This window comes from Capricornis sumatraensis, chromosome 5 (genome assembly GCF_032405125.1).
Source record: "Capricornis sumatraensis isolate serow.1 chromosome 5, serow.2, whole genome shotgun sequence".
Classification (NCBI taxonomy): domain Eukaryota; kingdom Metazoa; phylum Chordata; class Mammalia; order Artiodactyla; family Bovidae; genus Capricornis; species Capricornis sumatraensis.
In genome coordinates, this window is record NC_091073.1 from 61,651,059 (window position 1) to 62,804,491 (window position 1,153,433).

Below are 1,153,433 nucleotides of genomic sequence, written 5' to 3' on the forward strand. Positions count from 1 at the left end.
TATTTCTAATACGTTGGACTATCAATTGATGATTGTTGCCTGAATCATTTGTTTCACAAAGGTTTGTTCAGTTCAGTCACTCAGTCATGTCCGACTCTTTGTGACCCCATGGACTGTAGCATGCCAGGCTTCCCTGTCCATCACCAACTCCTGGAGTTTACTCAAACTCATGTCCATCAAGTCGGTGATGCCATCCAACCATCTCATCCTCTGTCATCCCCTTCTCCTCCCGCCTTCAATCTTTCCCAGCATCAGGGTCTTTTCCAATGAGTGAGCTCTTTGCATCAGGTGGCCAAAGTATCAGAGTTTCAGCTTCATCATCAGTCCTTCCAATGAATATTCAAGACTGATTTTCTTTAGGATTGACTGGTTGGATCTCCTTACGGTCCAAGGAACTTTCAAGGGTCTTCTCCAACACCATAGTTCAAAAGCATCAATTTTTCAGCACTCAGGTTTCTTATAGTCAGATTCTCACATCCATACATGAGTATTGGATAAATAATAGCTTTGAATAGATGGAGGTTTGTTGGCAAAATGATATATCTGCTTTTTAATATGCTGTCTAGGTTTGTCATAGCTTTTCTTCCAAGGAGCAAGGGTCTTTTGATTTCTTGGCTGCAGTCACCATCTGCAGTGATTTTGGAGCCCCTCAAAATAAAGTCTCTCATCATTTCCATTGTTTCCCCGCCTATTTGCCATGAAGTGACAGGACTGGATGCCATGATCTTAGTTTTCTGAATGCTAAGTTTTAAGCCAAGTTTTTCACTTTCCCCTTTTATTTTCATCAAGAGGCTCTTTACTTCTTCTTTGCTTTCTGCCATAAGGGTGGTGTCATCTGTATATCTGAAGTTATTTTTTCTCCTGGCAATCTTGATTCCAGCTTGTGCTTCAGCCAGCCTGGGATTTAGTATGATTCACAACCCAGATAATCACGATGGTGTGATCACTCAGCTAGAGCCAGACATCCTGGAATGTGAAGTCAAGTGGGCCTTAGAAAGCATCACTACGAACAAAGCTAGTGGAGGTGATGGAATCCCAGTAGAGCTATTTAAAATCCTGAAAGAGGGTGCTGTGAAAGTGCCACACTCAGTATGCCAGCAAATTTGGAAAACTTAGCAGTGGCCACAGGACTGGAAAAGGTCAGTTTTCATTCCAGTCCCAAAGAAAGGCAATGCCAAAGAATGCTCAAACTACCACACAATTGCACTCATCTCACATGCTAGTAAAGTAATGCTCAAAATTCTCCAAGCCAGGCTTCAGCAGTATGTGAACTGTGAACTTCCTGATATTCAAGCTGGTTTTAGAAAAGGCAGAGGAACCAGAGATCAAATTGCCAACATCCGCTGGATCATGGAAAAAGCAAGAGAGTTCCAGAAAAACATCCATTTCTGCTTTATTGACTATGCCAAAGCCTTTGACTGTGTGGATCACAAGAAACTGTGGAAAATTCTGAAAGAGATGGGATTACCAGACCACCTAACCTGCCTCTTGAGAAATCTGTATGCAGGCCAGGAAGCAACAGTTAGAACCTGACATGGAACAACAGACTGGTTTCAAATAGGAAAAGGAGTACGTCAAGGCTGTATATTGTCACCCAGCTTATTTAACTTCTATGCAGGGTACATCATGAGAAACGCTGGACTGGAAGAAACACAAGCTGAAATTAAGATTGCCGGGAGAAATGTCAATAACCTCAAATATGCAGATGACACCACCCTTATGGCAGAAAGTGTAGAGGAACTAAAAAGCCTCTTGATGAAAGTGAAAGAGGAGAGTGAAAAAGTTGACCTAAAGCTCAACATTCAGAAAATGAAGATCATGGCATCTGGTCCCATCACTCCATGGGAAATAGATGGGGAAACAGTAAAAGCAGTGTCAGACTTCATTTTTTTTGGGCTCCAAAATCACTGCAGATGGTGACTGCAGCCATGAAATTAAAAGACACTTGCTCCTTGGAAGAAAACTTATGACCAACCTAGATAGCATATTCAAAAGCAGAGACATTACTTTGCCGACTAAGGTCCGTCTAGTCAAAGCTATGGTTTTTCCTGTGGTCATGTATGGATGTAAGAGTTGGACTGTGAAGAAGGCTGAGCGCCGAGGAATTGATGCTTTTGAACTGTGGTGTTGGCGAAGACTCTTGAGAGTCCTTTGGACTGCAAGGAGATCCAACCAGTCCTTTCTGAAGGAGATCAGCCCTGGGATTTCTTTGGAAGGACTGATGCTGAAGCTGAAACTCCAGTACTTTGGCCACCTCATGCGAAGAGTTGACTCATTGGAAAAGACTCTGATGCTAAGAGGGATTGGGGGCAGGAGGAGAAGGGGATGACAGAGGATGAGATGGCTGGATGGCATCACTGACTCGATGGACGGGACTCTGAGTGAACTCTGGGTGTTGGTGATGGACAGGGAGGCCTGGCGTGCTGGGATTCATGGGGTCGCAAAGAGTCAGACACGACTGAGCGACTGAACCGAACTGAACTGAACTCTGCATATAAGTTAAATGAGCAGGGTGGCAATATACAGTATTGACATACTCCATTCCCGATTTGGAACCAGCCTGTTGTTCCATGTCCAGTTCTAACTGTTGCTTCTTGACCTGTGTAGAGATTTCTCAGGAGGCAGGTAAAGTGGTCTGGTATTCCCACCTCATGAAGAATTTTCCAGTTTGTTGTGATCCACACAGTCAAAGGCTTTGGCGTAATCAATAAAGCAGAAGTAGATATTTTTCTGGAACTCTCTGGGTTTTTCTGTGATCCAACAGATGTTGGCAATTTGATCTCTGGTTCCTCTGCCTCTTCTAAATCCATCTTGAACATTTGGAATTTCACGGTTCACATACTGCTGAAGCCTGGCTTGGAGAATTTTGAGCATTACTTTACTAGCGTGTGAGATGAGTGCAATTGTGTGGTAGTTTGAGCATTCTTTGGCATTGCCTTTCTTTGGGACTGGAATGAAAACTGACCTTTTCCAGTCCTGCAGCCACTGGTGAGTTTTCCAAATTTGCTGGCATACTGAGTGCGGCACTTTCACAGCATCATCTTTTAGGATTTGAATTAGCTCCACTGGAATTCTATCACCTCCACTAGCTTTGTTTGTAGTGATGCTTCCTAAGGCCCACTTGACTTCATATTCCAGATTGTCTGGCTCTAGGTGAGTGATCACACCATTGTGGTATCTGGGTCATGAAGATCTTTTTTGAATAGTTCTTCTGTGTTCTTGCCACATCTTCTTAATATCTTCTGCTTCTGTTAGGTCCATTCCATTTCTGTCCTTTATTGTGCCCATCTTTGCATGAAATGTTCCCTTGGTATCTCTAATTTTATTGAAGAGATCTCTAGTCTTTCCCATTCTATTGTTTTCCTCTATTTCTTTGCATTGATCACTGAGGAAGGCTTTCTTATCTCTTCTTGCTATTCTTTTGAACTCTGCATTTAATTGGATATATCTTTCCTTTTTTCCTTTGCCTTTAGCTTCTCTTCTTTTCTCAGCTATTTGTAAGGCCTCCGCAGACAACCATGTTGTTAGGTCCTTCCAATTCTGGAAATTTCTTTCATATATTATAAAAAAACAACTTACCCTCAACAACAGTTTGGTTTTCTGAATTACAATTAAATCAAGAAATACAGTGAAAGTTCTAATTCTTTTAATTGACAATGTTAGAATAAGCAGTGTGTGCCCTAGTTACTTGAAATAGTGTCTAGTGAATTTTGTTTGTTTATTTTTGTCTCCCTCCTTTGAAGCATGATTAAATGTGTTTCATACAACAGTATTTATTACTTTTTTTGATTGTCCCATCTTTAGCCACAGAGACCCTTTGATTTTGGTTTCAGTCACCTTGTGACACACTTATTTATTATGAATGGATTCCTTTGTTTCGCAAGACATCACATTTGTCTTATGTATGTATCCTCCCCAGAGCTGAAATCAGACACTCTTCTGAGCGACCCAGGTGCCTTTTAGATGGAAATTGTATTACAAATCCACAATGGATGACTTAAGTTATTTCATTTGTAGTAAAAATGAAAGTTTATACATATAAAGTTTTATTCCAAGGCAATAACTTTAGAAGCTAGTATTTATTTAGGTAATAAATAAAACTGTAATTGCCTATTTTATTTTTATTTTAAGCTCACTTTTATATTACTTACGTAAAAGATGTGCATTGTTCATTATAAGTATACCTAAATTGGTTAATAACCATATACCACGATTTCATTTTTCCAGATGGCACAATTTATATTAAAAATTTCCCCAAAATGTTTGTAATGAAGGATATAAATGAAATCTCGAATGTTTTTGTATGTACACAAAAAGAATATCAATTTCATCAGAGTTGCTATAGTAAAAGCCTTGAAAAAAACTTTCAGAAATTGGATGGGTCTGACGTTAGCTGTCAAGTTAGAGTTTTAACGTGAGTGAAGGGCTATAATTTCAGGTATTAGTAAACTCTGGTGTGGGAATGCATGATATTCAAGTCAATGAAATGCAAAATGGTATCTAGCAGCAATTTTCAAAGTGAGGTCTGAGGACCCTTGGGTTTTTTTGAGACCCTTTTACAGGATTTGCAAGGTCCTTCCTTTTTCAACCAGGAGTTTGAGGGCCAGTTTTCTCCATAATATCTTAGCTATTACAACATATCACAACAGACTGAATGCAGAATCAAAGTGAGCTTCCAGCTCTGTCATGACAGAGAGTATACCGACTTGCAAAAGACGTGAAGAAACCCATTTTTCTCACTAATTTTTTTTTAATGTAGTCCCCATTAAAAAATATTCTTTGGGGTAAACAAAATGGTTTTATTATCTTAAAAATGAGTTAATAAACATATATCTACATTTTCTATGTTAATTTTTAATACAGTAAAGAGGGGCGTATGTAAGCAGCACAAACAAAAACTCTTTAAAGTCCTCATTTTTAAGAATGTAAAGAGAGAATTTCAAAAACATTTATTCTATGATATCTTGCTATTTTCTTACTAATTATAAGTATGTATGGATAGGAATGGGCTTCCCAGGTGGTGCTAGCAGTAAAGAACTTGCCAGCCAATGCAGAAGACATAAGAGATGCCAGCCATAAGAAGATCCCCTGGAGGAGGGTATGGCAACCCACTCCAGTATTCTTGCCTAGAGAACCTCATGGACATAGGAGCCTGGCAGGCTACGGTCCATAGGGTCACACAGAGCTGGACATGACTGAAGCTATTTAGCACACGTGCATGCATGAATAGGAATAGATTTGAAATATAAATATATTCACAGAATTTATAAAATTTATTTCAAGTTAACTTTGCTTAAATAGCTCCTTGCACATTAGACATGCTCTCTAACCACAGTTTAATTTTGTACCTTAGGAATACATGATTCATTTCTTCCTGATTACATTAATGCTGAATGGAAGGCAACTCCACACAGGAAGCCAAATATCCAGTTTGGAATTTAACTGATGAATTTGAAGAATATGAGATGTTCTGAGGCTTTACCCCCTCTTCTTTTTCTTTAAAAGTCTATTTCTTTTTTAAAGACCAGTTTTATGTTCATAGCAAAATTAAGCAGAAACTACAGAGACCCCACACCTGCACAGCCTCCTCAACTATCAACATCTCAGCACCTAAATGGTACATTTGTTACAGCTGAGGAACCCACACTGACACATCACTGTCACCCAGTCTGCAGTTTACAACAGGTTCACCCTTGATGTTATCCATTCCGTGGGGTTTGACTAACGTATGAGGACATGCATCACCTTGATATCATACAGAATATTTTCACTGCCCTAAACATCCTCTGTGCTCTGCCTATTCGTACCTTCTTCCATCATAACCCTTAACAACCACAGATCATTTGACTGTCTCCATTGTTTTGCCTTTTCCAGAGTGTCAGATAGTTGGAGTCAAACAGTATACCATAACCTTTTCAGATTACCTCAGCTTTTTTTTTAGAATTTCGTATTCATACTTTATTTTTAAATATATTTTTAATTGGAGGATATTTGCTTTACAATGTTGTGTTGATTTCTGCCAGATGACAATGCAAATCAGCCAAGTAAGTGTATATGTATACCCCTAACCTCTTGAGCCTCCCTCAGACCCCACCTCCACCCTACCCCCACACCACCCCTCTAGGTCATCACAGAGCACATAGCTGAGCTCCTTGTGCTATACAGAGGCCCACTGGCTATCTGATTGACACATGGTAGTGTACATGTGTCAGTGGTACACTCTCAGTTCATCCACCCTTGCCTTCCTTCTTGTCCACAAGTCTGTTCTCTATGGCTGCATTTCTATTCCTGCCCTGCAAATAGGTTCATGGGTACCATCGCTTCAGTTTCTTAAGTACATTTGATGACTCTTAGTGACAGGTCAGACTTAGCCACTCTTTTTGTATGTTTAATTACATGCCATTATTATAAAAATCACACATACTTGTCTCGTTTGTCCACATACATTCCATTCCAGACTGTCAGTTCCTGGTTGCCAGGAACTCCATCTACTTAATTTGTGGTTGTTGCTTAGTTGGTAAGTGGTGTCCAACTCGTGGTGGCCCTATGGACTGTTAGCCCACCAAGCTCCTCTGTCCATGGGGCTTTCCAGGCAGGAATACTGGAGTGGGTTGCCCCTTTCCTTTTCCAGGGGCTCTTCCGCACCCAGAGACTGAACCCATGTCTCCTGCACTGGCAGATGGATTCTTAAATCTGAGCCACCTGGGAAGACTCAGGAGATTCTCGAAGTTCCAGCTATCAGGTTCATCTAAGTCTCTGAGTAGATTTCTAAATCTTTAGAATTAGTTTTGAACCCAAAGTACCAGTGTCTTGTCCTTTGATTTATATTGAATGATTTGCACAGATCAGTTTGTCAGTATCCAGAAAGAGAATAAAGGGAAAACGTGATTCCAAGTTCCTCTTTCTTTGAAGGTTTTAATAACCCAGTTTAGAGTTTGTCATTTGATGGCAAAAGCTTAGGTATGAAATTCCAGTTTCTCCAAAGTAAACCACTTGTTCTGGATTATTCCTTTTCCTGTGCCCACTTTAGTATAAACAACGCCATAATGAGGCCTCCAGAGGGGAGTGTCCCCATAAGATAGTTTGTCTCCGTAGCTGTGCACTCAAAGCAACTGCTGGGGTCTCGGTTTCCTCACCTGTAAACAAGGGGAGAGGATGGAACCACAGTTTCATACATTTTCAACTCTTGGTCTCCCTCTCAGCGGATAGTACAATGCAGAGCTCAGAGCTAGCGCTAAGCAAGGGTTATTTTTGATCCGCTGCAGATCCAGGCCGGGTTTTGGGCTTAACCCGCGCAGGCTTTCGGAAGCGCAGCTTTACCGCCGGGGGCGGAGCTTCGCGTGGCTACCGCTCGCTGGGGGCGGGGGCGGAGCTTGCCGCCGGCGGAGGGCGGGGCCCGCTCGGGGAAGTCCCTTGGGCTGAGCGGCGCAGCGGGTGCGGAGGGCGGGCGCCGGGAGGCGAGTCGGGGGGTTGTGAGGTTGGCGGGGGTGGGCAGGCGCGCTCTTGCTGCCGCCCCTTGGTGATCCGCAGGGCTTAGGACCCTTCCCGGGGAGTTAGCTCCAGAGGGGAAGGGCTTTGCTGGGAGGCGGAGGGCTGCTTGGCCGCGAGTCCTTGGCCGTAATCGCGGGCATGTGTGCGTGCGCGTGTTTATCTGAGGCTCCGCGGGGCAGCGGCCCCCTCGGCCCGTTCCTCCTTCCGTTAACTCGGGTAGGAAACCCGAGCCGGAAAAGAGCTACGCCAGGCCCTGAGCCGGCCAGCCGTTCCCCGCCGGGCGGGCGCCCCATGTCGCGCCCTCTCTTGTACCCCCTAACAGAGGGGACAACTCGGGCCCAGAGTCTGGCCGTGAGGGAGCGCTGTGGAGACGCTGGACGTGTCTGGACGAGTTGGGCAGGTGGTGGGAGTTCCTGAGGCTTGAACGTCAGGGTTTTAAAACACGTGTTTGTCATTTTTACTTTTAGGGTTTTGGCCAAATTGGGCGAGGGCACAAAATAACCACTTACCCCTTCTCACCGAGGAAGAACGGGAGAAAGGGTAAGTAAGGAATGATTAAGGGTGGAAGCATCTAGGACTTTATGCTGAGAGAGAGCGAGGCAGGAAGAGGACTAGATCGAGAACTGCCCTTGCGGGATCTTGGGGCCACATTCTACCTTTTTTAGCAGGAACCTGAGAGCCACCTTCAAGGGTCACAGGCTCCAAGCTCAAAGAGCTTATTTCAGATTTTTCGGAATCTGTAGAGTTACTGGGAGTTTGACAGCTGGCATGCGTCCCCTTTAGCCACTTCACCTGGAGAAAACTGCGATTACCCTTAATCTCTCTGTAGTTGTCTGTCTCAGTCCCCTTAGCTCACTTGGACTAATCTCTGAGACTGTAAAATTAAAGCATCATGGCTCTCCGAGATAATTAACACGAAACTCCAAGGATCTTTACATGTAGAACTCCAAAGCATAAAGTTAATAGCAGTATTACAAGTGTTGACTTTCCTTTGGGATCTTCTTTCCAGCTTATAGAGAAAGGTATTTTCGGAGGGAAAAGTGACCAGACTGGGCCTTTTTCTCTTGACGTTCACTTTGATACCCATCCCCTACCCCCCCAGCATTCTCTTCACTACTGAAAAGTTGCCAAACAACACATTGACATTTCTGAAAGTTTGCTGTGATTTTCAGTGTGGGCTCTTTAAAAGATTCTTCTTTGGGACTTTTACATTCTTTCCTGAATCCACCACTCCTTCCTCCCCTCGAATTGGTGAAATGAAACACAGCTGCTCTCAGAAGTTTGGGAACACCTTATGCATCCCTGATGTCCTATATAAAGAAATGTTTTGAATTAGTTAAAATTCATGTTAGCCACAAGCAAGGAGTTTGTAAGTCACATTCTTGGATGCTTACACAGGAAAACTAGAATGGTCCTCCATGACATCTTGACATTGGTTTCCTGTGTCCTGAACCTGCCTTCTTATTTGTTTGTGCTCAAGTGGCAGATGGCCCTTTAATTTCCTTTATGGAAAAACAGAAAATAGTTGTGTATTTGTGATAGGTTCATTTATTGATTCAATAGATATTTATCTTTTTTATCAAAGTGCTGAGCACTTTGATGTGAGTAGGATGGGGGGAATGAGGAAAGTATGTTGGAGACGGCCATGGAGGTCAGACCTTTTACCAGTTTTCTGTGACTTTTCTAAATGTGCTGTGCTGTGCTTAGTCACTCAGTTATGTCTGATTTGCATGCCGATGGACTGTAGCCTGCTAAACTCCTCTGTATATGGAATTCTTCAGGCAGAAATGCTGGAGTGGGTAGCCATTTCCTTCTCCAGGGGATCTTCTAAACTGTGGGATCAACTGAATCTCCTGTATGAAGGTAGATTCTTTACCATGTGAGCCACAAGGGAAGCCCATAAAGTAGTGTGTATATGTCAGTCTTCTGTGTTTTTTTTTGTTTGTGTGCCTGCGTGCAACTTGCAGGATCTTAATTCCCCAACCAGGGATTTGAAACCAGGCCTGTGGCAATGGCAGCACCGAGTCCTAACCCCTGGGCCACCAAGGAATTTCTATAACCTCATTTTTTTACATCGACATGAAAGAAAGTGTCTTTTTTTGGGTTACAAAGATTATATAAGGTTAAAACAAAGTTACTTAAATCTTGCAAGAATAGAAAAGGAATGGGTTGGCCAAAAGTTCATTTGGATTGTTCTGTATGATCTTAGGGATGTTGCAATAGAAAGTCAATCTCAATCAGTGTCAGATGACTGCTGCTTGATAAAATTCTGAGTTTCTGCCTTTTACTTCTATATTCTTGGCTGTTTACCACTGCTCTTTGTTCCATTCCAAGTACTATGTAAAAGTAGCATGCTTTTTATATAGTCTATTAGACACGGATGTGAATCTTGATTCTTATTGCTGAATGTATTAGCTCTGCTGCTGTTGTTCAGTTGCCAAGCTGTGTCCGACTCTTGGCGACTCCATGGACTGCAGCACGCCAGGCCTCTCTGTCCTTCACTATCTCCCAGAGTTTGCTCAAACTCATGTCCATTGTGTCAGTGATGTTATCTAACCATCTGATCCTCTGCCACCCCCTTCTCTTGCCCTCAATCTTTTCCCAGCAATCTTTCCCAGCTGACTTTTCCAATGAGCCAGCTATTCGTGTCAGGTGGCCAAAGTATTGGAGCTTCAGCTTTAGCATCAGTCCTTCCAGTGGATATTCAGGGTTGATTTCCTTTAGCATTACCTGGTTTGATCTCCTTGTTGTCCAAGAGACTCTTGAGAGTCTTCTCCAGCACCACAGTTTGAAAGCATCAGTTCTTCGGCACTCAGCCTTCTTTATGGTCCAACCCTCACATCCAGACATGACTACTGGAAAAAGTGATAGCTTTGATTATATGGACCTTTGTGGGCAAAATTATGTCTTTGCTTTTTAATACACTGTCTAGGCTTGTCATAGCTTTTCTTCCAAGAAGCAAGTGTTATTTAATTTTGTGGCTGGCTGCAGTCACCATCTGCAGTGATTTTGGAGCCCAAGAAAATAAAACCTGTCACTGTTTCTACTCTTTCCACATCTGTTTGCCATGAAATGATGGGACCAGATGCCATGATCTTAGTTTTTTGAATGTTGAGTTTTAAACCAGCTTTTTCACTCTCCTCCTTTACTCTTATCAAGAGGCTCTTTAATTCCTCTTCACTTTCTGCCATTAGAGTGGTATCATCTGCATATCTGTGATTGTTGATATTCCTCCAAGCAATCTTGATTCCAGCTTGTGCTTCATCCAGTCTGGCGTTTCACATAATGTACTCTGCACATGTTAAATAAGTGGGGTGACAATATACAGCCTTGATGTACTCCTTTCCCAAGTTTGAACCAGTCTCTTGTTCCATTTCCGATTCTAACTGTTCCTTCCTGAATTGCATATAGGTTTCTCAGGAGATAGGTAAACTTCTTTGCCCCTTAACTCTTTGTGTATCGAAACACAATAGTGAGTATATTAAGAAGGAAGTGTAAAAACAGTGCCTGGCAAACAGGTACTGTTGATTTCCCTCTCTGTTTCTCTATCTGGTCACAAAACTTTCTTTTGATCTTGCTTGTGATTATAGAAAGCAGTCTGGTCCTTACTTTCCTAAGGGTGCTAAGCTCCCCAGGTATTTACATTTTCACAGGTAGTACCTGTTCTGTCTGGTCCTCAAATTTCTGGGACAAGGACCAACACCTGATTCTCCCTATCAGATCATTCCACAGCCCTGAGGAAAGAATGTCAGCTTGAAAAGTGAAGGGGAAATGTGTCCACCAGGTGTTTTAAAAAGCTCTGACACTGTTTCCAAAGGGAGAAAGATATACTACCACATTTAGCTTAAAGATAGGATTTCTATTTCAGAAATGTCTTTGGTTTATAAGAATTACAATAAAAATGCTGATGCTTCACATCCAAACTGTCATGATTCTGCCAAGTTGTGGGTTTTAACATACAGCTAAGCTGTGTATTTAGTGTAGCTAATGTTGCTCTGGAAGCCGAGAGAGACAAGTCCCCAGACATCTGATTTCAGACCAGACATCTGCTTTCACTTTGCTAAGGACTATGTTTTGTCAGTAGATTACAGGCATATCAGCTGTACTGCTATAGTCTGTGGTATTTCTATCATAAGCTCTAGTCTGTAGGGTTTAGTATGATGTTTTATTCAAATGACAGGACACTGTCAATGAGCACCTGGTCAGATAAGCACATCACAGGTGTCTTCTGGTGTCATTGTTCTTACAAGTTAACAAGGCAAAATGGTTTCTATCCTTACTGATTTTTTTTTTCTTTTTTTGTGGATGAAAATATTCTTAAGGAAAAGCTTCACCGAAGAACCCCTGGTATTCCCCAAATAAAATTTCAAGACCACTTTTGTCATTTTGAACAGTGTTCTTACAGGATAAAATAACAGAGTATGTAGATTTCCAAGGCAGGATCCCAAAACCTTGTTAACTCATTGTGTGCCATTATGGATTTGTAGACTCTAAACCTGAGGGCTTCCATGGCAGCTCACTGATGAAGAATCTGCCTGCCAAGCAGGATCTGTGGAATCTCTGGGTTGAGAAAATCCCCTGGAGAAGGAAATGGCACTCCACTCCAGTATTCTTGCCTGGAAGATCCCTTGGATGGAGGAGCCTGGCGGGCTACAGTCCATGGATCACAAAGAGTCAGATATGACTACATTACTGAACGACAGCAAGATTCTAACATACACTTACAATAGTGTTTTGGAGAATAATGTATTTTGAGTTCCAACCTAGAATCTGGACTACATCCCTCTCCATTTTGAGGTGGTCAGGGGTGTAGAAATACCCTGGAGGCTATCATTACTAGGTTCTTGGGCCAGCTCTGTCATTGCTTAGCTCTGTGACCTTGGGACACACATTTTTCATATGTAAAATTGGGTCATTACTTAGTATTACTATGAGATTTAGTGGGCGTTCTTAACACAATAACTGGTACAGAATAGATTTCTCAGTAAATAGCAGTTCCTTTTCATTCCTCTAGGTCCTGGCCATGAGAACAAAGACTCCCCCTCTCATATCTAGGCTTATGGCTCCAGCTGAAGGGAATTACCCTTGGAAGCTGGGCCTTAGTGGGATGGGGAAAGGGGTATAGAGAATCCTGACAAAGGAGAAGAGTGGGAACTGAGAGAGGAAGGTGCCAGTCTTTGCTCATTCTCTGGACTCAAGTTGATGAATTGCTTGACTCAGAGAAAGAACCACCTTTATCTCTGACCTTTCTGTTAATCTTTTGTCAGCTGCTCCATTGGAGACGATTAGCTCCTTATTGCCTGCTTAGTCCGATGACAATTTTTTTTCTTTTTCACCTTCATAATTCATGAATAACTATATATTTCTATTTTTTAAAAATGTGTGGGACTTAATAATGTCTGTACTTCCTTAAGATCAGGATTTTTTTTTTTTTTTATGCTTAAAGTCCCGTTGGGGCTTCCCTCGTTGCTCAGCTAGTAAAGAATCCACCTGCAGTGCAGAAGACCTGGGTTCAATCCCTGGGTTGGGAAGATCCCCTGGAGAAGGGAAAGGTTACATACTCCAGTATTCTGGCCTGGAGAATTCCATGGACTATATAGTCCATGGGGTTGCAAAGAGTCGGACACTACTGAGTGACTTTCACTTCACTTGACTTCAAAGTCCAGTTGATCTTCTTGTCCTGTCATTGGTCTGTAGTTCATTAATTTCTTTTCTTCTTTCTTTTTTCCTTTTTTTTATTCTCAGTATGCTGTGTGCCTTGAACTAGTGCTGAGGATATAAAGTTGAAAAGTCACTTTCCTTGACCGAAAAGCTTATAGTTTAGTAGGACAGTAGACATCTTGACCAACAGATGAAACGTTGTGTGAAATGTGCTCTGGTGGAGATAGGTACACATGCAAAGCATGCCTAGCAGAAGGGCTCTAGCTGTGGTTGTATTTGAGCTAGGTCTTGAAACCTGAGTAGAGTTGGGCAGGGTGACAAGCAGCTCAGAGCATTTCCAGGTGGAGCTAATAGCATGAATAGTCACATGGATTATGAGAGCATTGCGTGTTCTGGAACTGTACGTGGGTCATTCTGTTAGAGTGTGAAGGGCAAAGTCAGGAGTGAAAGGAGATGCAAGTGGAAAAGTAACTCTGGGTGCATTTGTTATCCCATGCCTTGTAATGAGCTCTGAAGAACTCTTGAGTAGAAGATCACCATGAGCATAGAGTGCTGGTAGCTTGGGGTGTTGTGTGATGGGGATGTGGTAAGATTGGAAGCCAGAGCGGACAGTGTGATTAGTGTGGATAATATGAAGTTGTGAGCACAGACAAAAGCAGAAGTCATGGTGATGCTCAAAAGTGAGAATGTTTAGGGAAATATTTAGGAAGATGGAAAATTGGCTGGTCTTTGGGATTGTTTGAATGTAAAGGGAATGGGAAAGTGAGCAGCTGGAATGACTGCCAGGTTTCTGGGTCGTGGAGGGATCAGAGCAGAGGAAGCAGTTCTGAGGAGGAAGTTCAGGTTTGAAGACATTGTGTTTACTGGGCATATCATTGGTGCGTTGGAGGCATCTTGAAGGCAACTGGATATAGGATCCTGGAGCATCATGAGAGCTGGAGAGAGGCTGGAGATACAGGTTTCTGAGTGCTTGCCTTATGGACAGTAGTTGAAAGCATGGTAAGGATGAAAATGCTCAGAAGAACTGCATAGAAAGAGAAGAAAGGGCTGAATGTAAGTTTAAGAGGATAAACCAAGTTTGGGACAAACCAAGAGAAAGAAAGATATAAGGATGCTGGAGGAGAGTGATCGGATAGGCTGGGAGAAAAAAAAAAGTAAAGCTTCTCAAGATTCAGGACAGAGTTTCACAAAGTCGAATGCAGTTAAAATTTAAATCTACAAATCATCAAGTACAATGAAGATTGTAAAGTGCCTGTCATTAGTTGGAGTGATGGGCTAGACATTGAACTGCCCTGGGTGAAGGGGTGAACAGGAGAAGGGGAGTGAGGAGAGAGTCGACAGTCCTGGGTTCCTCCTCAGAGCTTCTGGCTTCACTGGTCTTTAGTCCAGAATTTTAAAAGCTCTGTTGAAAATACAGTTGCCAGCAATCACTGTTCTTTGTCACACTTTCTTGGGAATGAAAAATCAGGTTGTCCCTTTGTTTGCCTAATCCTCCCTTTAAAAAAAAAAAATCATAACTGATCTTACTTTGAGTATCTTATTTTATCCCATTCATCCTATTCTTTCTTGGGCTAGAGTTCCACCATTGTCTTTTTCTTAACCATATTTGACCTTTTTGCATACATTATTCTCTAACCTAATCCAGTTGTGTGGGGGGCATGTCCCCTTTCTTTTATTTAAGTTGAAAAGTTTCAAAAGAGTGTCTACTAGGAGGCCAAGGGGAAAATAACCATACTAAACATTAAAAAAAATCATACCATTCAGCTTTTTAATATCTTCTATCTTCAAGGCTCTGGATAGACAAAATGTATTAGATGGAAAGGCTGAATAAGATAGGGACCCTACCCTTAAGGAGCTCCTTAAGAGAGTAAAAGAATCCAGTAAGTGAAATGTATGTGTAAATAAATGCCTTGTGCACTATATGCTGTTTAGAGGTAGAGTTCAGGGTAAGATGGATGCAAAACAATAGGTTTCCTTATTTGGTGTGATCTGGAAGGGTTCATGGAAGAGGTGATAACTTGAGTTAAAACTTGCAGTGGAGTTAAGGTATAGAATGGTGAGGTTCAGGGAGTGGGATAAGGGGAATAAAATATTCCTTGGCTCCAGGAAAGCTGTAGAATGGTCTTGTCTTTCCCATCTCCTCTTCCTTCTTTTTCTGCTTCGTTTGTTGCCAGATTTCTTTGTCTTAGGGGATAAGGATATTTTAGCTTACATGGAATTGTTCAGTCATTAAGTTGTGTCTGACTCTCTGCAACCCTATGAACTGCAGCACGCCAGGCTTCCCTGCCCTTCACTATCTCCTGGACTTTGCTCAAACTCATATCTATCGAGTTGGTGATGCCAAACAACTGTATCATCCTCTGTTCTTCCCTTCTCCTCTTGCCTTTCACCTTCCCCAGCATCAAGGTCTTTTCCAGTCATTTGGCTCAAAGTATTGGAGCTTCTGCATCAGCCCCTCCAGTGAATAGTTGGAGTTGATTTCCTTGAGGACTGACTAGTTTGATCTTCTTACTGTCCAAGGAACTCTCAAAAATCTTCTCTAGCACCACAGTTCGAAAGCATCAATTCTTCGGTGCTCAGCCTTCTTTATGGTCCAACTCTCACATCCATTCATGACTACTGGACTTGTTCTGCTTTATTTGTTGCAAAGTTTTTTTGTCTTAGGGGATAAGGATATTTTAGCTTACATGGAGAGATACCCACAATTTCTCCCTTTGTGGCATAAACTTTCTGTGAATTGATCACCACTGGTTTATTATATGTGTATGTGTGTGGGCTGAGCTGCTTCAGTCATGTCAGACTCTTTGTGACCCTATGAACCATGGGCTGCCACACTCTTCTGTCCCTGAGATTCTCCAGGGAAAAATTCTGGAGTTTGTTGCTATGCCCTCCTCCAGGAAATCTTCCCAACCCAGGGATCACATCCGAGTCTGTTACATCTACCTGCATTGGCAGGTGAGTTCTTTGCTGCTAGCACCACCTGGGAAGCCAGTTTTTCATATATCAGATGACTAAAACAGACCAAAGCAATTAAGTCAGAATTTCTGGGGATGATGTCCAGGCACTGGTAATTTTCAGAGTGCCCTGGACGTTCAAGGCAGAGAACCACTGGCTAAAACATGGGGCAGAAGAAAAGTCTGGGATATGGAGCTAAAATAGTGTAGGTTGAATTCTTGCAATTCCTTTTGATAACCATGTGTCTTTATTTGAGTTACTTAGACTTTCCTAAGCCCCATCATCTTTTGGAAAATGGGGGTGGTGGTATACCTGTCCTATCTGTCTTGTAAGATCATGTGAGTCAAAAGGGGCAATTGTGCAAAGCAACATTGCTTGCAGATGTGGTTGTAACAGTGAAATGTTCTGTTCACCTTCTCCAGCGGTAGACAGGCTAAGAGCCAGCCACTATGTCTTGTAAGATAGTAGCCATTTGGTGGATTGGGACTTAAGATTTCACCATAGCGAGCATTTTGATAATACATTTCACAATGTTTGTGTAATGTTAAAAGTTGGAGGCTGAAAGCACAAGATCAAATCCTTAAAAAACAAACAAAACAGTGAGCAGTTGAGCTTTCTTAGTGTGATATATGAATTCTGTTTAAAATTATACAAATGTATATTGTGATTAAGATTGTAAAGTGTATAAATATTCTCAATATCAGTAATGTAATTGTTTGGTGTTAAAATTCTATAAATATGTTAGATTTTAATTAAAAAAATGTGTACATTGGGGAAAAAAAAAAGAGTTCTTTTAGAAGATAGTAAAACCCCCCAGATATCATGTGCGTGCATAGTTGCTTCAGTGGTGTCCGATTGTTTGCAACCCAATGGACTCTATCCCTCCAGGCTCCCCTGTCCATGGGATTCTTGGAGAGTCACAAATTCAATTATATGGCAGGTCCTGTCATGTCTGTTGAATTTGTGGAGACATGGCGTTGTATCCCTGTGCTGTGGAAAGCCTGGTGTGTTAGTGCCAGTCATGTGATCGTATAGGAATGATCGTTCTTATGGTATTATAAATTATTTTACTTGAGAAGTGGTGTCACTTAATGGCAAAGAAATTGAATCTGAAGCCTAGAGACTGGCTTCCAGATGTGACTTAAGTGCTCACTCCTATGACAGGAGGTGAGCTAGCCTCTCTGAGCCTCCTATGTAAAATCTGGATGTGTTTATTCTCTGTTACTTTGTAACGTGTCAAAAATTTAGTGGCTGCAAACTGCAGTAATCATTTACTATCTCATGGTTTCTGTGGGTCTGCCATTCAGGTAGTTCTTGCTCAGGGTCTCGTGAGGTTGTCATCAGATGTCAGGTAAAGGTACAGTTAGTGAGGACCTGCCTAAGTCTAAAAGATTCTTCCACAGAGGCCTGCTTAGGGGGTTGGCAAGTCAGTGTTGGCAAGTTGGTTTCTCTTCATGAGGAAGTTGGCTTTCCATGGGGCTGTCCCCATTCAGGCTTCCCCAGACTGTGATATGGGAGACCAGGGTCTCTTTGCTGTCTCCCTGCATCTTTACCCTAGTACTTTGTTGATGCTTAATTGGTATTTCCTAAACTGAGATGGGTTGCTGGTGAAGCTCCAGACTTTGTGCCTCCCTTGAAGCTTGAGATACAGAAGGTTGATTTTTGCTTGGGTGGTGGTGGTGGTAGTGATGGTCATGGGTCCTGCCAGAACCACTTTTAAGCCTGTCTTACGGGTCCCTGTTTTTGCCCCTGGAGTCCTGAGCCTCTTCCAAATGACTCAGGTGTTTGGGGCTTCCAGTGCTCGGCCTGACCTCCTCATAGGTAAATGGAGCAAGCCAGTGAACAGGCAAACAAGCACCCTCACTGTCTTTTCTGTGTAACTGCTTCAAGATCTCGTTGAACTCCTGCTTAACTTGGTAGCTGATAGCATGTTTCTGACATCTGAGATTAAGAATACCCAGAAGATACAAGTGTACATCTTTCTTCCACATAATAAATCATCAAAATTTAATCTTTGCCATTTTATCCAAAAGTTTATTCTGAGAGCTAGGTCTGTGGCACTTTGACACACACACTTTTAGATGTATCTTTCTGTTGAAAAGTGTAGTATTTATGGTTTACTATTTAAAAATCATCTTGCTATGACTGAAGGACACATTGTCAACACATTATCAGGGTCAAGTTTTGAAACTGTGTCCAGCAAAGACATTTTTTAAAGAAAAGAAATGCTTGTAAGATCATGTTTTGTATTTTAAGGACAATTTAATTTCTTGTGATTTTTGCATTATGTAGACCAGTAAGTTCAGAGCATCTTAGAATTGTTTCCTCCTCTCTACTGTCTCTTGGGAATTTTTCTGCAGGGATTATTTATCTTCTTAGTCACTACCTGCCTTCTCCATCTGTTGTTTCTATTTAATTTTTCCTCTGTCTTTGGACTTAGTTGACCAATGTCATATACGAGGGTGAGCTGCTTGCGAGGGATGGAGCAGTATTGGAAGGAGCAGAGGGTATGTAAGGCAGAATATCTCTGAAGGTTAGGGTTGATGGCCAAGGGTAATTTTTCACTAAATAGGTAAAAGTGGACCACTAAAGCACTGGTAGAAAAGGTTATATTTGCCACAGATATTTTAACCTTAATTTTTAAACTACACCTTATTTTTTTGGAGTAGTTTTAGGTTTATGGCAAAATTGAGAGCAAGTTACAGAGATTTCTTATATACTTCCCATCCCTACACATGCAGAACTTCTCCCATTATCAACCTTACTTTCCAGAATGGTACATTTATTACAGTTCATAAACCTGTGTTGACATGTCATCATGCCTAATGCTCATAGCTTCTATTAGGGTTCCCTCTTGGTGTTATACATTCTGTGGGTGTAGGCAATGTATAATGTCTTGGATTCACTGTGGATTCATCACGCAGAGTAGTTTCACTGCTCTAATAATCCACTGTATTCCACGCAGTCATCCCTCTTCCTAACCCCTGGCAACCACAAATTTTGTTACTATCTCCATAGTTTTGCCTTTACTAGAATATCATATACTTGGAATCAGTGTATATAGTATGTTGCCATTTTGCTGAATTTTTAGTTTGCCTGGTGTAGCAGCTTATTTACAAAGCATTTTGGTATTTTTCCAAAAGCTTATTTGTTTAATAGTTACTTTAATAAGAGTTTTATTAGTGTCAGAGGAGGATGCTAAATAACTGTTACTTGGTTTGTTAAATAATAACTATTTAGTGTTGCTATTATCAAACAGTTTGAAGCACTTTATAAACTAATTAGCTTGTATTTTTTATGGGTCTCACTATTTCTTCTGGGTAAGAAAAGTACTATAATCTGAACAAATAGGTTGTGAAAATACATTAGAATATTAATAGTTTGAGGCATCTTTGTTGTATATGGTTGCATGGTATTAATACTGTAAATGATTTATTCAAAATCTTATTTTGAAATTACAAATAGGCATTAAATGTAAATTTCTAGACATTTAAGTGGTGATATATAGTGAAAAGAATATGGAATGAGGTTATGAAGACTTTTATTCAAATGCTAGCTCTACTGTTATCTATGTGAACATGAACTTTTGGTCTCTGAATTTCATTTTCCTTTTGGGAAAATAGAGATAAAATATACTTCATTGGTTAATTTTGAGGACTGTGTATGTAAGCTGTTAGTAAGAATCCTATGTAAATTTAAACTTATTACAAAGAAATGTGAAAAATTATTTGGTTAGTAAGTCATACTTGGTTACTATTTCCAACTTAATTTTTTTTTCCAAGTAATCAAGGAAAATAATGATTTGGATTTAAGAAGGCAATGCTGCTGAAAAGATGCTTATTTAACTGTGCCTGAGGGGGGAAAAAAACCCCTGCATTTTTAATCTGAATTTGTCTTACTGATAGGCCTGGTTGCTTGTTCTTATGAAAGGTATACACTTTGGGGTATTCTGCTGTGTACTTGGCTCCTGATCATATTTATTACCTGTCAGCTTGAAATGTTAGTCCTTCTTGCAAAAGCATGAGTTATAGTGTCACATTCTGTACAGGGTCAGAGACACATTATTTCTTATTTATTGTGAGAAAAGGCTTCTTAAGCTCTTATGACCAGTCTCTTGTGTGGTTGAAGCCACTGGGGCAGAGGAGAGTTTGGTAGAAAGATTCTGGAGTGAGAGAATAAAAATAGTCCCCTGAAGTTGAAATCCTGATGCACCTGGTAAATTTAATATAACCTTAGTTTACAATCAAAATGTCCCTCTTGTTTAATATACATAGAGGTGTGGTCAGTGATATTGTGATATTATACAAAACTGTACACTTCTGAGTTTGAGAATGCTTGACAGAGCTTAATTAGCACAAGACAAAAGTGTAATAGTCACTTCTTGGCAGGACAGTTGGCATCTTTATTATACTGCAATCTCAACTTTTGGTGTCCCTACTAATTTACAGTATTTTAAGAAGGTTAATCTGACAGGTGTATGGAATCAGTTGGAGGTAGAAGTAATGGGAAGTAGACTATTTGGGAAGCTGTAATTTGCTTACAAGGTAGTGAGGATTTTCACTGTCATAATTGTGTGAATGGAAAGTAAAAGATGTTACTATTAAGAAAAGAATAGTAAAACCTGACTATATTAAAATTATGCATTGCCAAAAATAGATTACAAAACTATAAAAAGTGAAAACTGTAACAAAAAGCAAAGACAAGCTCGGAAGATTTGCAATGCATACCATAGAAATAGGACTAATTTCATACATATATTAAAAATATCAACAACTCAATGGGAAAAAACCAACAATCAGAGGAAAAATGGGCAAAGATATGAAAGATTAGGAATAGGCAATTCATAAAAGAGAAATTCAAAATAAAACTTCAGTGAGAAACTTTTTTTAAACCTATCAAATTGTCTAACAAAAAATTTTGAAAACGTGAGGAGTTACTGAGGATATGAGGAAATAGACAATACCATTATTGCTAATGGATGTAGGTACTTTTGTAGTTTTTGTTGAGAACAATTTAGAAATAGTTATCAGAACTTAAAATGCACATATTATTTTATCCTCCTAGAATTTAACCCATAAATCTTGTACTTGTGTGAAATAATATATATTTAAGGATATTCTTGGCAGCAATTTGAAACAAATGCTCATCCTTAGGGGACTGGATAAATTATGGTACATGTAGTAGAATATTTAATGACACAACCCTTATGGCAGAAAGTCAAGAGGAACTAAAAAGCCTCTTGATGGAAGTGAAAGAGGAGAGTGAAAAAGTTGACTTAAAGCTCAACATTCAGAAAACTAAGGTCATGGCATCTGGTCCCATCACTTCTTGGCAGATAGATGGGGAAACAGTGGAAACAGTGTCAGACTTTATTTTGGGAGCCTTCAAAATCACTGCAGATGGTGACTGCAGCCAGGAAATTAAAAGACGCTTACTCCTTGGAAGAAAAGTTATGACCAATCTAGATAGCATATTCAAAAGCAGAGACATTACTTTGCCAACAGAGGTCCATCTAGTCAAGGCTATGGTTTTTCCTGTGGTCATGTATGGATGTGAGAGTTGGACTGTGAAGAAGGCTGAGCACCAAAGAATTGATGCTTTTGAACTGTGGTGTTGGAGAAGACTCTTGAGAGTCCCTTGGACTGCAAGGAGATCCAACCAGTCCATTCTAAAGGAGATCAGCCCTGGGTGTTCTTTGGAAGGAATGATGCTGAAGCTGAAACTCCAATACTTTGGCCACCTGATGCGAAGAGTTGACTCATTGGAAAAGACTCTGATGCTGGGAGGGATTGGGGGCAGGAGGAGAAGGGGACGACAGAGGATGAGATGGCTGGATGGCATTACTGACTCGATGGATGTGAGTCTGAGTGAACTCCGGGAGTTGGTGATGGACAGGGAGGCCTGGTGTGCTGCGATTCATGGGGTCGCAAAGAGTTGGACACGACTGAGCGACTGAACTGAACTGAACTGAAAAAGAATAAAGCTGCATATATACACTGAAATGGAATCATTATTAAGTCAAAAAGGCAAGGTACAGAAAAGTGGGTATTAATAGGTTACTATTTTGGAGGAGACTAAGATACATATTTTCTCCTAAATGCATATAAAGTCTCTGGAGGGAATTACAGCAAAATGGAAAATGCCCCTGGGGATTGAAACTCAGATATTGGATAACTGGGATGGGAGGGGGTTTCATTTTCCACTATGTACCCCTTTTTGGATATTCTGAATTTTGTATTATGTATATATATAAAATCCTAAAAAGAAGAAATGTGTTCAACTCAAAATATATTTCTGTAATACTTACAGCCAACTCTGAAAAATTAGAGAGTAGAGAACTAAATTTAAAAAGAAGTTGTTATTCATATATTTGATAAGGGATTAATATCTAGAGTATATGAAAAAATTCTTATAACACAACAACAAAAGCAAGCAGTACAATTAAAAATTGAGCAAAGGACTTGAACCATTTCTTGAATAAGATAAATAAGTGACTGATAAGATAAGTGACTGATAAGCACATGAAAAGCTGAAAATCACGAATCATTAGGGAAATGCACACTTATTAGGATGGCTGTTATTAAAAATAGAAAGTAACAGGCGTTGGTGAGGATGTGGAGAAATTGGAAACCTTGTGTACTGTTAATGAGAATGTGAAATGCTGCAGCTGCTTTGGAAAACAGTTCCTTGAAAAAATGAAAATAGTGTTTCCGTTGTTGTTCAGTTGCTCAGTCGTGTCCAACTCTTTGCAGCCCCAAGGATTGCAGCACACCAGGCTTCCTTGTCCTTTGCTATCTCCTGGAATTTGCTCAAACTTATGTCTGTTGGGTTGATGATGGCATCCAACCATCTCAGCCTCTGTCGTCCCCTTCTTCTCATACCCTTGGTCATTCCCAGCATCAGGGTCTTTTCCAGTGAGTCAGCTTTTTGCAACAGGTGGCCAAAGTATTAGAGCTTCAGCTTTAGCATCAGTCCTCCCTTTGAATATTCAAGGTTGATTTCCTTGAGGATTGACTGGTTTGATCTCCTTGCAGTCCAGAGAACTCTCAAGAATCTTCTCCAGCACCACAGTTCAAAAACATCTATTCTTCGGTGCTCAGCCTTCTTTACAGTCCAACTCTCATATCCATACATGACTACTGGAGAAACCATAACTTTGACTATATGGACCTTTGTCAGCAAAGTGATGTCTCTGCTTTTTAAAATACTGTCTAGGTTTGTCATAGCTGTTCTTCCAAGGAGCAAGGGTGTTTTAATTTCATGGCTGTGGTCACTATCCACAGTGATTTTGGAGCCCACGAAAATAGTCTTTCACTGTTTTCCATCTTTTCTCCATCTATTTGCCATGAAGTGATGATACTGGATGCCATGATCTTAGTTCTTTGAATGTTGAGTTTTAGACAAGGTTTTTCACCTCCCCTCTTTAATCTTCATCAAAAGGTTCTTTAGTTTCTCTTCTCTTTCTGTTATTAGGATGGTGTCATCTGCATATCTGAGGTTATTGATATTTTTCTCAGTATGTTTCCGTATGATCCAGCAATTCCACTTTTGGGTTTATGCCCTAAAGAACTGGAAGCAAGATCTTGAAGACCCATGTTCATAGTGGCAGTATTCATAATAACTAAAAGATGGGAGCAACACAAGTATCCATGGGGGGGTGAACGAATAAACAAAATGTGGTATATGCCTGCAGTAGAGTTTTATTAAGTCTTAAAGAGGAAGGATGGAGAAGGCAGTGGCACCCCACTCCAGTTCTGTTGCCTGGAAAATCACATGGATGGAGGAGCCTGGTAGGCTGCGGTCTGTGGGGTTGCTAAGAGTCGGACACGACTGAGCGACTTCACTTTCACTTTTCACTTTCATGCCTTGGAGAAGGAAATGGCAACCCATTCCAGTGTTATTGCCTGGAGAATCCCAGGGACGGGGGAGCCTGGTGGGTTGTCATCTATGGGGTCGCATAGAGTCGGACACGACTGAAGTGACTTAGCAGTAGCAAAGAGGAAGGAAATTCTGACACATGTGACAAGATGGACATTATGCTAACTAAGCCAGTCATGAGAAGACAGATACTGTATGATTCAATTTATATAAGGTACCTAGAATAGTCAAATTCATAGAGGCAGAAAGTAGGAAGATGCGTGCCAGGGGCTGGGGTAGGAGGGAATTGGAGGAGATGTTTAGTGGGTAAAGAGTTTCAGTTTTACAAGATGGTGGAACAATGTAAATATACTTATCACTACTGAGCTGTATACTTAAAAAATGGTGAAGACAGTAAATTTTATGCCATGTATACCACACTTTGAAAAAAGATAATGTAACTCCACCCTGCCCCTGCCAAGAACCCTGTGGTGTAGAGTTAGGGAAGATGAATATGTAAATAAATGGCTGTAATTCAGAATGTAATCTGTGTCCAAAATGGGTATAATTGAAGCTTTGGAGTGGCATAGGATGGGACTTAGATAAGGGAGATTGCTTATGATTTCACATAATAGGGCCTGGTACTTTGAGCTGATATTAAGAGGCAGTATTGATAGGGTAGAGAAAATAGAAAAAAATTTGGGACAGGAGTAGCACAAGTAAAAGTGAAAAGAGGGAAAGTGAATGGTATCATCATAGAGCAGAACAAGATGATGCTGGAAAAGAATCAGGGTAGGTTCTAGGGCCAGCTCTGGGAAATGAAGATGTGGTCAAAAGAAGTTTCATGGAGTTTGTAGGACGCCTCTGTGGGGGGAGCTGATCAACCAGGCAAAGCTGTTTTCTTCTTGGTTTTCTCTTAATGTAAAATACGTCATCCTTTTGCTCTGAGAGTATGAGAGAGAGGGAAAGAGGGAAGTAAAGGAAGAGAGAGAGGAGTGAGGGAGGGAAGGAGAGAGGAAGAAAGAGAGAGAGAACCAGAGCACCTGAATTCTGGGTTGAGACTTTGTTCCTGGTGCTGTATCTTATCCTATCTATCAGAGTAAACGAGGAGGTGGGGTTTTTGTGTTTTTCCTACTGGAGTTTGCCTCACTCTTGTCTTGTTTGCGGGTGTAAACCACCCTCAGGGCTGCTTAATCCCCTTGCTGTTTTGTTTCTTGCCAAGTTGATTCTGCCTGTTTCACTCTTAGAGTTGCCAGTTACATTCCTTTCCCTGTAAAAAACCCAGTATATTTGATTTTTACATAAATTGAATGTAAACCTTCCCTCCCCAGCTGCTTTTCTCCCATCTTGTTTTGCTTTCCTGTTAAAATATAGCTTGAGTCCTGTTTGCCCTCCACCCAGAGGCCATGGAGACATTATATTTCACAGTTTTTCCCTAAGTAAGTCTGTGTACAATATAAATTCATTGAGCCTTATTGATTTTTCTCTGTGACAGGTGAAGGTATCTAATTTAGTTCCTTTGTTGATGTTTCATTGTTTTATCTCTTCATGCCGTAACCTTTTTCATTCACTCTTTGCATTAAAGAAATATGAACTGAATTCCTAGAGTTGATAGAAACCATATTCATTTCTAAAGAGAGCATCTGTCCTTTAGCCAGATATTAGATTGCTCAGCTTGTTTTCTTGAAGTCTTTTTCTTCCTAATTCTCAAGTGTTAAAGGCAGTGGGATATATACATCTGCACCATTTAGTAAATGGGAATGGGGTGGATTCTGATTTCATTTTTCTGGCTAATTTTTCTCTCCTACTTGGAGAAGTGCAGGAAAAAAAAGTCTGAGAAAATGTATTTTCTGATCAGCTTCTATTGAAAATACTTAATCAAAGTAGTCAAAAGGGAAAGAGATTCTCAAGGATTGCTACTTGATTAGGAAATAAAAAAATTATGAGTGTCGATTTATCTCAAGTGTGATTCTCTCTTGGGGGAAGTTTGCCATCCCATTAGCATCGATTTGCATATCTTTACTTTTAACAAATGTATGATTGGACCTGAAGTGAGAAGACTACATTTGCTCTCATTCAAAATTTAATTTTATGATAATATCGACTACCTAATTATTGTCTTTGCTTGAAGTATCTTTGACTGAGGACACTGGTTGGTTAGAAAATGTGCTGTTGAGACCAGTGCCTTGGGATTAATTAAGTGTGGTCTTGTTGGCTGTCAGAGAGGGCCCAGTTGGCCTTTTGCCTGGTAGATATTTTTGCTCTCAAGCAGATGAGTATGGGTAAATTGGGGGAGAATTAGTCATACTAGTAGTCCCTACCAGTTGCAGGAGGTGACTGGGGTTTCATCAGCTTTGTATTTGAAAAACTGAGTACCCTAATAGGGTTATGGATGTTTAAAAGGTAATGTAACTACTACAGAAGAAGTCGCAGTTTAAAATTAATTGCAGCTTTTGTTTAAAAAACGTGCTTGATTTTTAAATGCTTTGTTCTGTATTTGTTTTTATATTTGCTGCAGATATTACACATGAAGATTATGCTTTAAACACTGTAAAATGTTTTTCTAGTATTAACTAAATGATTGTGGGAAATGTTACACTTTAAAGGTCACGTTGATTTTGTGACATTTCCAGTTTTACATTTTACACATACGTTTGAATTGGTTTAGCTTCTGGTAGTGTTTAAAGATCCAGGGTAGTAAATGTGGAAGGGAAATTGCAAAAGGGCAGAATGCTTTCGAATGCACTTGTCTTCCACCTTTCCTTTGTTTCAGCAGTGGAATTTCAAATCCTAAGAGGCAGTTCACAGAGCTGAAAGGACAGCGAGATAGTATGGGTTTTGGGTTTTCAGTGCTTATTAAGTTCAAAGACAACTCTAATTATATCTTTCTATTAATTGATTCTATGTATATGTACTATGCTTCCTTTTGTATCCTTTCCTGATTTGAACATTTATTAGAAATGAAAGAGACTAAAACATATGTCTTTTATATTTGTTGTTGTTCAGTCGCTAAGTCGGGTCCAACTGTTATGGTGGATTGAATTAATTGTGTATTCAGACACTTTTCCTATAATTTGCACCTCAATGCTGTAATAACAGTTATGAGATCAATATCCTGATCTATGTTTACTGGGAGCAGTGAATATTTACTGGGAGCCAGTGGAGCATAGTGCTTAAGTGTACAGGCCACAGGGTCAGATTATCTGGATTCAGCTCTGCTGCCTAATATCTGTGTGACCTTAGGAAGATTACTAAATGCTCTGAGCATCAGTTTACATCTGTGTTTCGGGATAAAAATAGAGTTAATGTAGGGATTAGTTGATATAATTAGAATAACAAAAATTTTTGTTGTAGTGTCTGTCATTGACACAGTGATATACTATTTTAGACGAGACAAAATGAACTTTCTTCATTAGACTAAAATTTTTATTTCATTAGTTTCACAAAGTTTTTTTTTTTTAATGATTTTTCCTTGTTTTTCCAATTAAGTCTTCTTTCAGGGTTTATGGATTTGATAATTTGTGGAAGAGTACTTTTCACTGATTTTGTATGATTGGCCAATAGCTTATCTGTTAAAAATGAAACAAAACTCATGTTCTGTTAGTCAAAAATTTTTATGCAACTGTTTAATGTTGAGGTTATTGGGTGTTTGAGGTTAATACCTCAGATGTCGCAAATATAATATGCTCAGTCTTGTCTGAGTCTTTGTGACCTCACAGACTGCAACTGGCCAGGCTTCTCTGTCCATGGGATTCTCCAGGCAAGAATACTGGAGTGGATTGCCATTTCCTCTTCCGGGGATCTTCTGGACTGAGGGATCAAACTCACGTTTCCTGCATTGGCAGACAGATTCTTTATTACTGAGCAAGAATATCAAAAAGCATTGGTGTAATTTTCACGAAGGAAAAATAACATTTAAATATTTCCTGGAGGATTCAGATACCTATATCTCGCTTGTAAAACTGGATCTTTTGTCTGGATTTTATCATGGCTCTCTTTTTCTAGCTAAGAAGAACTGAAATTGCCACCCTACTTTTTAATTAATTGCTTAACAAGTTACTTGGCTAGGGAAAGGTCTTTGAGTGATATGCCTAGTCATTTTGTAGTTCAGAGATACATTAGGTTCTGCAAAACTTATTCACTATTTAGAATATTAATTTAAATTTCTTTGAATTTCTATATGACTCATTTATTTTTTTTTAATCTAGCTTATATATTCATCCAAATCTATCAAAAATTTTACTGGATTTTCTTTCTAAGTCATTTACTGTAACAATGTGATGTTCCCTAATATCATTTAATGTTGATTAGACAGTAAGTTTCTTACAAAATTGAAAGGATCAGAGTATTGTTTTCAGGGCCACTGAGCTGTTGATTAGTTTGAAAAGAACCTATTTGATGACCAACATGAAGATAATTTAATTTTATTTATTATTACTGGTGCTTCTTTGTAAATAGGGGTATACCTGTCTTTGCTGCTGAAAGCAGGGACATGTTAAGAGGTTTCCCCAAGTGTGTGTGTGTTGTTCTGTACTATCCAATTAGTTACTTGATATGTGTTAGTTACATAAAACACAGATATGAAATAAAGATCAGATGAGAAATTTAACAGTGTCATCGTTAGAAATGAACATACTTTCATGAGTATGTTAACTTACAGAAATCTGAAAGGTGTTGGAGAACAGGTGCAACGATGATAATGATGAGAGGTATCATGAAAGACAGGTAATTTTAGTATGGGAGGAAGGGACCATTCCATGAATTTCTGATGTGGAAGGTAAAGGTTTGAAATTAGTCTCATAGAATTATAGATCGAGCAGAGAACCTCAGAGTTAGTCTACTTATGTAGATGAAATGTATTGCCTAGTCTTTGGCATAATTGGGTTTTGAATCCAAGTTTTCTGACTTCTAATTTGGTACTGAGCATGGGAAGAGGAGAAGAGGTTTGGTTCTAGGAGAAGCTGGGTACTTAGTTCTTTGGGAGTGATACATGTGTGGAAGTATTATCAGATTGATTGGGTGAATCTCAACACAGGCTGTTCTGGCCGACCGATTGTTCCCGTATGCTCCCAGGTGTTTAAAAGAATGGAGTATCAGACACAACCACGCCAAACTGTCTTTCCATTAGCATTGTAAGTGGGTATTAATACAAACCATATGTAAAACTAAACAAACAGTCAAGAAATATTTATTTAGCACCTGCAAATGCTTAGTAAAATTCTCAGACTTTTAGGATATATAGGAAGGAATGAAACATGGTGCTTGCCTGTTGGTGGCTCACAGTCTAGCTGGGGAGAACGGACCTTCTATTAAAATATAACAATACTGGCTGGCATATGTGGGTGTGGCTAGTACATGCCAGAGGATTTGAGGGGTGGCAGATGGCTCTGTGAGTCAGGATACTCATGTAGGTTTTCCCAGAAGAGGTAAAAATGAGGTTCGTTGCTTCTGTTAAATAAGGAAGCCATTTGATCGAGGTAGCTTTAATGCCGTGGGGAGTGGCCTATATAAGCCAAAATCTAAGCCTGTAGATGCTTCAGATTTACAAAATTGAAACCTAAGGACAACAAAATCACAAGCTGCCAACTCAACTTTCATCTGTAGCCAATCAAATATTTCCATTCTTTGCTTCCTTCTTTTCGGTTTAAAAATGTCTCCTTGAACTCCTCTTAGTGTAGCACTCCTCACTACTTTCGGTTTGGCACTGACCTGTTTGAATTGATTTTTGCTCAGATAAACTGATAGCATTTTAATATGCCTCAGTTTATCTTTTAACCTTTCTCAGCTTATTAGATCTTATCAATAATTATATGTGTTCAGCTCTAAAGATTTTGGATTCCCCTAACTTACTTCTTGGCTTCCCTGGTGGCTCAGATAGTAAAGAATCTGCCTGCAATGCAGGAGACCTGGGTTTGATCCTGGGGTTGGGAAGTTCCCCTGAAGGAGGCCATAGCAACCCACTCTAGTATTCTTGCCTGGAGAATCCCTATGGACAGAGGAGCCTTGTGAGCTGCAGTCTGTGGGGTCACAAAGAGTCAGACATGACTGAGAGACTAAGCACACACACACAACCTACTATTAATACAGAGTTGAGACTTGATTGTGGGTGTTCAGCAGGTGTTCTGGGATTTCCCTGGTGGCTGAGATGGTAAAGAATCTGCCTACAATGCAGGAGACCCAGGTTTGACCCTTGTGTTGGGAAGATCTCCTGGAGAAGGGAATGGCAACACACTCTAGTAGTCTTGCCTGGGAAAATTCCATGGACAGAGGAGCCTGGTGGGCTACAGTTCATGGGGTCACAAAGAGTCGGATGACTGAGCGACTAACAATTTCAACTTATAGCATGTGTTCTCTAGTGTGTACCATTCCACAATCCCTATGGTGTTGTGCATAGACAGCAGAAGCCTTCTATTTGAGAGAATCCCACTTCTGCTTCTCATCTATGAGTGTGTTCAGCAGCAGATCAAACTCTCCCCACTGGTCTTCTGAATGTTGTGTGTTAGAGGGCCTGGTTTCAGTTATCTTGTTCCTCTTCTGTTTCTTGGCAAAATAGCTAAAATTGCTCGTTAAATGTGAGTGTGGTGGGTTTTTCCACTTAAGACGATCTTTTTCCTAAGAGTATTAAAGTGAGATGGGATATTTGTCAACAGTATATGAAAACAGCAGCAGCTGGCATTTACAGTGGGTTTTTTTGTTGTTCAATTAGATTATTTTGGTATTCTGTGTTATGAATCGTTAATTTGAAGATTAGTACATAAATAATGCCATTAAACATTATAAGATAAATAAATTTAGAAACAGCGGCATCAGAGATTAAGTACATTTCTCAAAACTCATGCTATTTTCTCTCTACCTAGATATTTCTGTATTCAAATGGTATTTCTAATTTTAGCACAAATAAGGGCCTATAAACATGACAGAGATAAATGTACTCTAAACAAGAAATATGAAAGACATTAAGGGCTTGAATTATAGAGTGTGAGCCTCAATCTACCACTGATTCTTTAAGGTGGTGATTTTTTTTAACCTTTTTTCTTTTCTTCTTATTTTAATATGGTGAACACTTTTTCAAGGAAAATTTTTTTTTTGAATTCAATTATTATTAAAAAAAAAAGATAAAAGCATAGTGGCTCTGACTGAAGCCAGGAGTCGGGGCTCAGAGCTCTGCTCACTTAGTGCCTGCTTCCTTTGGCCCTAGGGAATCCTCAGGACACCATGGAGCATGGATTGAAAAACACTGCTTTTAAGGAAAAACAAGCTAAATACTTTGTAAAAGTAAGCCTTTAAAGAAAGTTCCTGCTGTTTGGTAATTGAATGGATTGTGAAAGTTACTTGATCCTTGTTACCCATCCTTACTGCCTTTAGACATGAGTGCTGTGCTATGATTTATTGAAGAAAAAAAGCACCAAAAAAACAAAAAGCAAAAAAGCTCTGGAAGTTACACACACACACACACCACACACACACACATACACACACATACACATCAGATGAGATATGAAGATAATCAGATAAACATACACACATGCTCACCTGTGTGTGCACACACATACAACTCAGTTTGTTTCATGTGATTGGGTAAATTGCCTTTTCTCAACCCATGCATCTCCAACAGCCATCTTGTTCTGCATCTAATATAAATAGTTGACCTGGACAGGAAATTTTGAGGTTAGCATATTAAAAATCATTAAATGAAGAATTATTTTTAGTAATGTTATTGGAAATGATTTAGTCATTGATAAAGCTGTATTGAATATTGAACACTTCATTGCAGGGCACTGAGGTATGGCAGTGAACACGTGTCCCTGCCCTCAGACAACTCACAGCTAATTGGAGGTGAGGATGAGAAAATCAAGTGTGATGAATGCTGTGTTGCTGGGTTTGGCTAGAACATGATGTGCTATAGGAAGTGGAAACATATTAAAGGACTTCAAGCCAGAAAAGTTACCGTTTGTATTTTTTCAGGAGAGATCCCTTTGGTTAACTACCATGTTGACCTTGGGGAAGCTGTTTGGGTGATAAAGTCATTCTCTGAGAGTAGAAGGGCCAAAGACTATAGAATACAGTGTAGTTTGTGTTTCCATAACATCCCCAATCACCCCTGTCCTTTATGAAATCTGTCTTTCTTCATCTTATTTTTATGGCCCTTTTAACCTTATCACGAGGCTAGTGTAATTCAAAAGAACAATGTTTAATGTTCAGTATCTATACAGATACACAGATATATCTTCATTCTTTCAGTAAAGACCCTGGTATGATGCCTAGCACATAACAGGTACTCAATAAATATTTATTGGCATGAAAGGAGTAAATGCTGAAGGAAGAGATGCCAGCTCGGTTCTCTTTTTTTGGTAATCATCACTCAGTTCCCCCCAGCCCCACCACCCTCGTCCCATATTTAGGTTTAGATCATTTTAATGTTTCATAAACCTGCAAAGGTCTAATCATTTTATACTACTGGTGTAATTACTAAAACTGTACATTTGAAATAGTTTAGATTCACACACTGTTTCATTTTACTTTCCATTCTATACCTACCCTGACCAGCCCTGGAATCAATCCTTTCTTGAAGAGCCCTGGTTCTTTATTGTAACAAATCATATTAGAACCTAGCATTCAAGTTCTAGATATACTCTTTGCTACTAGGGTGTCTTTGCTTTTAGGTGTGTGAAAGGTTATTCCTTGGTTCTCCTCTGTGTATTTGTATCTCCTATTTTCCATAGTGAGCACCCTGGCTCCCAGCTAACACCATTTCTCCTTTGGTCGTTCTACAATCTATCTAACATGGTTTCAGAACTGCTCCCCTTGTTGTTTGCATTTCTCCTCCACCTACCTCAATTATTGTTGTTGTTCAGTCTCTTAGTCCTGTCCAACTCTTCGTGACCCCATGGACTGCAGCACTGCCAGTCTTCCCTGTCCTTCACCATCTCCCAGAGCTCGCTCAAACTCATGTCCATTGAGTTGATGATGCCATTCAACCGTCTCATCCTCTGTAGTCCCCTTCTCCAACTTTTTTCAATCTTTCTTAGTATCAGGGTCTTTTCTAATGAGTCGGCTGTTTGCATAAAGTGGCCAAAGAATTGGAGCTTCAGCTTCAGCATCAGTCCTTCCAATGAATATTCAGGGTTGATTTCCTTTAGGATTGACTGATTTAATCTCCTTGCAGTCCAAGGGACTCTCAAGAGTCTTCTCCAGCACCACAGTTCAAAAGCATCAACTCTTCGGCGCTCAGCTTTCTTCACAGTCCAACTCTCACATCCATACATGACTACTGGAAAAACCATAGCTTTGACTAGACAGACCTTTGTTGGCAGAGTAGTGTCTGCTTTTTAATATGCTGTCTAGGCTTGTCATAGGTTTTCTTCCAAGGAGCAAGTGTCTTTTAATTTCATGGCTCCAGTCACCATCTGCAGTGATTTTGGAGCTCAAGAAAATAAAGTCTGTTCCTGTTTCCATTGTTTTCTCATCTATTGGCCATGAAGTGATGGGACCAGAGGCCATGATCTTAGTTTTTTAAATGCTGAGTTTTAAACCAAGTTTTTCACTCTCCTCTTTCACCTTCATCAAGAGGCTCTTTAGTTCCTCTTCGCTTTCTGCCATATGGTATCATCTGCATATCTGAGGTTACTGATATTTCTCCTGAAAGTCTTGACTCCAGCTTGTGCTTCATCCAGTCCAGCATGATGTACTCTGCGTATTAGTTAAATAAGCAGGGTGACAATATGCAGCCTTGACATACTGCTTTCCCGATTTTGAACCAGTCTGGTTCTAACTGTTGCTTCTTGACCTGCATACAGGTTTCTCAGGAGGCAGGTAAGGTGGTCTGGTATTCCCATCTCTAAGAATTTTCTATGTTTTTTTTTTGTTGTGATTCACACAATCAAAGGCTTTAGCATAGTCAATGAAGCAGAAGTAGATGTTTTTCTGGAATTCACTTGCTTTTTCTGTGATCTAATGGATGTTGGTGATTTGATCTCTGGTTCCTCTGCTTTTTCTAAATCCACCTTGAACATGTAATTAAATATGATATTCAAAAATTAGTGGGATTAAAAGAGGGTGGGAGAAAACTTTTGGAGGGGTCTGCTATGTTTATGATATATATTGTGGTGATGGTTTCACGAGTGTATACTTGTCTGTAAACTTACCAAGTTTTGGATACATTAAATATGTATTGACAAGTTTTCTGTGAGTATGGTTTCAGTATGTCTGCCCTCTGATTCCCTCTTGCAACACCTACCATCAAATCCCTTATGATTATACAGTGGAAGTGAGAAATAGATTTAAGGGCCTAGATCTGATAGATAGAGTGCCTGATGAACTATGGAATGAGGTTCGTGACATTGTACAGGAGATAGGGATCAAGACCGTCCCCATGGAAAAGAAATGCAAAAAAGCAAAATGGTTGTCTGGGGAGGCCTTACAAATAGCTGTGAAAAGAAGAGAGGTGAAAAGCAAAGGAGAAAAGGAAAGATATAAGCATCTGAATGCAGAGTTCCAAAGAATAGCAAGAAGAGATAAGAAACCCTTCTTCAGCAATCAATGCAAAGAAATAGAGGAAAAGAACAGAATGGGAAAGACTAGAGATCCCTTCAAGAAAATTAGAGACACCAAGGGAACATTTCATGCAAAGATGGGCTGCTTGATAAAGGACAGAAATGGTATGGACCTGACAGAAGCAGAAGATATTATTAAGAAGTGGCAAGAATACACAGAAGAACTGTACAAAAAAGATCTTCACGACCCAGATAATCACGATGATGTAATCACTAATCTAGAGCCAGACATCTTGGAAAGTGAAGTCAAGTGGGCCTTAGAAAGCATCACTACGAACAAAGCTAGTGGAGGTGATGGAATTCCAGTTGAGCTATTTCAAATCCTGAAAGATGATGCTGTGAAAGTGCTGCACTCAATATGCCAGCAAATTTGGAAAACTCAGCAGTGGCCACAGGACTGGAAAAGGTCAGTTTTCATTCCAGTTCCAAAGAAAGGAAATGCCAAAGAATGCTCAAACTACCACACAATTGCACTCATCTCACATGCTAGTAAAGTAATGCTCAAAATTCTCCAAGCCAGGCTTCAGCAATATGTGAACCGTGAACTGAACAGATTGTTTTGTCCTGTATTTCATATCTTTTCTTAGAAACTCTTGCTTAATCAAAATAAAGTTTAATGTTTCTTTTCATTTTTCTTTTTTACTTATGGAATGTTTCTCTATCTCTATGTTTTACTCAGAATAGCAGAGGCAGTTCTCTCTTCCTGCCGTGTTTGCATTCCTGGGAAATCTTTCATTCTGCAAAATCTTGTGCTAAACGTGATAGAACTTCTAGGGAAAATAGGGTTGGGAACGGATGGTTTAAAACCAGTGGAATTTTGTAAACAGAACTGGCACCAAGAAATGACAATTGCAATAAAAATAACAGCATGATTAAATCTCAACTGGAATTTATACCCAGCATCACCATCAGTCCTTGGTCTTACACCCTGGTTTTCCTCCTTTGAGTTTTTGGTCCTTAACGTTACTCACTTTTAACAGAAACCATTTTCATCAAAGTTAAAACTCTGGTCCAGGGTGTTGACTTATCAGTTTTATTTTAAATACAGGGGGAAATACTTTTCATTTCTTCATCTACTACTCTCAGCTTCCTTGGATAGTTTATTGTAGTGGAGAGTCTTGAAGGCAGGAAATGAGACTTTCCCGCATGTGAACTAATTTACATTAAAGAAATACCTCTTGTAGCAGAAGAGGTTAATGTTAATTTGCTTTAGTCTATAAACATAATATATACACATAGAGAATTTAAATAATATGGGAAAGAATAAAGTAAAAATCCATTGACTGCCAGTAAATACTACTGTCATTATCTCTGTGCCTACTGTTCTCCATCTGACCTCTTTTCATGATGATGTATGTATATAATATTTCACATAAATGAGTTCATGTTATACTTAGTGTCTTCCAACTTTCTTTTAAGACCGTGTCAAACAGTATAGCTGTACAATGTCCTTTTTAATGATTGCAAGTGATTTTACTATATGCATGTCGAAGTTCATTTCTTTTTTTGTGGATGTTTAGGCTGTTTTCAGTTTTTCACTATTATAAAGAGTGGTGTACTGAAAATTCTAGATCATATCTTTGTACCCAGGAAGTGGTGTCTCTGCATCAGAGGTATGTGTTTGCATAACACTTTGGTTCTTATTGCAATGTTGCTTTCAAGAAAGAGTGTACCTATTTATGCTCCCAGGAGAGCATGGGAAATTCTATGTTTCTACACAGGATGGTTTTAGTTTTCTGAATCTTTGCCAGTCTGATAGGTTAAAGAGGCGATATTTTGTTTTTATTTGTATTGGTTTTATTATTAATGTGATTGAACATTTTTTTATACCTCTGTGTAACATCCATATTTTATTTTGCTTTCAGTGAAGTGCCTTTCTTGTATTTCATGTTACTCACTTTTCTTTCAGAACATTTACCTTTAAAAAAAATAAGAATTGTGTGATTTTAGAGATATTACACCTTTGGGATTAATATACATTGCAATGTTTAATATCATGATGATTATTTTATAATCTTATTTATGAGATGTTTTGATTTTTATGCAGTCAAATCCATCAATCTTTTTTGTTTCCTGGATTTGTAAAATGTTCAAAAATGCCTGTTTCCACTCCTAAAAGACTGTCTGCATTTATTTTCTTTTATGGCATTTGTGTTTATTTCTTATATTTAATCTTTGAATTATCTGGAATTTATCTTTCTATAATGAGTAGAATGAATATCTACCTTTTTTTTTCTCCCTCCAAACCCTGATTATTTAACATCATTTGTTAATTTAAGCTCCTCTCGATCAGTGTGAAAGTCTTTATCATATACCCAATTTCTTTGTGTCTTTGTTTTTATTTCTGGGTTTACTATTATGTTAGTTATTTCTGCAAAATAAATTACCTCCAAACTCAGTGGCTTTAGACATTTATTCTCTTTCAGAGTTTCCACAGGTGAGGAATGTGGGAGCAGCTCAGCTCCACAATTCTAGCTCATGATTTCTTTTAAGGTTGAAGTTAAGATTTCAACTGGAACCACTGTCATCTGAGGGCTTAACTGAGGTGGGAGGGTCTGCCCTACAGGTGGCTCACTCCCATGTCTGGCCAGAGGGTGCTGGCTCTTGCAGGGAGGGGGGCCTCAGTTGTTCTCTGATTGAACTTTTGCTAGGTCTCGCTGTCCTCTGGACCTGGTGCTGGCTTGCCTAGAGGTAGTCATCAAGGAGAGAGAGGCAAGAGAAAGCTATCTATTTTTTGACTAGCTTCGGAAGTCACACAACATCAGTTCTACCACATTCTCTTTGCTAGAAGCAAGTCTCTTTCTAAGACCAACCCACCCTTAAAAAGATGGGAATTGGATTACTAATTTTGAAGGGAGACCTGACAAGGAATTTGCAGGAATATATCTAGACCCCCATAGGTCCCTTGACTGTTCCATTCATGTGTTTGGCTTGTCGTTTAGTTGCTAAGTTATGTCTGACTCTTGTGACCCCGTGGACTGTAGCCCACCAGGCTTCTCAGACCATGGGCTTTCTCAGGCAAAAATACTGGAGTGGGTTGTCATTTCCTTCTCCAGGGCAGGGATCAAACCCATGCCTCCCTCTTGGCAGGCCGATTCTTTACCACTGAGCCACCTGGGAAGTCCTGTATTTGACCACTTCTCTAATATCACATTAGTTCATTTAAAGAGTCTTATATTGAGCTGATGGAATGTTCCATAATACTCTGCTAAGCTGTATTTGACAGACAGCCATCAACTCTTGCTGGTCAAGTATTTGAAAACAGATCTACAAAGTAATAATGATAATAATGGAGGGCTTTTTAAATTGCTCTATTTCTCCAACTTCAGATAATTCTTTGGAATTATGTAGTCAGAGTCATAGAAGTAGTAGTAGTGATCTGCTCAGCCGTGTCCGACTCTGCAACCCTGTAGACTGGGGCCTATCAGGCTCCTCCGTCCATGGGATTCTCCAGGCAAGAGTGCTGGAGTGGATTGCCATTTCCTTCTCCAGGGGATCTTTCCCAGCCAGGAATCGAACCCGGGTCTCCCGCATTGCAGACAGACGCTTTTACCGTCTGAGCCACCAGGGAAGCCCAGGACTCATTATAGTTCATTGAAGATCGGTGGTTACCTTATTGAACCATCTTCTCCACACCCTTCCATATTTCTATGAGTAATTTTAAATACTTTGGCAGATACATTGTAACTTCAGGGCATTGCATGTTAATGAAATTTCACAGATATCTGAAACAGAATCTTCTAATATACCAGCAAGGAAGCAGAATCAAAAGAAGGCATTTCTGTGCGGGGAGCAATCTAAATAAGCATCTCAGCTCCGTATGCTGTAATGTTCGCCAGGGGCTCATCACGATCCCTGGACTTTCTGTGCAGCAGACACTCGAGTCCATAGAGTGCTGTGCTCCATCTGCCTCAATCCCCAGGCTGTACAGGAAGAGCCTCTTTGTACTCTGACCTCTAGGCTGCCTTAAAAAAAAACACACACACACACACAAAAAAACCCAAAAAAAACCATGTTGCCAGCCTGGCCTTTGTTGCCATTTCAACCAGTGTGTGTGCCTGAGGGTGCCCTTACACTTAAAAGTTTAAAAGACCACAGCCACTTGCTCTTAAGACCTTGGTTACTGTTGCTCTCCATTTAAATTGCACAAGTCTTCTCATCCGGCTGCATCTTTATCTGGTTTTGAGCTGGCACTGCCACTGTGTTAGCTCCCCATGGACATGCAGCTGCTGTGGACCGGCCGTGGCAGCCTTCCAAAAATTGTGACCATAGTTTGGACAGGCTTTATTTTTGACAGACTAATAGAGCCTTAACGTGCTTCCCCTGCTGGGGGAGCCTGTGTTTCTAATTTATATTTCTGATTCTCTGAAGAGTAGAATAAGTCCCTGGCTGGCTGTTTGCTGGTTAACTTATATTTCCTGGTCTCACATTTTTTTGTGACTTTCTCTTCCCATCTTTGCCTCTTTGGGGTCTGGTGGGCTTGGCTACCTTAAGAAACTTGCCTACATCCTCTTTCCAATTCTGATCAAAGGAAAATCATTTAAAAAAAAAAGGGAGAATAGTTGCTTTTCAATGTTGTGTTAGTCTCTGCTGTACAATGAAGTGAATCAGCAATATGTATACATATATCCCTTCCCTCTTGGGTCTGCCTCCCACCTCCAGCCCCCATCCCACCCATCTAGGTCATCACAGAGCACCAAACTGAGCTCCCTGCACTATACAGCAGGTTCCCACTAGTTACCTATTTTCCACACGATAGTGTATTAGAGAAGGAAATGGTAACCCTCTCCAATATTCTTGCCTGGAGAACCCCATGGGCAGAGGAGCCTGGTGGGCTACAGTCCAGGGGGTTGCAAAGAGTTGGACACAACAGCGACTAAACAACAACAACAAAGTGTGTACATGTCAATCCCAATCTCCCAATCTGTCCTACCCCCTCCCTCCCCAAAAGCCATCTTTTTGCTTCTTATCTCTTGATGTGAATTTGAGTTGGTGTCTATTTAAAGAAAGTAGTGTATTTGAGGCATGGTGGGGAGATGGGGTCAGGATAGGATTTTCATGAGACCCTAATAGCATATTTGTTTTAAAAAATTGCCTTTTCTGTCCAACCCACTGGAGACCCTTGTACCATATAAAAATAGGGCAAAAACAGAGGTATTGTGAAAAGTAACTAGCATAAATGAGTATGACTTAGTAGTAGACAGTAGGACAGCTGTGCTCTAGGAAATATATGTCACATGGTGTTTCTGGGGCCATTTCCCCATCACCCATATTATTGCCTGACACTTACTTTCTAATTTTCTTCTTGTTTATCTTGTGTCCTTCTTCTTATACATTCTCAGTGTCATTATTTTTTCCTTATTTCCTTTGTCTCACTTTTATTTCTTAGTTTTGATTTTTGAAGGGTTTTGAGATTTTGCTTTTGAGAAGCATGCTTTTTCCTTTTACAGGCTCACTTAACTTTTTAAAAGCCAATTGCACTCATGGCTTAAATGCTAAATAATGCGGTATTTTCTTTGTAGCTGTTCAGCAAGTATTCTGATGCAGGAAATAAGTTCTTTAGCTAATTCAAAATATTATTGCTTTAGGAATAAATAGGCTTATGGTGAAATAGTCCAAAGTCTTCTAATTACTTTGTTTGGGTTGTGGATAAGTACCTGGTCTGTTTCATTTACACATATATTTAAGTTGCCACATTGTTACCTTAATATCCACATTGCCTTTAGCTTCTTCTTAATGACAGCAGTTATGCTTTTCTATTAAATTGGAAAAAAATATATAGAGTGCAGTGTTGAAATTTCAGTTTTGTGGTTATTACAGTTTAAATCTTACCTAGCTTCTCCTTGCTAATGGTTATCACTTAATAGGATTTTTCTCATTCCATAAAGAACTATTTGCTGTCCTGTTAATTTTTATGGTAAACTGTTTTTTGCAGAATTTATGGCATCTTAATAACTGAAATTTGTGATTGGGCCTTAGTTGTAAATGCAGTCAAATGGTGTCTATGTGCAGTTAAAGGATAAGGATAATCCATAGGATTAGGGTGGCCTGAGCCAGCTCTTAGAGAGGGCAGCTGTTGTGATTTTGTTTTATGTGGTTTCCAAAAATATTGGAGTGATGAAGATTTTCATATTGCTAAGAAACAAAGCAAAACAAAATAAAAATAAGTATTAAATCCAGTCTTATCCCTCACTGCTCTTAATATATCTCTTGTTCCTGGTTTGGCCAGCATTCACACTATCTCAGTAGGCCCATATGTGCCTTTACTCTCATAATCACATTTTCCTCTTGCCTGAGACATTTACTAAGTGTAATTTATACTTCTTTTATTTTTCAACATTTCAATGAAAAATTTTAAGCATACGGAAAAGTTTTGAGAATTTTATAGTGAACATTCCTAACCTGCCACCTACATTCCAATTCGTTTTTTTTTCTTTAAAGCTTCTTTCATGAATTTTTCCCTTCCAATTCTATCTATCTTTCTTTTCTTTTTTTTCCAGTATCTAATATATAATTTATTCCTGTGATCCCATTTTGTTGCTAAGTCATATATTTTTTATATTCTGCTTAAAAATATTCCCCAAGACACCTAAGGCATTGCTGGTGTTGGCACTCGTAATTCTTATTAATTGGCTGGTATCAGGAACTATGATCATCCTTAACCCATCAAATCTTAGAAAAAGATCAGGTTCAAAGCAGAAGAAAACTATCACTCTGGATATGAGGTGTCCCATTATTTAGAAGATAGGCTTTATTGGTTTAATTATAAGTAATGGACATTCTTAAGTTTCTTGCCCTTTAAAAATTTGTCATTGTTAGTCCTCTTCTTTGTACATGGCTAATGCTTTTATCTGAAGAAATAACTTTAATTTGATTATCTCACCATTGTTCTCTAATACATTGCACATAATATGCTAGTTTTATGGGTGTTCTCTTTCTTCATGCAAATGTTTACTAAAACACACACACACAATATGAACATTGTGAATATCCAAAACACCCTACAAGTTTTCTTATATGAAAAAAATTGTGGCTTGGAATGATGAAGTAATTTGCCCAAATTCACATGATTGGATCATGATTTGACTTGAGATCTGTTTCCCAGGTTGCACTAGTGGTAAAGAACCTGCCTGCCAATGCAGGAGACAGGAGAGACACAAGTTAGATCTCTGGGTCAGGAAGATCCCCTGGAGTAGGAAATGGCAACTCACTCCAGTATTCTTGCCTGGAAATCCTATGGACAGAGGAGCTGGTGGGCTACAGTCCATGGGGTCGCAAAGAGTTGGACATGACTGAGCGACTGAACACGGTTGGATTCACTCACCATCCTACTGAGTTTCCCTGTTTGGTGACTGTGCCTCTGCAGAGCACTGCCAGCCTCAGCTTCAACAAAGGCAGAAGGAGAGGTGGGGATAAATGCCTGAGGTTTGCAAGTGGAAGGAGTCTTTCCCTAAACTCAGGAAGCTTATATGAAATTGCATTTCTTATTGATTTCTGGTGGCATTTTCTCTCTACATCAGTGTAGTACAACATGCCCTTAGAGTTCATTTGCATTTTAATATTTCTGACTTAAAATTTCACCTCTTTTGGCGTCCAGGTGTTCATCACTCTCCAATAGACAATTTATTATCTCTGTCAGAGAAGTGGTTTTAGGTCAAAATAGAGAACCTTTATCTTCATCAGTCTACCAGTGCGGACTTTTAAAGTTGGGTTTCTTTGCCAGAACATGATTCACTTTATGTCTAACCCCATTATATTTCTCCCCTTTATTACTTTTGACAGTTTTTCGTTCTTTATTTTTGCTTGCTCCTTCTGAGAATTTTTGACTTAAACTATACATACAAGTCACACAGTTCAAGATATATAATTTGATGCTGGAGTTCACATTTCTGAAGATTACTCATTATCTTTTTGTTTTGATCTTCAAAAGATATCTTTCAGAAAATAAAAAAGCCAGACACACAGAAGGAGAAAATATGTGCAAAGCATGTATCTGATAAAAGACTTGTACCTATGTATCTCTAACGATACATATACACATGGTCTTCCCTGGTGGCTCAGATGGTAAAAAATCTGCCTGCAATGTGGAAGACCTGGGTTCGACCCCTGGGTCGGGAAGAAGCCCTGGAGGAGGGCATGGCAACCCACTCCAGTATTCTTGCCTGGAGAATCCCCATGGACAGAGGAGCCTGGCAGACTACAGTCCATGGGTTCACAAAGAGTCAGACACGACTGAGCGACTAAGCACACACACACACACACACACACACACACACACACACACACACATCCTTACAACTCAATAAGAAGAAAAACCAATTACAAAATTGGCAGAAGATCTGAGCAGACACTTTAATAAAGGCAAGACTTCCTACTAAGCTCGTGAAAAGATGTTTGACATTATCAGTTATTAGGGAAATGCCAATCAAAATCACAGTTAAATACCATACTGCATGCTCATTTGAATGGTCATAATCTAAAGGACTAAGAATGCCCAGTGTTGGCTAGAATCTGGAGAAGCCAAAAACCTTCATGTATTGCTAGTGAAAATGTAAAATGATACAATCACCTTGGAAAACAGTTTCGCAGTCCTCAAAATACAAAAAATATACTTTTCATATAACCAAGAAATTCTACTCCTAAATAACTACTCAAGAGAAATGAAAGCATATATTCACACAAGGACTTGTATGCAGAGACTTACAGCAGCCTTATTCACAATAGCTCAAAACTGGAAACAATCCAAATGTCCCATCAGTTGATGAACAGTTAAATTATGACATATCAATACGATGAAATGTTGTTTAGCAATAAAAAAATGAACTACTTATAAATGCAACATGGATGAACCTCAAAAATATTGTGTTAAATGAAACAAGCCAGACCAAAAAAAAAAAAAACAACTACTAAAATTTCTTTAAAATGCACATCTCTTAAAGAAGAGAGCAGTATATTCCTGGGGCTTGGGTGGGAATGGGAACTGGCCTTCAGATAGGCCTCGTGAACTTATGGGGGTGACAGAATACTCCAAAAATGTATTGTGATGATTCCACAACAGCATAAATTAGCTAAAAATCTTTGAAGTATATACACTTACAGTGGGTGAATTTTATGGTATGTAAATGATACCTCAATGAAGCTACTAAAAAATATTTCCCTCTAAAATGATTTCCTTTTTTGAGCTAGTGGTTCTCCAATGAGGGTGAATGAGGATTGTGGACAGGGAGGAAGACCAGAGACAGCATATTAGAATCATCTAAGAATTTTTTTTAACACACATGTATTTATTCTTCCCTATAGCATACTAGAGATCACAGAATATCACCATGTATTATGAAGGTTGGGTAAAGAATCCTCCTGCAATGCAAGAAATACAGGAAACTCGGGTTTGATCCCTGGGTTGGGAAGATCCCCTGGAGAAGGAAATGAATACCCACTCCAGTATTCTAACCTGAAAAAATCCCATGCACAGAGGAGCCTGGCAGACTATAGTTCATACAGTCACAAAGAGTTGGACACGACTGAGTGACTAAGCACACGTATATAATTTGCAAATGCTCCTCTAGATGATTCTGATATACGTGATCCACACATCTACCCTTGAGAATCTCCTCTTAATCAGGTTGAGTCTCAGGAGTCTGTGTTTTCCATAAGCAACACAGGTGACTTTTGTGATCACTTAAGTTTAAGAAACTCTGCCCATGTTCTACAATGCTAAGAACTTTCAGCATTGTGGCATAGCACAGTGGGATAAATGTTACTCTGGGAAAATCTATTTTCTGACCCTTTTAAAATCACATCTACCTAGATACTGGGAGCAGCCAATACCTAGCAATTTTATTGAATTAAACCAATAATTAAGACTCCCAATTACTCCACTTTTGGTGGGGATTCTGGTTCGTTAAAAGGAATCTGTCTGAACTCAATACCAAAAAGGCCAACCATTTTGTTACAATTATGACTTATTCATATTCATGAAATGTGTTAGCTGTGAGATGTGTGCTTGCATGCTCACTTATGTCCAATACTTTGTGACTCCAGGCTCCTCTCTTCATGGGATTTTCCAGGCAGGAACACTGGAGTAGGTTGCCATTTCCTAGCTATGAGATAATCTGCTATATTTGTGCCTAGTTGTGGTCTCTTATATGCAGGTCAGGAAGCAACAATTAGAACTGGACGTGGAACAACAGACTGGTTCCAAATAGGAAAAGGAGTACGTCAAGGCTGTTTATTATCACCTTGCTTATTTAACTTATATGCAGAGTCCATCATGAGAAACGCTGGGCTGGAAGAAGTACAAAGTGGAATCAAGATTGCCAGGAAAAATATCAATAACCTCACATATGCAGATGACACCACCCTTATGGCAGAAAGAAAAGAGGAACTAAAAAGCCTCTTGATGAAAGTGAAAGAGGAGAGTGAAAAAGTTGGTTTAATGCTCAACATTCAGAAAATGATCATGGCATCCGGTCCCATCACTTCATGGGAAATAGATGGGGAAACAGTAGAAACAGTGTCAGACTTTATATTTTTGGGCTCCAAAATCACTGCAGATGGTGACTGCAGCCGTGAAATTAAAAGACGCTTGCTCCTTGGAAGAAAAGTTATGACCAACCTAGATAGCATATTCAAAAGCAGAGACATTATTACTTTGCCAACAAAGGTCCCTCTAGTCAAGTCTGTGGTTTTTCCAGTAGTCATGTATGGATGTGAGAGTTGGACTGTGAAGATAGCTGAGCCCTGAAGAATTGATGCTTTTGAACTGTGGTGTTGGAGAAGACTCTTGAGAGTCCCTTGGACTGCAGGGAGATCCAACCAGTCCATTCTAAAGGAGATCAGCCCTGTGTGTTCTTTGGAAGGAATGATGCTAAAGCTGAAACTCCAATACTTTGGCCACCTCATGCGAAGAGTTGACTCATTGGAAAAGACTCTGATGCTGAGAGGGATTGAGGGCAGGAGGAGAAGGGGACGACAGAGGATGAGATGGCATCACTGAGTTGATGGATGTGAGTTTGAGCGGGAGTTGGTGATGGACAGGGAGGCCTGGTGTGCTGCAATTCATGGGGTCGAAAAGAGTCAGACACGACTGAGCGACTGAACTGAACTGAACTGTGGTCTCTTGGGTTGAAAACTCTTGGGTCTCTACTTTTCCTTTTAAAAAGTAATGTCTTTTCCTTTGAAGCATTTTGTCATTCCTGAGTTGATAGAAGTCTCCCATTCTTGGAAGAATGCAGGAAACAGAAAATATAGAGCATTTGCAGTCACCTTCAATGGCTTTATTTTCCTGATTGTCATGTTTGCCAAAAAAATTAGATTGCTAGAGATGATGGCTAAATGTTCCTATTGTTATTAGAAAAACACAGTTTTGTAGGAGAGAAAACATGGGAACTTCAAAAAAAAAATTAAAGTGCTGTTGCTATCCATTGAGGGGTCACTGCCAGTTCTGTGCATGTCAACAAGATTCCTGTCTAGTAAACTGCCTGAAATCCTGTCATTGTTCAGCACTGAGAAAACCTTAAGTGTTAATTATCTATTTTTATAATACATTATTTATTTATAATCTGAAAGGAGGAAGTTAGCGCCCCAGTTTTTTTTTCTAGATTAGGATCCATCGATTATTTTCCTAGATCTGCTTCTAGTGGAATCAAAATTGTTCTCATTCATCAGTTATTATTTTTTCCCTGATTTAGTTCAGGTGCCTCCTGCCTCCTAACATGCATGGTTAGGCTATGTTTGCAGAGTGAGGTTATTGGCATCAGGAGCTCCTGGAGAGACACATGGAGAAGGGTAGTCTGATCATGTGTGGTCATCTACTAATTTCTTGTGATCTTGTCGCAGGCCCTTTGGGAAGGAACTGTGACTCTGTGTGCCTTTTTACTCTTGGCATCTTAGTGAGACATAGGTAGGCCTTGCATGCTGCAGTCCATGGGGGTCACGAAGAGTCCAACACGACTTAGCAACTGAACAACAACAAAATCTTAGCATAGTGAGTAGCGCAAAGTAGGTACTTGCTGAAGAAAGAATGAAAATGTAAGCTCCATGTGGCCAGGGACCACGCCTTCCTTGTTGTGCATTGTATGTGCCCCTTAGCACAGTTACATAGTAGATGATCAATAAAATATGACTCAATCAGGAATTTAGTGTCAGATTTGTTTGGATCCCTGCTCTTGTATTTTCTGACATTTGTAGTTTGATATACACTTTGAATTTACAAATAAAATTTTGATTTTGTTATCTAAATGTGTGGGCTGATTTCTATGATTGAAAGGTTACACTTTGTATAGGATACTGCTTTGTCATTTATTGTCTTTCTCTTACCTCCAAACCTGCCACACAGTTTTAAAATAGTTTTTATAATTAGGATGACTTGAGGTATATTTATTCACTTGGTTGCTATGGGTGAGCGATTAGTGACTTTGTATAAGATGAAATGTATGGGAATTTAAGAATGATTTTAGATGAATTCATGCGTGATCAAACCATAACACATGTGAGAGGAAAGACAGATATTTAGAGTGGAGGTCATTAGGCAGTTGAGGTCAGTAATGCCCCCCAAAATTTTACTTGCAGGTAAGTAAGTAAGTAAGTATACAAGTGGCAAATATGATTTCAATGGAATCTGAAAGCTTATTTAAAAATATTCTGTTTAGGTACTTCAGCAGTGAATCAGGTGTGCCTACTATTTAAGCAGTAATTTTCTCAGGAGCAATGTTTTGAACCTAAATGACTTGCATGGTTGCTGGAAGAATGAGGTTACTGATACAAATTATTCCTTTTTTGCTTGGGATACCACATTATTATTGCTTTAAGGGAAATTTTCTCAGAGAAAGCAGATGCTCAGTGCTTATTACTATGGTAGTTTTAAATATTTAAGATGTGAACAAAAGACCAGATCACCCCAATGATTCTTTATAGAAAAGGAGATGCATTAACTTTACCAAAATGTGAATGTCACAGCACTTTAAACATTTTATTTAATATAACTTGACATAGAAGTGTAATGTTCATTTCTTCCTTTGTATATAGCTTTAGTACTTTAATGATAGAAGTCCCAAAGAGGGTTTTATTATTATGAGTTAAAGGTGTCATTCACAATTCAGGTAAGACAGGACTGTACTGAGACTTTTGCTTTGAGCCTCTGAAAATAATGGCCCCTAATCTGCAAGGGAGCTTTTATTTTCTCCCCCGTGCTTGGGCAGAGTCTGCATACCCTCGATAGATACACCTCCCACATAATTTTCATGGCAAATAGAAGGGGAAAAATAGAAGCAGTGACATTTTGTTTTCTTAGGCTCCAAAATCATTGCAGATGGTGACTGCAGCCGTGGAATTAAAAGATAACTGCTACTTGGAAGGAAAGCTATGGCAAACTTAGACAACTATTAAAAAGCAAAGACATCTCTTTACTGACAAAAGTCCATATAGTCAAAGCTGTGATTTTTCTAGATGTTATGTACAGTTGTGAGAGTTGGCCCATAAAAAAGCTGAATGCCGAAGAATGGATGCTTTTGAATTGTGCTGGAGAAGACTCTTGAGAGTCCTTTGGACAGCAGAGATCAAACCAGTCAATCCTAAAGGAAGTCAACCCTGAATATTCATTGAAAGGACTGATGCTAAAGCTGAAGCTCTAATACTTTGGCCACCTGTTGTAAAGGGTCAACTCATTGGAAAAGACCCTGATGCGGGGAAGGATTGAAGGCAGGAGGAGAAGGGGGCAGCAGAGGATGACATGGTTGGATGGCATCACTAATTCGATGGAATGAGTTTGAGCAAACTCCAGGAGATGGTGAAGGACAGTGAAACCTGGCATGCTGCAGTCCATGGGGTCACAGAGTCAGACATGACTTAGTGGCTTATCAGCAGCAACAGCAACAGTAGAAAAGTATTCGTCCTGAGTTGTGCAGGAGATGGCAGCAGTGCTTGGATCAGCAGCGGAATTGTGAGCCTGAGAAGGGAAAGGGCAGTGGCTTTCAGGTCTTACTTGTGTTTAATGTCTCGTCACATAATTTGCACTAGTTCCAACTTTATCTCTGCTTCCCTTTTGTAACTAGTTGTATAATAAAAGTCTTTTTTCCTTTCAACATTAAAAAAAACAACAACAACAAATTCTCAAACCTAAAATTCTCAACATAATTTCTCTTCTTGGTCAATAATCACCTAAGTGCCTTTCTTTATTTTAGTATCTTCTCAAAGACTTGGAGAAACAATAAAAAAAATATATAGGGATATAGAATGACAGCCCTGGAAAGAATGTTAGAAATTGAATCCGACCCCTTACTATTTTTTTTTTTTTTTTGACTGCACTGGATCTTAGTTGCTATATGTGAGATTTTAGTTGCGGCATGTGGGATCTAGTTTTCAGATCATGGAACAATATGAAGTATTGTTTCAGGAGGGTATTTAAATGATTTTATACTGTATATATATCTATCTTTATATCCCCTGCACTTAGCATTGGTGGTTAGCAGACAGTAAATAAATGTTTACTGAATTAAACATTAGCATATTAAAGTTTGTATATATACAAAACTGAATTTCTTATAGTTTCTTAAATAACTTATGTTTTATTTTGCTCTGAGGTCTTCATGCACACTGCTGCTTTTGCCCGAAGTGCCCAGGTCTTACCGAGAATGCCTTTTCCTTTGGGACACATTTCTTAATCATTTTCTAATGCATGCACTTCCTTGCTCCAGGCACATTGGCTCTTTTCAATGCTATTTTCCCTTGGAAATATTTATCTAAAGGCAATCTTCCCTGGCACTTTGTAACTCCTTGAGAGCAAGGACTATGTCTGCTTTTCATTTGTGTATCTCAATGGCACCCCACTCCAGTACTGTTGCCTGGAAAATCCCATGGATGGAGGAGCCTGGTGGGCTGCAGTCCATGGGGTCGCTGAGTTGGACACAACTGAGCGACTTCTCTTTCACTTTTCACTTTCATGCATTGGAGAAGGAAATGGCAACCCACTCCAGTGTTCTTGCCTAGAGAATCTCAGGGACGGGGGAGCCTTGTGGGCTGCCGTCTATGGGGTTGCACAGAGTCGGACACGACTGAAGTGACTTAGCAGCAGCAGCAGCAGCATCCAGCCCATGACCTTGTACTTATTAGAGTTTTCAGGAATTGAATTATTTGCACGTTTTTAGTACTTTGAAATGTGACCCAAGGAAATGATAAAATAACAGTGCTTGAATAGGTCACAACTACCTCAACACTTTTCTCATCTCTTCTCCTCTCCCCAATCCTTGTCCATCCATTTTCATTTCTGTCTGTTTAACCTCCAAAATGCATATGTGAAGTTTGCCCATTTTGATCCATTTCCATCACCACCACCACCAACACTACAATCCATCCTACCACCATCTCTTGCCCTAGCCCACTAGAATAATCTGGTCTTCCTGTATTTATCTAGTCCTAGTCAAGAAATAGAACGGACTGAAATTATAACCTATCACATAGTATGAATCAGTTATTATTTTGAGAAACTGGTAAATAAACTGGTCATTTATCTTCCCCAGCCAGGAGGATTCTTCACCTGTTGGACTGGGTTTAGCTGCATTTTGGTCTTGTAGGGTAGAATCTCTTGATCTCTCACTATTTTGTTTTTCATTGTACAAGACCGTTAAAGGATTGCATTAGCCCTAGAAACTCTGAAAATTAACCAAGTGGTTACAGGGCTAAGTGAGAGTTGATAATTATTTGTACTGAATTCACATGCAGTGATATTTTTTCTTGATTTCTCATATATTTCATGGTTATATTAGGATAAATTTGGCTGCCATAACATAGGCCCCATAACATTGGTTTAAACATGATGGAAAGTGATTTATCACTTAAATAACAACTTGAACATAAGCAACACAGGACAGTTACAGTGCTTCCATGGTGCTGGAGACCTCAGGGGCGATGAGTATGAAACATATTGAGATGAGGTTGCTTTTTCTTAACTCTTATTTTTCTTGCACTGTTTTTTATGTTTTCTTTCTTACCTTTCTTGGGGCTAATCTCATATTTATTTTTGTTGTGCTTTTAGGCATGGCGCAGTCCCAAGGCTGGGTGAGAAGGTACTTCAAAGCCTTTTGTAAAGGCTTCTTTGTGGCGGTACCTGTGGCAGTGACTTTCTTGGATCAAGTTGCCTGTGTGGCAAGAGTGGAAGGAACATCGATGCAGGTAAAACTGATATGACTCCTTTCTTTGAAATGCACGTTTGGTTGTTTCTCAAGCACTAGAAATGAGATTTCTGTATATTGTGTCCATGCTAGAAACTGAAAGGTTTTTAAAAGGGCTTGAATGAAATTTTAACGTTACTAAATGTCTTTATAAGGTCTTCTAATGCGGTCATATTATAAGCAATGGTGAATAAAAATAATTCTTTGATGCTTCTCTATATCTATAGTTCCCTCCCCCTTAGGAATGATAAATTGAGATTCTAAAGAAATTTTATAAAATAATATCACTTTCTGTGGCTGTGGCCTGAGATTTTAAGTTTTTTTTTTTTTAATTATTCATATATGACTGAGATCACATTTATGAGTTCAGTTGCAGGATGAATTTGTCTCCAATTCAGTTACCTGATTGTTTTACACTTGCACACATGCACTCACACATTTATGCACACACGGAATTCTGATAGGTGGAAAAGTCTACAGCACTGATTTCAGATCTTCTAGTGTATTCTTTAAGCATGTTGCTGATTAAGAAGATTAAATGCCATTTACATCGGAAAAATTTTGGAGTGGAGATTTCCAAAAGTTATACGCAAGTAGTCTCCAGTAACTCAGAGAAACTTAGTTATTCTAATGCTGATGTCTGAAACCTAGCTGTTTCAGTAAGTTTATCAACTAAGAATTTGCATTTTGTAATATAATTTGTTTTCTTCCATTATTTTGTGTATTAAGTTTATGCATTATACTAAATATTTCTATAAAACAAATAAAATGAATGTATCAACTTCTAAGAATTTAAAATGATACAGAGTAACCAGCTTACTTCCCCCCCCCCCCTTTTCTAGTCTTTAAACTAGGTGAGGGCATAGACACCAGCTTTGAAGAGTTAGAATGAAATTGCTTCGTTAAAATTGTAACTATTGTACTGAGAATCAGGTCTCTTCCTGAGTTCAGGTGCTTAGTGAGATCCTGAGTGAGTGCTTTTGGGGTGAAGTTCAGTTCAGTTCAGTCGCTCAGTCATGTCTGACTCTTTGCGACCCCATGAATCGCAACACGCCAGGCCTCCCTGTCCATCACCAACTCCTGGAGTTCACTCAGACTCACGTCCATCGAGTCAGTGATGCCATCCAGCCATCTCATCCTCTGTCGTCCCCTTCTCCTCAACTAGGGTTCTAAAGCATGTCTGCCTAAATATTTACTTATTGACTTGTGCTTCCATCATTTGAGAATGACAGGGGCCTTCTCTTGGGTTGGGGCTTCTGAGTTAAACCCTGTCTCTCATGTTTACTGTAGAGTAGGTCACCAGCTTCAAGCAAACTGGTCACTTACTTTGAATGCAAAAATATTGTAGTGCATGGGTACAGCAAACAAAGGAAGAGGGATATATAAGTGTATGGCTTTATTCCTAAATGCAGTTTAATACATTTAACAGGAACGGGTTTTACATTTCCTTCCTCTTTAATTTTAAATTCCTAGCAGCCTCATCTTAGACCCAATTCTTTGGGGAAATTAAACTTTCTTTGTTGAGGTTTTGAATCAGATTCCTCATTTGAGATTAAAACTGCCTTCTCCATAGCCATCCAGATTCCTTTTGGACCCTTTCATCCCTTTGAACCCGACAGGTATTATTTTTGGATAACAAATAATCACACAAATAATGACTTTTTTTCCAATTTTCTTAGTGCTGTCTTGTTACACAACCCTCACTATCCTGAGATGGAATTTTTCCAGAACACAAAACCTCATAATCTTGGATCTCATGATATTCCAGAGAATCATATGGCAATCATAGTTTGCAATCCTCATGCCTTTAGCCTAGTATATACTATGTTCATGACTTGTGCTCAGAGGGAAAAAACACAAGGAAATAGCCATTTTATGAAAACGCAAAGCTTATCCCTAGTGAAGAAGACAATGAAGAAAGTCTTGAATATGCCAGATCTTGTCTTTTAAAGCCTTTAGATGACAAGATCTGTCATTTAAATGCCGGATCTGTTGATTAAATAGTAAGTTTATTGCACATACATTAGAATTTCTTACAGTATTCCTGGACCACTACCCTAAGAATCAAATTTGTTACCTTGTAGTTTGTTTGGTAGGATTTCCTTAGCTGTTGGTTAGAGAAGAACAGTCTGAATTGACTTTGATCTACAGGGAAATGGATTGGAAGGCTTATGAGTACGTTGGTGGAAGGCAGGAATGTGGCAGTCATCAGGGACAACTGAAAGCAGGGACGTGAATGCTGCCAGGGTGCTCAGTCTTTTCTCTTTCAACATCTGCTTCTGCCAGCATCTTGGCTCAGTTCTCTCAGACCAGCTTTCATCTCGACTCAGGGCACATGGCTGCTGGCAGCTCTCATGCCTTTAGATGCCCAATTTCTTTACCGTCTGAGCGAGATTTCTCCTTATGCCTTAATTTCACTTTGAGAAATCTTGAAGAAGGACTGTGATTGACTCAGGTTGGACCATATGCCCTGATCCATGCAAATACAGATCAACTTTGACCAGAAGGTTAGGGTGCCATGATTGGCTTACCTTTGGACAGGTGCATACCCCTAGCCTTGTGGCTAGGAGGAATGAGAAAGCAACAACATATATTTGAATCACATTTTTCCTGTGGGCTTTCAAGGTGAGGTAGTGGTGATACTTCCCAGAAGAAGAGGAGGTGTTATTTTTGAAATAAAAGGGTAAAGGATATTCTGGGAAGAAAGGAAAAAAAAATGTATGATTATATGGTTTTATCTATCTTATAAGAATTTTAGATTACTTTTGAGGATAATAGATAATTTGTTTATACTTTCATTAGATATCACTGAATCATACTTAAAATTATTTTAGACTAGAAAATGCAGTAATGAGATATTGTTAATAATTAATTCAGCATATTTGAAGATATCTTTGCTATGCTACAGCTTTGATGAACTGAACATCTTTAGGCCATGGGGTTCAGAATTTTTGACAAAAAATTCAAAAAAATTCTTGTCTTCAAATTTCTCTAATGATGCAAGTACTAAATAGTTGGCAGGGTGTGTGGTACTCTCTGGAAATCCCTGAGCTTCCTGCAAGGCACACACCTGCTTTTATTGACTTTGAGGCTGGAAAATTATTCCCGGATTATTGTAGTTGGTTGATTTGTTGTGAACAGAGGGAGTATTCTGGATGTGTGGTCATGTCTTGTTATACCAAGGCTTAAAAGTGTGAAAGGAAGAGAGATAAAACAATAGGCAAGAAAGAAAAATCTGTGGAGAAGAAGAGGAAGGAAAATAACACAGATCAGCTGGGTGACGGAGAAAATTAAACACCCGAGACATTGAGCAGGAGACGAGAGAGGCACAGAGGATCAGTGATGAGCAGAGAGAAGGCTGCTCCTGTGAAGGAGCTCAGGGCTCCTTTTGAGGAACCTTCCTTGGAATTGTACCATTGAATGCTGACCCATCTCTGCTGCATATCTGTGTATAACACCATGAGATTTGTCACCCAGCCATCCATTCTAAATCTCAGTATTCATTGAAAGAATCTGCGTGCCATTTTGAGGGAACTCCTGTTGGAACAGGTTATCAGTCTTCATTGGAAGGATTGATGCTGACACTGAAGCTCTAACACCTTGGCTACCTGATGTGAAGAGCTGACTCATTAGAAAAGACCCTGATGCTGGGAAAGATTGAGAGCAGGAGGAGAAGTGGGCAACAGAGGATGAGAGGTTGGATGGCATCACCGACTCAATGGACATGAATTTGAGCAAACTCCAGGTGACAGTGAAGGTCAGGAGAGCCTGGCATGCTGTAGTCCATGGGGTCACAAAGTGTCAGACCTGACTTAGTGACCGAACAACAACAACCAGTCTTGAGCGTCATTCGTTGCATAGTACCTGAGTGCTGCTGTGTATTCAGGTAGAAAGACCATATGTAGTCATTTCTTTCATTTCAACTAAATGAATAATTTTGTGACTCGGGGCATTTGCACATTTGCTCGTACGGACAATAATAAAGGCACTGGTAACTGTGAGTTGGAATAGGGAATCATTTATCAAATGGCTGGTATGTGCAAAACTGCTCTTGAGGTATGGGAGTCAGATACAGATTCTGTATTCAAGGTCGTCTTGCTATAGCAGAGGTTTAAGAATTATTAATCCTAGATACTTGCCGTATCTTCAGATGAGATTTGATAATGAAGATATCAAGCTGTCAGATATTTGGTCAGTGCCTAGCACATCCGGAAATGGAAAAAAAAACAAACCCAAAACTTGTTTGGTTTAGCATACTAGTTTAGAGAATAAACCTGGAAATTTTAATTTGAGACAGAATGGTACCAGAAAAATAATACCTTGAGCCCTTTTATAGTTCAACACTATTATTTTTATTGTGGCAGCAAACAACCCCCAAATTTTAGTGGTTTATATAACATTTTTATTTCTTGCTCATTGGTCTGCAGATTGATTATAGTCACTCTAGGCTAAGGGTTTGGATCAGTCTGCTTCCTGTATCTCTTACTGTGGGCCCTCTGCTGAAGGAACAGTGACAGTCTGGGGTGTGCTCTTCTCATGGGTGAGAGTGGGACACAGGGTGAATGAAAACGCTCAGAACATCTTAGAGCCTCCATTCAGAACTTTTGCTTTTCTGTCTACATTCCCTTGGTCAAAGCAAGTCACACAGCAAAACCCAAAGCAATTAGATGGAAGTATATTCCACCCATAGGGAAGTCATGGCAAGGTAAGTTTGGGAGGATGAATTGTGAATAGGTAGGTATATCTACCACAGCCACTAGGATGCCAAAGATACATGCTAGATTTCAGAGGTAATATAAAAAGTTGTATTAACCTTTGAGTCTACCTAGAATAACCCTAATTTTTGTAGTTCAAGTCTGACAAAATTGTAATAGGTTGAAATTCTAAGTCACTGAATTCTGGAATGGATTGAAATAGCCCAGGGCCAATTGGATCTTTAGAATGACTTCTTAAAAAGGTTACTCTGCAACTTGTATACATGTTATTTAAGAAAATCCAAGAATTGAGAGTTTGAATTTCATTTAAAGTACATATAATGCCAATCTTTTGGAGTTTATTGAATGAATACTGTTATAGCAACCCTGGAAATTGGCTTTGAGTGACAAATTTTGGACTAGAGCTCTTTTTATGTCTTAAAAAAATTCTGTTGGCTTGAGGTTTAATAGGAGAAACTCATTTTCAGGATTCTGTCTTATAAAAAATAATTCTTTACTTTTAAAATACTACTCAGTAGTTCTTTTTTGAGGTTAGGTTTTCCAGTATTAATTTACACTATGACTAGAAGGATAGAGGAGGTCCATCATGAGGAGTCACAGCTAGTTAAAGGTAAGTCATCAATGCAAACAAGGTACATGATGTAATTCAATGGAAAATAGGATTCAGTTTATGAAATAGTTGATCTTTTTTGTTTTATCAAGTTATATAGGCATGTCTCTTTTATTGGATGAGACGTACCTTTAGCCATGCTCTGCACACACAGAGCACTAGCAGACGTTGTTGGTTAATGATTATTCATACTGACCTCTTCCCCTCTCAAGCCCATGAATCACTTCTACTGGCTGCTGAAAGGTTACTATGAAAGTGTATGCACCTTTTTTTTTTTTTTTTTCAAGAAGCACCACATTACTCAACATTAATTTAACTCAGGAAACAAAAGCTGATATTGCATACAGTTGAAACTACAGAGGGAATTTATGTCGGTGAGATGCAATTATTCAAATTAGAAGTTCAATCACTTACAAAGGCTTTTAGAATAAAAAGGTGCCCTAGGAATAGTTTAATGACCTCACGCCAAAGTTTTAGAATTTATTTGAGTAAGAATGCCTGAAGCAGGGTCACTGGTTCTTATAAAAGGTGTATGTCTTCTACATGCAAAATTAAGATGTAAGACAAAAAAACAACTGAAAGAAATCATTTTGTGCCACTGTCCTGTTTTTGTTGCAGTTGCCGCATAATTTTTATATAGTATGCTGTTTTTCTTCTTCCATAACCAGAGGGGAAAATGTTTGAAAACAGTGCTCAATACTGTCTCTTTACAATACTCTCAGACTTCAGAGAAAGATTTATGCAGCATAGATTAGAAAATTAGAAAATTTGAGGGGAAATAGAGTCTAATCAACATTGAGGTCTTTATTTATCAATACCACACATTCATTGGTCCAAAATTGTCGATTTTCAGTTACCTGAGAATAATGATCCTGAAGAACCTGGCTTGTAATAAACCTCTTAGACTTCTGCCTGGCTCTTTGCACTCATTGTCTGTTGCCTTCTGAGTTTAAAATTAAAAGTTCCATCAAAAAAAATAAACAAAGAGGCTGATGCTCTTTCTCTCTTTTTGTCACATTATTTATTTTATTAAAAAAATTTAAACCTAAAGCTTAATATACAATGGTTGTGGTAGTTGTAATTATTCTTTGATATTCTGAGACACTAGATATAAACAGACTCTCAAGAAAAGAGATGTATCATGATTTGCCTGCCATGGTTTAAGGTAGAGTTAGGGAGTTTTTGTTACTTGCTGAATTTGCACTTCCAAGGTGCTGGGAATTGCCTGGCACATATTTCCTGTGAAGCTGACTGCTCTGTGCTCTTACTACTTGCCCTTGGTGGGCTAGGGCTGACTTTGGGAAGCCAGGAGTTAATGTTGGAAGCCTTTATTGGCTTACATGTGTGCATTCTTCCCAAATTGTTTTTGGCTCAAAAATCTCACCTGAGGTTTTTACACCTTAGGATGTTATGCATTTTTATATAGTTCTGCAACCTGTCATTAATAGAGAATTCAAATAGATCAGTTTGCATTTATAGCAACAAACATATGTGATACTAAAACCATGAGTGAGTGATGACTTTAAAATGTTCCTTTGGAGATTTTCTCCATGTCCCATGATAGAATAACAGGGTGCTTCTGTTCAGTATAGCCAGGGTTAGATCTGTTATTTAAACATTGACTTCATAGCACTCTTTTTTATTGTTGGAGTATTTTTAGACTTATAGAAATGTTGTAAGAGTAGAACAGGTGACTCCCATGTGTTTTCTGCTCGGGTTCCCCAGCTTTCAATATTTTGCCACATTTATTTTATTCTCTTCCTCTTTCTCTTTCCTTCCCTCTGCACCCCCCGTTTATAACATATGATAGATAATATATAACATATATGCACCTATGTTTCTATGTGTATATACTCACATGTATATGTGTTAAGTTGCTTCAGTCATGTCCAACTCTTTGCGACCCTTTGGATCATAGCCTGCCAGGCTTCTCTGTTCATGGGATTCTTGAGGCAACAATACTGGAGTAGGTTGCCATGCCTTCCTCCATGGATCTTTCAGACCCAGGGATTGAACCCATGTCTCTTATGTCTCCTGCATCGGCAGGCGGGTTCTTTACCACTCACATGTATACGTGTGTGAGAAAGTTCTGTTTAGTTGCTCAATCGTGTCTGACTCTTTGCAACCCCATGGACTGCAGCACACCTGGCTTCCCTGTCCATTACCAACTCTTGGAGCTTTCTCAAACTCATGTCCATCAAATCCATGATGCCATCCAACTATCTTTTCCTCTGTCATCCCCTTTTCCTCCTGCTTTCAATCTTTCCCAGCTTTAGGGTCTTTTCCAATGAGTCAGTTGGAATGTATGAATAAATATACCCACAAACATTGCTATTGAACCAGTGGAGAGTAGATTGTATACAGTACTTCTGTATTCTCTGCTGAGTATATTCATGATGTTTGCTAATTGGCATATTACTGCTTTTCTATGTTTTTAAATTTAAAAAATGCTTAAAATTTAATATTTTATTCAGATTCATATGCATAGAACATTTGATACATTGAGATATTGATTCAAGTTCTAAATTTTACATTTGAAAAATGGAGGCCAAACATTGGAGATGATTTACATAAAGTGGCATAGCCATTAAGTTTGAGAAATGATTTGAACCAACTCTGTTAATCCTTTCCATTTTACTAAATAATAACCCACGAAAGTTGTGCTTTATGGCTGTGCTACAAGTGCCTCCTGATAGCATTCCTGGTCATAGAGATATGTTCCATTTTGATTTTTATTTCTTAAATGATGTTTTTAGTAAGTTTTTAAATTTGGGGATGGTTTTATAGTATATTTGGTATTTTAAAAAGATAGAAATTACATTTATAAGTGGGAGATGAAAGATTTTTAAATTTTGAAACTTAAGTTGATAAAAGATACCCTATTTTAAACTGAAGGCTATAGACTTTCTAAGAAGGAATTAGACAAAATTAGGCAGAGTAGACATATTGAAAGTATTTCCCATGCAGAAATCATTAAAAAGTATAAATAAAACATTAAGAATCTTTAAAAATGCATAGTGACCTTGCTGGAAGGTAAGGGAAATGATCACAGACCACAGATAAGAGTAAATACATTTCCAGAGTAGTAAGTATGCATTAAAATAAGCAGCTTTCCTATGGACATTTGTCAATACCTGGTAACTTAGAGTTTTGGTTTTAATGGCTATAAGGAGATCAGAAGACAAGGTCCTGGGTTCATACAAGGTAGTTGGAACAGGAATTCTGAATAAATTCAGGATCATGAAAGAGACACATCATTAGGGAATGAGTAAACTAAAATCAGAATCTGTTCTGAGGGAAAAGTTGTCTAGGTTCTGAGTACAGAAGAAAAGCCCTAATGTGGGATTGAGATTTGAATTCACATTCACTATAACTGAAAAACCCTAAACAAAGGTATTAATTTATAGTGGCAAGGGGTTTAGGGTTGTCTCAGGCACCTGGCAGGAGCTATCTCCAGTCCTCCTGGGCACATGCAAAGTTTGATGAGCATGATCTCACAGTGAAAACTATCATACAATGAAGTGAGTGCTACTAGAGTTAGTAACAGCCTTTAGTAGAATCAGATCTTAAAGACTTTGGATATTAGAACTATTGTCTGTTAAATGTAGCATGTTCAAAGAAATAAAAAGGAAAGTGAAAATAATGTGAAAGCAACAAAAGCTTATTTAAAATGGTCAAGCAAAGTACCATTTTTTAATCACTTGTGCTTTAATATATTTTTTAAGATGTAGAAATGGAATTGTGATTAGGTTAAAAATCCTTATCTTCTATACTATGAATCTTTTAAATTTTCAATGAAATATATATACAATAAAATATATATGTTATTATATATAATATATTATATATACCATATAATATATATTATATATATATATAACAGAGAGTTACTTTAATATGGAGGAGGAAAAGTGGAGGGAGTTACAGATGAAACAACATTGGTCATGAGTTCATAATGTTGAATCTAGATGGTGGATAACATGGTAGCTCATTATTTTATTCTGTTTCCTTTTTTAAAAAGAGGGTTTATACCCATTTTGAGTGATTTAATGATTTTTAATAAATTTATAGAGGTATATAGTCATCACTTTTTAGAACATTTCCAAGATCCCTCATACCTGTTTGAAGTTAATTCTTGGTTCCATCTTGTGTTAGGCAGCCACTGATCTGCTTTATAGATTTTCCTTTTCTGGATATTTCTTGTAAATAGATGCAAACAGTATGTAATCTTTTTGTCTGGCTTCTTTTACTTACCATAATGTGTTTTGAGGTTTATCTCTGTTGTGAGTACATGCTAAGTCACTTCAATCATTTCTGACTCTTTGTGACCCACCAGGCTTCTCTGTCCATGAGATTCTCCAGGAAAGAATACTGGAGTGTGTTGCCATGCCCTCCTCCAGGGTATTTTCCCCACTCAAGGATTGAACCTGTGTCTTTTACATCTCCTGCATTGGCAGCAGATTCTTTATCACTGAGCCAGCCACCTGGGAAGGCCTGTCTCTGTTGTACCATATACCAACTGTTTGTAAAGTTTTATTGTTGAACAGTATTTAATTGTATGGATATACCACATTGTTTATCTGTTCACCAGTCAATGAACATTTAGATTATTTCTGAATTTTCATTATTGTGAATAATGCTTCTGTAGGCATTTGTGTACAGATCTTGTAAATAGGTTCCCCAGGTGGCGTTAGTGGTAAAGAACCCACTTGACAATGCAGAAGTTGTAAGAGATGCAAGTTCCACCCTTGGGTCCAGAAGATCCCCTGGAGGAGGGCATGGCAACCCACTCCTGTATTCTTCCCAGGAGAATCCCATGGACAGAGGAGCCTGGCAGCCTGGGAGGCTACAGTCCATAGGGTTGCACCGAATTATACACAACTGAAGCAACTTAGTAGACATGCACACTCTGTAAACATGTTTTCATTTCTGGTGTTGGGCCAGGTTTTCCTTTGGTGTTTGGCTGGATTAGGACTGGTATTATAAAAATATTTTTTGTTCCCCTTGGCCATCCTTTTCCAGTCTTTTGGCTAGAAAGTGGGCTCTTCTTCAGTTTTTTTGTCCTGCCTGTTGGTATTTCCTGGTTGCAGGTTTCTCTGGCACCTCATCTAGGATGCACAGAAAGCAAAAGGGACACCCAGGGAACTCACCGCCATGTCATTCCTTATGTCCTCAGGTCCCCAGACTCCTGTATATCTTTGCACTTTTCAGAATCTTCTTGTATTTGTTAATTATGTCTGGAATGTTTTAGTTGTGAGAAAGGACCAGTGATGAATAGAGGTACACCATTTTAGAAGCTAGACCATTTTGGTCCTAGATTGTGTTTTTTATTTTTACTAGTAGTTAAATGTGAATGAGTTCTGGCCTGTGAAAAAAGACCAGAAAAGTGAGGTGCCATTTCCAGGCCTGATGCTCTATCTCCTGTCTGTTGGCCAGACAGAGGACCCAGTTGAGGACTCAGACGACAGGCGAGATGGTGAATCTACCATATAGAATGAACCTGGGTTTCTCAATGACCAGGTATAGTAAATCCACTTACTGTTGTATCATACACTGAGCTTTGGAGATTCTTTTCACAGTTAGCCTAGTTTGGTTATACAATAAGACTTAATACTATACCTTTTCCTCTCTGCTTTTTCTTGTTTTACACTTCTTTTAAAGCTAAACTCAAATTCTGTTGTTTTCATACAACTTTCCTTAATCCCATCATTCACTTCTTTGAAATCCTACAGCCCTGTAAATTTAACTTATGATTATACTTTTTTTTTTTGTATATTGTTCTCTAGTCATCTTAATCACATGTTAATACTATAAGCTTCTAAAAGATAGGGACCATATTCCTCTCACCTACCTGTTCAGGGGGATGCTGAATAACTGCATATTAAATTTGTTCTTTGAAGCATTGAAGTGTCTGAATAATTAAACCCTACAGCAATAATGATAAAATGAAATTATCATCATTAAATTTTTTTCCTTTGAATTTGAGGGTGTTTCTGCACTTTTCACCTGAACAACTTTTAGCTTCTTGATGACTCTGTCTTATTCTTTATAGCAGAAATTTTCAAACCTTTTTACCTATGACTCATATCATAGATTTTCATTGTACACACAGACACAGAACTGAAACAAAAGTTTCATGTAATAGTACTTAAACTGTAATTGCCATCATTACGTGCAATGCCGTCTGATATTTTCTATTTTGGTCGCAATCCATTAAATTGACTCATTCGTTGGTCATGACCTGTAATATGAAAAATGCTGCTTTACTGCAAGAGGGAGGATTGAAAGGGTAAAGCTGCTCAAATTGAGCTATTAGCTAAGGGCGTGGAACACGTTAGCCCTTGATTCTGAAATTTTAAAGGTGGGCTTGTCATAAGAACTTCAAGCAGTAAATGTAACACACAAAGGATAAGGAGGCCTGTGGTCTGAGAAAGCCCTTTTCGTAGTTAGTGTTGTCCTTGGATCTTTTAAATTAACACTACTTGGGTACCTGAGCCCCATTTCAGATCTATGGAATTAGAATCACTGCTGGGACCTTCGAATCTGCAGTGTGACAAGCTCTGTAAATACTTAAGTTTGAGAACTGTGGTGGTGGTTGTTTTTTTCCATAGAATTCCAGCTCTTGGGTATGACAAATTGTTGGGCGATTTACCAAGATGAGAACTACTTTTGCTTGAAAAATCCTGATTGCCTTGGTTTGTCAAGCTTTTGAATTCTCTTAGTAATTTTTAAATAGTTTTGTTTGTTTGTTGAGTTATTCACCATATACTTGGGCTACTTTTAGCTTATTTTTGTTTCTAACCTCATACCAATTGTTATATAAATTTATATTTTCATTTTTGATTTTTCTAATTAGTTTCTAAACTTTGGTTTTATTTCTTCCTCCTAATTTTACTTTTATATTATCTTCCTATTTTATTGAATCTTTAAAAATGTGTGACCTACATTTTCTAGTTATCTATTGTGAAGTGAAGGCACTCAGTCGTGTCCGACTCTTTGTGACCGCATAGACTGTAGCCTACCATAGACTGTAGCCTACGGCTTCTCCATCTGTGGAATTTTCCAGGCTAGAATACTGGAGTGGGTTGCCATTTCCTTTTCCAGGAGATCTTCCCAACCCAGGGATCAAACCTGGGTCTACTGCATTGCAGGCAGACACTTTACCCTAAGAGCCACCAGGGAAGCCCATAGTTATCTATTAATGATAGTTAACTATTAACTATCAATAATAATTAACTATTAATGATAGTTATCTATTAATTTTAAAAATTTAGTTTATTTGTTTTCCCAGCTGTGTTGTTCAGTCATGTCTGAAAGGATGTATCACTAAGTTGTGTCTGACTCTTTGTGACCACATGGACTACAGCACACCAGGCTTCCTTGTCCTTCACTGTCTCCTGGAGTTTGCTCAAATTCATGTTCATTGATTTGGTGATGACATCAAACCATTTCAATCTCTGTTGCCCCTTCTCTTCTTGCCCTTAATCTTTCCCAGCATCAGGGTCTTTTCCAGTGAGTCGGCCCTTTGAATCAGGTGGCCAAAGTACTGGAGCTTCAGCTTCAGCACCAGTCCTTCCAATGAATAGTCAGGGTTGATTTCCTTTAGGATTGACTGATTTGAGCTCCTTGCCATCCAAAGGACTCTCAAGAGTCTTCTCCAGCACCACAATTTGAAAGCATCAATTTTTGGATGGGAGATTTGTAGAGTTTTACAGTAATTGCCTCTCAATGAATCATACCTCTCTCATTGATTTATATAGTTGCCCCCACCCCCCACATCCACTCATTGACTCTGGCCTTGTGCCTTGCTAGCATCAACGGATGTTATCCAAGTGGAAACTTGTTAAGCACTTGTAAACTGGGAACATGCAAGACACTCAGGCTATGCTTCTGGAGGGGACATTGGAGGACCGAAGAGACATTTTGGCCAACAAGCCCTAGGTAGGTGCCTGACACGTGACTAGGGCCATGTTGGGCTTTCCAGTTCCATTTGAACCCCAGATGGTTATGGCCACCTGAGTGACCACAGGAGAGAGCAGCAGAGGATGTGCCCCACTGACTAGAGCCCAGATTGCAGCATCACAAATAAATTGTTGTTCTTTAAGACACAGTTTTGGACTGATTTGTTAGGAAGCAATAGGTAGCTGAAACAAAAACTGGTGTTATTAGTGAGGTGCTGACATAACAAGATCCTAATATGTGTCTCATTGGTTTTGGGACTGGGTGGCATTTGTGGGCTAGAAAAGTGGTGATGGGATTGTTGGCAGAGGCTGGAAAAATGACAACTATCATTGGAAGCTTGAAAGGTGGTGAGGAAACTGCTTTTGGAGATTGGAGTGGTGGCACCCCATTTTTATGGTACTGAAACAATTTTAAAAGCTATTACCTGCAGGAACTTAGAATATAGATCTGGGTACTGAATTTGTGAATCTAGCTGCAGATCCAGGCAGAGCATTGAAATTGTCAGTTGGGTTCTGATAGCTCTGTGTAAGGTATGGGGAGAGAGAACTGAACTTAAAGCAGAAATTAGAGGAAATACAGGGTATCCAGGAATTTCTGTGTTGGAAAATAAAACTGTCTTTAGTTCTCTCTGGCAGGCAAAAGATTCTCATAGTGAGAAGTGGTCTGGAGTAAATATCAAGTATTCTTTATTAAGACCTTAGAAAAATTTAAGATAGATCCTTTTAGCTAGATGAAAAGGATGATAAGATCATAAGAATGTTAAGGGTTTTGTGCCCTAGCAACCCAACACTTCAAAATTAGAGAAAGGTATAGTTTGAAAAAGAGGTATGGTTATAGTTTAAGGGGGAATAGAGTGAACCTCAGTTAAATGAATAGAAAGTCTATAAAGTTTTAAAGGGTTGGAATTAGCTTATACTAAAAGGGAAGGTCAGTTTTAAAAAAAAGCCTCTGGGCCTCAATTTCCTAAGAATAGAAGCATTTCTGTTTAAAAAGAACCCCAAAGCCTAGATGGTGCTAGTGATAAAGAACCTGCCTGCCAGTGCAGGAGATGAAAGAACACAGGTTCAGTCCCTGGGTTGGGAAGATTCCCCTGGAGAAGGGCATGGCAACCCACTCCAGTATTCTTGTTTGGAGATTCCCAAGGACAGAGGAACCTGGCAGGCTACAGTCCATAGAGTTTGCCAACTTGGACATGACTGAAGCGACTGAGCATGCACACAAAGCCCAGAGCCCTGGAGTTATAGACTAGGAAACCATTCCAGAGAACAGAAGTGGGCCCTAACAAAAAGAACATTTTTGTCCTTGAGGTAGGAGGCTCTCAAAACACCTGCTCCTGGATTTTAGACCTGCTGTAGAGAAATGACTTCTGTGTTTCTTCTCTTCCCTTTTAAAATTTATTGCAGTTATACTGTCCCTGTCTTTCCATTGTATGTTGGCTATTTGGGGGACAGACAGTTTCTCTTTTTGCTTTATAAACCTCTGATTCAAGATGAGCTGCATTCAACTTATACCCTAGGATTCTCACCCATATTTAGAACTGGTGCATATTATGAGGTAATAGACTTTGATCCTTTTGCAGAAGTCAGAGGAGACTTTGGGAATCCTGGAAAGGGTCCTACATGTCTGCATGTGGGAGGAATGTGATTCAATGGGGCCAGAGGGCAAGACTTTGATAGAGTGTTATGTTAACATCACCTCCCCTGTCCCCAACCCCCATAAGTCATGCCTTTTGGTTCTCAAGCTCTTTTGTAGATCGTTACCCTGACTCTTGACTTGGCCATAGGATTCCCTTTGGACAGAGAAATGATAGCAGACATTACTCAACAGAGGCTTGTTAAAGTTTACACAGTGGGGCTTGTCCTCTGACATCACTGCTGTCCCTATGACTGCAGTTGCCTGAATAATCTCAGGTCAAACTAGCTGACTAACCTCTCAGTTAGTCATTTGGTGGTGGTGGTTTGGTTGCTCAGTTGTGTCCGACTCTTGTGACTCCATGGACCGTAGCTCACCAGGGTCCTCTGTTCATGGGATTTCCCAGGAAAGAATACTGGATTGGGTTGCCATTTCGTTGCCTGGGTCAGGGATTGAACTTGAGCCTCCTACATTGGCAGTTGGATTCTTTACGGCTGAAACACCAGGGAAGCCAGATTAGTCATTTAGCATAGCCTAAATGCAGAACCAAGAATAAATAACTGAGTATTGTTTTGGAGTAGTTTGTTTTATAGCAGCAGGTGAGTAAGGATTGTTTGCTTTTGTCCCTTTCCTCTGCCACAATGGTTTTTGATTCCTTTCAATAGGTTCTTTGTTTTCTAATCCCTTCTGTTTTGTTATTGATTCCTTCCATTCTAATAGCTTTGATTTATATAATTCAGAAGTCCCATGGGCCAAAATTTCTGCTGATACCCAATCATGCTGCTAGAATGGAGTCTTTTCTCCACCCCTCCCCACCATATGATGCAGTATCAGGTTCAGCAATGAAGAGCTAAAGGGTCTAAAATCCATGGTCTTATCTTCTCAGATTTGTTCACAGATATTGTAAAGTGAAGTGACTAGATTGCTGTGCACTGTACCTGTTTGGGAGGTTGGACTTTTCAGTTATGTATGCCTGAGGAAATAATTCTAGCACCCTTCTAAAATCCTTTTAATCTTTTGAGCCAACTTCTTGATGTTGCTACATACCTTACTTTGAACTTCTTTTTAGGTCAGGAGGATGCATCAGAGGGAAACATGATTTCTTCTGGGCAATGGGGAAGGACATAGTGGTGAATAAGAAAGCCTTATTCAGTTTTATGAGGATGTTGAAGATTCATTGGTATATAGATGTATCTTGGTGTCAGTACATAGACATATCTATGTAGCTGACTTGGATTACGTATAGTAATCTGTCTTCTTGTTAATATGTAGACATGTTTATTAGCTCAATTTAATATTTCATTAATTATATATTATCTATTTCATAATTAAAACTATTCATTTGAATAGCTATCTCAATATCTGTTTTATTAGCAAGGAACACCATACGCATATTTAATAGTAGTGTTTTCTAGTAACTGAATTATTTCATTGAACCAGAAAGTTTGCAAAATGTACCCTTGCAGTTTAGTTACAGTGATCTGAATAAAGGGGATGCTTAAACACTAAAGGATTTGTTAAGAAGACAGAAAACTTCAAAAGTATTTGTAATAAGAGGGTATAAGAATCAAATGCTCTTTTTTCCTTTAAAAAAGTTAATTGCTTTATTTTTCCTTTAAAAGCATTACATTTTGATTGAAGAAAACTTGGAAAAAATAAAAAAATACACAAAATAAAAATAATCCATACCACCTTCAAAAATTAGTTACTCTAAGATGTTATTGTATGAAACTCACAGTTAAATACTGAATGATCTATGTGTTACAGGCATTACAGTATTGTATTCACTTTAAATAAAGTAGTTTAAATGCCTGCAAATCCTGTGATGAACGAACTATTACTAATCCATTTTATAGATGAAGAAAGAGGAGCAGAGAGATTAATCTGTTGAAGATTACATAGATTTAAGTCCAGACTTTTGACTTAAAAGTTTGCATTTCTAACTAAACAGAAAGTTAACAAGGAAACACAAACTTTCAATGATACAATAGACCAGTTAGACCTAATTGATATCTATAGGACATTTCACCCCCAAACAATGAATTTCACCTTTTTCTCAAGTGCATACGGAACCTTCTCCAGGATAGATCACATCCTGGGCCATAAATCTAGCTTTGGTAAATTCAAAAAAATTGAAATCACTCCAAACATCTTTTTTGACCTCAATGCAGTAAGATTAAATCTCAGTTACAGGAGAAAAGCTATTAAAAATTCCAAAACATGAAGGCTGAACAACACACTGCTGAATAACCAACAAATCACAGAAGAAATCAAAAAAGAAATCAAAATATGCATAGAAATGAATGTAAATGAAAACATAACCCAAAACCTGTGGGACACTGTAAAAGCAGTAAGGGGAAAGTTCATAGCAATACAGGCATACCTCAAGAAACAAGAAAAAACTCAAATAAATAACCTAACTCTACACCTAAAACAACTAGAAAAGGAAGAAATGAAGAACCCCAGGGTTAGTAGAAGGAAAGAAATCTTAAAAATTAGGGCAGAAATAAATGCAAAAGAAACAAAAGAGACCATAGCAAAAATCAACAAAGCCAAAAGCTGGTTCTTTGAAAGGATAAATAAAATTGACAAACCATTAGCCAGACTCATCAAGAAACAAAGGGAGAAAAATCAAGTCAATAAAATTAGAAATGAAAATGGAGAGATCACAACAGACAACACAGAAATACAAAGGATCATAAGAGACTACTATCAGCAATTATATTCCAATAAAATGGACAACTTGGAAGAAACGGACAAATTCTTAGAAAAGTACAACTTTCCAAATCTGAACCAGGAAGAAATAGAAAATCTTAACAGACCCATCACAAGCATGGAAATTGAAACTGTAATCAGAAATCTTCCAGAAAACAAAAGCCCAGGTCCAGACAGCTTCACAGCTGAATTCTACCAAAAATTTCGAGAAGAGCTAACACCTATCCTACTCAAACTCTTCCAGAAAATTGCAGAGGAAGGTAAACTTCCAAACTCATTCTATGAGGCCACCATCACCCTAATACCAAAACCTGACAAAGATGCCACAAAAAAAGAAAACTACAGGCCAATATCACTGATGAACATAGATGCAAAAATCCTTAACAAAATTCTATCAATCAGAATCCAACAACACATTAAAAAGATCATATACCATGACCAAGTGGGCTTTATCTCAGGGATGCAAGGATTCTTCAATATCTGCAAATCAATCAATGTAATTCACCACATTAATAAATTGAAAAATAAAAGCCATATGATTATCTCAATAGATGCAGAGAAAGCCTTTGACAAAATTCAACATCCATTTATGATAAAAACTCTTCAGAAAGCATGAATAGAAGGAGCATACTTCAACATAATAAAAGCTATATATGACAAACCCACAGCAAACATTATCCTCAATGGTGAAAAACTGAAAGCATTTTCCCTAGAGTCAGGAACAAGACAAGTGAGCCCACTTTCACCACTACTATTCAACATAGTTTTGGAAGTTTTGGCCACAGCAATCAGAGCAGAAAAAGAAATAAAAGGAATCCAAATTAGAAAAGAAGTAAAACTCTCACTGTTTGCAGATGACATGATCCTCTACATAGAAAACCCTAAAGACTCCACCAGGAAATTACTAGAGCTAATCAATGAATATAGTAAAGTTGGAGGATATAAAATCAATACACAGAAATCCACTGCATTCCTATACACTAATAATGAGAAAATAGAAAGTGAAATTAAGGAAAGAATTCTATTCACCACTGCAACGAAAAGAATAAGATACTTAGGAATATATCTACCTAAAGAAACTAAAGACCTCTATATAGAAAACTATAAAACACTGGTGAAAGAAATCAAAGAGGACACTAATAGATGGAGAAATATACCATGTTCATGGATCAGAAGAATCAATATAGTGAAAATGAGTATACTACCCAAAGCAATCTATAGATTCAATGCAATCCCTGTCAAGCTACCAACGGTATTTTTCACAGAGCTACAACAAATGGAAATACAAAAAACTTAGAATAGCCCAAGCAATCTTGAGAAAGAAGAATGGAACTGGAGGAATCAACCTGCCTGACTTTAGGCTCTACTATAAAGCCACAGTCCTCAAGAGAGTACGGTACTGGCACAAAGACAGAAATACAGATTAATGGAACAAAATAGAAAGCCCAGAGATAAATCCATGCACCTATGGACACCTTATGTTTGACAAAGGAGGCAAGGATATACAATGGATTAAAGGCAATCTCTTTAACAAGTGGTCCTGGGAAAACTGGTCAACCACTTGTAAAAGAATGAAACTAGAACACTTTCTAACACCATACACAAAAATAAACTCAAAGTGGATTACAGATCTAAACATAAGACCAGAAACTATGAAACTCCTAGAGGAGAACATAGGCAAAACAGTCTCTGACATAAATCACAGCAGGATCCTCTATGACCCACCTCCCAGAATACTGGAAATAAAAGCAAAAATAAACAAATGGGACCTAATTAAACTTAAAAGCTTCTGCACAACAAAGGAAACTATAAGCAAGGTGAAAAGACAGCCTTCAGAATGGGAGAAAGTCATAGCAAATGAAGCAACTGACAAACAACTAATCTCAAAAATATACAAGCAACTCCTGCCGCTAAATTCCAGAAAAATAAATGACACAATCAAAAAATGGGCCAAAGAACTAAACAGACATTTCTCCAAATAAGACATACAGATGGCTAACACATGAAAAGATGCTCAACATCACTCATTATCAGAGAAATGCAAATCAAAACCACAATGAGGTACCATTTCACGCCAGTCAGAATGCTGCAATCCAAAAGTCTATAAGCAATAAATGCTGGAGAGGGTGTGGAGAAAAGGGAACCCTCTTACACTGTTGGTGGGAATGCAATCTAGTACAGCCACTATGGAGAACAGTGTGGAGATTCCTTAAAAAACTGGAAATAGAACTGCCTTATGACCCAGCAATCCCACTGTTGGGCATACACACCGAGGAAACCAGAATTGAAAGAGACACGTGTACCCCAATGTTCATTGCAGCACTGTTTATAATATCCATACCTAAGCCAACCTAAATACAAATAACAGAAAACTGAATAAAATAGTAATCAAGACCACAATGAGGTACCATTTCACACCAGTCAGAATGGCTGCGATCCAAAAGTCTACAAGCAATAAATGCTGGAGAGGGTGTGGAGAAAAGGGAACCCTCTTACACTGTTGGTGGGAATGCAATCTAGTACAGCCACTATGGAGAACAGTGTGGAGATTCCTTAAAAAACTGGAAATAGAACTGCCTTATGACCCAGCAATCCCACTGTTGGGCATACACACCGAGGAAACCAGAATTGAAAGAGACACGTGTACCCCAGTGTTCATTGCAGCACTGTTTATAATATCCAGGATATGCGAGCAACCTAGATGTCCATCAGCAGAGGAATGGATAAGAAAGCTGTGGTACATATACACAATGGAGTATTACTCAGCCATTAAAAAGAATACATTTGAATCCTTTCTAATGAGGTGGATGAAACTGGAGCCTATTATACAGAGTGAAGTAAATCAGAAAGAAAAACACCAATACAGTATACTAATGCATATATATGGAATTTAGAAAGATGGTAACAATAACCCCGTATGTGAGACAGCAAAAGAGACACAGATGTATAGAACAGTCTTTTGGACTCTGTGGGAGAGGGAGAGCGTAGGATGATTTGGGAGAATGGCATTGAAACATGTATAATATCATATATGAAACAAATCGCCAGTCCAGGTTCAATGCATGATAATGGATCCTTGGGGCTGGTGCACTGGGACGACCCAGAGGGATGGTACAGGGAGGGAAGAGGGAGGGGGGTTCAGGATGGAGAATACGTGTATACCTGTGGCTGATTTTTGTTGGTGTATGGCAAAACCAATATTGTAAAGTAATTAACCTCCAATTAAAATAAATAAATTTATATTTAAAAAGTTTGCATTTCTAAACCATTATAAATTTCTCCTATCCTTTCTGTGATTTTCCTTCTTCCCTCTCTGCCTCCCTCCTTTTCTTTTCTCCCTTCCCTTTTTAAACTTGATCACACCAATTTATTTTTTTTTCATTTATCACATTTTCACCTAATTTATTTTACCAAACATATCCAAATATCTTTAAATATTTCTCTGCAATGTGACTTTTAAGAAATTCTAGTATCTAGTGTAGACTGGTAGTCTACAGTCCATGAGGTCGCAAAGAGTTGGACACGAGTGAGTGACTTCACTTTTACTTTCGGTAACCATATACCAGATGGTTTAACCATTACTATTTTATTTTATTTTATTTTTTTACTTTATTTTACTTTACAATACTGTATTAGTTTTGCCATACATTGACATGAATCCACCACAGGTGTATGCAAGCTCCCAATCCTGAATCCCCCTCCCACCTCCCACCCCATATCATCTCTCTGGATCATCCCCATGCACCAGCCCCGAGCATCCTGCATCCTGTATCGAACATAGACTGGTGTTTCGTTTCTTACCTGATAGTACACATGTTTCAATGCCATTGTCCCAAATCATCCCACTCTCTCCCTCTCCCTCACAGTCCAAAAGTCCGTTCTATACATCTGTGTCTCTTTTGCTGTCTCGCATCCAGGGTCATCATTACCATCTTTCTAAATTCCATATATATGTGTCAGTATACTGTATTGGTGTTTTTCTTTCTGGCTTACTTTACTCTGTATAATAGGCTCCAGTTTCATCCATCTCATTAAAACTGATTCAAATGTATTCTTTTTAATGGCTGAGTGATACTCATTGTGTATAAGTACCACAGCTTTCTTATCCATTCATCTGCTGATGGACATCTAGGTTGTTTCCATGTCCTGGCTATTATAAACAGTGCTGTGATGAACATTGGGGTACATGTGTCTGTTTCATTTCTGGTTTCCTTGGTGTGTATGCCCAGCAGTGGGATTGCTGGGTCCTAAGGCAGCTCTATTTGCAATATTTTAAGGAATCTCCACACTGTTCTCCATAGTGGCTGTACTCGATTGCATTCCCACCAACAGTGTAGGAGGGTTCCCTTTTCTCCACATCCTCTCCAGCATTTATTGCTTGTAGACTTTTGGATCGCAGCCATTCTGACTGGTGTGAAATGGTACCTCATTGTGGTCTTGATTACTATTTTATTCAGTTTTCTGTTATTTGTATTTAGGTTGGCTTAGGTATTAAGCTATTATAAATCATGCAAGATGAGTATCCTTGTACATGTTTTTGAATATTTCCCTGAGGATAATTTTCTAAATATGACATTTTCAGGCCTAAGGATAAGACCACTTTAAAGACTTAGATATATTTTGACAAATCACCTTTTGAATAGTTAGTAAAGATTTTTATTTGTGCAAGCAATTTATGGGAGTGTCTGGAGTGTTTGTAAAACATTAATGTATTACTCTCTGTATATAGAGAGTACAAGTGAAGTCTAGGAGAATGAAAAATTAGCAACTCACTCTACTTCTAAGTTAAAATTGTATATATCCATTTAAAAATTTATTAATATATCTTTAAAGGCTTGCTTTTTGAAGAAAAGTTGAGAAATTTAGTATCTACAGAAATGCAAGTTATTTTTATGTGAATAAAATTTCATGCAGAAAAATCAAAAGGGTGAGGAAAATATTCACCTCAATTTAAAGTGGATATTTTTTTAAAAGCTGAATAAAATGTGATTGGATTCATGTCTGGGCTTTCAAGGATATGGAGTCCCGTTGCCTAACACAATGCTTGGCAGAATCGAAATTCCGAGTTTTTCAGTGATGAAGGAATGAACGAGTGAAAGAAAGCATAAATAAATTTTTATAGCTTCACTTCCTTAACGAAGGCATCCTTTGTTATCTTTTAATTTGGACATATGAAAATATATCTCTGTTCCAGCTCATGTGAAACCTGTAGGAATTCTACACATGTGAGCAGAGAGAGGCTGCCAGGATTGTTTGGCCAAGGTGTGGTAACTGGTCTAGGCCAGAGCTCTGAAATAACTCTACAAAGGGGGCTTTCTCTCTGGGACTTACTGATTATCACCAAATGCTCCTGTGGGCAACCTTTGGACATGGAGCAGGTGTGAGGAGCCCATTATTCTATACTTACTAATAAAGTGTCAGATGTAACTAGGATTTAATAAGTATGAATTTCCTGAGATGCATTATGATTTGAATTTCTTCCTTGTAGTACTCAAGTGTAACTGAGTATGTATATGTGACTCTAGGCTTTAATCACCTTGCCAGGTTAAGGGCTCTGAGGTCAAAAGTTTGAATAATTTTTAAATTAGATGGATGGTCATTGTAGGGGGTCAAGTATTAAAGGCTATGGGTAATAAGTACCTTTTACCTGAAAAAAAAAAGCCCCTTTTCTAACTTAAAGCTTCATGCAGACTTGGGTACAGCATAGTCCATTTTATTATGCACACCTAGTAAGACAAATCTGGTAACTCTAGAAGCCATGCAAACAGTTCTCTTCAGTTCAGTTGCTCAGTTATGTCTGACTCTTCATGACCCCATGGACCACAGCTCGCGAGGCCTCCCTGTCCAACAGCAACTTCTGGAGTTTATCCAAACTCGTGTCCATTGAGTCAGTGATGCTGTCCAGCCCTCTCATCCTATGTTGTCCCCTTCTCCTCTTGCCTTCAGTCTTATCCAGCATCAGGGTCTTTTCAAATGAGTCAGCTCTTCGCATCAGGTGGCCAAAGAATTGGAGTTTCAGCTTCAGCATCAGTCCTTCCAAAGAACACTCAGGAGTGATCTCCTTTAGGATGGACTGGTTGGATCTCCTTGCAGTCCAAGGGACTCTCAAGAGTCTTCTCCAACACCACAGTTCAAAAGCATCAATTCTTTGGTGCTCAGCCTTCTTTATTGTCCAACTATCACATCCATACATGACTACTAGAAAAACCATAGCCTTGACTAGATGGATCTTTGTTGGCAAAGTAATGTCTCTGCTTTCTAATATGCTCTCTAGATTGGTCATAACTTTCCTTCCAAGGAGTAAGCTTCTTTTAATTTCATGGCTGCAGTCACCATTTGCAGTGATTTTGGAGCCTAAAAAAATAAAGTCAGCCACTGTTTCCAGTTTCCGCATCTATTTCCCATGAAGTGATAGGACCAGATGTGATCTTAGTTTTCTGAATGTTGAGCTTTAAGTCAACTTTTTCACTCTCCTCTTTCACTTTCATCTTTAGTTCTTCTTCACTTTCTGCCATAAGGGTGGTGTCATCTGCATATCTGAGGTTATTGATATTTCTCCCAGCAATCTTGACTCCAGCTTGTGCTTCATTCAGCCCAGCATTTCTCATGATGTACTCTGCATAGAAGTTAAATAAGCAGGGTGACAATATACAGCCTTGATGTACTCCTTTTCTTATTTGGAACCAGTCTGTTGTTCCATGTCCAGTTCTAACTATTGCTTCCTGACCTACATACAGATTTCTCAAGAGGCAGGTCAAGTGGTCTAGTATTCCCATCTCTTTCAGACTTTTCCACAGTTCATTGTGATCCACGTGGTCAAAGGCTTTGGCATAGTCAATAAAACAGGAATAGATGTTTATCTCTCCTTGCTATTCTTTGGAACTCTGCATTCAAATGGGTATATCTTTCCTTTTCTCCTTTGCTTTTCACTTCTCTTCTTTTCACAGCTATTTGTAAGGCCTTTTCAGACAGCCATTTTGCTTTTTTGCATTTCTTTTTCTTGGGGATTGTTTTGATCCCTGTCTCCTGTACAGTGTCATGAACCTCCACCCATAGTTCATCAGACACTCTATCAGATCTAGTCCTTTAAATCTATTTCTCACTTCCACTGTATAATGCAAGCTGTAAGACACCTGAATAGTAACAGAAGGAAGATGGCATTTTAGACCATCTTATACATGTTCTTTCAAAATTATGGCATCTAATAATAATAATAATTTTATGATCAGAATATACATTTATCTTAACTGTACTTCATTGCTTCCTGGCTAGTGTTAAAAGTTTACAGCAGAGTACTATATCAGTTTCTTCTCTTACTTTAATAGTCCTCCACCCCCACCCCCCACCCCAATAATTTCTCTAAAATAATGGTTCTTCAAAAGAAGTTTGAGGGCCACTGTTGGTTCTTCATGGCTGCAACTGGGGACTATGTCATTGAAAAGCACAAGTGAAAATCGCTCAGTCATGTCCGATTCTTTGCAACCCCATCACTATACAGTCCATGGAATTCTTCAGGCCAGAATACTGGAGTGGGTAGCCATTCCCTTCTCCAGGGAAATCTCCCAACCCTGAACTGGGATCTCTTGAATTGCAGGCAGATTTTTTTTACCAACTGAACTATCAGGGAAGTCAGAAAAGCACAAAATTTTATTTAAACATTTAGATTGTATGTATAAGCAGAGTGGGTGGTGCTCTTTATAGAGGTCTGAAAAGGTTAACAGTATGGCTCCCAAAGAAGTGAGGTTAAAACTGGGCTTTGTTGGTAGATTATCGTTAATGAATTGTGGCTGTGGACTTTTTTTAAAAAAATTAAAAAGTGAAAGAGAAAATGAATAAGAAATTTATAGAAAAAAATTGAAACTGTAATAATATCATGTACTGATGGATGGCTGTGGCTAAATCTTACAAGGTAAGAAATCTATCATGTCTCTGTTTAATTCTCTAGGGGAGTTTTATTTTCCTAAATCAAGACATAAATTTTCCCCCAACTGTCATATGATTTGAACTTAGGCACAAGCTGAGAATTTAGGATACCTTGACAATAATATTTGTTTGTAGGAGGAATAAAAATCCTTCCACATCGTCTTTGATCAGAGAGAACATTAAAGCTCAACTTCTGTGTTATATTTGTTTCTAAAGCAGGTTTGATACCTGCTGTTTCAAGCTTTAGCATAATTTACTAACATCTGTTGAAATCTGCTGACTTATATGGTCTTTCTTAGAGTAAATGATGTAGTACTTAGGTCAGAGCAAAGCATGTAACCTTTTTTTCATGTAACTTAAAATTTTTCCAAAAGGAAAAGAAAATTATATTTCATCAACCAGAGCTAAGAACTTAGATTTTTTAATGTGCACCTTTATTTATATATGTATATATGTTTTAAAAATGAAACTTGAAAACAATGAGCATAATGTGTCTGAAGAAGATATTTTTCTTCTTCAGTAGTTATGCACATTGACGTTTTTTCTGGGTTAATTCCTGAGGCAGAACAATTGAAATCTAAAAAAGTAGGCTTACTTTATTTGCTTAGATGAAATGAAACACTGCACAAAGAATTTAGTAGTGGGGGTGTGTGAAAGAAAGTCGCACATGTCCGACTCTGCGATTCTTGGACTGCAGCCTGTCCCGCTCCTCTGTCCATAGAATTCTCCAGGCAAGAGTACTGGAGTGGGTTGCCATTTCCTTCTCCAGGGGATCTTCCCAACTCAGGGATCAAACTCAGGTCTCCCGCATTGCAGGCGGATTCTTTGCCAGCTGAGCCACAAGGGAAGCCTGGGGGGGGGTGCAGTGGTAGTAAAAATTTCAGCCTGAAGACTTCCAGGTTAGTTCAGGCATACCTCAGAGATATTGAAAGTTTGGTTTCAGACCACCTCAATGAAGTGAATAGTGTAAAGCAACTCACATGATGTTTTTTGTTTGTTTCCTGTTGTGTATAACAGTTACATTTACATTGTATTGTAGTCTATTAAGTGCAATAGCATTATATCTAAAAATAAAGTATTTGTTGTTGTTGTTCAGTTGCTAAGTGTCTGACTCTTTGCGACCCCATGGACTATAGCCTGCTAGACTCCTCTGTCTGTGGGATTTCCTAGACAGGAATACTGGAGTGGGTTGCCATTTTCATCTCCAGAGCATCTTCTCAACTGAAGGATCAAACCCATGTCCCTTTCACTGGCAAGCAGATTCTTTATCACTGGAGCATTACTTAATTAAAAAATACTTCATTACTTAGCTTCTAAGCCTTTGAAAGTGAAAGTGAAGTCGCTCAGTTGTGTCCTACTCTTTGCGACCCCGTGGACTGTAGCCTACCAGGCTCCTCTGTCCATGGGATTCTCCAGGCAAGAATCCTGGAGTAGGTTGCCATTTCCTTCTCCAGGGGATCTTCCCGACCCAGGGATCGAACCCAGGTCTCCCGCATTGCAGGCAGATGCTTTAACCTCTGAGCCACCAGGGAAGCCTTTAGCTATTCATAATCTTTCTGCTGGTGTCAGGTTGTGTCTCGTTGCTGACTGCTGACTTATCAGGGTGGTGGTTGCTGTAAGCTGGGATGGCTGTAGAAATTTCTTAAAATGAGACAAAAATGAAGTTTGCTGCATCGGTTGACTCTTCCTTTCATGAAGAGTATCTCTGTAGCTTGTGCTGTTATTAGATAGCAGTAGAACTTCTGCAGAATTGGAGTCAGTCCTCTCAAACCTGCCAAAGCTTTATTAACAGAGGTTGTATAATATTCTGAGTCCTTGTTGTCATTTCAGCAGTCTTCTCATCATCTTCACCAGAAGTAGATTCCATCTCAAGGAACCACTTTCTTTGCTCAGTAAGGAGAAACTGCTCATCCTTTAGTGTTTCATGAGATTGTAGCAATTCAGTCACATCTTTAGACTCTACTTCTAATTCTAGTTCCTTTGCTTTTCCTACCACGTCTGTAATGACTTATTCCCCTGAAGTCTTAAATGCTTCAAAGTCATCCAGGAGGGCTGGAATCACCTTCTCCCAAACTTCTGTTAGTGTTGGTATTTTGACCTCTTCCCATGAATTACAAATGTTTTTTAATGGCATCTAGAATGGTGCACCCTATAGAGTAGGTTTTCAATTGACTTTGCCCTGATCCATCCAAGAAATCACTGACTGTGGTGGCTAAGGCTGAAAGCTAAGGCTATAGAGTTACAAAATGTGTGTGTGTGTGTGTTTTTAAAGTACCAAGGATCTTTATTCTTAGGTCTAAAAATGTATTTCTTGAATAATGAGACTTGAAAGTTGAATTTACTCTTTGATCTATGGACTGCAGAATGGATGTTGTGTTAACAGGCATGAAAACATTCGTCTTATTGTATAATACATCCATCAGAGGGCTTCCTTGGTGGCTCAGTAGTAAAGAATATGCCTGCCAATGCATGGGACTCGGGTTTGATCTCTGGGCTACAGAAGATCCCTTTGGGAAGGATATGGTAACCCATTCCAGTATTCTTGCCTGGAAAATTCCATGGACAGAGGAGCCTGGAGGGCTACAGTCAATGGGGTTGCAAAAGAGTTAGACACGACTGAGTGACTAAACAACAACATAGCAATCAGAGCTTTTTGAGAACCAGGTGCATTGTCAATGAGCAGTACTGTTTTGAAAGGAATTATTTATTTTTTTCCTGAGTAATATGTTTCCACAGACCTTAAAATATTCAGGAAACCATGTTGTAAACAGATGTGCTGTAATTCAGACCTTTTTGATCCATTTACAGAGCACAGGCAGAGTAGGTTTAGCATAATTCTTAAAGGCCCTGTGATTTTCAGAATGGTAAGTGAGCACTGCTTCAACTTAGTCTCCAGCTGCATTAGCCCCTGATCAGCCTGTCCTTTAAAAGTTTTGAAGCCAGACATTGACTTCTCTCTAGCTATGAGAGGTCTGGATGGCATCATCTTATAGTATAAGGCTATTTCATCTACATTGAAAATATGTTGTTCAGCGTAGCCACCGTCATGAATTATCTTAGCTAGATCATCTAGATAAATTGCTGCAGCATCTACATCAGCACTTGATACATCCCCTTGTACTCTGATGTTAGGGAGACGGCTTCTTTCCTTTAACCTCATGAAACAACTCTGCCAGCTTCAAACTTCCCTTCTGCAGTTTCTTCACCTCTCTCAGTCTTCATAAAACTGAAGAAATTAGGCTTTGGCTAAAGGGAATGCCATGACTAGTTTGATCTTCTAGACTTAAAACTTTCTCGATATCAGCAATAAGGATATTTCACTTTCTTAATATTTGTGTGTTCACCAGTGTAGCACCTTTAATTTCTGCCAATAACATTTCCTTTGCATTCACAATTGGCTGACTTAGGGTAACTGGCTTAAGAGGCCTAGCTTTCAGTTTTTCTTGGCTTTCCACATGCTTTTCTCATGAAGCTTAATCATTTCTAGCTTTTGTATGCAATTCTTTCTTTCACTTGGACACAGAAGTGATTGTAAGGTTATTCATGGGCCTGATTTCAATATTGTTGTGTCTCAGGGAATAGGGAGGCCAGAACAGGGCAGTGGCTAGTTGGTAGAGCCGTCAAATCACAAACGACATTTATCAATTAAATTTGCTGTCTTACATGGGTGCAGTTTGTGGTGCCTCCAAACAACTATAATAACATGAAAGATTACTTATCACATATCACCATAGTAAGTATCATAAAAATGAAAAAGTTCGAAATGTTGCCAGGATTACCAAAATGTGACACAGAGACATGAAGTGAGCATATATTGTTGGAAAAATAGCACTGATAGATTCTTGATCCAGGACTGACACAAACCTTCAATTTGTGAAAGCACAGTATCTGTGAAGCATAATAAAGTGAAGAGCAATAAGAAGAGATATGCCAGTATTTAAAAGGAAAAACGTTCTAGGCAATAAGCAAAGGCTTGATCTTGTCTTGAATCTTATGGAAAGGATATTGTACTTGATTTTGTTTCCCTTTGTCCTATTGTTGCTATAGGTATCATTATCATCGTACTTGTTTACTGGTAAGAAATGAACTGTTAAGAAATTTCCTATATCTCTCTTTTAACTCTCATAACAACCCTATGAGCTGGGTGGCACTGCAACCATTGATGTGGAAATGAGGTTTGAAAAAGGTTAAGTAATCTGTGTCAGATAATCTGGCTAGTGGGTTTCTCAGGTGGGTAAAGAATCCACCTGCCAGTGCAAGGGATGAAGGAGATGTGGATTTGATCCCTGGGTTGGGAAGATCCCCTGGAGGAGGAAATGGCATCACACTCCAGTATTCTAGCCTGGAAAATTCCATGGACAGAGGAGCTTGGTGAGCTACCGTCCAAAGAGCTGAACATGACCAAGTGACTGAGCATGCACATGTGCGTGTGCGCACACACACACATGCACGCGCACACGCACGCACGCACACACACACACACACACACACACACACAGAGTCTGGCTAGTAAGGAAGTGGAGACCAGATTTGAACATAGTTTTCTCTCTTTAGAGGAAGGGCTATCCACAAGATTTGTCTAAGTTGTTTGCTTTTTTTCTTTTTTTTTCCAATTATAGATATACATGTATCTATTCTTTTTCAAATTCTTTTCCCATTTAGATTATTACAGAATATGGATCAGCATTCCCTGTGCTGTATACTAGGTCCTCGTTGCTTATCTGTTTTAAATATAGCAGTGTCTGCGTGTCCAAAAGACTGATCTAAGTTGTTTTAAATATAGCAGTGCGTACATCTCCAAAAGACTTATCTAAGTTTTTTGTTTTTTAATCCTAGTGCTCCACAACAAAAGCTTAAGAATTGATTGTGTGAGAATGCAAGAAAAGAAAATTCTCTTCTTCATTTAAGAAAAGAAAGGCACAGCTGCTTTTGGGTTTTTTTTTTTTGTCAGGAATCCCAATGACTAGTGATGTTTTCCCTCTTACTACTGGAAATCTCCACTGCTGGTAGGAAGATCTGATACGATCACACATTTTGAGATACAGGTAGAAACTCCTGCATAGGAAAGGGTATGGCGAAATGTAGTGGTCCTGCATTGTTGGTAGGAATATAAGTGGGTGCTGGCCCTATGGAAACAATTATGGAGGTTCCTTAAAAAATGAAAAATACAGTTACTATATGATCTAGCACCCCCACTCCTGGGAAGCTCTTTGGAGAAAACTCTAATTTGAAAAGATACATGCACCCCAGTGTTTACAGTAGCACTATTTACAATAGCCAAGACATGGAAGTAACTTAAGTGCCCATCAAAAGATGAATGGAAAAAGAATGAAATAATAACATTTAGAGCAACATGGATGGACCTAGAGATAATCATATTAAATGAAGTAAGTCAGAAGGAGAATATGATGTCACTTATATGTGGACTCTAAAATATGATACAAATGAACTTATGTACAAAACAGAAAGAGGTCCACAGATGTAGAAAACAAACTTATGATTACCAAAGAGGAGCGCAGGAAGGGATAAATTAGGAGTTTGGAATTAGCAGATATACACTACTATATATAAAATAGATAAATAACAAGGTCCTATTATATAGCACAGTATTCTATTAATATAAAAAACCAGAATGAATATATTCTGTTATATATATATGGAAAATAATATTTAAAAAATATACAACTGGATCATTTTGTTGTATACTAGAAACTAACACAACATTGTAAATCAACTATAAATAAATTAAAAAACCTCCTAAATTAAATATTCTCTGCTATTTCTTACTTCAGAAAACTTTGTTATTTTCTGTTGGTTGTAATTTTGATGTAGTCTCTGGGAATCTAGGATTTAAAGTATTAAAAACATGACAAGAAAATATAGACTTTCTGGTTACATCAAGTTCCCAAAGTTTATGACTTTTAATTTAGATTTCATACATATAACTTCTTTGGTTTGAAAGGACTGCTTGTTCTGTCTGAAGCAAACTGCCATTCCCACAGTGGGTAAAAACAAGATGTAAAATTTCTAAGAAATAACATGGTTTTACTAATTTTTCTAAAATTGCAGCATCCAAATGAAGTTTCTTTCATTTCTTATATAATATTTTCATTTTGAAGTTAGAGCATTATTTTTCTTCTGAAAAGTTTTTTAGAAAACTCAAGAAGTAAAATTTTTTTCTTTTTATAAAGAAATTTAATTGAAGTACAAACAACTGTGGGTTTTTATAGTGATGTAGGAACAGTTTCCCGATTAAAGAAAGTTTTTCTTTATGAATAATGTTATTTATATTCATAAGTATTGTTTATATTTATAAATGAACTGTAAAGAAAAAAATTTGTGATGCTTTGATTAGCTTTATTTCATTATAGATACTGTCCAATTTTATTCCTGAGGCTTAAATTACCTACTTGGCCCAACACAAAAGGTTTCTTAGTATGCTTACTCATCCAGAGTGTGTTTTCTTTGAAAGAGATGTATACACTGTTAACATAATGTACATTCGGTAGGAAACATCTTAGTTAAATATGATTTCAAATTATTTTAATCTTTTAAACTTAAAAGTATAGACTTACTATTTTCCAGCCACTGTTCTGGGGTTGGGCATGTACAAAAATGAATGAAATATGGTTCCTGTAATTGAGAAACTTACAGTTAAGTGAATGAAAGATTCATCTGTATAGGCAGATACCTATAATATTTTAAGGGCTATCCCTGAAGTTTACCTGAATTGTTAAGGGAGCACAGATTGGGAGATGATTAATTTAGCCTTGTGCAGAAGAGCAAAAATAAAAGAAACTGTTGTTTTTTTTATAAAATCAAACAAGGTCTTCCAGGTGTTGACTGATGATTCTAATATTTTACTGCTTGGAATTTGACATGCTTGCTTTGGGGATTTTCCTTTCCTCTGCATGAATCTGTAGTTTACAAGGCATTACCTTTAGGTTCTAACAATTAACATTAGAAAAGTTGGTGGATGATTGATTCTGTAGGGGAAAGATGAATGGAGGTGTCAAAATTTGAGTCTCTAGAGATTATTCTGTCCCTAACCGTGGAGCACCAGCATGTAATTTGCTAATTTCCTCAAGGAAACTTCAGCTTCTGGGTCTAAGATGGAAAAAGGGCTCTTTATTGGGTATATTAATTTGGAAGTCTTTGGAAATTTCATTAGTTTATTTAAAAAAAATTCTTTCCATTAAATGTATTAATATCCTTACTTGCCTAGGTGTCAAAAACCCAGACTTGAGAAGTAGCTCTTCTTAAAATGCTTTTATACTCTTGGAAAGAGAGACAATCAGATAATTATAAAAATGCTTAAAAGTGCTATAATTGGGCATCTTTAGTGGTCCAGTGGCGAAGACTCTGAGCTCCCAATGTAGGGTCTCAGGTTTGATCCCTGGCTGGGGAGCTAGATCCCATCTACTGGGGGAACTAGATCCATATAACTCTTGGGAACCAAGAGTTCCCAAGCCACAGCTAAATATCTGGCATGCTTCAACTAAAAGGATCCCACATGCCATAAATGAGACCTGATGCAGCTAAATAAATTAATGTTTAAAAAACCTCTATGATAGTAACAGTCACAGGTTTTGATGAGGAACTTGGGGACATTTGTTTATCTAATGGAGACTGAAGATGGGAATGAGGAGGAGAGGTGAGGAGTGATGTGAAAGAATTCCTGGGAGATTGCCTCATGGAATTCAAGTGTTTTTTTTTGAAGTGTGAGTTAAATGGTGGGAAGGGGAAAGAGGGAAACATTTCAGCCAAAAATTTTGCTTATATTATGTCTTGGGAACTATGGACGGAGAACTATGGATGGAGGTTCATAACACTGTAAAGGAGGCAGTGACCAAAACCACCCCAAAGAAAAAGAAATGCAAGAAGGCAAAGTGGTTGTCTGAGGAGGCCTTAAAAATAGCTGAGAAAAGAAGAGAAGCTGAAGACAAAGGAGACAAAGATACACTCAACTGAATGCAGAGTTCCAGAGAATAGCAAGGAGATCTAAGAAAACCTTAAGTGAACAGTGCAGAGAAATTGAGGAAAACAATAGAATGAGAAAGACTGGAGATCTCTTCAAGAAAATTGGAGATACCAAGGGAACAAAGATGGGCACAATAAAGGACAGAAATTGCAAGAAATCTAACAAGCAGAAGATACTAAGAAGAGGTAGCAAGAATACACAGAAGTATATGAAAAAGGTCTTAAAGACCTGGATAACCATGATGGTGTAGTCACTGTAACACTCAACCAGAGCCAGAATACAAAGTCAAAGCATTACTATGAACAAAGCTAGTGGAGGTGATGGAATTCCAGTGAATTATTTCAAATCCTAAAAGATGATACTATTAAAGCACTGCACTCAGTATGTCAGCAAATTTGGAAAACTCAGCAGTGGCCACGGGACTGGAAAAACTCAGTTTTCATTCCAATTCCAAAGAAAGACAATGCCAAAGAACATTCAAACTACCATACAATTGTACTCATTTACATGCTATCAAGGTAATGCTCAAAATCCTTCAAGCTAGGCTTCAACAGTACATGGACCAAGAACTTCCAGATGTACAAACTGGATTTAGAAATAGCAGAGAAACCAGAGACCAAATTGCCAACATCATTGGATCATAGAAAAAGGAAAGGAATTAAAAAAAAAAAATCTACTTCTGCTTCATTGCTTCATTGAAAGCCTTTGACTGTGTGGATCACAACAGACTGGGAAATTCATAAAAAGATGGAAATACCAGACCACCTTACCTGTCTCCTGAGAAACCTGTATGCAGGTCAAGAGGCAACAGTTAGAACCTTACATGGAACAGGGGACTGGTTCAAAATTAAGAAAGAAGTAGTACATCAGGGCTGTATATTGTCACCCTGCTTATTTAACTTATATTCAGAGTACATGATGCGAAATGCCAGCCTGGGTGAATCACAAGCTGGAATCAAGATTGTCAGGAGAAATATCAACAGCCTGAGATATGCAGATGATACCACTCTAATGGTAGAAAGTGAAGAGGAACTAAAGAACCTCTTGATGAAGGTGAAAGAGGAGAGAAAAAAAGCTGGTCTACAATGCAACATTCAAAAAACTAAGATCATGGCATCTGCTCCCATCATTTCATGGCAAATAGATGGGGAGAAAGTAGAAACAGTGGTGAATTTTATTTTCTTGGGCTCCAAAATCATTGCAGATGCTGACTGCAGCCATGAAATTAAGACACTTGCTCCTTGAAAGGAAAGCTATGACAAACCTAGACAGCATATTAAAAAGTAGTGACATCACTTTGCCGACGAAGGTCCATATAGTCAAAGCTGTGGTTTTTCCATGAGTCAAGTATGGATGTGAGAGTTGGACCACAAAGAAGGTTGAGCATTGAAGATTTGATGCTTGCCAAATCACTGCAGATGGTGATTGCAGCCATGAAATTAAAAGACGCATACTCCTTGGAAGGAAAGTTATGACCAACCTAGATAGCATATTGAAAGGCAGAGATATTACTTTGCCAGCAAAGGTATATCTAGTCAAGGCTATGGTTTTTCCTGTGGTCATGTATGGATGTGAGAGTTGGACTGTAGGGAAAGCTGAGCACTTAAGAATTGGTACTTTTGAACCGTGGTGTTGGAGAAGACTCTTGAGAGTCCCTTGGACTGCAAGGAGATCCAACCAGTCCATTCTAAAGGAGATTAGTCCTTGGTATTCATTGGAAGGACTGATGCTGAAGCGAAACTCCAATAGTTTGGCCACCTCATTCGAAGAGATGACTCATTGGGAAAGACTCTGATGCTGGGAGGGATTGGGGGCAGGAGGAGAAGGGAACGACAGAGAATGAGATGGCTGGATGGTATCACTGACTCGATGGACCTGAGTTTGAGTAAACTCTGGGAGTTGGTGATGGACATGGAGGCCTGGCATGCTGTGATTCATGGGGTCGAAAAGAGTCGGACACAACTGAGCGACTGAACTGAAGTGTGCTAGAGAAGACTCTTGAGAGTCCCTTGGGCAGCAAGGAGATCAAACCAGTCAATCTGAAGGAAAATCAATCCTGAATGTTCATTGAAAGGACTCATGCTGAAGCTGAAGCTTCAATACTTAGGCCACTTGATGCTCACTGTAGAAGACCTTGATCTGGGAAAGATTGAAGACAGGAAGAGAAGGTGATGACAGAGGATAAGATGGTTGGATGGCATCACTGACTCTATGAACATGAGTTTGAGCAAACTCTGGGAGATAGTGAAGGACAGGAAAGCCTGGTGTGCTGCAGTCCATGGGGTTGCAAAGAGTTGGATGTGACTTAACAACTGAACAAGAACAATATGATGTCTTGGTGTGTGAGGAAGTAACTTGTGCATGGTGTACTGTTTGTGATTGAGTGTCACTTATAGGAACAATATAAGTAGGGATTGGTAGGGTCCTATATGTCATGTGTGTGTTGATTTTTATGTTGGAGACAGTCTTGCTGGTAGTCAGGGAAGCTTATTATAAAGGATTTTAGGTAAGGGAATGGCTTGATGAGATTTGATGCTGAACAACCAGTTAGAATCATGTTCTAGAATCTCAGAAATGCAGTTGAGGGTAGAGTATAAATTTAACTAAGGGACATAATAATGAGTAAAAAGTACATCTTGCTTGGTTGTGAGGCAGGTAAATAAATATGGCATTACTGCATTCTGAGTGTTGTAGTATGAAGTGGTATGGATTGTATATAGAAGAGGAGCAAGTCGTTTGGGATTGCACATTTAAGAGTCATAGGTCTATGGGTGGTATTTGCACCTAGAATATTCATGTGATTTTCTAAGAAAATAAAACAGAGATGAAAGACCTGAAGGTAAGCTTCTAGACAGAAGCAACCTTCATAAGATAATGGTAAAAGAAGAATCATCTAAATCTATGATGTTAGCACTGTGGGTTATAATTGATTATTAGGTTGCAAAATCAATAATGACTTAGCGACTAAACCACCACCACCAAAATCAATAATAGTGAATGGGAAATTAATATGATTGATTATAGACAGGATTTTAAAAACATGGATTAGGAGAGAATAGAAATTATGATATCAGGGTATGTGTGGTAAAGGTGATTATTCTTTTGTGATGTTTTGTTCAGATATGTGCATTTGTACTTTGGGTACAGTATAAAATGTCTTTATTATGAGTTGTAATCACAAAGTTTTGAAAAACAACAAAAGAGACTAAGGAAGAACAGTTGGAAATAATTAAATCACTTTTGTTCTTCACTTCTCTGATGGCAAGGAAAAGAAATGGACCCAGTGAAAGTGCAGTGGGAAGTAGATTTTTCTTTTCATTGTAGTTTCTTTCCCCCTAGGCCACCTTTACCACATCAGTTATGTAAGGAGGAAAAATGCAAAGAAATAAGGGGAAAGGGCTTGCAAGATAATGAACTGGAGGATAGAGAAGGAGAGGAGGAAAGAGAAAATATGAATGAGAAATATGGATGAGAGAGAATAAACCACATATGGACGCCTGGCTTTTAGCCTAACCTGACTGAGTGACTCCAGAAGCTCCATTCCCTAGCACCATGGCCCAACAATGCCCCTTGGATTTGTCCTGCCACTGCAGCTCTGTTTCTTATTAGGGATAAAGCTGGATGAAGAACCTGGGGTAAGGGTACAAAACTACCTCTAGTTAAAATTGTGATTTAGTTACATCACTAATAAAAGTTATTGAGGGCTTAACTAGGGGTCAAGAGCCATTCTAAGCACTTTAAATGCATGATCTCACCAAGTAAGTAAATATTTGTTAAGCCCTTAGAACAACGTCTGGCACATGGTAAGCACTTGGTGAGTATTGGATATTATTATTATTTAATTACTAATTGTAGAAAAGTTACTAAATATCGCCATTTTACTAGTAAGGAAATTGAAGTATAACAAAGTTAAGTAACTTTCTCAAAGTCTTATAACTGGAAAGAAATAGAATCATTCACTTTTGAGTTGGAGGTGAGCAACTGATTAGTGTAGGTGCATAGCTACCCACTCCAGTATTCTTGCCTGGAAAATCCCACGGACAGAGGAGTCTGGTGGACTACAGTCCATGGGGTTACAAAAGAGTTGGACATGACTTGGTGACTAAACAACAGTGAAGGGTTATATGTTGATTGGTGCTTGAAAGGTGATGACAGAAGAGAGAATAGACAAAATGGGTCTTAAGTGAAAGACATTATGAAAAAAAAATCCCTTTGGCTTGGTGACTGGTTGGACATGAAGAAAAAAGGTAAGTCAGATTTAAAGTTGGTTGTCTGGAGAAATAGTGAGTAGGATGTAAGAAAGGGAGAGAACTTTTATGCTAGGGAATGATGACAATTCCATTTAATAGTATTGAATTTTATGTCAGATAGTCAAGTGAGGATTAGCAGGGAATTCAAAACTAAAGTTAGAGATGTTTAGGCATTATCACATAAAGGAGTTGCAGAAGCTATAAGAGTGTTTGAGATCCCCAAGGATAACCAATAAGTTTTTGGTCACAAAAAATCTGGGGAGTCAAAAATAAAGTAGTAATAATAGCCCCCACACATTTCTACGCCTTTGTTCACACCTGCTTTTTAGAAAACCTACAAGAGGTTCCAGGAATCTTTAAAAAGAGTATGTCACTGCTAGGGCTTGTCTGGTGGGTCAGTCTGCAAAGAATCCTCCTGCAATGCAAGAGTTTGATGCCTGTGTCGAGAAGATCCCCTGGAGAAGGAAATGGCAACCCATTCCAATGTTCTTGCCTGGGAAATCCCGTAGACAGAGACTGGCAGGTTACAGTCCGTGGGTCCCAAGAGTCAGACACGGCTGAGTGATTGAAACATCACCGTGGCACTACTGCTCCAGGGACAGCCTGTTGCTGGACATGTACTGTTTTCCTCGCTGCTGCCCTGGCTTCTGTGGCTCTGTCTGTTCTTGCTGCCAGCCCACCATCTGGGAGTGGGGGGAGCCTCCGTTGTGGTCTAGTACCTTCCCCACCACCACAGCAATTGCTCTTTTAGACCAATGACGTTCCCAGAGACCCTGGAGAGTCAGTGGTGAAAAAGCTCTCCTCCTTTTTCTTATTCTACCATCAAGTTTCAGACTTGATATCCACTGACTTTTTCAGCAGTCCTGTCCAGGTGATAGATGTGTTGGCTTTATGGTTCCTTAATCAGTTTCTTATGCCTAGATGATTCCTGACCATCAGATGAACTCTTACAGAAAATCTTTCTCCGTGTCTGCCCCATTGGTCCTTAGGCATATCTAGACTTATCTAAATCCTAGGGTAAAGGCTGCTTACTAGGCTTAGACTGAAGCCAGGACCCTTCCTGCAAGTTCTCTGTAGAAAAAAGAGATCAAAGTGGGAAATTCCCATATTTTCCAAGATTATTTCATCACTTGCTACTTCCGGTCTCTTTACTGTTTTCTGTGGTATTTTCCTGGCTGATTTGAGATTATTTCTTCTTCTCTCCAAATGGAGCAATCAGATGTACCTACTATGGAATTAGGTCCTATCTGAATATTCTATGCGGAGGCTTGATTCACTTTTTTCTTTTATTTCTCCTTAAAATTTTCCATGCCTCTTTAAGGGAGTTCAGTAAAGAGTTGACTATCTAGCACATTTTCCTTTGAAATGAGTATTGGTAATTTTTTTTTTTTCTGGTTACCTGTGAAGAATCCCGATGAGCCTTTTTGAAAACTCATTATTTGCAGTTATTTTAGAACAGCAATTTATTGAAAGCTACTATATTAGAAATGTTTTATTGCACTGCACTACAGCTATGAAGTGCAAGGAACCATGAAGATTGAAAATTACAAATGACAGATGTGTCTCTTTCTTCTTATTTTTTAGCCTTCTTTGAATCCTGGGGGGAGCCAGTCATCTGATGTGGTGCTTTTGAACCATTGGAAAGTGAGGAATTTTGAAGTACAACGTGGTGACATTGTGTCGTTAGTGTAAGTAAATCAGAAACATACTATATTCCTATATAAGATGATTTATAATTATCTGATTTAGCTAGTAATTCCCTGTTTATACCATATTGTCAATTACTAAATTAATAGGTCATTTAAAATGTAATACATTTTTGAAAATCTATTTTGAAATGTAACAAGACTATGAAAGAATATTTTTTTCTATGATACTTAAAATTTATCACTTTATTGACATACTTGGTTTGGCCAAACGTGTTTGATGAAATATTGATTAGAAATTATTATATTGATGATCTAGAGTACGTGTATCTGGTATTTGAGTTGTTTTGAAATATTGTATTTTGGAAGCAACTTGTAGGTTACTCTCATACTTTATTAGCTGCGTAGCTACAAAATATTTCTAGACCATTGTAAGTGTGACTTGAAATTCAGTGGCATTTATATGTATGTATCAGTGATTTAACTGAAAAAAGAAGTTTGGAAGATGGTAGACTGGAGGCTTTTGTTTGGGACCAAAAGGTGGCACTGTTTCTCTGTTAAAGTATTACGACTGGTCAGGAACAAGAATTTCATTCTAATCTTAGTGTAGAGAAGGAATGTCAAAACGTACATGACCGACACAATGATATTCCTATGTTTGAATGATTAAGACTTGAGATTTGTTTATTTTAAAAGTAAATTTACACTGAGAAGACTGCAACAGAACTTGCCTAATTTCTACTCTTTTCAGCTACTTGTGTTTTAACATGATTCCCTGTTATGTCAGTTAGTGCATTGGGGAAGCAATTAATGTAGTAGTTACTGTTATTTGTTTTAATGATAGTAAAATCCTACTGTTTGGTGAAGACTTCGAACTTATAAGTATGATTCTTGAATTAGAATAATTTTTTATTGTTGGGTGATAATTTATAATTGGTAAAAGTAAAACATTATCTACTTGGTTTTACTTATCTTTGGTTACTGCTTTGTGGAAACAGATATTTTCTAAATGTGTCTCAGTCAAGCCTGTTCTACTAAGATTTATTTGAAAACATATTAACTAAAACTGGTCAGTAACTAATGAAATAAATTTGAGTGGAGTTTTGTATGGCAGACATCCAAGGATGGGGATTAATGCTTCTCATATTCTTGAGTGCTTTCTTTAATATTAACTTACTCTTCAGAGTATCCTTTTACTTTGTCATTCAGGGAACTGTTTCTGCAACCTCCTTAACAACCTTCCCATGCTGGGTTAGCCTGTCGTGTGCTCATTATTCTTTCGCTTTTGGTTTGACAAGGTTACATCCTCACTTAGTCCGTGATGGAGAGGATACCCACCCAAGTGAAAGAGGTCACCTTATAAGCAGACTATTGTGTGGTGTATTTTCTCTGTGAGAAACATGCTGACTGTCTTTAACCAAATGAATTTGGATAGGTAATTGGGGAGAAAAAAAGGCTCCTTAAAATCCAAGTCTGCATGGATCCAAAACGGTACTCTAGCATATCCTAGACTATATATAAAAAAAAGAAAATGTTATCCTTTTATGTAAATATTAAAGTGATTGATACTTATTATATAAATTAACTTCAAAAACAGTATATTCAAATTGAGGTTGATATACTAAATGATAGCTACCTCAATTGAACTGTATTTTAAATGAGTTAACTAACTATGTGATCTCTGTTAGGTACAAATAACACAAATTTTCTTTCATAGTGCTTGTTGTTAGTAGGAGCTATTTACATGTAAAAATGCTTAGTGATTGGTATCATATTATTTAACAACAAATAATCATCAAGCAGTAACTGTTGCTTTCTTTTGGTGAACAACCAGGCTTATATTTGTTTAGTATGATGCAATACTAATAAAAGACACTGTTTAAAGTATCTTTTTAGTTTCATGAGCAAAAATGCTTTCTGGACACATGTTCGTACATTAGAATATCCTGTCAATATAAGAAATGTGTGACTAATATAGAAACACATGACTAAAATTTGAATTTATGGCTAAATATAAAATACAAAGATAAATTGATGTTAATTATGCATTTTATTGATACATAAGTAATCTTTGGTAACAAAGTAGTGTGACAGCTTATATTTTAAATCATTCCTGGACAGCATTTTATGTATTCAGAATATGTGGAAATGCAGCATTTCTACTACAATATTATATATGCCTTTCTGGAAAACTCTGTGGTTGGCAAATTCATTCTTAAATTACTAGGGTTTATGCATCTTCATAACCAGAACACCAATGAAAATCACAATAATTCCAATAGCATTATTTAAAAGACGTCTGAAGTTTCTAATAAATAAACACTGCAGTAAATGTTGGATTTACTTGAAACAATAAAGGTGACGATAGCTTGATGGAAGAAGATATAAGGAAGGTTTGAGGCTATCTATGTTTTCAAGGGCCAGGGTTATTATTACCAGAATTTGCAAGAGAGAAAGATTGCAAGCTATGTACAAAATGTACTGATCCCAGAGATGGATGTTCTGCTCATTGTTTTGTGTTGTTTTATTTGTTGTAAGTTTTTTTTTTTTTTAAGATCTGGGTTAAACTTGCAGTAAGCTTTCTAGGAAAAAAGTTGAATGTATAATACTGATTCCTTCTTAGCTTGCTGCCTTTAGTGTATTCAGCCTTCAACTGATATTAATGAGACATTGATGATTTTGGGAGAAAATCAGATGTGGACCAGTGAAGCTTCTGCTTTATACTGACTTCTTTCTCCATTCTTTCTCACCAGCTGCCTATGAACTAATTCATGTTACAGTAAGACAGTATGTAGCAGAGCAGACTGTCCCATCTATTTCATTCAGTTTATTGACCAACTCTATTCCCTAATGCAAGGAAGGTCTGGGTCGGGGAAGGGTACATATTGGAATATGCTTCTTTGCATCTCTTCCTTCTCTTTTCCTGTCACTTTCTTTCCGTAAAAGACTGTAGCAGTGCAGCAACTGTTTAAGCACGTTATTCAGTAATGTTAAATCGAAAGGTGTCTTTGTTTAATAACATCACACAAAACATTATTTGCTGTCATTGAGTCCTCAGTGTTACTGAGTGTATACAGGAGACATCATACTCTCTTGGTGGATTTGCAGACTAATAGTGGTGATTAAGGTGGATTTTCTATACCTTGGAATTGACTTTTCATTAACTTGTGTGATGGCCTTACTGCCATAGACTTAACATAAGTAGCACTATTTTATAATGATATATCAATTAACAGAACCATTGGGACAGAGTTTCCTTCATAATAAAGTTTCAAATAATCATGCTTAAGAGTGTTTCAACTTTTCATTTTGAGATATTATCGACTTAAAGGTTGTAAAAATAGTACAGGGAGTCCCCACATATCCCCTTATTTATTTTTTAAAATTTTGTTAATATAAAATTGACAAAATTGTAAGATATTTAAAGTGTAAACTGGGATGAAGTGATATATGTACGCATTGTGAAAGAATTTCCCTCATCAAGTTAATTAACTCATCATCACCTATTTACATTTTGTGTTTGGGGGGGGGCAGGGAGGGGGTTGGGCATAAGCTAGAGAGAGAGTGAGAAAACATTTAAGTTCTACTGTTGGTGAATTTCAGTTATATAACACAGTTTATTAACTGTCATCACCATGTTATACATTAGCTTCTCAAACCTTATTCTTATGCCCTCCAAATATTAACATCATACACAACCATCGCATAATTATGGAGACTGGGAAATTGACACTGATACAATACTGTTAACTAATCTACAGACCTTATTTAAATTTCGCTAGTGTTCCCACTAATGTCCTCTTTCTAGACCAAACTCCTACCCAGGATCCTATATTTTGTTTTTATTTTTCTTATCTCTCTAGTCTCTTCTAATCTGCGACATATCCTTGGTCACACTTCATCTTTTTTAAACTTGACAGTTTTGAAGGGTCCTGGCCAGATAATTTGGAGAATGATCCCTTTGAATGTTTGAGGGTCAGTCTTGTCTCCAGCGAGGAGGTGGTGCTGTTGATGGCAGTTGCTGGGGAGGCTGCAGCAGTGGTGACAGTTGGGAAGGTGGATAAGACAGGGTCAGAGGAGATGGAAATTGTCAGGCACAGAGCTTTTCAGGTTCTTGGAACCACATATTTGTGTCCTGACTAAGAAATCCCATAGCCTCTATAAGTCCACACAGATAATTCTTTAGATGCTAGGAAGCAAGGAAGGAGGCCTGTGCAGCTGGGGAGAGCTACAGTTTGTAGTAGGGTTAGAAGGGAAGGAACTAAGGCTAGGTGACAGATTACACTACACTGAGACAGCATTCACTTCTACAGTAGAAGGCGAGGGTGAGCAAATTCTCCTTTAATGAACACTCCTGTATGTCAGGCATTACACTAAGTGCTTTGGGTTGCCATTTTATTTCTCATAACAGTAACAGGAAATAGTTATTATTATTTTTGTGGGTAGTGGACATTATTTATTTATTTTTAATGTACTTTTTATTTAGGTAACTTTGGTTTATAACATTATATGTTTCATATGCAAACATTATATTTCTACTTCTGTATTCACTAAATCTTGCAGACATAGTTAAAGTGATAAAACTAAGATTTAGCAAGTAAATGGCAGAGCCAGAATTTGCATACTGGTCCATTTGAACCTGTATTTGAATACAGGTCCAATTAAACCTGTATTGCTTGATATAGTATGCATATGTGGCTGTTGAGCAGTTACATGTGGCTTTTGTTGTTATTCAGTCGCCCAGGAGTGTCCCACTCTGCGACCCCATGGACTGCGACACACCAGGCCTCTCTCTCCCTCACCATCTCCCAAAGTTTACCCAAGTTCATGTCTATTGCGTTGCTGATGCCATCTGTCTCATCCTCTGACACCCTCTTCTCCTTCTGTCCTCAGTCTTTCCCAGCATCAGGAACTTTTCCAATGAGTCAGCATTAGATGACCAAAATACTGGAGTTTCAGTTTCACCATCAGTCCTTCCAATAAATATTCAGGGTTGATTTCCCTTAAGATTGACTGGTTGGATCTCCTTGCAGCCCAAGGGACTCTCAGGAGTCTTCTCCAGCACCACAGTAAAGACATCAGTTCTTTGGCACTCTGCCTTCTTTACTTCTGCTACTGTGTGCTTGTTATGTAATGTGGCTCTGCTGCTTGTTAAAATGATAGTATTTTGTATACCAAGTACTTGTGTGCTTAGTCATGTTCAAGTCTTTGCAACCCCATGGACTGCAGCCCACCAGGCTCCTCTGTCCATGGAATTTTCCAAGCAAGAATATTGGAATGGGTTGTCATTTCCTTCTCCAGGGGATCTTCCCAACTCAGAGTTTGAACCTGAGTCTCTTGTATCACCTGCATTGGCAGGTGAGTTCTTTAGCACTGAACCAATGGGAAAGACATATTTTTTATATATTCAGTCAAATAAAATGTATTATTAAAATTAATTTCACCTGTTTCTTTTTCCTTTTTTTAACGTAGCTAGTAAAACATTTGAAATTACCTGTGTGACGCACATTGCATCTTAAGTGGACAAACGCTCTGTCTAAATCTTCTTCCATTGTACCTGCTGCTTTCCTGGAGGGTGTCTAAGGTGTCTCATCTAAGGGTGAACTAAGATGAGATCCTAAAGTCTGAAGTGGAGAAATACTAATGTAGTTTCTATGAAGTACAGTAGACTCCCAAAGAGAGGTAAACACTGTGTTGGTGAGTGTTGGAATGATCAGGTTCAGAGGCAAAGGAAAAAAGACATGTAATTTACCAAGAGAGAAAAGTACCCACTATAGTTTATTATTTTTTTTTCTTGTAGGACTGAAGTCTCTTTATTTTTTAAAAGTATTTATTTATTGAAGTGTAGGTGATTTACAACATTAGTTTCCAGTGTATAGCACAATGATCAGTTACATATATATATATATTTTTTCATATTATTTTCCACTATAGGCTATTACAAGATACTGAATATAGTTCCTTGTGTTATACAATACATTTTTTTTTTTTGCTTATCTATTTTATATATAGCAGTCTGTAGCTGTTGATCCTAAGTTCCTAATTTATTCTTTTTTACCTCTTTTCCCCACTTTGGTAACCGTAAGTTTGTTTTGTGTCTCTGTAAGTCTGTTTCTGTTTTGTGTATGGATTCATTTGTATTATTTTTAGATTCCGCATGAAAGTGATATCATATATTTGTCTTTCTCTGACTTACTTCACTTCATATGATATTTTCTAGGTCCATTTATGTTGCTGTAAATGGCAATATTTCATGCTTTTTTATGGTTAAGTAAAATTCCATTGTGTGTACATACCTCACATTATATATTAATATATATCTCATCAATCATCTCTTGATGGGCATTTGGATTGCTTCCATGTCTTGGTTATTGTAAATAGTACTGCTGTGAACTTTGGGATGCATGTTATCTTTTTGAATTAGAATTTTTATCTTTTCTGGATGTATGTCCAGGAGTGGGATTGCTGTATTATCAGTTCAGTTCAGTCGCTCAGTCATCTCCAACTCTTTGAGACCCCATGAACCGCAGCATGCCAGGTCTCCCTGTCCATCACCAACTCCCAGAGTCTATGCAAACCCATGTCCATCGAGTTGGTGATACCATCTAACCATTTCATCCTCTGTTGTCCCTTTCTCTTCCTGCCCTCAATCTTTCCCAGCATCAGGGTCTTTTCCAGTGAGTCAACTCTTTGCATTAGGTGGCCAAAGTATTGGAGTTTCAGCTTCAGCATCAGTCCTTCCAATGAACACCCAGGACTGATCTCCTTTAGGATGGACTGGTTGAATATCCTTGCAGTCCAAGGGACTCTCAAGAGTCTTCTCCAACACCACTGTTCAAAGCATCAATTCTTCGGCACTCAGCTTTCTTTATAGTTCAACTCTCACATCCATACATGACCACTGGAAAAACCATAGCCTTGACTAGATGGACCTCTGTTGGCAAAGTAATGTCTCTGCTTTTCAATATGCTCTCTAGTTTGGTCATAACTTTCCTTCCAAGGAGTAAATGTCTTTTAATTTCATGGCTACAGTCACCATCTGCAGTGATTTTGGAGCCAAGAAAAATAAAGTCAGCCATCGTTTCCACTGTTTCGCCATCTATTTGCCATGAAGTGATGGGACCAGATGCCATGATCTTAGTTGTATCATATGGTAGCTCTATTTTTAGTTTCTTAAGTAACCTCCATATTGTTTTCCATAGTGGGTGCATCAGTTTACATTCCCATCAACAGTATAGGAGGGTTCCCTTTTCTCCACACCCTCCCCAGCATTTATTGTTTGTAGAAGTTTTGTTGATAGCCATTCTGATCAGTGTGACGTAATATCCCATTGTAGGTTTGATTTATATTTTACTAATAATTATAATTGAGCATCTCTTTTATGTGCTTCACAACAATTCTAATATTTATTGATTGTTTATCATTTCCCAGTCCCAAGACTGAATTCTGTATTCATTTTAATTTAATCCTCATTAAAATAAACCCCAGTAAAGTAGGTATGTGGTTATTCCCATTTATAGGTGAGAACACTGAGGTACAAAGAGGCTAAGTAACTTGTTTAAGATCATAAAGCCAACTGGTAAATGGAAGAATGAAGGTTTGAAGGGCTTCCCATCAAACCCAGTGTTCTTGACTGTCAAAATGTAAAGCATCTGTATATAGTGGTGATGGTTTGGTTGAGGATCCTTACTCATTCTTAGCAAAGAAGTCACACAAGCCCTTGCATCTCTACATCAATTGGATTATCCCATGAAATTTCTGATACACTGGTTCTTGAAATGTAGTCTCTTCATTAATAGCAATAATACTTTATTATAAACATAGAATCTGCGTACAATTTTGACAGCTGGTTTGCAATATGCTAAGCTAATTGCCATTTTCTGTGATGGCTACATCTGTAGCAGTAAATATGCAAAGAGTTATGAAGATGTGAGCCAGGAAAATAGATGAAATAGAATAGAGCCTTTGGGGAAAAAAAGAAAGGTGCTAGTTCCTTTGTGTCTTGAGTGCTCGTAAATCTTTAAAGGTCCCTTGACCCACCATTGGAAATTAACTGTAGTCTGCTAAAACATGGAAATTCATGTTTTGTAACAAATGCCCAGGGCAATGATAATACTGAATAATGACTTATAATTGTATTAAAAGCCATTTAATCTGTTGAGCTGGGAGGATATAATCGTGAATACTTATCTAGTCTATCCATTGTACTTATTCCTAATTTTTTTGGTTGAGAGTGATTTTTTTTTTTTTTTTTAGTTTGTAGTTAATATTGTACATTTCAGGAACACAAATCTAGAAAGAACATGACTTTAAGAGAAAGGTTCTATAGGTAGGAGGAAGTGCCTAGGCTTTTGTTCATTGTTTTTATTAACTGGTATTCAAAATACGAGAGAGTGAAGTCTTGGGCTGTAATTTATTTTGATGAGAGATTTAGGTTTTGGCACTTTCAATTACCCATAATAATTTGTATTCATTACTAAGTATATTTACAAATGATACTTAAAAAATGAGATAGTGTAAGTTTTGTTTGCTATTATTTGATCTACATTAAATTGATTTTATAAATACTGTTTAGAGGCATATAGATAGAAAGTTGGTAACCTTAAGGTGGTCCTTAAAAGCAATTTCCTTTCTTGAGCAGGATAAATTGCCTTCACAATTTTTATACATTTAATTATGCAATAAAACATTTTCTTAGTTCAGAGACAAATTATAGCTTAGAGATGTTTCAGTGATCATAAATTTCAATTTTGAATTATTGATATTTTATGGTAATGCAACTATAGGAGCTATCCATAGTCTCTGCTCACCCCTTTTCATAAATCTTATATCCTCTGAGAGATGACTAGAAGTTGTCAAAGAATGAAGTTATATAGGCAGCAGTCCATGAAATAGTGGTACTTATGTTTGTAACTTTTTATTTTTATTGTGAAAAAAACCCAGTCTCTGAGGACACTGTTACCCTACTTAAAAAAAAAAAAAAAGGTGCAGGACAGCATTTACAGAAAAGACAGTCCTAAATGCTTGTTGTTTGTTATATGTAACGTGTCAGATGAACTGTGAAGGAGAGGCATTTTGAAGATAAGCTTTAAATAATAATTCTAACAGAGGAATAACTTAAAAATTTAACAAGTAAATAGTTGAGCTTTCAAGCAGAAAATATAATACACAAAAAATTAACTATCCCATATGTATGTCAACCCATCTTAAAATCAGTAAGATATGCATGCACATATAAACAGAGACCACTGAAATCAATCAGTACCTGATTTCTTAGTTTATTTCAAACTAAGGCCCATTTTGAAAAAATGAGAAAATACTGTTAAAAAGAATATCTAAAGGCATTATAGTACTACCAAGGAGGAAAGATCCCAGAGTGAAGAGCAACACACTGAGGTGAGCCCTGTATTTAGCGCCACTTCTCGTCTTGGGTTTTTGTCACTTTATAAACAGCTCATGCCATGAGGCTGAGAAGCGAAGCAGTGCAGGCTAAGATGGGAGATGCTGGGCATAATTTTTAGCAGTTTCACAGGGCTAAGAAGCCACAAAGTAGAATTCAGGGATATGCAGGACCCTGGTGAAGCGTTTTCAACTTTTAATTGAAATCCCCCAAAGGCTATGTCCTAGGAATTAGGGAGAACTAGAGATAGACTATAAGTTACAAAAATTACAATGCAGCCTCTGATAAACTCAGTCTTGATTTTAAGGTAATCTGCCTTCACTTTAACTATCTGTCATTGCCAGAAGCAACAGTACCTCACATTCTATAAAAAATTACCATGCGTATCACAAGCCAGGTCCAAGCTTAAAAAATATAAAACAGCAAACAGTAGAAACAACTCTCATGGTGTTCTAGTTTTTGGAGTTATTGGACATGATGTATAAAATAATTATAATCAATATATTAAAAATTGATGAAAGATAGAGTTTATTAGAGAATGAGAATGTAGAAGAAGAATTGAAAGGGATTCTAGAGACGAAAACTAGTGTAACTGAAGAGCTAGATCAGTTTAGTGCAAATTAGAGACAACTAGGGGGAGGATTATGAACTGGGTGATAGGTCAGTTAGGAAATATCTAGGCCATGGGTGATTGGTTCACTGGTGGGCACTGCATCTAAACAGGACCAATCTGAGTCATTCCTGGAAATGGATGTATAAATATTAAGGGTGAAAATTTACATTTTTGTTAGAGTTGTTAAGTTTGAACAATATGATCTGTTTAAAAAAAAAGTCACATTTCTTTAAGGTTACATCAATAAAATAGGTGCTAGCTATAGTAGGCAGAATTTTGATCCTCAAGTTTCCATGCCTAATTCCTAGGACAGTGAATATGTTGAGATATTGTGCCCATGGATACGTTACCTTGTATTGGCAAAGGGACTTTGTGGTTGTAATTAAGGTTGACCTTCAGTTGACCTTAAAGCGAGGAGGCTAGCTTAGGTTATCCAGGTGAGTCCAATCAATGCTGTCTCAGGAATCCTTAAGAGCAGAAACTAGCTTAGATTATCCAGGTGGGCCCAACGTAGTCACATGAGTCTTTAAAAGCAGGCAGAGGCGGAAGTGAGGAAAGTGCAGTGGAACAAGTCAGAGAGAGCCAGGGAATGGGAACTCTTCCATGCGCTTTTGCTGGCTTTGAAGATTCAAGGACCATGAGAAGAAGAAAACAGACTACCTCTAGAAATTAAGAATGAACTCTTGTCAAAGGCCAGTCATACACAGAATTGAATTTTGCCAACAAGCTAGTGAGTCTGGAAATGGACTCTACAGCAGTCTCTAGAGAAAGACCCAGAGTTGCCTACAGCTTGATTTAGGCCTTCGGAGACTCCAAGCAGAGTACCCAACTGAACTTGGCAGACTGCAGTCCCGGAGGGCGCTGAGCTTTTAAAATTTTAAATGGCTGTTATTTTAACTTTAAACCCCTTCATTTGTTTTAATTTGTTAGAGTGGCAATATAAAATTGTGTTTAGCAAAGGAAAGATGCAAATAGTTCTAATATGCTTTACCGTCTGAGCCACCAGGGAAGCCCAATATTACCCTTAGAATGTATAAAGAGATGAACTTTTATGGAAGACTCTTACTAAGTATTTGAAAAATTTTATTAACCACTTGCCTAAGTAATTAAAAATTATTTTCTTTTATGTAAAACAAACCTGTAAGCCTCAACCTGCAAGTTGCTTTGCATAAGAATATAAGAGTGGTGGTGGTTTAGTTGCTAAGTCATATCTGACTCTTGTGAACCCAGAGAGTGTAGCCCACCAGGCATCTCTGTCTTCTATCCAAGGAATTTTCCAGGCAAGAGTACTGAAGTGGGTTACCATCTCCTTCTCTAGGGGATCTTCCTGACCCAGGGATTGAGCCATGGTCTCCTGCATTGCAGGCAAATTCTTTACCAACTGAGCCACTAGGGAAGCCCCAGATAAAAGAATAAGCTTCAGAAAATATTGTTCCTTTTAGCTGTTTTCAGTCACTAAGTGGCTGAGTGACCTGGGAGAGATTTTCTTAACTACTCTTAGGGTCAAGTTTTAGCACCTGCAAAGTAAGAGGTATAGACTAGTTGATCTTTAAGATGTCTTCCATTCAAAGTAAATTATGTGAAATAGATTTAGGAATCCAGATGAAATTGTTAAAAGAGCTAGACATAAATCTCAATCCCTCAGAACATTGGAAAAATATGTTGCAAACTTTTGAAGCTGGAGTCAAATTGATAAGATATTTTTAAAAGATGAGAAGCTCTGTAGATACATTAAACAGACACTTTATAACAGATAAGGGGACTTTGAACACCAGGGCTTTTTTGTCTAAGAAGTCAGATGAATATATGCTTATTAAGATTGACTTCAGTTGAAATGATTTAAAATCAAAAAATCTAAAGTTGGCAGGCAGGTATTTTACAAGAGGATGAGCACACAATTCTTTTTTTGTTTAAAATTATTCAGAATATGAAAGCTATAGACATCTTCTATTTCTTTCTCTATGGTCGTTTATCGTGGGTGTTGAGTTTTTGGCTCTACTGGTTAATCTAGTTCTGGTTGCTTGCATCTCTTTTGTCGACTTCATATGCACTTTGCACCTGTTCTTAGAAAAAAAAATGATCCTAGATCCCATATTCCATTTCATAGCTTAAGTCCTGGAAAAGTGGAAGAAATCTCAGAACTTCAGTATCACCTTATTTGATCTAAGGTCAATAGCTACCTTCCTGTTTTTTTTTTTTCCCCCTTTTACCAAAAAACAAAAACAAACAAAAGCACTGTTTTTGATGAGAGGAGGTGGCATTGCTGGGAAATGTGTCTGAGGCTGATAAGAAAGGGAGAGAGCTTAAAGTGACAGCCACCAAACTTTATCAGTGTTTTGGAGTTCAGGAAAACATTTCTTTCCAAGAACAGAAATACCTTTCTTTTTTTTTTTTGGCAATTGTTTATTTCCATTAAAGAGAAGCCTCAATGACCCATTATTATGAAAGGTTACTCCTTGCATAATCTAGTGACTGGTTTACTCATATTCAGAGGTCACATTAATATTTACTGAAGGCACAACAAGTATCTATTTCATTTTATTAAAAACTGTATGGAAACTGCTGACAGAGGCTGACTCAGTTTGATTTGGCTATGAATATGATAATTGCAATATGGCTCTCTGTGCTTTTAGAGGTCATAAGTCATATTGCAAAGATTTGTGTATTTGGATTGCTGCAAAGTTACTGTAGAGTACTAAGACAACACAATAGGAAACATTTAAGTGTTAGTTGTATGTCTCACGTGAATTGTACTATGTAATTAAGTATGAATCATCAAAATGTTCCAGGTTATTAAGAATTCATTATTCTACTAGAGGATCTTCAAAGAGCAGTAAGAACCTGAAGAAATAATAGGAAAGCTTTGGTAACAGTGACAGTGTGTTAATCGAGTTGAAAGAAGGTAAAGAATGTATTAACAGAATGGATACAAGTTTGGCAAAAAAAGAAAAAGATATGTAATAAATCAACGGGAGAAATCAGTTAATAAAGAGGCCAATTATCAGTGAAGGAGGGGGGTGTATTTAATGATTCTGAATGAAAGGTTAAACTGCTTCTGTGAATTTCTGTTTAACAAAAAGGAAGAAAAGCAATATGGGTAATTAGATAGTAATAAGATCATACCAAAAAAAATCAGAAAACTGCCTTAGGTGTTAGGGGAACATTGGCTAATGAACTTCACCTGCTGCAGTTATCTTCGAATATTCACTTTTGGTCTAGGAATGGAGAGGGTGGGGATTTTGGTTATTTTCAGGGAGGAAATAGCACATTTAGCACTTTAATTTTATTGTGGATTTTTAAAATGGTAGCAAATAATGAAATGGATAAAGGATTTCTCATGAGAGGCATATGTAACATCTGTCACTTGTTAAAATACTGTAATTTTCACTATATATGTTACTGGTTATTTACACTTGGATTCTGCTTTACTCATCTGTTTCATAGTAGAAACAACTTTAGAGACTATCAACCTACTTGACTCATTCACAGAAATTCAGTATCGAATATTACAATTCTTGGAAGAAAAAAAATCTTTCTTTACACAATATTTATAATTTTTACTTAGGTGTTTTTAATAAGACCATAACTGAGATCCCAATAACATATGTAACATATGTATAATTATATATACACATATATAAAAATAAATTAAACTTTTAAAGATGGTAGATTCTTGGCCATTTTTAAAGCTTCTTATGCTTCTGAATTAAGGGAAGATCTTGGTGGTAATTTTTGGAATCAATGTAAGGACTAATTTTATATGACCTCTATACTAATGATCAGTTAAGAGGTAATAGTAACCAAGATAATTAAGTTCATAGATGATTCCAAATTTAAAGATGGTATGAATATAGAAACTGGGCTAATCTCAGCTCCTATGATGCTATGTTGAGGAAAATGTCATTTGATTTATACAGAACTATATAATTATAATCTGTCTTTGTCACTGATAGTCTTACAATTAGTTTGGCTTTTCTTTATTAGATATTCTATCAAATGCTTTTCTGTGTTGGTTTTCAACATTAATATACAGTGAAAAAGTCTGCTTTTCAAAATGTTAGCAGTTTCCCAATAGGTTAATAGCTCAAATAGGTAATAACCCAAGGGGCAGTTAATGATTACCTAGTCAAAGAAGATTTGGACCAGATACCAAGAGACCTGAGTTCTAGGCTTCCTCTGGCACTGTGGGACTTCATGTCAATTAACTTGTCAATTAACTACTGTGGAAAGGTTTTCCTTTTTAATAAAATGAAGGGATCACACCTGATAATTTCTAAGGTATCTTTTAACTTGATAGTTCTTTTCTGTATGATTATTTTATTTTCACATGTAGGTTAAATTTATTTTATGATGGGAGGCATATAGCGACTCCTACTGGATTTTACATAGTTTATATTTAAATTATTGACAAATAATTCCTTTTGCAATTAATTTTTCAAGTGTTTACTCTGGGCCCAGAACTAGCCATTTTTACAGCTGTAAAGAAAATAGACAAGCATCTTCCCTCATGTAACTTATGATTCCACGAAAGAGATGTGTTTTGAATGAGCCCAAATTGAAAAGAGACATTTTTGAAAATTGTCAAAAATGTAGCAGGTGGGCCTATCAGAAGGGGAAACTTAATAATCAGTAAATTATGCTCAGCACAACTCAGGAGTTGTGGTGAGCATGGTACAATGCTTTGTTCTGGTTCCAGAGTCAGAGTGCCCATATCTTCCTATCCCAAGATTCAGCGACTTTATGTTGGTTGCTCGAAATGAGCCATGGTGGGAATATTTATGTCATCAAAATTGGTAAACACTTCACATGAGGGTTTACAGGTTTTAAAATTGTCTGGTTTAATAGCATATCACTTGTGGAAAATGTCAGGTGGTGCAACAGAAATGGCAGACATAGTTCCTATCTATATGTATCTTATGATTAAAGTAGCCACAGCAGAGACACCAGGTGTATGCGAGTTTATAGAATCATGCTGCTGCTGCTGCGTCGCTTCAGTTGTGTCTGACTCTGTGCGACCCCATAGATGGCAGCCCACCAGGCTCCCCGTCCCTGGGATTCTCCAGGCAAGAACACTGGAGTGGGTTGCCATTTCCTTCTCCAGTGCATGAAAGTGAAAAGTGAAAGTGAAGTCACTCAGTCGTGTCTGACTCTCCGTGACCCCATGGACTGCAGCCCACCAGGCTCCTCCGTCCATGGGACTCTCCAGGCAAGAGTACTGGAGTGGGGTGCCATTGCCTTCTCCGAAGGAACTGCTATTGATGGGATACTGAAAATAATGAGTTAGTGAAGGGAGAGGCATTGAAAGAAAAGTAGGTGTGAATTTGAAACCTGATTTTAAAGATGGAGTGGTTAATGCTTGACCAGAGAAGCAAAAGAGTTTCAGAGATGGCATGTGTAACAATTTTGAGGCATGGGGAGGAGGTGGCATGTGTAAGAATTTTGAGGCAAGAATGAATAGCTGTGTGGGAGAAGTGGTTAAGTAGGTTTGTTGAACAAGGTGTCAAAGCTTCACCTCATAGGAATATAACAATGTCTAAATCATGTGTTAAGCTGTATCAGAAGTCCTAAACATGACTAGGTTTTCACTAGCTCTGTAGTTAAAAATGGAAGACCATTCTTGAATTTTTTGACTTTATCTTAGTGATGCTTTGAGAGTTAAGGAAATAAAAATCCTTTACAGTAGAATATAGACTCTATACCAAACTGAAGGCCTGTAACATGTTGCTTGCAGTAAAAGTTTTATTGAATATTGATACTGAGTGTATCACAGATACTTATGCACTTTCCTCAGCATGAACTGCAAGTTTCTCTTACGGTGCAGTGGGTTGGCATGTGACTGTGCTCTGAAGGAGCAGGGACCCTCTGTAGCACCATGCTGGATTACGGTTTCCAGGAGTAGATGACAGTGGGACACCTGGCATCTCCTCTGTGTAGTAAGCTGAAAGAGGCCAGTACAAGCAGGGGAAACTGGAAAAATCTTTTAAGAATGTGCTGAAGCTTTGTTTTAAATGTGATATCTGGAGCCGGTGGACAGGCTGCCATACAGGAATCTGGAATCTTTGAAATAGATGAGCACACTAATTCCAGTTATGTGAGGAGGGGTCACAAACAGCAAGCAAAGAAATGCAAACATGTGGATCAATATGGAAAAGGCCCCTTTGGAAAACCCAGTTGGTATGTGCATGCCTGACTACATTAGCTAGATTTGCATCAGCCTTTTATCAGCCTGGTGCAATGAGAGAGCAGCACATAGACAAGAGGTGGAAGCTGGCATTCTTTATTTCTCTCAATCATGTCATTTTTGAATACCAATAGTAGTTTTCTTTGTTAAAATAAATACAGGGTGTGTATATACAATATGAGATAAACATGCTGCCTAATCAAATACTCTTCATTTTTCAGCACTGCGTTTTGGAGCAGTAACTCTACAATGAAAATAGCTGTCATCATTTTGGCAGTTAATAGCTTATTAAACTATTTCACAAAATTTAGTACTATGTACTGTTGAAAGCAGTAAGTTTATTTTTTCAGTTTCTTATGGAAAATTAGCTCTAAAAGAACAGGTCATTAACAATACAATTGTACCCATTTTTACATGGGAAATATAAACAGATTTATAGGAGCTTGGAATATTGAAGAAATTATAACCAGGGATTTTTGGTTGGTTATAATTATTGGTGAAACTGTGGCTAACCTGTAACATAGAGATTAAATGAACTTTTAGGGTTTCATTGGACCAAGTTGGACTTTAAATTCTGTAAGAATTTAAAATATAGTATATTATATACTGTAGCTATGCTTTGAACATAGTAATTTTTAACTTCTCATGAGTATTGCACTAAAACCCCCTGCTGTTTTACTGAGTTACCACTCATGAATGGCAGACAACAATACAGGAATTGAGAAGTAAATTATTTGAGCTTTTTCAAATTTTTTCTTAAACCTATTTTTTAAGAGACATATACTTGAATTGATGATACTGTCTTTAAAACTAATGTCGAATTGTGTTGAAATAAATTCAGAGTGCATATATGCCCCAAATAAAAGCAAAACCTAGCATGGGTACCTTAAAAGATTAGTTCCAATATGGATTGAGTGGTGAACATAGGATACTGTTTTTACTGAGGTCGTGGTTTTAATGTTTTGAGGTTGTGTTTTTTGTTGTGAGTGATTTTATTAGATGTGGCATAGAATGGGATCTATATTACAGCCAAGCTGCAGTTACCTTTTTTTAAATTCAAACTTTTAAAATTTTCACTGACATTTCAAGAGATGGAATAATAGAAGTAATACTCATGGGTGAGTTCTAGTTTGAGTTTTGCTTCTGACTAGCCAGAGAACCAGAGAAGGAAATGGCAACCCACTCCAGTGTTCTTGCCTGGAGAATCCCAGGGACGGCGGAGCCTGGTGGGCTGCCGTCTATGGGGTCGCACAGAGTTGGACACGACTGAAGTGACTCAGCAGCAGCCAGAGAACCAGAGTAAGCCACCTCATCAGCTAGGACCTAAGTTTCTTAAGTTACATTGTCATGACATTGTCCTGGGTGACCATATCATAAACTTTTACCCTAAAGTGAAATAGAAGGGCTGGTTTCAACAGAACCTTTTTGATTCCTATTCTTATTCCAATTTCAGTATTTATTCTCTAGATCAAAGATGCCTAATAAAAATACAATGTGAGTCATATATGTAATTTTAAATTGTCTACTTGCCACATTGCCAAACTAAAAAGAGATAGGTGAAATTAATTTTAATAATTATTTAGCTCAGTGTAGTATCCCAAATATTATTTCCACATGTAATTAATATTAAACTATTAATGAGATATTTTACCATGTTTGAGATGCTAAGTCATAAGTCTGGTGTGGCTTTCCAAGAGCAATCTCAACTTGGGACTAACTCCTTTTCCCGCGTTCGGTAGCTTCATGGAGGCTCATGGCTACTGTACTGGACTGTGCAGCTGAGATTACTGGATCTTTATATCACTACCCATCAATCAAATTTAGGGACTATAGAATCACCCTTAATTCCCCTTGTTTTCTCTCCTTTTCTATTGAGTAGTGACAGAGCTTAGAGCTGAATCGGCACATTTTCTCTTTATTTTCAAACATCCAGAAAAAAGTAGCCTGAGTTCTCTTCAGTTCCTTAACATACTTCCTTAGTTTAGTGAAATCAGACTTCTAAGTTCAATACTGGACAGAAACTCCTTGAAAAAGTTCCCATACCTTCTTGGTGCTAAATACAGTGGCCACAGTGTGAATGCTTCCTGATACCATAGCTAACTCAGGCACTGTAAATACTTTCTCCTTGAAACTTCCCTGTCCCTTGTCATATATGGCACTCCTCTTTCTTGGTTATTCCCTGAGTTGTGTGTTTTGCTGATTCTTCTCTTGGATCTATTTTCTGTTTCCTTTGCCCAGTGTCCTTGACTTCTTGCCTAAGAATCAAACCTATACTTTTAGCTATTTATTGGATATATCTGTACGATGATACTTTGTGAATTATTCCAACCCAACCTAGCCTTTGCTCCATACCAAACTTTTCTTTCCCTGGTTATTATTTTGATTCTTGACCTCACCATATTTGGTCACAAGTCAAAGTTAGAGACTTTACTATAATCTTTAGCTTCTTCCTTAAAAAAATTTTTTTTTAAACAACCTCATACAATTAGATTTACTCAATATTTTTGGGTTTACCTGTGAAATACATACTGAATATTTTTATTTTCTCTTTTTTTGCAGTGTTTTACTTCATGTCCCTCCCACCTGTGCTAAAATCCCACACGGTCTCTCTTTGTTTCCTTTAATACATTTTTGATATTGCTTCCAAAGTTCCTAGCACAGTCGGATAATACCCTCTGCCTGTCAAAACTTTTACTAGTTCCGTTTGTTCTCTTGTGTGGCATGTAAGTCCTAGACTACTCTTCTATCTTTAACCGTAGACATACTCTTCAGTATTTTCCTTTCCTCTGAAACTCTTTTAAGACCTAAATTTATTTTAAAGATGGAATTTTAGGCTTCTTGATATTAGTGGAAGAAACTTGGCCTCAAGTGTGGATAGTATGGCTTGACAGCACTTGGACACTCATAATAAACAGGGAAATACATGGTATGCTTATGTGATACTCAAAGCTAGGTTAACAAGCAGATTTCTTTGTTTCCCTATAAAAGAAGTCCTGTATAGCGATTTAAGTTTCTGAGCAGCAAGAATTAATAACATCCTGGCAGCAATGAATAATGTATGTTTTATTTACAAATATACTTTCTGTACTTGGAAACTAATATAGAGAAATATCTTAGTTAAGCTGTTCAGCTTGGGTGACTTTTGTAGGAAAACAATATATCCCCTGAGGTAATACTAATGTAAGTAGAAAGTAACTATGGCAGTTAGTACATCTAGTTGCATTGAGAAAGAATGACTTGTTGCCTGTTTCTTATTATTACAATTGGTTGTGTCCTAACTTCTTTATTCTCCTAGCATATTTCACTTGGATGAGATGTTCATTCTTTATAATGCAACGTATTATTTCATCCAGCCCAATCTTATTACTAACCTCATGTGCCTTAGGTGGCATGGGGCTTCCCTTAGGCAGCATAGTCACTGATGCTGGGAGGAAGAAGATAGATATTAATTGGAGGGTGTTAGATCTGGGAAACCTTAAAAAAATGCTAAATATGGAGAGGAAGTCATTTTTGCTGCTATTTTATGGAAGTTTGTGTAAAATCTAATTGCTTGATTTGAAAGAAAACTGCAGGTCATAAACAGTGATGAATAAATTATCCACAGGAATGTTTTTGCATATAGTAAAAACGTTTTGCCCTTGTCTTAAAAGGAAAGCAAGATAACAGCCATTAATCATATTTAAAATGGTAGTGATACCTTCTCATCTCTAATTCCAAGGAAGTTCAGACGTGAACTCAGGATTCAGCATATATTGTTTTAATGTAAACATGGGTCACCAGTGAAAACTTACTTTCTAAAATCACCAATATAATGGTAAAGTGAATATGAGCAGTGAGAGTTGTAAGTAGGAGCAGAAAAAAGTCCCAAACTGTAACTGCCACAGAATATTTCCTTTAAAGTAAAATTAATCTTTTTTTTTTAATAACAGTTACTACCATTTATTTGGCACATACAATCTTCTAGATACTCTGCTAAATACCTTTTAAACATTATTCCTCTTTTTTCTCAAACAGTATCATGAAGCAGATATTGTTATTTTTCCATTTACAGATAATTAAGCTGAGGCTTAGAGAAATAATTTGCTTGATTCCATCCATTTACCTAGTATGTGACAGAACCAGATTTGACTCAAATTTATTTAACTCCAAAGTTTAAGCTAATCATGCCATTTTTCTGTTAATTTTTAAGGAGAAAAAAATGCTTCCCCACATCCAGGTTCCAGGTTCCCTGTGAAGGATTACTAAGCATGTTTTTGTTCTTTAGTTGCTGAGTTGTGTCTTCAGTGACTCCGTGGACTATAACCCCTCTGGCTCATCTGTCCATGGGATTCTCCAGGCAAGAATAATGGAGAGGGTAGCCATTCTCTTCTCCAGTGGATTTTCCTGACCCAGGGACTGAACCCTTGTCTCCTACTATTGTGGAAATTTAGACCCCACATTATTTCCTTACCACCATCACATGTTCTTCCTAGTCCAGAGTCTGGGGTACAACAATGAGAATGGCCCCTTGTACTCATTTTGGGCTTTATATATTCACTGTTTCATTTCAACATCACAAGGAGCCCTTGAAACTATGTTATGCTTGTTTTACTCATGAGGATGCCAAGGCTAAGGGAAGTCAAAGAACTGGTCCACATTCCCAGGTAATAATTAAGAGAGTTATTCAGAATATTATAAAAATGATCTTTTATGGAACTGTATGTAGTTCTGGATTGATTATATACAATTGGAAGTTTTAGAACTGAAAGTGTTTGAGAGTTTACTGTGTGTCAGAAATTGTCGTATTAGTGATTGTCCTAATTTGTACATATCATCTCATTTAATCTTTCCAATATCATGGGAGGTAAGAACTATTATTTTACAGTGAGGAACTTCTGGCATGTGGCAACTTTAACATGCCCAAGATCATTAAGTAAGTGTGGGAGTGAGGACTCTGACCAGGGCTTTCTCACCTCAGATCTGTGCTCTTGGCCACTGGGCCTTTCTACCAACTAGTCCACAAGGTCAGCCAGTCAGTCTGGTTTTACAACAGTGATCTCTATAGCTACCAGTCAACTCAAAGCTAGTACTCTTATTTCTAAGTTGAACCTCTTTTGGGATGTTGATAAAATATTTTGATGTGTTAATAAATAAGTGCTTATATAAAAACATAAATTGTTGCTGTTGTTCAGTTGCTCAGTTGTGTCTCTTTGCAACCCCATGGACTACAGTATGCCAAGCTTCCCTGTCCTTCACCATCTCCCAGAGTTTGCTTAAACTCATGTCCATTGAGTTGATGATGTCATCCAACCATCTCATTCTCTGTCACCCCCTTCTCCTCCTGCCCTCAATCTTTCCCAGCATCAGGGTCTTTTCAAATGAATCAGCTCTTTGCACCAGGTGGCCAAAGTATTGGAGCTTGTGCTTCAGCATCGGTCCTTCCAATGAATATTCAGGGTTGATTTCCTTTAGGATTGACTGGTTTGATCTCCTTACTGTCCAAGGGACTTTTGAGAGTCTTCCCCAACACCACAGGTGGAAAGCATCAATCCTTTAGCACTCAGCCTTCTTTATGGTCCATCACTCACATCTGTACATGACTACTGGAAAAACCATAGTTTTGACTATACATTATGTCTTTTTTTGAGTGACATCTTCTCCACAATTATAAAACCAAGTGTAAACATCTTGAGATGAAAATCTCTGTTAAAGACTGTCTCTCTGACTGAAGGAGGATTTTGATAACTATTGTTTAAAAGGCTGAATAGAGCTTGGGGTAGTGGGTGGAGGGTGGTGTCTCACATGTAGCCTGGAGTAGCCCAGGTTGGGGATTGATGAACATTATGGGCTTGTCTGACAGCACATGAAGTCATCAAAAATGAATTGTAAGGAAATAAAACTGACAATTGAAGGTATGCAATAGTGGTCAGAGAGCCAGGTATGGCAGGAGCAACAGGTCTTATTGGCCTGCTGAGTTTGGTAGTTTGGATGGTAAAAGTTAAGGGTTGTCTGTGCTTTTATATATTTCTAGCATACCTTTGAATGGGCAGTTGGGGTCCACATAAAATGATGAGGCTAGATGGACTTAAAAGCATAGATCAAGTGAAAAACATCAAATTAATATAAGTAATTTAATGTTTGTCTCATATAGCAACCCTATGAATTATATACTATTACTTTAATGTCCATTTTATTAATATACAGCAAGGTTAAGTAACTTGCTCAGTTTACACCGTCTGGTAAGTTGTGGAGGCAAGAGTCGAAGGGAAGCAGTCTGCCTCCACAATCCATGCTCTTAATCCTAAGCTCTCTCGCATATTCTCCAGATGGCGATGGAAGAGAGAGGGCAAAGAATAACAAATGCATATATGATATAGAGTGATACCTTTACTACCACTTATTTAAAATATCGACTGGAGGCATCCATGCCTGAGGTTACACTCTTGTTTGGAGTTTTGATAAACCGTGTAGATCATCTGAAGTAAAAAGTGGCTTATCCCTATGTATCACACGGTCTTGGTGAGAAACAGATAGTACATGAATGAGGGTGATGAAGAGAGGTTAATGAATGGGGCTGTTCACAAAGGGGTAGGCAATAGTACAGGATTCAACCAGAAAGAAACAGTGAAGCACCCAGGGACTAGTGGCGGTGGGAAGTCATGACAGCCTTGTGCTGGAGGGTGAGGAAGAGGCAATGGATGTTACTGGTGAGAGTGCGAGGCATGGGAGAGGGGCCAGTGGACAGGAATCAGGGCCCTGAGTAACTGAATGTAGTGACTACCAAAACAGCAGCCTGGTGGGAGATTGGCAGTGGCAACAGATTTCCCACCTTCTCTCTTCCATTAGCTTGTGATCTCCTCCAGGCACCTCCTATTTGCTGAACCCAAATGGAAGCTAGAGGCAAGGAAGCTTGGGTGATGTAGTTCACAGACTTGGGGTAGAGGTCTCTGGGGTAGAGGTCAGAAAAGATCAGGGAATGGATCTAGAGGGCAACAGGGATTAACCAGTGTGCCATTTATTATGGGTCAAATTGTGTGTACTCATTCCCCTCCCCTCGTCCAAAACCTCATATATATTGAATTTTTAAACCTCAGTTTCTCAGAATGTGGACCTTTTCAGAAATAGGTAATCATATGAACTGAGCTCATAAGGGTGATCCCTAATCCAATATGAAATGGTGTCTTTATAAAACGGGGAAATTTGAATGAACATACATAGAAGAAGATGACGTTGACACAAGGAGAAGATGGCTGTTTACAAGTCAAGTATTAACTGCATCTACTAGAAACTAGGCAAGATGCCTGGAGCAGATCTCTTCCTAGCCACTTGGGAGAGAATATGGCTGTGCACACCCCTTCATTCACACTTCTGACCTCCGTATCTGTGACGCAATACATTGCCATTGCCCGCAGCCATTTAGGTCTTGCTACTTGGTGATAGCAGATCCAGGAAGCTGATATACCGTATATGGTGATGAAGTTTCTCACTGACCAGCTGTTTTAAAAATTTTACTTTAACCTTTTATAGAATCATAGAGTCATAGAGTTTAGAAATGAGAACTAGTGTAAAACTCTGATTTTGGAGATGAGAGCTTTTCCCAGGGTCAGAGAACTTTAATGGCGGAATCATAGCTAGAGCCATACAGGTAATACATGTATTTAGACACTGCATTGTTCAACTTTTAGGTAAGAAAAGCCTTATCACTATAAGTTTTCAGATTTTTATATGTTAATAATTTGGGGGCATTAATTGTTGGTATGTTCCTAGTTTGTACTTGAACCTGCATTTTCTTGTTATATGAGGTAGCTTGAAAACCATATGATAAATATTCCTATAGGTAAATAACTTAATTTTATTCTGCTTAAGATCATGTTTGCATGATAAACAACAGAGCATCAAAAAAGCAATTGCCAGTGTCCAGAATAAAGTGAAAACTCAGCGTCATATCTCAGTAGAAAAAAATTTCAGTAGGTTGGAGAGATGTGCCAAAGTCAATGTATAAACAAAGATTTCAAAGTTAAAGAATACTTCACAATAAACCTTAAGCTATATGTTGGAAGTAAAAATGATTACAGTCCTTGAGGGAAGCAATGTCACAATGTGCAGAAAGAGTCTTAACTTTCATGCTTGCTAGTATTATATAATGTTTGTATATATATATATATATATATATTTTTTTTCTCCCTCAGGACATTACCTGCTTTTTATTTTTATTTGAACATACTGTTCTGGAAAATTTTAAATATATACAATCTTATTTCATCTGTAACTCCCATCCATTTTGCTACTCTGTATAATTTTGTTACAAATCCCAGACATCACATTGCCCTTTAATTTTGATTATTGTTTTTGATAAATAGTTCAATTTTGAGGATTATATTCCAAGGAAAGAATTTGAAATAATTGAAAACCTTTTTACCCAATATGTTCCTTTACAGAATTATTTATAATGGTAAAAGAAATTGAAAGCAACTATTGAGTACTAAGGCAAAATATAATTTGTAAAATGTCCATTTGATAGAATGTTGTATTAAACTGAAGCCTGTAAACAGTTGTAGGCAACATGAGTAAAGCTTATGTTTAAATAATGAGAACTTAAAAGATGTATAGAATAAAATAAGCAAACAAAAGCTTGGCTTGGAGAAATCATAAGAAAGCAATCAACCAAAATATGAAATAATGATTTACTTGAATCATAGTATTGTGAGTTATTTTTCCTTTTGTCTGCTGTTCAGTATGTTCCATATCATGTATAGTTTTATGATGGGAAAAGTGCAATAAACTTGAATTGTGAGTAAAAACAAGAAACATGGTATTTGACTTTTGATAATCATACTACCTGGCTCTAATCATTTATGGTAATTGTGGGACCTACTTACAAGAATGCCATCAAAGAAATAATAGGATTTTCCCAGATTGCAAAATGCACAACTGAATGCTCTCTTTCCCTCCTTTTCTTAGTTACCTTTTCTACCTTTATCACTTCAAAAAAAAAAAAAAAAGCAAACATTTATTTAAAAATCTCCCACAAATAGCTTTACCTATGAAATACAAAGAAAAACAATTATAAATACTCCATTCTTCTAACTTTTGAAATGTTGATTGGCATTAAACTTGGTTCTCATTTCTGATTGGGCTTCCTTTAAAGTTCTTACTGGTCTTGAAATTTCCACTAAAACTCGTAATCCCAATGTTTAGCTGTATTTGTAGAAGTATTCCTTAAGAATCTGCCTGCAATGCAGGAGACATAGGAGAGGTGGGTTCGATTCCTGGTTTGGGAAGATCCCCTGAAGGAGGAAATGCAACTCACTCCAGTGTTCTTGCCTGGAAAATCCCATGGACAGAGGAACCTGGTGGGCTACTGTCTATGGGGCTGCAGAGAGTCAGACATGTCTGAGTACATGGCAAGCAATTAAAGTGTCTTTAAAAACTAAATTTCTGTATGCAGATCTTTATATGTTTATTCTATTTGCTTTATTCTTTGCAATTCAGATATGTTGAGTTTGAATTACATTTTGTATCCAAGGTTCTGCCCACTTTCTCTCCTTTATCCACCCTGTCTTTATGCTAGGCTAGCATTTCAGTCTATACAGCTGAATCTTAGTATGAAGCATTTTGCCTTGTTTCTAGATGCCTTTTTGGAGCTGATAGAGCTGCAGTAAAACTATCTTAAAGCTGTACAATGAAGCATTTTTTTCTTTCTTCTGAAATCTATCAAAATCTTATCTGAATTCTCTGAATTCAAATATTCTCTAATTTTTGAAGTCAGCTTGATTTCAATGATCCTTCTAGTTTTTAGCAATTTTTTTTATTGCTCCACATTTTATCTTAGAAGAGGGGACTGCATACCTGCAAAGTTCCTGTCAAAGGGCCTCCTTGCATTGAGCTCCCTGTTAGGAAGTTCCCTGTGACTTTCTGCTCAACAAAGAGGACATGTTTCAAGGAAGAAAACTACATTTTACCATATGAAAATAATAATGATTCATTATAATAAAGTAATAGAAACTTTTGCCTGTCATTTTCAGTGCCATGATAGAGGAAAAAATCTGACAAATGGCTCTTAAAACTTTTGTCTAGAAGTATCCCAGGTCACTTTTGCTCATATTTTATTAGTCAAAACAAATGACATGGTCACTGTTAAAAGTAAATGGAAAAGTATAGTGAGTATATAAAATAATGTTAAGTATTTGAGAGTATTTTCATAGGTATGATTGGTTGGTTAATTTATGTAACTAAACCTGAGTCCTTTTTGTTGTACACTGTTGTATTATCATGCCTGCAATATATACAAAACAGTATATAGCTCTCCTGGAGCCAATATTCTTGTGATAGCACTATTTAGGAAATCAGCTTGTCAATATTAATTAAGAATCTTCATTATGAATATATCTTCTGGCCCCATAATTCCACTTCTGAATTGCAACAGTAAAGCAATATTCTTAAATACAAAACTATGGGAAATGATAAACTTTAATAATTTAATTTGTAATACTGAAAAATTAGCAACAAATATCCAGTAGGGAAATAGCTTTAATAAATTTGCTCATGGAATATTATGAATTTATGAGTTTCTACTGAAAGCAGTTGTTTCATTTGTAGTGGTGACTTAGTGACCATTATAGCATCTCTCATGAAATAAAGCAGGTAACATAGTTGTATCTGAGCTTGGGGGCTAGCACGATTGTGAGGATTTTAAGTCTTTAGGATTACATAGACAAATTAGATGTCTCCAAGTATGATTAAAAAGAGTCAGACATGATTGAGAGACTTCACTCAAGTATGATTAAATGGATAGGAAAGTAAGGAGGATGGAGAGAAAGTTTTGAGTTCTGATAGGATGTCAAGTCATTCAAGTAGATAGATCCTAACTGGAAATATGGGATCAGAGATTGGTTGGAGATGAGGGTTAAAAATGTTCTTTGGGGATTCATCAATCTAGAAATGTTAGTTGAACTTCGAAATAGATGAACTTTAAGAGGAAGAAGAATGCAGGCAGAAAATCAAAGAGGAGTGGTTGTGGGAGAAAGGATGAAAAGGATCCTGGAAAAAGTGATGAAAAGTTGAGAGAGACAAGAGAGCTAGAAAATTTGCAGTTTGGGGAAATTTTTGAGGAAAGAACTTTTTGAGGGAAATAGAACTGAGAGGCAAAGGAGAAAGAGATTGGGGGAGTAATTTTATTGGTTATTTAACGTAGTTGTTGTTTTTTTTCTTTTTTGGAACAGGCTGGTACAATGCTAGGTAACTTATTAAAATTGAAGCATATGATAGATATTAATGGTAATAATACCATTCCATAAAAACTGACAAGTTTTTTGGTCCATTTTAAAACTCCTTTTACTAAGAGGCTTAAGTGATAAGTACAAATAATTTAAGTCTTAATAGAAATTTACTCATACAAAGTACATGTACTCATACAAGGAAAATTCATATAAAGTTACATGCTAACCAAGTAGTCAAAAATACCATCCTTATTCACTAACCAGTAGTCATGTATGGATGTGAGAGTTGGACTGTGAAGAAGGCTGAGCGCCGAAGAATTGATGCTTTTGAACTGTGGTGTTGGAGAAGACTCTTGAGAGTCCCTTGGACTGCAAGGAGATCCAACCAGTCCATTCTGAAGGAGATCAGCCCTGGAATTTCTTTGGAGGGAATGATGCTAAAGCTGAAACTCCAATACTTTGGCCACCTGATGCGAAGAGTTGACTCATTGGAAAAGACTCTGATGCTGGGAAGGATTGGGGGCAGGAGGAGAAGGGGACAACCGAGGATGAGATGGCTGGATGGCATCACTGACTCGATGGACGCGAGTCTGGGTGAACTCTGGGAGTTGGTGATGGACAGGGAGGCCTGGAGTGCTGAGATTCATGGGGTCGCAGAGTCGGACACAACTGAGCGACTGAACTGAACTGAACTGAACTGAGAAAGATCAGTACCTTATCTTATGGCCTCTTCCTCCATCACTCATTATTCCATGTTACTCTTTTCTTTTTTTTTTTTTTCTTCTTTTTGGCCACCCTATGTAGCTTGCCAGATCTCAGTTCCCTAACTAGAGTGTGAACCCAGGCTCTGACAATGAGAGTGCAGAGACTTAACAACTGGGGCACTAGAAAACTCTAGAATGTTACTAATTTTGAATTTCTCATATCTTGGGTCAGTAGATTGAATTTAGCCCAGATTATATTTTGGGGTAGAGAAAAAAATGTAAAAAAAAAACAAAAAAGAATTTATAAATTAAGAATTAGAACTTCCCTGTTGGGTCCAGTGGTTAAACTCTGTACTTCCAATGCACGGGAAAAGAGTTTGATCCCTGTTGGGGGAACCAGGATCCCACATGCTACACAGTGTGGCCAAAAAAAAAAAAAAAAAAAAAAACAAACTTACTGATTGCATAACTTGTTAAAGCCCAGCTAATTAAAATAATTATATTTGTCCCAAGAATAATTATTAATAATGAAATTATCCAAAGTAAAAATTTCTAGTAATACTTTCTAGAAATGTTTCTTTGAAACCATATAAACAACAGATTCTTAATGAACTTAGCTTTATCTGAAAATGATTCTTTGTATTTAATACCTTGTATACTTTAGTGAACTGAGAATAAAATGTTTCCATATTTTGTGTGATCTTAAATATGGAAAAATAGAAAATCATGTGTGCTTTATAGAGAGAAGAATGAAAATTATTATAACAAAATATGTATTACTTCAAAATTGAGAATAAATTAGTAGTTTCTTACTGTTTTTGACTCATTAATTTTGGAAACAGGTATTTCATTTTCTGGTAACTGTATGACTGAGCATAAATTGTCACTTGAGAATTACTTCAAATCAAAAGTGTCTCAATTTATTGTTACAAAACTGCCTGTGTTGAATATATGAATGCATAAAGATCTTATTGAGTATCCAGGCACATTTTTTTTCATATGCTAATATGTTGGTAATACACATTTTTGAGACATAACCCTTTACCTAAAAAAATTTGGCATTCAATTTAGGCTGAATTTCCCAAACCATAGGGAGGTACTCATTAATTTAGCAAACATTTGAGGGCCTTCTGTGTACTAATCATTTGTAAATTGCATGTTATTTTAAGAAGGTTTTTTCCTTTCCGCAACTGAAAAAACAGGAATGATTGGGCTTAACTTTGTGGAAGTGATTTAGGGTTAGTTTGAGACTTTGGTAAGAGATAGCTGGCAGCCAGTCAGTTAATACCTGCACTGCTCAAAATCACCCTATACACTAGTGGCAGCTCCCCTCCAGTCTTTTTTTCTTGTCCCTCACTGATTCAAGGAAAGATTGTAGAGTCCATATTAATAGTAACGGTCATCTCTTTGTTTCATCTGGTCTTGTAGGTGACATTAATCTCTATATGTACTTAATTTAAGGCTAAAGTTGACATCAAATAAAGCTACAACTTAATTTGAATACTTTTACAGTAATACATGTTACAACATCCATTTGTAAGTTAAATAGATTCACAAATGTGTCTATGAATCTATTACTAAGGAAGTTTTTTTTCCTTGATCTTAAACAACAGACATTATTTTCGCACAGTTCTAGAGGCTAGAAGTCTGAGATCCAAGTGTTAGCAAATGTTGGTTTCTTTTTGTTAGGTAGGTAGAATAGGGAAAAGGAGTCCAAAATGGCAGTGGCTAAAAGACAAGGAAGGGAAAAGCCCGCGAAATAGAACAAAAGAAGGTCCGAGGACCAGAGTGAAGACTTCAGGTAGAATAAACAGCACTCCTGGCTAAGCCCAATTTGCATAGGGCAGGCCCAGGTGGAGGGAAGAAACATATAAAAGGAGGAGCCAAAGCACTTTCTCTCTTTCTCTCCCGCATGCATGCGCTCTTTCTCTCTCTCTCCCTCCCCCACACGCTCCTCCACTCTTTTCTTTTCAAGTCTTTGGGTTGGCATGCCCTCACTCTTCGAGGATGGATTCTCCTGCTATCTTCTAAATAAAATAGAGCTGTAACTCTGATTTGCCTAAGAGCTATAACACGGTTTGTCCAAGACCCGAGAGCTGTGATGCACCGAGGGCTTTAAATCTTTGCTTTAAATCTTTTAAATCTGTTGCTCCAAATCTTTGTTGTGATGAGACAAGGAACCGAGGAACATACACTTGCATGACATTTTGAAGGCTCCCTTCTTGCCTTGTAGTTGGTTGACCTCTTGTGTCTTCACATGATCTCTCTGGAGGCAGATGCTTTAACCGTATTAGATTTGGGTCCTCCATAGTTATTTAATTTAATCATTACTATCTTTTATGTAGGGACTTCCCTGGTGGCTCAGACAGTAAAGCGTCTGCCTACAGTGCAGGAGACCTGGGTTCGATCCCTGGGTCAGGCAGATCCTCTGGAGAAGGAAATGGCAACCCACTCTAGTACACTTGCCTGGAGAATCCCATGGACAGAGGAGCATAGTAGGCTACAGTCTATGGGGTCGCAAAGAGTTGGACATTGAGAGACTTCACTTCACTATCTTTTATGTTAATAGGTTTCCATGGAGGTTGTTGAGGGACTTTGTTGATCAAGGAAAACTCAGAGGAGTAAATCTGTTATAAAGGTGGGGCGGAGGCATAAAGTAAACAAGCTAAAGGATTAGATGCTTCCATTTCTTAGGGCCATAAAATGAAATCAGCAGAGAAGTATCCTTAAAGCTCTAATAAAAGCTGATCTGTACAGAGAACACTTTCAGTTGTTTTAGACTATTACCCATGATAATGACAATAGAGTGAGAAAAGTCAAATGCAAATTAAGTAACCATAATGTATTTAGTTAGTACAATCTCAGATGGGGGATTTGGTATAGGTAGAGCCTCAGGCAAAGTGATAGTCTCTTCCTTCTTTTTTTTTTTGAGTACCTATTATGTTTCAGGCACTGGCCTAGGTACTTGGGATAGGTCAGTGAACAAAAGGATAGAGATCCTCCTTGTGAATAACATGAGTGGTCTAGTATCTCCTAGAAGTATCTGTCTAACTCACTTCCACTGCCTATTATTCTATTAGTGATTAAAGTTGTTTTAAGTCTGTATGGAAAGACACTATTAGTTTTACATTTCCAATGACCTATACATTTTATATTGTGTTCTGCTTAAGCCTTCCTTTTAAAAAAGTATTTAGTGATTTCTTATGCTATGAATGCTTTGTCCAGAAGAAATGAAGGATTTATTTCTTGACTAAGTAGCATTTGGGCATTTTGTTTTGCTAATAAGGTATTTCAATCACCAATTAAGCTATTAATTTGTGGCCTTTGTGCAGTTGGTATGTTTGATAAGATTTCATCCTTTAGGTGTGCCTTTCCTCCCTTTTTCTTTCCTACTTTGCTTTTTTGTCCCTCCCTTTTCTTCAGTTTCTCATGATGTACTCTGCATATAACTTAAATAAGCAGGGTGACAATATACAGCCTTGATGTACTCCTTTTCCTATTTGGAACCAGTCTGTTGTTTCATGTCCAGTTCTAACTGTTGCTTCCTGGCCTGCATATAGATTTCTCAAGAGGCAGGTTAGGTGGGCTGGTATTCCCATCTCTTTCAGAATTTTCCACAGTTTATTATGATCATGAGAAACGCTGGGCTGGAAGAAGCACAAGCTGGAATCAAGATTGCCAGGAGAAATATCAATAACCTCAGATATGCAGATGACACCACCCTTATGGCAGAAGGTGAAGAGGAACTAAAAAGCCTCTTGATGAAGGTGAAAGTGGAGAGTGAAAAAGTTGGCTTAAAGCTCAACATTCAGAAAACGAAGATCATGGCATCTGATCCCAACACTTCATGGGAAGTAGATGGGGAAACAGTGTCAGACTTTATTTTCTTGGGCTCCAAAATCACTGCAGATGGTGACTGCAGCCATGAAATTAAAAGATGCTTACTCCTTGGAAGAAAAGTTATGAGCAACCTAGATAACATATTCAAAAGCAGAGACATTACTTTGCCGACTAAGGTCCGTCTAGTCAAGGCTATGGTTTTTCCAGTAGTCATGTATGGATGTGAGAGTTGGACTGTAAAGAAGGCTGAGCGCCGAAGAATTGATGCTTTTGAACTGTGGTGTTGGAGAAGACTCTTGAGAGTCCCTTGGCCTGCAAGGAGATCCAACCAGTCCATTCTGAAGGAGATCAGCCCTGGGATTTCTTTGGAAGGACTGATGCTAAAGCTGAAACTCCAGTAATTTGGCTACCTCATGCGAAGAGTTGACTCATTGGAAAAGACTCTGATGCTGGGAGGGGTTGAGGGCAGGAGGAGAAGGGGACGACTGAGGATGAGATGGCTGGATGGCATCACTGACTCGATGCAGGTGAGTCTGAGTGAACTCCGGGAGTTGGTGATGGACAGGGAGGCCTGGTGTGCTGGGATTCATGGAGTTGCAAAGAGTCAGACATGACTGAGTGGCTGAACTGAACTTTCTTCATTTAATCCTGTTTTCCAGCCTTTACCCTTTCAGCATTCCACAAAAAGGATCTTCTAATTTGAGCTTTCAGAAGTATTTGAAAATGCTCATATCTTGAGTGCACTTGAACTCCTATTCTCTATTTGTACTTTAAATTATTCTCAGTCTTCAAATTGTGCTCCTTTTTATTCACCATAACGTTGTATGGTGTTGTTCCTCTGAAGCCTACAACAGTTTAAACTGGTGTGTGTGTGTGTATGTGTGTGTGTATGTTTGTGCATACACACACGTTTGCCAGTGCATTAGCTGTGTGTGTTTATTAACAGATATATAAACATGCAGATTGTGTTAAAACATAAGAGAAAGTGATAGCTTACAGTGAACGATGTCAGATTCATGATCTCTGAAGACTTAGCTTTGGGACCAGGGACCAAGCTTGATCACTTAAAGGTTTCTGTGCAGCAGCATTTTATTAAAGTATAAAAAGGGACAAGGGGGCTGGAGGGCTGCAGTCTGTGGGGTCCCAAACAGTGGGACGCGACTGAGACTAAGCACAGAAAGGGACCGAGACCTCAGAAGGGGTGTCCTACTCTTTAGTCGTATCAAGGCCTTATAGACTTTTACCAGGTCCACTCCCACTACGTACATCCTAAATTAACAAGGTTAGAACTAACAGTAGAAAAGTCTTACCAGGCCCACTCCCATGTAAGATAATCAGATTAGTCAGAAGCTTCCTGTTAAGATGGAGAAACTTTTCCTTGAGCAAGATACGTGTTGTTATATAATTGTTAGTATAGAGCTTAAGGAAGAGTATACCCTTGAGTAAGATGAGTTGTTTTGTTGTGTAATCATTACTGTGCCTCACTCAGTCCTGTCCAACTCTTTGCGACCCCGTGGACTGTAGCCCACCAGGCTCCTCCATCCATGGGATTCTCTAGGCAAGAGTACTGGAGTGGGTTGCCATTTCCTTCTCCAGGGGATCTTCCCAACCCAGGGATTGAACCCAGCTCTCCCACATTGCAAGCAGACGCTTTAACCTCTAAGCCACCAGCTCTGGGCTTAAAGAAAGTTAGTCTTAAAGATTGTTGTCATAACAACTCAGAGTTTAAGAAAAAATGTCTTATGTGACAAAGATAAAGCAATGTAGAAAAACAAATTCATGAGCCGGATAATAGGGAAACAGAGAAGCAAATAACAAGCTTATTTCTTCCAAAGGATGAGGGAACTGTTTTTTTTCTTTTTAAATATACTGCATTTAAAAATTACTTTCATGGTAACTAAGGCTATACATTTAATGTTGTATGATTTATAGAGAAGTAATTTGAAATTCTGTTTAAACATTTTTGTTTTTCAAAATTGGATACTGTCAAGATATATACACAATATTCTTTACAGTTAAATTTTCACACATATAATGTATTTAAATTATATGTGTGATATAATGGATAGAAAATCAAATTACTCCCCTTCTACCACATCCACATTTCTTTCCATTGTACCTCTGTACAAAGAGTTGAAAATACAGTAAGTTTTAGAATGTTTACAGTGATCCATGTATTTAAAAATGGAGGGAAAATGGGTAGTAGCTGAACACATTTGAATTCAACAGAATAGCTTTTGAGATTTTATAATTTCAGCCTTTTCAATGTTTTGTCAGAGCATTTGAAAAAGTAGACTGTGAAATCCCACTTAGATATTTTGAGGAGAATTCTGTTGTGTGAAGGTTGGACTTGGAATGTAAAACAGCACTCTAAGATGTCCGCATACTAAGAACTGTTCAGAGGAGCCTGATACACACTTGAGTTCTAAGTGCTTAGGTGAGCCAAGACACTTCCGATTTCCTGGGGATTAAGTTCACACCATTAAGAGCGCCATGCTTTTGTTTTTCACCAGTCCTCTCAGGTTTCCTCTTCTGGTGACTGTGGTCATTGTGCTGTTTTGAAGGTAGCCTAGTGCTTGGATAGACTCACAAAATAACTCACTCTGTTGTATTTGAAGAAAGGGCTGTGTCATAGGGCACAGGAATTTTTTTTTTAATATATTGTGTAGTATTATGTGACTTACCTTTTCTAGGCTTCATTTTCTCACTTTTAAAAGGAAGAGGATTCATGAGATAATCTTGAAGTCTCCAAAAAACCCAAAACGATGTTATTATATGTATGTATTTTCATGGACTGATTTAAAAGTTTTGTTGGATATTCTGGGAAAAAAAAAAGTGGAGTGAACAGCCCTCAGTATTTCTAAAGCAGTTGTGTAATTGAGACATTCTAGATTTTGTGTTGTGTTCCCCTTTGATATTCTTGTCAACATAGAGGCTTTTGTTCTGTTGTATTTAAATGGTAATTATAACTAGGACCAAGCCAGCTCAGTTTGGTTTTTGGATTCAAAGGACTTGCTTGGGTAGCAGCAGTTAATTATATGGGAAAATTTAAGGTTAAAAACACTTTTCTTCCTATGATTTACAAGAAGCCTCCTCGCATGTAACTTTAGAAAATTTTGTTAGTATTTACATTCAGCATTACAGTGTTTTTTGCCTCATTAATTGCATCTAGTCCTACTTTATTTGTACCAGATTTTGCTGGTTGGTAGCTGGCAATCTTTTGAGGTAGCTCCACATACATTTCAATGAACACCTGGGCCTTCTCATTAGCACAGGCCATTACTGAAAGCTAGAGACATCCTTGTGTCCCTCTTTAATCTGACACCTGGTTTCAGGGTTATTTTGTCCAATATCCTGGCTTTGATGAAAGTTTATATTGGGAGCAGAAGGTCATTAAAGGGGTAAAATCCAGCATTTGGGAAGTCTAGAAAATCAGTCAACTGCAAATGATGAAGTTCTCAAATGTATGTCTCTAAAGCTACTTCCAGTGATTGAAACCAATTTTGAAAATGTGAAAACTTGAAATAGTTTCTAATAAAACTTCCTGTAGAAAAAGTGCAGTCAGACTATCTTGGGACTGATTTGTGGACCGTGGTAGGTGGCTCCCAGAAGGGAATCTCTACTCTCCAGTGAACACTTATCTCTACATCTTTGGACGTTCCTGTGATGACCAGCTCAGATCACAGTACCTGCAGAGCTCTCATGCATTTCCACCCTGCCTTGTGTTCTAGGTAGCTGTGTACTTGACTTTCTCTGATATAATGTGCAGACACAAGTTTGTTCTCTCCAGGTCATCAAGTCTGGGAGTGCAGTTCTGAGGAGGTTTGAGAATAATTGAGGCAGACAGAGTGCCTGAGATGGGGACTCTGGGTGGCAGAGTAGAGATTGGAAGGATGATTTGGAAGAACCATTTCTGAAAAACAGAGGTGAGAGCATTAGCTGTGGAGTATCTGGGTGGAATAGCTAGGTAAGGAAATAAGCTCCAGAGGGAAGCAATTCTAGAAGAGGAGTAGATACTGGGGTGCATGGTTTGAGATGAGTCTGTCCTGGGTCAATGCATGGCCAGGCTGCTTCTAATAGCTGGACCCCACCTTGATTTGAATCTGTGTCCATTGCTTCTTTGTTGCCAAAGCATGCCTTCATATGAATGTGAAGCTTCTCTGGGGGCAGATAGTGTTTTGTCAGTTCAGTTCAGTTCAGTTCAGTCACTCAGTCGTGTCCGACTCTTTGCGACCCCATGAATCGCAGCACGCCAGGCCTCCCTGTCCATCACCAACTCCCGGAGTTCACTCAGACTCACCTCCATCGAGTCAGTGATGCCATCCAGCCATCTCATCCTCAGTTGTCCCCTTCTCCTCCTGCCCCCAATCCCTCCCAGCATCAGAGTCTTTTCCAATGAGTCAACTCTTCCCATGAGGTGGCCAAAGTACTGGAGTTTCAGCTTTAGCATCAGTCCTTCCAAAGAAATCCCAGGGCTGATCTCCTTCAGAATGGACTGGTTGGATCTCCTTGCAGTCCAAGGGACTCTCCAGAGTCTTCTCCAACACCACAGTTCAAAAGCATCAATTCTTCGGCGCTCAGCCTTCTTTACAGTCCAACTCTCACATCCATACATGACTACTGGAAAAACCATAGCCTTGACTAGACGGACCTTAATCAGCAAAGTAATGTCCCTGCTTTTGAATATGCTATCTAGGTTGGTCATAACTTTTCTTCCAAGGAGTAAGTGTCTTTTAAAATCATGGCTGCAGTCACCATCTGCAGTGATTTTGGAGCCCAAAAAATAAAGTCTGACATTGTTTCTACTGTTTCCCCATCTATTTCCCATGAAGTGATGGGACCGGATGCCATGATCTTTGTTTTCTGAATGTTGAGCTTTAAGCCAACTTTTTCACTCTCCTCTTTCACTTTCATCAAGAGGCTTTTTAGCTCCTCTTCACTTTCTGCCATAAGGGTGGTGTCATCTGCATATCTGAGGTGATTGATATTTCTCCCGGCAATCTTGATTCCAGCTTGTGTTTCTTCCAGTCCCGCGTTTCTCATGATGTACTCTGCATAGACGTTAAATAAGCAGGGTGACAATATACAGCCTTGACGTACTCCTTTTCCTATTTGGAACCAGTCTGTTGTTCCACGTCCAGTTGTAACTGTTGCTTCCTGACCTGCATACAGATTTCTCAAGAGGCAGGTTAGGTGGTCTGGTATTCCCATCTCTTTCAGAATTTTCCACAGTTTATTGTGATCCACACAGTCAAAGGCTTTGGCATAGTCAATAAAGCATTGCGAGCAGAACGATGCTGAGGTTGTGAGTGTTTTTTAGTCATATGTTATCCTATTGTTGCCTAGCACATAGAAGACGCATTTGAAAAAAAAATATTGAATTTAGTTTATATTTTCCAAATGGGTTATAAGGGTTGTAATTTATATTTTATGTGTGTGGGGAGATGAGAAAGTTATTATTTAGTAGCTGATAATCTTACTGATCAGCATATGTCTTCTAGAAGATGAGTGACCAAGCCTACACATTCTTTTCACATTGGCCTTTGTGTGCTTTCTTTTGGCTATCAGCTTCATCCAGACTGTAAACAGCAACCCAGAAGACAAAGGTTTTATACTCCATTATACTTTTTTCTAGCCAAACAGTTTTGTGTGAATAGATTAGTCTAGTAAAGGAGAGGTTGTTTACTTTAATTAGGCTTCCCAGGAAATAGTTCTAGCCTTTACCTTTGATTAAAATTGGAGTTTTTGTTTTCCAGAGTATTTCCAGACATTCTTATAAAAAGAACCATGTTTGGAAGCAGTAGGGGACTCTCAAATAAAATAATAATTTAAAACTACTTCGTCTTAGTAGTTCTGTAGCTAGTTCTATAATTTTTAATGTTAAAAATCCCTTCTGTGCTTATAGTTCAAATGGATTAGATTATTGTGTGTGTGTGTATATATATATATATATGTATGCATGTATAAGCAGTATTCTTTAAAACTACCTGGAGGTCATTTTAAAATTGAGATGTACCCAGTAGTAGGAAACTGAGTATTTTTGATTGAGAGATACTTTAAAAAATGTAGTGCTATCATCACTCATTATGGATGAACCTTTAATAGGTGAAGGCATTGGTTCACCAATCTTGTGGATTGGTTTCTGCCTCAGGAATATTTTGCTTTTATAAATTTCATGGCCTAACAAGAAACAAATTCACACATGCTAATGTGAAATAATATTAAAGAAAATTTAGGAGTTAAACTTTGAGGAACAGGTTTTTCTGGTATGCATGCTGAGAGTGTTGCATCATGAGAGACAATGGCATTGTTAAGATTGTGGTGCTTTGTGACATGTATATAATTAATCATTTATAAGCAAGTCATATTCAGTTTTATAGGTTGTGCATTGCATAACTATAGAGATGTATATAGAGCTTACCAGTCTGTATGATGCAACTCTGGTGGTGAATAAGATGGAAAATACTATTTTATTCTTGAGGTCTGTATTTTTGTATGCCAGGAGATCCAACCAGTCCATCCTAAAGGAGATCAGTCCTGAGTATTCATTGGAAGGACTGATGTTGAAGCTGAAACTCCAATACTTTGGCCACCTGATGCGAAGAGCTGACTCATTTGAAAAGACCCTGATGCTGGAAAAGATTGAGGGCAGGAGGAGAAGGGGACGACAGAGGATGAGGTGGCTGGATGGCGTCACCAACTCAATGGACATGGGTTTGGGTAAACTCCAGGAGTTGGTGATGGACAGGGAGGCCTGGCATGCTATAGTCCATGAGGTCACAAACAGTCGGACACGACCTAGCGACTGAACTGAACTGAACTGCAATAGTAAACTAGTAGATATTTCTGTCGAGTATATCAGATAAAAATAAGTGCTATACAAAAAAGTGTGATGTGATAGTGGCCTGATAGCTACTTTAGATTAGGTGGTCAGAAAGAAATAATACAATGAGAAAACAATGCAAAAACCTTTCAGTGGCATAATTAAAATTACTTTATATACATCTTTTAAGATTGTCATTTTTGTACTTCTGTTGCTAAGGATACTGAGTCTGACACAGATCTTTGTTTCACTCTGGAGTTTTTCAAACTGTTTTAGCAGCGGATGTATTTTTTAAAAGATTTATTTTGGCTGGTTTTCATAAATAAAGAATAACTATATAATGTCAAATTCTTTGAGTTTAACTCAGTGACAAGATTCTAAGTATAAAACAGTTTTAAAAAATTTGAGTAACTTTGTTTTTATACAATGAGAAAAAAAGGTTTTTTTTTAAGTATTCAGTGATATGTATATCTAAACTTGAAAAGAAAAGATTCAGAAGGTAAGTTATTCTTCAGTTAAAAATGAATCTTTATTTAACTTTTCTAATGTGTATGAAATGTTATGAGCAGTTTAGCTTTTGTGTTCTTACATTGTTTGCTTAAAAATGTTCATTTTTTAGGAAATACTGTATTTTTTTCCAGCCTACTTTCTATCTCTCTTTTGTTTTTCACAAAGTGTTTCCATGTTGCTACTTGGATTTTATGTCAGTTATTTTAAATAGCTTCAAACTAGAAGATAAAGTAGGTATGCGGTAATTTATATACTCATTCTTTTTTTATAATTTTAGAAATTATTACTGGAATTTCACTGTTATAAGTATTTCTGTGATAGACATTTTGTGGCTTACTGATTTTTTTCTGCATGTTGGGTATCTTAAGGAATATTATCCAAATGTGAATTTCTAAGTATCAATTTCTTTGTTGCCAAAAGAGTGTAATTCATGTCAATGTATGGCAAAATCCACTATAATATTATAAAGTAATTAGCCTCCAATTAAAATAAATAAATTTAAAAAAGTGTAAACATTTTTTTACATAGAATTTAAGGAAGTTTTCATTTTATGGTTGTAAGAAATTATGATTAGTCATTCTAGGAAGGTTTTAACTAGAAAAAACAAAGCAAAAACATCTGAAAGAGAAACTATACTTTGTAGAACAAAGTTTAGAACTAAAGTATTTGGTATAGTTTTGGTAAAGTCTGATGGTGGCAACGATTTATTCAAGTGGGTATTCAAAGCTTGCCACCAGTTATATTTTTCAAAAAGCAATGTTAAAGTTTAACTGATTAATTTATGTTCTCATGTCTTAATTTCTGTCTTTGGGATGCTCTGAAAACTTTCTAATTAACAAAAAAAGATAAAAGTAGATAGTTCTTCAGCTAATCCTCAACTGTGCAGGTCATTTCTTTCTCTTACACTCTTTAGTTCAGTTCTACCATGCTTTTATGGATCTCCTGTCCTCTTATTTGTTTGATGACATTTTATGGACTTATCACCCAGTGATCAGACTTAGAAAATCTTTGAAGATTAATCAGACTAGAGAGAACCTTGGTTGTTTGCAGCCTGAGCATTGTTTCTCTGGCCAGTTCTGGGTGGAATGGTGTTAGGATTCTATGGTCTTTGCCAACAACGGGTTTACGGATTAATAAAACTAATAAGTAAAATGCTCTATGAGAACTGGAGATCTGGTAGCCAAACAGATTGCTTGTGAGTATACAGCACTTTCCTTTCTCATCGACCAGTGTAATCTTGAAGGTCTTAAGTGCATTACTGGTGGATGTTACCTTGTCATGAATTGCATTTCTTCTTTTTCTTATCTGGGTTTTATTATCTAACAGAAGTGCTATAAATTCTGGTCTTATACCATAGGAATGCTGCACTTGTAGAAACTATTACTGAGATCGAGCATTTTTTGTCCTCAACATGAAATAGGGCACAGTAATAATTAAATTTAATAGTGTGCATTGTTTGTTCACTTCCTGGAGTAAAAAAGAAAATAAAAATATTCATGAGCTGGTAAATATTCTTAGTTTTTGCATACAGCATCCAGGAAAATACTTTGTTACCCTACTTAGATTCTTTAAAACAAAGTCCAGGGGTTAAGATTCCAAACTTCCAGTGCAGGGGGCACAGGTTTGAGGTGTGGTCCAGAAACTAAGATCCCACATGCTATGCAACAGTGTGGCCAAAAAAAAGTTCATTATATTTGGCTTGCTTAAGTAAGGCTTTTGGTTTGAGGATGGAGTATCTGCTAAATTAAGAAAATTGGGTGTAAAGTACAAAAATTTTATCTTCAATTACTTATCTGTTCTATAAACTAGTAGCAACAGATACTCTCCAGAATTATAGATCTGTTATAAACCCAGATTAAGAAGGAAATTAAACAAGGTAAAAGGCAAGCTTGATATCTAACTTTCCCTAAAAATTTATATTTACGTGCTTTAAAAACTTCTGCCTGTGGTTTAATTGCTAAGTTGTGTCCGACTCTTGGACCACATGGACTGTAGCCCTCTGGGCTCCTCTGTCCTTGGGATTTCCTAGGCAAGATTACTGGAGTGTGTTGCTAATTCCTTCTCCATGGGATCTTCCTGACACAGTGATCGAACCCAGATCTCCTACATTGCAGGCAGGCTCTTTACCAACTGAACCATCAGGGAAGCCTAAAAACTTCTTCCTACCGGGAATGAAAGGAAGAACAATATTTTAGTGTGTGTTATTTTTGCATAAAATAGCAGTAGTTTCCAGATATATGTCATTTAGGTTATTCAGGAGGCATATTGCAGATATTGTGAAAATATTAAATACGTTTTTCCCTTGTATTAATTTCCAGTATCCTAACCTTGTTATATATTCTCAAAATTCACTTTTTTTTTTCCCCAATTAGAATGTTCTAATTTGGACCTCAAACAGGGCTTTTTATATATGAGATAAAGCTAGACAGGAAGTAGAGTGACTTAAGTATATAGTGTGTTATCTTGTGTTTGCTTTGTATACATGTGGCAGTAGCTACTTAAAGCCAGATGTATTATGACCATTCCTGTCTAGGAATTCTCATCCATCTATCTAGTTTTAAAGCTAAACCCCTAAGCTTTCTGATGTAATTCTGGTCCTGCATGCTTTCCATGTTTCCCTCTCCTGCTGTGAATTTGATTCTTCAGTCTGCATTTCTCAAAGTGTGAGCTGACATGTCCAGTAAAGAAACTTATGAAATTATTTGCCACCATGATAAATGTTTGTGAAAAGCTGGACAAGGTCCCTGAGAAGGTATCATTTCTCGAAAGTTCTGTTGCTATTGAAAGGCAAAATTTAGTGGAAGGAGTTTCAATTTAAGAAACACTGTTTCATCTGGGTTGGAGTTAAATTAGATGAGACTTTAAATTCTTAATTCTTCTTGACTATTGTGAAAGGCTTGATAAATATGAAATCAGGAATTAAATTTTTTTTTTTATTTTTGTTTTTGGCTGACTTTCAGTGGCTTTGTTATCTATTGGGTAGACAGTATCCTGCTGCTGTCAATTTAGGACCCATGCCTGCACCATCTGTGAGCACCAGACCTGCCTAGTCTGTGCAGGGAAACTTTGCTTGTTCAGGCTGCCTTGCCAGCCTCTTCACTCAGGTCTTGCTGCTTTTGGTGACAGATGAAAGACTCTGCTGAAGTAGACTTTTAAGAAAGAGTGGGTTAGTATGTTTCTGGAGACAGAAGAAGGGACCTTTGGTATATACTTTACTAATTAGAGAGATGGTTATGTGTGTCTGTGTGTTCAGGTGCACTGTGGGAACTTTGGAGAATTTTCCCTGCATAGAGTACTCAGTGCTGACACCTGAGAGCTTTTGTGTCCTAACTTCAGTTTCATTAAAAGTAATTTCTGAGAACATTAAAAATGAGTTTTTGCCCATTTAAGCTTTTAATTTCATATTTTAAAAAGTGCTTTTTATGTTAAACAATACTATTTCCCACCTCTTAGGGTAGCTAACAACTCTAGTTAATGAGAGTCCTGAGTTTGAGTCTTTGTTTGCTTGAAATTCTTAGTATGGTTCCCCAGCTTAAAGAAGACTACCTAGTATTGCCCTACCATTTAATTAAACAAACAAAACAATCTGAAGTTGCGGCCCTTAGTCTTCTTCTAGGTCACTATACCTTTTAGAAGCTCTTAATCTAATTCAGAAATACATGCATGAATGGATGTCTACACACATTCACCTCTCCACCCCAGTTCATGTGTATACTCATATCAACATGCATCCCCATCCATCCTAGTTCCTGGAGATTCATAAATCCCCTCTTGAAGTACATTGACAACCTCCAGTTTAAGAACTTACACAAGTTTTAACAGAAAGGAAGAAAGCAAGATGTTGTTCCCTCCCACCCCCAACCCCACTCTACCCTACCCCACACCTTGGGTAAAAGGTAGCTTATTTATTTAATCACCGGTCATTCTTCAGCATCTGTTCATCCACCCACCCATCTATCCATGTTTTATCAGGTGCTTTTTTTGTTGTTGTTGAAACACTTTATTTTCTGCTTTTCCTTTCTTTTCTTTCTTTTTAAATCAGGAACTAGACTGCTTTCTAAACACAGAAAATGGAAGAATGATTCATGGCAACTATGAAGCTGTTCAAGTAGAGAATATACACATATTTATTTTTTTTATAATACTACAATTTTAAGCATTTATAACTTTGGGAAAGTTGTACAGGTAGTCATTTTAGCTTGGCTTGGTTTACCGTCATCTCTTTTTTTCTCCTTTGCCAAGTATTCCTTTGAACCTTTTGTTCTGCTCTAGTTTTAAAATAAAGTACATTGTCAGTAAAGCAGGATAGGATTTTCTTCGGTAAAAATAAAATCACTAGGCATCTGACCATTTCTTCCAAAAGGTACTCTATCAGAGTATTTTTTAAAACATTTAAAATGAAGATTATATTCCTTTTACCAAAAGTTTCTTTTTTGTTTTTGAAGTTATTTGTTTATTTCACATATGAATCATTTTGTGAAGATATTTTTAGGACTGTAGGGATTCACCTAAGTAATTTTAGTCATGAAAAATTTTCATATTAAATTGTTTTTCTCCTAGTCCTTATTACTTAAAAAAATTACTGTTGAAACCTTATTTCTTTTTGATGTTTATTTTCAATATTCATTTTTCTACTGTCCATGTCTTTCTCACTTAGATAATAAATTAAGCATCTATTTTTTTTATGCAGACAAGGAAAGCAAACTGACTTATTTTCTAAATAAGGCCCTCATTGCCCTATCATTTTCATTAAGACTGAAATATAAGATCAGGGAAGAAAGAGTCATTCTCAGCGTACTGCACATGAGAAAAAGCAGTGTGTTCACATGTGTACAACCTGCTGCAGAGTCTTAGCCCATGAGGAGTGCAGCCTGAGTGGATCCTCATAGCCAACACTTGTATCAAGAGCATATCATGAAAGATTAAAAAATACAAGTCAGCTTTGATAGCATTTAGGTTTTCAGTAAATATAATATTCTAGCAAAAAAGATTCATTCCTCTATCTTAAATTAAACATATTTCATGAGAAGAAAATGTCAATGTTATGGACTTGCCTGAGACATTACTTTGCTGACTAAGGTCCGTTTAGTCAAGGCTGTGGTTTTTCCTGTGGTCATGTATGGATGTGCGAGTTGGACTGTGAAGAAGGCTGAGTGCTGAAGAATTGATGCTTTTGAACTGTGGTGTTGGAAAAGACTCTTGAGAGTCCCTTGGACAAACAGTCCATCTGAAGGAGATCATTGCTGGGATTTCTTTGGAAGGAATGATGCTAAAGCTGAAACTCCAGTACTTTGGCCACCTTATGCTAAGAGTTGACTCATTAGAAAAGACTTTGATGCTGGGAGGAATCGAGGGCAGGGGAAGAAGGGGACGACAGAGGATGAGATGGCTGGATGGCATCACGGACTTGATGGACATGAATCTGAGTGAACTCCGGGAGTTGGTGATGGACAGGGAGGCCTGGCGTGCTGTGATTCATGGGGTCGCAAAGAGTTGGACACGACTGAGCGACTGAACTGAACTGAACTGAATACAACTAAGCCTTAGGTTCTGTCTTTGCTCTTAGGGTTTGAAGGAAAATTTAACTGTTTTGAAATATTTGATATGTTGGGGTAGATTTGTAATTTAATAGTAAATGTGAAGAATATTTCTTTCCTAGTGGAAATAAAGCATGGAGATTAATAAGCTCATCAATAGAAAAGATCTTTTTCTGTCTCTAAGTGACAATGTAGTTTTTTATTAAATACTGTGAGTCATTATTATATGTGCTAAAGGATGAAATCAGGCTTTCTGTTTCATTTTTTTTCATCCTAGATATCTCTTTTCTGTAGACTTTCTGAATATTCTGCCTCTCCGTTAATAATGCAGTGTTCAGTCTTAAGAACTCTCCACATATTACTTTTCCTACCTAACTTTTTCTCTAAGAACAAAAGTATCTCATTCAGCCAGGGGATCATTTGAAGGAACCTATAGAAAATGGTTTGAAACAAATTATAAAGCGTCTTGAGTCTGAACTTCTGGCCCAACTCAGTCACTCAGTATTTTTTTAGAGGATTATTTGAGGTGAAGGTCCAGTGATATTTCTATTCTTGGCCACTAATGGATAAATGATAAAAGAATTTTAAGGTCTTTGCTAGTGAACTCTGTAAAGAGTGCCAGTCTTGGGTGAGCAGTGAAGTAAGGAGTTTGGATCTGAAAGAGAGGAAATGAAAAACTATTATCACTCTGAAGTGGTCAGTAATGCAGTAAGACTGAGAATTGGGACTTTGTAACTAAACAGAAAAGATATAATGAATTCTGGTTTACGTTTACTCTAGTTCATGACCCAGATTAAAAAGTGCCTGTGGAATTGCATGAATATGTATGGATAAACATTTTAGGCACCAACTGCATTTATTTCTAAACAAAATATCATTTAATTCTCATTAAACATGTGAGTATTTTAGTGATACCTACATTTTGTAGATATGATACATTGAAGTAAACCCACATATGCTAGAATTTTGTTAGAGTTGGTTAGAGAGGCAGACTGCTCTTTAAAGGTAATGTGACTATCCATATATGCCTTAAAAAAGGTTTAAAATATTTAAAATACCTAAGTAGATCATATACAATCTAGACAGTACTTTGATATCAATATTTGTCCTTTGTGCATTTTCTAGTAGGCCAAGTTGCTGTGTGAGATAGTTACATTTTCATTTGCTGACTGGTCTAGGAAACTTTTCTAATTCCAGAATATATAGTCTTGGAATTTTAAGACTTTAGAGCAAGTGTTTCATGTAGTGAGTTCCAGGTAAAATTTGTAATGGAAAAAAAAATCCCTATGAAGTAATAAAATCAGATGTGATATACTTTTAGTTAGGTTTCCCAAGTGGCTCAGTGAAAGAATCTGCTTGCCAAGCAGGAAATTTGATCCCTGGGTTAGGAAAATCCCCTGGAAAAGGAGATGGCTACCCACTCCAGTATTCTTGTCTGAGAAATCCCGTGGACACAGGAGCCTGGCGGGCTACAGTCCATGAGGTCATAAAAAAGAGTGAGACCTGACTTAGCGACTAAACAGTAACATACTTTCAATTATTTAAAATTCATTATTTGCAACTTGGGTTGAATAGTAAACAAGAAATGCCTAGATTATATTGGAGACTGAAAAGATTGAAGAGTTTTTCAAAGGCAGTGTATTAGATAGTAAAAGAAGAGTCATATATATATATATATATATGACTGAAGTTGCTCAGTCGTGTCCAACTCTTTGCGACCCCATGGACTGTAGCCTACCAGGCTCCTCCGTCCATGGGATTTTCCAAGCAAGAATACTGGAGTGGGTTGCCATTTCCTTCTCCTATATATATATATATACACATATTTATTTTAAATATCTTGATATATTTAAGAAGCAACTACCATAAATGTGTTACTTTTTGCTATAAAATAAAGTTTTTGTATTATATGCTTATGTACACATTTTTCTACAGTTTAGAATCAACTTCTATCTGGAAAAATTTCGCTTATCCTTCATGGTCCAGAAAATGTCCTTCCAGCCATATTCCTGAAACAGTAAAAATTATGATGTATTACAGTTAAATTGTCCTCCTTCTTTAGGACTTGGAGACATCTGGTACATAGAAGGTGATTGACAAGTATTTGCAGAATGAATGAAAGAATGGGTGAATAGGTTATACTTTTAATTAATTTAACAAAATTTTTAGCCAGTTTTAGCTATTCAGATCAATTTATATAAACATCCGAAGCGTTCAAGTAAATGAGCAACTGCCATCATAGTTCATTGTCTTTGGGAACACTTGCTGATTCCTCTTTCTTTACCCAGTGAGTTTTAGAGTAAAAAGGGTCATGAATAATGACATTCTAAATTTTAAAGGATTTTATTATGAAACTTTTCATACATAGGGAAGTTGAAAGAAATTTAGTGAATACCAGTTTACCTACCACTCATTTTAGCAATTGTTGTTGTTGTTTAGTTGCTCAGTTGTGTCTGACTCCAGGGACTGCAGCCCACCAGAGTTCTGTGTCCCCAAGCATACTGGGGTGGGTTGCCATTTCCTTCCAGGGGATCTTCCTGACCCTGGGATCAAACCTGTGTCTCCTGCAATGCAGGTGGATTGTTTACTGCTGATCCACTGGGGGAGCAAACATTTGTCAATTATCTGTCACGTATCAATTTGTCAAGTATCTGGTCCATTTGTTTGTCCCTCTCTTCATCCCTCTATTCCATCTATCTTATGATACATTTAAAGGTAAATGCTTTAGCATGCATATCATCATCTAGAATTCAGTAATAGTTTCCATTTTTTTTTCTTCTTGAGGTAAATTGAAGTACAATGGACATGCATAATCTTAAGTGAACGTTTGCTAATTTTGACAGATGCTTATACCTGTTACAAACTTCTATCAAGATAACATTACCATCACCTCAGAAAGTTCCCTCATGTCCATTCCCAGTCAGCTTTTACCATCACACCTCATGGGAAACAATTTTTCTGACTTTTTTTCTGTTCCTTGGGAAGTTTTACCAAAACATGACATCTTTAAGGAGTCAAAGTATGTAAATGTTTAACTGGAAAACATAGGAAGGTGACAGATTGTTGTGTGAAATGATCTTAAGAATGACAGCTCTAAAACCTGAGAGGGCAGTTGATGAAGGAAAGCTAAAACGACTTCATGCGATGACTGTGACACAAATTTAGGGCAATGCCAGCAGTGCACACAGGTAGCGGCCGTTAAGTCTTGTAATTGCTTATAATGGTATTGGACCATATAAATCTGAAAGTCACTTGACAGATGTTTGCCTGGTTGTCAGTGAGAGTGACATAATCCTATGACCCAAATAAACGCATATCTTTACAAAGGTTGTAAAGTTGAAATATGGCATTTGTTTCAAGTATTTTGCTTTTGTGATTGAGCTAGCTAATACTTGGCTTTTATAATAATCTATTATAAAACATTGATGCAAATACAAACTTTTGATTGTACAATGGAGAAAAATATTTTGGAATATATAAAATCACTTTGTATTAAGAGTCTTTGTATTCAAAAATACAGTTTTAATAGTGTAGGGTTGTGCAGGTATAATGAATTAATCATGTACTTTGTATCCATCACTGTTTAAATTCTGAACTTTAGCCAATAGAAAAAGAAATCACTATTAAAATCTATAAAATAGTAGAACATAGTTTGGGAACTGATCTTCAATTTATCACTATTTCTAGTCTCTAACCTCTCTTTTGCATAAAAGCTGAATATTAGCTGATGGTTTGTTAGAATGTACACCACCAACTCCCACGCCCCACCCGCCTTTTCTCTCTTCCTTAATTCTCTCCTTCCCTTTCTCCTTCCTTTCCTGCTACTTAAAAATGTATTTATTGTGCACTGACTATATAACATTGTATAAGATTCTGGAGATACTGTGAGTAGAAAATATCTTAATGTAAATCAGATTCTAAAACTAGTACTTAGATTTGTAAACATTAAATTCTAATGAGTTAGAGCTCACTTTAAAAGCAATCATGCATCTTAAAGTTTTTCAGTAGTTTTTGCAGAAGATGAAATATGGTGGTATACGTGATCTAAGTTGATTGGATATTTGTGGTGTGGACATAATTCTTTTATTTTCACAACTGAAACACTGGACCTGGTTTATCATTGACACCTGCCCTACCCATCAACTCTTCTGCTCAGTGTAGTCATCTGTATATTTAGCTCTTTTACTTTAATAAAGATTCACTTGTGCCTCTGCTTCTACAGGTAGTTTTTTATTTGTTTTAAAAGAACTGTTCTTGGTCACAGAAGTCTGGAATTTCTTCTGTGATCTCTCAATTTGCATAGTATTAGAGAACAAAGTTCATGGAGCTAGAAGTCAGGAAACTGATTTTCTCCATTTTATTAGCTATGACCTGGGACAACTTAGGTGCTTAGTTGCTGTTACTTACAATGAAGTACTTTCCAATTTAGGCTGCATCTCAGAAAAGAAAGAATATGTGTATACAAAAATTGAAGTGTAATTACTTTAGAACTATTTTTTTAATTGTAGGAAAATATGCATAACATAGAATGTATTATTTTAACCATTTTCAGTACCTTAAACATATTCTCCTTGTTGTACCACCATCACCCCCATCCATCTCCAGAATTTTTCATCTTTTCCACACTGAAAGTCTGTACCTGTTAAATAGTAACTCAGTGACTCATACCTCCCTCCCTGCCTCCTCTCAGTTCAGTTCTGTCCCATTCAGTCACTCATCGTGTCCGACTATTTGCGACCCCATGGACTACAGCATGCCAGACCTCCCTGTCCATCACCAACTCCCAGAGTTTACTCAGACTCATGTCCACTGAATTGGTGATGCCATCCAACCATCTCATCCTCTGTTGTCCCCTTCTCCTCCTGCCTTCAATCTTTCCCCTCATCAGAGTCCTTTCCAATGAGTCAGTTCTTTGCATCAGGTGGCCAAAGTATTGGAGTTTCAGCTTCAAACATCAGTCTTTCCAGTGAACACCCAGGACTGATATCCCCTAGGATGGACTGGTTGGATCTCCTTGCAGTCCAAGGGACTCTCAAGAGTCTTCTCCAACACCACAGTTCAAAAGCATCAATTCTTCGGCACTCAGCTTTCTTTATAGTCCAACTCTCACATCCATACGTGACTACTGGAAGAACTATAGCCTTGGCTAGATGGACCTTTGTTGGCAAAAGAATGTCTCTGCTTTTTAATATGCTGTCTAGGTTTATCATAAGTTTCCTCCCAAGGAGTAAGCATCTTTTAATTTCATGGCTGCAGTCACCATCAGCAGTGATTTAGGAGGCCCCCAAAATAAAGTCAGCCACTGTTCCCATCTATTTGCTATGAAGTGATGGGACCAGATGCCATGATCTTAGTTTTCTGAATGTGGAGCTTTAAGCCAACTTTTTCACTCTCATCTTCACTTTCATCAAGAGGCTCTTTAGTTCTTGTTCAGTTTCTGCCATAAGGGTGGTGTCACCTGCATATCTGAGGTTATTGATATTTCTCCAGCAATCTTGATTCCAGCTTGTGCTTCATCCAGCCCAGCATTTCTCATGATGTACTGTGCATTTAAGTTAAATAAGCAGGGTGACAATATACAGCCTTGATGTACTCCTTTTCCTATTTGGAACCAGTAGGTTGTTCAATGTCCAGTTCTAACTGTTGCTTCCTGACCTGCATACAGATTTCTCAGGAGGCAGGCCAGGTGGTCTGGTATTCCCAACTCTTTCAGAATTTTCCACAGTTTATTGTGATCCACTCAGTGAAAGGCTTTGGCATAGTCAATAAAGCAGAAATAGATGTTTTTCTGGAACTCTCTTGCTTTTTCCACGATCCAGCGGATGTTGGCAATTTGATCTCTGGTTCCTCTGCTCTGCTTTTTCTAAAACCAGCTTGAACACCTGGATGTTCACGGTTCACGTATTGTTGAAGCCTGGCATGGAGAATTTTGAGCATTACTTTACTAGCCTGAGAGATGAGTACAGTTGTGTGGTAGTTTGAGCATTCCTTGGTATTGTCTTTCTTAGGGATTGGAATGAAAACTGACCTTTTCCAGTCCTGTGGCCACTGCTGAGTTTTCCAAATTTCCCGCCTGTGGACACCACCATTCTATCTTTTGTCTTTAGGATTATAGAAGATTTTGTTGTTGTTGTTGTTAAAAGGGCTAAGTTTTCTCTTTCCTTCCATTCCTCTTAGTTTTAAGAAGTGTTTTTCTTTTTAATAACTGTATTATTGAGGGTTCACTATTAGAATTATATATATTCCAAGTCTAAATTCAGTTCTTTAATGTTTTAACATATTCTATAATTTTTATTCTACAGCCGTGGAGACAGCAACAGAAACATTTTGAAATAAATGTGCCTAGGCAATTGTATAAGTGTAATGCATTTAAACTAGCCATTTATTTGATATTAGGCATTTCATTTGATTTCCACCTATGGCTATGGCTTTGAGAAGTTTGATTTACAATTTATTTGATGTGATTTCAGGTTGTGTATCTTTGTAATGCAATAATTAGAACTTAGGTTATTTGAAGTATGGCTTAATGAAGTGTAAAGGGTATGAAATGAAAGATAAATAACATGTAACCTAGGGAATATTTGGATAAATGGCATTTAGCTGTTGGGCATTTTAAAATTTATACTGCAAGTGCTTTTTCATAATATATAAAGGTGGTTTTACTAATGTTGGTATCATTTAGAAATTTTATAAAGGTAATTAGATGATTGAAATTTTTGTTTTTTATTTTCAATGATTCGATATTTTCAGGCCAGCATTTGGTTCAATATATTATGTACTAAAAGAAAAGTCCTAGACATTTGAATAGCCATAACTCTAATTGTATGAAGAATTTCACTGGTGTAAGCAGTACAAAGCTTAAAGGCACTCGTTGTAACCTAGTTACCAGAAATGATGTTTGTTGAATGCCAGTGAGATATAATGATGTTTCTGTTTTTGCTTCTTTTTGGTATTGAAGGTTAAAGAGATACCAGAAAACGTCCAGAGTGGATGTGACACATGTTTTTCAAATTGACCTTTTTAAATCCTGGGATTCAATGACAGTGATGTAACTGAGTTATTTATGAATCCTGGAATGAAGAAACAAAAATGTAGATACTGCTAATTGGTAAATACTTTGATCAAGACAAGATTTCCTAGTTTCAGGGGCATGAAGGCTTTGTTGCAGACCTGAAATTTAAACATTTTTTGAGAAAAAAATTCAAAATTGCAACTACAGATTAATGTGTACAAGTTTAATGGTTACAATGAGAAAAGAAAATGGATGACATGTCTTTAAAAAGATGGCCAATGACATAATCTTCAGAATATTGAAAAATGGACGTTTTTGAATTCCTGATCATACTTTAAAACTACTAAAATTTAAAAATTGACACCTATAGGATGTGTAGTCTTTCATTGCCTCTTCCTGTGGCATGGTTATGTTACAAGTTTGTGTTCTACTAAGAGAGTTTGAGAAATTCTATTTCAAGAGTCCTACAAAAATGAAAAAGGAAATGTGTGCTGTATTTATAATTATATAAGACTTATCAAATATATTCCTAATAAAAGAAAATGCCTGATTTACTAGGCATTGGCTAAAGACTGAATTATCTACTTAATACTATTTCATATATTATGATTGGAAGAATTTACCCCAGACTACCTTTTAGCTGTGTATGTTTCAGACTTCCTCCCCCACTTACCACATACTTGTAGTTCTAGTTTCCATGGGGCACATCATATGTCTCCTCAGACCTCTGTCTCTAAACTTTCATTTCATGACTCCAAGTAGTTGGTGCAATGGGTAAAAAAGGTGTATTCCTAGAAGCTAGTCCTATAGAGAAATCATTAATTACACATGGAAATGAGTGAGAAGCACATACATACATCCTACTAAATCCAAATTGAATGTGTCACCAATTCCCTTTCCTCTTTGTTGGAACCTCAAAGTCCCTGCTATGACTCACACCATTGACATGAGAAAATAACCCTGAAGTCTAAGCTTCATGAAGCAAATTTATGGTAAATTCACCTCTGTGGATTCTGTAGTGCTGTTTTTATGGTGAAGGAAATTTGCTATCTAATATGGTTGCCACTAGTCATATGTGCCTGTTGAATACTTGAAATATGATTAGTGCCCCCAAAGAAATGAATCTTTAATTTTATACTTTAAAGTTAAGGAGATATTTATGACTAATGTACTGTGTTGGATAGTATAGGTCTAGCATCTTTATTACTATTTTATGTAAAATTAGTGCTCATGTAATCCTGTTAAATATACTATGTATTAATGTATCATATTCAGCTTTACTTAGTTCATTTAGATATAAACTCTCCATTGTAACCTGAGTTCTTGATTACATGATACTGCCTATTGAGCAAAGTAGGGAATTCCCATAATTATAAACAAGATTTATATTTGAAAACCTATTTAAATTTAAGCTGAAAAAAGTGTTTCTTCTGATGGGGATATTGTCTTGCTGGAAAATTGTCTTGAATCCGAAGTATTAAAATATTATGGGCTGAAATGTGTTTTCAAAGTAGGGGTTAAAGCCTTTTTGTATGAAGCATTTTATATTTTTCTTTAGAAACCTAATGGAACATTTCCAGAGACAGAGGGCAAGTGTAATATTTGGTTGATGTGTTTAATATTATTTTTGGCTGATTAGTTTGCTAATTCAAGTGCTCCAAACAAGATTCCAAGATTTGGGCTAGATCTTTTCTTGCTATGACTTGGCATTTGACAGTAATTCATGAATATTTAAATTAGTCAAAGAAAAGGGGAAACATGAATATTGCTTAGTAGAGTTCTGGGAACCACCTCTATAGCTTACATACAATTTTCTGAAACTTTGCAGATTTTATTCATTATATGCCTCATGAAGAATGGAAAATTTTCATAATTATTAATGCAGTATACAGGTGACCTTTCAAGATTTGTGTATAAAATTTCAGTGTGTATTTGAGTGGAATAATTAATAATTTTCTGTTCATGTGCTGGTGAATTTTATTTGAACAGCTAAGTGTTGATAGAAATTGGGAATAGATGTTTTCTGTACATCTGCATGTAATAATTATAATTATTTAGATTTCTGAATTGACTTTTTTAATTGAGGTAAAATTTGAATAATATAAAATTAACTGCTTTGAAGTATATAATCATTGACATTCACAATGTTGTTTTACCTCTGTTTAGTTTCAAAACATTTTCAACATCACCGAAGAAATCTCCCATATTCAAAATGGATACAGGTATTCCAAATCTTTCATAGAAATGAAATAATACAATACATGGACTTTTGTTTCTTGGCTTCTTTTACATTTTAATATAATTTTTTCAAGGCTTATCTTTGTATTAGTACTTTATTTCTTTTTAAGTTTGAATATTATATTGTAAGGCTTGCCTTGTGACTCAGTGGTAGAGAATCTGCCTGCCAGTGAAGGAAATGCACGTTCAATCCTGGGTTTGGGAAGATCCCCTTGAGAAGGAAATGGCAACCCACTCTAGATTTCTTGCCTGGAGAATCTCTTGGACACAAGAGCCTGGTGGGCTACAGTCCATAGGTTTGCAAAAGATTTAGGCGCGACTTAGTGACTAAACAACAAACAATAGCAATATTCTCTTGTATAAATATACTGCATTTTGTTTTTCCATTCATCAATTAGACTAAGTTTTAAGAAATTAAAAAAAAATTAAATTGAAATAGAGTTGATTCATAATGCTATGTAGAATAGCTTTTAAATAAAATTGAAACTAGGATCTCCAGGAATTTTTCTTAATCAGTTCTAAGCCTTAATTGACCATGAACCTTTTTGTTTATAGTTATTCAATACTCTTCAGGTTTAGCTTATTGAAATATGACCAGTGTTTCATTTTTTACGCTCAATCACATTCCCATTCACTCATTTTTTAATGCTGTTTGTGCTAAACATTTTATATAAACCTCTCAAAATTATTTTTAAATGTTAGTGAGATAGTCTGATATAGTCTGCTGCTGCTGCTGCTGCTGCTAAGTCGCTTCAGTCGTGTCCGACTCTGCCCCATAGATGGCAGCCCACCAGGCTCCCCCATCCCTGGGATTCTCCAGGCAAGAACACTGTAGTGGGTTGCCATTTCCTTCTCCGATGCATGAAAATGAAAAGTGAAAATGAAGTCGCTCAGTCGTGTCCGACTCCTAGTTACCCCACGGACTGCAGCCCACCAGGCCACTCTGTCCGTGGGATTTTCCAGGCAAGAGTACTGGAGTGGGTTGCCATTGCCTTCTCCCTGATATAGTCTAAATTTATTCTAAATCATAGAATGATAAAGCTAAAAGGAAAATAAAATTTGATCTCTGAGATTAATATTTTAAACTCTAATTTGATAAGAAAATAAACAGTAAAATCAAATATCCTTTTTATCCATTGAGGAAAGTCATTTGTAGGGCAGGAATAGAGATGCAGATGGAGAGAATAGATGTGTAGACATGGAGTAGGCGGTTAGGGAGGTGGGATGAATTGAGAGATTGGGATTGACATGTATACACTACCATGTCTAAAACAGATAGCTGGTGGGAACCTGCTGTATATCACAGGGAGCTCAGCTTGGTTCTCTGTGGTACCTAGACTGTCTGTGGGGGGATTTGAGAGGGAGGTCTAAGAGGGAGAGGATAAATGTGTACATATAACTAATTCACTTCTTTGTATAGCAAAAACTAACACAGTAACACAATATTGTAAAGTGGCTATACTCCAGTTTTTTTTTTTTAAAGGAAAATCAAAAGAAATCTCCAGATATTAGATTTTTAATATTCTCTTTCCTATCAGTGAATATAGACGTCTTTAAAAAATGGTGAGCTTCACCATATTGAATCTGTGATATAAGATGTATTGCATCATGTTGTAAGGGCTCTTTGTTTTTAATCTCTTGTTGCATTAGGCTGGGCCTCACTTTTCTAGAGAGTGGCACATAGAAAGACATGAACATTGCTCATAGTAAATCTCTTCAGAAACTCAGGACTCATGATATGTGTTATTTGCAGATTTTTAAAATTTTGTTTTCTCTTGGTATTTTTTGGAGGAGCAGAATCTGTCTATGTTTTAAAAAAATTATCACTTGGTGACCATTTGCAAAAATCTCAGTAGCATCTTAAAAAGTTGCTTCCTGATGGATTTATTCTTGCATTCTTTCTTGATTGTGCACTTTTTTTTTTTTTAAACAGGCTGTGGTTGTGTCATATATGCTTGTTGTAATTTGGCTTTTCAAAATGTCAAATGCCAGCCATATGCAAAATAAGGTAATTTACATTTTATGACTGTGAAATTTAGCTCATTTTTCAGAATAAACAGAAACCTCAAATGACTTCTTTTAGTCTAATTTGTTGACTTTGGTGATTTGTCAGTGTGTGAGTAACAGACTGTATTAGTTTCCATCCCCAAGTAACAAGTTGCCACAAACATAGTGGCTTAAAACAACATAAGTAGCAGATCTTACAGTTTCTGTGGGTCAAGAGTACAGGTTCAGAATAGATGGGTTCTGTGCTCAGGATCTCACAGGCTGAGTTCAAGGTCTTGGCTGGGCTGAGGGCTCATGGGGTCTTCTTGCATATTTGTCTTGTTGTTGAAATAATTCATTTTCTTGGGGTTGTCTGATTGAGGCCCTAAATTTTTTTTTTTTTTTGGCTAGCTGTTAACTGGAGACTGCTCTTCGTCTCTAGAGGCCCTCTTAGGGTCTTGCTGCATGCCCCTCTTATGAGGCCCTTTCTTAAAGGCAGCAGGAGAATCCCTCCTAGGCTCTGAGGCTCTTCCTTCAGAAAAGGCAAAGTCTCTTCTGAGAGCTCCCCTGGTTAGCCCAGAATAATCTGCCTTTGACAGACTTAAAGTCAGCTAGTTTTTAACTTTAATTACAGCTGTAAAATCCTCTTACCTCTGTCATAGAATATCATCTATACAGAGAATGAACCCTATCCTATTTATAGTCCTGCAATACTCAAGAGGAAGAGATTACAGAGACTCTACCCCGGGGAGCAGGCATCCTCTAAGATGGAGGCCATCTTGGAATACTGTCAACTACACAGAAATTAGGTGATAATTTTAAGTTGTATCTGTATATATTTTTAAAAATAACAGGCAATACTTTCAAGAGCAACTTTAGGTTTACAGAAAAATAGAGCATGAAGTACAGAGCTCCCACATACCCCTTTCCCTCTACACAGTTTGCTGGATTTTTGTTGTTGTTGTTGTTGCATTAATGCAGTATACTTGTTAAAATTGAGCCAATACTGATACTATATTTTTAACTCAAGTCCATAGTTTATGTTAAGGTTTACGCTTCATATTGTTCTATGGGTTTTGACAGATGCATAATATCATGTATGTACCATTACAGTATTGAACAAAATGATAGCACCTCCCTAACGAATCCCCTGTACTCCATCTATTCATCCTTCCCTCCTCCCTCCCCTGGAACCTTTGGCAACTTCTGGTCTTTTTCCTATCTCTAATAGTACTGCTTTGCCAGAATATCATATAGGTGGGATCATAAAATGTATAGCCTTTCCAGACTGGTTTCTTTCAGTTAATAATAGGCATTTAATATTCTTCCATGTGTTTCTGTGACTTGATGGCTTATTTCTTTTTATTGCTGAAAAATACTGCATTGTATGGTTGTACCACAGTTTGCTTAATCTGGTAGGCTGCTCTCTAGATCTTATTTGAATATTGCTGGGAAATAGCCTGTAGAGGTGTCAGTGAAACTCACTAGGAAGCCTTCTTTAGAATAGAAGGAAGGAGTTTCTGTTTCTGGTTCCAGTGCACTTTGCTCCTCCTGTGTGTGTGGTGGAAGTGAGCCAACCCCTAAGGGGTGGACAGAATCCACTGAGAAGATGCTTATGGGGTTGCTACTGAAACTCTCAGAGACTGCTGTTTATGGCATCTGTGAGACTTGCTGGGGAGACTACCTGGGGGATGGTGAAACTCACTAGGGTGGGCTCATAGGGGTGCTGATTAAAGCTTCCGGGGGGTGATTATCCCTGGGTGTCCCAGGAACAAGAAGAGCATAAAGCATACTGGAACCAGAAAGAGAAGACCTCTATTCTAGCAATGTTCATGTAGCACTCTGTGCTAATAAAACTTAAGGTTATGGATACTGGCAAAGAAGAAAAGATACAGGGTACAGCTTCAGTATCATACAGGACAGTGAAGGGCAGAAGGAAAATTTGGAGTTGACAGGCAAGAAGTTGATAACTAACACACTTTCTGTTTCTACTTTGCTGAGAGTTTTAAAAATCAGGAATGAGTACTGAAAGAAGATCCCCTGGAGAAGGAAATGGCAACTCACTCCAGTATTCTTGTTGGAAAATCCTATAGACAGAGGAGCCAGAATGGCTATAGTCCATGGGGTTGCAAAAAAATTGGACATGACCTAGTGCCTAAACAATGACAGCAACATATGGTCTTATCTTTTAATCTGTTAAAATGGTAAATTACTTTAATTGGATTTTTGAATGTGAAACCGATCTTGCATTCCTACCTAAGCCATACTTGATTATGATGTAATTCCTTTATATATATATATATATATATATATATATATATATATATATATATATATAAATAGTTGATCCTTGAAAATGTGTGAGTAAAGGACACTGACCCTCTGAATAGTTCAAAATTCAAGTATAATTTATAGTTGGCTTTCTGTATCCTTGGTTCCTCTGTATCCCTAGTTCTACATCCTTGTATTCAGTCAACTCAGATTTTATAGGATTGTTGTATTTATTTATTCCTGAAAAACAATCTGGGTAAGTGGGTCTCAGTAGTTCAAACTGGCAAGTTGTTCAGCAATCAGTTGTATTGCTGGATTGGATTTGGTAATACTTTGTTACATACAGGTCTTTATATACATTAAATGGGTTGCCTATGATTTTCTTTTTCTGTAATGCCATTTGGTTTTGGAGGGTTTGGTGGCTTCATAAAATAAGTTGGGAAGTATTCCTCCTTCCTCTCTTTTAGTGAACAAGTTTGTATAGGATTTGTCTCAGTTCTTTCTTAAATTTTTGATAGAATTTACCAGTGAAGCCTCTGGTCATGGAATCTTCTTTGTGAGAATACACTGAGTTACAAATTCAATTTTTGAGATTGATGATGAGCTTCTTTTTGAAATATTCGTACTTTGCATCTGTCAAGCAATTTATCCATTTAAGTTATCAAGGATATTGATATCAAATTATTCTTAATGTTCCCTTATTGTTTTGTTAGAAGCATCTGTAGAGTGTCTTTGTTTTTATTTCTTGTATTTGTAAATTTTATCTTCTCTCTTTTATTCCCTTAGTCATTCTAGCTAAGGTTTATCACTTACGTTCTTTTTTTCTTTAAAGCATCTTTAGTTAGTAAACTATATTCAAATGAAAATGTAATATTCAAGGTTAGATATTAGCTATGGTGCTATGTATTATTGTGTGTGTGTTAGGAATAATGAAAGAAAAGAATTTTGGAAAAAGTAATAAATTATAATTGAATGTTAAATACTATTTTTCAAAATTCAATTTTGTATTAGAGTGAGCTGATTAACAGTGTTGTGATAGTTTCAGGTGAAACTAATCTCCAAGTGTTGCTGTAAGTTTGTTTATTTCATCGTTCGGTTCTATTAATTGTTGCTTCATGTGTCCTGATAACTCTCTTGTTATTAGGCACATATACATTAAAGATTGTTAAGTATTCTTGATGAATTGACTCATCATAATAAAATGCCCATATTTATCTTTGGTAATATTACTTATTCTGAAATCTATGTTGCTATTAATGTAACTACTCAAGCTTTCTTATGATCAGTGTGTGCATGATAAATCTTAAAAAAATTTACTTTTAACATATTTTTATAATTAATCTGGATTTAACTTAGCATATATTTGGTCTTATTTTACTTACAATCCAAACAATCTGTGCCTTTCAAATTGAATATATACTAGCCTCACTCAGCTAGACTTATGCAAGAGAAATAAGTCTACAGAAAATGATTTGAATAGGTATCTTCCCAATTTTCCTGAGTGTGAGGCTAAACACATCTCAATCTAGGTGCTCAGGGGAGAAGTTAATTTACTGCGTACAATAAATGCCTTAGGCACTAGAGCTTGATTCTTTTGGGGAGCCCTGCTAGAAAGGCTGGGTTGAATTTCCATGTAATATAATTATTTAACTCTGTCATCTTTTTGTTCCTTTGTTTTTTCTTTCTTTCTTTCTTTCTTTCTTTTTTTGGTGGCTGTTTGTAATTCCTTCTTTTCCTGTGGCCTTTTTGGATAACTGAGTACATTTTATGTGCTATTTTATCTCTACTGTTATATATTGGAACTTTACTTTGTACCAACCAACCAGTGGTTGCTTCGGAGTTTACAGCATGTGTTTATATATATTAGGGCTTCACAGGTGACACTAGTGGTAAAGAATTCTCCTGCAGTGCTGGAGATGCAGGTTCAATCCCTGGGCTGCGAAGATTCCCTGAAGGAGGAAATGTCAATCCACACCAGTTTTATTCCCTAGGAAATCCCATGGACTGAGGAGCTTGGTGGACTACAGTCCATGGGGTTGCAAAAGAATTGGACATGACTTAGTGACTAAACAACAACAATTTATATATATTAGTACACAAGCGTACTCCTTGGAAGGAAAGTTATGACTAACCTAAACAGAATATTAAAAAGCAGAGACATTACTTTGTCAGCAAAAGTCCGTCTAGTCAAGGCTATGGTTTTTCCAGTGGTCAGGTATGGATGTGAGAGTTGGACTATAAGGAAAGCTGAGCACCGAAGAATTGATGCTTTTGAACGGTGGTGTTGGAGAAGACTCTTGAGTCCCTTGGACTGCAAGGAAATCTGACCAGTCCATCCTAAAGGAGATCAGTCCTGGGTGTGCATTGGTAGGACTGATTTTGAAGCTGAAACTCCAATACTTTGGCCACCTGATGCAAAGAGCTGACTCATTTGAAAAGACCGTGATGCTGGGAAAGACTGAGGGCAGGAGGAGAGGGGAAGACAGAGGATGAGATGGTTGAATGGCATCACTGACTCAATGAACATGGGTTTGGGTGAACTCCCGGAGTTGGTGATGGACAGGGAGGCCTGGCATGCTGTGGTTCATGGGGTCTCAAAGAGTTGGACACAACTGAGTGAATGAGCTGAATTGAACTGACTTTATGTAGAATATGTATTAGTAACACCTTATAGTATACCTTCAAATAATTATATGTCTTTACACATAATTATCTTACAATTGTGTACTTCCAGTAACCCCTTCCATCTTTTGTGCTATTGTGGTGATACATTTTACATCTACATATGTTTGAATTCCATAATACATTATTTTTGCTGTATACAAGTATCTCTTAAAGATATTAAAAATTTATAATAAACATAACTTTTTCCTCATATTCTTCACACTATTTTCTATTCATTTATGCAGATCAAAGTTTCTATCTTGGTATTATTTTTCTTTTAACTTGAAGAACTTCATTGTTTTCTATTAATGTAAGTATGCTGATGACAATGTCTCTGCCTTTATTTTGTGTTTATTTTTGAGAGACACTTGGGCTGGACATAGAATTTTAGTTTCTTTTCATTTTTTTTTTTTTTTGAGCTTCTAAAAAATGGTATTCCATTTCCTCTGGCTTACATAATCCTGATGAGACATCTGCTAGATTTTTATCTTTGTTCCTATGTATATATAATCTACTTTAATATTTTCCATGCTGCTTTTAAGATTTTCTATTAGTGGCTTAGAGCAATTTGGTTATAACATGTCTTGTGTGTGTGTGTTTTCTTTATGACTATTCTGCCTGGACTTTATTGAATGTCTTAGGTTTGTAGGTAGATTTTTTAAAATTAAATTTAGAACATTTTTGGACATTGTTTTCTTTTCCTTCCCCTATTAGGACTCTAATTACACAAATATTAGATAATTGATATTGTATCACATGTTATTGATGCTATATTTACTTCTTTTCCTTTTTTCCCCTCTATGCTTTGATTAAGGCAATTTATATTACTATGTTTATAGTTCCCTGCTTTATTTTTTTTTTCTTCTGTGCTTAATTTTCTGATAATCCCATCCAATGAAATGTTTATGTCAAATACTATATATTTATATTTTTACCTTTAGACATTTAATCTGGTATTTTTTGATATCTTCACTTTCTTTTCTCATTGTATTCATATTTTCCTTCAAGTCTTAATTTCATCAAAGCTATTTTAAAATTCCTTTTATGTTAACATAATCTGTCTTAATTCTGGGCCTATTTTAATTGATCAATTTTCTCTGGGTTATAGGTAACATTTTTCCTGCCTCTTTTTTGCCAGTTTCTTTTTCTTCTCTTTTTTTCAATTAGGCAATGAGCATTAGGATTTATTGGACTCTAGGATTTATTTGCCAAAACATTCATTCAGGAAAAGAAAAATCCAAACAAACCTTTTGGCCAACCCAGTACATTTTTTAGCTGAACTTTACTATTTCCTTTAAATAGTATTTAACATTTATTTATATATAAAAATAACCTTTATTAAGGACTTCCCTGGTGGTTCAGATGGTAAAGCATCTGCCTACAATGTGGGAGACCCAGGTATGATCCCTGGGTCAGGAAGAACCCCTGGAGAAGGAAATGGCAACCCACTCCAGTATGCTTGCCTGCAGAATTCCATGGATGGAGGAGCCTGGTGGGCTACAGTCCATGGGGTCGCAAAGAGTGGGACACAACTGAGCAGCTTCACTTTCACTTTCAACCTTTATTTATCCTATTCAGAACACATGGATACTCAGAGACTGTCTGGATTCCTATGCCAATTACTTTAGCTTTTTTCCTACATAGCTCTCCCCATCTTCCCCCCCAACCCCCATCCCTACCAGTACTCTGCCCCAGACAGTAACTTTTGTTTCTTACATGGTCTGTTAAGTTTCTTTTTTTGGATTCCCCTTCCCTATACCTGGAGAAGGAAATGGCAATCCACTCCAGTATTCCTGCCTGGTAAATCCCAGGACAAGGAGCCTTGTGGGCCACAGTCAGTCCATGAGGTCGCAAAGTGTCATATACAGTTTGGTGACTAAACAACAATCTCTGTACCACAGATTGGACTTTGCCTTTAGAATGAAATATGGGAAGTCTTAGCACCTGATTTGTTTCCCTTCTCTTAACTCACAGGGCTTATTGCCTTTTGTTCAATATCTGGAATAGCTTTATATATTTTATTCATTTTGTAGTTATATAGACAATTGGGAGAGCAATTTTACAGCAGTCCAGCAAAGTTACTTTTTCCACTGAAATGCATTGTGTTAAATGTAGTTGTTCTATACCTGAATATAGAATCTAGTTACTTTCAGAAGCAAGCTTTATGTTGTAGTACTTTATTTTCAGAGATTTCAAAGAACTGTTTTATAAAGACCAAAAGGTCATTTAATGAAAGTTATACTAATATCTTAGAATAATATCCATAGAGATTTTTTTCATAGAGTAAAATACCCTTTTGGTCATCCATTCCCTCTTTTTGGTGCACATCAGTTATTTAACTCATTACATTGACAATATCTACAGGTTCTTTTAAAATTGAATTGGGACTCAGAGTGAATATATGCTGTTGTAATGGTTCTTACCATAGTGTGTATTGAGTTATGAAAGTCACTCATGGTTATTTGTTACTTAGGAGGACTACTAAATGTGCATGGTTATATAAATCTGCAAATTTTTAGGTCTAGGCTGATATCCATATTGAATCATAAATTTATTATTGATATATTGCTTTCTAGGCAGACATGTTTACATTTTAAGAGAATTAAGGATTAGAATTACATTTCTGTTATGGAATGGTTTCTTCAACTTTAAATGAATGGTTTAAATATTCACATTACTGATTTGTATGCTGCTGCTAAGTCGCTTTAGTCGTGTCCGAGTCTGTGCGACGCCAGAGATGGCAGCCCACCAGGCTTCCCCGTCCCTGGGATTCTCCAGGCAAGAACACTGGAGTGGGTTGCCATTTCCTTCTCCAATGGATGAAAGTGAAAAGTGAAAGGGAAGTTACTCAGTCGTGTCCGACTCTTCGAGACCCCATGGACTGCAGCCTACCAGGCTCCTCCACCCATGGGATTTCCCAGGCAAGAGTACTGGAGTGGGGTGCCATTGCCTTCTCCGCTGATTTGTATAGTCAATACATAAAAATAGTTGATTAATTATAAGTTTGGAACACAAATTAATTACAAAGTTTTTAAATAAAAATAGTAGATGGAAGATTTAGGGAAAAATATTTCCACATAAAAGCAATTTAACCGACAGAAGCATGTCAGTGCTTAGAAACATTTATTCTCAGTTATAAATGGCATTTTTAAAAGCATCATTTTTATTCTAGCCTTCATCGATATATCATTTAGGCAGAAAGTGCTGATGTCGATTTTTGTCTTAGGTTGGAAAGGTATTGAAGGTGAATTTAGTGTTATTTAAACATTCTGTTTCTTCCACTGTCTGGGTATTGTGTTTTATTAGACTGTTTAAAATAAATTGTTTTGAAATATATAGGCGTGGTGGTCATTTATTCAAGGTGCTTTAGTTTTAAAAAAATATTAACTACTTACCAGATAGTTCATTTATCAGCTTTCTTGTCTAAATCTATACCTAAATTTAAGAGTATTTTTCTGGAAGATGCACAAAAAGTTATTGTCCCCAAGTTTTCCATTCAAGTTGGTTTACTGACATGTGAAATTTATAACTGAATTTTTTTTATATGAAAAAGACAAAATACATTGTCATCTCATCTTGTCTCATCATACATTTCAGGTATAGGAACAATGATATGCCTTCATTTTTGTGACATGTTGTGCTAGAAAAATTTTTATTATAGAGTGTATGTGACTCATTGTGTGTTTGTGTATGTTTATGCTTGACTCTAAGAGAATAAAGTTGTATTTACATAAACTGTAGTGATATTTCTGTATCTGTATGAACATATTGATACAGTAGACAAGATCATAGATGTTTTTTGTATTTGTTTACAGTAATTCTCTCACTGAATATGCACCAGTTACTGACCAAACTGTCCTGTAATAGGATATTTATTGTTGGTTTCAATGGCTAATAGAGATATTTAGATATGTTGCAGGGTGGTCACCTGGACCATCTTAAGTATGCTTATGGTAAACTTGCTATGTTTATACACACATGGTATCTATTGTGATATCTTCTGGTTTTGCTGGTAATTCAGCTAAAGGCTATTAGTATTTCAAGGTAGAATGATTTATTTTTATGAGTAGGAGTCAACTAATATATTCTTAATATATTTTTTACTACTATATGAGCATGTTACTTAAATTTCCCTGAGCCTCAGTTATCTCACCTCTGAAATGAAGATGGGATTATGGTAAACATTAAATGAGTTAATACATGTGAAACTCAGACTAATTCTTGTCCCCTAGCAAACTCAGTGAGTATCAGCTATCACTGTCATTATATTACGTTAGTTAATTCAAGAATCAGCCAACAATCTTTTTTGTCCTTTTCCTTTATATCTCATAAAATTCACCCATGCTAAGACTGAAAAGCAGTGATATTTTGAGAGTTGTGTAGTCATCACCTCTATCCAATTTTAGAACATTTCTGTGAACTCCCAAATATTTCTTGTGCATGTTTGCAGACGCTCCTCCTTCCTACCCCAGCTCCAGGTAACCAACATCCTGCTTTCTCCCTTTAATGGACATTTCATTTAAATGGGATCATAAATTGTCTTTTGTGTCTGGCTCCTTCTACTGAACATAATGTTTGTGAGGCTCATCCATATTCTAGCAGATACCAGTATTTTATTCACTTTTATTGCTGAAGAGTATTCCTCATATGGATGTAGTCCATGTTTAAAATTTATTCACCATTTAATGGACCTTTGGTTTATTTGTGTTTTTTACGTATTACAGAGTGCTGCTATAAATATTCTTTACCAGTCTTTTCATATGCATATATTTCTGTTTCTTTTGGTAGATTCCTAGGTGTGTGATTGCTGGATTGTTTGATAAATTTGTGTTGAACCTTTAAAGAAACTTTTAACTGTTTTCCAAAGCAGCTGTAGTACCATTTTACATTTCCACCAGCAATGTATGAATTTCTAGTTTCCCCACATCCTTGTCAACACTTGTTAATCTTTGCCTTTTTAATTATAGGTATACTGTCACTGTGTAGAGCAGTATTACGTTTCCATAGTTTCTCTAAAGCATGTTCTTATGTGTCGTATCCAAAATCATGCCCCCTCTCTGGAAGAACTCTGAGCCCACATATTGGTGCATTATGACATGCAAAGAACTCAGGTTCTTGGCTTAGTTGGGAAATTCTGAAGTGCCATTCCCACTCAAGGTTCCAGTGGCATTGACTGAAGTCTCTGTTATAACCTCATTGCAGTTCAACTTCTCTATCTACCTGTCCTGCCTCCTTTACTCCCTTCCAGATGTTGTTCCTGAAAGTGCTCCCCTAAATGCATGCACATCTGAGTCTTGCACTGTGTCCCAGGGAATCTGACTACAGCTGGGTTGTAGAGTTGACAGGAGTCAATAACTTAGAGTGATTGAGGAAGGTGGCCTCTAGCTTAACATAATATTTGAACAGAGACCTGAATAAAATGAAGACGCATGGCAACTTGGTATCTGGAGGGAAGAATTATCCAGAAAGAACAGTAAGCGCAAAGAAACTGGGCAGGATGATACTTGAGAATAAGGAGGTCTGTATGGAGAAACCAAAGGAGCCAGATCCTAAAGGGCTGTGATGGTCATGCCCTGTGTGGCCTTTGAAGTATTTTCAGCAGTGGGATTCCATGATCACTCCAGATGCTTTGTGATAATACAATGTAAGGGGCAGAGAGCAGCAACAGGGAGCCAGTCAGGAGTTATTGCAGTGGTCCAGGTGAGAAATGGTTGTGACTTGAGTTGGAGTGATCGCATTACAGTGGGCAAGAAGTGGCCAGATTTTGAGTATATTTTGATAATATAATTTTCTGATGGTTGGGATAAGGATATGAGAGAAATATAAGAGAAAGAAAAGAATTAAAGATGTATCTGAAGACTTTGGCCTGAATAATTGGATGAATTCTGATGGATATATTGAGACATGAAAAGCTTAAGAGCAGGTAGGGGTGGGTAGAAATCAAGTTACCATTTTTAGACATATCAAATTTGCATGCCTACTAGAAATATGAGAGTAGATGGGCCCAAAAAGTTGGATGGCAATTCTGGGTCCAGACTGAAGATAGAATTTGGTGATTTCTCAGAGTCTAGATAAAAAGCTGTGGATCTGAGTGAGTTCCTCTAGACAGGGATTGACAAACCTTTTCTGAAAAGTCAGAAGCGCCAAGTTGTCTTTGTCGCAACCATTAAACTTTGCCCTTCTACTGGCATTTTCTGTAATGATAATTAAGTGGGTGTGGCTATGTTCTAATAAATTTTTATTTAGAAAAACTAACGTCAGTTGCAGTTGGCTTGCAGGTAGGTAATAGTTTGCTGACCTCTGAGTTGGATAGTGAATAGAGAATGAGATCTTAGTTCTTCCCTTAGCTGGGCCCTGGGCTAGTATAATACATAGAACCAGGGAGATTGGAACGAAGACAGTGATGCAGAAGGAAAGCTCAAAGAATGTGTTTAGGTTACAATTTATGTTTATCTTAACTTACATTTGTAATTGGGCAAATAATGTAAAACATAAATATGAAATATTCTAATATTTTTTGGTCTTAGACATACTACTTCTTTAATATACTTTATTAATCATGCTCTAGAACGTATGGAGTGGTATCATGTAAAATGCTCAGAATTCTTTAGATATTTGGGTGTGAGGTTCTAATCACATTAGAATTAATGTACGTTGGTGCATTATTCCAAATACATTTTTTTGGGTATACTCTAATGTGTGGCATTATTAAGATGATATAGTTGAAACTTCCTGTTCCTGAATTTTCAGCCATTCTTTTTGTTGGGGAGAGCTGTGTATTCAGAAATAGTGAAATTAGAGGAAGAGACTTTGAAAATAACAGATAAATCCTTTAAATTTGAGCGTTTTTAATAATTTAAGACCTTTGGAGTCTTGAAGAATGTTGTTGCACCGTTCCTAAGTAACTAAAGAATGAATTGTGTAAGCAGGTGAGAAATCATCAAACTATAGTTGGTAAAAGGGATTTCACAGATGTGTGATGGCTTAGCTTAGAAATATGACTGAGACATTATAAGAAATCTTGGTTAAACTCGCATTTAATTTGTAGGATTGGAGTTCTCACAAGCTATTCCTGGTGAAATTTTAATTTTTCTGACACTCTTATAAGCAGCAGCTGCAGCTGCAAGGTGAAGTAGGAATTAAGGAACTGCTTAGACATATCTTTTTGGAATTTTGACACCAGAAGTGATTCTGAAATTTTTGCATTTCCTACTTATAGACATTATGTGTAGAAAACTCACATTATTATAGGTCACTGAATTAATTTTAGAAATACCAATTGACATGATTCCTTCAGGGAATTGTGGTTTGCTTTTTGATGTTATTGTCTTTGTCAAATATGAAAGTGTGGAATGAATTTGTTTTTAGTGTGTAGGGACTTTAAGGAAGAGGTAAGTTTTCTCTCCAAATTGAAATTTTTTTTTTTTCAAATGGACTGGAAGTGAAGTTTATATAGATTTTCTTTTTACCTCTCTTCACTGAGATAGTTAAGTGCTTGAGTTTTCTATGAACTGTTTTATGTAGTTGATTATTTCTAAATGGGGAGGGGAAGTTCCATAAAGCACTAAAAACAGAGTTGTGCTCGAAAGTCATTTTTCACTTGTGGGTGAATGTGGTCATAATTGGTATTCCTTATGTGCCTATTTGATAGCACTTATATGCTGTCAAATGTAATGTGTTACAGATGAGATCATTAGGAAAAATTTTCATTGTCATTACAGTAGTGGTTGGGCAAGCCCTCTTTTGCTAAAAGGCTCTCAGTAAATCCTAATACTCCTAAGGGTCTCTATAATTTCTACAGCTTTTGGTATTTCAAACTGTGGTAACCAGTTTTAATTGTGTCACAATGAACCTGAGTTTTTTGTATACTAGTCATCTTTAGATAAATTTATGTCCTGTATTCCAAAATGTTTTAGAAGAAACAGTTGACTAGTGTGAATTTATGTGGTATTTTATGATAAAGTACTGGGAGCTAGGGCAAAAATGGGATGGGTAGGTCATGCTTCCATGATAAAAACTCCTTGTGTGTTACGCTGTCATGTGGTATTAATTAGTGTATGTGTTTGGAGTTGTTTCAGGTATGGCCCTTACCATAATAAGTTGGTTAAAAAAACACCCACCCTTCAAAAAGCTTCAAAATAACTAATTTTGCCCAAATATTACTTTACATTTTACTACGATGGTCATTTCACATTCTGAATTCAAGTTACTTTTTAAAATCAGAGGATCCCGACTTTAACAATATTATATGAAAAGGAAGGGATCTTTGCTCATACCCTTTCAGGACATACTACAGGATTCTTGGCAACCTGAAGAATACAGAATTTTAGCTTTCAGACTTGAGCAACATGAAGAATACAGAATTTTAGCTTTCAGACTTGACTCTCAAACTGTTTGTGGTTTGGAACGGTTATTTAATGTTTTGTGGGTTTTTTTTTTTTTTTTCATGTGTGAAGAAATTTGTTAGACTAGATTTTTTTTTTTGATCCTTTTAAAACAGCACATACATTTTGAATGTTTACTATCCAACAAGTGGTATACTAAATATCCTAGGAGTTCAGTTCAGTCACTCAGTCATGTCTGACTCTTTGTGACCCCATGGACTGCTGCGCTCCAGGCTTCCCTGTCCGTCACCAACTCCTGGAGCTTATTCAAACTCATGTCCATCAAGTCAATGATGCTATCCACCCATCTCATCCTCTGGCACCCGCTTCTCCTCCTGCCTTCAATCTTTCCCAGCATCAGGGTCTTTTCCAATGAGGCAGTTCTTCACATCAGCTGGCCAAAGTATTGGAGCTTCAGCTTCAGCATCAGTCCTTCCAATGAATATTCAGGACTGATTTCCTTTAGGATGCACTGGTTGGATCTCCTTGCAGTCCAAGGGACTCTCAAGAGTCTTCTCCAACACCACAGTTCAAATCCTAGGAAGTACAAAATAAATAAATGACAAACCACTTGACTTAAAAAATGTTAACCTAGTTGGTATGAAAACAGCAGATAGTAATTTAAAACTGAATAAGATTTGTTACCAAAATGGATGATACATGATAAGGAAGACAGTAGTAGGGATTTGGATGATCCAAGAGGACTTTCTGGAAGAAATGCTGCTTGAGTTGAGCTGGAAAAAGTTTGGATAGGAGGGAGAGGATTTATTGTGTTAAGATGGCTATGGAAAGACAGATGTCAGTAGACATAAATGAAGATGATATACTTGTGGAACCAAGAGGGCATTTAGGCTGGAACAGAAATTTCCTGTTGGGAAGGTAATAGGAAACAGATTGGATATTCAGAGAGATGGAAGGTTTTTAATGTCTCCTTGTGGAATTTCAATTTGATTTGTAGTAAATGGAAGTTTAAGATTTGACTAAATAATGTGAACAAAGCAGCATATTAAAGAAAAGGGTGACTTCATTTCATTATGTGGATATTCTATGTGTGTGTGTTAGTTGCTGTCGTGCCAAATTCTTTGTGACCCTATGGACTGTAGCCCACCAGGCTTCTCTGTCCATGAAATTCTCCAGGCAGGAATACTGGAGTGGGTTGCCTATCCCTTCTCCAGGTGATCTTCCTGACCCAGGAATCGAACCAGGGTCTCTTGCATTTCACTTATCTATATATCCTTTAAATGCTAAAATTCTTTTATACAGCTACAGTATTCACTTTTCTTTAAAGAACCATTTTATTCTGCCTTGTGTTATTGTTAGTTGAGCATGCATCTCTCTATTTTACACTTGGGAGTATACACTTGGGACAGAAAACTGGTTTTAATTGCTTTTGGTCCCCCATATCTCTCAGTATAGGTAAGCAATCAGAAAATATTTAACATATGCTACTATTCTTAATAATTATGCATTTCACTATTGTTTAATAATGGAAGTTGGAATTTTATTTTACTGACTTAATTTTAACTCATGTTTTACCTTGGTGAGTTACATTTGGACCATAGGCTAAATTTTATTGCATCTCAAGATAATCTCAACACATGTCTTCAAATCCTTAGAAAATAAAAGCAAATCTATTTAGTCCAAAATGAAATTATTGCATAAATTTATGTAAATATTTAAGAAAAACTAGATTAGAGGAAAAAAAGCAGAAAATACAAAAAACCAAGCCTTTTTTTTTGCTATTTGGGACAATGTGGATGGACCTTGAGGACACTTGTTAATTGAAATAAATTGGACAGAGAACTACAAATAATGTATGATCTCACTTATATGTGAAATCTCAAAAGAAAAAAACACAAAAAATACTGAATAGGTATAGATACAGAGAACAGATAGGTGGTTGCCAGAGGCTGGGAGTAGAGGGTAGGTGAAGCTTGTGAAGGTAATCAAAAGGTACAAACTTAGACTTAAGAGTAAGTCCTGGAGATGTAATGTCTGCCATGGTGACTATACGTAAGAATACTATGTACTATTTTGAAAGTTGCTAGGAGAGATCTTAAAAGTTCTTATAACTTGAAAAAATATTTTAACCATGGATGAGTAACTAGACTTATGGTAATTATTTCACAATAGATACAAATATTGAATTATTATATTGTACAGCTGAAACTAATATAATGTTAGGTGTCAATTACATCGTGATAAAAACATAACCAACTTCCCCCACAAACAAAATTTTCCTCATCAGAATACATTTGAAAACTTATCAGTATAATCTTTTTTTGATGCAACTGTAAAAAAATCTAAGTGTTTTATCACTTAAATAAATCAATCACTTAAATAAATCAATCACTTTTATTGGTGATTATTATAGAAATGAGATTTGTAAAATTATGTTATTGTTCAGTCACTCAGTTGTGTCTGACTCTTTGCAACCCCATGAACTGCAGCACACAAGGCTTCCCTGCCTTCACTATCTCCTGGAGTTTGCTCAAACTCATGTCCATTGAGTCAGTGATGCCATCCAACCATCTCATCCTCTTTTGTCCTCTTCTCCTCTTGCTCTCATCCTTTCCCAGCATCAGTGTCTTTTCCAATCAGTCAACTCTTTGCATCAGGTGGCCAAAGTATTGGAGCTTCACCTTCAACATCAGTCCTTCCAATGAATATTCAGGATTGATTTCCTGTAGGATTGACGGGTTTGAAGGATGCTAATAATCTTCACTTTGAAGACATTATATTTCAGTAGATATGCAGTCATGCCTCATGCAGTATGCTTTTCAAAGATGTAAGCAGATAGGCTGAGAGCTCCTCCCCACCCTCCATGTCTGAATATTCTATGCCACTAATATCTTCCCACTGAGTTTGGCAGTTTACTTGAATATAAACTGAGCATGAGGAAGATACATTGAACTGTATTGTCATTCAGACTACATATATAGATAGTTGATCATATAGAAAAGACTTAAAGAGAACAGGGTAGGAACATTTTAAATGGACATTGGGGTGAAGTAGAGAAGGTGAAGGTTGGAAAGTGGGCACAAGAGAATATCACCAGGTTGGAAGTGCAGCAGCAGGGAGTATAAAACTAGATTCCCGGAAAGAGAAGTAATGTCATCATGGAATCTTGAAATTGTTGGAAAAACTCTTGAGAGTCTGTTGGACTGCAAGGAGATCTAACCAGTCCATCCTAAAGGAGATCAGTCCTCAGTTTCCATCAGAAGGACTGATGCTGAAGCTGAAACTCCAATACTTAGGCTACCTAATGAGAATAGTTGACTCATTGGAAAAGACCCTGATGCTGGGAAGGATTGGCAGGAGGAGAAGGGGACAACAGAGGATGAGATGGCTGGATGGAATCACTGACTCGATGGATATGAGTTTGGGTGAACTCTGGGAGTTGATGATGGACAGGGAGGCCTGGAGTGCTGCGATTCATGGGGTCGCAAAGAGTTGCACATGACTGAGTGAGTGAACTGAACTGAACTAAACTGAATAGGTAATCTTGTTAAGAAATGACCCTTTTCTGAATTGGATGCCATGGCCTTTAAAGGTTAAAGGACTTGTTTGCTATTGTAGTTGACCCTTGAACAGCACAGGTTTGAAGTGGTGAGTTCACTTACATGAGGATTTGTTTTTCCAATAATTCTATAGTACTGTGCATTCCTATGTTTTTGAATCCCTTGAAGGAAAATTGTCCAGTTTAAAAAAAAAACACAAAAAAACAAACTATGTAATGTTGCCATAATTCCAATAATTGAAAAATAAAGTATGTATGTGTATACCAGACTGGGAGAATATATAATATGTAGACATTGTGGATATATGTATTAAATGTAATTTATAATTTGAAAACTTTTTTTTTCTGTAGCCTTAAACATTATAATAAGAAAATTAACAATTGCAGACTGGTAACATATGTTGAGTAATAGTGTTTTTATACTAGTAATCTGCCAGCCAATATTTCTCTATATGATAGTCTGTGAGTCTGTGAAAGTTGCTCAGTTGTGTCCAGCTCTTTTTTTATCCCTTCTTGCCTCGTTCTCCCCTATGGTAAAAAGATGTTTGTTTTCTATATCTGTGACCCTATTTCTGTTTAGTATATAGATTACTCTGTATTACTTTTTAGATTCCATATAAAAGTGTATCATGTAATATTTGTCTTTTCTGTTTGACTTACTTCATTTAGTATGTTATTTTTCTAGGTCCATACATGTCTCTGCAAATGACAATATTTCATTTTTTATGGTTGAGAAATATTCCATTGTATATGGTATATATATATATATATATACACACACATATATATTCCATTGTATATGGTGTGTATATATATATACACACATATATTCCATTGTATATGGTATATATATATCTACATATATGGCATGTATACATACCGTATCTTTTGAAGCCAGTCATCTATTGATGGACAGTTGGGATGTGCCTATGTCTTGGCTATTGCAAATATTGTTACTGTGAACATTGGGGTATAGGTAACTTTTTGAACTAGTTTTCATCTTTTTGAAGTATATGCCCAGAAGTGGGATTGCTGGGTCATATGGTAGCTTTATTTTTAAGGTGAGGAACTTCCATACTGTTTTCTATAGGGACTTCACCAGTTTACCGTCCCACCAACGGTGTAGGAAGGCATTCTTTTTTCCATACTCTATCTACATGCATCTTAAGTCGCTTCAGTCATGTCTAACTCTTTGCGACCCCATGGACTGTAGCCCACCAGGCTCCTTTGTCCATGGACTTTCCCAGGCAAAATACTGGAGTGGGTTGCTGTTTCCTTCTCCAGCACCCTCTCTAGTATTTTATTATTGGTGGACTTTTGATGATAACCATTCTGACTGGTGTAAAGTGATACCTCATTGTGGTTTTTATTTGCATTATTCTAATAATTACTGATGCTGAGCTTATTTTAAAATCTGGCTATTTCTTATACTAGCACATCCATTAACAAGAAGTAAAATGATTTTCCTGAAGTTACCATATGATACAGTATACAGTAAAAACAAGTAGAAGTAATAATAATATATGATTAGGAAAGCAAAATTGGGCTACAATTTGAAAATTTAACTGACTGCTCTCTAATTGAATTAGAAATACATTTCAGCTGATAATGTATGGAGACAGAAAAAAATGACAAAGTGTAGCAGAGTGATGTCGAAGGAAAATAACGTATCATTTGAAATTATAACTTGGTACTTTTAGTTTCCCTGGCAGCTCTGACGGTAAAGAATCCGCCTGCAATGCAGGAGATCTGAGTTCTGTCCTTGGGTTGGGTAGATCCCCTGGGGAAAGGAATGGCTACCCAGTCCAGTATTCTGGCCTGGAAAATTCACAAAAGAGTCACAAAGAGTCAGACACAACTGAGCGACTTTCATTTTCACTTTTAGTTTAAAAAAAAAAAGATTAGATTCATTTTCAAAGATTCCTAACTGCGGAATTGTCTTCTAGTCTATTATCCAGTGAGATTTTTTTATAGTACATTATACAAATAGTCTTTTGGTTTGGTAGCTAGTGAAAGGATCTTATTGGATCTTAAAGGATATTAAAAGTCTTTGATGTGAAAAGATGCTAATCTATTGGATTTGGATACTCTGAGCCAGGTCATTTAGCATAACCTTTTGAAATTGCATCATATTTTTTACTGGACTCACATGTACATGGGGACAAATGAGAAGTATATAAAATTAGGACAGAAACAAAATGCATTCAGAGACAAAGTTGAGGAAGGAGAATGCATCAGATCTCTAACTTCATCTGTGTTTATTTTTGAATTTTCTGTTCTTTCATGTTTAGAAACATGAGCACAGCAAATACAATTTGAGTACTTTTCCTGTATTCCATATCCAATTCTAAGTGTTTTACATTAGTTATCTCTGGTGGCCAACCAGAGGCTGCTGGGAGAGGAACTTAAATTTTATCAAATCTGAGATGCATCCTTATTTTTATATACCACCAAGAAAGAAAAAGTTACTTAAACTATGCTGTCATTGACTGTAAAATAAATGCTGATTCCAGAGATGACAGAATATTTTAAAAATTGTATCCTAATAAATGCAATACATTGGTTGGCAGATGGGAGAGTGAACTAGCAGGCTGATCAATTACTGTTCCCTCTCTCAAAGATCAATTTTTAACAAGGTTATCATCACTGAGAGAAAATTTTGAAAATGTGACAGGATGGCAATGAAAAAAAAATTGTTTTTCTGTTCAGAATGAAGTTTAGTTGTCTATCCTGTATCTCTTGGCTGTCTTTAGGCCTGTTCTTTTTGGGAAAAAGATACATGTATAGAACCCATTTATGTGAGCATAGCATCAGAGAAAAAGGATTCTAAAGGGACTGCTTATCTTCAAGTAGGGGTACATTTTTATGTAGGCAGAGACTAAGCTTTAATTTCCACTCATATTAGACATTAGACTGAAAAGTTGGCAGTTGGGAATGGCTGTGGGAGGATTTTAAAAGTAAAACAGTCAATGAACATTAAGCAATAGATATGTTCTTCCCAGAGGAATGGTGTTTCTAGAGACATTGAACCTGTAAGCAATTATTTCCTATATACAATGTCAGGAGTGAAATTATTTTGTGTGTGTGTGTGTGTAATTAAGTTTTATTAAAGTATAAAGGAGATAGAGAAAGCTTCTATATAGACATCAGAAGTGGGCAGAAAGAATACCTGCATGCTAGTCTTTAGCTGGATGTTATATGGTTACTAAGTAAAAAGTAAAAGTAAAAAGTCGCTCAGTCATGTCCGACTCTTTGTGACCCCATGGACTGTAGCCTACCAGGCTCCTCCACCCATGGGATTCTCCAGGCAAGGATACTGGAGTGGGTTGCCATTTCCTTCTCCAAGGAGTGAAATTAAACAGCTCCTCCTAGCATGCAGAGTACACACACAGCAGATAGTCTGAGCAGAGCAGCTGACAGATTAAGTCTAATCAAAAATGTGTAATCTAAATCTTAGCTGTTACCTGGTACAGACTTGGGCAAGGAAGAGGGAAAGAAAGGATAAATGGGAGAAGTTTCTTCTAAGAGACAAAGTGAGTAAGTGAGTGAGTGAAAGTTGCTCAGTTGTGTCTGATTCTTTGTGACCCCATGGACTATACAGTCTATGGAATTCTCCAGGCCAAAATACTGGGATAGGTAGCCTTTTCCTTCTCCAGGGGATCTTCCCAAACCAGGGATAGAACCCAGGTCTCCCACATTGCATGCAGATTCTTTACCAGCTGAGCCACAAGGGAAGCCCCAGAGGTAGTGTGAGAGGAACAGTTAAAGAGGCTAGGTCACAGAGAGCTATTATTTGTTGTCTATAGCAAAAGGAAGAAAGAGTTAACTTATTATGGTCCTAGAGAGAGAGATTTGATCTATATTTCCACCTTCTGGCACAGAGCTCCTAAAACACTTGATGTTTTCTGAGTGGTAGAAGTGGTAGGAATATCTTTTGTTCTAGTAAAAAGTCTTGATGGATCCCTAGATAGCTTTGTATAGGGCTGGTCACCAAAACAGCACCTGCCTTGACTGGAAACTTATAACTTTGAGCCCCACCCAACACCCTCTGGCTAGTGGAGAGAGACTGGAGATTGAGTAGATCACCAATGACCAGTGATTTAATGAGTCTTGTCTATGTAATGAAACCTCCATAAATGCCCTAGATGACAGGGTTCAAGGAGCTTCAGAATTGGTTGAATGCACCCATGTGCTAGGAGGGGAGCAGACCCCAACTTCCAGGGTACGTATAGTCTCATATTTGGGATCTTTTGGGATCTCATCCTATGTACCCCTTCATTTGGTTCTTCCTATGTGTCCATTGTAACAAGCTGGTAATAGTATATAAGCGTCTTCGAGAGTTGAATGAGCCATTCTGGTGAATTGTTGACTCCTGCAGGGAGAGTCTGTTCTGGGAACCCCTTGCCAAGTTGGACAGAAATGTGGATATCCTGGGGACTTGATACTTGTGACTGGCATTTATAGTGAAAGCAGGTTGTGGGGAGTCTGAAGCTAACCCTGGGAACTCAGTGTCACAATTGACTGGATTATAGGACACCCAGAGGTATTAGAATTCACTGATGTCAGGAGGAGAAACACTTGTCTGATGTCAGAAGTGGTGTAGAATAAAAACAGCTCAAGCATAATAGGGGAAGCACTGAGTTCAAGGCCAAAACGTTCAAGAAGGGAGGTAAGGATGTAATAGATTGATGGGAAATGAGTTGAGTGGTAGCTCAGGAAGATGAGAGTGGGCTGGAACAGAGTAAAAAGTAGTCACACTAGGTGCTTTGGGATCTCAAGCTACAAATGCTGGGCCCATGGCAGAAAACTATTTATGATAGCTCTTGAGCATTTCCAGTGGGCAGGAAACATTGACCACTAAAATGTGGCTAGAAGAATAAAAAGAGCCTTCAGTGGTCCAGGTACTCTTTTTCCTAGTTAGCCAGTATAAGCAAGAGTACTTAATGGGTTGGATATGTGTCTCAGTAAGTAATGTACCTGTGGATCCAAGAATAAGTTCTTGTCTGAGTTCCATCTTGTGTAGCAGGTGTCCAAAGAGAAAATACAATTTTCAGATGTGATACACTGGACACAAAGAAAGTCTAGTTGGTAATGAAGGATCCGTATATGCAAAACAAGGCCAGGACTATGAAGCAAGCAGGGAAAAAACACTTGCTGAGCCTTCGCTGGAAACCAGGAAACATTAGCCTGAGATGCAGGCAGTGCCTATCGCAGATCAGGGATGAGGAGATGATGCTCACTGTCGTCCTTAAGAACAGATGGCAGTAATCGCATCTAATGAGTGGAGTCAAATGAAAGAGAGGTGTGGTTGAATTGATAAATATTAAAGAATCTTCTCCAGGCTTCCTTGAACTCATACTCTTATCTCTATTTGCCAGTTTCTGTTGTAAGTCTGAAACTCTTTCCTTTGAAAACTGTGGAATTTTGCATAATCATTCTTGTGTAAGGCACAGATGCGATGTGTTATCTGCAATAAATTAGTCTGGTTTATTTAAAAATAAAAATTAAGGCACAAAGGATTCTGAGTGTGGAATCCTTTTAGATTTGAATAATTTTTTTCTAATTACTTAGTCTAGGCTTCTTCATACCCATTATGTTTATATTAATTTGTGTGTGTGTGTATGTGTATGTGTGTGCACGCTCTAAGTCATGTCCAACCTTTTGCTACCCTATTGACTGCAGCCCACAAGGTTCCTCTGACCATGGAATTCTCTAGGCAAGAATACTGGATTAGGTTGCCATGCCTGTCTCCAGGGGATTTTCCTGACCTGGGGATTGAACCCGTGTCTCTTATGTCTCCTGCATTGGAAGGCAAATTCTTTACCACTAGCACCACCTGGGAAGCCCCAATATTTTTAGTGATCAATCTTTATTAGATTTTAGTGATGTAAAGTACTTGTTTTTCTTAGTTACAATAATTCTTGCCTTTTTGCACTTTGATTGCATCAGCTTATGAGCAATTTGCACAGCAACAAGAACAACTGATAATAAGTGTGGGAACAAAACAATCATCTTTGAGTGTACAACTCAGAGGGCTGGGAGGGAGAAAAGTGGTATATGGTAAAGATTGGCTGCCCAAGGGCTCCAGCCTGTATGTTTCACAGGGATGAATGGAGAGGCTGGTTAACTGAGAGTCTGGCAAGAGATCTGCTACTGTATTTGTGATGCTCAGAAATGCTGCAGTTCCTCTATTCCTCTGCTTTACTAAAGATTCTGTAGGTGTTTGAGAATCTTTCATTTACATATTATCCATAACCATACTTGTAATTATTAGTAAAAATGAACATAATTGGATATATTAGTAATTGGAACCGAAATTATAGTACATAATAGAGTCTCAAATAAAAAGTATCAAATTTTTAAGTAAGATTTTTTGTGATAGTTGAATGTATCCTGGTAGTAATGGTAGGGAGTGATAATATACATTGATGATCGAGATGTATTTTTTAAACTTAACCTTTAATTAGAGTTTCACTCTTCCTAGTTCTGTGCATATGAATTTGTCTATTTTCTTTGTTTCAAATGTGATACTGAAAATACACACACAGAAATTGAAATTTAGTCCCGTTGCAGTCCTGTAATCTTCTTTTATTTTGTTCTGTAGCTAAGTCAGAATTCACATTTACTAGATTATTATCTATTGCCATGGAAATCATTTTGTTATATTTCAATTTCACTACAGGAACAGCCACAGGAGCTAATGGACCATAAGAGGGAAATTTGTTGTTTAAACAATGATTATCTTTTATATTTGGCTAACATGAAAAGGGGAAAGTACAATTCTTCTGTCACACAGCATGAGAAGGTAAATGGATTGGAGTTACGGGCAGAATTCACCTTAAGAAAATCACAACTGTCTTATGAATCAGAAATAATGTTGCCCGCTCAGAAGACAAAATTATAAAATGTGTGCCCATATCAAGCTGTGTCTTTACAAACAGTATAGGAGGAACTTGTTGTAGGTTAGATTCCCCAGAAGTAATCATTTTGAGATGGAATGGGGGTGAGATGGAATGGGGGTGAGATGGAATGGGGGTGAGATGGAATGGGGGTGCAACGAGTATGTCAGGGATCAACTACGGTGAAAGGAAGGGGAAGAAGATACAGGACTGGGCTGAGAAAGAGAGGAAACTTGTATGCAAGAGGGACAGTCCCAGCCAAGCCAGCGAGGGTGGCTCTGGAGGTGATATTGACCTTGGCATTGTTTTGGGTCACCCCTGCTCTGTGGAAGGAAATGGAATGCCCAAAGAAGGGCTGCCCACTCTCTGTCTTCAGCTGAGGACGTGATTGCGTCTGCTGACGTGAAGACCCTCTACTGATCATACTCTTTACTAGTTCATCCTTGAAGCAGAATCTGGTTGACACATTTCTTTGTCTACATAGGTCATCTTATTTCATGATATCAGGGATTTTCTGCAGTTTTATCCTGAAAGTCTTTGTAATGCCCCCCAAAATATATCACCTCTAATCAGCAAAGTCTTGCATAAGAATTACTGTTCACATTTTTTTAGACTTAGAGTTGACAAAGGCCATTTTAATGTCCTTATTGTGTTTGAGGGCTTTTAGTGTTATGTAAGTTCTCTTCTATCTATAGCCACAGCACACCATTTTTTTTTTTTTTAATTCACAGCTGATTGTGACCCTTCATAGAAAGGTAAGGCTTTTTTTTAATAGTATATGAAAATTTATGACCAAATGTTTCTTTTTTGAACTTTTAGTTTTACAATGATTTCAAACTTACAGAAACATTCCAAGAATAGGACAAAGAACTCTCATATGTTCTTCACTTCTATTCCACTAGTATTAACATTTATTACAATTGTCTTATCATATTCCCTCTCTTTCTCTATCCCTTTACTCTCACACATTTTAAAGATTTTTCTTGACTTGAGAGTAAAAGTTGCAGACATGATGCTGTAGTAATTCCTTAGTAATTCAGAAAGTGTTTCCTAAAAGCAAGGACATTCTCCCACATAACCTTCATGTAACCATCAAAATAGGAAATTCATATTGATACAATATTACTGTCTAACCCATGGATCCCATTCATAATTCTTCAGTCACCCAGTGATGTTCTTTATAGGTGCAGTGTCCAGGACCATGCCTTGTATCTATCATCCTGTGCTTTGGTCTCCTTCAGCTGGAACTCTTCCTAAGTCTTTCCTTGTCTTTTATCTTTGAAGAATACCACCAAATTATGCTTCTTTATTTGGGTTTATCTGGTGTTTACTCACGGAGAGTTTCAGGTGATGTGTTTTGGGCAGAAATATCACAGAACTGGTGCTATGTTCTCAATTCATCATGTTAAAACATAGTCCAGGCTTATCTTATACTTTTTCTTCCCAAGCCTCAGAATTATTAAGACTCATCTGGTTCCTTTGGATGGAAATGACATTTATAAACCACCTCTAGAACCTTCTTGGTTCTAGAGGTGCTCATTGCTATTAAGATATCTTTGTTTCTAGATCTTAGTAAACATACTTAGGAAATAGAGGTTTGTTTGTATGTGTGTATATGTATATATGCCTGTATATATCACATACCATATACAGTATGTGTGTATATATCCCTGTGTATGTATATAAGTTGAGCTGTCTAAAAATATGTTCACCCTGATATCTCCAATTCCAACCCCAAACAGCAGGGTTTATTCTTTCTTCCACATTTTTATAGTTTCCTTTTGCGGTGTTGAAAACCTTGGCTCCCATTATCCTCAATATATTTATTTTATTTCTCAACTCCCCCTGTAATGTAACCAGTCTTATATCAATTGGTCACCTCCTTGGCTTGGCGCCGCTATCTTCAGCCAGCCCTGTTGAACATTTGGTCTTGGCCTTGCTGCCCATGCCAGCTGATTCTTCTGCCTCAAACAAGGGGAAGAGGCCCTGATGCTTTTTATGTTTCCTCACCCTATTATTATTATTGATATTTTCCTTTCAGTATAAGGTACTGTAGGATCTCTAAAAACGAGTCTGCTTAGCAGATAGCATTTGTTTTGGGTTATAGCAAAAAAGAAATTGCTAAGTTAAAAATGGAATTTTCTAGAATTTTAGTTTTTTTTAATTGAAGTATAATTTATAATGTTAGTTTCAAGTGTAGACCGAAGTGAAGCAGTTATATGTATATACCTATATATACATATGTACTTATATGTTATATGTATATACCTATATATACATATATACACATACCTATATGTACTTTTTCCAGATTCTTTTACATTACAGGTTATTATAGGATATGGAGTCTAGTTCCCTGTGCTATACAGTAAGTCCATTAAAAAAAAAAAACTATTATTCTCAAGTATGAATGACAGGGTTTTAGTGCTTAGCTTGCCACTCTATTGTGGATGATAATGATAGCAGTGGGATTTGCGCTAGTGGTTTCTGATATAAAAGATAGTTTCTGAATAAGAAACCGTCTATATTGCAGAGGCAGATCTTTCTTTGGTTTCTTTTGGATTTATTTCTTGTCAGCTCAATAAGAAGCAGCTATTAGGAAAAATGTTTGAGCCTTGTTTATTGGTTTGCAATAATGAGAACAGTTACTGAGTCCTAATAATTTTGTGCTTTTATTTTCAAGTAAGAAAGCATTCTTGTTTTGTGATGATACCAAGGGAAGGTAGTTTAAAAGCTAGTTTTAAAGGATCTGGAGCTTTGAGAGGTTATAATTTAGAGTGGAGGCATGGTGGTCAGAGGAAATGAGCCAAAGCTAAAAGCCTTTTCTGTGCCATTGCATCTGTAACCATCCTCAAAGTACTGTGCACTTTATGTCACAAAAAGCCGCAGATCCTGTGGGTAAGTGTTATCTGTAGGAACCTCATCACTTGTAAAAACAGTTCTTTTATTCTTACAGTGTTTGAACAAAAATACAAATAATAGTGTTTTCTTTTTGCAGGGCAATATATGGATATCTGGATTCTCCTAGCTTTGAATAAGTGCTTTGTGATATAGAAAGAAAAACAAAATTTAAAATTAATACATGGTAAGACAGAAACTGAAGGTGTTCTCTTGGTTAAATCTTTCTCTTTTTGTCTCTTTTGTGAAGCGAGAATACTAGTTTTTATTTTTCTTGAGACTGTTTTTATGCCTGATTTTCTTTTGGAGGATAAAATATAATTACTTTTCAACTAAAAGTTGGTGGGATAGATGGTTTTGCAACTGGCTTTAGAGGTAGATCTTGGTTGTGTTTAACCTGTAAGGAACATAGGGAGGATGCAGGATGCGGGCAAAGCAGTTAATGCACAGTCAGTATGATTGTAGAGGGAAGATAAGTGAGTGAAGGCTCAGTTCATTCTTTTACTTTAAACATATTTGCATTTTCTTATGAGTCTCCATTCTCCTGACCTCATCTAGTGTAATTTTACTTGCTTCTTATCCAAGTCCCTTCGTTTTGTTTCTGCCTCTCTCATGATACAGAGTCATTCACACACATATAACATACCTTCATGCTTGAATCTAAATAATTGACATGCATATAAATATTCCCAAATGAAGGTCACACAAGACCTATGTATATAGTTGGTGTGTTTTTGTGTAGGTGTATGTACATACACACATTTTAAAGTAGTTAATCACTCTGAGTACTTGGTTTATTGTAAATATCTGGCTCAGTTTATTAAGTAAATAAATATGAGCCTAAAACCAGAAGTTATTTTTAAGAACTGGCACAAATTGGGCAAAGGAAAGGACAGTCTTGTGGAGATGTCATTCATGCCACAAAGATTTATTTGTTGTAGAGGTGATTACTTCCAGTCACTTAGTAATTGTGTGCAAAAATTTTTAGGTAATCTTCTCATTTACCTCATCTTTCTGAATGATATTTTACTTGTGATTGGTAGGGAGTGATTAACTGGGCTGGACAAATAATTCCCTGGGAAAGGTAAACCTTGCCTTGAGTGAAGACATGATACGGGACCATATTTTTGTAGTTTTCCCTGGTAGTTCAGAGGGTAAAAAGTCTGCCTTCAGTGCAGGACACCCTGGTTTGATACCTGGGTTGGGAAGATCCCTCGGAGAAGGGAATGGAAACCCACTCGAGTGTTCTTATCTAGAGAAATCATGGATAGACCATGGAGTTGCAAAGAGTTGGACATGACTGAGCAACTGACACACTGCTCTGAATAAACTCTTCTTATTGCAGCCCATTTCCTGTCTTGTGACAGCTGAGTAACTCAGAGTAGAGTCAAATGACTTGCACGATAGGAACCATAACAAAGCACTTAGTACATCAGCCTTTGAAAACAGCAATGAAAGATCAAACAGTCTCTAGTTATAACTTCAACATTTTACAATTTGGGGTGGTTTGCTACTCCTGTCAATGAAAATGACTACGTGGCATCTTTTTGGAGTCTCTGACTCTGTGGTTTAGGACCCTGTGGGCAGGGGATAGTGCTCTGTGTCTTGTTGGGGATTTGGGAACTGCTTTCCTTAAAGTGCCCTAAATGTCAAGAATAGGGCTCTTTCTCCTGCTATTTTCCTGAACATCGGCATCTTTCTCTCCTAGAGGCAATTGCTTTAGTTTAAAGAGCATAAGCAGTGGAAATCTGAGATTTGGCTTACCATTTACTCTGGGACACCACCCACTTAGTTCTCTTCCTCCCCTTTCAGGTCTCTGCGCAAAGGTCATTTTGTCACTGAGGACTTCCTGCGCCACCAGAAACCCAACCTTCTGCCTATCCTGCCTGATTTTTTCATTAGCGCTTCATTCACATTGAGTCATGATTGATTTCTACTCTCTGTGGATCTTCCTTTGAGCCTGATGATTTAAGAATTTCCATAGCTCTGGGCCAAATGGAGCTATGATCCGCTGAGGCAAAACATTGCTCCTTTAGCTCTTCCTGGTTGGGCAGTCAGATTAGTTCAGATTGCTTATCTATGATACAAAATCCTTCCAATCTCCCCATTTCTTCCAAAAAAAAAAAAGAAAAGGAGTTGGGGGGATAGTGCTGATTGAGTGCTGCTGGACCGAGTAGGAGCCCCTCAAAGTGCTGTGGGAGTTCACAGGCAATGAGGTGTGCCTTATAGCAGGGACCAACCTTGACAATGTGCTCAAGGCCAGAGATGCACAGCTGATTCATTAGGGGAGCTATATTTAAATAACTAATTAAAATAAAGTGCTTAATAGAGATATAAATAAGGTACATGAGGCGATAGATGAGGCGGTGATGCTTAAATCTAACTGGGCAGGCTGGGAGGATTTCCTTCAGAAGATGACATATTGAAAATTCATGGATTTGAATATGTGCTAGTAGAAGTGGGGAAGACTTCAGGAGGGTCAGACTGAGGTCAAGACACACGAAAAAAGAGAAAGAAAAACTTAGTGCAAATTTTCCTTTGTCTGTTGCTGAGGGCTTCTGGATAAAGGGATTTCAAGGTGGGATTTTGACGTTTTTGTCTTTCACTTTTACCCCTTCTGTGGGGTTCTGGACTGAAGAATGACTTGTTTCCCCACCAGCAGGGAAATGAAGTACTGCTTCGTAGCTGGATGAATGCTTGGTAACCCTCCATGTCTGGCTTTTCCAGTGAGGGATTTGAAGGCTAAACTGTGTTTTCTGTTCCAAGGAGCCTCAGTCACAGTTACCTCCCCAGTTGTAGGTGGAGAATTGGAGTGGAGGGGAGATGAAGGCCAGATCAGATTTTTTAAAAAAGTTACACAAAGTGATCAGGCAGAATGGTCATGGTGGTCCAGGTTCAGCCCTGGCGTACATGTGCACCTCTTCAACGCCAGAAATGGGAAGAGTAGAGGAAGAGGGAACCTGGGTTCCTGTCTTGAAGGAACAGTAACTCCACCCAGAAGGTTTAAAGTGTGACTCAGTGTGGCAGCTGTGACTTTTTCCCAAGAAGGAGCTGCTGAAGTGTTAGGCAGAGAGGATGGAACTTGTTCTTAACTCTCCACTCCACATGTACATACTGGGGAACCCTAGAGGGAGAGAAGGATTTCCTGTCCCTCCAATCCTCATGGAGCTTAAGGATAATCCTTTCCCAGAGGTTTCTTGTACTAGAACCTATTAAGTTAATGGCTGTGGAGTAGACTGGAGTTGAGTTGGCTTGTGATAACTCTGTGCCCTTGACTTTAGAACATCTTCTTTACAGAAGTATTCTCAGATACTTGGGTCTGTGGAGCTATATTTGTAGTTACCATTAACCAGAGGAGCCTAGTGAGTCCTTTTTAACATGAAAGAAAGTGAAAGTGAAAGTCACTCAGTCACCTTTGACTCTTTGCAACCCCATGGAATGTCGCCTGCCAGGATCCTCTGTCTGTGGAATTCTCCAGGCAAGAATGCAGGAGTGGGTAGCCATTCCCTTCTCCAGGTGATATTCCCAGCCCAGGGATTGAAACCAGGTCTCCTGCACTGCAGGCAAGAGAGAGAAAGAGAGAAAGCGAGAGGGAGAAAGAGAGAGAGAGAGAGAATGACTCAGGTTCAGAAGAGTTGTTCACATGTGTTCAAAGACAATATTTAACCACCCAAATCAACTAGCTACAACAGCTTGTACAGTGTTGTTTCAGTACTGGCTGACTGTGACACAAGCACCTGGGTGAAAATATGCTTCTTTTATTGGCTTGTATCTGAACCAGGAGCTCAGATTTGTTCTCTGTTTCTGGCACCATGGAAAGTGGTTAGCAGTGAGAGCAGTTGATGACTTTCTCTTAGAATCACTCCCAGATACTTAAAAGAAGCAGTTTCTTGTACTTTTTTGTAAAGAGATCTGAACTTAAGTTTGGTCTGAGGTTAGCAGTTTATGCATGGTATTTTAAAAGATAGAATGATACAATCCCAGAGTATATCAGAGATAAGCCAGATGGCCTGTTTCTGGACTAGTGTTACTGGTGATTAAAGAGCTGATTTTTCTCTCACATACTCAAGAGCATGGACGTATTTATTGTCAACATATTCAATAGCTAGACAAGTTAAATTGGTCCAGGAAAACCTAATTGGGTATTTTCCACCTTGCATAACTCTAGTGCTCCTATTTAAGACAGCCTGGGGAATAGCTGTTAGTGAAGGTATTGATTATAAGTCTGCTGCTTTTTAATACCTGTGCATTAGCTCCACTTACATTTCAAGGGGCTAAAATTTAAAACAAAAGTAAAAATCTAAGCAGTTTGAGCTAGTTCTGTCACTTGCACTTAGGCTAATAGTTTTGCTTTGATTACACTCTGAGAGTTGCTGTCAGGTTGGGTGAAGAGGACCACGTTACTGGATTGCTCTTATTTTGACAAAAGATCATTATCTGGCTGGAACATGTCCTAGGAGCCAATAAATATATAATAGGCTATTTCAGATTCTTTGAAGATATTATGCATAATCTCATTTGACGATAGACTGTGTTTCTTAATAAATGTTTAAAAACTCTCCTGGCAGAGCCTTGATATGACAACTAATAAATATACCATTGGATAAATGATAACAAAAAACACACGAATTACAGTTGATGTGCCTTCAAATTATTTAGGTGCAGTAATAAAATACCATTTTTTTCTTGACAAATATATTAGGCATGAGTGAATTCTTTCATGTTACTTCATGTTGAGAAATACACACAGAAGTTTTTGCTGGGGAGTTACTTTTACTGACTAATGGAATTCACTTTTAATTTTTATTCAGGTAGTTTGTAATAATAAATTATTTATAGAAAACAGTTGCTCCTTGAAATATATGTGAATTTTATTTTTTGCTTAAACTTACTGTGTATTTATGAATCTTGTTAAGGTTAGGGAAAAATCTAATCAAGATCTTAGCTTAGAAAGTTGCTCATGATTGCTCTTCCATCTAAAAATTCGACCTAAACTGACTTTCTACTTGTCTTAATCTTAAAATGAGTTCCTGTTTATTTGATGAGAAGAGAGTTTGCAATTACCTGTTAAATAATTTTGTTATTTAGAGTTTGATATGTGCCATTTTGATGTGTCTGGAGTTTTCTGTTCTTGAAGCTGAAAAATATTGAGATATATATTCATTAGTATCACCATTATTCAAGAAAGTGACTGCACTTTATTTGGTGTTCAGCATGGTGGGCTACAGTCCATGGGGTTGCTAAGAGTTGGACACGACTGAGTGACTTCACTTTCACTTTTCACTTTCATGCATTGGAGAAGGAAATGGCAACCCACTCCAGTGTTCTTGCCTGGAGAATCCCAGGGACGGGGGCTGCTGTCTATGGGGTCACATAGAGTTGGACACGACTGAAGCGACTTAGCAGCAGCAGCAGCAACATGGTGTCTTACCAATATATTCATATGATTCAGTTCAGTTCAGTTCGGTTGCTCAGTCGTGTCCGACTCTTTGCGACCCCATGAATCGCAGCACGCTAGGCCTCCCTGTCCATCACCATCTCCCAGAGTTCACTCAAACTCACATCCATTGAGTCGGTGATGACATCCAGCCATCTCATCCTCTGTCATCCCCTTCTCCTCCTGTCCCTAATCCCTCTCAGCATCAGAGTCTTTTCTAATGAGTCAACTCTTCGCATGAGGTGGCCAAAGTATTGAAGTTTCAGCTTTAGCATCATTCCTTCCAAAGAACACCCAGGACTGATCTCCTTTAGAATGACTGGTTGGATCTCCTTGCAGTCCAAGGGACTAACTGTTTTTTGGCTCATGAAGTATCAATAGGGTATTTCTGAGGTGCAGTAATCTAACATGAGATTGTCTTAAAGTGCAGCATATGTAATTTTATTTCATCATGTAAGCATTATGGCCTATCTTGCAATAAAAAAAAAAAGACTTGTATTTAAATACCTGTAATAATGGTATTCCTGAAAAAGTGGTTATATAATTACATAGTCTCATTATATATAATTTATATACTCTCCTTACATAAGTTCTTTGACTAGAATATAAATTTGCCTTTACCTATCAGTTTACAAGGGAAACTGACATCGTACATGGTCTTTCTTATCTCTGATACGACTTCTTTACTGTAAGGTTTATGAGATACTTTATTTTTAATTTCAGTTTTCTCTGACTGTGTACAGATGTCACATATCTTGTTCTTCAGTTAATAAACAACTTGTATTCTACTATCTCATTAGCCTTTTAGTAAATGGGATTCAAAATGGTGTCATTAGCCTTTTGATAAATATCATTTCAATTAGATATGCATAAATATAGAAAGATTTACTGTGTAACAAATGCAGTAATTACAATGTGTTCTATACTATTTTGTATTTTTATGGAACTGTGTACCTATTTCTCATGGACAATAATTACACCATTAAGAGTCTATACTAACCTGTTTTCTGTGTAAAGATCACAAGTCTATTGAGTATGTAGCTTGAATTAGTTTGATTTTGCCTTTATCATAATACTGAAGAAATTGATATTGTAACTTCTCATGTGCCAAGAAGTAAAGAACTCAGGTTTAGTAATTTTTCTGGCTGATTCAGAAAAGTAATTTGTTGCTTGCCGGGTTTTTGTAAATAGAGATGTTTTAATGTAATTTAATATTAGAAAAACTCTTCCGTTCAATTTTTCTGCTGGTCATTAAAATCATTACGATATTACAGAAGTATTGGTTAAGAAAGGAACTCTTGGGATAGAAAGATTTGACTCTGAATCTCAGATTTGCCAGTTAAAGTGGTCATAATGCCCTTGGGTGATTATGATAACAACACCTGCCTCGTAGGATTGACTGAAGACATAAATGAGATAATAAGAGTTAGTAAGTACTAAAAAATGTAGATGGTTTTTATAATCATAATTCTCAGAGTCATGGATGTTTTTGTCTTAAACATATTTAATTTTGCTGGAAATTTTATCAGTCTCTATATATGTGACAATTACAAAATATTGATTAATGGATGACTATATCAAACTGTAAATTATTTTTCTGGATACCCTGAAGGATAATATAATCAGCACACTGAAAAACATTACATAGTTGATATTTAGTAAAATTGAATTGAATTTGCACAACTTCAACTGGTACAAGATGACTGTTGTGCAGTTTTGCTTATTTCCTAATACATAATTGTTTTGTAATTGTTATGTATTCTGTGTAAAACTAGATTGTAAACAAAAATTGATTAGAAATTATTTTTCACCTTCCTCTCATCTAAAAGTATGAAAAAAATTTTTTCCCCAACCACCAAATATATTCAGTAAATGTTTATTGGATTTTAGCCAGATATATTTTTGATGGATGTTCCCTATTCCTCTTGATGCTAAAAGAAAAATGGATAAATAAGATAATGAACAGTTTGTTAGTAAAAGAATGACAAAATCAATTATCATGTAATCATGCTATACATACTATTACAATGTTAAGACATATTTATATAGGTGGACACGTAATGGTATAGCCATAGAAAAAGTTGTTAGGATTTGTAGTCAGTTGTTTATGAAATTACTTCTAGACAAGGGAATGGAAGAGTGTAGGTGCTGGTGCTGGTGCTAATTTGTTTCAGTCATATCCAGCTCTTTGTGACCTATGGACTGTAGCCTGCCAGGCTCCTCTGTCACGGGATTTTCCAAGCAAGAATACTGGGGTGGGTTGCCATGCCCCCCTCCAAGGGATCTTCCCAACCCAGAGATTGAACCCGAGTCTCTTATGTCTCCTACATTGGCCGGTGGGTTCTTTACCACTAGCACCACTGGAAGAATGTAGAGTATATACCAAATAGTGTGTTGTGATTATAAGCAACCTAAAATGAGAGATTACTTAAGTGTAGAAACCTGGGGGGTTTATTGGATAAAGTGTGAATCATCACAGAATCAGAAACAGAGTTGAATAAGTAAGCCTCAGGAAGTATAGAAATAGAAACAACTCCAGAGTTAAGTGACAGAAATTTGTGAGCAGCTACTGTGGCTAGAGTGGCATTTGGGGACTTCCTGCAGTTGACAGCCCACTAGAATGGAGGTCATAATGGTGGGGTGTTTTCCTTATTATTTTAGATAAATCTTTTTAAAAAGTAGCTTGAGATTTAATCTGTATACCATATGATTCACCCACTTGAAATTTATAATTCAGTGACTTAGTATATGAATTTGTGCATTCATCTGCTCAATCAGTATTGTATTAGCAATGAAAGAAACCCTACTACCCTCAGCCATAATCAATATGCCACCCCCAACCTCTGTCCCTAGAAACCAGTAATATATACTGTCTATAGATTTTCCTATTCTAAACATTTTCAGTTCAGTTCAGTTGCCCAGTCGTGTTCGACTCTTTGCGACCCCGTGGACTGCAGCATGCCAGGCCTCCCTTCCAACACCAACTCCCGAAGTTTACTCAAACTCATGTCCATTGAGTCAGTGATGCCATCCAACCATCTGTCATCCCCTTCTCCTCCCGCCTTCAATCTTTCCCAACTCTCTTCAAATGAGTCAGTTCTTCACATCAGGTAGCCGAAGTATTGGAGTTTCAGTTTTAGCATCAGTCCTTCCAATGAATATTCAGGACTGATCTCCTTTAGGATGGACTGGTTGGATCTCCTTGCAGTCCAAGGGACTCTCAAGAGTCTTCTCCAACACCACAGTTCAAAAACATCAATTCTTCTGTGCTCAGCTTTCTTTATAGTCCAACTCTCACATCCATACATGACTACTGGAAAAACCATAGCCTTGAGTTAGATGGACCTTTGTTGGCAAAGCAATGTCTCTGCTTTTTAATATGCTGTCTGGGTTGGTCATAACTTTCCTTCCAAGGAGTAAGAGTCTTTTAATTTCATGGCTGCAATCACCATCTGCAGTGATTTTGGAGCCCCCTCCCCCCAAATAAAGTCTGTCACTGTTTCCACTGTTTCCCCATCCATTTGCCACAAAGTGATGGGACCAGATGCCATGATCTTAGTTTTCTGAATGTTGAGCTTTAGGCCAACTTTTTCACTCTCCTCTTTCACTTTCATCAAGAGGCTCTTTAGTTCTTCTTCGCTTTCTGCCATAAGGGTGGTGTCTCCTGCATATCTGAGGTTATTGATATTTTTCCCAGCAATCTTGATTCCAGCTTGTGCTTCATCCAGCCCAGCATTTCTCATGATGTACTCTGCATATAAGTTAAATAAGCAGGGTGAGAATCTACAGCTTTGACATATTCCTTTCCCAATTTGGACCAGTCTGTTGTTCTATGTCCAGTTCTAACTGTTGCTTCCTGACCTGCATACATATTTCTCAAGAGGCAGGTCAGGTGGTCTGGTATTCCCATCTCTTTCAGAATTTGGCACAGTTTGTTGTGAGTCACATAGTCTGAACATTTTATATCAATAGAATTAAAGCAACATATTGTCCTTTGTGATTCACTCTTTTGCTTATAATATTTTCAAGGTTCATTAGGTTGTAGCATATGTCAATACTTCTATTTATGGCTGAATAATATTCCATCATCTGGATAATTCCACATCCTGTTTATCTACTCATCGGTTGATAGACATTTGAACTGTTTTCACCTTGTGATTCTTATGAAAAACATTGCTGTAAACATTTGTATAGAAGTTTTTCTTTGAATACTTCTTTTCAGTTAACTTGTGTCTATAGCTAGGAGTGAAATTACTAGATCATATGATAATTCTTACATTTTAGCTTTTGAGGAACTGCCAAACTGTTTTTCAGATTTCACCCTTATTACCATGAAGTCGGGAGACTCAAATTTCTCCAAATTGTAACATGTTAAATGTCTTGCTGTAGAACTATCCTAGAGGGTGTGATGTGGTATCTCATTGTTATTTTGATTTGCATTTCTTTGATTACTAACGATGTTTGTATTTTTTTTTTTTTGGCTTATTGGCTGTGTGTGTGTGTGTGGGTGGGTGGGTGGGTGTGTGTATGTGCGCACACACATGCTCTGTCATGTCTGACTCTTTGTGACCCCATAGACTATACCCCTCCAGCTCCTCTATCCATGCGATTTTCCAAGCAAGAATACTGGAGTGGGTTGCCGTTTCCTTCTCCAGGGGATCTTTCTGACCGAGGAATGGGACCTACATCTCTTGCATCTCCAGGTGGCTCAGTGGTTTTACTTGTCTTCCTAATCTTGTAGAAACAAAGATTAAATATCAAAAGGACCTTATAGTCCATCAGCTGTTGCTTTTGACCAATTTATAAATATGTCCACAGGTTTGCTAAGGTCTGGTTGCTTAGTTTGGATTGTATGTTGTTTTCTACCTACATCAGAATCAGCTGTTTGTTAGAAATGCACATTTCCAGGCTTAACCCCCAGTTTCATGAATGAGTCAGTTGAATACCAGGCCCAAGAGACAACACTTTAAGCAAGTAGATGGAGAACCACTTTTTGGTGGTAGACATCTCACTATCTCACAAGGCCATTATTTTGTTGGATGTTCCTTCATTTGTTTCCTGGTAGCGTTTATCATTTGGCCTGTCTCGACTCTTTGCAGCAACATTCAACAATCCTGTTCCCTTGTGATCGTTGGCAAATATAGTCCTGTTGTGCATGGAGATAAGACATTTAGTCTTGCAGTTTGACCCTGCAAGTTCTGCTGAGTTAATCATTGAGTTAAGCATGTCTTGCTCAGCACTGCCTGAGTAGATGGTAGATAGCACCTCCTATGTATGACCTTTGTTATAAAAGAGGCAAAACTCTGATAGGAATTTTAAGTGTTAACCAAAAATACTGAAGTCTCCTTAATAGATCATGATACTGTATTTGAATGTATCTGATGTAAAAGCTTCATAATTTGTTAGATAATGAAAGTCTAGTCTTGGTGATAATGGTAATTTTTTTGTTGTTCAGTTGCTTAGTCATGTCTGACTAGTTTGCGAGTCTGCGAACCGTAGCCCACCAGGCTCTTTTGTCCGTGGGATTGCCCAGGCTAGAATTCTGGAGTGGGTAGCCATTTCTTTCTCCAGGGGATCTCCCTGACCCAGAGATTGAATCTGTGTCTCCTGCATTGGCAGGCGGATTCTTTACCACTGAGCCATCAGGGAAGTCCGGTGACAGTTTTACCTGATTTCATGTAAGAAGTTTTCTGAATAGTGTGATAGCTTCAGCTAATATCAAGTGTAGCATCCAGTGTCTTAGTACAAGGGATAACCCCTACACTTTTTCTCACTTGAGTTGTCAAGCTGGGAGAGAATGTTGTTAAAGGGTCAGACTCATGTGTTCAGGCCCTATTAGCTTTTGATTTATGACCAAAGCCATCTCACTTATGTCCTTACTTTGTTTGACTCTCAGGATTGGACTGTCCTTTGGTTTTAATTTGATAAGAGTGGTATGAATGACATTCTTGCCTTTAATACTGTGAAAAAATGCAAGGAGCCTGATGATAAGTTGTGCATCAGATGAGTTATGATTGTTAGATATAAGGGCAATAATAATGTGGAGTTAGCATAGACTTGGTAAAGCTCATCTTGTGAAGTTGTTAAGTCCCATCACTTTTTTCTAGTGTTGGATTTTTTTTTCCTCCTGGGAACTGGCTTCTTATCACCAAGTTTTAATGCTTTTATTTAGTCATTCCCATAGAATGCATTTGTTTCCTTTCCATTTTTTTAACAAGTATCATTAGCCTCATTTAGGACCTTATCCAGCAAAGAATGATCAATACTGGGAAAGGTTAAAAAGGTCAGATGTGAATTTATTACATGAATGTTCATTTGATTTACACAGATGCATTATCAACTGGTTACCAATTTGCATTATTCAATATTCATTTATAGGCACTTACAACGCTGTCAAATTCTAGCGTGTGAGCAATTTTAAAAGATCTGCTTTGCGCTTAGTTAAAGCTTTAAATAGTTTGAAGTAACTATGGTAAGGGTTTAGTTTTGTTCAGGAACAAGGTCTTTACTGAGACTTAAGTAGGAATTGTCAGAGCAAGCCAAGAATTAGAAAGAGGTATTAACGTTTTTTTCCTTCATGATTAAAAAAGCAGGGGACAAAAAAAAAAAAAAAAAAAAAAGGCATTTTGTAACTTGGATTTGATTCGAAGCAGTGTTTTTCAAAGTATAAGCCGTTCTTGTGATATGCGAGTGCCGTTTACTTTAAAAATGGGTTCATTTGAATCTGATGTATTTTCCCAAGATCTCCATTCATGCTTAGGAGTAGGTGATTGATGAGCTACTACTCAGCAGAGGAGAAATTAATTTGGCACAGAATAAGTGGAATCAGCTCTTAGCTTTCTTGGGGGGGGCAGGGTAAAGATTTATTCTACCCGCATCACCTCATTCTTGAAGGCATTTTCCTTTAGTTCATAATCTTCACTAACCAGTTTGTCTCCTGGAGGAACATATAAGCATCTTGCTGCTGCTGCTGCTAAGTCACTTCAGTCGTGTCTGACTCTGTGCGACCCCATAGACGGCAGCCCGCCAGGCTTCCTTGTCCCTGGGATTCTCCAGGCAAGAACTCTGGAGTGGGTTGCCATTTCCTTCTCCAATGCACAAAAGTGAAAGTGAAGTCACTCAGTCGTGTCCGACTCTTAGTGACCCGATGGACTAAATCCTGCCAGGTTCCTCCGTCCATGGGATTTTCCAGGCAAATGAGTACTGGAGTGGGGTGCCATTGCCTTCTCCTATAAGCATCTTAGCAATGCTTATAACCAAAGTTGTAAAGAAAAATGGACAAATATCAGTGCAGTTTTTCATGTGGCCACATGTGGAATACCAAGGGACCAGGGAAGGGATCCTAACCACATTGCTCGTCGTCGGCCTTGCCTTATTTGACGGCAACAAAAACCAGTTTTCTCTCCTTTAGTATTTTCCTCAGTTTTAACAGTTTTATGACCTGGCATTTTCCAAGTATATTTACAAATGTCTCATCTAGTTCTCATAACACTTTTGCTGAGCAGGTGGTACAAGCCTTTCTGCAGCATGCCATACCCCCGCCCTCCATCCAAATAACTTTCTGACCATCTTTGATTTGTTTTTCCTTTTCATAGAAAATCTATTGTTTTCCTTTCCCTAGTATATAATTTCAGTTAATATTAAATGCTTATTTAACAATTATTCTGTCTGAAGCTTTTGATCTCTTTTCCTCTGTAGTGTTTTTTTTTTTTTTTTTAATTTTTCCATTCATACCACTTTTAAGTGTTTTGGGGGAAGTCACTTAATTCTCTAAAATGAGAAAACTGTATACTTTTGTAGGCCCCTTCCCTCGTTAAGTAACAAAATGGATGGAATCAACTCTTGATTTTTCACTTTTGTCCTGACTGGGTGTTCACCTTAAGTGTGTAGACATATGACCTTTTTGTGAAAATGTTTTCATGACCTCACAACATTTGAATAGGAAAATGAAAATGATTAGGAATTCTGACTGCTCACAATTATTGTTGATTTCTTTGTAGTCATGTAAAACTCATGTTTCTTGCCATCCTCACTCATACATTGTGTTCATGAGCTCTTGGATAGACTTGTAGCGAAGAAGACATACGTTACATACAGCTTCAGCTTCCTTATCTGTCTGCTACTCTGTCCCCACCCTCACCATTTTCTTTATTGAATAGAATTAGCTTGTATTAAAAAAAAAAACCTCATCAGAAGAGATGATGATGTCAGTGATCATTTGAAAGCTGGTAGACAGTCTGTTTATGCCTTTATTCAATTTTAAAATAATAAACTTTATTTTTTAGAGCAGTTTTAGATTTACAGAAAATTGATCAGGAAGAAGAGAATTCCCATATACCTCTCATCAGTGCTCACTTTGCAGTTTCTCCTGTTACTAACAGCCTGAATTCGTGTGGAACATTTGTTGTAATTGGTGAGCAAATATTGATGCATTATTATCAACTGTATTTGCAAGTAATCATGGAAAGATTACTGGAAATCATGGAAAGTAATCATTCAGATATGAAGGATGAAGAGCCCCTGGTGCCCCTGGGGTTGCCTCACTATCCTTGGAGCCTTTTGGGAATAGAGATGACCTGAAATTCGGAGACATCTTTGGGAGCTGATGAAAAGAGGGAATAAAGGACATAATAAGATTAGTTTTGATGATCTCAGAGATGATACATTTGCCAAAAATGTGAATGTTTCTTGAGAGGAGGAAGGTTCTCAGTTTTCATTCCTGTCAATGGCTGTGTACGCCCTGGAAGGACTGCTCCTGTCTGGAATTGCTGGGCCTCCCATTGATTTGTGCTGTGGAAGCCCAGGAGAAGGGAAGTGATGTCTTATCCCAAGTATGAAAGCCCCAAGGATCTTTAACAGATAAGTGAGAAGACTAGACCTGGGACAGGTAGATGTGAGTCATAATCAGTGCCTTGACCAGGTCTGCGAACTCCCATTCCTGTAGCTCTTTGATGCCTTCTTTGGTATCTGCCTCCCTGTAAGCCAAGCAAGTCACCTTACAGATGTGTTTTTTCTTGTCTGCCATCAGAAAGAGAAAAGAGATGGGTATCCTTTTCTTTTATATTCCTCTGTTACTTTATTAAAATAATCATTATAAAGCAAATGGTAGTAATAGTTGTTCTGATTGTTTAGTTTTATAGTGGCTTGCAATTTTTATACGTGAGGCCAGGACAGAGCCCTCTGGCTAGGAGTTGTGCAGTGCTGGCTGCCGCTCACTGGTGAAAGTTGGGCACTGAAGCAGGGGAGCAGCCAGGCTGATTGCTCTCACCCAGTGCGGTGGCCATTTGTTCATGTACTCTGAGCTGCACAATTTGGAGACTGTCAGTTGTGACTGAGTAGCTGAAATCTAAGACATGCCACTTTGCAGTGCATATTTGATGCTGACAGGCTCATCTTTAAAAATAGTGATTTTACAGTTTGTTTTCTATGTTTATATGTTATGTTTTTGTTTTTCTTTAAAGAATAGTTTCCCAGGCTGAGTTTGTTTTTTCAAAAACACATACCCACTTCATCACACTTTTTTTTGAATTTTAAATTTCAAGTTTATATACTTGTTTCCTGTGCCTGTAAAGAAGTGGCCTTACTTTGTGAACATGACTTGTTCGGTCTCTGAACATACAGTCTCTATGGTTAGACTGTATCTTTACATAGTGAATAGTCCGTTGAAGATGCCTAGCAGTCACGCTGTGTCTTAGAAACTTCAAGGTACCTACTGTGCCATAATCTAATGAAGGGTGCCTTATGCATATAATACCAAGTTGTCTGCCTCACCGTTGTTGTTGTTCAGTTGCTAAGTCATGTCTGACTCTTTGTGACCTCATGAAGCACAACACACCAGGCTTCCCTGTCCTTCAGTATCTCCCAGAGTTTGCCCAAACTCATGTCCATTGAGTCAGTGATGCCATCCAACCATCTCATCCTCTGTCTCCCCATTCTGTTCCTGCCCTCAATCTTTTCCAACATCTTGGTCTTTTCCAGTGAGTCTGCTCTTCACATCAGGTAGCCAAAGTATTAGATCTTCAGCTTCAGCATCAGTCCTTCCAGTGGTTATTCAGGGTTGATTTCCTTTAGGATTGACTGGTTTAATGTTGCTGTCCAAGGGACTCTCGAGTCTTCTCCAGCACCACAGCTCAAAAGCATCAGTTCTTTGGCACTCAGCCTTCTTTATGGTCCAGTTCTTACATCCTTACATGACTACTGGAAAAACCATATCTTTGACCATACGGACCATTGTCGGCAAAGTGATGTCTGCTTTTTAACGTGCTGTCTAGATTTGTCATAGCTTTTCTTCCAAGAAGCAAGTGTCTTTCAATTTCGTGGCTGCACTCATTGTCTGCAGTGATTTTGGAGCCCAGGAAAATAAAATCTGTTGCTGTTTCCTCTTTTTCCCCATTTATTTGCCATGAGGTGATGTGTCTTACCGCGTGACCCCATTATCCTGACCACTGACTATAGGAAGGCGGGCAGAGGCGCACGTCATGGAAGGGGCTGTGCGTGAGAACTCTGTTCCAAGGTGTACTGTCCACACCCCCCGTAGGATCGTTTCTCCTTAGAGGAGGGATGCAGTTATTAGAATGAGGTAGAGGTACTCAGATTTTCTAAGAGAAAGTAGGCTGCAGAATCCAGGAGGCTAGAGCAGCCATAAAGACAACATTGCCATGAGATATCGGGAAGAGGCATACTGAAGAACTAGTAGCTTGCTAAAAGCGAGAAGCAGATCCAGAAGAGGAGTCCAACTGAGTTGCCCTGTGACTCCTCAAGTCACTGTGTATTCTGAGGTCAGTTCAGCTCTATTCTCATCTTGTATCCTTTCAGCAATCCACACCCTCCGCCTACCTCACCATCCAAATTCCCTGTCTTTTGACAAAATCTCGAGTTTCTGGAACTGCCTGACAATTACTGAATTTTAAAATTACTTACCTAAGAATAAGTCAATTTTTGAAAACTGATAATATGATTCTTAAATAAAGACCTTGTGTAATGACATAGATGGTCTAAAAGCCAGAAATGTCAGATATAGAAGTGAAATATCTGAAAAAATGATATTGTAGATTTTTGTGTTTGCTTGCCATATACAGACTTTATTTATCTTTAAATAAAACTTACCTGGTTATATCATGCTCTTAAGAAACTATGTAATAGTTTAAATGAGGAGGAAAAGATGGCTGTATACTAAATTGGTTAGAGAGCTCATTAACATACTGTCTTTTTTTGTCAGGTTGCTAGGGCTCACTGATTGAATGTGAATTTAGAGAAACTATCCTGTTGATGGCAGTGTTACTAACTATACTTCATCTTCATTTAAATTTCTCCTTTTGTGTTAATGTTTGTGTTTTTTCTTTTGTTTACCGGTGTTAACTATTTTAAATACACATGTCATACTTACAGGGAAATGATTGTGAACAAGGAGACAACAAAGCAAATAAATTATATAGATATAACTCAATATCTATCGAGTTATAATAATTTTCATGTGATTTGGGACTATTACATTCACATGTGCTAGAACGCTGCCTGATATATTGTGGGTACTTAGTTGTACCCACATATTGTGGGTAAATAGTTGCTAAATGAACACATCCAACAGAGGATAGGAATTTCTGTAATATATAATATAGACTCATGTTAGAATCAGAGGGAAAGCTAAAGCTCTTAAAGCATAACATCATGATTTCTTTCTCAGATTTAGGAAATTGATGCCTAGAGAGGTGAAGAGAATTGCCTAAGATCACAGTTATTGGCAGAATAAGGCCTACTTTCTATATTTCTAAACAACTTGATCAATTTTACATGGCCAACAGGAGGGTAGAACTGGGCTTGGAACTCAGATGTGAAAGGGTGGAAAGTCCATTATCTACATAGGAGTTTATTCATATTTTGAGGTCATTTTCATATTTTTGAGGTTTTTGTAAAGGCTTCATCTGTTAACTCTTCTCTGTAGCTCTTTCTATGCCCCCACACAGAATTAATTGCATTCTTGAGAGATAGCACTGAATACCATCTCTTTTCAAGTTTGTGTGACATTATGTTGAGTTGGAATTCCTTGTTGAATTGTGTTGAGAGTTAGGAACAATTAGTATACCTAAGATTAGGTTTAAGGAGATAAAACCTTCATGAGAGGAACAGAATCTCAGAGTCTTTCAAATTCAGTTACCCCTTGATAAGTGTCAATATTGAATAATCATGTTTCTGTAGACGTGACTTAATGATTGTCAGTCTCCTTGGTTTGAATGGCTTTTGAGGAAGACTTTACTTTGTAATTATTATAAGAATTCATAATAGTACTTTGCTATGTATGTAATGGTTTCAGTACTAAACACAATTTAAAACATTTTGGCTGACCAGTATTTTTAGATCTCTTTTAGAAGATTTTAAGAAAAGTTTAACTGATGGTACTGTTATGGATATATTCCTTAGTAAGTGCACCAATCAATTTTATACACATTTAGCAGAATATATCTATCAAATCATCAACAAATTTTAAAAGGAATTATTTATTATTTATTCTCTTGAACTTGAAACTTCTAGGTTACATTGGTATGGATATTAAAAATATAATAGTATTTACTGTGTAATAGTATTTCAAAACTATTTATTTTTTATAGGTAGATCTTCTGAGATGTGATGTCATTTCCTAAGGGAAATTGTCTGAAATTATTTTATTCCTATCTTACTTATATGAAAAACAATATTTAAAAATGAATAGAAAATACTGAAGTCAACAATTACAACCATGTGCTAATTTCTGTAAAGAAAGTCTGTATTATTGGTGTTGTCAGTAAGACTGATCTTTTTCTACAAAACGTTAACATTTTATGAATGCAAGAAAACTTACAGTTCAAACTATCTTTATTCATAGATGAGCAAAAAAAATCGAGAATGAATGAATTCACACTGGAAATGTTAAAGCCTGCTAATGAAAGTCTGGACTAGAATCTAGATCTTCGTATTCTTTGGCTATAGCATACATACCAAACTAATGGAAAAGAGTAAAAGTCATCCAAAGAAATGCTAAATAAGATTATATAATTTCATCCCCTTATGGCTTTATATTCTGTATGGTTATCATCTTTTTTGTCATCTTTGCCAGCAAAAGACACAGACTGATTTAAAATCAAAGGAGGAATTTACCTGAAATTTTTAGACTGAGGGAGGCTCTCAGGATTGAAGGGAGACTGCATAGTTAGATAGAAGGGAGACTCCTCTCCTTGAAACAGGGAGGTATCAGCCAGATCCAAAGGTCTTGGTAACAGGAACAGTCAACAAAATTGCCCAGGCTCTGTTGCTGACTTGGATCAATTCTGACCTAGTCCTTGGTATGTACATAAGTTAGTAACTCAGTTTTATCCAACTCTTTGTAACCCTGTGGACTGTAGCCTGCCAGGCTCCTCTGTCTAAGGGATTCTCCAGGCAGGAATATTGGAGTGGGTTGCCATTTGCTTCTCCATTGTATATACATAGTCTGTTTAATAAACCAAGTCCCAAGAGACTGTGTTTCATTGACTAACCTTGTGTTTTGTGCTGGCCAACCGATACCAGGAATTGTATAGAAATGATCCCAGAGCAGCCTCTGAAGGACACCTTTGGTTTCTGTCATTGGAGGGCATGCATTCAGATTTATGTTTCCATCAGGATGGTACAGTGAAGGAGAAGATTCCCTAAAAGAGAGGTGAGTAACATCGGGAAAGGGGCTGGGTGCCAGGCTGCCACTAAATGACATATGTTCACTTCACTTGTCAAGTGATCATATTATGCTGGAAAGCTTGTTCTACATCCAGTAAAATCTGCCTTTTCTAAATAACATACTAAGTACTTTTAAATGTGAGTTACCTAGTGTATATAGAATGAGACTATTTTAAAACCTTTTCTGTATTACATTGTCTCTGGTAGCATTTTAATTACTCAACAATTTTTTCTTTTTTTCCACCATGAGGGGTCAGAGGAAGGAAGACACAGGGAAATTCAACTCTAAGATAGCATTGGTTTTTGAATTTTATATACAGCATTTGCTGCCCACAGTGAATAGAAATAATAGCTATAATTTATTTTCTACCTACTGGTTTAAAGTACTAGATGGTGATTTTACTGATATATTCAGCACAAGAAAAATTTGAGGTCATTAACTTAGGTTCAGGAAGGTAACAAAAACACAGTGGAGCCTGGAGTCTAAAAGTATGGGGTCTAGAATGAGATTTCCTGGGTTCAGATTTTGACTCTGACTCTTGCTCGCTGTATGACCTTGCATGAGTTACCTAATCTTTCTGTTGCTGGTTCTTCTTTCTGAAGAGTGGTGAAAAAAATAGGATCTACATCATAAGAGTGATTATGATTGCTAAAAGATACAATCTGTATTCAGCGCTTACTAGTCAGACACGAATGAGCGACTGAACTGAACTGAACTGAGCATGGTAGTGTTAGTAGCCGGGCACTTAGTAAGTAATAAATTTTAGCAACTAATATAATGATTCACATTAAACCTTGTTAACTGTACTATTTGTTACACTACACTGCACACACACACACACACACACACACACACACACACACGTTTTTTGTTGAGGGGATAAGACTTACCAAATTGAAGAAGCAGAAGAATTAAAGAACTGGACCTAAAATTAATACTATGCTCTTAACTCAGTGGAATAAAAACATTGATTATTACTTCAAAGATATTTATTAGTCTGTGGTGTGCTTCATTGTGAGGGCTTTTCATATTCTTTAAGTTTTCTAAAAATTGAGGTATAATTGATATATTTCATTAGTCTTGGGTATACAACATGATTCAATATTTGTCTGTAGTGTAAAATGATCACCACAATAAATCTAGTTAGCATCCATCACCATTCAATATTATGTTATTTTTTCTCTGATTAGAACTTTAACCCATTTTTATTTAATTTTTATGAATGGTTTAAGATGTAATTGAGTTTTGTTCTTCTGCATGTGGCTGTTTAGTTTCCCCAACACCAGTTATTGAAGAGATTGTCTTTCCACATTGTATATTCTTGCCTCCTTTGATATAAATTAATTGACGGTATATGCTTGGGTTTATTTCTGGGCAATCTGTTACACTGATCTGTGTGTCTGTTTTTATGTTTATGGCATACTGTTTTGTTTGCATAGCATGTAGTGTAGTTTGAAATCAGGGTATGTGATGCATCCAACTTTTTCTTTCTCCAGCTTGCTTTGGCTCTTTGGGTTCTGTTGGGATTTCATACAAATTTTAGGATTGTTTTTTCTATTCCTGTGAAATATGCCATCGGCACTTTGACTGGGATTGCCTTCAATCTGTGGATTGGTTTTCATAGTATGGTCATTTTAGCAATGTTAGTTGTTAGAGTCCTTGAACACAAAGTATCTTTTCATTTATTTGTGTCTCCTTCAATTTTTTTCATTAATGTCTACAGTTTTCACTGTATAGGTCTTTAAACTCCTGAGTTAAATTTATTCCTAGGTATTTTATTCTTTTTCATATAATTGTAAATAGGGTTGTTCTCTGAACCTATTTCTGATAGCTTGCTATTGATATATGGGCATATAACAGATTTTATTCTTAATTAATTTAATTATTGAAGGATAATTGCTTTACATAATTTTGTTGTTTTCTGTCAGACTTCAACATGAATCAGCCATAGGTATTACATATATCCCCTCCCTTTTGAACCTCTCTCCTATCTCCTCCCTCCCCACCCCTCCCCTCTAGGTTGACACAGAGCCCCTGTTTGAGTTTCCTGTGCCATACAGCAAATTCCCGTTGGATATCTATTTTACATATGGTAATGTAAGTTTCCATGTTACTCTTTCCATACATCTCACCCTCTCCTCCCGTCTCCTCATGTCCATAAGTCTATTCTTTATGTCTATTTCTCCCCTGCTGCCCTGTAAATAAATTCTTCAGTACCATTTTTCTAGGTTTCATATATATGCATTAGAACATGATAGTTATGTTTCTCTTTCTGCCTTAATTCACTCTGTATAATAGGTTATAGGTTCATCCACCTCATTAGAACTGACTCAAATGCATTCCTTTTTATGGCTGAATAACATTCCATTGTGTTTATATACCACAACTTCTTTATCCATTCATCTGTCCATAGACATCTAGGTTGCTTCCATGTTCTCGCTATTACAAATAGTCCTGCAATGAACAATGAGATACATGTGTCTTTTTCAATTTTGATTTCCTCAGGGTATATGCCTAGGAGTAGGATTTCTGGGTGGTTTTGGAGAAGGAAATGGCAACCTACTCCAGTACTCTTGCCTGCAAAATCCCATGGGCAGAGGAGCCTGGTAGGTTACCGTCCATGGGGTCACGAAGAGTCGGACACGACTAAGCGACTTCACCTTTACTTTTCACATTCATGCATTGGAGAAGGAACTGGCAACCCACTCCAGTATTCTTGGCTGGAGAATCCCAGGGACAGAGGAGCCTTGTTGGCTGCCACCTGTGGGGTCGCACAGAATCGGACACGACTGAAGTGACTTAGCAGCAAGTTTGGACTTTGTTTGTTCCTCATATTCTTATAGTAGTTTTGAACTAATTATTAAAATAACTTATAGAGCTTTATTGTACCTTTATTCTGCTTTGTAATATGCTACTTTACACATGTGAGAATAAGTAACATATATGTAGTTATAAAACATAGTAATAAGAAAACAGTCATGCATCTGTCATGGAAGATATTACACTTCACAGTCACCTATCTGATTCCCCTGTCTGATTCTTCTGCCTCTCATGTTGTTTGGACTATGTGTTTATCATTCTTCCGCTTTTTTGAAATTTTATTTTATTTTTATTTTTAAAATTTTTATTTTTACTTTATTTTACTTTACAGTACTGTATTGGTTTTGCCATACATTGACATGAATCCACCACGGATGTACATGAGTTCCCAAACATGAACCCCCCTCCCACCTCCCACCCCATATCATCTCTCTGGATCATCCCTGTGCACCAGCCCCAAGCATCCTGTATCCTGCATCAAACATAGACTGGCGATTCATTTCTTACATGATAGTATACATGTTTCAATGCCATTCTCCCAAATCATCCCACCCTCTCCCTCTCCCTCAGAGTCCAAAAGTCTGCTCAAGCTTTTGATTTGGAAATCACTTTAAATTACACAAAGTCTCAAGGGTAGTACAGAGAACATCTGAATACATCTGTGTTTAATGATACTTATGTATACACTGTACACACACATACAGAGTGGGCATTTACATTCATGTTTTTCTTCAGAATCTTTTGAGAGTAAGTTGGTGATGTCATGTCAGGAACCTCATTCCATAGTTCATCAGGCACTCTATCTATCAGATCTAGGCCCTTAAATCTATTTCTCACTTCCACTGTATAATCATAAGGGATTTGATTTAGGTCATACCTGATTGGTCTAGTGGTTTTACCTACTTTCTTCAATTTAAGTCTGAATTTGGCAATAAGGAGTTCATGATCTGAGCCACAGTCAGCTCCCGGTCTTATTTTTGCTGACTGTATAGAGCTTCTCCATTTTTGGCTGCAAAGAATATAATCAATCTGATTTCGGTGTTGACCATCTGGTGATGTCCATGTGTAGAGTCTTCTCTTGTGTTGTTGGAAGAGGGTGTTTGCTATGACCAGTGCGTTCTCTTGGCAAAACTCTATTAGTCTTTGCCCTGCTTCATTCCGCATATCAAGGCCAAATTTGCCTGTTACTCCAGGTGTTTCTTGACTTCCTACTTTTGCATCCCAGTCCCCTATAATGAAAAGGACATCTTTTTTGGATGTTAGTTCTAAAAGGTCTTGTAGTCTTCATAGAACCATTCAGCTTCAGCTTCTTCAGCATTACTGGTTGTGGCATAGACTTGGATTACCGTGATATTGAATGGTTTGCCTTGGAAACAAACAGAGATCATTCTGTCATTTTTGAGATTGCATCCAAGTACTGCATTTCAGACTCTCTTGTTAACCATGATGGCTACTCCATTTCTTCTAAGGGATTCCTGCCCGCAGTAGTAGATATAACAGTCATCTGAGTTAAATTCACCCATTCCCGTCCATTTTAGTTCGCTGATTCCTAGAATGTCGACATTCACTCTTGCCATCTCCTGTTTGACCACTTCTAATTTGCCTTGATTCATGGACCTAACATTCCAGGTTCCTATGCAATATTGCTCTTTACAGCATTGGACCTTGCTTCTATCACCAGTCACATCCACAACTGGGTATTGTTTTTGCTTTGGCTCCATCCCTTCATTCTTTCTGGAGTTATTTCTCCACTGATCTCCAGTAGCATATTGGGCACCTACCGAGCTGGGGAGTTCCTCTTTCAGTATCTTATCATTTTACCTTTTCATACTGTTCATGGGGTTCTCAAGGCAAGAATACCAAAGTGGTTTGCCATTCCCTTCTCCAGGGGACCACATTCTGTCAGACCTCTCCACCATGACCTGCCCGTCTTGAGTTGCCCCGCAGGCATGGCTTGGTTTCATTGAGTTAGACAAGGCTGTGGTCCTAGTGTGATTAGATTGACTAGTTTTCTGTGAATATGGTTTCAGTGTGTCTGCCCTCTGATGCCTTCTTGCAACACCTACCATCTTACTTGGGTCTCTCTTACCTTGGACGTGGGGTATCTTTACATAGCTGCTCCAGCAAAGTGCAGCCACTGCTCCTTACCTTGGACGAGGGTATCTACTCACTGCCGCCCCTCCTGACCTTGAATGTGGAGTAGCTCCTCTCGGCCGCCCACGCAGCCACCGCTCCTTAGAAGTGGGGTTGCTCCCCTCAGCCGTGGCTCCCCTCAAATCCCTTATGATTATACCGTGGAAGTGAGAAATACATTTCAGGGGCTAGATCTGATAGATAGAGTACCTGATGAACTATGGACTGAGGTTCAGGAGATAGGGATCAAGACCATCCCCATGGAAAAGAAATGCAAAAAAGCAAAATGGCTGTCTGGGGAGGCCTTACAAATTGCTGTGAAAAGAAGAGAAGGAAAAGCAAAGGTGAAAAGGAAAGATATAAGCATCTGAATGCAGAGTTCCAAAGAACAGCAAGAAGAAATAAGAAAGCCTTCCTCAGCGATCAATGCAAAGAAATAGAGGAAAAGAACAGAATGGGAAAGACTAGAGATCTCTTCAAGAAAATTAGAGATACCAAGGGAACATTTCATGCAAAGATGGGCTCGATAAAGGACAGAATGGTCTGGACCTAACAGAAGCAGAAGATATTAAGAAGAGGTGGCAAGAATACACAGAAGAACTGTACAAAAAAGATCTTCATGGCCAAGATAATCATGATGGTGTGATCACTCACTTAGAGCCAGACATCCTGGAATGTGAAGTCAAGTGGGCCTTAGGAAGCATCATTATGAACAAAGCTAGTGGAGGTGATGGCATTCCAGTTGAGCTATTTCAAATCCTGAAAGATGATGCTGTGGAAGTGCTGCACTCAGTGTGCCAGCAAATTTGGAAAACTCAGCAGTGGTCACAGGACTGGAAAAGGTCAGTTCTCATTCCAATCCCAAAGAAAGGCAATGACAAAGAATGCTCAAACTACCACACAATTGCACTCCTCTCATGCGCTAGTTAAGTAATGCTCAAAATTCTCCTAGCCAAGCTTCAGCAATACGTGAACTGTGAACTTCCTGATGTTCAAGCTGGTTTTAGAAAGGCAGAGGAACCAGAGATCAAATTGCCAACATCCACTGGATCATGGAAAAAGCAAGAGAGTTCCAGAAAAACATCTATTTCTGCTTTATTGACTATGCCAGAGCCTTTGACTGTGTGGATCACAATAAACTGTGGAAAATTCTGAAAGAGATGGGAATACCAGACCACCTGACCTTCCTCTTGAGAAATCTGTATGCAGGTCAGGAAGCAAGAGTTAGAACTGGACATGGAAGAACAGACTGGTTTTAAATAGGAAAAGGAGTACGTCAAGGCTGTATATTGTCACCCTGCTTATTTAACTTCTATGCAGAGTACATCATGAGAAACTCTGGTCTGGAAGCAGCACAAGCTGGAATCAAGACGCCGGGAGAAATATCAATCACCTCAGATATACAGATGAAACCACCCTTATGACAGAAAGTGAAGAGGAACTAAAAAGCCTCTTGATGAAAGTGAAAGTGGAGAGTGAAAAAGTTGGCTTAAAGCTCAACATTCAGAAAACGAAGATCATGGCATCTGGTCCCATCGCTTCATGGGAAATAGATGGGGAACTAGTGGAAACAGTGTCAGACTTTATTTTTTGGGGCTCCAAAATCACTGCAGATGGTGACTGTAGCCATGAAATTAAAAGATGCTTACTCCCTGGAAGGAAAGTTTTGACCAACTTAGATAGCATATTCAAAAGCAGAGACATTATTTTGCCAACAAAAGTCCATCTAGTCCAGGCTATGGTTTTTTCAGTGGTCATGTATGGATGTGAGAGTTGGACTGTGAAGAAAGCTGAGTGCCGAAGAATTGATGCTTTTGAACTGTGGTGTTGGAGAAGACTCCTGAGAGTCCCTTGGACTGCAAGGAGATCCAACCAGTCCATTCTAAAGGAGATTAGTCCTGGGTGTTCTTTGGAAGGAATGATGCTAAAGCTAAAAGTCCAGTACTTTGGACACCTCATGTGACGAGTTGTCTCATTGGAAAAGACTCTGATGCTGGGAAGGATTGGGGGCAGGAGAAAAAGGGGGTGACAGAGGATGAAATGGCTGGATGGCATCCCCGACTCAATGGACATGAGGTTGAGTGAACTCCGGGAGTTGGTGATGGACAGGGAGGCCTGGCGTGCTGCAGTTCATGGGTTCGCAAAGCGTTGGACATGACTGAGCGACTGAACTGAACTGAACTGATGATATTGCCTTCCTTTGCTGTTAATTATTTCAATGTCATTTCCTAAGAATGAAGTCTATTTTAATATGACCAAAATAACCTAATATTAATTTTTATCTAACTTACTATATTTGAATTTTGTTAGGGCACCTGATAATGTATTTCGTAAATATTTGTTTTTTTCTCTTGTACAAGATCCAGTATAGGGACACATACTGTATTTGGTTGTCATGTCTCTTTATAGTCTGAAACCATTCTCAGTGCTTTTTTCTCTTTTTTGTCTTATTATATCATTGACATATTTGAAAAATACAGAGTTCTGTTTTTTTTTTTTTTTAATAGAATGATCCCCATTTAAGTCTGATGTTTCCTCACAATTTAGTTTCAGGTGTCACATCCTCAGACAGAATATTACAAAAGTGATATTCCTTTCCAGATATTACATCTGGAAGCACTCAGTGTTCACCTGGTCAGGGTATTGTCCAGTTTCTCCCCTTGTTGCTGGTGAGTAGGTTTTGGGGACATATTCTGAGGCCATACATACATCCTATTGCTAATAAAAAACTTCTCCTCTTGACTGTTGATAATTCTTGCCTGAACCCAGTGTTACTGTTGAGGTTGTAAGATGATAACTGGTTCCATTCCAATGCCAGCAGCAGTCTACTTCTATCAGTCAGCTCAGCATTCTATCAGCCTTTTGCAAGGTTCTGTCAACCTTTCTTTCCCATTTCTATCTTTATGTTTTCCCTGTTTCTCCCCCAGTGACCTATAATCTTGAGTCCCTGTGACATGTCTTCTCATTCTTCGAGTATTTCTTTACTTTCTGGTGTGACAAGATGCTCCAGGCTCCTCCTTGTGTACCTTCACTGCTCAGCGCTAGAATCAGCTCTTTCTCCAAGGAACTATGGTTCTTGAGTGAGAAACGGAATGTGGCATCTGATGCTAGGTTTATTGTCTTTGTAAGTTGATTGATTGTGGTTTTTAAATCAGTTGGCGATTCTTCTTTTGTATTTAAGCCAAGTGGTTATTTATTGAGTTTCTCTGACTTAAGATACATCCTTCAAAATCTGTGACATTTTCATTCTCTTTGTGTTTTTTTTAGTCCTTCATGTATTTGTGACACTTTTCCTCATGAGTGTCAGGATTGGCCGCCATGTTGTAGGATATCCAATAGCTGCCCTAGTGTGTGATGAAACGAATTGGATTAGTATTGATACCTGTCTCAGGCAGGTATTGAAAAGGATGAACGTGAGGTGTTTTCAACAAATGAAATACTCATTATAGCAGATTGTGTTTTAGAAGCTGAATACTTTCACATAATCCCTTAATTCTCTACATCCATCTTGAAGTACAGGGAACTAAAGAAATGAAGAATTGCTAATGTCACTCTGGGATATTAACATTATACTAAATTACATATTTAAAGTTCAGCAGTACAAAGGTTAGGACCTTCTCATTTAAAGTTTATCTGTTTCTTGAGCAATTTCGTGTTGATTTAGCATGGTAACAGTAGGATTTGGTATATTGGATATGACTTTTAATAGAAATAAATGCTATGTATATAATTATAGTTTATATAAACATACTTTGTAAGTTTATCTAAATATATACATAGATACAAGTATATGTACACATTTCATACTAGTTTGATACTTCCTATCTAATATGATCTTGCAATTATTGTTTAATCAATACAAAAAGTTGGGAATTCCCTGGCATTGATGTGGTAAGTATGACTCAGTGCTTTCATTGCCGGGGCTGGGTTCAATCTGTGGTTGAGGAGGTAGGAAACCATGCTGTATTGCCAAAAAAAGAAAAAGAAAGAAAAAGAAACTGTAACTAAGACAAATTATGTGGTTTTGTTGGAGACAGATAGCCATGTTCTGTATATACATTCAAACCCTGCCGGGTTGATAAAAAAGAATTGAGGTAGATTATATTTAAAAAATTGTTATGTACTGGTTTTTATTCTATCAGATGCCATAAAAATACTGAAGCATAAGAGTGGAGAAAAACAAATATGCTAATTGCAACAGCTATTACAGTGCTATGATTAAGAACTAAATTTCATTTTATTCATTTTGACTCTATCTTCACCACCTGTTTCATGCCATTAATTTTATTAGTCCTTGGAGGAGGTTATTGTCTATTTAAGGAGACAGATTATTTGAATATGAAAAGTGATGTGAAAGTACAAAGCAAATAAACTTTACCCATTGTGTGTGTGTGTGTGGGCACACAGGCAGGCTTCCTGGAGGAATAGGTGCCTGAGTTGGGCCTTGAAGGACAGTTAAGAATTAGCCAGAGAATAAATAGGGTAAGGGTATTCTAGCCAGGGATAGCACTGTGGACAGTTACCACATGGTGTGTGCAGGGAGCTCAGATAATATGGTAGGTGATGGACAGTGGTTGCATGATGAGGCTAGAAAGGGAAATAGGGGCCAAATAATCATGTCCACTTTTTTTTTTTTTTTGAGTTGGAGACAACTGAAGTGTTTTTAAGTAAAAGAGTGCCCTGTTAGACTTGTTATATTCCTCTACTCTTTCTGCTGTGGAGAGGATAGATTGAAGGAGGTAAGGACACTCTTGCAGTTGAGGATAATGAGGAACAAATGTGTTGCCAACATTTAGTTTGAGACTTATGGTCTTAGAAAATAAACTGGTGGTGCTAGTAAGGTGACAAAAATAGAAACATGAGGATCACCTAATTCTCAAGATCAGAAAGAAGTGGAGATTACTTTTTCAAAAGAAAAATAGTTTCTCTATATTAAAATGTTCAAAGAAGTATTTCTCCCCTTCTTATGTCAGTGTTTATATACTTGCTAAGTCACTTCAGTCGTGTCCGACTCTGTGCAACCCCATAGACGGCATCCCACCAGGCTCTCCCGTCCATGGGATTCTCTAGGCAAGAACACTGGAGTGGGTTGCCATTTCCTTCTCCAATGCATGAAAGTGAAAAGTGAAAGTGAAGTCGTTCAGTCGGGTCCGACTTTTCGTGACCCCATGGACTGCAGCCCACCAGGCTCCTCCGCCCATGGGATTTCCCAGGCAAGAGTCCTGGAGTGGGGTGCCATTGTTCTGTATGTAAATCAGAGTGGATTTTTGTTAAATCAAATTCTGATTTAGTGGGCTTCTGATGGGGCCCCCCAGTTTGTGTTTCTAACAGGATCACAGATGATACTTCAACTGCTGTTCTAAGTACCATCCTTGGAGTAGCAAGGATTTAGATCTTATGTAGTGTTGTGATGATTATGCCACTGACAGTACTTTTATAATAAATACAGAGGTGATCTTCTTGTGATTATGAATTGGCTTTGGGTTGCCTTGGAGAGAGGCAAGAAAGAACGGGAGGGAGTGGGGAGAATGGGGAAAAGGGAGTTAGTTTAAGATACGAAAATGAATGAAAGGATAATGTGTCCTTTCAACTTGAGGTCTTCAGGTTTGGTACCTGTTCATTTTGCAAGGGACACATAGTCGATTTTGAAGAAATCCATTTCTAAGTCCTAGATCTCCATAGTCTTGCCCAAAACTGGTTCACCTGGGACAGTGTTTCTCCAGCATGTTCTCTTTTATTAACTGCCTTCTCACAACTGCTCTTTCATATAGCAGGAAGAAATGTGGATAGGCCTCACACGTGCCTTTCTTACTTTGCTGCATTTTTCCAAACTGGAAAGTATCCCTTGCGTCAAGCAGAGGATCAGTCAGGACTATTTGTATGGAGAAAATTAATGACTTCAAAACCCTAGGTAACAGATTCTTTTGCAGCTCAGATAGTTTCCTTTTTTTGTTGTTGTTTTTAAGAAACTTGTAGGAAGATGTGATTGAGTTATCAGCTGATACCTATTCTTAAAAATATTTGTATGATTATGTGTTTTTGAGTTATCAGCTGATAGCTTAAATATTCATAAAATATTTGTATGATTATGTGATTTTGAAGAATTAATATTGCTATAATAAAAATGCTGCCTTTTCTAGCTATTTAAGTGAACAAGGTTTTTCCATCCTTTCATAAAGAGAAAATGGAAAGAAAACTGATATATAAGGTTATTTCATACTACCAATATTTAATATCCAGAGGCCTATAAACAATTTTAGAAAAAAAAAAAAACAGTCCCATCTATTTCATTAAGAAATGCATTTCCAATATATATCTTCAGTTTTAACTCAACAGTTTTAGGAAATAAAGTTAATAGATATCCTGTGCCTGATTCATGTTGATATATGGCAGAAACCAACACAATCCTATAAAGCCATTATTCTCCAATTAAAAATAAATTTAAATAAAATTAATAGATATATAAGATTTTAAGATTTTTATTAAAGGTAATATATTTTATATAAGTATGATAGGGTGATCAATATAAACATTCAGAAATAAAATGTATTACTTAAGGGTAAAATTTACTGAAGAAGTGAGTATAAATGAAAGTGAAAGTCACTCATTCATGTCCGACTCTGCAACCCCATGGACTATGCAATCCATGGAATTCTCTAGGCCAGAATGCTGGAGTGGGTAGCCATTCCCTTCTCCAGGGGATCTTCCCAACCCAGGGATCAAACCCAGGTCTCCCACATTGCAGGTGGATTCTTTATATGCTGAATCACCAGGGAAGCCCAAGAATACTGAAGTGCATAGCCTATCCCTTCTCCAGGGGATGTTCTTGACCCAGGAATTGAACTGGGGTCTCCTGGATTGCAGGCGGATTCCTTACCAGCTGAGCTACTAGGGAGTATAAATAAGTTCAAGCAAATAAGTTAAACATGTAAAATTTCATATTATTAAATATTGTATTTTACAAATGGATGATGATGGTATATATCAAATAGCTGTGGAATTTAGATTTCTTTGGTACTCTTAAGAGTGATGTGATGGTTCTGTTTAAAAATCAGAGTATTTTTAACATACTTGCAATTACATTCTTAGCCACTGTTCAAACTTGTAGTGAAACATTTTGAATGTCAACTGGGAAAGTGTACATACTGCAAAATATTAGAGAATTCTTTTGGGAACATACGAGGGAAAAAATGAGAACTACCGCTTTGGAGCATGTTTCTCAAACTAACTTTCCTTAATAAGACTTTGTAAAATTTAGATAGCAAAGTAATTGATCATATTCACTGAGAGCACATTAGATTGTTAGTAATGAAGGGTAGATTTCTGGGCTTTGGATGCCTGGTGAACAGGTGGTGAGAAAGTGATCTTCTACTGGCAAAGATGAGTGTCCTAGACGGCTCTCTTAGATGAACACTTGTTCACTGAAAGGTAGACGTATGCCTAGACTACACAAACATTTTCCTGAGAAGGAAATCTTTGCATCACAGCATACATTTGAACATGTAAGCATTTTGTAGAGACTCTATAAAATGGATACTTTAGGAAAAATTTTGTGATGGCTTGAGCGCTACTTAATTATGCTGCAACTGCTACTGCAGAATGTGTAACTCTGAACAGTGAGATAGCTATGAAATACACTCTCAGATAATTGAATTAATGTATACAATTATATAGAAATCACTGTGTAATCCTGGGTAATTTAACATTCAAGAATGCTTGCAAAATGCAGTGATTTTAGTTTTGATATGCTTACTGTTGAGTTTGTCATGTTGATATAAGTGAGAATGATAGGGACCAGATGTCCACACAGCTAATAAGTTGTGAAACTGGTATTTAAACTCATGTATTTAATACCATGTTTTTTTCTACTACAGGAATTAGAAAGGCTGCTAGTATTTTATACATGCAGAAGGCTGGTTAAATTTAATACAGTGTATCATTTCTATAAAAATTTCTGGCAGTGTTATAGGATTTTGCTAATTGGTTTATAGTTTTTTTAAAAAATCTTAAACTGAGGGCCCCAAAGAGCTTTTGTTTAAATGGGTTAGATTTGTTAATATTTAGCATATTAGAAATTAAAATTGGGAAAATTAAAAATAAAAACATTAAAAATAGTAAACCTATCAAATGTTAATATAAATATTTCTATGAAATATATTTTTTCCTTAAACAAAAACACTTAGAAGAGTGGAACTTTTTTTACATTTTTGTAAATCTTTAATGTGTAGCTTAACACACACAGCTGGTTTCCCATATCTGCTCTTGCCTTCAATCTGACATAATGTGTTGTTTTGTTTGAAGTGTATTTAGAAAAGAAGGCAATGGCACCCCACTCCAGTACTCTTGCCTGGAAAATCCCATGGAAGGAGCAGCCTGGTAGGCTGCAGTCCATGGGGTCGCTAAGAGTCAGACACGACTGAGCAACTTCACTTTGACTTTTCACTTGAATGCATTGGAGAAGGAAATGGCAACCCACTCCAGTGTTCTTGCCTAGAGAATCTCAGGGATGGCGGAGCCTGGTGGGCTGCCGTCTATGGGGTCACACAGAGTCGGACATGACTGAAGTGACTTATGGTATGGTAACCCTTGCATAGATACACACTTGGAAAACAGAGACCTTGTGGAACCTGTGACAGGTTCTTAAGGACCACCAGAGATCTTTGAACCACACTATTGGAAGTGCAGCTTTAAAATACTGTCATAAGCATTATATTACACCTTCATAATTTGTATGCACATAATAAAATAAGAGTACAGTTTTTGCATATACATTACTTTGATGTTGTCTGCATTTGATTTTAGCTTCATGTACTATGAAAGTCTTTTCCCTTGTAGATGTGTAATTAAATTTATGACAAAATTATAATCTTAACCTACAAACATTTAACTAAAATTATAGGGTATATTACAATATAAGTTTCTATAGGATAGCAATTTTGAACAAGTGTTTATCTCAATCAGAAAAATCAATAGAAAAGAAATTCAAATATATTAATTAATGTAGTTATACTGATACCAAAGATTTCTAAACCTGAAGAAAATATGTATCCTATAAATCCTTTAAAATAATCTAGATCTCCATCCATCTGTCCATCTTTTTCCATTCTTTCCAGCTTTCCCTACCTGTTTTCTATTCATTTCCAACTTCCTCTTCAAAATTCATTCAATAAATATTTGTTGGACTTTTTATATTTTAGGGTAAGTACTAGTTTATGTATCAAGGAGGTGAAAATGTGCAGTGGTTCAGAAATTTATTTCTTGCTACATCCAAGGAGCATGTTTCTATTTGGGATAGGGGTTGCTTATTGCGAGAGCTGGCTGGTCAGCTGGGGAGCTGCAATTTGTGCCCTATTTAGCAACTGTTTCACAACTGCTGGCTCTAGGACCACATGGTCTCAGCTATGATTCATACTGGTTATATGTATGACTGGCCCTGGCTCTTGATACTTCTGAAAATAAGAACTAGACATTAGGGTTTATCCTGCAGAAAAATCAAACTTCTCTCCGACTGATTCTGCAAGTAAAAATAACAGAAGCCACAGTAGTCAGTTTGGGCTCTGCCTTGCTGTGTTCTGACTCTGACTTCAAGTCCTGTCAGTGCATCTGCTTGGCAAGAGCTGGATTATGTGCCAAAGTCTAGCTGTCAGGGAGTATAGGAAGTGAGCTCTAGCTTTCTAGCTTAGCTTTCTTGTTTGGCATTCATTAAAGAATGCAGCTACATTTGGAGTTGAGGCACCCAGTGGAGTGGATTGCCATTTCCTTCTCCAGGGATCTTCCCAGTCCTGGGATTGAACCTGGATCTCTTGCATCTGCTGCATTGGCAGGCAGATTCTTTACGGCTAGTGTCATCTGGGAAACCCATAAGAAGAAAAGACTAAAAGAAACATAGAAATCACAGCATCTTCTCTTTTCTTTACTATCTTGATTTCTGTCCTTATGCATGTTAATCTTCCACACTTTAAAAGAATTTTGCCCTTTCTTCCCTGGTTTTACTATATCTACCCTTGTTGCTATAAGGCCAGAAGACTAACTGTTAGAATTGGTCATGTCCAGTGGCTACAAGAAGACTGCTTCTAGTCTGAAAACTTTTCATTGATCTTGTGGGGATAGGGGCACATAGTGAACTGACTGAACGAGCCTTTCAGTGCAACTAACTACTGTACCAGTTGAATGAGTCAGTCTAAATCATTCTCACTTTGCTACCTAGTGTGGATGCTTTGGGTTTCTCACTCCTAACTGAGCTTGGACATGAATGGTAACCAAAGGGTATCATGTCATGGAGGAAACCAAGATGATTTTATGCTTTGTGGTTTTTCCTTGAGCAGGTCAGAATTTCTTTTATCTCTTTTGCTCTGCTCTGAAGACTCTATATGGCAGATAATGGGAAAAGATAATTTGAGTAATGCTTGGAGGTTGTCTAAATAACTGGTGGAGTAAAAAATCTGTCCTCAACTCTGCGTGGTATCTTGGTCTTTGAGGGACAAGAGAATAGAGGGTAATAAGGTCATGCCTTATGGTGGAGTTTGTGCAGTGCATGCTCAGTTGCTCAGTTATGTCTGACTCTGCGACCCTATGGACTGTAGCCCACCAGGCTCCTCTGTCCCTGGGATTCTCCAGGCAAGAATGCTGGAGTGGGTTGCTGTGCCCTCCTCCAGGGGAATCTTCCTGATCCAGGGACTGAACCCACATCTCTTGCATCTCCTGCTTTGGCAAGCTGGTTCTTTACCACTGGCGCCACCTGGGAAGCCCATGGTGTCAGTTAGGGAAGATGAAATGGTAGTAGATAAAATGGCGGAAAGGAAACCATGTTCAGACTAGCTGGGTCTTCAAATCAAATGATTCTTTCTAGAGTTGGAGACCCCTAGAGGGTGTAGCAACAATAAGCCAAGTGGTTCTGTGTGTGTGTATGTGTGTGTGCTCATCATTCATTCAGACTCTTTGTGACCCCGTGGACTGTAGCCCTCCATGTTCCTCTATCTGTGACATTTCCCAGGCAAGTTACTGGAATGGGGTGCCATTTCCCTCTCTAAAATGGTCTGTACTCTGAATCAAAAAGTAACTGGTTGATAGGCCAGGGGAAAAGGGTATACAGAGCTGAGGTAGGATGTCTAAAGGGTCTGGGCTGCCCTAGGGTGAAAGCTTAGGGTTTTTATGGCTTGTGGGGACTAGTGAGTGTGGGGGTGGAAAGTGTGTGGTGTGGAATGGTAAAGCAGTAATTCCAACACTGACTGGTGCCTTTGCTTATCTTCAGTTTCCTAGTTCCTGAGAAGATGAGTATGTCCAACGTGGTTAAAGATTGTTGTTCAGTCACTAAGTTGTCCAAGTCTTTGCAACCCCATGGACTACAGCACGCTGGACTCCTCTGTCCTTCGCTATCTCCCAGAGTTCGCTCAGATTCATGTGCTTTGAGTCAGTGATGCTATCTAACCATCTTATCCTCTGCTGCCTGCTTCTCCTTTTGCCTTCAGTCTTTCCCAGCATCAGGGTCTTTTCCATCAGATAGAAATGGACAATAGCATTTATGTATATCTTTTCTATAAATTCTTCCTGATAACTTGTGTTGTAGAAGATTGAGTCTTTTTTTTTTTAAACACATTGCTCATCTCATTAGGAGAATCAGTTTGATGGATTTAATTACATTAATTTGTTTAATAAAAATATTTAGACACAATAGCTAGAGCTAGTGAATGTTCCCAGTATAAGATAAAAAACCAAATGCAACATTTAGACAAAGCAAGTTAATTTAGTTGACACGATTCTGAGTTGTAAAAGCACAGACCAGCATCCGAAGGGAATGCATTTCGGATTTTTAATGTGGCAATTAAACATAGTTAGGGGGGCTATGTAGATTAGCATGTTTTAAACTGCTTTTATGGTCATCTTAATCTGATATGGCTGACTTAATTTCATAGTCATTTGAGGATAGTTAATTCTACTTTATAGTTGCTTGCCAGAAAATTATGCTTCATGCTGTGTGGTGAGGTTTTGTAAAAGAATCTAAAGAAAATTGTTACTGTTGGAAAAAAAAAAGTTATTTGTTTAAGTACCATCTAGCATTGCTGCCTCAAAGGGATTGTTTCTGCATAGTATTTAAAAAAGATTTTAAATGTGCTTTATATCTTGCCAGTTTTTGAGTAGAAAAACATAGATGTGTGCTTAACAAAAAACTTAAGTACCACTTTGGGGCCAGTCTGGGTCCACATCTTCCTGAAGTATTAGTGATAAATCTCATGGCATAGATGAGCTTACTGAGATGCGTTTACAGTTTATGAAGTACTGTACCAGTTGTGAGTAATCTGGTTTGTACATATGTGCTTTCTAAGTCTTTCAAATAAGTTATTTGTTAAAATGTCAAATCTTTCTAAAGTCAAGATTTTTAACCCCAGCTAAGCTGATACTCTAATACTTTGGCCACCACATGCAAAGAGTTGACTCATTGGAAAAGACTCTGATGCTGGGAGGGATTGGGGCCAGGAGGAGAAGGAGATGACAGAGGATGAGATGGCTGGATGGCATCACCGACTCGATGGACATGAGTCTGAGTGAACTCCGGGAGTTGGTGATGGACAGGGAGGCCTGGCATGCTGAACTTCATGGGGTCGCAGAGAGTCGGACACGACTGAGCGACTGAACTGAACTAAATATAGAAAAATAACTAATTTACTCATAAATAGTACCACACGAGAGAGGCCTGTAAATTTTCGATTCTGTGTTTAAAAAGTGAGCATTCTGGATCTGATATCAAATATCAACATAAAGATGTTGCATGAATCAATTATCATAAAAAGGAATCTGAGTCTATTTAGTTTATAGCTGATTATACTTTGTTTAATACATGGCTTTGTATATTTGTGTAGTGTGTTTGCGTGACCAATTTTCTAAATTCTATGTTCAACCCCATGTGGCTCAATTATTGTTTTTGTGGGTTTATTTTTCAGATAATCACTGTATATTCATGGAAACAAGTATTTTAAGAATTGTAAGGTTTTCTAACAGAATTCAGTATTTTCAGATCGAAAGACTTATTCCTAGAAAAATAACATAAAGTACTATTAATTAAGCTTAAATACAAATCTTTGAAATATAAAGGAACATTAAAACAGATTACACTATGTGAAGGTGTTAGTCACTCAGCCATGTCTGACTTTGCGACCCCATGGACTGTAGCCCACTAAGCTCCTCTGTCCATGCTCCAGGTAAAGATACTGGAGTGGGTAGCCATTCGCTTTTCCAGGGGATCTTCCCGACCTGGTAATATACTTTGGAAACTGGGATTCTCAAAATGTATTTGAGGGAATGCTGATGGATCCCTGAAATCCTTGTGAGGGGGGGTCTATGAGGGCAAAACAATTAGCATAATAATACTAAGAATTTATTTGCCTTTTTTAAAAAACTCATTCTCACATCAATGTACAGGGCAATTTTGCTGAAACTATGAGAGACATCAGAATATTGAGAGATATGAGAATCCAGTTGTCTCCTGAGATTCACAAATATGTAAAACAGTGTCACTCTGTAAAACTATTTTTGGGAAAATATTGATAATTTTAAACAAAACATGTTATTTGTGTTAACATGTAATGAGTAGTATTATTTTCAAATGAATTAACAAAAGTTCCAGGTTATCAAATTTAGTTTCTAATATGTTATAACTCCATGGATACAAACCATATAAAGGAATGGCTTTGGGAGAACTTAAAATGTTGTTGTTTATTGTTTAGTCACTAAGTCATGTCTGACTCTTTTGAGACCCCATGGACTGTAACCGCCAGGCTTCTCTGCCCATGGATTTTAAAATATTAAGGGTTCCTAAATACAAAATGTTTGAGAATTATTGACTTAGACTAATTAGACCTAGCACCTGATTTGGAGGCTGAAAGTAAAAATAGAGATTGGAACTTGCCTGGTACCTGCATAACACTGAGTATGTTTATCAAATTTTGAGTCTCACTTTCCTTAGCTATAAAGTCAGAATAATATTTAATGTGTAAGATTAGAGACAATATATATGTACATTGTTCACTGTAATACTCTGTCCATATTAAGTGCCTAACACTTTTTGAATAGGTGGCTGATTCAAGGGATAGTTATATTACAGATATCATTGGGGATATTTATGTGTAAACAGCCTATAGTTTTCTTTTCTCTTATTCTGTCTTAAAATTCATTCAAGAATAAGAGTAAGAAAAAGGTTGAGAAGATTATTAATTTTCTTTCCGAAGGTAAACACATTTATCGATACATATATGAGTCTATCTTACCCTAGCAGTTTTGAGTCACTCATTCATCAAGTGTTAAGTTTCCCTATGCCATGAATTTTTAATTCTTTAACTGCACGTCCAGATTTTTGTCACCTCTATACTGTGCATATGCTTTTTTCCGTCTTGTTTTTAAACACTTCTCCCACAGCCTGCCAAGCATTACAATTCATGTAGGCATCGTCATGACTAAGGTATTCGTGCTTGTGATTGCAAACAACTAGCTGATTGATTGCATGTATACCTTTTACTCTTGGTGATATGGACACATTTGTTGTCTTAACGACAGACAGCCTGATAAAAAAATGCTTCTTTAAAAAAAATGACACAGGAAAAGAAATATTCCCAGTCAAGTGCCATGTTTAAATAAGTGAATGTCATTTCACTGAAAAGCTGCAGCCTAATCAGATTCAGGTTTATATTAATAAATCACATGAAATATTTTGAGGTACTCTGTAGCAGCTGTCTTAAAATACACAAGTCATAACCTACCTAAAGGGAGGTTCATTGGATGTGTGGTACAACATGGATGAAACTGAGATGGACAGTGTGTCTGCATTTTCTCATTTCAAAAGGACAGGTTACAGCTTAATATCATTATGAAATAATTAGACAAAATGCTAAAGTATAGTGAGTGAATGACTTTACTTTTGCAGTCTCATGTCACTCTAGTCACTCATTTAGCAATTTTTATCTGTGGTACCTGTTTAAAATCTATATATGTCAAAAGTAACAGGTTTTTCTTGTTGTTGTTGTTGTTTTTGGTTAGAAATGGAAGCAGAATTCGTTGACAAAATGATCTTGGTGATTGATGAATTGCTCGCATTGTTAGTTTTCTTCTTGTATTGGGGGTTATCTACAATGCAGTAGAAGAAAAATAGATGCCACCTTTATCCATTTTAACTTAATGGGTTGGTATAGAATACAAGATAGCATTTTCCCCCAGCATACATGCAATAGTGAATTGAGTAAAAAATGTATTATGTAAGCTTTTTAGTTTTATATAAAAATCAATACCAGACTGTTGTTGAAAATTTTGATTATGATTTCCTCATCAATTTATGTTGTACTTTAATCTCTTACAGTGTAATAGTTGGCCATCTAATCTAACAATATTTAATGTAATGATTTGAAAATGCAGTCAATTTTTCACCTATCTCATCATCCTGAACAATTACAGTCTTCATCTTTCTGTTGTAAGTCACTGTTACCTATGTGAGGAAATTAGTCTAGTGTGGAGTCTCAAAATTAAAAATAGATCAAAGGTGTAAAAGGTGAAAAATCTTCATATTGACTGTGAATAAACTGTTACATGTTTTGGATTATTTTTGGAGAAGTGTTAAATTCTGTTTCCATTTACTATAAAATATTCTGCAGAGAGAAAGTAAAAGAGTAGTGTTCATGGTAAAGTGAAGCTGAAATCTCTCCTTCTAATCAACTAGCCACTTCATATGGAATCTTCTGTTGTATGATTACTTATGGAGAATAATAGTAAAATTCAGGAAATAAGTAGTCTTGACCCTCCTAATTGTGGGAGGAATATTGTCTTTTAGTAATGTATTGAGCATCTGCTATGTACTTCTAGACACTGGGAATACTCTTGCCCTCAAAGAGTTCATTACCTAATAATTTATGATAATAACAGTGCATGACTTCCCAGATGGTGCTAGTGGTAAGGAACCTGACTGCCAATTCACGAGATGTAAGAGAAACAGGTTCGATTCCTGGGTTGGGAAAATCCCCTGGAGGAGGGTAAGGCAACCAACTCCAGTATTCTTGCTTGGAGAAGCCCATGGAAGGAGCCTGGTGAGCTACAGTACATCGGATCACAAAGAGTCAGACATGCCTCAAGCAACTTAGCATGCACAGTAAGTATAAAATAGTACTGAGTCCAACTATCTATATGCAAATGTACTGATATGGAATATGTTTTGTTACTTTAACAATTGATATCAGGATTTCCTGTTAGGAAGGAAATATCTTTGAGTAAATAACATCATCAGTTCACGTGGAGTAGATGAGAACTATGACACTGGAGGGCAATTAAGTACTGAAACTTTTCTGCATTAGGGAAGAAGGAGCATTCGTTTTGATTTGGACAGGGAGCACATTCTGTGACAGGCGGAGAGAAGACGGAGAGGCCCAGGACTGGATTTGGGAATGTATAAGAGTCTTGCCTGCCTGGGGAAAGACCCACATATTTCCCTGGTCTGCCTCTCCTTCTGTTTCCCTGAGTGGCAGTTTGGCGCTTCTCTCTCCTTAAGTCAAGGTTCCCCTCTCTAGTCCTGTCACCGGCACTGCCTGGCCACCCTTCTAGATATATTGTTAGTTAAAGCTTGTTGTAGAGGGTTATCTGTTAATGTTTTATCACCTGTGTAAGACTCATATGGCGCTATGAAAGCCAAGACAAATTTATTTGTTTTACTAAAGTTAAGGGAGAAAAAAAGCTGATCTTTAGAAATTTAAAAAGGAAGACACCTTGTTGTAAATTAACTGGCTGCATTTGTTGACTTCCTGCTCAAAACTCTTTATAAACTATTTTGTTCTCTCATGTACTTTCTATCCCACTTGCCTGTACAACTCCTGGAGGGTGGGAATAACATTTCCTGTGGCTTGGTTACCATCCCAATACCTCACATAGCTGCTGCCCAATATAGGTGCTCATTCATATTTTTAACCTAATGTTGTTCTCAATATTAGCAGTTAATCTTTTTTTTTTCACTTAAATATTAGAGAAAACTAGAATGGACATAGTCATTCTCTCTTCTGATTCTGGTAATTAGGGCTCTAGGAGGCTCCTCTGTTTTGATAATGTGGTTGTAGCTCAAAAATCATTCTTTTCCTTATGGTGCACTACTAAAATTGCATGAAACTGAATCTGGGTGTGAGGGGGGAAAGCCTCTGATGTGTTCAGCATGGAAGACCAAGCTTATAAACTATTAATTAGTACACACAAAATCAGTCTACTTTGGCAGAAAATAAATAGTTGAAAGGATTTTTGATGAAGAAAAGATTTCTTTGCTAGTTTAAATTCATTCTAGGCAGGTCCTTAGGAATTTATGCTATGTATACATAAAAAGAACAGAAAAATAAATATTCCTTTCTTTCAGATATCACAACCCTTAGAAGGCAAGTCAGCCAGTAAGTAGATGGCAGAAGCTCAGTTTCTATAAGGAGGACACCTAGGGCCAACGATGCATAGTTTAATGCTAATTTCATAGTTTCTAAAGACTGTCCCAGAATTCTAGTTCTGTTAATGATACTAATGATGTTATTTGGGCATATGGAAAAAAAAATGTATGGACATAATGGCCTTATTTGTAGGGCAGATTCACGTGAATTATTTGCTATTATTAGAAAAAGATTTTATAAATATTCTATATTTTACTTATGAAAAAATCTACTTTGTTTGGCTTCTAACATGGAGAAGTGTGGGACTGCAGTATAATTAGATGAATCAATAACTGGCTCCCTTTCTTTACAAAAAAAGAGCATCTGCTATGTTTTAGAGAATGATTGGAAATTTAGCATTGAAGGAAACATGGTCTAGTTTGAAAATAAACATGCAACTATTTTATCATAATAAATGCTTTAATAGGATTTTTAGATCAAATGTTAAGTTCTATTTATGAGAAGAAAGTAGTGGAGGATATCACAGGCAACAAATGAATTGGGCTCAGAAAGTTGTTTATCATAGGAATGCCTTTCCCTTGTCATTCTCACTCCATTCCCTTCAAATATTATTCTAAATCTTTGCTGCCATGCTCAAGTTCAACTTTCTATTCCCTCCACCACCCTCTGCTCCCATGGAATTGACCTCAGATTCTTATAAAATACAAAACTGGAAAAAAACTTCCTCAGTTTCTTACTATAAATATATCTACCTCTGTTTCTATACATTAAAAATATTTGAAGTGCAGTTGATTTACAATATTAGTTTAAGATATAGAGCATAATGATTCAATATTTTTATCAGTTAGGTTCCATTTATAATTTTTTAATAAAATATTGGCTATATTCCCTGTGCTATATAATACATTCTTGTAGCATTTTTATTTTAAGGGTAGAGGATTAAGAGAAAGAAACTACTACCTTGTCACTTCTGCCTTCCCTCTCGCTACCACTGGTTTGTTCTCTGTATTTGTGAGTCTATTTCTGTTTTGTTATTCATTCACTTGTTTTATTTTTTAGATTCTACATACAAGTGATAGCATAGAGTATTTGTCTTTCTCTGTCTTATTTCACTAAGCATAATACCCTTCAGGTTCACCAATGGTGTTGGAAATGGCAGAATTTCTTTCCTTTTTTTTAAATGGCTGAGTGATATTCTGTGGTATATATATATATATACCACGTCTTCTTTATCCATTCATCTGTTGATGGACACTTAAGTTGCTTCTGTACCTTGACTGTTATAAAAAATGGTGCTATGAACATTGTAGTGCATGTATGGTTTTAAACTAATGTTTTCATTTTCTCCAGATATATGCCCAGGAGTGGAATTGCTGGTTAATACAGTATTCCTATTTTTCGGTTTTTTGAGGAACCTCCATAATGCTTTCCATCGTGCTTCACCAGTTTACATTCCCACCAACAATATAAGAGGAATTCCTTTTCTCCAGCCTCACAAACATTTATTTGTGTCCTTTTTCATGATGACCATCTGACAGCTTTCCTGGTGGCTCAGATGGTAAAGAATGTGCCTGCAATTAGAAATTTCGATCCCTGGATTGGGAAGATCCCTTTGAGGAGGGAGTGGCTACCCACTCCAGTATCTTGCCTGCAGAATTCCATGGCCTCAGGAGCCTGACAGACTATATGGTACATGGGGTTGCAAAGAGCTGGACATGACTGAGTGACCAGCACTTTTCACTTTCATTCTGACAGATGTGAGATGATATTTCATTATGATTTTGATTTGCATTCCTCTGATTAGTGGTGTTGAGCATTTTTTTCATGAACTTCTTGGCTATCTGCACTTTCTCTTTGAAAAAATGTCTATTCAGTTCTTCTGCCCTTTCTCTAGTCAAATTTTTTTTATGTTGAATTGTATGAGCTATTTATTTTGAATATTAATCTGTTACTGGTTATATATTTTGCAAATTTTTCTCCTATCCTATAGGTTGTCTTCATGTTTTGAACTCATATACCTTGTTCCAACTTCCTGTGACGTTATCTAGTTTAGACTTTTGTGCAGAGTTTATTAGGACTGTTGGGAGAGTTACTTTACTGCTCTCAGCCTCCAGTATGGCTTTCTTTCTATCCATCTACACATATCAATCATTAGAGTTAAATGTAAAGTTACTTTAGTAAGTGTATAATTCTGTCACTTAAAAGTATCCAGTGGCCTTGTAACTATGATAAGTTCAGACTTCTTCCTGAGATATTGGACAACTCCATCCTCAACTTTGCCTGGTTTAGGCCCCCCCACCATTTTTTTTTTTTTTTCAATTTCTTGGAGAAGAGTTGTCAAACTGAACACATAGGTGGCTCAAGTCAGTTTATATAGAAAATAACATAATTAGGGTTTAACAGATGTTCAGAAACTTCTCTTACCCCCTTTTCCCCTCTCTTCTGCTCACATCTTGCCAGCTTATAAGTAGTCTTGGACAGGGGTCAGGCTTTGCAGTCAACCATGTATTCAATTCCTGTACTTGTCTCTAACTATACAGCCTCTAGCAGGAACTTCTATTTCTGTAGTCCTCAATATCCTCATTCTAAGATGGTACTTGCAGTTCCTCCCTTATTAGGATTTGATGGTGTAAGACATGCCAAAAACACTTAGTATATATGTTGGCTTTTAATGTTAGGTTAGTGCACTTGGCTTTGATTGTTGAGATATAGTGATAGCAACATACTGAGAAGATAGTGGTTAGATCATTAAAGTGACTCAACACCATGCCCTACAACCAAGGTTACAGTTGAATAAGCTACTGCAGTTTAATCTGAAGATAAGGAGAAAGAGCATATGCACTGAGCTTTTCAAAAGTTCATTCAGGTTTTTCCATAAGATGTTGCAGATGGACTTTGGCCCACCCAGTAATAGCTTTCTCCAAATGTTTGTAGGATTGTAGAAGACAATTTTGATTTATTCTGTTGGTTCTAAGGATTATAGATTATTTATACTGAACGGGTATAAATAGTTGAGGTAGATTTTCAGTTAATATAAAGAATTCTATAACAGAGCTGCCTTAAAAAAAAAAAATCTACCCAATATAGCAGGTGTTTCAGTGGAGGCCAGGGTTGTCAAATGGGACATTAGTGCTTTGACTAGACATTCAAACCTGTTGACTATTACCTAGAACTGCCACCAGGTAATCCCCCTTGGTGCCACTCATCTCTGTTGTTCAGTGAGTCAATTCAGTTTTTGCACAACATACTATTTTTCAGCATTTCCCATCAGGGCCATTTACAGATCATAGTTTCTGTGGTAACCAATCCCTATAATAAGTTGCAGTCATCAAATAATCAAACACCATGTATTACTTCTCCTTCTGTAGTTGCTTGCTGGCTTTTATATTCCCCTGAAGTGTTAAATCTGGCCTTTAGGAATCAACATCCTGTAAACCCCAGGAGATGGTCTAATGTCGTCTGTGACATGGGGCTTATTGCACACAGCTGCTTATTGCTGAGTGGTGGGAGCAAATTATACCTCAGGTGAAAAATGTAAAATGAACCTGGGTGCATCCAGCTCTCATGAAGCACAGTGGAAACATTTTCCTTAGAGTGGATCTACTTGGCATTTTTATCCGACCTCACATTAGTAATATTACACATTCAGCAATATTAGATTGGCCTAGGAGTTATAAAAGAATTGGTTGACTCATAAAATTTGGATTACATTCTAGGTCATCCTGTATGAAATTTCCAATTTTCATGCTGAATATTTCTGTACAGGGAAAATTCTAGGAAAAAAACCATATGTGAAATGTGAAATAATCAGGGTTTATCTTTGCTCCTCTGTCTATCCCCATCAGTATTATTCCTGTTTATAGTCACGTGTCTCTGGGGCTCAAATGTTGTTTTGCCTCATTTTTTTTTTTCCTCCAAAGCCTTATCACAAGGTGGCTTCCTAATGCCACCACCCTTAAGTGGCACTTCATTTTCAGAACTTTCTGGATTTGTTTCTCTTATCAAAACTGTCAAGCACTTTATTTTCCATTTCCCCATGATCATATCTCACCTTTCTGAGGTAATAGCTATCTACTTATATTGACTCAATTATATCAATCCTTGCCTTATCTCAGGTAACTTATGCAATAACAATAATAGTCAGAACAGAGGGCATTTATCCAGCTTAACTGATGGATGTCAGACTGAAGGTGAATTTTAGAGAAAACAAGGAACCTGTGCTCACATCAAAATAGACTGCATATGTTCTGCCCATGTACAGCTTCCCTTCTTTTCTTTCTTTCTTTCTTTTTTTTTTTTTACCTTAAAACATCTAAAGGAAATAGTCAGTTGCTGTGTACCAAGGCATGCCTCTGTACATGAGAAGGTGCTGAATACAAAGAAGGAAAGCATGATAATAAAGAATAACAGGAATGCGAGCTGAGGGAACAATTTAGATGCCATGTTCAGGGAAAATATCTCTGAAGGGAAGTAACACTGAAGCTGAAGGAAGTAAAGGAACCAACTTTATAACACATGAAGGGAACAGTGTTCTAGGCAGAGAGAACAGCATATGCAAAGGCTCTGAGGCAGGACAAAGCTTGATATGATGCAAGATGTGAAAGGTGGCCAGTATGTCTGGAATTTTGTTTGGGTACAGTTGGATGGGATGAATTTGGAGATATTTTTAAGGGCTACATTATTTAATAGGGCAGTGGGATGTTATTGAGGGAGATTAAGTAGAGCAACAGTTAAATTTATAGTTTGATAAAGTTTTTCTGACTGCTCTGTGACAAATAACTTGGATGGTGGCAAAAATGGGAAAATATACCTGAAAGCCCAATAGAAAGGCTGGATTATCCGTGAGGAAAGAAAAAAAGAAATATGGAGCAGTGGATAGATTGCAATATCTCTTTTTAGATTAGGCATAGACTTTTGGATTGGATTAGGTATGATAGAAGGAGAGAGAGGAAACAAGGATGATGGCAGGTTTTCTGGCTTTATCAGTGAATGGATAGTTACACCACAGGATGAAATGGTGAATGCTCCTCAGTTTACAGTAGCAGGAGATAAAGCTTGAAGAGGTAAGGTAATTTGGTCATGGTTACCTACTCTTATACTCTACTGTTTCAAGTTAAGCAAATGCCCAAACTAGGAAGTTATTTGGGTGGGAAATATATTCTTATTCTGGGTAGTGTTCTAAGAACCCATGTTCTATAACCGATGTTGTATCAACAGCTGGCATTTTATCATTCACTCATGTAACAGATAATGCATTTTCTAGGTGTCAGTGGGCACAGAGCAGAGGCCGAGAAATAGTCCCTGTCGTGCTGATGGTGAGGAAGGTGGGTAAGCGCCATAACCCACCGTGAGATGGCTGTAGAGGTGAAGCAGTGGCTATGTGGCGAGCCGAGAAGGTCTTCTCCATGGAGACCTTTCCTTTTTGCAAGTCAGTATTGAGACTGAGTAGGAGTTAGGATGAAAGGTCAGGAAGTAGTGCTCTAGGCAGAAGTGACAGCTCCTGTTTAGCGATGAGAATCCCCAAAGTTCAGAGAACCTGAAATTAGAGCCGTGTGGTTGAAAGACTAAGTCCAGAAGGAGTGGGGAGAAGTAAGGCCGCACAAGTAACCAGGGCATGTCACCCAAAGAGTCCTTTGAAGGAACTTATATGTGATCCTGTGGTAGAAGGGAAAAACATTTATGACTTTTAGAAGGGGCATGACTTGATAAAATTATCATTTTAGGAAGACCATTGTAACTAGAGTGTGGAGAATGGATTAGAAAAGGCTACAGCTACACAGTAAATATCTGTTGGTAATATTCTGTAAATGTCTAATGTGTATAATAGGCAGTTGTAAGGATTTTCAGCGTGATTGGGTTTAACTGATGAAAGATAATTTGCGGCCACTAGGGAGTGGCAGAAACAGAGCAGCCTCAATGAGTTTCATTGCTGTTTTATTCTGTTATTTGAATTTTTAGGTGGTTTGATTTTAGTACCCATACATAAGTTTTAATTTTTTTTTTAGTTTGCTTGTGTTTTGCACTTTTGTCCTAGAAGGTTATTAAAATAGATTTTAAGAAATAATATTGCTTTTTTAGAAATACATATTTATTTCCTTTTAAGAATGGTGTATTTACTGATACATTCTTATTAACCTAGCTAGAATTAGAGTAAAAATTGACATATTAAAAATACTTATATATAATGTTCAGTAAAAAAGGAATATAAAATTTAATTTATGTTATACCATATATGTATAATTATAATAAGATTTTAAGATCTATGATAGAGTACTTTAAATATTAATTTATTATGAATGTAATTTTGTGTATGCCTTTTATTATTTACATGCAATAAATATTTAAAAATGTGTCATATTTTAATATATTTTCAAAGCTCCTAACTGATAATTTTATTCTTTGAATTAAATCATAGAGAAGTCTTGTAGGTCAAATCCCTCCCAAATACAAATTCTTGCTTCTTTACAATCCAGCATCAAGTTTCTCTTTTAACACTGCCTTTTAAAATATTTTGGTTGCTTAAAGTTCCTTCTTAATTTTGACCTAATCTCTTTCTTTGAAAACTCTGCCTCTTTGGTTCCAGTTCTGTCCTCTGTGATTTTAAGGAAATGCTTAAATATTTCATATGTTATCAAGACTTACTCATGAGGATTTATGCTGGAGTGTTAACCTTGGGAGAAGATTTACTTCAGAGCATAATGAAATAGTTATTGAAAGCGAGGTTCCCTTCTGTGTTTGTGTGTTCAGATGTGTTTATACTGGATTGAAAAATTCATTTGGTGTGTGTATATCTATACTTTTCCAATTCAGGGGAGCCTGGCGGACTACAGTCCATGGGTTCGCAAAGAGTAGGACAGGAAGGAGGACTAAGAAATCATACTTTCCAATTACTAATTGCAGTTTATGTCTTCCTTCTGCCCTTCTCATGTTTGCTGCATATTTTCTAATTTCTTTCCACTAGTGTAAAAGCGACACGTTTCTGCAACAGTGTCTTATATATATTGGGTGAGCCAAAAAGTTCGTTTGGGTTTTCCCATACATCTCTATAAAAACCTGAACAAGTGTTTTGGTCAACCCAACAGTAAGCTCACATAAATATTTGTTAAATAAAGAAAAATGATTTAATATTAAAAAAAAAAATTCCCCAGAAGATCTGAGATGTATTTGACTATTAGAATGATCAGTGAGGGGTTCAGTTCAGTTCAGTCGCTCAGTCATGTCTGACTCTTTGCGACCCCATGAATTGGAGCACGCCAGGCCTCCCTGTCCATCATCAACTCCCGGAGTCCACTCAGACTCACGTCCATCGAGTCGGTGATGCCATCCAGCCATCTCATCCTCTGTCGTCCCCTTCTCCTTCTGCCCCCCATCCCTCCCAGCATCAGAATCTTTTCTAAGGAGTCAACTCTTTGCATGAGGTGGCCAAAGTACTGGAGTTTCAGCTTTAGCATCATTTCCTCCAAAGAACACTCAGGGCTGATCTGTAGAGTGGACTGGTTGGATCTCCTTGCAGTCCAAGGGACTCTCAGGAGTCTTCTCCAATACCATAGTTCAAAAGCATCAATTCCTTGGTGCTCAGCTTTCTTCACAGTCCAACTCTCACATCCATACATGACCACTGGAAAAACCATGACTAGACAGACCTTTGTTGGCAAAGTAATGTCTCTGCTTTTCAATATGCTATCTAGATTGGTCATAATTTTTCTTCCAAGGAGTAAGCATCTTTTAATTTCATGGCTGCAGTCACCATCTGCAGTGATTTTGGAGCCCCCAAAATAAAATCTGACACTGTTTCCACTGTTTCCCCATCTATTTCCCATGAAGTGATGGGACCAGATGCCATGATCTTCGTTTTCTGAATGTTGAGCTTTAAGGTTAAATTATATTAAAAATCACATGATTAGTTAGTAGAAAGTCATGACTAGAACTTGATGACTCTGATAACTCTGATAGATAATAATTCATTGCTAGGATGAATTCATTACTCTAGGATGCAGTCTTAGGAAAGTTCTAATGTATGATTAATGTTTGAAGTGATGATCTTAAGTTGAATTATTAATATAACAGGCAAGGAGAAATGAGTATGCATTGTAAGAGTACTGCTTGGTAAACTTTTGCCAGGTGGTTGCCAGGTAACCACCACACAGATGAACGCAGAGAACATCATATTCCTCAGGCTCCCTCTGGTCACTGTCTCACCCAAATGATTATTAACCCCATAGATTAGTTTTGCCTGTTTTTAAAGGTGTATGTAAATCAAATTAAGTAGTACATACTCTTTTGTGTCTGACTTCTTTCACTCAACAATATGTTGATGACTTCATCCCCACTATGTGTAGAGAAAGTTCATTTTTACTGCTACGAAGTGTTTATCTGTAAGATTACTGGACAATTTATATTTCAGCTCTACTGTTAATAGACATTGGGGTTGTTACTGATTTTTTTGAAACTATAGATACAGCTTAAATTTTCTCATATATATATAAATGTCTCTTGGCTTTTGATCTAAGAATAGAATTGCTTGGGACATAGGGTATATATATGTATGTCTAGCTGTCAAAGATATAGCTAAAGATTATTATAAAGTGGTTGTAGTATATTTTATTTATTAGAATATGGTGAACATTAGGGATGTGTTTTGATAAAATAGGAATCATAGTGGCAGAAAATACGCAGTTTTAAAATTTAAGAAATGTAAATAGTATATAATTAAAAAAAACAATTAAAATAATGTTTTTTATACGCTTTTGTTCCAGCTTTTTAATTTGATACAGAGAGAACTTGGTAAATATATTATTTTGCAATAGTAACCTTAATGTAAAAAGAGGTCTGTAACAGGACATTAAAAAACTTAATTTTTTAAGTTTAATAGGGCACATATTAAATTAACAGAGTGTACTTGATCCCTAGTACTAATAATTTTTCCTATGTACTTTATAAAAAGTGAGTCTTGGAATTAAAATCAGAAAAAGACAAATTTGCAGATTTCAATTCACTTGACATCCAATAAATTTTTCTTTCTGTTTCTTTCGCTCTACTAGAGTTTCTTGGTTATGTTTAACATGAACTGTCTACAGTATTCTGTATACAGAGTGGTAGGATCAGTGATCAATGTATGGTCTTTGGCAATTATAATTGCTTTTTAATACCAAATTAGCACTTTAGAGTATATACGCAGGTCTTACCAATCATTTTTAAACATAGGTATCCTTATCTTAATATGATTATTGAATGCTATTTCAGGTTCACTTACATTAAGTGTAGAGTTAGGAAAGTATTTTAGTGTGTTGCAAATGCTAATGACTCAATTTTCACCAAATTCCTTTACTATGTAAGTGTAGGATCCAGAAGAAAAGGCTGAAGTTTTTAAACGACATAGAAGGATGAAAATATCACTAACTTTCGTATCTTTGTTTCATGTTTTGTTATCTAGCTGAGAGCAGCTTTTATCTAGCTGAGAGCAATAGTATAATATTGTTACCCCTCTTTACTTGTGGTTCTTTCAATCATCATTTGATTGGATAAACCCTTTACTGAGTCTTAGTTTCATTATTAAATCAGGGTTTGGGAGTTAGCTCCTCCTTAAGCTGATTTCTGGGTACAGGTTGTATATATTTATGTAGGGTATTAGATGTATACTTAATAAAGTGTTGCTTAGAGAGGCCTCTCTGGTTTTCTCTCTTCTTTACAAGTGAAAGGAAATGTTTCAGGGAGAGAATAACTGTCCTCCTCCTTCCAGATCTTCATAACTGGTGCTGGGAAAGAGAGAGATCTGCTGAATCATGGCATTGAATTTGGTGTTTCAAGCATTGTAATTTCTGATGAATAGTGTCTCAGGAGGCTTCTGTAAAATGATGCATCCTGACATCCGGTGACCTTCTAAACTAATATTTCTATTATGTAATTCAGTTGCTTCTGTTTCCTGGAGGTAATAGCATTAGTTTGTACTGAGGTAGATAATGATTTTGTTAGCAATTTCCTTTGTGGTAAGTGTTTTTGCTGTAATTTAGTTTGAAGGAAGAATTGTTTGTACAAATAAAATATAGAGGAACTCACCTACTAGTAGTGCACTGTGATCAAGAAAAAGGTGGTCCATGAGTTCTGGGACAATATTCTTGACACTCTGGGTCAATACAGTCACATTGGCTCAATTTCAGGGAAAGATTGTTGCCAACTACTAATTTTTAAAAATCACATAACATGCACAGTGCTAATGACAAAGTAATGGGGATGTGGAATCAGACCTATTGCTAATTCTCTCATTGATGAGTAAGCAGTGCTACAAACTTGAATTTCATTATTTATAAAACAAGAGTAATGACAGGGAGGCCTGGTGTGCTGCAATTCATGGTGTCGCAAAGAGTTGGACACGACTGAGTGACTGAACTGAACTGAACTGAATGATACTTCACAAAAGTGCACAGTAAGTGTTAAGTGAAGTGATAACCAGAAGCATACCTTATAATACCTGACATGCATTGGTGTTTAATATATATTATTAATAACAGTTTTCCTTTCCTTCATGAGTGCTGTAAGGTCCTAAATGAGTCTAAGTTTTATGGGGTCGCAAAGAGTTGGACACGACTGAGTGACTGAACTGAACTGACTCAACCTTTTACTGTTTTTATTATATTTTGATTCATGTTATATCTATTAACTTTTTACCCACAATTGACCATTTGGAATACCTGCTCCCCTTTGTTATGCCTGATAACAATTTACTGTAGGTAGAATGAGGAGGATGGGCTAGACAGTTGAACTCTTTTCATATTTTTATTTAAAATGTTTACAGTCATAGCAAAACAAAATGTGGTTAAAAGGAAGGGCATGTGTTTTCTTGCACAGTTTGCTTCTGTTCTTAGTCATGCATAAATTCAACACATTTCTGCTATTCTAAGCTAATGTCGTTGTGGCCCACAGGTCATCATCTCTGCCACTGTGCATTTGATTGCAAAACCTTCTCCTCTACCTTAGTTGAGGGCTTGCCTCCACCATGAGGTGCTTTTACTGTGCTTCTGCTCTTGACTTCTTCCATTTTCTCACCTTGTTCTATCTTACCTACTTGCCACTTGGTTTTGCCATTTCTCTGATCACAACTAGGTCACACTAGGTTTGACTCATTTGAAGTCAGATTTGCCTTTTCTCTGATCATAACTAGGTCATACTAGGTATGACTAATTTAAGATCAGATTGGTGCTTTCTGCTGAATAGTTGATTCATTTCCATTCATCTGTTTATCTGTCCATCTATCTACTCATCTATCTGAATAGTTTATTTAAGACCTTCATTTAGATAGTGCAGAGTATGTGCTAGGAGGTATGGAAAACGGGAATAAATGATTAATAGAGGATGGTTATAGTAATTACTTTTATTGTTCATGCATTCATGCTCAGTGGCTAAATCCTTTCCAACTCTTTGTGAGCCCATAGCCTGCCAGGCTCCTCTGTCTATGGGATTTTCCAGGCAAGAATACTGGAATGGGTATTAGCTATTCCTAAATAGTTGTTTTGTATCTTTAAATAACATCAAAAGATTGACAAGTCAATGTTTATTTACATTTCTAAGTTAAAATGAACTATTTAATATCTTGCATTTCTCTTTATGCTCCCTTGCTTAAAAAGAACCTATTTCACTTGACTGACAACTACTGATCCTTGTTACAGTATTTGGCACTTTAATCCTAATATAAAAATCTTAACTGAATAAAGAAAGTACTGCAAAATTTCTGAAGCCTGAACTTATCCAAACTTAAATAATACTGGAGTGGGTAACCTTTCTCTTCTCCAGGGGATCTTCCCAACCCAGGGATCGAGCCCAGGTCTCCAGCACTGCAGGTGGATTCTTTACCAGCTGAGCCACAAGGGAAGCAATAAGCATATAGTCTTGCTTTTGAATAATCACGAAAATTTAAAAATGGAGTTGAAGCAAGATTGGAACAATGAAAATTAAACATTTATGATACTTGCTGATCTGTTTTTGGCACCATTCTCAGTTATTTGGTCTAACTCATCAGATCTAATATCTGCAGGGCCACTTTACCATATTCAGTATAAATGACATGAAAACATGAAGAAATCTACTTTTGAGAAAGACAGCTATATCAGTTGCACAAACATGAATTTGCTTTATATGTTAATAAAATTAGGTTAATGTATGGATCTGCTAAAAATTTTAAAATAAATATCATTTTTTTCCCCCATAGGGTAAGTGATAAAATAACTTTCATTGGACTAGAGTGAGAAATTATTTAGTCAGGTGGAACCAAATAAGAATGTGTGGATATTAAAAAAAAACTAACTAGAAATTGTAGAAATGAATAATGTTGTCACTAAAAGTAAAATATCATTATAGATAGGATAAAGTTTTTAGACAATTTACTGTTAGAATTTTTGAACTGGAAGATATTATTGTGGAATCCATACCAAAATCTAAGATAGATTACAAAAATAGGAAAGCACAAAGGAAAGTATAAAAACACTGAGACTAAAGAATATGTTGAAAAGTGTCATTATAACCAAAAGTATCTGAAATATTCTAATCATACACAATATCTTCAATTTACTGTGGTCTTTTAAAAAAATAACTTAGGAAATTATACAAGTATGCATGAAACCATTCTTGACATAAATATTCAAACATCAGGTTAGAATATATTGAATTAAAAAGTACAAGTACCTCTTTCCTCTTTTTACTCACATACAGTTCCTTTCCCATAGGAAACCATTATCCATTTGCTGCATATTATTCCAGATCTTTATTCCTTTATTTATATGAAAATTTACAAGTGTGATTGTTTAGAATAAGAGAAAGTTAGATATGGAAGTTAAATGGTATGTAGATTTTTAATTTTGGTGGGCATTGGCTCTGTTGCCCTCTAGTAAAGTTGTTTAATTTTACATTTTCACCAACATTTTAAGAGAATGATTCTTTTTCCATATTCTCACTAATAACAGATATTATAAAAATCTTCAGTTTGTAATTTCATGGCAAGAGTATCTTGATTTTATTTGTATTTCTTAAATTATTTGTGATGTTGGACATTTTTAAAATTTGTTTTTGTTTTAGTTGATATTTATAATCTCTGCCTGTTTTTATTTGAGTTGTTGTATATAATAAATATTAATCTTTACCTGTTACATCTGCTCTAATGTTTTCTTCCTGTCCATTTGCCATTTAGCTTGGTGTTTTCTACTCTATAGACATTTTGCCTTTTCTTGCTGTCATTGGGTTTTTAGAACTCCCCTGGGTTATATCACAATTTAGATACTTATTTATCCTTAAAATTGTTCTTATATAAGAATGTATATCATTTTATCAAATGTTTTAAATATTTAAGATAGCCATTAAAGAGAGAAGGTAAGGGAAGCTAAAATGCTGCTCTACTTTTCTACTTTTTCTGTAAGAAGGCCATTCTTGTCTCCCTTACTTCTTGTACAGTGTTAAAAGCTTAAATACCAGAAGAGCATTAGTAACTGTGCATCTCTGCTGAGCTCATAGGAGTTGGCTGATAACCTGCTCCTGCCACAGGGTGAAAGGCCAAGGAAAGCTGCTTGTCAGAGGTCTGTATGGGATGATTAAAAATACAAGAGGGATGTGATTGCAGACAGAAGTGTGTCTCAAAATTTGGTTTCTGTAGGAACCTGACCTATTTTACCTGAAACTGACCAACTTTTTTCTTCTGTCTTTCTGTATATTAAGAGATGATGAAAAAGAGGGAATGGAATAAAAAAAATGAAGCAAAATGGAGTAAGTAAATGAATTATGAAAAATCAGACCTGTCTAGTAGTCTGGTATCTCTGACACTAGGCCATATATTAATACCTCCAGGGAGTTCAATTCCCAGGAACTCTTTTGCCTTATCAGGACCAAAGAGAAAGAACAATGAGAACCTGCAATGTCTTTCTTTAGTTTTACATGTATGAATCACCATGTTATATAAAATTTTATTTCAAACACCTTTATGAGCTGATATTTTAATACATATATATCACATGAATCTTTAAAAGTGGAAAGCTTTTTTCTGACTGAGTCAGAGGTGGAACAGAAAAAGAGAGAGATGGAGAGTGTTAGAGACTTGGGCTGCCATTTCTGGCTCTGGAGATAATTCATTTGTTTTTGTACTTTCAGTTTCATTGAAAGGGATGTTTAAGGCTATGAGTTTTCCTCTGACCAGTCCTGTAAAAATATCTGATATGTAGTGTTTTCATTATCATTTTTAAAAGACAGTTTTTTGTTGGTATTTGCCCTTTTATCCAAAAATGGCTTAAAATTTTTTTTTTAAATGCCCAGTTAGGAGAGGCCTTCCACAAATCTGCTTAGATGATTTCTAGTTTTGTTTTACTGAAACAAGAGTGGTATTTATATCTGTTTTATAGAACTTACTGATACTTTCCTTGTGACCTAATACATGATTCATTTTGTAATGTTTCATATAGAGAAAGGTTTATTTTCCATTTTCCAGATGTAAAATTTAATATATATAGGATCTTTCTTACTAATTATATTTTCAGGGTTAAAATTCTTTTCAATTTTTAGTCCACCTCATCTATCAGCAGCGTGTTAAAGTCTCTTACTGGTTTTGCTCTAGCTATGCCTTTGGCATCTCTGAGTTCTTTATTTTTGTTTAAGTAGTCACATTTGTAATTTTGCCTTTATTCTCAACTTAAAATTTTAACTTTTTCATGTCTGGTTTGTCAACTTTTAGTGGTATACCTACCTGTTTCCTATGCAACAAGCTTGTTCTACTTTATTCTTTCCCTTTCTTTCTTATCCCATTGTTTTATCAGCATTCTTTCTACTGTGTGAGAACATTCATTATACAATATACTGTGTATATCATGTAGCGTATTATTTCCTGTGTTTAACCTGTCTTTGTGTATCATGTCTACAAATAAATACGTCAATGCACACTGTTAACTTTTAACTTCCCCAGTAATTGCTTAGTTGGGTGAAGTTCATCTTCTAACAGATTTCTCAAGGCCTTATAGACATGGAATTCCTTGAACTATTCCATGTTTAAAACAGTTTTTTCTGTAGGTTTGATACTCAAAGGTAGATTAGCTGGATGTAAATCTTTAGGCGGAGAAGGCAATGGCACCCCACTCAGTCCTCTTGCCTGGAAAATCCCATGGATGGAGGAGCCTGGTAGGCTGTAGTCCATGGGGTCACTAAGAGTCGGGCATGACTGAGCGACTTCACTTTCACTTTTCACTTTCATGCATTGGAGAAGGAAGTGGCAGCCCACTCCAGTGTTCTTGCCTGGAGAATCTCAGGGACCGGGGAACCTGGTGGGCTGCCGTCTCTGGGGTCGCAGAGTCGGACATGACTGAAGCGACTTAGCAGCAGCAGCAGCAAATCTTTAGGGTCAACTTTATTTCCTGGAGTTTTGTGAAAAAGCTCAGTACTTTGCTTTGAGTTTTGTATTTGATAAACTTTGCTAGTTTAATTCTCTTTTCTTTTCTTTGTACATTATTATAGGTAATTTTTTTTGGGGGGGGGGGGCTGGATACCCTGAGAATTTTTTCCTTTTAATATTTACTGGTTTACTAGGAGTTGATCATTGAAAGTCTTTTTTCCTTGATGCCAGGTGGTCTTTTTCAGTGTATAGATTCAGGTCTTTCATAATGAATACCTTATTTAAGTAGTATTTCAAATATTATTTCTATTCCATTCTCTGTTCCATTAAAATATTCTTTAGAAATTTGATTTCCATGTAAATTGAATTTCCTTTTGCCCGCCTTCTATTTCAACCACTTTGTTTGTGACCCTTTGCATTTTTGTGTCAATTTCATTTTATTCACTTATAAATTGATATTGTTGTACTATCTCTTATTATATTTTTGTACTATATTTTGTACTATATATTTTATACTATCTCTTGTTATATTTTCTTTGAAATCTTTTTGTTTAGTATTTTGTAATTTAGTGTTCACTGTGGTATGATTATCTGTTTTTTCTGAGTTCAATCAATTTTTATTTCTTTTTCTGATCATGCATTTCCTCTTAGTTTTACATTTATTTTTCATCTACCTAATGTCAGTTGGAGGATATTTAACCTTTGAGTGTTACATTACAGTTTCCCTTTGCTTTGAAAAATTTTGGGAGTGGGGTAGGTAGAATTTTCATCAGATGAATTGTTTGGGTTATCAGTCTCAATTTTATTTTTATAGGAGTTTTTTGTTGTTCTCTGTCTGTTTTTTCAGTGTGTTAGGGTGGTTATGATGTTCCTAATTGAAGTGCACTCTATTCTATCACTGCAGGCAAAGTATTGCTTTTTTCCTGGATGGCATGGCTTAGGAATAATCATGTGTCCTTTGAATTTTAAATTTTCTTTTGCTTATGGGATGCTAAATATTTCCTCTTATTTCTTTATTTCTCTGTGTATAGTTTCCTAAGAAGCTGTCTTCTCTCTCCAATATGAAAGCTTGCTGAGATTGCCTTGTCATCTCCAATGTATCTTTTCCAGTCCCTTCTCTATTCAGTGCTCATATCGAACTGTTGACTTTTCACAATTTTTACATATCTGATTGGCTTTTTAGAAGTGGTTGTAAATCACATTCAGATCTGCCATTAGTCCCCTCTTCTTTCTCTATAAATTCTCTTGAACTACTCTTGGTCTCTGTGAAAGCTAGTGGCAAGAGCTCCAGTGAGAGCATGCTCTAATTTAATGTTTACATTTATACTTACAATTTAAAGTTGACAAATTTCTGTTTTCCAGCTATGCTAAGTCATGAGTTTCTATAATTTAATTTGTTCCTCCTGATTTTTGGTTTTTGTTTGCTGTTTCTAGGGTATGTTGAGACTTTGAGATTTACACCACTCCCTTTGTTTTGGCTACCCAGAATCTTCTGTATCCATTAATTTCAGACAACATCCTATAGCAACTTAGATTTTTGAAATTTTGCTTAGTATGAAATTCAAATGTTGAATACATGACAGTTTTCCAAAAGAAGAGAAGATATTTTAAATAATTAAATTTATATATAGTAAGTTTTATCAGGCATGTAGTCTGAGCAGGTTAGAAAAAAGTGGGTTCTGAGGTCTTACCAAAGTCTTATTAATATAAAAATCAATGGCTTTTTATCTCTCTGTTATTAATGTTTAGAGTCCCTAAAGTGTTTTGTGAGACTAAATAATAAACAATGGTTTTCTTTTGAAGTGTGATGCATCATTCACTGCTGATTCTTTTTGCTAAAATTATCTGAGACAACTATATATGTTTAGCAAGTCCAAGGACATGTTGAGATTTCATGTGGAATAGTTACGTGGGAATATGCTGAAGCAATTACTCTGCTGTTTAATGACAAGTAATTATCCACATCACTTCCCAAGCTATACATCTCTCTCTTGCCCTTCAGCATTATGAACATCTCACCCATTGGTGTGCACATTTATGCTGCACGGTATCCATCTGTTACCTACTCTAAGATGTAACACACCCCTAATTAATATAGCTAAATCTTGCTTCACTGGGGCTTGTAAATCTGAAGCATTACTTATTCTGATGGCCAATTTTTTTGTATTATTTAGACTTTGTAATACTTTAAGAATCTGTGGCCTCTGAAATGTTTTCTACCAATAACAAAGCAAGAAAGGACAATACTTTTTCTACTAGGGAAAGCTGAATTATCTTGTAAATGCATTTCTAATTATCATTTGTGGGCATCTTTTCATTTTTAGCTGTCATGGTTTTCATTATATCATGTCATAATTGGTGTAATATAGTTTAAAATTTTCTGATATTGCATCAATTTTTGAAGTATCTTTAGTATTCCTTTGTAACCTGCAGCTGAATTGAAAAGAACCCCAGTTGTATTGACAATTTTCAAACTAACTTTTAAGAGCTTATAGGAGAATATTCTGAGAGAGCTTTCACTGGTGCTCTTTTTAAAACTAATACACGTTTTCTGAGTAAGATTGGATCATTGTACTTTCATTAGTTCTAATATGACTGAGAAGTCATGAAGTGGCTACCACAGTTATCTTTCATATTCTTTAGCTCAGCAATGAAATGATGGGAAAAATATGAGCAGTTCTTGTGCTTCATGGTGCTTTATTTCTATGTTTATTTTCATATAGCATATATTACCATATTTACCTCTCCTCTCAAGACAGGTGATCATATATGCAGTTAAATCCCTCTTTACACTGAGATCAGGAGGTTTTTCATATATAGACACCTGGAGAGTTCAGAATATTTCACATTACACACTCTGTGTTTCTGCTTCCATTTTAGACATCAGGCAATTTGTGGTTCTCTCCTTCTACCTCTGCATTTATCTTGTGTAAACCAGAGGATTTTATGATAGCATTTAAGTCATCAAGATACTGTAGGACTGCTTTCTAGCTTCTAACTTACCTCTGAAAATAGTTTAAGATTTTACTCTTTTATTCAGAAACAGTGCATTGATAAGCTAAGTTTTCCCATATGTGTTTAGCTTTTGTTTATTCACCCGTTGGAATATGAGGTTTGGAATAGATAATTTTAGATCATGCCCATAATAAGTTTTATATGGGATAGGAAATACATTGCAGAAAGGTAAATTTTAAGCTGTAATGTTATAGTGAACCCAAATGCTTACCTGATTAGTCAGCTGATTAAGGAGGATTAAAGAATTGCAAATTAACAATAAAAGTATGGAGATCACCTTTAAAATTTTTCCTAAGTCGTTTTCCTTGATAAGACAATTATCTGTAGATGTCTGTTTATAATTTAATATTATTTTGACTTTGGTATTTAGAGTTTTTTATTGTTGTTCAGTTGCTAAGTCATGTCCGACTCTTTCGGACACCATGGACATCAGCATGCCAGGCTTCCATGTCCTCTCCAATCTCCCAGAGCTTGCTCAAACTCATGTCCATTGAATCGGTGATGCCATCCAACCATTTCATCCTCTGTCGTTCCCTTCTCCTTCTGCCTTCAATCTTTCCCAGAATCTGGGCCTTTTCTAATGAGTCAGTTCTTTGCATCAGGTGGCCAAAGTATTGAAGCTTCAGCTTCAGCATCAGTCCTTCCAGTGAATATTCAGGATTGATTTCCTTCAGGATTGACAGGTTTGATCTTCTTCCAGTCCAAGGGACTCTCAAGAGTCTTCTCCAACACCACAGTTCAAAAGCATCAATTCTTCACCACTCAGCCTTCTTTATGGTCCAACTCTCACATCCATACATGACTACTGGAAAAACCATAGCTTTGGCTAAATGGACCTTTATTGGCAAAATAACGTCACTGCTTTTTAATGTGCTGTCTAGGTTCATCATAGCTTTTCTTCCAAGGGGCAAGTGTCTTTTAATTTCATGGCTGCATTCACCATCTGCAGTGATTTTGGAGCCCAAGAAAAGAGTCTGTCACTGTTTCCATTGTTTCCCCATCTATTTGCCGTGAAGTGATGGGACTGGATGCCATGATCATGTTATTTAGAGTTAATATTAATTAATTTGAACATTTATACTAGTCCTCTCCACACATTCCCAAGGTAATGATTTTTATCATTTTCACAACTCTAATTATTATTAATATTACTCTTCCTAATTAATCTTGGTTTTCAGTAGAGCAATTTGGGATTAGACATTTGAAGACCAATACTTAACATATTCATACTTACAGAAAAGAGTAAAGCTATTCTCCTATATAAAACTATGACTACCTCTTCACGTTTAAGAAAATTAGCAGTAATTTGTGATGTCATTTTGATATCCAGTACACAATTTCCCCCACTAAATGTTTTGGATAGTTCCACCCCAACCCTGCCCCAGTACTGAGACCAGTGAAAGTTTACGAGGTTGTTATGTCTTATACATCTTCGTAAATCTAGTTTTTTCTGTTTGTATCTGTGACTATGATAAAGAAAATGACTCTCTTGTAGTGAATATTCTTCCTCTTAAAAAAAAAAGTAAGTTGGAAGTGTTTGCCACAAAATCATAGTGACATATAATGCTGAAGCCCTTGTTAGCCTCCTGTATTGATGGAAGTGGAATCTAGCTTGGAGAGATGGTGTCATTTGGCTTCTTTATTTCTCTTCCTTTTCACTTTGCCCTTTGACTTCTGCTATTTCATATTCATGAAACAGAGATATTATTGGAAATTAAATATGGCTATGAGAATTTCTTTATTTGGCAGTAGAGAAGACAGTGGAAAACTGAACCATCCTGGAACCTTTCTTTCTGGAGGGAGATTACATATTACAATTTTGGAACTATTGTAACTTTGTTTAAAATGAAGAGCTATTTTATTACTTACCTTTGGTCTTCATTAAAATATTTTCTGTGGTTTTGAAAATTTTTTTAAACTTTCATTAAATTTAACAGTTGTTGGATAAGCACTCTTTTTTATAGTCTCACTATTAAATATTAATTCATATTCTTAATTGAGGGGTGATGATGGACCATGAAAGCTGCTCAGTCATGTCTGACTCTTTGCGACCCCATGGACTGTACAGTCCGTGGATTTCTCCTGACCAGAATACTGGAGTGGGTAGCCAGTACATTCTCCAGGGGATCTTTCCAACCCAGGGATTGAACCCAGGTCTCCTGCATTTCAGGCGAATTCTTTACCAGTTGAGCCACAAGGGAAGCCCAATGACAGACTAATTGCTTTTAAAATATCTAATACGTGAAAAACTCTTTAGGTATAATTTTCTTCATATTTGTATAAACCTGAATGAAAGAAGTGAGGAGATAAGACATTTACTCTGATTTGCTTTGGGAGATTTTATGAAATATAATTTAAGCACAGCATGTCACACTGTATGTGACTTCAAGCAATAATAAATAATAAGTAGCAGTTGTTGCTCACAATTCAGTTATAGGCCAAACTACATTATAGCTTAAATTCAAATTCCAGTAGATTATTACTACAGTAAAATTTTACAAGGAGTTCAACCTTTATAATAAAGAAATGCAAATGAATCAACTGTGATATGCTATTTTGACCTACCACATTGACAGTGCTGAACAGTAGTATCTAGTATGAGCAGGGGTTCAAGGGGATAGAAATTATATCCTTGTAGTGGGGATGTAAGATTATTCAGTCTTTTTAGAAGGGATTAGATAATATGCATTAAGATTAACAGCCTTTGATCCAGTAATTCCACCTCAAGGAATTTTTTCTAGGGAAGTAATCAGAGAGCTAGAAAAATAATTACATGAAGTGTTTTATTACAGAAGGATTCCTAATACTAAAATATTAAAACAAAAACATAAAACACCAAAAAATCATAGAATGGTTAAAAATATTTTGGTAGGTACAAATGCTTAACAGTGTATATTTATTTAAAATGATGTTGGAATTTATTCACTGGTAAAATAAATTATGGTAAATTGGAAGGAAAGTTATGACCAACCTAGATAGCGTATTAAAAAGCAGAGACATTACTTTGCCAACAAAGGTCCGTCTAGTCAAGGCTATGGTTTTTCCAGTAGTCATGTATGGATGTGAGAGTTGGACTGTGAAGAAGGCTGGGTGCTGAAGAATTGATACTTTTGAACTGTGGTGTTGGAGAAGACTCTTGAGAGTCCCTTGGACTGCAAGGAGATCCAAACAGTCCATTCTAAACAAAATCAGTCCTGGGTGTTCATTGGAAGGACTGATGCTGAAGCTGAAACTCCAATACTTTGGCCACCTCATGAGAAGAGTTGACTCATTGGAAAAGATTCTGATGCTGGGAGGGATTGGGGGCAGGAGGAGAAGGGGATGACAGAGGATGAGATGGCTGGATGGCATCACCGACTCAATGGACAAGAGTTTGAATGAACTCCGGGAGTTGATGATGGACAGGGAGGCCTGGCGTGTTGTGATTCATGGGGTCACAAAGAGTCAGACACGAGTCAACGACTGAACTGAATATTAAAAAGTAGAATGTGAATTATAGTTGTTTTGCTTTCTTTGATATTTGTAGTTTTTTTTTAAAGTGTACCTATTTCCATACAAGACTACAGAAGTGAAGTATACCAAAATGTTAAGAATTACTATTTATAATTTCAAGATAATAGATTTTTTAATGGTCCTATTTTACATTCCTGAATCTAAAGTAACTGGTGTTCCTTTAAAAGTAAATAAATATTTATTAAAAAAAAACCTTACAATTAGCTCAAGTAATATATGTCTATAAATATGCATGTAAATTATTTTATGACTAAAATCTCAGATTACTATTTTTTCCTTTTGACTAAGCTATTGTTGAATTTTATGCTAATAAAATAATATTCACCAAATATTGCATTCTTTATGGATAGCATTTGCAAAACTCCTATTTAGAGAACACAATTATGTCAGTGAATTGAAATTAATGAAATGACATCCCACACTGGCACCATAATTTGCATATTAATTTCAATTAATGCTTTCATTTATATGACAGGATTATTCTAGACACATTTGATTTAAAAAGAAAAAAGATGGTTAAGCAATCAAATGCTGAGCAGTTGTTCCAGTAGATTCATAGTATTCCAAAAATATCTTTAATATATTATTTTTTGGTACTTCATCTTTGGCTTATTTACTTTTTATCGCTTTTCCAAAGTACAAGTACATTTTGTTAATAAACAGGTCATTGTTGATGCTGAGTATTCTTTTTAATAATAAACATATGCCCTGGCCCCCTCTCCCTCCTGCCACTCCAAATACACATAACACTCTGTCAACCACTGATCTAGTCCCTGTATCTGTGAGGCTGTTTTCATTCTCTGTTTAGTTTTTCAGATTCTACATATAAGTAAGAACATACAGTATTTGTGTTACTCTAATTTATTTCACTTAGCATAATCCCATCAAGGTCCATTATGTTTGTCATAAATGGCAGGGTTTCATTTTTTTTTATGGCTGAATGGTATTCTGTGTGTATATGTATTAATACCACATCTTTAGCCATGTTGGAGAAGGAAACGGCAACCTACTCCAGTACTCTTGCCTAGAAAATCCCATGGACGGAGGAGCTTGGTGTAGGCTACTGTCCATGAGGTCACAGAGAGTCGGGCACGACTGAGTGACTTCACTTTCACTTTCATTTTCACTTTTATCCAGGTATCCACTGATGGACATTAGATTATCTTCATAAATGTTTTGTAAATGATGTGGCAGTAAACATGGGGTACATATATCTTTCTGAATTAGTGCTTTCATTTTATTTGAATAAATCCCCAGAAGTAGAAATGCTGGGTCATCTAGAAGTTCTATTATTAATATTTTGAGGAATTTTCACACTGGTTTTCATAGTGGCTGCGGTAAGTTACATTCCACCAACAGCACACGAGGGTTCCCTTTAATTCACATCTTCAACACATTATTTCTTGTCCCTTTGATAGTAGCCATTTTATGATGGTGTGAGGTGCTATGTTAAAGGTGGTTTTGATGTGCATTTCCCTGATGACTAGTGACACTGAGCACCTTTTCATGAACCTGTTGGCCAGCTGTGTGGCTTTTTTGAGGAAAAAAAAGTTTAATCACACCCTCTGCCACTTTTTTTTTCCTGTTGTGTAGTATGATTTTTCTATGTATTTTGGGTATTAACTCCTTATCAGATATATGATTTGCAGATATTTTCTCCCAGTTCAGTAGGTTGCTTTCATTTTGTTGATGGAATTTTCCTTTGCTGCACAGAATCCTTTTAGTGTGGTATCCCAATTGTCTATTTATGCTTTTGTTGATTTTGGTTTTGGTGTCAGATTAAAATAATCCTCAAGACTGCTGTCATGAAGCTTACCACCTATGCTTTCTTCTAGAAGTTTTATGGTTTCAGGTCCTACATTCAAGTCATTAAGCCATGCTGAGTTGCATTTTTTTATATGGTATAAGATGGTGGTCTAGTTTCATTCTTTTGCAAGTGGCTGTCCTGTTTACCCAATACCATTTATTGTGACTGTCCTTTTCCCATTGAATATTTTTGCATCTTTTCACAAATTACTTGATCTTACATGTGTGGGTTTATTTCGGGGCTCTCTGTTTTTTACTTTCTTTCTTTCTTTCTTTTTTTTTTTTAAATCCATGTGTCTGTTAACAAGAATCAGCTGCTTGATAAGTTTTATAGTTTTTCTATTTATTAAAATTAATTGATTTTTTGTTGAAGGATAATTGCTTTACAGAATTTTGTTGTTTTCTATCAAAACTCAACATAAATCAGCCATAGGTATACATATATCCCCTCCCTTTTGAACCTCCCTCCCATCTCCCTCCCCATCCAACCCCTCTAGGTTTATATAGAGCCCCTGTTTGAGTTTCTTGAGCCATACAGCAAATTCCTGTTGGCTATCTATTTTACATATGATAATGTAAGTTTCCATGTTACTCTTTCCATACATCTCACCCTCTCCTCTGCTCTCCCCATGCCCATAAGTCTGTATTCTATGTCTGTTTCTCCATTGCTGCCCTGTAAATAAATTCTTTGGTACCATTTTTCTAGATTCCATACATATTCATTAGAATATGATATATATTTTTCTCTTTCTGACTTATTTCACTCTGTAAAATAGGTTCTAGGTTCATCCATCTCATCAGAACTGACTCGAATGTGTTTGTTTTTATGGCTGAGTAATATTCCATTGTGTATATGTACCACAACTTCTTCATTCATTCATCTTTCCATGGACATCTAGGGTGCCTCCATGTTCTAGTTATTGTAAATAGTCCTTCAGTGGACAATGGGATACATGTGTCTTCTTCAATTTTGGTTTCCTCAGGGTATATGCCTAGGAGTGGGATTGCTGGGTCATGTGGTGATTTTATTCCTAGTTTTTAAAGGAATCTCCATACCATCATCCATAGTGATTGTATCAATTTGCATTCCCACCAACAGTGCAAGAGTGTTCCCTTTTCCCCATATCCTCTCCAGCATTTTTTGTTTGTAGACTTTTTGATGAGGGCCATTCTAACTGGTGTGAGGTGATATCTCATTGTAGTTTTGATTTGCATTTCTCCAATAATGAGCTATGTTGAACATCTTTTCTTGTGTTTGTTAGCCATTTGTATATCTTCTTTGAAAAAATGTCTGTTTAGGTATTTTTCTCACTTTTTGATTGGGTTGTTTGTTTTTCTGGTATTGAGTTGTATGAGCTGCATATATATTTGGAAATTAATCTTTTGTCAGTTGTTTCATTTGCTATTATTTTCTCCCATTCTGAGGCTTGTGCTTTCACCTTGCTTATAGTTTCCTTTGCTGTGCAAAAGCTTTTAAGTTTAATCAGGTTCCACTTGTATACTTTTGTTTTGATTTCCGTTACTCTAGGAGGTGGGTCATAGAGGATCTGGCTTTGATTTATGTCATCGAGTGTTCTGCCTATGTTTTCCTCTAAGAGTTTTATAGTGTCTGGTCTTACATTTAATTCTTTAATCCATTTTGAATTTATCTTTGTGTATGGTGTTAGGAAGTGTTCTAATTTCATTCTTTTAGATGGCACCCCACTCCAGTACTCTTGCCTGGAAAATCCCATGGACAGAGGAGCCTGGTAGGCTGCAGTCCGTGGGGACACTAAGAGTCGGACACGACTGAGTGACTTCACTTTCACTTTTCACTTTCACGCATTGGAGAAGGAAATGGCAACCTACTCCAGTGTTTTTGCTTGGAGAATCCCAGGGACAAGGGAGCCTGATGGGCTGCTGTCTGTGGGGTCGCACAGAGTCGGACATGATTTAAGCGACTTAGCAGCAGTAGCAACAGCAGCAGTACTTTCAGTCTATATGTGTCTTTAGGTCTCAAATGGGTTTCTTATAGTCTTCATATATATGGGTCTTGTTTTTGTATCCATTCAACCAGTCTGTTTCTTTTGGTTGGAGCATTTAATCCATTTACATTTAAAGTAGTTATTGATATATATGTTCCTATTGCCATTATCTTAATTGTTTAAGGTTGATTTTTAACTTTTGCTTGTCTGAAAAGCTTTTTTATTTCTCCATCAATTTTGAATGAGATCTTAGCCTGGTACAGTAATCTTGGTTGTAGATTTTCCCCTTTCAGTACTTAAATATTTTGCGCCATTCCCTTCTGGCCTGCAGAGTTTTTGCTGAAAGATCAGCTATTAAGCGTATGGTGTTTCCCTTCTATGCTACTTGTTGCTTTTCCCTTGCTGCTTTTAATATTCTTTCTTTGTGTTTAGTCTTTGTTAGTTTGATTAGTATGTGTCTTGGCATGTTTCTCCTTGGGTTTATCCTGTATGGGACTCTTTGTGCCTCTTAAACTTGGTTGACTATTTCCTTTTCCATGTTGGGGAAATTTTCAACTATAATCTCTTCAAAAATTTTCTCATACTCTTTCTTTTTCTCTACTTCTTCTGGGACCTGTATAATTTAAATGTTGGTGGGTTTGATATTGTCCCAGAGGTCTCTGAGACTATCCTCAGTTCTTTTCATTGTTTACTTTATTCTGCTCTTTAGAAGGTATTTCCATCATTTTATCTTCTATCTCACTGATTCATTTTTCTGCTTCAGATATTCTGCTACTGATTGCTTAGAGTATTTTTAATTTCAATAATTGTATTCTTTGTCTCTGTATGTTTATTCTTTAAGTCTTCTAGGTCTTTGTTAATTGATTCTTGCATTCTCTCCATTTTATTTTCAAAGTTTTTGGTCATCTTTACTATCATTATTCTGAATTCTTTTTCAGGTAGTTTGCCTATTTCCTCTTTATTTATTTGGACTTCTGTGTTTCTGGTTTGTTCCTTCATTTGTGTAGTATTTCTCAGCGTTTTCATTACTTTTTAAAAATGTTCAATGTCTGCTTTTACCAGGCTTCAAGGTTGAATTCTTTCTTCCTTTTGGTTTGTGCCCTCCAGGGAAAACTGCTAGACCATTCAGGTATGACCTAAATCAAATCCCTTATGATTATACAGTGGAAGTGAGCAATAGATTTAAGGGACTAGACCTGATAGATAGAGTGCCTGATGAACTATGGAATGAGGTTCGTGACATTGTACAGGAGACAGGGATCAAGACCATCCCCATGGAAAAGAAATGCAAAAAAGCAAAATGGCCGTCTGGAGAGGCCTTACAAATAGCTGTGAAAAGAAGAGAGGTGAAAAGCCAAGGAGAAAAGGAAAGATATAAGCATCTGAATGCAGAGTTCCAGAGAATAGCAAGAAGAGAAAAGAAAGCCTTCTTCAGCGATCAATGCAAAGAAGAGGAAAACAACAGAATGGGAAAGACTAGAGATCTCTTCAAGAAAATTAGAGATACCAAGGGAACATTTTCATGCAAAGATGGGCTTGATAAAGGACAGAAATGGTATGGACCTAACAGAAGCAGAAGATGTTAATAAGAGGTGGCAAGAATACACAGAAGAACTGTACAAAAAAGATCTTCATGACCCAGATAATCATGATGATGTGATCACTCACTTAGAGCCAGACATCCTGGAATGTGAAGTCAAGTGGGCCTTGGAAAGCATTGCTACAAACAAAGCTAGTGGAGGTGAGGGAATTCCAGTTGAGCTGTTTCAAATCCTGAAAGATGATGCTGTGAAAGTGGTGCACTCAATATGCCAGCAAATTTGGAAAACTCAGCAGTGGCCACAGGACTGGAAAAGGTCAGTTTTCATTCTAACTCCAAAGAAAGGCAATGCCAAAGAATGCTCAAACTACTGCACAATTGCACTCATCTCACATGCTAGTAAAGTAATGCTCAAAATTCTCCAAGCCAGGCTTCAGCAATACGTGAACTGTGAACTTCCTGATGTTCAAGCTGGTTTTAGAAAAGGCAGAGGAACCAGAGATCAAATTGCCAACATCCACTGGATCATGGAAAAAGCAAGAGAATTCCAGAAAAACATCTACTTCTGCTTTATTGACTATGCCAAAGTCTTTCACTGTGTGGATCAGAATAAACTGTGGAAAATTCTGAAAGAGATGGGAATACCAGACAAGCTGACCTGCCTCTTGAGAAATCTGTATGCAGGTCAGGAAGCAACAGTTAGAACTGGACATGGAACAACAGACTGGTTCCAAATAGGAAAAGGAGTACGTCAAGGCTGTATATTGTCACCCTGCTTATTTAACTTCTATGCAGAGTACATCATGAGAAACGCTGGACTGGAAAAAACACAAGCTGGAATCAAGACTGCTGGGAGAAATATCAATCACCTCAGATATGCAGATGACACCACCCTTATGGCAGAAAGTGAAGAGGAACTAAAAAGCCTCTTGATGAAAGTGGAGAGTGAAAAAGTTGGCCTAAAGCTTAACATTCAGAAAACTAAGATCATGGCATCCAGTCCCATCACTTCATGGGAAATAGATGGGGAAACAGTGGAAAAGTGTCAGCCTTTATGTTTTGGGGCTCCAAAATCACTGCAGATGGTGACTGCAGCCATGAAATTAAAAGATGCTTACTCCTTGGAAGAAAAGTTATGACCAACCTAGATAGCATATTCAAAAGCAGAGACATTACTTTGCCAACAAAGGCCCGTGTAGTCAAGGCTATGGTTTTTCCAGTGGTCATGTATGGATGTGAGAGTTGGACTGTGAAGAAGGCTGAGCACCAAAGAATTGATGCTTTTGAACTGTGGTGTTTGAGAAGACTCTTGAGAGTGCCTTTGACTGCAAGGAGATCCAACCAATCCATTCTGAAGGAGATGAGCCCTGGGATTTCTTTGGAAGGAATGATGCTAAAGCTGAATACTTTGGCCACCTCATGTGAAGAGCTGACTCAATGAAAAAGACTCTGATGCTGGGAGGGATTGGGGGCAGGAGGAGAAGGGGACGACAGAGGATGAGATGGCTGGATGGCATCACTGACTTGATGGACGTGAGTCTGAGTGAACTCCGGGAGATGGTGATGGACAGGGAGGCCTGGCGTGCTGCGATTCATGGGGTCGCAAAGAGTCAGACACGACTGAACGACTGAACTGAACTGAAGGTTGGTCCAGTGGTTTGTTCAAGCTTCATATATAGTGAGATTTGTGCTGAATTTCTTTTTATTCGTTTGTTTTTCCTTTGATGAGCAAGGCTGAGTGACGGGATAATCCTGTCTCCTAATGATTGCGTTTGTATTTTTGTTTTGTTTGTTTTTTAGATGAGGGTTGGGTGATGCCTGGTCTTGTATTCAAGTGGTTTCCTTTGTGTGAGTTCTCACTATTTGATACTGTCTAGGGTTAGTTCTCTGATAGTCTAGGGATTTGGAGTCAGTGCTTCCACTACAGAGGCTCAGAGTTTGAGCTGTGTTCAGGAATCACGATTCCACAAGTGTTTTGTTATGGCATTAAGTGATGTTATAACAAATACCCAAAAATGAGAAACCAAAGGTGAATCCCAGACAAATGGCAGGTGCAAAATCAGGCAAATAATAATTAAAATAGTGGAATATACACATATACATATACACCCATCAGCAAAATCAAAATAGTCCAATAAAAATAAAGTAGAGTAGATTGACCTGACAAACAAAGGAAATATAAAATTATATTTATCAGTTAAGAACAAAACTAACTAAAGCACAAACTGGAAATACTAAAGCAAGGTGCCAAGGGGGGAATAAAGCAATGAAAAAAAAACTAACAAATACATTGAGAAGAAAGGAAAGAAAGAAAAGATAAAGAAAGAATAAAAGTTAAATAGAGGTAGATGAAGAAGATTTATGTACATTAAAGATTAACTGTAAGGGGAAAGGAACAGTAGGAAAAGCAAACAATGAAATAAATGTAGAAAAAATAATAATAGGTTTAAAAAAATTAAAAATTAAAATGAAAAAGAGAGAAAAGAATAAAAAGGAAAGAAGAAAGAAAGAAAGAAAGGAAAACTCCACAGAACTGCAAAAGTGCAATGTCAAGGCAGAGGTTTATAACAAGAATAAAAAGTGTGACTGAATATACACATATATACCCATAAGCAAAATCAAAACTGTGCAACAAAAATAATGTAGAATAGATTGACCTAGCAAACAAAGGAAACCAAAAATTATATCTACCAGTTAAGAACAAAACTAACTAAAGCATAAATTCGAAAACAAAACCAAGGCAAGATGCCAAGTGGAGAATAAAACAATGAAAATAAGACTAACAAACATGTTGAGAGGAAAGGAAGAAAAGAAAGGATATGCAAAGCTAAATAGAGGTAGATAAAGAAGATTTATATACATTAAAGATTAAAAGTCACAAGAACTTTTTCGTTTCCCAAGGCATAGGAAGGTTATATTTATATTATACTGTTAGTCTGTTAAGTGTTCAATAGCCTTATGACTAAAGCTAATATACATACCTGAATTAAAAATGTAATTCTATTGGGAAAAGTGGCACCAGTAGACTTCTTGAAAAGAGTTTCCACAAACCTTCAGTTTGTTGAAAACATAATATCTAGGAAGTCTAACAAAGTGAAAGGATTATGAGCTTAGTCACTCAGTTGTGTCTGACTCTTTGTGGACCCATGGACTGTAGACCCCCCCGGTTCCTTTGTCCATGGGGATTCTCCAGGCAGGAATACTGGAGTAGATTGCCATGCTCTTCTCCAGGGTATCTTCCCCATCCAGGGATCGAACCCAGGTCTCCAGCATTGCAGGCAGATTCTTTACCATCTGAGAAACCAGTGAAGCCCATAATAAAGCAAAGTGTAATAAAATAAGGTTTATAAAGTTAAAATAGCCTCTATTGAGATCAGTTCAGTTCAGTCACTCAATCATGTCCGACTCTTTGTGACCCCATGGACTGAAGTGTACTGCCGGGGTCCAGCCCCGGTGGATCCAGGGTAATTCGAAGTGGGGACAGAGTCAGTGTCCTAGAAATTAATTGCTTAATTAAAGATATGGAGGGAGATTAGAAAGAAATAGTGTAGTAGGAAAATACTAGTGGAGAAAAAGAGGTTGAATAAGGTGGTTTACATGGAGTACCAATAAAATCTCAAGACAAGAGATTTGCACCACCTATGTAGGCCAACGGCGCCCACTTGAATAGCGGAGGGTGCCCCGCCCTGGGCTCCCTCTCAGGTGGATCTTAGAAGCAAGGGCAAAATTAGCAGGCTTGGCGAGTACCCACGCTCCAGATGGGAATTCAGCCAGAAAAGTGGAGAACAAGAAAGAATGACACGAGGGAATCTGTCTTTCCAGAAACTGATCCGTTTTCTTTATTTTCAGGTTTACTTATATACCTTTTGTTACACATAGAGACAAATGGAAATTTTAAAGTCACACGGGGGTCAGCAGTCCTGACCTTTATCAAAATCAGGTGCTTCATATAAATGTATACAAAAAGGTCTTAGGGGTTTTACATCATCTTATGGCCAGGGAGCCTGCTAACATTTTATGATCCTTTCTTTTCTGTTAATGGTCAGTCAACCAGAAACTTATTTTCCAGGGGTGATTTTTCTTAAGCCAGGCACCACCCTCTGAAGGTACCAGATAAAGTTGCATTCCTATAGGGTGAGGGTGTAGTGGGTTACAATTAAGAAAGGAATTTACTTAGCCTAAGGTTAACATGATTAATCTTAAAGGTTAATACTTATTTCTCCTATATGTTAGTTATATATTTATTAACATGTATAAGGGCAGCGGATTTAGCAGCAAACATTGGCCCAATAAATGAAAAACCCTCACCAACATGATTTTTATCTTTAGAAAAACCCAATGCTAACTAAGACTTTCAAAATGCTCCAAACACTCTGTGCTGCTTATGGTTGAGAGGTTGTAAACAATCATGTATGTAGTAGCAAGAGTGTGGATAATCCTGTCACACAAGCTAGTCTGGCAGCAGAGAGGTTTGACCTGAGACACCCTTGTCATGCCCAGGAATTTTTATTGACTGGAGCTGCAAGTTAACTCCTTCTCTGAGAGAGGTGGTGGACAGCCCCCCATAAAGTCAGAGGTTAGGTGAGAGCATAAAGCAGTAAAGTAGGCAGACTCTGGTTTTGAGGGTAGATGCTCGGGAACAGGGGGTTTCCTGAGGCTCAATCCCGCCTTTGCGTATGCCGAAGCCTCCTTCCTCATGACCTTTGCCGTGGGCAGAGTTCCTCATGCTGGCTCCTGGCAGCATACCATGCTTCTCTGTCCATCACCAATTCCTGGAGCTTGCTCAAACTCGTGTCCATTGAGTTGGTGATGCCATCCAACCATCTCATCCTTGGTCATCCCCTTCTCCTCCCGCCTTCAATCTTTCTCAGCATCAGGGTCTTTTCCAGTGAGTCAGTTCTTCGCATAAGGTGGCCAAATATTGGAGTTTCAGCTTCAGCATCAGTCCTTCCAGTGAATATTCAGGACTGATTTCCTTTAGGATGGACTGGTTGTATCTCCTTGTAGTCCAAGGGACTCTCAAGAGTCTTCTCCAACACCACAGTTCAAAAGCATCAATTCTTCGGCACTCAGCTTTCTTTATAATCCAACTTTCACATCCATACATGACTAGAAGCTGAAAAAACCATAGCTTTAATTTTTAGATTCAGTTCCTATTACCAACCAGAGTTTAGTTCCTTCTTCATTTCTGGCACCTGGAGGTTTCTGTCCTTTGGTTTGAAATCTGACTATATCCCAGAATTATTTTGTTATCTCCTTCTGCCTTATCATTTTATTCATTTTGAGGAAAAAGTGACTGATTTCTGTCTCCATAATCCATTATAAAATTATTCTAAAGTTATGCTTGTATTTCTTCAGTTTTGAATATCTTTACAATGTAAACTAAAACTCTGCATCTACTGGGTCTGGGGGTTAATTTGAGTTCAATGAATATTTATTTCAAATCTTTTATCTTGTCACGTACTAGTGGGTCAGGCATAAAGGAATTTCTGTGACACTTTTTTATTTATTAGTAACTGCTTGGTAGATATCAAGTCCTAGAGTCATAGTGTCCAAGTTCAGGTCTGATTATGCGGGCAGAAGTACAAATTTGAAGCCTTTATCTTACATTCCTACAAGGATGTTTCTGGGCATTGTTTTATGTTTCATAAATTATAAGGTTCAAAAATGGAGGCAAGTACTATAAGTACAGTGAATGAAGAATGCGACATATTATGCTTTCAGTTTAACATGGGCATTTTAGGATTAGCGATTTATATCATCATAACTGGAGGTATTTTAAGGTAAGTTACTTAGTCACAAAGGCAAAGATGAAGGTAAAGTCTTAGAAATGTTTTTACGGAACCTTTGAAAAGGCATGATGCATTTTTCTGTACTAATTACTGTATGTTTCTACACCTCTTAATTAAACAAACTGTTATTGTTTTCCTATTATTCTTGTAGTTTGAAGAGTGAGTCTTAAGAGGAAACTTAAATTAAAACAACATTCAGGTGTTTATATTGAAGGATTTCTGAAATTAAAGATTTAGGGCACAGTTACATAGTAACCCCGAGCTTTAGATTTAGGACTACAGTTTTCATTTCCAGAATTTTTGAGGATATAACCTACAGGATATGTTACAAACACCTGAGAAGTTCAGTCCGAAAGACAAATCATTTAGGAAAAAAAAAAAATTGTAAGTTTTTTTCCCCCAGTCGAGAATATTTGCATTGAAGACATTGACTACATTATCTCAAATCAGAGATCTGAGCAGTTGTGAGCTTCCAAGGAGCACTCAGAATGGATGGAAAACATTTTTTATAATTACTGTCATTTTTTTAATCAGTGTGCTGTGATTAAATCATGTAATGAAGCAGGATTTTGATTAAAATCCCTTTCTTTCAATAGAGGTTTTGATCTGTTGACACTGAGCCAGTTGGGTGCTGACTTAAATGCTCACAGTTTGAACAGGTGCTTAATTGGTGTGATGGGAGACAAACGAGGATAAGGAAGACCTAAAGGCCAGCATCCCTCTATAGCTTCTCCATCAGAAAACTTTAGTGGAGTCAGTAGAAATGTCATGGAATTTCTGACAAACTCTTAGTTGTTATTTTCTTCTTCAGGTGGAGTAGCTTAGCCTAGTTCATGTAGATTTGGTAGCCATTTTTTTTTTTCTTGAAGGAAGCACAGATTTGCCTATCCTCCCATTCCTACGTTTATTTATGTATTTTTTTATTCAGTAAATATTGAGAGTATCATGTGTTCCAAACATATATGAATAAGGTCATTTCTCCTTTTTAGTCAGGGGTAGGGAAATAGAGGAAAAAAATGTGAACAATACAATATAGTGTGATAATTGTAAGTTCAGGGTCCTTACATAAATAGGTCAAATGTGAGAGGTCTAAGAACATTTCCTGGAGGGCTACAAACTGAATGAAACTAGGGAATGAGCAATGTGGGACTTGCTGCTGAGAGAGTATGGATTGTTCTCATTATATTATCAGTTGAAGTACTTCAAATATTTTAGTATTGTGCCATATCAAAAACAGCAGTGGTAAGAGAGGAGGCTTGAGAGTAAAGAGATCATAAACGACCTTGTAAGCTGTGCTAATGAGTTTGAACTTGATCTGAAGGTGATGGGGAACTGCTTAAAAGTTTTAGGAAGATTACTCTGGCTGTGTTTTAGGACATGAATTTTTGGGTCATAAAACCAGAGGTAGAGAAACCAGTTAGGAAACTGATAAAGTAACCTGAATTAGGAATGCTTAAGCAAACACTAAGACAGTCAGTTAGAGGTGAGTGAAGAGACAAAAGAGCTAACAGAAATTCTGACTGTGAGATGAAGGAAAGGCAGAGATGACTCCTAAGTTTCTGATTTGGTTGAGAAGGTGGATGTGTAAAGGTGATGACATTGTCTGAGGTGAATGAATGACAAGGCAGTTTGAGGGCCTGGACCTGTTTGGATTCACAGTGTGGAATTAGCTTCGGTCCTGGAATGACCGCCTGAGCAGATGTTCTCCACTTTGCAGCAGTGTGCAGGCCAGGTGTGATTGCACTGTTGGTGAAGCCTCAGGAGTCTTACGCCTGAGGATCAATAGCGTGTCCTCTCTTCCTGAGTAGATGTCTTCCCAGGCTGGAGGATGCTGTGGTGATGAGGGTACTTTTTAAAAGAGGCGTTATACTAAATAAGCAGTAATGAATAGCTTATTAAAGAGTTTCATTAAGTTAAAAAATATAAATGAAATAGAAAAATAGAAGCGATTTTCTTATAGAGTCATTGTTATTGCCTATAAAATGCTGCACCTGAAGTATTAGCCATTAGTTACTCCCCAGTAGGCCTTGGGCATTGCCTGAAAGTGGGCCCTGAAGGTATATTTTCAGCCAGCACGCTGACCTTTCTTTACTCTGTGTTCTTTTTTACGCTATATGCTGTTTTAGCTTTCTAGGCAAGCTTGGGTTTTAAATGATCAGCACTGGAACTGAAACTCTTGCTTAAAATAGTACCTATCCCTGTAGAATGTAGTCACCCTTGAAACAGATTATGGGACCATTCTTGAGGGTTGATCATTGGAACAATATATAACTGTGAAAGATGATGAGAATTTTAATGGTTCACTGATAACTCTCCTCTGACTCTGCTTCCTAACTTCCTATGCCAATCCATTCCGTCTCACAAGACAAAATGAGTCCTGTTTGGATCTGCTTTTCTGTATATTTTTTACTCTTTTGGAAATGACATTGTTTAATATTTGGAACATGTTGTTGTTACTTAGTCACTAAAGTTGTGTCCAGCTCTTTTGCTACCCCTTGGACTGTAGCCGACTAGCCTCCTCTCTCCATGGGATTTCCCCGGCAAGAATACTGGAGTGGGTTGCCATTTCCTTCTGCAGGGGATCTTCCCCACCCGGGGATGGAACCTGCATCTCCTGCTTGGCAGGCGGATTCTTTACCACTGAGCCAGTAGGAAAGTCCTTTGAACATGTTGGAGAAGTCTGTAATATTTAGCATATTAGTATAGAAGGATATTCTACTTGTGTAGAGATGCCGTTTAGTACTTATGAGGACTTTGGTCTTTATCACACAAAACATCAGGGTCATGGCTTGATATTGCTAAACAGTTCTCTGGATGCTGTGAGGGTGAAAAAAGAATGCTCTCAGCACCCTGTTGAGTGTGACATGATTACAAATGATTCCTCACAAAATCCTGAAAGTGTCAGGATGCCCTCAGCCTTGCTCTCCCACGGTTAGATTTGGTAGCTTCTACTCAGACTCTCAAAGTCTAATGGAGTCTCTTACCTTAAGACACATGGTGATGTTTTGATTACTATGATGGCATGGGAGAGGGATATTTTCTTCTTTAGTTACCACAATGTGTGGGCAAAATTTAAGATAATGATACAAAGAAATAGTTGCTATAGATGGCTAACTTCTGGCTGACTAGCCAGCTAACCTTAGAGTTATTCAGTACAGTCTGCATAACACTGAATCTTGTGAAAAACAGACAATATATTTGCTCATTCAGTCCATGGGGTCACAAAGAGTTGGACATGACTTAGCAGCTAAACAACAACAGTGTTAACTAAGAGAAATCTTTCTTAATTGTGTCACAGGTATAGTCAGTCCTCCATATCCATGGGTCCATTTGTGAATACAGAGAACTAATTGTGCTGCATCACGTTGTCTGCGGGAGTTCCTAGAACCAGCATCTGTGGATTATTGTCTCTAAGTGCTATCTTCGAGTTTGCCACGTATCAGAACTAGAAAACTGATCTGCGGTTTGATCTGAGCCGTACCAGTGTCCTACAATGAATATTTTGGTTGAGGTTTAGTCCCGTTGAAGACTGCTGTTGTTTCATGTCTGATCTGAGGCTTCTTGGTGATAACGTTTGCAATGAAATCTTTTCATTAAGAGTGCGTTCAAAGATCTCCCTTTTCTCTGCTTCCTTCAGAGACCTGTCCTATAGCTGCTATCTATTACTACCAGATTTCAACCCTTGTTTCCCTTGCACTCAATTTGAAATTTATTTGTGTACTCAACCTCGCTGTTGGTCTTTGTAAGGAACCCAAGTACCCTCTCAGCTTTCACATCTGTATTAACCAGGCAGCCTGGGGCAAGGCTGCCATCTGCTTTGTGGGCAGAATCCATCTGCTTTTCAATTCCACTGATACTCAGGCCCCTTAAAGGTCCTCTTCTGGCACCTGTGGCCCTCTTTCACATTTTAACTTTTTAGCTTCTGGCCAATATTGGAAAGCACAACTGCAGAATCACATGCTAACATGGTTTCTATTTCTCCAGTCTTCCGTAGCTTGGATAAGTATAGCATTATAAGGACTGCATTAAAAATACCGTTTATATTCTTTAAATAGTTAACATGGTGCTCATCAAAGGGCAGGTTGGAAAAAATGAATATTCTTATAGTGTAACTGCCTACTTGATAATCTTTTTTTAAAAAAGAAACAGAATGTATGGAACTTATAACAAATTGTATTCAGCCTTTCTTGACATTTTTAGTTTGATTTAATTCTGAGCAGTTTACGAAGTAATGAAATGTTAAATTCACAAACATAAAAAATCTTATTTTTAATAGGTTTAAAGAACTGTAAGAGACTGAATTTTCCTTAGTTGGACAAAAAAAAAAAATATATATATATATATGTATAGCCTTTACTAACCTTGTGGAATCAGTGATTGACAGGCTGTTTCTAGCCTGTCTAGGCTCATCTCCTCCAGAATGGACTGGTTGGATCTCCTTGCAGTCCAAGGGACTCTCAAGAGTCTTCTCCAACACCACAGTTCAAAAGCATCAATTCTTCGGCGCTCAGCCTTCTTCACAGTCCAACTCTCACATCCATACATGACCACAGGAAAAACCATAGCCTTGACTAGACGGACCTTGGTCAGCAAAGTAATGTCTCTGCTTTTGAATGGTCTTTTTAGGCCATGGTAATTAGACTTGAGAGAGTGAAGATGAATTGTTGATTTCTATGATTTTTTTTTAAATTTCCAAATTAAAGAGCTACATAAAATCTGATACACTCTTACTAAGAATGTTTGCTTTTAATTTTGAGACCTTTGAATATTTTATTACTAGTTTATTCCTTTGCTTTATTACTTTTAGGTCTTCAAAATGCTAAATATTTAGAGTCTCTCTCAGTGATCAACCCCAATTTCCAGGGAGTTGTGTAACATTTTTTGCATATTTAATGTTGGATCTTAACATGTAAATCTTACGTTCAGCCAAACCACTTTGAACGTGGCTGAATCTTTCTTTGTACAATAGGTCTACATATCAATAACGATGCACTGATAATTAGTCATCATTTAGATCAGGGTGGCTTTAGGTATTGTTAAATTTTATATCATATGTATCTTTTAGATAACATTCAAGAGTGGCTAAAGAATTTAGGATCTGAGGCCTGAATCAGAATTTGGGTCTTCCATGTTCAGTTAACCCCTTGAGTCAGTTTTCACGCCTGGATGAGGAGGCAACAATTCTTCTGTTACCAAGTTGGGAGAACTGATAGAGATGGTATATGTGAGGTCCTTTACAAATGTGCCTTTATAATTGCTTATAAATATGAAGATAAAGTTTTTCTTACTTGAGCATACATACTCATTCATTTCTTAATTTTCCCTTTCTTCCATCATCTATTGAAAACACTTGCTTATTTTTTCTTCTCCTTTATAAATAATTTTGTTAAGTTGAAGTCCCTGGTAGCTGGAGTATTCTAAGCTGTACCCCTTCAGAATGGAGTCTTAAAGAATCAAAAGAACTACTATAGTGGTTTTATTCTTGGCTAAAATTTTTGAAGAATTTTTTATCTCTATTGTTGTGTTTGTCCCTATATGGTACATTTAGATCACAGCAAAGAATTTTACTTTGTGGGCTCTTAATGCAATGAAATATGTATACTGTTTTTTAGATTCTTGCTCCTACTGACTTTTTGCCATGTCGTCTTCATCTATCAGTCTTTCACTTAGGGTGGCTGGCTTGTGATTTGAGTACATTCAACACTTAACTGACTTTGTTGCTTATGGCTTTGCTTCCCTGGTGGCTCAGACGGTAAAATTGTCTGCTTGCAATGCTGGAGACCCGGGTTCAATCCCTGGGTTGGGAAGATCCCCTGGAGAAGGAAACGGCAACCCACTCCAGTACTCTTGCCTGGAAAATTCCATGGATGCAAGAACCTCATGGGCTACAGTCCATGGGGTCCCAAAGAGTTGGACACAACTGAGCAACTTCGCTTTCACTTTAGCTTTTACTTTCTTTCCACCTGCGTACAATTCCTTTCCACTCTTGAGGTACTTTCCTATCAATAAGACATGAGTCATGGCATAAGACTTAACCTCCTCCATGACACCATGATGTCTTTGCAGACTACTCTAGCCAGAGTGGTTATTCTGTTTCTTACATTCCTATGGAAGGAGTGATTAGCTCCAGCACTCATGTTTTCATTAGCTGATTAGTAAGGAAGGCTTTTTTTTTTTTTTTTTTCTAAGAGTCTAAGAAACCATTTCATGTGTGTCATTTGCTTAACTTGAGCTATTGCCGTCCATTACTGAAGTGCTAGTTGGCGGTAAGGAGGTATAGCCATGATGGTTTAAATTACTGAAGCACTAGTTGGCGGTGAGGAGGTATGCCATGATGGTTTAAATTGCGTGCCTGGTGTGCATGTGTGCTCAGTTGTGTCCAACCCTTTGCAGGAAAGACCTGGTGAACTGGAGCTCACCAGACTCCTCTGTCCATGGGATTCTCTAGGCAAGAATACTGGAGTGGGTTGCCAGCCCTCCCCAGAGGATCTTCCTGATCCAGGAATCAAAACCATGTCTCCTGCATTGGCAGGTGATTTCTTTACCACTGAGCTACCAGGGAAGCCGCTGGATTAGATTAAACAGAGCTTAACTCTGAAGCCAGGGTTGGATTTATTTGGGGGAGTAAACTGCATTATGTATGCAGATAATCTGACAACATTCCCCGCCCCCCAAAAATGTCCATGTAAATTTTTAAGAAACCTAAGAGCCTCAGAAATACTTTAAAAATCAAAGTCTTTTTTTTTCCCTAAGGAATGCATTATGTCCAGAATTCCACTGAAAAAAATTTAAATTGATCTTTGATACTTGAAATGGAAAGCAATATTTATTTATGAGTGATAACCCTGAAAGGACAAGTTAGAGATCAGATTGCTCTGGGCAATGCAGAGAAGTAGGCATATGTCGTCTTTGACCTTTCCCTATTTTACCTTTCAGTGCATGTCCTTTTTCACTACTTCTTTCCACGTCTCTTCTTTAAGCATTTATTGAATGCTTATTGTGGGTCAGGCCTGTGATTTGTGCAGTGGAGAATGAATTATAATTGTTTCTGCCATCAGGGACTCTCATAGGGTAGTGGAGAAGTCAGATACATTTTTGGTCAAGTATTTTAAGTACTGTAATACAAATAGAAGCAAGATGCTAAGGAAATACTTGTGTTCTATGTTCCTGTCACTTGTCAAGTCTAGTTCTCTATTTCTTACCCTGTTGTTTGGGCTTCCCTCTGCCTAACTGCCCGAATTTTCCATAGCAAGAAGTTAATATAAGGTTTCATGCAGAACTATCAATTGCAGTTGGAGAGGGCCACTTTCCTGGTTGGCAGAATAAAACAGGCTGTGATAGCATCATAAATGATTGCCTTTTATTATGATATACAAAAGTCAGTCACTGAGGGATGGTGACCTTTCAAGCAATAACAATTGATTCTTAATTTTTCTGTGGGTGGAATTTGCCACTATACCTAAAAATATTTTCCTTTTGGTTTGCTTTGGGCAACTTCTAGTTTGTCTAGTGATTATGTATGAAAAGAATATGGCAAAATTTAAATGATTATCTGAGCAACATTTTGAAGAGTTAGATTTGCTGGAAGAGAATTGTGACAAAATATGTAAATAAAAGACAGAATATACATCACAACCTAATTCATTCTTTCTACTAGTTACTCTTTACATTTATATTCTACCTGTCTCCATCTTTTGTTTACAAGAGTCTATAGGGTGATTTTATTAATCTCAACAGAAAAATAGAATTATTTAGGTAGTCAATGAAAATATATGAATAGTTTTGAAGTGAGCTTAACTGACAGATTGATTAGAAATTGGGGAACTTACAAAAGGAAATATGAGAAGAGCTGAGCTTTTTTTAGGCTACGCATATGTAGGACAAGTGGGGATTAATTCAGTTTATTGCACCTTTAGTTCTGTTTTCTTTCACTTGAACAGCTAACTACTCTTTCATCCCCTCAGTGTTATCTTCTCTCATCAATCCTCCACTCCTCTGGCAGTTATCTTTCTAGAATGCAAATCAGATCTGACAATCAGTTCAGTTCCATTCAATTCATTCACTCAGTCAGGTCCAACTCTTTGCAACTCCATGGACTGCAGCATGCCAGGCCTCCCTGTCCATCACCAGCTCCTGGAGTTTATTCAAACTCATGTCCATTGAGTCAGTGATGCTATCCAACCATCTCATCCTCTGTCATCTCCTTCTGCTCCCACCTTCAATCTTTCCCAGCATCAGGGTCTTTGCAAATGAGTCCATTCTTCGCATGAGGTGGCCAAAGTACTGGAGTTTCAGCTTCAGCATCAGTCCTTCCAATGAATTTTCGGGACTGATTTCCTTTAGGATGGACTGGTTGGATCTCCTTGCAGTCCAAGGGACTCTCAAGAGTCTTCTCCAATACCACAGTTCAAAAGCATCAATTCTTTGGTGCTCAGCCTTCTTCACAGTCCAACTCTCACATCCATACATGACCACAGGAAAAACCATAGCCTTGACTAGACGGACCTTAGTCGGCAAAGTAATGTCTCTGCTTTTGAATATACTATCTAGGTTGGTCATAACTTTTCTTCCAAGGAGTAAACGTCTTTTAATTTCATGGCTGCAGTCACCATCTGCAGTGATTTTGGAGCCCAAAAAATAAAGTCTGACACTGTTTCCACTAGTTCCCCATCTATTTCCCATGAAGTGAATGGACTGGATGCCATGATCTTCATTTTCTGAATGTTGAACTTTAAGCCAACTTTTTCACTCTCCTCTTTCACTTTCATCAAGAGGCTTTTTAGCTCCTCTTCACTTTCTGCCATAAGGGTGGTGTCATCTGCATATCTGAGGTGATTGATATTTCTCCTGGCAATCTTGATTCCAGCTTGTGTTTCTTCCAATCCAGCGTTTCTCATGATGTACTCTGCATATAAGTTGAATAAGCAGGGTGACAATATACAGCCTTGGCGTATTCGTTTTCCTATTTGGAACCAGTCTGTTGTTCCATGTCCAGTTCTAACTGTTGCTTCCTGACCTGCATACAGATTTCTCAAGAGGCAGGTCAGGTGGTCTGGTATTCCCATCTCTTTCAGAATTTTCCACAGTTTATTGTGATCCACACAGTCCAAGGCTTTGGCATAGTCAATAAAGCAGAAATAGATGTTTTTCTGGAACTCTCTTGCTTTTTCCATGATCCAGCAGATGTTGGCAATTTGATCTCTGGTTCCTCTGCCTCTTCTAAAACCAGCTTGAACATCAGGAAGTTCCTGGTTCATGTATTGCTGAAGCCTGGCTTGGAGAATTTTGAGCATTACTTTACTAGCATGTGAGATGAGTGCAATTGTGTGGTAGTTTGAGCATTCTTTGTCATTGCCTTTCTTTGGAATTGGAATGAAAACTGACCTCTTCCAGTCCTGTGGCCACTGCTGAGTTTTCCAAATTTGCTGTCTAGGTTGGCCATAACTTTTCTTCCAAGGAGAAGACCTCTTTTAATTTCATGGCTGCAGTTACCATCTGCAGTGATTTTGGAGCCCCAAAAATAAAGTCTGCCATTGTTTCCCATCTATTTGCCATGAAGTGATGGGACCAGATATCATGATCTTCGTTTTCTGAATGTTGAGTTTTAAGCCAACTTTTTCACTCTCCTCTTTCACTTTCATCAAGAGTCTGTCTAGTTCTTCTTCACTTTCTGCCATAAGGGTGGTGTCATCTGCATATCTGAGGTTATTGATATTTCTCCCAGCAATCTTGATTCCAGCTTGTGTTTCCTCAAGCCTAGCATTTCTCATGATGTACTCTGCATAGAAGTTAAATAAGCAGGGTGTCAATATACAGCCTTGACATATCAGACAGATCTGACAATACTACTATCTAAATCCATAAAACACCATCTGATCAGCTGTAGGAGCTACAGACTCATACTTTGCTCACTGTAACTGGTTCAGCCTTTTTTTCTAGCATACCCTCTTCAATTCCCTCAACTCCTCACTTGATGTTGCAACCACATAAAATTCTGCCACTTTCCAGACCTGCTTTGTCTTGCCTGTCTACCTCTGCACATACTGCCTTTCTGACCTGGAATACCCCATTCTTGCTGTATTCTGCCCAAATTCTAATTTTCTTGCAAGAGTCACTTCTTTCCTGAAGTCTTCCTAGACTCATCCATTAGTCACGTTTCTCTTCTTTATCCCTGGTACAGATCGACTAGTTCATATTATATAGTATTTTGTTTCTTTCCTCAGAGTAGAGTAAAAACTCCTGTCATTGATTTTGCATATTTAGCACAATGTCAAGTGCAATAAACACAGTAAATACTTGTTGAGTATTATGAAAGGTAAGATAGAATGAAACTAGCATTTTGAGTACCTCTTTGCTACTTGTTTTTCTGTATAATTTACCATTCAGGTTACTTTTTATATGGTTAATGAAGGATAAAAATGATCATACTTTCACCATTGCTGTTTGATTTCCTGCCAGCTAGGACTATCATCTCTCAACTCCATCCCTGCCCTATTCTACCCCATTGCAGAGATACCAAACATACGCACCATGAATGCCAGACCCCATTGCTAAAGCAAGTTCTCTGTCAGGTACAGTCAAAGGAAGGCAGTGGTGAAAAATGGGAGCGTGAGAGGAGAGAAGCAACTATTTATTTCCTTTCATTGGATGGGGTACTTCAACATGCAGCATCTCTCTCTGTACCTCTGTGGAGTAATATGGGTTCCACTGAACAATAACAGAGCCGTCCCAGAGGCCACTGTGGCAGTGTTTCCAGGAGCTGAGCAATGATTGCAGGCGTGCGGTCTCAGCCCAGGTGGTAGTGCCCTGACTTTGATAGGCACCCCAGTTTTTGTTGTGTGCCTTTGGTTATGCCCCCTTCTCCCATTTTGTCTTCTAACCTGTTCAACATCTATATAATCAATTCCCTGCTCTATGTTTGAAATAACCTAGAATACTTCCATCCTAGTGAATAATAATCAAAAGTGGTCTCAGAAAAGAGATTTAAAAGATGAAAATTTACTTAACTGATTGGGGTTAAACACAATAGGGTTTTACTCTCAACGGAGAAGTGCCCTGGGCATGCCCTGTTAGTTACTCAGATTATCAGCCTTCTTACTGAACGTATTCTCTAAAATCAAAGCTTTGGGGAATCAAATGGAAGCTTTAATTGACTGTTATGGTAGGAAAAATGTCTCCTAGGATTCTCAGGGGAGTTGGTTGCTTTTCACTGCATAGAAAAATTTTAGAAAGGAAATGATGAGTTGAGGGCTTTAAACTCTCAATTCAGGTATGGTGAGAGAAACAGAGCTCCATGTTGGTCCACTAAGATTGTCTTCCTCATTGTTGCAGTTCTTCTGCAGCTGAAAGTAAGACCCCAAATTTGACCCTGAGATTTGTAGTATTACACATTAAGTTGAATTCACAGCCTCCCAAGCTTAGTGATGTAAGATAAGACTTGATTAAGTAGACATGGGATCATGAGAATTAACATGAATATACCTAGATACACTCAGATGAATCTGAGAGTTTTAAACCTTAGTTCTCTCTACACTTCCCTTGCAGTTTCACCCATCCTTTATTGTGGAGCCAGCCCCTCCTGCATCTCTGATGGGATTAATTTTTCACAGCTTAAAGACTGTATAGTGGCCTCTATCTTGCCAGGAAAAAATTCGAGGGAGAAGAGTGGATGTATCCTGTGTGACCCACAAGTACTTCGTTTTTGGAGACATTGGGAAATGTGTTAGTGAAGGGAGCACTCAAGTCCTGGAAAAATTATGGAATTTCCCTCTATCCTCTGATAGCCTTGGAATATGTTATGGTCCACTATTGAAATGGAAAGAAATGAAAGTGTTAGTAGTCTCTCAGTAGTGTCCAACTCTTTGCAACCCCCATGAACTGTAGCCTGCCAGGCTCCGCTGTCCGTGGAATTCTCCAGGCAAAAGTACTGGAGTGGGTTGCCATTCCCTTCCCCAGGGAATCTTTCTGAGCCAGCGATTGGATCCAGATCTCCTGCATTGCAGGGAAGCCCACTGAAATGGGCTCTCATTTAAATGGAATCATGCAGTCCTGTAGAGACAGAGCCTGGGTGTCTAGGTATAATTGTCAGAGGAAAAGTGGGTACAGTTACTGTAATGGGCAGAAGAGCCAAAGTGACAGAATTTTGTGACCCCAGGGTTGTTATCATTAAGGTGGCTAAACCCTCAAAGTACACATTTAGGGCATAGAAACTGTTGGGTCACAGGACCAGAAACCTGAATTCGTTCACCATCATGGAGCATCATGTCTCTTAAATTTCTAGACCTAAGCCAGTTCACAAGTCCACAATCCTTAAATAAGGTGGGAGAGTTCGATCCCTCTGAGAATAAACTGTTGCTATTGCTGTAAATATATACTGAAGATCTTCCCTCAAGTTATTCCCAGCGGGACCTCAGTTATTTACCAGACTGACTGAACATTATGGAAAGGGATGTTCTCAGCTCTTTTAAGGATTACTAGACATAACCCTTACTTGAGGCTAATCTTTTGAGGGAAACAAAACGCTACCATTGTTCTTGGAAAAATGAGACATTGGACAAATGGTGAACGGATGATGAGCTGATTTCCCTGCTTCCCCTGTAGATTGAGTTTATCTCACTGTAGTTCCAGGGAGTCTGTGTATCCACCCTGCGGTCATTGTCCTAGTTGTTCAGTGTTTACCCTGCAGAACGCTCTACTGTCCCTGACTCATAGAATCAGGGACATTATGGGAGGGGGCCAGGTGAAAGTCCTGGAAATGTTCTCCCGTCTAGCAGAGTAATCAAAAAGTACTGTGTCGCAGGAATTGTAGAGATTAGAGCCATCATGAATATGTGAAAAAGTCAAAAATGGAGACTTTTGAATATCACATCCTCATTTTACTCACCTTCTTGGCTTGTGCAAAAGGAGACTGGGCCTTGGAAGTTGTTTTATTGTAAGTTTAATCCAGCTGTGCTTCCAACTGCACTACCGTTCCAGATGTGATCTTTTTTGCAGAACTAGTCATCCTAATCTCTAGTCCTCAGTATACAGCGATTGATTTTGCAAATCCTTCCCCTCCTTATATCAATCAGCCAGGATTACAAGACGCTGTTTACATTCACCTGGCATAGAAAGCACTATACTGTCAGGTTTATAAACAATCTGCTATCATAATCTAGTATACCTTGAAGTTATTTTTAAAATGAGTAAGTAAGGGCAAAAAATTCATACTTTTCCCGTTATTACTGTAAACTTTTAAAACAAAGAGCATTTCATAGATCCAATGAGGGGTGGAAGAGGAAGGTGTTTGTTAATGCTTAAAGCAGTATTTTTGATGGGCTTCAGCCAGAATGATTGTTCTCTTGGGATTAAAAAGTAAAGCAAAACTAAACAAAAACAAAAATTTACACAAAGTACAATTTTAATGTCCAGAATATCTTGCCTTCTTACCCTTCTTCTTACTTGTTAGACTAAAAATCAGAGGTGGTTAGCAGTTGTTTTTATTTTTTGAGACATAGTAGACTCCTTAAAGACACTTACTCCTTTGAAGAAAAGTTATGACCAACCTAGATAGTGTATTCAAAAGCAGAGACATTACTTTGCTGACTAAGGTCCATCTAGTCAAGGCTATGGCTTTTCCAGCAGTCATGTAGGGATGTGAGAGTTGGACTGTGAAGAAGGCTGAGCGCTGAAGAATTGGTGCTTTTGAACTGTGGTGTTGGAGAAGACTCTTGAGAGTCCTTTGGACTGCAAGGAGATCCAATCAATCCATTCTGAAGGAGATGAGCCCTGGGATTTCTTTGGGAGGAATGATGCTAAAGCTGAAACTCTAGTACTTTGGCCACCTCATGTGAAGAGTTGACTCATTGGAAAAGACTCTGATGCTGGGAGGGATTGGGGTCAGGAGGAGAAGGGGACGACAGAGGATGAGATGGCTGGATGGCATCACTGACTCGATGGGCGTGAGTCTGAGTGAACTCTGGGAGATGGTGATGGACAGGGAGCCCTGGCGTGCTGCAATTCATGGGGTCGCAAAGAGTCAGACACGACTGAGCGACTGAGCTGAACTGAACTGAGACTCCTTTGCAATCTGAAGTCTGTGGATGTTGCAATGTTTTCAAATCCAATAGATTGCATAGGATTATGCAAGTCAATTAAGTTGAAATATAGTCAACAAAATATTTTAAAATCTCCAGTATAGTAATGTATCTATAGTATTGATAAATAAAAATTAGTATTACTAATAGGTATTTCAGTTTTGGAATTAGTGATGAGTATAACAGTATTTCAAATTATCTGTGATTTCTATTGATCAAGTTAGTCTAATATCATCATTTTTTGTCTGCCTTCTTAACAGAGGGAAATTTAAACATTTAGTTAGATATGAGTGAAAGTAAACATATGATTTCTTTTCCATCCAAATACACGGACCCTCCTCCCCCAATTCCCTCTGTTGAAATTTTTGGTGGATGAGGGAGGGCTCCATGAATCTCACTTAAAAAGCTTCTGATCTGAGTAAATTTATATGACACAATGGCTCTGAAAAAAATGAATATTTATTATCTTTTGAACATTTTTGCTTAATCACATATTTTACTACAATGTTTCATTTACTTTACAGAGAAATAAAATCCTCTAACATAATGGAAAGAGGAGACTAAAATGAGTCTGTGTGAATAAGTACTAACTTTTTGGTCAATGAATTACCACATAGTGAATTAACACCTCTAATACATTAGATGGTGCCTCATGGACCTTTTGAAGTAAAATTATTTTAAACTTATGTTCTGTTTTCCTCTATGTTATCAACTGGTTCAAGCTCATGTACTTGCAATGCTCACTAGACTGCATAGTATGTAGAATTTTTGTTTCTGAAAGATTGAGTTTCTTCAGTAATCTGCACTAATTGACTGGTGTGAAATCGTTACTAGAGTATTTACAGAAGTATTATTTGTTGTATATTGTTGGCTCATGCAAATAAAACTGCAAAAAATGAAAACAATGGCATTTTGCTCATTATAGTTACAAAATAATTTCTATATCTTTTCCTTCTTTCTCCACATTTTCAGTCCCAAATTATGACAGTTTAACTAGCATTTGAAAAATTATCATGTTTATTGAATTATCTGCAGGTGGGGCTCTGGACTTTGGTCTACAAATCAGTGGTTAATTTAATGATGCACTAGTTTATATTTAGCAAAATGAAGCATAACAAGCTCAGCTGAAAAAATGATTCTTGTTTTAACCAGTGATCTTCACACAGCTGTTTAAATACCATATTGTACTTGTTTTTTTCCTCTTTCCTTATTTAGGATGGCACATGGTACTTGTGTAATCTTTGCTTATTTTAAGCCAGCATAAAAGAATGGCTCTTGGCAAATTGGAGGCAATTTGCAAAACTAAGGGATATTCTTATGAATTCAGGCCAAGTTAAATTATTATTGAAGAATACATCTTTTTCCCCAAAATCTCTCCTGAGACTCTTTTTCATTATAATGTTAAATTTCAAAGTTTATGACAGAGGAATGTTTTTTTCAATTGTTCCATGTAATTTTCTTTCTTTTGTATGATGATACCATTAAAATAAGATTGGCCAGGAAGAGTCCAATGTTTTAAAATTGTAATGGTGCCCTTTTTGTGTTATCAATTTTATGTTTTCTGTCTAGAAAAAACTGTGGCTGTTTGTATGCAGATGTAAATGATGACTCAAAACATAGCATAACATAGCATAACGTAGATGGAAATTTAAAATAATTTTCTATGACTGTTTTATTTATTTATTTTTTTCACTACTGGCTCATCCTCACTGCTTGTTGGATCCAGCCCCCAACTACTACACCACCACTAAAAATCAGTTCCTTTCCTTTGACATCTGTATGATGTGTACCAAATGAAGCTTTCTCATAAGATTTCCTTATTTTGTTTGCCCTTATTTTTTATGTAACTTCCATTTTTTCATGAAGTGTTTTGTATTTTCCGATGGCTCCATTTTATCACAGTATCTTGTGAAGTAGGACACTGTGCCATGTCTACATCTTATACCTGCCTTTTTATGTGAAACCCTTTGCTGCATATTTACTGACTTAAACATATGATCTTGTAGACAGCAAGCACAACTGAGATTGGAAAGACAAGGAATAGATACAGAACGTAGTTATAACTTAGAAGACTGTGTTGATGTATAAAAGTGTGATTGTTCTACTTAGTGAAACAATCCAGTCCGCATTTCTGTTTCTTAGAATGTGTGGTATTGCTTAAGATGTTCAAGTATATTCTATATATTTCTTCTGGAGTCGCTGGATATCAGATCAGATTTTGATTGGTTGTACTCTTTTTTATTTGCCGGAAAGTACAGAATCCGCCTACAGTGCAGGAGACCCAGGTTCCATCCCTGGGTTGGGGCAGTCCCCTGGAGAAGGGAATGGCTGCCCACTTCAGTATTCTTGCCTGGAGAATTCCATGGCAGAGGACACTAGCAGACTACAGTCTGTGGATTGCAAAGAGTCAGACACAAATGAGCAGCTAATGCTTTCACTCTTGACTTGTCTTATTACTAGATTTAGATCTAACAGCTAGAAACACTGTCCCAAGAACGGATATCCTAATACAAGTTTGTACTGCTATGGGTTTTTAAAGAAGTTAGAAATGCAATGAGAACATGTAGGAAATAGCTGTAAGAGATGAATTTGTCAAAGAGTAAAGGTAAGCTGTGTAAAGTATGAGAGTGGGTTAAACTTGAGACTTGTGACTTATAGTTATTTTAAAATTAATAAACAATATTATATGTATAGTTATATTTTATAGTAATGTTTGTACCAAGTTAAACTTTATGTATTATATATAGTGTGTATAACTTGAGAAGATGAGTATTACTCTGGTACCTTCTATATTTTGACCTTCTGTGAGGTAGATAATCAAAGCTTTTCCCAAGTATTTTTTCTTTTTTTTAAACAGAATATGGCATATATGAACATGTTTTGGGTAGAATTAAGGATTAAAATACTAAAGTGAATTTAGAAAGAATGGAACCAAATATCAAAACTCAGTTACCAAAAATAAAAGTAAATGCTGATGAAATCAGAATAAAACACCAAATAGTAACACATACGATATAGCTCTCAGCCAAATAAACAAATGTTTAAAAATATTAAAATCTTTAAATTGTGAGATATATCAATAAAATACTTTTTAGGGTTAAACATTATAATGTATTAAGTTTTTGTAACGTAGTTTAAGATGATGGGTATATGCTATTTCTTTTCCTTTTTTGAGTTTTCCATCTTATTCACATGTGAAAAATGGACTGAAATGATAAACAAAGAACTAAATGAAAAATGTTTTAAAAAAATACTTCTTACAGTTAATCAGTTCTTTAAATACCAGAAAAGCTCTTTTAATAATGAGTGATCAATTCCATAAGCGTATGTTTTGAAAGTATAATGCTAATGTATACTGATAATTCATACACTTTTTCCTTCCATCTTTCTGAGGGTAGCAGGCTTGTAATCCTGTTAACTTCATTTTCAGTAATTCAGCCTGAGGGATAGAAGTTAGACATCAGCAAATTGGTGGGGTAAATTGGTCTAGAGCTTTGATCATTACTCCCTGAAATAGAAGATAGGAGCGGTCAGCATCCAGTGTGGCTATTGTTTAGCACAGGATCTAATGCCCGGTAAGTCTGAGGTGGAGCTGATGCGATAGTAATAGAAATAATGTACACAATAAATACAGTCAGTATACGTGAATCATCCCAAATTGCTCCCCCCACTCCAGTCCATGGAAAATTGTGTTCTATGAAATCAGAGACCGCTGATTAAGAGCATGGTCCAGAAAAATAGCCAGCTGATTGTGAGTTCCACTTAACCATGACAGACTTATAGCAAAAGGATGATAGACTGTGTTTTGCTTGCCTTTTTCTTTCCATTTGCTTTCATGAGATTGTAGATTCTGATCTTATTGAGCCACCTTACAACTAAATTGGTAACAAACTTTGGCAGTTAATTGTGCTTTGTCTAGCTCCCCCAAATTCACATCAAAATCACTTCAAACAACTGAGAATGCATGCATGCTAAGTTGCTTCAGTCAAGTCTGACTCTGTGTGACCCTGTGAACTACAGTCTTCCAGGCTCCTCTGTCCATTGGATTCTCCAGGCAAGAGTACTGGAGTGGGTTGCCATTGCTATCCTTCAAGGGGTCTTTCTGACCCAGGGATCGAACCCATGTTTCAGTCTTCTGCATTGGCAGGTAGGTTCTTTACCACTAGCGCCACCTGGTGCCCAAACTGAGAATAATTGGCTTTATTTTTAATTAAGATCAAGGAACAGCAAACTTGCTAGATATCAGCTATCATTTCATTCAATAAGCATTTCTCGGTAGTCTATTATGTGATAGATATTCTGGTAGGAACACAGAGATGAATAACGCTTGGGTTTTCATTGTCTGTGTGTACATAGACAATGGGGAACATACATACATGCATTGCACACATGCATGCATGCACACATACATGCACAAACGTGTATTATGTACAGGGTACAGTCCTGGGTTTTGAAGGATGTGTAGGAATTCAGCATGTAGAAGAGAGGGAAAGGGAGCCATGTGCCATCATGTGAATCGGTGGAAGAGATGTTAAATGAATTTTAAGTAGAAGATTAATACCAATTTGTGAGCTGATAGATTCTCTGAAGATGGAGTCATATGGAGTATGGAATCATATGGAGTCTCTGAAGATGGAGTAACTGAAACTGCCTCTGAAAATTTTAGATCAATTATTATAACTACATTTCAGTCCCTTTGCTAGTTTGGGTACAAAGATGAGTGAAGTATATTTTTTGCCTTCTCCCAACTCTCATGTTGAATTGGGAAAGATAGATAATGCAAAACAAACCACAGCTCAGTGTGGTAAGTGCTGCAGTATTGTTAGAAACAAAGTCCTGTGGGACAATTCTAGGTCATTTACCTTTTCTTTTTGTAAATTTGCTTCTCTCAATGGGTATTTTAAATGTATTTTCATCACTGAAAATCAACATCGTTGAAGTAAAATTATATAAAATCCAATGCACCCTTTTAAAAAAGGAGGTGAAAAATATGTAAGAACATTTTTCCTGGTGAAGAATGGGTGATGTAATGTTATTCTTTGTAAGGAAAAGATTTGAATTTGGTAAGGCCCAAATTTGGCTTCCTCTGCTTAGATTTTTTATAACATTGAAAGTAGGCCTGTATTTCAGAAACAGGCCTTTTGCTTAGAAGGAAGTTTAGGGGCATCGAATTGAAGGATACTTTGTAGCAAGAATAGCAATCTCTGTAATTTTGACTGAGAGGAATAAAAGAAAGAGTTCTATTTTTTATGCTAGTTTTAAAACTGTAAAGGGAAAAATATTTTTAAAAGATGTGTCAATTATGAAGAGACATTAGTTCTAGGAGTATCAAAGGAATCAACAATAGAACACCTTCAGGTTTTCCAAATCATTAGTTAGGCTGAAGATTAAATGTAGTGTTTATCCATATATGTGATCCCTGTAATTGAGTTACACTCCAGAGATTGGCTTTGCCACATTATTTTATCAGAAGAGCCCATCGTTATAGCACCTGTAGCCTCTTCTCTGAATTAAAGAGGAAAAAACTCCATCCCAGTATCATCAATATGATTCCCTATAGAAAAATGAGAAGATTTTAAATCCTTCTGAAAATGTGTTCATGCTAATACCCAGTCAAGTCAGACCTGTGCTAGAATTTTTAAATGATTGTTTCTTATTCAAATTATAGACATGCACTTTGGAAAATTTTGGAATGTTAAATAAAATGAAGAAGAAAAAGAAAAGATAGTCATTACATGCATTTTGACCTAAGTCAGTTTCATTAATTAAACAAGAATATCAATCTGTGAAAATTGGCATACTCTTTTATTATACTTCATGATATTTAGAGATCTATATGCCTAAAATTTTTGATACTTGTAGAAGGTATCTACTATCCTCTTTCCTATCTTAGTCTTTCTTTCACCACTTTTCCCTAGAAGCTGCTTCATAAATTCTCAAGTACGTTTTGTATAAAACACTGCAGGTAGACGCCAATGGAATGGAGACCTCATCCAGGGTAGTGGCAGTTTCAGGAGGCTGTTGTTTCAAGGACCTAGTTCTCAGCTTTGTCCTGAAAGTTGATGCTTCAGTGTCTGCACGTTCGTCAGTCTTTATGAGCTATACCCACCGAATAAATTAATAAACATGCATTTAATAATTTTAAAATTAATTTGTCACTCTAACCCTAAGCAAGTGAGTTTTTTAAAGACCTGAAATTCCTTTGTACTGTTCTAAGTTGCTGCCAAAATACCAATTCTTTTCCAATAATCTGTCCCTCTTTTTTGTTTAATCATACTCTGACTTTTTTTTTTCCATAACTAACTTACCACTTCCCTTCTCCCCCACCTTGCCACCCTCTGGAGACCCCATTTCATAGCACAACCGAAGAAAACAACCTCCCACAGTAGAACAATTTTTTTTTCCCCCGTATTCTTATAGTTGTCATGGAGCTCTCCTCTTCTACTTCCTTTCACAGCTAACATCTGCAATATAGAGCCACCTTCCTCAACAGAAGACTGTCTCTCAGTCATACTTAAAAACTCTTATTTCTGGGGCTTTCCTTTTATGGATGTCATGTAGATCATTGTTCTTAGATTACTTGCTCTTTTTTTTTTTTTAAGGAAAAATAGGAAGGGTCATGTTTAAGCTTTTCTTATGGTCCTTCTCTCATACTTTTTGAAGTTACATGTGCATTATTCTGATTTTGGATATTGATGGCCAGATAGTTTGTTCTCCTGTTTCCTGATCTTTATTTCCTGAAAATATACATATATCCTATATTTATCATAATGTAAAATATTGAATAAAGTATACATTTAAAATTTGTACATCTATGCACATATATGTATGTATCTGTGTGTGTGTGTGTATATATATATATAGTATGTATATAAAGGTATATGTATTTTGGCTCACAATATGCAAATGACTGAACATTACATTTTGATTCTTCCCAATTTATTTTCAGGGCCTTAATTTCATTTCCATTTGTGGCACAATATGTCCTCTGTCCATGGAATTCTCCAGGCAAGGATACTGGAGTGGGTTGTCATTCTCTTCTACAGAGTGTTTTTCTCTTTCTCCACCCTACCAACCCGAGTATGTTTTTACTTTGGAAAAAGCTATCTCCATAAATGCTGTGGCATTTATTTTCTGTAATAGCTTTAGCTGCACATTTTATTTGGTCATTGATTTCTCATCATATGACAGAAATGGCAAGGTTAGCATTTCAGGAGAGCTCCTCTCCTATTAACAATATCTTCATCCTCTCATTAGTTTAATTCATGATAATATCCAGACAAGCTTTGACCATTAAATCCTTTTAGGCAGCAGAGTTTCCCAAAGGCCATTCTTTGTTTTTGAATAATAAGTTTTTTCAATTCATTTTAATGTATGAAGTTAATACTGTATGGGAATTCATTTTCTTCCTGATGCAATAAACTTTCCATTAATGTCTGAGGTTAACTTTTAAGTTTTTTTTTTTTTTTTTCTTATATAGCTGCTGATTAGAGTATCCAACAGAATGTTTTATTCTCTTCTGAGTAAATCTCTTTTGGGGGAGATTGTGGTTTTTATAGCTGTTCCCTCAACCCTGTTCCTCCTCTCACACCTTTTTCTTCTGTTGCATGGAAAATGATGAGGCTTCGTCAAAAGCCATTTATGAAGAACCCTTGGGAAGGTGCTGAGATTGATTTATTGTGTGCGTTTCTTTTAAAAAAAATTCTCAAATTTGAGAAGCCCATATCTTTGGGAAGCTTAATATTCAAAAACTGTCTACCCAAATGTGAAAGATTGCCTTTGTTATGCCATTTATTATTTCTGACAAAGGGATCAGGTATAGTTGTAAAGAACAGGAGAATCAAACATAAGTTATTTCTTCCACAAATTAGAAAGGAGTGCCATAGAATAAAATACAGGATATCCTAACTTTGCATAGTCACAATCATAGAATTAAAATCCCCAAGCACTTTCTAGAGATAAGGAAAGACATTGCAGAAATAAGTAATAGATATTGGCTGCTTCCACACAGTGAGTGTGTGCAAGTACATAGAGATTTGCTTTACAAGGCTGAGCTTTTTAATTTTTTCAGCCAGAGATTCTTTGCTGTGAATCTGTGTCATTTTTGTTGAAGGAAGGATTGAGGACATATTCATACTTGAAGTTGCTAATATTTGCAGAAGTAATTTATAAATAGTAAATGTTTTAATTTTTCAGATTTCTATAGTTTGCTTAAGGGAAAAAAAAGCAGTACTTTCAGGATGCTTAGTAAGGAGCAGAGCAAGTCAATCAAAGCAGAAAATGTTTACTTAGAAATGCATTTGGGCTTTTTAAAGTTGATGTCTGGTTTCAAATTTCAAATTGGTTTCAAATGTTGAATTGTTTCAGAGTTCCAAATGAAGTTTATATAGGGGCATCTTTAGAAGACAGTATAGTCAACTCTCTTAAGGTTGTTAAGATCCAATTAAGTTTGAGGGGGAAATTTAGTGAATGCTTTATCTGGGGTTTAGGTCACTGGAGTCGAGTGAAAAGCTAGAGATGTGGCAGCCCTTGTAATTATCTCACAAGTGAGTCACACTGAAGAAATTCTCTTAAAATTTGTTCTGTGTCATACCCTTTCCTGAGATAGCAATATTTTTCCTTGGAATTGGAACTAGAAGTAATCAAATAAAAGGTGCTAAGTAATAAAGATTTTGGCAATTGTCCTAATCTCTATCAGAGAAGCCAAACGGGGGGGGGGGGGGAACCAAACACAAAAACAGTCTTTTAATTCACCTCTTTTTTTAGTATGATGACTAAGCACATAAACAGCCTGAGCTGAATCCTTGCGCTGCCGTTTCAAATGAAGGGTAACCTTGGTAAGATAGTCAATGTGTCTGTGCCTTAGTTTTCTCACTTATAAAATGAGGACAATAATAAAACCTTTTAGGATATTGTCAGAACTCAATGAACATATGTACATATGGCTTTTTAAGGGAGGTGATAAGTTAAGAACTGATGACAAAAAAGAATATGAAAATTTGGGGAAGAGCATTCTGGTAAAGTTTCTAAGAGGCGCTCAGAGAGCACAGAGCAGACTGATGGTGGGAATGGATAGCAGCCTGGGCACGAACAATAAAAGGTACAAAGTGGAACGCTGTACGGGATCTGGTTTTGTAAGGCTCTGTGAGTCTGCATAAGGATTTAGGATATCATTTTTCCGTGCAACAGGGAGCTCTTGGAAATTTAGTTTTTAAGTACAAGGCTGGCATGACCTATTTTTTTATAACTATTTTCATTAAGGCTTCCTATAATCAGCACAGTGACACATAACTAAGTGGTACTGAATATGGACCCAAGAAAAAGACCTGCAGAGGATTTTGACAAATTGAACTTAACAAAAGGGCAAAAGCAATTCAATGGCAGAAGGATAACCATTTCAACAAATGGTGATGGAGCAATTGGCCATTCACAGATAAAATAATGAAACTGACCTGAAACTCATAATGTAAATAAAATTAACTCCAAAAGAATCATTTGCACTTAAATGCAGTGAAAGAGTTTTAGAAAAAAATGAATTAACAGGATGAGATTTTTAGGATCTAGGGCTAGGTAAAGAGTTGCTAGACTGTATTACCAAAAGCACAATCCACAGAATGAAAGGTCAATAAATTTGATCTCATTTGTTCTGTGAAAGACCTGTGTAAGAGAATGAAAAGATAAGTTACAGACTAGGAGGAAATATTTACAAGAGACTTGCCTGACAAAAAAACTAGTGTCTAAAATACATAAATATCTCAAAATGTAGCTTATAAAGCAAGCAGTCCAATTAGGAAATGGGCAAAAAACTTGAAGAAACATTTCATCACAGAGCAAATAAATACTTGAAAAGAGGTGCTTGTCTCTAATGGCATCATTGGGAAAAGTAAATTATTGATAAAACCACAGTAGGTTAATACTGCACACCTGTCACAATGACTGAAGTACAAAAGAACAGCAAATACCACTGAGGATGTGAGGAAACTGCATGCCTCACACATTGCTGGGGAGGAATATAAACTGTTGCAGCCACTCTGGAAACAGTGCAGTGTTCCTTATGAGTCTAAACAGCAGTTACTGTATGACCCAGCAAAAGCATATCCCAGGGAAACCTGGACATGAATGTCCCAGCCCAAACTGGAAATAGTCCAGGTGTTCCTCAAAGGTGAAGTGTTAAATGATGACACATATGTACCATGGAATCCTATTCAGCAACAAAAAAGAATGACACATGAAACAAACAGGCAGAGTCTTGAGGCAGTTATTCTGAGTGAAAGAAGCCAATCCCCAAAGGTCACATATCGAATGATTCCATTTATAGAACAGTCTTGAAAAGACAGAGGTAGAACGTGGAGAACATTAATGGTTGCCAGGGGTCAGTACCAGGGGTTGGGGGTAGGAAGAGGCAGGAGGTGATTATGTCTATGAATGGATAACAGGAGGGATCCATGTAGCAACGGAATCCTGCTATATCTTGTCTGTATCACTGTGAGCTTCTTGGTTGTGAATTTGTGCTACAGTTTGTGAATTTGAGCTACAGTTTTGTAACTGCTTCCCTCGTGGCTCAGATGGTAAAGTATCTACCTGCAGTGCAGGAGACTTGTGTTCGACCTCTGGAAGAGGAAATCCAGCATCCTTGCCTGGAGAATTCCATAGACAGAGGAGCCTGGAGGGCTATAGTCCACTGAGTCACACAGAGGCAAACACAACTGAGCAACTAATACTTTAAACTTCTGCAAGATATTACCACTGAGAAAAACTGGACAGAGGGTACATGGCATCTATCTGTATTATTTCTTACAACTCATTGAATCTACAGTTGTTTCAAAATAAGTTTAATTAAAGAAGGAAGCTTCCCTGGTGGCTCAGAGGTTAAAATGTCTGCCTCCAATGCTAGAGACCCAGGTTTCGATCCCTGGGTTCAATCCCTGGGTTGGGACGATTCCCTGGAGAAGGAAATGGCAACCCACTCCAGTATTCTTGCCTGGAGAATCCCATGGTCAGAGGAGCCTGGTAGGCTACAGTCCACGAGGTCGCAAAAAGAGTCGGACACGACTGAGCGATTTCAACAACAACTTTGAAAAACCCCATTATTTCAGCTGATCACTAGAGAATGTATGGCCTCCAGCCCATTTTTCTGATTTAACTGCTCAGAAACAGGATATTTGTCTTGTACTTTTAGGAGGGCTTTCAGGTGATGCTATATGCAAACAGGATGCAGGAGCTCTGCACAGCTGCACATTAGTCCCCCTGGGCTTTGCATGCAGGATGTTGCTCATGCCTTCTTTAGGTTGTAATACCTACAATTTGACTTTATATGTCTATGACCTGATCTTGGGGGACCTGTGTCACTCTCTCAGCTGAGACCACCATCTAAGAATACTTAAGATGCAATGGCACCCCACTCCAGTACTCTTGCCTGGAAAATCCCATGGGCGGAGGAGCCTGGTAGACTGCAGTCCATGGGGTCGCTAAAAGTCCGACACGACTGAGCGATTTCACTTTCACTTTTCACTTTCATGATTGGAGAAGGAAATGCAACTTAGCAATAGCAGCAGCAAGATGCCTATATGTATATCTATCTACACATATCTTACTATTTTACTCTTCAAAGTACATTTTACTGTTTTTTCCAGGGTCCATTCAGCATTTATTTCAGACACCTCAACACCTGTTGAGGTCCTTTCATAGCTGGTAGTTACTGTAATTTTGTCAGCAAGGATGCACAAACTGCTTGTTCATACCTGCAGATTGCTCCTCATCCTTTTGTTGCCACTTCTCTCGAGTATGGGCCCTGGCTGGCAGTCAAATCCTGTGTGTAAACACAACTCATGCAAGTCTTTTTGCAGGGTAGTTGTAGGAATCTATTTAAAAACAATAACAGCATCTGATTCAAATTTGGAGTTCCTCTTTTAAGTGCCTGCTGCTTATGATCAGAAACCACAGTAAACTTATTTATAAGTTTTATGCTTTTTCATGAGAACCACTTTATCTTGTCTTTTTACAGTAATATTAGCATACATTTCATTTTTCTTTGCTTCAGCTACACTTTTAAAGAATATTCTGGCAAAACCCCACTGATAGTACGTTTGTATTTGCTCCTGGACTTGCCAGACTCTTGATTTTATATTGACCACTTAATTCTCTGTTGCATTTTGAAGATTATTTATTTGATGTGGAGTTCAGAATGCTTAGCACATAGTAGGTATACAGTGATTGTTAGTAAATAAGATTGACAGCTACTTAAGGGTTACTGCTGTGTATCAGCACTGTAGACAGTTGTCTGCATATACCTTTCAATTTTGTGGTGAGATATATAAATATAGAAAATGGTCAGTGGGACAGAGCAGAGGACCTGCAAACAGACCCACACCAATATGTCCAACTAATTTTTTTTAATAGACTTTATTTTCTAGTACAGGTCTAGATTCACAACAAAATTGAGCAGAAAGTAGAGAGAATACCAACACATTTTCTTCTTCCCTTCCCTGGCCCCCAAAGCCTCCCCTGCTGTTAACATCCCCTACCAGAATGGTACATGTTACAATCAACGAACCCACTTTGACACATTGTTATCACACAAAGTCCATAGTTTGCCTTAGGGTCTACTGTTGGAGTTTTAGGTTCTATGGATTTTGACAAATGTATGATGATATGTTTCTACCGCTATAGTATCATACAGAACAGCTTCTCTGCCCTACAGTCTCTTTGCTATGCTTATTCATTTCTCTCTCCCCACAACTACTCACAAATACGGATCGTTTTACATCTTCATAGTTTAACCTTTTCCAAAATGTTATACAGTTGGTATCATAAAATATGTAGCTTTTCAAATTGGTTTCTTTCACTTATTAATATGCATATGAGTTTCCTCCATATCTTTTCATGGCTCGATAGTTCATATTCCATTGTATGGATGTACAGATCATTTCCCCACTTATCTATTGAAAGATACCTTGCTTGCTTCCAAGCTATGGCAATTATGAATAAAGATGCTCTAAACTTAATAAGGAAATGATTCAAAACTTGTTAGAAAATTCCACTTGTTGAACATGATGGAAACTCTTTCAAATTTACTTGGCACTCGTGTGTGTATGTGTGTGTTTGTATTGAATTGAACACTAGCCTGATGCCTTCTATTTCTTCTTTGTCTCTCATCCTCTTGATAAAGTCTCACTGTCATTATTAGAGACCTGATGTTTATGGCTCTCGTAATTCAGGACAAACAGTGGAAATCTGTAGACTGTTCCTTTAATCAAGTATGGTCCAAATAATTTTCCCTTTTGATTGTACTTCCCCCCTTTATTCCTTTAAGTGTATAGAATTTGTTTGCTCATGGCAATTCTTGTTATTGCTCAGTGCATAGCCTCTTTTTATTTTAATTACTTTTTCCTATTGCCTGCATTCCTGACACTCCACTGTAAGTATCCATGTATTTAGTGGTTGTCCTTATAATTTGTTCTTATAATTTGATACGGATATAATGATTTACCTGTTGAAAGACATTTGAATTGTTGCCACTCTTTGGCTTTGGCCAAAAAAAAAAAAAAAAAAACTGCTATGAACTAATGTGTGTGTGCTTTTGTGTGGACATAAATTTTCATTTCTCTGGGATAAATGCCCAGTAGTATATGTTAAGGTGTTGTTTTCGTTATTTTTTAAGAAACTACCAGACTATATTTCAGAGTGTTTGTACCATTTTACATTCCTACCAGCACCAGGAAGGTATGATTTGTCCAGTTTCTCCACATCCTTGCCAACAATTGCTATTGCATGCTTCCTGATGACAGTCTGTGGCTATTTTATAATTCACTATTCTCATCTTTTGTGGAGGGGAAGGGTAAACTGGTGCTCTTTCCTGGCCTAAGTTGTGTCTGAATTATGACTACACAGGCTGAGAGTGAAGGCCTTAGGTTCTGTACCATTATTAGTTCAGTGCATAGGTGTTATGATAGGTTTTTGGCCAACTTGACCACTCTTTCATCTCCTTTTTGGTTCTCACCTTTGGTCCTTATTTTTCATGATCTTGAATTGTTGACCTCAGGTATATGAGATATTAATATATATAATTAAGTGCCAAGTTGTGTGAAGATAATTTTTGATGTAGTTATGAAGGCTCTAGAGTTTCAGGTGAAAATATTTATGAGCAGATGGTGATGTGAGCAATAACTTCAGTACCTCAACATGGGTCACATCTTAAAAGTCTCTTATGTAAAGGATAAAGCCATCATGTTGAAAATACGCTGGGAAATGCTGTAATATGCACCTGGAAACTTTATGTATTATAAGAAAAACTTACATTGAACAGATGTTTCGAGTCTTAAGGATGCCAGTATAAACCAGTTAAATTTACATAATTATTTTATAGGCTAAAATATTAGTTGTTTTCTCACTGATGGAAAAGTTCATTTACTGCTACACAACACTTAGCTGGAGAAAGAAATACCTGGACCAGCATTTAACCTGAAATACTGACTGAGAAAATTACATGTGAAAGTGAAAGATTTCTTTTTTTTAGTTTTCTCAGCTAAGTTCTTTCAGTACTAATATTAGTTTTGATTATATTTATAGAAACTGTCACTTGCATTAAATGTTGCTTGCATCTGGTGAGCGTTATTTCACAGTATCAGCAATTTAGTTGGAATCTGTCCTTGCCAGTTTTGGTGTCAAAACTGGAAAATACTGAGAAATCTTTGAGCACCTTTGACAAGGTCTTGATAGTTTCTTTTCTATGAATGAAGTGTATATTTTTTTCCCTCCTACTTCTCTGGTAGTTTTGTGTTTAAATTATGTAAATATTGGGAAAAAAGGGGGGAAAATCACAGCATAGATATTATTTGCTTTATATGTGAGTTCAAACTGTTCTGCCTTGTTTAAAAAAATGACTATCACTGAACATATTTTTTCCACATCATGTTTGATAGACAAATTTTAGTTTTTTCTAAAGCCATATATGATGCATTCTGGGTTGCTCAGGACAGTTCAGGTTTATGCCTGTGTTCCAGATGTAATTATTGATAGCATGTTCTATCACATGCTGTTAAACGACATGCTGGTCATGACCTACTAATTTGATTTCATGACCAGAACTGTATTGGGCTGAGATTTGTATCTGGATTCAGATGTTCTCCAGTATTAGCCTTAGCTGTGTCATCCTGACTCACTTCCTTTAAAATTCCATTTCTGCATCCATCTCTGGTAAGGATGTTGTGAGGATTAGAAAGATCATTTCTATAAAGCACTTCATATCATGTCTGGTGAAGGGAAGAACTTACTGTGTGTTAGTTATTCTCATTACTTATACCATAAACATGGTTTTCCTCTTCTAAAATTGTATTACACAGAATATAATTGATTAAAAGTTTTTTCCACATTATTGAGAGACCTTCCAAAATTAGAGATAAAACTGCATTGTTGTCAGTCAGCAGTTTTAAAGCATATCCAGAAATGCCTAGACAAACAGTAGTTAAGTTGGTATATGACACCTATAAGAGAGAAATCTTTGGCTTTCCAGCTGAGTTGAGTTCCCCACCAAAAGGCCAAATGTAAGGGGTATCATTAGTGAAAATACATCATTTTGATATTTCTTACCCTATCCTGCGACTTTCCTTTCACTTTTCACTTTCATGCATTGGAGAAGGAAATGGCAACCCACTCCAGTGTTCTTTCCTGGAGAATCCCAGGGACGGCAGAGCCTGGTGGGCTGCCGTCTATGTGGTCACACAGAGTCGAACAGGACTGAAGTGACTTAGCAGCAGCAGCATCCTGCTTACTATTCACTATATCTTTAAAAAAACTGAAACACTTTCATCTTGTTTTGCATTTAAAATGACATGTAGCCTCTTGATGTTGAAGCATTGATGCCCTTTTGAAACATTAGAATCAAAAATTATTTTGGTAAAGTCAAAGCATCAGTATTTTGATAATCACTGAATCAATGTTATCAACTTCATTTATAAAATGAGATGTTAAATTTGTATCTGAGCAGCCTTGAGCTAATACTCAATAATGACTGAGGTAAGTAGTCTAATTCAGATGTTTGGCTGCTAAGTTAATTTTGCCGTCTCAGATGACTGTTTTCTGAATTTCCCTGTGTTTCTTACCTATGCATGGTTGTCTGCATTCTACGTCTCATTACTGTTGTCCTGCCCGAAAAGCAGGACATGGTTAGGTTTATGTGGAGAGTTAAGCCCTTTGACTTGTTAGTTTGATTAGCCTTGCATCCTCCACATTGACTTTCATTCTGAGGAGGAATGAGTCCTCCTGACTTTGGCCATTGTGCTGTGAAAGTAGCTCACAATGATTTGGATGGTTGTTTCACAAAGGTAAATAATAAATACTTTTCAGTGTTAAGGCAGAGTACTTCTTATTCTATCATATAATTTTTCTTTTTTTCCTGGCCTCGAGATATGTGAGATCTTAGTTCCCTGATCAGGGATTGAACCTACGCCCTTTGCACTGGAAGCATGGATTCTTTTTTTTTTAATTGAAGGCTAATTGCTTTACAATAATGTTGTGGTTTTTGCCATACATTCACATGAATCAGCCATGGGTATACATGTGTTCCCCATCCTGAACCTCTCTCCCCATCCCATCCCTCAGGGTCATCCCAGTGCACCAACCCTGAGCACCCTGTCTCATGCATCGAACCTGGACTGGCAATCTGTCTCACATATGGTAATATACATGTTTCAATGCTGTTCTCTCAAATCATCCCACCTTTACCTTCTCCCGCAGAGTCCAAAAGTCTGTTTTTACATCTGTGTCTCTTTTGCTGTCTCACGTATAGGGTCATCATTACTATCTTTCTAAATTCCATATAGATGCATTAATATACTGTATTGGTATTTTTCTTTCTGACTTACTTCACTCTGTATGCTGCTGCTGCTAAGTCGCTTCAGTCATGTCTGACTCTGTGCGACCCTATAGACGACAGCCCACCAGGCTCCCCTGTCCCTGGGATTCTCCAGGCAAGAACATTTGAGTGGGTTGTCATTTCCTTCTCCAATGCATGAAAGTGAAAAGTGAAAGTGAAGTCGTTCAGTCATATAATAGGCTCCAATTTCATCTACCTCATTAGAACTGATTCAAATGAATTCTTTTTAATAGCTGAATCATGTTCCATTGTGTATATGTATCACAGCTTTCTTATCCATTCATCTGCCGATGGACATCTAGGTTGCTTCCATGTCCTGGCTATTGTAAATAGTGCTGCAGTGAACATTGGGGTACATGGGTAAGCATGGATTCTTAACCACTGGACTTCCAGGGAAGTTCTCCTCTGCCATATTCTTTCCATTTTTAACTCAAGTCACTTCCCATGATAGCCTTGAGAAGTAGGCATTTCTATCCTCAGAATAGTTCAATATTTGCCGAATTGTCCCCAAACTAGTGACTGACAGCCTTGAAATTTAAACTCAATAGTGTCTTCGTCACATTAGTTCAGACTCCTCCTGAGAAGTTTGTGGAAGCGATTTCTGAATAGTTCTTCCAGATCACAGTCCTTACCCTTGTGTTTTTCACTTTTATCAATGACACGTTATATGTCAATATCACCAAACCAGGCTAGGATTCTGAAAAACAGAAAAAAGGTTTACAATTCAAAAAAGAAAAAAACCCGTGGCAAATTAGAAGAACTAGTAACTGTAAACAGAGTATAGCTAAGCAGAGATGCATGCAGGGGAATTCACATAGGGAGGAAAACAAGAGTGAAAAATTGAGAGGCTGCCTGGCAGTTCTCTTTGCCTCCTGCAGCTCTGGTCATGACTTTATTATATAGACTTTGGAGAGAATCCAGAGGAATCCAACAGAAATTATTAGAAGGTTTGAGAAATCTGTGATGTAAGTCTCAGGAACTGGGTTTATTTAGCCTAGAGAAGGGAGGTCTGCATAGGGACTTAATTACAGTCTTCAAGTTCAGTGAAATCATAGACACAGAGGCCTTGAGTATTTCCCAGGAGAATTGTCTTTTGACAGGCACTTTTGTATATGGTTGTTTTCTTGGTTTTCACCGTGCATGAGAGGATATTATATGAGTGATGAAGAGCAGCTGTTCTTTGTTCGCTGCAGGGAGACAAGCAAGAAAGAGCTTAAATCACCAGAGGAGTGATTTAGGGAGAACTCTGAGAACTTTTCAGCTATCCTTGGAAGCTGGTGGAGATTCCTTCAGTAAAGACTTTGTTTTTTGAAGAGTTGTAATTTTCTGTGTACACTGCCAGAATTTAGGGAATGGATTTTAGACTGAAAAAAGGAGGAAAAAATGTTGCACTGGCCTTTTTTCTTTGGTTTAAAGGTAAACACACTTTTTTTTTTTTTTAGATACTTTCTCTCTGAGCTCTATAAAAGCGTGAGGGCACCTGTCAAAAACAAGGCTGGATGATAAACATCTTCATGTTACAATTTTAAGCTTTAGTTCAGTTTGGTAGGACTGCTTAGGCGCCCTCTGATTGGGGCTAAGGCCCAGGGAGGTCCTGATCTTTGAGAACAAGGTGTTTAGATGTTGTGAGCTGCTGTGACACTAGTCACCTGCAAGGATCTCCTCATTTGTGACTGAAATGCTGTTTTCTCACTGAAAGCAGATTGGAGAATACCATCTGTGCCTCCTCATTGCCTCTTTATAACCAGAGGAACATTCTTTCCTCTACTGTCTAGTCTTGTCTAGGTTTTAGTGGAGGGTTGTTTCTAATTAAAGTGACATCATAACTTTCATTATAAAGTTGTGAAATGCAGGTAAATATTAATATTAATATAGGATCTTTGTTTGGATTTCCTTTCTTTCCTCCTTTCTCCCATGAATAGTGACTGAAATCCTGCTAGATACTAGGTACTGTTCTAGGCACTGGGGATACAAAACAGTCAAGACTATCTGCCTTGGAGAGGTGGATAAAAAAATCACATCTATAGTGTGATAAATGGTGACACGTGTCATTATATAGGACCCAAAGTTCAATTTGAAACAGATTTGTCAGGAAGACCTCACATACCTAGGCACCACGGATGTTTCCGTTGCGTATTCTGAGTCTGCCTCCTTCTTGCCCTTGGTTGCCAGGACAGGAACCAGTAGCTAGGCACATCACTTCTGTTGAACTGCTGACCTCTGATATAAATAGAGCCTGAAAGATTTAAGTCATTTACTTGTTTTTTAAAAAAGAAGTCCATCATGTTTTAATAAACACTGTGAAGTTGCTCAGTCGTGTCCGACTCTTTGCGACCCCGTGAACTGAAGCCCACTAGGCTCCTCCGTCCTTGGGATTCTCCAGGCAAGAATACTGGAGTAGGTTGCCATTTCCTTCTCCAGGGGAACTTTGTTTAAAAATGACCTCTGAAAACATTTGAAACATCCCAATGGCCATGAATATGGCCAGAATTTAGCAGTCATAAAGCAGTCTTTTTCTTTTTTCTCTTTCAGTATATTTAGAGAAATATGTCCCCTCCCTTTATATCTCATTTTATGTTGTGTTTTGCAATTGTGATTTTTGCAAAGGTCATCTGGCAATGGAGTATGAACGGATTCAACAGCCACACTCAGAAAGCCCACATGATCACTGATGTTCAATAGCATAACCTTTATCTTACAAGCAAAGCCTTTTAAGACAAAAATAAGAATGATGTGGAATTACTGCTATAAGCATGGGAAGTAATTGAAGTATATCCTTGGCTTTTTTGTGTAGTGGTAAGTTTGGGAAGGGAAGGTATTAAGAGATAAGGTATAGGTTAGAACTTTGCAATAATCTCTAGTCTAAACTAATAATTTTCAGTGGACATATTTAAATAGGATGTGATTCAACTCAAAACTTTACTTTTGAGGTGTTGGTTGTTAGGAGATATTTAACTGTGCTAATCTCCTGGCAGAGGAGCCTGGCAGGCTACAGTCCAGGGGGTTACGAAGAGTCAGACACGACTGAGCGAATAACACTACTACAACAAACTGTGCTAATATCTTACGTTCTTTAATATAATTCCCATCCAAATGGCCTTTAAAGTGATGTAAAACCTGTAGCTGGGTCAACATCATGATTCTTCTATGTGTACAGAACACTTAAATGCAGAGTCTTAGCACTCAAGGATAAGAGAGGTGGGTATATTTTCTATTTCATTCTCAAGCTCTGAAATAGTTTGCTTTTTTTCTTAAAATTTCCAGAATTGGTCTTCTGGTTTGTATATCCCTTCAAAGGGATATTTCAAAATCTCTGAAAGAATAACATGTTGTAATTTCATGTCCAGGTTCAGTTCAAACCCATCATCACTGCCCAAACCATCCCTCAACATTCAAGGCTATTTAGAATTTGTCAGAAACTTGTCTTTCCAGGCTTTTCCCTACCTTTAAACAAATTGCCTAAGTCCAGGCAAACAGAAACCGCCTGTTTCAGAATACTTTCTTTCTTTTGACAAAATTTAGTGTCCCCCACAATGACACATCTTTACTCTTGCTTACATGGGAAGTGATGTCACCTTTCTTTGAAATTCCTATCATTCTTTGTTTAATGTAGATATCTCACTGTTTCTGAAACAATAGTAATGAGGAAAACAATAAGAGAAAAAAATCCAAAATAAATGAGAGGTAAAACTTCAAGTGACTCTTGGAAATGTAATGTGGGCCGTTTTCAGTATGTTTATCTACGGAATGAATTTGATTTTTGCTTATGGAAAGCTCGATTCTGTTTTGTTGAAATTTGAGTAATTTATGTTTCTCAGCTTCACAGATGACAGTCAAATGTTGCAGACTTGTTAGATGCCAAGCCTTCATGCTTTCTCCTAACTATCTCTTATAGGAGGTGACCTAGTGAATTTGCCTGGTCTGTGAAACTGCTTGAGTACCCTTTCAAAGGGCAGGCTCCTTTACCTCACCCTGGTCAGCTCTACATTTCTGGTGTGATTGGGCACACAGTTTATATGCTTTTTAAAAGAATGATCCTTTTTCCTCCTAACTCTGGACTCAAATGTGAATATATGGCAGCTTTTAAATTCATTTCAACTTTGAAGCAAGCAGCCTTTGCAGTTTTCATATTCAATCCCTTGAGGGAAATATCTTCTTAACAAAGCAGCTTTGTTTATTAAAATTGTTTTGGTGGGGGAGTCTTGATTTTGGGGAACAGAAGGCTCTTACGTTACATTTATGTCTGTGCTTTGAGTGTCCTTCTCTCTCTTCCATCCAGTTATGGTTCCTGTACAGAATAGTTATCGTGCTTAGTACCACAGTCAAAACCAGGGTTTGTAGATGTTCTCCTGACAGCTTAGTAGATACTTTTGAACAGTTAAAACTGGAATATGTTAGGAATTGCATTTTATATCTTAATACAGTTCTACATACGTAGGCTATATCCCCCTTCTCAGTTTACTTCCCACCTGGAAACTAGAGAAATCAGGTTCTTTCTTATGCTGGCACTGTAAATTACCACAAACGAGGATGCAGGTGCTTGATGGTAGTGGGCTTTATATTTTTTAACGTAAAAACATATTTTATTGGAGTATAATTGCTTTACAGTGTTAGTTTGTGCTGAATAACGCAGTGAATCAGCTATATGTATCGTGCAGGGAACTCAGCTTGGTACTCTGTGATGACTTAGAGGGTTGGAGGGGTGGGAGGGAGTTTCAAGAGGTGGTAGTCTTTAAACCAAATTGTTTCTAACATCTAATTACTGTCAAGTTTAAGAATGGTGTCATAGAGCTTTCTCTAGTATCGATGCAGATGCCCTTTAATGTTTTATTAGTTTGTAGCTGACCATCCTGTAGAGCATGTTATGTCACTCATCTCTCGAGAGTAGATATTGCAGCCAGCTTATCTTGAAAGATAACTTGAAACATTACTCAACATGAATTATTTTTATAGATGGTATCTTAACAAGTCTTTGAAAGTGACTGGAAATGCCTCCTTTGGAAATTGGTTGTCCTAAAGCACTGGGGCCAGGTTCTAAGTCTCTGGAACCTCACACCCCTATTGATGAGTGTGACTGGTGACTGTTTTCTGAGAGAAATAGTCTTCTTCTGTTTACTATTGGGGTAATATCCATATGCAGCTGTTAGGTTCTCATGAGATGATGCAATCCTGCCTGTTAGCTGATGAGCAAGTTCAATATGCCCTTAATTGATTCCTGTTTCTTTTTGGAGACCACAGTTTCAAGCTCTGTGATGCTTTGTGCTTAACAGAACTCAGTCCTGATAAATAGTATTTGTGGAATATTACTGAGGAATATGTAATTTATCCATTCTGTTAGAAATTATATATTTTCCTTAATTCAAGCCAGGCCACTGTAGAGCTACCTTTTGCCTCCCTAGAGAATTGCTTATACTGAGTTATACTGTGATTCTTTGTCATGGGCCAGATTGAGAGTCATTATTAATAAGCATCCTCAGGAAAGTCCTTATTGGATTCATCACAGTGCAGTGGGTAAGGAGAAGGTCCATTCAATGCACAACATTTGCTTTATGAACTCTCATGAAGAAAGTTCTCGAAATTCTCAGTGTTCGGAGAGACTGAACTTCCCTTGGGCAACTATTGCTGAGACTCCTCTGGCTAATGATATTGTTGCCCACCTCTAACTAAGCTTTAGAGGTTAAACCGTCTGCCTGCAATGCAGGAGACCCAGGTTCAATCCCTGGGTTGGGAAGATCTCCTCGAGAAGGAAATGACAACCCACTCCAGTATTCTTGCCTGGAGAATCCCATGGAGAGAGGAGCCTGGAGGGCTATAGTCCTTAGGGTCATAAAGAGTCTGACAAGACTGAAACCACTTAGCAGACACACACACTTCCTTACCTAATCTGCTTACCAAATGTGACATCTTTCTGGGTAAACATTTCTTGATTATGTAGTATTAAGAACAGTTTTTTGCATTAAGGGCTTTCCATGCATATTTTTGCATTAAATAAATATGAATTTATTGACCCTAAATGCTGTTGAGTATACCAATATGAGTAAAATATGGTCCCTACTCTTAGGAAATTTATTTACATTTGAGAGAGAGAAGATTGTGTTAAGAGTTGTCACATGCTATAGGCATCTTGGGGAGGAAAAAATGAATTCTGATGGTGTGAGTCTAGAGATGACACTAAGTGGTCTGGAAGGATGAGTGGCATTTTACTGGGGGAGACTACTTTGGGCAAGTCCATTCTTAGCACTGAAAATTGGATTTGTATGGGAAATTTATATAATTCTATGATCCAAAATGATGTTCTATTTCCCTCAAGCTTCAAGTATTCTCCTTTAAGCTATTGGTCTGAAACGTGGAGAATTTACTGACTCTTACTGATACTATGATTTTTGTAGACTTCAGTCTACTCTAGTTCCAAACTTTACAACCTTAATCTTTACAGTTTGTCTTGATACATTAACCTTTTCCTTTCATTTTCTGATCATTTGAAAAGCTTTCTCTGTACCTTCTTAAATCTTAAGTTAATTAGATCTTTCTCAAAAAAACATTTCTTAAACCATGGTTTTGTACTTGATTTCTGCTTCTTTTGTAATTTTGTTTGTGTTTTTATTTTCCTCACAATCCATCTTATTTAGAAGATCCTGTGATTTGGGGATTGTTCTATAGGTCATGTCACTACATGTATTAAAGGCCATTGGTGGTCTCTGTCCTGATGACCTTTCCAGCATGTGTCCCTTTACTTGCCCCTCATAGGTAACACTGTTTCATGTCATAATGTTAGCTTCTATCTCTCCCTGGAAGGTGCTTGTTGCCTCATGCTGTCTATACCAATTCCTTTCCATCAGTCATGATGCTTGTTCACCTGTGAAGCCTCTCCTGACCCCTCAACATAGTCACTTCATCCCTGCAGCTTATCACTCTAGACACACAACTCCTCTGGTTCTCAGATTGCAGATAATAATTTATATTTCTACTTCTTTGTTAGACTTGAGCTCATAGAAGGCCAGGGCTGCATTTTGCTTGACTTTCCTTAATGCTTGGTAGACTGAATTTCTCTGCATTTGCCTGTCTAGCCATAATCTCATAGTATATGAAAAATCTCTTGAACTTTCATTGCTTCATAGAGCTTATTGTCTTGGCTGAGCTAGAAATTTCCCTCTGCACTTCTTTAAAAACATGTTAAACAATCATTGTATTAGAAAACATCTCTGAGGAGCACTAGTTTAAATTACTTTATCGGAAAAGTTTCTGTTCATTACAACGTTTTTTTTTCTTCTCTCTAAATTATTGGTGATTAATAGAGCATTACGTAAATACTGTTAAATGAATTATTGTTATTATTTTTTGAAATTTCTTGGGTTAAAACAAAAACAACTCCAATGCTGTTTAATCATATTGATTTTGGAAGACAGCAGCTATATTCTGCTCACCCTCAATAATGTTAGGCAAAGCCCTCACCTATTTGTACGCTCCCCAATACTTCTAATCTCATGTTAACCTGATTTTAAAAATCTTTTTAGTGTAAAACTTGACCTGGTGTTTCTGTCTATAGACACCCCCTTGGGAAATTCAAGTAGGTTACAGTTTACATGTTTCCTTATGGAAACTGAAAGTGAAAGTCACTCAGTTGTATCTGACTGTGTGCAATCAGGAAGTTAGTTTTTTTCTTCCATGGTTCATGTATATGTAGGTATCTGGGTGAGAATCAGATACTAACAGGAAAAATGTTTTATAATTATTTTTATATTTTTCTTATGTATTTTTTTACCATAAGCTGGGTACAAATTCATTTAATATCTGGTTCTGTCTTTTGCCTTCAATTATTTTGCAGATCAGAATAAATTCTTAGTAAAGCTGTGGGAATTTACAGCAAGCTAGAAAGCAAGACTGTTTGCAAATTCTTTAATGCCTACATCTGGTTTCCACAAATAGTTCTTTGGCTTTAATTCTCCCTGATAGTTAGATACCAAGTACTCTCCTGATATTTTTACAAGGTAGGCAATGACTCAGAGCCCTATGATGGGATTATTTTATGTCTTCCCTATACACTGTATAACTAAGCAAATTATTTTATTATTGTGATTACAGTATTTTCTTGCAAACATTTTGATTTTTTGGAAAATGTCAAGAAAAACTCTGAGTCTATAATGCTTTATCCAGTTGATTTTGGTTGATAGGAAATAAACCCGGCCAGTAGGAATTATGTTAAGCTCAACTGTGGTTTGTGTTCTTTCTAATTCCTTGCTGCTCAAAGTGTATTCAGTGAACCAGCAGCATCTGTATACCTAAGATATTCAGAAATGTGGAGTATTTGGTCCCTCTTTAGACCTACTTAACCATAACCTGCATTTTAACAAAATTCCAAAGTGGTTTCCGTGCACAGGAGAGTTTGAGAAAAGTTCCTCTAGTGCACATGCCTACACATCACACAGATTTTGGAGGTACTGAAATCTAGGTTCTTGTTACTCTTAGTGGTCTGCATTCCATCACATCATTGTCATCTGGGAGCTTGTGCTCTATCTCCATCTGGACATTCTGGTCCAATCCCTGACCAAATGAATAGGAATTTACATTTTAACAAGATCCCCTGGTGATTTCTCTGAACGTTAAAATCTGAAGAGCGTTGATTTAGATTGCATCATCTTCCTGAAGCTAACTTAACTTGAATTCTAGTTTTAGAATAAATGCACAGTATTATTCTTTTTTCAAAATGCCTCTTTAGTAGTCTTTGCTGGAATATGGCCAGTTCTATTAGTATGCCTATTGTCTCTGCATACAAAGCTCTTCTGAGCTTCCTTACACCTTCTGACATTTGCCCTTGACTTCTCTCCAAACCCTTCAGTGGATGACTCTCCTACTCCCACTTACTCTAATGAAAATAGAAGAGAAGTATGCCACATTTTCCCCCTGCCCATTATGATTTCCAGAACATTGTTATGCAAGATGAATTAATGGTTTCTTTTATGATAACACTTCTTTGTGTGTATATCTTTCTCCATTCTTATTTTCCCCAGTCTCATTCCTGATGCTTGTTCTGTTTCTGGGCTTTTCCCCTCTTTCCTCAATTGCAGCTCCTTTCTCTTTTTACCTTCTCTCAAGGCCTCCCACTTTTCTTGTCTGTGGCATTTTCAGCTTCACTGACCTTTATTTCCACTTCCCTCTGGCTCGCCTTAAGTCATCTTCATCACTTCTACTTTCCCACTTGTACCCCCCCAAACCTTTCCACTTTCAAGGATCTTGAATTTCCCTTACAGTTTCTTTTCTGCAAGCTGCAGCCTTCTTTGCCACTTTCTTACTCTTCTCTTCATCACATCTTGAGTTCCTTAGCCTGACCACTGCAGTGAGCAATTGTAATGGAGCTTTCATGAGAATCTTTGGAAAGTTCTTTCTTTTTAACTTTTGTATCCTTGAATATATAAATAAATAAAGACTGCCTCCTGCTGCCTGCTTTATCCACTTCTGTTTTCAGGCTATTAAGCTTTGCTTGAGAACTGTGAAACCAAGATGATGGAATCACATTAAATTTTGAGCTTTATAACCTCAGCTGGATGGCTTCTGCCTCACTATCTTCTTATGTATTTCCCGTGGTCCCCAATCCCATGTGTATCGTTTTAGTTTCTTAGGCAAGGTGGGAGATACTCTTTCACTAGTGAATGATGGTAAGGCTTTATGCTTTGAGATTAAATTTGCTCATAGGCTCCTAAATTGCTGTGCTTTTATATCATTACATTTTTTTTTCCTAGAACAGTTAAAATAAATTTAATATATTTGGCACATTGCTTTGTTGCAGATTTTATTATGGTCTTTAGATGCAGATGGCTTTTACCTTCTTGTGGATATAAACAACAGTAACAAAGATCTGGTATCTTAATTGATCTTATTCCCTGTTAAGCTCTGTTGCTTTAAAATTGCTACACATAAGAAAGTCAAGTGGGTATTAAGTCTTCTTTCCTAGTAGCTTTAAAGGGTAAAGAAACACAATTCAGGTCTAATTTGTTCAATTATACTGAATAGCCAACAAGGCTAACTAAATGTAAAAAATAAAAGAAACAATCTTCAGTTTATGGGTAAAAATAACTCTAGGAATTTTGTACTCTTTGTGCAGTTAAAAAAAAAAAAAGTATTTTATTAAGTTGCTGCAGTGTCCCCAGCACTGTGCAGTAATTGTGGTGGAGCCAGAGGAAATACAGAGTGTTTTGTTATTGTTGTTTAGTGCCTAAGTTGTGTCCAACTCTTTTGCAACCCCATGGACTGTAACCCCCAGGCTCCTCTGTCCATGTGATTTCCCAGGCAGGAATATTGGGTTGGGTTGCCATTTCCTACTCCAGGGAATCTTTCTGACCCAGGCATCAAATCCACCTCACCCTGCCTGGCAGGTGGATTCTTTACCACTGAGCCAGCAGGGAAGCCCTATACAGTGTATTTTACCTGGTGACAAAATCTTGTGTTTTATATTGAAGAGAAAATGGTGATATACACACGAACACTGTGATACAGAATGTGATGAAAGTTTGAAAGTTTAGCTGCTCAGTCGTGTCCAGCTCTTGTCCGACGCATGGACTGTAGCCCACCAGGCTCCTCTGCCCATGGTATTTTCCAGGCAAGAATACTGGAGTGGGTTGCCATTTCTTTCTCCAGAGGATCTTCCTGACCCAGGGGTTGAACCCAGGCCTCCCACATTGTAGGCAGATGCCATCAGGGAAGTCCTATAGAATGTGATAGAAAATGCAAATCTGATCATGTGACTTTTCTTCTTACAAAAAGGTTAATGATGTCCTATTACCCAGAATAAAATTCAGAGACTTCCCTGGCTGTCCAAGGGTTAAGATTCTGCCTTCCAATGCAGGACATGGAGATGCAATCCCACACTGGGGAGTTAGGATCCCACATGCCTCAGTCAAAAAACCAGAACGTAGAAAAACAGAAGCAATATTATAACAAAGTCAATAAAGAGTTTAAAATTGGCCCACATCAAAAAAAAAAAAAGAAAAAGAAAAGAAAAAAAAGAAGAAAGAAATAGAAAATCTTTAAAAGAAACGAAAGCCAAAACAAAGTTGATATTCCATAGACTAGTGTACTTGGTCATCAACCACCTGGCCCTAAGCGCCCGTGTAAGCCTCATCTTTCTCCACTGCATTTGTCCTATGAGGTGCCCTACCCTCCATTCACATTGATTTGCTTATTCATTCCAGAATGTAGCATGCACTTCAATGCCTCCCTGCTTTTGGTAAGCTGCCTCTGTTTACTTTGTTCTGCATTCTCATCTTTCAAGACCCACCTTAAAAGTTGCTTCCTTTGCTCAGTGGAGATGTCTTGCATTTTGCCATGGAGATTTAGTGTCTACTCTCTGTGTGCTCTTTTAGCTCCTTGCTAACTCCCATTCTGTTGTTTAGCACATTATTTTTTCTGATTGCCTTTTTGATTTCTTCTTTGACCCTTTGGTGGTTTAGGAGTATCTTAGTCAGTTTGGTTTGCTACGGCAAAATACCATAAACTGAGTGGTTATCAATAACAGAAATCTGCCGTGGTTTTGAATTTGGAAATCTGAGATCAGAATGCCAGCATGGTGAGGTCCTGGTGAGGATTCTTATCCTGCCTTGAAAATGACCATCTTCTCCTTGTAGTCTGGGAGTAAGCTCTCTATGTCCCTTCTTGTAAGGGCGCTAATCCCATTTATGAATGATCCAACCTGTTTTGTTTTTAATTTTTACTAGAGGATAATTGCCTTACAGTGTTGTCCTAGTTTCTTCTGTAAAGCAAAGTGAATCAGCTATATATTTAGGCATATCCCCTGTTTTCTAAATTTCCTTCCCATTTAGGTCACCTCAGAGCACTGAGTAGAGTTTTTTATACTACACAGTAGGTTCTCACAAGTTATTCTAATTATCTCTTGAAGACTGCACATTCTAATACCATCACATAGAAGGTTATGATTTCAACACATGAATTTGGAGGAACATACACATTCAGTTCAAAGAAGAAGTGTGTTTTTAAATTTCTATATATTTCAGAGTTTCCCACAATTTCCCATTTATTGATTTTTAAAGTTCATTCCATGGTGTTTGTAGAACATATGTTGTATTATTTCTATTCTTTTAAATTTATTGAGGTTTATTTTATGGCCTACCATATGGTCTGTCCTGGAGAATGTTCCATGTGCACCTGAAAAAAATGCATATTTAGTTGTGTGGAGTGTTCTATAGATATCTGTTAGTTGGTTAGTTGGTTTTAAGCATTGTTCTAGCCTTCAATGGTTGATCTGCTATTTGTCCTATCCATTACGTAGAGTATTGAAGTCTCCAACTATTATTGTTGAATTGTCTATTTTTCTGTTGATTTCTATTAGTTTTTGCTTCATATATTTTAGCAGGCTATTGTCAGATGTGTATGTGTTTAAAATCGCTATATCCCCCTGATGGATTAATTATTTTATCATTTTTAAATGTCCCTCTTTATCTCTGAACTAGTACTAAGGAGAGAGGCTGAAGGCTTGGTTCAAATTTCACAGACTCCTGTTTTCTTACAGAATTTCCATAGACTTTCTTGAATAGATACTGTTTTTATTTACTGTTTACCTTGAGGACCATTTCCTGAAAGTTTTTATGTTTTTGTTTTTTTTTTAAATACTTTTTACCACTTTTGCTGGACACCAGATCAGCAGAACGTTTCATGCTGCTAGGCAAGAAGTTGATCCATTTGCCTTTTCCTATAATTTTTGTGTATGTGTGTGTTTAACAGATGATAAGTTTTACAAGCCTCATGCAGTGATTTATTCATGTTTATTTGCCCAGTACCTACCACAATGATTTTGAAATATTGCAGGTCAGTGATTCTCAAACATTTTCTACTTTGGACACAGTTTTGAATGCTGAAACTTTTGGTGGTGCATTTGGAAGTGTTAAAATGGTCAAAATAACATTAAATGACTTAGCAAAAATGAAGCTGTTATTGGCAGTTTAGCAGCCTCCATGTAGTGCCCATAAAAAGAAAAAAAAAAATCAAGGTGTCATCAGGGTTAGTTCTTGCCAGAGGGAGAATATGTTCCTTGCCCTCCTCCTAGTTTTCGGGTGGTTGTTGGCAGTCGATGGAGTTCTTTGACTTCTAGAAGGAGCTCTGATCTCTGCCTCCATCTTTACATGGTCTTCCCCTTTGTGTTCCTGTTGTATCCCCTTTTCTTCTAAGGATTTGTCTTTGAATTTAGGACCAGTTTTAATTCAAGATGCTCTTATCTCAGGATAGCTTAATTGCAAAGATCCTTTCTGCAAACAGGGTCACACTTATGGTTTCTTCAAGTTGGGACATGGACAACCCATTGTGGGAGGGTGATCACCATTCAGCTCACTGCAGCTGCCTAGGACCACTTGGAGGACCAGCTTTGTGCCCCTTCTGATGTTTAGTAACTCCTAGACACATGCCAACGTCTGGTTTAAGTCTTTCTGTGTTGCTTAAATATAAAATAGTTCCGACTCTATGTGATTTGCTCTCCTCTTCAAGTAAAATCAATTACAAAAACATATTTGACTATTGGTATAAAAACAGCACAGCAGACTTGCTCCTTATAGATTACTTATGTGCCTTGCCCTTATTGATTATTCAGGGCGTTCAAATCCCCTCCTTCATGTTCTGTTTCTTAATGATCAGGACAAATATTTTATTCTCATGGAAACTTGTTTCAGGGACCCCAGAAACTGTTAGAAATGAATATTTCTACTTCTGTTAAGAAGTATGAAACATCTTATATGTTGGACTGGAGGTAGAGTTTGAAGTCTAATTTCTGGGGGCAAGTTATGCATAAGTTCCAAGGAAATAGTTTTGGTCACACACACAAAAACTAAATTGTTGGCACATGTGAGACAGGTAGAGTAAAGTCAATGCATATAAGCTAGAAAAGGATAAAAGTGTTATGAATAAGAGACCATATTTTATTAGGTTTTCATTCCTCATGTTCAAATTCATAGCTTAAAGATGAAAAAGCATTCAGTTTGAGATTTCATACAAATACATATAAATCATGCATTATTACAGAGCTTCACACCCGATGTGCATAAGTCATACGCTTCTGTATATGCCTATAGAGATAAGTGGGATAATGTTTACTGAAGCATTCACAGTGCTTATCTCTGAGTTAGTAGGATTTCCGGTGATTTTTGATTTTTGAAATCATCAGTTGTGATGGAATTTTTAAATTTACGATACAGCAATGTCATTTTATCAATACAAATACAGTGTTTATGGTGAGGGAGACAGAGAGTGGCTGTAGCCTCCAGGCCAGTGACCTCTACCTGCAGGAGTGGGTTTATATGTTTGTCCATGTTCCATGCAAAGAACACGATTTTTTCCACATGTGCTAGGGTATAAAGGACAGAGAGGTAGTGCAAAATGTATGTGTTAAGACTGAATTGTGTTGCTTTGTAAGTCACTCATGCACACACACATATACTTGGACACACCCACCCACCAGTCTTGTTAAGGTCTATATAATTTGTTAGTAGTGGACTCTTCATTATTAAAATTTCGATATACTTTCTTGTCTCCCTTGCCAGTCTCCCCCATGTGTTTGTGGAATGTGGGATTAGTTATGGAAAGTAGTTCAAGTTAAACACGCAGAGGGAGGAAGGACAAGAATTCTGGTCCAAAGACGTTAAGAATTCATTCCATAACCTGACCATCATTTTTAACAAGGTGGTTCCCCTCAGAGATATTAGAGTTTGTTGGTAGACCTGCTTGTGTCAGAGTGCTTTACCATTATCACAGAGGAAGAGGCATTTGGGCCGCGTCCAGATCTCGTTAGAGGGTGCCCCTCCGTTAGTGGGCATTGTGGGTTTACTGACTTGCAGGCACTGACTTGTGGTCCCCATGTCCCTCTTAGCAGATCCTCTCAGAGCCTCTATGGGATTCTTATAAATATGTGCAGAGCAGTTGCATCTTTTCTGAACATGAAGGCATTCAAGTACACGGGAAGCTTGCCAAGTTTGATTTTGACACATGTCAAGATTAGAATGTGTAAATGGAACGGCATTGTGCTTTGGTACTACTGCTATGGGGTCTGAGGCTGAGAGTTGTCCAGGGGATGGGGCTGTAAATACTGATGTGTGAGTGCTTTACATACTGATGGAAATAATGGTATCTGTTCCTGTCTGTGCTCTGTTAATTCTCTAAACCACTGTAGTGTTAATCTTCCTGTTGGGAATAGCAAAAACAGCCAGTCTCTCTGTATTCCCTGCTCCTGGGACATGTGCCTATTTGCTTAAAGACTGGTCCTTGATTTCAGGGTTGCAAAACAGTTGTTCAGAAAACAAGCATAGCAGTCTACTTCAGAAAATCCTTCTCTTTTGAGATATAACTGGATTGGTGATTCGTGTCTGTTTGTTAATTGCAATAAAGCTGCTACTGTAATTTAGAATGCTTGTTAAGAACAGTCCAACAGTCCTCTAAGGGACAATAGATAACCTGCAATGTGTCTGGCTTATGGAGCTGGTAATTATTTTACTATAAATGAATCTAACAATAGCCTATCCGAAAACCACAAGAGGCACAGGCTTGAGGGGGGAGTGTTAAAATCAAGGCTCTTGTTTATTGACTACATTCATCAGCCCAAATAACTGGCGATAAGGTTTTAAGAGAGGCTCAAATAAAGAAAGTGAAATAATTAAGATTCTTTTCAGTTACTGTAAAAAAAATTCTTAGTATGAGTGCATCTTATTTAAGAATCAGTCTCACCTTCCTTTTAATGGAAGTTTTAAGGTTTCATATTATATAATGATGACTTCTTTGCTTTTTAAAAGACGATCCTACCTGATTAGAGACTTGTCAATTTTTCCTGTAGGAATTGCTAGGCTATTCACACTAATTTTCCATCTTAGAGCTACCTACCATGTTGTATTTTGACTGTAATTATTTTTTTTCTTTGGGGAAAGTTGGTATAGTTAAAAACCAGGCAACAAGTAATAATTTTGGGTGGCATTGGTCGAGTATATACTCTGCTATTCTTGCCTGGAGAATGTCATGCAGAGGAGCCTCTTGGGCCACAGTCCATAGGGTCACAATGAGTTACGCACAACTGAGTGACTGAGCATGCACATAAAGGAAAAGCCAGAGAAGCACATTTTCTTTCCATGAAAAGACTTTCAAAATTAAGTATTGGTTGAGGAGACTCTAGACAAGATAGTAACTTTCATCAATTTCCAGAAATATCTATACTATATAAGCAAAAAGGAGTTGGTTATGTTAATAAAACTGATGACGCAGGTATATTCGTCCTTCTGGCATTGGGTTCACGCCTACTTTGAGCTCTGCCCTTCTCTGTACTCCGCTCATGCTCCCACCAAGCCTAACTGTCAGTTCTCAGACTACTTCGTGCACCTCCAAGGGTTTGGTGTGATTTTCCCTCAGCTTTGACTGCTCCTAACTTCACCCTCCAAATGAGCAAAACTTAGGAACCCTTTGGACCCAACTCCCTCAGGAAGCACCCCCTAATCAGGCAGAATGAGTGTCCTCTGTCTGTGAAGTCCCACAACAAGATACCCGCACCTCCTGTATCCTCAAGGCAGAAGCTCAGACTCTGTTCATGAGGACCCTGCTCCCACAGTAAGTACCTATTTTTCTGTCCTCTAGCATGTCCTGTATTTAGCGCTTATTACTCTGGAGTCCATTTAGTTTTCCAGGTCTTCCCCATTAGGCTATGAGTTCCAGCTCTTCCCATGCCTTTTTTCTCCATTCCTCCTGCTGCTTTGCTGGCATAGCTCCTCCTTGTCTGTCTGAGATGGCTGCAGTGACCCCTTTGTGCCTATCCCTGGTCTTGTACCCTCGAACCTCTTCTCCACACTTTCTTCTAAAAATATCTATCAAAGGGCATATCTGACTGTGCCAGTCTCCTCCACAAGACTTTACACTGATGTCATTTGTCACAAGAACAAAGTCTAACCTCCTTAGTATGTCAAGTTGAATATGGCCACCCATGATCTGACCCCCATCCATCTCTCCCATCCAAATTCCCACTACTTGCGGCTCCATACCTCATTTTCCAGCCATGCTGAGCCATTTTTTTTCACTATGAGGCCTTTGATATTTTATAATTATGAACTTTGCTCAAGGCACTCTTTCTTTTTGTAATATTCTTCAAAACATAGTTAATTTCTGATTATCCATCAAGACTCCATCATCTCCTCTTCCAGGAAGAGGAGATCAGTTAACTTACCTCTGGGCTCTTGCAGCATCTCAGTATATATTTCTTTGTAATAATCTTAGTGACTTCTTTATGTGACCTCTAAATGACAGGGCAGTGTGATTTCTTATTTATTATTAAATCCTCAACATTTAGCATTGTATTTGTTACACAGTAAGTTCCCAGTACGTGTTTAAATGAATGTATGGAAGAACAGAGATTAACAGCACTACACAGGCCATATGAAAGACAAAAGTATGAATTTTGGTGAAATCAAGACATGAGTCTTATGACAAAGATTCTGTTGATAGCTTCCAACATAAGAGATGACTCTGAAAAGATAAAGGCTAGCAGTGTAGCTCTTGTGGAAGACCTGTATTGATTCTGCTTAAGTGTCCATTTGGGGCAGGCACATGCTTAGTGAAGAAAAGGTGACTGTTCAAGATTCAGACATGTGGCTATAGTTGGGGAGGCTCTTAAAGGGATGGCCTGATTTTCTCTTTTATTTGGGGCTCAGAAGTATGCTGGATTTTGAGGCAGAAAAGTACTTAATGAGGATCAGGCTGAAGCACAGTCTTGCAGAATTGGCAGGGAGTTTTAGAATGAGGGAATCAGTCACAGCAACCGTATGGAAGCTTGTCTTTTGCAAAGCTGGGCTAGAACATGTAGGCAGTGCAAGAGGATTACTAAGCAATGAAATGCTGTCTTGGAGGTTTTATTTTCTTTCTGCCATTGGCAAGGCTTGATCTGGATTCTGGGGTATGTGGACTAAAAGGAGGGCTAAGTGAGACCTGTTGAAAAAGTTGGAGCTGTTCTGTGAGAACAAACCATGGCTAGGCATTACAGCAAGCTTGGCCAGCCTCTTTCAACTTTTGCTTACTCCTCATCTCTATTCAAATAACAAATTTTTGCAATTGCATATTTATCAACCAATCAGTGCTTACTTTGGGACTTGTTACTACTTGTTAATAAGCAGTAAACAGGGCTTGGGATTAAAATGGTGAAAAAGACATAATGTTTCCTTGGGGAGATAACCAGTGAGGTCAATTTACAAGGAACAGGCAATTTCAAATGTGATTGATCATGCTGAAGGGACAGTGCACAGAGACTTGGGAGAATGTGGTTGTGATTTAATTTATTCTCATGAATCAAGGAATGAGGGATTTGCTAGAAAAAGTTAGGTAGAGGATGTATAGAGGTGCCATCATAAGCAGAAGCCCTGAGGTAGGTAGAGAGAGATGTGACAGAAGGCCAGCATGGTGAAGTGGGACAGTTTACGCTGGATAAGCCTGGAGAGAGATAGTAGAAACCTTATTTAGAGGCCATAAGAATCTATAGGAAGGACTTCAGACCTTGTTTTGAAAGGTCTAGAAGTCATTGGAATGTTTTAGCATCACCATGCTTATGTTTTCAAATGATTGCTCTAGCTATACTGTGGGAAAGAAATGGGGCAAAAGCAGAAGTGGAGTGTCTGGTTAGAAGCCTGCTACTTGTTCCAAGCATGAGATGATGCTGACCCTGATCATGGTGGTAGTGGGGATGAAGTAAAGTGTATCGATTGGAAAGATGTGTAGGAATAGATGAGACAGTTTTGGCCTTTTAGTTAGATGTGGCCAGAGAAAGAATAGTTAATAATGACTTCTAAGCTTTGCAGTTGAACAACCTGATATATAGTAGTACCTTTTTTTTTTTTTTTTTCCTGAGATAGGTTTTGGGTAGCAATTCAGTGTTGGGATGGTGCATTCAGGATCCCTTAAGACATCCATATGGGTAATGAGCCTGATAATGAGATTGGTTGACTCCTGGAAGGCATCTGTGCGGATGCGGTTACCTGGCCAGTGGTTTTCAAAGTGTCACCCCTAGCCCAGAACCGTTAATATCACCGGGGGAACTTAGACATGCAGATTTTCAGGCCCCAGCACTGACTCTGTCAGAAACTTTGAGTGTAGGGCCCAACAACCTGTGCTAATAAGCTTTTCACATGATTCTGATGTACATGGAAGCTTAAGAACCACTAGCTAAGGTAATGAAAGGTAGACTGAGCGGGGGAAAAGTGGGTCTATGTAGGGCTTATGTGTATTTGTTATTTTACTCCAAAAACAGTTTAGTTTATGATGAACTTTATGTTATTCAACTGTTTTATGTTTTTCCATTCCATCATCTGGGTGTGTCAGTGGAGAATGCAGCAGTTTAAACAGGATCTATGTGGTCCTGGAATTGTACTTTTACATTAGAGTTTTGAGCTTTTTCATGTAAGGTAAGAGCTAAGTGCTCTTTTTTAGAGATGCCTTTTTTGTATGCATAACCTGAAATTCAATTGTTGTACCTTTTTGGAGGACTGAGGAAAAACTGCTCTTAGTAAGTCAATAAGGGATAAATACTTGTGTTTTCATTAGGTAGAGGTTTCTTCAAGGCAAACTTACAGTTTGTAAATTGTTGAAATAGGTATTGTGTAGGAGTTACTTCGATTAAACCTTGGAAACTACTTTCCAAAGGGTAGATGCTACTTGGTGAGTCTTTTAAATTTGCTTTTGACAGCTAATTTGCTCACATAATAACATAAGGTTTCCCCTCTTGTGCTTCATATTTTTCAAAAGAGAATTTTTTCCATTATAATGAACTCTGATAAATATATGAGATAATTGATGGACTACATCTGCATAAAAAGAATTCAACTTGCTAAATACAATACTCATGACAAACAGAATGCATTTAGACTCCTCATTTCTGGGATTGCATTCTGTCACTGTGTCTCAAGAATAATATGGAACATCATGAAAAAATGGAAAGTGGATCAGTAGAAGAGATTTCTTTAAGGTGGCACCGAAGTTTATTTATCATAATGGGAGGCAGGTAATGATAATTTTCAAGTAATGGAATCAGTGCTATAGTACATTTGCTTGACACATTTTCTTTGAATGAAAAAGTTTCTTTTTTATTTTTTTAATGTAAAAGATAAGCTGGCTTCCTTCTATCCCCATTTGATGGGCAGCTACATAGTAGATGCTAGAAAAGGCAAATGGGTGGTTTTTCAGTTGAGTGAGGAAGATACATACACATACACACGTAATCACAGATGGTAGGAACAGGAATCACACAGATTCAAAGCAAATACCAATGAAGAAAGGTATTCTAGAATCAGAATACAGTGGAAATGGAAGATGGATGGAGGTATTAAAGACCGTGGCACATTCAGGGCAGTGCAGTTGTCCAAAATTGCATGATCAGAGCATTAGATGCTTGAGTAGCAGTCCAGTGATGCTAGAGAAATAGCTCAGTACTTGCTGGGAAATACCTTCCTGTGCAATGCTAAGAATTCTGACCTTGATCTTGAAGCTTTGGGTTTCAATGTAAGGATTTTAATGTAGGAAGTCATAAACTCAAATTCACATTTTAGAAAGATCATTGCATAATATTTCGTGTATCAGGAGGGACCAGCCTGAGATAGGTACGGATGTCTCCTAGGTTTTTGCCTCAAGCTATAGGTTTGACTATCTATGTCTTGGCCCATTTCTTTATTTTTCAAACAAAGTTTGCTGCTTGTACAGGTTACAGACTTGAGGAAAGACCCAGGGAAAATCACAGAGAAGCATTGGATCACACAGAAGACAAATAGAACACATTTTCAGATGTGGGATAGTGACTCAGAAGTGAAATGAGGGGAGAGTTTGAAATAGGAAGAGGGAGCCCACCGTGTCAAATATTAGTGGTGGGATAAGGACTAAAATTTCTCTAAAGGAAGTGTCACCGGTCAGTTTGAAAAGTGCAGTTTTGAGAGGCTTCTTGGGGCTAGGCAGAAGTGGAATTGTTGAGAGCTGAAGATTAATTAAAAGCTAAAGAATTAGAGTTGGGGGTGTATAGTTGAGCAGAAAAGGAGGAAGGGACATAGATAGATAGGAAACGGTATTATGTGAGGAGTGGTTTTCAACTGCAGGAGGTTTATGTGATTCCATATGATTCCATTACTTGAAAGTTATCATTACCTGCCTACCATTATGATAAATAAACTTCAGTGCCACCTTAAAGAAATCTCTTCCTGATGTTCAAGCTGGTTTTAGAAAAGGCAGAGGAACCAGAGATCAAATTGCCAACATCCGCTGGATCATGGAAAAAGCAAGAGAGTTCCAGAAAAACATCTATTTCTGCTTTATTGACTATGCCAAAGCCTTTGACTGTGTGGATCACAATAAACTGTGGAGAATTCTGAAAGAGATGGGAATACCAGACCGCCTGACTTGCCTCTTGAGAAATCTGTATGCAGGTAAGGAAGCAACTGTTAGAACTGGACAAGGAACAATAGACTGGTTCCAAATAGGAAAAGGAGTATGTCAAGGCTGTATATTGTCACCCTGCTTATTTAACTTCTATGCAGAGTACATCATGAGATACGCTGGACTGGAAGAAGCACAAGCTGGAATCGAGATTTCCGGGAGAAATATCAATAACGCCAGATAAGATATGCAGATGACACCACCCTTATGGCAGAAAGTGAAGAGGAACTAAAAAGCCTCTTGATGAAAGTGAAAGTGGAGAGTGAAAAAGTTGGCTTAAAGCTCAACATTCAGAAAACGAAGATCATGGCATCCAGTCCCATCACTTTATGGGAAATAGATGGGGAAACAGTGTAAACAGTGTCAGACTTTATTTTTGGGGGCTCAAAATCACTGCAGATGGTGACTGCAGCCATAAAATTAAAAGACGCTTACTCCTGGGAAGGAAAGTTATGACCAGCCTAGATAGCATATTGAAAAACAGAGACATTACTTTGCCGACTAAGGTCCGTCTAGTCAAGGCTATGGTTTTTCCTGAGGTCATGTATGGATGTGACAGTTGGACTGTGAAGAAGGCTGAGCACTGAAAAATTGATGCTTTTGAACTGTAGTGTTGGAGAAAACTCTTGAGAGTCCTTTGGACTGCAAGGAGATCCAACCAATCCATTCTAAAGGAGATCAGCCCTGGGATTTCTTTGGAAGGAATGATGCTGAAGCTGAAACTCCAGTGCTTTGGCCACCTCATGCGAAGAGTTGACTCACTGGAAAAGATTCTGATGCTCACAAGGATTGGGGGCAGGAGGAGAAGGGGACGACTGAGGATGAGATGGCTAGATGGCATCATGGACTCGATGGATGTGAGTCTAAGTGAACTCCAGGAGTTGGTGATGGACAGGGAGGCATGCTGCGATTCATGGGGTCGCAAAGAGTCGGACACGACTGAGCGACTGAACTGAACTGAACTGAACTATGTGTTAGGTAAAAGTGCAGGAGAGGGAGGGAGAGAGATTAAAGAGTTAGAGGAGAGCAGGGAACACCGATAGATGGCATACTCGAGGGAAGTAGATTGGATGGGATCTAGCACTAAGGTGGTGGGTCAGTGATAGAGAAGAATAGATGTGCTTGCTCTCAGAGAAGGTGTAAGTAGCTGAGCTGTAGCGCCAGGTAAACTTCTAAGTGGACTTGGATTATGCTCTTTAGGAAAGCATTTCTGTGTGGTGGGTTTGCATTCTGTAAGTCTTCTTTTAGATGAGATAATGGAGGGTTAGCTCGATTTAAACACATTATTCCATATTTTGATAAAATAATTCCTTCTTTCCTGATGTCAACACTGGTTATTGTTTTTTTTAAACTGTAGTACATACTACAAGAAATTAAAATTCATATTTAACATCCTCTTACACATAGAGAAGAAAATATTGTATTCACCATAGGATATTTACAACAATCATTTTCATTCTTCAACTATAAGATGAAATAAGTGACTCTTTGGAGAGGCCAAAGTTTATATCAAACATTTATAGTTTTTGTATTAATATTTGTTATTCGGTTTTATAATTTGCATAATTGCTTGTTTTCCAAGGTAATATGTACTTGATTTGGCTTAAACATCTTGTCGTTTATTCAGTCTTCTCCTATGAACGAATTTATCGTACACAGATTACATTTCTTCATGTTTAAGTTCTTTTTTTGGTGGATGAGACAATGTAATAATACAAAAACTTAAAGACTGCTATTTGTTTTGACAAGAAAATGAATCATGTAAAGGTGTTCCTTATATGGGCAAATGCTGCTTTTTGACCTAAATATTACATGAAAACCTCCTTTGTCTTCACAAACTTTGCTCTGCCATAATCAAATCATGCCTGGGTGTGTGATCGTAGACATTGACGGCTTTGCATATAGACGTAGCATAGTCCCAATGCCAGGGTTCCGAGGCTAGGGTACTCTCTTCCTCTGAGGTCCTGGCTTTTGTGCCTTATGTGGTCACTGGGTTACTCTACCTACTTTAGAAACAATAAAGAATAGGCATGATTTGCAGATACTTCTAAGTTAGCAAGGATCAGCAAAAGTACCCTAGGGATATAGTTATCATTTTCTGTTTGTTTGTTGTTTGTTTTGTCTTTTATTTTCATTTTTCTTTTTTTGTGAGGTTGAATTTTTGAAATCAGCAAATTACCATTGTATTTTCCCATTGCTACACCACAAAGCGAAAGCCTATTACTGGAAGCCTGCCCTGGGCAAAACTGAGATAGGTGAAGTTTGTCTTAGACATCTGCTTCCTCGCTTTTCTAACTCTGCCAGCTCCCAAACACCTAATGCTCTGGAGTTCCTCCTGCCTAGGGGGATTCAGACAGTGTTAGTGATTGATTGCATCCTAATATCTACATCTTCCAAGGATATCAGCTTTTAAGAGACTATCTGGGAAGAGTAATATATAACAGAAAGGAGAAAACCTCTAATGGCAAAATATAAAACATCATTGATGGGGGGAGCTGATGAGTCAGAAAATGTGGGGCAGAGACCTTCTAATTATAAAGCAAGTGTATAAGTGACTGCATCCTCTGCTCTTTTTGTGAAGCTGGGGTTATTAATGATTGCATGTGCATGCTAAATCTCTTCAGTCATGTCTGACTCTGTGCGACCCCATGGACTATAGACAGCCAGGCTCCTCTCTCCATGGGATTCTCCAGAATCCTTTGAATTATTATACTTAACTGTGGTAATATACAGGCATGAATGGGCTGGCATTACCCTACTCTTCTTTGAAGAAGATACTCTGTAGTGATAGAGTAAATTGAGACTGTTTTTATACCATGGCTCATGAACTCAGAGACATGAGGGAATGATACTTGTTTAGCATTTCAATTTGTGGTCTATCTTGGAATCATATTTTAATTAACTCAGCCAACACCTTAGTGGGTGATAAGTAATATTATCCCTGGAGAATGGTATATGAAAAAATGTAACCTAATCTGAAAGCTTGAGAGTGAAAAAAAAGATTGCCCTTATCAAGTCTGTTAAAGATCGGGTTAGAGAGATCACTCAAGGTTAAGAGTCTCCCGCTAAGAAGTTGCCCAGTAAATCAGTGAGAGAATTGCAAGGAGAATATCTGAGCTTCTGGCCTCTTAGGGCGCAGAGTCACTGTTTACTTTAAGGCCACATTTATAATCACAGTTAGTGACCTCAGGAGACCAGTGCTCCCAGCAATGAAGCAGATGGCACATTTCTTCTGTTACCCTACAGCTCATGAGCCATGATGCTAACCAAGTGAGATAGGAATGTTAAATAACAACAAATTAGGCTCTGTTAAAATCATGACATTGAATATATCTCCATAGCTTCCTGTTTCCAAAGGAATTTACAGTTATATTTATAACTCTTTCAGATCACTTGAAATTTCTCTCATTGAAAATCACTACGCTTCTTTTCAGTGCTTAAAGAAACAGCTCTCTGGTGGGATCATACATATTCTGATGGTAAATATGTATTTAGGAGGAAGAAAGGTTATCCAGCTCTACAACTGGATGAGGTCTTATTAAAACTTATAGAAATATAGCATATTAACACTAAAAGAGATCTTGGAGGTTGGGAGGAAATTAATTTCTAACTGGGCTCCTTGGACCAAACTCATGAAAACCATTAACAGATAACAGGGTGTTAAATCAGTTAAGGGTGGTCTTTGGAGAAACAAGTTTTCTGGAACACTGGGAAGCTAGGGCAGAGAGATGGATCAAGAACATCTGGGCCCTGCTCTGCTTTCACCTTGTGGAAGAGGCTGTGACCTTGCCCACACTGAGCTTGATCCAAGAACTAGGAAAAATGCTGTTTGTAAACATCCTTTAAATGGAAACATGTCTATAGCAGCATAAGTTCTTTCTGGGTAAATGATTTTGACCATATGTATAAAAGGGCAGTGACATGATTAGAATTTGGCTGTTTCACAGGAAGGTCCTATATCCCAGGCTAAATAAATTGGGACTTAGTTTAATCCTGCAGTAGACATATAAGTTTAAGCCTCAGTTTTACAGATGAGGGAAACACAGTTTATTGACAAATGACTTGCCTAAATTGACTGACCACCTTAGTGCCAAAGCAGGAGACAGAACCGAGGTCTCTTGACCCTGCCATAATCATCTATAACCTCATGACTCAGAAAAGAAAACCCTGATCCCACTAAAACCATCAATTTTCTTATAATGACACCATCATATTTCAGTCATTTTGGTATTTTTTCACATATTCATTAATTTAACAACTACTTAGTAAATCCCTGCAGTGGTAGCGTGAGTAAAACAGATTCAAGCCCTTGCTCTCAGGAATCTTACTTTATAGTTGAGGAAGATGGACCATAAACTAAATGAGTAAGATATGATGTAAAGTATGTTTTAAATTAGTTTATGTTAAATGGTGGTTGAGTGCTATGGAAAAAAGATAAAATGGAAAAGAGTGGAGTTGTGTGTCTGAGTGTCCTGATGTCATTCTGAGTAGAATGGCCAGGGAGGACCTTGCTGACTCTGTAGTCAGTCATTTCCCCAGTGATCGTGTATCATCTGCTCCTTCATGCCTACAGCATCTGCATTTCTCTTCCCATTCCCCGGAATAGCAACAGAACACTCCCTCTGTTGTTACTTGACCACATAGTCTCTCTTTGTCTCATAAGCCAAGGCATCCATTACCCTGCATCCAGGCTCAAGAGACCAGACCAGAATCCTGTCACCCTCTCCTGCCTCTGGAGCTTCCCTGATTCCTCCTTCAGCACAGCCTCATCACCAGGAGACGCACTCTTTGTGATATGAGCACCTCTACTGCCCACCTTCCCTTCTGTTTGGACAGGCTGCTTTCTTCCTCTGTTCTGTTTTTGCTCATTGAATGCTCTTCTACCAGTTGAAACTCTGACCATCTTTTACAGTCCATTCCAAATGATGTCCCTTTCCAGAGAGTTTCTGATCTCCTCATACCCTCCCCCCAAAAAAAAGTTCCATTTCACTCTTTTAGTGTAAGACTTGGCCTCTTAAATCAGCTCTTCATTAGCACAGTTCTTGGTACATTGTAACTGCTCCATAAGGGTTTGTTGAATCAAGTTGAATGATACTTATCAGATTCCATTGGGAATCAGAAATCCCAACAAAAAGTTGAAGCTTCCATTTGGATTAAAAATACTACTCATGGAAATGTAGCCAAGATGTAGGAGAAAAAAAAAAACACCACACCACTTTATAGAATATATTTTAAACAGAAAGAGGCTTTCAGTAATGTAGTCTGTTCTATGTTCAGAGACAGTTGCAGGGAGAATGAATTCACGTGAATTTATGTGGGAAGCTGGCTGTCAGCTGAACCATGTGAAAATGAATCTGCCTTAAACTGTTTTCTGCTAAAATAAGCAACATTTTAGAAATGTTGTCTATCTCTTTAGGTTAGTGCTAAATTATCCTACAGCTCTCTGAAGCTCATCAAGTTAATAATTGTTTCCAATGATCTGTAAACAAGCTTGCTTAAAATAATTAACCTGTTTACTTATTTGTATAAAAGGCTTGGGTAACAAAAGATTGGAAGTTGATGGGGTCAATTCAGGATATCTGGGTCCTCACCCATTGGTTCCTATCCTGAGTATCAGGCTGCACAGCTGTGGGTACCAATGACTTGCCTCTGGGAGATGTATCATTTTCTCCCCAATCTGCATTTGCCATGACCTAAGAGCTGCTGCTTCACCAGTGGATGGAGTATGGGGAGTAGATGGATGCTTCTGTACACAGTGTCCCCAGCATTAGGATGGAGGGGCAACCTCCCTGGCGGTCACATGAATTTTGCTTGGATATCAACTTTACTGTCTAATCTTCTGTATAACTACTTGGCCCACTTCTGGTCTGTCAGTTTTGGTTTCTGGTTTGTAATTAATCCATGGCTAATGCTGGTATCCAGCCCTAAAGTTCCCATCCATAACTGAATTCCTCTTGGGCAGAAACCTAAAGAAAATTCCTGCTTAGAGGATTAGTTTCTTCTGGGCAAGTTTTTCAGATGTGTACTTGCCAAGAGGGTACATATAAAAGAAAACAAATGAAATCTTCATCTGCTGTCTTGAGCAGAAGTGATTTGGAAGCATCTTTTATACCTAAAGGATTAGACTCTATTGGGTGGGCTAATAGACTCAAATCTGGATCTCTTCTCTTAGAGGGCTTTTAATCCTGCATAATTTTGATGGCAGGCTCACTCACTGCCCTTCGTTTAGCACCATTCTTCCTAAAATGAGATTTCTTTTTTTTTTTTTTTTTTTCAGTTCATTTTTTTTTTTTTATTAAATTTTCTAAAATGAGATTTCTTTAAGAAATCTTATTTTAAGAAGAGGTAAAAGGCAATAAATTATTTTGCCTTGAAACTATCTTTTTCAAGTTTTCTGGGTTAATATGTAGCTATTTTACTTCAGGTGTTAATACTTTAGTAGTGAGAAATATAGTAGAATATTTTTAAATTAAACTTGAAAACTGTGTGTGGAGAATCATGGCTGTATTTACTATGTCTGTCTGTGAACGTACTATCATCCACCCAATCACACTAGCCAGAACCCAAGAAATGACTTTTAGATAGAACCTATGAGTTCTACCTTTTAAATATCTCTTCTTATTAAGATTACTAGTGATTTCCATGCTGCCAAATACAATGAACAAATCTTAATCCTCATTTTTCTGGACTATCAGGTAAGGTAACTTTCTTCACATGGCTTCCAAGGAAGCCATATTCTTCTGGTGTCGTCCTTTTTCCCTAGTCACTTCTTAGTTGCTCTTTCCTTGTTCTTCTTGCTCTTTCTGATCTCTGATGACTGTAGTCCTCCAGTGCTCAGTGCTTGGATCTCTTCTCTAACAACAAAGTCTCCTGGTGATTTCATTCAGGCTAATGGTTTTAAAGCTTCCCTGGTGGCTCAGATGGTAAAACGTCTGCCTGCAGTGTGGGAGACCAGGGTTCGATCCCTGGGTTGGGAAGATCCCCTGGAGAAGGAAATGGCAGCCCACTCCAGTACTCTTGCCTGGAAAATTCCATGGACTGAGGAGCCTGGTAGGCTACAGTCCATGGGGTCGCAAAGAGTCCGACTTCACTTTAATGGTTTTAAATACCATCTATATGTTGATGAATCCCAAATTTATATCTCTATTCCAGATTTACACCAGCTTCCCTGGTGGCTCAGATGGTAAAGCATCTGCCTGCAATTCAGGAGACCTGGGTTCTATCCCTGGGTTGAGAAGATCCCCTGGAGAAGGAAATGGCAACCCACTCAGTACTCTTGCCTGGAAAATCCCATGGACGAAGGGGCCTGGTAGGCTATAGTCCATGGGGTCGCAAAGAGTCAGACATGACTGAGAGACTTCACTTTGACTTTTGTTTCCAGATTTATCTCCTACACTGCAGATTCAATTATCTAGTGGGCCATTTGTCATCTCCATGATGCCTGATTACATAAAGTCCAAAATATTCAAAGCAGAACTCCTGATTATCCCTATGGAATCTGCTTCTCCCATAGTCTTCCTCTTCTCAGTAAATGGTCATTTTATCCTTCCAGGGTCTTAGGCTAGAGAACTTGGGGTTTATGCTTGATTCTTCTCTTCTTATACTCCTCATCTAATCTGTCAGCAAATCCTGTGGGTTGTATCTTCAAGATACATCCAGAAAATAAGTATTTTTCACTACCTCTACTTCTCCAAGCCATCATCTTTTACCTACTTCTTATACCAGCCTCCTAACTGGTACCCTGTTTTCTACCTTTGGGACCCTTTTCTTTTCTCACAACACCAGTCACAATTACTGTGCCATTTTTTTCACTCCCAACTCTTCTTTGGTTTCCTCTCTCTCTCTCAGTAACTGGGAAAGGTCTTACAATGGCTTACATGGTACTGTACTTTCAGCCTCTCATTTACCACTCTGAACTCACCATTTTATGACTCCCTTCCCAATCATAATGTTCAGCACACTGGCCTCCTTGCTATTACTCTCTGAGCAAACAAATAGGACTATACTGTCAAATCAGAGAAACGTGAATCAGAAATCTTACCCACTCAGTTCAGTTCAGTTGCTCAAGTTGTGTCTGATTCTTTGTGACCTCCATGAACTGCCGCTTGCCAGGCTTCCCTGTTCATCACCAACTCCCGAAGCTTGCTCAAACTCATGACCATTGAATCAGTGATGCCATCCAGCCATCTCATCCTCTGTCATCCCATTCTCCTAGGGTCTTCAATATTTCCCAGCATCAGGGTCTTTTCAAATGAGTCAGTTCTTCACATCACGTGGCCAAAGTATTGGAGTTTCAGCTTCAGCATCAGTATTTCCAATGAATATTGCATACTGATTCACTTTCGGAGGGACTGGTTGCAACTCCTTGCAGTCCAAGGGATTCTCAAGAGTTTTCTCCAACACCACAGTTCAAAAGCGTCAATTCTTTGGTGCTCAGCTTTCTTTATAGTCCAACTTTCACATCCATACATGACTACTGGATATAGGCAATCAAAAGACTTAGACAAACTAGAGAGATGTCCAAGTTGGTGAAGGCACCTCCCAAGGTCCTCCCCACATTGGAGCTGATCCTCTGGTTTAGAATAGATAAGATATCCAAGTGGGTTTCATGAGATTATCTCAGACAGAGCAATGTTTACATTATAAGACATCTCCATTTTATCTTCTAGAGTTATATCTGTATATGATAGAGACAAGATACATATCCAATAAGGTGTTATTCAAGGAGACATCCTTCACACATCTAAGGTTCTATTCACTAGATAATCCTGAGCTAGGTACATCTTGCTATAGGCATTTCAGAGATTGTCTCTTCTTCCTGGATAAACACCATTCATCTACTACTCAGAAGTCTAATAGCAAAAGATTTAGAGACTTAACTGCTTTCTCTGTTATCTTCTTCCATCCCTTCCCATTTCCACCTCCCCACTCTTTCCTCCCACTTAGGTAAGCACAGTCCTGCTATAGTTGGTTGCACTTAATCTTATGTCTTCCTGAAGTGCTCTAGGCTCAGACTTCTCACAGGCTACTCTTAACTTCCTTCAGCTCTTCTACACTGACCTTTCTTGATGAGATTTCAACCCCATTCCCAGATACAGTCTTTTCCCAGCCTTTGCCCTTCTCTACTTATTCCTGTTTGAAATAGTATTAATTCACTAGTCATCTTTTTTATAGACAGTTTGTGTCATTAGAAAAGAAGTCCCACGGGGATTGATTTATGCTTATGGCTGTATCCCTAGCTCCTAGGACAGTACATGGCAGTGGTGGGCTCTCACTCTGTGCTTGTCGAGTGGATTACTGTTTCTCCTTCCCCTACCCCACTAAGATGGCTGAAGACCTCATCTCTTCTCATGTTGACTGTTGTGGTCATCTCCTAACAGACTTCTGGCATACTGTTTCCAATCTTTTCTTCCAAAACTTGAAGCTTCTCTGTGAGCATATCTCATTCCTGCTTAAAATCCTTCAGTGGCTCCTCATAGTTTTCAGGAGAAATTCCATCTTTCTTAGCATGACACCTGAAGCTTGATTACTCTCCAACCTCATTGCAGTCTTCCTCTCACTCACACATACGGGCTTTCCTTCTCATTTGCCCCCTAGATTTTCATACCTGAAATGCCTGTCTGAATCATCTGAATATCTGGTTCCTGATGATTTAGCCTAAGGCTCTTTCCTGTAATGTTTCACCTGATTCACTTTAGTCTGGGCTAAACGTTCTTCTCCAATAGCAACTGTGCCTGTCTTTGCTGTAGCTTTTATGCATTATGTAATAATTGTCCTTAAATGTATATGTCTTATTCACTAGACTTCAAGCTTCTTGAGTTCTATTCATTTTATATCTCTAAGACATTTGGTAATTTGATTCATAATAGACCCTTAAAATGTGTTGACTATATGAAACTCTAAACCAAAGGGCAAAAGGGACATTTAGATAAGGAGTAGCTTTAAAAAAGAAAAAAGAGTTCTAACTTGATTACACAAGATACAGAAGACTATCTCCTTAATCAGGTCTTGTAGAATACACAAGGTAGTAATCTTAGAGAGTAGCAACTAAGTAGGTACCCCTCCTCGGGTCAGGTCTGAGAGGGAAATGACATTGCCGAGAGTTGGATAATGCACAGGGAATTTATGCTGTGCATTTACTTCTAAGTTCTAAATTTTGAAAAAGGCATTTTGAGCAGGAGACTTGCTCATCTTTACCCCATCCTTAAAGGCCCTGAAGTCTGCCACTATTGAATCCTTGTGATTTTATAGAATAGGTCAAGTTAAAAAAGTTAATGGAAATCTTTTTACCCACAAAATTATTATATTACACTACAAGTCAAGTGTTAACTAGAGAGGGCACGTTTTCCACTGAGACTCACAACTCTTGGCCTCTTAGAATTTTTATTCTTGACTCCAAATATCAAATTTGTCATTTCCACCACATGTTTTATCATCTCCATGTGTGTTTACACTGAAATCAAAGATTAATAAGTGATAATTTTAAAATTGCTATTTTTATCTACTGATTCACTAATTTAGGCTGGTATGGCTTTTATTAAACTTGTTACATAGGAAACTTTATCAATTGGTTAAATAGAAAATTTCTATATACAATTTGTCAGCTTCCTGGGTGGCTCAGCAGTAAATAATCTGCCTGTAATGCAAGAGCTGCAGAAGACATGTACTCGATCCCTGGGTCAGGAAGATCCCCTGGAGGAGATTATGCAATCCACTCCAGTATTCTTGCCTGGAGCATCCCATGGACAGAGAAGCCTGGCGGGCTACAGTCTACAGGGTCGCAAAGAGTCAGACATGACTGAAGCGACTTAGCATGCACACCTATATAATTTATATTCCTGTAATTTGTAATAGCTGTTGCAATTGCATAATTCTTTAGAGAAAACTATCCCTTTCTCATATATTTCACATAAAAACAACTAATTCTTATAACTATTTTTCAGCAGTGCAATGCATTATGATTAAAATGTTTTGGGAAATAGGTTTATAAGGTATAGAAAATATTGTTATGAAAAGATTCTTGTGAATATAAATCTTCACTTGACTTATAGGTGTTCCCCTAAAATATCAAGTCTGTTTTGATTTTATTTAATGTAGTCTTTTTAGACCAAGTCCAAAACAGTCTACCTTAACTAGATTCTGCTCTGTAGTGAACTGGCCATAGGACCAGTAGAGTTTGATCTCAAAGGTTACAGTTTAGATAATTAATGTTTTGTTTCCTCAGTTATTTGCTAGTAAGTCTAAGTACTGTAAAATGAAATTTTAACATGTTAACTTAAAAATATGCTCTTATTTTTTAAAAACCAGTATTTTTGAAGACATTGCTATAAATATGAGCCATTGCATAGATACAAGATACACAAACATGAGAGGGTGCTTAGTGAATTAATTGAAGACTTCCTGCTGTTTTGTGAACATTTGTTAACATATATTTGTGAGTATTTTACCCTTGATCTTCTTATTTTGAATCAATTCATCTTTTTTCTTCTCAAGTATTTACCTTGTACTTCTTTGTGATCAACCCACATTTGAAGGATGACAAGTGAACTGATCTTTAATTCATTTCTCCAAATATCTGCTTCATTCAAATTTGTTATAGAAATAAGCACATAAGAACAAATCTTAGATCATTATTTTATTGATGCTCTGGCAATTTATTTAGTAGCCTTCATGCCAAAGTGGTGGGGTTTAATAATAATATGCTACTGTACTAGGAAAAATTTTTCTCAAAAAAACGCTTTTTTTTTTTACATATAAATTTATTTATTTTAATTGGAGGCTAATTACTTTACAATATTGTATTGGTCTTGCCATACATCAACATGAATCTGCCATGGGTGTAAACGTGTTCCCCATCCTGAATCCTCCTCCCTCTTCCCTCCCCATACCATCCCTCTGAGTCATACCAGTGCACCACCCCGAGCATCCTATATAATGCATCGAACCCGGACTGGCGATTTGTTTCACATATGATATTATACATGTTTCAATGTCATTTTCCCAAATCATCCCACCCTTTCCCTCTCCCACAGAGTCCAAAAGACTGTTCTATTCATCTGTGTCTCTTTTGCTGTCTCGCATATGGGGTTACCGTTACCATCTTTCTAAATTCCATATATATGCGTTAGTATACTGTATTGGTGTTTTTCTTTCTGGCTTACTTCACTCTGTATAATAGGCTCCAGTTTCATCCACCTCATTAGAACTGATTTCAAACGTATTCTTTTTAAAGGCTGAGTAATACTCCATTGTGTATATGTACCACAGCTTTCTTATCCATTCATCTGCTGATGGACATCTAGGTTGCTTCCATGTCCTGGCTATTGTAAACAGTGCTGCGATGAACATTGGGGTACACGTGTCTCTTTCAATTCTGATGAAACCAGAATTTCCTCAGTGTGTATGCCCAGCAGTGGGATTGCTGGGTCATAAGGCAGTTCTGTTTCCAGTTTTTTAAAGAATCTCCACACTGTTCTTCATAACGGCTGTACTAGTTTGCATTCCCACCAACAGTGTAAGAGGGTTCCCTTTTCTCCACATCCCCTCCAGCATTTATTGCTTGTAGACTTTTGGATTGCAGTCATTCTGACTGGCGAGAGATGGTACCTCATTATGGTTTTGATTTGCATTTCTCTGATAATGCGTGATGTTGAGCATCTTTTCATGTGTTTGTTAGCCATCTGTATGTCTTCTTTGGAGAAATGTCTATTTAGGTCTTTTGCCCATTTTTTGATTGGGTTGTTTATTTTTCTGGAATTGAGCTGCAGAAGTTGCTTGTATATTTTTGAGATTAGTTCTTTGTCAGTTGCTTCATTTGCTATTATTTTCTCCTATTCTGAAGGCTGGTTTTTCACCTTGCTTATAGTTTCCTTTGCTGTGCAGAAGCTTTTAATTTGAATTAGGTCCCATTTGTTTATTTTTGCTTTTATTTCTAATTTTATGGGAGGTGGGTCATAGAGGATCCTTCTGTGATTTATGTTGGAGAGTGTTTTGCCTATGTTCTCCTCTAGGAGTTTTATAGTTTCTAGTCTTACATTTAGATCTTTAATCCATATTGAGTTTATTTTTGTGTATGGTGTTAGAAAGTGTTCTAGTTTCATTCTTTTACAAGTGGTTGACCAGTTTTCCCAGGACCACTTATTAAAGAGATTATCTTTTCTCCATTGTATATTCTTGCCTCCTTTGTCAAAGATAAAGTGTCCATAGGTGTGTGGATTTATCTCTGGGCTTTGTATTTTGTTCCTTTAATCTATATTTCTGTGTTTGTGCCAGTACCATACTGCCTTGATGACTGTGACTTTGTAGTAGAGTCTGAAGTCAGGCAGGTTGATTCCCCCAGTTCCATTCTTCTTTCTCAAGATTGCTTTGGCTATTCGAGGTTTTTTGTATTTCCATACAAATTGTGAAACTATTTGTTCTAGCTCTGTGAAAAGTACCGTTGGTAGCTTGATAGGGATTGCATTGAATCTGTAGATTGCTTTGGGTAATATACTCATTTTCACTATATTGATTCTTCTGATCCATGAACACGATATATTTCTCCATCTATTAGTGTCCTCTTTGATTTCTTTCACCACTCTTTTATAGTTTTATATATATAGGTCTTTAGTTTCTTTAGGTAGATATATTCCTAAGTATTTTATTCTTTTCGTTGCAACAGTGAATGGAATTGTTTCCTTAATTTCTCTATTTTCTCATTATTAGTGTATAGGAATGCAAGGGATTTCTGTGTGTTGATTTTATATCCTACAATTTTACTATATTCATTGATTAGCTCTAGTAATTTTCTGGTGGAGTCTTTAGGGTTTTCTATGGAGAGGATCATGTCATCTGCAAACAGTGAGAGTTTTACTTCTGCTTTTCCAATTTGGATGCCTTTTATTTCTTTTTCTCTTCTGATTGCTGTGGCCAAAACTTTCAAAACTATGTTGAATAGTAGTGGTGAAGTGGGCACCCTTGTCTTGTTCCTGACTTTAGGGGAAATGCTTTCAGTTTTTCACCATTGAGGATGTTTGCTGTGGGTTTGTCATATATAGCTTTCATTATGTTGAGATATGTTTCTTCTATTCCTGTTTTCTGGAGGGTTTTTATCATAAGTGGATGTTGAATTTTTCAAAGGCTTTCTCTGTATCTATTGAGATAATCATATGACCTTTATTTTTCAATTTGTTAATGTGGTGTATTACACTGATTGATTTGCAGATATTGAAGAATCCTTGTATCCCTGGGATAAAGCCCGCTTGGTCATGGTGTATGATCTTTTTAATGTGTTGTTGGATTCTGATTGCTAGAATTTTGTTGAGGATTTTTGCATCTATGTTCATCAGCGATATTGGTCTGCAATTTTCTTTTTTTGTGGCATCTTTGTCAGGTTTTGGTATTAGGGTGATGGTGGCCTCATAGAATGAGTTTGGAAGTTTACCTTCCTCTGCAATTTTCTGGAAGAGTTTGAGTAGGATAGGTGTTAGCTCTTCTCGAAATTTTTGGTAGAATTCAGCTGTGAAGCCGTCTGGACCTGGACTTTTGTTTGCTGGAAGATTTCTGATTACAGTTTCAATATCCTTGCTTGTGATGGGTCTGTTAAGATTTTCTATTTCTTCCTGGTTCAGTTTTTGAAAGTTGTACTTTTCTAAGAATTTGTCCATTTCTTCCACGTTGTCCATTTTATTGGCGTATAATTGCTGATCATAGTCTCTTATGATCCTTTGTATTTCTGTGTTGTCTGTTGTGATCTCTCCATTTTCATTTCTAATTTTATTGATTTGATTTTTCTCCCTTTGTTTCTTGATGAGTCTGGCTAATGGTTTGTCAATTTTATTTATCCTCTCAAAGAACCAGCTTTGGCTTTGTTGATTTTGGTTATGGTCTCTTTTATTTCTTTTGCATTTATTTCTGCCCTAATGTTTAAGATTTCTTTCCTTCTACTAACCCTGGGGTTCTTAATTTCTTCCTTTTCTAGTTGTTTTAGGTGTAGAGTTAGGTTATTTGATTGACTTTTTCCTTATTTCTTGAGATATGGCTGTTGCTATGAACCTTCCCTTTAGCACTGCTTTTACAGTGTCCCACAGATTTTCGGTTGTTGTGTTTTCATTTTCATTCGTTTCTATGCATATTTTGATTTCTTCTGTGATTTGTTGGTTATTCAGCAGCGTGTTGTTTAGCCTCCATATGTTGGAATTTTAAATAGTTTTTCTCCTGTAATTGAGGTCCAATCTTACTGCATTGTGGTCAGAAAAGATGCTTGGAGTGATTTCAATTTTTTTGAATTCACCAAGGCTAGATTTATAGCCCAAAATGTGATCTGTCCTGGAGAAGGTTCCGTGTGCACTTGAGAAAAAGGTGAAATTCATTGTTTTGGGGTGAAATGTCCTATAGATATCAATTAGGTCTAACTGGTCTATTGTATCATTTAAAGTTTGTGTTTCATTGTTAATTTTCTGTTTAGTTGATCTATCTATAGGTGTGAGTGGGGTATTTAAGTCTCCCACTATTATTGTGTTATTGTTAATTTCCTCTTTCATACTTGTTAGCATTTGTCTTACATATTGCGGTGCTCCTATGTTGCTGCTGCTGCTGCTGCTAAGTTGCTTCAGTCATGTCCGACTCTGTGCGACCCCAGAGATGGCAGCCTACCAGGCTTTTCTGTGCATATATAATTATAATTGTTATATCTTCTTCTTGAATTGATCCTTTCATCATTATGTAGTGGCCTTCTTTGTCTCTTTTCACAGCCTTTGTTTTAAAGTCTATTTTATTGGATATGAGTATTGCTACTCCTGCTTTCTTTTGATCTCTCTTTGTGTGGAATATCTTTTTCCAGCCCTTCACTTTCAGTCTGTGTGTGTCCCTGGTTTTGAGGTGGGTCTCTTGTAGACAACATATATAAGGGTCTTTTTTTTGTATCCATTCAGCGAGTCTTTGTCTATTGGTTGGGGCATTCAACCCATTTACGTTTAAGGTAATTATTGATAAGTATGATCCCATTGCCATTTACTTTATTGTTTGTGGTTCGAGTTTATACACCCCTTTTGCGTTTCCTGTATAGAGGAGATCCTTTAGCATTTGTTGGAGAGCTGGTTTGGTGGTGCTGAATTCTCTCAGCGTTTGCTTGTCTGTAAAACTTTTGATTTCTCCTTCATATTTGAATGAGATCCTTGCTGGGTACAGTAATCTGGGCTGTAGGTTATTTTCTTTCATCACTTTAAGTATGTCCTGCCATTCCCTCCTGGCCTGAAGAGTTTCTATTGAAAGATCAGCTGTTATCCTTATGGGAATCCCCTTGTGTGTTATTTGTTGTTTTTCCCTTGCTGTTTTTAATATTTGTTCTTTGTGTTTGATCTTTGTTAATTTGATTAATATGTGTCTTGGGGTATTTTGCCTTGGGTATATCTTATTCGGGAATCTCTGGGTTTCTTGGACTTGAGTGATTATTTCCTTCCCCATTGTAGGGAAGTTTTCAACTATTATCTCTTCAAGTATTTGCCCTTCAAGTATTTGTGCCCTTCCCAGATCCGAGCAGCTCAGGTGACCATGTGTTTCGTGAGCATGGTCGCTGTGACTTATCGCCTCCCCTGTCCCTGCTGCTTGATTTTCTGGGTGTACAACTGGCACACCTTCTCAGGCGGATGTTGACCATCCAGAATTCCAAGGAGTCTTGGTTAGCAATGAAGCCTGCTTGCAGTTTGATAGATAATGCCTCTCTGGGGCTGCAATTGCTCCCTTCCAGTTCTGGCTGCGCTTGCCTTCCTATCACTGGAGGGGAATAAGCCGGTCTGCAGCCGGTTAGTTCTGCTCAGTCCTTTGTTCTGTGAGCAGGCCTGGTGGTGTCTTAGGTTAGGGCTTTTCGCGTGGCTGTTATCCCACAATCTGGTTTGCTTGTCCAAGTTAGCTCCCTCAGATTGCCCTCGGGGCATTCAGGCCTGGTCCTTACTCTAAGCACTGCAGCCCGCACCTCCCTGCCCAGCCCCTGCTTTCTAGTGGCGGGTGCAGGCGTCTGTGCTGCTTCTCCGCTGGGGGAGTTACCCTTGGGCTCGTAATCTGTGGGTTTTAATTATTTATTTATTTTTCCTCCTGGTTATGTTGCCCTCTATGCTTCCAAGGCTCGCCACAGACTCAGCAGTGAGAGTGTTTCCTGGTGTTTGGAAACCTCTCTTTTTTAAGACTCCCTTCCTGGGACGGAGCTTCATCCCTACCTCTTTTGTCTCTCTTTTTTGTCTTTTATATTTTTTCCTACCTCCTTTCGAAGAGAATGGGCTGCTTTTCTGGGTGCCTGATGTCCTCTGCCGGCATTCAGAAGTTGTTTTGTGGAATTTACTTAGCGTTCAAATGTTCTTTTGATGAACCTGTGGGGGAGAAAGTGGTCTCCCCATACTATTCCTCTGCCATCTTAGGACCGCCTCCCCATGCTTTGTTTAATTATTGGTTCAAACGGCCTTTGGAAGAAGGTGTTTTAGAGATGTATAGGGGCGTATATTTTGTATCAGAGTAATCATTCACTGTGTTGTTTAAGCAAGTAAGTTACTTTAAATAAGCTCATAATGAGTTTTTAATTTATAGAGAAATGAATCAGTAGGGCAAAGAGAGGTGCAAAGTCTTAGACGAATTTGCCTTGTATAATAAATGAAGAATCACTTGAGTAAAATCCCCACTGAACTAGCTTTTGTTGGATGAAAGAATGCAATTATATTAAAAATGAATACTTCAGTGTAATATGAAACCGATGCTGCCTGAATTATTATGTGCCAAATTAGGTTGCTGTAAACAATAACAAAATGGGTGACTGTGCAAATGAAAGCACTGAGTTATTTAAACTTGCTGTAGCATGTTTAATGAGATGCAGTGAAAGCAGAAAATGTTTAATTTAGTAACGGGTGACCTGAATCAATCTGTCCTACAGAATGACAGGTTTTGGATTAATTTTCAGTTAAAACAAAATAACTGAATAACCACCCTTATTAATATATAATATAGACTATTGCACATTATTCTCTTTTAGTAAGAGAAACGGCATCTTTCAGGAGGAATTATAAGTTCCACATGAAATGCTGCTAACCAAATTAAGTCTTGTTTTTTTTCCTTAGAGAATCTGGCAATGCTTTGTGTTTCTGGTTGGATTATATTAAGATCATAATCTAATAAACCCCTTGAAGGAAAAACTTGTGGTATTTGTCTGGAATATAATTGTGTAAGTCTAGTCTATTTTTATTAATTATAGGCAGTAGAAGGTGGTTAAATTAAAATGATAGACTCCTTTCATATTTAGACAAATCTGTGGAGTTGATGGTCTACTCAGATATTTCTTAGTTAAATACCTGAAATAGGTATTTTTGCCCTTGTGTTTGCCTTCTTTTAGAGGCATCAGAATTCAGGAATTTTGAAAACTTCTTTCTCAGTGGGTATGAATTCAGTATACCATGATATGTTTGGGCATTACAGGGCAGAGAGTTAAATTCTTGATGGGCTGCTTTGCATCACTTGAGGGACACTCAGTTTTATGAGTTTCCTGTTATATAGAAAAACAATTCATGTTTTTACTCAAATTAAAAAAAACTTTTCACTCTAGGCAGACTCTATAAACAATGGACATAAAGTGAGCATCCATATGGTAATGAGAAGCTGCAAGTATCTTTAAAAAATGAAACGTTTTATTTGGTGAAGTGAAATGCATTTTACTGTCTTAATCCTCCTCTAATGGGAGGTTTCCCTGATATATTTTACTCATTTGGTATTGGTTTCCAAACTGAATTAGAAGAAATAACGTGTAGTATCTTACACAGTGAGCCAAAATGTGTCCCAAAGGTCATATTTGCAACCACTTTAGTGTTAGGCATGTCATGATATTTCTGTGTCTAAATTCCACACAATTGTGTAAGTATGGTATTTTTATATAATACTAAATATTGGAGTCAAACATTATTTTGCAAATTCAAAAATTATTATAGTTCACATGTGCAGCAGTTGGAGATGTAAGACCTTAAATCTGTTTGGTTTAAAGGCAAAATGAAGTTTTACAAATGTTGTTTTATTACTCTGTAACTTTGGTAAATAACTGTTTTTGTATTTAAAAACTTAATTACCATAATACTTTAAATCAAAAAGAAGAGTAGAAGCTATTTTTTTATGAGCTTGCTAGAATATTATCTAAATCAAGTGACTAACTCTTTTGTTTAAAGTGAAAACAGTCTTGTTTTTCCAAAGAAACAGGACAGTAGTGTTTAATCTCTGTGTGTAAATCACTGTGCTTTAGTTTCTTTTTGGAGAAAATTTTTCATGGTTTTATTCTTTTCAGTGATGAGGCTTTATACTGTTAGAACTATTGAATCTCTCTAAAAATACAAGAAAAAAAAAGGCAAAAGCTTTTCTTGTCTGCAGAAACATTCCTTGGTAATTGTGGCTTTGAATAATAGAATGCAGATAAAGCTAGTATGTGGGAGTTATTTTCTAGTTAGAAACAGCATATAGATAACCTTTTCTTGAAAAGAATTTTAATGTTTAGTTAGAACTTTTGGTTTGAACAATGATTACTACAGGATGCTCTCTATACTTTGATTGTCCTAGAAATGCTCATGTGAACCAGAGCCTGAGCTTTGAAATTAGTATTCCTCTTTTCAAATCCTTGCTTGTCTCTCTGTGGCTCCTTTATTTTTTAGATCCTGGACCTTAGGGCTTATCCTTCTTGAGGCTGATTTTTTTCTTCACTTGAAAACTTGTGTTCATAATTCATAACCCACAGAGTTTTATTAGGGCAAAGTGGCACATATGTGAAAGTTTTTGTTAATTATATACTATAATATTATTATATATTATTAGACGGTACTCTATAAAGATATAATGAATCATTTTAAGTGGAGAATTTCTTTGTACAATGATCTCCACCTTCCTTTCTCTCTCACCATTCCTTTGTTCCCGTAATGTTATACTCTGAAATTTCAAACACTGTGTTTAAAATTGTGGTTGTTAATATTGTAATATGTTTGAGAAAACATTCTAACCTCATGGAAAATATGGTATTTAATTTGTGGTTGAATTATCTTGTTTTAATTATGATACTTGCAGTACTTTTGGAAGAGAAATTAGTCTCAGTATTGGCACCCATGTAGATCACTATGGGACAAATGCTTTAAAAATGTATGGATAATAAGCTTTTAAGTTAAGTTTCCTCCATGTCTTTTCATGGCTTGAAGCGCATTTCTTTTTGGTGCTGAAAAATATTCTATTGTCTGGATGGACCACAGTATACTTATTCATTCACCTACTGAAGGGTATCTTGGTTGATTCCAAGTTTTGGCAATTGTGAATAAAGTTCATGAGGCTTCTGTGTGTACAAAGGTTTTTATTACTTTGGGTGAATTCTGAGGTACTTGATTGCAACATTTCCAATCAACTATAAGTAAAACAAACTTTGAATCCCAGTTTTAAGGGAAATATGATTTCCTAACAAAGAATCCTATTGTTCACATTAGTAGACCTATTTACAAAAATCCAGTTACTATTATATTTTGGGTTTTTAAAAATAAAAGTGTGTGGCAATGGGAAAAAAAATATACTTGTGGTGGTGTTTATAATAGTAGGGGCTGTTAGAGGACTGGCGGAATTGCTTATAGATCTAGAAGTTTGATCAGTCCAGAATTACTTGATGTATTAGTTTGGAATATAGATTTAAAATGGGCTTCCCAGGTGGCACTAGTGGTAAAGAACCCAATCTGCCAGTGCAGGAGACTTAAGAGGCCTGGGTTCATTTCCTGGTTTGGGAAGATCCCTTGGAGAAGGGCATGGTAACCCACTCCAGTATTCTTGTCTGGAGAATCTCATGGACAGAGGAGCCTACCAGGCTCCACGTCCATGGAGTTGCGAAGAGTTGGACATGACTGAAGTGACATAGCACACAAGCACATAGATTAAAAATAGAAAGTGATTATATCTGAATATGGGATCATTAAAATTTTTGACATCATATTACTAGAATTTCATTGGAGAGTTGCTTATAAGCTTGGTATGTGAAATCAGCATTGATAATGGCTGAAGATTGTTTCCCAGAAACAAAATGTACAGACTAGATAAGCATTTGTAAGTAACTTGATTTTTTTTTCAGTATATAAAATGTTAATACTTTGAGCTCGTTAATTATACAATAAACTAATATTAGGTATGCTGGCAGTCCACTGTGAGGATTAAAATAGTACTGTGAGTACAGTACTGGGGAGTGAAATATCCTATTTCAGAGGAGTTTTTCATCCTTGAAATAGGATCCTGTGTTCATTTCTGTTTACCAGATCAGAGATTGATAGATGAATTAAAAAATGTTCCATATTGGCTATGGTCTGTATTTGTAAGCTTTCCTCTTTGCAGATTTGCATATATTCAAAGGCTTTTAAGATCATTCAGGAATACTTAGGACCATCAACTTTGAGATGAGAAAATTCAAACCAAACAAAGTCTGATTTCTGCCCAAATGAGAACACAACAGGTTGCCTTACTTTTCTCTACCATTATTAGCCACCAAAGCAAATTTTTATCACTCAGAAATTTCTTCCAGTGAAGCTATTTGGGGAAACATGTTAGCTCAAATCTGAGATAACTTGTTACCTGTACTCTGTGTGTTAATGAATTTCTTCTAAACAGTCTTGCAATCTGTGGAGTTAGATAATTTCTGAAAATATTTTTATATGGTACTTTAATGTTTTGATAAACATTTATTTAGTTGCCATTAAAAATTAATGTATTTTGCCTAAAAATCTTGATTTCTGGTTTTCTTTAAATAAATATTAAGTCAGGGCATGCTGCACCTAAAACTCTGCCAGGTAGTGGTTTGGGAGGCTGAGTTATCATAGACCTTCTGAGTTCACTACGGGCCCCTTTGGGCCTGTTCACTTGCTTATATTGATATTACTTGCCTGGCTTTTTGAAAGCATTTGATTTTTGTGAGCTTTTAGATAAAGTTGGATGTAGCAGGTTTTGAGAGCTTTAATACAAACTGATACAGACTTTGTGATTCTTGGTAAATTTGACCGAGTTAGTTTGTATGATTTTGCTGAAACACAACCTTTAGATCACCCTGACAAAAGCTCTTGGAGGGATTCCATCCATATATCATTGATGTTGCTTGCCATGACCTTGGCCTTGCCTTTCTCTAAAGGGCTTTATTTTCTGGCAGTCCCCACAGCCAAACAGAATCACATCTGACTTCTTACCTCGGAGCCTCGCGTGTTCTCCTGTCTGGAGCACTCTCCCACCCTCGTTCATCTGGCTTCACATTGTCCTTCTCCTCCATGGACAGCCTTCCTCTCCTCCCTCTTCTTAGCTTGCTCACCGTGCCTGGCTGAGGGCACTTTAAGACCCAGCAGGTGCCATCTTTGTTTCACTCTATCTCTACTCTCTGCAGGTGAATATTCATTAAATAAATGATTCTGAAGCTTTTCTGGTGTCATTTATGTGTCATAATTCCCTCACATCTTTGAAGTTTAGGTAGTTTATGTTTGGGGAAATGTTTCATCTTAGTGGAAAAATGACAAATCTCCCCCAACCATGCCCTACCACATACCCCCTTCTCCTCCCTTTAAGCCCCTTCCTTGCTTCCCGTAAATACTCTAGGCAGGACCTTTTATCACAAAGAATTTTATTGGATTATAATGTCTTTTATCTTCCATATTCTCTTTCTTACCATATTTTACACTTAAAGTTGAAATTATTTGTAGAAATTAGAGGAAGCCTAGGTGATAGAATCCCAGGGATGGGGGAGCCTGGTGGGCTGCTGTCTATGGGGTCACACAGACTCGGGCACGACTGAAGTGACTTAGCAACAGCAGCAGCAGGTGATAGTAGTAAAAGTTTTGCAAGGTTTTGATGCTCACCATATTTTTACTTTAAAAAAAATTTTTATACAAATTCTAAATATTCATTCTTGTAAATAATGACATTGTCAATCATGGAAGCTAGTAACTTTTTAAACATATTTTCAGCAAGACTAAGATTTTAGAATAATGCTCAATAGAAAACACCATTTTCTAATGCTTAAGACTTAAAAAACATCATGAATCAGAAACAATATCAAAAGATATCTCTGAATAATTATCTGCATATTGTGCCAGTGTTACTAGTCTTAAATAGATATTTCATGGGTTCTCAAAAATAGGATTTTAATTTAAATGCTTAAAATGTCCAATTTAGCCTTGGCTTCAAGCCTAATGCAACATTGGAGCCTCATATGATTCTTCAGAAGCTGGTATTCTTATTCTCTCCTGCCTTACATTCCAAATTATTCCCTACCTCTTTTCCCTTTTCCAATGGCGAGGTCCACTAACTTTTATCTTCTCAAGTTGTGTGACAACCATTTAAAATACCCCTGTGACAACATTTAGGATGCTTGCTCATCAGTCATACTACTTCATATCTCTGTAATCTGTTTGTCAAATCTGAGTTTATCCTTGACTGAGAATTTTTTTTTCACTGGCATATATCTAATAGCCGATAAACACGAGTGCACACATGCACAGACCTGCACACTCTTTGACTTCATTTGCTTTGTTGGTTGATGATGCCTACCTTTTGCATGATATGTAATGATTCCTACCACCAGATGAATAAACCATTGCTTCAGTTGAACTCATTCCTGATAGAGAGAATCCTGTATGTGAGTGTGGAATAGAAAGGAAGATCATTCTTCATACTCTTGAATGACCCGCTTTAAGAAGCAACAGTTTGTGAGATCCTGAGATAGGTTCTCCTCTCCTTTTGTTAAAGCAAATTCTGTATCTCTTTTCTGTTCTTGTGACAGCTTTTTACAGATATGAGATGTTTTGTTAAGAGAGAGTGTACTAGGTGGGCCTTTGTTTTTTTTTTTTTTTTTACTTTTCAGAGTCTTTTATTTTATTTTATTTTTTTTTTTATTTTTTATTTTTTTATTTTTTTATTAAATTTTAAAATCTTTAATTCTTACATGTGTTCCCAAACATGAAACCCCCTCCCACCTCCCTCCCCATAACATCTCTGTGGGTGATCCCCATGCACCAGCCCCAAGCATGCTGTATCCTGCGTCAGACATAGACTGGCGATTCAATTCTTACATGATAGTATACATGATAGAATGCCATTCTCCCAAATCATCCCGCCCTCTCCCTCTCTCTCTGAGTCCAAAAGTCCGTTATACACAGCTGTGTCTTTTTTCCGCCTTTGGAACAGAGTTTGTTTTAGAGAACACAACTCACGAAGAAAGCAGTTGATAGAGTGGCATTATGTTTTTAGATGGAAGATGGAAGTTCAATAGAAATAGTACTGTCCCCTCAGATGGATAGTTTTTTATCTTTAGAAGCAGTTTGTCAATTTTTAATAACAAGAAGCAGATGTATGGAGTTGAGTTTTTACTTCTCTAACATTGAAAGTTTTAATTCTGTAATAGATATAAGCTCCCTGTCATATAGGATTGTAGCCCAATACACTGAGGACTTTAAGAACTGTTGAAATAACTACTCAATGCAAGAATATCAACCTTGACAGCTTGGAAATTTGCTAGTGCAGAGTACACTCCTGACAGGGTGCTTCAGTTATGTTACAGGTTTTAATTCTGTAAGAGGTTTAGCTTGAGGATTACTAGTGATGGTGAACACTTACAGCATATTAAGCATTTCATAATTCAGCATATTAATAAATATATATTTCATAATAAAAAATAATAAATATTTCTAGAATGATTGAATGGCAAGTGAACAATGCAACATCAAGTTTAAAAAATGCTGTTTTTCTGAAGCAAACTGCTATCTACTTGAGGTAAAAAGAATATGGCGGGTGGTTTTTTTTTTTTTTTGGTAACACTCTTTTCCCCTTTTAGACACTTGAGTCACAAGGAAAAGTGCACAAAAAGAGATTTGTTATAGGACAAAAAATATCATATGGTCTTCTTTTTCTTCCCTAGTAAAATACAGCTTACTAAATGTAACAAAATAAGAAATGGTTATAGAAGATAGGATGATGGGTTGTTTCTAAATAATTGAGTCATTGTGGAAGATAACAGTATGTCAGAGTCCAAACTTAATTAGCTGATGAACATGCGCATTATTTCTGTTTGCTTTTTGGAGAAATTCTAACATGTATCTCCATTCTTAGCTGCTCAGATTTTCTATTCTTCTATCATCAGTAATCATGGTCTAGCTGTGCTTTTGTCTTCGGTTGAGTTGAAAGAGCATTTAAAGTGGTCATCTGACACATCTGGCAATTTGGTGATGCAGGAGGCCTTCAGAAGGAAGAGCAATTAAAAAAAAAAAAATGAAAAGCCCCCAGCTAGCTTATTTGCATGACGAGTGACCCGCTCAGTGAACTATAACTGATACACAAAGAACACGGGTGGTTTAGGTTAATGAATTGTTCTTTGAGTCCTGTTAGATTTTTTCCCACCCCTTCAGTAACTGCTTTCCCCACTGTTCCTTTATCTGGGTCCCTGCATTGTGAGGTATTGTCATCATGCAGTTCCCTTTTGTTTTCTTTTATGCTCCAGAGTTGGAACTGTGAAAGGCAGCTTCATTTATTGTTTAGTTGAATCAGAATGACTGCAATTCCACAAACAAATTGGACTTCAGTTAGGGGTGCTTTGTCATAAATAATCTTGGAAGAGATTGGATTCTTTCCTTGCTGATATACTTTAGCCATGTGTTAAAATCAGCATCCCAAAGAGATTGATTTATTGCTAGTCTGAGTGATAGCTGAGCAGCACATGCCTGTCCTCATCCTGCTCTCTTGCTGTCTCTTTTCCTAAATTATATTCAACAATAATTTATGGTAAGGGAAACAAATATTCTATTTTCTCAATTATCCTTTTTAATTTAGCCTTCACCTCAAAACAAAATAGTTCTACAATGGACAACCCTCTCAGCAAACACTTCTTCATTATCTGGAAAGAAACCTGTTTCACAGATTGATTAAGGGCCTTTTTCATAGTAGAGTCAGGTGATCATACTTTCCAAATAGAATGTTAGGACATTTTAAAATTTAACAATATGTTTTCCCTACAGGCTTCAAATACCTAAACAATAATTGTGAACACCTATTTTCATTGACTGTAAAATTTTTTTTTGCCCATTATATTTATTTTGTTTCAAGTTATTTGATGCTAGACATCGTCTGGAGACATAGAAAATCTGGTGGTTTCCTCCTTGGTGGAAAAGATATATATGTGTATATGTGTATGTGTATGTATAAACATATTTATATGTGTGTATAAATGTACTTTGTACTTGTGTACGAAGATATTAAAAGTGAAAAACAGTATTCATTCGACTAGACATTGGTCCTTAACTATAAATGCCATAATAAGTAACACTTTGCTTTCTTGATTCGTAAATGCTGTGGTGAGTTATACTCTGTCAGTAAAAATCATTTCATTTAAGTCGGATAATGGCATTAATTGGCATTAATATTTTTAATTGTTTTATTCATGCTTGATGCTTTACATGTGTTATTTAACTTGAAGCAAATATCTCCTTTCTTTCAGATGAGAAATTTAACATTTAGAACTGTTAAATGACTTACCCTCAAATCACACAGCTAGTAAGTTGTAGATACAGAATTTACATCTGTGTTTGTCTTGCTCCAAAGCTTGCATATTTCATCTTTGCCTTCAATTTACTGTCTTCTGTAGAGATAAAGTTTTGATGAAGCTGATCGTATTTTCTATTTGATACATGATACAAAACAATGATGAGTGTGTTTAAGGTGATCTTTTTTTTCTGGCAAAGATCTACTTATACAATGGAATTATTTCCCACAAATGAGGCACACCCATGGTAACTTAGAGTATATTTATAGATATTTCTGATGAACATACTCTTATGGTAATATTCAAAGGCATATTTCATAGTTTTAGAAAATAAGATGCAAGTATTAGTTAAATATTTGTCTAATTCAAACAAAAACATAAGGTATTGTTATATTAAGGGGTTTCAAGCAAGTATGTGTGGATAACACATGTATACCTGTGGCGGATTCATGTTGATGTATGGCAAAACCAATACAATATTATAAAGTAATTAACCTCCAATTAAAATAAATACATTTATATTTTTAAAAAAACAGTAGGATTGACTTGTGCCAGATGTGCTCGGAGATTACGGTTTTACCACGTGTGTTTTCGGTGCTCGATGGTTTACATTTTAAAAGCATTTGGTGTTTATAAGACATAAGGTCTGAGTAGGCCTTATATCTAATACATAGTTCATTGTGGCAGAGATTTAGGAGTGGGGATTGGGGTAGGTGATGATGTTTTATTTTTCTGACATCATACTAACATGCTTGAAAGAGAAATTTAGCAAAGCTAATTGGAGTGACTACCAATACTATAAATTAGGTCCATAGCTTAGACCTATGAGTACTAGCCTTTATAACAGACTTGACAGCAACACAAATCTGTTAAAAAAAAAAAAATGAAACTGTTCCTGACATGAAATAATGGGATTGTCATATAGACAGCACATTGTGCAGTTTTTCCTTTTAATTACTGTATGAGAACAAAATTGTTTTGCAGCTGGTCCTTCTTCATTTCCATTTGCCTTGACTAAATCTCACACCTAGGAATTTGAAGCATGACAGACAACAGGTGTGAATCTGTGCTAGTAACTGACTGTAGTTCCTATCCTTCCTTTAAAAATTGGCTATGTTGTAAACATCTGTAATATTAATCAAGAAAGCCTTTTCCCCTATGTGTTTAATGTTTTCCAAACCATGGTTAGATGCTATGTCTGAATCAAATCACAAACTCGTCAGGTTATTAAATTACTCTTGCTAAGGAGAATAGATTTTAAAGGAATGATGAGTTTCAGTCAGTTAAGTGCAGCTGGCAAGCAGCCATTCATTATGGCATAGTGTGACATTGATTTTTGACTAGAAGAAAAGGAAACATAGCAGTAACTCTGTATCCTTAGGGAAGCATTCTATATTATCGATATACTTTGTTTCCTTAGAAGCCACTACCAAAACTTTATTCAAATTGAATTTTGATTGTACTAATAAGGAAACCTATTCATTGTTGAAGTCAAAACATTCATTATTATGAAAATAAGATGCTAATCCAAGACTATTACCTTAGCAACTATTTCTATCCCTCTTCCTTAAGGACACAAGACACAAGATGCTTTATTATAGACAAGAGCTTTTTTTTTAGCAAAAATTACAAAATACTCATAATTACCTTTAGTAGGAACATGTGGGCTGACTCATTGTGCAGATTAAATAGACTATTGAAACAAAATCAGTTGATTTGGCTCATTTTTTTTTTTTCTCCTACATTTTCTCCAGTGATTACTGCTCTCATCTACTTGCCAAATTGATGGGACTTGGCAGTAAAAAATAAGCAGTTGAAAATGTGGGAGATTAAGTTTTCTGAATTTCATAGAGGGTCATCAGAGGGAAAGAGTGTGAAAAGAGTTGATCTTCCTGGGTTGGCAGGATGCATCATAAATTGTCTGTTCTCAGTTACAGTCACCTAGACCTAATTTTAGAAACCTCACCTTAACAGAGAGTTATTTTTATTTTCCAGATTTTGATAAATACGGTGGATTCCACAAAGAAAGTGTTTGTAATTCTTGCATGACTTGTCTTTGTCTTGTCATTCAATGTCAGAACCTTAGATTCAAATTGTATTAAAAGTATGTGAAAATTAATGGTGGAAAGTGGTACAGTGTCTAATTTGCATAAATTAGGTCATGTGGAAAGTAGGGTCTGATACTGAATGTTGGCTTTGAGATCTGATCATACTGAAAGCTATTCACAATAAAGTCTATTTGCATAAGGAAAATAAGTGAGGGAGGTGGTTTCAGGACAGCAGGTAGTATTTACTCACAGCTGTAGCTTGGATAGCAAACTGGCTATAGAATAGTGTTGAATGTAATGGAGATTTGAGCCAGTCATTGTCGTTCCAATTGGCAGAGACCTGGAATGAGTCCACATTTGCGTATGAGAAAGATGTTCTAAGGCGGAGGCGCTGGAAGGGCTGCTGCTACTTTGGGCTTAGTGACAACAAGGCTGATTCATCTTCTTCAGCTCGATTGGGAGGGGGTGCATCTTGATCTTCTCTACTCCTCCTCCACTCTAATAATGGAAACTACAACAACTGCAGTTACAGCAAGTACATTGCACATATTCCAACTTAATTTTCAGAATAATTCTGAAAGATAGTTGTTACTCTTATTTTTACAGATGTGAAAATTAAGATTCAGAGAATATAAGGAACTTAGTCAAGGTCATTCAGCTCATATGTGGCACAATTTGCACTCAAACTAGGTCCGTCTGATTGCAAGCCCTTGATTTTTTGATGCACCATACACTATTACAAATTACCAAAAAAAATTTTTTTTTCTCCATAACATGTCTATATTGGTTCAGCTCTCTGTTCAGCTTTTATCATTTTCTCACAGAAATATTTTACCTTTTAAGAGATCCTTATCAGTCAAATCCTTCTTTTAGGTCATGGGGTGGGAGCTTAAAAGACAGGCAGCTGCTGGAATTCTGTTTCTAGACTGACCCTGGCATCAGTGCTGCCCTGTTTTATCTGTCTCTACAAGGAAGAATGTGATACCTTCCTGCCTCTCCGATCTCCCTGGCTTTTATAATATTAATTATTGAGTGTCTGCTATATATAAGACTGATATGTAGTATTAATAAAGCATGAAAGAAGAAGAAAAAGAAAGGAAGGAAAAGAGAAATTTGTTGGTTTGGGGGGAAAAAAGAACCAAACTGCTATATTTAAAATTGCTTCTCAGGTGGCTCAGTGGTAAAATATCTGCCTGCCAATCAGGAGACACACATTTGATGATCCCTTGGTCAGGAAGATCCCCTGGAGAAGAAAATGTCATTTCACTCCAATATTCTTGCTTGGGAAATTCCATGGACAGTGGAGCCTGATGGGCTAGAGTCCATGGTGTCACGACTTAGCAACTGAACAACAATATTTAAAATGGATAACCAACAAAGACCTACTAATAGCACAAGGAACTCTGTTCAGTGTTATGTGGCAGCCTGGATGGCAGGAGAGTTCAGGGGAGAATGCATATATGTATATGTATGGCTAAGTCCCTTTGCTCTCCACCTGAAACTGTAACAACATTGTTAATTGGCTATATTTCAATATAAAATAAAAAGTTTAAAATTATGTTTAAAAATTCATTGGTTTTGGAAATTGAGCATTTCAGAGACAGACTGGGGTTACTTGAGAACCTGCCTTTCCAGTCTGTTTCTGCTGTGCTGTGCTGTATAACTTTCCCCTGAGCTGAGGTCTCCCCAGGTGATAGCTCCTGAGTTCATATATAGCTAAGTGATTTTTCTCTTCTTTTTTTTAAAGCCCCCCAAATGAGCCAGTATGGTGAATTAACTAGGAAAGAATGTATGCAGTTCTGTGAGATTTGCAAGTTATTTTTATTGGTGTTTGTGAATCCTTCAATTAGGAGGTACTTTGTTCCTGACATTCTAAATTCTTTCCAGGTCCACAGAAACAAATATGCTGGCAAAAATTCTATATCCTAACACTTCTCTAAATTTTGTAAGAGTAATTGAAGTGTTGTATATAAATTCACTTTTTTCTGTCTACACTTAAAACTGTGAGAACAGCTGTAGGAATATTAGGCACTTATTTGTTTGTTGCACATTTATTATTTACTTTGTATCGTGTGTGATATTAAATTTTCAGGTATGGGGAAATGATTTCGTTTAGTTGAGGATTTTATTTTTTAGTTTTTCTCCCCGTTTTCCATTTTGAATTGTTTTAAAATTCAAATTGACTTCCTAGAGGACACTCTAAAATCTGGCAGTATTCCTTATCAAAAAATCACCACACTTGATAGTTGTATCCTATAATATTGGGTGAGAAATTCTCAGAGAACTATCTCACTTATTTTCAAAGTGTCTCCACTTTAAAAACTTTTAAATGAACATTGTAATGCATATTTATCTGTGGTTCTCTGGCTTTATTTTACTCATCTATTCAATCATCTTTGATTCATTTGTTTTCACTTAATAAATATTTACTAAGCCCCTAAAATATGTGTTGCTCTTGAAAGATAAAATTGATGTGAATATTTCCCTTATGACTCTAATATCATATTAGGGAAGACAGATTAAACAAAGAAGCACAGTAAGATGACAGTTTTTACGTGCATGCATGCTCAGTCGTGTCCAACTCTTTGCGACCCATGGACTGTAGCCAGCGAGGCTCCTCTATCCATGGGATTCTCTAGACAAGAATACTGAAGTGGGTTAACATTTCCTACTCCTGGAAAGATGACAACTGGCATGAGGAAAAGAACAGTGCATGATGAGAGAGGCGGCAAGCAGGGAGGGCTTGCTTAATATTCCCCTCCATGGGGAATATTAAGAAAACTGAGCAGAGACCTGATGGATGCTTAAGAGTTATTTAGCTTCATGGAGTTTTGGAAGAAAGCCTGTGTAAATTCAGTTAGCCACCTGTATTCACAGATTTTTATATCTGGGATTAAGGATGGCCGACTGTACTGTGTCATTTTATATACAGGTAATGGATTTGAGATTTGCAGATGTTATTAACCATGAAGATTCTAGAACCAATCTGCAGCTGATACTGTGGAGCACTGTATCCTAAGGTATGTATGGATGTGAGAGTTGGACTATAAAGAAAGCTGAGCACCGAAGAATTGATGCTTTCGAACTGTGGTGTTGGAGAAGACTCTTGAGAGTCCATTGGACTGTAAGGAGATCCAACCAGTCCATCCTAAAGGAGATCAGTCCTGGGTGTTCATTGGAAGGATTGATGCTGAGGCTGAAACTACAATACTTTGGTCACCTCATGTGAAGAGCTGACTCATTGGAAAAGCCCCTGATGCTGGGAAAGATTGAGGGCAGGAGGGGGACGACAGAGGATGAGATGGTTGGATAGCATCTTTGACTCAGTGGATATCAGTTTGAGTAAACTCTGGGAGTTGGTGATGAACAGGGAGGCCTGGCTTGCTGCAGTCATGGGGTCGCAAAGAGTCGGACACGACTGAGTGACCGAACTGAACTAAACTGTACCCTAAGGAGGGAAAGAACTGGACTTTTTGGAAGAACCAAAGACCTGTGTGGCAGTTAAGAGAAAAAGTTAAATTTATAAAAGATAAGGTTTACCATTTGATTTTCATCTGTAAGTTTGAAGTTTACTAAGCTTTCATGCAAAAAAGCTTAAAAAAGCTTGGGCTTCCCAGAAGGTGCTAGTGCAGGTTTGCCATTGCAGGTTAGACATAAGAGACACCAGTCGGATCCCTGGATCTGTAAGTTCCCCTGGAGGAGGCATGGCAACCCACTCCAGAATTCTTATCTGGAGAATCCTATGGACAGAGGAGCTTGCTCGGGGCTACAATCCATGGGGTTGCAAAAGAGTCAGACCTGACTGAGTGATGGACACTTTCACTTTTAAGTATCAGAATAATTTACCTTAACCATTTGAAAAATGGGGACAGGTTAGGATTAGGTTAGTTATCAGTTTTTAAACACTTGGAAAGATAGAACAAGTACTTTGATTGTTGTAAGAGTTGTGAACAATTTTCAGTTTTTTTAATAAGTATTTTTCCTTTTTTTGTGTATGTATACATATACACCGCTTATTTAGCTGTTTTTCTTTTAAAAAGATATTTCTTATATTATTTATTAAAGTGTTTAGGAAGATATTAAAATTCTTATTTACCTACCATATTATCTTCATAAAGGCAGGGTGGAGATAATTTCCACTTTTGATTTATTGAATTATCATATTGCAAATGGAGAAGACGATGGCACCCCACTCCAGTACTCTTGCCTGGAAAATCCCATGGATGGAGGAGCCTGATGGGGTGCAGTCCATGGGGTTGCTAAGAGTCGGACACGACTGAGCTACTTCACTTTGACTTTTCACTTTCATGCATTGGAGAAGGAAATGGCAACCCACTCCAGTGTTCTTGCCTGGAGAATCCCAAGGACGGGGGAGCCTGGTGGGCTGCCGTCCTGGGATCGCACAGAGTCAGACACAACTGAAGCGACTTAGCTGCAGCAGCAGTAGCATATTTCAAAATGAAAACCCAAAGTCTTCTTCCAAATTACTGTTTAAACTGCTAAAGTAAAACAAAAGAACAAAAGACACATTAACCTCTGTGTTTGTAGGTGTACGTGAATGTGATTCTTTCAGGGACAGTGTGATCTTTGAACAGTGTAAACTAAATATTTTAATCAAAGAGCTTCTGGAAGTGTTTGTATTTTGTAACTTGTTTATTGTGTTCTGTATGTCACTACCCCCAATTATTAACTGCTTTATTGTGATATTTATTATTAGTATAAAATATTCCAGTTGCATTCATTTGTTAAACTAAGTCCTCTTAAGTTCCGCTTTGTGGTCCCAAGTATGGTCTTGAGAATGAATGTTTTTGTCCCTCAAGGTTACTTGAAATTCTTTGTTGCTTGGGTTTAAATTTTTAAATTTAAATATATTCGGTATTTTCTGTTTATCCCTTCCAAGGACTTCTCTTGTGGCTCAGCTGGTAAAGAATCCATCTGAAATGCTGAAATGCGGGAGACCTGGTTCAACCCCTCAGTTGGGAACATCCCCTGGAGAAGAGAATAGCTACCCACTCCAGTATTCTGGCCTGGAGAATTCCATAGACTGTATAGTCCATGGGTTCACAAAGAGTCGGACACGACTGAGCAACTTTCAGTTTCACTTTTTCCTTCCAAACTCCAATATATCACTAGTTGACTAATCTGATTGACTGGTGAAGGAGTATACATTTGCTAGTTAATGTTTAATGTCTTGCATCTTAATTAATGCTTTCACTACTTTAAAACCAAAGGAATAACATGCAATAGAATATTATTATGAATTGAAATTAAGATCTCTAGAATATATACATATTTCATAACTTTTTCTTAATTCTTATTTCTTAAGTACTGTTTTATGCTAGACATATTATTGTAAAAATGGCATTTTTGCCACTCTTCTATTCTATCTGATTGCTATGCCAGATTTCTTATCTGAACTCCAGGCTTCATTTAATTATCTGTCTGACATCTCCACTTGTCTGTCTCAAGGGCACCTCAGACTCAGCATGCTCTAGACTGAACCAGCTTCTCTGTCAGTGTTTACTTAGTGAAGAACAGCCACAACACGTCCAGTTGTATAAGAGCCATGTCTCAAATTTATCCTTGAAACCTTTTGCTACCTCATTTCTCTGTTGCTCCTACCACAGAGTCCTATTGATCTTATGTTCACCCACCGCCGTCCATCTCCCGTGACACATCTGAGTCCTGGAAGACTACAAGCGTTGACTAACCAGTGTCTCTGCATCTACTCAGCTTCATATAACCTTCTGCCCCACTCCCTCCAAAGTGATCTTTTGGAAATTCAATTTTACTCTCATGTGAATAGCCTTCATTATCTTCATTGATTTTAAGATGAAGACCATAGTTACTAATGTTGCTTAAATGTCCCCGCAAAGTCTGTTACCTGCCTCCTCTCCACCCTTGCCTCCCATTTTCATATAACATTTTAAATAAAATAACGCATGCAACCCCGCTGTATTCAGTAAAACAAACAAAAGAAAAAGAAAAGAAAACAAAAACTGAACAAATATGAATCTGCCCTCCAAATGAAAAATCACTGCATCTCCCTGTGGGTGTCTCTTCACTATCTTTATTATTATTATCTCTGCCTGCTGAGATATGGACACTGTCCTGAAGGTTCCCTTTTTATATACTTTGCTTAAACAAAATAGTATGATCAGAGTGAGAGATTGATTTTTCTTAGAGATTTCCCTTACCAGAGTACACTAAATCTGTCTTGTTACTGGGTCTGCTTGTATGTCCTAAAGTGTTGGTCCCTATGTAACCTGAGGTAAAAGTCTTTTTAGGTTCCTCTGCGTACTTGATTGTTGATATTCCAGGTTCCTTGTTTATTTTTGCTCCTTGGTGACCTCTTCTTTTTTCCATCTCCCAATCCCTGCCCATGATAGGGATTCTGTGCATTTTGTTGCTTTTGATAGATCCCACCTGCTTTCTGTTGATGTCCAGCCATTCTTTACTCTCAATCCAAGCAGTTCTTTTAAATAAAGCCTTCTTTGTCCCCTATCTTCAGTTACCCCAAGCCCAAGTTTGTGTGCTTTGTTACAGATATTGCTAGCTCTCTCTGCATTTTCTTTCTTTGGATTGTACCTTATTTCATAATTGCATACTTAGTAACTTGTTTGATTACTATTTGTCTGTCTTTCTTTCAACCACTAACTAAATTGAGAAAGAGATATTATATAGCATTATAGTATCTTCAGGTCTCAACCCAGAGCTGGGCATCTGAGTATTTGGTGAAAAAAAAGTGTGGAAATCAATGCGTATATGTAACACTACTTCAACCTGAAGTTTTCTATGAAACAGAGCTAGCATTGTCCCATATCCATTTTCTTTGAAGATAAACTATGAAGTTTAAGGTTTCTTGAAATTATACAACACTTTTATGAATATATTAACAGTATTATCAAAACTGTTTTAAAAATAAGTGCAAAATAAGCACTTGATCTTGTTGATCTTCCTTCTGAATTTTTTTTTTCTTTCCCATCTCTGTATTCCTCAAATCCCTCTGTGGTCTAGAGTATGGAGGAGCTTGCTAACGTTTAAGTTGATATCAGACCTCAGTACATGCTTGTAAAGCGAAAAAGTGAATTATTTACAAACAGGAAAGTATCCTTCATGTGTATTAAATTAGTTGTAGAATGATTCAGTGATGAGGATTACTGAGCACCAGGTACTACTCCATTTTCATCATCAAAACAAATGCCTTCAGCACTCCTTTCTCTTTTCTTTTGTAAATAAAGGTCTTGGTGCCCCATTTAGCTTTTTTTTTTTTTTTTTTCTTTTTTGCTTTGCTTTCTATTTGGTGAAGTCCAAAGAGATGATCTGTGGTTATGATTAGAAATTTATTCAAACATGCAAATCCCTGTTGTTTTATAGAAGTCAAAATAAACCATATGCTAGCCCAACCCACACTGTCTAGGGTCCTTCTTGAAATTACATCTAGAAAAAGTGTAACACAGAGATTTCTACCAAAGCTTGCATAATCTTCAGTTCTGTACACTTGGGCTTTTTCTGAGCATTTTTCCAATGCAGAATTTCCTTCTCATTTAGGCATTTAGTAAATGAAAAAATATGTCTAATTGAACCTTATCAAACATTTGCCTTTAAAATGCAAAAGCCTAGTACACCCTAATGGCATGGAGTGTTTAATATATACAATAATTCTTTGTCTCTTAGTCAAAAACATTGGAAATTCCTCAGTAAATCTAACTTTATCCCTTGTTGAGGTCATTCTCCACGAGAAGTTAGGCACTTAAATGACACATATTAACCTAGAAAGGTGGAAGATGGCTGGGAGGGGAACGGGGGAAGTGGTGTGGGAGCATCTGGAACACGTGTATCATGTTCTGCAGAATCTTCCCAATAAGAAGGCAGGGAGGATTTCAACTCTTCAGAAAAAATAGTTTTGTTGATCACCTGATGATAATTTTCATACCCAGAGCTGATTAAATCATAATTGGTACATATGTATCACTATCCTAACCCATAGATGACATGCTTTCAATAATTTCAGTATTTGGAATACAAACTACTAGGTATAAAATAAATAGGTATAAAATGAATAATATTGTAATTCAACTGTCTTCTACAATATAAAAAGGAAAAGGATTCTTACAAAATAATGTTTCAGTATTTCCTGGGAAACAGAAGTTGAGGACTGTTTAAATCAGTCACTTTTTAAAGAATTAAACAGGTAATTATTAAGAATTGATTTTGTTTCCATTGGAGTATATCTGTCATCAGTTTGGAGAGAAATTTTTTTGTGATAAATGTGATTAAGTAGAAGAACTGTAGGTTTCTCCACTGTTGGTGTGTTGGTAAATTGTTAGTATTTCAGATATATGACAAATCAGGGCTTCGTGTGATGTTGTGTGCGTGTGTGTGCTCAGTAATATCTGACTCTTTGTAACCCCATAGACTGTAGCCTGCCAGCTCCTCTGTCCATGCAATTTGCAAGGCAAGAATAGTGGAGTGGGTTGCCATTTCCTTCTCCATAGGATCTTCCCAACCCAAGTATCAAACCCCCTTCTCTTAGGTCTCCTGCACTGGCAAGTGGGTTCTTTACTGTCTGAGCCAGTGGGGAAGCCCACATGTGATATTAATAATAGGTCATTAAAAGGAAAACCAATATTGCTAGTGCTTGTTGATTTACCTGTTTTGTACTTTAAGGCATACTCTGTCTTGGTCATTTATGAAAGGTATAAACTATTTTACCTTTTGCCTTCCATATATTTATTGCTATTTTTTACAGTATAATAAAATGCTTCTTTCCTAAAATGGCTGAGGTCCTTTGTTAAATTTCTTTTTAAAAATTGATTTATTTAATTTATTTAATTGTAGTCTTCCTTTTGTAAATAAATAGAAAATGTTTATGCATTTTGGACAAAATCTTAGTGGCAGGAATACTGTCTCTGCTCAAGTTAAGAAGTCTCATACAAAACTTCCTGAACTTGCCCAATATATGATCATTTTCTGGGGATGAATACAGCTGTAAACTTCAACTTGTTCCCCAGTCCTCTGCACTTCCAACACATACTTGAGAGCTGACCTGAGGGACTGTGTTGGTCCCCACAATTATTACAGTCCCCACAATTATTAGGAAGCCACCCTGATATTTGTGCTTGGAGCTCCATGCTGCCTGGCATTTCGAAGATATTTCCAGATCAAGACCTTTTTGCCTTTTTCCTTTATTTCCTTCCTCATAAAAGATAAGTTCTTTTTCTGGAGTTTGATTTTTTTTTTAAATGATAACCTATTCTTCTCCTGATACAAATTGATTGAAATAGATTAATGCAGCTAACTAACTGCATTATGTACTCTGATGCTAGATGCATGCTGTATCCTGGCACATGTCCCAAATGCTCCTGTCCTCACCTTGACAGCTTTTTAGTTCTGTGACTTATTTATATGCTGGCATCATGCAGCTGGTATTTAGTCTTAAATTTGGGAGAATTATTTTGTGTTCAAGAAACTTTAAAAAAATAAAGTTCAAAGGTGAAACTATTTCAATAGCAGATCATCTCTTAATGGGAGGATTCTTGGTTAGCCTAACTGAAGTCCATCCTGATGCTATTTCTGAGGGATTTCTGTGTCCTAGGGCTGTGTTTCCATAGAAGCGGTTTAGAAATCACTTTATGCTTGTCATGTTAGGCTCTCTAACAAATACAACTAATAAAACAGATTAATAGTAGAAGGAAATTTTCAAATATCATTGCAAAGTATTGATTCATTTGAACTGTTATAAATAATAATCTGGGTTAATTTTTAAATGGGCTACCTACCATGTGATGTGTTTTTTTCTTCCTCATATGTCCTACAATTCTGCCTATAAGAATGCTTTATTGATAACATTTAAGCATAAAAATCACAGAAAAAGCAAGTGAGTTGCAGCAAAACATCTACTTCTGCTTTTCTGACTACACCAAAGCCTTTATTGACTACATTAAAGCCTTTGACTGTGTGGATCACAACAAACTGGAAAATTCTGAAAGAGATGGGATTACCAGACCACCTTACCTGCCTCCTAAGGCATCTGTATGCAGATCAAGAAGCAACAGTTACATCTGGGCATGGAAAAATAGACTGATTCCAAATTGGGAAAGGAGTATGTTAAGGCTGTATGTTGTCACGTTGCTTATTTAACTTAGATGCAGAATACATCATTTGAAATGTTGGACTGGATGAAGTACAAACTGGAATCAAGATTTCCAGGAGAAATATCAGTAACCTCAGATATGCAGATGACACCACCCTTCTGGCAGAAAGCGAAGAAGAACTAAAGAGCCTCTTGATGAAAGTGAGAGAGGAGAGTGAAAAACTTGACTTAAAACTCAACATTCAGAAGACTAAGATCATGGCATCTCATCCCATCACTTCATGGCAAATAGATGGGGAAACAATGGAAACAGTGACTGATTTCATTTTCGAGGGCTCCAAAATCACTGCAGATGATGACTGCAGCCATGAAATTAAAAGATGCTTGCTCCTTGGAAGAAAAGCTATGGCCAACCCAGACAGAATATTAAAAAGCAGAGACATTACTTTGACAACCAAGGTCTGTCTAGTGAAACCTATGGTTTTTCCAGTAGTTGTATATGATTGTGAGAGTTGGACTATAAACAAAGCTGAGTGCTGAAGAATTGATGCTTTTGAATTGTGGTGTTGGAGAAGACGCTTGAGAATCCCTTGGAATGCAAGGAGATCCAACCAGTCCATCCTAAAGGAGATCAGTCCTGAATATTCATTGAAAGGACTGATGCTGAAGCTGAAGTTCCAATACTGGGGCAACCTGATGTGAAGAACTGACTCATTTGAAGAGACCTATGCTGAGAAATACTCAAGGTGGGAGGAGAAGGGGACGACAGAAGATGAGATGGTTGGATGGCAGCACCGACTCAATGGACATGAGTTTGGGTAAGCTCCGGGAGATGGTGATGGACAGGGAAGCCTGGTGTGCTGCAGCCCATGGGGTCACAAAGAGTCGGACACGACTGAGGGACTGAACTGAACTGAAACATAAAGAGACATAAGATGACAAACATGCGTAGTCATGATCAGATATGTGTTATGTGCTTGAAGTATTAAAAGGGATGCATTCCTGACTTAGGCAGAGTTATGAGAACAGTCTTATTGAAGGTCTCTACCCAGTTTTTGTCTCTTTAGATATTGACTTTATAGACACATATATGCCTAGAATTCTTTTGTACCACTGTCCTTTGAGACTGGCAAAGGAAATTGTTGGTAGATAACAGTTTTGTTCAGAACAGGTTTCTATGATGTGTGTTTTCTCTTGGGTGCTTAAAAAAAAAAAGAAAGAAAGAAACTGGCTTTTAAGGTAAGCCTAAAACAAAATAGGTGGAGAATGTGTAATATATCCCCCCAACTTTCTTCTTTGCTTATTGATTTTTGGGGGATTGTGTGTTGCCCAGAGTCGAAGTTTGGGGTCTCTTTACGTAATGATTTAGGGAGCAATTGAAATGTAGAAAAAAGGGAAGAGGATAGAAAAACAGTGTTAATGGAATAATGCAGAAGAGCGTGCGAAAATGCATATTGGTCTCGGTGGAATACTGCCGAGAAGGAAATGGCGGTGTGGGTGCCTACGCTATGAAACCGGCTGTAGTGTCTTACGAGTACTGCTCTCTGTTCTGGTAGCGCCAGAGAAAAGAGTCTGGAACCTTTGAATGTTGCCTGCTCACCTCACCTCTCCCTGGTCACTCCCTCCCCTGCCTTTTTTTCCATGTCAGTATTTTCTGGGTGCTCATTTACCTTCTTATCCATTACCTTCCTTTTTATCCTGATCCTTCCCATTTCATTAGGGAAGTCAGTTCACCAGTCACCTTCTCGCTGGACATTGGTACTGTTTTCAGTCATTTCCTCTCCACTGATTATTATCTTGACCTACATCTTGCTCATATGGTTCTATGTACTTCTATTGCTTCTGTCCCATCACAGGATTGTTCTAGTATTTCCTTTTCCTTGTAGCCTGTTTTCTAAAAGAATGTTTTAATGTCGAGGACTCAGAAATGTTGCATGTGATCATGCACTTTCTGAAAAAATGAAGCAAAGACCATAACCAGACTTTTGTTGTTGTTGTTGTTGTTGTTGTTGGCAGAGTTATACTTTCTCCCTTCCTAATTCACTCACTTAATATTTAGCTAGAATTATGTTGATAGAAAATGAAGTTGTACACTAACCTTTCCATTACTGTGGTAATCAAATTGATTATCATATACCAGGAATTCAAAGAGCAGCATTGATCAAATAAGTAAATGGCTTTTAACTAGCTGTTTGATGTTGGGTTCTCTAGAAGCTACACTAGAATCTACACCAGTAGCTACTAGAATACACACTAGAATTCTCTAGAATGCTACACTGAGGATTTATTTTCAAATAATAAAGTGAGAGAAGAGTTAAGAAGTAATAAATGGGAAAGGCAGGACAGGGAAAGGAAAAAAGAGATGTAATTTCAGGCAAAGTGAAAGTGAAGTCACTCAGTCGTGTCTGACTCTTTGGGACTCCGTGGACTGTAACCCACCAGGCTCCTCCGTCCATGGGATTCTCCAGGTAAGAATACTGGAGTGGGTTGCCATTTCCTTCTCCAGGGGATCTTCCTGATCCAGGGATCAAACCCAGGTCTCCCGCATTGCAGGCAGACACTTTAACCTCTGAGCCACAAGTCTCTCCAATTGCAACTGAAGTTTAAAATTTTGTGGGAGTTTCTGTAGTATGAGTTATGCTACTGTTTCAACCCAACTTAAATGAACTGGACATTTATACTTCTATACCTGTCAAACACTGACAAAAGACTACAGGACTAGAGGGTAAGGGAGGGTAGACGCTTGCCACAATTGGACAAAAGGGGTCTAGTTAACCTTAGGACAGAACGTCACCTATGAGTGCTCTTTTTTGAAGCAAAATTGCACAGAAGTGTGAGAGGTACAATATGCACTGTAATGTGCACACGTCTTGTTGAAGAATCATGTGATAGAATTGGATAATTTCCTTTCTTTCCACTCCATCACTCAACTCCATTCTAAATCTACATTTCCTATGTTTTGGTTTTAGCCCGCTTCATTGATTGGAGAAGTGAGAGGAGTATTTTCATAAGACATGGACATTCTTCTTTAGGTCTGCACTGAAATTCAAAAAGTGATACTTTCTTAAGGATTATTCATAAACATTTTAATGAACTTTTTGTACCTTGTTTTAAAATCCATTGATCTATCATGTACTTTGAACAGTTACTTTACCCAGGCATAATACTGTAATGTCATTTATTGGTCATTTAGAAAATGTTTGTTCACTGAGTTTTGTAGATTTTCCAGATGTTGATGCATTTCATTACACAGCATAAACAAATCCCATTTTTTAATATCACCACCAATCTAATCAGAAAATATAGCACTGGGAAGCTGTTATGCTCTCAGAGGTTATTAGAAGTTTTTCAAACTTCTAACTTCTGCTTGAAAGCCTTAATGTTATTACTGGCAATGAATATTCTCGGTTGTTTTCCCTGAAGCAACAGTATTACCTCTCTGTTGATCACTCAGTTGTGTCCAGCTGTTTGCAGTCCCACAGACTGTAGCCCACTAGGCTCCTCTGTCCATAGAATTCTCCAGGCAAGAATATTGGAGTAGGTAGCCATTCTCTTGTCTAGGTGATCTTCCTAACCCAGGGATCGAACCAGAGTCTCCCTCATTGCAGGCAGATTCTTTACCAAAAATGTCTGCCCCAAACCCAAGCCTGAAAAATTGTAGTCTGTCTGTCAGTTGTTCCTTCAAGTAAAAATGACGCTATATGAAAAAGGGCTGGTTCAGTTGACAGTTAAAACACACACACACACACACATAAGTGTACTGTTCCTTAAAATGCCTCTTACAGTTTAGTATGCAGCAATTGCTTTCTGTCATTTTATCACACAGAATAAAAAAAAAAAACTGAGTCAAGGCTTGAGATATAATAGAATTTTTTTTAATTGCTTCATCAGGGACATTCTTATATGAGACAAACATTTGTTATAAAGCTTGCTAGTATGTGCCAGTGAAGACTATAAAGATGACTAATACTGTTTGGTATCCTGGCCGTGATTTGTGCTAAGGCACCAGCGATTCCTCCTTCAGTGCTTTTTCACTATCTGTGCAAGTTTCCACACAGCAAAAATGGCAAATGGCATCTTAGTGTTATTATGGAAATAGTTTTGCCATCGTGAATTCCAGGAAGGTTCTGAGGGACCCTAGGTATCCACTGAGTATGCTTTATAAACCACTGCTTTGAAGAAAGCAAACATTCTTGGCACTTTTCATCTTGCCACTCCCTTCCAGCTAGTGTCCACTTTAACTTTTAACACAAATTGCAATCACCAGTTAATTCAGTCTCTGAATAATTTCTGCAGGAAGTACTTCAGTCATGTTCCTTCATTCTCCTTGTATAATCCTACTCTGAACAGAGTTCCATTATGATATCTTGAACAGTTATTTACGTATTCTTGGAGATTTTCTTGCAGCGGATCTACTCACTCACATACAAACCATAGCTTCCAGAAACTACCAAATTAATATTCCTTGTCTGTTTCTGAGAATTTTATTGTATTCATTTTGTGAGGATATTTTTTGGCTCTGAAAGGATCAGAATACTAACAGTCACACTTTGTGGTTTTTGAATGCTTTATCGTTCACAAAGCACTTCTGCGTGTGTCATCTCTTTCAGGCCTCACACCAATACTGTGAGGTTGGCAGGACATTGTCATTATCTCTGTGTGAGTAATCCCAGGTTGAGAGAGCGGATGTGGGTTGCTTAAGGCCACAAGGAATGAGTGGCAGAACAAAACTGAGATGCTCTATTTTCAATCTCCAATTTCCTCCATTGTAGAGCCCTGTTTCTTTTCTTGTAATAATTTAAACTACATTTCATACTTTTTTTCCTGGTCTATGCAGCACATTTCTGTTAGCATTTCATATCATGCGATGCCTGCACAGGCTGTTAACTTTGATAAAAATACTGTGCAGCTGAAGAAATGACCACGACCCGTAGGCTCTGTGATCTCAATGTAGCCCTGATGCTGCTCAGAATTCTGTTGTAACCATGAAGGGTAATACCTTTTTAGCCTTAATAAATATCATCCAACCCAGGTATGAAATTTGCAGCTTCAGGGAGAACTGCAGAAAACAACTTAAGTAAACCCTACAGCCAATGTGAGGCAAAACAATAAGAGAACAAAGATTTGCTGAGTAGTTAAACATATTAGAAAATAAAGTTGACTGACTAATCTATAATCATATGATGGGATTTGTAATACAAAAGGCTGAAGTACGTGGTGTGAATTACTGAAAAAGTGTTTTGATGAGTTTATAGTAGTAAAGAGTGTTTGCATATTATAGAAATTAATTAAACATTAGTTTATTATATTTTATTGTGGCCAAAGGTCCTCCTTTGTGGCCAAGAGGATTGAACTGAGCTTCTCTGCATTTATGTTGTTTAATTAGAACTTTTAAAATCTTTAAACAAAGTTTGTTAGGTAATATCTTTGAAACACTGAAAATGATAGACAATGATAATATATATCCATATAGTCACTATCTAGATTTCTCATATTTTAGCATTTTGGTTTGCTTCTTCTCTTACAGAAATAAAATACTGTGAGGCAATTGAAGCTTGGTGTGTACCCTTCCTAGGTTACACTGGTCACTCCCCAAGGTTAATTATTATTTAGAATTTACTATTCAGTTTTCATCATGCTTGTTTTTATATATAGATACATATATTTGCACTGATAAATTTCTAGTACTTTTTATGTTTTAATACATTACAAAATTTGGTATCATTGTATATCATTTGACAACAAACAGTTTTTCACATCATTACTTTTAGGATTATCCATCTTAACATATGTAGCTCTGATTGAAGTATTCAATGCATAGTGTTCATTAATGAGTATGCTGTAATTCATGACTCCCTGGTGCTACAGATGGTAAAGAATCTGCTTGCAATGCAAAAGACTCTGGTTCCATTCCTGGGTGGGGAATATCTCCTGGAGGAGTGATGGCAACCCCCTCCAGTATTCTTGCTTGGGAGATTCTATGGACAGAGGAGCCTGGCAGACTATAGTCCCTGGGATTGCATAGAGTCAGACATGACTGAGCAACTAACACTTTTGCTTTCATGTTTACATTCTATTTTTGATGACAATTTGATTGTTTCCAATTCTTGCTATAAGAAACAAAGTCACAAGAAACATTCTTACATATATTTCCTTGTGCACATGGTTAAGAGTTTCTTTAAGATATATATCTGCAAGTAGAATTGCCTTGTATTCTGCTCAATATGCTTCTTCAGGTTTGTTAAGTCCTAATGCCAAATTATTTTCTTTCTTTTTTTTTAAATTGTAAAGATCAGATTTTACTTTTTATTTTGAAACAATTTTTACTTATAGAAAAGTTGTATGGTAGTACAAAGAATGCTCAGAAACCATTTACACAGATTTAAGAAATTTATTTTTTTGTCCAGATCTTAAGACTTTTTCTTTTCATTTTGTGTGTGTGTGTATTCGTGTGTGTGTAAAGTATTGTTTTTCTCACCAGAACCATTTGAGAATTAGGTTTCTTTGATCATATCTCTTCACTGTTTAATACTTAAGTGTGTCTTTCCTAGAACTGAGAACGTTCTCTTACATAATTACAGTACAGTTTTCAACTTTAACGCTGAAAATACTTGTATCCTTATTGTAGTGTTGTCAGTTGTCCCAATAATATCCTTATAGCAGTTTTTATTCCCCCTAGTCAAGGATGACATCATGTTAACATCTCTTCAGGCTTTTTACATGTGGATGATTCTTTAGCCTTTCTTTGTTTTTGTGACATTGATGTTTGTAAAGAACAGAGGAAGTTAAGTGTTTCTCAGTTTGTGTTTATCTAGTGTTTTCTCATGATTAGATTCAGATTATGCACTTTTGGCTGAAAGAAAACTAATATTTTAGTGATGATCTATCCTTCTCAAGGATTATTTATTAGCATCGATAGCATTAATCATTTTGGAATGCATTTACATATTTTAACTGACTGAAATTCTTAGCTCTGTTTTATATATATATATATGTATGTTGTTGTTGTTCAGCCATCCAGTCATATCCAACTCTTTACAACCTCATGGACTGTAGCATGCTGGGCCTGCCTGTCCCTCACCATCTCCCGAAGTTTGCCCAAGTTCACATCCATTGCATCAGTGATAGCATCCAGCTATCTAACCCTCTGATGCCCTCTTCTCCTCCTGCCCTCAATCTTTCCTAGCATAAGGATCTTTTCCAATGAGTCAGCTGTTTGCATCAGGTGACCAAAATATTGGAGCTTGAGCATCAGTCCTTTCAATGAATATTCAAGGTTGATTCCTTTTAAGATTGGCTGATTTGATCTCCTTGCTGTCCAAGGGAACCTAAAAAGTCTTCTCCAGCACCAGTTTGAAGGCATCAATTTTCTGGCACTCTGCCGTCTTTATGGTCCAGCTTTCACAGTGATATTTTACTACTGGAAAGACCATAGCTTTGACTGTACGGACCTTAGTTGGCAAAGTGATGTGTCTGCTTTTCAGCACACTGTCTAGGCTTGTCATAGCTTTCCTGCCAACAAGCAGTCATCCTCTGATTTCATGGCTGCAGCCACCATCCACTGTGATTTTAGAGCCTAAGGAGAGGAAATCTGTCACTACTCCCACTTTTTCCCCTTCTGTTTGAGAAATGATGGGGCTGGATGCCATGGTCTTAGTTTTTTTAATATTTAGTCTTAGGCCAGCTTTTTCACTCTTCTCTTTCACCCTCATTAACAGGTTCTTTAGTTCCTCTTCACTTTCTGCCATTAGAGTGTTATCATCCACATATCTGAGGTTGTTGATGTTTCTCCCACCAATCTTGATTCCAGCTTGTAACTCACGCAGTCCAGCATTTGCTACTTTCCCACCTATGAATAGCACTTTATGACACAGGCTGAACTAAACAAATATACAGTGTTACATGGATCATTATGCAACGCAGCTGCTAATACAGTCACCTTTGTGGTAATGTTTGACAGTCTCAAGCCTGTGAAGCACATTATCTTGTAGACATTTTAAATATAAAGCTTTAATCAGAATAGGAAAACCACTTTAAAACAATGTTGAGCTGCATGTAAATTGTTCTTCTATACTTTAATTTTTAATAAAAATTAAAGGCATTGTTGACATTATTTTATTATTTGGTTCAAGAGTCATTCAATTTCTCTTCCATATTTAACTTTTCTCCTTTGGAAATTAATAAGTAATTTATAGGGAAATACTTTGAGATGTTTTAAATATCCTGTTTATAATAAAAGCTTTCCCCTTAGATTTAGCATCCATTGATGGTGCTTGCCTAAATCAGGTTTTACTACTGTAGTTGGAAAACTGTGATTTTATAACTTCATTATTCCTTTGTTCTTTCAATATATAGTGACATAGATATTTAGTTGAACTTGAAGAAATACTTGTGAGCATAAATTCATAGTCTAAATATTAGATTCAGGATTTATTTTGTTAAATTTCTTTTCTTATTAGCCAGGAAAAGAAATTCCTGTTGGTTGGCTTTTGAGAAGAGAAGTTAAAATGGTATTCCCATTGCCTGAATCAATTGAGAACTACTCTGAAATCACTTATTGATTCGTTTATACCTCATTTACTTCTATTAGGGATTAGAGAAAGCTTTTCAAATTAAACAATAAAACAGGACAAAAAAAGTCAAAAATCATGATTAACTTGGTGGTACTATTTAATCTTTATAGTTGAATATTGCATTCAGGTCCTAGAAAATCAGCAGCTAAACCAGAGAGACAACTGTATTGAATTAGACATGATTTCTTTGTTTCATAGGACAAAGAATCCTATAAGAGCTTAATAAAAAATATTTAAGCAAGAATAGAAGCTCACTTAATTCAAATAGCTTATAACTTAATTGCATGACATCAAGAGGGCTAATTTTGTGCTAAGTCAGCTCTATTCATTGAAAATTTATGTACTGGTAAAAACAATAGCTCCAACCAGTGCAGACTTATTTAGAACTTTTTCTACAATTTAGGGTTGCAGGTCTCAATTTCCAGAGATTGTGGTTCATTAGGTCTTAGGAAGAGCCTGGGAGCATCACAGGTGATCTTTGGATCACACTTTGAGAAACAGTATCTCAAACAAAAACACAAATTTTGTAATTTTATTGTGATCAGGTCAGTATTGCAGACTTTATAAAGTGAAAGTATTAGTTAGTCATGTCCAACTCTTTGTGACCCCATGGATTATAGCCTGCCAGGCTCCTCAGTTCATGGAATTCTCCAGGCAAGAATACAGGAGTGGGTAGCCATTCCCTTTTCCAGGGACTCTTCCTGACCTAGGGATCAAACCTAGAGTTTATAAAGAGGCTTGTAAAATTCTTCCAGTAATCTCATATTTAAAGTATAATAACTTTTAGAAATTCCTGTTAAAAGTAATAGGGTAGTTAATAAACAGCTAAATATTAATAACTGAACTGAACTGTAAGAGCATAGATTAGTAGTTGATTGAGTAAGTCAGGGGTCTAGTTTTTTCCATTCCAGCCCAATACCCATGCTTCTTAGTATTTTTGTAACCTCCTTAGTTTTTCATTAGTTTATTAACTTCATTAGTTTCAGTGGCTCAGCATAGATGACTTTTAAACTTGTGTACATGTTCCAAGTTGCAAAGGTGTTGTTATTTCAACTTTTAAAAAGAAGCTTATTTTTTAAAAAAATTCATTATTTTGTATTAGAAGAGACACGCCACCAGTTTCTAAGATTTATTACTGTTTTGCAATAACTTGTTTTAGCCAAGGGCCCAGATTTCAAGAACTGTTCATAGGAAAGTAATTTCCAGTGGTGTCATTGCTAACTAAGTGAATGACTTTGACATACATAGCTCTGGCCTACAACTGGCCAGCCTTAAATAATTAATCAGAAACAACAACTATTTTAGTAACACTGAATTCCATCCTTAAAGTATATGAAGTAGGTTAATTAGAGATCTTCTGTCAGTAGAGACTTTCACAATGGCTGTTAGGTTAATAAAAATATCTTAAATCTAACTGAATGTGTAAGTGTTGGATGGGTCTGTAATTTCTCTTAAGACTGTATGGGAGACATTTTATTTGTTGCCTGGGATTTATTGTTGCAATTCTCTTGAACACTATAATGGAAGCAACTGATAAAAGTTCTGAAACTATACTGAAACTTTGTCTCTTTGTTTTATTAAATGTAGCAAATATAATATACAGTAGCACTGCTACATGCATCCTTGATTTGCAGCTCTTTCAAACAGAAGATGCTTATTTTTACAACAAATGTGAAACAAGGATTGAATAGCTTAAAAATGTATGTACAGAGATTGGTAGGACCCATAAAACATTGGTTTACCATGCCTTGTTCATGACTTGTGCAAGACAACATTAGGACAGACACAGTGACTTAATTCCCGACTTGGAACATGTGTTTATACTTTGCTGTTTATTTATAAGATCATAGATGCTAGGTGAAACTATTTTCACGTAGGGAAAGGATGACTGAGAGAGAACATTCTTATTATTGTGCTTATGATTCAAATTTCCTGTCCACCACAGTGTTTTGAATTTTGCTGCTTATTAAAGTACAGAGGCAAGAACATTTCTGTAGCTCATTATTTTGTAAGGGAAAGTGAGAAAAATGAAAAACAGTGTTGAATTTCAGCATTGTAAGACCCTTGCTCCAAGAGAAGTCTTGAAGACCTTCAATTCAGAGTAGAGATCTAAACTTGTCAAAAATATGACATTTACTTCTATTACTTTATTATTATGTAGAAATACATGATTTCTAGAGTATGGGGGAATGTTGACAGTTATATCATCTCTAATTCTTTTTGTGCCTTATATTAGAGTTTTGTGCAAGTGGTTACTTTGCAGTTTGATGATTTTTGAGGTGAAGGATTTCCTGAAGTTCAGTTCAGTTCAGTTGCTCAATTGTGTCTGACTCTTTGCGACCCCATGAATCATAGCACGCCAGGCCTCCCTGTCCATCACCAACTCCTGGAGTTTACTCAAACTCATGTCCATTGAGTCGGTGATGCCATCCAGCCATCTCATCCTCTGTTGTCCCCTTCTCCTCCTGCCCTCAATTTCTCCCAGCATCAGAGTCTTTTCCAATGAGTCAACTCTGCATGAGGTGGCCAAAGTATTGGAGTTTCAGCTTTAGCATCAGTCCTTCCAATGAATACCCAGGACTGATCTCCTTTAGAATGGACTGGTTACTATAATTAAATTCTAATCATATATAGCTGGCTCTGTTGTTGTTTTCTAAATGGAAAAAGTAAAGGAAGTGGAATGAGTGTGTGCATGCTAAGTCAACTCAGTCATGAACTACCCTATGCGACCCAATGGATTGAAGCCTGCAAGACTCTTCTGTCCATGGGATTCTCCAGGTGAGAGTCCTGAAGTGGGTTGCCATTTCCTTCTCCAGGGGATCTTCCCCACCCAAGGATCCAACCCAGGACTCTTACATCTGTCTACATTGACAGGCAGTTCTTTGCCACTAGTGCCACCTGGGAAGTGCAAAGGAAGTAGACTAATTCAGTCAATATTTTCATTCTGATCAGCAGACCTGGGTTAGTTGTCTACTCAGTATCCATTTCGCTTCGCTGCTTTCCCTTCTGTACTCCTACTTTCTTTGTGCAGCTGCTCTGCTTTCTGAAGCATCCTGACAGATGTTTCAGGAAAAGCTGAGCCTTATCCCAGCTCCAGGAGTGGGATTGCTTTGTCTCAAGTGAACGCCCTCTTTCATACCTCTAGCAGATTCATATGAAGAGGGTCAGGTGAACGCCTAAATTCACTGATGATAAATTCAGTGCTGCTGATGCCTTTTGGGAAAAATCTTCCTAATCCTCACCTGGAGACCTTCCAGAACTGATTCTCTGACTCTCCTTCTCCCCTGCTGGGCTACTGGCTGCCTCCTGAAGCTAAAGGGAGAACTAGCTTAGTGATAAACACTCATAGTGGATTAAAGAGCAGAGAAAAACGTTCCCAATTAGAAACCTTGTAATTCCCCTGTGAGTGCATGCGTGCATATGTGTGTGTGTCTGTCTGTCTGTGTGTGAGAGAGAGAGAATGAGAGAGACAGGTATCAATAGATGAGGAACATCCTGGATAAGAACGTACAATTGCATTTTCCCCCCAGAAATTTACAGTGAAAATTAAAACGTGCCATTTGTGGTTCTACTTTAAAGTCCTGTATAAACCACATCATCTGCATGCCTTTGATGTCTTTTTTTCTGTTCCCCTCCCCCTCAAAGATGCTTATTTTTCTTCGCTGAAAAACTTCAGAATGCTCATGTGGTTGACTGGATATAAAGTCATAAAGCCAAGCCTTCTGAAGTGGAAAGGTTTATTGCCTAAAATCATGTTCTTTTGATGATACAGTTAGTTTTCTAATATTTGCATATTTTGGTGCCTCATATGGTAAATTTGGACTTCTCATCTTTTGCCCAAAAGATGTATAAACCTGAGAAACCATTTATTTGCAAATTTCAATTTATTAGAAATCATATCCTTAAAATTAAATTTCAATGCAAATGTAAAATGTGGGATGCACTTTGAATCATTCCTTTTTTTCTTACAGAAGAAAGAAAATACAGCTATAGGGAGTCCTTCACACGTTTTCCTGTTTTTCCGTCTTGATAGGCATTTTAAAACAATGCCCTTAAAAAAGAGAATACCTTTAAGAATATCTGCTTGGGGTCTCCTGGAAGGTGAGATGACAAAACTGGTGGTGTGTGATGCTGCACTCCTGTGACAGAGAAGATAATTGCAGCGAGGTCTCCAGAGTGATTTCGAGGTGAACTGGAATTTTCCAAGAGAAAATGAAGTTACATTTGTGAAGAAAAGACAATGAGGGGAAATGTTATTTTAGATACATATTCTGGTTGTACATAACTTAAAGAGTTTGAATTTCAAGAGGACAATAAAAAAGAAATTATAATAATCAAGACAGGAAATTATTAAGGGCTTGGGAGAAAATTTCAGCCGAGAGGGAGTGTGGAAGATTAAGGATAAATTCTCCCAGCCTGGCTGACAAGCTGATGAGCACATTTATAGATGAGGAATGCAAAAGTAACAAAGAGTGACTTGAACAGTGTTATGTGATAGCCAGTGCTTGCTTTGTGTTATAAAGAATAACAGCAGAATTTGAGCAGAGAAGTTTCTGAAAGGAGAAAAATAATGGTTTGCCAAAGTTTATTCTGAGATTTTCCTCAAGATGGACACCCTTCTCTTTCATAGTTGCCTTTTTGTGGGTGGTCTGATGGTTTCCGTGTCTGACATTTCTTTTACTGTTGAGAGAAATAAGGTGAGAATTCAGAGAGGAGAGAATATATATATGGTTTTTAAGTTAAACTAAATGAGTATCTTTCTTATTTTGCCTGTCGCGTATAGTAAATTTTATTTGATGATGCAAAATTGGCTATATTCAAATGAAATAGAATATCTTCCTAAATCTTGTTTGAGAGAAATGTGTCACTCATTGCTAGCCTTGTTAGCTATACCAAGGCTGAAAAAACACTATATTTTGGGTCTGAACATGGAGAATAACATGAAAGCTTGTTATTTAGCAGCTTTTTTCAGTCTGAGTGAGATGCTTAATGGCTTGAAGCAGAGGGTATGGTTGGATGTTTGGATGGAAGGCTCTCTAAGGAAAAGAGTGGCTCCTGTATGTGATCTGGAAAGTGTCTGCAATGCAGAAGAAATAGTACTTTTTTTTTTTTTCTGTACACGTGCAGTGTCTCTGTGTGAGGCAACCACAGACTCTCTTAACCAATGGTAAACTGTGAAGAGTTGTGGAGACTGTGACAGACAGATCTGAATATGCCAGATTATAGGTTTTATCTCAGTGCAAAGCAATTGTTGACATGTGGGAATGCAGTTTTGCCAGAATTTGGATTTTTTGTTTTGTTCTGATTTTTAGAAGCCTGAAATTTTCATTTTTCAGTGAAATTTCACACACACACGTACATGTGGTTAATTAAAAAGCAATTTTGCTACATTTGTGTATGAGTCAAACAAAACAAGTCTTTGAGCCAGATCTGCCCTATTGCTACAGTTTAGGTTTTTCTTCTTTCTGGTTTTCTTAGATGTTTATTGAAATAATGATAATTTGCATAGCTTTATACTAGACTCTCTTTCAATGTTGAACAATATTCTAAGAAATTCCTAATAGGCTATTTTTTTACTTAGGTGATGTTTAAAATTTTACTTGAATTACTTAATAGGATTGAAAGTAAAGTTCCTAACAGTACACATGTTACTGGAGTGTGGGAAGGATTATAAAATAAAGGATAATCGATTTCTTTAATTTTGTTGTTATTACCATAAACTGTTAGTCAATATTTCTTATATAATTTTTTAAATAATCAAGAAAAGGTACCTTTGAAAGACACTATGGACACTCAGAGGTGAAAGATGAATATTTATAAAAAAGTGTCTTCAAAATAAAACCCTCACTGCAGTATTTTAAAAAGATGTCTCTATTTTCAGGGTTACCAAAGCTAAGTAATGATAGTATATTTTCTGTTAGAAAGATATAAGTAGTACAACCCTACATTATTTGTGTGATTCCGTTCTGTTTTTCCCACAATAACTGAATTCTGGCCAGGTGATAACCTTTCGGTTTACGTAAAACTCTGGGAGTACAGGAAACGGCAGTAGTTTGAATCAAATTACCCTTATGGGCGATTGGCTTCACAGTGGGCATCTGTTTCAAAGATAGTAGCTCACTGGTCCTGTGTACAGCCTGACTGAAAAATACCTGTGGATTTGACATATCAAGAGAAAGAGTTAACATTTGAGACAAAGCTGAATGTCATGGAGTAGCAGATGGCCATGAGGGATCATAGAAAGTCCAAAATTTATAAGGAAACATGCTATGGATAAGATGAGGATGCAGACATTATAAGAGACATGAAAACACGCCAAAGTGAGGACTGGAGTGTTCTAGAAGCATCCAAGACAAAATTTCTGCTCCAGGGCGCAGCCAGATGAGGAATAGCTGGACCAAATGAATGCAGAGCACCAGGACGAAGATCCGCGAATGCTCAAGGCTGCGCGCTCTAAGCTCCCTCCCATCCTTCCACTACTCCATCCGTTTTTCACCTTCTGTCAAGCCTCTTTCTTGGTTCTTCTGTCACAAGGTTTTTTCTTGTCTCTAGGTGTTTGCTCATATTGGCCCTTCCTGTTGAATTAATCCCATTTCCCTTCTCCTTTCCCCGTTACTGTCTCCCACTCCCTCTGTGGTTCAGCAAGTCTCACTCAAGGTTGCTTTTCCTCCAAGAAATCTTTGACTCCCTCCTTTTCTACCCACCCTCCCCCCACCCCCAGAACCATGGAATTTTAAAAATACCTTCCTGGAACTGATTCTCTATTTTTTGCCCCCACTCTTCTTACAACCTCTTAGTTTGTCCCTCTTCATACCCTGTCAACCATGTTTATAGCTTCGAGCCCTCCCTTTTCTCTATCCCATCTGACCCAGTGTTGAACCCTCATTATTTCGTTTGGATCGTGGGATTTAGCCTCAAAGTAAATTTCTAACTGCAGTTCTCCCAATCCAGAATTTCAGATCATTTTTCATAAAGTAAGGGAGAAAATCATATCATGCTGCTCAAACAATTACCACTAAATCAATAATTAATACTTGAGAAATGAAAAAGTGAAAGTCTATTGCTCAGTCATGTCTGACTCGTTGCTAGCCCATGGACTGCTGCCCGCCAGCGTCCTCTGTCCGTGAGATTTCCCAGGCAAGAATACTGGAGTGGGGTGCCATTTACTTCTCCAGGGGATCTTCCCAACCCAGGGACCAAACCCATATCTCCTGTTTGGCAGGGGAATTCTTTACCACCGAGCCATCAGTGAAGCCTTATTAATACTTGGAAGCCTAATTAATACTTTCCCTGATGTTGGGAAGGATTGAAGGCAAAAGGAGAATGGGGCAACAGAGGAGGAGATGATTAGATAGAATTACCGACTAAATGGACATGAATTTGAGCAAACTCTGGAAGACAGTGGAACCTGGCATGTCCATGAGGTTGCAAAGAGTTGAACATGACATAGCAGATAAACAACACCCAAAGTGAGGTTCCAGTCTCCTGTCCTGCTTCTGACCGATACTCACCTGTGAGGATTCTGAGGGCACCAAATTCAGCCATTGACTACTTCCACTCTTTTCCTTCTCAGCAGCCCTATTCGTTCCATTCCCATCTCCTGGCTTTCCTCCTCCCTCTACCCCCATATATTTTTAAGCTGTTTTTAAGGTGGTCCTTCTTCCATTCTGCCATGATTTGCTTGTTTGTTTTTCCATCACACATATAGTCTCACATACAAAAGGAAGTAAAATAGAACTTTATCTATTCTTAAGCACCGTGATTTGAGGACTGGTCCCGGAGCCAAAGTGCTAAGATTCTGTCTCTACTTCTTATTTTGTGGCCTTAGAGATGTTACATAATCTCTCTTTGCCTGTGTTCTTATCTGTAAAAGGGAAATCATTAGTGCTTCTGTTACAGAGTTCTTGACCAGACTGAATGAATGAATACATGGAAAACACATAGGATAGTATCTAGCACATACTAAATGCTTAATATATGTTGTTATAGATTGTCAATGTATGAAACATTTTGTTGTAATGGGAGTGACTTTTTCATAGAAGTTAGCAAATATACAAAAAGAAAAATAATAAAGAAACTCATCATCAACAATATAAATTATTTAATTGTGTAAAGATTTAGTGAATTGGTAAATTAAGGCATTCTCTACTTCATTTTGGGCTTGGGTGTTAAGGTAATAACCATAGTCAACACCTCTGGAGTTTTAAGAATTTCATTAAAGAAAACTCAATGTGAAGATGGCTACTTTTTTCTTAACACTGAATTTTCAAGCTCTATAGAGTAAAGGTAAGATCTATCATTTTTTTTCTTCCACTTGAGATTTTGATGCCTTTTCTATCTTATATTACTTCCATTAATGAGAATGCCTTCCAAATCATGGTTTAGCCTGTCGATTTAATTGTGTTTCTCAGGAATAACAGGCTGTTTCATAATAATTGCCTGAATGACTAGATTAGAAGTGAAGCTGAGTACAAGTTGAAAAATTCAGTTTCAAAATGTGATTTCCAGTTGACCCTTGAGAAACGTGCTGTACAGAATGTGAGACACTGATCAGTTTGAGTTTGTATAGTTAAGTATTTTTTGAAGATATGCTTTTATTTTATTTTTTTTTCTTTTTTTTATTAAATTTTAAAATCTTTAATTCTTACATGTGTTCCCAAACATGAAACCCCCTCCCACCTCCCTCCCCATAACATCTCTGTGGGTGATCCCCATGCACCAGCCCCAAGCATGCTGTATCCTGCGTCAGACATAGACTGGCGATTCAATTCTTACATGATAGTATACATTATAGAATGCCATTCTCCCAAATCATCCCGCCCTCTCCCTCTCCCTCTGAGTCCAAAAGTCCGTTATACACATCTGTGTCTTTTTTCCTGTCTTGCATACAGGGTCGTCATTGCCATCTTTCTAAATTCCATATATATGTGTTAGTATACTGTATTGGTGTTTTTCTTTCTGGCTTACTTCACTCTGTATAATCGGCTCCAGTTTCATCCATCTCATCAGAACTGATTCAAATGAATTCTTTTTAACGGCTGAGTAATATAGTGAGGTAATACAGGGCATCTCTAACAATCTGCAATTTCCCTATGCATTTGGAACAGTGAGAGTGGCCTACAGTAGGGGTGATGGATCCCCTATCAGATGCTGCATTTCTTTTCAGTTCTCTAGTGAAGCTAATGTGGGTCTTCCCCCTGCCCTCCACCTCACCTCACCCTCTTCCCCATAACCCCTCTACCAGCAACGTTCTCAAAAACTGAGGGATGACATTTAGATGGTGTAGACTGATTTGTTCCTGGTTGGCCATCGTATTTGTTTGTCTGGGGGTTTTGGATTGCAAATGACAGAAATGCACATCAATCTAGCTTCAGTAAAGAATTAAAGGGACTTGGAGAATGGTTCATTGATGCCTGAAACTGGGCGGTCCGGGGGTGAAACTGACTTCAGAAATCAAGGTACTCAAATGATGCTGTGACATTGTTCTCCCTCATTGTTCCATCTTTCTCAGCTATGCCTCTCTGTATTTTTTTTTTTTTTTTAACTACACATTGTCTTAGTTAAGTTCTCCAGAAGACAGTCATTCTCTCTCATTGAATCCTGGGGAACAGCTCTAATTGACTTTGCTTTGCTCTTTTGGCCAACCATTGGCTTAAACACTGTGGATAAAGGTTCAAAGATCTGTGTAATGGGCTAGGCCTTTGGCAGAATTAGAGTAATAGGGATTGAGAACCCTACCAGAGCATGTGAATTGGGAGAATGGGAAGTCCACCCCAAGGACAGAGCAGAAAATGGGAATGAAACTGGGCAGTACATGTCCCATGATATTTACACATGTGACATTGGATTGTCTTTTACTTTTGGCATCATTACTCTCCTTTCTTTACCTAAACCCTCAGTTGTGCAATAGTCGTATTTTTTTTTATAGTTGAGTTTTACCATCATTTTATTTAACCATTGAGTATAGTAAAGCACCTGTATTTTGTGATGACAGCAATAATATATAACTAGGGAACAAAAGTTGCTTGCTTTTTAAAGGACAATCTATGATATATCCTTCTGTACTGTGGAATTAACTTTCTAGATAAGGGTTCCCAGACCCGACTCATTGTTACAGTTGCCTAGAAATTTGAGAGACAGAGAGAGAAATATCTGGTTCAATACAGCAAGATGAAGAATAGGGGTATGAATGGTTGAGATGATTTAGTGATTATCCCAGTTCTTTTGAAGATGAGAAAAAGCAAGAGCAACATTAAGCAGGATTTCAGTCTTCTACTCTGAATTTTTGGACCTTCTGTTTGCTCAGTCTTCTTATTTTCATGTCTGCTGGCAGATGAGCACGGCTTTCCCACTGCTGTTTTATTGTACGACTACCTACCTGTTTGCATTCTGAATTTTTCCTTTCCTGCTTCCAAACTTCACTGTCTGGTGTTCTTGTCCCTCTCAGTAACTCATTTGAGGGAAATTCTGTCAATATTCCTGGGGATCAAACAAAACAAAACAAATCAAAACCCTTACTCCAAGAGCATGAATTTCTAAAATGTAAAATGTGAAGGCATCATTACAGGCTGATTTTCTTTCACCATATTGACTAGTGACAACTCTTATATGACAATTGTAGCCCATTTAGAGAAGAATTGGATGACAGAAAAGTTGGTCCAGAGATGCTGTGATGTGTCTAGTCAAATCTTGCTCTTTGGAATGTGTCTTCTTGAGAAATCACACTCAGAATCTCACAAAGGCAATATTCAACTCTTTCTACTCTCTCTAAGTTTTTGCCCTCTACTTGCCATTAGCAGACCATCTTAACTCTTTCAATTGTCTCAAAAGCAGCTAAGCTTTTTGATACATCTCTCGCCATTCTTTTTCTTCCTTAAAAATGTCCTTGGAACTTTCTTTAGTTTATTCCTTTTACCTTTTTCTATTATCTTGTTTAAGAAATGGCTTTCCCCTTATTCCTATATCTTCCATTGCTTCCTTTTCTCTGACTCAGCCAATATGCAGAATTTGTACCCTTTATTTCAGTTCTTCATATCTTACCCTATCACCCACTGTCAGATTTCTTCAAGGGAAGGGCGGTAGCTGCAGAAATTGATTTCTCTTCTAGCCTCTCGTTCTGGTCATGTGGCTTCTGGATTCACCTCTCCACCAAAACGCTTGCTTTTGAAGTCACAGATGGTCAGGTTCAATGGCCTTGCCTTGCTGCTTTTCTTCCGTGATCTCTCTGTGATATTTACTTTGTTGCCCAGCATTTTCGAATTCAGGTCTCTTTGGCTTCAGGCTCTCTAGGTCCACTTCCTTCCTCTTTTCACCACCCTATTTGCTCATCTTTCTGCTTGGACTCTGTTTTGGATTTCCTATATATTTGATGTCCTATATTCTCTTCCAAGTTTTGTTCTTTATCCCCCCTCCAAGTTCTTTTTTATCTTATCCCTTTTTAAAAATTGATTCTATGCTAATAGTTTGCTGAACTTTTGCTAAATGTTTATTTTTCCATTCTTAGTCTTTCTTATAAGTTCTATTCCTTATTTTTAGCTGCTTATATCTCATATAACTTCCTCACTTTTGGTATTGCTCAGCTTCTTAAACTGCACTTATTCCACCTCACTGACGCCTCACCAAACATCTTCTATTTCATTTTACCTAATGTCTGATCTCCCAGACACAGGGCAATACTTTGGAATTGCTATAATATCTTTCTGTTTCCCTTTAATATTTATTTATTTTTCTAATTATGTCAATTCTGAAATATGTCCCAAATAACTTAAAGTTAAATGTTACTATATGTAATAAACACAAAACAATACATGATATGCACAGTATAAATTGTGTGTGTATGAGACATAGTAACACAATGAAAATTCATGAACATATTATCCAGTCCAAGATCTAGATCATTCTATGTTCCAAACTTTTCTTTTCTAATTTCATTTAAGATTTGTATTTTAAAAATCCTCTAATTGTTCCCTTGTTATGTAATATGTTATGTTATGTAATATGCTTTAAAACTATATTTCTTTGCTAAGCTTGTGATCATGTGCCCTTGATCAAAAGCCTTCTTAAGTTGCCCATTACTTTCAGAGAAAAATAGAAAAATGGACTGACCCTAATACTCAACACCTCTTTGATTTGGTACAACCTGTGATACAGTCCCATTTCCCTCTATTGCCATTGAATCACGTGATGCTTCCTTCCTTCTCTCATTTCTTTCTTTTCATGAACAAGCCATTGCTTTCATCTTTGCACATCTTTGCTCCTATAATTCCATACTGAAGTATTCCCTGGAATGTTCTCTGTCTTATCTCCTTGGATTAAAATCCAACTGTTTTTGTAGGGTCTATCTGAAATGCCTTCATATTTATGCAGACCAATCATACATGGCTTTTTTCCTCTGGAGCATTCTCACTCTCTGGTATTGCTTTGAAGTATTTATAGTTTTCTTATATTTCTTCCTATCCCTCATGTATTACATGAGGTCTTGTATAAAGAATGCACCGACAAATATTTTTAAATGAACTGTTGAAGAGCATGAACTGAATATTTGTTCCTTTGTATAAAAAAGTATATAAATTCTGCCTGTAAAATTTCTTATTCTGCTTCTCTTTCCCTTTTCATCCAAGGTTCGTCCATGGAAGGCCAGAGGCCATATCCATAGTTAAAAAGTTGGAGGACTAATCATAAGATTCTCAAGTTCTGATATTTTCCATTTTAACTAGTATTACAGTTCTCATTCTAAGAAAAACATTATTCTTAGTAAATTTGAAGATTTCATAAATGCGTTTCTCCCTTCAATACTCACAATACTGCAGTAGTACAAGGGTACTTTTTGTTTTCGACTTTTCCGTAAATGGCAATGTCAGGATTAAGAGTATTTTACCAGCTGGTGAACCTAGAAGAGGAAGCACACTTTAAAATGAGTGATGGTTAAATATATCAGGCATAGAAAAAGAGAACTATTTCTTGCCTATACAGTAAGAAAACACCTTAAGAGGGTTACAGATAAGTTCCCAGATAGTCCTTAGAGTCTGTCTGGTTGAAGAGGCTTCCATCTAGAAATAGCGAAATAGATTAGATGAATTTTATAAGTTTTTGCAGCTTTCCAGTTTATATGTGAAAAAAAACAAACCCAGCGTGAAAACTTCAAACTGACAAAGTAGAGATAACCACATAATTATGTTGGAAGTGTTCTCTATCTGTAAAGAACTCTTTACTTTTAAAGACAGATATGCCACCGAAATCTCTAGTAATCTTCACCTCAGGAGTCCCTTCCTATGGAAATGCTGAGGCTGAGGTAATTTTAATTAAAATGAGGCAGGGAATCAAGAACAGACAGAACAAAGTCTCAGTCAAAAGGCATTACTTGGAAGGGAGGAAAAGTAGACGGGCTTGATTGTTCACTTTGGAATCTGAAAGGGCAGGGAGACCATGGAGCCTCCCTCTTCAGATTGGAGCTGGGCTGATAGGTAGTATGGGCTTCCAGGGGGACACAGTGGTAAAGAATCCACCTGCCAACTCAGGCAACGTAGGAGATAAGGGTTCGCTCCCTGGGTCAGGAAGATCCCCTGGAGGAGGAAATGGCAACCCACTCTAGCATTGGACCATCAGTTCAGTTCAGTTCAGTTCAGTTGCTCAGTTGTGTTCAACTATTTGTGACCCCATGGACTGCAGCACGCCAGACCTCTCAGTTCATTGTCAACACTTGGAGTTAGCTCAAACTCATGTCCATTGATTTGGTGATACCATCCGACCATCTCATCCTCTGTCGTCCCTTTCTCCTGCCTTCAATCCTTCCCAGCATTAGGGCCTTTCCAAATGAGTCACTTCTTCATATCAGGTAGCCAAAGGATTGGAGTTTCAGCTTCAGCATCAGTCCTTCCAATGGATATTCAGGACTGATCTCCTTTAGGATGGACTGGTTGGATCTCCTTGGGACTCTCAAGAGTCTTCTCCAACACCACAGTTCAAAAGCACCAATTCTTTGGCGCTTAGCTTTCTTCACTTTTCAACTCTCACATCCATATATAACTACTGGAAAAACCACATTCTTGATTAGACAGACCTTTGTTGGCAGAGTAATGTCTCTGAAGTCTAGGTTGGTCATAGCTTTTCTTCCAAGGAGCAAGTGTCTTTTAATTTCATGGCTGCAGTCACCATCTGCAGTGATTTTGGAGCCCCCCAAAGTAAAGTCTGCCACTGTTTCCACTGTTTCCCCATCTATTTGCCATGAAGTGTTGGGACCAGATGCCATGATCTTAGTTTTCTGAATGTTGAGTTTTAAGCCAACTTTTTCACTCTCCTCTTTCACTTTCATCAAGAGGCTCTTTAGTTCTTCTTCGCTTTCTGCCATAAGGGTGGTGTCATCTGCACAACTAAGGGGCATTGGACCATATTTTGTGTTACTATTTGAGGGCATCTTACCCTGGGCTTCCCTGGTTGGGTCAGAGGTTAAAGTGTCTGCCTGCAATGCGGGAGACCCAGGTTTGATTCCTGGATAAGGGAAGATCCCCTGGAGATGGAAATGGCAACCCATTCCTGTATCCTTGCCTAGAGAATCCCATGGACGGAGGAGCCTGGTAGGCTACAGTCCACGGGGTTGCAAAGAGTTGGACACAACTGAGCGACTTCACTTTCACTTTCTTTCACTACCCTGATAAAGGTGGTAATTGTTTATCTAGATCAGCAACCTCGTTGATTGAATATAGTTGAACATTTGGCATTTGGGCTAAGGCATTCCTTTAGGCTTTATTGATATTGAGTAAATTTAAAATGACTATTAGTTGTACCACTTTTAACAGCTGAAATTACATACTAAGAGTTTAAAGGTAATTAATGATTGTTTATTTTCTGAAAATAACTTTTAAATTTTCTTAAGAAATAAACTGTGCTCCTTATATTCTCGTCACTGTATTTTCTTAAATGCTGTTAGTTTTAAATTATAAACATGGAGTCAGCACCTATGGCAGTAAGTTAGTGAATGTTTAAGGCATCTGGGCATACAGTGCCTCAAAGGATAATTAGATGATTATAATGGTGCTTGCTTTGAGATCGCTAATTAAAAAATCCTACAGCTCCCAAGTCTAGTTTTTTGAGTAATGATCACATATTAGCAACTATGAAACTTCATAGTTCATAGCCAACCTCATTGAAGAAAAAATAAATAAATAAGTTGGCAGTATTTCCTACAGAGAACTAAAGAATGACTCTAGACCAGTCTTTCCATTTTTTACTCTGTATTCTGTGCCCAGCCTCTCATACATATCAACATTAAACCTCCTACGCTAGGCATCATCCATCTAATTTCCCTCTATTTGTTTTCATTTGTTTATAACTCTTCCTTTGGCACTAGGGAGGTAATTTTCTCCTCCTTTTCCACCTTTTGTGAACCTCTGAAAGAAAGCATTTATAATTAGACTTCACAGCGTTAAGAAACATTTTATAACCTGCAAGTAAAAATGTCCATTCTCTGGACCAATGTATAATTAAATAAGTATCACTGTGGTAATTCAACTACAAAATAAAATCATTTTAAAGGGGTTATTAATTGAGAACTTGCTTTTCTTTTGGAATTCTAATCAGTAATGAGCTGTTATGGACAAAATCTTTCTTGCTTTCACCATTTCCATTACTTGGACTATTAAAAATACTAAATAAAACCGTGTCAATAAATTTTTACTTTATTTTTCTGAATGGTTAATCACCGGAGAGAATCTTGTTAAAAGTATCAACAAATTAGATATGGTCAAAATGAATGTTTTGCTATGAGTCTTTAAAAGCAAATCTGAGTGATATGAGCAATGTATAAAATGTTGTAATGGACTCTGTAGGAGGCCATTACTCCCGATTGAAAGCTTAAAAAAAAAGTGGAAAATTGAATTTTGGAGGCTAATCAGAGTTTGTTCCGTAGGAGTCCTCTGAGCTGAGAGCAGTAGGAGGGAGATGAGTGTGTAAAGTGAAGGGTACTGTAATGATGAGGTGTGGTAAAGGTTGATTAACCAGTTTGGGAAAGAGTAAATTTTGAGAACAAACTGAAAGGCTGATGTAGTAAAAATCAATCTTTTAAAACTGAAAAGCTCAGCAGTTCCCTGGTGGTCTAGTGGTTAGGATTTGGTATGTTCACTGCTGTGGCCTGAGTTCAATCCCTGGTGGGGGAACTGAGATCCTTCAAGCTGTGCGATGTGGCCAAAAATAAAAGAAAGAAAAAGAAAAAGAAAACAAAACAGAAAAGGTCTACCTTTTGCTTGGAATTAATTGATTGGTTGTATATTTTAAAAGCTTTATTTGAAGCCTTGGAAAGGTTAAGGGTGAGCAATGAGTTACATCTCAACATGATTATCACTGACATTGAACTTTTACTTTGTTCTAGGAGCTGCATTTTAAGTGCTTTAGTCTATCAACTCAATTCTTCCTACATCCTTGTGAAATAAGTCAGAATTCCTCGAGGAAACTGAGGCACTAATGTTTTATTAGTGATTTAGCTGAGGTGTTTAACCCAGGCAGCCCAATTCCAAAGCCCAGATGTTTGGCTACCACTGTATATCCCTTCCAGGGTAAATTTTCTTGATAGTGGTGCTTTAAGAACATTTCAGCCTGGGCTGTATCCTAATGATGGTTTTTTAAATGGCTATTACTACATGGATGGATGGGCTTCCCTGCTGACTCCGTGGTAAAGAATCTGCCTGTCAGTGCAGGAGACACAGATTTGATCCCTGTGGCATGAAGATCCCCTGGTGAAGGAACTGGCAACCCACTCCAGTTTTCTTGCCTGGAGAATCCCATGGACAGAGGAGCCTGGTGGGCTACAGTCCATGGGGTCGCAAAGAGGTGGACACGACTGAGGGACTAAACAACAACAACATGGTTGGATAGGAACTTTGTAGAAAGTTTGACGTTATATCCTATAATTAGGAAAAGTTTCCGTCCCACCCCAATGCGAAGCTTAGCTCAGAGAATAGATTTTTCTGGATAATCTTTAAAACATTTTTATGTGAAAATGATATTTATTCAGAAATGATTAAAGAACTAGATTGTTGATCTTTTATGTACTTAGTTGAAATGTTCACTTAATTATGCACATCTGGCCTGTAAGATTAATACCTCAGGAAAGATGTCTCCTCTCCAACTTACTGTTTGCTTATTTGTTTTGTTCTGTTTTGTTTTATTGGTCTCTTACTTGTGAGATGAAAATAAACTTCTAAGGCTATGCTCTCACTTAAAAAGTATCTTAAGATCAGAGTTGCTGATTGTGTTACTATACAGCAGAAAGAACATAAACATGACCCTATGTTGACTGTAGTTTAAGAAACTGATTTAGGGGATTGAACAGAAAGACTGGAAAATTGGCTAGCAAATCTGGGCTTGTGTAGCTTAGAGCTGCAGCATTAAGGGGGACTTACTTGTATGAAGGGATATTAAAAGAAACATGTTCTTGTTTGTTTCCTCAGGATGAATACAGAAGAAATAGGCTAGAATTCAATCAAGTGGAGTCCAGTCTTCTAAGATAAGATATAACGTAGTGAGATCTCAAGGAGTTTGTAGATTTTTAAAAAAATTACGATGGTGTAAGAATAAGATAGTATATGAGGTGATTTTAAAGCAGTCTGGTATACCATTAGGAAAACCAATTTAGCATCATTGGGCTGTCTTTCGAAATTTAACACTATGTATTGTAGCTTGTTTTAATTGTACACTCTAGAGTTGGGAGCTGTCTAGGCAGTTCTCTACTTAGAGTGATTGCGCTCCTAGACGATGCAGAAAGGCTTCCAGCCAGTTTTACCCATGTTGTTATGTAATGGCACTTAATGCAAGCAGGGCACAAATGAACTCACCCCAGCTAGTCTGGTTCCTGATGAGAATCAAATAAGGCCCCCTCATCGACTGCCTCAGCGTGTTCCCCTGGGCCCCTGGGTGGAACTCTGTTACAGGATTAAACCCAGCTCCACAGCAGCAGCTGAGAGAGCAGAGTGGGGAGTGAAATAGCAGGGTCCCCACACACTTCCTGATGTGATCGGTTTTTTTTTTTTCAAGTGTAAAACCTTGCGTTTTTGTAATTTTCTGTAACTTAAGGTTATTTATTGTGTTTGTACTAAAATGGTTAGTATATACATTTCACTCATGAAATCAAATCAAAGAGATAAGATGGAAGGAGGGAGAAGAATGTGTTTGGCTAGGAGGAGAGACCTTTTTGACCTACAATGTCCTGTGACATTCAGTGGGACTGATTTCCCAGAGGAGTTGGTAAATTGGCTCTGTGACAGTTCCCATGGGGAAGTTCTAAAAGCGGCAATGACAGTGCCCTTGAAACAAATATATAGCCTGTCTAGGAAAATCTTTTGAAGGGCTGCTCTCATTTGATGCGTGGGATCTTGATGTCTTACATGTATGTATTGTATTTGATGTATTTATGAGAAGAACTCAGTCTCAGAGCTCTATAGTCACACCTCACATCCCAATCTACCCTCCTTTTTATTTTTTTGGGCTAGGATAGAAAGACTGGGTTGTGTCAGTTTTGTGCCTTTAGTATATTTGCCATTATTCAAATCACAGCTTTAAAGGTTTATTGTGTTGGTTTGTTTTTATATTGTGAAGGAATCATATGACAGAGATCTAAAGCAAGGACAATTTGATACAGTTGAGCACTGATTCATGCATAAAGTTCTTTCATGTCAGCAAAGGGCAAGATGGGAGTTTAAGTGCTGCTGTCCTGATACTCTTGGACACTAGCTATTCGGCCAGAGAAATTTACTTGGAAAAATGAGAGTGGTACAACAAACTTTTAAGGAAGTTTTTTTAGAAAAGAAAAACAGGCATCAGGGATTACTGTTTCACTCAGAATCTCCTCTAAAGCCTCTGTCCTTACAAACTCATAGTCCTTAATAGTTTATATTATGGTTATTTGTTTTTATTGCCCGTTTTATGTCAACAAGGACTCCTTCAAAGGTAAGAACCTTGCTTTCATCTCTCTCTCTTTTTTCCTTTGACTTTTCCTGCCTTGCATTTTGTCTGGTACAGAGAGGTGCTCAGAATACTTGTGTTTGATGAATATCTGACTCCTCAAATCTCTCTGCAAAAATCTTTCTAAATGGTGTTTTTTTTTGTCTCTTTTACTTTTTTCTATTTGTTTCTATAAAAATAGATCAAGTGCACTTTTAGAAGGTTGTTGTATCTTAGTGGAAACTTCAAATGGAAAAATAAATAGAATTAAATCTAGATTATTACTTTTTTCTTTTTATGTACTTTAAAATTTAGTTTTGTATTGTGGTAAAAATAAGTAACATAGAGATTATTTTTAGGTTAATTTATAGAAGTCTCAGAACTATAGTATGTGAAATAGAGAATAAAACATGTTCTTCTATGTTTCCAGATTCCTTTAGCATTAGGCCTTTGGTTAGAGTTATAATTTCTTACTGTAATTTTATTTATGTGTGAAAATAACATCAATTTATATAGTTCTTCTGTGTTTCCAGATTCCTTTAGCATTAAGCCTTTGATAAAGATTATAGTCTCATATTCAGAGAGGCAATGGCAACCTACTCCAGTACCCTTGCCTGGCAAATCCCGTGGACAGAGGAGCCTGGTGGGCTGCAGTCCATGGGGTTGCTAGGAGGCGGACACGACTGAGCGACTTCACTTTCACTTTTCACTTTCATGCATTGGAGAAGGAAATGGCAACCCACTCCAGTGTTCTATCCTGGAGAATCCCAGGGACGAGGGAGCTTGGTGGGCTGCTGTCTCTGGGGTCGCACAGAGTCAGACACGACTGAAGTGACTTAGCAGCAGCAGCAACAGCATAGTCTCATATTATAATTTTATTTCTATGAGAAAATAACATCAATTTGTATAATTCTGATCTAAAGTTTGTTTTTGTTTTCTCTAGAAGGATTCTCGGAGAAGGCAATGGCACCCCACTCCAGTACTCTTGCCTGGAAAATCCCATGGACAGAGGAGCCTGATAGGCTGCAGTCCATGGGGTCACTAAGAGTCGGGCACGACTGAGCGACTTCACTTTCGCTTTTCACTTCCATGCATTGGAGAAGGAAATGGCAACCCACTCCAGTATTCTTGCCTGGAGAATCCCAGAGACAGAGGAGCCTAGTGGTCTGACGTCTATGGGGTCGCACAGAGTCAGACACGACTGAAGCGACTTAGCCGCAGCAGAAGGATTCTAGTAGTTGACTCTGAAAGACCTGGGGTTTGAATTCTCGTTCTTACTCTGTGATCTTAGGGAGGGGAGTTAACTTCTCTGAGCCTCAGTTTCTTCAAGTTTAAAACAGGGGTAGCAAAACACACCTCACATGCTGCTGTGAAGACTAAATGATTTATTATATTAAAGTATTCAGCACAGTACCTGAATGTAGGTAGCTTCCAAGAAGTTTGTGTGTGTGTTAATAATTTGTTATTTTGTAACCTAAATAGCAAGGTATAGTATTATAGAATTTTTATGGGAAAAAGAGCTTATCCATCATTGCAATATTAATTGATATAGCTTCTTAATGTTTGTATGTTAATACTCATATATCAGTCAGCATCACTGAATACTTTGTATGCATGGAAAATTCCCCTGAATATTTTATTTTAATCAGGTTTAAAAATATGTATTATAATGACAGAGGTGAGTATATGCTCTGGGATTTATTAAAGACTAAAATGAAATTTTCGTTTACGCTTTGCAGTTCATATTGCAATTCAGTTAAGTAGAAGAGGGCTGAAACTGCATTTTAAAGGAGATGCCTCTCATAAGACATTTGCATCACTGAGCACTGTGGACTTTTGAAAGTATTTTCAAAACTGCTCACAGCAGAATTTGTCTGAGTCATTGAAAAATTCTTGGACAGGACATAATTTCTCATCCACTAGAGAAATGATATTATTTTAGAATAATATTTTAAAATGCAGATCCTGTAAAGCATGATAGATCGCTATTCTAAAGTGAGATTTATTTCCTTTCTGGGTGTAGATTGGAGTGGTTAGACTTGAAGAGCATGATTGATCAGTGAATCTGATCTATTCGGTTCTATAGTATGCAGATCCTCAGTATTAAATCAACCGTTTAAAACTCATTTCTAATCAAATTCTTACAAGGATAGCACATGTAATGTGGTTCCAAAGACAGAAATCATTTCCAAGAGAACGTTTAGATTTTAGTGGTTTTTCAAACAATTGGGAGATATATTTTAGGCATTACATTGCCCTGCTGCTGATTGTACTTCGTGATATCCTAAACATTTATAGTATAAAAATGTTTAGGTTTTATGGTTCTTTATGTCAAACCCATGTTGCTTCTTACAAACAATGAAAAAGAGGAAGCCAGAGATAAATTATTTTGCCTCATGTTTGACAGTGACAGAGTAGAACAAGTTGCACTCTGAGTCTGATTTCTTGGGTTTCTTTGGTCTTCCAGCTCTGATTGAAAGAAAAACACTGGTGTTTAATAATGTAATCCTAGCCTATTCTTTTGCAAACATCATTAATTTTCTTCTTTAAAAACATATGCCTTACCTTCCTTGACCACCTTATTGAAAATAACACCGTCCCCAGTATTGCCTATCCCTCTGGACGTCTTTACTTTTCTACATAACACTCTTGCTGTCTGACTTACTATATATTTTTCTTGTTATTATCTGTCTTCTTAATTGTAAATGGCTTCCCTGATGGCTCAGGTGGTAAAGAATCTGCCTGCAAGGTGGGAGAACTGGGATTGATCCCTGGATCAGGAAGATTTCCTGGAGAAGGGAATGGCTACCGACTCTGGTATTCTTGCCTGGAGAATTCCACGGACAGAGGAACCTGGTGGGCTACAGTCCGCTGGTTGCAAAGACTCAGACACAACTGAGTGACTAACATTTATTATAAAAACTCTGCAAGAGCAGGGCCATGTATCTGTTTTATTTACTGATGTATCCCAGTGCCAAGAACAGCACCTGACACATAGAATGCTGGCAATAAATATTTATTGCATGAGTGAAGTCAAACAAAAGAAAAATTAAGCCTTGTTTATTTACATGATTGAATAGTTCTTTTACGGAAGCATTTATTTCAATAATCTTAAATGAAATATACCTTTAACATTAGCCATTTGTTTTTCCTGATATCTGGCTGAATATGTAGTCCTAGTTTGGGAGGTTTTAACTTTTACTCTTGATTTTCCAGATAGCAAAGGGCCTTTTTGTAGAAAGCTAGGTTGCTTCCCCATGACTATCAGTGTTCACTATTTAAGGTAGGAGATCACCTCTCAAGTCTTCGGTACTTGCCTAGTCTCTCAAAATGGTGGGCATTGGGCACTTACAGATTTCTTGAATTGTTTGCTTACTTGTTTGCTTATTTCTACCCACCACTTTCCAAAATGCATTTCAGGAGGCCAGCTTTCTATGAATCCTCAATGTTCCATACGCACTCATCTCTGTTTCTATCCTACTAATCAATCAGTGTTGGGTCAGCTAGAGTTCATAGAGTAAAATCGCTTATTATCTCTTTATCCCATTCTTAAAACGAAGTAGTCCATTTCCCCAAACTCGCTTCTTGCTCAGATAATGTTTTCCTTTGATGCTATTTTTTTTTTTTTAGCCATATTTCAACTAGCATCTGTGAAGAGTCAGTTCTACATATCCTCTTTACTGTCGATCATTAGAGTGCAGCCACCTAGAACAAAGAAGTGACAATTGAATTGCTGACTGGATTCACGAGTGAAACTAACTGTGAGGACACTCATCTTTGCCCTCTTGGATATATTTGGAGTAGATCAGCTTAAATGATGGGCCTCCATGGGAGAATGGAAGACACTTCTCTAACAATGAATTCTATGGGATGGGAAACTCTGAGTGTGTGACAAATGAAGTTATTTTTGATTCTTGAAACTTGTCATCAGAGAATTATCAGACAGGTGGACTTTGGGGCCAGCACTTCAGTTAATAGCTCCCATTTTCAGACAAATTTAAGTTCCCTTAATGGATTTTAATTACACTGACTTTTTCTGCCAAGAGTGGGGATCATGGAAGTTAATAACCTGGTGTTAAAGTAAATAGAAATCCTTTATTTGACTGATTGTTTCTCAGTGACAATTCTGCTTTCTCTTTAAGAGTGATATATTTATCACATGTGAAACAGGTTTAGTCAAGTGAAGAAGCTGCTTCTAGAAAGATGTGCTTTCAGATTAGTATCTAGTTTTTCATGTAGTTTGAGTAGCGTAAATCTCCAAAAATTGCATGGAGATTGCATTCCTGAAATTGAGGCAATTGCCTGTGGATTTGACATGATAAATATTGGTTGGGGACAACACATTGATTTTCATCATGTAGTTGTAGGACTTAGGCATGCTCTGCATATTCCTTTAATGAACTGTTGCTGTTTAAAAGATGTCTTTGGGCCCTCCAAGCAGCTGTATGTGATGCTAGATTCTTTTATATGAATTTCTTAGAAGAGTAGGTAAGAACTGTTCTAAGCACCTGAATAAGTTGTGGGCTTCCCTAGTGGCTCAGTTGTAAAGAATTCACCTGCTAATGCAGGAGACATGGGTTTGATCCCTGACCTAAGAAGATCCTCTACAGAAGGAAATGACAGCCCACTCCAGTATTCTTGCCTAGAGAATTCCATGGACAGAGAAGCTTGGCAGGCTACAGTCCAAGGGGTTGCAAAGAGTGAGCCTCAACTTAGTGACTGAACAACACAACAGCCTGAAGAAGCTAAGGTGGCAGTCAACATTGAATTATTAGGATTTAATTTTGCCCTCATGGAAGAAAATATATAGAAAGAACTGTTTTTTCCCCTCCCTCTATAATACTATATTTTTGAGATTTGTTGTTGACTAAAGTAAATATAAAGTATTCATTGGTGCACAGCGGCAGCAGCAGCAATCATGCAACATAGGGTTCTTCCTGTTGATTGCAATGACTTTGTATCTTTTATCTATTTAGTGAACTCCTAGTGATCTTTCAAGTTCCAGGTGGCACGTCACCTCCATGAGGTCTTTTTCTCTGTTAAGCAGAGTTGGTAGCTCTTTCTCAGTGGTCCTTTTACTGCTCTGAATTATCTATTATGAATATGTGATGTCAGTTGCTCAGTTGTGTCCGACTGAAATGTTTTACTGGCTGAGTCACCAGGGAAGCCCCGTTATAAATATAGATATCTGTTATATCTACTATAGCCTTATCACAATGTATTATAATTACTTATGTCTTCTTTTTTCCCAGAAGATAGTTTTCCTGGGCAGAGATGATACCTTAGTCACATTCTTAATGTCACTTCCTTAATTAAGACCCCATATATAGTAGCTTCTTTTGCTGGGAAAGTAACAAAATTTCCTGCGTCTACCTTGAGTTTATTTGTAACAATCCCTGCTTTGGGGCCTGAATTAGAATTTGGTGTAAATAAAGCCACTATGTCTGAAAATCTTATATGGATTTTCTAGATACCATAAAGAGACTGATAAAAGATCCTCCAAGTTAAATTAAACAGAGTTACACTCTCCACTGCATCGTTAGTCAATTTTAAAGGATTTTATTATACTTTATTCAGAAAAGGCAATATCATGAGTCCTGCTTTATTAATACCTAAATATGTTATATACTTTGAAGCAGTCATGGTTGGTTTTGAAAGGTTCTGTATGATGGAAAGGATATTGAAGGAATCAGACTAGAAAGAGATTTTAATCTTCTGTACTTTTCCCTGTGATTTTGTAAGGTTGCATCCTATACATGTCAGTAAGAATAACCCTATCCCTTTATTAAAACTTCAGTATCTTCATTTATATTTAGAGTGGTAGCAACATAAAATTGAAAACCTGAGAGTTGTGAAGGATATAAAGTCATGTTTTAATAGGGAAACTAAATTGCTCCTTCAAAGAGCCTATAAAACTGAAAAGCATTCATTATAAATGTAATAAAAACTTATGAGTCCCATTTTATTAAAACTACACCCAGTTTCCTGTAGAGGCTGGATCATTTAGAGGTAAACCAGTGACACTTTATGTCTAGCAACAAACTTTCTGTGAGATAAGATATCTACTGAAATGAGGTTGGTGGTTTTAACATGATCCCTAATGGATATCCATTCATGTTAAAAGATTAGAATTTTTGCTGTAGCTGAGTTTGTAGCTTCTGATAATAATGCACCCAGACCAGGTTAATGACCAGTAAATTTCTTACTACTCTAAGTTTCTTGAAGAAACAGAACAATTGTGAAAGATAAACCTTATGCCTCTACTAATTGCTGTGTTACACCATCCTATCATACTATAAAATTCTTACTCAAGTCAAATTATGTAGATTAACACTGTCACAGGATAATAACTTTCCAGTGGTTACCTTTGGCCTCTCTTTTTTCCCTTCAGGTACAATAATGTCTTTAATGTGTTACAGGAGAATCATTCTCTGTTAGTCTTTAGCTGCTTTTCAAAGTTTTCCAGTTACATTTTCCACATTTCATTCTATTTTGCTGGGAGGGATTGGGGGCAGGAGGAAAAGGGGATGACCGAGGATGAGATGGCTGGATGGCATCACTGACTTGATGGACGTGAGTCTGAGTGAACTCCAGGAGTTGGTGATGGACAGGGAGGCCTGGCGTGCTGCGATTCATGGGGTCGCAAAGAGTCAGACACGACTGAGCGACTGAACTGAACTGAACTGATACACATATTTCCATATTACTTTAATGGACTGTGGTTGTGTTGAAAGTGAAAGTGTTCACTCAGTCATGTCTGACTCTTTGCAACCCCATGTAGGAGCCCACCAGGCTCCTATGTCCATTGAATTCTCAGGGCAAGAATACTGCAGTGGGTTGTCATTGCCTTCTTCAGGGAATCTTCTCAACCCAGGGATCTAACTGGAGTCTTCTGCATTACAGGCAGATTCTTTACTGTCTGAACCACCAGAAAAGCATGGTTATGTTAGGGGCAGTGTTTTTAAAATCCAAAAGGAAAACCCAATGAAGTGACAGCCAGTGGTTCAGTTACTTTTAGTTTTAGAATCAACTACTTTTAAACAGAGATACTTAAATGTTTAAATGAGAAAATTGAAGTGTTTAAGTTAATATGCGTAGGTTGTATTGATTTATTCAGAAAATAAGGCAAAGTTTCTGGTAGATGGTGACAAATTAAAAGTGGATTTATTCTAATTCCTTTCTTAACACACATCCAAAAATATAAATAATTATATGATTCTGAGAGCCTTGTTTAGAGAAATTGTCATGTCAGGCCAAACCTTCAGCCACTTTATGCTGAGCAGAGAGAACATTTTCTTTAAAAAAAAAAAAAAAAAAAGAAATATGAGCAGAAGGAAATCCTTGTTTATTCTCTGATTAGTAATTGCATTCTGGTGTTCTGGAGAATAAGAAGAGTGCTTGCCCCAAAGTGTATTGGAATCCTTAAATATTCTTAAACTTAGCTCACCTAAAAAAAATCTTTATTATTCTGTTTACTGTCATCTGACTTCTAAATTCAATGTTCTTTCCTTCTTGTTGATTTCCATTGTTACCATAAAGCAGATATTTGTCTCTAAATCCCTTCCAACATGTGAAAATGCCAAAGTTTGAGAAATCTTTTAATTTGAAAGTAATGATTTGATAGCAGAAATTTTCAAGGGAGCAAAATAATTTTAAAGTTTTGAAACTAAAATTTCAGCCTTAGGTTAATTTATCACTTGATAGAATTTGATGGTACTAAGTAAGCAGGTTGAAGGCTATTAGATAGTGTACTAGTTCTGTTTTTCTTTTTTTTTGCATGATTATTTTTCACATCCTTCCAGTTGATACTTTTAAATTTTCTTGGAATTGGGCTTTATATTTAACCAGTATCTTCTTTCATTTTTAACTGATGACATATTTCACTTTGATATGTTGAACCCCAATTCCATAATTACTTCTACCTTTTTGTCCTTTTTAAAGATGTATGGAGACTTTTTCATCAGATAATAAACTATATTCTAAGATTTATTTCCCTATAAATGCTTAGTTAATTTACAGAGTAATTGATTGGTTTGTTGAAACGCCATGATGGCTGCTGTATTTCCTCAACCTTTTCAGTTTTCTTCAGGTCATGTAAAAAAAATCTCATTTCAGGGAAACATCTTAAGTGTCCACATGAGAATGGTAGTTTGGTTGCTAAGTCATGTCCTACTCTTGGGACCCCATGGAATGCAGGCCATCAGGCTACTCTGTCCACGGGATTCTCCAGGCAAGAACACTGGAGTGGGTTGCCATTTCCTTCTCCAGAGGATCTTCCTGACCCAGAAATCAAACCTGGGACTCCTGATTTCCCTGCAGATTCTTTAACCAACTGAGCTACAAGGGAAGCCCTTATTTTAAGCCCTTATTTATGATTTCTAGAGACTGCATGGAAATTTAAAGTAATATTGTTTGTGATAGTGAGAAAGTGGAAGCAGCTCAAGTCTACCTCAATAGGTACAAAATAAATTGTGAAATAAGTATTCAATGAAATACTACACAGCTATGAAAACCAATCTGCTACCTTTGTATATACTGTTAAAGAGAGATGTATGAGATACATATTTTAAGTCAAAATGAATAAAATGTAGAGTGCAAATAGTAGGAGTATATTTATGTAAAGCTAAATATGTACAGATACATAAATAAACATATATACAGAGAAAATTTTTAAATGATTTCTGCTATTGACCATAGTTACTTTTGGGGAAAGAAACTAGGAAAAATGAGAAGGATTTACATTTTCATATTAATTTCCTATTTTTCTGCACTGTTTTGATTTTTCTTTTTTGTCTTCTTTTTGTCTCTGTTTCTATGCCTTAAAAAATAATGAACATGTATTATTTTTAAAACAGAAAAACTTTAGAAAAACAGTGCCCATTTACTTAGTAAACAAAGAATAGGAGATTATTCTTCGGGTGTCTTCTATAACCTTTTTTGAATGAAAATTGATTATCTTCTAATTTACAATGATTTTTAAGAAAGCTTTAGGAAAAATACCACATTGGTTTTCATTTAAAACTTCAAGTGTTGAGTAGTTCATTTTATTGAAAAAATTTCCCCCCTAATTTGCTGTTACTGTTTGATTCTGTGATTAAAGAGCAGGCTACACCTCTACTTGTAAGGTGTCACATAAAAGGTCACTTTTGTTGTTCAGTCGCTAAGTTGTGTCCAACTCTTTTGTGGCCCCATGAACTGTAGCCACCAGGCTCCTCTGTCCGTAGGATTTCCCAGGCAAGAATAGTGGGACAAGAATACTCCTTATCCAGGGGAATCTTCCCAACACAGGGGTCAAACTCACATCTTCTGTGTCTTCTGTATTGAGAGGTGGCTTCTTTGCCACTGTACCACCTGGGAAGCCCTTGAAAATTTACTACCCTGAAGCATTTTGTTCTTTAGAATGAGCAATGTAATCTTTTATTACATTCTCAAAGATTAATTATCTTATTTAGTTCTCATTAGGCCAGTATTAGGAGAAGGCACTGGCGACCCACTCCAGTACACTTGCCTGGAAAATCCCTTGGATGGAGGAGCCTGGTAGGCTACAGTCCATGGGGTCGCTAAGAGTCGGACACGACTGAATGACTTCCCTTTCACTTTTCACTTGCATGCATTGGAGAAGGAAATGGCAACCCACTCCAGTGTTCTTGCTTGGAGAATCCCAGGGATAGGGGAGCCTTGTGGGCTGCCATCTGTGGGGTCTCACAGAGTCAGACACAACTGACGTGACTTAGCAGCAGCAGCAGCAGCAGCAGCAGCAGCAGGCCAGTAAGCTTGGTTTTAAAAATTAGGTTTGATTGAATATCGCAGCATTCCATTCATATTGCCAAAGTAAAATTATAGATTTGGAGAGAATTCAGACAGACTCTTCTGTGTGTTAACTTTAATTTATTTCAAATGCCATCACCAACTCTATGGACGTGAGTTTGAGTGAACTCCGGGAGTTGGTGATGGACAGGGAGGCCTGGCGTGCTGCGATTCATGGGGTCACAAAGAGTTGGACACGACTGAGTGACTGAACTGACCTGAACTGATAAATGAAAGCCAAAAATATCACTTGATGTATCTTTCATAGAATTTACGGTGTAAGTTACATGTAATGACTATTAATCTTTAAAAATAGACATTGTAAATATTACTAAAATACCAAACTCAGAAGTTTTATATTTTTAATTTATTAGTTTTTAATTAATTTATTTTTATTGAAGGATAATTGTTTTACAGAATTTTGTTGTTTAAATAATTCACTAAAATGTATTATTTGAAGCTTATTATATGTAGAAAAGTATATAGCTCTGTTTCTGAAAATAATCAGTAAAAATTGTTTAATTGCAAGGGGGCAATTTACATGTATGGCAGAATAAACTGAAAATTTAGTGTCTCCTTACTTAAATATAGTTATAAGAAGTTGATGCTGACTGAATCAGTTTTGTTCTATATACATAATTTTGTGATTTAAGGTTGGAAATAATGGTAAATCTCCTGCCTTTCAGAGTTGGTGACAGTAATTTGTAAAATAAACTTTATAAGGGAACTACTATGTTTTAGGTATTATTCTTTTATTTAAAAATGAAGAAAGAAAGTGAAGTCTCTCATCCATGTCAGACTCTTTGCAACCCCAAAGCCTGCCAGGCTCCACTGTCCATGGTATTTCCCAGGTAAGAATACTGGAGTGGGTTGCCATTCCCTTCTCTAGGGGATCTTCCTGACCCAGGGATTGAACCCAGGTCTCCCTCATTGCAGGCAGACTCTTTACCATCTGAGCCACCAGGGAAGCCCTAACAAATACTGAGTAATATTTTTATCAAATCCATATGGTTTTATTGGATTGTGAGATAAGAGCTATTGATTCCCAAACATTTACTGAGTGTGTGGTGTGTACTAGACATTGTGCGGGAGTGGGTGTAGGGATAAATAAGATGAGGCTCTTGCATTGATAGAGTTCATTGTGGTTCAAAGGGAGAGAGCGTTAAACACAAATAATTATGATACCCAGTAACAAGTGTTTGGTAAACAGATGTAGAGAGAAAAAGGAGGAATTGATTCTGTTGGGGATCTTGGATTCTTTTCAGAGGCTGTGCTTGAAGCGTGATAAATAGGAATGTTAAAAGTGAAATGGGATAATAGTGATCATAAGTAACCGGAAATTAGGTGAATGTTTACTTCAGTATTGAAAGAATACCCAATAAAGGGGAACAATACTCAGTTCATTAGATGCTAATTGAATAGCTTCAATGGATAAGCTACCAAGGGGCTGGAAAAGCTGCCAGCATCTGGTACCTGCTCTAAGGGAGCTCACAGTCTGGCCTGTGTGTGCAGGAGGAGCTGTGCCCCAGGGTGGGGGTGGAGGAAGTGTGCTGTGTAACTTCCTGCCTTCTGACCAGGTCAGGGCATAACTGCTAATTCCCAAAGAGATGCTTTGTAAGTAATTTAGTCTCTTGAGTACTGAGTTAAAACTGGACTGACACGAAAGAGGAAAGAAATTTTAAATCAATATATTAAAAAAAACCAGACACACATATGTACCATAGTGTTGAAGACTTAAAGTCACTTAATGGATAGGGTACAGTTTAAATAATGAGAAGGTGACCCACAATATGGCCAAAGTAAGTATCTGGAAGTAATAGGTACAAACAGGCACTTTCAAAAGGGATCAAAATTATGCTGTCTACAGATACTATTCCCTATCTCATCTTGCATCTCTTCACTGAGTTTACCAGTCAGCAGATTTTATTTATTTTTTATTTTTTAAAATCTTCATTATTTATTTATTACTTTACAATATTGTATTGGTTTAAACTGGAGCCAATTATACAGAGTGAAGTAAGCCAGAAAGAAAAACACCAATACAGTACACTAACACATATATATGGAATTTAGAAAGATGGTAACGATAACCCTGTATGCAAGACAGCAAATTTTCTAGAGATTCCCTAGTGATTTCTAAGTCATTGCCAATATAAACCAGTTTCTTCTTCTTCTTCTTCCTTTTTTTTTTTTTTACCCCTAATCTGGCCCCAAATCTCTAGTGTAGATCTCTGGTTGTTGAATACCTCCCATGTACAGGACTGTATTTAACAACACCCTTCTCTTTCATCGCAAATAATCACTCTTCAGAGAATTCTAAAATCTGGGTGCTAAATCCCAGATTCCCCTCAAAATATTTTTTCTCTCTCAGTCAGTTCAGTTCAGTTGCTCAGTCATGTCCGACTCTGCGACCCCATGAATCGCAGCACGCCAGGCCTCCCTGTCCATCACCAACTCCTGGAGTTCACTCAGACTCACGTCCATCGAGTCAGTGAGGCCATCCAGCCATCTCATCCTCTTTCGTCCCCTTCTCTTCCTGCCCCCAATCCCTCCCAGCATCAGAGTCTTTTCCAATGAGTCAACTCTTCGCATGAGGTCACCAAAGTACTGGAGTTTCAGCTTTAGCATCATTCCTTCCAAAGAAATCCCAGGGCTGATCTTCAGAATGGACTGGTTGGATCTCCTTGCAGTCCAAAGGACTCTCAAGAGTCTTCTCCAACACCACAGTTCAAAAGTATCAATTCTTCGGCGCTCAGGTTTCTTCACAGTCCAACTCTCACACCCATACATGACCACAGGAAAAACCATAGCCTTGACTAGACGGACCTTTGTTGGCAAAGTAATGTCTCTGCTTTTCAATATGCTGTCTAGGTTGGTCATAACTTTTCTTCCAAGGAGTGAGTGTCTTTTAATTTCATGGCTGCAGTCACCATCTGCAGTGATTTTGGAGCCCCAAAAAATAAAGTCTGACACTTTTCCACTGTTTCCCCGTCTATTTCCCATGAGGTGACGGGACCAGATGCATGATCTTCGTTGTCTGAATGTTGAGCTTTAAGCCAACTTTTTCACTCTCCAGTTTCACTTTCATCAAGAGGCTTTTTTTTTTAGCTCCTCTTCACTTTCTGCCATAATGGTGGTGTCATCTGTATATTTGAGGTTATTAATATTTCTCCCTGCAATCTTGATTCCAGCTTGTGCTTCTTCCAGTCCAGCGTTTCCCATGATGTACTCTGCATATAAGTTAAATAGTCAGGGTGACAATATACAGCCTTGACGTACTCCTTTTACCATTTGAAACCAGTCTGTTGTTCCATGTCCAGTTCTAACTGTTGCTTCCTGACCTGCATATAGGTTTCTCGGTTTCCCATCTCTTTCAGAATTTGCCACAGTTTATTGTGATCCACACAGTCAAAGGCTTTGGCATAGTCAATAAAGCAGAAATAGGTATTTTTCTGGAACTCTTGCTTTTTCCATGATCCAGCGGATGTTGGCAATTTGATCTCTGATTCCTCTGCCTTTCTAAAACCAGCTGGAACATCTGGAAGTTCATGGTTCACGTATTGCTGAAGCCTGGCTTGGAGAATTTTGAGCATTACTTTACTAGCATGTGAGATGAGTGCAATTGTGTGGTAGTTTGAGCATTCTTTGGCATTGCCTTTCTTTGGGATTGGAATGAAAACTGACCTTTTTCAGTCCTGTGGCCACTGCTGAGTTTTCTAAATTTGCTGGCATATTGAGTGCAGCACTTTCACAGCATCATCTTTCAGGATTTGAAATAGCTCAACTGGAATTCCATCACCTCCATTAGCTTTGTTGGTAGTGATGCTTTCTAAGGCCCACTTGACTTCACATTTCAGAATGTCTGGCCCCTAGGTGAGTGATCACACCATCATGATTATCTTGGTCATGAAGATCTTTTTTGTACAGTTCTTCTGTATATTCTTGCCACCTCTTCTTAATATCTTCTGCTTCTGTTAGGCCCATACCATTTCTTTCCTTTATCGAGCCCATCTTTGCGTGAAATGTTCCCTTGGTATCTCTAATTTTCTTGAAGAGATCTCTAGTCTTTCCCATTTTGTTGTTTTCCTCTATTTCTTTGCATTGATCGCTAAGGAAGGCTTTCTTATCTGTTCTTGCTATTCTTTGGAACTCTGCATTCAGATGCTTATATCTTTCTTTTTCTCCTTTGCTTTTCACTTCTTTTCTTTTCACAGCTATTTGTAAGGCCTCCCCAGACAGCCATTTTTCTTTTTTGCATTTCTTTTCCATGGGGATGGTCTTGATCCCTGTCTCCTGTTCAATGTCACGAACCTCATTCCATAGTTCATCAGGCACTCTGTCTGTCAGATCTAGTCCCTTAATTCTATTTCTCACTTCCACTGTATAATCATAAGAGATTTGATTTTCTCTCTACTTCCCTCTTTAAGTTGCTGTTTTCACTCATCATCTCTCTTTACCCATTTCCTATTAATGGTTCATCCACTGGCCAAACCATCCTACCATCTTACTGCGGGAGAGCTCGCTGAGACTGATGTGGACGTCAGGCTGCCAGTCTTCTCATAGTATTGGTCGCTGCCCCATCTACTGGCCAGCCATCCCCTCTCTAAATTCCTCTCTTGCCTCATCAGCTACCACTCCTCTTTTCTTACCTCTGTGACTTCTTTTTGGCTAGTGGTTTCTTCTCTCTTTATCCTGCTTTAAATTGTGGTTATTCACTTGAGCTCTGAATTTGATCTTCTCTTTTTACACTGTGCACTCTCTTGGGCTCTCATCCACTTTTCTTTGATTAAACTGCCCATATGACTCCTAGATCCAATTCAGATTCCTCCTGAGTTCTAGACTCATAGCCCCATCTGGGGGGATCAGGCACTCCCAACTTGGAATGTTCCAGCCCTTCACTGATTTGTATCTGTTATCCAGAACTGAGACTTCTCTCTTTCAAAACAAATAATACACACAATTTTATTATTATGAAATATTGCACATATTAAAGTTTATTGGAAGAAGGAAGAAAGAAATTATGGTTGGTCGCAATATTAGATTGTTCATTTTATAGAGTAAATACAAAGTTAGGGCAGTAGTATGGCAGGAAACAAAAAGTTCAACTTTTTAGAAGAATTTACATAGGATATTTAAAAAAATCATCAGAAGAAACAAAGACCTTTGAAGTTCCTTATACTTTCATCATGGTGTAGTGTTTTTACTTTTCCAGTGATACATAAGGGCATGAGATTTAATGCCCTTATCCATGTTTTAATCTGTGTTTAAGCCTTAATCTGTGTTTTTAAGGCTTAAGCTTTTTTGATCATGGTTGAATGGTGTTATGAAAGTTCATTGCTGTATTCTGAATTTTTTGGCCTCTGGGTAAGTCTGAAAGATAATTGCTTCTTCCACTTAGATACATAGTTGATCAGTCACACTCTTGGTGATACCAGACATGAGGTTGTTCTGTGTAAGCGCAGCTTCTATCTGTTCCAGTTGCGTTCTGACAGATCTTGATGAACACAGACTCCCATATGGCCACTTCCCTCCTCTGCCTCTTGTCAACAGTCCTCCTCACCTCCTCGTGCTGCACAGCTCCTGGCTGTAGAAAGAGAACCAAGTTGCCTTCTATTGCAGAATTTCACCTTAAACAGCATTTCTCCTTAAACAGCACTGGAGAACTAGGGTGATATGATGGGGAAAGGGGTGTACAGAAAGAGCGTGAAATGTGAGGTGCCCTTTTAAAAAGGTTTTCTTGCTTAGCTTATAGCAAATCAACTATTGCTTGGCCTGACTTCATTTTCTAAAGGCTTTATCTGGCCCCACGATACATTTAAGGGTAAGAGATGCTAGACTCTTTTTACTGTAAGAAGGTGGATTGTGCTACTAACCTAAAATACTTCCAAGTTAGGAGGAAGGGATATGCAGTTACTTGCCTTTAGGTGTTTGCTTTTTGCTTTTAAGAGTCCATGTCAAGTCAGTTCTAGTCAGGACAGTGTTTAGAAGTAAAAGCATACAGGTGGCTGGTGTGTGTGCATGTGTGTGTGTGTGTGTGTGTGTGCGTGTGTGTGTAAACAGCTGCATTTTATGCAGCTGGAGATGATAACTTTATTTCTGAAAGCATCCTGTTAGTAAATGTAACTGTGATGTAACAAATGCATTTTACATGCAGTAATGGAATTTAAATTGCTCTAAGAGGCTAAGTAAAATAGTTACTCTATTTTTGCCTTGGTTTTCTTACCTGCAGTTTGGGGGTGGAATATAGCAAAGAATTTTTTTTTTAAAGGAATATAATTCAAGATGCAAAATAATATACTGTAAATTATGTCAGTCACTGAACAATATTAAACTGGAAACTTGTAAGCCAGGCTAGCTCTGCAAAAAGTTGTGAGCAAGGCAGTATGCTTTTGTTGCTTCTCGCTCACTCTTATTGTCTCTTCAATGTTTTCTTCTCTCTCATTTTAAATATGCTGTGGTCAGTTCATTTCTATTCTTCAAAGCCTTCTCTAAGGAAAAAGGAGGAGCATCACTGATGCTTGCTATGTGTCAAACTTTGTACTAGAAGTTTTACATGTATTTTCATTAACTACGATAACAATCATGCTTGTGACACCAGCTCTCCTTCCTCGGCTTCAAGTTTTAGTTAAACTGCCCAGTTAAGATTGTTATGAAATTTACTTGCATCACATGATATACAAATATATATACAAATACGTATATATCTACCTGTTGATGTAGATTAATAATCTTGGTCTGTGTAAAGAAGTAATATGCTCACAGTGGTAAAGAGAATAGTTTTTGAAACCAGACTACTTGAGGAAACCAGAGCTTTTCACCTGCCCAAGGTCACATATCATTAGTGACATATCTTCTAGAAGGATTTGGACCTATGAGTGATTGACTCCAACACTCATTCTTTCAACTACTTTCAGTCGCTGCTCTCCACCCTCTTTTTCTATTTATTCTAGTATTGCATGAAAGAGTGAAATATTTCCTGAAATCCTGCATTTTTGTTACATATGTCACATTTTATGCAAAACGAAAATAATTTTCACTTTTGGTGAGTCTAAAAAGTACATTTGATGATAAATGAAGAAGCTCTGTAGTCTGAGTTTGGTAATATGGTGATGCTAGATTTAATTTTACATTGGAGCCTGAAGGACTAGTAGAATCAGTGGAAACCTTGTTTTTTCTTAGATGTCACTGTTTACCTTGAGCATGAAAAATAGAGCAAGTAGTTAGAAAGCTCAGAGGAATAAAAAATAATAACCATCATGCTGCTCTGGAAATAAAAGGAAATGATAAAGCATACACCTACCAGCTCAGTGAATCAGTGATTTTAGCTGTTGGCCAGACATTTAATTTAGTGTAAAAAAAATGATGTGAGAAACTGCTTTAAAACATGTATCTGCAGTTCTTATGTCACTATGTATTTTGATATACTGACCCATTTTAATTTTCACTTCTAGTACCACTGAAATTATCTCATGAATCTATACATCAGCACTCCTCCCCCACATGGATTGTCCTGTTAAAAAAAAGAAAACCCCTATTATACTTGAACAGATATATGAGGGCTAATCTGTGATAACAGTTGGCTTGAACAAGCATTTAGACTGAAAAGGCATCCTTTCATCTTAAAAGGTATAGTGAGCCTTCTCTTCCCACCCCAAAGCCTGTCTACTTTCTATCACAGGGCTGAAATGGAGTTGGAGAAATCACCTTCAGTCATTTCAGTTTGATGTCATATAACCTATGAAGAATGGCAATTCTCTGAAATTTCACTGTATTAAAAATATCATCCTTATTATCTTACCTTCATCTTTGCCCTGGTTTTTTTGCTGAAGGATCCCATCATTTCTTCAGTACTTGTAGGGTTCAAGAGAATGTGGACCAATACATCTTTCTTCTTTTGATCACTTTCTGTTTGTGAGTTCTCAGGGAAAGGAAAGTTAAAGGATGGTTCATGAGTAGAGTGAGAAACATTAAAATAAAGCTGTTGTGAAAATAACTCTGCCGTATTTATTAAGGATTAACATGGTTTTATGGTCATTAATGTTGAGCTAATTTTCTTTTTGGCAGGCCATTGTAGTAGTTAATTTTTTTTTTTTTCCATTAAAAAGGTGGGTTCTGTGAAAGCACTGATGCCTTTCAATAGTTAAAATTGAACAGAGGATCCTCAGGTCTCTGGGGCCACAAAAGCAAAGTTTCTGCCCTTGATATAGGTTTCTCTACTGTTTTTATCCCCCTTGAGATAAGTCTTTGATTTAAGAAATGGCCACAATAGAATGTGAATTTTTTCATGTTTTTGTAAGCTATTTTTATAGATCTGGTCTTACTTGAAGTTAGCTGTTTGGTATGAGGTTTGGCTTCAAAATAGGTTTAAAATTTGAAAACCTTCTTATTGAATGAGTATAAATTATTCTACAGGATTATTAGCTAAATAACTAGCTAGTGTGGGTAATGCACTGAGTCCCCCTCTTTTGGGGGATGTCAGAAATGGCAAGTTTATCAAGTGGCCACTCTCTGAACCCCTTCCCATCACTCACATGTGCCCAACTCTCTGTTTCACCAGAAGATTGACCCTTGCCTTCTCACTGGTGGCTCAGCAGTCAAGAATCTGCCCGCAATGCATGAGATGCAGGCTAAATCCCTGGGTCAGGAAGATCCCCTGGAGGAGGGTGTGGCAACCCACTGCACTATTCTTGCCTGGAGAATCCCATGGACAGAGGAGCCTGGTGGGCTACACAGTCCATAGGGTCGCAAAGAGTCAGACACGACTGAAGTGACAGCATACCTCCCTTGACCTAAAGCGTCTGGCAACTTCAGGCAAATCCCACTGATAGTTGAGGTGGGAGAAGGCAAGCAGAACTGCCCTTGTGTTCCCCAGAGGGACCCTCCCCACAGACCCTTCCTGTGGTAGCCTCTCCTTCTCTGACCGTGTACATCTACCTGGTCTCCTTCATCTCTCACCCCCTTAAAAATATATATTTTTTTCCTTTTCAATGCAAAGTCATCAGTGTAGAGGTAAACTGCATTCTGACTGTGTAGTGTAGGGGAGAGGTGAAGGCCCCAGACGCTGCCTGAATTTGCTGCCCAGGCCTGTAGTTACTGACGAAGTGATTTTTGACAGATGATTTAAGATCCCTGGGCTTTACTTATGTCCTCTGTAAATAACACTCATGAGCCTTATCAAGACAGCTGAATGAGTTAGTATGTGTAAGGCCCTTAAAATAGTATCTACCATATGATAAGCTCTTTTCAAGTGTTTGCTATTATCATGATGATTTAAATATAATCATTAAAGAAGACTAAGGCACTCTTCTGTTCTGTCCTATTGACTATAGTATTCACTCATTCATTCAACAAATATTTAAGAGCATACTATGTGCTAGGCATAGTATTATCTCATTTCCAGTAGGCTCCATTCTATGAGTATGGCCTGAGCCTGATTATATTACAGCAGTCTGAATTTCTGTCCCAATACTGTATGTGAAATCTAAGAGTGCACATGGCTTTTATTCCCTTTTAACCTTTTTAAAAAGGTTAAGTGCCTAATTTGGACTTGGGTAGCATTGGCTTGAATGTCTGAGAGTTCTTGCTAAGTGGCAGGATCACACTCAGCTGACCCTAATAGGAAGAGCCTGGTGGCCCTAGAGCAGGGATCCTCAGCTTAGGGGATCTAATGCCTGATGATTTGAGTTGGCACTGATGTAGCAATAATAGAAATAAAGTGCACCATAAATGTCACACATTTGAATCATCCTAAAAGCATCCCCCACTCCTGATGCATGGAAAAATTGTTTTCCACGAAACCAGTCCCTGGTGCCAAGATGGCTGGGGACTGCTGCCCTGTAGCCTCAGCCAGCAGAACTTCCCCTTGTTCGTGTGGTTGCTCTGCTGCCGGAGGCTCACTGAGTTAAGGGGGTTAAGACTCCCTTTAAGCAGAGAAGAAAGGACCTAGTTTCCTTGGGGCCCACCGGCTGTTGGAACAACCCCGCCTCATTCCTTCTTTTCCAGAATGATCTTACGTCACACATCATGTGTGTTCCCTGGCCCCCCACCACAGTAATATTTACTTGCATCTTACCCTCACTTTTTGAGTCTTTTCTTTTCCTATATAATAGTGCATACATTTAGGAGGAAGATAGAGCCTACTACTAATTCTACTCCCAGAGATAAGTGAACTGATTTACTGGGGAGACAGGAAGATACAAAACCTGAAAATAAATAAGTAAATAAAAGGGTGTGGTTACAGACAGTTGTCAGAGATTTCCAAAAACAAAAACAAAACAAGTGGCTTCTTCCCAGTGTTGCGCAGTCTGACCCTGTCCTTGTCACACGAATCCCAGAGATTCTTGAAGAACTGTGTAGTGAGAACCATGCTGAGATTATATGTTGCTATTGATTTCCTCATCAACCTGCCTGATGAAAGCTGAGATATGGTCCTGGGTGCTTAAAACGATAGAATGGAATGATATTAAGATATATTGTAGGCAGAAGAGAGGGATGGTGCAGGCCTGAGTAGACGTGAGGGGGTGAGTGTCTCATGGTTGTAACTCCACTTGTGGTGACAGACCTGTGCCAGAAACTTATATATGGGCATCACTGCTGTGTGGGGTTGCCTTTAAAAAAAGATAACCCATACCCTTCCTTTGTATCATGGATACCTTTGGTGGGAATTTTCTATGACCTATAGACCCCTTCTTAGAATAAATTTTTAAATGAATAAAATATATAGGATTACAAGGGAAACCAGTTTTATTTCTACATATATATATATAAAACATCAAAATATTTTAAAGTTTGTGATGTACTACGTATGTGCTTCTTCATAATGTATTTTAATATACTAAATGCTGTGATTCAGTATTGGGTGTAAAAATGGTTATAACCTCAAGGTGATTTTAAAAGGAAAAAAAAGTATTTCAAGATATAAGTGACTGCTAATATGGCAGAAAGTGAAGAGGAACTAAAAAGCCTCTTGATGAAAGTGAAAGAGGAGAGTGAAAAAGTTGGCTTAAAGCTCAACATTCAGAAAATGAAGATCATGGCATCCGGTCCCATCACTTCATGGGAAATAGATGGGGAAACAGTGCAAACAGTGTCAGACTTTATTTTTTTGGGCTCCAAAATCACTGCAGATGGTGATTGCAGCCATGAAATTAAAAGATGCTTACTCGTTAGAAGAAAAGTTATGACAACCTAGATAGTATATTAAAAAGCAGAGACATTACTTTGCCGACTAAGGTCCCTCTAGTCAAGGCTATGGTTTTTCCAGTGGTCATGTATGGATGTGAGAGTTGGACTGTGAAGAAGGCTGAGCACCAAAGAATTGATACTTTTGAACTGTGGTGTTGGAGAAGACTCTTGAGAGTCCCTTGGACTGCAAGGAGATCCAACCAGTCCATTCTGAAGGAGATCAGCCCTGGGATTTCTTTGGAGGGAATGATGCTAAAGCTGAAACTCCAGTACTTTGGCCACTTCATGCGAAGAGTTGACTCATTGGAAAAGACTCTGATGCTGGGAGGGATTGGGGGCAGGAGGAGAAGGGGACGAAAGAGGATGAGATGGCTGGATGGCATCACTGACTCGATGGACGTGAGTCTGAGTGAACTCTGGGAGTTGGTGATGGACAGGGAAGCCTGGCGTGCTGCGATTCATGGGGTCGCAAAGAGTCAGACACAGCTGAGTGACTGAACTGAACTTAATATGACTGTGGTGGTTGGTGATTTCCTACATTCACTGTAGAATAAAATGCTAAGTTACAGGGAAAGATTAGCAAAAAAAAAAAAAAAATTCCTCCCAGGTTTATACATATCTCTGAATTCAATGTATGGACCCCTGGGTTTGTGGGCCCTGGTTAGAGAACTCCTTTTTAAAAGCAGGACTGAAAGCAATACTGCCAAGGTGGGGAGAATGATAGATACTGTGAAGACAGTCGAAGATTCTGTATGCTGATATGGTAAGGGAGACTTGTCCTCCATTTTCATTATTTAATCAAAAATGTATGATTTTTAATAAATTTTTCTTCAAATTGCCAAGGCCCTTTTCATTTTCCATTTTAGTGCCTCTGCTGCTGCTGCTACTAAGTCACTCAGTCGTGTCCAACTCTGTGCGACCCCATAGACGGCAGCCCACCAGGCTCCCCTGTCCCTGGGATTCTCCAGGCAAGAACTCTGGAGTGGGTTGCCATTTCCTTCTTCAGTGCATGAAAGTGAAAGGTGAAAGTGATGTCACTCAGTCCTGTCCGACTCTTCGCGACTCCATGGACTGCAGCCCACCAGGCTCCTCTGTTTAGTGCCTACCTACCTGTAAGATTGATAGAACCTATGATCCTATGAGGGTTCTCTGGTGGCTCAGATGGGAGAAAATCTGTCTGCAATGCAGGAGACCTGCGTTTGATCCCTGGGTCAGAAAGATTCCCTTGGAGAAGGGAATTGGTATCCAGGGCTTCCCTGGTGGCTCAGAGGTTAAAGCGTCTGCCTGGAATGTGGGAGACCAGGGTTTGATCCCTGGGTTGGGAAGGTCCCCTGGAGAAGGAAAATGGCACCCCACTCCAGTACTCTTGCCTGGAGAATCCCATGGAGGGAGGAGCCTGGTAGGCTACAGTCCATGGGGCCGCAAAGAGTTGGACATGACTAAGCAACTTCACTTTCTTTCACTTTCCAAGTATTCTTGTCTGGAGAATTCCATGTTCAGAGGAGCCTGACAGGCTGCAGTTCATGGGGTCTCAAAGAGTTGGAAATGATGAGAAATTTTTCTTTTTTTTAAATAATCTTTAACTTAATCATTGAGTATGTAATATTATAATAAAAGAATTTATGATTATGTTTGTCTATTCTGTTATAAATATGTAACTAACTAAATAAATATATAATTCTCATTACAGTTTTTTAGATTAAAGCATATTCCCTTTCATTTAAAAAACCTAGGTGAGCCCACTCATTTCTGATTGTACTATTCTTGCTATTTAATACAAAATGCTTAGAACTATTAGAACAAATATTTGGATGAGCAAAGTCATTAGACAGTAATGCAAAGGGATCTAGCAATCATTTGGCTTCAACTTCCTTGCTATTCTTTTCATTACATTATAGAAATGAAAATTTCCTAATCTTGTTCTGACCTCTTAGAATACACTTATAGTGGGTTTTTAGTTTTGCTGGTTGCTGTTTACTAGTTGCTATTTAGCCGCACCTCTCAGCCTGCAGGATATCAGTTATTCAGCCAAGAATCAAACACTGGCCCTGGCAGTGAAAGCCCAGAATTCTAACCACTAGGCATCCAGGGAAATCCCTTGTTCACTTTTCATGTATTTTTGTGTTTCACTGCTAAATTATTTTAGAAATAAATCTTTGGAGGTAATGTCCTAGAACCTCTAGATTTTTAAAATTTTGTTGTCACTTTTATTTATTTATTTTTAATATAAATTTATTTATTTTAATTGGAGGCTAATTACTTTACAGTATCTTCATTCTTCCTATCGCCTGACATCCAGACTGACTTTTCCTCGTATATTTCTAGTTGCTAAATGCAGTGAACACAGTCAGACATAGTCAGGAAGAAAAGCCTGTGAGTTATGGGTGATTGCTTTTATGTATTAACGGTGCCTGTGGAGGGTCTCATTAACACACACAGCATGGGGAATTTTTGCAGCTATCACATAGAGCTCAAAAAACCCAAATGCAAAGCAAACTTGATTGTTTATGTCTCAGTCTTTTTATTTGGGGCTTTAAAGGACGTCAGCGAAACTTCTTGGGGCAGGTGGAATGCCATATGGCACAGGGACTGGGCCACCGCCATAGCTTTTGAAATTTATTGAAGCTTCTCCTTGTGGTGGGAGTGATATGAGTCCTTGGACTGTTTCCATTCAGTGATGACATTCATGTACGGATCAGCAGTAAAGCTACTTGAAAGAAAGCAAACCAGTAACCATCTAGAAAGAGACTTATTTTAATATATGCTTATTGATAGGGCCTGAAAGAGAGTATTGTTAACACTGTCTTTATTGGATTCAACTGTTTTTTTCACATATTGTCTTATTTTATAGATTTTGTATAGATACTATTGTAGAGTAATTGGGGTGGGTATGGGGATATAGATGTACTGGTTTCCTATACACTAACTGAATACTCCTAAATTCAGATTTTATGTCATACACACACATGCCAACCCCCCCCCCCCAACATGCATACATACATACATATCTAGGGATAGCTTTGAATGGTGGCATAGTCATTAAGAGGCAGTGTCTGGGAACTTCCTAGGGTTACACCAAAAGTCCCGCTGCTGTTTGAGTTCTACAATTAGCACAGGAGGCTTCCTTCACCAGTGTGCTTATGGCAGTCTTGAAGGAGGGTGGAAAGAATGGCCTTTCCAGTCCTGCTTGTAACAAGTGCTCCTCATGGTCTCTATACTGAGCCCAGATGCTCTATAGAAGGAGAGGGCTTTTAGAGAAGGAAAGGGAAGCTTTTTCAGTGCTTGAGAGAGTGAATGGATTATATCCTTGTTTAACAGAATTAGGAGAAATTGAGTATTTGTGATTGTCACTGACTTCAAATTATTAATACATATGTGCCTTGGAATACTGTAGATAATTGACTTTATACAATATAGTTTTCCTATAAATGGATGCTGTCGTTTTATATGGAAGTTGGCTCTGCAAATAATTTTAAGTAAAGACTAAAGTAAACATAGGACATTTACTTGTTGACTCCATTTTTACTATCCCCTCCCCCCATTTCTGTTTGCAGAAGTATAGTTTCTCTCAGGAAGACCCCAGAGCACTCTGGTTCTTCATGGCTTCTCGTATACTTGTAATAAAGAGTGAACAAAACATATGACAAAAAAATTGTCTTTCATTGAATATAAAATATAAAAACTCCCATTCATGAGCAATTTCAATTTTTATAAATAAGTTATACTGCTTATATTTTCCCTATTATTGTGACAGCAGTTCAAACTAGGTGCTATTATTTCCATTTTATAAATGCAGAAAATGAGACCAAGAGAAATCAAGTCACTTCCTCAAGTTCTCACAGGCGTACCTATTAAGAAGCAGAGCTGGCTAATAAAAAACAACAACAAAAAAAAAAACAAAAAAAACACAGTATCACTTGAACTCAAGAGTCCATGTTCTTTCCTTTATGTCTGAAATTCTATCTTTTATGTTAAATATTTCACAGGGATTTGCAATTTCCTGATTCAGGCACTTTGTTCTTTTGTGTTTAAAGACCCACCGTGATCTCCAAATATGCCCCATAGAAGAAATTGCTCTTTTAACAGTCAGCACCGCAAACTTAGACATGAGAGGTCATGCTAATGAGAAACAAGATACAATATAGCTGTTAAGGAAAGTGCCAACACAACTTCTGGCTGCTCAGTCTGAGAATATAGCTTCTGCTTGTCCCAGTTAAACTCTGAATGCATATGTAGTCATTTCCCTTTATAACTCTCTGTGGACAGAGCTTGTAATATCAGATGTGAGATGATAGAAGTGGCTCCCAGTAAAGTAAAGCCTAGGAAGTATGGCCTAAAATATAAACTCCTTTAAAAAAAAAAAGAAAAAACCTGTTTCCTTACTGAGCTTGCCAGTTTCCATAATTAGTCAGAGGCAATTAAGTACTTTAATTAGTTTGATCTTTATGGAATTTCCAACATATTTTTGTTTTGTAATCAGAACTAAATTTGAGTATGTGACTAATATCCCTTATAAAGGCTGACAGTAACATGCATCAAAATGATTCACTTCCCTCCCAGGATGGTGATATTTTATCAGCATAATTTTAACATGCATTTACAAAAGCATAGTGTTTATATACATTATTACTTATTTGAAATTTAACATCATTCATTTTTCAGGCAGCATGGGGTTAAGCAGAACATAATGGGTTTTCATTTTTAGTTTAGATGCAGCCACAATATAAACATTTAAGATGCACTTATAAATACTTAATGGCTTAGCACTTAACATGATAGTTTAAATTTTGGGTGTAATAGTATAAAAGTTTATAGAATCTAGCAAGGCATCAATTTAAGAGAGAACTGCCAATCTATTGTCTGTAAGATTTAGCATTCAAGTCATGGTACAAATTATAGTTAATTTGATTAATGAATTGTAACTTCTAAATTTAAATTTACAATATACATAAGGACTTGAGAGAATCCAAATTATTTAGAAACTAGCCTGAGTTAGTTTTCTCGTGCTTGTCTTTGCCTCTAGGTCCATTGAATATAAGTACTGGATCAAGGGGTTTTTTGTTTGTTTTTTTCTTATATCCACCTAAATCTGTTCTTAAAATCATGACTGCTTTCAACTCCCAACACACGCTCACTTCTACCCTCTACTCCCCGCTGTTTTCCCTGAAGAACACGATTGACTGTTTTGTTTTCTTATCCCCTTGAGTCATTTTTTTTTAACTTTTTCATCCCTGGGGGTACTTTATGCTCTATTTCTATTTCTCGTTTTTCAAACTTAATATCTTCCTTTATTTTTCCTTTTCAGTTGATAAATCAACTGACAAACTCTATCCTGAATCCCTGATGACTGCTTTCTTGAGTTTCAAAGAATCTGAAGATTCTTTTAGTGGAATCTATCATAGAGTTTGGACTCAGAAGCAGCCTGCCCCCTCTGTGCCTGAATCATGTTGAAACCACGGGACAGGTCTGGCTTCCTCAGATCTAATCGAGTCAAAGAAGTGGTAAACACCTGGGGGTAGCAGAAGGAGAGAAAGAAGAATGGATTTAGTTCCATTCGCTTAGTAAATGGGAATCTGTACCAGAGTTCCTTTGAGTACGCTGAGTCCTGAAAGCCTAAAAGGGATGACACTTGAACAGAATTGACTATACTGAGGATGGCTCATGGAAGGAAAAAATAAGATTCTGTATTTTATATATCAATTCTACACTCATTCCCTCTTTAGCCACTTAGAGGGAAGAGGTTTAAAAATCTTTTTTTTTTTTCCCCTGCTTATTTAGTTTACTGAAGTCAGAAATGACTGTGTATTGAAATGTTTATACTTAAAGCTTTTGAATCCAAAGAATTGTATTCAATATGTAAGCAAGGTCGGAGCCTGTCTAAAGTGACAGATTAGCTAGCTACAAAATCTATAGCTATAGGTTTTAGCAGTAAGAGGTAATGAACAGCATGGAAGCAACAAGAAGACCTCAGTATACTTCATTCTTGAGTTAGCTTTTATCACGCTGTTGAAAAACGTTAAAGGCGAGTCTTTTTTATTGTTTTTGGCAGGCAACTAGATTAAATAATGCTGGTCATTTATTTAGTATTACATAAAACCTTCACATTTATCCCAGAATCCACTTTCAGAACTGGAAAGTTCAACACTGTGCTGTAAGGCAACCAAGCCTTCCTTTGTGCCTCTCACTGATCACCTGGGTTTGGCTTCACTGTGCTGCCAAATATTAGCTGTGTATGTGGGGCTGTAGCCTATGAGTTTGGCTGTGGACACCCATTAGAATGTATGTATTAGTTCTTCCATCTCTCCCTTCCAATCTATGACCTATTTCAGTGTTTCAGGATGTTCATATACATGATGCACTCCTTCATCTAATCCATGTATTGAGCACTTATGATGTGTCAGCGAGTGTATAGGGGATTGCATGTATATAACGATGAACAAGACAGGCAAGCTTCCTGTTCACAGAGCTTACATTCTAGTAACCAAACATATAAAGAATCAGCATGGTGATAAGGGTGACAGAAGTAGCCGAGTGTTCATTAGAAGCTTGTCTGCAGTATGAGGTTAGGGGAACTGTTATCCATTCCTGCTTTAGAAAACCGCATGAAGATCCTGCTTTACGTGTTCTCCAGTAAATCACAGCAGGGGAGATTGGGCTCCGTGATCTTAAGACATTCTTCTTACGTGGATCTCAAACATACATGCAAATTGTCTACTGGCAAAGAAAATAGTATGGTAATAAGGAAATCAGGTAATATGTACTCCTAATTATATTTAAATAGGTCTACATGTAGTAATAATAATGGTGAACTAATATAGTCATAATTGTGTAGTAGAAAGATAGTATAGAAATAATGGTATGGTATTTGGTGGTTGTAAAACCTAAATATTTTATTTTTTCAGTAGCTTCAACTAAGCACTATAATATGTTTTGTTTGTTTGTTTGTTATGCTCAATTTAACTTTAAAGAATAGTATTTTTCTATCCTGGAACCATCATAAGACCCTAATAAACAATATGTCAAAATTCTTCCTAGTTTATAAAATGAAGCACGTATCTTATATATAGCATCCAGAATGAAAAAGTAGTTTTGTTAATACCTGTGCATAATTGAATTGAAAGTAATTAATACATTCATTTCAGCAAAATTTTATTATTTGGTTCTGTGATTCATGGGAAAGATGCTTGCTGGTTCTTGGGAGTATGTATATATTTGCTAACTAGTTGGAAACAGTAATATGAAAAGCATTTAGCATACTAAATCTTATACTGTGTTCCTCTCATGATATTAGATGCTTTCTTGTTCCATTTGATCCTCAGTAGGACCCCATTTTTACAGTGAAAGGAAGTGAAGATCCAGGCAAAAAAACCTAGGGAATGAGGAAGCTAGGATTGAACTTTCTGCCCTCTGATTCTAAGTACCTTGCAGGCTCTTCACACTCTCTGGGACATGAAACCTCCCACCCCATCTTTCTGTCATGTTCGCTGTACCCACGTGTACATAAAAGAAATCTCACATATTCCTAACTTTCACTGAAAGTTTTATGGCTAAGACTAATCTAGGTAAATTGAATTTGTGGGTCATCTCCAAAGGTCCTTGTAACAATGATTTTAGTTACTTCCTGGACTAATGGATGTACAATTACTTCATAACAACATTGACTGATCTTCAGTTTCATATTCTCTATATTACTCTATTTGACAACTACACCTTTTAAGTTGGAGATGTGGAAAGACAGAAAATAATAATTAACAGAAGGGCAAAGAAAAGAGGACAGATTTTCAAAAAATAATGCAGTTTGAAACTCAGTAGTTAAATTATTTTTTTTGTTGTAGTGACAAATTATGTATTTCCCTGACCACATTCATCAATAAACTTGAGGGCTTGCTAGTCATTAACTGAAGTGTATATTCTAGAAGAAACAAATTGTATGAATAAACAAAAAGATGTTAAGGGGATCAGTTCAGTTTAGTTCAGTTCAGTGGTGTCCGCCTCTTTGTGACACCATAGACTGCAGCACGCCAGGCTTCCCAACTCCTGGAGCTTGCTCAAACTCATGTCCATCGAGTTAGTGACGCCATCCAACCATCTCATCCTCTGTCATCCCCTTCTCCTCCCGCCTTCAATCTTTCCCAGCATCAGGGTCTTTTCCAATGAGTCAGTTCTTTGCATCAGGTGGCCAAATTATTGGAGTTTCAGCTTCAGCATCCGCCCATCAAATGGATATTCAGAACTGATTTCCTTTAAGATTGACTTGTTTGATCTCCTTGCAGTCCAAGGGACTCTCAAGAGTCTTCTTCAACACCACAGTTCAAAAGCATCAATTCACTGGTGCTCAGCTTTCTTCACAGTCCAACTCTCACATCCACACATGACTACTGGAAAAACCATAGCTTTGACTAGATGGATATTTGTTGATAAGGTAATGTCTCTGCTTTTTAATGTGCTGTCTAGGCTGGCCATAGCTTTTCTTCCAAAAGCAAGCATCTTTTAATTTCATGGCTGCAGTCACCATCTACAGTGATTTTGGAGCCCTCAAAAATAAAGTCTGTCACTGTTTCCATTGTTTCCCCATCTATTTGCCATGAAGTAATGGGACGAGATGCCATGATCTTAGTTTTCTGAATGTTGAGTTTTAAACCAACTTTTTCACTCTCCTCTCTCACTTTCATCAAGAGGCTCTTAATTCTTCTTTGCTTTCTGCCATAAGGGTGGTGTCATCTGTGTATCTGAGGTTATTGATATTTCTCCTGGCAATCTTGATTCCAGCTTGTGCTTCATCCAGCGCGGCATTTCGCATGGTGTACTCTGCATCTAAGTTAAATAAGCACGGTGACAGTATGCAGCCTTGATGTACTCCTTTCCCTATTTGGAACCAGTCTGTTGTTCCATGTCCAGTTCTAACTGTTGCTTTTTGAGCTGCATACAGATTTCTCAGGAGGCAGGTAAGGTGGTCTGGTATTCTCATCTCTTCAAGAATTTTCCACAGTTTGTTGTGATCCACACAGTCAAAGGCTTTGGTGCAGTGAGTAAAGCAGAAGTAGGTGTTTTTCTGGAACTCTCTTGCTTTTTTGATGATCCAACGGATATTGCCAACTTGATCTCTGGTTTCTCTGCCTTTTCTAAATCCAGATTGAACATGTGGAAGTTCTCAATTCATGTACTGCTGAAGCCTTGTTTAGAGAATTTTGAGTATTACTTTGCTAGCGAGTGAGATGAGTAAAATTGTGCAGTAGTTTGAACATGCTTTAGCATTGCCTCTCTTTGGGATTGGAATGAAAACTGACCTTTTTAAGTCCTGTGGCCACTGCTTCGTTTTCCAAATTTGCTGCCATATGGAGTGCAGCACTTTAACAGCATCATCTTTTAGGGTTTGAAATAGCTTAACTGGAATTCCATCACCTCCACTAGCTTTTTATTATTATTATTATTTTAATTTAAATTTATTTATTTTAATTGGAGGCTGGGAGAGGAAGAGGGTGGGATGATATGGGAGAATGGTATTGAAACATGTATAATATCATATAAGAAACGAATTGCCAGTCCAGATTTGATGCAGGATACAGGATGCTTGGGGCTGGTGTACTGGGATGACCCAGAGGGATGGTATGGGGAGGGAGGTGGGAGGGGGGTCCAGGGGAACACGTGTACACCTGTGGCGGATTCATGTTGATGCATGGCAGAACCAATACAATATTGTAAAGTAATTAGCCTCCACTAGCTTTTTTCATAGTGATGCTTTCTATGGCCCACTTTACTTCACATTCCGGGATGTCTGGCTCTAGGTGAGTGATCACACCATCATGATTATCTCCATCATTTTGATTTTTTTTTCTATATAGTTCTTCTATGTATTCTTGCCACCTCTTTTTAATATCTTCTGCTTCTGTTAGGTCCATGCCATTTCTGTCCTTTATTGTGCCCATCTTTGCATGAAATGTTCCCTTGGTATCACTAATTTTCTTGAAGAGATCTCTGGTTTTTCCCATTCTGTTGTTTTCCTCTATTTCTTTGCATTGATCACTGAGGAAGGATTTCTTATCTTTCCATGCTATTCTTTAGTTTCTAATTTTCATTGTTTTGAAAATGCACTATATTCAGCAATATGCCATAACTGGAAGGGAATCACTGGGAAACTGTAGGCAATAAAAGTCCACGCAATGGACCATTTATTTTTCTTTATGCTTTAAATGATTTTACATTATTTTTAAGCAACATATTTTAATTTTCATGATTAGAAAAAGGTGGAAGTATAGTGATTTTTCTCCATTACATTTATAAGTAGTTTTACAATATGCTATATACTTGACAAATGACATCCATATGACAAGACTCAATTTTCTGATCCTTCTTCTCATATTAATGCATATATGATACTTCAAAGATGAAAGATATCTTTTGATTGTAATGGGATAAATACATTTCTTCTGTTGACTTGTGTATATGTATATTTCCCAATATAAAGTAAAATATCCTGCTTTTAATAAAAGAAAAAGGTATGTTTCTTACATTTAATATATTTCACCTCTTATTTAAATTATCTTGTGCATTTTTGCTTTTAAAGTTCTATACTGCAGATCTATTTTGCATTTCTGCAGATAATTTCTGATCTTGTTAATCATGGGATTCCTAATGGAGTACAAATTACAGATTCCTCTTTACAACAATCCTAGGATAGTCTATATAAATTTACTTCCTACCTACCCCATTATATATCATTACTCAAAAGTGCATTTATAACATAGGAATTAAAATCATACACAATCCAGATAAACATTAGTGAATTTACAGTCTGTGCCTCAGGGAAAGAAACTTCTGAAAGATTTGAAATAACTGTTATGTCATACAGTTCAGATATCTCAAAAAATAAAACTCAAATGCATAAATTCTGAGAATAATGAAGTGATGATCATTATGTGAGTAAAAGGTTAGCAAAAAGTGCTTGCATTTGCTATTTATTCCCCACCTCCTCTTTGTATGGGGTTCCCTGATAGCTCAGCTGGTAAAGAATCTGCCTGCAATGCAGGAGACCCCAGTTCGAGTCCTGGGTTGGGAAGATCTGCTGGAGAAGGGATGGGCTACCCACTCCAGTATTCTGGCCTGGAGAATTCCATGGACTGTATAAGTCAATGGGGTTGCAAAGAGTCATACAGCATTGACTGACTTTCATACCCCTTTGTACTGATCAATACTTCTTGAGGCTTATTTCTCATATAGATTTTTCTTTGGTATACAAGTTGTTAATGCCTTTTTTTCAACAAATTTAATTGAGCTAATTTACATACCATGCAGTATATTCACTGTATACAAGTCAATGGTTTTTATAGTCACAGATGGTTTTAACATCACTGCAGTGTGTGTTACAACACATGCATCACATCCAAAACAAAGCTAGGACGTGTTAGCTTTTGCCCTCTGCCCCTATCCCTCGTCTCTCCCAGCCCAGCCCTAAACAACCACACATATATATTTTTTCTATGTAGAATCCTCTGTTTCAGACATTTTGTATGTATGGCGTCACATAAATGTGGCCTTCTGTGATTAGCTTATTTCACTTAGCAAAATGTCTCTAGGTTCATTCATGTCATAGTAAATGTCAAAATTCCCTGCCTTTATATGACTAGTACATTATTATATGGATATTCCACATTTTGCTTATCCAGTCACCTATTGACATACACTTGGGTTGTCTTCACTTTTTGACTACAGTGAATAATGCTGCTATGAAGAGTAGTGTATACGTTTTTGTGTGGATATATGTTGCCAACTCTCTTGTGTATATATTTAGCTATGGTATTGCTGGGTTATATGGTAACTGTCTATTGAATTATTTCTTCGCTTTTTATTCTTTATTGGAAAGTCCAGCTTACTTAGAGGAATTCCTTTAATGTTAAAATTTATATATGTCTACCTGTCCTGATTTTCATGTTTCTCTCTGACCATTTATAGCACATATATTGATTTCAAAAAATCTTTCAGATTCCTTCCCAGTGATTTCAATTTGCATCTGTGCCAAGAAGGAATTGCATTTGTTGCCATGTACATGGGGCTATGTTCTTTTTTTTTTTTCAATAATTATTTTACCAGAGTCAATAGGAGGCTGGTTAATAGTTTTTCATACAGTAATAGAATTTTCTGAAGCAGAGAGAATGTAATCACAAAATGTAAAAATAAGCAAATAAGGGCCAAAAGATTCAGGCTGTATATTTTTAGTAAGCACTGTGATCTTTGAAACCAGCAGTATATTTTTGAATTGGGAAAGGTAGTAGCTTCAAAAATAAAATGTATAATAAAAATATAGATTATGGCTCTAGGCAGTGTATGTGTAAATACACTTGAGTGTGTATATGGTAATAGGCATTGAATCAAGATTCGGAAGAGTAGGTTTTCTCACTCATCAGTTATTCAGTTCAGTTCAGTTCAGTTGCTCAGTCACATCCGACTCTTTGTGATCACATGGACTGCAGCATGCCAGGCTTCCCTGTCCATCACCAACTCCTGGAGCTTGTTCAAACATTGTCTGTCATCATTGATGCCATCCAACCATCTCAACCTCTGTGGTCCTCTTCTCTTCCTGCCTTCAATCTTTCCCAGCATCAGGGTCTTTTCCAATGAGTCAGTTCTTTGCATCAGGTGGCCACAATATTGGAAATTCAGCTTCAGCATCAGTCCTTCAAATGAATATTCAGGACTGATTCCCTTTAAGCTTGACTTGTTTGATCTCCTTGCAGTCCAAGGGACTCTCAGGAGTCTTCTCCAACACCACAGTTCAAAAGCATCAATTCTTCGGCACTCAGCTTTCTTCACAGTCCAGCTCTCACGTCCATATATGACTATTGGAAAAACCATAGCTTTGACTAGATAAACCTTTGTTGGCAAAGTAATGTCGCTGCTATTTAATATGCTGTCTAGGTTGGTCATAACTTTTCTTCCAAGGAGCAAGCGTCTTTTAATTTAAGGCTGCAGTCACCATCTGAAGTGATTTTGGAGCCCCCCAAATTAAAGTCTGTGACTATTTCCATTGTTTCCCTATCTGTTTGCCATGAAGTGATGAGATGAGATGCCATGATCTTAGTTTTCTGAATGTTGAGTTTTAAACCAACTTTTTCACTCTCCTCTTTCACTTTCATCAAGAGGTTCTAGGTTCTTTGCTTTCTGCCATAAGGGTGGTGTCATCTGCGTATCTGAGGTTATTGATATTTCTCCTGGCAATCTTGATTCCAGTTTGCACTTCATCCAGCCTGGCATTTCACATGGTGTACTCTGCATCTAAGTTAAATAAGTAGGGTGACAATATATAGGCTTGATGTACTCCTTTCCCTATTTGGAACCAGTCTGTTGTTCCATGTCCAGTTCTAACTGTTGCTTTTTGAGCTGCATACAGATTTCTCAGGAGGCAGGTAAGGTGCTCTGGTATTTCCACCTCTTTAAGAATTTTCCACAGTTTGTTGTGATCCACACAGTCAAAGGCTTTAGTTATAAACATCATCTGTAGGAAGATGATGATGTTTGGCTATAAACCTGTAGGAAGTCATTAATCCATGTCTGCCTCAGTTTCTTATTTTTTCTTATTCTTGATACCTGCCTCATCTCATTTTTTAACTGTGCAATGAGATATACTATGTGAAAGGACTGGAAATTTTAGAGTTGTTAAATTGTGAAATAGTATTTTTATGAGTCTGTGTGTTTATAGCCAATTCACTGTTGATTTTAGTTCATTGAAATGAGTCTAAGGCTAGGATCCCAAGATTTACAAAACCTTACATGAATGTGTATCAGTCAGTCAGTTCAGTTGCTCAGTTGTGTCCAACTCTTTGTGACCCCATGAACCACAGCACGCCAGTCCTCCCTGTCCATTACCAACTCCCAGAGTTATCCAAACTCACGTCCGTTGAGTCAGTGATGCCACCTAACCATGCTATCCTTTGTCGTCTCCTTCTCCTCCTGCCTTCAGTCTTTCCCTGCATCAGGGTCTTTTCAAATGAGTCAGTTCTTTGCATCAGGTGGCCAAAATATTGGCATTTCAGCTTCAACATCAGTCCTTCCAATGAACATCCAGGACTGAGTTTCTTTAGGATGGACTGGTTGGATTTCCTTGCAGTCCAGGGACTGTCAAGAGTCTTCTCCAACACCACAGTTCAAAAGCATCAATTCTTCGGCACTCAGCTTGCTTTATAGTCCAACTCTCACATCCATACATGACTACTGGAAAAAACATAGCCTTGACTAGATGGACCTTAATGGGTGTATAATTTTTCTGTATGATATTCAGATAGTAAGAATTGATGGATGCTCTTTCACACTAATGGATGTGCAGGGTTTTCTACTTTTTTGTTTTTTGTGAGAAGTGTTGATGTTCGGAATTCATTTTAAGAGATGTTTAAGTTTATAAGTTAGCACTGTTACATTAATACATTTAACTTTATTGTAAGTTAGACATTTTTAGAGTATTTTGAAATTATAGATTTGTTTCTTTCTTTTTGGAGATGAGAAGATCGTGAAATGATAAAACAGAGAAAGGCTGGTTGATTATTGCTTGTGGTTCTCTTGAAAGATAACATAATCTTAGAAATTTTTTTCATTATAATTGATCTCCATAGTCTTTTTTTAAATTGTTTTTTATTAAAGGATAATTGCTTTATAGAATTTTGTGGTATTCTGTCAAACCTCAACATGAATCAGCCATAGGTATACATATTTCCCCTCCCTTTTCAACCTCTCTCCCATCTCCCTCCATTCCCTCCCCTCTAGGTTGATACAGAGCCCTTGTTTGAGTTTCCTGATCCATACAGCAAATTCCCGTTGGCTATCTATTGTGCATATGGTAATGTAAGTTTCCATCCATGTTACTCTTTCCATATTTCTCACTTTCTTCACCCTTCTCCACATGTCCATAAGTCTATTCTTTGTCTTTTTCTCCAATGTAGCCCTGTAAATAAATTCTTCAGTACCATTTTTTTAGATTCCATTTATATGTGTTAGAATGATATTTATCTTTTCCTTTCTGACTTACTTCACTCTGTATAATAGGTTCTAGGTTCATGTACCTCATTAAAACTGACTCAAATGTGTTCCTTTTTTTGGTTGAGTAATATTCCATCCTAAAGGAGGTCAGTCCTGGGCGTTCATTGGAAGGACTGATGTTGAAGCTGAAACTCCAATACTTTGGCCACCTGATGCGAAGAACTGACACATTTGAAAAGACCCTGATGCTGGGAAAGAGTGAGGGCAGGAGGAGAAGGGGATGACAGAGGATGAGATGGTTGGATGGTATCACCGACATAATGGACATGGGTTTGGGTGCACTCCGGGAGTTGGTGATGGACAGGGAGGCCTGGCGTGCTGCTGTTCATGGGTTCACAAAGAATCGGACACGACTGAGTGACTGAACTGAACTGAATATTCCATTGTGTATATTTATTACAACTTCTTTATCCATTCATCTGTCAATGGACATCTAGGTTGCTTACATGTTCTAGGTACTGTAAATAGTGCTGCAATGAACAACAGTCTCCATTTTCTTGATAGATAGGCTCTGTAATCGATAGATCTTAAATTCTTCTTCCTCTCATTTAGTGCATGGATTACATTTCAGTCTTGCCTTGTTCTTCTGATAGTGTGGCAGACATCCCCGGATGCGCACTGTCTCTGCTGGTCCAGTAGGGATTAAAAGATGCACTGTTATGCCAGAAATACACTCACGCCTAGCTCTCTGATAGGGAGCATACTAGTTCACTCTTTACCAACGTGAGAAAAAGAAGGCATGCGTGGATCCCCACACCACTGTGGTCACCAGTGTTTCAAGCCATGTAGAAAAATCACAGCCTCTTTGGTGCATTTATTTTTACAGACACAGATTTGCCATCTTCAGCATCTTTAGAAAGTTTACTAAGTAGCTCATAAGCAGTATGTAACAGAATACCTACGAATGGCCAAAGCCTGGACGAGTAATTCAGTGCTTGAGGTGACCTTAGTTTACTTCTTGCAACAGTAATGTTTTTCTCCCCTGTGAGTATTTGTAGTCGGTCCTCTGTTGACTATTATCGATTATTCAAACTATTCTATAGACATTGTTCACAGTAGACATGCCAACGTGCCCCTGGTAATATGTATATTGTAGCACCTGATCCACAGTGCTTCCACGGCAGGGAATGTAGAAATAGTGTACAATAATAGCTCATTTAATATTGTAACCAGCCACATCGTCTATGTATTATTTTACAGATGAGGAAACTAAGGCAAAGAGTGTTGTAGAACTTTTCAAACAGGTGGTAGCAGAGCTGCATGTTAAACTGTCTGTAGTCCAGGCTTTTAATTCCTATGCTATGTTCCTTTCTGGTCAGTTATCAAATCATTCATTAAGTTAAGTGATACTTCTCTTGAAAATATGAGTTACCCTACATGTCACCCATGGCGAAATTAGACCACGGGGTTTACCAGTCAGCTTGTGAGTGTGTGTATTCAGTACAGTGTCTGCTCATGTAGAAGCAACATAATGGCACCTTTTTAGTCTCTCAACTCAGATTTTGTTTGGAAAGTTGCTTGCAGTGGGTGTAAATTTTTACTATTTCTATGATTAAGCAACTTGACCAATGAGACAGTTGGCTGAATCCTGCATTGGTAGTACTAGATGGCAGGTGCTATTCCGAACATAGAGCACATAATGGAGATTTATACAATGTCAGAGCAACTTGCAGCCTGGAGGTGAGCATTGCGGCCTTTGGCAAGTTAATCTGTTATGTGGCCATAAGACTCTTGGTTTACAAAATGAAGGAATTATTTTGCCTATGCTACATTTTATAATTTATAATACGCCTAATTATCAGTGAAATATAACATGATTAAATATAATAAAAATTCAGTGAGCATACTTTTACCTGATGTAACCCTAATGAACCTCATTTAGATACTGGATTTTTTTTTTCTTTTTCAAATCAGTTATTTTTTTGTGTTAATAAATTTTTATTCATGTAGGAAAAATGGTGTAGAAATATCTTTTAAAAAGTCATTAAAATTTTATCAGAAAATGGTACTTTGACAGATAGACTTGTATTTTATCAAAAGAGAAGTTTTCAGATGCCATTATCTAGTTATATAAAATTCTGAAAAAGAAAATTACGTTATTAGAAATCCCCTTTCTCTGACTATGGCACTTTGGTGGTGATGTTAAAGCTTTGTGAGAAAACGACTTCCAGGAGATTAGAATCTCCTAGAGCTTTTATGACTGGAGCTCTCGGTTATTCTCTGCTGCAATTCTTACTGACTTCACGTATTGTTCATTTGTCTGGAGCATATGGTGCTGTCACAGTCCCTCAGATTACATTTCCCTCCTTGCCATATAAAGAAGGGTAGTTCTGTTGTTTACATAGATTATCTCACAGTGGTTTTTCCAGCGTGTTACTGTGTATTCTCAGCCATTTTGCCAACTTCAAGTTGATTTTAATTAATTTAATGGTATATTGCTTTTAAAAATACCTTTATAACATACAGAACTTCACATTGAAGAAATGTTGACAGAGAATAAGAAATTGCCTCCTAGAGTATTTAAATTTAGAGATTAAATTTAATATGGATCTAATATCATTGCTAAATAAAGCTGTGAAGTTTCATTTTTTTCTTTCTCCAGAGAACTTGAAGTTACATGGATTCTGCTTAGGATCTAGCACCATGATGCTACTTGTATTTAGAAAGTCTCTTACGTTTCATACCATTTAGCTAACAGATTTAGCAAGTGACATACATAATTTGTTTATCTTCAAAACAGTCTAACAATGCTTGTGTTCACAATATTGAAGAAAGTCTTCTAAGCATACATTACTTTCTTGATTGAGATTAATAATGGTTTCTGTTAAACCAGAATAGAAATTAACAAATGCCCGTGCCCTTTTCCATCAAACCCATGATATTCACTCATTCTTTCCTTCAAGTTATGATTCCTTTTTGTTTCCCATCCCTAACCTTACTTTATTTCTTGGCCTTTATCTTTTTAATTCTTGATTTAATATATTCTAAGTTACATTTATGCCTGCTTTTATTGAAACTACCTGGTAGTGTTGTTGTTTGGGGCTCAGAAGGATTATAGTTGAAAAGAAAACAATGTTCATGTTACTTCTAGTGTAATGGGCATCTTAAGACATATCTTAAGCAAATCTCACTTGATCAGAAAGTTGGTAAGTTTCCTTCACCAACTTAGGCACTTCCCCCCCCCCCCAAATTTCTTTATTATAAACTGTGTGACTGTAGTCTTGAAACACTCAGTGTTATGCAATATATTTTCCATAAATGGTTGATCATGTTTTTTTCTCATCAAAAGAATCTTGAACTTTGGGACTGAAGGCAAGAAAGGCTGTAATTATTTCTGTTCTACAGATTATCTCTGAATGGTTCTCTCTGCCCCTCTGGGATTTAAAGACAAATATTTAGATATTCGTTGTGATATGTATAGACTTAGAATTTTTTCCCTTGAGATCAGTGGTTCCTTGCATTGACTTTATGTTACCCTAGTGAGTTTCTCAGAGAAGGCAATGGCACCCCACTCCAGTACTCTTGCCTGTAAAATCCCATGGATGGAGGAGCCTGATAGGCTGCAGTCCATGGGGTCGCCACAACCCCATGAGGCAGACACAACTGAGTCAGACATGACTGAGTGACTTCACTTTCACTTTTCTCTTTCATGCATTGGAGAAGGAAATGGCAACCCACTCCAGTGTTCTTGCCTGGAGAATCCCAGGGATGGTGGAGCCTAGTGGGCTGCCGTCTGTGGGGTTGCACAGAGTCGGACACAACTGAAGTGACTTGTAGCAGCAGCAGCAGCAGCAGCAGCAGCAGTAGTGAGTTTCTAATGATTGTGAGGTGGTGCAGTATTGAAAGGGGCTTCCCTGGTGGCTCAGATGGTAAAGAATCTGCCTGCAGTGCGAGAGACCAGGGTTGCCTTGTGGGAAAATTTAATACATGGTGATTTTAAATATAAATGTATGTTGTATGGTGCTCTCTCTCTTTCCCATTCCTTCAGCCCCTCCTTCCTTCCCTCCCTCCCTCTCTATGCCTTCCTCTCTCCCTTAGTGAATGTGTATATGTCTGTCTATCTGTCTGTCAGTTTGTCTTATAGGCATATATTTCTGTTAGAAAAGGGTTGTTTGCAGTGCTTGTGAAAAACAATTATGCATTCGTTGCTGGATACTTAGAAAAGTTTTGGATTTTTATACTGAGGTAAAAATGGACATATGAAATATAGTCAAACACATGATTGGAACTTTCCTCTTCCTTTTGAAGCAAACAGAACTATTCTGAATAGCCTGATCATGCAACAAAATCACTTCTTTTCCTGTTTCATGCTCATGCGTCTGTAGCTTAGTGTTTCTGTTTTAAGAATCTTTTCAAGTACAAGAAAACGATATAGGTGACATGCTACCTTTGGTGAATAGTAGCTAGGACTATAATGATGGGAAGTCTCAGATCCTGTTATTCATTGATTTGTTGATTGAATTATAGTTGATTTACTATGTTGTTTTAGTTTCAGGTATACAACATAGTGATTCAATATTTTTCTAGTTATAGATCATACTTGGTTTAAAGATATTGTAAAATATTGGCTGTATTACTTGTGCTTTACAGTATATCATTATAGCTTATTTATTTTATACATAGTAGTTAGCACCTCTTAATGTCCTCATGTTATCTTACCTCTTTGCCTACACCCCTTCACACTGGCAATCACAAGTTCTTTATTTCTGAAAGTCTCTTTCTATTTTGTTATATTCACTAGCTTATTGTATATATATTTTTAGATTTCACATATAAGTGATGACATATAGTACTTGTCTTTCTCTAACTCTTTTTACTAAGCATAATACAGATAGATCCACATTGTTGCAATTGGCAAGATTTCATTCTTCATTATGGCTGAGTAGTATTTCATTGTATGTATGTGTGCATAAATATGTATCATCTTTATTTTTTTGTCTGTTGATGAATACCTAGGTTGCTTCCATATTTTAAGTATTATAAATCTTGCTGCTATGAATGTTGAGGTGCGCCTATCTTTTCCAATTAAGTGACTTTATTTTCTTTGGCTATATACTCAGCAGTGAAATAGCTGGAGCATATGGTGGTTCTATTTTTAGTTTTTTGAGGAACCTCCATACTGTTTTCCATAATTCAGATCTGTTTATCTAGACATGCCAGTCAGTGAGTGGTTTTGTAGGATTGTTATTGCTGGAGCTATTCTGTATTCTCTCTACTTTTTATGTGTGTTTCCAGTTAGATCAGTTGCTTCTGAAAATGAGTGTCCTGGGCTCTAGTTCTTAAAATGCACTTGCGTAAACTCTAATATCATGGGCTTCTTTTCAGGCCCCAGCCTTCTTTCAAAAAATCATGTTTTTGGCCTTTCTGTTCTTGCCAGTTGTTCTGGACTTTCTCCCCTGCCATGGTCATCTGGAGAAAGTTTAGAAACAAACAACTCTGTTCTTAAATTGGCTTTAAACTCTTTGCCAATCCATCTGTTTGCTGCATATCCAAATTCTCTGGTGTGGAAGATGTCTTGATTTCTGAGTTTAGTTGTGTTTTCTGTGGACTTTGGGGACCCAAGTTAATAAAGAAAGAGACCATATTTTATTTTTTAGGAGAGCATTCTTAGAATTATTTTTTCATTCCTAATGCTAATCCATAATAAGTGTCAAAATACAGTGACTCAGTTTCAACAGTTTCACCGTTAATCCTTGGGTTGCTTTTAGAAACAAATCCTGAATGTATGCATTTATAAAGAAGCAAAAAAACAAAAACAAATTCTGCTGTTTAAGCCACCCAGTTTGTAGTACTTTGTTACAATAGCCCTAGAAGACTAATCAGATTTAATTCAGTAACAAATGATCTAATATCCATTAAAAAAAACAAACTGTAGTAACTTAATTTTTCCTATCAGGTGTAGAATCTAGGTTATTTCCTCACGATAATTTATTTCCTATAGAAAGAATGAAGGAGAAGTTTCAACTATCATTTGCAACCTTGCTTAGAAGGTAAATCTTTAAGGTAATCTTTAGATCTGTTTTTCAAATTAAGGAATCACTTGTTAAGGCAGTTCTATATAGCATTATGGAAGATGTTTCAAAGGCAGGAGTACAAAACAAAGTAAATTTAACATAGGTCAATAAGTGTGTATATTGGCCCAGGAAGAAATATAAGCCAGCTAAGCATCAACACTCCTTTCTTTTTTAATGGTTTGCTGACCTTCCCTGGTGGCTATGGTGGTAATGAACTTGCCTGCAATGCAGGAGACTGGGGTTCGATCCCTGGATTGGGAAGATCCCCTGGAGAAAGAAATGGCAACCCACTCCAGTATTCTTGCCTGGAAAATCCCATGGACAGAGGAGCCTGGCAGATTACAGTCAATGGGGTCATAAAGAGCTGGACCTACTCTCACCTTACAAGACTGGCTTATATCCAGAATTCCTGTTTGTAGATGCTGCTAGGTAGTTTGCTTAGCAACATACTTAATGGGACTTCAGGGAATTTGGTTTTCCAGCTAAATGAGTTTGGAATGCTCAAGTAAAAACCAACGTTCAGTTGGAGAAAAAAAAAAAGAGGAAGAACTTAAAGCCCACAAGTGAGAACCAATCACAGATAATTAGATCATGTATCATATGCAGATAACTTTGTCAAGATTTTTTTTCTTGGCAAATCTATATTCATAAATTTAGCACTCAGAATTCAATCTATTTTTGAAGAAAACATATCCTACAGAAAGTCAGGTTTTAGATTTCACCATAAAGACATTTCTTAAATATTCTTAAATGAATTTACAAAGAACAAAACTTTATTTTTCAGTAACAGTACATTTTCCTGGCAGTATTGAACTAAAAGGCAGGCATAGTAAGGGAGGGGAGCCATTCTTAGATGTGCCCTTGAGCTGTTAGAAATGATGTTAATATTTGTTCAAGTCTCTCACTGTGTGTGTGTTAGAGGAAGGGTGGAGGTAGTGCAATGCTCGGGATAGACAAAATCATTTATTTCAAAAGTGCTGCCCTTATAGGCCAAGACTGAAGTCTCGTTGAGAAGAGGGCTCAGAGAATCCTGATGAGGGTTTGGTAAAGGAGGGAGCATGCCCGCTCTTGGGCTTGGAGATTACCTACTGTGGGTGCTAGAAAGAAAGAGACTAACTCAAGATCTAGAACTTCTGAGCTTCACAGACAAGACTACTGTAAAAGAAAAAACAACTTAACATCAGATAATAAATTAATCCCCATGGAGATTGTGTCCTCTTTAGCTGAGCACGTTTGGTGACATACTTTTACAAAGTTTTATCTGTTGTTCTCAGCACCATTTTTAAATGCCCCCTTTTCTCTTTTTAATTATTCCAAACTTACTTATCCCATACAATCTATGAAGAGCATATGGTTACTTGAGTCCATTGCTTCTTGACGTGATTTTTGGGACACATTCTAATACAAGTATAACTAAATCAAAACTTATTAAAAATTTCCCAGTATTCTTCAAGTCTTGGACATTTGTAAAACCTTTTGTAACCATGGGCATATGCACATTTAGAGAGATGTTTAAGATATAACAGTTTACAAAGAGTTCAGTTCAGTCTCTCATAGTCATCAATTTGTTAGTAATTAACAAACGTAAAAATGGTTGAAACTCATTAATGATAAATGCAAAGTTAAATGTCCTTACATTTTTGACAAAGTTCTCTTAATGTGTGATAATGTGTGATAATCCCCTAGTAGGGACTGAACCTCGACCATGTCAGGGAAAGCACTGAATCCTAACCACTGGACCACTATAGAATTCCCTCTATGAATAATTTTTATGCCAGTAAATTGGAAATTTTCTATGAAATTTAAATATATTTATAAAAATATAATCAATCTCAAGAAGAGATAATAATGAAAATCCAGATATATTTAGAACTATTAAAGAAATGGAACTACTGGCTTAAAAAAAAAATCTTTCCACAGTAAGTATACCAGAATCAGAGATCTTTAGATGTAAATGTTTTCAGACTCTCAGTAAATAAAGCATTTCAATCATGTGCTATTCAGAGAATGGGAAAAAAGGGAGGGGAAAAAGGAGAGAGTGACTTGAAAACTGAGTGTGTAAAGACCCTTTACAAGTCATATTATTCAGTAAATGAAGAACCAAAAGCCTAAAGCTGCATTGTACAATATGATAATACTAGCTGTAAAGCATCTGAAATATAGTCCAAAATAAGATGTTTCATGTTTAAAATATGCTTTGAGCTTTGAAAACTTAGTATGAACAAAGGAATATAAAACATCTCATTAATAAATTTTATACCGATTGCATTTTAACGTGACCATTTTGTTTATATCAGGTCAAATGAAATACGTTATCAAAAATAATTTTGTTTCTTTTTATTTTTTAATATAGTTATTAGAAAACTTAAAATTAATGTGTGGAGTATCTTAATTTCTATTAGACAGTGCTGGTCTAAGAGTTTACTTCTTTATGTAAACCTTCATGGCTAACTAGTAAGGAATTTAGAAACAAAAAGCCTATAGCATTTCAACAATTTCTTCTTTTCCTTTTTGTTTTTTGAGTTACTTTTTGCTGACTGGGAGTTTTCTTAATTTGGAGAGGTTATAAAACATCACCAAAAAAGCTATTGTTTCCTGAAATAAAGCACATGAATTAGATAAAAGTTATAAATTATAAACATTGCAAACAGCAATATTAGCAGAAAATACTCTTTCTTAGTAGAAGGCTTCCAGAAATATTTTAAATTTCAAAATAATTATAATTTTGAGTGACTGAGTTTAGAATGTTTAAAGTTACATTATTACACTGAGATTGACTCTATAATATAGATACTATAATATCATTAATATAGATATTAAGCATATATTGATAAAAGAAAATAATCTCAATTTAATTTTGGTCATGTTTATTTCATAGATAGTATAAATTTATGTGAATTTACAAAATATCTGTTGGAGAAGGATAAACTAACTTCTCATTTCACATTAGATTTTGTGTTATCCACAGACTGAATAGTTTGAAATGAAGGCTTAGATTCTACTCTACATAAATTTTTCATTGTTCTTCTTTTGGATAATTCAAGAAATCTGGAATTAACAGTTCTATTTAGTATCTACATTATCCAAGGGAACATACCTATGTCTGGATCTTTGAGAAAATGTATACACAGTACGGCACCTTACCTGTCTAGAAAAAACAACACAAGAATTGTATAGCATTGTGAATACAGCAGTGCCCTGAATAACTGAAAGCAGTGTGATTTGAAAAATCAACATTTTGGATAGAAGCTGAATTTGCATTTCATAACAGTTTTTCATGCTAAAATTACACTTAGTGATTTTAGGAGCACATCATTACCTCCAAGCTCAATTGCCACTACCTTCTGTATGAAGGGAATAGTGTTTAGTCATAAGTGCTATAATGGATTATACTGTACAATTAAAAAATCTCACCTTTATGAATTGTGTGTTGACTGTCTATCATTGGCATTGAGTTTATATTGAATGCAACATTGTGTGTGCGTGTGTATATGTACCTATACCTATCAGTCATCAGAACTCTTTGAAGAGCTGGAAAAACTGGAATGTGTTCTTATTGACAAAAAAAGAAAAGCAGCAGTAATTATAAATTCCTTTTAGAATTGTCTAATTATGTGCCACAACACATGTTTGCTTCTTGAATGGTTAAAAAGCTACAATAAGACGTTCATTTTGTGAATAGAGTAGGGGACCAGAGAAGAGTCACAGTCTAGAAGCGTCATGCAAATTCTGACAAGTGGTGCCGACAGCAGTGTCTTTCAATGTTGTCGTCGCAGAGGCTGGGTTTCCCCCTTGCTTGTCCTACTGTGTAACAGAACAAGTTAATGCACATTTAATAACCAGTAGTTTCTAGACAATATGCGTCCATTTTGCTTTTCCTTATTTTTTGGAACTTAAAATTCTGTAATTGAATGTTCTCTCAAAAATGAAGTGCATTTATAAAGTGTCACTTTATAAACTTTTATCTTTTCTGCCCTTTGGGATGTGTGTTCTATCATGTGGGGAAAATCAGTTTTCATTAATGAATGCTTAAGATTATTCATAGTAGAGAGAAATTCCAAATAATTTTCTCCAGGAGATACAGACTGATTGGGCAGAACTCTAATACAGATGCTCCTGAGTAATTGTTTCAAATTGTAGTATTCTGCCAAAGTCCATTCCTTCAGCAGCAGCAGAGAATCCACCCATAAGACAGACTGTGTTCTGACCATTCCTAATTATTTCTAAGGATAGCAATTTTGTAGTTCTTATCAGTAAGGAGCTTTGACATTCAAAGTTCTATGGACTTTAAAATATACTGCAAGTTTATTTGCTGTATTGAAGGGTAAATCTGCCAGAGGATAAAAGTCTTATATGCATACTACTTAGTGATGTGTGAGGGGAAGAAAACACCTGTTTCACTACTCATAATGAAAAATAAGTGGTTTCCATGCTTCTGTGATCTGTTTTATAAATTATTATGAAATATTAAACTACTTGTACATGTGTTTCTTGTTTTTTTTTTTTTTAGTGCTATTGGGCTGAATTAGTATAGGACAATGATTTGATACTTTGTCCCATAGTGTATCGGGGACCCAAGAGATCAAACCCTTTCAAGAGCAAGAAAACATTTTTTGTGAATAGAACATCTTGTATGTGCAAAGTATTTTTCATAATTTTGTCTTTTAAACTTAAAACCATAATGTTTCATTGCAAATCTGCTTTTCTTTTTAGTCTGAAACATTCTCCAGACTAAACTGATACAATTTTTCTAGACAGAAGGATAGCAAGATCATTAAGACTAATATTAATTTCTAGAAAGTTATTTTATGGAAGTAAATACTGTACAAAGATGTAGTATACAATAGAATTTATATTTCACTTATTTCTAAGTGGTAATCTGTTGGAAACAATGTAACTTCCAAGAAAAATGTGGTGATTGAATTAAAAAATATATGGGACTTCTAATCTAATGGATCGGTGGTGATGGTTTCTTTGCTAAGTCATGTCCTACTCTTGCGACCCCATGGACTGTAGCCTGTCAGACTCCTCTGTCCATGGGATTTTCCAGGCAAGAATACTGGAGTGGGTTGCCATTTCCTTCTCCAGGGGATCTTCCACACCCAGGGATTCATCTCCTGCATTAGCAGGCAGATGTAATGCATTACTATGTGACTATTTACTGCTGCTGCTGCTAAGTCACTTCAGTCGTGTCTGACTCTGTGCGACCCCACAGACGGCAGCCCACCAGGCTCCCCCGTCCCTGGGATTCTCCAGGCAAGAACACTGGAGTGGGTTGCCATTTCCTTCTCCAATGCGTGAAAGTGAAAAGTGAAAGTGAAGTCGCTCAGTCATGTCCGACCCTCAGCGACCCCATGGACTGCAGCCCACCAGGCTCCTCCATCCATGGGATTTTCCAGGCACGAGTACTGGAGTGGGGTGCCATTGCCTTCTCCTGACTATTTACTCGTGTCCTTTTAAAGATTGTCTGATAGTTTTTTAAATGGTACAACTCAATGCTAAGTGAAATAAAATGATAATCATAAATATATCTTGAATAGTATCAATTTTATATGAGAAAAAATTGCACCAAGTATATCTTAATTATTCAGCCTTGATATTGGATATATTACCCTGAAGCAATAGGAGTATGCTTAATATTTTTCTTGTTTTGACTTACTGGTGTTCTTGAAATTATGTACAGATGGATTTTGAGTTACTTCTGTAATCAGAGTCAGTCACCATAAGTATTATTTCTAAAACCAAAAGCTGTAATAGGTTGTGCTGCTTCTACATTTCAGTTTCCGTCACCAGGTAACTGGGTGGCCTTAGCCTTTGGTGGTGAAAGTAAGATTCCAGTTCATATTGCTGTGAATTTCTTAAAGGTTAGAATCTTGAACTGTAGGTCTCTGTTTCCTCTTTACTTTTCATAAAACACATTTATGCCCTATTCTCATGAGGAGTCATTCATTATTTCCCCACGCTATATCATGTCCTGGGAGGACACAAAGATAAAGTAGACAGAACCCTTGCGCCCCAGACTTTTTTATATAAGAGCAACAACAACAATAACAAGAACTGAAAGTGAATAACCAACCTATATGCAGTTGTTTTCCAGATAAATGTATTATCACTACACCACAGAGACTATTACCATCTCTTTTTTTTTCTCTTTGTAGATTATACAAAAGAAAATAGTGAGACATATAGTTAAACTTTATTGATGTGAAATAAGTTTGTTTCTAAGGTTAGTTATCAGTGAAAAGTCATCAAGGGGCAGGACCCAGGCAAGTCATTCACTCACTTAATTCTATGAAATATATAAAGAAATACAAGGATTCCTTACTTGCATGTAAGTGAATTCAACTACAAAGGTGGTGTCTCTTGCTTATAATTACACAGCAAATAGTAGTTATACAGGGCTAATAGCATCAAATCATCTGACTTTTTCTCTAAATGTACTGCAATTACATTACATAGTGCTCATATAGACTTAAAATTTTAAGAGTCCTTCTAGTTTAGATATTCCTCTCATTAAAAAAATTGTGAAGGAACTTCATTATCAGCTGTGATGATGAGTTGATACTAATCTCTCCTTCCTGCCTAAAGGAACCAAAAGATAACAGGATAAATAACAAGAAGAGCCTGTTTGAAGGCATTGCAGTAAAACCAAGATATCCAAAATTGTGGAGAAAAGATCAGGGTAGATGTGTGAACACTGCCTTCTCAGCAATTGTTTTTTTACCTCCCAGAACAGTTGGAAAGTCTCAGAGAGCAGCATGGAGGAATAGAAAACAGGGGCTTATAGCAACAAAGTTACTGATATTAGGGATCAAACATTGAAATATAGAGTTCTGAGAAAGCCAGAATCTTCTGGTCCTAGAGAAAGAAGCAAAGACAGGGGACAGCAACCTAGTGTTTAGTTTACAATATCTTTTTTGAAGTATTTACTCACTTCTTAGTGCATGTATGGAGAGTGAGACTCCAAGACACCAAGCAGAATTCGTGTAGCTTCATAGGACCTGAAAATTAGATTTCAGGACCAGCAAGGAAAAGTCCTGATTAATTATATCTCAAACTTTTTATTGGATCCTCTGAAAAGGCTTTTCCTTAGGAGTAAGTTAGAAATATACTAACTTCAAAGGGATCCAAGGTAATGTTCAGTCTTCTATTTACTTGCCAGCAAAAATATCATATCTTATTTTTAGGGAGATACTATAATGTATAGTTTTTATGTTTACTGTCTAGCATTCTTTGAAAAATTGCAATTAATGCCCAAGGAATATGGCCAAATAAGGATAAAGCAATAGCAAAAGATGATCGTGACATTACAAAAGTCAAATACATACTTTAAAGTAGCTATCATTAACATGATAAGAAAATAGATGAAAATATTGACTATGTCACCAGAAAGCTGGACTCTAAAAGAAAAAAATCAAATGCAAATTCTAACTAAAAAATATAAGTAAGAAATATCTACCTTGAGCACAAGGAGAAACAACTTTGGAAAATAGAAACCAAATAAGATATAAAGGACATGCTGAAAAGATTTAGTAATTATGTAGTTGAGTTCCAAAAAGAGGAAAGAAAAAATGTGACAAAAGAAATATTTGGAAAGGTACTGGCTATACACTTTTTCAAACTAATGAAAGATACCAAGGTCTGTGAATAGCGAATATAATTAATTCCTAGACACAAAAATTACGTATTGTGTGTTTCTGTTTGCATGAGACAAACAAAGTCAGTTATCACAATTTTGGAGTCTTCTATTTCTTGAAACAGATTCAGAAACAGACTGTATTCACCCTGACTCTGGAGAAGAAGGTAGAATTATTGCCCGTACATCTCTAAATATATCTCTTGCACAACAGAATTTTAATAATGACTGATTTATAGTGATATTTGCATCTAGACAGTCTCCTGAGTGAACGGTGAACTAAAGCAGCTCCTAAGCACTTTATTGGTTATCTCTAGTTCACAACAATTAGCATTCAGAGTATGAGGCTCTGTATTCCAGTTAAAGTCCCTTTCTGTAGATACTGTTACCTTTGTTGGTCCACCACCACCATTTTTCTTCTTTGTGAAATTAATTTGAAAGTCTGATTTAATAACTTGAGTGGTAAGAAAGAGACTTTTTTTCTTCACGTTGAAGTGGGGACTTTCTTGGTGTTTTTTTTCCCTTACTGTACTTTAAAAATAAAATTCTGTTTGCTAATATGGTACTTATAAGTCTCACTGTACAAATCCTATACAATATATAGATGGTGGATAATAATGCTAATGCCAAGCTTTCAACTGTGATGTATCTTTGTAACAGAACTTAAAAATCTCAGTGAGAAAAAAGCAGTCAGCTATTCAGTCCAGGATAAATCAGGAAAGATAAGGCAGCAAGGTTTTAAAAATATCCATTAAAGATATTGTAGAATAGTTTTAATTTCATTTTTCATGTTATTTAGCCAACTGTTGAATATAATACTGTGGCACAACAGGGCATATGCATCTTTAATTTTAATAGACTAAGAAACAAGATTAAGTAATGAATGAATCATTGTACTGTGAAATTAGTGGGGATTCTTTTCTTTTTCATAAAAAACAAAAAGCAATGATACATGAGAGCCTTGTTAGTATGAATCTGACTGAGAGAAAAATGTGATGAAATGAGAAGACTATCTCCAGTGCAGTTTCTAGTCCAAAGAATTTGAATAAGTGTTAGGAATTATGAATTTGTTTCTGCTTCATCTAACTAGATTTGGTACAATGGGGTGTACAGTTAGGGAGAAGAAGTCTCTGGTACTTAATAAGGCAATAATTCATGCTGAATGGATATGAGGAGTCATTCAATGAAAAATTGATTTTCATAGTGTCCTAGACTTGGTAACTTTTGGAGATTTGTATGCTTACTGTGCAAGCACCATAAAGAAAATATATAGTTCTCATTAAAAGGTGAATACATTTTTTCCCTGGATTCGATAGATATTTCTTAAAAGTTTGAGCAGTTTTCTTTGCAATTTTGGGCATTCTTACTAAGTTTCTAAGAAGAGTGTAGGTAAAGAGAAATAGCATGGCTCTAGAATTCACATTTTCTCTTAGTCATGAGTGAGTTTATACATAAATTGGTTGATTGCCATCCTTAGTAAGAGAGACTAGGTGCAGTTTAGTTCATATTGCAAATCAAGACATCCTTTAACAGTTCAAAATGTTACAAGGTTCAGAATACTCATCAGAATGCCTATTTATTATGCTGGAAATAAGACTGCAGCACTAATTCTACATGGTAGCATAGTGTTTATTGTTAGAGGGTGTCACACTTCGTAACACAAATAATTTACCTTTAGTAGATATAATGCCTTGTATTGACATTTTAATGACAGAGAAGTCTGAGTACTTGCAAATTAATCTGCTCTAATATTCCGAGATTCATCATGACTTTTAGACATTGCTACATTGCTTTGACAAGACATTAAAAAAAAAGTTTGAAAAACTAGTTATTTGTCATAAGGCAGTACTCCCAAACACATAAAATGTTCTTTTTGAAGAGATATGATTCTTTTTTATTGTAATATTATATATTCTCTTTTGGTTTGTGTAAAGACCTTCAGAATTCTTTACAATAAAACTGAAGGTTTTTGCATTTAAGTTACACACAGAATATTCCTTTGGAGCTTGGTATCCATCCATTCAAATTATTTTTAAAAATTGTTTCATTATCCACTATTTACTTGATACCATACTAAGCGTGGGATACTAAGAAGAGCAATCAGTTCCAAACTTGTTAACTCACAATCCAGTAGTGATGGATAATAATTTAAAAAGAGACATTGAAGAGGTGGGACTAGAAGAAAGTAAGATAGGGATTGATGATTTTTGTATTTCAACCCCAGAGAAGATGAAATAATGGTCTGTTAGTAGGGAGGAGCTGAGGTGTGGATAAAGAACACAGAACATCCTGCTAGCATTTGCTATGTTCTCTTCGAAAGTTTTATGTGGCAGAGCTGAAACTAAGGAAGTGGTAATTCTCTTCATTAGGGCGGATGATGAAGAAATGACTCTGTGTAGCAATTTTCACTTTTATTTTCCCAAAATATTTTCTGCAGAAAAAGTTGCCAGCGTGGGAAAGAAACCACACTAATGTGTGATGCCTGCAGTAATAGAATGTGTGTAGCATGCAATGGGTGGGACAAGCAACACATTTTGCTCAATTGAGGCAAAATTAAGAGGCCAAGTGGTGTAAATATAAATACACTGGGGTGGGTCAGTACTTAATACCGAACTTTGAATCATTCCACTTGCTTCCTGTCTTCCTAGATTGTTTGAAAACAAATCCCAGACATGAAATTATTTTATTTGTAAATACTTCCAGCTGTATCTATAAAATATAAGGTCACCAAAACATAGCCATCATACCATTGTCACTTCTAAAATGTTGGTTGTAATTCCTTAATATCAAAAATTGTGTTCAAGTTTCCATGACTGCCTCATAGATATTTCTTTAGGTTTTTTTTTCATTTAGTTTGTTCAAATCAGAATCCTAAAAAGAAAAAAAAAAAATCCACATTTTGAATTTTGTTTATGTTCTTTACATAGATTTTAAAAATCCATGGATTGGTCAGTTTCTCTTTCTCTCTCTCTCTTTACAATTAACGTGTTGAAGAAACCAAGTCAGTTGTCCTAGGTAAAGTTTCTCACATGTTGGATTTTGCTGATTAAATCCTTGTGTGGTTATTGAACCTAGTTTTCTGTGGCCTATATTTATACAAGCTAGTTATTACATCCTTCTAGACATTTTAAAGATCTAGAGAAATGTATGAAAAATTACCTGCATTATCCCATGTAAGTGTGAGTAAAACTGAGACCTTCCCTCTTGCAATTATTATTTAAGTCTAATAAATGCTGATTGAGTGTTTTCTATGCTGAGGTTCTCTGACATATGACCTAGGCGTTCTGCAAATCAATAAAATTCAAGTTCTGTATTTAAGTGCTTATAATCATTCCCTGTTATACAGCAGCAAAGCTGGCCAGATTGCTCAAGACTCCCTGGGACTGTTTCCTCTGTAACATCCTGACCCTAACATAGGCAGACAGAGCAGCTCTCTGGTGGGAAATAGCTTTTCCTAAGACATGAAAGCCATCAGTGTTTATCATCTCTTCAGGCATCAGGAACGGAGTGTGACTAATGAAATGGCACAGCTGGTCCTACAGATGCTGAACAGAACAGGTAATCTCAAGTCATCTGCTAGGAGACCCAAGGAGAAAACTGAGCTCCAGAAAGATTGGTAGAGTTATTGAAATAGATAGTATGCTTTTCTGCCGTAAAATGAATATATACATACACATGTCTATAGACACACATTCATAAATATTTATATAAGTATTCTTGTTACTTCGAGTGCAAAATTATGAATATTTTGAGTATTTGATAGTAAAACAAGCATAGGAAATATCCAAACCTTGCTTTTCTTGACTTGTCTCTGTTTCCTGTTTGAAACGTGCCAAGACACCCCAGTGGCAGAGCGAGATAAAGCAAAAGTCTGTCAGATCTAGTCCTAAGGACTCAGTCAGAAGTATGGTCCAAGATGGCACTGTCAAGATGAATGGTTTGTTACATTATCTTAAAGGTAATAGCAGGTAATGTATTTGTAATACCAGGAAGTTCATTTGCCTGTGCTGAAAGGGTACAGCTACAGAGGGAAGGTTTGTGGGCCTGTCAGAACAAGGGCCTGTGGACTGACCACTCAGGGATGAGAACACACCTGTGTTCTGAACATGCTTGAGAAATTAAGGAATTACTTGAAGACGTGATGAGAGGCCTTATTAAAAAATGTGAAACAGAGAGCATGCATCTCATGTTTTATATCAGTGCCTTTGTCAGACTTGAATATTAGTGTCTATATTGAAAGAAAGTTAGTCGCACAGTTGTGTCTGACTTTTGTGATCCTATGGACTGTAGCCCACTGGGCTCCTCTGTCCTTGGAATTCTCCAGGCAAGAGTATTGGAGTGGGTTGCCATTTCCTTCTCCAAGTGTCTATATTAGTCAACATTTAACTAATATAGTCAATATTTAGCTAATATTTAATATTAAATTAGTCAATTTTAAGTATTAACTAACATTTAACCCTGAAAAGAGTTCATTGTCTTGTGTCTTTTCCATGTCCTGTATGAGATTTTAAATTTTCTTGAAAGTTACCACTTGACAAGGGCAGGTGTGATAGGATTAAAAATGCAAAGTAGTTCTGAAAATAAAAAGTGAATTAAAATACTGCTAAGGCTTGGCTTTCTGACATGACCCAGATTTACTGGTTAGCTGACAGTGTGTTTCTTCATGGAGTATTAGAATAGCTAGGAGTTGTTTGGATGGTTTAGATAGAAGAGTAATTAGTTGTTTACACCTTCTAGTCTCTTAGAGAAAAGTAACCTTGAGCATAAAGTGATCTGTTTTTTCTTAGAAACAATTGTAGACAACTCACATGTCTATTTGACAATTTATGAGTTTTGTTACAATAGTTATTTAAATTTCATAAATAATAATTTATTATTTTAAATATATTTCTTGTTTCTGCGGTTACCTGTCATGAAGAAAGCTTCAGTTTTTGCACGTATCTGCATCATCAGTGTTTTTATTACTAGAACCACTCTCTAAGTCACTAACAGTTTCAGAGAGCATCATCTTCCCTTCTGTGAAAGTTGAATTACATGTGATGTTCTAACTGGAAATTATACCCCGAGCTATAAGAACCTGTTCATAAAAGCATGAGGAAATTGTTTTTGGTTCTTTTCTTTTCATTCTCCCTGTGTTTTGTGTTTGTGATACAGATACAGATTTACAATATAACCACTTATTGTATTGCTTTTAACATACTGCTCAGAAGTTCTTATTACAGAAGCTGCATGGCATGAGGTTAAAAGTACAGGCTCTGGAACCAGTCAGGCTAGATTCAGATTTCAGCCCCATCACTGAGGACATCTGTGACCTTGGCCTAGTTAACCTTGTTTTATTTTTCCTATAGAGTTAATAATCGTCCAGCTGGCTAGAGTTGCTTTGAGAATTCACTGTTATTCCACATGAAACAGTTAAACCAACTGTATGTGTTTGATGACTAAGTGTAAGCATTTGATAATAAATAAACCAACATAAGCATTTAGTAATAATACCACTCTACATACTCTCTCTCTCACTCCCCCAACCCCGTCTCCCAGCTCCCCCCCCCCCACAATATCTGCTGTTTCCAATTGTGAGGTTATTTTCGCAGATGTAATTTCTAGAATGAATAAAGTTGGAAGCCAATAAATCTGTCAGGTGACTTCTGCTAAGCTAAAAATACAGAATTATCTTCACATTTTATTGTTAAAATGTCTTCTTTAAGTGGTATTTTAGCCCCAGGAGAAAGCTGTCATCTACTGAAATGTTTTTAAAAATAACTTTATTGAGATAAAATTCCTATACTATAAATTTCAGCATGTTGAAATGTGTAATTCAGTGGGATTTAGTATATTCACAAACTTTGGCAGTTATCACTGCTCTGTAATTTCATCACCCCCAGGAGAAACCCATACTCTTGAGCATTCATTCCTTATTTGTTTCTCCCACAGCCCTAGCACAGACTAATCTACTTTTGTTTTTTGTTTTCCTATGGATTTGCCTATTCTAGTTGTGTCATATAAATGGTATCTTATAATATTTGACCAGTTATGACTGACTTCTTTTACTCAGCATGCTTTTTCAAGGTCCCTAATATTGAAGTATGTGTCAGAACTTCATTCTTTTTATTGCCAAATAAAATTATATTGTATAGATATACTATATTTTATTTATTCATTTGTTAGTTGGTGGAGATTTGGGTTATTTCTCCTTTTGCCCATTATGAACATGCTGCTATGAACATTGGTGTCAGGTTTTTGTGTACACATTATGTTTTCATCTCTCTGGGTAATACCTAGGAGTGAAATTGCTGGGTCATAGTGTAACTGTGTTTAACCTTTTCAGAAACTACCAGATTGCTTACCAAAATGGAGTTTAAAATGCCACTAAATTCACTCTTCTTAGCAAGATTGATCCATTTTTGTTCAGTAGGTGCTTCTCAGATTATTTCAAACCTTTGGTTAATTTGTAGATTTCTGAAAGAGTGTGTTTTAGCTATTGTGTTCTGATTGCTTTTATGGAAGAGAAGGTATTCAGAGGTCCTTAATTGGCTGGTCCATAAATGCTTCCTCGGTTCGATTCCTGGGTTGGGAAGATCCCCTGGAGAAGGAAATGGCAATCCACTCCAGCACTCTTACCTGGAAAATGCCATGGATGGAAGAACCTGATAGGCTACAGTCCGTGGTGTCTCAAAGAGTCACACACGACTGAGCGACTTCACTTTCACTTTCACATTCAAAAGCTTCCCAGCATCTGCTAAAGTGGAAACAATGGGCCCAGGAATGGGTAAGGCCTCCAATGCGACTTCAGTCTGTGAGAGTAAGGCAAGATTGAGACTGAGGTGTCTCTAGAACTCACAACAGGAGAGAAAAGAGAGGGGACAGAAACTGCCTAAGGGAAGCATGCACAGTAGCCACCTATAGGACTGAGCTCTTTTCATTGGGACAGATAAATATTACCAGCACATTTTCTGATTTTTCCCATACACATTGACACGATGCTTCCAGTTCTCATGCTTTCCCAGTTCTCTTAATATGGTTTGTTATAGTAACCAGAATGGTATAGATCCACTCATTTTGAATTAAAAGGCTTTTATGTATTCAGTTAAAAATTTAAAAATTTCTAGTTACCTGAAGGATGTTTTTAGCCATTAAACTCATTTGTGGGTATATCACATTGTAACCTCTCTTCATTTTATTTTTCTATTCCTCTGCTTTTTTAAATTTTTTATAAAAAAATATTTTTGACTGGTATTCCTTTAATATCTCCTACTAACTCAATTATTTTGGCTCCCATGCTTTTCAGTAACTACTCTGACTTGACTTGGAATGACTTTAGAGCCAGCATGTCCAGAGAGCAGCTGTCCATTGGCATTTGCTCTAATAGTACATTTTCCAAAGCCATCCTTTGGAATTAAGTTTTTATTTATTAATTCATTTTTAATTGCCTGTAGTTTTACACATTGTTTCTCCTGCTTCCCCAGATTTTGCATCATAGACTTATGCTTTCTCATAAGAAGTGGCTCGTAATCCTTACAGTCCCTTAATATTGTTTTAATGTCTGTGATTAGCAGACTCGGCATTTGCCTGACGCTCAGTTGACACCCTGAGAGTGAGTGGAAGAGTTCACCTAATGACTCATCTAGGAGACACACCATTCCTCTGATATCTCCTTATTTGGCAAGTCCTAGTTTGAGTGGTCCAACTGATTCATATAGCCATCCTAGGTGATTCCTTTCATGTGAACACTTAAGTCGGTATTTGCCATCTGTGACTTGTTTATAATTAGATTCAGCCATCCAAAAAGTCAGTTCCATGCTGACTCAATACACTGTTTCATTTTATGTTGCCCAAGAGACCTAGATCTGTTTTTTTCATTTTACTTTTGATAAGACTTTTCCAAGAGGAGTTTATATTATTAAAATTTAATTATTTAAAAAAAGAAATAGATATTCTCAATTTAATGCTATGTGTTAAAAGAACATGGATTGCTCTAGGTGATGTCATTTATTCCCATGGCTTAATAATTGTTAATATATTAATAGTTCAAATGTGTGACTTTAGCCCAGCTTTTTCTTTGAGCTCCCAGTATCTACACTTGACATTTCTGTTTGGATTCCTTAAAAGCATCTCAGATGTAAGCACGTGAAAAGCTGACTTTCAGTTCAAATCTCTTTTAATGCTTCCTTGGAGTAAATGATACTGCCATCCATACAGGTACAAGTCAGAGACCTAGGATTCATTTTTGACAGATTTCCTTCTTGACCTTCATGGTGCGATTCTGTTAGCAAGAATTGTTGACTGTTTCTCATTGTGATCTTATTCTCTTGCTGGCACCTAACCCTGCATATGCCACTACGGTAGGCTTCTCTTTGTTCTCTTAGCTTTCACCCTCCCACTAATCATTTCTTCCTAACAGAGCCAGTGATTTCAAAATATTTACCGTTGTTTTCTTTTAAACAGGTAATAAAGGAACAAAGATAAATTTCTAAAGGCACAGCAGGCTGTCCAGTGAAAAGCTAATCTGCTTCCTGCCTCGGTCCTCTACAGCCTCTTGGTTCCTTTTTTCAGAGGCACTGCTAGTATTCCCTTCAGACATCATGTGCATATTTTAGCAAAACAGCTTCTTTCTGAGTAAGACTTAAATCTGTAACTCTGCGTTTCCCGTCTTGCTTGATATGCTTGCCTGAATTTATTTCCTTAGCTATGTTTTTCAGCACTTTCGTTAGTTCCCTCCAACCACACTGTGCCTCATACTTTATTTTAGTTGTTGACCCTGCCTGGCTTTCTCTAAACTCTTTACACAGGCTGTGTAAATGAAGGTTCTTTTCATTTAGGCATATTCTGCCCATTCAGCTGTAATATTCCAAGGTAAACTACATTCTCCCAGGGGAATCCTCATGCCCCCCCCCCCCCCATAGTCCAGATCAGACCCCTCTGAAACAGGATCTCATATTTAGCCTTCAGAGTACTGATTGCAGTCTGTGTTTATATAGGTAGTGATGGTTTGGTTAATTTTTTTTTGCCTTTGCAAGATTTTAAGTCCCATGAGGGCTGTGTTTTGCTCATGTTGCTGTTCAGTATTAGTGCATGAATAGTCAAAAGCCCACTTGAGAGGACTCGGTTGCCTTTGGGAAACACCCCTCTCAAAGCACCCCATTGTTTCTTGTCTACAGTTATTTTACACACATTTGGTCCTCCACAACTTCCACCCTCTGTGCATTTATTTACCTAAGTAACCCTCAAATAAGCAGCAGTAAGTATTTTGGATAGTAAGGAAAGGGAAGAGGAGTAAAAACCATGGTAGCACAAAGGAAAGTGATTCTAGGAGTAGACAAGTTGTATTTAAGCTAGTTTACCAGTCAGCATTATGATCTACTTCTCTATGGAAGGTGGGATTTTTCTCTTAGCAAACTCTCTAAATATATCCAGCTCCCATTTTGTGTGGTTTTTCACCTCTAAGATCCAACAGGGCAAAAATTGTCATCGGTCTTGCTCAATACTTCCAGCGTAGCACAATCAGCCCTTGGTATAGGGTGTGGGGCGGGAGGGTAGTGGCGGTGGTTCCTGTTCCTCCCTACTGCTGCTGCTGCTGCTATGTCACTTCAGTCATGTCTGACTCTGTGCGACCCCATAGACGGCAGCCCACCAGGCTCCCCCATCCCTGGGATTCTCCAGGCAAGCACACTGGAGTGGGTTGCCATTTCCTTCTCCAATGCATGAAAGTGAAAAGTGAAAGTGAAGTTGCTCAGTCGTGTCCTACTCCCAGTGACCCCATGGACTGCAGCCCACCAGGCTCCTCCATCCATGGGAGTTTCCAGGCAAGAGGACTGGAGTGGGGTGCCATTGCCTTCTCCGTGTTCCTCCCTACTGTATGGATATAAAATTTGTGAACATCCAAGTTTCTTAGTTGGCTTCCTGATCCATGGGATGCAACCATGGATCTGAAACATAGTATATGTTCTGCAGTTGGTTGAATCTGCAGATGAAGAACCTGTGGATACTGATGTCAGACTATAGTTCTTATTGTGTCTGGGAAATGGACGCTAAGTAAATATTTGCTAACTTGAAATTTAAATGTGACTGCATTGTGTATTGACTTAGAAATATTGTGTGAAAAGAAACAAATAATTATTCAGGGAGACTCTGGCACATTGTCTCTTAAGGCAGATAGTGGGGATGCATAGAGAAATGTTATTTGTGCTCCTAGTTTTGGGAAAAGTCATGGATTTAATCAAACCATGGTGGGTTTGCTTTGCAAGTAAAATTCTTACAATATGGAGGTTTTGTTAGTCCAACAACTAAGTCTCCTCATTTGATAAGGTTGCAGTGTATAAGTTGTGATGCTGAAAATTAAATAATAATTTCTAAAAAAATTTTTACAAAGCAAGTCAGAATAAAAAATGAATAAAATAAAGCTATTTTAAAGGTTTTGTTACATCACTTGTTTGTTCATAAGAGTAGTTTTGAATATACACTGTCTGAGTTGGTTGCTCTCTAAGGTACAACGTGATTATCATTTAAAAATAGTGTATTTTCCCACAGAGGATGGCAAGATAGATATCCTGAGTCTCATAAAGGCCCTGGGGAAAGTTATTGGGTATGGTTTCAGTTTACTTTTTTGTCCTTCAGTCCTGAGAGTCATTTTCATTAAAGATATTAGTCCTTCTCTTGACCTCAGAAGTATCTGTAAACAATGCTTTCATTTGAAATTGTGGAACAGGAAATATGCAAATAAGGAAATACATTTTAAAGAAATAAATACTTGTAAAATGATCCAAGGTAAGATTTTTAAATGTAGACAGGATAGAGCATTTTTATTTTCCTTTTAAAAAATGTAATTCAACAATTTTGGCCTTTTACAGGGAATGGCTTCTCAGTATTTTAAGGGTAACCCATGATATCATGGATGTATTCCTGAAGTTTTTGACCTAAGAGTCAATGCTGTGTAGTCTGTGGTCATGGTAATCTACTCTACTTGTTTAGCCTGGGAAGAGGTTGTGGGAATAGGTGGGGGATGTATCAGAAAAGTAAGTTGTTTCTTTATAATTTGAGAAGTTATTATATAGTACCCTAATTACATAATGTAACTTTTTTTAAAAGTCAGTGCTTTTGCTTTTTTTCTCATTTGTATAATAAAAGAGCAGTTTATAATGGACATCTTTTTAATGATATTCTGATTTTATAAAATTATATTTGCAAACTTTTTACCATCTTCTTTGATCTCAAAATAAACATTCAAACATAAACATTGATCGGAACTCACATAAAAGTTAGGAAATACGATGTTTCAGCTACTTAATAGTTAGAACTTAGCAAATTCTAATTAAAACTTAAAATATACAACTTGCCAGTGTAGGCACTAATATAGGACAGGTTATGTTCTACTCTCTGTCCACAGCAACAAAAATGTTGCAATCTAAAAATAAAATCAGAATGATAAATTTCAATGACAACAATAAAAGTTTGGGGGCCAGGAGAGTTGTTCATCTAATTGAGGGCACCGCCTTCTGCTGTTCTCAGGTATAGAATATTGTTCCATTTTAAATTATTGAGGGAGAAGGGCTTTATATTTTAAATTGCAAGCTAATAAATGCTCTTTTTCTCATTAACACGCATGACCTCTATGATTTGTGCTCTCACGCATGCTGGCCCACTTTCTCAGTCTCTGTTAATGATGTTGAGAACCTTTGTTTAACATGAATTGTTTTCCAACTGAACCCCTGTAAATCTGCAATAGACATTCATTGTAGTGATCTACTTGTATTGTTCAGGAAGGAAAAATATCAAAATGAACCCTGCTTGTTGCACATTTTCTGATTTCTTCAATATATGTAGAAAATCATTCCATTTATTGGAATTTCACAGACAGCTTTGTCATACTTGTGATATTAGAGGTAATACATGAGTCTCTCACTTCAAATATTAAGATATTTGCTGTTCAAATAGTAATTATTAGAGTTGGAAAGAGAATGACAGATGAAGAAAAACTGATAATTAAGTTTACAGGACTGTATATAATTTTATGTTGTTAATTTACAGTGAATTAAATATTCTCATTATTTTGCCATCTTTGACACAAGTGGGTATGGAATTTGGATTTAACTTCAAATCCACAATATTTGCAGTAAAGTCCTTGAAGCTTCCCAGGTGATGAATATTAAAGAATCCACCTGCCAACACAGGAGACATGTGTTTGATCTCTGGGTCAGGAAGATCCTCTAGAGTAGGAAATGGCAACCCACTCCAGGATTCTTGACTTGAAAAATTTCCATGAACGGTGGAGTCTGGCGGTCAACAGTCCATGAGGTCACCAAGAGTCAGACATGACTGAGCAGACACGCACACAAAATCCTATTAATAGAAAATTATAAATGCATTCCTAAATCTGCATAGTTCATTGACAGAGTTAATTTTTAGCTTTTAAAATTAAGGAAGAAGATAATTTATGGAGTAGGGTTTAGCAAAATATGTCACTCAGGGTAGGCCAGTACTCTAGCCTTTCCCCCCATCATTTAACATGACTGTTGGAATATCATTTCACTACAATCACCACAAAGATGTTCCTGGTAGGTCTCATTTTGACCAACCTAGGAGGTGATATTGTTGGCAGCTAGCAAAATCACTCCATAATGAATAAAGTAGATTTTGTAAACTCACGGGATTATACAATATTAAAGTCATAAAGTGCTAGGGAGATTATTCAATTCAATCTCTTTCTAATATCTTGAGGAAACTAAGACTTAGTAAGACACGGTGGTTTGTCAAGTACATTTTGCCAGGTTAGTTAAAAGCCAGACTAGAATTCTGTTTTTAAAATACTTTTGTCTTTATCACCTCGCTTTTTCTCTTAACTCATTTCTAATAAGAATATATTTATATCTTAAGATAAAAGAGAATGCACTGAAACTTATCAAATAGAATACATGGAAGCTGTTGTATAGTTATTTGACTGTTTTTTGTCCTGGGTTATGGATCAATAGGAAGGTCTTTGTTATTCATGAGCCCTTTGTACCACGTCTAAGTTTATGTTGATAAAGTGACTGATGATGGACCCCTTGATAGCATCAGGTTAGGGGCTGGTCAGCTGAAAAGACCAACCACATGAAGAGAATGTTAAATTAAGGCTTTGTGCCATGTGGTATTAATCTGGCTTCCCTAGAGATTGAATTAAATCACATGACCTGGTAGAAACCCTGGACACTGTGGTCAGTGAAGTTTCCTGGTGGGTGAACTCACTGATGTGCTGGAAAGGTACATGGCCTGATTTAATGGGGAAAGAGCAGAGCAGCTCTGTGTTTGGGACCTTTTAGGACCTTAGCCCACGTTTCTTTTTATTTGGATGGTCTGGTTTGTATTATCTTTATTATACAATTATATTAAGTATTGTACTTTTCTAAGTTCTTTTAATTACTCTAGAGAGTGACCAACCTGAGGGTGGTCATTAAAAGCTCTCATATTTGTGTCTATTTGGTCAGATATGCAGGTGACCTGGGAGCCCAGTTCTGGCTGGCTTCTGAAATGACAGCAGTCTGATGGAGCCCTGAAGTCCTTAACTTGTGGGGTCTGTGCTAATTTTACGTGATTAGCATCAGAACTGAAATGTATTGCAAAATGCCAGTTGGGGTTGGTGTCAGAATAGAACCATTGAAACATACATGCCATACCACTTAGCAGGACTGCATGTAATCTATTTGTTGATAACTGAATTGGTGCAAAAAAAAACTGGTCAGGTGTGAGTCAAGTTGACCATGGATTGTGAGTAGTGACCTGCAATGTCTGTTCCTCTTCCTATGGATGGCATTGTGCTTTCTCTAGTAAAGAACTTGTGTTCAGAACCATGAATTGGAAAACTTAAGAAATGTGCTAAGAATATATTTCCATGTTTGAGTAGATCTCCTCCAGTTTCTACCCTTTTTGTGACAAGATTAAATGATACTTTCTAAAAGCTGGCTACTCAGGGTATAGGTCTTAGGCCAAAACCATTGGTATGATCTGGGGGCTTGTAAAAAAAGAAGACTGAAATGTAATCTATAGTTTAACAAGCTCCCAGGATGAGTCATAAACATTGTAAAATTTGAGAAATGTTAATCTAAAATTTGGAGATAATGAGGTTTTATATTAAACTAAAATCTAAACTGTTCTCTTGAAAAAATGCAGATAAAGGTTCTGGCTTTTTTTTTTTTTTTAATCTCTTATTTTCCTCAGTAATCTAAACCCTTTTGTAATCAGTAAATTCTTCCACACCTACTTATTGTAATGATACTCTATCTTTCATGGCTCTTGGCATTTGCTAACATCTGTTAATATCTCAGTATTGCATGCAGGCATTAAAAATCAATCTCTAGTTCCTTGTTAAATATGGTTGATTGATCACATGCATTTATCGTCTCTCCTTGAAATGTCACTAAAATACCAATAAGGAATAAAAAGAAAACATCAACCCACAATGATACAGAGAATGGAATGGATACTATGTTAGGCAAGAGATGTTAGCAGATTTATTGTTCTGTATAGAATTTGAGAATGAAATGTTCTAGGTACATTGAAAATAAAGTAACTGAAAAAAAAAAAAAAAGTAATTATCTGAAGGGAGTCCAAAACTGTATAGGAAACAGTATAATCATAGTCATAGTATACTATGTGCTTCAGCACTTAAAATTTATAATAGGTGTATGCGTGAGTGTTAAGTTGCTTCAGTTGTGTCCAACTCTTTATGACCATATGGACCATAGCCTGCCAGGCTCCTCTGTCCATGGGATTCTCCAGGCAAGAATACTGGAGTGAGTTGTCATGCCCTCCTCCAGGGCATCTTCTCAACACAGGGATTGAACCAGTGTCTCCTGCATCTCCTGCATTGGCACACAGGTTCTTTACCACTAACCCCACTTCGAAAGTTCAGTATGTGATTTAGCAAAGTTGTGATAAAATTATATTTTGAGCTAACTTTTTGGGGATGTGGAGGTATATAAGGGAGCAAAATTCTCATTTTTTAAAAATATTATTTCTAGTCAGTTAATTATATCTAAGACTTTAACATTTAATATTAGTGGTATAGGTTTGGAATGTAGTAGTACCGCTAGAAAAAAATAGTTGAGTTAATATTCTCTCTTTTGCTTCCTCTCAGTAAATATGTCAGAATTTGTGGATACTGGTACACAGCGTCGAGATTATTGGAGTAACAGTCAGAAGATCTGAGTGCTAGTCCTATGCTGATGCCATTGTACTGTGTACATGTCAATAAAAAGGCATACTTTTTACCCACCATGATTCTTATTCCATTTTATCATCCAAGTTCTATACTATGCGGAGTAGCTATATTCCTCTGTTGTAAGAAGAGTAGATAAGAGAAAATTTCTAATTGTTCCTTCAGTGATACTAAATTTTGCTTTGCTTTGTCACTCAGCCATTTACCCAAGTGTCTTTAAAGTTACCCTTTCACGGGAAGAATAGACAATTTTTCTTTTCAAGCAGCCGAATAGTTTTAATAACTTGGAGAACAGCACAGAATTATCATTAGCATGAATGAAGAGCAATAGTTCCTTTAATTTAGGCAGATGGAAACATTTTCAGTTCTCACATCCTGTAACATTTGTGAGAAGTTCAAATATTTCCAAAATTGCAAAATGCCATCTGGCCAAAATGCCTTGCCCCTGTTAACTTATGTCAACCCTGCCCAATTAATTATATATATTTTAGCTTTCTCATCAGTTGTGTTCCAAGTTTCTGTTTGTCCAACAGCAAATCTATAATATTAAGTGAAGTTTAGTACCTTTGAAAGGCATGCAGCTATGACTTTGAATTTTGTTTATATTTTGGAGCCCTGTAGATTGCATGTACAAGCAGAAAGCATCTAGTATTGACCCACTTGGGCTGAGGAATATGTGATCCTTTCCAAAAGGTTCGTATTAGCCTTTGGTCATTGCCCCTTAGTGTCATATCTGCCTTTGCCAACCAATTTTCTAAAGGGCAGTAGGGAGCAGGTGATAACAGAGCAAAGCCAACATTTAATTAGGGCAAATAAGCTAACACGTCAAGTGGACAGAGGGCTTTGTCCTCTCAACGTTCCAAGTCTCAGTCTGTTTCCTTCTCTCCCTCCAACTCTGCCTGATTTTGGTGCCTTTTTTCTTACCTTGCCTTTTGGTCTCTTGTGTTTCACTTTTTCAGCATTGATGTGCTCTGTTCTTGTTTTTCCTCCTTTTTTTCTGCTTTTATTTTTTCTTTATTCCTGTTCATTGTACTTGCATGTGTGTGTGCTTAGTTATGTCTGACTCTTTGCAACCCCATGGACTGTAGCCTGCCAGGCTTCTCAGTCTATGCGATTTTCCAGGCATGGAAACTGGAGTGGGTTGCCCTTTCCTACTCCAGGGCATCTTCCTGACCCAAGAATCAAACCCATGTCCTTTGAGTCTCTTATATTGGCAGGTAGCTTGTTTACCTCTACACCACCTGGGAGGCCCATTGTACTACATAAAATCACAAAATAGGAAATTGAATTGTAATGGTACCTGGTGTTTAGTAGATGAGACAATAGGAAGCTAGAAGGTTACTGAAGAAATAAAATGAGACTTCAGTTTTTGAAGTAATAGTGTCAATAGCATAAGGGCATCTTGTCAGATAAAAGAATTACCTAGTTGTCTCTTTTGCTGGGGAATTGTGAGATGAAGCATTTTCGGCAGGTGAAATATATCTTAATAGGTGTTCTTTTTTCTTAGCTTAAAATAGGATACTTTAATTCAGAGGAAAAATTATTTTTGTATTGTAGAAAATGAAGATTCATTGCTATTTTTATAAAGAGAGCAGGCACTATTTTATGTGTCTTCTGTTACAAAAGAACAAGTTTTCAGGTAGGGGAGATTGTTATCTTGCATATCAGGATCAGTTTAATTACTATTATCTTAGAATTTTCACCAAATATATCTGGAAGCTACTTAATTGCTATAGTATTTCTTACCTGTCTTTCCTCCTGCATAGTTTTTCTCACCATAGATAATTTTCTAAACTCTTGCAGGGCAAGTACATATCTGGTTCATCTTTGTATATCCTGAAGCTTTTAACATTTTAATTTCTTAGTAAATACCAGTGAACAAAGAAATACCAACCTAGCCCAGTCTCTGGCCATTGTTATGGTTTATTACCTGTTTATAGAATCATTTAGGCTTCTTGCCTCTGGGTAATAGTGCTGCTGAGGTTCCCAGAGCTCTAAAATTCTGTCTTAATTTAGCCTTTTATTAACTCAGTTCCAAAAAATTTTCTTCAGTGTACAATGTAAATACGAAAAAGATGAAAATACCAGATTTATCCTTTCTTTTCATGAAATACTTGACATCAAATGATCGTCATATTCATTTTTTCCCCCTCACAATAGCCAAATAGAAATTTACATATAGTTTTCGATGGAGTTCCGTTTTTAAAATCATGTCAGCTAAAATGTATTTAGCAGAATGGTATGTTCTGCTATATTTGTGGTACTTGAATGCATCCTAACTTTCAAGATTTTTTTTTCCCCTAAAACATAGATGCAAGCAGTTCTCTTTTGCCTTAAAGGGTTTTACAAGCAAGTTATCTCTTATCTCTCATCTTTTTCTAGCTATGTTCCACTTTTCCTTCTGGACTATTTTAATTTACTGCAAGTCACTTTGCAGGGTTATCCATCTATAAGTTACACCTAACTTGGAGCAAGTGATATCATTTGTTTGTTTATGGATGACTATTAAAATTTAAGATGGGTTAGCATTTATATAACGAGCAATGAATTATAGTGCCAAGTAATAAAAAGTACCTACCACAAATAAACAGAGAGGCTCACTATTTCCCTCTTTCTTTGGTCCTCTGGCACCAGCCGTTAATGTAGGGCATGAAGTATCAGTGTGGGAGAGATGCCAAGTCACTGGGTAAAGTGAGTGCCTTTGGGTATTTTCTTTATGAGACTGTCACCCTACTTGTGCTAGTGCTGAACAGACAAAAGCAAAGGAAAACCTTTAGCCAGAGGGATCCTGTTTCCTCTGACAGAACACAGGCATCAAGATTACTCTAGGCAATATGACATTATCCACATTCCCCAAATACATTGAAAAGAATGAATGGAGTACATTTTTGTATTTTAAAGTAGGTTTATACAAAGGTGCAGTGAATCCATCTGTTTTCTAACTGTATTTCGAAGTGAGATTTTTAAAAGTATAATTTCTTAACTCATTCATATTAAAGTTCTCACAAAATTTCAACACTGACTTCTGATCTTTGGGAAAGCTGTTGAAATACCTCTTGGTCTTAAGAAACTGAACTGCTTTTGACTCTGTTCTTTTATTATTCACAGCACTGAGGTGGTAATTTAATATCTTTACTCCTTAAATCAAATTTTTTTTTTCCTATCATTTGCCTGTGTCTTGGCTTATCAAGCTTGATTACATTTGCCTTTTCTTACTTTGAGCAGTGTGGTCTGAAAGTGTGAAATGGAAAAAAAAAATTGATCTTCCTAAGTATATAAAGCTACGTGCCAGTATTTTGTATAAGTTTTGTTTTGCATGATGGAAAATTGTAATTCCAGCTTAAGATCTTTTTTTTTTTTTTTTGCCATGATTAGGAAATGGTGAAATGGATGATCAGCAACTGAATAAACAAGGATTTTAAAAATTCCTTACTTAAAACAGAAAAAAAAAAAAATTAAGGCATCTAAATGGCTCTTTCAGCATGATAATTAGTATAAATTGAACATAAAATTAATCCTTCTTGAAAATTAATTGAACTTTCTTTTGGTTTGCGTGTTTGTCATACCGTTGTGAAAGTTATCAAGAACCAAGATTAAGTTTCACCGTGTTTTATCCATACCCTACTGCCATTCAAAGTTGAACCTACGCCCTATATCTTTACAACTTTCAAATTTTGACAAGAGTTACTTAGTTCACATCCTAGATTTATCCATTCTATCTGCTTGTAGTGGATTGAATTGCGTCCCTAGAAAAGATATATTTAAATCTTAACCCCAGTACCTGTAAATGTAAATAAGGTCTTTGCAGATGAAATCAAATTAGTCCAATGACTGATACTTCATAACAAAACTGGAAGATTTGGGTATAGACAAGAGGAGAAGGCTGTGTGGTACTTTCTTGTGGCAGTGCTAGGAAATGAATGTACCACTCCTTCTTGAATGGAACTCAGGAAAACATCCCCAGGGATAGCCAGGGAATCTACCAGCATGCATTCTTTTTTAGAAATCTATACGAAGTTTATCTGGTAAAACACTGATTTAAATTTTGAAGGAGATCAATCCTGGGATTTCTTTGGAAGGAATGATGCTAAAGCTGAAGCTCCAGTACTTTGGCCACCTCATGCGAAGAGTTGACTCATTGGAAAAGACTCTGATGCTGGGAGGGATTGGGGGCAGGAGGAAAAAAGGGGATGACCCAGGATGAGATGGCTGGATGGCATCACTGACTCGATGGACGTGAGTCTAAGTGAACTCTGGGAGTTGGTGATGGACAGGGAGGCCTGGCGTGCTGCGATTCATGGGGTGACAAAGAGTCAGACATGACTGACCGACTGAACTGAACTGAACTCCCTGGTGGCTCAAACAGTAAAGAGTCTGCCTACAATGCAGCAGACCTGGGTTCAATCCCTGGGTCAGGAAGATCCCCTGGAGAAGGAAATGGCAACCCACTCCACTACCCTTGCCTGGAAAATCCCATGGATGGAGGAGCCTAGTAGGCTACAGTCCATGGGGTTGCAAAGAGTCGGACATGACTAGGCGACTTCACTTCACTTCACTTGATACTGATTTAATTATTTTAAGATTTTTTAAAGAGTTTTTTAGTACAATATTATCAGACAGATGCATTTTAGAAATATTAACTATATTCTTCTAGACTATTCTCTAATGCATATAAAAATTACAAACTTTGGTTCAGGTTTTAAGGCCAACCCTTCCTCGGGCAAGTTATTAAAATTTTCTGAGCCTAAATGTATATGTAACCTGCCCTTCCCTCCTCAATCCCTTCCCATAGCAACCTTTCAATAGCTGCCGTTGCCATCTTTTCCTCTCTTCTCCTTTCCCCTTATTATCTTGACTGAATAAACAAAATTAAACTTTGAACTAATAACTATAAAAAGAGGAGCTAAATGTCAATTCCATAATAATTCTTCATTTATGACTTATTTCTAACCATGGGTACTAGTAGGTGTTTACTGTTTTTCCAATGGCAAATTATAACCAATTGGTACCTATTTCAAAACGTAAAAGATGATGCTGTGAAAGTGCTGCACTCAATATGCCACCAAATTTGGAAAACTCAGCAGTGGCCACAGGACTGGAAAAGGTCGCTTTTCATTCCAATCTCAAAGGAACGAAATGCCAAGAATGCTCAAACTGCCACACAATTGCACTCATCTCACATGCTAGTAAAGTAATGTTCAAAATTCTCCAAACCAGGCTTCAGCAGTACATGAACCATGAACTTCCAGATGTTCCAGTGGTTTTAGAAAAGGCAGAGGAACCAGAGATCAAATTGCCAACATCCGCTGGATCATGGAAAAAGCAAGAGAGTTCCAGAAAAACATCTATTTCTACTTTATTGACTATGCCAAAGCCTTGGACTGTGTGGATCACAATAAACTATGGAAAAAATGGGAATACCAGAGCACCTGACCCGCCTCTTGAGAAACCTATATGCAGGTCAGGAAGCAACAGTTCGAACTGGACATGGAACAACAGACTGGTTCCAACTAGGAAAAGGAGTACATCGAGACTGTGTATTGTCACCCTGGTTATTTAATTTCTATGCAGAGTACATCATGAGAAACGCTGGGCTGGAAGAAGCACAAGCTGAAATCAAGATTGCCAGGAGAAATATCAGTAACCTCAGATATGCAGATGACACCACCCTTATGGCAGAAGATGAAGAGGAGCTAAAGAGCCTCTTGATGAAAGTGAAAGTGGAGAGTGATAAAGATGGCTTAAAGCTCAACATTCAGAAAACGAAGATCATGGCAATGGTCCCATCATTTCATGGGAAGTAGATGGGGAAACAATGGAAGCAGTGTCAGACTTTATTTTTGGGGGCTCCAAAATCAATGCAGATGGTGATTGCAGCCATGAAATTAACAGACACTTACTCCTTGTAAGGAAAGTTATGAGCAACCTAGATAGCATATTCAAAAGCAGAGACATTACTTGGCCAACAAAGGTCCATCTAGTTAAGGCTATGGTTTTCCCAGTGGTCACGTATGGATGTGAGAGTTGGACTGTGAAGAAAGCTGAGCGCCAAAGAATTGATGCTTTTTGAACTGTGGTGTTGGAGAAGACTCTTGAGAGTCCCTTGGACTGCAAGGAGATCCAACCAGTCCATACTAAAGGAGATTAGTCCTGGGTGTTCATTGGAAGGACTGATGCTAAAGCTGAAACTCCAGTACTTTGGCCACCTCATGCGAAGAGTTGACTCATTGAAAAAGACTCTGATGCTGGGAGGGATTTGAGGCAGGAGGAGAGGGGGATGACAGAGGATGAGATGGCTGGATGGCATTACTGACTCGATGGACATGAGTTTGAGTAAACTCTGGGAGTTGGTGATGGACAGGGAGGCCTGGTGTGCTGTGATTCATGGGGTCTCAAAGAGTCAGACACGACTGAGTGACTGAACTGAATTGAACTGAAAGTCAATTAATAATTTAAAATCATTCAGCAATTTTTTTTAATTAAAAAAGTTTGAGTTGTACAGTTGAACTTCTTTTCATGAAACTTTCATTTTATTTATGTGTGTGTCATAATGTATTATATTTACTTTAATATGGAACACAGTTAAAAACAAGTTTAGAAGTCAATAGGTAAACAAAAACAACTTTACTTATTCTCATCTATAATTTCTTACTCAGTATCCTCTTAACTCATGATTGGGTTAGATTACTATAAGTAAGTTACGCAATGAAATAACAATGATGTGTCGGAATACCTTTCATTAGTTTTGTTTTGGGGATTGTCTTTTTTTGTGGTGACTATAAGTCTTGTAATTCTGTCAATTTCTCTAATGACCATGGCATTAAGGAGGTACACTTGCTCTGTTCATATTTTCAATTTCTTAGGTTGTGTCAGGTTTTACTTCTAAAAGTATTCTATCAATAAAATACTATTTTTAACTCAGTGATTCTTCATTTTCTGCTCTTAAGATTGAGAAATGCAGTATTCCTGCCTTATCAGTACGCAAGGATTTCACAGTCCTCAGTGATTTTCACCCTCCAAATGTGACTTCCTGAGCCCTAAGGGCACCCATGAAGGAGAACAATACCTCTGATGAGGCAGCCACCAGGCGGCAGCCACTCCCCATGGTGAGCACTGAGGAACACAGGAAGTGAAAAACACAAGATGCTGGCCCCAGACAGCTGAGATACACGTGAAAGGAATATATGAAAGGCATAATTTCAGTGAGCCTAGGCTTCTGCATCTTCCTATACATAGAAAAGTGCTAAATTCCTTAACTTGGGATATCTGGTTTTCTTTAATTCAGAAAACACTTTTGATACTCAGCCTACTTGCCCTTTGTTACAAACTTCTATATAACTTGACTCCCTTCCCCCACTTCCTCAGAACAGTTCTCTCAGGGTCACTTGAGGTGCTGTCTCCTAGGCTTATAGTCCTAAAAATTCCACTGAATGAAACAACTCTCAACTTTTAGGTTGTGACTGCTTTTAACTTGACATGATCGTTGCTGATGTTAATTAAGTTATCATGATACTTACTTTTACTACCTCCTTTGTGACTCTTATCTAAGAGATGATATCAGTTTATATGATATATTCCGAAGTTTACAGTTCATTTCAGTTCAGGCGCTCAGTCGTGTCTGACTCTTTGTGACCCCATGATCGCAGCACGCCAGGCTTCCCTGTCCATCACCAACTCCCGGAGTTTACCCAAACTCATGTGCATTGAGTCGGTGATGCCATCCAGCCATCTCACCCTCTGTCATCCACTTCTTCTCCTGCCCCCAAACCCTCCCATCATCAGGGTCTTTTCCAATGAGTCAACTCTTCGCAGGAGGTGGCCAAAGTATTGGAGTTTCAGCTTCAGCACCAGTCCTTCCAATGATCACCCAGGATTGATCTCCTTTAGGATGGACTGGTTGGATCTCCATGCAGTCCAAGGGACTCTCAAGAGTCTTCTCAAACACCACAGTTCAAAAACATCAATTCTTCGGTGCTCAGCTTTCTTCAGAGTCCAACTCACATCCATAATGACCACTGGAAAAACCATAGCCTTGACTAGACGGACCTTTGTTGGCAAAGTAATGTCTCTGCTTTTGAATATGCTATCTAGTTTGGTCATAACTTTCCTTCCAAGGAGTAAGCATCTTTTAATTTCATGGCTACAATCACCATCTGCAGTGACTTTGGAGCCCCCAAAAATAAAGTCTGACACTGTTTCCACTGTTTCCCCATCTATTTCCCATGAAGTGATGAGACCAGATGCCATGATCCTAGTTTCTGAATGTTGAGCTTTAAGCCAACTTTTTCACTCTCCTCTTTCAGTTTCATCCATAGGATTTTAGCTCCTCTTCACTTTCTGCCATAGGGGTGGTGTCATCTGTATATATGAGGTTATTGATATTTCTCCCAGCAATCTTGATTCCAGCTTGTGCTTCTTCCAGTCCAGCGTTTCTCATGATGTACTCTGCATAGAAGTTAAATAAGCAGGGTGACAATATACAGCCTTAGTGTACTCCTTTTCCTATTTGGAACCAGTCTGTTGTTCCATGTCCAGTTCGAACTGTTGCTTCCTGACCTGCATATAGGTTTCTCAAGAGGCGTGTCAGGTGCTCTGATATTCCCATCTCTTGAAGAATTTCCCACAGTTTATTGTGATCCACACAGTCAAAGGCTTTGGCATAGTCAATAAAGCAGAAATAGATGTTTTTTTCTGGAACTCTCTTGCTTTTTCCATGACCCAGTGGATGTTGGCAATTTGATTTCTGGTTCCTCTGCCTTTTCTAAAATCAGCTGGAACATCTGGAAGTTCACGGTTCACATATTGCTGAAGCCTGGCTTGGAGAATTTTGAGCATTACTTACTAGCGTGTGAGATGAGTGCAATTGTGAAGTTGTTTGAGCATTCTTTGGCATTGCCTTTCTTTGGAATGGAAATGAAAACTGACCTTTTCCAGTCCTGTGGCCACTGCTGAGTTTTCCAAATTTGCTGGCAGATTGAGTGCAGCACTTTCACAGCATTGTCTTTCAGGTTTTGAATACCAAACTGACAATCTGTCAGTTTGATTTTACATGGAGACTGAATCCCTCCCACCACTGCCCATTAAAACTTACTAGAAAAGACTTGGTAAATCAGTTAAATTTTCTAAACCTGAATGTTCCCACGTATATACTAAATTGGGCTGCTGATATTATCTTCCTCTTAGGAATTCATTAGTTTATACATCTGCTAGGGCTTGCTTGCTGCTAAGTCACTTCAGTCGTGTCCGACTCTGTGTGACACCATAGACGGCAGCCCACCAGGCTCTCCTGTCCCTGCGATTCCCCAGCCAAGAACACTGGAGTGGGTTGCCATTTCCTTCTCCAATGCATGATAGTGAAAAGTGAAAGTGAAGTCGCTCAGTCGTATCCAACCCTCAGCGACCTCGGGGACTGGAGCTTTCCAGGCTCCTCTGTCCATGGGATTTTCCAGGCAAGAGTACTGGAGTGAGGTGTCATTGCCTTCTCCACTGCTAGGGGTTAGCATTTACTAAATGCTGGCAATGGTGTATTGGTGGTGTTGCTAACTACCAGAGTTGGCATCAGAATTGATGACCCTTGTCTACATAGAGTCAGTGCTGCTCTCAATTGAGACTAATTCAGGAATTTTGTTAATACTGCTCCCCAACCAAATGAAGATAGCTTAGGACATCTAGATGGTCATGTTCTGTTTCTGGTACTATATTTTAAGAGAGACTTTAATAACTTGTATCATCTCCATAATAGAGTGACCTAAATAACTTTAAGGACATAGATTTCTTCGTGGAGCAAAGAACACATAGGGACATGATAGCATGATCAGCTTTGTGGGGCTGCCCTGTAGTACATATATTAAATTCATTCCTTTTTTGCTTCCTAAAATAAAAGTGATAAAAACTAGAGAAGGGAATTCTCAGTTGAACATGAGCATAAAAACCTTTGTACTCCTAAAGCTTGACAAAAATACAATAGGCTGCTATATGATGGACTGATATACGGAGGATGGTAACATCTGTCAATCATATCATTGGGAGATTTGGGGGCTGGGTGAGGAGATGATGGAGTGAGCAGTGACGTCATCTTTCATCCTGAGACTGGAGGTTGTTCATGGCACTTTTCCAGTCTGGGCACCTCTAGTCTATACTAAAAGTGAAGGTAGTAGAGTCAGAGATCCTATAAACTTCATGAAAAATAGAATGACAGGTTTTCGTAAGAGGGAGACATGAATATGGGACTCTCTTTTCTGAAGTTTTTGATTTTACATAATAACTACATGTTACTTTAATAATAAAAACATATTAAGGTAAATAATATAAAATTATGTACTTTAAATTATTTTAAAGAATAATGTGACATTATGATAAGTTTAGAATTTCAAATCGAGGAGCTATTTAGGAGAACTTTAATATAAAAACTCCTTTCTGACACCAGATTATTTAAAGATCATAGGGTTGGCCTTTCCCACTATAGCAAAAGTCTTTATTGATAAGCCCAGTGCCACTGTGAAAGCACCCACAGGTGTTTAACAGTGCTCACTTTGGGTCAGGGGAAAGATGCAATGGGTTTGCAAATTTGATAATACTTTTATTTAATATCTCCATTGCTGGGACCAATAATTCATCAAAGTAGGTTAGCATAATTTTTATAACATCAGAGTAGCTGTGGATGATATATTCAAATGCTAGAATATACATAATACATATAATTCATAATATACATGAAAATATCTTATGTCTTAAAAAGTACTTGACAAATATATTATCAGAGGTTTATGATATCTTCATAAATTTAAGAGTGTAACGTTAGTTCCAGCATCTGGGGCTACTGATCTCATAAAGTTTCTAGTATTTCATACTTTCTGATTTCAGTGAAACTAAAACTTGACTTATTTTTTCCAGAGTGAAGCGAGAGTTTGTGTTGAGCCACATACATACTGTTATCCAGCATGAGTATTCACACTGAAAGACAGTTGGCCTGAGTACTACGGGCTAGCACTGGGGCAGAGTTTACTCTCATCAATAAAACAAACATCGCTCTGTCATTACACTTATTCAGTATCATTTTGTTTAAAGGCTATGGCTCTTCTCTGTTAACTTTACCAGACTGAAATGAAACAGACACCTTCACCATGGTGAGTCAGTGTCCTCTTCATAATTAGGAGCTCACTTCAGAGTGTTGTGGAAGTCTTTCTTGGCATACCCAGAAATACTTAAAATATCATGGGAAGGTAGATGTGTTTTTACCCATTTTATTTTATATTTGGAATATTCCCTTCATTTTCAGGTTAAAAACTTCCAACAAAGTTTTCAAACAAAAGATATTTAAGGATTGAAAAGTAACTAACTTAATAGTCTTTGTATCACAGTTCCCCAAAACCTTTTTGAGAAAATGTAATAGCAAAACTATTTCTGAAATTTTATGCTAAAGCATATATTTTTATTTATTATGTCTATGTCTATTAATGTTTACCGCCTCTTAAATTTTAAGTACATCTTCAAGGTTGAATTTTAATTTATTGACATAATTCACTTTTATAGTAATATAGATTAGACTTGTATTAGACAATCTTCATAAAATTTTCTCCTTAACAGTGCTCAGTTATAGAATGAGTGTCCAATTCATGTAGGTCAGTATTTCTAGCCATAGTGCTCTTTCTTACTTTAAGTTATTTTGAGTTCAAGGTCTCAACTGGAAACATATAAGAGAGTAATTCTTTTTTATATTATCTGAGGAAAGTGATATCTATGAGATCCAGTTAGAACTATGTATGATATGGTAGAAAACATAATCCATTGAATTGAGACCACTGTTATTTCCTGGTGTTCCTAAATCTGTTTTTATTCCTAGTAAACTCTATGTAACATATCTGTGAAATTTCTGAGAAATACACCTGACAGTGGAAATAGAACTGTATTGGTCTTAAGTTCAAACAAATAAACCCTAATTTTACATTACATGGGTTTCTGTGTACAAAACTGTCTTTCATTTATTTCCTCTTTAGGGAAACAGTGGAGATCTGGAGTAACATTTTGACCCTTTGTTAATTTCAGAGAAGGTGTATTTTTTTTTTTTAATATCTGAAAATAGAATACCTTGCATCTAATGGGCTATACTTACTCTGAACATGCATACTGTGTGCCTGAGTGTTAGCTTGTGTCTTGAGAGAGACACTGTGTGTATATGTATGGTTTCAGACTAGGGAGACCTGAGGAGTAGTACAGACAGTGTTCCTCTGTCTCTGTTTACTTTTCTCTTTTATTTCCCACATCTTCTCAATATTCCCAACGATGGAGGACTAAGAAAGGCATTAGATGAGAACCTGTGGCTTTGTTACAGAGGGAGAGAGGAGTGAAACACGCAAAACTAACATTTGTAACTTAATTAGTTCTGGTGTTTTAAATTTGGCCAGAGCTTTTCCCCCCAGAATATTAGTTTCCACTATGTTTGGTACCAAATAAGGTTTGATTTTTTTTTTTTAAACCCATATCTTCATCTATCTTTTTGAAGCTAGCTCCAGCTTTTTTTCCTTCTTAGAACTTTCTCCCAGCTACTAAGCATGCTGTTGCTATTCAAAATCCTCAGCCTGTTGTGATCTTTACACCGTCCCTAGCCTGTTCCCAACATTCCTCCGCTCTTTAATTGGGAGATTGTGTAAAGGCAGTTTCAGTTATTAGAACCCTTTCTTGCCTTCTTTATAATAATCCATACCCAACGTATGTGTAAGATATCCCCATGCCTATCATAATGTTATTAACCTATATTGCAATTACCAGATTCATTTGTTGGTATCTACCTATAGGCTGCTGCTAAGTTGCTTCAGTCGTGCTGACTTTGTGCAACCCCACAGACAGCAGCCCACTAGTCTCCTCTGTCCCTAGGATTCTTCAGGCAAGAATGCTGGAGTGGGTTGCCGTTTCCTTCTCTAACCTATAGGCTATAAGTTTTGTAATGTCAGGGAATTTGTCTATCATAGGCAGTATTGCATCTCTAGTAGCTAATACCATGTCTGGCACATAGCAGATCCTCAGTAATGAAGAGGGCATGGATAAGATTCATGTATGAATGAAAACACAGGCCACACCTTCTCTGTATAGAAAGTTTGCTATTGTTATAGTAACAAAGGAGTTCTTACATACAAATGATTCATTAAAAAAGAAAATCAAAATGGAGTAGTATCTGTAGAATGAGAACATGGTTCAGCATAGTGACTTTGATATATTTGCAAGCACAATTAGTACTCATTAAATTTCTGAGATACTTCTCCACATATAAAATCTGCATGCCAATTCAATTCCATAGAAACTCACTAATCTATGCAAATGTTCACTTGTTTTGATGAATCATTTTATTTCTTCCACTGGGACATACAGAAGATCCACTTCATAAATGGACATCTGAAGATTTTAATCTCATGGTTAAATTGATAGTCTCAAGTTTTTGCTTAATATTTTTTGCTGCCCCATTTATCAACAAACAATCCATGTTACCCAATCTATGTTAAGTAGTTTTTAATCCTCTAGAACAAATTCTTTATTAGAACTCCTCAGAACCAATTCATAAATCCGAATTCATATGTTAGAACTCCTCAGAACCAGAGGTTTGTAATAGACTACAAGTTGTCCAGCAAAGCTAAACTAAACTCTGTCAGAGTCCATTTACTTATAATCCCTAAGCTGCTGATGTTTATGGCATCAATATACATGAAGATGGGCATGTTGGCAGAAAGTTGAAAAGATTTACCCCTTAAGCTTTATTCTATATGTACCTCCTTTCAAGGTGAGAATTATGTTCAGTTCAGTTCAGTCGCTCAGTTGTGTTTGACTTTTTGTGACCCCATGAATCACAGCACGCCAGGCCTCCCTGTCCATCACCAACTCCTGGAGTTCACTCAAACTCATATCCATCGAGTTGGTGATGCCATCCAGCCGTCTCATCCTTGGTCGTCCCCTTCTCCTCCTGCCCCCAATCCCTCCCAGCATCAGAGTCTTTTCCAATGAGTCAACTCTTCGCATGAGGTGGCCAAAGTATTGGAGTTTCAGCTTTAGCATCATTCCTTCCAAAGAACCCAGGACTGATCTCCTTTAGAATGGACTGGTTGGATCTCTCTGTGCTCCAAGGGACTCTCAAGAGTCTTCTCCAACACCACAGTTCAAAAGCATCAATTCTTTGGCACTCAGCTTTCTTCACAGTCCAACTCTCACATCCATACATGACCACTGGAAAAACCATAGCCTTGACTAGACAGACCTTTGCTAACAAAGTAATGGCTCTGCTTTTTAATATGCTGTCTAGGTTGGTCATGACTTTCCTTCCAAGGAGTAAGCGTCTTTTAATTTCATGGCTGCAGTCACCGTCTGCAGTGATTTTGGAGCCCAAAAAATAAAGTCTGACACTGTTTCCACTGTTTTCCCATCTGTTTGCCATGAAGTGATGGGACCGGATGCCATGATCTTCATTTTCTGAATGTTGAGCTTTAAGCCAACTTTTTCACTCTCCTCTTTCACTTTCATCAAGAGGCTCTATAGTTCTTCTCCACTTTCTGTCATAAGGTTGGTGTCATCTGAGTTATCATGTATGACAAACCTAAGCTAGAGTCAGAAAGCCGATAGCACAGGTAACTGACTATTCTGCACTTTTCTGTAATGGGATAGAAAAAGAGGACTATACATAGGATCATGAAATGGATGCATGGAAATAATTATAGAAAAGTCTTATAAGTCCCTAAAGTACCTTTCAGGCTTTGCAGGTGGCTCAGTGGTAAATATTCTGCCTACCAAGCAGTAGATGTGAGTTTGATCCCAGGGTCAGGAAGATCCCCTGGAGAAGGAAGTGGCAATGCACTCCACTATTCTTGTCTGGGAAATCCCATGGACAGGGGAGCCTGGCGGGCTGTAGTTCATGGGGTCACAAAAGAGTAGGACATGACTTAGCAACAAATAAGCAACAACAAAATCCACAGAAGTATCTTTCAGCCAGTGAGTACTTAGTCAATATGCTGACTTAATAGTTTAATTTATAAGAATATATACAGGTCTTTGGGTTTTTGTTTGTGTATGTGTGGTTGATAAACCAGTGCTCACAGTCTATCTTTGGCAAGCAGTAACACAGTTGGCAAATTGGAGCCCTTTACACCAATTGCTCATGCAAAACTGTGATAGGAATATAAAAATGAATATATTTATGGAGACAGTTAGATGATAAGCACAATTAATGAATCTGGTATACTATTGGTATATAGTCCCTCCTCAAAATACCACCTTTTAGTTAGTTTTGTGAGTTACAGCATGCCAGAAGAGTATCTGACTGTTACTCTATAATATTGTGTCTTTTGTTTATTATTTTCTGGTCTATATTGTTATTATCTTGGGAAAGAAAATTACTTATCTGAGCATGATTTATAAAATGGGAGTGTTAGCACTGAACCCACAAGTATTTCATGAAAGTTGAATTAATGTAAATATGTGTGTGTGTGAGAGAGAGAGAGAGACAGAGACAGAGGAACGTGAATATGGAGACCCAGCAGGAGAGTGAGCCTGTACATCCGTCAGTATGCATGATACATGGAAAGATGGGAAATGTTCATTTTTCCCCACACCACTTCTCCTTTAGATCCAGAGTGGATTTACTATGACCGTAGCACATTTTTAGTCTGGTACATATTCACCATTCAGTAAGTGGTATTCCTTTCTAGTTTTTATCTTGCTACGCAAGGAACTATGAATGTATGCCTGTTCAAATGTAATAATGTTATTAATGATATTTCCATTAGTTGCTATACATTATCTTTGCCAGGAAAATCTCTCAAGCATCACATTGTGATTTCAGGCCTGAGCCTGGACTGAGATGCACATAATCCATTGTTTGTAAAACCTAACTTCCCTTACCCTGACACAGTTGTTTTTGATGTAACTGAATTTTTCAATGCAGCCTATTAAATCTCTATGAATGTGTGCATATGAGCATTTTGACAGAGAAAGAAATAGATGATTTTTGTCCTGTGTTTAATCTTTTCTTTATTGAGTGAAGTGAAAGTTGCTCAGTCGTGTCCAACTCTGTGACACCATGGACTTAGTCCATGGAATTCTCCAGGCTAAAATACTGGAGTGGGTGGCCTTTCCTTTCTCCAGGGGATTTTCCCAACCCAGGAATTGAACCCAGTTCTCCCGCATTGCAGGTGGATTCTTTTCTCTATTGAAGAGTTCTTATGTTTATACTCACAGGTTTGGGTTGGTTAGTTAGAATCACATAATCATATAAATTAATACATTTTATATATAAATATTTTTTCTAAACTCTAATAAAATAAGGAATTTAATATGCAAATCATATCAATATATGAATGTTGGTTTGTTTGGCAACTACCTAAGAAACAGGGATGGGAATTCCAGAAAACTTAAGAAGTTATTTCTAGACATGATTTTTGGTTCTTTTCTTAAACATATGACTCCTCCCTGTAATCATTATTAAAGGGATGTTTACCAGAGATATCTGTCTTTAATCCAAGTCTTGATAGTGAACTTCAGTTTATATAGTATTCTTCTGAAGAACTGTTTTGGTGTCTTTGAACATCAGTCAGTTCAGTCACTCAGTCATGTCCAACTCCTTGCGATCCCATGGACTATAGCATGTCAGGCTTTCCTGTCCATCGCCAGCTCCTGGAACTTGCTCAAACTCATGTCCATCGAGTTGGTGATACCATTCAAACACCTCATCCTCTGTCATCCCCTTCTCCTCTTGCCTTCAATCTTTCCCAGCATCAGGGTCTTTCCAAAGAATCAGTTCTTCACATCAGGTGGCCAAAGTATTGGAGTTTCAGCTTCAGCATCAGTCCTTCCAGTGAATATTCAGGATTGATTTACTTTAGGATGGACTGGTTGGATCTCCTTGCAGTCGAAGGGAATTTCAAGTGTTTTCCAATGCCACAGTTCAAAAGCATCAATTGTTTGGTACTCAGCTTACTTTATGGTCCAACTCTTGCATCCATACATGACTACTAGAAAAATCATAATTTTGACTATATGGACCTTTGCTAAGTAATGTCTCTGCTTTTTAATTGCTGTCTAGGTTGGTCATAGCTTTTCTTCCAAGGATCAAACATCTTTTAATTTCATGGCTGCAGTTACCATCTGCAGTGATTTTTGAGCCCAAGAAAATAAAGTCTGTCACTGTTTCTCTTGTTTCTCCATCTATTTGCCATGAAGTGATTGGATCAGTTGCCATGATCTTCATTTTTTGACTGTTCAGTTTTAAGCCAGCCTTTTCACTCTCATCAAGAAGCTCTTTAGTTCCTCATTTTCTGCCGTAAGGGTCATATCATCTGCATATCTGAGTTATTGCTATTTCCCCCGACAATCTTGATTCCAACTTGTGCTTCATCTGACCGAGCATTTCACATGATGTACTCTGTGTATAAGGTAAATAAGCCTGGTGACAGTATACAACCTTGATGTACTCCTTTTCCAATTTGGTCCAGTCTGTTGTTCCATGTCCAGTTCTAACCATTGCTTCTTGACCTGCAGGTAAGGTAAGCTCTTTGATCATATTCCTGTGATAATGACACCTCTGTTGGTTTAAGAACTATTTGTCTTTATCGACCTTGAATCTGTTACCACAGATGACAGGGAGGTTATTTTATTACTGTCTGATTCTCTCTATTCTAGGATTAGGAGGGTCAACTTATGTCCAAGGTTTACTCCATTATTTGTTCCAGAGGCTGGTAAACATTGTAAATGAATATCACAACTGAATGTTGAATCGACACCTTCAGACACTGAACCATATGTTTTAGCGAGAAGCTGGGTTTTTCTTAAAATGGTCACAGAATTCCATTAGTTTCTTGAAGATATATCAGAATTAGAAAAGATATACATACTAAACACTATAAAAACTTCAAATATCATAACAATTCATCCTTCTGAAAGACTTGCTGAGGTCAGCCACAATTCATATTTTTATGCTTTGTTATTCTGGACCACATTACACTAATATTGAAGTTATATGTGATAAATTTGTTCTTAAGTCATTACTTACTTAAATACCTCACTTTACTTCTAAGAGAAAGCTATATCAATGTATCTGTCATATACCTAACTCCTTATTTGATATCGACCATGTGGCTTTTTCTGAAGATAAGCTAAGCATTCTCTGATGTATGTGTAACTGAAGTAGAGTAAGTAAATTCATGTCTATATGGGTTTGTCTATTTTCAGTAAGAATAAAAAGGAAATGTGTCATTTTCATGTGTTCCAAATTTCATGTGTCTTCTCACTTGAGAATGCTGAATGCTTCCTAGTCAATTCAAGAGGACCTTTGGTATATCATTAATGGAATGTTTAGGCCAGATTAATAGACTATTATTCTTTAGTTTGTATTTTAATTCTTATTGGAATTTAAAGTATTTTAATATTTTAATTGGAATTAAAATTTGTATTTTAATTTTGGATACTTTAGTGGATATACTGACCATGGTAATAAAAATTAACTCAGATTTTTCCATTGTATTTCTGTGGATAAACAGTGTTTTATTTTTCCCTTGCCTCAGAGAAATAATACAAATTAATTTGGTGGCCAGGCTTAACAATAGATAAAGTTCTCACTTTTCAAATTAACAAAGAAAAGTGGTCACTATTGTATTGTTTAGAGTCAGATTCTTTCTTTTTCTAGACCTCCATGATACTGATTATAGCATTTTGATTCTAGGCTGTTTTTGATGTTGAATCATGGCCGTTTCTTTCTTGTATAATACTGCCGTGCTCCTAAGCAACAGCCTAATTAGCAATTCATCTGTCGGGGTAAAATAATATTATAATGATTAAAGACTGCAAAACTAAGGGTGAAAATACTAACATTTAAAGAGAAAAGAATTTTAGTCTTTCAGTTTAGATTTATTCCCAAATGACCATTTTGGGTGTTTGATATTCTAAATTGCCTGGGATAATCATATTTTTTGAAACAAAACAAAACAAAACAAAACAAAACAAAAAACAAAAAAACCCCCAACTTTTTACTTATTTGTTAGATTTTGTTTTGGCAATTTACAGAGATACAGAAAGACAGAGAATGAATCAAAGAACATGTAGCCACAATATAACTACTATTAATAATTCCCCATCTCCTAGAAAGTCAGCATTGTGGTGAACCTAAAGATGTTCTTGATAGTTACATATACAATGAGAATTCTTTTCAGCTACTTGTGATAGCTGTGAGAACATTTTTTAAAGGAGATATATAATTTTAGTTGTTTTGTTTGCTTTATTGGTTACTCACCTATCACTTCTAATTTTTCATGTAAAAGGCCAGTCTATGAAAATGCTGCTCATAGCTGTTGTAAGATTTTATGAGTGGATAGGGTAAGTTGGTCTTCCTCATAAAATACATAAACATTTTGGCAGTGATAGATTTACCTTCTTGAATTTAACTTCCTCATATTTCTTGGGCAATCAATCTGTGTTGAGAATAGGGGAAAGATAATAGTTATCTATGGTTTCTGTGCTTTGAAATAACTTATGGTAAGTAGACAGGCATCTTGATGTTAACTAGTCTGAGGATGGTGTTAAGCTAGTGTGTGTGTGTATTAAGAGCAATAATAGAATTAAGTTCCTATATCAACATGTGATAAATAAAACATTTTAGACCAAATGAAAAAAATTGATTTTCTGAATATAACCCTTCTGTGAAGGTGTGGATTGAAACTGCGTTTCCACTAGGTAACAGTTAACACGTATTTTTGAAAGCAGTGATACATTATCATAATGTAGTCCAGCCGAATAGAAGCCCCTTAATGGTGGTGAATTTGTCCTGTTCACTTCTATTTTTCCAGTGACTAATAGCCATATAATACATATATATTGAATATAAACAAAAGCAAATATATTTAAATGAATAAACTAAGGAATTATAATCTTGAAATTATGCTTACTGTTATGTAATTTTGCTTAATTTTTAATCTAATTAGAATAAAATTTAAGTACTGTGATAAATATTAAAGGACTGATGTATGTATCATAAATCTATTTCATTTCTTGCTAAGCAAAATGGTCACATATGACTGGTCATATGTCACATATTGTTACATGGCTTTGTTGACAGTTACACATTTTACACCACATTGTTTGTATGCAGTTTTGTATTCAACTAGGCATTCTTGTTTTCCAAAAATTGGGATTTATTTTGTAGTGTAATTTATAAATTATTTTTTTCTAACGAATGTTTTCCTTTATGCCAAGTGAGGGGGCCATTTGGCATCCATAGAGATATAAACTTTGGAGTTTTATGTATTATGGGAAAAGTTTTCATTTGTATTCATATGGTATCACAAAATTGTAAGTTACATGCATTGAGTACTCTGTTCAGTGCTTAGTTAATTTTATGTGAATTTTAGGAGGTAACATACGGAGTATGAAGTGCCATTCTGTTGTTGAAGCAAATGTCTCCCCCCACCACTGGAAATTTAGATTAAAATTTGAGCAAGGAAATAGGATCATGATTTGCTTTGAGCATCTGTATTTATTCAGCTGTAACAGAAATACTTCATTTCTGTGCTCACTGTAAGGTATCTATTCAGAGTACCTATTTACTGCAATTTCTGTAAGAAAAATGTAGCTTGAAATGGATTCTCAGCTTCCCCATATGTTTGTTATAGTTCTTCATGCAGATAGACATATACAAGGTACCTAAGCAAGTTCTTGCTGACCTATACAGTACCTGCATCCTATCAGGTCATATTTCAGCTCCTATATTTTTGATAAATAGCCTGGCTCTTAAAAAGCTCTGTCCATGGTGCTGAAACCTCTTGTGATGTATGAGCATGTCTTGCTGATAAATTCTAATGTCAGCCTCTCTGTGATAGTGATTCATCAGGTTGTAAAATTTGTGTTTGGGAAACACACTGAATTAGCAAGTTTCATATTTTGTTTGTGGTAAAATTAACACAGTTTGTCCTTTTGTATTAAAGAATTTATAACAATTACTTTCAAGCATTGCATTAACAGCTTGGATTTAATTAGATACAGTTAGTGCTATCACCAAAGCAAATGTCTAGTGTTAACAAATACGTTGATATGACTTCAGTGCTAGAAATGTTTACAGGCCAGTGACATGTTGGTAATAAGAAGGAAGCTTCTATAGGAACAATTAAGCAATTGATGATGAACAGTTAAAGTAGCAATTAACAAGGAAGCCTTGTAGAGATAAGAAATTTGCATACAGAAAGTAAGGCTTATTACTGTTGGTGATTTGTTTTTTTTAAAAAATAGTTTCAGGATGTTTTATTTGTACATAGATACATTTTTGGGGGCAGAACTATGGATTTTTGTTTGTAAATATGACTAAAGCCTTAAAAAATATTGGTAGTTTTTTCCAGGTAAAATTCTTGTATTTTTTGTATAAGATTCTAAATTACAAATATTAGTATCTCAATGATTCTCGATTTTTTAACCTGCATTCCTTTAGGTGCCTTAAATATTGTCATAGAGAACTGCACTTTTTTTTTTTCTTTTATTCTAAATTAGTCTCAGAATCTTTTCATTAGTAAAACAGTCCTCTTAAATTTCTGTTTAACTCTGGAACTTCTACTATCAACTCTGTATATCTTAAGATTAAATTTAAAAATTCCAGTCTCAGAAAATTGTAGTCTCCTAAAATTCTAAAATCTATTGTTATCCTGGGATAAAGAACCATCCACTTTGATCATAACTATCTTTAAGTCCATACCAACTGGGTAAGTTGCTACAAAATTATATAAACCTCCTTCCTTGGGGGTCATATAGAATATATTGTTTTCTTGCTGTATTTGCAATATAGAAGAGTATTAGGTTATTTGCTTGTTATTGCAGTGTCATTAACTGTTTACAATCACAAGATTTGAAAATTACACCTAGGTAAGTCCTACTGAGATTTGGTGATATTTTCTACAAAGCAAGCAGCCTAATATTGAGTCACTGCCAATTATTAAAATAAGACTTTCAGTTCCTTAAATATTGGGTTTATATTACGTGAACCTAAAAGTTAAATCTACTCCAAAAGCTTTGGAGAAGGCAATGGCAACCCACTCCAGTACTCTTGCCTGGAAAATCCCATGGGCGGAGGTGCCTGGTGGGCTGCCGTCTGTGGGGTCGCACAGAGTCGGATACGACTGAAGCGACTTAGCAGCAGCAGCAACTCCAAAAGCTTCTTGTTAAGAAAATCTTTAAGTGAATACATAATTTCCTAGAGGATTTGTTTTTGTCAATAAGGGGTTAAGTACAATGTTATTATTGCTGTTCAATATTGATAAAGTGCCTTCCAGGATCCATTTTTGTGCATTATAGACATGTAGTTACACCCAGTAAAAGTGTCCTACTCTTAGCCTTCCAAATTTCATTATAGAAAAACACTTTTGAAAACACTGTCATTTAAATATCTGGTCAGATGATATTTCCCAGAAATTATTCTTTATTTAGAAACAAAAACAAGACAAAAGCAACTGATTTTAATCCAAAATGTATTTTTCCTTATAAAAGAGGTCCACATACTCACTGTGTCTACTCTACAGAATTTGTCCATTTTATTCCACCACGTGTCAATTCAAGTTTATTGGGTCACTGCGAAAACTCGTGGCTAATATGTGTAATACAACACAGGAGGAGGTATTGCTCAGTTCAATTATTCTTATATACTTAAAAAAGATACAGAAATGTTTTTGTCCACTTTAACTGTAGTCCAGACAGAAAAGTTACATGAAAGTTCTAGAAAATGGATTTATTTTATTTGGTTGCCACAGTACCCTTTGAAGCCAGTTAATTAAAATGCCAAACTTGTACATATGTCCATTGGTCAGGAGCAGCACTGGTGAAGCTTAAACTTCTTTCTGCAAAGTAATATTTCTCTGCCTTTTTTTTTTTTTTTTAAGTACAACCACAATCTTGAGTTTTTCCTTGAAGTAGATTTAGTTGGTTGTTTTTAGGACATGTTAGTTGGCACACCTATAACAGTTGCTTTTACTTCCAGTGCTGCACCTTTTTCTTTGCCTGTTTCCCAGAGGTTGATCAGAGGAGGGTAAAGCTCACTGAACGCAAAGGTTGGTTTCTGTAAGTAATTCCTTACATAGTTATGTCCACCATCACAGTTGACTTCTTGAGAGAGGAAGCTGAAAAGACAGATCACACCAATAATGCCCAGAGAGCCTCCAAGGCAAGCCATAAATGTTGTGGTGTTATTCTTTTCATACTTTTTTTGATCAGGGTCCAAACCTTTTGTGGTGACATTTACACATTGTTTTCTGCTTTTTTGATAGACGGTGGGGATATCAATACAAATCTTATACTCAGTTGCTGGGTTCAGATGAGTAAGATTATACACCTTGACATCAGATGGTATTCGTGCACTTTGGGCAGCATGGGAATTCTCAGCCTTGACAAAGGCTGTCCACTTAATACTGGATTTGAGAATTTTAGAACTTGCTTTCCAAGACACCAGAACTGAATTGGCCTGAACATCTTTTATTTTAATATTCAAGGATCCATTGTTATCCTGGGGAAGAGAGCCATCCACTTTGATCATAATAGACTTTAAGTCAGCACCCACCAGGTTAGTTGCTATGCAGGTATACAAACCCCCTTCTGCTGGGGTGATGCCACTTATGTCAAGTGTGCCTTCAGAATGGACATAGAACTTATTTGTTAGAGTATTAGGCAAGAGTTTTTTACCAGAAGGTGTTATCCAGTAGATTTCAGGCTGTGGCTCTGCAGTAGCTCTACAGTGTAAGGAAACATAACTCCCAGCTTCTAAATCCAGGTTGGAAGGAAAACTCTCAGGAGCTATAAGAGGGAGACAGATTTCCATCATTTCCCTAAAATGCACCTGCCGCACATTCTGGCCTTGGAATTCTGGTGGGTCCACACAAAACAGTGACTCTGGCTCCATAAATCGAATGTTGGTTTTGTTCATATTAATCCAACGGATGACACAGTCACACCTGATAGGATTGCTGTGTATGCTGATTTCCTTGAGGTTTGGCAGAGATTCCACTGTACCCTGGTACAGGGCACTAAGGGCATTGCTGTTAAGCATAAGTGATTCCAGCTTGGGCAGCCGGAAAAATGCATTTGGGTGAATGTAAGACAACCTGGGGTTGTTAGTAGCTTCTATTTTTCTTAAATCTGGTAAGTTATCCACAGCAAGACTGTCGATGGAAATCAGCTCAGGCATATTGTTTATTCCCAACTCTTTTAAGTGTAGCATATTGCTAAAATCTCCCCTCCGTATTCTGTTAATGGGATTTTTATTTAGATCCAAAAATTTGAGGTTTACTGCTTTTTGAAGAGCAACATTGGGCACTTTAATAAGCCTGTTGTCATAAAAAGAGATGCTTTCTAAGTTTTCAAGTCCAACCAAGGCGTTATCTGGTATTTCTGTGAGGTTTATACCAGCTATAACCAGGCTGCGAAGATTGATAAGAGGCTTAAAGTTCATATCTTTGATTCTGATGATTGGATTTTCCCCAATCATCAGAATCTCCAGATTGGGAAGAGCCTCAAACCACTTACTGTTGATCATCTGCAATCTGTTTGAATTGAGATGAAGTCGAAGAAGATTATGTAGGCCAATAAAGGCTCCTGGTGAAATTGCAGAAAGCAAGTTGTGATTAATATAGAGTTCTTGTAAGTTGCTTAGTCCAGACAGACATTTTTCAGGCAGCTCAGTAAGTTTGTTTTCTTCTAGGTATACAGAAAGAAGCTGAGGCATCTTTTTTACATTAATGTTGGTGACTGAAGATAAATTGTTTTGAGATAAGTCCAGGCCAGTAAGGTTTACTGGAAAGTCTATGGAGTATTCAATTTTTGCAATATTGTTAGTCTGTAGTAGCAGAATCTGTGTGTCAGCAGGCAGTCTGGTTGGGAAATTTGAAAGACCTAAATCATTACAATCCACTGTAGATGCCTCCATATAAATGGATCGAGGTGTAAACCAGGGCCGGATTTCACATGTACATAACTGTGGGCAATCTGCTTTTTTATCTACAGCTTGTACTAGGGTAGTGATAGCTAGGCCAAGTAGCACATGAATTTGGAGTAGCAGGTCCTTCATCTTAGCTTTCTTCTTCAGGAATTTAATGGGCCCTTAAGGATTCCACGGTCACTGCTAGTAAGATCAGTAAGAGCTGATTGATACAAAAAATAGTTGCTTTTGTCAAATGATGAATGCCAGAGAATGGCAAAGACTTTCTTCATGGAAATAAGTGCCAGTGCCACAGTTGCATTGTCCAGAAATGCCATGCATATTGGTGAAAAGGCTTCTATCTCCTTTACGATAGGATATGGATATAACTTTTGAAGATGGAGTATGTATAGATGGTCACAGGAAATTAGGCAATTCATTTATTTAGGAGTATAATATTCACATCCTATGCTTGTTCAGTACTTGCAGGAATAGCAGCATGATGCTAACTATAATAAAATATAAAAGAAAAAAGAAAGATAATTAGTCCAAAGGAAAAAAAAACAATACCCATTAACTAATTATGATTCTTATATATAATAGTCTTATTTTACAGTTAATTCAATATGTTTTGATGACCTTATTCCCTGTTATGACTGCCCTTAATAGTAATTGGCCCACACATTGGACCGGCTGAGAAACTGTATCTTTAGAAGACTTAAATTACATTAAACATAAAGAATTTTTCTCTGTTTTTCAAATCTTTGCTTGTTTTATTGCTTGTTATTATGAGCTATTATTTGTTGTTCTATTTGACAATTACGGTGGGGAGGGGAGAAAACCTTTCAGTGATGGCTTTTTTATTTTCTCTTAGAGAAGGAAAATTAAAAGGTTATAAATAAACAATAAATAAATAATGTTGTTCAGTTAAAAATCAAATGAGTTAGTCTGTGATTCCTCAGGTTTCCAGGAGATGACATTTAGAAACAAAATTATAAAATGATGTAGAAATTGTGGTATTTAGCTGAATTTTCCATTTTCATTCATACTTCTTTCCAAAGTCTCCTTTGTATAAAGTGACTTGAATTTTGTAGTCTTTGGAAAAGACTGTCTAACTTGCTGTAGATTCACTTGTATATTGTCATGCTGAGCTGAAATTCAGATTAATGTTAGACTGTTTGATTATCCCCCGAAAATAACTTACATTCCATTAGTTACAACAATGAAAAAGTAACTTTATCACATCAGTAAGACACTTAGCTATACCTTCTTTTAAACGGTTACTGATGTCTTTGTTGTAATAATAAGCAACTGCAAAGCCAAGTTGCAATTTTGATATGTTCTATATTATAAAATACCCCACAACATTCAGATGTTCACTCCACCTGTTATACTGCTGGTGAGTTCTCCCTGCAAATGCACAGGACAGCTGGAGCACGGCTGCCCTGTGCATTCTGAGACTTGTGCCTACCAGGAATGACTGTGAATACTGTTCTTTCCTCTCTGCCAGTATCGACATTCATAGTGGCATTGCTGACTGACTCTAACATGGGTGTTTCAATGACAGAGATAAATATATTTAGAGATACGGCTTCCACAGAGAGACAAAACTTTTTTATTTAATTTAAAAAATTCCTTAGTTTTAAAACTTGTGAAAAATTTACAGTTCTAAGTCACATCTTATCCTCCTCTTGTCCACTAAGACATCTGATAAAACTGGATCATGAAGCTCAGATAACTACTATGTTATCCTGAATTAAGTGTCTCTTTTTTAAATTACTTCACCTATTTAATGATCAGAATTCCTTTTTTTATAAAACACTCTTCAGATATTATTACTCTTAATCTGTTTTAAGTAGGCTCTAAGCCCCTTGAAAGAATTTAATGCAACTGCATCTTCCCTGAAGATGCCTTATAAATCCTTAGCCATCCATCATCTGGGGTCCCTCTTCTTTTTCTCCGTGTTTCTTGTCATTTTCTGCCATTCTCCTGCATGCAGCCTTTTCTCTGCCTATAACTGTAAATGCCGCAACTTCTCTTTGCCTGGATTGCCTGTTTCTTTAAGTTAATTCTTGCTCTTTTGTCAATCTTCAGTTCAAGCATCACCTCTCTAGGAAGCCTTCCATATAACTCCTCCTCCCAAGTTGTACTTAGCTTCCTGCTGGTACAGGGTGGTTCCAGCGCCCCAGCACACATCTCTGTTAGAATTTTTAGTTGATTTTCTCCCTCATCAAATACTCACTTCTTTTCATGCCTGAGATCTGCCTGATTTTGCAACCCCAGCTACTGGGCATAATGATTAGAACACAGTAGATGCTCAAAAAAGGTTTTCAGTGAACTGATAAATGAATTACATTTATATATATATATTCATCTTTCTATATGACTATAGAACCAACTTAAGCAGCTTGGTTTAATTTCCTAATTTCAAATCTAGTTGGTTTAATGCACATAAATCTACTATACAGAATATGTTACCTTTATTGCTAAAATTCAAGGTTTAAATTTTAATATAATACAAAGGAACTAGATTTTAAAGAAAAGTCATCTAATATTATAGCTTAGTTTATTCCTTAATTTATCCAGTCAAAATTTAATGAACACCTATTATGTGCCACTTTGAGTTAATAGTTGGAGGATAAAAGGATGACTTAGATATGATTTCTTCCCTTCATAAGTTTTCAGTCTTTCAAGGGTGACACAAGTAAATAGGGAGAGGTACCAGGATAGAATTTGAAATAGAAAGCTATTGCATCTCTATTTTCAAAATGAAGAAAAGGCCTCGGTACAAAGTATAAGAGATATTTCAGTGTGTTGCCACAAATGTTAATAACTCAGTTGTGAACTGAACAATCATAATTTTGGCCAATTAATCAGTTAGATCCAGTTTCTCTAGCAAACAGAAACCTATATTCTCCTTTATGTTAACTAGAGGATTAGAAATGTTCAAGGTAAAACATTCTTTTAGGGGGGAATCTTAACCTAAAGCCATTTTTTGTTTTAAAATTTTTGTGTTTTCTTAAATTTATATTTACCTTTAATTAGAAACCCTTTTCTAACCTCATTTCATCATTTTGGCATAGTCATATGCCAAAGACAACCAAATCTGAACTACATTTATTCTGTAAGCTTTTGAAAATAAGGAGAGTTCTAAAAGTAGTGAACACATTTGAGTTTTATTTTTCCAGGTCTGTAGGAAGAAATTGTCAGTATGGGAAGTACAACAGAGGATATGTAAATTGTGCCTTTATTGTAATATTGATTTTTTTCTCATTTGGAAATGATGATGATACTTTCACTAATGGATTATTTGGCATGGATTGTTTGCAGGATAGTAAGGCAGTAATAACATCTTACATATTAGTGCTTTGCTGTTTTCAAAGACCTTTGATATCCATTGTTTATTTTATGTTAATAATGACCTTGAAACAGATTGCAGAGGGATTTTAACCACTGTTTTTGTTTTTGTTTTTTGACAAGGGCATTGACAATCTATCTGCCTGGAATCACACAGCTAATATTGATGAGGAAGAATTCAAACCCAGGCTTTATCTTTAGGCCTGCAGCTCTTTCTAGTAAGGCATGTTGCCTATACATGTAAACATGTGATGAAATCATATTGACAAAGGTAGTGAAGTGATTTATTTCTTAGCATGGGCTGGCATTACCTTTGTCTTCAGCTTTTCAAATTTAGAATATTAATATTATCAATCTACTAATAGTGAGCAGGATGTGATCCACACTAACCAGACTCACAAGAGACAAGACCCAAATCCCAACACATTACAGTGAGAAATATGACTATCAAGAGTACAAATGTTAATACCTGAATCTGCCACTCAATGCTTTGGCTTCATTTTAAAAATATTCTTGGTAGTACAAATTATGAACCTGCACTTTGTTTGTGAATATAAAGTCGGGGCAGGGAATTTAGGTTAGACTTCTTCTTATTGTCATCAGAAATGATAGTCTGACATGCTTGCTTTAGTAAAGAGCATATATCATCACAGGAAACTGAACCTCTTGAGCCTCATGGCCTTTAGCATGGCTTCAGCCCTCAAAAGCTTATTGTGGGAAACTTTTTCCAGATTTATTCTTGGTCGCTTCTCATCTGTGTCATGATAATTATTTGTTTACACTTCTTTTTCCCCTTACTTGCCATAAAATTATTAGATAATAGATTATTGCTAGACATTTGATTATTAGACTATTTCCTTACTAGATATAAGATTATTAGGTTGTTACTTTCTAAATTATGAGATTATTATTATTGTTAGAAACTATGTTCAGCTTCCTTTTGATTTGATTATATAGTGTATTTGATTGATTGATTAGTACCCAGGCCAGTATATAGGTCATTAAATGTTTGCTACATGATAATTCACAATTATCTTTCTATAACTTGTGTTAGATGATAGCATATGGACTAGTGATTAAAATTACTTTTGTCCTTAAGTAACTTACAACACCAAAAACAGTGGTTAAAATCCCTCTGTAATCTATTTCAAGGTCATCACCTGAAATGCAGAAGACCCCAGTTCGATTCCTGGGTCGGGAAGATCCTCTGGAGAAGGGATAGGCTACCCACACCAGCATACTTAGGCTTCCCTTATGGCTCAGCTGGTAGAGAATCTTCCAGCGATGCGGGAGATCTGGGTTCGATCCCTGGGTTGGGAAGATCCCCTGGAGAAGGAAAAGGCTACCCACGCCAGTATTCTGGCCTGGAGAATTCCAGGGACTCTATAGTCCATGGGGTTGCAAAGGGTTGAACATGACAGAGTGACTTTCACTTTCAACTTACAATTAGCAACACAGAAAAAAAAAATAAAGAGGAAAAGATATGCCCCCAGATTTTTATAGAATTTTTTTTTCTTATTGTTTGACAGAAAGTAGAAATATCACAGTTATACTGCAAAGTTTCCAATGGGAAAACAGAAAATGGTTCACTTTACTAGCACCGACTTAAAAACATAGCTGGTCTTTAGGTACGCCTTAGCTTTATCAGTGAGAAAATGGTGTTTGTTGGTGGTGATTTTGAGACTTGGGCTAGATAGCAATTATATTGGTGACGTTGATTTTAGAAGGAGAGTTTGTCATTTGTTCTTTATATGCATTGGTGTAAAAGTTTTCTGTTTTAATTAACAAACTAGTTATGTCATTAAAAAATAAATGGAGCAGCATCCCATCTTCACTTTTTGAGAATTTTAATGTATGTGCCCTAAATCCTCTTACTTTTATCCTTCTTCTCCCTCATCTTTCCCTCCTCTGTTTTTCCTTTTTGAATATATTGGAGTAAAAAGAGAAACTCTCTGAAAAATTTTTTCAAACTTAGAAAACTTGTATTATACAATTATTGATATACTTACTTAATTTCCTATACTCCATCCATGTGCTTGGATTTTTTTTTTTCTCCTAAGGAATAGGAAAAGTATGCTTGAAAATATCAGTATTTCAAGTTAGGTTTAAAGATTTAAGACTGTTGCTTGGGAAGATGATCTGGAACATTATATTGAGACTGGGATATAATAAGCCTTCAAATAAATACTTGATGATGGATGAATGTATGAACGGATGGACGTTTATAAAGTACATATAGATAAAACATTGTCCTCTTCTTCAAAATAAAGTAAGCCATATGCAATATAACTTAATAATTGTAGATACATCTTCATTAAATGATTTCCTGTTGTTAGTGCACACATCATATATATGGTCATACCTAGGAGCTAAGAACCAATTGATACTTAACTATTGCTCATTTCAGTTGCTTTTTCATTTAAAGCTTCTTTTGTAAGGTCTTGTCTATACTTCCTTTTAGTTTTAAAGGCAACAGAATCTTCCATATATTAAAGCAAAGGTAAGCTGTAATTGAATATTATACAATTTCAGAAGACATTGTTAGTGAAATGTTACCAGGAATGAAAACTGACATCTCAATGAAATGTATTATATCAAGGCTCTTTTAAATGACTTGAATGAATGACTCATACAAGTCTAAAGGCAAACCCTATTAGAGTTTACCATCTATCTACTTTTTCATTTATTCTCCTATTCAGTCTTTCAGTAAGTATTTGCTGAGAGCCTACTGCATCAGTCAATGTACTTTCATTTCTAGTCATTACATTTCATAAGATTTTTAAGAATTGAAAAATTAAAAATGACTTTTCTTTGACAAAGTATAATTGGCAGTGTACGTAAGGCCTTTTTTGGGGTTGGCAAATTCAGAAGACTTTTAATTTTTTTAATTTAAAAGGCATTTTAAGATGTAATTTTTCTCATAGTATCTTTATTTTTTTCTGTTGGCTTCCCCATGTCATTTTTGCCTGATATTCAGGAGAATAGCATTGAAACATGTATATTATCATATGTGAAATGGATAGCCAGTCCAGGTTCGATGCATGACACAGGGTGCTCAGGGCTGGTGGACTGGGATGACCCAGAGGAATGGGATGGGGAGGGAAGTGGAAGGGGGGCTCAGGATGGGGAAAACATGTACACCCATGGTGGATTCATGTCGATGTATGGCAAAACCACTACAATATTGTAAAGTAATTAGCCTCCAATTAAAATTAATTTTAAGAAAAATTTTTTAAAGTGTTTTATATGTTTTAAATTAAATAATATGTGCAAATTAGACTCTGACCAGCAGAGTAAAAGCTCCCAGTTTTGGCCATTAAAAGAAAGCAATTTTAAGAATTCTCATATCTTAAGGATATTTTTTAATATTTGTGGACACTCATAACTTTAGATTTCTTCAAAATAGAAATAGAAATAGTTTCTAGCTATAATTATATATGGAATTTTTGAGACCAAAGACTATTTTTTCCTTGGTAAAAAGATCTTAATTGTTTAGCTTCTTCTGTTTTTCTACATTTCTGAAACATTGACCAGACACCTCCTTTTCGGCAGACACTGTTGTAGCCACTACAAAGTCAACAATAGATAAGATAAATTGTCTGTTCACCAAGTTCTCAGTTATTGAAGGAGAAAAGAGCAGAGGATGCTGCACTGTAGAGCTGACGTTGTAACAGTAGTACGTGCACTGCTCTGCAGATGCACAAAGGAGAGGAATTCCTAGGTCTCTCTACCCAGCCCGAGTAACTTGAGTCTTCTGTATTCTTTTATAATGCTTATAAAAACTCAACCGAAGTAGTGGGGAAACACGTGGGTAAGGAGATTTAATATCCACTATCTTTCAGGTGAATTTTTACAATCCTAAAGCTTAAGAACAAAGTGTGGCTTCTTCCCCGTACTTCATTATGTATATTATAAAGACTGCAGAGTCTGAAGAAGCAAAACATTTGGATGCTTAAGTTCAAAAATTGTTAAAGATAGGAGGTTGCTATGGCTACATTAAAGCCCAGTTTTTCCTTTTCTCCTACAGCAAATTGCTAGCTAAGTTCATTTGTGTAAAGAACTTAAATTCTATTCTCCCATTTTCTGACTTTACATTGCTTTGTTGTTAAGACTCAGTCTTTTTTCAATTCTAATTGAAGGTTCTGTATCCCAAAGGTATTGTTGGACTACACCAAATGCATCCCTATAAAAGGTTATTTTTTTTTTCCTTGAGAAATATTTATTTTCCAGTTTTTCAGAACATAATTGTTCTCTGTCAACATTCAGGGAGTGGATAATGGTGACTATTTAGAGTAGTTTAATGAATGCCAACTTAAAATATTTAGATGTTAATAAAAAAATTGATAAATGGGAAGAAAATTTGCCTTGCATTATGAAATATGGGTCAAGTTTACTAGGTGATTGTGTGATTGAGGACAGGGCATCTTACTTTCCTATGCCTCAAGTTATTGATCATTAAAATTTAGAAAATGGTTGTATGATCATTAAGGTTTTTTTTCATATTCTAAGCTTATTGATACTACTCTGAACATGAAAAATATTTTTAAAAATATCTAAAAAATAGCTGTGGGTAAACAGTTTTAATCTTTGTATTTAATTGATCACTTGTTTATAGTCAGTGCTGTAGTTCTATGTCTTAAACACATTAGGATCACTGAGTTTTAGTCATTACGGGTTTTTTTTTTAATGCTATCAGACTGATTACCTGCCATTATTTCTATTTCATTTTATATTTATATCTGGTCAGTAAATGAAGAATAGAGTTACTTTAGTCATCATATTGAGGTACACTAACCACTGGGTAAGTAAATTGCCTGAATTAGGTCCCTTGATGGAATAAATGAAGCAAAAATGAGTTGCTAGTAACTATTAATATTGGCATATGAACAATATTTACCTTATGATGATTTTTTTGCTAAGTTGAAGGATATGGATTTTTAATAATATCAAAGTTTCAGCCACCTCAGTAAACTTAGCATCATATTAAATTAGTGTATTTTTGATGTCATAGAAATTTTGAGCTAGAAATGGGCATAGAGATCTATTGATTCTCAACCTCGTCTCAGTTATGAAACCCTTTGTTCAAATAATGTCTAACCTAGACTCACAGTATGTCAAACATAGGAAAGAAGATCTATTCTGATTAACATGCCAGGTGGATGGTAGAGGAGAGTCAGATTTGTGGAAATATTTAAATGCCACCCAGTCTGGTTTTACATCTGATCCTGAAGAGGCTCCAAAGACCGTGGTTTTCTGAACCATCTATTGCATCCTCTCTTAGAAATGAGGTAATGAAGGTCCTCAGAGGTGAAATGACTCAGGCAAAGTGGTTCATTCTAGAAGGGTGTTGAAAATCTGCAGAGACCTTAGTGACTCAAGTGGTAAAGAATCCGCTTGCAATGCTGGAGATGCGGGTTCAATCCCTGGGTCAGAAAGATCCCCCGAGAAGGAAATGACAACCCACTCCAGTTTTCTTGCCTGAGAAATCCCACGGACAGAGGAGCCTGGTGGGCTAGAGTCCATGGGGTCCACGAGGCCGCAAAAGGCATGACTTAGCAACTAAGCAGTAACAACTATGTTCTTAGACATGATTGAGTGACTAACACTTTGACTTTGACTTAGCCATTCTTTCTAATGCAAATTCCCCCACTGTCATCTCAGTCTAGGGACCTACCACAGTGAAGTCTCTCTTCCTTGGCCTTGAAGTGAAGTGGAAGTCACTCAGTCACTCAGTGTTCGACTCTTTGCAACCCCCATGGTCTGTACAGTCCATGGAATTCTCCAGGCCAGAATACTGGAGTGGGTAGCCTTTCCCTTCTCTAGGGGATCTTCCCAACCCAGGGATTGAAAACCCAGGTCTCCCACATTGCAGGTGGATTCTTTACCAACTGAGCCACAAGGGAAGCCCTTGGCCTTGACTGCCTCTTAATTGGCCTTTGTCCTTTCAAGGTGGGAAGAATACCCAAGTGTGTTATGATAGCACCGAGTCTCCAAGGTAATTAGGAGCTGCACAGGGATGGGGCAAGGAAGAAGGATGTGCTCTGGAGAAGAGTGGCTGTGGTAGGAGCAGTTAGTAACAACACATCAATGGCAAACATGTCCCATGTAGTACTGGTCTTATGCCTTATGTAAATTGCCACAGGTATTCCTCATGTCATCTCTTCTTGTAAACTCTGACATCATTCTTCATTTTCACATTAAGGCCAAAGAGGTTACATGACTCTTTGGAAAATAAGTTTATTCCTCCTCAGATTCAAGTCCCTTTATTTTGCCTCTAATCCACTGCTAAATTAATTAAACACAGAGGCCATTAACTGATAGGACTCTAATTTTGCAGTGGCCTTTGTAAGCAAACCCAAATCTAAGCCTGTAAACGCTTCAGGGTTACAAAATCAAACTGCTAAGGACAGCAAGGAAAATAGCTAAGCAGACTTTAAGCTACAGCCAATCATCCCTTTCTTTGCTTCTACATTTTCTCTCTTAAAGCCTCTTTCTGAGTTCCTGCCAATGGGGCCTCCTAACCACTTCCAGTTTGACTCTACTCTATTCAAAGTGATTTTTGTTCAAATAAAGTCTTAAAATCTCAATATTCCTCAGTTAATCTTATCCTACCACTGAGCCCTCATCCATGGAATTCTCCAGGCAAGAATACTGGAGGGATTAGCCATTCCCTTCTCCAAGGGATGGGTCTTCACAACCCAGAGATCAAACCTGGGTCTCCTATATTGCAGGCAGATTCTTTATCATTTGAGCTACCAGGGAAGACCACTGAACTCTACTTCGCCCCAAATGTTTACTAATATATACCACTCATCTTAGTAACTATTCAGAAATTTATTTCCTACAACTGGATGAGCACACTGACTTTTGTTGTTGTTTATTTCTCCTTCTTTGATAGAAAAGTTTTATTCAGATGAAATATAGTAGGTAGTTGAGTGGTACAGAAGGGGAACCAGAATAAGCAAAACTTATTTTCTAAGCCTAATTTTGCTGTGTGGTTCAGATAAATCATATTACTCTCTGAGTCTTAGTTTTCCACAAAATGTGGATTTTGGACATTTTCATTATTATTTCCAAACTGATAATGTTCTGGGAATATCCCTTAAAGGTTTCTTATAGAGTCACTGTTATAAAGAAGTTCCCTTTATAGAGCAAAATTATTTTTGTTATTGTATAGGACTTATGCACAAAAATGCATATGATGAATCCCATATATTTAATTGGTACTATCTTTGAGGATGATTTCCTTAGATTCTTATATTTTGAGAATCTCAAATCATCTATTTTCAAATTGGCTAAAATTCTCTTTTGAATAATGATAGGAAATAGCTGTAGCTAAAAAGTAGGGAAAAAAAGAGATTTGATATCGTTTTGTGTCCTTGTCATATCCTGGACCTTCTGTTTAAACAGAGAATATTAGTGCAACTCTTAAAGCAAGTCATGTACTATTTTCATACCTCATGAAACTAGGCGCAGCTGACTCCTTTAGATTTAAATGTAATCCTTGCAATGAATTTCTTTTAGAGAAACCAGGAACAACTTAAATAGCACAAGTCTTTTTTTTCCCCCTAAATCTTAAAATATGCTTTGGGCAGACTTTGAGAGTCTTTGGACTTTTTATCTTGTGTCTTCTGCTCTTTTCAGAATTTGGGGATTGTGCTATGTGGGGAAATCCATAGGGATAAAGTGAAAAAAGGATCAAGATAGTTTTCTTTAAAAAATAATTCCAACATGGCACCCCAAAACAGCAGATCTCTGGAAGCTTGTTATAGCATAGCCAGAATCAGGAAGGATAATTCATAGTACAGAAATTCCTTATTTGTAATATTCTTTTAGAGAGTGAGGCATGCCATCTGAGTCTCAGGAAGGTTTCATATTGGTGTAGTGATTTCTGTATATTTAGAAATAATAGCTTGTTGTGATACTGTCATTTCTCATCTTGAAAAGGATTCTGATTTGTATTTATTTTTAATTGTAGTTTTTGCTCAACTGAGCACTTCATTAATAGCATTATATGTGAGGTTGATTTTTGTATGTAATTAGCAAAACAAACGATATTTCTAAGCCAGAACTTGTTCTGTTTGTTTATGCTTCTATTTCTTCTATGAGAATAACTCCATGTATTCAGTTCAGTCTCTCAGTTGTGTCTGACTCTTTGCGACCCCATGAATAGCAGCACACCAGGCCTCCCTGTCCATCACCAACTCCCAGAGTTCACTCAAACTCATGTCCATCGAGTCGGTGATGCCATCCAGCCATCTCATCCTCTGTCGTCCCCTTTTCCTCCTGCCCCCAATCCCTCTCAGCATCAGAGTCTTTTCCAATGAGTCAACTCTTTGCATGAGGTGGCCAAAGTATTGGAGTTTCAGCTTCAGCATCATTCCTTCCAAAGAACACCCAGGACTGATCTTTAGGATGGACTGGTTGGATCTCCTTGCAGTCCAAGGGACTCTCAAGAGTCTTCTCCAACACCACAGTTCAAAAGCATCAATTCTTCGGCGCTCAGCTTTCTTCACAGTCCAACTCTCACATCCATACATGAGTACTGGAAAAAACCATAGCCTTGACTAGATGGACCTTTGCTGGCAAAGTAATGTCTCTGCTTTTGAATATGTTATCTAGGTTGGTCATAACTTTCCTTCCAAGGAGTAAGCGTCTTTTAATTTTACGGCTGCAGTCACCATCTGCAGTGATTTTGGAGCCCCCAAAAGATGTCCTTTTCCAAAAAGATGTCCTTTTCCAAAAAGATGTCCTTTTCATTATAGGGGACTGGAATGTGAAAGTAGGAATTCAAGAAACCCCTGGAGTAACAGGCAAATTTGGCCTTGGATACGGAATGAAAAAGGGCAAAGGCTAATACAGTTTTTCCAAGAGAACTCACTGGTCATAGCAACACCCTCTTCCAACAACACAAGAGAAGACTCTACACATGGACATCACCAGATGGTCAACACTGAAGTCAGATTGATTATATTCTTTACAGTCAAAGATGGAGAAGCTCTATACCGTCAGCAAAACAAGACCAGGAGCTGACTGTGGCTCAGATCATGAACTCCTTATTGCCAAATTCAGACTTAAATTGAAGAAAGTAGGGAAAAACCACTAGAGCATTCAGGTATGATCTAAATCAAATCCCTTATGGTTATACAGTGGAAGTGAGAAATAAATTTAAGGGACTAGATCTGATAGATAGAGTGCCTGATGAACTATGGAATGAGGTTCGTGACATTGTACAGGAGACAGGGATCAAGACCATCCCCATGGAAAAGAAATGCAAAAAAGCAAAATGGCTGTCTGGGGAGGCCTTACAAATAGCTGTGAAAAGAAGAGATGTGAAAAGCAAAGGGGAAAAGGAAAGATATAAGCATCTGAATGCAGAGTTCCAAAGAATAGAAAGGAGAGATAAGACAGCCTTCCTCAGTGATCAATGCAAAGAAATAGAGGAAAACAACAGAATGGGAAAGACTAGAGATCTCTTCAAGAAAATTAGAGATACCAAGGGAACATTTCATGCAAAGATGGGCTCAATAAAGGACAGAAATAGTATGGACGTAATAGAAGCAGAAGATATTAAGAAGAGGTGGCAAGAATACACAGAACTGTACAAAAAAGATCTTCACGACCAAGATAATCACAATGGTGTGATCACTCACCTAGAGCCTGACATCCTGGAATGTGAAGTCAGGTGGGCTTCAGAAAGCATCACTCCATGTATTAGGGAACTCTGTAACATAACAGTACTTCATTCAGTACTGTGCAAGTACCAATGGAATTTGATTGCCTAATTGGGTTCTTTAACTTCCTTTTTATCATTCCCTTGTTAATTTAGCATTTGTATAGTCTCAAGTTTAGGTGTCTGTGAGGAAAAGTGCTCATTTATGCATTATCCTTAACATTCACTCATTTTAAGCATCTTATTTTCCAAATATGGAAAACTAAATAATGGAAATTTTGCTTCAGGTTATAATTAAACTATACATCTCTCTTTGGGTGATTAATAGTAGTTTAGCAGCCGGGTATTGTGAAAGCAAGGAGATTTCCCAAATTGGGAGAAGACCTCACAACATTTAGTGACTTGATTTCTAAAATGAGAAGGTCCTCCATGCTCTACAATTAAATAATTTTTGTAATAATTTTAAATAAGGTCAAAACTGTTTGACTATATTTCCTGAAAAAACATCATATATTACTAACAGGTACTGACAAAACTTACATGAAGATTTCATGATATTTTCAATATTTTCAATATATTCAATATGTGGATGAGGTTTATCCACATATTTATTTGTATGTCAAACTATGGCATATAGATAGGGTGGGAATTTTTCTAGAATCAGAGGTAGTCCATAAAGGGATTCTTAGGGCCTGAACAATTCATAGGAAATTTGGAGATTTTTTTTTTTACTTTTATGTCAATGTGTAAAAAGTAATTGTTCTCTTTGCAAACTGTGTGTGTATAGGCACATGTGTGAGATCCTTTCGCTCAAAAATTCCCAATGTGACTGACAAAACTTAGGTACTAAGTTTTCCCATTTTGTTCCAGTTTTTATTCTTATCAGTAGATGTTTTGGGTGGTTGATTTAGTTAGGCATCAATTTATATTTGAAAATTTTCTCATGGGTGGAGACGACAAGTCTGCCTAAATAAGCTTTCCTTTTTCCTTTGATGCTTTTGTTGTCTGAAAGCTTGTTCTTATTGTCCAGTTCCAGTTTATTTGAGAAGCTAGGGTGTGGGATGATTTGTAAATGATGCCATCCTTTTGTCTTCTGAGGAATTCCCAGCTGCATTTAGAGACAGCCTCTCTAGCAAACTCCTCTGAGTGTATGACATGAGAAATACTTAGGTGGTGCATTGCACTACAATGGTTTGGAAAAGGATTCATGTAGACCTACTTTCAGTTTCCCTCCATTTCAGATAATAATATTTGGGGTAGTTTTCCAGGCAATTCAAACAAATTTTAAATATTTCCTTCTTCATTAGAAGCCAGTCATATATCCTAAACTAAGTCTTCGAAGTTTCCATTAGTGAGTCATCTGAGGACTGTCCACCTCCCCGGTGTAGTTAAAGGAAATAGAGTGATTCCAGCTTGAGTTGATTCTTTGGACCAGGTGCATGCATGCGGCCTGGTGCTTTCTGATCACAAGCACTGCTCTCCCTAGGGTCTTATACACGGGAGGACATGATAGGCATATAAACCACCCCCACCAAAAAAAAAAAGGAAAAAAAGTTTATTATGTATTGATTGCCACAAGTACAAGTAAATGCTTTCATACTGATCTCAGGAGGGTGTTTGAAGCAGAGACATACCATAAAGGATGACAGGTAGCAGATTTACATCATGTTTGTGTTCTTTCATTAGCTCACTTTGGCAGAACAGAAAGTCACTGGTTTGTGAAGAAGATAAGGAAGGCTCTGAACAAGAGTCCACTGAGGTACTGTAGACGGAGAATGAAGAATGGTTCAGTGGCAATATTACAGAAAACTGAAAATTGCATTTCAGAAAGGGATGTTCCTCTGACGAGAATTCAGAGTGCAGGGTCTCTGAGTAGTTCAGCTTCTGTTCTGCATATAATTATTTAAAAAAAAAAAGTTTTCATTGCTATTAAACAAAGCAGCATGAATATCAGTGTTTTGTGTTTTTGCTATGAATTGTGAAAATAAAACAAGTTTTGAAAGGAATTGACACAAAATGGGCTCCTGTGGTCAAACAGTTTCCTCAAATGCAGTGAACAAGGGGTTGAATCATAGCCCCACATTTCAGGTGTGCCGTGAGTCAGTGCTTGCCTGCCGCTGAGGTTAGCGATGAATGATGCTCTGTCACTGCCTCTGGGGGAGCTGGTAATACAGATAGGGTCTGTATTATTAGCTCCTTATAATGAACATGGAATTGCTTGTCCATTTTCATTTGAAAAGAGTATCTGATTTCCCTCATGCTCTGTGACTTTCCCCTCATACTCTTGTCAGACTGCTTAAGACAGCAGTGCTCTCTTTGAGCCCGGGGGCTACAAGAAAGATGTTAAAACAGAACAATAATACAAAGTCAATTGAAAGCTTGAGGAAAGTTTTCTGAATTATGCTTTTGAGTTTCAAAAGTATCCATCCACACAAGGAACAGGGGTAGTTTTCACGCCTGTGTGCATCTTCGTACATCTTTCAGTAAGAAGAAGCTTGTTACTGACAGGTCATGGGCTCCTTCTCTAACACTTGTGTTGACAGATGATCACTGTGAGATGATCTGGTGGTACCTTGAGAAAATCTGAAGGGGCAGACAAGGCTAGTTCTAATGCAACCAAAGTCAATGAGGCTTTATAATCTACCTCATGTGTAGAAATAAAAAGTGCCATATGCACCTTAAAGCTTTGAATTTTCTTCCTGTCACTTAACTTATAGCCACTGAACTTTCGAGGAGCCTCCCAATCGCTCTTTGTTTGGAATTAATTTTGTGGGACTACCTTCAGTAAACAATCTTGCAAAATTTGGTTGCCTAAAACCTCCTTGAATTCGTTTAAAATTATTATTGACAAAGGGGACACAATTTGATTATATTCTACCTGCTCATAATAGACTTTATGATGAATTCTACTTGAATAGCTCAGATGGTAAAGCATCTGCCTGCAATGTGGGAGACCTGGGTTGGATCCCTGGGTCAGGAAGATCCCCTGGAGAAGGAAATGGCAATCCACTCTAGTACTCTTGCCTGGAAAATTCCATTGATGGAGGAGCCTGGTAAGCTAGAGTCCATGGGATTGCAAAGAGTTGGACATGACTGAGTGATTTCACTGTTTGCTACCTAGTAATATTCAACGACTATACCATATAAGGACTAGACTACATTTGGGTAGTAAACATTTGGGGGATATGAGATGCCCAAAAACAGTGACATAAAAAAAGAATTTGTGTTGCCTTTAAGTGGGGAGTAGAAAGGGTCAAAGTTAATGGAGGAAGTAAAAAAGAGCAAATGGCCATTTCTTTGAAAGGGAAAGTAGTACAACTTGTAATGCTTGCAAATTTTAACTGTATGTTAACAGGCAGCATAGGCTCTTGCTAACATGACTTCTTTTTACAACAATTACCTCGAGAAGAGCTTGGGCAGTATGCCAACTTAGCATATTTTTTTGAGGTTCCACTTTAGCTGGAGATCTTGTCATGGAAATGATTCTAAATCTTAATTGAGAGAAAGGGTTCTTTCAAAACAAAGTTGTAAATTTTTCTCCACTTTACACTTAAAAGCCTGGTATTCATCTCATGTGGATTAGGTAAACTAGGTAACAAATCTCATGTTTGGGAGAATTTTTTAGTAATAAACTCTCAACAGAAAACACAGGAATAGATTTCAAACTATCATTTTAGGCTTGGAAAAGCAAATAGTTTTATATCACTTACAATAGCTTCACAGGGTAGAACTTAATGTTTTTATATATTTTTGATACTGGATTTGAGTTAGGAGAAGAACAATTTCCCTTCACCCATTTGGGTGATTCAAAACCTTTTAAATCTGATCTGGGACACTGACTAAAATTTACTCTTCCCTTGTGCCCAAACTCAGATAGTAAAAAGCCTGCCTGCAATGTGTGAGACCTGGGTCCGGAGGATCCCTTAGAGAAGGAAATAGCAACCCACTCCAGACAGAGCAGCCTGATGGGCTATGTTCCATGGGGTGACAAAGTGTTGGACACAACTGAGCAACTAACACTTTGTGCCCCCAAAAAATTATTTTGTGAAGTCAAGTTAATTTACCATTACTTTGTACTGCAGGAATATTTCACATTGTTAAGTCAAGAATTATTCAATATTAATTTGATGTTAAGGAGAAACTTTCTTTGAAGCTTAATTTTTTTTTGTATTGTTTGTATACTTACATTTTTCATATCATGCTTACATTTTAGATGTTTTCATAAGTATAGCCATGTAATAAAGTTTGCATTAAGCCAGTAGGCAATTGGAATTTAAGATCTAAATTTCAAATAGCCTTATTTTTGTGTGTGTGAATTCTTAAAATTGTAATATATAATGCTATTTAGTAAGCTATATCTTTTCCATTACTCCTGGTGGTGTGTAGGTTTTCTTGGAAGGTATAGTTTTGTTTCAGTGAATGAAAATCGTCCTCAGTGTATGAGAAGAATAATTAAACTGTGTCAGGATGATGAAAAATATGGAGTTAAAGATCATAAAGTTTCCTAAAGGTCTTGGTCATCTCCATGAAGATTTTGTTTTCTATCATATAAGAGTAGGAACAAATAACTAAAACAATGGAAGTAGTAGGAGTCATGACATGCTAAATTCAGTTTCATATACATATATACACATATATATATCCCAGAATAATCCCATCAGCATGTGTTGCTATACCTGCTGAAGAGGTAATGAAATGAGGTTCAGAGAGACTTAGTGAGTTGGTGTAAGCAAAAGGGCTGGCTAAGTTACGGCTCCTGAGCTTGGTCTCGGATCCCTGACTTCATCATCAGTCATCTTTCTGTTAGGCTGTGCTGTATAAAGCTTTGTGTTGTAGATACACACATACTTGATGGGCTCCTTGGTTAGCTGTTAATGAAATACTTTCTAGTCTATACCAATGTCTTACTCACTTCCTCAGCATACACAAAACTGAATATTCCTTTTTGTACAATAAAATTAAATGATATGTGTGTGTGTTAGTCACTCAGTTGTGTCCAACTCTTTGCACCCCTGTGGACTGTAGCCCACCAGGCTCCATCCATGGAATTCTCGAGGCAAGAACACTGGAGTGGGTTGTCAGTCCCTTCTCCAGGGGATCTCCCCACTCCAGGGATTGAACCCAGGTGTCCTGAATTGCAGGCAGATTCTTTACTGTCTGAGCCACCTTTTGTATAATAAAATTAAATCATAGTCCTTTTTAAAACTTATGAAGGAAAAGTTAATGGCTCATTACGTAGTTGGCAATGAACATGTTATATTGTACTGAAATTATTTTAGGCATTTTAGACATTTGTTCTTTAATTTGGCTTTTAATTGTCCCATTTGGTGATACCTTGTTTATAGACCACCTTAACAAAGTACTGCTTCAAATAATTTTCCCTGTTTTGTTTTCTTTATATAACATTCAAGACTACTAGAAACTATTTACTTTTTGTTTATTGCCTGTTTCCCACCACTTCCAACTAGAAAGTTAGCTTTATTAAAGCAGTTCCTGTTTTGTTCAAGGCTATTTCTCTAATGTCTTGCTAGAATAGTGCCTAGCTAGTTAAGAAATTACCAAAAGAATGAATGAATGAATGAATATCAGTTGATTTAAACTGTAAATTCCCAACATAGCATTATAAAACATATTTACTGTATAAGACACTCATTTGTGACCTTGCTTTTGCTGATGAATGCTGGGTTCCTGACAACAGCTTCTATGAATGGAGTATTGAGTGATAACATAAAATTGGCAAACTGAGAAATAAATATGTATGTGTTTGTAATTTGGGCAACTATGGAAAGTGTTCTCTGGTGGCTCAGATGGTAAAGAATCTGCCTGCAATGCAGGAGACTGGGGTTTGATCCCTGGGTAGGGGAGGTATCCTGGAGAAGGGAATGGCTACCCTTTCCAGTATTCTTGCCTGCAGAATTCCATGGACAGAGGAGCCTAGGGGGCTACAGTCCATGGGATGACAAAAAGTTGGACATGACTGAACAACTAACACTTTCAAGGAAACTGTAGCAAAAGTCACTTATAAATAGTAGCAGGTGTAAAAGTGTAGTTAATACAGATTGCTTCAATCTTATCAGTGCCTCTAATCCAGTCTTCACCATCATAATAGTATGTTGAATAAATCTGTCTGGAGAGAATTAATGATGGTAGTGTTTTATGAACATACCTTTTCACTTAAGACATATTTTTTCCAGTTGATTTTTATAGGTCAAGTCTATAGTAGTAGTATAGTATAGTGAGGATGTAAGGTAGATATATTATTTTCTGAAATTTTGTGGCATTTCTAGTGAAGAATGTAGAAAGCTATGTGAATTTGGTCATAATATGTTCTTAATATCTGGAGTTGTCACAGACTTTAAAAAATATAAAATGCTATAATGGCAATAAAAAGGATAATAATAAACATTAAGATGGTATTGAGAATTCTTATACAAAACTGGTTTGAAGGGGCTGGCACACCTTACTCATGGCCAACTGATAATGATCAAATGGGAAGTGGTCATTACATCAACAATCTGATAAGTTGGCATTTTTAGTGAAGTCTAGATTGGAGTAAAGAATTTCAGCTGGAATAATGTTACTTACAGAAAATAATGTATTTCCCTAAATACTTTGAGGGATAAAAACACCCTTGTTGTAAAGATCCATATACACACAGAAAAATATTGATACAAACCATAACAATATCTGCTGTTAGTCAAGACTGGGCAAAGATTATCAGTACCAATTTTTCAGCAGAAGTACACAGAATCCATGCAGTGCATGTTAAAATGAGTAAAATTAACTTAAATGTCAACTCTATATTACTAGATTCTATAATATTAAATATATTATATGTATATTACTCTATATTATAACTCAGAGCTTTGAAATGGACAGCGAGTGTTGCAAATAAATCTTTGAAAGTTCATTATTATCCAACAAAATTATTGCTCACTATATCTGAAATAACAAATCTATGGCTTTGACATTTAATCAGAGCATGAACACATTTATTGAATCTCATATTTGAGATGATTATTTCAGTAGAGCCCCAATTAAAAGCATGTGGATTTTTAAAATTCCTTTCAAATAAAGTAAAATGCACAATGCTTGTTTTACTTGGACAGATTCGTTTTATTCTTTGCTTCATGTTCAGTTGCTTTTTCTTAAACATGCTTATTCTGAGTTTTTAATGAACAGAAATGGCTGTAATGTAAGCATACAAAGAACAAACCAAGAACTGCTTTGTGTGTAACAAAGGACCTAGAAGGTTGAAACTGCCTATACTCCCCTGTGACTGTTCAGTTGAATATAAACTGTTTACAATAGAATGTGAAAGGAAGTTTCTATCTGCTCTGGGGTTGGTATTATAATGTAAGGTGTTATAGTATGTTTTATATGCTTACATAATTTAAATTATTAGACTTTAAATAAAGACTCCTTAATCTGAGTCCAAGAAGAAAGGAAGGAAGAGAAGGAGAGAGGACAAAAGAGAGAAAGAAGGAAGGAAAGATGGGAGAGAATCTGGGTCTCTGCCAGTCTCCTTTTTCACTTTCTAGTAAGAGAAACTCTAAGTATTGTCTATTCATGAGCTTCTGCAACTCACACTGCAGCTTAACTGTCTCCTCTCCGATTTAATAGAAAATTTGATTGCTTTTCTAGGATTTACATCCAGAGTAATTGTTTTTGCATTTTAATATAGTAAGAAGTAGACTGAATAAATGCATAACATATTAGAAATGCTATTAAGCAAATGATTCTATGTGGTACTGTTGAATAAATGTTCTCCTTTTCTCTTATGAACAAAACACAAATTTCTCCAATTATTTTTAAATTGATTGTTCTCTATTGTTGCTGAAGGAAAAGTGAAAAAAAAATCTGTGAGTTACTTCATTTAATCTTCTGTATGAATAACTAGAGCAACAGAAGACACATCTACACAGTCAGGAACTTTTGCCTCCAAGACCTGGAAGGCCTGGATACATGGTGTTTTCACACACTGAAACTTTAGTCCTGTTGTCTTTTTGTTTATATTACAAATCACTGCTATCTTGTAGCAGCCATACCTCACCAATCCTTGCCCTATTTTAAGTCCCTGCCTTAAAATAATCAGCCCATAACTTGAGACTTGGGTGGTGAGAAACCTGAGGGTTTTCCTATGGCAGTTCATGGTAGTGATAGAGGACATATCTGTTTTGTTTTGTTTATGTGCTTTTTAAGTGGGCCATTTTTCTAAAAGAGCATTCTGAAAATCAGTGAACTTCCAGAAACTTAGATTGTTCTGAGGCTGATAGTTGAGCTTTATTGTTTGTTTTGTTTTTGTTTTTTTTTTTTAAAAGTTGACTTTCCCAGTGTGAACAACATCAGAAGTTTAAAAAGTTACCAGACTTGCCAATGAATAAGGACAACTTGAGTTTTTATTTTCAAGACCTTAACGGATCTACAGATTTGTGTCCATGCTTTTAGGTCTAAGTGGAGAAGTAAGTATGTAAGTAATGGATGAGTGTTCTCATTTTATTCATAGTGGAGATGTTAATATGCTTTCTCCAGCATGCACAGATGTGGGTAACGTGATATGTTCTGGGGTCCTGCACAGCCTCCTGATTTGTGTTCCTGAGGTTAAGAATATGCTTCTGAGAAAATTAATCATCTCCTATTTGCACCTTGTGTTTGTTTTCAGTCCAGAAAAATAAGCCTGTCCTTGCTGATGCTTTAAGTACTGAGCTCTCGGTGTATTCCTTGGAGTATCATGCATAGATTTGATACATCAATAGAGTCAAATTGGCTAAAAGAGCTGTCAATGATAAAAGCGGGGATGCTATAAAAGACAATGGCCTGATCACATTCCTGTGACTCAGGCAATCTGTATCCATCTCTTTTATATATCAGTGGATTTTTTTTTCTTTCACATTTGCATAAATTGGTAGTATATATAATAAAACTGCAAACAACAGAAAGCAAGCCCATTTTTTAAATTATGAAAGAACAGAATTTCTGTCAGGAGATTTGTTCTCTTGGGGTGCAAGGAACAATAAAAATTCATGCTGTATTTGTGTTTTAGAAGGTACTTTGAGGTGTTTTTTTTTTTTTCTCTCTCTCTCTCTCTTCCTTCTCAACAAGCTAAATAGCACATGGCAGTTGCCACAGCAACCCATTTTTGTGATTTGCAGAATACGGGAACAGACCAGATGTAAATTGTCAGTCAATAAATCTTTCTTCTCATAGAAGATGGTAACATATGTGGTCTTATTTGGTCAATTTATAAACTTTTGTGGTGTTTTGTTCTCATCTGTTCCTTTCCACATGCTGTCAGGAATTAGCATTCTATTCTTTGGCTACATAATTTCTGAGTTTCATATATAATGTTAACTGGAATACCTAGATGGCAGAATTATAGAAGGCTGCTGTTGAAAAATGAAGGTTATTTGACATCAGTTGTGCCATTTTTCAGCATTTTGACCCATGAATTCTTTGGTTTATCTCATGGAGAAGAGTCAGATTAATTTTTATAGGGCATTTTAAAAGCCGTTGTGATTTTTACTTGGAAATCCATAACTTCAGTCTACAAAGATGGGTGTGCTTTTGTCTCCATGAATCCTTTGCTGTGGAAACAATTGCTTTAGGCTGGAACTGTTGGAAGTCTAAGGCCCTGCTTTTGCTCTCTGTATCCTGGCAAATGGGCCCACATTTTGGGTCCGACTCATTTCAAATAGCTATTGTACTTCCTCTTCCTTCCTTTTATCTTTTCTCCTTTTTTGTGTATAAGGCTCTTCCCTTCCCTCTGCTTGCCTTTACTTTCTTCCCCAGTATTCCAGAAGTCATGATCCTCTCATCCTGAGGACATTTTGCCTCTGCTTCCAGTGGAATGAGAGCCTGGGTATTTGTGTGCATAGTTGTTAATTTGATAGTAATTTGATAGGTAGTGCAGTTTACAACTTATTAGGATGCACTTGTATCTTTTCCCTTGCTGCCTGTTGGCAAGTCCTTCACCTTTTCTGTTCCTTTTCTGTTCCTAATAACAATCTTCCTTTCTCCTACATTTAATAATCTTTAGCATTTGTTCCAAAGAGCCACAGCCTGAAAAGACTAGGTGGGGGAATTTATGATGAGACATTTCTAATGTTTAGCACTATTTTAAACAATTGCTGGGAACCAGATGGAGTAGTTTCACTTATAATATCCCCTCCTTCCTTTTAAAACTGCTGTCAGCAGCAACTGAAGTGATGGTGTTCCTTACTACACTGACAACATAAGGATACATGAAAATGTATAAATTTGGAACATTAGCAGCAGATGTGAAAACATTTCTGGAACTAAAGATGGCATTTGGTAAATCTAAAGTAGATGGCAGCAGATATTATTTTATTCTCTAGAATAATTTTGAATTGCGGCTCAAAGCACTGTACATTTATGGGAAAGCAGGCAGGACACAGAGGGAGAGAAAGACAATTGTATGACCACTGTCTCATCCTTACCTGGGGTTTCATCATTTCCCCTCTACAAAACTAGCTCAAGCTGTGAAAAATGGAGGTATGTATGGCATGCATGAAGGAAGGAAAGAAGGAATTCTTCAACAGCAGGAGACATTTTTCTAGCAAATTTGGCTTTCAGAGTGGTTGCTTGAATATAGGCCCAAACCCAGAGATACGAGTAGTGTTACACTTGGTAAGTGAGAGTGAAATTGCAGCCTTTCCCCCAAACCCTTATTACAGGCATGTAACTTTTTACTTTTCCTACTTCACCCCACATACTCCAATACTACTACTACTACTTTTTTTGATATGGAACTTTTTAAAGGTCCTTATTGAATTTGTTACAATATTGCTTCTGTTATATGTTTTGGTTTTTTGACCACAAGGCATGTTGGATCTTCGCTCCCCAAACAAACATCAAACTCACACACCCTGCATGGGAAGATGAAATCTTAACCACTGGGCCTCCAGGGAAGTCCCTCCCCAATACTTAAGTAGCCAGTGCAAATGCTGTATCATATTCTCTTGTTATCTGGCACTCTCAGCTATGTTCCTTAGAGGCAGCCTAGTGATTAAAGTCTCAGACGTGGACTCTAGTTCCTCTTCCTCCTCTGTCACTGATTTCTCATCTATATAAATGATGGTTGATGATAGTACCTATGGGCTTCCCTAATGGCTCAGTGGGTAGGGAATCCATCTGCACTGCATGAGACAGAGAGGCACAGGTTTAATCCCTGGGTTGGGAGGATCCTCTGGAGGAGGGAATGGTAACACACTCCAGTATTCTTGCTTGAAAAATTCCATGGAAGGAGGAGACTGGCAGGCTACAGTCCAAAGGGTCGCAAAGAGTCAGACACAAACTCAGCAACTAAGCACAAAAACAAGCAGAATATTACCTACCTCAGAGGGATGGAGTGAAAATAAAATAATGCATTAAAAGTTCTTAGGTAAAAAATGTTAATATTAACTGCACGGGAAACAAAGTAATTACTAAATATTCAGTTCAGTCACTCAGTCGTGTCCGACTCTTTGTGACCCCATGAATCACAGCACACCAGGCCTCCCTGTCCATCACCAACTCCCAGAGTTTACCCAAACTCATGTCCATCGAGTCGGTGATGCCATCCAGCCATCTCATCCTCTGTCGTCCCCTTCTCCTCCTGCCCTCAACCCCTCCCAGCATCAGGGTCTTTTCCAATGAGTCAACTTTTCACATGAGGTGGCCAAAGTATTGGAGTTTCAGCTTCAGCATCAGTCCTTCCAATGAACACCCAGGACTGATCTGCTTTAGGATGGACTGGTTGGATCTTCTTGCAGTCCAAGGGACTCTCACGAGTCTTCTCCAACACCACAGTTCAAAAGCATCAATTCTTCAGCACTCAGCTTTCTTCATAGTCCAACTCTCACAGCCATATATGACTATTGGAAAAACCATAGCCTTGACTAGATGGACCTTTGTTGGCAAAGTAATGTCTCTGCTTTTTAATATGCTATCTAGATTGGTCATAACTTTCCTCCCAAGGAGTAAGCATCTTTTAATATCATGGCTGCAGTCACCATCTGAAGTGATTTTGGAGCCCCCAAAAATGAAGTTGACCACTGTTTCCTCATCTATTTCCCATGAAGTGATTACTATTACCAAATTAATAAGTCACACATGCATGCTAAATTGCTTCAGTCATGTATGACTCTTTGTGACCCTATATGGACTATAGCCTGCCAGGCTCCTCTGTCCATTGCGTTCTCCAGGCAAGAATACTGGGGTGGGTTGGTATGCCCTCCTCCAGGGGATCTGCTGGACTCAGGGTTGGAACCCATGTCTCTTATGTCTCCTGTACTGGCTGGCGGGTTATTTACCACTAATGCTACCTGGGAAGTCCAATAATACTCAAAATCATGGTCAAATTAATTTAGAATTTGTTGTAACTCAAATTTAGTTTGGAGGTGGCGATGTTAGAATAGAAGTAGCAGAGCAAAATAGAGCTACCTGAATGACATTTGGCTGATTTGCATTAGAGGTTATAGAATTTTACTTGCCTTGCAGTTTGTTTCTTTGCTTTTTATCTCTGTGAGAATAACTCTTAAAATTCAACATAGTATTTGTTACCTCAGTTCTATGGCATGTCTGAGAAGAAGAAAAATTATTAGAAACCAGGTACAAATAAACGCGGCTAGACACTGGTAAAAACTATTAACAGTTGACAGATGTTAAGGAAAAGTCCACTGTCGGTGTGTATGCAAGTATATATGTATGTGCCTAAATGCTTGTATTAAGTTTGCATTGAAATTGATAGAGTACTAGAAGTACACTGGTTAAATATAAATCTGCAAAAATGCTAGCATAACTTTTTTGAGATGATGGGATAGGACAGCTGTCATTTCTTAAGATATGTTTATACTTGGGGGAAATAAATCTTAAAGAGATTGTTAGAATGTACTTTAAATGTCATTCATTAGTACTTATAAGAAGGATTTTTCAAATGAGAGAAAATGAAAACTATATCTGAAGTCATTTTGGTAAATGGACACCGTTCTTTAAAAGAAATTCATGTTATCATCAGCAATTTAAACATTTTAATTTAGCAACTCAGGGCTTTGAGTCCTCATTATTTGATACTATACATTCTTTTGGAAGAAAACCTATGACAGGATTTGTAGAAAAAGTTAAAAAATAAGTTTAAAATGAGATTTTTAATTTCAAAGATTGTAATTATTTTGTATGTTATAAAGCTTCTTAGGTTCCCAGCAAAGAGGATTAGGACAGAATGACCTAGAGGCTTTTAAATTTGGGACAGAACATCCAAGAGGTATAGACATTTCCAATAAAATAACACAAAGAACTGTATCATTCTATTTCCTTTTTGGATAATTATGAAACTTAGTTGGCTGCCATTTTTTTAATTTGTGACTTTCCATTTAATAATTTCTCTCTCTTATTTGATTTAAAAATGAAACAAACAACTCTTCAGCTAAAACCACTTTCGAGCACAAATTCAAAATCTGGGTCCCAAGTAATTAACATGCTTGATGCAGAGCAGCAGCAACACATTAATGTCAGTAAAATGTCAGTCTAGAGAGGCGTCTTGAGGAGTGACTGTATGATGGCATATTGGGCTTCTGCCAGACTCCAGCAGCAAAGAGCTGTACAAATACGGGCCCTTCCCAGGGAAGAAACTGCTGGGTTTCTCTACAAGGTTGAGTTTGGGAACTTTTGGTCATAATGGTGCTTAAGAAAAGGAATGATTTGATGGGAGCATATGGTCCAGTCTTTCTGAAGCTCTGCCATCACAGTCAATGTGCTGTGAAATAACTGCTGGGCAAGGATTGAATCACCTGGCTTCTGGTTCCAGTTATGTTTTTAAGTAGTGAGGTCACTTTGAGCAAGTGACTTAATATCTGTAAGATCTCTTTCAATTTCACGATTCTGTTATACCAGGCCTGACTCCTTGTATTCTTCAATGGAATTTGAAGGCAAATGCAAAGGGAGTATAGAATTGATTCATTAATGATGCCAGTGGTGGCTGCTGGGTACCCCTCAGTTAAGTTCCACATAGAATGTGATATAATCTGAAAACAGGAGTTCATGAACATGTAGGGTAAAGGGTTTTGTCCATTACTGGTAGACATTCCTAAGAATACCTGATCTACCATCCTACAGACATCATCTGAGAACCAAGAAATGACTATAGGTAGTGGTCCTCTTTAGACTGGAGACTATTCTTACCACAGTCTCACAGGCATATTAACTAAGAATGTCTATTTAAACATCTCAATCATATCCCTGTCAATCAAACCCTTGTCTCATCTAGCTCTACCCTATTCTTGGTCTTTTCTTGGGAAAAATACAGCACAACATACCTACTGCATGCATATTCTGTATACATTCAAGCAAGTAATTGTTCACCAATAATAAGCAATTTTTCTAGACCCAAAATAAAAATGGCAGAAAATGGACAATGAAAAAAGATTTGAATCTTTAACCACTTGTTCTGAAACTTTGAAAAATCATTAGGTGTCACTCTTAGAGATTCTGAGATTCTGTGTTAAAAATAAACACTGTGAATTTGATGTCAATCATCACATTTACACCTTACTGAAATTTCCTTTAATGTTAAAAGTGAATCAAAATATAAAAATAAATGTATATGTTACACCTAGGCAATATGCTTCAAAATATTTTTGGAATATATGCCTTGTAAAATCTTAATAGAATGACACTTGTTGAGATGAGAACATTTAGATAGATATGGTTCTAGTTGTTGTATTATATACCAGCAAATAAACCATATACATAATTTCTTATCCATATCTCAAGGTTCTTTTCATTGACTTTGGATGCATTCTTAGTCATTGATTATATAGCCATGATGGGGCATGTCTAAGTGAATGACTAAATCATAAATTATTTTAGAATATCTTTCCTTTCAAAGATTCATAGAACTCTCTATCAAGTAAGTGGATAGAGTGGTACATTGATCTATAATTGAACATAATTATCTGAAAAGAAAAACCTCACGCTTAAGTGAAGTTAAGAATGAAATTTACTACTACCTTCAGGGTTGGGTGGGAAGGAGAGTGGGGGCAGGATGTGGTAGTTGAGGAGGAGTTACTATTCTAGATAGGAAAACATTCTTTGTGGAGCAGATTTGAATTTATAAGTGTTTGTTATTTTTGCTCACAATGTATACAATGTACACAATGTATAAAAATATAAATAAGTTTCAAATAGTTCTCAAATCTGGTGAGCTATATTGAAGGAGGAAGGAAAGAGTTGAAACATTTTTCTGCATGGTCAGTTTGCAAGGTATTTATGACCTGAAAAACTTCCCTTGTTTTATTCCTTATATCCATTCCCTAAAAAATGGTAAAGATCTTAGATGTTCACAAGTCCTTTTGGAATTCAACTGTAATCATTTTTTTCATTACACTTTTGAAATTGCACAAATTAATGGCAATATTCAAATAGAAAATCTACAAGTAATAATTTTTTAGATTAGTTGTATTATAATAAGGGATATTATATTGTTCATGAAATACTAATTGAGTCAGACGTGATAAAACTGAAGTTTGATTATTATATGTTTTCTGAACTTTGCTGAGAAACTTACTACTATAGAAAGAAACTGTTGTTGAATGCTTCTGCGTGAAAAGTAAAATGCTTCCCAAAGGGAAAATATATTATGCTTATTCTCATTTATATATGTTATGGGAGACAAATAGCATGATTTTAAAGTGTGGGCTTTGGAGTCAAACATTCAGGATTCAAATCAGGACCCTGGTACAATGGAAAATTGGGCAAATGCTTCCCCTTCCTAAGCCTCTGCTCCCTCATGGAGCTGAGATATTAGGTGAGATGAGGTATGTAAAAACTTTAATGTTGAAAAACTGTTGGGTAGCATCCCCCCTTTCTCCTCTTCCTCCTCATCATTATGTATGAATGTAAGAAATATCAGGAAAAAACATCAAAACATTTAAAATTCTACAGATATTTTATTTCATACCTGTGTTAGGTTATTCATGATGCACAGATATTTTACCTTTTATCACCTCCAGCTTAAATTCATTTTTCAGTTGCCTAATGGTAATTTTTTAAAAATAGTTGACTCTGACAAGAAAAGACAGCTGAATATGAGCTCTCTCAACACTACTCTCTATCACTGGGAGAATCCTCAGTAACATTTGGCCCTAATTTCACATTCAGCTTTTTCTATGTAGGACAGCCAGATTGAAGGACTCCCCTGATAGTTCTTTGAGGAGATCACTCAGTGAGAAACTCTGAAGTTTTGCAAAGGGCTGGGATAGAAGAGTTTTGCTGAAGTTTTAGCTTTGGCTCAGCATGCTCTGTTTGGAAAATGGATTGCAGCTTTCATCAACTATCTTTACAGAGCTAGAAGCTTACTGATGATGAGGAGGAATGATTAATTTTATTGACAACTGATGGTCATACTAGCAGTGAAATAGTGTTCAGGCTGTTTTGACCTTCTTTGTTTAAAGGAGAATGCATGAAGAAAGGAAGGATCCACAGACTGGAACTGGACCCCAGAAGACTCGTTGTACATAATGAAAATTGAGACTTATGGGCTAAGCTTTGTATTTCTCCTCTGTGTCGGTTATTGTCCTGGGTGACCTCAGTTAAAGAAGCATGTTGAATTCTACTTGATGGAAAAATGGTGAAGGAAGAAGACTAAGCCCATAAGGTGCCAGTTAAATAATCTGGCTGTGCACTGCAGCAATCATTTTAGTTGAGCAAGTGGATGATACTCAAATACAACTAAGTAAATCATCACTTTTTCTTCAGAAACAAATAAAAGAAGAAAATATGAGTGAATGCTGCCAATAGATGATGCCCTAGTATAAGAAGAATGTATTCTGTGAAATGCTAAATTGGGAGGTTGTATTTGGATAGAGAATCTGAGATCTGGAAGACAGTGTAGACTAGTTATATTTAGGTAATACCAACAAGGAAGCAGTGTTGCCTGGTGTACAAAGGCATGATCTTTACAGCCAAACTGACTGTCTTTAATTAAGTGAGGCAAGTTGCCTTTTCTTCACTAAATCTTATTCTCTCAGGGGTTGATACTAATTACTGTTAATTAATAATAATAGTTTGATATGATTATTGTGAGGGGTAAATGATAAAATGCACATGAAGTGTTAGCATTGTTGGGCACAGAAAATGCCTGGGTGTAGCAGAATAAATGAGTTCTGCTAATATCATGATCATTTCCTTAGTCAGTAATGATTGTCAAAGAGACATAATGCAATTTTAACTCCTAAGGTCTCTGCTAACAGTATTTTAGGTCATAAAACATGTAATTCTTCATTCCTTTGAACATTTTGTCCAATAGCAGCAGTCTGTGACAGACACAGCTTATAGTATAAATGAAAAATGAGACTTTGGTATTTACATGGAATTTGCTTGCTCATTAAAAGTAAAATAACTGATTAAGAAGATGGCACTTTGGCAAATGCCTCACTGATTTTCAAAAGTTTGCTGAAACTCACTTAATGACACTCTTTGAGTAACTGTAGCGTCTGTGTAAAAAACATGTGGATAACCAACTACAATAAGCAGAACAAGTATAACTTGTATGTTTGGTAAGTGAATCAGTTCGTCTATTCACACAAAGAGTTGACTTGGATGAATAGTCTAAGCTCTATCTTACAATGGCATTTTACATGCTTTTCATTCAATAATTATTAGGAAAAGAGTGTCCAAGTTTTATAAGTGCTTAGAATATATTTCTTTTTCAGATATAGTGGTTGCATTTTTTTCATTCCATTCTCTTGCCTTTTCTCTTCAGTGATGTAGCATTGCAACCTTCTTTCAGGTTCTTTTTCACCTCCTCTATTGTTTTACTCTCAATGCCTTCGGCATGTGTAGTATAAGGCCATTAACCCCTTAGTCTTTGTGGAAATCAAAATACCATTGTTTAGATGTAAATTATCTCCTGCCACTATTGAAATTTCAAAAAAGTCCATTATGATCCCATATACTGTCTATTTGGTGTTTCTGCTTTTTTGATGATTTTTTGATTTTTCTGACTGATTTTTTTGATGACAACAAAATTAAACATGGGAGCCCAGAGACATTGTTAGCAAACAGCAATAAGACTGGTATGTCTCAGGCATATGAATAAAGCGATGAGAAAAACAGTCTAATGACATAAAGCCAATATGTATTGTATCTCAGAAAATACATGTCTGTTAACATTTTTTGAGTTTTTATTTTGTTTTGAAACAAAAGTATATTTCTGACAATGTAATTTAAATGCCTTGACCTTTCGATGTGATGAGACTGTAACATATTATGGACCAAATTTTATCAGTGGAATAAATTTGCTGGAACATTTGCCCTTGTTTCTTTGTAGTCATTTTATTAATATAATTTCCTAACTTTAGAGAGCATTGTAATAAAGCTCATTCCAGTCCTCTCTACCACAATGCCTCTTTAAGTATTTCCTAGAATCAAAATACTCAATATTACTTTTGCCACTGGTAAGTGTTGTGAGTCCAGAGACTTCCTGAAGGCCATTGCTTAGCCATGGCACATTAGCAGGCTCAATCCCAGGGGAATACATTCTTCCATTCCTGGAGTCATGGCTTTGTACAAGTCAGGAAACTACCTCCTCTCTCGCTCCTCAGGGAATTAAATCCCAGAGGTTTTAGGCCTCTGGAAAGAGAAAATATTTCTTGTTGATGCTAAGCCTTTAATTGATTCAGTGGGTCATTGGGGAGTCCATGGGCCTTTTCAATGCAGACTTGGAAAAAAGTGGTGATGTTTACACTCCTTCCTAAACAGAGTAGCTATTATTTGTGGAATGCTTTACTTTCTGGAAGTAAAACTTGGCAAGATAACCTTTGGAACATGTGGTTTAGGAATTTTCATTTATTCCAAGGATGACATTACTTATGAAAGATAAAATCTCCCTCAGGGCCCTCAGAATAATCTGAATAAATTTACTGGCCTTTTGAGTTCTTAGTGTGCCATTTTCTCTCCAAGACTAACTAGAAAAGAGATGCCAAACAGGCTGCTTTTCTAATAGACGTTATCCATTGGTGGTGCTTCAAATGACTTTGAAGACTTTGCTCATAATTTTCCAACAATCTGGAACATGCCTGAAAAACTTACTCATCACATTTTATCCAATTTTTGATACCTTTGCCAAGTATCTGTTTATCAGAGTGCTAATGCTGTCAGACAAACATATGGGTGAGTAGGTTGAAGACATGCAGTCTTTTTCTCCAAGAATAGAGGTTGATTTTGTGTGTGTGTGTTTCTTTAATTTATCTTGGGCATATTATTAGCTATGATTTAAATTAAAAGTACTGAGTTTTAATAGCAATGATCTATCCACCCATACTGTGGTATGGTGCAAAGGGCACAAATCTTGAAAGGATTAGGCTAGAGTGTGATTTCAGAAAAAAGAGAATGGACATTTACTGATCAGCTCACAAAGAGCCAGGTACTGCGATTGGTGCTGTACCATCTTTGGAGTCAGGATACCCACGTCCTCCATGTGTTAGTTCCCTTACTATGCAGAGTCTTTAACCTCACAGAGCTTCATTCTTCAGTCTTACAAGAAAAATGATCATCATCATTACTCCCCCAGCAGGTTGTTGGGAGGAAGAAACGTCATTTACTCTGTATACAGGATAGCTCTAGAAGAGTCACAATTACTGTTTTTTTTGTGTTTTTTTTTTACTCTCCTTTACTTCCCCTAAGTTTTAAAGTCAGTTCATTACTATTATCTTAGCAAAATTTGGAGAGCACACTGAGAAAGAAAAATTTGCTAAGAGGAAAAAAAATAGGGATGTGAAATTAAGGCACTAGGTCATTGTCTACAGTGGTTCTCACCGTAACGATGGAAATGGAAAGATAAGGCAGAATGGGGGAGATGGTGAGATGAAGATAGGTAAAACTGTTCTGAGCATCTCCTCTGTGAGGTGCAGAAGCAAAATATGAGAATGGACACTGCATATAAAGAGGACACCTGTAAGTGCCTTAAAATATTACAGTTAAACCCAGTAAAAGAGGATTGGAGACTCTCTTCAGAATTCCTGGGAACTCTGAATTATAGTAGAAGACCAACAGCTGAATATGTGAAGGATAGCAGTATTATTATTAAGATGTTTTCAAACCAGGGCAAGGGCCTAATTTTTATGACTCATTACAGAATACAGTAGACTATATCCCAAAGGCAAATTATGAATTTGAAATATTGGTTGTGAGATACTTCAATGAAGTGAAATTGCTCAGTCATGTCCAACTGTTTGCGACCCCATGCGCTTAACTTGCCAAGCTCCTCTTTCCATGGAATTCTCTATACAAGAATACTGGAAGCCATTCCCTTCTCCAGGGGGTCTTCCTGACCCAGGAATCAAAGCCAGGTCTCCTGCATTGCAGGCAGATTCTTTACCATCTGAGCCACCAAGGGAAGCCCGAGATAAATAGTTATTGCTTCTATTGTTGTCTATCTGCTCTAACTTTAAGAGTACTTGATTATCTGGATAAAAATCTACTTAAGGATTTTTTTGGGGGGGTGGGTGGGTGCTCGTATCTATCAGCCTTTACTTATACTTTTTAAAGAATATTTTCTTTGGAAGAGAGGATAGGCAGACCTTTAGCAGACTGTTGGAGGGATCACTGTAGGGCATCTGCCCTAGACCTCCATAAAGAGCTGAGTGTGTTGGGGTAAAGATGTTAAACCCTTTGGGCCCCAGTTTCTTTACCAGTGAAATGAGCATATTAGAGCCTTTACCGAAGGTTGTATTACTATTACATGAAAACCTCTTCCCCGTCTTCATTTCCCCACACCGAGTTTGTGCGATGTACTTTTATGAATGGCACCTTAAAAAACAGCCCTCAGTTAAATGCAAATATGACAATTATGCAAATATATAATAATAGATAGCCCAGTGGACACTGCATTTCTTCACAAAGTTTGAGATGAGCATTTGGAATCTCTGCTCCCCAGTCTTAACAATTTCTAAACAGCATCTGCCGAGATTTAGTTCTACTCCGCTCATCAACGTAAACCATTTGTATTTCTCCCTGTTACTTCTTTTATCCTCTGGCACCACCTACGTTCTTTATGTGAAGTTTGATTGCCTTTTAGTTTGTGGCTGAAGGGAACAATTGCTGTCACATCCTACTTGCTAGGTGTCCAACCAGACATCACTTCATCAGGAGAGAGGCAGGGAGTTGTTCGCTGCGCTTTGCGCGGGACCTGTGTTCAGTTGCTACAATGAGAAGCTTTCCTAAGTGCTGGTTGCGTAGCCAGCATCAGAGAGTTTTATCTTTGGCAGCGCGGATAAGATGCTGATCTGTTGCCTCATGTTTACCTGCTTTATTCAGTTGCTTGGGACCAAGGAGTGACACCTAAGTGGTTAAACTTTCACATCCAGGTCTCCATGGCCCATTTAGGTGGCTGCAGATGTGTCCAGTGTTTATCCAGATTGGCCGGAGCAACAATATTTTAAATTATTCTTTGGGGGCATCTTCACTGAAGCTAGAAGTAGGGACTCATTTTTTAGCATGCGACTAGCTTCCTTTTAAATGATCTCCTTCAGATTCCCCAACAAATATCTCATCTATGACCATCTTCAAGGGCTGCTAATTAAGTACTACTATTTAATTAACATAAGTGTTAGTTTGTAACTCAGATTACAAACCTTTCTTTTCAACATAATTATTTTGTAGTAAACATCACAATGTCACTTTACAAAGGCATTTTGCACCAGGAAAAATTCAGGGTGGAGGAGAAGAAAGTAAAATGTTAAACCATTTTATGACCAAAAAAAAAAGAGTTGGTATAAAATGAACAAAAATAATAAAATACAGTTAGTGAATTATAAGTTGATTATGGTTTTCATAGGTCCATAAATTGCTGGCTTAAAAAACTGATAACATGGTGTTTTAAGCCATTAACAGCAGTAACAACAACCAAAGGTAAAAATTTCACCTACTCATCAGCATTCTAACTCAGCGTGTTGCCTTTGACAAGCAACACTCTGAAAAGATGGTCCTTTGATGCTTGTCTTGCCAGAAATCTATTATTTTTGGTATAGCTAGCTACATGATGTGGGGAGACTGTGGCTTAGTCTTCCAGGCATGCTGATATGTCCATCAATTGGCATTGGTAGATGCCAATCAGATCACTAAACTCCCTGGCACACATTGAGTGACAACCCTGGGGGCCTGGAGTGATTGTATCTCTCAGACTCAAGTGGGCACATTATTGATCTCCATAATCCACAAGATATGTATGTGAGCTTTACCAAGGTTAAAGAGTGAATCCAGTGTTCTTAGGTGTCATTGATTGTAATTTTAAAAGAGGTTGGGTAGGATTTAAGAATGTGTGTGTTTGGTATGGAAAGTTTCCCCAGAAAAGGTCTGAGAAAAACTGAAATCAATACTGCAATGCTACACTATACAGGAGTTTGAAATCTGGAGGTTGAATATCAGCTTCAGGCTTTTCTCTTGGGTAGGAACTTAGGAGGTCCCTCCAAAATATCAGATCTGTTCTGTGGCAGAAGGTACACTCCTAGTAAATAGCAGAAAAGCAAATGCTACACCTTTTCCTCTTTGTAATAAATCATTTTGTTTTTCTATAGATTGTGTGTGGCATTTGAGGCAGAGCAAGCAAGCCTGCCGATATTTCAAGCTAATCCTTCAGCATCTTTCATTTTTCACTCTGAGCAGGAAACCTCTTCTTAAACTTGTTCATTTTACAGAGGGAAAATCGAAGCCCATGGCATGTTGTCAGAGCTGCTTTATTGTCATCATTTACAAAGGTCACTGGAATTAATTGACTTCTTACATTACACATTGTAAAGTGACTCATTTTTTGACACATTTATGGGAAATTGGCAGGATCTAAGTGGCTGGTTATTGTCTCTTGCTTTCGGCTCATATTATAAACTAGAAAACCAATAATAACTCTGAAATCACAGTGGTAGAAAAAAATAACCTGCAGTTCAAAAGAAGCAGTCTCCATTAACTATTTGATTAGCTGAACTAGAAGAAGGAAGGAGAGAGCTCCTGAAGATAAAATATAAGTACTTGGTTTCTTTTACTGTCTTTACAGGATCCTCTAAGGGGGTAGTGAATATTTCCATGAACACACTCATGTTCTAAGCAGCTGGCTTCCTTTTACATGCCTGAAAGTATAAATTAACCCACACTGTATTCCATGAATCATCACCGCATGGACGCTCATAGTTTACTGAGAGTAATTCTGTCTCAAAGGCATTGCTTCTGAAACTAAAGAGAAATACAGGGTGTAAGCAGTATTTATTGCGCGAGGGCACAGTATGTTCTAGGTAGGTTTTATGAATCCTTATTTCTTCCTTTTTTTTTTTTTTGTTTTGTTTTCACATTGTCCCCTTATTACTAAATTAAGAAGGTTTGACTCATTCTCATAGCTTGCTTTCACGAAAATTAGAGGCACGGAAACAAGGACATATTGTTAAAAATGAATAAATTAGAGGTGAATTAAGCCTGCTAGCTGAGTAAGAGCAAAGGGAATATAGCAGTTGGTTTGAACAATCTTCTTAAATAGGAGATGTACTTTAAAGCCATCCTGCTGCGATCCTGTTAATTACCAAAGAAGATTAGAACTCTTCTGGTTCATGGGATCCTTTTACCTAGAGTGTATCAATTGCAGCTGCGTTAGCAATCAGACATTTGCACTGTCCCTTCAGACCAGTGAGGGGATGTTATTAAAGGGAAGTCATTTACCCCAATCCGTAAGATGTAGCCTGGCAGAAATTCAATAACTGTTTGTGATATGCTCTTTTCGCCACTCTGCTTAGTGGGTTTACTCTTGACTTAACAGCAGCATTTGCCTTTATCTCCAACCACTAGGTGAAAAAGGGAGAAAAATGCCCCATCTCTGAGATTGGTTTCACAACGCAGAATGATTTGTGATCTGCTTTTCATTGCAAATAATGTGAAGAAAAAGCAAAAATCCCCTAGCCCCTCTCTTCCTCTTCTTTTCTCCTCTGGTCTTCTCTCTTGCTGTCCCCTTTCTCTCTCTCTCTCTCTCTCTCTCTCTCTCTCCTTCTCTACTCCCCCCAACCCCCAGCACTGCTTTTTCTCTCCCACTCACATCCTCTGATGGGCGTTCAAGCTAGTAAAATTCATGCTGGAGAATCCCACAAACACAGCAAGGCATACACAGAGCCGGAGGGCTTTTGCATTTGAATTTCGTCTCGAAAGTGAAATGGAAAGAAAACCGCTCTCAGAATTCACACAAGAAGAGAACATCAAAAGAGAATTTAAGTGTTAAAAAAAAAAAAAGACCATCAACTGAACAGGAAAGAGAGCATATTTAAATAGAAATGTATATTTCAAACTTACCCTGCAAAAGCGGTTTCAGTGCTACACCCCCTTCCGTGTCCCTGCGTGCTGGATTCCTCAATTCCTTAGTAGCAATAATCACATGGTTGCGTTCTTGCCCGGGTGGAAATTGGTGCATATGTGTGTGTACCAAAGTATACACAAATGTGTACTATAGGTATTCACACGAGCAAGAGAGCTTATCTCTGTATTCTAAAATATAAACGAAGGCGGGAGGTTACAGCGAGGATTCCTTCTTTTTCCCCGAACTCTTTCTCTCAGTCAGCGGCAGGCTGAGCCTTTCAATCCAGTGAAGAGAGATCGTGGGAGCTGGCTTTATTTCTCCTGGTTTCCATGGTGGTTAGTGGTGCGTCGTTCACCCGATCAGTTGTCACACTGACATGGTGCTGCCTGCTCAGCGGTCATTAATAACTGAACACCCTCCACTCCCCAGAGAGGAGCCAATCGCTTCGGACTGCCAAGATGTAGCACTCGCAGCTGCTCGCGTCTGGTTGGCTGAAACAACCTGTCTGTTCTATGACACTGCTGCTTAGGATACAAATAAATGAAACAGACTTGCTTGTTTTCTTAGGTATCATTCCCCCCTTCCCTCCTTTCCTTCCTTCCTTCCTTCCTTCCTTCCTTCTTTCCTTCCTTTTTTTTTAGGGGATTGATTTTTGACAAGTTTTCTCATTTTTGGGTTCTCGGTCGCTCAGACACTGTCTTTTCTCTCTGAAAACAGCAGGGCACATTACTAACAAGGATTTCCCAAATATTAAAAGCACCTGGGAGAGATGCAGAGCCTCTCCAATGACTCCTCTGAGAAGTTCACCAAAGGCAGTATAATTTGAGAACAGCTTGAAACTGTTTTGAGTGGCATTTGGTTTTCTGTAAGTCCTACTTAGTTTAGGATATGCGTTTGCTGTTCAATAATTTTTTTTTTAAAGCAATGGTTTTTCTCACGTGGAGTGACCAGTTTTTTGTTTTTGTGTTTTTTAAGTAACACATATATTTTCTTCATGACATTTCAGTACATTGGCATAAGGGGGTATATATTTTTCCAGTTAACATTCAGTCACTTTTCCTTATGTGATGGTTAATTTGCCAGTCACATGTGAATGAGTACATGTGCCATGGTGTTTGTGTGTGTGTGTTGGGAGGTATGCGTATGGGTGTATGTGTGTTTAGGGTGTATGTTTTACTACTCTGGGAAAGCATTTCTACTGAAATAAAATTAAATCCTCAAGAAAATGATTTCTCTCTGTTCTTAGACCTGCTAACTCTGAACTTATGTTTACCAGAAAAATATACTCTGTACACATATGTAAAACGCTGAATTATCTGAAATTTAGAAAAGAAACACAGCAAAGCATAACGGTGTATATTTCTGCAAGGACACCTATGAACAAATAGACAGCAGTTTTTTAAAATGCATATGTTAAAACCTTAATTAGCACACTAGAGAAACATTTTGTTGAAAACCATGATACATGAGGATTAAGTTAGCAACAGGTCAAAAACAGGTTAGATTCATGACTCCAACCCTAGTTTTGAGAGACTACCCTCTAGTGGAGTACAAAGAAATGGCATTTTCATGTTACTGGTTTTACTGGGGGTGGGGATGGGGGGGGGAAGCTTCACATCTAATTACTCCTTAAGTGTTTATTGAAATGACATAGACCAGCAGTTTACATTTATTATAATTATAATACCAACTTTGTTTCTAACTACTAAATATTTTCGTTCTGTGGTTTTCTTTAAAATGTTCCCAAATGCTTAATTTTTTTTCCTTTTAAAAAACTATATTCAAATAACTCTTAACCTTTTGAATAAAACTAAATTCAAGACAAAAGTAGTAGCTTCTCCATTAACCTAATAGCACTTATTTCAGAATGTTACTGCAAGATTTTATTCTTTACACTAGGTACTCTTGCACTTCCTCTGTAAATGTTAGGAATTTGTAGTCCAGTGTTGGGGATGTTGTGATACACTGTGTCTGTACTTAATTTAAAGTACTTGGGATAATAGTAACTCCCCCCAGTTTTATTCTCTCCAGCTCTAGTTTCTTGCCTATTCAAGATAATTTCACCACTGGCAGATTTTTATTTTTGCCTATGGAAAACTTACATTAAAATTGTGTTAATTACTTGAAAAAGGAATTTGAGTTTTATACCATTGGTTCCTTAAGCATTTCATTTTGGTTGATTGGTGTTGACCATACAATCGACAAATCCAATAATCAAATCAAGTATAATGGCCTCCCATAATGAGAGTGAGTAGTGATAATCAAGCAGATAGATGATTAAACTACTTTCATGGTTTATAAATAAAACCAACAATTGTAACTGTTATAAATTTTAGTCTCTTTCAGATATCAAAAAATCTAAGTTTTAATTTAGCAAGAGTGGAATATTTTAAATGCTACCGTATGCTCTATCATAGGAAGTTATTTTAACTTCCTTTGATTACCTTTTTTGACATGTGGGAGATGAGATGGCATTTCTTGCAGTTGTCCTTTTTGTGTAGGTACATGATAAGTTCAAAAGATTTCATGGGACGTTAGAAATGAGATTTCAGTGTGAGAGAAAACACCTGACTTTGTATGAAAGGATGAGGATTTTGTTTCTTGGCTGTAGTTTCCTTTTTGCTACAAGAACAATAGCTGCTGAGTAGAAGCAGTGTATGTTTTATACGATTTACTTTTCCATTGCATCAATCATTTATTAGTAATGAGAGGTCTCCAGAAAGACACATTAAATTATTTAATTATCACATCTATGTAAAACAGTACCATGTGAAGACATTAAATTGTGCCAGGATGAATATTTCAGGGCTTTTGAATTAGCACGATTGTAAATGGTCATCAAATGAGAAACATAAAACTTTGAAGCTCGAGTGCCTTGAGTCCTAAAGTTTAAGAGACTTAATACGTATATACATCTGGTTACAGAGAGCAAGACTAGAACACCCCAGGTCTTTCAGGATTTTTCTGTTATATCACCCTCTCAGTTCAGTTCAGTTCAGTTGCTCAGTCGTGTCTGACTCTTTGCGACCCCATGGACTGCAGCACGCCAGGCCTCCCTGTCCATCACCAACTCCCGGAGTCCACCCAAACCCATGTACATTGAGTCAGTGATGCCATCCAGCCATCTCATCCTCTGTCCTCCCTTTCTCCTCCCACCTTCAATCTTTCCCAGCATCAGGGTCTTTTCAAATGAGTCAGTTCTTCACATCAGGTGGCCAAAGTATTGGAGTTTCAGCTTTAGCATCAGTTCTTCCAATGAACACTCAGGACTGATCTCCTTTAGGATGGACTGGTTGGATCTCCATGCAGTCCAAGGGACTCTCAAGACTCTCTTCCAACACCACAGTTCAAAAGCATCAATTCTTCGGCACTCAGCTTTCTTTATAGTCCAACTCTCACATCCACACGTGAATACTGGAAAAACAATAACCTTGACTAGATGGAACTTTGTTGACAAAATAATGTCTCTGCTTTTTAATATGCTGTCTAGGTTGGTCATAACTTTTCTTCCAAGGAGTAAGCGTCTTTTAATTTCATGGCTGCAGTCACCATCTGCAGTGAATTTGGAGCCCAAGAAAATAAAGTCTGTCACTGTTTCCATTGTTTCCCCATCTATTTGCCATGAAGTGATGGGACTGGATGCCATGATCTTTGTTTTCTGAATCTTGAGTTTTAAGCCAATTTTTTCACTCTCCTCTTTCACTTTCATCAAGAGGCTATTTTGTTCTTCTTTACTTTCTGCCGTAAGGGTGGTGTCATCGGCATATCTGAGGTTATTGATATTTCTCCCGGCAATCTTGATTCCAGACCTTCTCATCTACTGAATGATTGATAGATTTCCTGCTTTTTCTTCTTTTCCATATTCTTTTTTTTTCTTATTTTGTTTTTTTTTTTCCCTCTTTAGAATCCACTGCAAATACAGTGTATTACTTACATATGCATGTCAGCTACCTCAGAATAAATGTATGCAGGGTTTCCTGAATGAGTACTTAGTTCTAATGAACATGTATTGAAATGATTTTTAAACATAAATGAGTAATTGTAGCCCTTAAATTATGTTGACAGAGTTCTGCCTATATCATCAAATAAGAAAATATATAGGTACAATAAATATTTATTTGTTGATTTAATGGTTGAATTTAAGTTACTCATTTGTGAAGGTTTATTGCTATTTCATGGACTCCTAGACAGGGTTTGCCTGTGAGCTTTCGTTAGAGAGGTAATTTATGTAGTGAATCAGAGCACAGCTTCTGAAGACAGACAACCTGGGTTGGAATGCTTACTTTGCCACTTTCTAGCTTTGTGACCTTGAGTACAAATTTAGCATCTCTGTGTCTCGGTTTCCTCCAAGGATTGTTTTGAGAATTAAAGTAGTTAATATATATATAAAAGCTTAGAAAAGTATCTGGAACATATTAAGTCTAAATGAAATGTTTGAAATCACCATTACTTGTCATTATTATCATTGTCATAGTCATCACTATTTCTTCCACTGTGTCCTTGGGGGTGCCCTTTCTACCTTCTATTCTAAGTCCCTGCCTTTCACTTATCAGAAATAGTTAGCTCAGTTCAAATGCTGCTTCCCCCATGGAATCTTCTCTGACCCTCTAACAAGATATGATCGCTCATTTGACCGATACTAGCCCACTCCAGTACTCTTGCCTGGCAAATCCCATGGATAGAGGAGCCTGGTAGGCTGCAGTCCATGGGGTCGCTAGGAGTCGGACACGACTGAGCGACTTCACTTTCACTTTTCACTTTTATGCATTGGAGAAGGAAATGGCAACCCACTCCAGTGTTCTTGCCTGGAGAATCCCAGGGACAGGGGAGCCTGGTGGGCTGCCGTCTCTGGGGTCGCACAGAGTCGGACACGACTGAAGCGACTTAGCAGCAGCAGTAGCAGCATTCATTATCCCTCCTATGACATCACTTTTTAAAAATACATCATAATTGCTTATGTAATTTGGCTTTATAGTTTATAAGATTCTCCAGGAGGGACAGTCTATATCTTATTCAACTTTAGTGTCCATAACAGGGATAAAATTGTTCTTTCATAGTATTTCAATTTTAAGAGTTACTTAATCTTCACTACATCTCAAGATATTTTTATCCTCATTTGACAGTGTAGAAACATTGTCTCAAAGAAGTTAGGTTACTTGCTCTGATGTCCCAAAACTATTAAATAATGGAGCTAAAAGTTGAACTCAGTTTGGTCTGCCTAAAGAGTCAAGGCTCTTTTCATTGCACAGGGCACTAAGTATTCATCTGCAAAATAAATGAATGCTTGATTGATGACTGAGTCAACCAATTAAATGTAGTTAGCAACAAGGGATGCTAAAAATAGAAATACTATTTTTAAAAGGGAATCCATTTTATGCACTAGACGGAGGATGTTTTTATATAGTTACTGTTGTTGAGTGTTAATGACAGAATTTTGTATTGCTGGCACAATTTGAGAAATAGAGCACTGAAGAGATGTAGTGCCTGGTTGGAAAGATGAAGTGATGTGTTAAATACATGTGAATGGCCATTGATGAAGGGTGCTGACACTGAGCAGAGAAGATCGTCAGTGGCTTGTCCTTCCTCCTCTGATTCTGATAGCAAATTTGCTTTTAAGTTGGAAATAAGATGAAACGAGAGGAAGTTGCTCATTCCTTTATTCTTTGCTTTCAGGGGATTGACTTTAACTTCTTCTCTAGACATGGGAAAAATAGTAAGAGAATAAAATACACTTTTTAGAAAGTGTATAGCAAGTAAATAGGTAAGTAGCCTGATAGGTGGTTTTCAGGTTGCACAGAAATAACTGGAAAAGGAATTTATCAAAAAAGGAAATATTCTAAACTGTTGGTAGTCATTATCTTTGATGGGATAATGGTTGGATTTTGTTTTTGATTAAGTGCTGACCTGTATGTGGCATCATTTTTTTAAAAACTGAAGTATAATTGATTACAATATTGTGTTAGTTTCAGGTGTACAGCAAAGTGAAGTGGTTCAGTTACGTGTGTGCATATTCTTTTCCAGATTATTTTCATTCTATGTTATTACAAGATATTGACTGTAGTTCCTGTGCTATACAGCAGGCCCTTGTAGTTTATTTTCCTTATAGAAATGCATAGCTGTGAATCCCAAATGCCTAATTTATCCCTCTTCACCCCTGCCTTCAATAACCATATGTTTGTTTTCTATGGTGGTAGGTCTGTTTCTGTTTTGTAAATATATTCATTTATATTATCTTTTTAAGATTCCACATTTATGTGATATCAAAGGATATTTGACTCTGTTTCACTAAGAATAATGATCTCTTGCTCCATCCATCCATGTTGTTACAAATGAAATTACTTCATTCTCTTATGGCTGAATATTTCATTGTGTATATATATATATATATATATATATATATACACACACACACACACATATATATACACTCATTGCATCTTCTTTATCCATTCATCTGTTGATGGACATTTAGGATGTTTCCATGTGTTGGCTCTTGTAAATAGCACTTCTATTTACATTATGGTGCATGTATCTTTTCAAATTAGAGTTTTCATCTTTTTTGGATATATGCCCAGGAGTGGGCTTGCTGGATCACATGGTAACTCTATTTTTAGCTTTTAAGGAATCTCCATACTGTTCTCCTTAGTGGCTGTACCAATTTACATCCCTGCCAACAGTGTTAGGAGATTTCCTTTTTTTCCCACATGATGATGAGTGGTTTTATTTTCTTCTTTGCTTCTCAGACTTTCTAAGTCACTGTTTCATTTTTACAATCAGAACTAATACCTATTCTTTGAAAAAAAGATAGATATTTCTTCTGGGGTGAAATTTTACTTCTATATCGGAAGCTGTTTTGCTTAGCGAAATATCTAACCTTCTTAACTTAGTATTCAGTTCTACCTATGATATAGTAATTTAAATAGCAACATGATAACAATAATGGTTCAGTACAGTTCAGTTCAGTCACTCAGTTGTGTCTGACTCTTTGCCACCCCATGAACCACAGCACACCAGGCCTCCCTGTCCATCACCAACTCCCGGAGTACACCCAAACCCATGTCCATTGAGTCAGTGATGCCATCCAACCATCTTATCCTCTGTCGTCCCCTTCTCCTCCTGCCCTGAATCTTTCCCAGCATCATGGTTCTTTTCAAATGAGTCAGCTTTTCGCATTAGGTAGCCAAAGTATTAGAGTTTCAGCATCAACATCAGTCCTTCAAATGAACACCCAGGACTGATCTCCTTTAGGATGGACTGGTTCGATCTCCTTGCAGTCCAAGGGACTCTCAAGAGGCTTCTCTGACACCAGAGTTCAAAAGCATCAATTCTTCCATGCTCAGCTTTCTTTACAGTCCAACTCTCACATCCATACACGATCACTGGAAAAACCATAGTCTTGACTAGACGGACCTTTGTTGGCAAAGTAATGTCTCTGCTTTTTAATATGCTGTATAGGTTGGTCATAACTTTCCTTCAAAGGGGGAAGCATCTTTTAATTTCATGGCTGCAATCACCATCTGCAGTGATTTTGGAGCCCAAAAAAATAAAGTCAGCCAGTTTCCCCATCTACTTGTCATGATGCCATTATCTTCATTTTCTGAATGTTGAGTTTTAAGCCAACTTTTTCATTCTCTTCTTTCACTTTTATCAAGAGGCTCTTTAGTTCTTCTTCACTTTCTGCCATAAGGATGGTGTCATCTGCATATTTGAGGTTATTGATATTTCTCCCGGCAATCTTGATTCCAACTTGTGCTTCCTCTAGCCCAGCGTTTCTCATGATGTACTCTGCATATAAGTTAAATAAGCAGGGTGACATACAGCCTTGACACTCCTTTTCCTATTTGGAACCAGTCTGTTGTTCCATGTCCAGTTCTAACTGTTGCTTCCTGACCTGCATATAGGTTTCTCAAGAGGCAGGTCAGGTGGTCTGGTATTCCCATCTCTTTCAGAATTTTCCACAGTTTATTGTGATCCACACAGTTGAAGGCTTTAGCGTAGTCAATAAAGCAGAAATAGATGTTTTTTCTGGAACTCTCTTGCTTTTTTGATGATCCAGGAGATGTTGGCAATTTGATCTCTGGTTCTTCTGTCTTTTCTAAAACCAGCTTTAACATCTGGAAGTTCACGGTTCACATATTGCTGAAGCCTTGCTTGGAAAATTTTAAGCATCACTTTACTAGCTTGTGAGATGAGTGCAATTGTGTGGTATTTTGAGCATTTTTTGGCATTGTCTTTCTTTTGGATTGGAATGAAAACTGACCTTTTCCAGTCCTATGGCCACTGCTGAGTTTCCCCAATTTGCTGGTATATTGGGTGCAGCACTTTCACAGCATCATCTTTTAGGATTTGAAAGAGCTCAACTGGAATTCCATCACCTCCACTAGCTTTGTTCGTAGTGATGCTTTCTAAGGCCCACTTCACATTCCAGGATGTCTGGCTCTAGGTAAATGATCACACCATCATGATTATCTGAGTCGTGAAGATCATTTTTTATATAGTTCTTCTGTATATTCTTGCCACCTCTTCTTAATATCTTCTGCTTCTGTTAGGTCCCTACCATTTTCGTCCTTTATTGAGCCCATCTTTGCATGAAATATTCCCTTTGTATCTCTAATTTTCTTGAAGAGATCTCTTGTCTTTCCCATTCTGTTGTTTTCCTCTATTTCTTTGCACTAACTACTGAGGAAGGCTTTCTTATCTCTCCTTTCTATTCTTTGAAAATCTTCATTCAAATGGGTATATCTTTTCTTTTTTCTATTGCTTTTCGGTTCCCGTCTTTTCACAGCTATTTGTAAGGCCTCTCAGACAGCCATTTTGCTTTTTTGCATTTCTTTTTCTTGGGGATGGTCTTGATTCCTGTCTCCTGTACAGTGTCACAAACCTCTTTCCACAGTTCATCAAGCACTGTGTCTCTCAGATCTAGTCCCTTAAATCTATTTCTCACTTCTACTGTATAAGTCATGAGGGATTTGATTTAGGTCATACCTGAATGGTCTAGTGGTTTCCTCCACTTTCTTCAATTTCAGTCTGAATTTGTCAATAAGGAGTTCATGATTTGAGCCACAGTCAGCTCCTGGTCTTGTTTTTGCTGACTGTATAGAACTTCTCCATCTTTGGCTGCAAAGAATATAATCAGTCTGATTTCGGTGTTGACCATCTGGTGATGTCCATGTGTAGAGTCTTCTCTTGTGTTGTTGGAAGAGGGTGTTTGCTATGACCAGTGTGTTCTCTTTGCAGAACTCTACTAGGCTTTGCCTTGCTTCATTCTGTACTCCAAGGCCAAATTTGCCTGTTACTCCAGGTGTTTCTTGATTTCCTACTTTTGCATTCCAGTCCCCTCTAAGGAAAAGGACGTCTTTTTTTGGGTGTTAGTTTTAGAAGGTCTTGTAGGTCTTCATAGAACTGTTCAGATTCAGCTTCTTCGGTGTTACTGGTCGGGGCATAGACTTGGTAGATGCCATTTATTGAGTTCTATTCCATGAGTGCTTCCCAGGTGCTGCAGTGGGAAAGAACCCACCTGCCAATGCAGGAGATGCAAGAGACATGGGTTGATCTCTGTGTCTGGAAGATCCCCTAGAGGAGGAAATGGCAACACACTCCAGTGTTCTTGCCTGGTAAGCCGCATGGACAGTGGAGCCTGGCGGGCTACAGCTGGTGGGGTTGCAAAGTCAGACGTGACTGAGCACACACACGACATACACAGCAACTGTGTCAAGCTGACTGTGAAGAGTTTTTCATGAATGGCCTCTTTCAGTCCTCCCTATTAGAATACCAGGTAGCTAATCCTCTCCTTTTACAAATCAGAAAACTGAGAGCTGAGTGTGCAAAACCCCACAATAGTCACTTATTAGCAGCATCAGCTATTGAACCAGTCTGTCAGACTCTAAGGCTGACATTTGTGACTACTGTGTTACACTAACTGTGATAAGTTTCCCATATTCCTGTCCAGTCATTGTTTCTCTTCCTTATTCACATTCTATCCCTCAGCCACATCAAGTGCCTCATCATTTCCTGAAAGTATTTTGTGTGTTGGATTCTTTGCAGTTTATTTCTTCTTAATGAGTTCTATGACGCTTCTGCTCAAAACCCCCATCTTTTAAGATCCTTCACCTCCATCTCAATGAGATAAGTATCTCCTTATTTTATCATAGCTTAAATTTAGTTTTTATTGTTATATTTCTCTTAATCTAATACATACCATCTTTTACAGTTTAATTTTTCCTAAACCTTGATAGTAAGCAACTTGAAGGTAGAAAATATGTCTTATTTGCTTCCTATATTCAATAGTGCATTTACATATTAAAAAATCAATGTTTGATTAATTAAATCCTACTGAGTGACTGATGGAGTAATTGACTATTCTCACCTTTGTGCTGATTTTGTCCTAAGCATTTGAGTAAAATCAGAGAATTTTTTAGTTAAACAAAGCCTGTCCCTCAGGGGTCAATTCTGTCAGATCAGTGACTTCAGTTACACTTGAGGTTATTCATAAAAGAGCTCTTGTTTATGGGAGAATAAAGTGCATCTCTTGGCCTGACTGAATTTTGCTCTTTTTTGTTGGTGATGGTGCTACTGGTGGCTTCTTCCTCTTTTGATCTTCTTTGAGTTAGTACATATTAAACACAGTTGGGGTCAAATAGCCACTAAGATTCATGAAAGTTCTAGGCAGAAATTAAACTCCAAGGACCAAATGGCAGGTAAGTTCATAAAAATTCTAGGCATAAATTAAAAACCAAGTTGGCATGAGATAACATTTTGTACAATATTCTTTGGTAAATTCTGTTGGTATTTTCTTACCTTTACATGAGTTCTTTTGTAAAGGGGACTAATGAAAGGTGTAAGTTTATGTCTAAGCAAGAGATCAAGACAGTGATTTCTGAGCAAGAGAAAACAAACTTTTTTGTCAGTCAAGTATTTAGGCATATAGATATATTGCATCATAGAAGTTAGAGTTGTTTGAATTTTCATGAATGTTTTATGTCTCTTTTGCTTAATGTCTACTAAATGGAAGAAGAAAGGTGACAGTTAACATTCTCGTCTGGTTCTCTTCCTTCACTGATGGAGAGTCTAGGAGGCCCAGAGCTAAATTTCGCTGTCTGATTATTCAGTGATTGTTCACAGAGTCCTTCCTTGTAGTGTAGGGAAAGTCTTTTCAAGGATGGAACCACTTACTACAACTAGCGACCATACAGAAGATATGGGGAGATTCTTGTTTGTCATTATTTATACTGAAGCCATTGCTGAATTCTCAGTTTCTGATGTTAAAATTTTTTTGACTCTTTCTTACCCTACTGTATTCTGCTAGGACTATTTGGGACAAAGGGTTCTGCTCTAATCTTTGGTCTTTAGAATATTTTCAGAAATGAGTTAATAAAATGATCAGGTAAAGGTAGTTCTGAGCAGATTGTAGGCACTCAGTACTTATTTATTTTTGACAGTTACTGCTTCATTTCTTAAAACTCTATATTTTATTTTTTCATTTTTGCATTTTAAAATTTATTTTAGTTTGCTATTTTTAATTGAAGGATAATTGTTTTACAATGTTGTGTTGGTTTCTGCTGTACAGCAACATGAATCAGCTATAAGTATACATATATCACCTCCTTCTTGGGCCTCTTTCCCACCCCCACGTCCTATCTCACCTCTCTAGATCCTCACAGAGTACCAAGCTGAGTTCCCTGTGCTAAACAGATGCTTCCCACTAAGTATTTTACACGTAGTAGTATATATATATGTCAATGCTGTCTCAGTTCATCCCTCTCCTTCCTCTCTGTGTCCACAAGTCCATTCTATATGTCTCTATCTCTATTGCTGCCCTGCAAAAAGTTCCTCAGCACCATTTTTCTAGATTGCATATACATGCATTACTATATGATACTTTGTTTTTCTCTTTCTGACTTACTTTGTTCTGTATAACAGGCTCTAGATCCATCGACCTCAGTACAACTGATTCAAATTCATTCCTTTTTATGGCTGAGCAATAGGCCATTGCATATATGTACCCCAACTTCTTATCTGTTCATTTACTGATGGGCATCTACGTTGCTTCCATGTCCTAGCTATCACTCTGTATGTTTTATTCAGGCCTGGCTCTCTTTGGAGTCAGCCTGTTTATCACCTGGTTTCTGATTTAGGAGCTTGGAAGGGTAAGAGAGGTTCTGAGTAGTATAAGAATGCTAAAATCCAGTCAAATGCACGTACGTAAGTTTGCAGGCTTTGCCTCACAGAATTTGAGTTCTGCCTATCAATAGCGTTTGTTGACCTGTGGTTGTATATAGAGCATTCTTCAAGGAATCACAAGAAGGTTTCTGCCAGTCTTTTCTATTTTAAAATTGTAAATAACTATTCATACTAAATGCCAGGAAGACAAACACTAAACTAGCTTAGGTTAAAACTGCTGCAGTCCTAGTAGCTCAGACGGTAAAGCATCTGCCTGCAGTACAGGAGACCTGGGTTCGATCCCTGGGTCGGGAAGATCCCCTGGAGAAGGAAATGGCAACCCACTCCAGTACTCTTGCCTGGAGAATCCCATGGGCAGAGGAGCCTGGTGGGTTAAAACTAGCTTGGGTTTAGACCAGCTCAAGTGCAAAGGTGGGGCTATAGCAAGGGTGGTATAGTCTTAAATGCTCTAACAATATGGGCAAGGGGGAAAACTGGACCTCAGAGACAAGTTGGTGGTAAACTCGCATTTGCTAACAGACTCTTCTGTCTTGTGTCTGCTTGTCATGGAGTATTGAGTTTATTCTTTTACTGCTGGCCAGTTTTCTTTACAATGTCTGCAAGTTTAGGTACCGATAGCTCTCACATTCTTCACCTCCCAATTTTACCTCTAGAGAGACTATCCCTTTCTCTTATTTCCAGTTTGAAAAATCTGGAGGGAAGCTCTACTTGGGCCAAATGCTTATTCCTGGATAAAGCACTTTTCTGTCATCCCTGCTCGAATTAAAGGATAGGGGACAAGGAGAAGAATGCTGAGAAAAGAAAGATGTCCATTAGGTAAGCAGTAAGGACTTAATAATATTAGGTATCATTTCTGGAGTGTGGTGTTCCTGATACTGACCTAAATAAGCGCTTCCTTACAGCATCTCTTTGATACCATAGGGTTGGTTTGTAAGCAGATAGTTTCTTCCTTTTACAGATAAAGGGAAGGCAGATTATACCCCACTCCCTACAGTGGCATGGCTTGTGAATGACTCAGCCAGTGTTGGAATCCACATCAGTCTGACTCCCAGGCTTGAGTTTAGGACCACTCACTGGACTAAATGTCATGTGGTCATCCAGTGAAACTTCAAGCAGCGTCCACAGAGCACACACTTAATGTTTTTCTTTAGCACAGCAGTGTTGGACAGCCAGTCAGGCTGAGCTTCTTGCCATCAGTAGCCACCATGCCAGTGGCTGAGGACCTGAAGACCACCATGTATCCTGTCTTGAAGTGTTAGGAGGCAGCCAGTGTGGGCCCAGAAGCCCCTGCTTGACCTGAATGCTGTCTTCCCTTCCTCTGAATCATGAATACCCTTTAACTGAGATCAGAGTTCTGTAACCTTTGCCATCTGTTGTCAAGTCACATTTTCAGATGCAGTCTTATTTCAGGCAAGCCTCTTCCCATTCTGCCCCTAATTCTACATGTTTTTCTCTTCAACAGACATCAGACATCAAGACACCCTCTCACATAGCAGCATCTAGCTGCTATATGCTATATGCTGCTGTATTTATTCATTCTATATAAATCCTCCCAGTTCTTTCTCCTTCTCTTATTTGTAAGCAGATTTCCCATCTTTTAAACTGTATTCTGTGCTTCTTCTATTTTCGCCTTTGGCTGAAATTGAATCTTACTTCAGGTCTTGATTATTTTTTGGCTCTCTCTCTTTTTGTTCCTAGACTCCCAATCAATTGCTCTTTCTCTTCCTTCCCCCTCATAACCATAAGTTCATTCTCTAAGTCTGAGTTTCTACTTTTTAAATAAGTTCATTTGTATCATTGTTTTAAAGATTGCACAAATAAGCAATATCATATGATATCTGTCTTTCTCTGACTTACTTCACTTAGAATGACAATCTTCAGGTTGTTGCAAATGGCATTATTTCATTCCTTTTTATGGCAGAGTAGTATTCCATTGTATATATATGTACCACTTCTTTTTCCGTTCCTCTGTCAGTGAACGTGTAGGCGTCTTCCATGTCTTGGCTATTGTAAATAGTGCTGCAGTGAACACTGAGGTGTATATATCCATCTGAGGCTGTTTCTCTCAGTCATTCTCATCTCTCTCCCTTTCCTACCTGCCAAGAGTGGCCATCTAAACTACTCACCATTCCGTCACCTTGGCTTTCTTGCTGTCGTCTCCCACCATACCTGCTGAGTTGGCACTTCTGGACAAGACATGATTGTTCTCTTGTTTCCATGAGATAAATTGGTCCTAGAGAAAATCACAGTAAGTGCAGAGTGTCATGTCTCATCTGGGTCTTCAGTAGGTCCCTCACATCCTTATATTTCTCCTAAGTCAGCTCCTTATCCAGTTATCTTCAGAGATGGCACCAAACGTGAACACTCTCTTTACATCCCTTGTTAGTCTCTGAGTGTTTGTAGGGACATGCCCTCACTTTTAGCCACATTGAATTCAGGCCTGTAGGTGTGGATTGCCTTTATTTCACAGCCTCCCAACCTACCAATCTCTTTATCCACACTCATCATTGTCTTTCTTTTGTAGTCTTAATGGATGAGGCTTTTTTTCTTAGTATATCCCTCCCTTTTCCCCCTCAAACTCACCTACTTCTGTGTTCTAAGGAACTGGTCTCTAGAAGCCTCTGTCCCCATTCTACCCGGTAGTTGACTTGTTGCCATGAAATCCATAGACAGGCTTAATTCTTACTCATACTGAACAATAACACTATTCCTCTTAACCTTTGATCCTATTTTAGTATTCTTTATCTGTCCTCCTCATATAAATTTCTCAGGAGAGCTGTCAACATCTGGTATTACCTCATCATCACCTTCTACTTACTTTTCCAGCTCATGTTTTTCTAGGTTCTATTCCCACCAGGCTACTGAAATTTCCCTTTGGAATCTCATCAGTGTCCTCCCAATTTGGTCCTTGTACATCAAAGCCTCCCAATCACGCTCCTGCTGCCTCTGCATTCATTTTGCTATCATTGTTCATGTGTCTACTTTTTAAATACCTATCTTAGGTTTCTTCTTTTGCATACTCCTCATACACTCTCTTAGATAATATAATCTCTTTGTATATTCGTTACTCTCCAATGTACATCACCACTGCTCTTGGAAATAAAATTATTTTTTTGTATCTTTTTCTGTATGTTCCTTAGACTCTCAGATAAATCCCTCTACTTGTATGAGCCCAGGCACCTTCTACTCTCTGTGTCTAAAATTGACCTTTTAAGCTTGTCTCAATAAAGTGGCTTTTCTTCCTTTAAAAAAAAATTATTTGAGTTGTAGTAGCATTACCCAGTTACCTCAAGGAGTCCAGGAATTTATTTATTTATTTATCTTATGCCCTACATTCAACTCTTCCCTGTTGTGCTATGCCCAGTTGCTTAGTCGTGTCCAACTCTTTGTGACCCCATGGACTATAACCTGCCAGACTCCTCTGTCCATGGCATTTCCCAAGCAAAAATACTGGAGTGGGTTGCCATTTTCTTCAGGGTACCTTCATGACCCAGGAATTGAGCTTGCATCTCCTGCTTGGCAGGCAGTTTCTTTACCACTGAGCCACCAAGGAAACCCATTGTTATGGGTTAGGGAAATACAAATGATTTTCCTTAAACTGTCCATAAAACACAGTGAAATAGATCATAATTTGAAATGCATTGCTCTGCAAATGTGGAAATGACATGTGCTCAAATGAAGTATATAATAATAGATTAATAATCAATAGCATGTGTTGAGAGTTAACTGTATGCAAGACACTGGAGTGTGGTCTACTGTGCATGTTTCGACTTATTCTTTCAGTACTGTGAGACATTCACACAGCTGCCCCTTTTCACAGACGAGGAAGCTTGAGTTTCACAGAGGTTGGTTAACTTCTGCCATCCTAGAAACTGTGAGGAAGTCAGGCTGGAATACAAGTTGAAATCCAAAGCCAAAACTTTTAAAACTGTGTTTTCTTCCCTCTAGATATCTTCTGAGTCTCTCATTCTCTTCTTTTTAGCATGTTCTATAGAACAGCTTTTGCTTCTTGTGTCTGCTTATTTATAATAAATTTGGCACAACACATTAATAGGAGAATGCTAGCAGTAATTTAGCTGTGCCTCACTTTTCTCTCTTTGACTACATTTCTGTCTTTCTAATTGGATGTTTTCATCATATGGTGACACTATCTATGAACAGTTGTCTTCAAAGGTAAGCATTATATCAACTCAGATAATTTTAAAAAAAACACACTTTTTTTTAATGCTGGTTTTTACTCTAGGATAGTGTCTGTATTCACCTGCCTTTTTGAGTCAATATTTGAGGTGAATGACAGTTGTATTACTCTATAGAGAAGCCAGTTTTTATTCCCTAATTATTGTGTTGTCCTGAAAAGTGTTAATATCATTCACTCAGTTGTGTCTGACTCTTTGCAACCCCATGGACTATAGCCCACCATGCTCCTCTGCCCATGGAATTCTCCAGAGAAGAATACTGGAGTGAGTGGTCATTCCCTTCTCCAGGAGATCTTCCTGACCCAGGGATTGGACTTGGGTCTCCTGCATTGCAGGCAGATTCTTTACTGTCTGAAAATGGACAAGTAAATGATTAAATAGAAACACCTTCATAAAAGTTCAACACTGCTATCATAAAACTACTATTTTTAAAAAATATTTTTGAGACTATCAAAAGGCCAATTTTATACTTTTTGCTAACAACAGAATTTCAAAGCATGATCAAAGCTGATTATTACGCAGAAAACTGGGAGATCAGAAGCAGCAGACTTTAGGCACAGACAGAAAAATAATAAGACAAGCTTAGGCTTTAGGGTAAGAAAATGTTTTAAAATACATTCAGATGAGAGGACAACATATATCTGTTTTGTGAAATCCCTTATCTTTCTTTCCATTTTGTAGATACGATGGAAAAAAAATGAGTAAATTAACCCGCAGCAGTTTGAGTACTTCTTACATCATTCACCTTCTCTGAAGGGTATGTTTTATTAGAAATGGAATGATTATTCAGTGTTTTAGCTGTGTTAGACTTTGGGGGTGCTCCCCAGATGTATGGTGCTCACTGAGAGCCTATGTTTGGACTGCAGGGCGGGGAAATCCTGGCCAGAGGGGCTGTGGCGAACTCTTTCACATAGTTCCCATTACTAAGGAAACCACTCGTTTTGTCTGAACATGCTCTGAATAGATGTCTCATTTGAAGTCTAGTGCTCAAACCATGAGGATTGCATTATGGAGCTGAGAAAGAAATGAGGGGAACAAAAATGCTTGAAAATGCCGCCAAGCATTCACAAAGCCTCATACTGTAATAACATTCCACGAGACAGAAGGTGCATTTATTTTTGCTGTATTCCAAGTTATTTTTGTGTCATAAAAGCAAATTCCTTTGCCTGCTCATGTAATCAAAATAAGCAAAGCAGATGTTCTTCTGACCTATTCTTAATCTCTGCTCTTGTTAGGATCTCACTCAGAAGTGTGACACTTAGCACAGGAAGGACAAAATATGGATTCTCATATTAATCTAGATTTGCTCCGTTGTGCCTTGGAACTAAATGGTGTAGTGCTATCTCTGTGCCAATAAACAAACACATGTTCAGAGTCAGACCTCAGAATTTGCAGCCTCCCAATTGCCACTGCTAAATGCAGAATGGCTACTGCAAACTGGTGCTTGGTGTTCTTTAATGAGCCTCCCATTCAGAGTCTGTGTGACAAAATACTGCTTCTAGAAGTCCTCCTGCTCCCTTCTCTAGCTTCTGGCAACTCATAGCAAAGAGACTAGCTCCAGTTGAAAAATCAGATGGTCTTCTTTCTTCTTTACCCTGGAAAGTAGGGTTTATGAGACTTTGATTGCAGTATAATCTTTATCATCCTACTCTCTATTCTTTGATAAAGGGTATTTATTTTCTTCAATGTATGTCAAGCGCTGTACAGGCAACCTCACCAGAGGTTGCCATCTTTAAACCCATAAAGTCAAGAGCCATCACGATAGGGAAAGAAAAAGTTAGTCGCTCAGTCATGCTCAACTCTTTGAGACCCCATGGACTGTAGCCCACCAGGCTCCTATGTCCATGATATTTGTCCAGACAAGGATAGTGCAGTGGGTTACCATTTCCTTCTCCAGGGGATCTTCCTGACCCAGGGATGGAAGGCAGATTTTTTACTGACTGAGCTATCAGGAAGTCCATTACTACAGGGAAGAGAGGCATTATTATCTTCATTTTTCAGTTCCTTTAAGCCGTTTAGCAAACAAGAGATATATCAATACATCAACTAATCCACAAATGCAGAAATTAGCACTTATTTATAGATTCCTTGCCATTTTACTGTTTTGCTCATGCTCATAGCAGGAAGATAACATATCTGCATGACAGTCAGTGACTGAATGAAATATTGGACTTGGAGCCTCAAGTTTTAATTTTGCATTGTGGATACAGGTTGGTAAGGCCTCTCCTTGGAATACCAGTGTGACAAAGAGATTCTCACAAGACCTAGAACTTGGCATGTACAGGTTTATTTGCTTACTAATCATGCAAAAAGCCAACAGCATTGTTAAAAGTTTTTTTTTTTTTAAGATCTTTTCTTTTGCCTCAGATCATGCATGTTTACTAAACATGTATTTAGAGTAGATGTCATTTGCAGATTTCCTGCCTGACCAAGCTTAAGAAATACCAATAAACTGAGTTATTTCTAGAATTCAGTTGCATGACAACACCACATAAAAGACCCTAGATTTGAAAGAAAACTTATTCTTGTAAAAGTACGTAAGTACTTATTATATCAATAATCTCCTCGCTGATTCTGATTATGAACATTCAATTCATTTTGAAATGAACAGCCTGAAGCTTCCATTTGTTTCTGATCTGAGGTGCCTATAGAGTATTTACTCGGGGTGTGTGTTTAGCACTTTAGCTGTTGTGGCTACTGACAAGAAAAATTCTAATACTCAGACTTATTAGAAGTTTGTTTTCAAGATGAATATACACTAGGTTCCTTATAGTTTATCCCCTCAAGGTTTGACAGAGATCAGCATGTAGGCATCTTCCTATTTTTGATATTCAGCATGAGGCCTGGCATATAGTAAGCATCCAGTAGAGGAGATTGAACTGAGTTGTCTGATATGAGAAAAATACAGCAAACTCAGCATTTTAAAATGACTCTTAGCCTAGCCTAACTGAGTGTGAAGTGAAGGAAACATCGAATGTTTAACTTGATTTAACATTGAGCTTAATAAAGTCTAATTTTTCCATGGCCCTTTAATCACCCATAGTCCTTTCTGAAATATTTTTTTCTGTGAATATAAGAGTGATAAAATTTCACTGGAAGTATTGAATCAGATCTGTCCTACAGCCTTTGCTTTGTTTCAAGCCTACATAGTTATATTTGTATTTCATTCTCTTAATGGGAGAATTCTCAAAATGTCTCCAGGTACTGCAAATCATCAGATATTCATTATAATTCTGTTTCTGCCTGCAGCAATATATTTGCAGTCTGTTGTAACAATCATACATTTCAATTAATACCAAGAGTCATTTTATTTGGAGAAGAAAGTCCTTTTTAGAAGACTTAAACTTGTTAGTAGACCAAAGAGATTTTAATTTGAACAAGAATGGAGAATTTACCATTACGTAGTAGTGATTTTAACAGTATCTATGATTTGGTAAAGTTAGAAGCTCATTTTGTAATTTCTTTTAGGGAATCTTTACTATGCATCTTCAGCCATACATTTTGAATCATGAAGTATTTTATATATAATTTAGGAAGTTAAGACCCAAGTCAAAACTTATCTTACCAGGACAGATAACATTGTGAGAGTGATTAAAATTTAGTGAATTTAAATATAAGTAAATACCCATCCATACAATGTTGTTTTTTGAAAGAGTGAATTTAGAAAAAAACTTAATGCCATATTTAACTCAATGAAACTTGTATTGATTCCTTACTCCTTTTATATTATTTAACTGAATATATATCTTTGTTTAAGGTTGTTTATTAACAAAAGAGCTCAGGTTTATTTTAGAAAATTTGGAAAATTTGGAAAGGATCAAGAAGAGAGTAAAACCTTTTGCCATCAAAGGAGGTATATACTTTTGCATACTTTTGGTCATATTTTTGTTCTTATGTATTAGAAAATATTCCATTTTAAAAAATTATATAAAAATAGAATAACTTTTATATAAAAATTATATAAAAATAAAATAATCTTTTTTATTTTAAGCACATATATTAATATCATACAGATGACCCATTCCCCAAATACTGCTGCTACTGCTAAGTTGCTTCAGTCATGTCTTCCCTGAATACTAGATATTTGTTAAAATCTTTTCATTGTTTTATATTGTAAATAATGCTGTGGTAAACATCACAGGGTAGGCAAAACCAATACAATATTGTAAAGTAAAAAAAAAAAAAAAAAAAAAGAAACACTGAATGAGGCAGACACTTAAATAAATAAACATCACAGGGGAGAAGGAAGTGGCAACCCACTCTAGTATTCTCGCCTAGAGAGTCCCATGGACAGGAGATCCTGGTATGCTGCAATCCATGGGGTCACAAGGAGTTAGACACAACTGAGCAACTGAGCACAAACACACACAAACATCCCAGGATAGGATTGCTATAAGTGGCTTTTCAACTGCAGGTTTTAGTCATTTTAATACTCTTGATATGTATCATAGCTAACTTTTCTGAAACCACACACACAATGTGTGAGTCTCCTTCCTACCATGCCCTTGTTAGCATTCATTAATTTATTGACTCAGAAAATATATTTGAACACCAAGGTATTGTTCTAGGTGCTGGGAATACAGAGGTGAAAAGTCACTGATTTTAGGAATTTTATTTGTTGGGGAGATTTAAGAAATAGATGATAAACAGGCAATGACAAATATGCAAGTATGTAACATGTTTATTTCAGAGATTGGTATCCATATTTTTTTTAAAAGTTAAAGCCCAATAATAGCATGGTGAATAACAAAGAAGGACATCTAATATACATTCTTGAAGGTGTTCCTTCTGAGAAGGTGACATTTGTTAAATGTTAAAAGGAAGGTCAGGCCCCAGTGTTTCAGGAAGAATAACAGTGCATGCAAAGGTCCCAAGACATGAATGTTAATGTGTCTTAGGGACAGAAAAAGCCGAGTGCACCTAAGTGTAATGAAAAAAAAAAAAGGAAGTGGTAGGACATGATGCCCAAACGGCACCCTGAAATGAGATCATTCATGGGCTTACAGACTGTGTCAAGGAAGTTAGATTTGGATTGTAATGGGCAGCCATTAAATGGTTTTATTAGAGGAGAGATATTACTGGATTTATCATTTTTATGCACTGCTTCAAAAATAACAAAGGTACTACACAGACACTTAGAGCGAAATGGAAGTTAAGGGGTTAAACAGATGCTAAGGCTTGACTTCCATGATAGCTGAGTAGTGGCGAGAGATGGTAGGATTCCAGAGATATTTGAAATTTACACATGAAAAAGACTGCTGACTAACTGTGTGTAAAGGATATAGGAAAAGATGATTTACACAAGACTCCTACATTGTGTTGTCACTGTCTTGGTGGACAGGTGGTGATGATATTAAGGGAGATGTGAGATTCTGCAGGAAGAACAGGGTGCCCCGTCCCCAGAGTTCTGTTTGGCCTGCATAATGAAAATAGAAGCATAGTGTTACACAATGCTTAAAATGCTTTCATATTTTGCTTGACTATGTAAGGCAAAAAACAAAAACAAAAAAACTTTGCCATCATTGAGTCTACTCATTCACTTCCCTGAAGGAAGATTATAATTTTTCACAGAATGAATTCTGAAAAGTAGTCAGTACAATATTCATCTCTGTCTTTATATAAATAATTATGCAGTGAGCAGAAGAAACAGTTAGTACAAAGGCTCTAAGGTGTGGATTTCTAGATGAATATGACAAGCTAGACTTTCATTTTGAAATAAAGATTTCCCTGATTCCATCTGAGCTCAGGTGTCTCAGCCCATGTCATTTTCCTCAAGTTGAAGAAAGACTATCCACTCTTCTGTAGAATCAGAAGGAAGAAAAATAAGATGTCATGGAAGGAAAATTAAAGCTTTTTATTTGGCCTAGTCTGAGGATTTGTGAGAAGAAAAGAAGGGAGAGAGATGAGAGTAAGGTGATTGGAGAAATGTCTTTCAACATGTCTTCCTAGAGATGGATGAATGCATTAAGTAAATAAAATCATTGTTTCTATCTCTGGTGAAGAACCACATGTCTGCTCTCCTGTCACTCTTAACACTGAGCCAGAACAATCCAGCCACACCAAACAGTCAGCCAAAAGGTTTCACTTTCCTGAACCACAGGAGCTGGGTTGAGACACAGTGGCCTGGTGGCTGGAGTCCATACAGCAGAGTCTGGGCTGGTACCTGAGCTCCACATTGGATAGAGGACAAGCCAGTCATTCTAGAGTTTGCCACTAGTGCAACCTGGGTTGAGGATGATTGGGCTACACAGAACTGCCGGGCTCTGAGCAAAATGATGGAGACAAAAATCAAAATACCAAGCCAAACTAAGCAACCACAATCTCACAAACATTGTAGTAATCACAGATTGAAGCTCAGAGCATCAGCAGAGTGAATCACTTAAGGATCTGGTTAAAATGCAGCTCCTGATCCAGTAGGACTGGAGTGGAGACTGGGGCTGTGTATCTCAAACAAGCTCCCAGGGGACATCAATGCTGCCGGTGCAAAGACCACATTTTGAGGAGCAAGGAGCTAGAACATAAGAAGGATTATCATGAAAGGCAATGGACCCCTCCCTCCAGTGTCATGAGGGCGGATATTTGAAGTGTTATTTTCTCTCCCTGGGGCGAAATTAAATATTATCTGAAGGCTCTCTCAAACTATCAGACTAGGCCAAGTTTAAACAAGGTAGCATATTTTGTTCATTTGATATTCTTATAGCCAGTAGGTACAAGGCTGGGGAGAACAGTTTCATTGGCTATGAATAAAAGCAAAGTATTCATTTGTTTTTTTCTCTGTGTATTCCAGAATAGTGAGGTAGGCTAGGGTTATCTTTTAGCTAGATAATAATCTTCATCACAATTTTGGATGTGTGAACCTGGAGCCCAGAGGAGAGAGCAGAGTTGAAGAGGTTAATTTGGAAGTCATCCACATATCCTTAGATGAAACCTCCTGGGGAAAGAGTGTACAGAGACACAGACATCCAGAGATCTGACCTGAGGCCCTCTATCATTTAATGTGAACCATAGGTGGAAAAGTTGCTAAGGGAGGAGAGGGGACAAATGGCAAGAAGGAAGCCAGAAGAGCTCAGTGTTAGGGAAACCCAACAAGAATGGAGTGGCTAGCTGTGTTAATGCTCATGTGATTTTGAGGGTTATGAAAACAAAATATTGATCATGAGATTTGGTCCCTACAAGTAGAGATTTATGATGGTATATTAAGAATTTATTTAAGAGTTTGAAAGTAAGCTGTTTACAAAGCAAGCAGGATACAGCATGCTTGGGGCTGGTGCATGGGGATGACCCAGAGAGATGTTATGGGGAGGGAGGTGGGAGGAGGGTTCATGTTTGGGAAAGCATGTAAGAATTAAAGATTTTAAAATTAAATAAATTAATTAATTAATCAATTAATTAAAAAAAATAAAAAGAAAAAAGAATAAAAATATAACTACTAGAATATTCTGCTCCTATTAGAATCTAAATTCTAGAAAACACTGCCTTATAGCCATGGTCTCACTTCCTGACTTGCTGTGATCTTCATTCCATTCTATTTGGTTTTTTATTTTGGTTTTTCCATTGAATTGTTATCAGTCACTTGTATTTGCCCCAGAAATCCCCCAGATTTCTTTTTTCTTACAAATTCTCTATGAATAAATTTTCTCAAGAATTTCAGCATCTTTTTTTTTTTTTTTTTAATTGTAGTAAAAAGTACTACAAAGCTACACCAAAATTTGTTATGTGCTTACTGTCTTGGTCAGGACCAGAAATGGAAGGAAAACTAACCATTCAAATGTTTCTGGAAGCAAAAAAAACATCGTATTTTTAAGAAAACTTGAGACTCTGTCACTTTCTTCTTTTGTAATCAATGCTCATTAGCAAGAACATTAGAATGTTGATTCCCAACAGTGTCTGTATGGATGAAATCTCCATGAGCCAACTTCCCTTTCCAAAGTGTGCTAAATATTGTTGAGAGAATTCTAGATAATTGGCAGAGGAACAAGCATTTAGACAGAACTATGTCCAAAAATGAGAGAACTAAAGATTTGCTTCATGGGACCATGTATTTTCCATGGGACTGGGATTAACTGGATTTTGGTCTGAACCTTAAGAAATAAAGCTCTTTTAGCTTTGTTAAAATAGACCTTGCTTTGTAAGATTATTGGACGTGTAGTGTTTATGAAAAGCAAGTCAGTATTCTATAAATTTTCTTAGACATTTAAAGTAGTAATCAGCTAACAGAAAGACTGAACTATTCTATGAGGTATCATGGTAGATGGAGAGATGAAAGGTCAGGCAATTAAAAGACCAGGTTGCTTACTCTCTCTCTGACCTCAATTTACTGTATTAGTTTGGGTAGGACATTCAACCTTTTTGGACCCTGTGCTTTATCTCCAAAATGAGAGAATTAAACCTGGTTGTCTCTGAGGTCCCTTTCAGCTCTGTTGTTTATTGAGACAATAGTTCAACAGTCAAAGTCATTAGGTAGAATCTAGGAAGTGTTTTCTGCACAAAAGTACTTGCCATTTGAGTGGTTGGTTATCAGAGATTGGTTATTGTACACGGTCCTAAGGAGAGGCCAAAGCCGGGCTAGGAAATACTTATGTCCTTACACATAATAATGTATGCCAAATAACAGCATTTTTCTGTTTTCCTCATGCAGAAGCCAAAGGTTAATAACTAAAGAAGGTTGGTGCACAGACCATTGGAAATAAGTATTATCTTCCTCAGTGGCAAATTTTGCAACATAATTAGTAACACGATTATTAATAAGCATTTCAGGATGACCTGTATTTCAGCAAACAACAGTTAACAGAAGATATTAATACCTCTCAAGAAGATGGTGGAATCCCGAAATTTGAGCCTCCTAAAAGTGAACCTCAAATAATAGTGGAAAGGATGCCATGAGGAATAATCTTGCACTGGCAAGTGGATAGACTTGATAAATAGGATTTCTCATTTGTTTGCCATGCTTCTAAGAAGAAAATGGCAATGAAGTGATAGTATGGCTGAGAACATAGTCTTTGATCGGAACAAGTATATAGGCTTGAATGAAAACAAACTTACTTCAAAAATACAATTTTAAAAAATTTAGTTTTTAATTAAAAAAAATCAAACTTACGGAGAAATCACAAGAATATTACAGTGAATTCCCAAACACTCACAGCAATTAATAGCATCTTTGTGTGTTTGCTTGATCTTTCTCTCTCTCTCTCTATGTGTGTATATATATATATATGTATATATACACAACACACATATTGTCATTTTTATTGCTATCATTATTGCTGACCTACATAAAAATTAATTGTAGATATGATGACTCTTTAGTGTTAAATTCTAAGAAATTTTATCTTATATAATCCTACAACAGCTGTCCAATTCAGGATTTTTGACAACAGAACAATACTATTATCAAATGTATATTTTGATATTTGATAATATTAAATGTATAATATTCAATTTTCATCAGTTGTTTGAACAGTTTTCTTGATAGCCATTTGCTTGTCTTAATTAAGAATCGAACTGAGCGTCACATGTTGCCTTTAGTTGTTACGTTTCATTGAACTGGTTTTCATGACACTGACATTTTTTGAATTTTGTATGAATTTTGGTTTTTCCCTTAATTTTGGTTTTTCTAACATTTATTCATGATTGAATTGAGGTTTTGCATTTGAAAGTAATACAACCTTAGCACGTCGTATCAGGAGGTAAACAATGTCAGTTTGCTTCAGTTTTAATGATGTCAAGGATGATCCCTTAGCAAAGGCAGTGTCTGCTAGGTTTATCCACTGTAGTATTAACTTTTTTTGATATTAGGTAATATGTTTTCATTGTCAAATAATGTATTCATTGTCAACTCATGCAGTAGGTTTAGCATTCAGTGATGATTCTCGCCTGAAAGAGAAAAGTAAAAGTGAAAGTCGCTCAGTCGTGTCTGACTCTGCAACTTCATGGACTACATAGGCCATGGAATTCTCCAGGCCAGAATACTAGGATACTGGAGTGGGTAGCTCTTCCCTTCTCCAGGGAATCTTCCCTACCCTGGGATCGAACCCAGGTCTTCGGCATTGCAGGTAGATTCTTTACCAGCTGAGCTACCAGGGAAGCCCAGTAGTAGCTCTAATTGAATATGGGGGGCCCATAGTATATTTATTAGTTGGCATCCTCATATAATGAATAGCTTTGTATTTTCTCTCTTTTTGTTTAGTACCAGTAAGGACTAATGGATTCATCTTCCTGTGAGTCAGTCATAACCATCATTATTCATTGAGATTCTTCCATTGTCCCAGACTTGGCAGTGGACAATATTTTCTTTTAAAATTCTTTCATTCATTTGTAATAACCCCATCATTTTTTATGGACTCTTGACATCAGCAAAGTCTTGGGAAGTCTGCTATAAACTTAAAAAAAGAAGTGAAATTTATATAACATAAAATTAACCATTTTCAAGTGTAAGTGGCATTTAGTGCCTTCATGGTGTTGTACAACTACCACCTCCATCAAATTCCAAAACATTTTCTGTACTCCAAAAGAAAACCCTACACCCATTAAGTAATCACTCCTTGTTCTCCCTTTATTCTAGCTCTCAGCAACCACCAGTCTACTTTCTATTTCTATGAATTTATCTTTCTGGAAATAGTCTGGATATTCCATATAAAGGAAATTATACAGTATGTGACCTTTTCATGTTGGTTTCTCTCACTTAATATATTTTTTCTAGGCTCATTCTCATTGTAGGAGATATCAGCACTTTTTATGGTTATTCAACCATAAAATGTTATTCAACATTCCATTGTATGCATATCTACATTTTGTTTATTCTTTCATACACTAATGGGCGTTTGGATTTTTTCTACGTCTTGGGTATTGTGAATAGTGCTGCTATGAACATTCATGTACAAGTATTTGTTTGAATCCTTATTTTCAGTTTTGGAGGGTATACACCTAGGAGCAAAATTGCAGGGTTACATGTCATTCACTATTTAACTTTTTAAGGAACCACCAAACTGTTTTGCACAGCTGCTATACGAGTTTACATTTCCACTAGCTGAGGGTTACAGTTTCTCTACATCCTTGCCAATGCTTATTTCCAGTTTTTAAATTCTCACCATTCTAGTGGATGTGAAGTAATATCTTACAGTTTTGATTTGAATTTCTTTAAGCCCAATTGTTTTAAGTATCTATGCTTCTTGACCAGTTGTATATCTTCTCTGAAGAAATGTCTATTGATGTTCTTTGCCAGTTTTTGACATGAGTTGTTTGGTTTTTTGTTGTAAATTTGTAAATGTTCTTTATATGATATGAACTGTTAGTAATACTGTACATAGCATCATTTACTTAGAAACTAAGAAGTACAAATGTTTTTAAACTCATGACTTTTTCTGATATTAAATTTAAGTTGAGAGAATTGAATTCACAGTAGTGTAAGAAAAAGGTCAAATAGGTAATCCTTTTTAATTACTTAACTGAAATTCAAATATATGTCTATTTATATACATAACTATGAAATGAAGGTTTATTCTGTCTGGGGATTAGTTAAAAGATTATATGATATGCCTGCTGTCCATGGCTCCTTCAGTGTAGCTGTAATGGTGCAGCAGAGAATTTTGGGTTCCCCAGTGAATCAGGAGTCCAAACTTATCAGGGAAAATCACTTTACACTCAGTATTTACCCAATGAGGCTCAATGTGGCAGACTTGTAAAGTCTAGTTTGCAAAAACAACTTACTCTGGCCAAGTTTTGATGACCCAATTTTCTTATCTTCTTGGTAAAAATTTTCCAATCACCAGTTCCTTTCTTATCAGATAATATTTTTTTACTTAACAACAATAAAACAGCAGTTTTTTCTAGCTAGCATCTCCATGCATGATTACTTCCCTAAACTAGTATCCATCAACTGAATACCCGTCGCTGTTTGTCATGACAGTTATCAGCAGTGCAGCCTTGGGACATACTGCTTTAAACTTTGGTGGAATGTTTTGCAGCATGTCAATTGCTATCATTTTCAGATGCCAAGGCTGCCTTTTGAGGTGGAGCCTGCAACCCTTGACAGTTTTGTGGTGCTCCTGATTTTTTTCCAGTAGAATTCCTAGCTTTCTTTATTCAGAGTTCCTTTGGACTTTACCCTTGGCAGGTGTTTTTCTCACTCTAGTTTTACATCTAGTTTTATATTTCTGACAAAAAATGTGACTCACTGTTGCTAAGAACTGTTTACCTTTCAACCTATGAATCTGTGTTGTGAAGTTCCAGATAATATTTATTACCTCATTTCTGTTATCTAGGAAACTGTCTTTGGAGAAGGGTAGGGATGGCAGAGATCCTGGTTGTGAAAGTTCCAGTATAACTGTATTAGAGATGGAAGCGTCACTTGTTTCATGATATATTTGCAAATAAAAAATAACTTTTTGGGGGACAGTGTCCTGTCTTTGGCCCTGGAAACTGGCTTAATTATCCATTCTGGACAGATCTGAAGAGAGTCCGGTGATCGTTTCTTTGAAATTTGTGTGGTCTTCCCACCTTAGCAATCTCTGCAGGAAGGAAACCAGTTCTAGGTGGCCCCATCTCCATTAGGCAGCTGGGCCCTACGTGGTGATTGGTTGGGGATTAGTGAGAAGTACAACAAGGGTCCCAGGAGAATCATTGTTTTGTATACTTATACGTTTAGAATCTACGTGCTACTTAAATTGGTGAATATAATCATCAGTGTTCATTATAATTATTAATCTGTAAATAGCAATTAAAACACTTTAAAAAATCTTTTCTACCTAAAAACATAGAATATTCTAGTTTTAAGAGACCTTCAGTTCAGTTCAGTTCAGTTCAGTCGCTCAGTCGTGTCCGAATCTTTGCGACCCCATGAATCGCAGCACACCAGGCCTCCCTGTCTGTTCATTACCAACTCCCGGAGTTCACTCAGACTCACATCCATCAAGTCGGTGATGCCATCCAGCCATCTCATCCTCTGTCATCCCCTTTTCCTCCTGCCCCCAATCCGTCTCAGCATCAGAGTCTTTTCCAATGAGTCAACTCTTTGCACGAGGTGGCCAAAGTACTGGAGTTTCAGCTTTAGCATCATTCCCTCCAAAGAACACCCAGGGCTGATCTCCTTCAGAATGGACTGGTTGGATCTCCTTGCAGTCCAAGGGACTCTCAAGAGTCTTCTCCAACACCACAGTTCAAAAGCATCAGTTCTTCGGTCCTCAGCTTTCTTCACAGTACAACTCTCACATCCATATATGACCACTGGAAAGACCATAGCCTTGACTAGACTGATCTTTGTTGGCAAAGTAGTGTCTCTGCTTTTGAATATGCTGTCTATGTTGGTTATAACTTTTCTTCCAAGGAGTAAGCGTCTTTTAATTTCATGGCTGCGGTCACCATCTGCAGTGATTTTGGAGCCCCCCAAAATAAAGTCTGACACTGTTTCCACTGTTTCCCCATCTATTTCCCATGAAGTGATGGGACCAGATGCCATGATCTTCGTTTTCTGAATGTTGAGCTTTAAGCCAACTTTTTCACTCTCCTCTTTCACTTTCATCAAGAGGCTTTTTAGGTCCTTTTCACTTTCTGCCATAGATGTTCTTAATTATAATTTTCTAATTTTTTTGGATGAAAAGACTCAAGTCCAGTGGTATAGACTAGTTTATTATTATTCCTCATTATACCAAATGTTTGTCCTCAAAGGAAATCTAGCAGTCATCTAGGAAATAAATAGCATGTCCACTGTGACTCACCCCTCTGCAGACATTGCTAATAGATCCAAGCACTCCTTCCTACAGAGCACAAAGCCTCTTTCTTACATGCCCAGCTATCATTACCAGTGAAAAGGTGTTGCTCCAAGGTGAGGAATCTTTTTGCCTTCCCAAATGCAGTCCATTTCCTTCAGTTTAAAAAAGGGGCAATTAAAGAAAAATCATAGTGAGTTTCTTTGCTTAGATTGCAAAAATAAAACATTTGCTGAGCAGCCGCCTCTCTGCTCCTGGGATAGCATCCACTCTCCTTTGCCAAAGCGTATCCACGCACCCAGCCTCTGTCATGGCTGTGAACCAGACTGAAAGCTGAGTAAAAAGCAGCTCTCTCAAGGAATTCCTCTTTTATTGTTATTGGCAGAGATAGCTGGCTTCACCGCCTGATTAGCCCATTAATCCAGTGAACAAAAGAACAGAAGAGATTTGAGTTAGACTTTTGAGATGTCTTTTCTAAAATTAGAATGGCCTCATGGTTTGTTCTGGGAAGTTTAAAATTTAGAGAATAGTAATTAGGTATCTTTCAACATTGCTATTGTCTATATTAAATTTTAGTTGGAAAATAAAGGCATCTTTTTAATTGCTTTTGATAACACTAACAGGTTTTTCTTTCAATTGCCTAAAGATATATATGCTATTAAAAATTAAAAACAATATTAACTTGGAGAGATCATAATTTATTGTTTGATGTTTTTTCTTATTTTTTTTGTTTTGTTTAAGAAAGTTTGCTCAGTTTTAGAGCATATACATAGTGCATTCTGTCACTTTGCCCCCTAGAATTGGAAAGTAGTACTTTTTTACAAAATATGCATAAAATGACAAATTTAAATGGCATATTGATTTCATGAAAATATGAAAATCAATCATTTTTTTTTCTTGGTGCTTTTTGCATATTAATTTATACCAGCTTGGAAATGTGAGAAATTATTTCATACCAAATACATTTTTCTCTGCCAAAGTTTAGTGTGAAATGTTCCTTTTCCACAATGAATAATGCTCCCCATCAGTCACAAACATTTCTTCAAAATTATTAGTGATAGATGAAACAAATTAGGCCATCTGTCTTCTCACATACTGTCTCTTATTCTGTATCCTCTATGGTCTCTTTATATATGTGTGTTGTGTATGTAGGTAGGTAAATTTGTGTATGTACACTGATAAACATATACACACACTTTCATACCCTGTATGCGTCACTATGATTAATTGACCGGCATAGTGTTTATATATTTATTTTTTATATATTTATTTCTTTATGCTTCAAATGCCCTGGTGTCACACTGCTTTAATTCAGGGTTAATTGAGCACTCTGTCTTCTTTGAAACATTTTTCCATCTTCATGCTGCTCCCCGCCCGATCCTCAGTCTCTGGCTGAAATTCCCTGAGAAGCTGCATCTTTCTGGTTCCCCGCCTAGTCTCTTGCTTTCCCTTCATTATCTCCTTTGTCAGCTTGTCTTCTGCCTGTCATCATGCAAAGAGCATATGCTCTGCTGTTAGACAAAGCTAGGTTCCAATCTCACTTTTACCCTTAGTATGTGACTTTAAACAAGTGATTTTTTTATCTCTTTGAGCCTCTCTTTCCTCATCTGTAAATTATTATAGTGCTTTCCTGTATGAGTGAGGCTCCTGATAAAAAAGAGCTCTTCAGGAGACCTCTTTAGGAGAAATTGACAAGGATTTATTTATAGGGCTAATTGTGAAAGTATGTGGGATATTGAGTAGTAACTAGGGGAGGATGTTCAGGAATCCATTGAAAGTGCTGTCACTCACCTTCACTTCTGCATCTTCCTTCTCTATCCAAAGGAGGGATGAGTTAACTGGATTCTAGAATGAAAAGCTGAATCATGTAGAACATTCTGTCTTAATAGAAGTGGGGACTTTCTATCAGAGAGGAATACAGCCAATCGGAAGCAGTCCTACTGGGAGAGAACCACATGAATAAATGCCAGCTTCTCTCTCCTCCCTCTCTATAGCCTTCATCTGGGCTCCTCACTGACTATACTTAACCTTCAGTTAAAGATTGAGCTCATCTGTGTAATACGTACAGTTCAGCTCCCATATCTGAGATCATGGTGGATGCAAGAGTGTAAGCCAACTACAGAGTTAGAGGGAACCACCCTCAATGTTCCCCTCACTTCTGTCTCCAACTGCATTTGGTGAGGAGGTTCTCAAAACTACCTTCAGGTTCAATAGTCTGCTAGAAGGACTGACATAACTTACTGAAAGCTCTTAGACTCATAGTTATGGTTTATCGTAGGGAAAGGATACAAAATAAAATTGGCCAATGGAAAAAGCACATGGGGCAGGGTCTGAAAAAAGTACAAATGCAAAGCTTCTATTATCTTATCCTTGTGGAGTCACATTATGATGCATTATTTTCCTGGCATCCGTGTGTGACAGTATGCCTGTAGTATTGCCTAACATGGGAGCTCACCTGAGCCTTGGTATTCTATATTTTATTGTGTCTATTACATAAAGAAGATTGATTGATTGCCCACGTGGTTTATCTTAGTCTCCCAGTTAACTGACACTCTGTGATGCAAAGCCCACACCCTAAATTACACTGTTGTTTTTCTCTATCATGATGAACCCCTTCCCTCAGTTTTACAGTTAAACTATCCAGCATTATCTAAGGCTCACAGGCCATTGAAAGCAGTCTTAACTTTTCCAGGGTATAGAGATCACTTGCCAGATGTTCAAGGTGAAGGCCAGTGATAGATTTTTACTACACAGTGGAAAGAATGGAGAGTAGATATAGAAGGGCAAAAGTTAGCAGTCAGGAACATTGCCTTTAAGAAGTACTTCAAAGATTAAATGAACTAACCAATGTAAATCACTTCCTGCAGTGCCTAGAATATTTTGTTGGTGTTATGCAATTGCCTGGTCATGTCCAATTCTTTGCAACTCCATAGACTGCAGCACGCCAGGCTTCCCTATCCTTCACCATCTCCTGGAGTCCACTCAAACTAATGAACGTTGAGTCAGTGATGCCATTCAACCATTTCATCTTCTGTTGTTACCTTCTCCTCCTGCCTTCAATCTTTCCCTTTTCCAATGAGTTGGCTATTGGCATCAGGTGGCCAAAGGTTAGAACTTCAGTTTCAGCATCAGTCCTTGCAATGAAGATTCAGGGCTGATTTCTTTTAAGATTGACTGGTTTGATCTTCTCACTGTCCAAAGGACTCCAGCACCAAAGTTAGAAAGCATCAAATCTTCAGTGTTCTACCTTTGTTACTGTCCAGCTCTCATATCTGTACATGACTACTGGAAAAACCATAGCTTTGACTATACAGACACTTATAGGCAAAGTAGTGTCTCTTCTTTTTAATACATTATCTAGGTTGGTCATAGCTTTCCTTCCAAGGGGCAAGCATTTTTTAATTTCATGGCTACAGTCACCTGTCCACAGTGATTTTGGAATCCAAGAAAATAAAGTCTATCACTATTTCCATTGTTTCCCCATCTATTTTCTTCAAGTTATGGGACTAAATGCCATGGTCTTACTGTTTTGAATGTTGAGTTTTAAGCCAAATTTTTCACTCTCTACATCACCTTCATCAAGACGCTCATTTCCTTCTGCCATAAGAGTGGCGTCATCTGCATATTTGAGGTTATTGATATTTCTTCTGGCAATCTTGACTCCAGCTTGTGCTTCATCCAGCCCTGCATTTCACATGATGTACTCTGCATATGAGTTTGGGTAAACTCCAGGAGTTGATGATGAACAGGGAGGCCTGGCGTACTGTGATTCATGGGGTTGCAAAGAGTCAGACACGACTGAGTGACTGAACTGAACTGAACTCTGCATATCAGTTAAATAAACAGCCTTGTGATAATTACCAATTTTGATCCAGTCCATTGCTCCATGCCCCGTTCTAACTGTTGCTTCTTGACTTGGATACAGGTTTCTCAGGAGGCAGGTAAGGTGGTCTGGTACTTTAGGATTGACTGGTTTGGTATCAAAATCCCATCTCTTTGGGAATTTCCCACAGTTTGTTGTGATCCACACAGTCAAAATCTTTAGCATAGTCAGTGGAACAGAAGTATATGTTTTTCTGGAACTCACCAACCTTTTCTATGATCCAACAGATGTTGGCAATTTGATCTCTGGTTTCTCTGCCTTTTCTAAACCCAACTTGAACATCTGGAAGTTCTCAGTTCACATATTGTTAAGCCTAGCTTGAAGGATTTTGAGCATTACTTTGCTAGCATGTGAAATGAATGCAATTGTGCAGTGGTTTGAACATTCTTTAGTATTGCCCCTTTTTGGGATTGGAATGAAAACTGACTTTTTCCAGTCCTGTGTTCACTGCTGAGTTTTCCAAATTTGCTGGCGTATTTAGTACAGCACTCTAACAGCATCATCTTTTAGGATTTGAAATAGCAAAGCTGGAATTCCATCACCTCCATTAGCTTTGTTTGCAGTGATGCTTCCTAAGGCACACTTGACTTTAGCTCCAGGTTATCTGACTCTAGATTAGTGATCACACCATTGTGGTTGTCTGGGTCATTAAGATCTTATATGTATGGTTCTTCTGTGTATTCTTGACACCTCTTCATAATATCTTCTGCTTTTGTTAGGTCCATACCATTCCTGGCATTTATTGTGCCCATATTTGCATGAAATGTTCGTTGTCATCTCTAATTTTCTTGAAAAACTCTCTAGTCTTTTCTGTTCTATTGCTTTTCTCTATTTCTTTTTATTGTTAACTTAAAGACTTGCTTATATATCCTTGCTATTCTCTGGAACTCTGCATTCAGATGGCCTGCCACAGTGTCAGGGGCACTGACTATGACAGTCCTGGGAGGCCCCGTGTGCTGGCATAAGTCTTTTTGAAGGAGGTCAACATTACCGCCATTACCCCCACCATAGTTTGGCTTCAGGCTAAACTTGAACAAGCCTGTTATCCTTATCTATCAGAATAGAATGAAAACCACAGTCACGGAAAACTAACCAAACTGATCACATGGACCACAACCTTGCATAAGTCAGTGACACTGTGAGCCATGCTGTGTGGGACCACCTGAGATGGATGGGTCATTGTGAAAAATTCTGAGAAAACGTTGTCCACTGGAGAAGGGAATGGCAAGCCGCTTCAGGATTCTTGCCTTTAGAAAATAATAGCAAATGAAGCAACTGACAAAGAACTAATCTCAAAAATATACAAGCAACTCAGTTCCAGAAAAATAAACGACCCAATCAAAAAATGGGCCAAAGAACTAAACAGACATTTCTCCAAAGAAGACATACAGATGGATAACAAACACATGAAAAGATGCTCAACATCACTCATTGTATCAGAGAAATGCAAATCAAAACCACAATGAGGTACCATTTCACACCAGTCAGAATGGCTGCAATCCAAAAGTCTATAAGCAATAAATGCTAGAGAGGGTGTGGAGAAAAGGGAACCCTCTTACACTGTTGGTGGGAATGCAAACTAGTACAGCCATTATGGAGAACAGTGTGGAGATTCCTTAAAAAACTGGAAATAGAACTGCCTTATGACCCACTACTGGGCATACACACCAAGGAAACCAGAATTGAAAGAGACATGTGTACCCCAGTGTTCATTGCAGCACTGTTTATAATAGCCAGAACATGGAAGCAACCTAGATGTCCATCAGCAGATGAATGGATAAGAAAGCTGTGGTACATATACACAATGGAGTATTACTAAGCCATTAAAAAGAATACATTTGAATCAGTTCTATTAAGGTGGATGAAACTGGAGCCTATTATACCGAGTGAAGTAAGTCAGAAAGAAAAACACCAATACAGTATATTAACACATATATATGGAGTTTAGAAAAATGGTAATGATAACCCTGTGTACGAGACAGCAAAGGAGACACAGATGTAATGAACAGTCTTTTGGACTCTGTGGGAGAGGGAGAGGGAGAGGGTGGGGTGATTTGAGAGAATGGCATTGAAACATGTATAATATCATATATGAAACGAATCGACAGTCCAGGTTCAATGCATGATACAGGATGCTTGGGGCTGGTGCACTGGGATGACCCAGAAGGATGGTATGGTGAGGGAGGTGGGAAGGGGGTTCAGGATGGGGAACACGTGTACACCCGTGGAGGATTCATGTTGATGTATGGCAAAACCAATACAATATTGTAAAGTAATTAGCCTCCAATTAAAATAAGTAAAAATTTAAAAAAACTCCATGAAACATATGAAAAGGCAAAAAGATATGACATTGAAAGATGAACCCCCCCCAGCTCAGTAGATGTCCAATATGCTACTGGAGAAGAGTGCAGAAACAATTCCAGAAGGAATAAAGAGGCTGAGTTGAAGTGGAAACAATGCCCAGTTGTGGATGTGTCTGGTGGTAAAAGTAAAGTTCGATGCTGTAAAAAAAACAATAATGCATAGGAGCCTGGAAAGCTAGGTCCATGAGTCAAGGTAAATTGGAAGTGAACAAATACTTGAGATGTTTGATCAAACATAGGAGATGGCAAGAGTGAGCATCCACATTTTAGGAATCATGAACTAAAAGTATCACCATGAACAAGGCTAGTGGAGGTGATGGAATTCCAGTTGATGCATTTCAAATCCTAAAAGATGCTGCTGTAAAAGTGCTGTACTCAATAAGCCAGCAAATTTGGAAAACTCAGCAGTGAGTAGCCACAGGACTGGAAAAGGTCAGTTTTCATTCTAATCCCAAAGAAAGGCAATGCCAAAGAATGTTCAAACTACTGCACAATTGCACTCATCTCACACACTAGCAAAGTAATGCTGAAAATTCTCCAAGTGAGGCTTCAAAAGTACGTGAACCGTGAAATTCCAGGTGTTCTAGAATTTAGAAAAGGCGGAGGAACCAGCGATCAAATTGCCAACATTCATTGGATCATTGAAAAAGTGAGAGGGTTCCAGAAAAACATCTATTTCTGCTTTATTGACTATGCCAAAGCCTTTGACTGTGTGGATCAGAACAAACTGTGGAAAATTCTGAAAGAGATGGGAATACAAGACCACCTGACCTGCCTCTTGAGAAATCTGTATGCAAGTCAAGAAGCAACAGTTAGAAGTGGACATGGAACAACAGACTGGTTACAAATAGGGAAAGGAGTATGTTAAGGCTGTATATTGTCACCCTGCTTTTTTAACATCTGTGCAGAATACATCATGAGAAATGCTGGGCTGAATGAAGCACAAGCTGGAATCAAGATTGCCAGGAGAAATACCAATAACCTCAGATATGCAGATGACACTACCCTTATGGCAGAAAGTGAAGAAGAACTAAAGAGCCTCTTGATGAAAGTGAAAGAGTAGAGTGAAAAAGTTGGCTTAAAACTCAACATTCAGAAAACTAAGATCATGGCATCCAATCCCATCACTTCATGGCAAATAGATGAGGAAGCAATGGAAACAGTGACAGACTTTATTTTGGGGGCCCCAAAATCACTGCAGATAGTGACTGCAGCCATGAAATTAGAAGGCACTTGCTCCTTGGAAGAAAAGTTGTGACCAAACTAGATAGCGTATTAAAAAGCAGAGACATTACTTTGCCAACAAAGGTCCATCTAGTCAAGGCTATGGTTTTTCCAGTGGTCATGTATGGATGTGAGAGTTGTACTATAAAGAAAGCTGAGCACTGAAGAATTGATGCTTTTGAACTGTGGTATTGGAGACGACTCTTGAGAGTCCCTTGGACTTCGAGGAGATCCAAGCAGTCCTTTCTATTCTCTAAAGGAAATCAGTCCTGAATATTCATTGGAAGGACTAATATTGAAGCTGAAACTCAATACTTCGGCCACCTGATGCGAACTGACTCATTTGAACAGACCCTGATGCTGGAAAAGATTGAAGACAGGAGGAGAAGGGGATGAAAGAGGATGAGATTGTTGGATGGCATCAGCGACTCAATGTTCATGAGTTTGAGTAAACTCTGGGAGTTGGTGATGAACAGGGAGGCCTGATGTGCTGCAGTCCATGGGGTCTAAAAGAGTCAGACATGACTGAGCAACTGAACTGAACTGAACTAATATGGACAGGAATGTGTGAATTTAATTCAGGTGACCTTTACATCTACTATTGTGGCAAGAATCCCCTAGAAGAAATGGAGTAGTGTTCATAGTCAACTAAAAAGTCTGAAATGTAGAACCTGGGTGCAATCTCAAAAAATGACAGAATGATCTTCGTTCATTTTCAAGGCAAACCATTCAATGTCACAGTAATCCATGACTATGTCCCAACCACTAATGCTGAAGAAGCTAAAGATGACTGGTTCTATGAAGACCTACAAGACCTAGAACTAACGTTAAAACAAAATTACCTTTCATCATAGGAAACTGGAATGCAAAAGTAGGAAGTCAAAAAATACCTGGAATAACAGGCAAGTTTGGCTTTGGAGTACCAAGCAAAGCAAAGCAAAGCAAAGGCTAATAGAGTTTTGCCAAGAGAACACACTGGTCATAGCAAACAGCCTCTTCCAACAACACAAGAGATGACTCTACACAAGGACATCATCAGATGGTCAATACTGAAATCAGATTGATTATATTTTTTGTAGCTGAAGATGGAAATGGTCTATACATAGTCAGCAAAAACAAGACTGGGAGATGACTGTGGCTCAGATCATGAACTCCTTAATGTGAAATTCAGACTTAAATTGAAGAATGTGAGGAAAAACACTTGACCATTTATGTAGGACCTAAATCAAATCCCTTGTGATTATACAGTTTAAGTCAGAAATAGATTAAAGGGATTAGATCTGATAGAGTGCCCAAAGAACTATGGATAGAGGTTCTTAGGTTTTCTTCCTAAGCAGTTTCTTTGATTCTTTTCTCTTTTTACTTCAAAAATAACATATATTCCTGTGACTTCTCATTTATTTATTAATGATATTTTCAATTCTCATTCATTTTTTTAGTCTTTATTCATCATTGTTTAAGAATTTACCAGGTGCTTACTTTATTCTGGTACTAATGTGGTTCCTACCCTCACAGAATTTATGGCATGGGAAACAAACAAAAATACCCAAACACACAAAACACACAGAGACACAGATACACATACCTACACCTTCTCCAGGAGATCTTCCTGACCCAGAGGTCAAACACGGGTCTCCTCCTATACAGGCAGATTCTTTACTGTCTGAGCTACCATGGATGCCCTTAATACACACACTGGTGAACAAAAAATAGAACAGCTCTAAATTGCAGAAAGTACTCAAAAGAAAAGAAAAGGTGTCGAGTCAGAGAATAACAGTGCAACCTCATTGAATCAGAAAGGAGAAAATCTTAAAGCTGAGATGTTAAGGCTGGAGAGGAGTCAACCCTGATATGATTTGCTTGTGGTCAAAGAACACTCCATATAGAAGGAATACTGTTTCCTGAGGCAGGAAACAGCTCGATATGAAGAGTAAGTGAAAAATATGTGTGTGTGTGTGTGTGTGTGTGTGTGTGTGTGTGGCTAGAATATATTGTGAAGTAAGAGCAATGAAGAAGAACATAGATTTTAATGGAGGTGTCATAGGCAAATTATTAAAAGGTCTTTATGCAAATAAATAAAATCATTCTGTTAGCACTTTATTATGTTGGATGCACTGTGAAGAATGGGTAAGTCTTGGAAACTAGGTAGTAACAGGGCAAATTGGAAACCAGAATACTTGCTAGAAGTCTCTTTGGCAGCAAACGAGATGAGAGTGGCTTGAAAATTGAGGTGGCAGTGAATATGGTGGGTCCCAAGCCCGTGGACTTGAGATATATTGGGAGTAGGTTTCATAGGATTTGCAGATGAGGATAGTGTGAGTGAGGGTAGGAATGGATCATGATTCCCAGCCACCCATACCCACCCCATCTCTTTGAGAATTTGACCAGTTCCTGAGCTAGAAGGGATTCTCCATAGATTCAGAGCTTCATCATTTCTAGTGTCTCTTGACAAACCTACTTGGAGGTCCAACTATCCAAGGCCAACAGTCATCATCACTTGGATAATGAATTTCAACCTCAGGCAGTTAGTCAAGGCCCTCTGTGATTTGATCCTGGCCTTTCATGCTTTATTGATCAACTCTTCACTAGTATATATGCTTCACTAGGCAATCTGATTAGTTGTTGTGCTCTGAATGGCTTGCCTACTTCTCTCCAGTCTGTGAACCTGGCTTAGCTCAGACTATCTGCCATGTTTACCATTGAAATCTTATTTGTTTTTTCTTATCCTGCATAAAACTGCGCGTATACCCAACATCCCCGTGTAATTGAAGAACTAGACTAAACATGTTTATATAAACAGTCGGAGACATGTACTTTAGAAATGCAACCAGATACATGAAAACAAACACTGTTCTATTTCAAGTTTTTAATCTTGTATTCGGCATATAGACATTTAAATATTTTTATAAAAGGATATAGGATCCTGACTAGTCTAAATCCTGGAAACTTGATGCTATAGGTTTCTTAAAATTTTGTGAGAGTGAAATGCATCTAAGTGAAATACCTCAACTTTTAAAGTGAAAGTGAAAGTCGCTCAATCATGCCCGACTCTTTGTGACCCCTTGGACTATACAGTCCTTGGAATTCCCCAGGCCAGAATACTGGAGTGGGTAGCCTTTCCCTCCTCCAGGGGATCTTTCCAAACCAGGGATTGAACCCAGGTCTCCTGCATTGCAGGCGGACTCTTTACCAACTGACCTATGAGGGAAGCCAACTTTTAAGGCAGCATCTAAATCAAAACAAGAAAGCAGCCATTGAAAATATACTCAGCACTCAATTACCCAAGCATCTTAGTTTGAAACAGTGATACATGTTGATGTATAGTAATAATAAAAATTTAATGAGTTGTTAATGTGTCACAAACATTGTGCTAGCACTTTACATGAATTAATTCATTTAATCACTTGAAGAAAACAATGATGCTAAATGGTCTCCATTTTGTAGATTTAAGACTGAGGCTTAGAAAATTGAGATAACTTGCCCAAGAGTCTTAAAACCAATCCACTATCCATCCTGGGACTCAAACCAGTTTGACTTCAGAGCATCTGTGATTAGGAGCCCCACAGCAGTGCCTGTATATATGATCCCCATGCAATACGATGAATCTGAAACTGAAGGTTTTGTTCAGACATGGGGGGAAAGTAGAATTCTTGAGTATTATTTCATTTTGTAAATTTTTTATTATTGAATTTTCTGAAAGGTCAGAAAAATAATAGAGTACGTGGGTAAAATAATGTGACTCCTTATAGAAAAAGCCACAGGGATGCAGGTTGAGGGCATTTTAAGCCTGGAGTAGTGGCAGTACCTGCAAATGCAGTTAAGATAAACGAATGAGTACTGCACATAGTCTTTCTGGATTGTCAGTAATAGGCTAGGGCAAAAAGGTCATATCCATCTGGATAGCAAATGAATATTTATTTTTTAAAAATTTTCTTTTTTGGCTTCCTTAAGTTTCTTACATTGCTATTTACAAACATAAATCACTAAAGACTTGGCACTTCACAGACTCTTTTTTCTAGACAGTGAAAGAAATACTGGCAACATTTCCATGAGCTTACTGACTAATAAGACAGCACTGGCTACTTTCAAAGGACTTGGATTCTAGAAAGAACAGCTCTTTTTTCACAATTAGGTATTTAATCTTAAAGTTATTACTGTATGCTATAAAGCCAAACATATATGTATGTGTGTGTGTGTGTGTATAGGTTGCTCAGTTGTGTCCAACTCTGCAACTCCATGGACTGTAGCCTGCCAGGCTCCTCTGGAGTGGGCAAGAATACTGGAGTGGGTTGTCATTTCCTACTCCAGGGGATCTTCCCAGCCCAGGGATCAAACCTGCATCTCTGTGTCCCCTGCATTTGCAGGTGGGTTCTTTACTGCCATGCCACCTGGGAATCCCATATGTATACCTGCTCTAAATGAAAAGGCTTTATGATCTTACGGCATGAAGATGACTGTAACTTTAGATACTTGAAATCACCAATAGGAAAAGGCAAGAATTTTAAGTGTACCCTTGGGGAGAATTTGCCCTGTGATTTCCTGATAAAATTTTGAGCAATAGCTCAATGCCTGTCCCATGTAGTCAGCAGAATATATAAATGCCAAATATCTGCACCAAAATGTGTAAAATCAATTCATTGAAACTTTAATTGAGTGCCCTCTGTGTTACAACCATTATTTTAGACCCTGAGAGAAGAAATGCTAAGGTGGAGTCTTCCCCTCATGAAGCGTCTAGTCTAGCAGAGGAAGTTCAGTTCAGTTCAGTCTCTCAGTCACGTCTGACTCTCTGTGACCGCATGGACTGCAGCACGCCAGGCCTCCCTGTCCATCACCAACTCCTGGAGTTTAATCAAACTCCTGTCCATTGCATCAGTGTACCATCCAACCATTTCATCCTCTGCCATCCCCTTCTCCCCCTGCCTTCAATCTTTCCCAGCATCAGGGTCTTTTCCGATGAGTCAACTCTTCGCATCAGGTAGCCAAAGTATTGGAGTTTCAGCTTCAATATCAGTCCTTCCAATGAATATTCAGGACTGATTTCCTTTAGGATGGACTGGTTGGATATCCTTGCAGTCAAAGGGGCTCTCAAGAGTTGTCTCCAATTCCACAGTTCAAAAGCATCAATTCTTTAGTGCTCAGCTTTCTTTCTTGTCCAACTCTCACATCCATACATGACTACTAGAAAAACTATAGCCTTGACTAGATGGACCTTTGTTGGCAAAGTAATGTCTCTGCTTTTTAATATGCTGTCTAGGTTGGTCATAACTTTCCTTCCAAGGAGTAAGCGTCTTTTAATTTCATGGCTGCAGTCACCATCTTCAGTGATTTTGGAGCCCCCCAAAATAAAGTCTGACACTGTTTCCACTGTTTCTCCATCTATTTGCTATGAAGTGATGGGACTGGATGCCATGATCTTAGTTTTCTGAATGTTGAGCTTTATGCCAACTTCTTCACTCTCCTCTTTCACTTTCATTAAGAGGCTCTTTAGTTCTTCTTCACTTTCTGCCATAAGGGTGGTGTCATCTGCATATCTGAGATTATTTATATTTCTCCCTGCAATGAAGAAATAGGTCTGTAAATAAATTTTTTTACAGTACTAACTAAAAGCTGAATACTGTGGACTATTATAGTGGATGTAGAGGGGATATGCTTAAATTTTCCCTAGAACAATTAGAAAAGGCCTAAGTTTTTCATAATCCTATATTAAATATATAAATTAAAATACTTTAAACAAGATAGCTAATTTCATTTTAGTTTATGGTCTTATTTTCTATTGCAAAGGTGCTGCCTGTTTAATGATCACTGGTAAGCTGTGGGAAAAGGGCATAAAAAGGGAAGAAACATGGTGAGAAAGCATCTTTGTGAGAAAATATAATGAATTTTTTAAAAGAAAGGTTAAGGTTATGATTTCAGTTATTTGGATTTCAAGGGTTTAGTTTTTATAAAGCAGAAATTTTGTAGTAAGGCTTAATAAGTTTATGCTGGGTCATTTGTTGAAGATGGATATTTCCTTAAGACTGGTTAATTTCTCTGAAGGGTAGGGAGGATGACAATAATCATGATACTTCCTGGATTTCTATGTGCTGATGTGTTTTGGGGGTTCTTAAAGCTTCACACTGAAGAAAAAATGGTTTAGAAGGTAGTGTGACCAACTGAACTAGATAGATTTACTTTTCTACCCTTAGTATTCTCATTTTCATAGATGCTGAAAACTTAATTTAAAAATATAAAGAATCATGTTGTCTTTAATTTTAATAAAATTTGTGATTCCTTCCTGAGTTTATTTTTAATGGGAACAGACTGTCCTACAAATACACAAATTCTTCTTAGTCTAAGCTTGTTCTTTACAAGAACTGTTTGTTCTTTCATTTCTGAAATTTGAATTATTTCAAATAGCCTAGCCCATTTCAAAAATAAGTCTAAATGGATAGACCTAGAGATTATCGCATTGAGTGAAGTAAATCAAACAGACAATGACAAATATCATATGATATCACTTATATGTGAAATCTAAAAAATGATAATATGAACTTATTTATAAAACAAATCAAGTCACAGACATAGATTAAAAAAAGAAACTTGTAGTATACATAAAATAGATAAACACCAGGGACCTACTGTATAGCACAGGGGACTATATTCAATGCCTTATAATAATCTAAAATGAAAAAGAATAAAAAGTAGGTATATTTATAACTGAATCACTTTGCTGTTCATCTGAAACAAACACGATATTGTAGCTTAACTATATTTCAATTTTAAAATATTCAAATTTTTTTAGAAAAGAACGAAATCTTAAATCCACATTATAATTTTGTATAGTCATGGTATATATTTTTTATGGATACATATTTATTAGTTGTCTTTTATTTGAACTCAGAGTAACTGGAAGTTATCTTTGAGGTGACAGCATGAGTTAGAAAGAATGTGGCTTTTCTCTCTCTATGGGGTATCTGTATTGACTTTTACATGGTTTTGTATTAATAGAAAAAAGGAGATATGTGTGTTTGTGGAAATTCAAGGCATGCTTGTTTTTAGTTTCCCAAGTTCTGCCTTTTGCAGAGATTGAAATGTTACTTTGCGCTTGTATATTGTGATGGTGAGAGAATCTACTGAAGAACCTGTAGTACAAACTTTAAAAGAATCTTTCGTTTAGAATACATAAAATTTACACACATGTCTGCTTTACAAAAGTGAGGACATTTCTCATGAATAAGAATGTTTTACAATTATCACATGTTTTATGTTAAAGAAGGAAGTTTTACAGTGATTATTTTCTTTCTATTGTTGAGTAATTAAAGGCGGCATTTCATCTGGCTTGAAAGGATCAAATAATGCTTAATGAACATTAAGTTGATGAGAGTTTTGACCTAAGGGTTAAGCCTAATATCTATGATCCCAAAAGAGACTTTTATTAGATTTATGCGTATTAGTGCCACGGACAAGTATTACTTCACTGAAAAGTCTTGACTTGTAGGTCACCCCTCATTCAGTTCCATTTAGTATGCAGATTCCTATGAATGGTAAATATTACTAAACCCTCTTTAAAATAACTGTCTATAGAATATTAATCAAGGGATCACTTTTTATTTGTCACATTATTTTTAAAATTCTTAAATTTTTCTTCACTGAGACTTGTTTTAGTGTTTAGCTATAATGAGTAAGAATTACAGTTGGAAAGCTTATTTTAAAATAAACTTTGTGTCCTTTTCTGCTCTGAGAATGGTTGACCCAAAGCATTATCACTCTCTCTAATCTTCTGGAGAGGTGGAAGAGGTAGATGGCTAGTGCCCATCTCATGGAAGCCATCAGTCTATATGAGGTGAAAGTACTATGCCAATGAGTTAAGTCTAGAAAGTGGGCTCCGGGAAATGCAAAGAAAGGGAAATAGGATTTGTGAGCAAACATTCTTAAGTTAGTTACTATCCCTTGAAATCAAAATGTCACGTCCTTTATGAGCTAAAAAAAGTATTATTTACAATTTGGAAAAATTATATATGTGAGCAAAAATGATATGATTCAAGGTAAGTATACCTAGATGTGAATATGGATTTCATATTAAGTAGGTTAATTCTATTAAGCAGATTTGGAGTTCTGTTATAATTATTATAAAAGGACTTCATATTAAACATTTTAAGTGACTAAAATTTATAACTATGGAACATTGTTGATATGTCAACATATTTAGAGATATTTAACCCTATGATTTGCTTTTCAACTGTGCTCTGAAAGAATATAAAAGGTGTACATTCCTTTCTGTATAATTTAAGAAGTCTGCAATAAAGGGTATAGCACTGAGTACTGCTGGAACCCAAAGTAGGAAATCTTAAGCTAATCATATAAAATATGAAGGAACTCAGTATCTCTGATGGCCGTCTTCCCTGGTGGCTGCCTGCAGTGTGGGAGACCTGGGTTTGATCCCTGGGTTGGGAAGATCCCCTGGAGGAGAGCATGGCAACCCATTCCAGTATTCTTGCCTGGAAAATCCCCATGGACGGAGGAGCCTGGTGGGCTACAGTCCATGGGGTTGCAAAGAGTCGGACGTGACTGAGCGACTTCACTTTCACTTTCAACCCTATGATTATCTTGCCAAGTAAATAGTTAAAAGAGTATAGGAATATAAGAGCTTCCTTTTCTTCTGCTTTTATATCTCATGCTTCATCTTGACTCCAGGCCTAGGAGGCGGGAAGAAGATAACACTGAGCAAAATTATTAATGCCATGGTTCAGATTTACATGGTTGGCACAATGTCAACCATGTAAATCTGTCAGGATGTTTTATGTAATTGCATATACTATAGATGATGAAGCCTGCATTAGTGTTATTTGGTTTATTTTTACTAGAAGACTTTTATTAATAACATTAATTGCATTAAATGATCTGCTATACTAAATAGCTCTGAATATACTCAAAGACACATTACTTTTTAAAATAAACAGCTCATTCTGAAATCCATCTTTAGATATAAAATTAGAAATGGATTTAAAATAACAGCTATTGATCAGTTAGATTTTAGTTGACCAACTATAAATCATCCTGAATATTTTAAAAAAGTTAAATGTCAGGAGTTATTATTAAATGTGCCAATTTCAGAAGCACCAGCCTTAACACATTATTCCTACACAAACATCAGTCTATTAAGTATCTGATATTAACATGTGTAAGCCTCTAAAATTTACCCATATTAAAAAGCAGAGACATTACTTTGCCAACAAAGGTCCGTCTAGTCAAGGCTATGGTTTTTCCAGTGGTCATGTATGGATGTGAGAGTTGGACTGTGAAGAAAGCTGAGGACTGAAGAACTGATGCTTTTGAACTGTGGTGTTGGAGAAGACTCTTGAGAGTCCCTTGGACTGCAAGGAGATCCAACCAGTCCATTCTAAAGGAGATCAGTCCTGGGTGTTTATTGGAAGGACTGATGCTAAAGCTTAAACTCCAGTACTTTGGCCACCTCATGCAAAGAGTTGACTCATTGGAAAAGACTCTGATGCTGGGAGGGATTGGGGACAGGAGGAGAAGGGGATGACAGAGGATGAGATGGCTGGATGGCATCACCAATTCGATGGACATGAGTTTGAGTGAAATGTGGGAGTTGGTGATGGACAGGGAGGCCTGGCGTGCTGCGATTCATGGGGTCACAGAGTCGGACATGACTGAGTGACTGAACTGAACTGATGCCAAGATTATAAGAAGGAATGTCTAAATACCAGTATCTGCTGGTGATGCTGGTGCTGACAGGCTTGCTAGTCATCCATTCCCTCCCCTGAACGTCCTCATTCGTCTGCCCATTGTATCCTTTGGAGCCTAATGGATCATTTTTCAGTTGGACATTATTATACATTCCTGACCATGAACAATAAGTGTGTGCAGAGGGGTACAGAATTGTGTTTCAAGGATTCAGTCCAAGAAAGTGGTTGAGTGCTTCACTAAGCCAGGCAGGGGTCTGAGTAGAATTGGAGCCAGCCCTCAGCAGACAGCCAGAAAGTAGAGCTGAGAGAATAGATCCAGGCATAGCTTGGAAACAAGTTATACAGGGTTTCTGACAAGTATCTTAGCAACAGAAAGGCACTTCTGGAGAGGACGTAAGGGCAGTGAGGTATTAATCAGAGCCCCTGCCTTCTGAGGTGTGAGCTTCTGGTCCTGGTCCTAGGACCACATGCAGAGACAGGCCAGCTCTTGACTGGAGAAAGGAAATCGAGGGCGGGGGTGGTCATTGCTACTCCTGGTGGCTACTTTTGAGCCAGCTCAACTTTTTTTTTTTTCGGTCAATTTTTTGCCATTTTTTCCTTTTTTTCAAATAGAGAACCTGTACATTGAGACTGTAACTTTACTAATAATTCTCTTCTATCCTTCACTATGTTCTTCTTCAAGTTTATCATACTGAGATTTTTGAAGAATTAGTGAAGAAAGGAAAATGTATCAAGGTTTTCTCCCCACTGTCATTTTTTAGGTTCTGCTGCAGGAAATACTCTTTATAATAGAGGGAGGTTCAGGCCATTTCCTCTGGCCACACCACCTCTCCAGAAGGCGATTCCCACCATCATGTTCAACTTGAAAAGTTTCTTCTCTTGTGTGGTAACACACACACACACACACATACACCCTGCCCCCAAATGTGTGCGTCTGAGGCAAACCTCTGTGGGGATTCATGTGCTTTGTTCCTGAGACTTAGCTCATTGGTAAAGATAATTCTGCAAAAGAAACCATTTGACATTTCTTGCGTACATTTAAATTGCATGTTACAAAGTCTGCAAATGGTTTACTTGGGCCATTTGGTGTGCTCTGATGCCAAGCATATATGCCAGCTGAAGTCCCTTTGATGGTTTCTTCAAAATGAAGTATTTTTAAATGTCTTTAAGATAGGGAAGCTCTTATCATGGTTAACAAGTAGCTGAAAGAGTGAAAAGGACACTTTAAAAGTCAAAACAACAGAGTGATTAGAAAATCTTGTCTCTAGGGCATAGGTTTCTTTTTTTAACTGAATTATCTATGTATAGTTGAATTTCTAAATGCCTATGTATTGAAATACTTCAAATAGAATTCTTTTTACTGTAGTCTTAAAAATGTGTTCACTAAGAAGATGGAGTTTTTGAAGATTTTAGCACTCATTTGCTTCTTTCCCTAGTGACCCATTTTTGTTCTTTTCTTTTTATTACAGATCGCCACTTCACTGATTCTTCCCTTTGTAATGCTTCACATAAATCTAACTTCCCTTTGAAAATGATTTGCTTTCCTGGATTCCCTTACCTCACCATTATAAAGACCTTGATTAATTTGAATTAAAATGCTCAATACAAAATGATTAATTTGTTTAGCAATTACAGGTTTTAATATTCTGTAGTATGATATAGTTCAGTCTTTCTAAGTTTTGCTACTGACTTCTGTCTCAAAAGGAGATTTGAAAGTGTGAAAGCTTGAGTTCTTGTGACTCTGAGAATTTTTATATTGGCATCAGCAGCCTTATATTTGTAGCAAAAAAATTTTTTAAGAACATCCTAAACACTTTAGAAATGTTTCCTGATGATCATAAGAATAGATGTGACTCTTCAGAATGCACAGATCCAAGACTGATCTCAGGTATCTTTGTCTTGTGTTCCATTCACTGGATGTATTTACTCAGAAAAGTTCCTGAAGGCTTTCTCAGGCTCCCCAGGGGATATATTCAGTGGTCTCAGAAACAAAATAACTTACTTACATAAGAGAAAAACAAAGCTTCATTTTAGTAAAAGTGCTGACAGAATAGAAATAAGGGGTGACACACTAGACGCTCTTTGCCTTTGTTTTGAGAGTCAAGGGAGGCGTAAAAACACTGAGACCGTGAAAACACAAACAAAAAACACTACTCCATCCTCTACCTTTGTAGGATGCTGAAAAGTTTTCTTTTATCCATCGTTTCCCCATAACTCTTAAGTCAGCTTTCTCATTTGTTAATTTCCTTTCCTGTCATCAGCTCACTTTCGCTTTCACCGAGGTTTTTCAGACAAGAGGCTTGATGACTAAAACAGATGGAGTATATCCTGTGCTTTTCAAACTAACCTAACCTACTTCTTAGATCTGTTAGACATATCCCATGGATACACAGATGTATGTCTTTATGAGAGGAAAAAAAAAAAAAATTTGAAAGAATATGGTACAGAATAGAGAGAAGTGTGGTTGAACCTAAAAGGGGATATTTTCTAGGCTTGCCTCAGTAGTTAGGCAGTAATTATGCTCAACATTGAGTCATTTGTAAAACTGAGACTTAAGCTACTAAAATCCACACACAGTAGATAATTCACAAGTCTGGCACAATCACTTCAAAATGGGTGGCAATCTGCCAGGCAAAAAACAGAAAAAGAAATTCTCACTCTAAACCAGATTGTATAACATTAACACACCTACGGAAAGAATGTATCAGTAGAAAGGAGGTAAGAGAGTGGGCTAACATTTTTAGTACTTCTTGGTATTATAAGGATACTTCACACTGGTTGTTTTTTTATTCAACACAGCACTCCTTCGATTAGGTTTTAGTATCCCTGTTTTTGGGTTTTTGGGTTTTGGTCTCAGAGGGTGAAAGTGAAAGTCACTTCAGTTCAGTTCAGTCGCTCAGTCGTGTCTGACTCTTTGCGACCCTGCAGTCGTGTCCAGCTCTTTGTGACCCCATGGACTATACAGTCCATGGAATTTTTCAGGCCAGAATACTGAAGTGGGTAGCCTTTCCCTTCTCCAGGGGAATCTTCCCAACCTAGGGATCAAACCCAGGTCTCCCTATTGCAGGTAGATTCTTTACCAGCTGAACCACAAGGGAAGCCCAAGAATACTGGAGTGGGTAGCCTGTCCAATGGATCTTCCTGACCCAGGAATCGAACCAGGGCAGGTAGATTCTTTACCTACTGAACTATCAGAGGGTAAAGAATTTGCCTACAGTGCAGGAGACCCGGGTTCGATCCCTGGGTGACGAAGATCCCCTGAAGAAGGGCATGACAACCCACTCCAGTATTCTTGCCTGGGAAATCCCATGGACAGAGGAGCCTGGTGGTCTACAGTTCATGGGTCACAAAAAGTCAGACATGTCTGAGAGACTAACCCTTTCACTTTTTTCACATCCCTGTTTTACAGGTAAGAGAACTGAGGTCACAGATGTTAATTTAATTTGCCCCAAAGTATTAGGAAGGGAAGGTGACAGTAACTAATAGAAATATGATGAATTTGACTTCAAAATATGTAATTTTTTTTACTGTATGGCCATAGCAGCATCAGTTTCTGTGTAGTAAAAGCTTTGGAGGAATTCAAAAAGGGTTTTTATGAATGGGCAACTCAAGATTATCCAACAAGTGCTTATTGAATGCTTATTATTCATTATTATTAATAGGTATTATTATTCATTTCTAGAAACAAAACTGTTAGAATACCATCATTTTACTTTCCTAGCATGATTTGAATGACAAAAATCTTATGATTTGGGAATCCAGTCAATTGTCCTCCTACCTGGTTCAAGGGAAACTCAAGACTCAAACATTTGACCAGGGAGAAAGTTAGTAATGTTATCTTTTTGCCAATTTTTCTAAATGTCCTGTGGACATCTAATAACAAAGTATGAGATATAAATTTTTAAATATATTGTATAGTATATAACATTAATATAAATTACTTAAGTATAAATCTATTATATGTGAATTATTAAATATTATATTTAAATTATTAATGACATAATTCAAGATGCTTCTCTTATTTTTTTCTGCATTTGATAAAATATTCTCAGAGAAATGTTTATGTCTCACTATGATTATATGTTTTTTTCTTTTCCATTCTAACTTTTGCTTTATGTATCTTTGTTTCTTTGTTGTTAGGTGTCTAATGGTTTATGATATCTATCTTCTTTGTGAATTGTACTAATTATCATTAAAAATATCCATCTTTGTTCACTTTAAATAAATAAATAAAAATCTATATTTTTTAAATTTTTTGAATATTAGAATAGAAATAGTTTTAGATTTAAGTGAGACTAAGAAGACAGGGGATTTTTACTGTAGAGCAGGTGACTGTCAGCTTAAATAGAAGTCAGGGCAGTCCTCTGAGATTGCAGAGTTTGGGGACTGAATATCCTGAGCTGATCTGCAAACCCAGGAGCTGGGAAGAGAATTCTGGTTAGCATTATCCCAATTTAATTTGTGCCTCATAATTTCCTCAATTAAGAAAGGAATCATTTATGATCTTTTAATAAGGGGCTAGTCACTTAGCTCCCACCATGAGATCACTGTCAATACCAAGTCACTATTGTCCTAAGGGAAATAACCAGATAACTTGCAGAGTGAAATACACCTGCATTTCATCTTGCTGTTTCTTTGTTACCCTCTCTGATACTGGCTGTCTTTTCCTTGGCTCCTTTACTTTCCCTTGGATGGACATTGGCATTTGAATCCCACTTGCAAATTGCTGAAGAAATGCCATTTAGGGACTGACAAAATATTCATCAGATGTGTGTCCTGATTTTCAGACTTAAATTAAGAACAGTTGGAATATGCATAGTATATTCCAATAAAATGCTGAACAGGTCTGTATCGTGTTACATTACCAACTGTCAGAAACATTTAGAATAACTCTAGACTGAGGATGTTTTCCATCTCTTCTACTAAAATACAGTAAAAAGATTTCTCTGTGGCTCTTGAAATGTTTCTTTCCTATCTTATTTCCTTTGGTTGCTCTGTGCTCTTATCTTTAGCGTAGCTAATTTTGGGGATAGTGGGTATCTGATAAGTTACCAGTTGAGTGATTAGATGGTTGGAAACTTTCACCAAGATTTAAGCTCTTACCTAAATGGCTCCCAAACTTGTCTTCAGATTAGAATGTTCTGGGAAACCTCAAGAAGTGTTCATGCCTGGGCCTCATTTCCCAAGGGCAATTTAATTATCTGGGTGTGTGACCTGGGTTTGGAAATTTTAAAAGATCCTGGTAATTCCAATATGCAGACAATTTGGGGATCCCTGCTTTAGAATCTTCTAGGGCACTTTGGATAATACTTCTGTTTAAACTCCAGTTTGAACCAGTCAAATTGGATCATTTGAGATTGGGGCTCAGGTTAGAGTATGGACAAGATTGCCAGCCACTCTCTCAGGGAAACTTCAATTGGATGTCTTTCTTAAAAATGAGGTTTTCATTAAAACCATTAACTAGTCATTTGGTCAGTTACTAAGTAGTTTCCAAATAGTTGAGTCTATAACTAATTTTGGAGAAGGGAATGGCAACCCACTGCAGTACTCTTGCCTGGAAAATTCCATGGACTGAGGAGCCTGGTAGGCTACAGTACATGGGGTCGCAGAGTCGGACACGACTGAGCGACTTCATTTTTGGGCTTCCCTTGTAGCTCAGTTAGTTAAGAATCCGCCTGCAGTGCAGGAGACCGAAGTCCGATCCCTGGGTCAGGGAAGAACCCCTGGAGAAAGAAATGGCAACCCACTCCAGTATTCTTACTTGGAAAATCTCATGGACACAGGAGCCTGGTGGGCAGCAGTCCATGGGGTTGAAAAGAGTTGGGCACGACTGAGCGACTAACACTTACTTACTGTAACTAATTCACTAAGTATTCTAAATAAATATGCGATTGATTGAGAATGTGCATTATCCATCTTATCTCTAAGTACCTATTGAAAATAAGTATGGGTTGGCTCACTAATACTTATTCATAAAGACAGTTGACAAGTCATCAGATGTGGATTTCCTGGCTGCCAGCTATCTTGTTTGTAGTCATTCTAATAGCCTCTCCTACGGCACTCACTGTTGATTCCTGAAGTGCCACTGACTTGTGGCTATAGAAGTTACTAGAGGTTTATAGATCCCCCTCCCCTCAAATCAGCTCAAGAAACATCTGCAACCAAATATGTGGTAGTAAGCAACTACCTGTCCTTACTAAGGATTTTTTCAGCTACCTAGAGATTCAGTTCCCTTTGTTCATCCATTATGCAAGTGTCGTTAGCACTTGCTGTGGACCATGTATTGTGGTAGGTACTGGGAGTATAATTTATGAATAAGACATAGTCCTTGGCCTCAAGGGACTATTCTATTTCATTATGATGAATGCTAAGATAGTGGTAAATACAGATGCTGATTATTATTTTTTTTAATATGACCACTGGGAAAGTGCCTCAGCAGGCCATGAACACTCGTTCTCGTGCTCCCTTTCTGAAATTGGATGCAGCAGGTTACTTCACTGTCCTCAGGCAGAGATACGCATAACTCTACTGTATCTCTGTTCTTCTTTAAATTGATCAGCAGTCTCCTGAGGAGAGAGACTTAAATATAATTTCGACACTGGTAACATTGTTATCCATTAGCATGTTGGTTCACACACATTTTCTGTGTACATCTAAAATGACAAATAGAGTATATTCTCTAAAAGGTCACTTTATGGTTCTCATTTAATTTATAACACTTTCTCTGGGGTAGTTATCTTCATTTCATTTTCTAGATAAGAATAGCATGAATCTACCTAAAATATTGTAGCAGAGGTGAAAGAATATGGGGTTACATTCTTGACAGTCCAGTGTTTTTTCTGTTAAGTGATATAAACTTTGAGAAGTTGTCAATGTAAGACTTTGTCTGTGAAGAGCTTCCTTCGTATGATATATGCTGAGATTCCAGAGCCTCCTGGGTAGGTCTTTGTCCTGTGCTGTGCTGTGTTTAGTTGCCAAGTTGTGTCTGACTGTTTGTGATGCCACGGTCTGTAGCACGCCAGTCTTCCCTGTCTTTCACCATCTCCCGGAGTTTGCACAAACTCATGTCCATTGAGTCAGTGATGCCTTCCAACCATCTGGTCCTCTGTCATCCCCTTCTCCTCCTGCCTTCAACGTTTCGTAGCATCAGGGTCTTTTCCAATGAGTCAGCTCTTCATTACCCCCAGATGATAAAAAGATTCAGTTAATAGCTATCCCATCTAAAACAGTGTCAGATTTTTTTGTTATATAAACTATAAGCCTAGACATTTGAGGTTAATGATTTTATATTTTTATATTTTTTCCCTTAACAGAGGCCTTTGATCATCTAAACTGTCCATGTTAATCTCAATTAGAATCTTTGATTCTAATATAGTCTTTTTACTATAAAATTCAAATATTTTTGATACTCTATTACTTCAGCTTCTGGAAACATTTTACCAATTTTTGTGTTTACTATTCAACTCCTTTCGGTTCTCGTATTGCTAAAGTCAAGAGCAGATCTGATTTTGTACAGTGTGCAACTAATACACTTTAGGGCCTTCTTTTAATAAAATACAAAGTTAGGAATGGAGTTGTCTGTTTTTTAAACAGGGAAAGAAAACCCAATACTTACTGAAGTGTTGAAGACTCAGGTCCTTTCCTTTCGAAATCTCTGTAGACAGTTCTCCAGAAATGCCTCATGGGTATATTTTCCCACTCTGTCTAGGACAGTCTTCAACTTCCAACAGCTTTCAGCGTTATAGGTTAGGAGCCTGTGCAAATGGGGTGGGGGAGTGTTTACACCTTAAGATTCATTAGTTTAAACTATGTCTGCCTGTGACACACTTTAGGTTGGCTCATTCTTGATGTATAATTTAGGTCATATTGAGTTCTATTTCCTTCAACATTTTATAGATAATATTTAGTAGCCTTCTGTAGCATTGCTAATAAGAAATCTGCTGCAAATCTAATTGTCTTCTTCTATAGACAGTCATTTCTTTCTGGTAGCATGACATACTACAGTTATCCATTTGGTAGATTTACAGGTTGATTTATTTTTTTGTTTTCTTGCTGGGTCTACAGTGTATAGTTTACCATATAACTTTTTTACTTCTAAGAACTTCTTATCCACCTTCTTTCCTCTTGTTCTCTCTGTTTCTCACTTTATCTTGTATAGCTTCTATTGGATATATGTTGGAGCTTCTCAGTCTCTCCTCCATGTCCCTTAAATGCTGTGTCAGTATTTCTTATCGCATTATCTTTCTGGGATGCATTTTGAGTCCCTGCTCAATACACTTTGGAATTTACTAATTACTGATTCTCTCCTTGATTATAGAAATTTTACACATTATTCCACCTGTTTTTTATTTCAATAACTATATATATTCATCCTCAAATTTCTAGCTGGTTCTCTTTCATATATACTTGGCAGTGTTTAATTTCTACCTTTTCAAACTTTTTATGTTTTATTTTATGTATTTTTTTCTCGCATCATTTTATAGTTTTAAAACCATTCTTGTGTTCAAATCCTTTTAGACTATATTATTATTTTTCTGATGAATATCTATCCCAAACTTTATTTTATTTTCTTTCCTTATCATTATTTTTAAATGTATTTTGAAATTTTGACTGTGTTTTTATCTCATGTAGGAGATAAAACTAATCTGTATTCTTTTCCTGTTGCTGCTCTAACAAGTTACGACAAACTTAATGGCTTAAACCACACAAGTGTTTTATTTTACAGTTCTGTAGGTCAGAAATCTGACATGTTACACTCAACTGAAATCAGGATGTCTGCAAGGCTGCATTCCTCTGGAGACTCTCAAGTAGAATTTGTTTCCTTGCAATTTCTAGTCTCTAGAGGCTGCCTTCATTTTTGGCTCATGGCTCCCATTCATCTTCAAAGCCTGAGGAGTCTTTCTTACATCTCATGGCTCTGACACTCACTCTTCCTCTGCTTCTGCTTTTCGTCTTAAGTGCCTTAATGATTATTTAGGATGACTAGAGAATCCAGTGGAGAAGGGAATGGCTACCCACTCCAGTATTCTTCCCTGGAGAATTCCATGGACAGAGGAGGCTACAGTCCATGGGGTTGCAAAGAGTCAGATACAACTGAGTGACTAAAATTTTCACTTTCTTTCATAACATTTTCTCAGGTTCCAGAGATTAAGACAGGGATATCATGGAGGGCATTCTCCTGTCTGGTATACAATCCCCACTATTTTTGTTGTCTGTCCAACCAGTCCTCTGCATCTTGCAGTCTAACTCGTGTTCCTTGACTGCTTGATATTTCTTCTCATAGAAGCTAGCTAGTTAGATCATTCAAAAGGGGCACCATTTACATTTAAGCTATGTAGTTTATTATTTTTGGTGGTAGAGATGTTTGTATAGGTGGAAGGATTAAGAAGGTTGATTAGTGTTGAGATGTTTCTATTATTTTTTAAAATATTTTTATATTTTTAAATGCTCTTTTAGATAGTAACAACAAAACAATTGACATGATTCTGAGTGAACTCTGGGAGATGGTGAAGAACAGGGAAGCCGGGCATGTGGAGTCTAGTTCAGTTCAGTTGCTCAGTCCTGTCTGACTCTTTCTGTCCCCATGGACTGTAGCACACCAGGCTTCCCTGTCCATCACCAAATCCCAGAGCTTGTTCAAGCTTGAGTCCATTGAGTTGGTGATGCCATCTGACCAACTCATCCTCTGTTGTGCCCTTCTCCTCTTGCGTTCAATCATTCTCAGCATGGGTCTTTTCAAGTGAGTCACTTCTTTCCATCAGGTGGCCAAAGTACTGGAATATCAGCTTCAGCATCAGTCCTTCCAATAAATATTTAGGACTGATTTCATTAGGATGGACTGGTTGGATCTCCTTGTGGCCCAAGGGACTCTCAAGAAGCTTTTCCCACACCACAAAAAGCATCAATTCACCATGCTCGGCTTTCTTTACAGTCCAACTCTCACATCCATATGTGACTACTGGAAAAACCATAGATGGACTTTTGTTGGCAAAGGAATGGCTCTCTTTTTAATATGCTGTGTGGGTTGGTTATAGCTTTTCTTCCAAAGAGCAAGCATCTTTTAATTTCATGGCTACAGTCACCATCTGCAGTGAATTTGGAGCCCAACACAATAAAATCTGTCACTGTTTCCACTGTTTCGCCATCTATTTGCCATGAAGTGATGCAACCAGATGCCATGATCTGAGTTTTGTGAGTGTTGAGCTTTAAGCCAGCTTTTTCACTATCCTCTTTCACTTCTGGGACTTCCCTGTTGGCTGAAATGGTAAAAGGGTCTGCCTACAATGTGGGAGACCTGGGTTTGATCCCTAGATTGGGAAGATCCCCTGGAGAAGGAAATGGCAACCCACTCCAGTATTCTTGCCTGGAAAATCCCATGGACAGAGGAACCTGGTAGGCTGCACTCCATGTGGTTGCAAAGAGTTGGACACGACTGAGCCATTTCATTTCACTTCTTTCACTTTCATCAAGAGGCTCTTTAGTGCTTCTTCACTTTCTGCCATAAGAGTGGTGTCATCTGCTTATCTGAGGTTATTGATATTTCTCCTGGCAATCTTGATTCCAGCTTGTGCTTTATCCAGTCCAGCAGTTCTCATGATGTACTCTGCATATATGTTACATAAGAAGGGTGAGAATATACACCTTGACTTACTTGTTTCCCAGTTTGGAACCAGTCTGTTGTTCCACGTAGTTCTAACTGTTGCTTCTTGACATGCATACAGATGTATCAGGAGAGAAGTCAGGTGGTCTGATATTCCCATCTCTTAAAGAATTTTCCACAGTTTGTTGTGATCCATACCGTCAAAGGCTTTGGCATAGTCAATAAAGCAGAAGTAGAGTTTTCTGGAGCTCTCTCACTTTTTTGATGATCTAAGGCATGTTGGCAATTTGATCTCTGGTTCCTCTGCCTTTTCTAACACCAGCTTGAACATCTGGAAGTTCATAGTTCATGTACTGTTGAAGCCTGGCTTGAAGAATTTTGAGGATTACTTTGCTAGCATGTGAGATAAGTGCAATTGTGCAGTAGTTTGAGCATTCTTTGGCATTGCCTTTCTTTGGGATTGGAAGGCAAACTGACCTTTTCCAGTCCTGTGGCCCCTGCTGAGTTTTCCAAATTTGCTGTCATATTGAGTGCAGCACTTTCACAGCATCATCTTTTAGGATTTGAAATAGCTCAACTGGAATTCCATCACCTCCACTAAACTATTCGTAGTGATGCTTTGTAAGGCCCACTTGACTTCACATGCCAAGATGTCTGGCTCTAGGTGAGTGATCACACCATCGTGATTATCTGGGTTGTGAAGATCATTTTTGTAAAGTTTTATTTATTCTTGCCACCTCTTCTTAATATCTTTGCCTCTGTTAGGTCCATACCATTTCTGTACTTTACTGTGCCCATCTTTGCATGAGATGTTCCCTTGGTATCTCTAATTTTCTTGAAGAGATCTCTGGTCTTTCCCATTCTATTGTTTTCCTCTATTTCTTTGCACTAATCGCTGAGGAAGGCTTTCTTATCTCTCCTTGCTATTCTTTGAAACTCAGCATTCCAATGGATATATCTTTCCTTTTCCCCTTTGCCTTTCGCTTCTCGTCTTTTCACGGTTATTTGTAAGGCCTCCTCAGGCAACCATTTTGCCTTTTTGCATTTCTTTTTCTTGGGGATGGTTCTTGATCCCTGCCTCCTGTACAATATCATGAACCTCCATCCATAGTTTTTCAGGCACTCTATCTATCAGATCTAACCCCTTGAATCTATTTGTCACTTCCACTGTGTAGTCATAAGGGATTTGATTTAGATCATACCTGAATGGTCTAGTGGTTTTCCCTACTTTCTTCAATTTAAGTCTGAATTTGGCAATAAGCAGTTCGTGATCTGAGCCACAGTCATCTCCCAGTCTTGTTTTTGCTGACTGTATAGAGCTTCTCCATCTTTGGCTGCAAATAATATAATCAATCTGATTTGGTATTGACCATCTCTAATGTCCATGTGTAGAATCTTCTCTTGTGTTGTTGGAAGAGAGTGTTTGTTATGATCAGTGTATTCTCTTGGCAAAGCTCTATTAGCCTTTGCCCTGCTTCATTCTGTACTCTGCCGGGGTCCAGCCCCAGTGGATCCAGGGTGATTCGAACGTGGGGACGGAGTCGGCGTCCTTGGAAAAATACATATTTGATTACAGATACATAGAGAGATTAGAAATGGATAGTGTAGTAGGAAGATTAGTGGAGAAAAAGAGGCTGAATAACTTGGATTACATGGAATAGCATCCATGCTCCCGATGGGAATTCAGCCAGAAAAACGGGGAGCAAGAAAGAAGCGACATGGGGGAATCAGTCTTTCTGGAAACTGATCCCATTTTCTTTATTTTTAGGTTTGCTTATATACCTTTTGTTACACATAGGGATGAATACAGAGTCACGCAGGGGTCAGCAGTCCTGACCTTTATCAAAATCAGGTGCTTCAGATAAATGTATAAAAAACAGGTCTTAGGGATATTACATCATCTGGCCATGAGTGAGACCTGCTGACATTTTATGATCCTTTCTTTCTGATAACCAAAAAATGTATTTCTTCCAAGGGTGTTTTTTCTTAAACCAGGCACCACCTTCCAAATAAAGTTACATTCCTATAGGGTGAGGGTGTAGTGAGTTACAATCAAGAAAGGAATTTATTTAACCCAAGGTTAACATGATTAATCTTAAAGGTGAATACTTATTTCTCCTATATGTTAGTTATATTCATTATAAGGGCAGGAAACATGGAGATTTAGCAGCAAACATCAGCCCAACAAATGAAAATCCTTTCACCAATGCTCCCCTTAAGATCTATTTAGTCTTAAGATAGTGATAAAGTTACATTTTTACATAGCAAGGACACAGTGATTTATAACAAAGCACAGTGATCTATTACAAGAGAGAAAATTCATTAACTCAAAAAGTCTAGTATTGCTAACATCAAAAACTACTATATTTCCTTTTCTATATTCCAGATACATTGATTAATATATTCCCAGGTGCCTAAGGATATGGAGGCCTGGCGGCAATCATTGACTCACCAATGAGAAAAGCCCTATGCTAATTAAGACTCTCAAAATACTCCAAAACTCTCTGTGTTGTTTATGGTTGAGAGGTAGTAAACAATCATGTGTGTAGTAGCAGGAGTATGGATAATCCTGTCACACAAGCTAGTCTGTCAGCAGAGAGGCTTGACCTGAGACATCCTTGTCCCACCCAGAGCAGGGAATTAGCAGCAATTATGGACACAACAAATGAAAAAAACCCTTCACCAATATAATTCCTAACCAACCCACTATACTAATAATTTCCAACTCCCCAAAGAATTTGCCTTTAGTAAGTCTAAAACATCTCGTGTCTCTCAGGTTGGGAGGCTGAAACAATCACATGTGGCTGGATGAACCTATACAGGCGAGCTAGATAACCTTCAGAAGAGTCCGTAAGCTGAAACACTCTTGTCACGCCCAAGATTTTTTATTGCCTTGGAGCTGCACGTTTACTCCTCTGAGAAAAACGGTTATGGGGAAGAGCATAAAACAGACTCTGGTTTTGGGGTAGATGCTCGGAAACAGGGGGTTTCCTGAGGCTTGATCACGCCTTTGCGTATGCCAAGCCTCCTTCCTCATGACCTTTGCCATGGGCAGAGTTCCTCACGCTGGCCCCCAGCAGTACTCCAAGGCCAATGTGCCTGTTACTCCAGGTATTTCTTGACTTCTTACTTTCGCATTCCAGTCCCCTGTAATGAAAAGGACATCTTTTTTGGGTATTAGTTCTAGAAGGTCTTGTAGGTCTTCATAGAACTATTCAACTTCAACTTCTTCAGCATTACTGGTTGGGGCATAGACTTGGCTGATAGTGAATGGTTTGCCTTGGAAACGAACAGAAATCATTCTGTCACTTTGGAGACTGCATCCAAGTACTACATTTCAGAGTGTTTTGTTGACTATGAGGGCTACTTCATTTTTTCTAAGGGATTCCTGCCCGCAGTAGTAGATATAATGGTCACCTGAGTTAAATTCACCCATTCCAGTCCATTTTAGTTCACTGATTCCTAAACTGTCGATGTTCACTCTTGCCATCCTGTGTTTGACCACTTCCAATTTGCCTTGATTCATGGACCTAACATTCCAGGTTTCTAGGCAATATTGCTTTTTACAGCACTGGACTTTACTTCCATCACTCATCACATCCACAACTGGGTGTTGTTTTTGCTTTGGTTCCGTCTCTTCATTCTTTCTGGAGTTATATCTGCATTGATCTCCAGTAGCAATTGGGCATCTATCGACCTGGGGAGTTCATCTTTCAGTGTCCTCACTTTTTGCCTTTTCATACTGTTCATGGGGTTTTCAAGGCAAGAATACTGAAGTGGTTTGCATTCTCTTCTCCAGTGAACCACATTTTGTCAGAACTCTCCACCATGACCCGTCCATCTTGGGTGGCCCTACATGGCATGGCTCATAGTTTCACTGAGTTAGACAAGGCTGTGGTCAATGTGATCAGATTGGTTAGTTTTCTGTGATTGCTGTTTTCATTCTGTCTGCCCTCTGATGGAGAAAGATAAGAGGTTTATGGAAGCTTCCTGATGGGAGAGAGTGACTGGGAACTGGGTCTTGGAGCCATGCTTAGTAAATCTTTAATCCAATTTTCTGTTGATGGGTGGGACTGTGTTCCCTCCCTGTTATTTGACCTGAGGCCAAACTATGGCTGAGGTAATGAAGATAATGGCAACCTCTTTCAAAAGATTCCATGCATGCACTACTGAACACAGTGCCTCCAACCCTGCAGCAGGCCATCTTCTGACCCACCCCTCCACTGGAGACTCCTGGACACTCATGGGCAAGTCTGGGTCAGTCTCTTGTGGGGTCACTGATTCTGTCTCCTGGGTCCTGGTGCACACAAGGTTTTGTTTGTGCCTTGCAAGAGTCTGTTTCCCAGTCCTGTGTAAGTTCTGGTGACTCTATGGTGGGGTTATTGGTGACCTCCTCCAAAAGGGCTTATGCCACACCTAGGTCTATTCCACCCAGAGCCCCTGCCCCTCCAGCAGTCCACTGCTGACCTGTTCCTCCACAGGAGATACTCAAACACAGTTCTGTCTCAGTCTCTGTGGGGTCTCTGGGTCCTGGTGTGCACTAGGCTTGATTGAGCCCTCTGAGCATCTCTGGCAAGTATGGGGTTTGATTCTAAATGCAATTTTGCCCCTCTTTCCATCTTGCTGGGGCTTCTCCTTTGCCCTTCGATGTGGGGTATCTTCTGAAAGTCGCTCAAGCACTGTGCAGCCTGCACTGTAGCACCTACAGTCTTGTTGGGGCTTCTCTGCCCTTGGACGTGGGGTATCTCCTCAGTGTCACTCCAGCGCTACACAGCTGCAGTTCATGGGGTTGCAAAGACTTAGCTACTGAACAACAACAATGACAGTTTCTTTTTAAGTTTTTTTCCTCATATTTATCTTTTGTTGCTTGTGTTCGTAACAGAAGCATGGCCTTAAAGTATAAGTCACAATGTTATCTTGGCTGGAAAACTTCAGATTATCTATTAAGAAACATATTTGTCAGTTCCTGGGTTCAATTAGTAATGAAAGTTAGATTCTCAAACACATTGCTTCTCCTTTCAGAATCTTGGTTGGGAGAAACAGAAGTTTATGGAGTATATGTGTTTTACTGTTCCTTTGAGATACTTGTCAGACCACAGGGAACTGAATATAGGAATTAAATGCACTGGTATTCACCTCTCCTCTACAGTTACCTTACTGAATTACATGCTATTGTGTTGATTTTGGCCTTTGTTTTAGGGAAATGCTGTTTATTCTGGAGAAGTTTTTGATCCAAGTATCTGGAATTTTCATTGTCTCAAGCTCAGTTCCATATTATGGGGCTGACAGATTCTCTTCTGGCACAAAACATACATTCTATTTAGAGGCAGAGAGGCCAGCAACAGTCAAGGAAATTAATAAGATGATTTCACTAAGAAGTGTCATAAAGAAAATGAAACTAGGTTATATGATTGTATGGGTGTGAATGTGTGGTGTGGGTGTACTCATTTTTGGGGTTTCTAGTAAAGACTTTATTAAAGAGGTAATATTTCAAATGAGTTCTGACAAAAAGTTGTTAGTCACATGGAGGTTACTAAGTGTTCAAAGACTGAGTGTTCCGGGCAAGTGCAAAGTTTGTGAAGCAGAAATGGGTGTGGCATATATTGAAAAATAAAGAGTCCTTGCTAGAGCGTAGTGGGCCAAGGTGAGAGTCAAAGGAGAAGCATTCTAAGAAGGAGTCAAGGTACAGATCACAAAGGTCATGGAAAAGGGCTGGAAGTCATTGGAAGAAAAATAGGAAGCCATGGATAGTTGTGTACAGAGAAGTGACCAGATTTGATCTGTGTTTTACAAATGAGCCTCCTGGCTTCTATGTGGAGAATAAGTTGTAGAGAGACAGAAAAGAAGTGTTTAGAATAATCCGGATAAGAGAAGGTATTATGTTGGACTAGTGTGGTAGCATTGGAAATGAAGAAGAGTGAGCATTTGTTGAGGATATATTTTGGCAATAATACCTACAGGATTTACTAATGGAAAAATTTGGAGAGAGGAAAAAAAAATCAGGGATGACTCTTGTTGCTTTGGATGAGTAGGTTAACCAGCAAGCCAAATACTTGTGCTTCTAAGTTCTAGTTTTTTTTTAATCATTGGTTGTTCAGCAGTTGTGATTTCGATTTGCTAGTAAGAGGAAGTGAGCTCAAGGTCCTTCTGCTGTGCCATCTTTCTCTCTCCTTGCCCAAATAGTTGTGCTTTTACAAAGAAGCAAGTTTTGCCTTATCTTATAGCAGTTGTGATCTTTGTGTCTGGAAGCTAAGAATGAAGCTTTGTGAATTCCTTTTAGCAGTTTCTTCTAGCAAGATTTCATTACTGAAATTTATATGAAAACTTCATTATTATCTCCTTGTTATATTCTACCTCATATTTCTCAATTTTTAATTATTTTTCTCATTATTCACATCTCTGTAAGCTGCCTTAAATCAGGACAGAGTATAAATAAATTATAAACAGAAATGAATCACAGATAGCAACCAACTGTCTACATATGTAACCTTCAAAATGATCATAATTTATTAGTTTATATAATACACAATACACACACATATACCTTAACTTGTTGATGGTATAAAAAAGTATCAGTTCAGTTCACTCGCTCAGTGGTGTCCAACTCTTTGCGACCACATGAACCACAGCATGCCAGGCCTCCCTGTCCATCACCAACTGCCAGAGTCTACCCAAACCCATGTACATTGAGTCAGTGAGGCCATCCAACCATCTCATCCTCTGTCATCCCCTTCTCCTCCTGCCCTCAATATTTCCCAGCATCAGGGTCTTTTCAAAAGAGTCAGCTCTTCACATCAGGTGGCCAAAATATTGGAGTTTCAGCTTCAACATCAGTCCTTCCAATGAACACCCAGGACTGATCTCCTTTAGGGTGGACTGATTGGATCTCCTTGCAGTCCAAGGGACTCTCAAGTGTCTTCTCGAACACCACAGTTCAAAAGCATCAATTCTTCGGTGCTCAGCTTTCTTTATAGTCCAACTCTCACATCCATACATGACTACTAGAAAAACCATAGCCTTGACTAGACAGACCTTTGTTGGCAAAGTAATGTCTCTGCTTTTTAATATGCTATCTAAGTTGGTCATAACTTTCCTTCCAAGGAGTAAGTGTCTTTCAATTTCATGGCTGCAGTCACCATCTACAGTGATTTTGGAGCCCAGAAAATAAAGTCTGACACTGTTTCCACTGTTTCCCCATCTATTTGCCATAAAGTGATGGGACCAGATGCCATGATCTTAGTTTTCTGATTGTTGAGCTTTAAGCCAACTTTTCACTGTCTTCTTTCACTTTCATCAAGAGGCTCTTTAGTACTTCTTCACTTTCTGCTATAATGGTCGTGTCATCAGCATATTTGAGGTTATTGATATTTCTCTCAGCAATCTTGGTTCCAGCTTGTGCTTTATCCAGCCCAGCATTTCTCATGATGTTCTCTGCATACAAGTTAAATAATATTTGATCAGTTGTTAAGTTTTTGTTTCTTAGTCTTTCCTTTCTGCATCTGTTGTCTAAATTTGTTGTTGTTCCATTGCTCATTAATCAATTTTGAATAGTTAAGGAGTAAGACTTTACTAGATTGAAATGATTGATCTGGTTTGTTCTTAATATCGAAAACTACAATATTAGATTCTAAGTCTATAGACGTCAAAGGCATTGTGGGTTTAGTTTTGTCCATTCTTTCCATTCTGTGCTGTGAAAAGATGTAATGTTGATGTTCCTTTTAATAATGATGGTAAGGAAACTTGCAAGCAAATCAGAAGGCATCTAAGGAACAGTAGCTTCACTCTACTAAGAGTGGTTCAGAGAACACAATTGCTTGGTATAACATCTTTTGATTGATACTGAAATGACAAGAATCAACTTGGTGAATGCCTCAGTGTTTTATTAGTTTTGATAAAGGATCACTACCTCTTGGACTATGAGCTTTCTTAGACATCTTTATCAAATCCCTTCCCTGACAGAACAGCTGACAAATTATTGGTTGATGTCTCATATTTCAAGGTAGAGTAATGATCTCTATTAATATTCCTGTCCACAACTTTTTTTGTCTCATATTTATCAATTAAAGCATTTCATTCTATGTAACTTTCTTGTCTAGTACATTAACTAAAACTTCTTCATTTTGCCTCTGCAGACATGGTATGAAGAAGGCCACTGATGTTCTTGTTTGTTTTAGACTAAAAATTATTATATCACACAATAATATTAGCATTTTCTGGGGTTGCAACACCACTTTTTTACTGTTCCATTTGTTCTGTTTTTTAAAAACCCAATTTTCCTCCCGTAACGTTTATAAAGAAACATTTTATACACATTTATAAAGAAAAATCTCCAATTCGGCTAAGATGGTGAATACTGAACTGGCAAGTTTTGAGTCTGCATTTCCTTAACTGTTTATGTTTTTTCTACAAGGCATTTTGGAGTACTGTGTAATAATCTGTTAAGATGTTAATGTTGAGGGGAGGAAGAACAAGAAGGTGAGACATTAAGTAACCATGAAATCTAGATTTCTTGGCAGAGCTAATTCTATCAATTAGTTGTATTATCTTAATACTTTTTTTGTCAATTTGTCATAGCTTTTAAAAAATCACCTTGTTGGCTGTGTTTAATTCAAGAGACCTTAAAGAAACCATCTTTTATCAATTAAAGGAGGATATAATAGAATGCCCTTGGCACATGCTACAGCTCCCATTAAGAATTATAGGAATGGGTGAATGTGGATGGGTAAACATGGGTGGAATGAAGTGGAATGGTACTGTGTCATGTGATTATTTTGGAAGCAAGTATAGTCATTAGAATCAGCTTTTGAAATAGGAATTTGACTTCTTTTGCCTCATTCACTCTTGGTGAAGGTGCTGGGGAATAGTGAACAATATATGGACCCCATTCAAAACTTATAGCCATCTTTCATTTCTTTATTTTTTTTCCTAGCTTTAGAAAACCAGAGCTTGGAAGGAAACAAGGTTATCATGGGCTTGAGGGAATAGAGGAAAGTTGAGATTTCTAAGCTTCTTTCGTATCCTGAAGTCACAGTTTATGTGGTAGCTGTCTGATGTAACAGGGCAGACCATGCTTTTATGGTGTCATGGTAATGACGAAGATCCTTATTAGAGGATTAAACAGATCATTCTCTTACAAGCCCTGCCCTACCTCTCTGTTTCTTTTTGTTTACCCATGGACCACATGACTCTTGCCAGCATCTAGCTTTTTGCTTGAGTTTATTGTTTTTCCGGAAAACAACAGAATGGGAAAGACTAGAGATCTCTTCAAGAAAATTAGAGATACCAAGGGAACATTTCATGGAAAGATGGGGTCAATAAAGGACAGAAATGGTATGGACCTGACAGAAGCAGAAGATATTAAGAAGAGGTGGCAAGAACACACAGAAGAACTGTACAAAAAAGATCTTCAAGACCAAGATAATCACGATGGTGTGATCACTCACCTAGAGCCAGACATCCTGGCATGTGAAGTCAAGTGGGCCTTAGAAAGCATCACTACGAACTAAGCTAGTGGAGGTGATGGAATTCCTGTTGAGCTATTTCAAATCCTGAAGGATCATGCTGTGAAAGTGCTGCACTCAATATGTCAGCAAATTTGGAAAACTCAGCAGTGGCCACAGGGCTGGAAAAGGTCAGTTTTGATTCCAATCCCAAAGAAGGGCAATGCCAAAGAATGCTCAAACTACCACACAATTGCACTCATCTCACATGCTAGTAAAGTAATGCTCAAAATTCTCCAAGCCAGGCTTCAGCAATACATGAACCGTGAACTTCCAGATGTTGAAGCTGGTTTTAGAAAAGGCAGAGGAACCAGAGATCAAATTGCCAACATCTGCTGGATCATGGAAAAAGCAAGAGAGTTCCAGAAAAACATCTATTTCTGCTTTATTGACTATGCCAAAGCCTTTCACTGTGTGGATCACAATAAACTGGCAAATTCTTAAAGAGATGGGAATACCAGAGCACCTGACCTGCCTCTTGAGAAATCTGTATGCAGGTCAGGAAGCAACAGTTAGAACTGGACATGGGGCAACAGACTGGTTCCACATAGGAAAAGGAGTACATCAAGGCTGTATATTGTCACCCTGCTTATTTAACTTATGTATAGAGTACATCATGAGAAAGGCTGGGCTGGAAGAAGCACAAGCTGGAATCAAGATTGCTGGAAGAAATATCAATAACCTCAGATATGCAGATGACACCATCCTTATGGCAGAAAGTGAAGAGGAACTAAAGGGCCTCTTGATGAAAGTGAAAGTGGAGAGTGAAAAAGTTGGCTTAAAGCTCAACATTCAGAAAATGAAGATCATGGCATCTGGTCCCATCAATTTATGGCAAACAGATGGGGAAACAGTAGAAACAGTGTCAAGACTTTATTTTGGGGGGCTCGAAAATCACCGCAGATGGTGACTGCAGCCATGAACTTAAAAGACTCTTATTCCTTGGAAGGAAAGTTATGACCAACTTAGATAGCATATTAAAAAGCAGAGACATTACTTTGCCAACGATGGTCCATCTAGTCAAGGCTATGGTTTTCCCAGTGGTCATGTATGGATGTGAGAGTTGGACTGTGAAGTAAGCTGAGTGCTGAAGAATTGATGCTTTTGAGCTGTGGTGTTGGAGAAGCCTCTTGAGAGTCCCTTGGAGTGCAAGGAGATCCAACCAGTCCATTCTGAAGGAGATCACCCTGGGTGTTCTTTGGAAGGAATGATGCTAAAGCTGAAACTCCAGTACTTTGGCTAACTCATGAAAAGAGTTGACTCATTGGAAAAGACCCTGATGCTGGGAGGGATTGAGAGCAGGAGGAGAAGGGGACGACAGAGGGTGAGATGGCTGGATGGCACACTGATTCGATGGCCATGAGTGTGAATAAATTCTGGGAGTTGGTGATGGATAGGGAGGCCTGGCGTGCTACAGTTCATGGGACTGCAAAGAGTCAGACATGACTGAGCGACTGAACTGAACTGAACTGAACTGAATGTTTTCCTGAGTGCCTCAAGTTTAGATAGTACCAATAAGTTGATCATTACAGGAGATAAAGTATTTAAAGGTTATACATGGAAGCCATACTAAAAATCAAGACAGATTTGCTTTATAAATACATAGTGTTCATAGGGAAGAGTTTAAGAATCTTAAATTATTATAACATGAATTCTTTTATTTAACAAATGACTTTATTTAGCCCCTGTTATACAACAAGCTGCATTCTAAATTCATTTCAATCTTAGAGCAACCCTAAAGTATAAATTATTATTACCTACTCTTTTACTGATAAGGAAACTGAGGCACAGAACTATCGGTGCCTTGCTTAGGTTCATACACCTGATGGACCTGGGATTCAAACTCAGGCATTCTAGCTCCAGAACCTATGCTTTTAGCATTAATACCAGTAGGTTGCTTCATCTCTATATAACTATGCATGAGATATCCACGCATCTTGAAATTCATATGAAAGACCTGGGATGACAACAGATCAGAGTTCACATGCATAGATATGGTGACTGAAGCCATGGAGTACATAAAATTCCATTAGGAGAAGACAGAATAAAGACGGAAGACTCTCAAATATATGACCTAGGATCTAGTGACATTTAAGTTATTGGTGAAAAAAGAACAATCAGAAAGACTGATTGAGGATGAAGCAATTCAGGAAGTTGGTATCTTGGAAGTCAAGGAAAGATAGAGTTTAAACAAGGTTGAACTTTGCCATGTACCCCTCATAGGTTGAAAGAATACAGGCTGAAAAAGATGCTATAGCTGGCAGTTAAGAGGTCATTGCTGCCTTTTCCTAGAGTTGGGTGTTTCTAGTGAAGAAGATAGACACATCTTAAGAAAACATAAATACATGCTTATATACTTTAATTCAAACATATTTTACCTTGTAGGCACATAGATATTTCTTTGAAAAAAGAATATCAAAAATATATGAGCCTCAGGAAAACAATAATTTAAGTTCCTTAGGTGGTACATGGTCATCAGAGTTAGCTTCTAATCCTTAAGCAGGATTATCTTTTGGAAGATTTATCATACCAAAATACCAGCTGTGAATCATAATTCAAAACAACCAGAATTACGTGATGACATTATGCATTTGTAATTGAATGTGTGCTAAAGTGAGCGATTTGAATATTTCCCTTCAGTGCAATATTTGAGCCAAATAATGGCATCAGTATTAATTTATGATATTTTCTTATGAGACTAAAACTTGATTTATCATGCTGTGCTTTATTGCTGTAGTTAAAGTCTTGTACATCTTTGTTACATGTCATTCTTGAGGAATATGTCCTGAAAACACAGGAGAAGCAATAACTCTTCTTAATAAAGGAAGAGAGAGTGTTACATTAAAAGATATTTCAGGATATATAATCCAATGTTAGGTCGATTTGATGAGATGCTCTTCGCTATAAGTGTTTAATGCAATACCTTTTATTTTAAACTTGGGTGAAAAGTCTCCTAAACTGGTCATTGACTTCAGTTAAGAACGAAAACTCAGGTTGTTTGAATTAAGTTTTCCATGCCACTGTTGTTGCCGCTTTATGTATATGGACATTTCCTAGTTTGTGAATACCGTTCATCATTTTTCTAACTCCTGTAACGATTTAAGGAGTTTAGCTGGTTAATGGAAGTATCAAATTCTCTGCAAATAAATCATTCTAGGTAATTTGCCTCAAATTGTCATTAGTGGAAATAACTGTCTAGTGTGGTGGCCATAACATTTTATGGGTTGCCATAGACATACAGAAGTGGGATGTTAGACTGTTGATGTGGAATGGTAGCTGATAACATACATGGAAAAATAGAAAACCATTCTTTAGGTGACATTTGCACATGATTAAGGGAGCAGCAGAGAGGCTGGAATTATTTCCTGACTCCCATATTTTTGTGACCTTTGGATCAATGCAGTAAAAACTGATAGTTTTTATTGCTATTTTAAAAAATCATTACCATGTTAACTTGCTTAAACAGGCCAATGAATAAATAAATAGGGGATGTAGAGAGGAGAGCTCACTGACCTGAATGTACATGAATTTCTTTGAATTAGGCTCCCTATCAGTTCAGTTCAGTTCAGTTCAGATGCTCAGTTGTATCCCACAATTGTGACCCCATGAATCACAGCATGCCAGGCCTCCCTGTCCATCACCACCTCCCAGAGTTCACTCAAACTCATGTCAATCGAGTAAGTGATGCCATCCAGCCATCTCATCCTCTGTCGTCCCCTTTTCCTTCTGCCCCCAATCCCTCCCAGCATCAGGTCTTTTCCAGTGAGTTTTTCCAATGAGTCAACTCTTTGCATGAGGTGGCCAAAGTACTGGAGTTTCAGTTTTAGCATCATTCCTTCCAAAGGACACCCAGGGTGATCTCCTTCAGAATGGACTGGTTGGATCTCCTTGCAGTCCAAGGGACTCTCAAGAGCCTTCTCCAACACCACAGTTCAAAAGCATCAATTCATCACCACTCAGCTTACTTCACAGTCCAACTCTCACATCCATAAATGACAACTGGAAAGTCCATAGCCTTGACTAGATGGACCATTGTTGGCAAAGTAATGTCTCTGCTTTTTAAAATGCTGTCTAGGTTGGTCATAACTTTCCTTCCAAGGAGTAGCGTCTTTTAATTTCATGGCTACAATCACCATCTGAAGTGATTTTGGAGCCCAGAAAATAAAGTCAGCCACTGTTTCCGTTTCCCCATCTATTTGCCATAAAGTGATGGGACCAGATGCCATGATCTTTGTTTTCTGAATGTTGAGCTTTAAGCCGACTTTTTCACTCTCCTCTTTCACTTTCATCAAGAGGCTCTTTAGTACTTCTTCACTTTCTGCCATAAGGATGGTGTCATCTGCATATCTGAGGTTATTGATATTTCTCCCGGCAATCTTGATTCCAGCTTGGGCTTCTTCTAGCCCAGCATTTCTCATGGTGTACTCTGCATAGAAGTTAAATAAGCAGGGTGACATACAGCCTTGACATACTCCTTTTCCTATTTGGAACAAGTCTGTTGTCCCATGTCCAGTTCTAACTGTTGCTTCCTGACCTGCATATAGGTTTCTCAAGAGGCAGGTCAGGTGCTCTGGTATTCCCATCTCTTTAAGAATTTGCCAGTTTATTGTGATCCACACAGTCAAAGGCTTTGGCATAGTCAATAAAGCAGAAATAGATGTTTTTTCTGGAACTCTCTTGCTTTTTCCATGATCCAGTGGATGTTGGCAATTTGATCTCTGGTTCCTCTGCCTTTTCTAAAACCAGCTTGAACATCTGGAAGTTCATGGTTCACGTATTGCTGAAGCCTGGCTTGGAGAATTTTGAGCATTACACTACTAGCGTGTGAGATGAGTGCAATTGTGTGGTAGTTTGAGCATTCTTTGGCATTGCCCTTCTTTGGGATTGGAATCAAAACTGACCTTTTCCAGCCCTGTGGCCACTGCTGAGTTTTCCAAACTTGCTGGCATATTGAGTGCAGCACTTTCACAGCATGATCCTTCAGGATTTGAAATAGCTCAACAGGAATTCCATCACCTCCAATAGCTTTGTTCGTAGTGATGCTTTCTAAGGCCCACTTGACTTCACATGCCAGGATGTCTGGCTCTAGGTGAGTGATCACACCATCGTGATTATCTTGGTCTTGAAGATCTTTTTTGTACAGTTCTTCTGTGTGTTCTTGCCACCTCTTCTTAATATCTTCTGCTTCTGTCAGGTCCATACCATTTCTGTCCTTTATTGACCCCATCTTTGCATGAAATGTTCCCTTGGTATCTCTAATTTTCTTGAAGAGATCTCCAGTCTTTCCCATTTTGTTGATTTCCTCTATTTCTTTGTATTGATCTCTGAGGAAGAGTTTCTTATGTCTTCTTGCTATTCTTTGGAACTCTGATTCAGATGCTTATATCTTTCCATTTCTCCTTTGCTTTTCACCTCTCTTCTTTTCACAGCTATTTGTAAGGCCTCCCCAGACAGTCATTTTGCTTTTTTTTTTCATTTCTTTTCCATGGGGATGGTCTTGATCCCTGTCTCCCGTACAATGTCCTGTACAAAGGAAGAAGGTAGATGTTGCAAGAGGGCATCAGAGGGTAGGCACACTGAAACCATAATCACAGAAAACTAGTCAATCTAATGACACTAGGACCACAGCCTTGTCTAACTCAGTGAAACTAAGCCATGCCCTATGGGACCACCCAAAATGGGCAGGTCATGTTGGAGAGGTCTGACAGAATGTGGACCACTGGAGAAGGGAATGGCAAACCACTTCAGTATTCTTGCCTTGAGAACCCAATTAACAGTATGAAAAGGCAAAATGGTAGGATACTGAAAGAGAAACTCCCCAGTTCAGTAGATGCCCAATATGCTACTGGAGATCAGTGGAGAACTAACTTCAGAAACAATGAAGGGATTCAGCCAAAGCAAATACCCAGTTGTGGATGTGACTGGTGATAGAAGTAAGGTCTGATGCTGTAAAGAGCAATATTACATAGGAACCTGGAATGTTAGGTCCATGAATCAAGTCAAATTGGAAGTGGTCAAACAGGAGATGGGAAGAGTGAACATTGACATTCTAGGAATCAGCGAACTAAAATGGACTGGAATGGGTGAATTTAACTCAGATGACCATTATATCTATTACTGTGGGCAAGAATCCCTTAGAAGAAATGGAGTAGCTCTCATAGTCAACAAAACAGTGTGAAATGCAGTACTTGGATGCAATCTCAATAACAACAGAATGATCTCTCATTTCCAAGGCAAGCCATTCAATATCACGGTAATCCAAGTCTATGCCCCAACCTGTAATGCTGAAGAAGCTGAAGTTGAACAGTTCTATGAAGACCTACAAGACCTTTTAGAACTAACACTCAAAAAAGATGTCCTTTTCATTATAGGGGACTGGAATGCATAAGTAGGAAGTCAAGAAACACCTGGAGTAACAGGCAAATTTGGCCTTGAAATACAGAATGAAACAGGACAAATGCTAATAGAGTTTTGCCAAGAGAATGCATTGGTCATAGCAAGCACCCTCTTCCACCAACAAAGAGAAGACTCTACACATGGACATCACCAGATGGTCAACACTGAAATCAGATTGATTATATTCTTTGCAGCCAAAGATTGAGAAGCTCTATACAGTCATCAAAAGCAAGACTGGGAGCTGACTATGGCTCAGATCATCAGCTCTTTATTGCCAAATTCAGACTTAAATTGAAGAAAGTAGGGAAAACCACTAGATCATTCAGTTATGACCTAAATAAAATCCCTTATGATTATACAGTGGAAGTGAGAAATAGATTTAAGGGACTAGATCTGATAGGCTCACTATACTTGATGCTAAATATAATGTTTTACTCTGTAGGTAGTGCCTGCATTCTAATAAGCATTGCCAAACATGGGATCTAAACATACCCTCTTAAAATGTCCAAGGTATAATATTTATATTAATCACAGAGATTAATAGACTTGCTTATGATATTTTAGAGAGTTATATTCTATTTTTACTAGAAAAATAATTGTTTCTATGATTCCCTAAATGGAACATCCCAATACTTTTTATCCCAGTTGACACTGGCAGTTCAGTGGTCAAGACGCCATACTTCCACCACAAGGGACACAAGCTTGATCTCCAGTTAGGGAACTAAGATCCTGAATACCACCTGGCATGGCCAAAGAAAAATTAAAATAGATAACTTTGAAAAATAATCATGAAAGATATGAGATCAAAGTTACATTCATATTACTAATGCAGAGTCTCCTATTGTGTACATTGTAGTTATCAGAGTTTGGAACAGAAATTACATTTAAAAGGAAATGACACCTGTTTCCCACATATTTTAAATTTGAGATGAAAAACAAAACAATTCTCTGAAGTCTAAGGCTTAGAAATGTATTTCTGTTACCCTTTAATTTGTATTAGGTCACAAGTGAAATCTTAATTGTGGTTAGTGAGTTACCATTCCTAAGGTTGACCTTAACTATTGCCTATGCTTTGAGAAGTTTCCCAGTATTTTTTCCCCAGAGTTTGTAACTTGTCTTTTAAAGGCATGATCTATGGAAATGATCCCCTTTGATTTTCAACTGTGCTTTATTTCAGCTTATTTCAGATAAAAAAAAAAAAGATTCCAGGAAAGTATTAGAAATGGTCCCCTCTTCTGTACACACCCAAGAACCAGTATACCCTTTTTACTGTTGATTATAGTTCCACTTAACTGAGTGATAGAAGCACTGCAGTTGTATGCCCATGCATTCATTTTGCTGAATGAGCTAGAACTCATTACCTCTCCATTTTAGTTTAAATGCTGGTGCCTAGGTCGTTGTGACTGCTTGGTGCACAGCATACAGGATCATAATTGAATTTGGCGAGCTTGCTAACCTTGGTTAGGGTCTTTGAACCTACCTTGTTTATTTCCATCCGGCAGATGGCTTTAGCAGGGGTTAAAAGAGGGTAGCATTCACTCCCTAATTTCCCCTACCTCCCTTTTATTGTTAGTTATTGATAAGGATAAAAGTCCCAAAAATAACTAAACCAAATAGTTCTGTGCACCAACTCTCTATTGCTCTTTCAGATCCACTAATCCATTGCTCAGTTTTTTTATTTTTGCCTCCAAGGATATCTGAATAATCACACAGATTTTATAAGATAAGAATCTTAGGATCCTACTCCCTTTCTTTACTTTTAAAATTTTGTAAGTCCTTTTGGATGGACATGAGCTAGTCTTTTAATTTAGGTTATAGTGTGACTACCTACTGCCAATCATATGAAAATATTTTAACTTCAAGTTAAGGTTCTTCATTGCAACACTTATTAGCTATAGTGTGGTTGCTATTTTACCAGTGTGTTAATAATCTCATGCTGACCTATGGAAGAGAGTTTTCCTGTGATACACATTTTTAGTCACATATATTAGGTAGGGAGAGCACATCAACACAACCTTTTTACTTCTTAATAAAATACAGTGCATGTTAAACTGTCATCTGGAAATAGATACTTGGCTAGCCCTCTGTATCTCTTTTTAAATTTTCTGCAAATGTTTAGTCTATTGTCATTGCCTCCTTATTATTTTAAATTATCCATAATTAATTACCTTAAATTACTTTTATAAAGTTTACACTCTGTCTCATACTGAAAAGGCCAAGATTCTATTATGTAAATCTGAATACATGAGAGAACCCAAAAAGTAAATACTTGAATAATAACTACTTGTTTTGAAGATACCTGAGTTTATTTATATTGTAAATATTGTTTCACAGTTCAGTTAGTTACCTTGCTGGTAATAAAGACCCAGAAATGAAAATGACACCTTTTTCACAAAATTCAGCTCTAAGTTTCGTTACCATGAAGCAGCCTTGGTTTGATATTCATCCTCCTGATACAGAAAATGATATCCTACTAATGCATCTGAAGTGGCTTTTAAACCATCCAAGACACAGTTGTGAAATTAATGACTACTGTTTTTGGCCTCAATTACATCTTGCAATTCTCCTGCTTCCTTTCCCCTGTTTCTTCTTTGAATTTATAATATTGGTTGCATTTCAGATCTTTTAGAAACCTCCATTTCTGAAAGACTGTGTTTACAGCAGCCTTGAAAACCTTTCAGTTCAGTTCAGTTCAGTTCAGTAGCTCAGCTGTGTTTGACTCTTTCCGACCCTGTGAATCACAGCACGTTAGGCCTCCCTGTCCATCACCAACTCCCAGAGTTCACTCAAACTCATGTCCATCGAGTCGGTGATGCCATCCATCCATCTCATCCTCTGAAATCCCCTTCTCCTCCTGCCCTCAGTCCCTCCCAGCATCAGGGTCTTTGCCAATGAGTCAACTCTTCGGATGAGGTGGCCAAAGTATTGGAGTTTAAGCTTCAGCCTCAGTCCTTGCAATGAACACCCAGGACTGATCTGCTTTGGGATGGACTGGTTGGATCTCCTTGCAGTCAAAGGGACTCTCAAGAGTTTAGACCTGTATAAGTTTGAACACTTAATTCTTAAGGTTAACGTTCTAGACTATGGTAGCTTAAGGTCATTTTAGCCTTTTAGGTATATAAGCACCTATCAGCTAAATAGAAAAAATCATCTTACAAGAAATGGCATCCGTTCACTGCAGTCACTCAGTCATGTCCGACTCTTACTGACCCCATGGACTGCAGCACGCCAGGCTTCCCTGTCCATCACCAACTCCCAGAGTTTGCTCAAACTCATGTTCACTGGATCAGTGATGCCATCCAACCATCTCATCCTCTGTCATTCCCTTCTCCTCCCATCTTCAATCTTTCCCAGCATCAGGGTCTTTTCCAGTGAGTCAGTTCTTCGCATCAGGTGGCCAAATTATTGGAGCTTCAGCTTCAGCATCAGTCCTTCCAATGAATATTCAGCACTGATTTCCTTTAGGATGGACTGATTGGATCTCTTTGCTGTCCAAGGGACTCTCAAGAGTCTTCTCCAACACCACAGTTCAAAAGCATCAATTCTTTGGCACTCAGCTTTCTTTATAGCCCAACTCTCACATCCATACATGACTACTGGAAAAACCATAGCTTTGGACTAGATGGACCTTTGTCAGCAAAGTAATGTCTATGTTTTTTAATATGCTGTCCAAGTTGGTCATAGCTTTTCTTCCAAGGAGCAAGCGTCTTTTAATTTCATGGCTGCAGTCACCATCTGCACCCAAGAAAATAAAGTTGCCACTGTTTCCATTGTTTCTCCATCTGTTTGCCATGAAGTGATGGGACCAGATGCCATGATCTTATTTTTTTGAATGTTGAGCTTTAAGCCAACTTTTTCACTCTCCTCTTTCACTTTCATTACAACAAAATGTTAATTAATTTTTTTCTTGTAAAAAGATTCATTTTTAGTCTGAGTGAGCTTATACAGCAGTGTTACTGAAAGTCAGGGATTTACTCAAACAGTTACAACTGCTTATTATTGGTTCTTGACATTTAGTTTCTATGCATATTTATTCTCTTGCAAAATACTATATCACTTGAAACATTAATAAACAAAAATGTTTGTTTTTGTTTCAAAAGCTATGGAAATGATATGGTTATCTGGTTGTAGAATACCCTGAATACACCCTTTTATATGGGTGCATTACCCATAAAATGTCCTTTTGCATGATAGAATTAAAAAGCTTTTTGATAAGCAGCAGGATTAATAGAAGATAAGTATAACATCGCTAAAATTCTAGATTGCTTCTGCAGGTACTGATGGCTGTATTAATTCTTTATTTTTCTCTCTCTGGACATTTTTTGGGTAATGATTTAATTTCTGAATGAGCAAAGTGCTCTGGAGAGAAAGGAAGAATAAAAATCCTGTCCTAGCGGATCTTGATGCTTATAATGTAGTTAAGTGTCTAGAGATAAATTCTAAAGTGCCAAATGTCAAATTTATAATGCCATATAAATACATTAAAGATCTCTAAGGGATTTATTGAATCAAAATTTTAGCACTAAATGGGATCTTAGCAGTTCTCAAGTGAAAACACTTTGTTTTAGGAATGAGTAAGCTGGGGCACCAAATGGAAGGTGACTTACCTGGGAGTCATTGGCTGTCCTTGGTAGACATGAACTATAGTCTTTGGTTCAAGGTCTCATTGTTACTAAGCAACGCCATTTCTGAAAGCACTAAGGGCTAAGTACTAATTCATGTTGGTCCACTTTTTTGCTTAGAGTTGTATCTCTTCTTGTATTTCTTCCTTGCTTTAGAAAATTTTATTTAGCATTTCATTCCAGTTTATTGAACACCAGCTGTTTATGTGAGAAGATGTGAACAGAGTAACTGATGGTACCTTTTTATTCTTGTCCTGTCTTTCCATTTCTAGGCATCAACTAGAGTTATTGGTCTAAGTGGTGCCAAGGATACCAGAGAGAAGCAGTAGTACATCTAGTAAAATGCCTATTTTTGTACACTTGGAGAAGCAGATACCTTCTGATGCCCTGATAGCTCAGTTGGTAAAGAATCTGCCTGCAATGCAGGAGACCGTTGTTGTATTCCTGGGTTGGGGAGATCCATGGGAGAAGGGATAGGCTACCCACTCCAGTATTCTTGGGCTTCCCTTGTGGCTCAGCTGGTAAAGAATCTGCCCTCAATGAGGGAGACCTGGATTTGATCCCTGGGTTGGGAAGATCCCCTGGAGAAGGGAAAGGCTACCTACTCCAGTATTCTGGCCTGAAGAATTCCATGGACTATCCATGGGGTCGCAGAGTAGGACACGAATGAGCAACTTTCACTTTCACTTTTGATGCAAATCCTCTCAAATGAATATTGGATTCCTTAACGTTCTCTAGTTTCCTTTAACATTCTATTATCAACTTTACTAATAAAATGGTAAAAAAAAACCCCACACATATAACTATTGAGGATTTGTGGTGAAAGTACAATTTATTTGTCTGTGGAGTTTTCCTGTGTGTAGTTTGATAAACTTTAATTAACAATCTATCCACTCTGTTTTCATTCAATGATCTTTACTCAGCTCCCACTAGGTATTAGGTACTATTGTGGGTGCTGGGTTATATGGCTGCTACTGGGGCCATTAGCCTGTTATTACTCAAGGATACATATTGAAGTAGATAAATTTCTCATTGGATCAGATTAAAGTTTTTGAAGCCAAGGTAAAGCAAATACATAGTGTTATACAGCCTAAATTTATTCTAGCTATTCTGCAGAAATTATTAGACATAAAGCACAAGATAATAAATTTTTATGATACAAAGTCTGAAGTATTGCTATTCTGCAATACAGAATTCTGTCTATAATGGTGTTTTTTCTTCTTTCCTCCTTTCTACTTTTCTTCCTTTTTATTATAGAATCACTAGAAAAAATGTTAAATTAGTTCTATAAATTAAACAGGTTTTCTATTAGTTCTAGCTAGTGAAAAAACACCATTATTTGGAACATTTGGTAATATCTAGAGGACATGTTGAAAGTGAAAGTTAAGTCACTCAGTCATGTCTGACTCTTTGTGACCCCATGGATGGTAGCCTACCAGGCTCCATGATCCATGGGATTTTCCAGGCAAGAATACTGAAGTGGGTTGCCATTTCCTTCTGCAGGGGATCTTCCCAAGCCAGGGATCAAACCTGGGTCTCCTGCATTGCAGACAGACGCTTTACTGTCTGAGCCACTAGGGAAACCCAGAGAACATGTTGAGTAAACTCTAAAAATCTGCTATGATCAAAGTATACTCAAAGTTTGGAATAATGTTTTGTAAGCTAATACCAAAACACATGAGAGTTTAGTAGGCATATATACAGAGGTTGCTGTGCTCATAAATTTTGTATCTGTCACTATAATTGCCTTCTTGATATATCTGGAATGAGTGCTTGGAATTTTTCCAGTTTTAGCAGTCAGTCTCAAATCTCAGGAAACCCTTCTGTCTTGAGCAACCAGGAGAGTTGGTAACCCTAATTATATCTAAATCTGAAGATTTATTTTCTCCATTTCAGAGATGAAGTGATTAATGAACAAATATCATGTGTGGACCTATTTAGCTAAAGGGCACATATTAGCATATTACTATTTATCTGACTACAGTGATAGATAATTGGAAGATGAGGGAATAGATGGATGGATGGATGGTTGGATCGGTAAATAATATAGGAAAATGACTACGTAATGTACCGTCTGAATGGTTAGGAAGCATCATCTGTTAAAATCCTACTTGCATCTTAAGGGCCAACATAGCTCTCATCTTTTTGTCAAGATTTCTTTAAATCTTGCAAGTAAATCATTTTTCTCTCTGCCTACAAAATTCTGTATATACCTTTATTACTTGACTTAACATAGTTGTCTTATACTTTTAATATGCGTTTGTGTGTTCAGTCGCTCAGTTTTGTCCTCTTGTTACTCTATAACCCACTGAGCTCCTCTCTCCATGGGATTCTCCAGGCAAGAATCCTGGAGTGGGTTGCCATGCCCTCCTCCAGGGGATCTTCCCGACACAGGGATCAAAAGCACATCTCCTGCATTGTATGCAGATTCTTTACCACTGAGCCACCTGGGAAGCCAGAATTTGTTCAATACACATCTGTATTCTTCACTGACTGAACTATGAATTCCTTGCAGAGCAAGAATTGTGCCTTAATACCTTTTTGTCCTTCACCTTCCATATACTGCCTGCGCCAAGCACAAACTGAGTATGTTATTGCCAAACTGAGCGCTCATTTTCCCTTCAATTTTAATAATCTTTACTTAAACATAATTTTCCTATAATAATACTCACCAGTTTTAAATGTACAGTTCAATCAGTTTTACCAAAATCAAGAGAAAACATTCCAATCACTCCAAAAAGTCCAACTGTGCCTCCATGCAGTTACTCACTCTCTGTCACCCTGGCCTCTGGCAACTGCTGGTGTACTTCATAGTTTTCCCTTTTCTATTTTTTTATATGAACTTCATGTGTTTGGCTTCTTTTTATATGTTTGGCTTTTTTGAATTAACATAGTGCTTTTGGAAAATTATCTCATATTGGCTTCTATCAGGAATTTATTTCATTGTATTGCTGGGTAGTATTGCATTATATGGATACACCACATTATATCTGTTATTTTGTTAACGGACATTTAGTTATTTCCAGTTTTAGGTTATTATAAATAACACTCCTGGTGGCTTTTCTGGTGTCTCAGATGATAAAGAATCTGTCTGCAATGCAGGAGATATGGGTCCAATAAGATCCCCTGGAGAAGGGAATGTCTACCTACTTCAGTATTCTGGCCTGGAGAATTCCATGGACGGGGCGCCTGTCAGGCTACATTCCATAGCATTTAAAGAGTCAGACATGACTGAGGTGAGTGACTTAAATAACACTGCTGTATATATTAGCTTTCCCAAAGAAAGGCAATGCCAAAGAATGCTCAAACTACTGTCCGATGGCACTCATCTCACACGTTAGTAAAGTAATGCTCAAAATTCTCCAAGCCAGGCTTTAACAGTATGTGAACCATGAACTTCCAGATGTTCAAGCTGGTTTTAGAAAAAGCAGAGGAATCAGAGATCAAATTGCCAACATCTACTGGATCATCAAAAAAGCAGGAGAGTTCCAGAAAAACATCTATTTCTGCTTTATTGACTATGCCAAAGCCTTTGACTGTGTGGATCACAATAAACTGTGGCAAATTCTGAAAGAGATGGGAATATCAGACCACCTGACCTGCCTCTTGAGAAACCTATATGCAGGTCAGGAAGCAATGGTTAGAACTGGACATGGAACAACAGACTGGTTCCACATAGGAAAAGGAGTACGTCAAGGCTGTATATTGTCACCCTGCTTATTTAACTTCTATGCAGAGTACATCATGAGAAAGGCTGGGCTGGAAGAAGCACAAGCTGGAATCAAGATTGCTGGAAGAAATATCAATAACCTCAGATATGCAGATGACACCACCCTTATGACAGAAAGTGAAGAGGAACTAAAGAGCCTCTTGATGAAGGTGAAAAAGAAGAGTGGAAAAGTTGGCTTAAAGCTCAACATTCAGAAAACAAAGATCATGGCATCTGGTCCCATCACTTCATGGCAGATAGATGGGGAAACTGTGGAAACAGTGGTTGACTTTATTTTTCTGGGTTCCAAAATCACTTCAGATGGTGATTGTAGCCATGAAATTAAAAGACGCTTACTCCTTGGAAGGAAAGTTATGACCAACCCAGACAGCATATTAAAAAGCAGCGACATCACTTTGCCAACAAAGGTCCGTCTAGTCAAGGCTATGGTTTTTCCAGTGGTCATGTATAGATGTGAGATTTGAACTATAAAAAACCTGTGCACTGAAGAATTGATGATTTTGAACTGTGGTGTTGGAGAAGACTCTCGAGAGTCCCTTGGACTGCAAGGAGATCCAATCAGTCCACCCTAAAGGAGATCAGTCCTGGGTGTTTATTGGAAGGACTGATATTGAAGCTGAAACTCCAAATATTTGGCCACCTGATGCAAAGAGCTGACTCATTTGATAAGACCCTGATGATGGGAAAGATTGAGGGCAGGAGGAGAAGGGGATGACAGAGGATGAGATGGTTGGATGGCATCACCGACTCGATAGGCATAGGTTTGGGTGATCTCTGCGAGTTGGTGATGGACAGAGAGGCCTGGGGTGCTGCAGTTCATGGGGTTGCAAAGAGTCGGACATGACTGAGCAACTGAACTGAACTGAACTGAACTGAAAGTATTTGACAAAATTTATACCTATTCATAATGAGAACTATCAGCATACTGTGAATAGACAAGAAATGCTGAAGTTTCAATTTCAGAGAGAGTCTATGAAAAAAAATCTACACGTAACATCATACTGCTTAGTACTAAAAGATTAAGCACTTCTCTTTTAAGATTAGTACTATGTCCACACTCTTCTGTTCAACATTGCACTGTCCACCTTCTGTTGAATTACCGGTCAGCACTGCTCTGGAGCACCTGCTGCTGCTGCTGCTGCTGCTAAGTCTCTTCAGTCGTGTCCGACTCTGTGTGACCCCATAGATGGCAGCCCACCAGACTCCCCCGTCCCTGGGATTCTCCAGGCAAGAACACTGGAGTGGGTTGCCATTTCCTTCTCCAAAGCATGAAAGTGAAAAGTGAAAGTGAAGTCGCTCAGTCGTGTCCGACTCTTTGCGACCCCATGGACTGCAGCCTACCAGGCTCCTCCATCCGTGGGATTTTCCAGGCAAGAGTACTGGAGTAGGGTGCCACTGCCTTCTCCATTGGAGCACCCAAAAGAGTCAGATTTAGAAATCTGAGGTAAAGATGTCTTAATTCACTCTTTTATTCAGTATATTTAAAGAGAAACTGTATTGGTTGAGAATTTCCCTAAATTTTGTGATAGGTTACACTCTCTTGGTAAATACCCATACTTTCTTCAGAATATTATATCATTGTAATCATACATCATGTAGCATCACTCTGCCTTCTTTCCCTTAGTATTGATAGTATGTATTTAATATTCCTCCATGTATTTTCATAAGAAGATAGCTTATTTCTTTCTAGCACCAATATTCCATTTTCTGAACATACTACAGTTTATCTATGCATTTGTCTACTGAAGGACAGCTTTTTATTTATTTATTGACTACACTGGGTCTTTGTGGCTGTGCATGGGCCTTCTCTAGTTTTGGTGAGTGGGGGCCACTCTCTAGCAGGTGTGCAGGCTTCTCATAGCTGTGCCTACTCTGTGGTGGAGCACGGGCTGCAGGTGCATGGATTTCAGTGGTCGCAGCACATGGGTTCAGTAGTTGTGGCTTGCAGACTATAGGACACAGGCTCAGCAGGAGTGGCTGACGAGCCCAGTTGCTCCACAGTATGTGGCATCCTCCAAACCAAGGATTGAATTAGTGTCCCCTGTATTGCAAGGTAGATTCTTAACCAGTGGACCACCAGGGAAGCACTGAGGAATATCTTGATTGGCTACAAGTTTTGGCAACTATAAACAAAGCTGCTATAAACATCCTTTACAGGTTTTTGTGTAGGTGTAACTTTTTAACTTTTGAGAGTAAATACCGAAGAAAGCGATAGCTGAATTGTACTGAAAGAGTATACTTAGACTGACTGGTTTGATCTCCGTATAGTCCAGGGGACTCTCAAGAGTCTTCTCCAACACCACAGTTCAAAAGCATCAACTCTTTGGCGCTCAGCTGTCTTTATGGTCCAACTCACATCCATCGATGACTAGTGGAAAAGCCATAGCTTTGACTATATGGACCTTGTTGGCAAAGTGATGTTTCTGCTTTTTAATATGTTGTCTAGGTTTGTTATAGCATTTCTTCCAAGGAGCAAGCATCTTTTAATCTAATGGCTGTAGTCACCCATCTGCAGTGATTTTGGAGCCCAAGAAAATAAAGTCTGTCACTGTTTCCACTGTTTCCCTATCTGTTTGCCATGAAGTGATGGGACTAGATGCCGTGATCTTAGTTTTTTGAATGTTGAGTTTTAAACCAGCTTTTTGACTCTCCTCTTTCGCTCATCCTCTTAGTTTAGTTCCTCCTCATTTTATGCGATAAGGGTGGTGTCATCTGCCTATCTGAGGTTATGATATTTCTCCTGGCAATCTTGATTCCTGGCATTTTACATGATGTACTCTGCATATAAGTTAAATAAGTAGGGTGAGTTTGTAGATACCCTCAAAATAACTTGCTGTGATTTTCATTGGAATTGTGTTGAATCTATGTATCACATCAGGAGCATCTTGACAATGTTGAGTCTTCCTATTCATTTACATGGAATAGCTGTCATTTAGATCATTTATATCTTTTTTGATTTCTTACATCTGGGTTTTACCATTTTCTTCATATAGGATCTTGTATGCATTTTATTAGATTTATGTTTCCCCTCTGTATTTCTTTCTTTTCTTTTTTCTGTACATGAGTCTTAATGACAGCAACTTAATGCAATTTCTTTGTTGTTGTTCAGTCACTAAGTCATGTCCGACTCTTTGTGACCCCATGGACTGATGCATGCCTGACCTCCCTGTCCCTCACTGTCTCCCAAGCTACTCCAGCATTCTTGCCACGATAACCCCATAAACTATATAAAAGGCAATTTCTTTAGGAGCTGCAAAACTAAACCATCATTCCAAGTCATCATCTTTGACTTCTCCATGTTTGCCCTATAGATCATTCCAACTGGATAAAGCTCACATGAAGAAAAGAAGCAAAGATGTTCCATAGTAACAAAATGAATTATATATCCTACCAACATTCATTATATAATTATATGCTTTCACAAATAAATAGAAAAATTTGGAAATAATAAGTTTGTCTAATGAAAGGAAAAAAACTTTTTAAATTAAGTCGCAGAATTTTCAGCATACTTATGATTTTCTTTTTTTTTTTTTAACTTCTTCACTTTTGATGATGAAATTGAGGAATGCAGCTGATTTTTTTTTTTAAGTAATTGCCTCAACTCTAATTCCTCTTCGGTGATCAGATGCAATAGGCTCAATCTCAAACTCTGCACCTGTTTTTCACACCATTTGGCTATTGAGGTAGAATCTCACCTGGCAGGATCCAGCCTTATTAATAGTAATGAGCTGGAATGAGCTAGATTCTATGGGAATCAGGAACTTGGGAGAAGAAGTGATTCTGGCAGATTAAGTTTTAAAATTCTGTGACTGTGATTCTGTCACTGTGCCATTAGAGTGACTTCCTTTTTGTTCTCTTTTCACCTTGCCTGAGAAACATGATCTGGAATCATGCCAGAAACCACTCTCAGGTGGTGAATAGTTTTTAAAAGCTGTTCTCTTTGACTAACAAGGATTTTCTTAAAAATCAGCACCATCAGGTTCTCTTTTCAGTTGTGTCAGAAATATACTGCTGAATTGAAGTGGCTAAGGTTATAGCTGGTATGGAAAGCAGTGAGCAATAAATTGAAATGCCCAAATACCTTATTTTCCAAGTATAACAGTCATTTTTCCAACATGATAGGCTTGTATATATAAGCCATTTATGTAATTAGATTCATGGCTAAAGGGTCATATGGGATTTAGCATTGCTAGTGGTCTCTAGATATGACAGATTACTTTGGGATGTTTAGTTCTCTGCTGAGGTTGCTGCTGCTGCTGCTAAGTCACGTCAGTTGTGTCTGATTCTGTGCGACCCCATAGACGGCAGCCCACCAGGCTCCCCCGTCCCTGGGGTTTTCCAGGCAAGAACACTGGAGTGGGTTGCTATTTCGTCTCCAATGCATGAAAGTGAAAAGTGAAAGTGAAGTCGCTCAGTCGTGTCTGACTCTTCGCGACCCCATGGACTGCAGCCCACCAGGCTCCTCCGTGCATGAGATTTTCCAGGCAACAGTACTGGAGTGGGGTGCCATTGCCTTCTCCATCTGCTGAGGTTAGGTGATTTTAATTATACCCTTTGGTTCTTGGGACAAACAGGTCTTACAAAGTTTACTCCTGCCTGGCCAGAGCCACCTTATGTGGAGAGACAGGTAGCTCTTTTTCTTTGGCTGCTTATTGGTAGTTTGTTCGGATCGTGTTACTTGACCTCTCTGTAAATCATTTCTTCACATCTGAAATGGAGAGAGTACCTCCCCAGTGGACTTCGCTGCTCAGAAGAACACTCAGCAAAATGTAGAGACAGTGTCTCCTGTCAGCTATTCCGGAGGAAGCTGTGAGCTGAAACCACAGCTCTCCCTGATGTAATTCTCTGCTTGACCTTCCCTGAACTATGCCTAATGGAAGTCATTAAACTCTGGTATTGCACCTACATTAAGCCACTACTATATAGAAATTGATTCAATGTCCATGAGTTCTTAATCTGTCGAAAACTCATGTAATAAGTGATTATTTTACAATAACATCTGATCAGCTCTACCTACTTGGAAAAATCATATTTGCTTACTTTAAAATTATTCTGTATAGTTTCTTTAGTATCTTAAATAGTGAATTTTCAGAAGTTTGATAAAAACTGTTTACTAGAATTTTATATGAAATACTTTAAAAAGTGATTTTAGCATGGCCCTTGAATATTACCCTGGAGAAGGAAATGGTAACCCACTCCAGTAATCATGCCTGGAGAATTCCATGGACAGAGGAGCTTGGCAAGCTACAGTCCATGGAGTTGCAGAGTCAGGCATGACTAACTGCCATTCACTTACTCACTTGAATACTAAAGAGCAATAGTTATTTTATGTCAAGATCAGATAATTTTAATTGATGGACAGTATATCCTAATCCATTAGGTATATCTCAGGTTTTCTTAAGAGGAAGGGTCAGACTCCAGGGATGTTTGAAGAAAATCTGATTTTATAACTTAGTTTCTACAATATTACCCATAAGATTTTTTCCCCTATTCCAAATGCAATCATTTCAGATTGCAAATATATGTTGTTTATGTTTTTAATACATAGTTTTTCCTTGGCAACGCATTGTGATATTAAGAGAAAATGAGAGAGAGCAACGAAAACCACGGAATACTAACAAAAAGCTTAGTATGTTAGCAGCATCTGGTGCATATCAGAGAAACGAGTTATGAAATAATGAGGCCCGTATTGAAATACAGCATAGTTTTTTTTTTCCCAGAGAATATCTTTTTGATGGTATATTTAATAAGCAGCTTCACAGGCAGTTGTACCATGTTCATTACAAATAAATTGCACAGTTTTTCCATTGCATAAAAATCTCATCACAGCCTTTTGCTTGTCTTTGTTTAGAAAGAAGGTGATTATTAAGTATATTCAGCAGTAATGGCAGACATAGAGATTTCTCTATGCTGATTGCAAAATCTAATTTGTATAATTTATAAAGTGAGAGACAGAGAGAATGTGGTGGAGTACAAGGAAAAAACACACGCCAAACAATATATTTTCAGTTTGTCACTGCCCCTGGTGATCAGTATGAGGGTGTTTGATGTGTAAGCTAATGGCAGAGCTGCAGAGTTTATAATTACTGGACTTGACACTGCAAATTCATTTTACCAAACTTTGGCTAGTGTTGCAAAAAAGCATCTGATTTTTCATGTTGAATTTGGTGACTTATTTGCAAAACATTACTAAAGGTTAATTTTGCCCCTCACAATTTTTCAGATGTCTGTATAAAGAAACAGCAGAGGCTGATCAACAATTGTTGTACTTTTATTATTTTTAAAGGATTTGTCTGCTTTGTATTTTTGAGCTTCTTAAATGTTTAAGAACATGGAACTATGTAAGCTTTAAGAAATTAATTTTCTAAAACACTTAAGATTTATTTTGCCCCCATGTATTCAAATCTGTTAGCCAAATATCTGTTTCGTTTTTGCCTTTGCCTTTTAAGAAATCATTCCTCCTAGTCTGTCTTTCCACACTAAGAAGCTTTTATGGTGGTAATAATACTAAGAAGAACAATCTGATTTAGTCTGTGAATTTAGATTTCATCGTAATCAAATTTCTGCCTCACGAAATATAAAGTTAGAATTTTTTGTCCTTTCTATACATATATCAGTGTTTGTGTCTGGATGCTGTTGAACTCATAGATGAACAGTATTAGACCTCCCTGCACATGGTAGATACTCAATCATGTATGTGGTTTATCAACTGAAGATGAAATTTATCAGAGTCATCGTTTTTGCAAGTCCTTCAACTGTGTCTGTAGGTCAGTAGTGCTGTGCACTGACCAGAAGCTGTCACTGGACCAAGGGTTTCCCACTAAACATCCTTAGCCATCTCAGTTACAGACGGCTCAGCAGCTCTTCTCGCTCTTGTTCTCTTTCTCTCTCTCCCTCTACCCTCCATGCACACATATCCCCCATTACTAACAGGAGACATTTTAGCCATTTTACCTTGTGACATTTTATCTGCGACATTCAGTAAATTAAGTATTTTCAGGTATCTACACAAAATAAATCCTTGTGATCTCATTTGTAATATAAAAACCATCGCCAGTGTTACTTCAATGTACAAATCATTAACAAAAGTAGACTCCTTTTCTCTGTGTATCAATCTAGATCCACAAGTAAATTCAGAAAATGAGAACTCAGCACATATTGGCCACATCCAGAGTTGTTTGTTTCTGCCACACTGAGTTGTTTGTTTATGCCATCTATCAAATCTGGTTATGAAACTGCAGTAGAAGTTGAAGTGGCTCTTTATAAGAAACAGGTCAATAAATAGAGTGGTTAATTCATGATGAGTTAGTAATTAGAGATTGCTAATGAAGTTATATCATTACAAAATGACTTCCAGTGGTAAAGAACATGACAAGGACTAAAAATTTAAACTGAGTTATATAGAAAGATAAAAGCAACTTAAGTTGGACAAATGCATCTTGTTTCATTTGTATCTCTTATAAGGCCTTAGCCAGTTCAAGAACTACCTCTGGTATAGACAGAAAAAAAACTAAGAGAAAAAAAAAATTTAAAAACAGCATTATATAATCCCAAACTTCACAACTCTGTACAATATTCAATCACTTTTCTTTTTTCCCTAGCAAAAAAAAACTTAAAAGCATGGTAAATGAAACCTTGACTAAAAGTCTTAAGAGCAGTGTGGGAATAATTTCAATAATTTAAAAAGATGTTCCTTGTTGTAATAAAAATCGATTCCTTTTATTTACTTGAAGGCATGCTTGTTGTAAACACCTTAAAATTAAATTGAAATGCACCTAATCCATGTTTTTCTGAACTACTTGATTCGGTGTTTTCAGGTACATTTGTGTTGGAATTTCTGAGCTATTTATATGTAAATAGAAAGTCTTCTGTAATTGGCACAGGGAAAACCTGCCAGAAGCCCAGTAATCTAATCTAAGTTGCACTTTTTTTTTTCCCCCTCTCTGTTATACATTCATAATGGCATTTGAGGGCAAACAGTTTGATCCTTATGTCAACATCATTCTCCTTTGCAATAAGGGGAAGGATAGGGAAACTTTGTTTTAAGGATTAAATGGTGAAATTTTTCTGTGGCACACCATCTTAGACAGAGCTGCCAGGTTTTATAGGGAGCAAAAAGATATCATTAACTTCTAACTACTTGGAATAGGAATTCAAATGATTTGCTTCAGGTAATCTGGCTGTAATAGACTTTGTTTTATTGAATTTTATTTTAAAGAATACGTTCTGCTTGAGACTTCAGTAGCTGATACTGAAGCAGTTGTTCTGTTTATGCATTTTTCCTTATTTGTGTTTACGGGGGAAAACGTTAGCCAGAAGTCCTATCAGCGAGGCTTCCCTGGTGGCTCAGAAGGTGAAGAATCTGCCTGCAATGCAGGAGACCCAGGTTCAACCTCTGAGTCAGGAAGATCCCTTAGAGAAGGGAATGGCAACCCACTGCAGTATTCTTGCCTGGAGAATTCCATGGACAGAGGAGCCTGGTGGGCTACAGTCCACGAGGTCACAGTCGGGTACAACTGAGAGACTACCACACATACACAGATACTGTAGGAACTTGTTATATGCCTATTATCAATCATGAGATGTTTAAAATTAAAGGAGCCTAGGGTGGGGGCACTGAATCCCAACTGCATTCTGGAGCAAGCAATATTTTTTTAAAAGGTTTCATACTAAATTAGTTAAAGTAAGGTTTATTACTCATGCTGCCATCTAGCCATCCATTCAGGTATCTATCCATTCATTCTTTAGTAAATAGTAAATCATGCCCAGCTAGGCTTAAGCACTGGTCTGGATGCTGAAAGTACAATAGTAAATAGGAAACTCACATGGATCTCATGAAGGGCAGCTTCTTGTAACTGGAACTGTAACCTATAGTCTTGGATTGGCCAAAAAGTTCAGTTGGGTTTGAGCAACCCGATATATCATTGAATGAAAGTTACATTAAAAATTTAAGTATTTCCCATTTTCAAGAGCTGCATGGTTCTGAGTATTTGTCTTTTCTAAATAGCTAATAGTTATCTATTGAAGCATGACCTGTTTTAGGTTGATCTCTTTCTAATATATGACCCCTAAATGGAAAGTATTGGATACAATTTTTATTTATGTTTCTGGGATCATGGTTTTGGTTATTATGCTGGCCTAGAATTCAATATTTAAATAATGTACATGACTAGATTATTAGACTTATTTTGATTTGTACTTCATTTTTGACTACCAGACTGATACTGTCTTCTTGCTAGTTATTATTTTCTGCTCCTGTAGCAGAAACCTTCCTCCCCTATTCTTATTATTCTTTCTAATTCATGAATATGAACACAAGCTCCCTAGGGTTGCTACAATTATTCCAATTATTTTCAGAATAAGAGATGCTTTATAAAGTAAAATGGCTTTTCCTATAAATAAAATGCATCTTCTTTGCTAAATTTATATTTTCTGCCTACAGGTCTTCTTTGATTATACTGTTGACCCTTGAAAAGTACAGGGGTTAGGGGTGCCAACCCCTGCAAAGTCAAAATTCCCAGTATAACTTTCAACTCTGCCAAAACTTTATTACTAGCCTACTATTGACCCAAAACTTTGCCAATAACATAAATAATTGATTAACACAGATTTTGTATGTCATATGTACTATATACTGTATTCTTAAAATAAATTAAGCTAGAGAAAATGCTATTAAAAATCATAAGAATAAAATACATTTACAGTACTATACTGTATTTATAGATATGATAAGTTTATGTCATCTGTTTATAAGATGAACCATCTCTTTGTAAGTACCTATATCAGTAGTCGTATATGAAAAACACTGTAGATGTTATATGCATAGCTAACCCTAGATATCAAAAAGGAAAAGATAATGTAAAAATAAATTTCTATTTATTTATGGATATAACGATTCATGAGCTTCCCTGGTAGTGGTAAAGAATCTGCCTGCCAATGCAGAAGGTGCAAGAAATGTGGGTTCAATCTCTGGGTTGGGAAGATCCCCTGGAGAAGGAAATGGCAACATGCTCCAGCATTCTTGCCTGGGAAATCCTATAGACAGAAGAGTCTGGTGGGTCACAGTCCATGGGGTCACAAAAGAGTCAGACAGGACTTAGCAACTGTTTAGTTGTTCAACGGCAACAATATAAAAATTCATATATTAGTACTGAAGAAGGAGAAATATGATTGCTTTATGGTAGCCTAGTGTACTAGTGTGGTTGCTTTATGGTAGCCTAGCCCATACACTAATGAATGAATCATAAAATGTTTGGAAACATTGTTACATTTGTTTTAATGACTGCTTACCTGTGATAATTGGTTGATACAGTTTCTCCAGTTATGAGAGATGCATATGTACAGTAATATAATTCCTTGATATCAAAGTTATAAAACAGTAAGAAAGCTAATATATAAATTTTTAAATTAAATATCACTCATCTTAGTACTCTGTAAGAATATATCAGTATCTGTATATATTTTATGCCTTCAGGACATACCTAGATTTTTCCTAATTTTTTTTTTTTTTTTGTATTTCTAGGCTGTGTGGTTCATCTACAATTTTTTTATTTGATGTGGATATCCAATCATTTTTGATATGTTTATTGAAAAATATCTGCATATAAATGGACCTGCACAGTGCCAGCCTTTATTATTCAAGGATCAATTGTATTCTTGGCCCTATTCCTAATAGATGAGACACTATTTTAACTGTACTTTTACCATTTGAGAAAAATCAAGTCAAAACAATGGCAGTACCAACAATGCAATGTAAATCAGAGCACATATTTGTTAGTATTTGTGGCAAAACATTCTGAATTTTGTGGATAACAAATGTTACATTCAACACTAATATTCTCGGTTATACCATGGACAATAGCTGGTTTGACTCTAGTAATTCTTATAAGTAAAATACCTAGTATTGACATAAAACTTTGAGATTTACCAAAGGAAACCTTTTTTTTTTTTTTTTTTCATTTAATCTTCACTTATCAATAGCATCTTTAACATCTTACAGGCAATGAAACTGGATCATTTACACCACCTGTCTGGTGCATCTGAGTTTTTGACAAGTGGTTTGATGAAAATCACACAATCCCCACATGCTGTTACTGACAAATTTCAGAGTACTATGCAAGATGGAGTGTGTGGTGGGAGTCAAAGGGTGATGGGGTGGAAAGAGCTAAAGGAATCTCGTAGATGAATCTAAAAGTGACAACAGTGAGATTTTGGAACGGTCTCTATTCTCATTTGGGGAATCTGATAATTTGATAAGAATTACTTATGGGCAACAAAAACTGCAATAGTTCTCTGCAACTGAAAATATCCTTGACTATTCACACCTATCTCTAAATTAGTGATTCTTAACCTTTTTGGAGTCTCTTACCCTCTTGCAGATTTGATCAGAGTCATGGACTTTCAGCCCATAGAACTTCATGTTTATTTCTGATGGTTTCATCCTCTAAAGTCCGTACATTAAACACAGCACCCATAATAGTCGTGAAGTTTAAGAACGTATGATTTGAATAAAGTTCCAAATTTATATTTGTTTGAAAGGGAGCATTTTGAGATATCATAGTCTACATGATTTTTTTTTTAACTAAGGCCATAAGGACTTGAATATCTAAGTATCAGTTTAATAAGGAAATAATGTCATTCTGTATGCATGGGTTTAGCTGATATATAAAATGTGTGAACGTAAGAGTTTACTTTCAGGAAACTTTTACATTACTGCAGATGCTAAGTAAACAAGAACTTGCCTCCAGAGCACTTTAAAAGGGATGTGAAATTTCATCAGGCCCAGCTTCACACACTACATCCTTGTGTCCACAGCAGCAAATTTTCAGGGTCTTCTGTGACCATGTAGCCTTCTCAACAGCTTCACTGCTACATTTTGTGTCTGTCTCTTCTACCGAGGGCGTGAGCAGTTGATACAGAGAAGCAAGTGTGATTTTGTGTTTTATCTAGTTCAGAGCCCAGAAGTGACTGGGTCTACCTTGTGTGTTTGCTGTCTTTCTCGTATAACTTCGCAACATTTTCCCATTAAAAACAGATGTTCAACATTAAAAATGAACAAAATGTATTTTTGATCAGAGTTCCAGTATGTTTTTAAAGGCCATCTTGGGTCTGTTACACAGAGCTTTGGGGAAGGGATCAGTTCATTTGGTGACCCAGAAATTGATGTCATGATATGAATTGGTGACCCCTCTGCTTCTGTTTTGAGTCCTGGAGCTACAGGATATAGATCATCCTTGAGGAGGGGCAGGGTTTCTATTGACTTTAGATCTGTGTTTTCTTATTTATTTATTTTGCTGCCCCAACACTCACTAGGGGCATGACACAGTCCCATCAACAGGAGCTAACACCTAATTTCTTAAGGGAACAGGGCATCTCAGAATGTCTACAGAGAAAAGAGTGGAAAATGTCCCATCCCCTCCCAGTGCTCTGGAGAGCCTATTCAACTCCACACCCCCAGATTGGAAAAATTTAAAAAAAGTATAGAGATTGACTCATGACACTGAATCGGTCAGAACATAATGGCAATGTGAACCAAGCTTTAGGCTTGGGCGTTGTTTCCTTTGTTGTGTCAGTGGGGGCCTTCGTGCTAAAGATGCCACTTAAATCCTGAAATTATGATGCCAGAGAGCTGTAGGTTCTTGTACAACCAGTCTATCTTTGTCCCTATCACCCTAGTCTCCTTAGATATGTTAAAGCTAAGGTCATGTCTCACCTGTACTGGTGTGGAAAATGAGATTTAGACAATGGCTGTATCTTCAGTCTGGAGTTTTCTTGGGTTGGACAGGGCCAGTTTTAGTTCATTTGGAAAGAGAGTAGCACAATGCTTAGTACAAATCATTCTACTTAAGAAATGCTCTTAATGGATTAGGATGACTGAGGAATCAAATTGCAAAGAATAGTTCTTATTTATACCCTGCTTGGTTGCAGAAAGAATTTTCTGAGGCTTATGAAAATATTTGCTCAATAGAATACAAAAGGAAATGAGAAGAGAGAGAAGACAAGGCAGAAATGATGGGTTGGATCATGGAAAGAGCTTCATCTCCCCCAAGGAAGTAGGTACCCTCTAGCCTCAAGCCACTATCTGTTGGTGATTTCCTGGTGTAAATAATACTGTGCTGTAGACTCATCATCTGCAGTGAGCAGTATATCTCTCGGTAGTGTGATCACTTACTATGTAACTTATGAGTGATTTCAGTGTATTAGAGGTATTCATTATATTGCCGTTTCCCTCATGCACTTGCTGGTTTTGGAGATTACAGTCAGATGAGGAAATACTTCATCTATTCTTGTTATTTCAGATTGTCATGTTTCTTCAAAATGAACAGGAATTTAAGAAACACATGACATACTTTTTAAATTTCCTTTGAAAATAATTTGAATTATGTCAGTCATGAATTTTCAACTTGCTTCCTCCCTCCCTTCCCTTTAACTTATTTTAATAAACAACCCTTTTGGAAATAGCTCAATAATAATGTCTTTAAAAGTTTTTATCACATCATTTTTAGTACACTGAAAAGACAAATGAAGGCTTTCCTTTCCTCTGGCCAAGTATACATGTATCTACTTTTAAATGTCTAGAATGTGTGGTGAAGGGCTTTCCTGGTGGCTCAGTAGTAAAGAATCTGCCTGCCAAGCCGGAGACACAGGTTTAATCACAGGGTTGGGAAGATCCCCTGGAGAAGGAAATAGAAACCCACTCCAGTATTCTTGCCTGGGAAATCCCATGGACAGAGGAGCCTGGCAAGGTACAGTCCATGGGGTCACAAAACACCAGACATGAATTAGCAAAAATCAATAACAATATATGCTAAACTCTGAGAATTTATACCAAATCAGTTCAGTTCAGTTCAGTTGCTCAGTTGTGTCTGACTCTTTGCAACCCCATGGACTGTAGTACTCCAGGGTCTTCCAGTCCATAACCAACTCCCGGAGCCTACTCAAACTCATGTCCATTGTGTCAGTGATGCCATCTAACCATCTCATCCACTGTAATCCCCTACTCCTCCCATCTTCAATATTCCCAGAATTAGGGTCTTTTCAAATGAGTTGGTTCTTCACATCAGGTGGCCAAAGTATTGGAGTTTCAACTTCAGCATCAGTATTTCCAATGAATATTCAGGACTGATTCACTTTACGATGGACTGGTTGGATCTCCTTGCAGTCCAAGGGATTCTCAAGAGTTTTCTCCAACACCACAGTTCAAAAGCATCAATTCTTCGGTGCTCAGCTTTCTTTATAGTCCCAACTCTCACATCCATACATGACCACTGGAAAAACCAAAGCTATGACTAGATGGACCTTTGTTGACGAAGTAATGTCTCTGCTTTTTAATATGCTGTCTAAGTTGGTCATAGCTTTTCTTCCAAAGAGCAAGTATCTTTTGATTTCATGGCTGCAGTCACCATCTGCAGTGATTTTGGAGCCCAAAAAGTAAAGTCTGCAACTGTTTCCACTGTTTCCCAATCTATTTGCCATGAAGTGATGGGACCAGATGTCCTGATCTTAGTTTTCTGAATGTTGAGTTTTAAGCCAACTTTTCACTCTCCTCTTTCACTTTCATCAAGAGGCTCTTTAGTTCTTCTTCACTTTCTGCCATAAGGGTAGTTTTATCTGCATATCTGAGGTTATTGATATTTCTCCTGGCAATCTGGATTCCAGCTTGTGCTTCATCCAGTCCAACACTTCTCATAATGTACTCTGCATATAAGTTACATAAGAAGGATGACAATATACAACCTTGACGTACTCCTTTCCTGATCTGGAACCAGTCTGTTGTTTCATGTCCAGTTTGAACTGTTGCTTCCTGACCTGCATATAGGTTTCTCAGGAGGCAGATCAGGTGGTCTGGTATTCCCATCTTTTTCAGAATTTTCTACAGTTTGTTGTGGTCCACATAGTCAAAGGCTTTGGCATAGTCAATAAAGCAGAAGTAGATGTTTTTCTGGAACTCTCTTGCATTTTTGATGATCCAACAAATGTTGGCAATTTGATCTCTGGTTCCTCTGCCCTTTCTCAAACGAGCTTGAACGTCTGGAAGTAAACAGTTCACTCACTTACTGTCGAAGCCTCACTTGGAGACTTTTGAGCATTACTTTGCTAGTGTGTGAGATGAGTGTAATTGTGCATGAGTTTGAACAATTCATTGGCATTGCCATTCTTTTGGATTGGAATGAAAACTGACCTTTTCCAGTCCTGCGGCCACTCACTGCTGAGTTTTCCATATTTGCTGGCATATTGAGTGCAACACTTTCACCTCATCATCTTTTAGGATTTGAAATAGCTCAGATTCCATCACCTCCACTCGCTTTGCTCATAGTGATGCTTTCTAAGGCACACTTGACTTCGCATGTCTGACTCTAGATGAGTTATCACTCCATCATGGTTATCTGGGTCATGAAGATCTTTTTTGTATAAGTCTCTGTGCATTCTTGCCACCTCTTCTTAATATCTTCTGCTTCTGTTAGATCCTTACCACTTCTGTCCTTTATTGTGCCCATCTTTGCATAAAATGTTCCCTTGCTGCTGCTGCTAAGTCACTTCAGTCGTGTCCGACTGTGTGTGACCCCATAGATGGCAGCCCACCAGGCTCCCCCGTCCCTGGGATTCTCCAGGCAAGAAGACTGGAATGGGTTGCCATTTCCTTCTCCAGTGCATGAAAGTGAAAAGTGAAAGTGAAGTCACTTAGTCGTATCCAACTTGTAGCAACCCCGTGGACTGCAGCCTACCAGACTCCTCTGTCCATGGGATTTTCCAGGCAAGAGTACTGGAGTGGGGTGCCATTGCCTTCTCCGGAAATGTTCCCTTGGTATCTCTAATTTTCTTGAAGAGCTCTATACCAAATACATAGGTAAGATACTCTCTTGGAAACCTATCAAAGGTACATGTTCTAATACTGTAGGGAAATAGAGATTTCCTTTTGATTTCAAAAGGTTGAACTCAATTTTTTTTTAAAGTAATGCCTGCTCTGTGTAAGACAGCCTTATAGGCACAGTGAGAATTCAACAATATAAGCAATATAAAAGATGCTTGTTACAAGTTTACTGTCTAGTAAGAGACTTATAAAATATGTAATACAAAGTATAGCAACTATAATTTAATACAAAATGTACTGTAGTGGAATCTAAGTTCCCTGAATTCAGGAATTTGTGTCTGTTTTGTTCCTCATTGGATCACCAGTGTCTGCAAAGATGCCTGGCACATGGCAGGCATGCAATAAATGTACACTGAATAAGTGAATGGAATATGCAAGTGACAGCCAAGAGCTTCCTAGACTCTGTGTCATTCCACTGATCAGGAAAAGCTTCGTGGGAAAGATGGCATTTTGGAGATGTGTGGCAGTGTTTCAGAAAATGGTGAAAGTATGAATCAGGAAAGCAGAAGGAAGGAAGGTCATTGAATTTCTTTTCAATTTATGTCCTTCCATGCAATATTTTTTTTTTTCCCTGGGAATAATTAACAGTGTCAGCAGGCCAATTTCCAGTACCCAGTGGTAGCGTGTTCCTTCCAAAGGCATTAACTGCTGATTTACACTGGCTCTTGAAATGTTTTAACTCTCTAGGCAAGAATCTGACTTTCTTCTGTGTTCCCTTTCAACTCTGCCTTTTCCTTTCTAACATCATTTTCAAAGAAAGACTGAAGACCCTGAGTAAAAGGAGGTGAAATCCTTTTTCTTTCATTTTGACTTCTTAGTCCTTTGAAAAAGAGTGGGGAGGCCTTGCTGCCTGTCTCCCCCTCGACCCTCTTCCCAGTGCCTCCCTCCTGCCATTGCTCCCAGATGGGAGGTAACTCTCGGCAGCAGCTGCTTCCCTGCCATGGGCGCCACCCCCTTTCCTGAACTCCCCTGCAGCCCTGCAGGGATACAGAACCCGGGCCCTGGAGACCTTCATAGAGCAGGGAAATCAAGGCAGCAGGGAGGACCTCTCCATTAAGAGTTGCTCCTTCCTCCTCTTTCCACAGTGTGCTGGCCCTTCTGTGCAGCCAGAATTTCCTTTGTGTAGAGTTGATTTATTTACTTCTATGCTCATTCAACACATTTATTGAGTGTTTATACTAGGTGATCAGAATACAAAGACAGTAGTCATCTCTTTGTAAGAGCAGAACTATCAGTGTGGTATCTAGGAACAAAATAACTAGTCATCACAGTGGACAGCAGCACTTAACTTTTCTACATCCCTGCTAGTCTGAGCATATTAAACTAACAGTTGACAGTATTAATTGACCAAGCATGTTTATTGGAAAGATTGAGCCATGTACGTGTAAGTGTAACCCATGTAATTAAAAAATAAATCGATGCCACTGTGAAATGGATATTTATAAAAAACACTAATACTTGTGGGAAAATATGCAATTTTTAAAAGCTTGATTAAAAGCATGGACTCTGAAGCCAAACTATGCAATTCAAATTTTAGTTTCTCCATTGGCTAGCTGTATAATAGCAGGCAAGTCATTGAGCTACTCTGAACCTCATTTTTTTTCTTTTTAATGTGAAATGGGAGCAATATTACCTACCTTCTAGGACTGTTGGAATGGTTGTTTAATGATTAAATGAGTACATGCAAAGTACTTGGAGAAGAAAATGGCAAACCACTCCAGTATTCTTGCCTAGAGAATTCCATGGACAGAGGATCCTGGTGGGCTACCGTCCAGGGGGTCACAAAGAGTAGGACATGATTGAGAGACTTACACACTCACACACACACACTCACACACACACATGCAAAGTACTTAGAACTGTGGCTGGTGCATACCAAGTGCTATATGTTAGTCATTATTGAAAGTGTGTCTGCTTTTTAAGGTCTTAACAATGGAACAGCCTGAGGTTAAATTCTTCTTTTCTTTAGAAACTGCCCTGTGTTTCCGTGCCCATCTTTTACACCCAATTTCACCCTTAGCAGCAGTGAACAGTCTAGAGATTCCAGTATATGTTATCATGCACAATTTGCATTGAGTATCAGTGCTTGTTTCTGAGACCTGCTAACACTGTGTCCCATTAATACTAGGTCCCACGCTCTGCCTGGTACTTTTAATGAACCAAGCTGGCTGTGCAGCAATGAAAATTATCTTGCTACCTCTCAGCATAATGTGCTTGTAGACAATTATTAGATTTTTCCTACTTCTGAGAAAGAACTTGAGCTCAAATAATAGTAGAAAAATGATGCTGCCTCAGATTTGAAAAAAATAGAAAAACAAACAGTTTAAGAATAGCTGTAACTTGCATGTGATCAATATTCCATGTGAGTCTAAAGGTGTTAAAGATACTTGTCTCTTTCATTTCACAAAGTAACAGTTTGTTCCAAAGATACAGTTATGTGGGTTTCTTGCTTTGGGAAAATAAGCCTTTGTATAATTCAGAATTTTTTTGTGAAGTCAGGAACCTTTCTTTCTGTTCTGTGGCTGTTTTCTTTGACATTGTTTCTGTTGGGTCTGTTCTCCTGGTGGTTCCTGCAATATCTCTCTACCTTCTAGGGGGCTGTCTAAAGCTGCCTGAGCCCTGGGTGGAGGACTATGCCGGGGTCTGATTTGGATCTCTTGGTGTAGAGAATATGAGCACAGCATCAAAGGTCAGAACCAAAGAGACCTTCACCTGCGGTAGGAATGATAAGGAAGGCATTGTATCACACATAAAGCCCATTTGAAAGTAAACTGAATGCAGAGTAAAAAGAAAGGACAGTGTAAAACGAAGAGGATCTAAGACAATTTCTGTAACCAGGATGGGGTGTTTAAGCCTCCTTTTTTTTTTTTTTTTTCTTTTTTGCTCACTGATCTGTGGTATTTGCAATTACAGGCACAAGACTGAGAAACACCTAGCCCTCCTTCCAGCTGACCCATATAATTATTTCTGTTAAAAGCAAGAGGCATTACATTAATCTGGGCTTTTGAGATTACTGGAAAATAAGTAACAGCAATAGAGTTATAATAAGCAAATATATTTAGAAAATAGAATTTGAAGTTCAATCAATTATGAAATGTCTATTGAGATGAAGTGATTGCTGTCATTTTAGTGAAATTTCTACTTTATTTTTTTTTCGGCTCAAAATGTTATTAAATTGTAAATATAATACATCCTCAAAACAGTTATCATATTACTCTGGGAGATTTACAAATTATTGCATTTTTCAAATTTGAGAGGGGAAGGCAAATAATATTCTTATAACTAATCTTCTTCATAGTAAATCTTTATCTGAGTTTAACCTGGATGAAACACAAGGCTTTTAGTGCAAATTGAAGATGTAGTTTTAATTTTAGATGTTGAAATAAGATGTCAAAACATCTTAGTCGAGCTGACTGATCCATACAGTTGTTTTTGCAATGCACAATCTCAGGCAAGAGGATTTCATATTTTTATCCTTGAAATTCTCTGGCATTATGGCTTTGTTTTCAACACAGCATTATTAATGCTACATTCTAGTTTGTTGCCTTAGGATTCCTAGGGAGTTGAATGCAGTGACTTCGAGAAAATAATTAATAAAGTATCTGAAAAACTACTTTTTATCTCTTATCATTTGAAGGGGGTACAGAATGGTTTGGAATTACTGAATAGTCTATTTTTGGCAGGAAAAAGAGGCTGTATAAGAAGGAGACACATAAGTCAATCACTAGACATCAAAAGTCTTTTTTAAACTTTACATTTCAACAATTTTTAATATGCTCAGAGCTGTGCAGCCGTCACCCTTGACCTATCTCCCCAACCCTAGGCAACTATTAATCTGGCTTCTGTTTCTATAGATTTGCCTATTTGGACAGTCCATATAAATACAATCATATAATATATGTGTTTTTTTAAGTGGTAAAGAGCACAAAATATAACATTGACAGGTTCAAAAAATCTTAGCCTTTTTAAAATGTACAGTTCAATGGCATTAAGTATGTTCATACTATTGTGAGACAGGTCTCCAGAACATTCTCACTTTGTAAATCTGAAATATGCCCAGTAGATAACAACTTCCTTTGGCCCTCTTCCGTTAGGTCCCGGTAACCACTATTCTGCTTTCTTTTTCTTTGTATTTGACTACTTGAGATGTGCAGAACTATACAGTGTTTGTCTTTCTAAGACTGGTTTATTTCACTTGGCATAATGTCTTCAAGCTTCATCCATGTATTAGCCTGTGACAGAATTTCCTTCTATTTTAAGGCTGATAATATTCCATTGTTTGTACATACCACATTTTGTTTTTCCAATCACCTGTCAGTAAACATTTTGGTAGCTTCCACCTCTTGGCTAGTGTGAATAGCGCTATAAACATAAATGTACAAATATCTCTTTGAGACCCTGCTTTCAATCATTTTGTGTAAATACCCAGAACTGAAGTTGCTGGATCACATAGTAGCTCTATCTTTAAGTTACTGAGGAACTTCTATATCTTCCGTAGCGACTGCATCATTTTACCTTGCCCCCAGTAGAGCACAAGGATTGCAGTCTCTCTACATCCTCACCAACACCTGTTTTCTGTTTGTTTTTACTGTAGCCTTCCTAATGGGTGTAAATTGATATCTCCTTGTTCTTTTGATCTGCATTCCTTTAATGATTAGTGATGTTGAGCTTTTTATATATTTTTATAAACTTGTTGACCATTTTATATAATCTTTGGAGAAATGTCTGCTCAAATTCTTTGTCCATTTAAAATAGAATTATGTGATTATTATGTTGTAGTAATTCTTTTAAAATTGTAGACATTAGCCACTTATCAGACTTATGACTTGCAAACATTTCCTCCTGTTCTCAGTTTTCCTTTTCACTCTGTTGATTGTGCCCTTTGATTCATAAGCTTTTAAATTTGATGTAGTCCGATTTGTCAGTTTTTGCTGTTTCTTGCGCTATTAGTGTCCTATTCAAGAAGTTATTTCAAAAACCTTTTACACATTCATATATATATATAGGTACAGTCAACTTTTGATTATCAAAACTGAGGTCAGTAATTCAAAGATTAACCCAAGCATCATTTATGTTTACATTTAAAATGCAATTTGTGTTTGTATCTGCTTATGAGTGTGCCTACAGTTCTGAAAGGTAACTACAGCAAAATAATGAAGCTTTATCATGAATATATAACTCAAGAAAAGCTGGAAATATGTCTGATTTTCATGGCTTAACCCCTTGAGGGAATGATTTACATGTCCTTCTTTCAAGAATTTTCTTAGTAGGATGAAGAGCTACAAAGGAGTGAATGTGAATTGCTTTATAAATAAATAAATATATATATAAGCTATTTTATGCTTAATATGCTAAGATATGCTGCAATCTAAATTTGAATAAAAGATATGCATAATTAAGATTTAACTCTATAATAATGCTCAAGTTACAGGGACTTAGGTTACTTTGCAAGTAAAATGGATTTTTTCCCCCACTTGTCTTCAGGCGTGTCTATGTGAGTATTATGTGGGAAGCATTAATTTGGAGTGAGGCATAGCCTAATCTCAAAAATGTTTCTTTCTCCTCCTGTGTATATTTTTGTGTGTGAATGGCTTACTGTCTCCTGCTTAACTAAAACAAGATCCTGGATACCGTTCCTCAGTCTTTATCTCCCTCACACATCACATCCAGTCACCAGATGATTTCAGTTTTGCCTCCAAAATTCTAAAACCACTTCCCTATCCCAGCTGTCACTCTCCTTAGGCAAAGATGCCATGTTCTGTCCTTAAGTACCATAGTAGCATTTTTCTTATTGTTCTACCTGCCTTGACTTGCCTACTTCAATTGGAAGTCATTGTCCTAAAATATACTTTGCTCATGTCAACCTCATTCTTAAAATTCTTGCATGATTCTCAATTGCTATTGAATACTAATCCTCTTAGCATGTCTCACAAGCCTTCTGCAGTCTGGCGCGTGTTCACCCCAGCAATATCATCTCCTATCATTTACTTACACCTCTGTTAGCCTTGGTTTCAGGTTCTTCTAACTGCCTCTCTGCTAGTCTGTATCTCTCAGTGAACTGTGTGCTTCCTGAGGTCAGAAATCTTGTCAGTCTAGCCCACTGCTGTAGCCCTTGTGCCTTCCGAATGCAGTGTATACTCCGTTAGGCATGCAATTAAAGTGTGCTGAGTGAATAAAAGCAACAGTGTGGGTAAGCGGGAACACTGTCCTCTTCCTAACTGCAAATTTTCTTACAGTAATTTAGTATATTTATTATTTTTTGTCATCCAAGGAGGCTTGAACAAGTTCTCTACGCTTCCCTTTCCTCATCTGTAAGATAAAGGATAAAGCTTTGGCAGATAAATCTGTAATTGAACGATAGTGGACCAGGTCATTGCAAACTTAACACTGTGATCCCACATATACATAGCCACCTAACTTTACCTAAAATTCCAGAGTAGCTGCCACATATGTTATATGCATACGTATATGTATGTATACATTGTATATATATATAATAAAATATTTATAAAATTTATTAAGTATTTGTAAAACATTTTATACATATATATTAGTTCTAATCATATATTTACCTTCTTAATCACTATTTAGGCTTGTTTAAACTTTTTCACTTAATGACTTTTAAGCTTAATCCCTATTAAAGTTTGTTTAAACTTTTTCAGTGTCAAATATGTCTTTTTCAACTTAAGCTTGATTTCTCTCAATGTTTGTATCATATAAATATTACTATAAGTGAACACCTTTCCTGTAAATTGAGAAACTATAAAATAGAGGAAATGGATGTATGCATGCCTCTATGAAATATGCATTTGCTTTTATTTTACTCACTGCGTTATTGAGGTACCATTGCCTCTGTTGTGAGATATTTCTGAGGGTAATTGACATATGGTATGAGGTGCTGAAGTTTTCTAAAGGAAGCACATAATATACATTCAAAATAATAATGGAAATAATTGTATTGTTTACTCTGAAAACTCGTGTTTGTACGTCTCATCAGAAGTGTTATGTGTTAGAATTAGCTAGATCAAATATTAACTGAAATAACCATAGACATTTCTTTTGTTCCTGTACCTTTGATCTACATTGCATTCCATCTTCTTAGTATAATCTTTCCTTGCATATCTTTTCCTGCTGTAACTCACTCAGTACCTGTGTTACCAGCATAGGCAGGAGGCTTTAAGAATTGACATACTTGCTCTCTTGCCATCCCACACATGAGTAGAAATGACTAGAAAAGCCAGTTCCAGTTATAAACTTCCCAGTCTTCAGAGTCCCAGAGGGACATGTGCATGAAAGGAAGTAGTGATCATGAAATTTCTTTGCTTTGCTTCTCTCACCAGAGACACAGAGGTTCCAAGCTTTTTTTTTCATACTCTTCCAAACGCCAGGCATACTTTCTTCCTGGTGAGAATTAATTTATAACCCACCAAAATCACACAAGCAATGAAGAGTTTCTTCTTTTGTTCATTTGCTTATTCATACATTCATTCTTTATGGAGAATTTAATCACTTGACACTCTTTCTTAGCTGCTTCAGTCTTTAATACAACACGGTGCCAAAATTCATTCCTTGCCAAGCAGCAAAGTTGCAGACTCGCGGATCATGCCAAGGAAACATCTTGGCCAGGAGTGTAATTACTGAGCCATTGGAAATGATCCTGGCCCGCAGAAGAAGAATAAAGGATCCCTTAGATTCATCCTGTATTACCTCCCGCTCCCAGGTTTCCTTTCAGAGGGATGATATAACAAGTAGACTGTTTTTCAAATGTGGTCCATCCCTGAAGGAAAATGTTTCTTGAACAAATGTCTTTATGAATATTTTATTCTTTGATGATAGCACATATACCTATCTGTTTTGGGTGCACGTGGCTTCAGGAAAAATGCAAGAGCATTCTTCTCCAGGTATACAGTTTGGTCAACAGTTAAAAATGTCAAGACTGAATTACATATTAAAGAACACTGCTCTCAGCAAATGGAAGTCCATTTAAAATTTAGTTTCACAATGTGATTAACCCAGCGCACTACTGACTCTTTACACAGATCACTGGACCCATGAATTTGAAAGTCCTCTTTGATGGATATATTTCTTTCTTGCTGCAGTCACTGCCGATCTTCCCATCTCTACCCCTCATCAAAACCGCTCACTCCTGCAGCCGTTTCCTAGTTGTCACCATCGTCTACCGATCCCTGGAGCACCCTCTTGCCTTCTGTGGTGATGGGGCACCTGCCACATCTCATCCTAGGGACACATTCAACACCTAGACCTACCTCTTGACTTTTTTATTTTTGTGTGTGTAACTCTGACCCTTATTAAGTAATCAGCTTTGAAGCCGTATCTCCAACTTGTCTTCAGTTGAAATTGCCCTCCATTTAAAGTCTTGAGCCCTGAGTGTTCTTTGTCTGTTTGAAATATGGGCGGTGCTTACAACTCTGCTGTTATACTCACTGAACCCACCCTGTGCCCTACCTAGAATGAGCTTCAGTTATCTGATTTTTCTCAGTGTACCTGGAGTTAAAGACCCAGCTGGCTCTGTGACCTTAAGAAATCCATCAGATGCCCACAAACCACAATCTTCTGTGTCAAATTGTTGTCTGGCTGAAACCTGGAGGCTCCCTTCCAACTCTAAAATTTTTATAAACTTTATCAGGAGGAAGTCTTTCTGAGGTCAGCATGCTGAGTCAAGTTATAGATTCTTTATAGAATTATAAAGAATGCATTTTTTGATATTATAAAGTATCCATGTTCAATCCCTTATATCTGTGAGCGTGCACTCCTTGTTTGTTTATATTTTTCTAGTCTAAAGGTATCTAAGTGAATAAACTGCCATGTGAATATAGAGGAAGAACTCACTAAAATGATTAAATATGATTTTTGGTGCTAGAAGGAAAAAGAACCAGTATAACAGGAAGAAAGCTCTGTCTCCATACAAATAATTGTTAAACTAAAATATCTGCTACGTTACTGAAGACATAAGACTCTATGATTTCTCTAAAACCTCTTATTTGGTGCTAATGAAAACATTTATATTTTGGATAGGAGGTCTTTGAAACTTTATGTCAGAAATGAGATATAACTAAGAAAAATAAGCCGAATGACATGGTAAGTATTCTAGAAAATCTTGTGTGCTCCAAGGCTCTCTTTACTCTGCCTATGTAATCTATGGGAAATGCTTAGAATATTTATCTAAGGAACCTGCAGATATGCTGATATAGTTAAAACCATAACTGTTCAATTAGGAGCCCATTGTAAATCAGCCCATGGCTAGGTTGTTTTAATAGCAGGGACACTGACACAGGGAGTTCATTTCTTAATTTCCTGAGTAAATGAGGGCATACATTTAAAAATAAAAATGTTGCCTTGAAGCGGTGTTAACAGAACACAAATAAGGTTCAGAGCCTTTGTTTAATTTCTCTTCTTTGCTTTTGCAGTACTTTCAAAACCACAGTATTTGTTTTTCATCTACTCAGGATGTTCCAAGAACCCAAAATCCCTTTTCCAGAATGGAATATGAATATGAATGGGAGTGGCTTTGTGAGTCTTTAGATTCAAAAGTCAACTTTTTCTTCTTATTCACTTTGGAGATAGACTGAACACAGACACAAAATTAAATATGGTTAAAGTAAAATATAACATGTAGCTTTTTAGTTCATCATAATTTTGATGTTTCACATAATGACAGCTTAAATTGGAAATATTTCATCTTCAAGATACTCTTTTTTAATCTGTGCCTCATGCCAGGGTCTATCATTACTGGCACGTTTTTAGTGCTGTGTGTGTGTGGTGGCTTTCCAGGTGCCACAGCGGTAAAGAATCCACCTGCCAGTGCAGGAGATGTGAGACATGCAGCTCTGATCCCTGAGCTGGGAAGACCCTGTGGTAAAGGAAATGGCAGCCCACTCCAGCATTCTTACCCGGAAAAGTCCACGGACAGGGGAGCCTGGGAGGCTCCCATCCATGAAGCCGCAAGAGTTGGACATGACTGAGCGTGCACACACACGCGCGCACACACACACCTGCGTGAGGTCCTCTGTTGGGTGCCCTGAGCACCACAGAGTCGCTACCCTCATGGAGTTTAAAATCTTAGGAAAATTGTTTAGATCACAACTAAAATAATAATAATAAAAAAGACTGAAAAACATATATACGCTGTATATAATCTGAAATTAATTTGATTTGCTATTATAGTATTAATGAAATTCTTGCAATTACAGTTTTTTACCAGATAAATAGGACACCCATTTTGGTGAAAGTAAAAACATGATTTGCATAGGTACAATCTTCTTAACTAGAACAATTTGATAAGGCCAGATAATCAAGGTTTGGTTTTGTTTGTTTTTAGAGAGAATTACCATGGCAGATTGTTATGGCAGGCACCTAGTAGATAAACAATAAATACTTACTGATCTTATTAAAAGAACAACCAGAAAAACACAGAAAATAATACTGAAATAAACATTAGATTCTGTGTTATAAATCATACATGCTGAAGAAATTTCTATATGAGAGCAATCACTGTAAATGAGGCTAGTCTGTAGGGGAGGGGTCTTCATGAATAATTGACCGCCACGGTGACCCAAAGTGGTACAAGATCAGTGCATATACCTGCTTTAAAAATACGCTGTTTCACTTCTGAAAACTCTGACTCACTCTTTGTAACTCAAGACAGGCCAGTAGTGGGTCTTTTCACTGTAACTTTGCTGAACCTTCTCATGTGTTTATTTCCTACTGTCTGCTCATTCAGTGAACCGTTTTGAGTTCTGACTATGTGCCAGACATCGTTCTAGCCACTGAGGATACGGCAGTAAACTCACCTGGTCCAAGTCTCTGTCAACGTGTAACCTACACTGTCTTGTGTTTATGTAGAGATGGAGGAAGAAACATAAACAGTAATGGCAATGTTTGTGTGTGTCTACATATATAAGTGTTATGGAGAAAAATAAGGTACAACAGGGATAAGTGCTCAGAAGCATGGAATGGGCATCTTTTATGTGACTGTCATGGAAGACTTTTTCTAATATGGTGACATTTGACCAGAGATTTGCCGAAAATGAGAAAGGAGATTGTGCAGACATCCTGGAGGAAGAGTGGTCTAGACAGAGGGACTGGACTTAAAAAAAGATGCACAGTGTGAGAGTTGCTGGTTAGATTTTATTTGGGGCAAAATGAGGACTGCAGCCCAGGAAACAACACCTCAGAGAGCTCTGAGAGACCGCTCCAAGGAGGCAGAGAAGGTCAGTATATATGTGATTTTGGTGAAGGGGGAGTACATTCAATCGACACTTACCTTACAAGAGATTTTCTACTAGTCACAAGGAGCTGATGTCACCTTGAAGGATTTAGTGCTTTTCTAGATACAAGGAGATGCAAGGATTGGGCTCATGAAATCCATTTCTGAAAATATCAATGTAAGGACCTGTTTCACCAGTTTTCTTGGAGCACAAAGTGCCTTAGTCTCCACCCTGAACTCCCTTCAGGGTGTGTCGAAAGTCAACAGCGGCAGGAATACAGATTCAGTCCCCACAAAGGCAGGTGGCAAAGGCCCTTGGCAAGCGCCAGTTTATCATTGACAGGACCATCACGGGCCAAACCCCTGAGACAGGGGCAATCTTTTCTCTGCACAGAGAACAGCAACACTAGATTAGGTGAAGGTAGACAGAAGGTGACTTCAGGCAAGTGTCAGGGAGGGAGTCATAATGTGTAGGGCCTTAAAAGCCATTGCTGGATGTCAGCGAAAGAATATACAGATCTGGCCTGATGAAAGATTCACACTAGTGTTGTGTTGAGAATTGAGAAGAGAAAGAAGCAAGAGAAAAAATAGCAAAAAGAATCAGGAGACTCTTGTAGCAGTCCAGAAGAGAGTTGATCAGGGCTGGGGCCAGTGGTAGGAGAGGTGGTGAAAAGTAGTTGGGTTCTGGATGTGTTTGGAAGACAGAGCAAACAGAATTTGCTGATATATTATATTTAGTGAGAGAGAAAGAGAAGAGCCAATAATGCCTTAAGATTTATAGTCTGGAAGGATGGAGTTGTTAACTGCAGTTTGCAAGGCCAGAGGAGAAGACTGAGGAACAGGGTGGTAAGTGAGAAGTCAGGCTTCATTAGGAACACGTTAGGTTTTTGATACGTAGGATACATCCGAGCGGAGATAACAAGTGGACAGTTGGATGTATGAATTTGAATTCAGAGAAGTTGAGAATGACTGTATTTATATACATGCAGACATGTGTGTGTATGTATGTGTTGACAAAGTTGTGTATGTATATATGTAGACACATGTATACATATATATCTGTTAATGGCATTTAAACACACAGCGCTGGATGGGGTTAACTGTGGAGTAAGTACAGCTGAAGAGAGATATGAGGCCTAAATCCTGGGGAACTCTAACCTTTAGAGGTCCGGGGGAGGAGGACATATCAGCAAAGGAAACTAAAAAGGTACAGCTGCTGAGACAAAAGGAGAAGTAAGAAACTATTGATCTCGAAAGAAACAAAAAAGCAGGAAAATATGCTTCCCCCAGTATCGCATCTGTCAGATTTGTGTTTACTAAATGTCTTGTGAATGAGTAAATGTTAAAGTAAATAGCTATTGTAGGGAAATGTGCTTTTGCTTTGGGGATTAAGCTGTTTTTTAAAAATCAGTTTTAATTTTAAAAGTCTATGAGCATATGGAAAAAGAAAGCCCTTTACACAATGCAAAGACAAAATATATGATACAAATGTCATCATTTTTCCTTTGTTATGGCTTTATCCGTTTTTGTAAATGTCATTTTACACTTTTTTTTCTTTCTCACTGAGTCAATTGTCCTTAGAATCTTTTCCATGTCATTATTTTTTTATTTGTTTTGGCATCCAAAGTCAAATCTGTGTATCATCACTAGTGTATATTTATTAGATGACAGCAACAATTATGTCTTTCCTACACCATGTGTGAGCTGTAGCCAAAGCTCACCCTAAAACACGTGCATGGCGTGCTCCCAGCCTCAGACCTGGACGATCCCCTTGAGAGTCAGGAGAGGGAAAGTATGCGTACAGGGAGGAGAGCAGCTCAGTGGTCATTGGTTACTTGACCAAGGGGTCTGTGACTTTAAGAACTTGGAAAAATCACTGCCCAAGCTGAAATTTGTTTCCATGATCTGCTTCGTATTATGTTGTTCACTGAGCAGTGATCCATCCGCTAGTTTAGTTCACGTGCATCCTAAAGCTACAAAGGATTATTCTGAAGGGCAGTCTTTAGCATTTAGTGACTAGAGTACAGTTGCATTCTCTTGAGTGGTTGTCTTATTATCAAATCTGAATGAAGGAATAAAGGAGTCCTTTAGTAACAGTTTAATTGCAGGAGACTAGACTTTTTCAGAAAAGAAGCTAATCAGGCTATTCATAATTGTGGCTCTCTGTACAGGGACATTAGTAAGAGGTGAACTGTGTAGACTAAGTATCTGCTTATTTGAGGCAACTGTACTCTGATTGAATGTGATTAATTGTTTTGTACACTGGTGATGCGTATGCTAGATTTAAATAGTTTCCCAAAACTTTATCATCTCATGATATGTATATGTTTGTTCTCTCTGGGTGATCTCAGTCTTAACTTAACTTGGCATATAGGTCGGAATATTAATTTTGAAAAGAGCTACTTTCCAAAATAAAGAGCTACTGTATGAAACTATAAATATTCTTGCTAATAAGAAACACTGTATCTAGTTTTCCTCTTTTTTAACCTATATGGGAGATAGCATAATGATGAAACAATTTTGAATGGCTGAATATATATATGCCAGCCATTCTGGGTGGACCAATAGCAGATGTACCATAAGGCAGGTGGGATTCTAAATGTAACTACCTACCAAGAAAGCAACAGAATGAAGGAAGTGCTGAAGTGACAGCCACATAAATAAGAATATGGACACAAGTTCTTTGAATAATAAATTCATATATTCCACCCCTTCTGATGATAAAAGTAATTTCCCTTAGGGTGGGCTCCCAAGCTATTCATGACTTAGCAGCTGTACTATATATTGGATCTTATTGCAATTTGGGACAGTTTGAATTAGATTGAGCTACACTTATTAAATAGCTTTGATGTGATAAGTAAGGGTAGTTGCGTTTTTTGTTGTATATCTACCTTCAGATTTCAAAATCCAGTTTTTGTTTGTATTGCTAAATGCCTAGTTTTATTAATGGAACCATTTCTAGAAAGTAAGGGAATAAACTGCTGAAGGAATAAATACGCTGAAGGAATAACCATACCCAGATCTGAGAGGCGCTGAGTACATAACCAGAAAGCATGTACTTCATGCAGAACCTGCAGATCTTTGCATCCCTTGAAAGAGGAAGCTGCCTCTTCAATACAGAGGACTTTCTGTATTTTTTCAGCTCTGATCAGATTTTATGGGTCACGGTATTGCTTTTATTCTTCGGATAATGATTTGTTTCTCAGAAGACCTTAAAATGCCCCTTTTGCAAGGAGGTAGAATTAGAAACTTGAGACTGTAGTGTAATAAGTGTTAATTTCCCAGGTGGCTTAGTGGTAAAGAAACTTCCTGCCAATTTAGGGGATGCAAGACAAATGGGTTTGATCCCTGGGTTGGGAAGATCTCCTGTAGAAGGAACTGGCAACCCACTCCAGTATTTTTGCCTTGGAAATCCCATGGACAGAGGAGCCTGGTGGGCTACAGTCAATGGGGTCACAAAGAGTCAGACATGAGAGTGAACGAGCACAGCACCACACAATATTATTATCAGATCTTTACTCAGTGACAAGCACTGGTCTAGGTATTTTATGAATCTTAAGGTAAATCAACCCTAAATAATCACTGGAAGGACTGATGCTGAAGCTCCAGGGTTTTGGTCATCTGATGTGAATAACTGACTCATTGGAAAAGTCCCTGATGCTGGGAAAGATTGAGGGCCAAAGGAAAAGAGGGCATGAGAGGAGGAGAGGGCTGGATGGCATCACTGATGTAATGTGCATGAACTTGTGCAAACTTCAGGAGATGGTGAGGGACAGGGGGCCCTGGCATACTGCAGTCCATGGGGTCACAAAGAGTTGGACACAACTAGGCAATTGAACAACAACTAGTTGAGAATATACGAAGTAGCATCTCTCATTTTATTAAGTATATAATTTTCAGAATATATACATATGTGACTAGCCCAAATATCTTTCTCTTATTTCGCTAAATTTAATGTTTATTTGATATTTTATACTTTAATCTATTTGAGATTAAAAAAAATTAAGAACAGTAACATTTTTATGGCAATAACAATTTTTTATTTGCATAGTACTTCATAGTTTACAAAAGCAAAATATTTTATTATAACTTCTGGCTTTATCTAAGGAATATTTTGATTAAGTGGATGAATAGGTAATTAAGTAAAGAAGTCCCTGATGGCTCAGTGGTAGAGAATCTGCCTGCCAGTGCAGGAGACGGGGACTCGACCCTTGGGTCTGAAAGATCCCCTGGAAAAGGGAATGGCAACTTATTTCAGTGTTCTTACCTGGGAAATCCCACGGACAGAGGAGCCTACAGTCCAAGGAATCACACAAAAACAGTCAGACATGACTGAGCAATTAAACAAGAAGAAGATAAGTAGTTTTATACTTTATATGTTATATTATAGAGAATATATTATTTGCCTTTGTCTCATACAAGTATCTAAGATGAAGAGGAAAAAGTATCTGTTGTTGTTGTTAAGTTGCTCCGTCGTGTCAAATTCTTTGCAACCCCATGGACCACAGCAAGCCAGGCTTCCCTGTCCTTCACCATCTTCTGGAGCTTGCTCAAACACATGTCCATTGAATCAGTGACGCCATCCAACCATCTCATCCTCTGTAGTCCCCTTCTCCTCCTGCCTTCAATCTTTCCCAGCATGTCTTTTCTAATGTGTCAACTCTTTGCATCAGGTAACAATAATAACAGCAAGGGTGTGTGTGTGTGTGTGTGTGTGTGTGTGTGTGTTTGTGTATGTGTGCCCACATGTGCTAAGTCACCTCAGTCATGTCCAACTTTTTGCAGCCCTACGGACGGTAGCCCACCAGTCTCCTCTGTCCATGGAATTCTCCGGGCAAGAATACTGGTGTGCATTGCCATTTCCTTCTCCAGAGAATTTTCCCGACCCAGGGATTGAACTTGCATCTCTTATGTCTTCTGCATTGGCAAGCAGGTTCTTTACCACTAGTGCCACCTGGGAAGCCACCAACGATAAGGACACAGTAGTAGAAAATCCTCCTAAAGGTCATTGATGGTGTGAGGGTTCAAGATGCAGTGTCACTAAGACAGCATTCTGAATTTTCAGAGGAGAACATACATGGAAGGATTACCTGCATGGTGTCATCACCGCAGTCCTGGAATGTACAGCTTGGAAAACTTGGTTTTACCTGCCTTTCCCAAGCTATTCGGCCTCCTGTGCCTTGACTCACCCTCACTAAACTCACAAGAGTTGATGAAAACAAAACAAAATAATCAGAGTGCAACGGTGTTGTTTCCTAAAGGGTTCTTTCTTTCTCGTGACCCAAATTGCTGATTCTGCTGTCTGGGTCATCTCCAGAGTCAGGCTGCATGGGACCTGAAAAACTGTCTGGAATACTGTGTGCTGAACCTACAGTCAGAATAATAGAAATAATTTCAATTAAGCCAGGAGTTTTTCCATTTTTTAAGACACGTGTCCTTAGGTCAAATGTGTAACAGATGGAAGCAGAATGGAGTTTGTGTCTTCTCATCCTGTACCCCACCCCTTATAATTCCAGCTTCTGAAGGGGCTGCAAGAACTCAAGTCCTGAGATTTGAAACCACTCATCTGTGCTCTAGAGAATTTTGACAAAGTATCTCTACCTTAAATCTGACATGTATCTTTCATGAAATTGGCAGGTGGCCCAACTCCCCCCAGTTTTTCCTCTCTTTCCCTGACGACTTTGCTGGATAAGACTTTGGCCAACTTGATTGCTCCTTCAACTTTTTTCTTGCTTTTTCCTGACCAGCCTCATTGGTATTTAACACATTCCTTCTCTGGATATTTATGCCTTTGATTGGACGACCCAGGGATTGAACCCGGGTCTCCAGCATTGCAGGCAGATTCTTTACAATATGAGCCACCAGGGAATCTGCTTGATTGGATAATAGTAAGCATTAATCCTCCCTCTTTGGGCCTGCAAAGAATTCTGTCACTTTAGGGTAACTTTTACCTATGTGTTAGTTCTTATCTATGCTCATTTTAGTAAAATTATTTTCCAAATTCTGTTTGTGCTTCACAGGGTTTCTTCATTCATCTTCATTCTTCTCTGCTATGCTTCACTCTCATAGAATTAGGAAGTTCACTTAATGCTTTATGTACCATGGTCACTGAAGTTCTATTTTGGTTTGCTCAGTTCCATTGTAATTCCTTACATTGTATTGGCATGTTGGAGGAATCAGGGCGTGGTCAACTTTGTAGCCCTGGCCTGTAGTAAATTGTTTACCTCTAATTGCTTGCTTCTTTCTCATAAGCATCTCATAAGCATATGTCTGTTTTCTTGATTATTGATTTTGGGAGTGGTAATAGAGGGAAATCTTTTGGTAAAGAAAGAGTGAAATCTGATTATAAATTGAGTACTATACTTTGACTTTAGTTTACCCCTAAGTGTTCATTTTTATACTTGGCCTTACATTCCAATATGACTTTCATTATGTTTTAGCAATGAAGGATTTTGCCAGAATATTAATTGAGAAATTCTCCTAAATGTTTCTTTAATTGAGCCATGTGAGGTATAATTAACTATCTACCAAATTTCATAATATTTTTAATTCGAATACTTAGTTATGATGAAACAAGATCTCCTTTTTGGCATAAAAACAACTGATTTTAACCTGTTCTCTCAAGTTTTTTTTTATATCTTTGAAACTAAACTGCAAAAGCTTTTATAAAGGAAACTATATTTAATAGTTTTATATTTTTATCATGGTTTCATACATGATTGAATACAATCATATAAGATATAAAAACTATGTAAGTTAAAGTTATGCTTCGGTGGATTTTAATTACACTGGGACCCTCATAGAAGACTGGCTTAAAAGGATGTTTGAAATAATTAAACATTACATTATTTTATTTTATAGGAGCAAAGTAATCCTTTGTACAGTAGCAACTGACAGGTGTTTTGGCACCTGTGTTAGGAATTAAAAAATGATGTCTTTGCATATCCTTTGTGACACTGGAATCCTTATGCTATAATTGGACATGCAGAAGTTTACTTGTGTTCTACTGATAATGCTCTGTTCATGCATTACCACCGTCTTGTGACATGTTGATGAATCGGCCAATCAATATCACTGTCTACATAGAACATCTATAAGTAGTTCTTGTTCAGTGCTCTTACTACTAACTTTGGCTTTTCTAGCTTTTTTGTATATTTACAAAACAAACAAAAATGTTTCAAAATATTGGTGAGAAGTTCCATATTTTCAGCCTGCCCCGGGGGCTCACCCATATGTTTTCTAAAGAGTATTTGTTAATAAATAATACATGGAACAACAGACTGGTTCCAAATAGGAAAAGGAGTATGTCAAGGCTGAATGTTGTCACCTTGCTTATTTAACTTATATGCAAAGTACATCATGAGAAATGCTGGGCTGGAAGAAGCACAAGCTGGAATCAAGATTGCTGGGAGAAATATCAATAACCTCAGATATGCAGATGACACCACCCTTATGGCAGAAAGTGAAGAGGTGCTAAAGAGCCTCTTGATAAAAGTGAAAGAGGAGAGTGAAAAGGTTGGCTTAAAACTCAACATTCAGACAACTAAGATCATGGCATCTGGTCCCATCACTTCATGGGAAATAGATGGGGAAACAGTGGAAACAGTGGCAGACTTTATTTTTCTGGGCTCCAAAATCACTGCAGATGGTGACTGCAGCCATGGAATTAAAAAACACTTACTCCTTGGAAGGAAAGTTATGACCAACCTAGATAGCATATTCAAAAGCAGAGACATTACTTTGCCAACAAAGGTCCGTCTAGTCAAGGCTATGGTTTTTCCTGTGGTCATATATGGATGTGAGAGTTGGACTGTTAAGAAAGCTGAACGCTGAAGAATTGATGCTTTTGAACTGTAGTGCTGGAGAAGACACTTGAGAGTCCCTTGGACTGCAAGGAGATCCGACCAGTCCATCCTAAAGGAGATCAGTCCTGAGTGTTCATTGGAAGGACTGATGCTGAAGCTGAAACTCCAGTACTTTGGCCACCTGATGCAAAGAGTTGACTCACTGGAAAAGACTCTGCTGCTTGGAGGGATTGGGGGCAGGAGGAGAAGTGGACGACAGAGGATGAGATGGTTGGATGCGTTCACTTACTTGATGGACATGAGTTTGAGTGAACTCTGGGAGTTGGTGATGGACAGGGAGGCCTGGCATGCTGCGATTCATGGGGTTGCAAAGAGTCAGACATGACTGAGCGACTGAACTGAACTAATTACATTGCAAGTGATATATAATAAAAGGTGTTTACAAAGTGAAGTGCCCTTTCATCCAAATTCATTATCACCTAATTGCCTTTTCTGTTATATCATCTTCTGGTGATCCCTTGAATTTTGTTCTTCTAAAGGCAAGAGCTGTTGTTACCCCAGCTAAATTGAGACTACACATAAAAGACTATTAAGAACTTTTAGTTAGAAGTAGTAGACCAGGAGTAGGGGTTCTTGCCTTCCATACCGAGTGAAACATTTTATTTATTTATTTTATTTTTAAAATTTTAATTGGACACTAATTACTATACAATATTGTGGTGATAAACCCTTAACAGAGGAGAGGAACTCTAGGCTGAGTTCACAAGGTCTATAGAGGTTTTGATTAAAAAGGGTGGCTATAAATAGAAATTGAGAGACTTTCCATACTTCTCCCTAACTTCTGTTTTTAGAACAAAGTCATGTGGCAAGTGTTTAGTTAACAACAACAAAACTGCTGATTCTTCTGTAAAGAAATTGAATGAATTGACTTGGGAAAGCTAAGGCTTCTAGATGGAAATTAATGGCTCAGATTAAAAGGAGTAAAGTCTTCTTGTTAAGTCAAAGTAAAGTCTTCTTGTTATGTCAGCTGACATAACAAATCTGAAGACTGAAATCCAGCCATCTGAAAGTTGTCAGGTGGTTCCCTGTCCTTTTAATACCTTAACCTGCAGGGCTTCCCTGGTGGCTCAGTGGTAAATAGTCCACCTGCAATGTAGGAGATGCAGGTTCAATCCTTGGGTCGGAAAGTTCCCCTGGAAAAGGAAATGGCACAAACTCCAGTATTTTTGCCTGGGTAATCCCATGGACAGAGGAGTCTGGCAGACTGCAATCTATGGTGTTGCAGAAGAGTTGGACATGACTTAGCCACTAAACAGCAAAACAAAGTAGTTGGAAATGTTCACTTTTTGCCTTCAACTCCTTCCCCTGATGCTTCCCTATGCCACACAAATGTCCTAGTCAGAATTCCCACTCAAGGAAAAGACTTAGGAAAAAGTCCTTTTTAAATAACAGTGAATGAAACCTATATTAGCAACTCCACTTTCTGATCCAACAACATGAAATTAAAAGAGAAAGAAAAAAAAAAAAGGAGGAAAGTTGATTCTAGATGAACATATAATAATTCTGGGCACATAAGTCTCTTATTTTTTAAATTTAATCTCAGAAAAGCTTGAGAGTATAACGTATCTAAAATAAGAATTAGGGATCCTGTGATAAAGGACCTGTTCATTAGAGAACTAGAGAACATTCTTAAAGAATAAAAAAAAAATTATTGTGGAAATTTTACATCAATAAAATTAGGAAACAGTTTTGAGAAAATCATGGAGAAAATAGAGCAAGAGGACAAAGAGATGAAAATATGAAAAATAAAGCAATAAGGCATAGCACCAATAAAGGGACTGCAGTATAGCAATCTCAGACAAATAGAAAAAGCAAACAAAAAGAATTAGCAAGAAAATACTAGAAGACAATAACCTAGACCTGAAGAAGGAAACTTCTCATTTGATTGCTCCCATAGAGCAATCCATACCATGATATTGAATTTGTGGAACACCAAAGATAAGCATGATATCATAAAAGTTTCAAGAGAAGAAAACAAAATCTTAAAAAACATAGATCAGATTTGCATCTGATTTCTCAGATCCTGCACCGGACATCAGAAGACAGAGTTATGAAGGAAAATCTCCTTTGCAACGTTCAATGGTATTTGCCTTCCATTCTGTAAAGGCAGCCTGAAGACATGTTCAGATATCGAAGAACTGAAGACATTTTCTCTTGTCTGGAACACTCTTTGCTAAGCCTGGGTTAGCCCTCTTCATCCTTTATATCTTACTGGAAATTCACTTCTTTAGGGAAGCATTCCCTCATTTCCCAAACTAGGTCAGACCTCCTGTAATAACTCCCTGCAGTATTTTGATTTGTAATAGCACTTATCATACATTCAATTATATGCTTGTCTGTGTTATTACTTGATCTTAATTTTGCAGTAGAATATACTGAAGTTTGGAGGTGATTTATAAGTTATACATGAAGTCCAGCGGTAAAGCTAGGATTTAACCCCAGGCCTCTCTGATGCTGAAATCCATGCAATTAATGCTGTGTTCTAAGGCATCCTGTGAGTATTGCATCTGAAGGGATTTCTTACTTCTGCATTTTATAAATGTTGCAAAAGGATTTGTTGAAAATGACCTAACCCATAGAATTATATTTCTTTATTACTCCAGTATATTTGGTGGCTTATAGATAGCTAGGAAACACACACACACACACACACACACACACACACACACACACACACACACACACACAGAGCTTGTGATTCATTTGACTAAGGCTACATAGACTGGCAAAAGCTGGAGAAGAGATGTAGCACTGGTTTTCCTTTATCCAGGATCCCTAATGGGGTTCACAGCTGCTTGTGATGCTACAAGACTATTTAGTCTTGCCAAAACTGGAAAAACAGCTAATTCTTAGAAACCTGAACCAGAATGAACTGAAATACAAAATCTGTGCACGAGACATGTCCAATTCAAGGACTGTTTGTGGAGGTTGGAATCTCCCTGTCACTGAACCAAACTCAGTAACCACAACTCACTTCCTTATCTCAGAGAATAGAGTAATTTCACTTTGTCCTTGATGACCTTTTTGCCTCTTGCTGGTCAGCATCTGGGGGAAACAGTTTTCTTACAACTATTCTTTAACATAAATCCAAATATGATCAGTAACTAGATAACTATAAATGTGTTTCAGTGGAGTTCAGGTATGAACCCAGGATTTTTCCTTTCTACAGAAACAGTCTTAAATTTTAGCTTAGATTCTAGCATCTGTTGTAATCTATTCTGAATTTCCCTTATGCTTTTGTGCTCTTTCAATTCCATTAAGAAAGTGAAAGTTGCTTAGTGGTATTCAACTCTTTGCACATGGACTATACAGTCCATGGAATTCTCCAGGCCAGAATACTGGAGTGGGTAGCCATTCCCTTCTCCAGGGGATCTTCCCAACTCAGGGACGGAACCCAGGTCTCCACATTACAGGCGGATTCTTTACCTGCTGAGCCACTGGGGAAGCCCAGGAATACTGGAGTGGTTAGCCTATCCCTTCTCTTTGGTGGATCTTCCCGACCCAGGAATTGAACTGGGGTTTCCTGCATTGCAGGTGGATTCTTTCAATTGCATTGCTCCTCTTCAATAGACCCTGGAATGTTTTCACTCCATGTCAGCCTGCACTGGGCCTGCAGTTTCTGTTTCTCCTGACCCTCATCTCCAAGTGCTGAGTCTTTGTATGAGCCAATGACATGTTCTTGTTAGTTTTACTTCTCTCTGTTGTGCTCTTCAGAATGTCTCCTTTTCTTCCTGATAGCAATGGTGTGATTGCTGCAGCTCTCTAATTTTCTATCTGCATCAAATGTCCTGTAGCTGTGGGCCTTTTTCTAGGAAGATTTATTTTCTTATTAGGGCCCAAACTGAAAATATGTTCCTCTATTTCTTGCACTATGTTCCTTTCTGTGTAATACCAATTCGACTTTCCCGTTGGCATTAGAAGCTACTGTTTGAATCTTTGCTCTACAGTATCTCTGGAGCCACACATGTCATTGTTGTTCACAAGGAGAAGAGGTGTTGGAGAGATTGTGTCTATTTATTAGATAACCTGTTTTATCAGCTACCAAATAACAGAATAAAATAACAAAGGCTTGTTTCTTTCACATATAAATATCCAAATTATAGGGACCTGGAAAAGAGGGATGGGAAGGCATGGTGCTGCTCCAGGAGTTTGTTTAGGACCCAGAATCCTTGTCAGTCCCCAGCCCCTAAGGTGTTTCTGGCATTGGCGAGATTAAAGATGGAAAGGGAGAAAGAAGTGGAGCGCCTGCTGCTTTCTTTTAGAGGCACAGTCTGAGAGCTGTGCATGTGGTTTCTGCTCATATCCCATTGGCCAAAATATAGTCACATGATCACCTAGCAATAAAAGAGGCTATTAAATATAGTGTATAGCTGAGGAGTACACTTTTCCTAGTGCTAAAAAGAAGAAGCTGAGAGTAGACATTCAGGACAGCTTATCTCATTTTGTACTTAGGCTTAATGTGGGGGTAGGGGGAAATAACCCCGAGAGCAGGGTTAACTAGTAGGTTGAGTTCCTATGGCTTTGGCAAAGGAGGTGAGATCATAGGAAACTGTTTTGGACCTGAGGAAAGATCACTTGGGGTTGTCAGTAGAAGCCAGCTATGTGGTTTCTCTATGCAAAATGACATGGAGAAAGGATAATAGTCAATATTTAAGAAAATAGCATTGAGGATGGAATGCATAGGGACAAACAGAAGCTTAAAAAAAAAATTCCAGATAAGAGCCAGTGAGAACTAGCTCTGGAATGTGTATAGTGAGAAGGACAGAGACAAGACCAACATCAGAGACATTGGCGAGGCAGGCTCCCCTGAAATGGGCAGAGAGGGAATGGAAAAGTTGAATCTGACTCCAGTGTCCAACACGATTTTCTAGAAAAAGAGTGTTTTCAGCCAAAAAAATAGAGAAGTCAGGAGAAGGGTTCCAGTTCTGTGGTTTTGTGGTTCGTGTTTTGTGGCAGTAGGGGAGAAGAGAGATGAGTATATTTGGTTTTTGACCATTTGAGTTTGATGTATCAATGTGACACCTAGGCGGCTATGTTCACAAGAAAGTCAACTTACTGGATGGGAAGTAAGGAGAACTCTAGAACTTTGGGGAAAAGAGATTTTAGACCTTCTTCTCATTTTTATGGATCTAGTAGTTGAACACATGAGAATACCAAGGCAAAGAGAGATAAGGTCAGCTTTGGGGAAGTCCTCTTTCCTGGGGGGTCTGGCAGGAAGGGCTCAAAAAGGAACTTAAAAAAAAAAACAACCTGAATCTTCATTAACATTGAAAAGATTTTCATGAAGGAGAGGCTCAGTTATCAGGGTAGAATTTTTAGAGCAAGGGCAAGGAAATGAACCCAGCTGATTTTACTCACTGGGAAATTGTTATAACTTTGAAGAGGCCAGTTTTAGTAGAATAATAGGCGCATGAGTCCCAGCCGCACAGTTAGCTAATGTGCAGAGCTGGCCACCGAGAGGAAGGAGAGGAGGGCGCTGTGATGACATTCCCTTTTCCTCTTCATTGCAGCCATTCGCATGGCATGTGTCTGCCTGTTACTGTGAGCTGTAAGGAGCTGGCATAGGTTGAAAGGTTGAAAGGCAGTAAGGTCTTAGGAAAGCCTGACCCTTTGTTATTTGATATGATATAATATCACTTCTTTCTCCATTAGTTGCATTAGTCTCCTTATGATTTTGAAAATGTATACTTTTGTTTTCATATAAGAAGATAAGGTTGAGAACTCAGTCAGTACAAGTAGGTTATTATTTCCTACAGTATGTGTCCCCTTTGATGCAATAAATTCTCACTAAAGAAATGATCTTTTTCCCTCCTAAGTAATTTGTCATTGGGGTCCAGCCAAGTTGTCTTAACTCCCGGGATTGAATACAAGTGGCCTACAAGGACAACATTAATGTATTTGCCAAGAAGTTGGCAATTTGAATAAGCATTAATTATGGCATTATTTCTGAATATATTCTTAATTATAGTTATATTGATATTGGCTAAGAGTTTTGATACATTTGGATGAACTTTCCATATGAACAAATGCTTCAGTAATCTGATTAAACTTCCTAATGAATCTGTTATATATTATAAAACTCTTGCCAAGACATTTCGGAAGTCAGTTAAGTTTTTTTAAAAAAAGCAATACATCTTTATTTGAATTTCAAATATGGCTGAGATTTTGTTTTGAAAATTAAGCTAGAATGTGATTATGATTTATCTTACTTTTGAGGGCTGATAACATAATTGATGCAGTATTGTTATACTTTCTTCTTTGTTTAATATTTATAATGTATATACTTTAGCCTGATATAATTGAAATGAGTAGTAAATCTATAATTATTATACATGTTATTTAATAAGTTAGCTGTTAAATACATAGTTGGGTATTTATGTTATGAAACCACCAGAAATATTTACTCAAATAGGTGTGTTGCCAAAAGCTTATGGCTATTGTAATTTCTAATTAATATATATTTATCAAATGTTTACTATGTGTGATACATTAGGCCAGGGGACAGAGATAATATAGAGATGCATACAGGATTTTCCTTTCCCTGAATAAACATATATCTGCTTGGGAAATAAATGTACATATAATATTATCATATAATTTATGTAGTGAACATATGTGAAATGCAGTCAAGGATGAAAAAAAGCAAAATTCAGTAACAGTGACAGTTTCATGAAAGAGCAGATAATTTATGAAAAGGCTTGGCCAATGGGATTTTGGTGGCAGAAATGGAAAGGGCTTTCTAGGCTGAATGAACAGCTTTTGCAAAAACACAGAGGACAGCAGGATCTAAATTCGCAGTTGGATAAATGGGCTAGGTGCAAAAAGTCTAAGTATGAAGTGTGATTAGGTAGGTGACTGTGGAAACCATGTTAAATTGAAGACGCTTGAGTTGACTCATTGGAAAAGACTCTGATGCTTCGAGGGATTGAGGGCAGGAGGAGAAGGGGACAACAGACGATGAGATGGCTGGATGGCATCACCGACTCGATGGAGGTGAGTTTGAGTGAACTCCGGGAGCTGGGGATGGACAAGGAGTCCTGGCTTGCTGCAATTCATGGGGTCGCAAAGAGTCGGACACGACTGAGCGACTGAACTGAACTGAACTGAACTAGTATTTCAATTCACAGATAGTAAGAGGCATTGCAGTCATGGTCATTATCGTTGTGTTAAGAGCCAGGTACCTCCTGTGTAATTATCAGGGTCTGGCAGTCTGTGCCTGAGGACAAAAACCAGACAAAGAGGGCCAGGGCGGCCTGTGGATCCAGGTTTCCATTCAGAAGGGGCCTAAGTGGATTATTTTGATGTTATCATGTAGTGACAAAGACATACTGACAAGATTGCAGAAAGATGGTCATCAGAAACCTTTAAGCTTTGCTTCTATTACTGAACCACACCACCTTTGATAAATTGTGAAATATTCCTTGTGATGATAATGAATCTTAATTTGTGAGTTATAGTGCACAGTTTAATTTGCGCAGTTATAGTGCATCACATTTTTAAATGTTCAACATGTTAATCTATTAAATGTAAACATTTAGAACAAGTCATACTATATTCAATTACATTTTGGCCCTTCTCTATTTTATTTAATATACTGAGAGGCTCAAAAAAATAAAAGCATCCTGGTCTTTTCTCAACTTCTGAGAGGTTTTGTCAAGGCCATAACATTTTCTTGTATGTACAAAACATTATCATGTATTAATCTTCTGTAGACTTTGCTTTGATCATCCTAAGTGTTGTGGTTTGAAATACCAGTACTATGTAAACAGTTCATAGGATTTGTGCTAATCCAGTGTAACTCATGAAATTTACTTTTAATTATGAAACACACATTTTCATCTTATTGCATGAAAATTAGAAAACTTTCCAAGAGAGAAAAAAGAAAAGCTTTAAAATGTGCCGTTAAGAAAAAGGTGCTGCATATGAATATGAGTCTATTTTTGTCCAGCAACACATCAGACTATTCCATTAAGGAAAGTAAGGTCAGATCTGATAGATCTAACTTTCTATATATCACATACCTGGAGAACCAACAAGGTTCTCAAGCAAGAAATGACGTCCCCTGGCTTGTTTTTAAAAGCCGTCTCTTGGTAGTTTGGTAGCTAAAAGCATATCAGCAGTGGATTTAGGGGGGTTGGTAATGAGGTTTATGTGATATTGCAGGTACCAGATAATAAAGGCTTGGATTTAGAAAGTGACAAAGATAAGGAGGCTTTCCAAGGTAAAAAATCCTGACCCAATGCCCATGATCTTTCTACCACTCCAGATTACTTATGAAAGATAAGTATTGGTTCTACCCTTTTAGTACTTAACCATATAATTAGAATATAGCTAAAATAATTGAGATGAAATCTTTAGAGGAATAGTGCTACCTAGGAGTACAGAATATGGTATGGGTGATAGAGGTAGGTGTAAAATTAGTTATTCTGTGATCTTAATGGGCCTAGTCATATTTCTTATTGACCTATTATACCAGAATATTTAAATTTTTGCCTAGTGTTATTTGTGGGGGCTGCTGCTGCTGCTGCTGCTGCTAAGTCACTTCAGTCATGTCCGACTCTGTGCGACCCCATAGACGGAAGCCCACCAGGCTCCTCTGTCCCCGGGATTCTCCAGGCAAGAACACTGGAGTGGGGTGCCATTGCCTTCTCCAATTTGCAGGGGCAGTGGTCATGAATTTCATAGCATTCTGAAAGAAGTTCACAAAAATGCCTACTTAAAATGTAATTTAATCTCTTTACAATTATTGGAGATAATTATAAATTAATTTAAAATTACAAAGTATTAAGGATATTGTCACCATATATATTGCTAAAATTCCATAGTTGTGTGGCTATGTAGATATATACATATATATTTGAGTAATTGCTTTACAAGCTTTTATTTTCTCTGTGTTGCTGTATGCTTCTCATCAGAATCAATAATCAGAAAATAATGTATGAGTTTTTACTGAGCAAAGCTCTGGATGGAAAGTAATTGCTGGTCCATTGATCAACACAGATAATTGGTGGCACAAAATAACACTGGCCTTTGTCTATATAGGTTCATAATGAAAGCTCAGAAATGTTTGTTGTTGTTTGTTAAAATTATAAAGTAAAGATTGTAGCAATAGTTGAAGCTATTTTTTTCTCTACCAGCAATCATGTTCACAGTTTTTACCTCATGTCTTAAAATAATGTCCCCATCAGATATGTGGGGAAAGAGATCAAATACCTATTTTTTATTTTGTCTTTACTTTTTACTATCAACAGCTTCAGAATTTTATGATTGATATATATTTAGTTACATTATTACATTTTTATTTGAAAATATCATTTATGATAAGTATACTATGTATTTATTTTTAAAAATAAAAAATTGCAGATAAAAATTTAAAAATTAAATATCTATAATTTTAATACCCAAGGATAGTACTCAGAAATAATACCTTAATGACTGTCTTTCTAGGGTTTTTCCCCACATGCTTACAACTGTATATATATATATATATATATTTAGAAAAATTAGGTCAGATTGAATATACTCTATTTATATATCTTAATATCGTGAAAATCTTGCAAATTTTGAAACATTATGGCATTATTCTGCAACATATTTACTGACTACAGAATATTCTATGAATCCGTTGTTGTTTATTTGCTGAGTTGTGTCCAAGTCTTTGCAACCCCATGGACAGTAGCCCATGAGGCTCCCCTGTCCATGGGATTCTTTAGGCAAGAATACTAAAGTTGGTTCCCATTTCCTTCTCCAGGGGATCTTCCCAACCCAGGGATCAAATCCAAGTCTCTGTGTCTCCTACATTGCAGGCAGACTCTTTAACACTGAGCCACCAGGGAATCATAATTCATTTAATTGTTCTATTTTTCATGTTTGGATTAATTTTAATGTTTCAAAAATAGCTTTTTGTGTTCTTTTTGTTTGTTTGTTTATGATGGTGCAAACAATTCTAACACTGACCAATTGTATAGAACATATTTGTTTTTGTTTTCCTTGTGCTTTGTGACATTTCCCTACTGTGGAATCTCATTTTCCTTATACATATGTAGCAAAGGCTACTATTTGTTAACTAAAATGTATATTTTCCTCATCTTCCTATGCACCAGCTGGATCACATTTCACAACTTCTCCTTTAGTTATTGTGGTCATGTGACTCTATTTAGCCAAAGAAATATGAGAAGTGATTCACACCAAGTACAGATCTCTAGCTTCAGAATATCCTCCTGCATGGACTTCTAATTTCTATTCCTTTTCCACTGGCTAGAATGGAGGCAACCCAAAAGGTGACCTTGGAAGCCATGTGTTGACTATGGAAGAGCTATTGACAGTATGAGTTGAGATGCACACACTCTATGGCGCCTAACAAACCGAAGCATTTCAGATTGTTGACTGTTATTTGAGCCATAAGTGAACTTTACTTAGGTTTGAACCATGATACATTTTGGGGATCACTCAGTTTGTTAGAGCAGTTAGACTACACTTAATAAGAGCCCTAATAACTTCTTTCTTAAGCTCCAAAGACAGAGTTGAGGCTCTGCTTTGCCCTACATAATCTGCTTACTCTGCTTCTTATGTATATCTTTTTTTCCTTTCTTCCACTTATTTTTCTGGCATTCTCTGTTAAACTAATCTAGAACCAAGCTGTTATTGATAATGGGCTAATATTCCATCTTTCCTGAGAGTATTTTTATTTTAGTGAAATATCTGGGAGACTAGGGGCCTTAGTTGTCAGGAACAACTGTAATTTTTAATTAATATCTTTGAATGTAATGCTTCTTAACTAAATCATAAAGAAGTGTTATCCATACCATCTGTGAGATGTTAACTTACTTAGGCAAAAAAGAGACTCTATTCTGAAAGACATTTTGGACACCTGCATACTATACCCATCTGTTTGCAATGTGCAGTTCATGTTAGCATTTGACTCTGAGAAGCCTTGCAGTAAAGAAATTCATCTCTCTTCTCTAACCTAGTGTTCCAAAGCTTAATTTTCCATAGAACTCTTGCCTTAAAGTTGCCCTGTTAATATTTTTAAATCCCTAAAGTTAGTGTTCCATGAAACAGAGTTTGGTGAGCAATATCCTAGGATATTAGAGTCAAATAAACCTTCGAAAAGACTAACAAACAAGCAATTGGAAAGAACCATTTACAATTTTGCATGTAGTTTTAAAAAGATAGATGTTCCAATTCAAAGAAGAGTTGTCACTCTATATTGAAAAACAGGTTTATTAAGTGGAATACAGTGCATGGTAAACACCTGTCAACTCTGATTATCCTTTCCTCTGTCGAGAGCTTAAAAATAACGAGAACAATTGTTTTATGAGAATTCAAGTATTATTTTTTTTCTTGACATCTTTATAAATTTAAAGATGATTTAATGCAGTTGTTAGTTGTTCAAGGTGTCTCTTTCTTGACTTTTAACTTGTTACCTACCCAAACATTGTTAAGTAAACATAAAAATGATGAGGTTATCATGTAAAGAACATTTATGATAGTTTAAATTTTTTATTTTCTCACTCCACTAGTTTGACATGTGTTTTTCATACTCTGCTATTTGTCATTTCAGTGAAGAATTTTTTACTATTTCAGCGTGGAAGTTAACTGGAGGTCCTGATCATAACATTGTGTAGCACTTTATTTCTCCTTTGAAAAGTAGGTAATCTAAGAGGAAAAACAATTAAAAGATAAAATATGTGGAGTGTTATGTAAAATCCTAGGTTGTTTTCCTGAAGGAAGTGTTATGTTATTGTGTGACTTAAAAAAAAATATATGAAAATGTCTTAGTGTTACCGCACTGGAGGGGTTGTTGAGGAGATTGTGTTTTACAAATAAACCACTGGGGCCCTGGAGAAGCTCTGAGATTTCACCAGGAATCAAAACCAAGTTTCCCTATTCTGAAGGTGCATTTGTTCCTCTTGGTTTATCTTTTCAAAATTCTCTTAACTGGGGCAGGCTTCGCTCTGGGGACAGTAGAGGACCATCTCTATGGCAGGATTTGCAAGAGACATGGGAAATCTTACTTTTAGAAAGGAGGATAGATCTTTTATTTGTGTCTGCATTACCTGGACAGTTAGGCTCTTGGGCTTCCTTGAAATCTGGGGTCAATTCTCTCAAAGTTCTAATTTGGACTAGTGTCTCACTGAAGACCAGTATTGATAGAATTAATCAGATAATTATGGATCACTGTTAATTTGTGTTAGTCCCACTTGAGACTTCTCATTCTGTTGGGAGTTAAGATCTGGAAAATCTTGTCATTGTAAAGTATTAAATTTTAGAAAGAACAGATTACAAAACAGTATGCAGTATATAGTTCTATTTTTAAAAAGTAAGTATGTGTGGAATTAGAAAAAATGGAAAAAGGTAAATACCAAAATTTTACTAGCAGTTATTTCTGGGTGATGAGGAAAAGGGTATTTTAAGAAAAAAAATTTAAAAAATAGTTGGAAACTAAAAGTAATGGAAAAATCTTTGGAGGAATTTGTACTGATAGCCAGACAACATTGTACCTTCCGCCCCAGACAAAATTAGCATATGCTATATGGATTCATGAGGATATGTTGTACATATATGTATTCTGGAAAAGCTGTATGTATCTTTAATGTTATGTGTACATTTTAAAGTTATCTGTTTTTAAAGTCATGAATTATAAAATGTTTTGACAAAACTGTAGATTTTTCTAAGAGAGGGATTAGTGTTTTTTAGATATAAACCATAGAAAGATTTACCAAAGAATTTTAGAAATCAAAGCATCAGAAAAATAACTGGAGGGTTCTACAGGAACTTTATATCAATCATTAATCTATACATATTGTGATTAAATAATTTTATCTTTCATTATGGAAATATGGAATGCTTAGTATAAATGATAATCATATTTTAAGTAGGATTTTGTCTTTTTCAACAATTAACAGCTTGATCTGTTATTTCATACCAGTATTCATAGTTAATATACATTTTAGAAAGAATGAAAATAATTTTAGACTGTCACCATCAATTTCTCTTTGGTGTTACTTATATATTTCTTTATATGAACTTCTTAAAAATGAAAATAATAATGGTTACCATGAGAAATTATAACAAAATGTTCTGATTAATAAATGAAGAGTCTCATACACATGGTCCTAGTCTCAGTTCTAGCAATCTGATTTGTGCTTTTTGGAAAATATTTGTCTATGACATAACTTTCTTATTGTAAAATGTAGGTACTCATTAGAGTAAGACCCCTGCATATAAACAAGTTTGGTTCTGAGAGTGCTTTCATAAGTCCAGTTTGTTCCTAAATCCAACAAAGTTAGCTTGAGAGTGAAAGTGTTAGTTACTCACTCATGTCCGACTCTTTGTAACCCATTGGACTATAGCCCTCCAGGCTCCTCTGTCCACGGAATTCTCAGGCAAGAATACTGGAGTGAATAGCCTTTCCCTTCTGCAGGGGATCTTCCCAGTCCAGGGACTGAAACCAGGTCTCCTGAACTGCAGGAGGATTCCTTATTGCCTTGAGCCACCAGGGAAGCCCTAAGTACCCAACTAGTATAATCGGCTGTATAATTCTGTACTGTAATAGGTTTATAATACCTTTTCACACAAATCATACATAAAAAATGAAAACATTTTAAATCTTAAAATATAATACCTTGAAAAGTACAGTAGTACCAGCTGTATCTGGTGGCTCAGACGGTAAAGTGTCTGTCTACAATGTGAGAGACCTGCGTTCGAGCCCTGGTTTGGGAAGATTCCCTGGAGAAGGAAATGGCAACCCACTCCGGTACTTCTTGCCTTGAAAATCCCATGGATGGAGGAGCTTGGTGCAGGCTACTATCCATGGGATCGCAAAAAGTCAGGTACGACTGAGCAACTTCACTTTTCACCAGCTGTATCACCTCTGCACTTATACTTGCTTCTGGACATCCTGGGTTTGAAATAAAGATGCTGTATTTCTATGGTGTACTGAACTCTGTACTGTACAGTACTTTACAGTAAAGTACACAAACCGAACCACTTGTAGAGGATGCACTCACGTGGCAGTGTACACCAGACAGGTGAACTAACTTATGTGATCGGACATGTGAAGACATGTTTGCATCTTGACAGTTTATATGTAGGGAACTTACTGTGTTTCTCTTTAAAAGTATTACCGTAATTAAGTCAATTTTGACGTTTTAAAATACTCGGGATAAAAGCCTAGAAAACCTACCAATAAATGGCCTAGTCCATTATCCTAGGAAGGAATCAGTAAACATGAGACTAAAATGTAGGCAAATGCCTGTCATGTGTCAACTTTCTGGTGGCTTATTCTGAATCTGAGGCCTTGGATTTCTCTATTTGTACCTGTTCTAAGGATGCTTTGGGAACTATTTGATGAATTTCCTGAACATTTTTAATACAGTATCACTGTTTTTGTTACCAGGTTTTTCACTGAAGGACAATTAATTAAAATACACAACAGACAGAACAATTAGATTCCCTTCACTTTCCCCACAGAACTGGTTGATGGAAATTTTGCATTTCACTGGAGCAATTAAATTGTCCAGTAAGAATACATTTAGCTACAAATTTAACAGCTCATAAACTAATGAAAAAGAAAATCAACAAATTATTGGTCCTAAAAATAGCTTAATCTCTCTATACCATCTTCAGTTATTAACAGGTTTTATGAAGAGGTTCTCAGAAAGAAGGGAGATAGAGAGAGAAGGGAAGGCGGGAGTGTAGAAATAAGAGAGGTGGGAGAGATCTGGGAATCTGGAGAGAGAGAGAGAGAGAGAGAAGCCATTTGACATTTATTTGGACGTAGAGTGGAGATTTCTCCTTGGTGGCGAATCTTTGCATGTAACAGACCAGAGCACACACCTCATACAGTGTTACACAGTGATCTCTGTGGTGAGAAGTGCTTTTTGTGGTCTCAGTTTCAGAGATTATAACTTCTTTCCTAAAGTAGGAATTGAACCCTTGGAATCGGTCAATACAACTTACTATTTCCTGAGGTTCATTCTATAAAAAGCAGATATTCAGAAGCTTTTGTTTAGAAATTCATTTGCTCTATGAAGCAAGATTTGGGGCTCAGCGGTGCCAATTGCCATCCCCTCTTTTTATTCATACCACAAAAGATGCTATGAGCAGTAACTGAGTTGCTCAAGATGCTACTGCTTACATATGGGCTTGAATCGTAAATATACCATGAGTGCCATGAATTGTTCTAAGGTCTGCTTTATAAATTAGTGCCATTCACAGTGCCTGGTACCTGATTGTCATTTGGCAGATATTTGTTGAATGATCTAATGATTGTAAAAAATAAATTATCTGTATCTAATACCATAACCTCTCTGTTACAGCATAGTGTCTGATCATTATGTTTATACTGAGTGAGGTTTTTGTACTCTAAGGAACCCTGGAAAAGGAACATTTTGCTCTTTCTTACTTGAGTTGCATTGTTCCATACTAGCTGTAGATCCAATTCCATGTTGGAGTTAAATATGGAATTATTAGAATGCTTTTTTTCCTAGTGGGAAATGGTGTTTTCCCACCAGTTTAGAATTTTATACATGCTCTGAAATTACTATTCTGTGTCCTATTCATTTTGGAAGGACTTTGTGACTATTCTTTGTGGCTTCTGTCTTTATTAGATATCTGAGGATCCAACATGCTGAATTTCATAGAATTTGCATGTGAGGGTTTCCAGCTGTGTCTGTCAAAGGTGGGCTAGGACCACCAACATCAGCATCATCTACATGCTTTTTAAAACCCTAAGATTCAACCCTAGACTTTAAAGTTTCAGAACTACTAACCCATAGACTAAGATATGTAGGCTATAGTGAATCAATCATTTTCATGTCTATATAAATTCTCTTGGAAAGAATTGAGGAATAATGAGTCTTTTTTCCCAAAATTTCAGTTGCCATTTTATTAGATCATAAAAAATATGCCAAGATATTGCTATAAGGTTGATAAACCATTTTGCACATTCATGAGCAAAGACATGAAAATGACAATTAGGAAGTGGAATATAGATACATGAGATAGCATGGATAAACCTTGAAGACATTATGCTAATTAAAATAAGCCAGACACAAAGAATATGATATGATTTCACTTTTGTGGGCTAACTAATAGCAACATCTTGATGTGTTTCTTATAAACTAATCACTAAGGAATAGTAGGTTCTTTTTTTAAGCCCTGGTAACTGACTTTGGACTGTATTCAATGAGAAGGTTAAGACAATCACTACTTTCACATCTTCCATTCTACTGAAGGAGACTAAAAATAAATAAGTAACAATCGGAAGCTTCTAAAATGTTTCATGGTATTAATATTAAAGGAATTCAAGAGAAGTGAGAATATTCTTGATAGATTCCAGGCTAGCTTTTGTCTTTATTGCTAGCTTTTCACATTTAAAACTTAAATGCTATCAGTTCTACTATATCCATACATTGCAAAAACCATTTTCATATTTATTTTGAAGCTGTTTTCTTGTTCTAGTTTAGTGTTTTAGAATTTAATTATGAGATTACACAACTGAACTTAATGTAACCTGAAGAGTATATAGGAAAAACTAAGCATGCAGGAGAAACCAATACACTGTTAATCAACAGACTTTCAGTTTACACTGAGAGCATTCCATTTTTGTGTTTGGTAAAATTTCTAATGAAACCAGTGTTTCACTGTAACTATGACCATAAAACCCATTGCAGTACTAGTGTGTCTCCTCACCTATGTCCAGGAAACAACTTTACCACCAAGCTGCCCTTCAAAACAAAGGGGCTCTCCTGGAAGAGGATGAGCCACTGGGTTACTATGTCACTTCCACTGACTCCAGCATAAGACGTGTAGGCACTATAGTCCTGAAAATTAGCTTTCTGGGTCAAAATGGTTTATTTGTTGGTAGTTAAGAAATTCTGCGTGCATTCACTAAAGCTAAGGTTAAGGTGATAAAGCAACTGAGCCTTTTAACACTTAAAGAAAGGTGGAGGTGAAGTGAAATAACCATTCAAAACAGCAAATAATTAATTGACTCTCTTTGTTAACAGGCAGGAGGTCAAGTACACAGGGCCACAGCAATCACACTGACTGCATTCTAAACAGCTGCTGCTTTGTCTTAAAGTGATTAGGCTGGATTGTTGGGAACTCATTTAAAATGAGATTTTAATTTAGAACGGGAGTGGTAGAGTTTGAAAGATATTATCAGAGTTTCAACAATATGATCATTTACCTTACTTTTTAATCTTCTTTTTAGTAATGTAGAGTTGTGACCTTTGGGTTCCATTTCCTTTATTTTTATTTTATTAAATCATGTGACATATTTGTTTTAAATTTGTAACTACCAGTTTTACTCTAGGATATTGATTATGTGACTAGATCAGTGTAATTATGAACAGTTAGACTTTTATGTATTAAAAGTTAATAAAAAGAAAATATGACTTTTCCAGAAACACTGGAATTAGCTACATCTCCATCATAGGACTCTGCTGAGTATTGTCTTCAAGTCTTTAAAGCCTGAAATGATAAGGACTTAGGGAACCATGATTGTAAAAGATGAGATGTTTAGGAAGTTTTCCTCCTTTGTATCACACAAGACAGTGTAACAGGAAATAATTGTGTTTGAAACAGAAGGCCAGAAGAAATGTACATAGTGTTTACTTGAAAAATGTTATCTGAGGAGGATAGTGTCCAAACTATACAGGGGGTAGTGTTGAAGAAAATCTTTGGGAAGAAGAATTGAAGACCTGGAACACTGCTTGGATGATGTGATTAAAGAATTTAGAAGGAGGCATTTGAGTGCCAGGAACAGCCTACAGGGATAGGCAATGGGTGGGAAAAGCAAGCAAACAGATGGCAGTAGCAAGAAAGAGCTGATAAAATGTGGGAGAGATATGGTAGTATGTATCAGCAAGGCTTTGGGGGCTCTACATTTTTCAAGGAAGCTGAATCAGAAGATTTTTGTGAGAAGTATTTTTGTGATTTTGTTATATCTTTTCAAGAACGACATTTTATTTCAGGGAATAGGCTTACGTTAGTTAAAAGTCCAAAGCAAAGTTTAATAATGTTGTGTAAGTGAAAATGTCTCTTCATGTGGTCAATCCAAAATATGATGCCATTGCCTTTAAACTCACGCTAAAGTAGATTAGCACCCTTAAAACATGTTATTTACTGGAGATCTTTCTTAATCACTGATGTTTGGGCTCTTGTTTCTTGGCAAAGGTCCCATGCTACAGTGAAATGAGACTCATAAATTTTTACCATTCAGATGAAGAATGGTGGGTGGTGAGCATATGTTTCTGAGACTCTGCTTTTATTTAAATCAAAGCCTCCTTCATGCATTTTAACCTGTAGTCATATAAGACCAGTTGGAGATTATTTCCCTTCATTCTGTTTGGCCTTGTTTTACTCCATTGTAGAGGTGTTTGAGGATTACGAATGGTTTTACCTGTGTCTGGAAGATAGTCATTAACCATCAGCTGTGGGAACCATATGGAAATCAGGTTCCCCTGTGAGTTTCTTGCACACACGAAGAGGAGAGTGTGCTTCCATTTTGATGTAATAATCTCTCACTGCTGTTCTGGTTTTGAGGAAAGCTGTTGATCGTGTTTGAGCTGCAGAGTGGTTCCAGAGCCTGTGAAATGTACAGCTCATGAAGAGCATCAACATGACAGCTGGAGAGATTAGAGTCAATTCTCTGTGTGTACAGAATTAGAGGACCAATGCTCACAAAAGCAGGCGAGCCTTCTCACATTAATCAATGTCTTTTAACCGAGAATCAAAGTGGCTTCCTGTAAGGAAAAACACATGTGGGTAGACACTGTTTATTCCATTTTAAGTGGGTTCCCAGTATTTGCAATAAAACTTTATGGACTAGAAAAAAATGTCTACTATATATTTATACTAAAGAATGATACAAAAGGGTAAATCATCTGGCAAATTGTAACCTCAACATACTCAGTTTTTATTTAAAAAGACATACCTGAACACATTTTATAGTTATTGCTGACTATATGCGGCCAACTAAAAATAGCAAGACAATGCATCACAGGTTGAGATATAGTTGTAATTCTTGAAAAGGAATTCCTTTGGTGTTCTATATCTAAAACACTTGCAAGAAGGTAAATTTTGACCTCTGAATTTTCTTACAAAGAATAAAACTTTCCCAGGATAACCTAATAGGGGAAAGGACAATCATGACGTTGTAATAGCAGCATAACTGTCTTATTCTGAGGCTCTGATAAATTTTTAGAAACCAAACTGAGCAACTCTAAGGGCCTTCTGTCTTAAGTGGTCTCTTCGGTGGATGTACTGACCCTGCACTCTCTTCCTCCTTACCTGGCTGTGTTTCTCTAGCCACTGCTCTGTACCTGTTTGGCTTGGTTTACCATAAGAAGGTAGTTTCTTAGAAATATTCTCCTCTCTTTTCCTGCTATGGTCCCCCAGATTCCCTTACAGTCTCTCACAATTCTTTTGACCCCTCATAAAATTACTATTCTCATCCTGCCTCCTTTTTCCAAAGATATTTATTCTTGGCCACTAAAAATCCATATAAACCTTAAGCCCTTCTAGCTCTGATCCCTTCCGATAACTCTATGTACTCCATCCAACAGAGAGGAAGAAGGTAATACTGGGAAATGTAGAAACAAACAGGAATTAGGCATTTGATTTAACTGTAGAATTTTTTTTTTTTTTAGTTTAAAACTTTATAAATAAGCTATCATTGTAATAAGTTACTGCAGTATAAATAGCAGGAAATAAAATGCTTTGAAGAAGTATGTGATAATATAGCAGTGAGTGAAAGTTACTCACTGGTGTCCGACTCTTTGGAACCCCATGGACTGTGTAGGATTCTCCAGGCCAGAATTCTAGAGTGGGTAACCTTTCCCTTCTCCACGAGATCTTCCCAACCCAGGGATCGAACCCACATCTCCCGCGTTACAGGCAGATTCTTTACCAGCTGAGCCACCAGGGAAGCCCAAGCATACTGGAATGGGTAGCCTATCCCTTCTTCAGCGGATCTTCCCGACCCAGGAATCGAACTGGGGTCTCCTGCGTTGCAGGCAGATTCTTGTCAGAGCTGTGTTAGTGACTGTCAAGCTGAGAACACCAATGGCAATGCTGCTTTCAGAGGTGACCAGTTGTAGTTGGATTTTGTTAAATCTCAAACCTCATGCATTTTTTTTCCCCCCTGAAGCCAGTTTGTAAATACTATTCAGTGAACTCTTAGGGGCATAAAGTTGCTCCTTTCAAAGGAGCCAATTGTGTGTGGTTATTGGAGCCATAGAATCATCCTGTAAAACAATGGTACTGTATTTTAAAAATTAGTAAGTCCAACAGGGTTAGGAAAGAAATGAGCCGGAAAGCTTTATATTGTACTATATTCTAACTTCTACAATGTCAATATCCTCCATAAGAGGCAAGTATTTTAAGGTAATTAAGATAGTTTCCATGATCCTGTGGAATTTCACCTCTCCTCACACATTCAGTTTTACCAGGAAAGTTTGAATCCACGGCACAGTGGGTACATTAATAATGCATGTCACCACAGTAACTAGAGATGGTAATGCACAGATACATGCAGTAGAATAAATACAATGGAATGCATGCAAATATTCAGGCCATAAGATCCAGGTATACAAAATATATACCTTTATTTTGCCATTTCTGGATTTAGGTTTTTTATTGCTAGCAAAACCTATTCTTTTCAAATTGAGGTAAACCTAAGAACCTTCTGAGGTAATTCAAGGCAAATTAAGTCTGTTTATAATTCTGCATCTTGTGAGAGTAGCATCTCTGCTTTGGGGATGTTGTGATAGCCTCAGGGGAGGAACAGCTGAACCTCAGTGCATGCTGGTATCTATTGAGATGTATGTTGACCTGTCTGTGTCTCAACTGTCAACCCCTCACCACTGCCACCCTCTGCTCTCATGCTGGCATCCCCTGAAATGCCCCCATTCCCATCCAACTCTTTTTTAATTTACTGCCTGACCCTGAAAATTATCCCATGGTAGCCAGAATCATGAGACAATAGGTCTGGGAGGTGTTACATCAGTTTACATGTCACATTTTTATCTGGACACAGAAAGTTACACCGAAGACATTTTGGCTGTTTCGTTTGGAGTACACACCTCAGATGGGCATGTATGAATTCAGCTGCTTCTGTCCATTGCAAGCACCTATTGGGCCCAATTAGGCAAACTTCAAGAGCTCAATTCTCCATAGATAAAATAATCATTTTTTTGTATTTCTAAGAATGAAAATTCTGTCTCTCTCTCTTTTTTTTTTTTTCTTCAGATATTTGGTCACTCATTCTTGTTAGAAATGAATTCTGGGTAAAAAAGTGGGTGGGTGCTAAATGTTGGCTCCAGGTAAAAATGGCTGAGACTGTCTTATTCCTCTCTCTGTTCACTTGGGCTTCCCAGGTGGTTCAGTGGTGAAGAATCCACCTGCAATGCAGAAGACATGGATGTGTTCAATGTCTGGGTCGAGAATACCCCTTGAAGGAGGGCATGGCAACCCACTCCAGTATTCTTCCTTGGAGAATCCCATGGACAGAGGAGTCTGGAAGGCTATATTCCATAGGGTCGCAAAGAGTGGACATGACTGAAGTGACTACACACACACTATTCTCTTTTACCAGGATTTCCCCTGCCCTGAACTTAACATGTCATACCTTACAATATAACCAACATTGTGACAAAGTGGTGAGTGAGCTCAGTTAGAAACAGGATAACCCTTGAATCATGTTTCCAATAGTCTTCTCCAGCTGATTGCTAATACCACTATTATCTTGTATGAGTGCCCATGTAAATATCCTCATTTCAGCTCTTACATACTAATACACTTGTCCCCCAGTATCCACAGGGGACTTCAGATACAAAAATTTACAGATGTTCAAGTCCCTCATATAAAAAGGTATATAACTTATGCACATCCTCCTGTATTCTTTAAAACATCTCTAGATTACTTCTAATACCTAATACAATGCAAATACCATGTAAATAGTTGCTATACTGTATTATTTAGATACTAGTGACAAGGAAACATCTGTATACATTCAGTACAATCACAACCACCATAGGCCTAACTACATCGGCAACAACATAACATTTTTCTTTCTTTGAATACTTACAGATTGCTTTCATTTAATGACTTTAAAGAGAAATACATAGAATAAAACAGGATATTTAAAATACAAGTGCATATATTAAATGTAATTATAAACAGAGAAAATATAAATTCGCTTCTCTCTCAGCTATACACACTGTGTTGTTTTTCAGTCACTAAGTTGTGTCTGGCTCTGTGAGACTAAATGAACCATAGCACCCCAGGCTTCCCTGTCTTTTACTATTTCCTGGAGTTTGTTCAAACTCATGTCCATTGTGTCAATGATGCCATCCAACCATCTCATTTTCTGTTGCTCCCTTCTCCTGCCTTCAGTCTTTTCCATATCAGGGTCTTTTAACCCTCACCAAAACCGTGATTCTTCTCTCTTGATAACCCTTATAAGATGATGATGGTGGTAATGATGACGACAATGGTGATTGTTTTAAGATGTTACAGTGCTCATGGGGTGAGAGGATGAGACGTCTGACATTGTAGTAGTAAGTGGTGAGGTATCAGGCTAACTTGAATCTTTCGGCAGAACATTAGAAGGGTCAACTGGGTTTCCCTTACAGCTGTTGAAACTTTGGAGGAGGCTCAATGATGCTAATGTCAGAGTCTATGGAAGCTGCAGGCTGGGGCTCTTCAAGCTTGAAAGTCAGGGCTTCACAATCGCAGGTCAGGTGCTTAAGTTGGAAACATTGTTATAGAAAGCTGTTTCTTCTTTTCATCATCAAATAGATCTTGCAGGGGTTCTAGGTGTGTTGTTATCTGTCAGGTGACACAGAGGCTTCATTCCATCAAAGGATCATATTGAAGTTCATATCCTTTAACCCATGAAACTATTAAAAAATTGCTGCAGATTTTTCAAGTGTCCAAACTGATGGTTCTAAGTCTAAAACTGCTCTAAGTCCTCTGCATCACTATCATCGTCGTCTGTAGAGGATTTCAGTAGACCTTCAAGTTCTCTGTTGGTAAGGGTTTCTCTGTGCTTCACCGTTGTCCTTGATCATGTTTGAGAAGCTTTCCTCACCAAATTCCTTGGAACATTCCTGACTCTTGCATCAGTAATGGGGATGCCCCTGAAATTGTCGACAGCCTCATTCCATCATGGCTTCCAACACGCACTCCTGTCTTGGGCTTCGGGGGAATCTATGGTCTCTGTAATTGTGAAGCTCTTCCATAAATCCACAAGTCCTCCAGAATGCGAGGCAAGCCTAAGTCGCTTTAGTACGCTTGAGGCCTTGATCTAATTGCTGCAGCACTGACATTGTATTAAGGGGGCGGGGCACTACATCTGCATAATTGTCTGCGAAGCAGAAAGATAGGGCATGGCTGGGGACATCGCCAGTGATGAGGGGGCCCTTGAATGACAGCCTTGTCTTTTCTAGAATTGTTTTCACTCGGGAATGAAGCTCTGGTGGGACTATTCCAAGAACAAGATGACCATCACCCAAGCCTCCTTGTATTGCTAGAACACAGGCAGACGATTTTTGGTTTTCATCACATCTCATCACAAATGAAGCCTTGCTCTGGAAGATGGTCTTTCTCTTGCACGAGTTTCTCGAGCTCTTCTGGGAACACTAATGCTGCCTTGGCATCAGCCAATGCTAATTCTCCTGTGATCTTTATGTAGCTCACCAGTCATCGCTTACCAGCCTTCCACTCCTTCCTCTCGCACTCCTCAGCTCCCTCACAGTGATCCCTCACAGAACACAGCAGTGCTCCTACAAATGAGTTGCTTTTCACACAAAAGTTTGCCATCAGCCAGGATATGCTCCTGTGACATCTCCTTTAGTCCCACACTTAATGCTTTCTCAGTCTTGGCGAGAGTTTAACACCAACTGGAGACACTGGTGTTGCCACTGTAGGAACAGCACTAACACTTCCACAAACTGTAGCTTCTTTCTGCTTCATTGTGCAAATGCTTGATTCCTTCTTTCCTACCTTTCCACCCACTTTGGCAAGCAGCATGCCACTTTTTCAAAAGATCTCAGACTTTCATTTTCTCTTCTAAAGAGAGCACTTTATGCTCTCTCTTAACCTTTGAGGGATGCTGTGACCACTTAATTGCTTTTTAAGAGCCGTTTTCTTCACAGAAACAAAGGGTGTATACAGCACAAGCAGCCCATGTACAAGATGCGAGGTGAGCAATGCTCATACAACTGGGTGCTGAACAGAGGCTGAGCATCTGTGGGATGGCAGGAGGCTCTAGTGGCCTTCATATCACACCGTGCAGTGGATTTAGCATAGTGCTCAATGCAGGGCAAATTCCAGTTTTGCCTTCTGGAACTTTCTGGAATTTTTCCCCCCAAATATTTTCAATCTGTGGTTGCTTGAATTCATGGATGCAAAACTCAGGGACACAGAGAACTGACTGTATTAATTTTGCATTTCAGTTGGTCTGCTTTTTCTGTGTCCTATTGATGCATATGGAAATGGGTCGGTATGGAAAATATCAGTAGCTTGTGCTTTCATGTTTTGTGGTTTCTATATTCCCCTTCAAACCTACCACACGTATGTGGCAGTATTTCCTTACCTGTTTAAAGCTTAAAGCATAAGTCCAGTTAGCTTAATCACAATGTTAGGGTTATGATACTAGGTAGATAGCTTTAACTCATTTGAAGACCAGTTAATTTTGTTTTATTCTATGGCCTTAAGTGGCACTCTACTAAAAAGTCATACTCGATGAGATAGTATGGCTAGAAGGGCAAAACCTGTTTTGACTATAGCAAAAGACCACACAGATACTCCTGAGTGCATGTTCTACTTTAGGGACAGAGTGGTAGTATTTCTATGTGAACATCTGTGCTTTGAAAGTCTAAACTGAAAGAAGAGTAAATATTTATATTGATGTTAGCTATTCATCGCCTTCACTTCCACAGATATGTCAACTTGAAGCATATTCAATGTGTAGAAACCCAAATTGATAACAAAATAAATAAGGGAATGTATTTTTCAGCCCAGAAGTTTCTTTATAGTTCAGAGGAGTTTCTTTAAATAGTATGATTCCATATTGTATGGTAGAATACACACGCATACACACATATGTGTATTACATATGTGCTATATATTTTATGTATACACTATGTATATTCATTTACATACAATTCTAGACAGTGAAGTATAATTGCAGTTCTGTTCACCACCTGAAGATGCAGTGTTTTATGTTTTGAAGTGCCTGAATTAATAAACATTGATAGAAATTAACTCATTATGATTACACTGTATTTCTTAGAGTTTTCACAGTTAATTAAGGACATTTGTTTTTTTCAGAATCAAAACAGTCAGTTACAAAACTATTTCAGCTTTTTCAATTACAGAAGTTAGTCATAATACACATTTAATTGATTTTACATAATCAAGGCTGATTTACTATTAAGAACAGTTGTCACTATTTGCTTATTAAAAGTCTTCTAATTGTAGTGAGTGACAGCCGGACAACTTTTAAATATAACCAAGAAAATGTTTATCAATAACAGCAGTTTAATTGTTTAAAGTTCACGCTTTTGTTGTTTCATAAGTACTTTCAGAATACATTTACTTGTGTAAGACATTGTTAGTCATAAATCTGAAACATAAACTTCTTGTTCCTGCTGCTACCTGCTTGGATCATTTGAACTCTGACTGAAATTTCCGGGGGTCTCTCAATTCAGCTCAGTCATGTCCAACTTTGCAACCCCATGGACTGCAGCAAACCAGGCTTCCCTGTCTATCACCAACTCCCGGAGATTGCTCTAACTCATGTCCATTGAGTTGGTGATGCCATCCAGCCATCTCATCCTCTGTCGTCCCCTTTTCCTGTCTTCAGTCTTTCCCAGCATCAGGGTCTTTTCCAATGAGTCAGTTCTTCTCATCAGGTGGCCAAAGTATTGGAGTTTCAGCTTTAGCATCAGTGCTTCCACTGAATATTCAGGACTGATTTCCTTTAGGATTGACTGGTTGGATCTCCTCACAGTCCAAGGGACTCTCAAGAGTCTTCTCCAACACCACAGTTCAAAAGCATCAACTCTTTGGTGCTCAGCTTTCTTTATGGTCCAACTCTCACATCCATACATGACCACTGGAAAAACCATAGTTTTGACTAAGATGGACCTTTGTCAGCAAGGTAATGTCTCTGTTTTTTATTATGCTGTCTAGGTTGGTCATAGCTTGTCTTCCAAGGAGCAAGTGTCTTTTGATTTCACGGCTGCAGTCACCATCTGCAGTGATTTTGGAGCCCAAGAGAATAAAGTTTGTCACTGTCCATTGTTTCCCCATTTATTTGCCATGAAGTAATGGGACTGGATGCCATGATCTTAGTATTTTGAATGTTGAGTTTTAAGCCAGGGTTTTCACTCTTCTCTTTCACTTTCATCAAGAGGCTCTTCAGTTCCTCTTTGCTTTCTTCCATAAGGATGGTGTCATCTGCATATCTGAAGTTATTAATATTTCTCCCTGAAGTCTTGATTCCAGTTTGTGCTTCATCCAGCCCAGCATTTTGCATGATATACTTGCATATAAGTTAAATAATCAGGGTTACAATATACAGCCTAGATGTACTCCTTTCCCAGTTTGGAACCAGTTTGTTGTTCCATGTCTGGTTCTAACTGTTACTTCTTGACCTGCACACAGATTTTCTCAGGAGTCTCTGAACGAGTCTATTCCTACTGCTCAGGAGCCTGTTTTGGGTGGGTTTTTCTTGGAGAGAATAAGCCATTCTTTCCATCCCCACCCAGGAAGCAAGCTGCCCAGGAGCACTGGCCTTAGTGCTCTGAAATTCTACTCACTTCTCACCAGGTTTTTCTATATATAGAACAATCCTCTGTGCCTTCCTGATGATCCTTTCCCAGGTTTTCCCTTTTCCTTAAGACTTATTTCCTATGCAAGACCATATGGTATTATAGAAGACAAATTTGAAGCAATAACCTGGGTTCTTGCCACCTCATCTGTACTTCACTTTTCTAATAATGAGGCCCTTGGATTGGAGCATTTTAAGAAGTATCTGGACAAGAGCAATTATTAGGGATTGCATTTATACACACACACACGCATACATACACACTTTGTGAAACTATATCTGAAGTCACAGGCTTCACACTTGTGAAGATTTCAAGAATAAACCCAAACAGCAATAAAAAGATCTTGATAGTTTCTTTTGTTTAAATTTTAAAGACTTACATAATACAAAGAGAAGTCTGCAAGTGGCAAAAGTGTAGCTGAAATGCTGACCTAAGTAAAAACTTTTAGAGTACTAATTAATAAAATTGCATTGAATTTAGAAAATGAACCATTATAAAAGGGGCTGAATGCACAAAGTTCACGCTACTACTGATAGTGAAGCAAGCATACAGAATCCAACATGGAAATTATTCATTTTTATCAGATAATACTCATTTAATTTAAAACTGACCTGTGACTTTCCAATATGAATACACTTATATTTAGTTTCGTGTTTCTTTAGTTAACTGTGTAATAAAATGTGACCAAACCTTTAAAATGCCTTTCTTGCCCTCTAATGCAACTGACTGAAATTAGTGGAGCGTTTCTGAAATAAATAAATAAATAAATCTGTGTAACTCTTTAAAAAAGAGATTCCTAATGATTTTCTTGTGCTCAGATAACTGACCTCCTTTAGGAATTTATTTTAGAAAGAGATGACACTAAGATTTACTGAGAACCTAATTCCTGTTAGGGCTTCCCTGGTGGCTCAGATGGTAAAGCATCTGCCTGCAATGCAGGAGACCCGGGATCAATCCCTGGGTTGGGAAGATCCCCTGGAGAAGGAAATGGCAACCCATTCCGCCACTCTAGTACTCTTACCTGGAAGATTCCACGGACTGAGGAGCCTGGTAGGCTACAGTCCTTGGGGTCGCAAAGAGTCACACACGACTAAGTGACTTTACTTTCTTTCTTTTCATTTTAATTCATGTTAGACTCTCTGATGGAGCTTTCATAGATGTTTTCTCAGTTGTGATATGATGATAGAGGTAGAAGAAATTGTCAGGATTTCTAGAGGTTCCCAAACTCACATGTCCTCAGACCCTTAAACCCACATGAAACAAACTGTTGGCACTGTGGCAAATCCTCAAGATCTCCTTCTCAGATCCAGTGGACTCTCTTTCATGCCAGAATGCAGGTTTTAGGGTGCTAGATCTTTGTATTTGTCTAAGAGGAACAAGAAATGTGAGATCTCTTGTTTGCTTGGTCAGCTCCAGATTTAAAAGTACGGAAATAAATGATGTATGGACCAAACAAAAGATTTCTACAAGCTAGGTTTGATTGTCTGGCTTCTGGTTTGATCTGGCCTTATCTCCTTGAATATGAGACCCACATTGGTTATGGAGCTTGCCTACAGTCAGCTGCTGTCTGTACCAGAGGTAGACTATGACTGTGATCATGGACTCCATTTCTACTGCCCGCCAGTCCATGCTTTTGTATGACACAAAAGCAGAAGTTCTTAGGCCATGGAGAATGAGTGAGACTGGATATTGCCAGGAAAAGACTAGGTACATTCATAGGCCTTTCCTAGCTGTAACCTATGCAAATTATGTCAAACTCAGGCAATATTTTCCAAAATTACAAAAAGAAAAGGCGTTATCATTTGCTGCTGCTGCTGCTAAGTCGCTTCAGTCATGTCCAACTCTGTGTGACCCCACAGACGGCAGCCCACCAGGCTCCCCCGTCCCTGGGATTCTCCAGGCAAGAACACTGGAGTGGGTGGCCATTTCCTTCTCCATATCATTTGCTAAGATTTTTAAAATGTAACTTTTTATTGTTGTGTGGACTTTTAATTCTCATTTTAATGATTAAAACAGCAATACTTTTTATCATTATGATGATGTAAAGTTAGATAATTTAATGCACGGCCATCTGGAGAAGGAAATGGCAACCCACACCAGTATTCTTGCCTGGGAAATCCCATAGACAGAGAAGCCTGGTAGGCTACAGTCTATGGGGTCGCAAAGAGTTAAGACATGACTTAGCAGTGAAACAATAACACATTCTTTTAGACAGTTTAAAAAAAAAAAAAGCCTATGAAATATAAGCCATCCCCAGGATATTAGTTTTTAGTTTTACCTCATTAATGAAGAGTTAAAATTCAGATCTTTCTGTGGCATATGCCATGGTAACTTCTAATCCTGAAGTTAATTCTAAAATAATCTGGGGCAATCTTGATACTTTTAAATATGAAAATCTACACAACCCACACAGCAAGGTATAAGAATTTGACTATAAATGGGAGAAGGGTGAGCATGCTTAGAGATATGGCATCAGGATGACCCTGGGTTTGGGAATAGAGAGGGTAGGTACACTTGCTAAGCTCCCCATTCTAAAGAACACATGGGGGCTCTCCTGAGTATTCCAGAGTACCTTCCCAGCATTCCAAACGGGATTCAAATTACAACCTTTTGGATCCATGAAAAACATGAAATCAGCTACAGAGATTCTAAGACCAAAGACATGGCTCTGTTGGCTTGTCACAGGTGAAAGCGACAACACTTCAGACAGGAAATGAAGTTCAAGAAGGTTAAGTGTCACAGAAGTCTTACTGTGACTATGCTAACCCTTTACCTTTCCTCACAACCATTCTCATTAAAGATAAATTCCGCCACATCAAGCTGATCTACTGAGACCTACATGGTAGAGAGACCATTCTAGGCATCTTGTCCAAACCTCAGAGAAACTTGCCTAATTAAATCTTCAGCATAGAAGAGAATGCTTAAAATCCAGGCTCCAGAAACAAATACTATAAAACTGTGTTTATTATGAAAATATTAAATTTCAAATTTAAATGCAAATTGTATTGGTCAGTGTACACCATGCTCCTAAAGTAAGGCGTAAGCTTTCACTTGTTATCCTTCACACTTTTAGAAGACAGGCAGTTGGCCAAGAAAATGCAGACAAAGGGAAGTTTAGGGACTATCAATGTAAATCTGTAATAACTCTCATAACATGTCTACTTATATCCCTGTAATGCATTCAGCAGCCTAATGATTAAAATATAGATATTGAGCAGTAATGGGATTAATTTTCATAATATGATTAGATACATGAGATTAATATTACATTAAAATTTATAGATATGTTTGAAGTGGTAATTTATAAAATTTTAAATATATAGGTAGCTTACTTTATATTCTGTTTTGCCTCATGATCTTAATATATAATTTTAAATATAAAATACTTTTCACATATCTCAGAAACTTAAAATTTGTCAGCATAAATAGTGTTTTATGCTGTTAAAGGTTGCTTTTCATATTATTTCATTAATATTAACATTGCATCAATATTAGAAGGGGGGACTCGATAATTAGTTCAGTTCTCACCCCTGTCTTAGAGCATTTCTTCTCAGGTAGTGTCACGTGGTACAAATATTTGTCCTCTTCTAATGGATTTTCCAGTACTCTGAACCAAAAATCTGGACACATGTTTTATCACACACAGAACTATGCTTGCCACTTTGGTTTTATATACTTCCTAACGTTTCCCAGTACAGTTGCATGCACATTTTCTTTTTTATAATTACTGATGCAAAGTCATGGTTCAGTTCAGTTCAGTTCATTCCCTCAGTCGTGTCCAACTCTTTGCAACCCCATGAATCGCAGCACGCCAGGCCTCCCTGTCCATCACCGTCTCCCAGAGTTCGCTCAAACTCACGTCCATTGAGTCGGTGATGCCATCCAGCCATCTCATCCTCTGTCATCCCCTTCTCCTCCTGCCCCAAATCCCTCCCAGCATCAGAGTCTTTTCCAATGAGTCAACTCTTCACCTGAGGTGGCCAAAGTACTGGAGTTTCAGCTTTAGCATCATTCCTTCCAGAGAACATGCAGGGCTGATCTCCTTTCAAATGGACTTGTTGGATCTCCTTGCAGTCCAAGGGACTCTCAAGAATCTTCTCCAACACCACAGTTCAAAAACATCAATTCTTCCACGCTCAGCTTTCTTCACAGTCCAACTCTCTCATCCATACATGACTGCTGGAAAAGCCATAGCCTTGACAAGACGGACCTTTTTTGGCAAATTGATGTCTCTGCTTTCAATATGCTATCTAGGTTGGTCATAACTTTTCTTCCAAGAAGTAAGTGTCTGTTAATTTCATGGCTGCAATCACCATCTGCAGTGATTTTGGAGCTCAAAAAAATAAACTTTGACACTGTTTCCACTGTTTCCCTATCTATTTCCCATGAAGTGATGGGACCAGATGCCATGACCTTCGTTTTCTGAATGTTGAACTTTAAGCCAACTTTTTCATTCTCCTCTTTCACTTTCATCAAGAGGCTTTTTAGTTCCTTTTCACTTTCTGCCATAAGGGTGGTGTCATCTGCGTATCTGAGGTTATTGATATTTCTCTCAGCAATCTTGATTCCAGCTTGTGCTTCTTCTAGCCCAGCGTTTCTCATGATGTACTCTGCACATAAGTTAAATAAGCAGGGTGACAATATACAGCCTTGACCTACTCCTTTTCCTATTTGGAACCAGTCTGTTGTCCCATGTCCAGTTCTAACTGTTGCTACCTGACCTGCATATAGGTTTCTCAAGAGGCAGGTCAGGTGGTCTGGTATTCCCATCTCTTTCAGAATTTTCCACAGTTTATTGTGATCCACACAGTCCAAGGCTTTGGCATAGTCAATAAAGCAGAAATAGATGTTTTTCTGGAACTCTCTTGCTTTTTCCATGATCCAGCGGATGTTGGCAATTTGATCTCTGATTCCTCTGCCTTTTCTAAAACCAGCTTAAACATCATGAAGTTCACGGTTCACATACTGCTGAAACCTGGCTTGGAGAATATTGAGCATTACTTTACTAGCATGTGAGATGAGTGCAGTTGTGCAGTAGTTTGATCATTCTTTTGCATTGCCCTTCTTTGGCATTGGAATGAAAACTAACCTTTTCCAGTCCTGTGGCCACTGCTGAGTTTTCCAAATTTGCTGGCATATTGAGTGCAGCACTTTCACAGCATCATCTTTCAGGATTTGAAATAGCTCAACTGGAATTCCATCACCTCCACTAGCTTCATTCGTAGTGATGCTTTCTAAGGCCCACTTGACTTCACATGCCAGGATGTCTGGCTCTAGGTGAGTGATCATACCATCATGGTTATCTTGGTCATGAAGATCTTTTTTGTCCAGTTCTTCTGTGTATTCTTGCCACCTCTTCTTACTATCTTCTGCTTCTGTTAGGTCCATACCATTTCTAGCCTTTATTGAGCCCATCTTTTCATGAAATATTCCCTTGGTATCTGTAATTTTCTTGAAGAGATCTCTAGTCTTTCCCATTCTGTTGTTTTCCTCTATTTCTTTGCACTGATCAGTGAAGAAGGCTTTCTTATCTCGTCTTGCTATTCTTTGGAACTCAGCATTCAGATGCTTATATCTTTCCTTTTCTCCTTTGCTTTTCACTTCTCTTCTTTTCATAGCTATTTGTAAGGCCTCCCCAGACAGCCATTCTGCTTTTTTGCATTTCTTTTCCATGGGGATGGTCTTGATCCCTGTCTCCTGTACAATGTCACGAACCTCCGTCCATAGTTCATCAGGCACTCTATCTGTCAGATCTAGTCACACGTACATTCTTCTAACTCGCATGTTTAATCTATATATTCTGTTGATATTGCCGCATCATTAAAAATTCTTTTGTAATATTTTGTAACATTCTTTTGTAACATTAATGTTTGAATGATATTTTATTATACAATGAACTTTAATTTATTTAACAATCTTGTTGATTTTTTCCTCTTTAAAAATAGAATCCATGTAGCTAAAATTTTGTATATATACACAACCATTTCATAAGAATAAATTTCTAAAAGTGTGAAATGTTAAAGAGAGTATAAAATCTTGACATGTTTACAGAAAGGTATGTTACATGATTATCTACCTTAGGGCATGTACCCGTGTCCCTAAACACTCAATAACAAATTGTATTAATGGTATTATTACTGTTCCTTTTTCGATATAACAGGAAAACAGTGTCCTGTTGTTTTAATGTACAATTCTTAAGCGATCACTGAGACTGAAAATTTTTTATACATTTCTTGTTATCTAAACCGAGAGACATGGATGGAGGCAAACTTTCCTAAGTATCAATATCATATTTCCTTGCACAGAAAATATGAATTCCGTCATCTTAAATGGGCCAGATCCCTCACTCTAGCTGTACATGAATGACATTAAGTTTGTAGATTTACTCTATTTCATGAAGGCAACAGATCACTCAAAAACTCTGATCAAATTTCTGTTTTAAAATAAAGAATGTTAATAATCAATCTAGTGAAAAGTTGTGTCTGTAAGTATGACATCTAAGCCACAAATGATTTAGATGATTTTCTTTTCTCTGCAATATATTGTGTGAAATAGACACCTTATTAAAAGCTGCATGTTTCCCTTAATGAGGTATTAAATTCTGAATCTATTTAATCTTTTTAATATTTTTCCATTTAGCTTCCTTTTTAAAGGTGATTCAATTCAAAATGTGACTTGAATTGGAATTATGTTTTTATCTATCACTGATTTTCAAATCCATATTAAATGATCATTTATGTGATATGTGATATGTTTTTTGAAACAGACCTTTTAAGATCAAAAGATTTAAAATGTTACTGCCAGGAAATTGGACATCTTAAGATTGCGATAACCATTGCTGTGTAACAAAGTGCTCCAACCTCCCACAGCTGAAAACAACCAACACTCATTATCTCATACATTTTCTAGGAATCAGGAAGCCAGAAGCATCTTCAGAGGGTGGTGTGGCTCAGGGTCTCTCACGAAGGTGCAGTGAAGCTGTTGGCTACTGCTGTACTTTCTGAAGACTTGACTGAGGCTGAAGGATCTACTTAAAAAAAAAATGTATTTGATATACAATATTGTGTTCGTTGCTGAAGTACTACATAGTGATTTAACATTTACATACGTTGGGAAATGATCACAATAAGTCTAGTAACCATCTGTCCCCATATAAAGTGTGATAATATTATTGACCATATTCCTTGTGCTATGTATTAGATCCTGGTGGTTTATTTATTTTGATACTGGCAGTCTGTATCCCTATGTCTTTTTCATCTATTTCACCCAATCTGTCACCACTCCTCTCTCTCCCTGCAACTACTCTTTTATTCTCTGTATCTATGAGTCTGTTGAAGGATCTACTTCTAAGCTCACTCACAGCAAGGTTGCTGAGGACAGACATGGCTTCTCCCAGAGTGAGGGATCCCAGAGACAAAGTGAGCAGGGAGGAGGAAAGAGAAGGGGAGGGGAGTATTTATTAGAGTAAATAGTATTACCTTGTAACATTTACCATAGCTATTAATCATAGGTTAAAATAAATGATGTCCACATTAAGCATATCAGAATGTATCAGTTGCCTTCAGTTCGGTTCAGTCACTCAGTCGTGTCCGACTCTTTGCGACCCTATGAATCGCAGCATGCCAGGCCTCCCTGTCCATCACCAACTCCCGGAGTTCACTCAGACTCACGTCCATCAAGTCAGTGATGCCATCCAGCCATCTCATCCTCTGTCGTCCCCTTCTCCTCCTGCCCCCAATCCCTCCCAGCATCAGAGTCTTTTCCAATGAGTCAACTCTTCGCATGAGGTGGCCAAAGTATTGGAGTTTCAGCTTTAGCATCATTCCTTCCAAAGAAATCCCCGGGTTGATCTGTGTATTACATAATCTTTACATAGCTAAACCTAAGTGTAATTTCAAAGAATTTCCTCCTCTTGTGCCTTAGCATACCTAAAACTCAGGCCCCGGATTCTCCCTCCATCTGCCTCTCCCTCTAGGAGTGTCCGATATTATATCAAAAAGATGGTAGGGTCTTGGAGGAAGGAAAACCCAGAGCTTACAGGAACCTTGAACACTGTCTCCTCTGTGCTTTGATAGAATAATGCTAGTATCAATGACAACATTCCAGCAAGGCTGGGCTCTGCCCCTCCTCAACTGCTCCTTTAGCACAAGAGACAGAGCAGCTTTAACTGAGAAATGTGGTAAGGAACCAAGGGGTTAAGAATAGCCCCAGCCTTCAAGTCCTTGAGGAAGCGATATCCTCTCTCCTGGGTGGGCTTGGTCCAAGTGCTTTGTTAGAAATAAACCAACATGGAAAAAAACAACAAGAAGACTCCAAATTCTTTGTTTTTTAAAAATAATGCAGCTTCAGTATTTTCTTTAAAATCAAACTTCTTTGCTTATTTTAAATAAAATGCAACAAGTATGTTATCATTTTAAAGAAATGCCTCATTATTTTCTTATGTAATTAGTTAGTTGCTTTATATACATTGCCTCATTTAATTTAATATTAGTATCTTAATTTGTAATTCTCACAAGATCCTCTTTGCACAACCCTGTCCATTTTAAAGATAAGAAAATCCACATCTGAAGAAGAAGATTAGCCTGTCAAAATTAAAACTTCAAAAAGGGACTCAAAGCTGAAGCTTAGGTTTATGACTCAGGTTTATTTTTTTAGGGTAGAATATATTAGTGTTAGAAGTATTTAAAAAGTTAAGATGATGTTTACATAAATAGAATATTAGATCATCCTTAAGACTAAGGTCCGTCTAGTCAAGGCTATGGTTTTTCCCGTGGTCATGTATGGATGTGAGAGTTGGACTGTGAAGGAGGCTGAGCGCCGAAGAATTGATGCTTTTGAACTGTGGTGTTGGAGAAGACTCTTGAGAGTCCCTTGGACTGCAAGGAGATCCAACCAGTCCATTCTGAAGGAGATCAGCCCTGGGATTTCTTTGGAAGGAATGATGCTAAAGCTGAAGCTCCAGTACTTTGGCCACCTCATGCAAAGAGTTGACTCATTGGAAAAGACTCTGATGCTGGGAGGGATTGGGGGCAGGAGGAGAAGGGGACGACAGAGGATGAGATGACTGGATGGCATCACTGACTCAATGGACGTGAGTCTGAGTGAACTCCGGGAGTTGGTGATGGACAGGGAGGCCTGGTGTGCTGCGATTCATGGGGTTGCAAAGAGTTGGACATGACTGAGCGACTGAACTGAACTGAAGACAGACTAAAATTAAAGGTATAAATACTACCATTTGGAGGTCATATCTGAAATGATTTGTTTCATGAATCCTCTTTCCTACAGGTGCTTTGATAATTCCTTCTCACTTAAGACTTAAGTAGGACTGATGTCATGTCATGGTTGCAAAGGGTCCTGTGATGACTTTAATATAGCTTATTTTCTTGTAATATTTATGTCCATTTACTTAAAAGAACAGACATAACTGATTATATAACTTTATTTTTCTAGGTCCCCTAAAAACCCAGAACAGAAGATCATTAAGAGAGTGATTGCTCTTGAAGGAGATATTGTAAAGTAAGTACTTAAGCTATGGTTTTTGAGTTCAGCTTATAAACGTCTAGATTTTTGTTGAGTTTTAAATCACATTACTCGGAATGTATATCTCAGTCTAGAAAAGTGTATTTGATGGCTTCAACGCTTTGGAGACTTTCTAAATGAACTACCACATCTTTAGTGAGTATCATCAGTCATTTGACAGGATATGACATGTCCATAAGCTGACTGATGGTACTCTTATCCTTTACTGGGAGACACATTTGAAATAGATATTAATTAAGGTGAAATTAACCACATTTTGTCAAATGACCACTAAATAGCTGTATTTCATATATTTAAATTAGCATCATTTTTCAGATTATGATGTCGTTTCATTTTAGAAAAATTCAATAATACTTTATTATTTTAGACGCTGATACAGAAACAAAAGGGGAGATTTTATTATAATAAGGATGGGGAAAGATGTAAATGAATGTGAAACGGCAACTTCTGAATCAGTGACAAAAACAGTAGCTTTAGAAAATAACATTGGGACTTCACTGGCAATCCAAGGGTTAAGAGTCCATGCTTCTATACAGGGGGCACAGGTTTGACCCTGGTCAGGGAACTAACATCCCATAGAACACTTGGCCAAAATAAAAGAGAATAACATTGTAACAATCAGCTGTTTTAACAATATGTAATAATGTTTTATTTATTCTGCTTGCTGATAAATCTAGAATCATGTTTGAGATTCAACAAGTAAATACTGATGTAGTGTGCAATGTCTCATATTGATTGCTTACTTTATTATATGTTACAGCCAAGTCTATACAATGTGGGATTCACTATGCTTTGAAGCTATATTTAGAAAGTTTTTTGATCCTGTTTTCCCAAAAAGCTTGATCCTAGACTATTTGATTAATGACAGTACAGTTTAAGCAATCTCATTAAAATGATCTAGAGTAAAATCTCGACCAGCAGTTCTCAAAGGATGGCCCAAAGGGCACTGGGAGTTTCCAAGACCCTTTGTGAGGGTCTCTGATCAAAATTACCTTCCCTTTAATACTAAGAGGTTACTTGCTTTTTCACTGTCATTTCTCTCGAGTGTACAGTGGAGTTTTCCAGAGGTTGCATAATGTATGATATCACAGCAGACTGAAGGCAGAAGTAGATACAGAAAGGGCTGTCTTCTATTAAGCCAGATACTAAACAGATTGGCAAACATGTTTGGAAAAAAAAAAGCCTCCCTTCTCACTATTTTTTTTCTTGTTTTGAAAAACAATTGTGCTTTTCGTTCAACTTGTTCTTTTTGTTAACATACAGGCTTATTATTGTTATTTTATATTGAATAAGATATCTAAAAATTCTCCACTGTAATTTCTAATATGATAAATATTGACAGCTAGTATCCCCATAAACAAAGGTTCTTCAAGACCTCAGTTATCAGGAGAGCTATTGGGGTATGATGTGCTTGGTCTGTATTCATGAGTATTTCTTTGGTCTTTTTTCCTTCCAAAATCCTTGTTGCTCAGTCACCCAGTCATAGCCTTATTGAAGTATAATTTATATGCTGTGCAATTCACCCACTTTATAATATATTGTGCAGTGATTTTTAATATAAATCTATATATTGTGCAACCCTTACCACAATCTAGATTTGAAACTTCCTATTATGTTCAAACATTCCCTTCCCAGATTTGTCCTAAACTCTGGTTCCCACAAATCCCCACTGCTAATGCCACACAACCATGGATCTGCTTTTTATCGGTTGGCCTTTTCTAGAAATTTTACTTACATTTTAATATATGTCGTCCTTTGTATCTGGTTATTTTCACTTAGCATAGCATGTTTTTTTGGCGGGGGCGGGAGGGGGGGTTTCTCCACGTTGTGCATCTGTAGTTTATTCCTTCATATTATTGATTACGTTTGATTACATGAACGTACGACTCTATGAGTATATTCAAATCAGTGAGTTCCACTTTTTAAATGGGTAAATTATATGAGTTACATCTCAATAAAGCTATTTTAAAAACAAAACAAAATAATTGATCAACAAAACAGGGAAACTTTCATCTATGTAAAGTAACAGGATTAGGAATGGCAAGGGGCTCATTTTATAGTATAATTCAAGGAGAACACAACTTTAATTCAGATGTAATATTATTGGTCACTAGATAACTAATACACAATGTGAGACTGCAAAGCTTGGTTGGACATCAAAAAACAAACAAACGGGCAAAAAAAAAAAAAAAAAAACCAACCCCGTGCAATCAAAAGCCCTACAACAGACCTTTCTGAAAACGAGGCAGGATTGTTACTTTCCTCAGTAAATATAAATCTTCTGTTCACAGAGGAGAGGCTGAGCGAGAAAAAGGGCTAATAGTACAGGACTGAAGGATGAGAAAAGGGTTTATGGGCACGTAGTAGGTCTACACCTTCTTTCCCCATGGCTGCAACCCACATGTTGGACCTCTAGCTTGTTCCATTCTGCAAACTGACACTTGAGACATACATCGCTTTCTACCCTCTTCGCTATTCTTCTATCATGCAGCAATGAATGATATAAAGCATGAAAGTAACAAGGCTCAAGACTTTTCTACTCTGTAACCTCTAAAAACTGATTAATACTTGATTAAAAGAGAACTACTTTTGTATTTGGTGTTTTAAAAGAAAAATTTAACTTTTATTCATCTGATACTTTCATATCCTTGATATCCTAGCCTTCTTGTACTTTTAATTAGTAATTGAATATATTCCTATAATGATTTTCTAACAATGTTGAAAAACATTAAGGGATAGTTAGGGAATAAAATACTGTTTATTAGTGTGGTTACTCCCTTTCTCTGTTACCCATTTTTAAGTGTATGAGAACATATAAAAAGTTAATATGCTATCTGTCTACCACTCATACCATATTAAAAATTTTATATGTTCTCATATGCTTAAAATGGTAATGAAGAAAAGTATTCTTGCCTGGAAAATTCCATGGGCAGAAGGTCTAGTGAGTTACAGTCCATGGGGTCACAAAGAGTCAGACATGACTGAGCATGCACGTACACACGCTCCCACTGGAAACCATTTGTCAATTAGTGTCCTAACTTGTAGTAGGCAAGGTGCTTCTGTCTGTGCTGCTGCTGCTGCTGCTGCTAAGTCACTTCAGTCGTGTCCGACTCTGTGCGACAACATAGATGGCAGCCCACCAGGCTCCCCTCTCCCTGGGATTCTCCAGGAAAGAAAGAATACTGGAATGGGTTGCCATTTCCTTCTCCAGTGCTTGAAAGTGAAAAGTGAAAGTGAAGTCACTCAGTCATGTCCAGCTCTTAGCGACCCCATGGACTATAGCCTACCATGCTTCTCCATCCATGGGATTCTCCAAGCAAGCATACTGAAATAGGTTGCCATTTCCAGACCTAGAATTTCCACTCCTACTTTTACCCTGGGTAATACCAGCTTACCTAGTAGGCAAGCTAAGCACTAATGTAGGTTTCCAGAAAAAAAAAATTTTTTTTTAGAAAAAAAAGTATTATTTCACTAAATGACCAAAGATGGGGGGTTGTGGGGAGATAACACTTATCAGGACTTGGCTATCCTTACTGTGCATTTTATGCTATTTTTATTTTGAATTACACATAATTAGAGGCTATAAAGGGAACCATCATCTTTTCAAAGGTTAAGGCTTTAAAAAGCTTGATCAAGTCCTCAATTTAATGTTCTGTTAGTTAAACTCCTTCAGATTACAGTTAAGTTAAATGTTAGTCACTCATTTGTGTCCAACTCTTTGCGACCCCATGGACCGTGGCGTGCCAGACTCCTCTCTCCTTGGAATTCTCCAGGCAAGAATACTGGAGTGAGTAGCTGTTCTCTTTTCCAGGGAATCTTCCCAACTCAGGAATGGAACCCAGGTCTCCTTCACTGCAGGAAGATCCTTTACCATCTGAATCACCAGGGAAGCCCAAAAGTGTTAGTTGCTAAAAGTGAGTTGTGTCTAAAGGTGGGTTGTGTCTCACTTTTTGAGACCCCACAGACTGCAGTCCACCAGGCTCCTCTGTCCATGGAATTTTCCAGACAAGAGTACTGGAGTGCATTGCTGTTCCCTTTTCCAGGGATCGAACCTGAGTAGAATCCAGTTTAAAGAGCATTCGTTTGAAAGTCCGGGTGAAGGCAGGGTGACAGAGCCCAGGAGCAGCACTTCTGGTTTCTGTACACCTGTGCCCTGTCTGCTGGCACAGCACTTCTGCTGCCCTGTCTATGTTCCCACTGGTATTGCTCCATTGTCAACTGCTGACTTCCTTGGTGTGGGTCATACTTAAACTACCCGAGAGAAGTCTGAGTTTGCCCCTCTGATCTAGAATTCATCCTCCCTACAGGCCACTGGTCAACTAATTGCCTTTGGAGTAGGTGCCCTTGCCTGGTTTAGTCAGCTGTGTCTAGGCAGGTAATTTACCTGGTTCTGATGTTACGGTTATAAGGAACCGCTTGAACAGAGCTCATATAGCAGATGCCCTGAAGCCTCCCACATTCTGGCAGTGAGATTAGGAGTCACTTTCCTTAGCATTGCCCTTTACTACCTCATTTTTGATTAGACTATACCTGCTCTCCTTGGTATTTGCTCTGACCTTAATCTCTAGGGAAGTTGTTTTTTTTGTTTTTGTTTTTGTTTTTTATTGCAGAAGTAACATAAGTTTGAAAAATGTAAAGTACTGTCATGAACAACCTTGCACACATGCTTTCATACGCTTGTGTGTTTATTCTCATGGAGTAGATACCTATAAGTGGAAATAGTCAACAAATGCTTTGCTATTGCTGCTGTTGTTACTTTTCAGTTTAGGTCAGTTCAGTTCAGTCGCTCAATCATGTCCAACTCTTTGGAACCCCATGAATCGCAGCACTCCAGGCCTCCCTGTCCATCACCAACTCCCGGAATTCACTCAGACTCACGTCCATCAGGTCGGTGATGCCATCCAGCCATCTCATCCCCTGTCTTCCCCTTCTCCTCCTGCCCCCAATCCCTCCCAGCATCAGAGTCTTTTCCAATGAGTCAACTCTTTGCACGAGGTGGCCAAAGTACTGGAGTTTCAGCTTTAGCATCATTCCTTCCAAGGAACACCCAGGGCTGATTTTTAGAATGGACTGGTTGGATCTCCTTGCAGTCCAAGGGACTCTCAAGAATCTTCTCCAACGCTACAGTTCAAAAATGTCAATTCTTTGGCGCTCAGCTCTCTTCACAGTCCAATTCTCACATCCATTCATGACCACAGGAAAAACCATAGCCTTGACTAGATGGACATTTGTTGGCAAAGTAATGTCTCTGCTTTTCAATATGCCATCTAGGTTGGTCATAACTTTTCTTCCAAGGACTAAGCGTCTTTTAATTTCATGGCTGCAGTCACCATTTGCAGTGATTTTGGAGCCCCCCAAAATAAAGTCTGACACTGTTTCCACTGTTTCCCCATCTATTTGCCATGAAGTGATGGGGCCAGATGCCATGACCTTAGTTTTCTGAATGTTGAGCTTTAAGCCAACTTTTTCACTCTCCTCTTTCACTTTCATCAAGAGGCTTTTTAGGTCCTCTTCACTTTCTGCCATAAGGGTGGTGTCATCTGCATATCTGAGGTTATTACTTTTAGTTCTAATATATACAGCCAAATCCCCCTCTCAAGAGGTTTGTGTATATTTACAGTCTTACCAACACCACATGAAATACCCTTTCAGAAGAAATTGACTTTATCATGTCCAGAAACCCAAACACTGCATCACAAAATCTGAAAATAGTTCTAGATGATCAAGTTATATTTAACATAAACAGTTCACTGACAGTATAGTCCTTACAACTGTTCATTTAATGAACGCTAGTGTAGACACTAGAAAGACGTAGTTGAGCAAAAGAGACAGTCTTTTCCTTCATGGAGCTTACATTCTAGTGGTTTGAAGCTAATAATAAACAAAGAAACATATCGCATAATGCAATGTCACAAGTTAGAAGTGCTATGGGAACAATATAGTAGGAAACGAAGTATAGAGTGATGGTGGGAGTCTGACTGCTAGTTTAGGTAGAGTGTTTACTGTGAAACTCTCTAAGGAGAAGGGATTTAAGCAGATATCTAAATTAAGGGAGAAGAGGAGGAAGAGAGCCATTCTAGTGTCTGGGGAAGGACAGTTCAGACTAATGGAATAAATAACAAATGCAAATCTGAGAAGGATGCATGTTAGATGAGTTTACAAGATGTCAGCATGTTGCATTTTCATGCAGGAAGAAAATGGATGTAGGAGATTAGATTTTAGAGGCTTGCAGAACCTTGTGGGTCATAGTAAGGACTTTGGATTTTATTCTAGGGGGATGGCAAGCCAGTGCAGAGCTTTGAGCCATGTAGCGGTATGATCTGATTGGTGTTTTTAAAGGATCACTCTGCCTGCTGTGAGGAGAATAGGCTAAAGGGAGGCAGTCTGACCCAAATAACCGGTCAAAGTATTTTTCTCTTGGGAAAATCACATCTAGCTTCTTCTAACAGTAGTTAGGTAACCTTATTTATGACATGAATGATGACTACTTTGATTTGTTATTTCAGAGTGGTTCTCAGAAGTAGTCACATTATTTGTAATCACTGTCATTATGATTATATTGACAAATGATAAGTAGAGCTGAAGTATTTGTTCGAAAAAATTCAGATAACTGCTGCTAAGACTGTAAAAGAGGAGACTTTAAGGGGTCCAAATGTTCTATCTTGATGTCAACATTGATTAAAATCACAAAGCGATTGCTTGATTCTCTGGATAGCTTAGCTAGGAATGTTAGCTTTTGTCATAAAGTTAACCCAAATGAGGATGTTTATCTATAACATTAACAGTCCAAAAGCTAATGAAAGTAGTATCAATACTCATTAGCTCCACCAAAATATTTTTCATAGTTATTTGTTTTTTCTTATTAATTTATTATGACTCACAGAGAAGCCCTGTTTTAAAAAAGCATAAAATGAGTACATAGCACTAAATTACAGCAAGTCAATAGGAATCAACCACAATTGAAAGTTCTAAAGCATCAGTATTTTTTATTGGGACATTTATATTTCTCTTTCACAGATTTTGTCAGCCTGGTCAGAAATGAAATCTAGCATTCTTGGCCCTCGTCCTTGGTCAAATACACTTTACAGACATTTGGAATCTGGGCTTCCATGTGGTCTGCACCCTCAATGAACTAAATGAATAGTCTTTGTAGCCCCTAGTGAAGAGGGAAATCACATACTTTATCACCTAAGCTGGGATACTTTTTAGAGCAAAAAGGGACGATGTTAATTATTACATTGGAGTAATCATCGTAAACAGTACTGCCCAAACTGCAACAAGTGGTCACTCTACCAGAAAATATAATCTACTTTCTAATTCATGTCACACAAATTGATTTTATTTAGTCTGTAGCCTTCCTTGTTCAGAAGAGTTCCAAGAAGTGTTCACATAAAACAATCACTTTGTGGCCCCAGGGATGTATTAGATCTGGTGGGATCAATGGTGTTGTATTCACAGCAGTGATTTTCCTTTTGTGAAGTATAGCGTAAGACTTTCTCTCACAAGTATTGATACTGCAGTGTAGTCTGAGGTAGACAATTGTGAGACTTCTCTCACTGCAAAATGTTTAAATAATTCCCCTTCAAGTCTGGAGACTTTTACTTTGTAAAATGTCAAAACACCCTAATGTATTAAAAATAACTTTCTGGTATTAGCAAAAAAAATCTATTGAATCACTGGAATTTAAACATTGTAAAGCTTGTTGATCTTAAATGTGCTATTGAAGATAGGAAAATCAATATTAACCTATCACAGATGGTTGGAACATATTATATTCCAGCAAATGATGAAGCTTTATATGAAGAATAAGAGAACTAAATTGAATTTTCCCCAGTAAAGCTAAAAATGATGTTTGTTTAATAACTGCTTTTTATGGTTGGTGTAATATTCTGAGTAATAGGAACCTAATGTGTCTATTGGGCTTCCCTGATGGCTCAGACAGTAAAGGATCCACCTGCAATGCAGGAGACCTGGGTTTGGTCCCTGGGCCAGGAAGATCCCCTGGAGAAGGAAACGGCAACCCACTCCAGTATTCCTACTTGGGAAATCCCAGGGCCAGAGGAGGCCTAGCAGGCTACTGTCCATGGGGTCACAAAGAGTCAGACACCCCTGAGTGACTAGGTACACATGCATATGATGTGTCTATATGGCTCTCTTTGAAGACCATACATTGGTTTATGGCTTTTTTGGTAGATTAGTAATTCATCTGTCCTAAAAGGAAGGATAGAATGAAAAAGAAACTTGAAAAGAAGCCTGTGTCCAGAACCCTGATAAAGATTGGTGAAGGCATTGTTTTCTATGAGTATGGAAAACAACAGTTTCTTTTATAATTTTCAAATGGGAATGAGATAGATGGTTGCTGCTGAAGACAGGAGCATGTTTACACACTGGGTCCTAGCTGTTGGTAAATTGAACAGAAAGTTTTCAGAAAGCTCTAAGGCCCTTTGCTGCTGCTGCTGCTGCTAAGTCACTTCAGTCGTGTCCGACTCTGTGTGACCCCATAGACGGCAGCCCACCAGCCTCCCCCGCCCCTGGGATTCTCCAGGCAGGAACACTGGAGTGGGTTGCCATTTCCTTCTCCAATACATGAAAGTGAAAAGTGAAAGTGAAGTCGCTCAGTCGTGTCTGACTCTTCGCAACCCCATGGACTGTAGCCCACCAGGCTCCTCTGTCCATGGGATTTTCCAGGCGAGAGTACTTAGGCCCTTTAGCTTGGTTTAATTTGAACAGTAACTTTTCCAAAGCAAAATACCATGGCACATCTTATGCTTAGTACTTAGAGTCTAACCAGTGCTGTTAGTTAATAGCTAAGAGTTTGAATAATGAAAATATGTGTTTCAGAGTCTGCCCAAGAGTTCAGTTACCTCTAAATTAGAGGCATTTGTGAAAAATCATCAGCTTCCCTCCAATGTGAACCTGGGAAGTTATTAATATATTCTGGACATTTTTACCTTCTTCTTGCTAGAGAATTTTAAGTCTCCTTTATTAAAGAATTAGGGACTGATAGGTAACTCATGCTGGTTTGGAAATATTTATTTCTTTTATGTAGTCGTAGATGGTTATTTGTCACACTACTGCTATATCCGTGAATAAAATTGGAATTGCTAGTAAAAACTCTATGCCTTAGCAATAGGTATTTCTTTCCAAACATCAGAGAGATAGTTACCTTAAGTTCCTGTGTAGAAATGTTGACCTTGTTTTTTTTTAAAGTTCAGATTATTTCTGTGATCAATTTAGAACTGTAGGGAGATTTATATTATTATTTGCTCTTGTTCAGTTACTAAGTATTATTATGGCGTTACTAATATACCATAATAATATTATTTTTGCGGTATTCTCTCCACTCCCCATCAGTGATTCTCTGGTTTCATTTTCTATCTTAGAAAATGTCCTGTCTCTTGAATAGGAATCTTCTTTAGACATGAAAGTCTTCCATATTTGTTCATTCATGCATAGTCTTTCATTTATTCATTCCCTGTGTGTAGAGGTTATGAGTTCAAACTCTGAATTCAGTCTTCCTTGATTCACATCCCAGCTGCACCTCTTAATGTTTTACATTGCCAAATTACTTAATTCTCTAAACTTAAATTTTTCATCTGTCTTTAAAATAGAAATTATAATAACAATACTCCATAGAGTTTTCTTAAGGATTATATGCAGCAGTGGATATAATGTGGTTAGCACAATGCTTGGCACATAACTATGTGTTCAGTAAATATTGGATATTATTAATAGGTATCATGATTTAATCATTTATTGAGTGCCTGGGGTATTTACAATGTGCTAGACACTGCAGGATTCTGAGGTTATAAAAAGTCATAGGTAGTCTTTGCCTTCTAAACTTATAGTTTGGTCTGAAAACAACAAAATCAGCAAAAAGACAAAACAAAACAATGTAATGAAAAAATTGCCACCAGGGAGATGTGGCAAGGCCCATGGAATATTGGAGGGAAAGCATCTGGTTGACCTAAGGATCTGGGTTGTGTTAGAGACAGCTTTCAGGTTGAAGATTGAGATGAACAGGACATTTCCAGCCTCTTCCTTAATTGTGAAAGTAATACAGGGTTAGTACAAAAAATTCAAACAATACTGGGCATATGAAGTAAAAAGAAAAGGCCCCTTTTTGCTTAGCCTTACAGAGGTTTATCTGGTATATATCCTTCTAATCTGTGTCACATATAGGAGAATGAAATAATTTGAAAATTATTTATCTTATAGCAGAAGTTTCTCCCTAAATACTCCATGAAGAAAAAGATATACTTGAGATTTCCCAATGTGTATATACTCAGGTATATTTATGTTCTACTAGTATACTCATATGTCTACACTGGGTAGGTATTTGTAAACATGGCAATCCAGAATTGCTTATTTAGTAAGGCCTAAGTAATAACTAATAGTCCCAGGAGTAATGTACAGTAGCTGTGACTTATGATCTAGAGAAAACCATTTATAGAAAATTAAAAGCAAGAACATGAAAATAAATATTAACTAATATTCTTGTTATTTAATACTCTTCAAATTAAATTCACCATATCTAAAATGAAGTATTAGCACCATCATGTCCTCTCCAGGTAGTCCATGGACTGAAATAACTGTGGTATTTCAGGTAGGAAACCCACTGGCTTAGCTTGCAGTAAGTTGCTTCAGTCATGTCTGGCTCTTTGCAACCCTAGGGACTGTAGCCCTCCAGGCTCCTCTGTCCATGGGATTCTCTAGGCAAGAATCCTGGAGAGGGTTACCATGTCCTCCTCCAAGAGATCGAACCCAAGTCTCTTACAGCTCCTGCATTGGCAGGCAGATTCTCTACCACTAGTGCCACCTGGGAAGACCCAGGGAGCCTAGCAGGATGCTGTGATGTGGCTCCATCCTGGTCCACATCTCCTTGCTTCTCTCTCGGAGACAGTAGTCAGTTTCCAACTATGCTTTCACTAAGCTCCTATTCTCTCTGCTTGAGCTGGCTTTGGGACTTTGCTCCTCATTTCTGCCTTTAGCCTCATCCAGTTACCCAGTACAGATAGGATATGTGAAGTGCTCTTCTGAAATCTGATTCTTCCTGACAGGAAGTGTATCACATTTAAAGCTGGCTGGAGTATCAGCGATCAGTGTATTAGCCTTCTTTGCTGCTAGCTTAATTACATTTCTTAGGAGTATTACTTTCTGAAGTTGTGGACTCCCAGTTAAAATAGAGAGAAATGCTAACATTTGTACACTTCTTTGAACGAAATATTGACTTTTTTTACCTTTGCTCACAATAATGTAAGTCTGTCAAATATTTTGAAAAGACATATAAGTATAATTATCTCAGTAGAAAACTAAAAAGATTGTCTTAAAATACCTTTTTAAGCTTAAGAAGCATGCCAGGAAGATTCAAGAATATTCCAACCTGAATAATTACTTAATAATTACAGAACGGGTAGCTCTTCTATTTTTGTGAGATTTCAGCTAAACTTGTTTAAACTTAACTTTGACCGTGGTTTCTCTTTTAAAATGTTTGAAGGAAGAATTTCATGTAGGAAGCAGATGTGTTTGATATGTTGATTTAATTAGCTGTGGATGCTCTAAAGGTTTTATTAATTTTTTTCATCTCAAAATGTCTTTAAAATGCCTAAAACCCATACAGGTCGCATAATAAAGTGGAAAGAATGTCACACTTGAACTAAAATGATAAGAGATCCAATGTCAGCTCTGTTTTCTTCCAAGCTGTGTAACCTTGGGAAAGTTATTGACTTCTCTGAGTTTTGATTTTTTAAAAAAAACCTATTTCCAGGATTATTGTGAAGAACAAATGAGGTAAATTAGTATATGTACTAATCCTCTCATGAGTTTTAACATGCTATCAAAATGTAATGTGATTTAACTTTCTACATGAAATAACAGATATAATTTGATTAGCGTAGTGCTAAATCAATGCTTAGAAGACTGTCTTGCCCATTTTAGATTTATCATTTTTTTATCTTTGTTGAAGTAATTTGACTGTGCTTCTAGGCTAAGATATAGCTCCATATTTTGTGAATCCAAGAGTTGGAAGAAAAACCACTTTTAAAACTTTCTATTCACGTACTCCCAGGTTGGCTATACCTTATCGTGAGGATCTTGACTTGCTTTTTTTTTGCACACTGTTACCTATTGGCAAGATATTTCATAATTTTGATATTTGTTTCTTATTGTACTATAGTAGGGATCAGAATACTTTCTCTGTCAAAGGCCCATAATAGTTTTGGCTTTGCAAGCCATGCTGTCTCTGTCAAAAGTACTCAACACTGATATTGTACCAAGAAAACAATTCTCAATGATACACAAAATGAATGCTGTAATAAAAATCTATTCACAAATACAGATGTTGGCCTAGATTTGGCCCGTAGGTCATAGTTTGCCAATCCTTGGTCTGTGTTGCCTACTTTTATTCTCATAACTGGGAAATCAATAAAAAATACACAACTTACTTCTAGTCTTGGCCAATACTTTAAATAGAAGAGAAGAATTAGCCTAAAAGCCATGGGTTCTTTGGTTATATGTTAGGTGAATCAAAGGACAGTAGGAGAGAAAATACTGAGCTGCTCCTCTGAGATTTTTGCTGAATTGCCAGAAGCCACATGAGTGTACCTGGACAATGAAGGTATTTGTCTTGATCTGGATGGGGAAAATGTATTATACCATAAGAACCCTGCAAACCATCTTTACTGGGGAGCAGTCACAATGCTCATAAAAGAGTAGTATAAATTTCATTGCCCAAATAGTTTCTTTTAATACAAAAGGAAGAGCCCTGCAGTTGGAACAATTCAGTACCCACATATTACCCTCATCCTATTTTTGTCTTCTCTTACAAGCCCAGCACAGAAGTCCAGCTATCTTTTGGCTTTTATTTTAGCTCAGTCTGCCTATGCTGGATTAAACTGAGAGTCCAGAGAGGAAGGAGCTGATATAACCTAGAGGTTCTGTTCCTTTAAGTAATTTTGTTCCTCAACTTATTTCATTGTATAATGAAAATATTCAAATGTTATCTAAGTCATTATGATAGACACTTATGTATATAGTAGCATCTTAGGTACAAGCAGTAATTATTCCCATACTTAAAACGTTGATTTTGAAATTAAAGTCTACACAGTTTTATACAACTTGAAAATATTTGTTAACATAAATATTAATTGCAAACTTCTTGTTATAAAAGGAATCTTCTTTTTTTTTTTTTTTTTCCCCCTCCTGGAAAGCGATCCTACATAAGAATCTGAATGGTTCAGGCTAGCAGAACTAATAAGATTTTGAAATTGATCATCCTTCTTATGATTCAAATGAGAATCAGAGTGAAAATAATTAAAAATTTCTTCATTATTAAGGGACTGACAATAGTTATTTTCTTTTAGAAGGGGAAATTGTATGATGACAGTTTAAGGTTTGGTTTATGATGAATAGCAAGTTATTAACTTCAGGCTTCCACAACTGGTCACCTGGGAACCCAAGAGATTTTTTACTTTGTTTATTACACAAATAAATTCTACACCCTGACTATTGTGTGATACCTGATTTTAATATGCAGCCTGGAGCAGGCAGTGATAAACAGTGAGTCCCACACTGCTGCACCTCCAGGCATATTGATAATTCCAAGGAACATTTCTGGAGTCCGAATTTCAATTTTACATACATCAAAAAGTAAATGACTATTTAATCTTTTACTCTAACATGAAGAGGAGCAAGTAATACATACTGGAATGGAGTTTAGTAGCATGGAAAGCCAAACTGAAAGATTTTCTATTTGAGATGAAACCATAATAAGCAGTAAGGTTTACAAAAGCATGGAATATGATAATAGAAGTGGGAGCAAATGAGCGGATTAGAATTTGGTATATATATGGGAAACTAATGTGACCTTTAATGGATTTCTGGGAAATCTTTGGGGGATTATGTAAATCAAGCCTGAATTCTAAATCTAATACAGCTATCATTAAAATCAAGAGAATGCCGACTGCATGATGGGAATTGAAATGATGCCTAACTTTATAATGTTTCTGAGCTCTAGTATTCTCATAGGACTTTCAAAAACTAATGCTTTTTTATTAAAACTTGCAACACCCTTAGTAATAATGTAGAGGAAGGCAAGGAGGATATGATGACAAAATTTGTATGAAAGTTTCACTTTTCACTTTTTCACACTAACAAGGTATGAAAATTTCACTATGCCTTGAGTCAACAATATTTACATAATTTTAATTTTTACTACTAAGAAAGGTGAAAAAAATGTTATTACTGTTTTCATTTGTATTACTGTTGCTAATTAGGATATAATTTTATATAATTATTAACCTTTAATTTCTTTTTCTAAGAGCTGTCTTTACCAGAATTGTTCATTTCACAAAGGTATTAAGAGTTTTCTTCTCAGTTTGAATATTTTATGTATGTTAGCTCCTTGTCATATTTAGATCAAATATTTCATTTGCCATTTAGTTTAATTCATTCTCATAGATAATTTAAGGAGGTAAGTCTTTTAAAGTCATTTCATTTTATTTTTGACAATTATAAGTCCCAAAATAGAACTTTAGACATTGAATTCTCTGAGATAGTTTTACACATTTGTTTACTGTGAGTAGTTAGTGCAAAAATACTAATCTATGAGTTTAACAAATATAGAGAAATGAGAGTTCACTCTAAAGTTTACAAAATGTTTCTTCAATATTTTAAGGTTTTAAAAATCTAGAAACATGGGATTGTGTAGAGCTGGTGGTAAAGAACCACCTACTAATAATGCAGGAGATGTAAGAGGTGCAGGTTCAACCCCTGAGTCAGGAACATCCCCTGGAGAAGGGCTCAGCAATCCACTTCAGTACTCTAGTCTGGAGAATCCGAGGTATAGGGGAACCTGGTGGGCTACAGTCCATTGAGTCCAAAGAGTCAGACATGCCTGAAGCATCTTAGCACAGCACATAGCGTGTACACATGTCAACTTACCGCACAAGTGCTCTCATTTTACATGCTAGCAAGGTAATGCTCAAAATCCTTCAGGCTAGGCTTCAATAGGATGTGCACTGAGAACTTTCTGATGTACAGGCTGGGTTTAGAAAAGGCAAAGGAAACAGAGATCAAATTGCCAACATCCGTTGGATCATAGTAAAAAGCAAGGGAATTCCAGAAAAAAAAAAAATCTACTGCTGCTTCATTGTCTAAGCTAAAGGCGTTAACTCTGTGGATCACAAAAAACTCTGGAAAATTCTTAAAGAGATGGAAATACTATATCACCTTGCCTGTCTCCTGAAAGAACATGAGAAACCTCTATTCAGATCAGGAAGCCACAGACCCAGACATAGAACAATGGACTAGCTCAAAACTGGGAAAAGAATACGTCAAGGCTGTATATTGTCACCCTGCTTATTTAACTTATATGCTGAGTACATCATGAGAAACGCTGGGCTGGAAGAAGCACAAGCTGGAATCAAGATTGCCGGGAGAAATATCAATAACCTCAGATATGCAGATGACACCACCCTTATGACAGAAAGTGAAGAAGCACTAAAGAGCCTCTTGATGAAAGTGAAAGAGGAGAGTGGAAAGGTTGTCTTAAAACTCAACATTCAGAAAACTAAGATCATGGCATCCGGTTCCATCACTTCATGGCAAATAGATGGGGAAACAGTGGCTGGCTTTATTTTGGGGGGCTCCAAGATCACTGTAAATGGTGATTGCAGCCATGAAATTAAGAGATGCTTACTCCTTGGAAGGAAGTTTATGACCAGCCTGGACAGCATATTAAAAAGCAGAGACATTACTTTGCCAACAAAGGTCAGTCTAGTCAAGGCTATGGTTTTTCCAGTAGTCATGTATGGATGTGAGAGTTAGACTATAAAGAAAGCTGAGTGCCAAAGAACTGATGCTTTTGAACTGCAGTGTTGGAGAAGACTCTTGAGAATCCCTTGGACTGCAAGGAGATCCAGCCTGTCCATCCTAAGGGAGATCAGTCCTGGGTGTTTATTGAAAGGACTGATGTTGAAGCTGAAACTCCAATACTTTGGCCACCTCATGCAAAGGACTGACTCATTTGAAAAGACTCCCATGCTGGGAAAGATTGAGGGGAGAAGGAGAAGGGGACTACAGAGGAAGAGATGGTTGGATGGCATCACTGACTCAATGAACATCAGTTTGGGTAAACTCCGGGAGTTGGTGATGGACAGGGAGGCCTGGCGTGCTGTGGTTCATGGAGTTGCAAACAGTTGGACACAACTGAATGACTGAACTGAACTGAACTGAATGGCAGAAAGCGAAGAGGAACTAAAGAGCTTCTTGATCAAGGTGAAAGAAGAGAGTGAAAAAGCTGACTTAAAATTCAACATTCGAAAAACTAAGGTCATGGCATCTGGTCCCATCATTTCATGGCAAATAGATGGGAAAAAGTAGAAAGAAAAGCTATGGCAAACCTAGACAACATGTTAAAAAGCAGAGACATCACTTTGCCAATAAAGATCCTAATAGTCAAAGCTATAATTTTTCCAGTAGTCATGTACAGATGTCAGAGCTGACCCATCAAAATGGCTGAGCACCAAAGAATGAATGCTTTCTAACTGTGGTGCTAGAGAAGACTCTTCAGAGGCCCTTGGACAGCATGGAAATCAAACCATCAATCCTAAAGGAAATCAGTCCTGAATATTCACTGGAAGGACTGATGCTGAAGCTCCAGCTCCAATATTTTGGCCACCTGATGTGAAGAGCCAACTCATTGGAAAAGACCCTGATTCTGGGAAAGATTGAGAGCAGGAGGAGGAGGGGGTGACAGGATGAGATAGTTGGAGGGCATCACTGACTCAATCAACATGAATTTGAGCAAACTCTGAGAGATGGTGAAGGCCAGGGAAGCCTGAGATGTTGCAGTCCACGGGGTTGCAAAGAGTTGGACATGACTTAGTGACTGAAAAACAACAACATGCATATCTCTCGGTACATTCTCTTGGAGAAGGCAATGTCACCCCACTCCAGTACTCTTGCCTGGAAAATCCCATGGATGAGGAGCCTGGTAGGCTGCAGTCCATGGGGTCGCTAAGAGTCGGACATGACTGAGCGACTTCACTTTCACTTTTCACTTTCATGCATTGGAGAAGGAAATGGCAACCCACTCCAGTGTTCTTGCCTGGAGAATCCCGGGGATGGGGGAGCCTGGTGGGCTTCTGTCTATGGGGTCGCACAGAGTCGGACATGACTGAAGTGACTTAGCAGCAGCAGCAGCAGGTACATTCTTTAGGTAACATAGTTACCATATGGAGAGTGGCAGTTTCTAATAGAATGTTTCTCAAAGAGTGCTCTCCAGATGACAACATCAGTGTCAGGTTTTAGGAACTCACTCCCCCTTTATTTGTAATGCTTTCTGTAGGATTTCAACCTTTAGGAAGATGATAATGACTTACAATAAATTCAAAGATTCTTAGACTAAATAAGACCAAATGATTTTTGGCATGTGTTCTAGCTCTTAAATTCTATACTAGATAATTTTTGTAGGAAAGAAGGAATCAGTCCTTACCTAACTTTTGTAGACTTCATTGCACTGGAAGAATCTTTACCCCTCCCAGAGTGGAGGGGTGGATCCCAGTGCCCATCATTCCCTACAGCTGTTGCTTTATGCTGAGGAATCTGAGACATTGACCTTGGATGTGCTCAAAAGGGAAAAGCACAGGAGACAAGCAAGGGAGAACCTTCTTTTACTGTGTCTAAAGGATGGGTTACTAGGCCTTTGCCCCCCCCACCCATGCCAGATAACTGTACCTGTGTCCTAACTGATTACCCTATTTTAGCCTTGCCTATTCACCCCCCACATTTCCATCAGAATGATTTTATTAAAATGTTAGTCTTGTGAAGAGCCAACTCATTTTTGGAAAAGACCCTGATGCTGGGAAAGGTTGAAAGGAGGAGGAGAAGGGGATGACAGAAGATGAGATGGCTGGATGGCATCACTGACTCAATGGACATGCGTTTGAGCAAACTCCGGGAGATGTGAAGGACAGGGAAGCCAGGCGGGGTGCAGTCCATGGCGCTGCAAAGAGTCAGACACAGCTTAGCAACAGAACAATAAAGCCTTGCTATGACTCCCACCCTCAGGAGTACAGCTGTACTGCCCCTCACGGCCTGATGATCTGTTTGCACTCTCTCCAGTATGTTCTAGCCACCCTGGGAGTTTGAGGTTTCTTGGCAGTTAGGCACCTTTTCACAGACCATTGCCTTTGTAGGAAGCACCCTGCCTCTGGTCTTGTTCCCTTTGTTTTATTTTTGTCTGGGTAACTTCTACTCCACTTCTAGGAATTCATCTGGAGTTGAACTTGCACTTGAGTAGAAAGGAGTGTGTCCAAGTCATCATTGTTTATAACAGCAAAAGACTACAGCCTTCTACATGCACATCAGTAGAGTTAAGGATGTGACGGTACAGTCATGAAATGAAACACTCTGGAACAATTAAGCGGAAAAGATGGCTCTATAAGCATACACACGCACACACACAAACTGTGTGCTAAAGCTGTACTATTCCGAACTTTTAAAAAATGCTCTTCATATGCTCACATAATCTCCTGTGTTCAGCAGACCCTTCTCCATCCTCGATCCATTTAACAAAATCCTGTACCCTTTTTCTGACAAAAATGGCTGTCCTCTTTCTTGCCATAGTACTTTATTGATGTGACAGGTGTAAAATGCATCTAATTGTATTACAGCCATTTGAACATGTTTCTTTCTGCCTGTGAGCTCTCTGAAGTCAAGGGCAACATGTCATTCCTGGAGCTCAGCATCTAGCAGAGTCTAGTCTTATGAAATCGAGCACGTTAAGACACATTCTCAATAAGGATTTGTCATACGTAATGACTACAGAAGGCTCTGTGCAATATTTATAAAATTTCAGCCCTGCATCTTGCTTTGTGAAATGATTCTATTTATTCTGGAAATTTTTCAGCTTAGTCCAATTAGCATCAATCCCAACCCCTTATCTTTAAAAATGCAAGCTCTCTAAATTGCTGAACATTAGTTTTTCATGTTGCTGAAGGTTAAGGAAAGCAAATGGTGAGGAACATGAATCCCAGCCATCTGTTTTCCCTTACTCTCTCCAGCAGCATCAGTGCCGCAGGGGCCTGTCCCTGCCTAGCAAGGGGTATGAGGATGTGCCCGTTCATTATTGAAAAGGCTTACACAGGCCCTGTGTCAGTCATCTTATGCTGACTTACTCAGTGATAACAAAACTACCTCCAAATCTCAACAGTTTATTGTAATAGAAGTTTTTTGTTTTTTTTTTTCCTCACTCAGTTTGCCGTTGGCTGTGTGAAGCTCTGATCCATATTTCCTTCCCTTAGGGACACAGGCTGACAGGGTATTTAGAGTCACAGGGAAGATGGAAAAGAAAGCATGGTGCAATCATAGGATGGACCTGAAGGTCTCTGTTAGAAAGAGGCACATATCATTTCCACCCACGTGTCATTAGACAAAATGAGTCACAGGGCCATGCCTGTTCTTAGCAGGGCTGTGTATACAGCCATTCCTCGGGAGTGGGCAGCAAATATTCACCATAACAGACTCTACTAAAGCCTCCTTTAGAGTTCTCTTGTAAATGAATTTTCTTTGCTCTGATCAGTGTGCCTGTTCGACACACATGAATTGAATATGCATCCCAAATAGAGCATAATAGCAGGGTCTACAGTTAAGTCAGGTGGCTCAGATGGTGAAGAATCTGCCTGCCAGTGCAGGAGACGCAGATTTGATCCCTGGATCAGGAAAATCCCCTGGAGGAGGAAATGGCAACCTGCTTCAGTATTTTTGCCTGGCAAATCCCGTGGACAGAGGAGCCTGGTGGGCTACAGTCCACAGGGTCGCAAAGAGTCAGACACAACTGAGCGATTGAATACAAGGTTAAGTCAGACTCTTTGTAAGGGTCTTTTAGAAGGGCCTGAAAATACCTGTGATGCTTTCCTAGACTGTGGTCAGGTCCATATGTTGGTAAGAGCACTTGAAGGAAAGAAAGCTGATAGTGTGAAATTGTAGACATTTGCTACTGATAGCTGAACAGATTTTTGTATAATTATTATTTTTTAATCTCACATGTTAAGGTGTACTGCTCAAAGGTTCATCATGTTTATTTGTCCTTTAATTCTGCTCATTTCAGAAATTTATGTTATACACACACCTATATAATTATTTCATAAACACTTGCATGCGTGGTGATAAAGTGATAACAGTTCAAAATAGCCGGTGTCACCTTATTAGTCAGACTCCTTGGGTATTGGATATGTAGAGGCATACAATACACATTGCAGAAATTTTGAAAAATCCATTAAATATTCTATTTTATAGTATTTTTTAATCTCCTTCTTATTTATCTAATTTTTCTCTTCTTTGTTGTTTTGTGTAGCTCTCATTTCGTTTTTGAAGAGAGAGATCTACTGTGGGCCTTGCATTTTCAGGCTTGGGAATTACTCTCTTGCCTACTTACTGAATACATGGTGCTTATACCGTAAGCTGTCAGAGTTTTTCTCTTGGTAGATGATTCCACATCCATTGCTTTTTAAATATGTATTCAAGAGGATCATATTTTAGGAGAGGATTAAGTATTTCAAAGGAGAAAAATCATTATTCTGTTTCCAAAGCATACACAGCTGTTAAACTTTAATTAAACACGTTTGTAGGAGAGGGGACTGGAGACCAAGTTCATAAAACCAGACAGATATGCTTTGTAAATGAAGAAGAAAACTAATTAAGCCAAGCGTGGCAGCTTAATATTAATTTTAGAACACCACCAATATATTTGTTGTAAACCTTGAAACTACTGTTGCATATTTCCTAATGAGTTATTCTACAATTTCAGTGCAGCATTTGGATGTCAAGGCTTCCCAGTCAGTTGGAAAATTATAGGCTCTTCCCACATTATGTTAATATTTATTGCAAGAAACCTAACTCTTGAATGAAATGTAATTCCTCAATGAAAATAAATGGTGGACTTATACTTCGGAAATAGAATTTGTCACGTGAGCCACAAAAATAATCCAGAGCAACCCATCGATTTTTTAAAAAAAATATTTGATCACCAACAGATTCTGTGCCAAGCAAGACTAATACAACAGTAGTGGTGTTTTTTAACTTATTCTTAAGTCTTTTTACCAAGACGTGATTTTTTTAAAAACTGCTAAAGGGTAGCTGTACCATTTTAAGAGAAGATTTGAACTCAACAGTTCACTCAGAAATCTGTGGAGGAGGAGGAACAACAGCAGCAAAAAACCCTAATGAATTAGAATGTGTTGACAACGCTGTTGGACGCTAAGAAACCTGCAGATGCATTGTTATTGCATTGAGTTTATGATTTTCCTTTGTGTTCTGTTATGCATAGACTTTATGAAGGAATACTTTAAGATATAGATTTTACCTTCTCAGTGAAAAAGGCATACAGGAGAAACTTTCAAAGCATAGAGGTATTTAAATTAAGCCCACTGGAAAGGAATGCAGAAAGTAAAATCAAATTGGGATTTATTTCAGTTATTTACAAATTGAAACCTGTTGTTTCTCATTGAACACTAAGTGTCCTATTTTATTCTCTAAATAGAATTATGACCAATAAATTAAGTTTTAACTGTATACTTAAGTGCATTAATATAATCATAAGAATTTCACACCATTACTTAATCATAACTGAAAAGATTTCTTGTGTTCGTGTTGAGCAAAAGGATTAGAGGCACTGTTCATTCAGAAAACCACCAAAGAATAAGAAGATATTTGAGTCCATTTGTAGTTTTTCCAGAGTCACAATAGCTGCAAATAAATGAAGATTTAAAAACAAACTATGCTGAGCAACATACATTGTGTAGTATGTTGTCTTGTGGTGCTTCAGTTTGATATAGTATGTAGCCACAATACTGTCATCAATAGAATCTCTAAAGATGGGATGTTTCTCCCAGTAGGTTTCTTGATAAAATGAAATACTTAACTTGTGTTGAAGATGTGACATGCGCAAACCACTCTTCTGAGAGATGCAGTCAACCTAAAAAGATGCTGTTACTCTAGGTTCTGATTTCCATTTTAAAGACAGTATTATCACTGATTGTGCTGAATGAAACTCTCCTTAATAGCGGTTTCCTCTGTCATGCCAGATGAATGGAAACAGTGATGATTGGCCCCCTGAGTATTTTTTTTTTCTCATATCTGCTTCCTTCATGAGGCACACTGTCAGCATATTATGTGGTCATGATTAAAACCCCACTTACAAGCATGTTAGTCAGAAAGACTTAAGCTCTTCTGTCTTTTCCCTGAGTCAGCTGGTAGTCTAAATTCTATCTTTGCTTTTCCTTTCTCTTCCTGATAGTTGGGGAGGTCCTCCAGGATGTCAGGTTTCTATAGGCCACCTGCTGAGTGGGTCAAAGCAGCTAAAGATGTTGTCATCTTTGTGCGTTTACATGTATGCTCAGTCATGTCTGACCCTTTTTCTACCCTGTGGCCTTTAGCCTGCCAGACTAAAGTCTGCCCATGGAATTTTCCAGGCAAGAATACTGGAGTGGGTTGCTATTTCCTTCTCCATGGGAACTTCCTGATCCCGGAATTGAACCTGCATCATTTTTGTCTCTTGCATTGGCAGGCAGATTGTCATCTTTGCTTGTGAAGTCACTCAGTCGTGTCTGACTCTTTGCGATCCCACAGACTATACCCTACCAGGCTCCTAGCCCATGGGATTTTCCAGGCAATAGTACTGGAGTGGGGAGAGTGATATACATTTGCATAACTGGACCCAAGAATTTCTGAGATCAAGTTCAGTTCATTCATGTCATAGATGAGGAAATGGAGACCTGAAAATTTTGTGACTTTCCCGTGTTTATGTAGCTATTAGTTAATGAATTAACGTAGTTAGGTCATTCAACACCCTAACCCTTAGTCTAGCTGGATCGGATAATACTCATTGAAAATCTTAAACTTTACCACGGTTGTCATTTGATCTGTTGGGTTGATGAGCAGTTGAATCTCTGAAGACCCTTGTATTTCTGTTATACTGTAGTTATGTGAATTTTTTCTTTGGCTGGGCTCTGCCAGATCTCAGTTGTAACACGAGGGATTTAGTTCCCTGACCAGGGATCGAAACTGGACCCAGTGCATTGGGAGTGCAGAGCCTTAGCTACTGGACTGCCAGGGAAGTCTCTGTTATTTCTAATGAATAAGCACCAAGTATGCATATGTAAAATCTTATTTTTCTCTTTGCCTATATTATTATACAATATCTACGTATTTATAACATTTTTAATGGTTACCCCACTGTGATATTTATGAAGTTAGATCGCCTTTACTTCCAAATAAGACTATGGGCCAATGGTGCGCTTATGTTGTAGTTTTACTGTTTTGTCCTATTGAGTTTATAATGTTAAGTTTTGTTTCACCTTTCAACAGAATTCATCAGAGTATTCCCCTCTGTCTGGTGTCAGTGTCAAAACACTCAAAGACCTCTTCTGTGTAAAATCTCTTTTGTTGCACTTAGCTTTTGAGATGATAGCTTTCCTGACAGTCCACTATATCGTTCTCAGTTGATGCAATGAGTATAGTGAGATGCCTACACTTTATTTAAAGTCAATCAGTGAGATATACTTTAATAACCATTTATCTGGCTATTTACTGTGGGCGTGCTTTTCGAGCGGGAGATAGACTTGTCTTCCCTCATGTGGGAATGGAGCAGTCTACCTTTTTAAAGCTGAGGGTTCAAGAAGGAGAGGTTTACTCACACTTTTTATAGTGTTATGAACATTACTTTCTGTGTAACCCAGGAAATCATGAGGCCTTCAGGGACCCTAGGCCAGCCTTTGTCCCACAGCAGAAGGATCCCCGGTACATTATAGTTTGACCCCTCTGTACTTGTACTAGCTTTATGATTTTGGAACCAACTAACTCCAGTTTCTGCAGTTTTGCAGTAGATCAGTGGTTTTTAAAACCTGTCCAGGCACAAAAGTTCTCAGGACATGTCTTAGAACCAAGATTCCTAGAAGTCATTTCAGATCAACTGAATTGGAAACACTTAGGAATAGAGTCCAGGAATCTGTAATCCTTAAGAACTTACTTACCTGGGATACTTAAAAAAAAAAAAAAGCTGGATTCTATGTCAAAGCATTTAGATCCAAATTGATAGAGGTGATGCCCCAGGATCCAGCATTTTATAAACTCCCCAGGGGATTCTCACATGTACCCAGGGTGGGGGAAAAAAAAACAAAAAAAAACCTCTAAGCTTTCTTCCTTCTCTAAGCATTTCTTTTGCTTAGAGGATCTAGCAGTATACGCTTTGCTCTTCAGGAGCAAATAAAAGAATCCCTGTCATTTGTATGTTCCTGAGTGAAGTGGTTTGGTTAACCTCTGTGCCAGTTGCAGGATCTGTTTCATCGGAAGCTTAAATTTAGTGGTATATTTAGACTTCCTGATAGCTTTAAGGAAAGTGATTCACATTTAAAATCATCTAACATTTAGGTCTCCATTCTGCTGTATCACTCTCTGCTACCTCATCTTCTAGTGGGAACTGAGTATTGCATTTTAAAGATATTTTTCATCTTAGGTGTCCATTAGAAAAAAAAATAATAATTTTTTCAACCAAAATTCTATCAGCATTTACTTTATTCAAATGTGTAAGCCATAATTAGCATGTGTGTGTGTGTGTATATATATATATGAATTCATTTTAGAGGGGCTATTTGGATTTCCTGTTGTTTCATTTAAAGTAAGGAGTTTATTCTATGCATCTTTTCAGTAAAATACATATTTCCTGTGCTATTTTTTTCTCAGTCAGTCTAGCACAAAAAAGTGTTATCACAGAGCACTTATTCTCTGTCCCTTGACCAAGCTGCCTTTTTGATGAAATGTCTACCTATCCAGCCAGACTGAGTTTCTCAGCCATGAGGCATTTTGGATCCATTGCTTAATGAGGTCCCCCACCTGCTGGCACCGATGAATAGTCTATAAATGTGTGCTGAACCATGTATTGATAACCCAAACTGCATTTTGAGAGAGTAGATCCTGCTGCATTGTTTTGCCATCTACCTAATAGATGAAAACATGGACATTGGGAGATGAGAAGCCAGGATGAGTTGAACTGATACCATTCAAGGAGACAGGTGTGGAGCAGGCTTGCAAGGGAGACCACAGGAGCAGGAAAAGGAACAGGAAATGGTGGGGGTGGGGGATGATGAGATAAAGAAGACCATTCAGATGGCAGAAGGCTACTCCCTAAGGTTCCCAGGTGTCTCAATAGTGCTTTTTAAAATTCAGATGCTTGGTGTTTGTGGATTTCTTATAGAAACCATCCAGGGCTTTGTATGCATCCTTGTTGGTAAAACTGACACTTAGACAGCAATCACTGAAGGAGGAGCCAGAGGCCCAGTTATTCTGAGAGCATCAAAGTTCTTTCCTGTTGCGACATGGGGCAAAGTATAAAATGGCTTTGTATTGGGCTTCCCTGGTGACTCGGTGTTAAGGAATCTTCCTCCCAGGAGACATGAGTTCGATCCCTGGTCCAGGAAGATCCCACATGCCTCAGAGGAACTAAGCCCGTGTGCCACGATTGTCTGTGCTCTAGGGCTGGGTAGCCGCAACTACTGAGCCCAAATGCTGCACCTGCTGAAGCCTGAATGCCTAGAGCCTGTGCTCCATGATGAGAGAAGCCACCGCAATAAGAAGCCCACACACTGCAACTAAAGATTACCACCCCCCCGCCCCCTGCAACTAGAGAAAGCCCGCATAGCAACTAAACCCCAGCACAGCCGAAAATAAAATAATAAATATGGATTTGTATGTTCACAAGTGAGAGACTGGTGATAGGAGCAAAACTGACTTTGCAAAGTGTAAGGGGTCTGAAAGTGAACCTTTTCTTCCCGTTCCCAGTCTTACCTTCAGTTGTATGTGGCTGACCCACATAATACTGCCATTTTGTAGATCTGGTATGAGCAGTTGTCTGAAATCAGGGTTAAAATGAAGAGCATCAATCAACAGAGACTCTTGCCATTAAATCTCAGGGCTATAAGTCACTCCTGGAATTTAGGGTACTCTGAACCTGTAGTCAGATATGTAAACTCAGCTGGACTCCTCTGCCGTATGAGACTCTTCACCCCACCCTGCAGACTGGGTGCACGTGAGCACCGTGGCCCACTCTGCTCAATACTGCTATTCAGACTGGATATGCCATTATCAATAGGCCATCACTTTCTGTCTTTTCCTTTTCCATTTGTTTTTATCATTAATTAGGAACAGAAATCTTAGGAAGGAGAATCTGTACTTTCTCCTTATTGAAAAAGAGCTTCTGGAGCCAGGGCCAACCTTACATCTAGTCAAAGCCCAAGGGCCTACCCCATAGAGAAAGATTTGAGGAAAGACTGAAAATATCTCCTGAACCAATAATCATAGAGCCTGGAATTTTAGCATCAAAGATGAAAAGCATAGAGCAAGACTGAAAGCTTTTTAAAAATCTTTAAGATCCTGTGTTAAAAGAGCACATTCTTTTTACAAAAGCATCATATAATTTCTCCCTTCTGATATCAGAAGAAGGCTTAATTCAGTGAATTCTTCCCTTTGTGTCTACTGCTGTCAAAGAAAAGTACCTGGGAGTAGAGAGAGAAATAGGTGGGGTGAGGGGTGGCCTTAAATGAGGTGGAAATTATGCAAAGACAAGCCTTGTGGACGTAACTATACCTTCCCTTGGGTCATCTGCCTGGGGCGCTTCTAGCTATTTCATCTCTGCTCCCCATGGTGTGGGCCAGAGAACCCAGTGTTTGATCAGTGCCTCGTTACCCGCCTCCGGTCTGTGGGTATCTGGCTGGGCGGTTCAAGTTCACTGCAGCTCTGTCTCATCCACCAGGCCCTTGCTCCAAGTCTGTTTCTTTAAGGAGCACACCATGAAAACGAGGGAGCAGTACTTTCAAGTGTGTTGAATACTTAACTGTACATGATAAAGTTAATAGAGCTGTCGTTTCAACACACTTCTTATTTGTGATTATGTTTCAAGTAAGCACAGTAACAGCAATCTTAAAAACCCCGTGGCAAAAGTGGAGAGTTAGAGCTCTTCCCTGATGTAATATTCTGAAATAACATTTTTGCAGGTTCCCCTTATTACCAAGGGCATGTGTCGTAATACATCATTTTAGAAAATGCTGTTACATTCTCCAGAAAGGCAACATGAAATTTTTTACACTATTTCAATTATCTCTTTCATCCTCACATTATAATTCTGAGGTTAAATTCCCATAGGGAGGACCACTGTATTCAAAAATGTGTATAAGAGAAATGTAGGTGACATATCCTCCCTTTTTTGCTACAGTAAACATACCAAATATTTTCTCTACTATCATCAGTGAGTGTAAAAAAGTATTTAGCACACTCAAACAGTAAATTCTTAAGCAGCAGTTTCAGAGAGGGCTTAAACACAGAAGACTTTTCCTGTGTGTGTGTGTATTTGTGTGTGTGTGTGAGTGTGTGTGGGTGTGTGTGTGTGTTTTATTATTCTGGAAATAGTTATTGAGTCTTGCTATGTAACTGGTGTTCTAAGCAATATATCTCTACTCTCATGAGTCTCTATGAACTGTGGTGTAAGTGTTAACAAACCAATCTTGGGTCCGCTCACCCAGGTGCAGTTAAGTCAATCTACTGTTCACGTTTGTGCTTCTCCTTCACCACGTTTGTCCTTCTCCTTCTGATGATATCATAACAATTCTTTGATGACACGAGTCTTGTCAACAAAGTGTTTTCAGGTACCAGCTGCCTGAGGATGGGCCAATTCCTGGAGCTGCGGGAAAAAGATAATAGCAAAAAGTTTGCTTTCTTCCAAGGGCAGGTTACAGTGAAAGGATAATGACTTTGGTAGAAGAAGGTAGGGCTGCTCTGGTGGCTCAGGCGGTAGAATCTGTCTGTGATGCAGGAGACCCAGGTTCCATCCCTGGGTCGGGAAGATCCCCTGAAGAAGGAAATGGCAACCCACTCCAGTACTCTTGCCTGGGAAATCCCATGATTAGAGGAGCCTGGGAGGCCACAGTCCATGAGCTCGCAAAGAGTTGGACAGGACTGAGCGACTAACACTTTCACTTTCAGAAGAAGGTAAAAGAAGCAGGACACAGTGAAGGAATCTCATTGGTACAGGAGTTGGCCACTGTCTTTCCAAGTAATTGTACCACAGAGGAAAAGGAGGTAAAGATTTTAGCATGATAATGGAAGTTTTATTGTTCTGCAATGTTGAAACACCTATTTACTATGTATTGACTTAATGGGGTTTCTGATTTACACTGCTCAGTCCTAAATAGAAGGAAATGATAAAACACAATATACTCGTTAGCTACAGATCTGATGACTTCTCCTGAGCTAAGACTAAATCTCCCAGGAAGATTCTGATAAATGTGTCTCTTGAAAAGCTAGTATTTAATAGCTGTTATCTTCTACCATCTACCACCTCCTTTTTGTGGTCATATTCTTATTATTGAGAGCTAGAAGAAATCCATAGTTCAATCATTCTATGACATTTATCTTTGTGCATGGCACCTTCTCTGTCACTTCTTGATCAGTGAAGAATCAGATAGTAAGTGACTCATCCCTGATTTGTTAATGCAAAACCTTTTTTATTGAAGCGTTTTGAGACAGTCATGGGTAGCTATTTAGCTCTGCAGATTCTTGCAAGTCATGAGCCTGCTTAGGCAAAAGGTGTTGAGGAACTTGTTGAATTAAGCAAAGTTAGGTTCAAAAAGTCAATCTTGATTTACAGCTGTTGCGTGAACAAGTCAGCGCAGGCTCAGTGAAGCTCACCATCGATCTGCACATAATGCTCTGTACTTGTATAGACACAGCCTGAACAGGAAGAGACTTCATTCCATATGATTAATGCACAGGTGCTTTGTAAACTGGGAAGCACTCTACTGGTACAAAATAGAATTCGTAGGCAGCATTTCTGTAACCATTGGTGAACCTATCTCAAGGGAAATGAGGAGTTCCTATTGATATCCAAGATTAAAGGGGACCTTACCTTCTCAAAGGCTTCCCTGGTGGCTCAGATGGTAAAGCATCTGCCTGCAAGGCAGGAGACCAGGGTTTGATCCCTGTGCTGGGAAGATCCCCTGAAGAAGGAAATGGCAACCCACTCCAGTACTCTTGCTTGGAAATTCCATGGACAGAGGAGCCTGGTAGACTACAGTCCATGGGGTTGCAAAAGAGTCAGACATGACTGAACGACTTCACTACCTTCTCTGCCTCCATGTGAGGGGAATCTTCTGCCATTTCTTTTTTGGGAAAAATTGTAGAGATCTCAAGAAGGGGTCTGAAATTATAAATTATAACATTGAAAGGGAGTAGAAAATTGCCTCCAGGGGGAGTTTGTGACTAGGTCCTCTCATGCAGTGGCTTTGCCTTTCACATATGTTTTGGAGCAGGACTCCAGCGAGTAGCATTAAGTAGATAGGAGAGACAGAGGTACACATTTAAAAGGCTGTCCAGACCACATATGCAGGTAAGGGTAAGGGCAGGTAAGGACAACTGAGGGAGGCAGAAGCCTAGTGACAAGAATGTGATCTCCATGGAGATGGTTGCAGCCAGGTGGCAGGTACAGAAGAGTCACCTAAAGCAACTGGAAGGATCTCATTTGTCAGGTGATGGCTTCTACTCTGCACTCTCTGCCCTGGTTACCTCTGGCTCAGGACTGGGAGAGGCTGAGCTGCCTTCAAGGAATGTGATTGCTGAGGTTGAGAAGACCTGAGAAAGGCCGGGTACACTAGGTTTAGAGAGTAACTGCTGAGAGAGATATCATGTTAAAACCCAGTGTAATATCAGAAATACTCAGTAACAAGGCATATGCTGGGAGTGTTAATTATGCCATGAATGTGCCTTTCTCTTCCTTCTGAGTGGACCTCTTTTTATTGCATGTCTGTTTGACTGTCTCCTGTGTGTCTCTGAGAGGATCTCTTTCTCTCTCCCCACCATTCTTTTTTTTTTAACATCTCCTTTTTCTTTCTGTGTTTTTCTCTGTCAACTCCTGATATTTTTCTCTTTTTTATTCTCTTTTAACAGACGATACAAAGCTGAAATGTGTCTATATCAAATGCATGTATACACATATATAGTTTTTAATTGTATTTTAGATGTTTTATTTCATGGTCTTAAATTGAAAAACAGAAGAGTTGAATACTTCCCTAATTTTAGGAAATATTAAATGAAATGAAATGTTTGCTTCTGTCTTGGGTTGATGATCTCCAAAACTGTTGATCTGCTTTAGAGGTTTGGTTTGGTTTTTGCTAAAGACAAGAAGAGGGGGCTTTTCATGCTGTCTGTTTCACTACTTCTGATAGGTTATGATAAATATCAATATATCATTTTAGTCAATCTTATTTATTTCGGGCCCTGTTCCAAAAGGATGTGAGGTAATATATCAAATATAAGCACAGTGCCAGAGAGAAAATAGAGCAGAAGAAAGGAAAATTAGAGTGGAGATGTAAGATCCTGCAGAGGGATGGTTCCAAGATGGTTCATTGATTGCATTGAGCTTCTTATAGGTCAAAACTAAGAATTAAGCAAGGTCTCTGTTGCAATTACAGAATTAATAGATAAAAAAGCCCCCCACCCCAAAACTTAGAGGCTTAAAATAAGAGTATATAGTTTTCTATTGATGCCATGGATAGAGGAGCCTGGTGGGCTACAGTCCATGGGGTCGCAAAGAGTCAGACACGACTGAGTGACTTTCACTCCACTTCATTTCATTGCTAAAGTTATAAATTATAACAAACAATGACAACACAAATTTATTGTTTTAAAGTTCTGGATAGAAGAAGTCTCACATAGATCTTACCAAGTTAAAATCAAGTCGGACCCTATTTCTTTATGCAGAGTTCTGGGAGAGTCTGTTTCTTTGTCTTTTCCAGTTTCTATAGGCTACTGTGTTCCTTGACTTATGGTTTCTTACCTTCATCTTCAAAGGAGTGATGTTGCATTTCACTAATCATACTTCTGTACTCTCCCTCTAACTGTCTTCTGCCTCTCTCCTCCCCTTTTAAAGACCTTGTAATTACACTGACCATTGGATAATCCAGAATAATCTCCCTATTTTGAGGGCAGCTAATTCCAAGCAAATTTAAAACCATCTGCAACCTTAATTCCTGCTTTCTATATAACCTGCCATACCTGTAGACTCAAGGGGGCAGGATATGGCAATCTTTGAGCAATGGGAGAGCACATTTCCATGCCTATCACTCAAGACTAACAACATTTATTTTGTTCATGCATCTACAGTGTAGACAGTTTAATGGAGGCGGGGTCACTTCATTTCTGTACTACCTGGCATTAGCCATTTTGTGTGGAAAGTTGGGGCTGGAATCGTCTCTGTGTTTTCTCACTCAAATGGTTGGCACTTGATGCTGGGAAGACTCAAAGAGCAGAGGGTGGGACAGTTGGCATGCCTTGAGCATCTCTATCTGTCCATATTATCCTTCCATGTGGCTTCTGCGGCATAGAGGCCCAGGTAGCTGAACTGCATGTTGATTAGGGTCTCCAAGGCATGGGGGTGGGAGAGGAGGAGACAAGGAGGGAAGGAGGTGAGGAAGGAAGGAGCGAGGAAGAGAGATAAGGAGAGAGAAAATGGTAGAAGCTGTGTTGCCTTTCCTATCTTAGCCTCCTAAATTATGCAACATCACTTGTATCACTTTCTGTTGACTGAGACACCGAAGCAAGGCCAAATTCAAGAGATGGGAATTAGATTGAAGGAATGTCAAAGAATTTTCACACATGTTTTAAAACTACCACAGCCCTTTAAAATATTTACAGTGTCCCCTGAACAGCTTTTCTGGGGGATAACAAGTAAATATATATTTTTTCATGGGTCTCATAAAAGGACACTATGTGTGATGTAAAAAAATTGATGGCCTCACAAATGTCTGCACACACACAAAAATGATGATAAAATTCACAGAGAAATTTATTATAGCATTTCTGGGTGCTAGTACCAAAGTACATTTTTGGGGAAAAAAAATTGTACAAGTTTCTAAAGCCTTTATTCCAAAGTCTCTAATGGACTAAAAAGAATCCAATCAAAAACTTAAAGACTATAGAAAAATTAATGGACTATCCTTCAGCTGATCTTCTATGAATATTATATTTTATGATAAAACATTTAGAAGACTTAGGCAGAAAAGAGATCATGATTATATTTCTTGACAAGAACCAGAAGTAAAAATAATCTTTGTGGCCAGTTCATGGCAGGTTTTTAGGTTTTTAAGTTAGTTTGGTGTTGAGTTCTTAGATGAAATCAATAAATTGTGCTCCTCCTCATGTAATCACTAATTTCAGACAGAAATCAACCCAGACCATTTTTAATGTCTGGAAGACAAATACATATTAACTTGAACATGGTTATTTTCAAATTTCAGTGGAACAGCCTTTTAGCAGATGTCCATTTGCTACTCTTCAGCTCCCATCCTTGTACATAAAATGGTTATAGTAATTGCTTTTCATCATTAATATTTCTTTGCAGATGTTTGAATCTGATGTGAAATGTATTTTTTAAATTTAGGGTAAGATTTATGAATAAAATGAGTAAGATAAAGTATGGAAGTTAATCAACTTAGTTCTTAGATGATCTGTTCTTAATTCACGTTTTTCTAAGAAGGCAGTAAAAATTTTTGTGGATGATTTTTGTCTCCTTTATATTGTCTTCATTAATATGTTTTTTTTTTTTCTCTCAAGAATTGAGAACAAGATCACTCAATCACTTATGAATTTAGCAGTTAGTATACACAGGAGCGGTCTACTCTTTTCTTTGCAATTAAGTAATATAGGACACAGACTGTGAAATGAATGAGTGAATAAAAGGTAATTACATGGCATACTTAATAGAAAGCCAAGTTCACCAGCTTTTTAATGTTCTTTCATTTAAGTATCCATACTAAATTATTGTGTTTTTTCCCCTACTGCTACCTAGTAAAACAGGAAATTACAAAGAACTTCTGAATGCTGTCAAATAACCTAACCTATTTCTATCTCAGACATAATATCAGTAGATCTACATGGAAATTGAATATAGCATCTATGCTAAAAATCTATAGCAAATTGGAGCTATGGGAGTGTTTGGAGGCTGGACCCTTTGGAGTTTTTCGTTTTAAAATGATAGCTTCTCATATACTCTTTATGCCTAGAAAGACTGTTGTCCTTGTGTGAAGCTATGCCCCTGAAGTGAGAGTTGCTGATCAAGGCCAAATATAAAAAAATTATGTATAACTCCTTACTTTCTGTTCATTCACCCTACTAAAAACAGCGTGGTTTACATGTTTGAATAGCTCTGTACAGAAAAGAAAACCTGATCTTTTTTTACTCTTGATTGTTTACCCCAGAAATACAATTTTTAACAAGGACTTTTCCCTGCCAAGCCCTTTTCTTTGCCTTCATTATGATGTACAGCCATAAATGGGCAGATAAGAGTTAAATTTTTTCAACTGTTCCTTTTGCTTTCTTTCTCTTAAGAAGACAATCTTTTGTTGAATGATATATGAAAGACTCTAGGGCAGTGTAGGGGCAGAAGAATAGAAAAAGAGCATTTCTCCGAACTGGTTAACTGTATAGCAATTCTACTATGAAGTAATAATTATAACATAGATGGGATAAAAAATGAAACATCCAACAACCACATTTGGTTTCCCACAGTGGCAGAAACATAAATGTGATGCCTGCAGCCAGCGGGCCCTGTGACACAAGGCGGATGGTGCCCTGAAACATCTTCTGCAGGCCTCCTTTGGCAAAGATTCTGCCAAATTGGAACCTCCAGAGGCCTTCTAACATCCCAGCCATCTTTTTCCCTGAGATTGGATATTGATTCTAAATTATTTGGGGAAAAATAAAAATACATAAATCCTGATCCCTACCTATGCGATTTTATCTGCCTGAGGAACTACAGATGTTGTCACCAGAAGCCTCTTCTCAATTTTTGCTTAAATAAAGTGGATTGTAGAAGCACTGGGGAGAAAGAGAAACAGTTCTGTTCCTGTCTTCATCAGCCCAAACCTGGCTTCGGGCTGATAAAGGCTGACTGTTCAAATAAAGCATTGTTCCATGTGAGATCACAAAGTAAGGGGAGAAAAGTTTTAGGTAGAAGGCAGAATTTAAAATAATCCTGAACTGTTACTTTGTCACACACAGGACTCAATTAGGTAAACTTCCCACCAAGTGACAAGGTGAGCTGGATGCTCCCTTAAAGCCACAGAGAAGGGTAGGTTCTACCTCCTTTGTACATGCATACATAGGGGACTATTCCTGGGCAAGTGTGGACCTGAATTTCTGTTGTCCATCAGCAGAAATAAGGCTACAGCGTGAAATACTCTCCAGTACATTGGGATATTGCACTCGCATTAACCTTAGTTCTGGGAAATCAGTTTCAGTCTACCTCAAAGGATAGCTTAAATAAAGACTGTAACACTACAAGTGATAAGAAATAGTGTTCTAAGTTAAAAGTGAGATCTTTTGAGTCATAATTTAGATCAAATTAACAATGTGTTAGCAGTATATTTCAGTTATGAATCCCAAATTGACTGTGGCCAAAATATTTGCGTGAAGTTGACTTGATAGACTTAATGAAAAAGTAATGCTTAAATATATAGTGGGCTTGGTGAATTATTATTAAATGTCCCAGTGTTACAGAACTAAACTTGGATCTACTCACCCATGTGCCGTAAAGGTAATCTACTGACCCGGGTTGTGGTGAAGGAAAGCGCAGCATTTATTATCAGGTCCTATACAAGAAGTCTGGAGGAAGGTACAGCAACCCATTCTAATATTGTTGCCTGGAGAATCCCGTGGACAGAGGAGCCTGGCTGGCTGCAGTCCATAGGGTCACACAGAGTCAGACACAGCTGAAGTAACTTAGCATGCACGCACACATACAAGAAATCCTGAGCAGCTAGTGCTCAAATGACCTGAACTCCCTGTGGGTTTCAGCGGAGCATTTTTAAAGGTCAGGTGAGGGAGGGAAGACCCAGGCTGTGTGACCAGCTTGTGCACACTTCCCTGATTTGTTGATAGTGAGGTAACAGGGTGGTGTCATAGGGGGTAACATTATCGGTCCTTAAGCTGCAATAGGCCTGGGGGCTATGTGCTCACTGTCATCAAGCAGTTAACATCTTCCATTGGGTAGAGGTTTTAGCATCCATAAAACAGTTCAGGAAATGTGTATCAGATACTGTCACCTAGACACTTTGGAGAAGGAATATAGCAGAGGACATGGGGGGTGAGGGTCTGTCCCAGGAAGGCCCTATAGGGTCCTGTTTGGTTGCACTGGTAATAAAAGTATAGAATTTTCTTTAAAAGTGAAGTGATAGTAAAGCCTACTTTCAGATAAAGTCTATATTTAAGGGTTGATATTTTATGAACTCACTTGCTATTTTCTCTTGAAAGTTTACCTTCTATTTATTTCTTTTTCTTTTTTCATGACAATAATGACACCAAATGCATATGTGGTTTGTCTTCATATAGAAAAGTAATTTGCTGAGTAAGTGACCCTATCAAATGCTTTCTTTTATTTTCAAAATAACACTTGTTTTTTACCTTTTTTTGAGGTGGGGGTGGGTTGTGAGGCATTTGGATCTTCATTCCCTGAACAGGAATAGAACCCAGGCCCCTACATTAGAAGGCTGGAATTTTAACCCCTGGACCACCAAGAAAGTCCTTTAAAATGGTACTTTATAACAGGAACTTATCTTTTTCTTGTATTTATGCTTAGGGAATAAACATTTTCTCTCCAAACACAACATTGTAAAGCAACTATACTCCAGTAAAAATGAATTTTTAAAAAATTCTCTGTTAGTACAAGAATTACTTATGTTTGAGAATAAAATTAGTCAGTCAGTTCCGTTGCTCAGTCATGTCCAACTCTTTGCAACCCCTTGGACTGCAGCATGCCAGGCTTCCCTGTCCTTCACCGTCTCCTGGAGCTTACTCAAACTCACGTCCATCAAGTAGGTGATGCCATCCAACCATTTCATCCTCTGTCATCCCCTTCTCGTCCTGCTTTCAATCTTTCCAGGCATCAGGGTCTTTTCCAATGAGTCAGTTCTTCACATCAGGTGGCCTAAGTTTTGGAGTTTCAACATCAGTCCTTGCAATGAGTATTCAGGACTGATTTCCTTAGGATTGACTGGTTTGATCTTGATGTCCAAGGGACTCTCAAGAGTCTTCTTCAAACCACAGTTCAAAACCTCAATTCTGTGGCACTCAGTTTTCTTTATGGTTCAACTCTCACATCCATATGTGACTACTGGAAAAACTATAGCTTTGACTAGACAGACCTTTATCAGCAAAGTCTACTTATGCTAGTCTACTATATGCTGTCTAAGTTTGTCAGAGTTTTCCTTCCAAGGAGCAAGCATCTTTTAATTTCACGGCTGCAGTCACCATCTGCAGTGATTGTGGGGCCCAAGAAAATAAAGTCTGTCACTCTTTCCATTGTTTCCCCATCTATTTTCCATGAAGTGATTTCTTTGGAAGGAATGATGCTAAAGCTGAAACTCCAGTACTTTGGCCACCTCATGCGAAGAGTTGACTCATTGGAAAAGACTCCGATGCTGGGAGGGATTGGGGGCAGGAGGAGAAGGGGACGACAGAGGATGAGATGGCTGGATGGCATTACTGACTCGATGGCCGTGAGTCTGAGTGAACTCTGGGAGTTGGTGATGGACAGGGAGGCCTGGAGTGCTGCGATTCATGGGGTCGCAAAGAGTCGGACACTGAATGTGACTGGATTCCATGATCTTAGTTTTTCTGAATGTTGAGTTTTAAGCCAGTTTTTTCACTCTCTTCTTTCACTTTCATCAAGAGGCTCTTCAGTTCCTCTTCACTTTCTGCCATAAGGGTGGTGTCATCCGAATAGCTGAAGTTATTGATATTTCTCCTGGCAATCTTGATTACAGCTTATGCTTCATCCAGTCCAGCATTTTGCCTGATGTACTCTGCATATAAATTAAATAAGGGTGACAATATACAGCCTTGATATACCCCTTTCCCAATTTGGAACCAGTCCATTGTTCCATGTCCTATTTTAACTATTGCTTCTTGACCGTCATACAGGTTTCTCAGGAGGCAGGTAAGGGTGTCTGGTATTCCTATCTCTTGAAGAATTTCCACAGTTTGTTGTGATCCACACAGTCAAAGGCTTTAACATAGTCAATGAAGCAGAAGTAGATGTTTTTTCTGGAATTTTCTTGCTTTTTCTATGATCCAGTTCAGTTCAGTTCAGTTCATTTCAGTCACTCAGTCGTGTCCGACTCTTTGCGACCCCATGAATCGCAGCACGCCAGGCCTCCCTGTCCATCACCATCTCCCGGCGTTCACTCAGACTCACGTCCATCCAGTCAGTGATGCCATCCAGCCATCTCATCCTGGGTCGTCCCCTTCTCCTCCTGCCCCCAATCCCTCCCAGCATCAGAGTCTTTTCCAATGAGTCAACTCTTCGCATGAGGTGGCCAAAGTACTGGAGTTTCAGCTTTAGCATCATTCCTTCCAAAGAAATCCCAGGGCTGATCTCCTTCAAAATGGACTGGTTGGATCTCCTTGAAGTCCAAGGGACTCTCAAGAGCCTTCTCCAACACCACAGTTCAAACGCATCAATTCTTTGGCACTCAGCCTTCTTCACAGTCCAACTCTCACATCCATACATGACCACAGGAAAAACCATAGCCTTGACTAGATGGACCTTAGTCAGCAAAGTCATGTCTCTGCTTTTTAATATACTATCTAGGTTGGTCATAACTTTTCTTCCAAGGAGTAAGCGTCTTTTAATTTCATGGCTGCAGTCACCATTTGCAGTGATTTTGGAGCCCCCCAAAATAAAGTCTGACACTGTTTCCACTGTTTCCCCATCTATTTCCCATGAAGTGATGGGACCGGATGCCATGATCTTCGTTTTCTGAATGTTGAGCTTTAAGCCAACTTTTTCACTCTCCTCTTTCACTTTCATCAAGAGGTTTCTTAGTTCCTCTTCACTTTCTGCCATAAGGGTGGTGTCATCTGCATATCTGAGGTTATTGATATTTCTCCTGGTGGATGTTAGCAATTTCATTGCTGGTTCATCTGCCTTTTCTAAGTCCAGCTTGCACATCTGGAAATTCTCAGTTCATATACTACTGAAGCTAATTTTGAGCATACTTTGCTAGTGTGTGAGATGAGTGCAACTATGCAGTATTTTGAACTTTCTTTGGCATTGCCTTTCTTTGGGATTGAAATGAAAACTGGTCTTTTCCAGTCTGATGGCCTCTGCTGAGTTTTCCAGATTTGCTGGCATATTGAGTGCAGCACTTTAACAGCACTTTAACCATCATCTTTTCAGATTTGAAATCTCCACTAGGTTTGTTCATAGTGATATATCCTAAGCCCCGCTTGACCTTGCATTCTAGGATGTCTGGCTCTAGGTGAGGATCTGGGTCATTAAGATCTTTTACATCTGGGTCATTAAGATCTATAATAAAGAATAATGATATTCATTGTTTCTTCATCAGGAAAAGTTGATTCGTGATCAGTAAATGATTCACTGTTTATGTATTCTTTGTCCTTGCTGCTGTTGCTGTTAAGTCACTTCGGTCATGTCCAGGTCTTTGCAACCCCATGGACTGTAGCCTGCCAGGCTCCTCTATCTCTGGGATTTCCCAGGCAAGAATAATGGAGTGGGTCACCATTTCCTCTTCCAATTTTTTGTCTTTATTGTTGTCCAATGACTAAAATTCAAGAGATGGTTATACTGGTGGGGCAGTGTATTTATGCCTGAGGGCCTAGCCATACAACTGCCCCAGGCTTTCCTCTTCCCACGTGAAGATTTGGAATGGTGAAACTCTGTGATACAACTAATCTAATTATTGACTGTGCCATGCAGTGGGCCAAACCAGAAAATCAATCCAAACTACCAGCTTCCAGCTTCTCCCTTGTTACACATTAAATGAGTCTTGACTATCAATCTGATGAGAAATACATTCCATCCAGAAGTTAATGAGAAATCACATGTCTTGCTCATACTATACGTCTGAAATACCAGGGCCACCTCGTATTCTCTCAATTGGTCATAGAATTTTCCATAATTCTAAATCCTGCTTGAAGTGTATACAACAGGACACAGTTTTGGATCACAGCTTTTTTTTTTTTTAATTTCTGTGGTCCCCTCAGCCTAACCCAAGCAATAGAGTAAGTGAAAAGGAGAAAAATGACATTTTATAGCTTCAAACATTAATTATAAGTTTTGAGTCATTTAATTTTTAAAATCTTCTGTTAAGGATATGAATATGTCAGATGGATTTAAATGGTACACATAAATTATATTAAAAACCTTCTAAATTTGATATCAAATTATAGGAAGCTCTAAGTTGATTGGGGATTATATATATATATCTGTATATTTTTAGTGTATTTATTTAAGTATAATTTATAACTTTGGCATCCTACCAAGGTCTTTTGGACCAAATACAGTAGACAAGTGACAAAACATTTTAGAATTTTTATATGCAACTGTTTGTGGAAGGAGTAACGTTGTGTTTAAGCCTGAAGTTTACATACTTTTGTATAGTTCATAAACATCAGCACATACATTCTCTCCCAAGCTCTGGACCTCCCAACACACTTCTTAAGTAAGTAACAATTATTTCCACAATTTTATAAATACTTCTATTTCCAGAGCAGAGTGGAATTCTTATTTTCATAGCATCTGGGCACTGTGAATGTTGTATGGGAGTGGTGGAAAATACTAATGGACTCAAGTTTATTCTTATTTAACTGAAGGAAATAGTGTAGCTGTTAATTTTTTTTTTCCTACCTAATGAACCAAAGCTATAATAAGACTCCAGGTTTCAGCAGAACTGCAAGTGCCTTGCAGTACCCTTAGAAATGACACTGCAAGAAAAGAGAATTTCTGACTAGTGCTGAGGACTCGAGAATTACTAAAAGGCGACTCCCCAACCAGTTGTACTGAAGTTGTCTGCTGTTAACTTCTAGGAGAGATGGAGTATCCTCCTCGTGCCAGAGCAATTTATACTTCCAGTTTTCATATATGTGTCAAAATAATGTTCCTGGTGGTGCGCCATGGGTAGTTAAGCACATTTGTTATTCCAAGATCCAAGCTTTCACATTACGGAATACATGAAAATATAATGTGATCTCAGCTAGTGCTGCCAGTCTGAGAAGGGGAACAGAAAAAGAAACAAGCAGAGACTGTCATCCCAGGCCTTTCTCTCCCTGGCCTGGTCTAGAATTCTTATGTGCCCTTTACATTGCCATTCCTCAAAGGGAGAATAATTTGAAGCAGAGTTCATTGTTTAATTGGATGAAAAGCTAATGCAGAGTTAAAAGAGGAATGTACATAGGTGCTGGTAGCAAATCACCTTTTGCTTTGGCATTAGACAGTGGAGGCACTGGTGCTTTTAGCAGATGTGGATTCAGTGTGACTGCCTGCAGCTACCCCTCTCCCACTAGGACAGGGCCCTTCTAGATGCTACTCTCTTATGAAACCTCACCAGACAGCGCTGAGCCTTCCACCCCCAGTGTAGCAAACTACCTTTAGTTTTAAATAACAGGGGAGAGTAGAGACTGAAATTAAGAAAATATGTTTTTGTGCATCTATTTGTTATATGTCAGAGTACAGCCAAGGTTATATAATAAGTAATGCATAAAATAACATTGGACAGAGCTTGAACAATTATATTGATATTTCAAGCGTAAAAATAGTCTTTTTTATTGATTTCTTATTTTTGGCTGTGCTGGGTCTTTGTTGCTATCTGCTGGCTTTCTCCAGTTACAGCGAGTGGGAGCTACCCTTCTCTGCAGTGTGTGGGCTTCTTCCTGCAGTGTCTTCTCTTGTGGAGCACAGGCTCTGGGCGTGCGAGCTTCAGTAGTTGCAGCACCTGGGCTCAGGCATTGCAGCTTACTGGCTGTGGTTGTTGGCACAAGGGTTCAGTTGCTCCAAGGCACGTGGGATCTTCTTGCATCAGGAATCAAAGCTATGTCCTCTGCATTAACAGGCAGATTCTTATCCAGTGTGCCACAAGGCAAGTCCAAAACAAAAATATTCTTAATCATGAATGTCTCATTTAAGAAATGCCAATTCTAATTCTTCTTCTTTTTTCTTTCTCAAATGACTAGTCACTCACTAAATTATTAAAAAAAAAAATGTCAAGCTGCAAGAGGGAAAAAAAGACAACTGTGGAAGAACTTTTGCAATCTGAATCAATTTTGCAGTTAGTTAATAGTATTAAACCAATTATGTTAATGATTATGCCTTGGTTATCCACTGAAAGTGAAAGTGAAAGTGAAAGGCTAACCAATTATGTTGATGATTATGCCTTGGTTATGCAAGCTATTAAAATTAGGGAATTTGGGGTGGGAGTTATATGGGCATTCTCTCTACTATTTTTCTAACTCCACTCTATAATTAGGTGAAAATACTTTGTTTAACAAAAACTCAGACCATTTACTGGGGGAAAGGTGTGGCATGAGTAAGAACTATGATAATTAGTGGGATAGATTCCCACAGTGATGATTTATTTTTTAAAATCTTCAAGTACAATTAGACTGAGAAGCTTAGGAAAGCATGTCTAATATAAAAACACTATTTCAAAGGTATAGAAATGCATAGGATCAATTCCCAGCTTCCAACTTTCAAATTTACCTGTTAGCTGGCAACTACTTCAATGATACAGGGTAAATTATGAGATACTTCATCTGAAAGGAGCAAAGAACCAAATTACTTCTAAAATCTTTTAAAGAATAGCTCTTCCATGGCCTTTCTATCTCAAAGACATATGTGAAAAGTTTCTGAACTCTCCAGAACAAATCAGCTGCCCTGTGCTCTGTGGACCCTTGGGCTTCACATATTACCACCACTTAGCACAGCCATAACTGGGGGACCATTCTCCAGATCAGAACCTAATTATTGTATATCTTCACTAATACCTTAGTCCATAAGTATTTGTAGATTTTTTTTTTTCCCGAAGGATCAGTGAATTTGTGGGAAGAATATATATTGTAAAGCATTTTTTCTTTTTTTTTGTAACAGCTCCTTTGGTTCAGGGACCTCCCTGGAGTTCAAGGGAAGAATAGCAAAGAGATAAGCATTTCACTGAAGCCCTTGCTACCCTGAGAATGCTGAAGACACCCCTTCACTGCTCCATAGAATTAGATGTCAGTGATCCTGAAAACAAGTGGTGCTGCTATGAGAAAAGCCTTGAGTAGTGTCAGCTCAAGAGAAAGAGAAGGCAATGGCACCCCACTCCAGTACTCTTGCCTGGAAAATCCCATGGATGGAGGAGCCTGGTAGGCTGCAGTCCATGGGGTCGCTAAGAGTCGGGCATGACTGAGCGACTTCACTTTCACTTTTCACTTTCATGCATTGGAGAAGGAAATGGCAACCCACTCCAGTATTCTTGCCTGGAGAATCCCAGGGACAGAGGAGCCTAGTGGGCTGCCATCTATGGGGTTGCACAGAGCCGGACACAACTGAAGCAAATTAGCAGCAGCAGCAGCAGTGTCAGCTCAGTTTATTAATATTTGCTGATTTTGTTCTTTCTCAGTTCCATTTTGATTCCTAATAGTAAAATCCTGGTTACTTGAAAGTTTAGGTGAGTTGAATGTACCATGGGCATAATTTTCTACCCCATCCAGTTTCTGTATTTAATAGTTCATTTCAGTGAGTCAATCAAAGATTAATACTCAGCAACCAGTTTACCATTTTAATTACTATATTGAAAGTAGCAAAATAAGAGTTATATTTGCAAGTAAATATACTGAAAAAGGAAAGTCATGCGAAAGTCACCATATGGAAATACATCACTCTCAGAAGGCCCTGATTGGTTTCAGCTTTATCAAAACATCTTGTTCATGGGTGGTGTGTTTAGTATGCACCGTGGCTGCTGCTCTTTGAAGGTTATTAAGTTTGACCTAGATTTTATTGGTGTTCACTCTAATCTACTTAGTTATCTTTGGGGTTTGCATGTGTCTCTGGGAAAGATGAAGCACTGGCTTCGATTGGTGTATTGAATAGTTGTAAAGATTTGATAAAATGCTGATTGATAATAATTTAAAAATGAGTCACTATTTTGATAAAATTTTATTTTCTTGTTCTTTTGTAAATTATTTGAGAAATTATTTTTAATGCAAAGAGGCATGCTTAATAAAGAAGAGTCCTGGGAAGAAGAATGTAATAATAAGAATCCCATTTGTGTTGGTATTTTTGTAAGCTCACCCAGTTTAGATAGAAGGATTATGGTGAAAGGCACTAAAATGCTATAATTGTAGGTTCAGGAATAGCTATTAGAGATCATAAATATTCCCTTCTAAGAATAAATGTAAATCACTTAAGACAGAAATTTTCAGTTTTCTTAACTAACATCCAGAGACTAGATTTATAAGTCCCTTGATAATAATTTCACAGTGTATATTTTGAGACCCCTAGTTTAATACTCTCTTGGGTTACATTGTTAAACTTTTAAGAACTACAACTAAAGGAAGGGAGAGAAATGCCTGAGGGAGAGACTTATACGCTGAACCTTGAGATATATGGTTACCGTTGTCCGCTCTTGTCCTGTTGCCCGTGGATGCTTCTAAGTGGAACTGAATGTGGGGAGTAGGACATATTGTAGGAAGGGTTGACTTTTATTTAAATAATTACAATCAGCAAACTCCAGAAGTCACCTAATACTTTCTTGAGCTGTCTTCTTGTTTTCTAAGTCTGATATGATTTTACTTCTATTCTCAAAATTGTAGTCTTTGCTCATAAATTTATAATTTTATTAATTGGTGTTTCATTTGGGATTTTACCATTTTTCTTTCGCTAGGCAATTGCTGTTTTCTTTATTTATTATTTTAATACATAATAGATTAAGAGGGTTCAGAAATTAAAAAAAAAAAATGGAATAGAATGAAAGATACTCTCCCACCCTGCCTTTCATCTCTCACTTCCTCCCCTCCTTCCAGAGACTTTATTAATGCACATGTAGATAAAGAAGTATTCATGTACTTTATACTGTCCCTTCTTTTTTAGTATCTTTAGTGGAGGATGATAGACTGATATCAGACTGACTTGGGTCTGAATTCTATTTGTCAGTTTCTTTCTCTATGACGAGTTAATAATGATGTCAACCTCAAAGCTGGAGAAGGAAGGCAACCACTCCAGTATTCTTGCCTGGAGAATCCCATGGACAGAGGAACCTGGTGGGCTATGGTCCATAGAGTTGCAAAAAGTTGGACATGACTGAAGTGATTTAGCACAGTCCTCACAGGGTTGTTTAAGAAGGTCAAATGATTAAAAAAAAACTGTTTAAGAAAAAATTATCACTATTTCTGACATGCAGCTAATACTCAGCAAGCATGATTATTCTTAGTCATAATCTTGAATGAAAGGAGGGACCATGAAAAGAAAAAATGTATTAGTTCCCTAGGGCTGCCAGAACAAATTACCATAAGCTTGGTGGCATAAAACACTGGGAATGGCATCTCACAATTTTGGAGCCAGAAATCTGAAATCAAGATTTAGAGCACTGTGCTCTCTTTAGAGACCCGAAAGGACATTCTGTGTTTGCCTCCACCAGCCTCTGCTAGAGGGCTGTGCTAAGAGTTGCCATTTCCTCCTCCAGGGAATCTTCCTGACCCAGGGATTGGACCCACATCTCTTGTGTCTCCTGCACTGGCAGGCAGGTTCTTTACCACTAGTGCCACCTGGAAAGCTGGTTGTCAGCATTCCTGGGCTTGTGGCTTTATTACTCTTGTCTCTCCCACGGCCTTGGCATGGTTTTCTCTCTTCTTTATGTGTTGTTTTTCTTGTGTCTCTTATCAGGACTTATCTAGATTTAGGGCTGCCTAGATAATGGATATGGAGAAGGTAATGGCACCCCACTCCAGTACTCTTGCCTGGGAAATCCCATGGACAGAGGAGCCTGGTAGGCTGCGGTCCATGGGGTCGCGAAGAGTCGGACACTACTGAGCAACTTCCCTTTCATTTTTCACTTTCATGCATTGGAGAAGGAAATGGCAACCCACTCAAGTGTTCTTGCCTGGAGAATCCCAGGAACGGGGGAGCCTGGTGGGCTGCCATCTATGGGGTCACACAGAGTCAGACACGACTGATGCGACTTAGCAGCAGCAGCAGATAATGAAGATTCCTAACTTGTGTGCATCTGTAAAGACCCCTTTCCAAATAAGGCTCCATTCACAGGTTCTAGGGATTAGAATGTGGACATATCTTTTGAGGGCACATCAATCACACACTACAAATATCTTTTAAAATTTATTTTGTGATGTTTAATTTATTAATACAAAGTATATTCTTAAGGACCATTAATGTCTTGTAAATTATAAGGCAGATATGGAAGTATCAATTGGCATTTGTTTTTCGTCAGTATTATGTCAATATAATATCAAGCTGCAATCAGGATTGCTGGGAGAAATATCAACAACATCAGATATGCAAATAATACCACACTAATAGCAGGATAGTAAAGAGGAACTAAAGAGCCTCTTGATTATGGTAAAAGAGGAGAGTGGAAAAAGCTGGCTTGAAACTCAACATTAAAAAAAGGCAAAGATCATGGCATCTTGTCCCATCACTTCATGGCAAATAAATGGAGGAAAGTGAAAGCAATGAAAGATTTTTTTTTTCCTGGATAGCATAATCACTGAGGATGGTGATTGTAGACCTGAAATTAAAAGATGCTTGGTCCTGGAAGAAAGGGATGACGAACCTATACATTGTATTAAAAGGCAGAGACATCATTTTGCAGACAAAGATATGTATAGTCAAAGCTATGGTTTTTCTAGTAGTTGTGTACTTGGACCACAAGGAGATCAAGCCAGTGAATCTTAAAGGAAATCAACCCTGAATATTCACTGAAAGGACTGATGCTTAAGAAGAAGGTCCAAAACCCTGGCCACCTGATGTGAAGGGCTGACCCATTGGAAAAGACCCTGATGCTGGGAAAGATTGAAAGGAAAAGGAGAAGGAGGCGGCAGAGGATGAGATGGTTAAATAGCGTCACTGACTCAATGGATATGAATTTGAGCAAACTCTGGGAGATAACGGGAGCTTCCCAGGTGGCTCAGACAGTAAAGAATCTGCCTGCAATGTGGGAGACTGGGGTTCAATCCCTGGATCAGGATGATCCTTTGGAGTAGGAAGTGGCAATCCACTCCAGTATTCTTGCTTTGAGAATTCCACAGACAGAGTAACCTGGTGGACTACAATCCATGTGGTCACAAAGAGTCGGGCATGACTTAGTGACTGAACAACAATTATCAATATTATACCCAGTTAAAATTTATTGATAACCTATGAAATATAAAATTATTAAATTTATGGTAATAAAACAGGCCCAGACCAAAATATGAATTCTTTTTTGCTAGTGCCATTATTTGGTTTCCCTGCCACCGTCTAATTCTTTAGGTATATTTGTGTGGGGAAAAGGGAAGGAAATAGAAATTTTAAAACAAAAAAATTTGATGGGTTTTAATCCCGCTTGACAACAGAAACTTGAATTGGCTTGTCACATATTCAAAAAGTCACTTTTACTCTCTGTTGGAAATTTCTTGTCCCAATGGTGACCACCTCCTTTATATACTAGTAGAATGGCTTATTAATTCTTATTAATGACGCAAAAGAGGTGGAAGTCGTCAAGGCACCAGATGTACTTTTTCTGTCTTTTGAAACAAAAAGAGTAGAGAAAATGTTAATTTTTTTGTTTGAAATCCATATCACTCTGCTTCAAAAAAATAACCATTTCTAAGGGAAAAATTCTTTATTGCATTCAGTTCAGTTCAGTTGCTCAGTCATGTCTGACTCTTTGCAACCCCGTGGACTACAGCATGCCAGGCCTCCCTGTCCAGTGCCAACTTCTGGAGTTTACTCAAACTCATGTCCACTGAGTCGGTAATGCCATCCAACCATCCCATCCTCTGTCACACCCTTCTCCTCCTGCCTTCAATTTTTCCCAGCATCACGGTCTTTTCAAATGAGTCTGTTCTTTGCATCAGGTGGCCAAAATATTGGAGTTTCAGCTTCAGCATCAGTCCTTCCAAAGAACACCCAGGACTGATCTCCTTTAGAATGGACTGGTTGGATCTCTTTGCAGTCTAAGGGACTTGAAGAGTCTTCTCCAACACCACATTTCAAAAGCATCAGTTCTTCGGTGCTCAGCTTTCTTTATAGTCCAACTCTCACATCCGTACATGACTACTGGAAAAAGTATAGCTTTGATTAAATGGACTTTTGCATTACAAGCATTCAAACAGAATTACTTTTGCTATAAAAATTTCAGTTCATCTACCAGTATCATCATAGTGACTGCTGCTGCTGCTAAGTTGCTTCAGTCGTGTCCAACTCTGCGCGAACCCATAGATGGCAGCCCACCAGGCTCCACCGTCCCTGGGATTCTCCACACAAGAACACTGGAGTGGGTTGCCATTTCCTTCTCCAATGCATGAAAGTGAAAAGTGAAAGTGATGTGTCTCAGTCATGTCCGACTCTTCGCTACCCCAGGGACTGCAGCCTACCAGGCTCCTGCATCCATGGGATTTTCCAGGCAAGAGTACTGGAGTGGGGTGCCATGGCCTTCTCCACATAGTGACTGCAGTATTCTTTAATTCGTGTATGACCAAATCGTATGACAAATACACTGATATCCTATTCTAATTATAATATTTTTTACATTTGATTAACTTACAATAACTCCATACATCCATAAAGTTAATAGTATGCTAGAGGCATTGTATATAATGTTATCCTTTCAATAAACATTTTATTAATTGTCAGAATTAAAAAATATTGGCCATCACAAGCAGTTAACCTCGTACTAGCTAAAAATGTCTTACTAGTTTTTTAAATTCACTACTCAGCCCATATGATAAGAATGGTTTAAAAGATTATATAGTTTTCACTAGTAAATAGTTTCCAGTGTATTATTAAACTTTTCATCTTTAAAGTTTCTCTAAATCTTATTCTAAGTTATGCTTTTATGTAACAGCATTTTCACTGATGGAGACTTGTTTTGTGGATATTTGAGGAAGGTGTAACTCAGCTCTATTTGGAATTTGCTAGCCAGCAAGATATGTAGTTTGTTCTGGGCCCACCACTGCTCATTGAATCTTAGTGTCAGATTTTAAACTGAAAGGCAGTGTAAATTCATAGCCTCTCACCTGTTGCCCAATACCCAGTGTTTATTCATCTACCAGGATCTTTCTAGGCAGGAATGAGAGATCTGCTCCAATTTTGTTCTGACTGTGAGGAAAACTAGACATAGCCTAGCAATCCTAAATCAGAGTTGAGATATTCCTTGGTGACAGAACATGAAAAGCTACAGCTTCCAAACTTTCCTGCTCCTAGAGTTAAAAAATATGTAAGAAGTTTTCTCCCTAAAATAAAGTCCCATTATCCTACTTCCATGAGGTGAACAATCTTAACATTTAAATGTATTTCCATCTATAATTTTTAATTCTCATAGAAACACATATGTATGTATCCGGGTATATATATTTCTTTAATACAGAAGTTTGGTTTTCTGTAACTCCATATTTTCAATCTCAGATGCATCATGAACTTCATATTATCACAAATCTAACTCATTTGTAATCTATACACAGCATTTGTCAGTTTAAATGCATTATAATTTCTAAGCCATTTATTTATTGTTGAACACTTACATTGTTTGTTATTTTTTGCTCTTACAAATAATTTTTCAATGGTCATGTTCATACCTGTGTCATTATGCAGTAGAATTTTGCAGTAATCATGTTCATACATGTGTCTTCTGCCAGATAGAATTCCAAATTTATTAGGTCAAAAAATTCACGCATGTTAAAATCTGATAGGTGCAGCCAAATAACATATTTTTTTTTTAAGTAGAGAGAAATAAATGATTCAGCCTTCTTTCATTTTCAGTTTACTTGAGAGTATTTTCTTTGATTTGTTTGTGTATTTGTTTCTTCTTTTGCATTTTAACTGGATTTCAGGAAAGGCTAGACCTACATTTGCAATGTGGGTACCTAACCAATATTTGTTACACTGTAGTGATCCATACTATACAAAGCCACCTTCTTCTAGGAACATTTTGTGCCTTCCAGGAGAAATTTCTCATTTCATTTACTGTGATTTCAAATAGAGGAAATTATTTTGATACATATTTACTATTCCATTAAGTGCCTGAAAATAAGTACATGAATTTTCCAGGAAGCTCTGAATAGAAATTGAAGAATTAGACAGGTTAAAGTAGATAGCAAAACAGTTGTCTCTTTATTCCTTAATAAATATGGTTAGAGCTAGAGAAAATATTTTATTTGTATTGCTAGAAGACAAAATAGGGATATTGCTGTCAAGATGGGAAAATAAAAACATGCAGTTCTGTTCCATAGCATCTATTTCATACCTGACCCCAAGAAGATTTTTCAAAACTGTCCTTTCAACATCTTTTAGCCAATTTGGTTTATTAAGAGTACTTAGTATTTACAAGTATGAATCCCTTTATTTGTGCAGTTTCTGATATAGTGTTTCAATCAGTAACAAGTCATTTATTCTTTATTCATTTGTTTTCATGTTCATGAAGATAGAATAATTCCTACATAAATTAGAGCATGACTGCTAAAATCAAGGTTTTGAGTGCTTGAAAACCTTTAGGGGGAAAAGCAATTTTAGCATAAATTAATGCCATTTGATTTACATTTTGTAATGTATTTTTAATTTGACTTGTAAGGCTGAATTTGAATTCATTCATCTTTATAACTTCTTTTAGATTTAAATTTCTTGCTATGCAAGATAGTTTAGGTAAATGATGGTTAGAAAGCCTGCAATTCTTGTTTGAGTCATTTCCTCTGTGGCTTTGTATATATTATCATTTTAATTTCTAGTTGGTCATAAAAACCCACATTTATGACTTGTCTTAAATAGTAAAACATATTCAAAAATACTGTTTCAATTGTGTATGTGGAATTATTGATGGTTTATTTGAATGGGGTCCTGAATAGATGTTTGGTTCTCTTCCACTGCTTGATTCTGGAAAGCTCTATTATCCACATCTCTGTTGAAGGAAATTTGTACAAACAAAAATATACATGTATTCTGTGTATGTGTATATAGACACATTTATGCATATGCATATACATACTCACAAACACATAAGCACCCTTAACATTTATTAAGGGTAATTTAAAATGTTCTTCCCTAAATATCTTTGATTTTCACACATTCTGCAATCCTCTCACTAGGCACCTTCTATTAAATCTCATTAACATGAACATGCAGGCAGAATATGGATGTAAAGGCTTCCGCTAAATCAAAAATATCTCCTGCAATGATTAGTATAATAATATGTGTCCCACATCCCAGCATTATGCATTGTCAACCAAAAATAATGAGTGAAAAGTGAGGGTTATCAGGCCCTACATGTGTCAGTGGGACCTCCCTACTTGAAATCACTCATCACCTGAAACGCAAATTTCATAGATGAGATTAATCAATTTCCCCCCAAATATGACCTAATTTTCTGCTTGATGCAATAGTCTTATCATCTCAAAGTTCAAGCAGTAGGGTCACCTTTAATTCCCTCCTTTTGACTCAATGATTTAATCTGTGATAAAAATTTCACAGTCTTTTGATACCTCCTTTCTATCACTACGTCAGACTTTTCAACACTTATTTTAATGAACATCTTCCTTACTAGTTTATTGTGTATCCTCCTAGCACCTATTTCTGTGTTTGGTGGCATTATAGAAATTAAATAAATATATGGTAAATGAGTAGATAAACACTACAAGGTTCATTGTAGGAATTTATTAAAATACATTTGTCAGCAAGTTACTCCCTGTGGATCTCAGATAAATAACAGAGAAAAAGACCAAACTCCTCACTGTCATCTTTGGGGTTCATTAAGATCTTGCTCTCCTTATTTTATTATCTCTGGTTTAGTCACTAAGTCATGTCCGACTCTTTGTGACACCATGGACTATAGCCCACCAGGCTCCTCTGTCCATGGAATTTTCCAGGCAAGAATACTGGAGTGGATTGCCATTTCCTTCTCCAGGGGATCTTCCCAACCCAGGAATCGAACCCAGGTCGCCTGCATTGCAGGCAGATTCTTTACCGACTGAGCTGTGAGGGAAGTCCTTAACCACTAGACCGCCAGGGAGTCTCCCTATAAATGCTCTGTTGTACTCATGGTAGTTTGTATATTTTCCCTAGTATCTCATGCTTTATCCCAAGCCTGACATACCTCTTTCCTTGGGTCGATGTTTTCATGCCTGAATTGCTTACTCTAGTGCCCCAGCCTGTCCAGTCTTTCTCTCACCCCAACACTTAACTCAAGTATTCATACTTAAAAGTTCTCTCAGCTTTGGCCCATAATAGTATTTCCTCATTCTCGTTGATTGAATGTATCACTCTTTATTAACATGGCTGCTTTTCCTGAAGGTAAGACTTCTTCCAACTTATGAGAGTGAGAACCCATCCTTTCCTTTCCTTGAAGACTACAGCTATCAGTTCAGTTCAGTTCAGTTCAGTCACTCAGTCGTGTCTGACTCTTTGCAGTTGATTGAATAGAGCAAGTGGTAGATACAGTTTGTAAGCCCTGGGTGCCTGCAGATGAAGGATGGAGAAGGATGAAATGCCTGGATGAGTGGAGTGGGAGTTTGTTTTTGGAGGACAGAGATGTGCTGAAGAGGGCCTGGAGGTGGAATTAGTTCATGCTAGACCCAGAGGGTATTTTCTAAAAGAGAAGAAAGTTCACTCAAAAAAGGCTAGAGAGATGAATGTTCCTTTCTTCAAGATTTTACCTTAACAGACTCTCATGTGGTGTGTCCTAGTTAGTAGAAATAATTTCATGGCCTTGTTCTCTGGGTGTCAATGCATTAGAAATCTCTGCTGGTGCCTTTAGGTGAAAGTCCTGTGACCTCATTACACCCTATCCTGCTGCACAGTCCTGTCTCCACAGGTACTTCTTTTAGGGCCATCAGTTACTGCATGTCTATGAAACACGAACTCCTTTCCTTGTGATTAAGTATGCAATTATTTCATCTACCATGAATAAACTGTTTATTTGGGTACCTAATCAACTGAATAAACAAAATCACTGAACTGTAATTCTTAATTCTCGCGGTAGAATGCAGCACAATTTGGTTCCCGCTCATCACTCTTCCATCATTTTCTTCTGCTTTGCCACTCCTTTGGCCTTCCGCTCCTCTGGCCTTCTCCCCAGCTCCCAGAGGTCCTGGATTTCCTTTGGACATGGGTCTTCTACACATGCTCCCAATCTGTGTGAAACTTTCTCTTCACTGTCCCCTTGATTCTCCCAGACTAGGTCAGGTTCCTCTATTATTTGTGGCTACAAGTTCCCTTCTTTCGTAATTATTAGCATAGCTATGATATTACATTTTTTAAAATGGAAATATTGTTGATTTACAAGTTTGTGTTGGTTTTAGGTGTACAGCATAGTAATTCTTTTTCAGACTCTTTTCCAACATAGGTCATTACACGAGACTGAATATCTTTCCCTGTGGTATACAGCAGGTCCTGGTTGTTTATCTATACTATATGTGAAAGTGAAAGTGAAGTCACTCAGCCATGTCTGACTCTGCGACCCCACAGACTGTAGCCTACCAGGCTCCTCTGTCCATGGGATTTTCCAGGCAAGAGTACTGGAGTGGATTGCCATTTCCTTTTCCGGGGGTCTCCCCGACCCAGGGATTGAACCCGCGTCTCCCACATTGTATACAGACGCTTTACCATCTGAGCCACCAGGGTAGCAGTGTGTATCTGTAGCCCCACCCCATCACCTTTGGTAACCATAAGTTTGTTTTCTATGTCTGTGAGTCAATTTCTGTCTTGTAATTTCATTTGTACCCTTTTTAAAGATTCTGCATGTAAGTAATATGGGCTTCCCAGGTGCCTCTGGTGATAAAGAACCCGCTTAACAATACAGGAGACCTAGAGATTCAGATTCAATCCCAAGGTTGGGAAGATCCCCTGCATGAGGCCATGGCAATCTATTCCAGTAATATTTCCTGGAGAATCCCATAGAAAGAGGAGCCTGGTGGACTACAGTCCATAGCGTTCAAGAGTCAGACATGACTGAAGCGACTTAACATATATAAGTAATACATTTGTCTTTCTCTGTCTACTGGACCTGCTGTATAGCACAGGGAAAGATATTCAGTCTCGTGTATGACCTGACTTAATTCACTAGCATGAGAATCTCTAAATCCATTCATGCAGCTGCAAATGCCACTGCTTCATTATTTTTGATGTCTTAGTAATATTCCATTATACACACTCACACCACACTGTATCTTCTTTATCTTTTCATCTGTCGAGGTTGCTTCTATGTCTTGGTTATTGTATATAGTGCTGCTATTGACAATGAGGTGTATGTATCTTTTCTGATTAGAATATTCTCCAGATATACGCTTAGGAGTAGGATTGCAGGATCATATGGTAACTCTTGTTTTCAGTTTTTTAAAAGAACCTCAATTCTGTTCTCCATAGTGGTTGCACCAATTTACATTACCAACAATAGTGTTGGAGGATTCCCTTTTCTCCACATCCTCTCCAGCATTTATTATTTGTAGACTTTTTGATGATGATCTTTCTGGGTGGTATAAGGTGATTCCTCATTGTGGTTTTGATTTGCATTTCTCTATTAATTAACAATGTTGACCATCTTTTTTTGTGTCTGTTAGCCAGCTATATATATCTTTGAAGAAACATCTATGTCTTTTCCCATTTTTTGATATTTTTTTATACTGAGCTATATCAACTGTTTGTATATTTTGGAAATTAAACCCTTGTCAGTTGTACCTGATATTGCATTTTAAATGATTGCTTGATTAATATTTATCTTCCCACCAGACTTGAAGTTCCTTGAAAAAAAATAGACTGTATTTGCCTTTGTCATTTTTATGCCGCAGTGCATGGTGCCTACAAGGTACTCAATAAATGTTTATTAAATTAAGTGAACTGAGGACTTAATTTTCACCTGTAAATCTAGTTATTTTACTACTCCATTAACCCAGATTTATTGTGTAAATTGTTACCCTATTATCTAAGCCCTCTAAAACATGAAGGAACTTGAATACATATGAAAAGGCTTCTAATCCTAAGCAGATGAAAACAGGGTTTCTGTAGTTACATGGTTATCTATTTTAGACAAATATTAATTTTTGTCCTTTACATAATAAAGAGGACATGGTGGCAGTTCTTTAGAGTATATTTCTCCCTCTGTGTGGATTTTGGGAAACACAAATACATTTTTAGAATAAATATTTGCCCAATTCCAGGGAAGATTATACACCGAAAAATCTGAAACATCCTCAAAGGCTTTCAGGTTTCAATAGAGGGAGCATAATGATTTTACTACTTGACTTTGTTGTATAGAGTTTTCTCAGCAGAATAAACACTGAATCAGTTATCCAGCAAGCTCATATTAAAAGAAAGATGTTCAAAGAATTATTCCACAAGACTTCTCATGTTTGGATCTTAAAAGACTGCCTGCCTGGTTTAGTGCTACTAAACTATAAATAGTTTTGAAGGGGAGAGAGAAGTTTGATGGCTTAATAAGAAAGGGGTCAGTTAATTCTGGTCACTGAGGTTGCTAGATGCAGAGAGACTGCTCATGAAGATAAGGCTTTTGCTCCTTTTGTGAATTTCTTAGAAACACCTGCTTTAACTTCCTTACTACTTCTCTGAGTTCACTGCTAAACCAAAATAGATGTAGTATTTGAGTGCAGCTGCATGGAAAAAGGCATCCATGATAAATGTCTTCAGCTCCACCCTCTTGCTCCTGAGCTGTGTCCAGTCAAGCAGCAGGCACTCCCAGTTCTGCCACATGAGTAAGTCCTGACTCCTACGTGTTCTCTCTCTGTCCCTCCCGGGACTGTGTTAACTCAGCACCCGTAAATGACCAAGCATTGTTCTCCTGCTTTGACACCCACCTCACTCCTTAATACCTCTCTCTCTCACTGTTGATATGGTTCCTTCGAAAGTGCAAACCTGATCACTCTTTCATTTAAAACATTTAAATGGCTTGTAACAACAGCAAATTAATACAAAAATTTTTATTACATGCCAGGTCATATTCAAAGTACCTTACATATATTCAGTCATGATTATGCCCTGGAACAGCATATCTGGAAACTTACCAGTTATCACTTTGGTATGTAATAATAAAATTGATGTTAATTGAGCCCCTATATTTTAAACACATAATTACAAATTAACTCATGTAATCCTAACAACATCCCAAGAATAAAGACTCTTTTAAAATTTTGGGACCTTAATGATTATATAAGGGTAGTATAATATAAAGAGCTTGTCCAAAGATACATGGCTAATGAATGGAGAACATTCACACTGGCATCACGGTCTGAAGCACTACTCCACTGCCGTTCCTAATAAGCTCCCTAGGTCTAGAGCCTAGCTTGCAGCACTCACCTGGCTCTTTTTTCCAACCTCCATTTTCTTTGATGTTGCATTCTCCTGTCTGGCTGATCTGCCACACTGACCTAAACAAGTGCTCTCTTAAATGAAGTATCACCTGAGCAAGCTTAATTCATTCAAGCTCTCTTATTCCTTCTGTAAAAGTTGTCCGAGCTCTGTGACCCAGGATACTCACCACTAAAAGGTTACACTCTGCAATCCTATGTACTTTTGTTCCCATTAGCTAAACTGTATGCCTAAAAAACATCAGTTGTGGTTATTAACGTGCATGTTTGTGCTAGCTATACCTATTATCATAAACATCTAATTTAATTAAATGTTATACAGATTGATGAAATGTGAACAAGAAAGGAAAAAAAAAACAGTCAAATGTTTTGAAAGACTAACTTATAATGAGTTTTCTTTTTCAAATGGTTGTCAAACGTGGCGAGACAACTGTGAAAGCCTGGGGAAAATTTGTAAATGTCTAGAAGGATTCTGTATTCAGATTTTGTCACAAATAATCCTTACGTTTTTACTCCAACATAAAGAAGCTAAAACTGGGGATTTAAACAGTGTAGCATGAGTGTGGTTTGTAAAACACTTCTGAGAATTTCAATTTGTGGACTTACACCCAAAGAGAATGACATCTCAAATGATGGTGAATTAATTGGGCATTATATTTTGTATAATACAATGATATGATTAATAAAATGAATATATGATATATTGGTACTATCTGTGCCTTGCCAACTTAAAAAGAATTAACTGAAAAGTTGTCAGTCAGGACTGTGTTGGATGAGAGGATTTCTAATCTCTTTGAAATATGGCACCATATGTACCATCATATCCAAGCACCAACCAAAGCACAGAACTCAGAGTTCTAATATTAACCTAGGAGGCACTTTCTGATCTCTCATTTTCTGTCTTTGGACATGCTGTCCTTTTGCTTGAAATGCCTTTTCTTAATCTTCTTTGCTGCCTTTGATTTGTCTCTTCGTTTTAGGTTTTACTTGCTCTGCGGTATCTTTACAGATCTCCCCAAACTGGCTATGTTCTCCTCTAAATGTCTATTGGAAACAACTGCCTGAAAACAATTTTGTAATTAAAACTTTAGAGGAAATGATGAATGCATTCATCCTTTTTGCATTTGTTTCTTTTATGAGAAATAAGTAATAGTATAGTTTTAAAGAATATAATTATAAGGATAAGAAATAAATTTACTAATATTTCTAATCCTAATATCCTATCCAGAATCTACAGGACAATCACCGACTTGCCCATGACTTAAGGATTAATAATATTGTGCTAATAATAGAATTCATGTGATAAGGGAATCCTGTAAAATACTGATTTCAGAATAATCAGCTAGAAAAATTTGTTTGATTTTTTTGTTTTTTAGATATTATGATTAGGTCAATCATTTGTGGGAGGGAAAACTGTTAGTAGTTCAAGGCAGGTTACTAAATACGACCCATAACTGAGACAGTAATTAGCAAAGTAGGGTTTGGGTGGCTGTAGAGGTTTCCCTGGTAAGCGTATTTTATCTAATCAAAGTGGTATTTTGTAATTTTGAAAAGAATATAATTACAAGCATTTATTATCTAAGTGGAATGATTTTTGATAAGGGTGATACAGAGGTGTTTTCATTAGGTTGAGACTGATATCCAATCCGAACATACAGTGCTGTGTGTGTGTGTGCGCGCACACACGCGTGATAAGTCGCTTCAGTTCAGTTCAGTCACTCAGTCATGTCCGACTCTTTGCCACCTCATGGACTGCAGCACGCCAGGCCTCACTGTCCATCACCAACTCCCAGAGTTCACTCAAACTCATGTCCATTCCAACCATCTCATCCTCTGCCATCCCCTTCTCCTCCCACCTTCAATCTTTCCCAGCATCAGGGTCTTTTCAAATGAGTCAGCTCTTCGCATCAGGTGGCCAAAGTAATGGAGTTTCAGCTTCAACATCAGTCCTTCCAATGAACACCCAGGACTGATCTCCTTTAGGATGAACTGGTTGGATCTCCTTGCAGTCCAAGGGACTCTCAAGAGTCTTCTTCAACACCACAGTTCAAAAACATCAATTCTTTGGCACTCTGCTTTCTTTATAGTCTAACTCTCACATCCATACATGACTACTGGAAAAACCATGACTACTGGAAAAACATCTAGCCTTGGCTGGATGGACCTTTGTTGCCAAAGAAATGTCTCTGCTTTTTAATATGCTATCCAGGTTGGTCATAACTTTCCTTCCAAGGAGTAACCGTCTTTTTATTTCATGGCTGCAGTCACCATCTACAGTAATTTTGGAGCCCCAAAAAATAAAGTCTACCACTGTTTCTCCATCTATTTCCCACGAAGTGATGGGACCAGATGCCATGATCTTTGTTTTCTGAATGTTGAGCTTTAAGCCAACTTTTTCACTCTCCTCTTTCACTTTCATCAAGAGGTTCTTTAGTTCTTCTTCATTTTCTGCCATAAGGGTGATGTCATCTGCATATCTGAGTTTACTGATATTTCTCCCAGCAATCTTGATCCCAGTTTGTGCTTCATCCAGCCCAGCGTTTCTCATGATATACTCTGCATATAAGTTAAATAGCAGGGTGACAATATACAGGCTTGATGTACTCCTTTTCCTATTTGGAACCAGTCTTTGCTTCCATGTTCAGTTCTAACTGTTGCTTCCTGACCTGCATACAGATTTCTCAAGAGGCAGGTCAGTTGGTCTGGTATTGCCATCTCTTTCAGAATTTTCCACAGTTTATTGTGATCCACACAGTCAAAGGCTTTGGCATAGTCAAGAAAGCAGAAATAGATGTTTTTCTGGAACTCTCTTGCTTTTTCGATGATCCAATGGATGTTGGCAATTTGATCTCTGATTCCTCTGCCTTTTCTAAAACCAGCTTGAACATCTGGAAGTTCATGGTTCATGTATTGCTGAAGCCTGGCTTGGAGAATTTTGAGCATTACTTTACTAGCGTGTGAGATGAGTACAATTGTGAAATTATTTGAGCATTCTTTGTCATTGCCTTTGTTTGGGATTGGAATGAAAACTGACCTTTCCCAGTCCTGTGGCCACTGCTAAGTTTTCCAAATTTGCTGGCATATTGAGTGCAGGACTTTCACAGCATCATCTTTCAGGATTTGAAATAGCTCAACTGGAATTCCATCACCTCCACTAGCTTTGTTTGTATAATGCTTCCTATGGCCTACTTGACTTCATATTCCAGGATGTCTGGCTCTAGATGAGTGATCACAGCATCGTGATTATCTGGGTCATGAAGATCATTTTTGTAAAGTTCTTCTATGTATTCTTGCCACCTCTTAAGTCGCTTCAGTCGTGTCCAACTCTGTGCAACCCTATGGACTATAGCTTGCCAGGCTCCTCTGTCCATGGTATTCTCTAGGCAAGAATACTAGAGTGGGTTGCCATTGCCTTCTTCAGATACAGAGATTGTGTCAATTATGTGGTTCTGATGCTTAAGAGAGAACACTTGTTTTTTTTTGGACTCACTTTCACTTGCAAAAAGCCATTTAACCTAAAAGGTGCAAAAATTGTACAGCTGCCATGCTCAGATATTTTGCTTCCCTGATGCCTTTCTATAGCAAGTCCCAATATCAGGCAGATGAGTTGAATGCAGGTAGCTCTCAGAACCATCAGCCATCAAGTAAAGTAGACTCACTACATATGCACTGATTTATTGTCCCTAAAATCGGTGGAAGCTTGGTGTATGTAGGTAGCAAGGGCTCCACTCTGGAGATTAGTTGAATGTATCTGGAGGGATGGTTTCCATTGGCAGCTGACCATTCAGGTAGTCCTATGTGAATAATTCCATATGATCTTCCAACTTTTTGATTAACACCCTTCAGATATTCCTCTTTGCCCAGAAAACAGAACATATATATATTATATTATACATACATATATATGTATATATATATATGATATTTAGGCTTAGATATCATTAGAATGATATTTAGGTTTCTATATGGTCAGTCCATACTCACATTACATTTGCTACTTAAACTTACATTTGTTGGCTTCCATTAAACTATCAGTACACTCCAGCCAAACCAAAGAATTCTGTTTTTCTAACATGTACACTTGATGCACTTTATCATCTACCTACCCTTTGTCACATGTTATACCACTCATGATCATATTTGTATTTTTTCTAATTTCGCAGATCTGCATTAATCTGGTCAGAATCAATCCTTTTCTTAAAGGAGTGTGGAATAAGTAATTAAGTATGCAGCTTTCTGTGTCTGTATTCAAAGTCTTTACTATCTTCTTTGCTTGACAAAGCCTAAATTACTATCATTTAGTACACTGCTTGTTACTACTACAATAGCTACTCAGCAGATAGTAAGCAATTATCATGATTACATCTCAAATCCAGCATTTATCAGAATATGCTTGTGTTGTGGTTTCTATGTACTTACTTCATCTCTTGTACTATATTATGCTATAAGGTTTTTGAGGTCAGAGGCTTTACGGTACTTAACTTTTTAATCCCTCTGAACCCTCCAAAATAATGTACATTTTAGGTGCTCACTTTAATAAATATAAATTGAATTGAATTGATAGTAATCTCACTACTCATGTTAAAAATTATCATGAACTATGGTCTATGTTTCAACTAATAACCTCCTTAAATAATGATCTTGTACTCAATACTGATAACCTCATTCAATTAAAAATTTCTAAAAATGTAGTTTGTAAATAAAATGTCCAATAATCTCAGTAAAATGCCCACAAGGAAGACTGTAGGAGAAGCCCTGAAATTTGGTTTTCATCTTTTTGATTTTTAAAGGTCTACTCAGATAAACAATTAATGATAAATTGTGTCATTGTTGACAAAGTAATCTCTCCAGGCCTCGAATTTCTTACTTGTAAAATGACTGTGTTACCTGAAGATTTCTAAAAACCTCTTTGGCTAAAGCATGATATGAAACTGTTATAGAAATAAGAGAAACAACAACCTCTAAATGTTTATAGTAATCTAAAGAGGACTACTAGACTTCTCTGGTGATCTAGTGGTTAAGACTCCATGCTTCCAGTGCAGGAGTTTCAGGTTCATTTCTGGGTCATGGAAGCTCCACATGCTCTTTGGTGCAGCAATAAATAAATAAATAGGACTACTATCAGAATGCATACTTATTCATCCAGTTATCCAACATATTGAGCAACTGTTGAAAATATAGACAGGCACTGTTTTAGAAGTCAGAAAGACAGTGTTGAATAAAACCGCTCAAGTCTCTGGCATTGTGGAATTTCATCAAGTCAGGAAGATAGACAGAAATTATCTCAACTGTGAGATAGACTATAAAGCTAAGGAGCAGATAAGTGCCATGAAGACAAGTATGCTAAGGGGTAGAGGCTGGCAGAAGGAGCTATTTTAGATAGAGAGGACATTTAAGCAGGGACATTAGAACACATAGAGTATTCTATTCAGAGAACAGCAAGTATAGAAAAAGGCCAGAGTCAAGAGGGCCTTTGGTTTGTGGGAGGAACATAGATGAGGCTAGTGGAACTGAAGTCCAGTAAGCCAGAGAAGATGAGGACGGAGGTGTCATGAGGGGCCACGTCACGCAGAGAAGTGATTCCTGGAAGGGGTGACTTTGCCCATGAGGTACATTTGGCAATGGTGGCATTTTTGGTTGTCACAGCTGTGAAAGGGATGTGACTGGCCTCTAGTGGCTGGAAGCCAGGAGTACTACTAAACATCTCAAATTGCATAGGACAGCCCCTCATGGCTAAGAATTATCTTGTTCATAATATCTATAGTTCCAAGACCTGGAATCTCAGATGTAAGGTCTCGTAGGTTACAGTAAGAAATTTGCATTTTATTCTAAGTGTGAGAGGAAGCCACTGGACATTTTTCAACAGAGCAGACATATGCCATGAGTGGACTTATGTAGAGAATGACTAGAGATAGAGGTGGGTAGAGACATGAAGACAAATGAGGAGGTAACTGGGAGTCCAGGAAGTAGATGCTGGTGGGTGGACCAGCATGGGAGCTGAGGAGGAAGGAAGCAGTGTTAGACTCCCCAGATATAAATAAAAACGATTTTTTTTTTCTTTTTAACTGTAGTTTTTCCACCTGGTTTCAAAGTCTCACAAGGTGATTTATATTATTTAAAAATTTATTTTAGGACAGCAATTGGCCTACATGGTAAAATATCAAGAGGCTGTGTCTATGGAGGGAGAATTTACACTTCAATTTATATCTTCACAAAAATATGAGAAATTACATCTTCTTAAGATATATTTTACCCACTTGAATTCAGTTTCTTACAAGTCAGTCTTCACCATATGGACTCAGTGGATAGAGAAGTCAATTTCATGCTGCTTAATATTATTCTGGGTTACATTAGAAGTTTAATAAGACCTCATTAAAAGTGATTTCCTATTCTTTCTATCTGAATTGAACATTCTCTGTATTTTCTCCTCCATAATGGAAAAGTCAGACATACACTCCAGAGCACATTTCTTGGAAGCGGATAAAATTGCTTGCTACTTACTTGAAATTTACATCATTGGTAGCAAATATCCAAACATAATTATGAAGCAAAGTAGTCTAGGAAGCCTTTAGTGAACTTTATGTTTACAGCAAACCACTTCGCCTCCAGGTACTTGATCCATAACTTCATCCATGTTTTGTAGCCCAGAAAATTCCCAGGTCAGGGCCCTGCCACCATGTAATAGTCCTATGACTAGAGCAGGGAAAACATCATCCTTTGTCACCTACAAACAATTCTCTCACTTATTTATATAACACTGGCATTCTAAGCATTATAATGTGGATTTATAATACAGTTTCTTGTAGGCTGAAGCAATTTGGACTGAAATTAGCAATTTGCGTATTTGGTACTTTACAATACCTGTTTTATTCATATTTATATTTTATAAAAACAAATCTATTGCTGTCAAATGTGTAATCTAGTATGGTAATTCTTTTAAGAAGTCATTATATTCTCTCTCTGTAGTACTTGGTTTGAATGAAACTATTAAATAGGGACATATTAAGGAATATTTGGTTGGAAAATGATTGATGATTAAACTAATCCCTGCTGACTTTGATTAGTTAGTTCTACTATTTTGCAATATTGATCATGTATAAAGAAGAATCTCAATTTGAATTTTACTAAAGTCCAGTTGGTCCTTGTAATATAGTTATGTATCAAAATGTTATTATTAGGTAATTAAAACTTAAAAAGAAACACTGATTAAAAAATAAATGAAACGTTATTTCAAAAGATACTGCATCAGGCTACATTTTGAAGATCAAATAGTTTCATAACTGTTGTAAGCAATAAATAATGAGAAGAGTTAACTCTATTATTATAGAGTTAATAATGAGTAGAGAAACCCATTCTCAAAACATAAAATTGCAGGCTTCCACGAAGATCAGAGGAAAAGGAAACAAATCGGTCAGTTCACATGCCTCAATTAAAAAGTTGTTTTTGTATCCCAGAAGGCATTAAAATGGCTTAAAAACATTAAATCATCAACTCTGAACAGGAGTACAGAGGCAGAAGTTTTCCAGAGCTTTCTACCCCAAAGAGGATAGTAGGTTTGAATCTAATGACTATGTAGAATTGTGGCTGAGTTTTTTCATTAAAATGAACTTAGGAAAAACAACTGATTTTGCAGCTGGAGGATCTCTTTTGATTATGAATTTTCTGCCAGAAGACCCAGAGCAGCCTCAGCCCATCAGTAGGTACCCCCTCTCTTGTATCTTTCTATCTTAATTTTAGTCACAGATGGGGAACAATTTCTCAGTAAGTAGAAAACATATTCTTTTGTTGTTACTCTCATCTGGTTTGATTTATTGCTGTTTCAGTTTTTCTTTATTTTTAGGTTTTACTTTTGCCTGTGAGGGGTGGTAGAATACGTCACTCCAAAATATGCCATCTTGGCAAAAGGATTCTTTTGAGTTTAAAAGACTTGAAAAATAGCAAATCCTGTTCCCCTTTTCTTAAAAGCAGGAGATGGACTCTCACGTGAATGATGACTTTGCTGTAATAGGAGCAAAGTATCATTCTTAATATCAAGGACAAGAAACTGAGACCCAAAGATTTCTACAAAAGTGGACCTTCTAAAATAAGTCATCTTCCTTTAGCCTCTGCACATAATTCAGTTACTTCTCCATAATTGCCTCTCTTTGTTTAGCCAACTATAGAAAACGTGTGGGTAGGTTCTGCCTTTCTTTGGGTCTTCATTGCTTATGAGGGTTCCTATTGCTGGAATCAAGATTGCTGGGAGAAATATCAATTACCTCAGATATGCAGATGACACCACCCTTATGGCAGAAAGTGAAGAGGAACTAAAAAGCCTCTTGATGAAAGTGAAAGAGGAGAATGAAAAAGTTGGCTTAAAGCTCAACATTCAGAAAACGAAGATCATGGCATCCGGTCCCATCACTTCATGGCAAACAGATGGAGGAACAGTGGAAAAAGTGTCAGATGTTATTTTTTTGGGCTCCAAAATCACTGCAAATGGTAACTGCAGCCATGAAATTAAAAGACGCTTACTCCTTGGAAGAAAAGTTATGACCAACCTAGATAGTCTATTCAAAAGCAGAGACATGACTTTGCCGACTAAGGTCCATCTAATCAAGGCTATGGTTTTTCCTGTGGTCATGTATGGAAGTGAGAGTTGGACTCTGAAGAATGCTGAGCGCCAAAGAATTGATGCTTTTGAACTGTGGTGTTGGAGAAGACTCTTGAGAGTCCCTTGGACTGCAAGGAGATCCAACCAGTCCATCCTAAATGAGATCAGCCCTGGGATTTCTTTGGAAGGAATGATGCTAAAGCTGAAACTCCAGTACTTTGACCACCTCATGAGAAGAGTTGACTCATTGGAAAAGACTTTGATGCTGGGAGGGATTGGGGGCAGGAGGAGAAGGGGACGATAGAGGATGAGATGGCTGGATGGCATCACTGACTCGATGGACGTGAGTCTGAGTGAACTCCGGGAGTTGGTGATGGACAGGGAGGCCTGGCGTGCTGCGATTCATGGGGTCGCAAAGAGTCGGACATGACTGAGCGACTGAACTGAACTAATGTACCATAAAACTTACATAAATTGTATCCAGTTAGTTGTCCCTTAGTATCAGAGGGGAATTGCTTCCAGGACCCGCCTCAAATACCGAAACCCAGGGATGCTCAAGTTAGTTTACTTCACAGGCCTTGCTGAACAGTCTAAGAGGGCAGAGATGAAAATTTGCCTTTCCTAACCTTCAGTATCTGTGGATGAATCTAAATTTTTTGACTTCTAAATATAAAGACATTTCATAATCACAACTTGAGTAGAAATGACTTATCATCCTGGAACTAACATTTGACAGATCCTTTGCTTAGTATGGTGAGTGGCTACTTAAAGACTCTTAGGTATAGCAAAATAAAGATATTTCTGTAAACTGGTATGCCCTTTGTCCCTGCTGCCTTGCAACATTTATCTGCTGATGCATTCAGCCTAAAAAGAAAGACCCCAAGTGGGAGGACCTCTGGAAATATTACACCCAATTAACATTTCTGGCTTTTATAAATTAGTGTCTGTTTTACTCCTTATTGTTATTTTTTGTCTAGTTTCCCTGCTATGAAACGATGCTTTTTAGCTCATCTCTAAATGTTTATGTTTTGCGTTTATATATATATATATATATATACACACACATATACATATATTTGCATTTTGTCTATTTTAGTTATTTTTATATGAATCTACTTAAAGTTTTCAGGAAGGCATAAGTATGGTAATACCATAATGCTTTATTTAGAAATGCTCTTTGATTTTTTTGTGCATGTGCTGATTGTCTTTACTCTTCCTTCTTTCTCCTTTGTATTGTTTTCCTCACCCACCTCTCAGATCTACAGCCTCTTCTGAATATGGTTTTCTTTATTCTGACAAAATACTTCCTATATTCACATTTACATATGTGGTGATATTTTGTCATCATTTTTTCACAAAAGTAAAAATAGCACATGTGCTTTTCTACTTATATCATTCAACAATGCTTTTGGAAAAATCTCTCAAGTCAATTAATAGCTTTATTTTTGTTCTTTTCCTGGGTTGAATAGCATTCTGTGACATGGGGTCTGGCATCATTTCTTAAATAATTCCTCTGTTTGTAGTTATTATCTTTGCTTCCAGTTTTTTTTGCCATCATGAGCAATGTTGTAATAACCATTATTGTACCTGTGTCCTTATACAAGTATTTTTATGGCATTGAATCCCAGTACTGGAATTGCTAGGTCATAAGACAAATGAAGTTTTAGAATTTTATAGGTATTGCCAGATTGCTTTCCAAAAAGATTATAAATCTTCATATTGTTGCCAGTAAAAGAGTATTCTTTTCCTGTACCTCTGCTACCCGCAGATGTTAAAGCTCTTTTTTAATTTTTCAGCTGTTGATTGTGAAGTATTGTCTTGTGTTTACTCTAATTTGTATTTTCCTGACTGCTAGTGAATTTTTCATATGTCTCATCAGTAACTTGCCTATTTATATCTTGTACCCATTTTCTGTTGGATTGTTTTACCCCCCTTTTTTTTTTTTTAATGTGAGTGACTTTGTGAGGGCTCCTTTATGGTATAGGCATTATCCCTTTGTATGCCATTTGTGCAGCTTCCTTTCAAAGTAGTGTTAATCTGCTGATTTTAAACCTTATGATACAAAAAGTTTTTCATTCTTAAATATTCAGATATTTGTATATTTTATTTTATAATTTTGGGTTTAGTCTTGCTTTAAAAAGCTTTCCTCAATTCTAGCTTATACATATAGCTTTCAAATTCTTTTTAAAAATGATTTAAAATACTGGTTTATTAATGGTTGTATAAGTTGGGGAAAAAAAGCACAACCTGAAAGTTGAGAATTATGTTTTATTCAAAGATTTTCTGAAGACCCAAGTCTGGGAGGCAGCCTCTCAGGTAATGCTGAGCGACTGCTCCCAAGAGGTCAGGGAGGAGCGATACCCAGGGGTTTCAAAACAAAACCCAGATACTCAGGACATCAAAAGAGTACTGTTAATTAAAGAAAACCAGACATCTCAAGTTAATGAATTTAGTGCTCTTCTATATATAGGAAGATTGCCAGAGTCTGTCAGGGCTCATTGAAATCACTTCTTTGATTTATAGTTTAACTGTTTAGGGCCCGTATCCTGCCTTCCCATACTGAGCCTCTCAGGGCATACAGTCAGGGCTGGGGAGGGGGCTGCCTTAGTGGCTGATGGCTTGAAATCCTTTGTTTACTGATGTGGCAGATGATGTTCTTCATCCACAGTGGCAAAATTATTCCTTGGCTTAAATTTGGTGGTTTAGGGATGATGACAATTTATATTCATCATGTGATTCATAGATGTTGATAATTAATTTCAGAATTATGGGTATAATGTATGAAAAGTGTCACCTTTTCCTGCAAAACTATTCAGTAATCCTAGCTGACTTGGATATCTCTTACTCAGCTCCTTATTTTGCCCTCTCTGCCCCTATAACATTGACTTACCACTTTGAGTTGAAACTGTTATGTTTTAAAAAGTTGTCTGTTTACCTGGCTAAGCTACAAATTGTTCCAGGGAAGGACTGTGTCATATTTATGTTTATATTTCTAGTATATAACAGTTTCTTGAAATCACTGGAGGGTGTTGTGTATGTATTAGTCCCTAAGTCGTGTTTGACTCTTTGTGATCCCATGGACTGTATGTAGCCCACCAGGCTCCTCTATCCATGGAATTCTCCAGGCAAAGAATACTGGAGTGGGTTGCCATTCCCTTCTCCAGATACCACTGGGTACTTAATAAATATTTGTGGAATTAATTTGATTTAGAAAAGCTTTTTTGTTTTCCTAGCTGCATTAATTACTATATCATAAGAACAGCTAAGCTTATTCCTTAATTCTGATGACAATTTATTGGAGTTTATTCTGCCAGATGCTATTCTAAAAATGTTACATGCATTATCTCATCTCTCATCAGGCCTCTATGAAGCAGATAGTATTATCCTCTGTTACAACAGGTGAACTCAAGGCCATGCAAGTAGAAAGTGGCACACCTGGAGTTCAACCAAAAGTCTGTCTAGCTGGGGAGCCCACATTAATTTGCCCTCTGCCACACTGCTTTCCAGCTTCAAAATTATCTGTTGTTCCTATTCTAAAGAGATACTTTTAAAGAAGACCCCTTGTTTTATGATCTCCTTAGCTCTGAGGCATTTATATTTTGTTTTACTGGTAATTAATCCAAAAGGTCATTAATTTTGTTTGTAGGGAATAAATAGTAACCATTTATTTTAACACTAAAAAGTTAAAGTTATAAAACTGAGATTAGAGCAAACAGAAGGAAAATTGTTCATAGTTTCTATAATAACTAGGTGTTATTGGACCTTACATTAAAAAAGCACTGAAATGTGTCCCTCCCCCCTTTAAAACTAGCATGTGGGAAAAACCTTTGAAACTAAATGATAAATGAAGTGGACAATCAGGAAATTATTTCAAAAGAGAACTTTGTAAACAAGTGTAGCAATACCATTTATAATACATATTGATTTTTCTGAAAAATAAAATTATGCATTACAAGTTCACTGTTCTGTTTAAATTGGTTTGCTAGGAAGCCATGCATGGAATAACAATATAAGTCACTATTTTTATTATGTGATAAGATCCACTGATTATGGTATATACACCTTTGACATTTTGTATAATTGATGATCATTATAGCAAAAAAATTAATTTTAAATATATGTGTGTTAGATACATTATTTTCTTTATGGATTTATCATTTATATATTCAGATAGCTTATATAATGTTTACAATTATGTTATAATTCAATAATATATTTACCTTAAAATTTTTGACTCAATATGATCTAAGTTAGGGCATACTATAATAACAGATAGAATATTTAAGAGAAAAATCAATAATATACTTTTAGAATAAAATAATTTAAATACATTTCATTTTTCTATATAAATATAACAATTAAATGTCTTAATGAGAAAGTGATTTATAAAATATCTCCCTTATTTTATAGTGGCATATCTTCAGAAAATAAAGTAGTAAGAAAAAAGAAATCCATTTTTTTGTTTTTGTCTGTAAGTGAATGAGATTTGAAATGCACACTACGTTCTTTACCTTTTTGTTTTTATCTGTTCTTCACATCTTGATTCAAAGAGACACAATGCTTTTTCTGACTATTTGAGGCTAAAACAACACCATACTTTGAATACGTATGCAGTTAGCAACATTTGATGTTCCTTCACTTATATATTCCTCCACTCACCAATTATTTTCTGGCAGATGCTTCCAACTTGTGAAATTTTGTTGTGGTAGTTTAGACTGTATATGTGTATATGTGTATTTATATATATTTATTTATAGACTGCTTTGTGGCTTATGACTTCCCTGGTGGCTCAGACGGTACAGTTTCTGCCTACAATGTGGGAGACCAGAGTCCAATCCCTGAGTTGGAAAGATCTCCTGGAGAAGGAAGTGGCACCCCACTCCAGTACTCTTGCCTGGAAAATCCCATGGACAGAGGAACCTGATAGGCTGCAGTCTATGGGGTTGCAAAGAGTAGGAAACGACTGAGCAACTTCACTTTTACTTTGTAGCTTATGTTTTGAATCATGGTATAATTTACAGTCTTGGTAGAAGGGACAGGATCTTATTCTTCTCCGTGCTCTGGCCCACACCTTTATGCTGTTCATAACCTTATCCTCACAAACTAACCATAATACATGAAATAACAGCATAAACTGCCACCCCATTTCTGGATCAATCGACATGGCCTCAGTATGGGTTAAATACATGCCTGATACAGCATGGGTGAAATCTGATTGTTGATATCTTTCTCCAGTTCTCACTAACAGTTGCATTGGTTTTTATGTACACAGTATTTTCAGAATGCATGTTTAACAAGAGAAAACATTCTGTATATTAAGGAAATTGTCACAGTTCATTTTTGTCACACACTCCTATAATTCAAATTTGGAAAAAATATATCAAGAATATTCATCACTCAAAAAATTCTTAGCTGTAGTAGGAGCATTCACATTAAATTTATAAAATTAATTCTGTAACTTTATTGTGAAGATGTATAAATCTAATTTCTAATTTAAATGAGCTAAATAGACTTTCTCTAATTACCTAGCAACAGGCTATAGTTTATTTAGAAAATGACATTTCATTTTTTTCAGCAAAATATGTTAAGACATATTCTTTGAAATCTCAAGTACTTATGATCCATGCAATGGAAAGGAAATTATGGAATCTGGTTTTCATTGCCTGCATTTGCCCTGCCACTAACTAATTAGGTGATTTCACCTACATGCTTTTTGTATCCATTTTGTCTGTGCAGAAAGGAGTTATGTTAGATCACTGCTAGGGTCTTTCCAACTGTGAGCCTAAAAGACATAATCCTTATAGTTAGCTATATGCGATTGAACTTCCTAGAAATTTTATCACTTAATTTGCTTAAATTCAGCCTCTATTAATTACATATATTTCATTTCCAATTCAAGTCAAACTCCACAGAAAGGAGCACTGAGTCTCCATATTTCAGCATTTAATTGCTAAACAACATAATGATTGGCAACATGTATACTGACAAGAGAGAATTCAATAGCAAAAAGCTTGTCTCATTGTGGTAACAGAATTATTTGCAGTTTTGAGAACAGTACCCCAACCATGGACTTTAGGAACAAAATTTAACTTTATTCATTAAAGACTTCTGGGCTCACTTTTCTGGTTAAAATCCTTCTATAGGGTAAAATAGACATCAGTAGTGTTCCATGATCAGGTTCTATTGCAACTTGTCTTATCTCAGAAATGTTTGCATTTTGTCTGATATTAATTATAGTATATTATTATATTGTCAACTTCTCTATGTATCTATGTCCTTTTGCTTTGTGTATCTCTCTTATAAGCAGCACATAACTAGAATTTTTCCTTAGTTGAACAGTTCTTTTTTTTTTCCAGATAGCTAGATTAGTTCATTTACTTTTATTATAATCACTAATATATTTATATGCCATCTGATTTCTGTGCTTTCTATTGATCTTACTTTCCCCATTTTTCTCATCTTCTCCTGCATTCTTTTGCCTTAATGGATATTTTAACATACTATTTCTTATTTGACTTGGAAGTTATACATTACAATATTACTCTTAAAACTTTTAAAATATGTAGTTAACAAAGTCTAAAGGTAATATATATACCTACTCTTCCCTTGAGTTGAGGACTAGTCACTTAGTCATGTCTGACTCTTTGGGACCCCATGGACTGTAGCCTGCCAGGCTCCTATGTCCATGGGATTTCCCAGGCAAGAATACTGGAGTGCCATTGCCATTCCTTCTTCAGGGGATCTTTCCAACCCAGGGATTGAACCTGGGTCTCCCACATTGCATGAAGACTCATTACTGTCTGAACCACCAGGGAGAATTTAGTTACAAACATGTTTCTCCTTTCCTACATGTTATTAGTATAAGTGCTCATGTAGTAGAGAAGGAGGCAGGGGATGAGCCACCTCTGTGGGCTCTTCTAATAAAAGCACTAATCCCATCATAAGGAGCCTAGCCTTAAGACCTCATTTAAACATAATAAACCTCCCCATAGCCTCCATCTCCAAATGTCATCACACTGGAAAGTAGAGTTCAATATATGAATTCTCAGGGCACGTAACTCAGTCCAAAGCACAAGATAATTTAATAAAGAAAGGATAATGTTTTCAAAGAAGAGTGCTAGAAAATTTGGATTTCCACATGCAAAAAGAAAAGAAAAGTAAGATGAAATAAAGAAAAATAAATTTGAACTTTCTTACCATAGTTTCTGTAAGTACTAAAACTATAAAACAGGGGAATAAAAAGGAGAGAATCTTTGTGATTTTGGTTTGGGCAAAGATTTCTTAAAGTATAAAAGGCAAATACCATGAAAGAAAAGAATTGGCTAAGTGAACTTCATCAATATTTACTATATTTGTTCTTTGAAGAAAAACACTGTTAAGAAAATGAAAAAAAAAAAAAAAGCCACATATTAGGAAGAAATACTTGCCAAACCTCTGGTAAATTTTATAAAGACTGTATAAAGAAATCATACAACTAAATAATAAAAAGGCAAACAAAAAAAACCAAAAATTTAATTTTTAAGAAATTTAATAGATCTTTCACCCATGAAGAAAACAAAGGATAAATAAGCACTCCAAATCATTAATCACTAGGGAAATGCACATTACAACCACTGTACGCCCCTGCTAGCTCAGTCAGTAAAATATCAGCCTTCAGTGTAGAAAACCACTTGCCAAACAGGAGATACGAGCTTGCTCCCTGAGTGGGGAAGATCCCCTGGAGAAGGAAATGGCAACCCACTCCAGTATTCTAGCTTAGGAAATCCTATGGACTAAGGATTCTGGCAAGCTACAGTCCCTGGGACGTGACTTAACAACTAAACCACAGCCACCAAAAGTTAAAAGAATGATATTTATCAAGTGTTAGTGTGTGGTGAGAAATATCAATCTCAGGTATGCAGAAGATACCAGTCTAATGGCAAAAAGTAAAGAGAAACTAAAGAGCCTCTTGATGAGAGTGAAAGAAGAAAGTGAAAAAGCTGGCTTAAAATTCAACATTGAAAAAACTAGGATCATGGCATCTGGTTTCATGGCAAATAAAAGTAGAAAAGGTGGAAGCAGTAACAGATTTCCTTTTCCTTTTCGTGGGCTCCAAAATCACTGTGGATGGTGACTGCAGCTATGAAATTAAAAAACTCTTGCTCTTTGGAAGGAAAGCTATGACAAACGTAGACAACATAATCAAAAAGCAGAGGCCTCATTTTCTCAACAAAGGTTCCTGTATTTAAAGTTATGATTTTTCCAGTAGTCATGGACAGATGTGAGAGTTGGACCATAAAGAAGACTGAGCACCAAAAAAATTGATGCTTTTAAACTGGGGTGCTAGAGAAGAGTCTTGAGAGTCCCTTGGACTGCAGGGAGATCAAACCAGTCAATCCTAAAGGAAATCAACCCTGAGTATTCATTGGTAGAACTGATGCCAAAGCTGAAGCTCTAATACTTTAGCCACCCAATGCAAAAAGCTGACTCATTGGAAAAGACCCTGATAGTGGGAAAGATTGAGGACAGGAGGAGAAGGAGGTGACAGAGGATAAGATGGTTAGATAGCATCACCAACTCAATGGATATGAATTTAAGCAGACTCCAGGAGATCATGAAGGACAGGGAAGCCTTGTGTTCTGCGGTCCATGGAGCTGCAGAGTAGGACACAACTTAGTGACTGAACACCAACATCACAAGTGTTTGTGGAACAACTGGAACTCACATACTATTGGTACAGCTCCTTTGAAAGTCAGTTTGACAAATTTGCCATGAGGTTAAACGTTCAGTTACTATATGACTCAGCTATTTCACTTGTAGATATTTACCCAGGAGAAATGAAAACATATATCCACACAAATATTTTTATGTTCAGTTCAGTCGCTCAGTTGTGTCCGACTCTTTGCGACCCCATGAATCACAGCACGCCAGGCCTCCCTGTCCATCACCAACTCCCGGAGTTCACTCAGACTCAAGTCCATCGAGTCAGTGATGCCATCCAACCATCTCATCCTCTGTCGTCCCCTTCTCCTCCTGCCCCCAATCCCTCCCAGCATCAGAGTCTTTTCCAATGAGTCAATCTTTGCATGAGGTGGCCAAAGTACTGGAGTTTCAGCTTTAGCATCATTCCTTCCAAAGAAATTCCAGGGCTGATCTCCTTCAGAATGGACTGGTTGGATCTCCTTGCAGTCCAAGGGACTCTCAAGAGTCCTCTCCAACACCACAGTTCAAAAGCATCAGTTCTTCGATTTTTATGTTCATTGCTGCTTTATTTATAATAGCCAGAAACTGGGAGCAACCCGTGTCCATGAACTACTTAATGATAAACTAATTGTGTTATTGACATACCTCTATAGTAGTATAGTATTAAGAAACAAGTAACAAATGACTAATATATGCAGCAACATGGATTGATCTCAAAAGCAAATAGAGTACGTTCAAAGACAAATAAAGGAATGCAAATAAAGGAATGCATATGGAACGATTCCATTTATATAAAATTCTAGAAAGGGGACAACAGGATGAAATGGTTGTATGGCATCACTGACTCAATGGCCATGAGTTTGAGCAAGCTCCAGGAGAGGGTGAAGAACAGGGAAGCCTGGTGTGCTGCAGTCCATGGGATTGTAGAGTTGGACACGACTGAGTAACTGAACAACATAGTGACAGAAAACTCAGCTTGGAGCCAAGGATGGAGATGGAGGCAGATTTGCTTGGGGAAGAGCATGACCAAACATTTTTGGGTGATTCAGGTGTTTCATATATTGACCTAGTGATTATGTGGTTGGGTAGATTTTGAAAATTCATTGAATTTTACACTTAAAATTGCTGAATGATGTTTCTGTCTTAACAAGGAAACTGTTGGCAGGTCATTATTCCTTTGAAAGTAATCTTTTCTTTTTGGTCTGGCAGCTCTTATAAAATTTTTAGGGAAGAGGAGTTCTTAGTGTTCTGCAGTTTTATTACGGTATATCACAGTGTGATTTCTTTCTATTTATTTATCTCACTTGTGATTTACTTTGATTATAGAAGCTGTAAGTCATACTTTTATCATTTGTAGAAAAGTATGTTACTATCTCTCAAATGTTACATCTTCTTTGGTCCTTTTTTATTCTCTTCCTTTGGGACTCTAATTACACTGACATTACATTTTCTAATAACATTCTCCATCTCTCCTACTTTTCATTTCCTTATCTCTCTGTGCTAAAGTCTAAGCAATCTTTTAGATAGATATGGCAGTTTTTCTTTCTTTCATTTATAGTCATCCAATCCCTGGGTCAGGAAGATCTCCTAGAGAAAGGAAAGCCTACCTACTCCAGTATTCTTGCCTGGAGAATTCCATGGACAGAGGAAGCTGGAGGGCTACAGTCCATGGGGCTGGACATAACTGAATGACTAACACACCTTCTTACTCATTAATGCTGGCTACTTCCTTGTGAGTTCTGTCTTTGGATAGTAAGTGCCTATTGGTAGGAACTTATTTATAGAAAACTTGAAAACTCGAACTCTGAATTGACAGATTATCCCTGAAAAGATTTATAGTTCCTTCTGCCAGATTCTTGGAGTCATTTAAAATGAATTCTTAACTGTTCCAAACCATAAGCAATGTGAATCTTAACCCCAATCACACTTTGAGAGTGGTATGTGGATTTTCAAGGGAGAATCTTTTCCCTTCCAGAAATCACCCTAGATCATCAGTCCCCAACCTTTTTGACACCAGGGACCAGTTTCGTGGAAGACAGTTTTTCCATGGACTGGGAACGGGGTTGGTTTCAGGATGATTCAAGTGCATTACATTTATTGAGCATTTTATTTCTATTGTTACTACTTCTCTTCCACCTCAGATTACCAGGCATTAGATCCTGGAGTTTGGGGACCCCTGCCTTAGACAGGCAATATTCTTTTCATTTTCTTTTCCTGATGATAGGGATCTTTTTTTCTAGTCCAGTCTATTAATGATGATAAGAGCAATCTGGTTCTAGCTCTTGAGCTTACACAGTCCTGAACTCTGTACTCTTAATCCCTTCTTGACAATGAAAACTCAGGGATCTAGGATCCTGGGAATGTCCAGTGAACACCCTCAGGGCAGCATCTACTTTGCACAATGAAAATAAATTAACAGAATTCTTTGAAAAATAAATAATTAAAAATACCTTAAACAATCATGATTTATTAATACTGATTACCTACATTAAGAATATCTATGTGTGTGTGCTTATGAGATACTTTAAATATTAATTTGTTTCCTTCTTGTGACATCAGGGATTATATAGACAATTTTGTGTTCAATTGATGACTCAAAATATTCAGAGACTTAAAAAATCATTGTTTTCAAGGTCAAATCAAATTGGAAGCAATCATTCTTCATTCCATTTATAAGACCTAGGTAACTTGTCTTGGTATAACTAGTACAAAAAAATGCCTTTTTGTAGATAGATAGTTAGAATACCATACAGAATTAATTTTTGTCTGTCAAAACCAAAATTATTTGCAACCCATAGATACATACAACCTTGTAGGCTGACACCTCACTTAACTGTTAAATCACCTAAAAGATTATCTTGTCTTTCTTTTATGTGAATTCAGGAGCACAAAGCTATTTAAAATTCCTTCTCTAGAGATATTCTATTAGGAGTATTATATTTCTTTGGCAGTCCTAAAGAGAACCAGCTCAATATTTTAACATCATATTTTTCAAAGCCACTTTGGGTTATTTTTTTAAAAGTTAGATTGAAACCGGAGGGGGAAAAATATACACTCTGTATATGGGATGCATTTCAGCAGGGTTCTATAGCTCACACCCTGTCTAGTGTCTAGGTAAACCATTCTCTTTTAGCATAGCAACATTCAAATATGCAAGTGGTTAGTAAGTAAAAGCATAAATAGGTAGATTGTGCTTTCACCTACTACTCTCTGAGTGTTTGAATATGCACAAGCATATATATTGTGTTTTCACATATAAGTTTTAGAATGTCCCAGAAGGGCATAAGAATAAGAAAAAATAAGATTCACTGTACCATTAAAAACAGTCTACAAGGCCAGTGCAAATGTAGGGAAAAGGAATTATTGAAGCATAGCTCAGGTAATTTTAAAAGACTGATGCTAATAAGCAGTAGAAACTGAACACATTCTGAATTATAAAATGAAAGAAAATAGTGGACAAAGAAGATGATAGCAATAATAACTACCACTTACTGAGCTTACTGAGTTCTTACTATACATTAGAAATACATTGAGTGCTTTACTTAGAAAGTCTCATTTCTAAGAGAATCCATTTATCAAGTGTTTAATACATGCCACTTTTATCCATAGAACAGTTTTTGAGTTAGGTACTATTATTTGCCCCATTCTGCAAATATGGTAACTGACATTTAAGACCTTTATCGACTTGCCCAAGGTTACATAAACTTTAAAGTGTTAAGCCAGATATCAACTCCAAGATAGGCTGTCTGCAGAGACTATACTCTATAGCAGCCTCTCTGTTATATTGTCATCTAACTACTTAAGCCTTCTCTCAACCCCATTGTTGTTGTTCAGTCACCCAATCGTGTCTGACTCTTTGTGACACCATGGACTGCAGCACGCGAGGCTTCCCTGTCCCTCACCATCTCCCTGAGTTTGTCCAAGTTCATGTTCAATCAGTGATGCCATCCAGCCATCTCATCCTCTGATACCCTCTTCCCCTGCCCTCAACCCCGTTCAGTTCGGTTCAGTTCAGTTCAGTCACTCAGTCGTGTCCGACTCTTTGTGACCCCATGAATTGCAGCACACCAGGCCTCCCTGTCCATCACCAACTCCCGGAGTTCACTCAAACTCATGTCCATCAAGTCAGTGATGCCATCCAGCCATCTCATCCTCTGTCATCCCCTTCTCCTCCTGCCCCCAATCCCTCCAGCATCAGAGTCTTTTCCAATGAGTCAACTCTTCACATGAGATGGCCAAAGTACTGTAGTTTCAGCTTTAGCATCATTCCTTCCAAAGAAATCCCAGGGCTGATCTCCTTCAGAATGGATTGCTTGGATCTCCTTGCAGTCCAAGAGACTCTCAAGAGTCTTCTCCAGCACCACAGTTCAAAAGCATCAATTCTTCGGCACTCAGCTTTCTTCACAGTCCAACTCTCACATCCATACATGACCACTGGAAAAACCATAGCCTTGACTAGACGGACCTTTGTTGGCAAAGTAATGTCTCTGCTTTTGAATATGCTCTCTAGGTTGGTCATAACTTTCCTTCCAAGTTAGGGTATGTCTAATCTGTCCCATTTTAAAAGTATACAGATAGAGGTAGAAACTAAGTAACTTGCACAGGATTACTTGTAAGTAATATTAATAGCATCCAGTTTAAAACTGGTTTAGTCTATTTCAAGACTCTATGTCCTTTGTACTATATTATTCGATCTTTGTGACAGTATTTTTCATTCTTCAGTTATACATTCCTTTGGTCATTCATTTGGGGCTTCCCTGGTGGCTCAGATAGAAAAGTGTCAGCCTACAATGCGGGAGACCCGGGTTCGATTCCTCGGTCGGGAAGATCCCCTGGAGAAGGAAATGGCAATCCACTCCAGCACTCTTGCCTGGAAAATCCCATGGACGGAGGAGCCTGATAGGCTACAGTCCATGGGGTCACAAAGAGTCGGACACAACTGAGCGACTTCACTTTCACTTTGGTCATTCATTTCACAAATGTTTGTTGAGCACTTTGTACCATGCATTCTTTTCCATGTATTTACAATTTTTAAATAAGATAGTCAATGCAAGAAAATGTGCAACTATCACTGGTAATTTTATGATACTATGATTTTCTATCATAAATATCTTAACCTCTTGGTTTATATGGCATTGAAACTGAGTCTAAGTTTTATATCAGATTTGGTTTCCAAAACAATATGCTTGACTTAAAACCTACCCTATAATTGCAGAGATGATTAGCTTTATTTCATAATTCTGCTTGAATGATTATTTAAGTAGACAAAATGGGTAATTGTTTCCTTTCTAAGTCCTTATCCAAAATAGCCAGTTTAATAAGGTAAACCAATATTTGGACTTATCAGGAGAATGTGCTTTGCCAACAAGTAAGTAAAAGGGTTTTTTCCACATCATTAACACTTGATGTTGGGATAGTAGTTCTTAGAAGGAGTCTCATAATAAAAGCAGTAGTGATGTCAAAAACTAATTGACTGATTTTAATTGAAGAACATTTGTATGACAGTAAGATATATTTAACTTGGTTTTGCTTTTCTTTAAAAAGCTGAAACTCTTCTTCCCAGTAGTAATTAAAAATAAATAGCAGTCATTTACTTACTGTGGGCTTCTAATGGCCACAGCATTGCTTCCTTGCATGAATGATTTACTGATCTAAGGCAAAGTAATTCAACACTGAAATTATCTTGAAAATTAAAAACCATTCTAGATAATGAATAGTTTCAATTTCTATAGCACCAATTTATGTATAGTTTTCCTTTTTAATGTATTCTTTTGCACATATACAATTTACTAACAAAAATGGTCTGATTGAGACTCCACCTCCATGAACCATGTGTAAAGCTCAGACTCTAGGGTTAAGTCTATAGACTTGGGAGTGACATTTATTAATTCAACTATCATTTACTGCAAAGTTTCTTTAAGCTAGATATTTTCTGGAATTCTTTTGGGAATAAAAGAAGAAAAAAATTAGTCTCTGAAAAGGAATTATTATAGGCTTAGGATAATATTTAATCTAATTTCATCCCTTTTATTTAGTAATATTATAATTTATGTGACCCATCCCTTATTGATTATTTAAAAAGATACTTTTTTATTGCTATAAAAGGCCTATATTGAGCACGCTGCTGCTGCTGCTGCTGCTAGTAGCTTCAGTCATGTCCAACTCTGTGCGATCCCATAGACAGCAGTCCACCAGGCTCCCCCGTCCCTGGGATTCTCCAGGCAAGAACACTGGAGTGGGTTGCCATGTCCTTCTCCAATGCACGGAAGGGAAAAGTGAAAGTGAAGTCACTCAGTTGTGTCCGACTCTTCGCGACCCCATGGACTGCAGCCCACCAGGCTCCTCCATCCTTGGGATTTTCCAGGCAAGAGTACTAGAGTGGGGTGCCATTGCCTTCTCCGTATATTGAGCATATCTGGTAATAAATATTTGTTAGTGTTTCTCATTATTTCCTTGGAATGTATTTCTAATAGTAAATAACTAGGTTGCTACTGCTGCTGCTAAGTCACTTCAGTCGTGTCCGACTCTGTGCGACCCCATAGACGGCAGCCCAGCAGGCTCCGCCATCCCTGGAATTCTCCAGGCAAGAACACTGGAGTGGGTTGCCATTTCCTTCTCCAATGCATGAAAGTGAAAAGTGAAAGTGAAGTAGCTCAGTCGTGCCTGACTCTTAGCAACCCCATGGACTGCAGCCTACCAGGCTCTTCTGTCCATGGGATTTTTTCAGGCAAGAGTACTGGTTAAAAGAGACATATATTTTAGTTTATTAATAAATTTGATAAAAGTCTACCCCAAATGTCAAAACAGGAAAAAAAATTTGTATCATCTTACATTGCTACCAACACAGTATGAGAGAGCCTTTCCTTATTTGTTTTGTCAGACTTCAGAAGATAGAATATTTCATTAAATGTATGTCATTGATCATTGCTCTCCAAATACTGTCTTCCAAATTGTCAAAAAGTTTCTCATTTTCAAGAATGATTTATAAAATAAAATGACACTAATCAAAAATTTTCAGTTGACATTGTTAGTGTGTCTTTGAAGAAATTATCTAGCTTTCTTTCTTAAATATTCTGAATTTTAAAGCATTAAGAGGTTATGAAAATTCTGTCATTTGGTTTGAGACATTTATTTGACTAAAAAAGTGAAGACTGCAGCTGGGCAAGATGACCAATGAGGTAAAAGCAAATGTCAGAAATGAAATAGATCTGTATTTTGTTGGGGCTTATTGGGTTTTATAAAAAATTACAGGATATTATGAATTAAGTAGCAAACAATTTTCTTGTACTAATGCATCTTGTTTAAGCACAAAATGCTACCTACAAAAATATGAAAACAAAATACTGTGGGTAGGATTACAGGGTCCTCAGTTCAGTTCAGTCGCTCAGTCGTGTCCAACTCTTTGCGACCCCATGAATCACAGCATGCCAGGCCTCCCTGTCCATCACCAACTCCTGGAGTTCACTCAGATTCACGTCCATCGAGTCAGTGATGCCATCCAGCCATCTCGTCCTCTGTCGTCCCCTTCTCCTCCTGCCCCCAATCCCTCCCAGCATCAGAGTCTTTTCCAATGAGTCAACTCTTCGCATGAGGTCGCCAAAGTACTGGAGTTTGAGCTTGAGCATCATTCCTTCCAAAGAAATCCCAGGGCTGATCTCCTTCAGAATGGACTGCTTGGATCTCCTTGCAGTCCAAGGGACTCTCAAGAGTCTTCTCCAATACCACAGTTCAAAAGCATCAATTCTTCGGTGCTCAGCCTTCTTCACAGTCCAACTCTCACATCCATACATGACCACTGGAAAAACCATGGCCTTGACTAGACGGACCTTAGTCAGCAAAGTCATGTCTCTGCTTTTTAATATACAATCTAGGTTGGTCATAACTTTTCTTCCAAGGAGTAAGCGTCTTTTAATTTCATGGTTGCAATCACCATCTGCAGTGATTTTGGAGCCCCCCAAAATAAAGTCTGACACTGTTTCCTCTGTTTCCCCATCTATTTCCCATGAAGTGATGGGACCGGATGCCATGACCTTCGTTTCCTGAATGTTGAGCTTTAAGCCAACTTTTTCACTCTCCTCTTTCACTTTCATCTAGAGGCTTTTTAGTTCCTCTTCACTTTCTGCCATAAGGGTGGTGTCATCTGCATATCTGAGGTTATTGATATTTCTCCCGGCAATCTTGATTCCAGCTTGTGTTTCTTCCAGCCTAGCGTTTCTCATGATGTACTCTGCACAGAAGTTAAATAAGCAGGGTGACAATATACAGCCTTGACGGACTCCTTTTCCTATTTGGAACCAGTCTGTCCTAACCACATGTTATTTAAAAATAAAATTCTTCAGTAGCCTTACACTTAACCTATAATAATCTGTTGCATTTTTATAATAGCAGTTTTGTCCTTCCTGAGTTTGTATGCTTCCATATTTGAGCTCTTTCCTTTCTGATCTTTTCTCAATAGTTATTATTATTTTGTTTTAATTTCTAGAACTATAGGACACAAAAACCGCTATGTCAGAGTTCCCCGTGGTCACATCTGGGTTGAAGGTGATCATCATGGACATAGTTTTGACAGTAATTCATTTGGGCCGGTAAGTCATCTTATTATTATTATTGGATTTAAAATATAGAAACAGAAGTACATCACAGACGTTACTCAGATAACCCAGTCAAGACTTGGCCACAAATTTTACAGTGGGACACTTTACGTTTGAAAATTTCCTTTTAAATATCACATGAATAATGTAAGCTGTCAGTGGGTGTGTAGGTGTGTGTGTGAGTGAGACATACATATTAGACAACTCAGTCAAGTGATGCTTTCAGCCTGCTATGGTCTCAATAGGAATGGTTGTTTTTTTCTCCCATAAATGTTTTGTACCTTATGTTTTCAATTAGTGTTTAACAGAAATGATGTCTTAAAAGACCTATAGACATCAATTTTCTAAGTCAGTAGTTTAAAAGGTATTTATAATGGAAATCATATTGGTTAAGTAACATTTTTCAGCTTTTAATTTATAACAGAAATGCTTGTGTTCCTTATACCATGTTTATATTCCATAAAGTATGTGACTAAATTCATATTTTACATTTTTTTCAGTTTTGAATGCATACAGAAGTGCTCTATTTATGAACCCCTGCAATAACTCATTATAAAAAGAATATTTTAGTTAATGGAAACTGCATTATTTCTCTTTTATGAATAAGATTAAATCTGTTAAATGTATCATGTTGGCCAAGTCCACATTAAAATGTCAACTTTAGTTTGGGTTTTAATTGAGAGAGTGTCTCTGAAATGAAGTGTTAAAAATGTTGTTGTTCTGTTATCTAGTCACCTATGTCTCTTTAAAATCCTAGATCTTCAACGCATTAGATTTTCCTATATCTAGACATGTCCATACTTGTATGTATATAAAAGATAATATTGAGCTCCATTAGTTACATAGGTTTGCAAAAGTATTATTCACATCCTTTTGTCTAAAACTAAGTGGTTGGTGGTCTATATAAAACATTTTTCTTCACCTGTTGTGAGGAACCACTATTACCGTCACTGCAGGAGAAGTCACTTTACTCACCTGTGACTAAAAGTACAAGAGGCTTGGGATTGGATAAGTGTTTATGTGTGAAGTGGAAAGGGAACTTTAGAAGACAACATCTACTTCTTTTTCTAGCTGCAGTGATAACAATAAAAACACCTAAGGTCTTTCTTGCTTTTGCATAGTAATTATTAAAAAAATAAAATTTAACTATTATAAGGTGTATCAGAGATGAAGTGAACAGATTGAAATTGTTGTAGAGGATCCCTTGAAGAGTGTAGTAAAAGTGACTGTCATGAAGAAACTTAGTAGCAATTTGAAAGTGAAAATAAATTACCTAAAAGTAGTTTTATTTCTTTTGTATCAATAAAATTAAATCTATTAAGTGTATCATGCTGGCCAAATCCACATTAAAATGTAAGTTTCAGTTTGGGTTTTAATTGTGAGGATGACTCTGAAATGAAGTGTTAAAAATGTTGTTCTGTTATCTGTTGCACAAGTGGGATAAATAATTGCTAATTTAATAAGTACTAAAGCTTGAAATTGAGTTGCTTTTTCTTTATTTCTAAGTGAAGCCAATGCAATCTTATCTATATAATTAGTATTATTGTCAGTTACTTGTATTCCAGAAACTTTCTTATTTGGGAGAGAAAAATAATAGAATTGATAGCCAGAATACTGGGAATTGCAATTCCAGCCTTCAAGATCATATCTATTGTGTAGTTCTTTCTGGGTTCTCTTTCCTGCTGTGTACTTCATAGTAGTACTGTGAACCACTGAACTTTAAGTAGACCTATGTAAGTTGAAAATATATCAGCAATGAAAATATCTTCTGTCACTTATATGCTTAAAAAAAGAGAGAAAGAAAAAGTGAGAGACATGTATGAAGGGCAGTCTCATCGGGTTTGTTACAATAAGAAACTACAATATGCAAAACATTGACAAATATAGTCTGTGTAGGACCTTAATGCCATTGATTTACATCGTTTTTAAAGTAGATATACCTGAATTTACAACTTGAACCAGTAATATGAGTCAGAGACATAGAACCACTTTGAAATTTAGTGATTTTCTTCTTTTTATAATGGGTATAAATATATAGATGCAGAATGGCTTTGGGTTCACAAGTTGGAATAAACTATAAATTTCCATTCACTTAATTTGTATTGTTTTTATTTGTCAAAATTAGATGAAGAACTTGTACTAGAATGAAAGGAAGCGTTTGTCACATCAAATACTAACCTATTTGTATTTATGACTTTTAGTACATATATTTTTACCCTTACAGTAGATTTCATATTTACATTCCAATAGCATTCACTAGGAACAGTGATTAGTAATGATGCTCCTAAATGAGTTTAAAAGAATAGAGGGGGAAAAAAGTGAATTAAAGGCCTACCATTTTTTATTTAAAGCTAAACTCTGATGTTTGAGTAAAGAGATTTTGTATTATATTTTTGACCAATTAATGGTTATCTGAATATTTTAATTATTTTAATATTTTTATACTTCTAAAAAATAACAACTAAAGTTTTACAATTCTAAAAAAAGCAAAATAATCTTGAATCTTAAAATGTGTATGGACTTGAAAGCTGTTATATTTTTCCAGTAATTCTCAGTTGAAATTTTTGACTTATCCATCAGTAATACTGGAGAGTGTGGAAGGTCAGAAAGTTTCAGGCTTTCTGGATTGTTGATTTATTTCTCCCCCTTGGAAGATGGAATGCACTTTTCCTGGAAGTAAGCTCCCTATCTAAAGTTAGCCAGAATTGTCTCTAGGATGCTTATCTTGACTTTGTAGAAATTGACTGAAGCATTTACCCTTCGTTTCCCTCCCAAATAACTTCAGAATTGTAGCCAACTATTTTTAACATGCTTTAACTTTTTGAATTGTAATTATACTTTATGATAGAATCTCTTCAATTTATTTTAAATTGTTGCCTACGGGTAATCACATTTGAGATGACTTTTTCCATATTCAAGTAAATTTTTAGTTGTAATCTAGAAAAGAAGAAGAAAAGAATGTCTTACTCTATTTTTTCCCTCATTTGTTCTAAAATTTCCTATTTAGTTTTTAATATTTGAATTTTCTTTTCTGATTTGGTTTATTGCCACTGTATGTAGGCTCAAGAGGAAATTAAATAGTTTTATGGATGAAAGATGAGTAATGGGTTATAAATTTAAAGATAGCAAAGTTGTTATAGTAATAGAATGCATTACAACAGAATGAGATCCAAAATCTGCACTTTTAACTTGTAGAGGGTGATGTTATGGAGAGAATCCAGTAGACTGCTTTACAAACACAGATATAGTAAAATGGAAAATCAGATAACTTTAGTTTGGGACCTCATCAATCACATAACTTATTTGGTCTACATTTCCTCATGTATAAAAGGAAGAATTTCCTCTCCTCTTAATTCATCTTTCAGTTCAGTTCAGTCGCTCAATCATGTCCTACTCTTTGCTACCCTATGAATCGCAACACACCAGGCCTTCCTGTCCATCACCAACTCCCAGAGTTTACCCAAACTCTTGTCCATTGAGTTGGTGATGCCATCCAACCATCCCATCCCCTGTCATCCCCTTGTTCTCCTGCCCTCAATCTTTCCCAGCATCAGGGTCTTTTCAAATGAGTCAGCTCTTCACATCAGGTGGCCAAAGTATTGGAGTTTCAGCTTAAGCATCAGTCCTTCCAATGAACATCCAGGACTGATCTCCTTTAGGATGGACTGGCTAGATCTCCTTGCAGTCCAAGGGACTCTCAAGAGTCTTCTCCAACACCACAGTTCAAAAGCATCAATTCTTCAGCGCTCAGCTTTCTTCACAGTCCAACTCTCACATCCATACATCTTAAACAGTTATTTAATGTAACGAGCATCAGTTCAGTTCAATTGCTCAGTTGTGTCCGACTCTTCGTGATCCCATGGACCACAGCACATATAATTTACTTAATGCACTTCTATTTCAGATTGCTGAGGATGTTCACTAGAAACAATGATGTATTTTTGAATATATATATATATAATTTTTAAAGGACATCTTCAGCAACCTAAAATAGGAATACAATTTAAGTATGTTTTATCAATAGGATGAAATATGCAGTCATTAAAAATCTGTATTTGTGAAAAATTTAATGACAGCACATTCATGATATTGTTTTAAGTGAGTACATGAAACTGAAAAATGGATTGCAATGTTATGTTAATTGAGCCAGAGGTTATGATTATGGTCAGTTCTTTTTTATACCTTTGCACTTCACTATATTGTAAAAGGTCTACAGCAAGTTTTTATCTTTATAATCAGAAGAAAACTAAATATTCAAAAAAATAAGATAATGGTGATTAAAGTAATGACTTCTAAGTTTCATTCTAAATTCTCTAAAAATGGTTTATAGTGCCATGGCCAAAGGGAAAAATATTGATATCACAGATGTGATTGGGTAGAAAATGTTTCAATTGTGAATGTCTTTATGGAAGATCTCTGTACATAGAAAGGTCCAATCTTCTCATAATATGGATTCACTAATGTATGAATTTAGCTCAGATTTCCAGTGTGAAAAATATACTTCGTTAGTATCCTTTAAGGTTTTAATTATTGTCTGAAAATGTTTTTCAGTACATATTACTGCTTGATTTCACTGGAGTATGCATTAAAGATAGCTAATGATTGCTTAGAAAATTCAGAAAGCACTTCTCTTAATAATTTTTTGCTCTGTGAAAGACATTATAGCCTTTCCCTTTACCATCCCTACTTCTGTGTAGATGGAATTAATATAATTTCTATTGAGGTATGTTCTTTGCCACCACCCAAAAGTAACTGATTACAGTAGATATTGTTGAATTTTCTGCTTGCTTTAGAAGGAAAGCACATAAAAGTCACACTTTTTTTTTTTGTATGTGTGTGCACATAGCTATGAATTTTCAAATAGTGATTTTTTAACTATTTCAGATTAGCAGACGGTTCGTCAATTAAAAAGACAGGTAGCAGTTCTTTTTTTTGATTTATTATAAATATTCATTTTATTACTTATATTTGAAATGGTTTCATAGATACCCATTCTTTTTGGTGAAAACATAGATTGACCCTTTCTATGGCCTCCATTTAGCTTGTATATTCCCTATCTTTGAATTTGTTTCAGTTAGTTTAATTTAGTTTTAAGTCATGAGGCACTGAAATTCATTCATTACTTGCTGTATAAAGATTTGTTGTCAGAATGTATGTCATAATTGAAATTCTTGGGTTATAGTATCTAAAATAAATAATGTTTTTAATTTCATTCACCAAAGGATATTAAGAAGAAAAAAAAAAAACATTTCAGGTGGCATGACCTTTCTAATCTATATAAAAGTGTTTTGACTTTTAGATTTGTGGTCATAGTATCACCTTGTGAACAATTTCTATGTAGGAACCATGAAGCAGAACTGAACAATTTGGTGCAGAAACTATGTATGATATACTGCCTCTATCTGAGAGAGGAGACCAGGGAATTATACTAAATATGAATTCTTTTTAGTTCCAAGTCATTTGGAAAAGAGCTAACCCAATCACTTATTTCATAGATGCCTAATTAAATCAAATACTAGCCCCCTAAAATGTTTTCTGGAAGGAAATATGTCTAATAGATAATAGTTTTTAAATAACTGAGTATTAGAAATATTCTTTCTTAATTAAATGATTGATGATATAAAAATGATAATCTATAAGAAAGCATTGAAATGAAGATGAAAATTCCATTAAACTCCTTTGAACTTAGCAAAATTCAAAACATTTTTTACTTTTTATAAAAGTGCCAAAAAAGTAAAGGAGAGGAAAATAAAGTGTATGTTTTCCTATCATGTAAGTCTTTCATTCTGTCTTCAGGACAAATTTTTGAACATCTTTAAGCTATCCACATTGATTTTAGCCTGGATTGCACTGGCTGGAATGCATCAGGAGAGATGAGGATTGTACTAACTACAAAGAGAGTGCTAGAGTAGGTAATATGTGGGAAATTAACATTAAAAGAGGTTTATTAGTCATTCCTATTTTGAATTTTCTCCCTATGTTATGGATTTTTGGTAAAAAAAAAAAAAGAAGAAGAAATACAGTATGTGATTAGGGCAACAAAATAAGGTTCTTGGAGATACCACGAGGCTAAAAGGAAGAGTAAGGGAAGGAGTGTTAACATTATATAGACCAGCTGACAAAGGGAAGCACTGGAATGGAGTCTGGGGACATGTTTGAAAGATTCAGAGTGTAAGGACAGAGATTCAAGTTGTGGATAATAGGAGTGCACTGAACCTGGGAGTCTCCCCAGTGCTTTCACCACTATCAAGAGATGCCTTGATGCCTAGAAAGAGCATAAGTGTGTCAATAGATAAAATGACTGAGGTATAAGCCCAGCCTGGAAGGAAGCAGACAAATAATAGGGCAGAAAACAATACAGCATCTAAGTAGAGGTGTGAGACAGATCATCTTAGAAGAGTAGATATTTGTGTACTGAAAACCCATAAGAAAAACCTACAAAGTCTTCTGAGAGGGTTTGGTAAAACAGTGTTCTGAATCCATGAAAATAATAATTATTTGGTATAATCTCATACTGCAAGAAAACTCTGGATACTGCATGTTTTGTGAATGAAGTGGTTTATGCTTGGAGTGGTTAATATGTTTCAGCTGCATTGAAAACTTTGTTTGAACAGTACAGAATATTCTTGTGGACTTATGAGAATGAATTGACATTTCATTTTATGTATTGTTGAAGTGTAGCATTTTCCTTGTGTAAATTCTCTTCTGCAGATAGAATAACTTTTATTTAAAATCAGCCATCTTCAAATAAAGAAAAAGATCATTAGACCATGTTGACAGAATTCAAGTAAAGTGTTCTGTTCACACTTTCTTTGAAATGTGTTGCTTAGACTTTAATTGGTTGTATTTTCCAGTTTCCTTGTAGTACATGCTATTGTTCATTAAAAGTTTTGTTAGGAACTAAAACAATCTCTCTTTGTAGAAGAATATTTGTGATAGAAGTCCCCTGGTTCCTAAAATCATAAAAGCTTACTTTGGTGTTTTCCTTCAATTGTTTTTCACAATTTCTTTTAAACAGTGCCAGAACCTAGCAACCTCACATATTTTACTTAGGAATAATTCTTACTTGGGTGGTATAGACAAAAGCATGTATTTCATAAAAAGGCCAAAGCCAATGAGAAGAAATACCATAATAATGAAAATATCTGTATATCCAAAGTGCTAAATCTCAGAAAAGAATCAATTCTCTGGAGCAATATTCAAAACAGAGAAATGTTCATACAGCAAAAAGAAACAAACGAAAAACCCCACAAAAATCCCTTAGGATCAGCATCACTGTTAGTTGGATTTAGCTATAATACAATTAGAACATCTATGTAAATTATAGCTATATATGTATATATATGATTGTTTTAAAGAGCATGGAAACATAATACCAGCTAGAGCTAGTGGTAAAGTCCATCTTCCTCCCCATGAGAACAGAGACAAACTGAGCTGCCGTTTCTACCAAATCAAATTTTGTTTGTTTTAATTATTCTGCTACATAGAAATCTTTTTCCACATCATTTCATTTTCAGAATTGTCATTAAACTTCATTGCTATGGCAGATACTGTCCCTTAGGGCCATTTAGTTAGAATTAAACATGTCCATTACACTAGAAATGTTATATTTACTGACAGTAGGTCAGGAGACGAAAATTAGTGAAATATATGCAGTATTATTAATTTAGCAGTTTTGCAAATTCTCAAAAATTTTAAGTGGGATTGAAATCCTTATCTTATTATTTATAAGACATAATCAGTGTCTCTATTACACATCTACATAGAAAAATAAAATGAAAAATATAAGGAGCTCAAAAGAGAAGAAAAATCTACTGACTAGCCTAAACAATATAAGGAGAAAAAAAAAATCAGCTCTTGAATACTTTGCAGTTTAAGGTTTGAGATTGAATTTCCTCATTTCAATAGATATTTACTTATAACATATGTACGATTTCCTGTCTACTAATATGCAAGTGCAAAACAATGTAAATGACTCTGTCTTTCTACTGAGCTTCTGAGAGATGACTTTCTTTAGAAATTTTTAATTTTCCTAAAGCTTTTCTTCAGTCAGTTCAGCTCAGTCGCTCAGTCGTGTCCGACTCTTTGCGACCGCGTGAACCGCAGCACGCCAGGCCTCCCTGTCCATCACCAACTCCCAAAGTCCACCCAAACCCATGTCCACTTAGTCCTAAAAAATGGCTTTGCTTTGTGTCAACATCTTATTGGGCTATTTCCTGAAAAATTTGCAAGAGAATTAAAAGATCAGTTTGATTGTCAAAGACTTAAGACAATTCTTTTCTGTGTAATGGAGCCATATATGGAGTCTGTAATGAAGTAAAATAACCATAGTTTTAGATATTATCCACTGGAAGACCCATGTGGGTTTGTGTTATGCTAACATTTGTCTAACTTGATGAATCAAACAAGTGAAAATGGAATTCTTTATTACAGTGTCAGAGTCAGAATCATGAGGTGTGTTCTACTGATGGGGCATCACAGGGCCCATCACTTTTTCACAAAATAACATTGATTCCTATAATACGGTTCCTAGGTATTTCTGCTCCAACTCATCCTCCTGTCAGCAAGAGTTTTTCTTAAAAAAACTCTGATCACATCATTTCACTTCTTGAAATAATATCATCAGCTGACAGCACCTATCATGCTTAATGAAGAAATGTTAGAAGCTTTCCCTCTTAAATCAGAAATAAGACAAGACGGTTAGCTTACCACCTCTGTTCAACACTGTGCTAAAGGTCATTGCCAGTGCAGATTAAGGTAAGCAAAAATAGAAAATGTGGCAATTGGAAAGGAAAATTCCAAAGTTTTTTTGTTCTCAAGTGTATTATTGTCTAGTTAGAAAACCTAAGAGGAATCTGCAGAATTATTCAGACAAGTACACAAGTTTATTTGTGTAAGAGCTATTGTATACAGTGGCAAACAGGTCTAGACTTCATCAACAAATAGAAAACACCTTTAAAGAACTTGTCATTTGAAATAGCAATAAAAAATGCAGGATAGTGGTTAGCTTTGGAAGGCATGGAGTGAACATAGGTGGAGATGGGTGAACAGGGACACCAAATTACCAGTACTGTCTTAAACCTTAAATAGGCTGGTAATGATGCAGCTGTTCATTATATTATGTGTTATACTTTGTATGTCTGAAGTTGAATATTTTTAGTAACTACATAAATATTAAAAGTTGGTTTCAGTGGCCACACAAAACTCATGGCAGATCTTTCTAATATGTTTGGGTCATGGGGTATGGAGGTCCACGTACCACACATCTAAATATTTTATAGCTATAAATCAAATTGATCTTTTCTCTTAACTTGACAATTATACCTGCATATGGCTAAAACCAGCAAACATATGAAAGATGATGGAATTTAATTATTATAAGTCTACATATTCTACTGAAAGGCCTGGGATGTTTGAAAAAGTAATGTAAAGCATATAATTCATAAGTTATTATATGTTTATTCATAAAATTTTTCTGACCTTCAGTTTAGCAAAATCATGATATTGTTATAATATTTTCACATAATTTGCATTTTACTTAAACAATAATTATATAAAGGATTAAAATATTTAATTGCATTAGAGTATAGAAAATTTGAATATATATTTATCAAAATGTAAATTAAAAATGGAAAAGTAATTTTTTCAAATTTTTCTAAAAGTTTTTTGTAAAACATCAAAAAACTGGGAGTGGTGATAGACGGGGAAGCTTGGTGTGCTGCAGTCCATGGGGTTGCAAAGAGCTGGAAACAACTGAGTGACTGAACTGATCTGAAAATATCAAAAATCCCTCTTAAAAGTCAAAAGGCAAAGTGACTACTAATGAACATAAAAATAATGTAAAAATTATTGAATTTTTAGGTATTCAAAGAATTTAATCTTTTTAAATATTTTTGTAAAAGTATATCTATTTACAGTTTGAGGGTTTGAGTTCGATATATTTGTCCATGAAAAGAGTCTATATTACCCTTTATGCATATCATATCCTGAACTACATATATGAAAATTTAAGAAGCACTTAAGCATTTAAATTTTTTGCTCAGGAGGGTAATGAGTAAGAAGAGCCATGACGGCAAGACTGACCTGGGAAAATAATGAGAGATTAGATTGCAAATAGACCACAGCTAGAGAATGCAATTTGGAGAAGGCAATGGCACCCTACTCCAGTGCTCTTGCCCGGAAAATCCCATGGATGAAGGAGCCTGGTTGGCTGCAGTCCATGGGGTCGCTAAAAGTCAGACATGACTGAGTGACTTCACTTTCACTTTTACTTTTCACTTTCACGCATTGGAGAAGAAAATGGCAACCCACTCCAGTGTTCTTGCCTGGAGAATCCCAGAAACGAGGGAGCCTGGTGGGCTGCCGTCTATGGGGTCGCACAGAGTCGGACATGACTGAAGCAACTCAGCAGCAGCAGCGAATGCAATTACTCAATGATATTATTGGTTGAAGTAGGAGATGATAAAGTGGCAATAATAAAAATATGAAGTGGGTTGATTTGAGTCCTTAGGAAACAAGAATTGATTAGATTTTTGTTAGATTCCTTTGACTAGAATTAACTCACCATATCTGTCAGGGAAGTTCCCAGCTCAAATACTCAGTTACCTTCATGCTCACCTATGATGGATCAAATCTTAAAATTGAACATGCTGAGCTTTAATCATAATGATAGTTTTGTGATGATCTTTATGTGGAAGAACAAAAGATGGAAGTGACAAGGTAATGTCTCCAAGCTTCTTTGGTTAGCAAAATGTATGTAGAGATATTGTGGCAGTCTTGGCTACCTGGTGAGAATTGTGCTCATACTAATTAGACTTGCTATTCTAACCTTAGGAAAGATAACTGAGTTTTGCTTATGACTCATTAGCACTTAAAGACAAGTATTCCATCAAAATTCTGTTGTCAGGACTTTCCGGGTGGTCTAGTGGTTAAGACTCCAGGCTTTTACTCTAGAGATGCAATTTCCACCCCTGGTCAGGGAAGTAAGATCCTACATGCCATTCAGAATGCTCCCTCCTCTCCCCCACAAAAAACCATTTCTGTTCTTTTATGTTTAGCATCCGTGTCAGCTGATCAACTACTCATCCATTTCACAGGCCTTCTCTGCTCTTTTTCTAAAGTTCTCACCTATTTCAAAAGGTGAGAAGGTGAATCCAAGAATGCAGAGGCTAATGAGAAGAAAACATATTATGTACAATAAACATTTTGATTGCTGGCCGACAGAAAAGCAGGTTTAAAATTTTCTTTTCACTGTTGTTATTTAATATTATTATTTGAAATGTAGATATGTAGGATATACTTTGTTTCAGTAGTTTTAGGAAGCAAGAAAAATAATTAGTTTTGATGAAGGAATGATGTAGAGTATTTGCACTAATTTTCCACTTACATTAACTGATCATCCCTTTAAATAAAATTTTAGTATTAATATAATGGTATTCTGTTCAGTGGAAGGAAAGGGGAAATTATATGGCTTCATCAGTTTGTAGATTTTGGGACCTTGCTTTTTTCTAAATCACTAAACCTGGTTTTCATAAAGATAATAATTATTAACTAGAATTTACTTTAGACTAACATCTACATTAGGCTAAAGTTTTATGTAGACCCCCAGTGATTTTATTTATAGTTGAAGAGCTTTAACTGAACATTTTCAAAGCTACTTAAATCTCCCTTGTTGTGAAATGTATTTGCCTATTCCCTACAGAGGCTTTAAACTCTATCTGCCTAGTATTTACTGAGAAGCTGCAGTCAAATGAAAGCTTCTTGTCAAATGAGCCATGATTATATTTAGGTTGTTCATATAAATTAAGTTTCACTTCAAAAAAAAAAAACCTAATAAGATTATAAATTATGTAATTTCTCCAAGTCATTATAGAATTATACAATCTCTGGTCTAGGAAAAGTTCTAACCTTAAAATATTTGGTCCAGAGGCTTTTAAAACAAAATTACTTAATTTTATGCTTCTTTTGACATTAAAACAAAAAGCAAAAAGCAAACAACAAAAAAAGTATTTGCTCCGTCTTTCAAACGAATAAAATTTATGTACTGCATAGGGAATGGTAATACCATTAAAGGAATGAATTATTCTTTAAATCTAAAGACATGATTTCAATGGACTGCTGTCTTCATATTCCATGCATTACCCTGAAATGACTGAAAACTAATGGTACAAAATGGGCAAGGCCATTAAAAAAGTCATTCATCAAAGTGCATGGTATTTAAGTTACCTTTTTGCCCAGATGGACATTGCTAGTTACCTGTTATATCTTTTCAAGTAATAGTTACTGTTGAGTCACAAAAGTATACTTTATAAAAATTTTAAATAAATTTTCAAGAGTAAGTTTTCATTTGATTTTATTTCATTCACCTAATACTTTGTATTTTAATTTGGGAGGGGAAAAAATATCCTACTATGCTTTAGCTGAAGTATTCTTCTCTTTAGATGAAACTACCATTTGATTTCAGAGAGGTCTCTCTGCAGCCTTTATGTATTTCACGTAACATATTGTTTCCATGTGAATTTTTATTCTGTGCTTCTTCACCCTATCACTACCCCTAACTGTCTCAGCCATTCTTTGGGAGTTCATTATCTATAGCACCTTTTTGTTTATTTGTTTTAGCAAAGGAGAATTGCTATTTGGTTTTAAGGAAGAATATGAATAGGATATCCTTTTTGAAAAGGATTTAAATAGGATATACCTATATATGAGGATATTACCCTAAATTGAGATATGATTATCCTTTAGGTTCAGGAAGAGTGCCTTCTTTATGCAGTTATTTTCTATATTTTCTGTTTTTAATTCCTCAAAATCTTCAATATGGCTATAGGGACTGTCACCATGATCTTTTGCAGAGTATATCTGTTTGAATGTGCTTTCCTATAACTTCAATCTAGTTTAAAAATAAACCAATCAAAAACATCATGAATCATGCCAAACAGAATCATTTACAGATGCATCGGATATATGCTCTATATTCTTCTTGCTTGATTGAAAATAAACTGGCTTAGAGTAAACTATAATGTCTTCAAAGCTCATTATACATTCTATGTTCTTAGCCCCTATTTCTTTTAACACACAGTAGAAGCCTCCCTTCTGCCTTCAGTGTCCAGATCTCACCTGCTCTCAAAATTTCTTTCTTCCCAGATAGCTCAGTGGTAAAGAACCTGCCTGACAAGCAGGAGATGAGGGTTTGATCCCTGAGTCAGGAAGATCCCCTGGAGAAGGAAATGGCAACCCACTCTAATAGTCTTGCCTGGGAAATCCCATGAGGTTGTAAAAGAACCTGACACATCAGCAACTAAACAACAAAACCACCCCTCCCCAAAGGAGGAAATCTAATAATCTTTTAAGACACAGAGAGAGAGAAAGGGTGGGGGCATCAGGGAAGGTGGGGAGAGAAATACTATCTTTTGCAAGTATTACTTTAAACTTTTTTATAAATGTAGCATGAACTTTCTCTTCCACTCAACATCCCCATATAAAGAAAAACTAATAAAGTGGTAGAAATAAGGTTGCAAGCAGAGGAATTATTTGTGTGGTAATGGCTACCTCAAAGCATCACGAGGTTCCCTTGCTTGTCCCTGAGAGCAATGGTGAATAACAATTTGAAGTGGCCTCCTTACGCAGCCTTACCCTGAATTGATGCCCCACCCCAAGGCCTTCTGAAGCTGAGGGAAGCCCAATCCTGTGTCCAAAGCTGTGCTATGCTTCCCAAAGTTACAATACTTATCACGGTTGGTGTCTCAGACTCTCAATCCCTAGGGTTGGTCATGTGCCAATCCTGAGCCAGCTAAATATGACCTGTGGAACAAAATCTAGATGAGAAAGGACTGATGGGCCTATGATTCCCATCCTGGAACAATGAATCTTTTTCAAGTAGTGGAACACCATGGTAGCCATAGCTTGCATCAGGCTTCTACTTCTAGATCAAGTAGTGTGGCCAGAAGGCAGTATTGCACAGAAACTGTGGCAGTCCTGTTGCAGGAAGGGGGACCTCTTCCAGGACCTGAACCTGGGCTCTTGTCTAACACTCAGAAATGAATTGTCCAAGGAGACACGTGCCGACAAAGCAAGAGATTTTACTGGGAAAGGGCACCCAGGCAGAGAGCAGTAAGTTAAGGGTACCCAGGAGAACAGCTCTGCCACGTGGCTCGCAGTCTGGGGTTTTATGGTGATGGGATTAGTTTCCAGTTGTCTTTAGTCAATCATTCTGATTCAGAGTCCTTCCTGGTGGTGCACACCTTGTTCAGCCAAGATGGATGTCAGCGAGAAGGATTCTGGGAGGTGGTCAAACATGTGGAATCTCCTTTTGACCTTTCCCAACTCTTCCAATTGGTGGTGGCTTATTAGTTCTGTGTTCCTTACCAGGACCTCCTATGGTAAAACAACTCATGCAAATTATTACTGTGGTGCCTGGCCAGGGTGGGAGGTTTGTCAGTGGGCTTCCCCTAACAGTCCCATGGAAATCTTATTTTGCTGATACCAGTGCAGAGAAAGGAGTTGTTGTTCCCAGTTTCTGCAAGGTGCAAATAGGCCACACTGTCATAGAAGAAAAGGTAGAACACATACACCCTGTAGCAAGAGACAGAGATAAAGCACTATGATGTTCACAGAACATCTGGCAGGAAAGAAATGGATAGGCTTCCATGAGTTCAAAGAAGAGACAGAATTTTGGCTTCTGAGCAAATGAGAAAGTAACTTTCTAGAAGTAGAGAGCAAGTTAGAAGCAGGGAGGTAGAAGCCTATAGAACATATACTGGGTATTTGAGCAATTTTATATTTTGATGGAAACTCAGCTGTGGGAAGGGCAAATTCTGAAGCCATGACTAAGAACCTTGAATATCACACAAAGAAGTCTGAACATTATCCTTTGGGCTGTGAAGCACTCAGAAGGCTTTTGGGCAGGGTAGAAAAATGATAATAACAGCAATTTAGGAACACTAATCTGACAGTATGCTGTAAAATGAGTTGGAGAATGAAGCAAAAGGTGAAATACCTTACCCTGCAAAAATGCTATATAATCATCCATAGTACACAAATTAGGCCAAGAGTTCATACCCAAAAAACACTAAGGGGAGCTTATTAGAAATGCAGATGTCTTTACCTTCCTCTTAGATTTTGGTGTATAAATGTGAAGTGGGGCTTTGAGAGTTGCCTTTTTTTTTTTTTTTTTTTTTTAAGCACCAGGTAAATGTGGCAGGAGAACCCTGCTTTGAGAAATGCAGATCTTGGGATGCAATCTGGAGAATCAGTTTAGGATCTGAGTGTGAAAGAGTCCTGGTTCATCCTTGCAACTTGCTCAGAGCCCTGGATTTCAGCCTTGGTTTTGGTGTAATGTATCTGAAGTCAGAGCCAAAGCAGAAGGTTGAAGACATGAAGCCTTACTTCTCTCCCAAGTTTCTATGGGTTCTATTTCATGTGGTGCCATCTCTCTGTGGATAAGTCAGCTGGAAATTTTACAGCATGACTCACCAAGGAATAGCACTGAGTTCTGTGGTTTTGGTAGGGAAGCAGTGCCAGAAAAGTTTAATGTATTCTGTTTTAAGACTGAAGTGAGGTTATTTTATGTAGCTTCAAGATTCCTTCTCTACTTGCAGTCTATGCAGATTCAAATTCAGTACAATTTAAATGACAAAGGGTGAGTTGGGCTGTTTAACAAATGGGAGATTGATATTAATTATCAGGTTTTTGGAGCTTCACCCCGAACAGAGTGAGGAGTGATAAGTCCTCCTAGGAGTACTTCCACAGATGCACTGTATTATTAGTAGACTTTGCTTGGCTATTCTTTGTTCAATAATTAATTAGAAGTCTTTTCAAAAATCTCCTTATGTCTCCTGAACTTGGAGCAATAACATTTTTATCCTGTGCTGATAAATTCTGATTCATATTTAGATTGATTTAATATGTGTTCCAGTTAGTATGTGATATTTATTTTGTTTTTAATCTTATTGTTAGTTGTTCTTGTATGACAGTTTAAGATTAAAAGCTGCTAAGAGTTTGAAGCTGTGCTAAGATTTTCTTTGCATCCTCTTCCTTTTCACCATTGTACCTTTCTTCAATCATTTCCTTTGTCAGCCCAGCTAGATGCCTAGGCTTTGAAGAGATGATTCATTCATTTGGCTTAGGGTTTGTCAGGGTTACCTTCATGTTGCCAAAACCAGTGATCTTTCCCATGTATTCCTCTTATTTAGCCTTTCAACAGTATTCTATATAGTTGACCACTTCCTCTTTAAAACATATTGAGAATTTTTTTCTCTTAGCTTCCTTGAAACTATACAACGAGTCATTTTTTTCTCAGCCTCTTTTCACTTTCATTTTTCTCTCCCTTGGCCTGCCCCTGAGCTCTATCCTATTCTTTCATCCCCATTTAAAGCTCTCCCTGAGAAAAAATGAATCTAATGTCTTTAAAAGATGTATTTTATGCACTGGTGTTTGGAATTATATCTCCAGATTGATCTTATCACACTTGGATAGTCAATAAGCATCTCAGATTTAACATGTCTAGAGTGAAATTCTTTGTTCCTTCCCACTCCCATCTTCTTTCCTCAGATTTCCCAGATTTTAGTAGATGACATCACCGTCTACCCAGTTACTCAAGCCAAAAAGCTCAGCGTCCTTAATGTCTCCCTTTTTATCACTCCCGTCTGCACCCCACCATCAGAGCCCGGTGATTCTGCCACCGTCATATCCTAAACTTGCCTTATTTCACCCACTGCGGTTACTGCCTCTCTCATCGGGAGGTCTGTTCCTTAACTGGCCCACAAGCTTTCCTTCTTCATCTAATCTCTAATATCCAGATAGCAGCTGGGGCCATCTTAGCCACAAATCAGGTCTCTCTCCTACAAGAAACACTTCAGTGGCCTCCTGTTGCTATTAGAATTAGAAACCTTCTCCACAGCGTTTTCTCTGACTCGCTTGACCGTCGGCTTCAGGGGTCTCGCATCAGGAGGCTCCCGCATCTCAGTCGTCCCTATGCTCTGCATCACTCCGGTCTTTCAGTTACTTGAACAGGCCATAGGTCTTCTGTACTAGCCGGATCCGCTTCCTGAAATTCTCTTCCCTTAGGTCTTTCTGTAGCTGGCTCTCTATTTTCCCCAGTTTGGAGAAGATTTTGCTGTGTACCCAGTTTAAAGTGAAACACACACACACACACACACACACACACACACACACTTGTGCCATCACTATTATTACTGTGCTATTTTTTTCATAACTTACCACTATCTTATTTCACTTCTTTATTTACTTTCTTTTTAAATCCCCATTAATAGAAATTAAGCTTCATAAGGTCAAGAACCATGTCTTTCCAGTTCACTGATATAAAACAGTGCCTGGCTCATCACAAGCACTTAATACTTTTTTTTTTTTTTGATGGATAAGTGGTTTTCGGATCTGTGAATGAGCTTAGCTCTAATGGTGCCTCCTGGTTTAGAAATAAGTTAGTGGAACGTATCCAAGGACATTTTTGGAAAAAAATGACTGTCTGTTTGTAGACGCTAGTGGAGGTTGGAATTGGGCTCATGGCATGGTGTACATTCCAGGAAGCACTGGATGACTGTAGAAAGTGATATGAATTCCACCTTAAAAACAAAGTGATGATCCAGCAATCTCACTTCTGGGTCTATATCCAAAGGAAATAAAACCATTATCTCGAAGAGGTATCTTTACATGTACATGAATGTACATGTTCATTGCAGCATTATTCATAATAGACAAGATATGAAGACATCCTAAGTGTCCATGAGAGGATAAATGAATAAAGAAATATCATGCATACGTGTTGTACATACAGATGTACAAAATAGTGTACATACAAACATGTACATATATGTGCACACCATAATTTCTTCATTCATTATGTGCATATATATATATATATATATATATGCACACACCAAAGTATATTTATTATTCAGCTGTGAGAAAAAAGGAAATGTTACCATTTGCTGCAACATGATGGACCTTGAGGGCATTGTGCTAAGTGAAATAAGCCAAAGAAAGACAAATATTGTACAGTATCTCTTACATGTGGTAAAGAAAAAAGAATTCATAGAGAGTTGTAAAGTGGTTGCCATGGGCTGAAGGACTGAGTAAATAGGGAGATGTTGGTAGAAGGGTACACATCTTTACATGTAAGATGGATAGGCTCTCAAGAACTAATGTATAACATGGTGAATACAGTTAACAACACTGTATATATAACTGAAATTTGCTAAAAGAGGAGAACTTAAATGTTCTCACCAACCACCCCCCAAACTATCTATATATAGACAGATGTGTTAATAACTAGATGAATAGAATCCTTTCACAATATGTATGGATTTCAAGTCATCACATTGTACACTTGATATATATTACAATTTTAATTGTCAACTATACCTCAAAGCTAAAAATAATTTTTAATTAAAAAGATTATAGGGAAAATAAGGTTCAACTAAATAGGTTTTTGCTCTAAAACATTCAGACTCTAATACTAACAATAAAACAAACTGATCAAAAAATAAGTAAATAAGAAGGTGATTCAACCAAAACAAAATAAGGAGAAACAACCAGGTTTCTTACAGATAGAGCATGGGGCTTTTATGATAAGTAAGTGGACCAGGTTGACTAAAACCTGGAAAAATGGAAGAGTGTATATACAAGGATAGTAGGAATCTTTGGTGACAACCAAAACTTACCTTCCATATGTAGAGAGCCAGAGTAGTACTCTAAGGTATTGGTTCTCTCAAGGTATTACTGGGATGTTAAGACCATAGAGTCTTATTTAGTACAGAATCATATGAAATGTAGGGGTTAAAAAAATCTCCCTGAGAAGATAAAAAGAGCAATAGAGCCAAAGCTTCTGATTCCATTTGGAAGCTCTCTAATCTGATTCTTTGTCATCCATAACTAAAATCTTAGAGCGCTGTTTTACAAAGTTGAGAGTGGGTCAGAATCAACTGAGATGCTTGATTGAAAATAGAGCTTTCCCATCCTCTGTGAGATACTGATTTGGTAGTACTTGTATTGGTTTTGGCAAACTGTATTTTGGCAAGTATTCCCCAAATCAAACTAATACCATCCTTGTGCAAGGTCAGTCATGACTTGATAAACAGAGGTTTAAAGGAACCCACAGTTTTACCTATTCTCATATAGCATTTAGACAAAGTTCAGTATTGTTTTGAGTGCTTGAAGTTCTGCTTGGTATTTAATTGTTGGTTATTTAGACATAATGAAACTCTATACATGCCTCTTTCTAAGAATTGGGTGTTTTAATTATTACAGTTATGCATACTCTACTTTTTCTTTTTTGGTTGAGTATTGAAAAATATGAGTTTTAGATAACATAAATTATTTGAATTTATAGGATCTGACTTTATAACATTAGATGGGAAAAATGAGAAAGTATGTTAATTAAATATGTATTTTCTCTTAATAGTTTTAGTAGCCCCATATACAATTGCTTCTGTATGTGTGCATGCGAAGTCACTTCAGTCTTGTCCAACTCTTTGCAACCCCATGGACTGTATAGCCCACCAGGTTCCTCTGTCCATGGGATTCTCCAGGCAAGAATACTGGAGTGGGTTGCCTACTCCACAATTGCTTCTACCTATGTGATATTCCTGAAGTCTGGGAACAGAAATTCCACTGTTATTTGTGTAAGCAGTTCATGTATGACCAAAAAACCTAAAGAAACTGTTTAAATTGTAAACATGATTGCATTACCTAGAGAAAAATATTCTTAGAAAAACTTAAAGCTTCCTTTTCAAGAGAATATTTAAGCTAATTGGAATTTTTCTTTGTTTAAAAAAATGATTTCCAGAAATTGTTTCATTTTTCTGCACTTTCTTTTTATATTTAGTTCAGAAACTTAAAACTTGGCTATTTTCCAAAACAAAAAATTGATTAGAGTGTAGAAGGAATAATGGAGATAGACTAGTTGATTCAAGGAAAATTATATGTGTAAGAAGCACTAAATACAGAGTTTAGTGGGGGTGTTCTGTGCATTACAGTTATTAATTTAAAGACAAGGGATGACTGACTGCTTACGTAAACAGAGCAGTGCCTGCTCTATGCCATATATATGTCATGTTCTCTACTGTTAGAGATTTTCTGAGGGTAAATGTGTAACCTTTGTATCTGTCCTCTTTGCCTAGCCCAAATCCTAACACTCACAGAGTTAATCCATGTCTGGATTAGACTAGTGCAGTTTAGAATACAATATGCAATCATAGTACTATGATTCATACCCTCTCATCCTTTTAATGATCAAAATTGTAATGATATAACCTACTGGACTATAGTTACATTTGGGGTGATTGATTTGGGTTCATGTGGATAAACTAGCTCTGAGGGTTGTCTTGATCTAACATAGCTACTCTTGCAATAATGACTGAATAGACAAATTTCATGCCTCTTATTTCAATCAGAAAAAAATGGGCTGGGGCATATAAAAAACAAAGAAATCCTTAAGCAACATCATATAAGCCAGGTGTTCTTTTTCTCAGTTTGACTTAGTTTTGCTCATCCAATACCTCATGTTTCTCTCTATCACTGAATTTTAAAGTCAGTTACACATTTTTTTTTTTTTTTAACTCACAAGAGTCTTGTAGTCAAAATAAAAAGAACTTGGGTTAGAAACGTTTTGCTTTAAGTTTATGTCTCTTTGAAGGTCAGCTGCCTTTAATTAATTGCTGTGTTTTCTGGCTTGGAATGTTGATTATTTTCATCTGGAGCCCTAAAGACCCCTGGGGAGCTCCCAGGGTGACATCCTCTTGACTGAGGAGTGCTGGTAAGGGGCTGAGAAATGTCTGCCTTGCAAACCTCAACATGAGGATAATGAGTTCAGGCATTTCAGAAACCAGCCGGTTTTTGAGAAAGGCACTTGAGTGGAATCCTGCTTATTTTTGAAATTTAAGAGCCTGAGGCTCACCTACTAAATTAAAGAGCTTTCAAACAAAAGCCTGGAGGAACCTGGAGTGGTGGTTGTTCCCATGTGCATAGGAATGGCCTTGCCATTCAACTTGATCTGAAGTGAAATCTAGAGATGAGGCCAAAGAAAATACTCAGGGATAGTTAAACTCGCAGGAAGTTCTTACTAAAAAAACATGGTAAGATTTGGGGTAATAAAAATCTCCCCACATATACATGATTTTATTGTTCATACTTATTTTTAAAATTTCAAGGAGTGTTCTTTCACTGCCATGGACTAAATTGTGTCTTCCCAAAATCCATGTGTTAAAGCCCTAGCCCCTAATATGATTATATTTAGAAACAGAGCCTTCGGTGTGTAATTAGCTTTAGATGACATATATGGGAGTTGGCTGGAGAAGGGAATGGCAACCCACTCCAGTATTCTTGCCTGGAGAATCCCTTGGACAGAAGAGCCTGGCAGGCTACAGTCCACAGGGTCAAAAAGAGTAGGACATGACTGAAGTGACTTAGCACACGTGGGAGTCAGAGCCTCATGAAGGGATTAGTTCCCTTATAAGCAGAGGAAGACACACCAACACCCTGTCTGCCATGTGAGGACACTGCAAGAAAGCAGCCTTCTGCAAGCCAGGAAGAGAGCTCTCATTAGAACCTGACCAGGATGGCAACTCTGACTTCTGGCCTCCAGAACTGTGAGAAAACACATGAAGTCACCCACTCTATGTATTTTGTTATGGCAGCCTAAGCAGACTGATGCACTCCTATGATAATAAATAATTACAATAGGAATAGATTATTGGTTTACTGTTGTTGTTGTTTAGTTGCTAAGTTGTGTTTGACTCTTTGTGACCCCATGGACTGTAGCCTGCCAGACTCCTCTCTCTCCATTGGGTTTCCCAGACAAGAATGCTGGAGTGGGTTGCCATGCACTCCTCCAGGGGATCCTCCTGACCCAGGGATCGAACCTGTGTCTCCTGCATTGGCAGGTGGGTTCTTTACCACTGAGCCTCCAGGAAAGCCCAGGTTTCTGCTTAGGAGGTGTGAATAAAATAATCTCATCGACGTAAAATTTCCCTTAACCAATCGTGTACGCAGGAGTGTAATTTTTTTGGTATATGATACTCTATCATTGTATTTGCAACTGATAATTGTAGACTGAGGTTCTTTTCATTCGTTCTGAGTCCTTTGAATATTTTATAAAATACCTCATGGCCAGTGTACAGGAAAACCAGCAGCCACATGTGTGATTTGATTTAGGGAACACCTGAAGCTCCCAGGAACCAAATGATAGATGTGAAATGCCCAAGATTTGAGATTCATTCCTTTAGATTTAAGGCTTTTGTCTCTGGGAAACCCTCAGTCAAATGTCGATATCCCTCAAAAAATAATGTATTGATACTTCATTAATATTTTTCTCAGCATAGAGTAATCTTTGAGGTTGGCAAGTTTTATTTTCGGAAGGATGGTTAAGACTCTGAATAAGAAGAGATAAGAATAAGGAGATAAGTCACAACATGTCCACAAAGATGGGATGTTAGAGGGCAGAGCACCCGTGGGAGAGCTCAGGTGACAAGGGAAGACCCCATTGTCTCTGAGTGGCTGAATACGCCACTCTCTGCTCTGTGGCTCCGACAGTTTCCTTCTCTCTGCCCCTCCTTTAGAGTTTGAATATTCTCCAGTCACTGCCTTTGTGTTGTTTTAATCCTCGCTTTCATCTTCCAGATACTTATATGACCCTTAAAACTGTGCTCACCTCCAGTCCCCTTTCTGTGAAAAAAAAAAAAAGGTTTTCATCTTTTCTTCTCTTTAACCCAATAAGAAATTACCCAAAGCACAATGATAGCAAAGAGCCTTACTTTGCTTAGTTGCTCAGGCATGGCCAACCCTTTGTGACCCCCTGGACTGTAGTCCACCAGGCTCCCCTGTCCACGGAGATTCTCCAGTCAAGAATCCTGAGTGGGTTGCCGTGCCCTCCTCCAGGGGGTCTTTCTAACCCAAGGATGAAACCTAGGTCTCCCGCATTGCAAATGGATTCTTTACTGTCTGAGCCACCAGGGAAGCCTTAAAATACTGGAATGGGTAGCCTATCCCTTCTTCAGGGGATCTTCCCTACCCAGGAATTGAACTGGGGTCTCCTGCATTGCACGTGGATTCTTTACTAGCTGAGCTACCAGGGAAGCCCAAAGAACCTTAAGCCTGAACCAAAACAACAAATATAATAGATACTCACGGATAAGGACTTGTGATGAGGCTTTGCTATTGGAAGAGAAAAGGCAATTTTTAAAATGTGTCAATTATGTTCTTAAAATATTATCCAAAGATTATAGAAATCTGTCTTCTAAGCAGAATCCCTTAATTATTTTTTTCCAAAGATACTTTTGCCTTCTCTGTATCCCTTTACTCTCATCACTGTGAATATTTCATGCACCTTGACATGCCTAGATGATTTTGATGTAATTCTGCCTTGTATTAATTTTTTACACTATACTTAAGTGCACTGATGCCCACATACTCCTTAAAAAAACTGAGGAATAAATGCAAGATTCTTTCTTTATGTTCCCCATGAAAACTGAAGCTAAAATCAAGTTAAATACTATAAATAGCAAGCTGCTTCAACTGTTAGCCTTGTAATTAAAGAAAATAGAAAAATACAGAAAAGTCTATATCTAAGATGACTTTTTTCTTTGGGTTCATCACTGCTGCCTAGATGATTGTTTTTTTGAAGGAGAGTGTGCTTTGTGATTAAGTCACTTGTCAGATTTGCATTGATATGCAAAGTCTCATTTTATATCTTGAGAAGCTCCACCATCTGTTACTAACATTCTTCCAGCAGGAAGTTCAAGAGAATAGCGTTTGTAAGGTAAAAATACATCAGCCATAGCCAGAGCTTCAAACAATTGTTTATAATTAAGAAGTAGAATTCAGAGTAAATGTGGATCGAATGTAGTTGATAAGAATGAGATGAAGAATAATACTGGAAGGTTGAGACAAGACGTGAAAATGCCGAAGGATAGGAAGTATGTTTACATTTCTTTTTGGAAAAATTTCAGAAATGTCTCAGTCTTATTTTGTACTTTCAGAAGATGGTTCAGATTTAGTGTTTGTCTTAATTTGTCTTTTTTTTTTTCTTCATTCAATACGTACTTACTGGACCCAACAATGAATAAAAAATAAAGAATATGCACGGGCACACAGATGCACTCAAATGCACAATTGAGTGCCGTTATTCATTTCATGCCCTTAAAGTCTCATTTAAGTAATACAGGATGTAGCGTAAATCTACTTTTAAGTATATAAATTTCAAATGCTGAAATAAAAACACTTATGTTAAACATGGAGAAGAACAGTGAAACAATTGAATATCCCAAATGATGTTATATAAATAATGTGGTAACATGAATATTTAGATATTAAATATTTGGGTATTTAAACACTTAGGTAATTTAGAAAATACCCCTTGAGTAGAACATAACCAGTTTACAATGGTGGAATGTAGTCAGTAGATCAAGGCATGTGGGACTATTAAATTGAAGAGACAATAGTAAAGGATTAAAAAGACTTGGTAGACTGGAGTTGCTTGTTATAGTTCTTAGAATCCCAAAATTATGACTTATGATTTGAAATTAGTCATAGAGACTAAAAAGGTCATTTTTGATTCATTGAGGTTCATTGGCCTCAAAGTAAGGTGTGTTTATTCTATGCTGAGTTAGACTGTATATGTGGCAGTGTACAGGTAATGAGTTCAAAGAGATTATGTAGTGGAAAGATGGCTCAAAGGATGATTATATCTGAAACAACCCAGTGGAAAAATCACAAATAACCCTTCATATACCTCTGTTTCTTGGTGGTGATTTTGAGAAAAACAACAGAAAATTTCAAGAGGGAATAGAAGAGTTGCTAAGCATATTTGTGAAATAATTCTTCTAGGAGCTTTGGTTTTGATTGGTAAATGACAGCAGGATCAAAACTTTGTATTATGTATATGTTTATTCTCTTAATGGTAGTGAAACATTTCTCTTAATCCCTGTGAAAAATAGGTTTTTCATGTTTTTGCGTCCCTGTACATGTTTGAACACAAGCACACCCATTGTACTCTATTTACTCTAATTTATATACCTTCTTGTTGAACCCATTCCTACTATCAAGATTTTTTTACAAAAATCACTGAATGTTGGTATGTTCTTTACTGTCGCAGGTATAATACAGAACTATGAGAAACAGTTTTGAAACCTGGAGAAAATCTTTTAAATTTTTTAATTTGTCTTAACATAACTAATTATGTCTGTCATGTCCTAATATAACTCATCCTAACATAGTTATCATTTACTGAGCATGTGTTATATATATGTGGAAGAATGTATTACTGTTTCCATTATGCATTCTCCCACCTTGTAAGAAGCTTATGCATCCTTCCCTTTTTTCCATATGGGGTGAGAATACTTCAGTTCTTCCTGTGAGAAGAGTGTAATTTGCCATCCCACTAATACCAGGCCTATCAATGTGACTTGCTTTGGTCAATAGAGTATACGTGAAAGTGATGTATGCCATGACCAAGCAGATATTTTAAAAGCTACGTAGGTGGCTCCTCCATTGCTTTGTTCCTGGGCCATTAACAACAGACATGTCCAGACGGGGGCTGTTCTTTCAGTCTCAGAGAAATGTGCCTGAAGCAGAGCTAAGCTGACCTACAGTGACACATAGCCTACATGTAAAGTGGGCAGTGTCTGTGAAAAGGAGAAATAATCCTACGTTATGATAAGCCCCTGAGATTTGGAGGTTTTTGTTAAGAACCTCGGAGGGTTGAAATTTCACCCTACTTTCAAGCTAATAGATTAGCCAGTTTAAAGTCATGGACACTGCCAGAGGACTTGACACCCCTGATTCAGCGACAGAGGACAATTTAATATTCAAAGCCACATGAAGAGCCAGAATATCAGATTTTGTGCTGTTCCTTGAGCCCCAGTTTCCACCAGGTGATGTGAAAGTGGCCCAGGTGACAAGCACAAACTTTGTGTATTGTATTAGAGGAGAAGAACCGTGAGTTTAGGGAATCTGAATCATTTGTAAGAGGAGGAAGTATGGCTCAAGGTTTCTGAGGGAGCTATCTCTGTCTTCTAAGGCTGTAAGCAAAACTGCCCTTTGTCAGAGAGGGGCATGTTATCTTCATCTTCTAAGGCTGTTTACTATGCAAATATCCTTGAAAGATAGTCTGGAGCAAAGACAGTCTGTACCTCTGCTCACAAGATAGGCAATAATGCAAGAGACCTATGGAGAATTATCTCCCAATATTTCTTATTTCAGTATAATCCAGCAAAAGCCACACATTGTGTGTTATGCACTACCTTTTATTGTTTCATATCTATCCAGACCTCTAATTTTTTGAATTATCATATGAATGACAATAATTTATTGTGAAGTGAAGTTCACTCAGTTGTGTCCGGCTCTTTGCGAGCCCATGGACTATACAGTCCATGGAATTCTCCAGACCAGAATACTGGAATGGGTAGCCAGGGGATCTTCCCCAGGGGATCTTCTTCTCCAGGGGATCTTCCCAACCCAGGGATCAAACTCAGGTCTCCTGCATTGCAGGCAGATTCTTTAACAGGTAAGCCACCAGGGAGACCCAATAATTTATTGAGTGTCGATTATATACATGCATTGCACAGTACTAGGTACTCAAACATACATAACTACTCTCTGCAAGGCAGTTATTAGTATTTAGTTTATAATAGAAAAACTAAACTCCAAAGAAGTCAAATAGTTTGCCCAAGGTGATATTAATCTGAGAAGCTAAGATTCAAACTCAAGTGTTTTATACACCAAAACCTATGTCCCTAAGCCACTCCTTCCGCTAGTTATTTTAAATTAGATAAATATGCTTCTAGTTCACTATGATAAAAAAAATCAGCGAATAATGAGTCAATAAAAAATTCTTGTCATAGCTGATATCTATCCATTCATCAGTCAATGTGAATATTTAACCATTTATGAATCCATGCAACTGGATTGTTATCTAGCTCTCAGAGTTCCATTTTGCCTTTAAGAGACTGTAAGGGGCCAAGCCACTCAACCTAGCCATGGAATAATCCTATCACAAAAGCAGATATGAATTAGATTGGCATGTGTTTCCATGTCTTTTTCTAATTAAATAAAGTTGGTCCTTTAAATCATTGCTTTCTTTTCTAATGGGATGTATATACACTCAGTTTCTTTAACCTACATTTTCATATCTGTTATATATTTTCTTAAGTTAAATTTGGGTTTTTGAAAGTGGCTTAGAATTGAGAAAATCCACTTGGAACAGTACTGTTGCTGATTTAGGATATATGACAAAGAAACAAAAGAATAGGCGTTTAGCATAGTCCTATAAACAATCTAGGAATCTATTTCAGAACAAAATAACCCTCCAAGTGAGTGCACATGTATATCCTTTCGATGTATTTGTATATGGCATACCAAAGGGCCTGATTTATACAAGTTCATGTAACCTGGGCTGTTTTGGGGAAAATTTTATATTTTTATATATGTGAAGCATATCAGCCAAATGCTGTGCTGGGAGGTGGACAAGGCAGAAGTGGTATCTGCCTTCGCAGAGTTTACAGCCAACAGAGGGCAAGATTCATTCATAAAGAATCGCATAGATAAATATAAAATGATAACTATAATAAATGCTAGGAAATAAAACCCACATCATACAAAAGAACTTAGAAAGAACTAGTCTTTGTAGGGAATGTGGTAAGATTCCATTTTTAAATATTATTATCCATAGGTAAAGAGGATTAGATACAGCAAGTGTGCCACAGATAGACATTTCCCCCCCCCCCCTACAGAAATCTGCATTTCAAAAAATCATCAATTTGAGTAAACATCATCACAATTTTCCTGCAATGAGTAGCAGAGGAGTTTTTTTCTAGCACCTCTAGCACTAATCTGTACGCTAGAAGCTAGAGACTTGTATTCTGCTGAATGGTGTTGCAACAGCAAGTATATGTTGAGCAGAGAGAACTATTCCAGCCCTCAAGGAGCTTTCATTCTAACGGGGAGGTAGAGGAAATGACACAGGTAGATAAGAAGAACAGACAAAATGTTAACATGCCAAAACGACTTGATGGATGACAGTTTCCTCCTTTTAAGGAAAGGCATGATATCAGTTTTGTTTCCTTTTTTATGGTTTCAGAAGGCTGGACTCAGTTCCACCTTTTTCCTTTTCTCTGTATTTTCCCCCCAGTCTGAATGCTATCTTACTTTCATGCATAATTCTTGCTTAATCCCAAAGAGTAAGGATATACAACAAACTATCACGTTAGTCAGTTAGGAAGAATAGATCAAAATGATCATATTCTCCTGAAAAGAAGTCAGTGTTTGGCATTATTTTACATTATTATTCAGTGCATTTATAAAGCAGAATTATTCTTTTCTGGAAAATGGACTATGTATCTAAAAGAAATTCATGTGTTTAGAAAGCAGAGTTCTTTATACGTGCTGGAATAATTGGTAAGATTTAGTGATTTTCAGAGAAGGCAATGGCATCCCACTCCAGTACTCTTGTCTGGAAAATCCCATGGACAGAAAAGCCTGGTAGGCTACAGTCCACGGGGTCGCAAAGAGTCGGACATGACTGAGCGACCTCACTTTCACTTTTCGTTTTCATGCATTGGAGAAGGAAATGGCAACCCACTCCAGTGTTCTTGCCTGGAGAATCCCAGGGACGGGGGAGCCTGATGGGCTGTCGTCTATGGGGTTGCACAGAGTCAGACACGACTGAAGCGACTTAGCAGCAGTAGCAGTGATTTTTGAGAATCCAAAGTGAAGTTTTTCTTTCTCTATTGAATTTTACTTTAAAAGTCTACTTTTCTGAAGAAATTCCTTTCCCCACCGAGGGTGTGTGGGTAGATTAAAATCCATATATATATAAATGCATGCATGCATGTGTGTATGTGTATATGAATGTGTAATATGTGTTGTTTCAACACCTATTCAAAAAAATTTTAAAAAGACATATGGTCTACTGGAGATATTTAAAAATTCTAAAATATAAGTTAATACTCAAATTTATTACATTAAAAACATTTTAGAAATAAATCATGCTGGTCATGTGGATATAATTTTTGTAATCTCTGTGTGAGTGTTCAATCATGTCCAACTCTGCGAACCAATGGACTGTGGCCCACTAGGCTTCTCCCTCCATGAAATTTTCCAGGCAAGAGTACTGTAATGGGTTTCCATTTCCTTTTCCAGTGAATCTTCTTGACTCAGGGATCAAACCCATGTCTCTTGGATCTCCTACATTGGCAGATGGATTCTTTGCCACTGGGAAGCCCATATAATAATGTTAATTTGAGTTAATAATCAGTTTTCTTGTCTTCTGAATCTGCTGTCAACATTTGGATACTACAGTAAATACTTATATTTTCACATTATATTACTTTGGTCATTATCTTAATTTTTTAAATTAGAAATATGCTTACTGTTGGTCAAACTCTTTAGAATTAGTTGAGGAATAAGAAATGTGTATTTCTGATTTATTTTTTCTTTCTGACCTATGGTTAATGCACAGGCTTTTGGTGACATTTGAACTGTATTTTCAGGTTATCAAAATGCAAGCTCCAAGTTTCAGTATGTAAACCCCTCCTAATTTTTTAAAAATGATTTTTTTCTGCTTAATGAGACTCACCAAAATGCGTTTTAATGGTGGTAGTACATTTGATTTCCTCCTATTGGTGGTTACTAAATTATCCAAAATGATTTTACTCATTTGTTTACTCTTTCTCTGGGAGTAGACCCTTTTCTTATCAATGATAAAACCATTAGTAGTGTAGCCTAAAACAATTTTGATGTTAGTCATTCATTTTTCCTCTTGGCTTTGAGATAAAACAAATCTCTTCAAATAATTTGTAAACTTTTTGTAATCAGAAAATATTGGTATCAGTATCTATGCATATTTGGTGGATTCATTATATATGCTTTTATCCCTTAATATTACTTGATTGATTACAGGCAAGTGTGTCTATTTGAGCTTTCAAAATTGAAAGCAGTACTCTGATTTGTTTTTAAACATGCAAAGAAACTTAGTTAACCTCTGTTTTAGTTTTATTAGGTTTTCTTTTATTTTTCCAAAATGACTTTGAGAAATGCCAAGGATGTAGTAAGTAAAGTTGCTCAGTTGTGTCTGACTCTTTGCGACCCCATGGACTGTAACCTATGACGTTCATCCATCCATGGAATTTTCCAGGCAAGAGTGCTGGAGTGGGTTGCCATTTCCTTCTCCAGGGAATCTTCCCGACCCAGGGATCAAACCCAGGTCTCCCTCATTTCAAGCAGATGCTTCTACCCTCTGAGCCATAGTCCAGGAGGATGTATGAGTTCACTTACCAAGTATGTTTGAAAGAGAGCATGTTATGATTGTGGAGCTGTTGATGACACATGTAAAGGCAAGTACTATAAATTTATTCTCTATATTAGTGAATTGTCAGCACAGTTGTAGCGTCAGTGAAAGAATACATTATTTTTCTCCATTTTTAAAAGAAATGATACCACCTCTGATCCAGTTACAAGAATCTGAGAGCCAGCTTCTGATGACACAGTACCTTAGTGACAGACATGGTTTCAGGTAACAAGAAACTTTTTTCTTTGGCTTCCAGGAAGTACTTTTTTCAACTTTGTGTGTCTGTCAACCTTAAATTGGCCAAAAAAAAAATACTACCTTCAACTTGGCATTGCATTTTAACTAATCTCAGGGAATCTGGGAACATACTATATAGGTAGAATATCTCTATAGAAGATAATGAATATATATTAATGTATTTATATTAATTAATTACTATTAGTATTTACTATCAACTTATGTCTCTAGTCATAGCATATTCAAATGACTGGAATATTTTAAAATAGGGAAAGTGAAAAATGTGTTATTTATAAATTAAGTGTTTTAATTCTCTTATATTTTCCTTTATCCCCCAATCCAGTTTATTTACTTTGCTTATTCTATAAAATAGAACATGGTGCTGCCCAGCAGTTGATTTGTTTATTCTCCCCAACCTAAACATTGATGTGATCTCTACTTAATCAGTTTGGAACAGACTAAATGTTGATTATAACAAACAGTAATTTATGTTGCAAATTAGTTTGTATGCCCCTCATATTAATATTTTAGGCTAAATATATAACAGCCAGTTAATTTCATGGTAGATAAGATCAAGTAATAAATTTATAATGCATAATTCTATATGATTATGAAGAATAGTCTCTAATAACTTGGATACTAAGGTTATTCTAAGTTTCAAACTGAAAAACTATGCTACTGGTAAAGGATATAGTTAAGATTTTATTTGCATGACATTTTACTCCTAACATACGTATTTTTTTAGTAGAGTTTATTTTTTAGAGCAGTTTTTGGTTTACTGCAAAATTGAGAGGAAGGTATAGACATTTCCTTTATATTCCCTGTTCCCATATACACAGAGCCTCCCTCACTATCAAAACCCTACACCAGAGTAGTACATTTGCTACAATCAATGACCACATGTTACAGCATTGTCACAAAAGTCCATATTTTACACATTAGGGTGCACTTCCTGGTGTTGTACATTCATTCTATGCGTTTAAATGTATCATAGCATGTATTTATCATTATAGCATCACACTGCCCTAAAAATCTTTTGTGCTTTACCAAAGTGATCTCTCACTCCTCCCTAACCTCTGACAAGCACAGTTCTTCTCCATGGTTTTGCCTTCTTTAGAATGTTATATGGCAACCCACTCCAGTGTTCTTGCCTGGAGAATCCCAGGGATAGGGGAGCCTGGTGGGCTGCCATTTATGGGGTTGTACAGAGTCGGAAATGACTGAAGAGATTTAGCGGCAGCAGCAGCAGCAAGGATCATCGAAAAAGCAAGAGTTCCAGAAAAACATCTATTTCTGCTTTATTGACTATGACAAAGCCTTTGACTGTGTGGATCACAATAAACTGTGGAACATTCTGAAAGAGATGGGAATACCAGACCACCTGACCTGCCTCTTGAGAAACCTGTATGCAAGTCAGGAAGCAACAGTTAGAACTGGACATGGAACAACAGACTGGTTCCAAACAGGAAAAGGAGTACATCAAGGCTGTATATTGTTACCCTGCTTATTTAACTTATATGCAGAGTACATCATGAGAAATGCTGGACTGGAAGAAGCACAAGCTGGAATCAAAATTGCCAGTAGTAATATAAATAACCTCAGATATGCAGATGACACCACCCTTATGGCAGAGGGTGAAGAAGAACTAAAGAGCCTCTTGATGAAAGTGAAAGAGGAGAGTGAAAAAGTTGGCTTAAAGCTCAACATTCAGAAAACAAAGATCATGGCATCTGGCAAATAGATGGGGAAACAGTGGAAACAGTGGCTGACTTTATTTTTCTGGGCTCCAAGATTGCTGCAGATGGTGACTGCAGCCATGAAATTAAAAGATGCTTACTCCTTGGAAGGAAAGTTATGACCAGCCTAGACAGCATATTAAAAAGCAGAGACATTATTTTGCCAATAAAGGTCCATCTAGTCAAGGCTATTGTTTTTCCAGTGGTCATGTATGGATGTGAGTGTTGGACTATAAAGAAAGATGAGCACCGAAGAGTTGAGGCTTTTGAACTGTGGCATTGTAGAAGACTCTTGAGAATCCCTTGGAGTGCAAGGAGATCCAACTAGTCCATTCTAACAGAGATCAGTCCTGGGTGTTCATTGGAAGGACTGATGAAGCTGAAACTCCAGTACTTTGGCCACCTGATGCGAAGAGCTGACTCATTTGAAAAGACCGTGATGCTGAGAAAGATTGAGGGCAGGAGGAAAAAGGGATGACAGAGGATGAAATGGTTGGATGACATCACAGACTTGATGGGCGTGGGTTTGGGTGGACTCCAGGAGTTGGTCCTATATAGGGAGGCCTGGCGTGCTGCGGTTCATGGGGTCGCAAAGAGTTGGACACGACTGAGTGACTGAACTGAACTGAACTGAAAGTGATATATGATGTGGAGCATATATTCATATGCATCTTTGCCATCTATGTGTCTTCATTGAGAAGTGAGGTCTTTTGCCGTTTTTTAAAATCGGGTTGTTTTCTTGTTGTTGAGCTTTAATCTTATTTTGTATATTTTGCATAATAGTCCTTTATAAGATATGTGTTTTGTGCCTATTTTCTCTTAATCTGTGATTTGTCTTCTCACTCTCTTGACAGTTTTCCCCCATAGAGCAGAATTTTAATCATCTTATCAGTGATTTCTTTCTTTCATGGACTATGGCCTTTATGTTATATCAAAAATTCCTCACTCTACCTAAGGCCATCTAGATTTTCTTCTGTGATATCCTCAAGGAGTTTGATAGTTTTGTGTTTCATATGTAGTTCTCTGGTCCATTTTTAGGTAATTTTTGTGAAGAGTGTAGGGTCTGAGTCTAGGTTCACCTTAAACACATGGATATCCAGTTGTTCTGGGCTTCCCTGGTGGCTCAGACAGCAAAAGATCCACCAGCAAGGCAAGAGACCTAGGTTCAATCCCTGGTTTGGGAAGATCCCCTAAGAAGGGAATGGCTACCCACTCATGTTTTTGCCTGGAGAATTCCATGGACAGAGGTGCCTGGTGGACTGCAGTCCATGGTGTTGCAGAGTTGGACATGGCTGAATGACTAACACTTTCATTTTTTCTGTATGTCAAAGATACGAGGCTGCCATAGTTAGAGACTGAAAAAAGACTGTCTTTGGAAAGCTCTAAATTCTCTAATAATACAGTTCTTTCAAATAAAAGCCTTTAAAAAAGACCTTGAAATTCTCAGAATTTTGATGAGTACTCTCAGTTTTATTATGAAATTTTCACTTTGGCCCAAAGAATTCTACATTTACCTTTTACATTAATCAAAGAAAGTAACCCACTAGTCATTTCCAGTTAAACGAAAAAGAAACAAAGGAAAAGAACATCAGTCGGTTGTTTATGTGTTGTGAACTGTCTATACAGAATGATTGATCTAATGATCTTAAATGTGATCAGAAAGCAGAAATGAGTGACTTCTTAGTTTTCTCAAACTGGTGTAGGCTTCTAGCAGGTCTATTCCAGTTAATCTTGTGGGTTCCAGGTATTTCTAAGACATAAAGCCGAATTCTGAATCATGAGTTTGGGTTGGTCATGGACCATAGATTTCAAACTGGTTAATAGTTGGTTTTCATTCTCTCCCCTTCTGCTGTTCCAAAGAATTTTATTTATTTCCAAATGTTCCAAAAACTTTAGTTTGGAAGCAATAATCATCTCCCTGGAGTTCTTAGGAACTAAGGATGCCTTGTGACTAATCTAGACCTACATTTTTATACAGATAAATGTATGGAGAAAAATAGTATAAAGCCATCCCCAAATGTATACCAATGAATATTCTAAATCAAAGAGGATAAAAATTTAAAAACTACTAAAATTTTTGAGATTTTTTTTCATACCTGTCTTTTTCCAAGAGAACTTTGGGGAGTGTTTTTCTTCTAAACCTAAAAAATATTACAGATGTCATTGAAAAGGAGCAGAGAAGAAAAGGGAAAAAGCAATAATTATTTCTGTGAAGATGAGTGTGATAGGTGCAGTTAAACATCAGTTTGGTGGTGAGCTTCCTGTGAGCCCAGGAGAAAAGAGAGATACTGTAGATAACATAGTTTTTATAGTCAGGAAAATGAATTCTTATAAAGAGAGTTGACCATGAGTGATGTATTAACAGTGTCCTTCTTAACATTTTTATGCCAAAGGGTGTAGCAGAAATCACATAACTCTTTGTGATCAGGATCAAAATAAAAAATGATGCTATAACCTCGAAACACTTGTAAATCAAGCTAATTTTTCATACAGTGAAGTTGTCATTCATCGCTGCAGAGATTTAATCAACCCAAAGACAGAAGAACCTTGAGTACCCTGAGGACTGACTAGATTCTGAATCCCATAGGCTGGTTGTTTTCAATTTGAGTATCCATTAGAGTCAAATAAAGTTCTTGTTAAAAATAATGGTTTTTTTGGCTCTATTCCTGGTATGTCTGATTTAGGCAGTATATGACGAGATCCAGGCATACCTTTTTAACAAGTACGTGATAGGATTCTACTGCAACTCGTCTAGCCCTTGCAAACCACTCACTTGGACTCTCTTTATCAGATTTCTTTTATGTGAGTTAAAATTTTTATAGGAATTGGGTAACAATTTTCTCAGTGTTATACTATCTGAAGACAGCCTAGATGGCAGGTATTCTATAGCACTGATTAAAGGCAGGTCTACAAGGGATCAAACAGATGGTAGGGCTTTCATTCTATTACAAGAATTACAGAGTGAGACAGGCACCCTAGGCTAGACAGACCAGCTACCCAAAGATTTCTTACAGTTAAGGCTAAAGAAACAATTGTGAGTTTGCTCCAGCATTTGGGTCACTGATGAATTCAAATGTCTAATTACAACAAGTCAGAGATGGTTTTTATTTAGAAATCTTTGAAGAAAGTGTTACCTATGTCATACCATATCTATCCAAAAAGCCTTAATATGACCCTGTACAGGGTCATGTTAATATGACCTGTACAGTTCTCCAGATATGTCTGCCAGGATGAGTGAGAGGCTAAATGTTCCTCAGACAATTGAACACATTGACCTGTTACATGATGCGATTTAATATCGATCAGATGAATGTCTGCCAGAGGCAGTGGTTTTTGTTACATCAAGGTTAATGATGAGTCATTCTTGCAACAGCTGGCAGATCCCAGAATTCCTTGTCTCTTAAGACCACTCCTGTTTAATGAGCATCATGCATTTCATCAGCATTTAGGAGCCCTATAATATTGAGTTTTTACTTTTTTTATTATTAATTTAAAACCCCTGGTCTGAACCTCTATTGATTAACTGGCAACATTCCAAGCATATCTTCATGTAAATGTTCATTTAACATATGTATTATTTTTTATACCAGAAATAAAGAGAAAATGGACATTCTCCCTTTTCCATATCAATGTCTCTTAAGTAGATGACTGATTTGACATGTCAGGTCTTGCTGGCTGTTCAAGACCCATATAATTTTTGATCTTTTATAAGAAAATACTCTGATTTTTCCTTTGCATAAATTTGTAGCAGATAAAATAATGTCACTTTCACTGTACATCAGCCAGCTTATGGACGGCTGCTTCTGTCTTGTATTCATTTTTAGATGGCATGTTCTAGGTGATTGGTTTCCCTTCTAGAAATTAGCATCATTTTTCCACCTATCTTGACAATAGCATCACTCTGCCTTTAACTAAATGTACTTATAACCTTTCAAAATCTGTACATGCTTGTTAGCTGAGAACCAAAGAGAAAGAGAAAGAAAATAAAAAGACACAAAAGGAACTCTTACCTTTAAAAGGTAGAGTCCCTTAGGTTGCTTTACCCTACAATCTCACTTTAACAAACTTGATGATGAGTATTTTTGAGTAGTAATTTTGATGCAGTTCTCACTGTTTTTTTTTTTCTTTAACTGAAATTTCTATAAGTTTGGTAGCTTTGGAAGAAGGCACATTTAATCAGAAGAATGGTCACTGTAGTATATGAGTGGCTCAAAACTTAAAAGAGTTATGTGGCAAAAGAAAATTGAGACTTTACATATTGTCAAAACTTTTTCTAAAACTTTAGGAAATAATATAGCTTACAATAAACACACAGTTATCCATTGATGGGTTTATCATATTTTATGAGCATTGAGTTGATTGATTAGTTAATGCTCTGATAATTGAGTATAATTTGTAAAGAAAGTGCCCATATATAAACTAAAATATAGATTGACAAGTGCATGTCTAATTTTAACTTTAAGAAGTGGCATATCTAATTGAACTATAATGGTCAAATAAAGGTGGGATGTTTGTCAAGGAAACTTGGAAAAGAGTGTTGGCAGAGTTTTGGAAGAAAGAAGAGGGACAAATTTGGACTGGGAAAATAGAAATATCATTCAAGTTGAGTAAATCGACAGATGGCTAAAGATACAAGGGATACCAAATGTTCCCTTTAAGATCATGAAGAATTATCTTCCTTCTTTTGCAGAGTCTGCTTCTGCTCAGAATGGTTTTTAGCATAGAATTGGTGTTTGGAAGATTGTCTCATTCATCTTGCACATTTTACCCTGTGAAACAAAGCCCCAAGAAGTAATCTGACTCCTCTGTACCCAGACTACTGGCTGTGGTGGCGGTGGAGCCAGAACGCCCAGTTTCTAATTCAGAGTGCATTATGCTGCCTTGCAGTACTTCTGCGGCTGCTAAGTCGCTCCAGTCGTGTCTGACTCTGTGCGACCCCATGGACGGCAGCCCACCAGGCTCCCCTGTCCCTGGGGTTCTCCAGGCAAGAACACTGGAGTGAGTTGCCATTTCCTTTTCCAATGCAGGAAAGTGAAAAGTGAAAATGAAGTCACTCAGTCGTGTCTGACTCTTAGCGACCCCATGGACTGCAGCCTATCAGACTCCTTGGCCCATGGGATTTTCCAGGCAAGCGTACTGGAGTGGGTTGCCAGTGCCTTCTCCGGCCTTGCAGTGCTATATCACTCCATTTTTAGGTATCTATTATCCTGAACATTTTAGACTTATAGAGAAGATAGAAGTGTCTATTGTAGAGGACTTTAGGTTAGTAACCTCAGTGGCCCGTTATTATTATTTTTTTCTATTATGATCTATTTCTTCCTAGGGAAAACTTTGGTAATCATTTAAGATTTCTTTCTAAATTACAGTTAACCTTGGTTCTCCACCACATTTATATATTGTGCCTGTTATCTTCTTAGTGTGTATTCTTAGATTGACTGACTTTTTGTTTTTTTAAACTGTCTCATCCTGGTGTGTTTTCTTAAATTGTGATGAAACTGTCCTTAAAAACGTAACTGTCCCTTCATAGGTTCTATTGTTCTGTATTTCAGGCATCCTCTACACTCTGGGATACAAAATCATATGTAGATAGTCACAGACTTCTAAAACTTTACAGTCCAATAGGGAACAGATATGAGTAAGCAAACAATACTAGACACTCAGGCAAACAATTTTATTTTAAAAATATGGTGTGCAGTTTGAGGTCTGATCATTTGGTAAAAACTCCTTTTAGCTGATTTTTACTTAAATTGCTTCAGTCTGTATGAGTTAGATATGTTTTTAAAATGATAATCTTAAAATCATAGTGTAGTCACATATCAATTACTTTTTATTATTTCATTTAGCTAGATTAATTATTTGTCATGGGATTTAAGGTTTAGTCCTATGGCTAGTCAAGGTCTACACTATTTAGTAATGTTTCAAGTTACAACATTGTTAAAATGGATGAGAAAAACACATTCGTATTATTTTTGACACAATAAACTTTAATGTAGAACACTTTTAAAAACCAGCATTTTATATTAATAAAAAGACTACATAATTCTTTCCTATGGATTTTCAAAAATTACTCGGAATAAGCATTCCACAGGATTCATTCCAGAAGGGTTTAGTCTAATAGGTATAATATTCTTTATTTTTCCTGCTGATAATAACAGTTGTCAAAATATTTTTAAAAAGATTAATATAAATGTGCTAAATGAAAAATGTAGATAGCTATTTCTAAATTTTTGGTATTATTAGAAACTTGTAGAATATTAGAATGCATGTATTTAAAAAAATGTGTCTGCAGTATCTGAGTAACACTATTTTAAGAATATGGTACTATTTATTGATGATCATAAGAAATATGCTTCCCTGGTGGCTCAGATGGTAAAGAATCCATCTGCAATGTGAGAGACCTGGGTTCGATCCCTGGGTTGGGAAGATCCCCTGAAGGAGAACATGGCAACCCACTCTAGTATTCTTGCCTGGAGAATCCCCATGGACAGAGGAGCCTGGAGGTTGCAAAGAGTGGGACACAACTGAACTACATGACACAACTAAACACAGACAGAAGAAATATACTCTTGTTTTTAGATGATTTAATAATATTCTTAGTAAATATTGAGCCCACACCTTTAAACAGAAAAATTATTCTACCTAATGTGAAAACAGCATTTTAAAAATGTATTAAAGTCAATCCATTTTTGTGGTTATTGTTTATTATGAAAGTTATAGTTTCTTTGGCTGTTTCATATTAAAGCCAAGTAACCCACATAAATAATCATTATTCATTATTTTGCTTTGAAACTCTATTTAGTTGAATTTTTATTTCATGAAAAAGTCAGATAGAATTATGTCTACCATTTTATTTTTAACAATTGTGTTTTCAATTTTTAGCATTTTCTTAAGTCTGTCTTATAAAGGTACTTCTGAAGAGAAAAATAGGAACATGACAATCAAGATCAAGTGTCAAAAGAATGATAGAAAAGGCACTATCTATCTTCATGTATAGCAGAGCATTTTCTTCTTTAAAAGTCCCCTAAAGGTCCCATCATCTCATATGCTGTAGAAAATGGCCTGACACTCTACCCTAAAAGAAACCAACTTTTACTGTCTGAGAGCATTCCCACTGCTACCTTAATTACCACACGTCACTATATTTGCACTCAATGCGTACTGTTTATAGAAACTTTGGGAGGAGGGAAGAAAATATAAGGAAGAATAGAAATTCATTAACATAAAATCCAGAGGTTAAAGTGTTTAACTATTTTACAAAAGCAATTTTTAACCAATAAAACTATATATATCTTTTTAAAAAACAAACGAGCTAATCATTGTTGTTCAGTCACTATGTCATGGCTGACTCTTTGTAGCCCCATGGACTGCAGCATGCCAGGTTTCCCTGTCCTTCACTATGTCTCAGAGTTTGCTCAAACTCATGTCCACTGAGTTGGTGGTGCCATCCAACCATCTCATCTTTTGTTGCCCTCTTCTCCTCCTGCCTTCAGTCTTTCCCAGGATCAGAGTCTCTTCCAATGAGTCATCTCTTCGCGTCAGGTTGCTGAAGTATGGAAGCTTCAGCTTCAGCATCAGTCCTTCCAATGAATACTCAGGGTTGATTTTCTCTAGGATTGGCTGGTTTGATCTCCTTGCAGCCCAAGGGACTCTCAAGAGTCTTCTCTAGCACCACAGTTTGAAAACATCAATTCTTCATTCTCAGCCTTCTTTAGGGTCCAACTCTTACATCCATATATGACTACTGGAAAAACCATAGCTTTGACTATACAGACCTTTGTTGGTAAAGTAATGTCTCTGCTTTGTAATATGCTATCTAAGTTTGTCATAGCTTTTCTTTCCAAGAGCAAGCATCTTTTAATTTCATGGCTGCAGTCACTGTCCTCAGTAATAAAACTAATACATATATTTTTAAAGTGAAAGTGAAGTCGCTCAATCGTGTCTGACTCTTTGTGACCCCATGGACTGTAGCCTACCAGGCTCCTCCATCCATGGGATTTTCCAAGCAAGAATACTGGAGTGGGGTGCCATTTCCTTCTCCAGGAGATCTTCCCAACCCAGGGATTGAACCTGGGTCTCCCTCATTGTAGGCAGATGCTTTAGCATCTAAGCCACCAGGGAAGTTGTGGAAATCTTTTTAAAAACAAATCAATTAATATGTATAGGTATAAAATAGAAATTTCAAGTTCCACCAGAATGAACCATTTTGGTTTATCACCATAATGTTTTTTGTGTTTGCATATGTTTGTGTTTGTCTTCTTCCTATTTCTATGTCTATATTTGTATATGAACTCAGAAATGTATTTTCCAATGAAACCAAGTTATAATTTTGTTCTGTGACCACTTGTATAATTAAATTTGTCACAGACATTTCCCCCTGTTTGCTCCATAATGTATTGCTGCATAAGAGGCCATCTCAAAATTTAATGACTTAAAACAACAGCAGCATCTCCAGTCTTGGGCAGGCTCATTGGGGACAGCCCATCTCCATTCCACTTGGCATCAGCTGGGATGGCTCAAAGTCTAGGGGCTGGAATCATGGGGAAACTTGTTCACTCAAGTATCTGGCAGTTGATGCTGGCTTTTGGCTGGGCCCATCCTTTGGAATGTTTTCTACTTGTGGTCCCCAGGTGGCCTGGGTTTCTATTGGGAGACATTTCCCCATGAATATTTCAGGTTTCTACATGGTCCAGTTCTTCTGAACACAGGCATTTAGAGCCGATTTAAGAATGTTTTTATAAGGAGTTTTCACGGATAGTAAAACTGAGGGACATCTTCCTCCCAGTCCAAGGTGGTAAAGATAAAATCCTGTTCTTCCCTTCCCCAGAAGATGTACTTATCCAGAACCAAAATAAAGTCTGTCTTTTCTTCGGGGAAGACTGGACATCACCAGCAGCCCTATGTTATATCAGAGTTTCCTAGTGTGGGGATTCTTCTATAATGCACCCCACTGCATGGATTCATTATAGATGGCTGCCACTATGTCACCCTGCAGGGACTGGGCTTGGGAAACTCAAGCAAGGTATTGCTCTAGTTGCTGCTTCTACTGTGACTAATAAGCTGTCTTTGTTTCTGATCCTGAGGCCTCATGTTTTCTGCGGTGTATGTGTGTGAGAGAGAGAAAGGAAAAGAAAATGCAAAATATTATATGTATATATGAGTGTACATACTACATACATACATACTGTGGCAGTCTGCTGCTGCTGCTGCTAAGTCACTTCAATCGTGTCTGATTCTGTGCGACCCTATAGACGGCAGCCCACCAGGCTCCCCCATCCCTAGGATTCTCTAGGCAAGAATACTGGAGTGGGTTGCCATTTCCTTCTCCAGTGCATGAAAGTGAAAAGTCAAAGTGAAGTCACTCCGTCGTGTCCGACTCTTCATGACCCTGTGGACTGAAGCCTACCAGGCTCCTCTGTCCATGGGATTTTCCAGGCAAGAGTACTGGAATGGGGTGCCATTGCCTTCTCCAACTGTGGCAGTCTAGGAATCTTTAATAGCAAATAAGGTTAAATCTCATTCCTTTCATATTGCCTGACTTAACAGTTTCCTTCCAAAGTGGTCACTGTGTTCAAAAGGCAGTTGTCTGGAGACAGACAGAATCAGGTGGAAGATGTATCACCTTGAATATCACAGCTTCAGAAGCCATGCTGTGTCAGTCTTGATGGATTTTATTGGTCAATCACTCACAAGGGCCTAAGTTCAAGATTAGAAGAAGTAGATACCAACTCTTAATAAGAGAGTGGTAAGATTCTGGAAGAAAATGTGAGACTGGAAATATTGCTGGGACACTTTTTTAAATATCAATATGACTGGGACTCAATATAATCAATACAAGTTGTATATCAATACAACTGAAGATATCTCATCCTATTTAACTTGTGCATAATGTAAATTCTTGATGGACACTGAGAATTTCCACTATCCTTTAGCTTAGGATTCCTAAGATAGTAATGAGTAAGGCAAAGGCTTGTGTGCCATAACATTATGGATTTGTCCAGTCCTAGGGGGTTAGTGGCAACCCACTGCAGTACTTTCGCCTGGAAAATCCCATGGACAGAGGAGCCTGGAAGGCTGCAGTCCATGGGGTCGCTAAGAGTCGAGCATGACTGAGCAACTTCACTTTCACTTTTCACTTTCATGCATTGGAGAAGGAAATGGCAACCCACTCAAGTGTTCTTGCCTGGAGAATCCCAGGAACGGGGGAGCCTGGTGGGCTTCCATCTATGGGGTCACACAGAGTCGGACATGACTGAAGCGACTTAGCAGCAGCAGCAGCAGCAGGGGGTTAGTAAGAGAGAAAAGAGAGTGAGACAGGATGGCAGGAGAGGCAAACTGAGGATGATTTATTGAGTTGCCCCAATGCTCAGTATACAGCACAATTGATTGTTCAGTCTTGCAGAACCATATTCTAAGAGGTGACATAAACATTGTCTCAGGACAAGGAAGGAAGGGAGAGTAATTTATCTGCTGACTCCCACTTCCCATTGTTCAGTCTCCTTGTGGGACATGCTTTCCTTTGTGCTTGAGTACTGCCATTTCTACCTTGGACTCAGTAAATTTGAAGTGGCTTACAAGAGGTGTTGAATATTTTTCTTACTGTCATGAAGTTTTATATGAAAATCATCTATCTAGATTAATTCACATGTACTTGCCAAATTATATTCTTAACATAAGTTATAGAATTGAAATCTCAAAATGATCACACATGTACATTTTAAATTTTGCAGTCTATTGACAAATATTACTAATTTTCCCCCTATGCAATGTATATTCTACCAAGGAATCACAGAACTTAATCTTGTTGTGTAGACTTAATGTTCTGTGTGTGTTAGTTGCTCAGTTGTGTCCAAATCTTTGAGACCTCATAGACTGTAGCCTGCCAAGCTCCTCTGTTCATGGAATTCTCCAGGCAAGAATACTGGAATGGGTTGCCATTTCTTTCTCCAGGGGATCTTCCCAACCTAGGGATCGAACCCGGGTCTCCTGCCTTGCAAGCAGATCCTCTACCAACTGACCCACCAGGGAAGCCCAAATCCACTTAGCATTGATAGTCCTAAGTGCTATCAATCTAAAAGATAAACAGAAAATAATTTTTTTTGTTTTCCTTGTTTCTATTTAATTTGTTTTCTGAGAGTGAACTTCTTTCACATGATTGTTATTGTCATTTTCCTTTAGTCAGTTGTTTTTCCTATATTTTTCTATTTTTTTTTCATGGGGTATATTCCCTTTTTCTTTTTGATGGTTTAGCTATGTACACAATGAAGAAGTAGTGTTTAAGTTTGCACATATGTTTTCTAATTTTCATTTCTCTTTTAATTTTATTTTTCAGCTTACATTAACACATTTTTATCATCCAAAATCCATAGTTTACATTAGGGTTCACTCTTAGTGGTATCAGTTCAGTTCAGTTCAGTTCAGTTGCTCAGTCGTGTCCGACTCTTTGCAACCCCATGAATCACAGCACGCCAGGCCTCCCTGTCCATCACCAACTCCCAGAGTTCACTCAGACTCATGTCCATTGAGTCAGTGATGCCATCTAGCCATCTCATCCTCTGTTGTCCCGTTCTCCTCCTGCCCCCAATCCCTCCCAGCATCAGAGTCTTTTCCAATGAGTCAACTCTTCGCATGAGGTGGCCAAAGTACTGGAGTTTCTGCTTAGCATCATTCCTTCCAAAGAAATCCCAGGGCTCATCTCCTTCAGAATGGATTGCTTGGATCTCCTTGCAGTGCAAGGGACTCTCAAGAGTCTTCTCCAACACCACAGTTCAAAAACATCAATTCTTCAGTGCTCAGCATTCTTCACAGTCCAACTCTCACATCCATACATGACCACTGGAAAAACCATAGCCTTAACTAGACGGACCTTAGTTGGCAAGGTCATGTCTCTGCTTTTGAATATGCTATCTAGGCTGGTCATAACTTTTCTTCCAAGGAGTAAGCGTCTTTTAATTTCATGGCTGCAGTCACCATCTGCAGTGATTTTGGAGCCCAAAAAATAAAGTCTGACACTGTTTCCACTATTTCCCCATCTATTTCCCATGAAGTGATGGGATCGGATGCCATGACCTTCGTTTTCTGAATGTTGAGCTTTAAGCCGACTTTTTCACTCTCTACTTTCACTTTCATCAAGAGGCTTTTTAGGTCCTCTTCACTTTGTGCCATAAGGGTGGTGTCACCTGCATATCTGAGGTTATTAATATTTCTCCAGGCAATCTTGATTCCAGCTTCCAGTCCAGCGTTTCTCAAATATATATTATGACTATACAAATTTGCCTGCCAGTACAAGGAGATGCAAGAGACACAGGTTCAGTCCTTGGGTCTGGAAGATCACCTTGAGAAGAAAATAGCAACACACTCCAGTATTCTTGCCTGAAGAATCCTGTGGACAGAGGAGCCTGGTGGATGCTACAGTCCATTGGGTTACAGAGTCAGATACAACTGAGTCACTGAGCATGCACACCTGTACACCATTGTGATACATTCAGAATATATTCGTTCCCCTGAATATCTGTGCTCTGCATATTCACCCTTCTCTCCCTGATAACCCCTGGAAACCACACACCCTTTAGCTATCTCCAAAGTTTTGTCTTTTCCAGAATGTCAGGTAGAGTTGAACTTTGGACAACATTTGGGAGGTAGAAGTGGGTTAGGAGCTCTGACGCCCAAATCAGTTGAAAATCCTAGCATAACGTATATTAATGGTTGGCCCTCCTTGACTGTGGTTCCACATCTGCAGTCAGCCCATCTTGGATCATGTGGCACTATAGTATGCATTTAGTGGAAAAATTCACATGCAGTGCACCTGTGCAGTTCACATGGTTGTTCAAGGGTCAACTGTAGTCGGAATCTTGCAGTATGCAGCTTTTCCAGCTGAGGGGTGAGACGCCCTTGGGAACAAAGCATCTCGTTAACCTCAACTTTCAGTCCTGCTCCCGAACTCTGGGACAAGAAGACTTATTCACTGCCCTATTACAGAAAAAAATTATAAAACGTATATACCAAAATATTTTACAGTGATCAGTAAAGAATAAATTTTACTTTTTTCCTTGGTATAGTCTACATTATCTGAAATGTTTTCAAGTAAGAGTGTGTTACATTTATTATAATCAGGCTAAAAGAAATATAAAGTAAAATATATAATGCTAGTACAAAAATACAAGGAGAAAGTCAGTTGTTTTGCATATATTATATTCTCCCCACCCATCCTGTACATTGTTGAAAGTTTTACAACAAACCTTTTTAAAATTAAAATATATTTGATTTACAATGTTGTGTTATAATAACTTCATATGTATACCAAAATGATTCAGTATATATATTTATATATATATATTCTTTTTAGATTCTTTTTCATTTTATGGAGGCCTGGCATACTACAATTCATGGGGTCACAAAGAGTTGGACATGACTGAGCAACTGAACTGAACTGAATATAGTTATATAGTATATATATATATATAGTATACATACTCTCTCTATATATAATATATATATAGCACACTAGTTATATAGTGAAATATAGTAGACCCTAGTTGGTTATTTATTTTTATATATAATAGTGTGTATATGTTAATCTCAAATTCCTAGTTTATCCCTTATTCCTCCCTTCCCCATTTGTTAACCACAAGTTTGTTTCTTTATGTCTGTGAGTCTGTTTCTAAAACAAACTACTGTATAATGGCTTAAATTTTCTAAATCTTGTTGAAACAATACTATAATTTTAATTTGTTATAATGTATGTATTTTGATTCTTAAACAGTGGCGTAATTCAACAAATATTTCTGACTGTGTGATAAGCAACACTTTTTGTGTCCATGTTGTTAAATGTATGCTGCTAAGTCGCTTCAGTCGTGTCCGACTCTGTGCGACCCCATAGACGGCAGCCCACCAGGCTCCCCCGTCCCTGGGATTCTCCAGGCAAGAACACTGGAGTGGGTTGCCATTTCCTTCTCCAATGCATGAAAGTGAAAAGTGAAAGTGAAGTCACTCAGTCATGCCTGACTCTTTGCGACCCCATGGACTGCAGCCTACCAGGCTCGTCTATCCACGGGATTTTCCAGGCAAGAGTACTGGAGTGGGGTGCCATTGCCTTCTCCCGTTAAATGTATAGAAATGCAATATTTGAGAATGTGACATAACAGGAGTTTATAGGCTACAGAGGAGAATTACCTAGGAGCTTTTTAAAAATACTAATGATCAGGTCTCACCATAAATAATTCTAATTCTGGGCGTTTTGGAGTGGAGCTGATACTTTCCAAAGTTCTCAGACTGAAACAAAAATAAATAATGACCATGTATTTTTCACTCATCATTCCTCAGTTACTGTCATTATGTAGTGGTGCTGTGCTCTGTGGTGTCCAGCTATTTGTGACCGCATGGACTGTAGCCTGCCAGGCTCCTCTGTCTATGGAATTTTCCAGGCAAGAATACTAGAACAAGTCCTTTCCTACTCCAGGGAATCTTCCTGACCCAGGGATTAAAGCTGCATTTCCTGTGTCTCCTGCATTGGTAGGCAGATTCTTTACCACTGTGCCACCTGGGAAGCCCTAAATGAACCGTAAGCTGATACTGTGTACTACTTGCTAAGCACTGTGCTAGCTGCTAAAGAAGAGAGATATAAAAATAAATAATATATAAGGCCAATGAATGAAAGAGAGGGGAAATGAAGGTGAGAGAGCGGTCTGAGCGTACTCTGGCACAGAATCAGCTGCTCTCTTGAATTTTAGGTTGAAATACTAACTATGGCACACATTACTTTAAAATTTCAGCTGCTTAGAATTGGGAGGTCGAAGCACAAGCTACCCAATTTCCTAGACAAAATGAGAAGGTAGGGAAATTTGTTCCCAGGGCTCCCTAGCCTCCATTTCTGGGACCCTTCTTCTAATCCTCATCATTGCAGCTTGACTCCAGAGATCCTTATGTTGTCTTTGGTGAACATGCAATGGAACCTGGTGGCTCTCCAGTAAAATTCCTGGCCATAGGTGGTTTCAGGAGAAGCAAAGATAGAAGTGTGAAGGAATTGAGAGCAATTCTCTCCATCCAGGGCATTTCCACACTCCATTGTGGAGGTTATGTCTTAGTCATCTTAGTCATCTTGGGCTGCTATAACAAACTAACATAGACTTGTTGATTTATAGACAGCAGAAATGTATTTACTGGATTTCTAAAGGCTGAAAATCTGAGATCAAGGGTCTGAGTGTGGTCGGATTCTGATGAAGACCTTCTTCCACATTATAGACTGATGACTTTTTGTGTCCTTACATGGCAGAGAGAGAACTTTTCAGCTTTCTTGCCTCTTCTCATAAGGGTACAAATATTATTAATGGGGGCTCCACCCTCATGACCTAATTACCTCCCAGTGGCACCTCTAAGTACCATAACATTGGGGATTAGATTTTAGCATATCAATTAGGGGGCACAAAGAAATTCAGTCTGTAACAGCATCTCTTTCACAGCATCATCTTTTAGGATTTGAAATAGCTCAACTGGGATTCCATCACCCCCACTAGCTTTGTTTGTAGTGATGCTTTCTAAGGCCCACTTGAATTCACATTTCAGGATTTCTGGCTCTAGGTGAGTGATCACACCATCGTGATTGTCTGGGTCATGAAGATCTTTTTTGTACAGTTCTTCCGTGTATTCTTGCCACTTCTTCTTAATACCTTCTGTTTCTGTTAGGTCCATAGCATTTCTGTCCTTTATCGAGCTCATCTTTGCATGAAATGTTCCTTTGGTATCTCTAATTTTCTTGAAGAGATCTCTAGTCTTTCCCATTCTGTTGTTTTCCTCTATTTCTTTGCATTGATTGCTGAAGAAGGCTTTCTTATATCTCCTTGCTATTTTTAGAACTCTGCATTCAGATGCTTATATCTTTCCTTTTCTCCTTTGCTTTTTGCTTCTCTTCTTTTCACAGCCATTTGTAAGGTCTCCCCAGACAGCCATTTTGCCTTTTTGCATTTCTTTTCCATAGGGGTGGTCTTGATCCCTGTCTCCTGTACAATGTCAGGAACCTCAATCCATAGTTCATCAGGCACTCTGTCTATCAGATTTAGTCCCTTAAATCTATTTCACACTTCCACTGTATAATCATAAGGAATTTGATTTAGGTCATACCTGAATGGTCTAGCGGTTTTCCCTACTTTCTTCAATTTCAGTCTAAATTTGGCAATAATGAGTTCATGATCTGAGCCACAGTCAGCTCCTGGTCTTGTTTTTGCTGACTGTATAGAGGTTCTCCATTTTTGGCTGCAAAGAATATAATCAATCTGATTTTGATGTTGACCATCTGGTGATGTCCATGTGTAGAGTCTTCTCTTGTGTTGTTGGAAGAGGGTGTTTGCTATGACCAGCGCGTTCTCTTGGCAAAACTCTACTAGTCTTTGCCCTGCTTCATTCCACATTCCAAGGCCAAATTTTCCTGTTACTCCAGGTGTTTCTTGACTTCCTACTTTTGCATTCCAGTCCCCTATAATGAAAAGGACATATTTTTTGGGTGTTAGCTCTAAAAGGTCTTATAGGTCTTCATAGAACCGTTCAACTTCAGCTTCTTCAGCGTTACTGGTTGGGGCATAGGCTTGGATTACCAACATTCAGAAAACTAAGATCATGGCATCTGGTCCCATCACTTAATGGGAAATAGAGGGGGAAACAGTGTCAGGCTATATTTTGAGGGGCTCCAAAATCACTGCAGATGGTGATTGCAGCCATGAAATTAAAAGATGCTTACTCCTTGGAAGGAAAGTTATGACCAACCTAGACAGCATATTATAAAGCAGAGACATTACTTTGCCAACAAAGGTCTGTCTAGTCAAGGCTATGGTTTTTCCAGTGGTCATGTATGGATGTGAGAGTTGGACTGTGAAGAAAGCTGAGTGCTGAAGAATTGATGCTTTTGAACTGTGGTATTGGAGAAGACTCTTGAGAATCCCTTGGACTGCAAGGAGATCCAACCAGTCTATTCTAAAGGAGATCAGTCCTGGGTGTTCATTGGAAGGACTGATGCTCAAGCTTGAACTCCAATACTTTGGCCACCTCATGTGAAGAGTTGACTCATTGGAAAAGACCCTGATGCTGGGAGGGATTGGGGGCAGGAGGAAAAGGGGATGACCGAGGATGAGATGGCTGGATGGCATCACTGACTCGATGGACATGAGTCTGAGTGAACTTCGGGAGTTGGTAATGGACAGGGAGGCTTGGTGTGCTGCGATTCATGGGGTTGCAGAGTCGGACATGACTGAGCAACTGTACTGATCTGAACTGAAGAGCATCTCTCCTCTGAACTACTGGAAAATTTTCTTAACTTTTCTCCCTGTTACTAGTACCTTCCTGCTCCAGTTACTCTTTTGCATGGATCTGTAATTATCTTTCTAAAATGCAATATCTTGTCTGACCTAAATTCACCCAAGTATCCTCACTGAACACAGGATAAAGTTCAAATCCCTTAGCACATAAAATAGCACCATCAATCCCATCCATTTGTCACAGGTTTACTTTTTCCCATCCTTTTTTTTTGTTTTGTTTTGTTTTTTCTCTTAAGTGCAACATTGCTGAACTTCGTTTGTCTCCATTTCATTCCATACTCTCATATGCCTCCATTATTTTGCAATTGCTATTAGCTGGAATATCTTCCCCCATAAGATGCAGTTCAATGTTTATCACTTTTGTATCTTTTCCCCTTGTTTCCCTGAACATTTTGTACATGCCTCTAAATACACATTTACCTCTAATAAATCACATTTATTTACTAATTTGTTATATTTCTGGAAAGCAAAATCTAAGCCTTATTGACCTTCGCATTTCCCATCTCTTCAGGGGAACTGGCAAACAATAGATGCTGAAAAATGTTTCTCAAATGAATATTAAAGGAATGCACTAACCGGTGTGCTCTGAAGATCCAGAGACCTCTCTGTGGGCAGTGTGGGCAGTGACAGCAATCTTTTAAAAATGCAGATCTAGTCATGTCACTTTTCTGCTTAAATCCATCCAAAGGCTTCATGCTTCACTTCGATCCCAAGCCTTGGTGTGAAATCCACAATCTTTTCTGGCCTGCTGCCTCTTCCTCCTCCTCCAATCTGTCTCTCCTCCCCTCCCCCCACTTCCCTGGAAACTGTGCTCAGCTGCCCCAGACCCCTCTGCAGGGGATAGTCTTCACTGGGCACCAATTAGCTGTTAGCTGTTGCCCTTCCTCCAACTCCAGGTCTAGGTGTGGATACCGATTCCCTGAGGCCCTCCCCAAATCACGTTTCCCTAGTATCATCTCAGTTTGGTGCTTTATACATTTTATGATGCTTATTTCAATGCGTGATTTATGTTTACCTCTGTCATTTTGTTTAAAGTCTATCCTGTTTACTAGCCTTTAGTCTCCGCTATGGCAGAGACCTTGTATATTTTGTTCTAAGATGTATTCCCAGCATAGTTACTTATTTGCCCAGTAAACATGACTGAATGAGCCACAAGCTTTAGGACTGTAGTTACTATAAATATTGCTCTACTCCTCTAGTCGCCCTTTATTTTTAACCCTAATGACCCCTTCTTATCTAGTAATTATAGAATTCTGTTAACTGTTTGGCTGGCCCCCTCCATATGCATACCATTATCACCTTTGAATCACAGGTTTATGTAAATTTATAGCTCTAAAATGAATAATAAATTGGAACATTTGGTTTGTTTTTTCTTCTAATATTTTGCCAACAAAATTGAAATTAAGTTCTCCTCTGCATACCGTTTTTGGATTTCTTTAAGATAATTTGGCAGGAGACAGTTATTAAATCATCTTCTTAAACCTTCAAGGTTAGGAATGAATGCAGTACTATTTAACGTCTGTGCCCACTATCCTCTGTCTTTTTGTTATTGTGGTTATTCCTCATAAAAGTTGACTATCTCATCACCAGAGCAACACTGTACAGATCGTCATGAGTAATCCAATAATGACTATGCATTTTATCTTAGAATTTTTTTATCTGATTCACTGATTTGATAGAGCTAATTATGTTTTTCTAAGCTCTGGTTTTAAACCTAATTAAGACATCTTAAATTGCTCAATTTCCATTTGGGTAGCCTGCCTTGTCTATAATTTTCAGGTTTCAAGACTTCTCTAATGAATTTCTTCCATTGCTTTTCTGCAATTAAGCATCTCTTCCATTAAACTGTCAGTCTTAGTCATAAGGTATACTGGTAGCCAATCAGTCTCATTAATTAAGAGCAAAAGATTTTTTTTTTTTTTTTTTTGAGAAATTCCCTTTGTATACAATGTGATTTAGAGGGACGACTTACCATTTAGCAAATGTCCACAAATCCTTTTCTCGGCATGACCAGTTATGGATATTTTGGAAACCAATTTTCGTCCCTCTTCCTCACTCTTTTGTGCCTCTGATCTCTGAAAATCACCTGTCCCTCTAACCCCAATTAAAGGTTAAAACACAGGAGCAACCACATGCTGAGATAGAGCAGGGGAGTGTGGGAGATGGCCTGTGGTTTGCCCTTTGGTTTCAGAGCCCAGCATCAGTTGCCAGCCCCAGGCTTTCCTAGTTGAATATGTCACTTCCCCATCACAATCTGCCTCTGTTGTCCCATGGCCTGTGGCCCTAAACTCACGCCTCCTTTTCAAAGGCATTATGCTAAGGCACACCATCTGGTCAGCTGGCCCCGCATCCAGAGAGACTTGGAATCACAGTGCAGAGGAGCTAATTATGTTCAGTGCATGTTTCGTGTTTTGCTATGCCAGCCAAATAAACAAAAATAAATTATTTAAATATTTCCTTTTTGTTCTTCCTGTTCATTAGATTCAAAAGTATAGGGGGGAAAAAAATCTCAAAATAGTGAGAAAATGATTGGAGAAGCTATTGAATCCATTTTGCATAACTGATCCCACATAAGTTCTAAATTCTAATCCTTTTGGACTTGAGATGCCTAAGAATATTTAATGTGTTTCTGCCCCATTTTACAGTGGACAGTTTTCATGCTAAGTGCTTTAATGTATGTCCGCACTGTTAATATATCACTTGGGACTCTAGAGTTCAAAATGTTGAGTATACTTTATGAATTTGAAATTTACTGACCTAGTGTTTATTTTAATGAAGATATATTTATGTTTGTACCATTTTGAAAACCAGGCCATTGGGACAGAGGCAAATTTCAAAATCTTAATTCTTTTCTTAGATATAGTTTGATAATGGACTCGTTCATTCTAGTTACTTCTGCAAATGCTTAAGCACCTTCTCTTTGCCAATCCAGATATAATCCAACTTGTATTCAGTAACTCTTACTATAAATTAATTTCCCCCAAACCCCATTTCTCAAAAGAAGACTTCAAGCAACAGTATTCTAGTGTTTGTTAATTCTGTAATATGTCTAGTGAAGTCATGTAAAATCTGATTTGAAATGCAGTGTGAATGACAAATTTATTATGATGAAAGAAATCCAGGAAGCTATAAGGTAGCAGGAACATATTCATGTGGGAATATATGTCAAAAGTCGAATTAAACTAAATGATTCTAGATTAGCCTTACTAGTCACCTAAAAATAAATACCTATAGAGAACTGATCCTGCTTTGTAATCTATCATTAATTTTCATGCAGATTTCCCATGATAGGATTTTAAGGAGAGGAGCTATCTCTTTTTATTTTTAGTCATTTCATCTGTTGTTTATACATTGAGAACATATAACTGTCAATTGAAATTTTTGAAGTAACTGTTCTGTTGAGAAGCATATATTATACGCTTGTTAATCCTTCTGACACGGATATTCAAATCTAAGGCTTTAAAGTCTAAAGCTAACTATACATGTAAAGGTGCTACTTTTTTCTACTTTATTGAATGACCCACTGAATTAAATAAATGGCATTAAATAGTATCTTTTTAGCTTGAACACTTAGTGTCTTCTCATTGCTAGAACCCAACCAATTGTTTATTATAATTAAATATTACCAAAATTGAGTTTATCCCCAACAGATTGCTAAAATGGGTAATTAACAGTTCCATTAATACAAGAGAGTTTTAAATAGTCTCTGAGGGAAAGTTTAGTGTGTGGGCTTGTATGCAAAAGTTTAAAAAAAATAGTATACAGAAAATAAGAAGTTTTTTCATAAGTATGCATATGAAATTATCCATTGGGGCAAAGGCAGATAATTTTTCATTGCTTTTACAAATATCACATTGCATGTACACAAATTATAGAAAGATAGACACTTTTTAAAGTCTTCATATAATGTTTCTGAATACAGTTTCATTCTGTCATATGTAAATTTAAATTATTTCAAGCTAGCATTTAGATAATCAATCATTTCATGGAATGTTCTACCATTCTTTTCCCCCTGCATTAATGTGACAATACACTCACCTTCTCACCTCTATCTAAGCAAACCTTAACTAATAATATCAGATAGTGCTCTCAAAAACTATAAACTGTTTGAGAGCAGAAACAATTTATAATTTATTTCTATGTGTTAACAGCACTCTTAGTAGATTCTTAACATGTCAAAGTATGGGACAGAATCCCACAATGAAAGAGATGGCACATTTCATTGGTGTAACTGAAGTGTTTAGTGAGGGGACTATTTATAAAGATGTGAGCAGACTGAACTGAACTGAACTGAGCAGGGATAAGGGGTGGAGGACAAGAAAGCAATAGTGGAGAGCTATTACCACTCCCAGGCCTGAGGGTCAGAACTGTGGAGAGGGTACCAGGATCTGAAAGGGCTGTAGCTGAGCTTCTTGCTCTAAGGGAGAACTGCTGGCAAGAGCTGTGGCCCTTAGAGGACTTCAGTTCAGTTCAGTTCAGTTCAGTCACTCAGTCATGTCCTACTCTTTGCGACCCCATGAATCGCAGCACGCCGGGCCTCCCTGTCCATCACCATCTGACATAGTTCACTCAGACTCACGTTCATCGAGTCCGTGATGCCATCCAGCCATCTCATCCTCTGTCATCCCCTTCTCCTCCTGCCCCCAATCCTTCCCAGCATCAGAGTCTTTTCCAATGAGTCAACTCTTCACATGAGGTGGCCAAAGTACTGGAGTTTCAGCTTCTGCATCATTCTTTCCAAAGAAATCCCAGGGTTGATCTCCTTCAGAATGGACTGGTTGGATCTCCTTGCAGTCCAAGGGACTCTCAAGAGTCTTCTCCAACACCACAGTTCAAAAGCATCAATTCTTCGGCGCTCAGCCTTCTTCACAGTCCAACTCTCATATCCATACATGACCACAGGAAAAACCATAGCCTTGACTAGATGGACCTTAGTCGGCAAAATAATGTCTCTGCTTTTGAATATGCTGTCTAGGTTGCTCATAACTTTTCTTCTAAGGAGCAAGCGTCTTTTAATTTCATGGCTTCGGTCACCATCTGCAGTGATTTTGGAGCCTGAAAAAATAAAGACTGACACTGTTTCCCCTGTTTCCCCATCTATTTCCCATGAAGTGATGGGACCGGATGCCATGATCTTCGTTTTCTGAATGTTGAGCTTTAAGCCAACTTTTTCACTTTCCTCTTTCAATTTCATCAAGAGGCTTTTTAGTTCCTCTTCACTTTCTGCCATAAGGGTGGTGTCATCTGCATATCTGAGGTTGTTGATATTTCTCCCTACAACTTGATTCCAGCTTGTGTTTCTTCCAGTCCAGCATTTCTCATGATGTACTCTGCATAGAAGTTAAATAAGCAGGGTGACAACATACAGCCTTGACGTACTCCTTTTCCTATTTGGAATCAGTCTGTTGTTCCACGTCCAGTTCTAACTGTTGCTTCCTGACCTGCATACAGATTTCTCAAGAGGCAGGTCAGGTGGTCTGGTATTCCCATCTCTTTCAGAATTTTCCACAGTTTATTGTGATCCACACAGTCAAAGGCTTTGGCATAGTCAATAAAGCAGAATTAAATGTTTTTCTGGAACTCTCTTGCTTTTTCCATGATCCAGTGGATGTTAGCAATTTGATCTCTGGTTCCTCTGCCTTTTCTAAAACCAGCTTGAACATCAGGGAGTTCACGGTTCACATATTGCTGAAGCCTGGCTTGGAGAAGTTTGAGGACTTCAGGCTACTGCAAAACTGAACCCCGGCAGAAAGACAGCCTCATTCTCTGATGCCTTCACAATGCTTTTCATTGGTCTATTACTGGCTAAACCCCCCAAACAGCCAGGGACTAGAGAAGCCTATCAATATACTCCATCAAAGATTGCATCTATCGGCACAGAGAGATGGAGAAAGGCAGAGAATAGATGGAAGCAAGGGAAGGAGGGTTGTGTGCCAACAGGAAATATCTATCTTAGTAGATGTTCAATTGATGAGTGGAACAATGGGGAACGATGGTGAAATCTTTAAATATTTCAACACTAAAATGTGTTTGCTAAATTCTGGGGCGTGAACTTCACTGAACCCTCTCAATTCACTAATCTTGGTGTGTATATATTTGAGAACTTGAGTAGAAGCGTAGCTGTGAGAGAAGGCAGCAGTTCAGGGAGTCACGCCCCACATATGCTTTAAGGACTGATCTTTTCTGTCGTAAGTATGGATTTTTGATAAATCTATACACCATTTACCACAATCTGAATTAGTCTAATAGGCCTTTTGTTGTTTATTTGTTTCAGTTGGTTAAGTATTGTTTACAAGTCCTAATGAATATCACTTTGTTCACTTGATGTTTCTGCTGATGTCTATCTATAAAAATAGCATAATTTTGCAAAATAACTAATGGTCTTAGTTACTTAAAGGTATTCCAAGATCTGTTTCTCACTGAACAAGATAATCCCTTTATATGTGAATCAAAGTCTCCTAATCTATCTTTTGTTTAAATTTGTATGTTCCTATATTAAAGTGGCTTAAATCAAGGGATTTAAGGGACAGATAAAAACACTGAAATGAGTAGTTGAAGAATTCATGTGGCATTGATTGTGTTGCTAAATCAGTCATATTGATAAGGACATCTAATAGACCTAGAGTACTTGTGGGAAGTAAAATCACTAGATCTTAAAACATTTAAAGCTACATTAATTGATGACAGGGATTTCTCCTTTTGATTTTTTTTCTGACTCAAATAAACTAGCTGTTCAATTTTTCTGTGCTGTGTGCTGTGCTTAGTTGCTCACTCATGTCTGACTCTTGTGCCACCCCATGGACTGTAGGCTCCTCTGTCATGGGACTTCCCAGGCAAGAATACTGGAGTGGGTTGCCATTTCCTTCTCCAGGGGACCTGCCTGACCCAGGGGTTGAACCCACATCTGCTGTGTCTCCTGCATTGCAAGTGGATTCTTTACTTTCTGAGCCATCAGAGAAGCCCCTCAGTGTTTTCAATGGAACTCATAAATGCATTTAATAAATAAATCATTAGGACCAGTAAAACCATAAATCCCAAAGAGTATACAATTCACAAGAAACATAAAGAACGATCCATTGGGATGCATTAAGAAAAAAATAATAATATACCTACATCTATTTTCATCAAAAATTAAGTCAAAATGTTGATTAATAGTAGAATATACATATCAGCTATAAATAAATTTACATTTATTAGGAAGGCATGCTGAAAGATTTTTAGGAAGATAGGATTAAAGACTCAAATAACTACTGACTGAACCTGAATTCCACTTCAGTTATCTTACAGTTTCATCCAACTAAAAGTTGGTTCCTTCCCACCAAGTACTTGGAGGTTCCTACGTGGTCTACATTACCCTGTCTTCTTTGGATTGTGTTGCTATTTTTAAACAATGGTGGGGTCAACAACAATTATCCATGTGTCAGATATACATGCATCAAATAAAACCCTTCAGTTCAGTTCGGTTCACTTCAGTCACTCAGTCATGTCCAACTCTTTGCGACCCCATGAATTGCAGCACACCAAGCCTCCCTGTCCATCACCAGCTCCCGGAGTTCACCCAAACTCATGTCCATCGAGTCAGTGATGCCATCCAGCCATCTCACCCTCTGTCATCCCCTTCTCCTCCTGCCCCTAATCCCTCCCAGCATCAAAATCTTTTTCAATGAGTCAACTCTTCACATGAGGTGGCCAAAGTACTGGAGTTTCAGCTTTAGCATCATTCCTTCCAAAGAAATCCCAGGGTTGATCTCCTTCAGAATGGACTGATTGGATCTCCTTGCAGTCCAAGGGACTCTCAAGAGTCTTCTCCAACACCACACTTCAAAAGCATCAATTCTTCGGCACTCAGTCTTCTTCACAGTCCAACTCTCACATCCATACATGACCACCGGAAAAACTATAGCCTTGACTAGATGGACCTTAGCAAAGTAATGTCTCTGCTTTTGAATATGCTATCTAGGTTGATCATAACTTTTCTTCCAAGGAGTAAGCGTCTTTTAATTTCATGGCTGCAATCACCATCTGCAGTCGTTTTGGAGCCCCCCAAAAGAAAGTCTGACACTGTTTCCACTGTTTCCCCATCTGTTTCTCATGAAGTGATGGGACCAGATGCCATGATCTTCGTTTTCTGAATGTTGAGCTTTAAGCCAACTTTTTCACTTTCCTCTTTCACTTTCATCAAGAGGCTTTTTAGTTCTTCTTCACCCTCTGCCATAAGGGTGGTGTCATCTGCATATCTGAGGTTATTAATATTTCTCCTGGCAATCTTGATTCCAGCTTGTGCTTCTTCCAGCCCAGTGTTTCTCATGATGTACTCTGCATATAAGTTAAATAAGCAGGGTAACAATATACAGCCTTGACTTACTCCTTTTCCTATTTGGAACCAGTCTATTTTTCCATGTCCAGTTCTAACTGTTGCTTCCTGACCTGCATACAGATTTCTCAAGAGGCAGGTCAGGTGGTCTAGTATTCCCATCTCTTTCAGAATTTTCCACAGTTTATTGTGATCCACACAGTCAAAGGCTCTGGCATAGTCAATAAAGCAGACATAGATGTTTTTCTGGAACTCACTTCCTTTTTTGATGATCCAGCAGATGTTGGCAATTTGATCTCTGGTTCCTCTGCCTTTTCTAAAACGAGCTTGAATATCTGGAAGTTCACGGTTCTCATATTGCTGAAGCCTGGCTTGGAGAATTTTGAGCATTACTTTACTAGCGTGTGAAAGGAGTGCAATTGTGCAGTAGTTGAGCATTCTTTGGCATTGCCTTTCTTTGGGATTGGAATGAAAACTGACCTTTCCCAGTCCTGTGGCCACTGCTGAGCTTTCCAAATTTGCTGGCATACTGAGTGTCGCACTTTCATAGCATCATCTTTCAGGATTTGAAACAGCTCAACTGGAATTCCATCACCTCCACTAGCTTTGTTCGTAGTGATGCTTTCTAAGGCCCACTTGACTTCACATTCCAGGATGTGAGTGATCACACCATCATGATTACCTGGGTCATGAAGATCTTTTTTGTCCAGTTCTTCTGTGTATTCTTGCCACCTCTTCTTAATACCTTCTGCTTCTGTTAGGTCCATACCATTTCTGTCCTTTATTGAGCCCATCTTTGCATGAAATGTTCCCTTTGGTATCTCTAATTTTCTTGAAGAGATCTCTAGTCTTTCCCATTCTGTTGTTTTCCTCTATTTCATTGCATTGATCCCTGAGGAAGGCTTTCTCATCTCTCCTTGCCATTCTTTGGAACTCTGCATTCAGATGCTTACCTAACATAACCATTGTTAGATAGCTATCTGCAGCATAGCATTCCTTCTCCATGCTCTTATAAAAATAGATGAGCACTCACAGAAACACAGTTTTGCTTTTTCCCTTAACTTTCCTGTTTCATTTTTTCTCTTCCCCTACCCCATGCCTGCTTCACTCTTCTTTCTCCCTCTTTTTTTTCTCCCTCCTTTTCCTAAACTATACATATATTCTGTCACTTGTCACTTTTCCTAAACTATACATATATTCTGTCACTTGTTTCTTTTTATATAATGTATCACGTGCATTCCCCTGATGTCAATACTTATAAATGCAATCCATTCTTTTTAATATTTGTATAATATTCCATAATATGGAAGTCACATGTTTTATTTAATCACTCCTCTATTGATCGACATTCAGGTTACTTCCAGTCTTGTACCACTACTGACAATACTATAGTGAATGACTTTGTACAGAAATCCTTTTGTATGCTCTTTCAAATGTGTATGAAAAACATCCCCCAACGTTAGATTGCTGATTCAAAAGGTACCTTTACCTTTAAGTTGTAATGTATATTAGGGCTTCCTTGATGGCTTAGATGGTAAAGAGTCTGCTTGCAATGCAGGAGACCAGGGATTTGATTCCTCGGTCAGAAAGATTCCATTACCATGTTATTTTCCAGAAAGGTGATAGCTCTAAACATGGCCAGTAGTAGTGAATGAGTTCCATTGCATTCCTAGGCATCCTTACTAGTACTGGATATTATCCATCTTTTCCATTTTTCAAATTTGATGGGTAGAAATAAAATTGTTATTGTTTAGTTGCTAAGTCATGTCCATCTCTTTTGTGACTTACAGATTGTAACCTGCCAGGCTCGTCTGTCCATGGGGTTTCCCAGACAAGAATACTAGAGTGGATTGCCATTTCCTTCTCCAGGATATCTTCCCAACCCAGGGACTGAACCTGAGTCTTTTGCATTAGCAGGCAGACTTTTTACCACTGAGGTCCAGGGATGCCCAAAAATAAAATAGAATTTCATTAATGCTTTGTGTTTCATTCTTCTAAAGCAGCCACCTGAAGTGCAAGGGCAATACATGGTCCTCAGTTGGTAAAGAATGTGCCTGCAATGAGGGAGATCTTCCCCGATAGCTCAGATTGTAAGCAATTCCCCTGCAGTGTGGGAGACCTGGGTTCAGTCCCTGGGTTGGGAAGATCCTCTGGAGAAAGAAATGGAAACCCACTCCAGTATTCTTGCCTGGAGAATCCCCATGGACAGAGGAGCCTGGAGGGCTACAGTCCTTAGGGTCTCAAAGTGTTGGACACAACTGAGTGACTTTCACACATTCACACACCTCTTCTCCAAATTACAACGATATTTATAAATTCAGGTCTTACCCTCAGAGAAATTCTGGGAAACAGCCAGCCTATGCAACTGAGTAGGTTGACACAGCAGTGAAAATACAAGGACTAATATTAACTCAACCTTATCATTTCTTAACTGTTTCTGCCAGGTTATATGTTTACAAAGAGATCAGCTTCTCCCCACCCCAACTGATGCAATACTGACTGAGATTTGTTATCCTATTAACTCACCACAGGATCTGTAATTCATTAAAACATGTCATTTGTAGGTGCTTCCAGCTACAAATAAGAGTGAACAATTGGGTGTTGCCCTGGGTCTAAATGTAATTACAATGTTCAATTCCGCATATGCCATGCTCTACAAAGTCAATGACCCATCAGGGTAGACAGCAGCTCCCTAATGTGATACATTTGAAGAAAGATTTGTTAAATGAGAAGAATAAGAAAAAACAGACACTGAGAATAATACACAGGATAATAAAAAGGTTTTAAATCTTTTATTATTTAGCATTTATTGAATATAGTTTCATATATGCAATGATGATAGATCTTATTTCTGCCCAGTTAAATTCACAAAGAAAGAAAAAAGGTTTAGGAACAGAAATATAGCTACTAAGTTTAGCTCAGAACTGTCTTTGGGGAACAACGGAAAATATGTCAGGGAAATAAGCTGACACCTACAACCAACTAACTTCTTTTTCCTGGCTCTGCTACCCCTGGTCGTATTCTCTAGTTTCTCGTTTTCCTTGGTGCTAGGCTCTATAGATGTTTGTGAAGACTTCTTGACAGTTTTTCGAAGAGTCTTTCTTTGCTAATCTGAGATTTTTGAGGACAAAAATTGTAAAAAGTACTGTCATGTCCCATATTTGGTTGGTGGGTCAGATCTTTGGTCTCACATAATAAATGCCTTTGTTCATCAGCACACAATAATAGAGTCATACTACTCCCATCCAGAGAAGTTCTCTGTCATCATTACTAAGATGGGTCCTTTGGCTATATATTTTTTTTTTTGGTACTTTAGCAGTAAGGGTTTGTTTTCTTTATTTTCTTTTTTGTTATGTTTTATTTCTTTGGTGAAGCAAATGCGTTTCCTGCTCTGAGCACTAGAGGTGACTTAGTTCTTTATTTTACATAATTATTCTTTCTTGGGGTACTCATATACAGTGACATTAGGATCCCACATGGCACTGATATGACTGGTCCATAATCGGGAGGAAATTTCCAGATGAATGCTTTCACCGAAGCCACCTCTGCCCTCTCAGTGTTTATGTCTCATCTCTTCTTCTGAGGCTGACTGGTTACATGGTAAGAGAATGGACTTCTGGCAGATGCAAAAAGCACCTGTGACACGGAACCATGTTCTGTTTTGCTTCCCAAAGTCAGGATCTCTGAGAGGTTCACCATTGCTGACTATGATCAGTTCTTTTATTGCTTTCTGTTAAGTTTTTATTAATCTGTACAATTCTCTGTAGCAGGAAGCAAGCCCAACCCTAGACTGTTTTCATAATCTGTGCTGTCACATGCTGTAAATACTCTTCAACCCGGAATTCAGTGATATGTTTTTCATTATGTAATAAATACTAAACTACAAAAGCTTTAAACATAAAAATGTAGTTCTTTGTTCCAATAATGGTAATACAATTGGAAGGAAGGAGGCAAAACTTCCTTCCTTCCTGTGACTAGGTGCTATTTTGTCACTGGTCTCTCTTATGATCAGTTGCTAGAACAATTAGACACATCCTTGCAAAATTGATTTGTGCTAATTTGTATATGCATGGTTGGGGAGGACAATCCTTCTTCTATCCTCTTAGATTCTGTGGCTGGGCCTGAGAATTAAACTGATATAAGATAGATGAATGAGAAAAACATTTAAATACTTTATGGGCACATGAGGTTTCTTATAAGAAAAAGGGAGGTTTGAATAAACAGTTAGGACTGAGAATTTATGTAGTATTTTTTTAAAACAAATAATAAATTTGTGGAGAAATTACAAGACAAAGGAGTTTCAGATAGGGGCAGTAAATTGTGGGAATATGATTTTGAAATATATGGGGGAAACTAATGGAAGACAAGGGTTATTTTAGTTGATTTGTTTCTATAGGTCCATTTCTAGGTTCCCAGTTTCCAGTGAGAAGAATGTTCTTCTGGGGAGTTCATCTCTCCCATGGGAAATTTTATGATCTCCTTTTAAGTGTAAAGGAAGTGGTTGGAGACCCCTTCCTACATCAGCTATCTTTTAAGTGTCTTCAGCTCAAAATAGTCAATAGCCAAATCAGAATGTTTTGGAGTGGCATGTTCTCATCTCCTTAAGTATGTAATGTGTATATTGGCTTAAGCCCTTGTTAACTTCTTTGTGTTAATATGGCAGATGAGGCCTGATTTATGTCTGGTGGCTGTTTCTAGGCTGGAAAGGGGCTGTAATAAATTGAGTGTACTATAGAGGAGACTATATCTAGTATGTTTGTGTGGAAGATCCTATTTATAAAATATAATTAAGATTTATTGTTTATGAGAAAGACTTAAAACTATAAATTGCAGTTAAAAGCTAAGAAATTCAAAATAAACTCAGAACAAGCAATGAAATTATAAGGAGGAAAAGTTAGAATCAACTTCAAATGAATTTATTAATATAGATGAGCACTAAACCTAACTCAAGTTATTGAAAACCAGAGCAAAAAAAAAAAAAAAAAAAGAAATTTTGGTTTACCTAGTTCTCCATGTTGAACTGAAGAGAGCTTTCATTTATGAGCTTTCATCTCAGGGGCTGCAGTGCACAGGCCAGTAGGTAAAGGAGGATGAGGCTTGGTGTGAACCATGGAGAATGGTACAGCTTGTGTTTGCCCCATCCAAAGAAATTCAAACTAAAACCAAACCAAACCAAAGTCTTTGCTGTCCAGATAAGACCAGAGGTGGGGATAGGGATAGATACCAATTAATAATAACTCCTGAGCTAGAATTGAAATACAGGAGAAACATCACATATGTCTATTTGGCATTCTGTAATATAAAATAAATGGATAATGTAAATATTTTATTAAAAGAGCACAGAAATGGCCATTACTATAAAGTGTTGATTGTTCAGTTGTGTCCGACTCTTTGTCACCCCATGGACTATAGCCAACCTCCTCTGTCCATGGGATTCTCCAGGCAATAATCCTGGAGCAGGTAGCCATTCCCTTCTCCAGGGGATCTTCCCTACCCAGGAATTGATCCCTGGTCCCTGCATTGCTGGCATCCCCTGCATTTACTGTCCGAGCCACCAGGGAAATCCCATTGCCATAAAAGGTCTAATACTGAACTTCTGAAAAAGCTGAAGATTTAATGTTATGTTTTACCTCATGAATATACTATGAATCCTCTAGAAATCGGACATGACATCAAATGATGTTAACAATGCCCATAGGTGGAAGGGCATACTTAATTAAGGATACTTTGATTTAATGATTAGAGTTCTTCTAAGAGATCCACTTTCCTTTGTTTTGGAGTAAATATCTCCCATGATTTTGAGTTCCAATGTGAAAATTTTTCTATGACCTTTCAGTTAAGTAAGAGCAGCACCATTCAAGGTTTATTAATTACCTCTTGTATAATCAATAAGGAATGATGGGGAGGAGATGGGCATTGTGCATCATCTGAAGAGTTTCCAGAGGAAAACAGATCAGAAAATGCACTGGAAGAAGCAGAGAAAACACATCTAATCCTTTCTCTTACTGACCTGTTACCAATGTCAGCTTCTCAGGTCAAAAAGTCATTTTGTATCATAAGTGGTTATGTCCTTTAAATGGTGAGAATAAACTTAATCTCTCCCCCATTTTCTAATTACTTAGTCATTTTTGGTCTCTAGAATTCCTATGAAAAATTCTAAATTGCTTTATGGTACTTTTGTGGGGGAAGGGGACCTGTTCACCGTTATCAGTGTCAAATACCCGTGAAATGCCTGTCCAAGGTTCACCGGCAGGTCACATGATATAAACTCAGTTCTGGGTGGATGTAGGGATGTACAGAGCACACTTGGATTTCACAATGCTCTAAGCCAACCCTTGGCTTCCAGACCAGGTAAAGTGACAGAGAAGCTACAAAACATGCCACCAGCAGTCCCCCTTTTAGACTATGAAAGAATTAAGGGAGGCTGGCTTGCCAGCTGAAGAAAGGGGTGAAAACTCTGACCTTTGGGCCTAGAAAAAGGTGTTGTTGTTTAGTCACTAAATCATGTCTGACTCTTTTGTGGTGTCATGGACTGTAGCCTGCTAGGTTCCTCTGTCTGTGAGATTTCCCAGGCGAGAATACTGGAGTGGGTTGCCATTCCCTTCTCCAGGGAATCTTCCCTACTCAGGGATCAAACCATGTCTACTATATTGACAGGTGGATTCTTTACCACTGAGCCACCTGGGAAGCCCAACTGACATGCTAACTCTTAGGAATCCTGACTTTCAGGATGGCTGACTCTGCTCAAATGTCATTTAGCAAAACCCAAGAATATGCCAGGATAAAGATAGTACAGTGCAAATACCCAAATCAGAATGACATAGTGCTTTTGAATTCAAGTCAGTTTGGAAGCATCTCAAACCCCAGCTGGAATTTTTAGATTCAATTAGGGATTTTCACCTGGGCGCTGAACATTCTTCAATATATCTAACCCCAAATATCTAGAGTACAAATGAAGCTTCTGCAAGCTCTTTCCCTCTAGAATGTTTGTCAGTCTTCCTTTAGTACAAGTGCTCTTTCAACTCTTTTGTTTTAATCAAATCTTTGTAATGTCTTATAATAGTCCTCTTTGATATGTTTTCATTTGGTTCTTCATTTTGCAGTGAAATCTTAATTGCCAACCTGGCCACCTGTGACTTTTGGCTAAATGTGTAATATAATTTAGGGTATGTAAGGAATGTGTTTGAGAGGTATGTATTACAGTGTATAGGCAGAATAATAAAGGTGTCTTCTCAAGAGGACATTTTTAAATCAAACCCTCACCTAGGAACTGCTATGGAAGGACTTTATAGATAGTTAAGGTTAATCATCAGCTGGTCTTAAAAGAGGGCAAGGAACTTGCATTTTTCCAGGTGGGTTCAGTTTAATCACATGCGCCTTGAGAATCACAGGAGAAAGGCCAAGAGAGTCAGTCAGAGATGCAGTTTAAGAAGGAAGCGGAGAAACGAGAAGCCAGAGGGGGAAAGGTTGAGAGATTTGGAACAAGAGACTGTATCAATCCATTGCCTCTGGCTTTAAATATGGAGAAAGGGCTGGGGCCAATACGTGACCTTTAGAAGCTGAGAATGACCCCTGCCCCACAGCCAGTGAGGAAGTAGGACCTCAGTCCTGTGGCTGCATGGAAGTAAATTCAGTCAACAACCTGAGTGAGCTTTCAAGTGGATTTTCGCCCAGAAACAGTGGACACCTTGATTTCAACCCTGGGAAACCCAGAGCAGAGAACCTAGAGCAGCTGGTCCCACCCTCTGACCTACAGACCTGTGAGGTAATAGATCTGTGTTGTTTCAAGCCTGCATATGATCTAATTGTTTTAAGTTTGTGTGATTGGTTATAGCAAGAGTTAACCGGTACAAATAAAACTCCGAACGCCTAGGAATGCCTTAGTGCCCAGGATGACTTGAAGTCTGTACCTAGTCAGGAAGAGAGATGGCTGAATGCAGAAAGAGAGAAAATGAAAACAGAAAGAGGAGAGAAGGAGGTCTAACATTACCAAGTAGGGATAATTTGCCTCCATTCCTTTTAGGGATAATTTGACCCCCGAGTGGCTTCTTGCATGTCTGATGGTATTAGTTTCTCACAAGACTGATTCTATCTTTAAATTTTTGAAAGGCTTTTTTGAGGCTGCTACAAGATGGACTTCTGGCTTATAAATTGTATAATATCCAGTACATTATATATATGCATAATTAGTGGATTATGTATCCAAAGCCAAACCTAATGTACTTCAAGGAAAATACAAGAGGTTTTCAAGGGTATTTTGATTTTTTTTTTCCCCACCTAATAGACTGATTTTAGAAACCAATTCCCACATAAGATGCAACCGTTGTGCTGCATACCACCTCTCCTAGCCACAGTCTTAGAAGAACTTGAGCTTCCAGGAAGAAGCAGCCTGCAAGAAAAAGTGGAGCAGTTTCACTCCCTATTGCTACAAGTCATTTGACACGTATGCACACTGTCCATCCATGGATTCCTCCAACTTGCTCCACGCAAGAGTGGAATGTACCTTTCTCCTTTCCAAGGATTCCTCAAATTATTCTTTTCTTACTTTTTTTTTCCTTAGAAGGTAACCTGGGGTGTTAGCAATCTGATTTAATCTATGAACAGTTGAAGGGTGAGTGAAAGGGAAGAGCACCGGGCACACGTGTGACTTGCCTAGTGCCTCTCCCCTCTTGGTATCCTCGAAGTCCAGGAAACAAGCTGATTGAGAGGAATTTCCTGATCCATGATAGTCTTTCTCTTTGGGTAACTGAGCTTCAAATTGCTGCTGCTTTCTCAACTCTTTGTAGTTTTCTGTGTAGGGAACTGTGGAGGCCTCCCACAGATTGGCTTATTTGAATAAAAATACATTTCTTCTGCCCTCTACAACCTTCAGGAGCCTTCAAAGATGAATTTAATTATACATATTTAAAAAAACTCAGAATTTTGAGGATTTCGTTCTGAAACCAAATTTATTATGTTCAAAGCTGTGTCTGGATTAAAGGCAAGTATAACATTAAAATATTAATCCATTCATGCCATTTAGTGATTTGAATTATTCACAGCTGCTTGTATTTTATTTTTATAAGAATATGGCTTTTATCTATGAAGCCAATCAAATTGAAAGGAATATTCTTTGCTTTTAGAATCCTTCCTAGTCAAGGTTGTTTTAATATAGGACACCCCTCCTCCCCCTCGTACATTTTATGAGCTGTAGTCATAAAGCATTTACATTTGCTTGAAGCGCTTAGAAAAACCAGGTAAATTGAACACTAAAAGCTAAAGTGAAATGCTCGGCAATTATTTCCAAGTTTACAGTGCTTTGATGCTGGTAAGCTAAATCCCACTCCCCCAAGTTCTCTTCCTCCTAGAATAAAAAGGAGGTGATGCTTTACAAAATATTTGTGAGTGTCTGTTTTTAGTGTTTAGTATAGATTTTCAAAGCTGATCTGAGAGCTTAGCTTTAGTCCCTCCACTTTTTATAACATATGTTAAGAATCTCTAGGTGGAGACCAATCCTTTAGAATTTGGGCTTCCTTATTTCTAAAAAGACTACGATATTTACCTTTGCCAATCTCTTAGGGCCAGGAAGTTCAAATGATTTGCTACACAAAGATATAGAAACTAAATGGCTGTACAAATATAAGAGGTTAGTGATGTTAATTTAACATTATTATGAGCAATAATTTTACAGACTTAAGATATTACAAAGGTTCAGAAGACACAGCACTTAAAATTGGTCAGAACCAAAAACTCAGAAATAGTATTCAGACCTAGGATATTTTAAGTCCTAATCTTTGTTTGATTCTACGCATTTGAAGGGCTTCCCAGGTGGCTCAGTGGTAAAGAATCCTCCTGCAATACAGAAAGTGCAGGTTCAGTTCCTGGTTTGGGAAGATCCCCTGGAGAAGGAAATGGCAACCCACTCCAGTATTCTTGCCTGGAAAATCCCACAGACAGAAGAGTCTGGCTGGCTACGGTCTATGCAATCGCAAACGAGTCAGACACAACTTAGTGACTAAAAACAACAACAAAGTATTTGAAGAATATCATGTCCACTATGTTTCTGCTTTCTACTCTTTAATACAGTTCTTTCAAATATATTTGATTTGCTAAAGTTTCCAGAGTCTTTAGGTCTCTGGTTGCTCTCTCCTGCACAATTTTATTACCGTTTTATTCATAGTTGAACTTTACAGAGTGAAGTAGACCTGCCCTCTTTTCATTTGAGGTAAGCATTTCTATTAATATCACCAAAAATCACACTGCTTATTCCATGATGGAATGGATTAAGAATATTGTGGGTACAAGAGTTTCTTTGAGGCAATTCTTCAGAATATGAGTGATCATATAATCTAAAGATCCTTGAAATGATACAAGAAACACAGGCCAGAGTAAAACAATTTGCCTAAGATCACATAGCTGGTTAGTAGTGAGGTCAAATTAAAAGCTGGTTCTCTTGATTCCAAGTCTCCTACAGTTCTCCTGAAGGCATATGTGTTCCACTGCCTGTTCCATGAATAAAGTTTTATTGAATTCTGCCATACCCATTCATGTACATTGTAAGCTGAATAGTTATATCAGAGATCATCTGGCCTACAGAGCATAGAATATTTGCTGTCTGCTTCTTTACAGAAAAAGTTCTGACCTCTGGCTTAGAGGAAAGATAACTGGAAAAGTCTGGTTGCAGCATTCTGTGAATAGTCTGTTTAGTTTGTGCATTAGTCCCAACTGTGGTTTGGCTTAAGCTATTCAGATATTAGGCGAAATCAGTGGGGTCTCATGATTAATTACAGGTTGATGTTAACAAATGTAAAAATATATTTGCAAAAGAATGATAGACATGTATTTTCAGAAGACATATCCGATAATTTGGGGATTTGTTTCCTATATTTATCCTCATAATACATTCTTCAAGCAATGGAAATACTTAATTCAAAGTAGTGAAAACTTATGCAGAACACACAATAGCTGTATTCAAGTATGTGAAGGACTATTCTGTGAATAAAGAGATTAGATGATGTATTTGTCCTTCAAGTCCGACTCAAATGTAATTTCTCTGTTAAGCCCCAATCGTCCTTCTTTGGACAGAATTGATCACTGTCTCTTCTGTGCCTCCAAAATATGTTGGACAGAGTACTATTACAGCATTTATCACACTGCATTACAGGTAGTTGTTTATTCATTTATCTTGCCAGTCAATGTTGAAATCCTTGAAAGTGAGGACAATACCTTATTCATTTTGGCATCCCCATCATGGGGCTCAGTCCCTAGCTCATAGTAGAAGCAATCTGAATACTTGAATGAGTGTATATTATAATACCAGAGGGCAAAGAAAGGGCCAATGCACAATTTCAGTAAAAAGAACTTTGTGATAATATTGGCAGCAATTGGGTTAGAATTCCTAGGTTTGAATTTCTCCTGTTGTGTTTTTACTGTTTGTCATTATGTAGATTACTTAATGTCTCAGTTTCCTTAACTTTGAAATAGAGATGATTTAGGCACCAGTTTTCTAACTATGGTTTGCAGAACACAGAGCATCCCCAAGATCTTTTTAAGAAGTTTGTGACTGTCAAAACTGTTTTAAGAATGCTAAGGCATTATTTGCCCTTTTCACTTAGTTTCATTGATGGTCCAAAAGCAATGGTGGGAAAACTATTGGTGGTTTAGCATGAATCAAGGCACAAATTTGAACTAACATTAATATTTTCTTCATTATACGCTGTCAGAAAAAAAAGAAAAATGCCAGTTTCATTTATGAATGCCCTGGATGAAGGAGTAGAATTACTAGTTTTATTAAGTCTCAACCTTTGAGTGCAATGTCCTTTTTAATATTTTGTGTGATAAAATTAGAAGTACCTATTTTTGCAGCATTTTGAAGTATAATGGCTGTCTTGGGTAAAGATACTTGTGCTATTATAGAGTTGCCAACTGAACTAAGCCACTATTGTACATGGTAACATTGGTTTTGCTCGAATCACTGATAAATTACAGTATAGTTATTCAGACTTTGGTATTTGACAGATATCTTCCCAAAAGTTGATAAAGTGAACTTAATTCTTCAAGGAAAACAACAGCAGTATTTGTCTCCAATGATTGAATTATGCTTCTAAGCACCATTTTTAATTTTGGAAAGCTTCCCTTGTGGCTCAGATGGTAAAGAATCCTCCTGCAATGTGGGAGACTTGGATTCAACCCCTGGATTGGGAAGATCACCTTGAGTAGGGAAAGGCTACCCACTCCAGTATTCTGGCCTGGAGAATTCCATGGATTGTATAGTCCATGGGGGTCACAAAGAGTTGGACACAGTATCTTTTACCGTAAACTTTAGAGTTGTTCAGTTCTTAAGGACTTTTGTGAAAAGATCAGTGATATTATAAGTTATTTTAAACTATTATATAATGAAATAAGACTATATTTGAAACATCTGCAAAATCTAGTAAGCTAGGATTTTCCAAGTGACCAGTACATAATGTTACAAAATCGTGCATTAAAAGCATACAAAGATAAAGATCAATTCAAAATGTGTTAATATAATATGGATGCCTCAAGACTAATACATAGATTTTAATGTAAGAGAGTCATTATCATGACTCGCTTATTAAGAATTATTAAGTTTTTTGGTAGGATTTCAGATTCTATGTTGCAATTATTCTTTAAGAAGCTACCACTGTTGAGTTTTGGTATGCTATCAAAGAAGAATATCTGCAATTATGTGAAAGGACTATTGAAGTGCACGTCCCCCTTCAACCACACACCTGCTGCTATGTGAGGCCAACTTTTTTTTCATATACTTAAAGCAAAACAGCATAATGCAATAGATTGGATGCAGATATGAAAATTCAGCTGTCTTTTCTTAAAAGAGACATTAAAAAGATTTACAAAAAATGTAAAACAAAGTCATTACTCTCACTGTTTTTTGTATGTTTGTTTGTTTTTAGAGTAGGTTACTTAACCTTTGAACTTCAAAGATCAGATTATGGTTAGTTATCATCAAAAAATTATTCATATTAATATATAATCATTATATAATATATACCATATATTAGCACATATCATATATAATCATCATTTTAATTGAAAATATTTATAACATTTAAAATATTTTAAAGTATCTATAATTGCCAGGATATGGAAGCAACTTAAATGTCCATCAACAGATGAATGGATAAAGCAGGTGTATCATGTGTATATACACATGGGTATGTATACGGCTTCCCTGGTGGCTCAGTCGGTGAATAATCTGCCTATAATGCAGGAGACCCTGGCTCCTTGATCCCTGGGCAGGGAAGATCCCTTGGAGAAGAAAATGGCAACCCACTCCATACTATTCAGACATAAAGAAGAATGAAATTTTGCCATTACAATGGGGATAAACATGGAGGGCATTATGCTAGGTGAAGTAAGTCAGAGGACTAAATAACACCTCTTATATGAGGAATCTAAAAGGTACAACAAGCTAGTGAATATAACAAAAAAAGAACCAGACTCGCAGATGTAGAGAACAAACTACTAGTGGGGCAGTTGAAAAGGAAAGGGGCAACAGGGATAGGAAATTAAGAGACACAAACTATTGGATACAAAATAAGCTACAAGGATATGTCGTACAAATGGGGAATAGAGACAGCATTTTATGATAACTATAAGTGGAGTGCAACCTTTAAAGATTGTGAATTGCCATATTATACACCTGTAACTTATATAATATTAGATATCAATTATGCCATATTATACACCTGTGAATTGCCATATTATACACCTGTAGCTTATATAATATTATACATCAATTATGCCATATTATACACCTGTAACTTACATAATATTATACGTCAGTTATACCATTAAAAATGGTTAATATAAAAAAGTTGAATGTTACACACTTTTAATTTTTCAATTTTAATTTCTAATATGAGAAGTTTGAATTGATAGAATTCACATAATGAAAGCTCTTTAAGTTTCTCCATTTTTAAGAATAGGAAGACGTCCTGAGCAGATGTGGTGGAAACAGACATTCTCATATATATCTGTGGAATTATGAAAATACTGCAAGATACTAAAATATTAAAGAATTTTTTAAAGGATGCAGGGAAATTCATTTTTCAGTTCACACCTTTTCAAATTTGATTTTTTTAACCACATTCACTTTTTTGTATAAAAAATTGAGGTGATAATACTTAGAATTGTAATGAAAACTAGTTGAGATAATGTTAAATCTCCTGATCTATAATAATTTGCTCTGTGAGCAGTGGGTGGGTGAGTGAAAGACAGCGTCATGAATTTGTGTTGGTGCCATCGGTAGAGCATTCTCCAAACAATTACTGAAGGATAGCTTGATAAAAATATCATAAACAAGAAAGGATTCTGTCTCAAGAAAGAATTCTGTCTCTGAGTTTATCAAATTGACCTCTAGTGTTGAATTCTGATTACTTTTGATCCTACTTTTTTGTGTGTGAAAGAATAGCCACAGTATTTGAAAATGAAAGTTCTACAGCAAATGTCTTCCATATCCCTCAGAAACTTTAAAATTTTTCAGAATTTCATTTTTGGCCATTTTCATAGCATTTACTTTTCCTACTCAATTTTATTCTCAAAGTATAGAAGGGCCACTGAGACAAATAAGCCACCATTCACTTAATTTTATACTATACCATGGCAGGAAGCACTCTTTCATAATCTTATGACAAGAATTTTATCTCACAATTGCCATTCCCATAAAGTATAGTTTACTTAGTAGAATTCCCCTATTCTTAGGATAAATTTATCTTTGCAATAGGTTGAGGCTAGGAAACAAATGATACATTTTGCCTTAAGAGAACATAGAGCAAAGAGTGGAGAGCACATTCCAGATTTTATTGTATTAAAAAAAAAAAAAATCACTTAGTAGTTTCCAGTACTGCCTTTTGAAGAGTCAACATATGATTGCACCTATAGATTGTATGTGCAAATCTATTTTTATAAATCAGGGCTTAGGTCATTGTGTGAAAAATGGGTGTACCTTTCTGGAAGAACAGATTAATAATTTATCCCAAGCATCTGATTGAAAGAAAAAAGTGCATTTGAATAATATAGGGAGATAAAGCATAGCAATATTATTCTTTATTTCTTTTATTAATGAGTTAGGATGTAAGGAACTCAATAAAAATTACATTAAAAACTCGTAAACATTGTTAAAATCTTCTTTCCCCATTAGTCACATTTATGAAACTGGCATTCTTATTTAAATGGTATTTAATAAAACAACAAGATTTTATACAGTGAGTCAAACAGTTCGTGGGCTCATTCATTTACTCGTGAGACATTTGTTGAGTGCCATATTGTGTACCAGGTACTAAGGCCTTGGTGATGAATAAGATATATTTCTTGTATTTTAAGAGTTCAGTTTCCAGTGAAGCAGACAGACATATAAGCAAATAATAAAGTGCTGTAGTAAATAGGAAGAGAATAGAGTTTTGGCAATAAAAAAATTTAAGTCTGGACTTCATTTCTGAATTATATAGCTTTCTAATCTCTATATTTCAGGGATTTCATCTGTAAAATGAAAAAATATGCTCATTGCATGCTGTTTTATGGATTCAACATATTCAAAATGCAAGACCTAGAACTAAATCTCATCGAATGGAATGTATTACCCTAAAACTGCAATATGAAAGGCCCCATAATATGGGCATGGACAAAAAAGAAAGTGATTCATTTGGGGTGGAGACAGGTAAGGAAAAATATCTTAGAGCAGGAGCTGTTTAGAATAAGGAAATGTGCATAACCAAGAGAATTCCAGGCAGAGAGAATTTTATGCACAGGAGCTTTGAACTTGTGGCAAAAATATAAGGAATTCTGAATATAGTTTGATGAGGCGATGCCTAGGGTACAGAAGAGTAAAAATGAGAATGGTGAGTTTATGGTCCTCAGACACAGAGGATCTTTCACAGCCTGCAAATGATTCAAGACTTTTAGCAATAGCAATGGGAATGAGATATATAAATAGATTTGGGCAATATTTTCAAAGTAGAATTTGTGGAAATGAATGACAATGTGGGATTAACAGAGAGAAAGACTTCTCGATTTTGCTTTCGATTAATAATTGTTGACATCATTAATCAAAAGAAGGAGTTTAGGAGAAAAAGTAGGTTTGAGGAGAAAACGATAAACTTTATTTTATTTTATCAATTCTGATTTGTTACTTCTTAGGCAGGAGAGAGACCGACATTGCAGAAAGGATTTGAGAATGCTAAACATTTAGGCAAGAGTAGAAGCCAGGAATCTGAAGTTTCTAACTGGGTTGCATAATCCATTGACTTTGCTACAAGTTATACCTTTCCCTGTTCTGTTAGAGATTTAATGCAGCTTAACTTTGGAGGTCTTTTAAATGTCTGGGTCTTAGCTCAAAATTATCATAAATGAAATGCAAATGTAAAAAAAAAAACTATTCAATATTCTTCACAGGGATTTTTTAAGAATCACATATTTTGGTAACTGAAATCCTTTTCAGTTCAGTTAAGCTGCTCAGTTGTGTCTGATTCTTCACAAGCCCATGGATTGCAGCACACGTTCAGCTTTCTTTATGGTCCAACTCTCACATCCCTACATGACCAATGGAAAAATCATACCTTTGACTAGACAGACCTTTGTTGGCAAAGCAGCATCTCTGCTTTTTAGTATGTTATCTAGGTTTATCATTGTTTTTCTTTCAAGTAGTAAGTGTTTTTTAACTCCGTGGCTGTGGTCACCATCTGCAGTGATTTTTGGAGCCCAAGAAAATAAGGTCTGTCACTGTTTCCATTGTTTCCCTATTTATTTGCCATGAAGTGATGGGACAGGATGCCATGATCTTAGTTTTGAGTTTTAAGCCAGCTTTTTCACTTTTTTTTTCACCGTCATCAAGAGGCTCTTTAGTTCTTCTTCACTTTCTGCCATGAGAGTGGTGTCATCTGCGTATCTGAGGTTGTTGATATTTATCCCTGCAATCTTGATTCCAGCTTGTGCTTCATCCAGCCCAGTATTTCACATGGTGTACTCTGCATATAAGTTAAATAAGCAGGGTGACAACATATAGCCTTGATGTACTCCTTTGCCAATTTTGAACCAGTCCATTGTTCCATGCCCGGTTCTAACTGTTGCTTCTTGACCTGCATACAGATTTCTCAGGAGGCAGGAAAGGTGGTCTGGTATTCCCATCCGTTGAAGAATTTTCTACGGTTTGTTATGATCCACTCAGTCAACAGCTTTAGCATAGTCAATGAAGCAGTAGTAGATGTTTTTTTTGGAATTCTCTTGCTTTTTCTATGAAATCCCTTTAAAATATTGCATATATAAGTAGAGAGTTCAGATATAGCAGTTAAAGATTTAAATTAGATTAATATTAGCAGAAATAAAGCTATTAGTAAATTCATTGATAAGGACTCTATAGTTACATTGAAAAGCATGATCAGATATTATGCAATAGCATAACAGTTAGGAGTGTGGGCTCCTGGTCAAACTGCTTGCATTTGAATATCAGCCATTTATTATCTCTTTGATTTCAGGCAAATTGTTTAACCTCTTTTCTAAAATGGAAATAATCAGACTATCTACCTCACAGGTTGCTGTGAAAATTAAATGAGTGTGTATAAAGTATTGGAGAAGGAAATGGCAACCCACTCCAGTATTCTTGCCTGGGAAATCCCATGGACAGCTCCAGTCCATGAGGTCATGAAGAGTTGGACTGAGCACCTATAAAGAATATTGGGTAGTGACTGACCAATAATTGTGCAACAGTGTGTAACTGACAGCATCAGAGGCAGTAGCAGCATCATAATCATTTCGTATCATCAAATGGCATGATTTTAGTCAGTGAGGGGATATTGGAGATAATTGTGTCAGTGTACATGAGGGAAGAGGAAGCCTGGAATCACCTAGAAAAAGACAAGCCAGAAGATGTAGTCCTCCCCAGCTCCATGTCCTTCTTGTCACTCTCTGTTAAAGTAGGACCTTGTGCCTTCATGAGAAGGTTGAGAAAACATATAATTTTAGTCAATAGAATGTTTTCAATATAATATGAATATTATTCTTTATTAATGATTTGCTAATATCCAAAAGTTCAAAGTGCGTGGATATTAGTTCAAGTTGGATATTAACTGTTATGTACATGTGTGTATGTGTGTGTGCATTCATTAGAATGAACTATTCATAAAATTCATTATGTACATGTATATTTATATGTATGTTTATAATATTATACATAATAGTTTTTCTGTAGTGGTTTGCAGACTACCCAAGATAAAATGGGAAACAAAACAAGATACCATAAAGTAATTTCTTGATACACCCTCAATTTTATATATTTTTTCTGATTTATTAGGTACACTCATACTTTCCGAGGACAATTTCCTGTGTTGTAAACTCACAAACTTAAAATATTATACCTCAGGCTAAAGTTATTGAATATCTGCACATAGGTGCAAAAAACACTGTGATAACATCATAGAATATTACTTAGTAATACTTGAGTTTCATATAAAATATTTTCAACCTGCAGAGCCCAGAGAACTTTATAAATATAAATGCTGTTAGTCAAAAGACTTGAATAAATATATAGGTTTTGTATTGTACCCTGAAGATAAGTAGATTTGGATTCTTCGTGGATTTGTGTAGTCTACTCTAGGAGTTAGGCTGTGGTGATTAAAAAGAAAAAATTGAGCACAGCTTTTTATCATCTGTCCATAATAAGTGGTGCCAAATAAAATATTTCTGTCATCAAAAACAAACAATAGCTTAATCGTCAGGCCCTAAATATGAAAAATTAAGATAAATATGGCAAATTAAATAAAAACAAATTATAGTCTTAAACTAAATTAGTTACATGATATAGAGAAATTATGAGGAAAAATGGAATTGATCTAAGGAGCACACTTTTATCCAGTCTAATTTAAGCACACCATGAAAATGACTAGTTACAGCTTTGCTTGGAAGATGGAGTTTGTTATAATTACTTAACTGGAAGTTTTACCCTCTTCCTTTTAATTTGCACTATCACTCATTTCGTTCCCATTCTGAGCTCCTTTAGTGCTAAAATTCCCAGGATTTTTTTTTTTTTTTTTTGCAGTGGGACATTTTATTTAGTAAAATCATTGAGGACTTGCTTATTTAAAAAAATAAACTGGGTAGTTTAAGAAGTTCATAATGAAAATCTAACAACCTTGCTGGCTATGGTCCCTGCTTTTGTTACTTTTGATCTTGGTGCCTTGGTTTGCCCCAAGGATGAAAGAGTGGAAATGATGGAAGCAACACTTCATCAGCACATCTAAGAGGTCCCTTTCCTAGCATTTACCATGTTTCTGCCAGACCTCCTGAGCCCTCATCACTTGCTCCAAATTGAACATACTTCTGCATATCAGTCAAAACCAATGCTACACATTTGCACACAAAGGTCGAAATCACACCCTAAAGGCTTCAGCTTGATGGCCTTTCTCAGTTCCACCTCAGCCTTATTTCCCCCAGCTCTCTGAGGCTCGCTCATATAGACACCAAGCTTCTTCTCTTCCTGTACTCATCCACACCCTACATTCCAGCAAGGGCCCACACCAATCTCAGCTAATGGCTGAACCCTCTGTGGACTCCTCCAGTCTATGCTGATTTACTGAGTTATACTCCCAGAGCACTTTTTCGTGGCACCTCACAGTTGAGCAATTATGGTTCAGTGTAGTTTTATGAGGCTTGCTATCATCTCAATTATATTTTAATCTTCTATAGGAAAAGGACCATGTGTTTCATTTCTGTAACCTGCATAGAACCCAGCTCAATGAGGAAGAGATAAATTAAACATCATAATAAATGCATGTTAGCAAGTTAAGTACTGTGACTGCATTGTGTCTTACGGTTTATTACTTATTTACAATATGCATTTATGATGAGATTAAAATTTTCTCAGCAATAAATTACTGGAAATCTACATGAAATTAAATTTTAATTTACATAGTTCTATACTTCACAGATTTTTTTTTTGTTGACAAAAGAAATCAGACTTTTTTGGTAAATACAGGACATGTGTTAACAACCAAAATTGTTTATTGGTTTGTGATGACATTTTTAGGCAAAAGCATTATATTATTTAATTATTAGAATATTATACTATGGTAATGTTTTTTTTGGCTACATAGAACCGTTTTCTCAAAGTTGTGGCTGTTTTAATCTTCAGTTCAGTTCAGTCGCTCAGTCGTGTCCGACTCTTTGCGACCCCATGAATCGCGGCACATCAGGCCTCCCTGTCCATCACCAACTCCCAGAGTTCACTCAGACTCACGTCTATCGAGTCAGTGATGCCATCCAGCCATCTCATCCTCTGTCATCCCCTTCTCCTCCTGCCCCCAATCCCTCCTAGCATCAGAGTCTTTTTCCAGTGAGTCAACTATTCACATGAGGTAGCCAAAGTACTGGAGTTTCAGCTTTAGCATCTTTCCTTCCAAAGAAATCCCAGGACTGATCTCCTTTAGGATGGACTGGTTGGATCTCCTTGCAGTCCAAGGGACTCTCAACAGTCTTCTCCAACACCACAGTTCAAAAGCATCAATTCTTTGGCGCTCAGCCTTCTTCACAGTCCAACTCTTGCATCCATACATGACCACCGGAAAAATCATAGCCTTGACTAGACGGACCTTAGTTGGCAAAGTAATGTCTCTGCTTTTGAATATGCTATCTAGGTTGGTCATAACTTTTCTTCCAAGGAGTAAGCGTCTTTTAATTTCATGGCTGCAATCACCATCTGCAGTGATTTTGGAGCCCCCCAAAATAAAGTCTGACACTGTATCCCCACCTATTTCCCATGAAGTGATGGGACTGGATGTCATGATTTTCGTTTTCAGTATGTTGAGCTTTAAGCCAACTTTTTCACTCTCCGCTTTCACTTTCATCAAGAGGCTTTTTAGTTCCTCTTCACTTTCTGCCTTAAGGGTGGTGTCATCTGCATATCTGAGGCTATTGATATTTCTCTTGGCAATCTTGATTCCAGCTTGTGTTTTTCCCAGTTAGTAGAGACTTTAAATATTAAATTAGCTTGGGAAAATATCTATATGGAAATGATGAAATTTCTGAGTATTCACTTGGAATTTCTGTTCTTTCTAAGCAAAATTAGAATTTTTAGCTTCCTTGTGTTAGAGCTACAATTAATTGTAGTAATACATTCTTCTCCCATTCTCCCTGGCAGCTCCATTTTGATTAAACTTGATGTTTTTAGATAATCTAAACTCTTACAGACATTTAAGAATTACAAAGTACAGACATGAAGTAAATGTTGCAAAATGGTACTTTTTCCTGATAAAATGGTTCAATCAAAAAGGAAAAAAAAAACTTTGACCTTGTTTTCTCTTGCTCAAATGAGAGACTTTTCCATTTAGAATAATTAGTTATTGAATAAAATATAAAAATAAGATGATTTCAAAAGTTAGGAAGACTCTTCATGTACCTCTTTTCACTCAATATCCTTTGATTTTATGACAGCTTTTCCACAATGTGCTTAATCCTGAAAAGAGAGGATAGTGCCTAATAAAGGGAAAAACAGTTAACTGCAGAGTGATTTCATATAACTCTTGTTCAGTTTTGTGCAGCTTTAGGTGTTCTGGGGGGTTATTAAGTATTCTAGCTGGCATAGGAAAGACTCAGTACCATTTGAAATGCCACTTATGTGAGTATACATGTACTTTGGTATAATAAAAATAGACTTGACATTTGCTTGACCTGCCTTTTTGAGAAGGGAGAAATGTGTAAGTAAATAAAGTCTATATATAGAATTTTAGGTATGAATAGATGAAAAACAAAAGGGAGCCATTGTAATCTGCTTCCTTCAGGCCATCCTGTTCTAAGTTACTTTGCAAAAAGATCGTGTCTTCATGGGATAATATTGCAGACTATATGCATGATTTAGAAATAAGGGGTTTTTTTGTTTTCTTCTTTAGGCTTTTTCTTTATCTTTCATCTCCATTTTTTTTTTTTTTTCATTTCTTCTCCTCTTTCCCTCTTTTCTCCTCCTTTTTCTCCTACTCATTGCTCACAAACACACTGAGCAAAATGCACTGGCTAGGGCAGACACATGGTGTATATGCCAGAGATATACTACAGAATAAAACAGATGTGGTTTCTTTCCCAAAGGAACTTAAAATCTCATAAACAAAAGTCTTTAAGCACATCATTACAGTTAATTAAATATTCAATAAGTATGAAAAAGTAAAGGGTAAGAGATATCAATCTTCAGTAACTTCTCTGAACATAATATACTGTACACATAAAAAACATGTTTTGTATATGGAATATTGAGGGAATATGATTCCTGATCTAAGGAATTAATACTTAGGATATACTAGTTGCTATGGCCCACATGTGGAAACTTTTTATTTAATGATCAATTAAATGGACACATACAGTTTTGGACTTTGATAAAGCCAACTCATTTACATATGTTTGCTTATGAACCTATGAACAGCCGGTGGTCCCCTGGGTCTTGGTTTTTGCATACTTGTAATTTCCTCAGATCTGCATTCATTACTGCCAACTTCCGTCTCCTTTGAGTCAATTGAGATTTCAATCCCAAACTCTCAATTCTGATTCAGGAGTTAGGGCTCAATTCCAAGGCTAATGTAAGCCTGGTTTTACTAGAAGCAAAGCATGATTTTTTTTTTTTTCCCTGTTAAAGAAAGTCTTCTGATGTTAGGTCTTGCTCTCTCAGGTGAGAATATGAGGAAGATAGCAGTGAAACTGGGTACAAATGGCATCTTTCTTTTTCTTTGAGTTCCGCTGAGTCTCTTTAACCTTTTTCACAGGCTCGATTTCTTCAGAAGGACTCTGTCCCCTTAGCAACGCATTCCAAATCACTCAGTCACGTCCAGCTCTTACGACCCCATGGACTGTGTAGTCCATCAGACTCCTCTGCCCATGAGAGTTTTCAGGCAAGAGTACTGGAGTGGGTTGCTCTTTCTTCCTCCAGGGGATCTTCCTTCTCTGTGTCTCCTGCATTGGCAGGTGGATTCTTTACCACTGTGCCACCTGGCTACTTCTACATCTTATGGCATTCCTGAGGTGCCAACTAATGATAGTGGCAAATGAGATTCGCAAATGAGATTATTGTTTTATCCAGTGTTTTTCTCCTATCATAGCTCACTGATAGAATACCCTACTAGTGATATAAAGTATGCCTTTTCTATGTGATGGAGTATTATGCTGTGATTAAGCAAAGTAATGTGTGTCTGTTGCCCTAAAAGGAAAAGATGTAGTAAAAGTAAATTAGTTTCATACACTTTACCACTCTATTTAGAAACTTTACTTGTAGGCATATATATATGATCATCAGTGTGTATGTGTGTATATATGTATATACATACATACATATATATATACACATGCATATGTCTGTATAGGCATATTTTATTGTCAAATATATATAACAGAGAAATAAGTCTGGATGGAAACATAGCAAACTGATATTAATGATTATACCTGGAGAATGGAAATAGAAGCAGAAGAAGCAGCCATGTTATAAAATTGAATCTTGGTAAAATGGCTTAGTTCATTGGCTTATATTTGTGCCAATTTTTTTGGCCAGAGGATGAGAGTACTAGTATTGGGTGGATTCACCCTAAAGCCCGGAGATGATCTACCCAAACCTCAGTCTTAACAGCTGGGGATGGATGGTTTTTCCATGAGGAACACCAGGATGCTCTTTCCAATGGGACAGTTGGTGCTGAATAGTAAATATAGCAGTTCTGCATGATAATACTCCTTTCAGATTTCTTGCTTTATTTATAGCAAGTACGTACCACTATAGTAATTAAAAGGTAACATAGCATAAATATTAAACTATATATATAAAACAAAATACATGGAAGATTTTCAATTTGAATTAAATTTTTATAGAGTTGAACTAGTACTTAGGACAAATCATAAGGATAAACATAAAGTTTTTTGTACACCTCCACTTCATCTATATAGGCACTTTGATGAAAAAGCCCAGTACGCTATTTATAATAGATTGTCACCCCTTATTTGTTTATGAATATATTACCCTTTATCACATTTCTCACTAGACTGATGCTTGGCATTAAGGCTGTGTAGAGGTGAGTTTTAGGATTTTCTGTGGCATTGTCTTTATTAGACACTAAGGTTATTCTAGAACTGGCAAAGTAAAAGTCTTTCTACCCTTTGAACCTTATGGTTCTTTTTGATTTCATGGAACACTTAAAGTATTTTGCAATGTTTTACGAATAGAGAAAATTGCTAAAAAATAATAGCAATCCTTAGGAAAAAGGACTAATAATCCAACAAAGAACTGATGCATTTTACTGGTCTCATTACCTAAGCATCATAACCTTCCAAATGAGTAAAAAATATCCAAACATATGGGTGTGGTGTCATCAGAAACCTGTCTGAAACATCCTTCATTCACCCCAGGCTCTGCTTCCTGTGCTTGCACTTGAGCCCCTCTTCTCATCCTAGGATAGAAGGTGCTCTGTGTTGGAGTCTTCACAGAAATGGAAATGGTTTCAACTTTACCCACCTCAGTGCTTTTTCAGGGAAACATAATCTTTTAATAATTAGTCATGGCACCCACAACAGATTTAATTGTATTATTAGTTTGAGGGAAACCATGTTATTTGAGACCCAAGTAATTTCCCAGTACTATGTAATGGATTCATGTATCTCTTATCATGACTAACTCATTCTCAAGCTGAATCAAGCTATAGGCTCTTGCTGCTCCAGCTTCAGGCTCTGCTGCTGAGAAGCAAGAGCTTCCTCAGGATACCTGAGGCCCATGAAAGCCCTCTACAGGGCCAGAGGACTGACAAGCAGCTGTGTGTCACAAACTTAAGCGTTCATTCCCATGCCAACACTTCAGCATTTCTTTTAGGCTGGTTAGTAACTGATGTATCTAAAAAAGTGCCTCCCAGCATATTAAGGCGGTCTTCTCAGCTTCTTTGGAAACATAGTCTATCAAGTTGGAACCAATTATTTCTTCAATGTGTTATAGCACAACTTTCCTGGTTGAAGGATTCAAATGTAAAGCATCTTTTTTACTCATTGGGCTGCAAATGATAGCAGCAGCCATATGTGAATTTGGTATTGTCCTTTTTAGCTGAACATTGATAAGATAATTAAATGCAGCCATTGTAGTGTTTTACCAAGTTAAGTGAAAGGCAAGCAAGTGAGAAGAAAGGAATTCAGGGGACTAAACAAGGGATATGCAAAACAGTTTTAGCTAGAAGTTGGGAATGAGATGGATGCTGGCAAGACAGAGCAGTGAGGATGCCTGCTCCAGATGGCAGACATTTAGGAAAAAAGACGTCACACCAACGACCAACCATTTAGAGCTGGCATTGGCATGCAATGTCTTTGCCTTTTTTTTTTTTTTTTTTTTCATAATGCAAGGCAATTTCTGTTTGCTTTATGGAACTCAAGTATGGGGAAGACTTGAGCAGTGGAGAAGAGGACGAGTTCATTTTCATTTAGATAACATGGGGTTTGATGCCATCGGATAGTAGGGTTTCAGAACATAATTTGGCTAAATCATATTGCTATTTACAACTCCAGACTGTCCAATTGATGAAGTCCATAGTTGCTCTGTTAGAGAAATGCAGTGTTTATTTCAGTTTCGAGGAGACCTTCATTGTAATGCTTGTCTTCTAGGAAGTTTGGAAATTGTTCTGTTTACCAAATGTATAACTTACTTTTACATAAAATATCAACTTTTGATTGAGGCCTGCTTATTTTTAATATCACATCATTTTTTAAAATAACTTTTTAAATATGAAAGTTGTTTATTTTAGAATGTCCAGACAGCATCTGACTGAAACAAGTTAGCTAAGAAAAATTATCCATAAATGCTCGCCATAATCTTATCCGTAATTAGAAACTAAAGTGGCAGTATTTTGGCAATGTTCTTCCTAGTTATGTATGAAATTGAAAGTATTAGTCACTCAGTCATATCTGCCTCTTTGTGACCCCATGGACTGTAGCCCACCAGGCTTCTCTGTCTGTGAAATTCTCCAGGCAAGGATACTGGAGTGGGTAGCCATTTGCTTCTCCAGGGAATCTTCCCAACTCAGGGATTAAACCAGGGTCTCTTGCACTGCAGGCAGATTCTTTACCATCTGAGCCACCAGGGAAGCCCCATGAAATACTAAGCATATGACAATATTTTGCTATTGCAACAACCAATATGTCTAGAAGAATATCAAGCACATTCATATAACTGAATTTTTTGTGTATTAAATCATAAAGTTTTCCAGTGGATTTAATATACTGTTATTATTTCCTAGCATGTTAACAGGCCAAACCCCTTTGTTGACATGACTTTGCTTTTTTCCCCTACTGACTAATCTTTGATGTAGCATTTTCTTTCTGTCACACTAGAATAAATGATGTGAAGTTGAAATGGCAAGCGAGCTTCACTGTACAATTTAATTTAAAAGGAAGACAGCATGTTAGGTTGCTACACCAGAGAGCAAGAATGAAGGTTAACAGATGACATGATTTTCAAATACTTCCTTTAGCAATAGGTGATTTCAGCTTTATTCATCTCAGCTTATTTTTAGAGAAACCTAAACTTTTGATGATGTGGAGGATTATGAATCATGACACCCATAATTGAAGTTTCAGAGAGATTTAATTATATTGTTACTTTGAAGAAAACCACACAGAACCATATTTAGGTACAATTTCAAAATCATTTTATTCCGTTTTCACATCTCTGTTTTCCTTTCAAACTATCTGGTAAACATCCAGAGTTTCTGAATGCTTCTCTCTGATGGATGCAAAGAGCATTTAAACTAACACTCAGCTGTTTGTTTGTTATGTTTTCAAACTTTTTCCAGTTTCTGTTTAGTATTCAGTGAAATGGTGTAAAGAAAACCATCTGCACTGCAGCTGCAAAGGGATTACCTTCAGTTCTTCTCTACAAAAAGAAGCCAAATGCCCTCTGTGCACGGCTCTGGACAGTTGCTAAAATCTTACACCATATGTTTTATATAGTCATCCTGGAGCTAAGTCAATTAATAGCTCAGAAGATACAATTAGCCTTTCCGTGACTGTGCTGCCTAAAATAAAGAAACTCTTTATTCCTTACCCCTATTATAATTTTAGGCTAAAGATTTGAAGTGTTGGATGACATCCTGAGTCCCTGGTGGATGCTCTGAGTTATATAGCCTTATGCCACCGTGTCAAATTCCTAGGTGTGTATAGGATATTGGCACAACCTAAAAATGAAATTATTCTCAATGGAACATATGCCAATGAAGTTTTATAGTCCTTACTATATCTTGAGATCGCTTTTGTCTCTGTCAAAATATATATTTTAAGCAGAATTGACTGAGAGACGTGTAGTAAAATGTCATTATTATAGTGAAAATTCATAATTTTTACAATTTACCATCCTTACATCAACAATCTTTTATTTTAAGGTGAAGCTAAAACCCCTTGAAAATATTGCACCTAACTCACTTGTAACTTTTTTCTTAAGCAAAAACCTCTCTGGAGTGTGTAGCTTTATAAAACATTGCAGTCTTGACACATGGATATCAAGTCAATGCATATCATCAACTGGGGCAGAAGTTGCACTCATTTCTTGCAACTTAAATCTGTCTTGAAGGAAAGTTGAGAATGAATCAGTGGTGTAGCTGGGGGTCAGTTTTGTGAGGACGACAGTACTTGCATATTAAATTTAAAAATTTGCTTTTTCCTACATAGGATGATATCTGAAATAACTAAGATTAAAAAGGTGGTATAATTTAGGTGGATAAATTTAGATTTCTACACATAGAGACATTTTAAAGACATATGTATACATGTATTATAATAATTTTCCTGAATAACTGTTTGCGGAATACGAGTAGCTTTCATGCTAAGTCCTAAGTAATTTATTTCAAATAATCTTATACTTACTTGGCAAAAATTAGACTTTGTGTCTGATTGACTGTAAGAGGAAGGTGCAACTAACAAAGGGACATCATTACGAAGAGGAAGGGGGGTTGTATCTTTTTTGTTTTATTTGATATGGAGATAGTTAAAACAAACACAGGATTTTCTAATACACAGGAAATTCAGATACACTCTTCAAATTGAGTTTTCCATGGCCAAACAAAGAAATGTCCTCCTGGGATGAGAATAAGAAAGAGGATCCTATGTTAGAGTGGAGCTAACTATATCAGTGTTAAAATGGGGCAGAACTCCCTGATGACTAGAAGAATCAGCTCCAAGAAGGAAGGTGCTCAGAAAAGGGAAATCAAAGTAAGAGTCTACAGAAAGTGAAAGTGAAGTCGGTCAGTTGTGTCCGACTCTTTGCGACCCATGGACTGTAGCCCACCAAGCTCCTCCGTCCATGGAATTCTCCAGGCAAGAATACAGGAGTGGGTTGCCATTTCCTTCTCCAGGGGATCTTCCCAACCCAGGGATCGAACCCAGGTCTCCCACATTGCAGGCAGATGCTTTAACCTCTGCACCACCAGGGAAGCCCCAGATGTTGCGGGATATATAAAACTGGAGCATTCTTGGCTTTAATGTACACACCAGCAAAATTATAAAACTAAGACCCAAAACAAGCCTTGTCAACAGTGACTTAAAAATTCATGCAGAGAGTGGGGACTACTTGATTACCTAGCAATTGGTCCTAAGAAAATATCTAACATTTTTTTCTGACTGCTTTTTACTTTTTAAGATTCCTTTATATTTTCTGGCAAGATTTAAGATTTTCTCATCTTTCATATTACCACTCTCAGAATATGCCAGAGTATTTGAAGAGGGGATTAAAAAAAAAAAGCATTTGAATAGGAGCATATTTCTGTATTAGGACATTAATCAGAAATTAGCAGTCAGATGTCTGAGCAAAGAAATATTTTACTATCGTAACTGCTATTTTAGTGTGCAGTATACATTGCAGTGGATATATTTCTTGAGGCCATTTCATTTTGGAAAATTTGTGGAAAATTCTTCATTCTTAATGTATAATGAAGAGGATTATCTTCTAAAGCACACAAATAGTGACTGAGACATAAAATACTTCTGAAACTGTGCATAGATCTTCACTAGTAATAAAATAAGTTTAATGCCATCTTGGATTCATACTGTATCTTTCTTCCATATTCCCTATTCTATTTTAATGCATCTTGTTATGTTATTCTGTTAATGTTTCTATGAGTTAAATGGATGGAAAATAATATCTGCAGTAAACATATTGAAAAATTATGTCACAGTGAAGTCTAAACGGAGTCACCCTTAATGATGAACCACAGAGCCAGAACATGAGCCAACTCTTAAACTTATACTTACATTTGAGCTCATTACCTTAAACGTATGCAATGGAGCTGAGCTGTTTTCCAGGTAGTTTTATAGATTACCTATCTATCAAATTACTCAGTAGGATCCCTCTGCAATCGAATGGCAAGAATTCCCAGTTAAGAATGTGTTCTTTGGCCTTAAAATGGAACAAAGATACCTGGTTCACTGACTGACTTGTAGAATTAATAGTTGACTGAAGCCCTAGACTAGATAATGCCAAACCTAAAGTCTTTTTGATCTTTTTTGCCTGGTATAAAGTATGTGCACTGGGTTTAACATTATACCACTTCAATCATTTGTAGATTTAAGAAAAGTGTCAAAATACTATTTCTAAAACATAACTGTAGATAATAAAAGCCATGTTTAAAATGTGCCAGGATTGTAAGTCCAGTATTGGTCCATTATTATAAGGGAACTCACTGTTTATGTAATAGAATACAATTTCATATATTTTACATTTTTCTTGAGTTCTAGGAGCTTATATTTTCCCGTGACACAACTGTTCATAAACCTTGAATTTTATCAGTGAGTCTAATACTGAAAGTTTTGTTATAGAATCATGTTTTTTTGTCTTTATGTAATTTAAACAAATACTTCATTGTGGTTGATTTTGAGAAGGTTTGATATGTTTCAGGATAAATAAAAATCTTTCAATACTTTGTAGGTATCTGTTCTTTTTTTATTTTTATTTTTTTACAAATGTTAGACCATGAAAGAAATTACACTCATTCATTCTACAGTCTTATACCATGCCTATTACATGCCAGGAATATTTTCTAGGTTCTGTGTATTTGGCAAATAAGCCATTAATTACTTTCATGAAGCTTATGTTCTAGAAGTGATTTATACTTAACCAAAAGTTATCAGATATCATGCTGGTAAGGCTTGGTGTTATAAATGTTACTTACAGAAAATTTTTAGTAAGTTTTCTATTAAACTTTAGGTAATTGACATTATGTCAGTAATAGATAAAACACTTCCTACATACTTTAACAGTACATCTGAATTACCTATCTTAAAACTGGTTTGACTTAGTTTGCACTATCTTCTCGAATAGGAAATACTTCAATATGCATCTATGATAATACTTAAAATTAAGTTGAACTTCTTTCCAAGCAGTTCAGGAGCTTGAAGGACATAAATGACCTAATTTCCTTATTTAACTAGAAGTACTTTCTTCTGATACAGCTGTGGATGTACAATTAAAGGTAAAGGTTAAACAGTCAAACAAAAATAACAGAGGTTTGTTTCTCTCTCACATGACAGTTCTGTCTTAGCGTGACAGTTTTGTTCTGCACTTTGAGGTCATTCGGAGGCCTAATTCCTTAAGTGCCGTACTTCCATCTTCACGAGTTGCTCCTTCTTGCACTTTGAGAACCACTGCCTTTTGTACTGTTAAATGAAACTGGTAATTATAACTCAGATTTGCTTTCAAGGAATGATTTGTCCCAGCTGCTGAAAGTGCTACCTGTGTCCAAAAGTTGGCCTCTGTGCACTGCTGCCAAAGCAAATATCAGAGACAGGGTTTTCAGTGAAGTAGAAATAACAGCTTTATTGTTTTGCCAGGTGAAGAGGGGAACACAGCATGCTTGTGCCTCTCAAAACTTTGTGTCTCAACACTGCAGGATTTGGTGAGGAATTTTCAAGCACTAGTTCAAGGACAAGCCTCAGTCTCCTTAGCTCAGATGATAAAGAATCTGCCTGCAATACAGGAGACCTGGGTTCGATCCCTAGGTTGGGAAGATCTCCTGGAGAAGGAAATGGCAACCCACTCCAGTATTCTTGCCTGGGAAATCCCATGGACAGAGGAGCCTGGCAGTGGCAGGCCACAGTCCATGGGGTCGCAGAGTCAGAAACGACTGAGTGACTAACACACTACTCAAGGGCAGGGTTGATAAGGATCAGGGTGTGTGCAAGGCCTGTACTTTATTATTATTGTGGCCTCAGGTGTTCTCCTTTTCTTGAGGTTGTCTAACTGTGACCTTCTCTGAGATGAAGAATACTGACATCTTTCACTTGGGGCTTTTAGTTCCATAAAACAGCTCAAAGATACTGTTATATATGTGTCCCTTGAGGTGGAACCAGGACCTTGCCCCATGAATGTGTGCTAAGTTGCTTCAGTCATGTCTGACTCCTTGTGACCCCCATGGACTGTAGCCTGCCAGGCTTTTCTGTTCTCCAGGGGATTCTCCAGGCAAGAATATCAGGGTGGGTTGCCATTCCCTTCTTCAGGGGATCTTCCTAACCCAGGAATCGCACCTCCATCTCTTATGTCTCCTGATTTGGCAGGTGGGTTCTTCACTTCTAGCACCACCTGGAACGTCCTAGGACCCTGCCCCAAGGCTGCACTATTGTTTTTCAGCTGTTCCTCCCTTTTCTTTGCACTTCATCTCTTCCCTGATTAGAAACTTCTCTTTGGAACTCAGGGAAGGTCATGTAGGCTGAAAACTAGTGCCTACAAAAGGAAACAAAGGACACAGAAAGGTTTCTGTGTCCAGGAGTCACACCTGCATGGATTTAGTACCAGTGGCCGGCATGTGAGCCACTTCAGGGATTGCCCTGGTGACAGATAGCTGCATGGTCCTATTCACATCTCTTCCTGGAATGGCCCATAGGTAGCGCCTTCTTGAAGAAGCAATATAAAGACATAACACCACTTTTCCTGGCTTCCTGGCTATTTCAGCTCCAGAGCTCCTTGTGGAGTCAGCTGACTTCTCCCTGGGCTTTATTCTGATTTCTCATCCTCCCTAAGTGTTAACATCAAGGACACTTCTAATAAACATCCTGAACACCAAACTGTTCAGAGCCTGCCTTTCTAGAGACCTTAGTCTGTAACAGGAATGATTCAGCCTCCAGTGTTTCTCTGTGGCCCATGCAATTGAGTCCCATCTCTGAGTTAGTATTCAAGTTTGAAGTCCACTCACCATCCCTAGGCTCTGCAACTCATGGCTCACAGCCACTTTCTAACCCCCATCTCCTGTCTGATCTTCACACATTCCCTCCACAGCTCCTACTACAGATTCCTGCCTTAAGGTTTTTATCCATTTTGTTCTTAACACCCAAAATACCTCCACAGAGCTGTCCTTTTATCTGTCCTAATCCTTATGTCTTTCAAGGCTCAGATTCAAACTTAGCTATTTCAAGAAGCCTTCAATAGAAAAGCACGATAGTACTGATCTTGAGAGAATATCTTAGTAATTATAATCTGCACTTATGCACATTTCCTGTAACATTATATGGTACTGAAAAATGAACATTTTTAATATTCATTTGTCTATCCTTCCAGACAATGAACTCCCTGAGGGCAAATATCATACCTTTAGTCATCCTCGAACACATAACTGGTCCATAAGTGTGCCCTCGAACACATAACTGATCCTAAGTGTTACATAGGGCCCTGCAGCTTGCTCATGTTGCCTTGTAATTTCTCTACTATTTCTCCATATATATCTTTGCACTTTATTCTCTTTACATGTTTCTCAAGGACAGGCTTTTGTTGTTTAGCTTTATGTGCTCATGGTTCTTAGTGCTATGCTTTGTAGAAAGCAGATGTTCCATTACTACTTACTGGATAAAGAAACCTTGTATATAGTTGTTGGTTTTTATGGCCCATAAGAAAGAACATGCTAATAATATGTATTCTGAATAAAAGGCCATATTTTACAATTTTATTATACTTTTCTTTATGTTTTAATCCTTATAGTATCCTAAGATAATGAGCTCTTTATAATTTGAATATTTTACGATAGACTTATAAATAAAATTACAAAATAATGCTATGGGATATTAACTTGAAGTAACCTATAGCATTCCACCTAACAATATGGAAAAAATAGAATTAAAAAATGTGGTGTTATGCCTATGAAACTACATACATAAATTATCTTTAAAACAAAAATTCCTTTTAAATGTAATCATACCACCAGTTCAGTTCAGTTCAGTTGCTCAGTCATGTCTGACTCTTTGTAACCCCATGAATCGCAGGACGCCAGGCCTCCCTGTCCATCACCAACTCCCGGAGTTCACTCAGACTCACGTCCATCGAGTCGGTGATGCCATCCAGCCATTTCATCCTCTGTCGTCCCCTTCTCCTCCTGCCCCTAATCCCTCCCAGCACCAGAGTCTTTTCCAGTGAGTCAACTCTTCGCATGAGGTGGCCAAAGTACTGGAGTTTCACCTTTAGCATCATTCCTTCCAAAGAAATCCCAGGGTTGATCTCCTTCAGAAAGGACTGATTGGATCTCCTTGCAGTCCAAGGGACTCTCAAGAGTCTTCTACAACACCACAGTTCAAAAGCATCAATTCTTTGGCGCTCAGCTTTCTTCACAGTCCGACTCTCACATCCATACATGACCACTGGAAAAACCATAGCCTTGACTAGACGGACCTTAGTCAGCAAAGTAATGTCTCTGCTTTTGAATATGCTATCTAGGTTGGTCATAACTTTTCTTCCAAGGAGTAAGCGTCTTGTAATGTCATGGCTGCAATCACCATCTGCAGTGATTTTGGAGCCCCCAAAAATAAAGTCTGACACTGTTTCCACTATTTCCCCATTTATTTGCCATGAAGTGATGGGACTGGATGCCATGATCTTCGTTTTCTGAATGTTGAGCTTTAAGCCAACTTTTTCGCTCTCCACTTTCACTTTCATCAAGAGGCTTTTTAGTTCCTCTTCACTTTCTGCCATAAGGGTGGTGTCATCTGCATATCTGAGGTTATTGATATTTCTCCCAGCAGTCTTGATTCCAGCTTGTGTTTCTTCCAGTCCAGCATTTCTCATGATGTACTCTGCATATAAGTTACATAAGCAGGGTGACAAAATACAGCCATGACGTACTCCTTTTCCTATTTGGAATCAGTCTGTTGTTCCATGTCCAGTTCTAACTGTTGCCTCCTGACCTGCATACAGATTTCTCAAGAGATTTCTCATACCACCAAGTTAATCCTGAATCTTCTACTTTCATGAAAATTCAGAAACAAATTTTTACTAATGTAAGCTGGCTTTAATTTTCATTCTAAATTATACTTTCTATCTGTGCTAGGCTAGACCAAGGAATCTTACTTAGATTCAAAGACAGGCAAGATCACTGACTTGGAGTTGGTTTGAAATTTGATTTTACTTATATTCACTCCTAACACAATGAAGAATATATATCACAGAGTCGCAGTGTATCCCCAGGGCTTCATGTATTTAGAAGAGATACACCCGAGGTTTGGTGATCTTGGGTGCTGCATAGATTGAGACCTCTCTATTAACTAAGAGGATCCTAAGATTATGGGCTTGCTGTCTTTTATCTGTCCCAGTGAGTCAATGCCAGAGAGAGCACATATAAGGCAATCATTCTATCAGTCAGCAAGTAAAGCCATCCAGGATCTGCTACTTGTCCAGTATCTGTTTCCTGTCTTTCAGGTCTTGACAACCCTGCTGTGTCACCCTGAGAGATTGTCCTTTACAAATGCATGTGTCCAGGGCCTAGCTATCTTCCATTTATACCCATAAAGGGACTTTGGTTGTGTCTAACTCTGACCTTTCACCTATATTAGTTTCAGAGGGTTTGCAGCTGAAATAATTGAAGATGAAGTCCATTTTCACATTCTACAGTCCTATTCAATTTCTAATTCTAGCTAGATTTTCAGTAGCATAGAAAAGCAGGAAGGTCAGTTATTCTCTTACCCAATCCTCTAGAACAGCAGTCCCCAAGCTTTTTGGCACTGGGGACCAGATGATGGTTTCAGGATGATTCAAGGACATTACATTTATTGTACACTTAATTTCTATTATTCTTACATCAGCTCCACCTCAAATAATCAGGCGTTAGATCCCAGAGGTTGGAGACCCCTGCTCTAGGATCTGATTAAAGGGCATTGCTGTTTTTTTTTTTTTATAGTCTTTATTCAGTATCTCATTCAGCCAAGTTAGTCCACATAAGAACAGCAATTTCAACAGCATAAAGTACAAATCAAGCACATAGTTGAAAAATCCACGTTTGAGACTGAGATATATAGCACATACATTCATTTCTAATTTGGGCAGTTTGAATAAAGCTAACACAAGCAGCATATGGGAAAACTCAATCCGAGCAGAATATTAGATTCAGACAGCAAGACAACCCTAAAAGGGCAACTGTATCAGCTATGTAAATAGCAGGTAACATGTGGGCTTTATGTCAGGATGTGCATGGCTTTGATTTTTCTGGATGGATCTAGAAAGCTGGTGGAAACTTAGGTCTGGCATCATTTTCAACTATGCACAGCAAAGTCAATAAGCTAAAAGGAATCCATACATTAAAAATGAATCTATCAAAGTATAGACCGTAAGCCTTGTGCTTTGGTTTTATTAGGATTTTTTTTTAATACTTGATTCACATTCCCTATTAAGGTAAGCTCTAGGCCCAATGGCTCCCATTTCAAAGTAGTGGGCTAAAGCTGTGGAACAGATCAGTTCATCTTGGGAGCACTTCTTCACCCTGCATCATAGACATTCTACCCTTACCAACTGCACCATGTAAAGAAGTTATGATTGGTTAATATCCAGCTACATGAGACTTGTAGGGGTAATGTAGTTGGGGCCAAATGGTGCCAGCCTGTCATCATTTTCAAGAAAATATACAAATGCCCTTGTAACAATGAGTAAAGATGCCATGATAATCTTAAAAGTATTATCTTAGGGAAGTTTATTATGAGAAAAATAGTTTATATAGATGTATTTTCATTCAAACAAGAGTATCAACTCTGTGGACAAACTGGTTCATTCCTTTGGTGGGTGTGCACATCCAAGAGATACTTTATGAATTTTGTAGATTTAGTATTTTGTGTTGCTTAATGTGTGTCTGCATGTTTTCTGGTTTTGTTGTCATCCTGCTAGGCCATTCAGAAATTCTCTACTGATCCATGGGAAACTCTAAAAATTAGTTTACACAGGAAAGAAACATCATTAGATCAGGTGCACATGCCATTCAGCTGTGGATGAGAGGGAGTCTGATTATGTGCTCTGTCTTCCTTGACAATAAGGTCATGCTTAAAAGCATTATGTGAATCAAGAAATTCCAGATGTCCAAGCTAGGTTTAGAAAAGGAAGAGGGACTAGAGATCAAATTGCCAACATACACTGGATTATAGAGAAAGCAAGGGAATTTCAGAAATACATCTATCTCTGTTTCATCGACTATGCTAAAGCCTTTTCCTGTGTTGATCTTGACAAACTGTAGAAAGCTCTTAGAAAGATGGGAATGCCAGACCATCTTACCTGTCTCCTGAGAAACCTGTATGTGGGTGAAGAAGCAACAGTTAGAACCCTGTATGGAGCATTTGATTGATTCAAGATCAAGAAAGGAGTACAACAAGACTTTCTGCTGTCCCCCTGTTTGTTTAATCTATACACAGCACATCATGAGAAATGCTGGGCTGGATGAGTTACAAGTCGGGATTAAGATAGGCAGGAGAAACATCAGCAACCTCAGATATGTGGATGATACCACTCTTAATGGCAGAAAGTGAAGAGGAACTAAAGAGCCTCTTGATGCCGGTGAAGGAGCAGAGTACAGCTTAAGACTAAATATTAAAAAAACTAAGATCATGGCATCTGGCCCCATTACTGTATGGCAAACAGAAGGGGAAGAGGTGGAAGTAGTAACAAATTTTCTCTTCTTGGGCTCCAAAATCACTGCAGATGGTAACTACAGCCATGAAATCAGAACACGATTGCTTCTTGGCAGGAAAGCGATGATAAACCTAAACAGAGTGTTGAAAAGCAGAGACATTACTCTGCCAACAGAGGTCCATATAGTCAAGACTGTGGTCTTCCCAGTGGTCACATATGGTTGTGAGAGCTGGACCGTAAAAAAGGCAGAATGCCAAAGAATTGATGCCTTCAAATTGTGATGCTGGAGAAGATTCCTGAAAGTCCCTTGGACAGCAAGGAGATCAAACCAGTCAATCTTAAGAGAGATCAGCCCTGCATATTCACTGATGCTGAAGCTCCAGTATTTTGGTCATCTGATGTGAACAGACAGCTCATTGGAAAAGCCCTTGATGTTGGGAAAGGTCAAGGGCAGGAGAAGAGGGCATCAGAGGATGAAATGGCTGGATGGCATCACTGTTGCAATGGACATGAGCTTGGGTAAACTCTGGGAAATGGTGAGGGATAGGGAGGTCTGGTGTGCTGCAGTCCATAGGGTTCCAAAGAGCTGGATACACTGGATGACTGAACAACAACGTCATATTCATTCTCAAACTGTTTCTAACCCACAGTTGTATCTGTTTCTTCAGATTTCTCACTTAGTTGTTGTTCAGTCACTAAGTCGTGTCCAACTCTTTGTGACCCCATAGGCTGCAGCACGCCAGGCTTCCCTGTCCTTCACTGTCCCCTAAAGTTTGTTCAAACTCATGTCCATTGAGTCAGTGATGCCATCCAACCATCTCATCTTCTGTCACCCTCTTCTTCTGCCCTCAGTCTTTCCCAGCATCAGGGTCTTTTCCAAGGAGTCTGCCCTTTGCATCAGATGGCCAAATTATTGGAGCTTCAGCTTTAACATCGGTCCTTCCAATGAATATTCAGGGTTGATTTCCAGTAGGATTGACTGGTTTGATACTTCCTCACATTTCCTGATGATCTTCTCTACAATGATCTTCAAAGCTAAATGCTTTGTGAAACAAACAACATCCACAATGAATTAGAAACTTGGAAGTGAAAAGAAAATAGGGATCAGAGAAGAAACCATCAGGCTCCTCTTTCAAGTGCGTGAATTCTGTTGAACAGATAGGACTTTGCAATAAAGAATATATGATTAATAAATATTTTAAACATTATGTATTTAATATTTTAGGGCACCTTTAAGGTCAGTTTTGTGTTAAAATAATTTATGGCACAACTTCACGGAACTGTTATGGAAATGAATTTCAGAATCCACCCTCATTATCATGGATGATGTACTGTGGAGTTGGACTAGCAGTTATCACTGCTAAGTTGCTTATTTTAGAGACTCTTACATGAACTGCAGCAAAGCATCAACCAGTAGAATTGGTAATTCAGACAAAGCCATCAGTATTAACAGTTTTCTTGGCCTATGGTGTCTCGACTTTGCCTGCACACTTTCTCCTTTTAGTTTGGTGTAATAAAATTATTGATAGTAAAGAAAAAAGGAAAATTCTCATCATTATTTTTTTCTTCAAGAAATTATATAGGCATAGTTCCTTGAGTAAATATGATCCTAGTATGCTCCTCTTTACTAAAGTATTCAGACAAATATATAATTCAATATGGATGATAATTCATACTTCCCATGAAATGCTGCTAAAAACACATTCACTGATATCTAAAAATAAAAAAAAATGTTTAACACATTTAAAAAACCTAAAGTCTGAATTTCTTGTATAATATCCTCAATAAATTAGTCTTAATAATATATTCTAGCCTGACTTTCAGAAATAAAAGGAAGTTGTTCACTTAAAATGTACTGAATTATCTGTAAAGTTCCTTTTCTCTTGGTTTTAGTGAGGGTCCCCTTGTTAAAAACTGGTTCTAACATCCTCAAATTCAGGCCATTATTTTCTAACTCTAAGCTTTAGATGTACATGTGGTAAACACTGAATTAACAAACACAGGAGTCTTCTCTCTGAGCTTTCTTTGCCAGTATCTTGCCAATAGAATCTCAGGGAAACTGCTGGCATTTGAGATTGGTGATATTCACCACTTACTCCTCTCCATTGTCCCCAAATTTATGTTAAAACCATCGCCAGAAAGCAACAAGCTTAGCTACCAATAAAAATGCTTTTTTTGGGTTATAGTTCATTACCATTCTTTTAGTTTTTATCAAAAGTCACTTAAAATACATGAACATCGCAAGAGCCTTTCTTCATCTTCTCCAAGAAGCTTTTAACATCATTGCTCTTTGAGTTACCCAGAGTTCCTTCTATGTAAGCTTCTACAAGAAAAAAAAAAAAAATTTACTTGTAATATAGTTCAAAGAAAATGTCTTTCTCTGAAGACTGGTGTTTTCCTTTAGCCAGACAATAAGAACTACAAAATTGCTTCCTTCTTTTCTTGACTGCTAGGGATCTCAGAAAGTAAGATGATATTCAGTTGATGTAACCATCTTTCCTCAGCTCTGAGTGGTTTTTCTCAGCCCTTTCTATTTGTGTTCTTATCGTTTTAGCATTGCTCTTAGCTTTCCAATTGCAAGTTAGTACAATATTTTTCTAAGAATGGATTGAGACCAAGTTAGGGATTCAGTCAGCCAGTCAGTCGGTCATTCCTCTAAGTTCATTTCCTAAAAATATGAACACTAACTGATGATCCCCTTTGGGCTAGTGCTAAACATTATGGATAGAATTGTGAAGAGGTATATTCTTTACATCAAGCAGCTTCCCCTCTGATTCTTCTCTGTATCTCCATAAAGCCAAGCACAGGGAGAATGTTCACCAGAAATGCGTTGTCTGATTGAGTCTTCTCGTAATCATCTTTCAGTCCTGCTTTCTTTGGGAATTTTAAAATAGGATGAATTTTCACATGTCTGAATAGTTAATTATAGCACCTAAACTTTAAAACGTGTGTGCATTTTTTCTGTAATTTTGTCATAGTAGGATTAGAATCAAATACAATATTTTATATTTTGCTTAATAAAATTAGCCATTAACTCCATGACCTCCAAGAATTCTTAAGACTGTAGTTAACTGCAAAGCATACCTTATATTTTGATATTTCTTTTGTTTAAATAACCATAGTTTGTCCTTTTGTTATTCTCAGGGATGGTAGTTATTCTTTAAATGTCTTCTTCATCATTGAATTTTTCACAGGCAAATGCAGGAATTCATTTAAAAACAAATAAACTATGTTATATAATTTGGCATTTCTTAAGGCAGACATGATGCTTATATAGTGATGCATTGTAAACATTCAGATATAAACTTTACTTCTGTTAATAGGTCTCAAATTCGAACAGGTCAAGGATTGCCTTATAACTTGACAGGGCCTTGCACAATGTCTTTCAAATAGTGAGTAACCAACAAATATCAGATAAATAAATTAGTTCCTAATGTAAAATATAGGTGTGTAAAACATTCAGTTCAGTTCAGTCGCTCAGTCTTATCTGACTCTCTGCGACCCCATGAATCACAGCACGCCAGGCCTCCCTGTCCATCACCAACTCCCGGAGTTCACTCAGATTCACGTCCATTCACCTTATCTTTGACAAAGGAGGCAAGAATATACAATGGAGTAAAGACAATCTCTTTAACAAGTGGTGCTGGGAAAACTGGTCAACCACTTGTAAAAGATTGAAACTAGATCACTTTCTAACACCGCACACAAAAATAAACTCAAAATGGATTAAAGATCTAAATGTAAGACCAGAAACTATAAAACTCCTAGAGGAGAATATAGGCAAAACACTCTCAGACATAAATCACAGCAGGATCCTCTATGATCCACCTCCCAGAATTCTGGAAATAAAAGCAAAAATAAACAAATGGGATCTAATTAAAATTAAAAGCTTCTGCACAACAAAGGAAAATATACGCAAGGTGAAAAGACAGCCTTCTGAATGGGAGAAAATAATAGCAAATGAAGCAACTGACAAACAACTAATCTCAAAAATATACAAGCAACTTATGCAGCTCAATTCCAGAAAAATAAACGACCCAATCAAAAAATGGGCCAAAGAACTAAATAGACATTTCTCCAAAGAAGACATACAGATGGCTAACAAACACATGAAAAGATGCTCAACATCACTCATTATCAGAGAAATGCAAATCAAAACCACAATGAGGTACCACTTCACACCAGTCAGAATGGCTGCGATCCAAAAATCTGCAAGCAATAAATGCTGGAGAGGGTGTGGAGAAAAGGGAACCCTCCTACACTGTTGGTGGGAATGCAAACTAGTACAGCCACTATGGAGAACAGTGTGGAGATTCCTTAAAAAATTGCAAATAGAACTACCTTATGACCCAGCAATCCCACTGCTGGGTATACACACCGAGGAAACCAGAATTGAAAGAGACACATGTACCCCAATGTTCATCGCAGCACTGTTTATAATAGCCAGGACATGGAAACAACCTAGATGTCCATCAGCAGATGAATGGATAAGAAAGCTTTGGTACATGTACACAATGGAGTATTACTCAGCCGTTAAAAAGAATTCATTTGAATCAGTTCTGATGAGATGGATGAAACTGGAGCCGATTATACAGAGTGAAGTAAGCCAGAAAGAAAAACACCAATACAGTATACTAACACATATATATGGAATTTAGAAAGATGGCAATGACGACCCTGTATGCAAGACAGGAAAAAAGACACAGCTGTGTATAACGGACTTTTGGACTCAGAGAGAGAGGGAGAGGGCGGGATGATTTGGGAGAATGGCATTCTATCATGTATACTATCATGTAAGAATTGAATCGCCAGTCTATGTCTGACGCAGGATACAGCATGCTTGGGGCTGGTGCATGGGGATGACCCACAGAGATGTTATGGGGAGGGAGGTGGGAGGGGGTTTCATGTTTGGGAACACATGTAAGAATTAAAGATTTAAAAAAAAAAAAAAAGATTCACGTCCATTGAGTCTGTGATGCCATCCAGCCATCTCATCCTCTGTCGTCCCCTTCTCCTCCTGCCCCCAATCCCTCCTAGCATCAGAGTCTTTTCTACTGAGTCAACTCTTCGCATGAGGTGGCCAAAGTACTGGAGTTTCAGCTTTAGCATCATTTCTTCCAAAGCAATCCCAGGGCTGATCTCCTTCAGAATGGACTGGTTGGATCTCCGTGCAGTGCAAGGGACTCTCAAGAGTCTTCTCCAACACCACAGTTCAAAAGCATAAATTCTTCAGCGCTCAGCCTTCTTCACAGTCCAACTCTCACATCCATACATGACCATTGGAAAAACCATACCTTGACTAGATGTACCTTTGTTGGCAAAGTAATGTCTCTGCTTTTGAATATGCTCTCTAGGTTGGTCATAACTTTTCTTCCAAGGAGTAACCGTCTTTTAATTTCATGGCTGCAGTCACCATCTGCAGTGATTTTGGAGCCCCCGAAAATAAAGTCTGACACTGTTTCCACTGTTTCCCCATCTATTTCCCATGAAGGCATTCCTATACTAGTACCTTGGAGAAGAAAATAGCAACCCACTCCAGTATTCTTACCTGGAGAATCCCATGGACTGAGGAGCCTGGCAGGCTACAGTCCATGGGGTCACAAGAGTCGGACACAACTTAGCAACTGGAGAGAGAGAGAGAGATACTAGTACCTAGTGAGCTCACACATGTACATAGTTACTCTGGGGCAACAGAAATGTGTCATCTAACCGATTGCTTTTTAACTATTTTTCAGGCTTGATTTACTTGTATGTTTCAAAATAATGTTAATTTTACTTTTCTGAATTACAGCAAGGACAAGAAAGATATGAAAATTGTGTTTTAATTCAAACAAAACTTTTAAACTAATTTTTTCCTGTTAGCTTCTATCCTTATATAATGGCAGTTTCTTAAAACTAGCATTATTTATTATTTCCCCCCTCAGGCTGCTTCTGGTATTTTCCCTGTGGCATATCATGTGATTTTGGTAAGGACTCAAATTAATTGACTTGGTCCATTTAGAGGTTTTTTTTTTCCCCCCACTTAGATGTTTCAGTGTGTTGAAATAAGATAATGATAATTTAAGTTGCATAGTATCTTTTCTTCTTTTTGCATGAGCTGAAACTGATGCAGACAGAACCTATTCCCTGAGCAAAAGGATCATAAAAGATAACCTTGCTCTTCACCTTTGAAACTGAGAAGCCAAGCTCTGTACATTGCTGCATGTTAATACTTACCTGGAGTTGTTTATATACAGGCAGCAAGGAGAAAGAGATACTGAAGGGAACTTTTCTGGGGGCAGGGCTTGTAATGAATTAACTCATTATTTGCTGAGCTCTTAATGATTCTCATTAAGAGAGCAGCTAATGTGGGTTAGGGCTTCCTAGGTGGTGCTAGTGGTAAGGAATCTGCCTGCCAACGCAGAAGACAGGGGTTTGATCCCTGGGTCAAGAAGATCCCCTGGGGTAGGAAATGGCACCCCACTGCATTGCCTGGAAAATTCCATAGGCAGAGAATCCTGGCGGGCTACAGTCCACAGGGTTGCAAAGTCAGACAGGACTGAGAGACAGAGCATAATGTGGTTTAAGGCACTTAACTCTCTCTATGTATTGCAAACGGGATATTTTCTGGAGGTCTTGGGTAATACCCTATAAATCAATAATTTTAATCAAATATTCCATGGAGAAAGCCTGTCTTTTTACCTGCGATCTTGCTTATGAAGTAACTAAGGTTATGACATCAGATTCCTGTTAGTATGCAGAATCTGTTCAGATTCTTTCTTACCTAGCTTAAATGGGTTCCTCTTTCTTTTAAATGTATTCTGTGATGAAAGATAGGGTATGTTTTTAGTACTGGGGGGAATCTCTCAAGTTGAAATTATGTTTTAAGCTATCAAGGATGAGAGCGAGTTTCAGTGGTATTCGCTGAGAACGTTTTGACTAGCAAACCTCCTTCTAAAAGTTAGAAACAAAGATCTTGGACCCTGAAGAGCAGAAAGGATGGTCAAACAGAGTATGTTTTCATTTTGAGTTTTAAAAAGAGCGCGAAGTCAGGATTCAGAAAACTGGAGCTCTGCCAGTTTCAGCCACTGCCGTGAACTCATTACCTTTCCGTGCCTTGGCTTCTAGGCGAAACATCGGATGAATTCTAAGTTCATCCATCTCTCCCTCACTGCAAGGCGAAGTACTTTGTAGTGCTGTTCTTGAGGGTTAGAAAGGTGCCTTACACTCTGTATCCCAGACCCTGGAATTTAGTCGCTATTTTCTGAATATTAGTTAATTCCTATTGGATTCCCAGATGTATTACTGGTCTTAGACTGATTCAGTGCACAGAGCCTCAGTTCTGGGGCTGAAAAGCAGGATAGACTTGAATTACAGACAGTCCTTATTTCCAAAGCCATCTTCTCTTTTGGTCATAGATGTAATGTGTCTTCATATTTCTGGTTCAGCAGATGTTTCTCCATGGCTGCTACGCTTATGCTTGAGTTGGTTGTCAGGGCTGTTGGGAAAAAGCACTGTCAGCACACTGCCTTGTCCTCAAGAGAGACTTGTATGACAGTGTTCATCATTACTGATGCAGGAAAGGAAGTCTCATGCCTGCTTCTGGCCTACTTGCTCAATATCTCTTATTTAACCCATCCTAGGTTGCTTGTTTTTACAAGTGGTGTGCTTGCTTTAGGTTTTTAATCATAGTAAGTAGAAGAATATGAAATCAGGCGATAAATGTTGAATCAACAGCCAGGCAACTGTACTAGCTTGCTTCTGTGCTCAGGACAAGAAGCAGGGCCAGGTACAAACAGCAAACTCAGGATCACAATATAATCCTAAACCATATTTTGTTTGGAACCCCATCGTGAAGTTAGCCACTTTTGTTTTCAGCATATTCTAGCTGCTATTTGCAGTCATCCCTTTTCTCATTCTCTCTGTTCGCAAAGTACTTGTCTCCCTGAGTCCTGAACCCATCCACTCTGCTTTCCTCCCTGTGTCTGAACCAGAGATAAGAACATGGAGCCGAGAGTCAGAAGGCTGAGTCCTGTCATTGACTACTAATTGTGTAATTTCAAGTCATTCAAACTCTATCTTTATATGAATATAAATTTTTAATTAAAGGATTAGAATTATAATAAAGTTCTTTCTAACTAAATATGTATGATTCTGTAGGATTTTCATCTTATGAGCAAAACATTCTCCTTTGTACCTGCCCACTGGAAATGGCAATGCTCATCTACTGTGGTAGTCACAGGATGCTGAGGAGGTGTGTTTCGTGGTAGTGGTTTGTCTTGCGGTTGTTACTTTTTCTTTAAAGATTCATGCTGTTTCTTTTTCAAAAAAAAAAAAGAAACAGCTGACTGAGTTTAAGCACTAGATGAAAACAATGGAAGGTGTCTTTTCTTAAAGTAATCTTTTATTAGCACTGAAAACAAGACCACAGAAGCCTCAGGTTTACTCCCAGTGACTATGGAGATCAACCAAGTGGCAGTGTCTAGAAAAAAGTTGTGGACTTTTGTTCAATACAAAATTTAATCCCTGTCTTAGTACTGAATCAGGTAGGGAAAGGAAGAAAATTAAGTCTGTACTTGTATGCCAATCCCATCAAGTTTATTTCCATCTAATTCTGACAAAACCCTAGGAGATAGTATAGCCACTTTTCAGGTTAAACTGTCTTCTTAGTACCTCCCCCCCCTTTTGTTTTTGCTAAATTCCATAAGTTACAGATGGAAGAAGTAGCTTTCATGCTTCTCTGTCCAACCTGTTCGTTGTCTCATTCATGAATGTGAAGAAAAATGAAAGGGGGAAGTGTATGTAGATGTTGGTAAAAATTCAGCTCCACAATTAAAGATAAAAGTTAGTTCCCTCCTCCAATTTCAGAGAGTGAGATGAAGGAACATTTATTCCTAACTCCTTACATTTTCATGGAGGGAAGTAATTTCCACTCCTCTGTCCAGGAGGGAAATGCATGTGAAGAAGATATGTTCTTCTCTCCACCTCATCATTTGCTGCTCCCAGGACAGGAGGAATGGCTTCTTTTCACAGCAGAGCTTTGCAGAGAGAAATGACCATGCCCATGTCACCCCTTTGGCTCCTCTCTGTGACACAGACATCTCTGCTCCTCTGCTCCGTGAGCTTTCAGTCCAGGGTTTCCTCTGAGAGAGTGGTTGGCAATTTCCAACATCACTGGGAACTGTGCAGTTCAGGGGTATTAGGTACTGTTAGTGGAAATCACCAGAGTGGCACCTCTAAGTCCCATTCTTTGATCACCTTCATCAATAATAAAGCTGACATTTTGATCTTCTTCTTAGTCTATCTCTCAGCTAGTTCCAAATTGGGAAAATAAAATTTTTTCTTTTGGTGACCAGAAATTTCAAAAATAGACAGGACAAAGTTAGACAGGATCAATAGTTTTTAAAAATGTTTTATATATTTTTATATAGATTTATGGGCTTCCCTGGTGGCTCAGCAGTAAAGAACCACCTGCAATGCAGGAGACACAGGCTCGATCCCTTGGTTGGAAAAATCCCCTGGAGGAGGCATGGCAACCCAGTCCAGTATTCTTGCCTGGAGAATCCCATGAACAGAGGAGCCTGGCAGGCTTCAATCCATAGAGTCACGAAGAGTCAGACAAGACTGAAATAACTATGCCCAGTGCACATGTATATATTTATATGTAAGTTTTATATAAATTATCATTAAAGATAATATAGCAATATTTTCACTTCTGCTTCTGGAGGAGAGAGAAAGTCACTGCCAAATTATCTTAGGGACACTGAATGACAATGTTAAAGGAGCTACTAGCTTATGGAAAAGAAGGGATGTCCAGATAAGCTTGCTTTTTCTATTTGGATAGCACCAAGTCAGCAGAGCCCATTTTACGGGTGCTCCCTACAGAGCTGTACTTCTTATGCTCTTTCAATATTTTATATTCCTTTTTAACTCTGGTCAGCAGCTGTCCTACAAATTTGCTTTCTTTTATGTGCATGTTGGAAAAAAGACATGGGAGTACTTAAGTCTTTATATGAGTGGTTCTATTGTATTAGGATTTTAGTATGATTTTTTTTCCCTCCAGAGTATCTGTAAGTGTTCTGAAGAGATATGTCTCTGTGGACAGATGTCTGTCTGTGGAATTGTCTTGATGACTTGCCTGCCACATATCAATCCTGTCAGTCTTCACGGCATCTAGTTAGGCCATCTGTGCATGCAGGGGTCAGGGGTGCTTCTTCAAGACAGTGGTACATATTGGCTTCCATTACGTGAGGGTCTCTATTCATCTCTTGGCATATTTTTATTCAAGTTTAGGTATTATGTCCAGGACTCTGTGAGAATCGAAGAATTTATGCATCGGTTCTTAGAACTTCTGTTGACCTAAACCATCATACAGTTGAGCATTGATCTGGAACTTGCTTGCCAATTCTGAATTCATCCTATAAAAAGTGGACCCTTGTTTAGAGTAAAACTACTACTAAAATGATGCCACTGTTTCAGTTCAGTCGCTCAGTCGTGTCCAACTCTTTGCGACCCCATGAATTGCAGCACTCCAGGCTTCCCTGTCCATCACCAACTCCCAGAGTTCACTCAAACTCACGTCCATCGAGTCGGTGATGCCATCCAGCCATCTCATCCTGTCATCCCCTTTTCCTCCTGCCCCCAATCCCTCCCAGCATCAGAGTCTTTTCCAACGAGTTAACTCTTCACATGAGGTGGCCAAAGTACTGGAGTTTCAGCTTTAGCATCATTCCTTCCAAAGAACACGCAGGACTGATCCCCTATAGAATGAACTGGTTGGCTCTCCTTGAAATCCAAGGGACTCTCAAGAGTCTTCTTCAACACCACGGTTCAAAAGCATCAATTCTTCAGCGCTCAGCTTTCTTCACTGTCCAACTCTCACATCCATACATGACCACTGGAAAAACTATAGCCTTGACTAGACAGACCTTTGTTGGCAAAGTAATGTCTCTGCTTTTGAATATACTATCTAGGTTGGTCATAACTTTCCTTCCAAGGAGTAAGTGTCTTTTAATTTCATGGCTGTAATCACCATCTGCAGTGATTTTGGAGCCCCAAAAAATAAAGTCTGACACTGTTTCTACTGTTTCCCCATCTATTTCCCATGAAGTGATGGGACCAGATGCCATGATCTTCGTTTTCTGAATATTGAGCTTTAAGCCGATTTTTTCACTCTCCTCTTTCACTTTCATCAAGAGGCTTTTTAGTTCCTCTTCACTTTCTGCCATGTTTAACCACTTGCAAATCCCATGGAAAGAGGAGCTTGGTGGGCTACAGTCCATAGGGTTGCAAAGAATTGGACATGATTGAAGCTACTGAGCATGCCTGCAAGGCAAAAACCTAGGGGTAATCTTTGATTGTTCTCTTTATCTTACGTGTAAATCATTGAGTCTTTTCAGCTCTGCTTTCAAAATGTATCTGGTCACCTTGGAGTTCTCTGTCATTATTATCATAATTCAAGGCATTGTCATCTGTTATTTGTCTAAATTACTGCAAAATCCTCTGGAATAGTCTCCCTAAGAGTTTTATTTTTAAAATGCCAATCAGATCATATCACTGCCTTTCGGCCTTTGCCCACTAGTCTTTGTCATAAGGAACTGCCTGGCCCTTGATTTTCTCTGCTACCTCATCTGTCTCTCATTTTTGTTCTGTCATAGTCACCCTGTTTCTCTAACAGGTCAAGCTAGTTCCTATTTCAGGATCTTTGCTCTTGATCGTCCCTCCGCTTGGAATGGTCTTTAACTTGCCGTGTTCCTGCTATCTCTAGGTATTACTACAGTCCTAGGAACTAGAGTTTTCAACAAGACAAAGTTTTTGTCCTCAGGAAGCTTCTCTATGTAGAAGAGAGACAGAAAATAAGCAAAACACACACACATAAAAGAAAACCCAAATGTAAAATAGTTTAGGTGATGGTAAATCAGTATAAGAAGAATAGAGACCATGTGACCATATAGCTATTTGGAGGGAAGCACATTCCAGTGCAAAGACCCTGGGGCGTGAATATGCCAGATATTTTCAAAAAAGAGCTAGGAGACCAACATACTTAGAATAAAACATCAAGGCAGGGAGAGTAGTAGAAGAATCAGAGCTAGCAAGGTGGTGGAGTTCCAGTTCATGAGGAGTTTTTTGTAGGCCATTAAGAACTTTGACTTTTTAGCTGTATAACAAAGAAAGCCATCGGAAGGTTCTGAGCATTGAAGTGACATGATCTTACGCTTTCAGAAGAGTATTCTTCCTACTGTGTTGAGAGTAGACAGTATAAGAAAGAAGGTGTTAATAGAAGCAAGAAAGGACTAGTTAGGCGTCTACTGTAATAGTTGAGATGAGAGAGAGAGTGGTGTGAAGTCATAAATCCTGGATATATTTCAAAGGAAGAGCTAGATATCATAGGGTCTGCTGATAGCTTGGGTGTGGGTATGAGAAAAGGGAAAGTTGAAGTCAATTCTACGGATTTTGTCCTAAGCAGTTGGTAAATCTATCCTAGTTAGTAGTGTTGTAATGTTTAGTGGCATAAAATAGCCGTATTATTTTGCTCACAGGTTCACTGGGTTATGAATTCAAACATGGCCTAGGAGGAAGTCCTGGTCTCTGTTCCACAATATCTGGTGCCTCTATTTGGAAGACTCAAAACCTGGAGTTGACTCAATGATGGGAAGCTAGAGTTATCTGGAAGTGTCTTCATTCACATGTACAGCTTTTGGTTAGGGCCTCCGCTTTGTTGTAGCTGGAACACCTACCCATGAACTCTGCAGGTAATCTGCAATTCTGGCTTCCACAAAGCAAAGCAGCTAGGTTCTTAGAGTGAGTGACCCAGGAGAGCCAAATGGAGGTACATGAAACTTTCATAACCTAGTCTTAGAAATCACATGATGTTACATTCCCCATATTCTATTAGATAAGGCAGTCACAACCCAGATTAAAGGAAGAGAGGACAGACACATTACCACTCAATGGAAGCTGTGTCAAGGCAAGCAGGGCACATGCAATGGATGATATGGTGGCAGCCACTTTGGAATGCACAGTCTATTTCAATGGGGAAGACTGTGAGAGTAGCAAGTATGTGTGATAAGAATTAGTTTGGAAACATTTTATTTGTGATATGTATTGGACAACAAAGCAGAAATATCAAGTAAAGCAGTTGAATGTCTGAATTTGAAGAGGTTCTCTGGGCTGCTGATATGTCTGGAAGTTATTCATCTACTTAAAAACATGGATGAGACAGAGTGGGGATAAATAGGGAAAGGAAGGTCCCAGGACTGAGGCCCAAACCACTTCATAGTTCCAAGTCAGGAAGACGAGAAGGAACCAGCCAAGAAGATTGTGGGTTGCCAGTCCTGCTAACAGGGTGGTGTGCTCAAAACCAAGAGAAGAAAAAATTAACTTTGGCAATATGAAAGCTAGTGATGACTCTGAAGAGCTATCTTTTTGAGTGGTTGAGATCAAAACCAGCTTTGTGTGGGTTCAAGAGGAAACAGGAGGGGCTTGCTTGGTGACTCAGTGGTAAAGACGCCACCTGCCAGTGCAGGAGACATAGGTTCAATCCCTGACCCTGGAAGGTCCCACATGCTTCAGAGCAGTGAAGCCCATGCACTACAACTCCTGAGCCTATGCTCTAGAGCTGGGGAACCAAAACTGTTGAGCCCATGTGCCACAGCTGCAGAAGTGCCCTAGAGACATTGCTCTACAACAAGAGAAGTCACTGCAATGAAAAGTCCGTGCACTGTAACTAGAAAGTAGCCCCCATTCTCCGCAACTAGGGAAAAAGCCTGCACAGCAACAAAGATCCAGCACAGCCAAAAATAAACAAGTAAATAAAATTAGTTTTTAAAAAAAGAACAAATGGGAGGATGTTTGTTTCCTATCACCCCTCAGAATGTAAACTCTCTGAGGGCAAGGATTTTGCCTGTCTTGCTCGTTGACCTGTTCCTAGCACCTAGCACCTGGCATGTAGAGGATATTTTAAAAAAGTGTTTTGGGTGAATGACTGCTAAATGAATGCAAGAGTGACTTATTTTTATGTGAGTCTTTGTTTTGGCTTAGGGCCTTTAAATGTTATTTTACAGACATTAGCTGTTCAAATGTGATTTTGACATCACTTTTCAATTAGGACATCATTTTGAAACTTCTAGGGATGAAAGCATGAGTTAATGGGAAACTTAATTCGACAGATTTTACACTGTCTACACTATCCTTAGCAACGTGATGACTTTGGAAAATGGATCTTCATTTGATAGACATGCTAGAAGAGAAATTGGTATATACGCTTGTTTTATACCCTCCTACTTCCTCCAGTTCTCATGTTGAATAGCAGTTCAGTGGCTCAGGGGAGGGGGCTGAATGTCTAGAGGAAAGCCGCAAGGAACGTCCTGTAAGGTTCTTAAAAAAATAACTGTCCGTCCTCTAACTCCTCCTACCTGCTAGGAAAATGCTTGATAACATGTTGATAGTTCACTGGGGCAAGAGGGTATCGAAACATTTTGAAATGATGTTAGAGAAACACTTTGCTTAGACAATCTGTAAGTTCACAGGATTGTTATCTAGGTAACTATGACAAATGAAAACATTCAGTCCACTCTCCTGTTATAAGACTTCTCATTGATTTGTCATGTCAGATAATATTGTATTTTCATACTTATCTTTTTTTCTTTTTTCCCCTTTAGAGTAAGAAAGTAATTTCACAAGAAATGAATACTATTGTCAGGGAATATCATCATATATATATATATATATATATATATTAGTGTGTGTGTATATATATGTATATATACACACACACTAAGTTTCTTTTCTTTGGTGAGCACTCCAAATTCAACTATCGACTTACAAAGCTGTGTTATTTTTCATGATGTTTTTGGCTTTCAATATTATGGAGAAATGCCTGATTAAAAGGAAGTCTGCAAGTGAATTCCCAACATGCCCTTTGGCAGCTTTTTCATTTCACTTAGAGGTGGGAGCAGGTGGTGTCATTTAGAATTAAATACATCATGTCTCAGTTGGCAGGAAAACAGTGTTCAGTGATGAAATATCCCTGCAATGAATCTCATTAATTGTTCACCAATTTGTGCTAACTTTATTTATATTTGCATACAGTAATACAAGTACAATGAGGTATCGTATATTCAGATTATACTTAGCATTAAGTTTAACTGTAAGCTGTAAAAGACCTTTGGTATAACAGCACTAACACTCTGGCAAGTGAAGGCCCATCCATCCGTCTACAGCAGCCTCCCTGCTCCTCCCCACCAAAGCAGACTTGTTTCATTTCCTCCATTTTCCTGTGAAGTTATGGCAGTTTCACAAAACTGTGGTCCAGCTTAAGCCCACTCTATTTTTGGCAACTTCACTCTGGAAAAAGTTAGAACAGATTCTATTTGAACTCTCATGTGTTTCCAGAGGCATGATATTCCTGCAAATTATAATGTTTTGCTAGCATGTAAATGTTTTTAAATGCCAAATTGCAGCTAAAAATTCACCTGATTTTTTTATTGAAAGATATACTTTTAGATTCAAATAATCATGCATTATATTCAACATAGTTTATTAGAAAAATAACTCTAAAACATTATTGTTATTATTTAGGTGCTAAGTTAGGACTTTTGTCTCCCCAAGGACTTTAGCCCACCAGGTTCCTCTGTCCATGGGGTAACCCAGGCAAGAATACTGGAGTGGGTTGCCATTTTGTTTAGACTAAAATAATTATTTTCTTTTTATGTGACTGTTTCCTTCATACAATATTTGAGCAAGCATAAGAACTTAACAGTAGTCAAAATAAACATATTAGTAGGAAATAACATAAAGAAAAAGACTATTTCTTTTGTTGTTGTTTCTCCATTTTTATTTAGTATTATTTTTTTTTATTGAAGTATAGTTGATTTACAATGCTGTACCAAAATCTGCTGTATAGCAAAATGACTCAGTTACACAAACAAACACACACACATATATTCTTTTTTGATATTCTTTTATCATTTATCATGGAACATTATATATAGTTCTCTTGCTATACACTGAGACTTCGTTGTTCATCCATTATAAAGATAATGGTTTGTGTCTACCACCCTAAACTCCAGCCTACAACTGTCATCCTCCTACCTTGCTGACCACCAGCCTGTTGTCTATGCCTATGAGCCTCTTTCTGTTTTGTAGATAGGTTCATTTGTGCCACATTTGATTACATATAAGTGATATTGGGCTTCCCAGGTGGTGCCAGTGGTAAAGAACCCACCTGCCAATGCAGGAGACGTGAGAGACACGGGTTCATTCTCTGGGTCGGGGAGATTCCCTGGAGGAGAGCAACCCCCTCCAGTATTCTTGCCTGGAGAATCCCATGGACAGAAGGGCCTGGCGGGCTACAGTCCATAGGATCACACAGAGTCAGACACAACGAAAGGGACTTAGCACATATGCATGCATAAGTGATATCATATGGTATTTCTCTTTCTCTTTCTGACTTACTTCACTAAGTACGTTAATCTTTAGCTAAGTATGTTAAGTACTTCACTGCTGCTGCTGCTGCTAACTCGCTTCAGTCATGTCCAACTCTGTGCGACCTCATAGACTGCAGCCCACTAGATGCCTCTGTCCCTGGGCTTCTCCAGACAAGAATACTGGAGTGGGTTGCCATTTCCTTCTCCAATGCATGCATGCATGCTAAGTCGCTTCAGTCATGTCCTACTCTGTGTGACCCCATGTACAGCAGCCCACCAGGCTCCTTTGTCCATGGGATTCTCCAGGCAGGAATACTGGGGTGGGTTGCCATTTTCTCCTCCAAAGTACTTCACTAAGTATGTTAATTGCATCTGTTGCTGCTAATCACATTATTTCACTTCTTTATGGCTGAGTGGTATTCCATTGTTATATGTACCATTTCTCCTTTATCCATTCATCTGCCGACAGACATTTAGATTGTTTCCATGATTCGGCTATTGTGAATAGTGCTGCTATTCACAGCAGCACACAAGGTAGAATGTAGCAGTGCATGTATCTTTTTGAATTATAGTTTTGTCGGAGTATATTCCTAAGACTGGGATTGCTGGATTGTATAGTAGCTTTATTTTTAGTTTCTTAAGAAACCTCCATACTGTACTCCACAGTGGCTGTGCCAACTTATATTCCCATCAACAGTGTAGGAGGGTTCCCTTTTCTACACACCCGCTGCAGCATTTGTTATTTTTTGGTAGACTTTTTAATGATGGCTATTCTGACTGGTGTGAGGTGGTACTTCATTTTAATTTTGATTTGCATTTTCCTAATACTTAGTGATGTTGAGCATCTTTTCATTTGCCTACTGGCTGTCTGTATGCCTTCTTTGGAGAATGTCTATTATGGTCTTCTGTCTATTTTTCAATTGGCTTGTTTTTTGTTGTTGCTGAGTTGTGTGAGCTGTTTGTATATTTTGGAGATTAAGCTCCTGCGTGTCACATCATTTTCTAATTTTTTTTCCATTCCATCAGTTGTCTTTTAGGTTTTTTTTTTTTAAATGATTTCCTTTGCTGGGCAAAACCTTGTACATTTCATAATTCCCATTTGTTTATTTTTGCTTCTATCTCTTTTACGTTGAGCAACTAACCTAAGAAAACATGGGTACAATCTATGTCAGAGAACGTTTTGCCTGTGATTTCTCTTTGGGGTTTTATGGTGTCATGTCTTCCGTTTAAGTCTTTAAGCCATTTTGAGTTTATTTTTGGGCATGATGGTAATAAAATATACTGGCAACAAAAATATACAAGGAAATAAAGTATACTAATAAGCATTCTTCTCTGAGTTCATAATTTTCATTTCTAAAAGGACTTAAGTTCTGAGGTCTGGGCTGCCTTGTGGAAAATGTGAAAAAAAAAAAAAAAACCCCAAAACACCTCACTTATAATAGCCACTCTCTTTCAAGGAATCTAAACTGCCTTTGAAAAACAAGATCCAAATGTATGAAAAAAAGAGAACTATCAATGTGCAGTTGATAAAATTATGCAGAACCAAAAAGGTATTATTACAGATCAAAATAAAGACATTTTGTTGCAGTGATTTCTATCGTTAAAAGATTTTGGTTATAATAGGCACCCAGTGGTAGCCTATTGGACAGATAAGACATTGCTACAATAAAATAGAGCCTATATGGTTTACAGTCACATTATATTGATAAATATGCATTTCTGTCATTGGTGTATCTGCATTTCTGCCCAAGGATATTATCTTGAAAAGACTAATAAGGGATGGAAGACAGTGATTATATCTTTGCTTTGAAATCACTTCTTTTCTTTTTTTTAAGTTAATTTTTATTGGAGTATACTCACTTTATAATGTTTCATTTCTGCTGTACAACAAAGTGAATCAGTTGTACATATACATATATCCATTCATTTTTAAATTCTATTCCCATATAGTTCATGACAAGAGTATTGAGCAGAGTTCCCTGTGTTGTATACTAGGTTCTTATTAGCTACCTATTTTATAAATAGTAGAAGTCATTTATTTTCTGATTATTTGTCTAGTAATAAAATGGGGAGGTGAGTGGAAAATCTTATGTATTAGAGCTCTTCCAGCTCCTTGACGTTAGAACTGTGTTTGACTTCTTGCTCTGCTTTCTATGCCTGTATGATTTTAAGAGAATCATTTCATATGAGTGACCTCAGTTTCTTCAATTATTGAATTGGATCAGTGAGAGCTACCTTGCAAAGTTCTTGTAAGAATTCATCAGGTCACATATATGCAAAAATGTAAACGGCAAAGCAAGATGCAGTTATAAGAAAAAACATCAACCTCTAAGAAGAATTAAAAAAAGAATTAAAGTACTGTAGTAAAATTTCAACTGGGAAGTCGTCTTCATAGTTTTCTTTTGATGAGTCCATGGTTAATTTTATAGAGCCAGTTACTTTCCTTCTGAATCTGGAATTAACTAATAATACCCTACACCCTAAACCTGGCCCACCACCTATATTGCAGTAAAGTTATATAGAAATACAGCCATGCTTGTTTGTTAGCAAGATGTCTGTGGCAGCTTTTATGCCATGACAACAGAAATGAATATGTGCAGCTGAGACCGTAAGGCCCTCACAGGCTAAAATATTTGCCATCTGCCCCTTTATGGAAAAATTTCACTGACCTCTGACCTAAATCATCATATTTAGCTGGATTTCATTTATTGTAGACTATTGAAAGGTTAATTTTTCTGATATTCAAAAGAGAATTTGAATTCAGTTATTTGAGATTATGTAGGACAAAGTATTTCTCCACCTAGGTCAGTGAGTATATATTTTGATACTTTTGCCATGATCACCCTCCTGGGAGTTATATCACATACTCTTAAAATAGCAAAAGTTGCATCTTGGCAGATTGACAAATCAAGAAGGAAATAAAGAAGGCTTACTATTATCTCACAGGATTGTTGCAAGGTGTGATAACACTGTGTCTATGAAAGAGCTTTAAAAATTTTTTGTAGTAATGCATTATGTCAATGATTATTATTGAAGATCATTTTAGATACCTTTATAATACAAAAAAAAAAAAGAAGGCTTACACCTCATTGGCTTCCCTTAGGGGAGACTCACTTTAGTAGAGAAAGGAGCTGATTAAGATTCCTCAGCTGGGTTTGTAGAGTAAGACTTGGTATGAGGGTCATGTTAGCTCTTTTTAAAATCTCCTTTTGCATTGAGTGTCATCATTACCTCTTCAGACTACAATAAAATGGGATTTATACTTTTATATATATATATATATATATATATATATATATATATATATATACACACACACACACACACACATATATATATTTGGCAGTAAACTACCAGACTTAATAATGATATACATTGAAAAAGAACATAGAAGGAGGTTACTCTTGAGTAAATTTTACTCAGGCAAAAAGGATTATCTGTTAAAATGTTGGAGAATTATATACCTTCTACTTTGAAATGTTTACAGACTTTCTGAAGAATCAAGAAGCGTTCTTTGAGAGATTTTCCTCTGTTCCTATAGATAGTAGTATTTTTCTTTAAAATCTTTATTAAAAATATAGTTTCTGTTGCCATGCTAAAAGTGAATTTTTATACCTGTGAATAGATTTTTTGCAATATCAAAATATGAAAAATGACCTTGAAAATGAAAAGTGAAAGTCACTTAGTCGTGCTCAACTCTTTGTGACCCCATGGACTATACAGTCCATAAAATTCTCTAGACCAGAATACTGGAGTGGGTAGCCTTTCCCTACTCCAAGGGATCATCCCAACCCAAAGATCGAACTCAGGTCTCCCACATTGCAGGCGGATTCTTTACCAGCTGAGCCACAAGGGAAGCCCAAAATTACCTTGGCATGTATGTGTATATTAATATACATATATACATACACACATTTCTTTACATATATATCTACCTGTATACTTGAGTAAATAAATGTGTATATGTATATATGTGTATATGTATGTTTATATAGACATACATATATAAACATATATCATTAGTTTACACTCTTGGGGTGTCACTGTGACAAGTGAAGAGTGTGTATGTCCTAGTCCACAAAGTTTAAAGTTTATTTTATGTGTTAGCAATGGACTGTCTGGCACATGGATGAATATTTTATGGATTCAGTATTTCTAATGTGACAGTTCCTATACTTTTGTTTCTGGTAATATGTCATTTATTCAGCACATATTTAAATCTGAGTCATCATGCAAAAGTATATATTAACCTGTGCTTACAGAGCTTACTAGTAAGAGAAATGGACATTATATAGTCTCAGAAATGTGTGCATGTGAGAGAGAGATGCCTGTGTGAAGGGTGTGTACCAGTGTATTACCCCTTCAGATGAGATCCGGAGGATAATTTGCAGTTAACCAGGAAAAAAGGAGGAAAAGAATACAGCTCAGGCAGAGAGCATACAAAGACCTTGTGGTGAGGAGGAAGAAAATCTCAGAAATGAAGAGAAGGTGAGGGGCAAAGCAGGAGCGGGGGAGTGTGGTGCTACATGAAGCTCTTATGGCACTGTCTGATGGAAATTGAATACAAGCCACATAGGTAATTTTTAAGTTTTTGTTAGCAGCCACTTTAAAAAGTGGAAGAACTTGGAATTAATTTTCATAATATTTTATTTAACCTGATATTTCCAAAATATTATTTCAGCACTTAATCAATATTAAAAATTACTGATATATTTTATTCTGTTTCTCATACTGTCTTTATTTTTTCGGAGAAGACGATGGCACCCCACTCCAGTACTCTTGCCTGGAAAATCCCATGGATGGAGGAGCCTGGTGGGCTGCAGTCCATGGGGTTGCTAAGAGTTGGACATGACTGAACGACTTCAGGTTCACTTTTCTCTTTCATGCATTGGAGAAGGAAATGGCAACCCATTCCAGTGTTCTTGCCTGGAGAATCCAAGGGGTGGGGGAGCCTGGTGGGGTGCCGTCTATGGGGTCACACAGAGTTGGACACAACTGAAGCAACTTGGAGGCAGCAGGAGCAGCTTTATTTTTTTAAATATTTTTATTTTATTTTTGGCTGTTCTAGGTGTTCATTGCTGCACAGGCTTTTTATCTTGTTGCAACAAGCAGGGGCTACTGTCTAGTTGTGGTGCACAGGCTTCCTATTGGAGTGGCTTCTCTTGTTCTAGAGAATGGCCTGTAGGGCACAGTAGGCTTCAGTAGTTGTGGCAAATGGGCTTAGTCATTCTGTGGCATGTGAGATCTTCCCGGATCAGGGATCAAACCTGTCTCTGCATTGGCAGGTGGGTTCTTTACCACTGAGCCGCCAGACTAGCTCTACAATGTCTTTAAAATATGCTATATGTATTATAGTCACAGCATGTCGATATTCAGACCAGCCACATTTCAAGTACATAATGGCCACATATGATAAGAGATTACCATACCACATCAGATGATGCACCTCTGGATCACTAGTTCTCAGCCCTGGTCTAATGGGAGAGCTCTCACTGAAACTTGCAAAAACCCAGCTGCGTAGGCCCAGCCTAGGCTGATTACATCAGAATCTTTGAGAGTGGGGCCCAGGCATCAGGATTTTTATTAAAGTTTTCTGAGTGATTCCAATGTGCAGCCAAGTATGAGGAACAGTGTGTGGATTGCGGACCTTGTTGAGGGGTTAGAACAATGAAGAACCTTAAAAAGAGTTTTAAACAGGAATATGGCATGATTGTATTTACATTTTTTATTTAATTTTTTTTTTTTTTTTGCATTGGAGTATAGCCAGTCAACAATGTTGTGACAGCTGCAGGTGGACAGTAAAGGGATTCAGTCATACATATGCATGTATTTACTCTCCCCCAAACTCCCCTCCCATCCAGGCTGCCAAATAACATTGAGCAAGAATTATACAGTAGATTCTATGCTATACAGTAGGTTCTTATTGGTTATCCATCTTAAATATAGCAGTATATAACCCCCCAGATTAATTACATCAGAATCTCTGAGGGTGGGGCCTTGGCATCAGGAATTTTATTACAGTTTTCTGAGTGACTCACAACTCTGTGGATTGAGGACCTTGTTGAGATGTTTTGCTTTTATACAATGATAAACCTTTAAGAGTTTTAAACAGGAATATGGCATGCCTGTATTTACATTTTTTAAATTTAAATTTATTTATTTTAATTGGAGGATAATTACTTTACAATATTGTATTGGTTTTGCCATACATCAACATGAATCCGCCAAGGGTGTACATGTGTTCCCAATCCTGAATCCCCCCTCCCACCTCCCTCCCCGTACCATCCCTCTGGGTCATTCCAGTGCACCAGCCCCAAGCATCCAGTATCATGCATCGAACCTAGACTGGCGATTCATTTCTTATACGATATTATACATATTTCAATGCCATTGTCCCACATCATCCCACCCTCTCCCTCTCCCACAGAGTCCAAAAGACTGTTCTATACATCTGTGTCTCTTTTGCTGTCTCGCATACAGGGTTATCGTTACCATCTTTCTAAATTCCATATATATGTGTTAGTATACTGTATTGGTGTTTTTCTTTCTGGCTTGCTTCACTCTGTATAATAGGCTCCAATTTCATCTACCTCATTAGAACTGATTCAAATGTATTCTTTTTAATCTGGTGAAATCACAGAGAACAGAAGTGAGGGAAATAAAGTAGATATAAATGCTAGCCAATCTTTAGGAGCATTTAGAAGTAGCCCAGCTCAGAGATGATGACTTTGTGGTATATAGAGATGGAATCAAGAGTTATTTAGTAGATGAAGAGTCCTGATTACAGTTTGAATGTGCAGTAGGAGGGTAGAGATGCTGTTCACTGTGGACAGAGAATGCCTCAAAAAGAAAGATGTAAAAGTTACAGGATTTTTCTATACTTTCTTTTTTTTTGCTTCTTTTAGTTTTAATTGGAAACATTAAAAACAGCTTGAGTACTCCTAATAATTTACAAAACTGTGATAGTTAAATTATGCTATCATTTCAGTTCAGTCGCTCAGTCGTGTCGACTCTTTACAATCCCATGGACTGCAGCACACCAGGCTTCCCAGTTCATCACCAACTCCCGGAGCTTACTCAAACTCATGTCCATTACTTTGGTGATGCCATCCAATCATCTCATCCTCTGTTTTCCCCTGCTTCTCCTGCCTTCAGTCTTTCCCAGGATCAGGGTCTTTTCCAATGAGTCAGTTCTTCACAACAAGTGGCGAAAGTATTGGAGATTCAGCTTCAGCATCAGTCCTTCCAATGAATATTCCGGACTGATTTCCTTTAGGATGGACTGGTTGGATCTCCCTGCAGTCCAAGGGATTCTCAAGTCTTCTCCAACACCACAGTTCAAAAGCATCAATTCTTCAGTACTCAGCTTTCTTCCTACTCCAACTCTCACATCCATACATGACTACTGCAAAAACCATAGCTTTGACTATATGGACCTTTGTTGGCAAAGTAATGTCTCTGCTTTTTAATATGATGTCTAGGTTGGTCATAGTTTTTATTCCAAGGAGCAAGTGTCTTTTAATTTCATGGCTGCAGTCACCATCTGCAGTGATTTTGGAGCCCGAAAAATAAAGTATCTCACTTTTTCCACTGTTTCCCCATCTATTTGCCACGAAGTGATGGGACCAGATGCCATGATCTTAGTTTTCTGAATGTTGAGTTTTAAGCCAATTTTTTCATTCTTTTTTCACTTTCATCAAGAGGCTCTTTAGTTCTTCACTTTCTGCCATAAGGGTGGTGTCATCTGCATATCTGAGGTTTTGATATTTCTCCCGGCAATCTTGATTCCGCTTGTGTGTCATCGAGCCTGGCGTTTCTCACGATGTACTCTGTATATAAATTAAATAAGCAGGGTGACGTACTCCTTTCCCGATTTGGAACCAGTCTGTTTTTCCATGTCTTGTTCTAACTGTTGCTACCTGACCTGCATACAGATTTCTCAGGAGGCAGATAAGGTGGTCTGGTATTCCCATCTCTTCAGGAATTTTCCACAGTTTGTTGTGATCCACACAGTCAAAGGCTTTGGTGTACTCAATAAAACAGAAGTAGATGTTTTTCTGGAACTCTTGCTTTTTTAATGATCCAAAGGATGTTGATAATTTGATCTCTGGTTCCACTGCTGCTGCTGCTAAGTCGCTTCAGTCATGTCTTCAGTCTGTGCGACTCCATAGACAGCAGCCCATCAGGCTCCCCCCTCCCTGGGATTCTCCAGGCAAGAACACTGGAGTGGGTTGCCATTTCCTTCTCCAGTGCATGAAAGTGAAAAGTGAAAGTGAAGTCGCTCAGTCGTGTCTGACTCTTCGCGACCCCATGGACTGAAGTCTACCAGGCTCTTCCACCCATCGGATTTTCCAGGCAAGAATACTTGAGTGCCTCTATCTAAATTCAGCTTGAACGTCTGGAGGTTCACAGTTCATGTACTGTTGAAACCTGGCTTGGAGAATTTTGAGCATTTCTTTGCTAGAGTGTGAAATGAGTGCAACTGGGCAGTAATTTGAGCATTCTTTCTCATTACCTTTCTTTGGGATTGGAATGAAAAATGACTTTCCAGCCACTGCTGAGTTTTCCAAATTTGATGGCATAATGAGTGTAGCACTATCACAGCATCATCTTTTAGGATTGGAAATAGCTCAATTGGAATTCCATCATCTCCACTAGCTTTGTTCATAGTGATGCTTCCTAAGGCCCACTTGACTTCATATTCCAGGATATCTGGCTCTAGGTCAGTGATCACACTATCATGGTTATCTGGGTTCCTAAGGCCCACTTGACTTCGCATTCCAGGATGTCTTTCTCTAGGTGAGTGATCACACTATCGTGGTCATCTGGGTCATGAAGATCTTTTTTTGTATATTTTTCTGTGTATTCTTGCCACCTTTTCTTAATATATTCTGCTTCTATTAGGTCCATACAATTTCTGTCCTTTATTATGGCCATCTTTGCAAGAAATGTTCCCTTGGTATCTCTGATTTTCTTGAAGAGATCTCTAGTCTTTCCCATTCTATTGTTTTCCTGTGTTTCTTTGCATTGATCACTGAATAAGGTTTTCTTATCTCTCCTTGCTATTCTTTGGAACTCTGCATTCAAATGAGTATATCTTTCCTTTTATCCTTTGCCTTTTGTGTCTTTTCTCAGCTATTTTTAAGGCCTCCTCAGACAAACATTTTGCCTTTTTGCATTTCTTTTTCTTAGGTATGGTCTTGATCCCTGTCTCCTGTACAATGTCTCAAATCTCTGTCCATAGTTTTTCAGGCACTCTATCAGATCTAGTCCCTTAAATCTATTTCTCACTTCCACTGTATAATCATAAGGGATTTGACTTAGGTCATACCTGAATGGTCTAATGGTTTTCCCTACTTTCTTCAATTTAAGTCTGAATTTGGCAATAAGAAGTTCATGATCTGAGCCGTAGTCAGCTCCTGGTCTTGTTTTTGCTGACTATATAGAGCTTCTCCATCTTTGGCTGCAAAGAATATAATCAATCTGATTTTGGTATTAACCATCTGGTGATGACCATGTGTAGAGTCTTCTCTTGTATCATTGGAAGAGGGTGTTTGCTATGACCAGTGCATTCTCTTTGCAAAACTCTGTTAGCCTTTGCCCTGCTTCACTTTGTTCTCCAAGGCCAAATTTGCCTGATTACTACAAGTATCTCTTGAATTCTTCTTTTGCATTCCAGTCCTCTATAATGAAATGGACATCTCTTTGGGGTGTTAGTTCTAGAAAGTCTTGTAGGTCTTCATAGAACCATTCAACTTCAGCTTCTTCAGCATTACTGGTCAGGGCATAAACTTGGATTACTGTGATGTTGAATGGCTTGCCTTGGATTTGAACAGAGATCATTCTATCATTTTTGACACTGCATCCAAGTACTGCATTTCGGACTCTTTTGTTGACCATGATGGCTACTCCATTTCTTCTGAAGGATTCCTGCCCGCAGTAGTAGATATAATGGTCGTCTGAGTTAAATTCACCCATTCCAGTCCATTTTAGTTTGCTGATTCCTAGAATGTCGATGTTCACTCTTGCCATCTCCTGTTTGACCACTTCTAGTTTGATTTGATTCATGGACCTACATGCCAGTTTTCCATGCAGTATTGCTCTTTGCAGCATCAGACGTTTAGTTCCATCACCAGTGACTTCCACAATTGGATGTTGTTTTTGCTTTGCTCTGTCTCTTCATTCTTTCTGGAGTTATTTCTCCACTGATCTCCAGTAGCAGTTGGGAACCTACTGACCTGGGGAATTCATCTTTCAGTGTCCTATCTTTTTGCCTTTTCATACTGTTCTTGGGGTTCTCAAGGGAAGAATATTGCCATTCCCTTCTTCAGTGGACCAGGTTTTGTCAGAACTCTCCACCATGACCTGTCCTTCTTGGGTGGGCCTACAGGGCGTGGCTCATACTTTCATTGAGTTAGACAAGGCTGTTGTCCATGTGATCAGATTGGTTAGTTTTCTGTGATTGTGTTTTTCAGTCTGTCTGCCCTCTGATGGATTGGGATAAGAGGCTTATGGAAGCTTATGGAAGCTTCCTGATAGGAGAGACTGACTGAGGGGAAAACTGGGTCTTGTTCTGATGGGTGGGGGCATGCTCAGTAAATCTTTAATCCAATTTTCTGTTGATGGGTGAGGCTGTGTTCCTTCCCTGTTGTTTGACCTGAGGCCAAACTACAGTAGAGGTGATGAAGATCATGGTGACCTCTTTCAAAAGCTCCCAAGCAGGCACTGTTGCACTCAGTGCCCTCGACCCTGCAGCAGGCCACTGCCAACCCACACCTCCGCTGGAGACTCCTGGACACTAACTCACAGGCAAGTCTGGGTCAGTCTCTTGTGGGATCACTGCTCTGTTCTCCTGGGTCCTGGTGCACACAAGGTTTTGTTTGTGCCCTCCAAGAGTCTGTTTCCCCAGTCCTGTGTAAGTTCTGGGGGCTCTATGGTAGGTGTAATGGAGACCTCCTAACAGAGGGCATATGCCATACCCAGGTGTACTGCACCCAGAGCCTCTGCCCCTGCAGCAGCTCACTACTGACCATACCTCCGCAGGAGACATTCGGTTACCATTCTGCCTCAGTCTCTTCAGGGTGTCTGGGTCGTGGTACATACAAGGTTTGTTTGAGCCCTCTGAGCATCTCTGGTGGGTATGGGGTTTGATTCTAATTGTGGTTTTGCCCCTCCTACTGTCTTGCTGGGGCTTCTCCTTTGCCCTTGGATGTGAGGTATCTTTTTTTTTGGTGCGATCCAACATTCTTCTGTTAATGGTTGTTCAGCAGCGAGTTGTGATTTTGGAGTCCTCCCAGGAGAAGATGAGCAAATGTCCTTCCATGCCACCATCTTGGACTAAATGCTATCCTTTAGGAGTCATTTGTTCATTTTGTAGACCTGAAAGGAGCTATGCATACTTGTTTTCTGTTCTCCATTCACAGGAAGATTATGAAGAGAGGGTCTTAAAAGGCAAACATGAAAGTTTCTGCATATTATGAGTTTTAAGTCTGTGTATCCAGATAGTTAAAAATGTACAGGACATTTCCATTGCTGAAGGAGCTTATAGGTTTTGCCATAAAGTGTTTATTCACTAACTGTAACACTGAATGAGTTTAAGAATTGTATCACTGAAGAGGACTATTATCTGTTTTACTTTTGCTACCTGAAAGTAAGTCATCCGGGGAAGGCAGATTGGAGAGTTAATTCTTCAGTTGTTGGACTCATGAGTCATTAAGGTCCTTGTAAAGAGAAGATTTATTTGTTCCAGAGTTAGAGCATGTTATGGTGTTCTGTCTATTCCTGACAGCTGAGTTTAAGCTAATTAGACCCAAGATAGAGAACAAGGAAACATGTTACCATATACTCCTATGAAATTTTCTGTCCCTATGCCAACCCCAGTGTCTTCCAACACTTCCTCCCCTAGTCCATATCCTCCCAGAAAGAAATCACAATTATCCTTAATTTATTCCTCTTCTGTGGGCTTCCCTTGTGGCTCAGCTGGTAAAGAATCCGCTTGCAATGCACAAGTCTTGGGTTTGCTCCCTTGGTTGGGAAGATCCCCTGAAGAAAGGAAAAGCTACCCACTCCAGTATTCTGGCCTGGAGAAAACAGAATACTGCAGTATTCTGGCCTGGACCTGGTACTCAAAAACAAATTAGGTAAATATATCTAGCTGAGTACCCAGCACATATTCAGTATCTATTGTTAGCTTAAGTGTTATGCTTATATCAATATAAATAGAACTTCCTCATACATTTTTTTAAAATTGAAAGACATTATGTGTTAAAATAAACACACCGTAAGGGGAATACTAGGTCAAATTGCCTAAAAACTATCAAAACAGCATTTAAAAAAGAGTTTGGAAAGAACCTGTAAGGTTCCATTGCTGATCTCTTCCCCTTTCCTATTGAAGTTGCATCAATATATTTAAGCAAATAACTTGTCAGGAAAGGAAGCTGTAAATTGGAAATGCTAAGGTAAAGTCTCCCAAAACTGTTAGAATCACTTGGCAGGATAGACTCTCATACCTTGTTTGTAGATTTTCCCACTATCGTTAGTTCTAATTTAAAGTATTTATGTATGTTGTCTTTGAAAATATAATCTTCCTGAGGATTGGAGTTTGTACCCTACCTACCTGAGGCTTAAAGTATGTTTTCAGATATAAATTATAAGTCTAGTGAATGTCTCAGAATCTTTTTTTTTTTTTTGCATATGTTTGGATTTAAAGGCCAGAAATGACCAAGAAATAAGGCAGAGTGGAGGTGCTTATAGGATGGACTCAACTCTATAAGTTATCTTCAGGTCTCATCTCTTCCACCCACAACTAGGTTAACAAGAAACTGGGATAACAAGCTAATCTTTTCCTACTTCATATTCAAAGAAGGTGTCTTTAAACTAATTGCATAAGGTGATCATTCTCCTTTGTTGGAAAAAAGAATTTGATTTTGATTGCCTATTAATTTTTCAAAGAAGTTTAAGGGTATATAGCAGATCACCTTAGGTATATAATTATAATGAAACTTTATATGTACTTTTTGTTATTAAAATAAGTACAATTAGATAGACTGACTTGCTTTATAATTATCTCTTTAAAGTTTTATTTCAGGCACAGGCTATTGTTAATATTTTATATGGGTCTGTTTTATTTTGGATGAAGATTTTTGACAATTCATAGCATGTTGTCAGATAAGTTCCATTTATATCTTACCTAAATTATATCTGAATGTGCAAAATGAATATTTTAGTTCATATTGGGAACATATCTTGTGCATAGGTTTCTTAAATTATAAAATGTCTTTATTTTAGAAAGAAAAATAATATATTGAACTGATATTTGATATTATTGATGACTAATAACACCATAATGGCAAACTAAAATGGCAAACTAAAAATCTATTGCCATTTTTTTTTTGCCAGTCTCTGAAACTGGAGGTTAAGGGGAAAACAATGCATTTAATTCATTTAAAAATTATTTGAAAAATGTACGTTTTTTTTTTTTTTTAGTTTATATTTGCAATTGTGGAATAAAACATAGGCTGCAGTAGGCTGAGAATTTTTACTTAGTGAATCTCAGTGAAAATCTGTAGTGAATATAGATGGTCTACATTATTAGAGAAAAGAAAGGAGTTAATTTCTTCAACTGCTCATTTAGTAAATGAATGGTTTTTATAGCACAGGATCAAATACATTACTGAGGAAAATTTACAGCTTTTTGGTTTGCCCTGTATTAATATTAAACCTGGTATATATAACTAAAAGCCTCTTCAGTGTTCCATGAGTTCTTATAAGATCATAATCAAAATTATCCTTACATTTTGTAAGGTTCAGTTCAGTTGCTCAGTCGTGTCTGACACTTTGCAACCCCATGAATTGCAGCACGCCAGGCTTCCCTGTCCATCACCAACTCCCGGAGTTCACTCAGACTCATGTCCATCGAGTCAGTGATGCCATCCACCCATCTCATCTTCTGTCGTCCCCTTCTCCTCCTGCCTCTAATCCCTCCCAGCATCAGAGTCTTTCCCAATGAGTCAACTCTTCACATGAGGTGGCCAAAGTACTGGAGCTTCAGCTTTAGCATCATTCCTTCCAAAGAAATCCCAGGGCTCATCTCCTTCAGAATGGATTGGTTGGATCTCCTTGCAGTCCAAGGGATTCTCAAGAGTCTTCTCCAACACCACAGTTCAAAAGCATCAATTCTTGGGTGCTCAGCCTTCTTCACAGTCCAACTCTCACATCCATACATGACCACTGGAAAAACCATAGCCTTGGCTAGACAGACCTTAGTCGGCAAAGTAATGTCTCTGCTTTTGAATATACTATCTAGGTTGGTCATAACTTTTCTTCTCAAGGAGTAAGCGTCTTTTAATTTCATGGCTGCAATCACCATCTGCAGTGATTTTGGACCCCAAAAAATAAAGTCTGACATTGTTTTCACTATTTCCCCATCTATTTCCCATGAAGTGATGGGACCAGATGCCATGATCTTAGTTTTCTGAATATTGAGCTTTAAGCCAACTTTTTGACTCTCCTCTTTCACTTTCATCAAGAGGCTTTTTAGTTCCTCTTCACTTTCTGCCATAAGGGTGGTGTCATCTGCATATCTGAGGTTATTGATATTTCTCCTGGCAATCTTGATTCCAGCTTGTGTTTCTTCCAGTCCAGCATTTCTCATGATGTACTCTGCATAGAAGTTAAATAAGCAGGGTGACAATATACAGCCTTGACATACTCCTTTTCCTATTTGGAACCAGTCTGTTGTTCCATGTCCAGTTCTAACTGTTGCTTCCTGACCTGCATACAGATTTCTCAAGAAGCAGACCAGGTGGTCTGGTATTCCCATCTCTTTCAGAATTTTCCACAGTTTCTTGTGATCCACACAGTCAAAGGCTTTGGCATAGTCAATAAAGCAGAAATAGATATTTTTTCTGGAACTCTCTTGCTTTTTCCATGATCCAGTGGATGTTGGCAATCTCTGGTTCCTCTGCCTTTTCTAAAACCAGCTTGAACATCAGGAAGTTCACAGTTCACGTACTGCTGAAGCCCTGGCTTGGAGAATTTTGAGCATTACTTTACTAGCGTGTGAGATGAGTGCAATTGTGCAGTAGTTTGAGCATTCTTTGGCATTGCCTTTCTTTGGGATTGGAATGAAAACTGCCCTTTTCCAGTCCTGTGGCCACTGCTGAGTTTTCCAAATTTGCTGGCATATGGAATACAGCACTTTCACAGCATCATCTTTCAGGATTTGAAATAGCTTAACTGGAATTCCATCACTTCCACTAGCTTTGTTTGTAGTGATGCTTTCTAGTCACTGCATATAAAAGTATTAACTTTGACTTGATTTTATTTGCATATAGCAGCAGCTATAAGGTTAAGTGGTAGAATCTTTTTCTTCATTTTTACATGTCTATCAAACTGATGTGAAATAGTCACATAAAAGAGTCAAAATAAAATGACTCATCTAGCCAATGTGCTGAAGCTGACATACTGGTTTTTGGGAACCAGTTATTTAAATTTTCAGGAATTTTGTGAATGGTTGTTAAAAAAAAGCCATTGTTAAAATTTTATAAACTTGGAAAATAACTATAATTTAAAATGAAGTTAATAAATTCCCCAAACCTCACTTTCTAATTCTCTGGCTCCAGTTTACTGTTATACCTGGTGAACATAATGATGTGCCACTAAGCGTCTTTTGCCAATTCCACATCCAGGAATTTCATGTTGGTGGCTTGAAATTAGCCATGCTGGGAGTATTTACACCATGGAAATAGGCAGACCCTACAAGTCAGCTTCACTGTACCCTGAGAGCCAGTTTTTGAAAATTTTCCAGCACACCTTTTTTTTTTTTTAATAGCAGAGTTTTGTTTTACATGTTAAGACCACCCAGGATGGCTATTCTCTTTCTTTCTGTACGTCTCCTGCTTGACCAATGCCTGCTTCACCTATGGTGGTGGTGGTTTAGTCACTACGTCATGTCTGACCCTTGTGACCCAGTGGGCTATAGCTCACCAGGCTCCTCTGTCCATAAGATTTTCCAGGAAAGAATACTGGAGTGGATTGCCATTCCCTTCTTTGGAGGATCTTCCTGAGCCAGGGATAGAACCTGGTCTCCTGCACTGCAGGCAGATTCTTTATCCCTACTCTATGCTCATGACTGATCTTCGTACACACTTTCCTCAGGCCCCAGCTAGTGATTCTTCTTATCAGAGGGGTGGTGAGGGGTGTGTCTCTCTACTGGTTTCCTGGTAACTAATGAGCCCATGTGATGTCAGTTTCCCTATAACTGGTAATCAATCTCCCCTTCCACTTGGGAGCAATGACTTTCACCATGTTCTGCCCACCATCCAGCACACATGGTGGGGTCTTGCTCAAGGATTTTGCTTCAGACATGTAAGCTTGCCCATCTATTAAACCACTGATGTCTCTGTTGCTGTCCCCAGGCTGTTTCTTTGGTCTTAAAGCTAGGCAAGTGCAGGCTGTGTAAGCCTGTGGAATGTCATCTCATATGCTGGAAAAGAATAGATGCTGTTACAGTTCTTAGGGCAGTGGTTGTATCTCAATTTGGTGGTTTTTATAGCACCTGTGTTTCAGCCCTCTCCTGAGCTTGTTTAAAACTAGTCTTTTTGGTCCCACCCCTGTCTCTCAATAGAGTTGTTTTGTCCAAGCAAGTTATTTTCTACACTAAAATTTAAGAACCTTTGTCATAGAGGCTTCTAAATTATGGAGGAAGTGAAAATAATTTTGCTTTGCTCTGTTTTAGTTTATTTTTGCATTGAAAAATGGTAACTTCAAAAAGAGTGGGGGTTTCCCTGGTGGCTCAGATGATGAAGAATCTGCCTGTAATGCAAGAGACCTGGGTTCGATCCCTGGGTCAATAAGAGTAAAGTTAGAGCAATGAGGATAAAAGCTGACTAACTTACAACAGAAATAAGTGATGATATACATATGTACCCTAGGAGATTGTCTTCATCTTTATATTACCAGTACTGCTTTCAATATATGGCACAGAGGTCTTTCTTGAATAGAAGACAACATTCTGGATTGTTCAACGTCTTCTATTTGTTAATTCTGTTTAAAAAACTATTTTCTTTAAGATGTACATTTACCCACATGTAAAAACACAGATTTCAACTCTGCATTTTTGTTTATCTACAAAAGCTTTCAGATTCTCTGTCCATTAGATTTTTCCATCAGAAAACTTTCATATGATGAAATATGTTTTACATCCTACATTTTTGCCTTCATTCCATGGCTCTAGAAGCCAGATGTTCATCTTAGTTAAGTTGACATATTCTCATCATCTTCTTTCTAACCCAGCCTTGCCTTAAAAACTGCAAGAAGTTTTAAGTGTGGGTGTTTCAGTGAAAAAGAATTCATTGCTGTCCATCAGTTACAAAATGTTAGACTTCCTTTTTTAGACTAGCAGAACAATAAATGAAAAACAAGTCAAAGTCTTAGAACAGAAAAGACTTATTTTCTGCCTCTTAAAATTAAAATAATCTATTCATTTTAAAATAAGAGAGTGTATCCACAACCACCGAACCATATCTTTTTTGACAGTTTATTTGGTATTTAGATTATTTTCTCTCTTGTAACTGTCAATATGGAAATTTTAGTATAGTGGATCTGCAAGTCACCACTATAACAGATCCTCAGAATAACATATTGTAGCAAAAATAATGCAGAATGACACTTCTGCCAAACATATTTATAGAATGAAGCTTATATAATGTAAGACATCCTTTTCTAGAAACAGTATTCATTCTCTAGCTCTGCAGCTTTCTCAGCATTCAGTTCAGTTCAGCTCAGTCAAACCCATGGACTGCAGCATGCCAGGCCTCCCTGTCCGTCATCAACTTTTTAGCATTATTCCTCAATATTACTTTTGGTATAGAATGTTCACACTAAATTAACGGGATAAAGAAACTATGTGATTTATGGGGTCTTATTGGAGCAGCAAGTTTAAAACTATTTTTCTTAGGGAAAAACTAAGTGTAGGAAATACGTGTAAGTGGCAGGTTTCATTGCTCCCAAATTCTCCCAAATAATTGAGTCTTGCTTATTAATATTGCTACAAAACTCATTCTTCCCCTCATGGAAAACAATAGCCTATGGGGTTGCAATAGCCCAGAGGAGTTACATTCATATATTTTTTGTCTTTAGCTTCCAAGTGTGGCCTGACCAGGTGATTGTCAGACACATGTACTGAGATGGGCCCCTATGATGTTTGCACAGGGATGCAGAATTTTGTCCAAGGAACCCACAGCCCAGAATGGTGTGCTAACGAGAAGAAGGCACACAGAACAGAATTTGAGACATTCCCAGGAATTTCCAGTGATGCTAAGCCCTCACTATTTTTTTTTAACCTGAAGTTTAACATAGAGCCACTGTTAAATTTATAGCTACAAATATTAAAAAGCACCATCCTGGGATGAAGTTAAAATGTTCCCTACTCTAAACTTTTAAATATAAAGAAACACACAATCAGAAAAGATATACGTACAAAAAAAAGTAAATGCTTTGCAGTATGATATAATAAATACAGTACCCTGTATGGTGGGAAACATAAAGGAGAAAAGCAAGATGTTGAAAAAGAAAGTGACCCTTGAACTGAGTTATGTAGTTGTCAGGCTTTTGTGTTAAATACCAGTGACTTCTAGAAATTGAGGGTAAATGAAAGATGCAGGTCTTTACCCCTCTGTTAAAATAAAAGTGATGTTAATCTGTACCCTGCCAGACCTTTAGTAGCATGCAGGCACAAAACTAGTCTACTCTTTGTCCATTTAGGAACTCCTGACAATTAGCTTTAATGCAAGGTTCCCTCTAAAGAAGATGCAAGGGTATTAAGGTGGCAAGACAGGAAGCCCTCTGTCTTTCTCAAATAGCAGATAAGGTCTTCCATTAAAGGATACACAGTTAAAAGGAGTTCTACACCTTGAGTGCTATTTGTCCTGCTGAGTTTTTCTATTTCATACATGGAAGGGCAGAGAGAACTGTGTAATCTTTCTAGGAAACCACCTCTCAAATACCACTCACTTTTTAAAGAATAATTATTTTTACCATTAGTCCAACCCTGTGGTACAGATGGTGATATTTGAAATGTATGACATAGCCATCCCTAGAATGTGAACTCTTGATAATGATCTTCAGATGCTAACTATCCTGGGGTGTGAATTCTGATTGGCATACTTACATGCTCATTAAACTCACCCATGGTATAGATTAAAGATAATTGGCACATGCACAGGCACTATTTATCATGAAATTTATTTTGTAAATTATTAATACAGATAATATCTTATTTGTCAGAGTTTGACTTTTAGCTCTCTTCCGAGGTTTATAAGTTCTTTCCTCAAGAAGTTATTTTTTTGTAGATGTTTCGTTGTTGTGAGTTGTGGTGATGGGGACTACCCTAGGTGCAGTGCACGAGGTTTTTATTGCGACTGCTTCTCTTGTTGCAGAGCACAGGCTCTAGGATGTGGCGGCTTCCGTAGGTGCAGCACGTGGACTCAGTAGTTACAGCTCCTGGGCTGTAGACCACAGGCTCAGTAGTTGTGGTACAGGGACTTAGTTGCTCAGCAGCATGTGGGATCCTCCCAGATCAGGGATCGAACCCATGTCTCCTGAATTGGCAGGCGGAGTTTTTAACCACTGAGCTGCCAGGGAAGCCCCTGTTTTTGTTTTTCTAACAGCAAGTTGACTTCATTGCCCCAGGCTTGTGCAGAACCAGAGTAGTGTGTGGATGTAATATACTAAAGGAGACACACCTTTCCTTCTCAAGAGTAGCTCTCATAATCCCCCCACCGCCCCCCACCCCAACAACCCCATAGGGAAACACCGAGCTCCCTTCATCTCTGGTGGCTGCTTTACTTTACTTGTATTTGCTTTACATTAAATATTTTGTTTTCAAATGAAGAAGAATAGCATTAGATATAGCAAAAAGGAAAGTATTTGAGGGTCTTTCCAGGAGTGCCTTTGAACTAGAGACAAATGTCTTTATTTGAACGTTTAAATTCAAGATATATTTTTATATCTTGGAATGACAGAATGAAACCTGCATGGCCTTTTCTCCACTAATCGTTTTCTCTACCAGTTCAGGCCTAGAAGACATTTCATACAGTTGCCACCTCCTTTAGGTTCCCAATTGCTATCAGATATGTACCTGGAATCTAAATAGAATATTTCTATTTCAGGTGACATTAACCTTAACATTGGACTCAACCCTCTGTCATTTTCATATTTGAAATTGTTCACATTTAAGCACCAAACAAGCTAATGTTAGATCAGAACCACACGTAACACATGACTGACTTAAGCATTGCATGCTCATAGTAAAAATTTTGGAAAAATCAAAAAAGTATAAGAAAACATGCATGATCTCACTCTCGAGAAGATGTTAACACTAGTGTTTCTAGTGTTTCTTCTTAGCCTTTTCTATATGCATACATTATTATTTCAAAGTTGTAATACAATATGTAAAGTTTTATGTCTTTCATTTTACCTGCTATGAGCATCTTCTTTTATCACTAATCAGTGAAGGTATGATTTCTATTGGCTACATAATATTCTATTCTATGGGTTTCCCATGATTTTTTTATTCCCTGGAAATTTATTCCCTTTTCAGTTTTGTTGTTAGGCAAGCCTGCTTTCTAGATAATCATTAACTTACAGGGGTTTCCCATACTTTATTCTTTATTTATGATCCCTTAGTAAGATTTACTATTTAATCACCTGCTTTCCCTCATTAATCTGTCTATTCTTCTTAACATTTAGAATTTTTGTTTACAATTTAAAATTTAGTCTCTAAAGATGTGGGCATATATATTCATATGTGCTTAAATTGAATGTAAAAAAAAGTTTTTGAAACAGATTTAAATTATTTTATGATGTAGTGATGGTTAATTTGTTTACATCTTAGTAAAAGTAATAAAAATTTATCTCAAGATAAATATTTGTATAGGTTGTCATTTGCTGTGGAATGTAGAAAAGCAGCTGGGGATATTTACTTTGCACCATGTTTACATATGAATTTTGCCTTTTCCATCTTTGCTTGGTGAGCTTTGCCGTGCTGAAAAACAGTTCTGAAACTGCAAAAATGTATCTCAGGGTAGGGATGGGCTCTGAGGAGCTCTGATTATTTATGTTTCAGGGCAGAAAGAATTCAACAAGAGGCAAGGTGGTAGATAAGATATGGTTTATTAGGATAGGATGCTTGTGAGGTTTACAAGCAATTGGGCAAGAGGGTGCTACCCTGAGAACTTTTTACAATTTTATAACCAAGGGAAAACTGGGGAAAGGAGGAAGACCATCTTCTTCCTCATTTTGAACATGTGTCAAGTTTCCATGACCACTTTCTCCTCCACATCAGGCAGGGGGAGTTTTTGTGTCCTGCCGTGGTCAAGCCAAGACTGTTACAGTGCTATTTAAAGTAACAGAAGGGTGGTAACATATGGTAAAAACTGTTAATCATCTCAGGTTTTATTAATATTATAATACCGGATTTTCCCTATATTTTGTCTTTAGTGAACCCAGAGGAGTATGTATTAGGAATTATTAACTTACTGACCTCACTGGGCAGGTTACGGTTCTCTCTTTACCATTGTGTTATTGTTTGGGGTCATTTCTCATGCTTCTGTTCCATGGTGGGTTGTTTTTGTTTTTGTTTTTTTTTTTTTTTGCTAAGCAAGTCTTCTCAGTTTTGCTGTTAGGCAAGCCTGCTTTCTAGTTAATCATTAACTTACAGGGGTCTCCCATACTTTTTTCTTTACTTATGATCCCTCAGTAGGATTTACTATTTAATCACCTACTTTCCCCCATTACTCTATCTCTATCAATTTCCACTTCTAGCTAACCAAAGAGTATGATCAAATTTTTAGTAACTGAAGGTTTACCAGTCACTGCTTCTACCTTCTTTTCCTTTGCAAAATATTTTCCACTCTTCTGTAGACTAGTTGTCTTTGAACTTGGTGAAAGTCCAAAACTCTAGACACAATTTTTATGGGACATACATGCCATATTTCAACTTGGTGTTCTCTCAAAGGGTAGTTAAATATAAAAAATCTCAAACAGCAATAGTTTATCGGAGACAAAAGGGAAATAATTTCATTTCTAAAGATATAGAAAATAAATGTATCTGTTTCTAATACCACCCTTTTAAAAATGGCTACTCATAGAGATTTTTAGATTGTTTTACCCAATGTTATGATTTGGACTCTAGCAAAAAATAGTTTTAAAAATACGAGTGCAGAATCTTTATAAAATTTAAAAAATGAAAAAAATTAATTGCCTGGTTACTCTCCAGAATGGTGTAACCCCCAAGTGAGATGGATGATTGAATCATGCTGATCTTTCTTACCTGCAACTCTTAGTTTGGATGGCCTGGTTGCTAGATACCTTTCTGGACAACTAGGTTAGATGATGTAATAATATTATCATAGATTTTTTACTGTGATTGTTATTTTTATATTTATAGATCTTTGAAAATATAGTTGAAGGAAAATCTTAAAGCATTATAATACAAGATAGTATTTGGCCAAATTTCCAAATGTAATCTATTTCTGCACCTGACACTTAATGACATTTAATTTTGTAGACAAGACCCCCAGTGTAAAGTATTCCATAATATTCAGTTGAGATGCTCATTCAGAATATCTTCAGAGTGATCTAATGAATCATTTTTACTGTTTTCTGAAACACCTGAAATTTCTGTGTGTCTCAGCCTATTAAGAGGTAGATTTAGTGCTCTTTGCTTAAAGCAGTTGCAAGATTATAGCCTCAGGCAGGTTGTGAACACTTTGTCAGTATAGAGACCTTGAAATATTGAAAGGTTCATCCTGTCACTTGTTTATACAGTTGAAAATCCTTGATTTTCTAACATACACTAGACTGATAATGCCTCATTTCCTGCTTAATAGTCCCTTATGAAACCTCGCTCCAAGATGACCAAGAATGTTTTTTAGCTCTTGTTATCTGAAACTTAGTCCTGATATACAACAGGTACACGTACATATATGCGTGTACATATGTATGTCCACGTTTGTGTGTGTGTGTGTATATATATGTGTGTGTATATGCTTCCCAAGTGACGGAGTAGTAAAGAATCTGTCTGCCAATGCAGGAGACTCAAGAGACACGAGTCTGATCCCTGGATTGGAAAGATCCCCAGGGCAGGAAATAACAATGTGCTCCAGTATTCTTGCCTGGGTAATCCCATGGACTATAGCCCACCAGGCTCCTCTGTCCATGGGATTACCCAGGCTTGCAGAGTCATATATGACTGACCACACACACATATATATATGCACATACATATGTTAGTTGAATTACTTTTTTTAAGATTCTCTGTTTGTAATTATTTCAGGAGTAACAACATATTTGAAAGGACAGAGGGAAAAAGAATTAAGAATGGCAGTTAGTTCTAGTTGTAGGGTTTCTCTTGACACAGTTCTCTGCAAGTAATACACTGCAGTTAGTCCCTGCAAGGCAACACTTGAGGCCTCCCACAGTAATAGTGTGGTGACTGAAGTCTGAGTTTTCCCCTCCCAGTGCTCTGTACCCTAGGGATTGTGTGGTGCTTACAAGTGACAGGAGCAAGGGAGTCAAGACCAACTTGGTCTTATCTCAAAGCAGCCAAGAAGCCCTGGCTATTGAATAGAAACTTGGTAAGCTTTGTCTAAAGCCTGGAATCCCAAACAAAATGCCCCCCTAACAGTACCCATAAATGTTAAAGCAGCATCTTTTGAAAGAATTTGCCGACTCCTCAGGATCACATACATTGAATGGACACCCAGCCAAGCTGGCCATGGCCAGTGAGGGGTGAAATGATAAAAATGTAAGTTGAGGAACAGCTGTGGGTTAAGAGAAGTAGGTGGCTGCTGGTGTTAGTCTTTGTTTCAGATGAGGAAACTGGGATCTAGATAGGTTCAGTAACTCACCTCAGGACACACAGCAGCAGATCTGAGTGTCAGGCAGTCTGATGGTCCTTGTTCCTAACCATTCTGCTGTTCTAAATCTCCACTTTCAAGTCTTGTGCATTTATTTAGCTGCCCTATATACTCCTACTGGGTTTCCCAGGTGGCACTAGTGGTAAAGAACCCATCTGTCAATGCAGGAGACATAAGAGACGTGGATTTGATCCCTGGGTCAGGAAGTTCCCCTGGAGAAGTGCAAGGCAACTGACTTCAGTATCCTTGCCTGGAGAATCCCCATGTACAGAGGTGCCTGGTGGGCTACAGTCCATAGGGTCACATAGTGTTGGACACAACTGAAGCAACTTAACAGACATGTTGCATACACACATTGTCTTGTATTAGAATGAGCCTTCCTTTTTTCTCACTTCTCAAAGATATAGCCTAATTGATTGGAGGTACTGCCCCCTAGCAAGGAGGCCCTGGACATCTTCCTCATCCATCTTACCATCTTACCATCTTACCAACAGCATCAACAGTTATGCTCCACTGGATCCTGCTCGAGGAGATTCTCATCCAGTATCTCAGTCCCACAGGCTTTCTTGACCTAACTTCACCTCCCTGAAGTAAATTAGCTCTAAAAGCACAGGAACAGCAATCCCGTCTTTGGGGAAATTCAAGTTATTTACCATTGAGATCCTCTAGAGATGAACTTTCCCTGGCCATTATCATGTTTTTTTCCCCTTCTTACCATCAGCCTTCAGTCTCCTGCCCAGATGGTTAAGCCAACTTTAGGTGTCCCTGATGGAGCCCAGAAGTATAACACAGGTCCATGGAGCAAGTGTGTAAATATTACAAAGGATAAAATTGACTCTGTAAGATTTGTTATTGCAAATTTGTAATAACAAATAATCTATTTGTTATTACAAATCCTACATGTTAATAAGATGTTAATACATGAAGATTTTGCCAGAGTGATATTCTTTGCACTATAAAATGATATGTGTTGCACAGAAGTCCCAAACTTTCCTATAATATCATCTGTGGGGGCACATATTCCAGGAATATTCTATCCACCTAATAATATAATGCCTTCAAGTAACCTCCTTCATCCAACAATTGTCTTTTTCTATACACCCCTAAGGTAGTAATTACCCAAATAAGCATAACTTTCAGTATCTTCCATTGAAGATACAGAGTGGCTCAAAAGGAACATTCACCATATTGTGTATATATATGTAAACGTGGGTTTCCCTGGTGGCTCAGATGGTAAAGAATCTGCCTGCAATTCAGGAGACCTGGCTTTGATCCCTGGGTTGGGAAGATCCCCTGAAGGAGGGAATGGCAACCCACTCCAATATTCTAGCCTGGAGAATCCCCATGGACAGAGGAGCCTGGCAGGCTATGTCCACGGGGTGTCAAAGATTCAGACATGACTGAGCAACTAAGCACACAGCATAAGATATGTAAATAACCGGAAACATCTACTGCAACCAAACACATCAAAAAGATTTTGACAGGGATAAGATAATGCATGCCAGTATAAAGGCTTGAACTTTTATGGGGTCTGAGGGGGAGGTGGGAGAGGGGGTACTTCATTGTAATTTTAATGTATTCAAAAAAGTCCATGAATTGAAATACATTCTCACTGATGTTTTCTAATTATAAACAAAGGTTAATTTTTTTAACCTTCTAATATATTCACAGAAATGTACATTCACTAATGAGTACCATTATATTGAGGGGCACATTGCACACAGAGGATTGCATTAATGCAGGAATGACCCTGCATAAATGCAGATGGTTTCACATTAGCTATATTGGAATTATGGATTAGACCCTCTATCCCCTGACTTCTCCACAGAAAATAGTTAGCTATTGCTGTACGTAAGTGCCCAAGACTTCATAGCATTATCTGTTTTTTCTTTTAAATTTTCTTAAAAGAAAAATGCAAGTCTGTAGGTCCCTTTGGTATTAGGAAAGCACTAATTATATGTCATTGAGTTGTGTACGTTTGTGTGTGTGGGTCTGTTTGTGCCAGTATTTGTGGACTGGGGTGTCTTCAGTGGCTCATCTCCACTGGAATGGTTATAAAGCGAAATGGTTCAGATAGTCAACCTGTTGGATTTTTAGTGTAGTACATACTCAGCACATCAGATACATGAAATATTAGATGGATGTTTATCCACAGGTTTGTGCTGTTTCCCCATCAGAAAACACAGTGGAAACTGCTTCAAGGCCAGGGAAGTCTCCACCCAGTCTTTGGCTGAGTTCTGTTGCACTTTAACTTCTTTCTCACTCCTTGCTCTTTCTTTTCTTTTGTCTCTAGTTTACACATTCTGTCCATTTCCTTTCCAATTATCCACATTGAACGATGACCAGAAATAGCATGGATAAGTGACATCAATCGACCGTTTAAAACTCTGCATTAAACCCCTCATTTCATCGTTTTCCACCGAATCCTATTATGAACCCACTCAAAAATGATCAGAATGGATTCATTTGCATTTCATGGCCTGTCTTCACCTCTGCATATTATTTAGTGAAAACACAAACATGCTGTGGCCAGAAGATGGAAAATGAAGTGTAAAAATGAAAGAGGAGATCTTAACGAGGAATGAGTTCACTACTAAAGTACAAGCCAATATGCAAATGAAGAGTGGTAGGAAACAGGCAAGTGTTCTCTGCAAGAGGTCATTCTTGCCACGCCAGATGAATATGGAGTGGTTCAGAAGTCAGCGTGGCAGTTCATGAGCTTAAGAGGCTGGATGTAAAATGGGGACTGCAACCAGGAAAGAGTGAGGAAGGTAAAGAAAATAGCGAGGAGAGAGGATTGGTAATCAGGAAAATAATTTAGAAAAATAGTAGAAAACAGTGGGAGAATACAGTGTGCACTTAAGAAATGTGTGCTGAGAAAATGAAAATTCATGCAAAACATTGGATCAAAGATATCGAGGTACTTAAGAAATTGTGCTATCAGACAAAGAGATACCAGGACATTTACAAGAAGTTTTGGTGCCTACTCTGTTTATTTTCTTTGAAACGTTTTAAGTGCACCTACTTGTATTCTTGTTTCCATAAAACCATCTTTACCTGTAAGCACTCAATAGCCACTATTACTTTAAAAAGCCACTTTATTCATTCAGAAAACATTTTGAATGGCCTGCTCTCCATCAAGGCTCCGCACGGGTGGAGAATAAACAGAAATTGACTAGGCAATGTGAGTTTCCAAGAAGCTGATGATCTATCTAGTAAGGGAGATAGACTGCTAAGCAATCTCAACATGTTGGAATAACTGCTGTGCAGCTGAAACTTGAAACCATAAAGGAGGGATATGTGTCTCAGTCTGGGAGGGAGCAGAAGACTTCCTCCAGGCAGGGATGTCTGCATTGAGAGGTACCAGGGCTAAGTGGAAGCCAGCAGGGAGAGACAGAGTAAGGGTGGCACTGATGGAGTTAGAGATACTCCAGGCAGAGGGAGCCGCATGTGCACAAGCCTGGGGAACGAGCGCTGGAGAGTTGGGACACCAAATGGCTACAGAACAGTAAGAGGGGAGAGGAAGAAGTGGAAAAAACTGAAGGGAATCCTTTCAGGTTTCCCTTAACCCCAGCTTTGTAGAAATATAATTCACATAGAACACTGTGTAAATTTAAGGTGGTGGTGGTGGGGCTTAGTGGCTAAATTGTGTCTGACTCTTTGTGACCCTATGGACTTTAGCCTGCCAGGCTCCTCTGTCCATGCGATTACCCAAGCAAGAATACTGGAGTGGGTTGCCATTCCCTTCTCCAGGGGATCTTCCTGACCCAGGGATCGAACCTGCATCTCCTACATTGGCAGGCGGATTCTTTACCACACCACCACCTGGGAAGTCAAATTTAAAGTACACAATGGGATGACTTGATACAGTTTTATACTGTGAAATGTTTACCACATAATGTTAGCACATTCTTCACCTCAATTATTATCATTTTGTCATTTTTAAGGAGAGAACGTTAAAGCTCTAATCTCAGCAGCTTTCAAGTGTACAATTCAGTATTATTAACCACCATGGTTACCGTGCTGTATATTAGATCCCTGGGATTTATTCATCTTATTATTGAAAGTTTGAACCCTTTGACCAACATCTTCCCATTCCCCTCCCCTTTTAGCCTCTGAAAGGCCTTACTCTACTCTGTTTCAATGAGTTCAACGTTTTAGATTTCACATACGAGGTCATACAGTATTTATCTACCATATGGAGGGTTGGCACTCCATCTCCTCCGTTGTGCAGGAGTCAGTTCTACATTGTATGTGATGACTAATTAGATAGGCATAAGAGGGAGGAGGTGGAGTCAAGATGATACCCAGGCATTTTTCTTGTGTAACTGAGCAGAGAGAAGGAGATGTAGTGAGATAGCTGGATTTGAGAGCCACCAGCAAATAGACGGAAGAGGATGCAGGCATGCTGAGGGAGAGGGTGGCAAGAATGAGACTGAGAGGGTTGACACTGAAATCTCGAGGTACACATACAAATTCAAAATCAAATTTAAAAAATGTAGACCCCTGTTAAAAGTAACTTAAAAATTTTAGGTTTGAGAAGCTTCACCTTTGTGTGAAGTCTCTTTCTAGGTCTGTCTGCTTGTTTGTCTCCGGTTAATTTTCAACTTGGCTGAAACAGGTAAACTGTCCTGTAGTAGGTAAGGTTACCTTGAGTTAAGTCTCCCTGACTCACAAGCAAGAACAGTATGGCTTAATAGGATAAATAAATTACATGACAGACTGAAAGGTCAGTGTTGCATCTTGCAAAATAAATATTTAGCACACGAAAAACAGGAAATGCTGATGGCATCGTAATGATGCTAATGTTAATACTTTCAGGTAATCATTAATCAAATCATTTTAAATGCCAAAGAAACAAGACCTTCTTTCCTCCTCTCACACAGACAGGATCCAATGGCCCAATTAAGCACGAAAGCTGCCAGAAGTTTCATCGTAAGCACCTAGAACTCAAACATCAGGTCTTAGCCTCTGAATAGTTACTGCCTAAAGTTTCTGATTATAACTCTCCAAGTTCATCAGAATTTCTAATTAGTTATGATTGTGTTTTCTTTATAGGAGACTAGAAATCAAGATTTTAAGCATGTTCTCTTGAAGAACTAAACAATGAAATGTAGATTCTCAACTTTCATGAGGATTAAAAAAATAATTCTAAGGGATTTAAAAATTAGTATGATTTTTATTCCCAATCTCCATCCCCACTGTAAAATCTTGTATTCCCAAATAAAAAATGAAACACTACTTTTCTAGGTCACATACATTTAGCAATGTATTGTTTCACTAATACTTGACAAATAAAGCCTTTAAGATTGGAATCAAATACATTTAGTAAAAAGTAGTTGGAACAAGCCTACCTTTAGCTTGTGTTTCACCAATTGATTCATTTATGTAATTTCCATGTTATTTGGAAATGTTTAATTTGTTCCACTTGTAGGTAGCTCAATAACCAATACAGTCAAAGAATTCTAGTATTTAATAAAATTTTTGGAACCAATAATTATATGGCAAATAAATTATAGCCAAGCAATATGGAATTTCTACCATAAGGAGATATATGTGGGCCTAAAAATACCCACAGTCTGCAAAACTATACACTGAAAATAGTCATTTATGGGGTAGACCACTCAAAACTTTTACAACTTTGCAACCAGAATACTATCAGAAGCAATTAAAAAAAAATCTAGTAAGAATACCAGTTTAAAAGACTTGTTAAATTCCAATTTCATAAATACTTGAGTATTATAGTATATCCAGGACTTGGTGTTAAAGAAAAATGGAAGGTAGCTTGATGTAAGAAGCAAAAGAAAATACTGAGGCTGTTCAACTATGAAAAGAGACAAAATGAAGCAGTGTGTGGGAGAGGTGAAGAGTAAGCCCTTCTGATGGGCAGTGTGGCCAACGTGAATTAGGAAGGATTGAGTGAGATGATTGGGTGTCGTCACAGTAACGATATTTAAATATGTTTAGCAGCTAATTCTTGCTGGGGAAAATGTTAGAAAATTGGATACAAACAAAGTCATATCTATGACTTTCTGAATTCATTCTGTAACTGAAGGGACTATACCAGCATCTGAGTAACTGGTATTATTCAAATAGTATATATGTGTGTATATATATATATATATATATATATATATGCACATGTATATATGGTATATGTTACATCAGTTATATTCAGAAAGGCATGGATGTGACATTGTTTTGTACCCAATTTTCTAACATTTTCTTCAGCAAGAAAATCTTGTAACATATAATAGAGGCTCAAATTGATATGTATAATAGGGCTGAAGCTTACAAAGTTCTTAGCCTAATGCTCTCTGGGTAAGATTATCCATAATTTACTATTCAGTCACTAAATCTCAGTCACTAAATTGTGTCTGACTTTTTGCAACCCCGTGGACTATACTACACCAGGCACCTCAGTCCTCTACTATCTCCTGGAGTTTGCACAAATTCATGTCCACTGAGTCAGTGATGCTATCTAACTATCACATCCTCTGCCTCCCACTTCTCTTTTTACCTTCAATCTTTCCCTGCTCATGTGGGGAAAGGGTCTTATTCAATGAGTGAGCTCTTCACATAAGGCAGCCAAAGTATTGGAGCTTCAGCTTCGGTATCAGTCCTTCCAATGAATATTCAGGGTTGATTTCCTTTTGGATTGATTGGTTTGATCTCCTTGCTGTCCAAGAGACTCTCAAGAATCTTCTCCAGCACCACAATTCAAAAGCATTGATTTTTCGATGCTCAGCCTTATTTATATCCCAAGTCTCATATCTGTACATGACTACTGAAAAAACCATAGCTTTGACTATATGGACCTTTGTTGGCAAAGTGATAGCTCTGCTTTTTAATATGCTGGCTAGGTTTGTCTTAACTTTCCTTCCAGAAGCAAGCATCTTAATTTCATGGCTGCAGTCACCATCCACAGTGATTTTGGAGCCCAAGAAAACAAAATTTGTCATTGCTTCCACTTTTCCCCCTTCCATTTGCCATGAGCTGATGGGACCGGATGCCATGATCTTAGTTTTTTAAATGGAGAAAAGAATGTGGTCATCTCATTAGATAAAGAAAACCTTTGATACTATTTTGCCTTGATTCATTATTTTAAAAATTCACCAAGCAAACTAAGAATAGAAAGGGGCTCTGTAGCTGTAACAAGATGTATCTACCTAAAGCCAGTGACAAATACCATTCTAAGGTAAACATTTAAGTGCATTCCCTTTAAAATTGGGAAGAAAGGGTTATCTCTTATCACTTCTGTTCACTCAGTAGTAGAGGTCTTTGGCAAGAAGAAGGAATGAAATAAAAGAACTGGAAAGGAAGAAATCAATAAAATAGGCATATTTAAATTTCCATTTAAATCACTAAAGGAGTACATGTGAAGTAGATGGAAACTACCAAACCAATGGGAAAAAAAGTGAAATTGTAAGATGTAATCGAAGAACCAAGAAAGGAAAAACATAGGAAAATAAGAAAGGTGGGATGAATTAAAGTGTGTGTGCACACACACCCAACTTTAGCAGTATAAGAATCCAGTAGGTAATAGGGAAAAACACTTCAAAGAAATAGAATATTATTGATAGAAATAGATTTAGACACCAAAACACACTGTTTCAGATCTGCTCCCAGGTTTGAGAATCAATCATAGGAAGGGCCAAAAGAAAATTTCAAAATAGTTGTTAAGGCTATTCTGATTAACATATAAGAATGAGTGTATGTGTGTGTGTGTGTGAGAGAGAGAGAGAGAGAGAGAGAGAGAAAGTGTGTGCACTTAGTCCCTCAGTCATGTCCAACGCTTAGGAACCCCAAGGACTGTAGCCCTCCAGGCTTCTCTGACCATGGGGATTCTCCAGGAAAAATACTGGAGTGGGTTGCCATGCCCTCCTCCAGTGGATCTTCCCAACTGGGGATCAAAACCAGGTCTTCCACATTGCAGGTGCATTCTTTACCATCTGAGCCAACAGGGAAGCCCAAGAATACTGGACTGGGTAGCCTATGCCTTTTCTAGAGAAAATCCCCGACCCAGTAATCAAACTGGGGTCTCCTGCATTGCAGGTGGATTCTTTACCAACTGAGCTACCTGGGATTAGAAATTAGATTAAATCAATAATAAGATAAATCTCAATATTCAAGTTTAAAAAAAAAGTGTTCTCCAGGATTGTGTAATTTGTTGTGTGAATAAAGTGAAAGTGAAAGTTGCTCAGTTGTGTCCAACTCTTTGTGAACCCGTGGACTATACAGTCCATGGAATTCTCTAGGCCAGAATACTGGAGTAGGTAGCCTTTCCCTTCTCCAGGGTATCTTCCCAACCCTAGTGGTAAGGTAAAGATTTATATAATACATTGATAATATAAACAGAATTTTTAGTAAATACTTTCAGAGATTTCTTGAATGAATGAATTTTATCCCCAGTAGTAAACCACTCTAGTATTAGGGCCTGGAGAATAAGGTAGTAGACTACAGTCCATGGGGTCGCAGAGTCGGACATGACCAAGCGACCTTCACTTACTTAGTAAACCTTTACTGCCAGCTAGTGACACCATACCCTAATTATAGGCATCTGAGCCACCAGGGAAGCTCTCAGCGTAGACAAAGTACTGAATCTGTACTCAAATAAAAAGTAATTATGATAATGTCAGTTTGTGGAAAGTCATTTGAAGACTATTTGGCCTTCTCTTGTGTCCATACAAAGTCAGAGGAAGAGCTGACTCATTTGAAAAGACCCTGATGCTGGGAAAGAATGAAGGTGGGAGGAGATGGCAACGACAGAGGATGAGATGATTGGATGGCATCACCGACTCAATGGACATGAGTTTGAGTAAACTCCGGGATTTGGTGATGGACAGGGAGGCCTGGCGTGCTGCAGTCCATGGGGTTGCAAAGAATCAGACGCAACTGAGCAACTGAACTGAACTGTGTCCAAAGTGCCTCCCTCAATCTTTTTTAATGGCCATATATTGAGAGTTATGATAACTGTTTCAGCCTACCCCACAATTTTGGGAAACTTGGGATCTCATTAGAAATCTTGCCTTCTCTTCTGGGATATAAATAGGTCTATCACTTTCCTCTATAAGTATTTAATTTCCTATGATAATGTGTACAGTTAGAAACTTCTATCCATCATTAACCCTAGTGATTTGATTTATTATAGGCATATAATGCCTTATGAAGGGAAGAGGAAACTATTCTACCCAGTTTTGCATAGCAATGATGCACCTTTCAAATCTACAGAATATCTGGCACCTTGATCTTGCGTTGCAATGCAGACATTAAGCTTTTCCCCTTTGGGTTGCTGACTAAGATTATACCAGTAGAATGTCCAGGTCAGCACTATTTCTTCATTTTACAGGTTAAAAAAAAAAAAAAAAAGGTTTGGAATTCACATTTGAGCCTTTACTGAAATGGTGTAGTTTTCAGTCCCTTCCTATTGTCACTTTGCATCATTACAAAAACCCACAAAGATATTATGCCATTTTAAATAACATCCTGGTTGGCTGGAAGATTAAAAGTAAAGTAATAGTAGCATTTACTCTGAGTTTGATGGATTCATGAGTATCACATTCAGGGGTAGAGATGCTACAATTAAAATCTTAACATTTTCTCCCCCAAATAATTTAGTAACACAGAAAAGAAGCTGGATATTTGTTTTCCTTCTTTGAGATCATAACTCTCTTTCACTGACATACTCATTTCTCCTGGATTTGAATTTTTTATTATTGTAATTAAGTACTACTTTATGAGCAGTCATTTCAAAATGCGTATTTGTTGGTTTCATAAGTTCACATTTTTTTACACAAGTTTTGTTGAAATGAAATTAATTGCACCTTATACAGAGAATTCCCAGAACCAAAGAGTTATTGAAAAGCTTGAACATGATATGCTGACATGGTAGAAAATAATTTTGATTATCTTTTTAAAATTTTTATTAGAATATAGTTGATTTAAAATGTGTTTCTGCTGTAGAGCAAAGTGAATCTTTATACATCAGTTCAGTTCATTTCAGTTGCTCAGTTGTGTCCGACTCTTTGTGACCTCGTGGATTGCAGCATGCCAGGCCTCCCTGTCCATCACCAACTCCCGGAGTTTACTCAAACTCATGTCCATTGAGTCAGTGATGCATCCAGCCATCTCATCCTCTGTCGTCCCCTTCTCCTCTTGCCTTCAATCTTTCCCAGCAAAAGGGTCTTTTCAAATGAGTCAGTTCTTTGCATCAGGTGCAGTTATGCATACATCCACTCTTTTTTAGATTCTTGTCCTAGCTAGGTCATTACTGAATATTGAAAAGAGTTCCTAGTTGGTCCTTATTATTATCTGTTTCATATCTAGTAGTGAGTAAAAATATTTTGTGTAACTATGTTATCTCATCTACTCATTTGCTTTTTGGTGATATAAATAAAATGGAATATTTGGCATTTCAGAGGAGGAGAAACTCTTAGTTGATTTAAATGAACTAAAATCCTGAAAATCAGAAGCCCTCTTTGGTTAATATGCAGTAATGTTATAAGTACTAACGTGATATTGTGAGCCTGACTGCAAATAGGAAAGGGAAATAGCACATGTAACTTTCTGCCCCTCTTCAAATGGTCATATAGTTGAAATTTTCATTGGATAATCGGAGCCCTCGCATTTTGCCAGGGGATAGACTTTGAGGGTGTTTTCAATGTTGGCACATACTTACCCAGCTCTGTTACCCTGCATTCAAGTCAGATTTACATTTCTTGATTGTTATTTTCATTAAATGGAAACAAAGATGTGTTGCTTCATTTAAGGCTCCTGTGAATTCAGAGCTTTGAGTAAAACCTCATTAATCTGTACCCCATTTGTTCAGAGGATGTAGTAATTTAGAAAAGTGCTGGGCTGAAGTTTGCTTTCCTGCTATCTATAAAGAGAGGATTACTAACCCATTAACCAAATTAATAGTGCAAACGAGATTGGAAGAACAAATGGTGTTGAACACCCTAACGCGCTTTTGAAGCATCCATATACCTAAAGCCTATCTCAACCTAGCTGTGTTTCTAGCCATATACCTAGCCATATATCTCAAGCCTATCTCAAAATTTATCCTCAGAGTTTCTTAAAGCAGGATCATGATCCAGCCACAGTGAAGAGAATTTTAAATAAATGGCCTTCATTTGGAATAGTCCCCTAATTCACTCTTCCCCCGCTTTAAGCCCAGTTATTCTAAATCTGTGAGGCTAGGTTGAACTTGGCAAACAAGTTGTTGAGTTTGTGTACAGACTAGGTTGCTTGTCCGTGTTACACAGTGATCCCAAAGTGGAGACAGTCTTCCCAGTGAGCAGCATTCAGGTGGACCTTTACTTCTGGAACAGCTGACTATTAGAGATGAGGACTTTTAAATCATTCTCGGTACAGTACTTTTTAAAAGTTTATTAAAAACTTGTAAAGATGTCAGTGTTTTACCAGAGTTTTAGATTTACAACCAAATTAAGAGAAACAGAAGTCTCCTTTTTCACATACTCCCTGTCTCCATACGTGGAAAGGCTCCCCCATTGTCCGCATCATTCATCGAAACGTTACTTTCTTTTCTTTGTTTTAAACCAAGAATGAAGCTACTTTACTCCCTCATAATTAGCCAGAGTCTGCCGTTTACCTTAGGGTTCACTGTCAACGCAGTACAGTCTACATTCTATAGGTTTGAACAAATGTTATAAGAACATGTTGTGCTTAGTCGCTCATTCGTGTACAACTCTTTGTGACCCCTTGGACTATAGCCTACCAGGCTCCTCTGTCCATGGAATGCTCCAAGCAAGAATACTGCAGTGGATTGCCATGCCATTTTCCAGGGGATCTTCCTAAGCCAGAGATCAAACCCAGTTCTCCCACATTACAGATGGATTCTTTACCATCTGGGTCACCAGGGAAGCCCATAAGAATATGTATCCATCATTATAATACCATGAAAAGTATTTTTACAGCCCTAAAAGTCTTTGGTGCTCTATCTATTCATTTCTACCCCTTGCACCAGCAACTAGTGAACTTTTTATTGTCTATAATTTTGCTTTTTCCAGAATGTCATATAGTTGTAATCGTAGTATGTAGTGTTTTCAGATTGACTTCTTTAAGTTGGTAATATAAATTTAAGTTTCCTACTTGTCTTTACATGGCTTAATAGCTCATTTCCTTTTGGCACTGAATAATACTCCATTGCCTAGGTGTACGGTAAAATAGCTTTTCACAAAGACTTGTCATACAAAAACCCACAGGGCTTGGACTCTAGCACATCACCAGCCATGGGGATTTGTTTGCAAATACTAGACACCCAGTGAATTTTGAGTGAGTGAATGAATTCATCTATTTCTATATGTGCTGAAAAGTGTGGCATCATGGTAGAGAGTTCTTTTCTGCTCTATTGAGTAGGAAATGCTTTTTTTCATCTCTCTAGGGAACTAAAATAAAGGATTTATTTCAAAGCTAGAAATTCCATAACTAGTTTAATGATATTTTAAGCATGATCTGCCACTTGACTCTATTTTCTTCCCTGCCCTGCTTCCAATTACCTCCTGAGATTGCAGATTTCTTTTGCAGGATATTATTCCCAAGGAAGGGAAAAAAAAAAAAAAAACAGTGTGGAATTTCATCATTTCCTTCTCCTCCTTTTCGAACTGTGATCACACACTGAAAGCTCCATCCTGAGCTGATGTTTTAGAATCTGTTACCATGGAGCTATTTCTCAGCTCTAAGGATGATTTTACTGCATGCAGTGTTAGAGGAAAAGAGAATGATTAAAATTAAACTTTAAAAAAATCCTGATTAATAATAGAAATGGGAAAAAAATTAAATCAAATACCTGATGGAGTACAATGCATTTTTATGGTCTCCCTTGCTCTCCAAACATTGCTTTCATTTATTTATTTATTTTGCTTTCTGTTTTTGTAATTGTGTTGTTTTTAAAAGACTCTGCTGTCCACTAGCTTCTGGGCATCTGTCCAAAATACAAATGGACATTAACCCAATTCAGCAGATCAGATTTCTGTAGAGACCTCCAGAAGACCCCACTAGTCCATTCCTACCAACCTGCCTCTGACCTGTGCCCTCCCAGACAAAGCTACTTTAAAGAAAAAAATAATAAGATTCGGTGCTTGTGAGGAGGTCAAGAAGGATACAAAAGTGCAAGATCTGAGGTGACTTTGAGAATGAAGGTAACCCAGACACCAAGGCAAGTCTGAAGGGGAGTTGATGTTGAGCCTATGTGATAAGCTATTAAAGTGAAGGTCTGCATTAGCCATGCACTCTGTCACTTTGCAGCCAGTAATGATCCTACCATGACAGTGGTGACCTTTTCCTTACATGGATTGAGTGATCAGGATTTATCATTTTGTAAACCCTTGATTTTGACAGTTCAGAAATTTTCAGCTGTACTCTATTTCAAGTGTTTTTTCCATTTTATAGCACTTAGAAGTATAATAATGATGGAAGAAAAAATGGCATATTTACCAAAAGTCTCTTTCCCTGATAAAACCTCTGAAAAAAAGTTGGTTTTTCTTTTTTTGCATTTAGGAGAAATGAAATTTAGAACTGCATGAGGAGGCACATGAAATGAGTTTCAATTAAAGCTTTCAAAATGTCTTAAAATAGCCATTCAGATACTTGTCACATTTCCTGATTCTTTGTAAAGAAAAAGACAATAGCTTTATTGTAGGAAGAATTCAAAGTGTTCTCTGCTTCTAAGACTTTGGTCCAGATAGAAGCTCAGAAGTGTGTCAGGTGCTGGGAACTGGGCCCAGTGCTGGCCAGGAGCAGTATTTAACTTTGGTGCAAACAACACAAGATATGTTATACAGACCTGACAATTGCCATTGTGACCCCAGGGGTCAGAAGTTAGAGAAATGAATAGTTTGTGACTGATAGTCAACATAGAATAGGGGTTAAGAGCTCAGCCTTCCAATTAATGGTCAAGTGCTTGTTTCAAACTCTTTAAGCCTCAGGTTTCTCATCTGTGAAATTGGATTCATAATTGTATGTACCCCATAAGGTAATTGTAATGATGGAATTAGACAATATGTGTAAATTAGTTTAGCCATTTACACACAGTGAGTTCCCAGCATAGAGTAAGCATCTGATAAATAAGAGAGTTAACCTTTGTAAAAATTCAAAGTCTTTTGAGAGGTGCTTGGTGGATGAAGTATCTACTTCAACTTTAGGGCAATATATATCTCCCAGTAGAATATGTTGAATTTTGGATATCATTTGGGGGGATTCTGTTGTATCATTTTAGATTTCTTACAACTGGTGTCAGTTCAGTTCAGTTGCTCAGTCGTGTCCGACTCTCTGCGACCCCATGAATCGCAGCATGCCAGTCCTCCCTGTCCATCACCAACTCCCGGAGTTCACTCAGACTCATGTCCATAGAGTCAGTGATGCTATCAAGCCATCTCATCCTCGGTCTTCCCCTTCTCTTCCTGCCCCCAACCCCTCCCAGCAGCAGAGTCTTTTCCAATGAGTCAACTCTTCACATGAGGTGGCCAAAGTACTGGAGTTTCAGCTTTAGCATCATTCCTTCCAAAGAAATCCCAGGGCTCATCTCCTTCAGAACGGACTGGTTGGATCTCCTTGCAGTCCAAGGGACTCTCAAGAGTCTTCTCCAACACCACAGTTCAAAAGCATCAATTCTTCTGCGCTCAGCCTTCTTCATAGTCCAACTCTCACATCCATACATGACCACTGGAAAAACTATAGCCTTGACTAGATGGACATTTGTTGGCAAAGTAATGTCTCTGCTTTTGAATATGCTATCTAGGTTGGTCATAACTTTTCTTCCAAGTAAGCGTCTTTTAATTTCATGGCTGCAATCACCATCTGCAGTGATTTTGGAGCCCCCAAAAAATAAAGTCTGACACTGTTTCCACTGTTTCTCCATCTATTTCCCATGAAGTGATGGGACTGGATGCCATGATCTTCATTTTCTGAATGTTGAGCTTTAAGCCAGCTTTTTCACTCTCCTCTTTCACTTTCATCAAGAGGCTTTTTAGTTCCTCTTCACTTCCTGCCATAAGGGTGGTGTTATCTGCATATCTGAGGTTATTGATATTTCTCCTGGCAATCTTGATTCCAGCTTGTGCTTCTTCCAGCCCAGCGTTTCTCATGATGTACTCTGCATAGAAATTAAATAAGCAGGGTGGCAATATACAGCATTGATGTGCTGCTTTTTCCTATTTGGAACCAGTCTGTTGTTCCATGTCCAGTTCTAACTGTTGCTTCCTGACCTGCATACAGATTTCTCAAGAGGCAGGTTAGGTGGTCTGGTATTCCCATCTCTTTCAGAATTTTCCACAATTTCCTGTGATCCACACAGTCAAAGGCTTTGGCATAGTCAATAAAGCAGAAATAGACGTTTTTCTGAAACTCTCTTGCTCTTCTGATGATCCAGCGGATGTTGGCAATTTGATCTCTGGTTCCTCTGCCTTTTCTAAAACCAGTTTGAACATCTGGAAGTTCACAGTTCACATATTGCTGAAGTCTGGCTTGGAGAATTTTGAGCATTACTTAACTAGCATGTGAGATGAGTGCAATTATGTGGTAGTTTGATCATTCTTTGGCATTGCCTTTCTTTGGGATTGGAATGAAAACTGACCTTTTCCAGTCCTGTGGCCACTGCTGAGTTTTCCAAATTTGCTGGCATATGGAGTGCAGCACTTTCACAGTATCATCTTTCAGGTGTACATGGGTCTAATTCTATTTCTCAATCCAGGTGAACAGTTCAAAATATTTCTGGGATGGAAATGGCATCCCTGATCACTTGCAAGTTTTATTATATACTTATTATTCAGCAGGTAGATAAAAAGGAATGGCTACACTTTTCTTGAATGCTTTCTTCTGTACTTATTATTCAGGAGGGCTTGATGTGAGGTGGATAAAGAGGAAGGGCTATACTTTTCTTTTTTCCTTTCCTTTTCTTTCTTTTTATTAACTATCTCCATCCTCCAGATGTCATGATTTCTGTTAAGCAGACTCTTCTTTCTCTGGTGGAGTGTTAGTGTTCCATAGACAGAGGGACCACTTAGTTCCCTCTGGACTCTCACATTGTTAGAGATATTAGCAGAGACCAACAGTTTAATATCTGATTGGCTAAACACTGGACTACTTTAGCATCTCAACTGTCCAGACAGAGCAGTGCTGAGGCAATCACCAGTTCTTCTCTGTGATTTACCAGCAAATGTTCTTAATTCATTAGTTTCCTCACTATTATTGCATTGCAACTTTTGTTCTCTCTTTTCCCTTCACCCCAGTAGGCCTATTTATGTAACCTGGAAATCTGGTTTGGCTTAAGGTCTGGCTCCTGTGATTTGCTGGGCTCAGATTTCCTCAGGGTCCGCGTGACACCTGTGAGGCACTGGTTGTTATTGCCGTATGTGGCGTTCTACACTTGTTGTAAGAAATGGGTGTTTAGTCGGAGCTGTTACAACAGTCAACAGACCTTTTGAGATCTCCCGGGTATGGAGTGCTGTGAGAGTTTTTCAAATAATCATATTATAGAACAAAAAGAAAACACACTCAGAAAACTAGTTCTGTAGTGTGTCTAGAGAGAAGCAAAACCAATGCGTTCTTTTCTCCCTTTCATTGTGATCTGTTATGTAGACGCTTCATTCCTTCTGAGTAGTTGCCCTCCTGGGACTTGGGGACAGCAAAAGCTCGCTTTCTATCAATATAAGCTGAAAGCAATGAATAGTAGACAAGAGCTTCAGACTTCTTAGTGGTTGATGTGGGCATTTCATTTCTGACTTTCAGTATATTTACTTACACAAGCATCTGATAATGGAAGACATCAGCTTCAAAGCCCTTCATGGCTCTGAAACATTTTCATCTACTGCTGAATGATTAAATTTCCTGAAGACTAGTGGGATATAGATTATCTTTACTGGGAAAAAAAATGTTTCTAATTTAAGCTTAATGTGAAGGGCGGTTCAATACTGGATGTAAACAGCATACATCCAAGCAGATGCAGATAAACACTACCAGAAAGGTAATGAGTCTATCTTGGGCCTGGACTTGGGGAATTAAGACTGAATTCTCAAGGTGGCACAAAGGCAAGTGAATTCTTCCTCCAAGGCTGATAAGCAGATAATAATTAGAAAAATAAAAGTTTACTTTTTTGATGATGAAGCACAGATGTCTCCACTTGATTTCATATGAAATGGAAGGTTTAACTGCCATTGTGGAGGGAAATGAAGCTTTTTTTTTTTTTTTCTCAGAAAAGTGCTGAAGCAGATTGTCCATTAAGAAATCTAATAGAGAATTTGAAGACAGAGACCTCACAGCAAGGGAAAGAGAATGACTAGGTTGGGAAAGAGTGAATCTAACAGTGATAAGTCAGCTTCCTTCTGCCAGGAAGTTCAGTGCTGAAAATTCACATAGTATAAACTCTATTTATATACTTTCTTACTTGAGAGTCTTAGGTCTATGGCTTCTGTAGTTCACTGTTGTCAATACACTCCTAAAATAAAGGTTGGTCAAGGACATATGTGTACTTTCATAAGAAAATAAACCCCTAAGTCTTTTTAATATAAGTGTTACCAAGAGTGGAAGTAGAATAGATCAGAAATCTGTTTTTAATACTGAATAACCTAGTCAAAAAAGTCTCTCTGGACTCTACCAAAGCAATTCTTTAAAACTAGAGTGTTTTCATCACATACTCCGAATTGTAAGTATGTGTACTATGAGACAGAGAAGGCAATGGTACCCCACTCCAGTACGCTTGCCTGGAAAATCCCGTGGATAGAGGAGCCTGGTAGGCTGCAGTCCATGGGGTCGCAAAGAGTCGGACATGACTGAGCGACTTCACTTTCATTTTTCACTTTCATGGATTGGAGAAGGAAATGGCAGCCCACTCCAGTGTTCTTGCCTGGAGAATCCCAGGAACGGGGGAGCCTGATGGGCTGCCATCTGTGGGGTTGCACAGAGTCGGACACGACTGAAGAGACTTAGCAGCAGCAGCAGCAGTACTATGAGACTGCCTTTCTAGTGAACATTTACACAAGCCTCCTATCTTAGCAGGCTTTTACTCCATTTCTTTCCTTGCATATCATGCCATTTTATTTGATCAGCCTCCATTCGGAAGTGTATACATTGAAATTCATTCAGCAAATATTTATCTCGTGTCTACTCTGTGCCAGTCACTGACAGCACAGGAAAAAAAGGATAAGGTGCTTATAATCTGGAAAAGGAGACAGAAATGTCAACAGATTACACGCTGGCCAGTGTCAGAGCACGGGTGTGAATAGGCTGTGGTGGGGCCAGAAGAGGAGGCATTCTCCCCAAGGAGACCCAGGAGTGCCTCCCGGTGGGGGTGATATTTGTGCTGTATCTCCAAAGATGAACAGGGTGTACTTAAAATATTTAGTCAAGCTTAACATGTTAACAGCCTGTGGGAATAATAGCTACTAGAAGATTAAATGTATGTTGTTTGTGTAAAAGGTAAGTCCTCTCAGAAATTAAACTTAATTCTAGAGAGTGTTAAGACAGAGAGAGTAAATATATTTCATTGGGAGGAAATTTAAGATATACAAGTGGCAATAATGCACTATGACATCTTGCCTGGAGAATCCCAGGGATGGGGGAGCCTGGTGGGCTGCTGTCTATGGGGTTGCACAGAGTCGGACAGGACTGAAGTGACTTAGCAGCAGCAGCACTATGACAGGACCTGTACGTGGCTATTGCTATGTAGACATGGTGTGTAGTGTGTTAGTCACTCAGTTGTGTCTGACTCTTTGTGACCCCATGGACTGTAGCCCGCCAGGCTCCTCTGTCCACAGAATTCTCCAGGGAAGGATACTGGAGTGGGTTGCCATTCCCTTCTCCAGGGGATCTTCCTGACTCAGGTGTAGACATCTGAGTCTACAAATACCTGTCTTTTTTTTTTTTTTTTGCTCTATATGGAATTCTGTAGGATCAAGAATCAGAGAGATTTGGTGCCTGGGGAGGTTTATTGAGATAACTTATTAATTTCCCAGGCACCACATTGACCAGTAGATACTGTATTTCTTAATGAAAAGTAAACTAAGTCAAAGAAAGGTTAGATGTCTTGCTTGAGAGTCTTCGGAGCTCATCAGTGACAAAACCGTGAACTGAACTTCAGGCTCTTGACTATATACTAATGCCCAAACTTTTCACAAAGTATTAGGAGGTTTAACGGTAGGAAGACTGAAATTCAATATTGATCGACTGATTATTTACTAAATATCTCAGTGTCACAGGCCACGAGAGGTCTGTCTCCCCACTGGTCACTAAGGCCGATGGTTACTTACTAGATTGCATCCCCTTTACCTACAAGGACAATTCTTACCCTCTATCCTGCATCATCAATATCTTCCTGTCTATAAGATCCTTCCTAACAGCATACTAACATGCTGGGTTTTATTCTATCACTTAAAAAAAAAAATCTTAGTTTCTACCTCTAGTAACCTCCTACTTTTCTCATTTTCATCTTTTCGTCATTACCAAACTGAGTTGTCTATGCTCCCTGTCTGTGCTTCCTCTTGCCTCCTATTCTCTCTGAAGTTCACTCCCGGCAGCCTTGCAGCCACATCACTCTGCAGAAATTGCTCCTGTGAAGGTCAGCAGTGAACTCCTGGTTGTTGACCTTGATGGTTGCTTCTTCAACCTCATCCTACTGGCCCTGCAGCTGCACTTGGTAGTGAAAGGCCAGTGCCCCAGAGTCCTTTTCTGTCTGTCGTAGAGTGGCCTTCCTTCCTTCTTGAAACATTTTCTTCCTCAACTCCCAGGACAAAGCATTGACCTTCTGCCTCAGAGCTACTTGTATGCTTAATCAAACTTTAAAGTTCATGAAGTCTGAAACTGAACTCACGAGCTGTGCCACAGTCACTCTCCTCTTACCCTATCTCCCCTCCCCTTCCACAAACTTTCCCGCCTCAGTTCATGATGGCTCCATACTTGTAGCTGCTCATGAAAGAAAGCTGTGGTTCAGTCTCCTTTCATACTTCACATTCAATCCATCAGTGAATTAATTTAGCTCTATCATGACTATGATAGACTCTGACCACTTCTCAGCAGCTCTACTGCTACAAAGCTGCCATCACGTCATTTCTGGCTTATCAAAAGAGTATGTCCCCTCCCCCACCCCATCTCTCTACTTTTATCCTTGCTTAAGACTACTCTTAAGGCAATAACCAGAGTTATCCTGGTAAAATGTAAGTCCTTCCCTCAAAGCACTTCATAAGACTCACGAGGCCCTGAATCACATGTCCTCCTAGTTCTTCTGTGGCACTGTCTTCTGTCACTCTCTGCATCAGCCACTAAACTCCAGACTCTTTGGTCTCCTTCCTAGTCACCTGATTCAGGGGTTAGCAAGCTATCTGTAACAGAAAAGATAATACAGTAAGTCCCCTACATACAAACCTTCAAGTTGCAGACTTTCAAAGACGTGAGCGTGCATCTGGCTCCAGCAAGGAACCAGAACCTGTGCCATCAGTGTCAGGTGTGAGTCAAATGGCAGCTCGCCCTCCATCTGCTGTTGATGATGATCCTTCAGCTCCACCATCTCCCACCTCCTCTCCCTTCTCCAGTCAGTATCTCCTCTGTCTATTCACTTGATGCCAGCTGTGTGCCAGCTGTTGTTACAAGGTTCTGTACTGTAAGACGAAAAATGATTTATCTTTTGTGTCTGCTTCTTATGTATTGTATGTCTGAAAAGCATTATAAGCCTATTACAGTGCAGTATTATATAGCTGGTTGTGTTAGTTGGGTACCTGGGCTAACTTTGTTGGACTTATGAACAAACTGGACTCACATGTCTGGAAGGAACTCGTGTGAATGTGGGGTACTTACGGTACATAATTCAGGCTCTGTAGGCATGTGCTTTCTGTCACAACTACTGAACTCTGGCATTGTAACACAAAATAGCCATAAGTAATGCATACAGGAGTGGATGTGGCTTTGTTCCGATTGCACTTTATTTACAATAACAGGCAGCAGGCTACAGACTGCAGATTTGCCCTGCAGACTAGTTTGCAGACCCTTTGTGTTTCCAAGACTTAGCATTGTCTTCTCCAGATAGCCCCACTGCTTTCCCCTCCCCTCTCATCAGGATCTACTCAAGTGTCACCTTCTTAATGAGGGATATTTCAGTGAGAGTACTGGCATTACATTCGTGTCATACTCAAATGAGAAAAGTTTAAGTATGATTTATTAAAGGTATGGGCAGCGAACAGGTAGACCAGCGGGGTATGTACATGGCAGGCTTGGTCAGCAGAGCCTTAGATGGGCCTTAGATGGACATAGAAGCAGCTGTAGAACATAGGTCAACAGAAGTGGGTAGTCGGGACCTCTTGAGAGAAGCAATGACCTCTTGAACTTCTGCCTGGGTTCCCTATGATTGGAACCAAATCCCCAGCCAGAGGGCAAAGGAGGTCCCTGATACTATCCATGTGGTCAAGCCTCCTGGGACAGAAGAGTTCAGAGAAAGGTGGAGAATCTATCTGGTGAGCCAAAGGAAAGATACCACTAAAAGCGGGCTTTCTTACCCACCATATTGACAATTACAGCCAGGACTGAGTGGATCATTTCAAGGGCCACTTGTTTAAAAATTAAGAAGTCTAAGACATTGGCAGTGGAACATTATACCCAACATGGAGCCCTTCTGCACCTGGGGCCCTGTGTGACTCATAGCCTGCATACTCAGGAAGCCAGTCTTGATTTCAACCCTTGCCCTCAGCGCTGAATTCCCAGTTTTTCTTCCATACTTTATTTTCTCTACTACATCTGTCCCAATCTCACTTGCTATATAATTTAATTTATTTGGTTAATTTATCATCCCTCTGTCCCAGTCAATTTGAGCTCCCCAGGCAGAGATTTTAGTAGCTTTTGTTACATATGGCAAATCTTGTCTCAAACACTCAATGATACATAGTAAATGCAATTAACATGTGTAAATATATACTCCTGGAAAAGAGAAGAAGAAAAGCTCCAGAAAGGGATCACACTTACTGATTTAGCTTGTTTCCCCTTCCCTAGCCCTTCTCTCCACAAGCCAAAACCCAAAGCTGACTGCAGGCCAATATCTCTCACTGGAAAGGATCATTTTTAAAATTCTCTGTATTTAAGATCATCTATCTGAATAATCTCTTATGTAGAGGAAGTAATCAAAACAAGACCTCTAACTTAAATGAACAGTTGGCATTTAGAATAGAAATGTGTGCGTGAATGTAATTTTCAAGTTTTCTAGGATTATTTCTGTGGTGTGAACTTAGCTACTATTCTTTGTGGTCTATTCCAGAATGACTGCTTCTCAGAGTTCTGTTCCTGGCCTACTTCTCACTATACATGCTTTGCAGCAAGCTCGTCTGTAGCTCCTGGATCAAAATAGCACTTAGATGAGGCACAGACACTGTCTCCAGCCTGTATCTTTCACCTGGGCTTCAAAATGGACATGGTCTAGTCTAGCTGCCTACTAGAGTTTCATTACTTGTGAATTCTCATAGATGCATCAAGCCCACTCAGAACAGATATCACTGCTTTTCCCTTTCCACTCCAGCTACCAGCCTGCTCTTCCTGCTCTGCCTCTGTGGACAGCATCTTTATCCCTCGTGATCCCTGCAGGAAAACGAGGAGTCTCTGGTGACCTCTCTCACTTCCTCACCTACCATATAATTATCCACACAGCCTTTTGTTTTTCACCTCCTAAATACCTCTCATATCTGAATCTCCTTCTCATCTCCCCATTTGTTAACCTCATTCATTTTGATGGTGGTACCCTGAGTAGCCTTGTTGCCTTTAACCATGCTGTTAAATCTGTCATCTACTATGCTGCTAATGCATCCTTTCCTTCTTGCATGTAGATCTTCCCATGTGTCCTATGTAATTTTTCACTATTTTCTCTTCATCAATAACATGAAACCTCAGTTTCTTTAGATGCCAAGTAGAATCCTACAAGGTATTATCTGAGATCTCGTTGTCTTACCAGCATATGCTGCTTACCCAAGTGACTTGCACATATCGAACAGAATCTTTTCCATGGTCTTTAATGTCTCTCCCTGCCTTAGCACCCAGAGAAGGCAATGGCAACCCACTCTAGTACTCTTGCCTGGGAAATCCCATGGACGGAGGAGCCTGGTAGGCTACAGTCCACACAGTTGTGAAGAGTTGGACACGACTGAGAAACTTCACTTTCACTTTTCATTTTCATGCACTGAAGAAGGAAATGGCAACCCACTCCAGTGTTCTTGCCTGGAGAATCCCAGGGATGGGAGCCTGGTGGGCTGCTCTCTGTGGGGTCGCACAGAATTGGACACGACTGACGTGACTTAGCGGCAGCAGCGGCCTTAGCACCCAGTGTTATTCCTCCTACAGAGAATGCTTTCTCCAGTCTATCCAACCCAGCAAATTTCTGCTTCTCTTGTAAACCCACCTCCCTCCCTCTCTTCCCACAGCACCTTATAATGACCCCCTGATTGCCTCACATCACACATTGTAACAGTTGGTTTAGATACCTTGCTTTCCACTAGATTCTAAATTCCTTGGGAGAGGAGACATCTTATCTTTGTAGCCCCTAGCCCCATGTCTAGCACAATAACCAGCACATATTATTGTCAGTGCTAAATAAATGAGATGGACAGATGCTACATTTTGATTCTGGCTATTACACAAAGTGCATACATGTGCACAAATCTAAACCACAGGTCTAGAACTGCACAATTGTAATTGAAAATACTTAAATGTTAAAGTCTTTTAAACAATATTGTAAATAACTATCAACTATTCTCTAATGATTTTTGCATAGAAAGTATGAAAGGAAGCTAGTTTTATTTTGTTTTTAATGACTATGAAAAAGTTACCTTTTAAACAAAAAATCAGTGGTTTGTAATTATTAAATTTATTTATAAGCCTTAAAAAGAAAGATAAATATACCTCTCTAAATAACTATGCACAAGTACACAATATTTAATCACACTTACAAACAAAATATTTCAAGAATTTTAAAAAGTATAGTTGTATAAACTATCAGTTATATTTAATTAAAAGTAATATTGCTGACGTTATTTATGTATAATTATTAATTAGGTTTTAACACCACAGTTATGTCATTCAGCTTCAAATCATAACTCCTTTCAGTTCAAACATATACTAATTTTAGAATACATTGTCAGAGTCTGAAGGTCAGATTAAAATTTGGCTGTGATGTTTGAAAAGAATAGCATGTGTTGTACCCATGCCATGTTCCCTGGTTTTCTGAGGGGCACATTAAAAGGATTATGTTCTTGTTGGAGGAATATATAGGGCAATAAACAGTTTTGTGGGTAATTAAACAGTGTAGTGAAGCCGAATCTTCCAATTACCAGCAAAGCTCTTACTGCAAATATGGTACCCTGAAAATTTCCTTTTTTATATTAGTTTTTTATAACATTTTATGAACTTGATTATTATTAGTTTTATACTGAGCAAAAAGCAGATGTGTACACTGCAAAAACTCCTAAACTGAATTTCCAAAATTCAAAATCCAAGCTAATATCACCAGATCCAAAAATAACTTTTCACTTTCTATACACTATTTCTGTGCCCATAGAAAAGCAGGGAGTAAAGACGAGAGGACTGACATTTAATCCAGAATAGATAGGCCTTTGGGTAGAGATAGCTGCTGAGTAAAGCTGACAGATTTCTACAAAAAATGCAGTTCGTAGATAGAAAAACTGTATTCTACATCCCCAGGCTATGAAATCTGGACTTTCTGAACAAAGACAGTGTAGCTAACCCCAGTCATCTCTGAAATAAGATATTATTCATCTTAGGGTAGCAGTGATATTCAGTGATTATATTAACTGAATCATGATTACTTAAAACATAGTAAAATATAGAAAAAAGAACTGGAAAACCATTACATTATTTTTCTTCTCTGGCACTATGAATTGAATGTTGATATATTTTACCCTTTGACCTCATTTTTTAAAGACATGCTTCAGAAAGAGGTACATTATTTGATGGGAATGTATAAGCTTGGAGAAAGGTTTGGGAAAATTCTAGCCAGAAAACTTTCTCTAATACTGTGATGGTGGTTTTATTCTATGCACCAAATCTTATGGAAAGAAATTCAATGCCAGTCTACTGGGAAGATTGAATGATGCCCCAAAGCTTTCATGAAGGAAAGTAGAGGTGGCTGGGCCTCCAGCTACCTAACTACATCCATTGTAAAGTGACTCAAGTTCTCCTGAATAAAGACTGTTCCTTATACTCATGTTCAGACTAAGTTTTCTTCTATTGCCCATGTTTTCTCCTATTTCATCTCTCTTCATGTTTCCCTAACCACACACACACACACACACACACCCAAATACTGACACACATACATTTTCAACAAAAGACTTACCTCTATGACCATTTTCCTTTGACTGTTCTTTGAAAAATTAAACATGATATGCTATCATATGTCCCTGGTATGTCCCAGTATGAATGTCCATTTAAGGACCATCAGTCATGAATAAGTTATGATTCTGTGAATGGTTGTTAGAAAACAAGGTATCTTCATGTTGCTCTGATAGTTTAGGATTCTGTGTTTCACTGAAGCATGGGGTTTATGTATAGTTCCATTATGACACTGTGTGGGATTTTGTCATAAGAGTTAAATGTCAGAGGGTATGTGCCTATTTGCAGGGATCAGTAATGAAAACTGCAGCTCAGCTCTTTGGTTATGAATAAGTAAATGAAGCTGAAACTCCAATACTTTGGCCACCTGATGCAAAGAAATGACTCCTTGGAAAAGACCCTGATGCTGGGGAAAATTGAAGGCAGGAGGAGAAGGGGATGACAAAGGATGAAATGGTTGGATGGCATCACCAACTCAATGGACATGAGTTTGAGCAGGCTCTGGGAGTTGGTGATGGACAGGGAAGCCTGGCATGCTGTAGTCCATGGGGTCACAAAAAGTCAGACACAACTGAGCGACTTAACTGAACTGAAGCAAATGAAAAAGTGTTCTGATCAAAAGAAATGACCATGGATCATTTTATACTTCCTTCTATTTCTTTTCTAACATCTAAGATCTTTTTAATTGATTTTTAATTGAAGGACAATTGCTTTATAGTATTGTGTTGGTTTCTACCAAACATCAACAAAAATCAACCATAGGTTTACCCATGCCCCTGCCCACTTGAACATCACTCCCCATCCCACCCAAGAACACTAGGTTATTCCCGAGCCCTAGTTTGAGTTCCCTGAGTCATACAGCAAATTCCCAATGGCTATCTATTTTACATATGATAATATATATTTCCATGTTACTCTCTCCATACATCCCATTCTCTCCTTCCTCCCTGCCACTCAGCCATGTCCATATGTCTGTTCTTTATGTCTGTGTCTCCATTGCTGCTCTGCAAATAGGTTCATCAGTACCATCTTTCTAAATTCCATATATATGCATTAGTATATGACATTTGTTCTTCTCTTTCTGACTTGCTTCACTCTGTATACTAGGCTCTATGTCCATCCACCTCATTAGGACTGACTCAAATGTATTCCTTTTTACGGCTGAGTAATATTCCACTGTGTATATGTACCACAACTTCTTTATCCATTCATCTGTCAGTGGGCATCTAGATTGCTTCCATATCCCAGCTATTATAAATAGAGCTGCAATGAACTTTGGAGTACATGTATCTTTTTTCAGTTTTGGTTTCCTCAGAATATATGCCTAGTAGTGGGATTGCTGGGTTATATGGTGGTTTTGTTCCTAGTTATTTTTTTTAAGGAATCTCCATACTGATCTCCATAGTGGCTGCATCAATTTACACTCCCACCAACAGTGCAAGAGGGTTCCCTTTTCTCCATACCCTCTCCATCATTTATTGCTTGCAGATTTTTTGATGATGGCCATCCTGACTGGTGTTGAGGTGATAACTCATTGTAGTTTTGATTTGCATTTCTTTAACAGTAAGCAATGTTGAGCATCTTTTCATATATTTATTAGCCATCTGTATATCTTCTTTGGAGAAACCACCATGGATTATATCATTTTATACTCCCTTCTTTTCCTTGTCTAACAGCTATGATCTTTTTTAAACATTCTTTCATTTGAGTAGATAGTCTGAAAGCTAATTTGACTCCTTAAGTCAACTATGTGAGGTAGGAAGATTCAAGGAGATTTAAAAAGTAGCTTAATTTACACACACACACACACACACACACACACACACAAAGTTGTCAATTTAGACAGCATTTGCAGTCTTTTTTTTCTTCCCTTTACTTTCAACTTTCCTAAGATTGAGCAAGCATTGCCCATAGAGTATAATTACTATGAAGAGTAAGTTCACATATTCCGTTATGGGCTAGAGACTTCATGGAGACCATAATAAACAGTGTTACTGTGGTGATCCTTAAGATCTTTTCTTTTCAAAGACCTAGCAATTTACTTAACTGTTTTCTGCTTTTACTTTCTCATTGGTAAAATGAAGGGCCTTGTTTATATGTCCCCTCAAATCCATTCTAGCATGAACAGTCTATAATCTATAATGCTTGATATGCTACAAATTCAGTTGTCCTTCTGTTTCCCACTGATGGATGGGGATGCATGCCCAGCCCAGCCTCTTCTTTAGACAAGCTGGCCCTTCTTTTCTCCAGGTCTCTTCATGGTGAAACCCACCTCCATGATTGATTGAAGCTTCCACTTCTGCTTCCCTTGAATGTTGGAGAAGTATGTGTCAGAAGATCTTCATGCTGGCAGACTAACCATGCCACCATGGCAGTGGAGGGTTGAGAATCCAAAGATCCTGAAATACTAGGCTTGAAAATAATAGCAACATTAATAGTAGCATGTATCCCAGTCAGTTTCTGTTTAACAGAATTGAAACTAAGATTTCAGAATATAAATAAAATCATTTTATATACAAATAGTGAAGAAATTAGTACTTATAAGCTTTTATAGTGTAGGGCACTAACAAATTATAGTGTTCTGTGTTTTTTTAAATCTTTATTTAGACATTTTAAGACTGAGACACTGAAGCACTGGAACACAGTTTTTAGTTGTTGTTTTTTTCCCCTGCAGTGGTGGCCAATTATGCTATTGTAATTACCTAAGCAAGCTATTATAATTACCATCAGTCAACCTCAGTTTAACTGAATCAAAGAAACAGAACTTAAATCCTATAAAAATGCTTTGGAGCAGATCATTTTATAGTACTAAACCTAAAAATTTGTCCCATGAACTATTTCCATCATTCCTGTTTTTAAAAATCCAAATTAAAGCTCTACACTCAGCAACAGTTCTCAAACTTCAATGTATAAGCCTTGCCTCAGGAGCTTCATTAAAAATGCAGTTTCTCAGACTTCCTTGGCCATCCAGGGGTTAAGACTCTGTACTTCCAATTCAGGGGGCATGGGTATGATTCCTGGTTAGGGAATAAGATCCCATATGCCATATAATGTGGCAAAAAAAAAAAAAAAGGCAGTTTCTCAGGTTCCAACTCTAGAAATATTGATTTAGAATATTTGACATGGGAATTAGGAATTAGCCATTTCAATATTTCAATAATCCTACCTCATCAAGGAGATGAGAATTTATCAGATGAGAATCTAGAATGGAATACAGCAACTCAGAAGTTAATCAAATTGTTTGTATATGTATAATCTTCTGAAGTCATATTCCTATATTAATTTATTTTAAAATACTATTAATTTACTTTTCAGAATCTTCAAAAATTTAATATAAGTGAAGAATTTAGTTACATATAATCACTGAATTATTTGGAAGTAACAATTTCATTCAAAGAATATAGCACAGGTTTAAACAAACTAGTCTTTAGTTCATTAAATAACCAGAGTTTCCGATTTGCTAATTTGATATTCCATAGCTCTGGGGTTACTTTCTTTTCCTTATTTCAATGTGTTATGTTACAGCTAGATCTTGTTCAGTGTTCCAAAGAAAATTTCCTGGAGCACTAGCTGTTTATCAGGGGCTATTCTTTTTTCTCTTCAATGTTCTTACTTTTGTTTCTTGTGTATATTTCATCTTATTTCCTCAAGGCTTCTCAGAGTAGCATGAATGTTGGCTTTCAAAAAGATTGTTTGTAAAAGGCTTGGGGAAATAAGTCAGTGTCTAGACCATGAAAAAAAGGTTAGTCAAATATTAAATACATGTTTCTAAAGGAGTATCATAATAATTACAAAAAAAATTCTCTTCTTTTAACCATCCCTCATGAAGAATGAGATTTGCTTTGTAAATACCAATGTTTTATTTTCTGTTAATGGCTTTCTTCTGAAGATCCGTGTCTTACACACGATTTCCTTTCCATCTCTTAATGAGGGACAAAGCTGAAATATTCTGGGTGGTATTTCATCTTTATGTTCTTGAGAGAGAATTATGTGAAGATCTTAAAGTCTTAAAGATATCTATGTAAAAGGTCTATCTTCTGTTCATTTTAAAAACATTTTTCCTATAATACTAAATTTTCTTTTTTAATTGTGGTATAGTTGACATATAACTTCATATTGTATACACACACATATATATATATATTAGTTTCAAGTATACAACATACTGACTTGATACATTTGTGTATTTATAAAATGATCACCACAGTAAGTCTAGCTGACATTTGTCACCATACATAAGTACATTTTTTTCCCCTTGTGATAAGAATTTTTAAGATCTACTCTCTTATCAACTTTCAAATATGAATTACAGTGTTATTAACTAGAGCCACCTTGCTATCTATGCATTATGTCCCCATGACTTATTATTTTATAGCTTGAAATTTAGCCCTGGACAACATTTGTAATGTGAATTTTTTTTAAATAAGTAGTATTTGGTACATGTTTTCTGACACATCTTATCTATGTTAAAATTTGGATATTTTTGTTATGCATTTTTTGCATTAGTTCTATTTTTTAATATTTTGTTATTGTTTATCTTGATTAATGAGGTTTTTGTGCCCCTTAAATTTGATACCCAAGGTACATGTATAAGTGTCCTCACCCTAGACTGGCCCTATCCCCTATTAATATGCTCTGTAGAGAGAAAGTATATTATTTAGGAAGCATTAACAGTGGATCTCCAGAGAAGGCAATGGCTCCCCACTCCAGTACTCTTGCCTAGGAAATCCCATGGACAGAGGAGCCTGTCAGGCTGCAGTCCATGGGGTCATGAAGAGTCGGACGCGACTGAGCGACTTCACTTTCACTTTTCACTTTCATGCATTGGAGAAGGAAATGATAACCCACTCCAGTGTTCTTGCCTGGAGAATCCCAGGGATGGGGGAGCCTGGTGGGCTGCCGTCTATGGGGTCACACAGAGTCGGACATCACTTAAGTGACGTAGCAGCAGCAGCAACAGTGGATCTCATCAACCAGTATGGTATCTAACATAGGGAATTAAAATTGAATTGAACTGAATCAGTAAATTGAATTGAGATTTTGGTCAGCATTTAGTTGCAAGTTTTTCTTATTTTGTGTTATATTAAATTTTCCAGTGTGAATCACTGTAATTGGCATTGATTTATTATTTTCTTTATGATATTTATATTTCCATGTTGTGAAATAAGTAGTAAAGACTTTTAGTTACATGAAGATAAATGCAAAAAATATATATATCTTAACTCTTTGCTTTTATTTACAACATAATCCAAATATACCCTAGTAGATATTCAGAGTTTTCCCAAAGTTGTCTGCTCTTCCAGGAGTTTCAGTGTTCTTCAGAATCATTCTTTCAGAATTTGCCCTTGAACAGTCCTTTTTGGAAGTGAAATAAACAGTGCTGAGTCTTCCCATAATGCGCGACCTTGCTTTGTATTGACAAAAAAATCTCTTACAGCTGGTTCTTATGTACTGCATGTATTGATGTGTTTCTGAAAGCCCAGATCAGTGAGTAGAAGCTTTAAGTGTACATTCTCTTTGTAGATGTTAGGAAAAAAACTCCTTTAGACCATAAAGATTTTTGACAATATCATTTCAAATTGAATTTGCACTTGGAAACTTAAATCAGGTAATCCTTGTTGTGTTTATCTGTTGAAAAGTTTTCATATTAGTGATATATTTAAGTGGTTACCATTTGGTCCCACCAGTTTTTCCATGCATAACTATTACTTTCTGGGAGCTGAATCTTAGTTGCAAAAGGTTTGCTCTGATATGAATTTAGCATAATGGCGGTTGTTTAATATAACAGTTTAAATAAACACCATACTTTATTCTGATTAACTTTTACTTAATACTCTGAAAGTTACTTTGAAACAATATAGGCTTCTGCAATTTCCAATTTAAAAAATGGATTATTTGATAATACAGTTAGTGAACTCTGGGAGTTGGTGATGGACAGGGAGGCCTAGCGTGCTGCAATTCATGGGGTCACAAAGAGTCGGACACGACTGAGCAACTGAACTGAACTGAACTGAATATGAGTGAAAGTGAAAGTCACTCCGTTGTGTCCAGCTCATTGTGACCCCATGGACTATATATATAGTCCATGGAATTCTCCAGGCCAGAATACTGGAATGGGTACCCTTTCCCTTCTCCAGGGGATCTTCCCAACCCAGGGATCAAACCCAGGTCTCCCTCATTGCAGGCGGGTTCTTTACCAGCTGAGCCACAGGGGAAGCCCAAGAATACTGGAGTGGGTAGCCTATCACTTCTCCAGGGGATCTTCTGAACCCAGGAATTGAATCGGGGTCTCTGGCATTGCAGGCAGATTCTTTACCAACTGAACTACTAGGGAAGCCCATAATATGAATTACTATCTAAATTATAATTTAGATATTTTCTGCCATGTGAAGTAAAATTAACTCTCTAAATTGTCCTTTAAGCTACCCTTTCTTCAATGCAGAGGCCATCTGTCTCTCCATTGTCTAGCACTATAAACCTATAGATTTCTATTTAATGTTTATTAACTTTGAGAATCTACATACTTATATTTTCTGTCACGATAACCTTCATTGAGATTGATTTTCAATAACGAGTTCTGATTATATAAATATAACATGAATTTGTGCTAGGAAATTTAGAAAATACAGAAAACTATGAATAATGGTAAAAAGCATCACTAATATAACTCCCTAGGCAAAATTAAAACACATGTGGGCTTCATGGTCCACTGGAGAAGGGAATGGCAAACCACTTCAGTATTCTTGCCTTGAGAACCCCATGAACAGTATGAAAAGGCAAAATGATAGGATACTGAAAGAGGAACTCCCCAGGTCAGTAGGTGCCCAATATGCTACTGGAGATCAGTGGAGAAATAACTCCAGAAAGAATGAAGGGGTGGAGCCGAAGCAAAAACAATACCCAGCTGTGGATGTGACTGGTGATAGAAGCGAGGTCCGATGATGTAGAGAGCAATATTGCATAAAAACCTGGACTGTCAGGTCCATGAATCAAGGCAAATTGGAAGTGGTCAAACAAGAGATGGCAAGAGTGAACGTCGATATTCTAGGAATCAGCGAACTAAAATAGACTAGAATGGGTGAATTTAACTCAGATGACCATTATATCTACTACTGTGGGCAGGAATCCCTCAGAAGAAATGGAGTAGCCATCATAGTCAACAAAAGAGTCCGAAATGCAGTACTTGGATGCAATCTCAAAAACGACAGAATGATCTCTGTTCGTCTTCAAGGCAAACCATTCAATATCACAGTTATCCAAGTCTATGCCCCAACCAGTAATGCTGAAGAAGCTGTAGTTGAACAGATCTATGAAGACCTACAAGACCTTTTAGAACTAACACCCAAAAAAGATGTCCTTTTCATTATAGGGAACTGGAATGCAAAAGTAGAAGTCAAGAAACACCTGGAGTAACAGGAAAATTTGGCCTTGGAATGCAGAATGAAGCAGGGCAAAGACTAGTAGAGTTTTGCCAAGTAAATGCACTGGTCATAGCAAACACCCTCTTCCAACAACACAAGAGAAGACTCTACACATGGACATCACCAGATGGTCAACACCGAAATCAGATTGATTATATTCTTTGCAGCAAAGATGGAAAAGCTCTATACAGTCAACAAAAACAAGACCAGGAGCTGACTGTGGCTCAGATCATGAACTCCTTATTACCAAATTCAGACTCAAATTGAAGCAAGTAGGGAAAACCGCTAGACCATTCAGGTATGACCTAAATTAAATCGCTTATGATTGTATAGTAGAAGTGAGAAATAGATTTAAGGGCTTAGATCTGATAGATAGAGTGCCTGATGAACTATGGACTGAGGTTTGTGACATTGTACAGGAGACAGGGATCAAGACCATCCCCATGGAAAAGAAATGCAAAAAAGCAAGATGGCTGTCTGGGGAGGCCTTACAAAGAGCTGTGAAAAGAAGAGAGGTGAAAAGCAAAGGAGAAAAGGAAAGATATAAGCATCTGAATGCAGAGTTCCAGAGAATAGCAAGGAGATAATAAAGCCTTCTTCAGTGATCAATGCAAAGAAATAGAGGAAAAGAACAGAATGGGAAAGACTAGAGATCTCTTTGAGAAAATTAGAGATACCAAGGGAACATTTCATGCAAAGATGGGCTCATTCAAGGACAGAAATGGTATGGACCTAACAGAAGCAGAAGATATTAAGAAGAGGTGGCAAGAATACACAGAAGAACTGTACAAAAAAGATCTTCATGACCCAGGTAATCATGATGGTGTGATCACTCACCTAGAGCCAGACATCCTGGAATGTGAAGTCAAGTGGGCCTTAGAAAGCATCACTACGAACAAAGCTAGTGGAGGTGATGGAATCCCAGTTGAGCTCTTTCAAATCCTGAAAGATGATGCTGTGAAAGTGCTGCCCTCAATATGCCAGCAAATTTGGAAAACTCAGCAGTGGCCACAGGACTGGAATAGGTCAGTTTTCATTCCAATCCCAAAGAAAGGCAATGCCAGAGAATGCTCAAACTACCACACAATTGCACTCATCTCACATGCTAGTAAAGTAATGCTCAAAATGGTCCAAGCTGGGCTTTAGCAATACGTGAACTGTGAACTTCCTGATGTTCAAGCTGGTTTTAGAAAAGGCAGAGGATCCAGAGATCAAATTGCCAACATCCGCTGGCAAAAGCAAGAGAGTTCCAGAAAAACATCTATTTCTGCTTTATTGACTATGCCAAAGCCTTTGACTGTGTGGATCACAATAAGCTGTGGCAAATTCTGAAAGAGATGGGAATACCAGACCACCTAACCTGCCTCTTGAGAAATCTGTATGCAGGTCGGGAAGCAACAGTTAGAACTGGACATGGAACAACAGACTGGTTCCAAATAGGAAAAGGAGTACATCAAGGCTGTATATTGTCACCCTGCTTATTTAACTTCTGTGCAGAGTACATCATGAGAAATGCTGGACTGGAAGAAACACAAGCTAGAATCAAGATTGCCAGGAGAAATATCAATAACCTCAGATATGCAGGTGATACTTCCCTTATGGCAGAAAGTGAAGAGGAACTAAAAAGCCTCTTGATGAAAGTGAAAGAGGAGAGTGAAAAAGTTGGCTTAAAGCTCAACATTCAGAAAATGAAGATCATGGCATCCGGTCCCATCACTTCATGGGAAATAGATGGGGAAACAGTGGAAACAGTGTCAGACTTTATTTTTTGGGGGCTCCAAAATCACTGCAGATGGTGATTGCAGCCATGAAATTAAAAGACGCTTACTCCTTGGAAGAAAAGTTATGACCAACCTAGATAGCATATTCAAAAGCAGAGACATTACTTTGCCAACTAAGGTCCGTCTAGTCAAGGCTATGGCTTTTCCAGTGGTCATGTATGGATGTGAGAGTTGGACTGTGAAGAAGGCTGAGTGCCAAAGAATTGATGCTTTTGAAGTGTGGTGTTGGAGAAGACTCTTGAGAGTCCCTTGGACTACAAGGAGATCCAACCAGTCCATTCTGAAGGAGATCAACCCTGGGATTTCTTTGGAAGGAATGATGCTAAAGCTGAAACTCCAGTAGTCTGGCCACCTCATGTGAAGAGTTGACTCATTGGAAAAGACTCTGCTGCTGGGAGGGATTGGGGGCAGGAGGAGAAGGGGACGACAGAGGATGAGATGGCTGAATGGCATCACGGACTCAATGGACGTGAGCCTGAGTGAACTCCGGGAGTTGGTGATGGACAGGGAGGCCTGGCGTGCTGCGATTCATGGGGTCGCAAAGAGGTGGACACGACTGAGTGACTGAATTGGGCTTCTACTTAGGCTTTCATCTGTGTGATCCAGATAGGAACGTACATGTGTGTGTGAGAGAGGAAGAGGGGAGAAGTGTGTGTGTAAATTAATTTCTTAAGTTGCTTTCCCCAGTTAAGAATAAAATGCCCATGAGAATGGGCATTTTTATGTTATATAATATTCTTTGAAACTATAATTTTTAGTATTTGCAGAATGTTTCATTTTTTGTCTGTATCACGATTCACTTAACTATTTTCACCTATGTTTTTGGATATATAAACTTTCTTATTATTATATTATAAAATACTATTTTTCAGTGCATACCTTTATTTATACATTTATTTTTAAATATATCACCACATTGTAGATTCTTTCCCTAGGATTAATGTTTAGAAATTTATTCATGAAGTAAAAACACTTGTAAGGCTTTTGGATACATATTGTCATTGTACTTTCCAAAAACACTGGTATAATTATATTTTTAGAAACAAGTCCCCATTTAGAAGAATTATACAAAAATACTTCAAAATCTGCGTGTGCTAACACCTAGTGATTTATATTGTCTCTACTTTCCACATTGTCTTGTAGTACTGGTGTTTTTGCATCATAATGTTCTGATTCTTACAGTGATACTTAGACTTTTTTCTCATCTTGCCAATGAATTAGCCCAACTGTCTGAGTGATCATTTTTCTCAGTGGAGATAACTCATATCCATATAGACTTTCTAGAGTCTGACTATTTTCTTGCCAATCTGAAGAAGTAGAATATAAGTGTTTTTACTGATTGCCTCCTAGAGCAGTAGTTTTTAAAGTGATGTATACATTACAATCCCGTGAGGTTTAAAGGATAGTATAGGACATTTTATTTATATTTTTATTTTAGTTTTTAACAAAATTATTTGTCCAGGTTTTATAAATTCTATAAAATAATAGTAGAATATGTATATAATTTATAAGGAAACATATACTGGGGTTACAGGCTCACATTTTTAAATTGACAAATGTGTACTTATGGCAGAGTTTGAAAATTGCCTTCTGATATCTATCCTTCCTTCCTTCCTCTTTAGTTAGAAAAACACACTTTTTCAGTTGGATACTTTTTCACACATCTTAAAAAAAAAAAAGTACTCCCTGGGCTCTCTTTGTAGTTAGCTGGAGCCTCGTGACTAAATTTTGGCAAATAAAATTTTAGTAGAATTGTGTACAGCTTCCCAGAGGGAGCCTTCAAAGGGAGGAGGAATGCCATTCCTCTCCTTCTTCTTCTCTCTTACATCTTAAACTCCAGCTGTGATGCCTGGCATCTCAGCAGCTATTTTGGACTATGAGGACACTAGCACCTACAATGGTAGAAAGTTGGCACGCAAGAAGACTAGTCCCTGATAAACCTGTGGCGCTGTTGCACTAGCCCCTGCCAGCATAACTGCAACTTGTATCTTGTTTAAATCACTGTTTGGGTGGGGTGAAGGGAAACTCTGTTTCTTGCAGCCAAATCCAATCTTGGGCTTCCCTGATAGTGCAGTTGGTAAAGAATCTGCCATAATACAGGAGACCCCAGTTTGATTCCTGGGTTGGGAAGATCCGCTAGAGAAGGGATAGGCTACCCACTGCTGTATTCTTGGGCTTCCCTTGTGGCTCAGCTGGTAAAGAATCTGCCTGCAATGCGGGAGACGTGGGTTTGATCCCTGGGTTGGGAAGATCCCCTGGAGAAGGAAAGGCTACCCACTCCAGTATGTGTAACTTAACTGATCTTAACTGATCCAGTAATCTTAACTGAAAAGAAGTTGGAGTCCATTGTACTTGAGCATTTTTCCTTTCCATTTAGCAGCTCTCACACCAGATCCCTAGCCATTAGGCAGGGACAGTCTAGATACTTGTGTACTTAGGAAATCATCATCTATCAATAAATTGAAACTATTGACATGTTTCTAAAACCCCATTATTTGGCTTTGGGAACATTAATTTTTCTATGAGTTCCTAGTGTTCATGGACAGAGTACATAACGTTTATGAAGGCACATTAGTATAAGGCCAAAGGAAAAGTCTCCTTTCTGCAATCTGTGTCCGTTTTTTCTCAGAGAAGGTGCAATCAATACCATTTACCATGTTCTCAAATCGTAATACACATGGCCAGAAGTGGGGAGGCAAAGTTCTAAAGATCTCTTTATTGTTGATTAGAAAAGGATATAGAATGTCTTATTTCAGATCTTAAACTCTTTCATTTTTAGTTAAATTCTGAAGTTTTTAAGGCAGCAACTGACTCAGTAATAATAGCAGCAGAAATGAAAAAGTTGGACAAAAAGGATTTTTATTCAGTATTCAATCCTGTTTTAAATTCAGGATTCTTAAAGTTTTTCCTGAGGAGTCGCACCTCCTAAGACATTTTATGATCTGTCTCTCCCCACTCACAGTCTCACAGGTTATTGAATTCTCCATGCTGTCCAGTCCCCTGAACATTCACCATCCTCTATGTTCTCCTACTACAGTACCCCTGCCCCGCCCCCAAGGTGCAACTCTGACATCACTTTGCACTGTGAACTCTTCTAAAAAATCCCTCTCATGGGTTCCTCTTCATTACTTCCCCATTCCTAGCAGATATCATACCCTTTCCTAAGTGCTGGTTGATTGTGTGTGTTTCTAACTAGTCTGCAAACTCTTCAGAGGGGCCACTCTTGTAATCCAGTATCTGGTACATCAGTCAGTTTAGTTCAGCTCAGTTGCTCAGTCGTGTCCGACTCTTTGCAACCCCATGAATCGCAGCACGCCAGGCTTCCCTGTCCATCACCAACTCCCGGAGTTCACTCAGACTCACGTCCATTGAGTCCGTGATGCCATCCAGCCTTCTCATCCTCTGTCGTCTCCTTCTCCTCCTGCCCCCAATCCCTCCCATAGTAGGTACTTAATAACAATGGAATGGTGAATATATTATATGTTATTGGTGATGGCACTTTTATCTATCTCATTCTAATAAATGGATTTCTCAATCTCATACTCATGACATAAACACCATAATATTCTAGCATGTCAATATTTCTTCATCTAATAATTACAAGGTATTATTTTTAATGTCACTTATCACGCTTCTATTTGTACATTTGCCAAAGCTCTTGGGGGGGAAAAAAAAACACAAAAGCAAAAGCATAAGTTTGAATTCCAGATTCAGGACCAATGTGTATTCTGTGTGTCTTTGTAAGCTTCTCTCTCTTGTATTTTCCTTAAACTACAGAAGCTCTAGGTAGATTTCATTATCATAACAAATGTTTGACGTTACTGCTCACCTCATTTCTGAATGCTAGGTGTGTTCCCGCTGTTAGTAAAGAGCTCAGCACATCTGCATCTATTAATTAACATTTTGGAACACCTTCTGTATGTCAAGCATTGTACACTTTGGGGCAGCTAAATATTTATATTTAAATTTTTGATGATATTCTGTATATTAAAAATAGCAATATTTCATAACAAAGAAATGCTTACATTTTACAGCCTTTTATACCTAAAAAAATAATTTTTGTAAGTATATATACTTTAACTTATTTATATGCATATAATACTTTGCTTTTTTATGTGTGTGTGTTTGTATTTATTTCATTTAAATAATCCCCATTTTAAATATCAGGGACTGGCGGCTAAGAGGTTAAAAGAAGGTATGGCATAAAAATGACTTCAGAAGCACTTACCTGATTGGATATTGTGCTTTAAATTCATTTAAATTGCTACTTCTTCTTATTCCTACTCATTAAATGGTGGACCCATCAGTTGTAGTATGAGTTTAATTACTGCTTGGTTTTGTATGCACTCCAACATGAAAACTTTCCACTTGAAATTGAAGGTCAGTCTGTTGATTTTGCTGCATCATGTTCAATATATTCTAGAAATACTCATTCAGTATGACTAAAGAAGGACTGCTTCTTCATGAAAGTTGCATCACTTTAATTTGAGTTACTAGTAGTCTTTAGTGAAATCCTTTTGAACATGTAGCACATTAAATATCAGGCCCCCTAAAGATACTAGTTTTCATTAGCAAAATCGTTTTTGATGGCTATAAATTGACAAAAATGCTGACAATAACTACTTATCCTGCTTCAGCCACATGCTGGCTGTTACCATGGACGAGGTCCTTAACCTTTCTAAGTCCTAGTTTCTCATCATGAAAATGGGGATAACAGAGTAGCCGCCTCTGAGGATATGGGGAGGGATGGATGAGAGAATGTATCCAGAGCCCAGAGTACAGTGTGTGGTGATAACAGGCAGGCAATAAACATTAGTAGTTGTGACTTTTATTTTTGTTTTTTCTGAGGCTGGGCTTACTACTATCTTTTGGATGGGAGGAACGGCAGTGGCAGTATCTGCTTCTGCTGATCTGCGAGTACTTTGTGTTACTTGCTTAGTCATGTCCGACTCTTTGCAACCCCATAGACAGCGGCCCACCAGGCCCCTCCATCCATGGGATTCTCCAGGCAAGAACAGTGGAGAGGGTTGCCATTTCCTTCTCCAAAAGAAACTTTAGAAAGAAAGAAAGAAAGAAAGAAAGAAAGGGAAGTCGCTCAGTTGTGTCCGACTCTTTGCGATCCCATGGACTGTAGCCTACCAGGCTCCTCCATCCATGGAATTTTCCAGGCAAGAGTACTGGAGTGGGTTGCCATTTCCTGGGCTTAGATAAAACACAATAGTGATGAGCTTTCTGCTCTGGCTGTTCTGAACAGGTAAGGTATGTCTTAAAGAACCGTTTACTGTTCTTAATGGTAACAACATCTAGCATGGCAAATATCATTTGTGGAGTGCTTACTATGGATAAAGCACTATATTAAATGCTTTCTCATATAGCTTCACTTAATCCTCCCACCAACACTATGAAGTATATACTATTGTTATTTCTGTTCTCAAGGTACATTGGTCCTAGAGCCCAGACCCTGAAGCTCCTTATGCTGCCTTTTATGTTGTGAATAGAAGTGAGTAGAATTCCATGTGCACACATGTTCAACACAGAGATTGCCATATATGTAGCTGCCTTGTTGATTAAGTACAATTTGTTAAATGTAATAATAAAGCAAATTTAGTTAAATCCACTCTGTGCAGCAAGTTTTTTCCTTGCCCACGGGACACTACTGACTTTTCTGGGCATTCTTAGATAATAATATTTCCTGTAGTACTTTTTAGGCAAAATCAGATTCAGTTCAATCATTTATATCTCCAGGCCATGTACTCTTTAATATCCTAAGCTTTATTGAAACTTGTGTCCCTTGGCTCCAGGTTCAGGGCTCCAGAGGCTGGAGCTGTCCCTTTCCCTGCTCCGGTCTCCTGTATCTTTCACCGCCTGGCTTCTGCTTCTCCATCCTGTTTGGCGATGTTGGGTTCTGACTCCTCTGCATTTGGAGCACTGGAATGGATGGGAAGATAGTAAAGTTCATAAACACCACAGTGTAAGTCATCGGCTTCCCAGGTGGCGCTAGTGGTAAAGAACCTACTTGCCAATGCAGGAGACTTTAGTGACATGGGTTCAATCCCTGGGTCAGGAAGATCCCTTGGAAGAGGGCATGGCCACCCACTCCAGTATTCTTGCCTGGAGAATCCCATCGACAGAGGATCTTCCAGGCTATAGGCCGTGGGGTTGCAAAGAGTCAGACACAGCTGAGCTAGTAACACATTCACTTTTCACTTTTTTCAGTGTTTGTCTAGCATTGCTGCTCTCTGAACTTGGGGGTTAAAGCAAACTTTATTGTGAAAGGTTTCAGTGGTTCTAGGTAGACTCTCCTTGCTGCAATTGTTTTAACTGGGCAAAACATATCTTTGCTGACCAAGAATGCCAGTGGTCTCTCCACTTTATCTCTTTTGACATCTGTTACCCCTACCCAGATGGTCTTCTTTGATATGACCCACTCTGATTCCCTCTTCTAAAATGCCCATATCTATTGCAAAGAAAACTCTCAAACATTAGGAACCCCAGTGTATGCTTGGAACTGGTGATTCTTGACTTAGCAATCTCTTTTCTGCTCTAAGGGAATTAACCAATCACTCTCATGCATCAGCCAGACTCCAATCCATGTGCCCATCACATTGCAGGGAACAAATATTGAGGTCTCCAAGAGGTCCTGTTGAAGTCTCTCTCCCATCTGAGGTGAGGAGGAGATATCTTCTATATTCCAGAGTTGAATTCACAGCTTAAAATAACTTTCCTCCCCCCAAATTCTCCTCCCTAACTTCCAGCTCTAGAATTTGGACATGGATGTAGCACTTAAGAATTGTGTAATTGGCTCTTAGAATCTTCCTTTGGGAATTCAGCACATGGTCTAATTCCTCCTTTGGAATGTGTTAATTATTTTCTTGGTGCTTCAGCCAAAACTCTTCTTTTTAATCTTCTTTTATGTCCATAGGGTTGCAGAGTTGGGCAGGACTAAGTGACTAAACATGCACATACATGTGTAATAATTTACTTTCAGATAAATTGGATTTCCATGCTTTTGTGTGCTTTCCTTCATCCATTTTCTTCCTTTTCTCTCTCTCTTATTAAGACAGTGTGTCTTGAATTGAGCTGACAGTGTGTGGTGAGTGGAATAAGGATTTGCTATATACTTCACATATCTACTCAGAGGGCAAAGGAGATGTTCAAGCAGCCCAGGTGCAGAAGATTATCTCATAACTCATCCTCTGTTAACTGTTCCCTCTGTTTAGGATGGTCTGTTGACCCTCCTCCTTGGTGAACTTTTATAGGAGGGGCAGTTCAATATAGTAGTTATGAGTTATAGACTCTGAAGGTAGATGATTTGGATCAAATCCCAACTCCACAATTTAGTTGTGTGTCCTTGGGCAAGTCATTGAATCTCTTTGAACCTCACTTTCCTCATCTGAAGAACACGGATAATGTGCTATGTGCTCACTCAGTTGTACCCAACTCTGCGACCCCATGGACTGTAACCCACCAGGTTCTTCTGTCCATGGGATTGCCTAGGTAGGAATTCTGCAGTGGGTTGCCATTGCCTCCTCCAGGGGATCTTCCTGACTCAGGGATCAAACCTGTGTCTCCTGCAAATTGGCAGGCAAATTCTTTACCACTGAGCCACCTAGGAAGACCTATAGCGATAATAGTACTTGCCTTTCAGCATTATTATGAGAATTAAAGGAGTTAATATATCAAGGGCTCTTAAAACAATGTCTGACATATAGCATGAGCTGTGTAAGGGTAATAGCAATAAATGTAATTATTGTTATTACTACTACCACTACCATTAGTCTTTAAAAAAATTTATTTATTCACGTATTTGACTGTGCTGGGTTTTCATTGCTGCGCTTGGGCTTACTCTATTGTGGCAAGTGGGGGCTGCTCTTCATTGAGGTGTGCAAGCTTCCGATTGTGGTGGCTGCTTTTTGTTACAGGGCACAGGTTCAGTAGTTGTGGCATGCCCGCTTAGTGGATCCGCAGCGTGTAGACCTTCCCAGACCAGGGATCGAACCCATGTCCCCTGCATTGGCAGGCAGATTCTTAATCACTGGACCACCAGGGTAGCCCTTCTATTCATCTGTTAAGATTCAGTTTAAATATCTCCTACTTGGGGGATTCTTTGAGGATTATCCCACTCAGAATAGGGTAGTGTTTAATCTTTGGTCTCAAAGCACTTTCTTTGCTTTGCTGTCACCCTTGTCACAGGTGCCCAGGTTAGTGCTAGCATATTACTTCTCTCCTAGCCAGTCCTTCTTTCAAGGTCATTCATTGTATTTCTTGCTGGACACAGTGCTCAAACATAGCGGACATGGTCAGCAAGCAATAGCTTCTTTCCCCTCTTCTTTGTGTTGAATGGTTGGATCTAACTTTTAAAATCTCAAAGTTACTTGTTTTTAAGATTGGCTATCGAATTTTATTTTTATTACTGTGATGTAGACATATGTAAGCCTTCCCTGATGGCTCAGGTGGTAAGGAGTCCTCCTCCAGTGTAGGAGACCTGGGTCCGATCCTTGGATTGGGAAGGTCCCCCGGAGAAGGAAATGGCTACTCACTCTAGTTTTCTTGCTTGACGAATTCCATGGACAGAGCAGCCTGGCAGGCTATATAATCCATGGAGTCACAAAGAGTCAGACACAACTGAGAGAATTTCACTCACTCACTCAAACATACATAAGTATAAAAGTGTGTGTAAATATGTACATTGTAATATTACATGTATATATATAATATGTATTATAGACTTTTTTCTATTACATTTCTATTGTTTCATTTCTAATTTAAAACATTGAAATTAAAGAATATTATAAAATAAGAATATTCTTTTTAAAATGTGTGTATAGAAGGCAAATACCATGTGAGATAAAAGCATTTTCTAATTATTAATAAAGTCTGCCAAATATTTGAAATTGATATTAGACCAAGAAAATATTCTATTTTGTAAATACAGTAACAAAAGCCAGCATTTGCCCAAATATCGGCTTCTTAAAAAAGCAGAAAAGCAAAATATTTAGAACAAGCATGCTTTTGGTAACGGAGTACATGTCCATGCAAAATGTGAGCTTGGATTCAGTTGTTTATGCATAGCATCATCTCTGGTTTTCTGTGTATAAAACAGAGATAGGCAAGCCAGATCTGTGTCTGAGACCCTTTTGTGGCAGCAGTGATAAGGTGAAACCTAGTATAATCAGTGTAGTTTCAAAATACCACAACTAGTGGTAACAACTGCGTTGTTTAGACAGGTTCTGCCTCATTTTCTCTGTCTACCCTGAGGGTCTTGGAGTTTTACTATTCTGCTGCACCCACAGTCACAGACCTGTCATCCAGTATAATGGTCCAGTTAAATGAATTGTACTTGGAAATGTGCTCACTTGAGTCAAGGTGGTGAAAGTTTTAACATCTCACTGCCAAGTCTTGATGAGCCACTCACAGGTAGAGAATCCCTTTAATGTTAGTAACTCTTGGCTGAAAAGGGAGGGGTCAGACCATTATTGATGAGAGGAAGCTTAGTGTAGTTCTTGTGAATTTGGTAGTTATTAACAAAGAACCTGAGGGGTGAGAACTGTATTTCTGAAACCACATTTACAAAACGAGTGAAATTATTGGAATACCTTTCCTTCTTGTATGAATCTAATTTTTAAGCTATCTCTTTTCTGACACACACAAAAAAGGTGGAGGACATTTTCCCTCATCCTTAGCAACCTTGAAGAGGCCACACCAATATTCCTCAGGGAATTTGCAACATTACTCTAATAAAGGCCATTTTAACAGTGTATCTATACTATTGTATATCCCTGTACCTATTGCTTTCCTGCACTGTAGCAAACAGACACCTTGGTTCCAGAATGTTCTTGAGTGCAACCCAGTAAAATGTTTTGATTGAAATACTCTGCAAGGGATGTCATTGACAGGATCCAGTTTGAAAGTTAAAGTGTTAACTCTGACTATACTTCCTTCCTGCCTCCCCAGCCACTGGCCCCTCATTAAGCTTAGTTTGGGAAAGTTGGATGTGGTAAGAATCTAGCTAATTAGTCTATTTCAGATGGAAAACTGCACCAACAAAAACTCCAAACCAAGCAAATAGTGACCATTTGAAATCTGTTTTCTAGTTATAAATCTCAAACTATTTTGCTTGCTTAAAATACAAAAAGATATGTTGACAGTCACAAATTGGTTCAGATATCATAAGTGTTCTGCAGTATTTTGAGAGTTGTTAATAAAATTGCATAAGAAACAAAATAATCAGAAATTATCTAAGTCAAAGTAAGATATCATAATTTAGCATAAACACATTCAGTTCAGTTCAGTCGCTCAGTTGTGTCCGACTCTTTGCGACCCCATGAATCACAGCACGCCAGGCCTCCCTGTCCATCACCAACTCCCGGAGTTCACTCAGGCTCACGTCCATCGAGTCTGTGATGCCATCCAGCCATCTCATCCTCTGTCTTTCCTTTCTCCTCCTGCCCCCAATCCCTCCCAGCAGCAGAGTCTTTTCCAATGAGTCAACTCTTCACATGAGGTGGCCAAAGTACTGGAGTTTCAGCTTTAGCATCATTCCTTCCAAAGAAATCCCAGGGTTGATCTCCTTCAGAATGGACTGGTTGGATCTCCTTGCAGTCCCAGGGACTCTCAAGAGTCTTCTCCAACACCACACTTCAAAAGCATCAATTCTTCGGCGCTCAGCCTTCTTCACAGTTCAACTCTCTATTATAATTCATATAAATTATTTATAGGCCCTTTCTACTATTTGCAAACTTGTGTGCTAAGTATTTGCTAAGTAGTATTTCCCTCCTAAGGGCTTTCCTGGTGGCTGAGAGGTCGTAAATTGCTGTTGTTACCAAAATATCTTTTCTTAGGTGTGAGAACCACTGGAGATGGCAGCTGAGGGTTACTTGGCTTATCTCTATAATTACCTCTGTTTTCTAATTCATTTGTTTCCATGACCATAAGCAGAGACTATAAAGCAAAGGTTTTAGTTAGTATCTCTCAATGCTGTGATGTTTTTTATTTTCATATACATTTTACAGAAAGCCTTTTATTAAAACATATTGCCAGACATATGGACAGTATCTTTCTCTACCAGTACTGCTTTAGTTGCTAATCAGCAAAGATTCATTAAGAGCATAACAAAATAGTAATAACCCCAATGAGTCACTACCCACTACTTTTTTTTGCCTTTGGGGAGTGAAAATATCAATCTCAAAAAATTAAAAACCAGACATTCATAAGCACCTGGATTTCACGTTGCTTGTGAGCAGGACTGCCCTGTGACAGGCACATACAGACTAAAGGATCAAAAACTAAGGTCAGGGTTTGGGGTCATACTGCTGGTGGTTCATTCCATTAGCTGGTATGACAGTGACTTCCAGCCATCTTCCTTGCCTGGAGGGGAATGTTTACACACATGCATAACTTCTGTCTCTATTTGTGAACACCTCAAAATTCTCACTGTAATACACTTTGGCATCCTCATCTATGGTCCGATGACTAAAGTTTCAGACTATAGTGTATTGGCCATTTTATTATTTATTACTTATAAAAGTGTTTTTTTCAGCTTTCGGTTGGCATGTCTTTTTTTAGAGAATGCATTTCAGTGTCCTAGAACCAGGAAATCTTCCTTCTAAGGAAGATTTGGTGAGTAGGACACAGAGCTAAAACGAACTTTGACAGGTTTGCCAAGGTTGCCAGCTCCTCAGCTTGAGTTTTTCCGGCTCAGGTTGTAACAAGTTCTAGACTTTCATGGCATGAGAAAAACCATGTGTGTGCTTAGTCACTCAGTCAGGTGTGACTCTCTGCAACCCCATGGACTGTAGCCGGCCAGGCTCCTCTGTCCATGGGGATTCTCTAGGCAAGAATTCTGGAGTGGGTTGCCATGCCCTCCTCCAGGGGATCTTCCCAACCAGAGGATCGAGCCCAGGTCTCCAGCCTTGCAGACATATTCTTTACCATCTGAAATACCAGGGAAGCCTGAGAGGCACCATCAGTTCAGTTCAATTCAGTTCAGTTGCTCAGTCATGTCTGACTCTTTGCGACCCCATGAATTGCAGCATACCAGGCCTCTCTGTCCCTTGCCATCTCCCGGAGTTCATTCAAACTCACATCCATAGAGTCGGTGATGCCATACAGCCATCTCATCCTCTGTCGACCCCTTCTCCTCCTGCCTCCAATCCCTCCCAGCATCAGAGTGTTTGCCAATGAGTCAACTCTTTGCATGAGGTGGCCAAAGTACTGGAGTTTCAGCTTTAGCATCATTCCTTCCAAAGAACACCCAGGGCTCATCTCCTTCAGAATGGACTGGTTGGATCTCCTTGCAGTCCAAGGGACTCTCAAGAGTTTTCTCCAACACCACAGTTCAAAAGCATCAATTCTTCGGCACTCAGACTTCTTCACAGTCCAGCTCTCACATCCATACATGACCACTGGAAAAACCATAGCCTTGACTAGATGGACCTTTGTTGGCAACATAATATCTCTGCTTTTCAACATGCTTTCTGGGTTGGTCATAACTTTTCTTCCAAGGAGTAAGCGTCTTTTAATTTCATGGCTGCAATCACCATCTGCAGTGATTTTGGAGCCCCCCAAAATAAAGTTTGACACTGTTTCCACTGTTTCCCCATCTATTTGCCATGAAGTGATGGGACCAGATGCCATGATCTTCGTTTTCTGAATGTTGAGCTTTAAGCCAACTTTTTCACTCTCCTCTTTCACTTTCATCAAGAGGCTTTTTAGCTCCTGTTCACTTCCTGCCATAAGAGTGGTGTCATCTGCATATCTGAGGTTATTGATATTTCTCCTGGTAATCTTGATTCTAGCTTGTGCTTCCTCCAGCCCAGCGTTTCTCATGACGTACTCTGCATATAAGTTAAATAAGCAGGGTGACGATATATAGCCTTAACGTACTCCTTTTCCTGTTTGGAACCAGTCTGTTGTTCCATGTCCAGTTCTAACTGTTGCTTCCTGACCCGCATATAGGTTTCTCAATAGGCAGGTCAGATGGTCTGGTATTCCCATCTCTCTCAGAATTTTCCACAGTTTATTGTGATCTACACAAAGGCTTTGGCATAGTCAATAAAGCAGAAATAGATGTTTTTCTGGAACTCTTTTGCTTTTCCATGATCCAGTGGATGTTGGCAATTTGATCTCTGGTTCCTCTGCCTTTTCTAAAGCCAGCTTGTACATCTGGAAGTTCACGGTTCGCATATTACTGAAGCCTGGCTTGGAGAATTTTGAGCATTACTTTACTAGCGTGTGAGATGAGTGTAATTGTGCGGTAGTTTGAGCATTCTTTGGCATTGCCTTTCTTTGGGATTAGAATGAAAACTGACCTTTTCCAGTCCTGTGGCCACTGCTGAGTTTTCCAAATTTGCTGGCATATTGAGTGCAGCACTTTCACAGCATTATCTTTCAGGATTTGAAATAGCTCAACTGAAATTCCATCACCTCCACTAGCTTTGTCCGTAGTGATGCTTTCTAAGGCCCACTTGACTTCACATTCCAGGATGTCTGGCTCTAGGTGAGTTATCACACCATCGTGATTATCTGGGTTGTGAAGATCTTTTTTGTCCAGTTCTTCTGTGTATTCTTGCCACCTCTTCTTAATATCTTCTGCTTCTGTTAGGTCCATAACATTTCTGTCCTTGAATGAGCCCATCTTTGCATGACATAGTTCTGATTTTCTTGGAGAGATCTCTAGTCTTTCCCATTCTGTTGTTTTCCTCTATTTCTTTGCATTGATCACTGAGGAAGGCTTTCTTTTCTCTCCTTGATATTCTTTGGAACTCTGCAGTCAGATGCTTATATCTTTCCTTTTCTCCTTTGCTTTTCACTTCTCTTTTCACAGCTCTTTGTAAGGCCTCCCCAGACAGCCATCTTGCTTGTTTGCATTTCTTTTCCATGGGGATGGTCTTGATTCCTGTCTCCTGTACAATGTCAGGAACCTCAGTCCATAGTTCATCAGGCATTCTTTCTATCAGATCTAGTCCCTTAAATCTATTTCTCACTTTAACTCTATAATCATAAGGGATTTGATTTAGGTCATACCTGAATGGTCTAGTGGTTTTCCCTACTTTCTTCAATTTAAATCTGAATTTGGTAATAAGGAGTTCATGATCTGAGCCACAGTCAGCTCCCTGTTTTGTTTTTGCTGCCTATATAGAGCTTCTCCATCTTTGGCTGCAAAGAATATAATCAGTCTGATTTCAGTGTTGACCATCTGGTGATGTCCACGTGTAGAGTCTTCTCTTGTGTTGTTAGAAGAGGGTGTTTGCTATGACCAGTGCATTCTCTTAGCAAAATTTTATTAGCTTTTGCCCTGCTTCATTCTGTATTCCAAGGCCAAATTTGCCTGTTACTCCAGGTGTTTCTTGACTTCCTACTTTTGCATTCCAGTCCCCTATAATGAAAAGGTCATCTTTTTTGGGTGTTAGTTCTAAAAGGTCTTGTAGGTCTTCATAGAACCGTTCAACTTCAGCTTCTTCAGCATTACTGGCTGGGGCATAGACTTGGATTACTGTGATATAGAATGGTTTGCCTTGGAAATGAACAGAGATCATTCTGTCGTTTTTGAGATTGCATCCAAGTACTGCATTTCGGACTCTTTTGTTGACCATGATGGCTACTCCATTTCTTCTAAGGGATTCCTGCCCACAGCAGTAGATATAATGGTCATCTGAGTTAAATTCACCCATTCCAGTCCATTTTAGTTCGCTGATTCCTAGAATGTCAACGTTCACTCTTGCCATCTCTTGTTTGACCACTTCCAATTTGCCTTGATTCATGTACCTAACATTCCAGGTTCCTATGCAATATTGCTCTTTACAGCATTGGACCTTGCTTCTATCACCAGTCACATCCACCACTGGGTATTGTTTTTGCTTTGGCTCCATCCCTTCATTCTTTCTGGAGCTATTTCTCCACTGATTTCCAGTAGCATATTGGGCACCTACCAACCTGGGGAATTCCTCTTTCAGTATCCTATCATTTTGCCTTTTCATACTGTTCATGGGGTTCTCAAGGCAAGAATACTGAAGTGGTTTGCCATTTCCTTCTCCAGTGGACCACATTCTGTTAGACCTCTACATGACCCACCCATCTTGGGTTGCCCCGCGGGCATGGCTTAGTTTCATTGAGTTCGACAAAGCTGTGGTCCTAGTGTGATTAGATTGACTAGTTTTCTGTGAGTATGGTTTCAGTGTGTCTGCCCTCTGATGCCCTCTTGCAACACCTACCATCCTGCTTGGGTTTCTCTTACCTGGGACATGGGGTATCTCTTCATGGCTGCTCCAGCAAAGTGCAGCCGTTTTTCCTTACCTTGGACGAGGGGTATCTCTTCACAGCTGCCCCTCCTGACCTTGAACGTGGAGTAGCTCCTCTAGGCCCTCCTGTGCCCACGCAGCCACCGCTCCTTGGACATGGGGTTGGTCCTCTCGGCCACCGCCCCTGACCTCAGTTGTGGGGTAGCTCCTACTGGCCGCCACCCCTGGCCTCGGACTTTGAGTAGCTCCTCTCAGCCGCCGCCCCTGACCTCGGACGTGGGGTGGCTCCTCTTAGCCGTTCCTGCACCGTCACGGCCTGGCACTCTGGGCCACTGCCCCTGACCTCGGACGTGGGTTAGCTCCTCCTGGCCACCACCCCTTGGACAAGGGGTCCTCCTGGCTTCTGCCCCTGGTGGATGAGAGGCACCATAGTGAAAAGTTATTAGCTTTTATTTTAAGAATGTGTTTTGCCCACACGTTTCTCTGTTCTACATTCCTACCCTGTTCTTCTAGCATTCACCACATCTTCAAACCATCCCAGTTCATAATTTTAAGAAAAACTGGCTGAGTTAGGATCTATTCTCTTATCATTGTAGCAAGGACTCAGAAGATAGGCTTTTATGTCCTCATCAAGAAGAATAATATGTTTTAAGTTTGCCTTTCAAAGTTTTAATAATAACCTTTTTTTCATAAAAACACAAGTTGGAATATATTTTCAAACTGATTACAATATATAACATCTATTTGCTTCCCATTACACACACAAAAAAAAAGAAAAACAGTAGATTCATATGTGGAAAAGATGGATTATATGATGTCTTTGTTTTCATATCAAAGAAAATATTCATGTGAATTAAATAAATAGATTTTGGAGTCAGTGAGATCTATTTGAACCCAACTTACCACTTTTACCTGTATTACTTTTGGCAAGTTTCTTAACTGCCTTGAATCTGGTTTTTCATTTTAAAAGACAGAGATGGTACATGTCTTAAGGAGTGGTTGTAAGAAATGAGATAAAGAACATGAAGCTCTTATTAAGTAACTGACATGCAGTGAGTTGGAGAAGGCAATGGCACCCCACTCCAGTACTCTTGCCTGGAAAATCCCATGGACAGAGGAGCCTGGTAGGCTGCAGTCCATGGGGTCACTAAGAGTTGGGCACGACTGAGCGACTTCACTTTCGCTTTTCACTTTCATGCATTGGAGAAGGAAATGGCAACCCACTCCAGTGTTCTTGCTTGGAGAATCCCAGGGACAGGGGAGCCTGGTGGGCTATAGTCATTGTGGTCGCACAGAGTCGGACATGACTGAAGCGACTTAGCAGCAGCAGCAGCAGCAGCAGCAGCATGCAGTGAGTACTAAATAAGCATTAACTACTTAACTAGTCCTGTTATTACTAATATAATTTCTACTTCTGCTCCCACTGCTATTTCTATTAATATTTGTTATGAGTCCGCCGATACTCAAACCCTTTCACGCTTTCTCCATTGCTCCCTCTCCACTCTATTCTGTTTATTTGACCATTGCCCTATGTTTTACGAATATTCCAGAATACTTTTATCCTGCTATTCATTCTTGGAATGCTCTCTTCTTTCTCATCTATTGTAATCTTATTCATCTTTGAAGTACCAGATCAAATGTGTCTTCTCAACTAAATCTTCGTCAGTGTGCCCGGGTAAAATCAATCCTTCACACAGCTGTGCTTTCAAATCCCTAGGTCTTCACATTTATTACAGAACTTTAATTTGTTCTTATGGTTGTTTACAACTCTCTTTCTCCCCCGCCCCCGACCCCCGCATTGTATTGTAAGGTATTTGAAATACTTTCTTATCTTTATTTGCTCCTGCTACATATAGTCTTCTCCTATAAGCACAAAGCTTTTCCATATGGTTATAATGCAATCAATACTTGTTGAAATAAATTGGTATCCAGAATTTTCTAAGAGCAAGGGTTTCCACTCTCTGCTGGTAAAATGAAAGTTGATGGTCATACAGATAAATCTGAGACAATATAAGAGACTGAAATATTCGCTAAATAATCAAGTGACCTTCACCATGTTTTAGAATTGTGGGTTGTTTTTTTTTTTTTGTCATATTGTTATTTTGCTTGTCAGTCACCCATAGATGATGTATTAATTTGTTAGGGCTGCTTTAACAAAATACCACTGACTGGGTGGCTTAAACAGAAATTTATTTTCTCATCCCTCTGGAGGCTGGAAATCCAGGATGAAACTTCTCGCAGGACTGGTCTCTTCTGAAGCCTCTCTCCTTGACTCAAAGATGACCATCATTTTGCTGCTGCTTTACATGGCTGTCCCCCTGGGCACATGCACCCTGGGGCTTCTCTCTGTTCTTATCTCTTCTTACAATGACATCAGCCAGAGTGGATTAGAGATCATCCAGAGGGCTTTATTTTAAGTAAATCACTTCTTGAAAAGCCCAGCATCCAGTATGCCATCAATCGCTTCCCTGTTGGCTCAGATGGTAAAGAATCTGCCTGTAATACAGGAAACCTGGGTTCAATCCCTGGGTCAGGAAGATCCCCTGGAGAAGGGAATGACAACCCACTCCAGTATTGTTACCTGGAGAATTCCATGGACAGAGGAACCTGGCAGGCAGGTGGCAAAGAGTAGGACATGACTGAGCGACCAACACACACACACACACCAAAATATAGTCACATTCTGAGGTACTGGCTGTTAGGACTGCAGTGTGCAAATTTGGGAGGAACACAATTCAGTCCATAACAGATGACAATTCATTTTCTAGTCAGAATTTTCTGTTTTCCAGAAAATCTCATTTCCTGATAATTAGTCCCCTTGATAATATAACTTATGGTACTATGATTCCTCACACATGAGATTTTCAAAATGAGTAATAGAATACAAAGTACCTGTGGGATACTAGGTACTGCTTGAAAGAAAAGGCGTTACTCTCTCAGTTGTGTCTGACTCTTTGCGACCCATGGACTATAAGCCCGCTAGGCTCCTCTGTCCATTGTGTTCTCTAGCCAAGAATACCAGAGTGGTTAGCCATTCCCTTCTCTGGGGATCTTCCTGACCCAGGGACTGAACCCATGTTTCCTCTGTTGCAGGCAGATTCTTACCGGCTGAGCCATCAGGGAGTTGCTCTGACTTTGGATTGGCAGCAACTGTAGAATCAGGTGGTGCTTTTGGATGGCTTAGCCTCCCTCTTTCTCCCAGCTGTCTCATGATCTCCTCCATCCAGCAACATCAGGATTCACACACAATACATAAAAATAGTGTTTTTTACACAAAATCCATTTTAAGAGGAGTTCCCTTGCCTCATATCCAATGGAATCACCATCCTCGACCATTCCTGTATCTGGTGTCATCAGTGAGTGACAGTATAGCATACTGGTCAAATACATGGACCTAGGCATCAGATGGACTTTGACACATACCAGAAACCAGCTAAAAGGGACTGACACCATCTCTTTCTATGTTTGTGACCTTGGGAAACTTCTAACCTCCCTAAGTCTCAGATTGTTTAGGTTACTTGCAAGGACTACATGAAATAGCACGTTGTGAAGTGCTTGGGCAAGTAGAAAGTACTCAGTCAAGGCCAGTCATTTTTAATATTATTGTTAGTGATTGTATTCATGTTTCTTTCAATTTTCCCTTGCAAATAGCTTATCCAATGGAAAAAAATGACAATAGTAACCATGAAAAGTTATAGGAAATGAAGATATCTTATAAGGTTTTTTTCTTACTAGTCAGCAGTCCATGGGCTACCCTGGTGGCTCAGCTGGTAAAATTTGCCTACAATGCAAGAGATCTGGGTTTAATCCCCAAGTTGGGAAAATCCCCTAGAGAAGGGAATGGCCACCCACTGCAGTATTCTTGCCTGGAGAATTCCATGGACAGAGGAGCCTGGTGGGCTACACTCCATGGGGTTGCAAAGAGTCAGACACTGAGCGACTTCCACAGAGTCAAAAGGAGAAATCTGAGTTCCTAGGTACTTGTGAATGCAAGCTCACCTTTGGATTCAGCCTATGCTGTAAAACAGGGTGGTGAAAATCAAAAAGTATTTCTCTGCTGTTTTACAATAGTAGTCATAACTGCTAAAAGAGAAGCACTTAAAAGATTGCAGAAATATTCAGCACAAATTCTGAGTTTCCAGGGGTTACATTCCCATCAATACAAGACTGCTCACATATGAACAGAAGGGCCACGGGCTCAGCCCCCGACTTCTGGTTGTTAGTATATTTCTCTGCTGTTAACAGTGGAGCAAAGACTACATTATCTTTTATTTTCCAGAATTTAAATAGTTTTAGTGAATGTGTACATCATCCAGTGGCTTCATTAAATTATGTTAAGATAATAATACTGACAGAGACATTTTTACCTACAAAACCTCAATCATAACAGTATTCCCCGCTGGTGCTGAACTGTTTCATTAGTGTTTATATTCTTGCTTGAGCTCATGCCTTTAGTCCTCTTTTATTTCTTTTACTAACTGTTACAAAAGGCTTAAAGAAGAGTGATTACTTTCTAGGTAAATATTTTGTTAGTATAATTGCCAGACTCACCTGGGGCTCTGACTCTCGCCTTAGCTGACTTTCTAGAATAAACAATCCATCTGTATTTCACCATCTTGTAATAGCCACACCTTCATTCCAGTTTAGGTCTCTCTTAAAATTTTGTTGTTCACAATCTCTTGCTTTCGGCTTCTTTAGTTAATGACCTCTTACTATGATTCTCTTGTGAGTTTCATCCAGTAACAATATCTGCTCATGCCTCTTTGAGCTAAATTCGCAGACATCATGAGATTTCCAGGATTTTGGTTGGAGTGGATCCGGTCATCCAAAATTGTGATTTTTTTTTTTTTTACACTTCAAACACTGAGATGTAAAATAACTCTCGAGTTTTACAGCTGTCAGGAGCTAGAACATATTGAATCAGTTTGAGCCAAAAATATTTCATCTCCAACTTGATTTACTGGATATTTTGGCCAGAAGTGCAGAAATACCATAAATAGTGGTTAGTGATTTACAGGGTAACTACATGAAAGAGTGCTATAATTCAGAATCACAGGATAGAGCGTGTGATGAACTCTCGTTATTGTAATATGGCCAAATTGACAGCTTCTTTTCATTTAAAGCTGTTTGTTTTCTATGAAGATCACAGACCAAGGTCATTTGACAATGCAGATGACATTCTGCTCCTTTGATCATTCCTTCAAAGATGTTCAAGCAGAATAAAGCATCTAATATTCTACTGACACACAAAAAAGGTTATTCTTATAAGAATCCCAGACTTAACAGGACTTTATGTTAGTTTGTGCTGTTGCCAAAGAGAAAAATGTTGGGATACATGTTGAGAAGTGAACTTTTGTATTTAAATAATGCCCCCCACCCCCACCCGCCACCACCGAGCACTATTGTTTTATTTGTAAAAACTCTATAGCTTTTAAATTACCTGTCTTTAAAAAGAATCCTGATTAATTGCCTGTAATACTTGGTTGTGTATTATATGAGTAATTAAAATTACTAGAAGCCTTACTTCTTAACACCTTGAAATACTCATTCTTGAATCCACGGACTCTAAATATCACCTTGACTCTAAATGTCAAGGCCATCAGTACAATAGTCATAGGGCTTCCCCGGTGGCTCAGCTGGTAAAAAACCCGCCTGCCAGTGCAGAAGACACAAGAGACATGGGTTTGATCCCTGGGTTGGTTAGATCCCCTGGAGAAGGAAATGGCAACCTGCTGCAATATTCTCGCATGGAAAATTCCATAGACAGAGGAGCTTGGCGAGTTATTGTCCATGGGGCCGCAAAGAGTTGGACACGATAGCATGCACTTAAGTCATAGATTCTTTCTCTGTAGCCTATCCTTGCTCTCTTTTTTCCTCATCCAGTTCAATGTTTGCCTGGATTTAGATCCTATTAGCTTTGTTTTGGGGCTTCCCTGGTGGCTCAGACGGTACAGTGTCTGCCTGCAATGCGGGAGACCTGGGTTTGATTCCTGGGTCAGGAAGATCCCCGGGAGGAGGAAATGGCGATCCACTCCAGCACTCTTGCTTGGAAAATCCCATGGACAGAGGAGCCTGATAGGCTACAGTCCATGGGGTGGCAAAGATCCTTACCTTTCTGAGCTATGTCAGTAGTTACTTAATTTCCCTGAGTTTGACCTTCAATGTTTCCTAAGGCATAATTTTCCTAAACCAAGTGTGTTCTGCTGCCCAGGCAGTAAATAGATGAGAGCTAGTTATCAGTGTCTGGGATGAGTTCGCATAGAAGGAGCCCTTGTCAGCAGTCACTGACAGCTTCAGGCAGCCTCCTTCTTTCATTCAAGAGTGCCAGGCAAATGTCAACATTTTCAATGTGTCCTGACTAACAGAGGGTGCTTACACCCATCCTCCTATCTTGCTGCTTCTTCCTTTTTCCTTTAAACCCTGAGCTGACCTACCAAGTGCACTGAAGATCCCACCCAGTCTGGAACCACACCCAGCTAAGTCTGCCTTTTATCTCCCTCCTTGAGGGAAGGATTCAGGAGCATAATCCTTTCTCATCCTTGAGATGTCCACAGGCCCAGATATTAGGCCTTATTCCTTCTAATTCCTCTTCCTCTTCATGCTTTTGAAGTCTTTTAATCTTTTCCATCCCCTCCTTTTAAACTTAAGATACTGCCACCTTTCTCTCTCTCTCTGCAGCCTGATTCCCAAATGTGTTGATTTCGGCACTGTCAACTCTTCAGCTCCTATCCATCCTATCATACTTCTCTGCCAATGTCCTGCCTTGGATTGTCAGGCCTGCCTTTTGCCTTTTGGGTCCTTCTCCCAGCACTGCTGAATGCCACTGGAGAAAACCAAACTGTTGAAGCTGATTGGTACAGTCAACCCAAATATGTCATCTCCTCTTCAGCTGCACAGTAGCAGCCCTTTCCACATATCCCTGTTATCTTCCCTAATCCAATACCAGAGTTTGCTCCAACTATCTTCAAAATCCCTACTCTATCCTTAACCTCCTAAAAGGTGGCTTCATTGCTACTTCAATGAAAAATATGAGAAATAATTTCCTTCAAATTTCCTATTTTTACAGCAATAAACATGCCTGTATTTGTTCCTTTTCTTACTTGTTGTTGGAGATGTGAGGTAAGAGGTATAGATCACCGAAGCCTGGATGTGGACTTTGACTTTTTCCCCTCACGCTCAACTTTTAATCACGACTTAAATAGAGAGTATTTGCCTTTCGTCAAAGACTGATTCTTCCATCTTTGCTGTAGAAAATATCCACTCCATGTCCCAGCTACACATTTGCTCTTGTTTCACCGTCTCAATTTTTGCTTCTTTTGGTTTATTTCCCAATACATACACCTTCTCAGATCTCCCCAACTTGTTTAAAATAAAAGTGCTACTAATGTTTCCTCCTCTCGTTTTATCTGCTAGTAATTCCTTCTGTCCTCTCCCAGTCTTTTTGAAAGAGAAACCTGCCTTCAACATCACTGCTTCATTATGCATCTGCTCCTCAGTGGATTCCAGTCCCCACACTCCACAGATTTTGTTCTTGATAAGGTTTTTGAATGACTTTCTAGTTTGCCAGATCTCACATCAGTCTCTTGGTTGGTGTGTTCATTTACTTAACAGTGATTTCCTGTTGTGTCCTGGGCAGTCTAATAAGGTGCTGTGGATACTCAATTAGATGCCAAGCAGTATAGACATGGTGCCTGCCCTTTGAGAGCTTACGCTGTGTGCTGCTTATATTTTAGACTGCTTTTTTTTAACTATTTAGATGCTGCCTCATCTTTCAAATAAATCTTTAGATACTGCCAACCAGTGGGATTTCATCCTCTGCCTTCTTTTTCATTCCAAGTAGTCTGTAAAATGAACTTAGCCAAGTCTTCACCAACTTGTATTCCTTGTGTTCTTATGACTCTCACATCCGTCATGAGTTATGATTCCATATTTCTAAATGCTTCCTTATCTTCAGTTTCCAATTTCAATGAGTAGTATGATCATCTTATACCAGAAATTTGGGAGTTATCCCTTCATCCTCCTCCGTTTTTAATCACACTTACTCAGTCAAAAAACTTCTGCAGATTATATTTATCTTTTATCCTTCAGTTTTCTAAAAACTTTATTCTTTCCAGCATAGATCATTCCCTCCTTTGATAATATTTATACCAGAAATATTGGGACTCCCCGAAAAAAATGACTGCGTGGGCATAACAGTGAAAATTAATGGAAGAAAATACTTTGATCCTCTTCAGCCCTTTGCATTTGTTTCAAGACATTTTATAAACTTATACCAGGTTAGTGACATTAATTACCTGAGGGAATATCTCTTAGGGCTTAGACAAATCAGTTCACATCAGGCAGGTATGATGTTTTTTAAGTAAACAATAAAAATACCATAGAGTAAGTTTAAAGTTGCAGTGGTTTTTTTAAGTGTGGGATTTAATCAAGACATTTACTTTCTGTTCATACCTGGAACACTACTAGACACATTTAACAGTCTGCTTCTGCTAACCCAACCAACTGTTGAAAATAATGTGTTTTATGAGGTGTTAGAGGTATTTTAGCCACTCTTGATCTCTTGATTGTCTTAGGTAATAGATCAGCATGGATGAAAGACATTTACTGATCATTTCAAACTGTCTTCTTAGCCAGTACCTATAAATTCTTCCATCACTAAATCGCTCATAATGCCTGTTAATAAACAGCAGAAAGTATATGTCTAGTTTAGTCTCTTTCCAGTTCTCTATCATGATTTCTGATGGAAATAATAATAATCAGCTGATTATATATAAAACTGACTACTGACTTTAATCATTGGATTATGAAATAAGCTTTTTTTTCCCCCCCAAAAGGAAGTGATTTGATCTGGTCTAAGCAAACACTTTACTGGAAAGTTTTCTCACATTTGGCAGATGCTATAAAATCAAAGTAAACATCAGTAAGTACCCAAGTGTTAAATTCAGGGCAGAAGAGCAGTGTTAGATAAACAAGATGAAGGAAGAATCTTAATAATCTCCCAAACTGGTTAATTAACTTAAAGATGGTTCACCCCAGTTCTTGATCTTTCCCTGAGAGAGTTCTGAGTTTAGTCTTCCTAGTAGTCTTCCTTCCTTTTCTTTTCCTTGAAAAAAGGCAATTTATTCTTAGTCTGGCAAAAAGCAAGTGAAAAGAAATCAAATGAATAGCAATTGACATTTAGAACACAAAAACTTGACAAACTGGGTTAGACAAAGCTGATAGTCTAATGAGTAGCTTACCGTGTGGTCTAACGGTCCTTGCTGCCACCTGAGTTCTGGAAGGGACAGTTTCGGGGGAGCACTGCCACAATAGTGGCTCTCAAAGATGCCATATTCCCCACATATCAAAGTGGTTAGGATAGAGTCTCTTAGCAATTAAGAGAACTGTAAACACCACTGGGAATAGTTTATAGTTACACATTGCATTGAAATGTTGCGGTCTTTAATAGGTGTGGTAATATTGTAAGAGAGATTTGGAAACGTTAGGAAAGAGGGATACTCCTCAGAGAAATAATCTACCCAAGGTAACTCAGACTTGATTTTTCTTTTTCAGCAATGTGAAAGCTGTTATTAACACATTAAATTGTTGATTTTCCCACTACACATATTTCACAAGTATAGTTACTTTGACTCTTTTCTTTCGAGAGCATGAAAACCCCAGTGGAGAATATTAGGAATTTGAGGAGAAAGCAATTAGAAAACTGCCCTGCTCTATATAGTTAGAATTCAATATGATTTTAACTATTATACATTTTATTTAAAACCTAGTCAATATGCGAGTGTAGCTTTCTTCACACACAGCCTTATCTGAAAACATCGTTTATTTCCTGAACTCGGTATTGTTTCTGATAATTTATTTGCTCCCCTCTGCTTCTCATAGCTCATAGCTCTACAAAGTTGTTTTTAAAAGGTCAGTTGATTTTGTATATTGATCTATTTCAAAATGTGAGTGAGCTATACATTGAGATTTTGGAACACCTGAGTAAAAAGGGTGATGGATATGTGGGAAGGTGAAGCAGAAAAGCTAATGAATTCTGAACCTTCATTTTATATTTCAGTACAATAATATATAAAATAGGAGGAGGAGGAAGAAAAATACTTCCTAAATTAGTTGAGAAGGCAAGAATTACTTTATCAAAACCAGACAAAGACATTACAAGGAAAGAAAACTACAGAGCAATGTCTGTATAAACATAGACACAAAAGTCCTTCTAAAAATATTAGCAGATTGAATTCAGTACAATATAAAAAAGGGGTAATAAGTTATGACCAAGTGAGGATTACCCCAGGAATGAAATGTTATATAACTTTCAGCAGTTAATCAATGTAAATTTTCATATGAATATAATAAAGGAGCTAAACCAAATGATTATCTGAATCAATGCAGAAAAAACATTTGACAAAACTCAGTATCCATTTGGAATAAAAATTCTGAGAAATCTAAGCATTAAAGGCAACTGCCTCATTCTGATACAGGGTATCTGTAAAAACCTACTGCAACATCATAGTTAACTGTGCTTTCATAAATCATAAAGAATTTCATAATCAAATGTATTATAATTCTTTCTGTCTGAGATAGAAAACAAGGCATGGCTATCTTATCTCGCCAGTTTTATTGAGTGTTTATTAGAGATCCTAGATACTACAAACACTATAAGAAACATAAGAGGCATACAGATTAGTAAGCCTAATGTTAAAAAGTTTTGAAAATAACATGATTATATGTATAGAAAATATTAAGGAATGTATGAAAACACTACTAGAACTAAGATGTGAGTTTAATAAGGTTAAGGAATATAAGGTCAACATAAAAAAATCTCTTGTGTTTCTAAATATTATGAATCAATAATTGGAAATTAAATTAAAAAAAAATTAATAGTACTATTTGCAATAGCAACAAATCCATGAGATACTGAGTGGTAAATTTAACAGAATATATGAAACGCTTTAATTCTGGAAACTACAAAATATTTGTCAAATAAAGAAAACCTAGATAAAAATTTAAAATATGCTATATTCTTGGATTGGAAGACTTAATATTGTTAAGATGTCCATAATTTGGTTTACAGATTCAGTGTAATCCCAGTCACTTAAATTTTAATATTCCTGTTTTGCATTAGCTTTTCCCTGAAACTATTGCCTGTGATATATTTATTCATAGGTAAATATTGAACCAAAAAATTTTGTGAATGCATACACACATGTATGCACACACAACATTTTAAATATATGCATGCAGTAGAGCCAAATAAGATGTGAGCCAAAAAAGAATCCAAATTTGTGTCCCAAATTAACTGCAAAATGTTAGAAATCTTTCAGCAACAGTTTATTTGACTATGTAGGTATAGAAAGAGTATTCGAACTGGTACATCACAATAGGGGATTAAATCTGGTGTCAGAAAAACTTGGGTTTAAATCCTGGTTGGCAATGTTGTTATCTTTTGAAATTTATCTAGTGTCTTTAATCTTCTAATCTCTCATCTATAAAATGGGAAATGCTTTGTCATCATATTTTGCCTAGATTTAATGAGATAATATATCTAAAGCATTTAAGATGTCTGCTACTTCAGTTCAGTTCAGTTCGATCGCTCAGTCGTGTCTGACTCTTTGCAACCCCATGAACTGCAGCAGACCAGGCTCCCTGTCCATCACCAACTCCCGGAGTTCACCCAAACTCATGTCCAGTGAATCGTTGATGCCATCCAACCATTTCATCCTCTGTCATCCCCTTGTCCTCCTGCCCTCAATCTCTCCCAGCATCAGGGTCTTTTCAGATGAGTCAGCTCTTCGCATCAGGTGGTCGAAGTATTGGAGTTTCAGCTTCAACATCGGTCCTTCCAATGAACACCCAGGACTGATCTCCTTTCGGCTGGACTGATTGGATCTCCTTGCAGTCCAATGGACTTTCAAGAATCTTCTCCAGCACCACAATTCAAAAGCATCAGTTGTTTGGTGCTCAGCTTTCTCTATAGTTCAACTCTCACATCCATACATGACTACTGGAAAAACAGTAGCCTTGACTAGACGGACCTTTGTTGGCAAAGTAATGTCTCTGATTTTGAATATGCTATCTAGGTTGGTCATAACTTTCCTTCCAAGGAGTAAGCGTCTTTTAATTTCATGGCTGCGATCATGATCTGCAGTGATTTTGGAGCCCCCCAAAATAAAGTCAGCCACTGTTTCCACTGTTTCTCCATCTATTTGCCTTGAAATGATGGGACCGGATGCCATGATCTTAGTTTTCTGAATGTTGAGCTTTAAGCCAGCTTTTTCACTCTCTTTCACTTTCATCAAGAGGCTCTTTAGTTCTTCACTTTCTGCCATTAAGGGTGGTGTAATCTGCATATCCGAAGTTATTGATATTTCTCCTGGCAATCTTGACTCCAGCTAATTCCTTCTCTATTTAGTTTTGGTTGCTCTGGGTCTTCTTTGCTGCATACAGGCTTTCCTTGGTTGCAGTGAGAGGGGCCTTTTCACTGAAGTGGCCACTCTTGTTGCGAGGCATTGGCCCTAGGCACACGGGCTTCCATCATTGCGGCCCGTAGGCTCTAGAGCATGGACTCAGTGGTTGTGGCACTCAGGCTCAGAAGCTCCACGGCATGTGGAATCTTCCCAGAACAGGGATAGAGCCCGTGTACGCTGAATTCTCAGGTGGATTTTTATCCACTATGACCAGGGAAGTCCAATAGTTTTTATTATTCTGATAGTGATGGTGACCTGATATTAGAAGCAGTAGACACTATATACTACACATTACATAATATATAATACAATACAGAAAATATCCAATGATCATTACAATTAATTTATTAAAACTACAGTATGGTAGATTAAAGTAGATAATAACTTTCTCATCGGAATTTTATGTAAGTGTTTGTTATGTTCTTGTTCAAAATAGCCTCAAGATAAAATGTACCACATTTCATAAAACAGATTCCTTGATGATACTATTTCATAATACTTTAGATCTATTAAAAATCACATGGATCTCTTTTAAAACTATGGTGTAAGGTCTATAAAGTGGATTAAGATATTTTGCAGATACTTATTTGACATTACAATTCCAGTTTCCCCTAAATTGAACTTGTGAAAAATTATACATACAAAATCAGCACATAGGAGTACTAATATGTTACCCATATTAAACAGTTTAAAAAAATTATATTATTTAAGTATAGTTGATTTACAGTGTTAATTTCTGCTGTACAGCAAATGATTCACTTATATATAGATATATATATATATCACATATATATATATGGTAAACATTATGGTTTATCACAGGATATTAAATATAGTTTCCTGTGCTATACAGAGGGGCTTCTCTGATGGCTCAGTGGTAGAGAATCCACCTGCCAGTGCAGGAAACACTAGCCCAATCCCTAGGTTGGGATGATCTCTTGGTGAAGGTAATGGCAACCCACTCCAGTATTCTTGCCTGGGGAATCGCATGGTCAGAGAAGCCTGGTGGGCTACAGTCCAAGAGATCGCAAAGGAGTTGAGCATGACTAAGTGATCAAACAACACAACTATACAGTAAGACTTTGTTGCTTATCCATCCATATACTAGTTTGTATCTGCTGTACCAAACTCCCAGATCTTCCCTCCACCACTTACTTCCCCCTTGGTAACAAGTCTGTCCTCTGTGTCTATGAGTCTCTATCTATTTCATAGATAAGTTCACTTGCGTCATAATTTAGATTCCATATATAAGTGATATCATATGGTATTTGTCTTTCTCTTTTTGACTTAGTAAGTATGGTAATCTGTAGTTGCATCCATGTTGCTGCAAGTGGCATTATTTCATTCTTGTTTATGACTGAATAGTATTCCATTGCATGCATATACCAAATATGACTTAATGGGATTCTCTGCTCAAAGTCTCTGAAGGCTGTAATTAAAATGTTGTCTGGGCTGTGCCTTTACCTGGAGGCTTGACTGAGGGAGAATCAAGTTTCCAAGCTCATTCAGGTTTTTTCCTAGAATTCATTTCCCTATGGCTTTAAAATAGAAGCCCCTCTTCCCCCCAAAAAATGAGGTTCCTTGTTTCTTACTATTAGTTGGAGGCCCCATTAGGTCAAAGAGGCTGTCCCTACTACAAGGCCCTCTCTGTCAGCAGTTTGCAGCATGGCTGTTTGCTTCTTCAAGGTCCACAGAAGAATCCCGTGCATGCCAGTGTGCTAAGACAGAGTCTTAATAACACGTAATCATAGATGTGACATCCTATCACTGTTTCCATATTCTCTTGATTAGAATAAAATCACTTGCACTAAAGAGGAGAGGAGCCATCCTGGGTGGGTGGAGATCATGCAGGTCATCTCAGAATTCTTCCTAATACAGGGAATGAGCCCAGTAATATTTCTTGGTGTAAAAAGCACTAAGTCCTGATATTCTGGTCCCATTAAATGGGATATTGGAAAGAACAGGTACTTCAAGACTCAGATGGGAATGGAACAGGGTCTAGGGTAGAAGCTTTTCTGCAATAGTGGTTGTCTTTTAGTACAAGTGAGAGAGGCTTGGGGAAGCTGAGGCAAAGAGAAGTAACAGGAGGTGGGGCAGCTCTGAGAAAGGGTAAACTCTGTTTCTTCAGTGGGTGCCAATTTTAACAGCTTGATATCATGCCAAGTTAAGGATCACCAAGAATAAGGGCTTTTAAATGCCCTCAACTTCACTGCCACAGTCTATTCGACACTTTACTGACAGCTGTCAAAGTACTTCACCCTTCATTGTAAATATAGAAAAAACAATTACCATATATTAGCATTTACTTAAAACAATATGAATTCAAGGTATTTCTCAAGGTAGCTTAGCTGGACACAAGGCCAAAAACTATCTAAGCATGTGCTGGTGTCTTTCCATACTTCATTATTTGTAAAAGCCTTTAAATGAATTGTAAACATTCTAGCTTTGAATTAGACAACATCTTATGCCTGGAAAGGTGGCATGAAAAGGTGAGAAGATGAACGCTGGATACATGAACTGTGTATTAGTTGTGGTTAAAGTTAACTGTATACAATGAAAAATCCATTTCTCTTTCTTCCACTTTTAAGACGTCCAGAATGCTCTCTGTCTTCTGGCCCTGCCATCCTTTTAGCACAATTTTAGGTCCTAATGGCAGGGAGCTGAAATTTCTATGTCAGTTTCTATGGCTGCAAAGCTTCTGATAGCAGCCATCAGTTCTGAATTCTAGAAAGGAAGAAAGAGGAAGACAGTCAAGGGTAAGAGAGAGGGTATCCTCTAAAAGCCCCCCTTTTAAAAGCCTTTGTGGACATTAACTTCCATTTTCATCTCCTTGACCAAACTGGTAATGAAGGAGGCTGGGTAACACAGTCTTTACTGGCATATTGCCACAGGAAGAAAGTCAGTGTACTGTAATAAGGAGAGAAGGCATGCTGGTTTTGCAAGTAGCAGTCTCTTCCACATACTACAAATGCAATTTTGCAGTGGTATCTAAACTGGGGAAAAGATTGCTTATCCATTCATCCATTTATCCTTCACAATTCTGGATTCCAAAGGTAGAATTATAATGAAATAAGATGACTCTTATATTTAGGGGTAACTGCTTTGTAAGTATCATTAGTAAGGATAATGTAACTTATGTTTTATATTGAGACATAACATTAATATCTCAACGACTAAATGTATTTATTCCACTAAGCAGCAGTTATGGATGATGGATTTCTCTTTGCAGAGAACATATTGTATTTGTTAGGCACTTTTCTAATACTTTATTTTCAGTGTATTTTGCAAATTATATATTGGCTCTCATAGTCAATGACTATGCTGGAGAGTTTGGATAGAAACTCAATTTCTTCATCTTCCCTGTGCTTAATACCCAGGTCCTGCTGATGACTCCTCAAGGAATTTTACTAATAAATTCCTCATATGGGAATTACTGATGATTCAAAATATTGAAAGGCAACATCTTGATAACAAATATTTTGACAAAGATTAACATATAGTGACATGTACATTTGGCAATGGTATTTTAGAAAAAAAAATGTGTAAGCTTTCCAAATCATGAAATAGGAAAGCTTCCATGTTTACACTGTATAAAAACAACATGCTGTGTTTAGCAGTTTCTTTCCAAATAATATTCACAAGTAACAGGTATATTACTCATTTGAGATAAATTCTTAGAAATTCTTTCTGTGTTCATGTTTAGTTAAAATGCCAAACCATGGAATGGCACTTTAAACCAACAAAATGTTTTGTTAGGGTTCTATTGGAGTTTACTTTTCTTTAAGGTAATGAAGATTTCAGTGTAAAGTTAGAGCTTTTTGAGGCTTTCCTGTGTTTGCAATCACATCATAATCAATGTGATTCAGGTATGGTTGCTCAATCCACTACAAATCCATCTATATCTGCTTTTGTCCCTGATATGCTTCCAGGGATATAAAATATTTGTCACATGTTTAGCTGCAATCAAGATATACCATGTCTAGAACAGTTCTATGATTTACAGTCAAGCTATCTGTCACGAAGGAATTGAGGTTAATTTGGCATAACTAGTTGGCAGAAAACTTGTACTTGCTTCTGGTTAATTTCATTTCCCCAACTGCTCACCAACCATTTGCATAACAAACTTCAATCACATTTCAATACTTAACACCTTTATGATTATTTCCCAGGCCTCTCATCTCCCCCAGGCTTTATTACTATCTATTGGAATCTCCACTAGCATTTCAAACATAATACATGCAAAATGGAACTCTTGTTTGTGCCGTATCCACCTTCTATCTAATTACCTATAACACTTTCTTTTTTTTTTTTTTTTTAAGTTAATGACCAAATTACCCTCCTGGTCTCCCTGAATGAAATTCTTGGAGTATCCCTTTTTTGTTCCCTACTTCCAATCAGCTTTCTAATACCTGTTTTATCTATCTCTTTTCTCTGATCCCAGGGCCATTATCTCAGTGCAGGTACAATTTCCTCTTGCCTGGGCTATTAGAATCGACTTCTTGTTGCTCACCCTGAGTCCCTTGTTCCTCTAATCAGCCATACACATAGGTGCCAGATTAATTTTCCTGAAGCACAGCTCATGTCATTCAGTGCTCGCAAACCTCCATGGCTCCCCACTAATAAATAGAATTTAGACTCTTTAGCCTGGCACTCAGGCCCTAGTCTAGTGACAGCCCTCTTTGCTGACCTTGGTGCTGAGAGAGCCTTCAGTGCATGGGACACGCCTTGTGTCTCTGTGTGCTTGTTCACTTCTCCTCCTACCCCCATCTCTGATCATTCAGCAAGGGACAGTGCAAACATTCATGAAGGCTTTGCTGTTCCCACTTTTGAAAAGTGTTTTCTTCTTCCTCTGAATGATCCTAACTCTTCCATCTTTCTGCATCATGGCATAGGTCTTCTGAAAGTCACAGCTATATTAGAGTGTTAGCCTAGAGAGACAGAGTGCCGCTTACTAACCTTGGCAGTGTTCAGAGTATATGTCACCATCTGAATGCATCATTCATTTTTTGTCTCTGTTATTCATTCTTAATTAGAAGGCATTGTTCTTAATGGTCTTCCTGGGTTGACTGTCTTCCTTTCATAATTTGGTGGCCTCTACCTTTCTCTACACTGTTAGTCTTGTGAAGTACCCCACATTATAAGCATATCTCTTTCTATCATGTACCACCTGCCAGTCCCTCTCCTCCCCTCCCCACCCCTCCCTGTCTTTTAAAAACATTTTTAAGAAATGTTTTTCACCTTTGAGATTGTATATTTTTTATTGAGATGAAATTCACACAATTTGAAATTATTTTAAAGTGAACAACACTATGGTATTCAGTTCATGTACAATGCTGTACAATTGGCATCTCCAGGTAATTCTAAAACATTTTTAAGATATTGAAGGAAATCCCATACCCATTAAGGAACTAATCCCCTCTTTTCCTCTTCTCCAAGTCTCTGGCAATGATCTATTTTCTAGGGTTCACCTGGACATTTCATATAAATGGAACCATATGCCATATCACCTTCTGGCTTCTTTCATTTAGCACAATGTTTTCTAGGTTTATCCATGTTCACGTATCAGCACTTCATTCCTTTTTATAACTGAATAATTTGTTATATGTCTCTCTCTGTGTATATATATAATACATGCACACACACGCACACACACACATATATATGTTGTCCATTCAGGTGGTTTGGGAATTGTTTCCACTTTGGACTACTGTGAATAGTGCTGCTATGAGCATTCATGAGCAAGTGTTTGAGGACCTGTTTTCAATTCTTTTGGATATATAACGAGGATAGGAATTGCTGGGTCATGCAGTGATTCTATATTTAACTTTCTGAGGAATTACTAAACACACACACACTCTCTCTTAATCAATGGTGTGTTCAGTCCTGAATACCTTTCTCATAATGCCTTAAGAATATCTAAGAGATCACATTTACACCCCTGTGTCAGAATTTATGCTCTGATTCAGTTATCAGCCTAAATACTAGACTTCACTTCCCTTCCCCTTGCCCTTCATTCCCTTGACACTTACTAGACTGTCTACCACTGTGGTTCTTTTTTCCTATATCATATCTATTGTTCTCTTTGTATCTTATTTGATCTGGGTTTAGAACATCTTTATCCAGTGGGCAAGGCTGCCAAACACTTTCTTTCTCATCTCTTTGCAATTTTGCTCTGTCCCTACTAGGAGCCAATGATTCCAAAATTGTAAGTCACTATCCAGAGAAACAAACTACTATATTTCTCTTTTGCAGGCAGCTTTTCACTTTTACGTGATTTTTTCCAAAGGCCAGAGCTTGAACTGGAAAAAAAAAAAAAAAGAAGCTTAATATCTTATGTATTCCAGAATTTCACAAATCTGTAGGGAGATAGTTTTATATTTTTATTCTTCCAGGGCCATTCATCAGACATAGTGATGTCTGAAGTCTGTTATATTTGGGATACTCATCCGAGGTAGGAAACATAGCACCTGATTGAGATGATAGTCCGTCTGTGAACCCTCAAAAGGGAAGCTTCCATAATGAGCAGAGGACCTCCCACTTGCTAGGGTTTCTATAGCTTCCTTTGCATCATTGCTACTGCTGCTTTTCCAGAGGAACAGTTTGACCTTCTCTTATAAGAAACTGATTTCTGTCAAGAGTTCCAGGAGCTCAGAAGTTCTACCTTTTTTTCCCTTTGGTGTGAGATTCCTCCTTATTTCAAACTCATGACACTGGTTTGCTTTGCCCACCATCCACAATACATCTTCCTTTCTGGTCCAACTAGACTATTTTTTCCTATTCTCTCCAGGAATTCCCCATTCTAATAAACCAAAAGAGAGGGCTTCCTTAGGCTCATTCATCAACAAGTATTTCTTGACATGTGCCCTGCAGTCTTCTAGGCACTAGGGATATAGCAGCTAGCCAAACAAAGTCCTTGTTCTCTTAGTTTTATAGTCTAGTGAGTGGATGTATCTACAGAACAAAGAAATAAATCTATGATATGTAGTTTATCAATTACATATGACAATTGATAAGTGCTGTGAAGAAAAGTAGCGTAGCATAAGGAGAACCAGATGATGCTATTTTAAATACTGAAGTCATAGAAAGCTTTTCTGATAAGGTGACCTTTGAGACTGCCAGGGGACTGGGGAAATAGTCCTAGTAAAAGATGCTAGTGTCTTGGACTAGAGTGGTTGGGATGACTGTGATTTTTCTTCTGCTGAGAGCTCACTTTGCATTGCTGCTAAGTCACTTCAGTCGTGTCCAACTCTGTGTGACCCCACAGACGGCAGCCCACCAGGTTCCCCCATCCCTGGGATTCTCCAGGCAAGAACACTGGAGTGGGTTGCCATTTCCTTCAATGCATGAAAGTGAAAAGTGAAAGTGAAGTCGCTCAGTCGTGTCCTACTCTTTGCAACCCCATGGACTGGAGCCTACCAGGCTCCTCCATCCACGGGATTTTCCAGGCAAGAGTACTGGAGTGGGGTGCCATTGCCTTCTCCACACTTTGCATTAGAGCACACAAAAACCTCCACTCTTCTTGAGAAGCAGACCACTTAGTGTAGTTCATAAAAGGTGTCTTTAGTTTTCATTCTTCTTTGTCTCAAATGGAACTTCAGTTCTTTTTTTACATGCCCTGCATTCTCTCACAAAAATTGTTACTTTTATATACTTAACCAGTTGATCTCAAACTTGAAACATGGAGAAACATCACCAGTAAGGACTGTTTAAAATGGAAATTTGAATACGGACCCTGGCAGGGTATTATCCAGATATCTTGGGCTGTATTTTGAGAAACACTATTTATAGTCCAAATCTCCCTTAAGTCCCAAACTGCTTTCAATAACAAAAGCAATAAAACGAGTTACTAAGCACTTTCTACCTTTCTGATCATCACAACTTTAACAGAATGTATTCTTGATATTAGATTAAAAGTTTTGTCCACGTTCACATGGCTAGTATCAGGCAGCTCTAGCATTCAAACCTACCCTGGCCTACGTCTTGAACTGTATGGGTTCCTCTGTACTATACTGTTTAATAAATCACTAACTGATCACACTGACATTATCTAATGGAATCTCCTGCCTTTCATAGGAATAAGCAATGTTTTAATTTCCTGCTTCTAGCTGTTTTCACACTGGTTAAGATTGCTTGGAATTTTCTTCCTAGAAAGAGCTGTTTATACCCCTAGTGATAATCTATACCAAAAGAAAAATTAAATAACAAATCTTATATAATCATCAAGGCTTGAGACTTATTTTCTTTAAAAAAAAGATTATTTTCTGTTCCTAAAATCAAGTGCAATGATTCTCTTTAATAATCTATAGATAAGAATCTAAAATACTATGTTAAGCTTAGCCCATTTTCAGTAACTGAGGTTTTTTTAAATTAATTGCAAGAGCAATATAACAAAATTAAAGAAAAATGCCATCAATTTTAATCAAAATTAAAGAAGTGCCATCAATATGGCAGGCTGAATGAATGTTAAATTCCCTCTTTCTATAAACACTTAAAAAGACCAAATATAATACAAAGTTGACCTTGAGGAAAAAAATTGTAGAGAAAACAAAGTGAAATAAACTCAACACATGAAGGCGTTGCAGTCTGGGTAGTTACCAAGCTACATACAGGTCCTATCTTAGTGCAGGAAATGTGGTTTGTGTAAGCTGAGGTGTGTGTGAGAATTGAGACCGAAACCTCTATAGAAGGCCTGGGCCATGAAAGGCCTGACCTCCACAAGGAAAGGCTAACCAGCAAACTTTAGTTGTTAAGTTGTTTCCTAATACTGTGGGTAGTTTGTTCTGTTTCAGGACTCTGAATGACAAACAAAAAAACAAATCAACAACAAAAAGCAAAAGAAGGCCCAGGCTGTCACTGTAGAGAGTGTATTTGTTCTTTGCTTGCTAAATTGTGTCTGACTCTTTGCCACCCTATGAAGTGCAGCAAACAAGGTTTCCCTGTCCATCACCAACTCCAGAAGCTTGCTCAAACAAACATCCATTGAGTTGTGATGCCATCCAACCATCTCATCCTCTGTCATCCCCTTCTCCTCCTGCCTTCAATCTTCCCCAGCATCAGGGTCTTTTCCAATGAGTCAGCTCTTCACATCAGGTGGCCAAAGTATTGGAGCTTCAGCTTCAGCATCAGTCCTTCCAATGAGTATTTAGGGTTGATTTCCTTTAGGATTGACTGGTTTGGTCTCCTTGCTGTCCAAGGAACAGATTGATATGCATCCTTTTAATCTTTTTTTTTTTTTTTTCCTGAAGGAAAAAATATATGTGTTGAGGGTAGGAGAAAAGGGGACACATGTATAATTTAAAGACAACTGTGTTCTTCACAGTTTTGTATTTGGCTTTTTACATTTAACATATTATGAACATTTTTACTGCCACTGTAGCTCTATAATTATTTTCAATGGCTAGGTATAGAATTTTAGTATTGGGATACATCATAATTCATATAAACTAAGAATGGACTTACCAGAATACATTTGACAACTTTTCCAATTATTTACCTACATCTTGTGTTTCTTTAATATTCTTTCACTATGTTTCTTTGATATTCTACAGCTTAGTTTTTAACTTACTTTTTAGTGTACCTTCTATAATAGAGGCTGGACTTGGAAAATATTAGAGATAAGAAATTCATGTTTCATATTAATTTTTTGCTAAGGACATAATAAAGGAGCATTGGTACTAATTGTCTAGTATTGGGTTTTCCCAGCATTTAGGATGCACAGGATATCAGTTTGTTGTTTGTAAGATTAGCTGTCTGCTTCATTGGCATGCTATTTTAATTTTGCATTTGCATGGGCCCAGCTCTACATGTCTAAAGCAATGATGAGTAGTGTTTATATATTGCTGTGTAACAAGAGATATCAAAACCTAGTGGTATAAAATAAACATTTTATTTTGCCCACAATTTTATGCATCAGGAATTCAGAAAAGACTCAGCTAGGTGGTTTGTGTCTGACTCATGTGGCATCAACTAGAGTGGGAAGGGCTGGAGGACCCATTTGAACATCTTTGCTGAAATGTCTGGTGCCTCTGTGCTCTTTGTTACCTCCCTCTCTCCTCTGTGACATTTCATTCTCCAGGGCCTCTCAGTGTGGTTTGGGCTGCTCACAGCATGGTGATCTCACAGAGTCACAATTCTCATATGATAGATAGTTTCCAAGAAGCATAAGCTGCCAGAGCACTTAAGTGCTCTGACCAGAATTGATCAAAGCAGTCACAGGTACCCACTCCCAACCAGATGAAGAAATAGACTTCACCTCTTAAAGGGAAAGTGAGGTGGCAAGATGACACTGCAGAAGAGCATTTGGATTGTGAGGTACTTTTGTGGTCCTCTTTGAAAAATATGATGTGCCATAGGTAGTTTGTCTTTATAAAGTAGTAATTAGAATCCTTTATGTATTCAACTTTGGGTGTTTTGCCAAGAAGTAAAAGCTCAAAAGTTTATTTTTAAAGATATATTTCTATGCTTGATGAAAGATCCATATTTGAAACTAATCAGTGTTATAAAATGCACTTCCTGGTAAAATCAGTAAACAGACTCATGTTGTCAGCCATACGTAGTTAGTGGTTCTTTCCTAAACTGGCCTTGTCTAGGGGAATGTGATTATTTTAGACATTCTATTATTTGTTTATGAAGAAGCTATTTGTTGAGTGCTCATTATGGATAAAATGTTACATAGTAATTTAAGGAATGAAAAGATATATTAGACACAGGTTCTGCCTTAGAAGACCATATAGTCATCTAGGGAAGATAAAGGCATAATGTATAATTACAAATAAGGTAATGAGAGAGAATATATGGAACTGAGAGTGGAAGAGACTTTTTCTAAAAATCTGTAAGGAAATGTTGCTAGAAGTCAAGAGCTGGGTAGAATGAGAATGTGGAGGTGATGATGAAGATATTGAGAGGAGGCAAGAGTACAGGCATAGGTGCAGACGAGTCAAGCAATAGTTGTGACCATTTCAGTTTGCTTATAATTTAGGGCAGTAGTTCTCAAGCTCTGATGGACACTAAAGTCACCCTGAAAAACTCATTTGGAGCTTGTATGAGGTACATGGTAAAGGAAGAGTGAGAGAAAAGAATGAAAATGTAGGTAAGTGGGCCTATTATTGTCTTGAAAGCTATGCTGTAGTTCTCTTATTTATATGAGGAGGCAGTGAAGAACCACTGAAGTGTGATAATCCTGGGAATTACCTGATGGAAGCCAAGCTTTAGAAAAGCAATATGGTACCAGTATGGATGGCAGTTGGAATAAAACAAGGTTGGAACTGGGAAGTTTGGGATAGAGGTTGCTGTGTTTATTCAGGAAACAGGAAATCAGAACCTATCCCAGGATGACAGCGGTGAGAATAGGAAGGAGCAGAGGGACTCAAGCGAGGAAGAATCTGCAACGAATTTGATAAGACAGTGGCGAGGCAAAGTCAGACATCTAATTATGGCTCTAAGATTATATAGTTAAGACTGGGCAATAAGGAGATCTCCAAATCAAGAACCCAGGGTAAGGCACTCACTTGAGGGGACTGCTGATGAGCTGGTATGGTGTATACATTGTGTTTGCCTAATGAGGAAGACTCCCTGTTTGGGGAAGATTCAGGTCTGGAGGTAAGAGAGGCTAAGGCTAAAAATAGGGATTTGAGGATTATTGACAGTGTGGTGGGGACTGAGATATGGCAATGAATGATCTTACCAAGGGAACACATATACAGACAGAAGATACAACTCCAGGGGATAGCTATATGCAGGAAATTGGGATGATGACAAGCCAGCAAACCTGGAGTACATTTAGAGCACTAGGAAGAGAAGGAATCACCGGGGGTGACTTTCTAGCCAGGAGTGATCAGCAGGGCTGAAAATTACAGAGGAAGATGGAAACTGAAGACAGGCCACTGATGTTTAAGTTCACTATTCCACAGAATTGTGTAAACAGAAGTCAGCAAAGGTTAAGGGATGAGTCAATGGTCAGAAACTGGTATCATTTATAGTGCAGCATTATTTTGCTAAGAAAATGCTTGCTTCCTGGGGACCTTCATTCAGCTGGTATTGAAGAGCTGGGAGAAAATCAAGAAAATATTGCTCATTTACCTAAGAGCAATTCTTTGTGATCCGTCACACATGTAATTTAAAGCAACAACAGAGTCCTCTGTTCCTCTTTTGTTCATTACTGCAAATGCCTGTACCAGCGCCAGAGGTCTCTTAGGGATGTTACCTTAATCCAGAGGATTTTGATTTTATTGAGCTCATCTCAGTGTATAGAAAAGCTCAAAGTTTAGCCCTGTATCCAAAAAAATGAAGCATAACAGCAACCATGTTTTATTGCTATTGTTGATGGAGCTCCTAAGAAGTAACTTTATTGGGACAAGAATTCTTGCAATCATTTTTGAACTTATAAACCAATATCATAAACTAACTAAATACACTTTTTCTCAAAGGTGTAACCTATCATGGGACACTACTCATGGTTGACAATGGGATGCCATATAATGTAGCTATTTCAAACTTCATTTTCTTCTCTTTTGTTGTGATTTTGTTATATACTTCAGGTTTCCTCTGCACTTGATTTACCATGGGGCTAACAGAGTAGTTAGTATGTAACAGGCTCTGTTAGACCTGTGTAATTCCCGCCCTTTCATTCTTATGGCAACCTTGCAAGGTGGATTATTTCTGCTCCCATTTGACGATGGAAAAAAGTAACACTGAAAGAAATGGAGTACTTACCAAAGATGCACAGCTATTGATTTTTCCAGGCTGGGTCCCACCCCTGGGATTTCTTGACTCCAGAGCTCTGCTCTCAGCACTCTGCTGCTGATGCCCACTCTCCTCCTTTTCCATGGACCACCCAGGTATCATGTTACTCCAGCAACATGGACAGTGTGCTATTGATGCTGAATCATCAGGATTTTTTATGATTAGAGAGGATCTTTTTTCACTCTTGTCTTTCACAGATTTGTTTGGGTTGAGATATCCCTTCCATCTCCTTAAGTTAAAAATTCTTTTTAAAGTAATGAAGCAGTTGGCTTTTCCGGTTTAAGAAGACATGGAAAAGCCAGCCAAGGGCAGGGAGGGAATACTAAAAGGAGAGGGAAAGCTAATTGAAACTGTTGCTATCAGCACTGAATGTGTAACAGGCTAAATAAAGCCAGGATCTTCATGAGAAGACTTTATCCAGAGGCAGGGCAAGCTGTGCTCCCAGTGTTTTGTGTATTCCACCTACTTTGGTAATGATTGATGACACTTTCCTAACACTGACAAGGTGGCACAGAGCAGCCGTGAAGACAGAGCGCCCAGTATGTGCAGACCATCATTATCGGCCGAATCTCTGTTCCTCACCCCGAGGCAGCAAATATTTCCACCTAGCTCTGGGGCCACAAGGGCTAAGCCCAGTCTCTGCTTAGGCTTAAGTCCTGACAACGTAACATAAATCTATGAATTTATTAATATAAAGCATCCATAATTTTAACAGTGCATATCAGCCTATTGCACTGTCAACATTAACATATATATGACAACAAAATTGTTTGGTACAACATTAAGAGGATTCATAAATTAGACAGCGTTCAATTATCTGAGTCAGTGGAGGAAAGTCATGTATAATGCATAGTTCCAGATCAAAGATACTTTGTAATTTTGTGCTAGAAAAATAAATTTGCCCTTATTAAATTTCCTTAGGCCACTATTGAAATTATCCACCTTTCCAAGGTACATACACACACACACAGCCAATATAAAGAGAGGAGATATGACTTAGAATCATTCATACTAACTGAGCAAATAGTTTGGAACATAGACATTTTCTGTAAATAATCCACACATAGTCCATAGTTAGTTAGCTCTTAGGGATTCCTTTGGTTTCTTAGTAGTCCAGCCAGCATTTGTCTTACTGCTGCTGGATTGACATGGATTATCTATCATTATACAAACTTCAACTTTAAATATTGTCTGTTATTTGGATAATAACTGTACATATTAAAAATCAAAAGACTAAATGTTGTTTATTCTTACCCTGATTTCAATATACTGCAATTGCTGTCTCACACAGCATCCCAGCTCCTGGCATTGTGTTAGCATGTTTATTGATTGAATGTTGAGTAGTCCTCGAGAGATTTCTTTGAATTAACTACTGTAATCAAAGTACAAAAGCCAGACAACTATTATTTGTAGAAGCTCAAAACAACCAAAAAATCATAGCAGCAGTACAAAGCATACAAAGCTGAGATGACTCCATTAATTTAATTCTCCCTAATGCACAAAATAATTAGGACTATATATTCAGGACTTAATATTAGAATTGATGATGGGCCAATATGTTTCCCCCTCCCAAATTTATTGAATAATACATGACAAATATACAGTTATAGTGCACAATGGGATGGTTTGATATGCATATATACTGTGGAATGTTTACCAAGACCAAGATAATTAACACACCTGTCATATCACATAGTTAACTTTTTCTTTGTGTGTCTGCTTTTCACATGATCACAGTATCATTATTTATTTCTTTGTTGATTCAAACTATACTAGCAAGATGTCTTCTCAAGAAGCCAACAAGATTCTTTACAACTAATAAAAATAGGACAAAAATCTATTCAATACATTTTTGTTTTTTATTCACTTAGGAGTGAACCTGATTAAAAGTAAATAAATAGATCATAATATTTAAACTAAAAGGTTTATTATTATTCCTCATAAACAGTATTATTTCTCATAACTAATACAGCCATTTAAGTAGCATTTTTAGTTCACACAGTCTGAAATGCATTTAAAACTCAGCCAAAATTCTTAGAAAGCATTTTACTTACCTTCTGAAAACAAAATGTTTAAAAGTAACAAAACATTTCTTTCCATTAGAGGATATAGTTTGATCAACCCACTGATCTGTTATTATATTACATGTTTATTCCATATGAGTTATTACATATATACAAATGTATAACCATACCAGGTGAATATCATTTTTAGAATTTAGTAATTTTTTTTTCCTGGATCTTTATATGTTCTCTAGGCTCAGTCAAAAAAAGAAAAAAAAAAAACAAAAAACTGGTGACTGTAGTTTTAAAGGTGATTTACAAGTATTTCCTCTCTTAATCTTTGCTTTTTTCTCAATGCTCACCCTTTTACAAGCTGAGAACAATATGTCTCTACTTGTGCAAAAGGTTCACAAGCTCTAGTCTGGAGGTGGATGTGTTACTGCTCAAGAAAATGTATTGATTCTTGCATGTAGCTGACAACCTCCAAACATTACGTTTGAAATGCAGTGCCCCCCAGGCTGTGTCCTCAGCAGTCTTTCTTCTTCTCTAGGTGAGCACATTAATTCCCAGGGTACAACTGGGTGAGTCCTGAATATTTAAGTTCTACTTCCCACCCTTGTCTAGACTCTTGCACAGAATTTTCAGTTGCATTTGAGTTGTCTTCCCATTTGAATAAAATCCTCAGATTGGTAATCCAAAACTGAATTTTTTATTTCCCATATCTGTTCCTTCTATTGTGATCTGTCTATTGTTAATAGCATTACCATCTTTCAGGCAGGTGAGAAATGAGCCATCTCCAAATCCTGTTCTTTTCTCAGCTCCCAGGTCTAACCAGTTGCTAAACTGTAACCAGTCCAAATCCACTTGCTCTCGGGTTTCATTTATTTAATCAATCAACATTTTTTGAGCTTCTTTCTACTTTCATGCCATGGGTTTATCAATAGAATATGAGACAATACCTGCTTCAGGAAGTTCATACCACATAAGATACAAAGAATTGAACATACCCTCCCTGTACAGGGTGGTAATCACTAGTTATCATAAGTAAGTCTGGACTGTGAAGACTGGGCAGAGGACCTGAAGGCCTTCCAGGAGAAAGTAACATCTAAGCTGTGTCTGGAAGGATGAAAAGGAGTTTTCCAGGTAAAGGGTGAAACAAAGCCTTTCAGGAGGCAGAACAGCAGTCTGTGTGCAGAGGTGTGAGCCCGATTCTAGCACAAGTTGAGGAGCAGGGAGCCAGGTCCACCATGCTAGGGAATGTGGACTTCATTCCCAGAGGTTCCTTTCTTTCCATTTCTCTTACCCACAATCATATCTCTCAGTAGCACCATCGTAAAAATCTCCTGACTGTTCTTTGTTTCCACGCTCTTTTCTTTTCTTTCCTCAGACTGTGGTCAGAGGCGGCCCCCCCTGTTACTCCTCTTGATCCTTCAGTGGCCTGTGTTACTCACCAGGTCACTTGCATTCCCTGCAACCTCCACTTGTGCCAAACATATTCTGTGGATCAAGCTTGTGCCAACCATCTTCCCCTCTGAATCGTAAACTCAAGTTCATATTTATGGGCTATATATCTTGGTACATTTAGAACACCATGTCCTGTGCTTTGCACATAGTAGGCTTTTACCTATAAGTCTTGTGGAGTTAAGTGTTAAGTCACTCAGTCATATCTGACTCTTTGCAACCCCATGGACAGTACCCAACCAGGCTCCTCTGTCCATGGGATTCTCCAGGCCAGAATACTGGAGTGGGTAGCCATTCCCTTCTGCAGGGGATCTTTCTGACCCAGGGATGGAACCCAGGTCTCCTACCCTGCAGGCAGATTCTTTACTATCTGAGCCACCAGGGAAACCCCTGAGTGGGAATATCTTTTAGAGTCTTTCCCTATTTCTTCATTTTGCAGGCTCTTTCATGCATGTGGACATAACCGCATGTCTATAGTAAGCACTGCCTTTCCTGTCACTGCCAGCAAGCGTTCCTTACAGCCCAGTGACTTGTAACGTGCCCTGCTGTTACAAATCAGCAACAGCTCCCAAACAGAGTGGTGTAGATATGTACAAACTTTGATGTGCAATGTTTGGTGGTTTTTTCCTTCCCTGCACAAAATGAAAGGCCTCGCTTTTCCCTGGGATAAATGCGGGTTCAGAAAGCAGAGCCCCATGCCAAACATTACAATTTCCAGGGCTCTACACTTTGTATCACTGACAGGTATGGTGAAAACGACTTTAAACTAGGAGCCAGAACTGCATCCCAACTCTAACTGAGCTAGGCGGCTTTTCTGAGCCTCAGTTTCCTCACTTGAGGGACTGGGGATTAGACTTAATTTCTAATATCCTTATAAACATTATTCTTGTACACATATCTTTATGGCAGTGTATCAATCAGGTATCTTGGTTGCAAATAACACAAACTCATCTTGACTAATTTAGGTAGAAAAGATGTCATTGGAAAGGTATTGATATTCGATATCACTGAATGGGATGAAAACAAGGCTTGGGAATTAGCAACATAGGATGCCCTTATTTCACACATAGGAGCAGGATGATAGGGTCAGCAGCTGGCATCATTGGGCACTTCCTGGCACTCTTGTCTCTGCCAGAAATCTCTTACTATTCCTGTGTCTTTGCTTAACTCACTCCACATTCATAGTCCTGGATGTGGGTATCTGAATGGTTGAGCCCCGATCAGGTGCCTTCCCTTAGCTACTGGCAGTGGAAAGAAGGAACATCTGGGCCACCCAACTTGGGGGGGTAGGCAGTGGATGATGCATTGCTTCTCACTAAGACTTATACAGACACACAAAGGTGCTTAAGATGGGTGGTTGCCTATGCATACCGTGCCCACACCTATAATGGTCTCACTGATCATTAAGATCCTACTTCACTATGTGTACCTTTAATACTTCAAACACCTGGCAGACATTTCTCCTAGAAAAGCCAGTTTTGCTATGGTTTAGACCATTCTCTCAGTTACCTTTTATCATACTGTGTACTTTTTCTTTGTCAACCCAGTTTTTTAGATTTTGGTAAGCTTAAATTTAAGAACAGTACTTATAGCTCTGACCACCAAATATTGTTCTGGGATGAGGAGAAGGGCAGAGTTCAGTAGATCAGTAATCTACTCATCACTCACTGGTAGATACACAGCAAGATTCTGGGGGTCAGGAATTATCTCCAACCACAAACCACACAAAACAGATCTTGTATATCAGAAACACAATGGAAAGAAATGATATTTCTAAAAGACCATTTAAAGGGCATTCTATCTATTTGTGCTGCCAGGTAATCCAAGTACTTATCACTGGAATAAGTTAGACCAACTCATTGGACATGAGTTGGAGCAAACTCTGGGAGATTGTGAAAGACAGGGAAGTTGGTCACTTGGCAGGTCATAGGGTCACAAAAAGTCAGACACTACTTAGAGACTGAACAACTAGACTACATACAAGATGATGTTGCCTTAATCTCTTACAGAACAGAATTCAACTAATTGCCAGCAAATTGAATTTTTCTACAGTCTTTTGGGTGGAACCTACTTCCATGCACACTGTCCATATTGAGGCTTTAAGTATCTTGTGGCAAAGCCCACATGTGAGAGCTTGTAGAAATTTACTCAGACAAAAACTTAGTTTCCCTTAAAAAACTGGGATATTCCCTCCCCTCCTTTGAGGGTTGTGTAAGCTAGCTGCTGAGAGTCACCATGAAGAAGAAAACATACCGGGTGTGTTCTCCACAGCAACCATCTTGGCCCTCAGAGCTGTCATTTTGATGAACCTTCTCTTGTTTCTGGTTCATTGTTTGGAAAGCCTCCTCAATTTCTTTTGGAAAAAAGGAATAAAAGAGGGATGGAAGTAGGGAGGGAGAGATAGAGAGAGGCTGGATGCCAGAAAACCACCCACCGTTTTAGATCTGGTATTACTGTCTTTAAATATCTGCAAAGATGAATATTTACCAGGAGGATAAATGTCACCAGAGTTTTGGCTCAGCCCTAGGTGGGATGGGACCCATCTAGGATCTCACCATTTGCAGGAAAGACAGAGTTTACCATGGCTGAGAGTGGCTGCATCTACCACGGCAGCAGGGCTGGCAATGGCTATTGGAAACCTTCTTGTCCCAAATCCTCTCCTACCAATGGCCCTCTAGGTTGTCTCAGTGCTGTCTGCCCGATGGTCTAAGCATGGTTTAAAACAATGTTAACAACAGTAAAGACTTCTATACCTCTCCCCTCATGTATTTATGCAAACTGTTTTATCTCCTACATAAAAATAGCCTGCAAAACATGAGCTACTAGGGAGAACATCAGTCAACATCCAAGGCATCATCAGTAAGTCACCCTCCACTGTGGTTTATTGTGGATACTGTGAGTTTCTAACTCTCCAAATTATATTCAAGTATTTCATCACCTGCTTAATCAAGCTGCAAAATAAGGAGTTAGGCCACTTCAACTCCAGTGATTTGATTATGTGGTAAAGAGACTGGTGCATAAACATTAATCCTGAGAAATTAATTCATGAAAATTAGCTGGAGATATCCCTAGAGGCCTGTTTTGTGTCTATTTCTGCATAAAATAGTTACAAAAAAATTGAACTACTTATTCAAAGAGTCTAGGGGGGGACTAGAATGATTATGTATGATTCTATAGTTATCTAGAGAGAATTGTGAAGATGCCATGAAGTGACATGAAAATGCATTCTGATTGAAGCTCAGTCTTGAACAGGAAAATTGCTTTGAAATGATTAAAGTTAAAATTGTTGGTTATGAAGGAAAACACTTGTCCTAGAATGAGGCCTTTAGATGAGAGAATCTCATTGGAATCTTGTGTGAAGTACTATGGCTTTCCTTTTCAATGACAAAATATTGGGTTGTATCAACCTATCACATCGTCTCAAATCTGCACCTCAGTGGAAGGTATGGAGGATTAGGATGCTCTAGACAAAAATCTGGCAGGAGATGTCATTGGGTAAAGATCTACCCTCAGGAGAGAGGTCGCCAGCATCCCTGGGAGGCAGCTTAGATGCATTGGCTCAGAGGAAACTTCCCAAGGCGTGACCACAGCCTCTGCTGCCAGGCTCCTTTCTATGTCTGCTCTATTGGGTTGTATTTTTATCCTCTGTTTAAATCTCTCTCTCTTGTCAGACAGTGAGATCCTAGGTGGGGTCCCATCCCACCTAGGACTGAGCCAAAACTCTGGTGACATTTATCCTCTTTGGTAAATATTCATTTTTACAGATATTTAAAGACAGTAATACCAGATCTAAAACCTTGGAGGGCAGATACTTCAGAAATCAGATTGTTTGGATTTTGGGAAGGTAGTGTCAGTGTGCACAAACAGCAACTGAACGATATCTGTACCGTAATGTAACGCTCCCAGGAGAATCTGGGGTAATGTCTATAATCAAGCACATTAATATTTCTGGAGCGAAAATTATGAATAGGCACACTGCAGGGGATAAATAAAGGGTATGATTTTCTAACAGTCTGGGTCAAGTCTGGTTTTTGCTACTAGAGATTACACAACAGTGAATTTTTGGAGCTTGTTGGATTTTGGAATTGCAGATGAGATACTGTCAGCCTGTATTGCATCTTTAGGAAGAGAAGTGTTCTCGTCTAAGGGAACTATTCCCCAACACAAGGACCCCTTCCTCTTGTCATTTCAAGGAGCAAAAAGAGAACAGTGCTGGGTTCTTTTCTGGATGGCGATGTGTCCTCATAACTGGTGCTGCTACTTGGGTGTCTGTGGGAGGGGGCAACGGACGTGGTTCATTCCCCACAAATAAAGCTTTCTCATTGTGCTGCTTCTGCGCCTTCTACTTGCTTCCCCTCTGTTCTTACTTCTCCATTTTTCTAGTTTTCCTTCTCCCCTCATTTACTCTTAAATCTATTTTCTGACTTACCAGTGTAGGTCTTAGGAGTGTTGATATTTTTCTTGTCTGTCTTCTGCATAATTCTTTGGCACATGGCCCTTTTGCCTCTCATTCACCTCAAGAGCCAAAGCGCTGAGTTATTAGTTTGTCTTGGAGTAGATGTCCGTCAGTGCTTGCTTAGAGTGGAAGCAGTCTCCCTGCATGTTTTTGTTTGGAGGACTATGTTTTATCTGCTCAGTGCTGTGTGGATACGCATCTTGGGAATGTGTGCTGAATGACAAGCCACGACTCCTCTCTTTATGACCCTTGTCTACTGCATCAGACAGTGTTAATGAAATGTCAAATCTGTAAATGTTAATCCATGTGTAAGAATCAAGTAGGTTGCAGCATTTCTATCCTTCAGACTCTTAAAAAATATTTTTCATAATAATTTGAAACAGTGTTGTTGCTTATTTTTCCATATGATACTTTTTTGCCTGTCTTTATTTCTAATTGTTTGATTTACTTAGACCATACATCTGCTTGTTTGTTCACATATTCAAGAAAATTCACTTTTCTGCTACCTGATAAGGGAATTATCTTACTCTCCTCAACCTTTCTCTCTTTCTCAGTCTTGTAGGTTATTTGTAAGTAACTGCTTTTAGTGTTGATGTTGTTGTGTAGTACTGATATTACCAGAAACTGGTGACCACAGAGGTAGGCCGAGGAAGGCAAGTCCCTGCACAGTCGGGGCATCCTTCTCTGTGGAGCTGAGTATCACCGACACCCATGAAGGAAGCGATCTTGCTCTGTCTCTTCTCTATGTGAGTAATACACCGCTCTATCCAGTGCTTGATGGCACTGTGTTTTTCTTCATGACTCTGACACCAAGATGTGGTGAGCAAGGGGTCAGATGTCTATTCCTGGTGGCTGGCATTGTGATGAACCCTGCTGTCCTCCATCTAGCTAGAGTCCTTCCAGGGCATTAGTACCTGGTGTACAATGCCCTGCTCCTTCGGGAGCAGTGCACGGGACTCTGCCCTACACTCCCCACCTGCAGCATCAGATTGAACCACAGTACCAAAGAGCCGGCTCCGAGTGCAGTCCCATGTTCCTAGTGGCCTGCTCTCCACGTACCGTCCCATCCCTGGTATTAGCAGCAGTTATTGAGACAACATCCTCTCTTGTGGTGCTCCAGTCCAGCAGCAGCCAAAGTGCTCTGTCAGGGTACCGCTGAGTAGTGTTCCCTGACTGCCACTGTGAGCAGACTGGAGTGGATGCTGTATTCAGGAAAACTGTCATGTGTGGAAGAGGACAACCAACCAGGATTCTGGTCTATTACTCAAAACATCAATGGTACTTATCCCAGGAGAATGAAGACCAGGCATTATAAGTTTCTCTCCTTCCTAATCTTGTTCATTTGTTTTGGAGATAAATGGGGTCACCAGAGGCAATCCAAGCCAATTTTCTTGGCCTGTGTAATATATTTTAAAAGTTTTTAATCTGCAGTAAATATAAACATTTAAAAATCTATGTATTACATATATATGTTTTTAAATTCCATATTGTACCTTTTAAAAATTATTTTGAGACTGCACTGAAGAACTAGATCAAGAACGGTATCACAGTCACTTGGTAGCACTAGTTGATGGCCAGTCCATTGTGGCACGTCGTCTGTGAAGCTCTCATGCCTAAATAATATTGTTTTCCAGAAAACTGTGGCTGTTTCTCTTAAGTTAGGGAATTTCCTCGATGCCCAGATCAGAAAATGTAGCATTTCCAGATTGAAGACTTCTCCTTAATTCACTCATTCAACAAATATTTGTTGCTGACAAGTAGTTCCTAAGCTTGTACAAAACACTGCTCTTTGCAGAAAACCTTTTTGTCAAATAACCTTGGGAGTTCTCATTTCCCATTTCTCTCCTGACCCTGGTTCTGGTTCTGAAAGGAGTTGCATGACCAGTCATTTTCTTTCTTTCTTAGTTTCTTTTCTGTGTTTCCCCCCTGCCCTATCCTGGTAGCTCAACTGGTAAAGAGTCCTCCTGTAGTGCAGGAGACCCTGCTTCCATGCCTGGGTTGGAAAGATCCACTGGAGAAAAGTGATAGGCCACCCACTCCAGTATTCTGGCCTGGAGAGTTCCATGAACTGTATGGTCCATGGGGTTGCAAAGAATCTGGACACAACTGAGCGACTTTCACTTTCACTTTCTTTCTGCCCTATCTCTAGACTGATGTGCTTATGTAGTCCTTGGTCAGCAATGACCAGTACAAAGTAATTGATTTTATTTTTATTATTTTATCGCCGTACTCACAGCTTGTTCTTGCAAGCTCTTACTTCAAGGGAGGGTGTCCGGAAGCCAAAAGCTGGAAGAGTGTTCTGTAAACTGTAGTCCTGTAGTAAGGAGGGAAAGGAACCAGAGTAACACATCATCTCTGCCCCTGGCACTTCAATCAAAATCTGGGCCCATGAAGGCTATGTCTATCAGATGCCAAAATAACTTCTCAGTGGAGCCAAGTCAATCAAAGACAGTCAATTCACTGTAATTTCAGTCCATGTGGTTTCTTGGCATCGTGTGGACCAAACAAACCAATTGACTGATAACACTGATCACTTTCCAACCAGTAATCCCTGTGTTTTCCAGAGAAGGGATTACTAAAGAAGGAGCAGAACTATACAGCGGGTGTTTATAATGATGCCCTGGATACAAAATAAAGTAGAACTTTGGATCTAAAAAATAACAATTTGAGCTTTACCTAACATTTGCTTTATATAGAGAGTGTTAATACTAATATATGTATAGATTATTTTGATATAATTTTATATATTTTATATTTACCTATTATATGGATAATTTTAAATGTGTGAATACAAGTATTTTTGCTGGTGGGGTACACAGTCAAACTTATTTGTTTGTTATTCTAGACCCTTGATTCCCCATCTTGAGGCAACAGAGTTTTGTAAAGGCTCCTTAATACATGTAAATGGACCTATTTTCTCATTCAGTAGATACTAAAAACACAATAATCTGCTAAGGGTTTATAATGTCTTATTTAATATAGTTTGAGTGCTCTATTTTAAAATTTACTGTGAAAGTGAATTCCTGTAGCCTAAGAATATTGTGAATCTATTGGGGGGGACACACCTACACAGGGTCACAAAAGAGCAAAGAGACAGGAACATCGGGTACCAATAAAATATTAGGTTGGTCAGTCAGAGTATTTAAGCTATTGAAAAAAAATTGTCTATGCATAAACGTCTCTCTCTTTAATAACAGACTTTTCCCCCCCATTTTCTCATCCTTTGTTCCCCTATTTTGGGTGAATATTGGGCTTTCTCAAGAACTGGCTTCCAGCAATGTTTCTTTTATTTATGTCTGTATTGGTTTGGTAGGGCTGCCATAATAAAATACCACAGACTGCAGGGCAGAAGCAACGAATTTTCTCATAGTTCTGGAGCCTAGAAGTTCAAGATCATAGTGTTGGAGACTCCGGTTTCTTCCAAGGCCTCTCTCATTGGCATCCTTCTGCTATGTCCCCACATAGTCTTTCCTTTGCCCACATGCAACTCTGTTATCTCTTTGTGTGTCTTAATCTCCTTTTCTTACAAGCATACCATCAGATCGGGTTAGGGCCAAGGCCGTATCTCCAAATACAGTCACATTCTGAGGTGTTTGGGGTTAGAGCTTCGACATAGCAATTTGGGGGAACACAATTCAGTCCATAATGTGCATTTCTTTTTGATAAATCTACTTATTACAGGCAAGTATGTGGGACTCAGCAATATCAAGAAGAAGTGTGATTAGGGTGACCATATCTTGATTTATCCAGGAAGGTCCTGAACAAATTTTTATCCTGACTTAATTTAAAAAGTACCCCCACTGGCTGCCAGAAGTCTCTCATTTGTATGATAAATTATATTCTAATCCTGTTGTAGAGTTCTCAGAGCCTGAGGGCATGTATTAGAGCTTCAGCTTCAAAACCTGTGTGGTTAGACCTAGGTTTCCTCAACTACGAAGCAGAGATAATAATAGTACCTGCATCAGGGTTATTAAGAGCATTAAATGAGGCAGTATGTATGATTCGTTCAGAATTCTGCCCTGAGTATAGTCAGCACTGTGTGTGTGACCCTGAGTAAGCACAGAGGAGATGTTTGTCAGGTGTGACTATATTTGTCAGGTGTAATGGTTAATTTTGTGTGTCAACTTGGCCAGGCCCAAGTGTCCAGATATTTGGTCAAACATCATTCTGGATGTTTCTATGAGAGTCATTTTGGGTGTGATTTACATTTAGATGGCGGACTTTGAAAGCAGGTTGGATAAGTCACACTCACATATTGGAGATCAGTCAGTTGAAGGCCTGAAGAGAACAAAGGGCTAACATTCCCTCAACCAGGGGAGAATTTACCAGCAGATTACCTTTGAACTTCAACTTCAACCCTTTCCTGAGTCCCTAGCCTACTGGTCTTCTGCATCAGATTTTGGACTCACCAACCTCCATAACTGTGTGAGCAAATTTCTTAATTCTGTTTCTATATATACACACATCTTATTAGCTGTTTTTCTGGAGGATCACCCCTAACACAGTATGTGTGGACACCAAAGCTGTACCTGAAAAGAACTTATAATTTTCTTAAGTTTAATATATTTCTGGACTTTTATGCCCTTTTAAATTCACTGTGTTCTTTGCATGTCTATGTACATACCCGTAAAAAAGATCATATGACAAGATAGCTAAGAGAGTGACTAGGCACTTTCTATATTAATCAATCTTTAAAAAACATATATTCTGCATTCACATACCATGTTTGAAAATGATACTGACATTATCCATCTGTGAGAATTTTCACCATTATTTAGAATTATGATGATGAATCATTTTTTTTCAGGAAGTGAGAGTAGTGTCTTTAATAAATGGAATAAAATTATAATAGATTTTGGTAAAATGAAAGATTTAAAAAAAAAAAAAAAACTGAATCACTATGTTAAAACTGAGCTCCAAAACTAGGAAATCAGGCAAATATGTTGGCAAGAGTTCAGCCAAGTTAAAAGACTGGCAGATCAAACCTTAGGAAAAAAGTTAAACAAATTGGAAAAGCAAATAAAGGCTTGAGGAATAACCGAGCAGCAGCTATCAAATCTAAAAAGGGTTACTGTGGAGGGGATGGAGACCAGCTGTTCTCTAGCTTAGCTGAGCCCAGACAAGAACAAAAATAGAAAAGAACGGCAGTGTGGCAGACCATTTAGAGCTAGGCTTCTGCAGTTAATTTGGTTAGAATGGTTACTTAGGATGTTCCAAATACACTTGAAAGTCTTTGGTGTTGGTTAGGTTTACCTTTTCTTGGTGTGAAGCCAAGTCGAAAACCCAGATCTAGAAAACCCAGATTTCTCGTGGGGTTAATCAGGATTGCCTGGGTGTGAGGTAGAGCTTTTGTAAAAAGCACAGGCTCCATTTCTATGAAATGATAGGAATTGGTTTCCAGGATGTGCTGTTAAGAATAAAAGTACCATCAAAAGGGAATGTGCATAACAGTAGCTACCTTCAGTATGAGAAATAGGGAAATAATGTATATGTGTGTGTGTATAAAATATGTACACATTATATAGACATAATAAATATGTACTCATAAAAATATAGACACAGATAAAAACTGATAATAAATATGTACTCATAAAAATATAGATAGACACAGATAGATAAAAACTGATAGATAATAAATATGTACTCAGAAAAATATAGATAGATACAGATAGATTAAAAACTTCTTTTCTCTACTGGAAAAGAAGGATAAGCCAGAAATTAATGAATATAGTTATCCTACTAGAGAGGTAAGGTAGCAGATCCTGGAATTTCTCTGTGTGCATTTTTGTTAGTTTATTAGTTTCCTGTTGCTGCAGTAATAAATCACATGTTTAGTGGCTTAAGACAACACGAGTGTATAATTTTACAGTTCTGGAGGTCAGAAGTCCAAAATGGGTCTCACTGGGCTAAAATTCAGGTGTCAGCAGGGCTGGCTTCATTCTGGAAGCTCTAGGGGATAATTTGTTTGCTTGCCAGCTTGCAAAGTCCACTGCATTCCTTGGCTCATGGCCCTGTTTGACATCTGCATCCTCAAACCTCTCTCTGAATCTGACCCTTCTACCTAGCTGGTCTACACTTAAGACCTTTGTGATTACACATGTCCATGGGCTCATATAGGATAGTCTTCCTATCCTCAGATCAACTGATTAGTAACCTTAATTTCCATTTTGTCCTGAGATATTCCATATTCACCATGTCTGGGGGACCGCTGTGTATACGTCTTTGAAGGTGTGTGGGGGGGCATTATTCTGCATGCCATACCTTATGAATCATTTAAATGTTTATTCACAAATAAAGGTGACTCAAAAAGGATAACAAAAGTGAACTCTAAAATTGAATACAAATAGAAACAAATGGGCTTAACCATATATCAAAAGGAAACATAACTGTATTGGGGAGGAAACAGACTAGATTCAAGCAAGAGTTTTTGAACACAGGACTTTCCCAGTATACTGGAATTATTTTAAAGACCAAAATAATTGCAAAGAAATCTCAATTTTTACTGAATAAATTTGTTGTTGGTATTATTTATAGTGAACTCAAAACTACCTTTTTGTATGTATTGTAGGGTAGTGTAAATGTTGTTATGGGGAGACAGCATTCACTGTGGAATAAGGGAGACAGAAATTTGGAATGCAGGAAGGTGAGAAAGATGCGTGTGGCATGGGGCTATTTATGTCCATCCCCTGAAACGGCATAGATTGACACCACCAGGAGCAGGCAGCACATCTACTTCCTGATCTTGGTTTCTAAACAGCATTCCTTGGTAAAAGAAATCAAAGCCTCCTTAAAGAGATGTCTAATTTCAGATGGAACTGGTTTAAAGTACAAGGGGCTCTTCCCTGATGTCCAGTGGTTAAGAATCTGCCTTGCAATGCAGGAGACATGGGTTAAATCCCTGGTCAGGCAACTGAGATCCCACATGTCCTGGAGCAACTAAGCTCACCTGCTGCAATTACTGAAGCCCACATACCGCAGCCAAGATCCAGCACAGCCAAATAAATAATATATAAACAATAAAATAAAGTTTAAAAAAATAAAGTACAATCGAAAAAGGAAGAGAGTTCCAGAAAAAGATCTATTTCTGCTTTATTGACTATCCTAACGCCTTTGACTGTGCGGATCACAATAAACAACTGTGGAAAATTCTGAGAGAGATGGGAATACCAGACCACCTGACCTGCCTCTTGAGAAACCTGCATGCAGGTCAGGAAGCAGCAGTTAGAACTGGACATGGAACAACAGACTGGTTCCAGATAGGGAAAGGAGTACATCAAGGCTGTATATTGTCACCTGCTTATTTAACTTATATACAGAGTACATCATGAGAAACGCTGGGCTGGATGAAGCATAAGCTGGAGTCAAGATTGCTGGGAGAAATATCAATCACCTCAGATATGCAGATGACACCACCCTTAGGGCAGAAAGTGAAGAACTAAAGAGCCTCTTGATGAAAGTGAAAGAGGAGAGTAAATAAGTTGGCTTAAAGCTCAAGATTCAGAAAACAAAGATCATGGCATCCGGTCCCATCACTTCATGGCAAATAGATGGGGAAACAGTGGCTGACTTTATTTTGGGGGGCTCCAAGATTGCTGAAGATGGTGATTGCACCCATGAAATTAACAGACGCTTAGTCCTTGGAAGGAAAGTTATGACCAACCTAGATGGCATATTCAACAGCAGAGACATTACTTTGCCAACAAAGGTCCGTCTAGTAAAGGCTATGGTTTTTCCATTAGTCATGTATGGATGTGAGAGTTGGACTATAAAGAAAGCTAAGCACAGAAGAATTGATGCTTTTGAACTGTGGTGTTGGATAAACTCTTGAGAGGTTGCAAGGAAATCCAACCAGTCCATCCTAAAGGAAATCAGTCTTGAGTGTTCATTAGAAGGACTAATGTTGAAGCTGAAACTCCAATATTTTGGCCACCTGATGTGAAGAGCTGACTCATTTGAAAAGACCCTGATGTTGGGAAAGATTGAAGGCAGGAGAAAGGGATGGCAGGAGATGAGATGGTTAGATGGCATCACCAATTCAATGGACATGAGTTTGGGTAAATTCCAGGAGCTGGTGATGGACAGGGAGGCCTGGTGTGCTGCAGTTCATGGTGTCGCAAAGAGTCAGACACGACTGAGCGACTGAACTAAAAGCCAGCAATACCTAGTGGGGTCAAAAAGTTACGATGTGCTCAAAGATTCATGGAGACATGTCCAAAAATTAACTTTCACTGGCCCAATGTAGAATATTTGAGTATCAAACAAACCAAAAGGTAGTAAGATTTTAAATTTTAAAAGAGATCTTATATATTAAAATATAGGCATTTGAGGTTGGTAGGGACAGAACTTTTTAAGAGAAAATGGAAACTAATAAATATAAATGAAATAATAAATTTGGAAAGCCACTTTTCTGTAATCATGAATGCAATGTTTCAGGCAGGATAATGGATGTTAAATTTTAGATGGTTTCTAAGTCATCTTCCTTCAGAGAGCAGTGAGATTATATTATTAATTACAAAGGGAAAATTATTAATTTATAAAAGAGAAACCTGATCAATATAACCTTAAATGATCAAATAATAGTGAGGTAAACTGATATTTTGTACCTCCTGATGTGATAAAATGGGAAGGATCATTGTTATCTAGTCGCTGAGATGTGTCCAACTCTTTGTGACCCCATGGACTACAGCCTACCAGGCTCTTCTGTCCATGGAATTGCCCAGGCAAGAATAGTAGAATGGGTTGCCATTTCCTTCTCCAGGGGATCTTCCTGACTCAGGGTTTGAACCTGCATCTCTTGCATTGGCAGATAGATTCTTGACTGCTGAGAGACCTGGGAAGCTCCCAAAGACAGTAAGATTTTGAATTTAAAAAGGAATCTCTTATGTTAAAATATAAGCATTTGAGGTTGGCAGGAACAGCACTTTTTAAAGGAAGAATGGAAACTAGTAAAAGTGAAAGAAATAACAAAATTGGAAAACTACTCTTTTATAATCCCCCATGTAATAATTGTTTCAGACAGCCTAATCAGTGGCTGTTCAAATTATTTTAGATGCTTTAGAAACCATCTTCCTTCAGAGAGCAGTGAGATATGTTATTAACATATGGGGTATTTACATGTTTCAAAATATCATCCCCTCAATTACTTTTTAGTTACAAAAGGAAAATGACTGATTTACAATAGAGAAACCTGATCAACATCACCTTAATCAAATGATCAAACTTCACATGACAACAATGGGATGAACTAATATTTTGTGCCTCCTGAGGTGATAAAATGGGATGGGTACAATACCAGTTATATGATATTCTTGCCAAGAACACTTCATTTGACTCTAAGCAGGAGGGGAAAAATTGGGCAATTACAGATGTAGGACCTCAAGATTAACCCAAATGTAAATTGCAGCAACACAGGGACAATCGTGATGCAATTTGTGACCCTCAATTAAGAATTCTAAAAATAGAAGCGCTTTAAAAGACATTATTTGGACAGTTAAAAATTGTATATGGACTGTATATTAAGTAATTTTATATCAATATTAAATACCTTGCATAAAAGTGTTCCTGTAGGAAAGAGTCTTCTTAGGATATATATGTTGAAGTATTTGGGGATAAATTCAGCATGGTGACAACTTCAAGTGATTCAGGGAAAAGTATATGTGTACAAATACATATACAGACATAATGAGAGGGGAATGAAGGCAGCAAAATGTAAATAACTGGTAAATTTTGGTGACTAGAACTGTTTTTTACACAAATTTTTTTAATTTTCTGTAGGTTTGATTTTTAAAGTAGCAACTTGAAGAAAAATTCCTTTATCGGGCCCATGGGCTTCTTGTTTCCCTTTGGGCTTCTTGTTTCCCTTTGGGCTGATTTAGTTTATATTTCAAGTTGTTGTGAATGTTTTCTTTTTTTTTTTTTTAATGTTTGTGGTGATCTCTTTGGAAGTGTCTCCCTTGACTTTCACATCTGAATCTCTGGGCAATGTGATTCTTCAAATGCATATAAACAGAACTTTAATGAAAGGAATGTTGTATGTCAATCACTGTGGCGTTCCAATTTATAGGAAAAACATTTGAAAATAAAATGGACACATAGTTACCTGGTTTAGTGATGATACTCAATATGAGTGTGTTTTATAATTTTCTACCTCCCTTAAAATATTACTTGATAGCTGATTCCCACTAGCTGTTTTACACATGGTAGTTATATATGTCAGTCAAGCCTAATCTCCTAATTCCATCCACCCTCACCTTCCCTCCCTGGGTCCAAATATCCATTCTCTACTTTTGCAACTCATCCCTGCCCTGAAAATAGGTTCATCTGTACCATTTTCTAGGTTCCACATACATGCATTAATATATGATAATTGTTTTTCTCTTTCAGACTTTACTCTGTATGACAGACTCTAGGTTCATCTACATCTCTTCAACAAATGATCCAGTTTTGTTCCTTTCTGTGGCTGAGTAATATTCCACTGTAGATGGGGAATGTGGGAGGGGCCCAAGAGGGAGGAGATATAAATATACATATAGCCGACTCACTTCCTTGCACAGCAGAAACTAACACAAAATTGTAAAGCAATTATATTGCAATACTTGATGGCTTCCCTGGTGGCTCAGGTGGTAAAGAATCTGCCTGCAATGCAGGAGACCTGGCTTTGATCCCTGGGTCAGGAAAATCCCATGGAGAAGGGCATGGCAACCCACTCCAGTATTCTTGCCTAGGAAATCCCATGGACAGAGTGGCTTGCTGGGCTACAGTCCATGGGATTGCAAAGAGTTGGATGTGACTGAGCAACTAACACTTTGATTTTGATTTTTGATAGCACCAACAAAGGATACAGATTTCCATGCCCTCCCTCAGACCTGTGAAGGGTAATCTCTGAGCATAGGGCCTAGATCTGCATTTTCATCAGATTTGCCACAGTCTTTTGAGCACTGAAGTTCATGTCCCTGACACATCTTTAAGGGCCTCCTCCCGCTCAGGACTCAGTCTTACAACCTCTAGGGAAAGCTCCCTTCCCTTGCCTCCTCTTCCACCCTGGATCATCCTGCAGTGATCTTCATAGATTTTCCTCCACTTATGATGGGGTTATGCCCTGAGAAAGGACTTCCCTGGTGGCTCAGACGGTAAAGTGTCTTTCTACAATGTGGGAGACCCAAGTTCGATCCCTGGGTTGGGAAGATCCCCTGGAGAAGGAAATGGCAATCCACTCCAGTACTATTGTCTGGAAAATCCCATGGACAGAGGAGCCTGGTAGGCTACAGTCCATGGGGTTGCAAAGAGTCGGACATGACTGAGCGACATCATTTTCACTTTCACTATGCCCTGAGAAGCCATTGAAGATTAAAAACATTTTAGGTAAAAAATACTGCACTTAATTCATCTAACCTATATTAAACATGCTCAGAACATTAAAGATTAGCCTACAGTTGGAAAAATTGACTAACAAAAAGCCTATTTTGTAATAAAGTACTGAATATCTCATGGAAGGTATTGAATACTGTACCGAAAGTGAAAAACAGAATGATTGTAAGTGTATCGGTTGTTTATCCTTGTGATTGTTTGGCCCAAAGGCACTGCCCAGCGTTAGAAGAGAGTATCAGTATCATATTGTATATTGCTAGCCTGAGAAAAATCAAAATTGGAAGTATTGTTTCTACTGAACACATCTCACTTTCACACCATCATAAAGTCAAAAAATCCTGAGTCAAACTATCATCAGTTGAGGACCATATACTGGATTTTTTCACCTTGTTTTCCACCTCTCTCCGTAAGCACTAAATTCACATTGTTCTGTATACTGTCTGTGGAAGTACCTTACGCAGTCTCACACCTAACTCCTGCTACTCATCCAGTAGGTGGGACAGTATTTCATTTTTTTTTTTTAACAAAATATAGATTTTTTTTAAGGGTATCTCTGTTTCCCCTCCCCGCCCGACCCCCCCAAAAAAGTCTCTCTGAGATACTGGGAGTTCTGGCAGAAACTCTGAGAATGTAAACCAGATTCATACTCACTGAGGTTTTCAGCTTCTAAAACAGGACTATTAAGCCCTAAAGCCAGCTTCCGTGGCTTGGTAGCTATGTGACTTAAAAAAATGGCAGGCTGCTCCAGTATTCTCTTATGCAAAAAAGGGGATAATATCAGTACCTACCTCAAATGGTTGTATTAAAGGTATTTACATATACAAAGAACCTAGAAAAATCCCAATAAGTGTTTATTCTCTTAATCATCATCTTCCCATGGAATATCAGACCTGGATCAAATTCTGCTTTCAAGATGTTAATGATGATCCTATATAAAAAAATATCTTTCTTGCTTTCTTTGTGTCTCTTGTGGGTTCAGGTTTCCCTAGGACTCCTGCATGCCCATGCTACACATATCCTGTGGCCTCCAGAACGCTGGCAGAAATTAGAGTCTGTTCTTCCTCCAGAGCGCTTGCTGGTTCAGAGTGAAGAGGACTGCCTGCAAGGATCCCCCTAAGCTGCTGCCCTGGAGAAACACCACTACCACCAATCACAGGAAGTGGGATGGAGAAGAACAGCAGCGAAAAGGGCAAAGCTTCTTGCTTCTTGCAAGAAATATTTCTATCACATTAAGATGATCTGTATTATTAGAGAGAGTTTTAAAATATTAAACAGTATTAAATAGCACCTGATTTTATGTTAAATTGTAATACCGTGTTTAATGTCCCCAAAATGCAGACTTTGGGAAATATGAAAATTTTATTCCCAAATGTCTCAAAGGGGATACATTTTGGATTTTTATGCATACATGTTCCATTCATTGTTAGATTTTGATTTTGGAGCTTTCTGCTGGAAGAATATGAAAAGTAATATTTGATAAAAGTAGCTTCATTTACTCTTAAGATGGAACATGAAGAAACATTATACACATAGTGATAGGAATTACATTATAATTGACAGTATCTACAATGCAGTGACTGCCAGTTAGGAAGAACAGAAAACTATGATGCAGAAATAAAACATTGATTTGTTCAGGTACTGTTTCGAGTGTTTATCATTAAACTGGTAACAGTCCATTAACAAGGAATATATTCTTTCTTTTGGAAGAAAAGAATTAAAATATTGGGGAACCAGGTCTCTCAGTATTTTTACACAACCAAATCTTTCTTACTGGCCCACTTTTATTCCAGAATTTCTCAGTGATCTCCTGCCTATTCACACTGATGAGTAAACTTATTTTTCAATATTTGGCCACTATTTGATAAAATGTTCTGAGTGAAATGGAAAAATCACTTCAACCAAGTCTGATTTTTTTTTTCCCTCCTAGTGATTTTTCAGTGCTCCTGTCTATAGTTCTGAAATCACCTACTAAACAGGGGGGGCAATACTGACAGATTTTATAATTGTATAGCTAAGAAGGTAGATTCTCTGTATGCAAGCCTGCTTTTCTGAAACTTTTTTTTTTTTTCCCTCCCATTGGTTGGAGGTTTGTGTTTATGCAAACTACATCTCTAGATCAATCTCCTCTGTATGGCTGGTCTCATTTTCTTTTGTTTCATCAGCAGATAAGATACCAAACAAGAATTAACCATCTTGCAAATGTGGATACAGACTCATTATTAGTGAGCAGAAACAGAGCAACCACAAAAAACATATGCATATTGAGAGCATATGTTACTAATAATAATTCATTAGAATCATAATAGCTAGTTCAACACACATCAGTGACTACTTATACACTAAGATTGGTCAAAATTATCATTTAAAAAAGACCTGCTTAATATCTCTTGATGAATCTATATTATCCTTATGAGTTCTTCTTTTCTACTTCCCTCTCTTCCCCAACTTAAGCTTCACGCTCTGGCCTTTAACTGCAAATTACCAAATTCTCATTGCTATTTCCAGGCTTGTAACTTTTTCCCCTTGGTAAAGTGCATCCCCTAGGATTATATGTAAAATATTGAGTGCATAAAAGTACTAACTCTTTAGTTGCTAGAGCATAGGAAAGTCCAGGGACTATGGAAGATGATAGGACTGGGGGAGATAATGAAGTGAGACAGAGAACAAATAAAGGGGTACCTGGATTAACTGCTATGGTTTCCTTGGTGGCTCAGATGGTAAAGTGTCTGCCTGCAATGTGGGAGACCTGGGTTTGATCCCTGGTTGAGAAGATCCCCTGGAGAAGGAAATGGCAAACCACTCTGGTACTCTTGCTGGACGATTCCATGGATGGAGGAGCCTGGTAGGCTACAGTCCATGGGGGCGCAGAGAGTCGTACACAACTGAGCGACCACTTTCACTTTTCACTTTATCCTGCTATGGAAGAATTTGGTATTTTAACAGTTCAGTAAACTGTCTGTCAGCCTTATTACCTCATTGACTGACTGTATCTTCCTATTCCAACTACTAATTCAATATTGTAAGTATTCAGACAGGAGACAAATGTTCCTCCTATTTGCTTTTGTATTCTCAAACCAACCGAGTTAATATGTGATGCTTGTTGAACAACTCAGCTCATAAGCTACCTCCTCAAAGATGCAACTCCTGTCAGAGATTATAACTGTGTTACCTAGTATGTACTTTCATGAGCCCATCAATCACTCTAAATATTAAGAAAGAGTTATTAACTGTCCACCACTCCCAGGGCACAGCAAGAAGTCATAGACCCAGGAGCCCAGTCTTTCTGTGAAAGAGGCCTAGTAGCTTATATTCATAGCTATGATCCAAGGGGCAGGCTTCTAATTAAACACAAGTCTAAGAGGTGAGTGTAATCCTTTCCAGAGGCCTCAGAGGGCAGGCACTCTCCTTGCGCTCTCCGTCTGTTACGTTCCAGAGCACTAGTATCTCCCAGAGAAGAACCTTACGCATGTCTGGTGCCCTTGATTTTTGTGACTGCCACTCGTGGGACACCCTTTGATCACCTGACTCTGATGGCCGGCAGTGCTAGCATTCATGTGTCCCACAGAACTAACAATTGGAGAGTCACTTCTTGGCTGATTGTCACCCCCGGGCAAGGCACAGATAGGTGCCTAAAACAGATGCCCACACTTTCTTGGGAAAGTGGCCTGTTTGCTTGACCTGGAACTTTGGTCTGAGGGGCAGGGGTCTGGTTTGGCACACATCTAGGGGCCTTCTGAGGTAAGGACCCCAGGATGGAGGTGGGTGGATACCTTACCTGTGCTCTCCCTCTGCCTCATTCCAGGTTGCCGACATCTTCCAGAAGAAAGCTTGCATGACACTCTGATTTTTGGGACTACCACACAAGAGACCTCTCTAGATTGCATGACTCTGGAGAACAGTAAAATTTACACTTGTGATCTCATAGGACTATATGCATTTACATACTTTAAAAGTTGCTGCATGAAGGCCTAGCTTCCAAACCACTTGAATCTAGGTGCTGACTGAGATCCTCCCCTCCACTGACAGGTCTTGGCACATCCTCAGCTAGCAAGAGCCGCTAAATATAAGACAGAATTCAGGGACAATCATCACAAAGGATTGAGAAACAACCAAGCACTAAGGCAGAGCAGAAAAATAAGGTTTACCTCCTTAACATGGCTACTCCTTTAAGACTGGCAGAGATGGTTGTTTTATTTAGTGCATAGAAACCAACATGGAGAGTCAAGGAAAATGAAGAAATAGGAATATATTCCAAATGAAAGAACAAAATAAAACCTGAGAAAAAGTCGATAATGAAACAGATAAATAATTTACCTTAAAAAGTTTTCAAAATAGTGGTAACAAGGATGGTCACCAAACATGGGAGAATAAATGACCACAGAACTTCAACAAAGAGGCAGAACATATAAGAAAGTAAAGCAAAGAGAAGTCACAGAGCTAAATACAATAACTGAACTGAAAACTATACTAGAGGGAGTCAATAGCAGACCAGACAGATCAAACAGAAGAAAGAATCAATGGAATTGAAAACAGAGCAGTGGAACTCACACAATCAGAGCAGCAAAAAGAATAAAGAATGAAAAAGTGTGAAGATAGTTGAAAGGGATTATGGAACAACATCAAGCAGACCAGTGTTTACATTATAGGGATTCTATAGATGACTTATTTGGACAATGGCTGAAAATTTTCCAAACCTGAGGAAGGAGACAGACACCCAGATGCAGGAAACCTAGAAGTTCCAAAAAAGATGAACCTCAAGAGACCAAAACATGGTATAATTAAACTGTCAAAAGTAAAGACAAGAAGAAAATGAAAGCAGCAAGAGATAAACAACATGGTATACAAGGGAAATCCTGTAAGATTGTTGGCAGGTTTTTCAACAGAAACTTCATAGGCTAGAAGGATGTGACGCAGTATACTTGAAATCCTGAAAGAAAACAAACAAAAACTTCCAACCAAGAATATTCTACCTGGCAAAGTTGTTGAAGGAGTGGGAAAGAGTTTTCCAGACAAGCAAAAAGTAAAGGAGCTCATCAGCACTAAACCAACTTTACAAGAAAAGTTAAAGAGAATTCTTTAATCTAAAATGAAATGGTACTAATTAGTAACAGGAAAACATGAAAGTATAAATCTCATGAGTGAAGTTAAATATATAGTAAAATTCAGAATAATCTAATGTACAGGTGGTAGATAAATAATTTAGAAAGCTAGTATGAAGGTTAAAAGACAATGCTAAGAAAAATAACTATTAGCTACAATAATTAAAGGATACTCAAGATTAAAAAAGAATTGATGCTTGTGAATTGTAATGCTAGAGAAGACTCTTGAGAGTCCCATGGATTACAAGGAGTTCAAACCAGGCAATCCTAAAGGAAATCAACCCTGAATGTCCATTGGAAGGACTGACACTGAAGATGAAGCTCCAATACTTTGGCCACCTGATAATACAAAAAGCCAACTCATTGGAAAAGACCCTGATGCTGGGAAAGATTGAAGGCAAGAGGAGAAGAGGGCAGCAGAGGATGAGATGGTTAGATGGCATCACTCAACGGACATGAATTTGAGCAAACTCCAGAAGATAATGAAGGACAAGGAAGCCTGGCAGGCTGCAGTCCATGGGGTCACAAAGAGTCAGACATGATTTAGCAACTGAACAATAACAATGAGATTGTTTATATTATCTAAATAAAATGTCTATACATCCAAAGCAATCTATAGATTTACTGCAATCCCTATGAAAGGTGCATGAATGACATTTTTCACAGAACTAGAACAAATACTGCCAAGATGTGAAACCACAAAAAATTCTGAATTGTCAAAGCAATCATGAGAACAAAGAACAAAGCTGGAAGTTTCACACTTCCTGACTTCACATTCTACTCAAAGCTATACATCAAAACAGTATGGTACCAGCACAAGAAGAGACACAATAGAAATCCCAGAAATAAATCTATGCCCTTATGGTCAATTGATCTATGACAAAGGAGGCAAGAATATGCAATAGAGAAAAGACAATCTCTTCAATAAGCAGTACTGGGAAAACTGGACGCTTATATGTAGATTGAAATTAGAATATTTCTCCTACCAAATGTCAATGGCATTTCTCACAGAAATATACCAATCCTAAAATTTACATAGAACCACAAAAGACACTGAATATCCAAAAGCAATCTTGGGAAAGTACAAAACTTAAGCCACCATCTTCCTTGACTTCAAATACTGGGTTGACCAAAAAGATCATTTGGGTACTTCCAAACTATCTTACAGAAAAGCCCAAATAAACTTTTTGGCCAACCCAATACATTATAAGGAGAGAGAATACAGCAAGGATATAAGAAAGCATTCTCAAGTGAACAATGCAAAGAAATAGAGGAAAACAATAGAATGGGAAAGACTAAAGATCTTGTCAGGAAAACTAGAGATACCAAGGGAACATTTCATGCAAGCACGGGCACACTAAAGGACAGAAATGGTATGGACCTAACAGAAGCAGAAGATATTAAGAAGAGGTGGCAAGAATACACAGAAGAACTATACAGAAGAGATCTTAATGACCTAGATAACCATGATGATCACTCACCTAGAGCCAGACATCTTACAGTACAAAGTCAAGTGGGCCTTAGAAAGCATCACTATGAACCAAACTAGTGGGAGTGATAGAATTCCAGCTGAGTTATTTCAAATCCTAAAAGATGATGCTGTTAAAGTGCTGCACTCAATATGCCAACAAATTTGGAAAACTCAGCAGTGGCCACAGGACTGGAAAAGGTCAGTTTTCATTCTAATCCCAAAGAAGAGCAGTGCCAAAGAATTTTCAAACTACTGCACAATTGCACTCATCTCACATGCTAGCGAGGTAATGCTCAAAAATCTCCAAGCTAGGCTTCATGAGTATGTGCACTAAGAACTTCCAGATATTCAAGCTGGATTTAGAAAAGACAGAGGAACCAGAGATCAAATTGCCAACATCCACTGGATCATAGAAAAAACAAGGGAATTCCAGAAATAATCTACTTCTGCTTCATTGACTATGTTAAAATCTTTGACTGTGTGGATTACAACAAGCTGTGGAAAATTCTTAAAGAGAGATGAATACCAGACCACCTTACCTGCCTCCCAAGAAACCTGTATGCAAGTGAAGAAGCAAGACATGTTAGAACCAGACATGAAACAATGGACTGGTTCAAAATTGTGAAAGGAGTATGTCGAAGCTGTATATTGTCACCTTGCTTATTTAATTTCTGTAAGAGCACATCATGCGAAATGCTGGGCTGGATGATGCACAACCTGGAATCAAGATTGCTGGGAGAAATATCAATAGCCTCAGATATGCAGATGCTGCTGCTGCAGCTAAGTTGCTTCATCGTGTCCGACTCTGTGCCACCCCATAGATGGCAGCCCACCGGGCTCCCCTGTCCCTGGGATTCTCCAGGCAAGAACACTGGAGTGGGTTGCCATTTCCTTCTCCAATGCATGAAAGTGAAAAGTGAAAGTGAAGTCGCTCAGCCGTGTCCGACTCTTAGCGACCCCATGGACTACAGCCTACCAGGCTCCTCCATCCATGGGGTTTCCAGGCAAGAGTACTGGAGTGGGGTGCCATTGCCTTCTCTGGATATGTAGATGACACTACTCTAATGGCAGAAAGTGAAGAACTAAATAACCTCTTGATGAAAGAGGAGAGTGACAAACCTGGCTTAAAACTCAGCATTCAAAAACCTAAAATCATGGCATCTGGTCCCGTCTTTTCATGGCAAATAGGTGGGGAAACAATAGAAACAGTGACAGATTTTATTTCCTTGGGCTCCAAAATCACCATGGATGGTGACTACAGGCATAAAATTAAAAGATGCTTGCTCCTTGGAAAAAAGCAATGACAAACCTAGATGATATATTAAAAAGCAGAGCTATCACAATGGTCTGTATAGTCAAAGCTATGATTTTCCCAGTAGTCATGTATGGATGTGAGAGCTGGACCATAAAGAAGGCTGAGCACCAAAGAATTGATGCTTTCAAACTGAGGTGCTAGAGAAGACTTTTGAGAGTCCCTTGGACAGGAAGATCAAACCAATCGATCCTAAAGGAAATCAACCTTGACTCTTCACTGGAAGGGCTGATGCTGAAACTGCAATACTCTGGCCACCTGATACAAAGAGCTGACTCATTGGAAAAGACCCTGATGCTGGAAAAGACTGAAGGCAGGAAGAGAAGGGGGCATCAGAGGATGAGATTTTTGGATGGCATCTTTAATTCAATGGATATGAGTTTGAGAAAACTCCAAGTGATAGTGAAGGACAGGGAATCCTGGCATCCTGCAGTCCATGGGGTCACAAAGAGCTGGACATACTGAGTAACCAAACAACAAATATACTACAAACTGTAGTAATCAAAGCAGAATGGTCCTGGCATAGAAACAGACACATACATCAAAGGAACAAAATGGCCAAGAAATAAATCCATGCCCATGTCGTCAATTAGTTTATGACCAAAGACCAAGGATATACAATAGGGAAAGGACAGTTTTTCAATAAATGTTAGGAAAAGTGGACAGCCACAGGAAAAAGAATGAATCTGGACCACCATCTTCCACCATACACAAAAAATGTCTCAAAATTGATTAAAAATTTGGACACCTGAAATCATTAGCTCCCAGAAGAAAACATAGGTGGTAAGCTCCTTGACATTGGTCTTGGTGATGATTTTTTGGGATTGACACCAAAAGCAAAAGCAAACAAAGCAAAATAAGCATGTAGGACTACATTAAACTAAAAGCTACTGCACAGCAAAGGAGACTTATCAGCAAAATCAACTTACCAAATGGGATGAAACATTGGCAAATCATATATCTTGTTAGGGCTTAATGTCCAGACATATACAAAAAAACTCCTCATGGGGGTGGTCCTAAAATGGCAGAGGAATAGGACAGGGAGACCACTTTCTCCCCCACAAATTCATCAAAAGAACATTTAAATGCTGAGTAAAAAAAGAGACAAAAGAGGTAGGGATGGAGCTCCATCCTAGGAAGGGAGTCTTAAAAAGAGAGAAGTTTCCAAACACCAGGAAGCACTCTCACTGCCGAGTCTGTGGCGAGCCTTGGAAGCACAGAGGGCAACATAACCAGGAGGAAAAATAAATAAATAATTAAACCCCACAGATTACGTGCCCAATAGTAACTCCCCCAGCGGAGAAGCAGCACAGACGCCTGCACTCGCCACTAGCAAGCGGGGGCTGGGTAGGGAGGCACGGGCTGCCTTGCTTAGAGTAAGGACTGGTCCTGAATGCCCCGAGGGCAATCTAGGGAACTAACTTGGGCTAGCAAACCAGACTGTGGGATAGCTACCACACAAAAAGCCCTAACCTAAGACACTGCCTGGAGAAGGCAATGGCACCCCACTCCAGTACTCTTGCCTGGAAGATCCCATGGATGGAGGAGCCTGGTGGGCTGCCGTCCATGGGGTCGCTGAGAGTTGGACATGACTCACTGACTTCACTTTCACTTTTCACTTTCATGCATTGGAGAAGGAAATGGCAACCCAATCCAGTGTTCTTGCCTGGAGAATCCCAGGGACGGCGGAGCCTGGTGAGCTGCCCTCTATGGGATCGCACAGAGTCAGACATGACCAAAGTGACTTAGCAACAGCAGCAAGACACCACCAGACCCGCTCACAGAACAAAGGACTGAACAGAGCTAGCCTGCTGCAGACCATCCCCCTCCGGTGACAGGCAGCCATAGCTGGAAGGGGACAATTGCAGCCCCAGAGAGACATTATCTACCAAACTGCAAGCAGGCTTCTTTGCTAATTAAGACTTCTTGGGGTTCTGAACGGTCAACATCCGCCTGAGAAAGTGCGCTGGTTGTACACCCAGAAAACCAAGTGGCCATGAGCAGGGGCAGGCCCAGTGTGGCTGAGAAACTGTGAGCACATGCCAGTGTTATTTGTTTGCAGCGTCCCTCCCTCCCCACAGCGTGACTGAACATGTGAGCCCTAAAAAAAGTGTCCACCACTCCTCCACTTGTGTCAGGGTGGAAATCAACACTGAAGAGGCCAGCAAACAGAAGAAGCTAAAACAGAGGGAACCACCTTGGAAGTGACAGGTGCAGTAGATTAAAACCTTGTAGTTAATACTGACTACATAGGAAGGGGCCTATAGATCTTGAGAAATATAAGCCGGACCAAGGAACTATCCAAAAATGAGCTGACCCCACACTGCCCACAACAACACCAGAGAAAGTCCTAAATATATTTTTGCTATTTTTACGATCATTCTTTATTTTTTAATTTAAAAAAAATTTTAAGTCCTCTGTTACTCCTTTAATTTTCATTTTTATAACCTACTATTACTTTGCAAAAAAAAAAAGACCCTATTTTTTAAAGCAAACTTCATATATATATATATTTTAATAATTTTTGTGACTTTTTTTTCTTTTCTTTAATATTGTATTTTTGAAAATCCAGCCTCTACTCTAGATTTTTAATCTTTGCTTTTTGGTATTTGTTAGCAATTTTGTACCTTTAAGAACCCAACCTTCAGTATCCATTTTTACTTGGGAGCGAGATTACTGGCTTGACTGCTCTCTCCCCCTTTTGACTCTCCTTTTTCTCCACCAGGTCACCTCTAACTCCTCCCTCCCCCTTCTCCTCTCTACCCAGCTCTGTGAATCTCTGTGTGTTCCAGATGGTGGAGAACACTTAGGAAACTGATTATTGGCTGGATCTGTCTCTCTCCTTTTCATTCCCCCCTTTATCCTCCTGGCCACCTCTGTCTCCTTCCTCCCTCTTCTCCTCTCTGTATAACTCCGTGAACATCTCTGAGGGGTCCAGACTGTGGAGCACACATAAGGAAATGATTACTGGCTAGCTTGGTCTCTCCTCTTTTGATTCCACCTCATCTCATTCGGGTCACCTGTAACTCCCCCCTCCCTCTTCTCTTCTCCATGTAACTCTGTGAACCTCTCTCAGTGTCCCTCACTGTGAAGAAATGTGTCTTCTTTAACCTAGATGTTTTATCATTGGTGAGGTAAAGATGGATAAGTCTTGAGGCTACTGTAAGAATAAGACTGAAAACCAGAGGCAGGAGGCTCAAGTTCAAATCCTGAGAACACCAGAGAACTCCTGACTCCAGGGAACATTAATCAATAGGAGTTCATCAAACGCCTCCATACCTACACTGAAACCAAGCACCACCCAAGGGCCAACAAGTTCCAGAGAAAGATATGGCATGCAAATTCTCCAGCAACACAGGAACACAGCCCTAAGCTTCAATATACAGGCTGCCCAAAGTTACTCCAAACCCACTGACATCTCATAATTCATTACTGGACACTTCATTGCACTCCAGAGAGAAGAAATCCAGCTTCACCCACCAGAACACTGACACAATCTTCCCTAACCAGGAAACCTTGACAAGCCACCCATACAATCCCACCCACAGCAAGGAAATTCCACAATGAAGAGAACTCCACAATCTGCCAGAATACAGAAAGGCTACCCCAAACTCAGCAATATGAACAAGATGAAGAGATAGAGGAATACCCAGCAGGTAAAGGAACAGGATAAATGCCCACCAAACCAAACAAAAGAGGAAGAGATAGGGAATCTACCTGATAAAGAATTCCAAATAATGATAGTGAAAATGATCCAAAATCTTGAAATCAAAATGGATCACAGATAAATAGCCTGGAGACAAGGATTGAGAAAATGCAAGAAAGGTTTAACAAGGACATAGAAGAAATAAAAAAGAGTCAATATGTAATGAATGCAATAAATGAGATCAAAAACACTCTGGAGGCAACAAATAGTAGGATAACAGAGGCAGAAGATAGGATTAGTGAAGCAGAAGATAGAATGGTAGAAATAAATGAATCAGAGAGGAAAAAGGAAAAATGAATTAAAAGAAATGAGAACAATCTCAGAGACCTCCAGGACAATATTAAATGGCCCAACATTCAAATCATAGGAGTCCCAGAAGAAGAATACAAAAAGAAAGACCATGAGAAAATACTTGAGGAGATAATAGTTGAAAACTTCTCTAAAATGGGGAAGGAAATAATCACCCAAGTCCAAGAAACCCAGAGAGTCCCAAACAGGATAAACCCAAGGTAAAACACCCCAAGACACATATTAAAAGTTAACAAAGATCAGATACAAAGAACAAATATTAAAAGCAGCAAGGGAAAAACAACAAATAACAGACAAGGGGATTCCCATAAGGATAACAGCTGATCTTTCAAGAGAAACTCTTCAGGCCAGGAGGGAATGGCAAGACATACTTAAAGTGATGAAAGAAAATAACCTACAGCCCAGATTAATGTACCTAGCAAGGATCTCATTCGAATATGAAGGAGAAATCAAAAGCTTTACAGACAAGCAAAAGCTGAGAGAATTCAGCACCACCAAACCAGCTCTCCAACAAATGCTAAAGGATATTCTCTAGACAGGAAGCACAAAAAGGGTATATAATCTTGAACCCAAAACAATAAAATAAATGGCAACAGGATCATACTTATCAATAATTACCTTAAACGTAAATGGGTTGAATGCCCCAACCAAAAGACAAAGACTGGCTGAATGGATACAAAAACAAGACCCTTATATATGTTGTCTACAAGAGACCCACCTCAAAACAAGGGACACACACAGACTGAAAGTGACGGGCTGGAAAAAGATATTCAACGCAAATAGAGACCAAAAGAAAGCAGGAGTAGCAATACTGATATCAGATAAAATAGACTTTAAAACAAAGGCTGTGAAAAGAGACAAAGAAGGACACTACATAATGACCAAAGGATCAATCCAAGAAGAAGATATAAAAATTATAAATATATATGCACCCAACATAGGAGCACCACAATATGTAAGACAAATGCTAACAAGTATGAAAGGGGAAATTAACAATAACACAATAATAGTGGGAGACTTTAATACTCCACTCACACCTATGGATAGATCAACTAAACCGAAAATTAACAAGGAAACACAAACTTTAAATGATACAATAGACCAGTTAGACCTTATTGATATCTATAGGACATTTCACCCCAAAACAATGAATTTCACCTTTTTCTCAAGAGCACACAGAACTGTCTCCAGGATAGATCACATCCTGGGCCATAAATCTAGCCTTGGTAAATTAAAAAAAAAAATTTAAATCACTCCAAGCATCTTTTCTGACCACAATGCCGTAAGATTAGATCTCAATTACAGGAGAAAAACTATTAAAAATTCCAACATATGGAGGCTGAACAACACGCTGCTGAATAACCAACAAATCACAGAAGAAATCAAAAAAGAAATTAAAATATGCATATAAACAAATGAAAATGAAAACACAACAACCCCAAACCTATGGGACACTGTAAAAGCAGTGCTGAGGAGAAAGTTCATAGCAACACAGGCATACCTCAAGAAACAAGAAAAAAGTCAAATAAAAAACTAACTCTACACCTAAAGCAACTAGACAAGGAAGAAATGAAGAACCCCAGGGTTAGTAGAAGGAAAGAAATCTTAAAAATTAGGGCAGAAATAAATGCAAAAGAAACAAAAGGGACTATAGCAAAAATCAACAAAGCCAAAAGCTGGTTCTTTGAAATGATAAATAAAATTGACAAACCATTAGCCAGACTCATCAAGAAACAAAGAGAGAAAAGTTAAATCAATAAAATTAGAAATGAAAATGGAGAGATCACAACAGACAACACAGAAATACAAAGGATCATGAGACTACTATGAGCAAATATATGCCAATAAAATGGACAACTCAGAAGAAATGGACAAATTCTTAGAAAAGTACAACTTTCCAAGACTGAACCAGGAAGAAATAGAAAACCTTAACAGACCCATCACAAGCATGGAAATTGAAACTGTAATCAGAAATGTTCCAGCAAACAAAAGCCCAGGTCCAGATGGCTTCACAGCTGAATTCTACCAAAAATTTAGAGAAGAGCTAACACCTATCCTACTCAAACTCTTCTAGAAAATTCCAGAGGAAGGTAAACTTCCAACTCATTCTATGAGGCCACCATCACCCTAATACCAAAACCTGACAAAGATGCCACACAAAAAAGAAAACTACAGGCCAATATCACTGATGAACATAGATGCAAAAATCCTCAACAAAATTCTGCAATCAGAATCCAACAACACATCAAAAAGATCATACAAGTGGGCTTTATCCCAGGAATGCAAGGATTCTTCAATATCCACAAATCAATCAATGTAATACACTACATTAACAAATTGAAAAATAAAAGCCATATGATTATCTCAATAGATGCAGAGAAAGCCTTTGACAAAATTCGACATCCATTTATGATAAAAAAAAAAAAAACTCTCCAGAAAGCAGGAATAGAAGGAACATACCTCAACATAATAAAAGCTATCTATGACAAACCCACAGCAAATATTATCCTCAATAGTGAAAAATTGAAACCATTTCCCCTAAAGTCAGGAACATGACAAGGGTGCTCACTTTCACCACTACTATTCAACATACTTTTGGAAGTTTTGGCCACAGCAATCAGAGCAGAAAAAGAAATAAAAGGAATCCAAATTGTAAAAGAAGAAGTAAAACTCTCACTGTTTGCAGATGACATGATCCTCTACATAGAAAACCCTAAAGACTCCACCAGAAAATTACTAGAACTAATCAATGAATATAATAAAGTTGCAGGATATAAAATCAACACATAGAAATCCCTTGCATTCTTATACACTAATAATGAGAAAATAGAAAGAGAAATTAAGGAAACAATTTCACTTACCATTGAAACGAAAAGAATAAAATACTTAGGAATATATCTACCTAAAGAAACTAAAGACTTATATATAAACTATAAAACACTGGTGAAAGAAATCAAAGAGGACACTAATAGATGGAGAAATATACCATGTTCACGGATTGGAAGCATCAATATAGTGATAATGAGTATACTACCCAAAGCAATCTATAGATTCAATGCAATCCCTATCAATCTACCAACAGTATTTTTCACAGAGCTAGAACAAGTAATTTCACAATTTGTATGGAAATACAAAAAACCTCGAATAGCCAAAGCAATCTTGAGAAAGAAGAATGGAACTGGAGGAATCAACCTGCCTGACTTCAGGCTCTACTACAAAGCCACAGTCATCAAGACAGTATGGTACTGGCACAAAGACAGAAATATAGATCAATGGAACAAAATAGAAAGCCCAGAGATAAATCCATGCACCTATGGATACCTTATCTTTGACAAAGGAGGCAAGAATTTACAATGGAGAAAAGACAATCTCTTTAAAAAGTTGTGCTGGGAAAACTGGGCAACCACTTGTAAAAGAATGAAACTAGAACACTTTCTAACAACATACACAAAAATAAACTCAAAATGGATTAAAGATCTAAAAGTAAGTCCAGAAACTATAAAACTCCTAGAGGAGAACATAGGGAAAACACTCTCCAACATACATCACAGTAGGATCTTCTATGACCCACCTCCCAGAATATTGGAAATAAAATAAAAAATAAACAAATGGGACATAATTAAAATTAAAAGCTTCTGCACAACAGTGGAAACTATAAGCAAGGTGAAAAGACAGCCTCCAGAATGGGAGAAAATAATAGCAAATGAAGCAACTGACAAACAACTAATCTCAAAAATATACAAGCAACTTATGCAGCTCAATTCCAGAAAAATAAACGACCCAATCAAAAAATGGGCCAAAGAACTAAATAGACATTTCTCCAAAGAAGACATACAGATGGCTAACAAACATGAAAAGATCCTCAGCATCACTCATTATCAGAGAAATGCAAAGCAAAACCACAATGAGGTACCATTTCACACCAATCAGAATGGCTGCAATCCAAAATTCTACAAGCAATAAATGCTGGAGAGGGTGTGGAGAAAAGGGAACCCTCTTACACTGTTGGTGGGAATGCAAACTAGTATAGCCACCATGGAGAACAGGGTGGAGATTCCTTAAAAAACTGGAAATAGAACTGCCATATGACCCAGCAATCCCACTGCTGGGCATACACACCAAGGAAACCAGAACTGAAAGAGACACGTGTACCCCAATGTTCATCACAGCACTGTTTATAATATCCAGGACATGGAAGCAACCTAGATGTCCATCAGCAGAGGAATGGATAAGAAAGCTGTGGTACATATACACAATGGAGTGTTACTCAGCCATTAAGAAGAATACATTTGAATCAGTTCTAATGAGGTGGATGAAACTGGAGCCTATTATACAGAGTGAAGCCAGAAAGAAAAATACCAATACAGTATACTAATAGATATATATGGAATTTAGAAAGATGGTAACAATAATCCTGTATGTGAGACAGCAAAAGAGACACAGATGTAATGAATAGTCTTTTGGACTCTGTGGGAGAGGGAGAGGGTAGGATGATTTGGGAGAATGGCATTGAAACATGTATAATATCATATAAGAAACGAATCGCCCCATCCAGGTTTGATGCAGGATACAGGATGCTTGGGGCTGGTGCACTGGGATGACCCAGAGGGATGATACGGGAAGGGAGGTGGGAGGGGGTTTCAGGTTGGGGAACACGTGTACACCTGTGGCAGATTCATGTTGATGTATGGCAAAACCAATACAATATTGTAAAGTGAAAAAAAAAAAAAAACATGTAAAACAAAACAAAACTCATGAAAGTCAATAGCTAAAGAAAAAAAAATCCAAAGCTTCTTGGAGATTTTTCCAAAGGAGACACATACATGACTAACAGTTACATAAAAAGACGTTCAACATCATGCTCATCGGGGAAATGCAAATCAAAATCACAATGAGATATCACCTTACACCAGATAAAACATCTGCCAAAAAGAAAAGAAGAGGGAGGATATGGGTAAAAGGGAACTCTTATGCACTGTTGGTGGGAATGTAAATTGGTACAGCCACTAAGGAAATTATTTGGACTTTCCTCAAATAATTAAAACTACCATATGCTGTTGCTGTGTTAGTCACTCAGTCATGTCTGACTCTTTGCAACTCCATGGACTGTATCCCACTAGGCTCCTCTGTCCATGGGATTCTCCAGGCAAGAATACTGGAGCGGGTTGCCATGCCCTTCTCCAAGGGATCTTCCTGACCCAGGGATCAAATCCAGGTCTCTTGCACTGCAGGTGAATTCTTTACCATATGAGCCACCAGGGAAGCCCATATAATCCAACAATTCAACTTCTAGGAATTTCATCTGAAGAGACCAAAAACACTAACTCAAAAAGATACATCCACCTTCATTTTTATTGCAGCCCTAATAGAGTAGCCAAGGCATAGATATACAACCTAAGTATCCACTGAAAGATGAACAAAGACACATGGGATATATATCCAATGGAATAGTATTCAACCATTTAAAAAATAGAGATCTTGCTATTTATGACAACATAGACCTTGAGAATATTATGCTAAGTGAAATAATTTATACAGAAAAAGACAAATATTGTATGATTTCTCTTATATGTCAAAACCAAAAAAGGAAAAGAAAGAAGATGAAAAAAAGCTCACAGGTACAGAGAACAAATCGGTGGTTGCCAGAGGTGAAGGGGTGAGGTGTAAAATGGGTAAAGGGGGTCAAAAGGCAGAAACTTTCAGCTATAAGACATGGGGATGTGATATATAGCATGGGACTCTAGTTAACGATACTGTATTGCATATATGAGCATTTCAGAGAATAGATCTTAGAGGTTATCACTAGGAAAAAAACTATGCATGGTGATACATGTTAACTAGACTTACTGTGGTGATCATTTCATAATACATGGAAATATGGAATCATTGTGTTGCATACCTAAAGTCAATATAATGCTATATGTCAATTACACCTTAATTAAAAAAACATAATTTGGAGACACCTTTTTTCTACCTTGGGTTTTGATCTCTTAATATCTTTGACATTCTCTCCTTTGCTGATGAATTCAAGAAGTGAAAGTGACTCAAGCTATAAATTTCTCACCAAAAGCTATTTTCCTGTACTACCCATTTTTCTCCTTAAACACATGAGAATAAACCTCTTAAAAATTTATATTTTAAAAGTCAGAAATCTCTCATGCATCTCTCTTATGACTGACTTCCAATAAACAAAATCATCAGCAATGTCCTTATTTTGCCAGATTTGCTCTTTCCTTCATTAGTATGGTAGAGGTTTTAAGTAGTTCACTAAAATAATTTCCCTCTTTTTCCTAGAAATAACATTAAGTTATGTTTTCCAGGTTTCCCTGCAGTTAGTTACAACCAAGTTTCTGAGTTCTTGACAACTCAGATTATGACTAAAAGTGATTGATGTGTCTGGCACAAAACCTCTCATGGGCTCCTCTAGTCTCTTCCCATGTCTCCAATGGGAAGCTAATGATTATAAGGCATTAAAGATTAACAGAAACATGTGGTGGAAAATGTGAGAGGCCCTGAGTGACCATCTGAATAAAAGCCAACACAACTGAAACATTTTTCCTGGACTATCCAAGTGAGCAAGAAACACATTTCTATTCTATAAATGCATTGAGATGTTGAAGTCTGTTAGCACAACTAACATAGGTTAATTAATAGAGATTCCTATAGAGAAAGAGAATAAAATGGTTAGATAGCATCACTCACTCAATGGACCTGAATTTGAGCAAACTCCAGGAGTTAGTGAAGGATGGAAGAGTCTGGCATGCTGCAGACCATGCAGTTGCAGAGTCGGACACGACCTAGCAACTGAACAACAACAACAACACAGAGGAGGATTCCTTAGTATAGCGTAAAGGACTGTCTTTGGGTTAACTCTTCTTTGAGACAAGACTATTACCTCTGTCTTTCAAAGGTTAAGATCCTTATTTCTAAAATTTGATAACAAACTTTGTATGCATTTCAGTATCAAAACCAGTGGATTACTTATTTTTTGATCTTCAAGTAGGGAAGACACCATTATGAACCATTCTAATATATATATATTACAGAATGGAAATGTTCACCTGGCAGAGTAAAATGGGAAGGTTATTAAATTCGCTTGGGAAAATACATCAAATTCAGGAGGAATTTGTTATGTTAAATAGTTTTCATGATAACAGAGATTCAATTTGGGCTTTTAGTTTGATCTTACTGATGTTTAATTTGAAGCTACAGTAATTTTGCATTACATTAAATGATTTAAATAACAAGATTAGCAAGTCTCTAACCAGTTCTACTAAGAGGGTGGTATCCAATCCCCAGTTGCAAAGAGTCCAGATCCACCCACAAAGAACCTGCAGACCCTAACAAGAGGGTTCATCTCCAAACACAACAAGCAAGAGCTGACAAGCAGGGGGGTCCCACTGACATTCCCAAACGCAGGTCTCTAGTGCTGCTCTTCTCAGTCTTCTTGCAACATGAAGATCCTCTATTTTGGGTGAGACATTGCTTCTATGAGGAGCATGGGAGCCCTCGGCATACATGTTTTTCCCTCAGATCATCCTAACCCCACTGGCCATTTTTGCAAGAATAAAACATTTCTCACCATTTTCTCCTATTCCTATAATTCTGCACTCTTTATACAAAGCTTTGCTCTCTCTGGGCGATGTCATAGATTGAAGAAAAAAATGCTGTCCAGATTCAAAATCTCAGTATGTTTCTATCCCTTTCCCACTATATTTATCTAATTCATCCATTCATCTTCTTCGAAGATTGATTTATATCTTCCCATTCAGAAAGATTTTACATGTTTTCCTAATGCTCACCCTGAACTAATGACTTTACTTCCAATTTAATGAGCATATACAAAGAATAAGAAAAGGACTACAGCATCTTGCCAGAACCATGTCTAACAGGGCTATGTGTACCTGTATCCATGTATTCTGCTTCCTGACTGTTCTGATAAACACATTTAAATGCACCTTTCCATTTCAGAAAGTTGAATCCATGACTAGGAAGCTAAGTTTGAAAATATATTCAGACTGCAGTACAAATTGGTTTAAAAATGTCTGTATAAAATTCGCATAAGTCCACTCTTTATGAGAACCGAGCCCTTTTTCCTGCTTGAGGAAATTAGTATAGTAATTGACCCCTGTCTCTACATTGCCACTTTTTCTTTTCTTCCCATCAGTCCCATCAGCATGTCAGTATGCTGTCATTTATGTCCTACCTGACCACCCTTTCCCTTGACACATGCCCCCCTTTATTCCAGTCACTCTCTTGCATGCCTTATTTCTATATGAATCAACTCCTCAAAAGAGTTGCCTACACTTAGTCTCAAGTCCATTCAAGTATTGACCCCACCTCTCAACTAGAACTTTTTGTGTCAAGGTTACCAAGGACCTCTAATATACCAAAGTCAATTCCTTCAGTTCAGTTCAGTTCAATTCAGTTCAGTCATTCAGTCACGTCCGACTCTTTGCGACCCCATGGACTGCAGCACACCAGGCTTCCCTGTCCATCACCAACTCCTGGAGCTTACTCAAACTGAAGTCCATCGAGGGGTGATGGCATCCAACCATCTCATCCTCTGTCGTCCCCTTTTCCTCCCGCTTTCAATCTTTCCCAGCATCAGGGGCTGTTCCAATGAGTCAGTTCTCCGCATCAGGTGGCCAAAGTATTGGAGTTTCAGCTTCAGTATCAGTCCTTCCAATGAATATTCAGGACTGATTTCCTTTAGGATGGACTGGCTGGATCTCCTTGCAGTCCAAGGGACTCTTAAGAGTCTTCTCCAATGCCACAGTTCAAAAGCATCAATTCTTTGGTGCTCAGCTTTCTTTATGGTCCAGGTCTCCCATCCATACATGACTACTGGACAAACCATAGCTTTGACTAGAAAGCTAGTCAAAGTAATGTTGGCAAAGTAATGTCTCTGCCTTTTAATATGCTTTCTCGGTTGGTCATAACTTTTCTTCCAAGGAGCAAGCATCTTTAAATTTCATGGCTGCAGTCACCATCTGCAGTGATTTTGGAGCCCCCCAAAATAAAGTCTATCAACTCCTTAGCCTTCATTTTATTGATCTTTCAACAACATTTGGTACTGCTTTCTGCTCTTTCCCTTAGATTTTATTCACTTGCCTCCAGGGGAGTGACTATTTCTGTGTCCCTGTAGTTCACGAACAATTCCTACTCAGTAACCTTGGTTCTTTCTCAATGTCTATTAGCATACTCTAGGGATATTTCAGCCTCTTTTATCTACAGTCATTCCACTCATGATTACTGAGCCTTGGGGAGAGGACGCTTTCTGTCCAGAATGCTCTGAACCCTGGAGCCATCTGAGAATCAAAACTAGATAAATATTGCATTGCAAGTAGTTTCTCACTTTGTAGTTTGATGCCCCATGTATTTTTTAACTTGATTATGGTAATCATTTCATAATGGATATCAATTTATAACATTGTACACCTTAACCATATACAATTTTTATCAGTTATACACTAATGAAGCTAGAAAAAAAAATGATGCAGCTTTCACTTTTCAAAACTAGCTATGAATATCAAAATCCCCTGGGAAATATTCTCAAATCTTATTTCCAGAGAAAAGGTCATTCCAAAATTTTCACTGAATGAAGAAACATGAATTTCCTACTATATTTTTAAAATTGTAATTAAATGTAAGCACCAAGCACCACTTATTTAGTAAGCTATATTTGTTTGTGGAATAGATAAATGAGCTTAATTCTATATCCACTCCCACCAACCATCAATATAATGACAACGGTGATAGATGTATTATGACTATGTAGGAGGGTATAATTATTTTTAGGAAATATATGTGGCAGTATATCAGGTAAAAGTATTCTACAAAAATGTTCCAATTGTCAAATAAGGGAATGGCATATCGTGACCTATTACATCATTCTTTCCATTTTTCTACAGGTTTGAACATTTTCAACTTTTTAAAAATGAGAAAAGGATATAAGAATAGTAAGTATAAAGCAATGGTTCTCCACTTTACTGCTTTCCTTCTACACCTTCCTGGAAAAATGTGTAAATAAAACCAGGACAATGCTGGTACAATTTATTTCAGTACAACCTCAGTGTTCTTCATTTAGGGGTTAGTTTATATTTTGGCTTTTTCTCCTCTTTTTATAACAAGAAGTCTTCTCAAGTACTTTCATATACCACCGGCAAGAAAAATCAAAAGAGGAAACAGAGAAACAGACATCCATCATGAAAGAAAAAAAAATTTTTTTTAAACCTTCTAGTATGCTTATTATTCATGACTCTATTTGAAATCAATATTTTACTCTCTCCTCTGGCCTGGTTGCCATTCATTTATTTTGTGGGTGGTTTGGGGCAGGTTGGGTCTTAGAATTCACATCCGAAGAACACAGTAGTGAGTAGAAACTGGGGGAGAGAAAAAGTAAAAGAATGTGGGAGAAGAGTAACAGATTAAGAGGTATAGTCAGAAGGAAAGAACAATTTTGACAATTTGTGGGGCTATAAGAAGTCTTTTTTGAGACTACAAATCATCCCCTCACTCATAAGACCTCTTTGTTCCCTAAATGGTTTTAGTTTTCCTGAGAGCAAATGGATATTAAAGGTTGTATAGAGAAAGAGAAGCTGGAAAGATCTTGAGAGCAAAGCAAGATTAGAGGTTGTTAGAGAAAAAAAGGAGATGATGGTAATAGAAAGAAAGTTGGTGGTGGCACTTTATTTTTATTTTTTATTTATTTATTTTTGGTGGGACCACACTTGCAGGATCTTAGTTTCCCCACCAAGGATCAAACCCATGCCACAGCAGTAAAAGCACTGAATTCTAACCACTAGACCACCAGGCAGTTCCCAGTGGTGATATTTTAAGTGGTGAGTATGTGAAGGAGATCAACCCTGGGATTTCTTTGGAAGGAATGATGCTAAAGCTGAAGCTCCAGTACTTTGGCCACCTCATGCGAAGAGTTGACTCATTGGAAAAGACTCTGATGCTGGGAGGGATTGGGGGCAGGAGGAGAAGGGGACGACAGAGGATGAGATGGCTGGATGGCATCACTGACTTGATGGACGTGAGTCTGAGTGAATTCCGGGAGATGGTGATGGACAGGGAGGCCTGGCGTGCTGCGATTCATGGGGTCGCAAAGAGTCGGACACGACTGAGCAACTGAACTGAACTGAACTGATGTGTGTGCTAAGTCATTTCAGTTGTGTCAGACTCTGTGCACCTCCAGGGACTGCAGCCCACCGGGGTGCTCTGTCCATAGGATTCTCCAGGCAAGAACACTGTAGTGGGTTGTCAGACTCTCCTCCAGAGAATCTTCCCAACCCAGGAACTGAACCCATGTCTCTCATGCCTCCTACATTGGCAGGGGTTCTTTACCACTAGCACCACCTGGGAAACTCGTCGTGAGTGATAAGAACTAAAACCAGAATAACACCCTATTTCTGGGTTAAAGATTAGTAGGTCCAGAGGCATACTCTTCCATTTCTGTGTTGAGTAGTACTGAGACAAAGCAAAATAACCCATCTGAAACACTACTCTGGAAGTTAAACCTGTGACGCAACCGAACAGCTTTTCCACCAAGACTAACTCTGAGACTCTCCCTCAGTTTGAACATTGATCCAAAGCTATTATGTTACACGTAATCTAATCTCAAAAAGCCTCTCTCCTTGGCAGATTCATCCTATGTGACACGTCCTAGGTCCTGAATTCCCACAGATACCGTTTCCTAATTTCCCTATTTTCAGACGTTACCACTACAATTTTGGCAAAATGATAGTTTCCCTTATTGCATACATCTTTGCTTAGTCAGGTTTTCCTGGTGGTCTTTTGAGAAACTGGCAGTGAACAAATAGAACAGGATATTATAATTGTAGAGGAGACAGTTTAGGGTTCTATAAAGTAAAAGCATCTGAGTAGTTGTGAGTTATAAGAAAAAAAGTGGGAAAATTATAGGGAAGAAAATTGGGAGTTTCTAAATATATATATAGTTCTAATAGTGAAGAAAGCTCGAGATACTGTGAGTAGAGAGCTGTGATAGAAAATGTTTGAATGCTTTCCTTGCTGCAAAAATTTGATAAAATATTGATATTTTTAAGAGTCTCCATTAAAATTCCATCAAAAGATACCTCAAAAGCAGATTTTGTCCTAATTCCTTTTATTATCTCATGAGGCCCATCACTTTTGGAAAATACTGACGAGTCAACTTAGCAAAGCAATCCTTTAGTGGGCATCTAGGGGCTTTTCCCCTTACCCCTCCTCTTCTGCCAGCTCCCTGGGGTATTGTGCACACAGCAGTTACTCCACTAAATTAATACCCAGACCTTCCAGATCATCATCTTTACACGAGGTACAAGATTTCAAAATATTAAATGATTTACTGCTGTTTTATATTTAGAGACTGTGTGTTAGTCACTCAGTCATGTCCAACTCTTTGTTACCCACAGACTGTAGCACTCCAGGCTTCTCTGTCCATAGAATTATCCAGGCAAGAATACTGGAGTGGATTGCCATTCCCTTCTCCAGAGGAACTTCCCAACCCAGGGATTGATCCCTGGTCTCCTGCCTCACAGGCAGATTCTTTACCATTTGAGCTACAGGGACGGCATGCCCTAATGGACACTTGATAGTCTATATCTTTATTTGCCAAGAAATGGAATACTGAAATACATAGAATTAAAAAAATATATATATATTTTAAATATACAAAGCATAAGCCAAACATTGATCCCTATCGGTGAAAAACAAAAATTATTTTCAAATTTCCAAGAATGACAAAGAGATGACATTTGATGACAAAGAGAACACTGATGAATTCCCTAACTGGAAATTAGGATAATCACATTTTTCTGACAATAATGTAATAAAGCTAGCCATTAACAGAACTGCACATAACATACACACACTCATGCACATAGGGCAAACTGGAAACCTAAAAATACAACCTTAAAAAAAGAAAAAGTCCCTAGACTCTTGAGTTAGTGACTTAAATATCCAAATACAGACACTTGAGAATATAATTAAAATAATACACATAAAATTAATGAATACAGCCAGGGTAGAGAGAAAAAAATTAATTAAAAAAATAAAACTGTTTATAATATTTAAAATAATAGGTATGGAGGAAACTTACCAAGCATTTAACTCAAAACAAGAAGAAAAATAAAAGTATAAAGTTAAATTAATGTACTAAAAAGTAAAAAGGCAATACAGTCAATAAATAAATGCACTAGTTCTTTGACGAGATTAACACAAAACAGACCTCTGGCAAATGTGAACACAGTTTTAAGATTGAATCCCTAGGCCTTGGCTTTCCTTCAGGCCCTGGAGTAACTAAAAATACTGGGAGACGGAGAGAGAAAAATGTCAAGGGATGTTTCTTTCAAACCTTCCCTGAAGGAGAAACTTTCATGTAACTTTTACTTTCTAAGTATAGCTTCCGGAGTTTCTCTTTCATTACTGAGAGAAAAATGAGAAAAAGAAGGTATAGTTTCTAATCTAATTTGGTTCAATTACAAATTTGTCTTTGTATTTTTAAGCAGCAAATTAGCTAAATCTTTTACCTCATTTGAAGGGGATTCTATTTCTGATTACTGAACCATACTATGGGTAAAACCCATAAACACCTTGGAGAAATAGAAAGAGAAGCAAGTTTTCTAACTGAATTTTAAAATTCTCTCTAAATAATATCAGGATTATATATGATTATTAATAGTGTATTTTGTGTTGAGAAAAAACATAACGATGAAGGGGCATGGGCATAACCACGAGTATGAGATTATGACACATAACTCTATCTTTGTATTTTTAAAAACAAGTAAGAAAAAATATCTGAAAAAATTAAAGAAACAAAAGTAACTCAAAAAATGTGCTCAAACTTGGTTAAGCAAAGTAAAACTGCAACTTGAAATAAAACCCTTCACAGCATCTCATTTTTCCCAACTCTTAAATGACTTTATTCTTTCTCAACCCTTATCCTTACTGTTATTTCCATCACAAATAATAAGTTTCAGTCTAACATCATATTTTAATTTAAAATTACACAAGTAAGAGAGGAGTTGCTTATATATCACTATGAAAGCATAAACTATTACATGTCTAGAGAGGTAACAACTCTCTAAAATGTCAGCATGACCTTTGGCCTATAATTTTATTAATATATGCTACAAAATAATAAAAATGTGCACCAAGTTTTGTGTACATAAATTTCAGTGTCTAGAGGTGTACCCTGCTCACAGTAGGTTTAGCACATTTTAATTAATAAGTGATCATCAATGTGTTTTTTTGAATACTATGAAATACTGGAAACTACATTTAGACTTAAATGTCCAAGTAAATTGTGGCATATATGAAATCGACAATTGTGTACTCATTAGGGTAAGAAGAGCACAATAAAGCATTTAGCGGGAAAAAGTGAAAAGTGCTACATCACATACATAGCATGATGACAGGAGTCTGTGTGAGAGTCATCATATATAAATTTGGGTAGACATGTATCTATATGTAAACAATATCTCCATTATGCAATTATTGGTGATTTTTTATTTACTTCTTTTTCCTTTCTATATTTTTAACATCTTATTTTGGCACAAAATCCATTAATTATAATCATATATAAACAATATGTATAATAAACAATTTATTTTAAGTTTTTTCTGATATTTATAATTACTTTATTACACTTTGCAGTTCGTGTGTTAAGTTGCTTCAGTCATGTTCAACTCTTTGCAACCCTATGGACTGTAGTCAGTCAGGCTCCTCTGTTCATGAGATTCTCCAGGTAAGAATACAGGACTGGGTTGCCATTTCCTTCTCCAGGGAATCTTCCCAACCCAGGGACTGAACCTGTGTCTCTCAGTCTCCTGCATTGGCAGGTGAGTTCTTTACGACTAGTGCCACCTGTGAAGCTGTTATAGTATACAAAGCATTTTGGAATATCTATTTTAGTATCTAGTTCCTGGCTGAATATCTATTTTAGTAGAAACCACTCCATTAAAGATATTTATAAAGCAGAGAGGGTAAGAGTTGGAGCAGCACAGTTTCAAGAGCACTCACCGACAGCCAGAGAAAAGGAAGGAAACAGTGGCCTTAAGTAATACTCACCCAGTTGTTTGCCCTGAGGTAGAATGATATATGTGCTAATGAGTTACTGAGTAAAGATCAAACCTATAAAGAGTGATAGTTTTGTGACACAATACACATTAAGCATCAAGTAATAGATGGGAAAAAGAGAAATTAGGGGCAAGAAGCTTTCTCTCTACCACAGCCCTAGATCACACAGGGTCTATTTCTATACCGTTAGCTCCCCATGTAGGTGTTCACACTGACTCCTCTGAGTGGCCATAGCACTTATTTTTAAGCCTGAAACAAGCTATTTCTAGCTAAGCTTTTTGAAATTTTATGTCTCATTTTTATGTTTTCTAAAATACCTCCCAGAGCCTTGTATATGGAAGTACTCAATAAATATTGATACAATGAGTCACTAATATAGAAGATAATACTGGAATCTATAAAAAGTTATTCATTTAGATTTATGGTCTTTCTTTTCAGAGTTGAGAGACTGACTGAAGAAGTAATGCCAAAGTGGAAAATGAGACAATCAGGAGGTAAGGTGAGAACAGATGGCTACAGGGAGGGGAGGTGACCATGCTGAAAATGTAGACAGTCACAAGGAGAAAGATCCCATTTCATTTCCATGATTCCCTTGGAGCAGCTCCAAGACCATCACAATTTCTGTTGTAAATGTATTCTTATATCAAGTCTCATTCACAATTTATTGTGTATGTGTGTGTGCACAGTTACTGCAAGGATCTTTAGAGAGCAGAGCTTTTGTCACTAGTCCCAGACACCATGACAAAGAGAATATTAAAAGACTCAGACTGGCCCAAATCCAGGGGAAAATAGACAGACTGAAAAGATAAGTCAGATAGTTAATCTTCTAGAAGGTACTGCAAGTGGAGACAGGTTTGTTCACCCAGCTCACTGTCTCAAGTCTACTTTTGTCTGATTTGTTTTCTTACCCAATAGGAAATCTGTGTCTTAACACTGAATCACAAAGCAAGGATGGCCTGGGTCATTAAATAATAGTCAATGAAGGAAAAAATGTCTTTAGTCAAACTTTATACCAGAACTGAAATCTAGGCAAAATTTTTCTTTAAATATATTTATTATTATTTGAAGAAAAGTGAAACCAATGAATTAGAAATTAGCCTTATTACTACAAAGCAATTTTTATTATCATTCAATAATGACTACAGATAAATATTTTAGCCTGAAAGCTGCACTTACTCTAAAAAATGATATTATACATATACATATTACCAGAGATGGCATCTCAATTGTCAAAAACAGTAAATGCTAACTAGGTGGATCGTGGTATCTAGTTCCATTACTTCATGGCAAATAGATGGGGAAACACTGGAAACAGTGGCTGACTTTAATTTTGGGGGCTCCAAAATCACTGCAGATGGTGACTGCAGCCATGAAATTAAAAGACCCTTACCCATTGGAAGAAAAGTTATGAATAACCTAGACAGCATATTAAAAAGCAGAGACATTACTTTGCCAACAAACGTCCAGCTAGTCAAGGCTATGGTTTTTCCAGTAGCCATGTATGGATGTGAGACTTGGACCATGAAGAAAGCTGAGTGCCAAAGAACAGATGCTTTTGAACTGTGGTGTTGGAGAAGACTCTTGAGAGTTGCAAAGAGAGCCAACCAGTCCATCCTAAAGGAAATCAGTCCTGAATATTCACTGGAAGGACTGATGTTAAAGCTGTAACTCCAAAATTTTGGCCACCTGATGTGAAAAACTGACTCATTTGAACAGACCCTGATGCTGGGAAAGATTGAAGGTGGGAGGAGAAGGGGACGACAGAGGATGAGATGGTTGGATGGCATTACCGACTCAATAGACATGAGTTTGAGTGAACTCTGGGAGTTGGTGATGGACAGGGAGGCCTGGTGTGCTGCAGTCCGTGGGATTGCAAAAAATCAGACACGACTGAGCAACTGAACTGAACTGAGGTGGATAGCATAGATACTACAATAGTCACAAATGGCTCAATGTTCCACATTCATTCTCTAATGAGAATTTCTTGGCTGGATATAAGCAAACATAGTATTTTAAGAACTAATATTGGCCAAGAGGAGCCACCCTGCGTCCGAGGCCAAGGGCAGCAGCTGGGAGGAGCCACACCACATTCAATGAGCACTGGCTGCGCAGGCACAGGAGGGCCTCGAGGAGCCATCCCACATTGAAGGTCAGGAAGGTTGGCGGTGAGGAGATACCCCTCATCCAAGGTAAGGAGCAGCGGCTGCACTATGCTGGAGCAGCCATGAAGTGATACCCCACTCCCAAGATAAGAGAAACCCAAGTAAGATGGTAGGTGTTGCAAGAGGGCATCAGAGGGCAGACACACTGAAACCATACTCACAGAAAACTAGTCAATCTAATCACACTAGGACCACAGCCTTGTCGAACTCAATTAAACTAAGCCATGCCCACAGGGCAACCCAAGACGGGCGGGTCATGGTGAAGAGGTCTGACAGAATGTGGTCCACTGGAGAAGGAAATGGCAAACCACTTTAGTATTCTTGCCTTGAGAACCCCATGAACAGTATGAAAAGGCAAAATGAAAGGATACTGAAAGAGGAACTCCCCAGCTCAGTAGGTACCCAAGATGCTACTGGAGATCAGTGGAGAAATAACAGCAGAAAGAATGAAGGGATGGAACCAAAGCAAAAACAATACCCAGCTGTGGATGTGACTGGTGATAGAGGAAGGTCCGATGCCATAAAGAGAAATATTGCATAGGAACCTGGAATGTCAGGTCCAGGAATCAAGGCAAATTGGAAGTGGTCAAACAAGAGATGGCAAGAGTGAACGTCGACATTCTAGGAATCAGCAAACTAAAATGGACTGGAATGGGTGAATTTAACTCAGATGATCATTATATCTACTACCGCGGGCAGGAATCCCTTAGAAGAAATGCAGTAGCCATCATGGTCAACAAAAGAGTCTGAAATGCAGTCCTTGGATGCATCTCAAAAACAACAGAATGATCTCTGTTCATTTCCAAGGCAAACCATTCTATATCACAGTAACCCAAGTCTATGCCCCAACCAGTAATGCTGAAGAAGCTGAAGTTGAATGGTTCTATGAAGACCTACAAGACCTTTTAGAACTAACACCCAGAAAAGATGTCCTTTTCATTATAGGGGACTGGAATGCAAAAGTAGGAAGTCAAGAAACACCTGGAGTAACAGACAAATTTGGCCTTGGAATGCGGAATGAAGCGGGGCAAAGACTAATAGAATTTTGCCAAGAAGATGCACTGGTCATAGCAAACACCCTCTTCCACCAACAAAGAGAAGACTCTACACATGGACATCACCAGATGGTCAACACTAAAATCAGATTGATTATATTCTTTGCAGCTAAAGATGGAGAAGCTGTATACAGTCAACAAAAACAAGACCAGGAGCTGACTGTGGCTCAGATCATGAACTCCTTATTACCAAATTCAGATTTAAATTGAAGAAAGTAGGGAAAACCGCTAGACCATTCAGGTATGACCTAAATCAAATCCCTTATGACTATACAGTGGAAGTGAGAAATAGATTTAAGGGCCTAGATCTGATAGATAGAGTGCCTGATGAACTATGGAATGAGGTTCGTGACATGGTACAGTAGACAGGGATCAAGACCATCCCCATGGAAAAGAAATGCAAAAAAGCAAAATGGCTGCCTGGGGAGGGCTTACAAATAGCTGTGAAAAAGAAGAGAAGCAAAAAGCAAAGGAGAAAAGGAAAGACATAAGCATCTGAATGCAGAGTTCCAAAGAATAGCAAGGAGACATAAGAAAGCCTTCCTCAGCAATCAATGCAAAGAAATAGAGGAAAAGAACAGAATGGGAAAGACTAGAGATCTCTTCAAGAAAATTAGAGATACCAAGGGAACATTTCATGCGAAGATGGGCTCGATAAAGGAAAGAAATGTTATGGACCTAACAGAAGCAGAAGATATTAAGAAGAGGTGGCAAGAATACATGGAAGAATTGTACAAAAATGATCTTCACGACCCGGATAATCACAATGGTGTGATCACTCACCTAGAGCCAGACATCCTGGAATGTGAAGTCAAGTGGGCCTTAGAAAGCATCACTACGAACAAAGCTAGTGGACGTGATGGCATTCCAGTTGAGCTATTTCAAATCCTGAAAGATGATGCTGTGAAAGTGCTGTACTCAATATGCCAGCAAATTTGGAAAACTCAGCAGTGGCCACAGGACTGGAAAAGGGCAGTTTTCATTCCAATCCCAAAGAAAGGCAATGCCAAAGAATGCTCAAACTACCGCACAATTGCACTCATCTCACATGCTAGTAAAGTGATGCTCAAAATTCTCCAAGCCAGGCTTCAGCAATACGTGAACCATGAACTTCCTGATGTTCAAGCTGTTTTAGAAAAGGCAGAGGAACCAGGGATCAAATTGTCAACATCCACTGGATCATGGAAAAAGCAAGAGAGTTCCAGAAAAACATCTATTTCTGCTTTCTTGACTATGCCAAAGCCTTTGACTGTGTGGATCACAATAAACTGTGGCAAATTCTGAAAGAGATGGGAATACCAGACCACCTGACCTGCCTCTTGAGAAACCTATATGCGGGTCAGGAAGCAACAGTTATAACTGGACATGGAACAACAGACTGGCTCCAAATAGGAAAAGGAGTACGTCAAGGCTGTATGTTGTCACCCTGCTTATTTAACTTATATGCAGAGTACGTCATGAGAAACGGTGGACTGGAAGAAACACAAGCTGGAATCAAGATTGCCGGGAGAAATATCAATCACCTCAGATATGCAGATGACACCACCCTTATGGCAGAAAGTGAAGAGGAACTAAAAAGCCTCTGGATGAAAGTGAAAGAGGAGAGTGAAAAAGTTGGCTTAAAGCTCAACATTCAGAAAACGAAGCTCATGGCATCTGATCCCATCATTTCATGGGAAATAGATGGGGAAACAGTGTCAGACTTTATTTTTGGGGGGTTCCAAAATCACTGCAGATGGTGATTGCAGCCATGAAATTAAAAGACACTTACTCCTTGGAAGAAAAGTTATGACCAACCTAGATAGCATATTCAAAAGCAGAGACATTACTTTGCCGACTAAGGTCCGTCTAGTCAAGCCTATGGTTTTTCCAGTAGTCATGTATGGATGTGAGAGTTGGACTGTGAAGAAGGCTGAGCGCCGAAGAATTAATGCTTTTGAACTGTGGTGTTGGAGAAGACTCCTGAGAGTCCCTTGGACTGCAAGGAGATCCAACCAGTCCATTCTGAAGGAGATCAACCCTCGGATTTCTTTGGAAGGAATGATGCTGAAGCTGAAACTCCAATACTTTGGCCACCTCATGCGAAGAGTTGACTCATTGGAAAAGACTCTGATGCTGGGAGGGATTGGGGGCAAGAGGAGAAGGGGACGACAGAGGATGAGATGGCTGGATGGCATCACTGACTCAATGGACGTGAATCTGAGTGAACTCCGGGAGTTGGTGATGGACATGGAGGCCTGGCGTGCTGCCATTCATGGGGTCGCAAAGAGTCGGACACGACTGAATGACTGAAATGAACTGAACTTAATATCAGCTTGTAGGGCAAGCTTAAATGTTTTTGTCATCTTCTAAAATACACAGTTGGTATAATGGCTTTGCTTCCTCTAAAAATGTGCACAGGAAATGATATATATGTTGTGCAGCTGACACTGTGGTTTTCTTCTCTACAGCTCTATCAATTGTGCCCACCATTTGTAAATATACAGATTGGGGACTGACCAATCCAGAGGTGAACTCTGATTAACTTGACGCAGTCAAGGTAGTCTCATGTACTTTAATAAATTGTTTGGTTTTAGGGTGTACAAACTTGGAAGTTTCCTGTGTAGGCACTTATTGAGAAATGGGTATATAACTTGTTCCAGAACATTGAGACCCAGGGCTAAATTTCCTGGGTTCCTCTAGAAACAGTTTTTTTCTCACACTTGAGAGAATTTATCTAAGCAACTCTGTTTTCTCCTCTCAGCATTATGAAGTATAGTTATAAAGCCATAGGAAAGCAGCTAATGGAAAACCAAAGACCACAAAGAAATGAAGCTAAAGTCATTGAATTTTTGCTGATTTTAAGTCATCTGCCATTTAGACTCACATTTACATGAGTAAATAATTCAGTTATTTGAAGCCAATCTCTTTCTGATACATGCTGAATAGATACCTATTTAAAGTATATATTAGAATTACTTGATAAGTATCTGCCCAAGATATAACAAACCAAAACTAATGGATGAATTGGTCAGAGAAGAAGAGAGAAGAGAGTAGAAGGAAGGAAAGAAGAGAGGATGAGGAAGGAAAGGAGGGAGGGAGGAAGGATAAGAGGACGGAAGTGGAAGAGGAAAGGGAAGGGGGAAAGTGCTAGGTCACATTGGTAAGTTTTTAGGAAACTGCCTTACTCTTTTCCAGAGTGGCTGTACTTTTTTTTTTTTTTTTTTTTTAACCAGCAGTGTATGAGAGATGCAGGGTTTTTTGCATCTTCACAAGCATTTAGTACTATTAGTATTCTTTATTTTACACATTCTGATAGGTGTGTAGTGGTAGCTTATAGAGATTCTAATTTTCATTTCCCTAAAGGCAAGCAGTGTTGAACGTCTTTCCATGTGTTTATCTGCCATCCATACATCTTCAGATGCAGTGTCTGTTCAGTTACTTTATCCATTTTCTAACTGAATTGTTTTCTGACCATTAAGCTGGTAGAAGTCAATAGATATTCCATATGCAAGCAATTTGCCTGATATTTTCTTCTCCCAGTTGCTGAGGCCTTTTTACCCTCTTAACAGGATGTTTTGCAGACCGATCTTCATTTCTTTTAATGAAGTCCAATTTATTTTAATTTTATGGATCATGCATTTGATGTCATGTCTAAGAAATCTTTGCCTAATCCTAGGTCATGAATAATTAATTTTATTATTCATTTCCTCTTATTCCATTATATAGTCAGCATTTCAATTTCTTCTTGCCTATTTTCCCTTTCTGCCGTTTCCTTCCTCCATTTTTTAACCATCTGGTCCTCTCAGCCTGTGTATCAGACAATAGAGTCAGTATATCAGTCCTGGGCAAAGTTTATGTCTTCATCTGAGTCCACTGTAGCTCCTTATTTGTGCTTCCAGTTTTTCATTATGATGACATATTAAGACCTACTTCATGATCTGGGGTTTCTAACCCTAGCTGGAAGCCCAGATGAAAGGCAACCCTCTCTTGAGTACCCAGGGATAGGATAATAGAATGCAATGCAAGGTGCTTATTTATCAGAATGAGTAAATAACAGATATTTTGCTCAAAGGGTCACCAAAGTTCAACAAAGAACAGCTTATAAAAAAGTCTCCAGTTTTGAAAAGAGGCTAAGACAGAGAAACCAGGGAAGCAAAGGAAACAGGAAAATTGATATATGCAAGGGGAACTGAAAATGTGAACTGATATCAGCTAGGTGTTTTCATTAACTTTGGAAATAAAGTTAATAATAATAGCTAATTTGTATAATTAGGTTCACTCTGTGACAGGCACTGTTTTAAATACTCTCCATCATTAGTTCTCAAACTGTGATCATGTACAGTACATGTACATGTTCATGTACCCCCAAGACCTTTTTAGGGATCTCCTCACCCCAATCTATTTCCATGAAAACAGTAATACATCATTTGATGCTTTCAGTCTTTATTCTCTCATGAGTGTTCACTGGAGTTTTCCAGAGGCCACATGATGTATGATATTACAACAAATTGAAGGCAAAAGTAGATATGAGACCCCAGCTGTCTTCTATCAAATCAAACAAAAGAGTAGATTTAAGAAATGATGCCACTGTCTTGCAATATTTTTCCTGTTTCGGCACAGAGTGTTGCAGGTAAGGAGCTAGTTAGAACTGGAGAGAGAGAAACACGAATACTCTACTGAGGGAACTGTGTATGGATTTATTTTAGCCAAATGAAAAGTTATAGCTAGTATCCAGTATAAAGAATGCTCTTTTAACTACATTGTAGTTTCTCCCAGGAAGTTCTACACTTTCATCATGCCCTATTACACTCTTTATACTTCTGTGTTAGTTGTACTGTGGGGATACTGCAATAAACCAAAGAGCAATCTAGATAGCATCTACCAGGGGCATCATGATGCTATAAGATGATAAATGGCTAGCCTAGGGTTCCAGGGGCTAATTAGCAACAGAGCAGTGAAGCTCAGAGTTAGCAATAGAGACTAGACAAGAATGGAAAAATTAGCTATGGCAGAAAAAAGAAGGGACAGATGTAAGACAAAAAAAATTTCGTCCGCCAAATACATTAAAATAAACAGACCCTGGAATGTGAAATGGCATGCAATTAAATTAGGAAATGCAACATTGATAAAGGTCACGGGGAAAGAGTGGACTATTGTCAAAGAATTTCTGAGAAATATGAAAGGGAAAGGAAGCCAGGCTATGCAGTCCTAAGAAACAGACTCTATAAAAAATTATTTAGCAAACCAAGATTAAGCATGTGAAAAACTGATCTTGACCCTGGTTCTCTAGTTCTCAAACTGGAATGTACCTCAAGTATTCTGGGATGAAAAACACAGCATAATATGACACACACATTTGAGTTGTGGTGTGTGTGTGTATGTCAGTCACTCAGTTGTGTCTGACTCTTTACCACCCCATGGACTGTAGTCCACCAGGCTCCTCTGTCCATGGAATTCTCCAGGCAAGAATACTGGAGTGGGTTGCCATTTCCTGCTCCAGGGGATCTTCCTGACCCAGTGATCAAACCCAGGTCTCCTGCATTGCAGGCAGATTCTTTACAATCTGAGCCACCAGGGAACCCCTGTGGGTTGTTAGTTCTATTTAATAGAAAGTATTTTAAAGTATACATTTTTATTAAAATGGTTATAGCTGTGTTATAAAGAGAACACAGAATTCACATGTATATTTTAAGATGGTCAGTTTGGCAGGGTCTTATCTGCTGTTGCTCTTTCAAGAATTGGACAGAGTCTCCGACTGGCTCATACCATGCCCCCATCTCCTATGGGTAAAACTGTATTTTGTTTATTATTGCTGTAATTTTAGTCCATTTTCCATCTCAAAATGAAAGTACACACCGAAATTTCCATGTTATGGAAAAAATATCAAGGGGAAATATTTTTAAAAGATGGGAAATTATCAAAAAGTTCCAATATTGCCTATGTCCAAAACTTGACCATTGATTTAATGCATCCCTGTTAATAAAATTTCTTGAGGAAAAATATAAATGATTTTATATTTGGAATTTAAGTAGAAACAAGAAAAATTATTTTGTAGCTATATTTGTGCAATAAATATAGCCTAAGAAAAGTATGATGCATTTTGACTGTGTATCATGTGTTTCATCAGGAAAAAGAAATCCTACCATCCTACCATGGTGATCCTACCGTGGTGATGTTGTACTTTTCAAGGATCTATTCTTGAAAGTATCAAGCTTAGTCTACAGCGATGCTGAAACTGTAACTATTTCTTAATCCCAGTAAGTAGTGAATAAGAGCTACACACTGTTAAAACAGAGAGAGAATTCAGAGATCACCAACCTTTTAGTGCTGTGCTGGTTAAGAAATGAAGTAAACCAAAGAATCAGAAAGCATGTTCTTGAAGTAAATGGTTAAGTACATGGAGTAGTTAAGACCATACAGTTTAGAGGGAGACAGACTTTGGTTTTTATTCTGCTCCACTACTTAACTATCTAACACCAGAAATGTCTAAATTTCAACTTCCACATTTTGAAATTGAGATTATAGCTAAATTGATGCTTGAAATATGCTGTAACATATTTTATGGGGATAAAAATACTGCAGAGTAAATGTAGATTTTCTCTATTAAAAATCTATTAATCTGATTTTAAGTTACAGAATTTGACTACAGAATATATTTAGTTATAGCATAGTTTTTTTTATAGTTATAGAATAGATTGGCAATTTTATCCATTTGAACCATGTTAAGATATTATGGCAGAAAGTGAAGAGGAACTAAAAAGCGTCTTGATGAAAGTGAAAGAGGAGAGTGAAAAAGTTGGCTTAAAGCTCAACATTCAGAAAACGAAGATCATGGCATCTGGTCCCATCACTTCATGGGAAATAGATGGGGAAACAGTGGAAACAGTGTCAGACTTTATTTTGGGGGGTTCCGAAATCACTGCAGATGGTGCTTGCAGCCATGAAATTAAAAGACGCTTACTCCTTGGAAGAAAAGTTATGACCAACCTAGATAGCATATTCAAAAGCAGAGACATTACTTTGCCAATAAAGGTCCATCTAGTCAAGGCTATGGTTTTTCCAGTGGTCATGTATGGATGTGAGAGCTGGACTGTGAAGAAGGCTGAGAGCCAAAGAATTAATGATTTTGAAGTGTGGTGTTGGAGAGGACTCTTGAGCGTCCCTTGGACTGCAAGGACATCCAACCAGTCTATTCTAAAGCAGATCAGTCCTGGGTGTTCTTTGGCAGGAATGATGCTAAAGCTGAAACTCCAGTACTTTGGCCACCTCATGCGAAGAGTTGACTCATTGGGAAAGACTCTGATGCTGGGAGGGATTGGGGGCAGGAGGAGAAGGGGATGACAGAGCATGAGATGGCTGGATGGCATCATGGACTTGATGAACTTGAATCTGAGTGAACTCCGGGAGTTGGTGATGGACAGGGAGGCCTGGCATGCTGCAATTCATGGGGTCGCAAAGAGTCAGGCACAACAAGACAACTGAACTAAACTGAAGATATTACCATGGGTAAAAATATCATGCAGTGTAGGATTAAAAAGGACAGATGAAGCATATGAGGGTGGGAATTGCCTAATTTTACACACAGGGAACCAAGATACATTGTTAATATTTAGACTCTAAATTAAATATTTTATGGTCCATGTTCAATTTAAAGTTAAGAAATATAACATGTGAATTTATATATTTATATAGAAATGAGCCCTCAACTCTCATGGTTAGATTGAACCATATGAAATTTATATTCAATCAGAAATAAAATTGTAATATAAAAAACTCTAAACTTTGGAAGAAGGAGAATAATATAACCATAATAAAATGTTCAACCTTAATTTGATAATCAATGGAGATGCACATGTATTATTTAGTGTCAGAAGTGTAATCTTCAAAAATTCAAGAGTAAAATTGGGGCTAGAGTTAATGTGGTAGAAAAGGCTTTTAGCTTTCAATGTATAATTTTCTACATTTTTGTAACTTTTTTCCAAGTATATCTATTACTCCTATAATAAGAATTTTCAAAAACTAAGATAATTTCATAATTCATAATACCCCAAATGCATACTTACCACTGTTAAATATGAAGTTCTTAACTTTTAGAATGTGTATTTTCAGAAATACAAAAGTATTTTCAAAGTGTTCCTATTGTCATGCTTTCTACATAGGCTTTTTAAATTTTATTTATTTATTTATTTTAATTGGAGGCTAATTGCTTTACAATATTGTGGTGGTTTTTGCCATGCATTGACATGAATCAGCCATGGGTGTACATATGTCCCCCATCCCGAACCCCGCTCCCCCCTCCCTCCCCATCCCACCTCTCTGGGTTGTCCCAGTGCACTGACTTTGAGTGCCCTGATTCATGCATCGAATTTGGACTGGTGCTCTATTTCACATATAATAATATACATGTTTCAATTCTATTCTCTCAAATCATCGCACCCTCATCCTCTCCCACCCTGTTCAAAAGTCTCTTCTTTATACCTGTGTCTCTTTTGCTATCTCACATATTGAGTCATTGTTACCATCTTTCTAAATTCCATATATATGTGTTAATATACTGTATTGGTGTTTTTCTTTCTGACTTACTTCACTCTGTGTAATAGGTTCCAGTTTCATGCACCTTATTGGAACTGATTCAAACGTGTTCTTTTTAATAGCTGAGTAATATTCCATTGTGTATATGTACCACTGTTTTCTTATCCACTAGTCTGCCAATGGACATCTAGGTTGCTTCCATGTCCTGGCTATTGTAAGCAGTGCTGTGGTGAACGTTGGAATCCACTTGTCTCTTTCAATTCTGGTTTCCTCGGTGTGTATGCCCAGCGGTGAGATTGCTGGGTCATATGGCAGTTCTATTTCCAGTTTTTTAAGGAATCTCCACACTGTTCTCCATAGTGGCTATACTAGTTTGCATTCCCACCAATAGTGTAAGAGGATTCCTTTTTCTCCATAACCTCTCCACCTTTAATCATTTGTAGACTTTTTGATAGCAGTCATTCTGACTGGTGTGAGAGGGTACCTCATTGTAGTTTTTATTTGCATTTCTCTGAAAATGATTGATGTTGAGCATCTTTTCATGTGTTTGTTAGCCATCTGTATGTCTTCTTTGGAGAAATGTCTGTTTAGTTCTTTGGCCCATTTTTTGAATGGGTCATTTATTCTTCTGGTACTGAGCTGCATGAGCTGTTTGTATATTTTTGAGATTGATTCTTTGTTGTTTTGGGTTCGAGTTTATAAACCTTTTCTGTGTTTCCCCTCTAGAGAAGATCCTTTAGCATTTGTTGAAAAGCTGGTTTGGTGGTGCTGAATTCTCTCAGCTTTCGCTTGTCTGTAATGCTTTTGATTTCTCCTTCATATTTGAATGAGATCCTTGCTGGGTACAGTAATCTGGGCTGTAGGTTTCTCCTTTTCATCACTTTAATTATGTCCTGCCATTCCCTTCTGGCCTGAAGAGTTTCTGTTGAAAGATGAGCTGTTATCCTTATGGGGATCCTCTTGTGTGTTATTTGTTGCTTCTCCCTTGTTGCTTTTAATATTTGTGTTTGATCTTCATTAGTTTGATTAATATGTGTCTTGGGTTGTCTCACCTTGGGTTTATCCTGTTTGGGACTCTCTGGGTTTCTTGGACTTGGGTGGCTATTTCTGTCCCCATTTTAGGGAAGTGTTCAACTATTATGTCCTCAAGTATTTTCTCATGCCCTTTCTTTTTGTCTTCATTTTTGGGACGCCTATGATTTGAATGTTGGGGCATTTAACATTGTCCCAGAGGTCTCTGAGGTTGTCTTCATTTCTTTTTTTCTTTTTTCCTCTCTGCTTCATTTATTTCCAACATTCTATCTTCCACCTCACTTATCCTATCTTCTGCCTCAGTTATTCTACTGTTAGTTCCCTCCAGAGTGCTTTTGATCTCAATTTTGCATTGTTCATTATTAATTGACTCTTCTCTATTTCTTCTAGGTCCTTGTTAAACATTTCTTGCATCTTCTCAATCCTCGTCTCTAGTGTATTTATCTGTAACTCCATTTTGTTTTTAAGATTTTGGATTATCTGTACTATCGTTACTTTGAATTCTTTTTCAGGTGGACTCCCTATCTCCTTCTCTTTTGTTTGGTTTGGTCCACATTTATCACGTTCCTTTCCCTACTGAGTATTTCTCTGCCTTTTCATTTTGTTTAGATTGCTGTGTTTGGGGTACCCTTTCTGTAGGCTGGAAGTTCACAGTTTCTCTTTATTGTGGAGCCTGCTCCCTGTGGGTGGGGTTGGACTAGTGGCTTGTCAAGGATTCCTGGTTAAGGGAGCTTGTGTCTGTGTTCTGGTGGGTGGAGCTGGATCTCTTCTCTCTGGAGTGCAATGAAGTGTCCGTTAGAGAGTTTGGGATGTCTATGGCTTTAGCATGGCTCTGGGCAGCCTGTCTTTTAATGCTCAGGATGGTGCTCCTGCTTTGCTGGAGAAGTCTTGCTCTGGAACTTGTTGGCTCTTGGGTGGAGCTTGGTTTCATTTTAGGTATGGAGGCTTTTGGGTGAGCTCTTGTCTATTAATGTTCCCTGAAATCAGGAGTTCTCTGATATTCTCAGGTTTTGGAGTTAAGCCTCCTGCCTCTGGCTTTCAGTCTTATTCTTATAGTAGCCTCAGACTTCTCCATCCATACCGCACAGATGACAAAACACCTAAGTTAATGGTGAAACGATTCTCCACAGTGAAGGACACCAAGAGAGATTCACAGAGTTACATGGAGAAGAGGAGGAGGAGGAGGGAGATAGAGGTGACCAGGATGAGAAGAGGGGGAGTCAAAAGGGGAGAGAGTAATTAAGTCAGTAATCACACCCCTAAGTGAAAATGGATACTGAAGGTTAGATTCTTAAAGGTACAAAATTGATAACAAATACCAAAAAGCAAAGATTAAAAATCTAGAGTAGAGGTTCAGTTCAGTTGCTCAGTAGTGTCCAACTCTTTGTGACCCCATTAATTGCAGCATGCCAGGCCTCCCTGATCTAGAGTAGAGGTTAGATTCTCAAAAAAGCAATATTAAAAAATATAAAACAATATCAACCACAAAAATTATAATATATAAAAATATATGAAATTTGCTTTAAAAATAGGGTCTTTTTTTGGTAAGGTAACAGTAGGTTATACAAATGAAAATTAAAGGAGTAATAGTAACAAAGAACCTAAATTTTTTAAAAAATTAAAAAGTGATAATAGTAAAAACATATCTAGGAATTTCTCTGGAACTGTTGTGGGCAGTGTGGGGTCAGTTCAGTTTCAGATAGTTCCTTGTTCCAGCTTGTACTTGTTCTCAAGGCCTATAGGCCCCCTCCAATACTTGGACAATGTTAACTACAGGGTCTTAGTCAGTTGTACCTGTCACTTCCAGAGCAGTTCCCTGTTCTTTATTTTGGCTTCCTCTGTTTGCAAGCCTCTTCATTGTCTAATTTCCACCCTGACACAAGGTGGCGAAAGGTAGTCACTTTAGGCTCACTTGTTCAGCTGTGTTGTGTGGAGGGAAGGATACTGCAAACAAATATTGCTGGCGTGTGTGGGGGAGTGCTTGCACTGTATGGACCACACTGGGTTTGCCCCAGCTCGAGTTGGCATGTGCTTCCTGGGTCTACACTGCTCAGGCTCCAGGGTGGTCTGCAGGGGCACTGTCCAAAGTGGGCCCTATGTTTCATGCACTTCCCAGGTCCAAGCTGCTCAGGTTTTCAGGTAATCTGCAAGCGCACAGGCTCAGTTGGGCGTGAATTTTGTGCCCTTCTCAGGTCCAGGCAGCTCAGGCGACCAGGTGTTTGTGAGCGCACTGTCCCAGGGGAACTGTGCGTCTTAATCACCTCCCCAGTCCCGGCCACTCGGTTTCTCGGGTGCGCCAGTAAGAGCACCATCTCAGGTGTGCTGCATGTCTCCTCTGAGGAGCTGATCTCAGGCTGCGACCCTCCTGGCGGATGTCAGCTGTCTAGGACCCCAGGAAGATGTGGTTAGGAACTGGGAGCCTGCCCACACACAGTTTGGTGGAGGATCCGTCTCTGGGGCTGAGACTGCAGCAGCCCCCTGCCTTTGGCTTTGGCTATTGTGTGCCTGCCTCTCTGCCTCCAGCAAGGGGAGGGGCCTGTACACAGTTGGCTAGCTCTCCTTTGGTATTGGCTCAGTTCTTTGTTCTGTGAGCAAGCCAGGCTGTACATTAGAGCCTTTCACAGGAAAGTTCTTTTTTTTTTCTCTCTCTCTCTGGCAATCCCACAGTTTGGGTTGCTATCTCAAGTTAGCTCCCTCAGATGGTCCTCAGGGCATTCAGGCCTGGTCTTTACCCTGAGGACCGATGATGCAGCTTGTGCCTCCCTGTCCAGCCCCTGCTCGCTGGTGGTGGACTTGAGCCTCTGGGTTACTTGTCTGCTGGCAGTTGCAGTTAGGCACATATTCTGTGGGTTATTATTATTATTTTTCCTCCCGGTTATGTTGCCCTCTGAGATTCCAGAACTCCCCACAGACCTGTCTGTGAGAGGGTTTCCTTCTGTTTCTGTGAGAAACTTCTCCTCCTTCACAACTCCCTCCTCAGGGTGGATCTGCGTCCATAACTCTTCCGTCTTCTATATTTTGGTCTATCTCCTTTCGAAGAGAACGGGCTGCCTTTCCAGGTTCCTGGGGTCCTCCGCCAGCATTCAGAAGTTGTTTTGTGGAAGCTGCTCGGCATTCAAATGATCTTTTGACGAATTTGTGGGGGAGAAAGTGGTCTCCCTGTCCTATCCCTCCGCCATCTTCTCTACACAGGCTTTTACACAACAAAGTTAACTTCTTGTCAACTTTACCTGAATTTTTATCTCTTTGTCTTAATTTTCACAATATTTTGAGGGGATATATTCTTATAAAAGGATAGGTGCACAAATCTCTTCTTGTTTTGTATATGAAGTAGATATTGGGCTAAGAATAATAGGTTTAACCTACAGCAAAATTTGAATGTTGTTCTTTAAACTGTCTGAATTGATTGCCTTCCTAAGAAAACCATGTTCTCTGAAGTTGTCTCTTCCTTTTTACTTCTATTATCAGAGTAGCATCAGGCTTTTATTTATTCATTAATTTATGTTTTGGAGTGGGGAGAAGAGGGATAAGGAGGTTTTAATTAAAAATTTTTATAATTGGACTAATATTTAGAGCAGTTTTAGGGCTACAGAAAAATTGAGTGGAAAATAGAGATTTCCCATATAGCCCCTCACCTTGCCAAAGACTGTCCCCTATTATTAACATCTTGCATTAGTGTGGTTCACTTCCTACAATTTATGAACCTGTGAACTCAAGTTACTTATTTTTTTCATTTCCATATCTATACTGACTCATATAAGTCCATTTCTACAGAAAAAAAAAAAAAAACAACCACTGTCTTTGATATTCTCTGTGGCACATACCACATTTATACCACACTCATACTACATGCCAAATGTAAGGCTCTACTCCACACAGTCATTCAGGGATCCTGGCTGGGAAAGTTTCTATTATATTGAAGATATTTCAGAGTCTTGTGCAAGGTGTGATCTGCAAACCAGCATCACTGATATCATTAGGAATTTTATTAGAAATGAAGAGTATTTGTCCCTACCTTGGACCCAAGTGGGAATCTGCATTTTAACAAGATCCCCAAGTGATCTATCTGCACATTAAAGTTTGAGAAGAGTGGAACCAGAAGACATGCTTGGAACCCTACGCCAGTGAGAGAGAGATGCAAAACCTCAGCTCAGAAGTAACACAATCACTTTCCTTCCAAAACCACTAGCCAAACCCATATGTATTTGGCCTCATTTAATTTCAAGGAGACTGGGAAATACAGGTGAGATATTTGATGAGCATCATTATATTCACCTGGCTTCCCCGAGGGCTCAGACAGTAAAGAATCTGCCTGCAATGTGGGAGACCGAGGTTCAATCCCTAAATCAGGAAGATCCCCTAGTGAGGGAATGAAATGGAAACCCACTCCAGTATTCTTACCTGGAAAATCCCATGGATGGAGAAGCCTGGTGGGCTACAGTCCATGGGGTGGCAAGGAGTCAGACAGGAGTGAGTGACTAACACTTTCAACACTTCACTATATTCACATGATTTCAATATCCTAGACTGATCACAGATTTTTTGAATGACTATGGGTGAAAACCTCAGAATCCTGAATGTAAAGCCTAATCACTTGAACATATCAATTACAAATTTATCTTTTTCCATTTTTGTTAATATGAATAAGTAATATAGTGGCTTTATATCAAATAACTCAGTAGATTTGATTAACCAATGTGCTCAGTTCAGATATTCTAGGAAAAATTCCAATTCCAGTTGCTTTTATTTTTATCATGAATATCACTCTTCATCATCAAAATTGATATATATGTGACACAATATTTACATACCCTAAGAAGTTCCTGGATTGCTTATGCACTTCACACTCTTTGAACAAACTGTAATAAAACTGTTAACAGTCCTTAGGCAATAAACGACATTGATGATTACTTTCATTCAAAGCTCAGTATTCTTACCCGAGGTTAACAGAGGACTTATGTATCACAAAGTGTCCAGAATACAGTACCAGAGAAGAATAGGTAAACTGTAAATAACATACAGGGACAAGAGCAGAGTCTAAGAATGAAAGATGGTCAATTATTATTTATAAAAATGTAGGAATCTAAAAACCTTCATAATCTATGTCAAGGTCAGAAACCAAAGTGAAGGACAAGTCAGTGACCTAACAAGGCATGGAAATCTGAGCAAGAATTATAGGTCAGTTTGAATTTATTTGGAATATGAAATCTTAAGAACTACTTGGGAATACTTTTAAAAGAGCTAGCACAAACTATCAAATTCATTCATTCATGCAACAATACTTATTCTCAATTGTGCTCTGAGGAATTGTAAAGCCACTGTCTAGTTTCCAGTTTCCCTTATATAGTCCTTAGTTATTGAATTTCTTTCTTATCTTTGCACCTTTTGAAATAAAACAAGTTAATATCAACCATACTGTGTCAACTATTTAAAATTTCTTATAATAGATGAACAAATATAGAATGTTCATATCTCACTTCAAAGCTGACCTTAATTACATAGAGCACATAGAATCATATCTTAAAATTTTAAAAGCAGCATGGCATAACTGAAGTTCTACTGAAATGAATTCAAATGCTGGTGCGGGTACTTATCACTTTGGACTAGTTCCTTAACCTCTTTAGGCTTTAATTTCCTTATCTATTTACAGAAGATAAAAATGTCTATCCCTTGTTCAGTTCAGTTCAGTTGCTCAGTCGTGTCTGACTCTTTGTGACCCCATGAATCACAGCACGCCAGGCCTCCCTGTCCATCACCAACTCCCAGAGTTCACTCAGACTCACGTCCATAATGTCAGTGATGCCATCCAGCCATCTCATCCTCTGTCGTCCCCTTCTCCTATCCCCAATCCCTCCCAGCATCAGAGTCTTTTCCAATGAGTCACCTCTTCGCATCAGGTGGCCAAAGTACTGGAGTTTCAGCTCCAGCATCATTCCCTCTAAAGAAATCTCAGGGCTGATCTCCTTCAGAATGGACTGGTTGGATCTCCTTGCAGTCCAAGGGACTCTCAAGAGTCTTCTCCAACACCACAGTTCAAAAGCATCGATTCTGTGGTGCTCAGCTTTCTTCTCAGTCCAACTCTCACATCCATACATGACCACAGGAAAAACCATAGCCTTGACTAGACGGACCTTAGTTGGCAAAGTAATGTCTCTGCTTTTGAATATGCTATCTAGGTTGGTCATAACTTTCCTTCCAAGGAGTAAGCGTCTTTTAATTTCATGGCTGCAGACACCATCCACAGTGAGTTTGGAGCCCAAAAAAATAAAGTCCGACACTGTTTCCACTGTTTCCCCATCTATCTGCCATGAAGTGATGGGACCGGATGCCATGAGCTTCGTTTTCTGAATGTTGAGCTTTAAGACAACTTTTTCACTCTCCTCTTTCACTTTCATCAAGAGGCTTTTTAGTTCCTCTTCACTTTCTGCCATAAGGGTGGTGTCATCGGCATATCTGAGGTTATTGATATTTCTCCCGGCAATCTTGATTCTAGCCTGTGCTTCCTCCAGCCCAACGTTTCTCATGATGTACTCTGCATATAAGTTAAATAAGCAGGGTGACAATATACAGCCTTGATGTACTCATTTTCCTATTTGAAACCAGTCTGTTATTCCATGTCCAGTTCTAACTATTGCTTCCTGACCTGCATATAGGTTTCTCAAGAGGCAGGTCAGGTGGTCTGGTATTCCCATCTCTCTCAGAATTTTCCAGTTTGTGGTGATCCACACTGTCAAAGGCTTTGGCATAGTCCCTTTGGGTAGAAAGTAGATGTAAAAATTTAGTGCAGAGCTTAACATCTAGTTAATTTGAAGAAATCATACTTATTATTACTTTGGAAAAGAGCTCTTTATTTATCTCATTCTGTATCCCACACAGTATAGGTGTCACTGCTGTGATATTTCTAATTTCCATTAGAACTTTTCCACTAACAGGGGCTAACCCTAGATATTCAGATGGAAAAGAATCTGCCTGTAATGCAGGAGACCCAGATTCTATCCCTGCACTAGAAAGATCCCATGGAGAAGAAGATGCAACCCACTCCAGTATTCTTGCCTGCAGAATCCCATGGACAGAGGAACCTGGCAGGCTACAGTCCATAGGATCACACAGTCATACACTACTGAAGCAACTTAGCACAGCACACACACTAGCTTAAAAGGCTAGCCAATCCATTCATGAACACCTCTAATTTTTAAAATATTTTCTTTTGCAGATCTCTTTTTACTCTCTCTCTCTCTTTCTATATATATATATATATATATATACACACACACATATATACATGTATACACATATGTATATATGTAACATACATATAATTAGTCTTTTTAATGGATTTTGGGGGCTTCCCTGATGGCTCAGACAGTAAAGAATCCACCTGCAATGCAGGAGACCTGGGTTTGATCCTTGGGTTGAGAAGATCCCCTGGAGGAGGGCATGGCAATCTCCTCCAGTGTTTTTGCCTGGAGAATTTCCATGGACAGAGGAGAGGAACCTGGTGTGCTACAGTCCATGGGTTAGCAAAGAGTCTGACATGACTGAGCAACTAAGTACAGCCCAATGGCTTCTGAAGTAATCCAATATTAAATGTAAATATTTTAATTTGATGTCAAAAGTAATGGTGTCAAGTATGTTCTTTATGAAAGGTTAGTTTATTAATTCCATGTGCCCTATATTACAAAGTCATCCTTTAAAGTGTTTTTTCCTAGGCTTCATCCACAAGATGTTCAAACAAATGCTTCAGCTATTGATTGCTGCATAGAAAAGTGGTTGTAAGTCAAGCATACAACACATTTCAGGTACCTCCTAGAGAAAGAAAAATGATGCACTTCTGAGAACTATTCATTCTTTGCTTCAACCTAGCTTCATATAATACAAGCTTGTTTTAAACAGTATTACGTTTTACAAAATTGAGCACCAAAAATAACAAGAATCATAGAAAAAGAGACTTGGCACTAACTTAGAACTTTGTGATCAGAACACTCACAAAAACAATACTACCTCTAATTAAGGATCTAGTAAAGTTAAGCCTTGGAGAGCATCACTCTAGGAAAGTGTTTTGCAGTGTTTTCCTTGTGCTTCCTCCTTCCATATACAGATCCTAGAAGACATACACTTTTGATAAAAGACTTTTCATCAGAATTTTTTTTACTACATTATTTTAATTCAAGATGAAATGTCTCCACATGTGTGCTTCCCAGACAGCTGAACATACAGGAAAGCCTAGCAACTCTTGAAGCAAATAGCCACTTTTTGCTCTAAAAGAGGGCATTTTTTTAGATATTTATACCTTAAAAAAAAAAAAAGTGCTTCAGGTATTGTAAAGATGGTCTTTTTAATTTTGAGAAGCTTGCCCCCAATTGCTTCAAAACATTAACAGGCTGGACATAATTGTGCATGAACTAACATAACCTCTATTTCACACTCACATTATGTTTTAATTTACCAATAGCACATGAGGTGGTTCAGATCAAAGTGAGAATGATGAACAGCTAATACAAACCCTGGGAATATTATTTATTCAGGTGCTTTTCAACAGTCACAGGATAGAGACCCTCCTGAAGGACACATAGTACATCAGGGGTTCATAGGCTAATGGCACTGACTTATTCCTCAAAAAAACAGACTGTACTTAGAAAGTCTTTGAGGTGAGTAAAGGGCATTTTAAATTTTTATTTATATAAAATTTACACACCACTTACTTCCGAAAATGACTTTAGGTAACTGCCAGAGAGGAAGGGACACATGCCAAAGAGAATTTCATGCTCTTCTTGTTTGTCATAACATATAAATCACACATAATTTCTATATAAATTTTAGTGGCTCCAAATGGATTGAGAGCTTAGTGATTAAGAACAAGAATTTTGGACCTAAACAAATCCAGGTTTAGATCTTGGCATGTCACTCACTATCTGTGTGACATTGAGTTAGTTCTCTTCTCCCAGCCTTGGTTCCTTCCTCTGTGAAATGAGGTTAATGACATCTGATGAACTTTTCATGAGTTGGGTAAGATAATATATGTAAAACAACACAACAAATGATAGCTAAAAGCCTTCTTAAAAATAATTATTTTGTCTTTTGTCAAGAGTAGATCTTATTCGGTACAATCATGTATCTATGCATCACCTATCTACATTTTATATGGTTTCAAAAATTGTTAATTTACGGAAGAAAGTAATTTTTATATAAGGCCCTGTTTGCTTTTGAATTGCTAGCCCAAACTTACAATATGCCCTGGCATCCTTTAGCAGAACTGAAGGTCACTGAAATCACATCATAGTTATTGTGAATCCAGACAAGTAAAAGTGAAATGTCAAGAAGTAAAAGTAATGCAGACAACTCACTTTGTTTAGTCAATAAAAGTGATTGGACCTGGTTATCATTCCTGCCTCTTTCATTAGCCCAGGAGACAGTTGGAGGTTATAACTTAAGCTGCTTCTAATACAAGATAAAAGAAAGAACCTCTTTCTGAGTATTAATATTTTAACAACCAGTTGATAAACCTATCTTTTAAGTGCATGTTTGAGAAAAATAAAACGAACATGGGTGTTCCTCAAACATTTTTTTGTTTTTAAAAGCTTGATTAGTTTCAAACTGAAGCTTTTAGTAATGATCCTGGTTTGTTTGGGAGACTGGGAAACATATCATAACTTGAAAAAAAAAAAAAAGCTTCATAGTGGCCCAGTGCTAGATGGTGCCTCTTCAAATTGCTACCTGTCCTTCTGGCTTCTGCTACTTCAAGTATCATCCCCAGGTTAGCAGCAAGAATCACTCAGAGCTTGTTAGAAAGCAAGATCTAAGCTCCTATCAGACCTACTGAATCAGAATCTGCCTTTTAAACAGGATCCTGGGCTGCTTCCAATGCATTTAAAATTTGAGAAGTCCAGCTTTATGCATCTCTAACCTCAGCACCTCTCCTTTCCCTTTATTCTCCTCCAAACACCATTCCAGAGTCCCCTTCTAACACCTTGCTGCTGCTACTGCTGCTGCTAGGTCGCTTCAGTTGTGTCTGACTCTGTGCGACCCCATAGACGGTAGCCCACCAGGCTCCCCGTCCCTGGGATTCTCAAGGCAAGAACACTGGAATGGGTTGCCATTTCCTTCTCCAATGCATGAGAGTGAAAAGTGAAAGTGAAGTCACTCAGTCGTGTCCGACTCTTAGCGACCCCATGGGATGTAGCCCACCAGGCTCCTTCGTCCATGGGATTTTCCAGGCAAGAGTACTGGAGTGGGGTGCCATTGTGGTAATGTTTAATTTCTACTATAGTCCCAAATAAGTATTTCCCCCAAAACTCATGTTCTTCGAAATCCTGCTAAAGAAATAGGGCTGGTGGGAAAAATAGAGTTGGAAGATCATTCAAATCTAAGCTATTTGGTAGCCAGAGACTGAGCTAAACCATAACTGATTCCTCCAGAATTCACCTGGACAGCTAGGCAGGCGCTGAGCATGACTGGAGGCCACTTCAAGGACATATAAGATTCACATAAAGCCATGAAGTAGAAATGCTGGCTTACAGGCGCAGAGACAGTGCAGATGAAAGTGGTGCTCTGGATAGAAGGATGAACAAACTGCCTGAGGGGGGAAAGCTGGTTAAAGTAGAGGTCTGGCTTTCTGGAGAGGAATCCCCAGTTAAAAGTTCATTTTCCATTGTCTTAAAATATGATGAAAAGAACTCCTATCTGTATAACATCCAACCTAATGGATTTTTCTTTTCCTGCAGAAATTTCTAATTATTGCTATACCAGCTTTTTGCCTAGAATTGGTCACATATGAACCAACCTAACTTCACCTTTATATTGACATAATTCTCATATTTATAAGAGACATCAAGATCATAGTCATTTTACAAGCAGGTATTCTAGCATTATTATAGTTGTTTTTATAAAAGAAAAACAAAATGTCCCCCTCAACTAATTCTCACTAACATGGTAAGGAGTCATTCTAGGTGTATGTGAAAATACCAGTGTACAATACTCAAAAGCAAATATTCATGATGAAATTTCAGATATTTTAGAGATATATTTTAAAAGAGCTCCTTCTCCAGATCCTATAAGCCACACAAAACAAGCAAACACTTGTACCCTACTGCCATCTTTCCTCCTCCTTTCCTTTTTCTTTTCAGCTTACCTTCCTTCAGCTGTCATCTATGGGGCTGCACTACCTGCATGGTGCTGTGTTGAATGCTATAGCTAAAAAACATCTTATAATGGGAAGACTATTTTTAAGGAAAGTATTTAGAAAACAAGAGTAAAACCACAAAAATTGAGAAATCATTTACAAAATGAGAATCTGTACAGAAACATCAGAGGGAAGAAAGTTATTTATCTTGCATAGATTGCCAAGGGGTTACCTCATGAGCGACTGCAAGTCTTGGAAATACTGTTTAACCATGTAGGTTGCCCAGCAATTTCAGGGATTCTGTGAAGACAATAAAGAAAGTAACTTAGAAACTGAGAAAATGGTAATTGATTAGGTGTTTAAAGGACTATCCTAAATTACAAGCTATTGTGATGGGGCATAAATCTTAAAGTGTGGAAAGGTCAAGTTGGCAAACTTAGAAGAAGAATTTTACCCAACAGAAAACCTCATCCATTTCTACAAAACACATTTGATCTTGCTCTTGCAGTAAGGCAGTCACATGCAGGTGAGCAGTTGGGTCCACATGGGAATTCTGTCCCGATAAAGCAGAGGACAAGGATGCAGTTCATTAGCCCCTTAGTCCCTTGGTTGGTAAAACCTCCCTTTGTGTGTAACACCATTATCTTTATCATCAGTGTCATCACCCGTCCACAGAGTATATGGACTCTATGCCCAACATTTGTTGCACTGAAGAGCTTCACTTGCACCCTCTGATCTAACCCTCATTAAGTAAGACTATCTCATGCCAAGGCCCACGTGGATTGGGAGGGCACTGTGTAAGTGAGACTGTATGACCTCAAGTCTCATTAAATCAGTTAGCTGAAATACTACTCTCTTTAGGCACTCTAAATCTTGGCCTTTTGACAAAACTTCAGTTAAGCAAGATGGAAAAGTCTGAAGATCTAATATACATTAATGTGACTACAGTTAGCAATACAATACTGTGTCGTTGAAATTTGTTAAGAGGGTAGATCTCAAGTATTCTTATCACCACAGAAAAAGAAGGAAAGAAAGAAAGAAGGAAGGAATAGGTAACTATGTTGGGTAATTGATAATTAGTTTAGCTGCAGTTATTATTTCACAATTATACACGTAAATCAAAGCATCAAACTGTAAAACTCAAATGTAGACTTTTAATTTTTATTTGTCAATTATGCCTTACTAAAGCTGTGAGTAGGAATGGGAAAGAAAAGTAATTCCTGTCAGCTGGGGCCTTATAAGGATGAATATCAATCCCTGACCTGAATTTCTCTCCTTCTGCTATATTGTAAAGACTTTCTCTAAAGGGACTGGTAATGTGATTTCCTAAAAGATTTCCAGGTAGAGAATTTTCAGAACCTCTTTTGGTTTTCAATTCTGTTCCTGACTTTAGAGAGGTGGGAGTTGTTCTAGCTAGTCTGCCTTACAAATTTGATCCATTTAATAAATTCAGCTCTACAAAAACAAACAAACAAACAATTATGGACTTTGGTTAATCATTTCAGATATTTAAAAATCAATCTTATATAGGCAGATTCAAGGATACTTCTGCCATAACATTGAATATATCACATATATATATGTTACATTTACAGACTTTACTGCTGATAGAATAGTTTTGGATTTTTATGGATGAAGAGAAGTCTTTCCTTCAAGGAACTAAACTTGGTTACCCTGTTAAAATTGCAGAAAAGACATTATTTTAACTGATCTAGAGTCACGGAACAGAGATCTGTCTATTCCTGCTAGAACCCCAAATTCGGTTGCAGCTTCCCTATCATATATCTTGTATCTTTCACATCAACCCAGTTTCTCCTCCTTGAGTGTGAGTTCAAAGATTGGGCTCTGAAAAATCTAGTACTTTTACCTGGGCTACAAACGCCCCTTGCATTTGCTTCAGTCGTGTCCATCTCTTTGCAAAGCTATGGAGTGTAATCTGTCAGGATCCTCTGTCCATGGGATTCTCCAGGCAAGAATACTGGAGTGGATTACCATGCCCTCCTTCAGGGGATCTTCCCAACCCAGGGATAGAACCTGTATCTCCTGCGACTCGTGCATTGCATGTGGATTCTTTACCGCTGAGCCACCCGGGAAGCCCACCGATGCTCCTTACCTACTTCCAAATCATCTAGTGTTCTAGATTTGCACTTAAGAGCTAGTTAAATCTAGGTTTCTAGATTGCCACTTCAATCTCTTTTGGTAAAATCAGGAAAATGTCAAAACTGTATAGCTAACTGCCATACACATACACAAAAACATTTCTGTTCTTCAGTTTTGTGTGTGTGTGCACATACAAAGTTGGAGAAGGCAATGGCACCTCACTCCAGTACTCTTGCCTGGAAAATCCCATGGACGGAGGAGCCTGGTAGGCTACAGCCCATGGGGTCGCAAAGAGTCGGACACGACTGAGCGACTTCACTTTCACTTTTCACTCTCCTGCATTAGAGAAGGAAATGGCAACCCACTCCAGTGTTCTTGCCTGGAGAATCCCAGGGACGGGGAAGCCTGGTGGGCTGCCGTCTATGGGGTTGCACAGAGTCGGACACGACTGAAGCGACTTAGCAGCTTAGCAGCAGCACATACAAAGTACATGTATCTATGTATGCTTGTGGTGCATGCTTTATATGCATGTATGTAATATAATGAGAGAGAGAATGAGACTAAGAACAAATAAGAGTAAGAAAAAGCAATTTCTAAAATCTGTATCCAATATGTTATTTAATTCTAACCCATATAATGTTCAATAGCTTTGAGTTATAGTTATACATGATGAGTATATTTCTAGTTTCAGTATAAATCCCTTTCTTTACCTCAGACAAAAATAACTATCTCTAAATGTTACCCCTAATAATACTAGTCATTTTTATTCAGTGGAAGTTCTAATATATCAATGGGTTATGCTTTGTATTTTTGTATTTAATCAATGGTTTTTAGATTTAATTTTTTTTTCTAAGAGGTATGCTGCTTGAATATTTTAATTGTTTTACCAATGATTTTTTTCACTTATTGAGAATACAGAGATGAAAGAGATGAAATATATTCACAAACTTCCTAAAAGTATAACAATTATAGAATAGCTGTCAGTATCATGCTTCCTCTTATGAAGGAAGGTAAATATTCTGTGCAAAATGCTCTTATAAAAGCATTAAAACACAAACATTAGAGTAAAAAAGAAAAGAGCTTTTTAAATTATACATTTTATTTTCTGCAATTTAATGGCACATTTAATCTAGCAAATAATTCTTAAATTATGTTTGACTTCCTACTGGAAGTCACTGAGAGGATGTGACTGCTGGTTTGACCCTTCTGCTGGGCCCAGGCAACTGAAGGCTCCTCACCCATTCTCCTGTTTTTGGATCTTGTATTCTGTTCGCCTTTCCCACTGTCAGAAGCTGCTCCTAGATTCAGCTCTGACCTAGTGATGTAGTGATGAAACTATTTGACTGGATACGTGACTGAATCTAGTTTAGGCCTTACCATAAACTTTCAAGATTGTGGTGGGCTGGCATGGAGATCTATTTGCCTAGCAACCACCCAAGACAAACCTCATAAGTTCTCTTGCATATTAAATCTGCCAGGCACTAACCTAGAGTGTGTGCCTCCTTCTTTGGTCCCTACATGTCCTCTGTGTCCAGAGGCCAGTTTCAGATCAGACCTGGGAAGCTCCTAAGGAGGTTTTGAATTAACACTTTTTAACAAAACCAAGGTTTTTAGCAAGCCCCCGAGTTCTTGGTTTACAAATTTATTTGATGTAATCAACCTGGAAAATTTTTCCAAAGAAATAAAATTCACTAATTTTGAGAAATGAAGTAGGACAAAATGTACAGTTATATGATCTCTAATCCTTTGTAAATAAAGTATCAGGTGGGTCTTAATCTATTCATCTTTAATATGGTAGAGTTCTACAAGATAATAAAATGATTTAATTCCTTTTCTGTTTTAATTCTCGTTTTAAGGAAACATAGTTACATACTAGGAAGAATTTAAGAGGCCAATTAATCCAACTTATACCTAAAGCTTAATGAATAACCTCTATAGTATCTCTTCAAAAGCAACCGATGCTGCTTGAAAATACTCAGTGAAGGGAAAATCAGTTCTCTCTTGGATTTCTTGATTGACAATTTTTGTAGGTTTAAGTGCAACATTCGAACTCTATGAAGATGACTCCCAGAACCCAGATCTTGCTCATAAATAATGAGAGACAAAAATGTTTAAATTATAGAGATTAAGCTTGAAAAGAAATGTTCTCTAGCCATCTAAGTTAGAAAGATGTTTGTTGAATCTGATGGAGAGAGCTTGTTCTGGTTTGGTGATGAATGACTAAACTCATCTCTCAACAGCCTTAATGTCATTTTATGTTTATACAGACCAGATAACAAATTTCTTATATTCTTTCTTAGATATTTAATCTGTCTCCTTCAAAATAATTGTATGTACAAGCAAACATCTTTCCTTCCATTCTCTAGTTCCAAAATCTCAGTTCAAGTGCCATTTCAGCAAGAAACCACATTTGTCTTTCCTTTGGTTCTCCTAAGGGCTTCTCTCATCAGTTCAGTTTGGTAACTCAGTTGTGTCGACTCTTTGCGACCCCATGAATCGCAGCATGCCAGGCCTCCCTGTGCATCACCATCTCCTGGAGTTCACCCAGACTCACGTCCATCAAGTCCGTGATGCCATCCAGCCATCTCATCCTCCGTCGTCCCCTTCTCCTCCTGCCCCCAATCCCTCCCAGCATCAGAGTCTTTTCCAATGAGTCAACTCTTCACATGACGTGGCCAAAGTACTGGAGCTACAGCTTTAGCATCATTCCTTCCAAAGAAATCCCAGGGCTCATCTCCTTCTGAATGGACTGGTTGGATCTCCTTGCAGTCCAAGGGACTCTCAAGAGTCTTCTCCAACACCACACTTCAAAAGCATCAATCCTTTGGCGTTCAGCCTTCTTCACAGTCCAACTCTCACATCCATACATGACCACAGGATAAACCATAGCTTTGACTAGATGGACCTTAGTCAGCAAAGTAATGTCTCTGCTTTTGAATATACTATCTAGATTGGTCATAACTTTTCTCCCAAGGAGTAAGCGTCTTTTAATTTCATGGCTGCAGTCACCATAAGCAGTGATTCTCTCATAGCTCAGTTGATAAAGAATCTGTCTGCAATGCAGGAGACCCTGGTTTGATTGCTGAGTGGGGAAAATCCACTGGAGAAGGGATAGGCTACCTATTCCACTATTCTTGGGTTTCCCTTGTGGCTCAGGTGGTAAAAAATCCGCCTGTAATGTGGGAGACCTGGGTTCGATCTCTGGGTTGGAAAGATCCCCTGGAGAAAGGAAAGGCTACTCACTCCAGTATTCTGGCCTGGAGAATTCCATGGACTAAGTCTATGGGGTCGCAAAGAGTCGTATACAACTGAACGACTTTCACTTTCAGTAGGTTCTCCACCTTTCTCAGGTTCCTAGCCATAATGTTGTGATTAATTTGGGCACAAGGAGTTTTCTTTCTGTCATCTTAGCTCTTTCCATGACTTGCTCCTTCCATAGGATTGTTACATTGTTAGAATAGGAAAAAGGAGTCCAAAATGGTGGTGGCTAAAAGACAAGAAAGGGAAAAGCCCATGAAAATAGAACAAAGGATGGTCCAAGGACCAGAGTGAGGACCTCAGGGAGAACAAACAGCACTTCTGGCTAGCCCAGGTTACATAGGGCAGGCCCAGGGGAGGAGAGAAAACATAGAAAGAGGAGCCAAAGGGCCGGGGGTCTCTCTCCCTCTCTCCTGCTCTCTCTCTCTTCTCTTCACGTCTTTTGAGTTGGCATGCCCTCATGCCTCAAGGATGTATTTTCTTTTATTGTCTAAATAAAACTGAGCTGAAACACGGAGTTGCAATACTGACCTGTCTGAGAGCTGAGACACAGTGTGTCCAAGAGCTGTGACACGCCGAGGGCTTTAACGTCCGTCACTTCAAATTTTTGTTGTGATAAGACAGAACCAAGGAAATTACACACTCTCCTGACATCTATGGTGCCATGACTCAGATTTAACCTGGCTGAAACAACCTCAGCAGTACCTGCAAGGAGGAGGCCAAGCAGAGCAGGAGCCCAACTTGGTGAAAGCTTGCGGCAGAAGCAGAACATGAAGAAAACCCAGCTCAGGGGAATTGACAAGAATCCCAGCATGCTAGAAACTGGGACAGTGAATAATGAACTTATCGGAAAGCTCACGCGGCTCAGTCTCAGGTTCCAGAAGACCTCCGTTTAAGGTAGGAGATCCTCACTCCTATGGCTGGAAGGGCATATGCCTAACAAAATCTTAATTCCTTTACAATCTCTCCTTTCTTGTTTCCTCGTACCCCCCTGTGAACAGGTGAGTGGCAGTGGGCACAACTGAGGGACACTGGAGAGGCTATGCCTCAATATGTCCCAAAGGCTCACTATCTGCTGAGCCCCAGTAGTGGTTACCCAAGCTGGTGGTGGTTCTTCTGTCCTTAATCTTTCTGCCAAGGATTAGGCCAATGAAAATTATGAGCACAGGTCAGGTATTTAGCAGATTTTCCAGCAGGCTATGAAGGGGATTCCTTGGCACGTTTTTCCCACTCCTTTTTCCTCCCATCCTTCAGCTCCTTTCTCCTGGGACTTGAGCCCAGCCAAAACCCATGATGCCTGGCTTTAGGACCTAATGAAGCTCAGGCTCTGATGTCTCATTGCAAAAATTCAGTGAGACACAGTGATAGATAAGAGGTGGATTTGTTAGGATTCAGAGAGAAACACATTCAGCTGGTTGTGGGCCATTGCAGAGGGCAAGGGCTTTGACCATGGAATTCAGTCTGGCTAGTTTTTTCAAAACTGCGGTTTTTTCAAAAATTCGGTCTGGCTTCCCTGGAGACTCAGAGGTTAAAGCATCTGGCTGCAATGCAGGAGACCTGAGTTTGATCCCTGGGTCAGGAAGATCCCCTGGAGAAGGAAATGGCAACCCACTCCAGTATTCTTGCCTGGAGAATCCCATGGATGGAGGAGCCTGGTGGGCTACAGTCCAGGGGATTGCAAAGAATGGAACACGACTGAGGGACTTCACCCACTCACTTAGTTTTTTCAAGCTAGGTGAATTCATATGCTAATGAGTGGGAGGATCATCCCAACCATTGGGGAACCACCCACTCCTCCCTCTTTTGACAGTGCCTTGGAGCTGTCCTGCCACCTCTGGGTGTGTCATTTAGCTTACAGATTGGGGATTAAGGTTTGCTTAAATTTGACTTGTCATCTTGGACCCAACTGATTTAATGTTATGCCCTTGTGCTATGTCATTCTTTCAAGCGTTGGGCCCTGCCCCCTTCCCTCCTGTTTCATGCTCTTTTCCTGAGCCCCATCTGGGCCCACAATGTTGCCTCTACAATCTTCTGGAGGGACAACCAGAAAATAGCTGACCCTTGGGAGGGTCTAGACCCAGTCCGTCTAGATATTCAGGCCTTCATCTTCCACATTTCCTACAACATGTGCAATAACAGCATCTCTCAGTGGACCGGCTAGGGCGGGCGACAGGCACACAATGCCTGCTACAGGTCCATCTGTTGGCATCCCTCCAAAGGCAACTGGGCTTCCAGGGATAATGTTTGGCACTTTGGGAGTTAGCCCTGCAGGCTGTTTAGACCCAAATCCTTACTACCCTTCTCCTAAAGTTATAAACATACCCCCGGATCAAATCTCCATTCCCTTTTTATGGAACAGCTGGTCTGTTGCCTTTTACCAATTTGTTCTTAAGCCAATTACTAACTCCTACAACCAGGACCCTGCCCCCTTGTAGGGGGGCTCCACCTAGCCTATTGCTCCACCCAGCCTATTATTAAAATACGTTAATGCCCCTAACAGGGCCAGATAACCCACTCCTTTGCCATTGCTTCTGTTGTTGCCTAAAGTGGGTCTATAACAGTGAAATGTTTACCATTGGAGACACCCTAAGCTGCTCTTATGGAGGACTAGGGGAGGAAATCAGTGACTTATAGTCCCTTAGAGCAGCAAGAGGACAAGGCTTATGACTATTTCACCAGGTTTCCAGTCTCAGGGCACAGGCTTGGATTGCTTTACATCATGGTATCTATTCCCATCTGCAGTGAACAAACTGGCAATGAGTTAAAATTACAATCCCTAATCCTACCCAGCACTGGTCATGCTGGAGACCTTGGGGATGCCCAATTCCAGTCCAGGGGTCCCAGGAGGTCAACCTGTCTTGACCTGCCTAGGGACCTGGTCCTCAAAAGGTTGTCACACCTCAACCTGCCTGGGGATCTGCCAGTCCAGGGGTCCCAGGAGTTCGTCACACCTCAACCTGCCCAGGGATCCAATTCTTGGGCAGCTGACTTGCCTCAACCTGCCTGGGGATTTAATCTGCACGAGGCTGTCACACCTCAGCCTGCCTGGGGATCTGCACCCTGACCCAGGAGTGCCCGGGTTACAATAGTACGAGGTAGGATAAGCTTCAGAAAGACTCACCCCTAAGGAAGTCCACCCATGGAAACAGAAGGAAGGCTATTACTTGTGGGACTGTGCCCAGTCTCAGCAATAACTCAGAAGCCCAATGAGAACCCCATTGCCTTTCTGGAAAGGCTAAAAGAGGCCCTCCAAAGGTTTACCAATCTGGACTTAGACTCTTACGAGGGACAGGTGATTTTTAAGGACAAATTCTTGTCCCAGTGTGCATCAGACATCAGAATGAAGTTACAACAGCTACAGCAGCAGGACCCTGCCGCTTCTTTAGATGAGATGGTCCAAACAGCCATCAATACCTTTTATAACAGAGAACAGGAGAAGGAGGCCAAGGCCCAGGAGAGGGAGAAAAGGAAAGAGATAAGGCATGCCCAGATGCTGGCCACCCTCCAGGGAAGCCCTATGGAAAACCCAGAGTCCTTGAAGGGCAATTTCCAATCTGTAGACAGGTGGGGCACTGGACTGAAGATTGTCCAAACCATGACAAGTCTCCTAAAACGGCTTCCTATAAATGCTATCAATTGGGACACTGGGAGGCACTCTGCCCTTGGGACCCAAGAGCCTCAAGGTCAAGCACCAAGCCTTCCCTCACGATGGTTCAACAGAACTGAAGTGGCCTGCTCCAGCCAGCCCACCTGTCACAGATAACCATCACGGGGCTGGAACCAACGGTGCAACTGGATGTGGCAGGTAGATCCAGGAATTTCTTGGTTGACACGGAGGCTACTTACCCTGTCCTGAGCTCCTACCGCAGAGCCTTCTCCTCCCAAACCTGTACCATTTTGGGTGCTACAGGAAAAACAACTACTAAAAGATTCACCCAAGCACATATTTGTTGCTGGGATGGACAAATATTTTCCCACCAGTTTCTGGTGGTTCCTGAGTGCCCTACTCCCTTACTGGGAAGAGATATACTCAGTAAACTGGGAACCACCCTTGTGATGGGAAGCTTTTCAGCCCCTAGAACCCCGCAGCTTCTGGTTATTACTGAAGAACCTATTACACCCTCTCCAATAGAGAGGGAAAAAAACTATGGGAGGACAAAATTAACCCCCAGGTATGGGACTAGGGGACTCCTGGACGAGCCCACCAAGCTGAACCGGTCATCATTAGGTTAGGATCCCACTCGATTTCCTAACTGGAAATAATATCCCCTCAAAACAGAGGCTCAGGAGGGACTACAGTCTCCAATAAATAAATTCCTTGCTTGTGGGCTATTGGTCCCCACCAATTTGCCAAGTAACACCCTGATCTTCTCAATAAAGAAAAAGGACTGAACCTGGCAAATGGTTCAAGATCTCCTGATCATAAATGAAGCTGTAGTCCCCTTCCATTTCACAGTACCCAATCCCTATATAATCTTTTACAAATGGTTTACAGTCTTGGATCTGAAAGAAGCATTTATTTGCATACCACTGGCTAAAGAATCCCAATACCTTTTTGCCTTTGAGTGGGAGGCTCCAGGAGAAAAACACCAACAGATGACTTGGACAGTATTACCTCAGGGGTTCAGAGATAGCCCCCACCTGTTTGGACAGGCCCTTAGCTGGGATCTCCTAGACCTGGACTTGGGGCCTAATGGGAAAATATTACAATACATAGATGAGCTACTAATCTGCTCTCCAGATCAGAAAAATGCCCAACAGGCAAATCAGGTTTTAAACTTTTTGGCAGAGAGGGGATATAAAGTCTCCTGTGCTAAGGCACAGATGGTCAAGACAAAGGTCACTTACCTGGAAGTTTTGATTACACATGGGTCCAGGAGGCTGTCCTCTGATTGGGTAAAAGGAATCCTCCAGTTGCCCTCCCCCATGACTTGAAAACAGTTGTGAGATTTCCTGGCGCTAACTGGGTATTGTAGAATCTGGATACCCAACTATGGTCTAATAGCCCAGCCGTTATATGAAAGGGGTGGGATGATTCAATCTCATTGATGTGGGGAACTCCTCAAAAGAAGGCAGAGGCTGCACTAAAACAAACCTTAACTCAAGCACCTGCCTTGAGGTTGCCAGACCCAGAAAAAACATTCCAATTTTATGTCCACGAAAGAGAAGGAATAGCCTTGGGAATGTTAACTCTAAGGTTGGGATCTGAGCCCCAGCCTGTAGCTTACTTATCCAAGAGGCTTGACCCAACTGCCCGAGACTGGCCTCCCTGCCTTTGAAATAGCTATTGCAATCCTGATAGAAGATTCTTTAAAATTCTCTTTTGGGGGCAAACTAACTATTTTTATCAGCCACCAAGTGAAACAATTCCTAAATGGGAGAGGCCATTTATGGATGTCTGATCAAAGAATCCTCAGATATCAAGTAGCCAAGCTGCTGGAAAATCCAGGCCTCACTATATCCCCTTGTGAGGTTCTTAACCCAGCCACCCTCTATCTCCTTTCACTCTTGCCTAGAAACCTTGGACCACTGGACAAAACCCTGAGGGTGATTGTTGGAAGATCCTCTAACCAATCCTGAGGAATTCTGGTACACTTATGGAAGCAGCTTTGTCTTGGATGGAAAAAGAAGAGCTGGATATGTAGTAGTCTCCAATTTTGAGATCATAGTGGCTAAACCTTTGCCACCAGGTACTTCAGCTCAATTAGCCAAGCTCCTAGCCCTGACTTGAGCTTTAGAGCTGGGAAAACGAAAGAGAGTAGCCATTTACACTGACTCCAAGTATGCCCTTCTGGTGCTACATGCACATGCTTCTATTTGGAAAGAAAGAGGCCACTTGACCACCCGAGGGTCCCCAAGCAAATATGGTGATCAAATCCTTGGACTCTTGGAGGCAGCCCATCTGTCCGCTGAGGTTTTAGTCTCCCACTGCAAAGAACACCAAAAAGGGAGCACAGAAGTGGCACAAGGGAACCAAGCAGCTGATCAGGCAGCTAAGAGAGTAGCATTACAGAACAATGACTTAATAGGGGTTGTCACCTTAGTTCCACAGACTAATTTGCCAGAAACTCCTTCATATACTGAAGGTGAGAATCTTAAAGCTAAGAGTGAGGGCTTTCAAGAAAGTCATAAGGGTGGTTCCAAAAGGAGGGACTCCTTTTTCTGCCTGGGAACCTCCAATGAAAGTTGGTTAACTCCTTACATGCCACCACTCATTTAGGGGAAAAGGGCCCTCCAAAGATTACTAGAAAGGTCCTTCTGAAGAACAGACCTCCAAACAACTATAAGACAAGTGGCCTCCACTTGTCCCACTTGCCAATTAAACAATCCCTAAGGAGCTCAAAGACCCCAGTTGGCCAAACCTGTCTAGTGACATGGGGCCTACCCAGGAGAGGACTGGTAGATGGACTTCACCCAGATGCCAGTTTCTCAAGGGTATTAATACCTACTAGTCATGATAGATACATTCACAGGATGGATTGAAGGCTTTCCCACCTGGACTGAGAAGGTTGAGGAGGTGGTAAAAAAATTGCTCCATGAAATCATTCTGAGATTTGGTCTGCCCAGGTCATTACAAAGTGACAGTGGGCATCATTTACTTCTAAGGTCACCCAAGGGGTCTCTAAAACATTGGGCATTACTTACTATCTCCATTGTGCCTGGAGGCCTCAGTCTTCATGAAAAGTAGAAAGAGCCAAACAATTCTTAAAATCAGTGATAAAAAAGATAACCCAGGAGACCTCCCTGGGATGGAAGGAGGCTTTACCGACAGCTCTCCTCCACACCCACGCTGTCCCTAAGGAACAGGCTGGTCTTAGTCCTTATGAGATGCTATCATGGGAGACCTTTTGTTTATGTCAATAACCTCTTCCTAGATCCAGAGGCTCAGACCCTCCAGTCTTATACCATGGACATTGGTCAATTCCAACAGGATATACGCTTGTGGGGTGTGAACCAGGACCCAAAAGATTCTAAGAAGTCACCACTATATGCTCCAGGGACTCAAGTCCTAATTAAAGTCTGGAAAGGTGGGTCCCCAAAGGCTCAACTCCAGCCCACATGGAAGGATCCCTACCCTGTAATACTTTCTACCCCCGCAGCAGTCAAGGTACCAGGACATGACTCCTGGATTCACTACTCACAAATCAAGCCATGGAAGAAAATGGAAGAGGACACTCAATACACCTGGGAGCCTCTAGGAGATCTCAGATACCTATGCAGGACTACAAATGAGTGCCATTCTAGTGAACACCCCCAAAATCTAGTTTCTGGGGATAAGATTTCTCAGGACAGCTCTAAAGAGCCAACATAGCTTGGCAGGGGTTGTACTGCAAAACAGACAGGAGATAGATTCTCTGATCCCTAACAAGGAGGGACTTGAGCCATCCTGGTGATGGGAATTTGGAGTTGGCTAATGCCCCTACTAGTCCTTGTTATGACGTATTGATGATGTGTATGATTGCTCCATGTATTGCTGCTGCTAAGTCGCTTCAGTCGTGTTAGACTCTTGCGACCCCATAGACGGCAGCCCACCAGGCTCCCCCTTCCCTGGGATTCTCCAGGCAAGAACACTGGAGTGGGTTTTCATTTCCTTCTCCAATGCATGAAAGTGAAAAGTGAAAGTGAAGTCGCTCAGTCGTGTCTGACTAGTAGCGACCACATGGACTGCAGCCTACCAGGCTCCTCCGTCCATGGGATTTTCCAGGCAAGAGTACTGGAGTGGGGTGCCATTGCCTTCTCCGGCTCCATGTATTATCAATTGTCTAACCCCTTTTGTCTCTACCCAGGTCAACAAGCTACAATTTGCAGTGCCAGTTCAACAAGGAAATATGAAACTACAGCCAACCACGAAAAACATCACTCACCCTTAGACGGACACTGCTATAAGGACTCTGAGGCCTAAGACTAGCAAGAGGGGGAAGCCCAAGCCCCTCGCCATCCCAGTTCAGCAGGAAGTAGCCAGAAAGACCTCGACACCCCTATTCCCAAAGAATCTGACCTCCCATCTCTTGAGAGGGGAATGTCAGGTAGTTAGAATAGGAAAAAGGAGTCCAGAATGGCGGCGGCTAAAAGACAAGGAAGGGAAAAGCCTGTGAAAATAGAACAAAGGAAGGTCCAAGGACCAGAGTGAGGACCTCAGGCGGAACAAACAGCACTCCTGGCTAGCTCACTTTACATAGGGCAGGCCCAGGGGAGGAGAGAACATACAGAAAGAGGAGCCAAATGGCCAGGGGCCTCTCTCCCACTCCCCTGCTCTCCTTTTCTCCCGCTCTCCTGCTCTCTCTTGTGCACTCTCTCTCACTCTCTCTCTCTCTTCTCTTTGCATCTTTTGGGTCGGCTTGCTTGGGTCAGCATGCTCTCATGCCTTGAGGATGTAGTTTCCTTTATCTTCTAAATAAAGCTGAGCTGTAACACTGATCTGTCCAAGAGCTTGACATGCCATCCTTTCAAATTTTTGTTGTGATGAGACAGAACCGAGGAAATTACACACTTCTTTGACAGTACAGATGACAGTCACATAGGATAAATTATCAGTTACATCAAACAGAAAGTCTTTATCTCTTCTCTCAGGTCTGGTCTTATACTGAGCTGTGTCTCCTAACTTTGATGAAAAGAAAGGTTTTCAGAAAGATTCCTCCTGCCTTTGCTTAGAGGGTTTAGGCAAACATTTATGATCTCCTTTAATTTCTTTTACCTATTTAAACTCTCAAAGAAAGAACCATGTTGGTTTAAATAGTGAGCAGTAAGAAAAGCATGACCTAATGAGGGAGATTCCTCATAACACCTCCTCATAGGCCAGCCTCAAGACCGATCACTCTCAGCTCAGGGATCCAGGCCTGGTTCAGCCTGTAGCCTTAGGGTAAAGTCATGTCAAGGATCACATGATGTGTATCGTGTATCACATGCTCTGACTTTTAAAGGTAATGAACTCCTCAGAATAAGGGAGGGTCCATGTCACTAGCCAATGGTTTGCATGGCATAACTACCAGTAAAATAAGACAAGGAACTATTAGGTAATTTGAATATGATTTGTTATATGTCAAAAGTGTTTAGAGAAATAAGAAGGTAAGTTTTACATTCAGTCAAAAAAATATTTTTAGGTGGAAAAAATTTACAACACAGGAAAGAACAGTAGGGCCCCGGCAAAGGCATGAAAGCAGAAATAAGCAAGATAAATGTGGGGTGGCTGGAGGGGTTTAACTATATTGATTAGTTTCTACAAAGGATTGCTGGGGCCCCAGGCATTCAACTAATGGCTCCTATTCAAGCTTTGTTGCTGTTGTTTAGTCACCAAGTTTACTAAGTTGTTTAGTCACTTTTGTGATCCCATGGGTATTTAAACTTTAGGCATCAACTAAAATGTACATTCTCATTCAGAGTGGCTTTCTGTGACTACCCATTCTCAAGGAGATTCATAATGTTTTCCACTCTTAAACCATTATGTTTTTTTTTTCTCCTGTGTAGCATTTATCAAATATTGCAATATAGATTTACTGTTATGCTTATTTGTTTGACACAGTTGTTAAGTATATTAATCTGGAGAGTGATTGCCTGGATTTCAAAACTGGTTCTGCCACTCACTAGCTTTGTGACCTTGGACAACATTCTCTGTATCTTAGTTTCCTTATCCATACACTGGAAATAAAAATACTGTTCCACATTGAGTCATTTTGAAAGCAAAGAAAAATATATACATTTAAAAATATTTTATATGTTTAACATTTTTAATATTTTTTTTTAAAAATATAAACCTAATGTCTAATAAGAAGAGAAGATAAATAGCTTCAGAAGGAATGAAGAGGCTGAGCCAAAGTGGAAATGATGCCAGTTGAAGTTGTAGATGTGTCTGATGGTGAAAGTAGAGTCTGATGCTATGTAGAACAATACTGCATAGGAACGTGGTAAGTCAGTTCCTTGAACCAATGTAAATTGGAAGTGGTCAAACAGGAGATGGCAAGAGTGAACACTGACATTTTAGTAATCAGTGAACTAGAATGAACAGGAATGGGCAAATTTAGATGGCCATTATATCTACTACTGTGAGCAAGACCCTTAGAAGAAATGGAATAGCCCTCATAGTCAATACAAGAGTCTGAAATATAGTAGTTGGGTGCAACCTCAAAAATGACAGAATGATCTTCATTGATTTCCAAGGCAAATCATTCAATATCACAGTAATCCAAGTATATAAGCCAGTCAGTCATGCTGAAGAAGCTGAAGTTGAACAATTCTATGAAGACATACAAGACCTTCTAGAACTAACACCAAAACAAGACGTCCTTTTCATCATAGGGGACTGGAATGCAAAAGTAAGAAGTCAAGAGATAACTGGAGTAATAGGTGAGTCTGGCCTTGGAGTACAAAATGAAGAGGCTAATAGAGTTTTGCCAAGAGAATGCACTGGTCATTGCAAATACCCTCTTCTAACAACACAAAAGGTGACTCTATCCATGGACATCATCAGATGGTCAATATCAAAATCAGATTGATTATATTCTTTGTAGCCAAATATGGAGAAGCTCTATACAGTCAGCAAAAGCAAGACTGGGAGCTGACTGTGGCACAGATCATGGTCTCCTTATTGCAAAATTCAGACTTCAATTGAAGAAGGTAGGGAAAAGCACCAGGCCTTCAGGTATGACCTCAATTAAATCCCTTATGATTATACAGTAGAAGTGACAAATATATTCAGGTATTAGACTAGAGACAGAGTGCCTAAAGAACTATGGACAAAGTTTTATAACGTTGTACAGGAGGCTCTGATCAAAATCTTCCCCAAGAAAAAGAAATGCAAAAAGGCAAAATGGTTGTCTACAGAGGCCTTACAGTTTAGTTCAGTTTCGTCACTCAGTCGTGTCCGACTCTTTGCGACCCCATGATTCACAGCACGCCAGGCCTTCCTGTCCATCACCAACTCCCGGAGTTCACTCAGATTCACATCCATTGAGTCAGTGATGCCATCCAGCCATCTCATCCTCTGTCATCCCCTTCTCCTGCCCCCAATCCCTGCCAGCATCAGAGTCTTTTCCAATGAGTCAACTCTTCGCATGAGGTGGACAAAGTACTGGAGTTTCAGCTTCAGCATCATTCCCTCTAAAGAAATCTCAGGGCTGATCTCCTTCAGAATGGACTGGTTGGATCTCCTTGCAGTCCAAGGGACTCTCAAGAGTCTTCTCCAACACCACAGTTCAAAAGCATCAATTCTTGGGTGCTCAGCCTTCTTCACAGTCCAACTCTCACATCCATACATGACTACTGGAAAAACCATAGCCTTGACTAGACGGACCTCAGTCTGCAAAGTAATGTCTCTGCTTTTGAATATGCTATCTAGGTTGGTCATAACTTTTCTTCCAAGGAGTAAGCGTCTTTTAATTTCATGGCTGCGGTCACCATCTGCAGTGATTTTGGAGCCCCCAAAAATAAAGTCTGACACTGTTTCCACTGTTTCCCCATCTATTTCCCATGAAGTGATGGGACCACATGCCATGATCTTCATTTTCTGAATGTTGAGCTTTAAGCCAACTTTTTCATTCTCCACTTTCATTTTCATCAAGAAGCTTTTTAGTTCCTCTTCACTTTCTGACATAGAGGTGGTGTCATCTGCATATCTGAGGTTATTGATATTTCTCCCGGCAATCTTGATTCCATCTTGTGCTTCTTCCAGCCCAGCATTTCTCATGATGTACTCTGCATGGAAGTTAAATAAGCAGGGTGACAATATACAGCCTTGACGTACTCCTTTTCCTATTTGGAACCAGTCTGTTGTTCCATGTTCAGTTCTAACTGCTGCTTCCTGACCTGCATGTAGGAGGCATTACAAGGAGCTGAGAAAAGAATAGAAGTGAAAGGCAAAGGAGAAAAGGAAAGATACACCCATTTGAATGCAGAGCTCCAAAGAATAGCAGGAAGGGATAAAAATGCCTTCTTAGGTGAACAGTGCAAAGAAATAGAGAAAACAATAGAATAGGAAAGACCTGAAATCTCTGTAAGAAAATAAGAGATACCAAGAGAACATTTCATGCAAAAATGGACACAATAAGGGACAGAAACGGTATGAATCTAACAGGAGCAGAAGATATTAAGAAGAGGTGGCAAGAATACATAGAAGTATACAAAACAGGTCTTAATAACCCTGACAACCACGAAGGTATAGTCTCTCACCTAGAGCCAGACATCCTGGGTTGTGACATCAAGTGGGCCTTAGGAAGCATTATTACAAAAAAAGCTAGTGGAGGTGATGGAATTCTACCTGAGCTTTTGTAAATCCAGAAGATAATGGTGTTTAAGTGTTGCATTCACTGCTCCTGCTACTGCTGCTGCTAAGTCGCTTCAGTCGTGTTCGACTCTGTGTGACCCCACAGATGGCAACCTGCCAGGCTCCCCCATCCGTGGGATTCTCCAGGCAAGAACACTGGAGTGGGTTGCCATTTCCTTCTCCAATGCATGAAAGTGAAAAGTGAAAGTGAAGTCGCTCAGTCGTGTCCGACTCTTAGCGACCCCATGGACTGCAGCCCACCAGGCTCCTCCATCCATGGGATTTTCCAGGCAAGGGTACTGGAGTGGGGTGCCATTGCCTTCTCCATTGCGCTCATTAGGTCAGCAAATTTGGAAAACCCAGCAGTGGCCACAGGACTGGAAAACGTCAGTTTTCATTCCAATCCCCAAAAGGCAATGTCAAAGAATGTTCAAACTACCCCACAGTTTCACTCATTTCACATGCTAGCAAGGTAATGCTCAAAATGTTCAAGCTATGCTTCAACAGTACATAAACTGAGAACTTCCAGATGTGCAAGCTGAATTTAGAAAAGGCAGAGGAACCAGAGTCAAATTGCCAACATCCATTGTATCATAGGAAAAACAAGGGAATTACAGAACAACATCTATTTCAGTTCCTTGACTACAATAAAGCCTTTGATTGTGTGGATCACAGCAAACTGTGGAAAATTTTAAAGAAATGGGATTACCAAATCACCTTACCTATCTCCTAAGAAACCTGTATGCAGGTCAAGAAGCAGTAGTTTGAAATGAACATGAAACAATGGACCGGTTTTCCAAATTGGGAAAGGAGTACATCAAGGCTGTATATTGTCACCCTGCCTACTTAATTTATATGCAGAGTACATCATGCAAAATGTTGGACTGGATGAAGCTCAACCTGGAATCAAAATCACCAGGAGAATGTCAATAACCTCAGATATGCAGATGACACCACTCTAATGGCAGAAAGTGAAGGGAAACTAAGAGCCTCTTGATGAAGTTGAAAGAGGAGAGTGAAGAACCTGACTTAGAACTCAATATTCAAAAAACTAAGATCATGGCATCCATTCCTATCACTTCACTGCAAATAGATGGGGAAAATATGTGAACAATGACAGAATTTATTTTGGGGGGCTCCAAAATCACTGAGGATGGTGACTGCAGGCATGAAATTAAAAGACACTTGCTCTTTGGAAGAACAGCTATGACAAAACTAGACAGCATATTAAAAAGCAGAAACATCACTTTGCCAACAAGGTCCATATAGTCAAGGCTATGGTTTTTCCAGCAGTCACGTATGGATGTGAGATTTGAACTATAAAGAAGGCTGAGTGCCAAAGAATTGATGCTTTCAAACTGTGGTGCTAAAAAAGACTCTTTAGAGTCCCTTGGACAGCAAGGTGATCAAACCAATAAATCCTAAAGGAAATCAACCCTAAATATTCACTGGAAGAACTGATGCTGAAGTTGAAACTCCAATACCTTTGTCACCTGTTGTGAAGAGCTGACTCACTGGAAAAGACTCTGATGGTGAGAAAGATTGAGGGCAAGAGAAGAGGGTGACAGAGGATGAGATGGTTAGATGACACCAGTGACTCAATGGACATGAATTTGAACAAACTCCAGGAGATAGTGAAAGACAGGGGAAACTGGCATGCTGCAGTCCTTGGGGTCACAGAGCTCAACATGATTGAGTGACTGAATAACAACAATATACATATGAACAGAAAATAACAAATGTTGGCAAGGATGTGGCAAAAGTCTGTGCACTATTGGTGGAAATGTAAACCAGTATAGCCACTGTGGGAAAAATAACATGATTGTCCCTCAATAATTAAAAATAGAATTACAATATTTCAGGAATCCCACTTCTGAGTATATGTACCAAAGATCTGAAATCTAGGTCTCAAAGAGATATTTGTATACCCATGTTTATAGCAGCATCATTCATAATAGCCAAAATGTGGAAGCAAACCAAGTACTCACCTATAGATGAATGGATAAGTGAAATATGGTGTGTGTGTGTGTGTGTGTGTGTGTATGTGTATATGCAATGAAATATTATTCAATCTCAAGAAGGAAGAAAATTAGGACATATTGTACAGCATGGATGAATGTTGATAACATTTTGCCAAGTGAAATAAGCCAGCCACAAAAATACAAGTAATGTTTTATTCCACTTATATGAGGAGCTTAGAGTGATCAAAATCAAAGAGAGAGGAATGGTGGTTTCCAAGGGCTGAAAGGAGAGGGGAATAGGAACTTATTTAATAGGCATAGAATTTCAGATTTTCAGGATAAAAAGAGTTCCACACATGTAGAGTGGTTATGGTAGCACAGCACTGTTAATGCTTAAATGTCACTGAAGTGTCCACTTAAAAATGGTTAAGATGGTAAATGTTATACATATTTTACCACACTAATAAACAATGGATAAAAATACAGTTAACCCTTGAAAAACATGGATTTGATCTATATGGGTTCAATTGTAAATGTATTTCAATAGTAACTATTACAAGTAGTTTAATGGCTATACTCCAACATAAAATGAAAAGTTAAAAAAAAATACTACAGTAAAACATGATGCTAATTTGGTTGAATCTGAAGATGTAGAACTATGGACATGGAGGAACCTCAGATACTATGTGGTGGCTGTAAGTTTTATGAGGATTTTCAACTACATGGAGGATTGGTATTCCTAACCCTTATATTGTTCAAGGGTCACCTGTAGGTATAGGTAACCCTAGGAACAATAAGATATAGATTAAAAACTAGGGAAAAAGAGACTACAGGGACCTGAATCTCACTCTGATTGGATGAAACATGCAAATAACTTTCCTTTATAACAAGGCACTGAAAATGCTACTATATTGAATGCTAGGTAGAGTATCATACACGAGCTGCTTCCAAGGACCAAGGGAGAGTGTGAGGGGAGGTTAAACATACTAAACCTTTGCTGCACTCGAAGAGTCACAACAAATTTAGCCATTGATGGGTAATATTTGTCCTATGTATTGATGAATAACGACAATGTTGCTAATAGGATACTAATATAAGAGTGAAAATAACAATATTTATTCTGTCCTCTATCCAGACACAAACTTAAACTTTCTCATAGACTAGTTGCTCACTTGCTCTCTTCTTCAAATTATAAATAGTTAACATTTTGTTTAAAATATCTGAATATATCTGATATATTATAGCTATATTATGATCACAGGCTCATATTATATTTTTAATTTATAGGTAAAAAAATGAAGATTATAGAATTACTCTTAAAAATCACTGGTTCTTTGATGAATGAGGTGGTAAAAAAAATCAGTAGAGTTGTTAGGGGATTTGTTTTAATAACTAGAAAAGAGTTATAATTTCTAAAACAATAGTGGTATGAAACTGGGTATAATTCAAGAAAAAAATGTACTTTAAATTTTTTTCAATAAATTTTAAAATGTTTTGAAATTTGGCTTCAACTATTCACTTGTTTAGAATATTTTATAGACAGACCATAGAGATGCACATCAGTTCAAACTTAGGCCAAAATAATACAGATTTTTAAACTGGTTATTTGAGAATTAATGAGACTTCATGGCTGGAGCAGTATAAGCAGAAACTATGTCTGTCATTGACGAAAAAGGCCTGAATATTTTCCTCCATTTCAGTTCAGTTCAGTTCAGTTCAGTTGCTCAGTTGTGTCCAACTCTTTGCAAACCCATGAACTGCAGCACACCAGGCCTTCCCGTCCATCACCAACTCCCGTAGTCCACGCAAACCCATGTCCATTGAGTTGGTGATGCCATCTAACCATCTCATCTGCTGTCCTCCCCTTCTCCTCCTGCCCTCAATCTTTCCCAGCATCAGGGTCTTTTCCAGTGAGTCAGCTCTTCACATCAGGTGGCCAAACTATTGGAGTTTCAGCTTCAACATCAGTCCTTCCAATGAACACCCAGGACTGATCTCCTTTAGGATGGACTGGTTGGATTTCCTTGCAGTCCAAGGGACTCTGAAGAGCATTCTCCAACACTACAGTTCAAAAGCATCAATTCTTTGGTGCTCAGCTTTCTTTATAGTCCAACTCCCACATCCATACATGACTACTGAAAAAACCATAGCCTCAACTAGACCGACCTTTGTTGGCAAAGTAATGTCTCTGCTTTTTAATATGCTGTCTAGGTTGGTCATAACTTTCCTTCCAAGGAGTAAGTACCTTTTAATTTCATGGCTGCAGTCACCATCTGCAGTGATTTTGGAGCCCCCCAGAATAAAGTCTGACACTGTTTCCACTGTTTCCCCATCTATTTGCCATGAAGTGATGGGACCGGATGCCGTGATTTTAGTTTTCTGAATGTTGAGCTTTAAGCCAACATTTTCACACTCCTCTTTCACTTTCATCAAGATAAAGCTTCCTACCTCTGCCTCTAGTGATTCTTTTCTTAGAACATTTACTTTAGAAAACTTGTCACTGTCAATTCTTTCTCTGCCCCTTAAAAAAAAAAAAATCTTCTTGCTAGTTTTATAACCCAGAATGACTTTCTCTAAGACTCTGGAGCCCACTCTTTGCAATGTTTTCATCTAGAATATAGTGCTCTTAGCTCACAGTTTCTGTGGGTGGGTAGAAGCCTAATTTAGATAGGCACCAATTAGGACTTCTCTGGTGGCTCAGATAGTAAAGCATCTGTCTACAATGTGGGAGACCTGGGTTCAATCCCTGGGTCAGGAAGATCCTCTGGAGAAAGAAATGGCAACCCACTCCAGTACTTTTGCTTGGAAAATCTCATGGACAGAGAAGCGTGGTAGGCTATAGTCCGTGAGGTCGCAGAGTCGAACATGACTGAGCAATGTCACTTTTCACTTTCAGAGCTTAAAAACACATCATTTGTTTCAGGGGAGCTGAGTTCAGTTTCTCTGCCCAACAGCAAGAGTCAGAATAGTCTTCCTTGCTTTTTTTCTTTAAATTTATTTATTTTTAAATTGAAGGATAATTGCTTTACAGAATTTTGTTGTTTTCTGTCAAACCTCAACATAAATCAGCCATAGGTATACCTATGTCCCCTCCCTCTTGAGCCTCCTTCGTATCTCCCTCCCCATCCCCCTCCCCGCCCCCGCCTAGTTTGATACAGAGCCCTTGAGTTTCCTGAGACATGCAGCAAATTCCCATTGGCTATCTGTTTTACATATGGTAATGCAAGTCTCCATGGTACTCTCTCCATACATCTAATCCTCTCCTTCCCCCTCCCATGTCCATAAGTCTCTTCTCTATATCTGTTTTTCCATTGCTGCACTACAAATAAATACTTCAGTACCATCATTCTAGATTCTGTATATATGCATTAGTACACAACATTTCATTTACTTCACTTCCTTCTTTAATTCTGTCCAATGCACTTTTTGCATTGACACTATGAAAGATATGGTCCCAAACAAACCAACAAACCCAAAACATTATCTGAACTGCTGTTACTAGTGTCTACAGTGATAAACTGGCCTCAGGCATTTCTTGTCTAGACCAACCTCATACAGCCACCTCAAAAGTGAAAAGCTTGATTGATAGAAGATGCTATCTCCATTCCAGTTCCAGATCCCAGTAAGGGATCCACCAGAAAGAAAGGGAAATAAGGGAAGTAGCTTTCTTCCTGAGTGTACAGTCAAGAAAAGAGAGGAATTCTGTGCAGAGACAGTAATTTTCCACTTTCAGTTCAGTTCAGTAGTATCCAACTCTTTGTGACCCCATGGACTACAGCATGCCAGGACTCCCTGTCTATCACCAACTCCCAGAGTTTACTCAAACTCACGTCCATCACGTGGTGATGCCATCCAACCATCTCATCCTCAGTCAGCCGTCCCCTTCTTCTCCTGCCTTCAGTCTTTCCCAGCATCAAGGTCTTTTCAAGTGAGTCAGCTTTTCGCATCAGGTGGCCAAAGTATTGGAGTTTCAGCTTCAACATCAGTCCCTCCACTGAACACCTTTATGATGCATTTCCTTTATGATGGACTGGTTGGATCTCCTTGCTGTCCAAGGGACTCTCAAGAGTCTTCTCCAACACCACAGTTCAAAAGCATCAATTCTTCGGTGCTTAGCTTTCTTTATAGTCCAAAATCGCACATCCATGCATGACTTCTGGAAAAACCATAGCCTTGACCAGATGGACCTTGTTGGCAAAGTAGTCTCTGCTTTTTAATATGCTATCTAGGTTGGTCATAGCTTTTCTTCCAAGGAGTAAGCATCTTTTTATTTCATGGCTGCAATCACCACCTGCAGTGATTTTGGAGGCCCCCAAAATAAAGTCTGACACTGTTTCTACTGTTTCTGCATCTGTTTGCCATGAAGTGATGGGACTGGATGCCATGATCTTTGTTTTCTGAATTTTGAGCTTTAAGCCAACTTTTTCACTCTCCGCTTTCACTTTCATCAAGAAGTTCTTTAGTTCTTCACTTTCTGCCATAAGGGTGGTATCATCTGCATATGTGAGGTTATTGATATTTCTCCCAGCAATCTTGATTCCAGCTTGTGCTTCATCCAGACCTGCGTTTCTCATGATGTACTCTGCATATAAGTTAAATAAGCAGGGTGACAATATACAGCCTTGACATACTCCTTTTCCTATTTGGAACCAGTCTGTTGTTCCATGTCCAGTTCTAACTGCTGCTTCCTGACCTGCATACAGATTTCTCAAGAGGCAGGTCAGGTGGTCTGGTATTCCCATCTCTTTCATAATTTTCCACCATTTATGGTGATACACATAGTCAAAAGCTTTGGCATAGTCAATAAAGCAGAAATAGATGTTTTTCTGGAATTCTCTTGCTTTTTCAATGATCCAGCAGATGTTGGCAATTTGATCTCTGGTTCCTCTGCCTTATAAAACCAGCTTGAACATCTGGAAGTTCACGGTTCATGTATTGCTGAAGCCTGGCTTGCAGAATTTTGAGCATTACTTTACTAGCATGTGAGATGAGTGCAATTGTGCAGTAGTTGGAGCATTCTTTGGCATTGCCTTTCTTTGGGATTGGAATGAAAACTGACCTTTTCCAGTCCTGTGGCCACTGCTGAGTTTTCCAAATTTGCTGGCAAATTGAGTGGAGCATTTTCACAGCATCATCTTTCAGGATTTGAAATAGCTCCACTGGAATTCCATCACCTCCACTAGCTTTGTTCATAGTGATGTTTCCTAAGGCCCACTTGACTTCGCATTCCAGGATGTCTGACTCTAAGTGAGTGATCACACCATCATGATTATCTGGGTTGTGAAGATCTTTTTTGTACAGTTCTTCTGTGTATTTTTGACACCTCTTAATATCCTTTGCTTCTGTCAGGTTCGTACCATTTCTGTCCTTTATTGAGCCCATCTTTGCATGAAAATTTGCCTTGGTATCTCTAATTTTCTTAAAGAGATCTCTAGTTTCTCCCATTCTATTGTTTTCATCTAGTTCTTTGCACTGATCACTGAAGACGGTTTTCTTATCTCTCCTTGCTATTCTTTGGAGCTCTGCATTCAAATGGGTATATCTTTCCTTTTCTCCTTTGCTTTTTGCTTCTCTTCTTTTCACAGCTATTTGTAAGGCCTCCTCAGACAGCCATTTTGATTTTTTGCATTTCTTTTTCTTGGGGATGGTTTTGATCCCTGTCTCCTGTACAATGTCATGAACCTCCGTCCATTGTTCTTCAGGCACTTTATCAGATCTAGTCCCTTAAATGTATTTCTCACTTCCACTGTGTAATCCTAAAGGTACCTGAATGGTCTAGGGTTTTCCTTACTTTCTTCAGTTTGTCTAAATTTGACAATAATGTTCATGATCTGAGCCACAGTCAGCTCCTGATCTTGTTTTTGGTGACAAGCTGTCTTGTTCAGCTTCTCCATCTTTGGCTGCAAAGAATATAGTCAATCTGATTACGGTATTAACCATCTGGTAATGTCCATGTGTAGAGTCTTCTCTTGTGTTGTTGCAACAGGGTGTTTGCTATGACCAGTGAGCTCTCTTGGCAGAACTATATTAGCCTTTGCCCTGCGTCATTCTGTACTCCAAGGCCAAATTTACCTGTTACTCCAGATGTTTCCTGATGTCCTATAATTCCAGTCTACTATAATGAAAAGGACATCTTTTTTGGGTATTAATTCTAGAAAGTCTTGTAGGTCTTCATAGAACTATTCAGCTTCAGTTTCTTCAGCATTACTGGTCGGGGCATAGACTTGGATTACTGTGATATTGAATGGGTTGCCTTGGAAATGAAGAGAGATCATTTTGTTGTTTTTGAGACTGCATCCAAGTACTGCATTTCAGACTTTTTTCCGCTTTAGTCTACCATATTTCCAGGTGAACAACAATCCACAGAAGGGATCTGAACTACCCTATGCAGGACCAAAAAAGAAAGCCTTACTACCCAAGAAATAAATAATCTTCGTTGAAGACCTGAATCTTCAAAGGTAAGCACAATTATACAGAACTGGGTTTCAAAGAAAAACCCTTTTTGTATTGTACTTAGTCATTGCTTTCTGTGGGGGTGATAATTTACTGACATTTAAGAGTAAAATGGATAAAAGAACACTGAGAGAAAATTGGACAAGGTGTTCAGATAACAAAAGACTATTCTGCCTTTTATTTTTTTCTTATTCCTCAGTAGGGTATGGATTTACTAAAGCTATGGGACAAAATAGCTCTTGTTCCAGACTTGCCTCTGCAGGTGGAAGGAAGTTGTGAATAAATATGAATGTAAAGTTATTGGTAAGACACGGGAGGACAGAATGTTATAAATTATTCCAAGTATCTATGCCTTATGTTAGCCATTACTGTTTAAAACTACATGACAAAGAAAGATCTTACTGAAACACAATTACCATTGTCCTGTTATTAACTCAAGGTAGAAATCACCAAAGGTAAAAAATGGAAGTTCATTACAAGATCTTACTAAAACGCAATTACCATTGTCCTGTTATTAACTCAAGGTAGAAATCACCCAAAGGTAAAAAAATGGAAGTTCATTACAAGTGAAGTATTTTGAAAAATTAAACTGAAACAACTTGATGTGAGAGGATGGCACGATTCATCCAAGAATATGGCATTATATTTAAAATTTCAGTGTAGCTGGAGGCAACATTTTAAGGTAAAACTGTTTAGATTCTATCTAACCTTTCAAAGAAAATATCCAAAGTTTATCTTTCAGGTGTTTGACAGAGACTGTTTTATTTGGTGGCCATCTTCCTGCATACCTTACATTTCCATAGCTAGATCATCTCTGTCTTCACCTATCACTCAAATAAGCAGCTTAGAGGAGTGATTAACACTAAAACTATTGATTAATCAGAAAATCATAATGATTATTGGTAATAGACTCCAGAACCCTGAGATGATTGTAACAATTAAAATGAGAATATTAAATTTTAAAACTTAAAACTTCAATACTATGAAAACTTATTAATTAATTTCAATTTGAAAATAAACAAGCTAGTTTTCTCTTATGCTTAATCTACTTTGGGGGGAAAATCTATAGTAAGTAGAATAATTTTCCTTGAGTTTTAAAGACCAGAAGATTGAAAGAGGTGCCAGATAAGAGAAAAATTTCCCTGCAATTACTCACAGTTTGAGGGAACAATGGCAAATGTTTCACTATTTGAAGACAGGTGACAATGGTATTCTACATGTTGATTAGTGCTTCCGGTTAAAAAGGACATCAGGTATAACCCTAAGATTATGCCCTCAACCTTGTCATCTTTTTCATATTATGCTTGACTTTCATGGTTGGAAAAATTATGCTGTTTTGGAAAATTCAAATGAAAGAAAAAATGGCGAAGGTACATACACACTCAAAAACATATCGGTTTAGTTGGTGTGAAATTTAACAATAGCAAAGATTTATAAATGCATACATAAAAATTAGCTAAGCAGTTATTTGTTAACTGCTTACCAAAAATACCATAGGGAAAAGGCTTTTAAACAATAATTCATCACTACAAAATTGGCTGTCTGTGAATATAATAATCTCTTTCAGCAGAACAATACACTTATTAAAAAGTATAATTTGCTGTTTCATCATACCTTCTATCCATCTTGGATTTGAAATGCTAATCACTCATGCTTTGCTGCTGTTGTTTGCAACACCTTTAAAATTCATTACAAACTATACCAAGACTGTAAACACCTGTATATTTCTGCATACATATGTATAGAAAATCAATATTGCTCTGCTAAAGTGTTTGAAAAAATATTACAACTATCTCAGCAGTTCTACCAGTTGGTTACTACTTTGATTTCCCTTTATGGTATTTTTTATGTTTTTGCAATATGAAAAAATATATGGCCCCAGTTTACTTATCCTTCTCGTTGGTAGATAGTTCACCAAGTCAATTAAAGTTTTTTTTTTGGAATGTATCTTTCAAAGTATAAAAAAGTCTTTATCCAGATGCTAAAATGAGCAAATGAATATTTATCATAATTTAACAGGTCCTTTCACAGGATCCCTCCTACACAGTTATTCTCAGGCTACAAAAAAAAGAGAGAGAGAGAGAGAGAGTAGTTTCCTTGGATACAATACTGAATAAACCAACTAACAATCCTAGGCCTTTGTTTGAGTATTTTTCAAATGTTTTGGGAAATTATCACAGGAGTCTACACAGCCTTCTTTCTAAGAGCAAAACATTGGCTAGCTTGCAAAAAAATTTGCCAATTTATGACTCTCTAAATGAGGGGCATTCATCCACTCTTTCATCTTAATCTAAGAACTCTTGATTTAAAATAAGTTTTAAGAGGACAGTGTGTACATCAAGTGAAAATAGACCCACCTGGGGATAAGAGCAGGAACCAAATTATTCAGATCTCGACTTCTTAAAGAACACTGACTATAGGTATTTGAATACTAATCTTCAAAAAATATATAGCACAACTCACATTGTAAATTTTTCTGCTTGATTTAAGAGAAAAAGAATAGGGCATCCTATCAAATGACTTCATTTTTTCACTCCAGTAATACTTATTACCAGTGTGACTGGGGATAAATTTTTTACCTTCTGCTTTTGTCCATTGGCAACATAAAGACAGTTTTGTCTACACTGGGTAATTCCTGACATATAGTTGGTCCCCATAAAAAATTAGTTTATTCTATTACTACTACTGCTAAGTCACTTCAATCGTGTCGGACTCTGTGCGACCCCATAGACAGCAGCCCACCAGGCTAGCCCATCCCTGGGATTTTCCAGGCAAGAACCCTGGAGTGGGTTGCCATTTCCTTCTCCAATGCATGAAAGTGAAAAGTGAAAGTGAAGTCACTCAGTTGTGTCTGACCCTCAGTGACCTCATGGACTGCAGCCTTCCAGGCTACTCCACCCATGGGATTTTCCAGGCAAGAGTACTGGAGTGGGGTGCCATTGCCTTCTCCAGTTTATCCTAAATTTAAGGAAAAATAATATCAATGTATAATTCTACAGTACACTTCCATTTTAACCTCAAAGTCTACGGGGAGTAAGATAGAGCATTTGTTTCTCTTTAGACTGATTGAGGGTGAGCGTACCTGTCAGAAACACAAGTTGCACAGTGTCATAAAGGAAGTATGGTAAATACCAGCACCTAGACGTGAATTCATTTTCCTGAGATAAGCCCAGAATACTGCCATACTCCTGTTACTTAGTTAAATGGACATATAATGGTGCTAATGGGGTCTGTAAAAATCTCAAATCTAAATTATCTGCCTATTTATTAATTTTTATCCACATAAAATAAGTAGCATATTCACTGTTTGGGGAAGAGCTAGTTTCTCTATTTGTGACTACCACAGTGACTCTTTCAGTCTCAAAACAGTTGGGTAAATATTAACATGTGTTCTCAGGAAAGCCTAGGCAATTCAAGTTATGCAAAAGCAAATTCAATTACTTCAGTCTAGGGTATTAAGTACTCTTTCAATAATTATAAGGACCTCTTAAGAGGGAAAGGAGCTTGGAGGACATCAGGTGCTAGAAAGCAAAATATAAGACAGCTTGAAGCTCATCTTCCCAGAAAATTCTGTTCAGCATGAGGTAAGGGGACACTGTCAACATCACAGGGAAATTGTGGGGCAGCCTGGAGAGGCCCAGCAGCATGCAAGGACGTGGTGACCTGGGAGCCCATGAAGACCATGTCTACTCTTAATCTTTACATTATTCTGTTAGTTTCTGTCACAGTACTTATTACTATTTTTACTTTGTTTAACATTATTTGTATGTATCTCTTTTCCAGGTGGCAACTATAAATCAAAAAAGCCAGTGTTATGTCTCTGGTTTTCTACCACTGGCTCCTCAGTTTCTGCAACAGTGCCAGGTAAAGAGGCACAGAAAATGTATTTATTAAATGAATGAATGGTGCCCAAAGCAATGTTAGGAGCAGTGTACATCAGTAAAAATAAGAGCATATGTTAGTGGATTCATGGCTGTAGCTAGGAGATGCTGAATGAGAAACTGTGGTCTCTTATTTTGTTGATGAAAAACATTATATCCAATAACAGCCAGTTAATAAAATGGGAAATAGATAGGGAAACAGTGGAAACAGTGTCAGACTTTATTTATGGGGGCTCCAAAATCACTGCAGATGTTGACAAAGCCATGAAATTAAAAGCCGCTTACTCCTTGGAAGGAAAGTTACGACCAACCTAGATAGCATATTCAAAAGCAGAGACGTTACTTTGCCAACAAAGGTCCGTCTAGTCAAGGCTATTGTTTTTCCTGTGGTCATATATGGCTGTGAGAGTTGGACTGTGAAGAAAGCTGAGCGCTGAAGAATTGATGCTTTTGAACTGTGGTGTTGGAGAAGACTCTTGAGAGTCCCTTGGACTGCAAGGAGATCCAACCAGTCCATTCTGAAGGAGATCAGCCCTGGGATTTCTTTAGAAGGAATGATGCTAAAGCTGAAACTCCAGTACTTTGGCCACCTCATGTGAAGTGTTGACTCATTGGAAAAGACTCTAATGCTGGGAGGGATTGGGGGAAGGAGGAGAAGGGCACGACAGAGGATGAGGTGGCTGGATGTCATCACTGACTCGATGTACATGAGTTTGGGTGAATTCTGGGAGTTGGTGATGGACAGAGAGGCCTGGCGTGCTGCAATTCATGGGGTTGCAAAGAGTTGGACATGACTGGGCAACTGAACTGAACTCAAGAAACAGAAGATGAAAAGTTTTATTTTTTATTTTTTTGTTATTTCAAACAAGATTTTCACTGTACTACAGGAATTGTATGAGGTTAAGAGGTTAAAAGTTTAAAGCTTTCCTTGACCTGGCTTTACAGATGGGTTAGCAGCATGAAACTATTTTAACTCTTTCGGCCTTTTTCCTGACTACTCTGTAATGTGGCATGTACAAACATTCTGGCCATTTCATCATAAAAAAATAGAATATTATCAGTTATCTTTATACCTGTTTAGTTAAATGTTTGGAAGACATAAACAGTTTTAATCAATTCAGATATTAAAATCCCACTGTACTCAATTTATCATGTATTGTAATCAGCAGACATAAGTACCAAAATTTTCTTTTGTATTACATTTTTTTCCTTCCCCTGCAGCTATACTGTTGGTATAAAAACCTAACAATCATTACCTAAATCACACATAGAAGTTCAGTGGATGAAAAATCCTGTTTTTTAGTGTGCCACAATTCTAAGATTTCTATATTCTGAATCTAACATTTTAAGAAATTCTTCCAACCACCTGAGCCCATGTTTTGTTTCTCGTTTGGTCATAACTGAACAAACAAGACAGAATTTTTAAATCCTACACTCATCACTGACTCAATGGACATGAATCTGAGTAAACTCTGGGAAATAGTGAAAGACCCGGAAGCCTGGTGTGCTGCAGTCCATGGGATCACAAAGAGAAGGACAGACTTTAGCACCTGAACACCAAAAACAAAAGTTACTAAAGAAACAAATCTTCTTCATCATTTTACCTTAGCTATGCATTTTTCAAACATTAGGTGAACACTTTATGTGTTTGCTCACCCCAAAACAAAACCTGGCACCGAGCCTTCTTTCTTTTCAGTTAAGTTAATGGGCTCTTATCAAAAAAGGAAGAATTAGGGAATTCAGTGGTGTTTTATGGGCCTGATAATCATGAAAACTCTGTAAGAAAGCAGATTAGATTGCTATCTCATTTGAATCACAGAATAATTAGATTCTTCCTTTTGGGAATATTTTCACATATGTGTTTAGAAATAGTTATTTTAGTGAAAAGGCCAAATTGCAATTTGAAGCCCCTAACTGGCACTCAGTCATCCATTTATTCATTATTTCATTTATCCATGTGTTGAGTGCCTACTATGTGTCAGATATCACATGCAGGCTAGGGTTTCATGGTTGAAACAAAAAGAGAGTTTCTGTCCACAAGGTTCTTACTATACGATGAAAAATTAGGCAAGTAAACCAGTAGTGGGAGCGTGTCATTCAGTAAGTTGGAGATATACAAAGTATAAAAGAGAACATATGTATGGGTAGTCAGGGCAGCAGGCTGTGAGGGTAGGGGATATTAGGAAAATCTTCCACAATAAACTGATATATTGACTGAGTCTGAAAAACCAAGTTTATATGATTCAGGCAGAGAAAGAAAAGGCCTCCTAAATGCAGAAGGCAGCATGCTCAAAAATACAGGAGAATGAAAACCATAGGCTGCCCTTCCTTCTGCTGCAGGTGGTTGGTGAAGAATCAGGAAGATGTAGTCTGGTGTTGACTCTTAAAGGAAGCCACACCATTAGGAAGATGTCAAATTAGGAATCTACTGCCTGCTGAATCAGGAGCTACCTCTACAACTATTGGCTCGAGAACCGTGATGCTTCTGCAATAATCTGACTTCCCATAATGGACTCCCTTAACCTCAGGCTATTCAGTTCTGAATACAAGTCTTATCCAAGTGCATTCAATCTATACATAGAACTGTGGCTGCAAGGGAGTGTGAAAAAATGTAACTTTTAGCCCTCTATTTTTAATAGTGTAGAACAGATTCAGAATGAGTAATGAATGACCCAAACCCAATTTATGCCAGAGATTTCAACTTAAAATTACAAGTCAAAATAATTATTTATCCATTTTCAATACCAACTGTAAAACTGGCCTAAATTTGTCTATGACAAATTTTAAAAGTAGTATAAGTAATATACAATAATAAATATCACAGATTCTCTATTGTAAAAACAATTACATACTGCTATGACCTTCTAAACATTTTTATTCTTAATTGTATATGTCTCCAGGGTTGAAAAAGACTCACTAATAGAGAGACATTATCATCTTAACTAACCAAGCTGAGGACAGTATTTAATGCTTGTTATATCATGAATTCCAAAATTTAAGGGGATGAAGATCCAATGGTCCAAGCTACTGACTGTCAGGCATTTTATTATCTTCACATCATGTTAGGGCCTGTGACCTATACTCTGTCGGTATCATATCCTGAGCTTTCTCTGATCAAGTTATTGCTTTTCTACTTTCTCAATTTTATATTTGTCCTATTATAACTAAAGTTCTAAATATATTAAAATGTCAGTCAATTAAATTTATAACTCTCATGTCTTTGACCAGCAGTCAGCACTTTTAAGGTCACTCTTTTGCCAGGTCAGGAAGAATTCTGAGAAATATCACTATTAAAGCAGAGGTAGTATTAGGGAACCCTGAAAAGAAAGGAGGTGTAGGAATAAAACTGAGAGAATAGTGTCATAAGAGCAAAGGGGAGAAGAGTTTGGTTAGAGGTGTTTGGACAAAAAAATGAAATGGCCAGGGTGAAAGAGAGAAAAGGATCAAAAAGTCCTCCCTCGGTTTGGAATTCAGAGCTCAAAGGTGGGGAAAGCAGTCTGAGCAGTGTGCCGGGAGAGGGTCTGGCTTTGAAGGGGAAAAACGGAGTGACAGCTAGACTCAAACATAACTTTGATGGAGGATTTTTGTTTGGTTTGGTTTGATTTGACTTTAATGAGATCACTAAACATCATTAAATGACACAGAACACATTTTAAGAACCAATCCCAGTGTTTAGTCCAGTCTTGAAATGATGACACTACTTATTTGGCATTTATATGCTGGGTTGACAAAAATAGTCTGAAGTATTTCAATTTTCACGCTTTAAAGAGGCAATATGCCTCAATATGCCTCACTCTACTGGGTGTTGTGAGTATAGAATCAAAGACTTGCTGTGTCCCGTCATTCTATAGAGAACCCATTGGGGTCACACATACACCAGGTGTGTTTGAAAATCTGTGGGGGCAATGTAGAATTTTTACAAATAAAATCTGAAATTGAATTTTTTCTTGTGATTGCAGTAAATTAATGAAGTGTTAAGTTTGTAAGAAAATTCAGAAAATTCATAGAAAGTGAAAGTTTTTAAGAGATATAATAGGATTCACAGCTCATTATGGACCAAAGAAAGAAAGAGAGAGAGATCTCCAGAGGGACCATTTAGAACACTTAAAGGATGATAAGGATGATAAAAATTCATCTATTTTATATTTTAGCATATAATGAACAATTCATATATTCACTCTCATTTTCAGAGGAACCTCAATTCCAATATCATGCACGTTAGCTTCATTTTCCTAGAGGGTTAAAGAAGATAATGGAATAAAAATGTTTTAAGGGATTATTTAAAAGTTCCAAGTGTAGTTTCTTTTTATGTATAGTTCAGTTTTGTAGTCACCACTATTTTGTATATTTCATTTTATTTAGAAAAATAGAATTGACAAGAAAAAGTTTTAAATCCCATGCAATTCCTTATTAAACATTCTAAAAAATCATATGTAAGCCATACTATGATGGAATATCAAATGTATTTACACTAAACATTTTAAAAATGAATAGTATGTTCTGCATAAAAAGTAAATGGATTAAGCATCACATACTTGAGTCAAACATAAAAAATGGGTCATCTTTGAATCTTTGAATAGTTAACTAATTAATAAAATTATGAAATTAATATATTGTAAGTTGAGATTTGAATAATTTTAGGGATCTTAGATATTAAGTTCAACACTTTTACTTATTGCTGAAGAAGTCAAGCTCTTGATAGATTTCCTCCCACCCCCCCCGTCTTTTCATATTTTAAGCAATTAATTAAAACTGCCAGTAAGACATCTCAAATTATTTTTGACAAAAAGTGTGTGTTGGGGAGAAGACGTGGACATGGAATATAGAGAATGAGGGAGGGAAAGAGAGACAGGAATGAGAAGCAGAGGAAGAAAGAGTATCTGAGGGGGGAGAGAGAGACCCTTGGTCTCACGTTGTAGCTAAGGACATCTTCTTGGTCTCACGCTGTAGCTAAGGGCATCTTCTCTGAGTATAATCCCAGGCCTACTTCACTACTCAGATACAAGGCTCTAATAATTCTCCCTTCTCCCCTCTTTCTCCTGTAGTATCAAGATTTCTGTCTTTGACCACCAGTTTTCAACCATTACATGCATTTCTCTAATCTAAAAAAACTGACAAAACTCTACTGACTTAAGTTCTTCTAGTCAAGACCTCTTTCATCTGTTCTCCTTTATAATAAATTCTTCAAAGGAATTCTCTAAATTCATTGACGCTAACACATTCTCTCCTCCATTTCTGTCTTAAACCTAGGCCTCTACCCCACCATTGCTCTGAAACTGCTTGGCCAAGGTCACCAATGGCCTGCATGTTGCTAAATGCAATGCTGTATGATCAGTCCTTGTTTCTAGTCCTATCAGCGTCATCAGACACAGTTGATTACTCATGAAAATGCTTCTTTTACTTGGTTTCCAGGACAACACTCTACTGAATTTCTTCTTTATATCATGCTTTCCATTCTCCTTGACTGGTTCATCCTCATCTTTCCAATTATAAACATGGAGGCAGCATCCCTGGCTTTGGTCCTTAGACACTGTCTACTTTGTTGTTATTCAATAGCTAAGTCATGTCCAACTCTTTGTGATCCCATGGACTGCAGCACACCAGGCCTCCCTGTCCTTTGCTCAAACTCATGTGCTTTGAGTCAGTGATGCCATCCCACCATCTTATCCTCTGTTGGCCCCTTCTCCTCCTGCCCTCAATTTTTTCCAGAATTAGGATCTTTTCCAATGAGTCAGCTCTGTGCATCAGGTGGCGAAAGTATTGGAGCTTCAGCTTCAGCATCAGTCCTTCCAATGAATATTCAGGTTTGATTTCCTTTAGGATTGACTTGTTTGATCTCCTTGCTGTCCAAGGGACTCAAGGGTCTTCTCCAGCACCACAGTTAGAAAGCATCAGTCTTTTGGTGCTCATTCATTCATTCATTCAAACACCAGGTAGAGGTAGATGGATCCCAAACACAGAGCCCTAGGCCTCAACCCTGAACTCCAGACTCATGAATTTAACTGCCTTCTTGATAACCCCACTTGGAGTTCTAGTAGGCATATCAAACTTAAAATGTCCTGAAACAAATGTGTATTAAGATGTGAAATTTTTTTCCTCTGATGATCTTATTTACAAAGAGACAAAGATGTAACAGATGTTGTGAACAAATGTATAAATACCAAGAGGGAAAGGGAGGGGTAGGATAAATAGGGAGATTGGAATTGACATATAAATATATAGTTCAGCTCAGTAGCTCAGTTGTGTCTGACTCTTTGCGACCCCATGGACTGCAGCCTGCTGGGCTTCCCTATCTATCACCAACTCCTGGAGCTTGCTCAGACTCACATCCATCGAGTCGGTGATGCCATCCAACCATCTCATCCTCTGTTGATATATACAGTTAATATTATATATAAAAATAACTAATCAGAACCTATTACATAGTGCAGGAACTCCACTCAATGCTCTTTGGTGACCTAAATGGGAAGGAAATTTAAAAAAGAGGGGATATATGTATATGCATAGCTGATTCACTTTGCTGTACAGTAGCAGCACAACATTGTAAAGTAACTATACTTCAATAAAATATTTTTTAAAATGACAAGGGGTAAATTACATTTTTAATTTACTCTTGAAATATGTATTAGTAAAATAACTCAAAGAAAAAAAATGTCCTAAAACAAATTTCTTATCTTCATCCTCAAGCCTGTTCCTTCAACAGCCATTCAGTAGATGGTAACACCATTCTTCCAATTGTACAGACCAAAAACTTTGAGGTCATCCTCAACTCTTTTCTCTCTCAATCCACATGCAATTCTTCAAATTCTACCAGTTGAACTTTCAAAATGTTTCTAGTCAAGTCTCACTACCTCCATTGCTAATCCCATGGTCCATTGTCATTGCTAATCATCACTTTACCTATATTATTGCAATTGTTGTTGTTTAGCCTCTAGGTTGTGTCTGAGACTTTGCAACCTTATAGACTGAAGGCAGGAGGAGAAGGGGATGACAGAGGATGAGATGGTTGGATGGTATCATCAACTCAGTGGACATGAATTTGAGCAAACTCTGGGAGACAGTGAAGGACACCTAAGCCTTGTGTGCTGTGGTTTACAGGGTCACAAGGAGTTGGACGTGACTTAGGAACTGAACAACGAACAACAATAACTGTGTAGAAAAAAAAAAGTGAAAATAAAATAAAAATTTTAGGACACAATAGTAGAGTATTGTCTGGAGATTTTCTCTTTGTGAAGAGAAAACTTCATCTAGGTTTATTCGATTTTTAAAATCCATTGAGTTTCATCTACTACTGGTTAAAGTTAATAAAGAAGTAAAAGCATCACCAGTTAGTGCAGTGTTATTATTAATTTATGCAGATTCCTTTTTGTTTTATTTAATGATAAGAGGAGGATTCAAAAACACATTTGAAAAAATGAGCTGACATTTGTTTCCTATAGAGGCTGATACTACGTTCAGAGCCTGGCCATGGCAGTAGTAAGACTGCAAATTATTGTGTTCTCTCTCAAAGTGTATGCATGTTCTAAAAAAATACTAAATTTTAAAATGAGGTTATAAAAGTAAAAGTGAAGCTGTTAGTTGCTAAGTTGTGTCTGATTCTTTGTGACCCCATGGACTGTAGCCTGCCAGGCTCCTCTGTCCTTGGAATTCTCCAGGCAAGAATGCTGGAGTGGGTGGCCATTCCCTTCTCCAGGGGATCTGCCCAACCCAGAAATCAAACCTGGTTCTCCTGCATTGCAGTGGATTCTTTACCATCTGAGCCACTAGGGAAGTCAAAGATTATAAAAATCAAACAGAATTCTGCTTTTTCTGATTATTCTTATTTCATATAAACTTTTGAAACAAACATCAGATGTATTCTTTAAAACATATTCAGCACCCTGCTGCTATGGAAAGACTGTGTCCTCCCAAAATTCAAATGTAGAAATCCTACCCTCTGATGTATTAGGAGGTGGGGAAGTAACTAGGATTGGAATAGAGCATGAGGTTGGAGGCCTCATGCTAGGGATTATGGTCCTTATATGAATCACAAGAGAGCTTGTGCTCTAGTACCTTAGACTTCCAGCCTCCAGAATTCTAAAATAAATTTTTATTGTTTTTAAGCCACCCATGCTATGGCACCTTGTTATAGCAGCCTGAGCAGACTAAAACACTTGCTTTGCTTTTGCCTGAAAGCCTGGATGCATCAGAAGAAATGTTTACTGAAAGAAAGAGTGAGTAGCTATTCATCCAAATGGATTGAAAAAAAAAAAAAAAGAAGGCTGGGATGAGTCAGTAAACAGAACCTTGCCAGATAAAAGTAAATTTGAAAAATAAATGTACTTTCTTCTCACTATCATACCCTGAAGGAAATTTGGCCTGGCTCTAAGTACTACCTACACTCCAGTGATTCCCAAATAATTTCCTCCATCTCTGACTTCTCCCTTGAGCTACAGAGTGATATATGCAATGGTCTAGATGACATACTTTCTTGGCTCTTCATATATAACATAGCCAACACTGAGATCTCCATTTTATATCTGTCACCTAGCCTCCAAACCTGCTCTCTATCCAGGCTTCTCCATCCCACGGCAGCAACAATATTCACCTAGTCACTCAGGTCAGAAATTTTGAGCTTTCCTTTATCCTATTTTCTACCTCTATCTATTTCTTCAGCAAGAAATATACATCTTCATGTATGTCAAACCTCCCTAAGGCTGCTATTACCAAGATTTGTACTCACATTACTGTAGCAGCCTCCTAACTAGTCTCCCTGCTTCTGCCCACCCACCCCCAAATTCACTTCTCATACAGCAGCTTTGGAGGTCCTTTTATGTGTAGATTATGAAACTCTCTTCTTTAAACTCATCAATGCCTTCCCAGGGTCCTCACAGTAAATTTCAAACTTCTTCCCTGCAAAACTTCCCTGGTCTGGTCTGGGCACAGCTCTCTGGCTTCAGCCACAGCACAGCTCCCTCCTTGCTCACTCCACTATAGCCCTATTAGCCTGTTTCGACTGCTTCTCCAACCTCAAGCTTGATGTTCTGTGGTGGCCTTTGTGTTTCCTCTTGCCTCGGTCTCCAGTGTTTGCTCAGATCTGTTCAGGACTCTCCCTCTCACTTCCTCTAGTTCTCTGCCCAAACGCTACCTGTGACCAACACGGTTTTAATGTTCCTCTTAGCTTGACTAAGCTTTACATGAGTTTCTTCCTAACTATAGACCCCTGGCCTCCCTTTTCTTTCTTTCTCCCTTTACTTTAGAAAACTGGCAGTGTTCAATTCTCAGTCCCATTTGAGGTATAAATCTTCCTACCTCTTGCCAGTCTTACAACCAAGGAATGTGTTTCTCAAGGACCTGGGAACCATCCCTTTGATATGGAATCATCATTGAAGATGGCACCACTGTCTTCCAGTCTCTATGGGAGGACAGGAGCCTAAATTCTCTAAGGGAAAATTAGCAAACACAGATGGCTAAATCACTTGATTGCCTACCACTAATATCCTCTAGTGCTTTTCCACTAGCTCAACTCAGTAATTAAAAATTCTCCTGCCTTTGGTGTCACCAGAATTCAATCTGTTTCTTCTATTGACTTCCCTATAGTAGCCTTGGATAAAATCTCCTGTCTCTTTAATTCTGCCCAGTGCAATCTTTCTTTGACATCTTCTCAGAGAATCTGCTCTGACCCCTATGTCTTGAATAGCCTATTCCCTCTGTCCTCCCCATACCTAAATCTAGTCACTGTTTATGCCTCAGGCTACTTTGTTTTTCTTCAGAGCACTTATCACTACCTGACATTCTATTAATATTACTCATTTATTTACTTATTGTCTCCACTAAAATATGAGCTGCATGAAGTTGGTGGTTTTGCTTTTACAATGGTGAATACCATTGTATCCTCCCCACCTAGAAGTGTACCTGGCATGTTATAGGCTCAGAGCAACTGTGTGGCCAGTGGGGAGGGAAGGAAGGAAGGAAGGAAAGCCAGTCAGCAGGTTAGAATTAGGGATTTTAAAAGACTGAACATGGGAGAAGAAATGTAAAAGAAGATTCTATATTTTAAGTTCTGCCAACCCTTTATTTTCTCAGGCTTCCTGAAAGCTTAGGACATTTTTTTCTTTGCCCCAGTATCTTTTTAAAACTACGTCTACATTTTAATTCTACATAGTTTTCTAGATTGTAATTAAAGTTCCTATCCCATGTTCACTTCTTTCATCAATTTGAAGCTTTCAGATCAAAGCCAGGAAAGGGATAATGTTCCCCTCAAATAGCCCAGTCTTCTCTGTGAACAAGCAATTTCCTTCTATTTCGTCTTTTTTGTGCATGCGTACTCAACTGTGTCTGACTCTTTGTGACCCCATGGACTATAGCCTGCTGGGCTCCTCGATCCATGGGATTTTCCAGACAAGAATATTGGAATGGGCTGCCATTTCCCTCTCCAGGGCATCTTCCTGACTCGGGGATTGAACCCTCATCTCTTGCGTCTCCTGCACTGGCAGGCAGATTCTTTACCTCTGAGCCACTGTGGAAGCCCATATTTTTCCTTTTTTGGGGGAAAAGTCTGTGCTTCATCTTGTCAACCACTCTCTCAATTTCCAGGTAGGCTAGGAAAAGAGAATCTACTTTTCAGTTGGCCATTCATGGCCCTGGATCTCAGAGAGTGTGGAAAAGTTAATTCACCCTTTCATTCAGCAAACATGATGGAGTCATGGGCATCTGAGAGTAAATAAATGCTGAGTAAAAGCTGAGGTATCTTTTCTGCCCCTACAGTTATCATGGAATGCCCATTCTCATGATGAAGATATGTCTACACTTATCACAGGGATGTGAAATGAGGATTACAAGAAGGAACTAAAGGGTCAGGAGTAGAAGAGCCTAATCAAGGAAGCCCGAGGCTTAAAAGATACATGGGAGCAAGCCAGTAAGGCAAGAAAATGTAACAGGGAAAACAGGACCATATGTCAAAACAGAAGAGGAGAGAATAGGAGAATCAGGGGCTGTTTCATTCAGTACAGAGAAAGGGGAACTGGTGAGAGATAAAGATGTTCAGGATTCTGGGCTTTTGAGGACAATAGGGACATTGAAAATTATAAGGATTTCTGCCTTTCAGAAAGATTATTCTGATTTACAGTGAAGTATACACCACAAGGGACCAGAACTGAAGCCAGGAAGATATTTTGAGGACAGTTTAAGGAATCCAGGCAAGGTACCTTGGAGGCATGAGTTTGCAGAGAAATAAATGGATGCATTAATTATAATAAGATTTGGACTCTGGATGTGAGAAAACAGGGCAGAGGGAAGAGTTACCATTGGTTTCCAGGTTACTATTGGGCCTCCATTCACTGGGATGAGTAAAACTGGAGAAAGAGTAATGTTCAAAATAAAGGTGTGAGGTTCACTTGTTCTGTTCAGGGCATTTAACCATGACCCGTGTCCTCTTGCTCCCTAGCACAGGTAGGCAACCAGTCATAAACTTCTGGGTTACAAAGGTATGCAAACTACTGTGTTCATCCTCAGCTCAAGTTGCCAATTATATTTACAAGCTGCCTCCCAGTCATTTCTTATCGAGAGCAGAGAAAGGGCTGCAGTTTTGATGCTGGAAATTGATGAGTCAGATCATCGTGGTTGTAGCGAAAGTCTAAGGCATATCCGGTCACCTTTTGAAAGCGACCCTTGATAGGAGGCCATAGAACCTCGGCCTTATTAGGCTCTTGCTAGTAAAGTATAGATTTCAAGATGTGGCTTACGATTGCATTTCACACTTGTCTTTTTTCTTCTCCTTTCCTTTCTCTTTGGATGTGGATCTTAGAGACACTATAGATGGAGAAAAAGGAAAAAAGCTCTCATGGAGAAAAGACTAAAAGATGTCAGCAACTCTTTTCTCAGACAAGAGCGCATGGCAGGGAGTTGTCCTTTTCTATACCTGTAGCTGGTCAGGCAGTTTACAATACTCTTGATGGATACATTTCAGACTCATTATTTTCTCTTTGGAACACTGGACTTTCTTCATATTGAAAGACTCACAGTGGCCAAGTTAGAAAATAGAAGGGTACTAGTAATTGAGTGCTCCTTTTAGGACATAGGTCGCAAGCACTGAATGGTGGAAACAGGTTTCCATGCTGAGTCAACTTCTGCAATCCAGGTTAAGTTGCTAGTAAGGGATTTCTTTCTTTTTTATGGCTGCTGAACATGTGGAATCTTTAGTTCCCTGATCAGGGATCAAAACTATACCTCCTACAGTGGAAGTATGGAGTCCTAACCACTGGACAGTCAGATAATTTTTCACTATTAAGAGTCGGACACAACTTAGCAACTAAACCAAGGGATTTCTAATCAAATGAAAGCATTGGAGCTTTAACTTTTAAAGGATGGTTATTTATATTGCAGTGATGAATGTCAGAGAGAATGATGTCTATGTGAAACAGAAAGAGCAAATAACAACAAAAGTCATCAGATCATTCTGGGTACTTGATGGCACAGGCAGGATTCCTGGGCTAGGAAGTTCCAATTCCAACACAAACACTGAGGAAGCAAAGAATAGCCAGTAAAACTCACTTACTGCCTCATCATTTTTACACACATAAGTATTATAAGTTCATTGCCAGGATGAGCAAATAATAGAAAAAGGAATAGAAATCTCAGTATATATAAGATCTCCATAATTGAGCATATATGTATTCCTGGCTTTTTTTATATTCTCAAATATCTTTTTCTGTTTGTCTTAGGATTTATATTACAGTAGTGTATCTGGCTACTTTTGCTAACATGAGAGAATGGGGCTTCCTGGTGGCTCAGTCAGTAAAGAACCCGCCTGCAATGTGGGAGACCTGGTTCCATTCCTGGGTTGGAAAGGACCTGTCCCCATGGAGGAGGACATGGCAATCCACTCCAGTATTCTTGCCTGGAGAATCCCCATGGACAGGGGAGCCTGGCAGGCTGAGTGACTAAGCACAGCAGCATATGCAAATTTGCTGTGAATGCAAATGACAGAATATGCAGATTTCAAGAAAATAAAGTCTTTTAGGTAACAATTCTAAAGTCCTAATAAAAACAAATTTTGCTCATCCCATGTGAGATTAAAATGGTTTCTTGTGTTAGTTTTTTTTTTTTTACAAATAAAAATACACTAGTGAAAGAAAAATTCTAGACCAAAAATTGAGTATACTTCTATACATGTTTAATCTTTATTTGTAAATTGACCTTGAAATAATATTAAGAAATAATCTAGAGTGGTCAAAAACTGAAACTGAAGTTATTTAACGAATCCAGAAAATCTAGGTATATTCAACAAAAATAGTACATAAATGGCTTTATGTTACCTGCCAGTTCTGTTTCTCTAATGAACCTTTACAAGCATGTCCAACCTAAGCCTTCCATACAGGCCCACCAGAGAATTTCCCTTCTATCACTGCCCCAGTAACTAAAGATTATATATATATGTGTGTGTGTGTGTGTGTGTGTGTGTGTGTGTGTATGTATATATGTAGTCACTATCATCACTAAAGCCTTAGAACCCCAGCACTTTCTCCGCTTTGGAATTTGCTGATTTCACCCTAAATCCAATTTATATTTAGCATACAGCAATCTGCTTTATTTTCCAGGTAAGAAATTTTGGGACAGGTAAGACAAACTAAGAAGTCTGAATTTTGCTCACTTCTAGAGTCAACTGGTGGTTTCACCTCATATTTAGCTTGTAGAAATTTACCTGCTTTTCCAAGTGAGGAATCTGAGGGCAGGCAAGTTACAGAGAACAGTCTAAGTTATCATCACAGTGACAATAGCTAGGTCATCTAAGCTAATTCTGTTTGCTAAGTCTTAAGGAAGCCCAGTCTATTCTGACTGTTTAGTTTAGACTGAGGCTGAATCTATCCTCAGCAACTGACAACTCACCATTTCTCCCCTGTGCTTTCTTGATGTACACACAGAATGTGTGTACACAAATGTAAGATGGTGTGTGTATGTGTAGCTATCTGTGCTCTTTATAGTATTCTCTCTCTCTAGATCCTTCAGGTCAAAATACTTAAATATTTTCTCCAGTTTTTACTGATGAATAAAGAACACGAACCCTCAACAATGGTCTCTTAATTAAAACTTATCCCTCTGTATTCTAGAGTTGTTGTTTTTTAACCTAGTTAGCACTAGTGGTAAAGAACCTGCCTGCCAGTGCAGGAGACATGAGACATGGGGTGGATCCCTGGGTTGGGAAGATCTCCTGGAGGAGGGCATGGCAACACACTCCAGTGTTCTTGTCTGGAGAATCCCATGGACAGAGGAACCTGGTGGGCTACAGTCCATAGAGTCACAGTCAGACACAATGAAGCGAGTTAACACACACAGTTACTTCTTTGGGTACATTTCTTTGCATACATCCAGAATACCTGCTTCTTTAATGTTTAGTAATTTTTTCCCAGCTTTATTATGGTATAACTGACAAATAAAAATTATATACACTTAAAGATATAAAACATGATGATTTGATATACCTTTACCTTTTGAAATGATTATACAACCAAGCTAATTAGCACATCCATCACTTGACATAGTTTTGTGTGTGTCTGTGTGTGTGCATGTGTGTGTATATGGGGGGAACACTTAAGATCTACTCTCTTAAATTAAGTGTACAACACTATTAACTACAGTCACCATATGGTACATTAGATCTGCCAAACATATTCATGTTATATCTGAATTCTGTGCTCTCTTACCAAAATCTTCCCTAGTAATTGCTCTCTTATAAAACAACTTTATATAACACATATTTAATAGACTCCTATAGCAATAGCTCCTCTATTAATTAAAAAAAACTGAGATGACTGAAATAGATGTGCCCCTAAAAATGAGGAAATTCACCATAGTGACTGTTCTATAAAATTAAGCAAATCAATATTTACCAACGAAGGCATTTTCAGCAAATAAACCCTATCAGTGTTTAGTATCATTTAGCTACCATGGGCTAAATTTCAGTCTGTAATTTTGAGTAAATTACATTGGTATCTCTAGTTTCCTGGAACACAGAAAAGATACTCCATGTATATAGTTCTGGGAATGCTGCAAATGAGAATTTAATTTTGGTAAAAACATCTTGGTACAAAAAGGCCCCGACCTAAGGTTAAATGAACTGAATAAGAAAGAGCTAATGAAGAAAGGGAGGCAGGGAGGAAGAGAAAGATGGCAGAGGAAGAAAGACTCAGAAAAGGAGGAAAGCAAAAAAAGAAGAAACAGGGAGGGAGGGAATAGGTGTGGGAGAGAGAGGGGAGGGAGTAAAGAAGATACACATAAAAAGAAACAGGAAAGTTATGGTGAAAACTACTATAAGAAAATATTTGAAAGGAAAATCTTTTATGGTGATTTGGTTCAGTTAGATGGACAAGATTCAATACAGAGCAATATGGTTGGTGCCCGTCTGAGTATAAATAGTTTTGCAGAAAGTATAGAGAGATGGTTCTAAGTTTTGTGAAGATGTATCATCTGGCCAACTTGGAAGTGAAATGGAAACATACACAGTTAGAACTTGACCATTAAATTAAAGTGGCATTGACTCATTTTAAATAATAAGTCTCTGTGTTAGCAAACTAATTTCTATATTGTTTGAACATTTTAGACATGTAAATTATACTTTGCAATTGGGCATTTTGGCTTTGTGTTTATATTAGTTCAGGCTCAAGTCATTCCTTCCCAGTCATTAATATGTAGATTTATATTACTAAACCTCCTTCACTTATCAGTGAAAAGAACATTGTGAGGTTAAATATAACAATATGAGATCAATGTAGAGGAGCTGAAGGAGAATGAATTTATGTTGAACAAAATAGAGACTACATCTTTAAATTATATCTAAACTTGGAATACTTAGAGGAAAATAAACTTTGAGAGTATAAAATGTAAGGAGGAGAACAACTAGATAAGTCATTACAAAAGCAAATGAAACTCAAAGTCTTAAGATCCCTCAATCCCTCTATGGATACATCTTCTACCACTCAATGTTTTAATAGATACCACTATTTCTATCAGTATTTCATAAACATTCAAGATTATAAGCGGAAATTGTCTTCAGAATATATCCCCATCATGTACTCCTTTAAACATAACTAAGTTATGAATCCTTTTGAAAGAATTTTTAACTTTTGTAGGCTAATTTCTAAGCAATTAATTTCTTAAAAAGTCATCTAGCTACTTCTTTTAAAGCTCTAATGCTTTGATATAAAAGTACCACAATATTTAATTACAGTTATACCTTGAACATTGTCAACTATAATATATGCTGACCATTAAATACTGTTCTACTAATAGTCTACTGAGTTTTCATCTTTTTCATGACTTCAAATGATTCAAAATTTCTTTAAAGAGAGAACATGTTTGCTCTTTTACTAAAGTTCTGCTATATTCCTAGGAATCTCTTGTGTCTTGCATAGAATTTGGATCTTGTAGTTTATGAAATTCTGTAAATGATATGAAGCTAACCAGTGTCAACCACTAGAACTAATCCATCACATACAGTTGTCACAGCACAAAGAATGTCAATTATCTCTCACAAAGTAACTGAGATGGCAAAATCGATCCAAGAAGGTACAGCAAATTATCTTCTAAATATAGCATGAAAAGCTGGAGTCTGGTATTCTCAAAAGTTGCTTCCCTAAAGAAAAAGCCAAATGACAGTCTGTTGCACAACACACCTGATACAGAGATTTGAGCCATGAATAAAAGCCTTTTAAAAAGGGAAAATTCCAATGTATCTCAAATGGAAGAATCCAAGTATAATGAAGAGGTGAAGAAGAGCAATGGCTTTCAGTCACGAGCTAATCTCTTTTTCTTGTTGGCCCACCAAAACAGGATTTGCGCTAGTTTTCCAACTGTAGAGAGAGGAAGGAAGAGCATCCACCTAGCATGATTTCATTTATTCCTGATTTATATTACAAAATCCAGTCTCTCACATGTGGGGTTTATGTGGATGAATTATGACAGAATCTAAAACATAGTTTTAAATGGTGTTTTATGTAGAAGGTTAAGGTCAATTGCTTTGGATTAGCATTATAAAAGAAGTAAAATACTCACAAAACATCACGTAAAACAGGGATATTGTTATTTGCATACACCACTGAAGGCCAGATATATACAATATTTATGTTAGAATTTGCATCATTTAGTCTGAGTAAACAAGGTCAGCAGCATGACTTATTTGCTAACATTTATTGAATATTTATTATACAAGCACTAGGCAAAGCAATGGTATATAGTTATGAATAAGCTTAAAAAGGACTGCTACCCTCATGGAACTTATACTGTGTAGAATAAATGTAATTCTTAAGAAACATCGTACTAAACATCTGTCATGGGATCTCTCTTTGTGCTTCAATGCTGAGATGTCTACCTAACTATATTAAGATAAAAGGGCTTTGTCCTGACAATGTGTAATTGTCCTAAAGTAGTGAAAAGCAAAAGTGTTAGTTTCTCAGTCATGTTAGTCTCTGTGACCCCATGGACTGTAGCCAGCCAGGCTCCTCTGTCCATGGAATTCTCCAGGTAATACTGGAATGGATAGCCATTCCCTTCTCCTGGGGTTCTTCCCAACTCAGGGATCAAATCCAGGTCTTCTGCACTGCAGGCAGATTTCTTTACCATCTGAGCCATCAGGGAAGCCCCCAAAAGCCATATCCAATGTGGGGCCCTAAGTATAATTGCCCTAAGGATAATGCAATTATTTTGCAATGCCATATAGAAAAACAAGCAGTAAGGGAATCGAATGAAAGCCTCCTCTGAACAAAGAGGACTAATAGATTTTATTAACAGTTTCAAATAGAGAGTAAACGTGTTTTAATTCTGCTTAGAATTTAATGATCCCCACCTGACAATGAAAAGTGAGACCCTAAGAAATCAAAATTAGAAATTTAGTGAATATGTACAGTAGAAATTAAAGAAATTGCATTCCTAAACATATTTTATTTGTTTATTTTGACAGATGCAAATTAGTTTCAATTAGTTAGGGTCATTTTAGTAGTATCGTGTTACTGATCTTATAGAACATTTCAGAAAATTGGCTAATTAATTCTTTCCTAGGAAATTAATGGCATGGATGAGCAATTTAATGGACATACTTGGATTTTCAGATTAACAAAATAGGAAATATTAGTCTTTACCAAACATCTATTTTATTCCTTAATCTGCCAACAAATGAAAAAAAGGCCACTGAACAGATTGATTTTTCCGGGAGGTATATGTGTGTGGTTTTCTATGGAAGCAAGATACTAACTGGTAATTCCATACAAATGAACCACAAGTCAGTCAAAAAGTCATGACAGTGCTGAATTATATGATGTATAAGGGGGTGGGAGTGAAAGGAGAAAGAGTCCTTGAACCTCATTGTCTAAGCCATTTTTAAGTGACAGAGCAAATAAATGGTACCCCAAGGGAGCAGCAGACCCAGATGAATTAATCTTTCACGCTTAGATTAATGTTCTTAAGAATGATGTTTAATGAATAAACAGGATCTTATGGTTTCCCAGTGACCATTTAAGAAATTGACTTTTAACCTTTGACTCTATGTTGCTAGGCCCTTGATGTAGAATCCAAAACGATGCCACCATGCAATCCTCTTCCTCAACACACTATTCTGTTGAGAAGCCAAGAGTTACAGTATGTACGTGTTTGACCTTGGTATTTTGAACACTGCCAAGAGCAATATTCTCTTAAATTTTCTCCTCCTAATTAGTACAAGCTGTCTCTTGCTTTTTATCTCTCTACATTTAAGTGGAAATATGAGTCAAAAAAAGACAAATTGTTCTTTGCTCCTTTCCCAGCTGCCACCAAGACAAATGATGCTCCTATAGGTTATGGGAACACTTCAAGTAGCTAAGAGCCCTTTATTACTTTTTTACTAGTGCCATGTGTAATAAAGGAATGAAGAATTAGCAGTACGGCACATCACTTAGATAATGAGCACCTACTGAATCTGAAGCGTTAGATGCTCCTTAGTCAACCATTCTATCATTCATTCCTTTACTTTTTTATATTTGAAGTAAAAAAAAAAAGGGGGAACAGAGGGATATAAATAAGTATACACATATACATGCATGCATGGGGCTTTAACTGTGGCTGATGTGTATATTCTGCAACACACTTTGCAGGTGCAGATGTAAAGATAGTCTCAGAGACGATAAAGAGTAATGCCAATATCAAGAAGTATATTTATGCATGTATATATAAAACTCACATGATACAAGGCATAAAAAAGATTTCCAAATATGTTGGCATTGGAGTTCTACATAACAAGAAGGATAATGGGTCTTAAAGGACAGATAAATCTGGGTCTTAAAAGATGGATAGAAAATTCTTTGCCCATATGAAAGACATGTTCTCCAAAAAATCTGCCCTAGTACTTCCCCATCCTTTGCCTCTGCTCCAGAGAAAAGCTGAGAATGCATTCAACCATCTACCTATCTATCTACCTATCATCTATCTATCTATATACATATACCTATATATATATAGATGCAAAACAAAAGTAGAGTGAAGAATACACACAGATACTGACAAGGGTATAAACTATGGAAGTAAAAGTGTAGAAGAACACAATCAGAGGTGGTGGTTAAGGACCCTTTTACTCTCTCCACAGTGATTTCTTTTCCTTTTGACAAATAAAAATTCTGTAATAAAAGATGATAAATTGGAACTTGCCTGGCAGTCCAGTGGTTAAGACTCTGTACTTCCACTGCAGGGAGCAGATGTTCAATCCTTGCTCAGGGAACTAAAATCCCTCATGAAAAGAAAAAAAAAAGATGCTAAATTCAAGGTTTCTCAATCTGAGTGGCAAGAATATGGATGCTTATTATATGACTAATTATTTTACTCGCTTACTTTTTTAAAGGATTGATCAAATTTCCATACATGGGAAGAGAATGGAGAAAGTTCATAGTACATATCGAAGAAATGGTCAATAATTCAGCAGTCATCAAGATATACAAATCGTAAAGTATCACTGTGGATTTTTATTACCAGAGTAAGAAATCACAATTTTCTTCAATAAGCAGTATGTAATCCTATGAAACTTTTGAAAAATATGATATAATAAAAGCTGTTTCCTAAGATGCTAAACCTAACAAAGAATTCATAAAAGATTCAGCTCTTAAAATCTGCATGTATTCATCATGTGTTGATTTAACCCAATTCTCTTGTCTGGGCTAGAGAACTGAGAAAGGGCAAGGCGATAGGAGTCTATTCAAATGGTCCAGTGAGACGTTAATAAAGGACTGAACTAAGCAGCAGCAGGAAACAATAGGCACAAGAGGCATTACTAATTTACTGGAGGCAGCAAAAGAGACAGAGAGGAGCCAAGAACATCTCCTAGGTAATTGGTAATATTAACAGCAAAAAGGAAAATGGATTTTTTTTTAAGAGGTGAGACATACTACAGCTTTTTCAATCTACCAATAGGAAGGAACAAGATACGAAGGAAAAATGGGTGCTTCTAGCTTTGTCAACGGTGCTGCAGGGGGCATGTGTCTTCTGGGATTGTGGTTTTCTCCAGGTATGAGCCCAGGAGTGGGATTGCTGGATCATATGGCAGCTCTGTTTTTAGTTTCATAAGAACTCTCCACACTGTTCTCTATAGTGGTTGTACCAATTTACATTCCCATCGACAATGTAAGAGATTTTCCTTTTCTCCACACCCTCTCCAGCATTCACTGTAGATAATGGCCATTCTGATCAGTGTAAGGTGATATCTCATTGTAGTTTTGATTTTCATTTCTCTAGTAATAAGAGATTTTGAGCATCTTTTCACGTGCCTCAGCCATCTGTATGTCTTCTTTGGAGAAATGTCTATTTAGATCTTTTGCCCATTTTTTGATTGGGTGGTGGTTGTTGTTGTTGTTGTTTTATACTGAGCCATAAGGAAATATAAATAAGAGGGGATGTGTGTGTGTGTGTGTGTGTGTGTGTGTAGTGTGTGTATAGAGAGAGTACTGATTCAGTTTAAGCAGAAACTAGTGAAACATTGTAAAGCAACCATATGCCAATAAAAATTTTTACAAAAGAAGGAAAAATGGATGCTGCAGGAGAGAAGGGTCTCTTATAGTAGCCATGTCCTATGGTAGGTGGAAAGGGTGGGATCCAGTGCCTTTATCAAGGTCTGAGCCTTTATCAAGGTCCGAGCCTTAGACAGAATCACTGAGAGTTCCTCCACTGTCGCTACACGTGTAGATGGGTAGATCTGGAGATGCAAGTATGTTCTGATTGTTTCTATGCTCTCAGTCAAATAGAATGCAAGGGTTTTTTTTTTTTTTTTCAAAAAGAGACTCACAGACTTAGAAAATGAGCTTATCGTTGCCAGGGGGTTGGGATAGTTAGGGACTTTGAGAAGGTCATACACACACAGCTATATTTAAAATGTATAACTAAAGACCTATTGTATAGCATACAAAAATTTTAAAAAAAACAAAAAATTTTTAAAAAAGTGCTTTTATTTTTAGCTCAGAACGAGCAAAAGAAGAGAATGGTAGAGATGGATGTTTGACAAAGAAGTGAAATAATCATCTAGGAGAGTAAGCAAAAATTTATGAAGGAAATTCAAAGAGTCAGAGGACAGAACCAAGATCCAACTTGAAGATAAGTTGTATTTATTTAAGGTAAGAGAATATTGGTGTGTACTTTTGTCCAGACATGAGTAGATGCAGAAGAGACTGAGAGTTGAATGTGATTGGATCTGGGTTTTGCAGGCATATGAGAAGATGTAATGAAAAAGACCAAACGGTTGAACACGTAAACAAGAGGTAAACATAAATACGGGCTACAGAATCTAAGTTTAGATGAAGGAATATGAGAATTTTAAAGATTTGAGAAAATGTCTGGAGTAAAAAATCCATATGACCCATAGACTGAAGACTTCAGATAAGTTGATGAATTGTCTGGGGAAGGAAACAGCAGGAATGTGTTAGAAAGATATGAAGAGTGGATTGGAGAGTGGGGTACTTAAAAGTGAGGTTATGGAAGGAGAGCTGTTACTAGTAATGACAAAGTCTAGGATAACCACATGAGATTGGGCAGCTGATACAGTAGGGAATAGGATTCTAGCCAAAAAGGAGAATAAGGAACTAAAAAGCCAGGAGTGATCAGATTTTCTGCATGAATATAGAATCACCAAAAATTGTGACAAAGTAGTAATGGAGTGAATCATATGATAAAATCTTTAAGACGTGAAGAAAAGTGATCTGGGGCTTGGTTGGATAACTGCAGCAAGTTTGGGTAGTGGGTAATCTCTTAGTAACAATTTCAAAAGAAATCAGGGGGTCTGGAGGACAAGAAGGAACAAAGGTCTGAAAGAGATGAGAAGAATCAGGAAATAAAATTATCTAAACTCCAGACCCAGTAGAATGAAGGGGATGAGAGAGAAAACCACCACTACTTGAGAAGACAACTCTTTAAATGTCCTCTAGAAAGAGCCAGATTTTAGAAAAAGAGGGTGAAGGCAATAATCTGAGAAGAGCTGAAGCAGAAGGGGATGTTTCTGATGACTGATATATCCCTGAGGGTGAAGAAGAAAGGTTTGGGTGTTGAAGAAGGTGGAAGATGTGAGCTAGTTGCAGGATAGTTCAAGCTGCCTGAGAATGAGCATCCATGTGATGGGATGAGCTAAGTCTCTTGGACTTCTTGTATGGTGCTGGTTTAGTCACTAAGTCCTGTCTGACTCTTGTGACCCCATGGACTGTAGCCCATCAGGCTCCTCTGTCCATGGGATACTCCAGGCAATAATACTGGAGTTGGTTGCCATTTCCTTCTCCAGGGGATTTTTCCAATGCAGGAATCAAACTTGGGCCTCCTATGTTGCAAGCAGATTCTTGGCTGACTGAGGGCTTCTTGTATGACTGACAGAAATTCAGATATAGGGCACAGTGGGGTACTACTGGCATTTTCTGAGGGTGATAGTGTCTGTGGTATTGGAGGAAATCATCTCCATAGCAGTGCATGTAACTCTGTATGTCACTTCTTCAGTTGCATCACATGTTGAGGTCAAAGAGGAGCACATGGGGGTCTTCTGGATGTTTCCCATCAGCTCCTTCAGGATGACAAGCTGGAAGAGGGTCAGTCTTCCCTACGAGCTCATAGGCCTCTATGAGTACTTTTGGTATTCTTTGTCCATCAGGAGCTTAAGCTCTGTGACAGCCAACTTGGTATCTTTTAAGAGTGATTTGGACTGCGCAGCTATTATTTTTTCCCTACCAAACACATTTCTGCCAATTTTGCCCCTCACCCACTGAGCAAAACTGCCCTGAGAGTTATACATATGGGTATGCACTCATCAACCTTTGGCAAAGGGAAAAAGGAAGGACATGCCTTTGAGAAAAGTTTCTGGATCTAAAAACAGAAACAGAAAGAAGAGAACAGACCCTAAGCAATACCCTTAGGTATTAGATGGATGAACAGAAGTAATAAAAATAAACAATGGCACAGCCGCTGCACGCCTCAGTGTGTAGTGAGGGGATAGTAGACAATTAGAGAAAGGAATTTCTAAATCTCATTGGATTCTTCTGCTTTAGGTAGTTTAACCCGGGCTTTTATCTTTTCTACTGGCATACTCAAAAAGGAGTGACAACTAGTGGTCACCAATGGCTTTGAGTTTGAAACTTGGAGTCATTTTGCAAAGCAAAACTACACACTGACTACCGAAACCAAAACATGGACGGCCACATGCAGTCTTTTAAAACAACTGAACCCATGAACACAAATGGTCTGACTCTCTTTTTCCTATTCTCAAGGACTTAATTGAATAAGCTGACATTTCTTAATTTTCACTTACTTACTTTACGGAGCATAATAATTCAATGAGAGAATATTCAGCTTGTCATTCATCATGGAAGGGATAGAAAGCCCAGATTAGAATTAAGGAAAAGCAACATGATTTCCCCACATCCCTGGTATCTCCAGGCAGTCCTAGGATACCTCCTACATTTGCAGGCCCAACAACACTCACGAAGTAAGCCCTCCTGAGATCAGTGTGTACTCTCACCTCCCACTCGAGAGGTGTGTGTATGGACAGTCATCTCAGAAACACTCCTTCTACAGCACTGTGTGTGTCAAGGTTGATACAACAATATTAACATTTATATTTCTGGACTCTCAAGTCTATATTGTCAATTTAAACATCCAAATGACCCCACTGTTCTCATCTTGCTTTTATGTGCATTTACCTATGTATGTAAAAATATATCACACTGCATGACTAACCACTGCCTTCAGGTTCCTGAGTATACATTTTCCAAAGACAAGTATTTAAGTATTTTTGGTTCCCTGATGTTGCAAGGATCCTGAGTAGCTGTTATTCTGGAAATATGTGATTGTACCAACATCAACAACAGCAAGGAGAAAATAGGTTTGACTCTGGTATGCTTAATTTATTTTATTTTTAGCAATTTTCTGAGAACCACTCTGCCTTTGAAGCAAATTTCTATTAGACGGAGATTACTTTCCAGGTATCAATTCAGCTAAACTACTAGTTCCTTAATGGTTCTTTTAAAAAAACTAAATAATTAAATTTAAAGGACTTTTTTGAATGTTCCCTCAAAATGTGTCCTTATTCATGGTGACCTTTGTACATCTGCCAAATTACTAGCGTAAAACACATTGGTCTTTCATTGCAGTGACTCATTTTCCTTCCTTAAAAATTTAAGGGAACTCAGTGTATAAATATTTTTAAATTATTTCCTAGAAGTTTCCTTGGCCTTCTAGTGATAATAGATTGCCCTTCTGGGTCAATCTCATTCCACCCATAGGTCCTAGATAACATTAAAAAATACAATACTCTCAGATTGTTAAAAAAAAAAAAAAAGTCACCATCCTATGTCCAACACAGCATAAGCATTTTCTCCTTAAACCACACCCATTAATGGTAGAATACCATAGTTTGACAAAGAAACAAATAAATTTAAATGCACCTTATCTCCATCCCTTGTTTCATTTCATTATCAATGCAAAAAGTATCAAAGCATATGTTCAGAAAAGGAAGCCATTAAACAAAGAGATTCACACTTTTTTTTTTTTAGGTGTAAAATTCTCAATCATAAAATAAGAATAGGTAGAATATATAAACTTATAATTTTACTACAGTCACCTTTTCAGAAGTCAGCAGAAAGAAACCAAAAGATCACTGGCTAGAATCAGGGGGCTTGGGTTCTGGTCAATGTTCTGATCCTTACTCTATGAACTTGGAAAGCCCAGCCTCAGTTTCCTTATTTGTAAGGTGAGATAAGAACAAGTCCCCTGTGTACCACAGAATTGCTGTAAGAATTCATTTTTGTAGACATCTAGCTACATAATTTACTAACAAGCCTTCTGCAAACTGTGAAGTTAAATATGAGTGGGAATCATTATTGTTGCTACAATTATCATGTGAATAAGACACATGATGGAATCCAGAAAACAAACTATCATTAAGTACTTTGTAGTTTCATAAACCTTAATAGCTAAAAGGATTACTTATACATGCATAAATATATAATTTGTAAAAAGAGTGTGAATAGTAGTTTTTTTATTCACCATCATGACTGTACGTTTTTTTAAGCCTTTCAAAACACTTAAAATGACCTCCAATTCATTGTTGGCAAGATGATAAGATTTAGATGCTAATGAGGCTTTGTACAATGTATAAAGCTTTGTATGTTGTCCCCAGAAACAGTTAACAGGAGAGGGTTGGGGAGTTTATTCCTTTGGAATATCCAAAGGTAGAATAAATATGACTGGGACTGGGTTAGAGGAACTCAGACCCAGAGCTTAGGTGTATGATTCCTTCAACTGCATGGGCAGAATCAGAAAAAAAGAGTAATAGATAATAAATTACTTTCCTAGAGCTGCCATAACAAATTACCACAACAAATTCTCTCACAGTTCTGGAGGCCAGAAGTCTGAAATCAAGGTGTCAGCTGGGCCACGCTCCCACTCAAGGATCTAAGGGAGAATCTTTCCTGGCTTCTTCCGACTTCACATGGCCCCTGGCACTTCTTGGTTTGTGGTGGCCTAATCCCAGTCTCCACCTGCATCCTCACAGAGCCTTCTTCTCTCTATCCCTGTCTCTGTCCCCTTCAGTCCAAGCTGGCATCATTTCAACATTCTTAAAAATCTCATAGGCTTATTGTGTATCATTAGATGTGAGGGGCTCCACAGATCTTTCCTGAATAACCCCATCTCTATTACTTGTGCCTGCTGAAGTGGCTGAGCAGAACCATGAGCCACATACCTAATCTCTTCAGCCAAAGGTTTCCCAGCCATGTTCTTGGGCTTCGCTTCAGAGTCTGCTTTCCCAACAATGAATTTCCTCATTTTAGCATCCTTTGCAACCTGGGTACCCTGAAAACATCCCAGATCATCAAGTGCTGCTTCCATTCTGTTTAGCAGTTCCTTCCTCAGTTCTTCTCTTTCCCTTTGCATTTTACTATAAACAAGGGAAAATCAGGCCACATCCTCAACACTTTGTTTGGCAATCTCCCCAGCTAAATATCCAAGTTTATTTCTTTTCCATCCAAAAGTAGAATGCAATTCAGTCATGTTCTCTGCCACTCTGTAATGACAATCACCTTTCCTCTAATAACATGTTCCTCATTTTCTACTGAGTCATTACAGAAATAACTTCAACATTCACATTTCTATCACCATTCTGCTTATGACAATATAGTATCCTTTCAGGTAAAAGACACTTTCTCTACTGTACCTTTTATTTCCTTCTGAGCCCTCACCAAAACAGCCTTTAATGTATTTATTTTCATTAATTAGATCTTCAGTACAGGCTTTTTCTATCATACATATCAAAGTTCTTCCAGCCTGTGAACGTATCAGTCACTCAGTTGTGTAGAATTCTTTGGGACCCCATGAACGGTACCTGCCAGGCTCCTCTATCCATAGAATTCTCCCTTCCCTTCTCCAGGGATCTTCTTGATCTAAGCATTGAACCTGGGTCTCCTGCATTGGAAGCAGATTCTTTACCATTTGATCCACCACTCAGATGGTCCAACTGAGTGGACCACCTGTCCAATTCCAAATCAACTGTTCCATTCCAAATCAACTGTTCAATTCCAAATCAACTTCTGTATTTTTATAGATTTGTTACAAAAGTAGCCTGCTTCCTAGTATCAAAGTGTCTATTGGTTTCCTTGGACTATTCTAACCAATGACCACAACTTAGCGGCTTAAAACAACTGAAATGGAATGTCTCACAGTTTTTAGAGCCTGAATTCCAAAATCAAGGTGTCAGTAGGGCCGAGCTACCTCCAAAGGCTCCAGAGGTAAACCCCACTTTGCCCCTCAGCCTCTGGTGTCTTGAATGGTTCTTTGGCTTGGGACTGTATCCCCCCCACCCACTCCGACGCATCTCCTCACCATCTTCACAAAAATTTCTTCCCTGTATGTCTATGTCCTCTCCCCTTCTTATAAGAATATTGAGGGTCTGCCCTAAGTCCAGGATGATCTCATTTTGCAGTGTTTTATATAAAGGTCCTATTTGCCAACAAGATCATGCTGAGAGGTATTTGGTGTTAGGACTTGGACACATCTTCCTGGGGAACACTGTTAGGCATACTAAAGATAGAAACATATGAGTTTTATCTGTAGTCTCCACTAATATCTTGGGCTCCAAACTTTATGGCAAACTGGGGGAAAAGTAGAAACAGTGTCAGATTTTTTCTTGGGCTCCAAAGTTACTGTGGATGGTGACTTCAGCCACAAAATGGAAAGATGCTTGCTAATTGGAAGAAAAGCAATGACAAATCTAGACAGCATATTTAAAAGCAAAGATATCACTTTGCCAACAAAGACCCATTTAGTCAAAGCTATGGTTTTTCCAGTAGTCATGTGCAGATGTAGGAGTTGGACCATAAAGAAGGCTGAACACTGAGGAATTGATGTTTTCAGATTGTGGTGCTGGAGAAGACTCTTGAGTCCCTTGGACAGCAAGGAGATCAAACCAGTCAATTCTAAAGGAAATAAACCCTGAATATTTATTGAAGGACTGATGCCGAAGCTCTAATACTTTCGCCACTTGATGTGAGAGCCAACTCATTGGAAAAGACCCTGATGCTGGGAAAGATTGAGGGCAGAGGAGAAGGGGGTGACAGAGGATGAGATGGTTGGATGGCATCGCTGACTCAATAGACATGAGTCTGAGCAAATCCAGGAGACAGTGAAGGACAGGGAATCCTGGAGTGCTGCAGTTCATAGGTCACAAAGAGTCTATAACACTACTTAGTAACTGAGCAACAATATCTTGGGATTTCTGTTTTATCCTATGAGAAATATGGCAGAGGTTGTCCATTACTTCATTACATAATTCCATGCATTTGGTATTGGAAATCCTAGTCTAGAAGTTGTGCAGAACCAGGCTTCCAAACTGGACCTGAGGAAGTCACTATGCCTAAGTGAATTTTCCTTCAGAAAGGCTTTTAACCACACAAACTGTAACAAGTAGATTCTAGATGTGTGAGATGAAGTGAGTTAGGAGAAGGAAAAGGAGCTGATACCTGAGCTCTTAAGTCAAGTGAAAAAGTTGGGTAAATCACCACAGTGGTGCATAGTACCTTGCTACCTATAGATTTCAAAAGGATAAAATTCAATTGCTTTTGATTGTCATCAATTATTACCCATATGTCTGTCAAATCTATTTTCTTCCTTGGTGCTAATCTGGTGAATTCAAGCAAAAAAAAGAGAAGGAGAAATGTAAACAAGATGTTACAGAAAACTATTGAAAATGACATATTACTTTGAATAAATTTATTTCATTTTATAATAGTTTTCAGCAAAGCTACTATTAGTAGCATTAAGACACAATGAAAGTTGCAAGCTTATCAAGTTTACTTCAAAGATACACAAAGCACTGATTTAGAAAAAGAAGCAAAAGGATTGCATCTGATCAATTAAAAATAATAACATTTGGTTCACAAAATGTCACCAGGAGTCCATAGCTTACTGCTACAATTTTTCTAAAGAATCACACATTTCAGTGGTTTCTGAAATTAATTAGAAAATTCATCCCAATTACCAGTGGATAAACTGATAAGATTTATCTGTAGCCAAAACTTCACCCTCCCACAGACACAAAGGAAATGGAAGATGTCAAGTAGCTTATGGAATTTTTGCTGAGGGAGGAGTAGATTTCTCTCTAATCCAATATGTGGTTGGAAGAGATTACTTCTCTACAAAATCAAAAAGTAGATTATTTTTTGATGTTATCAAACTCATATATGCTGAGTGAAGAGAAAAATGCTAATGATTTAGAAATTTAGAAAGTAAAAGCCTATCCCCATTTTTGTTGTCAGATATTACTGTTGAATATTCCCATTGTCTTTACTCCAGTCTTACATGTTTGTATCAGCTTTGAGTTTTTTTGAGGAGAAGGAAAGGGTTTTTGGTTTTGCTTTGGTTTTATTGGTACATAAATGATGTGTGTGTGTGTGTGTTAGTCGTGCAGCCATGTCCAACTCTTCGTGACCCCATGGACTGTAGCTAGCCAGGTTCCTCTGTCCATGGAATTCTCCAGGAAAGAATATTGGAGTGGGTTGCCATTTTCTCTCCTATTGTTTTCTCAAAAGAGGCACCCAATTAAAAGTACCTACAAGAAGTGTCTGAAATATAGAAACTAAGGCTCAAACTGGGATTGACATACTGAAGTAAGCGTAACTGACCCTCACCTCTCTACTCAACTCTGCTTACGTGGAGGAGGTACCGTCTTCAGTGCCACCATAGTGCCCCCACATTTGTATCTATCACTCTACCCACACCATTATTAACTCATTCTCTTTTGTATGCAGTGTCTCCCATTAAGATCCAAATAGGATGTAGCATCTTAAACCATTTCCCTCCACTCATGCGCAAAGCAATCACAGAACTGGAGAGGACCAAGAGACATGTGACAAACCACACATACAGCATGCATTTTGGGATGACATCAATTCCTGAATGAATGCTCTTTAATCATGCTTTTTCAGTCAACTGCAATTTCTTATATTCATACTTACAACCAGTCCTCATACTTCTCTTGTTCACAAGTATTTCACAGAAAATACAATAGTACATGCCCCTAATTTGCTGTTAGTAAATCCATCCTATAACAGAAATGAATTCAGGTTACCATGACTGCTTTTATTAGAACAACAGCTGAGTTCTCCACACTATATAGCAAAGTCCCTGGTGCCTCGGAGAGTAAGAAAGAAAAAGAGTGACTGTAATCACAAGTCATCTTAGAAAAGGTGTTCTCTTTTCAGTCAAAGATAAGACAGGCTAAAATAGTTAATGCTTCTTATAATCACAACACAGAGGCAGAAAATAAAGGTACACTTTACTAGTGCTTCCAGTAATGAGAAACCATAGAAGGCATTATCACAGATGTTTGAGCACTTCCTTGATCTCTAGCTTGTCATAGGGCTGTGCCATAATTACTGTAGCATGGATTGCCCAGGAGGTTTAAAAATAAATAGTTGATGAAAACTATAAATAATGTGTGAACCTCATAACTGTGGACATATTCCTTGCAATCAGTATCATACAACATATAGGGGAGTGAAATTTTGTTATTGTTCATAGAAGATGTAGAAAGATGAAGCAAAGCTAGGGTACAAAAAACAGGGATAAGATAAACACATCTTTTTAGTCAGACCTGTCCAAGCATAGAATCAGTTCTGTGAGTAGGAATTAGAAATCAATGCCCAAACATAAATTATGTTATTTGTAGGATAGTTAATTTTATGTGTTAACTTAGAAGGTATTATTCAATGAGATTAACATTTAAATCACTGAACTCTGAGTAGAGCAGATTGTCCTTCATAATGTGGGTGGGTCTCATTCAATCAGTTGAAGGCCTGTTTAGAACTTAAAGGTTGTCCTCCCTGAGCAAAGAGTTTGTCCTCAGACTGCCTTCAGACTTCACGTGTATCACTGGCTCTCATAGCTCCAACCTGTCAGCCCATGCTGCAGGTCTTAGACTTGCCAGCCTCTAGGGTCCATGGGGTCACTGAGGGTTGCACACTTCATTTTCACTTTCATGCATTGGAGAAGGAAATGGCAATCCACTCCAGTGTTCTTGCCTGGAGAATCCCGGGGACGGGGGAGCCTGGTGGGCTGCCATCTATGGGGTCGCACAGAGTCGGACACGACTGAAGTGACTTAGCAGCAGTAGCAGCAGCAGAATTGTGAGAGGAAAAAAAAATGTGCTGGTTGTTTAAGTCACTCATGTTGTGATATTTTGTTATGACAGCCTAAGCAACCTAATAAGGCACCAAACTGGGTGATTCTATTACTTCAGACATTAGTTTTTCCTTTTCTTCTGCTTCCCAAAGCAAGTGCCTCTCATTGGTATACTATTATCCAGAATTACATAGGGAAGGGATTCTGAGCAAGAGAATTCCAGGATCACTGGCAGTGATGCTGAGTTGAGATAGAGTCCAGTACAACTGATTTCCTAAAAACTTAGAACAAGATGTCTAAAAACCTAAAAATCTAGAACTCTAGACAAAATCTAAGCATCTGGATGTATTCTTCCTTCTTTTTTTCGAAGATAAAATGTACACATATTGATCCTGTTATTCTAAAGGTAAAGAAGATAAATATTATATAATATCACTTAAATGTGGAGTCTAAAAAATAATACAAATGTATATGCAAAAGAAAAACAGATGAACAGATACAGAAAATAAACTAGTGGTTACCAAGGGGAGAGAGAGGAGGGGGCAAATTAAGGGTATGGGATTAAGAAGTACAAACTATTATGTATAAAATTGATAAGCAATAAGATAAGCTATATATATTAGTTAGCATAGTATAATCATTATCTTATAATAACTTTTAATAAATTATAATCTGTAAAAATACTGAATCACTATGCTATATTCCTGAAACTAATATAATTTGTAAATTAACTATTCTGTGCTGTGATTAGTCACTCAGTTGTGTCTGACTCTTTGCAACCCCATGGACTAGGGCCTGCCAGGCCCCTCTGTCCATGGGGATTTTCCAGGCAAGAATACTGGAGTGGGTTGCCATGCCCTCCTCTAGGGGATCTTCTCAACCCAGAGGTCGAACCCAGGTCTCCTGCAGGGAAACCCTAGTAGCTCAGGCAGTAAAGAATTCACCTGCAATGCAAATTAACTATACTTCAACTTAAAAAATAAAACAGATCAAAAAAAATGTAAGTCCACCCATAGAACCTCCATTTAGGTCATGACTTACAAATACATCTCCCTAATCATTATACAACCCTTTTCCTCCCAGCAACTATCCTGATTTCAAACCATAGATCACTTTTAAGGTTTTGGAAGTTCATATAAATGGAATTACAAGATCCATTCATTCATTTCAGATTGTGTTTATAATGTCATTCAGATTGCTGCGAATGGATATAGTTCATACATTTTCACTGCTATATAGTATTTTCTTGTATAAATATATCACAATCTACCCTCTATTCTACTGTTAATGTACATTTAGATCATTTCCAGTTTTTTCTTGTTAATAATTACTCTAAGAATATTCTTTTATAAGTCTCTTGGAGCACATACGTGTGCAACTCTGTCAGACATAAATCTAAGAGTGCAAGTTCTGGGTCATGAGATCAACATACCGTGAACTTAAGCAGATACCCCCAGGAAGTTTTTCCAGTGCACTTAGGTGAATTTCGCTCCTAGCAGCACTATATGGGAGTGTTAAATTTTTGCCTTCCTGATGGCTATTCTCTTTTCATTTAACTATCACTTTATCATTTTCAAGCAATTTGGAAAACTCTTCTTTATCATATCCATGGCTTAGCACAAAAATAAACTCCAACTATGATGCCAGATGGAAACATTTTTTAACCAGCTGTGATACATTTTAACACTGGGAAATTTTCCTTAAAAATCATTGATGTGATACATAGTAAATCATTCAGTGTCTCCGAGACACTTAGAAACCAATAACTCAACTTCAGCTATTATGATGCAAATTATTAAGATTTTATTCACTGGCAATCCACAATGTCCTACTTGATTAATAAGAGATTTTTGTCCCTCCCTATGTATTCTTGGGGATTTCTTGATCTTTCTTTTATTAAAGATTCCTATCCTCTAATTTCCTATTTCATTCCCAAAAGCCTACTGTACTTCTCACTTAAATATGTGTTGCTGAATATATTACTTTTGCTTGCAATTTTAATTATTGTTATTATATATCAATATAACTTTCACATTGCTGTGTGTTTGAAGGGAAGTTTTATTCATTGTTGTAAAGGGGTTGTGATCTTCCTACAACACAAGGTGGTGATGTAACAGGCACGGTAGCTATTATCTATTGAAAGCAGGTGGCCGGCACTGCACTAAGCATTTTATTTTACCTATCACAATTGACTCTCAGACCACCCTTAATAAATCAGAGGTTCGTTTTTTACTGCATATCTCTGTTTTCTTTCCTCACAAGCCTCAGTGAAGAACCTTATTGCTTTAAATTTTCTGGGGAAAAAATCCATTTATACTGCAAGAATTATTAAGCAATAGAGATTTTAGCAAGATATTTTGTTTGATTTATTTGCTAAGTCATGTCTAAGTCTCTGTGATCATATGGACTGTAACCTACCAGGCTCCTCTGTCCAAGTGCACATACCCACATATACACACACATTTAATCTAAAGTAATAATGTCCCATAAAGTCATTGTCATGTAAGAGAAAATAGCTCTGATAGTCCCTCTCCTTTTCTGGAATATCACTCCTTTTTGACAATCTTGTCATTTTATCTGGTTGCACATCAAGGGTCTAAATTACTTCCTTCAGAAATCTTTCTCTGTGAAATTCTATTGAAAAATGAACTCAGAGTACTCAATGTCTAGGGGCTTTAAAAACACACCTGAAGGAGTACTGGTGGCTGAAGGAAGTTTGATTTGTGGTTTCATCTGAAAAACAATACTCTCCTGAGAAGTGGAACAGGCTTGACATAGATTAGAATTGAAGTTGAAAGTCTTAAAAATATGGACAAGTCTCCAAAATGAGCTTCATGTAGCCCAAAAGATAAGCAAGACAATCCACTGGAGGATGGAAGAAGAAGAAAAATACTAGAATGCATATTTTAATGTAAGAATGTTTTGCTAATATTTGCTATTCAGGTGGGTCCTGGTCTTTGTTACCCTGCCATGCTCTAGGGTCCTAGATCATGTATGTGTCTAGAGTACCCTGAAGGAAAGGTGAGGATAACTGATGACTGAGATCTCTTTCACCTGCTTTTGGCATATTATGAAGATTTGCAGCTTATTATATCAAGTTCCCTGGCGGCTCAGATGGTAAAGTGTCTGTCTACAATGCAGGAGATCCAGGTTCAATCCCTAGGTCGGGTAAGGTCTCCTGGAGAAGGAAATGGCAACCCACTCCAGTATTCTTGCCTGGAAAATCCCATGTACAGAGGAACTTGGTAGGTTACAGCCCATGGGATCGCAGAGAGTCAGACATGACTGAGCGACTTTACTTTCACACCAAGTTCACAGATAATTATTCTAATTCTATCTATACTAATCCTTTTGACATGTCTGGGAAGTCTTACAAGAGTCCCACTAAGGAACCATGTATAAGACACCTCCACAGACAGGTGTTGGGTACAGCACTCCAAATACCATAGAAAATGATATGATGATATTACCAGATCAGACAAGAAGCCCAAACTAAGTGAATAATCTAGAAGCTTACTTAAAATATGGATCCACATCCACCATTACTAATGCTGTTCTTTTTTTCACTGTACCTTTCCTTTTATTTGTTTTAGGGCTTTAAAATTTTTATTTATTTTTAATTGGACGATAGTCATTTTACAATGTTTTGTGGTTTCTGTTATACATCTGCGTGAATCAGCCATCAGCATGCATATGTCTCCTCTCTCTGAAACCTCCCTCTCACTCCATCCCACCCCTTTAGGTTGTCACAGAGCACCTGATCTGAGCTCCCTGTGTCATACAGCACATTTCCACTACTGTCTATTTTACACACGCGTGTGTTAGTTGCTCAGGAGTGTCCAACTCTTTGCAACCCCATGGGCTGTAGCCCGCCAGGCTTCTCTGTCCATGGGATTCTCCAGGCAAGAATACTGGAGTGGTTAGCTATTCCCTTTTCCAGGGAATCTTTCCAACCCAGGGACTGAACCTAGGTCTCCTTCATTGCAGGAAGATTCTTTACCATCTGAATCACCAGGGAAGCCCATTTTATATACGGTAATATATATATTTCAGTACTACTCTCTCAATTCATTCCATGTTCTCCTGCCCTTGCTGTATCCAAAAGGCTTTTCTTTATGTCTGAATCTCTATTCCTGCCTTGCAAATAGGTTCATCAGTATCATTTTTCTAGATTTCATATATATGTGTTAATATACATTTGTTTTTCTCTTTCTGACTTACTTCAGTCTGTATAACAGGCTCTAGGTTCATCCACCTCACTAGAACTGACTTAAATTTGTTCCTTTTTATGACTGAGTAATATTTAATTGTATAAATGTACCACAACTTCTTTATCCATTCATCTGTTGAAGAACATCTAGGTTGCTTCCAGGGCTAATCCCATGTATATATTACACCTTTTAGGTATTAGTTAATGTAATTCAATGCCATCTTCCACTTGTATTACTTTATATATTGGGTTACCTTTATTCATGTAATTTAATTACTTAAATCTAATATGGAAACAAACTCTACTTGGGAACCCACCACCCACTTTGACTCATTATAGCATAATTCTTAAACCAGGATGTAAACCCAGAGGGTCAATAATCAAAAATATATTTTAAAACTTTAATCACTTTGTTCACTAAAAAGTATAATTAATTTAATACTTTGGCAAGAGAAAAATATCTTTAAACAGTAAAAAGTAAAGAAAGAGAATGAACATGACAATTAGAATGTTCTCATTTTTCTTATCTGGATTTCTATTTTATGTGTGCTATAATGTTCATAATACATCATTGCATAGTTATATGTATGTAACTTTTAAACAAATACAATAGGTTAATTAGAGCAGAGAACTCAAGATTTTGGAAACCTTTGGTTTAGATTCTTGTTATTTGAATACCTACTCATAAAGGTTATTCATTTATTTTTTGCCTCTTTAAATTGCATAAGCACAACTTATCAAACTATGTTTCTCTAGTCTTTTATTTGGGAAAAAAGAAGTTAAACAAGTCAAATCATTTTTTTTTTTTTTTAATGAAAAGCCTCCAATATGCTAACATGTCAAGTGAATTTCTGAGAGGAGGATTGAACATGCAGCATTTCCTGCTTTTATTAATCCATGGAATCTTGTTTTCATAAAACATCTCATGGAATTGATATTCCACATAACACATTTTAGAAGATACTACCCATCTATATGTAGAACTCTAATAAATAGTTCTGTAGCTCCAATGGTGATAAAAGTAAAGCTAACTTATCTACTTCTGTGTTAAACAACCCTTCCTTCAGTCAACCACTATGTGCTTACATTTAAACCTCTAACTGTCCCAATGCACCACCTTCATCCTTTACTTTATCTAGTCCCTGAATCTGAGTCCCCAAGTATCTCATTTTTGGTGGCTTTCCTTCCTCTTTATCTGATAGAGTAACTCATGGTCCTTCCAGGCGGCTCAGTGGTAAAGAGTTTGACTGCCAATGGAGGAAACGCAGATTTGATACTTGGGTTGGGAAAATCCCCTGGAGAAGGAAATGGCAACCTATTCCAGTATTCTTGCCTGGGAAATCCCATGGACAGAGGAGCCTGGCAGGCTACAGTTCACGGAGTCACACTCACTCACACACACACACACACACAAAGAGTTAGACACGACTTAGAGACTAAAACAGCAAAAGTAACTCATAATTTTTTCTAGATGTTAGAGGCTTCTTTATAGATGTTATTGTGTCAACCACAACACTTAAACTGAAATTTGTAGATTAAAGTAGAAGCAAGGAAGCAGAGAGCAAGTCACCTAGGTGAGAGTTCACAAAAGTGCCTATGGACAATCTGAGGATGCCAGAAACATGGTTTTCTATGGGGCTGGTTGTGTGGTATAGGGAGGCCATAGGAATCTAAAGACAGTTCTCTCTAAGAAACATGCATTTTAGTGGCGTCTTTAGTAACGTAGTTCAAAGGAGTGAGTAATGTTGTCAAGTAAGCCAATATGGTAGCACCGAGTGAGAAAAGTTGCTAGAGAGCCAAGCCTGGGGAGTGTGTTCTTCAAGGTTATTTCAAATCCCAGTAGAGACAGCTGGTTACTCAGTCTCTGTGTGTGGCTGGCTCTGGGTTGTCACTTCAGCTTACTGCCACCTGGATCACATGGTCCATTTGTTCAAAATGAGTTCTCTATCTGTGATGGCTAACAGCCAGATGGGTCTGTCAGCTGTAGTGACTCAGTAGAAACACAAAGCTCAGCTGGCACAGGAGAGTGAGTTCTTAGGCAGGGATGCGTGGCTGGAATCTCCCAGGCTACAGCTCTGGAAAATCTCACATGAACTCAGAAAGCTATGCCATCTAATGGTGCCGCAGGGGATAAGGTTTACATCAACAGGACTAGTGAGCTTGTGCATGGGTAACTGTTTATCACCATATAAAATACAGTATTGCTAAATTAAAATACAGATTGAAGTCAGAAAATAATTACAGTGTTATTATGCATGTACACTCAGTCATGTCCAACACTTTGTGACCCCTTGGACTGCAGTCTGCCAGGCTCCTCTGTCCATGGGATTCTCCAGGCAAGAATACTGGAGTGGGTTGCCATTTCCTTCTCCAACAGTATTATTATAAACTCTTCTGGGTGAAACTTTAAAATATCACAAGGGGACTCAACTGCCCAATTCCCATAAATGCCTTGAAAATGTACTCATTTCTGAATAATTCTGTAACAGGAAATAACAGCCTTGAGTTTATGGGCTCTGCTACATTTTTTTTTTCCCTTGGTCATCTCTGCCCCACTTTCTCAACTGAGGGGGAATTAATTTATAGCAAAAACACTTGGTATACAACACTATTCTTATGCCCTGTTGTATGCTTTGATATCAGGAACTCTAAATTCACAGATTTAGGGTCCTAATCAGCTTGAGCCTGAAGAATTTTTGAAAGAAACTTGCATTGGATAAATTTAAAGTCACACATGGGAAAAATGTTACCTGGAAATTTCTCATGCCATTAAAAAAATGATGACAGATATAGCATTTCCTTTCATCTGTCTTCAATTTTACAATAATCTTGATTTCAGAGTTTTTTTTTAATGTACATGTTAGAATTGATAAAACCTTTAAATACAGTTGACTACAGATCAACAGTGACTTTTAAGCTATCTTTATATTATACCATTTAAAACTGACATAGATTTGACAGGGATCATCAATCTATATCCCTTTGTATATCAAATATAAATGTGCTTTTGTGTGTTTGTCCTATAGATGCTGCCTCAAAGTGCATCTCAATCCTGTCTACCTCTCTTCTTACCCACTGCTTCCATCCATGCCCAAGCTCAACCCATTCTTTATCTCTAGCTTGGACTACGAGAATGGCTGCCCAGTTGGTTTTCCTGCTTTCATTCTTGTTCCAGCAACATATTCACTATAGAGCAGATGACCTAAGTTGGACCCTTTCAATAACCTCCTGTTACCCGTCCTATTAACTCCAAACTCCTCACTGTAGCCTAAAGCTTTGAACTAATTGGTCCTGCCAGTTCTCTTGCCTTCAACCTGTCCCTGAGTGGCTTCTTCATCTTGGCTCCATCATTGTAACCTTCGTTCCTAATCCAGCAAAGAGATCACGTTAAGATTTTTCCTTCCTTAGGGCTTCACATGATGGGACTCCTTCTGGCTGATGACTTCTCCATTCCATCTTGTTGACATCACTGTATTCTCTTGGTCTTTAAAGTTTCACCTTAGATGTTATTCTCAAGGCAATTGTCTCTGCCAGCCAATTTTAAATATTAATAGATCTTCTTACATTACTCTCTCTCTCTCTCTCTCAGTCTCCTAGATTTCTTTCAGAGCACTTCTTCATAATTGAGAATGATACAGTTACATGTTTGCTTGTTTATGCCCCATATAAATAGGGATCAGGTTGATTTTGGGTAGATTCCATGCCCTATATCCACCAAAGTAGATTCTCAATAAACACTCACTGAATAAATTAATGGCTACACCCTATTCTGCCCACATTTGTAACATACATCCTTCACTCTCACATCTCTTCATTAGTGAGTTCATACTTATCACAGCCAGACACTGTGCTAAGAAAGGTGTAGGCATCAACTTATTTAAAATAGCTAATCAATAGGCCTTCTTTTTACTACATGCTAACTTGCGATGAAGATGCAGGCACAGAGCACTTGAATAACTTGTGCATGTTCTCACATCTGTAAATGATGTTCAAGCAGGCAGTCTCATATTAGAGACAATCGTCTTAATCATTCGACTGTGGAGCATCTTCTGTAATGGAAACTGTCCTCTTATATGATTCATGCCAAGGGTATTTCCCCAGGAGGCTCAGAATTACCCTATAGGCCTACTGATGGCCAGCATCCTCAGAAGCATCAATTATACATAAGCGATTATCTTGATATGTCTCCCTTCAGTCTCAATAAACAAAACCGAACACTACTTACATCTCTTCTGTTTTATCTCTGTAGTAGTGGTTGGTTTATGGATAAACTAGAGCACATCTTGCTGGCAGACCTGCCCAGAAGGTCTGGTCAACCCCAGCTATTTCTTAGATGTCTTTATTGATTTCTGCATTGCTTCTGGCTTGTTTTTAGCACATCGCTTTAGTGTCTTAACTTGACAGCCCTCTGACCTATTCACTATTGAATTGTTGTTCAGAAATGTACTCACTTGCCCTGCCTACACGATAGAGCTGAATTTCTATAGTGTTCTGATCAGCCAGCACGTCGCAGGGGGTGATCATAGACATGTGGTGAAAGTTGCCATGGTCTTGATTTTATAATGCTTAGCAAAATGGGTCTCTGAATGATGACTGTAGTATTTATTTTACCTTTAATCAATTTAGTGCAACTATATTAAGTGACCTATTTAGTTCATTTATTAGGTATTGAGCATTTGCACCATCAGGCTAGTATAATACAAAAATAAAATGGTATGATACAAAAAATATTGGGGCCTCCCTGTTGTCCATACTCTCTTAAAGACTATGTAATCTAATGGGGAAAATTTTTCCCTTAATAAACACCTTAGATAATCATCAATGATAACATAAGGTCAAGTGCTGGAATGAATGTTGCAAACAATGCAATTGGAATGAAAAGAAAGCATATGGGTATGAACAGGAATTGATGGTTATGGCTTTATGAACATGTAAAGATACTTGATTTACCACAGGGAGCAGTGTGGCATAGTGGCTAAGAGTATGACAGATGCTGTCCGAGGACCTAGATTCAAATTTGGATTTCTCCATTCACTAACTGAATAGCCTTGGACAAATTACTGGATGTCTATGGCACCAATTTAATTATTCGTCAATTGAGAACAGTAATAGTATTTATCTTACAGAACTATGATCAGGATTAAAGTGAATAATACATACACACACAAATTTACTTTAGTGGTGGGACAGAGTTAACTACCATTAACTACCACAGTGTAACTACCATTGGCTCATAGTATGAAGGATGGATGGTAGCTGCATGAAAGGATGGTCTGGGCAAGAATTTTATGAAAGGAAACAGCACCAGCAATGGCCAGGGGCTGGGGATGAGGATGGCATGTGCCTGGGAAGAATGGAAGACCAGCCTTAGAGGAATCCACAATAGTCTAGTACCATCTATCAGATTTTGGACAAAAAAACAAAACTAATGCAATAGCAATCTACCAAGAATTTTACCCTGTCTCCAAAGAGAATTCAATACCAGTCTCCCTTTGAAGTGTTGATTTTCATCTGCACGGCACACTGCTCCATTACCATTCCTGCCAGTCTCCCAAGAGATGCTCTCACTTTCCTAATGCAGGTTGTTATCTCCTTGTCAAATGATGCCTCAATGCAAGGAACATTCCCAAGTTACCACGAATACAGATACAATTTTTAGTTTTGGACTTTTGATAGGCTAGCAATTCAAAGGCAGGACAAAGGATAATATATGCCTCTGCCTTTCACCTGCTCTGTGATACACAGAATAATTTTTTTTTTTCATTTTCATGAGACTGTCCTTGTGTCCTTTGTGGATTTTATCAGCAGCTACAGTGAGATGTTCAACAGAAAAGTTAAACTCTAGCTGAGCCTCTCCATAGATACAAGGATGACAGACCTCAGGCTTGCTGCATAAAATGGCAGGGCATGGGAAGCTGCGCTGCAACAAGCTAATCTCTTTATACTAGAAAACTGACTCCTTATTTCTTTGTGCAGACAATAGGAAAATTCTCCCATCATTTCCATGCAGTCTGTAACATGGAAATATAGTTAAATGGCCTATGAGACAAACAGTGTTCTCAGAGAGATACTGGGACTGTCTTACCTTTTTATCTGAGAAACTCTTAACACATTCAGAGGGTCACGTGGCTAGCAAACCTTTCCAGCCAGGCTTTGCTTTAATCCCTTCTAATCCTCACAGCATCCCTGTTCTGTCAATGTTTTTCTTCCCTTTTGGTCCAAAGCACATAGAATGTGTAGAACCCTCTGAACAGTTTGTGGCTTCATGCTCACTGCCCTTTGCCATTAAGATACATAATCATCCCACACGCAAGATATCGTGTCTAGGGAAAAAGAGGGAATGCTACAGCTATGCTATTCTGATACACTCAGGCTTAACAGAGAAAGAGGGAAGAGGGGTTAGTGGCGTCTGCTCATACAACCTTGGCTTTGGAGAGAAGCAACAGATGATCTGGTACAGGCAGAAGGCATCCTGTTACTTCTGGCTTAATATTCAAATAGAACCCTGACACATTTGGCCACATTAGACTTGGTCCATTTGATGGAAAAACATTGAGAGCAGAAGGTAAACAAATCATCTCAATCTCTAGGATTCTGGAGTTATATTGACAAACTTTCATAAGATTGGGTGAAATGTTGACTTTCCTGTGGGACATGCTGGCATCCCACATAGGGATGGGAACTCCTCGGAATGGCTGAGCAGAGTGAAATCCAAAGAGCATCCCCATCCCCTTCAGATTCGTATGGGCAAATGTCTACCTGCAATGCTTTCAGACTCAGAAGGCCTCATGCAGCCTCAGTGGGACACATTTCCCCTCTCAGGAACTGACAGCCCTCAGCCCACATAGGCTGTGATGATGCCGCAACAGTGCCCACAGACCAGGGCTGGCTCTCCCTCCACAAGCAGGGAGACAATGGACCACTCCATCCTGGTGCCACACTTGGGCACTGAAATCCTATTTTTTAATGTAATTCCATTTTTAATAAAGCCAGATAGCCTTTTGATGATTTTTCCTTTTTGCTTTAAAATAACTCGTTTATTGGGTTTGCCATGTCCCCTTCCTGAGAGAATAGGAAGGACATCTGAACATCTGGGATATCTAAATACTGCGTCGGCATTTGTGTTTATCCAAACCTAATCTCTGCCAAGCCCCCAAACTTCAAAACTCTGCAGTCAAAGAAGACTGGAAAATGTATAAATCATGATTTTGCTCTTGGGTACTTAGCCACAGTGATGAGGTGCTTAGCATCCTATCCCACCTGCATCCTAATGGGCCATAAGCTATTCTGGTTTTTCTGAGGCTTCACTGGAAGTAGAGAGGATACGCAGCAGGCTTCATCTTTAGTATTCAGGACCAAGAAGAACTGCACTGTAAGCCATCTCTTATGCTTTGCTGTCGGCACAGACTTGTGGAGGAGCCTGTTATATTGGATTGCTTTAGAATAGCATCCAAAGTGATCTTGAAGGAAGAGGCCACAGACTGGTTAATGCCTACAGCGCTCCTGACGGTTGTCTCAGAGTTCCTCATTGTTAGGAGTCCTGAGGTGATTGTAACTATGATGGCCATAGGTAACACATGGAGAAGGTAGAACTCACATGCACCTTAACAAAGTCAACAGCCATGCTCTTTGTTTTCAGTCACTTTTCCCCTGTGCCTCGAGGTGGCCTACCAGTAGTCAGACATCAATTTTTTGATGTTGTGTAAGCTCTAAAAGTATGATAGGGGAAGAGCTGACATCTGACAGCACAGATCCTGTGGGATTTATAAAACTGACACATATCACATGTGAAAAGCATGCTTTGCATCTGATACCCAATGGTGTTACAAAAAAGTCACTTTTAATGCAAGATGAGAGCCAAATTTTGGCATCCTTTAAGAAAAGAAGTTGACAGTCTCTTACAACTTCCTTAAGAATTTCTGCTATATTCATGTCACAAATGACATTGAAACATTGCTTAGATATACATTTCAGAGAGAGGTTCATAGAAGGCAGACTTTGGCTATGATCTAGAGCTAATCATCTTAAAATTGACCTTGGAGTATCATGTGCTGTTTTAAATAGAAACTGGGGAACAGTTAGTTTGGAAAGATAAATAGTTTCTTAATAAGCATTAGTGTGTGTGTGTGTGTGTGTTCAGTTGCCCATGTCCAACTGTTTTCAACCCTCCGGACTGTGGCCAGCCAAGCTCCTCTGTCCGTGGGGTTTTCCAGGCAAGAATACTGGAGTGGGTTGCTATTTTCTCCTCTAGGGGATCTTCTTGACCTAGGGATAGAACCCGTGTCTCCTGTATTGCAAGCAGATTCTTTACCACTGAGACATTGGAGAAGCCCCTTAATAAGCAATATTTCAGTCTTATTGTTCTCATCAGGCCCAAGTTTCTTCTGCTTGACTCTCATGGGATAGCAGTGTTGTCTGATGGATTCACCGTTGGGTACAGACAAGTTTCCATGAGTCTAGAGAACCATCTCTCCTTTAGGCTTTCTGCTCAGCTCATGTGGGAAGGCCCAGAGCATAATTAACACTAATTAAAGAAGGTCTCATGCTGTTCTGGAAACCCTCAATCTCTGAAAAAAGCAGAAGAGGCAGATCCCATAGGAAGTCTTTCCTTCTTCTACTGTTAACTGTGTCACGTAGTAACTTGACACTGGGGACCAACTGTATAAAAGCAGTAAGTATATACTCACATTTCTCATTCAAATCTACTATCACCTCTTAAAAATATACTGAATGCTTATTATGTGCTATGCATTAATTTTCAATACCACAGATATAGGAATAAATGAAAAAGGCAAAAATATTAGCCCTCATGGATTTTTATTCCAGCAAGAGAGACTGATGACAGGCAAGAGAAATAGGTAAAATATGTACCTTGCTAAGTAATGGTAAGTATTAAGGAGACAAAAAGACAGACGTGATGGAGTAGGAAAGGATTATGGAAATTTCAGGCAGGATATCCAGGAAGAATTGCTAAGAAGATGATTTCTGAGTAAATGGCTAAAGAGAATGAGGTAACAAGCCATGCAAAGATCAGGAGATGAGTACTCCAGACACACAAAATAACAAGTTTTAAATCCCCAAGGTATGGCGTGTTCAGGGAAAAGCAAAAATGCTAGTGTGCCCAGAGTGGAACACGTGATGGCAGAGTAGGAGGAACGGTCAGGGGCAGATCATACAGGCCCTTGGAGGCTGTTGTAAGGACTTCTGCTTTTATACTGAGTGAGATGGGAAGTCAGGAGAGGCTTGTAAGCAAAGTAGTTGCATCATCTTACATTGTAATTGTTGCACAGGCTGATGCGCTAACAGCAAACAATTTTAGAAGCAAGGATGGGAAGAAAAAGGTAGGAAAGAGCCTACTGCAATAATCCAGTCAAGAGGTGATGGGTTTTGTCCCAGACTGTTGATGGTTTGTACCTGCAAGACATGGCTGGATTCTGGACATATGCATATAGGCTGCTTTAGTCAAATTTAATATGAGATCAAGCCAACTACTATCAGAAAGTCTTTCAGACACACATAGGGTGCAGAGAACATATCATGTCCTCTGCAAACACATGTAGTAAAAAGATCAAATTCATATACATTCTCCATACTTACCTTCTCTACCCAGGATACATATTCATTCTTAGTTATCTTATTACTAGAAACATTTTGAATGAAACAAATATAATGACTTAAACTTTGAACTCCTTTAGGAAAGCATATTTTATATACAAATAATTATACATTTGCCAACTTCAAAGTTTCAGTCTTTAAATATAGAAAATACATTTTCAAACTTCAATGTAATTACTAAGTGGAAATCCACCATTGGCATTAATACTCATAGTCTCTATAAAATTTCTCATGTGTCTGTTATGATTTGTGGAAAACACTATAAAACTCTGGTCCTCCTATGCCACACCTGTCTCATAAGGTTAGTTTTTAGTCCCAGACAAAATACCCCCAGCTCTTCATTTGGAAGTTACATTTTGCAGAAATGAGCTCTCTGAGGTAAGGTTGTATTCCCTCCCAGGGATAGCACAAAACCAATGGCTTGTCCATGTTTGGTATGAAGTCACACAGCCTCTCAGCCTTGATTCAGAACTCTGCAGGACCCTGCCAGCTCTAGAGCTCCCTGTGGACTTGACCGTGACCTCTGCTGTAGCTGCATTATGGTTCAACTTCTTCCTCTGCCCATCCTGCCTTTCTCACTCCCTCACAGTTATTGTTCCTGAGAGCACTCACCCTATAAACTTACTGCATGCAAACCTCAGTCTCAGAGCCTGTTTTCCTGGAACTTGACTTAAGATATCATGACCTTATTTATACAGTTTAATGAAATTGAATACTGAAGCAAAGATACAGCCAAAGTATCAGCCACCTAAGTAAAATAATGAATACTCAAAGGGAATGAATGTTAACTACTACTATTTTAAGCTTCAGTTGTGACCTACTCCCCAAATTTCTGTTTCAGTTCATTATTTACCTTCTGGAAAAGACTTTTAATTAAATGAAAGACCAACTTCCAAGAGAAAATTATTTGCCTTTATACAAAATGTATTTCCTATTTTGTAAGTTATAGAAAATATACATGCAGAATTAAAAAGACAGGTGTCCTTAGAAGTCAGAAGCATATGACAATTACCTGAGCATGCATATATCTTGGAAGGAGATTAAGACAGCTGCATCTGAAATTGTTGCTGAAGTTCCTCAGATACTCTGCCACTAATGAAATGAGCATTATGTGTGTGTATGTGTGTGTGCATGTGTGTGTAAAGGTGCAGCTATGTATAGGTAAATATACTTAGACTGAGGGTTCTTTCATAACATACTTTTTACACAAAAAAGCATTGTCTGCCACTGGAGACATTGTACGCAACTGTCAGTTCATCTCCCAGGAAACAGAAGAAAGGTTTATAATATAATGTATTCTGGTAGTAGCAGTAACTCTGATAATATATGAAACAGATGTAGCAATTTTAACTATGCAGCACAAAATACTTTATCTATGCATTAATAAATCCAGTAAAATTTAAATACAGAGTTGGGATTATTTCTTTCTCATTTGTTTGACTAACAGCATCTCGAGATCAGGGACTCTCTATCTGTTATTTTGGTTTTGACTTGGGAGTGATTTTTGTTCTTCTTAATGCTTTTATAAAAACCAGATAAACAAATTGTTCTTTGGGGGACTGAGAATTATTGCATGATCACAATAAATCTCTGTAATGAGACACATAAATATTCTGAGAATAATGATGCGGGAACAGTTCATTGTAAGACTTCACTTGTCACATGTGGGTGGAGCTATATCATTCGACTTTGCAGTGTTAGAACTAGAAATAATTTTAAAAATCTCCTATTTCATGTTTTTTTCAGAAGAAAAAAAAAACAGGCACAGTAAGATAAAGTTATTTACTTCAAAGTCACAGCACTATTTTGTTTTTGTAGAATTAAAGTCAGAAATCCAGGTCTCGTTCCTTTCAAGATTGTGAACTGAATACAAATCTAACTTTGCCCCTCCCAACAAATCACAAAGTAAAGGAAAACATACAAGAACTATAATTTTATAATTATGCTAGAATTCTAGAGAGAGTATCATCAACAGGACGGAAATGCTGAGAAATTTCTAAAAGATATAAATGTGCTTCTCTGCCTCTTAAATCTGTTCATGTTGAGTATATTTGCCTCTCTCCTGATCCCACTCAGTGAACCCACCAGCTTATGTATCTGCTACCTGGTAAATAAATTCACACAAGAGTGAGAAATGGATCACTCTGCTTGTTTAACAGTGAACCCAGGTTTACTGGGAGAATTCAATGTACCTGCCTGGAGTTACTCTGCCTGGCTATATAGCTGGGACTCATAATTATACCAGTTCATAATTGAACATACTATTTACAATCTTGGAGACTGAGTTCACTTATGAATTAATAATAACAGCACCTATGTTTGCAGCTATTATTTTTTGTTGTCTTTAATTATCATTTTTTCTTCAAGTCTCAAATATAAACAAATCTATTTTTAAAACACCAAATGGACTCAGACACGCTGAAAACAAAGCACTACACGTTCTAATGCATGTACAAGAGGACTGACAAAGGTGTGAGCTATTCCTTCAAATGAAGCTGGTAAGAAATTCTGAATTTAGAGGGAATAACTATAAAGAACAGAGCTTTAAAAAATAAAGTGTTAAGAATAAACTAAGTAGAAAGTCAGCTTACTGAAAGCTTGGGCAATCAGGCCACTCCCCATCCTCACAAGTTAAAAGAGCTGACAGTGGACTTGGTCTTTAGAATAAAGCGAAGGAAGCATTATCTAAATTAGAAGGTAATTTAACTGCTCTAGGGGAGGACTTAGACATCCAAATCTTTTAACTCTAGTCACCTAGCTCTCTAGGTGACTCTGAAGTTAAAGGCCATTTTTCTAAGTTAATGGCTCTCAAAGTGTGGTCTCTGGAATAGCAGCAGCAGCATCATTTGAGAATTTATTAGAAATGCAAATTGTTTGATCTGAAACAATGATGCCAAACCTGCTAAATCAGAAACTGTGTATGGAGCCCAGTAATTTGTGTTTTCATAAATATTTTGGATGATTCTGATGCATTTTAGTTTGAGAACCACTGCTCTTAGTGAAGTGGATGATCTAATTTAGAGGACTCTTATTGGCTTGGAAATTTGGTGAGACAGTCAATTATAATAGCATCATTTATTTCTTATGAATAAGAAACTTGACTTTGACTACAACACTTGGTGCTATCAAAGTAAATTATTATTTCACCTGAATAGAGTTAAATTTTCATCCATTTTCCTCCTTCCTCCTTCCCTCACCTTTTTTCCCACCCATGTAAGTTCTAGAGCTATATCATACTGTTCCCTAATTTTAGGAAGTGAAAGTCACCAAGTCATGTTGGACACTTTGCAATCCCATGGATTATATCCTTCCAGGCTCCTCTGTCCATGGAATTCTCCAGGCCAGAATACTGGAGTGGGTAGTCATTCCCTTCTCTAGGGGATCTTCCCAACCCAGGGTTCAAACCCAGGTCTCCTGAATTGCAGGTGGATTCTTTACTGTCTGAGCCACCATGGAAGCCCAAGAATATTGGAGTGTGTACCCTATCTTTCTCCAGGGGATCTTCCTGACCCAGAAATCAAACAGGGATCTCCTACCTTGTAGGCAGATTTTTTCCCAGCTGAGCTACCAGAGAAGAGCCAAAAAAGACCCTTAGCAACATATATACACAAATATATATGTATATATACACACACACATATATTTAAAGACATACAGGAATCAAATGATATAAACATATATATGAATAACCAGTGTTAGAAATAATTTCTTTAATAAGAAATATGATTTAATCAAATAAAAACACATATTTGACCACATGGGGTTTCCCAGGTGGCTCAGTGGTAAAGAATCTGCCTGCCAATGCAGGAGACACAGGCTCAGTTCCTGGATCAGGAAAATTCCCTGGAGCAGGGCATAGAAACCCACACTAGTATTCTTGCCTGGAGACTGGTGGGCTAAAGCCCATGGGGTCTCAAAGAGTCTGACATGACTAAACATGCACATTTGTCCACATGAACATGCTCAGCATCATTTCACAAAGAGTGACTGGTTTATTTTTTAAAAATGATCAAGGTGAAAAGGATAAATTTTCCTTTATTAGGAAGACAGATTATAAAAAAAGAAATCCAAATGATTTCTATGGAATGATGCCCAATCCTAAAGGTAGTCAGGTAAATGTCAACTGAAACTATATTCCACTTATCAGACTGATAAAAACTGATAACTGCAATAATACTCAGATTTGGAAAGACAAAGAGAAATTAAAAGAATCAAATATTGTTGAGAGGGATGTAAATTTCACATAAAAAATAAAATTGGAAAAATGTACATATCTATTTCAAATCCTAAAATATGATGCTATTAAAGTGCTGCACTCAATATGCCAGCAAATTCGGAAAACTCAACAGTGGCAACAGGACTGGAAAAGGTCAATTTTCTTTCCAATCCCAAAGAAAAGCAATGACAAAGAATGTTCAAACTACTGCACAACTGAACTCATTTCACATGCTAGCAATGTCATGCTCAAAATCCTCCATGCTAGGCTTTGAAAGTCCATGGACCGAGAACTACAGATGTACAAGCTGGATTTAGAAAATGCAGAGGAACCAGAGATCAAATTGTCAACATCTGTTAGATCGTTGAAAAAGCAAGAGAATTTCAGAAAAACATCTAACTCTGCTTTATTGACTATGTCAAAGCCTTTGACTATGTGTATCACCATAAACTGTGTAAATTCTTAAAGAGATAGGAATAGCAGACCACCTGACCTGCTTCTTGGAACAACAGACTGGTTCCAAATCAGGAAAGGAGTACGTTAAGGCTGTATATTGTCTTCCTGCTGATTTAACTTCTATGCAGAGTACATCATGAGAAAAGCTGGGTTGGATGAAGCACAAGCTGGAATCAAGATTGCCAGGAGAAATATCAATAACCTCAGATATGCAGATGACACCTCCCTTATGGCAGAAAGTGAAGAACTAAAGAGCCTCTTGATGAAAGTGAAAGAGGAGAGTGAAAAAGTTGGCTTAAAGCTCAACATTCAGAAAACGATGACCATGGCATATGGTCCCATCACTTCATGGCAAATAGACAGGGAAACAGTGGAAACAGTGGCAGACTTTATTTTGGGGGGCTCCAAAATCACTGCAGATGGCAATTGCAGCCATGAAATTAAAAGATTCTTGTTCCTCAGAGGAAAAGTCATGACCAACCTAGATAGCATATTGAAAAGGAGAGACATTACTTTGCCAAAAATGGTCCATCTAGTCAAGGCAATGGTTTTTCCAGTGGTCATGTATGGATGTGAGAGTTGGACTATGGTACGAGGAGGGAGGAGGGAGGGGGGTTCAGGATGGGGAACACATGTATACCTGTGGTGGATTCATGTTGATGTATGGCAAAACCAATACAATACTGTAAAGTAATTAACCTCCAATTAAAATAAATAAATTTATATTTAAAAAAATGATAAAGAAAACTGAGCAAAAAGAATTGATGCTTTTGAACTGTGCTGTTGGAGAAGACTCTTGAGAGTCCCTTGGACCGCAAGGAGATCCAACCAGTCAATCCTAAAGGAAATCAGTCCTGAATATTCATTGGAAGGACTGATGTTGAAGCTGAAACTCCAATACTTTGGCCACCTGATGAGAAGAACTGACTCACTGGAAAAGACCCTGCTGCTAAGAAAAATTGAAGGCTGAAGGAGAAGGGGACGACAGAGGATGCGATGTTTGGATGGCATCACTGACTCAACGGACATGAGTTTGAGTAAACTCTGGGAGTTGCTGATGGACAGGGAGGCCTGACGTGCTGCAGTCCATAGGGTCACAAAGAGTCGGACAGGTCTGAGTGACTGAACTGAACTGAAAGAGCCTTTTGATGAAGATGAAAGAAGAGAGTGAAAAAGCTATGGCTTATTCATGTTGATAATTAACAGAAGACAACAAAATTCTATAAAGCAATTACCTTTCAATTAAACAATAAATTAATTTTAAAAAGAAAACCTCAACATTAAAAAAACTAAGATCAGAGCATCTGTTCCCATCACTTCATGACAAATAGATGGGGACACAATTAAAACTGACGGACTTTATTTTCTTGGGCTCCAAAATCACTGCAGATGCTGACTGCAGCCATGAAGTTAAAAGATGTTTGCCCGTCGGAAGAAAAGCTATGATAAACCTAGACAGCATATTAAAAAGTAGAGACATTACTTTACCAACAAAAGTCTGTATAGTTCATATAGTCAAATGTTTGGTTTTTCCAGTAGTCATGTATGAATGTGAGAATTGGGCTATAAAGAAGGTTGAGCACCAAAGAATTGATGCCTTTGAACTGTGGTATTGGAGAAGACTCTTGAGAGTCCTTGAACTCCAGGGAGACCAAAACAGTCAATCCTAAAGGAAATCAACCTTGAATATTCATTGGAATGACTGATGCTGAAGCTGAAGCTCCAATATTTTGGCCACCTGTTGTGAAGAGTAGACTCTTTAGAAAAGACCCTGATTCTGGGAAAGATTGAAGGCAGGAAGAGAAGGGGGCGACAGAGGATGAGATGGTTGGATGGCATCACCGACTCAATGGACATGCGTTTGAGCAAACTCTGGGAGATGTTGCAGGATAGGGAGCCTGGCATGCTGCAGTCCATGCAGTCACAATAGTTGGACATGACTGAGTGACTGAACAGCAGTAACAACATATGTACCAAAATAGAGTAAAATAAAATATATGCGTTTAAATCAAGAAATTCTATTTTTGGTTATCTACTCTAGATTAAGATTACAAATATGTAATACCAGGTAAAGTCACTCAGTCGTGTCCTACTCTTTGCGACCCCATGGGCTGTAGCCTACCAGGCTCCTCTGTCCATGGGATTTTCCAGGCAATAGTACTGGAGTGGATTGCCATTTCCTTCTCCAGGGGATCTTCCCGACCCAGGGATCGAACCCGGGTCTCCCACATTGTAGACAGATGCTTAACCATCTGAGCCACCAGGGAAGTCCTTATGTAATACCAAGTAAAGTTATTTTTACTATATCATTGTATGTAATAACAATAAAATCAAGTAAACCTCTAATAGAGCAATGGATATTTGTTAATCTTTCCTTTTAAGAAGTGGAAGACTGTTCCCTTGGCAGGCAACAGCATCTACCCAGAGTTTAATTACACTGTTATGTTTAAGGGTTATTTCATGTCCACTTATTTATGGCATAAAGGGCAGTGATATAAAGCTTTTATTTAAAATAATAATAAAAAAATACAGGATCAAACTAAGTTAAGAGAACAGTAGGTCTTCATGTTTGGCAAACTTCATGAAGGTGACAGGTACTGACTGAAGTTAGGGAAATAAAGTCATAAATTGAACTCCCCAACTCTGTTCCTCCTACCAATCAGCAAAGCATAGCAGACTACAATTCCCAATAACCAGTGGGGCATATTTTCCATGACCAGTGGGCTGGCTGCTCCAAGGGGATTACAGTCAATAACTCTCCTTTAATATTTCTCCCCTTCATGCAAAGGACACCAGTTCACCCTAACACTCTCTACAAGGAAATCAAAACTGGACAACAACTTCCATCAGGCTCCAAGGCAAGCTTGAGCCTCAAGGGGACTAGATTGGGCCAGTATTACTATGTGACTATTCAAAACACATACTTTAGATTGTATGTATTTTGAACCAATGATCAGAAGAATCATTAACAGTTGAATGATATCTTCTTCATTAAAATTAAAGGCAAAAAAATGCTCATATGTATTTGTGTTTATGTTCGATCCCTAGGTTGGAAGGATTCCCTGGAGAAGGACATGGCAACCCTCTCCAGTATTCTTGCCTGGAGAATCCCATGGACAGAGGAGCCTGGTGGGCTACAGTCCATGGGGTCACAAAGATTCAGACATGACTGAAGCAACTTAGCAATTGATTTAAAGGATTAACTCACTTGGAATTATCATCTATTCTCCCCCATGCACACACACATACACAAACACACATAGACTTTCAGGATGAAATATAATAAAGTTACCTTTAAAAATTGAAAATGCATAGCTGAACTTAAAACTGAAAAGAGTTCCTTGAAAACTTGGGAACTGACCATAAGATAAATACACAGAGTGGTGATCAAAGGGTGCAGATAAATGGTCTGCAGCTATTACAGGTGCATATAAACCCTAAAGTTAGGGTTTAACAGCCCGAATCACTCCCTGTGCTAGAGGAGGTCTAGCAGCAAAATACCGAGAAACACAAAAGGCTAGTAGGAGGGACTTGATGTGGGAAATGAGAAAGTCCACCAACTGATTCTGAGACTAAACTAACTGCTTATGATTCACATAGGCCTGTGGATGAAAAGTAGAACCAACGAGAAGAAACTGGAATTGCACACTGAAGTAACTAAGAACAAAAGCCAAGAAGTTAACAAGAAAACAAATCAGAAATCATGGAATCCATAGGATCAGAGAGATGGAAATGGAAAACCACCATCTAGGATTGACTTCATATCCAGACAACTTGCAAAGGAAAACAAAATAACAAAAATTCACTGAAGATAAGCACCCAATGTACGATAATGAAGAAAATAATGTGCAGTGGAGATACAGAAATCCCAATTTCTATGCAACTAACATCACTGTCAAAACATATAAGGAAAAAACTGATGGAATTATAGGGAACAGTTTAGTAATCCAACATTCAAGCAGAATATTTTAAGTCATCTGTTGGAAACTGATAGGTCAAATACTAGTAAAACTACTATAGCTACAGAAGATTTTAACAACAGAAATTAACATGCTGTATTTACTAGATATGTTTTTAATTCCACACAACTAATTTTCAAGTGCATATGAAAATGTTCCAAAGCTGACCATTCAGTAGTCCATAAAGTCTCAGCTGCTGCTACTGCTGCTAAGTGGCTTCAGTCGTGTCTGACTCTGTGCGACCCCATAGACGGCAGCCCACCAGGGTCCCCCATCCCTGGGATTCTCCAGGCAAGAACACTGGAGTGGGTTGCCATTTCCTTCTCCAATGTATGAAAATGAAAAGTGGAAGTGAAGTCACTCAGTCGTGTGTGACTCTTTGCGGACCCCATGGACTGCAGCCCACCAGGCTCCCCCAGCCATGGGATTTTCCAGGCAAGAGTACTGGAGTGGGTTTCCGTTGCCTTCTCCAAAGTCTCAGCAAATCCCCCCAAATAGCTCCTGTACAGCCATATTATATTGTTCCATAACCGTTAAATCAGAAATGGCCAATATCAGAACTATTTTAAAATGTGAGTGAAACTAGAAGTCACATTGCTAAAAAGTACCTGGGTTGAATACATGATAATGAAAGTTATGAAAAATTGTATATTTAGAACAAAATAATAACAAATATCAAAATAGACCACCAAAGACTCGAAACCTAGTATATATAATAGAAATGGAACTAAATATCATGGGAAAATGTTAGATATTCAGTGAATGGCATAAGTAATAGGGATATTCATATGGAAATATTGGACCCTTATCTAAAACTGAGATAAGAAATGAGATCCAGATATTTTAGAGACCTTAATGAAAAAAAAAAACCAACAAAGAATAAAAAACCTTTGAAACCACCAGAAGAAATTATACAAGACTATCTTTGTTAACTTGACATAGAAAAGAGCTTAAACAGAGCTCAAATAGCATAATCAATGAAGGAAATAGTTGATAAATTCAACAATAACAACATTTTAAAATTCAGCATTAGACCCCATAAACAAGGTTAAAAGGCCTGCAAGAACATTTGGAAATATATATATTTACATAATTTTATTTATATATATATATGAGGACGGAAATGGCAACCCACTCCAGTATTCTTGCTTGTGAAATCCCATAAACAGAGGAGCCTGGCAGGTCCATGGGGTCGCAAGAGTTGGACACAACTTAGAAAATAAACGAGCATATATGTGTGTGTGTGTGTGTATATATATATATATATATATGTATATATATAGTTAAAATATTTTCACTCAGAATATCAATGAACTACAAATCAATAAAAAAAAAAGGTCAAATCAATGGAGAAGGTATAGGGAAAGTGAAAGTGAAATCGCTCAGTCGTGTCCGACTCTTTGCGACCCCATGGATTGTAGCCTACCGGGCTCCTCCGTCCATGGGATTTTCCAGGCAAAGGTACTGGGGTGGGTTGCCATTTCCTTCTCCAGAAGCTACAATTCACAGAAGAGGTTTGCAGCAGCCAATAAACTTCTAAGATGCTACACTTCATTAGTAATGAGGGAAAGGCAAATAAAACAATAAAGAAATACCTCTGGTTGCCACAATTTACAAGTCTGAATATGTCAAATGCTAAATAAGTAGTAGCCAACAGGAGCTCTCATATTCCAGGGGCAAGAGTGTAAAACTGGACCACTATTTTGCGTAGCAGCCCATCAGAGCTGAGGATGGGGATTAGGGTTTGCTGGAATAGATGGTTAGTTACAGCTAATGTATACTTCACAGTTAACATAAGGAATGATTTTTCTCTTAAAGACCTCAAAAGTTCAACATGAGTTCTGGGTTAGGAGCATTTTCAGCTCTCCAAATATTACCAAAAAGACTAAGGGTATGGGAAGGTAGACCGTCTCATACTCTATTGTGAACAGTGAAAATTGAGGCTTTCTTCTTCATGATAAAGAATTGGTAAAGTATATCAAAATTGAAAATGCATATAAGCTTTAGTGGAAAAATTCTATATCTGAAAATATATCTTCACAACATACTTGCTTATGTACACATACATGTATGTTTAGGACATTATTAAACACAGCTTTTTCTATAATAGTGAATAAACAGAAGAATAAAATTCAATGTTTTTTATAGCATTTTTATAAGGACTAAAAATAAATTTGAAGTCTAAAATTCAGACCTCCCTATACACACACACACTGAGCAGTAGAAAAAAATATTAGGTTTTGTGTCTGGCATTCTCTAATTTCAACTGTCTCGTTAATTAGTTCAAGTCTTTAGCTAAATGTCAGGAATTTAAACCACCTTCCTTTACCCGTTCTTGCTCATGATGATCTGCGTGGTATCTATGGGACTTGTGTGTCCTCCTGATGGCTCAGCGGCGGGAGGGGTATGTGTACACCTTTGGTGCTACCATCTACCACAGTGATGGTCTCTACTGTGTATCCTGCAAGCAGAATTCAAGGTTTTGTCCCAGTTTATTTGATTGATCTTAATGAAGATCATACATCAATCTTCATGGCCCTGGATAAAGAGTAGAGCCCTCTGTTCTCTACTCGTCCCCCTCTGTCTCCTCTGTCCTATACTGTATGTGTCATAGAAGCTACTCCAGATCAACTTGCCTCTATCTATGGCGGCTTCAAAGAAGCTCCACCATCTCTCAGTACAGCTACTCTCAGACATTGTTAGAGGACTCTGGGAAAGTATGGCTCCCAAACCTGACCTATAAGAACTGGGAACATCCCAGGAAGTCTTGCTTTTCTCCCGCCTAACTAGACTGCACTGTTGAATTTACTTGATGTGGTTACTTCCAGGTTATCTCTGGAGGTCCCATCTGTGACAATCTTTTTCTAAACAGGAATTGAGATAGAAACTCCAGACGTATCTCAATTTATCTGAAACTCTTCTGACATTCTAAGTCACAGTGAAGACTGGGAACCACATTATCCCCTCTGCTTTTCTCCTCATCTGTATGATGCATACTTTGGATTCTGCTAGGGCTAGATTTTCTCTTAGATTTCCTGCTCTGCCAATGTCATTTTCCCTCATATTCTGGCCATGACAGGCAGAAGGGAGATTATCACTATACTGTGCCAGACATCCCGTAATCTGAGTCCTTATAACTTGATTCTTAATATAATGATTTTCTAGTATTCTCTCTATATTAGTGCCTGGTTTTCAAGCTTGGGGTTTTGTTGTAGAATTCTGTCTTGGAAGTTAGAAGCTGAAAAGTTTCTCACTGAATGCTTACTGTACCACTTTGTCCCACCCCTTCCTCACCCCACCAGATACACACTTCACCATCGAGAATGGCAGAATGATGCCTTAAGCTGACTGGAAAAGAGCATGCATGAACACAGGCAAATGGGAAAAGTACAGCAACATGTTTTAATGCACTACGTTCACTTCTTATATATACATGGTTTTCCTTGTGGCTCAGTGGTCAAGAATCCACCTGCCAACACAGGAGATTTGGACCCAATCCCCAGGTCATGAAGATCCCCTGGAGAAGGAAATGGCAACCCACTCCAGTATTCTTGCCTGGGAAATCCCATGGACAGAAGAGCCTGGTGGGCTACAGCCATTGGGTCACAGAGTCAGACATGACTTAGCAACTAAACAACAAAATATTACATGTAACAGGATGTTAAGTAGGACTTTTTCTGTAATCCTATGATTGCCTGCTAGGATCAAAAGCTGTGGGACGTGTTTTCAAATACCAAAATTTTCCAAGACAGATGCCAGTGAGTGGTGTCAGAATCCTCCCTCAGTTTATTAAGGGATAGATGAGTAAGCTCCACTACTCCAACCACTTCGCTAGTTCCCCTCCTCAACTGTCCTGACACCTCATCTAGAGAACAGGAAGAACAAGGAAGTGGGAGCAAAATAAATACTTAACTGTCGGAGTTGAAAGAGTCAGCAGGAGTGCAGTTTCCATGATACCTTGGAGCATTCATCCCTGAAGTGAGGTTAGTCCATTTCATATCCCTCCTTCTGGCCCAGAGGTAAATGTACTTCCAGACAAACTCCCAGGTGCAGGAATGAAAAGGAGTGCTATTTGAGCAGATCATACACACCCCTCTCACTCCATAAGGAGAGAGTGGGAAGGATGAGAAGAGTGAAGTACATGCTCCTCTCCCCACAAACTTGGCTGAAAATGCTTTAACTGGGAAAGGAGATGGGAGTCTTCAACCAGAGAAGACTGGTCTACTTTTGTGTTTGCTTCCTGTTGTTTATATGCTTGAAAAAAGGGAAATGATCAGAAAGTTTTGGAATCTATGCAACTTCTTGTTAAGTGGTTCAGTCATGTAGTCTAGAAGATAGGGAGTAATAGAAGAAAGACAAACATTTTCACATTCATGCTCTACTAAGTTTGGGCTACTTAATAGAATGGCTACATGTGTGCAAAGAACCTAAAAGGCTTGATGTATATATATATACGAAAATATCAACAGATATTTATTGCTGATAAAATTATGATTTTTTTGTTCTATTTAATGTATTTGTGAGTCTTTCCTAAATTCTACAATAAACTTTAAAAGTCAGAATGAAACAACTCTTTTCAAATGAACAAAGGAGTAGAATGTCACAAATGTATCAACCATTTGAACTCTGATGTTAGAGAAAACTCTTGAGACTCTCTTGGACTGCAAGGAGATCCAACCAGTCAATCCTAAAGGAAATCAGTCCTGAATATTCATTGGAAGGACTGATGTTGAAGCTGAAGTTCCAATACTTTGGCCACCTGATGGGAAGAACTGACTCATTAGAAAATACCCAAATGCTGGGAAAGATTGAAGGCAGGAGGAGAAGGGGACAACAGAGGATAAGATGGTTGGATGGCATCAACTACTCCATGAACATGAGATTGAGCAAGCTCCAGGAGTTGGTGATGGACAGGGAGGCCTGGTGTGCTGCAGTCCCTGGGGTCGCACAGTCAGACATGACTGAGTGACTGGACTAAACTGATTTTTATAGCAATTAGTCTTCTACTGAATTATCAAGATAAAGAACAATGGTAATCCCAATTGCCACTGTACATTTAAAATTTAGTATTTTCTGAACACCAAAGTAAAATGAAAAATGAGAGCACTTATTAGAACCCCAAGAAGAGAAATAAAAGTGTTATAACCCTTTCCGTCTACATCCTCGAGACCTGTATTTTAAGCTTTAAAAGAATGCATTTGAAGAGAGACCTGAGGCTCAACAGAGCTTCCACTACCTCTGGGCACAACTGCACTTTCCTGTCTCTTCTCACACTGGTCTCACTCCTATATCTTCAGTCTTCAAAGATTTCTTTATCTTGGGAACACCAGGTGCTGAATAAATGAATAAATGACTCATACCATCCACATGGCAGCAAGCAGCCTCTAGTATGCCCTTCAGAAACTCATTAATGCAATGTTGTCATGGAATTTGATCATTCCTTCCGATCTAAATGCATTTCTGTTTTGATCACCAAAAAGACTTTCCTTGATAGTCTTTCCTACTATAGACCAGAAAGTATTCAGTGATGCTAAGCAAAATTTTGATCATCTTAATTCCAAGGACACTAAGTTCTTAATTGTTATTTTTTGGAATAAAATCATTTTCTGGGATATTGTATTTCCAGATGGATTATTCTTTATCAAATATTTTAATTTAGCAAGTTTATCACTTTTAGTAAATCTTATTCCACCATGCAGGGGGGAAAGGATGGAGAAGGAAACTAAATTAATGACTGAATTATTGTTTTATCTTAAGCTGAAAATCCTTCAGTCAAAGCTATGAAAGCACAGGGCCAAATTAACATGTAATTTACTCTTTTCTTCATCATTTGATATTAATGTTTCTCATAGTTATTCTATAATAGCCAATTTTGGGTCACAAAAGGAAAGAGCATTTTTTGCTCCTAATTCTATAGGGCATAATTAAATGCCAGAAAGAAAATCTCTTAATTATTTTTAAAAGATATCAAGAAAGAAAACACAATTTTACTAGCAGTTTTATTGATTGGAAGAAATCTGTTCAATTAACCTCTTCCTTTATTGGCCATGATAATTTTTAGTTAGGTTTTTAGGGGAGTCTTGTGTTATATTAACATCTTGAATCAGAAGGAATCCAGAAGGAAAAATGTCTTGGCACAGGCCAGTATCGGCCCGGACTTGGGAGAGCCAGTTAGCAGAAGCTTATGTACACCTGCTTCCTCTCTCCCTCTGTGAACATACACTTGAAGGTTGGATGACTCTGACAGAATCATGTTGACCTCTGACATGCATGTCCAGGCTGCTACATTTCATGCTGAGCCAAACTTCAAGCATGAGCTACAGATAACAAGCTTACTTCCTTAGCCGTTAAGGAAAGATACCTACATGGTCAGTTCATCAATAGTCTCAACAATGTTACAAATGAACACCCTGGCCCAGAAAGCAGAGAAGCATCTGGAATAGTAGCTTCTCACTGCCTCTTGGTCAGTCAAAGGATTATACTTCCTCTGAATTCTCTTGTCTCTGCTTTCAATGAGCAGAAGAAAAACACAGACCTGTCCCTGGTTCCTGAGAAACATCCCTCTCCCCTCCAGCCAGGTTTAATTGCAAACCTGAAGGAAGCACTGTGACAGGAACCTCTGCATTTTTCTGATAAGGCACAGGTTTCATTTCCCCCAGGCTTTATGATCCTCGAGGGTGGGAAAGTGCTGACAATGCACGTCAATGACCAGAGGTGCTGACTCTCCAAGTGCTGATTTTTCTAAAGGAAGGAAGGCAGAGAAAATCTAAGAATTAAAACTGTGGTGAGGAAGAAAGCGTGGCCATGGCAACTGATTTGGATACTTGAAGAGGGAGAAAGGCTTCAAAAGGAACCAGTATATCTCTATCTAAGTCAGTGCCAATTAAAGAGAAAGATAAAAATGCTCAGTTACCATGCCTTTATTTTTGGGAAAGGCTTGGTGTTTACCTCCCTCCTAAAGCAGGAGCACTATTATTGCGGTTATGCCTGCTACTACTTCCGCCTGTTGTAGTTGTTGTTTAGTCCCTAAGTCCTGTCTGACTCTTTGTGACCCTGGACATTAACTGACCGGGCTCCTCTGTTTGTGGAATTTTCCCAGCAAGAATACTGGTGTGGGTTGCCATTTCCTTCTTCAAGGGATCTTCCCAATCCAGGGACTGAACCTGATCTCTGCACTGGCAGGCAGATTCTTTACCACTGAGCCACCAGGGAGGATCAGTAAAAATAATAATGGTAGTTACTATCTACAGAGTTGATTCCTATAACCAAGCTTTTTTAAAATTAATTTTATTAGAACATAGTTGGCTTGCAATGCTGTGTTAGTTTCCGCTGTACAGCAAAGTGGGTCAGCTATACATACACATAAAACCACTCTTTTTTAGATTCATTTCCAATATAGGTTATTATAGAGTGCTGAGTAGAGTTCCCTATACTATATAGTAGGTCCTTTGAAGTCAACTATCCTTGCCTGGAGAATCCCCATGGACAGAAGAGCCTGGCGGGCTACAGTCCATGGGGTTGCAAAGAGTCAGACATGACTAAGCGCAGCACAGCACCCTGTGTATATGGGAGGCTTCCCAGGTGGTGCAGTGGTAAATAATCTGTCAATGCATGAGACAAGAGATGCAGGTTTGATCCCTGGGTCAGGAAGATCCCCTGGAGAAGGAAACGGCAACCCACTTCAGTATTCTTACCTGGGAAATCCCATAAACAGAGGCGCCTGGTGAGCTAGAGTCCACGGAATGGCAGAGTCGGACACAAGTGAGCATGCACGTGGGCACACACATAGCGTATATATGTCGATTCCAATCTCCTAATTTATCCCTCACCCCCGTCCCCCTTGGTCACCGTAAATTTGTTTTCTATATCTGTGACTCAATTTTTGTTTTGTAAATAGGCTTATTTGTACGATTTGTTAAAGATTCCACGTATAAGCAATGCTATATGATATTTTTCTCTGCCTGACTTCACTGCATGTAATTGAGTTTTTACATTTATCATCTAAGTAGTTCTCACACATTGCTCTGATATAAGCACAATCACCATCCCCATCCTGAAATAATTGAGTCTTAGAAAGATTCAGTAACTTCCCAAAGGCCAACAAGCAAATAAGTGGTAGCGCAATGTTGTAGCCATCTAAATCCAGTCCTCTAGCTCTGCTGCCCCAGGCTCAGTGTGACCAGAATCACTGAACATGAGGTCGTACTTGGTCCTTCAGGCTTCTGAGGCAAAAGCCAGCTAGCAAATCTACCCTCTGTTGAAAACTTGCCATTACGGAATGAGCATCAATGCCTAACATGTTTGTCATAGTCCAACCTCCTCCTCTAAAGTGTGCCCCGCTTGTAACACTGCTTATGACAGCTACAATTACACATTCAGTCAAGATTAGCAAATTTCACTTTTAAAAAAGCCTTTCTGTCTTGCCATGCCCTTATCACAACAAACTCTTAGGTCTCTCTGAGATTTCTAACAGCTCATCCAATCCTCTGAAGGATGCAGGAACCTGAGTGCAAAAGCTCTCACTTCCAAGGTTTTCAGTGAGGTCAGTTCAGTCACACAGATGTGTCTGACTCTCTGCGACCCAGTGCACTGTAGTGCACCAGGCTTCCCTGTCCATCACCAACCCCTGGAATGTACTCAAACTCATGTCCGTCACACTGGTGATGCCATCCAGCCATCTCATTTTCTGCCATCCCTTTCTCCTCCCACCTTCAATCTTTCTCAGCAAAAGGGTCTTTTCCAATGAGTCAGTTCTTAGCATCAGGTGGCCAAAGTATTGGAGTTTCAGCTTCAGCATCAGCCCTTCTAATCCAGCTTGTGCTTCCTCTAGCCCAGCCTTTCTCATGATGTACTCTGCTGCTGCTGCTGCTGCTAAGTTGCTTCAGTCATATCCAACTCTGTGCGACCCATAGATGGCAGCCCACCAGGCTCCCCCATCCCTAGGATTCTCCAGGCAAGAACACCAGAGTGGGTTGCCATTTCCTTCTCCAATGCATGAGAGTGAAAAGTGAAAGTGAAATCTCTCAGTTGGGTCTGACTCTTAGCGACCCCATGGACTGCAGCCTACCATGCTCCTCCATCCATGGGATTTTCCAGGCAAGAGTTCTGGAGTGGAATGCCCTTGCCTTCTCCAGATGTACTCTGCATATAAGTTAAATCAGCAGGGAGACAGTATACAGCTTTGACGTACTTCTTTCCCTATTTATAACTAGTCTGTTGTTCCATGTCCAGTTCTAACTGTTGCTTCTTTACCTGCATACAGATTTCTCAGGAGGCAGGTCAGGAGGTCTGGTATTCCCATCTCTTTAAGAATTTCCCAGTTTGTTGTGATCCACACAGTCAAAGGCTTTGGCATAGTCGATAAAGTAGAAATAGATGTTTTTCTGGAACTCTCTCACTTTTTCAATGATCTGGCAGATGCTGGCAATTTGATCTATGGTTCCTCTGCCTTTTCTAAATCCACTTTGAACATCTGGAAGTTCACAGTTAATGTATTGTTGAAGCCTAGCCTGGAGAATTTTGAGCATTACTTTGCTAGGATATACCCATTTGAATGAGGAGTTCCAAAGAATAGCAAGGAGAGATAAGAAAGCCTTCCTCAGCTATCAATGCAAAGAAATAGAGGAAAATATTAGAACGGGAAAGACTAGAGATCTCTTCAAGAAAATTGGAGATATCAAGGGAACATTTCATGCAAAGATGAGCACAATAAAAGACAAATTGTATGGACCTAACAGAAGCAGGAGATATTCAGAAGAGGTGGCAAGAATATACAGAAGATGTGAGATGAGTGTAATTGTGCGGTAGTTTGAGCATTCTTTGGCATTGCCTTTCCTTGGGATTGGAATAAAAATATACCTTTTCCAGTCCTTTGGCCACTGCTGAGTTTTCCAAACTTACTGCATATTGAGTGCAGCACTTTCACAGCATCATCTTTTAGGACTTGAAATAGTTCAACTGGAATTCCATCACTTCTGCCTCCTGTACAATGTCACAAACTTCCATCCATAGTTCTTCAGACATTATCAGATCTAATCCCTTGAATCTATTTGTCACTTCCACTATATAATCATAAAGCATTTGATTTAGGTCATACCTGAATGGTCTAGTGGTTTTCCCTACTTTCTTCAATTTACCTCTGAATTTGGCAATAAGGAGTTCATAATCTGAGTCACTGTCAGCTTCTGGTCTTGTTTTTGTTGATTGTATGGAGCATCTCCATCTCTGGCTGCAAGGAATATAACCAATCTGATTTCAGTATTGATCATCTGGTGATGTCCATGTGTAGAGTTTTCTCTTGTGTTGTTGGAAGAGGGTGTTTGCTATGACCAGTGCATTCTCTTGGCAAAACTCTGTTAGCCTTTGATCTGCTTTGTTTTGTAATGCAAGGCCAAATTTGCCTGTTACTCCAGATGTTTCTTGACTTCCTACTTTCGCATTCCAGTTCCCTATAATGAAAAGGACATCTTTTTTGGGTGTTTGTTCTAGAAGGTCTTGTAGGTCTTCATAGATCCGTTCATCTTCAGCTTCTTCAGCACTACTGGTTGGGGCATAGGCTTGGATTACCATGATATTGAATGGACTGCCTTGGAAATGAACAGAGATCATTCTGTCGTTTTTGAGATTGCATCCAAGTATTGCATTTTGGACTCTTTTGTTGACTATGATGGCTACTCCATTTCTTCTAAGGGATTCCTGCCCACAGTAGTAGATATAATGGTCATCTGTGTTAAATTCACCCATTCCAGTCCATTTTAGTTCTGTGATTCCTAAAATGTCAGTGCTCACTCTTGCACCCTGTTTGACCACTTCCAATTTGCCTTGATTCATGGACCTAACATTCCAGGTTCCTATGCAATATTGCTCTTTACAGCATCGGACTTTATTTCCATCACTAGTTGCACCCACAGCTGGGTGTTGTTTTTGCTTTGGCTCCGTCTCTTCATTCTTTCTGGAGTGTTTTCTCCACTCATCTCCAGCAGCATATTGGGCACCTACTGACCTGGGGAGTTCCTCTTTCAGTGTTCTATCTTTTTGCCTTTTCATACTGTTCATGGGGTTCTCAAGGCAAGAATACTGAAGTGATTTGTCATTCCCTTGTCCAGTGGACTACATTTTGTCAGAATTCTCAGCCAATACCCATCCGTCTTGGGTGGCCCTACATGGCATGGCTCATAGTTTCATTGAGTTAGACAAGGCTGTGGTCCATGTGATCAGTTTGGTTAGTTTTCCTTGATTGTGGTTTTAATAACATTGAAATTATAACCCCTGGCACAGTCTACTTCAGGACATAAAAAGCTGCTTCTCTCTACCTTGTGCTCTCTTCAACAAAAGTGATAAGTAAAAACAAAAAGAAAAAACAGAAAAAATTCTGTCAAACTATGGGAGAGCAGGCCAATCAAATTCTTTGTTTTGTGGAGAGAAGAGTATGGCAAATGGTACAATACTGATATGAAGCATTTTTCAAAGTTTCAAGTGTTGGGTTATGCCTATCTTTTTAGGAGTGTCAATTTCAAATTACAAGTGTTACTGGCCAAAACCTTGGCCTTCTCTGCCGACTGAAGCTGAATGAGACATAGTTTGGAGGAAACAGAAAGGTGGCTTTAATTCTCAGCTGGTGGAGAGGGGAACACAGTAGACTCATGCCTCAATAAGTGTCCCCCAGCTCCATGTGGAGCCTAGGGGTTTATGTAAGGCAAGGAGTCAGCAGTCAGTGATGAGGAACAAAGGTGATACAATCTTGCTTTCTTCCTCTTGCATTGTTTCAAAGACAGTCATAAACCAGTCAGTAACCCAGTAATTGAGTCTTGCAATTCGGTGGCTGTTTGGCTTCTTTCTGATATGTAACTACAAGGGAAAGGGTGCTGTAAGCAAACACCAGTTAGGGGGTGTATTTAGCATAGAGTCAAAGGAAAAAATGTGAATTGTAGCTCTTGCAGGGTTAGGGGACAGAAAAGCAAGCTTAGTTATAGACATGCAGAGTTAGGAGCAGTTAAAGTAAAAGAAAAAACAAAAACTAGGGATGTTCGGGGGGGCTCACTGTTTCCTTTATCTTCTTCGTTCTCAGTAAAGGGAAAGAGAAAGACTCATTCCTCTTTTTTCCTTTTCAGTGCAACAAGAGTAAGTAGCAAATATTTTGAGCACTCATGCACAACATCCTACACTGGTTTCAGGGAGAAATACAACACATAAAACGTTGTTCTTTCAAATATCTGTTATCTAGTTTCAAACTCCCACAGTTCAATAAGCAATATAAATAGCTCCCTAAGAAATGGGTAACATATTTGAACAGACACTCCGCAGAAAATTATACAAATAGGCAATAAGCATCTGAATAGGCGTTGGACTCTGTTAATCATCAGGGAAACACAAATGAATATCACAAGATACAACTACAGCTTCCACTAAGATGGAAAAGTCTGACGGGGTAAAGAAGAATGTAGACTAGCTGAACTCCCCTGTATTTCCAGTGGGACTGTAAAGTGGTAAAATAACTACTTTAATTTTTAATTGTAGTTACATTTACATTTAAAATGTAAAATAACTACTTCAGAGAAGGGAGTTCTGGAGTTTTATTTTTTAAAAAAGTAAACATACACATGCTTTATGATCCAGCAATCTGTCATCCAGGTATTTACCGAAGAGACATTAAAATATATGCCCACCAAAAAACATGCACAGGAATATTCAGAGCAGTTTAATCATAACAGCCTGGCACTGAAAACAGCTGCAGCACCTTCCATAGGAGAATGGATCAACAAAGTATTCATACTACCAGGAAATTCTATTCAGCAATAAAAAAGAATGAAACACTGATAATTTAACATAAATCTCAGAATGTGCTCAGTGAAAGGATCCTTATATAAAAGAATATGTGCATTCCTGTTTATAGAAAGGTTTAGAACAGATAAAACTAATCTGTAGTAGAAACAAATCAGAACAGCACTTGCCTCAGAAACAGTGGCAGAGGGGCTTGACTGAAAAGGAGCCTGGGACAACTTTCTGGACTGATGGCGCTGTTCCACTTTTTGATAGAAGTTTGGGTTATACAGCTGTTCAGTTCAGTTCAGTTCAGTCGCTCAGTCGTGTCCGACTCTTTGTGACCCCATGAATTGCAGCACGCCAGGCCTCCCTGTCCATCACCAACTCCCAGAGTTCACTCAGACTCATGTCCATCGAGTCAGTGATGCCATCTACAAAAGCAGCACATGTATACTCAACGTGGTTTTCGTTGTATGTAGATTTGATCTTAAAAAGACTATTACATGTTTGCAATTCTAGTTAAAAGATACTTCTGCTGAACTGCTTAATAGAAGGTGAACTGATAATGAAGAAGGAATTCATAGGGCCTGGACTCCACCTTAGGCCTGTTCATGCTGATCATGCTCAGCCACCTTTCCAATGGACTCTGAACTCTGTGTTTAGTGCCCATGAAAACAACAACGGAAGGATAAGACCCCCTCCAGACAGGGGAACCTTGAAGATCGTATCTAGGTTACTCATCGCCTAAGAGAAAACATACACGAATCACCTCTTCCTCTAGACAGGCTATAAATTTTTCTGTATCTATCGGAGTGTAACCTCGGGTTTATTGATTATTGGCTAATTGTTTGACTGTTTGACCACATGAGCACATAGCATGTGAATGATGGGGTTTTTTGGGATTGTATTTTCCTTGGTTTATGTAAGTCTCAAGGAATTTGGAGTGGTGGGTTCAGACACATACACCTGGGGCATAAAAGATTTTCACAAATGCTGGTCAGGGTCCTTGGCTAAGGGGAGACTCTGCCTTGGGCCCGCCGGTGTAATAAAGTGCACTTCACTATCTGCATTGTCCTTCTGAGGGAGTTTGTTTCCCAGAATGCGTGGCTACAACAATATCTTCAATTTAAGTGTATCAAGAAATGAGATGAACCAAAGATTAACAAAGGGGTAGATAAGCGGCTTGGTATATGATAAACAAATGTAAGAAAACAATGATAAGATAGTAAAAACCAGTTTAATGGTGGACACATGTGTGGTAACAGTAAAATTCTTTGACCTGCACCATGTATTTGAAAACACACAAAATAAAATGTTGGAAACAACATGTTTCAATTTTTCAGTCTTTACATGAAATGGTTAAAGAGAATGCAAGAGAAAGGAAAGAGAAAAAGTGATCAAGAAACAATAGCCTGGTGGACATTATTTTCTGTGCATATTTAATTTCCATGAGTGCATGCATGCCCAGTCTCTTCAGTCCTGTCTGACTCTTTGTGACCATATGGCCTGAAGCCCTCCAGGCTCCTCAGTCCATGGGATTTTCCAGACAAGAATACTGAAGTGGGTTGCCATGCCCTCCCTCCAAGGGGTTTTTCTGACCCAGGGATGGAACCTGCATCTCCTACATTGCTGGAAGATTCTTTACCACTGCACCACCAGGGAAGCCTAGTCTTGCTCAGTTGCTACACAGTCTTTGTCACACATTTAACAGCTATTTATTGAGTTTCTACTATGTACCTACCCTTATGCTAGACAGATTCAGACCCGTTGACTGATTGAGTTGAGAAAGCTTAGGATACATTTGGCATCCAAAGTTTTGATATACATAAGCCCTTATTCAGACACTATCATCCTACAATATTTCCTCAGTTTCTAAACTTGGAATCTTTTTAATACTTGAAAAGTGAAAGTAGGGCTATGACCAAATTATCCAACTGTACTGTGATGCTGAAAGCAATTATATGTTTATTTTATATAATAATTATATATAAATAATTAAAAACATACATATATAATTATTCTGTCATTTATTATATGGCAAATAGGCATGGCATTTGCTAAATTATTTTAATAGAGCACTCTGTCCATTTAGGGAGTTAAATTTAAAATCTCATGATAAAATCATAATAATTCTGACATTTAGGTTACTTCATATAAACCTGTAACTTCAAATGCTATTGATGACTCCCAAATAGATATTTTTGTCCAAAGCTTTATTTCTGAGTTTCAGAAACTTGAAAACACCCTGCTAGACATTTCTACTAGATAGTCCTCAAGCACCTCAGATTCAAAAGGTTCAAATATAAACACAATATTTTCTCCCATAGAGCTGCTTTACCCTCCAGTACACTTGAAACTAATTATCCATCCTAGTCCCAAATTAGGAATGAAAGGGTTAACCTAGTCCCCTGATCCATATACTTATTCACTACTATCAATCAGTATCTAATACTATTTATTCTAAGTTCTAGAAATCTCAAAAAATTTGTTTTCATTATTAGAGAAATACAAATTAAAACTACAATAAGGAATCATCTCGCTCTGGTCAGAATGGCCATCAGCAAAAAATCTACAAATAATAAACGCTGGAGAGGATGTGGGAAAAGGGAACCCTCTTCACTGTTGGTGGGGACATAAATTGATACAGCCACTACAGAGAACAGTATGGAAATTCATTAAAAACTAGGACTAGAACTCCCATATGACCTCACAATCCCACTACTGGGCATATACCCTGAGAAAACCATAAATGAAAAGATTCATGTACCCCAGTGTTCATTGCAGCTCTATTACAATAACTAGGACATAAAAGCAACCTAGATGCCCACTGACAGATGAATGGATAAAGAAGTCATGGTACATATATGATGGAATACTACTCAATCATGAAAATGAACATATTTAAAAATGAGCACATTTGAATAAGTCCTAATGAGGTAGATGAAACTAGAGCCTGTTAAACACAGTGAAGTAAGTAAAAAAGAGAGAAACAAATATTATGTATTAATGTGTATATATGGAATCTAGAAAGATGGTGCTGATGAACATATTCACAGGGCAGCAATGGAGAGACAGATATAGAGAACAGATTTGTGGACACAGTGGGGGAAGTTGAGGGTGAGACAAATTGAAAAAGTAGCATTGAAACATATACATTACTATATGTAAAATATATAGCCAGTGAAAATTTGCTGTATGACACAAGGAGCTCAAATCAGGAGCTCTGTGACAACCAAGAGGGATGGGATGGGGTGGGGGGTGGGAGGGAGGGGACATATGAATACTTATGGCTGATTCATGTTGATGTATGGCAGAGACCAACAATATTGTAAAGCAATTACCCTCCAATTAAAAATGACTTTTTAAAAAGTTTGTTTTCTTATAAAAATAATGGTATCAAATAAAATTGGAAAACATAGGAAAACAATAAGAAATATAATTGCTTATGATTTTACTATATAATAGATAAAATGCCATGTTTTACTGCTTTTCTTTCCTAAATATAGACCTCTATGGAAGGCTTCTTTTTTCCTCTTAGTAAATATATAAATGATTTAGTACCCTGCTTTAAAAATTTTAATGCTATATCATAATTTGTTTTCAGTCATGCCATTTGGTCATTGTAAACTATTTTAAAATGGCTATAAAATTCTTAATTATCTAATATTCCAACTGCCACACTCTGCCATCAGGTCCACTTACTTTTTCTGCATTATTATGAAAGTTTTTTTTTTTTTTTAACCTGTGTCCTCTAAAATCTGTAATCTACATTGAGCTATGGCTTCTCCAGTGGATCAATGGTAAAGAATCTGCCTGCAATGCAGGAGACGCCAGAGACACGGGTTCAGTCCCTAGGTCAGGAAGATCCCCTGGAGGAATGCATGGCAACCCACTCCAATATTCTTACCTGGAGAATCCCATGGAAAGAAGAGTCTGGCAGGCTATAGTTCATGGGGAAGCAGAGTCAGACACAACTGAAGTGACCTAGCATGCTCACACATTGAACTATAGTCAGCATTCAAATTAAAAAATGATTCACTTCCATTCTTAAAAAACCTATGTATCCAGCCAAGATAGAAGGAAGGTAACTAGTTAACTCTTCTGCTTGAAAAAGTGAAAACACTCAATAGAATATGTAATACATATTTTTAAACATTGGACATCATATAGCATAAAACAGTTATGCCCATGATAGGGAAACAAAAGGACTAATCCCTATGATTGCTCAATTCTATTGTTTGGGAAGTGTTTCCTGGCTGTGGCCCAAGATGGGGTAACCCAAGCAAACTCTGGAGATCTTACAGAATGGAACAGATGGAGCTGAGAGTTCAGGGAGGTCAGTGTGACTGAAGTTTACAGAATAGAGTACTAAAGAAAAGACAGCTGAAAAGACGACTCTGGATATCTTTAGAGGAAACCCCTTGAGTATTCATCAATGTTCTGATTAGCACACACATAGAAAGACACTATCTTAGGCTAAGGAAAGAGCTGCTTGAAAAGAGAAGAGGATTTATTTATTTATTTATTTGTTTATTTTTGGCAGCACAAATAGATCTGGGGATAGTACTGTTCCCATGGGCCAGAATAAAACACCCCATAATTCTCAGAGTATCAGGTAGAGTAGAATTAGGTAGAAAAATCCTACAAAATCTTACCCAAAAAAAGTAGGAAAGAAAAATTTTTGCCTCGTTGAAGTGATAGTCTCAGGTATGTCTAACTCTTTGCGACCCCATATACTATAGCCTGCCAGGCTTCTCTGACCATCGGAATTCTCCAGGCAAGAATACTGGAATGGGTAGCCATTCCCTTCTCCAGGGGATCCTTCCAACCCAAGGATCAAACCTGTGTCTCCTGCACTGCAGGCAGATTTGTTACCATCTGAGTCACTAGGGAAGCCCTTTGCCTTATTAGTGGGCAAAAAGAAAAAAAAAAAGAGTTTGAGTAAACATTAATCTGACCCTGCCTAACAAAGATTTAAATCAAATTCCAAAACGATTACATGATTTCCATGCAACTTAACTATGACCCAGAATAAAGTTCAAGAAAACTTTTTAAGGATGAAAATAATTTTTTCTCACCAATAAAGCAAAATTACAATTTCTATCATCTAATAAAAATTACTGGACATACAAGTAAACGGAATATATAACTCAAATTGAAGAGGAGGCAATGCCAAAGAACACTCAAACTGCTGCACAATTGCTCTCATCTCATATGCTAGTAAAGTAATGCTCAAAATTCTCCAAGCCAGGCTTCAACAGTATGTGAACCATGAACTTCCAGATATTCAAGCTGGTTTTAGAAAGGCAGAGGAACCAGAAATCAAATTGCCAACATCCACTGGATCATCGAAAAACCAAGAGAGTTCCAGAAAAACATCTATTTTTGCTTCATTGACTATGACAAAGTCTTTGACTGTGGACCACAATAAACTGTGGAAAATTGTGAAAGAGATGGGAATACCAGACCAGCTGACCTGCCTCTTGAGAAATCTGTATGCAGGTCGGGAAGCAACAGTTAGAACTGGACATGGAACAACAGACTGGTTCCAAATAGGAAAAGGAGTACGTCAAGACTGTATATTATCACCCTGCTTATTTAACTTAGATGCAGAGTGCATCATGAGAAACACTGGGCTGGAAGAAGCACAAGCTGGAATCAGGATTGCCAGGAGAAATATCAATAACCTCAGATATGCAGATGACACCACCCTTATGGCAGAAAGTGAAGAAGAACTAAATAGGCTTTTGAGGAAAGTGAAAGAGGAAAGTGAAAAAGTTGGCTTAAAGCTCAACATTCAGAAAATTAAGATCATGGCATCTGGTCCCATCACTCACGGCAAATAGATGGGAAAATAGTGGGCAACTCTCTTTTATGGGGCTCCAAAATCACTGCAGATGGTGACTGCAGCCATGAAATTAAAAGACGTTTACTCCTTGGAAGGAAAGTTATGACCAACCTAGACAGCATATTAAAAAGCAGAGACATTACTTTGTCAACAAAGGTCTGTCTAGTCAAATCTATGGTTTTTTCCTGTAGTCATGTTTGGACGTGAGAGTTAGACTATAAAGAAAGCTGAGTGTCGAAGAATTGATGCTTTTGAACTGTAGTGTTGGAGAAGACTCTTGAGAGTCCCTTGGACTGCAAGGAGATCCAACCAGTCCATCTTAAAGGAGATCAGTCCTGGGTGTTCATTGGAAGGACTGATGTTGAAGCTGAAATTCCAATACTTTGGCCACCTGATGCGAAGAGCTGACTCATTTGAAAAGACCCCGATGCTGGGAAAGATTGAAGGCAGGAGGAGAAAGGGACAACAGAGGATGAGATGGTTGGATGGCATCACCAACTTGATGGACATGAGTTTGGGTAAACTCTGGGAGTTAGTGATGGACAGGGAGGCCTGGCATGCTGCGGTTCCAAAGAGTTGGACATGAATGAGCGACTGAACTGAAGAGAATAATTAATAAATGAAAAACTGTATTATGCAGATGATTGAAGTCTTAGGCATGAACACTAAGACAGCTGTTATAACTTCATTTATAATGGCAAAAAACCAAGACAACACAAATTAGTATCAGTAGGTAAACAGATAAACAAATTGTGGCATATTCATATAATAGAATATTACACAATATAGATGAATATCAAAATATTATTCTGAATGAAAATCTACACTTAAAACATACAAAACTGTGTCATTTCTTTCATATAAACTTTTAGAAAATGCAAACTAATCTATAGTTAGGAAACATATTACAAACTTTCAGCAGGAAATTTTTGGGGTGATGAATATGTCCATTATTGTGACTGTATTGAACGGTTTTATGAACATGTAGATTCTTGAAAAATTTTTTCAGATTGTACCTTCTAATGATGTGTGGTTTTTATAATATAAGAGAAACAGAGAAAGAAAGAGGAGAGAATACAATAGACCAGATTAGACTAGATCGAGGAAGAAACAGAAAGAGGAACAGAGAGAAGGGGGAAGAAACTGTCCTTTGTGACTCCTTAGAGCTTTCAGATGAACACACAAAGTTTTTAAAACAAATTGGTGTCCGTTCATGAATGGCTCTTGTTTCTTTCTACAGTCTCATCTATCACAACTCTAACTCCCATATATTTCTAATTTCTTTCACTGCATCTACATTCTAGTTTACATCATCTAAAGCTGAGCCCTAAAAGTTGTATTTGTCTTCCAATAATCAGTGTTAGCTGTCCTTCCACTGAGATGCTACTCCCAGGGTGAGTTGGTTACTCCTGCAGTGCTCCTGGAGCAAAAATTCATAGCTCTGACAAAACATCCTTCACTTCATTTGGTCGCTGTTGACTCACTTGTCGGTCTCCTTTTCCTGAGAAAATCCTGAAGAACAAAATCTTCTTGTGCACCCCTACTGCTAAGTTGCTTCAGTCGTATCCAACTCTGCGTGACCCCATAGATGGGAGCCCACCAGGATCCCCCATCCCTGGGATTCTCCAGGGAAGAACACTGGAGTGGGTTGCCATTTCCTTCTCCAGTGCATGAAAGTGAAAAGTGAAAGTGAAGTTGCTCAGTCATGTCCGACCCTTCGCGACCCCATGGACTGCAGCCTAGTCTCTCCATATCTCATACGGTGTCTAGTACATAGTATGCACCTAACATAATCTGACATAATTTAATGTAACATGAAGGAATGGGCCTAATTATGTTAATGTATACTCTTCCCACTGGTGTCCTTTCATTACCATAGCATATTAGTATAAAGTCCTAAAGAGAGTCATAGCTTTTATCTCGATATTTATATGAGGATAAAAGGGAACAGATTAGTATAAGGATAAAAGAGATAACATTAAAATATGCATGAGAATATTAAAAATGTCATCACGTGATAGAAAAACATCTTACCTTCAAGGTTTGTAAGAGGCTACACAGGCTCATTGTAGAATGATTTGCCAAACAAATGAATGTCTATGTAGATTTTTATAAGGATGTCCTGATTGACTTTTATCTATGTTTTCAACAAACACAGCATCAACAATAAGACTTAATGGAGTGTGCTGCATGAGAAAGAGCTAACAAACTGCTTCTTTGAGTGCAGATACTTACTTATGAACCCTTGAAACCTAAAACAGTCTGGCTCACAATTTTGCTGTGTGAAAGTGTCTGACAATCAAGAAGTAAATGAATTTAGTTCTCAGAACAATCCCCACTGGGAATTATAAAGAAGTGAAGAGAATTCTCTGGGATAAAAAGATTTTTCATCAGACTGTTTTTCTCTCTATTTTTGAAAGCATTTATGAACTATTCACAAAATAAGCATTTACTATAAACAGGTATTTTGTTGCCCACTTATGCTTAGGAGACATAGGAGACATAATTCCTAGAACAGGCCAAAATGAACCCAGCTGTAGTGCTTTTGCATTATCCCAAATGGAAGATCAATATGAAAAGAAGTTTTGAAATGCCACTGGACTGGATGCTAAATGTACTCCATTGTGAAAGGAACCCAAGAGCACAGCCACTTAAGATATTGTTCTGTGTCATTTAGGTCAGACAGCAGATGCAGAAGAGAAAACGCAAGTAAAGATTATTTTAAGCTAAGCTTTAAAAATATAGCTCAGAACACTTGGGTGAGGATGTGTGAATTTCAGGCACTATGGGAAGAGGTGCAAATTAAAATCTAGCTGGTAAATCCCTCTAGAACAGGTTGTTTCTTCCTCTTGAAAAACACAAAGAAGAAATCATGTATCAAGGAAAGCCAAATCCTTTTAAAGCTTCTGTTAGTAGTAGGTTCATTTATTTCTCCCCTGAGCAAGCACCATCAGATTCAAATAAAAGGCTTGAGGCATGTTTGGTAGATGATAATAAATGATGAAGAATCTATCTAGCAAAGCTGCAGTGGAAAATCAGAATTGTAAGGTTACTTTTACAAACATTTATTTAATAAAGGCATGCAAAGAAACCTGAAGGCAAAAAAAAAAAAAAAAAAGGTCTACAGGAAACAATTATGATATACCTGGGGGCATCTTTCAATATCTATTTCAAATGGATGGGAATTGAAGAAAAAAAAAAAACCGCAAATGAAATCTTCATCAGTCAATCATAAGAAACATGAAAAGTAGCAACATGGAAATATCACTCATCTTCTGCATATGCAGAGATAAGGGGAAGTCTCTTTCACAGAGTTTTATTTCCAGTCATGGAAATAAATTTAGAATAACTGAAAAGAAAACAACAACTGTTTCAGTCTGAAACACAGCCCAAGACTTCCACCTGTTACCTATTTCTAAATAGGCTCTTTAAAAAGAGAAGCTGATAGTAATTCAACCATTTTATTTCTTTCAGACACGTTTAAAATATGTAAAGAGTTTAAACTGCACTGTAATGGAAGATGCACATGTGTTCGTATTAGGCAACAATGGCATGCATGTGTTTGTGTCTGTGTGTGTCAATTAGTATCTCATTTCATTGTGGATCACTTTTGCTCCTGAATTTATGTGCCACTTAAATTATAGAACATTGCAGAAATGACTCATGACATCAGGCATCTTCTCACACACCAAGCGTAGAGGATAGGTAAAAGAATCTAAATGCTAAAAAGCTTTTCTGCAGTGTCAGTAGCAATTCCAGAAGCCTGTACTCTTTGAAGCATTTATTCCTCAACCCAAAAGGGCATAAAGTGGCAAATTTTGAAATAGTAATACCTTAAAATATTTTTTACAAACCACAGTCTCCTCTTTAGTTGCACTATGCATAGAAACTAGCTTTTTTCTCATCAACATCACATGCTTGAGGCACGAGAAGGGTAGAAGACAGATTTTTCAGCAACTACCATGCTCTGGGCATGAGATCTAGCATTCTGCAGACATAATTTGGAGCACCCTGAGTCAAGTATGATCATCATTTTATGGCCGAGTATGAGATTAAGGGACTCTAGCCCAAATTGACCAACTTGGTAAACAGCGGCCTGGGAATAAAGCCCAGTCAGTCTGACCTCCAAAACCAAGGTTCTAAATAGTACACCAATCAGTTAAATTGTAGGTCCTATTTATGTTTCCAGTGTGGTTTTATTCCAACAAGCTAACCATCCAGATGAACTTTCACAGAAAGTCCTTCCTTACAGTTCCTAGATTGTGCTTTTCTGCAGTTCCAAATGCCAAGCAAACATTAATCAAAATATCTTTCTTATTTTTGTTCAGTTGCTAAGTCATGTCCAGCTCTTTGTGATCTCATGGACTGTGGCATGCCAGGCTTCCCTGCCCTTCGCTATCTCCCAGAGTTCACTCAAATTCATGTCCATTGAGTTGGTGATGCTGTCTAACCATCTCATCCTCTGCTGCCCCCTTCTCCTTTTGCCTTCAATTTTTCCCACCATCAGGGTCTTTTCCAACAAGTCAATCAAAATGTTGAGCACATTAAATTATGCAATAAATTCTCTCTAGAAGGTAAGGCCTGTGAAGGTTGGGACCACAGTTTTTGTTTTTGTTTTTGTTTTTTTGCTGTATTCTAAGCACTTAGTGGAAATAGTAACCCACTCCAGTGTTCTTGCCTGGAGAATTCTATGGATGGAGGAAACTGGCAGGCTACAGTCAATGGGTCGCAAAGAGTTGGACATGACTGAGCAACTAACACACACACACAAGCACTTAGTGGAGTATCAGTAATGTAGGAGATGTTCAACAACTATTCAGTGAATTATAAGTGAACAGAGGGCTGATTAGATCAAGAATTTCTAAACTGTGCTCCATAGAATTCTTTAGAACTCACTAATGGGAGAACTACCCCATGCCCGAGATCAGGAGCGGTGGCTGAGAGAAGCTACCCCATGTCCAAGAAGCATCAGCTGTGCGGGCGCAGGAGGGCCAAGAGGAGCTGCTCCATGTTCAAGGTCAGGAGGAGTGGCCGTGAGGAGATACTCCTTGTCCAAGGTAAAGAGCAGCGGCTGTGCTTTGCTGGAGCAGCTGTGAAGAGATACCCCATGTCCAGTGTAAGAAAAACCCAAGAAAGACAGTAGGTGTTGCGAGAGGGCATCAGAAGACAGACACACTGAAACCATACTGACAGAAATCTAGCCAATCTGATCACATGGACCACAGCCTGGTCTAACTCAATGAAACTAAGCCATGCTGTGTGGGGACACCCAAGACAGGCGGGTCATGGTGGAAAGGTCTGACAGAATGTGGACCACTGGAGAAGGGAATGGCAAACCATTTCAGTATTCTTGCCTTGAGAACCCCATGAACAGTATGAAAAGGCAAAATGATAGGATACTGAAAGGGGAACACTCCAGGTCAGTAGGTGCCCAATATGCTACTGCAGATCAGTGGAGAAATAATTCCAGAAAGAATGAAGGGAAGGAGCCAAGGCAAAAATGATACCCAGTTGTGGATGCAACTGGTGATAGAAGCAAGGTCCAAAGCTGTAAAGAGCAATATTGCATAGGAACCTGGAATGTCAGGTCCATGAATCAAGACAAATTGGAAATGGTCAAACAAGAGATGGCAAGAGTGAACGTCAACATTCTAGGAATCAGTGAACTAAAATGGACTGGAATGGGTGAATTTAACTCAGATGACCATTATATCTACTACTACAGGCAGGAATCCCTTAGGAGAAATGGAGTAGACATCATGGTCAACAAAAGAATCCAAAATGCAGTACTTGGATGCAATCTCAAAAACGACAGAATGATCTCTGTTCATTTCCAAGGCAGTCCATTCAATATCATGGTAATCCAAGCCTATGCCCCAACCAGTAATGCTGAAGAAGCTGAAGTTGAACAGTTCTATGAAGACTTACAAGACCTTTTAGAACTAACACCCCCAAACGATGTCCTTTTCATTATAGAGGACTGGAATGCAAAAGTAGTAAGTCAAGAAACACCTGGAGTAACAGGCAAATTTATCCTTGGAATGCGGAATGAAGCAGGGCAAAGGCTAATAGAGTTTTGCCAAAAGAATGCACTGGTCATAGCAAACACCCTTTTCCAACAATACAAGAGAAGACTACACATGGGCATCACCAGAGGGTCAACATCGAAATCAGATTGATTATATTCTTTGCAGCCAAAGATGGAGAAGCTCTATACAGTCAACAAAAACAAGACCAGGAGCTGACTGTGGCTCAGATCATGAACTCATTATTGCCAAATTCAGACTTATTTTGAAGAAAGTGGGGAAAACCACTAGACCATTCAGATATGACTTAAATCAAATCGCTTATAATTATACAGTGGAAGTGAGAAATAGTTTTAAGGGACTAGATCTGATAGATAGAATGCCTGATAAACTATGGATGGAGGTTCCTGACATTGTACATGAGACAGGGATCAAGACAATTCCCATGGAAAAGAAATGCAAAAAAGCAAAATGGCTGTCTTTGGAGGCCTTACAAATAGCTGTGCAAAGAAGAGAAGTGAAAAGCAAAGGAGAAAAGGAACGAAATAAACATCTGAATGCAGAGTTCCAAAGAATAGCAAGGAGAGATAAGAAAGCCTTCCTCAGGGATCAATGCAAAGAAATAGAGAAAAAGAACAGAATGGGAAAGACTAGAGATCTCTTCAAGAAAATTAGAGATACCAAGGGAACATTTCATGCAAAGACGGGCTCATTCAAGGACAGAAATGGTATGGACCTAACAGAAGCAGAAGATATTAAGAAGAGGTGGCAAGAATACACAGAAGAACTGTATACAAAAGATCTTCAAGACCAATATAATCACGATGGTGTGATCAGTCACCTAGAGCCAGACATCCTGAAATGTGAAGTCAAGTGGGCTTTAGAAAGCATCACTATGAACAAAGCTAGTGGAGGTGATGGAATTCCAGTGGAGCTATTTCAGATCATGAAAGATGATGCTGTGAAAGTGCTGCACACAATATGCCAGCAAATTTGAAAACTCAGCAGTGGCCACAGGATTGGAAAAGGGCAGTTTTCATCCCAACTCAATGAAAGGCAATGCCAAAGAATGCTCAAACTACCACACAATTGCACTCATCTCACACTCTAGTCAAGTAATGCTCAAAATTCTCCAAGTCAGGCTTCAGCAATATGTGAACAGTGAACTTCCAGATGTTCAAGCAGGCTTTAGAAAAGGGAGAGGAACAAGAGATTGAAATGCCAACATTTGCTGGATCATGGAAAAAGCAAGAGAGTTCCAGAAAAACATCTATTTTTGTTTTATTGACTATGCCAAAGACTTTGACTGTGTGGATCACAATAAACTGTAGAAAATTCTGAAAGAGATGGGAATACCAGACCACCTGACCTGCTTCTTGAGATACGAATATGCAAGTCAGTAAGCAACAGTTAGAACTGGACATGGAACAACAGTCTGGTTTTAAATAGGAAAAGGAGGACATCAAGGCTGTATATTGTCACCCTGCTTATTTAACTTATATATAGAGTACATCATGAGAAACGCTGGGCTGGAAGAAGCACAAGCTGGAATCAAGATTGCCAGGAGAAATATCAATAACCTCAGATATGCAGATGACACCACCCTTATGGCAGAAAGTGAAGAGAAACTAAAATGCCTCTTGATGAAAGTGAAAGAGGAGAGTGAAAAAGTTGGCTTAAAGCTCAACATTCAGAAAACGAAGATCATGGCATTTGGTCCCACCACTTCATGGGAAATAGATGGGGAAACAGTGGAAAAAGTGTCAGACTTTATTTTTGGGGGCTCCAAAATCACTACAGATGGTGACTGCAGGATGAAATTAAAAGACGCTTACTCCTTGTAAGGGAAGTTATGACCAACCTAGATAGCATATTCAAAAGCAGAGACATTACTTTGCCAACAAGGCTCCATCTAGTCAAGGCTATGGTTTTTCCAGTGGTCATGTATGAATGTGAGAGTTGGACTGTGAGGAAAGCTGAGCACCGAAGAACTGATGCTTTGGAACTGTGCTGTTGGAAGACTTAAGAGTCCCTTGGACTGCAAGGCGATCCAACCAGTCCATTCTGAAGGAGATCAACCCTGGGTGTTCATTGGAAGGAATGATGCTGAAGCTGAAACTCCAATACTTTGGCCACCTCATGTGAAGAGTTGACTCATTGGAAAAGACCCTGATGCTGGGAGGGATTGGGGGCAGGAGGAGAAGGGGACAACAGAGGATGAGATGGTTGGATGGCATCACAACTCAATGAACATGAATTTGAGTGAACTCCGGGAGTTGTTGATGGACAGAAAGGCCTGGCATGCTGTGATTCATGGGGTTGCAAAGAGTCGGACATGACTGAGCGACTGCACTGAATGAACTGAATGGGAGAGTGCTGACAGGGAAGCATCCTCGTCTCAGCCATCATCAGAACCACAGTCACCTTGTCTCCACTGGAGCATTTCTTCCTCAATTTTTTTTTTTCTATTGAATTTCCACATACTGATTTATTTGAATAAAGGAAAGTATGGTTTAATAAATGTTTAGAACTACAGTATTAGATGGTCACACTCTCACTTGCAAATTTACAGCACTGCTTTCACTTTTCTCTTATAAGTCCATACCTGGTTCAGACTGGAGTTCTACTGCCCATATGCTCATAGCACCGGGAGCACCCACTCCTCCCTGTCCCATGCTCCCACGTCTTAAGGCTGTGGTATCAGGGGCCAAGACGGAGGCAAATGAAGTGAGCAGTAATTAGAGGCTAAGTCAATTGTGGCTGCATCCACTCCACAGGATCAGATGCTGGGGAGTTCATTAAAACGCATTTAACACAGAAAAAGAATAAAGTCATGAAAGAGAAATGCTTGAGTTGATGTTCTCAGGAGTGTTTCTGAGCACTGGGCACCTGTGACACTGGACACCCAGATTCAGGGCAGTTCAGCCAGTAAACAATGCTGTTTCCTTTCTGTGGTTTTTGCCTATTATCAGTGCTGCTGGAAGGGAGCAAATGAGATGCTCTGTCTCCAGGGTCTCATACATACTCATGTGTCTTGAGATAGAGCAACCTGCATCCCTGATGCTGGGTTGTTCTTGCTGTTCTTATTCTCCCTTTAGGGAAGCTGGGGTCAGGGGCTCCCCACAGGGAGGTGCTAAGTGAAGAATCATCCATTACAAGTTTTTATCTTTGACTTTGTTCTAGGACTGAAGTGGCACCATCATCCACATCTTATAGAAGAGTCACCGTGCAGAGGTTAGGTGAACTGCCAAGCTCCCTCAAAGTGAGTGATCAGTGGGGATTTGAATGGGTTAAGTTTCACTCTGGGCCTCAGGTCTCTGATGACCCTGAAATAGTCCCTTCTGATACTGCATTGCCTCTCTCTTGTTAAAGTCTTGAATACGGTGATGCTTCTAGGATGGTGTGGGAAGCTACCAAAGTCAAGAGTTATACAGGCCCGTGTTCAAGGGTGGATAGCTTTGTGGAAATGATTTGTGCTAATGGAGCACAAGCAAGTGCACGCTGGCAAAATCACACGAATGGAGGGTGAGTGGTATGATGGCATAATGGTTGAGGGCGAGGGCTGTAGAATTATCTAGACCTGAACCCAGGTCTTGGTTCTGCTGTTTACTCATTGACCTTGAGAAACTTACTTTATTTCTTATTTGTGAAAACTTCATGAGATTGCTAACAAAAATGAGTGAAATAAATGATGTAAAGTCTTGGCACAGTGCCCAATGCATAATAAGAGCTTTATCAAATGCCAGCTATTATTATTATTGATGTTGCTATTATTGTATTTGCAATCATATTTCATTATTTCATTTTATTTATTTTCTAGCAAAAACAAGTTTTGCCTATTCAGTTCTTTCTCATGATGCCATAGGACACAGCAGAGATCTTAAATGTATTGATAAATGATTGCTTCTAGAGAATTCTAAATAGAATACTCGGGAGTTAGTCGCCATTACATATACTTGTATGTGCCAAAGAGTCTAGCAAAAGAGGAAATTAAACAAGCAATTTTTTAATAGTTGATAACTAACGGTAATTTTCTTAGAAGTGATAATGGCAATGTGGCCATGAAGGAGAATGTCCTTAGTCTTAGGAGATGCACACTGAAGTAGTTAGAGATGAAGGAAGCCTGTAACGTCTCACGACACAGTTCTCAATGGGGCCTCCATTTCTAAACATCCTGAGAGCCTGGACACTAACAGATTTTTTCTGCACTATCTTTTCAAGGATGTTTGTATAGTGAACAGCCTTGAAAGACAGACAATGTTTCCCTTTGGGACTAAAGTTAACCAGATTCGCTTGAAGTCCTCTTGTTAAAGTTTGATGCCCCTCAGCTGTGACACAAGTCTATTGTGCATCCAGCCTCCACCTGGACCTGCACTGAATCACTCCCCTAGGACTTGGGGACAAGGAGTTGAGGACCAATGTGAGCAAAAATCTCATGGTGCCTGCTGTGCTGTGAGTTGTAAAATTTTGGTTTCTGACCCAGAAGTCACAGGTCTTGCACCAACAAGACGTCTATGAAACTCGAGCAGACTACCTTGGTTTTCAAATATGGTACAAATCTCTCCTCAGCCTTTGACTTCTATTTTCACTTGGTTAAGCAAGTAAGACAAAATGTGTGTCTATGTGTGTATATTGAGATTGTAAAAGTCAAGGGATGAATTACCTGTCTTATGGACATAGGTGTATTACCCTCAACTACAGATCACTGAACTCTATACTTGAGCACATGTTCCCAAGTGAAAGTTCAAAGAAACCAGGTGTTGCCTTGATCTGTGTGGGTGGTCATGCAGGCACACATCCCTTAAATTTTTCTTCAGGGATATCCAGTTGTTGCTTTAGAAATGAAATTAAGTGAAAATGTACTCAAAAGGGTCACAGGGGATCTGAAGCAGCATATATGTCTGGCTTGATACTTAGAAAATAGATAGATAAACATTTAGGTGGATAGACACACAATTTGCATATTGCTTTCAGTTACTCCTTGGAAGGAAAGTTATGACAAATCTAGACAGCATAGTAAAAAGCAGAGACATTACTTTGCCAACAAAGGTCTGTCTAGTCAAGGCTATGGTTTTTCCAGTAGTCATGTATGGATGTGAGAGTTGAAGAATTGATGCTTTTGAACTGTGGTGTTGGAGAAGAGTCTTGAGAGTCCCTTCGACTGCAAGGGGATCCAACCAGTCCATCCTAAAGGAGATCATTCCTGGGTGTTCATTGGAAGGAATGATGCTAAAGCTGAAATTCTAATACTTAGGCCACCTGGTGCAAAAAGCTGACTGGAAAAGGCCCTGATGCTGGGAGGGATTGGGGGCAGGAGGAGAAGGGGACAACAGAGGATGAGATGGTTGGATGGCATCACCAACCTGATGGACATGAGTTTGGGTAAACTCCGGGAATTGGTGATGGACAGGGAGGCCTGGCGTGCTGCAATTCATGGGGTTGCAAAGAGTCGGACACGACTGAGCGACTTAACTGAACTTACTCCTTTATACACATGTTCTCCAGGGTTTCTCAGACTTTTGTTAAGGACCTACATTGTGTCAGGTGTCATAATAAGTCTTGAAATAACAATGTAATAGGTGGGTGAGAATTATTATGAAATCTTTTCTGCAGAAGAGGAAAATGAAGCATCCTAAAATTTAAGGACTTTTGCCTGACACTCCAAGTAACAGAACTTGAATGTGAATTATAGTAAAATCTTGAAGTCTTTCAATAGGCCTTGGATTTTATTTTCTAACCCACATATCACCAAGGTTACTAGGGTTAACTTTATGCTCTCCTTCTCAATTAGAAAAATTTAACACAGCAAACATGTTACTGATGTACAAACTACAATCTGCTATTTTTAAAGATATACCACTTCTTTGCATATATGTATATTCAAAGGCTAGTTTAATAATGATTTCCCACCTGTTTTGGACAATCTATATACATTTTCATTACTAATATTTACTTTAAAATCTGAATTTAAATAAAAATTTCAGCCATAGCTGAAAAACTTCAGCTATTTTAATAATCTTTCAGTCAGTTGATTAGAGAAATTCCAAAGACAGACAAATTGAAAACAGATCCAGATCATTTTTTTGGCAGTATGCCATTTTACCAGGATACATATGTAAACATTTAGTCAATACAATCTTTGTGTACATTCAAGTAATACCTCTCATGGAATGCTATTTTTCGTAATTGGGTATTCATCTGTCTGTGAAATGTAGCTACTGGCTTATGAAGTAAGTTCAAGCTGACCCCAGCCTAGATGTATTCACTGACTGCCTTAGATCTGAAAAAAAATATATGACCAACTACTGAGCTATTTGAATACTTTGGGCTGATTAATAGCATAAACTATCTTAAAAAGATAGATTTTGTAGTATGATTTCTAATATTTTTTCCATCGAAAGACAAGAGTAAAATCTTAATAGCTTTTACTTATGATATTTCATCAAATCTAAAGCAGTTAAAAGTGTAAACTGCCCAAAATGAATGTAAAGTAAAAAGCCAACAAGTAGCTCTGAAATATATACAATTGCATTTGTACACAAAGAAAGGAGACAGAAGGAGAGAGGAAAGGAAGGAAGGAGAGAGAGAGTGAGGGAGAAGGAGAGAAGGAGGGAGAATCTCTTACATTAATCTAATTCAACCTAACTCAATCTTAACACAACCTAATTCAATCTAATTCAACCTAATAGTAGGACTGAAGGATCAAAAAAAATCAGTATTGCTATACTGAGAAGAGTTATAAAAGAGTTCTCTGAATTTTATACCAAAATGTATAACACTCAATAGATAAGTACAGACATATGTAGAAAATAGTCAAAAAAGGAAAAAAAGTTTTTCCTCTTACAAGACTAATGGACAGAAAATAGATTATTATATTCAACCTGATCACAGATGGGCATATGCAGTGTTCTTCATGACTATTCTGGGATTTTTATGAGGTAAACACACAGAGCAAGTCTCTAACCCACTCCAGACTTCAGACATTTTATTTTAGGAATTAAACTAGATGACTTTTCCTTCACATTCCTTCTTGTTCTGATACTACTCTTAGCTCCACGAAGGCACCCAGGATTCAGTCTCTTCATATGCCAGGAATCTTAGAACTGTTAGGAAATATGTCCTCTAAACATTATCATAGTCCTTCAGTTTGGCCCAATTTGACTTAAAATGCCAATTTAACTTTTTACAAGTTCTCCTTTCATTTTGTAAATTAGCTTGAGCCTATAGATGTGACTGGGCTTCTCAGGTGGCTCAGTGGTAAAGAATCCACTTGCCAAGTAGGAGACTCAGGTTTTATCCCTAGGTTGGGAAGATCCCCTGAAGTTGGAGATGGCAACACACTCCAGTATTTTTGCCTGGAGGATCCCATGAAGAGAGGAGCCTGGCAGGCTACTATCTATGGGGTCGCAAAGAATCAGACATGCCTTACTGACTAAACAGCAGCAGCATAGATGTGATTAAAAATTCTTTTTTGCTTTTGTTTGATCTGGGAATTGTGTCATTTGCTACCACTCTTACTTGGGTTATTCTACAAAGTTAAATACACTTGGTACTTAAATGATGGTTTTAAAATGAAAACTCTGCCATGTTGAACAGTTTTCTTTGTGTTTGTCAGTGAGTTATGGTCTGCTCTATCATTCTTATTCAAATATCTATGGAAATGAAAAATAAATGGAGAGAAAGATCTGTTTGAAATGGTTCTGGTTAAATAAAACAACAGTAAAACAATGTAGTTTAGGCAATGTTTTTCTCATATATACAAAACATTACAGAATGTCAGGAGAGGAAATGATACAAAAATTTAATGAAAATACAGATAGCACTTAACACCAATCAACATATCTGTCTTCTCCATTCTATGTTTTCTATCGTTAAGGGGACTATTCTCAGCACCTGATCCATATTAAAGCTCAATGAATGTTTGCTGAGTAAGTCATGATCTCTCTCTCTCTCTCTTTTTGTAGATAGCTACGGAAGTAAAGAGATTGCACCATTTGCTAATTTATGGCAAATCCAAACTTAGAATCTAGGCCTTCTGACTCATAGTCCAGTGGTACTTTTTATATTACACAGATACCAGAATTTTGATTTAGGTAAGACATATAATAAAGATTAATTTAGCTATACGAGAATTTCCATTTAGAAACTGATGACTTTTAAGAGTTATTAGCTCAACTGGCAATGCAACCCAGAACACCTGCTGTGCCTTCACAGAGTGCAGCAAAGTGGTCAGGGATGAAAGGGACCGAGTGACTAGTTCTCAGCTGCGCTGCTGCTCTGCTTCCTGCGTTACGTGGGGCTGGAGGCAGCCTGAGCATTTTGGTTGCGAGGCCTGTGCTTTAGCAGGCTCTCTACAATCCAATGTTATTCTAGAATCCTGAGGGACCAGGTGGACCTCTTCTAGGACCCCAGAATTGGAAAAGAATTAGAAGTTAGCCTACTTAACATCTCACCAAATCCACAAATCCTTTGTAGACCAACTCCTGCAGAGAAAGGTGCCCAGACGGAGCTGAAACTCCTGCTAATACTTTGTACCACTTCACAAAGCTGCTTGAGGTAAGGGAAAGAGCTCAAGGCTTGAATGAAAAGATATGAGTAACTATGGTAAATGTTCTGAACTTTTTGGAGCCTCTTTAGTTTGTTTGTTTTTAACTTTTTATTTTGTATTAGGGTATAGCCAGTGATGGACAGGGAGGCCTGGTGTGCTGCAATTCATGGGGTCGCAAAGAGTCGGACACAACTGAGTGACTGAACTGAACTGATAGCCAGTTAACAATGTTGTGATAGTTTCAGGTGAAGAGAAAAGGGACTCAGCCAAACATATACATGTATCCCCTCTCCCCCAAACTCTCTTCCTATCCAGAGTCTGCTTAGTTTTTAAAATGTAGCTACTAATGCCTGCCTCGCAGATTATTATGAAAATGAGACACAATAAATTATATAAAATTCTCTTACAAATTAGGCAGTTAGAAATACTCATTTCCTTCACAGATGCTTTACTAATCAATATGGATAATTTTTTTTTTCCAGATGTATTAGTTTCTTAGGTCTGCTATAACAAAATACCATAAACTGGTAGGTTTAAACAATGCAAGTTTATTTTCTCACAGTTCTGAAGCCTAGAAGTTCCAAATCTAGATGTTGGAAGGGTCAAGCCCTCTCTAAAGGTCCTAGGGGAGAATTACCCCTGGCTACCTTCCTGGCTTCTGGCAGTTGCTGCTTGGCATTTCTTGATGTGGAAGGAGATGCGTCACTATAGTCTCTGCCTCCATCATCATATGGCATCATCCCTGTGTGTCTCTGTATGGAAATTTCCCTTTTCTTTTCTAAATTACTTATCAATTTTTACTGTCCTGGGTCTTCATTGCTGCATGAAGGCTTTCTACAGTTGTGACAAGTGAAAGCTACTCTTTAGTTGCAGTGCATGGACTTCCCATTAAGGGGGCTTTTGTTATAGCTCATGGGCTCAGTAGTTGTGGTGAATGGTCTTAATTTCCCCACAACGTGTGGAATTTTCCTGGATCAGGGTTCAAGCCCATGTCCCCTGCAATGGAGGGCTGATCGCCAACTGCTCGACCACCAGTGAAAGTGAAGTGGAAGTTGCTCAATCATGTCCGACTCTTTGGGACCCCACGGACTGTACAATCCATGGAATTCTCAAGGCCAGAATACTGGAGAGGGTAGCCTTTCCCTTCTCCAGGGGATCTTCCCAACCCAGGGATCAAACCCAGGTCTCCCACATTGTAGGCAGATTCTTTACCAGCTGAGCCACAATGGAAGTCTACAATTTCCCTTTTCTTATAAAGCCATTTGTTATCTTGGATTTAGGGCTCACCTGAACCCAGTCTAAACTCAACTTGATTACATCTGCAATATCCCTGTTTCCAAATACGGTGTGGTCCGTCTAGTCAAGGCTATGGTTTTTCCTGTGGTCATGTATGGATGTGAGAGTTGGACTGTGAAGAAGGCTGAGCGCCAAAGAATTGATGCTTTTGAACTGTGGTGTTGGAGAAGACGCTTGAGAGTCCCTTGGACTGCAAGGAGATCCAACCAGTCCACTCTGAAGGAGATCAACCCTGGGATTTCTTTGGAAGGAATGATGCTAAAGCTGAAGCTCCAGTACTTTGGCCACTTCATGCGAAGAGTTGACTCATTGGAAAAGACTCTGATGCTGGGAGGGATTGGGGGCAGGAGGAGAAGGGGACGACAGAGGATGAGATGGCTGGATGGTATCATGGACGTGATGGACGTGAGTCTGAGTGAACTCCGGGAGATGGTGATGGACAGGGAGGCCTGGCGTGCTGTGATTCATGGGGTAGCAAAGAGTCGGACATGACTGAGTGACTAAACTGAACTGAAACTTATAGGTTCTAGGTTGATATGAATTTTAGAAGAACACTGTACAATCTAGTACACTTGTTATGACAAGTAAATGAAATCTTATATAAGCTACAAAATACAAGTTGACTCCATTTCTCCAATTTCCAATTGCTAATTCTCATGTATATCTATGAAAACAAATTATTAAAGAATTATTTTCAAGCATAGTAAAAAAAAAAAATCATTTACCAATTAGGTAGAGGAGAAATGAGATAACTTCTACTCCCAAATAAAAAAGTTATAAAAGAAAATGAGTTTTTCTGTTGAGTTTTGTATTTTATCATATAAAATTCATCCATTTTAGAAAATCTATAGTCATGGGATATATGAGGAAGGAATTGTAATGTATTGAGCATCAGATTTAATTTTCCATTAGCTTACATTGATGATTAATTTTTGTTGACGTGAGGGCTATTGTACCCTTGAGCCAAAGCTTAACACTTCACTTCCAGTCTTTTAACAGGAACTTCTGAGGAATGATGATTATGTCACATTGTAACAGCAGGAACAGATTTAGTTCAATGATTATCCACATACAAATATTTAAATGGAAACGTATGGCATCATTCATCTTTTATATTTCTTTGATTGTGTTACATAATGAAACTTGGGGATGTTTCACTTAGGCTTAAATTGTGAACATTGTAAGTATCAGCATTTAAATTAATATTAATGGAACAATTGAGTTGGCTGAAGTATTTTCTACATAGTAACCTGTATCAAATCAATCAATGTCACTTGAATTACTGCACTTGGACTCGCAATAACATATGATTTTCACTAAGTGGTACTGTGTAAAATACACCTCAAATACTATGATCAGCCCTAGAAGAGACAAAAAGGAGACCTTCTTTACCAAGACAAGATGTGATCATAAGAGTACTTCACACTTTCTGGATTGAAGTAGAAAAAATCTATAAAAACAGTAAAAGGCCTACATTTTATCAGAGCTCTGATACTCATGTTTTGAATACTTGAAGACATATTAGGGCTGTATTTTTTATATAAATAGCCAATTGGAAGAAAATGAGATTTTTTTCTTTTAATTATCTGTAGGAGAGAGGGGATGGCAACTAAAGAACTTTTCATCTTTAAAACATTTTACCCCTAGAATTAAAAACAGAATCTCTCAAGGTTCACAAGTCCCTTTCTAGAATCAAGTTGTCAGGTCTATAGAGCTACAGGAACCTCAGTGGATTTCTAAAGCATTACTCATATTGCCATTGTCCCCAGCCTGTGTTCGTATCACTGTCACTTGAAAACACTGTATTTAAATCTAATCATTCTCCCTGCTATAGTCTTTACTTTTCCTTAATCTACCCTACTATGCATTTCAGACTGATCTTCCTAAACATATCTTTGCTCAGGCCATTTCTCTGAGGAAATACTTGCATGTACTATAATGGCAGGCTACAGTCCATGGGGTCACAAAGAGTCGGACACAACTGAATGACTAGGCACATACACACATCATCACAGTCACAACACTGCTTCATTCCACTCTGAGAGCTTACCGCAGCCAGGTTCTCCAGTTTTACTCCCCACATCTCCCTCTCAAATTCTACACTTCACACCATCTAGATTCTTCTCTATTGGGTGGAACAAATCAACACTTTTTTTGGTACAGTTCTGTATATTCTTGCCACCTCCTCTTAATATCTTCTGCTTCTGTTAGGTCCATACCATTTCTGTCCTTTATCGAGCCCATCTTTGCATGAAATGTTCCCTTGGTATCTCTAATTTTCTTGACGAGATCTCTAGTCTTTCCCATTCTGTTCTTTTCCTCTATTTCTTTGCAGTGATTGCTGAGGAAGGCTTTCTTATCTCTCCTTGCTATTCTTTGGAACTCTGCATTCAGATGTTTATATTGTTCCTTTTCTCCTTTGCTTTTCACTTCTCTTCTTTTCACAGCTATTTGTAAGGCCTCCCCAGACAGCCATTTTGCTTTTTTGCATTTCTTTTCCATGGGGATGGTCTTGATCCCTGTCTCATGTACAATGTGACGAACCTCTGATCATAGTTCATCAGGCATTCTATCTATCAGATCTAGTCCCTTAAATCTATTTCTCACTTCCACTGTATAATCATAAGCGATTTGATTTAGGTCATACCTGAATGGTCTAGTCGTTTTCCCTACTTTCTTCAGTATAAGTCTGGATTTGGCAATAGGGAGTTCATGATCTGAGCCACAGTCAGCTCCTGGTCTTGTTTTTGCTGACTGTATAGAGTTTCTCCATCTTTGGCTGCAAAGAATATAATCAATCTGATTTTGGTGTTGACCATCTGGTGATGTCCATGTGTAGAGTCTTCTCGTGTTGTTGGAAGAGGGTGTTTGCTATGATCAGTGCATTCTTTTGGTAAAACTCTATTAGCCTTAGCCCTGCTTCCTTCTGTACTCCAAGGCCAAATTTGCCTGTTACTCCAGGTGTTTCTTGACTTCCTACTTTTGCATTCCAGTCCCCTATAATGAAAAGGACATCGATTTTGGGTATTAGTTCTAAAAGGTCTTGTTGGTCTTCATAGAACTGTTCAACTTCAGCTTCTTCAGCATTACTGGTTGGGGCATAGGCTTGGAGTACTGTGCTATTGATGGTTTGCCTTGGAAATGAACAGAGATGATTCTGTTGTTTTTGATATTGCATCCAAGTACTGCATTTCAGACTCTCTTGCAGACCATGATGTCTACTCCATTTGTTCTAAGGGATTCCTGCCCACAGTAGTAGATATAATGGTCATCTGAGTTAAATTCACCCATTCCAGTCCATTTTAGTTCGCTGATTCCTAGAATGTTGAAGTTCACTCTTGCCATCTCCTGTTTGACTACTTCCAATTTCCCTTGATTCGAGGACCTAACATTCCAGGTTCCTATGCAATATTGCTTTTTACAGCATTGGTCCTTGCTTCTATCACCAGTCGCATCCACAACTGGGTGTTGTTTTTGCCTTGGCTCCATCCCTTCATTCTTTCTGGAGTTATTTCTCCAGTGATCTCCCGTATATCTTGGACACCTATTGACCTGGGGAGTTCCTCTTTCAGTATCTAATCATTTTGCCTTTTCATACTGTTCATGGGGTTCTCAAGGTAAGAATATGGAAGTGGTTTGCCATTCCCTTCTCCAGTGGACCACATTCTGTCAGACTTCTCGACCATGACCCATCCATCTCGGGTGGCCCCACACGGCATGGCTTAGTTTCATTGAGTTAGACAAGGCTGTGGCCCATGTGATCAGGTTGGCTAGTTTTCTGTGATTATGGTTTAAGTGTGTCTGCCCTCTGATGCCCTCTCACCACACCTACCATCTTACTTGGGTTTCTCTTACCTTGGACAGAAGCAGAAGATATTAAGAAAAGGTGGCAAGAATACACAGATCTGTACAAAAGAGATCTTCACGACCAAGATAATCATGATAGTGTGATCACTCACCTAGAGCCAGACATCCTGGAATGTAAAGTCAAGTGGGCCTTAGAAAGCATCACTATGAACAAAGCTAGTGGAGGTGATGGAATTCCAGTGGAGCTATTTCAAATCCTGAAAGATGATGCTGTGAAAGTACTGCACTCAATATGTCAGTAAATTTGGGAAACTAAGCAGTGGCCACAGGACTGGAAAAGGTCAGTTTTCATTCCAATCCCAAAGGCAATGCCAAAGAACGCTCAAACTACAGCACAATTGCACTCATCTCACACGCTATTCAAGTAATGCTCAAAATTCTCCAAGTCAGGCTTCAGCAATATGTGAACTTCCACATGTTAAAGCTATTTTTAGAAAAGGCAGAGGAACCAGAGATCGAATTGCCAACATTTGCTGGATCATGGAAAAAGCAAGAGAGTCCCAGAAAAACATCTATTTCTGCTTTATTGACTATGCCAAAGCCTTTGACTGTGTGGATCACAATAAACTGTGGAAAATTCTGAAAGAGATGGGAATACCAGACTACCTGACCTGCCTCTTGAGAAACCTATATGTAGGTCCGAAAGCAACAGTTAGAACTGGACATGGAACAACAGACTGGTTCCAAATAGGAAAAGGAGTACGTCAAGGTTGTATATTGTCACCCTGTTTATTTAACTTATATGCAGAGGACATAATGAGAAACCCTGGGCTGGAAGAAACACAGCTGGAATCAAGATTGCCAGGAGAAATATCAATAACCTCAGATATGCCGATGACACCACCCTTATGGCAGAAAGTGAAGAGGAACTAAAGAGCCTTTTGATGAAAAGTGAAAGTGGAGAGTGAAAAAGTTGGCTTAAAGCTCAACATTCAGAAAATGCAGATCATGGCATCCAGTCCCATCACTTCATGGGAAATAGATGGGGAAACAGTGGAAACAGTGTTAGGCTTTATTTTTGGGGGCTCCAAAATCACTGCAGATGGTGACTGCAACCATGAAATTAAAAGACACTTACTCCTTGGAAGGAAAGTTATGACCAACCTAGATAGCATATTCAAAAGCAGAGACATTACTTTGCCAACAAGGCTCCATCTAGTCAAGGCTATGGTTTTTCCAGTGGTCGTGTATGAATGTGAGAGTTGGACTGTGAGGAAAGCTGAGAGCTGAAGAATTGATGCTTTTGAACTGTGGTGTTGGAAAAGACTCTTGAGAGTCCCTTGGACTGCAAGGTGATCCAACCAGTCCATTCTTAAGCAGATCAGTCCTGGGTGTTCATTGGAAGGAATGATGCTGAAGCTGAAACTCCAGTACTTTGGCCACCTCATGTGAAGTGTTGACTCATTGGAAAAGGCCCTGATCCTGGGAGGGATTGGGGGCAGGAGGAGAAGGGGACGACAGAGGATGAGATGGCTGGATGGCATCACCGACTCAATAGACATGAGTTTGAGTGAACTCTGGGATTTGGTGATGGACAGGGAGGCCTGGCGTGCTGCGATTCATGGGGTTGCAAAGAGTCGGACATGACTGAGTGACTGAACTGAACTGAACTAAGTCAACACTTTTCAATCTTTCTGCCTCTGCTGAGATCCTTTCATTTGAGTTGGGCTTTCTCCCTCCAAACCTTTTCTGTCCTACTCAAATGTCCTTCCCTTCATGAAGATTCTCTGATTCAACTCCCCTTCCTCACAATCGCCTTCCAACTACTAGGTGTAGCTGTATAGTCCATGAAAAGAGTAATCGTGTTTTCATCACATATGAATCATCCCCAGAAACTAGCATCACATCTTTTTGAATTAAGTCAAATGAGTTTTTAATGTGAATTTTTCTGAAAATTTCATGGGAGAGTATCATCTTAGACAGAAGACTAATTTAAGACTCCTTCACAGATTACCAGATGAGGTTGACAGAACTAAGAGAAGAGGAATTTGGAATTGTTACAAACTTAGTTCTCAGCAGATAGATGAAGGGAAATTATATATAGTAGCTTCTTCACTAAATACTGTAGGGACTGTCCCTAAAATAAAGTCTGTACGATTCTACTCCCACTGAGTAATCACAGCCCATATTTCTTTATCTTCTTTATATTCAGGATTTTCTTTGGCAGATGTTGCTATAATTCTAAATGCAAAATGAAGGTGAGATTTGGAAATTTTTAGTATTTTTAAGTCTATTTGATCGATTTTTTCACAGACTGACTTTCGGGGGGTTGGGGGGAGGGAGAAAAGGATTGTATCTTAAATGCCATTCCTAAGAAATTGGTACAAAAGAAATAAGGGCAACCAATCTTTCTCCTACTTTTTTGTGAGGCAAACAGAAGACTCTCAAATAAAACCAGAGTGACTGAAATACCTTTAAATAGTGTTAGAGTATTTGAAGACAGTCCCTATAAAAGAGAAGTTGCGTTTCTCTTCACCTGGCCTTCATTCAACCTCTTCTCATTTTGTTGGGCTCCCTTTTCAGCAGAGCCTCCTGATGATAGAAAACACAACTTTACATTCTGCCAGTGGAATTGCTTGGCACTAGAGTTCTGGCTGGATGCTCCCTGATGAGAAATTCACTTTTAGTATGCATTGTTGAGCGTCTTACTGTGTATTTAGATAAAGCTTTTATTTCATGATTTCTTAGTTCCTCTTCTTTATGAAATCCAGGTAGTGTAAATCAACTCCTTTGACTTGTACATATTAATTAGAGTAGTTAAGAAAGGGTATTAATGAAATCCTTCTTTCCATTGAAATGGAGGTCAAAAATGGCATATCACTACTCCACAGGGAGTTTTACCAAATTTAGAGGAGCAGTGAGCTTGTTGGCAGATATTAGGCTCTGAAGAATAAACTCCTATAAACTTTCTTGAAAAAAATCTTACTATCAATTAGGCAATATTTAATGAAATACTTAGATTTTAAACTATTGGATTATGTCTTAATGTTAGCCACTATTATTCATAAAAATGGTTATTCATAAAAAATAAATTGCTCTCCTATTGCATCTTTTACTATTTATTAGAAGAATTTTTAAAATTTTGTTTTCCTTTGTTTTGATATTGATGCATTGATTTCTCCATTAAATATTAATGTCTGCCTGTTTTAATTTCACTATTTGTTTGATCATAGTACACAGGAGTGTGCAATGTAATATTTGCTGTCATTTAGATTTCTCCCCTGGGGCAAAAATACAAAAGAAGTTTCATGCCCTGTGTTTATCAATATCTTATATGGAGATATTCATGGCATTTGATGAGATCTTCACATTTAATGAAATTAAGAGGGACAACAATCCATAGACAGTCAGGATCCAAAAGACCACAAAGCCCTCAGTGAGTGTCTCAGTTCTAACAACATAAAGCTTCATTAGGTTAAAAGTTCTTCACTCAAGTATTTTAAAATACTGTACAAATATAGAAGAGGAACTACACATGAAAAGTAACTCATATAAGGACTCCCCAGGTGTCTCAGTGGGAAAGAATCCACCTGCCAGTGGAAGACATGGGTTTGATCCTGGTACGAGAAGATACCACCTGTCCTGGAGCCACTGAGCCTGAGCGTCGCGACTACGGAGCCTGTGTTCCAGAGCGCAGGAGGCACAAATACTGAAGCCATGCACCCTAGGGGCCATGCTCCCCAACTAGAGGAGCCACTACAGCAAGAAGCCTAGAAAGGCCACTGCAGAGTAGCCCCCATTCTCTGCAACTAGAGAAAAGCCCGCACAGCAACGAAGGCCCAAGCACAGCCAAAAATAAACACATAATCTTTAAAAATAATTCATATCAGTGTGCTGCGTGCTCAGTCACTGCAGTCATGTCTGACTCCTTGCAACTCAGTGGACTATAGCCCACCAGGCTTCTCAGTCCATGGGATTCTCCAGGCAAGCATATAAACGTGCAAGTTCTAAATGAATAAAAGCAATCTAAGAGTTGTTCCAAGCCCTTTAAGTTTAAACAGGAATGAGATGCTCCAAGTCAAGAATGACTTTCCCGAAGGGACTCAGTTACTGATAGTTGCCTGGGATATTCTCTCAGCACCTCCAGCTTCACATCTGTGAGCAGCTGCATGACCGCGGGACAACGACTGGGCAGTTCTAATTGTCTCTAAGCTGAAAATGTGAAGTGACTCCAAAAATGATGTTATTTAAAGTCAAATACTTAACAAAGAATAATGCTGAGCATTGAAGAAATAACATGCTCCATCGGTCATACCCCAGCAGGGTTTTTCACTGTTTTTTGGCTATCAATTCAGTATAGCTTCTTAGGCTTAACATTTCTTCTTACCTTTCCCAGTGCTTCACTCCAGTTCCTTGGGCTCACTATCCTTGATCCAGGTTTTCTTTTTTTTTTTTTTTTGTGACTTTTTTTTTTATTAAATTTTAAAATCTTTAATTCTTACATGTGTTCCCAAACATGAAACCCCCTCCCACCTCCCTCCCCATAACATCTCTGTGGGTGATCCCCATGCACCAGCCCCAAGCATGCTGTATCCTGCGTCAGACATAGACTGGCGATTCAATTCTTACATGATAGTATACATGATAGAATGCCATTCTCCCAAATCATCCCGCCCTCTCCCTCTCTCTCTGAGTCCAAAAGTCCGTTATACACAGCTGTGTCTTTTTTCCTGTCTTGCATACAGGGTCGTCATTGCCATCTTTCTAAATTCCATATATATGTGTTAGTATACTGTATTGGTGTTTTTCTTTCTGGCTTATTTCAAGAAGAACCATTTAAAAGACATACCAAGTCTGCCTCAGGAAGACACAGCAGGCTGGACTTTAAAATATACTGGAATTTTTTAAAAATTCATTTCTTATCTAGGGTATTCCATAGAACGTTCTCAGGGAAACGCAGAACTAGATTTATTCTCTCTCAACATAAAATAAAATCCGACTGGCTTATCTTGATTTCCTAGAAGAAAATGTGATGCAGAAATGTGACCTATATAATCTGGACCCCAGCTATCTATTCAGGCATGTGTGCATGCTAAGTCACTTCAGTCATGTCTAACTCTTTGTGAAACTGTGGACTGTAGCCCGCCAGGTCCCTCTGTCCATCGGATTCTCCAGGCAAGAATACTGGAGTGGGTTTCCATGCCCTCCTCCAGGGGATCTTCTGACCCAGGCATTGGACCCGCATCTCTCACATCTCCAGCATTAGCAGGTGGGTACTTTACCACTAGCACCACCTGGGAAGCCCAATCTACTCATACTCCCATGTTATCCCTCTCCTTCTTGCTCCCTTTACTCCAGTTCACCTCTTCTTCACACTCTTCTTTAAACATGCCAGCATGTTCCTGCCTCTGAGCCTCTGTCCTTACTGTTCCCTCTATCAAGAACAGTTATTTGTCCAGATAATGGCAGGGCTCACTCTCCCATTTCATGTCTGTCTCCGTCTAACTGTCACCTCAGCAGAAATGCCTATCACAGTATCTAAAATACCTCCCCCCCAGTCACTTTCTTTCATACAGTTTTACTTTTCTTCAAAGCACTTCTATCTGAAAACACTTTTCACTTATGTATTTATTGGCTGTCTCTCCAGTAGAACATACGCTTCATAAAGGCAGACTTTGTCCATTGTTGTATTCCCAGTACCTGGGAAATCTGTGTCTTTGAAAATGTGTGTATATTATTTATCGTCCCCGTTTTCCTCATTTTGTGATGGACTCATGACAATGAAATCCCAAACCAGCTTCTGGAGGAATGCACTGCTCTTTAGAACTGAGAAATTTCCTTAGCATAACATAATGCCTTCGCTCATTCTGTCCCTTTTTGACATTTTTGTTTTTCCTTCTCACATTCACCTCAAGAATTTTCCCTCCTAGGCACTCAGACTTAGCTTCCAACCTGCATTAAACCTGGCTGATGGCTCATACCATCGGGGCAGACACTCAGTTCTGTGTGCTCATTTGTCTTAGAATATGTCCGAGTGTGCCGTAAGGGGCTTGATCACACGTCTGCTCCACCAGCCTCTCAGTTCCTTGAGGGCAGTGATTCTGTACCTTTAGCATCTAGAGCACTGCCTCTCTCAAGTCTGTCACCACCAGCATCCTCATCTGACACACTGTGTTATTGAATGAAACGTTCCTGAAATTGCTTTGTCTTTTCCTTACTAGAACTTAGAAGCTATTTCTCTATCAGATGTGGTCTGTTCTATAAAGCCTTTAGTCATGCAATTTTTTTTTTCATTTTATTTACAATCTTTGAGTAAAATGAATTGTGAATAATACAGTGTACTACTGGATGGCTTAATAATATTTTTGTATGATTAGTCTGTGCATCCCATGGCTGATTTATAGCAGTGATTTCACTACCAAACCAGAGATCACAGCTTTAGGACCTAGAGACCCATCCATTTAGCTCACTGTAGCCTGTGTGATCTTCTGTAAATGTGAATCTGTTCAGGTCACACACACTCTTATGGGCTTGCTGTACTGCTTCTCCTCACAGTCTTTGCCAGTGTGGTTCCCTTTTCTGAACTTTTCTTTCTTCCCCTGTCCCTTCCCTATGGCATATACCATCCCAACTTTCAATCTCATTGAAACTCCCTACTCTCCAGATGACCATCCTCAACTATGAACATTTATATTAATAGCACCAATTATGTCTCCTTTCAGTATCTTTCACATTTGTTTTTTTCACTTTGGTCATATGATTAATGTCTATTTCTCTCCCAAAGAATAGGCTCCAAGAGGGTGTAGACAGTAGACAAATAGTAGGTAGTCAATTAGTCAATAAATCCTCTTCAGGTAAATGAATGACTGCAGGTGTAAAAGCACTTATAAACTAACCAAGTCTGCAACATGCAATAAAAGGGTTGCTATGGAAAATGAGAACACTTTCCAGGTGTCTCAAGAGGATTTGGTTTCTAAAAGAGCCTTAAATTCTTACAGAGGTAAAAAAGGAGTAACTTTTTGAACCCAATCATTTTTACAATGCTAGCCTAGGCTGTAAGTCAAAGGGAGAAAGCTTTATGTTCACCAACCCCAAGGGGTTAAGGGCACGATCCAGGGAACCTGAAGCAAAGTCTGCTACTGAAGCATGAAAAAGCCAGTGTAAAAGAGCTTTCAATTCAGGTCCACTTGTTAGGAATTCTAAGTTTTACAGTCCTTGATCCTCTCTGTATCAGATTACTTTGTAACTCAATTGTTTCCTCAACTCAAAGGAACACGATTTTACTTTTTCTTGATTTGGATGTTGAGTGAACTGAGAGAGAGAGAGAATAAAGAGATTAATTAAAGTAAGATAGCCATGGTCAACTTTGCTCTCTGCTGAGTGGATCGCCCTCATCTTAAATCTTCTTAAACCACACACAATTAATTCAAAAGCCTGAGGGCACTTGCATGGAAAGGATAATGGGGTGAAACTTTAAATGATAGAAAGTTCTTAAATTGAAGTCTCTCTGCTTTATTGGTTTATGTTAACACCTTACTGATTAATCTTGTGATGACTGAAGCTGATTCTATTCACAGATATCAAATTGACTGAATCTATCCTATTTTTGGTTACTTTAAATTCCCAGTCACTACACAATGGATTGCATTGACTGTACTGTAATCGAAATCTTAAACCTGTAGAAAGTGCCAGATTGGTCACTGTTTAATCCAATATAGACATAAATTATCTCTATGACATTCTCTAAAATTTTTAAGTAGATGTAGACATCCATACATTTACAACCACAGAAGACTAATTTGTAAATAAGAGGTTGACTTGTAAATTATACAGCACATCTATATAAGTGCTTTTCTGATGCAACTTTTTAAATAGTGTTTTCAGAGACAAGTTAATGACATCAGAAATGCTCACATAATATTAAGGGAAAGGGCAAATGGCAAAGCTATACAATGAGTATAAAGCCACTTTGTTCGGAGGGATTTCATACACACACAAAAGGACTAGAGGAAGGAGAGGGCTAGAAAGCAGGAGAGGAAGAGGGGGATAAGAGCAAAGAAGAGAGAAAAAGAGAAAATGAAAATACACTGAAATGTTAACACTGGCTAAATATTTGATGGAATTACAGCCATTTTCCCCTTTCATCTTCATTCTTTATAATGAGAAGAAATCAGTATTTTAGAAGTTAGAATACATACTCTATGAAAATACTTTTCAGAAACGTCTCATAGTTTGGCATGGCTATTTGTAGAGAAGTAGGAATGAAGAAAAAGATTTTACCCTCTTCTTCCCCTCCTCTTCTGCTATAACTGCAGGGAGACACGCAACATGTCTCCCTCCCCTTTCTTTGCCTATCTCCCTGCCTCTCCGTCTTTCCTTCTTCCCCTAGCTTATTCTCTCTGTCTCTCTCTCACTCACACACCCTCACTCACACAGTGACACCATTATAGGGCCAGCGGCTTGACGTCTAAAAGCTGTGCTGTACCAGAATAACTGTAAACATCTACTTATGTGTTCTTAGCTTCTGGTAACCTAGAACTGTCGCAGTATTCCAAACAAGCAAGAAGTCCTCTTCATTGCTGACTGCAAATGTGTCTAGCAACCAAGGTGCTGTGGGGCCACGATCAGTTGTGAATAAAGAAAATGATAAGAGAGGGAATGCAAAAAGACTCACAGAGTAAGACCTCTCCTGTGATGCAGGTTCCATCTCTGGTAGATAGATTTTCTACAAAGATTGCCATTCCCGTGGACCAGAGCCATTAGCCTGTATGATGTAGCCTGGCACTATGGGGGTTTACACAGGGAGGTCTCTCTGTCAGCCTCTTCCTGTAGTCATAAACACTTTTTGGAGATCCATGGTAGAGAAAGAAAAAACAAAAGTGAGCCTGAGGACATTCTGCAAGGTGGCCCAAAGATTTGCAGGGCCCAGAGTAAAATGAAAATCTCGTGTTTCTGCTGCAAAAAGCTGGAACCAAGTGCCATTAAAGGTGACAAAACAAAGCTTTTTTCCTTTCTTCCTCATCTTCCTCCTGACTTTTTAATTTGCTGTTAAATATCATTCTAAGAAGAATTAAAATTTTTTAATTATTAGCATGAATTTTATCATTTGTGTAAATTTATGTAAATTTTACCAATAATGTAATTGATTTACATTCTACCAACATTCTCTATGTTTACCGACAAATTAGAAGGAATGAAGGGAAAAGGAACTATGGTTTTCCTATTCCTTTTCCTTCTATGTCATCATTTTCAGCATAAGTAGCTGGCTAATACAGGGAAGTAACACGAGTAAGAAAGGATACGATATACTTCCTTGGTGATTGTATAAAAAAAAGTACTCTTGGTGTTTCTCCTAAACTACTCATACAAACTGTAGCCATGGAATTAAAAGATGCTTGGTCCTTGGGAAAAAGCTATGACAAACCTAGACAGTGTATTAAAATGCAGAGACATCACTTGGCCAATAATGATCTCCATAGTCAAAGCTATGGTTTTTCCAGTAATCACGTATGGATGTGAGAGTTGGACCATAAAGAAGGCAGAGTGCCAAAGAATTGATGCTTTTGAACTGTGGTTTTGAAGACGACTCCTGAGAGTCCCTTAGACTGCAAGGAGGTCAAACCAGTCAATCCTAAAGGGAATCAGTCCTGAATATTCATTGGAAGGATTGATGTTGAAACCGAAGTTCCAACACTTTGACCACCTGATGTGAAGAGCCAACTTATTGAAAAAGACCCTGATGCTGGGAAAGATTGAGGGTGGGAGAAGAAGGGGGTGACAGGGGATGAGATGGTTGGATGGCATCATCAGCTCAATGGGCATGAGTCTGAGCAAACTCTGGGAGATAGTGAAGGACAGGGAAGCCAGGTGTGCAGCAGCCCATGACGTCTCAAAGAGTTGGACATGTCTGAATGACTGAACATCAACTCACACAGAACTCTCTGACACTTCTGAACATGTCGGTATATGGGGAAGTTTCCCCAAACCAACAATTCTCCAACATCAACTAGATGTCCCACAGACTCAATTTTAATGCCATCTATCTGGAGATCCCACAGGTTAAAAAAGCTCAGTTCTGCAAGACTGCCCCCTACTTTCACTTTAGAAGGTAATTATAAACTTCAGATTGGCACCTATGCTTCTGGCTAATTGGCTATAAGTTTGGGTTCCCATGATCCCATTTCAGGTTTGACAATTTCTGAAAATGGGTCATAGAACTCACGGCAACACTTATGTTTACTGGTTTATTATACAAAGATATTATAAAGAATATAGATGAATATCCAGATGGAAGAGATGCAAAGGGCAAGGTCCAAAGGGTCCCAAGGAAGGACCTTCCACCCCTGTGGAGTAGGGGAGGGCCACCCTCTCAGCTCATGGATGTTCACCAGCCTGGAAGCTCTCCAAACCCTACACTTGGGATTTTTATCACAAAGGCATGAGAGATAGCTAACTCAGTCTCCAGCTCCTCTTCTTTTCCTGCAGAGTGAGAGGTTGAGCTGAACATTCCCAGATTATCCTTTAGAACTAAAGACATTGCAATCATCTGAGAAATTGCAACGAACTTAGGAGCTCTGTGTCAGGAATTGGGATCAAAGATAAAATACAAGGGGAAAAATGTTGTTAGTACTCTTATCACTCAGGAAATTACAAGGGTTTAAAGAGCTCTGTGCTAGGAGCTGGGGGCAGAGATCAACTTATTTTCTATTATCTCACAGTTCATATTTCTTAGAACACTACTGCTTTCTTTTCACATTTGAAGCAAATTCTGATTCAAACAGAAAACACGGAACCCCAGGCTGTCAGTCCACCCACTTTCTCAGTTGCAGATAGCACACGCTTACTTGGACTCACTTTCTGTTTTGCTGAGCGTTCATACATTGTGCTCCTGGGGCATCCTAAACACTATATGCAAATGAGGTGGCCCAAAAGGTGAGCACGCATTTTGTGCTAATCTCTTCTGCTTACACAAATGTTCCATTGTCCTATTGAACTGCACTTACAAAATACAAGTTGAAAAAGAAAATTGTTAAGAATTTCAAAATAACACCAAAGCATTCAACAAAGGCAGGGCCCTCTCATCACAAGTCTACTTAGGCTGTACCTCCATGAAGCCAGCCTGGACACACTGCCTTGTTTTTTGGCCAAAGTACTTTCTAGTGCACTCAGCAGCCTAATACATCTGCTTATCTAATGTAAAAAATTAAAATTCACCTTGCTTAGGAGCAAAACACGGGATACGTACACCCTGAGTTCTACACAAAAAGAAATTAGAAGAAACTCACTGAGTAAGCAAGCTAACCACAGTGATCTGATAGTCACATGACATTAAATGACTATTTCACCAAAATCCAGTTTTACAATTTATGGATAAAGCTAGCAGTGGAAGAGAGATTAGGAAGCAGCAAAGAAGGAAAGTTGGTTCACCAGCTATTTCAGACGCAATTCTCGAGATTGACTGGGACACTAATTGAAGAATCATTAAACCAGAAGGCACAGTCTTACATATATCAAAGGTCTGTTTTCTTTCTGGTTGACAAAACGAACAATTCCAGGAATCATGCTGAACACTGTAATCTGATAATTAAGGAAGGGCTCAGTGGAGCAAGGAAAAGAAACAGGGAAATTAAATTTAGAAAGAAGCTGATGAAGAGCCAGGCACCAGCTGACATAAAATCATCCATTGAAGATGTTCTTAAAGAGAAACTGAAAATGCTCTTCATAAATAAGGTTTAAGGGCATCAGAAAAAAGAGAGAGAGAGAGAGAGAGAGAGAGAGAGAAGCTTTTCTGTAAGGCTGTCAAGGCGATGCACTGCTTAACCAACCAAGTTAATACTGCTTTTGTCTAAAGCCTGCTTCAAAATGGGTGAGGTCAGCCTCATAAACTGATCAAATCAAGGGCAGTTGAAGTGAAATGTTTATGCACATTCTGTTGTTGTCTATATACACAAAGTGACTCTCATATCAACATATCAGGGAAGCAAGAGCAACCAGAGGTTTTTTGCTAGACATCAATTTGGCATAATTTCTAGCTCAAATTGCCCAGTTTCCTGATTTTCCCCAAACAGACCAGAGTTTATGGCCTCCGTCCTAACAAACCATTTTCATTTGAGCTACATTCTATTACCCATGCTTTCCAGTGTGGTTACTCTCTAACGTGTATGTGGAGCAATCTCCATTGGTCAAATGCTACCTGCCTGAGTTATGAACTGGACACCACCATATGTTGCTCACTGTATTACCACTGCCATCATCCAGATTAGAGCTCTGGGTTCAGATAATCTAATCCCAAATCATCCTGAATATTGTTGCTTTGGACCACCCACCTCTCAATTCTGAGATCATTCTTTATGAACTCATGTGGTTTTCTCCTCTCTTCAGTCCACAAACTAAGAAGGTTGTATCCATCAATAATGTTTGCTGTGTGCTAAGTCACTTCAGTCGTATCCAACTCTTTGCAACTGTATGGACCATAGCCCTCCAGCCTCCTCTGTCCATGAAATTCTCCAAAGCAAGAATACTGGAGTGGGTCGCCATGCCCTTCTCAAGGGACCTTCCAGACCAGGGACCGAATCCATATCTCTGTGTCTCCTGTATTGGCAGGCAGGTTCTTTACCACCAGTGTCACCTGGGGAGGCCCCATCTAATAATGGCTTGCTCTATTGCTGTTGGCACCAAGTTGTCAAGAAATCAACATATCTTTAGTTTGAGTTCATCTGACATCTTAAATGAGTCTCAGATGCAGCATCCTAGTGTCTGTTATCTACCCCTGTCACCCAAAGTCTATAGAGTTGGGGAGTACTGCTCTTCCTCATCAGTGGTGCAATGATCTGTGCCCTCGGATCCCACTGTAACTTGGGAGGAGGAAAAAAGAGCACAGATATAAGAATTATCAAGAAAGTTCTTTATTTCAAAAATTGCCCCACTCCAGGTGCCAAATTATTTGTAGTATCTTCAATATAATTCAACTCAACACAAATTATTTTAGCACTAGCCAAAAATGATACTATGGGTAACTCTATATGTAATAAAGATAACTAAGGCACAGCTCCTACTCTTGAGGAGCTCACAGTTCAAGTAGAAAGAAATAAGGTATATTGCACTATATTATGGTTATTTCATAGATGCAGAGAATAGAAACATTTATGGAGTGTTATGAGGATATAGGGCTTTCTTGATGGCTCAGTAGGTAAACAGTCTACTTACAATGCATGAGAGATAGGAGACACAGCTTCAACCCCCGGATTGGGAAGATCCCCTGGAGGAGGAAATGGCAACCCACTCCAGCACTCTTGCTGGGAAAATTCCATGGTCAGAGGAGCCTAGCAGGGGAACAGTCCATAGGGTTGCAAAGAGTTGGACACAACTGAGCTACTGAAGTGATGATCATGATGAGATGAGGATAGAGAATGAAGATCATTTTCTTTTGGTTAATCATTGCTCTCTTCCAGACATTATTTCATTCAAATTATTCCAAATAGCAGTACATCATTTATTAGAATTATCACCCCCTTACCTCTTCTGCAAACTGTGAGGTACAAGGTGATAAGCGTTCAGGGAAAAATTAGAGCAAGAAGCATCAGAAAAATACTCATTAATGCATTTATTCATGTATTCAACAGTTGTAAATCACCAAATCTATGGCCAATATTATGCAGGTTGAAAAGTGCTATCAAGCATAGTTACTGTCTTCAAGGGAACACATGTTACTACCTGTTCATTGATGTTAAGAAATTAAGTTGGGACTTCCATAACTTACAGTTTAACAGCTGAACTTTTAATATTTCAGGACTTTAATATCCATATTCCATTATACAACAAGTACAAACCTGCCTTATACCTTTTATTCCACTGAGGTGTCACTCAGGTTCATTCCTACCATAACATCTTTTTTTTTTTTTTTTTGGAAGGAAAAGATTAACTGCTTATATCTATATTTCACAGAATGGAATCACAGCTACTTATACCAGAAAGAATCACTTGGTTGCTTACAAAATACAGAAAATCTGACTCAGAATCTCTGCAGCTGAGCGTCAGAAATCTACATTTCTAATAAGCACACAGATTATTCTAATGAACACTCAAGTTTGAGAACTACTACTCTAGCACCCCTTTACCTTTGCCTTATACCCTTGAGTGTTTAGACGATTCTCCCTTTTAAGAAAGTTTCTGCCTCCTGGACTCATTTTCATTCAGAATAAAGTGATCAAGCAGCTTGTATAGATAGCAAGAATACAATTAACTCATGATGTGGCTTCATGGGCCTGCAGATCTGACTTCTGCCTTTCTTTCTGAATCCATCCTTTACTAAGGTCAGCTTCCCTCTAGCTACCCACTCCAGTGTTCTTGCCTGGAGAATCCCAGCGACAGGGGAGCCTGGTGGGCTGCCATCTATGGGGTCACAAAGAGTCAGACACGACTGAAGTGACTTAGCAGCAGCAGCAGCCCTCTAGCCACAGTCTGACCTCCACTTTCTTCCCCGTGTCAAGCTCCTCCTCAAACCATAGGTTTCTATCATGTCATGTCTAACAACTACAAGGTTTTTCCCTAAATTCTTTGCCTGGATAATTATTTTTCATTCTTCATATCTCAGATCAAATATCCTTTTCAGAGTGAGACTTTTCCTAACCACTCAAAGTGAATTAGGTTTTATCTAATATTTTTTTTATGGATCTCAGTTCCTTTCTGTCAAGGAGTTTTCCACAATTTATTATTAAACACTTGGGTATATTTTGCCTGACACATATTTCTCCTGCCACTGCAAGCTGCTTCAGAGTGGATACCATTATATTTTTATTCCACCATTGCATATCATCTCCTAGTAAAGTGCCTGACACAGAGTAGACACTTAATAAACACTTGAATGAAAAGCAAAATAAATAAATAGTGACTACCTTCATATGAGTGAAGACAGGGAACAGAACACTGTATAAACAATATGTAATAGCTAATTAATTAATTATACGCAAGTCACAAAATGGTTTAAGAATTCAGAAGGCAAAGACACCAGTGTACACTGAAGTGGTCAGCAAAGACTTAGTAGATGAAATGGAACTTTAGCTGGACCCTAGATAGTAATTAAAATAGGCAAAGAGGATGAGAAAGGTTTCATAGATAAAAGTTCAGAGGCCAGAATTACTGAATTTCCAAGTTAAAGTATCCCAAGATTTATTCCAATTCAGCACATTCTGTTTATAGATAAATGTGGTTAGAAAATCTTTTACTGTGATTGATTCTCTTACCCCCAGAGAAATGGTCCACAGAAAAAGCAATATTATAAATTTCTCAGTAGTTTTATTGATCCCAACACCAATCCCCAGAAAAAATAACTGTGTTATTCAAAGTATAAAGAGAGGTTAAAAGAGCATCAAAATGTGACCAGATATCAAAGCTGATATTATGAAACATGACAGAAGTGATGTAAATATTGGAACAAACCACCCCCAACTTATCAGGGAATTAAATCCGAACATGAAGTTGCTGATTCCTCTAATGCAAACTCTGGTTAAAAAAAAAAAAATACACATACACACACACATATATATCACTGGATAGGCAAAACAGGCAATTATACACTGATGGGAAAAATAAATCAGTACTTCTGAAGACAAAGAATAAAAAATATTCAAATTGAAACAGAGAAAGTGACTAAGTGTAAAACTGAACAGAGCCAAAGTGACTTATGGGACAACCTAAAATGTTCCGACAGATAAGTGATTTAAGTGACAAAAGGTAGAGCCAGCAGAAGCAAATTATGTAAAGAGAAACTGTCCAGAAATTTTCCATATTTGATGAAAAGTGTATATATGATATATATATATATATATATATATATATATATATATATATATATATATATATACACCATGGATCCAAGAAACTCAGTGACTCAAAAGAAAGAAGAAAATAAAGTATAAAGTAGCCATACCAAGACATGCATAATCAAAAAGAGAAAATCTTAAAGGCAATCATGGAAAAAAAAAAAAAAAAGACCTACTAAATATACATGAAAGGCTTCCCTTGTGGCTCAGCTGGTAAAGAATCCTCCTGCAATGCGGGAGACCTGGGTTTGATCCCTGGTTTGGGAAGATCCCCTGGAGAAGGGAAAGGCTACCCTCTCCAGTATTCTGGCCTAGAGAATTCTATGGACTGTATAGTCCAGGGGGTTGAAACGAGTCAGACACAACCTAGTGACTTTCACACACACAAATATATATATGAAAAGGAAGGACCAGAGCTTTGTTCAAAAGCAATGCTATCAAGAAAGATAATTTCTTTAAAGTGCTAAAAATTGTTATTCTAAAGTTTTATACGCAACAAAAAAACAGAAGGTAAAAAATGTCATTTTTAGACAAAGCAAAAAAAAAAAAAAAGTATTACCAGCAAATATGCACTATAAGAAATGGTAAAGAAAGTTCTTCAGGCAGAAGGAAGAAGGTACCAAATGACAACTTTGATCTGCATATATCATCAAGAGCTTCTAAAACAGTAATCATGTGTGTAAATGTAAATGATATCCACATTTTAAAATTTCTTTAAAAGATAACATGATAACAAATAAAAATATATTACAAAATTATGTAGAAATAAAATGTTTTACAACAACAGCATAACGGATGAAAGAATTAGGGGGGAAACTAAGTTTCTGAAACTATGTCTGAAGGGATATCATATTATTCTGAGGATGACTCTGATAAGATAAAGGCACTCACTGTTAACTCTACAACCACTAATAAAAAAAGCTATAACTTATACTTCAGTAATGTATATAAAATGAAAGGCAAAATGTAATTAATGCAAGAGAAGGCAGGAAGCAAGGGACAAAGGAACAACAGCAGAAAATGGCACAAATAGAAAATAAATATTATTTTGCACTTAAACTCAACTATACAAAATTTTATACTAAATATACATGAAGCAAAGTAATCAAAGTAGAAATTATTAAACTGAATAAAAATCAAAACCAAACTTCTACCTGTCTATAGAAATACTCTTTAAATATAAAGACACATATAAAAGGATAAACAAAGAAAATTACAAAACTGCTAAATCATAAGGAGGCTGGGAATGGTTATATTAATATCTAAGTAGATTTCTAGGCAAGAAATTTATCAGGGGTAGAAAAGAAAATTTCATAGTAATAAGAGGGGCAATTTATTAAGGCATAACATAAATATGCTTGTCCACTTTTGAATGGTGACTTCAACAGTGTGCTCAGGAATCATTAAAAATAGTAATTCAAAAGTAAGTACAAAGAATAATTGAATCACACTATCAACTAACCTGATTTAATTGACATTCATAGAACAGTCCTTTCCAATTATATTTTAAGTGCAAATGGAATATTCACCAAAACAGATCATCTGCTGACCCTAAAAGCTGTTTCAGTAAATATCAGAATACTGCATTTGAACAGATTAGATTCTCTAACCACAACATGATTGCTAGAAATCCGTTTTTTTTAAAAAAGAATTTCATGGAATATTGCCAAATATTTTGAATATTAACAACACTCCTAGATGACCCATGGATCAAAGAAGTCATAAAAGATACTAGAAAATATTTTGAACAAGTGATGATGAAAGAAAACATGTAAAAAAATTGTGGGATACAAATAAAGTAGTACTTGGAATTGTATATTATATTAAAATAAAGATCTAAAATATTAAAATACCTGAGTCAATCTTAAAACGCTTCCAAAAGAAGAGCAAATTAAGGAAATATAAATCAATCAATAAAATAATAAAATCAAGGAAAAATAAATGAAATAAAAGGTGATTCTTTAGGAAAATCATTTAAATTGACAAACCTCTACCTAGGCTAAACACGAAAAAAAAAAAAAAAAACAAAAACAGATGACCCATAATGGGAATAAAAGATGGCATATCAATGCAAATCCTACAGAAATTAAAAGTATAATTTGAACAATTTTATGTCAGTTCATTAAACAAAATAAAGTCCTGGAAAGATATAAATTACCAAAGTTGAAATAAGATAAAGAAAGTATAAATAGCCATATGTCTATTAAGAATTTTAAAGGATAATTAAAATCTCTACAGGGAAACTTCAGACCCAGATAACTGATTATAGTGGTCTATCAAATATTTATACAAAAATGCTAATCCTATATATATATTATTTTAGAAAATAGAGAAGGATGAAACACTTACAAAATCATCGCATGAAGTCAGAAGTGCTCCAGTGCTAAAATTAGACAAGAGCATTACAAGAAGAGAAACCTACAAAGTCACTATCCCTCATGACCACAACTGCAAAAATCCTTAACAAAATGTAAAATTGAACCCACAATATATGTAAAAAATATATTGTGACCAAGGGGCATTTACTCCAGAAATTTGAGGATGCTTTAACAATTGAAAACTGATATTATTCCCTATCTTATCAGAATAAAGGAGGAAAATATGATTAACTCTATAAATGTATGTGATTATATGGGATAACCACTTATATAAGTTTATTAGCAAATGAAGAATGAAAGAAAATTCTGACTAAAGGCCTCTATGAAAAAAATAACGTTAATGCCGTATTTAGTAGTGAAAGACTTTCCTTCACCCCCCTAAGTTTGGGAGAAAGGCAATTAAAGTCTGCTCAGCTAAACAGTACAAAGGTCCAGTTAGAAGATAAATAAGTTCTGAGGAGCTAATGTATGGCAAGGCAATTATAATTAATATTATAATACTGTATTTTATACCTGAAAGGTGTTGAGAGTAGATCTTATATATTCTCATAATAGAAAAGAAATGGTAATTAAGTAACTTGACAGAGGTGTTAGCTAATACTATGGTGGTAATCATTTTGCAAAATATAAGCATATCAAATCAACAGGGTTAAACTTACACAATATTATATGCCAATCATTATTGTAAATTATATAGTGTTCCAATGTAATATGCCAATAAACCTGGAGAGAAAAGGAAGTCTGCTCTCAGCACTCAAATATTCTCGTGAGGGTTCCAGCAACTATAATTATACAAGAAGAGAAAAAAATAAAGCATATAAAATTGAAAGAAAAAAGTTAAGCTGTCACTATTCTCAGCAACTAAGACTGTATGTAGAGAAAGGAAAAATACAAAACAAGTACTAAACTAAGTGAATTTACTGAGGTCTCAGACACTGTATATATGACTAAACTATAAGAATCAACTGTAACTCTATACACTAGAAAATAAGATTTTTTTAATGATACAATTTCCAATAGCATCCAAAAGATAAAATATTTACAGATAATTTTCTACATGTACAAAACCTATATAGTGAAAATATAAAACATTGCTGAGAGAGATCTTAAGAGACTAAATAAATATGAATAAATATGAATTTAATGTATCAGTATTGCTAAGACTCAGTATTTTTAAGATGCCAGTTTTCCCAGTTAAAAAGCCAATATTCATGTATCAGGAATGTACAAGCTGATATTTATACACATGAAAACACCATATACATACACATATATCAGACAAAAAAACTTGTATCTAGATATTTAAAAACTCTTACAACTCAAAATAATAGATGAACAATATAATTTTAAAATGGAAAAGAGTTTAGCAAGGCTCACATGAAAACTGGGGCTCCCTAGTGGCTCAGATGGTAAAGAATGTATCTGCAAAGCAGGAGACCTGGGTTTGATCCTTGGATCAGGAATATCCCCTGGAGAAGGGAATGGCAACCCACTAGAGTATTCTTGCCTTGAGAATTCCATGGACAGAGGAACCGGATGGGCTACAGTAAATGGTCTCAGAAAGAGTCCGACAAAACTGAGTGATTGCAAATATTGGGAAGAGCAGTTCAGTTCAGTTCAGTCACTTAGTCATGTCTGACTCTTTGCAACCCAGTGGACTGCAGCACGCCAGGCCTCCCTATCCATCACCAACTCCTGGAGCTTACTCCAACTCATGTCCATAGAGTCGGTGATGCCATCCAATCATCTCATCCTCTATCATCCCCTTTTCATCCCGTTCTTTAGGATGGACTGTTTGGATCTCCTTGCAGTCCAAGGGACTCTCAAGAGTCTTCTAACACCACAGTTTAAAAACATCAATTCTTCGGTGCCCAACTTTCTTTACAGTCCAACTGTCACATCCATACATGACTACTGGAAAAAACATAGCTTTGACTAGATGGACCTTTGTTGGCAAATTATGTTTTTGTTTTTTATTATGCTGTCTAGATTGGTCATAGCTTTTCTTCCAAGGAACAAGCATATTTTAATTTCTTCCAAGGAGTAACCATCTGAAGTGATTTTGGAGCCCCCCAAAATAAAATGTGTCACTATTTTCATTGTTTCCCATCTATTTTCCATGAAGTGATGGGACTGGATGCCATGATCTTAGCTTTGAGAATGTTGAGTTTTAAGCCAACTTTTTCATTCTCCTCTTTCACTTTTATCAAGAGGCTTTTTAGTTCTTACTCGCTTTCTGCCATAAGGGTGGTGTCATCTGCATATCTGAGGTTATTGATACTTCTCTCAGCAATCTTGATTCCAGCTTGTGCTTCTTCCAGCCCAGCATTTCTCATGACGTACTCTGCATATAAGTTAAATAAGCAGGGAGACAATTTACAGCCTTGACGTACTCCTTTCCCTATTTGGAACTAGTCTGTGGTTCCATATCCAGTTCCAATTGTTGCTTCTTGACCTGCATACAGATTTCTCAGGAGGCAGGTCAGGTGGTCTGATATTCCCATATTTTTAAGAATTTTCCAGAGTTTGTGGTGATCCACACAGTAAAAAGCTTTGGCATATTCAATAAAGAAGAAGTAGATGTTTTTCTGGAACTCTCTTGCTTTTCTGATGATCCAGCGAATGTTGGCAATTTGATCTCTGATTCCTCTGCCTTTTCTAAAACCAGCTTGAACATCTGGAAGTTCATGGTTCATGTACTGTTGAAGCCTGGCTTGGAGAATTTTGAGCAATACTTTACTAGCATGTGAGATGAATGCAATTGTGCAGTAGTTTGAGCATTCTTTGGCATTGCCTTTCTTTGGGATTGGAATGAAAACTGACCTTTTCCAGTCCTGTGGCCGCTGCTGAGTTTTCCAAGTTTGCTGGCATATTGAGTGCAGCACTTTCACAGCATCATCTTTTAGGACTTGAAATAGCTAAACTGGAATTCCATCACCTCCACTAGCTGTGTTCGTAGTGATGCTTTCTGAGGCTCACTTGATTTCACATTCCAGGATCATCACACCACTGTGCTTATCTGGGTCATGAAATTCTTTTTGTGTAGTTCTTCAGTGTATTCTTGCCACCTCTTCATAATATCTTCTGCTTCTATTAGGTGCATACCATTTCTGTCCTCCATTGCACCCATCTTTGCATGAAATATTCCCTTGGTATCTCTAATTGTCTTGAAGAGATCTCTAGTCTTTCCTATTCCATTGTTTTCTTCTATTTCTTTGCATTCATCACTGAGGAAGGCTTTCTTATCTCTCCTTGCTATTCTTTGGAACGCTGCATTCAAATGGGTATATCTTTCCTTTTCTCCTTTGCCTTTCCCTTCTTTGCTTTTCTCAACTATTTGTAAGGCCTCCTCAGGCAACCATTTTGACATTTTTCATTTCTTTTTCTTAGGGATGGTCTTGATCACTGCCTTCTGTACAATGTCACAAACCTCCATCCATAGTTCTTCAGGCACTCTATCAGATCTAATCCCTTAAACCTATTTCTCACTTCCACTGTAAGGGATTTGATTTAGGTCATACTTGAATGGTCTAGTGGTTTTCCCTACTTTCTTCAATTTAAGTCTGAAATTGGCAATAAGGAGTTCATGATCTGAGCCACAGTCAGTTCCCAGTCTTGTTTTTGCTGACTGTATAGAGCTTCTCCATCTTTGGCTGCAAAGAATATAATCAATCTGATTTCAATATTGACCATCTGGTGATGTCCACGTGTAGAGTCTTCTCTTGTGTTGTTGGAAGATGGTGTTTGCTATGACCAGTACATTCTCTTGGAAAAACTGTGTTAGCCTTTGCCCTGCTTTGTTTTGTACTCCAAGTGAAATTTGCCTGTTGCTCCATGTATTTCTTGACTTCCTACTTTTGCATTCCAGTCCCCTATAATGAAAAGGACATCTTTTTGGGGTGTTAGTTTTACAAAGTCTTGTAGATCTTTATAGAAACATTCAACTTCAGCTTCTTCAATTATTGATCAGGGGATAGACTTGGATTACTCTGATAATGAATGGTTTGCCTTGTAAATGAACAGAGATCATTCTGTCATTTTTGAGATTGCATCCAAGTACTGCATTTTGGACTCTTCTGTTGAGAGTGATGGATACTCCATTTCTTCTAAGGGATTCTTGCCCACAGTAGTAGATATAATGATCATCTGAGTTAAATTCACCCATTCCAGTCCATTTTAGTTCTCTGATTCCTAAAATGTCAGTGCTCACTCTTGCCATCTCCTGTTTGACCAATTCCAATTTGCCTTTATTCATGGACCTAACCTTACAGCATCGGACTTTACTTCTATCACCAGTCACATCCACAACTAGGTGTTGTTTTTGCTTTGGCTCTGTCTCTTCATTCTTTCTGGAGGTCTTTCTCCACTCTTCTCCAGTAGGATATTGGGCACCTACCAACCTGGGGAGTTCATCTTTCAGTGTCCTAATTTTTTGCCTTTTCATACTGTTCATGGGGTTCTCATGGCAAGAATACTGAAGTGGTTTGCCATTCCCTTCTCCAGTGGACCACATTTTGTCAGAACTCTCCATCATGACTCATCTGTCTTGGGTGGCCCTACATGGCATGGCTGGGCTATGCTCCCTATGGAAAACTAGAAAGTGAATTCCTCCTTGCTTCCCAGCTTTTCACGTTCTCCAGAACTCCATGGGTTCCTTTGCCTTGCAGTTGCATTGCTCCAGTCTCTGCCTTCGTTATTATGTGGTCCTCTCTGTATCCAATCTCAAGACCTTGCAGGTTCCAAGATGGCTGAGGCTATTATGCACAATTTTCTGTCAATGGGAGGGGCTCTGTTCCCTCCCTGTTGTTTAACCTGAGGCCAAGCATGCTGGGGAAGAGCAGTAAGACCCTGAAAAAGTGCTTAACATCACTACTTATCACGGAACCTCAAATTATGTATCACTGAGATAATGAAATTGAAAAGATTAATAACTTCAGCTTAGAACACTCTCTGGGGGCTTCTACTACAACAATTGGGGAGAAGACCCTGTACCTGACATGGCTGTGACAGGCAGAGCAAAGAGAAGTTACCACCCAACATCAAGGGCAGGCTGTGCTCACTACAATACCAACCAGACCCTCTATCAAGGGGACAATGGCCAGCACACCCTGAGGAAAGACAAGGCAGCTCCATACCCAAAACAGCCCTCGCACCAAAAATACTATACCCATGAAGATGACACAGGGATGCTCCCAAATAAGAGTAACCCATCAAAACCACAGCAGACACCTGTTTCTCCTAGATTCATAGTCATATAAATGTAAGTAAAATGAAGACACTGGCGAACCACTCCCAGTGAAAAGAACAAGAGAATTTCCCTGCAAGAACAAATGATGGGACAGACCTCTCCAGTCTATTGGACCATGACTTCAAAAAATAGGCAAAATTGTAATGACACTGAAGGAACGAAGAAGGCTATTGATAGAAAGGCAGATCACTGTAACAAGGAAATAGAAACTGTGAGGAGGCAATCAAAATTAGACAACTCAGGTGCCAAGGTGAAAACTCAGCTAAAAGCAGTAAGTTGCTGTTGTTGTTTAATCACTAAATTGTATCTGAGTCTTTGCAACCCCATAGACTGTAGCCCATAAGTCTCCTCTGTCCATAGCATTTCCCAGGCAAGAATACTGGAATGGGTTGAATTGCTATTTCCTTC

The 1,153,433-nt window shown here is 38.0% G+C and overlaps 2 protein-coding genes across 2 annotated transcripts; one reads left to right on the forward strand and one right to left on the reverse strand.

Moving 5' to 3' along the window:
* Positions 1-7,962: 7,962 nt before the first annotated feature.
* Positions 7,963-958,313, forward strand: IMMP2L (inner mitochondrial membrane peptidase subunit 2). Its single transcript, XM_068973196.1, has 6 exons — positions 7,963-8,031; positions 50,548-50,684; positions 90,056-90,159; positions 646,258-646,323; positions 727,500-727,602; positions 957,915-958,313. The coding sequence occupies exons 2-6, from the start codon at positions 50,550-50,552 to the stop codon at positions 958,050-958,052; spliced, it is 546 nt and encodes a 181-aa protein (XP_068829297.1). The 5' UTR covers positions 7,963-8,031; positions 50,548-50,549; the 3' UTR covers positions 958,053-958,313.
* Positions 453,578-455,704, reverse strand: LRRN3 (leucine rich repeat neuronal 3). The gene has a single exon (XM_068973407.1). The coding sequence runs from the start codon at positions 455,702-455,704 to the stop codon at positions 453,578-453,580; it is 2,127 nt and encodes a 708-aa protein (XP_068829508.1).
* Positions 958,314-1,153,433: the final 195,120 nt, after the last annotated feature.

Bases quoted from the DNA above. Each gene is read 5' to 3' on its own strand.
- IMMP2L (XM_068973196.1), top strand. From the start codon at position 50,550: ATGGCGCAGTCCCAAGGCTGGGTGAGAAGGTACTTCAAAGCCTTTTGT. The intron at 50,685-90,055 runs GTAAAACTGATA...CTTATTTTTTAG, and splicing joins TGGAAGGAACATCGATGCAG to CCTTCTTTGAATCCTGGGGG. The intron at 727,603-957,914 runs GTAAGTCATCTT...TTGTGGGTTCAG, and splicing joins ACAGTAATTCATTTGGGCCG to GTTTCCCTAGGACTCCTGCA.
- LRRN3 (XM_068973407.1), bottom strand. From the start codon at position 455,704: ATGAAGGACCTGCTACTCCAAATTCATGTGCTACTTGGCCTAGCTATC.